The sequence below is a fragment of the Amblyomma mixtum genome, chromosome 6 (assembly GCF_055824585.1).
Source record: "Amblyomma mixtum isolate Tamu chromosome 6, ASM5582458v1, whole genome shotgun sequence".
In the NCBI taxonomy this organism is placed as follows: domain Eukaryota; kingdom Metazoa; phylum Arthropoda; class Arachnida; order Ixodida; family Ixodidae; genus Amblyomma; species Amblyomma mixtum.
This window is the reverse complement of record NC_143017.1, coordinates 66,718,864-67,872,296: the sequence shown is the minus strand read 5'-3', so window position 1 is coordinate 67,872,296 and position 1,153,433 is coordinate 66,718,864. Positions and strand designations below refer to the sequence as shown.

Below are 1,153,433 nucleotides of genomic sequence, written 5' to 3'. Positions count from 1 at the left end.
AATGCATACCAAACGTTGACGGATAGATGGAGATCGCCTTTCGGTTTCCTCTCTCGCGAGCGTCGCGAAGCAGGCGAGCCAAGAGCAAGGCGTTCAGCGGGGAGGCGGCTACGACGGCACCGTCACGAGAGCACGCTTTGAGATGGAACCACTGCGAATGCCAATGCTTTCTTTTCTTTCTCCCGCGTTGCTTTTCATTCGTTCTTTCTTGTTTTGCCACGAATCTGCGCCGCCGAATTCTCGGCACACCATGGCCTCTGCGGAAAACGTTCTTAGAATGTCTTCCCAGCCTTTCCAGCCTCGTCGCCGCACCGAAATGCTGGCGCTGGAATGCCTGCGCCCCAAGCTTCGGCGGCGATGCAGCCACAAAGGAAATCCGAAAGCTCGAGCCGCCGCAGTCGGTGGGGATGAAAGGAAATAAAGCGAACGACGTTTAAACATCCACGCTTGTGCGTGGTTGCTCACCTCTCCCGCTCTGCCTTTTCGTTCGCTGCCGTGGCGTCGTTCTACGCGCTTCGTATCAGAATAATATAGGGACCGTAGACGCATTACGGTGCAACCCTTTTTGCCCCGTGAGCGCGTGGCGGCGATGCCTTTTTGCATTCCTCAAAAGCGGGCCGGCGGCAAAGCATGCACGCTCGCTTTGAAGGGGCGGGTACGCAGACAGCGGCTCGCTTTGTCCTTGCTCATTCCCGCCCGAGATGTTTGCGGAGAGGAAAATAACCCTTGACGTGGACCGCGGCGGTGTGTTGCTCTTGCCGTGACGCTTGCTTGCTTTGTGTTTCGAGCCGAGGTGTCAGGACGCATTGCATTTGTCCCGATCGCCTTATCGTCCTTGCGCCTTTAGGCGCGTCGAAAGGCAGGAGATGCAGGGGTGACGCTACAAGCTCGGTGGTTTGTTGTTGCGTTGCCTGTTTTTCTTCTTGTTTTTGAAATATGAAGATCGGCATTTTAGTGTAGTGAAAAGTTAAAACTTTAATGTCTGGAAGGATCACTGCTTCTTCTGGCTCTAGGTTTAAGTGGCGAATGTTTTTTTTTTTTTTCAGTTATGGGGGAGGTTTTAGCGATTATAATGCTTGCAGAAAGAAGTCGGACGATAGTTTGAACGCGTGTTCAATTTAATTTTCATTTCATTTATTGGTTTTTTTTGGCAGTACAGAGACTGCAAACAACGGAGAGCAAGCTAAAGGCGCCTAGTAGCGCCTGACAGAGGCCTGCCCTCTCCCCAAAAAACAAAATGGCACTTCTCAATGGTACAAAATTTCCATAAGTAACAGAAACTAGAAAAGCAGCGGATATATTGACAACGAAACAAAGATCAGTCATGCATAGTGCTAAGCACAACAAAACTAAGAGCAAAACATAACAAAGAAAAAACTTATTAGGTAAAAACACACCACAACTAGCTATAACAAAAATAACAAAACGATATTTGCCGGATTGAGGAATGCCTAAAAAAGGAATTCTTGAATTTATGTAAGGAACAGCTGGTGACATTAAGAAGTACTCTGCCCCCAGAAAAGTTTTCAAGAATAAAGGAAATAAATGGATTCTTGGCGTGCTAAGCCGTCTTTTGCAAGAAGACAACTGCGTGGCTTTTTCTGAAAAAGCTTGGTTAAGTTCTACAGCGAAATCTGAGACTCCGGTTTTAGAGTTGTACTACGTTTTCACTTTTTCAATTCAATTCAATTTTATTCAACATCTTGAGGATGTTGGGTGCGCCGACAAAAAGCCAGAGAGAAGGCTTGAGAGACGTCGACGCACCCTACAATAACTTGACACCAAGTTATTGTACGTTTGCACACGTGCACACGTACACGTTATTGCACTTTGGCACGTGTGCAAGATTAGGAAATATAATTTTACCGATTCTTGCCAGTTTTTCCCAAGGCGTACATTCTACGACAGTAGCCTTCACTTCTGCACAGCGAGAACGCGCTAAAGTTTTTGCAAGACTACGAAACAATGAGGCTACGAACGAATGAGGTGGTAAACCAAAATACACTGAGCGGTAGATGGGCGGAGGGAAGAGAGTACAAACTTAATCCTTTTACAACCGTTTCCTCCACACTGAAAACAGGAACTCAGGAGAGAAACGAACAAGCCGGAAATAATGAACAGTCATATACGCCTCATGCATGAAGCCCCACAATCACGGGCGATCAGAAACATTAAAAGACGCCATGAGGTTCGGTAAAACACGAACTAGATTGACTTGCAAGAATGCACGCACTATTGGGTGTTTAGTGCCACGTAAAAACATGAAACGTGGAAATATCTGCAGGATATAGAGGTGGTCTAAACCAAGGCCGCCAGCGCTCACAGGCCGGAAAATGCTATTACGCCTCATAGATCGAAGAGACGAATCCCATACAAAAGTGGCGAAACCTCTGCGAAAACGCTGGATATAGAGTCTTGTGCAATGATAGCACAGCACAGGACAGCAAAGCAGTATTCCTCGCTGTGCTATCACCGCAGCCGATCACACCTCGTGTTAAACTGCAACGCACACTCTCGCTGTACATTGCACACCGTCGCCTTTATAAACTTCCATCTACGGTGCGAAAAGATCAGATCAGGGAGAACTGCTTTCGCAGTAAAAGGGATCGGGCAAAACGGGGGAGCTTAACTGTTGTAGGAATTAAAATCTGAGCTTCGGAAGTGAGTCTTACGAAGTTCAAAACTGCAATGATGCAGGTAATGTGGTGCTAGGGAGAGAGACGTGGATGCATGTGAAAGGAAAGGCGAATGTTTCAATCACAGGAGGCTCCCTTTAGCTACCCGGTACGAGAACGATGGGAAGAAAAGGTAAAAAATGAGAATAGCAGGGGCAATAGCAAAGCAAAAAATTGGCAGAGGCTCAGCTTGGTTAAGCCCGGAAATTGCGAAAGCAACTTCATCCGTTTCTTCAGCCCGCCGTCAATTCCTAGCTTGAGCGAATCGTTGCAGCCTTGCATTGTGCATGTCGGACGACATGGCCTGGCTGAAACGCACAACGTTGTTATGCCGGCACGACTGCGACGAGCCGGGTCGAAGCCCGATATATCTCCGTCTGGCGTGACGTCATCATAACGAGTGCCTCCTAGCGGCAGCGGCGCGCAGCTGCTGCTCGGCGCACCGTGGTTACGCTGGGATGACCGCGACAAGACGAGTTGGGTCTCTCTCTCTCTCTCCGTCTGGCGTGACGTCATCTTAACGAGCGCCTCCTCGCGGCAGCGGCGCGCAGCTGGTGCTCGGCGCACCGTGGTTACGCTGGGATGACCGCGACGAGACGAGTTGGGTCTCGCTCTCTCTCCGTCTGGCGTGACGTCATCATAACGAGCGCCTCCTCGCGGCAGCGGCGCGCAGCTGGTGCTCGGCGCACCGTGGTTACGCTGGGATGACCGCGACGAGACGAGTTGGGTCTCGCTCTCTCTCCGTCTGGCGTGACGTCATCATAACGAGCGCCTCCTCGCGGCAGCGGCGCGCAGCTGCTGCTCGGCGCACCGTGGTTACGCTGGGACGACCGCGACGAGACGAGTTGGGGCTCTGTCTTTCTACGTCTGGCGTGACATCACAGCGGAGGTCAAGCTAAAGGTCAAACGTGGTTACACCGCCGGGACGACGCTGAAGTGCTCAAACTGCGAGCAGTATTGCTTTCGCAATAATAGTGGGTAACAGCGGACGCGGAATGATGCGCGCGGCACTGCGCCAACCTGTCGCGTACTAAGCCCGCCAGCCTCAGTGAACGGAGACGATATGACAAGGTTTCACCGCTGACAACCCCTGACGGATCCCTTGTGCCAGGTATCCCGGGCTCCGACAGCGCCCGTACCGATGACGAATGAATGTCTCCTACTAAAGGGGACATCGAGTCACAGCCGACGAAGCAAGGCCGCTTCCCGCCGAGTAAAGCCTGTCTGTATATTGATCATATACGATTACAGGTGTGTGAGTAAATTTGTCCTTCTCCGCCTGAATCAGGCATGGGAAAAGCAATGGAGCATGACAGTCGAGGAAGGATGAAGATTAACTGCTTGGTGGCGGATCTGTGAGTTTTCGGACAATGATGAGGGCTGTAGTGGTGGGGAATAAACCGACTGACGAATGAAAGCCCCTTCGTAGCTTAGAGGGAAAGTATTAAAGAAAGCAGTGTAGTATTGATAGGCTTGCAAACGTATCACGTCTCTACTCGCTTTGCTTCCAAGAAAAATATGGAATTCTTGCTGTTCGTATTTGACGCAGCATAGCGAAAGAGCAGATATAGGCGTAACCAAGCGAACTGGGACGAAGCAGAATTGTGTATGGTATAAATACATGCAAAAAATAAAAAGAAAAAGAAAACAAGTGAATAGGGGCCTGGACGCCAACTGTACTTGAGATCGGTTTCATTATGTTGCTTTAACGGGGTTTACGAGGTTTTTTTCTGTTCGCTATTCTTTTTTATGACTAGGAGTGTAAGCCTGGGAAAAGCGCCCTTGTGGCTTTCAATGGCTGAATTCATTCTTCTTTTTTTTCCATTTTATTTCTCAGTCTCTCAGGCTGCGATGGGATGTTGCGCAGCTGGAACCCGAAAGCCTCAATAAAACTGAGACGTGTGACATTGTTCTCGCTACTCTCTCTCTCTCTCTCTTACAACAGACGGGATAGACCCTTATCTCGGCTTCGAGCCCTAAGCCTAGGGGATGCTTGTGTCCGGGAGACGAGGACTTTTCTGTTGTTATTTTGCGGTTTTATTCATATCGCTGGAATTTTTTTTTCTTAGCTCGTCCCAACCCCGGAGCGGATTTCCACGAGGCTCCCTCAGCGGCGCGTCTTGATGCCGTGTTTTGATAGCTGAATCTTGCGGTTTCCGCGAAGAAAAATCAAAGGACGTTGCGGTAAGCCCCTATTACGCGGTCCCGCTCTGTTAGGAGTCCCTGCGTTCGTCTTTCCCCGCATCTTCTGCTCTCTTTTTGCGATATCACACCAGTACTCCTGTCTTCTTTGTTCCCGCACAAAAGCTGCCTGCCTTTTCAAGATTTCACGTCTTTCGCGTTCTCGACTTACAGGCGCGCCAGATGTAGCGCTGAAGATCTGCGAAGAAACGAATCAACGAAGGAGACACGTTTCCGTATAAATCATGGCCTACATGACTTCTCTTTTTATATGTGCTCTTGTTGCTTTAGTTTTTAATATGACGGCCGCTTTTGTTCGTCGCCGAAATTGAAGTAGGTGCTTTTTTTTCCCCGCTGTCACCACGAGTAATGTGCCTCGTATTGCCTTTATACTGGCGGAACGGTGACGTTCACATCGCCTCCTTAGCAGCGCCTTTTCTTAACCCAAGTGCGCGACACGACTACGATTCAGTATAGCGTGTGCACTGCTGGCGCCGCCGGGATGGACACAGCTTCTCGGTTACAAGAAACGTGCGTTAACGCCTTAAACCCAGGTAGGCGCGAATTTTCCAGACGGGAAGAAATACCCGAGGCTGTAGTTAGATTGTTTACGTGTGGCGGGTTAGGAGCAGCGGTCGTCTTGGAAGGTAAAACGAGAACTGCTTCCGGGAGTACGGGATTTCAATGCGGTTCCACACGTCACGCCTGTCAAGACCAGGATGTGCTAGCCGGTTGCGCTCCATCTGTGAATAAAGGCATCAAACGTGAAAAAAGCAACCATCGACTTCAGCGACCTCATTCCATCTGTGAATAAACGTAATAAAGAAACCATCGTTTTTTAGCCACATATCTGTGGTGTGATTTTTTAATCTTCGAAATTTCTGTTGCAATTAAAAAAACAACAACAAAAAAACAAGGTGCAGTCAACCAGTGTGTCTGCGAACGCAGTTTGCACGCCTAGCTCCGGCGGTTCGGTAGCAGCTGGTAAAGAGACATATCCGCACCAAGCACTTCGATCATCTGTGTTCTTTAGCAGGAGGGGACAGAACGTTTATCTGTCTCCAGCTGCTGACTATGTTTAGTTTTCTAACAGCGCGAAAGCGATGCTATTTTATTTAACCAGCCAAGCTTAAAGAAAAGGACTCACACCCACAACTTTCTCATTATGTTTGGAAGCATTCCTCTAAGTCTTTTCAATAAGCTTAGATAGACAATACCACGCGGAGGGTAAAGTGACAAAGCTGTTCCTGCAGGCACTGCATGACGCTTCTGTTACTCGAGATAAAGTGATTAACTACATCGTTTTCCCTCGGCATCCTACTTTGTCGGTGTACTCGTTAAGACTTTGCAAACAGTGATCTTGTTAATTCGGACTTCTCAGTGGTGAACGTTTCTTTCACTTCCCTTGAGATTTTTTCTCCTGCACAGCTTTAAACTTTGTATTTTCGTCTCTAACAGAAAAGAAAGTTACCTCAGTGTTAGTTGCTGCTTATTCTGGTGCTGAAGAGCCTTGTTTGAGCGCTTTCCAGCAATGTTTGGTTGAGTGATGCTTTAATACTCAAGCGTGTAAACTGAAGGTGATGCCAAGGATGTCAGCTTTATGACCTTTGTGTTGAGTATAATAAAGCCATGAGCTATGAAAATAATCTTTGGCTGGTGTTTTCTAGATTTTGATGCTGGGGCTGAAGTTTAGCAATTTTTTTATGCTTTTCGTGTTTTTCTTTGACGGATCATAAAGCTCGTGCGGAACTACTAAAGGATGCTGTCGAATTTCCGAAAAACTAACGTGGGAGCGCGAAGAGGAGGAATTAAAAATCTATCACAGAATGATGTTCAGGAATTTACTGAATGTAACAAATTTATATATTTATTCAAGACCCACAGCGCCCGAAGGCATTGAAGTGGGGGATAGCTAGTGGAATGAAAACTCGCATTGCGCACGCATATAAAATACTCATAACAAAAGCAATGACCATCACAGGGAGAGAAGCAATACTGAGAGTCGCAGTAAAAACTCATCATTAAGAAAAAAGATCTCCTTAAAGACAACACCAACAACATTGCGATGCAACTGGTTCCACTCAAATGTTGTTTCGGGGTCTTGGGGGAAAAAGGCCATCCCATGACGTCGACACATTAAACTGAAATACTCGCGTCTCGCAGTGGTAGTGACACTCAAGCTTATGTATAGCACGTTCACTCTATGCTTTCACAATAAATGAAGGATCTAGATCGTGGTATTGCAATTGTGGCATTCGCATGCAACACTATTTCAGTTCGATTTTTCTTGCTGTGAATTTTGCGGCTAGTCGTTTTCGTAACAGTTTGTGCGTGCATCGCAAACGAACGAACGAACGAATGAATGAATCTAGGAGAGAAGGAAAGAAAGGAAAAATTTAAGAAAGAAAGAAAGAGAGAGAGAGAGAAAGAAAGAGAAAGAAAGAGAAAGAAAGAGAGAGAAAGAGAAAGAGAGAAAGAGAGAGAGAGAAAGAAAGAGAGAGAAAGAGAAAGAAAGAAAGAGAGAAAGAGAGAGAGAGAGAAAGAAGAAGAGAGAAAGAGAGAGGAATAAATAAAGAAAGAAAGAAAGACAGAAAGAAAGAAAGAAAGAAAGAAAGAAAGAAAGAAAGAAAGAAAGAAAGAAAGAAAGAAAGAAAGGAAGAAAGAAAGAAAGAGAAATTGGCAGTGGCTTAGGTCGGCTACGCCAGGATATACATAGCGAAAGCGTTGTGATGTCGATTCCAGGCATCCTTCTGCTTAGCAGACTTGTCGCCGTCCATACTGCCGCCTCAACTGGGGTTGCGGCGCACGCGAGCTCTCTTGTTCAATTCTTCCACATGTTATGAGGCATGCGGCACAGCTGCCGAAGAGAGTGGAGCAGAGCGCAACGACGATGCAAGCGGTGTGACGTCATACCAAATGGCGGCGGCGGCCCCCGCGGCGAGGCGCGCGGTGTGACGTCATGCCAGATGGAACGGCGAGCGCCCGGCGTCCGCCAGCTGCGGCGGTTGCTGGGCAATGGCTTAAGGGCGGTCTCTATGCCTCCTCGGAGCACTGCCACTGAGAATTAAATCTCAAGTTCGTGGTCAATGTAGCTTTCGCTACAAAAGAAAGAAGGAAAGAAAGAAAGAAAGAAAGAAAGGAAGGAAGGAAGAAAGAAAGAAAGAAAGAAAGAAAGAAAGGGAGGAAGGAAGGAAGGAAGGAAGGAAGGAAGGAAGGAAGGAAGGAAGGAAGGAAGGAAGGAAGGAAGGAAGGAAGGCAAGAACAAAACAAGGAATGAAGTAAACCTCACTTAAGTCAATGTTCTCTACTGTTTATTTTTTTTTTCATGACAGTACTTCTAATTCTTTCTCTTCATAATTCATTATCACTTATTGTTCCACACAACAACGTAGCGGAAAATAAGGAAAGGGAAACAGGAAGAGCTTGAGGCATACCTGAGCGCAGCCACGTTTACTTTGCTGTGATGCACGAACCAACGGCTACTTCTCTTGCGCACCCCCGACTCTTCTATGGCATTTCATCTCGCGTCAATTTCAAACTCACGATCTTCTTACTAATTCATACAGCTGAATCTGGGACCTCCGCTAATTCATTCTATTGAATGGAGCCGACAGGCTATGGACATTGATCAGCATTGCATTGGACTTTGTGAACAACAGAAAATAAATATTTCTCACTCTGAAAGGTGTAGCGTTTGTTTACTCATTTTTTACGATTCAAACACCCAGAGGAATATCTCTAAATGTCTTTCTCATGACAACGCTCCGTTTTTCTTATATATCTATATTCTTGGGAAACTCATACCCGTAATCTGACTTTAATGAGGCTCTCTTCGACTGCTCGAGACTTGTCTGACGGCTCGTTGTAGCGTGCGCACATAGCTGCTAAAACAATAAGGCTAACTTACACTGCTAGCGAACGACAAAGGCAACCAAAAGTTTGGGGCAGAGTGAACACGTCTCTTGAAAGACGAAACCCGTGCGTATGGCTTACCCCGGCTCCGCAGGTTTTGCAATGCGAACCCGTTCGCGAAGGCTTTCTGCGAAGGAGCAGACAGCTGCATTGGGGGGGTAGAGAGGGGGGGGGGGGGGGGGGGGGGGGGTCTACGCGACGCGTCAAGCGCGGACAAACGCCTCGCCCAAGTTGTCTTCGATGGATCCGTCGCGGCGTTCTTTCCCCGGGCCGAGATATTCCTCTTCGCCACCTTTCTCGTTGCAACGCTCTCTCCCGTCTCCCTTCCTTTGTTCCCATGCTCGCTAGCGTACGGGCGCGTCCGCGCGTGAGTGGTCGCCCTCTCTTCCTTGTATTTCTGTAGCTGCTGACGGGGGCATCTGTGTCTGCGGTCGTCGGGTGGAGAAGCGCGCTCGCTTCCCTCCACCCTGGGCGGATGCCACCGCAGTCCCACGAACGGAAGCCCCGCGGTGGCGATAAGCGAGCGACAGACAGCATCGATGCCGCTCGCGATGCGTGGGCGGGTGACGTCGCACGCCCAGTTGGCTTTCTCCCCGCGGCGCGCGGGTCGCGATTTTCACGCCCGCGCTATCGATGTCTTCGCGTGTCGAGAGCGCGTCACCGGGCCGAGAGACGCGCCGCTGTTCTGCGCGCTCCCCCCCCCCCCCCTCTCCTCCAACCCCGCTCTGTCTACTTGCTCTCAATCTTCTTCGCGCTTACTCTTTCTGCCTTTGTGTGGTGTTGTTCCGCCTGTGGCTACTGCCAGATTTCTCTCTAGTTTCCCAACGGTATTTCTCTTATCGTCCTTGCCTTCGCTGGCTGCGCGTTCGAAATGCATTCGAGAGGAGGGATCGAATATGCGGTGTTTATATCTCGGTATATGGAGGACGCATTCCGTGTGGTTGAAAGATTCGGTGTCTGAGTCCCAACGACTGGAAGTGTTGCTTACCGTGACGGTGGCGGTGCGCGCTTTAGGCATCGTTAGCTCTTGCTCTTGCACCTTGGAGAGACGAAAAATACCACGCATCGTCTCTCGTCTACTTGACAGGTATCACCGTGCCGCTACACGTTTCTCATTTTAACTCGTCCATCACTCGCTCGATCAGTCACTTTTTCGCTGTTAGACTTACTCACGCACTTATTTCACTCGCTGGTTCGCTAGCTCAGACCGCTCGCTCACTCATCCATTCGTTTACTCACTCACTCACTCACTCACTCACTCACTCACTCACTCACTCACTCACTCACTCACTCACTCACTCACTCACTCACTCACTCACTCACTCACTCACTCACTCACTCACTCACTCACTCACTCACTCACTCACTCACTCACTCACTCACTCACCCATTCATTTACTTATTTACTCACCCATTCATTTACTCACTCACCCATTCATCCACTGACTTGCTCACCAACCCTACCCACCCGTTCACCGATTCATTCATTCATTCATTCATTCATTCATTCATTCATTCATTCATTCATTCATTCATTCATTCATTCATTCATTCACACGCTCACTCAGTGATTCGCTCTCTATAGCTCGCTCCACTCACTCACCCACCCATTTACTCATTCGTTCACACACACGTACTTACATACACGTACACACACGTACATACACACGCGCACACATACATACATACATACGTACATACATACATACATACATACACACACACACATACATACATACATACATACATACATACATACATACATACATACATACATACATACATACATACATACATACATACATACATACATACATACATACATACATACATACATACATACATACATACATACATACATACATACATACATACATACATACATACATACATACATACATACATACATACATACATACATACATACATACATACATACATACATACGCACATACACATACACATTGCGCTCTGTCCTGTTGTACCGTCTCCTTCTTCTTCTACTGTTTGCGCAAGTTTTTACCTTTGGAAATTATGAACCAACTCGCCCAGAAGAAAGTACTTATTGCACGAGCACGCGCACACTAATTCCCGAGCTCATCTGAACGCCTGGCACCCTACGCACCCATTCCTACTTGGCAGGCAGTCTAACACTGAAGGAGAGAAGTGACTCCAGTTGCATGCAGACTTATACGCAAGGCATTACAAAGAATTGATTACTTGTAATAAATTTTATATTCATGAAGTTTTGTAATTGATTGATTACTCTTTCAAACAGAAACTTTTGCATAATTCAACAATTTTTTTTTCTGTGATCGATTACTGTGAATCAGTATTACAAAAAGAAAGTGTAACCAACGGGAGAGCTTCGAGAACCTGAACTTGGAGGCGAACATGGTACTAGCAGAGATGCTTTCTTCGTGACTGAATGAAGTTGGACCGGCTGCGGAGAAGCATCGTGCGCAGTCATGTCCGGGCCACGACCGGGTAACGGCCGTCTCCTACTGCTGCGCCATTCCCGAGAAATAACACGTGGCCGCTATGTAGAGATCCCCCGCCCTTCCAGATGGCATCGCAGCGTCTCTCCCGTTATACTCATCTCGGCGGCTTCCACACAGAGCACAAAGGTAGGAATACAGTCACGCAGGCGCGAAGAAGCAAGGATTCTGAACCGGCACTAGCGCTTGAGTGCTTTGCAGGTTAAGAAGGAAGAAATATGAGGAACACGTGGGCTCCTGTAGTGGAAAAAATAACAGCGCAGCAAAGACCAGGACAGAATACAGACACAGCGTTAGGTATGTCTTTTCGTCTTTGCCTTTCTTACAGTAGCCGCCGCGGTGGCTCAGTGGCTATGGCGCTCGGCTGCTGACCCGAAAGACGCGGGCTCGATGGCCGCAGCGGTCGAATTTCGATGGAGGCGCAATTCTAGAGGCCCGTGTACTGTGCGATGTTAGTTCATGTTAAAGGATTCCCGGGGGTCCAAATTTCTGGAGACCATCACTGCGGCATCCCTCAAAGCCTTAGTCGCTTTGGGACGTTAAACCTCTATAAACCAAATCAAACCTTTCTTGCAGCGTTTTTTTTCTCCAGTATATCATCATCATTTATTTACCCTTAAGGGCCCCAGGGGGCATTACATAAGGGGGGGGGGGTCGAACAGTAATCAAGTCACAAAGAACAAAGAACAAAGTTGGAACATAAACTTAGACACATGTAGATACAGCTGTGAACACTTCGAAAGAAAAACAAGCGAGTAAGTAGGTAAACACAAGAAAAAGAAAGAAAGAAAAGGAAAAGAAAAAGAAAAAGGGCCTTCAACATCATCTGTTTAAATTTTAGGGAATTAACTTCATTCACAACACTGTCAGGAAGGACATTCCACTCTTCTATGGCAGCTGGCAAGAACGAGGAATTGAACGCATTGGTTGAACCATGAATGCGTTGAATACTACGGCAATTAAACAAACATCGCGATGATCTTAAAGGGGGCAAAATTAGGCTCTCACGCAGTTGGGGAAAATTATAATAAACTTTATGAAATAGACAGAGCCTTGCTATCTTACGACGGGATGCCAAGGAAGGTAAACCAACGGAGGATTTGATATTAGTAACACTCTACCAAGAATCATAATTTGATGTTATAAACCGAAGCAGCTCGATTTTGAATGGCCTCTAACATATGTGCTAAATACTCTTGATGGGGATTCCAAATGCTCGATGCATATTCAAGTTTAGTGCGGATGAAAGTTTCGTATGCGATTAGTCTAACCTTAGGGGGAGAAAATGTGAGCGATCGTCTGATGAATCCTAGTGATTTAGAAACGCTAGCAGCCAGGGACGTAATGTGCTTCGACCAGCTAAGTTCGCTTGTTATTTCTATGCCGAGGTATCTGTAGGATTCAACTTCAGATAGCGCGGTCCTGTTTAGAGAGTATGAAAAGTGCAGGTTAGATCGTTTACGGGACACGTGCATAAACTTGCATTTAGTTTCGTTCAATTTCATGAGCCAGGTAGAGCACCAACTTTGTATCAAGTTCAGGTCGTCCTGCAGCAATGACTGGTCGTTCGTAGTGCAAACACGGCGGTAAAGAACGCAATCATCTGCGAACAAACGGATGGATGATGAAATGCCAGCAGGAAGGTCATTGATAAAGACAAGAAACAGGAGCGGCCCAAGAACTGAGCCCTGAGGCACTCCGGAGGTAACTTTAGTAACGGTAGAAGGATGGTTGTCGATGACGGTGTATTGCGAACGATTAGTTAGGAAACTGCGAATCCATGATAATATCAGCGGGTGCAGTGAAAGGGAGGAAAGTTTAGCCAAGAGGCGCTGGTGGGGAACTCGGTCGAAAGCTTTAGAAAAATCGAGGTAGATGATATCTGTTTGAAACGAGGAGTCAAGGTTTAGGTGGAGGTCAGTCGTAAATTCAAAAAGTTGAGTTTCACATGAGTAGCCAGAACGGAATCCGTGTTGGTTTGGAAAGAAAAAAGAATTTTTATCGAGGCGATTATAGCTACTTGGGAGTAAATAATGCATGCATGTTAGCGAGATGGGACGATAATTTGATGGATCAGAGCGGTTTCCTGCCTTAAAGCAAGGCACGACTCGGCTAATCTTCCACTTAGACGGAATTTGGCCACTAGAAATAGATTGCGTGAAAATGATTTGCAGGAAGTGGCTGGATATTACTTTGGTACATTTAAGAATTTTCGCAGAAATGTTGTCGGGCCCAGGAGCACTTGATACCTTTAAATCTTCAATAAGTTTACATATTCCTTCGGCTGAGATACTAACAGGTGGCATTTCAGATACATTTAGGCTCTGTGATGTAGGAATGTTTACGGCTGGTTCGTGGGTGAAAACAGATGAGAAGTACGCATTCATTACGTCCGAGCGAAGCTCATTTGGAACATGACAACCATCTTGATCTAATAAAGATATATTATGCGAACCGCTACGACCTGGAGTTAAAATAGTCCAGAACTTTTTTGGGTTGTTTCGAAGGATATCGAGTAGGTCATTGCTGTAAAAGTTTCGTTTAGTGCTCTTACGCAACTTGGTGTAATTTCGCAGGCGGCTAAAATATTTTTCCCATTTAGACGCTAAGTTGGAGCCCTTAGCTTCTCTAAATAATCGTTTTTTCTTATTGCACAGACTTCTTAAAGAGTTGGTAAACCACGGTTTTCCGGCATCACCACGAATGCAAACGAGGGGTACATAAGATTCAGTTAAAGAGGTAATTTTATCTCTATACATGGACCAGTTATCATCAATAGACCTGAAAGAGGCAGTCTGTTCGAAGTGGAGAAGAAATTTGGCTAGTTCTTCATTGATTTTAGAAAAATTGGCTTTTTTGTAGTCGCGTATGTATTTCACTGAGCGTTGTCGTGGAGTGATGCGAACTGAAAAGTTGAACAACACTATGTTATGATCGCTAAGACCGGCGATGGATGATAAAGACTGGATTAAATCAGGATTAGATGCAAGTGCAAGATCTAGGATGTTAGTGCCCCGAGTTGGTATTCTGACTGCTTGAGAGAGGTCAAACGAAGGAATAAGATCCAAAAATTCTCTGGAATGGCGGGAAGATGCGGTTAGATTGTCCCAATCGATGTCAGGGAAGTTAAAATCGCCGCTAACTATAAGGTTGGCTCTGGGAAACTGTTTATTTATGTCGAGCAGAATGGTACTTAGGTCGTCGATGAAGGAATGATCGGAGTCAGGTGCTCGGTAACATGCGATTATTATATTGGTGCAATGAGCAAGAGAAACGTTCACGCAAATTATTTCGCTTTTACTATAGACTCAGGCTCTACACTTGGTGCTTTTAGCTTTTGTTGTAGACGCGCCTAACAATGCAGCTACAAGACCGCACCCTCAGCGGCTCAGCAGAGCGCCAACAACAACAAAGAGTGGTACTTCATAGAAGACTCAGACATGATCATCTAAGCATTGCGTAACTACGAGCTGGTGTGCAAGGTTTTCATAAGTTACAATGCCGCCATTCCCTACATCGCGTACATCCAGAGCGTTCAGTGTGGTTGCTGATCTCTTCATGAGGAGACGTGGGAAAGTTAGCGACGGCAGCTTGGAAAAACAAATTCTCGTGAAAATAACGACGCATGAAGAGCGCCAGACAGCACTTCAAGCCATTGCAACGGTGGCCTAGTCGTTTGAGCATCCAGCTCGCACGTGGGAGGTGCGAGGTTCGATCCCCGGTACCACGGGGTACCCACCGGTGATACAATGGGTGTGAGTTTTCCCCTGCCTGGAGCTCGGCTTTTTTAGGATGAAATGCTTGGGAAATTGGTCTTTGAGCCCACCTTGAAAAGACGAAAATACCTTGCGCCTTGGCGCTCCTTGGCCACAGGATCCCTTGCGCCATAAAAATCCATCATCATCATCATCAACAACAACACTTCAAGCAAGCAGCACTATTTCATCCCATTACGAGCGTATTTGTGTTAGAGCAACAAAAGTTAGAGCGAAAATAATGTAATAGTAACAGACTGCCATTTTGTAACTGTTCAGTTACTTTTTGGGGGCTCTAATTGCCACTGAAATCAGTTACATTTCAGACGAAGTAAGTGGAATTGTATTTGTAATCAGTTACTTATTTTCTGCAATGTCTACAAGACATGCAGCATGATGAAGGTATGGTGTCGACTGGTCGAGACTTGTGGGGCTTCGATCTGTACCCTGCATGATCATTTCAGCGATTTAGGCCTCTGCCAGTTCTCGCCCCTGAAGATTCAGTGATGGAAAAAATTTTAAGCGGATTTTATCTGTTATAAAGGCGACCTTTGCTGCCGGATCAAGAAAGAAGAGAATCAATTGTTACTGACGATAATAATTCGACAGAGTTTACCGTATTGTACCTTTAAGAAGTATCAAGCACAGCCTTCGCTAATCAGACTTATCCTCTTGGCTCAAGGATATGCAAGCTGTCTCAGCAGCTGTCGGGTTCCATGAATACCTGATTACGTTTATTATTGCGGGGTACATAAATTATTGTTTTGGTAGACCTCCCCCACCCTCTCTTCTCCCCCGTTTTTTCCCCAGCAGAATTAAACCCTGCTGCTTCTTTGTTAGTAATAATTCGAACGAACGGTAAATGTGCTATAAAGGCATAGTGAAGAACATCTCTGTAGTTTAAAGTTTGCTATTGCTTAAGTCTGTTAAGGGGTCATACGTCATGCTTGGATAGCTAACAATAATTCAAGATGTTGAACACTGATACCAACTGCTTAAACCCCTTGCTCAAGCAACAAGCACTGCTGATCGCGGATAACAAGGAGTCCATAGATTAGCAGAAATGAAAGGCGTGTTTTAAACGCCTTTAATGCTCTGCGTTAAGCAATTTTTATGCTCTGCGTTACGGAACAAATCGTTCTTAATTTAGTCGAACGAATCATTCAAAGCCGAATAACTCCGCATGAATAGTACGACTTTCGTGTGATGGAGAGCACTATCGCAGTGTGGCGACGCGGTGAGCATACTGAACGCACCGGAATTCGCGCGCTGTTTACGCAAGCCTGAAACTCAAAAGGATGCTATTTGCGCGTTACGCTATTCGAGCTCAATAATAGCGCAAGCAGTCGTGCTTAATTACGTATGCTATGGAAAGATGCATATATTTAGGCAGTACGACAGCCAATTTGTCTAACCTAACCCAGTTTTCGTGACTGGTGGCAAAGTGGCATCACTGGTATGACATCGTGAAGCCCACCGCAGTTATTAGCCGAGCGTCGCGATCGTAATGCGCGGTTAGGAAACCAGCTTGACTGCGCTGTCGCTGCCATAACGACGTGCAGGGAAAGTTAGCGCACATCGTAATTTTCCAGTGTCTCGCTAATCGAAGAGCTTTTTTTTTTTCTGTGCAAGAAATGGCGCGCTTCAACCGGGACGTTTTATATTTGAATAGTCGCGCGTGTCTTCAAAGCGGTGCCTGTTTTCCATTTGAGGTTACTTCCAAGCGAATACAGCCGGACGTATCCATGAATGGAAAATATTTTAACCTTTCGTCTGTAGCCGCTTAAGCGCTGAGTGCTATTTCGTTAAGCGGCTTAATATGTGTGCTACGATCATTCGTAGAGAATCTCAAAGCGAAAATCTGCATTAACTGATCGCTCATGACTTGAAGATTAGTGGAACGTATTTATGTATGATTATAACATCGCCTCGACGTCCTGCTATCGCAACTTCATCCGGTCTCGTCATTGTTTTAACCACGTTTATAGTGTTATCGTGTGCGCATTTGCTAGGTGCATGTAGTCTGTTCGCGAAAAACTGCGATCCCGCGTGGGCTGTTTTACGACGCCCAGAGCTTTGTCAAGACGTACGAGTGCAGTATGAGGAGTTATGAGCCAAGTTTAAATATTGCACTGCTCACAACCGCTGACATTCTGATCTCGCCACGGGTGCGAATCGCGCGTCTCGCTGCCGCCGTGCTTTCTTTTCCTTTTTTTTTTTGCGGGGGGGGGGGGGGGGGGGGGGGGGGGGGGGGGGGGGGGGATAGGGCGGCACCGAGCTTAAAATTGGCCTAAGTGTGCTACTCAAATCTTCGCCCGTCTTTGTTCCTTCCTGTCATCACCGCCACGAGACAATATCCATTCATAACGAACCACTATTTTGTGCTTCTGAACAGATTTTTAATCTGCCTACAAAGACGTATACAGTGCGAACAGGAATACTTCAAATTTAAGACGCAGAGTATCAGATGCGTAAGCTGACATGGGGCTTAATTAAACAAGCGAAGCAACTCAAGCCTTATGGTGCATCAATTCACCCACACCGTGTCCGGCGCGTATACATCGGGGCACCCTATAGTAAGTCTATGCTGCTTCCGCCGGTACCAAGAATACCGTTTCGTCGTTCTTCACCTTTGGTCCTTGCGCCACTTAAACACGCTATCCGTACTAGTCAGAAGCTAAAGTTCCACTGCTGAACTTCACAAGACTACCTTCATTTTCTGAAAGGCAAAAAGTCCTTTCAGCTCAATTTTTTTTTCTGTCCCGAGAAATCTTTTTGTATGCGGTAATGTCGTGACCATGCTGTCGTATCTTGTTTTCTGGGACACAGTGTACGGTCGGGTTCAGTGGGGCTTACAACGCAGCGATGGGGCGCTATTGCTTTTTTTTTTAGTTTCTTCAGTGTGTCGTGGTGCACTCTGCAGCAAGCCTTACACTTTCGGCTGGCAGTTGAATGCACATCTTATACCCCCCCCCCCCCCCCCCCCCCCCCCCATTCTCAGTGCTTCGTGGAGAAAGCTTTCACTACAGCCTGCCGGTCGGAAGTCATACTGGGTGCGAGTTAAAGGGATCGTGGAACAGCGAGGGGTGTTCACTAAGCTTGATTTGCTTCGATCACCATTGTTTTTCAATTAACTTCTGGAATCGAAGAATGTTATATTCAAATAAAGTTTGGAAGTCTCCTCCTTCCTTGGAGCACGTCGCTTTTCAATGAAGTCTTCGTGATCGGCGGTGTTCTTCCGACAACGGTGCTTTATAATCGCTACATGCGAACATTCTTACAATGCAGTATCGTTTTCTTACTGTCTGGCAACTTATCAGCGTGCAAATGAAAATAATGAGAAAAAAATCGTAATGTTTTTGTAGCTCTCTGATAGCTGGTGCTTTTCATGCCTCAGATGGTATTTCGAACCGTGTGCATGCTTTCACGCTTTCATGCAAGCCTTCAGGCTTTCGCCCATTCTTCGATGCAAGTGAATGAGCCGGAGAGACTTTTTTGTCTTTGCAGGACAGAAATTCCTGCCAAATCTTTCGTGCATTACAAAAAGTGCGGCTGCCCCCGAAAATTTTCCATCCTCTTTGTGCAGCTGTATTTACAAATATCTTCCGATATGCTACACTTTTTCCCACCTCGCCCTCTTGCGCAATCACATTTCTATTTATTTCGAGAGACGGAACAGCATTCTGACGTCGAATTTTGGGTTTTTGTATTTACTTTTCTGGGCTGAACAGAGATATCCAGTAAATGAGACCTGCCAAGGCTTGGTTGCGTAGTGACCTGTGCGCAAGGATGGCAAGCACTCAAACGGGGCTGTTGGGAAAGTTGAGCTTGTCAAGATTATGCGCTGCGGGGGAGAGACAAGTTGGAGTGTTGAAAGCGCTGGACTGCAGAGGTGACCGTGCGCAACTTATATACACGACAGAACAGAAAGTACTGCAAATGCAGAAGCAGAAACTTCTGAGGAATAACGTGATGCAATAAATAAAAACAGCAAAAGCTGCAATAGTAAAGATGTGCGAGGGGCATTGTGTTTCTGAAGCAGCTGAAAAGGGACAAGAAGAATGCATCCTCAAGTTCAGAATCTGACGGTTGCATACGACTTTCTTTCCAGAGGCGCCACGTTCCTCTTATTGCTACGCGTTGTGCAATAGTTTGACATTGAAATGTCCTGCGTTTCTTAATGGCGGTCTGACAAAAACGCGCGCGCCTCAGTGGCGCAACACACTGTGTATGTCGTTCCCAAGTGCTTAAGAAGCGGCATTGTGGGTCGAAATCCTGACAGGTTCAAGAAAACTTTGCGCTTCAAAAGAGGTGGCGCGGTTGAAGAAAGAAAACAAAAACAAAGAAGACATCTTCATAAGCTTAGAGATTGCAGACGCTTCTCGTTATTTTAATGCTTCGCGGCGCTGCTTTGAATCACGGAGACTTCCAAGTATTGCTGGGATACGTGAGCACTGTAGAATTCTGAACGCTTCATATTCTTTGCTGTTGTCGCTTTAGTTATAAGTGTGACCCAGATGAAGATAAATAGAACGAATTGTAGCCTTGAAGTCTTGGCTTCATATTTACGCTTTCATGTTTTTCCAGCGTCTTTGCTTGAATCAGTCGCAACAGTAAATGAACTTCTACCGGCCTGTGCCTAAAGCGGACAGACACATTGTTACACAAGAACGATCCGCGGCGCCTTTGCCTACGCAGCCTCTTTCATGTCTTGGATTGCTGGACATCGTTAGTCTGTGGCCAAGAGGCCGATCGAAGGGACAAGTGAAATGTGGACTACAAAGGCAGGTGTATTGCGACATGAAAGTACACCTCTACATCGTCCTCCTTACCAGCCACTCATGCGGCCGTGGTCAACACAGACGGCGCGCATTAGGACATGCCGTTGTGGGCTGCTTTAAGCGCTTCCCAGCATGTGTAAGAATATGGAAGCTACTACAGTGTGATAGCAAGAAAAGATGGACCCAGTTAATGAACATCGGTCGGTTTAATTGAGCGCAAGAATGTCAGCCCGGCAGAGGTCATTGATGCGTATTTCGTAGTGTCCCGGTATAGAAAAAGAACCAAATATCTGGCTGCTTAGTAATGGTTATTATCTTGTAATCGAAAAAACTATGCACGTCGCACCGAGAGATAGTGCTCGCAGTGCATGAACCCAAAAATGGTCGCACTTTAGTAGATGCGGGCAGTATTTGCTTTGCAACCATTTGCGAACAGTTCATTGAACGTCAAAGAGCAAGGGAGTATAACGGAAGAGACGTGAGGGAAACGCAAAGAGGCAGGCAAACCATGACGGAGCTGATCGAGCTTAGTAGGAATGAATGGTAAAGAATGGTAAAAATTTGTACGGGTAGTTGTCTGCTGAACACACGGAGCTCTTTTTATGTGCACAGGACAGTGCTCGAAAAAAAAAAAAAAGAAAACAGACGGCAGTACAACGTGCTTTTCTGCATTGTTCTAGCGAAAGGTTTATTTCATCTTTAAGGTTTTGGCGTTGGTCTAAAGGACAGCTAGCTGCGGTGTTCAGAAAAATGAAGCGCTTAATCAGAAATAACATCCAATATTCATGCCAGATGAAGCTTTATCACAGACCAATTAAAAAAAATGTATCACGGTTTCGGAAGGTAGCGCAGAAAATGACATGTGAAAACTGAGACGTAAAAGACGGTCGTATTTTTCTACTCCTCCAGCATACTGAGGCATTCATTAAGCACGGAGACATCCGACAAAAAACCCATGTATTCGCGTTCATTAGTACGTTCAGATCACATTTAAATAACACGTACAGATAACGCTTATGATACCTTAGACAATTTATTCTTACATATTTAAACTGAAACTCCTCGGCTACTCTGCCTTAAAGCATGCTCGAAACAAACAAAACTCATAAAGGCTGATCCGTTCAATAACACCGGTTAAGGGTGTGCTAGGCCCTCGTAGTCAGTGCCATCAATCACCATCAAATGCGCACGTTGGGCGAAAAATCCCCGTGAGTCTCGTTTAGATAGACAGACGAACAGACGGGGAGTGTTTTGAAGGTGAAGACGGGGGTGGTTGGGGAGGGGAAGCGAATTCTCCCACGGTGCGGCGCTTGGCGAAATCTCGACCGCCGCCAGCGGGAGCTTGCTGCGGCACAGCGTTCCTCCGCCATTGCCGAAGGCGCCTGTTGTCTGCGAGCTCCGGCGTGGCTGCCCGCGCGCTCGACTTTGTGAGCGTGCGCGCAGCCGCAATCACTCATTGTGCGCCCGAAGTGGCGCCGAACTGGCAAGGAGCTCCTCCGGTCTTAAAGTCAGCTGCTCGCGATCGATTGGATAATGCCGGCGATAGAGGAGCTTGAGCGCGCCGCCAGCCTTGCGCGCACTATATACCCGGGTGCGCCGGCATGCCGGAAGGGGCGGGGGTGGGCGGGGGGAGTGTCGAAGGGGGCGGAAGCAGCAACGTAGGGCCCTGCCGCTGCTGCTGTCAGCTGCCTAGCGTTCATTGCGCTCCGTTTGTTCGGTGCAGCATTGGCGGAGACAGCAGTAAGAGTGGGCCGGAGTAAGTTCTAAATCGTCTTTGCTGAGTGTAATAGACATACACCCACTAGCTGTTTGTATTGTGGAGGTCGTCTAAGAGGCGACTGCGGCCACATTTAATAAAATACTTGCCGACGTAGCTATCGGCGGAGCGCAGGCAGTAGCGTCCGGCTGAGGCAAAGGTTCCCAGCGTTCTGCCCTGCGCGAGCCCACCGCTTCATTCTGCTTGCTTGTGCTTTGGCGGTGACGTCACAGTACGTTGCTGTCCGTCTCGGGCGTCCCTGCGGCATGAAGAAAGAAACACTGGCAGCGCACGCCTTTCTACCTCCTACTTTGCCATCAAGAAATGAGCAAACTTCAACATCGGTTATGAAATTGAAAGGCTTATTAACGCGATAACGTTAGAGGTCCCGCACGGCGAAAAATCCGGTGGTGTCACGAAATTAGTCCACAAGGTTGTGATGTAACAACCACATGACCTCGCGTGGGCAATTCAAACGTCCTACAACTATCACACGGTACAACAATGATGACGTCACTACACAATTTCTAATTGGTCTACAAGGTCCTGACGTCATTCCACCATCACTGCGTAGTGCTTCTGAAGAAAAAAAGAAAGCAACTGCGCTGGAAAAAAAAGTGGTTAAACCGAGAATTGAACCGCTGCGTCTTGTGTCGCTAGCCGGGCGTGCTACACCTCGACGACTGAGAATCTTTTTTTTTAAACATGGTAGAAAAAAAAGGCATTTTTTGTGTCAACGGTGATGTTCTAGAAACGATTAAGCATTGTTTGATCGATTAAAAAGGTGCCATATTGTTTTCGGATATCTTGCAACGTACCTTGAAAAAGAGACAATTTGATATCGTATTCTGTACGATTTCTCACTCCACTGCCATTTGTCCATGAACCCTTAGACATTTTTTTTTCTAGTTGGACTACACAACCTGTGAAAAACGCGCATGATGAACCGACATTGTGAATCGGTTGTTTCTTCAAAAATCCAATTCAGCAGAATGATTCTTCATCTAAAGGAATATTATGCTCACACCGCGTTCGGACCGGAGTGGCAACGCTTCCAGTGCTGTGCTCTTAATTTCCCTTTTTCTAGTGAGGTGTCCCGTATTAGGATGTTGTAGGGATGTGCCCTGTTTTGCGTCTTTTATCGTGCTTGGTTTAATGTTTAAGTGTGTCGTATTATGCATTGTGTTGATGTTCCATTGTTTTCTTCATGGTTTGTACATAGTTCATGTACACCCCCCGTCAAAAGTATACAGCCCAAGGGGTTTGATTCTAAGGATTTTAGCGGGGCTCCCTAACATATCTGGCAGTCTAAAGTTTGGCAGGACTGAGGACGCGATGCCATTTCTAATGCGAGAGGTTACGGTCGCTGAGGATGCATAACGAGACATGCAGCAGGCTTCCCAAGCAAACCCTTTGGGCCGTATACTTTTGACGGGGGGTATACATAGGATGTTGCTTCGACCAGTGAGGAACTGTTATTCAGCGCAGAATTAAAGATATTTACGCAACCACCTGATATCGCATAGCAACGGTATCGCATTACACTCTTAAAGCTACTTACGCATCCCCAGAAATGTTCTTCCACTTCCTATGTTTTTATCGAAATTCCCCCTTCAAATTCAAAGCTCTCTAAATTCTTTTACGAATCTAAGTCGATGTGATGAACTCATGTCTTAAAGGGACAGTGAGGAGAGCTCTATTAATATTTTTTTATAGCAAAATCCGATTGTGCGGCATTTCATAGCTTTGTCGCCACTTGGCCGGCAGCGAAAGATGCATTTATTTCTAAGAAATTTCGATTCGAAGTTTAAAAAACTTTTCCCGCCTCTCTGATTCAAACTTGGGATTCTCTTATGACGACACAAGACTAAGTGACGTGAAACATGACGTGCACATGACGTAACGCAGACTCCGTGATTTCTGGCGGCCAGCAGAGCGGCCTAGTAGCAGCCGAAAAGAAAGCTACCGCCGGCCGCACGTGGAAGGCATCTATCGGCTATTGCGGCCGTCGCTACCGTCGCTTCGTTTACGTTTGCACCGACGTTTTGCCAGCGTTACGATGGATCCCGTTCTCGAAGTCGTCAACAAAGTTCTCGCAAATAGACACACCTTTAGCATACCGTGTACCTTGTTACCGTTAGCGGAATACCGGGAGCCCGCCTACCGCCGGTGAGCAGGCGCTGATTGGTCCCGATGCTGCAGGCGCGCGCGTAGCTGCCGGGTACTTGGCGCCATCTGGCGACGTCAAGGAGATTTGCGCATGCATTGGCTGCGCCTCAGTGATTCGTGACTTCTCGTGTCCCAGTCAATGGTTCTAGCAACACTGTTTTGTCTTATGACGTCATCACGCTTGTACTTGCGAGTGTGGCCTGTGGCGGCGATACCTGTATTTTGGTTCTTGCTCTTTTCTACGCTACAAGAGCTTTGTTGTCAGTATGGGTGGCGTTTTTGTAATCAGGAGCTGGCATTCTGTCGATACAAGCCAACTTCAATTTCTCCTCAGTGTCCCTTAATAGGGCTACAATTCGTAATACACGTAAATTATACTGATCCTGTGTGCGATAAGTGTTGCACGAAATTTCTGCATCCATTCGGGCTGACGGTAAGAAAACTTAATTATCGCTTAGGCTTTAATCTTATACGCTATCTGCGTGTAGCTGCAAATGAATTCGCACAAGGGGCTGGATTTTACACGTGCTCCTTTTAACCCAACAAGAAGCCACCTCACAAGCAGGGAAAGGGCTGCAGTCCTTACGAAGTGCAACATATAGCCGCACTTAGCACCGAGCCCTGATGGGTTCCAAAATGCTTGAGAAAACAAAACAAAACAACAACGACATTTTCTGATCTAGAGAAACGAGCAACTCAAGCAAGCATCAGACACAGCAACAAAGCTACGCGCACTTTCCAAATTCAGCAAATGCAGCAATTTCTTGTGCAGCGGGATTGAGAAAGGGCGCGGAAATCCGATACTACTACGCTCTTCTCATTAGGCTGTGCTAGTTTGTAGTGGCGTGCTTGTATGTACCCTGTGCTCTTTACTAACAGACTCGTCTTCTTAGTTTCTCTTCTCGTTCCTTTCTTGTTGTTTGCCTGTCCATGCTCATGCAATTTTACGCCCCTGTGCGATCTAGTGGTCTTATTCTCAGAGTCCCATAGAACTTTTTCGTTTCCAGGCAACACTAATCTGTCCCTCAGGGCAGACTGAAAGCGGCTGCAACTTTGAGCTTGCTGAGAGGAATCGGCGCATTTAATCGCCCACAACTTGACAGCCTTGTCCAAAATCAGGAGTTAAGTAACAGCGATAGGGTTTGCCATTACGCATGCAGTCTAAAAATACACGGGTAATCCTCCTTGCCCAGTCCGTGTAGTAACAGCGGAGACACGGCTTGTTACTATACTGAGACCGGCTTGTACTGACAAATTGGGCACGGGCACTGAGCAACCTTATCTGTGAATCGAGGTGACAGGTGCTTTAAGAATGCGTCAGCACCTGCCAGAGGAAAGACAGCTTACGTCATGAACGACGATGTGTGACTCTCGGCCACGAGTTGATTTATGTTGAAAAGAAGAACAGTGGGATTATTCAGGGCACAAAAAAGTGCTAGGGTTCTAACGCAGTTACACCGAGTGGACGTACGAAAGCATGTGTTTAGCCTGGTTGGCTCATGCTTTTCTGGGTCGTCGGAACGTATGACGACAAATTTTAGGCTCAGGTTAGTCTCTGATCGAGGTTAAGCTAATCTCATCTGTTCGAGCAGCAGATGAAAGCTGCGCGAGTGTGTTGCAGCTATGCACCCTGGCCAATCCCCCGCCGTGGGTATGTGCCTTTAAGCCTGATGACATCATCATCATCATTATCATCATCAGTTTACCACAAGGCGTAATCAGCTGCGACGATAGCACAATGCTCTTGTGCAGTGGCCAGTTAAGCTGTTCTGTTCTCGCCAGCAAGGGTCCGAAACCCAGTCCCGGCAATAGTTATTTTATTTCTGCACCCTTAAACTTTAGGGAAGCCACAACATTCTTGGTTGGGCTTGGCCTCGTGAAGTAGCTCTTCCGCCCTAAAAAGGGCAAGACAGGCATACACGTATCTCTTTCACCAGGGTGAAAATTTGGGCAAGTCGGTATTGTTCCATAACATAAGAGTAGCGCAAAATCAGGACGATGGACACAAGGGGGCAGAACACACACCAACAACACAGGAAAACGTTCGCGTGGTGTTTTCAGCTCCAGAAAAACTCGGTGTGTTATGCAAAAGGTCCGTGCCCTCCGCTCATAGCTCCCAAAAGCAGCAGTGTACCATCCGCCACAGGAAAAGATTTGTTAAATGTACTGAGGGCATTGTGTACAACATTCCGCTCACCTGTGGCAAGCAGTATATTGGGCAATCCGGTAGGTGCCTGAATGATAGGCTTCGAGAGCATAATAATAACATGAAGACTTATACCGGCAGCAATCTAGCTTTGCACTGCAAAAATTGCAAGTGCGTGCCTTTTTTGGACAAATGCTCAGTCGTTGCTAAGAGTAGAGATAAGCTAACTTGCGAAATTGTGGAAGCTGCACAGATTGCTGCCTTAAAAGATAACTGCGTTAGTACTCCGTCCGTTTCCTTGTCTAAACGAGAGCTGGCCTTCTTGTGTTCAAAAAATCCGTGATCTCACATTTTTTTATCGCATTTTTTATGGCACCTTTTTTTTCGATTTTTTTCTCTTAGGTCAGCGCATGCGCTACTTTTGCTCAGGTTCTGTTCACTTGGTTGGGTTTGGTTTTCTTCGTCAGTCGGAAGTTAGCGCCTGTGTTGTTGGTGTGTGTTCTCTCCCCTTGTGTCCGTCGTCCTAGTTTTGCGCTACTCTTATGTTACGTATCTCTCTTCTGCAGCTGTCCTCCTGTTGCTTCCTATCTTTCTGTGTCCAACCTTGAGCTGGCTACCCCAGCAACGCGCCCTACACAGTGGTCGGTTGACAGCGATGGTTCTCTAGTATGTCGACCCTTCCCACATTAAGAGACCGTTTAAAATGGTGCACCCTGTACTTGTCTGTATTCTTTGTCATTTTTTTTTTCTTTCGCTAAAACATATTTAAGCGTTTCGAGGAAGCAATGACACCTGCATCAACAATTTATCATGTCTATGGTATTTGCCTTGCAAGCTGTCTAGTGACGTCAGAGACGATTAGTGAAACCAGAGTAAAGAGCACAAGCAAAAGAAAAGGCTTAGACAGGGCGGCTGTGGGCTTAGAACGAACTTTGTAATCTGGCAGTTTTCCGTGAGTGAAACCTACTTACATCTTAGTCACATTTGCTAATGCAAAGAGAAAGCTAAAAATAATGGTGGCAGCTTAATTGCTACATTGTTGTTCTATTCAGTGAGTTATGTTGCCCTCAATAACATCCTTGCACCTGCTTTTGAACCAGGTATGCTGTACTAGCTTGTATGCTGCCAAAGAGCTCCTCGGATCTTAATACTTGTAATAGCCTCGAAAGTGCTATTGGAGAACGTTTTGCAGCCTCTCAATTAATCAAAGCTAAACTACTGCAATGGTAGCAAATCTATTAGGAAATGCGAGCTGCTCAGCGCCTCGTGGTTCCGATGCGTTGTCTATGGCAATTACAATGATGGGTGGGTGAGAATGAATCTACAAAAGGTAGCAGTTTTCTATGTTTGTGGCATGTATTATTTAGAAAAAATATAATTGAAAACATAGCGACGAAATAGCGTGACATAAAAATTAATGAAAGGGCACGAAATCCAAGGCTTCAAAGACGACCATAGCTTTGCGCTCTCTCCCACACCGTTAAAAAATTCTGGCCCTGTCCTAAAGGCATTTTGTTTGTGATGCCACTTTAGCTAAAGGCATCAACAGCTGCTCATTATATCGCATTGGCGGCACTTAATAGAATTAGGCGTCCCTGTGATATTTTTTTCGCGACCGGGCCTTGGTTTTTTGTCGCTTTGTCAGCACGAATAATTGTCACTCCGGAGGCTACCGGCAGTGATGGAGTGACGGGCTTGCCGTACTTACATGCATGTCGGTATTGTACGAGTCAATGCTGTCGAAGTCTTGTAATGAGCAAAATTTATTAACGCGACAGGGTTAGACTCCCGTTCTGCACAAAAATCGGCATCGGCATCGTCGGGGGTGGCGTCGGCGTTGTGAGCAAAAAATCCGCGGAGAAGGAAACTAGGTGGGCCACCCTGGTCACGTGACCTTGCAACGTCATCACAACCTGCCCAACGGATAGTGAGAAAACGGAACGCCGATGCATATGGCAAGTAAATAATCATTGGTCGCGAGCGATTGATCGGGAAGGGCAATCTGGGTCGTAAAAGCCCCACCAAAGGCAGCATCTGCCATCGCAGGGCAGTGGCGCATCGCTTAACCGCTGCACCAGTGCGCCAAAAGTGGTATGAGGACTCCCAGATATCTATGAAAGTCAAAATCAGCAATTGCGCATATATAAACATTAACTACATTAAACTATTAATGCTATCGCGTCATAACCTTAAGGCGGAGCTTAAGTGTCCCGTCCAAGTTTTGAAATGAAGGGAATCCCAGGTAAAATATTTTGCTTACCTGGTAGCTCGGTGTGTGATTGAACGTGAGCGTCTAAAGTAATCATAATGTCATGGTTAATAAATTTATTTCTGGCTTATTGAGACGATTGCGCGTGAGTCTTTCATTTCGCAGAACCACGATACCACCTATTTCGTACTTTAGTCTCAAGTGCTAAAGTATTCCTTCAACTTACCCACTTCTCTGCCTTTGCGATGCGGTAAGGAAATGTGAGCGCCGCCAATTCACAATTTGTGAAAAGAAGAAGTAGTGGAAACAGACGTCCAACTTTATTTCATAACATTCTCAAACTTCAGAGTTGGCGCTTCAAACCAGAAAATAAACCCCGACTCGATTCTGCCAGGAAATCTGTTTTCGTAGAGCTTCCTCTTGTATCGGGATGGCTTGCCTAGGCTCCCTTTGAGCGCTCGCATCGAGATTGAATAATAGTAGTCCTGCTGACTTTTGGTCACGTTAAAGCAGAAAGCAAAAGTGTATAGAGTTACTGAAACAAATTCGAGTTGCATCAAAGAAACCTTTCTTGGGGACTCTGCTCGCTTCTCTACAGCTGCTTCACTATTCAGACGTGCGTTACGTTAGTTTTTATAATGTTATACATTGTACGCACGCACTTGCCAGACGCAAACACGAAGTGCGCAGAAGATATTTTAAATTAAGATCTGCGGCCACGGAACGCGCCCAGCGGCGCAACTATGTTTGGGTTTTCCGAAAAACAGTGCGGTCTTCGCAGACGATACCATTCTGAAATTTCTGCTTCCCAGGCTGCCCGGGCCGGAATCCTATCAAATATGAAAGAGAAGACGGAAAAGGCAACGGGCTCCACGCTGCCAGTGGCGTGAGGCTGGCAGGCATTACATATTTATGCCCACCAGGAAGCGCCGGTGCTGGAGACAAGCTGCCTCGAGTGCCGGGCAGTCCCTACAAGGCTGCGGAGTGCTGCTGAGGTTGAGGGGACCGTCATATGGGCTTGCGCGGTATAGCCTCGCGCCAGAAGCCCTTGAGACCGTTGTTTTGCGTCGTGACAGAATCCCTTTCGTGCAGAGCAATTCATAAACTATGTGGCGTAGCCTTACGTACGTTAGACGTGCGCAGATACGTGAGATGGGCAGGTACACTAAAGCACGTGGCTGGCCGTGGTCCCTGGTGGCGTACGATGATAGACACAGTGAATGTTTGCTCCGCGCGTCTCTGACAGGCGTTAGTGGGATAAGGGTTTGGGTGCCGATGCAGCTGAGTGTTCTCGCTGGTCGGTTCTTCCTACGCCTACGTAGATTCCCATGGTGGCCGTGGACGTATTCGTCTTATCTCTAATCATAATGGGCGGAGACGAATACACGTCGTGACTGGAAGTACTAGGGCAGGCATATGCTACGCTTTGTGGGTCACGAGGAGATTGTGTCTAGCAGCCGCTGGGAAGATTGATAAAGCAAAAATACGCATGGCGAATTATATATATGATGCTTCAGGAAATAGAAAACACCGTCTTGTATCACATATGCGAATTTGCACTTACTCTAAACAGATTTATTGCTTAGTTTAGTTTGGTTTGGTTTACGAGGGTTTAACTTCCTAAAGCGACTCAGGCTATGAGGGACGCTTTAGTGGAGAGCTCGGGAAATTTCTGCCACCTGTGGTGGCAGACTTAGACTTAGGTTAAGCTCTGATTGAGGTTAAACTGATATTATCCGTTCGCACCGCATTTCGCAGTTGATGAAGCGGACAATCTGCAATGCAGAGCGCGAGAGAGTGTCGCAGTTTAACATGCAGAGTGATCGGCTGCGACGATAGTATGATGCTCTCGTGCATTGGCCAGTGAGCCTGATCTATACGAGCCGCCGTGCGTTCGGAATCCAGTCGCGGCAATATTTACTTTATTTCTGCATGGGCTGTTGCTATGTTAAGTTGCGCCAAAGTCACCTTCAAGGTCAAGCTTCACCAAACACAGAGAGCTGGTTAGACCTCGTGAGGTAGTGATTTCACACTAAAATGACCGAAGAACTTGTGAAATGTGTGAATAAAATCTATTCAGGACCTCACGTACAAGTAAGTGAATAATAAAAAGTTTTACATTCAGTACCAGGAGTCTGTCACAGCAGCTGCGCTCGAATAACGCATTAACGTGCCTCATGATCGTTTTTTGAGGATTGGTTGAGGTCAGCGTATCACTCAACGCAGCGAAAACACTACGGGCGGAATTTTCTGTCGTGCATTGCACTTGCCCGTACAAATAGCGTGAAGTATATTAAAGTGAAAGTCAGAAAAAGAGGAAAGACAGCGTGGCTGAGGCAACACCGGAGTTCTGATTGATTACGCTGTGCTATTAGATTTGATGCAGAAGCTCAGATATATTGCCGAAAACGCAATTCACTGCCAGTTAAATCCAGAGTAGCGCTCATTAAGCCGCCGTCTGTGAAATCATGGGCCACTATAGCGCGAGAGAATGAGAGAGGAGCAGTCTCGGTGGCGCAACCGGTAGGAGTGTCACGATTTTTCGTGGAGAAGTGGCTGTAATACTTTCTCTTTAATGACAGGAAAAGGATGAACGGCATACACATGCTTCTGTTGCTATGGCCTTGCTTTCAGGCCCCGAAAGCTGAGCGGTCTATTAAGGGTAACCATTATTTCCAAGTAATCAAATGACAAATCAGCTGAAAGGAAATACGCGCAAGCGTGTTCTGTGTGCGTGCGCGGAGTAAGCCGCTGCATTAAGTATGGAACAAGAAGGCTGCAGGCTATGGCATTAGATACGAACATGTGGGACGCACAGCATAGGCCTAAACAATGAGAAGACTGAATGAGGGCGCTCGAGAGCACGCGTAATTGTTTCCGTAGAGCCACGTTGAAGAGGCAGGGATTTACTGTTGTTTCGGACTCCGCTGCAACCCGCCGGTAATTTCGAAGCAACAGACGACGAGCAGGCTTAAACAACCCCGCTAAACACAAACTGCTGCGCTAGTTGGTGGGCGTTTGATTTTACAACAGCTCGCGCAAAAGAGACCCAGCGCGGACTAAGCAGCGCTGTTGTGTTCTGCTTTCCGTTGCTTGGGTGTTGCTTTTTTTTTTGTGCGCAAGCACTTATCCGGTGGGTACCAACTCTGAGTGAAATCGTCCGCTTTTCAGTTGTCTGGTCTCCTAGCGCGAGCGCTCCGTCCCGCGGCACTGCCCGCTCATCGTCGTCTCCTACGTAGCAAATATTCATGCTTGGGTGCTGGCAAAACTTTATTAAGGCGAAAGCCTTTAATAGCTCATATTGTCCGTTAGCAGAGGGCGTCACACCTTTGACAGCGTTTAACTCGTGTTAACTCTGGAACTAAATAGGATAGGAGAAAACGAATAATTTCCTCAGCTAGAGGAGGTAAACATTAACCCAGGAGCCACGCTTGATGACTGTAGAGTAAATAATTAATTAATTACAGTGAAAAATGTCAAAATTGTGTCGAAATAGCGCGGACGTCGATATAGCCACGGGAACGTTGTGACGTCAAATACACCGGAAGTCGTCACGGAATAGTGAAAATTGCCACAGAATGGTCCTAAAAACGTCGGATTTGTGTCAAATTCGATGGAAAAATGTGTAATTAAGCGTAATTAACACTTAAGATCCCCGAAAGATGTATAACTTGGGTATCGATATAGCCACGGGAATGGGGTGACGTCACATCCACCTGAAGTCGTCACGGCATAGTGTCCTCGGCTTTCCGAAAGGCTCTCAACACTTTAGTTGCCAAAGTGTCCTCGCAATTTTAAGGCGAAAGCCTTTGACGCCTCATCGTTGTAAGCAGCAGTTGTCGACAGAAAATGTCACGCTTTTCAATTGGTTGAAAACGGCCGTGACGTCACAGTGCGCGAATTTCAAACGGGGCCAATTGTACTTTGCGTAGTAACCATGCAACCAATTGAAGGGATCGTATAGTGATGCTCCAAGTAAGTGGTACTGAGCTTAGTTAATTGCTTAATTACCCAATTAACTTTTCTAGTCAGGCCATATAAATAAATAAAAATTACGAGGAACTTTAGCGGCTAAAGTGGTGAAAGGCGAAAGCCTGAGAGCTGCATTCTGCTACGCGATTGTTCACTGCGCATTTTGTTGGTGCATTAATTAACTGCCAATTAATGACGCTTAAGCTTCGCCTTTAGGAGTGGAACGCGACAGCGTGTTGTAGCGCTGCCACGGAGTCCAAGGAACGCCACCACCCGTTCGGCGCGATGCGTTGCCCTTTGAAAGCAACACTTTTTTTTTGGAAAGGAAATGGAGCTGTAATTGTAGGTCATCTCGGTGGACACCTGAGCCGCACCGTAAAGGAAGGGAGGAAGTGTGAGTGAAAGAAGAAAGAGGGGCCGTTATGAAGAAAATGAAAATTGTATTTGAGGAAAGGAAATTACGCATTAACTGTCTCACATATCTCAGTAGACATTAGTCGAAAATTGTATTTGAGGAAAGGAAGTTGCGCAGTAACTGTCTCACATATTTCGGTGGACACCCGTCAAAATTCGCGCGCGGTGACGTCACGACAATTTGGACCAATCTGAAACGCGGACAAATACGCCTTGCTCGTTGGTAAATTGGTTTTTGAGGAAAGGAAATGTATCTGTCTCTCATATCTCGGTGGACACCTAAACCTCGCCGTAACGGGAAGGGAGGAAGATGGGAGTGAACGAAGACACCGTATTTACTAGACGCAGCTTTGTTCATTCCAAACCATCGATCAGGCATGGCGTAGTGGTAGCGTGCTCGACTCGCTCCGGAGACCGAGGTTCGATTCCCCGACTCGGCCAATTTCTTACTCGGTTTTATTTATTTATTTATCTGGTCTGACTATAAAGGTTAATTAGACTAATTGGTTAAGTAAGCAATTAACTAAACTCAGTCCCACTTACTTGGAGCATTGTTTGCATGGTTACTAGCCAAAGTACAATTGGCCCCGTTTGAAATTCGCGCACTGTGACGTCCCGACCGTTTCGACCAACTGAAAAGCGTGACATTTCTGTCGACAACTGCTGCTTACAACGATGAGGCATTAAAGGCTTCCGCCTTAAAAGCGTGACATTTCTGTCGACAACTGCTGCTTACAACGATGAGGCATTAAAGGCTTCCGCCTTAAAAGATTTGAAAGATTGCTTCTACTGTTTGAAGCAAGAACAATTATGGCTGCTTTGACGTCATATTTGAAGGTCAGGGCTGCTCTGAGGTCAAATCTGGATGTCGCCCAGCTTTATACAAAAAGTAGGTCACAATGTGACTACATAATTATCAACATGTAATCGTACTTGAACATATATGTTCGCATATGGCTGCTCTGAATAATGAGACCTCACTGGGGCAAGGCTGAGAGCATGTACTTCTTGGATGCTCGACAGCGAATTTTTAGCTCAGTACAAAAAAGGCCAACCGATCACAATGAAAGCGGTTTTCATCTCCATGTGAGTATGTCCCTTACTGAACAAGAATACACCTCAAATAACAAATTTGAGCCTTTACATGCACAAAATATATTAAACTGGTTGAACACTGAAACAATAGAAAAGCTTTGACCAGAGTAAAATGTCAGTAAACAATAAGTTGAGTATTGAAAGAGAGCCCATTCTATCTGCGTAACCTGATACAAAATTTTAAGATAACCGCTTGGGTACACTTCACGGGAATAAATTGATATAGTGTTGCTGGCGGTCACCTCCGGCAGGTAAGAGAATTCGTCGTTTTTTTGTTTATTGAGTTGGGTGAACTGAACTAACGTAGAAATTTTCAAAACTCTAGAAAATCCGTAAAAAGACACGATTCCAGTAAAATCAGCATTATTTTGAGAAAGTTCGATATTTATTAACTCTGGATAAATTGTGTGAAATCATGTGCAGAGATAAAAAATACTTCTTGAACACAGCATCAATTGCAGTGTTAAGAATTCAGGGTTGCTTTGATGTACATAATCAAAGCTTCCTGGCTGGTACGAATAAGAGTAGATAGTGGAGTACCAGGGCGCCTGCGAGATAAGACGATTTCGAGCTTGCATTATGGGCAGGGACTGGTTCAGTATGATTAGGACACGTGGGCTGTGTGAGAAGATACGATAGTTAAGAAGACAACACCTGTAATATTTAAAACAGGGGTGGTCGATGTAGTCCGTTCTTATGAGTGACAAGGAACTGCGTAGGGGCTTTCTATAACTATTGCACTATCCTGACGCTAGAGGAAAGCTTGCAGTGTGTGTAGGTGTGGTACGGCTTTTGACAAGTTCTCTCAGATCATAAGTATCCATCGAGAGGAAAGTATATAACAGTTGTATCTTACCAGTACTAACTTAAGGGCCAGAAGCGTAGAGGCTAACGAAAACTGTCCAACTTAAACTGAGGGCAATGTAGCGAGCTATGGAAAGAAGGTGTAACGTCTTTAAGGTGTAACAAAAGGTGTAGCAGAAGGCGTGAGAGAGAGTAGCGTCAGGAGACAGGAAAAGGGCAGTGTGGCTCAGGGAACAGTAGCGGGTTAATGACATCCCAATCGAAATCAAGAACAACAAATGGGCTTGGGCATGGCATGTATTGCGAAGGCAAGACAACTGATGGTAGTTAAGCGTTACAGAATAGATTCCAAGAGAAGGCAAGGGTTGCAGAAGGCGACTGAGAGTTAGTTGGGTGGATTAGGTCAAGAAATTTGCGCGGATAGGGCGACCGCAGCTGGCACAAGACAGGGTTAATTGGAGAGATACGAGAGGGGCCTTTGTCCTGCAGTGGGTATAGTCGAACTGATGATGATGGTGAGGTTTAGTATAGTACTTGGGGTTTAACGCCCTGAAGCTTCTCGTCGGCTATGAGGCTGCGGAATATTTTCATCGCCTGGGGTTCTTTAACACGCGCTGACATGGTACAGACACAGGAGCTTAGAAGGACGTGGTTGTCTTCACGAAGACACAGGAGGTATTGCATTTCGCCTCCATCGAAATGCGGCCGTAGCGACCAGGATTGGATCCCGGTAACCTGGCATCAGAAGCCGAACGCCAAAATCACTGAGCCACCGCGGTGGGCAGAAGGGGGGTATGATGCAGGGTCTAAATTCCAGTCTCCCATACGACTCGCCTGTGGCGCTTTCTTGCACATATTTAGATGTGTTTGCGAGTAATTCTCATCCGGCCACAAACGTAACGAACCTGGTATTGCAGGCCACAACACGAGTCAGCATGTTCTCTGAAACGTAGCTTTATCCGCAGTCCACAGGATGGTCGCCCTGACGTGTGGATGACTTCAAATGCTCTTTGTGGGTGCTCTTTGGTTGTGGAAAGGGACAGTGGTATGCACTATTTATGTGTAGTGAACTGGCTATGCGTACGAATGAGCAAGTCAGAACTCGGGTTTGCGAGATAGAGGATAGTTTCTGTGATGCTCAGCATCTTCTGTTCTGTAGCGTGGGAGCGTTACATGTTCTTGAAAAATAGGCAGGCAGCTTCTTGTTCACCTCGGATGGACGCTTTGTGGTTTTAGAAGGCTGCGTCTGTGCAATAAAAAGTAATTTGTTGTGGTGGTAGGTTGGCTGATGAAAGCGCTACACCTTGGCTTCGTGATGGGCCAGGTATTTCGCTAAGTTCACAGTTTGAAAGATGGGAGAACGCCTATCACCGGAAAAATGTCCCGTGGTAAAGGCTTGAGCAGATGGGAGGCAGCTGGCCTATTTAATATCGCAGGTCCTCAAGGAACGTTGTATTTTAGCAGGACTTCTGGAGATGCTGAAATTGGGATTGAACGAGTACGTCGCATTGTTCCCCGAGTGTGTCGGCGAGAACAGCGGTCCCCACTTTTTAATTAGCCGTGAAGAGGGGAACACCAGACGTCATCAATGGCAGGCCCGAAGGGCCGATTCTCGTTCTATGTTTTGCGTCTTTCTGGGATTAATGTAGGCTAAGGAAATATTGACCGCTCGTTGGTAGTGATGGCGACAGCTGCTGCAAAAACTTTGGCGAGACGTGGAAACAACCAATGCGCGAGAACCAACGAGCTCGAAATTTTCAAGCAAAGCATTCATACCACAAATCTTTTTACTTTTGTGCGCTTCTGTCAGAGTGCACAGTGGAAAAAAATAAAAGAAGAGCTCTGTTATGATAAATCTGCCGCCTCAAAAATCGCCTTAGTGGAGGTTTATTTTGAGGCCCTAAAACATTTTAATGGAATAATTTTACGTGCCTCGTATGGTTCGATACTTATTTAATTAGCTCCAGGTGATTAATTAGCTAATTTAGTGGCCTTGAACAGGACCTCAGAAAACGAATGTTCAAATTACATGAAACTCTCTGCAGAATGAAGAGGCTGCAGTAGCATAGCATGGCGACTGAATGGTGAATAAGGTTGTTTATAGTTTTAGACAAATACTTTATCTCTCTAAGTTTCGAGAGTTAAAACAAGGGGTAAGTTTTGCGGGATCCTGACTCCACCAGTTTCAATTAACAAATAAAGCCCTTAATAATCAGATATTTATTTATTAGAATACTCTCGGCGTTTTGACGCCTTACACGAAGGAGTGTTTTATAAATACAAGATTAAATACGCAGTTCGAGCAGTTATTTTTTTTATGCAACATTAGTTTTATCTTTCTAATGATTCATGGCCAGGATCGCTTTCAATTAAAGCAGGAAAGTTATTTTATTCGTGGCTGTGTTTGAAATCAAAGAATTAAAAAGAAAACAACTGGTGTAGCATTTTGGGTTTAATTTTGTGTTAATCAAAGCGCGACTACAGTACAGGGGGCACTTTTTTACTCATTATTAGCGAAGTAAATATCGAGAAAAAAGACTGGCCGTCAAATTTTGTTTTGAAGATCAGTCACGCCGGGCAAGGCGAGATTAGGTAGCAGACGCGCTGGCAGCAGGAGGGTAATTTATAACGATAAAGTGAGCAGCGCGGCTAAAAATCGCCTCTGGTTAGGTTAAGATGAATGTTAGGGGATTCCAAATAGAGAAAGCAAAAAAAATTGCATTTTTTTTCCCGTATACTCAACAATGGGGGCACGAATTTGGAAGCTAACGAAAAGGCCTGAAATAAAATTGACGACAGCTCAGTGAGGCAAGAAAAGAAAAATGATAGGGGTACCGTTAGGAGACTGGAAGAGAACAAAGTAGGTCAAAGAGCAGAGACGTGTTAATGAAATCGTAGGAGGATCCAAGAACATATTGTAATGTACAGGGAATGTAATGCGAAGGGAAGAGAGCCGGTTGTCTCTCAGGTCACTAGAGTGGATAGGAAGAGAAGCAAAAGCAGCAGGCTACGGCAGACAGTCAGGTGGGCGGATGAGATTAAGAAGTCTGCGGGAATAACGTGGCCGCATCCGGCACGGAACAAGATGAATAGGAGGTTATTCGAAGCGGTATTAGTCTTGCAGCATGCATTGCCAGGCTGCTTCTGATGATAAAAAAAACCGAGTTTAAAATTTTCGAATGCGTTATAAAATGATAATATCAGAGAAATGAGAGCCGAGGAAAATTTTCGGTGAAAGGAAGAGAGAATACGACGGACGGTACTCGGGAAGTCGTCAATATGAGCAGCACATAACACGTTGTTTTTGGCGGAATCGCTTCGATATGTACAAGCAGTAGCCGGAGATTACGATGAATTGGTGTGGTAAAAATTGTTTTTGAATATTTTCGCATAAAACTATCATCTCGAATTGGGTGACATTGAGTTTCATTTCACATTGATAAAACGAAGGTAAGACAATGTCAAGGTCGGATTCAAGTAAGGGACAGTCTCTAGGACTTGTTAACGCGTGATAAATTACACAGTCCGCAGGAAGCAGCCTTACAGTCGATAACATGTATTTATCAGAAAAATTGTTAATATAAAGAACAGCACTCCCAGCCCGGTCAGCACAGTTCTTTGCGGCGATCCGGAGGTTACTGCTCACATGGGTGAGTCGATCTGGTTAGTGGTTCTGCTATTCGATTAATTAGAAAGCACTCTTTCCAGCTTAGTATGCTGGCCCAGTGTTAGAGTTGCTTGATTTTAGCACAAAACGGTGACATGCAAGTATCAAAAGGTATTTGGAAGTAAATAAAAAAATAGAGGACGCTTAAGCTTCGCCTTCAAGGGCGTGACGCTTCAGTGTTTATGGTTCTGGGCAGCAGCTCCTCTTGCCCACGCAAACACGGATACCATATTCACATTAGATAAAAGACCAAACGAAGTGCATATAATGCCCCGCTCTAACGAATTTGTTCGAATATGCCTACGTGCCCTAGCGGTAGTGTGCGTGACTCGTAAACGAAGCGTCTGGGGTTCGAATCCAAGCTAACTACTCCAATTTGCTTTCCAGCTCTATTTATTTACTTTATATACTTACATGTTCTGCTGACGTTTCAGTCATGTTGCGTCCTTCTGATCAGCAGTTTTTGAATATTTTAATAACCTTTAATTCAACGGCTCCACGTGTTACGCCATGACACTCTCGACAAATCCTGCTTTTCTTCACAGAACAGGGACGACGCCAACTGCGCCGGATCATCCGCTGAACGAAACCTGTAATATTATCGCGTTAGTACTACCAAAAAAAAAAAAACCTTTGCCAAGACCATAAACTTGCTGGCAAACAGTACTTGGAGAGAGAGAGAAAATTATGCCAGTGTTTAGTAATCAAGTTACTGGATTTCAGGAAAGCTCCCAGATTTGAGCAAATGTGCAGAGAATCTGCAGAGAATGCTAGTCATTGTCATTGATTAGATTTGCCGATACAATTTGCCGATTTGCCGAACTGGTACCGCATTCCCCGGCTTCCAGTCACGAGGGAGGGAACAACACTCCGACGATCGCTCAAAGCGCTTGCAATAATAAACAGTGAACAAGATTCAGTCAACGTAAGAATTTGGGGGTGTAATAATTAGGCTGCCTGTAGAAAAGAAATTGTAGCCATTAACGATGTGATGCATTTGACTCAATCAGTTCTGATTAGGTCTAAAGGTGGACACAAGAATTATTCGAGAAGCAGTGGTTTAGCAGGAGATTCATTACAAAACAGTAGCTTAAACATGTTTTGGGATTCCACACAGCGTATACGAGAGCGTATTACGTGTTTTCTTTATATCAATAGGCTGAATAATCACAATGTTCTAATTGGTGTATATTGAAATAGTTTTCCGACAGTTTTTTCATTCATTCATTCAGAATTTATTTAAGACAACGAAAATGTTGTCCAGGGTGACGTGGCAAAAGGCATACTTTGCTTGACGAGGCCACGCCACCCGGATGACAGGCGGCACCACAGGCTACAAAAACCAAGAAAAGAAAGCACGCTTAGCGAAGATCTCCAGCATGAAAAGCTTCTGGACGCAATATGACCTCCCTTTGCTAAAAATTCGATGTAGACGACAACCATACGGTCGGTAGACCGAACCTTTTGTTTCCCACTCAATTACTTTTCCTTTTTATTATTGTTTTCGCAAAGTGCGCTGCCATTCCTTTTGCATAGACTTTTATATTAGGTTGGGGGACTGGCTTTTCAGGCGAGCCGGACGTAATGCTCTCGCAGTTTAAATGCAAGAGCATTACAAGCTTCATAGGAAAAAAAATTGTTGTTGGTCATAAAATTCGCCCATTGGCTGCAGGAGAGTGACGTCAACACACCAGAGTAATCCCATTGGCTGCAGGAACTTGGCGTCACAAGACCGAAGTGAAGCCACTTTTGTTAAAGGCATCAACAGCTTCTGACCATATCTCATTGAAAGAACATAAGATAATTAATTACCTGTCCCTGTGAATTTTTTATTATGTTTATTCAAAGCAGATGTAGCAGTATATTGACGCTTGAAAATATTGATAATATTGCTGCAATCGGCATACTATGCAGCGTGTACTTGGAGAGAGATAAAGAAAACAACGACTCCGCTGATGGCTGTTGACTAGGCAGAGCCTCAACGCTACCATTATTGATTGTCGAGGTGTTTGTAAAGTGCAACGGCAAGTCAGCTAAACATGTTTTTGAGCTATATCTGATAGAACGCCGGACTAGAACGGCATACCCTATGCAGTGAGCCAGGCGTTTCTATTTTCAACAAATGCACAACGAACTTACAACTACCACCTGGACGGCCAAAGTTCGCATCGCTACTGGATATCAGTGTTTCGTTAAAGTCATTTGTTTCTGTGCATTGATTTCCCGTAAGTGTACCGTGCCTTTCGTACTATGCACGAAATGCTTTTAGCCCCATTCTCAGCAAACACATACCAACATCGCGGTGAAATCGCTGCGAAATCGCGGCGTCTGATATTGAGACCATCGTGGTAGTTCATGCCGAAATTTATGCTTCGGCCTCTAAAGCCAAAATTCCTATCTGAATGATATTCAGAAGAAAGGAAATAGCTTTGTCTGAGCTCCCATCAGCATTGAAGCCGACGCCTGGGCCTGTCGAGTAGCTTTATTTCCAGACGCCCTCAATCACTGGAGCATGGAATTTTTATATTAAAGATCAGCTTCCTAACAAGGAACCAAATTTGAGACAGGACTACAATACACAGTGAAAAAATGCACTGAACTTTTAGCACATCAAATTTAAAAGCCAGTTTATTGAACATAGTCAAGTAATCAGGTATGTCGTTTTGATCCCTAATAACACGGAGTGAACAGCTGTAGACGCGCTCTCTGAAATTCCGCCTAGCCGGCAGTGCACTGACACTCGCATGTCGGACAGCTATCCCATAGTGTTCCACATTCTACGCGTATATAACATCCTTAACGTGTGGTCTGACACGCTCCACGCTCCTTCGCATTGCAAAAATCATGCCACAAAGCGAAGCAATTGGTAGATATTTGTTTTTTGATATCACGCCGAGGGATATCCCATTGGCACATCGGTTTTATCTTCTCTGCTTTGCGGCATATCTGGCAGGTTGTTCGCTACGGCCAAAAGCTTAACGCCGGAAAAAAAAGCAACGTGTGTTGTAATTGGTATATGCAGAAGACGGTGGTACTCGCTAGTTACTAAATTGACGCGCAAGTACCAAATGAGCTCCCCCCCCCCCCCCCCCCCATTCTCTCCCCTTTGAGTGCATTGGTAACTGAGGCCTGAAAACACAATGTCTCTACTGTGACACAAAGAAGAGGAGCATAAATTAGCATCCTTCTCTTCCTCGTTACCCTTCAGCCGCCGCGGTGGCTCAGTGGTTATGGTGCTCGGGTGCTGACACGAAAGACGCGGGTTCGATCCCGGCCGCGGCGGTTGAATTTCTTTGGAGGAGAAATTCTAGAGGCCCCTGTGCTGTGCGATGTCAGTGCACGTTAAAGAACCCCAGGTAGTCGAGATTTCCGGAGCCCTTCACTACGGCGTCTCTAATAGCGTTAGTCGCTTTGGAACGTTAAACCCCACAAACCAAACCAACCGTTACCCTTCATCCGTGTCTTCTACGCTACCGCGCGTTCACCGGCACCGTAAATACAGCCGTACAAAGGAGCCGAATGGGTGAACAGGTGGAAAACGTCCTTTAGACAGGGTACACTACACAGGCTTAAAGCCGGAGCAGAAAAGGGATCGAACTTGTCATTGAGCGGCAACTCCGTGACCGAAAGCGTCGCAAAGACCGAAGGGCATCGGACGAACGCTGCAGCGCGTAAAGAAGCGAAAACAGCGAGGTATAAGAGAGAAGCTGCTGATGGCGGCACCTCGTCGATATGAGAAAGCAGCGATGAAGACGAAGCATGCTGCCTCTCTCAAAGAGAAACAGTGGGGACAATGTCGGCGGCACGTTCAGCATTCATTTCAGCGACTTGTCGAGAAAAGGTGTGCTTAGCACTGTCTTAGAATGTCTACGCCGGTGCTGCAATACATTCCATGCTTGCAGCTTGTCCCCAGGATGAAATAGACTGCAGTTTATTTTTGGGCTCGTAATCGTGAATACTTGCTTTTGACTCAAATTGTATATACGGATTAGATATTACTCGGCGTGTATTCGCCTCACTAAACCTTCCAGATGCTCAAGAATTCGAGAATGGGTGTAAAAAAAAAAATGGAAGAAATCACAGTTTGGCGCACTGAAAATACTTAGCGTCGCTGCGAAGAAATACCTCCGCTATTCATACTGACCTTTAGCAATGTACCGGCCCTTGAGTTAAAGTGGATGATTTCGGCCAACGCTAATGCATTCATTCGACTTCAATGCTTGCTTTTTTTTTTGTTGAAATCTTTCGGACCGACTCAGCGGTGGAGTGCAGTCAGCCCTGTTTTTTGCATGTATATTCCGAGGAATCCATCGATAGAGAATTGAGAAACGGCATTTTTTTTTTACTTATCCCTCGCCTCTGTCGTTACGCAAGTTATGAGAAAGTCTAGGAACATAGCTACCATTCCGAGCGTTACGAGAGCGTTCCGCGCCATTTCTTTCTCCTCTCCACGGGGTGCAAAGCACTTGACTGCGTTCCCCTTTCTTCTTGCTCCTACTCCGCCACTCACAGCGGCCCCGCCTGGTCTTTCACCGGTTGAACGAGTCAGTCGGAGAGCATTTCTCAACCCGTCTTCCGACTGCGTGCTCCCAAATAGGGGTCGCCCTCCTTTACGCCTACCGTTCGAAGAACGTTGTGCCGTGACGTGAATGCGTGAAGCCGCCTCTTGGCGGCGCCTCCTTCTCCTCCGCCCCCGGAGTCGGCGAAAACTCGCGCAACCGCGGGCTATGAATGCATCGGAGGCGCGCTCTGCTTAGTCTTAATTAATCCGCGAAATTAAGACGGCGCCAAAGAAGGATCGCAACGGGTTCAGCGGAGACCGTGCCACGGGGGCGAGATGTCTGGGCTCTGATTGAATTATTCACAGCTGCTTCGGCAGCCCTAAGAGCGCTTATACGCGCGTGCTAAAAGTTGTCGGCTCAGGGAGCACGGCGAGCCGGAGAGCGAGGCCAGCGAGCTGAGGCGACTCTGCGGTGCTGAGACGTCGCGAGTGCACTTTTAAAGAAACCCGAGCCGCTGCGAAGTCTGGGGAGCTGCCCGGGGTGGTATATGCCACCCTAGACAATTCCAGGAACTCCAAACGGTTTACATTAAAAAACATCCTGCTCGGATTATATTTCTTCTTACTCCATTCATCATAGAAGAACATAATGATTGGATTCTTGAAGTGCCAGTTTTTATTTATTTATTTTCCTACTTTGCATACCCTCAAGCGCCGTAGCCTTGTTGTACAGTGGAGTGGAAAAAGCGTGAAATCAAATGACTGGTTGTTGTTTTTATCGGGTTTAACGTCCCAAAGCGACTCAGGCTATGAGACACGCTGTAGTGGACAGCTCTGGATGATTTCGACCACCCGACGTTCTTTAGAGTGCATTACATCGCGCAGTACACGTGCCTCTAGCATTTCGATCGCCTTCATCGAAATGCGACCAACGCGGTTAGCATCGAACCTGCGTCTTTTGGGTCAGCAGCCGAGCACCATAACCACTGAGCCACCGTGGCGGCTAAAATAAAATGAAAGTAGATGAAAAAAGTACGCAGCAAGGAATATAGTGGGTTTAGAAAAAAGCGACTGCAAGGTTTTTATGGTTTATGGGGGTTTAACGTTCCAAAGCGACTCAGGCTATGAGGGACGCCGTAGTGAAGGTCTCCGGAAATTTCGATCACCTGTAGTTCTTTAACGTGCACTCACATCGCACAGTACACGGGCCTCTAGCATTTGGCCTTCATCGAAATGCGACTGCCCCGGCCGTGATCGAACCGGCGTCATTCGAGTCAGCATTCGAGCGCCATTACCACTGAGCCACCACGGCGGCAGTGCAAGATTTTTAATGACCGTTTAGTTATTGCGATAAAAAAAAATATTTTCCTTTTTTTTTTTCAGGACGGCGCACATCGACAGGCTCTTTGCAACTCAGCGGCAGGCATTTCTGTGCGGACACATAACCATTTGCTGATTCTAGGTTTGTGATAGAAAGGCCGAATGTATCGTCTATGGGTTGTTTGTCTGCTGCACAGCTAGGTGCTGAGTGCTGACCATGATGTACAGTCTTTGTCGTAAGTAACCAGGCTGCATGGTTTGCTTCTCATTCGTATAGTAGAGCCCTTACGGCTTCCGTTAATATCAAAAAGTTCTTTGAAGGTGAAGGCAGGGGTTCTACTTACCGTGCAGAGATTTAGAGCTTGAAAGCTTGCATAATAGCTTTAATATATGACTGAGTAGCAAACCGTGCAGCCTCGTTACTTTTGACAAAGACTGTACATCGCAGCGCAGCCGCAAACACAAAACGTAAACGCGTGGGGACGACAGCCAGTGGGTACACAAATAGCACAGGTAATTGGTCCAATATTGCAAATGCATGGTTTCACTCTGTTGCTTTGTAGGAGCGGTCGTTGCCAATAAGTTTCCAATATTGGGGCGATTACCTGTGCTTTTTGGGTGAATTCCGCGAACAAATAACATTTGCGTTGCAGGGTGGGCATGCGTGGGCTGTATTGTGAAGCCGCGGTGAAAGGGCTATTCTTGCTTCAAAAATGCTGTTGTCATACACTGCGTAAAAAAAGACCTCTTTTGACAACCAACGTTTGTGTATTACAGGTCTTATATTGTACTTGGATATGTTTTTGAAGAGAGCGCGCGCGTCCTCTTCTGAAATGTGCATGGGGCTGGTCTGCGCGAAATATTCCCAGTAAGGAAAGATCCGTATGAGCAGAATGACAAGGATTTTTTTTTGAAGGTTTGACAATGCTGTGAGCCTGGTTTCCAGGCTCGTACAGGAGTGGGTTGTAAAGTTTCGTCCAAGCACACAGTGCTTGGTGGCGTGACATAAAGGGCCCAATCACAATAACAATTGACAATAAATACACATGGGCATTCATACATTGTTAAAAACAACAAATAAGAGGTTAAGTCAAATTCTTTAAGGGCTTCACTGACTGAGGAAGCTCTCAGTATTTTGAATAACCAATTCAACTGCACCCGCATTGATGCAATCACGTAGTAGTCTATTCCATTCTTCGGTGGTCGACGGGAAAACTAAATATTTGAACTTGTTACAGCAGAGTGCAAATGGTCTGATACATTTCCCGTGATTAGTCCTGCGCGAATGATGATAAGGTGGTCTCAGATATGTGGCTTTATCTTTGTTAGTGCTATTGTGATACAGAAGGAAAAGAAACTTCAAAGCAGCTATACGCTGACGATTAAACAGTGATTGGATGCCAGTTCGGATGCGCATGTCACTTATGCTGTCGTGCCGCGAGTATTTCGAGTAGATAAAATGAGGGCCATGCGCTGTATTTTTCGAGTTTATGGGCGAGGTATGCATGTTGGGGATTCCGAACGGGTCTTGCATATTCAAGGATCGGTCGTACTTTCAGATCCTAACGTTCATAATTCAATTTTAGTTATATTTGCATATACCCGATGGGAACACAAGCCCAAACAACCTCGGCAGGCAACTGATACGTGTGAAGGTAAAATTTTAAGCATATGAGATAAAGAATACATTGCATCTTTCGATATTTGCTTCTCTCGTTGATTACAACCTCACTGACTTTCAGATAAACGGTCGCGCGGGAAAGTATATAATTCGTGCGATACAATATGTGGTGACTCCACGAAAACAAACAAAATACAAGGAACAAGAGAACGAAAGAGAAGGAACAAAAATTATTTCCCCGTGAATTATTCGCACATCAAGTGGAAACGACTATACGAGAGGCACTAAAAAAAAACGTAAAGAATAGTATTATGCAAGGCGTGCTTTATGATGAGCAACCTTACTAACTTTGTGATAAAGTTCATGATTTATTTGATACGCATGATCGCCATAGTCATTGTTCAGCACATCTTTGTGTTTCTTTACCAGTTGTTTCTTTTACTATGGTTTTTATTACTTGCTGTGCTACTCAGCCAGCAGAGGAAACGACGCCAGTTAATTTCTTTCAGCTGGCGAAGCGTATTACGACTTCAGGATAGCCCAAAGGCTTCTACAACCTTGGTTCTTGCTGCGTTACCACCGTTGATTACTGTGAAAGCATCCACTGTTGACATCTTTAGTGCCTCCGGTACTAGAGAGACATTTTATTGGAGCTGGCTCCCAGATGATTCGAATAAAGGACTGCAATGCAATCATTTATACTATAAAAGCTCCAAGATTGTTCCTAAATAGGTTTCTACTCCAACTGAATTAAGAAACTTTCAGTTCCAGTCATGAAATGATGTTTCAAATAGCAGTTAAGAAATTGCCTCCACAAAAGGTGGCTTGGTTGTTCAGTTTCTTCCTTTTTAAACCTATTTTTTAAAGGCCGTGTACTGTGCGATGTCAGTGCACGTTAAAGAACCCCAGGTGGTCGAAATTTCCGGAGCCCTCCACTACGGCGTCTCTCATAGCCATAGTCGGTTTGGGACGTTAAACCCCATAAACCAAAACAAACCTTTATTCCACTTTATGGCTATGAATCCGGACCTTTGTCGGGGAGAGCAGCGTTTTGTGTGGAATGTACTCTAGCCGATATTGGCTTACATGAGGCAGTTCGAGCGCAGGTACTCAATTGTTTGCACTCATACAACACAGAGCGCTGTTTGTGCACTGCCGGCCACCCATTCATCGTGGTGTTATCAGAGGACGCTGTTATAAGATTCCTGCCGATGTCAGCCCTCGTTTGCCCGTTTAATGCCGTCCCACGCTGGAATAAACAGCCGCAGACGTCTTTTTGTCTTCTTGACGGCAAAGTCGCGCCGGTATGGCGCCACACGGGGCCTTATGAAAAGAAATGAAGCTGCGGCCAAGCGTAATGCAAGATCTGATTGCGTCACAGCCCCGCGGAGGTGTTTCTTCTTCCCTTCATTTAACGGGCACCCAGCGCGACACGGTGCCGCCAGAAGTGCCTCAAATTAAGGCTCGGGCGAACTGTAACGCAAGACTCAAGTCGGCCTCGCCCGCACGATCGCGACGTATAGCGGCGCAGTAACAGAATCCGAGCGAGCCATCACCGATCGCGGCTGGCGCGTTGCGCAACATCGCGTAGCTGCGCTTAGTGGGCGCCAGTGAGGCGGTTAATGAGGTCCGACCCGCCGTTCTGTATCGATGCATTGTGACAGGGAACTGAATGGCACGCTGAGGCTGGCCCCGTGGCTGGTTTCGCATAATGTTCTTAGGCCGCCCTCCCTGGGTTAGTTATAGTTAATCCGACAGCGAGGCTGTAGCAACGATCAGATTGTCTGCAAGCCATGGCGGCGGTCGCAGAGCTAAGCTCCCGCCTTTGTCGTGCTTAAGGTTAGGCGTGTGGTTTAACTTAATCGAGAGGAAATGGTGTGCAAGCAGAATAATATTGAAGGCTCCTGTCGTAATTAGTATTATACGTCTGTCGAAGTCTGCCCGGTTGTGGTTAATGTGTATTGCGCGGCAAATTTAAAGCAACAGTAAAAGCGGTCACCCATACGCGCCGATGATATTCCTAGATGGTCTCGAGATCGTTTTTTCTTTCCAGACAATAATAATAGCGTTTTTGCTGCCACATAAAATAAATAAAACTGTTTCCGAGTAGCGAGATAAATGGCTTTGTTTTGCTTCAACTGGGTTTGTTTGTTTTTTGTTTTTGGTACCCGCAGGACTAAGGCCTGCCGCCGCAACAAAGATAAGGGAGCCACAGATTTTGGGAGCTTCCCATGAAAGGGTAACCTGCCGTATTACCTTAATTAGCTTGACGGCCGGCACTGCGTGTTTCGTTGGTCTTTGCGTGCGAGCTTTATCGGTGTTCCTTTTCACGCAACGAAACCGTTAATGTTGAGCTTTGACCTACATAGATAATAGGGGCAGGAAATGTACCAAATTGCAGGAACGACCAGCATCGAAGGAAAATAATTTCTCTCTGTGACTACCTAGACAGTGCACTGTTATATGCGATTATTTGGAAAACTTTGTCGGCCGGAGCTTGATCGTTTTATACGCGGCCCGCAGGCTAGGGAGATGTTTGAAGTATACCGCACACAGCTTTGATAAGAGTAATGACGAAATATGAGGGCATGAGACAACTGACCTAATTAGAAATGTAAAGTTGTCGAAGAGGTGCGCAGGAGAAATAGTGTAAGATTGTACAGCATCCTGGGCACATATTCGTACGGGATGTGCAGTGCTGGAAGAAAATTTCTTCAGGTTATTTGATAGGCGTTCAGGTAATGTAGTTATTTTACGTGAATTTGCTTGGTTCAAAAGATTCCACTGGCTATATTTTGCGGGAAATAAAGTTTAGAAATACCGGTGTCAGCGATAGCGAGGTTGCTGCTAAGCTTTGGTTCTAATGACAGATGCGTGGGCTTGTAGTAAGAAGCGGGGCGAAAATTTTTCTTTGAACACTGGGAAGAAAGGAGAGGCAAGATGGCTTACACCTTTCATGAAGTGGTTTAATTTAGCTTCTTGTCAGAAATGAAATACAGAAACAGCTTGCGCGCCTGTTGAATATAGAAATGATCGCTCCCTAGAACTCATCACTTAAAAAAAGTACGAGAGATTGCGTGCCGCATGAACGTTTTTGCTCATTCTTCCTTTCCTTTTTCTATTAATGAATGGAATCGTTCGGACGAAACAGTAACAAGTGTTTCACCCTCTATGCTCTCCTCAGCCTTGCTTGAGGTCTGTTCTTTGTGGGTTCATCTGTATGTTAGTTACCCCACATAAGTTTTTCGGATTGTATTTAGTGTTCCCTCTGTCCTTGACTTTTCCTTTCGCAGAGGATATGCTGCGTTTGTAATCGCCCTGCAATAATGCCCCCGGCCGATGTAGGTTTATGACTAACTAACTAACTAACTAACTAACTAACTAACTAACTAACTAACTAACTAACTAACTAACTAACTAACTAACTAACTAACTAACTAACTAACTAACTAACTAACTAACTAACTAACTAACTAACTAACTAACTAACTAACTAACTAACTAACTAACTAACTAACTAACTAACTAACTAACTAACTAACTAACTAACTAACTAACTAACTAACTAACTAACTAACTAACTAACTAACTAACTAACTAACTAACTAACTAACTAACTAACTAACTAACTAACTAACTAACTAACTAACTGACTGACTGACTGACTGACTGACTGACTGACTGACTGACTAACTGACTAACTGACTAACTGGCTAACTGACTAACTAGCTAACTAGCTAAAACAATTTCTTAGATCATGATAGGTCATCATGGAGTATTTCGAAAAATTCAGGGAGCAAGACTCATCCACTGCCCGGTCGACGAAAACTCGGGCTTTATTGTGGGCTGCCTCGTTCCATGGATTGCCCGATTGGGGTGGGGCCCATATCATTTCGGAATAATTTGATGTGAATTTGCTGGCGTTAACGATTCTAAAACTGATAAATAGTGTTCGACAGACTCAGGAACTTTGCAAATAAGGCGCTTACAGGCATCACTAAAATGTCCTTTTTTCTGAAAGCAAACTTTAAATGACAAGATCTCACTAGGTAGCTTACCCAAAAAAGTCCTTGTGCATGGTGTCATGCCCAGACAAGCCAAATTACAGGTATATCAAGTGTTACATGGGCAGAGGGAAGACTATGAAATTATGTCTTTCTTTATGCAATATTTTTCGCGACACTGGAGACAGAAAAAAAAATTATTAGAAAAACGAACTAATAGGAAATATGTAACTAAATACACCTCATTCACAAAGTTTAACAGAGAGTGACGAACTCGATAAGTAGGTGAAACAATAAGGGTCGCCAACGCTTTAACTAAATTGGCTTTCAATTACGCAAATAAAATGAATTGTTTCGGATGGACATGACACGCGAAGCAGTCTGCCGCACATAAAGTTGAGATAGCTCAAACCCACCAGTGTTTTCGCAGGACTAGATAGGTTATCACGTGTTACAGACTCAAAATACAAACCCGGAGAAAGGTCGCAGGCTATGTGAAAACGCCGAAAGTAAAACTTAATGTAAAGAATGTTTCAGCGAAGCTTGACAGTACTGCAGAACGATTGTAGCTCTTTTGGCTTGGCCCAGTACCGTCATTTTCGGTCCCACACATAAATGAAGTCCGCCATGAAAGCAACCCAACGGTAATCAAAAAGTACGGCTTGCTTTGCCCGCTCAATAAAAGCATGCACGTTGGTCGCCCACCACGAATCGCCACACAGCTGAAACTCTCGGCACATGAAGTGCCCCTCGGCACAAACTTGCTGTACAGTCTCAGAATACAGAGCATTTTTTTTGTCAGTGAAAAAACAAAACAAAAAACAACTTGCTGACATGCCAACTGAGTACGGCATGCAGACATAATTTATCTGAAAAAAAAAAGGCCCAGGGCCGTCTCTCTCGCCTCATAACTCTCTGACACGGAAAAAGTCTCGATGAATTCCTTAATGCTCCGGCGTATTAGCACCTGTTTTTGCTGAGACAGGAGCCAATCGCCTTGTAAACACCAGGCAATTAAATCAGGCATCCATGTTTAGATATTAGAGAGAGGAGGAGAGTTAGACCGCTCTTGATGCAGAACCCCGCCTCCTTGATCTCGTGCGCCGCGATGCTTCTCTCTCTCCGATGCCTTACTCCGAGGTTTCTGCCTGACGGTGTCGATGTGGTACGGATCCACAGGAAATCTGGGACCCGGTGTAGAAGCATGCTTCGTGGCCTCTGGAGAATGCAGGTCTTCAGCGGAGTCGTCGCCAAGCCAGCACAAGGCTAAATGTCAGGCAGCTCCATGACGCATTCGCTGACAGCAGCAGCCTCTTTCGCAATGCAGTGACGAGGCGTTGTTGAGATATATACTACAGGAGTGGGCGTAAGAGGAGCTCCCTCACCATCATAGTTACTTATTGCTGTAGGAGTGGCCACGCCCTGCTGAAGAAAGGTTCTATGATGCAATAACCTCATAGAGGCTTCAACATAGAATATCATACAATTTGTATGATATTCTATGACATCTCATGATGACTGTATGATTTTACAGAAATGTATGACATTTGTATGATAACTGCCTATGATTTGTATGATAAGTCTATGATATTTGTATGAAAAACTGTAGGAGTTTATTGCATTATACAACTTTTTTCAGGAGGGCGGTGTTCTTTCCGAGTGAGCTTAGATTGTACAAGTTAATCTTCTTCAGCAGGCACGACGCAGGACGCCGTGTTTTTTTCGTTACCGTCATTTATCGTCTGGGAAATCTTCAGTCGCATTCAAATCTTCTGTAGCATCCATTAAATGTTCCTGCAAGGTACAGTTCGTAGGAAAGGTTGCCTCTGACCTTGTAAGCCTGCGATACAGCACACACCTCAGTAGAGTGGCCAGAACACCGGCAATCCGCGCAGCGAGGGGAGCGGCATTGAGGACGAATGCACCGTAATCTGTGGGAACGGAAACTCAAGGGTGGCCTTGCGCGGATAAGAACTAGTCATTTAACTTCGCTAACATTCGAAAGGTGCGAACGTCACTGCCATCAGCAAGCGTCAACTAAAATTGCGATTCAAAGTACCTACTTGCTACATTTCTGTCAACTTCCAGTTCTCAGCCGTGGTGGGGGTAATCTGGCCGCAATCTAAGAGAGCATCCCTATGTAGAGATCTTGTAATTAATCAGGACGCCACAGGAACTTGAGCTTCTCTTTTTCCTGTTGTGGATCAATGAAGAGGAGCGAATGGATTTTCACTTGAAACACTTCAGAGTTGACAACCTTAGTTTTCAATGAATGTGATGCACATGTCCCAATCCACACATGTGACATTTGAATCTGGCCGATAGAGCTGGTGCCACTCAAGAACGAGCAGCGGTTAGGACAAGTCAAGGAGCGAAAGCAGAGAGAGAGACACTGTGCACGCTGTGCAGCACTTATATAGAGACAGCGGCTGACGGCGGATGCTCATCAGTCCTCGAAAGCATCCGGGGAGACCATGGGTGCAGGCGGGGGGACGTTTGGCAGCCAAACGGCTTGCCCAAACTGAGTACGGACACCGCCATCTATGAGCCGTCCTAGGAAACGCTGCGCCTTTTCATGCAATGCATTTCATGCCTAAATTTACTATCGACGGCGATGTGCTAAGAACTATTCCGCCAGTTATGCACTCCTTTGTATGTAAGGGTCTTGTACGCAAGCAGCGTGTTTCAGTTTTATTCTTATGAAAAAATTATTGGCCGACAGTATGTAACTGCTAGGTACGAACACGTGTTTTGGCGAAGAAGGCTAAGCATACCTCATTTCCTCATTTTGGAGTCCCTCTTTGATAGTTTACCTTGTGGTAATGAAGTAATGTGTTCAATGTCCTTATTTCTTTTCAAGATTAATGCAACTGTGATACATATGTATTTTACAACCTAGGTGAATAAATTTTTTGTCACTTTTAATCTTACTTGCACTTTGAATATTACTCACTTTTAATCTTTTAATTTATCACCGTTTAATCTTCTTATGTAATGCACCCAACAATTCTGGACAAAAGTATTTTTGGACGGCAAAGAATATACGAAAGCAATTCTTTCGTATATTGTGATATAATTTATTACAGTCAATATAAGCGCTGATCTCCCGTAAGCAGGCTTGCTCTTTTTGCTATTGTCAGAAGCTTTCCCGATTGGTTTTCTATGGTAGTCTTAACTGCTGAATGCGACGACGGAAAAACTTTAAAAGAAAGATTTTTCTACACAGTTGGAAGAATGGACTATTATCTTCAATATTTTTGTAAAAGTACCTTGAAACTTTCTAATATTCAAAATTTTTCTCCGAGAATGTTGGACATGAATAACAGCACGAGTTCGGACCACGCGCTCTTGGGAGGCAGACAACGCTGCCTGAACAGAAGGTATAGGTGGGCGAAAGAAAAGGTGAAAGAAAAGGTGAAAGAAAATCTCAAGTTTTTTCATGAGTTATCAGATCTCGATAAAAACACACATTCTTACACCACCCGTTACACGGAACCGGGGAAGGTGGTCACTGCGCGGGCAAATTATTCTAGGCAAAAAGTGTCATACACACTGCCAACCCTTTTAAATTCATTCCACAAATAAGGTATAGATTCACATACAATTTCTGTGCGAGCCCTACGAAAACATTTCATTAACAATCCTTGCTTACAATAACAACTATAAGTGTTATCTTGCCCTTTGTTATGTCTACCTCTTGTAGCTATCAAGCGTGCGTGCCTTAATTTTGAATATTGTGCTTTCTGCTAGTTTTTTTTTTTTGTTCTATCGCTGACTGCTTTGTAGGGAGGCTGCGGGCTTCTGTCAAGTCGCTTATTGTCAAGCGGCTTTTATCCGCAGTCTCCCCCATCATTGATGGAAATAAAGAAGTTATTATTATTATTAATAATAAAATTCACACATACACGCATCTAAGAAAGGAAGCGGGCGCGCTTTTAACGCCAACGTCACCGTCTTGGGTGGATGGTTTTCATAATAATCATGAATGAAAAGGATTGTAGAAATAAATGGAATGAAAAACAATCTCATCGACGCCGTCACTTTAAAAGGTCATCCTGTTTTACCAAGGCTAAAAACTAATGTGGGTGGTCGGCTTAAGCACCACTCTCTTTTTCTTATGACCGTATATCTTTGTGCTTCCACCACGAACGCGAGGGTAAAATTAGAGAATTTCAAATGTGAAATTGGAGGGGCTTTGTACAGACAAAAACTAATTATAGTTGACAAACGCAAAACACGAAACGACATCCACTGAAATAGCGGAGGGTCTGTTCTCGTTTTATTTTTTGCCCAAAGTTCAGGCTGGCGTTCAGGAGACCGCCGTCGCTCAGCAATATCCGGTTTCAGCGGTAAAGGCGAAGAAGCCACAAAATTAAAAATCCCTTGGCCATGGTCGAACCGGGTCACGTGGTTCACGTTACGAATTTTGCGCCTAGATTTAGCGCTTGTGAGGCGAACAAACATATCTCTAACCTCATTTCGTGTCACCAAATGTTTACCCCCTCTTAATCCTCACGCTTTGGTGAAGCGTTAGCGCCGGCACGGAGCAGGACGATCGAGAACCGTTTAATAAAAACCCTAAAGTACCCCTCTTAACCGTAAACATTGGACACATCCACGTCAAGACCACGGGTGCGAGTGAAAGCCTTTCGACAAGCCGATCGTTGATTCAGGAGGGTCGGGGCGGAGGGAGCAACCGCCTCATTTCTTAGAGCCGCTCGGACGTGGCTCAAAGGCCATCGCCGTAAGTGAAAAGGAAAGCGCTCCTTAATCCGCCCTGTATAAGCACTCAATCAAGCAGTCGTTGGTTGCTTGTCCTGGCACATATACCCCGAGAGGAACGAATGCTGCCGCTGAGTCTGTTTTATGCCTTTTTCCCCCCCCTCAATGCGTAACGCGTGGTTGTCGGTACTCTCCCGTTACTTACTCTTTCCCTATTTTTGCTCGACTCGGGGGCGCGTCTCCCAGAACCGGCGGCTCCCATTAGGAGGCCTCCTTCTTCTTGTTGTTATACCCCTCCCCCTCCTCCTTTCCCTCTTTCCCCTCGAAATGTGCGCGTGACCTGTCCTCGCCAGCTGCGCCGGCGTCGGAGGCGAGCAGCCGCAGACTCTCCGCGGACTCCATTTGGGCGCAGCACGAGAGCAGTAGAGACTAATGGCCGGGTAAACCGCTCTCGCTTTTTCGGCGCGATCGCGATTTGTGGATTGCGCGGTGATCAACAAGCCGCCGCTGCCGACACCGCTCCTGCTGTTCTCCCTTCGCTTCCTGTTGTCTTTGGCGCGCTTCGTGAAGCGTTTGGCCGCTAAAATGGCCCGGATTATAGGCGCTCGAGTGAGTGGCGGCGTTCGCGTCTTGTCTCGTTCTATTTGTGGACCGGCAGCTTTCAAGTCGACGCGCAGCGGAGTAAAGCGTTGCGGGATTTGCATTCAAGTTCTGCGAGGGTGGTTATCTTTGTGTCGTGTCGAGTGGGAATAGGACGGCCATCTGGGCAGCTTAGTGTTTTCGCAGTAACAACGTCTTTTGAATGTTCTCTTGTGTTATGGCATTGACTGTTCCTTCAGATAAATCCTACCAGCGGCAATTCGCGAATTTCACGGCATTAAACAAAAGAGTCCATTCCCACTTTGCTGACATGAAGAGTAAGACCGCGCTAGTATAAAACGGGGCGAGATTTAACAAAAAAATAAAAAATTGATGCACTTTAGTCGCAGGGTGCACACCTACAGATAAAAGTGTTGTGTAAGCTGTCCTTTAAATTTCACTCTGGAAACGCGGCAGAAGCTCATTTTGGAGTAGCTGCTTTCTACACTTCTTCCAGGGGCTCTATAGAAAGACATCCTGTTAACGTGTGACACATTGCGTAAAGCCGTAACTGCATTCATGTGAGAAAATGCGCGTCACTCATGGGATCTCAAGCTATGCTCCCTTTTGTACGCTTGCACCTATTGGTCGTCTACGCTGTGAAACTTCGCTCCCCTAGTTCACTTACGAAACTATCCTTTGTTCGTACCTGCCGGTAGCTGGTTTTTCCGTCACTTCTTCCTGTCGCCCGTAAAGCGTTTTGCTTGAATTCATGAGAAATAGGTTTAAAACAAAGCAGCAGACGTTCATGCATGAGAACCCTCCATTTCAATCCTTTGGAATTCAGAACGAAGATAATGCGGATCAAATAACAGCATTGCTATCATGTAGCAAGCTTACAATGTAACCACGTTACATGTAACTATGAGAAAGCACTTCATCAACCCATAAGCCATATTAATGCTCATAAATATTCTTTGTTTCCAGCGTCTATATCTAGCTGGAACAAACTACCCTCGACAGCTGCAAACTGCAACTCAGTTGAATCATTCATAGAGCATGTCAATAGCATTGATTCATCAGTAATGCCACCGTGATAAAACTATGATGCTGACTTTCATTTCGTATTTTTGTAACTATATTTGTTTCCGTACTGAACCCGCTATTTTCATTTCCCTGAATTGGCATCATTAACACCACGATGCCGCTATGATGATGCATTCTTATTTTGTATTATATATGTACCTAACTTGTTCCCCTGTATTGTCTCCTTTGTATCCACTCCTGCATGGGCCCGAGAAGGGCCTGTAGTATTTGTAAATAAATAAATAAATAAATAAATATTAACGATGAATCATTGCAGCTGTCGAACGGCGAAAAGTGATCATGGATGCCACGGTTAGCGAGTCATTCATATTGTTTCAAACAAATTATAATGCAAGCAAGTTACCAGGATTTTTTGGAAAGAAGCTACAGACGAGAGTTGTGTACAAACTGCCGTGCATAAACCAGGGTTAGCATAGCGGATTAACGGAGAGAGCAGCGCGGCGAAGAACGATGCATCCTCATTAGCCCGCTTAGCAGCTGGCAGAAAACAGTGGAAGCCTGCCCGTAGTAACAGCACTCATTTGGCTTTTGTGTGTTGTGAGGAAGCAGCCGCTAGGGCGCTTTGTGCCTCAGTAAATATTCATAAGCATGTTTTTTGACACCCAAGGTCATTGCTCCCATTGCCTTGAAAAAGCTGGTTCTTGTTTATGTTTTGTACCTCACGTCACCCGTTTTTCTTGATCTCTGTGCTGAGCTGGGTGTCACGCAACACTAAGCTGTTTCATTCATTCATCTGACGCTTGAGTGTTTCTATGAACAGAGAGGTAGCTTTCTGATAAGTGGCAAACTGTGAGGAGCGAAGATATTTTCAAGTTATATGTTCTTTCTAGAAAGGTAATTGGCTGAAAAACAGAGCCGGTATGAGGTAACATAAGTGGTCCGGGTATTGTGTCTGCTACACCAGTTTCAAAATGCTTCTATGGTAAGATAAACGATTGTTACTCGAGTACACTGAGCTACGCGCACTGGTTTACGCGCGGCATAAATGGCCATTAAATTGGAAGAATAACACACGAATGCTTGACAAGCTTTGCGCTAGATCATTAACACAAAGACTTGATGGCTAACGCATTTTGTTTTTATTTTCCTGCGTAAAGCGGGTTCTTTATACGGATGTCAGTGCAGATTATTATACGCATGCTATTAATTTTACTCAGGAGATTCAACGTCGGTTAACTTAATAGTTTAACTCGTTTAATCAAGGTTTGGTTTACGGGAATATAACGTCCCAAAGCGACTAACGTTACAAGGCATACCGTAGTGAAGGGCTCCGGAAAGTTCGACCACCCCCGAGGTTCTTTAACGTGCACTGACATCGCACAGCACACGGGCCTCTAGAATTTCGCTTCGATCGAAATTCGACCGCGGCAGCCAGGTCAGCAGCCGAGCCGTTGGATCACATCAGACGTCGAATTTATTTAGCGGTGATTTTAATTATACGGCAATATGACACACGGAACGCTTAACGCACAGTTAACCAATCAGAAACTCTAGGAAGCCAATAATGAATAATTATGCACTCTTTTCGACCTCATGCTGCGCATGGTACAAAAATGTACTGCACACAGCCTGGAATGTGGTAAACCTCTTGAACCCTTTGCAGTGTGGCCTGTGTGAACGTTATTCTGCTTACAGCCGACAGTTCGTGGAACTTTGGTGTTTGGTTACTGAACGGGGGATTGTGACCGGTGGCGTGGACGTTGCATTCCTTTGACAATTTCCAGCAGAAATCTACAGCGAATACACGAAAAACCCACGTTTTCGAACTTTGTATCTTTTTTGTTTTTACAAAAAATCTGTCTGTTACCGTCTATGACAAATGGTCTGCAAGTTTCATGCAAACGATAATTTTTTTTTGTAGCACTCATGAATTAAAACCGCATAATATTTTTTTAATGAGAAAGTAGTGAAATCCGCGCCAAAACTGAGAAGTAAAATTATATTAAAATTAAGTACCACGATTTTAGTTTTACCGGATACTAAAAATTAATGCTTAATGCGTATTTCAGGTGCAGTATGAAGCGTGGACGGCAAAAAATAATTTTTACAGCGAAAACTGTTTTAGCTTTGGTTTAGCCACTTAGAGATGCATTTCACAATGGAAGCTGGTGCGTTTGGCACGAAATAGCCCAGTAGCCATTTAGTAATACGAAAAAGACTACCAATCTTAGAGACCACGGTTACATGGCTGCAAGGTCGTAGTGGCTACAGCGCAAATGAATTCATTTTTGTCACGGACACTTATGCGTTATTATAGCGGGAAGTCTCAGCGAGTGTTAAGTGGGGTCCATTTTTGAACAGAGAGTCTAGGTGATTTCATGCTAGCTTAAGGTGAAGCACACCCAAGCACTTTGAGCAAAATGGATCGAGTCTCTTTGGAAGCCGCGTGTTCTTTTTATTTATTATGTGTTCACCAGTTTATTTAATTATTTATTTCAATACCCTTAGGGCCCGAGGACGTTACAGAGGGGGGTGGGGCTTACAATGCAGAAAAAAAAACAAATACAAAAGTACAACGTGCAGAAGAGTTAACAATCACAGTGGTGCAATTACAAAACATAGTCAATAAGTGCTGATTTGAAAGATTGTGGATCCACAGTTGAGACAATATAGGGGGGAAGGCGGTTCTATTCTGTGCAAGGTTTTGGTAAAAATGAGTTGAAAAGAACATTGGTGCGGCAACAGGGAATGACGACCTTAAACCGGTGATCAATGAGACATGATACATAGGCAGGCTGAAAAAGAAGCTCACTTTTCAGTGATGGGCAAAAAAAGAAAATTTTATGGAACAGGGACACACGATAAAGTTTCCTGCGGAGAGATAAATCTGGGAGCCGAAGATTTGATTCATTTAAGGATACACTAGCTGTACGATGGTAGCTGGAGGTAATGAAACGAGCGGAACAGTTTTGCACAGATTCAATGAGGTCAATTAACGTATGTTGAGCTCGATCCCATATTGCCGACGCGCATTTAAGTTTAGGCCTTACTAGAACTTGAACATTATCAGTTTGAGATGTAAAGGCGCTTGAGCGAAGTTTCGGCGTAAATATCCAAGAGTACGGTTAGCATTGGCAATAAGGAAATTGATTGATTCATTGTTTTTCTAGTTTCTGTTACTTATGGAAACTTTGTACCATTGCCAAGTGCCACTTTGTTTTGTTTTTTTTAAATGGGGAGGGCAGGCCTCTGTCAGGCGCTACTAGGCGCCTTTAGCTTGCTCTCCCTTGTTTGCAGTCTCTGTACTGGCCAAACAAAACCAATAAATGAAATGAAATGAAATATGAATGTTCCAGGAGAGGTTATTGGTTTTGTGAACTCTAAGATGTTTGTATGAGGATACTTGCTCTAATTTATCGCTGTTAATAAAGTAGCTATAACAATCAGGGGTATTAGAAAGGCGCGAGATTCTCATTGCTTTACATTTGTTAGAATTTAAAGTCATTAACCATTTATCACACCAGTTATAGATACTGCTAAGGTCAGATTGAAGGAGGCAGCAATCGTTTGGGCTTGTTATTTCTCGGTACAGAACGCAATAATCAGCAAATAATTTGACAGGAGAGTAATACCGTTAGGAAGGTAATTAATATAGATAAGAAACAGTAAAGGACCTAAAACAGAGCCTTGGGGTACGCCGCATGTTACGGTGCAAGGAGGTGAGGTGCAGCCGTTGGCTAACACAAACTGAGAGCGGTTAATTAGGAAGCATTCGATCCACCTAAAGGTGTTAGGATCTATATCTGATGTGTTAATTTTAAGGAGAAGTAGGTGATGGGAAACTTTATCGAATGCTTTAGCGAAGTCCAAGAAGATACAGTCAATAAACGATCCGCTGTCTAAGGCAGAAGCAATGCTGTGAGCGAAACACGGAAGTTGCGTTTCGCAAGAGAAGCTTTTAGGGAAACCATGCTGGAATGGACTAAAAAAAGAGTTAGTTTCGAGAAAAGACACGAGGCTATAGTATATGACATGTTCTAAAGGTTTGCAAGGAATGGACGTTAAATATATTGTCCTGTAGTTAGGGGAGATGATTGGGGGTTACCTGATTTGAAGATGGGAACCACCTTCCCCAGTTTCCATTCCAGGCTTATGAGAGACATTAGAATGTGAAGGATATGTCAGGGTCATTACTTGTAATACACTTGCCTGTCACGCTCCATAATGAAAAAAATTGGCCACTAACTGCAGAGCATAGTATCCATGTTCGTTTTTTGATAAAACGCTGCCGCAGTGGCTCAGCGGTTATGGCGCTCGGCTGCTGACCCGAAAGACTCCGGTTTGATCCCGGCCGCAGCGGTCAAATTGCGATGGAGGCGAAATTCGATAGGCCCGTGTACTGTACGATGTCAGTGCACGTTAAAGAACACCAGGTGTTCGAAATTTCCGGAGCCCTCCACTACGCGGCGTCCCTCATAGCCTGAGTCACATTGGGACGTTAAACCCCATGAAACGAACTGCTTTTGCTAAAGTCTGCCGACCATGCTTTGAAAGGCAACCCGAAAGCGATGTATGGCTTTCCTTTTCTTCCCTTCTTCACGTATTCTGCGTGCTTAAGAAAAGGGTCGTTCCTTACGTAAGGCTGCGTTTATGGCTTTGCTCACGAGGCCGACCGAGGTCATCCCTTCCGGCGCCTCGCCAAAGCGCATTCCCTTGCGCAGCAGGACCTCGGGGCATTCTGCCGCTGGAAGCGCCGGCTCATGAGAAAGGAGCTATACGAGGGCGAGGGTAGAGAGAGAGATAGAGATAGAGGGGGAGGAGGCAGGAGTGCAGTGGCGTTCTGGTACGCAGGCCCGCTCCTTGCATAGCGATAGACAAACGACGCTCGCGGGAACCCCTGCGTAGCTTCTCGTAGCGATAGCCGCGTGCCCCCACTATAGCATACCGGCGTTATTTTGTTCCTGCCCGTCTTCCGGTGATTCTCCGGACGAAGCGGGCACTGGTGGCTCGCGCATGAGCGCTGCTGTTTCCCACGGTGGCCATCGACGAGGCACGGCACACCGCTCTCCATTGCGACGGCCTGTATTAAGAATGGCGGACGACGATAAATATGATCTGTGTTGTTGATGTCGTTGGCACAGCGAAGCGGGGGACGTTAACTGTCGCATGCCCCAGCGGACGTCGCGCTCGTGCACTCCGTCGCGGTTGATGCGCGCCCAGCGATGAACGCGTAGCCGTCTGATGCTCTCTTTTTCTTTCTATACGCCGCGCACCAGAAAAAGAGAAGGGGTAGGAAATGAGAGGGTTGGAGGCGCTCGGTGTGTGCAGTCTGCCGGTCCTCTGCGAGCGACAAATCGCGCTTTGTGCTGCCGCTCCAATGCGCCGTGTGCTTTGGCGCGGACGCTGCGCGGCTTAATCTGCGGGACTAGTCCGCGACAAGAAGGATTAGGTGAAGATTAGGAAAGGTGGCGCTCTCATTAGTTCATTGCCCCGGACTTACCGTGTGAGTTAGTGCAGTGTGGTGGAGGTCTAGACTTTGCTTGGTTCGAGCCGTCGACAACCGCAGATTGGGCTCCACGACAAGAACAGTTTGTGAACTAGCGCAGGTGTAGTGTTTAAATTTTGGTGAACAGACGCCTCTAACATTACAGAATCTTTAAAGAAAAACAGGTCAGCGGTTCGTCTAATGCAACTTGAGAACAAAGTTAACTGGTAGCTAGACGGCTGTCTTTGTTATTTAACCTACCAGGCGGTGGGCGTGAGCTCCTGCTATCAAGGTTATTAATGCGGAAGAATTAGATGGCTCATCGATGCGTCAATACGCGATTGTAACCAGGCTGGCAAATAACGCACGTTTCATGCTATCATTGAAAGCAGTCGACTACGCTGAAGGGATCCTGTGAAATGCTTTGTTAGCGGAGCAAAAATGCACAGGGATACCCAGTTGCATTATCTGTGGTCAATGCGATAGCATTATAAGCCGTCCATGCCTTTACCGGAAATGCCGTCACTTCCGTTCTGCTGGTCTTCTTTCTCTTCAGCCAATAGGATTTACCCGGTCGGGCGACTCAGCCGCCCCTGTGGGTCAGTGATTATGGTGCCCGGCTGCTCACCCGAAAGACACGGGTTCGATCCCGGCCGCGTCGGTCGCATTTCGATTGAGGAGAAATTCTAGAGGCCCGTGTACTGTGCGATGTCAGTGCACGTCAAAGAACCCCAGGTGGTCGAAATTATTCGGCGCTCTACACTACGGCGTCTCTCGTATCCTGAGTCGCCCAAGTGGGGGTGGTACAAAGCGATTATTTTAAACTGTATGATGTCATCAAAGGCGGGAAAATACAATATGTTAACCAACAATAGTCAGTACTAGTACTTAAAACTACCCGAAAGAATAGATTAGAATTAGAGTAAAATTCCAGCAAAATTTGAATAAAATGGGATTTGAGTTTAAATAGAATAGGAACATAATTGGGAAAGGATTGGAGTAATTTGGAATTGAATTGAAATACAACAGCAATATTTTTGCATTACTCGCACGTAAGTTCCTTAAGTGCTCCCGTAACTTTTCTTGTCATTCTGACGAGGCCAAGAATTGATGACTGAATTATCAGAGAAATAACTTTCGTCAACTGACACGGGTAAATGCACAATGTTAAATGTTTCTCTATTATTGATGAGTCCTATACACTGGGAATTTAGGAGGTCCTCTGAATGCTTGTGTCGTTCTCGCCTTTTTGAGGCTTCACTGTCTACACGACTCGCCACACAGAAATGCTGTTTGGCTCATCCTGCTTAACACACGCAAATATGGTGACGATGGAGGTTTAACAACTCGAACACAATTTGAGTGCTGGTGATGCGTGAACTAGTTAATGAATGCTGGCAACAAAATTGTTCTCGTTGCTCATTTTATGCCAGCAAGTTTCTATGATAATTATGCGGTTATTTGAACTAGTTTGGTTTGGTTTATTGGGGTTTAACGTCCCAAAGCGACTCAGGCTATGAGGGACGTCGTAGTGAAGGGCTCCGGAAATTTCGGTCACCTGGGGTCCTTTAACGTGCTCTGACATCGCGCAGTACACAGGCCTCTAGAATTTCGCCTGCTTCGAAATTCGACCACCGCGGCCCAGATCGAACCCTCGTCTTTCGGGCGAGCAGCCGAGCGCCGTAACTACTGAGCCACTAGCCATTTGAGCAATTTGAATTAGTAATAAGCTTACTGCGTTTCTGTAAAAGAGCTTAAGGGGAGCACAGTTATGAGAATTATTCTTCATTAAAAAAAAAAGAAAGTCGGCTCTACAAGAAGCAAAGTCAAGGACATCGTTCAAAATGTTGTGTATGCAGATAACCTCTCACGCGAAACTAAAAAATTCAGCCTAGGGATTAAATCGGTTCAGGGGATGACACGTGAACACGAACGCTTAGGATGCTGAGTATTTGGAGAAGAACACCGCTGAAAGGACAAGCCGTCTGTTCTCAACCCGTTACCAGACTTGACATTTGCGGGATGCGCTTCTCGTAACAAACGATATTAACAATTTGTTTCCGTCAGCTTTCAACAGCCTGACAGCAGAGCGATGGGCAGGGTGTCCCTGACTGAAACGTGAAGGCCGGCTCGGTGGACGCATCAGGAATTGCCGCTATCTCGGACGGACAGAAAAGGGTCAACACTGTGGAAAGCAATCATCTTCATGGCCAGTATTCAAATTCCCGACGGTCGCAATGAAAAAGAGAGAAAGAAAAGAAGATGTGGCTTAGAAACGACGTCGAGCCGCCACTCCTCAATTGAATGGAGGCATCGAGAATGGAAGCGGGAAAAAAGAAAAACGAATCCCGAAAAACAAAAACAAGAAACAAAAATAACTACAGCGTGCGGCCACGGCGTTCGTTTATACGGCCATTGTGGCGCATGCAGCCGCGAACCTGAAGAGGAGTGGGCCCCTTCCACAAACCGATAGAAAGCGTTCGAGCGTCCGCCGCTTGTGTGTTGCTCGTCTCTGGCGAATCTCGAAGGCCGGAGCCCAACAAATGTTGGGACATGCAATACCGCCGTCACAGTGAGCATTTTTCTTTATCCCCCCTTCATCTCCGCCGCTGCGTCCGACACGCTCGATCGCACCCCGTTAGCGCGCAACTTTCGCCGGCATCCTCGCGGGTGACGGAGCGTGTCGCTCTCGTGTGTGCGCCGCCAAAAATCTCGGATCAAAACAGGAGCGCCACCGACGGCAGAAGAGCGAAGCGAAAGCGAAGATGTATCGGGCCGAGCAGCAACAAAGTGAAGAAGCGCAGACGCCGCGGGATCAGCAACACGCAGAAGGCAGAATGTCGAAAGGTTCAAGGAACATGTCGTAACATCACTTTCTATAACGGCTTAATTGTTTTGCTGGTCCGCTTCTTGGGGGGCCCCAGCCTTGCAACACTGTGAGGCCATGTATCGACGTCGCTGCATTGTGCTCTTCTGCTCCTGTGCGCGTCTTGTTTCTCTCGCTATCCAAGTTTGTGCGCTTGTCCTCTTTGCTTCCCTCGGGGGGAGTTGTCCGATGCGAACTGCTATCCTGAGGTCACCCGTTGGAAGAGCGCCAGTGGAAAGACGCTGCTCTGAATGCTCCGGAAGTTCTGTAGCGGCCCCACTCAGCACAAGTTGACGCTGACCGTTGGCAAGCATCCTTTCATCCTTTCAGCGTCTGCCCTAATTGGCCTTCAAGAATATCGTTGTGAGTATACTACACTGGACCGTTGTTTGCACGTGTTCAAAGAACACAAAAAAAAAAAGGCTCAAAGCGCCTGTTGTGTGGAGGAGAGAGGAGTTGGAGCTAGAAGCTTCAACAAAACATACCTACGTACAGTCTTCGTCAAAAGTGTTCAGGCCACAGAACCGCATAGTGGAGACGTATAATGAAGCACTTACTGGCACCTCTGAACCTCACAATCTCTGGAGGGTGAGAATATGTCTCAGTCTCAAACGCCAGAACGCTGGTAGCTTTACAGCCACTGTCAGTGCTCCATTGTAGCGCTCAAAAGTAGGTCCTCGGACGAGAGTACTTTTCACCTAGTCTGCACGTAAATATGAGCGAGGGATGAGAAGTGGAAAGTAGGAAGATTAAGCTGCCTTATCTCTGCACAGTAGCCGAAGCGAAAATAGATGGTTAAGAACTGCAGCGCCTGGGTGCGCTGACAGACGCAGGCTTGCAGTTATTGAGTCCATAACAGTGAGTTTTAAACCTGCCCAGCTGTATTCGCTCAAGCAAAAGAAAATTTCGGGTCCGGTTAAAACTCTGCCCCAGTGAAGCAATCCGAAGTCGTAAACTACTTCGCTAAAACAAGTCGCGTTACATTAAAAAACTCTGACACGATACAAAAAGCGATTTGCCGAGCATAACAAGTTGCAACTCTTACTTGCTCATGCTTTTAGCGGTAGTTTGCGTACGTAATTTTTGTTGCGTGCTTGGGTTTTTGGCGCGTCCTCGGCTTTCACTGTGCCTACAGTAAAGCTCCCTTACTGGTCGATCTCATACAACGTGCGGCGTCGTGTCAACACGCAGGGTAGGGAGGCGTGCTCATCCTAAGCATCTTCCAGAAAGCTTCGTGGTGTCTTCATATATCACTGGCGCTTACGAAAACGTAAAAGCTACTGTCTGCCCGAACTGCCTCATTTTGTTAGAGCCACTGGCATGAAACAAGCTCGCCTTCGGTATACTCATGGGCTGAGCTAGCACAGCCTTCACTGGGGACCTGGCACTTGGCACTGCTAAGCGCACGGCTCTATGGCCGCGCTTGTCCACGCATACTAGAACTTCCCGAGGGCTAACATACCGCGACCCTCTCATTTACGCGCAACCCACCCATTTCGAGGCCTGGGTTGCCAGCCTTGGGAGAACGACCTCTTCTCTGAGCGCACTCCCTCCCAAGAAATTTTTGAGTAAGAATAGAAACTGTTCTTTCCGAGTAATATCTAGCAAGGCGGATTTTGGCGGAAGAATGCCAGTTTGGCACTTGGTTCGCTAAAGGAAATATTGCTTTAAAATCTAACTGCAAAAAATAGGGCCCCATTTTGATAGCTGTAGTTTTTATTTCTTCACTTTTGCCCTTTTGTCATTGGCAGCAGACGCCTGTGACGTCAGTGCTGATAGCCGGTAAACACTGTCGCTTGCCACCTCCTTGTCGAAGCCGATTCTTATTATTAGGAAAGCGGCAAAAGAGAGGAATGGGAAAACAGAGGAAAAATAAAATAATGGCGGCAGGTTTCATCTAGAGTATACACAGTTCCTTTCTGTTAACGCTTACCAGCCCTTCTTTGAAGCTTTCTTTTTTTGTGTTTGTTCGGCTAAATTATATTACACTTTTTTTTTGCGCCAACCCACCGAACAATCACGAAAAGACGGTAGAAGTCACCACTCTACTCATTGTAAAAAGCGCGGAAAAAGACGAAGACAGAACAAGCACGCAACACGTGTTGTCATACTTGTTCTGTCTTCGTTTTTTTTTTTCTTTTTCGCGCTGTTTACAATGGATAACATAAACCAACTTGCCCAGCTTTCTGTTGACTCGTCTACACTCTGAACCGCCTGTTATAATAAACTACGTAGTGAGTACGAGCAACCACTGCTTGAAAGTCTAGTGCAATTTTTTTTTTACCGCTTTGATGCTCTGTTCCAGGCTTTGTTTACATGTATTGGCCGTTTAGTGTTCACGCTTATGCTGCTTATTCTACTCGTAAAAAGCATACGCGTTGTTGCCAAGAGATGATGAAAACAAATATAAACGTATGCGGCGAACAGAACCAGGAAGTATTAGCTATAGAGCTACAAGGAACACTCGGGATAGTCGGTAAACAGGAAGCTGAACAACCTCTCTCTGATCTGCCAGTATGCTTATGCCTCCTTCGTTATGCGTTTCATGCTTCTCGCCTTCGACCCAGTTTGCTTGCAGGAACACCAGTCGACTGGCGCGATGCTTTGTGAGTGCGCAAAAAGGGGCCCGACATGACACAGGGAGTTCGTCGAAAAAGTTTTCGAGATCGCAATATTTGTCCTTGCTTTAGGCTTAACAAGAGTGCTGTCGGTGGCGAGTTGTGAGCAGGCAGAAGACGAACTGAAATAAGCTTTCAGAGGTAAAGAGAGGGAGTTGGTGTTAGGGCACGATCGTGCAGGGGAGGAGGATGGCTTGTTAACGGCCACGGGATACGAAAACGGAACTGGATATCAGAACTAAAGAGAGAGAGAGATAAAAAAAGAAAGAGGCAGTATAAGGCGCACTACACGCTTCTGCTATTTCTGCCCCGGATTTTGCTTGCATACACAGGGGAAACTCAATTTCTCTTATCTTTCACCACGGGATAGCAGAGTGGAGAGTCGGGAATTGAATTTTTGACTGCCATGTATATATACATACACATACACACCCGAGAGCCGAGACGCGGAGGTGCAGGGGAGGGGTGGAGTTTGCCGAGGCGGCGGTCCAGCGTATAAGGGCATCAAGGAGCGGCGTCGGCCTCAAAGAGGCCTCCCAGTCGCAGGCTATAGGCGACCAACGCCAAAGCAAGCTGGCCCGGTCCGGCGGATCCGCTTCCCCCGAACGCTCTCCCATATCCGATCCCCGCTTCCTCGAAAGAAAAGCGCTTCTGGGCTCCGGCAGCTGTAAACAGTGGCCGCCGGCTTCGGCCGCTGCGGGGTCGATTTTTAGGGCCGCCGCCGCCGCAGCCCGGGGGATCCACTGGTGGCGTCGCTGCTGGCACTGTGCCACGCCGACGTGACCGGCACTGGCGCGACCGGCTCCTCTGGCCTCCGGAACAGGACGGCCTTTCGGAAGCCCCATTGGGACAAGGTGCCGACAAAAGGAACGTGCTCCCAGAGCCGCCCTCGCGCCCGCCAACACCGGGGCCGTCCACGCCGTCGCGAACTCCGCGCCGTCTTAGCTTTCCATTCCTCCCCCTCACGCCTCTCCTTGCTTCCTGGCTCTTGTGTGGCCGCAACCCTTTCTGTCACTGTGTGCCAGTTTCCCTCGTTATATTTTGCTCTTCTACAAAACTCTTGCCCGCTCCTCAGGCCGCCAGTGTCGCGCAGCCATTAGCTCATCGGTTGTGTTTATTCTCCGTTGGCTGGGATGAGGCGCAAATGGGTTCTAAGGCGCTTCGCCCTTTCCTTCTAGGGGAACTTTCCTTTTGTCTCGAAGGTCGGCCGCTGAGGAGGCTCAAGGACGACGCGCTGAACGTGTACCCCTTGACATTTCGGTGCGTGATTTTCTTGTAGTCTTTTTGTGCTTGTCTCAAGTCGCAGTACTTTTTCTCATCATTTATTTATTTTTTTTTTCATGGCGGCAGCAATCTTCGGAAGTGCTGCAGATTGGAATGGAGAGGCTACTAAGCAACTGCTTGCGAGGCGGACGTAAAGAACAGTGCATAGATTGTTATCGCATGTTAGCTACCAGATCGTTACAAAGTAAGAAGATGTCTTCATTTAAGTCGACCGCCGCTGAGCGGGCACTCGAAAGAGGCATCCAGTACTGGACATTGTAGATTGTAGACTTTGCAAGGTGCATCGCGCAAGAAAAATTGTTGACATTCACCAACCAATAATTCTCTCTTTTCTTAAAGCGTTTCTTCATTCCTCATTGCGCTCATTTTTAGAGCGAAAGCTATACTTCACGACCAAAGCTACAAAAGCCGCTTCATCAGTGAAGCCTGACCTTGAATAAATAAATAGACAAAATAAATATTGCTGCAACTGGGTTTCGGACTCGCGACGGCGCGAACAGATCAGCTTGGCTAGCCTGCGAACGAGATCACTATACTGTCGACACTTTTTCTTTGTTGATTCGTAACTTTTTTCTTTATGGTTTGTACATAATTCATGCACATAGAATATTGATTTGCTGTAATAAATGACATGTTAAGAAAAAACCACACTAGCCGCGCAGCCGGTCATACCTTGTGTTAACCGCGCTGTGCATTGCACGTCATCGTCTTCGTCAGCTAATAGTACTATCGAACTAATATTTTCGCCAGCCGTGTCGACAGGGGGAGGAGAAGGATAAACTTTATTTCCGTTGACAAAGTAGCAGATAATGTGGGGTTATAGCCCCATGATGTGGCCATAAGCCCGTGGCGTTCAGCGACTTCTAGGGCTCTTGTCCCAACCCGGATCTGTGTGTCTGAGTCGGAACTGAGCAATGCGGCCTCCCACTGGTCGGGATTCGAGAGCTGCAAGCCTCGAGGAGAGGAGTCCCGAGGGCAAGCCCAAAGTATGTGAGATAGAGTGGCATGTTGGCCACATAGTTTACAGGAAGGGGAGTAGACCCCAGGGTATATGCGGGCATACAACCCAGCAAAGCAAAACAATGAGCGAACCAGGTTTAAGACATGCTTTCGCACGTCTACTCGGGTTTCCCGGTTCACCAAAACAGTCCAATATATGTAGCCCTCTTTGAATCCCATTTGCGCTACTGCCATCTACTATGGGGAAACGGCACCACGAAGGCAATGCATAGCCTAATAATAATACAAAAAAAGCTCTACGAGGGATTTCTAAGCAGCTTCAAGACGCCCACATATCTCCATTGTTCACTAAACTCAAAACTGTGAAATTACAGAAGTTGTATGACTTTAAGCTACTGTCGACACTTAAATCTGAAATACGTAAACGCGCACATACTTTGACAACATTGGTAAATTTGAAATGTAACACATCTTTACCCTCAATGAGGCATACAGAATTTTGGCATGTTCCAAGATCTCGCACAAATTATAGATTTCAGGTGGTTCAGTCTAGCATTCCACAGGTTTTAAATAGATACAACCTCACAATAGAGATATTGCGAGCACTTTCTATACTTAACTTGTATTCGCCATCACCACCTCACTCGACTGGCTTGGCGCTGAAGGGGAGGAAGAACAGCGACTTCTGGTCGCCCAGGCGGTCGACATGCTCGGCCTGTAAATTTTGGCCGAATAAAGGTCTTTTACTACTGTATTCGCTTTTTGTATGATGCTAGCTAATATTTCGCTGTTTATTCCAATTTGCTACGTAATAGGGCTGTTTGCATTTTATATCTATTGTTTACAAAAAAGCATCGCAGTATTGATATGCGTGAATCTGTGCTACTCACCTCTGTCAAAACGTCCGCTGTCATTTATTGAAGGTGGGGCTAGTCAAGCTACTTATATGTGGGTTTTTTCCAACCTTGTCACCCACATCTTATGTATCAATTTGCTTTGTGGTAACTGAACTTCAAATTACGTTAAAACCCGACCACTTTTTTAGTTCTCCATCAGGCATGCCAACCAGTAGCACCCTGCTGCATTAACCCTGATGTTCTCTGTTCTAAGCCGGCTTACGTTTTTTTTCTTTTGTGCTTTATGCTTAGAGTAAGACGTTTTTCCAGAACGCATCTATCAGACAGCCCCGCTGAAAAATATTCAGAAAGCTTTATTTTTCACTACATTGTACGGCACATCTGAAGAGGAAACAACCCCCGCTTAGGAAGACCTGCACTCCGTGCAAATGTATGAATTGAATTTTCTTAGCACATACATCTTTTTTAAGCCCCTTACTCTCCAGTCGTAGGGCCTTGAAGGATGAACTAAGCGATATTTGATAGCCCATCGGCATGTCGTTAGCTGTCAAGGTTTATTTCAGGATCTAAACGTGTCCACAACACAAGGAGCACCTAATTGTAGTGCCACAAGAAAGAAGCGAGGATAAATGAACCAGGGGGATATTATCGCGCTATTTTCTCCCCTGTGTATTGTCTTGTCTTTTGTCTGTGCCTATCCTCGCCTTTGATGCTGAAAAGAGTTGAGTGGCATAGCTTTCTAGCTGGTAGGCATGACGCCATATCGAGGCAACTGAGGCAAAACGGTGAATAGAGAAAAAAAAATCGGCAGACTTACTTAAGGCTGCCTACGTGTCGGAATACGTGTCGGAATACGAAAAGGGCAGCCTTCGGGCTACGGCCGTGTATCTGTTTTTTCAGCCAGCGTCCGCTCCGGCGGACGCGGTTGTTGCGACGCGCGTCTTTACTCTCTCTTTTGCTCTTTCCTTTTATCTTTCAACTCTCTTCTATCTGTACGTGGCAGCGGTGGTGGCTCGGCTTGAGCCAGTTGACAGGCCCGTGCACTTTTCCTTTTCGTCCTTCTCTCAGTCGCAACCAACCAACCAATACGAAAGCATTGCTCCCCCCTGGGTGCATTCATACCCTCCCACACACACACCCGTATGACACCACTCGGAAGATAAATTGGTAAATTCGTTATTGAGGAAAGGAAATGGCGCAGTATCTGTCTCATATATCTCTGCGGACAACTGAGCCGCGCTCTAATGAAAGGGAGGAAGGTGGGGGAGAAAGAAGAAAGAGAGAAGGAAATGGCTCAGTAATTGTCGCACATTTCGGCGGACACCTCAGCCGCGCATTAAGGGAGGAAGTAAAGAGTCTGGAAAGGCACACAATTCGAGGTGCTTATGTCGTCGGTTCGAAAACCTGTTGCATCCTATCCTCCAATTTGACTACCACATGCAAGCTATGTGCTACGAGAAATCGTATGACACCACCCAGAACGATACACGACAAAGGGTTCAGTCGCAATTTTGGTATGGATTTTGTCGGGAAAACTGGCGCCACATTGAAGTCGGCCAGTGGGGAGTATATATAGACGAACAACTTGTGCAATCTTTGAAAATATATAGCGCAAGGAGTTTCCTTCCAAGACGCGTGGCGGGGCTCTTAGCACACCTGACAGTCCTAATCTTGGGAGGGTCGAGAACTTAAGTTCCTCCCGCCTTCGTGAGATTAGGGTCCCTGAGTACGCAAGATGAGACGCGCTGCGGGACTGAGAAGCAGACCCCTTGGGCTGTACACTTTTGACAAAGACTGTACATTGAGTGGCTGTGCTCGGCTTGCTCAGTGCGTCATAATGTCGCTTGATCACGACACGCTATTTTTCTTGCCATCGCTGGGATTTTATGTACCATCTGCGAGCGCGCGCACGCACGGACGCACGCACGCCGGCTTTTCTCGTAATGGGACCAGTAATGTTTTCTTATAATAATTGCGAATACGGGCCCAGAAAACCAAATTGTATTTTATATGTCTACAAGTTTCCGAGAATGCCCAACTGTCGGGAAAACTCCCTGATGTTACTTTCAACAGCCAAGAACTTATGCTTTCCCTTCCGGGAGGCAACATAAAAGCACAGTTGTTTTGTTTCATGCAGTTACGCTCAACATAACGTAATTGTCCACAACCAAAGCATACACGAAAACATTGCTCCTGTCAGCCGTTAACGACAACCGTTTTGCTTTCACGAAGCACCGTTCATTTCTCACTGTCTCCCACGGTTAGCGCCCCGACAATGCGGTATGTTTGCCGTCTTGGTGCCATAACAACATTACTGAAATGTGTGCTTGGGGCCTCAGAGTTCGCATCGTTTGGTCTCGTTTTCCCAACTGTTATGACAGAACACGAACGGAATGAGCTAAAACGTATAAGGACCGCCAAACCGCTACACCAAGTGAGCGCTCAAATGCATTACTTCTTTCAATGTAAATCCTTCAGGGCACTCTAGTCGTGGCGTTTAATATTGTGGAAGCTCTGTCTATTAAAAGTTGCTATTAATTTTGTTAAATCGTGAAGTCAACTGTAAGCAGCTTTTACAGTTTCGGCAGGTTATAATAGAAAGAAATATTACGCTATTTCTTCGCATTGTATGCCGGCTCAAAGCGTGCAGAAAAACATGAAAAGAAGCATTCCCCAAAGCGTTTAGCAAAGCATGCAAAGCAGCAAAGCAGCAGGAATGCTTTTAAAGCATGTAAGTATTGGCGTTCCATGAGGGCGCCAATGCTTTGCTCCGCCAATGCATATCGCATCACCGTACACTCGGCGAATAGAACCCCACTGCAGTTTTATAAAGTTGCTTCTGGCGCTCGCTTTCCATTTTGTGGGCTGTTACTGTTGCAAATGCACCCGGATATTTTACGTGCGTATTTCGAGGTCAGAACGGTAATCTTATTTCGAGAGTATTGCCAGTTTTACACTCTGTGCATGCCGGTACGAATTAGCATAATCTCGCATTTGCGGCTGTGTTGTCTCACGCATCTGAGCAGTGTTAATCGCCAAAGCGATACGTACTAACGCATGTGGTCGGTGTATTAGGGACAGTATTTTATTTACTTTCTGAAGTTTATAATCCTGAATGCGCGGCACTTTTATCGAGAACAGAATATATAATTCCGTGCTCTTTTTTTTTCCCCCGTGCGAGGTGGCGGTCAGAAAAAATTCTGCTGCCAAAAATACCTAGCTGAACTTATTACATTCAGTGCACTGAAGTGGCGTCGTCGCTCCAAGAGCAGTAGATACAGTAACCTGTCTGTGCATAAGTTCGGTTTTAGATGATTTGGCGTGCGTGCGGTAGAGTGTTGCAAGCTTACGTAACAAAGGTTAAAGGTTCTTAAATGCGGCCTCTGTTTTGTGCTTACCGTTCCAAGGAACCTTATTGTTCTAGAATGAGGTAAAACAGCGTTTTATGAAGCCTATTAAATGGGCTCGAATGCTTAGTAAACTGAAAAAATCGTATCATATAATGAAGTGCGTTGTCATTAAAACATTCTCTCTTGTCACTACGGTGGAATGGAAGGGGTAACATTAATTTTCATGGAGCAGGAAGAAGAGGCGGATCTTACGACTTCTTGCAGAGATTAAGCAGGAAATAAAATTTCTGATAAATTTAAGGCGCTCAGAGATACCGTGCTGTAAATGAGTGCGAGTGTCAAATCGCTAACCTAAAAATTGATACAAAACAAAAATTTCATTAAAATGTTGACCTCAATATTTCTTTAACAGTTCCGCATTCAACAGCATAGCGCAGAAATGTAGTGGGAGAAATGAAAGCAATGAAAGAATTCTCTCTTTGCAAGAAGTCTGGGTAAAGGGGTCAAAAGTTGCCGTTTATATTCTGAGCTTCCTCATCGGTCAAAAGTTTGGAGATCAGCAAGGCGTGTACACTATTACTCTTTCAGTGCTTCTCCACCAGAAATTATATTTTGCGGGAGTGCTGTCAACTATGTTTAACTGACAGCCGTAGTTGTTTACATTGCTAGCCGGGGCCGCGAAAGCGACGTGAAAGATTAATATTCTTTGCGTTATAAAACAGAGGGGAACTCCATTTATTCAGAGCCTTCCGAAAGAGGACCGTGCCTTTCTGTGCTTTTAACTGCTTGGAATATAGATGGTGTGGGCTGGGCTAATCTACACTGCTCTGGACAACATTACCATAAATTAAGAGCAATACTTTTTTTTACTCAGGCAAAAGCTGTAACCTGAAGAAGCATAGGCGTACTGTACCTTCGTAAGGGTCAGTACAATAATTAGGTTCCCAAGAGAACAGTCGTATAGTATTACAATGAAAATACTAAATTATTGTGATGAGTACTGGGATTTGGAATGAATAAAAGAAATCAGTCCCTGGCCTTGCTTTGAGAGGCATGTGAGACATACTTTGCTCGTTTTGCTTATTTATGTCGAATGAAAATTAATTTCGTACCGGTACTCTCACTCACGTATTTTTTTCTTTTTTCTTTTATTTTGCATGGTGACAGTTCGCATAGGTTCATATTTATCGATCCTATATATATTTTGTCTCTATTAGCGCTGTTTAATTTACTCCTTCGCAATGTGTACGCTAGAAAACCTGACGAGTTCGTCACGTCCGCTCTTTCTCGATTATATTTTTCTTCTTTGGCTGTGGGATTGTTCTACACTGCATGTTTGTCAAGTGTACAGTAATGAAAATACAAGCGGGTAGTGTACTGGTGACATCGTCTTCAACACCAGCGTTGCCATCGTCAGCTAACCAACATCCGCTGCATAGCTAGGATTTACATATCTAATTGCCAGTTAGCCGTACCTTGCATCGATATCAGCGACTGTACGGTAGTAAATTTCCTGATTTTATCACTCCGCCTCATAGCCACTGCCGGCTATCACGCAGTGTCCCTCAGTCGATTAATTATTAGATCGCATGACTAATCCTCAACGATGCACTGCTAAGGAGCTTACAACCAATGTTATTCTATGCTGTAGGAATTTCAGCTAACATTTTATACAGAGCTGAGAACATGAGATAAGCGCGTGGTACTAATTTAAAAATGATTTAAGGCCAGCAACTTCGACAGCCACGTAAGGGAAGCATAATTTTGCGAAGCTATACGAAAGAGGCGCTACACAGTTTCCCTTTACTTAATAAGTGATTAGGTATTAATTCACCTTCTCTTTCTGTAACTTTTTCTTCTACCGAGAAAGTGTCCAACAATTTCCAGAATGTAATTTTACTTTTAAAAAAGCGACTTACGGAAAACCCAAATTAATAGAACAGTTTCTCTATTTTCTCGACACTGACAACACTCAGTGCCGGAGTACTTCTAAGATATATATAGAAAAAAACTCTTACTTCATCTCCTACATGCCGCGCTTTCTTTGCTGCTGGTTATAGCAGTTTTGTCGTTGGATAAAAAAGCGCCACGAAATTCACTTTATTAGGTGCATGTGACTTCTAAACAAGAAAGCAACGAAACGAAGGAGCTGCTTAAACCAGAAACACAAAATGGCGACTGCTCCATCACGCCAAGAAAATTTTACTTCCCTTTCGTGGGAAGTTTATTGTGTAGCTTGCCTAACTGGCATCGCAAGGAGGGCATCTTCCCTTTTTCCTGATTATCTGCATAAAAATAACGCGAGAAGCAAGAACACAAATACTGCCTACAGGCTCCTGGAATAGGCCGTACGGTGACAGCGTTTATATATGCGACAACCATTACCCCACCCCCTCCCTCACCCCTCCCCATTACCGCCTCTACACCATGATATGCACGCACGCACGCACGCACGCGCTACGCATTTTCTTTACTTAGGCTGCAACACTACTTTAACGAGTCATTTTATTACATGCACAGTTTTTCCTTCCTTGCACTAGCGACGTGGTACAGCCGTCCGTGGGGCACTTAGGCCCTATGAGCGCTTGCGTAACCATTTTCGCTGTGGTGACCTCCGCTTTCAAAAGACCATGAATACTGATAAGGAAAAAAAAAGAATAATAGCTACACAGGGAACGTTCAGCGGCAAAGAGCTGGTCGATACGGCGGAGGGTAGGCCGGGGTCATTACTCAAAGCGGCACCACGGCGAAGCCCTTCTCGCGGGGCTTGCTTGGCCCGGAAGCACGACGACTTTTCTTATAAACCGCTTCACGTATGCTCTTATAAACCGTCGTGGCAGGAGGATCTCGAATTCCTTGGGCGGAAAGCTAGTCTCGACGGTTTTGTATCGAGCCTCGCTTTATCCTTTTATTTCATTTTATTATCATTTCCTTCTGTTGTTCCTGCCGCTCTTTCCCATCTTAACCCACTTTCTCTTTTTATCCAATCTCTATAGCTGACTGCCTTCCCACCCTCTCCGTTTTTCACACGGGTGTCTCGTTTTAGCCTCGTTAACTGTCGCATGCATAGTGAGAAAAGACGCATAAAAACTTTTCTGGCAGCCTCTGCTTGCTTCGGCACCACGACAAACTCGCACCAAGTGCGCTGCGCAGTTCTTTTCTAAGCGCCGTTGTTTTTGCTGCGTGCGTAGAAAAACTTTGGCGACCGCCGACCCCGCTCCTTCTCCAGTCTCTCCTTTTTTTTTTCCTTTTTCGCCACGCAGTGATCTAAGGCATTTCGCCCCTTTTTCTCCGTTCGCGCGCTTTCTACCCTTTTCGGGAGCCCTTAGGGCCGAGACGGACGCTTAATTCAGCTGCCTTTGCTTCCCCGTCGCCCGCGGCTGCCTCCTCCTCTTCTCGTCCCTAGCCTCTCTATTACTCTTCCCTACCTCCCCATCCTCTCTTCCCAATTTCCCTATCCTCGAACAGCGCTTTCGCGGAGCCGCTCGGCGGTGACAGTGACGGCGCACAGGCAACATGCAGCGCTGGTAGCAGTGCGCCCTGATTCTCCCCAATTCCTCTCTCCCTTCCCCATCTCGTCAGCCTTTGATCAATTAGAGGCCCCGCGAGCGGTGAAGATTTGAATCGGGATTAAGCAAGCCAGGGAGACCGCGCCGCGGCTCTGTAGTGCAGGTGAAGGTCCGCTCGCTTTTTCTTCCCTGTTTTCCTCATCTCTCTTCCCTTTTTTTTTCGCTTTGATACAGGTTCGTTATCCGCACCACCCGGCGAACTTTGAAGGGGAAGAGTTAACGCGAGGAATTGATTTTTGTGGTGGCTTCCGAGAAACTTTCGAATAAACGATGAGTGGTATCGATCGCGCGATTTCTTCGTTCTTTTTTGTTTAATATATATAGGGCTGTATTTTTTATGAGGCCCTCAAACTGCGAACCTAGAGGAATAATCCATCGGTTTAGCTGGTTCAGTATTCTTTGGCTAGTTTTGCTCGACGTTTTGGGGAGATAAAGGGCATGATGGAAATACCTGAGGGCGCTGGAGAGGTGAGTTCAGTAACCAGGTCGCGACGGCGGGGAAAGTTTAAGCGAGGAAGATGAATTTTTAAAAACTGTACGAACGTTCACCATGACAGCTAATGCGGCGCAAAGATACGCCTGAACGTATCCGTGAGAAAAAGATGAGAAGCAAACTGAACTTCACGGATCTTAGATGAATTACATTTATTATGGAGAATAGAGAACAGAACTGAAAGCAGGTCTCCTCACTCTTAGGAACAAGCGCAATGTTTGTTGCATTCAACCAGGAATGTGGTTCTCAGAGAAAAATAAGCCAGGCTTACGCGGCACAAGTCCTATGCAATGACACCATAAACGCGATACCACTTTGCGTTCGAAAATAATTTAGGCACACATTGAAAGCACCGAAATGTCTGGCTATATATTGATTTATTTATTAGGAGCAAATGTAAGCCCTCTGCTCAAAAAATTAATCTCCTTTGCTCCTGCTCTCGTGCTGATCTGCATTCATTTAAAAAAAAAGTATCTTTTTGCCGAATTATGCTTCAGTTCAGTAGAATGCGCAACTCGTTTCATCCTTTAAAGTCTAGCTACTGTAATTAATATGTAGCAATCAAGTTTTTTTAATGGCTTATAGAGGATATAGCGTTGAAAGCCTCATGATGGCATCGAGAAGAAACGAAATATTTTCTTCTGTGCAACCATCCTTCGGAGCAAACGAGCGGTGTGAAGTTAAATCCACAACATGACTCCGCTGCGCTCATCAATACGACTAAAGGCCGTGCTAATTCTTCGGGAAATTATTTCTTCATCTTAGCGCGAAGCCTGCGCAGCTGCTCAGCGGAGCCAGGAAACCAGCTTCACGTGTGCACGCGCAACATTTGCTTAAATGGCTTGTTGCGAGAGACACTTGAGCCAAGGGAAGGAAAGAGGGCCTGGAGCTGAAGAGGCGGGAGGGGGGGGGGGGGTTGAAGAGGGTTCACTACTGACCAGTCCGGTACACCTTCGTTTAAAAAAAAGAAAACGAGTGCCCGTTTGAATATAAAAAAAAAAAGACTCCAAAGCGGCAGCCACAGCGCCAGAGGCAGAGGCCCTAATCGCCAGTTGCTCTGGCGAAGCGCGGAGGTTCGGGAGCTGACGCATAACTCCGAACGTTCGCGCGCGCGCGCGGGTTTTCTCTAATTACCAAACACGCGCGTATACATTTTTATTTCCGCTTCAACCTCTGGCGCGGGACTTTGGAGTAGCAAAGAAAAGGTACACGCAACCTTTTTGTGCCTCGAACGCACCGACGACGCCTAATGTGGGAGCGTTAACTGCCGGAATGGCCGTCCGGCGCTGGCGAACGCTGCGCGGCCTGAATACGCAACGGTGCTGTGAGGCCTGATTGCCGGCGACGGCTCCGCGCCGGAACGCGAAGCCTTCCTAATGAGGCGCGCACACCAGAGCTCAATAGTTAGGCTGCTGATTTGATCCTCTCCCCACCCCCGCGCACCGTTATGCGAGCTCCAAAACTCCGCCGGCTTTAGCTACTTTCGAAATGGCCCCGGTTCCTGCGCGCCGTTCAACAGCTTCCAGAGAGTTTGTCCAAGTGGGTCAGGCCGCCTGGTTGTTGCGATATGAATTTTTATCAAAGAAAATTAAAAAGTTTCGCCGCGAAGATCAGTTCGCAATAGCGGACTTCACCTGTCATGGCGGGTTAGTGGCTGTGGTGTTCGGCAAGGTCGAAGGCACGTCGTTGTGTGGCTGGAAGCCAATGTGTCCACACGCATGTACACTCGCCGTAAAAAGTAAGTTGAACGCCACTTTGTCAAAAAATTTAATTTCTTTATATCTAAAGCATAATGGTCCATGCTTTTTGGTGCACAGTGTAATTCGCAAAATCACAATTAGGCTGCACATATGTATTCAAGGATGCGTGAATTGGGGGGCCAATGTTTAAATTTTTTCGTGAATATTGCCTTCCATTTATTTTTGTCGGCACCTGTACAAGTGGTATCATATACGAGGGGTATGACGCTACACGGCACAGAAAAAGTTTTTTTAAAAATCGAATCTTCATTACCAACATGTATCTATTTTTTTTGCAGGAATAAATACATGCGTTAGTTCCATTTCATGCGCAACGTGGTGAAAAGAAGAATGTTCTAGAACGCAGTCTCAAATCACTGGTAATGCTGGCACAGCAGACCGTTATCGCAGAAAAATATAGCAGTAGGGTATACATAGTTGTTATTAAAGAAAGAAATAACGTATATACGGCTTTCCAATATGGGCTGCCTGGGCGTCGCCATATTGTTGGCTGGACTGTTGTGCACACCTGCCCTGAAGAGGAGGTCTTTCGGCATCCTACTCGATCGATGGAAAGGTCTATACATGCGTCAGTATGAAGCCAGTACAGTTGCTTGCTTAGAAGGCCTACGTTAAGCGAAAATAAACGAAGAAAGAAGATAAGAACCTTCAGAACTTAAAACGCAGTGCCTGATGCGTGTGTAGCTTTCGTTTTAGTAAGAATGGCTGAAAGGAAAAACAGTCGTGACTGACTCTACTCACATACACTAAGTAAAGCTCGACGAGCGGACCCATTCTGCGCATTTATGTACGCACACACATCTCGCATCTGCAAGCCGTGCGCCCTTCCTGAGACTCACATTCTGCGTGGAAACTTTGAAAAGAGAGCCTGTTTCTCTAATGGCTCTTCAATATCGATGATATTAACAAAAAAAGCGCCAGTTCCTGCTTTTGCTTGAAAGCACAAAAAGGATTGTTAAAGTAGAGGAAAAATGAAAAGCACGCGCGCCTGCTCGCCCAAAGTCATCATCCTAATTTTCAGCGCACGCCGCCAGAGAACGGAGAGGTGCCTCCGCGCGCACCTGGAGTTTCCGATAGCACGGCAGATCACGCGAACTTGGCTGCACCGCGCGCCAGCCCTCGTTCTCTTGGCCTCCCTCCACACCGCGCTCGCTTACCTTCTTACTAGGTGAGGATATCTTCGTCGTTCTGCTCCGAAAATTTTTTTTTTTCTCTTTTTCCTGCACAAAGACAGTCCAAGAAAGAAAAAAAAAGAACACGTACAAGCGCTGTTTGCTATGATCCGTCTCATCTGGCTCTTGAGCGCACTAGCTGAGAGTCCTCGCACACCAATGCGCGCTCGCACAAACACTGCGTTAAAAAAAAGGTAAATTGATAGCGCGTGTGTCTGCCGCTTGATGGCGCAGCTTGCACCACTTCCTCCAAGTTTTCTTATCGCCGACAGTCGGGGGTGCTTGAAGCTTGAAGACAGGAAGGAAAAGAAAGATGCGAGCAGGAACGAAGGGTGAACGGAAGAAGGGGGTAGAAAGAAACGCGGGAAGGACTACTCGGAACTCGGCATACGTGCCTTGTACGGCGGGAGCTGTGTCTTCAAGTATGGCCGCTTAACGTGAAGTATGCATTACGGAAAATCGACCTGTTTCCGCAGACCAACCCACAAAAGAAACGCCGCTGGGGGAATCGCCGGGCAGAACCATCCATTTTCCCCCTCGTTTCGGGAGCAGAACTGGATACAGCTGCTCTCTGTCGTTGTCAACCCCCCTTTTTTGCTTGTCTTTGTTTGCAGCAGTCGGTGACGCTAAGGCGAAGCAGGAGCAGCGGTCTGCATACATCTGGAATGCGCACATCCGATCCTCGGAATCCCACTGCGGTCCAATCAGAGGCTCCTTGTCAGTGCAGGCAGAAGGAATCACGGAAAACGTCTTTGCGAGGCAAATTGTTGGACTACGCGGAGCCGTAATGATCACAACAAGAGAATCACGTCAGCGGTGCGCTGCATGAAAAGAGTAACAACCGTTGTGCTCGGCCGAAGAGGGCAAGTGGCTGATACAGCGTCTTCGAGACTGGGCCCTCGAGCGAAATCTTTTCCCGAAGCGGTAACACCGGCACCATCATTTTCTGCGCGCAGCCAGACGGTATGTTTAAAGAGAGGAAAAAAAATTGCGGGACTTAGCTTTCCGCACTTGGTTGGGATGTATGATGGCGTGTGGAAGCCCGGGTGCTTCCTGGAGATTCAAGACACCGAAGAATTCCTCGAAAGTACCATGATTCTCGCACTGAATTTATGGTCTTTGAAAACGATGCGAGCGCGCGTTTTGCCGTGGAAATAGGTAGTTTTAGTAAATTGATCTTTTATAGTACAGCTGCACTGATTACTATGAAGCACCGAAAGGAGCGTGGAAAGGAAGAAAAAAAAATTTCTAATGATGATTGAGATACTTCCTGATGCGAAATTTGAGCGCAGATGTGTATGTGTCTCAGGGTCTGTAGGCTCATTGTTTTCTTTTACTGGGTCATCGGGACGTCTAGCGCTTATATTAGTCCGATATTAGTATTAGTTGATAAAGACGACCATGTGTAATGAACAGCGCGAGAGCGTGTTACAGTTTGACATGAGGCATGATCAGCCTGTACCGAAAAACTCCGGGATTTCGTACGATATGTTAATGCTCATTGGACTTTTTATCCAGTGGAAGAGCCGCATGATGGATCTACACGTAGAAGCACCTCGTTCATCTAAGTCTTTGTTCAGCAAACAGTGCGTCTTGGTACGGGGGTTTAGGCTGCGCAGGACCGGCCGCTTGAATGGTCGCCGATTCTTGACGCACGTGTATGTATCCCGTAATTTTGATGTGCCGGTGTAGTGCAGTGTACGAAGACATCAGAATGTGTGTCTGCATCGCGGAATAGTATGTGTGTACGTAAAGCATTTGGTAGCTTAGCAAGTTTGATTTCCGTGCAATAAAGAAAAAAAAAGAGAAAAAAACTGCGGCTATTGCCTAATGCTCTCGTGCAGTGGCCAAGGAAGCTGGTCTGTTCGCGGCAAGGTGGGTTCGAATCCTAGTCGCGGCGATGTTTATTTTTATTGATCTATTTATGATTTGGCTCGATTGCACCGACGGCAGCGACGCGGCTGAACCCATGAACGGTTTCTTCAGAGCTGCACTCTAAAAGTAAAGAGGTACAAAATGTCGGAGAGTAAAAATGAACTGAGAATTTTTGTCAAGGTCATCGCGAAATTACTGCATCTGAGCCATCTAGACTCACAGGTATGAATAGAAAATTTTAACTTTTGCGTATTAACTGCATCACCTTGTTCACAGTTACATTATCATTGTCACGGTTGCCATCCATGTCAACCTTTTATTTTACCCGAGATTACCCGAGCTTACCTAACTTACTCCGAGGCTTCAACATTCACGGCTTTTCGCTAGTGACCCGCATAGTGTTAGCGCAATAAAAAAAAAAGAGTTTGTAATTTCCTATGGGACTACACTTTAGCACTAATCTGGCTTACATAGGGGAAAAAGGGGATAAGCGCACTCCTTTTTAGGTGCAGGTTATGCTGCTCAAGCCCTGGGGTAGATGTCTATTCCTATAAATACGGAATACTTGCGGTTTAAAACGGAAACCGATCCCTCACTCTTAAAACATGTGAAGTTCTACCTTTTCTGAAGATTTTAACCGAGTTTTCGACCTCCTCTGTTTGCTAGCCCCAAGATCTCTGGTACCGTATTTGAAAGACTCGTCCTTTTGCTACGTGCATCAAGTTACTGTGGTTTGCATTTGGGAGTATGCCTTTGTTTCCTAGAGTGAGCATTCCGTGCATTTAGTGAACGAAATCTACTCGAAAACTTTGTCAAGGACAGCTTGCTGTATTATTTACTCTCTTATATGCTTATTCGTGTTAAGAGCGTAACGGCCAAAGACCAAGAGACTAAGTGTCCCTAAGAAGTGACTTTAACTACAAAGCGCCTAAAGCGTCTTAACCTTCTGTAAAGCATCTAAATGTTCTTAGCGAAGAATAAGGAAGGCAGTAGTGGGCCTCACTTCGTATTTTTTAGATTACAGTGTGATTCCCTTATTTCCATTTCAGAGCGCTGTTTCAGAGCTGTTCCCGACTCGCGTGCCGCCATGTCGGCCGTGAGAACTGCCCCTTATTACCGTGCCGTGCGCTTTCGTTGCGTGTTTTATGTGCGAGACCGGCATTCCAGCGCGTTTAGTTGGCCCGAGCCGCCGCGTATTCGGCGATCTGTTTACGGACGTCGGTGCCATCATACAGAAAGAGGAACCGCGGACAGACAGACAGACAGACCAGAAGAACCAAAGCGAAAAAGCCCAATCTGGCGTGCTGGACAGGCCCTGGAGGCTGGAAAAGGCGTCCCAACTTTCGCGAGCTGCAGTCCCGCGCGAAGTGGGTGCATCCCGGAGAAGCGTGCATTCCAGAGCACGTCGGCTGGCGCTCGGAGAGCTTTCGGCGGCGTTGCGCCGAGGCGACGAAGAGAGTGGTGGCCGTGCCATTCCTGGACGGCGGCGGCAACAACAATCCGCACCGCGAATGCGTAGACGCGCCGAGGCTCCGGTGTGACGGATCGCCCTGATTGTTCCGGCGTACCGAAGCGCGCGCGCACTTTTTGCCTAGCTCAACTTTTCCCCGCCGTTATAGCGTCGCTGGAAGGCTGCGCGAGCACGCGACTAAAACTAGAAAGGGCCCACTCACCGCATCAGCGCCGTCGTGGTTTAATCCTACGCTGTGCTATACCGCTGCGTCAGAAGGCGTGCTATCTTCGTAGCTCGTAGTAGTTTTCATGTGTTTGTTCATTTTTTTTTCGTTGTTTGCTCCAAGCTCGTTGCTGCTTCCGTTGCGCGAGTTTTCGCGTCCCGTGTACATTGTTCCCCCGCCCTCGTTTCGCGCGCGGCTTGCCGTGCTTTCTATCTTTTTACTATTCCCTTCACTTCTCATCTAGCTCCGTACGGGCAGCGTAGCCCCAGGCCGGCAGGCCGGCGTCGGAGCTCGCGCCCCTAGCGGGCTCGCGCAAACTAGGAGCGTCACTACTCGCGCCGCGGTTCCCGCATCGATTCGAAAACGCGCTCCCTCGCCGTCGGCGCTGGCTGCCCGCGAGTACCGCGCGCGCCCCTCACTGGAACGCAGAAGCAGCCCGCGAGAAGAGAGCCGCTCCGCCGCCGCCGCCGCTGCGACCACGCGTATTGGCTTTCGGCTCGTCGTGCGGTCCGAACGCGCTGCTCGGACACCGGCGCTGCTCGCCGGAGGATACCGCCGGTGCGCGCTCACGGGACACCGGCGCTTTCTTCTTTCTCCAAAACTCCGAGAGAGCGCGCGCTTTTGGATGTCACTGCGCCGCTGACCTGCGGTCTGGCGCTCTCCGACCGGCGAAAGCAGGAAGCGGTTGATTGACGATCAGGGTCAGAGTTCGCGACGCGGCTTGTCCGTGTGTCCCCTACCCCCTGCTCACACACCGGTTCCTCTCCTTGATTTATTTTTTTTATCTTAGTTTCGAAGCCGGACGAGTGACACCGACGTACTCCGCTCCCACTGGGACGTCGCGGAATAGAGTGACAGCAACTGTGACTCGTGCGGTCTTTTTCACACCTGTAGTGTTTGTGCGCGTTGTGGTGGATGTGCGCGTGAATTATAAGTGACGTAAACGTGGTTCTAGTGTGGCACGTCCGTCAAGGCTGTGTCTGTCTATTCGCGTGGTATGCCCCGTCGCAATCTCACCGAGCTGTGAGGGTGCACTCTGTGGAATACTTGCTGACGTCAACCCCATCCCTGCGGCATCACTAATATTGTTCGTCGCTGTGTCCTTTCTGTGTAACCCCCTTCGTTCCCGATTTTTCTGCCCGCGTCTATTCGCCTGTGTTTTTCTCTTCCAACGAAGCAAGTGTGTGCGTGTGACCGTAGCGTAAGCGACCAGGCCAGCTTGTTGCATTTCTGGCTTGCCCGCCTTGCTTCAGCGACTGGGCTTCCTGCTTGGGCAGTCCTGCGATTGAATCTGGGTGAACGATAACGGAACCATGACGTCAGCTCAAACCGGGAGAATGAAAAGACCGGCAGGTGTTTTCGTCATGTCGGCGGCGGTGCTGCTGTTGCTACTCTTCATTCCGACAGGGGAACCGTCTCATGGCAAAGGTAAGTATACGTGACTGGTCGGTGAGCGCTCGGATGCGCAGTGATGCTGGCGGGCCTTTTAGAGCCACGTTGCGTCTTGACAGTCCTTGATAAGGGGGAATCGATTTTGTAATCACTGCCTACGATTGTTCTCGTGCCGGTTGACCTCGGCAGAACTCGGAGAAATGTGATGACGCGGTTAATTATATTTCCGGAGGGATCATCAGTTCAAACCGAGCTGGGGGACAGCTGCTGAAAGTCGTACGAAGGGCGCGTAATGTGCTTCGGTGCCATTTTTTCTCCCTCCCTGAAAGGCTGCCGTCTATTCTTCTTTCATTTATGTTTCCTTGTGCGTGATTGTGTGTATGTGCTGCAATGAAATTAATTACTTCGGCGTTTGTTGCAGAGCTGTGTTTCGGTGCTTGCGGGGCCGCGTTTTTTTTCTTCTTATTTTACTAAATGCAGCTTGAGGGTTCACCTATCGATTATACAAATTTGATCATAGTTACGACAATGCTGGCATAGATTTTTGAATTCTTGAATTGTATTTATTGCTTTTTCGTGTGGTCGTTTTTGTGTCGCACGTGCTAGGCGTACTTTTAAAATATAGAATATGTGTATTTCGCTATTGCTGTCTCGGAACATGAAACAACCAGTAGCAGTGACCATAAAAGGTGAAAGCAGAAGAAGTTAAATGAAACCTTTACAGGATAATGTGCACGAAGTTCAGAAGATTGCGGTGCTATATGTAATCAGCCAGAACTTTTTTCTTCTACAATGAGCTGGTTCAGCAACTAACACTGTCGACAGTATTACAGTGCATATTACTGAGTATCACGCTTAAAGCTGCTCATAGCAATATTTAACATAGAAAAATATTGGTCTACGCATGTGGAATTTATTTCGCGATTGAGGCAGCAAATATTCCAACCGCATTTAGGAGATCAGCCGTACTATACGGCACTGCGGCGGGACTATTTGCGGGTCGCAGAGGACCCGGCAACAGTAGTTATGTGTTTTGGGCGTGCTCAAAAGACGATGTGTAGACGTCCCTATAAAAAGCTGTGAGTTGCGATTATTCGGAGCAGAATTGTGCAATAAAAGCGGCGCCGGAGTAAATACGTAACACCAGCTAAACAAAGGCTTTATCATCACGACACGAATAAACTTTAATTTCATCGACCGTCTCGAGCTGCCGTGAGTAAAAAAAACAAAACCTTGGTTACTCGCCACTGCGAGGAATATGAGTCTCGACATGCCACGCTTACGGAAATAATTTTCGTTGTGAACTCCTCTTTTGGTTAAGCGGTAATGATGCATTGCATGATCACTGCCGTCCATGTCAGACCGTCTGTTCTTTTGTCCCTTAAAGACACATAAGATCTTAAAGGTCTAGCATCATCAAGTGTTCTTAAATTCCTTAGTGTTTGGTTCTTTCCGTTATTTTTTTTTTGTCGGCTCCAATTCTTTCTGCGCTTCACTATCACTCGTTTTTATATCCATCTTCACCGCTTCTTTCTTTTCTCATGTTCACGAACTTTTGTGTGAAAACATTGCCTTTAAACGACGGAGAATTTTGCTTTAAGCTCAGAATAACAGAGGTCGCTTGTACGGTGCTGGCTGCGGCCTCCCCGTAGGCAGTGCTGTTATCGGTGGGCGTATTATTCTCAAGGGCTGTGGGGCTGTTACGCCTAACGAACCGTGCATAATGCGATGAGTTGAACTGTTCCATTTCATTTCATTTATTTACCGTAAGGGCTCTTCCGCGCATTACATGGAGGGGGGCCGGGCATTACATGGGGGGGGGGGGGGGGGGGAATACAATTCAAAATTGGTTATATATGCACATAAGTAAAAACGCACTTATAAGATAACCATAGAAATACATAAAAGGAAAAAATGTAAGAAGAATTAAAATAATTTGGAACCTGTGTATTTATACAATAGATATATATTTTTGAATGATTACACAAGGCTATAACAGAATTAGCTATAAGCACGCGCAGTACCGGTAAGGGAGCGCAATACAACAGTGAATACAGCCCATGCATGAAGGGGAAAAAAAAACGAGATAAGTAATCTAAAACAATCAATAACAGGAAAGCAATCAAAAGAGCCTGACATAAGATACCTTCTAAAGCCTTGAGGAAAGATGCATGATTAGATATGGAGGCGACATCTGTTCCATTGTGAGATGCCAAGTAAAAGAGGTGATTATTTGAACAAATTTTTGCGCGCGAATATGAGGCGATCACTTAATGCGGCCTTGTCCTGAGCTAGCGTATGCCATTTGTGTTCTTCAGGTTGTAAAAGGTCAATAAAAACTTCGCCGAATTCCTGCGTTACCTACTTTCTCTTCGTCGGCATGCTTCAAAATCAGGCTGACCAAGATGCATACGCGTAAGGATTGTTGTGTAATTTGTTACTTGCGGCTGTTTCGATACTACTAACTAATGCGCTCTTCACGACAAGTTACGTCAGCGCGTGAAGGTTGATATTTAGAAAATTCAGTACTTACATTTTCCGAACAAAGGCTCCTAATGTGTCTGTTCTTCTTTTCGGTTCACTTTCTTTTTGGTTTAATGCTAGGCAAGCGCTAACGCACGTTAAAATCTTGCTCTTGTCACAGTGACCAGGAAACGGCAAGAATTTTCTCAGGAAATTGAAAAGTAAAGTTCCCAGCCCATTGTGGGCTGTTATACGCCCGAAAAATCGCTACCACAACCCAATAAAATCCCTTTCTCCATGCAAGGGCCACCTACACTTGTCATACACGACATAGATTAAAACTGTACGTACTGAAAACAGCAATAGCACTCGTCCATGTGAGCGGAAGAAGATAGTTGAGCAAACTGCAGTGGTTTTGGGCTCTACCTTACATTACATGGAGGCAGGACGCCCGCGCACTGCCGAAGCAACACGCGGCGCGCGTCAGCGCACTAGTCATTACCTCATAAACAGTGTGATTTGGTCGCGCGGGGCTTACTGTAATATAAAAGGCAATGCAATAGATTTCAAGCGCTCTTAGAATGCTGTTTTACATCCATGCGGCTCTAGGGAGTTTTACCCAAGTTTTGAGCTGAACATGTGTTCAGCCACAGTGCCGTCGCTGCTGCAAGTGAGGCCGTCTTAGACAAGGCCTACTGCTGGGAGCTGGTCTCCAGTGCGCCACCGAGAGAACTGAGTAAACGCTGCTGTTATAGCTACGTTCTGAACAGCTCTCAGCTCCAACGTTATGGCCACTTGATTGGAGGAAAGAGGAGCGATGAGAAGGCTGCCCGTTTGCCAGTGGTAGCTTTCGTACTTTCTCATTTATCGACCGTTCTCGTTAGTCTGATATCGGTTTCCCCGAAATCCCAGTACAGAACGTGAAAGACGCTTCGCCACCGAGCACTGATGCGCGACACTGTCGAGGCTGCGGCCGCGTGATGACGTCATGTTTCTTTGCCCGGGTGTATTATATCTTTCTTTCGCAGCTAAGGGAGCTTGTTCCCCATTGGATCAACATCATCATCCTTATCATCTGTCGTGTTGACCCCACCGCAGGTGAAAAGCCTGCCTTCATGACCTCGGATCATTTTCGTTCCTTGCCAGCCGCGAACACGTCATTCCACTACTATAGATCTCTACCTGTCTCCCCCCTTCCCCCGTCTAGTAAATAAAGTAGAGAACAGAACACATTGCTCCATGTTGTATTACAAAGTGAAAGGCTAATAAAGTATAAGCGACATATCTGAAATATCAACAGATGCGCAATGACGCAAGCGGCAGGATAAACAGAAAAAAAAAGAACGAAATAGGGAAGGCGGCAGGCCCATCGTGCCTTTTATTATCTTAGCGAAATGAGCTGCGGTCTTTTTTTTTTTTTACCAGGTGTTGTGGCGTAGCGAGCAGGTGACCTCACGCGCGTGCAACCCTCCTCTCCACCCCACGTTTTCCACCGTTAGTCAGAGGAGCGCGTGAGTCACGCCTTTCCATGAGCGTCCCTCACTCTTCGAGCTTGGCAGAGTTTGCGCTTGGCACTTGACGGAGAGATGCCGCTCGAGTTCGGCTTCGTATGTATTCTCCAATAAAAGACCTATCGATCTACTACCTGGAAGGCGAAGCGCAAGCGAGACTTTGAGAGATAAAGTGAGAAATTGAATCTGAAAGCGGGCTTCCGCGAACTTTTCGGTTAAGAATTGCTTCACTGCGCTGAAATGCTTTGCGAAACTGCATGGAGATGATCTTCACTCTTTCACGGCTCAGGTTGAACCGCTCTGTGTTTAGCTTAAAAACAAATGGAGGGCTTCATAAAAGAATGTCTCCTAGTTTGTTATGATGGTTTTCACGGACGTGTCTTCAAGAAATCGGAAAAAATCATAATTAAATCTCACTACGAGCCTGAGAGATTTTCGCAGTCTTCACGTGAAACCTTCCTTTCGTAGTTGTCGTAGAGGGAGCTTAAAAAAACGACTCTCTCTGTCTGGTCGTGTTCGGCGAGTAAAATTAAATTACGCGAGTTCTTTCCGGCTGAAATAGATAGGCATAAAGATAGACTCTACGGAAAGTTTGGTACCCGTCTTCATTGCACGACCAGGATCTCCTTCGTTCATTCTTTTTCAGCCGCCGCCAAGTTTTTTTTTTTTTTTGAAGAGATTTAAAGAGGGCAACTAATGAGAGTGCAGTACTTCCCGCTCTGTTGTCTTGCTTTATTTTTGGCTCTCCATTATCGAGCTCAATAGCCGCGCTCAGCACAGCTTTGCTTGTTGGCTTTTCCATATTGGCTAGGTTTTCTCTGCTCTTAGTTCCGATCGAACTTAGTTAAAGAAATCCGACCGTTCTCAACGGTGTTACTCGGGCCATGCTTCTTTCTGGGAACCTTTCCTTCTGCCACGGCATTGAAATTCTTGCTGCAGTTTGGTGCGGTTCACACGTGATGCTATAGTACCACCGATACTTGCGGTGTTTCATTTTTTCCCTTACGTCCGTATCAATTTGTCGCGCGGCGATAATCACGTCTTTTGTGTGCATCCGTCCACACTCTCCTTGAAGCGCCCGCTCGAATATTGGGAGTAACAGGACCACAATGGATAATGGATTGCTGAGAGCTTTGAAAGCGCAAGACCATTCTTCCGCCTCGAATCTTCGTCTCGTCACAGAAATGGAGAAAGTAGACACGACACCTGGAAAGCTTAATAGTGTCACGTTATAGTGACGGGAGTCCAGCGGTCAGGAAGACACCAACAAGTCTTGTAAACGAAGCTCTTTATTTGGGCTGACTTGCGCCCGCAAAATAACTGAATCACTCGGCGTCGGCGTAAGCAACAAACGTGCTCGTCAGTCATCGAACTACGAATGCCCGCTGCTCGCGGCATCGTTCAATTTAAAGCCGGCAAGGAAACTTCGAGATAACAGGTCGAGATCATCTAGAGTAATCTAGAAACAAGTAGATGCAGCTGTTCATGGCTGTGAACAATCGAGATTAGTCCGGTCGCTTCTCGCGTCACGAACAAAAATGATAACACCCCTTTTGGGCGGCCTTGCGCGAACGCACGGACGCTACAATGACACGTGGCATTACCCCCCTTCCAAAAAAGCATAGTCTCGATGCTTTAAAATGAAATTAAACACGGCGAATGCTTCGAGAACTTAGAGTCCTTTAGCGTTCCTAATAAGGTGTAAGGGCAGCGGTAAAAGCTTCAAGTCTGGCCGTGTCGTCGTCGTCGTCGGTGTTGTCGTCGGTGTTGTCGTAGTTTTTGTCGTCGTATTTATCGTCGTCGTAGGGGTTGTCGTAGTCGTAGGGGTCGTCGTAGTCGTAGGGGTCGTCGTCGTCGTAGGAGTCGTCGTCGTCGTAGGGGTCGTCGTCGTCGTAGGGGTCGTCGTCGTCGTAGGGGTCGTCGTCGTCGTAGGGGTCGTCGTCTTCGTAGGGGTCGTCGTCTTTGTAGGGGTCGTCGTCTTCGTAGGGGTCGTCGTCTTCGTAGGGGTCGTCGTTGTCGTAGGGGTCGTCGTTGTCGTAGGGGGCATGGTTTTCTGTTTTCGTCGATGGAGGATCTTAGTTCTTGCGCTCAGAAGCAACCTCACCTCCAGAGGCTGCTTTATTCAGTTTAACCTTCGGGGGCTGGGGAAGCGTCCACGCACTACGTAGCCTCGGCTAGGAGACACTTAGCGCGGTGACGATGGCGACGGAGAAAGCGATAGGCGGCTCGGCGATGAGTATCCTTCGCGACGCAAAAAATCCTTGATTTCGGCTGGTGGCTGGCCGGGTCGGGGTCGTGGGGCGTCGTAAGGGAACCCTCGGATGCCCATTCTCCTGTATGGGTAGTACCGGAGAATGTGACCGGCTTCTCCGCAGTGGAAGCATTGTGGGCGGCGCTGGTCGGTTGTTCTCCACTCGACGCATTTCCTCGGCCGTGTACGACGCTCGTAGGACGGGCGAGTTGGGGCGAGAGGGCGGCGCTCCAGCGCAGCTGGCTAAGGGCGATAGGGACGTGGGTCCCGTCGTCGAGGTACAGGACGGCGCGCTGCTGCGGCGTAAGTCATGGCTGGAGGCTCCAGAGGCTGCGTGGTAGACTGGAGTCAGGTCTTCCGGCGAATAATTCAAAGGGCTGGCGTCACGACTTGCAGGGGTTGTCCGGTACCTGGAAGGCTACCCAGCACCTCCACCAGATGTCACGTTATAGTGACGGGAGTCCAGCGGTCAGGAAGACACCAACAAGTCTTGTAAACGAAGCTCTTTATTTGGGCTGACTTGCGCCCGCAAAATAACTGAATCACTCGGCGTCGGCGTAAGCAACAAACGTGCTCGTCAGTCATCGAACTACGAATGCCCGCTGCTCGCGGCATCGTTCAATTTAAAGCCGGCAAGGAAACTTCGAGATAACAGGTCGAGATCATCTAGAGTAATCTAGAAACAAGTAGATGCAGCTGTTCATGGCTGTGAACAATCGAGATTAGTCCGGTCGCTTCTCGCGTCACGAACAAAAATGATAACACCCCTTTTGGGCGGCCTTGCGCGAACGCACGGACGCTACAATGACACGTGGCAATAGAGAACAGCTCGTTATATGTTCTCCCATTCAGAAATATAGTCACGAGTGATTTTTTTTTCTCAGCCCAGATTTAAACACCATTGAGCGTGTAACAGCAACTACTCCTCGAGACGGTCTGCGCGACTCGGATAGACAATTACTTTAGAGCATTCTGGTTTTTCGAAACAGGGCCGAGTCGTGTATGTACCCTACACTGGTCTCTCCTCTAACATGCTTGAAGATGTAGTACAAACGGCGCGACGAATAAGGATAAAAGTGGAACACAGACGGCAGGACCAGCGCCTGTACAACTAGGTGAAGCAAGAGTTTTACTTTCAACATAATATGCTGCCATGCGTTATTCACGTCACGCGAGCATTTTGAATATCCTTTCACGAAGTTAGATCGACCTCGACTGGCAGCGGTCGATTGCTGCAACAACAGCTATCCATTCGAATGCAACTCGATCTGCAACAAGAGCAGGGGAACTGTCGAAACTCTTTACGGCCTTCGTGCTGCAGTGGAAGCCGGCCTAGAGTGCGGCATTTCGACAACGATGCGGGCACTCGATGCGGACAACGTTTGTACTTGAGTATCAGAGCTGCCCTTTTTTTTTTTCGTTGTGAAGAATTATTAGCCTCCTTGAAAAAAAAAAAAAAAGCCGCGCTGTAAGGGGCTTCAAAGATTCTAAAGAAAAGAGGTACACAGATACTACTCGCGGAAAGAAAAACTGAAGACCTTTCTGGAGTAATTGCACCATGTATGAATAAAGCAAACATCCCTATCTAGCGATCAAATATGGATTGCAGTTAGCCCGAACGTGTTCCTATTTATGCAGGTGCTGCGATGGTTTGATCACGCTTCGCATTGTGAAATGGACTGTGATTACTGATTATCCATGAGGGCTTCGTGTAAAATACTGAACATTCTTGGTGCCCGCTGAGGTTAATGCAGCAGCGACGGAGGTGCGGGCGAGTCGCCAGAAATTTTATAATTTCAAAGCCCACATAATGAACATCATTTAACGGTGCTTGTTCAGTGCGGGCAAAATGAGCGCCCCCCCCCCCCCCCTTTATGCATTACAAAGGAAGAGAGAGGAGGGTCCGAGCTAGGCAAACAGATTCCACTGCGAGGGCTCACGAAACCGCCGTGTCTAGACTAAGAGCAGCTCGGCTGTTTGTGTTGCATGAAAGGAGTGCAATGCAGACAGATGCGGGCGGAAGCCTCGTTTTAATAACGTCCCAAATAATTCTGGAAAAAGGCGTTTTTGAGAGGGAAACTACTCATGAACGCAATTTTTTCATATAATGTAAGATTTCACTGTAACAATCAAAATATCCGCAGATCATCCGACGGCAGTCTTGAATGTTTTTTTTCTATTAACGCTTTTGCTATCATCAAATATATTCCCGATTGGTTTTCTATGAAAAGGATAACTGTTCGATGCGATCGGCGGAAACTCTTCAAAATAAAGATTTTGTTACTGGTTGGTTTATTGGAGTTTAACGTCCCAAAGCAACTCAGGCTATGAGAGACGCCGTAGTGAAGGGCTCCGGAAATTCCGACCACCTGGGGTTCTTTAACGCGCACTGACATCGCACAGTACATGGGCCTCTAGAATTTCACCTTCATAGAAATTCAGCCGCCGTGGCCGGGATCGAACCCGCTTCTTCCGGGTCAGCAGCCGAGCGCCGTAACCACTGAGCCACCGCGGAGGGGCATTTTGTTAATATCAATACAGTAGATCATTACCTTCAATGTGTCCATGTAGTATCTTACAATTTTCCGATTTTCAAAACTTTTTATGTCTCCCATAACGTGTGAAATACGTTGTTTTGCCTATACTCCGTTAAAATCTAGTGAACAGCCGAGTAGGTATGAGCAGTTGGACATCCCTCCTCCAACTTGCACCGTGAAAGTGTAAAAAGTGTAAATGAAGGTGCTATTTTGATTGAGAGGTGAAGTTGACAAACACTTGTTTTACAGCCTATTGTTTTTCTTATTTCTCGATGGTGTGGTCCTACACTTTTCTTTCATTCTACTCACACCACAGCGGTTGCGTAGTGGTTTGGTAATTCGCCTCACAAGCCGGAAGTGCGGCGTTTGATCCCCAGCGACGCTGGGTACGTATCGATGATACAATGGGCAAAGGCTTTCCCCTGGACTGGTGTTCGGATTATTTAGGGTGGAATGCTTAGTAAATGGGTTCTCCGACTCCACCTTGAGTCGCCGAAAACAACTTGCGCCATTTCGCTTTTCGGTCAGAAATGCCCATCCGCAGTAAAAAATCAATAATCATCATCAGCATTATACTCGCAAGACTAAGACGCTTCTGTCTTATGTAGTCCGGAGCAATATCACCTGCTGCTCTTTCCTTACTGTGAGCGAGGGGGTTTTAATTGCGGTGCATTTGGGAATAGTATGACTCCCTCTACTACACTGCAAAGCCAATTCAATTTTTTTTCCAGGCGAGAAGTACGCCTTTCTCAGAAAACATCTTGGTTGGTCTTACAGGCTCCCTTGAATTTTCAGGCCAGTTCGCATGCAGCATATACTAGTCGATGGGACTTTCGGAACGCTGTGCTCTTCTGCTGGCGATTATGAATTCAGGCCAGTTCCTGGAGTCTCGCTCTGCTCTAACTCCTTGCAGCTTCCTTTCTTGCACTAAGTTATTCAGGTGTCCGAAATTAATCCGAAATCCTGAACATACTTGCAAGAGGTGGCCCGTGAAACTCCATTAATTTGTAATGCTCTGCAAGAAGCCGCATGCGGATTCAACGCGTACCGAGTGCGCCGTTTCGCACCCTGCAAAGCAATACCGGAGGCTTACAACTCCGAAGATAGTTATTCTGAGTTGGCTTGATACAAGCCTCTTCCAAAGGTTTTTCTGTTTTATAGAATTTCGATAACATGAAGAGCGAAACAGAATTCTTGATGCGGCTGTCCGCTGTGTTCAAGGTGGGCTGCGTTCGCCGAATCTGCCACGCAGTGGACGGCGATAGCATTTGGTAAGGAAGAAAATTAGATTGTTGATGTGTTAACCACATAAGAATAGGTGATAAAGTAGAAAAAAAACCAAAACAGTTGAATTTAGCAAAAATAGCCCACTGGAGCGATGGTACCAGCACATTCCCATGGCTGAGTTAGTGATAGCACGAGTAAAAATGCAACATGAAACCATGAAGAAAGCCACTTAAATGTTTTTTAGTCTTTCCGCTCCTTCTCAAAAAAAAAAAAAAATCCTTGGGTGAAGGTTTTGTTGCACTCATTTTTTTAAAACTTCACCTCTATCGTATTCAGTCGCACAGTGTCTGCTCCTAATATGGCTGCACTGTACGACACGCCATAAACTTCTAATCCTACTCTGAACAGAAAGCAGTAAAAAGGAAGCAAGCTTTCTATAGCGCACACCGTTTTATAATAAGGTGCACTCCACGGGACATCTTACTCTTTTTACTCCCATATAGGCGTATTAGTGCTTAGAGTGTACGTACTGTGATAATGATGCAATTGTCGCAGCTTGCCTGTGTCATTTACGAGCTCACTTGAAATAACCGAGGAACTTCAGATATCAATGAAGAATAATTTATGTGGCATACTGATATCAGGATTTGAAACTTCAACGACGCCAGAAGCTTAAGACAGGTTTTAAGTGTCATCTTTGCGAGGAAGCTCAGAACGCAAGGACTCAGTTCCTCGTTCGTAAGCCTCTTGACTTCCTCACAAATATTGAAGTTTTTCTGCAGACTACATTGAAGCAAGCAGCACAGACAGCATAGCTTTTCTGCAGAGTTTATGAAACTAGGCAAAGCCACGCGAAGGACAACCCAGCTTCTTCAGCAAATATTGTCACGGAGTCGCTGACTGCCAAGTGATGAACTTTATATTAATAGCTCCTGCAGAGAGAAGCGCTGGCAGCAAGAGCTTCACACACCCCTCTCCCCCATAATGTGTTTACGTAACCACATACGACACAATGCCAAGAGTGGTCCACCACGGGCTCTATGGCCTTGAGCTAAATCGCTAGGCCTACATGGCTAAGCGCAAATGGCCGTCATAACTGATAAAGAAACACCGGAGTTTCCTTTTACGGCATACTATGCCAACGAAAAAAAAAAAAAACCTATAACACCGGGGAAAATCCATGATCAGCATTTCCTCCAGAGATAAAGAAATGCCATAGGCACGCCAGTATACACGTTCGCAGCCTGTAATGTAACTGTTCTCCGTGACCCAGTGCTCTTCGCTTGCTTTTTCTCTTGCGGGCAATCTTGTCTCTTCGCTGTTGCCCCCTCTCAAAACACGCTTGAGCGCCAACTTACCTCCATCCATAGCTGTCATTCCCTTTATGCCACCTATCGGACCGTGCATCCTTTTCCCAAGAACGAGTCTTGCATTTCGTCATATCGGCGCTGCCGGTCGTTACAGTGGGGCTCACGTTTACAATCAATCATCGCACTCGCTCGATGTGTGCAGGCAGTTGGCTGCGTGCAGCGAGCGCGTCCCTGGTCGGCTGGCGCGCGCGGTCACACGCCATTTATAGATTTAGCGTTACCGAAGTCATATCGGAAGGGGTGAGGACATATGTTACGCCAACGACACAGCTCACGCTTGTTACTCGACATGCATTCTTGTGCTTACCTGCCATATATTAGAGAAGCCAACAGCCGCAGAAACCAAGGGGCACAAGGGATATTTAATTCATTTATTTATTTTGTGGTGTTGATCAATTTTTTTTTAATATTACTGAAAATGTTACCGCTTAAAGCTAATTGATTAGAAAAGCAGAAGAAAAAAAAACAACCACATGCCGCCAGTGGGATCCGAACTCACGACCTCCGAATTACGCGTCCGGTGCTCTACCGCTGAGCTACGGCGACGGCTGTCAAATCTTCTGCTTTCGGGGGTATTTATGTTTACAAATCGCCTAACCTTGGGAGTGTTCACTAGCGCCACCCACGTTCTTAAGCGGCGGACGTGGCGCGTCCTGAGTTACCGCTGATGTGACGTAGAACGTCATCGAACGGCGAGGGTGGAAGCTGTGTGAGAACCCCCTTATGCTTCCTATGGCGTCAAGACTGCCAGAACCGAGGCCCTCGCTAAGCAGTTAAGCAAACAAGAGAAGGGGAATGAGGGGCTCGTTATAAATATATGAGAGAAGCCAACAGCCACAGAAACCAAGGGGCACAAGGGATATTTAATTCATTTATTTATTTTGTGGTGTTGATCAATTTTTTTTAATATTACTGAAAATGTTACCGCTTAAAGCTAATTGATTAGAAAAGCAGAAGAAAAAACAACCACATGCCGCCGGTGGGATCCGAACCCACGACCTCCGAATTACGCGTCCGGTGCTCTACCGCTGAGCTACGGCGACGGCTATCAAATCTTCTGCTTTCGTGAGTATTTATGTTTACAAATCACCTAACCTTGGGAGTGTTCACTAGCGCCACCCACGTTCTTAAGCGGCGGACGTGGCACGTCCTGAGTTACCGCTGATGTGACGTAGAACGTCATCGAACGGCGAGGGTGGAAGCTGTGTGAGAACCCCCTTATGCTTCCTATGGCGTCAAGACTGCCAGAACCGAGGCCCTCCGGTTTGAACAAAAGCATGTGCCTTGGGAAAGTGATTTAGTTGAAATAAGACACGTTCCATTAACCAATGTGATATAAATGAAGTGAGACGTGTTCCATCAGCAAACCAAGCCTTTCGACTTCACTTTTTGTAGATCTGCAGATATTAGAACACGCGAGTGATGTTTATCACATTATGTCGTTCAGTCGACAGGACTAAGGACTTCCAGAACGACCTGCCATGATGGTTTTGTGGCCGTGGTGTTCTGCAGTTGAAAACGAGTTGTCGGATGCAATCCAGAATGAGTTTGAAACACTTTGGTAGGAGCCGCCACGGTGGCTCAGTGGTTCTGGTGCTCGACTGCTGACCCGAAAGACGCGAGTTCGATCTCGGCCGCGGCGGTTGAATTTCTATGGAGGCGAAATTCTAGAGGCCCCTGTACTGTGCGTTGTCAGTGCACGTTAAAGAACCCCAGGTGGTCGAAATTTCCAAAGCCCTTCAGTACGGCGTCTCTCATAGCCTCAGTCGCTTTGGGACGCTAAACCCCATAAACCTAAACCTAGACACTTTGGTAGCAGATCATTAGAACAACACCAAGGCACTAAGCGGGAGTTTTTGGAAGTCGTAGCTAACCCAGAGCCCTCTAACAGAGCGTGTTTTTTACCTTGGGTGTAGCTTCGATTTCACTCGTGAAATGAATAATAATTGCAATTTGAACAAATAGTCGCGCACAGTAAGAGTTTACACGCTACATTTCCTAGTTCCGCTAAAAACGTCATGTCTATTTGTCACCAGGGGCACAGCAGTCTTGGGTAGCTGAAGATTTAGAAAGTGTGACACTGGAACGACATAAGATAGTTCCTGCGATCACACCTAAGATAACTTATAGTGAGATAGCATGGACAATCAAGGTTACCTGGGCTTCGAAGTAATGCGAGCAAGATTAAAAGGCATAGATTTCAAAAACCATTAAAGAAGTCTGAAGGTACCGTCAGCGCACATGGCATATGAAGACAGATGCCTTCCGATGACCGACGTCGATCTGGATATAAACGCAGGGCTCCCAGTTTCTCTTAGCACATTCTTGATGATATTACGGCTGATATATCGTGAAGAGAAGGTGCAAAGAGAGTTTTTCCGCGCTAAATTATCGTTATCTGTCCAAAGCAACAAGTGCATTTCGACGTATGCATCCCACAGTTGCGAACACGGTAAACGAGAGCGGAAATTCTTGAGCATAACGCATTCAGCAGGCGATTAATACTGCGGTCCACAACGAGAATGCATTTACGCGCGTCAGTGAGCCTGTGTTGCTGTTAACACATTTGCGTGGAAAACACATGACGCTCGTCTACTGCGCCCGAGTACCCGGGGTCCAACGTGATCGACCTCGGCGGCCATGTTTCGATGGAGGCGAAACGCAAAAGGGGCCCGTGTGCTGTGAGATGTCAGTGCACGTTCAAGTCCCAAGTTGGTCGAAATCATTCCGGAGCCCTCCACTACGGTACCTCTTTCTTCCTTCCTTCTTTCACTTCCTGTTTTATCCCTTCCCTTACGGCGTGGTTCGGGTATCCACCGAGATATATGAGACAGTTACTGCGTCAGATCCTTTTCTCAAAACTCTATTTTTTAATTTTTAATTTTGTTTCATATTGCTTGCTTATGGAAAAGCTTTCCGCATAAGAAAAAGCCGAAGTTACGTGGATTATGTGTGGATAAAAGTCGGGGAAAAGGCCTCAGGCTACACGCCCGCTTCCCGAGCTTGCACAAACCTCGAGCACTACGTCGGCGCCAGCCTCCAGCTGTTTCTCTTTAACAGTAAAACTCACATTCTAGTGCCCTTCACGCGTAACACAGCAAATCTAAGCCTTTGGACGTGTTTGTAGAAGTTTTAATTATGTAATGTGCCTGAATTCCTGGTTAGTACTCCATCGCACTTGTCTGTGGCAAGCAGAATGACGCTATTGCCGTTTTTTTCATTGTTTTATTTTATTCGATAAGTAGTAATGAAAGGAACTACCGCTAGTCTGCAAAAACGCGTTTTCAACATTAATATGTGCCTGTTTGGAAACAGCAGCTACGACGTGAATTCCCTTAGGGGAGATTATACTTTTAATTTTTTAGCAATGCAACACTGAATGTCAGCAAAGAGTCTTTACAGTGTCGTTGTCTTTTTCACGCCTTTTTTTTCTTGTGCAAGAAAGCACTTCAAAGTAATATGTTTTAATGAATAAGCCGTGGAACATCCACAGTACACGTGTATTTCATCATGAGACTTCCAACAGGATGAAGAAATATTGCTCCTTCTTGTCCCTAATAGCAGCCAGAATACCCTACAAAGAAAAATTGAGGAAGAATAGTTTTGTAATGAATCATCCATTGAGGGAGATGTTACTGGATATTACGATAAAGGGTCCTCGTCTCAAAATGAGCTTTGAAAGAAAAAAAAAGCTAACAAAATATTGGAACAGAAACCAGCCATCCATCGTCGGGCCGCACAGCCTCCTTACACTTAGCATTTTTGAAGTCGCTAAACGCTTCGTTTTTTTTTTTCCGCCGCAGCATATAAAAATATAAAGGAGAATAATAAAAACAGCTACTCAGTGTCTTTATTGTTCGCGTTTCAACTGCGGCTTTCATTGCTTTTCTTCCGCGATCGCCGGACACGTGCTGGCGCGGAGTATTGATTACGCTTCGTTGGTCCGGCAAGCTAAGGCAGCCGCCAGCGCCTCGGTTTTAAGGAGGCGAGAACAGAGCGAATGCTAATTCGCTTCCTAGTGGCCGCCGTCTTAACTGCGGCGCCTCTCCTTGGAGGCTTCCGAAATGCTTCTGCTCGTCGACCGATGCAGCGGGTCAGGAGTATGCGCGAGTCTCAGTTAAAGCCTCGCGCGCGTTCGGCGTAGTTTTCCCGATCGCTTTGTTTAGGAGTGCAAACACAATCGGAGCTGTTTGGCCAGGCGGCGTAAGTTGCGATCTGGGGCTAAAGCGACCGGCAAATCGGCTCCATTGCTCGCAGTGCGGCGTCCCTTTCCGAGAGAGTGGACGCGTGTTTGTATCGGATGTTATCCTGGTTTTCGGGCCAGGGCTTGCCTCTAAACCTCGGCTGCTGCGTGAGAAGAAGGAAGCCGAAACACGTTGAACGTTTTGTACACGCTTTTTGGCGATGCAGATTCGGAACAGAAGTTGCGTACGCCCTGATCGCTCCGAACAAAAGCTCCTATTCACCGCTGCAACGCTACTATTTCGGCGCTTGCTACGCCTTCTCAAAAAGACATTGTTCGAGGACTTTCGGCCGTAAAGGTCCGCTTGGGCGCCGGTAAATCGCCTTTGCAATTCAGCGCTGGAAACATGACTAATTTGCAAGTGCGTTCTTGACACACCTGTTTTTTGCGCAGTTCCTTCCGGCGTGGTTTTGGCGCGAGACACTAGGCAGTTTTAGCTGAGTGTTTTTACGGCCAGCGGGGCGGAACGGGCGAGCGGATACACCAGCGGAGACGCGCGTGAGAAAAGAGTTTTAGCCGGGCGGATCGCCCGTCTTCTCGAGCGGACTAGAGTCGAATTAAAGTAGAATTGCTCTGCTGCTCCACCTATAGGTCACAATTCGAGTTAGAGTGAAAAGAATATCAATTAAGGCTACTAATGATGCACTGAAACTATTTAGTAAAGGTAGATTCTGTGTTTTTAGTTATTTATTGGGCAAATGTCGCGTTTTAGATGCACAAAAGAGGCTGCCATCTCGAATACCCATACACGCCCGCGCGCTCTTACGCACGCTCGCGCGCTGCCTATCGCTCCGCTGGAGAGGGCTTCCCAGCGGGCGTAAGCTACGCTCCGTAAAAACGCTCGCCGGCCCAGCGACGTGCGCATGTGCAGTGGTGTCTGCGCTCGTCCGCTCGTCTCCGCTGGCCGTAAAAACGCTCAGCTAAAACTGTCTACTGTCGTGCTCTTTCGGGAGCTTGCTAACTTTAGTCTTTGAATCCGTTCCGTTCATTAGTCGTCACTCTCGTCATGCGCAATGTTGGGAGACGGCAGCAAGAATCGAATTTCGCATGTTGTGAGGTGGCAGTTTTAAGAGACATTGCTATTCATCGAGGGCGCCGTCCGTTTTTACTACACAAACACATGTGATACAGTTCCACTGCCATTAGGTTGTTGAATCTAAGTAGCGGCGTCATCGAGAACGAACGGGAGTGCACCGGAATGTTGTTATCGAAAAGAGGAAATGACACCGGTAGTTTACGATTAATGGAGTGGAGTGCGATTAATCATACTCGGAGTAACGAAAAATAAGTACAGCCAAAAACGGAGCAATTCGCTAGACTAGATGAGACTAGATGTCTGCCGGCGCAATAACCTCGGCAAGTACGCAACCGCAAAATCTTTATTTATGATACTACAACTGGAGCGTTTCCACCTCTATTAGTTTTGCTAACGTGCAGTACGAAGAGGAGGTAGTGGTAAATTTTATAGTAATCTGGAACTGGCTGCTTTGTTTCGGCACTGATCGAAAGGAGCATTATTTCCGCGTATCATTAGCGGCGGGCATTATTCTTCCATGTTGCAATAACAACCTTCCTATCCATGCTTTTCGAATGAATAATGAAGGTATCTAAATTGTTCTTAATGTCTTAACTCCTCGAGCACCTTTTCGCAGCAACTATTGCCTTGACTTTCTTGCTGCTTTCTAGAAGAATGCACATACCGGTCTTCAACACTTCACCTTAAAGGTTTGTTATTCCAGATAAGCTTTCACAATTCCCCCAGTGAAACATTAGCGGGTCTGGACAAAATTGGGGGGGGGGGGGGGGGGGGGTGCATTTAACTGCAGTATTGACGAATTTTTTCTCCCCCGAATTTTGTGTTCCGTCCAGGGCTCTTGAGAGTGGGTCATGCATGGCTTCGCGGGAGCGTTTAGCTATAGCTACGCACTAGCGCGGTTATGGTTATGCGTTTAAGACATGCCTACCTCAAACTCTTTTCGGAAAAGGGTCGTCTTTCGAGGGGCAAACGAGTAATGACCAGAGAACAAACACATTTTGTCGGCATTCTTCTTTAAATTAAAACGAACACGTGATCTAAAACAGATTATGTACAGCGTCGTACAGGGAAGAGTTTGTCGACGAGCGCGGGAGGGTGACCACCAAGAAAAATGAAACGTAGTCGGGGGCAGATGAAAATTATATGATGTGAAAACTTGCAGTTACAATATGGTCGGGCCTGGCGCAGGTAATTGCATGTCAGTGACCATTTTGAAGCGAAAAGCTTCACTACGCTAGTCAACACCGCGCTTCGCGTGAGCCGGCGTATGTCGGAGCACGAGTGACGTCACGCACTGCGCATGTGGCCGCCACGGCCGCTGACACACAAAAAAAATAAATAAATAACAGCATTAAAATATCACAAATAAAAAATAAATAAAAGACAAACAGTGCGCCAGGAAACTCTCACATCTCGGTAGAGACACGAACCGCGCCGTAAGGGAAGGAAAATGAAATGAAAATTGCTTTTAAAGAAAGGAAACGAGGCCTGTCTCTCTCACATCTCGGTGGATGCCCGAACCGCGACATAAGGGCCTTAAGGAAAATGAAATGAAATGAAAATTGCTTTTAAGGATAGCAAATGCCTGTCTCTGATATCTTGGTGTACACCCGAAAGGAATGCACACCACAGTACATATCTCTAAAGCAACCTTCTAAGACAGCACCGTATTCACTATACGCGCGTCTCCTCCTCCGCCTCCATACAAACTTCGTATTGCTAAGACAATACATTTCGGAAAAGCCAGAAAGCTATACCCTAAGTGTAACCGTAAGTATAACATTAAACTAAACAACGAGCATCTCCGCAGCTTTTCGCTTCGAGATATCTAGGCTTAACCTTAGCTAAGCCACAGCCAATTTTTTCTTCTCTGACTTCTGTTTATGAGAAGGATTTCTGCAGTGAAGCAGACGTAAACACATTAGGGCTTTAAGAGCTATCTATGTTGCTACACTTAACTAAGAGCCAAATGGCAAGCTTCCTGGGAAAATGAACGAAACAACAAGCTGCATACTGTAAAGCCCATTTTAAAAGAATGGAAATCATGCCGCCATAAAGAGCGTTTTATCGAAGTAATTTTATGTCGTTTACGCATAGGTCACACACACATCACCCATAACTTCTTATTAACAAAAAAGACAAGCCTCTGTGTGAAATGTGTGGTGAGGAGCTCACAGTAAATCACATTTTAATATCTTGTTCGCATCTCGAAGAACTTAGAAAAAAATTTTTTACGGTATTTTACAATGAACACATTCCATTTCATCCCGCATTGCTTTTAGGCGAGCAAACACTTGTCGAGTTTTCACTTGTTTGTAAGTTTCTAAAGAAAGCCAATGTTTTAAATCTATTATAATGTAACCTCTGTACACTTGACATAACACCATCTAACCTTGTGTTTGGCGCATGATAGCCATAGTTGCTTATGCGCCATAAAACCCCATATAATATAACTAACTAAGAAAAGAAAAAGGGTAACATGCGTCCCAGAATGAGTGCAGTCGCTGCTCTACTCTTGTGCGTATCTCAATTTTCTCTTGAGCTATGTTGCACAGCCTGAAATATTGAGTAGCAGGTTTTCAATCCATGTTTCTCGACATGGAAAGGCAGCGTTGTATCGTATCCGCTGTAGTCATATAACCGATACTATATCGATCGAAAATTTGTTGTTCAATGTAGTACGAGCTGCAGTCACATGAATATCCGCCGCCGTGGCTCAGTGGAACCCTCTGAGTGGGTTAACATACTTTATGACCTGTCGAGTGTGACGAAATTTTAAATATGGCAACGGCACCAGTGTGATGTGGATGCATTGTGTATGCCCATCCGTGTTTTCTCTAAACAATCACTAAAGAAAGAAAAAGGGGTGACTCAGTAGTTATGGCGCTCGGCAGGAGAACCTAAAGACGCGGGTTCGATTCCGGTCGCGGCGGTCAAATTTCTATAGAGGCCAAATTCTAGAGGCCCGTGTAATCTGCGATGTCATTGCACGTTTAAGAACCCCAGGTGGTCTAAATTTCCGGTGCCCTCCACTACGGCGTCCCTCATAGCCTGAGTGGCTTTGGGACGTTAAACCCGGATAAACTGAACTAAACTAGCCATATAACCGGGCTTTTGCGCCTAAGCCACTAAATCATGTGAGACTTGTAAACACTCTCACAAAAGTGATTTTTCTTCGTGGCGTACAAAGAGGTGGCCCTCAATTTGAGAGTAGGTTTTGTTTTGCATTTTATTCTTTCCTGCGAGATGCGAACTTTCTGCTTTTGTCTACCTATTCAGCTTTTTCTGATCACTCTGACCGTTGTGGTATATTTCGCGCTGTACTTTGGTTTTTCGCTCCAATTTCTCATTGCTTTTTTCAATATAAGGATTTGGCGTGTCTTGCTCTATGGGACTTTTTCCCTTTCAGTGATTAGCTATATCGTTGTCGGAACTTTCTTCTCTGCTACTTCCGAGTCATTAACCATTTTCTTTATTTTTTTGTCGGGGCAATACTCGCTACTCGTGAGAGGTGTAATGGGACCGACTGGCAGCAGTTCAAACAGCGCAGCAAAGATGTAGACGAAGTGCAGTCGGGATTCTGGGTGACGCCTGTGAGTGTGCCCGTCGTGACGCTCTTAGACCATGGAGTTTCTTACTATTACCTAGAGGGAAAGCTGGCGGCGCTGCACTTCAGCCGCCATGGACGCTCAAAGCATCATGGGGCGGTGAGCTACTTGTTGCGGGACAGTCGTATTTATTCGGGTACACGGAGTGGCACTATTGAGATATTTCATTCCGAAAACGCTGTTCGTGTGTGCGCAGACGACTTTGGCGCGAACGCAGTGTGCAAAAGCCATAGTAATGAAACCGCAACAGCACACGACGCCAATAAAAGGTTTCACTTTTCTGAATTGCCACTAAAAACCTTTTAAAGTGTTTAAACAACAATATTTTTTAAACATATTTACTTTTAAAAGTGCGCCTCTTGATTACGAAATGTTAGTTTTTGTAGTGTTCATTACTTGGCCAATAGGAAAGCTAGCAATCTCCTATTTTGGGCAAACTTTGCATTTTGATGCTTTTCTGCTCATTTGTTGCAATTTACAGACATGATATTGAAATGTTAGGACATTTTTGATTATCGAACAGCGTTCATTTTTGCATTATTTTTTGGCCAAAAGTTGTGGTTCTGCAGTCGGTAGCTCACCGCCCCACGATGCTTTGAGCGCCCATGGTGACCGAAGTGTTCTCGAGGGGCCTCCATGCAAACTCAAATAGACGGGTTGTCAGCTTTTCCTCTAGGTAATAGTAAGAAGCTCTGTCTTCGACCAACGCCCACCGACATGCGCTTCGAATAAACCCCTTTACACCTTTATGCCCTCGTAGGAGGCCAGCAAATCGTTGACATCCTAATCGTCGGTGCCACTGAATAGAGAAGCGTCATGCTGGCGATGCACCCCGGAACAGAAGACGGTGGTAGGGGTGGGCGGTGGAAGTTGGTTCCTAACGTCTGGCATGTGGGCCGGGGCGAGTAAAGTTCGGCTTCGAATTTTCAGGATAAGGACCGGGACCGGAACCGAGACGCACGCACATGCACGCACGCACATGCACGCACGCACGCACACGCACAGAGGCCAGCACGTGCATACTTGTAAAAAATCATGCATACTGGTACGGCTATTCCTTTCATTCTAAAGGTTCCCGCTAAAGTATTGGTAATGTTTGTCTCCTAACTCGCGTGCACTTTAAAAACGATTTTGGGGGGGGGGGGGGGGGGGGGGGGGGGTTGTCGCAGCGTAGGATTGTACTCGATGTATCGCTTATGTAGCCTGCTGTTGGTACACGCAGGCTCGCGCGACGACGTTTGGAGGAATTAGTAGAAAGCAGTTATGCAGACGTAAATAAAACAGCCCCTAATACTTTATTTCTGTTCCCGTACGCAAGAAATTACTTATTCAGAAAGCTAGTTCACGCGAAACTTATTTAAAGATGACCGCAAGTGAAAGGATAGTTAGATACAGAGTTTTTTTTTGTGTTAAAATTAAAAAAAAATGCCTCCGCTATGGCATGCAGAAACGTAAGTCAAGTTTAGCACGACAAAAAAAAAAAGAAAAAAATCTGCAGCGCAAGAAGCTAGCTGCTTTGATCAAGGTTATAAGTAGCTGCTTGCACATTCATGATTTGCGGGATGCGGATTGGCAGAAAAGAAAGTTGACTTCTGCGCGGTCAGTGAAAGTCAACGAAAAGCATAGATGCATGAGGATACATGCGTGTTCCGTCCTCTGACTTACTAACGAAGGAACGCAGAAATAATTTTTTTTCATGAACCCGCGAACTTTTGTTCATGGCGGCAAATTCTTCCCTGGTGAAGTGCGGATTGTGAAAGTTTAAAGGTAGCCACACTAGCATGTAATCCCCGCCTCATATATTCCTGTGCCCACAAGCAGCACCTGTTATCGATTCCCGTAGGAATGCGACCTGCCAGGTATTTCTCTTACTGGTCAAATGAATGTCGTTGAAATAACTTGTATGTCAAGTTCTCAGCAGTACTGTTTTCTGAAGAAGTCTCGTTAACGAAAGATACTTTAGCATTTATTACTGAAAACCGAATGTGGTGTTGCTTCCTTAAACTTTGTAAACTCCAAATCGTCACCATCCGCATTCAAATTCACACGCTGAGAAACTATTATCTCAAAATGGCGCAGTTGTCCGTCATCTCCTGCCAAGTCAAAAGCACCTGCCTCTCGCTTGTCCTCAGTGAACACTAGGAGCCATTTTTGCCACACGAGTTTCAAAGCAATCGGAATGCAAGGCAGACGAACGTCTCATTCCTCACACTGTCTCCCTTTGTGTGTGCACCAAAAGGAGCAAAAACGCTGTCTGTGCAAGAGATTGTATGGGCGAGAAAAATGCTTGCTGAGAAGCCGATTACTTAACTTTGCAGGTTGTAAGTTCACGAAATCTCCATGAGTTGCATCGATACTTGAGAGCAATGAATAAGCGTAAATTGGCTGCGCACTGTCCTACTATGTTGTTGTTGTTAGGTTACGTTCGGGCTTTGATAACATTGCGAAGGAAATTACCATTAACTTGGAACTCTCCTAAACAAGAAGCGCCGATTAAGGGCTTCCGTTCGAAACACATTGCTGATCATAGAAGATCCCAGGAGCCCAATGACACGCGATCTGTACTAAGTACTGCCGCCAATGGACGAAGCGCGTACGGACCAGAGGCACATTTGCCAAGTCACGTGCTGATGGGCCAGTTTTACGAGTCGAGGTGGTAAGCCGAGAGAAATCCGCTTTGACGGTCTTCGGAAAGGATACGCCCTGAAAGAAATAAAAAAAGGCTAAATTATGTGCCAGCATTTTTGGTCCACTCCATCTTGCCGTGTTCTTTTTCACTTCTCTCTGATGGAAATACAAAAAAGAAAAAAAAAACGAGTGCGTACAGATGTCCAAGAGGCGAGAACCGTCCTCTCGGACGCTGTGTCTCGAACTGTTTCCTTGCGTCACCCAGAGCTCATTTCTTCGTCGTCTCTTCTCTGACGACTCCTGTGCTCAGGTCAAAGTGCCGTGCCGGCGCTCACATTTTCGGCCCTTCCTAGCGGCAGCGTTGGCTCACCCCCGCGTTCTCCGCGCACGTCCTTTTCATTGTGCTCTTTCCAGGGTTGCGTGTCGCTCTTCCGAGACTCCCCGCCGCCGCCTCCTCCACCCTGCTCCTCGTCGGCACTTCCCTTCGTTCCCCGCCGCCGCCGCCGCGCGGTCCCTTTCTTCTGCGCCCTCCCTAACTGCGGCTCTAATTCGGCAAATTGGTCGTCGAACAAAATGAGCCGAATCCGGGGAACAATTTTCAAGGGCCATCGGGGAAAGCGCTGCCGCTCTCCTGCCGGATTTGCGGCACGATGCGCCTGGGTTTGCTGCGCGAGGCACTACTCTTTCCCAGCACTGCTCGGAGCCTAGTCTCTTCCTCCCTATTCCCTCCGAGGCCCACAGCCTTTCCTCGAGTGTTCCGCGCCGATTTCTTTGTCGTTTCGCTTGCGTATCGATACTTTGAGAGCACCGCTTTGCTCGCTAGCCTGGATGCTTGCTCGCTTATCGTTTTCTGTCGTTATTTACGTTATCCTTTCTATACCTCGCCGCCACGTACTTTTCTCTGCACAGTTAGGGAGAAGAGCCTTCGTGCAGCCGTTCGCCGGGACCATTTCTCTGACGCCCCTTGTCTTCTTTCCACCCCCCTACCTCCGCCCCCGAAAGAGGCCCCCTACGGAGCTCCTCCTTCCCTTCCTCGCGCTCCGCGAATGGGAGCCTCCGTCTCTGCGCTGCGCCCGACCCCAGCGCAGAAAGCCAGCTCCGGGGGAAAAGTGCGCCGACGCGCTTGCCCGTGCAGCGGCTCTATCGACGAGAAAAGTACAGCGCACTGGTTTATTGACGGCGGCGAGGCCCCAGAGTTTTTCTTCTCCCCACGTCGGCTTTCTCGGTTTGAGATTTGGCGCTGACCCGCTTTTTCTCTCTCCCCTCCGGCCCAGGGACTGGGCCCCGTGCTTCTTCGGCGCGGGCCGAGACGGGAGGCGCGGCTGCTCCGCGCGCGATCGTTTCGCTTCCTTGTCTTTCCCTGCAGTCCCTACCCCTTTCCCTGGCAGCGAACGGGAGAAGAGCAGGGGACGCCTCGTGCCTCCCCGAAGTAAAGTAGACGCTGCATACGCGCGCGCGACTCTCCGGCGAAAGAATATACGGCGCCTTCTTCCCGCCTTCCCCATTCCCATGGCCTCGTTCCCCATACTCAATCTTGTGGAACGCGTCCTCTTGAGAGTCAGTTTTCATCCTTGTCTGACCGCTTTCGAAGAGAAGATTCCCGCCGCTCTTTTGTGCCTGTGCGTATGTCAGTGGGCGTTGCTTGCGCGCTCCGTTCCCCGTGGGGGAAACCTAAAGGCCATCCTCGTCGTCCACTCTTTTCTGCTTGCCTGACGCGGGCGCAATCGGCATCGATTTGTGAATTGGGTTTTGAGAGAGGTGACCTAAACCAATGAAGCGGAGAGCATTGTGGTCTTGAGCGCTGATTTATTTACGGCCGCTGCGAGCTTGCGCATTGTCGCGAAGGCTTGCAGCAACAGAGGGCGCAGCGGGTGTGCGCAAATGGGTGAGTATATTCTGCGCTTCAAGCGAAGGGAAAATATAAGGCCCTTTACGCAGCACCGTTCGGCGTTTTTTTACTTGCTTTCTGGATGGTGCGAAGTAAAGAAAATAGAGAGAGAGGAATAAAATTGTCGGACTAGACAGAGCGCAGTGCTGAATCGCAGGAACAGAAATGCTGTTGCTGAAGGCGACATAGGGAGAGGGCAAGGGGGTTAAGTCCCATTCACTGAATGAGGCTTGGGCCATTTCGTCCAGATAAAGAAGTGGTGCGGTTGAAGCTTGCAACCGGGATGAAACAAAACGTAGGGATCACAGAGCGAGGGAAAAAAGGTGACGTGACAGTGCACTGAGCTCTCTCTGTTTAGATTTTGGAAAGGAGCGTATCAAGGAGGAATTTTCTCCGGCTAAATTGCGTTGTTCATCTCAAAGAAAGCCTGACATACAGTACGGCCGTGTTTATTCTCTTCGTGTGAGATTTTCCTTCTCGTTTCGCATAAGGATTCCAGTGCTGGGAGCGCTGTTTATGTTGCTCTCGATGGCTGGCAGCACAAGCAGACAAAGACGGGCTATTACGGGCGCCGTAGACACAAGGTTACTAGGAAGCTCTTTTGCCTTGAGGAGTTAGAGCTGTGCACTGTAACCCGAGGAGAAGAGTGTCGCGCTGTAATTTAAAGCTAACACTGCGCCTCGGATCGTAATTAGGAGAATAAAGGGAAAATTTAGGTTATTTTTTGCTGCAGCTTGGACTTTATTACATAACTGGACTTTATTACATACATACTTTATTGAGTTGTTTGTCCTCTCCATGCATCTCATGCGTCGAGTGTCGTGTTCTGGCCTGAAATTTATATATATATATATATATATATATATATATATATATATAAAGGCTCGAATGTCTCGTGATTATGTTTGCGGTCACGCTAACACGCAAAAATGCGTTATATATTCGCGTTTCTTGAGGTAAACAACAAAATTCCACCGGCAATTCATCACGGTGGGGCTGCTAATCGATGTTTCCAAATGCCGCGGAGGAAGATATCTAGAACGCCGCCTAAAATTAGCCAGAACGTATCTATATCACCTAAAAAGTAGCTAAAAGAATCTCGATATTTGTCAGGTGATTTTGTAATGTATTTTGTGCATATATAGCACTTCAAGCGAAGCTGCTATATTTAAAGCGGTTTCAAGTGGCACCAAGTGCTACTGCATAGAAAGGACGGGGTGCAGAATTCTTTGGTTTTGTTGTTTTGCTGATAACAGAGGCCAGAACACAAGAATGACATACCTGGGTATAGTGATAGCTCTTTTTCGGTGTAATAATTGATTTCAGCATTACTTTTCGCCAACAGTCAAGGTACGCGCGCTCACAAGAGACGGTGAGTGGTGAATGCGTCAGTGGTCAGTGAGCATTGGGTCTCTGAAGATGCCTTAACAGAATAGAAACGTAAACTCTTTGCGAAAAAGAGTGCTGTAATGAATTCGTTCAAGTACATTATGACTAATCTTCTCTAGATTAGTCCTCCACGCTAATTTACGTGCAGTAAGACTAATAGACGAGAAAGGCAACTAATAAAACCAGGCTGCGGAAGAGTGGGGAAGTCAACGCAGAAGGAAGGGCCGGAAAGGCAGGGAAAAAAAGGCGAGGATGTGTTGTCAGTGGCGCTGCACGGTGAGGAAATGAGGGACTAGGGAAAAGAATCAGGGAAAATAAAAAGAAAGAGGCATTGGAAACACCCACCACACTGCTTTAGAGAAGGGAGCAACCGAATGTCTCTTCCACCCTTTTTTCAGTTGTTTCATTCGTTCTCTTCAGGCGCTTCTCCTTGGTCTAGTTTGTGTCTTCCTGTAACGCTAACCAGATGGAGCAGTATGTTTAGTTTGTTTTTATAAGAGTTTAACGTCAAAAAGCGACTCAGGTTATAAGAGACACCGTAGTGAAGGGTATATAACAAGGTATACAACAAAGTATACAACAGCTGTATCCTACCGGTACTCACTTATGGGGCAGAAACGTGGAGGCTAACAAAGAGGGTTCAGCTTAAGTTAAGAACAACGCAGCGAGCTATGGAAAGGAAAATGGTAGGTGTAACGTTAAGAGATCCGAAGAGGGCGGAGTGGATGAGGGAACAAACGCCGGTTAATGACATCTTAGTTGAAATCAGGAGGAAGAAATGGGCTTGGGCAGGGCAGGAGAAAGCAAACGTAGCAGGGGACGGCAGAAAGTTAGGTGGGCGGATGAGATTAAGAAGTTCGCGGGGATACAGTGGCGGCAACTGACAAAGGACAGGGTTAGTTGGAGAGACATGGGAGAGGCCTTTGCCCTGCAGTGGGTGTTATCAGGCTGATGATGATGATGACGAGTGAAGGGTTCCGGGTAATTTTGGCCACATGGGGTTCTTTAATGTGCACTGACATCGCACAATACACGGGCCTCTAGCATTTCGCCTCCATCGAAATCCTAGAGGCCCGTGTACTGTGCGATGTCAGTGCGCGTTAAAGGGCAACTGACCACCCTCTGGTCGAAAACACTCTCTACCTCTTTTGGAGCGAGCCTCCTCTCCTTCCGCTCCCTCCTCGAGATTTTTCTCTCCCGCGCCTCGTCGAGTAGGCTCGGCAAGGCAAAATCACCGTTCCTCCTCCGATGTTAGCCGGAGGCGTGGTGTCTCGTGGAGTGCGTCACAAGGCTACGTCATGGCCCCACCTTGAATAGAATTCTTTTCTTGGTTTTTGCTTGCTACCCGGTCAATTTGAGGGGGGGGGGGGGGGGGGGGCTCGACCACCTAAACTTGTTAGCGAGCGCATCCTTTCATACATCTGTTTGTCATCCGCAGTTAGCGAGCCACCTTTTCATTTTGTTTTAGGCCTCCCCATCGTATCACGACCGGAGGGGCGGAAGTCGGTTTTGTTCGAAACACGCGGCGAAGCGCGGACCAATTCACTCAGTTTTACTATTTTGTACTTTTTATGGCTAGGGTTCAAGGCTGTCACCGTACGCTCCCTCCGCAGTTTTTTTTTTTGTTGTTGTTGTTCCTCCTTCATGCGGGTTTGTAGGCTTGTGCCAAGACAAAAGGCGCTGCGAAAAGCGTTGTGCAGACGACGCGACGCCAAGGCTACGCCCAACCTTCTCCCGTCACTCAGAACGATGCACCAATGGAGTGCCTTTAGCGAAAGTAACCCCCCATGACGTCAACGGGGTTCAGAGTAGTGGGGCGGGGCCGTTTTTGTAGAAGGAAAGAACGAGCTGGCTTTGATTTGAATTTTCGCAGCTTTTCGGGGCGCGCGTGGCTCTAGTATTTTTCACAGGTTATCTTCGATGCCTTATCTATGCAGTGGGCTTGTTTTTCAAAAATGTCCGGACCCTGGTCAGTGGCCCTTTAAAGTCCCCCGGGTGGTCGAAATTCCTGGAGCCCTTAACTACGGCGTCCATCATAGCCTGAGTGGCTTTGGGACGCTAAACCCCCATAAATCAAACCAAACCGAAATGCGATCGCCGCGGCCGGGATAATGGAAATACACGGCCGGAATCGAAGCCGCGTCTTGCGGGTCAGCAGCCGAGCACCATAACCACTTAGTCACCGCGGCGGGTCGCGTTGTATGTTGTGAATGAACTTATTTCCTGTAGGAAATAAATATTTCTTTCTCACCAGAACTGCTCAACATTTTCAAGTTCCCGATTCTTAAGATTTGGTAGATAAAAGCTATAATTAGCAAAAAGAGGTAAATTCGGAGCTAGGCTTTCTAGACTGAGCTAAATTAGCTGCGCGCCGCTCCAGCAAGTTTTTGGTACCTTGTGACTTTTAAAAGTAGTTATATCTAGGTATCAAACAACTAAACTGGCCCTCCTGGTTCTAATTATGCCTTTGTGTGAGTCACAGTAAAACCGATACCCGACGGTTGTGTTTGGTACAACAGAGATAGACATAAAGAAAAACAAAAGTTTAAAAGGAGGGAGCCGCAAGTGATTCAGACGTCGGGAACGCTTTATTTCGTCCGGAACCCGAAATAGCATATACGATAGGTCCTCTCGATTTCTCTTCTTCTCTTTCGCCAGGTGTACCGCAGTAGACGAAGCCTCTTACTTTATCACGTTACCGCGTTTATCAGGTTGTGAGCTTTTTACTCTGCTTCCCAACAAACAAAATGAGCGCGCCTTTGCCTCCGGCTTTATAAATAGCGCCGCGCACCGGTCGGACGTCTGCGCAGGAAACAAAGAAAAAAGATGGCGTGCATAATAGAGCGCGAAGGTGCGGCGGAGCCTGTTCTGCGCTCGCGGGGAGAGAGAGAGGAGAAAATAGCGTTATAGATATCCGGGCATTTCGCAGCGTCGCGACTGTGCCGGGTGTTTCGTTGTTGTCGCCTCGCCTTTCGCGTTCTCCTCGAGGAAGGCCGTAAATTGTCAGTTACACGAAAGGCGACATGCGACGAGCTCTCTTTCTTATCGGGTCCGCCGCACGCTCAAGGCTTTTTTCTCTGCAGCGCCCAGGCGATGCCGGCCGCCCTGCCGGCTAGGGCTTCGGCTTCGTCTCTGAATATTTTCCTGCGCCGCTCGCGCTCCGCCGCAGCCATTGCTGCGCCGCATCCATTTCATTCGCCATAACTCTTGGTTTAAGGCTGAAAGCAGCAGCAGCGGCGGCCGCGGTGGCGATGGCGATGGAGCCGCTGCTTCTGCGCACGTGACAAGCGAGGTTCTGGTGGAGGACCGCTGTTTTACTTGACCCCTGGCTGGATTTGTCTAACTGTGCATCAGTGCGATACACGGGTCTCTCGCTCCTGAGATGAGGTGGAGCTGTTTTTCCTTGTTAGCTGCGGTTTTTCGCACTAATTTATTTAAAAAAGAAAGTCTGTTGAGTCTCAAGTCTGACTTAAATACCGCAGTGGCTGTGGAAGCGGTTTCTGAGACGGTGTTTGGCATAATTTGCGCGTATGTTTTCTTTAGCATCTCTTAGTCGTGAACAGTCACGGCGCTTAGTAAAACACGTTGCTGGGCTAGTTGGTTATGCATTTTCTTTCGTTCAAATTTAAGAAGCGCTAACTTTTAGTACGAATACACAGAGGACATGACAGGACGGGCAGGTCCTCTGTGTATTCGGCCTAAAAGCTAGCGCTGCTTAAATTTGAACGAAAGTCACGGCGCACTTACATGAATGCTGCAAGTCTTGTCGACGAACCAAGTGCGTGCATTTTTTTCCTTCTCTGCCACGGTTGTTTTCATTTAAATAAATAATGAATCGCTACAGCTCTTCCTGAATATATAATTTTGTATGTCCATGTTCAGCATATTTATGGCACTACTCAAGTAACGACGAGAAATTATCTCGGGAAAGAAAAACGAAAATGAAATCTGAATAGTCCATTGAAAAAAGATCATATTGAATGAACCTAATTCCTTTTAAATTTCTTAGCACAACGCGAAGGTTTTCCATCTATACAAGCACCAGTACTGAAAAGGGGAAAAATGGGACCGTGTAGTTATAACTGTATGTGTTTCTGAACTGGAAGATTAGAAACGTATTGCGACCTCACTTCAGCTTTGAAAACGCACACACACACAAAAAATAAGCTGGCTGTTTTGATAGAAACGGCAGTTGTGCCTGCGGGGCTCAGACTTCAACGATGTTGCAACGCCAAAAGAATCCGCGTCTACTAGAACCATCATCCGAACAGACACTTCTGGCACGGGCGGTTTTTTCATGCTTAATAACCCAGCATGGTTTGATTTGATTTGATTTATTGGGGTTTAACGTCTCAAAGCAACTCAGGCTATGAGGAACGCCATAGTGAAGGGCTCCGGAAATTTCGACAACCTGGGGTTCTTCAACGTGCACTGACATCGCACAGTACACGGGCCTCTAAAATTTCGCCTCCATCGAAATTCGACCGCCGCGGCCGGGATCGAACGCGTGTCTTTCGGGTCAGCATTCGAGCGCCATAACCACTGAGCCACCGGGGCGGTGCTAACCCAGCATGTATTTATAAACAAGAGAATTACGGGCTTAGTTCACCTAGTCAGGTATAATTCGGGTGATGTTTTTTCAGTAATGCTACATTGTAGCTTGTGCTGTTGCGACTGAAACATGAACGAAGCCATGACTAACAAGTAACACCGTTCCATCTTGGAACTTTTTAATGCCAGAGAATTTTTTTTGTTATTCTTTATTATGGCTAGTTATGAGCATAAAATAGATTAACTACGTCTTTCAGAGGACTGCTCTGCACACGGTGCACATTCAAAACACGAAGAAAAAACGGCTGTCTTGACGCCTTAAATTGCATACCACTTACGCGGATGCTAAACCGATCGTTTATCACGTGTTCATAAATAAAAGTAACTAGCGCGTTAGCACTTCAACTTGGTCTGCTTATGAACAAAAATATCTGGCCATGGAAGGCAATAAAACGTTTGAGCCGCCAGGAGTAATAACGCGCCGTAAAGTACTAATATTTAAGAATCTGGGAGTTTCTTCCTGTTAGAAAACAATAAGATTATCAAGCTCTGCTTGGCTCATTAATGCAATTTCTGAACATCGAAACAATGCTTCTGAAAGAGGCTCCACGAGCTTATTATGCATGCATACATCCAGCGGGATGCCTTCTCAGTGATAAGCGTTAATTGGCTCTATCTCAGCATGACACAAATGACCGTCTACGCGTGCCATAGGTACATATTATATTGTTCGTGTTTTTTCATACACAAGCCTCGCCTCGAAAAAAAAAATGCAGAATCAGTGGTTAAGCGGTACGAGGCGGCAGGAAAGTAAGATGTATGCAAGTTATTAGTGTTGATCTTCCTTCTCACTTCTGGGCGGGCATTACATTGTAAGTGAGAAGTACAGCTTTATGAAGTAACAAACTGCGCAAAGCAAGCATGGACGAAAAGGAAAGAGGACAGGCGCTGACTCGCAGTTTTCTTTATCCGGAAGTACGCGCATTTTATACCTTCACATTTCGCAGATCATCACTCAATCGATGTTTGAAAACCTTTATTTCTGATACAAGACGATCGATGGATAACTTACACAATCACTTCTTTTCTTGCTTTTTTTTTAAAAAATGAACCTGGGCTGTTCACCCTTCTCGTGAATTTTTCTTTTTTTGTCTTAGTCAACAAAGGCTGACAAGGCTTGTTACTCGTAGCCTTAGGGCTGGCGCTGCAATGCAGGAGTAAATTAGACTGTGCTTTTTATTTTTTGCATTGAATTTGGTAAGCTATGAATGATTGTGCAAGCTATCACCTTGTATCAGAAAGAAGGTAGGTTTTCGCACTGCGACTGAGGGATGACATGGGAGGTATGAAGGTGTGAAATGTTTGTACTTCCTTATGAAATCAGTTATGAGTCTTTGCCTGTCCTGTTCACCTTTTGTTTCATGTTTGGTTTTCGCCGTTCCTTTCTTAATGATGTACGGCGAACTCACCCAACAGTGTGCTCTCGAGAAGTATTGCCATGGTGTAAACCCCAGCATGTTTATGATATATTATCAGAAGGTACCCTGTGAAATTGAGATTGCTACACTAAGAAATTGTCAACTTCCTTTGCGAAACACCGAAATCAATGAAAGCTGCGGAGGAGTGATGCGCTCTGCTACCTTACTTTGACTTTCCTGACACAAAACACGTTGCACAACCTAGCACACATCCTATTGCGAGTAGTATAATCCCATAATGCATTGCGTGCAGCTAGCCAGGCTTCCCGTTTTCGGGCATCTATTATTCATTCGAAACTGGTGGCAGTTTTGGTGCAGAAGTCTTTGCTTGCGCCTATTTCAAAATCGTGCTCTGCAGCCCCCCCCCCCCCCCCCCTCCTCCTCCTCCCTTTAGCGCCTGACACGTAACAGGCACTGGTTATATGATACCCGTCTTGGAGACATGCCCCAGGGCATAAAGAGAACTGTAGCGTCATTGCATAAACCTGCAATGCAGTTAGAATCAAAGCACGGTCTCGGAGGGCAATTTCTTTCACCATTCTCCACTGGTTATGTTCAAAACAATACGAAAAGTAAAAAAGAAAAAAAATCGCTCGCTCTAGGCAGTATATGAACGGAGCGCAGGACCATACGTAAGGCGAAAAAAAGGATGCTGAAACTTGATGTAGCCCGTGTAAAAAAAAAAACCTTTTTTTTCTGGAGGTGCCGGGGTTCGAACCCGGGGCCTCTCACATGCGAAGCGAGCGCTCTACCACTGAGCTACACCCCCAACCCAGAATGGGAAGCCATCGCTACTCTAACCATAGATATCGTCGAACATGATCTACTAGAATGCGGTCATGTGTGGTTTTAATGGCCACTACCCTATAATGCTGGTACAAACACCAATTCACCTGGAATCATAACTTGTGCCACTTTGCCCCTGAACTATACTCATTAGCTTCAAGGCAGGGCCTCAGAGGTGACTTTCTTTTAAAATTCAAATCACACGACGTGTTCCAGAAAGAAAAAAAAAAGAAAACGGAATGGCTTCAAGACGAGAGGAGGTGCTGAGGTTCGAACTCGGGACCTCTTACATGCAAATTGAGCTCTCTACCACTGAGCTGCACCCCCCTTTTTTTTTTCTTTATTGCCGGAAAACAATACATGCGCAGGCATAAAAAGTCGCTAGCCAGACTTTGGCTAAGGCGACGGATTAAAACATTTTCATTTCGATCAATTTGTCCATAACTGCCACCCAGTCCGGTGGCTGAGGTTGACTGCGGAGAACATCTCTCAGAGAAACTACACTTTCTATAAAGTTTTCCCTGACTGGTTTCACATTTGCGTCTGCGTGCCTAGCCGCCATCCTAGTTTTCCAGATGCTGTGGAGGCCCAGTAGCATAAACATATCGTATGGCACTTCGCGACTTTCTATAGGCAGGAACCGGATGCCAGGTAGCTCTTAAAAAAAGAGCTACCTGAGCTGCACGCCCTGCACGTGACGCATAACCATCACAACTCTAGTTAAAAGTGCCACGAAGACATGTCCGGTAGAAACAACAAGCAAACAAACAACGCTTCATTGTATGGCCCCATAGAGCAGTCACAATCACCGGTTCTCCGCTCGTCGTCACCAGCGCCGATACCAGCCGTTTTGCTCCCATGTTCAAACTTAGCTCGCCACACGGGCCAAGCACATAGACTTCAGCAGACACTGACAAACTTTACGACAGCCAGGAAGGAGAGAGGGATGAAAAAGGCATGAACGAGAACAGCGCAGAAATGGCCGTATTTTTGAGCCTATTACAGGAATTAAAATGCATTTCTCTGGGGGGGGGGCACTGAAAAAGCCAGTAACAACTATGCACTGTAGTGAAATTTACTCTGTGACACACGTGATAATTACTTTGATGCATGCACTAATGCTACGCCGGCTTCGATCAGTGGGATGTTAGCATTGGCAGAAGTATATTTTTGTAAGGCAGGATCAGAATGCCATGTCGTCTGGTCTCAGCTTTAGCACCCATAATTCGCAAGAGTAGCCATGATCATCCTAGTTCTGTTATTACAATGTTGTCGGAGTAATCCTAACGGCCGTACATGTTTTTAGGAAGCCGCTAAAAAAATTACGAGGACACTTTGGCAACTAAAGTGTTGAGAGGCGAAAGCCGAGTACACTATGCCTTGAAGACTTGCGGCGGATGTGGAGTCACGCCGTTCCGTAGCTATATCGATGCACAAATTATACATATTTTGGTGATCTTAAGTGTTAATTACTCTTAATTACACATTTTCCCATCGAATCTGACAGAAATCCGGCGTTTTCTCGACCATTCTGTGACAATTTTCACTATGCCACGACGGCTTCCGGTGGATGTGACGTCACACTTTTACCGTGGCTATATCGACGTCTGCGTTATTTTGATAAAATTTTGACATTTTTGACTATAATTAATTAAAAAATTACTCTACAGTCATCAAAGGTGGCTTCTAGGTTCATCTTTTTCCTCCTCTTCTGAAGCAACCATTCGTTTTTTCTTATCTTTTTTAGTCCTCGAATTAACACGAGTTAAACGCTGCCAAAGGTGTGACAGCCTCTGATAACGGACGATAGTATGAGCCATTATAGACTTTCGTCTTAAAAGGCCTTTGAGCAAACTGAACTCAGCGAGAGCAAGTTGTGAACCCACGTCACAAGGCTGCTTCGTGTTATTTAGGCGCGTCATTTTTACAGGATATCGGACGGCGGCCGATACGACCCCATACAGTACGGTGCGACGCGATAGCTAAAAAGTTCAGTAGCCACGGAGCGCTCTCGCTGCTAATGTAACCACAATCATCATGCGTGACGAGCAATGTTAGCGAGGAAAAATATATATAGTCTGCGAGTTTCGTTTTAACTTGTGACACATTCGCTCTCGCCGAGCTCGCAGCATTGATGATTGCCTAGGACAATTATGCTCTTGCAATCATAGTCATAAAGGAAACACATTGTGTGTAACCTGCGCACTGCAACCCCCCTGAGCAGCTAAGTAGTTTTGGCGTTCTGCTGCTGGTCCCAGTGTCACGGGATAAATCAGCAGCGGCGAACGTATTGTTATGGAGGCGAAAAACGCACAAAAAAAAAAAACGCTCGTGTAATGTGCGCTGTCAGTGCACATCAAAGAACCTCAGGTGGCCAAAATTAATCTGGAGCCGCCCACTACGGGGTCCCTCATAGCCCATGTGTCACTGCTTAATTAAACCTCACAAATTTTGATTCACGGCTCACGAGATTAGGGCTACTATGCCGAGTCTACACCTCACTGGCCGTGCTAATCTAAATTGAACAAGTTAAATACTGCAGGGCATTCATACCCCGAAACGTAAAGTAGAAAAATACAAATTGTGCTATAATACATGGTCTGTTCTGAAAGTAGTAGGACTGATTTTTTAAACAAAATTTATTCAAGAGAATAGCACAAACGATTACAATTTTTCAAGGTAGCACCCTTCCGCACCTACACGCTGCTGCCAATGAGATTTACAGTTTTCGAACGCCTCCAGGAACGCCAGGACCAGAGTGCTGTTTAACTCCCTCGTCACGGCCTGTTGAACCACTTCTACCGATCCGTAATGTTTCCCCTTGAGCGTCGATTTTATTCTCGGGAATAGAAAAAAGTCTGCCGGGGCCAAGTCGAGACTGTAGGGGGGCTGAGGCAGCGTTGCCGCCTTGTGCTGGCCAAAAAATCGGGGTCCTCATTCACATGATGAAGAAGATCCACCGGTTGGCCTTTTCCTCCTCTGACAACACTCCCGGCACCAACTTCGCGCACGCTTTCCTCATGGATAAGTTTTCTGTCACGATCTCAAAAACTTGGGTTTGAGGAATGCTCAAGTCATCAGCAATCATTCTGATACTCATTCTACGATCACTATTAAGTAAATGTTTCACTCGCTACACATTTTCGTTGGTCTTGCTGGTCGAAGGGCGTCTGGAGCGGTCGTCTTTCTCCACTCTTTCGTTACCTTCTCGGAACAGCTTGTGCCACTCAAAAAACATCTGATCTACCCATGGAAGCGTCACCGTAGGCCTTCTTAATCATTTTGTGAGTCTCTTTGCCCGTTTTACCAAGATTTACTCAAAATTTGATCGCGTATCGCTGATCCAGTAAACGCTCGATGATTCTGCGTGACGAGACGTTTCGACAGGGGTTCACAGTACAAGCGACCTCCTCTCTTCAACGGCCGAGAGCCGACTGCCGATTTTCCCCAGCATTCCCAATATCCCCCTTCAACGATCCTGCACGCGCAGACCACCTCTCGTCCGCCCGTTCGCCCAGGAAAAAACCAGTCCTACTACTTTCAGAACAGACCCTGTATAACACTTGGTTAGCTCACGGGAACAGTGGACTGATCTCTACTCACGTAAAGTGTATGTACTGGCCAACCCGTACAACCAACAAACTTAACTGGCATGAAGTTTGTTAAGGCTATTTTACTTTTTCGGCGAAGCAGCCAAAATATAGAAATCAACAAAACCACGGGACATGCACAGCACAGAAATGCCCTCGAACATCGTACGCTTTTGTGTTATTCTGTGCTGCTGCAAACTGGAACTACTTTGCGTAGCCGGTCGGGTTTTGACGTTGCGAGTTCACAGCCAAGTTAACAGTGTTGTGATCGGCACCGCCGCGCCCTTTTTAATCAGGGATGTTGAGATCGCAAAGTAATTAAAGCACAGATGTCGATTTGTGTAAGCCTGTTTATACATTTTTTTGCAGATGTTTTGCTTCCTTTTTGTGCATTGCTATTTTTACACTGTTGTTTCGTATTAACCACATTCTTTTTGATCAAGGACTGCAAGCCTGGAAAGTGAACGACTGAACGAACACAGAGGTCAAATTGAAGTTGTCCTGTGTTTATAGATTACCGTAATAAGGGAGTAATTACTCATTGGCATCCACCCAAGCGCAGCCATACGGCTACAAAGGAAAGCTATACAGCTTTCTCAGAAACTTTGTAGTTAAAGAAAAATTCGTCCTGGTCCGGGGTTCGAACCCGGGACCATCGCTTCACCGGAGCAGTCGCTCTACCAACTGAGCTAACCGGGACGGCAAGCTTATGGCAGGGCGAGAGCGAATTGATCAATAACTCGAAGTGTGAACAGTTGGAACACAAATTTACACAGTGGGAACACAAATTTACTCAACCTTGGGGGATTCCCCTAAACATTTGACCAATAGATTAGTGTGTTCTAATCACAAAAGGCGCCAGGTTAACTGAAAACCCTGATTTCGTGTGCTTGAAAATGACAGTAAATTAGGCGCAGGTTTCGGGTATCTTCGGACACTGAGGTGTTTCAAAAGAGTTTTTTCGAAGATCCCTGACGCTGGCCTACGTTGCCATTCATTTCTAGGCGGTGATAACGGAGTTCTTTTCGGTCTTGACGTCACAAGTTTGAACTATGTGCTGGGCAAATAAATGCGTCTTTTGCGGTTGGGAAAAATTCAGTATAGCCAGAAAGGGCCATAGAACGCATGTTTACTAAGCACAATAGTTGCATGAAATAAGACTACTTCAATGTCTCTTAAAGGTTTCTCAAGCTTCACCTTCGGAAAGCGTTCACTATAGGACTACTTTTCGCAACCGCAGGAAATTCGACTTTTCTGTATGCTTAGATTCAGGTGCCCGAAACGTGCGTGAAGTTGATATGATATGAAAGTCAGCCTTACGAAACAGCTACTTAGAAACAGTGCGTTCACGCTGTCTTGAGGAAAACTTGTTTTTCCTTGGCATATACAGCACTTTGATGACTCTGCCGTTTTCACTGATCCCCACTATCAATATCTTCATCAGCCAGGTGAAATGGCCCCCAGGCCGGTAAGGAAGAGATAACGAAGCCTGTTTTAGCGAAGTGAAGTATCTCGTAACGTCACTCCACCGTATCTTACGCGTCCCTCGACTACGTTTTACTGCCTTCAGGTTCGCTATATCATTATAAAACAGCTCCGCTTATTTGTTTCGTTCATTTAAAACGTTGATCAGGTATGTTCACCCTTTACTTTTTCCCAAAAAGGTTTGGCTAGACTCTGCGTTCGCAAGCGCCTTACGTCGGCCGTGCCAGAAGCGCTTGCAGAAAGATCAGTGATCTCCTCTGTAACGAAATGACGGACCCCTCTCAAGAATACCATGCCTGTCCCTGGGTGAGAACCTGAGCTCTCTGGCTCAATATTTTCCGCCTTATAACCCAGGGGAGGGCACTAGCCGGCGTCTTAATTTCGCGATAAGAGCGCGGGGCTCATTCTACTGCGCAGTCGAGTGCACTTCAACGTAGGGGCGCAGTGTAAGAGCTGCAGTGCCCTTCCCTCTCCGGCCACCCTTTGTCCCCCGCTGCCGGCGCGGAAGAGGAAATGCCGTCGGGGAACGAAGTTTAACAGGCGTGCTCTTTGCGCGCCGCTCCGAGTCATATGGACCGTGGTCCATTACTTAAGAACTATGGCCGCGCGATAAACACTTCTCATTGGCGTTATGAGGGCCATTTCCGTAGACGTTGAAGAAAACGACGTGCGCTGTATACGTGCGTACGAAGCTCCATTTTCTACCCGTACACTCTTTTTGCTTTAGATACGCCATAAACTGCAGCCTCTTCGCAGATTTTTTTTTTTGTTTAACTTTCTATGTACCACTTTCCGCGTTTTATTTCATTCTCGAAGCTGGGAAGAAAGTGAATCTGACCTGTCTTCATGATAAGCTTTTTCGTATGTCTGTGCTTTTGCGTGTGCCTCGAAGTATTTGTCAAAAAATTCTCGCATGTCTCTGTTACTTTCAGCTATATATCGACCAGCTTCAAAAAATTCTCGCATGTCTCTATTACTTTCAGCTATGTATCGACCAGATTTTTTTACCTCCGAACCCAGGCTGCGGGAGCGCTCCTACTCTCGACACCAGGCGCTATCTGTTGGTGTGCGCGGGCGGCACGCGTAGAACGCATACGGCCTGCCTCTTAACGTGCGTACTGTCGCGATCACCATATTGCGGCATGAAGAAAGCGTGGCTTAACTGCGTTTTGCGCCACCTAACGGCATACTCTCGTTCTTTTGTCCTCACAGACATGACTGCATCCTCACTCATATCTTGGATATAGATTGGAGCAGATTGGAGATCATAGATTAGAGCAGGCGCCAGGTGCCGCTTCGATATTCGGCTAGCTTCGGCCCTGGCCGCTACGATGAGCGAAGCAGATAGCCGGCGTGGTGACTCAGCGCTAGGAGGGAGGACGGATAGTTATTTCTTTTTAATCTTTTCAATATTGTTCTTTTCGCTGTCGTGACTATCAATTTGCAACGCATGTACGCTGAACGAACGGGTAATGCATGCAGAATGAATGAAAAAAAAAAAAAGTTTGTCAGCAGATCGATGGGCCGATCCGAGGGATCTGCATAGCATAGCACTTTTTCGAATTTTCATGGGACAACACTTCACACATATTACTTTACACCTACCTTTACTGCACCCTTAGCCTTCTTGGTACGTCTTTACACTTGACTCCTTTGCACACTTGGTGTTCTAGTCCATGTCTGATTTCCAGTAACCATCGACACTGGCTTGTGGAGGCGGCTCGCGCACTGCCTCTTCAACGGAAGATTGGTATACGGAGCGCGTGCGCGCCGCTCTGCTATATGCGCACCTTTGTTTCACTCGCCTTCCTCCTCTCCCTCTATCTTTTACGTTAGCCGCCCGCCGAGTTGTTACCGTGACAGCCACGATGAGGCTACATATCCCTCCGCACGCGTCAGAACCTCCTCCGACCATGGTCTCCATCCTCTGGGTTCTCCTCTCTCCGCCTTGCCACTTAGCAGGTAGAGTCGTGAGAGGACGACACACACGTTTTCCGACATTGGAGCTCTAATGCTGCCGCATTGAAAGGGACGGGTGATCACGCGATGTGATGCGAAAAAGCTGCATTAGCAAAACTCGTTTTACATTTCTCTCTTACAATGATTGCCTCTCATTTCATCTTCGAATTTGATTTCCCCGTCGCTTGTAAATCGTTCCGCTCCTGCGTGGGCTTCTGGTCGCTGGAGACTTCTGGGAAGTGTAGGTGGTGGATGGTGGGATGGTGGGGGGTGGATGGTGGATGGTGGGTGCAGGCTTTTAGAGTGTTGATGGGTAGTGGGCGGAGGCTCGTATAAGGCGAATGGATTTCTACCCTGATGTGCACCCATCAGAGCATGCTTCAAAAGGGTAAAGGCGACCTCCCCCCCCCCCCCCCCCCCCCCTTACAGAGTCGGCCCACAGCGAACGGCGACAGGCGATTTTCTTCACCCATCACACGGCTTGAGCTGACGCTCGCCGCAGCCGCATACCGAAGCGACACCTGCCGTCGCTTATAAAATATGAGTTAGGGTAGAGACATGCCTACAAGGGACAAAGAACAGGCATACCCCGTTAGGTGGCGCAGAAAGCATTTTTGTCACTCCTTCACGCGTCCCGCATTATTGTGATCGCGCCAGTACGTGTGTGCTGTGCATCACTGCGCTCATTTTCTCTCTGCCAGACAGAACTACAGTTATTTGGCGCACATCGATCCTCGTTGACGCGTTATCCGACGGTAGTCGACATGGGAGGCTACGCAGTGGAAACTGGCATTTGTAAGCAGGTTTCTGCGCTGGTGTCATGTGCTGCTCTTTTGTACGTGCTCAGCCGTCTATGACAAATGCGTGTTTGTTTTTTTTCACCCGTTGGTCTTTTTATGCGCCATGATATAGATTTATTGACTTGACTCGATGGTGTAGTGATGTGCTCGAGTTAGACAAGTCGCCTAGGTGCAGTCTTCGGGTTGTTCGAGCGAAGCATGTGTTTTCGAGCACCAGTGGTTCATCCTCGTCATGCATGTGCGAAGCTTCCTATTAGTGCTACAACGGTATTCTGATGGGTAAATTCCGAGCAAGATCTTGCGGTATTTTTGGGTTTGCGGAGATCTTGCTATGTTTGTCGGTTTGTGCCAAGTGAAATAAGTAAATAGAAATAAATCAGTTAAACATTCGCTATAAAGATTAGAGCCCATGGTGGCGCGAACAGGTAGATTCGCTGTCCTCAGCGCAAAAGCACTAGACTATCGCCGCAGCCGAACACGCCTCGTGTTAGGAGGCCACACACACTCGCGCTGTGCATTGCGCACCATCTTCGTCGTCAAATAAGGCTACTATCCAACTAATACCCGTGATTTGAACTATGTGGCGGTAGTGACGAAGAGATGTGCGCTGAACGAGCTGGCGTGGACAACGTTGGGGCAGAAGCACGACCCTAGAGCAGTACACGTTGGCGTTGACAACATTGCTGCCGAAACGCGGCACCGGAGCATAGGCCGCCGGCCTTATTAGATGAATTGGCATTGAAGATTTGAAAACGTACGTAACTAGCTCCCTGGGTCAGTGGACACCTAAGTCGCTCTTTCAGGTACGTGGTGGTGGTGTCCACCGGCGAAACACTGTTCTCTCGCACAATATTTCGTGTTTAGCGATGCTACACCATGAATATTTTTCTGCTTGCTATAAACATTTTTCTTGTAGAAAAATGCTATCACAAGCGCTGCCAATTTATTGCGTCTCCCATATGTCACAGCGCAGACGCTGCGGCAGAGAGCTGATCGTATTAACTTTCTGCTTTTGGTATCTGCTTGAATCGCGGCAAAATATTCACAGCTTCGTTGTATTCTGTAGTGCACTAGCGGGAAGTTCAACGCGATGCTGTCGCACGCGCCGAGAGAGTGTCAATAAAATGATCTGACTCGTGCAGAAGTCGCGAAAGCTCACCTCCCTGCAAATAAAACTAAAGACATGGAATGGAATAAAAGAAGACATGGATTGTTCACTGTCACTCACATTGTATTGTCTGTGTTCGAATTTTCACATGTGCTTGATATGACCGGACAAACAGATGTGGTGTTTATTAACATTAGAAAAGCTTTTGATAAGGTTCCTCATGGCAGACTTCTGTACAGACTGGAATGCATCGGTATTCCTCTTTATATAATCCGATGAATTCACTCCTACCTTAAAGATAGGAAACAGTATGCACAAATCAGTAATACCCCTTGAAGTGTGCTTAGAGTTTATTCCAGTGGTCGCCAAGGAAGTGTGCTTGGACCGTTATTGTTTTTAGTTTATGTGAATGATTGAGTTGAGGTTTTTCCTGACGATGTGTCAGTTAGATTGTTTGCTGGTGATTCTCTGATGTTCAAACAAATTTCTACCGAATATAATCACTTGCCTGTAAAACAAGCAGTTCTCGCTCCCTTTTCATTCCTATATAGGTGCATTCGTGTTTGACTGTAGAGAAGCCCCCCGGTCCCCAAAGAAACGCTTACACTGCGGTGGGCCGGTCGTCATAAAATGGCCTCACTAGAAACCGGTTCTGCATTCTGTTCTATAAGTTGCATGTTTTTAACTGTCTAGGCAATCTCTTCGTTTGAAAAAGTGACGTGAAATTCTGCAAAACGGAACAGATACTTTCACTACATTTCGCTTATTACTGTCATGTTTATCTCGTTTGCATTCACCGCCCGCCGCGAGAGTAGATGCATACATATAGCGGATATATTTGCACACATCGGTCAAAAGCCTGTTCTTCCATTGGCGTAGGAGCGTACAGAGCCCATCGTCGAAGCAAATCACTGCAAAGTAAATAACTGTGCGGTACACTGCTAGCTGCGCTCGGCCCTTAACTTGTAGGCTGCGCTGTTTCATTTACTTTTATGTCCCATCGTTGTGAGCGGCTGCGCACTAGCACGTGCACGTTTTCTTAATATGATTCGTGATTTCAGCTGCAACGGACGCACACAACGCTTGGTCAAAAGATTATCTACACTCTGAACTTATGTAGGCACAATAGATCAGGCATTCGACCCGAGGTCAATACCAGTATACGGCCGCTCACTTTAACTACGGCTCGGCAGTTTTATAGGGGAGATTATCTGGGAAGTCCTTGTCGTACGCGTTTCAAAAACCTTCAGTGTAATGTCCACGCGACTGCTTTGTTTTACACTGTTTACGTATTTGTTTTAGTGAGGAAAAAAAGTGCCCGCTTTCGAGTCTGCGTTTATTAAGAGAACCAAGGTCACACGATATTGACTGGGTGCAAGGACTCTTTTTTTGTTTCTTAGCTGTGTATCTTTAGCGGGGCACTCACCGAGACAGATGTACAGTCCCTGTCAAAAGTATACAGCCCAAGGGGTTTGCTTCTAAATTGTTTTGCGCGGCTACCTAGCACATCTAGCAGACCAAAGCTTGGCAAAATTGAGGACTTGAAGCCATTTATGGTTCGAGAGATTACGGTCGTTTAGGATGCATAACTAGGCGCACTGCAGGCCCCGTAAGCAAACCCCTCGGTCTGTATACTTCTGATGGGGGCTGTACTTACTTCACTTTATGCTTAGTTTTTTTTGTTATACAAGCACTAAGGTCGTTTGCGTTTCCTCTGCTGCTTTTATCAAAACAAAAGGTTGTTTGTATAGCTTATTTTCAGGCAGCACGGATTGTGGATGTTTAGGCTTGAATTCCTGTTTTTTTGTTTAATTGCCGCCTTGGCGTGTCACTTTTCTGTGTCAGGCAAATAGTTCTAGCCGGTTGTCTTGCTTGCTGAGTGGGAAATGCAGCAGTTTCGGAAACCAGTTTTCTGAGCGCTGGTTTTGACAGTAGAATCCATTATTCCTGAATTTACGTAATGCCATCCTTTTCTCGTTCAGCTCGCCCTTTGGATCGACAAACACTGGTTTGAGCGGGTATGAGGTTTGCTTTCATATATTCTTCTGTGTTTCTCTAGCAGCGGTGTCTCCGCGTATGCCTGTTGTCGTAGGCTGTTTTGCAAGTTGCTTCAAATGGTATGCTTTCCTTTTTTTTTTTTTGTACGAGCTGTAGTGCGATGCAGAGTCGATCATACTTGTCTAGAGCGCTCGAGCGGTGCCGTCCGTTGGAAATAATGCGAAATTCTAAAAAAAAAAGCATTGACTTTCACTGATAATACTTGCGCTGGGGAGAAGCCTAATAGACATGTGCACCACACAGGCACTAGCGCCTTACCCCCAGAAAAGCAGCTGCGATAAGATATAACTTCATTTGCTCCCCAGCACACCACTCGAGCTTTCTAGACAAGTGTGATCGGCTCTGTACTGGGTCGGCCCATGCAAGGGGGTTGCGTAAATTTTTCAGTGCTTGAAGCGGTCAGCGCCCTGCTGCACAGCACACATACCTGCTACCCAAACAGGTAATCGCGAGTTTAGAGGAAACGAACTTGACAGATTGCTGACCTATAATCTAATCACGTTGTGAAGAGAGACGCGCGATACATGAGACGTAAGTGATCATGCTGTTTATGGAAGGCTGCAAGAAACTAATATTTGTTTGTTTGTTTATTGGGGTTTAGCGTCCCAAAGCGACTGTGGCTATTAGGGACGCCGTAGTGAAGGGCTCCAGAAATTTTGACCACCTGGGGTTCTTTAGCGTGCACTGACACCGCACAGCACGCGGGCCTCTAGAATTTTGCCTCAATTGAAATTCGGCCACAGCGGCCGGAATCGAACCCGCCTCTTGCTGGTCAGCAGCCGAGCGCCGTAACCACTGAGCTACCGCGGCGTGACTAAACTGTTATTTAGGTTTTGGTGGGTGATTGAGAGGCGTTCATAGGGTAGACATGTATAAAAATGCGTAGCTTCCTGCAGCTCATTCCTTTTCTGCCATCTTGTACAATATTATTAGCGCTTCTTTACCAGGATTGGTTTGGTTTATTGGAGTTTAACGTCCCAAAGCGACTGAGGCTATGAGAAACGCCGTAAAGGAGGGCTCCGGAAATTTCGACCTCCTGGGGTTCTTTGACGTGCACTGACATCGCACAGCACACGGGCCTCTAAGATTTCGCCTTCATCGAAATTCAGCCGCCGCGGCCGGGATCGAACCCGCGTCTTTCGGGTCAGCAGCCGAGAGCCGTAACCACTGAGGCACCACGAGTTAAGATGACTAGTTTGCTGTTTAAGTTAAAGACCGGTTAAAGAGGCCAGGCGGGCTGCTTTATGCGTACTATCATTGCTGCAGTGCAATATAGTTCAAGTGGAAATGTTGAATGGAATATAACTAGCGAAAAAAAGAGAGAAGCTCAAGTCCACTCATTCACTCACTGTCGATTCATATTGCCAACCCCCATCACGTGGAAGAGGGAACACCTAAGTGAGGTGCACCTTCCATTTCTTGGCTTGCGGCGCGGTCGATGTCTCAGTCGGGCTGGATGACGGGAAATTATCGGCAGTGTCCGGATGATGACAGCCGTCGACGCCGACGATGGCACTCGGGTTACTTGACGTCGGTTGTGAAAGGCAGCGCGGCCTGACAAAGGCGGCGGAAAGCTGTAGGCAGAGTGAACGGAGGCGTTGAATAAGTCGCATACGTTGGCTTGAATGTCGCATTCGAGATAAGGTGGTTCCTCGCGTTCAGCTAAACATAGAAACTATGAAAAGAGGGAAACGTGGCTTTGCTGAGTGTGGGATATTGTTAGTTTTTTAATTTACTTTTACTGCTTATACTTCATTTGTTAAACTCCTAAAAAATGAACAAAGACGTGAAAAAGAAGACCGCCGAGAAACTTTCGTTGCTTCGCCTACACCAATTCGACTCGAGATTTTCCTTCCAGGAAAGAAAAAAAAAAGGATTTTTCTTTTTGCATAAGTAGAAGAAACAAAAGATTAAGATAAAACAAAGAACTATCAAGAAGCGCTGAAGCGCGCGCCTCTTATGCAAGAGTTCACGCGTATGGAAAAAGAACAACATGCCGACAAAAATGTAGAAATGTTGAAAGAAGTCAGATATCCGAATAAAAAGCGGCCATCTTGTGAAAGCTGACGCCGCGAATCGCTAAGTTCAGCGTTACGTCATAAATCTCTACGTCGCCCAGAATGTCGTGCTAGCCCTTTCTCGCGCGCGAAAGACCCGGGCGATCCCCGGAATGCATAAAGCTATCTGTACTATCTCTGGAATTTGTTCTCTTTATGTTTATAACGCTATCGACGGTCGTGCGGCTTGTTTTTTCGATAATTACCGGAAAGCGTGGGCGCTGTTTCGTTTTTCTTTTCTCAAAGCCGGTGCCAGACAGGAAAAGAAATGTTAACTTTCTCGGAACAGATATGCGCAAAAAATTTTTCTTATTTCCATAATGACGCAATCGATTTATACTTTAACGTTTAGCGTGTGATGCCTTGAAACTTGAAAACTTATCTCGCTTTTTGGTTTGCATTTCATTTTGTTAAAGACATATATTTCGGCTTGCGTAATGGAATGGATAAGCGAAATTATTTTCTTGACCAGAATAGCAATCGACACCATTCGAAATATTTCTTTAGGCAGGCGTAGAAAAGGGAGGTAGAATTATTTGGCGCTCTGTGCAGTCGGTCTTATTTCTCCCGAATACAATGTTGTGGCATGCTCGTCTTAAGAGTCCGTAAGCATATAATTAAGCTAAAAAAGTACAAGAGGCTTCATTTGAAACGGTTTTGAGGTCAACATACGTAGAACGTCAGTAACAAGTCAGTATCAATAAAACTAAGGACATTTCTTGTGTCTGTTGACGCCTTAAGAATCATAATATTTATCTTAGGCCAATAACGTTGCACCTGTATGCTTCCTTCTCATTGTGTGCCCTTAGCAGTGGATTCAATAGGGTGCGAAACGTCTTGGGCGAAATTTCTCCTAACAAATGCCTGGCAATACTGTTATGTCCGCATAGCAACACTGCTATGCTGGCACTTTAGTACTTTGGCCACCAGTACTTCAGGTGGTCAACTGATTCTGTGATCAAGGCATTAGTAGCAAGAGTAATACGCCAATGGCACACGGATAAATTTCATCGTGAATACCGTGTGGATGAAGACAGATTTAGTTCTAAACGTGATGCTCAATGAGACAAGATGGCGCCCCTTCTGACTAAAAAGGGTAACAACTGGTTCAGAAATGCCTACTTTGAGAGATAACAAAGAGCAGTGGCCAATAAGGTGAGGTAGTCTTGACGAGAAAAAAAATTAGCGCAAAAATTCTATTTCATGGACGAACAATATTCATTGGGAGGCAATATACTGATTGCTAATTTGTAGTGCTCAATTATCTCCGTATCCAGTACAACGCGAACATGGTGTAGCCTACGAGAAACAATGTAATGTAATTACATAGCACTGGAAAACTTAAATCCCAAAGCTTGAAACTGGGGCCTTGTTTTTTCTCAAAGGTGAGGAGAGCGGGCTCACCAATATTGGATAATCACTTTGCTGTTATTTTCTTACATTGACAACGGGACTCACCGGCTGGGCACTGATGGGAAATTTGCAGCTCTATACTTCGCACGGTCAGAAAAGGACTTACGCCTCATAAGGCTGTAAGGCGTTCCATCAGCCTAATTGTGACCGGACTCCGAAATGTGGCGGAACGACACCCTGACAGAGTGCGCAATTATTGCAGTCAACTAACCCTTTTTTGAATCGTTGATATTTCCCCAGGTGCTCTCTTTTGTTTGTCTTAGATTTTCTTGTCAGCACTTGCTGAGTTCATGAAGGCACCGATCAGACGTTTAGGGGCATAGCAAATGTTCCACGAAATCAATGCCAGCTAACTCGTTTGCACCGGACAAATATTACATCGTGTCAGCCATCGCAGAGGAAGCGACGTCTTGAGTTCCTGTCAGCATCGGAATTTCTCCACTGGCTACGCTTCGCATAATACCTAGATTTTGTTCTTTTTGTGCGAGAGGCAGACCTCTCGAAAGAGAAACAAAAAGTATTTGACACATTGGATGTCCTCTTTCCCGACTGCGGTGCTCTCAAACACGCTCAAGCCCGACGACACCATTTCAGCGGCTGTTGTGTTGAGATGTTTGCCACAGGTGCGCAGTGTTGCTTTCTGAGTCTTCTGTTGCTGTGAGGCAGGCACAAGCGCCCTCTATCGAACGCCTCACGAGCCACTCTACTTTCCTCTTCTTTTTATTTTCATTGCAGGCCTGCCGGATAAACGACAGCGACGAATACAGACACCTGCGAAGGGTGGAGGTCGCGAAATATACGTCGGCAACACGAAACTGATCGTAAACAAATCCATGTATTGACCCCAGCCGGCTTATTCTTGAGCACTGAGTGCGCGTGGGTTTTGTGCGATTCCGTCGAAGAGAAGAAACTTGGTGCCCCGTTCTCTGCTTGGCAGCTTTTCTTTTTCTTCTTCTTCTTCCTCAGTAAAAATGGCACACGCCCACGCGGGCAGCTTTTCCTCTTTTCTCTTCTTTCTTTTCTCCCTTCTTTCTTTTATTCTGTGCCTTCGATCCGAGAAGAGTGGTCCTAAGGAGGTAGGTGCCACCTAGCTTCCCTCTGGTGGCTTTCTCAAAGTCGGACGTTGCCATCTCTTTTATTGGCTCCCTGAGCGCAAGGGTGTTGAATGATGAGCGTGAAAGCCGGACAAATTCGCTCGGCATATTTGCTTTGTGTCGGGGGTTGATCAAACATCGCTCTCAACGTAATGACTGGGTTAGGCGTTAGGTACTTCGTCATCTCGATTTCTGCCTTTACTTTCCTGAAGGGCATTGAGTCACGCTGGCTCCGAGGGATGAGAAACGCTTTGACGAACGCCAGAGCATGGCCTAGATTAATCGTGCCTTACATACGCGGCGCGGAAACTATTGTTGGCGCAGCAAAGTGCCCCCGGTGAGGATTATTGACCGAAGTGCGTCCCTTCGCCGGAACAGGTCTTCCGAAGTCTGCGCAAAGGCATTCGTCTCATTTCGCTTGCGCAGACCGGAGATGTGCCCTGTGGGTAGCTGCTGTGCAAACATTCAATGTTCAGCGGGCTTTGCGTGACGTGCCGAGGCACCAGCGAAGCCTTGTTAAAATCGGGTTAAAATCTGTGCCAAGGACCAAATCCTGCAGTGCACGCCCCCTAAACGTGTTAGGCGCTCAGAAATGGTGCCTTTTACGGGGAGAGCGATGAACGCAACGATTTTTTCAGCACGTAATGTTTATCTTATTGTGTTGTGCAAATACTATACGTGATGGCCATGTTAACTACTCGAACAATATTAAAGGTTGGCTTCGCTTGTAGTTTCATTTTGCACGTGCGTGCATGAGTGTGTGTGTGCGTGCGTATTTGTGTGTGTGTATGAGATAGATAGAGAGAGAGGGAAAGGCAGGGATGTTAACCAGAAAGGATTCCGGTTGGCTACCCTGCACAGGGGAAGGGAATGAGGGGAATTAAAGAGGAAAGAGAGAAGTAAAGGGAAATAATCACAGTCTGTCAATTAAGGCAGTCGCTCTCAAAAAGCGAAAGAGTGCCTTGTAAGCCTTGATGGCAGTTGACTGTTGTGGCCACGGACCGAGGATCTTGGCCTCTGTGAAAGGGCGAGGGTCCAGGCGGTCCAGAGCACATCGCAGCTTATGTCTTTCGGCTAAAAAGGCAGGGCACTCACACAGGATATGGGTGATTGTCTCATCACAGGCGCAGTTCACACAAGAAGGGCTGTCGGCCATCGCGATCCGGAAAGCATACTTATTCGTGAAGGCAACACCGAGCCATAGACGACACAGTAGTGTTGCTTCACGACGCGCTACATTACACGGAAGACGGAGGCGCAGTCCAGGGTCCAAAGTCTTGAGGCGACGGTTGCACAACTCACCAGAGTTCCACGAGAGTTCCACGAGAGTCAGAGAGAAAGAGCGAACGAGTGGACAGGCGGGCGTGAGTGCGTGCGTGCGTGCTTGTTTAAGTGCCTTGGCTTCAATGCGTTGCTGTTTCGGAGTAAAACCCGAGAAATAAGGTCTTACTTTGTATCCTATACTCTAAATGCGTGCCGCCATTGTGCAACGTTTCATTTTTTTTTTTTTGACGCTCATCACGAGCCGAAGCTTTATGCTCAGCCACGCTTGGAGGCAGCTACGCGGAAGAACGGCTCGGCAATTGTTCAACTCTCCAGACTCGTGCATAATAGACGAGCCACAGCTCGCGCGGACGTGCCTTTTGGGGAGAAAAGCCCTTCCTGCGGCGCAATCGTTTGCCAAAGAGGTCGTTGTTTGACGCCTAATCGCTCAATGCTCCTTCGGCTGGCGGCGAAGAAATAAAGACAACAAATAAATAAACTAAAAGAAGAGACGCTTTCACCGCGGTTGGCACGCTTTCCTCGGCGTTTCGCAGCGTTCTCGCCGCCTTCGCCGCGGCCACCGGCTGCGGCGCTTAGCCAGTTATTTTGGGGGGAACTCTAGGGGTGCGCTGTGCGACGAGCAAAGCGCCATCCTCACGCCAGGCGCTAATAGAAAATAACGAGCCCTTGCCTAGCTCCCAGATATCCCCATAACGGCAGGCTCCGTCATTCTATCAACACGAGCGTGCTGCTGTGTGGCATCGTTTTGTTTCTTGGCAACCCTAGCTTTTGGCGCTGAAACGTTGTTGTTGCCGTCGTTTGCTACATTTATATTCTTTCCAACCGCCATTGCAGCTACTTGTTTCTACCGTCCCATTTCCAGCTCTCGGGTACTGCCCATCGCTGCTGCAACAATTTGTCCGCAGTGAAGTCGCGTTCTTCTTTAATGATGTTCCTCTCTGTTCCAACCCTTTTGCTTGTTTTTTTTTCTTTTGTACGACGCAACAGGTAAAGTATTGCGCCAGAGTTAAAGAGTGAGAAACAAAGGATTCGCTGAAAGGATGTAAGTTCATTACAGCATCGTATTTTCTGGGAGTTCCAGCGCAGCCTTGGTAAGGAAGAAAAGCTAGCTTCGCTGGAAATGGGGTCGTAATTGGGGAAAGGTGGACTTGTTTTTCTTCCATGTTTACGCTTATTTGCTCCCACGAGAATAGCCTCGGCTGTAACCAGCTTTGCGTACCTATTCTTTTTTTATTGCAAAGCAGTTGCAGTTCATAAACGTGTGCAGAAACAATGATGTGATTGAGACCAACAAAGAACTGATTTCGGCAAAGGTATCCTGTTTGGCATCACATGCGCCACATTTTTAGTTCTTTGTCCACTGATAAAATAGATGGGTTTATTATCCACCCTAGCTTGTCCCAATACCAAGAGTATGTGTCGCTAGCATGGTGGAGTTCTTATCTCGAAGAAAGTATGAACAGGATGAGAAGTTGATACAGTCGGACAGTGAGATAACTTTTATTTTTATGACTTGAGGCGGAAAGCAAAAAGTATCTCTCTCAAAATGAAAAGGCGAATGGCGAAATCACGACGCCCGCGCGCTGAGCAAGACATGTTATTACGGAAACTGTTTTATAACAATCTAATTTAAATACTGCGAATAAAGCCTCCGCAGTGGCTAAGTGGTTATGGCGCTCGGCGGCTGAGCCGAAAGACGTGGGTTCGATCCCGGCCGCGGCGGTTGAATTTCGATGGAGGCGAAATTCTAGAGGCCCGTGTGCTGTGCGATGTCAGTTAAAGAACCCCAGGTGGTCGAAATTTCCGGAGCCCTTCAGCTACGGCGTCCCTCATAGCCTGAGTCGCTTTGAAACGTTGAACCCTCATAAACTAGACTAAATACTGCGAATCATGAAATTTGAATGCTTAGGTTGGAATGTTTAGAACGAGTGCTGTAATTATGCCACCAATCACCTTTCATGGTTCCTTTAACTAGGTCAAGATTAATTCTTACTAATAACTGCGAGAACTGAAACCAGCGTATGCCTGTTGAAGTACATTTTGTCTTCAGTAAACCCTTGTCAAAATAACGTCGTATAGCGCCCTTGCGCTTACTTAAAGAACGCACGCGCAGCATATAAAACTGCAGTTGTCAATGGTTTCCATTCTATATGGCACCGGTACTTTGTAAAAAAGAAAGTCGCGGACCAAGCAGCACTGAAATCTCATTGCGTGTAGCGGATAATTCAATGAGAGCACACCGACATGCTATTACGAAGCTATGTGCGACTTGCAACAGGCTCTACTAGCTATAGCGTGCGAGATTGGTGTTTAACGCTGGCCCTGGCTCATTTGCATACGCGTTCGTCAACACCTATCTTACACCGAGAGGAGCCGCAACGGGTCATTTGGGGTTGCATTCTGTCCGTTCTGACAGTGAGGGAGTATGAAAAACTTGCACATTGTGCGCAGTGCGTCTGCTTCTTTCCCATTACTTACTTTCTCTTTCCTGGTTAAGTACTTTCATTTTTTTCATGTCACATCATTCACTGCATAGGAACGCTCTAAACGCTTCAGTAGAACTGCTCAGTTATTAATGCGTTGCCATAAGGGTTAATAAGGTACGGCTTGCATTTCGTGATCACTAAAAAGAAAGTAAAATAGAACGTTGCGTGGAAGTGCATCAATTCGTGCAATTTGGAACAAAAACTGTGATTCGTGTTTGCTTCGAAAACATGCAGCGATGAACGGGGCAAACACTTCTTGCGAAGTTGCGCTTTCATTATTCGCTTCCCTTTGCCTCCCTGCCCTTTTCTTCCGTCTTTACTCGGGGTTTATTTGCGTATTGTGGTATTTTTGAAATTTCATTTTTTTACTGCGCCCGCAGCTGCGCAGCACTCACTGTAAAGCGACATAAAATTGAATCACGTTCACCAAAATAAACACAACACCTAAAACTAATTTTGTCTATACACGCACGCGCACTGCAACACAGTGTTGTCAGTGAATGGAGCGAGTTCTGTGAAGGCGCGTTTTGCTTCCTGCAAGGAAACCACGGTGGCAGAAGGCAGCGAGAGCATTCCTCACTATAGCTTTACATTCTTCTTCAAGCAGTGTGTGCAAAATATTTCCGGGTGTAAAAATTCTGCAATATAATAATACCGCGCCGAAAAGATGAGGCGAAAGTGAATGCAATGCCGGCCTGCGAGGCTATTTATTTCCGTAGCGCGCACCGGGTTCAAGAAAGGAAGAAGAAGAAACGGTGCCTGGAGAGCTGTAAAAGAAATGATACGGGCTCTTTCGAAATGTGCCCTATTTGTATCGCTGCTTCTGCAGTTTAAGAAAACACAACGCGACGCAAACACGGCACCAGATGTGAAGCTACTTCCTTTTTAGCACCACGCACGCTTCGGTCCTTGAACCCATCGCAGCCAAAAAAAAAAAAAAAAAGAAGCAAACTGACAGAGACGACGGACAGGCGCGCGGCAGCAGGTGTTGAAATCCGAACAATGCCCCACACGGGAAGAATAAGGGAAGGTTAAGATGTGTTCAGATCTCATTGTTTGGCTTTCTTTGACGGCTGCTTTCTGTCTTGGGGGCCGGCGCGCTTCTTCCCATCTGCTGGGAAGACGAAAAAACAAGATGTCTTAGCGCTTATTTGGGGCGGTTTTTCTGGTGTTCTGAGACAATGCACGTCGGTGTATCATCAAGGCGAGAACAGAGCCTCGAAAGATTGTAAATTAAGCATCGAAGCTGCGGTTCTGGAGCGAGGAGAGATATCGGTGATTATGAATTGATGCGGGCGATGGTGCTGTAAGCCTGCAACCGAGTCTCTTAAAAATAAAGTGCGCGCTCGCTATATGAGCATTGAAAGGAAGAATGAAGCAGCATGAAGTGATTAGAAGCGCGATGCTTCTAATCAACCGAGAGATTCAACTGTCTTGAGCGATAGGAGACGCGTCCGAAGGCGCGGTAGAAAGAAACTGACAATTTATAATAAGGGAGTAATTACTCATTGACGTCCACCCCAGCGCAGCCATACAGCTAAAAGGAAAGCTGTGCAGCTTTCTCAGAAACTTCGTAGTTAAAGAAAGATTCGTCCTGGTCCGGGGATCGAACCCGAGACCACCGCTTCACCGGAGCAGCCGCTCTACCAATTGAGCTAACCGGGACAGCAAGCTTATGGTAGGGCGAGAGCGAATTGATCAATAACTCGAAGTGGGAACAGTGTTGACCAAATGTTTAGGGAAATCCCCCAAGGTGGAGTAGATTTGTAATAAGAGAGTAATTAATTACTCATTGATCCCCGGACCAGGACGAATCTTTCTTTAACTTCGTAGTTTCTGAGAAAGCTGTATAGCTTTCCTTTGTAGCCGTATGGCTGCGCTGGGGTGGACGTCAATGAGTAATTACTTCCTTATTACAAATCTACTCCACCTTGGGGGATTAACCAAAACATTTGGTCAAAACTGACAATTTCTTCAGGAGAGAGAAAAAAACAAGAATGCGAACGAGAAGCTCATGCAAAAAAAAAAAAAGATGGAGATACAAGAATAACATTATGAGTGGCTTATCACATCCTTGCATAATGCATTTTTTCTTATGTAAAGGATTTGCCATCCGGAGTCTCCATGCCCTGAAAAAGAAAAGAGAGCGAAGATAAAAGAAAACGTACGCCATGAGCTTGTCAGTTTGGAGGAAGTTAATCGGCCCAGTATTAGAATGTTTTTTGACGCAGAGAGATGTATTCATACCAGCATTACTGCGCTAATGGACTACAAGCACCTTGGCCAAAGACTTGAAACTACCTGAGGATCCCTGCTTGTCATAACATAAGCCTGCCGCAGAACGAGACATTGAGGGGCTCAGTGGAATGCTTTGAACGAAGGAAGGAGGCTTTGCGGAAGTATTAAACGCGCTATCGCTACTTCGCACAGCGAGTTTACATTCTCCATGCCTGAGCGGTTAGAAGCTTGCGTAAACACGTTTGCAAGTGAAAATTTCACCTGACAGGTGCTTACACAATTTTTATTAATTTTTTTCTTGTTGTTCTCCGCGTCGATTTGCTCTTTGAGGAGTCTCACTTAGAATGGCGGGGGCGAGAGCCAGTGAGTGTTCGGAAAAATGGAAAGAGAGAAAAATAAGACGAGTCATTATAACTTCCGGTTGCTAAACTATTCTGCCATGCTTAACTCAACCGCCTTTTACTCAGCCTTTTACGAATCCCCAGAAATGGTGGGAGAGAAAATTTATGCAGCGCGTTAAAAAAAGTTAAGGGAAAATAAATCTGAAGCTTCATGGGTGCATTCAAGGGGTCAGTAAGTTAGTCGAGACGGTGAAGAAACTTCTTGAACAGTAGCAGTGTTATGACATCCCCCATGTGGAGTGGCTTTTGCGTAGTTTTATTTTTGTTACAATTCAGAACTTGTTTCATACGCTTGTCAAAAAATGCAATGATTTACTTGAGTCCTGGAGAGATAACCACACAGGAACTGAGGCAGAAAGAGTTTTTGTGTTGCTAATTTTTCAGATTAACTTTTTCGATTTACGGCAACCCCATAAGATATGTTTAGAGGTGGGTACCTTGGTGCTGGGTGTTGTCACTGCGGGGAACCAACCCTTTTTGGGGTTGCAGAGTGGTGTGAGTAAGGCTCTCGTTCGTGCTCGTCGGAGTAGTGATCCTTTTTTCCTCTGGTCAGGGATTGTTGTGGCAATACAAATGTGCAGAGGAGATATTACTGTATAGGATCTGGCAACCAGGGTTTTGAAGATTGGCAGCCATGTTGTGCAAGCCAGCCAGCCGGATTGCTGATATAGGAGCGCAAGCGCCCAATAAAGACCACAGTTGCTCTGCACCTCGAGCACGGCGGTTGTCTGCGTCGCATGCTATCTTGAATGACACAATTACTCTGCATCATGATCGCTGCGTTCCTTCTCATGTTGCGCATGATTGCTTTAGTGGGAAAGTTGTTTAATGTTCGGTCACTACCCACACAGGCCCGCGGGCTTTCTGCTTCGCGTCCAAGTACATCTACATTACCTTGGGCCCGAGCAACTTTTTGTACTCTTCACTTTATAATTTGTTGAAGATGTTAGTTCCTACAGCGGCAGGTGCTTTAAATGATATTTCCATCGGCTACTTGTGCATCCTTGAAGAGCAACTGCAGAGGTTTTAGAATTCGAGGAGCTCAAAGGGGTCGAATGTGTGGAACTTGCAGATAAAGCATGCGAAGTTCTTTTAGGCTAGCATTTGAAATAGTGACGTAACCGCCGATTAGAGTCGCTATGGCTTTCAAGCTTCGCCGCAGCGCACAGTGATAGGTGTGGGGTGTATGATGACGTCATCTGCGGTACCGGTACATTTCCAACGTATAAACTCTAGCCTTAAAGGAAGTAAACAAACCTCACCGAAGGCAAAGCCCGCCGAGCATAGTTTGGCAGCATCCAAACATGCCCGGTAGGGTGTAGTGGACGGCAGCGGAAATTTGAAATCTTAATGTCCGTAACCACCCACGGAGCTTCTCCGCACTTGCCTGAGACTATGAGGAGAAGATCCAAAAAATTAAATTGTCGATTGCGTCACTATTTTAAATGCTAGAGCAAAAAAAAAGAAAGAACTTACACTGCTTTACCAACATTGTATATTGACTTGGATCACTGAATATTGCGGAAACCTAAAAAAATGGTACAGTTGTCCTTTAGATATGGTGGGATGTGGAGAGTCGTGTTGCTTTTGTATGCAATTAGAGGCTCCAGCTGCGCTACGATTTCAGCTGCACTTGGCATCTGTAAGTACTCGGCGACTTCTTCATGAATGGTAAATTTCTCCCGTCTACTAATGCTGTGCATCATTCGCTACCGATGATATTGGCGTCAGCGAAGAAGCTGAGATTTTCAGGAGCCCTGTACGCAATATCTGGTAATAGAGTAAGCCGAGAGATTTTAAGGACGACAGAAAGGCTCGTTCTTATCGGCACAAGCTTTCTTAGCGCTTCAGTTATTGTTTCTTCTTTTTAAAAAGCAAAGCACCCTTTCTCTTCAAGTGGGAAAAGGAAGGATGAGTGGAACTTTGTGTAAGAAGCGAATTAATTGCATCACTGTGTTCTGTAACAAGAGGGACAAGCAAGAGAGAGTCAAAGAGGCTTAGCTGGCTCGTCTTTGTTTCACGCAATCGGCGAAGTCTCAAAGGTTCCGTTGAGACCGTTTCTTCACTAGCCCTTCTTTGTATTTTTCGTTTTTATTTTATTCTCCTTGAGCCTGTAGCTTACTTAATTTGGAGCTTTCTCTACATGCGCTTCACTTAGTTTCTAGCGACCTAGACATTTACTGCATCAGGGTAGTTCTGAAGCAGGCCGCAGCTGGAACTGGCTTGGCTGTCTTCAACTGTGCTCTTTAGATAAAGCATGTTAGTTAGTGTACAGGCGGAAGGATGGTGCTGTATTTTACATCTTTTTGTCAGCTACATGTTGTTCAAAGAATTCCCAAGGGAAGCAGAAATCGAATACTGCACGCACGCAGGCACGCACATACGCACATACGCACACACGCGCACACGCGCACACGCGCACATGCAGATAGCGTCGCTCCCATTAGGAGCAGAAAAATTTTGTGAGGCATGGCCTAAGTAAGCAGAGCAGGGGGAGGTTGACGGTGAAGAATCAACCTCCCCTAATCCGCCTTATATCCACCCTCTTCTCACCTCCAGAAATAAAGACGTCATTGGGAAACCCTGTGTGGTGCATATTGTTGTATCAGGGAAACGCTTTAAATGTATGGTTTGGCCTTAGTGTCTAATGCCCACTCGACGATCCCACCACAACTTACTGTTGTGCGCATGCTGTGTACAAACACAGTGGTCATATTTCAGCAATTTTCGGTTCTCAATTTAGACGCCATGTGGGAAATGGCTATACGCAGAATATACTGATAGTCCATAATAATGAATCGGCTATAAGTTTTACTAAATGGATGCTCCTGGTTGTTCACGTTCCCAGTTTTTTTTTGCTTGATCTACACCGCCGGCTTGACACACATGAAAACTGGTTCAGCCTTTTGGTCATGGTGCTCAGACGTAAGCTGCATCTTAAAACAGCTGTACTTTCTCGAACTGCCAAGTGCTATTTGTAAAGGCTAGCTTGTTTTCCGACTCCTTCGTTGACCTTGACAGGAACCAGAAGCTTATGGAAAAATACATATATACAGTTCGCCGCCAGAGAGGCGCGCATAAAGCAGTGTGAGCGATGCGCAACCGCAGGCAAGGTCCGAGGCGTCCGAAAAAACAGCGCACAGCACTCGCTCAAAAAGAATGAAAGGAAGCGGCACTTGAGGCATAAAAAGAGAGCCGCCAAACGGAGGCGCCACGCGACGCGTCTGACATCCCCGCACACACACACGCACACGCGCGCGCGTGCGAGGGTGACAGCGCGCCGAGCCGACCCGGAACGGTGTTTACAAACACGGATCGACGGAGACCCCGTCGGCGTCGACGGGTCCGCGGTTTCACTCCGCGGAGACACGAGGGCGTGGCGCGTCGACGCGGGGCCCAAGGCAAGGCGCTCTCAAAACAAACGGCACCACGCAGTAGCAGCGCCGACCCCGTTGAGTAAATAGACCTCCTCTCCCTCTCTTTCTCGTTTCTTTTCACGGAGACAGTGAGGCCGCATTCACTGAAGCAGCAGCCGTGACGGGAGGAGGTCTCGATCCGAAGCCGGCTGGCTGCATGGCGCCAGAAGTGAAATAAAGTATGAGGGCTTAGCCGCCGATATTACCGCAGCCGCCTCGCGTAATGGCGGGATCCTGCGGCGGAATATCTTCGGACTCCTGGAGGCGGCCCGCAGGCACCCTCCTCTAATGATGCCAGATTTCTCTTTGTTCAGCCTCCCCCTGATCCCGCGCGAGTGTGTGCGCGCGCGAGCGGGGTTTCCTCGGCTCCGTGCTCGCCCTTCAGTGCGGGTAATTGAGGGATAGCGTACGAGGTCGACGCGGGCACTGCCTGCCTGCCAGGCGCGAGGGAAGAGACTATTCTCCTATCGCCAACGCCGCCGCCGGTGCGCGCCAGCCGCGCCGGAACTGGCTCATTGGCGTGCAAGCGAGCCAGGCCCCCTGCTCGATGCCATGCATCGCTTGCCTCTTAACAAAGACGCCCGGCGATCATGCGGCGATATTTCTCTTGCCGCGGAGCGCTCGGGCGTGAACGCCTGTCGTTCGTGCTTTCCCTGCTGCTCCTGTCGAAGACCGCGCTACGGAGCGGCCTGGACGGAGCACTGCTTTCGCTCAACCGTCGACACTAACAGCTGTATTAGTGATATTTTTTTTTATCGTTGGCTATGTTCAAGAATTGTAATGTGTAATCATTTGTTGCCGTCGAACTCATCCTCTGCGTGCTGGGAGGCCTGCTTTGTTTTAAATGGCGTACTGTAAGAAGAGTGGGTAACGTGAGCACCACGTTCCGTAAAAACCGCTCCGTGAGAACCGGAAAAAGAAAACGCAAGATAGAATGAGAAAGAAAAAAATAGACACCCACTGTGACAGCCACTACGACGGAAAGCAGTACGAGACATGAGCGATATCACTGCGGGTGCAAATTTCGGGCACGGAACGACGTTGTAGTAAACACTACACTGTTTCTAGCGAGTATTTCAAAAGTGGACTATGCAGACAATTATGCGGTAGGGCTTCTCGATTACTCCGTTCCCATAACGCTTCATTAGAATCTGTAATGCCAGAGCATCGGGATTATAGTGACCGTGTGTGCAAAGAAGGGTTTAACCGATTTACAACATTCATACAAAATTAAAAAAAGAAAACAAAATGGAAATTGCGAGAGATTGCTTATGGCTAGAAGGCTCGGGTTATATGATTTGTAGCTTTCTTTCACCTTGGTCAGTAATTATTGCTAGACACAGTGCAAAACAATATATATATATATATATATATATATATATATATATATATATATATATATGCGAAATTTAAAAACACTTCATATTCATATAGGTAAACATTCATTGCGACTCGCAGTAAATGTTTTCCTAAATGAAGCGTTTCTCAATTTCGCATTCTACCTCTAGCAACCAAGTACATTCTGATATTTGGGATATATATATATATATAAGGGTGGGTATTGTGCTTTTATCTGACGCCTATAACATTGCAATTGCAATCACTATCTCTTTATGAAAATCACGAGACAGGCTAACCTGAGACCATCAATATCCTTCTGGTATATGCAGACAAATCATAGCTGATTGTAGCGACATGATAAACATTACTAAACAATAAAACCCAATACGCGTTTTTTTTCTGATTTTGGCGACTTTCTAGAGACCGGACGTAAGTGCACCCGAACGAAAAACAGAAATTGAAGTGTCCACTTTTGAACTGACATCCGAAACGTGTCAATAGTCAATAACAAGACACACTACAGAAAGGCCACTGGTTAGTGATTCGGCGAGCACGAACTCGCGTCTTACAAACGCGAACTACAAGGTCACGAGAGGGAAACTTGCGTAGAGAAAGGGAGAAATCGGAACATGTGTGTGTCGGCGATCCTGGCTAGCTGCCAGAATTCAAGCTGCAGAGACATTGCCTAACAAAGCCGCTGAAACGACGATGATAGATTACCCCGAGGGACCCCGCTTAGACTAATGCGCTTGCTCAGCGAATGCCGGCGGACGAGGCGAAGGCAAATTCAGCTCCCTTGCTGCTAGACTTCAACGCGTCGCCGCAGGGTGCTTGCGTGGGCCCGTGGAGACCTATAGCTACACAATAGCCTCCGCGTCGCGTGAAAGAAGCAAGAATACGGAATCTGTCTTCGAAAGCACGCCTGTCTCATTGGCCTGTCCTTCAGCCTTTAGGAGGCGTAAGAAGCCACGGAGGGATGCGTAAGCGAAACACAAATGCTCGTATTTGAGATGCGGGAGCTTTGAGTAAACAGGGAGAGTGACGTCTCAAGCTCGGTCTCTATTACTTAATTTCTTTTTCTTGTAATATATAAAAGCTGGGTTGGGAACGAAATAGATTTAGTGAAGTTTAGAGAGACTGGTTTCAAGACACTGTGACTAGGAAGGAAAAAAAACGATGGAAAAAGAGACAGGCGCCAGAGAGCGTGATGCGCTGGAATACAAATGCGTGTTGCAAGATAACATGAAAAAAAAAAAAAAACGGATTCTGACCACCTTTAATACGCGCAACAAATGACAACACTTGAAAGACACCTCTTGTTGGGTTCTTGCGCTCAGTTTTTCTAGATTTTGCAGAAGTAGAAGACAGCGCCAACAACATACGTTCTGTAGTAGCAATATAGTGAAGTGGTGAGTAGCTGCGGCGTTGGTTCCAGTTCTTAGCATCGCGGTTACGAAGCCCCAGGCGAAATCAAGGGTTGATCAGGTCCTGAAGGCTAGTCAGGGAGGGAAGGCGTCAGCCTTCAGCCTGACCCATGGTGCATGGTGAAAACGGCAAACCTCGTTCCTTGGGCGCATAATTGGGCAACACTTCGAGGAAACGATATAGCAAATGAACGTGGTCGCATAAAAAGAATGCAACTTATCTTTAAAGTGTGAAAGACATTGTTGTTTCCTTCAAGGTTATTTTTTGTTCGATAAGAGAGAGTAAGAAAACACGGAAAGGGGAGGGTGGCTTCCTTTATCCAGCACCCCATTTCCTCTATAACTCTGTACCTTATGCATTTCCATGCCTCTGCAAGTCCGGACATGCATTGACGCCTGTAGGATAGGTTGCGTCCTGATTAGAGTTACATAGGACAGGCCAGACGAAATGAAAAGAAAGAAAGAACGAAAGAAAGAAATGAAGGGAGAGGGAAAGAAATAGAAACGAAGAAAGAAACGAAGGAAGAAGGCAGGAATGAGAAAGAAAGGAAGAAAGAAAGAAAGAGTGAAAGAAAGAAAGAGAGAAAGAAAGAAAGAGAGAGAGAAAGAAAGAAAGAAGGAAAGAAAGGAAGAAAGAAAGACGCACGACGGCACTGAATTCATAACGCACAGGAGGAAAAAATAGCGACAGTGGCGCATAACTGTGCGCTGAAGTTGGGCCATTGCCCGCCAGCCATTAAATCTAGTTGTCGCCATCTGTGATGTAACAATTTTCGCCTTTCCTTCACGTATCAGTATTATGGAAGCCACAAAATCAGCGAACTTTCTTTGCAGTATTCTGCAAACTGTGGTGGCGTCACGCCTTGACCGAGAGCCAACATCCGGGCACTGAATTCCACTCATCCGGGCACTGAAACGAGAACATCCGGGCACCGTACGAGATTTAACGAGACTCTCTAAGAGAGAGGGCCGCTTAGAGCAAGAGGGGAGCTCCAGGGCGAGAAGGGCTTTGAGCGGAAAAACTGCTTCCGCGCCGTCCCCAAGGATGGCGCTGCGGTCCCACACTCACGCGTGTAAAAGACCGGCCGCTGGGCCTTCAGCTCATGACGTTTCCCCCTTTGGCAGGCAGATGTATACACGCTCGCGGAGTATTCGAACGCGCTGCATATACATTCTTGTCAGGCCTGCGTCTCGTCGTGTCCGCGTACGCTTCTGCATCGTCCTGCATTTCAGTGTCGCCACCGTCACAGCTGCTTAAGCCGAGCAATGGAGCCTGACAGAAACCGGATAGAGCTCACAAGGCAGGGCGGAAGAGATTCCCCAGACACTCACTGGAAACGATTGCGTCCACATGGACCAGTGCACAGTATGCGTGGTGTGGTGTGATGTGTTGAACACTAGCCCATTTTTTCTGCTGTTTTTTACAAGCAGTCACTTCCTTTCTAGCATGCTGTCAGTTGAAGAAAGCAGGATCGTACAGTTGAAAAGACAAAGCAGTCAAAAATCCGGTCACCGTTTTCTCTTGCACATTCACAGGCGGATGAATACAATCTTTCGCGCTGGAACCTGGCGCCTCGCTTCGTTTCCGTCTCTTCCTGGACGCCAGATTTTCACCAGTGTTGCCCGGACAGGAGAACTATTTTCCGCTAACTCGCCTCGGGTTTCAATTAATAAAAGGCACTGTTGCCGATCGCTACTTAAAATAGCTAGCTCACCTCAATTTCACAATGTTTAGACGCTCAATAGATAACAAAAAAAAAAACATTGTTGAGGACGTGATAGCGAAAACCCCACTAATAGTCATTAACCAGGAGCTTCTCCGCACTCACAGCCACAATCTACGGATCTCGGTAGAAGGGACGACACTGTTTGCTAGCAGCCACGAGGCATTAGCTGCACCGGGGTGCGTTGTCCCAAGCCTTGCAAGCGGCCGCGGAAATTCGCGCCGACGCCGATATAGTATAGGGAGCGGGCAACCAGGCGCGCTCTACCTGGGCGTTGCGCGGGCGACGGGTAAGCGGCCTGCCCCGTCCTCCTCCCTCGAGACTAATTTACATTCGCCGTCGCATCTGCCACACCGCGGTGGCATATTCGCCAGCCGGCAGCGAGTGTAGCAGCGCGCCGCCGGACAGCCCAGCGCTCCGGTGCTCTCATAAATTAGCCGGCGCAGCCTTTCCAGCAGGGTGGGTGAAGGAAAGGGTTAGACATGTGGCGAGGGGGCGCGCGCCAGAGCGCGTGCTTTGATTGCCCGCGTGTCGTCTGACGTGCCGCATTCCGTGAGCCCCGCGTTTTCGCTATTCCGCGATAACAGACAAAAGCTGCTAAAGGGTGCGCACCTCCCTGTCTCCGTTTTTCTTTTGTCTTCCCTCTCCATTTCTCTTTTTGCTTCTATATGCAGTCAACGCACCGATACCCGCGGTGTCTCTTCAAAATAGTTTCGAGCAAGCAAGGTAGCGGTTTGGGAGGAGCAGCCACGGAGCGCAGCTTGGCAGAACATTGGCAGAACAGACGCACGGGGGAAGAGGATGGGGGGGGGGGGGTGATGACTGTCGAGGTGGGCAACGAATTGCTAATTGCCAGCCATCGGCCCCGTTGAAAAGAAGCCGTGTATCGCACCCAGACGTTCGAGACCTGGCACAATCTGTAGCGCTCGCGTGTTCCCGCTGCCCAAGCCAGGATACGTCTGAGCCCGGCTCGCTCGAACCCTATCAACACACACGCACACGCGTCGGCACGGGGACACGAGCGGCGGCGACGCCGACGAAGGCGCGACTATAGCCCCGTCTTTAATCCCTCGAACGGCATTATCGCTTCCATTTTAGTTTCGATCGCGAAACGTCTGTTGACTTTCTGGCTCAGAGGCATCTGCAAATGGAGTTCGAGAGCGCGAATATGCGCGCGTGTCGGAGCCTGTGTTGTCCTTTCCTCCGCTTGGGTGATGGCGTCCCACTCCGGTGCCCGCGCGCTCGTCGGGGTGCCGCCGGCTGCGAGCGGGCGCGGTGGCGCCCGTACCTTTTTCCGCGCCCCTTCCCTTCAGCCGCCGAAACGGAAGTAACGCCCGCCGCTACGCGGGGCTCCCGCCTGGTTGCTGTTAGCGCCGTGCGGCTCGCGCCCATGGCGCGTTCCGGGTGCAGGTGCTGGCTGATCGCGTCGCGGCATCTGTAAACAGCGGAAGCGGCAGAAAAACAAGGTCTCGTGCGCGTAAGAGGGTTCCTTCTTTGAACTGCTTTTCGCTGCCTGCACATACATGGAGGCGCGCAGAACAAGTAGAGCGAAAAAGCAATATAAACATAGTTTAGAAACCTAACTGCACCGGATTGTTGCCATTGGAGATCAGAACATGTGGTCCCCACAAGAGCAACACAATAGTTTTCCGCACTGCTGTGCAGGCTGTTCGGAATCTCGCATCAGTGCAGTGAGATCTCATGAACGTGTTTTGTTTACTTTCTATTCGAGTTGTTCAGTGAAGGAAAGCCTCTACAGTATCCGGAGCTTCACGGCTTTGCTGTTCGCACCGCCGCTCAGATGCGATGAACTGGTGCCGTCACACTGCACGTTTAGAGCGGCTGCAACGAACGGATTTATTTGGCTGCGCTTTCGTTTTTTCCCTCTATGCCAAGTGGGCTATTTTGCAATATCGTGTTTACGTAGAGTTGCTTTCAGTGTAAAAATAATGTTCGTCAATGATTCCTAACCTTCCCAGAACTTTTCTTTTGTCGATACGAAAGCGATTTTTCAGCGTCTGCTTTGCATCCTTGCTGACGTAACCCCACCTCCCCTCCCTGCAGCTCTAAACACATAGGCTCATGTAACAGTTCTTGTATCCAATGTGCCAAGTATGTTAAAAGCTCCAAGCGAGACTATACCAGAGCATGTGGTGGTTTCGAAACTACGGCGTATTGCGTTACGCGTCGAAGTGACATAGTACTCGTGCAGCACTCTAACACCAGGCATATGTCGAGACCCTCCTCAAGAATGGGGGCTGTGCTCTTCATTGGAACACATATGCTATAAATGCCTGACCAGATGCGAAGAAAATGGGCTGCTGTTTTCCAGAAGTGATCTTAGAGTTGGGAAGTGCAATTGTATCAATAATTCTCTTCAGGCATAAACAGGGCTCCTCTGGAACAGAGGTTAATCACTGCACTGCGATTTGAAGACGGACGTCCCACTTGCTTAACGGTACGTGTAATTATTCCTACGTGCCGTCTCTTCAGACGATGATTGCTTTCAACTCTCAGGTTTCATGTTCGCTAAACTGCTCGTAGCAGTTAATATCTTCGGTGAAGAAATATTTTATTTTTATTTGTGCCTGCGCTCGCGGGCGTGCGTGCTTGTGTTTTCGTAATCCTTACCGGAACATTGGGTTATGGAGTATCGCAGATGTGAGCGGGTTATTCCATCGTACTAAGCTAAATTACACCGCGACTGCCAAAGCAGGCAATTGAAACTAGTGCTTGCCGAACAACCATGAAGTAGATTCATGTTTTTTTCCCCTCATCCTAGGAACCAATAATGACGAAGGTAAAGCGGGCTTAATACATGGTGCTTTGAGGAAGGTTTACGTTGTAAAATGCTTCTGCTTAGGAACGAGGTTACCACGATAATTTACTCCTTTCTCACTGACGCATTCCTCTTTACGCGCAACGAAAAGTTTTTCAGCAATGAAAACTTTTTACGCGGCACGAAATGAGGTTTACTCCATGACATCGGTTCCTTCGACTTACATTCGCGAGTTCTGTTCTCTTGATTTGTGCACCCTTCACTGCCAGTCCTTCGGAAGCAGTGGAAAGTGCCTGTCGGGTGGTCAGAAAACAACTTCCGGCTTTTGGCGTGCATACTTTGCCAGGGTGCGCGATTCTCAGCGACCATTATAAACACAAAAATCCGAATCGTAGTGAGAGGCGACGTAGTGATGAAATACCCTGCCAAAAACAGAGGAGGTCATTACCCTGAACTTCATCGACGTTTTATGATGTTCCGCGCTGTTTTCGCCGGTCAAGGAACACTCTGTATTTCTGGAATTGTCGCTCCTTTTCGCCCGGCTACGGCGCTGCTAGAAAACCGGAAAGCATAAGTTGAGATCAAAACAAAAGATCTCAAAAGAAAGAAACGTGCAGGTCGAGTGCCCTTTAGTGTCATTCCCAAAAGCAAGAAGAAAAAAAAAAAAGAAACGTGCTCGAGCAACACTGACTGCGAAATCACGCATGTGAAACGCACCGCGGTGATTACGAAAGAGAGAGATCCAGGTATTTATGCAATATGATGTAAATGACTTTGGCCGCGAGCAAAGAAAAGGGTAAGAAATTACGCGCCGAAAGTGCGCACTCGAACGGCTTTCGTACTTTCAAGATGCTTCCCCTTTGGGTTTTTTATTGTAATGCGCTGCGATTACTTCGTGTGCTTTTTCTGTCATTATTTTTTACTCAGTGCCTCTGGAAGATTCTTTTTCAGACTACGAAGTAATAGTACACCTTGTTGGTAGTGTTTCCTTTTTTTTTGCATTCTTACCAGGAAAAAAGAACAGAATAGAGAATTGACGTAGTTTCCTATTTGTTCTGTCGTGAAGGTAACAACAAACTTCTCTTACGCCCTGCACGTGTTTTTAGAAATGCTCTTGCCTTTCTTCATTGCCATTCAAAATTCAGTCTCCCTCCCAACCGTTATTTTTTTGGCGTTTACTCCGCCAATATGAGTGAGCTCATCCATGCGTTCATAATCTCGAGATTGCGATTCCTTACAGCGGAAACGACACGGCGAACGGTCCTTTGGGCTTTGCATCGCACGCTTCACACCTGCTGTTTACCTCCAATGCGTGACATTTTTTTTTTCTTTTCGTCTTCCAACCTGTTTATTCAAGTTCTGTTCCTCTGAGTTTAGTTTTCGTGCAAAACCAAATCTGCAGTGGTAGGTAAAGGTAAATATTTAGCTTCTTGACTCAACTGCGGCTTGAAAATTTCGAGAACGAAGAGGGGAAAAAAGTGTCAAACACGGTTTCGCAACTGACAGTCTCATGAAACGCTGTAGTCAGATGTTCATACTTGTTTTTCTCAGGCTCCTTCTCGTGTTTAATGAAGGGTATGCAGAATGCGATACATCTCTTGAAAGCAAATTAGTATAATGCCTGTTCTAACACACTGGCCACGTTCTCTCTCCTTTTTACTGTGACAAAAATACTCCTGCCAACCCCCTCCCCCCCCAAAAAAATAAAAAATTCTGACGTCGGTTGAAGTGAAGCCTCTAGCCCAATCGAGAAGCCTCCACCCTTAAGAATTCCCATTCCAAGAATTCCAAGAAAACCGCTAGCGATGTATTTCCTGTCCACGTTCGAAGCCACTGAAAGCCAGGGCTTTCTGTGCTGCTGTGGCCCAGCGCAGCTCTCTCAGCATTGGGGTGACATTCGAGAAGCAACATCAACGTAACATTACGAGAACGTGATTTATGGCTCATACATGACCACAGCTTCATCAGCTAAATATTGAGACACTAACCAGCATGTATTTTTTTAGACACCATTTGTGTTTTATTACTGTGCATTTGTTACCCCTACTTTTTTCCTGCCTCCCTCACGCTCCTTCATCTTACTGCACACAGTTCATACACCAGCGCCTCAAAGCTAGTGGTAACGTCAGAAAACACGCAGATTTGGGTTTCGCTTCTGGTCCATTCTTTGTGTTTCGTATTCCTCTATCTGCCCTTGTGGTCTGGACATTTAGGGTCTACTAACCATTCCACCTTTTGGCAAACTATAGACCGCCGCGTAATTACGCAGCCTGCTGGACAGCTAGCGCTCCCCATCAGAAAATAGTGTCACGTGCAACGTCTTCTTAAATAGAAATTATCGGAACTACTGCGAGGATAAAACGACTCCCGACCGGTATGGGTCACAAACTGACAGACTGCGTGCAAAAGCACCGACTTCTTTGTCCTCGACGTGCGCCGTTCTGAGCGTGGCACGAGGAGCGCTACAGGTTCGAGAAAATAGGAAAGCTAGAAGGACTCGGCCCTAGAACGGTCACCTATAAAAGATACGTCCAGGTCTTTTAAACCCGACACTCGAAATACGGAGACAGGCAGACCTGACAGCCTGCTCGCCTGCTCGCGCAACACCTTTACTTTAAATTCACCGCCTAACCAATGAGGTTTGAGAAAAAACAAAACATCCTTCGTATTTGGAAACCATTCCGATTGCAGACAGTGTTGGTGAATTCAGAAAAAGTGTGCTTTTTTTTATGGTGAGTTTCTCCTCTCGTAAAGATTGGTTTATTGGTTTATTGGGGTTTAACGTCCCGAAGCAGCTCAGGCTTCTCTCGCAAAGAAAATTAGGAGTGGACAACGACGAAGAAAGAAAAAAAGAGAAGAGGCTGCAGATTGAAAGGAATTCAGGTAGGGACAAACAATGAGGTTTGAAGGAACGTACAGTCTTTATAAGAACTCTTCGGCACTATTGAAGCTTTAAAAGAGTAAGCAGAACTCTCGGCTGTTATCTTTACGAAGCTTTGGAGCTTCAGAGGTGTCTTAAGTACCCAACCACGCCACTCCAACTCGAACACACTAGCTTGGGAAATCACTCTTCAAGGCTGCAGATAATTTCAGCGCAATAAAAAGTGATCCTGCAGTCCCATCTGAAGCACAGGAGTGTTCTCTGAGCCGCTGCTCATGAGATCGACTTGAACAAAAAGCTGATAATTATCCTTGGTGTGCGCACTCAGGCATCCGCCGCTTCAAAGGTTGGAAGCAAACATTAATGATTAAGGATGGCCACATTCTGAAAGGCCTTCAGTGGTAAGGGCCTTGAGTATATGCGTAGGGGCTTCACATTTGCATACATTAGTAGCAGTGTCGCAAGGTCAGTGGACGAGTGAAAAAGGGGCAGAATTCCCGACGTGCGAAGCCTATTCGGCTGGGAGGGGTATACGTGGATTCCATTGTCGTTCTTAATGAAGGTAAAAAAACTATTATTAAGAAATAGTTTAAGCTGACGGCTCTTCGCTAAATGAAGTATCATGAAAAAGAATATTTTGAAGTTTTTTAAGCAGGAATAGTAACAAGCAATGAAAGAATATCAGGTAAAAATGTCTGAAAGAGAAGCAAGGTGTGGGTCGTCTTGTTCATTTCGAACATTTTTTTTTTCTTTTTAATATTACGCACTACTATTTGCCAGTTCTCAGTAGTTTTCTCTCAACTCTCTATGTGTTCAATGAGATCGGGTTCTTCTTCCTTCCATGAGTAAAGATTAATTACTTTGCCATATTACTCACCGTGGTGCTTCTTTTTCTGTTATGTTTTGTCCATAAGCAGGAGTTCTCTGCTTGCTAAATTGGGGTGAAGGCGGAATGAGAAATCATTCGTGTAACGAGACTTCGATGCACGTCTGAATGTCTAACTGTGCAGTTTTGCCATGGAAAGGTCGATTAACAACCGTTTTCTTATTAAGGCAAAAAAAGAAAGCAGTGAAAAATTGTTATTATTACAGTTATGTTTTGGGAAGCAGTCTTTATTACTTGATGGCGCCGACCGTGCTGAGCTGAGATCAAGCGTAAAGCTTAAATCAGTGGCAGCAACAGCAACAAATAGAAAGGTACAACCTAGCGCCAAAATAGTTTATTCAGAAGGAGTTCATTACGGGGAAAAAATAGGTTGATTAGAGGTTATTGCAGCGATATGTTTAGCCTTCCATTTTGACGTCTGTATGCTTTTCGAATATCCACCTCCAAAAATGCCTTCTGCAACCGAAGCTAATGAAAGGATTACGGCTCTCTCTTTAAACTTTTATTTTTCTCCCCACTCCCTTTTAGCTTCAAGCGCATCTGCGCATAGTTCATTCTAGTGCTATGATTCGTCTCTTTCTCTTTCACCCCCCTCTCAGTGCTACCATGCATCAGGCCTCAAAACTGTGAGCCTGCCCAGCAATATGGAACGAAAATGCGCCTATCAGCCGCTACCCAAAATGCGCTTTTATTGGACGTCCTTGCAAAAAAAAATATAAAAAATCCGCTGTTTGCTTACTTTTGCATAACTAGCCTGTAGCTCAGAGCGCGGAAACTTATTTTTAGTAATCTTGTGAGAAAAACCGTATAGGTCGTTGCTTTCTTTTCACCTGTACTGCATTTAAAGTTACACATCTCCCAGCATTGGGCCCATACACTGAAACACGGAGCACTGTAACAACCACCTGCTGTTCGACCTAATTAATGTGCTAAAAGCAACAAGGAAGAAACACCAACAGTTGCTGCGGCAAGAAGGGTAGTCGTCAGATACAATTTATTTTTGTTTTAGCAGGGGAGTGTACAGAGAAGTTCAATAAAACATGTTGCAGACAAAAACACTCTCGCTGCAGCCACGACCTGGTAAGTTCATGCATTAAGTATTAGGTAGGCTTAGTTTTTTAAAGAAAACTGTTTCTGGGTATATAAACAAAAGCGCACTACTTTTTCTGAGCAGCGCCAGTCGTGTTTTTGCATCATTGCAATTGGTGGGCTAGAAGAGAGAAAAAAAAACATCGAAAGCTGAAAATGATCACGCCATTTTTATCCCTTTCTTTTGTGTTTTATTAAAAATACTCGCGAGTATCTGCATACATTTTTTTTTTTCATTTTTTGCCGGAGCTGCCGTAATCAATAGGAGGTTGAATAGCCTCGCGTAATACTGAAGCGGCCCTGCGACGTTGATGTGTTCATGCTTAGACGTCTGTGTGCGTTTCACTACTTTGTCTCTGTGTTCAAAATAGGACAAAATATGTCCCAGAGCGTATCATAAAGGGAGCTTATTAGCTTTTAAATAGGAATTAACTACTGAGCCTACTTTTTTTTTTACTTGCGGGACGGGAGAGTGTCTGCTCAACGTAGCTCGAGTAAGGAAAGCATAGTTGGAGAACAGAGCGTACGTAATCGATTGCGCAAGCATAGAGACAAAAGCCTCTCGCGTGGAAGCACAGGAAATGTCGTAGCGCACTTCAGCTTGAGCGCTTGGCAGCCACCGCGGTGGCTCAGTGGTTGTGGTACGTGGTTGTGGTAAGGCAGATTGTGGTTGTGGTAAGGCAGATATAAGCAGCACAGGACGCTCCTCGGTACAGCTGAGCCAACTGCCCAGTGCATGCTTTTAACTTTTTTATAGATTTGAAAATTTATCTTAAGCTGTCGAGAATGGGTTTTCTCCCGTATAATTTCTGGTACCAACACAACATTTCGCGTGCGCTGACTGTACCTCTAAAGTCGCAGACTAAACCGCATTACTGTGACGTCATCCGTATAGTGCTTCATTCCGCGGCCAGTGTGTTCGTTGAGACGACCATGCGCGGAAGCCACACCATCACACAGATAAGTTTATCTTCGGTAGGCTACCATGCCTTCCCGCCATGTGTCAAAAGAAGTACCGGTGTACTGTGATCGTCAGATGAAGTACCGGTGTACTGCGATCGTGTCTACACACGCTCCATTCTGATTGCATATGTTACCTCTATAAATAAAAAAAAATATCTTGGCCACGAAGTGATGCGAAGTAAACGGAAGCCACCAGAGTTGGTGAGTAAGGTTCCAACAGCGCTGAAGTGGTCACTTAAGCAAGCTATGTGTTCGTATGGTGGTCGCTCAGTCGGTCCATCTACGTGGCCACGTGGTAGATATTGCGAGCTGCGAGGGACGGCGCCATGGGCGTGGCAGCGGAAGCTGCACAGCAAGGCGCCCCAAATTGCGGAAGCGACACAGTGGGTGGGCTACCGTGGTCTTCTCTATGGCGCATGGACGTCGCAGTACTGCAGAGGCTGTGCGCCCTACTGTGCTAACCTGAAGCACGGGGTGACGAACACTAAGCTTATGAAACAGCTACGCGATGCGGTGCGTCGGCGTTTATTTGTGTAGTTGTTGAAGCAGCCCGCTACTGCTGTCGCGTCTCTCATTCGCACTATGTCAGAATGCGTCAAAGGACCATTCTTAAATATAATATGCGTGATCTACACTACAGTGGATCCACCAAGAACAGACACAAGCTGAAGGGTGCACATGCAGATAACGAAAAGCTTTTTCACTCGTTTCGGCTGATGGACGCATATTATCTGCAATCAGTAATGCTATCATATCCCAGTTCACAGCGTGCATGTGGTTTTATAGTTAACACCGATAAGCGAATATGACAGGATTGCGTCTACGAATGCACCAAGTTAGTGTTAGCGCTACCCTAGATTCAGACCGAAATTACCGTGTGACGTGGTCGCCAGTGCCACATTGAAATACTAAAGGAAGTCATGGACCACTCTTAGTTACGGATGATATTTCTATTGAACTACAGCAGGCACAAGCGGCTTTATACCGCATGCGAATAACCGAGAAGGCTGGCCATTTTTGGGCTGAAATCTCGCCGCTAGGCAGAAAGACAAACGTTTAAAGCCAAAAATATGCAAACATTTGAGGAAGTTTGAGATAACTTCTTACTAGGATCCAGATGGCAAGACTGCTGAACGCTGTTGCCTGTAAAAATATCATTACTCTTTCATACCTATTGAATGCAATTTCGCACTTTATTGAACAAACATGTTGTGCTCATTGTACACATCGTCTACCTCATTCCAGGTAGTATGAGACCTTTCTCAGTGTCCCTAGAGGTCAGCAGGAAATTGGGAGGCTGATGAGCGGGCCCCAAGAACTAGTCAAAAAATGACGAAATTAATGGTAACACAAACAACTAAATCGAATGAACGATGAGTGCGCGCGGGATGATAACGTATTAGCGCTAATTACTCTTTCCCACGCTGAAGCGTGTATCTTTACAGGCTTGTTACGGGTCGCTAGGAAGAGAGAGGCGTAAAGACCAGCTCCAGGAAGTGCCAATTTTGTGGCCCCTGCTCGCGCGAATATGTCTTCGTTATGAGGCCGAGATCAGATGAAGCTCGAACGTAACAAAATTCCAAAAGGTCGATGCATTATTAAAGAAGGAGGTTCTTGCTATGCGGAAGTGCCGAGGGTGAGATGAGGGTGAGGGAAGGAGGGTGGGAACACGAACGCCATTGGAGATAAGGGTTGTCCGAGAACGGGTTCGGAAATGTTTTGCGACAGTTCTTTTTTTAAACCTTCCTTCCACGCGAAGGGGGAAAAAAAAGTAAATCTGAATGCCTGCAGATGAAGCACGGAACCAGTTGAAGCGATAAACCATCACGAGCGGCAGTGGGAAGACATATGAAGAGAAAAAGAACTGAAAGAAGAAGGCTAGAAAAATGAGTAGGAATGTGGAAATTTGTGAACCTGCATTGCCGAGAAATCCTCGCCCTGGAACGTAAAATTTTTGCTGTTTTATCATATCTGAGTGCCATTAACGGTGACTAATCACCGCTTCGCACGTTTTCACATCCTTGCGTTATAATTTTACTCCTTTCGCTAAACGTCTGATACACTTTTTTCCCTCTACCTTTTCATCTTGGAGGTTGTTTTTTTTTGCCGTTCTAATGCAACGTGCCTGGCAACGAATTGAGTTTTCTTTTTCTTTGGCTGGTGACTGGCAAAAAAGAAAAAATCTTGAAAAAATTACCGAAACACAGAGACGCCATTAGTCATAACCGGGACGATACAGAGAAAATTTGCGCGATTCCTTTTCAAATATTCTTTTTCTAGCATGCGCGAAAGGGTCGCCGGTACGTCATTTCTCGTTGGCGCGGTTTGCGAATAACGAGCATAGACATTTCTATTCAATAAAAAAAAGTATTGTGTTATTTTCCTGTCTCCTTTTTTCTTCATTTTTTTTTTCTGTGAGTACAGCTTTTTGGAAGCACAGGCACTGTCGTCTTTAAATCCGTTTGGCTTCTACGATTTTTTTAGGCGAAGGGGATAGAAGGGTCTTTTTCTATTTTGGTTTGGTTTGGTTTATGGGGTTTAACGTCCCAAAGCGACTCAGCCTATGAGGGACGCCGTAGTCTAGGGCTCCGGAAATTTCGACCACCTGGGGTTCTTTAACGTGCACTGACATCGCGCAGTACAGGGTCCTCTTTTGTTTAGCTATGCGTTATGAGGAACCCGTTGGTCTTCTCTTCATTCGTGCCATACATTTAATGCGTCATAGAATCATACTTGTTTCGATTAAAATGCCCTGATTCTTGCGGGTGATACGTTGCCAACCATTGTTTCCTCAAGTACCGATATCCATACCCTTAAAGCAGAGTGGTGGTGGACGTAATGGCGTCTTCACAACAGGCTTGCCTGACGACAGCGATCGTAGGTGAGAACAGATAATAAAAGGAAAGCGCTCACTACAACCTTTCTTAACTCTAAATAGAGTGTAAGCGTATTAAATACAGGAATAAATACCACTACTTTTTCCTTATTGAAGTATTGTTCACTTTAAACGGAGTATGCCGCATTTATGGCCACTTTTTTTTTTCTGCCGCCGTAGAGAAGTGGCTACGTGTTTAAATGTTATAACTTATAACGCATAGGTGCACTAATATAAAAAGCGACTTTATGCGCCCACTTTAATGCAATAGTCCCGGACAGCCGGTACTAGTTTCTTTTTCTTGTAGTCAGAAAAATTGCGAGGACACTTTGGCAACTAAAGTGTTGAGAGGCGCAAGCCGAGGACACTATGGCGTGACGACTTCCGGTGAATGTGACGCCGTTCCGTTCCCGTGGCTATATCCATACCCAAATTATACATCTTTCGGTGATCTTAAGTTTTAATAACGCTTTATTATACATTTGCCATCTAATTTGACACACATTCGACGTTTTTCCGACCATTCTGTGACAATTTTCACTATACAGTGACGGCTTCCGGTGGATGTGACGTCACACCGTTCCCGTGGCTATATCGACGTCCACTCTATTTCGACGCAATTTTGACATTTTTGCCTATAATTAATTAACTAATTAATATACAGCCATCAAACTTGGCTTCTAGGTTTATTTTTTCTTCCTCTTCTATTTGAAGCAGTAATTGGTTTTCTTCTATCTTTTTTAGTTCCCGAGATAAACGCCTGTGACACGCTTTGTTAACGAATGACAGTATGAACCACTCAAGGCTTTCGCCTTAAAAGTTACGCGAAACTGGTTGCAAGGGAGGACACCGTAGGACTGAGCAGCGAACTATAGAAAACCGTACGGATTATTTAATTTCGAAAAAAAAAAATAAAGTAGCCTAGCAACTTCCTGCGGCGGAGTTCCTTTCTGGGGCATTGAGTCGCCGTTCGTGCTCTATTTAATCAGTGCACGCGCGCCTGTGTCACGCACACAAGTCGCACTATTTCACAGACACACAGGCTAAGACCTTGTGAAATGGAGCCTCTCCTATATGAGTTGAGATTCTAAAGAAGATACATTTATCTGGCTCTCTCCAATATTGATTGAGCTCTCTCCTAAACACCGACAAGTGAAACGTGCGTCTATAGCTAGGAGCGTACATGCTGTTTACTGGGTCATACAAAAGAGCCGTACCTGGACTTGCCGTGCAGAGGCTGAACAAAAATGAAATGAAGGATGCAGGATGTGCTGCTCTGCTGGCATAAAATGCACTCTCTCTTCTCTGCCCCTTTTAGTCTGCCCGCTCTTTCAGGTCGTTCAGTTCCTCATCTGACGCGAGTCTTCTGCGGCCGCTAGAAGTTTCAATGTTTCATTCTTTCGTTCCATAGGGCTATTGAAGTGCTGTAGCCTGATGTATAATGATATTCGGCTGTATATCTTTTTTTTCTGTGTATGTATTCGATCCAGAGTTTTCTTAGGCTATGGAAAATACGGCGGTATAATATGTGCATGTTGGATGCCCCGCAAGGTTGGCATTATTTACATGATAAGGTGCAAAATAAAACACTGATTGAATAAAATTAAGTAATCAACTTTTATTTTTGCCTTAAGGGCAAGAAACTACGTTGCTAATTCGAAATTGGTCAAACTTTAAAGTGAGGTCGTTTTATAAAACTTCTGAATCCGCGATATCGAAGGTGAAGAAAAGTTCTTGGAGCGCTCCCGAAGTTGACTTCTCCACGTTGCATAATCATCAGATAGTGCTGCTCCTAGTGTCATCACGAAAAAAAAAAAATCAAAATCTCGTAGGTCTTAAAACACGCGAACTACATATATAGCTATATTATTTCGGCAGTAGTTGTTCTTAATTGAATTTTATCATGTAAATAATGCCCACCCTGCCACACAATCTAATTGCTCAGACCGCACCGATGCATCTTGTACGGCTTTAAAAACAAAAGGTATATCAGATAATTTTAAACGTTCCATACATTACAGAAGCCAGCAGTTTTTTAAACCATGCAGACTGTAGGGAAGTTGTGCTTGTTTAATGTGATTGCTGCGCTGCTGTGGAGTTTATGGCGTCTATGCAGCTAAGGATTTCTTTAATTTTCCGAATACATGTTTAAAATTTCTGTATGTAGCTGTGAAAGAAATGAAACATTTCAGAGCTAGATTCGGTTTAAAGGATTTTCTTCTTTAAAAAGTAATCATTTCAAATATGAGATACCTACGGAACATGGATAGCCTCAAGAGCATGAAACGCCAAGGCAGCCTCCGTACCTCATTTAGTTCAGTGTGGTGCCGGTCATCTGGAAGTCGTCTCTACGACTGCCTCCGACAACATGTGGTTGCGTTTCCTTCTATTTTCTTTAAAAGTTTCTCATTTCTAACATGGTTATGCTGATAACTTCCTTTCCTGGTGAACACGATGAATACGCAAGTAACATTTCTTGTTAAACTCTTTTCAGTTTCAAAAAACGCTGACTTCTGTGAAATATCCATCCTAATGATCGATTCCGTAACCTGCTAATTATTTTCTGTGAAGACTTCTCTTTTTCCCGTAACTTTCTGCACTTTTGAGGATCCTTTTATTAATTATTTATTGTTTATTTTTTCAACTCTCATTCTCAGTTGCAGCGCCCCGTCCGGAAATTTAGTAATTAATGACTAAAAGTAAGTAAGTAATTAAGTAGGTCAATACATGGAAGTATAAATACAGAGAAATATAAGAGTAATAGATTTTGCATGCTGATGTTGTCATACCGCAAAACATTACCGGCAGGAGAAAGTGTGCGTGAAATGCATTGTGTGGCTTATGACATTATACTTTATGTCCGCCCATTGTAGCTCTGAAAAAATAATCCTTAATTCGTGGCCTCGTCTCCCAGCGACTGCCCGAGGATATCCAATCAGGACTACTGAGATGAAGAAAGGCTTCTTTAGAAATATTTTTTTTTTCTCAGAAACGAAAACAACTGGCTGAACTATCTTTCTATGGCGATGTGCTCAATAAACGCTCAGGTCTTCCTCCGGATAGGCATGTGTCCACCCTCTAAGGACGTCATAACGTCGTTTTTTCTTTTCATACCACGAATTTTACACGCCGCTTCCCGATAAAGTCATCTCAACAACCTGAGTAGTAAAAACTCTATGTTGTCTTTGTATTTTTCATTTTTTCTGCCTTTCAAAAGGAATAAAGGTGACCTTTCCGAGCACTTGATCAGTGTCTTCAAAGGTCCCAAAACCGTGGAAAACTTAATTAAACTTAGCCGAACGCTTTCGTTAAAGTGTCCCATTTCTTTCTTTCCTCTTCAACTTCACGTCACAAAAATTCGCCGTAGCCTTTTGTAAGGCCGTATTCCTTGCTTTAATTCCCGGAAGCACAGCTTTCTTTCCTTCTTGTTACGCAGTTTCTAGGGTAAATCTGGTCCCGTTATTGCGGTTCATAAGAACTGACCGCATAGAGCAAACCTTTTGCGTCTGCGTTCTTGTATAAAATTTCCATAAATCTGCATTGACATACTTTTAGTAACTCCTGACAGGAAGCGGTGCACTCCGCCGACCGCGTCAGGAGATGTAAGTTGCGTCACTGAGCGCTAAACACTCCTTCGCATGTCTGCTTTCTGGGAGATGCCCTGAAACACTGAATTAAGGTTGTACAGCTTTCGTCAAAAAAAAAAAAAAAAAACTCGCTGTGGCTTAGCTTGGTGAAGCCCGGTAATTGCGAAAGCAATATCCGTACCTACGCCATGGTACAGCTGGTAGTGTAGCTGGTGGTGGTGCTTGTGGTTAGACTTGTGGTGACCATTGGTTATGTAATCCAATCCAAACCAATCCAATCCCATGCAATCCATTCCAATCCAATGGACTCCACTCCACTCAATCTAATCTAATGTAATCTATTCTAACGTAATCCAATCCGATCCAATTAAATCCAATGCAATTCAATGCAATCCAATCCAATCCAATGCAATTAATCCAATGCCATTCAATCCAACCCAACGCAATCCGCTCCGATCCAATACAATCCACTCCTATCCAATCCAATGCAATCTTATGTAATCTAATGTAATCTAATCTAATCCAATCCAATCCAATCCAGTCCTGTCCAGTCCAATCCAATCTAATGTAATCCAATCTGAAGCAATCTAATGCAATCAAGGTGAAATGAAGGTCAATGGTGGTCACCGCCGCGGCACGATGGTGGTCACCAGCCGCGGCACGGCAAAGGCGTGAAAGTGCAAGTAGTATTGCTTTCGCAATAATATACAACCGACGGGCCTTTCTTTCGGTCGTGCAGTGTAGCTGCTTCTGAGTCGCCAGCCCTGTAAATCTCCTTGGAGGACAAGGGAAACAAACTCCCTTAGTAGGCGTTCCGGGTATTTTTGAGAGCCCCAATAGACGGCTTCGAAGGAAACCCCCTGGGGTGTATATAATGCCACGCGCCTAACGCGCCGCGCGGCCTCCGCGCTGAGTCGAAGACGACGACGAAGCGGCGGTGGGCTCTCGTGGCGCGCTGTTCTGTTGTGTCGTGGAAGCTGGCTCGATAATTAAAAAGAAGGCTCCCGGTCTTGGGTTCTCCCCGACGTCTACCTTCACGGCTCCTCTGGTCGTGACATTGGCCATATTTTACAAAAGCTGTACGATGCAATACATCCACTCCTTGCATTACTTTGTACTACCGGTATTTTTTCATCGCTGTACGTGACAGATATAGCTGATAAAAGCGACTTAGAACGTCATCTAAAATTAAAAAGAGACATGCGTACCTTTTTTGCTGTGTCTGTTCTTTTCGCTTTTGTCTAGTATTGTTCTTAAAGAAAAACGAAAGGGAAGTTAGAATTATTGATAGAGCCGACATACCAGCTGCCGTGAGCATGGCGATAACATGGTGTTCTGACAAGTGACTTTTATCCGGCTATGTAAGAAGAATTTTTTGTGCCATGAATTTAACATTTACTAGGAAATTCAGGTGATAAGCCCGTTTGTACTGTATTGGTGAAAGACACGACCCTAAGGGTTTCAAGTTAGTGAAGTCAATAAAGACGAATTCAACTAGCTTTCTTTCATTGATTTCTATCTTGAATTTGTCAGTAAGTGCTATTAAATCCAAGTTAGCAGAATAAAATCCGGGCCGAAAACAGGACTGCCTAGGCGATAATAGATTAAATTTAAGTTGTTAGAGAGACGCTTTGTAACTAGTTTTATTACCACATTATTGAATAAAAGCAGGATGGATATCGGCACCTAATTAATTATAACGGTTTTGTCTCCTTTTTAAAATAGGGGGTGATTTTACTGCGTTTCAGTACCTGGGGAAACACACGATTTTTGCAAATTGCATTTAAATGTGATCAAAGATATCGCACATGACTCCAATGACTTCATTGATATTGTCACGTAGTGGTGACTGCAGTCCGGCGAACAGGAAAACAGCGAGAATCGCTTCTAAACGAAACTCTTTATTTGGGCTGACTTGCGCCCGCAAAGAACTGAATCATTCGGCGGCGGCGTAGCAACAAGCATGCTCGGCGGTAGTCGAACAGAATTCCCACCGCTGTCGGCCGTGCTCTTTTTAAAGCTAATAGCGAACATTCAAGATAAAGCTTGGAAAGTTACTAGAACTTTCTGGCGCAAAGTAGAATCGGCTTCGCCTGGATGTGATCAATCGAGATAAATCTAGGCGCGTCTTGCGTCACAAACGAAGCAATAAAGCGACGTGTCGGTAGCCTTGAAGCCTGAACAAACACTACAAACAAACGCTACAAAGATTCGCGGCAATATGATGCATATGGACGTTATCGCGGCTTGAAGTTGAAGAGAGAGAGAGAGAGGGAGGGAAAGGCAGGGATGTTAACCAGAAAGGATTCCGGTTGGCTACCCTGCACAGGGGAAGGGAATGAGGGGAATTAAAGAGGAAAGAGAGAAGTGAAGGGAAATAATCACAGTCTGTCACTCAAGGCAGTCTCTCTCAAAAAGCGAAAGAGTGCCTTGTAAGCCTTGATGGCAGTTGACTGTTGTGGCCACGGACCGAGGATCTTGGCCTCTGTGAAAGGGCGAGGGTCCAGGCGGTCCAGAGCACATCGCAGCTTATGTCTTTCGGCTACAAAGGCAGGGCACTCACACAAGATACGGGTGATTGTCTCATCACAGGCGCAGTTCACACAAGAAGGGCTGTCGGCCATCGCGATTGAAGTTGAAGATTTTAGACTAAGAACAGCAGGATTAAATTAAAAATAGTATAAGCGACGCTACTTGCAACGACCACCCTGAATTTCTCGGCATGTCTTTGAGATCGGGTATAGTCGAATCATGAGTTCATAAGTACGTGGCGCGGAGACGCGAATGTTGTTAGGAGAGCTTGAGTTGCTTCATTAATTTCCCTCCCCTTTTCATTGACGCAGCCCCGCATGACATTTATCTTGCCTTTTGCAGCTACGCCGTTGAGGCGTGGGTTCGGTTGAAAGCTGGAACTTCGAGACATTCGTAATCCTTCTCAAGCATCGAGCCGAGATAAGTGCGAATCCTTGTCGCTGCAAGTGTTATGGAGCAGCGCCTCACCTCGGCAGCTGCCTAACATGTTTCAACAAACGGGCAGAAGTGGCTTTCGAACTCAAACCTTTTTCCTTGTTTAGTGTGCTCCTATGATCGTGATGAATGCAGATCAACACCCTGCATTTAGTTTTCATTTTTTTCTCACTTTTATTGAGAAGGATGGAATTGGATCTATCAATACGTCATTTAAAAAAACGAAATCAGTCCTCTTTTTTACGTAGTTATAAAAGATGTTCCATCAGCTTTCATGATATTTAAATCCACTGTCCTCATGACTGAATCCAGCTGCTTCAATACAAGAGGTACAGCCTTTGTCAAAAGCTTAGAGCCCAGGGGGTTTGCTTCTGGGCTGCATTGGTTTGCTCGTAATGCGACCTCAGCGTCCCAAATCTCCTGAAGGTAAGAATATTTTTGGTCCTGCTACCTCCGATGCGTAGGACTTCCATTAGTGCTACAGGAGCGCCCCAATAGTGCTTCGAAGCAAACACCCTGGGCTCTAAACTTTTGACAAAGGCTGTACCTAAAAATGATACCCCTGTCGCCCTTTGGATGAGCCACGTTTCATGGACGGACAACTTGCGAAAAAATCATGCGGCCATTGATAGGCATGCCGCGCATGGGGTATGGAAGTAGTGGGCATCTAATTTACGCGCACTTAGTGTCACCCGGAATATGGTATTATAATGACGACTTTCTCAACGTGCTCTAATTTCTTTCAACACTACTGTTTCAGACTCTCTGACTGTCTGAAATTCAGCACTGAGCGAAAGCTCGTCGTTTCTGCAGTGTGATACAGCCCGCCGCTGTGTTTTCCGGAGTGGTCTCACGAGTCATCTGGAGTGCTCGGTATTGTAGATACATTATACAGACAATGCAAAGCAGCTCTTTTCAGGCAGCACTGACACGCGCACCGATTTGCATATAGTGGAACACTGGCTTTCTACTAGGCCGGTGGTCTACTTCCACACAGCCTCTTCAAGTGCAAAACATATACGTGTTCATAGCTGCCCTGGCGCAGAATCAGATTCTCTAGAGATGCGCGCGCGAGCCAAGGTCGTTAGGGAGGAGGTCGCCACGTCAGCGAAAACACGCAGCCGCCGTCCGGACCGACGGTGTCGCGTTGCTGGATCCAACATAATTAAGTTAGGCTTCCAAGTCTCGAGTGCTTAGCACGGGGCTGCCATAGGCGGCCGCAGCCGAGCCCCTGGCTTGATTTGAAACGCAGTGAGGCCGGCTAATTAGCTGCGGGAGGCTCCCTGATGCTCCCCGTGGAAGCCTCATGGTAATCCTCAAAACGAAGGGGGAGAGGAGATACGGGGCTCATTCACCTCGGTCAACCATTAGCAAAGGGGCCACGACAGTTGTGCCGCACTAATTGAAAGACGCCACTCGTACGCGGGGAGCATCTCGCAGAAAACGCGTATTAGAGAAGAAATGGGTATTTGCGTTGCTGCTTCACGAAGATACGTATGGTCCCAGCAAAAAAACTTATGGCTGGGAAGTAGCGGCTCGACTTATGGATATCGCGGCCAAATCCGCCCGTCGTTCCGCAGCTTAGTGTTTGTGATCGTAACGCAAGCAGTCGTCGGCGGTAATTCTAATGCGATAGCGTTAAGACCCTCATTCTGAAAAAAAAAAAAAAAGTCGTCGGTCGTAAAATTCCCTCATTTGATGAAGGGAAGTGACCTAACTTCCTGTAAAGGTATCAACACCTTCTAATGCTGACAAAATTCTCTCATTGGCTGGAGAAAAGTTACGTAACACCCTGTAAAGCCATCAACAGCTTCTAATGTTATCTCGTTGCCTGCACGTAAGATAATGAGGCGCGGCTGTGAATTGTTGACGAGCGCTCTTGCCTTGATCGTTAATCTCAGTTTTCGTTCCTTTTTTCTGTATTTCTAGCTGCACGCTGTGGTCAGTATTTCTTATTTATTCAGTTTCTAAAAGGAAACAGTGAGGCTTTAGCCGCGATCCGAATACAGCGCTGTAAAATTCTCTGAAATAGACGAATAAAAAACTATTAGGGCGAGTCAGTCATTATTCTTGTCATAACAGGAATGACCGTTTTAATTTAACTTCATGGCTTTATCGTTTGTCTTTCACTCGTCCTTATCTTCACAACCAAAGGCGTTTTAATTTCCCTACAGAGCTCCCTTTGTTATCTCTCGCTTCCCCGTAAAGGCAACGAGAAAAAAGAGAAAGAACAAATCATAGAGCTGCATAAAAGAAAGGAGCTATTACAAAAAAAGAACGAACGGATTTGTGAAAACGGCGAGAAATTCTCTGGTGGGCGTGCTTTGACTGGCTGAAGCAGGAATGAGAAGAAGGAAGGCTTTTTCTTGAGTGAGTTGGTTTGTGCTGACTGGGTGGGCCCAGCACAGCTAGGGAACGGAATAAAGAACGTAAGTAAACAGGAAGAAGCGAACCAGCATCTGTTCTGTCTCCACAAGGACTTGTCTTCTTGCGTTCCTTTGTCCTGTTTAACAGTGGCTGCGTTAAGGTAGAGTAAAGCGTACTCACAGAGTTTTGGGGGAAAGCGGCCGAGGCCAACGGAAGATAGAGCAGATAGGAGGTTAATGGGAAAGGCATTTGCCCCGCTTTTAATGGTTTGGTTTATGGGGGTTTAACGTCCCAGAGCAACTCAGGCTATGAGGGACGCTGTAGTGAAGGGCTCCGGAAATTTCGACCACCTGGGGTTCTTTAACTTGCACTGACATCGCACAATATACAGGCCTCTAAGCCTGTATGAATACGAGTGTGATAGTAATTATAGTGATGGTTTTGATGATGATGAAGATACCCTGGAGCCGGTGGGCTGGTTATGGTGAGATTGCGTGGCGCAATGAACCTGAACTATAAGCAGTCAACTTTTATTTTAGCAGTGGGAGAACATTACATAAACAGTAATATGGCCGTGGCGTGTTTCAGCTGTTGCTGAGTGCACAGCGGTTCGAGGTTGAAAGTTTTTGTTGTCGTTCAGTGGAGTGGTGAAAGAAATCATCCATGTGTTCAGTAACGACCACACCACGCCGCTGCACTCCAGCCCATTTACTCAAGCCAGCGACCCGCATCTGAGGTTCAAAAAAAAAAATCTCTATATCTGTCTCTCCAATATAACTAGTTCTTTCAGGCACTTGTGTCTTGAGAACTAACAGTGGTAACACCGGAGGGCTTTATACTTGAGCAGGGAGTGCCTGGGATATTCGTGCATTGTTGGAAGAGAACGGTTACGTTTACTGTACGTGAAAAGAGGCAGAAAATACGTTACCTCAATGAAACAGAAAGCACACCTTGCTAAACACGTTGGAGATCCGTGTGGTACATAACGCGGACAAGGAGCAGTTAGAGATCCGGCTTTCCACCCTGCGCATAAAGAAGGAGGAGCGGGAAAGAAAAGCAAGGTGATATTGAGAGATAGAGAGAAAAGTAAAGGACACAACCGAAGCAGTGCACTCAGAGAAGATTTTAGCGGCCTCTTGGAAGTACAGAAGAGCGTGTTGTCGGGCTAGTTGGTTCTGTATAGTATATAAGTGAATTGCGCAACAACTTAGACAGGACACAGAACCAAACACATACAACAGTTGGAAGTACTTCAGCAGGTACTGCAGCAGTGGTCGCGTAGCCCTCTTTGTCCTTGATGGACGAGGACGGTGAGCCAGAACATTCGCCGTGCAGTGCAGGTGAGTACGGCGAATTATCAGATATGCAGGGGCAGAAGAACGTAGGCAAACCAATCTCGCATGTGGTGAGCTTCACGCTTCCTGAGAAATTAGATATTGCATACTGCGCGCTGACCTGAACGCGTTGTTATAAAAGAAAATGTACGGAAAATACAGCCTGTAAATGTCGGTGTTGACGCATTACCTACACTAGGCAGGCGCTCGGCTCCCTCAGTATCGTTATACACTCTAAACGCTAATACGCCTCTATGGGAGTAAAAATGGGAGTAAGCTGTCCTGTATCGCACATACTTTTATAGAGTACAGCTTGCTACTTTTTAGCTCCTTTCTGTTTAAAATGACGCTCGAATTCCTCAGCGTTGCTATACGTGAAAAGAGAGTAAGCTGTTTTGTATCACATACCCTTTTATAGAGGACAGCTTGGTATACCTTTTCACTACTTTCTGTTTAGAGTGGATGCGATGCCTCCTATCGGGTACTCCTCGCTGCTCGCTGAAGCCAATATCAAATTCTAATTTTTCGCCCGACGGCGAAAGGGGAACTTAGTTTTCCGACACGTGAAATGACAAAAATTAGCATAAAATAGCGTTTCTGTGCGGGAACTGACAGCCACGTGGCAACAATTTAGCGAAATGAAGCTCGTTTTCCTTTTCTTTCCTCTACTCCGCAAACGGAGCCCCTTCTGCTGGAAAATAAGCAAAGTAACTCGCAGCCAGCGGCGACAGTCTGTTTCTCGCTGGAAATGGACTGCTTGGCAAAGATGCTGTTTGGCGGCTGGGTACGCTCGCCTGATGGAAATGCTGCTCCTCTCGGTTTCAGGTAACGTGCGGCTCTCGATGCATAATCGCTCGCTGAACTTCCGTTCCCGCGACTAGTCGACGCGACAGCTGCTTTCCACGCGGACGTTACGTTCACGAATGAGAAAACGCCCCAAAAATGAACAAACGCTGCAGAAATAAACAAAAGTCCCGAACTTACTCTTCCATATCGACAAGTATGTCGGCGCGTGGACTGTTTCGCTATTGCGTCTCCGTCCGCGCGCAGATATCGTTTCCTGTCTGCACCTGCATTCATTTCTCTCCTCTCACTAGTGTTGCTCGTATTAGCCAAATTTGCACATTGCAAATTCCGGAACCACCCAGGTGAGTGTGCAGGTACGAGTTACTATTCTTGAACTTTTGCATCAAATGGATCCGCTTACTCGACGCCGAGAACTTCTTTTCCGCGAGAGACGAAATGCGAACTGCGCGAACATTTCCTCTGCATGCGCCTGCGATACACAGTTCTGCTGATGACGTAGGCACTTTTATACTCTGCGGCTCCAACGTGCGCGGAGACAGATTATTTTTTAAACGTACGCACAGGCAAGGTACAGCATTAGGATGTTTCTCTTTTACTTTGGTTAAACCACCAAAACTGGAATCCGTGCGCGCACGCTACATCGTTAACGTTCTGAATCGCAGTCCTACAGGTTTTAGTGTTTTATGTACGGGATGTCCGTAAAACGTTGATACGAAGCCGCTGGACTGCACGTCGAAGCCGAAACAGCTTCTTGGCTGCCGAAGGGAAGAGCACTTGAACGGAATGTTTGTTTCCGAAGTCTGGGTTCAACGAAGGCTAGGCGCTCGCGGTTTACTGCGCTCGTCTTCACTGAGCAATTTTTCAGCATTTTATCTCCGTAATTTGATGAGCGCCGCTCACGTATTTTGGTGTAGAAAGTGCATTTGTCAACTGTGCAGCATAATAGTTTATTCACCGTTCATGCTCGCCCTCTTGGCTTCCTTTACACCGAAAATAAAAAGAAAGATGATAAAGACATTATTTTAAAGGGCGGCTAGATTTTAAAACCATTTATTATTTTTATTTGCACATATGCAATATAGCTTACCTGAGCTGGAGAGAGCAAATAATGCAGGACACAGTAAGCAGTTTGAGAGAACGAGGCGAAGCTCATCATTTGATTGTATTAACAGACGAAATGCCCACTGGCCGAACTATGCGGATGTGATCGAAGGTCTTATATTGATTATCAATTGAAGACGATAAGAGGTAAGAGAGCAGGCGTTGTGCTGAGATAGGCCGAATGGTCTGCAACCTTAGCTGATTAATGACTCAAAAACATGCAGTCCGCTTATGCGTAAAAAGTAACATATACTTTTTGGAGATTGGAGTCAGTATTGGAAGACAGGCCTGCCGCGCGAAGAACAGGAACGCGTACTAGCGAAGTTCTTGGATATCTGCACAGTAGATCGTGGACAGTGGTGTCGGAAGCGACTGCTTCGCAGAGAGGGCATTTTTCCGGCGGAGGAATCTTCTCACTCAGCCACTGGTGGCGAACTGCAGCCGTAAGGGCCACTCCGACCCGCAGCCGCCTCAGAGAGACCTCCTTCACTCGTGATAGGTTGGAGGAAAGGGGTAGCTACACGGGGGAATAAGAGCACGTGTACGCTGCCTGCGGGAGGCTGAAAATGTTAAGTACGTCAGAAGTGGATCTGGTGGGAAAGATGCAGGAGGAGATTGCGGCACATTGTTACACGAGAAAGCACGTCAGCTGTGATGTTATGGGCATCTGTGCAAGCTTGAACTCAGTTGATGAGTATAGACACCGGGTAGGTTTGACAAGCAACATGTATGGCCTGGGAGACCCGGAGGGTACCACTATCTGGTGCCAAGGTTGTGAAGGCGCCGCAAAGTGACGTTCCCTTGGTGGCCCACCTGCCTACTATAGGTTGCTCTCTGGGGACCGCCTGCCAGAGCCATGCCCGTGATTTTTGGCTCACTATGCCGACACCGGCTTTTCTGGTGAACTAACACCTTTGACGCTATCGCGTAAAGCTTACAGAGAAGCTTCGATGCACTGTATACGTTTCCATGAGCCGACAAGAGATTTCTAAGCAACCGACCATGATCTAGCATTAGCATATCGGGGCGGTGGTTCAGTTTCAGCCTCCAGTACATCTTTTATTTGCCACTACGTCGCTCATACCTAAAGTTAACCCACTGAACCACGCTGCATTCGCTTTCACGGTCATGCGCACAGCGGTGAAGAGCAGAGTGAACACCTTTCTTGAAGCGCCCAACCGCTTCGTGCGGCACGCGGAAAGAACCCCGGAACCTCGGGGCGCGGCTGATCGATAGTAGTTTTTGTACCGCGAAAAGCTTACGACAGCACCCGGTATACGTGCACAAATGGCCTAATATTTCTTCATAACGACCCGCGTTATTCCCACGTGGAGAAAGGCAAACAACATGCAGCCTAGATAGGCACCGAACAAACCGCTTTAGCGCCGCAAAGTGTTACTCGGCGCTCCCGTAGTGTACGTAGCCACAACAAAAGGGGAGCGGGGGTAGGGAGGGTAGGGAAAGAAAGGGTGTGCGTACATCACGTTCGAGCATCGCACGCAAACGAGCCAGCTTCGAGATCATCTGTTTCCGCCGCAAAGTACGTCATCGCTTGTGCAGCATGAGCGTGTGTGTTTGTAGGTGTTTGCGCGACGGAGCTATGGAGGAGGAGACAGAAGCATTTCGCCAGCACAGGACCAAACATGCTGCAGCGAGCATAGCGAAAAAGGGTAAAAAAAAAGGACATAGCTGCTGAACGCTGTCGGATGTGGGCCACAAAGAAATCAGGGTGGGGGGGCGTCATTAGAGCCTTATCGTGACGACGAATTCTGGCGTTGTTGTCCGTCTTTCCCCCTCTCAACCCTAGCGGAGAAAAACTGAACGCGGGAGAAAAAAAGAAAGCAGCAGGAAAGTAGGGCCATTATGAACGGAACTGTATCTCCACGGGCGCGTGCCCAGCTATATGGTGCTACACTTTTTGTCACTTTATTTATTTGCCCCGCGGCCGAGGTGTCCCATCCATCTCAGGTACACAAAGAATGACTCCAACGCAGAAATAGGAGCGCGGACTAGACTTGGTCCAATGAAAAGCGACGAATATACGGGAAAAGAAACAAAAAAGAAAAAAGGAAAAGAAATTGCGTTTCGGGACAGGAAACGCGGGCCTAAGCGCAGTTTGTACACCTTCGTCGCCGGCTGTCTGTGCTGGCGCGCACATAGCGCCATATCCGACACCCGGACGCTGCAAAGGGTGTCGTTAGCAGGAGCGCCAGTGTAACAATGGAAGAATGATGCAGGCCGGGAAAGCGGAGACGCAGGAAGTTGGTAGCGGGTGGCAGCGCGCGAGCGCCCGTATACACACTGGCCGAGAGTGAATGCCGGGCGCGGGAAACAGGAGGACGCGTCGTGCGCATCGGAACGCTTTGCCGGTTTCATTATTTTAGTCCGCCGCTTGTTCCTCTTTCTGGGCACGACACGTGTGCGGTGTGTCACAGATAGCGAGAACTCCGCCGGTTGAGAATCGAGTTTACTCGGCTGCTTCCTGGATGTTGTGTTTCGTTTCCGAGTCTGGACGATTGTACTCGGCACAAAGGACCGACCTCAAGTGCGATATTAGGAGACAGACAGCTTGCGGGATCTTTGTCGTTGCGCTGTGGATACGTTGTTCTTTCTTATAACAGTTGCAGGTGTTCTTTTTATATCGTTAGTGGATAAAAGTGTATACCAAGGGTGAGCCGTTTCATGGTTAAGATGGGAACAGCGAGATAAGTTGATGTTTATGAAGAAAGTGCATTCAATGCTACACCACCTATGCTCTTTCTATCCCCGAGTTAATGTATTGGAGACAATATTACAACTATATGCTCGAAATTTTCGGTAGCATTGACAATAATATTGATCGCAGTGTGATGAATGTAAAATTTATACTGCGGCCAACAAAATCTGCAGGCTGTTTTTTTTAGACGGCAAATTGAACTGAGACCCATTTAAGTATGGTTTCCTGAGAGCGCATATTCCTGAAGGAGATTTTCATATATGAAGCATTTCAGGATATGGTTTCACAGGCGAGCAGCTCAATTTTGACTTTGTTTAGGATCACTAGGACTGTCGTTGTATTCAAAGTTTCTTGGGAAGGATTGAGGTCAAGGGAGGGGAGGTGGGGTAACGGGATGAAGTTGGCCAGCTTGAAACCTACTCTAGTTAAAGAAGTAAAAACCAAAAATGCATCAAGGCAAGCTGTACGAAAAGTTACGTTGCCAAGCGGTCCTGTCAAGAAAAAAAAATATACTTTAAGAATACTACTCTTGAAGCCCGTGAAATAACCACAGCACATCACTGGACTCCGTGGCCGAAATCACTACATCTTATAGCTGTCATGGAATATGCATCACTTTATTCCACTTAAAATCTCTGCGACAGATCCTAGTATCCGTTCTTGAAATTCGCTGTGGCTTAGCTTGGTTAAGCCCGGTAAATGCGAAAGCAATATCCGTACCTACGCCATTGTTCAGCTGGCAGAGTAGCTGGTGGTGGTGCTTGTGGTTAGACTTGTGGTGATGCATCGGTTATACAATCCAATACAATTCAATTCCATCCAATCCAGTCCAATCCATTCCATTCCAATCCAATTCAATTCAATCCACTCCACTCCGCTCCAATCCAGTCCAATCTAATATAATTTAATCTGATATAATGTAATCTAATCTAATTTTATTGAATTCAATCCAACCCAATCTAATCTAATCTAATCTAATCCAATCTAATCCAGTCTAATGCAATCAAGGTCAAATGAAGGTCAATGGTGGTCACCGCCGCGGCACGGCAAAGGTGTGAAAGTGCAAATAGTATTGCTTTCGCAATAAAAGGAAGAACCAGGACTTAAGACGCAACACAGTGCAGGGAAGTGGATGCACAGGTCGGGGACTAGAGTAACAATGGAAGTCATCTTCGCAACTTTCGTCTACTAAAACATGCTGCGCCATCTGGCCCGCCATACAGCTTTATGCCTTTGAGACGCTGGGTCGAGGCAGCGCTTAGCGCAGAAATTCTGACTACCCCAACCGGAAACGCCGAATTAAAGCAACACCCGGCTTTACTTATTCAGTCTTTCAAGGCAGCGTCAACATGTATACCCTCTCACTGAAGAGAGACAGCTTTCAAATGCAAATGGGCTTTGTGTGGCTTTCTATAAAGCTGATACTTCTTCATCCGAACTCATCATATTGGCGGCTGGACGCCAGCTGCTGCACAGAGACCACTGATTTTTTGCTTGCAGTATCATCAGGTCAGTAATCAGTGGCGGCAACTCCGCATTGAAATATAAGACCAGGGCCTGCGACCATTGTCTTAAAGACGCATACTGAAAGTCTCCAAATTTACCATAGGTTGACCAAAATTCAAAGCTTCTGCTGCTCTTCTTGAAATCGGCAAATCGGCCAACTTCAGGAGCCGGTTTATAACGAAATAACGGGTATAACGAAGAAATGAAGATTGCCCTCGGAAGCTCGGTTAACACGTGCTATAACGAAGCCACGGCTATACCTAGTAAACGCCGGACCCCTTCAGCTTCATTGCACAGAGGTTCAGCTGTACTGCTTTTGACTGTAGGCAGCCGCCGTCATTTCTGTCGCAGCCTAGGATTGCGAGATTATGCTCTTCCAATCAACATTTTAGCATTCTTTTTTCTGCTCTTGCTCTCTCTTTCTTGTAGGCCGGGAATATACTGGCAAACCAAACCACTGCATCCCTTGCTCGAGTATGTCTTTTAGTGTCTAGTAACTATAAAGCTTCAGTGTTGTGCGATTAGAAAGAACCGATAGGTGCGAGGCAATGCCACTTTGAAAGTACAATAGATGCAAACTCAAAACGAAAATTGTAGCCTGCTAGCGCGCTATCGCTCGTTAACGGGATCTCATAGCTCATATGCACACGCATGCTTGTCATGTTCATATGCGTTCATATGGTAGAGACGACTGAAATGCATACGCATCTGCATACCTCGAGTTATTTCTGGCCCTTATGTGGCGCAATATATGGGCGCGAATCGGTGGCAGTGGGCGAATTATCATTGAGAAATGAGCGCCTTCACGGAACGTCTTCCGCATTCATTATCAGAGTCTGGCGCAACACTACACAGAGTGTAGTGCGCCGAAAAGCAGTCCTTCCTGTATTCGTGCCGTTCTGTGATCTTGCGCAGGCGGCGTTGAAGGTGGACTTGACTGCTTATTTTTTTCAGGATTCTCAGTTAAGCGAAGTCGACGTCAAATGCTTCTCTAAGCGTTTCAGTACTTGCATAAGCGAAGCCTTGCTTTTGAAGAAAGTAATGGCTCATTTTTCTCGCTCTCTCTCTAATTGTGTGTCTCTTCTTCCAAGTGCTTGTACCGCACGAAACTTACGTTTTAAACAAAACTCGCAGCTGCTTCAAATTCGTCAAGTTTAGCTGGTTATCTTCAGCCAGTTTTCTCAGAATCTCGGTGGCAAAGCGTTCGGCAGCAGGGCGTTAGGAAGCATACGCCATCACGGCAGCTATGGAAACGCGGCCGATGTTTGCAGCGACGATGAGCTGCGTGGTGCGGGCGATTATGCAAGTGTCTGTCGGCTTTGTCTCAGCGCAGGCTACTGTACCCAGAGTCAACAGCCCGCTAGAGACAAGCAATTTCGAACCGAAAAAAAAAATGCAACATCCAGACACGCGAAGCGGCGAGACGCACACCCACTCTCCTCGACAGGTGCACATAACGAGTCTGGCGGGAAGTGCGCGCCAAAAACACCGTCCCGCGGTCCTCGCCCGCGCTTTATTTAGCAGCGTGTCGGCGCATTGTCATTTGCTGCCAGAAAAGAAGAAGTACTGTCACTACTAGCGCTGTTCTTTGTTCTCCGCTCTCAGAGAGTATCACTGCTTCGTGCTGTGTTGAGGGCGCATGATTCGTTTACGAGACCCGTTGCCTTCAACGCGGTTCTCTTGCCACCCTTTGCGCGTAGCCCTCTTCTTTCCTTCGATAATCTTGTTCATCGCTCTTTCTATTTCTCAGGCTTCCTGTCCTTTCCGCCGTCGTTCATTGCGCACGCCTCCATCGGCCTCGCATGCGACGTGAGGAGGAACTTTGTGCGAACAAGCGCAGTTTGCGCCAATGGCGACGCTTCGAATAACAAATCGAATAAAGCTAACTGACTCGAAGGCGGGTGAAACAAAGGTAGCAAATACGCTAGGAAATACGAGTGGACACGAGGGAAACATCAGAGGGGTGAAAGAGAACAACGCACTCCAATTTGGATAAAAGAACGCCGAGTTAATAATGCACGCACAGCCGGCGACTTGCCGCAGCGGCCTCTACGGTGCGTGCTGCCGATGTAGCGTAGAATCCCTACCTCTTCAATTGAGGCGCGCATGCTATTACCGGGCTCGCGCCTGTTTAATTCGCAATTGAAGGCAGCAGTGGGCTCGTGGTGCTTGCATCCGTTGAATAAGGATCGGAGCTTTTCGTTGCTGTTTCGGAATGTTTCAAAGCTGTCGCTCCCTCAGTGCCTATTGGTGGTTGTCAGGGGACTATAAGAATCCCGAAGCAATGACTGCAAATAATGCATCCTGCGGAGAGTCTTTGAGGTTACCGTTAAAGCGTGCAAAGGGGGTTAGGGGAGGCAGGTAATGACATGCAGAACGTCAACGATGTGCGTCGGTTCTTGAGTCATTCAGAAGATTTCTGTCGCACCTCTTAATGCTAATGCTTCTTCTTCTTAATACTGTAAGCTGTGGTCTTCCGGGATTGTTTGACATGGAAACTTATATAATGCAGTCAAACAGCACATCCACACACTGCTTGAACTAATGGAGACTTCAGTTGCGAAGGATGTACCGGCAATGTCAGGTAAGTGTGATGAGGTGCGAAGTAACGGAAACTTTGCAGAAGGGAGGCCTATGGCTGCTTTATTTAATTAAAGTTGTTAATAGCGCCCCTGGAAAGTGTTCCATCCTAAGAAGTGTCTTCGTCACAGCCAATTCGATGCATGAAGGCTTTGAACGTGAGTTTGCAGGTCTGTTCAATCATAACGCATTCTTTGATATTCTGTCTGTTGCGTGCGATCCTAAAGGGCCGGGATACAAAATTTCTACAGATCTGTCACGTGGAGACGGCGATCGTCGTTTTTCTATCCTTGAGAATTCTTTTGATCATTTTCTGTTCTATAGTAATCCTTGAGCTGTCTGTGTGCAAGTTTTGTACGATTGTGTCTTAATGCATATCGGAGTTTGCACCCAGCAAGTGCGTCAAACGCAGTCCTAAATATCCATGGTGTAGCAGAGAGATAGTACAGCCTACTTGTTGTTGTTGTTGTAGCCTACGAAAGAATGGCACATACCCACTCTGGGGGATCGGCCAAGAATCGGGTGGAAAAGGTTGGAATTCTCCTGTACGTAGTAAAGGCAAAAGGAAAGCACACGGGAGAGGAACACCGGGGGAGTCTACCACAAGAAGGGCACGGAGAGGATGAGAAAAAAAAATAAACAAAACTGAAAACAAATAATAAGAATAATAATAATCATATTATATATATACAGCCTACTGGCCGCGGAAAACGACTTCGTCGTCGTTGCCGGTTGTCGGACAACAACCAGGATTTGTTGTTGGGCTCATTAAATACAATTTTGAAACGCTGGTGCATAAAGACAATATTGAAATGTAAGATCCATACAGCTCTAGACTCCTGTTGCAATGTTAATTTGTCAACATTCGGTAGAAAATGGCAGTTCAAATTAAAAAAAAAAGATCAATTTGCCAGCTGCCAAATCGTATTCACTTATTGAAAGCGAGTCGATCTCTGATGCTCAGACGATCTCAGAACCCTTCATCAGTTGTTTCAAATAGGTTTTATGCGTTGATAACGGCACTGATCCTTCCTTCGGCCATCATGCCCAGGTGGCCGAAATTTGCGGAGCCCTTCGCTACGGCGTACCTCATAGCCTGAGTCGCCTTGGGACGTTAAACCCCCATAAACCATAAATCATCAGCCACAGTAGCGTTCCGAAATATCGAAATTACGTGCGCTGGAGTTCATGACTTTTTGCTAAATACATTACGGAAAGAGCCGGTCCAGATAACATTCCTAAAAAAAAATAAACACGATTTTGAAAAGGTACTAAGAATAGTGTTCATGTTATCAAGTCACTCTTGACACCGAAACAGGGTCAGTAATTTGGAAAGTCTCTAATATTGTTCCTATTTTTCGATAAAGTATACCACAGAAAACTTTCTAAACTTCGGGCTGTTTGCACAGGCTCCTATTACGATAAACTACTTGGCTGCGTCATAGACTGTTTGCACCTGAGGACTAAGTTGGTTAGCTACAATCATAAACAGTCATCCCTGGCTTACATTTCTTCGGGCGTTGTACACGGTTCTTAGCGATGTCGGGAAGGTTATTGAGATTCTGTTGTACGCGGATGACTACATTCTGTATCGTAACGTTTACAGTGTTTATGTTCAGATTTGACTAATAGATGTATCCTTTTTCTTACGACTGCAGTAGAACTTGACAAATGAAGATCAACTTTAAGAAGACGGTCACAACGACATTTAGTAATAAGAAACAACCCTTGCAATTGTAATGTGGTAACTCTGAACCCAAACCAGAAGGCGTCGAACAATTCATGCATCTTGGTGTAGCATTCTGCTCGAACCTAGGGTGGAACAAACATGTTGACTTTATATGCGGGAAATCACTGCACAAATTGGGCTCATAATAACATAATAACTCAAATAACTCAACGTTTTGCTGCGCAAATTTAGCTACTTAGTAGCACTCCTACGTGTAATTAAGAAATGAAAGCAGTATGCAATTCTTCGTTCCGCTTTGAACTGATACCAATATACACACACACACACACACACACACACACACACACACACACACACACACACACACACACACACACACACACACACACACACACACACGCACGCACGCACGCACGCACGCACGCACGCACGCACGCACGCGCGCACGCGCACGCGCACGCACGCGCGCACGCGCACGCGCACGCGCACGCGCACGCGCACGCACACGCACACGCACACGCACACGCACACGCACACGCACACGCACACACACACACACACACACACACACACACACACACACACACACACACACGCACACGCACACGCACACGCACACGCACACGCACACGCACACGCACACGCACACGCGCACACGCGCACGCACGCATTCGTATATGTATACACACACGCACGCACGCAGACGTTTATTCTTGAATAAATGCAGTTTATCTTTTCTGCCACCGATTTACACGTCTTCGGGCGTTCCTGTGCCTTACGGACGTTCAGATGGCGAATGTCAGGCAATGCAAAAATATTCGAGATATCCAATCGCTTCTCTTTAATGCGTGAGCATTCGTGGGGCCATGCCGGGAATAAGTGTCCGACGACTGGGGCCACTGAGGAATGATGAAAAAAAAAGAAACGAAAAAGAAATAAACACGCGGACACCAAGATTCGAACCCACAACCTATGGGTGGGGTACCGAGCACGAAACCAAGTTAGCCACCGCACCTTTTTTTTTTGTTGCCCGTTTGGAGAGATTACAACAACATGGCAGAAACAGATTAAGTTTGGAATTGATTCTCAAAATCAGGAGCGGACGAGCGTTTCGCTCGCCGCAAAAACTAACAGTTTCAAGGAACACAACTGCTCCATCAAACTAAGAACATCGTGGTCAAAACAGAGCTTTTTGTACACTTCACGCAAATTGAGCACGTTTGCTTTAAAGTATTTACGGACAGACGACGCATCTTTATCACAGTTTCTTAGAGGCACCCGGTTTTGCCTGATACTGTGCAGACCATGAAGAGAGCAAACATCGTATTTATAAACGTTCGGTTGAACGTATAGCAGTCTTATCCAATGTGGTGTCAAGAGTATCTCTTTCTTTTTGTTCGCTGGAGCACATACCAGAAGAGCAGCGCATCCCAGCAGTGAATAAAAACGTGCTCGATTGAGTCTGGTTTGTCATCAAGCATGCATGCAGTCAGCTGCCTATGTTAAAAACAAACCCTTCTCCTCAATCGAAGTTTTTACTGGCAACGTACCCGTGCTCAACTTGGAGAAAAAAGACTTCACATCCGCTACGATCACCATTTTCCTCAATCAGTTTAAAACCATTCCTGCTTAGCGCACACAATAAAAAGATCAGTACATTGCTCGGGGAAGGCACAGTCAAGCAAATCCTTGAGCACTGGCTTATTCCTGACGTTTGAAAGGTAATCCAAACTAAAGCGAGCGTTTAGGAACTGGAAAGCAAAAATCACTTATTTCAAAAATCGACTTGTACTGTAAAGCAATCCATCAAGAATGAAAACAACACAAACTGGCAAAGCCGATGATAGCTTCACTTGAATTAAAGGGCAACTCCGGCGATTTTTCAGCCATTTTAAGTTAATGGCTGTTTTGTGTTCCTAGGAACCTCCTGTAATGTGTACGATACAAGGTTTTCAAAAGCAACCGTAAAATAATTTTTGAACAGCAAAAAACGCAGAGCTCGAAACCGAAACCGCAAAACCGAAACCGGGGAGGTGCCTTCGTGCGGTATTGACTGTGACGTCACGAGCGGGTTCGCCGCGCTGTGAAGTCCCCGAAGATATCACAACTACCTTGAGCCGCGTTGTCGACATGACTGAAAGCGCGGAGGACAGCTTTTCCGACACCAGCGAGTCTTTAGAAGACGACTCATTCGACGATTTTGGACTGGACGAGTCGCCTTTTAGGTATGATCCACCGCCGTGCGAGCCAGCCGAGTCACACCACAGGCCGCGTCACCTGCAGCACGGAGACGGCCTGAACTCGGAGAAGTGATTACTTGAGTCATTTCTCGTGCATGCATTTGTGACAGAGTCGTCAGAACAAAAGTTAATGAGATGCTCCCGACGACAGCTGTTCGTGTGGCCAGTGCCGGCCGACCCAGCCTGATGAAGGAATCTGCTGCCGGAACGTTGCCGCGGTGCACAACGTCCTTACAGGGGCATGCATATCACCAACAGTCCTCTCTGCGAAGCTTTATCTCGATGGCGAGCTTTTGGAAGTGAGTTCACGCCAGCTACAGTTCTACAATCCAACTCTTCTTGACGGCCGCGCTTCGTTCAGCTGGCCGCAGCAATAGACGGTTGTACTAGAATAACGTTGGCACAGAATATGCCTTCAAGCGCCAGTTGAACGAAGCCTTAGCGAGTCCAAAGCTCTCTTTGAAGTACACGCAGTCTTCATAGCAATCTGGCGCGAAATGTTCCGAGCACAAGCGGGAATGCTTCCTCGGAGACCAGTTTACACGGCGGACAGCTCTCACCAACTTGTCGCGAAGGTTCTTATCGCTAGGAAACCTACGCTAGATCACGCCGTTGTCACAGATCAAGGATTTGTGCACCCCACAGCAGAACAGAAGTTGCCGTGACCCATCACTCTGGCGTACACATCACATCAGGCACGTTGAGATGGCGCGAAATTGCACAGGTGGTCGAAATAATTGCGGAGAGCTCCACTACGGACCTCTTTCTTCCTTTCTTCTTTCACTCCTCCCTTACGTCCCGCTTCGGGTGTCCATTACTGCGTCATTTACTTTCCTCAAAACCAATTTTCAGTTTTCCCCTGCACTGCCAGCGCCAGCGCGCGCCCAACCAGCTTGGCACGCCGCTATGGTGGCTTAACGCCGCCCCGCCAGTGACGTCACAGAACAGGGTGGCCTGTAGAAGTTGCTCGATCAGTGGGTGCCGCTCGCGTCGAGGAGCGCTTGTCTTCAAAATTCGCTTGCGGGAAAACTACGCCGGTTTCAGGTGCGAAATTTTACATGCGGCATCAGACTATCATAAAGAATACAGACTTAAAATTTCATTTCAATCAATGCACATCGAAAAATCGCCGGAGTTGCCCTTTAAAGTTTTTACCAAAGGATCGCTGTGGTCCCGAAGAAAACTAAATCTTGACGCAACTTGCATCAGATACATATACGGCAAGGCAAGGCCTTCTTTCGCAAGCGTACAAAGAAATTATCACGCTTAGAGCTCTCTCATGAGGACTGGCAAAAAAAAAAAACTGCGATGAGACGGTGAAAGTTTTGAATGTTAAGCCTAGCAGAGCACGGAAAGAATTGCAACAAAAAGCACGCTTTGAAATCTGGAATATATTACATATGTTTCTTCGCGGACAAATATAGTTTTTCAATTTTGCAGAATAATTTAGAAAAGGCCTTTGTCCATGAATGCTACGACATCCTGTTTAAGATTCTGGGACATATCTGTGTTGGCGAGGTAACTGTAAAATGGGTTAAAACGGCTGATACTAACTGCACGACGAATCTGGTTGCCAACCGGGACCTTACAGTATTGTTAACTGGGGGCCTACAGAAAGAATTGCGCTAAGGGCATCTGTGTGACAGGGCTGCCCATTGTCGCCTTTGCTCTTTGCTCTTTGCTGTCTGCCTAGATCCACTCTGACGGTGTGTAATAAATAGCCGCTGCTGTGGCTCACTGGTTATGGTGCTCAGCTGCTGACCCGAAAGACGCGGGTTAGATCCCGGCCGCGGCGGTTGAATTTATTTAGAGGAGAAATTCTAGAAGCCCGTGTACTGTGCGATGTCAGTGCACGTTAAAGAACCCCAGGTGGTCGAAATTTCCGGAGCCCTCCACTACGGCGGCTCTCATTGCCTGAGTAACTTCGGGACGTTAAAACCGATAAACCAAACCAAACCAATGTAATAAATGACATCAGTATTCGTCCGTTTGAACTAAAAGCCTACGAAATTAATGTATTTGCTTATGAAGATGATGATGCCATTTTTTGTAGCCATTCGAGCAGCGTACAACATGCGTTGTCGTGTAACGCATATGGTGTGATGTAACTGATAGCGTTGTAAATCTAGACAAACGTGCGGGTCGCTTGGCATGGAAACTGGAAATCGGTGGCGAGGTTTCATGCATGTGTAAAATGGTCACACGTCCGTTCCAAATGCTTAGGTGTTCCTCTCGACAAGTATCCTTATAACGATGGCTTTTAGGAGGGAAAAGTTCGAGGACTATCGACGCGTTCGTTAAGCCACTACAGTGGGAGCAGGACAGAAACAGCTTTACGTAGAAATGGCGCCGGGAAGAACAGTGGCGTGGGAAAGGCAGCGCCACTGCTACTGCGCGTGCCAAGGCCACGCGCCACATGCCCTGAGCTTCGCGCTCAAAAGAAAGCAAGTTGCAAGAAAGAGTAAACAAATCAAATGTAAGAACGCATACGTGGCGACTTACGCACTGCAAACGAGCGATGCCAACTCATTACCGTCCATCGATCGCCCGTGCGTTTTTTCATAAGGCTTACCAGTTCTTTCCACTCATCCCGGCACCGACGTGAGAAAAAAAGTGGGCAGGCGAGCGAGGGCCTACGATGTCGAACGTGCCAAGAAAGAGAGAGAGAGAGGGAGGAAGAGGAAGAGAGAGAGGAGAAAGCGAACATGAAAGGTAAAGAGGTGGACAGGCTTTGAGCTTTATGAAATGGCGCCATTTTGGACCACTCTAGCGGAATGCCTTGCTGATGCACTTGATGCAGCTACTAGTTTCCACCTCGCAGATTTTCATTATTTTTAGCCGCCTAAATAATTAATAAACTTTCGTTCAATCGCTTGCATAATGCGACATCCTGCGAAACGCGCCAGGCAAAACCCAGCAGAGCCGGTCTCACAGCGTTTTTGTTTGTCTCGATTCGTATGCGTTGTGTGGTACTGATAGTGATGATGCTGCTCAACTTTTTCATGTTTGTTTTTCTGAGCTCCTCTGTGATAACTCACAGCTTCAATGCTAGTGTCCGGGATTCGCCTGTCCATTTAGGTGCCTCGGACTGGCGCCACGAAAATGCGTCTCATTAGCTGACACGTGCGCATTTAGGCTTTACTACACTGGCAGAGATTACCAGAAAGCATTATTAACCGCTAAGAGACCTTTTTTTAAAAAACCTGGTTTAGTTCAGTGTGACGCAGGTGTCATCACTATCATCATCATTACTCTGCTTTCATCGCAGCAATTACGCAAGTCTAAAAAAACGACGGGTAACAAAGCGGCTAACTGAGACTGCGCCTCGGAAAGGGTCTTTCTGCCGGTGTTTTATGTTTTTTTTTTCCTTGAGAAGAAAGGTGTTTGCTCTCGTTACGGTCCTGCTGTGTTGACTTTGAAGCGGTCCATACCAGAGCACAATGCTCTGTCACAAAATGAATTTACGCAACGGCCACAGCCATCGCAGCTCTTTCGCAAGCTTAATTGGAGCGGAAGCTTTCTGCCCGAGCACTATGCTAACCACTGGCGAACGGCCTTCTCTTTAACGAGCTTATTACCAAAGCGGGATGTGCCAGAGTTAGTACCACTTTTGTCATATATGCTGTAACTGTTTTCATGCAGAGAGTTTCGCGTTTGCAGTCGCCTGCAGTGGATGACCGCCGGCGTTATGAGAGTCAGATTTTCCAGCCTATGCCTTTGTCAGTGGTCTCACGAATAATACTAATTCATCGGGGAATTTGTGTTGGTTTGATAGCATGAACTTCTTTATGCCAAAAGGAAGTTACATTGTATTTTATGTTATAATTGTACTAATAGGCCACGATATTGTTTAGCTAAACAAAGTAGGTCGCTCAAAATGATGCAAGAAATGTGTGAGTTAAGCCTACTGAAAAATCAGAGATCAGTGCAGCTGCTTGCCATTATCACTGCTTGTAGCGACGAATCATGGGACATGAAATAAAATATCGAAAAAAACTTCACCAGAACCGAAAGCAGGGTGAGTTGTTTGTTGTTTACCTCAGTAAATGTTGTTGTTTTTGTTGTTAGCCTTTGAAAAGATGGCACATACCTACAAAGCAACTCCGTACGCACAAATGCACGTGAAACATCTTCCTCCTCGTCCTCGTGTCGTCTTCCTCATCCTTCATCCATTAGTTTTGTGCTTCGAACAGCATCCTTGTGGTTCTTCGTCCTGTTGTCGTCTTCACGCATTTTATGCACGAAACACTATCGCGGTGGTCTTAAGAAACGAGTCGGTCAAGTACGAAACGAAAAGGTTTGACTATGTCTTCAGAAGTTTTCAGAAACCCAGGTTTTCACGTCTCTTATGGCACCGTCAGTATGTCACACTTGCATACCTGATGTGTGCTTTACAGAAACACCACAAATGCTCGCAAGAGGCCCAGGCGTCTTTGGGGATTTTTATAACCCAGCCTATCTCGCTTAGGCGCCTAATGCTTTGCTCCGTATGAAGTCCTGTGTCATGGAAGCTTCAACGAGAGCGTGTGATGTAGATTATTTTGGTTGTGGAGGCTACAAGCATGAGGGGCAGTTACTATTCCCAAAGAATGGGTGAAAGATGGGCTACTACTTCAAGATTAACAAAAAAAAAACACTCAGTAATGGAGTTGCTTTTTTGCCAAGAAAGTGAACGGGGTGGTGGCAGGGGGTTGACAAGGGCCGCAAAATGTAGATAAGCGCATTATGCAAAGAGACGTGCCTTAGTTATAAAATATAATACAAGACAATATATCACCGCCGTTAGTGCTGCTTTGCCACAGATAACATGATCAGCGAGTGAGCTTAACAATGAGCATGATCAGCTGGGCTGCGTTGTGGTTCAGATAGTTTTGATGTGTGCAAAAGTTTTCGCGTAATGCTCAGTTCAGCTGAAGATACGTTTTCGATTCAAAACAAGGTTCACTAAATAGCGCTCAACTCCCCGCTTTTATAATTTATATCTGCGTGGATCAGAACCACCGTGCAGCACTAAAGGAAGCAAACACCAGCCACAAAGTCGGAGCTATATTTGCTGCAACGTTGCGGCAGTACTCACTGTAACCTATTTTGCAATGTATAAGTTGCTTGCTACTAAAAACTAGCGCATTTGAAGATGACGGAAGCCAAATAAATGCTAATTTGCAATTTAAATTTACGCTGGGCTTGTCTGACAGTTTGCGGTGGGATGCTTTCAGCTAGGTGTGCAACACGGACCTAACAATGACAGTTTGTTGTCGTGTGGGATAAGGGACGCCGGGTGCTTATGCAGAATTTTTAAACGGTTGTGCCCTTTTTCACTTGATTAATTCCTGCGCTTCAGGCAGGTAATATAAAATCGGTCAGCACGAAGCTTACATATAGCAACTTCTTAAACAAGTCCTTAATTAAGCTCAGCTGTCAAGGCGAAATGCGACACTGTGAATTTTGCGATGTCGTTGGTTGAACTCAGCCCGTAACCCCGCTACCACGGTCTCTCTCAAAGCGAACCTGCAGCTTCAAGACTTTGAACCTCATATACCATACCATACCATACCATACCAGACCATACCATACCATACCATACCATACCATACCATACCATACCATACCATACCATACCATACCATACCATACCGTACCGTACCGTACCGTACCATACCATACCATACCATACCATACCATACCATACCATACCATACCATACCATACCATACCATACTGTACCATACTGTATCATACTGTACCATACCATACCTTACCTTACCAAATCACACCATACCATACCATACCATACCAAACCATACCATATACCGTACTATACCATAGCGTCTCATACCGTACCGTACCATATTGTATTACTCTATTCTATACCGCACTACACTAAAGCTTTCTTTGTTATCCCTATACATTATTTCCTGCCTGTTGAGCGAGAATGGTTAACCTCTCCTTTGCATTCCTTCTTTCCCTTCCACCTGTACAGGATAGCCAACAAAACCTGTCTTCTAGCTAACCTCTCCGCCTTCCCTTCAATCTCACCCCCTACTGCGTCCGAAGCTCAAAACTACTTTTAAGTAGCCTGCATTCTTAACGTTGCTAGAGCACTTTCGAGAACAATGCCCCCTTCAAGCGCAGGCAACCCACAACATGGGGCCAAAGTTCTCAAAGGTAGCCGCAGTGTCCTTCGCCTCTTCCTTCACGTGGTTTCGCGTGCCACCCCAGGAGGTATAGTAAGCCTAAAAGGGAGAGAGCCGCGAAAGACGAATGCTCGCACCGACCCCCTGGGACCGACTCGGCCCGTTCTTCGGCGCTCGCTTGTCGCCGAGATTGATGAAGTGTCCGCGACGCACGGAAAGTGGCCACGGGTATCGGGCGGTTAGCCTTGCTACTTTAGACTGGCGCGCGAGCAAAACAAACACATTATGTATAATATATGAATTGAAACAACAACGGAGCTCCGTCGTGCGGGGCGAGGCATTCTTTTTCCTTGTGGAATTCGTAATAACGCGTAGCGCTCGGCAAAGGCGCGGTCACCACAAAGGGCCTGGCCTCTCCAGCGTGCGCTGGGGCGTGAATGGCGCGGCAACCGAGGCATACGCTGTTCGCGACGGGTCACGTGGCGCTGGCTGGCCGGGCCAGAGTTTTTTGACCGCGCCTGTCGCGGGAGATCGAGCCAGCCGAGAGCACCGCCGCCGCCAAAGCTCCATGGTGATAGATGACCTGATAGGCGCACCGCGCTCTCCAAAACACAATGGCGGACCCCGGGCTCGCCCCTCGAAAAGAGGCTCGACCGGAGTAACCTTGCTCGCGGTGGGTGAGTAGGGCGCGCGCGCGACGAAGCTTGCAACCGCGATCCCCGCGCTACAGCGTCGAGGGCGCTTTCTGTGGTGGCTATCAGCTGCGGCCAGCGAGGGCGCGCTAGCGCGCGAAGCTAGACAAAGGAAAGCTGCTCTGCTACGTGAGCCTACTCATCGATGCGCCGCGGCGCGCTGTTCGTTCCGGCTGCACACGGCTCTGGCATTAGGAGGCCCGAGGGTTTCTCCGCGGCAGAAAACTTCGCCTTTATTTTGAATTACCAGTTAATGTTTCTACCGGTACTACCAGGCCAATTACCCCCCCCCCCCCCCCCCAGCCCACTTTTCTTCACTACATTATACTTTGTAGTTTTATAGCTCGCTCCTTCGACCATGCACGTTGTGCTTTTCTCGAGTTCTGCAAGTAAGGCTATTAGGGATTACCGTCAGATCAGGTTTTTGTTTTTAAAAGATAAGAATAAGGGGAGGTAAACATTCCCAGCTTATCTCGTGAATGTGGCTACGTGCGGAAAAGATGAACTCTCAGTCCAGGGGAACTGCTGCAATGCAGTATTTTCATTGTCGAGATATGTGCAAATCATTCATTTCATATTGATTTAAATTTTGAACTCATGCGGGTTTTTTACAACAGATGTCTTATTCGAGTAACCTTAGCCCCTCCGCATTGCTAAAGAGAGAGCTGAGCTTAGCGTTAGCTGCCCGATGCCTCGTCCTACTTTGGTCAAGCAAGGACTGTGGTTGAGGCTGCTTGGCTTTGTCTTTTATATGTAACAACTCTTACCACAATTTGTAGGCGCTATACACCATTTTGGCCATTCCACCTGACTTACACACCGTCCTGACACACTATAATAATGCACATACCCACTACTCTTAAGCCTTATTGCACCCTAGCATTGATTTTAACATGCGTACATATTTTAGCCTGAGCGGCCCGAAAACCATGGGTTTGGCAATCTTTGGGCATTAATGCCGTTGGACCAAAAAGAAAGCCAGCATCATTATTACATCTGAAGATCACCCTCCCCCCCCCCCCCCCCCTAAAAAAAAATGAAAACAAGACAACGTTGGCTGAAAGTTTTGGAAACCAGCAACAGATGGTGCCTCTCAAAACTAGAGCACTGCTAAACCAACTAAACTCGCGCTGTTTGAAGGAAGAGGCATCGTAGACATGATGAACGAAATAGTCGTTGGCTTTTTTTTTAACATCACAGTTTTTCACGTGGCCTGCATTTGATGTTAATACCTCTCTATGCATTTTCATCAAACGCCTTTCAATACCACCAAATAACTTTGCTATTATTTCGTTGTGCTTTTTTTTTTTACGTAACAGCTGTAGTTATTTTTTTCTTACTTTGGAGGCAGGAATTTCTGGCAGCTCGCGTACAGACAAAGTACAATTAATTTCGGCGAGGTAATAGTGGTGTGAACAAAATACTATAGCAATTAGCACGCGGTGTACTACTCAACAAATCTGTGACCTCAGTCTATATGAGTCGCAAACAGGGCGCATACAGATACCGATATTTGACTTACAATGACTGACGTCATGCACTTATTGGGCTGTCTTGTTTCCCTTACAGCGTACCGATTTAAAAAAACAATAAATTCATTCTAAACCTCCTATTCGTCGAGTGGCATACTCGTAGAAGTAAGTAACAGTATAGATATTTTATCGCTAGGCAAGCTTGATGTTACCGTCATTTACCCGAGGCACTTATAGCGCGAGATGTAAATATGAGGAGATCGACCAGCTAGCCAAGAACACTACAACGTGACTACAGAAAGCAGAAAGCAAACAAAATGCAAATGCCACTAAAGTTGTGTAGAGCAACGAGTTTGTTTACCACCGGCATTCCAGCAAGGAGGCGATAAAATTCACGGGGCGTCCCTGGCTAACATTTCTGGTTTTCCCGATCGCGTCAGTCCTCGCAAAAAGCTTTTGCGGTGAGAAGTTTTGAGAAACTTTTTTTTTTTCATGGGATCCTTGTACAGTCTTTATTCCCGCTTCGTTGCCAAAGGCTAGATTCTTTCTTCTTTGCCTACCCGCGCAATTTGAGGGCTCTTTGGGAGAGTAAGGAAAACAACGCTGTTTATGTGAAGGTTCTCAGTGCGGCACTAGAAAGAGAAATAATCAGGCCAATATACACCGCAGGCGGTTCCTGGAGTTAGTACCTAATTAGATTAGGTGGTGCGTTTATGAACACTGTGGAAACTTTTTGAAAGGAGGCCGTATGCCTAAATACTGTTTGATGTATTGCTACAGAAAAAAAAAAAAAAAAACGAAAGTACCCCTTTATGCTGTTACTATGCCGAAATTTTGAGGTTTATTTCTAGCAGGTAAGTATTGCGTGGCGATGTCTTATACGGTTGTGCTGATTAAGAAGCGTGGAACGCCATACTTTTTTTTGCCTTTCGTACCAAACAGTTATAGCGCTGTCGCTAAACTGTCGTAGCAGCGTACGCGTTGTTTGTGATTCAGTCATTGGCTGCAAAAAGCGGCTTGATCTTTCTAATTTCTTCCATTAATTTACAACGATATTCAAGTAAAACTGATATCCTTCCAAAAGTCTGTCAGCTAAATCAAAGTAACACCGGCAAGAGGCCTCTGAGTAAATGTGTTTTATTAAAGAGGACTCAATTCTGCGAACTGCTAGTCACTACTGTTAATGACAAGCGAAACGAAATCTCTCACGGGCTGAGAGTGACTTCTGAATGAAGAATACACGCAATGGGCGCTTTGAAAATGAGAAAATAAGACGCGGCCTTGTGTAGGATTACACTTATGATTATTGCGAACTTACACGAGGTGATGACCATTATTTTCACTTATTTTGTTGTTAATTGTATTCATACTTCGTGTGTACGCTCCATTCAACGCCTAGTACTTCATTTTTAGTTGTGCATTTTGTTCTTCAGAAAAATATAAAATGCTAGTTGCCGCCATTAAACATTATTGCGCAAGATCAGGGCAGTGGTTATTCATAGCTTCGTAAGCGAAACGTTCCCATAAAACATGGTCTTAACAAAGGGCAAGCTTTCGGCAATCATCAACGACGTTAATGGACTTTGGTAAGTCTGTTATTCTTTTGTCCCCCTGGGTCTAGTAGAGAAAACAGAGAAAGGAAAGGCAGTTCAGCTTAACCTTAACCAGAGTTATGCTCGGTTGACTGCGCTGTTCAGGGGAAGGAAGATAGAGGGAGAGGGGATATAGAAGGGAAAGAGAGTAGAGGACTGAGAAAGGGACGCTCACTAGAGCATACAGAACACATGAAAGATATAAATGTTCCCTCAGGCTTGTTGACCTTAGCTACCGCAGCATCAGTCAACCTTTTTTGTGTGCTGTCGAAGAATGGGGCCACAGCCCAAGTATCTTTTTGCGAATATAAGTTAGTACGCAAATTGTTCTTAACGAATAATGAGTGCAGGTCTGATTTCTGTCCGCTGTTGTTTATCTCGCTAGAAAAAGTGTTGTGTTTATAGAACGGCGCACAGTACGTCCACAAATACAAGGGACAGAGAAAGAGGTGGCCGGGGAGGAGGTGCACACCGGAAAAGACATGGGCGTGCTTGATAGTCGTTGATTTCTATTACCGACAGGAAAGGAAAGGCCAGAGACCAGAGGCAGGCGCAAGAGACATCGATGTGAGATCAGACGAGCAGAGTTTTTCCAGTGATGAGCAAACACATATGCACGAAGTAAAAAGCGCGCTCTTACCTCGACGTCTCCGAATATATACAGCGCAATTGGATTAGGAACGTTTTCCCGCCTGATCGATAAGCGTGCACGGGGAACGTGCTGAAGGCAGAGCGCCGGGACCAGCTTCATCCTGCGCTTAGTCGCTCGCACTAATTTTCCGGCACACATCGGAGAGGAGACCGAATGAGTGGTCCACGCAGCTGCTCGAAGCATGCCGGGAAGGTGCAGGGAGCAAAGAGGTAAAGAAGGAGGAGGATGAGGAGAGATTGGGGTCTACTGCCGCTATTGCAAATCTTGCCTGACGTCCTGCATCGAACAGGCCTCACTCCGAATGCCTCCGTGCAGGCGACTGGCCGTCGTCGGTTGATGCCGTCTTTAGTTTGGCGCACTAGAGTGTTTGCGGGAAGGATTTTCTCTGCTTTGCTTAGATGTCGACAACGAAAGGAAGTGAAACGGAAGAGAACTGATTTCAGCTTCGCTATGCATGAACTCTCTCTGTTACTATACGAACGGTTGGATGCAGAATAGTTGGAGTGACATTCAAATATCGAACTCCTAGAGCGAGTACAACACACGGCGTACACACATACATTGTACACAACCTCGGATTGGAGTCCTTTAGTCTAGAATTTGCATCCGCTCTGAGAGCGCCACGTTTGCATGAGAAGGCAGGAAATACGACATCGCACTTTGCTTTTAATTTATCCCTTGCACTGGGCACTCTTTTTTTTATTTTCTCATTCACGCAGACACGAAGAGTTAACGTTCATCTTCTTTGCATACGACGTGTTGGCATGTGACATCATTCGTGCGCTGCCATGTTTGTCGGTCTTCTTCAAACTTCACCCCCTTATTCAGTAAGCCAGAAGTACAGTCGTGTCTGTTACGAGTTGCAACACGCCAGAAGTGACAGCTTTTGACTTGTGTACAGTAATTCAATCCACCGCAGCATATATCACTGAGCGCTGAGCGCCCGAGGACCAATGAAGTAACTCCAAACTTTCGATTGTGGAAAAATGCACTGCTTCGGAATCAGCCGACGCGCAATTTTTCGCGAAGCAAACTTCGGCCACATGCTGCGGTGGAAAATAAGGGAGTAATTTTTTTTAATTGCGACAGCTGCATTTTGGCATAGAGTAATAATGTACACATGTAGAAACATGCCGGATTTGAGAAGGAAGTTCAACAAGGTCTGGTGGTGGGGCGCTGAGACAGAACCTTCTACATCCGGTGTAACTGCTGATTAGCGTCCACCTATGCGCAGCCATTACGCATAAAAAGAATGCTGTATCACTTTTCTTTGTAGCCCTAGCTCGTTTTGTGCAGATATATGGCTGCACTTTGGTGGATGACATCGGGTAAGCACTCTCTCATATTTGATACTGACTTCACAAAGGAGAACTCTGCTGAACACATTGGACTAATCTGGTAATGTGATGCTCGTCACCATGATTGCACAAGCAGGAGTTGGTTATTATCCGAACTTTAGCCCCTATATTGTAACGTGTTTTGCACTTTTTAAAAATTCTAATCCATGGCGATCGCCTTGTTCGAGGACCGACTGATATCGGCCGTAGCGAGTACGTGGGGTCGTTTCAGCCAGTGATGAATCGCTATGTTAACAATCCCTTGTTTTGAGTCGGTGAACGCTTTTTGATGTTGTATAACTCATAACTATCTCTTCTTCCTTCCTTGCACAGTAGCAGGACTAATTATCCCCGCGCAGAGTTGACTCTGCTTTCTGGTATATAAAAAACTCTCCCTCTATCAGACCAATTCACTGCATCCCAGGTTTTTCGCTTTTCGGGAATACGCTTTTTTGGGTAAGGAGATTTCTGTTTCCGCCGTTCTTTAGGTATCAGCGCACCGTTACTATTATGTCACTTTTGCTAAACAATATGTTGATAAAATTTGCGATTCAGGGCGGGCGAATGCCAGAGAGACGAATGGCACGAACTACAGAAACTTTATTCAATCCGCGGGAGCCACTGGGAAAAGATGAGCAAGCTGAAAACTGCCTAAAGCACGTTGGGCTCATAGCAATTATTTACAAACATTGGTTCTTTTTCGAGACAAACCAGAATTGCTGCCTCCCTCATCGTGCATCGCATTTGAAGCGTTCTGCATCATGACTGGCCGCGAAATCTTAGTCTACCAATAGAAAAAAAGCACTTAGTCATAAAGAGGTCGTAAATGTGCGCCTTATTGCTCAGGAGCTACGGCCGCGTAGGTTTCGAATATTTTTTCCCCCAGATTGTCTTTACAGCCAACGGAGGTCATCTTTTGCATGACCTGCTCCTGCTCTGAACGCTACAGGCTGCTGTGTAGTCTCGTCTGTCCAATAATTAAGGATACTTAGACCTGTGTTGTCCCTAAAATAACGTTATACTGCGGATCACAGAAGGGCGACAGACAGTGGCATTCTACGGAGACGTAGTCAATGAGAGTTTGCAGCGAATACTGTTGACACTGCTTGCGACCAGTCCTGGAAGTGAAAAAAAAAAATCATCTGCTAGCGGCATAGCCTGGAAGGGCAGGGTCATGTTCTGAAGGATAACTACAATACAGACGAAGTTAGATTTTGAATGCAGGCGTCGCACACAGTTTGTATTCGGAACAACCAAAGAAAATTACACATGAAATCTCTTTTCCCAGGAGGAGTCGTATAACATATAAAAAAAATTATGATGCTTAACGATTTGCAACTTTGAAGGCGTCGAGGAACGTCAGGCTCCTGACCTTTGGAGGAGGTAACTGGGTGAATTGCTACTAGACGCTTAAATCCACTCCACCTTGCACTGAACACGAACTGAAATATGGCGCAACTAGCCGTCGTCCACGGAGCAGAGGAAAGAGCTCAAGAGCCTTGTAAAAGTACAAATTATTAGTTTTTGGCATTTTATTTTCGTTATAATGGGCATTTTGGTGCAGCCACACTGTCTAGACACCCAAATGACTCGGCGCGTCGGCGGCAAATTGTTTTATTTTTATTTTTGTTGTATTTTTATTGTTCTTGCGAAAACTCTTTGGACCGCTGTTTTTGGTGAGGGTTTCATGACACGTAATTGCGGTCAAGCGAAATGACGACAACCTCCACAAGTGAACACATGAAATTTGCTGCAATGTGGCTGAGACTTCTTTCTTGGGAGGAAAGTTACGTTATGAGCGGGTCGTTTAGGACAAACGTGCCGACTTTTACGTTCCGATTTTCACAGCGCCCTCATTTTGCTCTTTGAAAGCAAGGCTATTTATAGAGCTAACTGTAGGAAGATTACCAAAGAAGAGTCTGTGGTCTGTACTTCAGAGTCTAAGCAATGAAAGCCTAATTGGATGAGAGGCTGTGGCGGTCCCATTTTGACGGAGGTGAAATACTAGAGGCCCGTGTACTGTGCGATCCACGTCAGTAAACGTTAAAGAGAACCACGTGGTGGAAATTACCCGCAGGTCTCCACTACGGCGTCCCTCGTAGCCTCAGTTGCTTTGGAACGTTGAACCCCCATAAACCATAAACCTAATTGAATGATAATGGTATTTTTTTACGTCGCAGTGTAAGGATCCCAAGCTCTGCATTAATGCCTACAGCCCATTAATTGAAGGCTTTTTATTTAGTGCGCTTTTTGATTGATGAGTTCTTTTATGCTTTTTTTGTGGCAGTGTTGTGCCAAACGTGATGGGAGCACCTTTGACCGAGCGCTAATATTTTCGCTGTTTGTTCAAACGTTTTTCAGTTCGATGCAGTTACATTTCATTAACAATCACAGAAGGAGTAAGCTGCCAAGCTCAAAGTCAGATCGGTTCCGTAACTCTGTATTTTCATCAACCCCACGTAGCTGCTTGCTTCGACACGGCGACTCGGACAAGAAAGAGAAGAGGGGGAGGGTGGAAGCAAGTGTTAGTACAGCGCGCTCTCTCTTTATCGCTAGCTGGCTGCATATCAGTTTGTAAACCACAAGAAAAATGGTGCTATGTTAAATTCTTTGTTGGCGGCGATGGGAAAGTTTCTAAAAAGTTTTGCAACGCGTATCTTTTGCAAAAGACAGTTGAAACGCGCACACAAAGAACTTGTTTTGTTTTTTGCTGTAGGAAAATATGTTTGCGCAAGATTGTTGACGATGTGTGGTAAGTAGGATATATCTCTAATCTCAGCAAAAATCAAAGGCACCTTCGTTCTAGCATGCTTTTACTTTGGGGGCTTGTGATTCGATTAAGTTTGCATTGATTTTTTTTAAGAGCCTAAAAGGACTGAGTGGGGGAAAGGACGCGGGTAAGGTCGTGGGGGAAATGGAACAGAGGACTTAAGAGGTGTCTCAAAAAATGGCAGAGGGGAGAAAATTTTGGCGGCGTGATGCCAGTTTGAGAATCCATGCACCGAACCCTGACGCGAGAGTGTAACTGGCTCGCCGCAGCTCCCTTTAACTTCTGCTGGGGCGCTTGTACCGCCTGACACACTCTCCGCATGCTTGAGTCGACGTGGAGGGCACACTGTTCCCTCTTCTTCGGATCCTGGGGTGGACTGCAGTGTTGCAACCGGAGCGCCCGCGTCGTTAGTGGCAGCCTTCACGCCGTTGTTGCGTGGTCCCTCAAGAATTTGCTCTTTGCCCAGCTCCGCAAAACAAAGTTCTCGCGTGACCGAACACAAATACAAGGCCGTCGCGCCATCAGCGCACATTTTCTCGCCGGAAACAATTGATGCAAAAAAAAAAATTGCTTTCGCGCAGAACGAGCGAGTTCAAACGGTGTTTCGCAAGAGACCAAACTTTGCAAACGCTTCTGCTTGAGTGCGACTGCAGCACTCCCTAGCTGTCGAGCTGCGTACTCCCACCCCATGAATGAGGGCAAACATTGAAGGCACTTGTTTTAATGATAAAGGCAGCCGGTGAAATTTGGATGCAGTAAATGTATTCTTTTTTATGCATTCGTGTTTTCACGATACTACAGGTTCCCGGTGAAGCCGAGCGATTAGCCACCAGCTCTTGCAGATCATTGTTTTTGAAGGGGGCTTTGTGTTTTTGTATGGGCGGAATAGGGGATTTGGAAGGATGTAAAGGATTTACCGAAGTACATTTGAGATTATTGAATGTGTTCTGCATTTTTACAGCAGGAACATGAGTCTTATAGGGTTCGCTTCAGGTTAGCAAAAAAATTCATTTTCTAGTCTGTTTGTGGTGTTGTATATGTACTATATGGTGTTATAGCGCAGTAAAGTATAAGAACTCGTGATTGCTTTTGTAGATGAACTAATCAGACAAATTAAAAATCAAGCACCCTCAGCCCTGCAGAATAATCGTCTTCTCAAGCAACTCTTCTGATGTTTTTGACAACAGATAAATCATCACTGCGCTTCAACTTTTTAGAGGGGTTTATTAATGCTGTGTTATACTTACGATGGCAACTTTTGACTTTTAAAGTTACTTTTCTCTTTACATTAAGTTCTGACGGATAAGATACATTTTTGTTTTTGTCTATCAACCACTGTGCACATTTTTTGATTTTTTTTTCTTGATCCTTGTTTTTACCCAGGTTTATTTAATTAGTTATATGCGTGCTTTTTGTTTTTGTTGTGCAGTTACCTCCGAAAGGTCATCTTTCCCGCTCCTCAGCGTAATGCCTACTTCCGCGAGTTTGCGGGATTCAACTAAACAGAAAAATTCTGAGGACGATTGTGATTCTCCCTAGTGCAAAATTTGAGACCAGCTCTGTCGGTGTCTCGGGCTCTGTAACATCATTGTTTTGCTTTGCTGCGTCGCCGGCACGTCTGGCGATGGTATTAGTTCGAGAGAAGTATTAGTTGAAGAAGACGACAATCTGCAATGCGCAGCGCGCGAGAGAGAATAGTTAGGGAGCAGCATTAGTAAAAGACGACGATGTGGCATGCACAGCGCGGCAGTTTGTTGGAGTTTAACACGAGGCGCTTTCAGATACATGATGGTGGTGTCTACCTGCAAGAAACTGCTTTCGCACAATATTTCGTACTTAGCAATGCTAAACCGGCAGCCATTTTTTTTTTTAAAGTTCACATTTCTACCTGCAAGCTCATACATGTATATATTAATGTGCGCTGCATGCACTAATGCAGTTAGTAGTTCTTCCACTCTGGCATAGGATCGACGCTTTTATGACGAATTTGTAGGAAGACTTTTTGCATAGAGGGAACTTTGAGCGCGAAAGAAAGTAAGTCCTGTGTTGTCTAAAGAGACCGTTGCTCGAGAAGAGTGGAATATGGTCTGAGATGGGCCTTCTCTTTCTTTATCTAGCGTTTTTCACTCAGTGTGCAGTAATTCGTCTGTGTAGAATTCATTGTCCTTCTTCCAAGGTCGTAACATATTTCCAACCAGCTATTTCCCATGTAAATCGTTAATGCACTTCTGCTTTCTAAGCAATTTTCTTTCAGCCATACAATTATTGCACTTATAATTGACATTGATCAACAGCACAAATTGAAAATTAAATTTTCTCCTATGGTTTCCTAGATTTTGGTAACCGTCAGTTCCCTTAATAAGGTATCATATAGGTAGTTTGATATAAAAAAAATCTGGAGCTTTTGTGAGGAAATTGTTAGAGCGCGAATAGAATAAAATTCGAAAAGTAAGTGCCACGTTAAATACTTTTGCGTCAATATGCTCAACGTGTTGCCTATTTAATATCAAAAGTAGAGAAATTTTTGGTTCCATTTAAATGAACTCGTATGTTGCTGAGCAGTGACGAAGAAAAAAATGCCAGCTAATCAGCCTATTTAGTAGCTACGATACCGGGTTGAAGAGGGGTGCTACCAACGCAGCACTCCCTTTAACGTGGAAGTAATTAGTTGGTTGCTGCTACTGGCAACTGGAAATGCTTCAAAAATTTTTAACTTACCTTTCCCCTATGCATATTCTGCATTGATGCAGCATGGGTTTTGCTAATAACAAACAAACAAAAACAAAACGGGAGAGGAGTAATGAGAATTTGAGTAACTAGGCGTCTCAAAAAATGCATTTCTCTGTTTTAATAACGCACACGGCTGCGTCGTATTTATAGATATTTCTCGCAGTACCGCTCTGGCCGGAAAATTGCGAAAAAAACCGTGCCTCGCCAGCTATTAAAGAAGCCATGGCATACAGCTCGCTGATTATACGCGTGTGGCGCTGTCCTCACGTCGCGCAGGAAGCAGTCTCTCTCTTCTTCCCGGTCTTTTTGTATCTCTTTTTTTTTCTGTTCCTCGGATGAAGGAGGAGGTTGTCCGAGCGAGAGGAAGTGCACGAGCAGAGAGAGAGAGAGTGAGCGGGGCAGCGGAAGAGCTCGGGGTTAAGCGGAAGTCGCATGCGTCGCCGAGCAATTAGCGCCCATCGAAGCCCCCCCCCCCCCCCCCCCCCCCCCTTCCGCGCGGCCCTTGCACCTTGCTGGGACGGCTGTTCTCGTGCAAATGGAACGACCGGACTGGGGCCCGGCGGAAAATATCTGAGCACGGGAGAACCATTACGGCGACTCCCCCCCTTCGGCAGCGGCGCGGGATAAGCACCGCGGTGGACGCGCTGGTAGTACGTGCGCGGCCCGCCCGACCCGGGTCCCGGCGGGGCAGCGCACGCTTGTACCTACCCCCCCCCCCCCCCCCCCCTCTCTTCGCAGCCGATAGAACCGCTGCGCATCCGCAACGCGGTCGTGCGTAATGCGTGCCGATAACATAAGCGGATGAGCGTACGTCTGTACCGCGTACAATGGCGGCTCGCTACGTCTTGCCTGGGAAGAAGAATCAGTGCCGCTTGACGCCTCTTTGCGAGCGGGGCTTTGTGCCGGCTTGTATCCCGCGCTGTGAAGGGAAAAACTAAAGAAGGTGCTCTTACGGCATCTTTCCTTCTTTAATTAAATGCTTCGTAGAGGGCGCTAAAGCACATAGAATACGTAGAGACGTCAGCTGCCTGTGCTTTTCTGTATCCCATAGTTTGTGAGGAAAGTTGTAAGAGCGAAAGTATTTCATCTTCAGCGTCAGCCTACCTACGTTGACTGCAGGAGAAAGGCTTCTCCCATACCCTCCAATAAATCCTGTAATTTGCCAGCTAAGGCCATATTCTCTCCGCGAAACTCCTAATCTCATATGTCCGCATGACTATGCGCCTCCTGTTATGCCTGCCCCTTCTTGCAACATTTGAAGTACCATTGATCTATCTTGCCATCGCATAACATGCCCTGTCCATGGAGATTTTTCCTTTTTCTATTTCGACTAACGTATCACGAACTCGCATTTGTTAATGATAGCCTAGGTGAAATCAAGCCATTGATTGTAACAAACAGGAGTTAATTTCAAACGATTTCAGTTCCCTCCCAAAATTTTCCTGCGCCCAAGCTGCTGCAGCTCTTGGGAATTCTCCCCGTGAACATGCCTAAACGATTGCCACGGAAGGTTAGGTAAACTGGCAGATAAAAGACCTCTACAAATTTTCTTCTATGCTTCTGCGATTCTGGTGGCTGTTTCTTCGACGTAAATTAAAAAAAAACGCACGACTCAAAAACTTTCTTTTACAGTATTGGTGAAATATAATTGAAATTTAGGTCGCTGTTCTTTCGTGACGAAAGTGACATACTTTTATCAAAGAGGTATTTAAATCATAGTTTTCATTTTCATAATGACACTTGACCCCTGTGATGAAATTTCATAATATCCTGTTAAGCTCAGTCCATTATTGCGTTGCCCCTGAACCTAATTTCACTGAATTTCCTTCTCTTGTGTCACGTTACTTATACGCTGTGTCAGAATTAACTTCTCAATTCTGAAGTCTGTTTGAAAATCTTATGCTAGGCTTATAGTGCACGCAGTACACTTACAATGGTTAGCAGGCTTCCAAAAAAAGACAATCCCATAGGTATCCAAGGGACCGCCCATTCTCTTCAGGTGTCACAGAAGTGTCTAACACTCTTAAAAAGAACATGGGCACCATGAAAGGGAATAATTTGCATCCCGCACGAGAGCACAACTTAGTCACAAAGGTGAGTTGGCACGGTGATTCTTGTGACGATGCAAGAGAGTAGTTTTCTAGCGAGACAAGCCCCTTGTAACGCAAGGGAGGTACAGAGGTGTCGGAAGTGCAGAAAAATGGTGCGCCACTAGCTGCTTTGCGAACCTTTCGTTCTTTGGAACAGTCACTGAGGCTTCATGTTGGCTGAGGGCTCACCAACTCAGCAGCGAACACTGCCAAAAAGCACTCCTCAATTCTTGAGAGGACGCTGGCCTTATGGGACAGTGAGTTATAGGAGCTTACTCACGTTGCCTCTGTAAGGCCAATCGCGCCTCCAGATAAACACCGCCAGCAGCCCACACGCCCCCCACCAAACGACTACGAAATACCCTCCGAGTGCGAGAGATGCTTGCTCTTGTGCACCGCAGCACTGCAGCAAAGAAACATTAGCAGGCAAATGAAGGCGTCCTAAGCGACTTTGTCGAAGTTCGTCTTCGAGGTCTTTTTTCTTTCCTCGGTACCGTTTGGTGGTTGGAAGCTGTAGGGTTAGGCGTGGGGCGTCCTTTTTCACTTCCTTAGTGCTAGATCAGTCATACCACATCAGGCCTGCACTTATTTTCTTATTGTTACATCTCGTATGACAAACCTTGTGCTTTGTTCAGATTGAATTTGGAGTAGGGCCTACCGTGGAGGCTTGCGAGCTTAAGGCACACATCTCGTTGCCAGTTTTTGGCCCTCAGAAATTTCTGGAACTCTTTTTTATTTTTGTTTTCATTTCAAGCGATAGCTGTATCACGGACGATTTATGATGTTTACAGCATCATTGTTTTTCTTTACACCATTTTCACTTTATTATTCGATATAGAAAACTCAATGACGTCGCCACTCCGGAATCACCTGATCGAACTTCGGCGTGTTAACGAGGCACCACCATTGCTGTTTTCCTCTGTTGGCTTATGAAAATGAGTGCTCTCATGAAGTCACTGTAACAAGATGTCTGGTCTGTTCGCCTTTTAGTGGGGCTGGCCAGGTAGATGAACAAGTGGAGTTGTGCTGCTATCTCTTTCGCCTCTTCATCCTAAGCAAGATGAAGAGTAATGCAGTTTTGTACATCCGTATAACTAATGCCCTCTCGTCTTCTCTTACGCCGAGAAACCATTAAAGAGTCAGTGTATTTTCTATGACAAACATGAAAACTACATTGATACAACGCAAGCCATGAAAAATAAGCATGACCCTGAAAAACAATTCATAAAGAGTGACTGAGCTCTTTCAGTGTAATTCTAAAAATGTCAAAATAAGCAAAAAACGATGGAATGTGTAAAATTTCAAAATTTTCTTGTTCAAGCTGCATATAAGTTTGTTTTGAATGGTGTCTTTTATCGATAGAAGACAGCGCCCTTTTACCATTTCTTACATTTCAAACAGCATTTCACTTCCACCTACACCAATAACACATTTCGCAGCAACGAACGGAATCCCATGAGCAATTGCGTTATTACAAATATGGCGACACTGCAGTGTCTGTTCTTTAACTATTTCTGAAGCGTCACAGTACCTAAAGGCATCATTTTTTCTCTACTGCAAAAGAATTTGCCGCGGTGGTTGTTTACTTCTGCTTTATTCCTAGTAAACTCTACCTTTCGGCTGATAACGTCGCTATGGTTCTGAAAGGACTGGCCAAACGTCAAACGGCTGTTGCGTGCTTCAATTCGTCGGATGTCTGGGTTGTTATTCCACTCTTATTTGCGATGAAAAGCTGTTTCTTGGTCAGTAAGCATTATAACTACTGCTGTGGCAAAAATTGGCTAGAAGTGACCCTTTTCGCCGCTTGCTTTTGCAGTACATTCTGAAGTGCAGCGACTTTACGTAGGGACTGTCGTGACTGAAGTCACCATTATCTGTATTTTATACAGAACTTATAATCTGCACATTTCAGTGTGGGCTTTGCGCAAAGTGAACCCTAGTAGTGTGGTAACTACGTTAGTGTATGCGCTATGCGCGGCTCGGTACTAAAGGCGATGCCAGTGATAGCAGCGCTTTTATATTTGCATATGCTGAATCTAAGTGAAATCGCAATGCAAATTCGTCCGCTTATTCTTTCTCTGCCGGTACTCAGCGAGAGCGCGAAATGTGCCTCGTACTAAAAGAGAAAACTCAAAAGGCCATCATCCGGTCAGTCTCGGTGAATATTGCAGAATGCAATGATTGTGCGGGTGGTACTTCTTTCAATCTAACCTCAACGATGAGCATGCTCGAACGGAGGAAATGAACGCAATTTTCTTCGAGGCAGGGAACTTCTTTATGCAGGCTTCGATACCACTTCTCTTGGCTGCTCATATTTCATAATGCTTTCACTCTTACTGGTTCCGCCCGAACAGTCCGTTTCAGCCCAATTCTGTCGTTTGCGCTTGATACCGTCAGGGGTTGTGTGTTTTTTCCCTTGTTTTCTTCCAGATACTAGCATATATTTCGCATTTTGATCCGATTTCAATCAGGTGCAGCTAACATGAAGGACTTTACCGAGCTTTCGCCTCGTGCTTTCTTTTCTAGAGTGTGTGCCATCGAAACTACTAGAAGGACAAAAGAAACAAACAAACAAACAAACAAAAACTCGCCCTTAGTTTTATATGTCGCGTGCTCTTTGATTTCGACCTTAGACTCCGCCTTGACTTTTTCAATTCATCATGCCGATTAATCAGTTCCGACTAATCATCGAGAATTTCCAAGGTAGTGTGGTCTGCTGGAGTACACTTCTTCAGGGCTGGTTTTAGGTTTTATTTTTTAGTGTCTGCTAGTTTCTACTGTCGTTCGTCTCCTATTAGTTTGGCCATGAAGCAGAATTTACAATTTTTTTCTTACCTTAAAAAATTCAAGCGGGACGTAATGGGCGCATGCATGACCTTCACTGGGCAGCTGGAACGACGACGGGAACACTCATGAAAGACTCGCAGAAAAGAAGGGGCAGAGCCTAAAATAGATCTCGTGCAGGCCGGTTTGTCGTATTTATTTTTCACTTCGTAAATACGCCGTATTCCGTGATTGCTATTTGTTCTCCTCCCATCTGGTCTGGGGCGTTGCTCTTTTGATAAATGGTGTCTGCAAAAAGTATTAACAAGGTTTTCATTGCGCACCTGTCTCCACCGTTTCCTCTGTTCCTAATGAAAATAGACTTGCGTTATATTAGATGCTCAGTAAGGTATTCAGTAGGCGCTGTTGAAAATTGCAAGGATGAACCAATGACATGGTGAGCAGCCTTTCTGCAAAATGTAAAGGAGACAACTTGTGATACGATGCAAGCAGTACGTATGAATGTAGGTAACAGGCTGAGCCAAATGATGGCTTATGAATAAGTTTGCTCCCTAAATTAAATAAACGCGCCGGTAAATTTTACTCAGTGAAGATTCCGCCACAAAACTGTTTATAAATAGTCTTCTTTCAACAAAGAAAGAAAGGAAGAAAAGAAATGAAAGTAAGTTGGGAAGAATGAAGTGCAGTGAGGAAAGATGGAAAAAAAACAAAGGAAGAACTAAAAATGAAAAAGAAAACAAACGAAAGCACGAAGAAAAAATAAGACAAAAAGAAAGGTAGGAAGAAAACAAGAAAGAGAAAGAAAGAAGGTGGGAAGGAAGAAAGAAAGAAATAGAAAGGAATGAAGAGAGGGAGGAAGAAAAAGGAAGACTGAAGAAAACCAAAACAAGGAAGAAAGGAAGAATGAGAGAATGAAAGAAAAAAGTAAAGAAATAAAGGAAGGAAGAAACAGAAAAAGATGGAAGGAAAAAGAAAGAAAGAAGGAAGAAAGAGTCAAAGGATGAATGGAAGAAGGAAAGAAAGAAAGAATTAAAGAAGGAAGAAAGAGTCAAAGGATGAATGGAAGAAGGAAAGACGGAAAGGAAGGCATGAAGAAAGAAATGACTGAAGGAAGAAAGCAAAGAAGAAAGGATGAAATGAAGAAACAAAGAAATGTAGATTGAAAGAAAAACGAAATAATAAAAGATGGCAGCAAGAGAAAGGAAAGAAAGGAAGGTAGACAAAAGAACAGAAGAGAGAAATAGTGAAAGGAAGGAAGGAAGGAAAGAAGGAAGGAAAGAAGGAAGGAAGGAAAGAAGGAAGGAAGGAAAGAAGGAAGGAAGGAAGGAAAGAAGGAAGGAAATAAGGAAAGAAGGAAGGAAAGAAGGTAGGAAAGAAAGAAGGAAATCATTCACCAAATGTTTAATAAGGAATGTGCTCTTTCAGCTCCTCAGAAACGATCGTAGCAACCAAGGAAAATGTGTGTGTACAACTGTGTACAAAGTGCACTCAGCTCATAGGAAACGCTGCAGTGTGATGAGTGCAAAACTATGACGGCAGTTAAGTTTAAAGATGCAGGTTATCTAGGCTCATAATTATCTGTACCACAAATGTCACTTGTTATAAAGTCCGTGAGAACAACAACCAAAAACAAAAAAATATGCAAGGAAGTATAGACATGATTAGGTTTCTTAAAAGCCACTGAAAGGAAAATGTGGGGCGCATTTATTTTCTTAAAATTTGCCGGGTATTATAGGTTCCAGCTTGAGGTGTTCGCTTATTTCACTTACTTTAAAGTTATTTTAACAATGGTTTGATGTTGGTTTTCTGCAGCGTTGCCACAGTGTATAACAGCTTAGCCTCCAATTCGGCTAATCATGTACACTCTGTTGCAGATGTTTCCGACCGAAAGCACCCCTTGCTGCAGTGGGCGCGTGTTCGAGTGGGGCGATGGTAGTAGTCGTCGCTCAATTGGAGAGCAGTGAACACATAGTGGAAGAACCGAGCTCTAGCTTCCAAGATTGCGCCAATAAATTAACGCACTTTTTCATTCGAGGATACGAGCCAATCAGTTAGCAGCAGTGCGGTGTTCTGGCAGCGTTTATAGCTATATTTTTGTTTTTGTGACTTGATAATTTAAGAGTCTGCTTCGCAGGAGTATTTCGGAGGTGTGAATAGTGACTCTAGCGCACAGTTTATAAGACTGATGTGAGGATATCACGGACAGCAGAGTTTTGACCTCCGTTATTGCCATACTATTGCGAAACCCTCTCTTCAACATTTATCTGAAGATTCATTGCAAAACCTATACTAAAACGTGCCTAGAAAGCTGTTTCGAAATGACAAACCGTTCCTAAATTTCAAAAAGAAACTATTTCGCTATCGTGTGTTCGCCGTTCATTCTATTAGAGGGGCACGTTGCCCATCATTATTTTGGTAAGCTCAGTGCTAGCTTTCGCATTTTGGAGCTGGTCACGTTCTAAAATAAAAGCCGCTCATTAATTATTTGCACCTCGCAGTGGCGCAAGGAAAAGAACACCCTTTTTCACATTTTTTTTTATTTGATACTTGCCGACCAAGGGCTGCTCTAGTGTTGCTCGGGGATGCTCTAGTGCACTATTGAGCTACTACAGGCATCTGAGTACTTTTTGTGATCATATCCGCTGATTTTTAGCTTCAGCGTGCCACGACAATCACGTTGGATGTGGCAAGAAGTTTTGCTCGAACCGTCGTCCACGAACTCCGGAAGAGTCTTCCACCTCAAGAAGACGACTGCACTGTCTTGCGAAATACCCATTCATTACATATCTCTGGGCGGATGTCTTTATGATGGCCTCCCAACTTCGCTCTGCTGTACAGTTGACGGCATTGGTGATCCCAGACAGCGGGGACCGCGGTAGCAAAAGAACGGCACGTTTTCTTTGGTGGCATACAGTGAAGGAACATAAAAGTTTCCGAAATGGATCCTTGCACTTTGCAATTTTATTATTATTTATTTATTTATTATTTATTTAATAAATACTGCCGACTGCCCTTTGGCGGTCAAGGCAGGAGTGCACAAAGAAAAAAAAATTACAAAGTAGTAACAACAAAACAACAGCAACGAAGGCCGATTACAATATTCAATAAGACCAACGGGAAGCAAAAAAAGTACAGGCAAATCATCCGACGTCAAACAGACTAAGTGAACAGAATAAAAGCAAGGAAACCGAAATACACTGTGTACTAGACGCGCTACTGCGATACATGAGCCGAAAATGAGATATCTCGAGGTGGTGCTCCACCACTAGTGAGGGATTTGACCAGAAGTGGTGGACTGTTCAGGAAGAGGACAGTTCGTAGTTTCAGTCGGTTGAAACTTTTTCTAATTCCCTCTGGTAGTTAGAAGTTACAAGAGAGTATACCAAACTTATTGCACTATTCTGGTAAATATCTGTATTGATCTGGAATTTCTTGGAGCTTTGAGTGCCATTAGAGGCCAAGCCGTTTTCGAACGATGGAATTAAAAATGGATGAAACAGGCTGGGCATAGCTTTGTTACTAGTTACCAGCCGCTTTTTTAATGTGCAGTGTTCGCCGGGGCGTCAACTATTACACTATTAGTGCATCGAGACTAGCACTATATCTAGTAAAATAAGTTATTTCCATGATGCTTTCTTTATTTTCTCCCGGCTTTCAATATTTCACGTTCAAATGAACTGTTAGTGATTTGATTTCATTTCAACAACTTGGAATCTGTGAGCAATAATGGTTGAACCGCAAGATGTCTTCTGTGAACGTACAATGCACAAGGTTGGTAGAATTGCATAAAATTTTCTCTTTGTTGGCAGTGCTTAGACTGGGGCCAATTATTTGCACATTAAAGCAGAAAATGACTCTAGGACATGGCTAAAGATATTCCGCTATTGAAGATGCAGTGAAACCTAATTGAGAATTCTTTCCATTGTAGCATCAAAAATTTTGAAATGCGGCAATAGACATACGATTTCAACACAAGCCAGTCATGGTCACTTTGATGAGCTCTCAGCATATATCTACTTTTGAAACGCTGTCAAATATTTATCCGCAGTTAGGAGATGGCTTCATTTTTCAATTATTCTCAGAACAGAAATCGAATTTTCTAAGTGAAAAGTGGCTTGAAAAGAAAACCAAACATTGGCTTTCTTTGTTGTTTTCTATCTGCTTATGAAAATTAAACAAAGCATTCATTTATCCTATCTGAACATTTCAGCCTTTTTTAAATGTAACAGTTTTTTTAGGCAGCCAGTGTTTCACACAATAAATAAACAACTTTAACCCCCTTTCTAGAGACAATGTTGTGCGAACGATAGCTGCTTTTAGCGCTTGTCGTGTTGCGTTGTTAAACGCTCACGACGTGGGACGAGCGGCGAATGCATTGTCTATTGTCAGCGTATTAGCGGCATACGAGGAACGTAATTGGCCCTTTTACCCAACAATGCATGCAATTAGCCATTGAAGAGATACTTTATTCCAAACTTTGCCTCTTTAGAGAGAACGACAAGATGGTTTTGCCATTCATTTAAGCCTATTGTTTTCTCCTCTTTCGTTAGAGAGTTTTCTTCGGAGTTTTGAGGGCAAAGCTTGTCTAGGTTACTCACCAGAAACTCGTACAGCTTTATTTGCCCAGAGAAATATCTAAGATATACAGATTTATAAAGGCTAAACAAAGTACAAAGTAAAATATCTGTACACAGCAGTATCTTTTGTGAACGCCCCTTCTGTTCCTCTTCGCGATTGAAAATGGAAGCTAAGTTTGGCACGTTCAATAGCAAAGTCAGTAAAGAGCTTCGCCTTTCGGCGTCTTGATTTTGACCGAGCGACCTGAGGCAGCCTGCAGGACCAGTTCCTAGATTAGAACAGGCGTTAATAGATTAGGATAAGAAACACCTACGTGACGATGAATCTCTTCAGCATTGGAAGATCGCCTGTGCGTGTCCCATGTGTTCTTCTCTCATAACCACACGCTGTTGACAAACTAATTGCAAATTGTGCTTTATCATCTTTGATGAAAAGTGAAGGGCAAATATTTGAATTCTTTGTAGCTAGGGTGATTGTGGCACTGCGGGTTAACACACAAACAGGTAATTTCTCAAAGATATCGGAGAAGGTCCATCCAATTTCGAGTTTCATCAGGGTTCGGGTTGCGGCGAAATCTCGATGTACCCACCTGCTTTTCATACTGCTAGAATAACACTCGCCGGCGCTATAAGCTTTGGTATCGCATCAAAGCTTGTCGGAGATCAAAGAATTCAGAGCATTTCGGAGCGCATCACATCCAAGAGAAGGCATGAGATAAACCGAGTGAGAGTCAGTGGCGTGTGTACTTTGTTGCGTCGAGCAATCTATTCGACAAACAGTTTATTCCGTAAGCAACGAGTGCTGGTAAACATTGCCGTAAGGCGCTTAATCGAGACCCTAGGCGTAGCAACTATTGAGAATGCACTGCTGCCGCCCCATTCCTCTGTCCTTTTGTCGGAGCAAGTTTATGGCAAAAAGAAAGAGTTCTCGCGACATGTAAGCACCGCTTCACTCCTTACCGTGTACGGAGAGAATACGACTAAGGCACGACTTTAATGCGGCCGCGTAGGCAGTGGCTCACGATTCCAATCGCTCGTTGACTCTCGCGCACTCGAATGTTCCTCCCCCTTAAGAGACCTATATTAGAATTCCACGAAGGCACTCGGCGCTGGCGCTTCTTTCTCTCTTACCCTCGAGTGCCGCAGGTCGCGGGAATGCAAGGAATAAAGCGAGGGAACACAGGTCTCCATCGCCAGTGGGAATCCCGGTGCGTGCAGCCGCGGCGAACACAGAAGAAAGAGAAGGGTTGTAGAATCCGCCATTCGCAAGGAACTCGTTGCGGCGCTTTGCCTTTATTGCGCGCAGCCCAATCCCGCATTGTGCGCGCCGGTAGGAGGGAAGGGCTTTGCTGTGTATGGACTGATTGCGCTCGCACGCACGCGCGAGGCGCGGTCTCCGCCTAATGAGGGAAAACTATCTAAGGCTTTCCTTTTGCGCCCGGATACGGAATGCAATAAACTACGACCCGAGTCCCGGACGACATTGCCGCTTCTGCTGCTGCCGCTGCTGCTGCCGCGGAGCCCACGAGCGGGAGCTCCCGCGCGCTGCCTAAAGACTGGTCATTAAGTCGGACTTTCTTCGAGCGAAGTCCCGTTTTCCCGGCGACCATGTATTCTTTTCCTTCTTTTGTGCTCCTCTCTCGTACGGGTTGCGCCACGTCTCCAATCCTTCTCGGAGAATGGGCGTCTCATCTCGAAGCCTTCTGCAGTGAGCTGTTGTCCTTGGTGCGCCTAGGGAGTATGAATAATGCACAGTATCGTGGCACCAGCTCCGGGTGCGTTAAAGAGAACGGGCGCTTTCGAAATTTCGCGTCTGTGCAGTGTTGAGTTCGCGGACGGGGTTATGACATTTCTTGGCCGGAGTGGTAAGAGTGCGCGTATGGTCAAGATAATTGTTGGATCCAGTGATTAAGTCAAGGCACTTGCTGGTTGCTGTTTAAAACTTTGAAACCGGGTCTCGGCCTTGAAGTTTTGACATAATCAAGTGCCAGCCGCCTTGCTTTAACACCAGTGTATGCGCTTTGTCTAGTCCAAGGTTATCTGACGAAATTCTGAGAGTGCTGCAAAATAGGAGCAAATTCGTGCTATTTCTCCGCATATTATTCATATATAGTTATGTAAAGTGCCTTCTGCCATTCCCGCTTCACTTTTGGAACTTGGGGTAGCAGGACAGTGAGACATCGTTTTATCAGACTCGTAACTGTAAAGCTTCCTTTATCTCCTTTTCTCTGCGTAAGCCTTTCGACGATGAACATGTGCGGGGTGTCCCATGGTACTTCAGGCGAGGATTCGGGGTCGAGCGACACAACTTTTTAGTGAGCACAATTGGGCGGCATGATCCCAGGTTGCACACTGTCAAATGCCCTCTTACCGTGCACATTTTCCTTATGTGTTAGGCCTAGTGGGCAACACTTTCTTTTGGGCAAGGAGTGAAAGCAATAGTTCTCTATTCTTTGTCCCCAAACAATGCACCGACATGTTCCTTTATTTCATTGCGATCAAGGCACCCGTGCGGGCGCCGAAACGTCTAGTTTTAATGCGAACATTCTTTAGTTACCTCAACCAGATTTCGCGGTGTACCCGTCTCTAATGAGCACGCTCGCTGAGGACGAGGACGGGCAGTTTCAAACTCTGTGCTTTACCTGGAAGCCCTTATCCCCGATCTTCATACCCGCTTCCAATCTCTTACGCAGCGAAGTTTCGTCAGGCGCTTTGACGCCGCCTCAGGGGTCAATACTCTCACTTTTGTGTCCCAACAACTCCTGTTTTTGTCTAACAGTTACCCATGGTATCAGTGCCCCCAAGTTACATTCACTCAGAATTTGTCAGCCCAGCTTCAAGCCGCTACGAGGTCCAGGCAACAGGTTCGCTACACGCAGGCTAACGTCGACTTATATTACGACCATAACGTCTCCTCCGATGCGAAGCATATCTAAGGTAATATCCTAAATGGTTTTCTTGCTGATAACGTAGAGAATTTCCCCCATCGCACTGTACACCCCACTGATGCTTTCTGGAGCTTTGAGAATGCGGTGGTTGGGACATAGTCGCAGATTTGGCTTGTAGTTTTTCCGTCGTATTGATTATATTGCTACATTCTTTGCAGAGCTTTTTGCGCTTGGTTCGTCTTTTTTAAAAATTCCCAGGTTCGTATCACAGGTTATCAACCTTGAAGATTGCCTCACAGTTTGTCTCTTTCGAAACTTCAGGGAAAGCGCTTTTTAACCGTTCCTTTGGGGTTTTTCTTCCACGCACTGTGATAGATTTCATCTTGTGTGGGTACGTGGAAATTTTGGTCTCTGTTTTAACGCAGCGGCGGATTTCTTGGGGAGGTAAGCTCTGAGTGCCCAGGTAATATATCCCGTCCCTCACTTCATTCTCCTGGAGATTTCCCGTTTCTAGAGGTTCCGATATCGCAGCCAGCTTCCATGATCACTTGCTAGATATCGCGGATTTTGAGAACTTAACGTACCTTTGAAATGTGCGGTCATGTAAATAAAGGCTGTGTTAGGTGTCAATGAAGCTTTTGCGGTGCTGATTGACCCGCCTGATTTTGTATTTATGCACATGCGAGTTCTCAACGGCGCATTCGTAACACGTGCGAGAAGCTGAATCAACAGAACATTTTCTCCTCTGTTTTCCTCATTTTCGTTCCTGTTCCTCTCTGAACATTTTCCTTCAAAGATCTTCAAAGAAACACTTATCTGGAAGTCCTCCTCTCGAGGTTAGGGTTCTCTGTGTCACTCTCAGTTCTTTGTCTCGATGCAAGCGCCATGGTACTCGCGTTAAGTAGGGATTATGGATACCTTCACGCTTAAATTATTGCAACTGAAAGGTTTCCTTGTCAACTCTATTAAGAAGTTTTCCACATGTCTAAATTTTTGCAATGTTCTTTTCCCTCGTTCTTCAAATTCTTTTTTTTTTATTTTTCTGTTATTACTTTTTTTTCCAATTTTTCAGCCATTTTTTTCTATTCTATATGTCCGTCTAGTGCCTCAGATTTCCACGCTATAGGCTATGTATATTTTTTCGGCATTCACCGCTAACCTCTGGCCAATCCCCCGCATTAGTATGCAGCAGAAGGAGCAGAAGGGAAGGAAAGAAGGTTAACCGGAAGAAAAAACCGGTTTGTTACCCTGAACGGGGGAAAGGGATGAGGGCGTATGAATATGAAGGAGAATAGGCAGTAATTCAACAACAATGACCATCACCTACAGAAGACGGTGTCAACGAAAGAAAACGTCGACGTGCAGCCGCTCATCACTGCCTATACGAAGCAAACCGGACGATGCGCCTTCAACGAATGCTTGAGGCTGCCCTACGAAAGCAAGCTAGCGAAACAGCCTTAGAACAAGAAGCGAGGCTCAAAACAAGCGTTTAGTTATATAGGCGACGTCGTGCGTAGAACAACGGTCTACTGCCGGTGCCGATGTCTACTTTGCGAAGCACTTCATGCAAGATGGATTCTGGCGTCTCGCAACCTGTACGATAAAGTGTGGGTCACGTCGGGCCTCACACGAGTACTTACCCGACGCTACGAGATCCTATTAAGTGCGTTCTCGGCCAACACAAGATGTGAGCACCTTTTTACTTCGCTGAACCTGCCAGGGAAGTTCAGTGAAAAAGAAGATTCCCAGACTCTTTCGAACTAACTGTGTCGTTTACCGGGATGGATGAAGAAAGAAAAACAAAAATCAAGAAAATGCGTCACTATATTAGAACTGACAAGCGTCGTGATCATCACGCGGAAAATTCTCGTACTTCGTATACAACCAGCGCAGTGATTTCTGTAACATTCTTTTCTTTATCAAGTACTTGCGAGTGCGCATTCTTTGGATAGCTATGATTTTCACTCACTAGATATAGGATGCCGTTGAACTATGAATTTTATCACTGCACACTATGTCGCCGGCGGTGACGGTAGCTGCTCTAACGATGCCGCAGATGTGGTCTGTATTTACCCTGCAAAAAGTCTATCATGCAGCTATCGGTGTAGAAAAACCAGTTTACGTCAAGGTATTGATGAAACTTGGTGGCGCAGTGTCCGAAGGACGACTTTCTTACGACCAGTAGAAAATATAACAAGGAAGCCAACAATCACCGAGGCCAAGGAGTAGTTGCAATGGAAAGAAGACGATGTGATGATGCTGCGCAAAAAAAATATATCGATAGGATGATTAGTTAATAATTTAGAACCAAAAATTCCGGGAAAACGTCGAAATAGTGCGGACGTCGATATAATGAGCAGACTGGAAAACAGCCGAGGATGGCAAAATAGTGCGAAAATAGGCAAAGAAGTCAAAATAAAGTTTGAGGTTAATTGAAATGTATTTGATGAGTGACAATTAATCAAACAAAAAAGCTTCATTCACATGGTAAAATTAGTTAATTATCAGAAGAAACTATTAAATGGTTGAATAGGCTAGACGGAGATGTAGTAAGTGGACGGGAAAGCAACCACAGCGCCAAATTTGAAAAACCAAACTGGTTGGTTGAGATAAAAGAAGGTATAATAAGAGTAAATAAATCGATATTTAATTAAAGCATAAGATGATTACGATAAATCAGTAGTTAAATTAAGAAACAAAAAGAAAACGCTAAAGATGGGGCAAACAGAGGTGACGAGTACTGAGGAGGCGTTGATTCTTTCGCATTCTCATAATGCGGGTCGCAGCAGTGATCTCTAATTTTTTTGTTGTGGTCGGACAAAGCAGCGCAATGAAGAAGCTAGGAGCACCAGGCGACACGCTCTCTCCATCCACTGGAACGTACGGCAGCTGACTGGCTAACGAAGCAACATAGAAAAACAATTATTGAGCTAATTTGCATACTTTTGTCCATGACTGCACATTCGCTAGAATCAGCTTCTGGATATCATCCACGTGCACCACAATCCCGGCGACACTCAGCCACACAATTTCGGCTGCTGCTGCAGAACCGGATGCCTTACTAGCTGCTTCGGGAAATATTCTGAAGAAACCAACAGCAGCTTGACTTATTTGGGACAGAATTGGAAATAGCGCTGCAATAAGACGTACACAAGAAAGACTGACAAAGGACTTGCGCTATTAATTGGAAATAGCGCTGCAATAAGACGCACACAAGAAAGACTGACACAGGACTTGCGCTATTAATTGGAAATAGCGCTGCAATAAGACGTACACAAGAAAGACTGACACAGGACTTGCGCTATTTCAAAGGACGTCTTATTGCAGCGCTATTTCCAATTCTGTCTCAAATAATGCACCATCTAGCCCAAATTGACGTTCTAAAAAGCTTGACTTATCTTCGCTGATTATCAAGCTGCACTGCAATCGGTGAGATCATCCCGCATCCAGAAGCAGCTTATTGTCAATGTCAAAAGCATATGCACCGAAGTATCTGTATTACACCACAGCTTAGTACGGCAGTTTGTGCCTGCTCACTGCGGCATCGCCGGCACTGGATATTGAGACGGCGCGGCGTGAGTGGTGTACATTGGCTGATTTGAGGTGATCTAGAGTCCCTTCTCTCGGACAGAAGGAAGGAAACCTGTGGGTGCTCTATGCTGGCCATCACTACACACCCTGCGTTGTGACCCACACTGCCAGCACGGTCCACATCGACTCCACTTGTGATTTCCACGTGATGCATGAGCTCACCTGCTTTCTCTGGATTCTCCTCGATGTAGCGTACAAGGTATACTACCTGTGAAATATCGTACGCAGAAGAAATTCCTTGTACTAGCACGTAATGTATATGGGAACTACGAGAACGCAAAATACCATTATGCAGCTATTTTAAAATATTTCCAAGCAAACTGAAAGCTGCATTAGGTCTCCTACAGGATTGTACCATCAGCCTGGCAAATCTACTTAGATCGCAGAGTGACATGACTTCCGCTTACGGGTTACGAAAGCCCTGTTAAAGTTACTAAAGAATACGATTTATATACGCACCCAGTGATAGTTGTTTTTGTGTATGTAGGAGCGTGGAAGTTTTATGTGAGTTTGTTTTTGTTTTGTTCATAACTACCATTTAGTGTAGCCCGCAAGGCTGATTACCACTCTGAACTCTCCATTATCCATTAAAGTGTGGCTTCTCCTCTTCGTGCGAACATACAAATTTCACCTTCTATGTCATTAATGGTGGTTTTTGTAGTAATGTATTCAGATAAGAATGGTAATCTAGGTTCCATAGTCTCCGCTAACATGAAAAAAGGAAAATTATTCTTATTTCGACTCATAAGGAAGCTTACGAGCAAAAACATGCTTCCAAATTTTTTCCTGAGATTCTTCCAATATGCTAACAAAAATTTGACCATAAGCACTTTGTTCGAATTCGGATTCGTGATCTCAACGCTTTTTTTAAACACCATATTCTATAATTGTAACGAAACGAAAGATGACTTGTATTAGGCATTAAATTTTATAGTTAAACACTAAATAATCCAACTCTTTAGTGTTGATCTAGCGTTACCAGGTACCGGAGGTCTTTCAGAGAAATTCCGAAAAAAAATTGCCGATCAGGGTTATTTTTTAAATCAGGGTCAAAACTGGCTGTTTTTGAAAATTTTGAATTCCATAAATTATCGACAGGTAATTAAAATTTATCTGTCTAGCAACGTACATTTTGCATGGTGGTAGTAGGAAAGATCGATAAGTATTGAAAAAACATTTCAGCCTCAAGTTTGTCCCATTACTGTCGTAGAATGTGGATTTTTTGGAACGCATTACTTCTTGAAAATGTTTGCGATTTCTGCAATGGTTTTGAGTTGTTTCCAAGAGAATATTTCTCATAAAATTGCTAAAGGAATGTTCAGGTTCCACAAAATTTGATTTTTCTTCCTGCGGAAATCCATATTTTCGATTTTGTGAAATCGCGAAAAAGATGTTTCCTACCTATTATAAAATACATTTTTTTTTTTATTTCAGCACAACGTTTCTTGCAAAACTGAGCTACATTTCATTGTGCGGGCGCATTTGCGCATCAGGTATAAAATTATCATTGAAAACAAAAATGGTCAACAGACCTTTATCAACGCCGTTCTCTGAACACACCCACATGTTATAAACATGATTGGCGAGATTACTGTGCATTGAGGAGTATCAATTGTGTCATTTTTGTGCATTGCAAACAGGAACCTCCGAAACAAAGTTTTGGTGTTTGGAAAGGTGGCCGTTCAGCCATTGAGCACCGGGATAGGCTTCACCTTTCCAGAACAGCCTGAAATGAAATATGCAATTAATAGCATTTGAAAGGCCCGGAAGCATCAAATCCAGCTGCCTTGCATATTTATCACCGATGTTAAGTCATAGATAATTTTAACCTGCTGTGTTGCTAAGGACTGGCCCTTTCTATGTTCATGTTTATTGTTATCAAGTAGCTTCTTTTCCTCAAAATAGCCAATTATATGTTTATAAATATGACAGGCTCCGGAATGAATTCTGTACAGTTAGGTGAAAGGGGGACTTTTTTTAATGCAGTCACAATTTCAGGGCCTTAATCTCGACGACATGAATCCTGTTATTGGAGTGCTTCCGACTACTAATGTACCCTCAAGAATATAGCCGCAAATTCATAAGTCACGCGACGTGAACTAGGAGTAAGTCTCTTCTACTTTTTCAAAAAAAATTAAGAAAAGTAGCAAATCTCACGAGTGCGCAGAGACGTCTGCACACAAATAACTAAACTCCAAGCGAAAGTTCCGAAGCGCTGCGTCTCATGTCTCAATTTCTTTCTTTCTTACGCCGCCATCTCGAAACACGGAAGCGCTCAAAACGAGACGACGTTATTACGCTCTTTAGTACGCGGCAGCTCGGCTGTATTTTTTCTCTTTGAAACTCAAGTTGCGGTTGCACAGAGCGACAATGGCTTTCATAAATGCGATATTTATTATCTTCTTTCGGCGCTCCGTCGGCAACAAAAGCCCACCCGTAATCATACTTTCTCTTTTAGCAGCGAAATTTCGCCGAGGCAGCCGAGCGTCATTGTTACCGCAGTCACGAACAGCGAAAAAGGATATAAAAAAAAGAACTCGGGAAAAATTTCTGAAAGAGCTTGGTCCCGGATGCCTCCGTTTCACACAGGCGTTGCAGGACGGCTCTTATCTGTTAGGTTTTTTGCTAGGAACGGTTTACACTGACGGATATCTTTTTCGAGTTCTCCGGGGCAGGACATCAACCAGCCGTATACTGATATCACTTCTCGATGAGCCCAAGAAGCGAAAAGAAGCCTGCGATGTCATTCTACGGTTGTGCGGACGCGATACGGACAATTTCCTTGGTAAGCTGCCTTTATGCGTTAGGACAATTGAAACTTCAGCTGACTTTCTTGTACACAAGGCCACTTGTCACTTTGGGGAAGAAGGCGAATTACAGTAACTTTTGGTTAGAGCGAAACAGAGCTGCTCTAAGGCGACGGGACAAAAGAAGGCACGAATACACACAGACATGCGCCTTGTGTGTGTATATTCGTGCCTTCTTTTGTCCCGTCGTCTTCGCGCAGTTCTGTTTCGCTCTACCCATGAACCGACTAGCCCAACATCATGTCTTACTTCATTTTTGGTATAATTTTTCTTCAAGGAATGAGCGTCAGTTGGCTGCAGGGGAACTGATAAAAGTGGTACTTCTTACACAACGCATACTTTTGCACTTCTGTGGTGCAAAAGGCACCGTCCCTGAAAAATGAGCGCCGGCCGTTCGTCGTTCCCGCAATCTCCTCATCTCGAGCTGGACGGCGGATATACTCAGACGCTCAACAAGTGAATGCAGGCTTTGCGGGGAAACCCGGAAGTAGACTCTTTGTTCCACTGTTTGGGCTAGACAGCAGGCTTCGAGGAAATATTGCGCGTTCCTTTCCGGCAAAAAGAAACTCCACGCGCCCCTTAAAAGGACGTTTGTCGGACGGCGGTGGACGACGTCGAGGAGTAAACAAGTCGGGAGTGGCGTGTCCGTTCACAATGGCCAGACAGAGGGCGAGTCTTTCGCAGCTCAGCCGGAGATGACTCCTGACCATCCGTTTAACGCTGACAAAATATGAGCCCGACATCTGTGCGCGCCAGCTTCTTGAACGCGCTTCGTGAATAAAGCGGACGCAGCGTTGTATAAAAATTTGCAGTGGTTTACCTCTGATTAAACCTGGAGGATTGCGAAAGCAAAGAGGAGAGAGAGAGAGAGGCGATGGAGAGCGCGCGGCAGCGGCGGCGGCCCCAGCACGGTAGCTATGCGCCGCTACTGCGCATGCGCAACTGGCGAGCGCGGCGGCGGCACCTCTGAGTAACCCGCGCAGCGACGGCGGCGGCGCGCCAGCTCTGCGCCGTGTGACGTTGCTCCTCGCGCATGCGCAGTATGGCCTTTCGTCCGCTCCGCGAAATGGCTTGGCGACTCGCGTAGTGTTGCTTTCGCAACGAAAATGGGCACAGTCGACTTTAGTCTCGGAGTTCAGCTACAGACTCAGCTGGGAGCTTAGTCGTGCTCATTGTTCAGTCATGCGCGTCTCTTATTTGTGGCGTGCTCCTCACGTTAATCTTATCATGTCATGCTCTTATATACCGTGGAATGCGGAATTCCATAGCTAGCACTAAACAACCCATTACAGAGTGCGAAGAGATGATTAGCGCTGCTTGCTCATTGTTAGCGTGAGAATAAGACAGGCACAGTACACATACCTCGTAACTAAATAAAAAGAAAAAAAAATACAAAAATGCGACGTTGAAAAGAAGTCACAGGAAGGTACCATAAGCAAAAAAAAAACACCCTAGGTCCCTTTGCGCCAGGCGAAGAAAGTCATCTGACTCAGAGGGACCGCACGCAAATAGAAGCAGTAGAAGCAGCCCGCATGCAATAACAAAATAGCCCGGCCCGGGCCGGCATCGCCTTAATGATGGTGGCTTCTTTTTTCTCCTATTTTGTTACTCGCGGACGCTTTTTCCTTCTCCCTCTCTCTCCTCTTCTTTCTCTTCCTCTCTCTATCTTTTGCTCTTTGTTCCTGCGCGGGTCCTCTGTGTCCGCCATGTCTTTGTTGTTGTACAAGTTCGCGGCGCAATTCAGACCAGGCGGGCCACTATTTCCATACACTGTTTATCTTCTGAGCTGAAACGCGCGCACACACAAACGCGCTCACACGCACGCTCTCCGAGACAACCAGCAGCTGACGGCAACGAAGAGCCTTCCACAGAAACAACGCAGGACACTTCGAGAAGAAAGAACGAACTACAAGATAGTTTAAAACAAAACAACGAAAAGAATCCTCGGGGTGAACAAGCAAAAAGAACTGAAGCGGAAGGCGCGAGCTGCGAGAGGAAGTCGCAGGCGCTGACCCATATGCGTCGTCGCCGGGAGTGCCACTCGTCTTTCCGGCCTGCCCTCCCCATTTCTTTCTCCTCGCCGCATGCGGTTTTGCGCGCTTTGGCCGCCGCCACCACCGCCGCGTCGCAGGCACAAAGGCTCGATTGCGGATCAAAATTCGGCGGGCGCAGTTTAGGCCGTCATCCGGAGCGACAGAAGGAGACAGGAGCGACAACGAGCGCGCGAGTGAAAGCGGTGACGTATAAAACTCGCGTCCGCTGCCGCTCTCTTCGGCGGGGCTTTCTTTAGCGGCGACCGCGACTGCGGAAGCACGCCTCTCTACTCCCCAACGATGACGACGACGGGATAGGGCGGCCATGCGTTTGAAAATGCGTCGTACCCAGGCTTCCTCCGCCGCAGCCGCGCTCAGCAAAGCGCGCGCTCTCTTCCTAGCTGCTCCTTCCGCATCCTTTGCTCGCCCCATCTCGACCGGAAGAGAGTGTCTCTGCGCGCCTGTGAAGCTCCTCCACTGCTGCAGTAGCCGCGGAGGAGTAGTGGTGCCCGGGATCGGGAAGAGGCGCATGGCCCGGGCATGGCAGCCACCAGCGCTCCCTCGGCCCTGAACCACGCTTCCGTCGCTTTTTCCCATTCTCTTCTTCCTCTCTATTTTTTTCCCCGATTTAATATCCACGCTTCCTGTTAGCTGTTTCTGCTGGGCGATTGCAGTCGGCACGCGCCGCTGCCTAAACGGAACGACCTAAGTGAATTCTCCTTCCATCTTCCGTCGCGTGCGTGCTCGGGCGCGTGCCGCAGCAGCGCCCCTGGTGGCGACGGTTCGGAGAAGAGGAGGGCGCGAACGCCAAGCTGGCGTGTCTCGGCACAACGGCGCATCGGAAGTGACAAACGCGGCAGGCGGCCGCGGACGTCATTTTGCCTGGAATCTCAGGGATGCAGCGGAGCTGGGGAGCTGGTAGAAGAGGGGGGGGGGGGGGGGGGACGTGGGGATAGGAGAGGTGTACGCCGCTGTACGATGAAGAAGAGCGGCACGGGATGGCGTGGAACAAGCTGGGGGGGGGGGGGGGGGGGGGCAGGAGGAGGAGGAGGAAGGGAGAGCTATGTGTAGACAGGCAGACAGGCGGCTTCCGCGACAGGGCGTGTTCTGCGGCGAGCCTTGACGCCTGAGTCATGCATTTGGGGCCTGCCATATCCGCCCCGCACCACCCGTTGTCGCGTTATGCAGCGCCATGATTATTTCCATTTTCCTTTCATGCCGTCCTAGCAACGCTCGGTATTAGCAGCAAGGCGGAGAGAAGCTGGGGATGGCGGGAGTGGAGGGGAAATTCCCCTCGATGGGTGAGCGATGATGCTAGAGCTTGCGTGTGTGCGTGCGTGTTCGGGATAAAGCAGGCTGGTGCGGAAAACGTACGAGCCCAATATCGCGCCCGCTAACAATGAACTGAATATTGGCAGGAACAAGATTATGCCCCTCTAACGAGGACGGCGATGGGATGGGACATGTTTTCAGAACGTCGTGTTCGTGCGCAACCATCCGCCGATGCAGGAAGAAGGATGGAGAAAGAGGAGGAGGGGGCACTGAGATGGGAGAGGGAGCTCCGCTAGCTGTACAGTGACACGCGATGTCTAACGCATCGAGAATAGCGACAGCTGCGTGATAAAGTAGATCGACTTCTCCTTTGAAAAGCAAAGTTTGGCAGCATTGCCCCGATCATCAAGGAGCCTGCGAACATCACCCATTTTGCCTGGGGACCCCGAAAAAAAGAAAAAATGGAAAAAGGGAGGGCGAAGGGGCAGAAAAACACGTTTTTGCGTAGCAAAAGCTTATGACTAATAACGAACCTTCCGACTTCCTACGCAGTACAGGGGTTCTCAGAATTGTACCTCTGCCAGTCGTAACGCTTATTTTATCTTGGTCTGTTTTTATTTTGTTAAGGTTCTGCTTTGTGTCTCCGATCGTGCAGAAAATAACACATACGTAATTTTGAAGAAACACATTTGGAAGCGCGCTGCTTATTGCTACGTGTGATGACTTTCGCGAGTCACGTTAGAGAAGCTCTCTCCCGTTCCACATTGTCTTGAAGCTCACAAAGGCGAGACGCTATCGTAGGCTGCTTTTGAACGATGTGTCAGATTCATTTCAGCCGCTGCGCGGGCAAGATTGCATATTAGGTACTGAATTTCGTCGTGGCGCTGAAGAGTTTAAGCAGTAGTCAAAGGGTCTCGCTTCTTTTACTTCGGCAATCTTTCAGTCCTTCCCCCCCTCCCCCCCCCCCCCCTTTTTTTTTAAGCTGCACACACATCGATAAGTCGTCAAAAAGAGCTGCCTGAAAAGCCAACTTATGCGCTGGATTGCACGTCGTACGCTCGAACGCGTCTCATGATTGCGTTTCGCGTTTGCTTGCTAATCGGTGGTTTCCCGACTTTACTCAAGCGAAGCCCGCGCTAAACCTTTTCGTTTCTTTCTTCACGCTTTTTTTACGAAGCGCAGTACATATTGAGTAGCTTGCTCTTTCAGCCCACACTGCTGATGTTGTTTTGTGCTGGACGCACGCATGCAAATGAGTTCTTCTTAATGCTCCGCTTCCTCCACGTCATTTACTTGAGCGCAAGCAGTTCTCATCCAGTTGTTTTAATGAGGTTCTCTGGATGTTTTGTCTCAAGTGTATCCTCTTGACTCTTGATTCGCCCTTAATAAAAGCCGTGGCATTTGATCAAAAGCATTCCAGTACGCAGTGCTCAAACACTTGCATCCTCCGAGTCTTCTTTATTCTAGAGCGCCAATAGTGTATGTAACCTCGTTAGATAGTTATGCGAAACTTCGCCCAATAAAGAGACAGGATGAAGGAGGTTAGAACAGAAAAATCGTAGGTGCTTTGTCTTTTTTTGTCCTGTCTTTATAACACGCTAAGTTGTTCTTAACATTCAGAACCAACTCGCCCTGCAGCATGCTTTACTGAGTTGTTCAACAGCCTTTCCGGTTCTTGTTAAGCAGCGTACGGCCCGCTTCTTTTGTCACAATTAATGTAGCCACTTCATTGTGTCACACATTTCGGAGGCCACGGAATTGGGAAGCTGTCGAGTTGGAACTAAAAAATTCCAGTCTTGATTGATTATGCATGCGCGAAAAGCAGCTGGCTGTCAGTATTACTGCCAGTCTTTTTTTTTTGTAAACAATCTCTTTGAAGCTATGCTATTCTGTCCTTGTTGCTTACTTAATTAGTCAACATAGGAGTGCAATTCTATATAGGCAGGTAATTAAATTATTTTGCGTTTTTTTTAATATGAGTAGAAGCCTGCAGAGCAATTTTGAAAGATTATTCTATTAACGTATCCTCCGTGGCTCTTCGATTTCGAATAATATGTTTAACTTTGTCTTCATTTTAACCGTCGCTGAGAAATTTAGGAACATTTTGAGACAGAATTATGCGTTGGACGAATAGTATTCATAGATTATTACCTATTACGATCGCACTTTAACCTTCTTAACAAGCCCGTTGTTTTAGAAATTACCTCTATAACTTGTTCACGAACTATAGCTTAATGAAGAAACTAATTTAACTGCAGTGGCGCAGCTATTTCTTTCAAATAAGAATGCTACAGCATAGTAACTTCGTGTAGGGTTCGTTGAGCGCTGAAATAGCTGCCATGCCCGGCGCTGTCGCAAAGCACTGGCGTTCAGAATGGTGTATGACGTCATGCAGTCGAATCGTGGAAGCAGCGGTCGTTCCTTGTGTGAGCTTTCCTCTGCAAAGATTTTGTTCCGAAAGCAACACTACGCGAATCGCCGAGCCATTTCGCGGAGCTGACGAAAGGCCATAGTGCGCATGCGCTAGGAGCAGTGAGGTCACACGGCGCACAGCTGGCGCGTCGCCGCCGTCGCTGCGCGGGTGACTCAGAGGTGCCGCCGCCACGCTCGCCAGTTTCACATGCGCAGTAGCGGCGCATAGCTAGCGTGCCGGGGCCGCCGCCGCTGCAGCGCGCTCCCCATCGCCTCTCTCTCTTTCTCTCCTCGTTGCTTTCGCAAAATCCTCCACGTTTAACCAGAGCTAAACCACTGCCAATTTTTTCTTTGATACCGACAGCGTCAGCTCTTGAGCAGTTGCTCACAATACAAAGAAACGACTCCCCCCCCCCCCCCCCCCCTCCCGTAATTTCTTGAACGATCAGATAAGGTTTAACTGCGATCAACAATACCAAAATGTTAGGGTTTAAGCACAGTTAAACCCTGTAGTCGTGCGAAAGCATGTGTTTAGCCTGATTGGCTCATGGTATTTCTTTGCTGTGTCGTCGGCACGTCTGGCGACGATATTGGCCCCAAATTAAGCTCTGATCGAGGTTAAACTGATCTGATCTGTTCGCGCCGGTGATGAAAGCTGATGAAGACGACGATGTACATACAATGATAAGAGCGAGAATACATAGCAGTTAAACACGAGGCATGACCGGCTGCGGCGATTGCATAGTTTTGTTTTTTATTACCGAGCTTCGCCGTAGCACGACATTTCAGAAAAACAACCAACAATACATAGCAACAAGGAAAAACGAAAAGAGCAAACAGAACATAATACAGCAATACACGACAGAGAACGCGGTACACAATACGCAGGGCGCAAAATGCATGCGCTTTAGGGAAGCTTGCAGGCAAAGCAAACTGTCCAGTGGACGCAACTCGTTGAAATAGCCAAAACTTGTTGGGCTAAAGCGACGACGGTAGCCACATTTTCAAAATTCTAAAAACTGGTATGTAACTACTTACGGTGGGCTACACGCCTCTCAATAATTACGGAGCCTGATGGTAACAGCTAAAAAGTTAACTAATAAATTTTAGTTAACTAGCATCCTAGTTGCACATCTTAGCTGTATTCTGATGTATTACACCACTGGCAATGCTATGCCGAAAAAAGTGCTCTTCTAACTCAAAAAGCATATTTTTAAAAACTGTGCAAAATCTGAGGTGGAACACCCTGTATATTGCATGTATAGCATGTATGCAGTATGCATAGCATAGTGCTCTTGAGCTCTCGTGCTCTCGAAACGACACAATGGGCGCCTTTCCCAAAATTTCTGCCTACTAGATGGCGGTCTCGCATGGTTGAAGCTCGCACCTTCGGTCTACAAAATTTCAGCCTCTCCGGAATTTCTGCGCTTGATAGATAACTACAGGCCACTTCTCGTGCATGAGTGAAGGAAGAATTGCTGCATGCATAGAGTTTCTTACTATTACCTAGAGGGAAAGCTGGCGGCGCTGCACTTCAGCCACCATGGACGCTCAAAGCATCATGGGGCGGTCAGCGACTTGTTGCGGGACAGTCGTAGTTTTTCGGGAACACAGAGTGGCACTACTAAGACATTTCATTCCGAAAACGTTGTTCGTGTGTGCGCAGACGACTTTCGCGCGAACGCAGTGTGCAAAAACCATAGTAGTAAAAACGCAGTCACACGACGCCAATAAAAGGTTTCACTTTTCCGAAATGCCATTAAAAAACCTCTTAAAGTATCTAAGCAGCAACATTTTTTTTTGAAAACATATTTACTTTAAAAAATGTGCCTGTTAATTACGAAATATTAGCTTATGTAGTGTTCATTCTTGGCCAATAGGAAAGCTAACCATGTCATATTTTGGGCAAACTTTGCATTTACATGCTTTTCTGCTCGTTTGTTGCAATTTACAGGCAGGATATTGAATGTTAGGACAGTTATCTAACAACTTTATGTTTCTTTTATTTTTTGGCAAAAAGTTGTAGTTCTGCAGTCGGTAGCTCACCGCCCCATGATGCTTTGAGCGCCCATGGTGGCTGAAGTGGTCTCGAGGTTCCTCCATGCAAACTCCCATAGACGGGTTGTCAGCTTTCCCTCTCGGTAATAGTAAGAAACTCTATGGCTGCATGCTGGCAAAGCACTGTTGGCACATTGTACCCCAAAAGATGACGGCCTTGATTGCATTTCTTGTTTTGCGCGTTTTCGCATAGCCTTACCGGTCATAATATATTTACAGAACGTTCAACCGGACGTGATCTCTAGTTCCTTTTTCCAACAGCACGGTGTGTTCTGCGGCGTCGCTGCCTGCACACACCACAGCGACCCGCGCGTCGCTCAGGGCGCTTCTCAAGCCTGGAGAGTATAATGTAGGCGGCGGTCGAAAGAGAAACTCAGAGATGAAAGACGGGCGACAGTAACATGAGGAGGCGCACGGTTTAACGAGGTCCCATCTCATCCGGGCGAGAGGGTTCTCAGCGCGAGCGGCTGGCCGCGGAGGGGTGGAGTGTTTTAATTATGTAGGCGTTGTCCCATTAACCGATAATGCGGCAGGCGCAAGCCCTGCGTAGCCAAGCGCCACCTCACACAAGTGCGGGTTAGAAGATGGAAAAAGGGGGGGGGGGGGAGCGGAGGGCTCTTGTGGGGCAGCGCAGAGAGTTTGCGCACGGCTGCAGCAGGCAAAGAAGAGACGGAGCGAAGGGTGGGTGCGGAACAGGACGTATGGGGCAGGAAGAGGGAAGAGAGTGAGAAAGAGGAAAGAGAGAGAGTAAAGGCAGGAGAGGAACTGTCGAGAGTGGGAGAAGAGGTTTGAATTCCTGAGGGACCCGTGGCAGAGGAGAACCCACGAGACCGTGGCAATTAATCCGCCCTTTCGGTGTCGGCGCGTTCGCGACACCCACCATGTTCTCTCATGGCGTCCGCGAGGAATGCCGGCAGCACATGAGGAGGAGAACGGACGTCGCAGCGAAGAGACGCGAGTCTCTCGTACAGTGGAAGGCCGGCGCTGCGCTGTAATTAGTGATGCATTATTCATAAGGGCCACCTTGGCGTCACTACTGGCCGTGATGATTTCATCCATGCCTCGCGTCGGGCCCGGGCCCCGAGTCTCATTGTCCTCGGCCCTAACGACGTCTCCCGTTGGAAGCGATAAGCCCCGAGGATGGTACGGCCCTCTCTGTTTGTTTGCGCCGTCGTTTACTTGGGGTGCCCGCCGAGCCAAGTTTGTTACTCGGTGCCTCTTCCGGGAACTGCCCGAGACCGTCGACTTCTGTGAGCCGGCTCCGAATATAAGAGCGTTTGGTGCTGGGCCATCGCGACGCCCGTGTTCAGCTGAACAAGGGATGCGTAGATGCCGCAAGTGTCGGAATGGCGTGCGTTCCCATTCGTTGAAATCCCTATGGGCATTCAGTGCGCACTGTCGCACATCAGATGCAAAGTTTGTTGGAATGCTTTCTTGCTGGGAGTACGAGTGTAGCTTTCCACCAGGCACTTGTGTTCTGTCGGCAAGTAAAGAAAAGCAAGAAAAAGAATAAGAGAGGAAAAGAAAGCTAGAACGCATCACTTCCCCGAATCACTACGGGTCCATACTGTGGTCGCATGTTCCGCACGCCGTGTAGCTCCGGGGGCACCCGAGCGAAAGCGATGGCGAGCGGGAGAACAAGCACAGGTTTCCCGCCAGCCCGTGTTTTCCACGCCATCGAGTGAGCGGGATAATGACTGAGTTATAGATCGTGCTGCCGAGACCCAGCGGAACAAAGTCCCTTACCGAAGCCCGTTCCTCTTCTGGGTGCGCACGCTAGACGGCGATTGCTTTCGGTATGATACAGCAATATACTGCGGAACCTGTGAGGGACTTTGCACTGCAGAGGCTGACGTATAGCTACGGAATCAGTGAAGTAGTCTAAATCAAGAAAGGAAAATTATAAAACTCAAACCTCATTTCCTAGTGGCTTAAGCCGAAAAAAAAAAGCTAGGCTAGTGATATTGGTTTTCTGAAAATTTGCATCAGCTTTTTTCTTCCTATCATCTGAGTAATAGCCCTTCTCGGCAGGATGGCTTCTCCCTGCGTAAGCGTGCAACAGGTCACGTGACTCTTCGATTGTGTATTACCATAAGTGCTTCTTTACTTCTTTCTCGCGTGCTGCTTGGATTGTAAAAGGAACTACGGAGCAAACTTTTTACCAAGTGCACAAAATATAACGAGCCTGCAAGATGCTATATTTGCAGGCGCGTTATTTAGCCTCTGTGTAGCAAAACCTATTTGATATGTACGATCAGCTTTGTTCCGCCAGCCGCGGCAATCTTAAGAGTCTTGTGCCTCTCCTGTTTTCATTTAAGTTGCTTTGGTGATCGCTTTACACAACGTGTCATCGCTCCAGCAATGCAAAACAGCAGGCTAGTGTCACCTCTATGAGCGTTTAGCGCAGTTGTTTGGTATCGATTGATCCTGAAGCGTGTTTAGATATTTAGCGTCAGGCTATGTTTTGCGTTTTGTTCCCTTTAAATTTAATTGCATGGCCAAGTTATTTGGAGACAGGATGAAAAAATCACTACGCGCGTGATTATGTCTAAACCACAGTCTGGCGTCAAGTTAGGTGTGGCTCATGAAAATCAACTCTGCACTTCTTGCAGTGTTTTTACGTACCATGGACTAGAGATGGATTCTGGTACGCCGTGGAGTAAGAGCTTCCCGTTTCAAGCGACCATCGCGCGACAAATACTGCTCGAATGCGTGTCGCTTCGGTGGCTCAATGCTCATCGCACGCGGCTGCTGACCCGAAAGACGCGAGACGCGGGTTCTATCCTGGCAGCGGCGGTCGAATTTCGATGGAGGCGAATTTCTAGAGGCTCGTGTACTGGGCGATGTCAGTGCACGTTAAAGAACCTCAGGTGGTCAATATTTCCTGAGCACTTCACTACGGCGTCCATCATTGCCCGAGTTGCTTTGGGACGTTAAACTCCCATGAACAATAAGCCATGCACAGATGCTTTTTTCTTTGACTCCAAGGACATCACTGTCCCTGCTGACACCCATGACCTCTCTCATCACAGCGGCCATCTTTTTCCAGCAGAAGCCGAAATTCCAGGGACTGCTGAAGCCACATTCCACCCCCTTCCCTTCCTGAACCAGCCCTATCGTACTATGCACGGGAAATCAAAGCACTTTGTGCGACTTGGCCACAACTGAATAGCCAGTTTAATCAGCAACTCTTACTTTTCGTTCTTGTAGTGTTACTGTTCGTCCACTATGGCACGGAGGGGAAGGAATAGGCTATTCCCTGGCTCGCGACAGGCCGTGAAGCAACCTTTTCTACTCACCCCAAAATGGCAAACCGCAAGAATGAGCGAGCTTTACACCGAAAGAGGCGAAGACAGACTAAGCGAAATGTGCAATCCCCTCAGCCTCCTTCCTCTCGTCCCTACATCTCTCTCACCATCAGCAAACCTACTTAGCGACGACCAGGGGAAGCCAGTTCTATTACCTGCATCTTCTACAAGTACCGAATACTGAACCACTCACTGCAGCACAACCGCTACGAAATATACCGCGCCACCCCGACAATACACTCGCACACACTGAAAGGCCACCGCACCGCGCAGTTAGTGCCTTCCATCCACCCCTCTAGAGCCTGCTCCTCAACAAGCTCTCCTGTTTCGGGGGGCCGGTGGCGGCGACGCTTCACATGTGGCACTTAGCCCAAAGCTATGACGGCTCTTGGCAGTCCATATAACCTGTGCGTTGGGCAACCACAATATACACCTAGACTCCAGACTCAAGCGGCCATGTTTAGTGTAGACACCGTAGCTCTGCGATGAAATGTACCGGCCTCCTATTCTTGCACGAGCTGGGAGGTTGCATCTGCTGTAGTTCGCTCAGAGCTAAGCCGCTCTTGGTGGCTGAAACGTGTCAGCGAAATGTGTTGGCTAAGAGCTATAGCGTGTAGTACTCTGGCCTAATCCCGCTTACCAAATATAGCGACGCGGACCTGGACGCCTATTAAAGCTGCTGTCTCTCCCTGAACCTGCCGGCATATTCCATCGGCCTGAACATGGGAGGTTTTCTAAAGCTTTTCGGTCTCTCTCTCGTTTAGTCACTAGTCATTATAATACTGTCGCGCTTTAGAAGTCGCAGAGCTAGCTTTTAATATCATTTCCTATTCCGTAGTAACCATGCACTTCCTGTCCCAGTTGGCCGTGAAGGGTCGCTTTCCTCCTTGAAAAAGGCGGAAAGAGTAGAAAAAATAGGTGAAATTAGACAACGCAGTATGTAATGCCTTTAATTTGTGGAGATATACATCAAAAAGTAAACGAACTCATGGAAACAATTTCCACAGCTGGTCTTTTCAAATGTGTTTCTCTACGCACAAAAGTGATTGCATGAAGTACGTTTCTGCCACTGCTTTGTGAATCGACAGAAGGGAATGCGCTTGAGAGTAGAAAATAATAAATACGTGCATATTAAAACGAACTTTTGGGATGTAAACGGGCGAACTATGTAGCTTTTAGTTAAGTTGAAATTAAATTCGGATGCTAGATACTGTTCTTACCGCTAGAACATTTCGCGTGATGCCACTTTAAATTTTCGCTGGGTGTCAGAAAACCAGAGGTTAGCCATAGGAAAGTTGCGGGGAGTTATTATATACCACCCAGTCTGTCTTCGCGTAAAAACAGAAGCCTGCGGCTCTGTAGCCTCGTGCATGCCACGCTTTTATTCTCAAGAGTTGCAGGCTCGCGCTCCAGGTCTTCTGCAAAAATATTTACGTGTTTCCGTAGTTGAGGTCAATTTGTAGCCAGCAAGTCGCGCTTTGCCGGCGACATTCATTTCGCTCTCGGCGAAAATTTCAAATTGCGAGAAGTCCTCTGAGATTTGGAGTAGCTTCTTGACCCAGTAATCCTGACAGCGACTTGCGCATGCTTCACCTTCGTCGCGCTGACGTTTTCCTCTCAGCCCGCAATTGTCTTGAAGAGAAATCGCGCGCAAGAGCGAGATTAATTCTTAAATATCCGCAGGGAGCCAGAGCCATTACGCGTCTCTAATGGGAAACAGCGGCGGCGCCATTTTCGCCCCGTTTCCCGGGTTACTATTCTCCCGCATCGCCTTCCTTGCTCGCGCAGTCGTGAGGTTACCGCAATATGAGAAAGCCTAGCTGGCAACACGGCGCAGCGCGGCCCAGGCTGAAGAAGTATGGGGAGTCGTACCCGAGGTTGGAACGCAGGCAGCTCGCGCGGGAAAGATGCGTCGTGTTGGTGGCTATGGACTAAGTAAGCGGGAATTGTTCCCCATACAACGGCAGCTGCTGTAGACGGTCGGCCGCATAAAGTATTCACGGGCGCGCGAAAAATAAAGCCGAATAAGATATGAGGTGCTGCAAGGCGTGATATGTGAACGTGTATGCGCGTGCCCGCGTACGTGTCGGAGCGCGTAGAAATACGAGGAATGAGAAAAAGAAGAGCGGAGAACGACAAAAAAGGGGGCGAATGGGATGGGAAGCTGAGGGGGCTCGCTGGCGGATTGTGAGGGCGCCGACAAGAATAATGTGACGCTCGTTTCTGCAGCCTCTCCACACGCTTCGTGGCTTCCTAGTGGCGGAGGCGCCCCCTCGCGGCGAGCGCAATTTTCCTTCTCTCCTTTGATTGCGATTCCCGAGTTTTTGTTGGAACTCCGAACCGCATTTGCGCTCCGCCGTTTATTCACGTCTTTGTTTTTCTTCGTGACGACGCTGTCAGGTTATTTCTTTCTTTTCAATGCCTTCTCTGTATGTATTGCGATCGCGCGTACCGTATACGTTCGTGTTTTTCTTTATTATTTCTTGTTCTCCTTTTTGGCCGCATTCTCTCTCTTAGGGCTTAGTTTCGGCGCGTGGAGATGGGTTCTCCGCGGGATTGTATCCTCTGTCGCTGCTGGTCAGTGCTTGGCCGATTGCTTTTGTTGCGTCTTCTCGACTTCTACGCACGCACGCGCGCGCGTGCGTTCTCGAGATGGGACTCTCTGTTTTTCCTCTCGCCTGCTTTCTTGCGTTCCTTTTCCTCCTTCTCCACCCTCGGGATCCGTCCCCTCATTTTCCCGTCCGCACGGCGGTGGCGGCCGCGGTGTCTGCGGCGATCGTTTCGTTTCTCTATATCGCCGCTGTCAGACGCGCGGGAGCCGACTCCAGTCCCTCCCTTTCCTTCTATCTGCGGCGGCCCGTTTTCTGGCTTCGTATCCTCCCCGCTGCCTGGCCCTGCTTGTCTCGCTGTCTTCTTTGTGGTCGCGCGCCGGAAACTGCGTCATTTTAGCCGGGCATATTGCGTCGGCTCTCTCTCGCCGGGGGCCGACTCTCTCGAGAAGTGCGAGCGAGCGTGCGTGCGTCTGTGCGCAATGGTCATTTACACGGCGTCTGGTGCTGCGGAGGCGGCGGTGGCGGTGAAGTGTGTTTCCTCGGCTTTCCAAGAGGGCTCCCATATTGTAACCTTTACGCTCCGCCGGTCTATATCCTACCGCCGCTTCTGGCCGCCGTCGTCTTCTCTTTGCGTGCGCCCATAGGTTCTTCGTTTTTGCGGCCGACCGAGTCTCGATTTTTGTTTCCCACCGCACTCCTAGGCCTAGCCGAAATAGGGCCGCCCTCGAAACCACGTATTGGCGGGTCGTAAAAACCCTGTCTGTCCGCCGTCTGGAGTGCTGGAGATGCGAGCTCAGCGCAATTTAGGGTGCTCACGGCGCCAGCCTGCAAGCTTGTTTTTTTTTTTTCTCTTCTTGATGCGCTGCGAGTTCCTGACCTTGCAGACGACACGCAAGTTTCACCGAAGCGCTTGCAAACTGCGCACGGTGCCGAAAGAAACTGCGTGTAAAAGCAGCGGCGGGTCCACGTTCGTTGGCGTATCAGCGTTTTTTTTTGTTTTTTTTTTCCTCGCCTCTCCATGGCTCGGATAAGTACAACCTCGACGATAACTAGCCGCTCTTTTTAGTTTACTCCGCATCGCCGACACAGAAAGCAATGTTTACGTTTCACTATGGCAGCAGTCCTGGATAGACTTGGTTGACGTTACCTAATGAACCCCATTTTGTAGAGTTCCGTATATTTGTCGTGTAATAACAAGGCAAAGCAATTTTCGCTTTCATTCTACCAGGCGACCTTTCCGTAAGGGCTCTGGAAGTGCGTATCTGTGTGGTGGGAGTGGGAGTGTGCATGGAGATAGGAGTTTGCGGAAAGCTGGAAGGTTTAGAGTTCAGCCGACACTGTTTTATTGACTTGCTTCGAAAGCCGCATTCATTGGAATGATGCATTACGGGCGCGTTGGGGCGATGACTAGCGGTGTGTCTGACAAGCAGTTAACTTTCTTTTAAAGACTTCCTCGATCGAATTCATGCTTTTATTTTGTTTTACAACTTCTCATATTTGTGCTTTGTCAAACAACGATAGTTACAATGTCTATGGGCTCGGGTAAAACACGGGAGGACGCGTTAAAGCTCGATCACTGTTTACTCGTTCAACAGCCAGTTTTACTTTTGTCGTATTCTCATTCGCTACGTTGGTTGTCAAGCGTGGGCGCAGCCACGGAGTTGTACTTTACGATGAAAGTGGGTGGCTCCTGAAAGGCACCAGTTAATTGCTGCTTCCCACGCCCCTCGCTGGACAAAACACGGCGCTCAATTTTCTCCACTTTCATTTGGTCGTGATTTCGGTCTGCTTCCTTTTCTTCATTCCGAGTATGTGTGGGCGACATGAAAAGAAGAACCAAGATCTGTCAGTATAGCTTTACAGAAACGAGCGCTTGGTATGGACATGGCCCCGACATGGACGTATGAAATGGAGAATACTTCAAGGAAACGTAACGAGTTTTAAAACTCTTCCGGTTTTACATTATTACGCGTCTGCGCTTTGCGGAGAGGGAGACAATGGCACGAAACGTTATGACAGAAAATGACAAAGGTAAAGACCAGAGGAGTGTGCTTGCGAAGCTTGGCAGTTTAAATGTCACCCGGGAAACAGTGATCTGATTCTGAAGTTTCGTCCGCATCTCTTTTGTTGTTTATTACGGCACAGTTCGTTTTTCAATAACCAGAGTGACTTTCTACATGCACAAGCGAATAACTAACACGCCCAAGCTGCTGTCCTGATATGCACGAGACCAAGGCAGTCTCATATGTCTATGCGCAATACCGGCTCTCGACTGTTGTGCCGGGGGACGCGCGTTCGGTCCCGGCTGCAGCGGTAGCGTTTCGATGGGGTCGAAACCTAAGGTGCCAGTGTACAGCCGGCCAAAATCTTAAGCTGGCGTTCGTGACGGCCTCTTTTTCTATGCTCCTGCGCTTTGGGATGAAACAAACTTGCGGAAAGCTCAATATTAAGCACGGGCTTAGTGAGCCTGTGCTTAAATTTGATATTTTCGCGAGTTTGCGCCATCATTGGCTCCAGGAGCATGGAAAATTCGGCCGTGACGCACGTCAGCTAAAGATTTTGCGGGCTGTACTTTGAGATGTAAATGCATCTTAACGAACCTCAGGTAGCCGAAATTAATAGGAAGTCCTGTACTGCAGCGTGCTTCGTAGCTCATGTCTCTTTGGGACGGTAAACGCCATGCAGCATGCCGTATGCGCAAAAACATTCGAACGTTTCTTGTTTTAACTCACGCTTTAAGTGTAGGCGCTACGAGTACCGGGAAAGAAAAAGAATTCGCACTAAATAATTAAATTCATGTTTCCTTCTGCAGCGATTTTGACTAAGCTATAAGGGGCTCGTAGGTAGAGGCACAAACTACTTACGAAAAGAAATGTGCGCTTATAGCTAATACCAGAGAGTAATCTTTTACTGCAAGTAAAATATAGCGTGGCGCATAGTTTTGATTCAACCTGCATTGTAATTTGTGCTCCTAACGCTATGGCGATACTTGCTCATTCACTTGGTTGTAAAAAGTTGCTTATAAGGCAGCTGCCTCGGCTTTAATATGCAGTCTGTCAATCGGTCGAAGTAGGAAGCGTCGCAAATATCATTACTGTGAGGCTTTATTTGATCTTTGCCTGCGGAAAACGTGTATATATATATATATATATATATATATATATATATATATATATATATATATATATATATATATATATATATATATATATATTGCCACACTGTTGGCTCTCTGCCGGCGCCACCTGGTGGCCGAACCTTGGCTCCAGGCGCGTGGCCGCGCGTCGTCTTCGTTCTGCATGAGCTCTGCATGGGATCGTTACATGGTCGTCACAATATATATATATATATATATATATATATATATATATATATATATATATATATATATATAGGTTAGGTTACTTGTAAACATAAATACCCCCGAAAGCAGAAGAATTGACAGCCGTCGCCGTAGCTCAGAGGTAGAGCACCGGACGCGTAATTCGGAGGTCGTGGGTTCGGATCCCACCGGCGGCATGTGGTTGGTTTTTCTTCTGCTTTTCTAATCAATTATCTTTAAGCGATAACATATTCAGTAATATTCTAAATTGATCAACACCACAAAATAATAAAATAAATTAAAAAAAAAATCCCCCGTGCCCCTTGGTTTCTGTGGCTGTTGGCTTCTGTCATATATATATATATATATATATATATATATATATATATATATATATATATGTATATATTGAATGCTGAAGCATGGTGAATGAGAAACTGCGGCTGAATGAGTGCCGGACAGTATATTGCAAGTGAGCGTAAAGCATTAAATCATCCATGAGCTGCGTTTTGGACTGGGTCTGAGAGCGGTATACTAGCAGGTTGTGACATTCTTTAGTACACCTGTGGGCGAAAATTAATGCGTCAATATAAACTGAACTATAAGTCGCTGCATAACTGTGAAAAATTTCCTTAAATGCACCCGGTGCAGACCGCCTTCTAGATACAAAGGGGAAGACATAAAAAGTGTGGTTGAGTTTTTTCACGCGTAGGATTATCGCCTGTCATTAAATTCTCGAGACTATTCATACTCACAGTTGTAGTCAACTATTTACCGTGTTGGGGCAGCTGATTGATATGCGTCCAGTGCTGTGGTGTGCGTACGAAACACTTTCTCCTTGTTAGTAAGAAAGACTTGCTCTCTATTAGCGTCTTAATAGTATAACATTAGTGCGTGGTTTAACTAGCGTGTCGAGAAAAAATGAAAGAGAAACGAGATAGAAAAGCTGTTTTAATTTTTTCCTTATATTGACGAGGGTCAAGTAGATGGAGAAAAATATGCTGAGGGCATTTATTCAATTCAGGAGTGTTTTGAAAGTCCGTTTTGCAATCCGCGCGGTTAAGGTTCTTTCATTAAGCGACGCAGCAAACTGTGAATGGAAACGAGTTCGGGGAGTACACAGTTCGCAACACAGTTACGTCGGCACTCGACGGAGCCGCCGAAAATTCACGCAGTTGTGGCTCCCTGTGGTCACGCGAGCAAAACCTGGTGCTAGCAACACCATTTTCATGAGCGCTGCTGGTGCAGCGATAACAGAGGGTTCGAGAAGCCCGTTAAGCAAAGCGGTAATGGTCCCAACTGGAATGATGAGGCGGCCGCCTCTTTTTCTTGATCGTGTTCGCGCGCGCAAGTTTTACTTTGCACGCGGAATGCAAATGAACCCTGAGGGAGGTCATTATTCTTCCCTCCTTTCATTACCAGTGACAATGGATCGTTAGGAAGCCATCCTGGACTCTGTTTGTTGGCTCTAATTGAAACTGGCTGGGAGCGCTCAACAGAATTGGCGCCAGGCGACGTCGTCGTCAGCGTTTCTGCTCATTCCGGACCGAACGGGGAACTGTAAATGCGTGAGCTCATCCGGTGTGCAACCATTTGGGGTTTCGCCCCTGGCTCCCAAAGCGGCCCTTCTAATGTTCAGGTCGCGCGCAGGTGAAACAATGGCCGAGCGCAGTGACTGAGCTCTTGACAGCGGTGGATTATGCATGTGTTTTCGATCATGCGGTGTAAGTTCAGTGGAAGGTACACGGGGTCAGTGAACTGTTGCTGCAGGGTAGCAATACGTGCAGGAGGACTTTCAGCGGTTCAATTGAAGTCACCTTAATTTTCAACATTTCACAATGTTGACGGTCTCCCAGGCAAAAAGCTGTAGTAACAGCTTGACGAGGCCTGGAAGCCGGCGGCAGGCAGCAGTGACAGCAGTACAAAATTTGAATACAAGATACCAATTACTATCTAATTTTATGACGGTCACATTTTATAACAGATTTAGAAAAATAAGAGGTGAAGTAAATGAGTCAAAAAAGATATTGAGATGTTATGCAAAAGCCAGGGTTAACATGCGCATAAAACTGAAAAAAAAAGTGATAATTGCACTTATGAGAGGTTAAACTGCCATGTGTATGTTTTCATTGAACACGTTACCATTTTACGCCAGAAACAGCAAACACGGGTCACTCCAGAAACATTGAACGCAAAATTTTACGCGTTATTCGAGCGTTATTAAAGCTAGATAGACTGGTCTTATTTAGTAACACTGGCACTGTATAGCTAAATGACTGGAGAAGGTATTTAGTTCGGTGGTGTGGTTGTTAGCAGTATCTGCCTTTAGCGCTTGCCTGGAAACAATTCACCGGTTAGCTCTTAAGTGTTTATTCCCACTGTTTGAGTGTACTTTGCAAGAGCAAGTTGACGGGCTAGTTGGCTCTGCATGATGAATATACAGCGCACGGCAAAAAACAAGGTATGGGAACAGTAAATACAGCAGCAACACAGCAGCGCCGGTGTGTGTCTTTTACTGTTCCTGTTCCTTGTCTTTGTCTTGTTCTATATGCTTAGCATCCTGTGTGCACTGTTGCTAAACTTCTTTGCGTCGACTAGAGAGACAGGTGGCCGCTTAAAACAGACATCGCTTATTACCACTTGTGAGATGAACGCAGAGCCAAGGCGACGCAGAAGCGCGCCGCCTTGCTTTGGTCAAGCTTCTGACGTGTGGAAAAAAAGTGGTGACTGTTCATTGTCACTGTATCCAAGGGCAAATATACTTAGAGCACCCCACTTGGTGCTTTCTATTCCGGGCAGGCTTATACAAGGCAGTACTTTTTAAAGTCTAGTTTAGCCAGTAATGCACCAGTGTCGCTTTTCTGGCCACGAGTTTCGCCAAGGGCGTGGCATCGAATCGCAGAAAAGAATCCCAACAAGGCGGAAAGATGGGAGGGGTGGATAAAGGGGCATCAACTTTCTCTTTGCCTCAGGCGTAGGCAATGTTAAGACAAATGCAGGGTTTAGGCATTAAAATCAGCTGTGTGATCCCTGTCACGCCATGTTACGCTGCTCTATATAACCTATGAAGCGTACTATCGGGGACAAAAGTGGTATACTCCACGCGGCGGGAGCCGGAGCTGCGGAAAACTGCGTTGCGACGCCATCTACAGCGGCAGCAGGGATCGAGACAGCCAATGCGCGACCTCTATTATCAGCAGGCATGCCGCTTGGCTCGTTTTAATGTCTCGTGGTTTAGCTCGCCAAATTGCCCGTTTTCAGTTGCTGCGGCTCCCGCCGCGTGAAGTATACGACTTTTATCTCCGATAGTGGATACTACCTGTGCTAGGCGACTTGCCTTTCGGAGGAAGTTAGAACGTTTTGCGGCGTCGTCTTGTGTAGCTTTATTTTGTCTTTTAAAGTAATATTTCCTTGAACGTAACTCTGGATGACCGCTTACAGCATATTTGGTTCTTGTCACATTTCCCTCATTCGAGACGAAGGCAGCGCATATTCTGAACGCTTATTTGGAGAACAATTTGAGCGTAACAAAACAGAAAACTGCCGGCATGCAAAGCACTGAAAGGCTGTGAAGAAGAATATAGATTCAACCAAAAATATACTTCTCTGATCTGTTCAGGGATTTTTTTCCATGTGTGAGAAGTGTTCACTGGAAACACTAGCATCGAGAGAGATCAGACAATACCAAAAAAAAAAAAAAGCAGAGGTGGAATCTCCTGGAAATTGTAAGAATGCCCTTACTGCAGGCTTGAACTCATTTCGTTCGAAAAAGTCTCAAAAACAGCGCTTCAAAAGAGTTATAAGAAGGCTACATATCGCTTCTACTCCTAATTGAAGCCGCTGTTCTCTGCTCTGGGCATTTCTCAACTTTCAAGCGGAGGCTGCCGAGAGGCAAATAAATTTTTGCTAATTAAAGGTGGCGAAATTACTTCACCACCTGTGCATGTCTTAGCGGTGCCTGTTCTGTTCTACAATTGAAGCAATATGCTGTATCTAATTTATTATGAAATGAATAGATGGGATAGACACATAGCGAAATAACTGTCTGGAAACCTGAATACTCTTTACAGGCTTGTATGTCTGTAACGCATAACTTTGTATCTCTTTTTTTTTTGGGGGGGGGGGGGGGGAGGGGGAGGGGGAGGGGGCATGTTCGATAGATGAATATGCGGGTTTTATGGCAACAAGTGGGCTGACGTTATTACAGCTTGTTTGTAGAAAAAAATGCACTGTTAAACAGAAAGGCAGGCTTTAGCGGATATATTGAGTCGATTTATTCTGCAATTGCTGCTAAGCGTGCACGTTCAAATCACACTGATGGTTTCTAAGCATCTCATCATTGCTCCTGGTTATTGCTTTATGCGCAGTGTGATTGTCTAACACGACTGACAATGGTGGTGCAGTTGTGCGGAATGAGTGCTAAGGACGAAGCAGTAGGAGGAAATAACTTTTATTTATTTCCAAAAAGGTTCAGATCTTGGACAGTGCTTGGAGTTACCCTCTTTTCTGCCGTCTTGGGAGGAGCCCCCAGTTCAGGGCCCCTCGTGCATTAGCCGCATGCCGGGCCCGGTCCACCAGCTTCCGCTGGTCCTCCGAGTCTGAGCTGCGCAGCACGGATTCCCATTGGGAAGATTAAGGACTGGTTACTGTCGCGATTGCTTGGTTTCTCTGGCTTTCTTATGTAGTATGGTATAGTTAGTGTTTCTTTCTGCAGAAGAGACATTCGGTCGATACTGCATGCTGTACCACTTGTTTAGGGTAAGGAGTTTGTGGTTTCCACCGCATCACGGTTTCTTTCCTGTTGAGTTTCTTATGAGATGAGGTAGTTACTTTCTGCCTACGTGGTGGCGTTGATTATCTGTGTGTACTGCAACAACGGCTGGCCTAGAGTGTTGTATGTATGGCCCTCTTTTTCGTTTTCCTTGGATAGTTGACTGGGTCTCTCTTCTATTCCTGTCAACCGGGGCTCCGTGAGCGCTGGCACGAGATTTAGCAAGGCCTAGCTGATTGCCGGTTAGGGACTCGTGCCTGGGCGTCCTAAACTGTTGATAGTCTTCTGGTAATAGTCTACGGGCTGTCAAGGATACGTGTCCCGCTCTAAACGAGTGCCACGTGGGTCGTTTACGAATACTCCCGACTGTTTGTTTTCATCCTGTGTGCTGAGGATGGCGAGGGCAATGGCCGTTTCTTCAGCTTCTTGGGAGTTAAATGTCCTTGTCGTTGCCGAGGTCGCTTCTGGTCCACTACGCTCATTGCCATGACTTGATTGTTCGCCTAGGTCACTACGTTTCTGTACTGGACCGTTTTGGCCCCCTTGAAGAGTGGCTTTGAGGCTTTTGCTCTTTCAGTCGTACACTATGATACTTCAGGTGCATGTTCTTAAGCATCGAGGCCATCAATTCTGTCATGAATTTCTGGATTGATTAGTTGGGTTGGCGAGGGTTTATTTGATTCACGGTCACTGCATTTCCTTTCTTACTGTCTAGACAAAGTTACTAATAATTTTTAAGATTTTGTCAATTGGCCGCTTTTCGTACAAGCGTATAACTTTGCGAAACGGTAGAAAGAACTTTGCCACTTATTTTTCTTTTATCTAATTAAAAAATAATCAAAGTCTGTAACTTAGATACGTCACTAATACAGACGTCGTTTCGCCTTCCTGAGCTAGCTTACGTTAGTGAGGGACAATTAGGGGCTTAATATGGCGATTTTATTCGTTTTATTCATAAATCTCTCCGCAGAGGAAATGATTTTTGCAATCGCTTAATGTTTATACTGTTGTACAATACACATTAAAAGGCATGCGCGCAGGCTGTTTCTCATTCAAGTGCACATTATACATGAATGAAATTAATGCACTGGTAATTTCTGCCAGTCTCCTAGTATGCGCTTCAATATAAGACGGGGCGAAAATCTGGTATCTTTTTTTCGACCGACTGCTACGACATGCGTTCCTTCGCCAGCACGAAAAAACAGACGCGGCAAAAATGTCTCGTACAAAGGATGACAAAGACAGGAACCGCACTGCTGGGGGTATCAACATAATGATGGTCAGCTTCGCTGCAGCTGATTACGCTTTTAATCACTTGCCGTGAAACCCTTCCCAGCGGGAGACGTAATTCACAGGCGCCCATTCCCAGCCGCTTGTAAAGGTTAACCAGCACTGCCTTCCGTCGGCGTTGCTATGCGGCGTGGGCAGCGCGGTGCAAGATTTATGAACGGTGCTTCCCTGCCAGGGATCCTGAGAAGCTGTGGCGTATTGCTCATTATTGAGGGCGTCTGGTTTTGTACGTTTACTATATACAGCAACGCGTGGAAATCTGTTTGTACGGGGTACCGGTGGAACAAAGCCTCGCTGTAAATCTCAAACTTGGAGTAGTGCTGAAGCCCGCCGCATTCACTTCTGCGTGAATTTTTATCGGGAATTCTAATGGACAGCGGAGGAGAGAAACTGTAACCATTCAGAATTAATAGAAGCGCAATAATGTTTTAGCGCAATAAAATTATGTGGCGAGGCACACTTCTCCACACGATGACCCTTAAAGTGTAAAGCGATGCACTAGCCTCGAAGCAATGGACGCTTTGATGTAGCCCGGCATATACGGTATATCCACTGCTCGTTAGCCCTCGTAAGAATAGTTACTCGAGCGGCTTTCACTCGCACCTCGTGAATATGATTGTGTGAGGCATTCAGTAGCCACTAGGTGGTACCGTGTATTGTTGCATCTTAAACATCAGTAGGGACAATAGACAACACGCTTACACCTCTCACCAATTAATGCTTCCCTGTAGTTCAGCCGAAACATGGTTTCAGTTCTTGCTGGCTTTTCCTTTTACGCGGCAGTAATGAACAGAGAGAGGCTTAATTTCTTATGTGCAGAGTTCTATCGGACAGCAATTATAACCTTTATTTTTTGTAACTATCGAAATCTTTTGTTAGCATTAATATTGCCTTCAGAAGTTTTCAAGCATGCAATGTAAGGAATCGCAATAGTTAGATTTCCGTTTTGTGTAAATGTTATTCAAAAGCTGAATTTTATCCAACACCCTGCTGCTCATGAGGCGATCTAAAATGAATTGCATACGGTACTACCTTCATATGATTGTACGTAAAATTCTTGGAAAGGTGTTTTTTCATGAGCCAAAAAAAGGATCAAATTTTTTTTCAGTCAGTTTTTGCTAAATGCTTATCAGTTTGTGCATTGAATGATGTTATGTAAACTATATTGTCCTTTCTTTCGAATAGTAGCTATGCAACCTACAGTAAGAAGTGAATAATGAAATCAGCTTCTGATTTGGCTTGGTTTCATGTGGGTTTAACGTCTCAAAGCAACTTAGGCTATGAGGGACACCATAGTGGAGGGTTCTGGACAATTTCGACCACCTGGGGTTCTTTAACGTGCACTGACATCGCACAGTACACGGGTCTCTAGCATATCGCCTCCATAGAAAATGCAACCACCGAGGCATGGATCGAACCCACGTCTTTCGGGTCAGTAGCGGAGAACCGTAACCACTAAGCCACCGTGGTGGCTTGATTGTGACTTGCTGACAGCATACAAACACCCAGTCAATAATTCGATTGTGCCACTCGACCATCGACAGGTCTTAGACCGGCCAGCAGGTCAAAGCCTTGCTACGGCGAGCGAAGGGAAACTAGCGAGAACAAGCTTGCACGCACGATGTTTCCCCCGTACAAGTGTCGTCCTCGAGATTATAAGAACAATAAATAACTGCACAAAAAAGGACGGGGCAAAAGAGAATAAGCACATGTGACGAGCTTTCCCTTTTATCCCGTCCTTTTTTGGGTAGTTATTCATTTTTCTTAGAATGTGGTACCAACTAGCCCCTCACCGCACTCTTCTAGATTTCGTCCTCGAGGCTTTTCCCACGAGCGCGACGCAGATCCTGTAACGGTTAACACGCTGCCATGCATCCAGGCGTAACTAAATTAACAAGGACGCGTTCAAGAGAGCTGGGTTTCCTTTCAGTAAAAGCTGCTGTATTGATGATGCACAGGAAAATAATGATTTTATGGGGATTAAACGTCCCAGAGTGACTCAGGCTATGAGAGACGCCGTAGTGAAGGGCTTCGGAAGTTTCGACCACCTGGGGTTCTTTAACGTGCACTGACATCGCACGGTACACGGGCCTCTAGAATTTCGCCTCCATCGAAATTTGACAGCCGCGGCCGGGATCGAGCCCGCGCCTTTCGTTTCAGCAGCCGAGCTCCATAGCCGCCACCGCGGCGGCTGCACAGGAAAACAATAATACTAAAAAAGTAATATAGTAAAAATCGCAGAAATGTTCGTTAGAAATTCATGCTTCTCATTTACGCAGTGCCATCATCTCGTACGGGCGTTTGAACGTCTTTTATAAAAAAAAATAAACATTTTTTATCAACATTGTTCTTGTGAAGTTAACTTGCCCATTTTTCTGGGCTATTTGCCATTTAACGACAATCTTACACTGCGCGTTCTCATTTTTTCTAGTACGCAAAGAGCACACAGTCTTACACTGCGAGTTCTAGTTTCTTCCAGTAAGCAAAGAGGCAATCTTCGTACCACTCGACGGTGACTATAGAAAATCCAGCCAGGCTAACGCAATCTATGCAAAACAGCAGTGGTGTTGTCATCCTTGGCCGAATGTATTTCACAGGCCTTAGAAGTGTGATGCTCGTGGCAGGAGCCTAGCGGATGACAGTTAGGCGCGGGTAAACCCCCTGCGCTTGAGGTAATTGGTGCTAGGTTCACTTACATCTCCGCACTGTGAGAAAGCGTCGACATGCTGTTTGGTAGTCGGTAGCACGACACTGATCAAATCATTTGCCGCGTGTGCTCATTAATGGTTACACACTACAACTGAGTCGATTCTGAACAAATGAGAGCCGGTACTGCACAAAGCATCAAACATATGAAGAGAGAGAGTACTGCCAATGACAGAACCTGCCTGCTTCTTTTGTACGAAAGTAACGCTTGCAAAAGCAGGAGCAGGACACATTGAATTGAAACACTACGCTGTTCCTATTACGTTTCGTTAAACGCCGCAAAGAGATGTTTTGCCCGCTCGTATTTCCTTCCCCGTTCACGCTCTGTGGAACCCCGAAGTAAGCTTTCACACAAGCGAGGACGCCGCCATCGAAACTCGTTTCCAGCGGGACGCTGTGTCGCGCGGCGTTGTCGCGGTTCCACTACTTTCTTTTTCTTATACGCAGCTTTGGTTGAAATCCGAGATCCGCTCCCACTTGAGGAAGTGCTTAATGGTCCCTGCGCCTCATTCCTACCATCTTTCGTTCCTGTTCTTTCCTCTTCCATGCTTCTTTTAGCTCCTCTTTCTTTCCCGACGCACTCCTCTGAAACGGGAGCAGTCAGCCGGCGGTTCGTTTTCTTTCCTGCTCCTTTATACTCTTTCTCTCGTTAATCGTTATTCTGCACCCAGTTCCTTTTCTGGCCCAAATAGATTCGGCCGTGCAACCAGGCTTCGAGGGACATTAAGACCGCGCGCCACGCCAAAGATGTAGGGAGGAAAGCGGGGAAATGAAACGAGGGCCTGCGCTAGCGCCATGTATCGGAGGAGAGATACATCAAATTTTGTGTAAATCAAAGTTTTATCCGTATGACTCCGGAGTGCGAAAGGGAAGATGAAAAAGAAAAAAAGAAACACGGGGACCTTTCACTCGATTCCTTTCAGTCACCGCTCCACTTTTTTTTCCCGCCTCCAAGCGAACACCAAGCTTGGTGCACTTCACTTCGAGTAGGGGAGGTAAAGGCGGTCCGAGCAAGACTAGAGGGATGTGGGTGCCCGTTTCCTTCATTCCACCGATGTTCATTTTTAATGTCAGCGCCGGCACACAGGAGCCAGCGAGCGTCGGCACTTTCTTGTACATTTCTTGGTCAAGCAGCGGTGGTGGCCTGGTGACGGACCATTTTTCTGCCAATGGCAGTATCCGCGGGTGTCTTTGGGGGTTCGGTTATGTACTTTTCGAGTGGCTTTTGACGTGCGCCGAATCCCGACTTGGAGCGTGACCCGAGTGTTATAGCGAGCGCACCGCCAACTTCCCCCCCTTGGCTGCTTCACGCACGTTCGGAGCCTGGGTCTCAGTTCGGGAGACATCATGAGAGCCTCGGACCAACCCCTAGCTGGGCTCTATCCCAACCCTCTCCCCCACTATTCCCCATCTCTTCCCTCCAGCGTCGCTTTCGATACCGCTCCCCCTCCTTTCAAAGCGAGGATGAAGCCTTCGGGCGAGAGTCGTCGAGACCGATTGTTCCCGAATTCGATTTTTCCACTCCCACTTCTTACTGAGCGCGCCGGGCTCAAAAGACGTATCCCGTAGCAGGCGTCCCATGCCCGCGCAAGCGTAGCACATACACGCACGCACGCACGCACGCACGCACGCACGCAGTGTCGCGAAGGACGCTGGCGTGACCCACATGTTGCCGACGCTGCGGTCGCGCCGGCGACGCGTTGCCCCTCCGGAGGCTTTCGTATTAGGCCCAGTGGGAAACGCCAAGAAAAGTTAACGCTTAAGAGGGCTACGACCTCGGCGGCTTCAGAAGGCGCGCTTCGTTAGGTTTCTTGTGTTCCGCCTGCCCTGACGGCGCCTTCGGGGCGCCACGCTGTATAAATTGCGATCAGCTACATTATTGAAGGCGTGGTTTCGATGAAAGCACGAACGCTGAAGTTCTTGTTCCTACTTTTTCGTTCTTTAAATATCTCCGTTCTGACCCCTATACTTCTTATTTTCCGTTTAAAGCGCGTACTAGAAGTTTACGGGACTAAACCCAGGGTGGGTTTGTCGAAGACGTGAGCAGTAACACGATTTCGTCTGAGGCAAACTTTAAGCAACGGTACGGGGTCTTTGAAAAGAAACTCTTTCGGCTTTAATTGAGTCTAGAGACTTGCTCGCTATTAGCTGTGGTTCAAAACATCGAATTCGCAAGTAAACGTGCCTTCTTTCTGCAGCGTTAAGGGTTAACGCTCCTAACTCAACTTTGTTTCTAACGGCCCCATGCAGTTGTGGTTAGCGTACACTTTGAAGTTGGTTGGGCAGTCAACGAGGTTGAGTTGTTCTTGTTCTTTATAGCCGAGACAAATATCGTAGTCATCGCTTTAACGCTTTAAAGTTATCGCTAATATCACTTTAACGAAGCCGTACGAACGTGCCTGCTTTGTTATGCAAATGCAGTGCGTTGGCACAAGAACTATGTGCTGGAATCTAACACTAAAACGCACTTCACAAGTTCACGCATTGTTCTCTTGCGTAGAGAAGAACTCAGTGAAAGAACCCTCACTACCGCATACATGACACGCAAACAACGACCGCAATACCTTTATACCTTAAAATGTTCGATTCCCGTGTCTGCGCGCCTCAACCCCTGCGTATAGGTAAGCTCTCAGTATCCTCTGCCAACAAAGGCTCTCGCTGAAACATTGGTGTGAAGATCGCTACTTCGTATCCTCAATTCTCGTCAGACAATCAAATCAAAGTACGTGATTAAAATCCGGCGCTTCACACAGCCCGTCGATGATACCCGAGCTTTCGTCGCTCTCGCGGCATCGGCTGTTCTCAGGTCGTTCGTCGGAAGCGGTTCTATAGGCTTCCTAGTGCTGGCCCGTGGTCTGAATGGTCTGCCGCTTCTTATCTGCGGCTCCGAAATGTTTCTCCAATTGCTTACGTCGGCGATTTACCGCAGCGTTCCCCATGTTCTATTCAGGCGTTTAGCAATTACCCGTTATCTCCCCTCAGAGAGAAGTGCGCCCTCGGCGGTCTCGATGTGAACACGCTTTCGCGCTGCTGAGGAGAGGGGAGGCCGGGGCTCGTTGTTTCTCCCACGAGGCCTGCGGGAGAAAAACCGGCGCTTTAGGGGTTTCGTGCCAAGTTGCGTTGTTGCGGGGACAAATGGTCTATCGTCAATAGGCGGCGTTGTCGCTGCAGGTTGTGCAACTTATGCGTTACACTTATACAATGTGTTCAAACTTCGACAGAATTTATCTTGCTCAGCACAAAATGTATCGCATCGAGGACCCCTACTGCAAATTTAAAGATGATATTTGTTTACACGCTTACGTGTTTAGACTCGCGTTGTAGATAAAGAGCAAATCTAAAAGCTGAGCTAAAGACGCTTATAAAACTTCGCATGCTCCTAGAGGTCCTTGAAACTGAAAAAAAAAAAGATGTTTATCTGTATTTCTCTGAACGCTTTTGTAATAGTTCGAGGTGCTCATTGTTTCGATCGTAACGGCAGTGCGTTGTGACTGGTCGGAGGTGAGATGCGTACTGTTATGCGTCGTTTCAACGTGCTGTGAACGTGGGAGAAATATATGCAAAGAGAAACCGAGGAATCAGCTCCCACGTGTTCAGCATTCAAGCAGCGTCAGGGCCGACTTCACCGCCTTGAGCGTTATCGCTGCTTCTTATTGCCATGCCACTGCGCCACAAGGAGCCCGGCATTTACATCTTCGTTCCATGCAGCGGGTGTCGTTGGCACAGAAGAAATTACGCAACAAGTTTACAGCAATGGGAACCATGAGGTGCACCATGGAGCGAAAGGCCTTAAATTGCTGTTTACATTATTAAAGGTTACTATTCTGTTCACTTTGGTTAATGGAATTTATCTAATTTTAAGTGATTAGTGGCCTCCTTTTCAAGGGCACGAAAAATCAAGTGGCACGCTTCCTTTTTAGGAAAGCAACTCTTTTCTCAGTTTGCATCTCCGTCTGAAGCGGACGCGATTACTTATTTTGCGGCGTGGTTGCTTTTCCTGGGCCAGTGTGAAGCAGGGGTGAAGAATTTTTGATAAAATTTCTATCTGAAATAAGAAGCGATAAGCGGCCTCTAACGTAATCCTCACGTAGTTGCTTGAGTACTAACGCCATGGATATGCACAATTTTATCGACCCTTTCTTCGAGCGCTGTTCTCTATCTCACAGCATATAGACTAAAGAACGTCCACTGCAGATTATCTCGGCATGGTTGCGCGATACTGAGGTGTCAGCGATCTAGCGCTGCTTTTTTAAGAACACCTACAAGCAGGTGGCAAGGTGACGATGGTGTCAAAAAATTTTGGGCTGCCAAAAACGGCATTAGAATTGCTGGCGGGTGATAAATTCTCTCATTCTGGTACAGTTGGAAAAGAAAACTGGGCATCGACTTTCATATCCTGTTCACGCAATACTGGACATCACGCAAGCAATGGACATCAAGCAATGCATATTTTGTTGCGTTTTTCTTCTCATATGTTTTACTTCGAACATGTTATTATGTGATATTCAATGAGGAATAGCTTTGGTTTCAACGAATATCTTCTGCGCAGAATGCAAGTCTAGTCGCCATAATAACGATTATTTGACTGTAACTGGTACTGCGTAAAAATCGCATGCAACGTCCAGATAACCATCGCAGAGTACGTATAGAACTTGTCCATCGCACGAACTACACGCCCAGTAATACATTTTTTAACACCTATTTTAACATGCGAACGCAATGAAACAGGAATGAAAAGAAAAAGCATGCATTCGCGTGTTTTGCACTCAGAGTTGTCTGCTTCTCCATTAAAAGCCGCTTCTAATTCCCATTCAAGTAGCGTTAGTTTTGATAGTCTGAATGTTTCATGGCAATAAGTAGTCTGAATGAAAAAAAAAAAGAAATAAAATTGGTGTTTCAATCAAACCGAATTGCACGAAAATAGCTTTCGAGTTTCCGGCGCATAATTTTTCTGTACTGAAGGTGGACATTGTAGTTGATGGTGACAGCCGAGAGCTTTCTGTCTCTTGTGCTCAGGATGCTTTCAGAGGCCTCCTTTAGAGGTGTAAAAGAGGTCTATGAACAGGGTAGGTTATAAAGTCATGATACAATGAGCTTCAAGTGGTGTTCACGTCGTTAATGCTTGCGTTTATGCACATCGAGGAATCACTCACATCGAACAAAGCGTTAACATGTATCTCAGGAACACTTAGTAGCTGGACTGTCATAAAACACTTAGCGGTGCAAGTAGGTGCAAACCTTCCAGAATTCAAGCGCAACAACCACCGTTCTCTTTTCTGTGTGCTGTCTTTGTTGCGCTTGAATGTCGGACTCATATACCAAACGGCAATTGAACTGCCGCGAAACGTAATAATATTACTCTAGAACACCTTATTTTGTTGTGGACTTAATTACTGCTATATAGTTCGGGCCTCTACAGCACATAGCCATTCTCATAAATTTCATGTCCTGCAAGAAAGATTTCTACGTGTTGTTTTAAGTGTTCCTATGTGCTATTCCTCTGAACCCTTATTTGCCGTGGATAATGTATGACCAGTTTCAAAGGTCACTGATTATCGCATCAGCAAACAAGATAGAAAGATAGGCTAAGGATAATACCTCTTTTTTTACGTCAACTAGCGAACCTAAAAACTCATTCTGCTGCATATAACGCGATATTTGGAGCGGTGTCAAATTCACACATGTAGGACTACGCAAATGGCTGCCAAGATTGTTAAGTGCATTGCATAAGGAAAATGCACAACGTGAGAACATGACTCCCAAGAAACTTTTTGACCACTTTAGTCATTAGAAAAACGCACAACAAAAAAATCTCGCTAGTTCTCTTTTTTATTCTACTTCGATTTCCTACGGTAAACTCCTATCGGAAGTTTACGCTCTCTCTCGAGTGAGGTCTTTGTGTGGATTACTTTTGTTAATTTAATACCTTTTGTTTGTTGATTGTGAATGCAAACTTCTTTTTTTGTATGGTGTGCAATTTCAACGCATGCAATTTGTTCTTCTGGACTTTAACGCAGTTTCTTATGCATTGAATGTCGTCCTTTTATTTTTTTCCTCTCTGTGCTGAAATTAATGAGTACCAGTTTCTTTTTTTTGTATTTTGCTGACCACTGCATGACGTTGCCAGTACGGGGTCCTGTAACCTTGTCAAGCTACCATTATGATACTTTTCTCTATGCCCTCCGGCATCATATATGCGTGATGCGAATAAAGTTATTGTTATTATTATTATTGTTTATGGGAATCAAGCGCCTGCAAAGTTTATGCACGAAGAGCCATGCTGATCACGTGGCTGATGTTTGCAATTCCTTCCATGCATTTTGGCTCATCTTTACTTTTCATCCTTTTTATTGTTGCTGCAGATTTGGCTCTCCGGACCGTGTTTAGAAAAGGAGCCATTGTTAGTGTACTTTCATTCTGCATACTCTGTATTGCTTTCCTCAGTCTCTCGGCAACAGAAAGCACAGAACGCAGGCTCAGTATCTGATGTCTATGACAAAGAATCACGTTTTCTTTTTTTGCTTGGTAAACCGTTCGCATTCTTTCCACCTCTGTTGTTCCCTCGGAACTTTTGTAGCCTCGGGACACAACAATAGAAGGAGTGCGCATTCTCGTTCGTGGTACTACTTTATATGTTGATGAATTCTTCTTCCGCGTCCTCAACAGTCGCAATTCTCCAGTCCCCAGGGGGTGCTAGTGCTTCCCGCGATGCGCACGCTCTCTTCGTCTAACTGAGCTTAAAAACGAAACAAAAAAAGGAGTTGCGACGTGCTTCCCAGTGGCAAAAGTTTCTTCTTCTTTTGTACTCTGAGCCATGGAGTTACGTCAACAAGACGGCTCAGTGTTTTCTAGCAAAACCTTTCAAGGTAGGGCTAGGGATGGTACTCTGCGCCGTCCGTCTTATTTTTCCCTTTGTCGACCTCTGATTTGTCGAAATAAATTTTGTTCTTTTAAGACTTTGACACAAAAGATTATAACAGATTTCGACCCAATGATTTTTTCAGGCTAGCAAGCTAAGAAAAGGTATTTTAGACTCACAAGCTGGCTTCCGACGAGTTTCTTCAGAGCAGTTGTATTCGAAATTTTTCTGTAACCCTTTGGTAGAGTTCTATAATTCCTTTTACTTTATAGTGCCCGATTAAACTGCGGTATTTGTCTCCATCGTGCAGATCGATTCTTTAAGACGTTCACATACTTCCACAGCTTGCGTTTTTTGTAAAGGCTATCTAGCGCTTCTTAAAGTTTTTGGCTAGAATATTTAAAAGGGACCTTTTGAAACTACAGTTTTTTACTTATGGCCATTTCCTGGATAAAATAGATTCTTATTTTTATTTTTCAGAATTCAAAAACATTTAAAAGCACCACCATTTATTCGTTACCAAAAGCTCGCATCCTTGTTTTTAAAAAGCATGTGCAATCGTCACAGTTTGCAAAGTGACAAAGTGTCTTGCAATTTTGTATTGCTCAATGACCCATTTATATTTCAGAAACACGTGGTTTATTAACCTTAAACAAGAATAATTATGAGCAATGTTTTTATGCGGTATAGGAAGGCCTGTGGTCATGGTTCGGGATGGGGGAGAAGAGGATCCATTAGATGATGTAATAGTTCATTTCCAGGTCGTAGGGTTACTCGTCGAAAAGGGGGTATAAGTAACAAAATAAGTTGGATGAGGGGCCCCGCCTCACACTACTCGTAAAAGACCTCTTTGTCTGCCATAGGCTGCAAATTCCTCCTTAATGCTGCAGAGGCCGAAAGGAAGCAGTTGACTAAAGTCATTGTCGTCTGCGCGTGTGGCATGTACGTTTGCCAAGGCGTCCCTGCCTCGATCAGAGAAGGAGCAGTGCCATATTAGGTGAAACAGATCTTTTTTTTTTTTTGCAATTTAGGCAACCACCGGCATTTCAGTAGTCTGCGCTCATGCAGGATCGGCGACGACAATCATGGGAAATGGGGTGCGATCCATTTATGGACAATTTCGGGGGCGTAAGCAGTATTCGCACGAAGCTTGTTAATGAAAACTTGGTCTTCACGAGAGAGTTGCGAGGTGTCAACGTGAAAAACATAAGGGGTGGTATCATGAAGACTGTGATGACGTAATCGAATCTGTAAGATGGCAAATGTTCTCCTGATCACATGGAGCTTCGAGAGACACGTACAGATTGTGCTCATCGTCAGGGTTCAGCGGAGGTGTGGAGCTAAGGAGGCGCTCCCTGGCTGCTTCCTGAGTGGGCTGAATCTCCATGTCGGCATCCGTGTGGCCTGGAGTACACACGAAACGAATGTTTTGTCCACACTCTTCAAACATAGATAAAATGCGATGGAGCTTGGTGGCGCTGGCTTGTTAGAAGTAGGGCGATTTAGTTCATCAGTAGCGGCACGCAATCTGTGATGAATCTAAAGCCCCAACTCCAAGGGCCCTTCCTGGGCGTACACGCTCAGCGTTGGCGCTCTTGGCGTACGCCAGAACCGGTCTGCGCATGCGCACTGCAGGAGACGCCAGCGAACCTCGGCGAGGCGCCGATATCTGTCTGTACTAGATATCGGCGCCAGCGCACGGGCGCTCGCGTACGCGTCCGAAGCCGGGTCCCGTTTACAACAATCCGAGGACCATGGAAGTCTCAGTGACTCTTTTCTTCATGGCTTGAACCTCTTTCGGGTTCCCCGACCTTTTCTTCTCGGTTTATTTGGTCCTTTAAGCGGTCCCAACCCCCTTTTTTTAGAGCTTGAAATTCTTTCCCTCGACTCGAGATGGGGAGCGAGCCAGCACCAGGGACATGGAGATGCATTCCGCTTTTCGACGCCCGTTCCGGCGTATGCCAAGAGCGCCAACGCTGAGCGCGTATGCCCAGAAAGTGTCGTTGGAGTCGGTGCTTAATACGGAGTGAGCTGTAGCGCACGGCGGATGAATGAGTCACCTAAAGGTGTTTCAGGGGATCGTGGAGCCCCAGAAGCTATCCGTCGGTCGGAGTAACCCATGGGGCGTAACGAGTATGAGAACTGTTGAACGACGGGTACCCTGGACCGCCCCAGGCTGCCGCTAGGACGTTGTCTCATAGAGATGCGACTGCTTACGTGTCCATTTCAACATCAGCTTTATCAGAAACTATGCGTTGCACGGCGTGGAGATGTTGTATGGCGGGATCATGTGAAATCGCTCGGTGACGGTCTAAACCCATGTATGTGCGGGTGCCGCCTTGTAGGTTGGGGCGCTCCTGTGAAATCGGCGGCAACAGGTAGACGGCGATCCCAGTGGTCGGGTACATTTCCCTGTTTACTGCTCCTTGACACACACACACACACACGCACACGCACACACGCACGCACACGCACGCGCACACGCACACGCACGCGCATGCGCATGCGCACACGCACACGCACGCACGCATGCGCACACGCACACACACACACACACACACACGCGCGCGCGCACGCACGCACGCACGCACGCACGCACACACACACACACACACACACGCGCGCGCACGCGCACGCGCACACGCACACGCACACGCACACAAACATATATATATATATATATATATATATATATATATATATATATATATATATATATATATATTTAAAAAGCACGTGCTTAATTAAATTTAGACAAAATTGATTCTGGATTTATCTTATTCCACGTGACATGACTTATCAAACTTTTGTTTTCCCTTGAATTCATTTTCTTCAAACAAAATAGAACACGACAATTATTGCTTTCCACTTGACATGTCTTATCAAGCATTTCTATTTTCTCTCAAAATAACCGCCCACTCCTAAGTTAAAGCAACTGATCTAGTTTATTTTCATCGTTATTTCTTGCCTCCTTCACGGATAATCGGTCACTGCAATGCATACTGACGGCTGTGTGGGCTTTCGGAACCCCTTTTTCTTGACCCTTTCGTTATTAAAAGGACTTCCACGGGTGCGGGTGTGGAGTACGCGAGCGCAGCCTAGCGTCATAGTGCACGCAGGGTATGGACGAAGGTTTGAAAACGGCATCCGGCATCAGAGGCTCAATACGCCAGCTACCTGTTCGTCCTAGATCCGTACCGTTGGTCTGGATTTAAAGGAAAAATATTTGCACTGAATAAGCCAGAAAGCACAGAAAGCAAGTTATTTGGATGTTAGAGAGAAGAAAGAAATGGAAACTAAAGAATTAATAACATAAGGACATGTTCATGCATTGCAAAAGCCAGCGTGTGTGCTTCGTGTGAGTCGGGCTGCCCAGACCTTCCTCACTTATAGGTCAAGGGTATATTTGAAAGCACTTCCGCATACACAGCAGAGAGAGGAATGCGAAGATAGGAACAGAAATTTCAATGTATAAACATTGTGTCTCTTGTAGTGGCACGAGTCTGAAATCAATAAAGAAACGCGAAACTGCAATTTTCAAAAAAGCAAACTAAGGTCCTATTTTATCTTATCAGTGAAAAGCCCAGTCATGAGTTGATTAAAAACTGCACGACGAGTTGAACCAATTTTGCTTGTGCTAGTTTTCCTATGAGTTTTCCTGAGTTGTTCATAACAGTCCTTCTTTCATTCTTCGAGAGTAAAGGGCCCATTTACAATATACCACCAGCTATGTTGCATCTTCTATCGCTTGTTTTTCATGTGTGTGTTTTTCTACGCTTCCCACACCTTGACAGTTTTGTTACTTTCTCAAAAAGAGCAAGCGTGGAAAATGGCTAGAGAAAACGAGCACATTTGGAAACTTTGTTTCAGACAAACGAACACACAATAATTTCTCTTTATATCGAAGCGCACTGCAAAATAAGTTATTTTACTGGGTTGCAAATATTTACCTTGAGCCTCCATAGGAACCGAGTTCAAAGGAAGCGCCTAGAGATCACGCTCCCTCGACCTATGTCTCTCTTCTGAATTTTATCACGAGCACAGCGGCCCCATGATTCGGTTGCGACCCACGCTGACACAACTCTCTCCTGTTCCTCTGGGATGCGGAAGCCAAAGTAATATTAAAATTCGGCTTTGGAAGCATCGAGGTCACAGCATAATTTGTGGTTTGAAGTTCCCGGATCATTTTGAATTTTTTCCTTTTGCTCGAGGCTAAAAATAAGGCCCTTATTTCACTCCGGCAACTTTTTTGCGAAGTTTAAGTGACCCTTCTTGCTTATGAAAGTTATTTCGTGAGTGTTCGTCCCGGATGATCTGAAAATATTTTCGGAAATTCAGCAGAGCCGGTGAAATGAAGGCGAAAGTTGACGACTGCGCCATCATTACTTATTCAGTTTTCGAGGAATCGACTTCGGATATGTCATTGCAAATTATGTCCGAACCGCGCACATCCTTTTACATTTGGAGACAAAAATTATGTTTCTGCTTAACATGAGTGCGTGGGATTCTTGTACTGAGCATATTGACATAAATTTTAATATCTCATAGAGTTTTTCTTCTTTTCGACCACTGCTACTACTGTCTCTTGGGTTGTTTTGGATATGACAGTCAGTTCTGGAACTTCCGCACTGCGCCTTATGTTTTTTCTTACAGATGCAAAAACTGAGCCGAAATGTGAATGTCGCAGGGAGCACTTTTTCTTTATTTGCCTTTATTAAATAGAATGCACTTCGTTCTCTAAACCTGATTCTTTTTTGCGTTTCAACTCACCGTCGCGCTCCAACGCGTTGCATAGTTTTTAATAAGTGTACCCTTCCAACAACAACATAAACACCGATCCACGCTTCAGCCTGTATGTTTTCTCCTCTATGTCACCTGTGGCAAAGAACATACGCCTTGAGGCGACAACAAAAAAAAAAACCTCACATGTAGGTAAAAATACCTTTGCCTCGCACTTGATGTTCTCTGTCAGGGTATCACTCGACGCTATCGACTCGGACTGATGGACGCATTTTCGCCACGTCCGAGTAAATACAATGCGCGGTCTCGGACTATCTCGTAGCACTTTGGAAAGCCAGTGGTGACGTTGGGGACTTCTCACTGGTCGAGAAATGCCACGCGTTCTTTGTCACCTCCAGGCTTCTGGTGATCAAAGGAGGACGACGCGACGAACTGGAATAGAGGCTATTTTGAGGAGACGGCGCAGCCCCGGCACTGCTCGCCCTTTTCTCGATCGTCTTTCTACGGCCGCACTTTCGTGTCGTTCCCGCGGAAATCGCATTGTCGTCTTTCGCACCACTCTGCTGCGTTCTGCAGCTCCGGAAGATTCCTGCCCTCAGCAGCTTTTGCCGCTTTTCTGTCTCTAGTCGTCTCAGAAGTGAATGGCTCGCGCTTTTATTCGCGCGTTGAACAAGAGAGCCGCTAATGAAAGCGAAGGCGACGCATCGGAAGTGCGACGGTTGCTGGGCTAATAGCTTTCCTCCTAATGGGACCCGCATTGCGTTGCGAGGAAGGAGAGATGGCGAACTCCAACCAGCAATTCGGAGTGTGCTGCGGGGGATTATGATGATGATGATGATGATGATGATGATGCTACTACTACTACTACTACTACTACTACTACTACTACTACTACTACTACTACTACTACTACTACTATTACTACTACTACTACTACTACTACTGCTGCTGCTACTACTAGTACTACTAGTACTACTACTACTGCTACCATGGTGATAATACTACTACTACTACTACTACTACTACTACTACTACTACTACTACTACTACTACTACTACTACTACTACTACTACTGCTGCTACTACTAGTACTACTAGTACTACTACTACTGCTACCATGGTGATAATACTACTACTACTACTACTACTACTACTAATACTACTGCTACTGCTACTACTGCTACTATCATGATGATAATGCTACTACTGCGACTATTTCTATTACTACTACGACTTCTACTACTACTACTACTACTACTAGGAATGATGGTAATACTAACAGTAATACAAGTAGTGCTAATAATAATAATAAGAAGAAGACTACGACGAAGAAGCAGATGAAGAAATCAAGCAGCTATCGAGCGAGCTATGAATTGCAGAATGAAAATTCAAGTCTGAACAATACTGATGCAACAAAATGAAGAAAAACATTTAGGTCAACGCTTAGAGGAATGGTGTTCAAATCATTTTCAGTCCGGTGCAGGTGATTTCTGCGACGCAAGTTCTCTGGTTAGTGACACATACTTGCTGTCATTCGTGAAAGAAAGCAGAATTTAAGGCTTCATTTTGCTAACGTGAACAAGCAGTTTGCGGGTGCAGGCTTCACACTGCTAGTATTTAATGTGCTAACTTCTGAAGGCCGGAGAGGTTTTCGGTTCCTCCAGATGGCTCGGAAACTGCCCCGAGCAAGATAGAGCATATAATGATCAGGAACTCAGGTATGAGCAGGGGGGGGGGGGGGGGGGGTGAAACTGGCTCGTACAGAGCTCCCCCTTCAGCGCCAGCTGATTGGCCAAGCCTGGAGGGCCGTCTTCGACAATGGTTTACCGGACTTGTGCGAACCACCGGCGCCATCCCTCGAAGCCAGTAAAAGTTTACTCTCACTCTCTTTTGAAAGCCGTAACTTGCTCACGCTATGTAAAGAAAAATAGTGCTCCGGAACTGTAAGCTATGTGCATTTTTATACTATGCAGTTTTAAAAGTTTTCTTTCATAAGCCTAACATCAGCTTGTCAATAATATCTGGCCTTCTAGGTGATCAATCGGTATTTATAAGTTTTACTCAGGAAAGAGAAAATCCGATGATATTTCCCTTGAAGGCATATTTTCATATCTGTAACAAGCGCTTCTCGCAAGACGAACGCTTTTAACATTTTAGTGCATCTGATTTTCCTCAGACCTGCATTTCAGGATATGGGTTCCTTTGTGGAACTCGTCAACCCCCCCCCCCCCCTCCCCCCACCTTCTTTGTCGCAGATACGTTAACCCATTTCCAAACATTTCCTTAGTGTTCAGCTCTCCAGGCAAAGAAAGCAAAAAGTTGAACAAGAATGTATTAATCTATGAGTTTCAGTGGGATTTTAAACTTACATGGAAATCGGGTAAAGCTTTCTAATTGACTGGTAGTCTATCAAGGTCCCCGGCTTCTGTGTTGATAATATTTAAAATAACGCTATTCTGGCCGAAAAACATTGCTGAAAGTGATGAAAATAAAAACATTTCGATTAAAGTATGAATGACAATATGACAGATGAACTCGAGAGCTACCGTTTCTGTTGTTTATTTGTTAGTACGTGTATGCATGCGTGCGCGCCTGCTCGCGCAATCCGGATGCAAGCGTAGGGTAAGAAAAGGTTTAGAGGCAGGTAAGTGAACAAAGATGAGACGGCCGTACGCCATGAATGACATCCAAGGGAGATCCAGGGGAGATCCACGAGCCTGACGCAGCGTCATTTGTTTTCTTTGTTTGTTTTTTCACCACGCTGTCGTACTTAAGTCGTAGCCTACGTGAGTGCGCGCCCACAGCGTCAATCCAGAGAGAGAGGCGTTGCGCTTTTACTGCAGTCGTAAAATGGAGGAAAAGAGGCGGCAAACGCCCTGGTCACGTTCAAATGCGACCTTACTCGGCGCTGCGGTGCCACAGGGATGGAAAATACTCACGCTGGTGAGGGGGCGTTCCCTCTTAAAGCAGCCACATCTAGTGGCTCTGTGCAGTGGAGTTGAGATGAACTCGCCTCGCTACCACCAGGCGAGCAGCTGAAGTTCTCAAGTGCGCCTCTGCGCGCAAGGGTCAAGAGCCGTAGTGGGCTCATAGAAGCCTCTGCTATTAGAGGCAGAGAAGGAAAAAACTTTTAGGTCTAACGCAGGGCTTCGCCGCGGGGAGGACACTCTCGTGTGACTCGCGGTATTAAGGGGATAAATTTCAACGGCCGGGCTGTTAAACCCGGCAGGCCTGCCCTTAACTGCGCGTCAACGAGGCGTCGTCCGGAATCCGGTGGCGCTGAAAGCGGCCTCCAGATTTTTACAGTGCGGCGGCCCGGGCTTTCGGAGGCATTTGGGACGCGCTGAGGATTTTTTTTTTATTTCGTTCAGTTTCCAGCTTCTCTTCGCCTTACTCTCTAGGCGCCTCATTTTGGGCCGGGCACTTTGGGAACTTCTAAACCTAAAATACCTTTTCCAGTGGCAGTGTGCCGTGGTGCTCTAGCGGTTTGCGAAAGCCAACCACCGCGGGTTACGCTCTCGTCAGGGGGCTTCGGCTCTTTTGCGCGGCCACTGGGTAAGAAAGGGAGGGCTCTAATTGCCAGGAAGCGATTAAGCAGCGAGCCACCCTTCCGTTTCTGTAAATGGCTGTGTTTTTTCCACAAGTTCAGGGTTTGTAAATGTGCGCTGTCGGTCTCTCTCACTTTTCGCTTTTCACCATACACACTGGGAGAAACATTAATACTAGAGGAACGTATGCATCCCAGGAGAAACATTGGAAAATATCGTAAAAGCACACATAATCTTACAATTTTTATACGAAAGCCCTCTCGCCAAAAACTTTCTTGAACAGGCCGCGCAGCACTAAGAGCTTCCAAGGCCACGTGTTCCATTTTATTCGCTGATTACTGCAGGTAGTAGAATTACAAGCAACACGCAGAACTGCTAATTAGCTGGCAATGAATGAATGCATTCCTTTATAACTCTTGTTTTAGTTTTTTCTTTAGTAGTTTTCTTCAAGACTAACAATACTTAAATCCTTAAGACTAACAGTCCAAATTTCACCTGAGAGTTAAAATTAGACGGTTTGAATGCGTCGTACCTGTCAGGACTGTGATGTCAAAGCTAATGACGCGGAAATAACAAATCTCTGCAAGAATGGTTACAGGGCACACTCCCTGGTTTCTGACGCAGACGACGCTTGCATTCCAGACGTTGGAAAAGTAACAATGCCAGCACATCCATGGCCCGACTGTGGTCGCGCGCGTTTAATCTAAAAAAAGCCGCATTGATTCGTTCTCACGCGAGCTCAAGAACGAGAGTGGAAGACTTTCTCGAGACATTGATCTAAATTCGAGAGACGGCAGTGATATCTCTGTTGCTATGCCGTTCTGTCCCCACTCATGAGCCCAGGGGCTTTGTTCGAGGGACTTGTAACTCATGAGTACCTATGCATTCCCTCATGCATAGGTACTTGTACGAGCAATGCGAAATGCAACGCTTTGTTCAAAATAAAGAACCAAATTTATCATTACTTATCAGTCGAACTTGACGAAGCAAAGATGAGCTAATAAAAGTGTGCCCCTTACCCATAACAATGCAGTACTCTACTTTATGCGATCAAGTGTATGCGTACGTGCATGCGCCCGAGACGGCAAAGGGGGCATGAAAATAAGTCGATGGATGATTTCGCGTTACAGGGTTGAGTGTTAAAAATTTCACTACAAATTACTCTTCTTGGAACCAAGAGATGGTGTCAGAAGTATGTCCAATTAACGCAACCTTTGAGAGCCCGAAGAGCGAATTTATAGGTACGGCAGCTTATTATTTCTATTAAGGAGTATGTACGGGTCGTTCGTCGACACCGGAGGTATGGCGCCGAAACTTGCAAGTGCCATGCAGGCTATATATAACTCATATTCTTGCAACGCTGCGTACTGAAAGCTGTTGGAAAACACTGATAAGTACCTAGGTTCCCCGCGCTCTTAAGTACGGTCACGACAGTATTTTAGCGTCCACCTTAAGTAACAAGTTTTTCTCGTCTCTCGCAGTTGACTAATGGGCCCAGGCGCGAAGGGATCCCAGTGCCTCCCCCCCCCCCCCCCCCCCAATCTTGTTCCAAGTGTTCAAATAAGTGTGCTCCATCCAAAAGTGGCGCTCAGCGAACGCAGGCTCTTGTGCAGGGGGGCACTCTCTCCTCAAGCCTCTTTAAGCCACCATGTTTCGCCACAGGGCATCCTTCTCGTTTGAGGAGGCCACGCGAGCTCGTTGTCCACGTGTACCTAGCAGATAACGCGGCTCAGCTGAGCAGTTTCCACGCGGCGTTGGCTGCGGCCGAAATTTTGTCTCCTCTCTGTCTCTCACGCTGAGGGAGAGAATGAAGCCAAATTCCTTCCGGCTAAGAGGAGAGCGCTTATTACTGACACAACCCGGCGCACTTCTCCCCTCGCTTGCTCATTTTTCTGCGTAGGCAAAGTGCGCGGCGGCTGCGAGATAGGCGGTCGCTCTCTTCCTTTTGCCCTTCTAACTTTAACTCTCTCTTCCCCAGATTCTTACGCGCCTTAATTTCTGGCCCCATCCGGCCGCGCCTCAGCGCCCCTGTCGCGGTTTTAATTGGTGCCCCGGCAACGGCAGACGCGCGAAGAAAATGCGCGTTCCGCGGGCCCCCGCTGGTCATCCCCCCTCCGCTTCTATGGCTTGGCTCGCTGCACCGCTGCTGGGCTGTGATTGCCGCCGGAGGCTCCGCCTTCTGTCCCGCTTTGACCTTGCGCTTGGAAGGACGACCGCGTTGTCCTGTTGCCGCGAAGCGCTGGCCGCCCTTGGCCTGCAGTTCCAGGAGCGCCTGTGCTCCAACTTTGACGGATATGTGTCGACCGTTGGGTTACCCTTTGCTTTCTCGAAATACTTACGTCAGCCACGGAGAGTGGTTCTTGGAAAAGTTACTTCGGGTGACATTTGTTGTCGTTAACGCTGCCAGATCGGGGAAGGAGGCAGGCAATGTACTGCTTTGTTTTTGCTTTTTATTTATTTAGTAAGGAACCCACAGCGCCGTGGCATTACAGTGGGGGGGGGGGGGGGGGGGCAATGTACAAAAAAGAAGCACACATGACACCTCCGCTCGCAGGCAGAGTTACAAGCATAAAGCGTTCGCCATGTACATATCACTTCAAAAGAACACATCACAATCGCATCACATCATTAAAGAACGAAAGAACGCATCATTTGATGTCACACTCACAACATCGCTCGGTAGTCTGTTCCATTCTCTAATGGTTTTCGGAAAAAAAGACATTTTAAACAATTCAGTTTTTGCCGCGAATTCGCCGACTTTAAAAACATGGTGAATACGGTTGGATCTTTAAAAAGGCTCCTGCACATACCTTTCACGTTCAACCCGAACAGTTGAATAATAAACAGCATGAAATAGCTTCAGACGCAACTTCTTTCGTGCAAGAACCGTTGCAAACGGTTTCAAGTTGACGCAATGTTTTTGAGGGCTGGCACTTCTGCTGATTTAGATATTAACTTTTTTTTCCTTGTGTCAGCAAGCGATTTGTATACACTTGTTCATCGCTTGGAAACACATTTTCAATTTGTCTCATTTAAGAACTCCATCGATATGTTTCTATAGTTGTTACATTTCTACTGCGTCTGCTTGTCTAACTTCTTAGTTCAGTCTGCATTCCTTCAAAAAGGCTTTGCAGATTTAGGTCTTTTCTTTTTTTTTTAGTATCACCGGTAAGTGCTCATCTTCTGTGGATGAGGACAACTTGGGTAAGCTCGCATAACCCAGTTCCTATAAATGATTTATTTTCTCCAAATACAACTGTGAATGCACATCTTTTGTAGTAACTTTCAAAATAGCTTCATTTGTCCTTTCTTGCAAAAACCCTTTTCGCATTTGCCTTGTTCCTTTACGGCCACTGGAACAATTAGAGTGCCTGGGGTTTGACCGCTAACATAAAATGATTACATACATGATACATGATTACATAAAATACTGGTTCATCTCGAATATGTAGCCCAGACGAAAACAAGTCCTCTTTTGGAACCGCTGGCTAGCAGGTTAAGCCTTCCGCTCAATCCATGCTCACTTTGTTTTGTGTTATCATGAATCCGGACTTTCTGCCCTCTCTCTACCACGCATCTTACAGGAAGGTTGATAGGATTACAGCATTCTTAGTGTCCTTGTCAGCTGTATCGGGGACACGCTGTCGCTTACCTCCATGAGTACTTTTATTGGTCTGGATGAGACTTATAAGGGCGATATAAAAGAGAGTTGTTTCGACAATGATTAAAAGATCGGCAGAAAGATCTAGCTCCGCATTTTTCCTTTTAGTGAAGTTGACTGGCAGGAGAAAGACAACAGTGTGGAAGCGTGTTCTGCCTCACAGTGGTGTATCTTAACCAAAACAGTTTGGCATGCGTCATGTTGACATAGAGTCACGTTTTATACGTTGTCACAACCACTGTGCCAATAAAAGTCTTCTAAGTTGAATGAAGCGATGTCAGGAAAAACAATTTGGTAGGGTTATAAAGTATATTATTACGTATTAAAGTATATCATTACGCGCGCAGCGTTTAGCATCAGTTCAAAAAAAAAAAACAATACGATTCATCTTCGACCGGTATGATCGCAATTTTCACCTTCTTCCCATATGCACAGTTTATCTTTGCAAACTTTAGAACATAGGCGCACACGTGAACGCATCATTATGCTGCGCAAGATCATTCACACGTCATCTGGCATTCAGGCACCCTTCACATTTGTGTCCTCAAGCGCACGTGCAACCCGACGGAACCACCCATTAAACATTGTTCCCTTCAAACCACGTATAGATTGTTTTAAATTTTCTTTTTTCCCTCTAGCTGTTGAAATTTGGAATGAATTGGACGGCTCACTTCGTTTATTGCCAATTGAAGAGTTTGTTGTTCATTTGGCTGACAATTTGACCTGTTGATCTGTTTTTAATACTTCTGTATTATCTATTTCTCTGCTACCCATGTTATTTGTTTTTACTCATGTATTTACCCACTCCTGCTATGTCTCTCCTCAGAGACAGCAGTATTTATAAATAATAAAATATACCTGGAGATTCAGCTCTGACAAAAGTGGCAATTCATGGTCGCTGTCATATCAAGGGCTGTCAATAACAAAACTATAGACTGCAAGTTTGGTGGACTTTAAAAATTGTTTCTGATACTCCACTGTACGATGGCGGAATGCATCAGTTTAATACTTTGTTGTCAGTTCTGCAAAGCACTCAGCCTTTTTGTGCGTCAGCGCTCACAGGGCCTTTACCGTGGATTTTTATGGCATCTCATTTAAGAAAAAATATAAAATACGCCCCTGAGGTCAGAGGAGAAATGTGCGGTCATTTGAGTCAAACATGACTATTAACCCTACTGACGCACTAAACATTACCCAGTGGGAGGAAAATGTTATAAATTTGTGCCATTTCTAATCAGCTTGTCAAACTGGCATAAAAATATCCTGTTCTAGCAAGTAATTAATTGCCTAATTTTGCTCGATCTTTGAAAGTCAACGTCGTGACTCAAGAATGCTTTCAGGATCTCACTTATACTTAGTTTAATGCATTACTGGCGAAGAATAATGTGAACAAATCAGAAAATTTTAAGCAATTTAAAGTTCTCATGTTTGAAAAACAAGTAAACAAGCGGGCACACTCTTTCAAACTGTGCTAGTGATAACGTAAAACGCGGGGCTTTCCGTCTTAAAAATGATTATCCGTTCTTTTCCCGAGCCTGGCTGGAGCTGGTTAAATGCGCGATTTCTCAGATTCCTTCAAATTTTTATTGCGTACACATTTATAGAAATCGCGCTGTGTATGCAAAAATTTGGTAAGGCTCAGGTTTTTAAGGAATTAATGACTGAAGGAGATGATGAATAGGGGACGAAAGGCGCAAGGGAACTAAGAAATGAAGTCCGACAAAGAACTCGCTTGTACTAAAACCAAAGTTGACCAGTTACGTATCCACTATCAGCCGTTACAAACATCGTTTGACTCTAAAAGGGGTGAAATAAACTGCTATGAGCCAGCTGGGAGCATCGTTGAGCGGCTTTGTGTACTAGTGTACCATTCCCTGCATGACGAGTGAATTTTCTCTCAATCGAAAATGACTTTTCTCTGAAGGAGTTTCCTGCGGCCTGCCAGATTTCTATCGAAAAAGTGAAATGCACATACGCACCAGCATTATACCTCATCGCTTCAGCTGCGTTTGCTGTGTTGATTTTGTAGATGCCGTAAATTATTTTCGCTGCGGGCTACGTGGAAGCATTCCGGCTAGCGTTACAAACGCAAACAAAATTAAGCTAGAAACCAGCAGCAGGAAACCTCGCCTCAAAGAATCGCGGCCTCTGAGTGATGGGCCCACACAGGGAAGCATTGCCTTATCTGCCTGAACAGCAGAGAGCTCTGGCAGCGTTCTCCATCATCCCTCTAGCTTTTCACTACCTTTGGATTTTTCGCGGATATCGGCTTCGTGCGAGGGTTCAGAAGAAAGCTCGCTATCCTCGCTGTAGATAACCGGCCCAGCGGGAGTATTTCGGATAATGTGGTCCGAAATTGTAGTTCGGATCTCGCTGTTATCACATTACGATATACTGACAGCGGCTGACTGCTCTGCAAACACTTCGAGTAGATGATCTTGCAGCTCAGAAAATCAACTGTTTACTGTCCGAATTACTTATTAAGCGAATGACTTTTGACGTCTATTATATACACAATCCAATACAAACAAATCCAATCCAATTCAATCCACTCTAATCAAATCAAATCCACTCTAATACAATCCAATGCAATCCACTCCACTCCAATCCAATCCAATCCAATGTAATCTAATATAATCTAATGTAATCTAATGTTATCTAATCCAATCCAATCCAGTCCAGTCCAATCCAATCCAGTGCAATCCAGTCAATCTAATCCAATCTAATGCAATCAAGGTCAAATGAAGGTCAATGGTGGTCACCGCCGCGGCACGATGGTGGTCACCGCCCCCGCACGGCAAAGGCGTGAAAGTGCAAGTAGTACTGCTTTCGCAATAAAAAATTCCCAGCGAAGCAAAATAGGTGACCCACCTAGGTCACGTGACCTTTTGTTATCATCACAACTTGCCCATTAGATTCTGAGAAAACCGCCCACCGTAGCACGTTGCAGTTAAATCAACTATTGGCGGCGAGAGGCTGCTCGGGAAGGGCAACTTAGGTCACACAAGCCCCACCAGTGGCAGCACCTGCCATCGCAGGGCCGCGGTGCATCTATTAACCGGTGTACCATAGCACCAGGAGTGGCATGGAGACTCCCAAGAATCTGTGAATGTAAAGTAGAGGGTGGGCAATTCCGCGTATAGTGGCACTGCCACATTAACGCTATCGGGCCATACCTTTTAGCCGGAGCTTAAGTATCCGCTCCAATTTTAATACTTTATTCCTATACTTGCTGCAGATTTGTTAACTTGTAACATTTGCGGCTGTTTATGCATGCTGCTGGTTTAGGTTTATTGGGGTTTAACGCCCAAAAGCGACTGACTCAGGCTATGAGGGACGCCTTAGTGAAGGGCTCCGGTAATTTCGACCACCTGGGGCTCTTTAACCAGCTCTGACATCGCACAGTACACGGGCCTCTAGAATTTCGCCTCCATCGAAATTCAGCCGCCGCGTCCGGGATCGAACCCGCGTCTTTCGGGCCAGCAGCCGAGTGTCGTAACGACTGAGCCACCGCGGCGGGGCAATATGCATGCTGCTTCAAGGTCTATATAATATTTTATTATAATGTGTTCTGCATCCTCAAAACGTAAATACCCTTATGAAACCAAACGTGAAAAACTCGTGTAGTCAATAGCGGCAGCATGGTTTGCTGATCATGATTAAGCTAATTGCTTTGACGGAGATGATGACCACTAAGTTTTCCTTTCTCGTATTTTCTTTCAACAAATTCTTAACATTTATCCTGCTGAGCTTTGAGACATGTAAACGTAATAGATGGGAAAACACCTTTCACTTTAAAAACTGAAAGAACTCCAGGAATAAAATTAATATATTCTTTACTTTTGTGACTTTACGTTTGTTGCCAAAAACAACTAAAAATTGTATAATTTATTGAATACGATCGAGAACTTCATGATCTGAAAAAAAATGGTTGTCTGAGAGGTTTCCGCCTTTTTCTGCATTAGAGCAACGTCTATATACTACGTTTAAGTGAAGAGACTTCCAAAAAATATAGCCTAATACTTAAAAATTACTATTATAGGTTTTACTTAATAACAGTTCTAAACTATCCAGGAACCACTTTATGCGTCTTTCCTTTATATCATTTTATTTTGACTTAATGGCTTTAATAAACAATATTCTAAAGAAGTAAGCAAAATTGAGCAGAAGTTAATCGAATCCAGATTCAAATCGCGATTCAATACACTTTGCTGGGGCATAGATGTCATATTGCTTAATTCTTTTTTTTTATGGCTGTTAATTAAAAAAAAAACACGATGAGGACTTTACCTAAACGGGTTCTAGCTCACGCAGCTCAAACCAGTACCACTCAATTGGACATAATCGTGTTGTCCTTGCTTTTTACGTGGATAGTGCCATCACTATCGGGCGTGGAAAACAGAGCCTCAAAATGTCGCTATATATGTGAAAAAAGAAGCAAAAAGTAGAGCCAACTCTTGTTTATTTTTCATAAAACGTATACAGATGCCGCCTCACTGGCATGCTCTTGCACTCACGGTGTGTGCGTCGGGCGCTTTTCGCATCTAATTACTCTCCAAATCCGGTGAGCTCGAAGCAGCTGGGCCCGCCTTGCTCCGACGCTCTTATGCATGCGTGTTTAATAAGTACTTTGTGCACCGAAAAGCTCTGTGCGTGGGCGTTAAGTGGCGTCAGAAACAAAAGACTGCTTCCTCCCTATATCCACGCGCGTGTTTTGTTGTGGGCCTAATTAATGCGTCTCAGCTGAGGAGGATGGAAGCAGGAAGAAAAACAAAGTGCGCGAGTTATTGGCGCGTGAGCTGAAGCCAAGAAGTTTGGATACGCATTGCTCGTTTCCTTTCTCGGTTTTATTTATTTTCTTTTCGGGTAGTTGTTGTCACCTTTGTCGCAATTTGCTTGCTCCGGAAATTTCGCTTTGTGCACGTTATCGAAGCTAACAGAACCGGCGACAGCTTCAACGGGTCACCCCGTTGTTCTTGTTACGCTACGCTCACATGCTCCACTTCCTGATTTAATTTCTTAGCAGCCTTAGTAGCGTAACATTCTTGTGCACGAGACAAAAAACCGCCTTTTTTTTTTTCTTGCGGCTTCCCATATACGCTCAGTGTACTTTGCGAGCGGTTAAAGATAGTTACTTTTTTGTCTTCACTAACCTTTAACATTGTGCACGGGTTTCCGGTAAACACTTCAATAAATTGTGAGCTGAACAACTCTTCATTTGAGCATGCGCGCAATATTAAGGCCTTTTATTTAATTCTGTTATTTTTATTTCAGTGTGCGCTTGAAAGGCCCCAGGTATGGGGTATTACATGCTACAGGCGACATTGGCGTACCCATTGTGACGGTAGGAGCTGCAAACTTTTATAGATGCTTGTCCACGTATTGACGAAGCACTTGTAGGTCACAACACTGAGCCAGAATCGTTCGTTGTGAATTATTATCTCAGCCTCCCTACAGTGTAGCAGTCTCCGATAGTATTACGCAAACATAGTTGTACTTACAGCTTACAAAAACCGCAGCCTCCGAAGGAAGGAAAAGAAAGGTAACGAAGCTGCGGTGGATGGACTTATGGTAACGACTCCAGATTGACTCCCGCGATCTCGAAATTCTTTTTTCACCAAATAAATGTCTACATATATTCTAATATATGCTATATTCGATCTCTGCGTTTTCGCGTGGCGCTCGGCTCACAAGCAAGTAGATCTAGCTTTGTGATTGTAGAAGCGCGTTCGTCTAACCCAATCCAGTTATGTCACGCGAGTCGTGAAAGAGCGATCATGTTGGTTGTCTTTATTTTTGCGTGTCAATGAAATTACAGCTTGCGTAAAACTCTAAAATCAGCAAACTAAAGTCGGCGCTACCAAAAGAATTCGCATGTAAAAGCAGGATACAAGACGGAATCGAGTTTAGCATTGTTATTCCATGTTGAACAAGCTGATCGACAGGGCTTGCAAGACTGCAAAGGCCGCTGGGGCGCTGGACTGAGGGCTCCACCTACTCTTCGATAAAGAACACTTGTTGTACAATAAAGATTTTTATTCATTCATTCATTCCATGTTGAACGTATTATAAGGTTAGTATTTGACAACCTGTAAGGAGATAATATTATTCATCCACGTCACCATCATCATCACTATCATCATCAGCCTGACTACACCCACTACAGGGCAAAGGCCTCTCCCATGTATTTCCAATGAACCCTGTCCTTTGTAAGTTGCCGCCACTGTATCCCCGCAAAATTCTTAATCTCATCCGCCCACCTAACTTTCTGCCGTCCCCTACTACGTTTGCCTTCTCTTGGAATCCTCTCCGTTACCCTTAAGGACCAGCGGTTATCTTGCCTTCGCATTACATGCCCTGCCCAAGCCCATTTCTTCCTCTTGATTTCAACTAAGATGTCATTAACCCTAGTTTGTTCCCTCACCCACTCCGCCCTCTTCCGATCTCTTAACGTTACACCTATCATCCACGTACGCGGCCCTAACTTACCAAAAAAAAGGATGAGGTGCTGAAATTTTGCAACCGAATTAGAAAACAGAGTAATGTTTCACTCTCTCTTTTACGTACAAAAATAATTTTTTATCATTTGCAGCCCTCGGCCCGGCAGCGACAAAAAAACGCTCGTTAGAGCGGACATTTTTGCTGTGCTAAATCTCTATTTGGAAGGCTTGTATAATGTGCAATGTGGTAGAATTTCATATGAAAATATGTTCATCTCAGAAAATGTGCCTCCTTTATTAGGTGTGGCATTATGTAGATGACCACATAGGCTACGGTCGTTTTTTCGCCTGCACGGTACGAGAAAGAAATGAGATCACACATAAGTTTCATTGAATTTGCAGTGTTGTTAATCAACTATTCTAGCCATTAAATTCAGGCCTCACTGACGTAAACTTGAATTCCTAGCAACCCCATAAACCAAACCAAACCAAACCATTCACATATGATCGTTTCACTTTCTTTACCGGGTAACAGTGTTGTTCATGTAACAAGCTGTTTAAGGGTATGTTAAATTACGCTACGCGAAAGTACGAAATCTCGGTCTCGAGAAATTGGCGTGTGTAAATATGCTCAGCAGAAAATTGGTTCCATTTGCAGTATGCAACTCAGTAATTTTAATGGCTTTGGAAGGTTATTACAGATGCACACACACTCTGTTCAAAAGTGTCATAAAGGTGACTAAATTTACTGTTGTTCGCGAGATCTTTTTGAATTACGCAGCTCTTTCTAGATATGGTGAAATACTTCAAAATTCGTAGTATCCTCCTAAGATTGAGCCGCAGGAGAAAGGTTGAAGAATTTGGGTGTTATGAGGCTATTAAATTTGCCATTTTCTCCCGGATTCAGTTTCAAACCCTTTCTGAAAGTTTACCGGACCTGTGTTTCTAACTGTAACGTCCATGACTTTACAATTAGACAAACAGGCACACACAGGCAGGTAGCCACTAGCTGGAAGAACCAACATGTGCTACTCCTTCGGCGTATCTCTCCTAGCTTCAGGAGTCGTCGTCTTCACGCATATGATAAAATTATGCAAGGGTTTTTCTGTTCATTTTAGAGCGAAATGCTCTCGCTTTTAGTTGACGCAGTAAGGCTATTTTCTTTTTTCTGTTTTAAAGAATCGCAATCTCCAGCAAATGCAGCTTCCGAAGTGCAGCAGTCCTTTATTCTATTTGGTTCAGTTCAATGCCATTATTAGATACTCTAATATTGGACACATACGACCATCCTATGGCATGGGACATGGTACCTAATGCGAACTGTAGCAACAGCCGAGCTGATTAAAACGAATGTATTGTCAAGTTTATCAGGATCGGCAATTTAACGTAACGAGAAAACGTACAGAGATCGAAAACTTGTCTAGAACGACCGAACTGCGTGCTTCGTAGCTCCCAGACACGCTGCGACCAAGATGGCGAAGATTGGTGATAAAATACTAGGAGTTTGATAGCACATGCTCAAATCCAGACCATTTTTAACCCAATGTCTTAGCTAAATATCGCGTGTTCAGCCCGAAACACAACCAGAAGGTGTTCTTGACAAGCGTTTTGCCCTCTATAAGACAAACTGAGCCAGAAGCTGTACTTCCATCAACTAGGCATTAAACTGAACAGCGACATCAGCGCTAAGGCGAAATTCAACCTGCAGACGTAAAATCTTAATTGTGAAGAGAAAGACCAGGAGGAAGGCCGTAAAGTTAATTTACGGATGGGTGGCAAGACACTTACTGATGGGAACAACGATAGATACAGTAGTCAAGAAAGAAGAACGGCAAGCATTTGTGAGGTTTTCTTGGTGTTTTGTTAGCCTTACTTCTGGCTGGTAGGCCCATTTGTGTCTGTGGGATACCACTCTATTACACTGCCTTCTCACGGTTCACATGTTTCTAACATTTGGGGAAACAAGTACCTCAATACGTCTTCCGTAAATGTATTCTGTCTTCTTCTATGTAGTTTTGCTGAAGAGTTTTGTCATTTCGTAGTTCGCGCTGTCCATTTAAACTCTTCCCGGTCTCCCTGGAAAAGCCAGAACAGAGTACTCATAAAGCTTCAGGGTGCTGCGCAGCCACCTCTGTTCCTGTGTTCCTTTGGAACATAACACTAACTTGAAGAAAAAATCATGCAAAGGACAGCTGATAGACAAAATCGCATTTCAACTTGAAGAAAAACTCATGCAAAGTACAGCTAATAGATACAATCGCATTTCAGCAGCCACGCCACCTGTACGGTCCATACTACCAACTTGCATGAATGCACGAGTTGTGGGCTCCCGCACAACGATCAGAAACCAGGAGTCAAAATGCGTGTAGCCCTGGAGGGAGTGCATTATATTGGTCGCTCACCCGCACTTCGGGCATTAAAAAAAAAGAAACTCGTTTCCGCCTCACAGGGGGCGCGTATCTACGCAGACCTGGCCGCGCGACGGAAATTGCACCTTGGCGCGCGTGCGTGCACACGCAGACAAACAAAGGCGGAATGCGTCACTGTCTGAGCGCGAGCTGTGTCATACGCGTGCAGGCGTAATGAGAGTAACGTCTTAGGCAAAAAAAAAAAAAACGTAACCAACAACCAAATATGCAGAGAGTGGGGGAAGCCTCCAGAGAGTGCACCAAACCTGGAGGAAGGCCGCGGCAGTCAACGGCGCGCCACGCCAAAAGGCGCTGGCGCGGCTTTGCGTGATAGAATCAGCGGCGCAGGTTGGGTTGCCCACTGGTACGTCGGCGATGGGAGCCAGTCACGCCAGCGACGCCGCCGCGACGCCCAGCGCGCTAATGTTCGGGGCGCTGGCATCGCCACACCGCCGCGAGCGGAAGGAGGAAGAAAGGCCCCCCCCCCGCCACCATACACGTTTCCTACCGCCCCTGCCTGGCACATGCCGGGTGCGAGCTCGCGCCGACGCGACCCAAGTAGAGCCCGGCGCTGTCACGGCTTATCGGCGCTAAGCGGACGCGCCGGCGTTGCCGAGCAGTCCCTCCTCATCGTCATCCAGGCCGGACCCCGCGCTCCTCCCTGGCAGCTTTTCTGCCGTGGCCTGGCCGTTGGCGGCCGCGGTCAGGCTTTCCGGGACTTGATAGCCGCGGGGGCCACGCCTAAGTGCGCGAGATGGGGGCGACTCCTGGCAGGGCAGGTGTGCGGGAGAAGGCCTCCGATTGTCTCATTGACTGATGGTTCCTAGCACGGGAGAGAATATGCAGGAGAAGACGCCTTGTAGGGCTCCATTTCCCTAGGCGGCATTGTGTAACGATAAAAGGAGTGACCTGAGAGGGCAAAAAAAATGTGGTATGCGTGGAATACGATAAGAGAGTCTTAATTTCGAGCTTGTAATTATCTTTTGTGTAGAGAGGCGGAACTTGAAGGAGGCAGACTGAAGAGATATGTGCTTGGTCAGGGTTGTTCCTTTTAACGAACTGAGAAGCCAGATAAAGCGGCCACACGAAAAAAAAAAAGAAAAAAAAGAATGGCACACCCTGTGCAGTGGTATCTGGCTGTTTTTGCAGGTTCAGGAAGTTGACATGATAAACACGCTGGCATCACTCAGTACCTAAGAAACGTTTCAAAAGTTTGTAATCGCGTTTATGCTACTGAATAGGTGTGCGTACGTGCGTACGTGCGTGCGTGTACATGTTCGTTCCATTAGCATGTCTAATAGGAAAACACTTATTGGCATAGGGTTTAATTGTTGTTGGTACCACTTGTTAACCGAAAGAGCGGGGAAAAGTAAGACCATAAACTGACTGCGGAGTGAAAGAGGATATGAAAGAGGAATTAACCTAAATGTTTGATATCGCACTTAATTTCCTTCTTATTTTACAAAGCGGGCAAGTAGAGTGTCATATCTGCAGCGTGAAGACCACTTTAATCCGGCGACATTTTTTTTTAACGCAGATTTTGCTGCTTATGGTCTCGTTCTGCAGTAATTAGCGTCGCGCGACGGACCCTACACGGTTATATGTGGGGCACCGGGGAACGTTACATGGGAGTAATAAAAATTGTTTTTGATTACCTTACGTTGCGGATCCCGAATAATGATTACTAGGAAAAATGAACATTCTGGGCGTGACTGCAAGTGCACTTTCTGATGCTACAGTGAAGCGGAATAGAGATTTATTCCTTGATCTAAATATACGAGGTCTGTTAGAAAAGTATCCGACTTTATTTTTTTTGCGAACACCTGATGGATATGAGACAAGCGCGCTTGCATCAGGCGACCTTGAACCTTCATGCGCATGCGTGAATTTTTTCTCGCCTGCCGATAGCGTCAGTCGCTGGGAAGCAGCGTTTGAGTGAGGCAGTGTGCAGTGCTCTCGTCGGTTTTTTATTGCAAGGAAAATGGCGGAGTGAAAGGAGCAGCGCTACTGCAACAAATTTTGCCATAAACTTGGCGACAGCTGAGTGGAAACCATTCGAAATATTCAGACGGCTTTCGGTGAAGATGGTATGAGCAGCACACAGTTTAAGCAGTGTTACAATTGTTTTAAAGATGGCCGCACATCGGTGGAGAACAAGCCACGCTCCAATCGACAATCAACATGCCAAAATGACCAGGTCATTGCCAAACTGAACGCTATGGTGATGCGGGACTGTCGCGTGACTATCCGAGAAATTGAGGAAGAGGTGGACATGAGCAATTTCTCCGCACATTCCATTATCACCGAAGATTTGGCCATAGAAAGAGTTGCGGCGAAATTCGTGCCGAAGCTGCTCACGGTGGAGCAAAAGCAGCTCCGTGTTGAAGTCTCACAGGACATGCTGCATTCCGCAAACAGTGACCCCGACTTCATCAACATCATAATCACTAGTGACGAGTCTTGGGTGTACAGGTACGACCCGGAAACCAGATTCCAGTCGTCAGAGTGGAAGCATTCCACGTCACCAAGACTTAAGAAGGCCCGCCAATTGCGCAGCAATGTGAAAGTGATGCTGACTGCTTTCTTTGACACCCTCTGTGTGGCAGACCACGAGTACGCACTCTACAGGGTCAAACAATGACCAAAGAGTACTACAGGGATGTCCTCCGTTGCCTACGTGATGCTGTGTGGCGCAAGAACCCGGAGCTGAGGTCAACAGGAAATTGGCGCACCCATCGCGCCAATGCTCCTGCACATTCCTCGCACTCGAATCAGATTTTTTGGTGAAAAACCAGACTCCTGTAGTTCAACAGACTCCTTACTGTCCTGATATGGCCCCTGCGATTTCTGGCTGGTTCCCAAAATCAAAAGGCCATTGAAAGGAGCGCGATTTCAGACAAGGAAGAACATTATGGCTGCAACGACAACTGAGCTAAACTCCATTCCGAAAAGGGCCTTTTCGGAATACTTCCCACAATGGCAGCACCGCTGGGAGAAGTGTGTGGAGTCCCAAGTAGACTACTTTAAAGATGACTAGGTTTGCAACGCTCCAGTTATGCAAGTTTTTTTTCAACGGCCAAAGGTCGGATACTTTTCTAACAGACCTCGTATAAAGACTGAGGTGTTCATGAATCTTATTTTCTTGAAAGTCGCATTTTTCTTCTGCTTTTGTTTGGTTTGGTTTATGGGGTTTAACGTTCCAAAGCGACTAAGGCTATGAGAGACGCCGTAGTGGAGGGCTCCGGAAATTTCGACCACCTGGGGTTCTTTAACGTGCACTGACATCGCACAGTACACGGGCCTCTAGAATTTCTCCTCTAAAGAAATTCAACCGCAGCGGCCGGGATTGAACCCGCGTATTTCCGGTCAGCAGCCGAACACCATAACCACTGAGCCACCGCGGCGGCCATTTTCTCTTCTGTTAATTTTAATAGTGTGCACGCCATGGTGGCGCATCGCCTAAGGCAACCTTCGGCTTGTTGCGAGGTCGTAGGTGCACATACCAGCCGCTGCGGATGCATTTTATTAGTGCCGAACGGGAAATGCGCCCGTGTATTATAACCATCATTAAAGAGGCCAATGTTGATAGCATCTTCATACCTAAGTGCTTGTAGCCTTCAGTTGTTGAATGTAACGCACAATACCATACCATACCATACCATACCATACCATACCATACCATACCATACCATACCATACCGTACCGTACCGTACCGTACCGTACCGTACCGTACCGTACCGTACCATACCGTACCGTACCGTACCGTACCGTACCATACCGTACCGTACCATACCCACCCTACTATACCGTACCGGTATAGTATAGGGCCTCGGTATAGGGCCTCGGTTCTGGCAGCCTTGATGCCTTAGGAAGCATAAGAGGGTTCTCACACAGCTCCCACCCTCGCTGTTCGATGACGTTTTACGTCACATCAGCGGTAACTCAGGACGTGCTACGTCCGCCGCTTAAAAGCGTGGGTGTCGCTGGTGAACACTCCCCAAGGTTAGGTTATTTGTAAACATAAATACCCCCGAAAGCAGAAGGTTTGACAGCCGTCGCCGTAGCTCAGCGGTAGAGCACCGGACGCGTAATTCGGAGGTCGTGGGTTCGGATCCCACCGGCGGCATGTGGTTGTTTTTTCTTCTGGTTTTCTAGCCAATTAGCTTTAAGCGATAACATATTCAGTAATATTATAAATCGATCAACACCACAAAATAAATAAATAAATTAAAAATCCCCTGTGCCCCTTGGTTTCTGTGGCTGTTGGCTTCTCTCATATTTATAACGAGCCCCTCATTCCCCTTTCCTTGTTCACCCTACTATACAGTACCGTACCACAACACACCTGCCATACTATACAGCACCGTACCACAACACGCCTACCATACCGTACCATACCACACCACTTCACGCCATGCCATGCACACCACTAAACAGTACACCATTTTACACCACACCACGCCACTTCATGTTGCACTATACCCTTTTCAGTTTAGTTTTAGTCTATGGGGGTTTGACGACCCAAAGCAACTCAGGCTATGAGGTACGCCATAGTGAAGGACTCCCGAAATTGCGATCACCTGGGGTACATTAATGTGCACTGACATCGCACAGCACACGGACCTCTAGAATTTCGCCTCCATCGAAATTCGACCGCCGCGGCCGGGATCGAACCCGAGTCTTTCGGGTCAGCAGCCGAGCGCCATAACCACTGAGCCACCGCGGCGGCTGATACCCTTTTAATGATATAAAATATCTGTGAATTCCTTCTTGCTTAAATAGCTCAGTGAATTTGCGGAGCACGGTGACAAGCTGTTCAGGGGTACAGGTAATAGGCGAAATTCGCTGTACTCCGTCTGTAAATGCTTTCTGCTGAGGAAAGATTCCCAAAAAGTGTGGAAAACATTGAGGAATGTACGCACCTCCATATTACAAAGAAACTAAGGCGCGTTTAGATCGTGACTCTGGCGGTCGCACTTCTAAAGAGGCGCCGCTCCCCGATTAACCTAAATCACGTACCTAAATGTCACAAGGGGAACGTAGAAGTCATGATGTCATTGACACAAACCTAACTTACTTTGCATGAGGTCTTTCGTAGAAGTACTACATAAACACCCCCCCCCCTTCCCCCCCCCCCCCCTCCCTTTTACTCCCACCCTTTTTCTTTCTGATGAGTATCGGTCGCCTTAATTTGCGACACAGGCGCCCCCGCAATTAATCGTTATAACAAACGAAGTGAAAAGAGGTGTAACAAAACTGCAAGTGAAAGTCACTCAAGAAAGCAGAACCTCCACTGAGTGCAATTCTTTCGTCCTCTAGAGTCCTTGCTCTCATCCAGTGCCCTCTATTTCTCTCGCGTTTCACAATCGCCAACTATGACAGCTGCGTCACTTGCTCAGCCGGCCTCGCACTCTCACAGCAGCAGCGGCCGCGCTGAAGCGACAGAGGCCGAGCCCCCCGCCATATACTCGAGGGAGTGTACGGGCCGCCTAAGCCGTTCCGCGTATATAAACACAATCGCGACGTGCGGGGCGTCGTTCGAAAGGCGCGCGGCCCGCTGGAGTAGAAAGTACTTGTACGCGAATTGTCCGCGCAATGAAAACATGACAAAGCGGCGCGCGGATTGGCGACGTGGCAGCGCATATAAGGACCACTCTTGCGCAGCTCTCTCGCGCCCTGATTTTTTCGGGCAAGATTGGTTTTCTCGCCTTTTATTTTTCCCCGTATATTCTGCGTGTTCTCTGCTTTATGAAGCCAATGTCCCGGCTTCTTCGGTTCGAGAGCTTTTTTCCTAGTAGCGCAGCTTGCAGATGACGTTGTAGCCAACGCGGTCAATGTACTCGAAGGAGCGCCGATGTCTATACGGGAATGACACAAGTGAGCGCCAAAGCATTTTTGCTTGTTGTATAGGTTCTTTTCTTTTTACACGCGAGGGTGTTTCATGCACTGATTGAAGGACATTTTAGGTCACTGACGTTGGCGCCGTCACTGACTTCAATATCAAGTCAACGAGAGGGAGCTTTGCTAGACAGCGATTTAGGCATAGCTGATGTGAAATGATGATGAATCTCTGAAGGGAGAAAGTGTAGGAAATACTGAAAGCGTGTCTTTCGTGATTATGGAAGATATTTTCCTAGTCTTGTACGGAAGTTGAAAGGCTCAGGGCAGCTGGTAGCTACTCTTCCATTCTACTTTTGAACAGTAGCAGCCTCTAGTCTGCGAGTTCAAGCACCTGCCAAGTGTACATATTTGAGGTACTGTTCGCCATTTCTATTAAAAGAAAAGAAACTTTATTTCCGCCTAGATAGTACATCCAGGCCTCAAGGCAGCCAGTTTGTTAGTTTTCCATCACAGTTTTTGACGTCTTCGTCCTTCATGCTTCGGCATTAATTTTTCATGTAACGGCGGAAGCAAAACACGTGGTTTTTATACTCATGCGCGAAATTTCCTGCAAAGTGTCCCGATCCTTCAGAGTTGAAACATCGAAATGGCGGGATTTGTCAAACGACCGATTTAATCGCGTCATCAGTTTATTTCCTAGGATGCTTATGATGAAGGATATTTCACAAAAAATAATACTATTACCGATGGTAAAGTCTCTCCGGCAGGAAAGTTGGGGGGGACGTGTTACCACGGTTACAATTCTGTGAAATTGTATCTACTGCTTGTCCTAGTTGATACAAAAGAACCGGAATATTTGCCTCATTATGGAAGTGAAATCACCTGAAACCATAAAATCACTGCTAGGTGTAGCACAGTCCCAAAAAAGCTGTGAGTTTGATTTCTACACAGTTGCGTACACAGTGCCTCAATAGTTAAAGGACGCTCACAGTCGAATCCTCCTTCCCAGTAGCCTACTTGCAACGACGCAGCTTCCTGAGTGTCCAGCCACAGCGCAGTCGTAAACATACTCCTGGATCCTTAGCTACCTGGGAAACATGAGTTTAAACTTTAATAAACCTAAACGTGTTCAAGTCTTGCATTGGGAATCTCAGCACTTACCTCAAAAGCGGTAAGAAATGGTCAGAGTAAAAAAAGAAGAAATTCCCTCTTCTTTTCGAGAGTTCTCCATTGGGATTGCTGAACGCGGAAATAAAATTATCACGTGCTCACGGAACAGTTTATAGTTTCACAATCTTCTGCATTGCCTCGTGATGCGTGACTAAAACACTCGCACGTTTCTCTTACAAGAAATAACACTGCCCGAAATCAATTCAGTGGCAAGGCATAAAGTTTTGACGTAATCGGTATCTGAAGAACATGAATTTACTGGAAAAGTTTGCATCACGGGAATTTCCGGAAACATCCGCAGCACAAAGATAATATATTGCAGCAACTAAAGCTACACATCAGAGACATTACGACACCTTCGAGGGGCGTAAAAGATTGACAGTTCAGGTTGCCTAATGGTTTCTGCCAGCATTATCAATACGGCCACTTTCTGGCGCTGCGGATATTGCATAAGACACTTCATTGCTGTGTGCCTGTCCTTATTGTGTCAGGTAACCAAGTCACGTTTCATCTCTTTACTGACACCACCATTTTTTTTTATGACGACACACACACGTGTATTCGTCCCCTGTTGGAGCTCCTGATCACAATGCCTTCAAGTCGCAACGCAAGGCTTGCGACACTATAGCTGTCTGAAAAGAATGAGTGAAGGGAATTCAATTGTGGTTGCACCATCCGTAATTTGATGCGGGCCTGTGAGCATTTGCGCGTCTTTGATAACTGGGAGTTGCGGCACAAATGTCACGGGCTGTGGCGCAATCCTCACCGGTGCCGTTAGTATCCGAACACGATCTCAGCTCTCAAAGAAAAGGAAGTCACGAATCAAAACGTTGGGAAAGGCACGTGTGGTTTTTTTAAAGGCCGCATTTTCTTCCTGGTTTTGTCATGATTAGGAAGAACGCGGATAAGTTGGTTCCGTTTACTTAGATATGATGTCAGTGCTATAAAGCTTCATAGCAGCCGGAAAAGAATATTTTTATTTCACAAGCGAACTTTCATCAATGAATTTCGGCTTTAATAAGTAGTCAAATATCTTTCACCAATACCAGCGCAAGAAACTAATACGTCACATCGACAGTATCATAGAAAACAAGCTCCGCCTTTGTCGTATGCCTCCACCTTACTGCGGATCGTCAGCAAGTACCAAGGCGCATAGCAACCAGACGCAACTCGCATGGAGGTCCAGAGAGTGAACGGCTCCCATATGCACTTTACTCTTTGCAGTCTTTTATGCCTGCGTTACCAAGGATCGGGAGGAGGCACGGAAGAGCTACTATGACTCTTGTTACAGTCTTCGCAATCGAACAAAGCAACACAGCCTTGCAATACACACAGCATTGCATGGGCGCCCAGTGCGAGTACCATCTTGCAGCTGGCCCTTCATACTCGTCTCGTGCCTTGTCTCTCACAAGGTCAGGTTCTGAAAGGCGTTTCGGGTGCCGCCATCCTTCGGACCGCCTTCGGGCTCCTTGAGACGCCACTGTCGCCGGTTGCCGCCTTTTGTCTCGGCGACCAAAGCCGCCGTGGCGGACGGCAGCTGGCAGTCAAGCCGACGTAGGCGAACAGGACCCGCGACGAGCGGTGAAATGTGCTTGTTCCGCAGGCAAAATGACGGCGCCGAGCACGGGGGGAAGCGTGTCGGCTAAAATGAAGAAAGAATAAATACCGAATGACGCGGGCAAAAAGCGATTGCAAGAGCGAAGAAAAGACAATAGCCGGCATCTTCTTCGTCCATTTGACAGGAGCTTGTTGACTTTGGCGTCCAGGGATCGATGGCTGCGGACACGTGTCGAGGAGAGGAGGGAGCCTTGCCCGCTGGCAACTTTGCACAGACCCTTCAGTTTGAGGGCGCTGGGGCCTCGAGAACGGATTTCCCTGCCACCGCCTTAAGCAACTTTTTGCTGTCTTCTTCTCCGCGTTCCTCACGAGCCAGGCGCATATGCCTGCGCACGTTGAGCGGCCTTACCCAGTCGGCATCTCTGGCCTTAGTAGCTTCGTTTATCAGCTTCTTCATTCCCGTGGCTGCCGCGGCGCAGAGAGCGGATGAAAACTGAAGTCGTCGTTTTGCCTTGCGGATGCTTTTTAGTGTTTCGACAAGCCGTACTGTTCATTTTAAAAACAGTAGAAAAAAAAAACGGCTTTACAACATATTCCTGCTCGACGTAAAGAAATTGTCTGGTGTCTTTTACTGCACCTTTGGGCTACAAAAGCAGTGAAGAGATGAGGAGGAAAAACTTTATTAGTTTAAAAAAAGTGAAAAGCGAGACTTTGGAAATGATCAGAAGATGTTTCTTTGTGATAATCTTGCTGGGCCGACGGAAAAATAATCATTACAGGTACTTGCTAGCCCGTGTACTGGCTCCCCCGGCGTTTAGGAGAGAAAAAAAACTACCCTTATCATGGCTTAAAAGAAAACAGCAGAGGTTTTAGAATTCAACGAACTTGAAGACTCGAATATGTGAAACTTCTAGGTAGAGCATTCGAACTCCTTTTGGAACAGCGTTTGAAATGGTGACGGAATTGCCGATTAAAATAGAGACGACATTCAAGCTTCTTCTCAATGCACTGCGCCAAGCAGGTGGGGCAGTGCTCAGCATATCATCTACGGTACCGGTCCATTTCCAACGCATAAACGCTTGCTTTGTAGGAAGAAAACTAACGCCACCGGAGGCAAAACCAGCCGAGCCTTGTTTGGCAGCATCCAGCGATGCACGGCAGGGTGTGGTTGACGGCATCGAAAATTAGAAGCTTACCGTCCGTGACGTCACATCAAGCTTCTCCGCACTAATTGAGTGCTCTGCGAAGAAACCTGATGTTTAGTTGTTGATTACGTCTTCATTTTGAATGCTAGCGCAAAAAAAAAACAAAAAAAAGAACTTCCCATACTTTACCTACAGCCTTTACGTACAGCCTTTACGCAGCGCCCAAAAATTGTCTACTGTCCATGCACCCTCCAGCCAGTTCGTGGCCTTAGAGCAAGCCTTGCAGTCAACTCCTACTAGCTTCAGGAAATGGACCAAATTGTCTTTACCTAGAATTCTCGATATACCGATGTCTCACATTTTAGAGGCGCTAACAAATTTTGGGTATTGGCTTTTGAACGCGGGTATCTTCATTTGTCTATTGCGGAGGTCGTGACTTTCTTCTTTCATTTCGTCCTAATTTGACTATCGATGTCTTAAGGGTAGTAAAAGCTGTGCAGTAAAATGACTGTACATAGGGGCAAGAAATTTAAGGCGTATTCTTTAGTCCATAATGATGAACAACGCATGCATCAGCAATATACTACCTTCAGTGGCGTTTCTTCATAAGAGATTGCAGTTCCCCCTTTGTATATAACAAATAATAAATATTTTTTCTTTGGACACCTAGTGCGCATAGCTGCCTTCTCGAAAGTGTTTTTCTGTCGCCATCTTCTTCGTTTCTACTGTTTCGTTTTACTGCAGGTTATCGTTCGAGCTGTGTCAAGAAAACGTGCTTTGCGATGACGTGCCATGACTGCGAAATAATGAAAACACATTCAAAAGCACTTAACTTTTGATGCGGGCTTCAATAAAACTAGTATTAAGTGGTGATCTGCCCTGCCTGCTTCTTCGTTGTCGTTCCTCGTGTTGCCTTGCTGAAGTCCGTTTATTGGTGTGAACTAAATAATACAGTAAAAGTAATAACTAAAAAGTATTGTTATAGATGGTGCGTACGCGAGTACAAAGCAAGAGATTCTGACGCCTTTACTATTTAAACGTGTGCGTGTGGATTTTGAGCCTGTAACGATCAGAACGCAAGGAAGAGCGTTGACACGGAACATCAACGTTAATGACGTTGATAGCAACTCTTTTGCTGTGTGACAGATAATTTCGCGCGACGCACAGGGATCCTAAAGAAGAGCAAATAGGAAGTGAAAAGAGCTATCGCTTTTACGCGGCGAAGACGTCATTGGTGAAAATTACATTACGATTCGCACAAGAGAGTGTGTTTGGAGATGTCTGCATCGAAGGCACTCTCTCGACGAGCCAAACGGGGCGAATGAGAAGAGCTGTAAAGATTAAAATAAAAAACGAGAAAAAGAACGCAATGAGAGTGAATCTAACCCAAAGGCAGAGCGAACCGAACGAAATTCAGAAAAGCTCTCGTGCAAACGCGACTCTGCAATGGAGAGTAGTCAGTGCCAAACGAGGGTCCCCCGAGAATTTTCTTGCAAAAAAATAAAAAAGGGCAAAGAAACTTGAGCCAGCGGATCAAATTTGGGACACGCGCGAGATCGAATCAGCTACGCTGAAAGCCCCGCTGAAGGCCACGCACGCGCTACGGGATATGGGACGTCTCGCATTACGTGTCAGTTTGATCTTTCTTTCCTCCATTTTGACGCTGATTTTTCACCTAAAGGATTGCTGTTAGCTGTCTTTTTTTCTTCTTTATGAGTGAAATATTGGCAATAGGGCTCATTTTTCATGTATGATGCATTTCGTTGTCCCTGGGCGAAACGAGAATCGACCTAACGCTTTTAGGAGTTTTGTCGACACGGTTATTGTTAGATGGAAAAAACCCTCATCAGCAGAATATGGCAAATATGTAGAAAAGGATTTCTTTCGAAGCAATGCAGGCACAGATTTGTTATTAGGAGGCTTGGTAACCCGAAGGTGCTATGATTGCACGTTCACTAAACTGTGGGGTTGAATATGAGTTTGAAATGCTTCCAAAAAGTTGAAATTTTTTATTTGCACTAGGCTCTACGGTGAAAATACAGGCGATACTACGTCAGTGAGCAGTTTATCGCACGTGCATGAAGCTCAGTGACCGTATCGCATTGTAACCGAGGTTTCCAAGGAACGAGGTAATAAATAATCACACTACATCACACTTATGCATTGCATGGCATCTTAGTAGCAGCAAACAGCGCAGAATTAATTCACTTAATTAATGGCGAAAAATGGCACCTCAGAAATCAAGTACGATTCGGGAGACACCGCAGACTTGGATGTCAAGGTAGGGATACATAATGAGCTGGTAATGAAAGTAGCGAAATGTGACAGCTGCGGCTTTTATGACTGGGTGCTGAATTCTGAGGCTCTATTTGTGGATTGTGACGCCTCCCTCTGCATTTTTCTGTCTTTGGGTAAAACGATGCGCCAGAGGGTTTTCTGAGCAATAGCAGGCCACAGGACTTTCCCTGACACAGAACCGCCTGGAACTTTCTTATCGAAAACTTTCAGTTTAACTATTCCGAGAACGTAAATTTTATCTGCGTGGAATAATAAAATGACGTTCTCTCGACAACACGCCTCTAGTAGTTCCGCATTCAGGTGTGTCTGCGATATAAGAGTCTCAATGTCGGTTAAAAGAGAGCGGAAGGTTGGAAGAGAGGGTATAGAGAGTGATCGCCATTTGTTATTCATGGAGGACGAGGGCGAGAGAGAGCGAGAGAGAAAGAGAGATAAGAAAGAAGTATTTTGTTCAAGCGTCGAGAATGCCTTGCGAACGTGCCAACAAGGCAGCCGATCCGCTAATTGGTTTGAGGCAAGCCAGGCCCTCCACGTTAAGGTAGATAATATTGAATGACAACAATGGCTTAAGGTTTATGGGGGTTCAACGTCCCAAAGTGACTCAGGCTATGAGGGACGCCATAGTGAATGACTATAGAAATTTCGACTACCTGGGGTTCTTTAACGTGCACTGACATCGCACAGTACACGGGCCACTAGAATTTCGCCTCCATCGAAATTCGACCGCCGCAACCGGGATCGAACCTGCGTCTTTTGAGTCAGTAGCCGAGCGCCGTAACCACTGAGCCACCACAGCGAGCTTGAGTGACAACGAAGGAAGAGAAAAATAAATGACATAGATTAACCAAGGACTACTATTTATTACAATCAAGAAATAAATTTTCACTACGAGAACATTACGAAATTTCTTCTTGCATACCCTCCCTGCTCCTGACAGATCTTTCACCAGCCCTTCTATAAGCGTTCTTCGCCGTATTAACATCAATGAAGTTCTCACCCTTGCTAGTTGCTTTCACTGCTGTCTCCGTCCCTCACCTGCATGCCCCAGTTGCTTATGGCCGATAATATTGATCGTACGTCCTAGAAGAGAGTACGCATCTGCCATCTGGGATTTCGTTCAAACTTACATATTAAATAACATAAAAGCGTAGAAAAACCATGCGGTACGTGTAATTCATTCCGACTATTCAAGCTATATTAGTGTCGCAGCTTTAAAAACAAACGCTCAGTTACCGGAAATGTCTTCTCGCTGCATAATTTCACGTCATTCACTTTTCCATGAGTTTTATCATCGCTTCATGACGATTCCTTTCAGGAACCTGCCGCCAATTTTCCACGCCTTGATCATCCTTGCAAAGTTAGGCGCGCCCCATGCCGCACGTCACTTTTCGCGAAGTCGATCGTTCCACGCACGATCATCGAATGGAACCATCTACCATCAAATACCGCTACCGAATCTCACACAACTAAACTTAAAGATCTAATCTGTGCTTTGAATGACATGCAAATTAGCCCCACAGTCTTAACGGCGCCACCTTTTCTTTCTTCATTCTTTTTTCTTCTGAAGATGCACCTGTTGTGATGATTCATTATGTACCCTTAAATGTTGTTGCCATGAGTTTTAGCGATTTACCTGTATTTCTCATTGTTTCTTCTGGGGATCATGGTGGCCTTGTAACTTGAATTTTTTGTCGCAGAATTAAGTAAAGTTGAGCGTTTATTTTTTTAGATGTTCTTGTTTGTTTTTGTTTTTTTTTTGTTTAGTGTTATGCTCTTACTGTTGTCTTTATTTGCTGCCATCCTCCTATTATGTAGTGCCCTCGAAAGACGGCCTTGAAGGGTATTTTTGAATACATAAATACATAGAAATGCCCAGCACGAAACGTGGTTTTTTGATAAAGGCCCGCAACCTTTAACAACTAAATGGCAAACCGGCTGAACGCGTCCACTCGGCGCGCTCTCCAGAAAGCACGTGGGAGGAGTTGTTCAAGGAGCGTAATGTTAGCAAGACGTCTTCAGGAAAATACAAAAGCGCCTTCGTGGTATTTGACGCACCGCCAGATATCACTGTCAATGTGTCCCCCACGCCTTCCCCGGAAACGTTTCTTCCGCTTGGTGGGAAATGCAAAACGTGTTCAAATATGATGCCGTCTTCCGAGAAACCCTGAATGTCAAATGGCGACGCCGCCACATGATGCCGTGTAGTGTGTTCTCCAGACGCGCTTGGTAGGAGTGTTTTTGAAGTAAATGTTATCTCTCCGCCTTTTGCGGAGGAGATTGCAAACGCAGGAAATGTTATTAACGCTCACTAAGGCTTCGCGACGTGTTCTCTCAGAACATGTATTTAAAGGAGAAAGACACCTACGTTGAGCTTTCGAGATGGAAGATGATTTAGATGCGATTTTTTCTACTGAACACAAAACAAATGGCGCATAGCGTTACTATACGGTCTACAAGTCACCCACCCTATATTCACTAATCTACAAGAGTAGGGATGCGTGGAGGGGGGGAAGGGTGTTTATTAGGTTAGCTCTTGGGCTGAAAACCTTGACCAGAAGGTGGAACACGAAAATGGTGCATGCAGAATAAAATTTTAAATGGCCTTTATGTTAGGAGCACTTCACTTTTCGACATAGTTCTTGATATTGGTGGTGCACTTCCTCTGCAGTTGGATTACTCTCTGCATTTCTACGCAGAAAAATCAAGTTCGACCCGGTAGTCATTAAGGGTAACGGAGTGGATTTCAAGAGAAGGCAAGTGTAGCAGGGGACGGCAGGAAGTTAGGTGGGTCGATGAGATTAAGAAATTTGCGGGGATAATGTGGCCGCAACTGGCAAAGGACAGAGTTAATAGGAGAGACATGGAAGAGGCCTTTGCCCTGCAGTGGGGGTGGTCAGTCTTATGATGATGATAATGATGATCACACCAAGTGGTCACTGCACCGGTGACCTTTTAGACAGACGCGAGGAACATGCCCCTCAGATGTTTCTTTAGCGCTTGAAACAGCCGATTACGCTATGTCCGAGGTGAAAGGACAAGTAGACCATAGTTGTCATGAAGAGCGTGTCTTTAAAGATTTTTTCACCACGGGAGATCAAGACTAATCTACTGGCTGGGGAAGTTCGTCACGGCTGATGGCGACTATACCGACATGTGATGTACTATCCCACTAATACGAGCTGCAACGCACAAGACCTGCTAGCAGCTTAGTTCTCGAAGCAGTGCCAGCGCAGTGTTGCTGCAAATATATTCTTTGAGCCATCGGTGCAATGAACAAAGTACACTAAATATTAGTCTACATTAAATGTTCTTTGGGGAGGGTTTCTGATTCGCTATAAAGTGCGAACCTCAGATTGGCCACCCTGGGCATGTTGAAAGTGATTGTGAGTGAGTACTGCTGGGGAGAGTCGAATTCGAACCTTTCTTTTGCGTGTAACATCTTTTGATTCTAAACGCTAATGAATGACGGATGCTGCCTAGCAGCCAACATTACGAACACTCCTTGTGAGCATAACGCACTTCAGCATCGAAAGTTGTGCGCAGCGAATCTTGGGAAGTAATGAAAATGGGCGCTATAGTTTCATAACTAGTAATTTTAGTCACGCCCATTCCTGCGTTGCCGAGTGGCTGTTAGTGTATACCAGAATTGGCCGTGGAGGATCACGTTAACTCTGAGCATTTAAGAACAGTTAGATGTTTTTGCTGCTTACACTTTGTTCTATTTAGCGGGTATTCTTGCGAACTGTTTCTAAGAGGCAGAAAAGTTTACGTGGGCCTTGGTGAAATGACGGGCGGGGCGGAAATGACAACGAGAGGGTGGCCAGTCGCATCATGTTTTAGTACGGGCTGGTATGACTTGTTCGACACTATATAGCTACAGACTGCGTAAGTGTGGGACCCATTCTGATGGGTTTAACTTAGTTCTCGTAAAACTCGGTGTATTTTTTTTTAACATCTCCGCAAAGAAAGGCCACAGTATATACCTGTCTTCTGATAAAAGAAGGTCACGAAGTATTTCTTACGCCGTTCTTGAGTGCAAGAAAAAAGGAGTAGAACGGAGTGAGTTGCCGAAATATAAAAGATTTTGGCTGAAGAAAGACTAAAAAACATGATGCACATCCAGGCTTTCTACAGTGCGTACTGTACTTTCATGATCGCCAAGAAAAAAAAATCGTAGATTGATAAATTTATTGAAACGAAGGCAACGAGTTTCGCCGGAATGATTGATGTCCGGCCTCATGTTTTTTACAATAACCTGCCAGAGCTTTGCTAAAAATACGTACGAAAACACTGCGCATGAAGGAAATAGGGAGATTAATAGCTTTCATGCCTATTTCAGACAAAATACATGATCTTGGCAAGCCTTTCTAGATTTTCACAGATAAAGGGAGTTAAATCAAGCGAACTAAAATAGATTTCAGATCATTATATTATTTGAGGCTGTCTATTTGTTCCGTTGTGGTCTGTAAAGCACAGTTGTGCATGAACTACATAAAATTGTCGTGCTAACAAGAGAGTGTGGTCATTAAATGGGGTTATCATGCCGTAGATACTGACCATAATAAGCTTTCCAGGGTTGTTCACAAGACAGACAAACTCCTCGGGATATCTAGAAAAGTGGGTACCAGTAGAAACACAAACATGCGTACACAAGAAAAGAGGTGTTATACACGGAGAGACGCTGATCTTTCAACTGTAGAAGTAATCTTCACGGCGAACGCCCATGAGGTGGGCTGCCTACTTAGAACTATGGTTACAGATGGCAGGACCCCGGCAGGAAACAGTGAGCGGTTTCCTTCAGCGTCATCTGCACACCTTGTTGCCAGAGGACCTGGCAGAAGCATTAAAGGAATGCGTGCTATACCTGGAGCCAGAACTGCCTTTCTGTGGACATAGAGGACTTTTTTTGCTCGATTCCCTACGATGAACTGTTTGTAGCGTTGCGTGAAGTATAAGAATTCATTGGCGACTGTCGTTTCTAAACCCAAGTAGGCATGAGTAAGGACGCATTTTCGGAGCTGCGATCATGTTATTTAGAGTGTACCCGAGTTTAAGGGTCGCGTATTTTTGCAAAAGAAAGCAATAATATTGGGTCTAGCATCGCCACGGTTAATAGCGGTATTTTCGCTTTAAAAACGCGCAGCCTCATTTACGTGTCCTCAAACAGCGGTCATGTTATCCAAGTGTTTCGAAACGTTGATGATTTTTTAGCTTTCCGAGGCTTTCACTACTAGGTAGCGTAGGCAGTGTGGCACATGATATTTTATCTGTCTTAAAATCTGCTCTGGCGGCTTAAATTTTGCGTATTAACTGCCAAATCACAAAGCCATTAGGTTCCTCGACGCAGCTGAACTTTCATGATAGTGACCATATTTGCAGGATGTTTACACCTCGGACAAAGAAAGCAATGATGCAGCATGAATCTAATCAATGCAGCTTGTCAAGAGAGGCGAAGCGCAAGAACTGCTGCCACTGTATGGCTTGTAGCCTGACACAGCAAGTCGAGTGGTTGCCGCAGTGGGTTTTCCTTTCTCGGTGCTCAGGGTTGTTGATGAATTCAGATTGCAGAAGGGGAAGGATCATGCAGGCTAGAAGCCTCCAACATCGGAACAGGCGAATAAATTGAAAGTAATGCTACACCTTCCTAAAGTGTCGTACAGCATTACTCAGGTGGCTGAAAGGGAAAAGCGCTGTGTTTTCCGCACCTAGTATACTCGCTGGCCGTTACGCGAGAACTGCAAACAAGGCCAGGATGAGAGGGGCACGTCAAGTCAACCACGTGAAACACATGCCTAGGCGGGGACCAGTGCTGAGATTCGGGAAATCATTGCCGCCGCTGCAAAAAGTGCAAAAAAATTGTGCCGATGTTTGATCATGTCGCCATTTTATGGAGGGAAAGGACCAGATGTGAGCGGTAAATCTTAGAAGCTTTTTACATTGGCAATCAAAAATAAAATTGTGTAAGCGCATGCCTATTTTGCGGGTAGATAAAAAGAGTGAACGAAATTCGCATCAATACATGTCATAGGAAGATTTGAAGATGCGCAAGTGTCGAATGTTTTGTGCGACAATGTATGTTCTCATCAAGCCGTCTAACACCGTCTTTGTCTAACACCTGTCTTCTTAAGAAACGTACAGGTTTTCGTCTTTCCGCTGGCATCCTTTTTCAAGTTAAACATGCACCAACTGGTCCAAGACCCAGCGGTTTGTCATCTTGTGATAGGTACTTATTTTTCAAAGTGCATCTTTCTCGTTAATTTATGTGTGGCCATTTTTCGGAAGTTCTTCTTGAGTGCTATGGAAATGAAAAAAAAAAAATAAAGGGGGACTTACTCTCGACGAAGGAGATGTGACCATCCCTTCATGAAGAAAACGCTTTCACGTTTACTTCAGATGTGTTAGAATGAGGAATGCATTGTCATTGTGGAGCTGAGTGTGTTAGAATGTTGTGAAATCACATGCTCTGTTCACCTACATTGTTAAAGTCACTAAGATCACCAGAGAGTAAAAGTGCTGCGTTTATCACCCTTTTTTGCCACTCACACTCACGCCTGTTAGAGAATTGGAGTTATTTCTTGCTAACATACACGTACTTAGCCAACAGTCTGCAAAAAGCAGCAACTTGAAGCAACCTTTATGTTCTCAAAATATCAGTATTTTTCAATGGTTTATCCTTAACTTATTGTGCAGAGTTATTTTTATTTTAACACGTCGTTTTCTAGTAAGCTTCGTTGCGACTAATCGCCATGGTTGAATAACAAGTCCTCCTGCAAAGCCTCTTTTCAGGGGCAATTCAGCGCAGTCAAAATTGAAAATTTCCTGGTTACTCGTAGAACCACTGCGCCTAATTGAAGGGAGCTTGTACTGCGTAACAGAGTTCAACAGTTTCGCAACCGAGAAACTATTCAGTGCGGCTGCTAAGTGCTCACCAGAGCTAATCGCGCGAAATCACGTCGCGCATAACTTGCACAATTCTACATCGACACGAAATTGTCGCAAGAGTCTTACGCCATATACGCAGTCTACGTGTGATCTATCGGTCGAGGCTCTTCTCTAACTGTACAATCGATTCGAGAATAGAAAGACCGGAGGTAGGGCTCTTTTGTCCTTGCGTTTCGCGTAATGGAAAAGAAGTTTCAGGAGAGGCAAAAAATAAATGAGGAGAGTTCCACCCACCTCTCGGTTTTCGGCACAGGAAGCCGTCGCCATTAACCCCGAGGTGACCAGTTCTTTTCTTCACTCCCTGAAATAGAGGCAGCCACATTTCTCTCTCTTCCGGCTCCATTGTTTTCTTAGGAAATGGCTCCTTTCTGCATCCTGCCTTTCCGCTCTCTCTCCACAAAGTGAAAGAGCCAATACGCAGCGTATCGTCTCTCCTGAGGTTATAAAGTATAGACTTCTGTCTGAATTTTGTTTTGGTGGGCCGCGAACAAAAATTGATTGCACTTCTGGAAAGAGTGTGGACGAGACCTGTCGCTTTTAGCGGCGTGGAGTCAGGCCCTGTAATCTAGAGCTCGATCATCGCGAAGGAAAATAACACATAAAAAGTAAAGAAGAGAAACTTCGTGCAATATACTGCACTTCACGAAACCTAGCATTGAGCGAGTGTCTACGAAAAATAAAGAAGAGACTTTGCAACTACCAATCAACCATATTATGAAACTTGTTCAAACTGCGTTGCCTGTTTTTCAGAAATTTGGGCGCATACTACATCATTTGAATCTAACGAGTGTTTTCGTGTGGAAAAATATTCTTGATAAAGTTGTCGCTGGTAGCATTTATTAATGATTTCTACAACTACAGTGTCAAAAAATATTGCTGCTAGGAGGCGCAAAAGAGTAACGGTGTTAGAAATATTGGTATTGTTTTCGGGGCTGTTGAAAGAGTTTTCTTAAAAGCCTCTTTAAAACCTGTTTAAAAGGCGGGTGTCCATTAGAGTCCATGTCCATTTTTTATTTTGTTCTAGAACGAAGCGCAAGCAAATTTCTTAGAAGGGCATATTCAAGCAGGAAATGCATTTGACTTTCAATTATGAGAGACGCTGATGACATTGCAAACTATTTGAGTGTAGCGTTAACGATGGGGGCGTCTTTTTGTTTGAAGAAAAAGTGCCAGACGTTCACAGGGATCTTCCTAAATATAATTAATAGCCTCTCTTACGGGGCTGCATAACTCTAATTAGTTATTTTGGACGCAGTCATCGTCTAAAAAGATGAAAGTTCGCAGTGACCTCTCGAGTGCTGCTTTTTTTTAAGGTCCGACGCCTTGTGTGTCTGTGTCCCTCCATTAACCAATACGCATGTTTGTAACAAGCAGAAAGAAACTTGATGACGCTTGCATCGCGTACGCTTGGAAAGAACTTCTAAAACTAATCTCAAAATATAGTACTGATAGAACGTGCAAGAAGACAAGAAATAGATATGAGAGTAGTGGCTGTTTCCTTCTTAACTATACTGCGGGTTTGTGGACTAAATATAAGTAACTAATTCCGCTGAAATGGGCAAAAAGCCCAGCATCGGTCAGCGTTCACATAACTTTCGTTCTTGATCAAAACGGAAGCGAATGTTTCAACACTGAATATTCAAGCATACAGATGCATATACTAGAGGAAATGCAGCTCTAAAATGATAAAGGGGTATATTCTGAGATAGAAAAAAAACAACTTTAAAGGGCCACTGACCAGGGTCCGGACATTTTTGAAAAACAAGCCCACTGCATAGATGAGGCATCGAAGATAACCTCTGCAAAATACTAGAGCCATGCGCGCCCCGAAAAGCTGCGAAAATTCAAATCAAAGCCCGTTCGTTCTTTCCTTCCTTCAAAAACGGGCCCCGCCCACTACTCTGCACACCGCTGACGTCAAGGGTGGCTACTTTGGCTAAAGGCACTCCATTGGTGCATCGTTCTGACTGACGGGAGAAGGTTGGGTGTAGCCTTGGCGTCGCGCGTCTGCACAAGGCTTTCCGCAGCGCCTTCTGTTCTGGCTCATGCCTCCAAACCCGCATGAAGGAAAAAAAAAAAAAAAAACTGCGGAGGGAGCGTGCGGCGACAGCCTTGAACCCTAGCCATAAAAAGTAAAAAATAGTAAAACTGAGGGAGTTGGTTCGCCCCCCCCCCCCTCCCCCCCCGCCGTGATCACGTCACGAGAAGCTCTGCGTGCGCGCTCCCTTCTCAGTTTCTTTTCTTCTATGCGAGCCCCCCAAAACAAGGTTTTAATTAGTAGTGCAGCAGAGCCTTTCCCTCGCTCGTCCACTTGAGCGCTCCGCATAGACACCGCTTATCCTCCATGCATCTTGCGTACGCCCTGACTCCAATGAACGACATGGGCTTCGGAGCGGAGAAAAGACACAAACACACAGAACACAAACACACATGAAGAAAAGCAAACGGGCGGTTGCCGGGTCCGCACTTCGCCGTGTGTTTCGAACAGAAACGACTTCCGCCCATCCGCTCGTGAAACGGTGGGGAGGCCTAAAAAAAAAATGAAAAGGTGGCTCGCTAACTGGGAATGACAAACAGATGTATGAAAGGGTGCGCTCGCTAACAAGTCTAGGTGGTCGAGCCGATCGCGCCTCTCGATCGTTCAGTGTGCGGAGAAAATGCGACGACGCTGTTTCAGCCCCAGCAGCAAAAACCAAGAAAAGAATTCTATTGAAGGCGGGGCCATGACGTAACCCCGTGACGCACTCCACAGACACCACGCCTCCGGCTTACGTCGGAGAAGGAAGGGGTGATTTTGCCTTGCCGAGCCTACTCGACGAGGAGCGGGAGAGAAGAATTTCGAGGAGGGAATGGAAGGAGAGGAGGCTCGCTGAAAGAGAGGTAGAGAGTGTCTGCTGAGCTGAGGTGGTCCGTGGCCCTTTAAGTCGTTCACAGAGCTTAACATGAAGATAATTTATAGGTGGCAATCCTTGAAGCAACCTAGAACACGTGGTAGATATGCAGAATAAAAAAAAAGATCTTAAACATATCTTAAATTATGAACGCAATGATATATGAGTAAAACGCAATCTGGAATTTTTGTGCGATGTGCTTCTGTGCAGAAACTGAACCCAGGAAGATTGTCTTTCAGGCAAAGTTTCACAAATTTTGTTTGTCTCCTACTCTTAGCAGCAGAATTGAAGGTATCTGCGGGCATTTGACAAAGTTTCGCAATGAAGCTCAGTTAGCAGTGCTTTTTTTCAATGTATTTTAGGTGCACTGGATGTAATATTAAGGTCATAACTGAAATGGTATCTGCGAGAAAGTGCTCAATGCATCGTATTAGCAGTGCAAAGGTTTTTCACTCTTCCCAGGGTACACATAAATTATTAAAAATAATGATGAAATGACTGCAAATGACAGTACTACGAACATTTTCATAAAAATTGCCATAAGTTCCTGCATGCAGAAAAAGCTTCGGCATAACGCCTACCAGAAGTGCGGATTTACATGGGCAGTAGTAAAAATTCCTAGGCTCTACAACCTATCTGCGTGAAATGCGTTTGTCGATGAGCGTAGGTGATAACTATAGCCGCGATTACTTTCGTAAGCAGAGGTAAGGTGCATATACGTAAATACGTATAAGCGCAGGTCGACGCCAACTGTCTAGACAGTAAGTAGCCCATTTGCAGTGGCCAGCAGCAAGTGATTGCCAGGGAGAGCTGTCATACCACACAGGAGAGATGTTTTTGTGAAGAGAAGCTCGTCTTGATTAGCCAGAAGTTGTACACGTGATGATTTGACGTCACACAATATTAGGATTCTGGTGTCAACGGCGCCACTGACACAGAAAGCTTTCTATACACTACAGGGCTAAACGACTATCGGTAGGGTGTGCAGACATTCATAATTTGTTCACATTGTTAGGATAGCGAAAACATTACCTATTAACTGCTGCTCTCGAGCACAAAATGCATGATGTATTTGCTTTATTGGCGCAACCCGCAGCTCTCCAGTACCTGAGCTATTTTAGTAGCATACTGGTCGTCCACTCCGGTAAGGACCTGTTTTTTGTCCTGCAAAACTTAAAAATGTCCCTGTTGTGAATGTTATAACTGCATGAATGTTCCTATTCTTTCAGGGTGAATTTTTTAAAGCGAAAGCTTTACTACTTGCACTTTCAGCCTTTGCCGTGGCGCGGCGGTGCCACCATTGACCTTTAGTTGACCTCTGTGTGACGTCATGTGTGACATCACGCCGAAGAGAAGGGCGACCGACTCGCGCCGTCGCAAGCCGCGGCGGTGCCACCACCGGCGCCTAACTCCTGCGCTCCCCGCTAGGAGCGTAACAGGTGTTGTGACGTCACGCCGAAGAGAAGGGCTACCGACTCGCGCCGTCGCAAGCCGCAGCGGTGCCACCAGCGGCGCCTAACTCCTGCACTCTCCGCTAGGAGAGCGATTGTGGCGTTACACTGAAGAGATTAGGCTCGACTCACGTCGCTAGAAAGCAGTAGCTGTGCCAACCACCAGCGGCTTAACATTGCTTCGCGATCTCGCGCCGTCCGTGTGCGACGGCGGTGCACATGAACGGCGGCCTGACTGAACTGGATTGTACTGGACTGGATTGGATTAGAATAGATTAAATTAGATTACATTACATTAAATTACATTGGATTGGATTGGATTGTATAACAGATGCATCGCCACAAGTCTAACCACAAGCACCACCACCAGCTACACTACCAGCTGAACCATGGCCTAGGTACGGATATTGCTTTCGCAATTACCGAGCTTAGCCAAGCTAAGCCACAGCGAATTTTTTTCTATTTTAGTTTGGCTCAGGCTAAGTAGTAAAGCAACATACAGAAGAAAAACTAGAGAACGTCTTCTTTTCTTCAAAGCACGATTTACCTTTACAATCACTGTCATAATATTCATGATTATTTCGCCACCATTCCCCCGGATTTCTCATTCAGTTCGTTTTGTCCACATTGAGCGAAGCATCGATCGCATACGCTGTGCCTACTTCCAGGTTTTTCTAGCGCCGTTGTACGAGAGTGTTGGGAAGGTTCACTTAGGGGTTAGACGCGCGGGTGTTGTATTTTCATTAATTTTTACCTGGAGCCACCTTCGTCAGAGAAGCCATAAATGAAGTGTAGCGCGGCTGCAAATGCAAAGCGTATGCGAACGTTGCAGACCCGAGATCTGGCTGTTATTGCTGCGTGCTCTCCCTGGCTGTCCGCCCTCCTCCCCGTGGGGGTCTGTTCGTCGACCGTCCTGTCCACCCGTGCGACGTGGCCGCAAATTGCCTTCGCCTTAACGCAATTTGCCGCCGTGCGGTCTGCCCTCGCGCGGGAGATCAATGCCGTTTCAGTTTCACCGGCCCCTCTTTTTTCCAGGTGCGAACAATGCGGCTGACTGCCCGAACGGTGCACGTGCGCTGTCCTGCTCCGTTATTGAGTTACCCTGCCAGCGTCGGCGGAAAAAAAAGTTAGTTGGAGCAGACGTGGCTGCGGACTCGGTCTCTGCTCGGCCGGTGCACCTGTGTGCATAGCCTTTCTTGTTCTTCTTCGGTGTTTTTCTGTTTTTCTTTCTTTTTTTTCGTGTCGAGCCGGCGCATGTTTTGAACCATGGTTCGCTTATTCTCCTTACAAGTTTTGAGCAGGCGAGACAATAAACTTCCTGTACATTGATAAGGTTGATTTTACTTTCTCCGCCTCACGATTTTTTTTTTAAAAAAAAAAAGATCTGCTGAGAGCTTTCATGGCATGCCGAACGAAAAGTGAAACGCTAAGAAACGTTGTTTACGAGATGTGTCCCAGACGTTGTGGCTTACGTCTGCATACTTTTTCGGAATATTTTGTAAACGCTGCTAATGATACGCAGAAAAGAAAGAAGAGATGCCAGTTCCTTAAGGCATGAGCAATTTCCCTGTTATTTTTTATGTGACGTATCTGTCAGGAATGGCAAAAAAAAAGAAAACAGTGTTGCGTTATCTTCGTTTGTTTCTTGAATTGAACAAGAGATGAGAAACGCAGAGCATGCATAAAAATAAGGCTTACTGACACTGGCACGTAAGGACAGGAAATAAATGTGGCGAAAAAGGCACTCCATAGTTCATGTGCAAGTGCCGACGAAAATAAAGTTTGCTTGTTTTTAGCTTTCAGCGCCTTATATATCCTTCCTTGTTAAAACATAATGATACATGGTATGTAGAAAACCAGCGAAAAGGACGCGTTCACAAGGAGGAGAAGTACACAGGACAACGCTCCAGCGTTGTCCTTTGTACTTCTCCTCCTTGTGAATGCGTCCTTTTCGCTGGTTTTCTACATATCATGCACCAACTGGCCCAACAAGCTACGCTTCTTCAATAATGATACATCTTATGCCTGTGTCTAAGCACATTAGTGATAATTCAAACCACGCACGAAAACCATGCCTCCAGATTTCATTTAAGTAATGCGTAAGCAGGATTAAAAGGCTACAGCGTGCTCTTCTTACTTCAGTCGGCATCAGACGTTTCCTTCGATTTTGCTCTCTGTAGCTCAGCTCTATGGTTTTTTTCATTCTTTGTGATCGATGTGTTTTTTTTTATTGATTTCAGTTTAACGCAGTAGATTCAGGCAAATATATTTGCCCCAACGATGTAGTTCCTAGGAGTTCCTGTTTTTAGGCACTTAGATGGTCCTAACGCTACACGACCTCGCCTACGCCAGTACAGTACGCGAAGGACTCCAAGTTCCTCTTGGAGCCGCCGAATCAGCTGCCTTAGGCGCAGAGTGGCTCGTGGGTGGAGGCCGCCGCATCACCTCGGGCGCGTGCCAGGAAATAAGCAAGGAGTTGAGTGCAATCAAGAGTCAAGATCTAGTGTCGCCGAGTCCGGGGAGCCGGCCGGTCCGGGGATATCCAGGCGGCTGTAATCCCGCAGGCGCAGGCCGCCGCTCGCTTGGCTCGAGACCGGGTCTCATTAAGCGACGATCCTCAGGGGTCTTCCTCGCCCTCTACTCCGCCCTCTTATCGCGGCTGCCTGGCCGGGACCGTGCTCTTCGCCGCAGGACCGCTGCTATGTTAACGCCACAAAGTTTTCGCGGCCGCGTCCTCTTGGTCCCCTCATGATTAATTTGGCTGGCGTAAACCCTGGGAACTGATCATCTGGAGACAGAATTACGGAATAGGGACCGGGTGACTATTAGTACACGTGGTAGGAATAAAAAGATATAAAGCCGAATGATGGGAAAGACTCGGGAACGGAACATTTTTTTTTAGGTGGTTTTTAGGGATAAGTTATTCTTCCCACTTTTATTTCCTCCGATGACCCTGGGGTTCACGTAGAAATGTGGATGCAGAGCTTCTGCTATTTTAGTCGCTGTCGAACGCATCCATCAAAAGCCTATGGAGGCGTAGAAGACCGCATCATTTAGGCATATTGGTGTGCTGAACTCAACCACGTGAAACGAAGCAATGAAAGGTAATAATGGGAATGAAATATGATGTTTAAGACCAGAATTAAGAAGGATGGCTGGTAGGCAGCATTTCTCTTTTTTGTTTCGTGGCGCATATAGCTGGTTTTCGCTCCACTGTCGTTTTAGTGCACTAGCTCTTACAGGCGTCATACCACGCATGAAGCCATTGTCTGTCTCAAGCCTGCTGCTTGTGAGCAAAAAGATATGATGTTACAGTTTATTTAATTTAACTTTTCTTTTACCGCTCTATAGTTTTGCGCACGAGTTAGTGGGATGACCATGGCAGTCTTTGTTATCCAGCAGCAACCAATTTTATCATCATTTTAGGCGTCAATTTGTTCCCACAGCAAATTTGTCAAAGATCTTCTCTCTGCTTTGCGTGAGGGTATCCGCGATTATACGTTTTTCTTATTTCAAATAAGGCAACAATTTAAAAAATGCCTTTTCAGAATAACATAATACTTAAGTACTTCACATGCAGGCATTTTGCGTCGATCACTTCTTGACTCCCTTCAGTAAAGCATGAATTCCATAAATTTCTCAGTGAACGTCTAGTCCATGTTTCTCCTCTTCAGCAGCAGCTTCTCAACTTTCTGCTCGGCGCTGCTGGCATTTTTTTATCCCACTGACGACGCAGGACGCTTATTCAAATGTATTCAACTGAAATAATCTCAGTAGCCCGGCATGGCCACTCTGTAATATCCACCATCCTCTTCTTCAATCAAGTTTTCAACAAGCATTGAAGATTGCTTCGGGCCGTAATTCTGTTGAAACACACATCCACTTAACGGATTCTTGCGTGCCTATGTAAGCATAACCTTTTCAAGGATGCCCTGAAGAATATCTGTGCTCACGGTACCTTGAATTCAGTCAAGCAGACAAACTCCACAAGCGGAGAATATCCCCATGTCATTGCTTCCCGCTTCTGTAGTTTAACGCGGAATTTTGTAACTAGGTACATATATATACTAGACTATATATATATGTATATATACTAGACTATATACTATGTATATATATATATATATATATATATATATATATATATATATGTAAATATATATATGTAACTAGGTACATATATATATATTAGACGTCTTAGAAGAAAACTTGAATCAGTTTGCAACATCATCACACCATGAAAGTGTCGAGGAATTGTGGCAACGTTTTAAGGGCACACTAAAATATTGCATTGATAAGTTTGTTCCCACTCGCTCAAAGAAATCGAAGCAGCTCAATCCTTGGATCACTAGAGAGATCATTCAGTTAAAGCGCAAGGTAAAAAGGCTACGAAAGCAAAAAAATAGAGCGACAGAACTTTCAAACATCAAAAATAAGCTCAAAACAGTGTTATTGGATTCGAAAAAACTTTCTTCAATACAACACTGACTAATTTTCTCACAAGCTCACCACAAAAGTTCTGGCGATATTTTTCAGCGAAAAAGAACGCAATCACACAGGTAATGGATGGGAACGATGAGGTGACTGATAAAACCGATATTGCAAATCTGTTTAATGATTTCTTCCAGTCGGTCTTCAGTTGGGATGATAATGACATTGAGAGTGATCATACAACAATTTACACGTTGCCATACTCAATGCACGAGATTCGCATCAATAGGGAGGGCATCTGTCAGCAGCTGCTGTCTCTGGACCCGAAGAAATCGAGCGGTCCCGATGAAATACCGACGGAATTCCTTAAACGGTATGCTGAGTGGTTATCGTATTATTTGCAAATTTTATTTGAAAAGTCATTGCGGGATCATTCTTTACCTCGTGACTGGCGCAGCGCAATAGTAGTTCCGGTATTTAAAGGCGGTAATCGACTTCTTGTAAAAAACTACAGGCCAGTTTCACTCACTTCCGTATGTTGCAAGGTTTTTGAACACATAATAGCTAAACACATCCTTCATTTTTTGGAAATAAATGACCTATTGTGTCCATTTCAGCATGGTTTTCGGACCGGCCTTTCGACAGTGACGCAGTTAATTGAAACAGTGAACGACTTTTGCAAGGCTATAGATGAACGTCAGCAGGTAGATGTGGTCTGTGTAGACTTCTCGAAGGCTTTCGATAAAGTTCCGCATCATAAGCTTCTTTTTAAACTACGCAGATTAGGAATCGCTGAAAATATAGTACTATGGATTCAGGCCTATCTAAGTAACCGCTGTCAAGTCGTCAAAATAGAAAGTGCAGTATCGAATAGGCGTGAAGTTCTGTCGGGGGTGCCACAGGGCTCCGTTTTAGGTCCGCTTTTGTTTTTATTGTATATAAATGATATTTCTGCTATCGTCGAATCGCCTGTCAGAATGAAACTTTTTGCCGATGATTGTTTAATTTACTCTCCTGTGGCTTCCCCGGCAGATCAGATGAACATAAATAGATGTCTTCAGTCGTTAAACTCGTGGTGCCTGAAATGGGGTATGGAAATAAACTACCAAAAATCTAATTACATGCAAGTAACAAGGAAGCAGAATGTTATGATGTTTCGATACAATATCGGTGAAAATTCCTTAGAGCAAGTAAAGTGTCTCAAGTACTTGGGAGTGACATTAACAAATAATCTTGACTGGCGCACCCATATTGAAAATGTCTATTTAAAAGCCTACCAGAAGGTCTGTTTCCTGAGGAGGAAGTTGCCGAATGCGACTAGAGAAATTAAATTGATTGCGTACAAGACGTTCGTGCGGCCAATAATAGAGTACGCAAGTGCAGTGTGGAGTCCTCATCAAAAGGGTTTAAAACGGAAACTGGAAAGATTGCAAAGGATGTCAGCACGTTTTATATGCTCTAAATACCGCCGCACTGATTCAGTCACAGCAATGCTAAAAGAGTGTCAGCTAGAATCACTAGAAGTAAGAAGACTAAAGCAGAAATTTAAACTTTTTTTTCTGATAATGAATGATAAAGTCAAAGTTAATAAACATCACTATGTTGCACCTCCCCTGAAGCGTTGCCCTCGGAAAAATCACAGTAAGGTATTACAGCCTATTATTACACGTACTGATGTCTATCGCTACTCCTTTTTTCCCGATGCTGTAGAAATTTGGAATCAACTACCAAGTGACGTTGTGGACCAAACAGATGTAGACAAATTTGTGATAGGTGTGAACGCGTTCCTGGAAGATTGCTGTGCAAATCTGTAATTCTGTGCATTTGAGTGTTTCTTTTTTTAGCGAAGAGAATTGCACTTGTGTCTGTATATGTTTCCCTCCCTGTAATGACCCTCATGCAGAGGGTTAACAGTATGAATAAATAAATATTGTGTTTGGGGCGACGTATAAGATGAATCCCGTAATTCCGGCACGACAGGAACTTCGATTAGTCTAATGAAATCATCTAATTAAATTACCCCTTTCCATTCGTGACGTATCTATACGGGATGTTTGTTTACCTAGGTCATCTAGGAAATCTAGTTATTTTCATGGATGCGCAGGTTTAAGGTGTGGTCCTGATGATTAGTTCATCACATTGTACATGCTGCCTCACAGTAAACGGAGTTACTGTAGAGCCTGATAACAGGGCCGATTATTCATAAATGTCGACAACAGCCAGTCTGGAGTTTTTAGGCTCGCGCAAACAATGTCCTCTTAAGCAACTTGGTTGGTCGTTCTGTCATGTCTCCAGCGAAGATTGAAAAGCAAACCTCTGAACCTATCTCTCTTCAATACTTGTGAAGGCATCGACTGCGCAACTCTGATTTCTAGTGAAAGCTGGTGGTGCTTCGCGCCACAGGTGTGGCCACGGATAATTGCGAGCAGCCCTACATGATGACGTTATGTTCACCTCACACTCCACGCATTACTTATAAAAATATGCAATAATACATGTAAGCGCAGGATATTCCACCTAAAACTGATAGCAAGTTAATAATTTAGAACAGACGGCAAAATTAATGCAGTTCCAAGCGCCCATGAAGGAACTAAAATGGAAAACGACCTGAAGGCAGACGGTTACGCCTTCAACAGCTTCTGACGAAAAAAGGGGGGACCATTGTGTCATAATATTGATATGTGGTGGCAAGCCAAGGAACCGAACGACATGATGACCGACGAAATATGATTTTTAATGGCTGCGGGCCTAGCGCGAGCGCTTCGTAATGATGATGATGATGCTGTCCTCAGGCTGAATGGCACATACCGCGCCACAGCCCGCTTCTTCATCTGCTTCGTAACAATATATTCAGAAATCGCAAATGGGTCGTTTATATGTGTGATACTCCGACTTGTTAACAAAAAATTTGAAAACATCGTACCTCTTTGTTCAATATTGCGTATACGTAACAGGCTGAGAAGACGTCACTAGGTCACGTGACCGAGGGGGCAGGTACAGCTAAAATGACGAGGGTGAGGTTGCCTACCGGTTTAAGAATGGACTGTTGCTTCTTCTTCGTGGTTTCAACACACACTGGAACAAGCATCCTAACTTTGTCAAAGAGATTGAAGATTACTGTGGCTTAAGATTGGCTAATCTCACCGGCATAGTTAAGACGCAGTGGCGGACATGTATAGACTTGGCCTTTCAAACTACCTGCAAAACAGTCATGTTCGCTGTGACAGCCGTGTTCAGCTCGTTCATGGACCATAAGACTATGCTTGTAAACTTAGGTAAGCAGATTGATGAGCCGAATGACGAACAAAATGTTGAGCAGAGTGCCTAATAACCGCCGAACGTGTTCATTTTCACCTTTGTATAAAAGAATACATATCGCTTCAAACACCGTTACGTACCAATGTTTAATCACGCCAACACTGCGAAACGTGCCGTGCTAGCGCACGTTGCTATCGCAATTACGCAAATCGGCTGCCATTTCCTTGTCATTTATTGCTTGTTTTTCTTTATAACTCACGTCTTAGAACACTTCGTAATGGTCCTCCTAATAAATTGACTCATCCTATCGCTGTTTAGGGACTTTTCTGCAGCCTCTTCCTTGATCCCATTCCTACGATGGGATTTAATGTCCCTAATCTTTGGGCGGGCTCTTTTTTAGAACTTCAGTCTCTTGATCGTTTGCTGAGCTTCTAATCGGTCACTTGAAGTAATAGTGCAAAGCTCATCCTGATTCGAACCTATCTGCAAGGCAGATAACGGGCTCAGCCAGAGAACTGGTGCTTTTGTCTATATTTTTCTAACGGAACTTGTCATTGAAGTTTGTCGCTAAAGAAATAAGGCTTCCAAGGGTTCAAGGTTTTCTTCGTTAGCATAGTTTTTTTTACATTCGCAATAATTGGTCAAATGACGCGCATTTCTTCTCGTTAATGTCACAAAATATTACCGCGTTCAAAAAGAAAAAAAAGCAAAACATACGCACGGCACAAGGCAGCAGATATCGTTTTTTTTTTTGTCCGTGTTTTTAAGATAGCATTTGTTACTCTGTTAGCAAGCCAGAAGAATAATAAACTACAAACATTTCTTTTCGTTCAAGTACAAAAGACCAATCATAGTTTTTCCCTGCGTTACTAGCGAAGATGCAAAGGTTGGCTCAGAACCTGCCAGCGGCACTTTCATAATTTTTATTTTAGATAGAAACAGTTCTACTTTTCTATCCGCAATTCTGATATGCCGTGAGAGTTCTGTTCAGTTTACATTGCCACAATTTTTTGTACTAACCTCCAAAATGCCGCGATGCAAATACCGCGGCTATGCAAATACCGCGGCTATGTTTTGTGGTCGCAGATGCCTTCAACTATGTCTGGCCGGCATCAGTAGATGAGTAACTCTGACCTTTTCCGCATCCACGCCAGTGGCTTTTTGTCGCAGCTGGTAACCATAACACGAATGAAATAAAACAAAAAGAAAAGAATAACAGCAAATAACTCTCTCGCAGCAGCTCTCTGGGGCTTGCACATCAGTCCCCGCTATGAGGACCAAGATTAGAGACAAACTCGCAGCAACGTCCTTGTCTCACGGAGGGAAAAAACGAACAAAACAACAACAAAAAAGACGTCTAGCTCCGTCGCTGCCGACTGCAGAGGTTGGCTGCGGATATCAGCGACTCTCATGGCTCTCTCCCGGGGTCTATTCCTCATCGTTGTGTACATTCAGTGGCCGCTGTCGTGACACGCCGTCAAGCGGTCCCGGCTGGCAAGGGAGACAGGCCCGATATCGCTCAGCCTGCCATTCGATAAACCAGAGCGACTGGCCGCCGCCGGATCGGATAGCCGTGGCTAGTGCGCGGATGCCGCGAGCGTAAATAATGCCGCGCATGAAGGGAAGTAAACGGTGGCCTCGAACGGGGTGGGTTTCGCCTCTGTTTGCAGTGCGGGGGCGAGTCTAGCTGCGCACTTGTACAAGCGATGCTGATTAATCCTCGTGGACGACGGAAATGCGGCGCGCAATGTTTCTCTTCTGCGTATTTGTTGTCAAGGGGTTGCGACGAAGGAAAGGGTTGGCCTTTGATATCCAGAAAGTCTGCAGCGATGGCAGCTCTGTGCTGCGTGCTAAAATATTTGTTACCTTCTTTTCTTACGTTGCTGAATCGGCAATAGCGTTAGCATTGACCGGTGACCTGGTGTCTGAGTCTAATTCATGTTTTAGAGCGTAGGTCTTAGGCGCCGGTTCGTGGATTCGGCGTCGTAATCGTCGCCATCGTAGTCGACGTTCTCGATGTATTCGGCCACCTGACAGCGGTGACAGGTTGTGGCATAGTGAAACGCCACCTGCGAGTGGTCCAGGCGGCTTGTGAAGAGTTGTGCTCAAATTTCGCATTACCGACCATCGTAATCGTCTGTCAATTTTTGGGCTTCAAGTGAGCTCAAAGGAGAAGGAGAATTTTTAGGCATCGACAGAAATACAAGGACAGAAAGTATGAATAAGTGCAGCAAGGCTAACCAAATACAGCGGCCACTTGTTACTTGGCCCTAAGGAAAGGTGAGAAGGTTATAGCCAGTTTTGCTGACTTATCTTCTCAACAAACACGTGCTTACTTCGCTGTATGAATTTTTGGTGTATTGCTTGCGCATAGATTTCTAGCATCAAACACTCTCACCTTCCACTGTCGGAAAACTCATGAAATCATCGTCTGCAAAGCGCTGCGAAGGCGAAGCCGACACCGAAAGTGAAGTAGACAGTAGAGCCGAAACCACAGAAACTTTTTTATGTGAATGGTGGCTAGTAGAAAGAAACCTTCCCGTCTGCACACCCCGGTATGGATTCGAACCAGCTTCTGCCCAAATAAAGCTCCTCCATTTCCCGACACCTCAGTTCACTCGGCTTTCCTCCTAGCGCCTTAAGCCATGCGCTTCAACTGGCACATGGCACTTGTTAGCGACTAAATCTTGGTCATTATCATCATCTTTCATTCTTTCGCCCTTCGCTCCCAAATTCTCGGCAGCAGTAGCACTACAGCCCTAGCCATGCAATGAAGCCGAATGACCCAAGATATAGTAAGGCTCGCCTAATTCGCCAGAGGCATCTCCATGAAGACGCACACCAAGGTGAAAGGGCCGCCAGAGTTGCCGAACGTACGGCAGAACAAGGGAGGGCGAGCACTTTTAGCGCGGCAATGATCGAAAGCAGTGAGAGGTGCTGAGCTTGCTGCCAAGTACCGAAAAAAACGCGGCTGAACGCGGTGCCACGTAAAACCATAAAAGCAGCGAGAGACGGTGGAAGCCAGTCAGTTGAAGCCGGAAACTCCTCAAGTCGCGAAAGCCGCCAGACAGGTCAAGCGTGGAGCTCATGTCGATGAATACAAGCGGTTGAAGGTGACGGCATGACCATCAGTCGAAGGAGCTGACCGATACTCGAGAGTAACCGTCATCATCTACGACCTGACCTAAAATGCGGTGTTACTTCTGGGAACTGTATTTCACGTTTTTACCTACTCTCGATTCCGAGGCAGTGGTGGTGGTAAAAATGCTTTATTGACACTTCTAGGAGGTCTTGACGGGCGGGGTTAAGCATTATATGACTTTGTCGCGTCAGCAAAAAGCGTCCGCAAAACGTGTCTGCAAATTTTGGCTGCCCGATTACGTCGTTTTCTTAAGATAAATGTGTGAAAGTGCAATTGGGACAGATAGTGCATGACAAAATGTTGCTGTTGGAAAAATTTGGTTGCTGAGGTGTAATTAGTTAATTAATTAAACGCGAAAAAAATACAATAATACACGTCACATAGCCATGGATGTCGATATAGTATGTGGACGGTTTGTTCTCGCATCGCTCCAATGCGGGTCGCTGCAGTGATGTCAAAGTTTTTCTGGAACTCCGTTGGCAAAGGATGCTGCCCTGGTGCCCTGGCTCTTGTAACTGCCCTCCAGCGTTGGCTTTTCTATGATGCCTATGCACCTATTTTCCTGAAGGGCTCATACCACGATATACGTAAGTCTGCCTTCTCCCGGTGGAACGTACATTTCGAGTCGAACGACTCCATGACTATGACGTGCAAGTTCACTTTTTTTTTCTATTTTCACTCGTAGTAGTTTTCGAAGCGAGTACTCCAGCGCTTTAGATTAAACATTAGGCAATTAAGACTATCTCCGCTTGGCGGAAAGCAGGATGAACTTTAGAAAGCCCGCGTATTCTAAATGCATGTTAATAGGAGACAATGTTTTCTCCTTGGGAAAGACTTGAATTTCGTTTATTTCCCATGCGGGCTTACCCGCTGCCCTAGACGGGAGCGCCAAAAAAAAAAAAAGGGCAACCTAGCATCCGTATATGTATTCAGGAAAATTTGAAATTTCGCGCCGTGCACTCGATACTAATGCAATCTCTCTTATAAACATTGCGCTAGCCAAACTACGCTCATCGTAGAAGCCTAGAGCAGAACTTGAGAGTTAAAAACTATGTAAAACCCAAGTTACTGTTCCGGGCACACAGAGAACCGATCGCTGCCTGGCTTGGAATAACAGAGGCACGCTGCGAACTTGCTCTGTGGCGGTTCCTGTACCAGTGCCTCCCACGCGCTACCAGAAGGGGGCATGTTTACGCTTGCATGGACTCCGAGACCAGCAGTGAACATATCTGCTCCATAACGGAAGTGCCAGAAACGGAGAGAATTCCGAGCGCACTCTCAGCTGAAAGCTAAATGATAGTTTTGCTCCTGCAGCTCTTCTTCACTCTCTCTTTCACTCTCTTCCATCCTCCTCTTCTCTCTACTCAACGGGTGGCTTTCTGGGGGTCGATAGCGACCGGAAGAAGGCTGTTTTTTTTTTTATATGATGCGAGCATTTTCCACGCGCAGCCTCCTTCACTTGTTCTCTCTCGATTTTACACTGTTTTCACGGTCCCCTCGCTGGATTATTATTTCGTCCCAGGGAGCGAAAGCAAATGCGTTCAAGTGACTTGCACCGGGGCCATAGGGCGAGTGGAGAGCTCTCGCAATAACCGTGTGCATGGCCACGCCGGGCGTATGCTGTATCTGTTGCTTTTCTCTTGGTTCGTGTGGCGCATTGCAGTCTGTTGCGTTTTTCTTTTCTGTTCGTCGTTATCACCGTTTCGTTTTTTTCTTGTTATTTTCAACTCGCCTTTTCTACCTTTTTTTTTTTTTGTCCTCGTTAACCCCAGGGACGACAGGCGGACGAAATAGAAGTTGCTTTAGGAATGTAAATTGCATCGTCGTTGCGTAGAAAGCGGCACTGCCGGGACCGCGGTGTCTGAGCGGGCGACCGCGACGTACCCAGGTCATTAAGATGGCGCGAAAATTCATCAGCAGAGCGGCCCCGCCCCGCCCACTGCAGAGAGGGGATCGAGCGCAGCAAACTTGGGTCATCATGAAGCGCACACCGCGACGAAATGACACAACGCTTTGAGGGAAACTTTATGCGCGGTTTGGTCCTCGTAAGCCGCGGCAGCTTACAGCAGCGCCTTACCGCGGCGTTCCCGGGAGTTGAAATCATGAGGCAAATGACTGCGTGCCCTCTTGTAGGTTTTGTAGACATTTTTGCTCCAGCTCGTCTCTACACAAACGCACCGACCTACACAGTGACTTCGGATGCTAGATTGGGGCTTCATGTTAGGCACGCCTCTACTCGTTCTGTGCAAAGAAGCGACCCCTAAGCTTCCTTGGAACGGAGAGCACCGGAGGCTGAGGGCTGCGCTCATCAGCGTAAATTGGAAGGAAGAACTGTTAACCTCGGCCAGCGGTCTTTCACAAAAGGAGATTGTCCCCGCCGCGGTGGCTCAGTGGTTACGGCGCTCAGCTGCTGACCCGAAAGACGCGTGTTCGATCCCGGCCGTGGTGGCCGAATTTCGATGAAGGCTAAGTTCTATAGGCCCGTGTACTCTGCGATGTCAGTGCACGTTAAAGAACACCAGGTAGTCGAAATTTCCGGAGCCCTTCACTACGGCGTCCCTCATAGCCTGAGTCGATTTGGGAAGTTAAATCCCAATAAACCAAACCAAACCGAAAGGAGAGTGCCTAAAAAAATGTGTATCAATACATCTCCGGACTGTTCTGACGCCCAAGTCGCTAAAATTGTTGGTGGCAGCCATAAACAGGTAAATCTCACGACTGAACTCACCTTTTGATTATTACAGGGTTTGTTTTCTCATAAAATATGTTTCCAAATTTCAGAGCAGGTGCATATTTAGGCATGGTATCCAGATTGCGGCTGCTGTGGAAGCGGTAATAATTCTGTCGCTATATATGGCAGTGCCTCGCTTATAACCTCTGCATCTAAAATGGTGTGAGACAAACTCTCACGCGCCTCGCAGAGTCTCCGATTTTTCGCGCATTTCCAACCAACGGCCGCATGCCAGTAACATAAAAAAAAAAAAACAGAAAAGACCTGTGCATGCTTGGTGCGCGCGAAATGAGCCGTTTATGCCCAGGTTTCAAGACCATCAGTACCGACGAAGCACCGAATCCATCTTCTTTCTTGAGGAACAACAACTTAAATAACAACGAAACAAAAACACGTCTCTCGCCTGCTACACCACATGACTTTTGCGTAACTAGGTTGCAGTGCTGCGATTTTAACATTAACTGAGGCATGATGTAATCAGTGAGAGCCTTCGACTCGAAAAACCTGTAATGCTGTGGGTGAATTGCGCAGAGGTCTTTGAAGGAGAAAAACCGTAATATGCTTTTCATGTTGACTTCTGCTTCCTTCTGCTAGCGGCTAAGGGAATTTTTCTTTTCTTTTTTTGGCGGTGCCGAAATGAGGCACTGCAAACACGTCTTGCGAAAGCGCGAGAATGATTCTTGACGTGTTTCGGCAGTTTCTTCATTTAGAGCACCGACTTTATTTGATTTTTTGCACGTTGCACAGGATACGCCAGAGGCCGTGGATTACGTAATTATAAGTCCATCCAATTAAGAAGGTACTGCATAATCATGTTACTTGACACTGTTGGAAACAAGCACTTTGTAACCCACCAATTATATATGTCTAATGAAAGGTACGGCAGTGTTTGTGACTAAATAAATAAAAAATAGCTTAAAAATTAGCTCTCTTTTTGGTGAATGGGTGCGCCGCTTTGACAGGTGCCTTCTGAGCTTGGCTAATTCTTTTATACCAGTCGACGAACATAGAATTTCCCACTATGTGCAACTCTGGATCATCTTTAGTTTCAGATGTACCCTTTCCGTTAGTCCTGTTTACTTTTCTTACCAATACAAAAAGAAAAATAACATTAATAGCGATTGCTAATTATGTAGCTATACCGATGCAAAAAGGAAACTATTACAGGTTTAATGACACTTTACATGGAGTGTCAGCGCTTCTGGGTAGCTAGCCTTTGCAAGACCACCAAAGAATGGCATAAGTCGGCGAGTAACGAGCCAGACAATTGAAAGAAAGGCTTTTAATGAAATCATGGCCGGTTACGCCAGATGTCTAAGTCACACAGGATAAAAAGTTACGCAACGTTTACACTACGTTGCATAATGCGCTAAGCCCAGCGAGAGCTGAGCCGCATGTTCGCGGTGCATAGCTTTCAGCTGCTCCGCGTTAATTTACGGACGTCAGATCTGTGCTTCGCAACTTGTGCTTCCCATCCCAGCTTCCACTGAGAACCCTTACCCGTTTCACCTCGCTCGCAGATGAGCATTCGCTTGTGTTTCGGGGTGACCCCGTTATCAGTGTGAGCGGACGAACGCATCGGCGTCGGGGGACGTCGCAGACACTGCTCTCGCTTAGAACCAAACCATAAACAACGCCATAAACTGCCGAAACCAGCACAAACTTGAGATGTCGGTGAAATAAGGAACGCATGTTTTGCAACCAATTCGTTCTTATTGTCTGAGCCACTGTACCTCGGAGGGCATGCCCGGAAAAAAGAAAGGGCACCCTGGGCTGTAAAATTGTCTATCAGAGCCAAATGACCCATGGCAGGAGCGATAAAACGTGGATCTGCTTAAAAAGCGGCCTTGATGATTGGTTTACTTGATCGGGAGAGCAATATCGGGAACAAATTTTGTTGCCTGTGGGCTCCTTGCCCCCTCTAGGGATCAATGGGGTTGCGTGAGTAGTTTTTCTATTGAACGCTGTCACGTTAAAGGTCCCGTTCAACGACAACCCCGGCATCGGCGACGTGTCGAGAAAAGCAGATGGTTCACCGCCTCCTCGGTTACGCGAAATTGTGACGTCATTACAACCTGCCCACCATGGCAGGTGAAAATCTTCCCGCCTAACTGTGAGCAAACTGCCCACTGTGGCAGATGGCAAACATATTGATTATCGGTTGAAATAGGTTGGTCGTGAAGAGAAACCTGGGTCTCACAAGGCCTAACCAGTGGCGCACCGCTTAATCACTGCGCCACTGCGCCAGGAGCGATACGTGGACCCCGCGAAATGTGAATGTAAAGTAAAGAATGACCTATTCCACGTACAGGGGAATTTAGGCAGAATCTAAGCGACAAAGAAGGAGCACTTTCTCGGGAGGGGTCCATAATGCTATCGCTTTCTACTCCTAAGGGTAGGTTAAGCGTTACGTGAAGAGGAAATAGCAGTGTTTCTGTCGGCAAAGTGATACGCAACGAGGGCCCCAGGTCGCTGAAGAGACCCATTTACACTACCGCGTCTCACCGTCGCGGCGGAGCTTAACTGTCCTCTCTTGTTTATTTTTTTTTATTTATGTACATACTGCAGACCATAGTTAGGCCCAAGCAGGAAGGGCAGGTTCACAAAAAGCAAAATTTTAACAACAAAAATACAACAATACAGCAACAACAATGTAGTAAAACAACAATACAGCAGTGCAAGACAAAGCAGAAAAAAATACATAACGCGCAATATCAAACATGGCTGAGGAACGCGTCTGATTTTTCAGGGTTGATTAGGTTAGGTTAATCAGTTCCAGTCGGATATGATTCGTGGGAAAAAGGAAAACTCGTACGAGTTGGTCCGGGCAAAATGTGGTTTTAAAAGAGCTTTGTGATAGTGTCGTGTATTCCGTGTTGGCATTGGGGAAAGGTAAGCAGAAGGGTCAAGTCTGAGTTTATTGTTATTTACGCGGTAGTGTTAAAGGATCCATTGTCCAGAAAATCCGGTGTAGGCGTTGGTGTCGGCGCTGTAAGCCAAAAGTCACGAGCACGATTCTGGCAGGTTGTCCCCAGAGAGAAATCTAGGAGGTAAGTGGGTCACCTAGGTCTCGCGACCTCGCGACGTCACCACAGCTTGCCCACCGGATAGTGTGCAAACGGCCTACCTTGGCAGCTGGCAGTTAAATTAGTGATTAATTTCTAATTGATTGGCTAATTGATGGGAGTGATTGGTCGCTCGGGAAGAGCAACCTGGGTCGCACAAGGCTCACCACTGGGAGCACCTGCCTCCGCTGGGAGCATCTGCCTCCGCAGGGCAGTGGCGCATCGCTTAAAAGCTGCGCCACTGCGCCAGTAGGGGTATGAGGACTCCCAGGGATCTATGAATGTAATGTAGATGATTTGGTTTATTCGGGTTTAATCTCCCAAAGCGACTCAGGCTATGAGGGACGCCGTAGTGAGGGGCTCCGGAAATTTCGACCACCTGGGGGTCTTTAACATGCACTGACATCGCACAGTACACGGGCCTCTAGATTTTCGCCTCCATCGAAATTCAGCCGCCGCGGCCGGGATCGAACCCGCGTCTTTCGGGTCAGCAGCAGAGCGCCGTAACCACTGAGCCACCGAGGCGGGGCGAATGTAATGCAGAGAATGACCCTCTGCATATATGAGAATTAACCCATTACGCTATCGTCGCCATCGCCGCCGCGGTGGCTCAGTGGTTATGGCGCTCTGCTGCTGACGCGAAAGGCGCGGGTTCGATCCCTGTCTCCGTGGTCGTATTTCAGTGGAGACGCGATGCCAAGGCTCGTTTGCTGTGCGATGCCAGTGCCCGTTGAAGAACCCCAGTTGCTCAAAATTTCCGGAGCCCTTCCCTACGGCGTCCCTCATAGCCTGCGTCGCTTTGGGACGGTAAAACGCTGTAAACCAAACCAAACCAAACCAAACCATTACGATATCTCGTCATGCCCTTAAGGCAGAGCTTAAGTATCCCCTCCAACTTTTATTTTATTTTAAATGATGTGGCTTGTCTTCTTCTGCATGCACTTTCTTGTTTTGGGCCCTAAACTAGATAATGACTAAGAGTTCAACAATAACTGAATTTTTGTATTAAAAATAATAACATAACTTTAAAATAAAAAATGATTTCAGGCAATCAATGACATCTTTTAAAACAAGAACGTTACTTTCAGTCGTCAATGTATGTGAGTATATCTTACCTTTCTGCCTATTGGGGCTAAAGCTAACATTGTGAGAACACATGAGAAAACTTCTGTTCATCCCACCATTACAGGCTATGACAAAGAGCTCGCGGAGTGAATGAAAAAAAAAACTGAGTTGTTTAATTCAGTGCCGCGTGTCGTGGGAAGATAATTCTCGACCCTAATGTCGTGTCCGGCTCGCAGAAAATCTGAATTGTTGAGTAGGGTCTACCGCATGATGGAGGACCGTGTCTCCACGCCATTGTAATAGAAGAAAAGAACGAAAGGAAGAGCTTCTTTTTAATATCCCTCGCAATAATGCGGTCGAAGCGCGCTTGGACAAATACCACGAAACAGTGTTATCGTCATTATTTTATTATGAAACGCGCGGAAGTTTGGTTTTACCAAGATTAAAAGGGTTCCGAAAAACGAGCGATATTCAGACCGTGCCTTGTGTTCAAATTAAAAGTTAATTAGGAGAGCGCACTAATTACATATTTGGCGCTTGTAGTTTTTGGTTTCTAACGCACTAAAGCTTCTACATGGGGGCACAGATTAGCGCTTAGCGCACAACTGAGGAAAAAGAAGCAAATGTTCTTCTTTCTTATTACCCGATTTCGTAGAGAAGCTTGCACAATCAACCAGAATTTTATGCTTTTCGTCATTTCAATCTATTGTGAAATACGACGCTCTGACGTGCCTGAACATAAATGCGGGATTCGTTTTACTATGGCACAATCCGAGATTTCATTGTCCATAAAACGTTTCGCTGTACCTTCGGATCTACGCTGAACGCTAATCCATGAAGCGGGCAATAAGTACGTGTGTTTGAAATCTCCACCAGATTTGGAAGAATTTCTCTTGTCCTATGTCGTAACCACTACCGATTGAGCCGGTGCATTTTGCGTGAGATGATTGTGACATTCTCCCGTAAATTTGCGGCGCGAACTTATTTTTAGTCTTCAGCATGCGCGTGGTCTGCTTTAAAGCCGTGTTCAAATAGTGCAGCTTGGTTGCGATTCCGACATAATTTTTGATAAACTTAATCTGTAACTGTGATGAAATTAGTGCCAATTAGAACACCGCAACCGGTTTTGTGGGAGGAACCAACCTCTAATCTAATTTCAACTATACCGAGGAACCACCTTCGCACCCTTGTAAGTATGCGTCAGATGAACGAAAGTTGCGGGAGGTGTAGTTTACAAAAATAGATGAAAAATAATTGGCAGTACAATCGTGAAGCCTGCTTCGACAGACCTGCGAAAGTGTTTGGATTTACCGTCGACGATTACTTTGATGGTTTTACCCGAATGAATGTTTTTTACTCTAAGCCAAGGCTTCGCACACGCGACAGATTTTTTCTGCCAGTTGAGAGTGAGGGGAGGTGGGTGGTGCTACTGGAACGAGAGAGAGAGAGAGAAACTTTTTATTGGCCAACCACAAAAGATGGGGAAAAGGGTGAAGGAGGAGGAGTAAATCCTCATTCTAGGACTCCTCTGTCTTTGGCGGTGTCCTAGACCATGCCCATCACTTGAAGCTGAAGGCAGCGGTCAGAGTCGACCAGCAGAGAGTCCCCTGCTTCCTTCAGCTTACTTGTACGTGGCGCGGGACAGAGAAAGAAGACGACACATGGCGCTTCTCTAGGGCAGCTGGCCTTTCACCTGCGACATTGAATTCAATTTCGCATTCATTTTTATGCAATAGCATTACTTTTGTCACACCAAAGCACCCCCAGTGTCCGCTGTGACGCACTTTGATGATTGGTCAAAAAAGATCACGTGACTTTGTGACGTCGCCGTAACCCTCCCAACGCAGCAGGTGGCAACCTGTCCTCCGGACTGCGAGCAACCTGTCCACCGTTGCAGGCGACAATTGCATTCATGGTCGAAAGAGGTAACGTGTGCTTGTGACGGCGTCACAACTTGCCCACCTGACTGTGGGTAACCTAGTTTATAGTCATTGTCTCGATGAGAAACAGAAATAAAAATCAGAAAAAATGGACAAAATATCCTTAAGCTCCGCCTTAAGGATATGAAGCAATAACGTTAATGAGTTTCTGCCCATATAGGCGGAATTGGTCATTCTCATTTTTACACTCATATGTCCATGGGAGTCCTCATACCACTTCTTGCGCAATGGTGCAGCAGATAAGAGGTACGCCACAGCCCTGCGATGGCGAGGATTTGTGCGACATAAGTTGCTCTTCCCGAGCAACCTCTCACAATCAACAACTAGTTTAACTGTTACCTGCCTGTGTGGTTAGTTTTCTCACAAACCGATGGGTAGGTTGTCATGACCCTACAAGGTCACATAACCTAGGTTGGCCACCTGGATTACTTCTTCAGGCGTGGTTGCCTGGGCCAGACTACGGCACCCTATTTATTGCTCACAACACCGACAACGCAGATTCCTACAAGCCGACGCCGGATTTTCTGCGTAACGGGGCCTTTGACGCTGCAGCGTTAAAACTGTGATATATGTAACTGTCGTCACCCTCACATCATAGCCGATACCTGCTCCTGCAGCTATAAATTCGAATGTGGCGGCTTGTGGACTTACAGTTGCAAAGAGACTGACGCAAACACACACAAAAGATGCATCAGAAGATGCTGCGACAGATGTCAAATCTAGTCGTATGCACCGGATGGTTAGGCTTGAGGCAATGCTGTTCTTGCGACAACCGGGTTGCTGCGAAATGCTGATGCCACTACGGGTGTTTCGTAATTTTGTGCAAGATGTGTAGACTGTTCTCTGCATCTCTACCCACCTTCCACGTCGGTAATCTACCTCCGCTTCTTCACCTTCCCTTGCCCTAGCCATCCTTACCTTGGAGGAGGAGTGTGGAGTCGTGTGCCGAGACGGAGCACACGACGACAGCGACACCGCGAAACCAGGCAACGTGATATATGCGGCTAATTCCCAAGTGAGATCTGAGTTGAGCTGTGGCCAGTTCAATTAAACATACTGCGCCATCCGGATGGGTTGATGCCAAGCTTTGTTTCTAAACAAGGCGAAATAACGAGTACTTTACTGAATCATTGAAATGTACTTGTCGTGGACAGGAACCATAACTACAGTTTTAAACAGAGACTGTTTCGCAAGTCCCACGCGCGATAGAAGAACGGTACCGGCCTCGTTAACGGCGAACCGGGCCTAACGTTTTCACTGCAGATCTATTCTATCCGCTGTGTACCTGCTTTTTCTTCTTTTACTGCTCACAAACTGTGAGCGCTCAAGTTCTCGCCGCCCGAAAGCAGACCAATAAAAGCTCGACAGTTCTATCAGGAACAAAACAAGTTCGATAAAAGCGTTTTTTTATTCTTGTGCACGATAGGCTTCAGTTCACAAGAATAGCCTGCCTTTATCTATCGCCGCGCTGAGAAACTATCTATTGTTTCGAAGCACTCTTCACCATATAATTTACGTGTTCTTCTTGGTGTATAATGCGTGTTTTTGGCCTTGCTATTTCTTTATTTAATAAAGTTAGCATTATTACTGTAACGTTTATAATATCTTTTTTATTCGTAGGTTAGCTTGCTTTATCTTTGCTAGCGTTGGCTTGTTGTCTTAGTTCCCATTCCAACGCTTTTCTGCGAAGGTGCGTAGAAACAAATATAAATGTACAGCTGCCAAAGAGAACAAACATGATGTGTGCGTGAGTAGTTTCTCACTTTTATTCGCATCTATCTTGAAAAAAGAAGGAGCGTTCTAATTCGCAGATGGAATTCTTAAGATCTTCACTATATTATCGAGAGATGTTGGCGTAAAACATAGAAAAAATTGGTACAGCCTCAGGGTGGCTAACACCGCAGGCGATGCGCTACAGTGGGCTATAGTAATCTGTTAGCAGCATTATCATGAGAAGAGAAAAGTTCCGCTCGCGCAGCTCTTAGCGGATGCGAGGATCGACCAGCTGTCTAGACAATGCATTATGAGACTGAGGTTTGCTGAGCCATTCTTCATGACTGGCTAGGATCTATGCTTAATGAGTACATTTATACCCAAACCTTTAGATAACTACACAAATGAAGAAGTCTGGACATAAGGCTCGATGAGGAACAAAAATTAATAAATTAACGTCTACATGTTTTCAACAGATTCCGTGCTCCAGGTCCTCTTTTGCTTCAAGCACAAATAAAATGCTTCGACGTTTCAAGTAAATTATGTTTTTAACCGGAGGCATTGAACCAGGTTAGAGATAAGGCCCTGAAGAAACGCTGTTGTTTTTTTCGAGTACGCCAAGGAAAGGTCTCGCACTAGTTACGCGGTAAACACTAAGCACAGCCCTCCCCCCCCCCCCCCCCCCTTCAAAAGTATACAGCCCAAGGAGCTCTCCCCCCCCCCCCCCCCCCCTTCAAAAGTATACAGCCCAAGGGGTTTGCTTGCGAGGCCTTCAGCATGCCTAGCTATGCATACTCAACAACCGTAGTCTCTCGAACGATAAATGGTTTTGAATCCCCAAGCCTCCCAAGCTTTGGATTGCATGATATTCTGGGGAGCGCCACAAAACACCCTAGAAGGGGTCTTCTTGGGCTGTATACTTTTGACGGGGCTGAACCGCTGTGTGAAAAGAGAATCAGTGTTACAGTTGACGGCCAACAAAGTACCGCTGCAGTGCCTCCTTTTCATTTTTTGTGGACGAGAAGTTGGCGGAAGGATCTTTACTCGTTTAGGATGTCGCCATCATTTGCAGTATATTTGAAATAAATTTGTAGCCTTTTTTTAGGTGAAAAAAAGCTGTTTTGGGATTTGAGAATTTGCTTTTGATGATTCGTCATATCTCTAGCCCGTATGCCGCTAGCGAGTTATACCACTAGTTTTAAAGGTTTCATGAGGTTTAACGTCGCGAAGAGACTTCATTAGAAGGCTAATTGGAAAAAAAGAAAAAAAAAACATGGCGTCGGTCAAGAAATTTGCCCATGAGCTGGAGGACAGTGACGTCCCAAAACCGATCTGTGGTTAGGTTTGGCTTGGTTTACGAGTTGGAACGCCCCAAAGCGACTCAGGCTATGAGGCACACCGTAGTGAAGGGGTATAGATAGTTTCGGCCACGTGGAGTTCTTTAACGTACGTTGAAATGACAGAGTACACAAGCCTCTAGCACTTCGCCTGCATCGAAATGCGTCCGCAGTGGCTGGGATCGAGCCCACGTCTTTCGGGTCAGCGCCCGAGCACCTTGACCACTGAGCCACTACGGAGGCGTTATATCACAAGCGTATATCCACGGCTTTATTACGGTGTTGTCAGGCAAAGGCGCGTAGCTTTCCTTCTCAGCTTTATGTCTACACTGGGCTTAATAATAATGAGTTATCAGTCGCTTGATAAATGTGATTTACCTGCACAAACACTCGTACACTTCCACAAGTCAACTGAGCAAGTTCTCGCTGACGTTTCTGCGCAACAACAAGAAAAAAGGTGCCAAGAATGTTGCGCGAATGCCGTCGACGTAGCAACAAAATAAATGAACCAATAAAACGTTTTCTCCCTCACCATCTCGCTCATCCGTGTCCTCGACGGAAGTGGGAAGAAGATGATCGCGGACGGAAGGAGAACTCGGTGGCCAGCCGGATGACAAGCGCAGCTCGGGTGGAGCCGGTCTCGCGCCTCTTGGTAATAGCGCCGGGGAGCAGCGGCATTGGCTTTCGCGGCTAATAAAATACGTTCTTACTGCCCCGTCTCGGCGCCTTCGGCGGCGTCCGCTGCGGCGGAGCAGCAGCGTGGCACATTGGGAGCAAAGCAAAAGGCGCTATGAGAGATACGGTTATCTTAGCTAACGCAATTATCTCGCTTCCCGCGGTCCGGAAACGAAGTCAGCGGGACGTCTGACCGCATTAGTTTCCGCGTGAAAGATTGGCTCGCTCCTTTGTGGGAGGGGAGGAGGTGGCGCATGGAGCTGTTCGCACCTCGAAATAATAAGCTGCGCGGAGCGGAGCCCGACTGGGCGCGGGATCCAATAATAAGGCTTCTTCTCGCCATAAATGCGTCTCAAGGTTGCGCGCGTCGCCTTCCGCGGCGGGACGTCGTCGATGACGCGCGTTTCTAAGCCGACGGATGCGACGACGCCAAATTCTGGGAGAGACTCACTCTGGCCTCTCTCCAAAGAATTAAGTAGGAAGGTCTGCTGCTGTGACGTTTTTCTGAAGGAGAGTGAAGCTAATAATATACACACAAGCCGGGATGGCCTTGCTCAACAAGTGGCGTAATCTGATGAGATGAAGCGAAGAGACAGAGATGCGTGCTTTGTTATAATGTTGTAATATGCGATCGCATATTACAACGATGTGGTCACAAGTGAGCTATACAGCTTATTTGTGCACGTCAGAAAAGCTGTTGTTGAAGAGCGTTGTTTTGGGCGTTGCTTGCCTAGGTTTGTGTAACATTCATACTGACGCGTAGTTCGACAAACACGTTCAGCTCACCTGCCCACCATCTGGTATGCAATTATATATACAGCAACCTGACCACCGTGTCACGTGACAGCTCAATTAATCACGAGAGGTTGCTCGGGGGTAGCAACCTGGTTCACAACCCAACCCAAGCAACCAAAGTCCCACCGATGGTAGCACCTGTCATAGAAGGGCAGTGGCGAATCGCTTAACCGTTGCACCACTGCGCCAGGAAGGGTGTGAGGACTCGCAGGAATCTGTGAATGTAAAGCAGAGAATGAGCAAAATGAATATGAACTCATCGCTATAAGAACAAGTGCCATCCTTGAACAGCCGTTATGAACACCGAAACCACAGTTAAAACCGAATTTCTAGTGCATCTAGTTCGCAAATGGTCTAACAATGTAAATCGACCATCATTTTTTTGTTTTTAGCCTTATTTTTAAAGATGGCCACTCTTTCGAAACCATGTGCTGCTTACCTAGCGAAATTTATATTGCTACATGTAGAGTAAAGTTTGTTTTCACGTTCAGCAATAAAAGCAACTTCACTGCTTTCGCTCCCTACGTACCTGTTGTTTTTCTAATGCAGTAAGTCGCATTTCATCTCTGCGAAAAAATACGGGGAAGCGCTGTGCGGTGGAACGGTTTCGCTCGATATGCTGGCCGCCTTCTCTTGCTGTTATCGCCACGTAATCCCCTGCCTTTGAAGGATATACTGGGTGCACCCCGCCTTGGAAAGTTTGCAGTTCTGCATCGCCTGACAAAAGAGTGGGATCTGGGAATAATATATTGCATCGATCCTGTCCTTTCCAAAGTTTAGAATGTATCGCATAGAGACAGATAGCTTAGGGAACGTCTCGGAAAAGCAGGGCTCTTCGGTCATCTAGGTCTTGTGTTTCGCTTTTTGCAAAGCTGGCTACTCCCTGGTGTGGTCTGCGAAGACTGCAATGCGCAGTTGGCGATAGGGAGAGGAATTAAAATAGAAATGTGATGATCGATGCATGAAAGGAATTCGCTTGTTATCTCTTTTGTGCAGGTCTTGTTTGAAGTACTGAGGTCTTAGTTGCCGTGATATATCGCGAGCTGATTAAGTTACAAACTATATGAAGTTTTTCTCTGCGACAGCGTATACCTTTTTTTCGTTTTGTTTTGAATGCTTATATCGCATTTCTAGCAAATAACGAGTGTTCTGTTTTTCATGTGGGCACTACCGCATATGTATAGACTATTGTATGTAGGCTACTGCGTGAAGTGGGGTGAATTTGTAAGAACGTTTTCATGAGCAACAACAAGCCGAATAACATAACTTAAAGACGGTGGTTTCTTTGTTTATCAGTAACTTGCCGGCGCGAAATCTCCTGACACAGTGGCGCACTGCTTATCACTGTATTTCGTATATTGAACGTTGCTTGCTTGTCTGGGCTTTCACTTGTCGCTTACGTCTGGGAAAAAAAATAGACGACCCTACTCTAGCTTGCGTTGAAATCTTTGTATAGGAAATTTAGGGTTATAAATAAATAGGGGTGTAAATGCAATCTGTACCTTTGTTTAAGCAAGAAAGAGAGAAACCGAGTATTTTTTTAATGAAGAATTCAGCTCTTCAATTTTTTATTCACAATGCGTTACGTTATGAGCGAGGAATGATTTAAATTACCAGTGGCGCGATTTAGCGACGTTACGGTCTCGTAAGTTGCAGCGGTGTTAAGAATTATGTGGTCTTAGTTTTCGACAAGTTTTTAACTAGCTTATATTTTGTGCCGAGTAGAAGCTTCCGTTAGATTCCTACACAATTGGGCTCCAAAGGGTTAAAGCATCAACCACAGAGAAATAACTTGTGAATTAGACTTGGGATTACTATTCTTACAAAAATTAATACCATGTAATCGTACTCGAGCTCTACTGATTATCGCCTACAATTTGTACGTGACTACGATAGTTAAGCTAACTGGATCGACAAGCCCGTTTACAGAACGAGACACAGCCTTTTCATTATTTATTTACAGCGCATCGTGGGCTTAGGAGAGGAAATTTTCCACAGACAGACAGGTTCTGCATGAAGTAATGACGTCTCAAGCACCTCTCAGTGCGTAATATCAAGGAAGGTGTAAAGGTTAATTTTGTTTGCCATGCATAATCACTTGACCGCTTTGGCCTTCTGGAACGATGTCCTGTAAAGCGTGTTTTGTCTGTAAGACTACAGTGCAAGCAGCAAAAGCCCAACTTACAAAGTCGGTGCCAAAACGTGCGCAGGTGCGAACAACCAGGAGGAGGAAGAGAGGAGGAGGTTATGAAAGAAGGAAACACACACTAACTTTCTTCAGGCGGACACCTGATCCCCGTCTAGGGTTTGCGTAGGTGGCCTAATGCACTTCTGCTTGGGGCCAAGGTTTCGCAACACACCTTACGTTTGCACTCCGCAGGGGTCTATCCGTTACTACCGGGAAATATTCGAACACGGCACTCACACACTATTGCTCAACTGCGCAGAGCGGAGTGGACGTGTAGCCGGCTGCTAAACATGCACATCGCTGGGTCCTTCTCGAAGCAACATGAATTGATCTAGTTTGTCAATACATCGATAGGTATTAAGAGAAATGCTTATGTTCTGCTCTTAGTAGGTGTTCATCAGACATAACTTCACCAGCGAAATTACGAGGCACCAGGAGAAGGAGAACACAGGAAAACGCATCTTCTTCTTCTCCTGGTGTCTCGTACTTTCATTGGTGAAATTACGTCTGATGTACACCAACTAGCCCACACGGGTACCTTGTTATCGTAAGTGTTCGCATGTGATTCTCGCTAGATAGGTCGTATAATGTTTGCTTGCTTGAGCGCATGAATATTTTCAAATTGGCCAGCGAGGCGTAGCCACTGTTATAACAATACGGCGCAATGACGGTTTTGATCCTTATTCATCACCCTTTCCGGTTAGAAATAAAGCAACCAAATCGAGATTTGTTCTTCATTTTTTTTTTTTTGCTACAGAATAGTTCACTACCCGTGCATTGGATGTTTCGTTTGGCCGGCTTCGTACTTTGTATATTTCGTGTAACAAGAATAACTTCACGAGTTTGTGAAAGTTGTAAGTCACGCTATAAATTTCGAAGAAATCCTGCACACAATTCTGCTTCATGCTTTTCTTATCATTTTAGCTGGATTACACTTGTCCACTGCGGGATAAAAGAACGTTCCCAGGTCATTTCTCAATAGTCGGAACCCCACCAACAAAAGAAAAGAGAAAGCATAAAACAAAAATGTGGGAAGTCAGCGCGGGATGGAGATACAGAACAGATAACCGACCAAAAGTAAGGATGCATTCATGGCTACTCCAAGTCACACGTTTTGTATATTTAGCGGCCTATAGCTAGCGGAGACAGTGTGAAAGGACTTGACTTTATCCGAACTTTGATGTGATGGATGGGCGGAGCTCTCCAGTGATACATTTTTCTATGCGCATCGAGGAACGCCAGCAATACCATTTTCCTCCATTCCATTTTCGGTTTATTCAACTTTGGTTCAGTGGTTTTGTTGCTTAATCTTTACATTCAACAAGAATGAACTCGGAAAGAATGACTTCACTTACAACAAGAAAGAACCCGGAAAGAATGACTATGAATATGGCGAGACTTGCAGGACCTTTGGCGTGATCAAATAGGAGGCATCGTTTATGCCATCTTTTACTGCTCGGCTGTCATTTTTACTGACGCATATATGTCGAACGAGCATGACTTTGTATATATCGCACTGTGAAGCCAGTGACAGCAGTATATATCAGTGTTTTAAATGACCGCATTAATTTAAGTAAAGTATTATGGACTCAAAGATGCGCCCGTGTAAAAAGTGGGCGAATGTTTCCTGACAACACCTTCTCTAAATATACAGAACAAGAGTTTAGAGGTTGCTTGTTTAGGACGCTGTAGCAAGGTGCTGTAGGGCGTATTTATTTAAAAATACCGCGTCATTTTTTCTTTTAATTTTTGCTTCAGAAAGCTATGCAATAAACAATACAGTGCATTACTATTTTGTTTCTTTTTCTTACATTCGAATTCTGAGTGGTAAATCAAGTCTTCTGAACTCACGCAGCCGCCATATGAGACAATGCAGAGGCATGGTTTGAGAATGGACCTTTTCCGTGGTTGGAAGCACATCTCTGGTGAAAAGCGATTAAGGCAGAAGGGCCTTAAGGACCTTCAGTGACAACAACGCATTCCCTGGCGCTGTGCTGAAAGTGTAAGAACGGGATCACGCATCTGTGTCTTGCATCCGTCCCGCAGAAGCTGTTAGTCACACCATGTCGATTCAGTGCCGGACTGTTTGCGTCCAAACCGGAGCATGGTGTCGGAACGTGGTTGCTGAGTTGCTCGCAGGCAACGAAGATGGAGCACTTTGACACGATCTGTTTGTGCTCAGTAATGCACGCGGCAGAATGCAGTTGCAAATGCTTCGTGTCATCCTCAGTGAATTACTGAGGCACGCGTTATACCGATGCCTTTTCTGACACGACGTGCACGAAGCAACCGCTTCAGTTCTTCCCCCTCAATCTTCTTCCTCACTCTGTGTTCCTTCTTAGCGCCTTCCTCAACCCCCCCCCCCCCCCCCCCCCCCCCTTCTATCCCCCTTCCGGAGAAGAGCTGTGTGTCCTTTCGTTGGAAGTGGTAGAATGCGGCGAAGCTGGCCGCGGCAAGAGCGCCACGCGGCAGCCGTCAGACAAGCATCTGAATTTCAAATGAGCCACGGGACCGCCTTTCCTCTTGCATTCTGTGCCCAGATCCGGGCTTGCTGTGCGTTTTCTGAGTTGTTCTTGGCTGCGGAGAGCCGCTCACAGGCAGAATTGAAAACAAGTCGGGTTCGCTTTCCCATTCCCTTTCAAGACCGGCCGCTCCCCTGCGTTCCAATGTCGGGAGGAGTGCCTCGGCTTCCCAAGTTCCCATTCGAAAAGAGTTTACTTGTTGCTGTTGCCGGAGAGGTTATGCGTTTTGCTTGTTGTCTCCCGGCGGAGCACAAAGTTGATTTGCATGACCTAGTTCAGTTCCGCTTCTTTAACGAAACTAGGGGCACTTGCGGCTGCGAACTTGCAGAATTTTTTTTTCTCCCATATATGCGAGACGTGCTAGCACACGTGCAGGTAAAACGGTACACAGGCGCACTACTCGTTTCCTCAAAACGTGGAACTCATATTCGTAAGCATGCATAAGTGCTCGTCAGAAACTGCAGCGATGAAAGCGATGCCATAGGTTGATTCTTCAAGGTTTAGCGAGTATACTTAGGGAGCGCGGCGCCGGTTCGTCATTTCTGAGCGATCTACTGTGCGTGAGCTGGTATCTAAGATTTTCCTGCTTCCATTCGATTTGGAGCGATGTTGGTATTCTACGGTAAGGAGCATACGCAGTTCCAGCAAAATCGCTAATGCGGCGACGCAAGTTAGGCAACGCGGCTTCTTCGTACCGAGGCAGCTCTCAGCCCTCTCTCCATATATGCATGGAGCTCTTTTTTCGTCTGGGTTAAAGCAATCGTGGTTTTGCATGCTTAGATCATGACACTTTCAAGCTTAATAGCCCATTTTAGTTAGCTTTTCCCCTGCCTGCGTGTGATCAGTGCGGTTTTCTGTAGACTCATTTTATGCCCATTCGTTTAGTGCATGTTTTGTGTTGGTTTAAAGAGATACAGAAAGCGACCGAAAAAAAATTCACTGCATATTCACACATGCAGTTACGAAAATTTCAGAAACAGCCTGAGTGGGAATCCTCTCAGCTCCGAGTGTTGAAGTAGCCGGGTGCAGTAACTGGTCAACTGGTGCGGGGTTAGGCCGTGGTAGGGGGTAGTTAATTTGAGGGCAGGGGGCAGGATGTGCGTACGTCATGCACGGTCACTCATCGATTCACGTAAAAGCCGGTCTACTACGTGCAACGATCTCATTGGCGAGTTCAAGCAGCAGGCATCTCCATGGCAGCGTGACGCAGTGTTCGCTGGGAGGAGCTAAAAAGAGCGATGAAGCAACGGCCATCATCTTGACGCCAATCCAGATGCGATCATAAAGTGGTTAATAATGCTGATCCACGCGGTCTGCCAAAATAGCGGCGCTGATTTTTAGATTGAAGCCTAGAATCGCGTACCCTAGGACAACCGCTCAGGCTCCACGGTTACCAGCGGCGCGTTTATCTTCGATACATTTAGTTTCAGGGAGCAAACACGGCCAATTATAACCTAGATTACTTCATCAAAGAAAGTGGCATTTATTTCTTTATGAAGGGTTTATATACACGATAATTACAATTCGGCACTGCGGAGCTCGTCAGCTATGGCGGCCTTGTTGGTGGTGGCGAACGGAAGCATTCAAACTAGTAGAGCGGGCTTTCTGCAGTGCTATTGTTTCGTGCCAGCCGCTGCTTCCAGTCTCTTCGGGCACCATGTGTCAATATCCGGCTGGTTCAAGTCGGCGACGGCGGACTACGCATATTTCGACGCTGTGCCTGGGCTAAGCGGCACTAAGAGGATTTCGCCGACTGGCTAGGCAACATTGGTTCATGTAGACCGGTCTTAAAAAGTCATTGGGGTAAAAATGAGGTTAGCCTAATGACGAAGGCGTAGCTTTAATTCAAACCTGAACTTTAATAAGCTAGGAAATAAAAAAAAAATAAAACATATTTCACCATCACAAAGCGATTTCGCGAGTAAACTGTGTGCGTCGAAGCAATTTCATGGCGCCGCTCACTTCGAAACGGTGAGCACGGAGTCGTTTTCTGTGAAGACATTGCAATTGGGAACTGACTGGCCAAGAAATTTTAGGACGCAATTTTTTCGGGATTAACTGCGCCTTCTGCTGCCGGATAAACATCAACATACCCAGAAGGAGATGGATTTCACCATGAAAAACAACTGGATAAAGTTTTATTCAGTGTTCCCTTAAAGCCGGCGAACGGCGTGAGATGCACAGCAAGGAAAAGGGCAAGGAGGAGGGAAAGGAAGGGGAAGAGAGCGGAGGGAAAAGATAAAAAGAGAAGGGGAAGCGTGGACGACAACGACGACGACATCGTCTCGCCCAATGTGCCTCATATAGCTGTCGCCCGAAAACATTTCAACAACGAATTCCGCCATGGCTATGGCGATTTCAGAATTTAGCGAGTTTGAATATTTGATCTGACCAGATCATATATTAGCTAGTTTTACATAAAAGTACAGCGTGGCTTGGCTTGGTCGCCTGGTCGCCTTCGGATAAAGACGGCTTGGTCGCATGGTCGTTTTCGGACAAAGACCCCTCTGCATACATGAACCATCACTCAGCACACTTCCGGTCGATCGGCAGTAGGACCTATTGAACGAGTGATGCGCAGCGTCTGCGCCTCACTCTGAATGCCGAAGGGACATAGTGCGTCTGAGTATTTGTCTCGTCTCGTCCAGAGTTTCTTGGCGAGGCAAGGACTTACCTAGCTCTGCCAGCCCTCCTAACATCACCCCTCCTCTCCTCCTACTCTGCACGTGTTAAATATACCACTTTATGGCTTTTGCTTTTTTTTTTAGGTATCGAACGGTAATTCTAGATGATAATTTGACTAGAGGTGTGCAAATAGTACTTGTTCAAAACCGAATCCGATACGAATAATGTTGCCCGCCGCGGTGGCTCAGTGGTTACAGCGCTCGGCTGCTGACCCGAAAAACGCGGGTTCGATCCCGGCCACGGCGGCTGAATTTCGATGAAGGCGAAATTCCAGAGGCCCGTGTGCTGTGCGATGTCAGTGCACGTTAAAGAACCCCAGGTGGGTGAAATTTCCGGAGCCCTTCACTACGGCGTCCCTCATAGCCGATGTTGCTTTGGGACGTGAAACTCCAATAAACCAATAACAAATAATGTGGACTAACATGGAATCGAAATGTGAAACAACGTAATCGAATACGTACCAATTATTTTTACAAAATCTTGCTCGAGCATCGAATGTTCGTACAGTTAATAATCGGGCAAAAAAGCTGAGCGCTATCGGCGGCACTGCTGTGCGGCGCTATAACTAACGGAGTTATACTGTAGCGGTTAATTGCCGCAAGACTGATCTTCACTACTGGCTACGCAAGACACCGTCACTTCATGTATGTCATGTACATAAAAAAATTGTCATTTTCTACTGATGACGGCCAGAACAAGCACCACATCTCTGTCGATGGGTGTAGCGAGGGCTCAGTACGAACCATGGGGCCCGAGAAGGGACGTCAAGGCATAGTTTGCTCAACGGGCCTGGACACCGCAGCGTCGCCACATTTTGGGAGCCATATATGAGTATTATGAAAGACGCAGCCACATGAAATGGATTGCGTCGTGGAGCTGAGCCATTCATTGTGCGTAGGACAATCGGGCAACATGCTATGCGCTGCCGAAGTGGACAGCTTTTTAATCCGAAAGCATTGATAGTCGAAATACGAGAAAAGCAGGCAGCGTGTGCGTGCGTGTCTGTGTGTGTCTTTAATGGTTTATGGAGGTTTAAAGTACAAAAGCGACTCAAGTTATGAGGGACGCCGTAGTGAAGGGCTCCGGAAATTTCGACCACCTGGGGTTCTTTAACGTGCACTGACATCGCACAGTACACGGGCCTCTAGAATTTCGCCTCCATCGAAATTACGCTTCCGCGGCCGGGATCAAACCCACGTCTTTCGGGCCAGCAGCTGAGCGCCGTAAAACCTAAGCCACCGCGGCGGGGCGGTGTGTGTGTGTGAGTCAGTGTGTGTGAGTGTGTGTTCGTGTGTGTAATCGCAGATGGTTTACATAATCCCAGTGATAGCAATAAGAAACATAGTGACATCATCAAACGGCCGTATGACGAACACAGCAAGCCGAACGGCACCATGTCAGACAACCCTATACTTGTTGTTCGTCTATATGTACTTTATATACGCAAAGTTTTCGATTGGTATCTATGGCTGTTCATACGCAAAGCTTTTTAATGAACTGTATGCTGGGGATCCGTAGGAAACGCCCTCTTCGTGTAGAGTTCCTCACTGCCTATTATTTGTTTTGAGCTCTCATTCGCTGTATTTATATTTGTACCGTGTCCTGGTGCTTTCTAATCTATTTTGGGCTGGCGACGTTGCAGATTTGATAATATTCGGCGCAGAAAGGTAAGGTTCCTAGGAAATATTCTATTATTTACTGCCAAACCGTACACGCTCATAAAATGTAAAGAGTACAGTATAAAATGAAACTTTAATCAGTTATGTCTACTATTTAACACTCTGCATAGCTATGTTTTTATTTGATCCTTCGCTACTGCTTTAGTTAATAACCTGCTGGAAAGTCCATTGGAAGCACTCTTTTTTCCTTAACCACGAATTCCTTATTTTTCACACTTGCTAAAATTATCATCTGTTGCTCGTTTTTCCTCAATGAAATCCAAAATTGCCAGCTCTTTGGTATGTACCAGCCGGGCCTTTATTTCGCGCGCTTGAAATCTACGTCTATTCCCTTAGGTACTTTCATTCACAATATTCAGATTTTTTATTCGATTTCGTATCAATAACCCAAAAGGTTTTGTTGTTGTGACAGCATTATCTACCGCGTCGCCGAGTAAGAAATGTTCGTTTTTTTTTCTCTAAACACCATCATCGGCTGTCTTGGGGAAGTGAAACTTCAGATGTGTTTGGCATTTGGCAACAATTGTAATAGCCAAAATGAAACGCTTTCCTCTCCACGTGCCCGTGAGAGGGAAGAGGGGGGGGGGGGGGGGGGGGGGGGGGGAGGGCTGCTTAAAATAATAGAGGCACACGCGACAGCACCCGGATCTGCTCTTGTTACTGAGAAGGAAATGAACTTGAGTCTAACTAAGAGACCGTTTCCGCTTAATTTACGACTCTGTTACTGAGAAGGAAATGAACTTGAGTCTAACTAAGGGACCGTTTCCGCTTAATTTACGACTCTGTTTGTCCCCATTTCGCTTAGAGAGACTCTTTACAATTGCTGGCGATCTTAGTCTAGCTGTACGGCTACATACACTCAGACACACGAGCAAATGCACGCACACATACGCATGCATCTATACGCACGCACACGCACGCACGCACGCACGCACGCGCGCACGCGCCCAAGGGTAATCCCAGGGCATAGATCGAGGGTATGTCCGGAGAACGGTCAGCAGAGCATTATTTTTTTCTCACTGCAGAGATGACACTGTACGCAGTCCCACTGCAATGCGAAAGTACTGTACTTCTAAGTGATGGGCGCTTAGTGCTCTTTCCCCCTTTTAAATTTTCCCGGAGGAATGTTTATTTGGACGATGGCAAATGAAATGAATGCCAGTTTTTCAGCATGCCTCAAGAGAACAGTATTACCAGCTGTATCTTACCGGTACTCACTAATGGGGTACAAACGTGGAGGGTAAGGTAAAGGGTGAAGCTTTAGCTGGGGAGAGCTCAGCGACTATATTTGTTTTCTTTCTGTATCAGAAAGGAAACAAAAAAATCAAATCAAACAAAATCAAACTATGGAAAGAAAAATGGCAGGGGTAACATTACAAGACAGGAAGAGAGTACAGTGTGTCAGAGAAAAAAATCGAGTTAATGATATCCTAGTCGAAATAAAGAACATGGTTGTGGATAGGGCATGTAAAGTAAACGCAAGATAACTGATTGTCATTTAGGGTAATGGAGTTGATTCCAAGCGAAGACAAGCGCAGCAGGGTGTGCCAGAAAGTAAGATGAGGTACAGGATTAGGATGTTTGCTAGGACAAGGTGGCTGCAGCTTGCTGCAGCTAGCAGAGGATTGGGTTAATTGGAGGGATATGAGATAAGCTTTCATCCTGCGGTGGGAGTAGTTAGGCTGTTGATGATGAAATGGAATGTGGCTGCTGTCAGCTCCATTGGGGTGAACTGGGTGTCGACAAGCGTGACTGCGCCCCTCAAAGCTATGCGAGATGCGAAAGTCTCAATGCAGATCCCGCATGCAAAGCGGCCGAGTTGTCGCGGTGTATAACATTACTCAGGGCACTTTTCCTGGCGCTCGTGGCCTCGTAATAGCGGCCACAGACCTCGCCTGGTGATTCTTAAAGAAACGAACGGTGATATATTCGGATTACTAGTGGGGACGTTGCCTAATATCATGCGGCAGTGGCCAGGGAGCCGCTAAAGAACGGCCGTAAAGTGCAACCCCACTCGCAGAATGTAACCAGTTGATGTCGACTACTAACCGGTTTTGTATGCCTAGTGGCTCTTGAGTGAGTTGATCACTGCTCGGGTGCTGCAGTGAATATCATCCATGTTGAAGTCGGCTACATAAAAACGTAGCTCGAAGTAACACATTAAGCAGAGACTTCAGTAGCAGTTGGGGGTTTCCCGTGGATGAGCTTCGAGAATATCCTAGAGCCCGTTTTCGGACACAATTTAAGAAGCATACGCTTTGCTTGCACTCACCCAGATGTTGACAGGTGCTGCTTTCCCACCAAATGTTGCGCCATAGGAAAAAAAGTGCAAATTATTTTGCGCTTGAGGTTCGTCTAGACCCTCAGTGTGTTCACACTTGAAGTACTTACATTGTAATAAAACTATTTTTTTTTTGTTATACGTTCGGCTAGATTTCATGTAAAGCTATTAATTACTAGAACAGTAGGAGAAAATCTATACAAAAGAAAAAAATATGAAAGATTTGGCTCTTGTGAATAAGGATAAGTACGAAATGATTAAATTTACAACTGGTGACTGAAAGCAAGCACACATACTAGACGGTAAAGCACTTTATCAGAGGTGCAATTTACAATCATTCATCGTCCAGAATTACGTTACTAATAACTCATTTGAATAACACTCCCCATTTCATCTTTACATCCTGTGATGCCGCTGAACTATGACACTGAACTATTAGCATATATTGACGTCATAAGCAGTGCCTAGACTTCAGTTGTTGGAGCTCCATTGTTATCTGCTGGCAGGTACCATTCACACCAGTTTCATTTTCCCGACTGCAGCGTCCGCTCGCACCACGAAAAAAAAAATATACCCTGTAATGAATGTGGGCGCGTCTCCGATACGTTATTTTGTTGCCAATTATCGTTGCCTCATGGCGTTGGGCACGAGGCGGACGTTTTCTTGAGACACAGTTTATTTATCTAGAAGCTACGGGGAAGATAGCATGTCCAAGAGGTTATCTACATCATTTTGTTGTATGTGCACTGTACTCATTTTTCATTCGTAGAACATACTTTTCGTTTTTTAAACTGCAATATTGTCTGAAAGCCTCAGGTCTCGTAAGAACGAGAATCTAAAAGCCACGGCTAAGGAAACTTGCAAAAAAAAGCATGGCTACTTGAATCATCTGGCGTAAAGGAGGCTTCTTTTCCCGAGTTTCATTCTTGATTCTTCTCTGGTAATTTTATTTATTTATTTATTTATTTATTTATTTATTTATTTATTTATTTATTTATTTATTTATTTATTTATTTATTTATTTATTTATTTATTTATTTATTTATTTATTTATTTATTTATTTATTTATTTATTTATTTATTTATTTATTTATTTATTTATTTATTTATTTCCCTCAGGGCCTCGCAGGCATTGCAGAAGGGAGTGGGCAGAAAATATAGAACAAAACAATGCAGAAAAAGGAAACGGGTACATAAAAGATTAATCCGGTGTATACAATGTTATCTAAGACAAAAAATACATTAGTGCAGAACAAAATCGACAGAGTTTATACAACACCAGCCAAAGCTTTGCGAAAATTATTGGTGTCAGTAATAGATACAATTTCAGTGTCTGTTGATGAGCCTTTCAGCATTTATGCTTCAAAAAGACAAAGAAAAGTAGAGATACAGGCAAATGAAAATACAAACAAGTGCTTGTCTAAAGCGCAGGCTACTACCGGCCGGTATACAGGGTGTTTCCCCTAAGACTTTCTGCAATTTTTAAAAATAAGCTATTTGAATTAGATGCGCGCTTTTTCTGGCATAGCATTGTCAGTGGTGTAGTACATCATAATGCAGCTAAGACGTGCTAACTAGCAGGCTTGTTAACAAATATTTAATAGTTAACTTTTAAACTATTACAGTTGGGCTCCTTAATTATTGAGAGGCATTTAGCCCACCGCAAGTAATACCCTTATCCATTTTTAGAATTTCGAGAACGCGATTATCTTCGGCGCTGTGGCCCAACAAATTTTGGCTATCTCGACGAGTTAGGCTCACTGGAGAGGTTGCTTTGCCTGCAAGCTTCTCAAACCGCATGTATTTTGGCGCGATGTAGGCGAAATTTGTTGGGCCACAGAGCCAAGGGTAACCGCGTTCTCGAAATTCTAAAAACGGATATGGGTATTACTTACGGTGGGCTACATGCCTCTCAATAATTAAGGAGCCCAACTGTAATAGTTTAAAAGTTAACTATTAAATATTGGTTAACAAGCCTGCTAGTTAGCACGTCTTAGCTGCATTATGATGTACTACACCACTGACAATGCTATGCCAGAAAAATCGCGCATCTAATTCAAATAGCTTATTTTTAAAAATTGCAGAAAGTCTTAGGTGAAACACCCTGTATTGTGGTAGGCTTCAGAAAAGATGCATGTCGAAAAGGGCGATATCATTGTACTCGACCTCTTTGTCATACTCCGTTTGCAAACCTGTCGCCTAGTGCTACCAAGTATTCCTCAAAAAATCTTTTTCATCATCTCACCTCGTTTCATACAGTGAATAGCTTTTGAATGTGTCATTTCTTATCGCTGTTTGTGGCTTTTTTATGGCATTTTTATGGCATTTTTCCCCCTTTCACATCGGACACCCCATAACCATTTCAAGCGCGAGCGTTGACGGGCGCAAGTTGAATCCTCATCACCTCCATTCTAGACATCCGTCTTGCAGTGAGCTCGTACGTTGGCGCAAAAAATGAATACGGACAGGCAGCCTTGTTTTAAAAACCAAGCAAATAGACCAATGCGAGCCTGCAAAGGCACGCGTGAAATCCGCGAACGAGAATCTCCATGGACCCACAAAAGCGGACGTCCTGGTTCCGGTCACGCGAGCGTTTGAAATGCCTTTCTTCTCCTGTGCCGAGATTTCCGTACGCAAAAAAAAAAACAATAAGATGCAAAAAAATGACGAACAAGTACGGCCCTTTTAAGGTTTTGTCAGAGCTACGCGACTCGACAAGGCGAACGACAAGATGAGAAATTCTCGCCGGAGAAATTTGCGTCGTCGCATCGCGCTCTGCTTTCGGCTGAGTTTGACGTTTATGCAGCGCCCCCTCCCTCTCCTAACCATTCCCTTTCCCGCAACGCTCTTTATTTTTCCCGTACCCTTCGTCTCCTTTTTCGGTTTTATTTCTTCTTAGTTCCTGGAAGCGTTGTCCGGGAGGACCCTGTTGGTGGAACGACCAAACTAATATCCACACACCGGAGGCAAACTTAACAGGCACGTCGGCGCCTTACGCTGGCGCAGCATCTGCTCGGACGCACTACAGGGGTTCCGAGCGCTTTGCATAAGAATACATCTTCCGCGAAGAGCTCGGGGAGGGTCGAATTGCAAATGGAGGATGGTCCGTCGCCGTGTTTCCCGGGGACTCATATTGTCTTCGCCGACCGCCCACAGAGGGACCCAGTTACGTCAGGGGCGCCCCGAATCGATGCGCCACCAGGCTTCTCATTTTCTCGGTACGCGGGCCTTGTGGGCATTCGGAGCCGAAAGTAATTTGTGGAACGAGTCAAAGATGCCGGGGGGCCAGTGAAGGTTATTCGCTAGTTTGTAGCTAACTTTACTCACTTGCTGTTATGGAAAGTTTCTCTGCTGCTCTTGCATTTGTTCGCATCGATTGCTTCACCTTGAGCAATGTCCTAGTGCTGCAGTGCTAGTGGCAGAGTTTTATTGAAATTTGTTACGAAAAAGCTAGCTAAATCAGCTCACTCAGCATCCCATGGGTGCATCTAAATTTGATGAGTTTCAATTATTACTTTTGCTAAATTTCATGTTAGAAAAGTGAGGCTGTTTCTAGAGTATGCCCTCATGAAAAAAAAGCATTACAAAACAGCCCAAGCGCCTACCTGATGCAAGCGCCTACGTAAGCTCAGCGTAATGCTCGGCTGCCTGCGTAATAAGCCCAAGCGCATGCAATGCATGCGCAATGTTGCTTAACCGTTATACATATATAACGAGAGGACAGGTGTCAACCGATGCTCAAAGTATCGTACTAATTATTTAAATCCCTGTCGATCACGCAACTCGAGAAGGGGATAAAGAATGCTAATCTAACAAATGACAGCATTTTCAAGATTTTCAAAAAAAAAAGGACACAGGTGATAACTATGACAGTGCGGAGAGAGTTTACATAGGATCTCTCAATTGTACCAGTTTTGAACGCGAAAAATTCGACCATTCAATTTACTCACTTCGTTCGCGCCTATTGATCAACTGGCTGGTTGTTTACTGGAATTGGTTTCTGTAAAATATTTGAGCAAGTTCAGGATTAGTAATTAGACAACACATTAAAAAAAACAAAGTCTTTTTGTCTTTGGAGACATATCGTAAAAAAGATTTGAAGTATGACCAGATTTGTAAATTTACCACCAGAAATCTATATTTTCTAAATCCGCCTTCAACAAAAGACGTGTATCCTGCCTCAGTCTACCAGCCTTAGTCTCCCTACGCAATTACAGAACTAAGTTTAGTCGCTGCTTTATTTTTTATGATTTTGCCGATTTTACAATGACAGACTTTTTTCATGGTTTTGAAATGCGTCTGCTGTATACATACATATCCTTACTTTGTCGACCTCTTAAAATATAGACAATGAATACGTCAGTAGTATACAGCATACAAGCAATTTTCCTAAATATAAAAAATTATCTGCCTTAGCACTAGTTCATCATTGTCAGTGCCTATACAAAGATCCGACAGTGAAGTGCCCCACATGTCTAGTGACAGCAACCAACAGGCCTTCGCAATCGATGTTCTGCGCTGAAGCTAGCGAAAATACAAGAAAGTTTAGAAGACATGCTTTGCTATATGCCTTATTTTCTATTTCATGACACATTCTGTCACCCCTACACTCGATCATGAACTCTCATTCACGGCAAAAGCCAGCGCGGCTATCGAGACATCAGCACTTCGCTATAAATATCTGCCCCAAATAGCAAGCTATCCGGGACGCGACGCCAACAGCCGAATCGCACGCGTCCGCAGAGCAGAGCGGCCACCAGAGAGAGACTCCGGATTGAGAAGATCAAGATGTCCTCTTCTGTCCTCAGTGCTGGCGCGCTCACCATTGTGCGAGTTTGTTGGGAAGCGCCGGGTTGCCGCTCTTCGCCGCACCCGCGCCCATCGTGTCCGCGCCTTTTCTCTTTCTCGTTCGCGGCCTCGCCACTTGACGACGCTGATGACAGCATTCTCCCTTTCTTCTTCCCCCCTCCCTCTCCCCATTGTCCTTTGTTCCCGCAGGCCTGACGACCTCGGTGCCTGCGGCTTCGTCGGCGCCCACCGCCACAAAGGAAGAACCACCCCACGCCTACCGGAGCAGGCACACAAAGAAAGGTACACTGCTTCGTCCGTCTCGCTCTTTAGCGTGCAGCGCTGTCAGAGCCTCAACCCTTTCTCGTCGGAGTGTAGTAAGAGGCTGAGGGTTCCTAGAGAGAGCGTCTTGCTGAGTGCACGTTAACGAGCACACTGCGCACGACGCATCTACGATTGAGCAAGCTCTCTTCAAGGCCGTACCAGGAGTCTCTTACGTACTAGAAAACAAAGCAGAACAGCAAGCGCAGCGCCTTGATGCGGCGATGCAGATTTGAACGCCACCCTCGTGTTCATTTGATGCGCGGCCGGGGCTGATGCTCCTACTACGCTGTATCGAATTTGAGACTAGCTACGAGACACTAGCCCTAAAGGAAAACCTCGCTCTCGCGTCCTGTGCGCGCGCAGCCGGCTGTCTTCTCCGTGTCTCCACTCCTTTCACTTTTATTTCCTTCCGACAGCTCCTGCGTGATGTCTGTACGTCGGGGCTGTCACACGGAGCGTGCGCATTATTGCGTCGGCAAGAGACCGCATTCTTTTCGTGCGGTGTCTGTCGTTGTCATCAGGCACGCTCGCTGGCGCGCTCCAGCCATCCCGCGATGCCTTCCATTGTCGGCTCCCCAAAGCTCGGAAATCGACGTTTTCGCATGACTCTGCCTGCCTTCCCCATCGCATCGACTTTGCAGATGGAACGCGGAGAGCCCTGGGAGCAAAACAAACTCTCGCGACCGGAACAACTGACGGCCCACTAGTGATTGAGAGAGTCAAAAGGCTGGAGCATCTCTTGAACCAAAGACTGTACAATACGGGTTAAATAAGAACAATAACAAAACGAAAGTAACCGAGCCAGAGGCTATCTATACATGAAGAATTTTGATGGCCTGTTGGACACGCATTAATGCCTCAAAGTATGACAGGCATCTTTTTGGGCAACTGTCATTCGTCAAATCGCATAAAACGATTCGAGCGTCAGCCAAGAGTGGCATCGGGGCGTTTCCGGACTTAAGGCTGGTGAAGAGTACAGCATGTGCAACGCAGACACGCTCTAAAGCGCACGTCTCCATTTTTTTTTTTCGTTGTGATATTTTCACTTCAGGAGAGCCAGATTTATCTTCTACTGCTCGACTTTCGCGCGTCACCGTTCGCGTACCCTCTTCGGTATGTATCTGGTCGGCTGTCACAGCCATAAAACAAAGATCAAGGAAGGAAAACTCTCTGCGCGAAGTAAACGAAAACGAAACTAAGAGAACCGAAGCGCGAACTTGACGCGTGTCGTCCGGGGGCGGTGCTTTTCTCGACACCGCGCGAACGTGCTCAGCATCGAGGAAGCCCAGGTCCGGGCCTGTGCCAGTCGGGTGGACAGCGACGGCGCAACAGAGCCCCTGCTGTCAACGACACTAGCTCAAGATCTGAATCCCTTTACTTGTTCTCATTCTTTCACTTACGCGGGCTAGGATACGCGGACAGATAAAGCGCTACAGAGTGGCACTTTATTGAAATGTGCGGCGTGTTGCTCTGCCCGTATTTCGGCTAAACACGCGAAATAAACAGTGAGCCCCGGTGCTAGGAGTCGAACCCGCGTTTTTTTATTTTATAATACTCGCTCTCGTGTCTTCCTAGTGAACCGAACAGCTAGACAGTTGGCCTTCTGAGAGCTAAGGCTAAAGTTCATCGCTCTCTCAGCTTTTTAGCCTAATATCGTTCGATGGCGAAGAGCCGAGAGCGGAGTGCTTGTAATTGGTTTGCATACTTTATTGATGGCGAGGAGAAGCGAAGATGGGGATCTCTATTTGATACTGAGGAGGTTAGCTGTGCGATGAGCAACGTTCGCGACTCCAGGTGGTGATGACAGGAATGAATCTAAAAGAAACAGCAGAGGATATGAACGTAGGACGAATGCAAAGGAAAGAATACTGTGCGAAACCTGCGAGTGAGTGCAGGAAGGATCACCAAGCAATTAAACAAGGCGCCTTCTGTACCCGTTAGTTTCTATTTCTTTCACTCGTATTATTACTTGCACTGGCATGTAATTTTACGGGTGACCTGGCTGCTGTTGGTTATGGCGTTTGTTCTTTCATACCTACACACGATCAAAAAGTAACTATATGCTTTAGATCAAGATTTCACCTCAGTGCTTTTTGTGGGGATGTGTGCTTGTCATTAACAACTGCTGCACCTTTCGGGAAGAAACGTGCTTCAGTTCAATGAAGATCAAAAGTTTTCAAAGTTTACAGCAATAGCCGGATAAAAACTGCTATTTTCATAACGATTCTGTTCTTTTTTTTCAGTAGATGCAGTAGTATGTAGCCATAAGCGCCCTATTAATAAGTGAAATTAACAACCGAAATAAAAAACATTAATTCCATAAATTTATTTTGCGTGCCTGTAAAAGAAAAATGTATTTTAACGCTTATTGGTCTTGCGAATCAGCACTCTATTTTCTAACGTGACTCCCATCGCTTGCTTAAGTGACTGAAAAGCAAACTCCTGAAAAATGTCACTTTGACGGACGCCCGAAAAATTTGTTGTTTGCACAGGCTTACTTCTCAACCCAATTAAAGCTAATGGCAGCTAATGTAACTTCCTTACGCTGTCTCGTTAGTTAGCAATATCGAAAAAAATTAATTGGACTTCACTCGGTACTGCATAGAAGCTTTGTAAACACTGCAGCGGCTTTATGTTTGGAACGCAGGGATCACCTGAAGCTTAGACGAATCGTTCAGACTTTAAAGAACTCCAAAGAACCTTTTTTTTTTATCCGGGGAAATGCAAGCCACTATAAACTGCATTAATGTTTTATCGTCATCTCAACGGGGATGCATACTTAAGGTGAACACGCGAGTGTAGGGCTGCGCTCTTCGGAGTGTCAGTGCGACCGTTCCAGCCACGCATAAAAGCGAAGTGGCAGACGACGCAAACCACCACTTCCAGGTCATTCTGCGCCTGCGCCGCTTTGCTTCAATACGCGGCTGTGTAGAAAGCACGAGCGTTCCGAAGAGCGCAGCACAAAACTCGAGTATTCACCACAGAGTGGACCACCCTGTCAGTTTTATAATCTTGATGTCATCTTGCTTCTCAGTCATCATCATCATCATCAGCCTGACTACGCCCACTGGAGGGCAAAGGCCTCTCCCATGTCTCTCCAATCAACCCTGTCCTTCGCCAGCCGCGGCCACCATATTCCCGCAAATTTCTTAATCTCATCCGCCCACCTAATTTTCTGCCGCCCCCTGCTACGTTTGCCTTCTCTTGGAATCTACTCCGTTACCCTTAAGGACCAGCGGTTATCTTGTCTTCGCATTGCATGCCCTGCCCAAGCCCACTTCTTCCTCTTGATTTCAAGTAGGATATCATTAACGCGCTTTTGTTCCCTCACCCACTCCGCCCGCTTCCGATCTCTTAACGTTACACCTATCATTTTTGTTTCCAAAGCTCGCTGCGTTGTCCTTAACTTAAGCTGAACCCTCTTTGTTAGCCTCCACGTTTCTGCCCCATAGGTGAGTGCCGGTAAAATACACCTGTTGTATACGTTTTTCTTGAGGGATATTGATAAACTGCCATTCCTGATCTGAGATAATCTGCCATATGCGCTCCACCCCATTCTTATTCTTCTAGTTATTTCCCTCTCATGATCTGGATCAGCTGTCACTACCTGCCCTAAATAGACACATTCTCTTACTACTTCCAGCACCTGGCTACCAACTGCGAACTGCTGTTCCCTTGCTAGGCTGTTGAACATTACTTTGGTTTTCTGCATGTTAATTTTTAGCCACACCGTTCTGCTCTGCCTGTGTAATTCATTGATCATGCTTTGCAGTTCTTGTCCTGAGTGACTTAGCAAGGCAATGTCATCGGCGAATCGCAAATTACTTCGGTATTCTCCCTTAGCTCTTATTTCCAACTGTTCCCATTTCAGGCCCCGAAATACCTCCTGTAAACAGGCAGTGAATAGCATAGGCGAGATGATGTCTCCCTGCCTGACACCTTTCCTTATTGGAATTTTATTGCTGACTTTATGGAGAACTATGGTAGCTGTGCAATCGTTGTAAATATCTTCCAATATTTTCACATAACACTCCTCTACGCCCTGATTCCTCAATGCCTGCATGACTGCTGAGGTTGCTACTGAGTCGAATGCTTTCTCGTAAATGATTAAAAACCAACTTTTTCCAGAGGTGCCGTTTCTTTTTGTTCGTTTTTCAGGAGTTTTCTCTCGGCGTCGCTAGAATGTAAGACGTTACACGCGCACGCCACTGAAGGGCATTGAATAAAGCGGTACCACGTTGCATCAATTAAGCGAGAGCATTACCGAATGCCGTAGGCCCGAAATCAGTGAGAGGAGGCTGTACGCGCAAAGTCACATAGCAGATAAGCAGTTAGGCAAACATTAAGGCTCATAGTATTAGTTGAGAGCATGGAGGAAACCGGCGCGACCACCCCCCTGTGCCCACAAATGTAATACGCACATTTGGGGCTCCGTGAGACTTTGGGGGCAATTGTTCTCTGTCTACACTTTTGTGCATCCGCAGATGAAAGCAATGATTCCGTGGAGAATGCGTGGGATCAGAGGGGCGCCTTTGACGTCAGCCGGATTGCGCGGAAGCTCATTTGGCGGAACAGCTCTTGAGGGAAAAGATGTCCGGTCTGAAGTGACACGGCACCTGCACTAGTATGAAGTCGTGGAAGCGTTTGCGCGGTTACGTTTTCAGTTAACCTGCTCAGAATTAATTCTGTCATGTGAGTGCTGCTTTGCAGAAGCCGATATGGCAGGGCTTGAAAATTTTGAACCTCCCTGGAGTTCCCCTTATCAAGCACATGGGGCTTACCCGGACACGAAACACACGTGCCCGACTTGTCGGGTACAACAGTCACCGCACTTCCTCATCACACACTTCCTTCCTTCCTTCCTTCCTTCCTTCCTTCCTTCCTTCCTTCCTTCCTTCCTTCCTTCCTTCCTTCCTTCCTTCCTTCCTTCCTTCCTTCCTTCCTTCCTTCCTTCCTTCCTTCCTTCCTTCCTTCCTTCCTTCCTTCCTTCCTTCCTTCCTTCCTTCCTTCCTTCCTTCCTTCCTTCCTTCCTTCCTTCCTTCCTTCCTTCCTTCCTTCCTTCCTTCCTTCCTTCCTTCCTTCCTTCCTTCCTTCCTTCCTTCCTTCCTTCCTTCCTTCCTTCCTTCCTTCCTTCCTTCCTTCCTTCCTTCCTTCCTTCCTTCCCCTTCCTTCCTTCCTTCCTTCCTTCCTTCCTTCCTTCCTTCCTTCCTAGGGGTGAGCTGGGATGCTCCGTTCTCTGGCTTCCTTTATCACTACACATCGCCCGCGTGATGAACCCTAAAGCTGCACCCTCGTCCCCACAGGCGTTAACAGTATGAACAGAGCAAACAGTGAACAGTCGTTCTGAGGAGCGACGCAGCTGGACGGCAAACCGGCATCGCGGCTAACCTATTCCCTGTGCACTCGGGAAAGTTGTCAAAAACGCAATAATGCGATTGAACAGAGAAAGCAGACATGGTGAATGTTAGCAGCAAAAAATGAGCTCGAACAAAATCTGGTAATTCTACATAAGCCGAAAGTTGTGTCCGAAGTTCTCGGAACACTTGAGAAGCAAGATGGGGGGCGTCCTCGATGTTACGTCCGCACAAAAGAACGCGGCGGGGCGCCGTTCAGCACGAATGATGAATGCCCTGCGTCGTGTACACGCTCAGCGAAGAGAGAATCGCCAATAGTCGAATCTCAAGACGCTCGACGCTGGCGCGGCAGATTTTGTTGCCAGTGGCGATTCTTCAGACGCGCAAGTTTTGCTGTTTTTCCGACGGATCGAATGGCACCCCTTGAAAGAATGTTCCTCTCGTGATGCTTCATTCGCTTCAAGTTTCGTCTGCTGTGGTCAGTGTTGAAGCTATTCAGTGAGCAAGAGTTGGGTTACTAACGTTCATTTTATTTTTCTAGGATTTTGAAGAACATATAGATTTAGTCGACTGACTTCACACGGAATGAGCCCATCAAGACGGAATTATGTATGCATGGAATCGGCCGGCTCGTTGAGGTAATGGACTTTCGCGTACCCGCAAGATTGCAAAACTTCATAACATTGATGTGTGAATATTGGTTTTACGATTTATGCATTGGCTTAATGGTTTAGACAAAATTAAGCAATACTGGTAAGCGTTTCTTGCTGTCTCCGTAACCATGAATAGTGAGATGTGAGATTACAACTATTCAAGAGCGAGGAGACACTTCTTGTCCGGAAACGCCACAGTTCCCTTTCAATATGACGATGAGGGCATAACATGCGGCCGTTTAGATTTACGGTCAGGAAGTACCTACTTCAAAAAAAAAAATTACTTTGCTTTAGAAAAAACTTACTGTGCGTTAGTAGAAGAGAGCAAACTGTGTTTACGTGGCAAGACATGTTGAAATATTTAAAATTACAACGGCGGCTAAGCTCAAAATGTTCTAAACTTGCGTTTTTTTTATATAGTTGCTAAACAATTGCACCTGTAACAGGCGTGGAAGCTCTTACTGCCTTTGAAGACACTTGAACAGCACTCGACTTTCCTTTCGTCTTTTCAGTTAAAAATATGTTGGACTGAGATGACTTAAGTTGTTCTGAAAGTTGTTTTTTTTCTTTTATCAGTGGTACTGAACTCAATAAATATTGAACAAAGGTGTTGTCTATAGGAATACTGGCCATTCTTTCTTTTGGTCTACCAAAACACATCGACATCGCTGGGCCATGCTGAAGCACTTTAGTTTAGTGCAAAATGTTTGTCGGTATTAGAGTGACAATTTTTGGCCCTTGGTCAACCTGAAGTTTGTCGGTAAGAACGCACTTCAGGAGGCTATTGTTTGTTTGTTTGATTTTTTGAGTGCGAGGCTACTTCCACGTCGTTGAAGGAACTTTTCGTAACATGGATGGTTTAAAGCCAAGCACCCATTCGTAACTCCCTACAATATGGAACAGGTTCCTCCTAACTTGGTTTGGACGGAAAATTGTTGTTCGTCGTCCCTCCTCTTGTACGTACATGCACGCACACGGGCGCGAATGAGCGAACGAACAGACGGGCGGACAGAAGGAGCGAACACACGCACGCATTCATGCACCGGTGAAAAAGAATCTCAAGTCCACGTTTTTCAGTACAGCGTGCGTGGGACGGTCGTGATTCGTAAGTTTGGATTCAAACTAAGACACTCAAAATATAAGAAACTGCGCACAGGCTAAACAGGTTTAACAGTCTGATGAAAAAAAAATTACCAATAATTCCTCTAATATGGCGTACAGAAAGGGCCAAGAAATTTTTTTAGCTATACTTCCGTTCTCGCCTTTTCGGTCCGCTCGTAGACTCCTGAAAAATCGCGGTCAATTCGAGCGTTCTTTGAGCAGAACCAAAGTTTTCCATTCAACAACACCAAAAAAGAAAAAAAGTGCGCCAAGCGCGCATCCGAGTTCTTCCCGCGCCATTGCGGATGCCTATGACGCAGAACAAAGTCCGGCGGGAGCAAGCGATACGGGCGCGAAAACGGTGCGTCCGTTACAAATGAAGCGCAAGCGAAACCCTCAACTGTCTCAGTGACAACGCAGCGCACAGGGCCATAAAAGGCCCGGTCGCGAATCGAAGCTCCCGTCCCGCTCTCGTTCCCGCATCCCGGCTCGCAGCGACGAAAAACGCCTAGCGCTGCATGGCTTCACCTAGAGCCGCATCGCCGTACCCCCGGAGGCACTCCGTGAATAAAAGAGCTCGATGCTCAGAAACAGAGCATGCGAGCGACGCTGCAAAGAGGAAAAGAGCCGACTCTTTAACTGTTTCGCGAAGCTGGCTATATATGGGAGATTTATGTGGCGCATCCGTGGAATCTCCGTGGCCCGTTTTTGCGGATGCCGGACAGACATTAACGATCCATAAATCCGCCGAGAAAAGGGTAAAATTGAGCACGGAGCGTGAGCTGTAAAGCCGCGCCAGTTCCTTGAGGCGAGCGAAACTGCGACGTGACTGAATGATACCGCAGAAGCGATGCACTGTGCATCCTCGAAATGGCGGTCACCATTACGCCCTGAGCCATCAGGAAGCCAGGCCTCTACTCCGGCGCTTGCGTGCGGGCCAATGTTAAACAAAGCTGGTTACTTGCTGATTCTCGCCGCTTTCAATCATTCGGCCCGTAGAAGCGTAATGGACGTTACGTAACCATTGGCGTCCCCTCTCTTGCTCTGTTCGATAACGACTGGACCGATCCGGTGCCTGCCGTGTCGATGGGCAGAGAGCGTAATGGAGCTCACGTTTGATTGTGGACGAGCGATGGCGCCTTTTGACGCAACTTGAGGCATCAAGTTGCGCATGCCCGCGGAAGATGAGCCGTATATATATACCCCTGTCGTTTTATGCGGGTGGAGTCAGCAGACGGGGCTCTGCTGATCGCTGAATGCATCGCTTCTAGTGTCGGTAGATGTCGTTGTGCTCAGGAGTGCCTTGTGTAACTGCTCTATGCCGGCGGGCTACGGTGGAGTGCTGCTCGTATAGAACACGCTGTATTACTAGCGCTATGGCCTGTATCTCGTTTATGTACGATAAGTGATTCTGCAGCTCTCCCGCAATTTGTGCAGTCATACGAGGATATTAGCGTTTGTTTTACGAGTCACGTCTCGCAGTGCTGTACACAACCTTCCTGCGTGCACTTTGCGAATAGAAACTTAATGACTGTACCCAAATAATCGATGGTCGGAGTATGGCATACATCCTCGTAGTAACAAGAAAAGTGTTATGAACGTGCACGAAAAGATGCGGCGGTACAATAGCTTCTGCGTCACCGCACGATTAGTCGGTTTCTCTTTTCCGATAACATCGAAGTATTCTTGAGCTCTTTGAATACGATGCTGGGAGGTATTCTCGAACAGAGTATTCTAGCATTGATGATACTTTGGGATTAGACGTGTGCGAAAATCAGTTTTTTTTTTATTTTGATCCCAATACAAGTAATGAGCTTCGAACATGGAATCATTTATCGAAGAGCACATGCGTTCATTCAAAATATCACTTTTTTTGTTTAAGCATACCATAGTACTAAACATTTGTTGACTAATGTCTCAGCAAGCCTTCATGCGATAAGTATCATTCGATCAAAAATCTCATTGGCTGAAACAGTGTTGAAACAGGGTTTAAACAGTGTTCGGTGCAAACATTTTATCGCCTAGGATGACGGGCGAATCACACGCATATTCCGTTAGCATATGATCTTCACATATTGCTAGCGAATGGATGCTGCCATGTTGTCTCATACAGAGGTCCTCCTTCTCTCCGTTTTCAGCTGCTTTCACGTATCACATCACGTAAGCGACACAAGCGCACGGGCAAGTGTGAAGTTGAGTAAGAAGTGCTAGAAACTGCATCTGTCATAAGTGCCACGAAAATGTTTTATTAGACAGCGCTTCAAGGTTCAACATCCTGGGACGCTATCCCAGCCGTTTTATTACTTCCTTTTCGCGTCATGTTTTCGACATAAGTCCCGTGAGGCGCAGTGCATATTGTGCACTGCGTGCACTGTTCTCTCTGGCTGGAGTAAGTGAGGAACTGCGAAATCGGACGCACAGCAAGTGCCTACGCACGATAAAAAAAGGTTAATCGCTACCGCATGGCCGTCTTTACGCAGCCACTGTGTTGTGTCGCAGTCGGGCAACCTTGACAAGCCTTGTCTGCAAGCAAAAAAACTGGCGCTTTATAATGTACTCCTGCATATTCTTTGCTTCATACATTTTTTTTTCTTTCCGTTGTTAGATGTGGGCCCTTGGTTCGACTGGATCATGTCGACCATGTCTAGGTCCTCGGGCCTGGGCATGGAAGGCTGGAGGCTGTGATGCTACGAGGAGGGACGGACTTCGAGGCGGGGAGTTTTTACTGGGTTTATTTTACCTGCCTTTCCGTCCTTTTTTTTTTCTCTCTCTCTATTTTACATATTTACTGAGTACGGGAAATAAAAATAGAACTCAAAAGGTTTTGTCACAGATACCACCCAAGTGCTTAAATAAAACGACGCGATTAGCCCCGAGTGGACGGGCAACGCAGCGTCCACCTCACCACGGCTGCTTGTCAACGAACCCCTTCTCCTGCGGACAAAGGAAGAGTATTTCATTGATGGCGCTGCAACGTGGCGACGCCGAGCATGATGGCTCCAAGCTGGCGCCTCCTTGAAGCGCCTTTGCTGACAACGCACGGGAATTTCCTCCCAGGTTGGAGGCCCCCGTTCTTAACAGAAGGCTGGTTTTTAGTTTCAGACGCAAGTATTGAACGCGTATTCTCATATTCATACTCGATACTTTTGAATAATATCGCACCGGTATTCACATTGGAAACAGGAGATGGGAGAATGAAAAAGCACCGTCTGCTTCTGTTTTCACTTAAATTATTTATTAGATTACCTTCGCCACCACTCGCAAAGCCCGCAAGTTTAGAGTAACAGACTTGTGCATGGAAATGAAAAGTTTCTCTATTTATCTTGCTCCGAAACGTCCTTCCCTAGCGCCGCCCAACACTGAATAACACGATGCACGCTCGAAGCGCAAACACTGAAAGCCACGCAGACTGCAATGGAAAAACAAGAAAAGGGTGCACGAAGCGACGTTTAACTTAGCACGCAGGCCCAGTAGTTGTCTTCAAAAAGAAAAGAAGTTGGCGGGGGAGCGGCGGGAAGGGGGGAAGGGGGGTAAGCTTTTAACTGCTTATATTCGGTCTTTGCTGCGTCTTCTAGGATCGAAGAAAAGTAAAGCGGCAAGAACTGGTTGTAATCTAAGGAACATAAACAGTTAAGTTAATTAATGTAAACTTTATTACCTTTTAATTGATAACTTGAGGCTATTAGAGAAAGGCTACTTTCGAAAGGAGTCGCAACTACAGGTTGATGCAGTTTACAGAAGTTGAAGACAACCAACGTATTCCTGCGTATTAGAAAACAACGTTCCGCCTTGCTGCGGTTTTATTCCGAAAGTCGGAGTATGAAAACCAACGCTAAGGCTCTCCACGTGGTTCTCATAGAGCTGATTCTTTCGTCACACTGAAAGCTCCTCAGGATCTTCGAAACTTTTTGTCTGTTGCTGGCAAATACACTTCAAGGAATAATACACTGGTGTCGGTCGGCATAGAGAAAGTTAAGGTTACTTGGTTCGTTTGGTTGGGTGTATCGGGTTTAACGTCACAAATCGGCTCAGGCTATTAAGGACGCCGTAGTGGACTGCTCCAGATAAATTCGTACACCTGGACTTCTTTTGCGAGCGCTGATATTGCACAGTACACGGGTGTCAAGCAATTCGCCTCCATCGGAATGCGACCACTACAGATGAGTGGATGTCAGTGCTAGATACCTCGCCACGCCGGTTGAGCAGCTCTTGAGACTTTTCCTTGCTATGTCACAATATTAATTGCTGAGTATGAAGTGATCTTTTCCGGAGAACACGTTTTCTGCTGGAGAAATAGCGTCGAAAGGCCGAAATTAACAGGAGGCTGGAAATCACAGGTAAATGAAAAACGGTCATCGTGTGTATACGGAGATAAAGCCTGCATCTCTCAAAAGGTTGCGAGCTATTCTGGTGCTCGTAAATATACTTCCCCAAAATATTTTCTTTGAAGGAGTAACAAAAGGTCCACGAGAGCTCTTTCACATGATTCGAGGGAGACCAATACGATTTTCTTGCACGGTGTTAAAAGTGAAGATTGGACACAGACACGGGCAGCAGCCAAGCGTATGCATTTTTTAGCCGCCTTTTTACCGAACTGCATTCGCCCGTGAAGTGAAAGGGTGGTCAAAATTTTGGATACATTTCTAAGCATTGAAACTGCCACTAAAGTAGTTGCAGGTTTTCCCCCAGATCATTCCTACTGGCCTCTAAAGTTTGTGATTCCAGCTAGAATAATTGGGCTGCAAAGGAGTTGAGGTAACTCCTGCTTTTGGTGAGCTCGACAAGGCAGCAGAGAGTTGAAAATAAAATTCCTGGATAAGGCTTAAAACACGGCTACTGCGTCCAAGGTACAGCTCAAAGTCAACACGACAACATGAAATGCATTAGATCCCATATCATTCGTGCTTCTCTGCCATTCATTTTTAATGCCACAAGCATTGGTTAGTGATGCAAAATTTTTCCAGTTCTGTTTTGTCTACAGATTGATAGGAGCGGGCAAAGACAGAAATATGCGCGGTTATGATGAAAACTCTGGCGGTGTTTTGAATCGTGGAGTTCCACGTTACTGACTCAGACTGTGAACTGTTTCTGAGACAATTTAGAAAAGAGAAAGCGCGGTATTACGAATATAATTTTGAATAATCTACAGGGAGCTAGGGTCCTGAGGGCACAATTTTTTATAGCATTAATTCCAGCGTAGTTCTTTAGTATTTTTTTTAGTTAATGTCGCTTATTAGCAATAAAGACGGGGGGGGGGGGGGGGGGGGAGTTGGCGTAGTAGTGGCAGAAAATTCATCTTGTATCTGTTAGCTGCTGTGTTCAAATCCTTGTACAGACATTAGGGCACTGATTTTTTGGCAGTTACAAGCACCTTCACCCATTTTATAACATAAACAGAGAACACATAAGCTGCTCAGATACGGTATGAATTTAATCGTCACTGTTGCGGAAAACAAAGATTAAATTTGAACACTGTTGAATGCATACTTTATCAATCTTCGTTGAATTTTGCGTCAGAAGATAGACGAAAGAAAAACCAAGTGAAGAAATCGATTGGCGATTTTCACGACCTTGAGGTGGGGAGGGGAGGAGGCGGGGGAGCGCTTCAGTTCATCCACTATGGCGACATTACGTAGGACTGCTTTCGGAGCCAGACAATGTAGAATCGTACTTGTGTGCCAATGGAAGCCGCTCTCGTGAGTCAAACAGTATCTTTTCTCCGGAGTGCAGAGGAAAGAAAGAGAGGCAGTGAAGAAATCGCGGCCTGGCGTTTCAAAAGAGCCAGCGTGAAAATGTAGCGTTACAAAGTCAAAGCGCGCTTGGGAGAGAATTTAAAATCGATAACACTGACGGCGAACATTTTTGTGCAGTGGGTGAATAACAAGACCTAAAGTTAAGGCAAGCCAGACCTAGCGATTGTGAATTTTCTATACTGTTTCACACAAAGTAAGCTTGAAAAATTTGGGCAGTCACTGTCGTTTGGGCTTCAAGTAACAAAATGGAGCCTTTTTGTGTTTTTCATGCTCATTCATTTTATTAATCAAGTGGTAAACTAAATGTTTATAGATTTCTAATCGTATGTGAAGGTTTAAAGTGAAATTACTGAGGTCGCCTTTTGCAACTCTTTATTTTCTCGGAACAATTACCCGCCCCTTGTGCGCTCAGTTCGCTTGTATTAAGTTGGCGCAAGGCAACAAATAAACGTATGGCCCCTGTGGCTCATTTCCTTTGTTCAGTTATGTTCATTTGTTCTCATCTTCCTGTCTGTCCGATTGATTGTCGCGGCAGCGAGCACAATAAGCATTCCAAGTGTTAAATATTCAGAATAATATGAACATCGATTGTTATCATTACAGCACCCATCATCCCCAGATTCCATCGTGGATAAAAAAAAAGCACCATGACATCATGTACGCATTTAGTAATAAGGCCAGCAGTTACACAGATTATTATGTGCAGTGCTCTTGACGCTTAAAATCTGCCCGTTGCTCATATGTGTTCGGCGGTGTTCTTTATCGTACAAAATGTTTCACCTAACATGTTCTGAAATGTTTATTATTAGGCTACGTGAGTTAGAAGAGCGCTTTTCTCGGCATAGCATTCTCATCGGTGTAGCGCATCAAAATACATCTAAGATGTACTAACTAGTAGACTGATTAAATAATATTGAGTAATTACTTTTCAAATGTTAATATTAATCTTCTTATTTATTGAGAGGCGTGTAATCCACCGTAAGTTTTTAGAATCTCGAAAGCTCAGTTACCTTCGGTATTGTGGCCTAACAAATTCTGCCAACATCGAGCGCAAATGCATGCACTTTCAAAAAGTTTCCAGGTACAATAACCCCTCCAAAGCAAGTAACTCGTCGTAATGGCCAAAATTTTCTGGGCCACGCGCGTGTTTTTTGAAATCCTAGGAACTCAAGTGAATATCACTTGCGGTGGGCTGCACGCCTTTCCGTCAATAAGGAGACTAATAGTCATATTTACTCGGCTGCTGACCCAAAAGACGCGGGTTCGATCCCGGCCGCGGCGGCTAGAATTTCTTTTGAGGAGAAATTCTAGAGGCCAATGTACTGTGCGATGTCAGTGCACGTTAAAGAACCCCAAGTGGTCGAAATTTCCGGAGCCCTCTACTACGGCGTCTCTCATAGCCTTAGTCGCTTTGGGACGTTAAACCCCATAAACCAAACCAAACCAATAGTCATACTTAAAAAGGTAATTGTTCAATATTAGTTAATCAGCCTGCCATTTACCATGTTTTAGCTGTATTGTGACGTGCTGTGCCAATAAGAATGCTATGCTCAAACATGCGCTCTTCTAATTCAAAACCCTGGTTTTAAGGCGGAAGCCTTTAATGCCTCATCGTTGTAAGCAGGAGTTGTCGACAGAGAATGTCACGCTTTTCAGTTGGTCGAAACAGTCGTCACGTCACAGTGCGCGAATTTCAATCGGGGCCCATTGTACTTTGGCTACTAACCATGCAACCAATTAGGGGGTCGTATAGTGAAGCTCCAAGTAAGTTTGAGTTTAGTTAATTGTTTACTTAACTAATTAGTCTAATTAACCTTTCTAGTCCGACCAGATAAATAAATAAAACCAAGTAAGAAATTTGCCGAGCTTGGGAATCGAACCCCGGTCTCCGGAGTGCGAGTCGAGCACGCTTCCACTCCGCCATGCCAGCACGATGGTTTGGAATGAACAAAGGTGCGTCTAGTGAATACGGTGTCTTCGTTCACTCCCATCTTCCTCCCTTCCCGTTACGGTGAGGTTTAGGTGTCCACTGAGATATGAGAGACAGATACATTTCCTTTCCTCAGAAACCAATTTACCGACGAGCAAGGCGTAATTGTCCGCGTTTCAGATTGGTCCAAATTCTCGTGACGTCACCGCGCGCGAATTTTGACGGGTGTCCACCGAAATATGTGAGACAGTTACTGCGCAACTTCCTTTACTCAAATACAATTTTCGACTAGTGTCTACTCAGATATGTGAGACAGTTAATGCGTAATTTCCTTTCCTCAAATACAATTTTCATTTTCTCCATTACGGCCCCTCTTTCTTCTTTCACTCACACTTCCTCCCTTCCTGTACGGTGCGGCTCAGGTGTCCACCGAGATGACAGAGAATTACAGCCCCATTTCCTTTCCTCAAAAAGCGTTGCGTTCAAAGCGCAAGGCATCGCGCCGAACGGGTGGTGGCGTTCCGTGGACTCCCTGGCAGCGCTACAACGCGCTGTCGCGTTCCACTCCTAAAGGCGAAGCTTAGGCGTCATTAATTAGCAGTTAATTAGTATTCAGACATTAATCAGTAATTAACCATTAATTAGTGAGTTGTCATCACTTAGTAATTAGTACTCAATTACATGTGACGCCACCAGTGCCACAGAAACAGCGAAGGTGGTGCGGAAAACGCTTCCGCCTCTACCCACTTTAGACAGTCAAAGTGCCCCCTGAATTTTTAAAATATGCAGAACATGTTAGGTGAAAAACCGGTATAGCACCTCGTATTTACATAGGTCCAGGCAACTAAACCTTTTTTAAATATAGGCTTGGTGTCTGAAAAGAACGGGTTAATTCCCTGCGAGCGTTTCACTGAAGCGTGGAAACCTCTTGTTCGTATGCTCTTCTCTGTTAGCTAACATAAAAGAAAATCACAGAATAAAACTGAGCGCCTCTGCTATTTCGTTCGCTCGAGACATCTATGTAACAACTCTTCCCAAAAATATTTTGCTACAAAAACTGACAGTGACATCTGAATGGGACGGCAAACCACCCGGACACAACGGTGCAAATGGAGCCGGGCCGCGTGTATATCCTTCTTGGACTTACTCGTAGCGCCGCCGCAGCCTAGTGTCGATTTCGTGAAAGTCACCTATTAAATCGGCTCCTTAGCATCATCCCTCCGCAGGCTTATAACCTCAGCAGGCTTCTCTAGTTTTCAATTCGTTGTCATGTTTGTAACGACCCTCCAACCAGCAGGTGATGTGGCTGGCTGTGCAGGCGGCGAGGCAATGTACTGTAGAGAATATAACAAGTTTGGCCCGCCCGGATAAGCCCACGTGGAATTCGCGTCGCTTTATGTATTTCGACAGTAGATCAAGTTTCTGGAAACTTGGAAAAAACCACCTAGGCGCAAATACTTTCACAAGGACAAAACAAGACGAGGAGACAACGGACAGGCGCCATGGGAAGTAGACACACAGAAAGAAGGGCCCGTAGTACTATAAATATAGTTCAGTAAGTTTGATCAAGTTTGTTCACTGTCTTCCTCGTAAAAGTGTCCTGGGCAGCCTGTTGTGACAGCCAATAATCAAATCCCAGGTTCCAGCGGGGATCAGGCAAACCTGAAGCCTGAAGTCCGCAAGGGCAGGTGCGCTTGGAACCGTTTCTTGTTGTGTCATTTTTAAACGTGAGATGCTTTCTTTCATGCCACCGTCATTCGAAAATGGAAGCGAAGACGAACTTTTCCCTCAGACTGGTGGCCAACTTCAGACCGATGCGGGATTATTCGAACCGACGATGTTGCTTGCGAAGGAGCTTTGTTTCCAGATACCTTAGACCACATTGCCATTGCAGCATAATCTGCCGTGTGATGCTCTAACTGGCAGCCTCTCCAGCTTGTTTCGTAATTCAGCGCCGTCGTCTAGCCCACTTCTTTTCATGAAAAGAAGTGCGCTACAGGACCTCTTACGCCCTTTTTACTTCTTTCTGTTTATACTGCACTGCTCCCGTGACTATGCAACACCAGTCGTACTGCCCCCGTAGATGTGAAACTATGCCGCCAATGGCAGCTTTATGTAGGCGCGCACAAAGATGCGCTATACGTCGAAGCGTCCAAACGCTGCAGTGGGGCTGCTAAACAGCAGGCGAGCATTATGGAGAGTCGAAGAGAAATAGAAGCGAAGGTCAATGAGGGCGCTGCCCATCAGGCAACGCAGAAGCGGCTAAATGCGGCGGCAGATGAAGTGCCACAATCGGCCAGGGAAACCGAGCAGAAACACAGTACAGCAATGAACAGCGGATGATGGGAGAAGCTCGCCGAGTAACTAAAGCAGAACGAGTACAAACTGCGTCTTTTTCGCGCAGTTTGTACTCGTTCTCTTTATTATGAACCAACTAGCCGGCCACAATGTCCTTCTTCAGCTAAAGCAGCCAGGGACCATGCGTGGTAACTACCTCGAAGAGCAGGAGCGGGAAAACATGGAGGCACGTCAAATAGTCAGTGGCCCTGACTTATAGTGTTGTGCGCATACCATCAGTACGTTAACGAGCACGTTGTCGTCTGATCTGCACGATGAAGAAGAGGAGGGGTGAACTGCGTTTTGGGTAACGTCACTGGGGCAGGAAAGAGAACGGGGGGGGGGGGGGGGGGGTTAAAGCGTTTTGGACCATGTCGCTTAGGTAACTACCCCACAGTCCCACAACAACAACAACGTCGCCATGTTGGGGCACTGACTCAGTTTTTGTCGTTTCGTATGCTGTCACAAACGGAATGTCCCGACCCCAGACCTGAGCTCAGACGCAGGCAAGGGACTCTGTCGATTGCGAAGGGGCTGCCTTGTGAAGGAGGTGAGAATCGAAATGCACCGGTAATAACCGCCAATAGCCAAGAAAGGACGCTTTACCAATGGGTTTTAGCAGCATCATTCTGAAGTACTGGCTGATCACTGAGTGATTCTAGAGAAAGCAGCATCTGTTTCAGAAGAAAAGATGCGCAATGCCTTGCAATGCATTTCACGCTTACACATACTCTCGACGAAGAGATAAGGTACATATTTTTCTCGTTATTCTCCTCTATTTTTATTTGCAGCATTTTTTCTACTTAAAATGTGCAAGAGGACATAGCCCTCACCTAAATTTTCTTTCTTCTGCGGCGTTTGGTACAGCTTTTTTTTTTCCTGCGATAGCATTATGAGGAACACTTGGCGAAAATGGCGGCGTTATCTGTGCGATGACAGGAAACATTTAGTGTGAAGCGTCGGTGAATGAAGCCTTCACCCGGCCGAAGTTCCACCCGCCTCCTCGCCCCAACTCCACGCTCCAGAAGCACGAACCACCCTCTAACCCACCTCCCTCCGCCCATCACCCACCCCCTACCCATCGTCATCCTTTATAAACATTTTTTCATTTGTGTGATCTTCGGCTTAGAGCAAAATCATTCGTCAGACTGAGAGAATCAAAGTAATCACCGACCATAAATCCAACGTTAATGCAGTTTTTACCAGCTTTTATCACTTTCCTGTCAGTTTCTTGAACTAAGGTCGTCATAAAGAAATCCGAGAAGTACTGCATTTGTAACGGAAGAGAACGTAGCAAGAAGGAACATTTCTAGGAAAGCTTCACGCAAACAAAACGCCACAAAGCGGAGAAGACAGACTGACGAGCGCGATCTCTTTCCCTCTTTGTCCCATTTTGTTTGAGCAAAGTTTTCCTTTAAATGTTTCACCAACTGGCCCAACAATCTGCGTTACTCAAGAAAAAACAGCCTGAAGAAATCTTTGGCTATTACGAAATGAACAAATTTCTACACATTATTTCGCGATTACGGCATTATAACCAGGCAGCGAATGGAGATACTTGCGCAGAGACTGCGCCATTCACCCTACCCGCTACAAAATCGATGCATGTGCGTGAATGAAAGCGGTTAAAACATTTGCGATTGCGCCAGAAGGGTGTATAGAGGAGTAAATTTTGCTTCCATTGTCGAAATATGGAGAATTAAACCCACAAATAGACATGCATAGATTCCATCTTTTAACAATAACCTTGGAAACGAGGTACACAAATGAAAGAGTTCTGAAGGACGTTTAAATGAAACAAACAAAAAAAAACACAGCTGTCGAGCACTTCTCAGCCACTGCCAAACAAGATGATCTCCCAGAGCCAATGATAATATTTTATTTTCTAACGCGACTACAAAAAAAGATGAGGCAAAACAAAAAGCAAGAACATTTTACCTTAAGGTATCCGCTTTAGCTTCGCGCGGGGATATCAAGCAGCCGCCCAGAGAGAATATTGTTCCACACATGAGGTGCCACGAGATCCTGACGCTCGCATTCTGATGGACCGAGCCGTAGGCAGCACGGGGCCGCCTAGCGCTGCAGCTCATCCATCACCTTCGCCTCTCGCTGCATTTTCCGCGTCTTGCCTTTCACCCAGACACTTCGGCCGCCGGTGAGTTGATCTGCAGACGCGGGCATCTTTCGCGCGCACGGGCAGCACTAAGGCTTGGTTGGGTGCGTGGCTTATCGGATTCTTCAACTCTATGATGCTTGAGCTTCTATCCTTCTCGGCCCTCTCTTCGGGGCAAAGGAAAGTTTTGCTGCTGTCAGACCCTCGATCATTTTTTACCGCGCCTATGTTCCCCCATGCTGCAGGATATGGTCGCTGAACAGTGCATGACACCTCTAATGCGATTGAAAATAATTTTCTGCTTCACTTCTCCGCATGCAAGCCATACAAGAGGCAGAAAGCATGAGTGGGCTTTCTGAAGTATTTGTCGACTGAATAACTATTGCAAAAGATCAGTATAGAACACTTGAAGTCCAAAGTCCAGAACGCCTAATTGTGCGCTTAGTCAAAGCCCCCCCCCCCCCACACACACACACAAACTTTTTTCTATTAATCAATAACCGACTATTTATTTCTGCAATATTAGTTGCTATGTACGGAGTTGCAGAGTGAGGCCGAAAATGCATTTGGACACAGTTCACAGAGGTTTTGTTTTCAGTCTTAGCGACTGCTAGTTACCTTGAAGGGGTGTCCCGCGAGAGCAACCTGCTTTACTTTTTACAGGCTTCGAAAAACTCGATAGGCCTACTCTTTGTCTCAAGAATACGCGATAAAACTAGCCGTAATGACTCAGTGGCCATGACATTGCGTGGCTGAGTGAGTCTAAGCCCACCGATTCTACACCGCCCTTTATAACGTCTTGAAGTGAGCGCTGTTTCTTTAAGTGTAAAGGGCCCACCATAATAGTTCTTTACGCCATAGAAGTACATTGAAAAGCAAATAAATTAAAATCCCGCAGTAGCTTGCTGCATTCTTCGTGTGCTACCTATACCAAGTGTCTCTTATATCTATACCGCTATTATGATTACTGCCGGGAATTTTCCATGACACGATTCACCAACACAATAAAGCGTCTCTTTGGTTGTTTCGGAAAGCAAGAGTTGGTACATTTATTCAGAGCGGCATGTAATGGAGCTGTTTGGATTTTTACAAGTGCGAAGAAGGGGCGGCTGTATTACGAATGCGTTGTGCTGCATAGAGAGCAACGTGAGTGGCAGGCATAGCCTACGACCAGGGTGACATTGAACACATCAACATCTAGAAGACATCCATAGGACATCCGCCGCCGCGGTGGCTCAGTGGCTATGGTGCTCGGCTGCTGGCACAAAAGACGCGGGTTCGATCCCGGCCGCGGCGGCTAGAATTTCTTGGGAGGAGAAAATCTAGAGGCCCGTGTGCTGTGCGATGTCAGTGCACGTTAAAGAACCCCAGGTGGTCGAAATTTCCGGAGCCCTTCACTACGGCGTCTCTCATACCCTTAGTCGCTTTGGAACGTTAAACCCCACAAAACAAAAACCATAGGACATCCATAGCTCAATACACAAGTCTGCGCATCTCTCCGAGCTATACAGACACCGTGACTCTCAAAACCTTTAGCCCATGATTAGTGTGAGAAATCTCTCGTCCAGAAATCAAGTTTAATCAAAACTGATTGTATCCTCTTTCCAAATGTTCAAAGGGTGGATGAACATAGGGCTTCTTTCTGGCTTACAAAAAAAAAAATACGAGCTGCTGCGTTGATTATAAAAGCGATGGTCAGTCTCTGAAAGGATCACTCTTACAAGCAGACGCACGGCATCATCCTTTTGTCGTGCCTTTTTCTGTGTGCTTTTGCGTCTAGTAATCTTTTCATCTAATGCTATGGAGTTGATCTGCAGCCGAATATAATGCCAGTGACTAGCTCATGAACTCATGGCTGTAAGCGCCAGAGCGAGCAAAGAACCTTTCGGTCACTGACCTCCGGTTCGTACGCTCACATGCTGATGGGTGCCCACTCAAATCCCGCTAATGCCATGAAGGCTTCTGTTCGCATTGGGCGTCGCGTGTTCGGACGCGAGCGTGAACACGTGTTCCTCAGCGCTTAATGAGTTCCGGTGTCTCGCACGGAGGATCGATATTACTTCGAGAAAACTCCCCACACTGCGCGGCTATTCTGACAGTATATCCTGTACGTCTCGCCGTCGACAGATGATCGCAATCTAAGTGTACCAAACCATTATAACGTGCATTGAGTAAATGGTTATGGTAGCGATATGAACGTTTTATGGCATTACCAGTGCACTGCTGCAGACTCTGCAGGCTTCAGTTGATATAAACTACGAAGGACATCAAAATAAATATGTGTAAGAGGTTTTTCGATATTAAACCTGTTCTGTCGCAATAAGAGGTGCGTTATATAGATGGTGCGAAGGCTTCTTCCCACATTTTGTTTTTCTTTGCAGATCGCGGAACGGATAGAGGTTCTGTCGAGAAAGGCAGTTCTGAGCCGACATAACTCCTTTATGCGGAAACAACCATTCTTTTTGCCTTGCTTTTGAACATCCATTCTCCAGCATTGAGCTGAACCCTTCTCAGAACTCGAACGAACGGCAGAAGGTTAAACTGCCGAATGACCTGCTACTTTCCCATCCTAGAAGAGAGCTCCGTAAAGCGGCTTTAATGCTTGCTACGTGCCCCGATTGACGGTCGTTCCGCATGCCGTTCTGAGGGGCCAGATTGCTTCTTATTATTTGATGTTGTTGATTTCACTATCCTGCTTTATGGTCGGCACTTTCCTCTTAGTTCTAATAGCCTGACTTTTATTTTCATCAAATTCTCTCCGGCGAGCGATTCATGAACATCCTGTTGATGATACTTTCATGTGTAATGTGGACATTCATGTCATGCGACGGTGAAACGTTGGATACTAATAATTGACACCAGAGGTTCTGTGGAAGGTGCGTGTCGGAATTGACATCATTGTACCCCTGTAATTTTGTGCTCAGTGGTACTGAAATAGTACGCAGGATGCAGAACCCAACAATTAAATACCAGGAACGTGCGCACCACACTGGGAAGGAATCTTTGGCTGATCAACTGCGAGATTTAACTCTAATTTTATTCAATAATAATTTAGAACAGCGCGTTAATTTTTTTGCAGTGAAAGGAGGAATTGTATTATCGCTGGACTGATGTATCCACATTTGAGTTGCTCTTAAATTACAGGAGGCAGAATTGTGGCGCGGAAAAGCATGTAGTTGCACTTAAACCGTGCAACCAGAAGACTAGAAACATAGTTAGATTATCGGTTTATTGAGGTTTGATGTCCCAAAGCAACTCAGGCTATGAGGGACGCCGTAGTGAAGGGCTCCAGAATTTTCGACTACCCGGGGTTCTTTAACGTGCACTGACATCGCACAGTACACGGGCCTCTAGAATTTCGCCTTCGTTGAAATTCGACCACCGCGACCGGGATCGAACTCGCGTCTTTCGGGCCAGCAGCCGAGTGCCATAACCACTGAGCCACCGCGGCGGCCAGAAAACTAGAAGCACTATAACCATCATTATACAAGCCAGAAGGTACCTGTGGAGTTGTGTTTTATATTGCAGAGCGATGGCCAGCGTAATAGCCTCATTGTGCCCATAATGTGGTCAGCGCAGTAATATGGTGTGCCCTGATTATATTAATTTTTTACAAAAGCACATTGGCCATTTTAAATTGCGATTTTTCTTCCAACAGTAAAACAAAAAACTATTTAGACATAACATATAATAAGTTATGAACGCTCCAAGCATATAATATAAACTATTATGGCTAAATAGTACTAACTCTAAATAAACGGTTTTCATCAAGACTTTCGCGACTTGCCTCTTGTCGTACACTTTGAAAGGATACTTGCACTACCTGCAAAACGCAGAATCATTATTTGTTGTTTACAGGCGGCTTGATAATGCGCTTTATTCTTTCAAAAATGCGTGAAAAAAAACTGGCATCTGAGTTATTCTCTTCATGTACGTGTGTTTTCAAAAGACCAAGAGTACTTCGATTTCAGAAAAAAAAACCAATGTTAAAATAAAAAGCCAGGCTAACTCCCACGTTAAATACCGTCACTTTCCACGTACATGAATGGTTTAAAATTAATTTAAAAGAGCAAAACCAAAGACAAATAAGCCATTCCAGAAAAAAAGGCTCCGAACTGATGCGTCGGTTTTATTAAATGCAAAGAGGTAGATGGGAAAACGACTTTTATTTTTTAGTCATCAATTCACCGGGATTAACTGGGCTTTCGCACCGTACCTTGCTTGGACTTTCACAAGTTCAGGAACCGTTAGCGAGCTTTCAATTAAGCCTGACATGTTTCAGAGCATTAGAAGGTGGTTTTACGCCTTGTAATAAATTAACGCACAATTGGCGCTTAAGGACATGTGATAAGGAACTTCCTGACTTATGGATTTCACAATGACCAAAGCTGCACCAAAATGATTTTGAAGCTAAAACTTCGTTGCATCAATGTGTGTAAATACTTTTCTTTTGTTTCAGGACAATTATTTAAATTGCATACGGGGTGGTGACAGCAGAATTGCAGTGAAGTTAACTGCGAGGTGCTTCCAAATTAAGTTTTTCAATTGGCTACTAGTCGCACAAACATTTTGAAGATTACAATACTGTAAGGTGCTGTTACAGAAATATTGAAAGCAATGGTCCATATTCCCGGTGTATCGCAAAGCCTTCCTTTAATATTTTTCCATCGCTCGCATAGAGCTTTTAAGACTGCAAAGAAAAAAATGGGTAGCGTTAATAGAAAAAAAATACAAGCCAGCCGACGGGAGATCGGCGGATATATTGATTACTATAACGAAATCATAGAATATATGAAAAAATTGCGTTCACAAACTCTTTCCTGCTTAAAAATGCTTTTGTACAGGATTGTTGAGTATAGTGTGGTCGGTGTCGTCGAATATTAGTGTCACTGCCGCTTTCGGGCCCCGCTCAGCTTGAGCCCAGCATCGAACATTCGCGATATGGCGACGGAAGATCGACCATTATCTCGGACAACTTGGAAACAGCAGCACTTGAATATTGTTACGTGACGGCAAGCGATGAAGACAGGACTGCATGACCGATGGCGATGATATGATTTAATCTCTGTGAGCCTAGCACGAGCTCTCCTGCCCATGCCACTGCCCGCTTCGTCGTCTTCTAGTCCGTCACATGACTCGGGGCCACCGAGCGATCTTCCCGATCGCGCGAACTGGAAGAATGGCAGAGATGATGACAAGCAGGATGCGGCGATGGGCGTGGCAGAACATATGAACAGAGAAGAGAAGATGAAAGGCTTGCCGTCACGATGAAAGAGATGATGAGCGGGTGAAGCCAGGTCCACGAAGTCTGAGGAGCCACCGGTTTCCGGAAGTCAACGTCGAGGCCCGTGGACACACCCAATCGCAGGGGTTGGGGTACTTGTTTCTCGTGTGAGCGTCGGTGGTCAATGGGTTCTCTGGTCAGTGGCGGCGGTCTCGGTTCAGTGGAGTCGTAGGTCGTTGGGTCTTCTAGGTTCTGATGTGGGTTCTCATGCGGGCGGTGAGTGGAGTCACAGGGCAGTTGCGGCGGTCGTTGTGTAGTCGTGTCTTCTGGTCGGGGCTTGGGGCGGGGCTGTGAAGAGCGGCGGCGTCGGGGCATACCTGGCGGGCTGGGGAAGCGCCGGGAGGTGCAAAGCCGCGAGCACTCCACAGAAGACCTCGGTGGACAGCAGGCTCCTAAGCTCCGGGACCGGGATGAAGAAGGTACACAGCACCTTAAACCAAATGTTACGTGACGCCAAGCGATGAAGACAGGACTGCATGGCCGATGGCGATATGATATGATTTAATGTCTGCGAGCCTAGCTCGAGCGCTCCTGCCCATGCCACTGCCCGCTTCGTCGTCTTTTAGGCCGTCACAATATGATTCTTTGACGCCGCTTTAGTGAATTCTTGCCTAGGAAACAAAGTGATTAGCCTATGAGGCACAATGGTACATAAACAAATTGAGAAAGTAAAAATCACAAACGAAAACAACGCTTCGGAGCAATATCTCTATCTATCTACACATGCGAAATGAACATAGACTTATCGTTAAACACCATTTTAAGCCAGCATAACGTATGCGATTATGTACAAACATCTGTAACAAGCTCTCGCAGAGTCTAATTTCTGTTTCGAATCTTGCAAAAGCGGCCTGCCTCAAATTATCTAATAACACTAAACTAAGCAATGCAAACAGTGGCGAATCTCAAGAGAGGTGCTCTAGCGTTTGAAACGCGAGCCCGTAAGCGGCTTCACGCACTTAATAGTTGCTGTCCTTGCTGGCGGAGCACAACACATGCACAGAACCAGTGAGGTGATGTGCCGAATCGCACTCACAAAGACAGATGACCGCCATTACGGCCACGATTGTTTAGTTACAGCTGCAGAACACGTGATGAAGGGCATGATGTATTGAGATGGTTTATGGTTTATTGATTTATGGGGTTTAACGTCCCAAAGCGACTCAGGCTAAGAGAGACGCCGTAGTGAAGGGCTCCGGAATTTTCAACAGCATGGGGTTCTTTAACGTGCGCGGACATCGCACAGTACACGGGCCTCTAGAATTTCGCCTCCAAAGAAATTCGACCGCCGCAGCTGGGATTGAACCCGCGTCTTTCAGGTCAATATATTTTATAAGATTTAGCGAACTTGCGTCTTTCGGGTCATCAACCTAGCACCATAACCACTGAGCCACCGCGGCAGCTCATGATGTGTTCCGTAGGAGCGAAAAGATGAGAGCAAAAAGTGTAAAGTATTTTGCGTGACTGAGAAGAGAAGTAAACATGAAATGCATTGTGGGAGGGGCGCTGCACTTTCTGGGACAGCTCATAGATGGTGGTAGCTCACTCGGGTATTAAACAGGTCATTTTGCCTCTTGGCGAGCCTCCGCCTTCGCCCGATTATATCCCTGGCTGCTTTCAATACTGAAGCAACCACCATGTGCCACTTTTCTTAACGCTGTTATATAAGCCAACCCGTTCAGATTTTTCTTTATTGGGCTGAGAAGAGCCCTCATCGTCCTTTGCGGATTTTGATGACTGATTTGATGACTCGTTCTTCTTCGGAATTTTCGCTGAGTTAGGCCACCTAGACCGCCTTCTAGCGCTTGTGTGCGGCTAGGTAGAGGTAAAGCTGACGACGCAAGTAAAGCCATTTCTTGACTAAGCACGCACCAATAAGAGCCATGGTGGCATCGTTACTGGCCCCAACCAATTCGCAGCACAGGACGAACGAATAAAAAGACCGCGACGATGGTGCAGCACTAAACACTAGCAGCGTGAGACACTCCGACGCTGGCGTAGATAGTAGTTTAATACTATTATCGTTAGTATTATTACTTTATTGTTATCGGGAGACGAAGCTGCTAATTTCATGCCGGCTCTGGTGGCATACTGTTCGAACGGAAAACTTCTTAGTGTTTCGGATAGGTTCATGTTTCTTTTCATATTCGATCCCAGGTTCGCCTCAGCTTCTGGACAATGTTTGCCTTAGTTTGAAAAGAATAGGAGCTTAAACTATATCGTGCTTAAAACGTGAGGAAGAAAGTGGACGGGCTCGGCAGTTACGATGTGGGATGCTCGTAACAGTAGCTAAATTTTTTGTTTAACTCAGTGCTTTCCTTCGCCTCACAGTATACTCCACTGAAATCGTTTTCATTCAGTCGAGCTTTCATCTTTGTTTCTGTTGTTCTCTGTTTTTAAAGTGAGCTTTCGCACTTTTCTGCAAGATTTTAATTTTTCGTAGGCCCTTCCCGCTGCTGCCATGCATTATTGGTTGGTTCGTTGGCCTCAAATAAAATGGCACATACCAACTACGGGGGAATGGCCAAGGCACAGGCGGTGACGATACATTATTCCCACTGAGCGGAGCTGTTCCTGTTTCCTTGTCTTCAACCTACATCACGGTGTAAGAAGTAGCACCGTGACCCACATTTAGTGGGCTTGTGTGTGTCTCTGTGTCTTTCTTCGTGGTTCGTCCTTTGATTGCGCATCCTATACCTTCACAACACCACATTTAGTGCACATTAGTACAAATGCATGCTATTCCGTAGTAATAACTTTAAATTATTATGACCTATCATGACTCTGATGTGTGCTAATTGCTTGAAAACGAAAAAACGTCAATCGACAAAAGATTGACAGTTAAAAAATAGTTTACCCGTCTAATAAATATCTGGAACTCAGCAATTTTCCTCCATCGCGTTTTCCACGTATTGTTAGTGAACCGTTTAAAAGTGTTACGTGCAATTTCCAGGTAAAGCTAATGTTCAGATACATCAAACGGCACTCATTATGTTCCTCATTGTACTCTGTGACCTGATAAAATAAAGTGATGAATTTTACACTCTTGAAGGAACATAAGAAATGTTAATTGCAAAGAATTAGTCAATAAGAAACAACAAACGCTTTTTTTTACGTGTGTTAGTTCACTGCAAAAATTAATTTGCCATTCTAACCCAAGCACAAAAAATTCACAGTTTCCGGATCAGAGGCGCTAGTTGTTGAAATTTTACTCCGGGGAGTGCTCTCGGACGGTTAGTTGGTATGGCTGCTAACGCTCGTGGAGGCGAATCGCTATTAACGCCCTCGTGAAGTCGCAGCCTTCTCCCCATTGGGGGTTTGTGAGTTTCCCTTACATCGTGGGACAGCAGTTTGGACAAAGCGTGTTTATATAGACGTAGAACGTCCTCATAAAATCTTTCGTTTCTAGAGTGGTTTAAAGAACAAGTATTGATTATTAATTACTACTTGTAAATGCATTATAACGTGTAAATATTTCTGCTTGCTACGGCTCGATAACAGTAATTTCTCCATTTTATTGTACTGAAAATATTGCTTTCTCGAAGCCTTTGGATAATGTTAGTTAAAGGATCGTGGTGTGATTATTTTTTTTTCTGTTGGAAGATGATGACAATTGGTGTTTTCCAAACCGCTTCCATGGGAACAACACACGGAATCCTTGGTGCGGTGTCTGAATTGGCGCCGGTGCGGAAGCGCCGGCGTTTGTGGGCCTATTTTTTCCGGTGTTCTTTACGTGCTTAAAATATGGTGCAAATATTTTAAGCAGCCGTACAGCCAAGCTCCGAGGCTGTAGCAGAAACGCAAATGTACCTGATGTCTTCCACTGCGAAAATCAGAAGAACGGGAGAGTGGGCAACCCGTTCCCGCTTTTACGGAGAGCTCGAAAAACCGCTGTCTATTGTGTACATGCAGGGCGCGGCTGTAGGCTTGTAGACCACCTTCGCTCAACAAGGGGTGGCGATGCGTTTCAAGTTAAACATTTTCTTTCCAGTAGGCACAGTATAACGGGTTTAATTCTCAAATAACGAAGTCTTTGCCGTAATCACCTTAAACTGCAGCGCCTAGCTGAGCACACAAGATACGACAAAAAGAAAGAAAACGTTACATTACTGGCCGCGTTTTAATTTTTTTTATTTTATTAAAACATATGCTACATGCATTCAGCTTGGTTGTGTTCTCGACCAGGAAGCGAATGCAGTGCACGTTCTTATTCAAGATAATGGGACATATTCAAAGCAAGCCGGCAAAAAAAAAAAAGCGCTCGAAAGAGAACGCTGTACTTTTTGCAGCAAGTACCTCACCTAGAGGACGCGGCCATGGCCACTTGTTGTACCCGGTTTCAAACAGGAAATTGTTTGGGAGCCCAATCGCAGTGTTTCCATAGCACAAAGGTGTTCGCAGAGAAGGCAGGCAATAGGGTTATTTATATAACGTTCCAAGTGCTATGCCCGTATTCTGCTGCGTAATTCTTCTCTAGTAATGAAGGCAATGTAGGCATGCGGGTAAGCCAGTACCACTAGCCGTGCGCCTTTATCCGGAATTCCCTTGGTAAGGAGGGCACGATTGCAAAGCGAATAGATACAGCTAAGATTTCCTCATCGCTTCCATTGAAATTGGGTATAAAGGCATGAATAACATAGCATAACACATTAAAAGTAGCAGCACATTAGCAATGAAGAGTAAGCAAAAATAAGAGGCTGTTTTGCGATAAAAAAAAATGGTGCTACGCCTGCACTTTATGCTTTTATTTAGCTTTGTCATGTACCCATATTTGCACTTGGGACTATAATGCGTGTCGGGCCTTGCGACAACTAGTTTCCAAGTAAAGAAATGTGACAGTGACACCTAATGACGTTATGCTTGGTAATGGCATAGCATTAAAAGCTATTGATGCTTTGCCAGAAGTGGCATCACTTCAGGTCTGGGGACAACGCTTCCTTTCATCCAGTGGGAATTATTCGGTCACTTCTCCACCAATAGAAATTGAGCGGCATTATGACGTCACTTCCTCCAGCCATTGGGCGAATCTTATGACCGACTACGCGTTTTGGCTCTATGAGACCTCTATTGCTATCGCTATGAAACCGGAAGCTGTGAATCCCGTATACCAACTGAATGGTACTTATTACTCTCCGGAAATCCGAACGACTTGAAGTGCAGTATGGAACAGTGCAGCCAAACATAAGCTGTAGTTGCGTGAGCAGTGAGCTCTTTGAATAAGTCAGAGACTGTGCTCCGACACAGCATAGGGATTGTGACGGTTTTAGAAACGACTGCGTGCCTGTGAAGCGACAATCACTCATCTCTTGTGTGAGTGCCCCGTCTTTGAGACCGAAAGAAATAAGCGGCGTTGTGCTCTCGACCGCCTTGATCCTCGCCCTTTCACAGAGGCCAAGATCCTCGGTCCGTGGCCACAGCAGTCGACTGCCATCAAGGATTACAAGGCACTGTTTTGTTTTTTCTGAGGGACTGCCTTGATTAAAATATTGTGTCTATGTTTCCCGTTCCTTCTCTCTTCCCTCTTTAATCCCCTCATTCTCTTCCCCTGTGCAGGGTGGCCAACCAGAAACCTTTCTGGTTAACATCCCTGCCTTTCCCCTCTCTCTGTATCCATCTAAAAACGGCTTGCTTAGATGCTCTGCACCTGTATCATTAGATTCACCTTAATTTCGCTAATTTTCAGGCTGACCTAGGTGTAGGTATGTCATACCTATTTGAACTCGAAAAATGAATCAAACGCACCATTCCACGTTTTGCATTTCTTTGCATTCCCTTGAAGATAAGGAACTATGTGTCAGGTTACTTAGAACTACATCCAAATACCGTGTTGTGTTTCTTTGCTGCTAGTATGAGGCATGCTTGTCGCTCTATCGGGATACGCTAGTATCTTAAGCACAGTGAGAATCTGTGCGCAGTCTTTGTGGCTCTTCTGGCCTTAGTTCTAAGCCTTAACGAGCACGTTTTTTTTTTTCAGTGTCTCCTTTTCCACCTGGTTACGCGAGAGTGCCTTCTCTGAAAGAGAGCGCCCTTAACACCAGTAGCGGGGAAGAGACTTCCTGTTTAAATTAAAAGCAAACCTGCGTGTGCTTTCGAGTTCACACAAGCCAGTACACTTGAAGGTGAGAGCACTGATACGGCTGAGTCGGTAAACACTGCCGAAATTATTTCTTTGTCCAAAGCTGTAGTATTTATGTGCTATGTGTTTCGGCTTTGACGAGGATTTGGTTTTTTGGAACCTTTTCCAGATAAATTATTTGCTTTAGCGTCTATACAGCGACGATTAGCAACTACTTTGAGGCGCTCGAGAAGGTGGGCGTGAGAGCGAAGCAGTAGGGAAAGTTATCTACCTAGTGAAGTGGTTTCCGGGCTTCATAGTGAGGGAAACCAGTGGCTGCTGGCTACGCAAAATACTAGAAGGATGACACGAGTGTCCCTTTCAAGGAAAGAGTCGAAAACATTGGCGTAGTGCTGTTGCAACTTGGAGTGTTTGCTGAAGGACCATCGCCGATCGCGTACTCTTTTTGGACAAACGAGCGTAATATCCGAGTGAAGTCTTTAAGAAAAGTTCTCTGTTGTGTGCTTACAGGTATCGGGACATTAATGGTGGGAGTAAGTTTTGCTGAAGTGGAAGGCGCTACGAGTGGGTATCGTACTTTAAGCTGTAGTCCTAATGCCAGTGATTTTGATTTGCCGTCTTCAGCCATATTTATGTTATCAAGTGCGAGCTGGTTCTTTTTACAAATTTGTATTTTTTCCTTTCAGTAACTTAGATACAGCTCGACACCACGTCTTTGGTGGAGGTCCTACGGCGCTGGTTTAAGGAACCAATAGGAAATTGAGGAAAGAGTTTTTTTGGACACATGTTGATTCTGGCGACGAAAGGCTTTTGAATCGGGTGACGGGCCGCCACCGTTTCTCAGTGGATTTGTTTTTAGTTTAGACACGATACAACCACTTCTTTTTTCTCTCTCTTTTCAAGGGTTATGCAGTTACACTTTTTCACGCGTGGTGTGTCTACAGTAAGCAAAAAAAAAAAAGAAGTCAACTAAGCCGGTGTCACAGGAAAGGTTGGATGACAGTAGATGGGTGTTTCTGAGACCGAATGGGGAAGAGCGCAACGGTCTTTATGAACTGCCATCATGGACAGAACTGCTTTTTTTTAGTGAGTTATTCGAACAAAGAACTTTTTTGAAGTAAACAACATCAATGCCCCTGTTGCTGTAAGCATCACATACGCTTATTTTATTGCTTTAAATACCTTTCCTGGGTGGCAGGGAATATTTCGTCTTGATCATACTCCTGACGTATACTAAGATAAGCTGGATTCTTTCCATTTCTATTGCCCTCTACCCCTGAACGCTATTAGTGCTTGCATTGGAAGGCTAGATAGGGTCGTTCAATATAACATACACGTCATTGACTTTTCTGAGGTACTACTTGAACCTTCCGAGGTTAGTCGAGGTTAAAAGTTTTCATTTTCCTGCTCTGTAGCTCGACGTGAATCCCCGTACTCCCCCGCAGCGAGAGCTGATCAAAAGGCTTTCGCCTCTCGTAAGACATGAAAAACAACGGCTGTCAGGAGCTTTCAACCAATCCTACGATCATGTTATCTGCCCCGAAGGCATAACAGTAAGAGTTGAGCGCAGATAGGGGGGGGGGGGGGGGGGGGTTGAAGAGTGAGGTTTAGCTGTTCGCACATATTGCCCACCGAATCTGCGATACCGAACACGTACACAGTGCACCACGGTAGCAACTTCATATTCCTTATTCTTTACCTCCTCTACTGTTTTGCTGAACTGGGCATACGGATAGAAATACTCGGCACACACAAGGAGGGGATATAGACTGCGGCCGGTTTCCTATCTCGGCAGCTCCAGCCACAAATCCGGGGCTCCGTTTCTTCGTGTGGGCGATCCACGCGGTTTTCACTCGGAGCTCGGTAACAACGGGCGCTGAATCTGGGCTCCGACAACAGATCCTAAGCAATCGCGGCGGCCGGCCGCCGTAGTGCCAGACCCGAGAGTTGCGAGCAAGCAGCGTGTGCTATGTAAGGCCGCCGACTTATACCCGCCTCCACTGTTTAGTTGTTCCCCCGACGCCGCGGGCCTGCGCTTTGCGTCTCGGGCGGGATCGATCACGCTGGGGCTTCCAGTTCGGGGCGTCCCGGTGATCCCGCCTCACGGCGTCGGCCGACTAGGGTTTGCTTTCTCGTTGTCGCACTGACGTCCTTTTGATTCCGTTGTCATCTCGGCGTCTCTACTCCCTCCCGCGGTGTACGTTTCATTTGTCTCAATAAGAGCCTGTTGTGCGCCAACCTATTGAACTGAGATCGATATCGTCTGTCTGGATTTGGTCTGCATTACGGGCCGACACATGTATCAGGAAGTCGATTTCGATGGGGCATTACGCTTTCGTGAGGCGTGAAGACCGGTTTGCGCTCTGTTTCGCAAGGGTTGGTTGGTAGCCCAACGGTGCTTATTGGAAGTACGAACTTTTTTCTTACCGCTATGAAATGTTACTCGCCTTCCAAGGAAAACCAACAGCAACTGCGGGTGTTATCTTTAGCAACTCATTTTATAACTGATTTATCATCTTCGTCACCTAATCAGGTATCAAACTATACATAAGAACAATGCAGTTTGTAGTCAATTTAGCGTTAAAGACGTTGAATACTGCGTGTTTGTCCAGCACAGGATAAATAAAACACTACAAAAACAGCGGGCTTGTCTTTGATTTTCGCAAGCTTTTAGCTTTTTTATATCTGCAACCAAGTTTATATAGTTGAAATAGACAACAGTTCAGAATTTGTTTAGCCTGGGGGCAAAATGAACGCTTGGCATGGAATTAACATCAATAAAGAAAAATATCTGCAGCCTACAGGTAGACTAAGCTCCCGCCTTAACCACCACAAAGCGATTCGGCCATACTTGACACGAACTAACGTCTTTCGCTGCTCATTCTTTCCAGATGCTATTGAGCACTGGAATAAACTGCCCGCTCACGTTGCTGAGTCTACAGGTGTAGCGGCATTCTTGAATGCACTTGGGGATTCCGTCTAGGCATGGGATTCTTGTAGATGGGCGCGTAACTTTGTCCAATATTGCTTTTTGTATAGCAGGTGGTTCTACAGTGGTGTGAACTGTGTTGCGTTTCAATGCTCTCTTGTATTGTATGCTCAAAGAAGCTTGTTCATTCATGGTTATATATGCATTTTTTTTTCTCTCTTCACTTTCCTTCCCTGTAATGACCCTCAAATGAGGGTTGACAGTATTCATAAATAAAATTTCATCTACAAATAACGGCTTATGTGATGCCATTATCTCTTTTAGTGTCGTCTCAGCGAATGTTTCTTAATATGTCACGAATTATACGAGTGGCTCATGCTGTTAATAACACTCGCACAAAAACCTTCCTTCAGTCTGAAGCGGCGGCAGCGCACAATTGGACGGAGACGAGAAGACCAGGACAGCACTGAACTTTTAACCACTTTTATTGTGAATGCTTCCACGCATATATACATTCTGCGTCAACGTATGCGCAATTAGTTGAGCTGTTTGTTGATAAGGGTGATAAAGGCAGAATTGACACAGGCTTCCCCAAGATTAGATATGTTCTTCGATTCCCTGATTTCTCGTGTGATACTCTCTTCCCGCTAATAGAGGCGCTCTCAAGATCAAGGGAACAGTCCTTGCAAGTCAGACTGTGGCTAGCTAGAACACTTTCAAAATGTTTTCCTACACGTGCATATTTTACATTGTTAGCATGCTCTCTTCACCTATTATTCACGCATCTCCCTATCTGACGAACATACATTTTCCACAACTTTCGAGAATTTTGTATGCAACGATTTCTGCGCATTCTGTGCTTCTTGCAACACTCACATTGCTGAGCTGCCTCCAGGTTAATCATTCTGCATAGCTTTTACAGTTTATGCGGAGCAGAGAACGCGACTGTCACGTCGCAACACTGGGCTACCTTTTTTCAGGCTGTGCGACAGCGTAGGAGCGTAAGGTATCACCGCTACTTTCTGCCTACGCTGTGCGCGGACGTCACACGTTTGCACCTCAGTGCGCATCTTTTTGAGGAGGCCTTCAGCGACTAAAATGAAGTGGTGCTGGAGGTATCCGGCACTCAGCAGTCCTTCGACTTGATGGATGAGCGCTTCTGAGATAAGATGCGGGCAAGTTTTGCCGAGAGCGTTCCTGAAGCACACCGTGACAATAGCTGGTTTAACGAGCTTTGAGTGCTCGCAATTTAAAAGCAGAAGTGGTTCATCTAGTTAGGAGTTTAGCGCTGTACTTTTCTTCTAGCCTCCGTCCCTGCCCATTTTTTTGAGCTGCCGCCGCTTCAAATATATACCAACACGCCCATTTCGCCTCATTAACCATACTTCAGTTTTTGTGAACGTGATGTTTTGGATACTATACTGCTTCAACTATTCTTTCTATGTATGGGCTGACAATACCAGACTGCAGCGGCCCTGTGCGATTGGTTTTGTGAAACAAGACTAGGCACACAGCTCCTTTATCTAGAACAACACGTCCGAAACGGGTTAAAATGCGGTCGTGTTTTGGTTACGGTTTTGCGTCGTTAGTTTCCTCTCTTACTTATGCTCTTTTATGGGATAATCATAATCAAGATTTCTTCGGAAGCATTATTTTTCTTCCTTGCTTTCCCAATTCTTCTGCGTACGGAACTTTCATTGCCTGCTTTAGTGGGGCAAACAGGCTTCAATATATTGACGCTGCTATATGGTCTCACAGTAGTTGTCATATTTGTGCCTGCATTTATTTTCAGGTTTATTTTACTTCTACCGCAACACGTTACGAGCATTGTTCGGAAGCGCTTATACTGACTAAGCAAACACAATTCCAAACGCTGTTTTCACGTTGAAGGATTTTGTAATTTTTACCTTCTACTAGATTGGGTAGAAGCAGGGGACCATGATTAAGTATGGGTTAGATAGTAGCGCAAAAACAGTTACGGCGTACCCGACCAATCACGTTTTTTTTTTTTTTGGCGTGTTGGGAACAAGCGCTACCTATACCAACACTTTTCTTTATTGGACCACTTCTTGCTGTACGCCTGTACGAGTGGGACAACGCAGCTGACGCGTGGGGCTCTGACCACTTGCCTGCTACGCCTTGAGCCGTTATACGTTGTTCACCATGGGCCTTCGCGTGGCTGAGGTCCGTAGATTTTGATACGGATCCAAGCAGCCACCTAGAAGGTAGATGTGGGTAAGTTGTGGGGGGGGGGGGGGGGGGGCTTCTGGAGGGTGAAGATTGGTGGGCAGGTAAGGGTTGGAGGCTCGTAGAAGGACGATGGCTTTGTTATCGATGGTTTCCATGTGGTGCACTCACCTAAGAGTTTTTCCAGAGGGTATAGGTGAGCAACCTCGATGGTTCGTTGGCTATGGTGCTCGGGTTGCTGACCAGAAAGGCGTGGGTTCGATTTCAGCCGCGGCGGTCGCATTTCGATGAAGGCGAAATGCTAGAGGAACATGTACTCGGCGATGTCAGTGAACGTTAAATAACCCCAGGTGGTCAAAATTATCCGGAGGCCTCTACTACGTTGTCACTCATAGCCACAGTCTCTTTGGAACATTAAACGCCGTAAAACAACCCAAGGGCGTAGACTTCACACATATGTACAGACAACTGCCTTTTCGCCGAAAGAGGACTGCAGTTCTAACGCAGTAAAAGTGACAGGAAGAAGAGAAGGTGCAAAAAATGGAAGGGTGCCGTTGTGCAGTGAGGACTAGAAAGAAGAAAAAAAAGTGAACTGAAATTGATGTTTTGAGGGAAGGCAGCTAAAAACAGATAGCCGGAAAAAGAGACACTAGCGGAGAGTGCTGTGCTGCCACCGGCGAAAGATGGCTATTGAGGAAGGCCGCGCTGCAACTAGAGCCAGTGGCGACACAAAGAGGGCGAATCTTGGGCCACGCAGCAACAAGACTGCAGGAAGTGTCAGCGCGAAGTAGTAGCCACCACGTGAGATTTGCAGTCATGATAATGATGACTATGACTGTATTTGGAAAAGTAAAATGACACATTCTTTTGCAACCCTATCGGTCACGCTGCTCTCTATCAGAAACCATGGAGAAGAGATATAAGGGGGAAATAATGAAAATAGGTATAAAGACAAGGGAGAAAGGTGAGAGTTAGGAGCGAAGGCTGAAAGGGGAAAGACGATGTTGAAAGGAGGGGATGGCCCTGAGGAAGAGAGAGGTTTAAAGATAATGCCATGAAACCAATGGTGTCGATGTAGGCCATGAGGATGCGAAATGCAGGAAGATATTGGATGCGAGGGAAGAGGAGTTTGGGTACTGTGTCCGAAGGAAGTCCTAGAAAGCTAAGGTGGAAGATGATGATTGTGCCCGATAGAAGACCAAACAGCCCTCATCCTCCCTGGCTACTTCCAGGAGCACATCACGGACTGTGTCCGAGGACTTACTGTGAATTGAGCACCTTTACCTCTCAAAGCCCAGCACCGGACATGCGGCATCTCTACCTATGAAGTCAAAGACGTCAAGCGGAGCGGAAGGTAACGAAATCCCAATTTTCTGCAGACTGGAAGACGAACCGTCCCAAGAGCGTCATTTGCTGACGGAGCGCAAGTAGAAGACGTCGAGAAAGGTGGGCAGACATTAGCTGTGCGATCGATTCAGCCACTTAGAAAGAGCGTGGCGTCTAGTCACATCCTTACGACGTGCCACCGTAAAGCACTGCCACTGTGGAGTGCCTAGTATCCAGCAACATCAGCGCCAAGACTATAGCAGAGGAGAGGACCTACTGGTTCAGTAGGCCACCTCAGACTCACTTTGAAGCATCATCACCCATCGCCCCCTCTGACCGCACTGCACATCCGGGCTCTATGCTATGCTGAAGTAGCCGACCATGAACTCCTGGAAGCACTCGGGCGCTCCCAGCACATGAGTTCCCGTTGATTGTTTAGGCTGACGATCCAACTGCTACATAACTTTTACACTCCAGAAAAGCATAATTTTTCCGACAGTCCGCACCATATGGGACAGCTCACATCCTGGAGGCCCGGCGAACTGCAGTGGCGGACCCGCTTCTCAAGCCGAAGTAGTCACCACGGGTCCTAGAATCCTCCAGACTTGTATAGCTGATACCAGTGGCCTGCACGATATTCCATGCAGTCACCGCATCCAGACTCACATCGATTGCGAGGGCCTGCGAGTTCTTACAGTGGCGAGCAGGATTTCGATGCCATCGATATACAGCCGACTTGATTGCAGATGTGTATATAATAGAGGATGCCAAGAAGAACAATGAAGTGGCACTCCTAATCCTCCTGAATGTGCAGTTAGCCTTAGATCGCCTTCCTCACCCCATCGCTGAGAGTTTGTGACGGCCTAATAACGGCCAGCAAGCTGAAACGCTTCATAGCGGTGTTTTTTTTTTTTTAACGGAGTCCGGGTTGGCAGCACGTTAAGCAGCATCCATCACGACCGGCATTCCTGAGTGCTCCGTCTTGAACCCGATAATTTTCAACCTTGCGCTGGCACAGATCCCACATTCTATACCACTGGACACTCCACTTGCAGCCTCCTCTCCCATTTACACAGATGGTGTGGCTGTTTCACTATGTGGAAAGGCGAATAGCCTCAAGGCAGCCAGAACGTCTCTACAACAAGCTCTGAATTAAGTCCAAGCTGTCATGATTCAGTCACACTTAGTGTCTCCACCTGAAAAACTGAAACCCTAGTGGTTCGCCTCAGAGGAAAGCAAAAGAGTTATCCTGCTGCACCCCTATAGCGTTGCTCTCCCCCGGAGGCAGCAAGATAAGCACTGGATCTTGTCATCGACAATTGACTGAAAGCTCCCTTTAAAAAAGCCCTCCTACCGATGGTCCGAATGGTAGGCACAGCTGTGAGGCATCTGCCGTGCCATATACATCTGGAACGCAGCGAAAGCCTCACTGTTCCGGTATGCCCTTCCTCTTGTGTAGTTCCGTCCAAGCCAGCTAAAGAGACTAGAAATCGTCCTCTGTTCAACCTTGGTGGAGTGCCTTGGAATACCACAGTACTCAGAGGTTGCTGCCACACTAGCCGAAGTGAGAACCCTGCCATTTGGTCTTCTTCTGCGGCATGGCCTGCTACACGGGGTTACGCTTACCGATGCCCCAGACGCCTTCCCAAGGATCCCTCTTCACGTGCCGAGAGGCTCTGCAGCCTCTGTGCGCTCACCAACGGCCTACAGCCGGCCTATACTACATCCTCCATCCATACTCCGTCCTTCATCCCGCTCCAACGCAGCCTCCATTGAAGATCGCCACGGACGTCCAAGCAGACCCCAAGCACCATTCCCCTGCCTTCACATCCAACAGTCATATTTTTCCTTACTGAAACAGGCGTTCGGCGTCAGTATGCACGTTACAGAGAAAGATCTGTGCTTTCTTATACCGGAGTAGCAGCGGCAGAATGCTCTGCCTCTCAACTGTTCGTCGCGAAAACTTGAGGCCATAACTTTTCGTGCAGCTCACCGCACAGCAGGTATCCTTTCCCTCATGGCGCGGGGGAAGTTCCCATTGAGATTTGTGACAGTTACTGCGCCCTTTCCTTTTCCTGAAAACCAAGTTTATTTTTTACCTAGCTGCTGACATACTTATGCACGTACGTCCACACCATCCAGCTGCCATTCTGTACGAATGCTTTCCCTTCAGCCCTCAGAAGGCGCTCAGCACTCGCTCTGGCTTTCCTGAAAGCACTCTTGCGCGAGTTCGAACAGTACGGTCACCAAATCTTCTTGCACTGACTTTCTTCTCATGCTGGCGTCCCAGAAATTGAGGTAGTTGACAGTGGGCAAGGCCGCGCACAAGACGAACACTCCTTGCTACTCAGACATGACCTTCCACGACTTCGCACGGTCGCACATCAACAGGTGTTATTGCCTCACTCCACCGCGACCGAAGAATCGCCTCATTATTGCTGTTCAAAAGCCTTCTAGGCACGAAGCGCACAAGGCGAGACCCCTCTCTAATTCTACACGTGAGGATTAAGCACTCCCAGACTGAAACAACGCTGTATTGCCGGTGTAGAGCCGCCGCCCTATCTCGTCCTTCCTGCAGAGAACACGACACACTAGAGAACCTCCTCTGCTTTCGTCCGTCCTATGTCAGTAACGGAAGTTCGGCACCATTAGCGAAAACTTGGGCCTTGAAAAATGAGCCTAACCTTCTTCATACGGCATGAAGTCAGCTGATGGCCTTTAGGCCCCTCATTGGCATCCTCAATCCAACCAGGCTGTCCACCACCCTCTAATCAGCTCCACTGCGAGTCAAGCCTCGATCACTGTCCTCACCGACCCCAACACTGACCTCATCCTCATCCCCCCAAACCAGTTCTTCACCCCTGGCTCGAAACCGTGCTTCGTTAAAACGCTTTAGAAATCGCACAGCTCTTTCTGTCAACCGTTTTTTCTTTCATTTGCTAAAATATATGTTATCGCACCGCAGCTGACACGGTGAACTTCCCAGCACGTTGCTTGTGCTTCCAAACTGGCAAGGAGCTATCTCCTTTGGTCTAGTAAACCGCAGGTGTTCCCTAATGAACAGAGCATCCGTCTCGAATGCGGGGGTGCCGGGTTCGATCTCAAGTGCCACCGGGCACCCACCGGTGATACAGTGGGTAGAAGCTTTCCCTTGGTATGGTTCTCGGCTTATTTAGCGTGAAATACTTAGGAATTGGATCTTTCACCCCACCTTGAGTAGAAGAAAATACCTAGAAGAAACACTGAACAGTGCGCATGCAGTTATGCAGGAAATTAATTTAGTCGTAGCATGGATTAGACAGCTACTTTTTTTTCCGCATTACAGCACTGGCTCATGAGCGCGAATGCTTCACTGAAGACAAATATAACGTGGATGAATAAATGAAATTCCATTAACAATATTTAGCTCGAAGACATAGCCTACTCCTCGTATTCGTTTCCTTCAGGCACTTTATTGAAATGCAAAGTCATGACCATAAAATATAGCTAGACTGTTGATTTCTCAGAGCAGCACCTGACTTCATACAGCGTATACGTTTTATAAGTACTGTTTTAGATAAAGCTGTCTTAAGTCGCACAGCAACGACAAAAAAAAATTCTCCGTTTGCGACACTGTGAAATTTCTTCCTCTTGAAGTATTCACGAGGATTCGTAATGGACGGCGAAGCTGAGGCAGTCCTTACTCAGAAAGCTTTAAATAAAGCATTCCGAAGAAACACTTTTATCTCAAAGCCTCTCTTCTCTTAACGTTCTATATACGAGAAGTCCTGATAGGGTTTGAAAAATTAATTTTTTGGGATGGGATGGGATGGGTTTCTTAAAATTCTACGCCGAAGCATGAGGTATTATTCAATTACGCGTGATAAGAAAGAGCAGATCTCGGCGCACACTTTTGAAACTTGTCCTTAGGCTACTCCCGTCATCTGCAGAGCGAAGAACGTTTCGAACTCCACTATTGCATTGCCTATGGCAGTAAAGGAATAACAATACGGTTTTACAGCTACTTCTGATAGGCGGATTTTAAGAGCGCAGTTTTGTTCAAAATGCCAAAGGTGCTTAACAACAAAGAGCTTGCCTACAGGAACGCAAGCGAATCAGTAAAGTTCAGACTTGGCTTCAAAAACGCCCCAAAAAAGGAAAAGAGCACACGTTTCTCCAAACACAATGGTCGCTGAAGGCACTTTCTTTTTATATCGCCAACCAAGCATCCTTACCGGGATCAGGATCAAAATCATAAATGTTCTATACGTATTCCGCGGTTTTACATTACATCTTTGATAATGAATAGGCTGCAGAAATCGACATTAGAGTTATGTGAGAGGTCCTTAAATTGAACAGAGTGAATGCTTCAGCGATGATTCCTAAATATAAAAACTGAGTGCATGATCTGTAAACGAAATAAAAAAAATAAAAAGTACAGTAAAATGCGTACAATTTCGCAAAGAATTTGTTTTTCTGTTCGGGATTCAAGTATTGCAATCGCATGTTTGTGTGAGCGAAACGTTTTAACAGTTTGCAGTTGCTTATTCTGGCTATATGTAGGAAAAAATGGAAAAGAAATACATCTTCACTTTGTTCCAACGGGTGGCACGGCTGGAGTGGCGGATGAAATTTATCTAAGTGCATGTGTTGCGCGGTGATTCTTGAGCATTATCGAGGCGCAGCATAGAATGTGATGGATCAGTTTGTAAATTAAGACTAGCATGTGGTAATTAAGGCATGACATTAGGGGCTCAATATTTAGCAGTGAATATGCAAATGCTACTGAATCATATTGCTTAACAAAAATAATCGCGCTTAATGCTGTGTTTTGAACAACCTGAAGAGGATGGAGCCTATAGTAGGATACAACTTAAAAAAACAGCAGTTGCTAACACTGGGCAGCTGTCCGCGGCGTTCTGTATTACTCCGCTGGCCAATCGCAACAGTAAGCGAAATGAGCTTTTTAATGTTTGACTATATCGAACAATCCAAGTGTCAAAATTATAGAGCTGATAGTCTTTTTATTGTGGTAAGCTTCTTGCTTACGTAACAAGAAACGTTTAACCAGTGAACTACTTTTTCTGTCGTGGAGGGATTGTGTGCGCGGAGGCTGACTGTGGGTGGAGCTTCACTGCAGACTTAAGTTGTATCCGACTATAGTGGGAAAGGTCGGACAATGTGGTGTGACTGCCTAAGCGATCTGCCACTCTATGAAGGCGTGATGTAACATTTGTAGCGTGCTAAAAGGCAATAATTGTTCCCAGGAGCTTTAGAGGGAGGGTCATTTTCTTGTATATTTTAAATGTTGCGTCACAAATGTGCGCATGCCATCATAGCGTAGAGTCAAGATATTCTCAGGTAAATTTTGTTTTCTTAACACTTTGTAGGCCTGTGTCATCAAACATAACAATGTTTTCCTTTGAAGGAAGCCAGCAATCGCCGAAACTCAGGAAATCATAGGTAGATGTTTTTATCTTTATTTGTTAATTTATGTCACTCATCAATGGGAAATTAATAATGTTATTTTATGGCTTAAAGGGTAACTGCATAGGTTTTAGAAATAAACGAGCTTAAGAGGGTCGAATGTGTGAAACTTACAGGTAAAGCATGCGAAGTCTTTTTGGGCTAGCGCTTGAAATAGTGAAGCAATCGCCGATTAAAATCCGGACGCCCTTCAAGCTTCTCCGCAGCGCACAACGCCAAGTGGGGAATGCATGATGACGTCATCGAAGGTATCGGTACATTTCCAACGCACAAACGCCTGCTTTGAAGGGAAAAAACCAACGCCACCCAAGGCGAACCCTGCCGAGAGTTGTTTGGCAGCGTTTAACGCGTCAGGGCAGGGTGTGGCTGACGACAGCGGTAATTTGAAATCATACCTTCCGTGACGTCACGCTGAGTTTTCCTGCACTTCTTCAGTGCATTGGGGAGAAGCGCAAAATCAATCGTCGATTACCTCACGATTTGAGATGCTAGTGCAAAAACACTTGGCATGCTTTACCTACAGCCTACATAGATATGAATGAATTCTTGAATATCGCGAAATTCTCAAAAAAGTGCTGCAGCTGCCCTTTAAGGCAATTGATTCAAAAGTAGAAAAGGCAACAAATGCATGCCGGCAGTGAGATCCAAACTCACTATCTCCGAATTTCAACTGCTCTGCTCTACCCCGTCAGCTACGGTGGTGGATGTTCAATCTTCTATTTTCGTGGGTATTTATGTTGCGTGTGACCGAATCTTTGAGAGTGTTCCCCTGCTTCGCTTTCGACTACCAGTAAGAAACAAGCGACGGCAGGAGCTGCACAACGCACAATTAGCCTGAAGCTGACATAAAATGTTCAGTATATGCGTCCCGTGACGTCATATCTGGAACCTGTTTAGAACCCCCCCTACTAAACTCACTAGTCACCGGATTTCATATGAAACATTTTAAATTGAACCGGAGGTGTATTCTATTCTTCTGGCTGTCGAGTATATTTAGGCGCAGCTTGAGACGCCAGCATGGTTCATTCTACCTAACTCTAACCTGGCGCTAATTTGCTTACAGCGTTCTGCTCGGTGCGATGCTAACCACATGCACGATATCTAAATTAATACGGGCATTAGTTTCTGGAGAATCGACATGAGACCGCACGAGGCTGCAGTGGATACTAGGTCACGTCGGCATCGTTAGGTGCATATAAGCAGACCAGACTGCAAACTGCTGCTCATTACTCTCCATCTGCTGTGCTTATCAGATTCATACGAGGGTGATCGAAAAGTGCCAGAAAGACATTATGTAAATGCACGTTTCAGTATCTAGGCCTGAAACAGATTCAGTTGTGTGTTTTTCTTACCATCCATATCGCTTTTCAGTGCTAACCAGTGCGAATCGTATGGTAAGCTTTTTCCCAATACATTGGCTCAATTTGGAATTACGCAGGCAGCTTCATTCATCGCATACGTGTAGATTGTGTCTTCTTGCGGGCACTGCCACTCCCGAGAAAATGCTGGAGATATACGCTCATGCGCAAAAGTTTGTGGGACCCGTATTCGTAGAAGAAAAAAAATTATTTATGCTTTGCCTCACTAGCCAATGGGCTGGTATGTGCTCTAGTGGGTGGAGCACGCATGTCCCCTCATTCATGCATGCTCCTCACCACGCAGAAACACAGTTTTGTCCGGCATCCAGCAAAGGTTTGTCCACGGCTATACTCATGTACCGCCCTGAATATAAGAAATGACCGCTATTTTTTTCTTAGGCCCATATTGAGCGATGTAGTTGAGGACATATTCAAAATAAGAAATTTAATGGACCGTCGATTGACCCACAAGCGCAAAGGACAACACTGAGAGTTCTGTTAACTTTTTTCCTTGGCAGTGAGATTATGTACAGGTATTTTTTTCTTTTTTTTAATTAGAATACTTGCCATGTGGCATAAGAAGAGGCTGTTGATAAGCTAGAGTAGGTCGTAGAGCCTGTTCTCTTCCAGAAACCGTAGCAGGCTCCGGCTCGTTGTGTTGTCCGTTAGTCACAAACACAGGTGTTGTTCCCTCGCGGCCGTAAGTCCAATTTCCAGCAATCGTCTTCTTCTGGTGTCCTGCGTTCCTGGGCAAGCCCACCCAGTCACGGTAGACGAAGTAGTGACGGTGATAACAAATCTTAACAATAGCAGTAGCTGTGACATTGATGATATCCAAATACAGCCAGTCAAGCATGTAGTTGACATAATTGCTCCCATACTTGCTCACAACTTTAACATCTGTTTAGAAACTGCAGTTTTTCCGGAAAAAAATGCAATTAGCAAAAGTTGTTGTTCTTTACAAAAAAGGAGATCGCAACGCCCTCGCCATCTACAGACCAATCTCTATTTTGCCAGTGTTTTCGAAAGCATTTGAGAAAATGCTCCATCTAAGAATGTCAAATTTCATCCATAAATTTAACTTGCCAACACCATTTCAGTTTGGCTTCAGCAAAAGCAAATCAACTGAACTTGCATTACTCCAACAAAAGGAATGTATAATAAAGCAACTTGAAAACAAAGCTATTGTCATTGGTGTATTTGCGGACTTCTCAAAGGCTTTTGACCTGGTAATTCATAAAATCTTACTAAATAAATTACACTACTATGGTATCCGAGGAAAAGCGCTCTCATTGTTAAGTTCTTATTTGTCGTTTAGATAGCAAGTGGTGTACATAAATGGTATACGGTCTGAACCGAAGCCGCTCTTCTGCGGTGTCCCCTAAGGCAGTACGCTAGGGCCTCTACTCTTCAATATTTACCTAAACGATATTGTCAACATTAGCGATAATACAGTTTTTTATCTATGCCGACGATACGAGCGTATTTTTTTCAGGTGAAAATGTTCATGAACTTATCAAACAGTATGCGATAATGAAAGCTCTTGGGGTCTGGTCTGCAGTTAACCTGATGCAAATAAACGAGAGTAAGACCAAAGCTGTCATATTTAGGTCGAAAAATAAAGTTATCCCACCGCACGATAATATTATATTAAACTCGCGGTCTGTAGAAATTGTTGAGCAGTTTAAATGCCTTGGGGTTATATTTTCTGCCAGTATGTCATGGGATTATCATGTCAATTATATCTTGAAAAAAATTGCTCAAATTACTGGTGCTATAGGCCGTCTAAAATACATACTTCCCACAAAAACTAAGATGCTGGTGTACAACTCAATATTCAACTCGCATTTAAACTATTGCCAGTTGGTGTGGGGCACTACAACATTCACTAACCTTGAACGTATTCATTTAATCCAAAAAAAATATCTCCGAAATACATATAATTTACCGTTCCGACATCCAAGTGCAGCTTTCTTTTGTCATTCCAGAGTTGTTAAAGCACATAATCTTTATAAATATCGCCTCAGTGTTACTTTTAAAACAGAAATCAGGAAAAATGTAACAAATCTTAAAAATTTAGCCGAACTAAGGAAAAAAGAATCAGTCTATCCAATAAGACGTGGCGAAGAATGGACAGTGCCAACACCTCGACTAAATCTTGGTAGGGAATGCCTTCAGTACACACTTCCATCTCTTCTAAATAGGTATATTCACATTAAGCTCGATTTGTTTCCTTTTTCACGTCGTGAACTACATAATTTGTTTTTGAATAACTTGGTTTAAGCTTCATTATGTATACATATTGCTGTTTCGTGTATTCTCGGATGCTTCCTTGATGTGCTTGTTTTTTTTTTTTTTAAATTGTATAAACTCTTGTGTTGCCTCCCTGTCAATAATTTGGATTGTAGAGTCGTCAAGCTGCCCAAGGGCAGCTTTTTTCTACGATTCCTCCATCTGTAGTGTTAGATGGGAAATAAACTTTGAAAAAAAAAAAAAAGAAGGTGAAGATCCATCTAAGCGGCCGGCGTGGAATGCTTGGGACATGTGCGGAGCTCTGCATCTTCTTGAGAGGTCCGTCGGCATGTCAACGACGAGTTAAGGGCCGCCTCGGTCCTTATCCTTCTAAGGGATACATCCTTCAGTCTCGTTAAGCTATGAGAAAAGGGGTAAGCACACGGCAGCATCATAACACGTGTACTTCTGATTATAGAGGACGACAAGATAGGAAGCGCGGAGTGGAGATCAAAAGGTAGGCAAGCGGGAGAGGCTTTTGTATTCAGGTTTTGATGTCTGGGACGTCTGCTTTCATCTGGTGAAGATTCTGAGTATCTTCTTGTGTCCAGTGCACCTGAATGCACTTCTTTAGTTTCATATTGATAGTATGTATCTCTTCAAGAAGTAAAAAAACAGCGCAGCGACGACGGACAAGACAGAAGAAAGAAGACAGACAAGCGCTGACTAACAACTGAGGTTTATTGGAAAAAACACATGTATTAATACCCTACAAAAAAACAACCAGGACACATGCTACTCCGCAAACACTTCCAATCATAGGAATCAAGATCTCAGAGATCTCAGAATTAATCTCAGAGTCGTGGAGAAGCACTGAGGCAGTGCTTACACACGTGTCACCATTCCCGTGGATGTTTGCGGGGTAGCATACGTCCTGGTTGTTTTTCTGGAGGGTATTAATGCATGTGTTTTTTTTTCTCCAATAAACCTCAGTCGTTAGTCAGCGCTTGTCCTTCTTCTTTCTTCTGTCTTGTCCGTCGTCGCTGCGCTGTTTTTTTACTTCTGCAATATGTACCAACTCGCTCAGTTTTCGGTTCTTCTGTATCTCTTCAGTGATGCTTAGTCTCTCTGTAACTCTTTTGAGTAGTTTAATAGCCGCTAAGGAGTCCGTGTAGATATGGGCTTCTTTTATAGAGGTTATGTTTTTTATAGACACCATCACATCACAATAGCGTAGAGCTCCCTCACCAGCGGGTCCGGGTGGTCGAAGACGTATTCCTGATCGTGATTAACTCAGAATGTTCAGGGCTTGTAGCAGCCGTTCTTCCACTCTTTTCTATGATCGATGCGTCTGTATAAGCTATACACGTTCCTTGACTCATATCAACCACCATTCGATTTGTGGGCTTTGCTTTGCTTTGGAGCTCAGTCGTCTTCTTGTTGGCTATCGTCGAGTGGGCCTACGGCAGTAGGGGAGGGGGGGGGGGGGGGAGAGGGGGCTATCCTTTTCGGTGACTCGGTGAGTGTGCTTTTACCTTGAGTACTGTATACAAAGCTGCAACGCATGTAAGTTACTTTCTCTTGAGATCTTTTGTTGCTGCCTCTCGCTGTTCAGTAAGTTCGGTTATTGTGCTCAGCTGTGCATATTCTTGGAGAATCGAGATGGGTGCTTTGGCACGACGTTGGTGGTGCGCATTGCGTTCCTATTTATTGTTTCTAGCACCGCCCATTGTCGTCTCGTCAGTAGATGGAACTGAGCCTGAAATAGTATTCGGGGTTGAAGTAGAGGATGTACATGACGTCTGGCCATCTCGGTCCTGGCCCCTAAACCTCTTGATGAGATGCGCTTGATCAAGTGCAGTGTAGTCGCTGCTGCTTTCTTTGTACGACGGAGTCATTGTGCCCCATTTTCCTAACTTGCGTATGTCTAGCCTAAGGACTCTCAGTTCATCCATACCTTGTAGTGTCTGGTTACCAATATTGAGCGTAAATCTTGCAGCTTGCAATTTTTTTCTTCCGTTTATCATAGCCACGTGAATGTAGCTCGATTTCTGTGGCGGCAGTTCCAAACCCGATTCGCGGACGTACTCCTGCCGTGTGTTTTAGGATTCTTGTGACTGAAGGTTCTGCGTCCAAATATGTTTATGAGTAGAATATATCGTGACATCATCTTCGCAAATTGTGACTATAAATGTCGCATTTCTCCTAATTTCCAAGCCAATGGGGTGAAGGTTATATTAAGTGTCAAAGGTACTAAAACTCATCTTTGTGGCACTCCACTACTTGAAGTGAATTTACCGATTTGTTCTCCCCTGGGCCGAATAGGGAATGTCCTGTCCTTAAGCAGGTTGTGTACTACTTTGTAATCGGTAAAGGAATGACCAAACTTTCCGTGTTCTCAAGGATCATCGCGTGTGACATGTTATCATCTTCTTTCGCCACGCCTGTAGCCACCATCATGGGGCACATGTATGACGTCTACAGCCAGTGTTGCGAATCCTGTTTCCGTGCCGAGGTTTGACCTAGACCAAATTCGTCGCAGATGTTACTTTTGCTCCTTTTCAAGCCACCACAATAGGCACGTGGGAACCACTTTCTCATAAATTTTACAAATTGGGGTAGTTAATGAGATAGGCTGCAATTATTGTATGTTGGTGGAAGGTTTTTCAGCCTTTGCTATCGGGACGACACCTAAGCATTTCCAGTCTTGTGGAATTTTCTCGATTTGCTATACCTCATTTATCGCACCCAAAAGGGCATCAAGAGCTTCTCCTAAGTTCCTGAAGACTTCGTACTGAATGTTATGTCCCGGTGTTGTTCTTTCGCTTGCCTCTTCTATAGCAGCTATCAGCTCTAATGTCTTAAACGGAGATCTTATTCCCATATTGTCCACCACGTCCTCCGTAGGCGGTAGTGCAGGAGACTGCACATTATTAAAGAGAAAAAAAAAAGGACTGCAGCCTGATCTGCAAACTCCTTCGGTGCGTAATGTCCGGCGAGTCAGGTGGTTTCGGCATGATTTTTAATCTGCCGCCCCTATTCTATACGACAAAAAGTCCTCTAGCGGGATTTATTATATTTTATCGTGCCCAGACTGCTGCCCCAATCTGTTCACCTTTTATGCTCCAGTTAGTTTTCATGGCGGCGTGCCTGAGCTCTCACTGGATAGACTGCTATCTTTCTGTCAATGTCCTCAGGGTGTCGAGTAGCGTGTTATCTCCGCTTATTGTTTATACGCCCGCAGTTGTATAAGGTGGAGGTCGGGACCTGGCTGTTCTGTTACTGTTGAACTGGTGGTGTTATCCTTAAGAACCGCTTGTAATGTTGACACAATCGTATCTCGGCTTACGTTATAGGGGCGAGTATCCTAATGTGCCACCATCCTAATGTGTTAAGGAGACTTTTATTCGCATTTGCTTCATTTGTGTTGTATTGAAAACTATGTTTATGGGGGTGCGGTCGCTACTGTAAGCACCTAATCCTTGCTCCCCTTCCGGTGTATCGAGACCCTTCCGCCACGACAGATCTGGAGTGTGCATTCGTGTTGCAGTCGGTGTTGCGTCGTCGGGTTGATTTAGCATTATGAACGCCATGTCTTTTAGCAGAGCGTGAATTTGATGTCCTCATTTCGAGTCATGGTCGTATCCCCAAGTTACACCAGAGCGTTAAAGTCCCAACGTACTAGTTCAGGTGTTTTGGGATATGTTCGACGAATGTGTATAACCCGTTCGAGGTTTATTACCATATTTATTGATGGTTCGTAAACTGACACTAATATTAGTAGTTTTTTTATTCAGACGCGTTGTACAGCAACGACTTCCTCCTGAATGCTGCACCACTTGCCAAAATCATTTGTAGCTTGGGGAATGTAAGCCTTAAGATATCTAGCAGCTTTTCGTGACTATTTTATCTCTGTTCTCGATAATTTATCAGGGATGGGAGAGCACTGGTCCCAAGTATATCCCGTGGTGATACACAACCGATTATACTCATGTATCAAAAACTCGCAGAAGTGCAGCTTGCAGTATAATAACTTTGTTTTAATTTCCCCGGCATTATTGGAGAGCCCACAACAGTTCCATTGGTTGATCTCTTCCCGAACATTGCGGCGGTTATATCCTGATTTATGTGGTTTGAATAAGGTGTGTCATTTGCGTAAGGGAGTCTAGTACCGCCTTCCATGCTGCAGGGTAATCATCACGTATAATTTCTGGCTCATGCACCAGCCTTTGGGTGGTACTGTATTAAGTCAGCTGTTCTTGCCGATCTGATCTTGTCATGCATCGGACTGCTATGCGCGCTTTTTATGACGCAGCTGTTCGATTTGTGCTCCCAGCATTGCAATTTGCTTGTCTATGTCATCCTGTAGGCTTGTGCAGTCCTCTAGTTCTGAAACCTCATCGGCAACGTATTCCGGCTTCGTCCGCTTTCAGTTTTGCTCATTCCTCAGCTCGGAGGCACAAGATGACTTGTGCTCCGCGTATTTCATGAGTGGCTGTACAGAGTCGATAACACTTGTCGAGAGCGCTCGAGCGGTGTGCTGGGGAGCAAATGAAGTTATATCTTATCGCAGCTGCTTCGCTGGGGGTAAGACGCTGGTGCCTGTGTGGTGCACATGTCTATTAGGCTTCTCCCCAGCACAAGTCATCATCATCATCATCATCAGCCTGACTACACCCACTGCAGGGCAAAGGCCTCTCCCATGTCTCTCCAATTAACCCTGTCCTTTGCCAGTTGCCGCCACTGTATCCCCGCAAACTTCTTAATCTCATCCGCAATCTTAATCCCAGCGCAAGTATTATCAGTGAAAGCCAATGTGTTCTTTAGAATTAGGCATTATTTCCACCAGATGGCACCGCTAGAGCGCTCTAGACAAGAGTAATCGACTCTGTACGTCTTCTGTCGTCTCATCGTGCAGCTCTTGCGACGTGACTACAAACCTGCTTGCACTGTTAACGCCATCATTAAGCCGCAACACCCTCCCCGGGCTAAATGAAGCTTTCGTCTTTTCTCTGGACACACTCAAGAAGTAATGTCGTGGTAATTTGACTTGCATAATCCGCATTTGTATTTCAACTCGCCTGATCCGGTTAAGCAATCTGGGTTGGATCTGTTAGGACAAACGTTTTGCAGCTGTTCCTCTCCGTAGCATCTGTAGCATTCCACCGGTCTAGGCTTTTACTGTTTCGGGCGTACAATACACCCGTTATAAAAAACATCTATCCGTGAAAGTCTCTGGTTCCTGAAATGTAACGCGAAATGTGCCGTTGCTCCCAGTACGATGTGCGGCCAGCATTGTATGCGTCGCAGATATGAGATCTCTCGCCACCGTGTCCGGGGAATCGGTCAAGTCCATGTTCGTAGCACGTATTCTTTTAAGCGGGCTTTTATTGCTCTTTGCTCTCCCGTTGGGCTTTTCTACCAGACAGCCTGGCGCCCTTCTCGCGCAGTGCGCTTCCCGTGAAACTGCGTGACACGGGCTGAAACAGCCTAATATATTTATGGGAAGAAGGGCGCCAGACTGTCAGGTAGAAAAGCCCGACGGGAGAGCAAAGCGAAGAAATGAAGCAAACATACGCAGATGGCGCAGTCGGAGGTTGCCGTTGTGGCGGTTAACAAGTGATTATTGGCTGTCTCTCGAGTGCGTCTCCCGCAAGCGTCTCAGGACACCTGATACAGGCCGCCCGTTAGGACCCAGCGGCGTCCTGCGGGGAAGTGTTCGTGTGTGTGTGTGTGTGTGTGGGGGGGGGGGGGGGGGGGGTAACGGCCTCCGTGTGCGCCGGGAGCCGGGCTTAACGCCTCTTTTGCCTCTCCTATCGCTGTTTAAACTCGTTCTTTGCTACTATTTTACCATTTCCACCTTCCCGTTTGTTTTTCTGGTTGTTGTTGTTCAGCAGCGGTCCGTGTGTGAGCTGTCGTGCTGTCTATTATACGGTCTCTTGCCCTCATTCCCAAGTTTGTTTCGAGGGCGGAGATTATACCTCCTCGCTTGTTCTGCGTCCTTATATTGACGAAATCGATTCATTGTAAGCCTGCCCTGACGAAGGGAATACCATTCCCTAAACTGTTGGCAAAATAAACCTTAAAAGAACAGTCGCGTTTTTGTCGTAATGCTGTGCCTAAACTAGTAACCTGGACCATTGGAACCCCTGCTAAATACAATATATATATATATATATATATAGCGATGTATACGCTGTTAAAGGAAACATTTATTCGACTAGACGTCTCGATCGGAAGACCGATCTTCTTATATATATATATATAGGCTTATATTTTGCTGCGTTGTTACGTTTCATAGCATCTGTACTGATGAAGTTCCGATGTTCAAGACAGGAATGTGATGAGCGTATGAAAGTCCGTTTTAGGTCACCATGTGTTTTCCCGCTTTTTTTATTAATTACCGGGCTTCTGCGTTGCACGACATTTCTTAAAAATAACTCCTGCCATGTTTTCTCGTAGCTGGAAAGTGGATTACGTCTAGAATTTGCACGTGACAGCAGATGTTTTGCATGAAGAGCTGTTTTCTTGTTGGTTTCTTCATGCATGTGAGCCATTATGACGTGCGGTTGCAAGAGTTTTGTCTTGAGCCGCCGCGGTGGCTCAGTGGCTATGGTACTCGGCTGCTGACCCGAAAGACGCGGGTTCGATCCCGGCCGCGGCGGTTGAATTTCTTTGCAGGAAAAATTCTAGAGGCCCGTGTACTGTGCGATGTCAGTGCACGTTAAAAAACCCCAGGTGGTCGAAATTTCCGGAGCCCTCCACTGCGGCGTTTCTCATAGCCTTAGTTGCTTTCAGATGTTAAACCCCATAGAACAACAACATGATCATTGTAAGGCTGGCCTGGCGAAGGCAATACCATTCTCTAAAATTTTGGCAAAATAAACCTTAAAAGAACAGTCGCGTTTGTCGTAATGCTGTATACCGGGCTTCTGCATTGCCCGACATTTCTTAAAAATAACTCCTGCCATGTTTTCTCGTAGTTGGAAAGTGGATTACGTCTAGAACTTTCACGTGACCGCAGATGTTTTGCATGAAGAGCTGTTTTCTTGTTGGTTTCTTCATGCATAGGAGCCATTATGATGTGCGGGTGCAAGAGTTTTGTCTTGACATTTTTCATTCCATCCATCCCTGAAGAAGGCAGTGTTATAGGCAGGGCGACACTATTAGTTAGAATTGTTCTCAACCATATTAAAATGATTAAGTTCCATCATTTAAACATTTACGTTCTATATTTAAGCGCCAGCTTTATTGTTGAAATTCTTGCTTGAACTAACTCTATACCCGCCGTCAGTGCGCAAACTCGCGTGACGCGTTTCTACTTAATGGCCTTAATTTTATCTCCACGAACTGTCCGCGCCCGCTGCTCCAAATAATCGGTAATGTAGGAGAACCCAAAGCATGTCATTTCAGCTGCGCTGCGACGTCACTACGTCTCCGCGGGAATTGGCTTTCACTGCACGGGACCAGAACGCAAATCTTGAGAGAGGACGAATATTCTCGATGCCGCAAGCTGTAGCTTAGGAAGGGTAGAAACAGGGGAGGGAGTGCTGAGACAGGAACGACGTATACGCGGTGACGGCGGCAGCTGGCAGATTGGAATTTCACTTCCTCTCTCTCTCTCTCTCTCTCTGTGGGCTGTCCGCAAAGCATCGGCGCTGCACACACTGAGGAATCGGGAGGGTGGCTTCGGGAAAAAGGGCGCGCTAAAGGCACTTGACACACGGCGCCCGGGGGCACATGCTTCGAGATGATTTTTCGCTCTTCGCGGACGGCCGGCGCGGTGTTGTAATGAAGAAAGACATGCCAGCGGTAATCACCAGCGGTGGCGGATTCAAGTAATAACGCCGCCGCTGCTGCTGCCGCATCCCAAGCGGCCGCCGTCGTAAAGGGAGAATAACGAGTGCTGCGTACGCGCCTTGTCTTGGCTCCAAAGGATCGGGGCCCAGAAAGCGAGGGCAGAGGCTTCTTTTTGTCCGCTGCCTCCGGGCTTCGTTTTCCGGCGTGGCAGCTGTCACGAGCAATAATTAAAACGAATGCGTCTTGTAGCGTGACGATAAAAGAAAACTTTTTTTTTGACTCATTGTCAATTTGTCTTGTTCGCTCTCTCGCAGGTACGTGGCAGGCTGTGTACGTCCGCGATAGCACGCGCGGGCAGCTGGAGATGAAGACGGACCGCGAGCTGGGAAGCTGCGTCGTCGCTTAGCGCCGACGGCCGTGGCGTGACGGTGAGGTCGGGCGCATTACTTTGTGTCGCGATGGTCGCGCTGCGGTATTGAGTATGCGGCGCCGTGTTTTGTCGTCGTAGCCTTTTGAGCTGTGATGTACGGTCAGGGAACACCGACGAGCTTTTAGTGGACGTCGTAAGTGCATATCCGAAGGTGAATGAAGATAGGAAAGGATGAAACGAATAACAGAATCGTGATGTTCGTTTTTCACACGCCACGTGTTGAAGGAGAGACACTGAAAGGATCTTTGCAAGCGAAGAACAGACAAAGCGTGCGAAAAATAATAACGGAATACGCACTTGCGAAACACGCTTTTAACCGAGCGAGAAAAATGTAGCTATAGTATTCAACTTTCTTCTGAGAGAAATCGGAAGAACAATTAATGATCCCTTTGGATACATAGATGTGCCACTGTGGTACTTCGAAAACGAAACTATTCAACTAAAAAGTGTCTGATTCTTCTCAAGAAGATCGTTGGTAAGCGCAAGCTATGTAGTACGGGTGCATTCAACTCATGCTATGAACCCAGCCTTCTGCAGTGGCCCTTGGGGAATGTGTCTACACCTGTCCTCGAAGGCAACTGCCAACAAGCGATGAACGTTCGGATTCATTTCCATTGAACAATACACATGCTTCACTGGCACCAACAAGATGCACTTATCTCCGTGTCGCTGCTCTTACTGCTACCATTTAAATATAGTAACCGGTTGAATAGAGGCGTAGAGGTCACAAAAGATTAGTTTTCCTCACTGGACACTAAAGAGTGCGCATTCACAAGCGTTTTCTGACGATGCAGCTACTTCGCCAGCAACAGTGAGTGGAGTCAGGGCCATCAGTTCTTCGTCTGTTTTATTTTAGTAGAAGGCCAGGGAAAGAAAACAAAATGGACACTTTGGGCTGTCCTCTAGACGGCGTAATTCCGCGTAATAACGCTCTCGTGTCTGCGCTGGCACAAAGCCAAGACTGCGCCTATGTCAGGACCACGGGCACTGCAGACTTCCGCGAGGCGGAGACGTCGATGTTGGCTGGGACGGGCGTGGTTGTGAGGAGGGTTGTTAGGCCAGGAGACAGCGCCAGCTTGTTGACGATCGCATGAAAAAGGAACCCCTTTCTTGGGAAGGTCAAACGCGGGTCCAGCGCTAAGTCGGCAGTATACATCACGAGGCTGTCAGCGGGTGTAGAGGCACTTGGCTACCAGGCTTCGAACGTGCCTCGAGAATAAGGACGAGGGTAGGGGAACATTTTGTGTTTGTTCCTGAAATGGTTATACTGCAACAGCGTTGAATAGATGACCGGGCATTATTGTTTGGTGCCAGCCAGAAATAGCATTTAGACTACTCCAACGTATCTCTCCCGCTGTGCAAAATAAACAACAAATGACCCTGGCATCCGGTCCCTGCATGTTTCTAAGGCGTGCATGAAAGCGATGATGCACTCCACGTGATGTAGGCGTGGTATATAAGGTTTGTATGACACTCAGAAATTTCATGTGAGGAGACCACTATTGATAACCACCACGGCTCTTTCCCCTTTATTCTGCTTGCAGCTCTTTTTGAGCGAAAAAAAAAATTAACGCTGAAGCAGAACGGCACGGGACGCTTTGAAGAAAGATATGTGACGCTATGACGTCATGAAGACGTATCTAATTCGTTCCGCTAGACTCAAGATTTCAGACAGCTAGGGGAGGATTCAGTCATCTCTTTTTCCATTTTCTTTTCCAAAACTTTCTTGATTTCTTCACTCTTAATAGATACAGTTGGTGTGAGTGTCATAAAATATTGCCGTTATCGTGAATTTAAAGGTGAATTCGGACGACAGACGTCTTCTCAAAAGAAGCCGAGGAGGTCGAGATTATCCAGAGCCCTCCACTACGCTGTCCTCCATAGCCTGGGTTGCTTTGGGACGCTAAACCCTATAAATCATTAATCATAAACCTAAACCTTATTCTCTCAATGAATTGTTACAAGATAAGAAACAAACGCCATCACATAAAACCAAACCATTTAGGAACCTTCAACGTATGCCGGTTCAAGCTTAGGCGCAGGGGCTTTTTCCAGTGGAGTTTCATCATAAATCTGCCAGCTTCCGAGAATGACCATAACGAGAGCACTGACGAAGTAAGAGAAGAATACTTAGCATCGCCCACTATTATTCTTCGTAGCTGCTATCTCGTTGCACTGTTCGAAGCCACTGTAGGAATATTTGACGCATTTGAGATGCTGCTATTCAGGTATTTAACGCAGAGTTAACTCCGCTGCATTCTTGCTGAATAAAGGTATCGACGGTGTCCTTTTTGGCGCGTCATTAGAGCGTGTTTTCGATCTGTATCAGCAAAATCTTCCGGTTGTCGAAACAAACAGTAAAATGCCTCGGTGGGGACTAAGCAAAATTTTAAATTACTTTTTCAGTTGCATTTTACTCACGTCAGTAAAACCGTCGACTACTCGCTAGCTGTTGAGCTGTAGAGTAATCCGTCATAGGACACACGACACTGACCTGTAAGGGCGTCGGGAAAAGCGGGGCTCTTGGACGAGAGTTGTGAAAGAAAATTGACTAAAAATGATAAAAAATAGCGACAAGATGGAAGCCAACAAAAAGAGCACGAATCGTGCCCAGAAACTCTTTTTGCAAGACATTTTGACGTTCTTAAGCTGGCTGATGACGGTAGCAGCAGCATTCTAGTGTTGGCAAGCCGCAGAGTGCCAGAAGAAAGTATTCATGGCGCGAACAACATATATTTTCGTAAGCACTTATTTTTCTTTATTTCGTGTACCCTCAGGGCCAGAGGCATTATTGAGGGGAGTGGTTACATAAATTTCAAGAAAAGTACAGTGCAGCAAACTAATTATTAATACAAAAATGATGGCTCCTAGTTATACAATGTTAGCTGTTGCGTTCTTGGTGTGCTGGTTAATAGTATATAATACATCACATACAGCGCAGCAATACAGTGAAAAAAAAACAAACAAACAAAATGCTCGTACAAAAACAACAAAAAATATAAAAATAGTTGCTCCTACTTATACAGTGTTTTCTAATGCTGTCTTGAAGCGTTGGTTGCCAGTAATTGTAGCGGTTGATGCACGAAGGTGATTCCACTCAGCAGCTGTGCGCGTAAGGAATGACTGAAACATGGCATTGGTTTTGCGAAATGGAATTCCGACTTTGTTATAAAGAGCTTATAACAAAGACAATATGATAAAGAGCTTCTGTTTTTTCGCTGCACATGGAGAAAATCTGTGCAACCAGAATCTAGCCTGAAATTTCCTTGCCTACTACGATGCGTGACGCAGTCTCAAGACTGCAAGAACCTAAAAAGAAAATGAAAATTGATTTAATTATCCCATCGAGCGCCGGCAGTGGGCACAGTGTTTTAGGATAGTTGCTCGGCCAACGTTGTGAGTGTGGCGCTTAAAGTTACTCTCAAAGTATTACCTTCGGGTAGAGAAAGCCTGCGGGTTGGATTATTAACGCGCTATCCACAGAAGGCCACAGCCGGCCAGACTCGAGGAACACACAGGCGCTGCCGAAAACGCGGAGCAGCGTCCAAGGAAGTCTCCCGCGCCTAGAAACCACGCACCCCACCGGGCGAAAGAAGTTATGCGTAAAAGCCCCCGCTTAATCCCTCGGAATTTCGACCGTCCGCCGAACGCTCCGGGGGCATACCGGCCAAGCCTCGCTGCCAGCGGTATTTTCCCGTTTGTTCGCTATTTTCTTTCTACACGTGGCTCTCCAGAGCATCGCGGCTTAGCCCTCAGCTAGCTGCCGCTACACACACTCCCGGGCAGAAGACTGCCGCGAATACGGGCTCAGAACGGACCAGGCTGCCGGCATGCCGGCGTGCTTAGCATTAAGTGCAGCGGCACTTCTCGATCGAGGCTGGTGAAAGGAGTAGTGAGAGGGGAGGGGGGAGATGTGCAATGCCGGCCTTAGAAGAAGTGGCGAGAAACACAGAAAGGGGAAAGGGGAGAGGTGAGAGAGAGATGCTGCGCTGAGTGCCGGTGACAAAGCCTTGGGGAGGCCTGTAATGAGATCGAGTAATTGGTGCCGGCTCCTTCAAGAGGCCTTGCAAGAAGGCGCGCTCCCAGAAAAGCCTCCGCGCCGCTGCCTGCCCTTGCAGCTGCTGCTACTGCGCCTCCTGCTTCTTGTTGGGGCCCTGAGGAGCGCGGACGTAATGCATGCACGAGCGGCGTAGCGCGAGCTCCCAGGCTCTCGGCGTGGGGAGCTCTCTTCACGTGCTGTTCTTCATCCTGAAGGGGCCCAGGGAGAGCACGCTTTCCTGCGAACGGGATGAAGAGCGCCAAGCGGGCACACCTAGTCGCGACGTGCCTCGGTCAATGCGGAGGCGGGACGCGGTGCTTCTCGCGGGATACGTGATAGCTTTCCGCCGCGACGCCGTATACTGCCTTCCCTAAGCACGAGGCGGGCAGTTAGTGTAAGTGGGTGCTGTCGTAGCTTCTAGGCGCCAGCGTCTTTTCACCGGCTCCACGGGCGTTGGTAGCTCAGCAAAGGTGTGGAGTTGTTGCTTGCTCAACAGACGCTCGAGCTGATAGTGAGGCGTCTTGAAGGACCCGGGTTGTTACCTCAGGGTTCTCTGATACGTGTTTGAAAGTAGGAAATTTCCGCTGTGCCTTGGTTTTACCTCAGAACTTAAGAAGTAGTTTTGTTGAATCGTTTACTTATGAGCGAAATATTGGTTACGCCATGTGACAGTTCCTGCGAGGCTCAGAAAAGATTCACGGTTAATGACCATGTTCCTTGTGCACAAGCGATTCTCTTGCAAGAGAAAAGTTATCAAAAGGGAAAAAGAAAAAAGAACTTTTAACTGCATGCCTTGTCCATTGAATTTTCTGTTTCTTATAGTTGTGAAAATATTGCTGACAACCTGTATATTCTTAATCATCTTTAGGTAACACATTTTCTCTAATGCTTGGTGGTACGCAAGTGATTATGGCAGCGATGGCTTAGAAGTAGAGCATTCACCTCACGTGAAGAGGACCGCGCTTTGAATTTCGGTGCACCGCAGTTCTCCGCGAGATAAAGAAAAAAAACCACGTGTCGGTGGAATTGCTCAACCAGGCCTGCGGTGCGCCTTGATTTTGGTGACCAGAGGCCACAACGCACTCTCTAACCATAGCTAGATTTGACCACCTTAGTGAAGAACTTGACCACAACCTCTTACACGAATGCGTCAATTAACCTTCGGCCCTCGGTCAAAGGGCTTAGTGCTGTCAGGAGGACAGATAGGACGTATACAGTGCTAAAAGGCAGACACGTATTATGATATCGTGGCCTAACGGATAGGCGGGAAGTACGTATCGGATTCCTCATCAATAAGAATACAGCTGGCAACATGAATAAACATTATAGCATTAACGAGACGGTGTCAGTTATCGTGATTAAGCTTAATAAGAAATGCAAACTAAAGCTGGTGCAGGCCCACGCGCGTATGACCTGCTATGTTGACCAGATCGCAGGAAGCTTCTATTAAGACGTGGACCCGGCTATTAGCTGAACAAAAGCTAAGTACACTGTACTAATGGACGTCTTTCAAAGCCAAGGTACGCGGGAAGCACGCTGGAGACCAGGCAGTGGGCGACTATGGCATAGGCTCGGCCGGGTGAAGTTATTAGTAGACTTCTGAGGAGGAAATAGTTTACGAATCATTAAAACCTTCTTCCGCAAACATGAACTACCTTATTAAAAAATGCCAAGGCATGAAAGCCTCTAACCCTACACGCAGAATAGTGCCCACAGAACTATCAAAGGTAATTAATAAGCTCAAGGTAACCGACATGAGTAAATATAATATGGAGAGAATCGAGCATGCTCTGAAAAAACGAAGGTAGCCTAAAAGAGGTCAAGCGGAAACTAGGCATAGCAAAACCAAGATCTATGCTGTACTTAAATAAGGAGGGTAATTTTATTAGTAATATTTTTATTATCTTTTTATTTACATATACTGCAGCCCCGATGGGGCTATTGTACGAGTGGGGGGAAGAAAAAAAAAGGCTGAGAGGGACAACATATTCAGAAGTGAATACTATTAAAATACAGAACAGAAATGGAACAGACTAATCACAGATTTGCAACAACATTGAAAAATAGGTTTGGTTCCAGGGAGCGTATATCACCGGGTAAAGAATTCCATCGTTCGATAACACGAGGAAAAAAACTAAATTTGTACATATCAGTGCGCGCGTGAATGGGTGTTACATTCAAAGGGTGGTAGCTCCTTGTAGATGAAGATGCTGAAAAATGCAAATACTCAGACAGTGAAGCAAAGCGGGATGAATTAACAATACCATGAAAATATTTTAAACACTCATTGTCGCGGCGGGTACAAAGGAGGGAAAGGCCTATGGCAGGAAGAGTGGATGAAGGTGAAAAATGTCTGTCATACCGTCGGCAAATAAACCGTACTGCTTTCCTTTGAACGGATTCCAGCTTACTGATATCGGACTGTTTATGAGGATTCCAGATTATTGACCCATACTCCAAAAGTGGACGAATTAAAGCTTTGTATGTTACCAGTTTAGTTTCTTGTGGGGCAACACTTAGTGTACGTTTTAGATAACCGAGCCTCCGCATTGCATTATTGGATATTGTGTTAATATGCTTTGACCAGGACAAATTAGAAGAAAAAAGAAGACCTAAATATTTGTACTCGGACACTTGATCCAGAGAGTTATCTTTGAATGAGTAGGTGTAAGAAGATGGCATTGTGCGATTACAGAATGACATGTATACAGATTTACGAAAGTTTATTTGCATTTGCCATGTTTCACACCATGAGCAGAATGACACGAATGACTGATTTAGTTGCGCGTGATCCTCAGGGGTGTTAATTGAACTGTATATGACACAATCGTCTGCATACAACCGAATTTTAGAAATAATAAGATAAGATAGTTAAGGCAGCCGAAGAGCTCTACACCAATATATACAGTAGCCAATGTAATCAGAGCTTCAATCAGACAAGCAGCAGTGCCCGGCAATTGGATATACCTCTATTAACGAAAGAGAAAATTAAAGAAGGCCTTAGGAGCAATGTAAACGGGAAAGCAGCTGGTGTGGATCAGGTAACAGCAGATATGTTGAATGACGGTTTGAAAACTGTGGTATAAAATCTAGCGGCCCTGTGCACGCAAAGCCTTATGAGCTCGAGCTTACGGAAACTTAGTAAAAGGATAATGACATCTCAATTCATGAGGACCGGCATGTCAAGGGCCTGAAAACTTGGAGTCATCAGCTTATTGTCCGTTGTCTACGAGGGGTTTCCTAAAAATAATAGCATTTAGAATCCGGACCACCTTAGACTTCACCCAAATGACCAGAACGGCTTTGCTAAAGGTTACTGGGCAATCGACCATATACTCGTATGAATCAGGTGATAGAAAATGTGCAGATAACCAAGACCTATACACAGCCTTCATAGATTACAAGAAAGCATTTCATTCAGTCGAAACTTAGCACTTATGCAGGCGTTGCATAATCAGGGTGTAGAAGAGAGTTATGAAAAAATACTCTGAGACATCATTAACGATTACACAGCCATCGTAATCCTTCATAAAGACATCGAGAAAATTTTAATGCAGCACGGTGTCTGGCAGAGAGACACAATCTCCCCAATGCTATTCGCATCGTGCTTACAAAAGCCACTCAGAGATATGGGTTGGGGACAGTTCTGATAAGAGTGAATAAAGAATGCCTTGCTATGTCACACAGAGGACGAATTGTAAAGTATGATTATTGACTTAGATTGGCAATGCAGAACGCTGCTCGTAAAACTACTATGCAGAAATCTAAAGCAAAGTTGAACAGTCTCGGAAGGCAGCAGCAGTTTACGATTGATAGTGAGTCGCTGGAAGTGGTAAGGGAATACTTTTAGTTATGGGAAGTAATGACCGCAAATCCAGATCAAGAAAGCGAAGTAACTTGACGAATAACAATGGGGTGGAGGGCTTTCGTAGGTATTCTCAGATCATGAATAGCAGTATACCAGCGTACCCCAAAGGAAACATATATGAATGCTGTATCTAACCAGTACTGACCTAAGGGGCTGAAATGTGGTAGCTAAGGGAAAGCTTTCAACTTAAATTGAGGACAACAGAGCGAGCTGTGGAAAGAGAAATGATGGGTATAACGTCAAGAGAGAGGACGAAAGCAGTATAGGTCAAGGAGGAAACGCGGGTAATGCCATCCTAGTCGAAGACAAGAAGAAATGGGCTCTGGCAGGGAATGAAATCTAAGGTAATATAACCGATGGCAGTTGACGGCAACTGACTGGATTCCAAGAGAAGGTAAACGTAGCAGGGGCAGAGGGCGGTAGAAAGTTATACGGTTGAGATTAAGAAGTTTGCGCGGTTGCGCTGGCCGCGGCTGACACAGGACCGAGTTAAAAGGAGAGATATGGGAGAGGACTTTGTCCTGCAGTGGGCGTGGTCAGGCTGATGTTGATGTCAACGAAAAATAAGTTGATCTGGGATAATTTCAAATCGCCCCTTAATTAAAACGCCGACCTCAATGCTCTAAAACGCAAAAACAGGTGATCTGTCCTAATAATGAAGCAAACTATGAGAAGTTAATGACTGAAGGATTAAAAATGGCTTAATGACTTAGTATACATCCTTCTTCTTTTGGCAGTGTCTTGTTCCTCCTGGCTTCGAAGTTAATTTTTTTTATGTAATCATGCAGCCATGGGAAAAGTGCTCGAAACACGTGCTGGACCCAAGGGCATTCCCTCCTATATCTGGGTCTTGGCTCACCAATCGCGCCGCCATATTACACTGCGAAAAAGTGCTGAACCGTGTTTACTCGCGCCGTTACTCCGTTCATGGAATTGGCGAAGTGCACATGTAAAGCACCCAGGCGACATTTCATAAACTAAACTAATCTACCAGGGTCCGTAGACAATTTCGCGCACTCCATTTGCAGACGCCAAGTGCCGCAAACCTGGAAGCCATTCATACATGGATAGCAAGGAGGTGTGTGCAAGTTCCGCAGTCAAGCGGCTAGAAAAGCAGTGGAAAGCTTTCATTTAATTTGGTTCAGTTCTCGGGATAGAGAAGGACAGTTCTGTACTGCATAGACTTATCAGAACGCTCTGGCCGTTGAGTGTGCCTCAGATCATAACAGAAACTCCCCGCGCAAGCACTAATGCGATTAGCCGAAATGTTTAAATGCAATGCTTACTGTATTTGTAGTCCGCATTGTCAATTATTAAAAAGAGAACTTAGATACTCAAAATAAACAATCTAAATTGACATAAAAAGTGGCCTTCTACTTAGCCTTCTTTTGGTTGGCTAGAAAAAAAAAAAATTGCAGAGTCGAATTTTATCAGAGTATGAAGAAGGTTTAAAAAAAAAATCGTTAAACTGAATAATTCTCGTAAATTTTGCATGTTGTGTTGCAAAAACACAAGTAATACTTTCTCGCTGGCACGTGTGAGTTGTAGTAGCAAGATTCCTTAAGCGGAATGACGTTGAAGATCTGTTATGCATGACAGGCAAACGCACAGCGGCCTCTCTCGTGGCATCCACGTTGCTGCTAGGCCTCGTCCAATTCTTGAGCGAAAGGTCTCCGCGTTTTGCTTCGCTGTGCACTCACAGTACAAGCACAAAAGTAAGAGCAGACCTAATCTTCAGAGCTTAAGCCTAAAGGGTTAAGAGAGAGAAAGAGGGAGGGGAGGGATAGGCACTGAAGATAAATAAAAGCTTGGACAGGAACCAAGGAATTCGCAAACCGAAAAGGAAGAGCTACAAGGCAATGAGACGCAGGAAAGAGCAAAACAGCGCACTCTGGCACCAAGCGCGCGCCGCGTGAAGTGCACCAGCACTTCTGCGTCGAGTGCCTCTCTCCTGAGAATTGATCCCAGGAATACCCAGAAAGCGAAAGTGCAGGCACCTTTTCAACCTCTCTCTCAAGCGCCGCCTGGAGGGACGCAGCGTCGTTTATATGCATTACAGATTCTTGCCCGTTTGCAATTCATGTTACTTCACGCGTCACTGGCTCTCGTTCCCTCGGAGCATTCCATCCTTCGAAATTCTCTTCCTCCTCTGTGCTCCCCCTTCACTTTCCGTCACTGCTTGTTTTCCTCAACTTTGTTTCCTTGGCCACGGGTTCTTGGTTCTCTCAAAGTTTAGGCTTATCTACGGCGCGCGACTGTATTCAAGCGGGTGGCCATGAATGTGTGAGTTTTCACCGTTGTTCTCCTCACGTAGCGTGGTAGCAAACTACAGTGAAATGTCGGCCGCCTCTTGCCTCGGGACATAAACTGTGGCGACGACTTGAACGCTTTGAACAAACGTTACTCCGGTCTGAACCATGCTGGCCTGTTTGTGAGCTCGTGCTTTTCAAACAAAAGAGTCTACGCGCCGGTTTTGAATGTTTGCAGGCGAGGCCGCGTGGAATATTATGCGCGAACGAAAACGGTTTTTATGGCGCGTTTTGGTATACTGAAGACGCTTGAATTTGTGGCTATGCTCAGTTTACCCCGAGCAGTAACAGTAGCAAACAGGTTTAAATGAACGGCCTCACGAACAGAGCACGCAAAGCACAGCTCACAGGTTGTTTATCCAGTTGCAAGGATTTGAAAAGCCCGTGGAGACGGCGAGAAAAACGGGCCCGTAATAGAAGAATCGATTATGAATAATCAATGTTTATAGAAAACGTTTCAGTGGACTAGGGAGAAAGAGAGCTTGCCCAGCGAGTCCAGCCCAGGTAAAGCGAAACCGTCATACCTCTATCTACTCCCTATATTGTATCGCTAAAGAAGAGAACTACATCGTATCATGTCCTCCTTTTCTTCAGCTTGCTGCCCCATAACAAAATGCCCAATGCGACCCTTTCATAGGAAATATTCCACTTCCTTACATACCCTACCACTTCCGGCACAGCAATACAGGTCATAAATAAACGAGCTTTGGCGGAAAGTACATTTTACGGAGAATACAAATCAATTCAAACATAGACAAGCGACCTATAGGTGCGCATCGCATACGGTAGCGATAAACCATGGCGTGCGCATGGGACGCTGCGACCAGGGCAGAAATCATTCACCAAAATCGCTACAGCTTCCTCATTCATGACTGTTCAAACGACCAGCTGCTCTGTTTTATTGAGCGCATTAGGGGCATGCGGGCGCCCCACTCTGATGTTTCTGAGTGCAATACGTTTGCGGACCGTGTGTGCGTGTCTGGCACAGTCTGTCTTGCGTGCGCACTAACACGGTCCCTTGCCAGCTAAGCGGGTCTGTTCGCTAAATATTTTTGGAATGCGTTGGGCTTATTGCTTTAAGGTGCAGTGAAAGAAAATGTTTGCGTGGACTAATGGGATAGCATGAATGCTCAGCCCGTTGGATTTCGAGGCTGTATGCAAAGGGAAGCGAGTGCTGCCATGCCACTTTTTATGTCTGCGCGGTACAAGATAAATAGAAAACCTTGCGCTCACTACATCATGTCATCATAATAAACCGGTAACCATAAGGGAGGTGAAGACATTCTTTCTTGCCGATACAGTTTCCGCTCAGGGTCATTTAACGACCTCTACTTCATGTATCAGCCATTATTAAGCGCTGATTTACAGTTAAAGTGGCGTATTTCACTATCCGAGTTAATATTATGACAGATATTCCAGTTTCTTCTTTTCCAACGGCGGTTAACGTGATTACTTACTTCCGTGAAACGCCAATAATGGTTAACCTGAGAGTAGGTGGGACTGAAACGGTACGCAAATGTTAGCGTCAATTCTAAAAAAATGTCACTATTGCAGTTGTTTACTATTTCGGTCAGTATCATTTTTGCAAGTTCACCGTCTTCGAAACAGTAAAAAAGGGCACAGCGAATTATTCCCACATCAGATGAAAATTTGGCACTGTTGGCATATTAGTTTCATTGTTCTTGATAGAAAATAATTCACTGGTTACTCGCAGCACAAAAAACTTAAGCTAAATTAAAGTAATATTTCAGAGTATGCAGTTTGCATGAAAATATTAAACATTAGTGAGAAATTTTGTTTCTCTAATATAAACTTTGACAGAAACGACAAACGACTGTAACGTTACGCTGATAACACGAAATTTTTTTTAAAAAGCCTGAAAGACGTATAATGTTGTCTCTTTTATTGCATGCAGCAGGTGAAAGTTTCAATTCTCTTGCTTATCAACACTTCGATCAATAAAAAAAATGTTTCCTGCTTTGTAGCAAGCAGCTATTTGTAGCAGGTATTGCAAAAAAAAAATGTTTTTTTCTCTAGATTTTTTTATTGGAAAAAAATAATGTAAATGCGCGCAAACTTCCTTAAGGTTTCTTCTGAATTATAGAAAATAAAGAGTAAATATAGATCTATATACGCTAGAAAATTTTTAAGACACATTAACTTGATGAAAACAACTTCAAAGCTTCAAACGATATTATGAAAAAAAAACTGATTGATGCACATCACGTGCACGAACTGTTTCGAATTAGATATAGCTGAAGGCTAGGCTTTAAAACTGCGTTTAAGTTCTAAAATGTTCTGAAACACAAAAAAGTGAATACTCGCCAAAGCAAAGCTCACGTACCACTGGACGAAACATATCCTGCATACTTGAAGACATATACAGGCATGCAGTTTGCCGAGAACCGCCGGGAAATGTCTTCTGTACGTTAACCTGCGAACAGGAAGACCAGAAAACAAGCTGCTGTCACTTGAATTGAAGTGCCGTTGTAAAGGCTGTTTTATAATCTTGTAAATGAAGAGAGCATCGATTGATGCGCTTCTACTCTTGAGAAATTTTTTTTTTATCATTGGTTCTAGCTGAAAGCTGTTTGCTCAGGTTGATCGTCCAGATGTACTTCTTGACTGATACCCTTGTGGCTCTATTGTGAAAAATATCCCGCAAACCTGGCTTTATCTTGTCATCTATTTTTGGTGTGAATGTACTACTTCATGAGGTCTAACCGGCTCACCGAGTTCGTGTGAAGATTGACCTTGAAAGCAGCCTTGGAAAAGCCTAGCACAGCAACAGTCCATGCGGAAGTAAAATAAATATTGCCGCGACTGGATTTCAAACCCGCGGTGGCAAGAACAGATCAGCTTCACTGGCCCCAGCACGAAGGCACTATGATTTCGCCGCAAACCGATCATGCCAAGTAATAAACTGCAACAAACTCTCACACTGTGCATTGCGCGTCGTCAACTTCATCGACTTCCATCTGCGGTTCGAACAAATCAGACCATTTTTTTTTTCAAATCAAAATCAAGTTTATTTCATAGTTACACTAAAAATCGATCAGAGCTTAACCTGAGTCTAATGTCGTCGCCAGACGTGCCGACGACCAGGGTTGGGGAGGGGAGATGTTGGGGTAGTGCTGAAAAACATTTATCGAGTATTAATTTTTTTTTACAAAGAGGTGATTGTGGTAGGCCCTATTGGCCCTTTCCCTTCACAATACTAGTGTTGTTTCAGCCAGCGTCTTCGCTTCGGCGGATGCGGTTGGTGCGACGTGCGTCTCTTTCACTCTTTCCTCTTTTAACTCTCCTCTATCTGCACGTGGCAGCGGTGGTGGCTCGTCTCGAGCTAGTCGGCAGGCCCGTGCACTTTCCTTTTCGTCCTTCTCTCAGTCGCAACAAGACCGCAACACGACGGCCAGGCAAAGCAAAACCATGAGCCAACCAGACTTAACACATGCGTTCGCGCGTATAGTCGATTTAATTATGTTAAAACCCGACCACATTTTTCTTCACATCACACTTTTTTCCATAGGAAGAAGGGGATGAATAGATTTGGGGGGGGGGGGGGGGGGGGGGGGGGTATTTTGTTTTCGGTCAAAACACCACTTTATGAAGATGTGAAGAGAACTAATCTTGTCCACATATTATAGACACACGGCAAAAAACGCCCATAATAATGCATGCGTACTTGTACCGTATGCACCCTATTAACGGCCGCGCTTGCTTATGGGCCACTCCCCGCAACTTGTAAGCAGATAATTTCAAAAAATGAATCAGCACAGAGTAACTTCATTTCACGAGTGTGTAACTAATACCATTGCATGGCATGGGTCCCGGGGAGCTATTGGATGACGCCAGATACCGGCTGCTAAAATTATTATAGTTTTCCAGCACGCATCGCTGGGCAACTCTGCGCGATTTTAAAGCACAATTCAGGCGCCTGCGCTCGGAGCGGACAGCAATGGTTGACCACGAAGTGACGCCGACAGGACGGCTAAGAAGGGCATCACTTCACTGTGGCAGCTAGTGGATATTGCATTCGTGGTGTGTGGTTTGCCCGGACGTTGTTGTTAAAAGTTTTAAACCGCAGGAATTTCGAATGCAATGGTTGAGACCCAAGCTATCGTCCTTTGTGAGGTTATTGAGAAGCCGTGTGCGAGCAGGAGGAACAGCGATATCGACGAAAACAGTAAAAATATCTGCATATAGGTGCCATGTACAGTCTTTATCAAAAGTAACCAGGATGCATGATTTGCATCTAGCTCGTACAGTGGAGCCTTTACAGCTTCCATGAAGCTGAAATGGTCGTTAAATGTAAGGACTGGAGGCCTTCTCACCTTCCAACACCTTTTGATCTTTAGGAAAGCCACAAGGGCTCCACTATACAAGCTAGAAGCAAATCATGCAGTCTGGATACTTTTGATAATGCAAGTACATAACATAGGGTTGTTGGTACAATAAATTATCTACTTCAAATTTGGACGAAACATTGAACTGAAAAATTCCGCTTTCGTGTGAAGGTCAAACCCAGAAAAGAACCCCACCGAGAAAATTTGAAGCGTGAATAGAACATCAAGACTCTGCTGCATGACGGTATTCTGTTTAGTGGAGATAAAAACGAATGCCTATAAAAAACAGTTATCTCGTCGACATACTCCACAAGAATAGTAAATAGACTCTAAATACGAATACGCCTATATTGGAGTAAAAAGTGAGTGAAGGGAGTGCGCTAGAGAAGAGTTTACTGCCTTTTTACTTTCTTCTGTTTAAAGTGTATGGTCGTCCTTATTACAATACAGACAGTCAAGATGATTCCAAGTGCGTTCCGGAAGTCGTTTTACACCGCCATACTTCCGGTATGCGCTTGACCTCAGCCGCTTTTTAGGCTCCCTTTAGGCCAGAAAGGTTTGAGACAAATAACTCGTCGCACAGGCTGCGACGTATTGCGATGTTTCTTTCCCACAATAAAATATTGTTGACGCCTCCGCATCAAGCACGGGCATGCAAGGCAGTTCCCTGGGAACCGGTTCAATGTCGAATGAGCCCCGCGGATGGCAAATTCAATCTCGAGGCGCGGTAAAGGGATAGGAAGAGGGGGACAGAGAAAAAGGGAGCTACAAGCGCGCGTAATGGGCCGTGACCGGAGGCAAGATGCAGAGCCATGCGTGCTGCTCCACTCGGAAGCAAATTTATTTTCCCGCTCGCCGGACATGTCGGCCTCCCGGTGACGGAGAGCGCTGAGGCCAAAAAAAAAAAAAGGGATTCCGAGCGGCGCCTCCCCTTCGAATCTGCCTCTGAAACAAAAGGAGACGAATGAAACGAACGATAGAGCGCACGGGAGAAAAAGAGGAGGTCGGTGAGTAGAGCATGTAAAGCGCGCGGAAAGACAGAATGACACTTTGGAACGGAATGAAATAAGGAACGGAGAAAGAAGTAAACCGCTTTCCGCGCCCTATATTCTAGAAGAGCCAAGTTAGTAAGGGTGACGCAGCGACTGCGTTTTGCTTCGACTGTAATCCGCTGAGAAAAAGGGAAGAAAACAACGAAAAACGCCTTTCTCTGTTTTCGCCCAGAGGCTCGAAAAGGGCGCGCGTCCGCTCATTGTCGCCTACACTCGACTTGTTTTCGCCTCGCCATATCTTCATCGCTCACTCGGCAGGGCCGGGTTACTCCTTTCTTATTGCGGTGCTCTCCGCGAACTGGCAGCGCGGGCTACATTGCTGGCTGGCTAGTTCGCCCCATAGTTGCCGTCTCTTGGAGTCTGCCTATTTCACCCTTGGCCTACCGCCTTTTTGAGATCTATGGCCAGCTCTGTGCCCTGCGGGTAAGCACTGCGAGTATCGATCGCGCAGCTACTCCCTCGGCGACTTCTGCCTCAGTTTCGCGGAACATAAACGATTTTTGGCTTCCACTGAAACTCTGCTTTTATGTTTCACTAGCGTGGCGGGTCGTTTCCTTTCCGCTTTGTTTACGCCTGAGAGTATTCCGGTGGCCTTTCAGTCTGGCTTTATGGTTTATGATGAAGTATAAATATAGAGCGGGCTGTGCTTTTTGTATGAGATATGGCCCCGTGGGGGTGATTGAGAAGGGGCAGACAAGTATCAAGCTGGCGTTATGGTCCTTGAGAAGTGAAAACAAAAGTAGAATGCTTTTGCTGTGTGTCTGTTTCAATTCAGAAGATTCAGAGAAGGTTTTTTGTTCCCTCGCTTCTAGCCTCTCGTTAAATATTGCTCAGCTGGCAATATTGAAGAAAAACAGTTAAATAGTAATGATACCCTTGAAGAAGCGGAGCTTTCACAATAAGGAGCCAGATTCCCATTCTAGAAGAGAATATGAAAATTATTTAACTTAGCATGCGAGCTATAATGATATTAGCTTGATGTGCGCGAAGTTTTGCAATGCTTATGTACCGTCATAGACAAAAATTTGCGGAGTGCGCATTCGCGGAAGAATGTTCGGTTCTTCTTTCCTCGACAGACAGTCGGCTCGTATCTTTACAGAGAATGAATCCAGCAAGTTCCCTCGTGCTTGTTTGCTTTTCACTCACCTATTTTTGTTAAGCGGCAGAAAAAAAAACATTCCTTCGGGAAATCCGGATCCCATAAACTTCCGTCCATGACTGCACATGTCTTCGCATGTTACCGTGATTAAATATCAAATTCCTTCTGGGACATCAGCGCTCGGCTTTATGAGATATACCGGGTGTCCCAGGTAAAAAGTAATGAGTACATTTACAAGCGACGAAGTGTCTCTAGTTGGTGTGAAAACGGGCCTCAGTGGTTATGGCACTCGGCTGCTGACCCGAAAGACGCGGGCTCGGTCCAGGCCACGGTGGTCGAATTTCGATGGAGATGAAATTCTTGAAGCCCGTGTACTGTGCGATGTCAGTGCACTTTAAAGAATTCTTGATGGTCGAAATTTTCGGAGCCCTTCACTACAGTGTTCCTTATAGAATGAGTCGCTTTGGGAAGTTAAACCGTCATCAACCAAACCTGAACCAAACCAAGAGAGTGCTGTTGAAAATCCACAACCTAGTATGCAGGCAGGCAGGCAGGCAAAAAAAAAAAAAAAGCTGCAGAAATGATACCCCGATGCAAACATTTCATCTGGCTTTGCTTAAAGTGATCTACAACTTCCGCTTTGACACTTCCCCTTTGATAGTTAGCTTAAGAAATAAACAAGTTTCATAAATAGAAAAAAAAACAGTGCTGACTAAGCCGTGCGAATATCACCATCATTCGCTTAGGTTCACTCGCCTAGGACACTCGGATCCTTTCTAATATACGAATACTTTTATCAGGGACACCCAGTACGTTTACATAATATAATGCTTGTAAGTCGGCGGAGTTTTTTTTGTTTCCGTTTTTACAAAAGCAAATTCCAAATTCATAAGGAAACATGCCCATTGAGTAACCTTTGCTTTCGAAGTAAATTACAATTAGCTTCAAAGGCATTATGTGCAGTAATATTCGTGTACAAGTTTTGAGGTTGTATCGTTAACCAGTGCCAAATAGCCTCGGCAACTTTGCAACGCACCCATGCATGGTAAAATGCAGTTTATTATGTCAGTAGTACGCTTCGCGTAAGTCAAATGCAAGAAATTAACCGTGAGAATAACATCGGTGGTAGTATCATCTACGAAGACGCATTGCTGAAAGTTAATGGCCTAGAAGAAAATAAAGGAGGGGCAGATGTAAACACAGAAAAGAACCTGAATTTTGCCTTTCTTGGAGAAATGGCAGTGAGCGGAGAAAAAAAAACAATTGTGCCTTACCAGAGCTCTCTAAAGAAAAAGTAATTTATGTTTAGAACATTGGTGTCCTTGTACGAAGACAAATTACTTATTGCTGTACATCAAGACGCGTTGCACCAACGCTCTAAAACGAAGTAACGGCGGAAAGTAATTCATTTGTAGAAGGATGAGTGTGTACAGTACTCGCTTTGTTCTGAATTCATATATCGTAAATCAGAGCTTTCTGATGCACATCTATAGCGCTTTCCTGTAATGCTGTTTCTTGCGTACTTTTGAGGCACACTGCCGCTTTTTTTAAGCGTACGCATGAACCAGTGTGTGTCGAAAAAGAAAGAATGGACCGGAAGTCGAGTGAAGATTAAGTGCCAAGTGCACAAAGGTATTTGCATGAAACTTTGCCATAAACTTTATCGCCCGTGAAGTAGAAGGAACCTTTTCAAGGAACCTTTTCCGGCTCTCTAACTGCCAAGTGAGTGCTTACTACTTTTACTCTCTATGTCCACCCTAGTTTTCTTTTGCTTCGAATATGAGTCGCCAACAATTTTTGTAACGTTATATTTGTCTCAGCTTGGGGACTTAACAGAATTCCTCGCTTAGAGCGTCGCTTTAGAAGCTTTTACTAGCCTCTGTCCATGTTACCAGCTATTCCCACTTTTCGCTTTTAGTTTCCTTTTCTCCCACTGTTATCATCTCTAAAAATGTTTTCTAGACTGCAAGGGCACTTCACTTTTATGGGCCCTAAATGCAGTTTTCAAAGTAGTGGACCATATTTTATGTTCCTTAAAGTGCTCTCATTTGATGTATGCTTGTGCCGTTATAGAGGGCTCTTGATTTTACTTGCTGTTCGATTCGTCCACTATTTTTCACTTTCTATGCAAGAGTTCCGCATTCAACAGAGTAATGTTTCTTACTAGTGCCTCTGGCACCCGGGGCTACAGGAACTGCTATATGAGACCAATATTCCATGAACAATTTTCCAACATCATTGTATATTTAGGCATGCTGTTTCTGGCTTGAAACAATGAGCCGTGCTAACGGATTGTCTTGCCTACGCCAAAAGCAACAAGGCTAACCGAAGCTGATTTTAGTGGGTCAGTGTTAAAATTTTGTAACAATGCGAAATGTCTTTGCTTCAAGTTTCTCTACACTCTACCCCTTTTTTTCTTACAAAATCAAAAGCCATTTCAATATCTACCTTAAGAGACTGGACACCATTTCTATGCAGTTTAATAGCGACGACCGGCGCTTGTGCACTTTTTCCTTGCTTTCGCACTTTTTGTCTCCTGTAAAGCGTGCACTTTCACATCAAGAACAGCTATGCTAAGAAGCCACCACAACAGACAGGAGCACATCGACTTGCAAGCGCGTCGTTTTTTTTTTTGCTTTTTTTTTTGAAACTGAGTTATCTCTGTGACCGCGCACCACTTGGAAAGCGTGAAGAACAGGTGAATCCAGTGAGGAGAGGATAAAAGCGTGGCAGTACCGGAAGAAAAAAATGAAAGGCTAACAATAAAGGGGTCGTCTGGAGAAAAAAGGCTACGGAAAGAGGCAAATCGAATTCAAAGTTTGTCTTGCGAAATGCAGGAGCGTAAACCTTACTGTGACGCTGCCTTAGCTCGCGGTGAATGAAAAAATAAAGCACAAACGTTAAATCTTCCTACACAGCCCGCTTTTTTTGAGTGTGTACTTCGCACACGCAAAACGTAGAACGTACGTGGGAACATCCTCCGCTTAAAGAAATTAAATAACTAATAGTTGTATGTTGCCTCACCTCTTTAATGAAGATGTGCCGACTTCTGTATGCACAGTGTAACCTTCCTAAAGCATCAAGGGGTACAATTAAAACCCGCTACGTGCTGTGCGATACTACCAAAGAATGCATTCAGGACAAGCTAAAAAATGCACGACTTCGCCGGCTGTCATAATATTGCATAAATGTGCACATTTATTTCTCGTCTATTTTTTCTTTTAAAATTTTTGTTTATTGTAACCAACTCTAGCAAGTCTTTCAAGGAAATTGCCATCTGTTCACGCTTGTCACCACTTGCTCTCCATATCGGTGAGGCTCCGTATTAGATAACTGTGTGGCTTACTTCGTTTCTCTGGATATGCTGTACCTCCATTATAAAAAGTAATTCTGCCTATAGTTTTCGTAAGTTTGTGTCGAACAGCACCTTGCTCTGGAAGGTTCATGTTGACGTTCAGACTATAGGTGATTCTTTTGCTGCGCACATTCATAAGCAGACACTGAACACTGCATCGGAAAGAAACGGCAAGATGGTGACGTAGAAAATCAGTATTATGCCTCTAATTTGATGCATCACAGTTTCACTCAGGCCCTTTGCCTTCTTCATCGGATTGACACTCAGCTTGAAATAACTACGACTAGGCTGATAAATTTTTAAATCACTCAGTTTTGTGTCACGTAAGTTTTAACGTTAAGGGACGCCGACACGAAGCAGAAAACAAATGTCTAGACAAAAGTTCCATTCATTGCACCGGAAAAATGCAACATATTTGCGGCACTGGTTTTGGGCTTTCCGCCGGCTGCATGCGGCAAAACGAACAACAGTGTCTAAAGCACTGTAGGTCGCATTAAATCAGTTATACCGCGCTACATGGTAAATCGAAAGTAGGGCGCAGGTCCGTGGCATGGAGAAAACTGAAGCCTCAAACTTTTATGAAGTCAATATCGCGTGGCGCATGGCTTGGCATTTGGGTTGCGTAGCGCGTAATTTATGACGCTTCACTTGTGGAATCTGGCACAGTTGTCGTTGTGCGTGACTTGTGAGTGCCCCGTCACTCAGTAACTCGCTACCATGGCACAGATGATGGGTCGACCGAAGTAGTACTCGAAAGAATCTCACGAACGCCACCTCGAAAGTGAGACTCACCGATGGCTATGTGTTAATCCGTAGCTTCGCGCCCGTGAAGTGTAGCGAAATTGTCAGTGGTAAGGGAATCATGACGTACGGGCTCGCGAGGTAAAGATGAAAAGATGTTGTCAGGATCGCGAAATGCGTGCCTGTGGGGATGAAACTTCTGGTCGAAAAATAGCGTTGAACCACGACGGGGGCACTCGGATGTTTCGACATCTCCTCAATGCCAACCCGTTCAGCTTTGCTTGTTTGGTCAGCGACAGACTTTCAAACATGCTGCAGTTTTTAGCGCTATATGTAATCTTTAAGCGCTTTATTCATCCCTAGTATCACAGGAAGGCTGGGTTTGGTGACTAGTTGGCACTAACATTTGCAGCCTATTTGATGGTAGCCCCGTATACCTTTTAAGTATGCGTTTGCAAGCAGTAAACAAATCCACAGAATAGTAGCAGGGAGCGATCCGTACTGTGTCGACATTTCAGTACTGCGCATTGCATTCCTCAAGCCTTTTCTGACACTCAGCGTCCCTAGGGCCCCCTCAATATATACAAAAAAAGGATTATCAGAATTACTCCCCAGTTCTCGTTATAATTTCCAGCTGTTTGCCCAGCCAGCTCTCGTCGCTCTCATCCCCGAAAAGCGCTGCCCGCTGCGTCAGAGGGGGCAGCCATTTCACAGAACCAGTGTTCCGAGAGGAGCCTTCCCCGTTTTATCACGTCCGCGCTTGCGCTGTTACTCGGCGTGGACTGTGTTTGCGCTTAACAGTACGCAGCTCCCCACCCCACCCTTTTTCTCCCTTCTCAACGTCTCTCTATACTTGCAACTTTTTTTGTTGTGTGTGGCGGCTCCGCGTTATCGCGCGCTCCGATCAACACCTCTCGTCGCGCGGCGCGCGTTCTTTGTGGCCTCCCCACGTTATCCTTGCGACCTGCTCTTCTCGACAGCGGCCCTGGACGCGCCTGTGCGCGTGGCGCGGTGCTCGGGTCATCTCGGAAGGGCACCCATCCATCCTGGCGCGGGATACGGCGCTCCAGAGAGCAAGCAGCCCGTGTGGTGTGGCGAGAGTGAAAACGCGACACGTTGCAGCACGCACATCATCCTTCTCCTTTCGCTCTTGCACTGCCGCCGCGAACCTTTACTCTTGATCGCTCTTAAATTAACGAGATGGAAGAAAATTTTTTCTCTCTCTTTTTTTTTCTCTCTCTCTCTGTGTGAACGCTGCGCACGAAACCTCTGCGGGCCTCCTTTCTATCTTGTCGCCCTTTGTTTTTTTTTTATATTTTCTAGTCGCGTGCGCAAGCTGTGCCGTGCTTCTTTCGTTGTTTTCGTTGCCTATCCGGTATTTTTATTCTCTGTTCGTTGGTTTATCATTTTTCCCCGCTTTGCTTCTTCGGAAGCGGGCATGAACGGTTTATTACTCTAGAAATAGGCGCGTCTTCTTTTTCCTTTTTTTTTGGTCAGGAATAAGGTTCTGCCATTATAAGCTCGAGTGGGGTGAAAGCTCAGAAGGGTAAGTGCATTCACTTTTTTTTTTCCCTGAAAAATCTGCTACATGGATGAGACGTGGGCAGAAAGAAGCAAAAAATGTGATTTTGTTACCGTAACACCTCCACTTAAATTATGAGTTTTGGAAGTGGCTGTGGAGGCAAAAAGTGCTACCTGATCAAAGAGGAGAGAATGTTGAAGATGAAAATAAATTACACTACTGTGTTGCCTAATAGCTTGCAACGGCGTCACATGAGAGTAGTTTTAGTCCACCTTTATTGTCAGGGTGCTCTTTCTTGTTATACGAAGATGCCAGTAGTAGTTTTTATTTTTGTTTCAGCTCTATTTAGCAGTCTTTTTTCTTAAGCCCATAGGCCACCTACGTAAAGAACTGCGATGAGAATATTTGCTGTGTATTTCTCAATTTAAAAATTAGCGTGATAGTAATATACCTCTATTTCTTTCGTTATGTTTATTGCCCAAAAACCCGCGCTTAACAAATTTGATAAATGCAGCAATATACATAAGTTTTAGTTAGTAGTGTTCGTCTTGTCGGCGCTATGCTGTGAATTGTTGGAAGCGGCTAATATTAGAAGACCCGTTCTGTGGCATCAGCGTGTAAGCATAGAGGTGCAAAGTTCAGTGCGATCTTCAGTGTTTTGCGCGTTTTTCTTTTTAGTTCATTGCGAATGATGACTATATTCTCTCATTTTACGAGCGTTTATTTCTAAGCCTAAAGGTGTGCAGCGCAACTCATAGCGCCAATGGTGTGAGAACCAATACCATTTATTAGGGTTTATCGCTTTTAAGGGGGAAGAGAGAGAGAAAGGAATTTAATGAGGGAGAGGTGGAGAGGTCGGCCGGTGGTAACATGGCCCTGGCCTGGGAATACTTCCTGACTTCAAGTATACCTTTATCTACAAAGTCACTTGGCTCCACATGCAGCTTCAAGACACATGCAGGAATCTTTGTGCTGGTTGCAGCAACGAGCTGTGTCTCTCAACAAACACAAATATTATCTTCCACCTGTGTTTCCTTGGCGCCCTATTATGTAACATTTACTCCTTAAAGGTGCACTGAAGAGGATTCTGAACTTGTCTTTTTGCCGCGGGAACTCGATCTACACGTTCCTAGCATTCTTAGAAACTTCGACTTATTGCCCTGTGTGGCCGATTTCCCTAATTAAATCGAATTAACATCCGGCTCCCGCCTTTATTTTTTGAATTTTCCCCCGTACGGTGGCGGAGTCGACCAACGCGTGAAGTGCGTTTCAGCCAGCTCCGTGGAGGGTTTACTTTCGCTTTATTGTCTTTTTTAGGTTTCCATGAATAAATAGTTTCATTCGCAAATAATATAGCCGCAAAATAAGCCCGCAGAAATAAAAATACGCGCGGACTATTTGCTACTACGGACTACTACGTATTACTCCGCCGATGGCAGAGCGGCAAGCCGCCACGGGACTGGGTGAAAGGCACTCCACGCGTTGGTCGACTCCGCCCACCGACCGGGAGAATTAAAAAAAAAGGCGGGAGGCGGACGTTAATTCAATTTATTTAGAGAAATCGGCAACACAGGGCAATAAATCGAAGTTTCTAAGAAAGCTCGGAACGTGTAGATTGAGTTCCCGCGGCAAAAAGACAAGTTCAGATTCCTCTTCAGTGCACCTTTAAGAACACAAGTAGTTTTCCTTTTTATTATTCTGCATCTTATGCACCAGCGCTTTTCGGAAAACAAACTCCTACAAGAAGTTCCGGACTCTCAACGCAAATGCCGCGACACCTGAATCGAGAGAATACATCTATGCGACGCGTGCCTCCTACTCCAACGCGCTTGGAAGTGCCGAACGCCCGGAAATACGAGCCACTCCTTCTCACGGCCAACCGGAAGTGAGAGCCGCCATATCCCACACCTGCGCGCCAGTCTGAATTGCCGGAAGGCCGCGTGCCTTTCCTTCTTCCGAGGGGGCCGTTCTTTCTGTTTCCGAGTCGACGAGGAGTGTGTTTCCCAAGCCTAGTGCAGCCTCTCTGTACACAGGTTCTGTTGCCGCAGTCACCCCGACAACCCGAGTATACGCGCCTCTATCGTTTCCCGAACATTTCTTCCTTATTTTCTCTTTGGGGCCGCGCGTAAGGGGATGGTACACGCAGGTGCTACGCGTTCTTCTTACGTAGTTTCCCGGCTCGCATCGCGGAGTGCTGCCACCTGCCATTCGGCGAAAAAGAGAGATCCGGCTTCGGAAGGAAGGGGGGGAAGACAGATATAGATCTACCTGGGTGGCCGATGGGGATAGTCTGGCTGCTCGGCGCCGAACGGCTCAGGTTTGTTTGTCGACATCGGCCTACACATCGGGCTGGAGGTCTGAGTTTTTTCGCGAGTTTTCGAGTGGCAAAAAGGTGGTCCGCGTTTCTCTTTCCCTTCCCGCTGACCCTCCGGTAGATGGGGGGAAGTTGCTTGCTGCTGCCGCCGTGGGTACGACGAGAGAGGCAACAGGAGCTTCCTACAGGAGTCGAAGAAAGATGTCGGAAAGAGGTTGGTTCTTTCCACGTCGGACGCGTCTTCTTTTTCTTTTCTTTGTTCTTCTTGCGCGCTAGCTCTCAAAAGTGTTCGCCACTGATGCTTGTGTCGGTCCGGATCAGTGCGGGCATTTGCTTCTCCGTTCGTAGAAGAACGAGTCGATGGAGCCCGCTCTCATGAAGGGCACTTTCCTAGCTGCGCTCGGTAGGTTAATCGCGCGAACGGAAGGCAAGCGGTCCCAGGATCCTTTTTATTTACTGTGAGCTTTTTTTCTTTATCTAAGTTATTATTTCCCACTCGTTTTATTTTCGACGTTTCCACTTACGCGCCAGCGCACCCTTGAAGCGACTCGCAGCTTTCAGGGCCCCTTCTAGGCAACATCTCCGGAGAAGTTATTTTCGGTTTTTTTTCCCTTGCAGTGATGGCCTGCCTTAGAGATACTTGCTTTTGGAGGACGCTTCTCTCCTTTTGTTTTTTTTTTTGCCAGCTCCCAGTAGCGGCGTATATTGTACGAGTGCCTTACTGATCGTGTCTGCTGTCTCAGCTTTGAACGGTTTTGCAGTAAGCCTCTCAAAATAGATTATGTTCGTCACATTCAGCGGCCGCATCTCGCTGTTCACATGAAGCCTTTTACAAAGCCTCGCTCCGGGCCTTCCTCAGGACTAGACATGGTACATTTCTGCTCTCCTGCTTGCTGCTACTGTAAGGTTTGGGAATGCGAACCCCGTTTACCGTACAATTTTTTTTCTTGTCTTGTGCTTCGTAAAAACTGACTTAAAGCTCCTCGACTGGGCACGACGCAAGATTTTGTGCAGATTCACACAACGTACTTTGCTAGAGTGTATTTATAATAATAATAATAATAACTTGTTTATTTCCATCAGTGATGGGGGAGACTGTGGATAAAAGCCGCTTGACAACAAGTGACTTGACTGAAGCCCGCAACCTCCCTACAAAGCAGGCAGCGATAGAACAACAACAACAAAAAAAAATCGCAGAAAGCACAATATTCAAAATTAATGCACGCACACTTGATAGTCACAAGAGGTAAATAACAAAACGCAAGATAAAACTCTTAGTTGTTATTGTAAGCAAGTATTGTTAATGCAATGTTTGCGTACGGTTCGTACAGAAATTGTATGCAAATCTATACCTGATTTGTGGAATGAATTTAAAAGGGTTGGCAGTGTATTCAATTGGGGTTGGTATGTATTCAATGTCAGCAGGAAACTTTGGGAGGATATTTCTTGCCGGAGGGGTTGTTACTTTTTTAAACAAAGGTAGTTTCCGTCGTTTGCAAGATTAAGCGGTGATGCCCCGAAAACAATGGAAAGAAAGCTGCGTTTTATAATAAGAAGAGCACCATAATCTTTTTGTTGGTACCCGTGGGCTCTACATGTTTAATGCCAAAATTTTACCCTGTACGTATTGTACATAGGATTTTTTATTCAAAGTCGTTATTTATAGCCTGCCCTAACCAGCGTCGTTCTCACCTTCACGGGTGTTTTACGGTCTCGCTTGATCTGTTGTCAACGTTTATTGCCATCGAGCAGTTTACTCATTCTATGCATGATTACTGGCGCTTGGAGCGATCTCCATTTGTAGACTATGGTGCCTCTGCTGCCATACTGGAAATAAAGAATGCAGTTGATCACCTGTGACTGATTTCATAAGGGGAGCGGTTAGCATGGCTTTTTTCACAAGCTGCCGAAGGGACTGGCTGCTGTGCATATCGCCTCCCTAGAAGGACGATTGTGAAACCAGCGCTGCCGACGTCTGCTCTCGAAAATAAGAATACGAGCGAATAAGGCAGACAAAATTTGTTTCGGGTTTAACGTACTTGAAGCAAGTAGACGTACGAAAGCAGGTGTTAATTCTTCGTTTGGAGGGGACGCTTAAACTCCGCTTTAAGGGTTTGACGTGATATCTTTAGTTGGTTATTGCCCATGTATGAATTGGTCGTTCTCTACTTAACATTCCAAGATGGCGGCGAGTCCTCATGCCACTGCCAGCGCAGTGGCGCAGCGGTTAAGCGATGCGCCGCTTAACTGGCATGTGGCTATTTCCATCATAGCCACCAATAGGGATAGTGCGACCCGTGCTGCTATTCCGGAGCTGGCTCTCACGCAGCTGGCGCGACGTTCCTCCGAACTTACCCGAGCTTCCTCCCATTGGCTGCAGCTTGGGTGGCGCTCCTCCGAATTTGCCAGAGCTTACCTGAGTTACTACCCGAGCTTACCCGAGCTTCCTTCCATTGACTGCAGCTTGCACGGCGAACCTCCGAACTTACCCGAGCTTTCTCCCATTGGCTGCTGCTTAGGTGGCGCTCCTCCGAACTTACCCGAGCTTACCCGAGTTACTACCCGAGCTTACCCGAGATTCCTTCCATTGACTGCAGCCTGCACGGCGCACCTCCGAACTTACCCGAGCTTCCTCCCATTGGCTGCAGCTTCGGTGGCGCTCCTTTGAACTTACCCGAGTTACTACCCGAGCTTACCCGAGCTTCCTTTCATTGACTACAGCTTGCACGACACTCCTAATACCTTACCCGAGCTTACCCGAGTAACTCGCGTAAGCTAGGCAACGGCACAAGATCGAGATAAGACACGTACGTACGGTGGCAAGCTTTTTAGTCGGTGTGCAGGTGAGCGCACGAGTTCTTTCGCACCAAAACGATCTTTTTTGTCGATATATAACTGATGAACCTGGTTTTTGCTTCAATGGCCTAGAAAATACTAATTTCACAGGTTGTGAGATGAGAATGCAGATATTTTCTCTTTTTGTGGCTATGCGTAAAAAATATCTACACTCCCTAAAACAAATATAAACAAAAGCATGATGCATTGACACCCTTACGAGATCGCAGACTGTACACTGGGTATATGCTGGTTGTTTAAAGAATTTGGATCATCTGGTAATTAATCCTGAGTTTTAGGTGAAATGGAGTCCTTCAGACACTACATCGGGTAAGGTCTGTACTCTTGCGTAAATAAGTATTTGCAAATTGCTCTGTGGGATAAGAAACCGAAGGGCTAAAACATGGCCTGAAATTCAAGCTCACATCTTCAGGCACATAGATACACACAAGTACTTCTCACAAATAAAGTCTACGCGGCTTGAATGCACGCTTCTGATGCATAACGAACTATACAATAAGGCACAGGAGGTGACCCCTTGAGCTGTATATTTTTCACAAAGGCATTAAGTGCATAAGATTGTCCACTCACTTTTATATTTTCCTGACACTTTAAGTTCGTTAGGTTTGCAATGTGGAACTAGAATTACACAGATAGAATCAAGGTCACTCATTAAATTGCCATATGGGTAGCTGTGACTTGACTGTGGTCGCCTTGTTAGTTAAAGAGGAGCAAGTCACACAGGTGCAAGTCTGCATTATCCATTTGTCACCACGAGTATCGTGGAGGCTGTGTGCACGACCAGCAATCATGGCGCCAGTGAACGTACGTTTAAGCTACCAATGTGGAGGTTGTATATTACATTGTCTATGCACTACCGGTAGACCACTACTATCGCCCTCTTTTCCCACACAATGTCCGACAACTTCTTCAATCAATGAGCATTTATTTCACCAACAGAGTATACAGGTGGTGAAAAAGGGCGGCGGAGAAAAAGCTGCAAGTTTTACAGCTTGACAAAAGCCCCGTCCGCCCCTCGAGCAGTGACAGGCTATAGTACATGTAAAAAATAAAAAAAGATACGTACATGCGCGTACACTGATAAGAAAAGAAAAAACATGTAATCTATGCTGGTCAAGGGTGACAAAGACAGTAATATTACTCAGATTTGTCATTTATGATAACATATATGTTTTAACAGAAAACTGTGTAGAAATAGGACATGGTTATCAAAGATGAAAATCTTAAAAGGCAGATGCATGTCATACACAAGAGACACAGAAAAACATGATTGCGCTCAGAATTGATTTTTTTCATTCCTGTCTAGTGAGATATGATGCATATTAACTACAAGAATAATTCCGTTAGGCGTCGAATATTTAATGTCAGTACATCGATACCTAGTTGATAATAGTAGTTGATTAGTTTAGGTAGAGTACAACTTGCCCGCTGCCGACCGTACTCTGTGCGTGAAAATGGTATTTGCCATCCCCATGTACCGCATATTATGGCAGGAACTGAAGGTCCTCCTATTCTCATTCTCATCCCACAAGCATGCAGTAGAGTGAACGCTGACGTAATTCGTAACGCGCAAGCATTTGCATTGTAAAAGGTGCCGTGCAAGAGCTCGCTGGAAGTAAAACAGGCTGAATGGCGTCTGATATACGGTGCATAGTTCTTCCTCGGACTGCACACCTAATACAAAATCACTCCCTGCCTCACTCGTCCGCCCTCCTCTCTTCCCACTCACTCTCGACACAGTTCAACGTTTCTTCTCGTGGTCTGTACTGTTGGCGGCTTGCAATAAGCACTTCAAAAGTATACTGTTGTAGAGCTTGTTCTATTCTTTAGTGCCCAGCTTTCCTTCTCTTTACAAAGGAACGAGTAGTATGAGAAGTTATCTCATTAGGAGTGTTTCTGCTTTTCCAACCATTTCCTAGGCTAGCAGGGTTTTTGAACTCATCCTAAAAAGGAAAATTAATTGAACTCACTGCTGTATTGGTACCGCACCAATCCGGAGAGAGACATGCGGGCAGTTTATTTCCCAACTAACCAGCGCTGGCATAGTTTGTTTTGATTCGGAGCCCGATAACGGGGAAGTGAGCATCTTTAGGAGAGCCTCTTTAAGAACAACAGGGTTCTCTGCCCACATCCTGCTGATGATCGACGTCGGTCTGTGCTTCAGCTAGTATCTTCGAAGTTCTTCGAAGTCCAAAGCGAACATACCTGACTCTGGGCAAGCACACACAGGAGCGCGCGAGGTGAGTGAGAGCACGCATGCGCGTTTAGTGCACATAGTCGCTGAAATCTGAACGCAGCTTCAAACATTATACCCTCAAACAATAAAAGAACCTGCAATAGTCGAATCATTCCCGCTCAATAGAGCTGAAATGTCGTTCAAGTCGCTAACAAAAGATCGCAGTCCTGCTTGGGCATGCGTAACGGGAGACTTGCGAATAGAAGTGCGCGCCATAGCTTAGAATGCAGGTGCTTCGCCTTTTATTAAGCAACATTTTTGCAAAACGCTCGGGCTCTGTGTGCTTAAGAGCTGCGTTGACGGTAGAACACTTTTCAAAAGGTCACTGATGCCTTGGAACTTCTTACGACGGCGGAGGCTCCATTTTTTATCCTAACTAAGAAGAATGCTTTATGCGCATGGGCTTACACAGATCGCGCTGCGCGATAAATTCTATGACGTGTTGCACAACGCGCGGCACGTGGAGGGGGCTTTCGCAGGCAGTTTTAAAGAGCGCTAGTCCCGAAAGCCTGCAGAGTTCGGAGGAATCGGCGTGAGCACACGCATGCGGTCGGTTCACCGCAGACGCGCTCTAGTGAACGCAACCAAAAATGCAATAGGCCATAGTCTTGAGATCGTACGCACGCGAAAGCATTCATATTTATGGAAACGGCTTGAGCACTTCAGCGAACGCATCAAGCCGGAGTTTCTGCCCTTTCGAACTTAAAATTCGACTGGAGAGGCTGTGAAACGCAAGGCGCTTCGTAACGCTCTTGCCGACATCATGTTGCTGAGAATTCAGTTTAACGCAGTTTATTACGTTGGGCTGATCCTCCTGCGTGTTGGCTGATATTTGCCCCCGATGCAATACTGCAATATCAAACCTTGCTCGCGTGATGCGCCCGCGGTGAGTTTAGAAACTATATACCACGGGTAACGTTACCACTCCCAATTTTCCCTGTTTATTTTTTTTCTTTTGCGACTAATACTACTGCGCATGGCGTAATGTGAAGGTCCTGTATTCAGCAGTTCATTACAAATAAACGTACTAAGCGCCAATTGATTCATAGATCTTACTGCATTTTAAAACAAACAGCCCCCAAACTGGTTGCAACAGGGAGAGGTTGAAATGTAATTGTACCTACCTTGGCGCACAACGTTTAACACGTCTCCCTGCCTGAATCGCTACCGTCGGAATGGAACGCATGCGTAAAAACATGGGATGCCTGAATTTATTTTCGTTGGATAGTCGAGATTTTATAGCCGTGTCAACTGCATTGACACTCACAGTAGTCGCATTACCTCGCTTTAACGCCAGGTTCGTTTTCAGTGGAAGTAACCCTTTACTAACCTGTCTAGATTTTACTGGTTTAAGCCCTTCAGTTAAACCGTAACCAAAAACAAAACCGTTCGCCACTCAATCTTGTCTGGCTGTCTGCAGCCAAGTTGCGTTGTTTCCAGGTTTGATTTATTCATTTTCACTCTGGCACGATGACCTGCCAGCGTTACCGGGCGCGCCCAAAACGACACCGAGGAACCAAAGAAATCCTTTAGCGCCAGAAGTGCCCTGATCTAAATTCACGTTGCAATGTTCTTTTCCTTTCCCTTCGTCCTCTCACACGCATACTTCTCTTTTGTTTCACGGGTCCCCGACTGCTTTCGTATGCGAGGCTTATGATGTATGGCGGTTGCAAGAATGACACGCTACGTCGACGTCTGTGACCCCGAAAGAAACAAATGGCTCTTGAAGCACGATTCTGCCCCTCGGTGGTGGGAGCAAGAAAAAGAAGAAAAAACATTAAGCGTAGCAAGGGGTAAAAGAATTAAAGGAACACGATTTTCTAGAATGATGATGGGAGCGGGCTGGGCTGCATGGCGAGGGCGTATAGCTTCCTTTAAACTAGCCGCGTGTCTTTAGGAGTGGCGCGTTTCTATTTGTTTTTTAAAGTATTCTTGCTGTTTGGCTCATTTCTCACTTTCGCGTCATGAGCAGATAGTTCCGCGCCGAAAAGTTAGGAAACGGTTTCGAAATTTCTCGTATCGTGCATAATGTTATTTATGCTTTACGTGATACAGGGCGTGATACAGTGAATACATTCTTTTACTTCTACTTTTCATGTTTTTTTTTCTTCAAGAATATGTTCGTGTCGCCTTATATGTGCCATTAGCATATTTTGTTTCACAGGGCAGCGCCCTTATTACTGGCATTCTCTACGCCCCGCAGCCCTTACAAAAAAAGTTGTGTGAAAGAATTTTATTTTAGTTCATACGTAACGACACCGCCTTCGTGCCTAACTCGAGGCAAGCGCTGAATGTGGCGCATGGTGAGCTGGTAATGTTTCGCTCCACGCGCGCTGAGGTACGTTCTTGGCGGTTTTGGAGCGTTTTTCTTGTGCAGGGGCAAGTCGTCTCTCTATGGCCACCGTTTGTGCTTTCAAGTAGACTGCCTGGCGTGAAAAAGGGTCCTTTTTGGGGTGCATAAGTTCTACGCTTCAAGGAATAGCGATTTAAACCTGCTTGCTGGCAGCTTAGCGTGCAAGTAAAATCTCCTCTTATAGTACGGGCATAGATACAAGGTTCTACAACACGCTTTCTGTTGTAAAGGATTTGGGTCGTGTCATGAAGAACCGGTATTACTCACTTTTAAAATTCGTACCAGCTGTTTTGTTTCCTCACATTCGCTCGAATCTCCTTTCATGTTATTAAATTACCTCCTTGTTCACCTGTGCGGTTATTGTTGCAAAATTTATCAACTCTCTTGATACCTGATATAATTTACTGCAGAGAGTTTGTTTCTAAACTAAGAAATGTTATAAGAATGGCTATTTTAAATACTTAAAATCACAATTTAGCATCGCGACCGAGACATAGCCAAAAACTGTGCCTGATTTACATCACACAGACTAGGCACAATGAGAACGTTTCAATCTTCTTTTGATGAATGAGATCGAGTACCTACATTCCGAAAACTCAGAGATGGGACACTGTGTCAGCATTTTCTAGCTGTGTGTTGTGTTAAGTGCCGAGTTTTTTTTTTTTTTTGGAACTCTGAAAATCTCATACCCTTCCCTCGTTTTTCCGCAACACTTCCATGAATATTTCTTTTGTTGTCGATGATGGGAAGATGCAAATTTTATGCGTGCAAGCTGCAAACCGACAGACACGCCGTTTAGTTGTCGTCGGGCAAGTCTAAGCGCCGAGTCGGACATTAACGTGCGGTAGCATTCCAGCTTTCGACAAGCTCTCACTTTATTCTCTTTGAGAGATTGATAACACACTATGCCTCATGGTGTACCCCGTCTGTACGCTTTCAGTGCATTGAAAATTATTTGCAGGAGAGATTAGGAAACAAACACACGCAGGAAAAGCATTTTTCCTGCCAGAGCGGCCAACTACGAGGGGGTACCCAAAAGAAACCGGACTAAATTTTTTGGTCGGCAAAGCTTCTGTGGTACCGTGTTTTGCCACTAGGAGCGCATAGAACGAACATTCCAGAGTCAGTAAACCGAGTGCCGTCGTTGAAGGAGGTCAGACTAGTTTAGGCATAGTTTTAGAGTGACGACTGTTTTGTGTGAATGTCGTTTTTGCAATGGCTGATTTTCGTGAACAGCGTGCGCCGGTGAAATTCTGATTTTTGCTCGGAGAAAGTTGAAAGGAAACTCTTGAAATATTAAGAAAGACGTACAAGGAAGATGCTATGGGGACAACTCAAGTGTTCCTGAATCGAATCCTGAATCAAAGCAATAATCATGCCAATGGAAAACTTCAAATTCACCTCGCCTCAAGAAAGCTCGTCAGGTAAAACCAAACCTCAAAACAATGCTGATTTGTTTTTTCGACGTGAGAGGAGTCGTCCATTGAGAATTTGCTCCGCAGGGTCAGACAGTTAACGAAGCTTTCTACTAGGATGTTTTGGAAAGATTGGACAACAGTGTGTGGTGGAAGCGGCCTGATTTGTGGCGGTCGGGTGACTGGTTTTTCCATCATGGCAATGCCCCTGCTCAGACAGCCCTGTCTCTACGACAATTTTGGACCAAAAATGGCATGACCCCTATTTCTCAACCCTCATACTCTCCCGACTTTGCCCCGTCCTACTTTCTTTGTTTCCTAGAATGAAAAAATAGGTGAATGGAAAGCGTTTCGCTGATGTTGCTGAGGTGAAGAAAAAAAACGACAGAGGCACTGTCAAGCATCACAAAAGTTGAATTTAAACAATGTTTTGAAAAATGGAATGAAAGATTTCACTTGCGTATCATTGCAAGTGGGGAATACTTTGAAGGAGATTGAAGGTCTGTGCTTAAAATGTGAACAAATAAGTTCAAACAAAAATAAGTCCGGTTTCTTTTGGGTACCCCCTCGCATAACGCCTTTCTGCCTTATCCCTGTCATTTCACCTAGACGGAAGCCGAAATGTTTTAGAGTTCTTTCGTAGAAACTTTACACTGTTCTTGTGCGTCAGACATCAGTTCCGAAAGTCCTGAGTATATCATTGCAACTTGACTAGAATTTAAGAAGGCTGTGCCCACTCATTCATTTTCTTCATGTCTCGCTCACCTTGAGTAGCCTTGCTCGCACGCAAAACAAAAAGAATACATATCATAATCTCTGAATTATAGCTGTGATATGGCTAATGATGCGTCGACAACGATTATCTTCAGCACCTATATTCGCAATAGCACAGAGTTTGGATGAAACGCTGGGCCATTCTACAGCAACAGCTATTAGCAGGCAACTGCGCGTAAGACCGATCGCTGCTTCCCGCTAACTGGTGCGTCTGCTGGAATCGATGGCGGATGATTCTGTGAGGCACAAACACTCCGCTCTGCCTACTCTCTCGTAAAACTAACGCCACTTGTATTAGCCTTAGCATAGGCAAGCGACGGAAGAAATTTCCAAAGCTTACATTCATCATCTCTCCGCTTCTCGAAGCCTCAAGTACATGGGCCAATAGGAAAAGACCCGATAGCGAGCACAGTTCGTTTATAAAACGAGAGAAAAGGAGACTTCAGTTTCACGCTGGTTAGCTTTTACAAAATATAAGCTGATGAATGTGACGCGACGGATTGTAACTTTTCCTTCGTAAATTTTAGTCCTTTAGTCAGAAAAGCAAAGGCCAGTCTCCTGAAAAAGAAAGAAACAGCTATCGGATACGGGATATGATAAGCTTCAGTGAATTTCAGCAGGTATTTCGGCGGTAATAAACAAAATAGGGTCATATAATAGCCCCGTTTACATGCTTGGCTGCATCTGTTCCAACGTCAACGTCCGGTTCTTTGAATCAGCTTTTGTGGAAGACTTCAAACCACAGAAATCTTGAATACACTTACATAGTATAGACTCAAGCACTGTTGACCTCTGCGAAGCTTCGGCCAACGATTTTGCTTGGGTTTCGGATTGCGCGCTAAAGAAAAGGTGCTTTTAAAGCACGACAAGCGTTCTGCGGTCTGCGCAGTCCGTCTCTTGTTGCAAGCTGTGCTCGGGCAGGGCAGTCACTGGCACTACGCAAGGCTAGGGCCATTTATTGCTGACGTTACGCAGCTCCTCGGCATTCTGAAGCACTTAAGCACGTTCGAAAAACTTACAGAACGATTACTGTTGCGATTTTCAGCTACATCTGGGATGTTGCGGAATGCTGATGCTAGTCGAAGTACTTAGTAATTCCGGCTTGGAGTGTGTAAAGCATTAACCACCGTTTTAAACTCAGGTACAGATAGTCTGCAAGGCTTACCTGTAGTCATTGCTTTGTTGTCGCTGCTGTTTACCACAAAACTGCCGTTTTCTTCAGTAACCTGTCACCGCTGCCTTTCCCAAATTCTCTCATCACGATGAGGCGGCTTATAAATTAGTATATAAGAAAAGAATTACGCGGAGAAGATGAGACAAGGCGCACCTTTAAAACTAACCTTAGGAATCGTGCCTGAAGAGAAGCTGAGAAAGAAGCTCTCTATCATGGTGGGCCAAATGTTGAGAGCGCCCGTGCGACGAGCGTCAAGACAGCACGTGGCGAGGTCGTGAGAGAAGTTTAATCTGAGTGATAACAGCGTGGGGACCCCGGCAGGAAAACTTCGCCGCATCTCACGTATACATATATACATAGGGTTGTGAGAAAGCGTGACCCCGCTAAGAAGAGAGCGTCTGTCACTCGAGAAACTCCTGAAGACGGTTCACGTTTTTTTGGTTACTCGCTTACTTTCGGCGTGCTCGGATTTTCGATATACCGAGGGCACGACGGCGGCGTGCTTTTGAGAACCGCGACCCAGCAGAAGAGAGAGAGAGAAAGTATGAGTGAGGGAGTCAAAGAGAAGCCTGGAGGAACGAGTGAATGTTTTGTCGCTTTAGCTAGCTTTAGCCACCTCGTCGCCTTCGCCGCTGCCGTAGCCGCGAAAGTTTACTACGGCGAGGGCAGCATCAGGGAGGACGGCGTTGCCTCGGCGTCCGTGCGAGCGATGGAGGAGATGGTGGTGGCGGCAGCGCAAAAGTGCATTTTCCGTCCGCGCGAAGCACCGCCACGGCAGCGAGCAGCGCATCAAAAGGACAGCGTGAGGAGCAGGAGGAAGCAGAGAGGAGCGAGCGGCTCCTCCGCGCGCAGTCCTCCGGGAGCTGAGAATGCGAACCCCGGCGCGCGCGAAGCAACTTACATCTGGAGATGGCCTTTCCATCTTTTTGAAGGACGTATCTCGCCTGAAAATGCGCCCGACCCGTTCACAGGGGTTGCTGAAGAGTGCTTGGAAGGGGGGGGGCAGAGTCCTTCACACGACGTCGTCGTCGTCGTCTTTTTGCTCCCGGTCTCTCATTCCGCGCGCCAGGCGTAAAGAGCCGCTCTCGTTGGGTGCCGTCGCTCCTGCTGCCTCCTCAGCGACCCCTCTTTTTCCTCCCTCTTTCCCTGAGTGGCTTCCTTGACCTGCCTTTTTTTTTCCTTTCTCCCGTCCGATTCTTGCCGTCCTCACGCTCGGCCAAGGCGGAAACGCATGCATATCGCCCGTCTCTCTCCCAAGATCAGTGCTTTCTGCTCAGCCTACGTTTTCTATCTACAGTGCATACGTGCTGTGTGGGTTTAAATAAACAGCGCGCACGGACGTGACAAGTGGGGAGGTGAGCTAGGGAATGGGGAAATCAGGGAAAAATCTGGGAATGAGTAAAAGAGCAATGAAAATGACGTCGGAATGGCATCATGAGCGGATCCTTAGTAATGGAACGTCATATACGATTCCGTTTATAGGCTCGTCCGAGAAGAAGCCCAGTGAAACAGCAGGAATGTGGACGGCAGTAGTAGATCCCATGTCACCACTCCAAGAACAAGAGGGCCGGGCAGTAAAGTCGTCCTGCTCCATTACTTCTTTTTGTGTGCCCGTTTATACACTGACCGAAGCAGTACGACAAGAAGGATTCAACTCCGCCACATCGTTCGTGACAGCTTGCAGAGTGTGCTCAGAATAGTTAACTCCATTCCATGAAGGCGTTTAAAAACAAACTTATTTTTCACTTCCGTTCGTTGTCGCGTTGAAAAGTAAGACAGATTACATGTATCGTGCACTTTTGGTTCGACAGATGCATGCGAGTACTGCCCGCAAATAAAGAAAAGACAACTTTTTGGGGGTAATATTTATCTTTTTTTCTTGATGATGATCAGCCAGCATTTTTCTTTGTTCTGTTGCAAGGGCGGAGCGGGGAATTAAAGGAGGTGAATGAAAATTGTAGTGGCCAATTTAATGCTTGAGGAGCCAACCGCTTCCTCATTGTAACATCCCAGTTTGTTTTGTTGTGGTGGTTTGCTTCTCTTCCTCCCAAGACTTTGACTACGAAGACTGTACAGGCGACAGAAGTTACTATCATGCTCTAAATTTTAAAATGCCTAATGGAGCCCTCCAGCAAATACTGCTTGCAGCCATTTCGTCTACGCAGCTCTATCCAGTTCGCGCAGGATGTCAAAACATGAAGGATCACTTCCCGCTTGTTTTCATTAAACTAATTTGGAACAAATTTAGGGGGGGGGGGGGGGGGGGCTACAAATGGGGTTCTGAAGTGATGGATCACTGGAACCGGGGCCCAGAAAAAATGCGCAAAGAAGTTCGTTCCTTCCACTTTCTCTCTTTCATCTTATGCTGCCACCAAACAGTGAAACACGCACAAAACGCACTGCCTGAAAGGGAACAAAGCCGAAAACCAAACATGCGGCAAAATCTGGTGCGCGTTGGTTCCTTTGTCCCGCTTTTGTGTTTCTGCTCGCAAACTTCCTTGTTTCTGGCGTCTCGACGCAGATTGTAATCAGGGAGCAAACTTCTCACCCCTGTCAATGCGTTGCTCCAGCACTCTCTCTCGCTTTTCTTGCTCTTCTTGTGCCCTGCTTCTGCCGCTAGGCGCCGCGAGTGTCGCCACTCGGCTGACGATTCCGCCACCTTGTGCTTTTCGCCAGACGGCACCTCATGCGATTTCATCATCAGGCGAGGCGCCTCTCTTGCTGAGCAAACCCGGGTCTTCCAGCTCCAGTGCGCTGCATTCCCCTGCTGTTGACGCGGCATTTGTTGCTGTTTATTATTCACTCTACATATTGTTAGGATAAAGCTGGTAAACTTCCTTCGGGTGCCGCAAGGAAGTTCTGAAGCGCCTTATCGGAACATGTGCCGGAAGTGGGCGCCGACTTCCGGAATGCACTAATCGACCTCGGCGTCCCATGGTTTCTGCTTTTTCTTTACCTGATGTTTGCGAGCGCGTCAATCAACTAATTGCGCCGACTTCTTTCTTCAAGCATGAATGTTTTATTTCGTTCACTCGGGCTTATTTACTTATCTTTTTATTAGCTATATAGCTTTTAGCTTTTGTTGTCGATATTTTTACTGTAGCCACCTTATGCAAAAAAAAAAATGCAACAACCTCCCCGTTTGCCGAGAATAGCATTCAGTGTAAAGGTAGCCCTGCATGCGATGTCATTGCTTAGCCCCCGGCGAAGTCGTTTATTAAACGGAGCAAACTGCACGTTTCTTCCCTCTCCGTTCGTCGGGGCCGTGTGTCGATGACGTTGTTCGGGTAATTATTAATTGCAAATAGCTCAAATGCACATTCAAGCTATTTCACTGGCCTTGCACACACAGGGATTGTCGTCGACATAATGCGCGCCCCTGTTCCCGTTCCCTTCTTATAAAAGTGTTTCGTGCCATTCATTTCGTTTCGAACTCCGTTCTATTTTTCGCTTGGGCGAGTAAGCTGTTCCGTTCACATTTCGCAAATCCTGCAAGATGTCACCACTTGTAGAGACGTCAGGACAGGCTACGTGAAGAATGATAATGGCGCTGGCCTGGAAAATAAATGGTCAGAGATCAAACGCCGGAAGGGTTAAAATTAGTGTGAAAAACGCTCCTAATACAGGTGTAAGCGAACTTGCTAGTGCTAGTGGAGCCCACAGCACGACGGAAGGAATAATCCGGGCGAATTATTGATCGAGGACTAAGTGAAGCAGAAATAAGTGTGGACCATAAATTCTTGAGATCTGTAGTACCGAGACAGCCGTCTAATAAACGATATTATGGCTTAGTTGTGAGCTGGGTTTGTTACTATGCAAGAAAGGGCACTTGGGCATTTTTTTACCATGTGTGCCAAGGGAATTACTTGTTGACCTGTGATTTGAATGCCATTGCATAGGCATGCCAGTCTTTTTCGTCAGTGTTTGGATCTTCTGATAAACGCATCGGTATGCATAAAAAACATTACCACGCCACTTTTTAAAAAACTTATTAATTTCCGCTTATATTCCTACTCCACTCGTGCAAAGTACTACATCAGGCCATGCCAGGCAGCTGAAGACTATGACCCCATTTTGGGGTTCATGTTTATTCCTGAACCATTTTTATAGCGACAGCTGTTTTAAGGCGCGTACCACGTACGGGTTGAATATGGTTTTAGTTGCAGCAGTAGTATTAGTAGTCGGCGTAACCAGTGCAAGGTTTCTATGAAAGCAGGAGAAGGAGGGTTGCACTAACGTCACTCATGACGTAACTGGAACGAGCCTTGTCAATGCACCACGCTGAATGGTAAGATGCCAGTAACGTCACAGCGCAGGTGGCAGCATAGGTCATCTTTCCCATAACTCCTCCCTTTGCTCTTACAACCACCCGAAACACGTGCATAGTCATCGTCTTTCAGAATCGGGCATTTGCGTCATGCCTCGAACACATTTCCTGACACTTTTCAGGCATCAGAGCTTTGTTCATTATTATCGAGGACTGGAAGAGAAGTGTTTCTTGAAATTCGAGTATGTCTGAAAATTAAAAACACGGCTCTATAGCTTTTACGCATGAATGTCGCACACACATTCTTGCCCTCAACACACTGAGAAATTAAATCAACTAAACACTTGTCACTGATACTCGCCTTACGCAGTGGAAATTATCGTGTGAGTTTTTTCTTTTTCTTCTAATTTCTGTGTTGTTGCTTCAGATATAGAAAATGCCTGTTACTTTCTTCTTGGAACATTTGGGATCATGCAGTTTTGCTTTCTGCGAAACAATGTAACAAAGCTGGTGAATGTTTGCTTCAAGCAAGGCCAAGTATTCGAACTGATGCACAGGCGACATTTACAGGAAGAACAAAAGAAAGGCAAACTTCAGCTACTCCTTGGCCGCCTTTTCATGCAACTCTGTGACCATATAGTCTCTACCCTGTTTTGATTAGTGCACCAAAAATGGCAGCGGTACCACGAATTAATAGATGAACAATGTCCTCCAAGATATTCCTGAAAAAAAAGATGAAAGGGTGCGAGTTGAGAGATTCAGAAGGCGTGGTGTTTGATTTCACCCCCTTCCCTGAAAACGCTCTCTCGATGCGACACACGCTAACAATTAGAATTCAGGAAGAGCACGTTTACATGCGCATGTGATGGAATGATCTTCGATTTCGCTATTGATTGGCTGAAAGTGTCTGAATATGTGCGACTTGTTTTATTGTTTAAAGACGTTAGAATATAAGTTCAGTGCATTAACTCTAGATGTAATTTAATCTTAACTTTCTCGATGAAGGTTCCAATTCTTCTTATGCGTTTCTCTAAAGAACGCGTCATTAAAAACTAAATTGAGGAAATACCGAACCTTTATCTTACGTTCTCACTCCGAGTAAACCAGGCTTAAACGCTTTAAAGTTTATCGCACATTTGATCGGCACACAAAGCTTCAACGCTTTCTCAGGGGTTTGCAGCCTCCGTGTAATTCACTTCAAAGGTAATTACTGCAGTGGTATTTTTCCATCTGAGAATATGAACTGTTAAGGACCTTCAGCATCTCGACTACGACGATAATTAATGACTCGCCCAGCTGAAGTTGTTTACCCACACACTGCAGGTCGCGTAAAGCCTCGGAGGTGTCCATGTTGTCCCGCCAGCGCTGAGCGCTTTCCCTTTCCCAGCCAAACCAAACCTCCCGCATAGTCACGCGGGCTCTGACCCCTATAATTCACCGCGGCTTACCACGGCCCCACAAAAAGTTCGGGTAGGCGGGCACATTCTCCTTAATTAAAAAAGTTCGGTCAGCGCCCTTCGTCTCAAGTCTCGTCCCCATCCACCGAGCGATGGCCCGAAATTGAAGGTACGCCTTGCCAACTCCAAGCACCGGCGAATACGTATTAAATTCTCCAGCACAAAACGAGGCCAGATTTCGGTGAACCTCTCAGTAATTGGCGCTTCGGTAAATCTCGTTCGGAAAAACGGACGGTCTTCAAGATTGCGAGCAGTGGGACTTGTCCCAGTCTATTCCGAGGGCCTATAATGCGAAGACAGATAGAGAGGAAGCAGAAAAACACAATGAAGACAAATAAAAACAACCCCGGCCCTCTTCACGAGAAGACAAGACGAAACTGGAGTACTTTCTCCTCTAGAGCCGATTGTGCTTTGGAAACCCGGTGACGCCAGGGCGTAGACAGGGGCCGCCGAGCGAGCAGCAGAAACTCGAACACGGCCAATGCTGTCAGGTCCCATGAATACGTAATGAAGATTAATGCCGAAAACTAGTTCTCCGCGACTCCTATTGGCGACCGACTCGGGGCACTGTACAGGCACTACTTCTTACTCGAACGCCGCAGAAAGGCTTTCGGGCGACGAACGCAAAGAGACGAAACGAGAAGATTGGCGATGTTATCAAGGCTACTTCTCAAAGACACTGCCGCTTCGAAGTGTAAGAAGAAAAAGGGGACGACGCGACTGCGAAGCTTTCTTCGAACACGCGCGCAGCGCGCGCACAAACACAAGAAAAAGTAAAGAAAAGAAGACGGGAGTGTGCGGGCGGAAAATGGAAAATAAGACTCGAAAGTAGAGAGCTTTCGTTGTTCTGTCCTTTCTCTTTTCCCTTTCCAACGCGAGTCTCGCGTCTCGGCGGTGCTGTGCCCGGTTCGCGAAGCGAGCGCACGCCAGCTGGCATTGTTGTGGAGCGAAAGGAAACAGCTCCTTTCTAATTCGAGTCATGGACTTAGGAGGGGCAAAAGGTGCCCGTCGCCGGAATACTGATTGAACTCCTGCGGTATCTCTCTAGCCGGGGTGGTATGCCATGCCGCACTTCCGGTATTGCTCGGTTCCCGTATCCCCCTTTTTCCTCCCGTCCCGCATCCACACGTAACCCTTTGCGGGAGCTGCTCTCCCCGCTGCCTCTTGCGGCACCGTTGCTATGGCGCAGAGGGAGGCGTTTGTTTCGAATCCCGAGGAGGCCCCAGATTATCACTCGCCTCGGCCTGCGCTCCTTGTTCTCGGGTGGCACCTGCCCCCGCTGCATGGCCTTGTAATCTCTAGGCTCATTATCACACCCGTGGGGCATTGCCACTAGAGCCTCTTGCCAGTCGACTTGCCTTCCTCACGCTGCTTCTTTACATCTATTTCTTGTAGTAAGTTCGTTTGCTTTGTTTTGTCTTAGACGTGTTCTCGCCTTTTATTGCAGCTATCTGGAGGCCGGAAGACTGATGGGCCCGAATGCGTTTACTAAATGCGCTGCTAAACTGCCTATTGCATTGTGCCTCAATGACACAATAGATCTCTTTTCCGTCTGACCTGGAAACGTCATAAAAAAAAAGAGTTTTGGTGAGAAACGGAAGGAGCGACCCGAGGAAAAGTAGCGAAGTAATTTCTTCGGAGATAAAAACACTTTCGTTATGCCCTAGTGTGGCATGTGGAGCTGGATGACAATAGTTTCTCGTCTTAGTCGTTTGAGGCGAAAAGCTTCACTACCCGCACCACAGCCGCGCTTCGCGTGAGATGTCGGAGCCAAGATTTGCCACAGCTGCGCATGCGCGATACTGAGTGACGTCACACGCGGCACAAATGAAAAAATAAATAAAAGACAAACAGTGGGCCAGGAAACACTCATATCTCGGTGGACACCCGAACCGCGCCGTAAGGGAAGGAAAATGAAAAGAAAATTCGTTTTAAAGAAAGGAAATGATGCCTGTCTCTCTCATATCTCGATGGATACCCGAACCGCACCATAAGGGCCTTCAGGAAAATGAAATGAAATGAAAATTTGTTTTAAAAAAAGTAAATGCCAGTCTCTCATATCTTGGTGTACAGCCGAAGGGAATGGACACCACAGTACATGCCCCTAAATCAACCTTCTAAGACAGCATCGTATTCACTATACGCGCGTCTCCTCCTCCGCCTCCGTACAGGCAGTGTGTGGGCATCCCAACGCCTCCACCGTTATCGTAGAGCTCCCCGTGCATTATGCGCCAACTGCGACAGCCATGACGTCAAACCAAGCACAACTGCAGCTTTTCGCTTGTATATTCAGGCTTAACCAGAGCTAAGCCCCTGCCTATCTTTTTTTTTTCTTGCGATTTGCTGGGATGTTGCATTGTGTCGCTTAATTCGCATTCGCATAATACGAATTATTGGAAAGTTAGGACTAGGTGAGTTGGATACGATTAATTTTCTCACAGCTGAGTCTTGCTAGATTCGAGTTTTCAGCTCCCGTCTTCACCATTTCATCCTACTACTTAAGTTTTTTAAAAGTGCACAGTAATAATAAGTATGTTTTTACAAAATTCATATTCAGATAGAGAGAGATAAAGAGGAAGAGGGAAGGCAGGGATGTTAACTATAAGGGTGTTCGAGGGAAGGCAGGGATGTTAACCAGAAAGGTGTTCTCGTTTGCTACCCTGCACCGGGGAAGAGGGATGAGGGATTGAAAAGGGAAAAAGACAAGGGGCGAGGGGCACCATCCATCAAGCCAGTCGCTCTCCGGAAGATAAACCTCGATACACTTGTGAAATGCGCCACCGATAGTCTGAAGTCAATATTGACCAAGCAAGCTGAGCTGCGCGTGTGCGTCAGAGGAAAAAAAGAAATTTGATTTTTTTGTGTATTAACTGAAGCGTATATCAACTATGACCCTTGCATAATGATCAGAATAAAGAGCGATTGAAGGCCTACCCTTCAAATCGTTCGGCGTATGATAGCCTTAGTCGCTTATGCGCCATAAAACACAGAACAACAACACATCATCAATTCGATATCTTCATGAAAAAAAGTAATCCTTCCCCTTGGCCACGTAGTATCTATGAGCGTCGGCTTGTCTTTGGCACTGCTAATCCAAAATTTAGGCAGAGTCCTTGACGGAGCAAGAAATTATTCTGTTTATGCATGCCGCTTTCACGCTCCACCGTAGTTCTCAAGGACGTCTTAAGTACGACATGCTCTATGCAGGGGCTATGATGACCAGCTCATTACTCGGGCTGATTACGTGACAACCCATGCGGCGCTTATTTGCATAGCAGTTGAAAGTGTCTGTGTAGGTTCTTACGAACGTTCTGCTTTCATTACAACGCATTTGGTTCGGAAGCAGTAAATGACTCAATTTCAGAGTCAGCGCGTTAGAAGTTTTCTTCATTTCTTCAGGGAGAACAAGGCATGCTTAATTATTCATAATTAACGAGTTCCAGTAATATGACCTCGGGCAAATTCATTCTGCCTTCTTGCCCTTCGTGTACTAACTTTCACGAAGGCTACAATCAGGTCAAAGAGAATGCCGAAAGTGAGTGCTACTGAATTTTTAAACTTGCTTCAGATTTTACGATTGTTTGGTACCTTTTTTTTTTATAGAGGTGTAAAGAGAAATCGTTTCCTGTAAAAATGGACGACTTGCGAACAATTGCGACGAGCGTTAATGGCAGGCGGTTCGAACAGGCAGAAACAAAAAGTAGCAACGAGAGATTAACCGTGTAATTTTCACTTGTCAAGCACTCAGAGGCAGAAACAATTCGCCAAGTGCAGGCCATCATACTAAAAAATTGAAATCAACTTTCTGCAGGCACAGGAACGCAACCTGCTTCGCTCGTTGCTGAGTGGAAATGGCCAACACGATTCATCATGCGTGGGATTTTATGGTAATTTTTATGTGCCCAGCGGCTACGATGAATTGAAATAAAGGAATATTTTTTGGAAGAAACATGCAACTCAGGCTGATTCGAACTCCATGCAGAATGTCTCATCTACGCGCGAAGAGAAAATTAAGCAAGGAAAGAAGCAGAAAACGCAGCGAAAATATCAATTCGAATAGCTCGTTATCCATCGTGAGTATGGCGGAATAGGCACATTGTGCTAATTAATTATATCCGAGCTAGATGAGCTTGCTTCATTAACATCGTGCACATCCCTACTTATTATTTTTTCGTCTGCAAAAATCAAGCGTTCTCTAGTGCAAAACTAGTTCAATTTTTTGAATTACTTCTTTTTGATCTAAGAAGCAGAACTAAAGTAATATTCGACTGAAGACAGAGTTTAGAGGTAAAATGTATGAATATAAACGTGATACGAATTTTTTATACATATCAGGTGCAGTGCTTGGGTCGGGCGTTATGCAATGAAAAAAGCACGCGGTAGTGGTGGTTAGCGAGGCTGGATTTTGAGGACACTGACAATGAAATGAAACATGCAACGACGAAAGGCTAGGGTACCGGGTTGGAAGAATCTATCCTGTGGAGCGACTGCAAATTTAATCAGATTCAGCGTTTCCAGGACACGACCACTTTGATGAGCCGACTTTGAAGCTTTGTGGTATTTTACTGAAACGATAGGCAAGTATGGGCTCATAGTTAAACTAATTTTTCGGAAGAGCTGAACTGAGCTCCGGCTTAGCTGCTTGCAGATCAAAACTGAAGTGAAAAAGGATATCGTCTCGAGTGAAATGCACGAGCAGAAAATGTCGAAGCACGAGTACGATAGTCAGTAATGATTTATTACAGTGCGGATGTTCTGGGTTATCTATACGACTGACTGAGGAAGTTTGTTTTTCTATGCCCAGGTTAAAAGCAGCATTCCAGAGGGAGGCATATAAACTGGTATTTAAAGAATGAGGAGCGTTTTTGAAAATTTTGGCGCAGTCATTATGCAAGTGTCGGGTTTCTTTGGAGGACAACTTGGGCTACATGTCCGCTGATGACTGCATTGTCGGTGTTTGATTCGCGCTACAAAAAATACAATCTACGTGTCAATCGCAAGTGATTGTTTTCTTAAAGTTCCCACTTATTATTTTTGCGTGTTTGCGTGCGTGCGTGCGCACGTGCGCGCTACAACTTCATTTTACAAAGGTGCCTTAATAACCAATGCATTTGTGAAGATGTGTGACTAAATCTGTCAAATGGGAACTGTGCATGGGTTAACGTTTACTACTTGCGTCGTTGCAAAATCAGCATTGTGTTTTTCACGCCTACCTTCGCCTTCTTTTTATGTAAACATATAAAGAGAATAAATACTCGGCGAACGCGTTTAATGGTCCACTTCCTTAACGCTATAACTACTACCTCGACCATTCAGTAGCAGAGACGTAAATAATGTAGTCTGCCGCGCCATTTCGAGGCGTTCCTTTGAACGAGTTTATATTACATTATTTTCTAATGTCAACATAGTTTCTCATGAAAGCAGTTTCTATTTTTCGCGCAATGTCGTAGTGCAGATGAATACTTCCAGCATTGAATGTTTCAATAACTTGGTTACACTCCTATTGCATCGAATAATATTCTCGCAGAATTGTTCAATATTAGCTTCTAGAAGGTTGTCATTGTTACGGAATATTTAAAGTCTTTAGCTATAATCTACAATACCAAGGAATAAAAAAACAAACAAAATGGGCAGCTGAAAAAGGCCGTAGTTTTCATTTCCATGCCAAAAAAAGTTCAGTTGACTTCGCTCTGTGTTTGTTTGTGTCTTTTTTTTTCTTTTCGCAGTATACGCGGAAGTTGATTCACGGCTTGGGGGCCTCTTTTACGGCCGCCGAGCAATCTCAAAACGAGGTCATCCTATGGTGCTGGCGCAGGCGCACGCTTTCTCGTCTACACCAGTGCCAAGGGCTCCACATCCGGAGCGTTCAGTCGCAACGCTCCCACGCCAATGCGTTCAGACACGTATAGAAACGAGCAGTTCGCAAGCGAGTGTTTTCCGATGCGAGAAAGACCGCTTTCTCTCCTGTCCATCTTCGCTGGAGTTAATAACAACCTTCGTTCAGCACCCCCTCCGTCATTGATTTCCGTGAGGAAAAAGCTGACTGAAAGCACAGAGTGTGAAAAAAAAAGAGAAAACAAGGAAGAATACGGACAAGAGTGGCTTCGCGTGACGAGAGATATCTGCGCGCTGGGAGATCCATCAGCTACAGGCTAACGAGAGAGAATCACCTTCCAATTAGCCTTGTAATGTTCCGTAATTTGCGGGTTGCCGCTCGCGCTCCTTCTTGGAGGCCGGAGCGGCGATAACGAGGACACGTCGGCAGAGCATCAACTTTGTGGGCTAAAGGAGAAAGGACGAGAAGAATGAAAGAATAGGAGAAAAGAAAAATCCCACGGGCGTGAAAGGGGCTCTCTTGATCGCCTCATTCTCTCTCTTCGATCATCGCTCCTACGGCACTCGTTCGCATCACCCACGCAATGGGGCAGTAATGCTGGTACCCACAAAGGGACCTGTTCTAAAGAATGGCGTGAAACGCAGCTTGACCCGTTGATTCCATTATGGAATTACAAGTTGACTCTGCGTCCGCTGTGAACATTCTTCTGCAAATTGATGTCAGGGTTTTTATTTTCGTGACGCACACTCTAAACACGAAAATGCCTATTTGGGAGTGAAAGGAGAGAGTATGCTATCCTCAAGCACTCTCCCTTTTGTAAAAGAGCGTGCGCTAGAGGACAGCTTACTACCCTTTTTTTACTCCTTTCTGTCTAGAGTGTAGTGTTTCGCATGATGCTCATGAACGATACAACTAATCAATCAATCAATCAATCAATCAATCAATCAATCAATCAATCAATCAATCAATCAATCAATCAATCAATCAATCAATCAATCAATCAATCAATCAATCATTTTATTTCCTTAGAAAAGGAGGAGTACGGGACTAAAAGCTCGAGCAGCTTGACGAGGTCCCGACCCCTTGTTAGTTGGCATGACAGCAGGATGACGGCCAGTCTTACACAAAAATGAAAAAATATCACAAAGCAACGGGTAATACAGAATGAAACAACACGGCAATCAATCGGAGAAGCAACAAAAGGTAATACAGATAAATCAACACACATAAGCAACATTAGTGAACAAAATTAGGCGAATAGGAAGGCATGGTTTAGTCTTGCAAATGAAGAAGTTGACAAAAACGTTTAATGCGACAGTTTCGGTTTCTGGAGGGATCAAAATTTTCTCGGTCTAGTAAGTTTAACAGCGAAGGTAATGTATAAGATAGAGATTGTTCATCATAGGAGGTTCTCGGGGTGTGTACAAACCACATTTCTTTATGTCGGGTCTGACGAATATTTGTGTTTTCTTGGAGTTGCCGGGACCTTCCAGATCATTCCCTGCTGTTTAAGCTATGTGTGCCGAGTTCAGCTTCACAGCATGAAGCTCGGCTATCGGACATATGCAGCGTTGGCTCTTTCAACTTTAATAACCACTATCACAGTCTCTCGACTCTTATCGACCAACAAAGCACGTGCATACTTCCAAAGGAATGCTAATGCGGAAGTGAATTTGAGTGTATGAGTGGTCAGACACACGGGCCAAATTTACCGAGTGCAGAGAAAAAGGTACGTAGTGAGAAAGCGCGATCTCGAGCATAACGAGGAACGAGTGTAAAGGGGTTGAAAAAGAACTCATTATCCAGTAATGACAGCTAAAAAAAAACGTCCTGCTGCATTGAGGATATTGTTTTTCGCTTCTTCGTGACCCAGGGAAGGTACTGTTTTTCTCTTGTTCGTGTCCAAGGTAGGGTGGGTTTTGTTTTTCTCTTGTTCGTGGGACATGCACTTGGTGCACATTGCTAATATGAAGGAGAAGGAAGTGCTGAAGTCTTGCGTTGCCGTTATCTCGCCTTCGGCGTCGAAGCTTCTCTGTGACACTTTCCCCCCTTAGGCGGGGCTTTATCGGTTCCGAAACACGCCAGAGAGTGGCCGCCTTAATAATGTCAGATGGCGTGAGATTCTTGAAAGGAATTAAGGAAAAGGTGCGTGAGAAAGAGCAAGTGAGAGAGTTTAAATATGTTGAGCTCACAAAGCTCTCTTTTTTTTCTTTCTTTCCATAGTCCTGCGCAGTCATTCGTATTGTTTTAAAAATGCAGCTACCTGCATGCTTCTTTAGCTTTCTTTTTTGACGTACCTGAATTAACAGGCCGAACGGGGAGAAAATTTAGTTTCAGTGCACCATTGGGAAAGAGAAACTAGCGCGATTAACTTTCATGACTAATTTGCAGAGTTCGTTGATTAGCTCGTCAAAGTTCTTTTCATTGTCAGCGTCGTCATTAACGGTTGGGTTGGTTGAGGTTCCCTGAACAGATACACCACTTTTCGAACAAGACGTAACTATATTCAGTCGTATTTGGCAGCGTTTAGCAAACTGGAAACCCAACCGCGATTTTTTTCTTTGTTCTTGATGGGTAGAATGCTTTCTTTATTATAATGCTTTGACTTTTATTTCACTACAGGAAATTTCTCTCTCTCTCTCTCTCTCTCTATATATATATATATATATATATATATATATATATATATATATATATATATATATATATATATATATATATATATATATATATATATTGTAACGGCCTTTATTGGCAAGAGATGACTGGTTCTGAAGGCCGGTTAGAGCGGGCAAGGGCAGGTCCGGTCCCAGAACAGTTGGTACTCTCGCCTCGCTCCGCGCGTCGGCTCTGCTGCTTCAACTGCCGATCGTCTCCTTCTCGCCTGGCAAATTCCTATGCATAAAAATAACAAAAACAGCCTTCAGAGCCCAGGATGCTTCATACGGCTTCAAGGTTACGACTTTTTGGTTGTGCAGCGCTCCCGCTACGTTCGAGTCCATGATGATACAGTTCTTCAGGGCCTCAAATGGAAAACTTGCTTTTGCTACCTGGACGATATAGTCATCTTTTCGTGAACATTTTCTGCTCACCTGTTTAAACGCTTGATGAAGTTTAACCGCTCTTCCACAAGCTGGCCTTCAGCTCAAAACAGAAAATCGTCGTCAGCAAATATGGGATACAGCCTGATCCCGATAAAATTGCGGTTGCACTGCATTTCCTGCGTACATTCCTTGCCAAAGAGCTTCACAGTTTTCTTGGACTAGCATCCTACTTTTGTGATTCATCCACAACTCGCGTCCATAGCGTCGCCTCTACACAGGGCGGAACAAATTTCGTCTCGTCTGCCAGCTGAGGAGCAGCATTTGTAGAACCTAAACAAGCTCTGACGTTTGATCCAATGCTCTGCCATTTTGATGAATCTGCTTCAACAATACTGCACACCGACTCCAGCGGGCACAGTCTCGGTGCTGTGCTTTTGCAGCGACAAGTTTTGTCGACCGAAGAGGTTGCTCCAGCCAAGCAGAACTATAGCATCACCGAGCAGGAGTGCACCGCCGTGGTTTGCACCGTCCAAAACTCGCCCCTATCTATGCGGCCGGCACTCCATGATTGTAACTGACCACCATACTCTGTGCTGATTGTCCTCCTTGAAGAACCTATCTGAGTGGCTCGGGCGCTAGATTCTTCGCCTCCAAGAATTCGATTTCACAGTTAATTACAAATCTACTAAAAAGCATAAGGACGCCGACGCTCTTCCTCCTTGTTCGCTCACTTCGCCCTCAGCCCAGACGACGTTGCCTCCTTCTCAGAGAACTCAGGGGACAAACACAAGCGCTTGCGTTTGTCCCCTCAGTTCTTGCTGTTCTATTGAACATAGCGAATATCCACTAGCCCGAGCCATCATCCTGAAGAAACATCGCTTATGCAGTGACAACTGCCTCCATTTATCTCGTCTCCACAACCATGCCCAGAGATTTTGTCTCCGAACAGCAGTCAAATACGTACTGCCGAACTCTCATCGATCGCCTCACCGGTCCTACGCAACTTCCGAACGCTCGACTGCGCTGCCAACTCACCAGTTTCACAATACACAATGGCACGCTGCTCCGGCTCAAATGCAACTCTCCCGGCAACTCCTGGGTTGCTGTTGTTCCCCGTTCCCACCGCCGCAGGTGTTGCAAGCGTTCCACATTCATCCGACCGCTGGTCACTAGGGTCTCCAGAAGACCTGCGGTCGCCATAAAGGCCACTTATTTTGGACAGGCCTTTGACCAGCGTTGCAAAATAGGTCGCCTCCTGTGTTCCCTGCCAACACTGTAAACGGTCAATGTCTCCTTCTGCGGGGCGCCTTGCCCGCCATCCCGTTCAATGTTCTTGGCATCGACCTTTTTTTTTTCAGGCCTTTACCGCTGACACAGGCGAGCAATTGTTGAAAAGTGTTGTCTTAAACCACTTCAACAGATACGCGGAAACTGATGCTCTTCCTTGCGGCTCCGCTCCATATATCGCCCATTTTTTCCTACACGTCATCTTTCTGCACCACTGAGCCCCTCGTGCTCTTCTCAGCGACTGCGGCAAGGCTTTTCTCTACGCGATCTTGGAGCATGCACGTCATGTCTCGAATTCCTCACGCAAAACAACATCCACTTATCACCCCCAAAGCAATGACCTCCCAGAACGCTTCCATCGGACCCTTTCGGACGCGCTTGCCGCCTATATTCAATCTGACCATACCAACTGGGGCTCCCCGTTCCCGTTTATTACGTTTGCCTACAATACTGCGCTGCAGCGAAAAACCCGTTACTCTTCCTTTTTTTCTTGTCTACTGCCGAACTCCTACAGTCGTCATAGAAGCATCTTTCTATGCTGTACCTGGCCCCTCTTCAGCACCCTCCCACGAAAAATTTACTTGCGGTTCGCCCACTCCAGAAAACTTACACGATTGAAAACAGAAGCTTGCCAGGCCTCCAGGAAAAGAAGTTATGACTTTACCCGCCTTGCACTTTCTTTTTCTCCTGGTGATCAGGTATTATTCTGGACACCCGCGCGTACACCACTGTTATGTGAGAAGTTTATGAGTAGCTATATTGGCCCCTATACAGTGCTTGAACAAATGTCCCCCTTCAACTACGGTGTCACCCACGCTTCACCTGTTACTGACCGTCGCTGTCGTGACATCGAGATCGTCCACGTGTCACGCCTGAAGTCGCAGTCAGGATGATCTTTCGTCCGGAGGGGGTGGGGGGAGAAGGGGCAATTAGTGTAAGCGTTGTGCGTCAATCTCATCTTCATCTGTTAACATTCATTATCCCCCATCTTCTTCGCCATCTCAAACGCCATGGCGTTATACGTCACACCAGCGGTAACTCAGGACGTTCCACGTCCGCCGCTTACGAACGGGGGTGGCGCTGATGAACACTCTCAAGGTTAGGTTATCTGTAAACATAAATACCCCCGAAAGCAGAAGGTTTGACAGCCGTCGCCGTAGCTCAGAGGTAGAGCACCGGACGCGTAATTCGGAGGTCGTGGGTTCGGATCCCACCGGCGGCATGTGGTTGTTTTTCTTCTGCTTTTCTAATCAATTAGCTTTAAGCGAAAACATATTCAGTAATATTCTTACTTGATCAGCGCCACAAAAAAAAATAAATATAAAATACCCTGTGCTTCTTGGTTTCTGTGGCTGTTGGCTTCTCTCATATTTATAACGAGCCCCTCATTCCCCTTCCCTTGTTTGCTTAATTGCTTAGCGGGGGTCTCGGTTCTGGCAGCCTTGACGCCATAGGAAGCATAACAGGGTTCTCACACAGCTTCCACCCTCGCCGTTCGATGGCGTTCTACGTCACACCAGCGGTAACTCAGGACGTTCCACGTCCGCCGCTTACGAACGGGGGTGGCGCTGATGAACACTCTCAAGGTTAGGTTATCTGTAAACATAAATACCCCCGAAAGCAGAAGGTTTGACAGCCGTCGCCGTAGCTCAGAGGTAGAGCACCGGACGCGTAATTCGGAGGTCGTGGGTTCGGATCCCACCGGCGGCATGTGGTTGTTTTTTCTTCTGCTTTTCTAATCAATTAGCTTTAAGCGAAAACATATTCAGTAATATTCTTACTTGATCAGCGCCACAAAAAAAAATAAATAAAAAATACCCTGTGCTTCTTGGTTTCTGTGGCTGTTGGCTTCTCTCATATATGTATATATATATATATATATATATATATATATATATATATATATAGGAAACAATATGTCGTTGGTTTCATCTCGCTCCTGTGCGCCACTATGTTGTAATGCTTGGTGAAAGTTACGTGAAACGCCTTGTATACATATAAGAGCAGGTGGACATACACATGATGAAAGAATAAAGAAGTTTATTCCCGTAAATTGCTGTGAGATTGTTCACGTAGTGCCAATGCTTGCCGTTAAAAGCACGGCGCATGCGCGACACTTGGAAGGAGTAAGCAGTTTGTCAGACAGATGCTTGGCTTTCTCCAGAGCGGACGGCTTAACGTTGTTTCGTTACGTAGTGTGTGCGTAAGCTGACGACTCTATGAGATACTGTATGGAGTCCTATGCTTCTTAGTGCATGTCGTACGGCGCATATCTCGCAGCTTTTAGAGGTCTGACACCGCTGTGTGCACACTGCCGCCCAGTACCGTTAAAAGACGGCTGGAGGCTGCGCTCAAGACCACAAACCAGCTTTCGAGTCGAGAGGACCAACTATGCCGCGAGACAGAAGGTTGCCGTACGTCTGCTGCCTTCCGCCGCAGCCAACCGGAAATTCGTCAAGCAGTTCACGGACAGCCGCAATGGGTACGCATGCGCTTAGGGTGCGTGCGAAAAGCCTGAGATTCGAAGAAAATCTGCAAAGGGTGCCAGAATTCATAATTTGCTTTCGTAATAATGCCACGAAGAAAAAAACTCGAATTTTTTTTGGCAATGAAGTTACACTTCAAATCAAGGAAAAATTGCATTCTTACAAGGAAGGTAAATACTAGAGGGTAATATGGACTAATGTTTTATGTAAAGAGCATCGGTTGGATACAGTAGCACTAAATAAACGGAGCCACTAAAAATTGTGGAACACCGGTAAACACGCGCAACCAACCAGAAAATTTCTCAATAAAAGTCTTCCCAAAATTTTTGCATTCCATTAAATCCCTATGCCAGTCCTTTCTGACTCTTTCTTCTGCGGCGCCGGAGTTTCGATCGATAGCTCCTACTCAGAACATGATACGCGTGGCGACACCTATCAGAGGCGCAGCGAATTCGAAGGGAAAACTCTCGCTTACTTCAAGGGAGGCGTTCGACTTCATGCATAGTCTTCGCAACCTCATGCCATCCATGTCGATACCTTCGTGTTCAATTGTTTTGGTGCTTCTGTTTACAATGCTTCGGTCCCTTTGTTTATGTTATTACTGGTCAAAAAAAAATTTCAGTGGAAGGGCTTTGCATAATTTTTTTTCAGCACAGTAATAGTTATGCTGCTGTTAGTGCCATGATTTTACATTATTCTGCGGCAATTGCAGTTTTCTATTACTTTCAGATCCGTTGGGACGCCCATAATATTGTAGAGCAGCAGTAGAAAAAGAAAATCCTTTCTGGCTTTCATATCGACCCAATAGATGGCGCTCCATAGACGCCTGCATCGCCGCTTTCTCTACAGAGGGAGCTTGAACACCGTGTCCAGCATTTGAAGCTTGCGTAAGCTGGCAGTAACTTAGGTAAGATTACAGTGCCTAGAATATCTTGGCAGGATATTCTAGGCACTATATTAAGATTAAAAAGCGCCGCCCCAAGACTGTGCGGAATCTAACCTGCGTGATAGGATTGATAAGCATATGAAATATTATTTTACCAAGGGAAGTCTTTGCTTTTACTACCGGAAAATAGTGTAGGAATGTAAGACGAAACTTTTACATCCTTTTTTTTTATCCTGGTAATGCAGTGCGTGCCCAAAGATTGTACGCAGTAAATGGGAAGTAAAATTGATTCCATGGTTATTTTTTGAAACACATTGTTATATGATGCGCATGAATTTTAAGTTAACGGACGTCACTGCTGAGTGCCATCCTCAGACAAAGTGTTTCCCGTTCTGGGCTGCTGTTATCCGCTATTTTCGCCCCTCATGTACTAGGTTAAAACGGCAAAAACCGCGGCCGCTTTTTTCCTTTCTGTTTCCTTTCTTCTGCTTCTTAGAGAAAAAATTCGCTAAGCAATAAGCGTGCATTTTTAAGCATAGAAGCAAGAGCAACGAAGTGAGCTTGCTGGCTTCCAAATGTGTTGCCTGAGGTTCGTTTAGGGCTCCAAACAAAATTTATTTTTGGCTACGATTACGTTTTTAATTATTTTATTTGAAATTATTTCACTGGACTATATTAGTACACATGTGTCAGTACCGCGGGAATGCCTATTATGCGTAATCATGCACTAAAATTATTGCATTCGTGCGCACGTCCAAAGTGTCCCCCTCGTGCACTCTTGTGTCTGCTGACTTTGATGTATCAGCGAAGCCAATACTGCGCTTACATACAAAATAAGTGTAACATACTTTTCGTGCCCTTATGCTGAGCTTCATACTTACGCAGAACGCTTTTAAGATTAGCATGTCGGTTCACGCCCAGCATGAGGCCGTGTCACAAGAGCAATTCGCCATGATTGAAACTTGAAGTCAGAATTCAATCACAAGTGCAGTCTTAACGGCTAAATACTTATGTATATTTCGTTGTAAAGATATCTGCCCGCTATGATTTGCAACTTTCCCTTTCTACCTCACCTCGTTTTTGTCCTATCTATCATCGAGCCTTCGAGAAATAGGAGTGATAAATGGTGAAGTGATATATGTACTCTTGCACGCGTGCCACTCGCTAATCTTCCACAAATAAGTGTGTTAACGCCGAATCAAATAAGTTTTCCCAAATGGAAATCCAGAGTTGGCCCTACTCACTCAGAAAGAATTAGTATTAATTTAAGATTTATGGTTTATAAGCGTTTAACACCCCAAACCGACCCAGCCTATGAGGGACGTCGTAGTGAAAGGGTCCGGAAATTTCGACCACCTGGGGTTCCTTAACGTGCAGTGACATCGCGCAGTACACGGGCCTCTAGAATTTCGCCTCCATCGAAATTCGACCGCCGCGACCGGGATCGAACCCGCGCCTTTCGGGCCAGCAGCCGATCGCCATAACCACTGAGCCATCCCGGCGGTCAGTCATTTAAAGAAAAAAGAGACAGTAGATGTATATATAAATAGGTTACTCGAAATCTTTTGATTGCCTGAATCACCTATCATTATTAAAAAACGAATTATATGAAGTGAGAGCGTCACTCCTGCACTCCCAACTTGATATCTTCAACATCTCATGCAAATCACTAAATAGAAATCAGCTTGTCATCATACAAACCTGTCACTACGGGCATACCTCAAGGCGGCATTCGTGGACAAATCCTGTTCAACCTGCACGATAGCGACATCACTAAAGTTAGCTCCCTTGCACATTATATGTCCTATGCCGACGACATTGCCTTAATACTTCATTATCATGACCATCAATCATTAGATGCCGATATTGACAATGTCCTTCAAGACATCTACCAATTTAGTGCAGTGACCTTCCTCGAAATTTACATTCCTCTCTTTATCACCATAGAGCCTCGCTCTTAAATTTTTTCAATTGTGCCTGTCAGCTATAACGACCCATTCAAAATTGTCATTGCCACAGCTCCACTAAATCTAATAATTATAAACGTAATAAAATATTTCAGTTTTTACTTGAGGACTTACTACTACAGTTATCCGCTTTATAATGATCGCAGTGAAAATTAGATGCAAAGCGAAGGCATATTCTCTCAACGGTCGAGCAGTTTGTTGAAAATCCATCTCTACTAAAGACTACCATGCGCTAATAAGGTATTAACCTATACCTTCGGCTCATGATCGCTACAGACACAGCTTGCACAACCTGTTGTGTTCCAGTGGTTGTATCTCTTGCAACGTTTTCTACGATGAAGATGGGAGCCCCTTATTTCTGGGGATGCGGTGTTGGCAAGAAACACATAAAGGGCTTACGTGAGCAAGACTTTGCTGAAGGCCATCGAGCAGTTTACTCCCGCTGCTGTCCTTGAGTCTGGTCATTTAGGACACTCCACCGTTGTGGACGCGGTGGTGTTTACCTGCTTGCTGCCCACCTTGCTTGCATTGGCGAAAAGGAGAGTAAATGTTTTTTTTTTCAACCTCAGAGGCACCTGTGGCTCAGTGTCTTGGCCTAAAGCACCGGACAAAGTAGGCCTACTACACAGGACTAACGCTTATTTCGCTTAAAAGAAAAACGCAGGTGTGGAATTTGCTCAGCATGCATGGGAAGCGCTAATCTGTAGTCGTCTACTGCAGGGGCCATGATAAATTGTGGGCTGTTGTGCTACCTTAAACGGCTGGTGTGCACGTAACAGCCATCATTTAATTTCTTTATGCGTTCAAGAAGGCAGTGTCTGTGAATGCGGCCATGCTGTCTTTATTTTTCTCCAAGTTAGTTACCATGTTTATCCACACACCTCGTTAAGTTCTCCCAGTGAAAGTAACATTGCTTGAATACTTCAATTACGAGGGTAGTTGATATAACTCGCAACACTCAGGGTCCTTTTAGAATAATATTAATCTGCAGTGAACATTATAAACACACAGTGCTGGCTGAGTGCCAGGTACACAAAGTTTTCAACAAGAAACTCAGATTTAACATTATGAAGGCAATCCATCTCGCAACGTTTGTGCCACTGTTCTTTAAATAGGCATTGCAAATTATTTTCCTCACTTTATTCTATTTAGCCGTGCCAGTAGTTAGCAAAGATAGTAGATGGCAGCTTATTCTAGTGTGCGCCGGAACGGTAATGGTTTTGCTCGTTCTTAGCGTCAGGAATCTGCTGAATAACAGATATATATTTTCATAATGGACGACCTGTTGCCTATGCATGACTGGCTTGCAGCTTTGCTCTGGGGAAACCGGCTTTTATCCAGAGGTAACTAAGTATGCCGCAATATTGCCTCTGAAAGTAAACTTTTGTTTACTCGAAACCACGAAGTTTCGCTCAAAGTAACCGTTGCACGCTTGCTATATTTGCATCTCATCTGAAGCCTGAGGCAATCAAGATTTGTGCTGACGGGGCCATGCAATCTAAATGTAAATTGACAGAGAACATGAGCTACAAACACCAACTAACGGCTATCAAAGCCCAAACGAAGTGTCAGAGAGTAACAATAAAGAAAGGTTGATTCAGACAACTGAGGCAATCTGTTGCTGCAGCGCCGCTTGATGACTTCGAGCAAAACCTTCTTCGGGGAGATGTCGGCAATCTTTGGTGGCTTTAGTACCATTTCACCATTTCGACATGTACTCGCGGGAATGCCGGGCCATCATCGGGCTCAGATTTTAGAGACATTCCAGCTGCATTACCGTCCGTCTAAACTGCAAATGAAAGGGGAGTTCAAATGGATCTCGTTTATGAGTACGGAGATAAATTTTTCCCGTCTTATGTTGCAATGATTGTCATTAGATGTGCTCACGACATTACTTCTGCGAAACCTTTTTCTGTGATTCGTTCAAGCACTCTGCTGTCTCAGAACCATTTGCGAGAGCAATGAAGCAGCCATGTACGTCATTCCCGGGGTCGGTTCTGACGACATATTACGTCATTTCCGCTTGAACGTCAGTGCGCTCGACTAAAATATGCGCATGTCGAAATTCCCGATCACGGTACTAAATGTTGATAAATGTCACCATGCGACTCCATTTTAAGGTACACATTATTTGATACATTTATTTATTTACGATATATTCATGCTTTAATAGGTCATATAAGGATTCAAACAGTAATTCTTCAAAATATGGAAACAAATTAAAGTGCAGCAAATGATATAAAATATTCGTCAGTGAAGTGAAGCTTTAGTCAGTTTAAAAGCGAAATGCAACACAAATAACATCCGCTTGCTGCTGGTGTTATCAAGTGCATTGTAATTTTATCTACTTTCGCAGTTTTTGCATCAACACCAAACAACCGTTGAGCAATTTTTCTAGCCCGCTATAATTTTTCTTTTAATTGCGTCCTGAATATACCTCAAATACATTATAGTCTAGGATAAGTGTGAATAATATTTTCCTGTTCGCCTTTGTAATAAACGTATTTTGTCTTTCTTGAGTTGTATAAATTTTGGCATTCTTGGGAAAAATAGGGTGCAAAATGTTTTCGTCATGATTGTCACTCAACAAGTTTATTGATGAATACGTGCGTGAAGAAGCCTTAAAGACAACAATGTGCAGTCGAAAGAAAAAGTTCGGGAGATGTGCGGTGATGACAGCGCTTTATAGGAAGTGATCAATAGCTCTAATCACCATTTTCGTCTACAAGAGGCATGTACTAGATTTTGTACTTGATGCATTATAAAGCTGATGAGCATTAACTTCGATAAAACTGTCCTGATGTCCTTCTCTAATAAATCTTCTCCTTCGACATTTAGTTACTCATTTTGTGACCGTACATTAAACAATGCGTGCGAGTGTATATATCTTAGCGCCAATTTCACGCATAACTTGTCAAGGACTAATCACATTAATTACGTCTGTAATGGAGCAGTTAAAAAATTAGACTTTCTGCGGTGAACATTAACTCCCCTGTAGAGAAAGTTATTCATGTGTAAATCACTTATACGCCCAGTTTTAGATTATGCAACGATAGTTAGTTTGGAATCCATGTACAGAATCACAGATTAGTAGGTTGGAGTCAGTCTAAAAAAAGAGCTGTGCGTTTTATTTTTCGCTCTTATAACCGCTATTTCACACCCTCTTCGCCACTTCCTTCCCTGAAACTAACAACGCTTTCTGCACGTCGCCGCATCAAATCATTAAAATTCTTGTATTGCATAATCAATTCCTCAGTCACGCTGTCATCCAACCACTGTCCTTTTGCGCCGCAAAGGTCAACAAGAAGTCACCACAAGCTTATAACTTGACACCTTTCTACGCACGTATTACGCGTTCAAATTAAGTATTTTTCCACGCACCATTGGATCTTGGAATGCATTACCTGGGAACATTCGCTTCTTTGATTTTGACAGTTTCACCATTAAAGACACATAATCATTTGTATTCATGCCTGCAACCCACCCGTAATGATGTATTCTACTCTTCTTGTTCATACTTTTCTTTTTTGTTCCCTGCGCGTCAATACTTGTAATTATTTTGTAGATGTAGTTTGAATTTTGTTCGTTTCTTAGCGCATTCCAATGTTGAGCACCGCACTACATGTTATCATATATGTATAGTCTTACTCCCCCATTCCAATCATAGCACTCCATTGTGCTGCAGTGTATATAAGTAAATAAATAAATAAGTAGTGGATGCATCATCTACGGTCTATCTGCAGGCACTTCAAGTAGATTGCTTGCTTTAATTCGCTTAAAGAAAGTGTTTTCCTCACTTTGGCATGCCCTGAACGTTTCCTGGCAACTTCGCGTACTGCCCTTGACACATTATTTGAATAAAAAAAAGAACAGAGTTGGTTCGATCGGAAACAATAATGATCACATATTCCTAGCTTTATAAATAAAGCGGTAATGAGCTCAGGAATGCTAATTCATATATCAGCTTTCTGCTCTGAGGTATGTGTAGCACTTTTAGCTTGCTCATCCTTTCATATGCGACCAGATTTGCTGAGATGCAGGCTGAAGTTTCTTTTTGACTCCTGGTTATTATAGTAATCAGTGACAGAGACTCACGTTGTCTTAACCGTGTGAGTGGTTTGGACGCCCTATGTCATCCGTTTTCCAATGTTCCCGCAATAAGCGAAGCAGATTACTTCATTACACCCTCGCTACTCAAGCACTTTTCCTTTTGAAAAATTTTTTTGAGGTGAGACGCCATGTAATCTCTTGTTTTCTGTGAAAAAAAATGTATATATACATTCTGCCTGTAGCCGCGTGGGCTTCACTAAGCGCTTCGCAACAATAGGACACTGCGAAGGATTAATAATATGCACTGAAGGAAACATACTAAGTTGCCTATTGCCTCAAGCGTGTTACGCCTGATATCCAACCCTGTCTTCATTCATAAAGGTCATTTGCCATCGCATGCTGTTGATTTCAGAAATCTAACTCTAAGTAAGCGTGACATATTTCTGCTTAAAAATGTGATGGACCGTATTGTGACAAATATAATTTCTGAACTTTATGCGTTTTTCGTTTTATGCCACCCGCGGACAATCAGAAGACTTATTAAAGTCTGCGAAGGAGAAAGGCGCCGGAGGCAGACACAAGAGTTCACAGCTTTGAATTCACAACTACTGTGCAAAGGCACTAATATCTGGCTATCTCATAATCTCTGGTAGTTAGGAGACAGGCATGCCTGCTCCAAAATTTATTTATTTTTTAATAATTATGTTTTCGTATGGTTAATACTAGACGAAACAGAATCGGTAAAATTTACGCGCTGCCGTTTTTAGTCACATCTGACGAAAATAATTTAACTCGAACGCCAGAATTCGGCAGTGGCAGCTCACGTGACGGCTAGTTTAATGCGCGTTACCTATTCATATACAGTCCGTTTCTAAATTATAGGTAACACGGGAAATGGTTAAACCGGAGCTTAACTCAGGAAAAGTAGGCTTCACCGCGAAGGGAAAGGGCCCAAAAATTTTCTGCCTCTCCCGTAACCGAGAGTAGAGTAAGCATGAAATGTTTATGGATGTAATGTCATCTCGGTGGACACCCGAACCGCACCGTACAGGAAGGGAGGAACGCCACCACCCGTTCAGCGCGATGCCTTGCCATTTGAACGCAAGGTTTTTTGAGGAAAGGAAATGGCGCAGTAAATCTCTGCCATCTCGGTGGACACCCGAACCGCACCGTAATGGAAGGGAGGAACGCCACCACCCGTTCGGCGCGATGCCTTGCCCTTTGAACGCAGCGCTTCTCCCCCGGGCCCCTGTGCGCCTGCGCGGCTTTGCTTCGATGCGCGAAGCCCCTAAGAGATCACGTATGGCAACGAAGTGTATCGTGGCATTTATGTGCTTTTTGCATGCGTTATTAGAAATCGGAAATTATAAGTCCGTGCATTATCAAACGCACAGCGACTGATATCTTGATAAAAATTGAGAAGGCACTGGCAGCAGTTATCTTTTTTTTACTCCTTTGGAGACCAACCGGCGCTTGCATGCCGGTCGCGTAGGAGGGCTTAGAGAGTCACAAATCTCGTTAAGTCTCGTACGGTGCCCGGATGTTCTCGTTTCAGAGCCCGGATGACTGGAATTCAGTGCTCGGATGAGTGGATTTCAGTGCCCGGATGAGTGGATTTCAGTGCCCGGATGATGGCTCTCGGTCTCGGCGTGACGTCACCACACTGCCGACAACGGGGGCTAAAAGCATTTCATGCTTAAAAATCTCTGCCTCTCCCGTAACCGAGAGTAGAGTAAGCATGAAATGTTTACGGGCCTAATGTCATCTCGGTGGACACCCGAACCGCACCGTAATGGAAGGGAGGAACGCTACCACCCGTTCGGCGCGATGCCTTGCCCTTTGAACGCAGCGCTTCTCCCCCGGGCCCCTGTGCGCCTGCGCGGCTTTGCTTCGATGCGCGAAGCCCCTAAGAGATCACGTATGACAACGAAGTGTATCGTGGCATTTATGCGCTTTTTGCACGCGTTATTAGAAATCGCAAATTATAATTCCGTGCATTATCAAACGCACAGCGACTGATATCTTGATAAACATTGAGAAGGCACTGGCAGCAGTTATTTTTTGTGACTCCTTTGGAGACCAACCGGCGCTTGCATGCCGGTCGCGTAGGAGGGCTTACAGAGTCTCGTTAAATCTCGTTAAGTCTCGTACGGTGCCCGGATGTTCTCGTTTCAGAGCCCGGATGACTGGATTTCAGTGCCCGGATGACTGGAATTCAGTGCCCGGATGAGTAGATTTCAATGCCCGGATGAGTGGATTTCAATGCCCGGATGAGTGGATTTCAATGCCCGGATGAGTGGATTTCAGTGCCCGGATGATGGCTCTCGGTCTCGGCGTGACGTCACCACACTGCCGACAACGGGGGCTAAAAGCATTTCATGCTTAAAAAGCTCAAGAGGCGGAGCCTGAAGCCGCGCTTCTGCTTCACGGTGATATCTACTTTCCTCCGCGTTAAGAGCCGGTTTAAACATTTCTCGTGTTCGTTCTAAGTGTGATACACGCTGTACAAGTTTCGGGAGCAGTTTATCGCGGCACTTTCTTTGGTTTTAGAATACCTGCGTTGTACGTTCCTGAACGTGTAACATACTTCAGATTGCAGAAATATAAGATGAAGCCTTCCAGGCTTCCATAGTGTTCCAAACATGAGCAGCGTTTTAACCGTCACTGGTGCCGTAAACGCGCCTGTATAAAGAAAAAAAAATGGGTGTGGCTCAGCTCGGCGGAGCCTGGTTATACGGAGCGAAAAGCAGCCGAACCAGTGGCAGATGTCGATGCGGAGAGGTTGGCAGCATCCGTCGCCCTTTTCCGCTTTAGATACTTCGCCATACCGCCGCCTCAACTGGGGTTGCGGCGCACGCGAGCTCTCGTTTTCAATCCTCCGACATGTTATCAGGCATGCGACACAGCTGGAGAAGCGAGCGGAGGTGAGCGCAACGACGAGGCAAGCGGTGTGACGTCATAGCAAACGGCGCCGGCGGCGGCTCCGCGGCGAGGCGAGCGGTGTGACGTCATGCCAGATAGCGCGGCGAGCGCGCGGCGTCCGCCAGCTGCGGCGGTTGCTAGGCAACGGCTCGAGGTCGGTCTCTGGGCCTCCTCGGAGCACCGCCACAGTGGCATCGCAAGTTTGTGGCCAATGTAGGTTTCGCTACAAAAAAAAAATAAATAAATAAATCCTGGGGCACTGAAATACAGCTATTTATGGGTAAAAAAAACCGGCTCAAGTTTCACTTTGCAGTTTTTTCCATGTTTGTGTTCATAATTCGGGGAATAGCACACCATTCGTGACCTTAATTAGGAAGCCCGTCAAAGTTTCCGGCAGTCCCATAATTGGCGAAGCGCAGCACGTGCTTTACATTACGCTAAAGGGCAGTGTTGGTGCGTAATAGCTATTTTTTGCAGAAACCGTCTTTGGTCATTAAAATCTACGTCCAGGACACCATTCAACCGATACGATATTAAAACTGCATCTTAAGCTGAAACATGAAGACGCCTTATTTTCTTCCGGGGCTTCCTTTAGAGAGAGATCGCTAATGATGTCAAACGAAGACCTCAGGCATTTGCGATGAATTTTAAGGCTTAAATTCTGGACCTTCGCCGTCCTTTCGGCTACTATACGTAGTATTACAGTGGCTAACACTAAGCTCTCTGGCTTCTGATAGTGGTTGAATGTCTATGTGCAAATATCGTTATTAGAAGGTCTTTTCAATCAGTAAAGGCTAAATAAAAAAAAACCTACCTACATTCCTCTTTATTACTTGTTGAGGCCTCACACAATAAAGGTGCAAGTGTCGACAGCCTGGCGGGCTGGTATATGACCGTTCTGCTCTTCCTCTATATTGAAACTTTTACTTTCTTCTGCATTATATTTAATACTCATTTTTTCCTCACATATTTACTCAGTGGAATGAACTCCCGCCTGAGGTTGTAAACAGGATTGATGCCATTTACAAAACTGCTTATTGATAGTTGCTGAGTTGTTTTTCCTTGTTCTTTACTATGTCCCATAACTCATATGTTAGTTTTCTGCTATGTAATTTGCCACGCTTCTTTTTATGTATTTTTGCCCTCCTCCTTGGACCCACATTAGGGTCTGCAGTATTCTACAAAAAATTAAATAAATAAATAAATACCCAAATGAGCCATTGTTTCCGCACCTTTTGTTGCGTTGCATGATATATCTCGACATCATCGCTTACTTAGCGGCATGTATTTATTTACTATTTTGCTGAATCGACAAATAGCGCTTGCAGTACTACCTGTAATTTAGCACCTACCAATCCTGGGCGCACCTCCCCACAACCCCATTCACTCTCTTTATGTGGGAGTCTGCAGTCTGACAAAATGCGCAGAATACCGAATTGATCTACATGTGTGGTGAAAATGTTCATCATATGCCTGTCTTAGACTGTAAATATACGTCCATCTGGCTTCTACTTTTTGAATAATAGAGTTTCTTGTTAATAACTAGTAATAACTAGAGAGAAAAGTGGGTGCCCTGCCCTTCATTCAACACGGACGCCCGAGGCATGCCGGGAAGATACAGGCTTCGGATTGACACCTAGTGGCATGTTGAATGTGCTACGGATTGGATTTCTCAGTTTTTTAGTTTCATTTTCATTGACGGTTTGTGCGCTTTGTGGTGGTTTAGTTATCTAGCTGAGCAAGAAATTCATTTGAGAACAGAAGCATCGAAGGCGCTTGAATCGAAATGACCGGAGCACAGTGCCTGGTGCCTGCTAGGACTCGGGTCCGTTTGCTTTATCGCTTGTTAGTCACTGCGACATTGCAACTAGCGTGGCTACGAAAACTACGAAACTACGAAAAGGCTACGAAAACACCGGACTACAGTCGCAGCTCTGATGGCGGGGGGCCATTTGGCCGCACATTGCCGCAAATGCAAAGTAAAAACAACAGGCAGTAATGAAGAAAAATGCGTTCCACTCTTTAGCCACACGAGAGTGCTGAGGCGGCTTCATAGGCAGGGTGATAGGGAGATATTTGAAGCATTTTGCATTGATAAGGCAGGGGACAAGTGCGTGAGCACACCCTCAGTAGCCCTCACGAAAAAAGAGATCATCTATCTGTCGAAAAACTTGCGCGTCAATTTGGTTTAAATGTTTACTCTGTTATGACAACCTGCTTCCTGATAAAGAGAAGGGGGCGGGGGTACAGTCTCCTGAGCATGCGCCGAATACAAGTGTAAAAATCTGTTATGTGTGCATTAAAACGTCAGTTTAAACTAGCGTGCTGTCCCGTCGGTTCCTTTTGTCGCTGTCCTTGTGCTTTCCACGCTAGTTGCAAAGTCGCAGTCACTAACGAATACACACCAACTAGCCCAACTGTCTTCCATGATGATACAACTTTATCGCATGCAGCCATTTACGCAGCAAGCTGGGTTTACTCAACGGGAACCTATGCTACCTGTGGATTGAAAGGTGAAAGAAGGGAACAAGGTATTTCGTGAACTTAAAACCCAGCAGTCTGCTATTTTGACAACTCAGCTCTTTTCTCGTAGGAGTCTCGGACACACATATCCTTCAAAAGCGCAAAGCACTTCGACAATCGTAACTTGTGTTAGCTGTACTCGTCGAGAATTGCGTTGGCTTCATTTCGAACACTCGCGGTGGCCGCGCATTGCATGGAGTAGAGACTCCCGCTTCATTAATTAATTCACGCGAATACCCGCATGCTGACATGTCAGCATGAACATGGCCGTCACGAGTAGGACATGTTTCCGCTTCCTAATCCATGATTTTCTTCGCAAAATCTGTAGTGAAGGTTCGGGCAAGTTTCTCACGAACATGGGGCGCGAGCCCGCTATGGTTTCTGCTACTCTCAGAAAACGTTGCTGCGTAACAGTTATCAACGGTTGGCCTTCCAGACACAAACTGAAATCCTCCGCATTTCCCTGAATATTTTGAATATTCCCTGAATAGCTGCTGTCGGTTGAAAGGCAGCACTGTTGTTTTCGTATGCGAAATCATCATCCATCTTTCTTTCAAAAAATTACCTGTGACATCCAGGACATTTTGTAGAAGTGGTTGGATGAAACTCGCAGCTGTGCCGGAAGCGCAAATACTGGCTTCATCAACGTGCAAAACACACTGTAAACTAGGAGGGAGCCTTCACGGTAAATCCGCCATAACGTAGATTATAAGAAAAATGCCCCCAGACAGAGATAATGGACTGCTGCACGTGTAAACAGTCTTTTATTTCTTTACACGTACTGCAGTCCATTATCTCTGCCTGAGCAGGAAGGGCAACGTTAGAAAGACCCGAGCATCCTCAGAGCCGGAAATAAGGGCAGCCAAAATACAAATAATCAATGCAAAAGCAAAACACTGCACTGAAGAAATGTTACTAATCTAAGTAAACAAGAAAAGACTGTAATTGCTCTAGAAAATGGTCAGCGTCAGAAACACTCGAAGGTGACAAGTTCCACACTGACACTGTGCGGACTAATAGCTTTTTCAAAAGCTTATGTAGGAGCAAAAACAGGTGTTAGAGAGCACTTTTGCTTTAGAAATGATGGGATTTAAACATCGTTTACGAGAGCAACTATCAGCTTACTACATATACAGTCATGTGAGAAAAGAAATCGACTTATTTTTCTTCTAACTTCTAGTGTGGGAATGTTATCGGATTTCTTAAACGATGCAAGAAAAACCTACCCCTCTTTTGAAAAGGTAAATCGCTCCGCATTTCCCTGAATATTTTGAATATTCCCTAAATAGTGTGGGAATGTTATCAGATTTCTTAAACGATGCAAGAAAAACCTGCCCCTCTTTTGAAAAGGTAAATCGCTCCGCATTTCCCTGAATATTTTGAATATTCCCTAAATAGTGTGGGAATGTTATCAGATTTCTTAAACGATGCAAGAAAAACCTACCCCTCTTTTGAAAAGGTAAATCGCTCCGCATTTCCCTGAATATTTTGAATATTCCCTAAATAGTGTGGGAATGTTATCAGATTTCTTAAACGATGCAAGAAAAACCTACCCCTCTTTTGAAAAGGTAAATTGCTCCGCATTTCCCTGAATATTTTGAATATTCCCTGAATAGTGTCGGAATGTTATCAGATTTCTTAAACGATGCAAGAAAAACCTACCCCTCTTTTGAAAAGGCAAATCGCTCCGCATTTCCCTGAATGAAAGTTAAAACTCGTTCGCTTATGATAGTGAAGTACTAGAAGGGGTAAGAACATGCATGTAGGCGAAGTATTGACCGCAGATATAGATCGTGGCTATTTCCACAAGCCTGTTTGGCAGGCACCCAAAAGTCGAGCACAGCAGCGTAATGCTAACACTGTAGACAGTAGAACTGAGCAGTTTCATTTTTCCGTACCAACTTGCGGAGGCGGAACTTGTAGGTTACCGAGAAAGCTTGTAATTAGATTAAGGGCAGCACTGTGAGCCGTGGAAGGAAAATTATAGGGCTAATGCCGAAAGGCAGAAAGAGGACAGAGCAGATTAGAGACCGAAGTCGAGTTAATGATATCCTTGCCGAAATCAAAGGGATGGAGCTGATTTGGGCAGGAACGTAATGCGGAGAGCAGATATCCAATCGCTTGTTGGTGTAAGAGAAACAATTCCATGGAAGGAAACTTCAATCGGCATGGCAGACAGTCGTGGAGGGAGATGATATTAGAAACTAAGTTTAGGTACTGTACATTGAACGCTGTACGCGCTAAACAGCTCTAATCGCAGATTAATGACCCAAGCCTTCGTTTTGCAGTTGACCCATTCTCACTGTACCGCCTGAGGGAAATTATTTCTCTAATACGGTAGTCTGTATAAGAGACCTTGAGTTTTATTACCTGCGCGGTGAATCTGAGATCGCATTAGTAAAGTTCAGGTTCTTCTTCTTCCTTGCGCCAGAGGTGCCCCGCCAGAGACGGTTTGTAGAATAGAAGACTGAATCGTTATCTTCGCACCAGGGGTGCCCCGTCAGAGACGGTCTTACGATGAGTTGAGACGCAGAGATAAAGGGAATACTTGAAGATATATATACAGATATTTACATCACATACAAATTTAGGCACTAGAGACAAATTAAGCGGCAAAAAGAGAAATTAAGCAACAAAGATACAAAACAACCAAAAAGTGGATCTGGCTAACACTAGGGGAGGCCCCTACACGGCATAGCCGAAGATGCATAGCATCTCACCTTAGCGCAGAACCCTTATTCCGGCTCCGGGGTCCGGTTTTAAAAACCTAGAGGCCCGGCCCACCTTTAGTAGCACCCAATCATGTTATACTCCTAACATGATTGGTTCATCGAGAGCATGGCCAGCCCTCCAGCTTCCGTAGGGTAAATCACCTTCTCCACCACAAAATACAAGTAAAAACAAACACAAACGGACGGACGTGCCAGCACGTGTGAGGTAAAAGATTCTCTTCCTCGCAAAAAAAAAAGAATAAAAGAAAAGCAAGTGCAAACACCCAGTCGTGCCCGCACGTGCGAGGTAAAACACCCTTTCCTTCGCACAAAAATACACGAGGGGCGAGGGACACCCGTACTTCCTGGCGCATTCGCGAGCGACCGCGTTCCGAGAAAGGAGACGCTTCGCTTTGAGCGCCCCGCCGCCCCCCTCACGCCGGTGGCGTCCATTGAAGACAGCAGCTGGCGGGGTCGTGAGGTAGAATTACCGGTCCCGATGACGCCGCGTACATACCGATCCCTTACAGCATTCATGAACTCGATGCGAATGGCAGTTCACGTGCAGTGGTGCAGTTGAAGTAAACGAATAGTGATCGATGTCTGTCTATGATAATAAAGAGTAACTGCATTTTTAATTAGGCGTTTCGTGAGGTGTAAGGGCGCCGCTCCTCGCGTCGACCGCGAAGCACATATCGTTGAATCACTGAGCAAGTTAACTGCATTGAGACTGTATTAGTCGTTGTCAAGATATCCCCATTGCATCTTTGCAGAGTGTCTTAGATACTCTACAAAGTACATTTCTTATCACCGTAACGTCTACCCTGCTTTCTGAGTCGGTCTCATGTTGTCACAGGCATTTTTGTGTTTGGCATAAGAAAAGGAAAGCGTTTGGTGAACAACTTGACATCCGAAATTCCGTCCCATAAAAAGTTGCACGATCACTTATTCGCGTTTATGATAGCCACAAGACAACACATTTAATACGTTTTGCGGTTATCGAATCTCAGACCCGATTTCAAATACTACCGGCGCGCCTCTTGCGCAAATGTCTTGGCTACCATTCTGATTGCATCACGTCAAGAAGACTTCATGCAAAATTGCTACGTCCTTTTTTTTCACACTTTTCATTTGTGCAGTTTTTGTGGAAACAGGCAGTGACGAATATTCTAAATACATGAAAGCTTTTTTACTTAATTTTCTCTACTTAGCTACTTAATTAATTTTTCGTTTGCGACGAAGTGGTTCAGGAACCACTCACGCAGTCATATAAACATGGTGTAAATAAACATGAGGTAAACAAACTGCAGTGTTCTGCTACTTTTGGTGTCACCTTAAATTTTCATGCATGCGCGAGATAACATGAAAGCGAGGGTTAAGTCATTCAGTTTTAATAATTTAGTTCTACTAGCACAACTGCGCAGTACCTGTTAGAAAGTAGCCTCTTTTAATCGTGTCTAAATGAACTTGGGCATTCGCGTACTCGCCTCTAGTCGACGCTGTGTATGCAGGCCTTAAGGTGGCGGTCCCACTCTGACGGTGAGCGGGAACCATTTTTGGTGATATTTGTACGTCGACTGTACCTCGCTCGTTCGCTTCATAAATATGGTTCAGATATCTCCGAAAAGCTACTTTTCTCTGCTTTCAAAAGATGCATTTTGTTTAACGGTAGCTGCAAATTTGTTTCAACTGTAAAAGAAAACGCAAAGATGAAAACTGGCAGTTGAGCTCAACTTGTCTCAGGAAATGCAAAATTGTGAAAAACCTCTTGCACCTAGAGAAATATCTTTCGAGATACTTTGAGATCGGATGCTAATCAACATATTTAAGCATTTAGAAGTACGTGTATAGATTAGTTTATTAGCCACACATGTTTGAAAAGCATAGAAAACAGAACAATGTAATCTGCAATAACTTTTGGGATATGCATTGCATTGCGGCGCCTTTTTGTACAGTTTGAGATCGTCTAATCGCCCTTCCATTCTGAAAATTTCATCCGTCTGCCTTGTTTAGTTTAAAAGTTATTCCTGATCAAAATTAGCGTTTTTTCGAAATAGTTAAAAACGGAATGCAAAATTGTTCAGGTAACCAGCGCGTGGCAGTTTTGAGATTTTGCGTGAAGAAACTTGATACTTCGCTCTACGCGGCTAAGCATCGCCTTTACTCTACGGCTTTTGGGGAATGCGCAATGTCTAGTTGATTTTAGCTACCTTTTTTGTTCTCCTCATGAAGGACACAAGCTCTTGAAACGTTCCGCGGCTTCTTTTTTCTGGCAAATATACTCTTAAAATGTCGGTCTCTCATTCCTTTAATCAACTTGTAACAATTGCCAAGAACAAAGTTCGCAGAATACAAACAATAATAGCAATAACGCAGCGACATGCGATAAATGTAGATAAATTTAGTAAGTAGCGCCATCTACACACATGCACGTGTACTAAATAATCACAGTTCAAAAAAATAACGAGTGTGGCGCTGCTAAACACTTACAATCAGGAGGTGTTCACGAGAGGGAACGATATCTCTACGATGTTCGCACGTTTCCCTCGATTTTGCCCTATGTAGTGTGTGTCGAACTTCCAAGCAGATTTCCGCCATATAGCTTTGCTGGATTGTTTTGTAGCGTAAAGCTAGTAAAGCCACACTACGCGGGTCAGAGCCGAGTTTTGCGCGAGTGTGCGCCGCCTGTTATGCGCAGCGCGAGAACCGCGTGACGTCACGAGAGGCGCAGGTCCGCCGGTGCGAGCTCCTCGCTGTCGGCGCCGCCGGCGTGCGCTCCTCTCCGACGCGTGACCTCGTGTTTACGACAGTTGCGCCGCGCGCTACTGCGCATGCGCGAGGAGGGTGCGCGGAGAAATGACGGTCGCGCTCAACATGTAAGCTCTGGTAAGCTAAGGAGAGTCGAGTCGCTGCCAAACGGCGCAGAAGACTGGAAAATGTAAATTCTTCCGATCCCGAGGTTGTCGCCTGGCAGTTTGCCGTCGAGCAGCCAAGGCGAAACGTGCGGCCGAAACACCGGATCACTTGACGCTACGTATATCCAGGCATAGCAGAGCTAAGCCACTGCCATTTTTTTTCACCTGACGCTACGAAACGCATTCTGGGCGTCGTATTATTTTTCGAGGACAGCTTTGGCATTGCTAAAGCGACAGGAAAGGGAAGAGACAGGCTTTCGCTTCGTGCTGCCGGTTGTTCGCTGTTCCGGCTAGCGCTGTGGAGGGGAAGTTGGAGAGCGCTCGATTCGCCTGCACTCAATGCACCAGTTCGGCAAAGTTCTGCGGCAGCGGCGGTGCGGCGGGTGTGTACCGCTAGTTCCGGCACTTTGAGCGCAGTTTGGCACTGTCTGCTTCCAAAACGGATGGTCGAGTGCAGGCCTGGTCGTCGCTAGCCTTTGCGATGCCAATGAATTGGAGCCAGCTGTTTACAGCCTACATCAGCGGCAGCCAACCTCTCGTATCTCATGAAGAAATGTGCAAACCGCACATCACAATAACATGTTGCCATGAACCAGCCTCGATCCGTTTCTTTGGAGAACTCGAGCAGCGTTCTAGCTTGTCGACGAGTGAAAGTTACTTGAGTCTCCGCCGTTTATCACAACCCGCAAACCATCATCTGCTTCCATGGCAGCTGCAGCTGCACTATTTCAGCACTAACCATGGAGCAGGTGCAGTTTTCCTGAACTAGACTCGCACTTGGTTCAGAGGGCGCCATGTTCCACCGCTGAAATGAATCCATGTGGTATAGAAGTCGGGTACAACTCAAGAACGAAGCAGCACATGCCCATCAAAGGAGACCGCCCAGCCAAGCGCGTCGACCGAACAGTTTTCTGTTCGGTCACCACAGGTGCGCCGCGACAGCAGTGGAGACTGAAGCTGCCACGACCGTCTGTTGCCGAATATGACCCCACCTGTAGCATTCAGCGCTTTTGCGAAAAAGACGCTCTCGCGCGGATCTATGCGAAAGGTGAGCAGCCCAGCCCTCTCCCCCGCCTCTCCCCCCCCTCCCCCTTTAGTGACCAGTGCAGCTGAGACAATTAACGGGGGCACCACACCTACTAGTACCTTCGCCTTTCTCCCTCTTTTCCCCTGCTCCTGCTCAGGTGCTCCTAGAGACGATGGCGGATGCCGGGGCAGCAAAATCTCTTCCTTTCTTTTTGCGTTATTATTCTTTTAGCCTTATCCCGAACAAAGGGCATCCACCGTCGGCGACACGGGGACAAAGCGCCGACTCCTTCGTTCTCTTTCGCAGACTTGGCTGCATGCACAGCCACACAAATCGACGTGATTGGCTGGAGAGCTCCGTCTGAGTTGCGTGTGCCGCTTCGTTCTTTTGTTGTAACCGACTATAGTGCTGAGAAGTCCCCTTTTCGGGAACTGGCACAAAGGACCGCCCCCTCCCCTTGCTGCGCGCCCCTCCTGCAGGCGGGGTAGACTAGCGCCGCAGGAAAAGGAATTCTCGGAAAATGATTACAAGCACGTTATAAGCGGTGTTTACATGACGGGTTGAGTGGAGGATTTGAGCTGAAAACCGGTTACTGGGTTCATGTAAACGAGTTGGGTCCGGGAGTCGAGGGTAGAGATGCGAAGGCCTGAAAAAAACACTGCAATTTTGGAAAAAACCGGTTTTTTTTCGTTTTTTTCAGACGAGGAAAAATGGAAAGAAACATCGAAAATTTCACAATGCAATTTCAAGGTTTTATAATTGCTTGCTTTTAGTTTAGACTTTTGATTTTGCTTTGAAAACCATTACAATGTGCATAGTTGAACGATTCTAGAGCAGTCATCATTGCCTATGCCAGGTAGTGCTTTTAAAACGTTCGTGCTGCGAGTACGCGGGTTGAAGGCCAGGTCACATATAAGATCCAGGCTTGACTTAAAAACACACTAATACTTGAACTCACGGCTCAAGTAGAACAAAATGGCTGCAAATTCTACAGCGCGGCACACACGGCATAAATAACATAGGCTGCTGTGCACGTAAGCGGTTTTACCTAAATACAAGCCTAGCTTCCTGATTTCCAACGTAGAAGAGTAGAGGACATCCGCAGGAATTTGATCCAAGACAGGGGTCTGGGACTCAGCGATGCACGTGGCCCCATCTACCTGGTGGCAAGGCCTTTGCACCAACCAGCCGCTAACTCGTCTGGCTTGCCGACTGCTGCCGATACCACAATCAACTGCCAGCTGCGAACGAAACTGGTCACGTTTCGGAAACGGGCCAACAAGGATTCGCAACAGGCTTTCAGGGGAACGCGTTCGAAAGGTTGTGTATGTGCAGTCGAACCTAGCTGTGGACACAACTACAGGCCATGCTGCTGCGCGTAGTGCCGCATCCAGCGACAGTCACTCTGAGTCCGATATGGAGTGACTTATAGATCAGTTTTCATGTTCCCTTTCTCGGTGCAATAGTACAAGAAGTTCGTTCCACAAATATGATATTTATATCTCCATATTCGCCTGAAGTGCAAATCATTATTTATCTTCGCGGTGCAATAGAGCAAGAAGTTCGTTTCACAATACGACATCTATAACTGCATATTCGACTGAACTTCAGAGAATTATTATTGATCGTCGTGCTGTTGCAAATAAATCTGTTTTTGATACGTTTTGCAAAATTTCCAATTTTTCATGAAAAAAACCCGAAAAGAATGGTTTTTTTCACGTCTTTCAAAATTTATTGAAATTTTACATCTCTAGTCGAGGGAGCGAGTCCAGTCAACTCCGCTGCAGGGGGTCGGTTGACTCACTCGACCCCAACAGCAGACAGCACGTAAACCGGTCGGAGTCGGGTTAGTGGAAGGGGAGGTGATAAATGCATTCGCTTGCGCAGTAGCGCCTGCGAGGCAGCCGTGCATGCCGCAATCTTCCCGGCTGCCACTGCCCTTTCCCGCTGCGCCGTTCGATGCTTGGTGCCGCTGCTGTTGAACCGGTCGCGACTCGCTAAAATCGAGTTCATGTAAACATGCAGTCAAGTTGGGCTGACCTTGCTCAACTCGATCTCCTGGCTCGACCCGCCGAAGTCGGGTTCATGTAAACGAGGCTATAGTTTCCTGACAATAGACGGTGTGAAAATAGCAGCTGTTCCTACAGTTTCCAGGTACGCGCGCGTGGACACGCACGCATACACACACACATACGCGGGCGCACTTTTTCAATCTTTGACCCAACCAAATTGAGGCAAATCGACGCAAGGTTAGAAAGATATACATTTCAACACGCGATGGAAAATTCTGGAGGGAATAAGCAACCTAATGATGCAAACTGGATACAAGAAAGACGTACGTCTAAAATGAATAAGAGCACGCAGTTGAGGGTCCAAACGAGAGAGGGGAGGGGGTCGCCCTAAGTGCCTACAGAACTATCGCTTTGTAGCCGACCCCTTTTTTTTGGCAGCATTCCTGCACACCTCGCCCCCCCCCCCCCCCCCCCCCCGTTCTTCTTCGTACAATGTCTATAAAAAAGTATCGAGTCCGCCTCGTGAATGGTATGCATCTGTATACTGCATTTTTGTGAGCCTTGGCAAAATTCCGTCGAAGTTGATCGGAATTGGTTGCAAGGTGCCGCCGCATGTACGACGAATATTTGCTTCTGAGGTAAACACATTCCGACACCCTGCGGTGCTAACCCTCTCAATAGCAATTTCACGTCTCTTGCGCAATGTCGATTCATCTCAAGGGTAAACAGAAATTGACAATTGCCCACTTCTCTCTGCCTTTTTCTTTACCAACCATAGTTTATAAGGTTGGACAGGCATACGCTGAGCGTTGACTAAATTGTATAGCTGTCTTTGTTATAGTTTTCTTATCATAGATGCAATATCATTTGATAAAAAAATATATTTTTTTTCAGCGCTATAGTTAGCAGGTTACACACTAGACCAGGAGTGTTCCGACTACTACTAATATTACTATGCATCAACAGTGACGAAGTGATTGAACGCGCAAAAGACGAGGGCAGAAGGAAGGACACAAGAAAGGCACCGATTTCAACTATAAGGTTCATTGAAAAAAAAAAAACGCTAGAAATATATACATGGGACATAAACATAATTAATTTTCTTTATTTCACACCTTCCTTATTTTTGGCGTCCGCTTCCTCTTTTCGCTTACTTACTAATTTGCTCTGTGCAATTATGTCGACAGTTATCACTAACTCTCCCAAGTTTCCACTGTGTCGACGTTGTGCCTTTTGCGATGCGGGCTGGGCAGCATTATTTTTTCTTTTTCTTTGCTCCCACTAATATATGTCACGACATTGAAAACAGGAAAGTCTGTAGTCGCGTAAAACTCAAGAACGAAACGGCACATTCCCTCAAAGGAGGCCCTCCAGATAGTAACATCGACGGTACAGCTTTCTGCGGCTATTTAGCCAAGGCTAAACAAGAGAGAGAAGGAAACGGTCCTCTGTTCCCGTGCTGGCATCCTTATCCCGAACAAGGATCACCTCACCTCTGACGCCGTTTGGACAAACACGGTACCCTCTTTGCCCCGGCTCGCCCCACTCTCTTTGGCTTTGGCAAGGGACAGGCAGAGAAAGAAGCATGCGGAACCACCCCAGCCAACACCTCCCCCCACGCACGACGAGGACTAGCAGCCGGGCTTGCCATGGTTCGTTTGTAATCCTCTGAAGGCAGGCGCAGCAACAAAAGAACCCTCACGCAGCACAGGTGCACGGGTCAAGAAAGGACCGGACACGTATCTCAACATCTCAACCAAAACCAGTCTCGGTTCGCTGGGGGCAAGACGGGTAGACACTTTCTCAGTGATGGATCAGTGTCGTAGCCTGGTGGCAGAATATGAACTACTCGCAAGATGGCGGCAGTGGAACCGCCACCTTAAGCTTATGATGCCTACGCTTACATGCAAATCAGTTATTTGCCGACGCCTCCGCGTCCTCTCTCATATAAGTAACAAAGTAGTAATTAAAACAGTCCTGCATGGCTTTTACGAAAGGCCTCTAAATGATGAGATTGCTTACGCAAAGTTAAGCAATCCACTTTTATACCTTAAAATTTAGGGGGCAAGATTATATTGCAAATTTGCAAGTTGTCAGCAGTAAAGGTGAACCCCACTTCTAAATTTGCTTATTATTCAATGTGGGTTGAAATGTGTATAAAGTAAAATATGTGCATTTGAAATCTCTTTTAGTTGGCTTTCTCGCTTCGCATACTAAATAAATGGCTTCTCTGATCAAGGCATGGTCACCGAAGTCAAGTTGACGTAATATACATCAAGGAATGCACAAATGCTGTCTTTATTTGATGGATTTATTTGATTTGATAAAAATGCGTGACGAGGTATTTATGCAATGCGGGAAAACCAACTTAATGTGATTTCAGATGCGTATTTTTGATATTGTATATTTGAATCAGGCTGCTGATTAGGAAGACTTAAAAGCACATCTCACCTTTGATGTTGGCTACCTTAATTTTCTTACTTTAACCTTGCCGCTAAAGTCGAAAATAAAAAAATTGTTTAATTAGTTTTTGAAATTTATTTCTGTAATTATTTATTCGTATGAGGTACCTAAACTCCACCTTGCTGTAAAATCCACAGACGCAGACTACACCGACATCTCGCTCACAGTTTTTGAAATAAAAATTTGTAAATGGTAAAAAAAGATCGACCTCTATACACCTGTCAGTAGAAAGTTACTACGAAATCTTGAAACACTTTACATATCAGGACAGAGGAATTTTTAAAGTGCCTGATGTTAATAGGAGTATAACCATCTTGTTCACGCAACAGTGATGACCTCTTACCGGAGTACATAATTAGTAGCAGTAGTAGTAAAAGACTTTTATTCAACCATAACTTATAGGCCGAGCATGTCGACTGCCTGGGCGACCAGAAGCCGCTGTTCTTCTTCCCCTTCAGCGCCAAGCCAGTCGAGCCAGGTGGTGATGGATAGAGAGGGTGGGGGGTAGGAACCTGACTGCTGAGCAGCCGGGCAATAGAAGAGGCAATGAGCCAGGTCCGCATAGATACAGGGGCACTTGGGACAGGAAGGGTCCGACCAATAGCTATAGCGGCACGGGGTGATAGCTGCATTCATTTGGATGTGCCGAAGAAGGTGAGACTCCGGCACCGTGAGTGATGGATGAGGGGGAGGGTAAAGGCGTCTGTCGAGGCGGAGCTCAAGGTCGACCTCTTTTATGGTGCGGCATAGTTAAATTCGTTGCAGCTAAGTAACAATTTCACTAAATCCTTTTCACTATTCCTAATATCTGCATTTGGCTTCAAATGAGGGTGTGCGCGGTCTTGTAATAGGAGTAGAGGGCGTCAAATACGAAAAGCGACAAAAAGGGATTTGAGTATTGGCTTGTCTACGTGCCTTTGGTCACTCTAAGGACAGAAGATGAGCGCCGACCCAGGTGTAGTGGTTCACCGTAGCTCGAGGCGTTTACTATCATTTGTGAAATTGGAAGAAAGCCCTGCCATGCTTACGACGGTTCTTTCCTACTGGTTGTACACCAGCTACAGGCGTGTGTGCGGCCCAACCGCAGTGACATGGTTTCGCGAATGCCCTTCACACTGCCCGCACCCCTCCGCCTGATAACCCATGCACAACAATCGCGCCAACATTGAACCTGAGTTACTCAACTTATGAACATAAGCCATCTTTGGCCGCCGCGGTGGCTCAGCGGTTATGGTGTTCGGCTGCTGACCCAAAACACGCGGGTTCGATCCCGGCCGCGGCGGGTGGAATTTCTTTGGAGGAGAAATTCTAGAGACCCGTGTACTGTGCGATGTCAGTGCACGTTAAAGAACCCCAGGTGGTCGAAATTTCCGGAGCCCTCCACTACGGCGTCTCTCATAGCCTTAGTCGCTTTGGGACGTTAAACCCCACAAACCAAACCAAACCAAACCATAAGCCATCTTTGCGTGTTGTCTCAACTAAATTTATTAAATATCATCGCTTGAGACCTGGGCTTGGTGATGGAATAAGCTGCGCTTGCAGACAGAAAGGGTGAATAATAAATGACACACGCAACTGCGCTGAACTAACAAGCTTTATTTCTGAAGTAGTCGATCCGCGCCATTTATGTGTCAGGCAGACAGAGACACGCACGTGCACCTACTCCGAGAAGTGTCAGCAGGAGGTGTACCAAAGCAAACAGAAAGAGATACCAGAAAATTTCTGCAGTTTTCAGAAAAACAAAACAAAAACATTCTGTCGTGAACAATATGTCTTCACGCGCAACAAACTCGCTCAGAACGAAACGCATATTTACAATATCTAACTCCTGGCCGTACAAGCATGACTGCTGGACTTAGCCACGTTGCTCGTGGATTTTTATTGCTGGTTTTAAATCGTATCTGCCACTGTAAGCTTACCACGAAATGCTTCCGTAAGCGACAATAAATAAAAGAAATCAAAGTTGGTTAAAAAATGCAGGCAGAACAACTGAAAGTTCCCACTAAAATTTCCCCTTCCTCGCTTGTTTGAAACGCATAAACAAAATCCGGTGTTATAAAAGCTCGAGGTTAAACGGAATTATGCATTTCACAATACTCCGCAGTAAAACCTAAGCGGAAGGGCTGCGAACAAAAAAAAAACAGGTGCATAAAATCAATGCAGCGACGGAAAGGTGATTCCACCGCGGCATTTTCGGAGCAAGGCAATTTGTACCTGCGCAACGCGCTCCCTACGATGAGCGTCAGGTAATCGCATTCCAAAGCTGCTCGCGTCAAACCTTGTTCAAGGCGGCATCTTGGAAACAATGCCACACGGCGGGGCGTTTCAACAGGCTGTTCCTGTTGCTTCTTTTCCCGCGCCTCCTTTCTCTACCGCTTCACAAATAAAAGAACAATGCGAGGTATAAATAAATCCGCCGACAAATCCCCCACTCAAGCATTCCAACCATCACCGCCACCGACATACTCCTCCGCCTTTGCCTTGCGCTCTCTTGATCACGCTCCACGCGAAAGAGGGGGGAGCCGCAAGGGATTACGCGTCTCACAATCTCTCGACTGGAGCGCGCTCTGCTATTTTGGAATGCCGCCGAAGAAATGGAACTGGCAGCGCGCAGCGCTCAGAGCACGCTCCAACCCCCGCTAACGCGCCTCTAGAGCGAGAGAGGGCGCGTGCGCGCTTTCTTGGGGGCCCGTACGCATACCTCCTTCTCGAGCACGCGGAGCCGGTAATTGGAAATGGAGCGCGCGTGGCCCTCTACAAAGTTTCTGGCAACCAGAAGCGGGGCGGTGAAAAGTGCCGCCTAATGCGTCTCGAATGACTCGCGAGTATCGACGAGGAGGTGCAAGGGCGCCGCGAAATTTTCTCCTGCGGCCGAAAGGGATGCGGCGCAAACCGAGCCGCCCCCGAGAAGATCGGCGTCGCTCTCAGTGTGGGCGCCCGCAAACGAAAAAAAAAATATTACGATAACAAAAAAAAAGAACAGAAAGGAAGGATTACATCTTGCGCATGCTCACGAGACTCTGTGCGCCGCTGGTTAAACTTACTTTCTTCGTTATGTTCTCTTTCTTTTTTGTGTTTTTGCTTCGTATTCAATTAACGCTGGCCCGACGGAGGAAGCGAGTTGTTTTGCTCGGCCCTCCTTTTCTTCGGAAGCTCTTCGTCTTAAAGCGCGCCGACTTATTAGATATTCATGAAACGGTCCCGGCATCAAAGACAAGGGTAAACGAGCATTCATTTGATGCTGCGCTGTTTGCTGGCATCCGGACGCATTTTCCCGATCTGTGCTTGCGAGGCGCTGTAAAGGAAGCCGACGCACAGAGCGACCGTCGCATCTCTCAGCCAGAACCGAGGAGCGCATGGAGTTCTTTGGCTCTTTAGAATGAGGCTTCTTATGATGGCGGAGAATATTTAAGAGTCGTGAGTGATGGAAGGAGGGAGTCTTTGAAAGGCTGCGAAGGAATAAGTGTAGCGCTCAGCTTTCGAGGAACAGAAAGCTCTTAATGGCGGTTTACGAAATCTTGTAGCTGAACGGAAATAGCTTGCGAGTGCTGATACGGATGTCCTCCGCTTGAGTAGACCATGGTGATTTCGGGGGATTAGCTCTGTTTTGGTGTCTTCCGGTGAGACACGTGGAGGTCATTCCTCGAATAAGCATTGCAAGAGCTTAAAACTGGCTATGTGTATATCGCGACCGTTCATTCACCCTTGTCCCACTATGGTGCTTGCTTTTTTTTTTTTTGATAATTGGCTTCCTAGAGAATATTGTGCCTATTCTTTCAGAGCACAGATGTTGCTATAACGCTATTTTATGATAGTATTAACCGACTGAATAGTCACACAAGGTCCTGTGCCGATCGTGGGAATAAATGAATGTTCTTTTAATGACAAACAACTTAGCAACAACCCTCCCGCTCTCCCACATCATGCTGTTATCAGAAGCTGAATTTTGAGAGTGAACCACCTTTCAGCGCTTAAGGAAACACCCGCCAAGAGAGAGAAAAAAATGAACGGAAAGGCAAGGAGGTTAACCAGGCGATGCCCAGAAGGCTACCCTACACTTGGGGAGGGGAACAAAGGCGAAAAAAGGAAAAAAGAGCGGCAGTGAAATTAATTTTTCAAGTGTCCATCGACCGCTATATAAAGGGGACAGAGGGCGTGCACTAAAAACTTAGATTATAGACGGGAATACAACCACGAGTCTTTTAAAAATCTCAGGAGCGCTTTCACTGCTTTTCTTTGTGAGGAAGGTTGTGTCCAAGGCCCCAGAACATTGGACTCTGTTAGAGGACGCGAGTCCAAGCGGTAGAAAGTAGCAGTCAGGAAACCGCGTTCTCGCTCAAAAACGAGGGCAGTCACAGAGGAGGTGCCCGATCGTTTCATCACAATTGCACTGCTCACTCGCTGGAGAGTCTGCCATTGCGATGAGATAGGCATTTGTGAACGGCACTCCCAGCCACAGGCGGCACAACAGCGTAGTGTTACCGCCGGGGATGCCGAATGGCATATGAAGTTGAAGCAAGAGGTCGAAGTGATGCGAGCGGGGTGTCCAACCTCCAGGGGTAGACCACGACTGTACAGTCACGTTTCGGGCGAGCAGTTGAAGGTGCCTTGCTGCGTCAGCTCTTGTCAGTGGTATGCGGACAGTGTTGGTTGTATCGTGAGCCGATTGAGCAGCATCGTCAGCTAAGGCGTTACCAACAATGCCGCTATGGCCTGGCACCCACTGGAAAATGATTTCATGATCCTGTTCGATTGCCTGGTGGTGCAGATATCGTATCTCCGCTACAAGTTGCTCATGATCGCTTCGCTATGCCTCAAGGCAGACTGAAGACATTGTAGGCCAGCTTTTAAAAGAATCACAGAAAACAGCCCATTTTTGAGGTGATTGTTGCGAGATATACTTTGCCGCCGCAAGAAATGCGGCCAATTCTGCTCCAGTAGAGGTAGTGCGATGCGAAATTTGGTGGTGAATTTGAGTATGTCGCGCAGGAACGACCACGGCGCAAGCAGAACTAGTAGAGGTTACCGAGCCATCCGTATAGACGTGAGTACGGTCCCAATATTCAAAGTGGAGCATGGACAGTGTCAGTTGCTTAATGGCTGGCGTCGATAAATTTGATTTCTTCGCCACCCCTGGAATAACAAGGCGCACACATGGGAGCCGCATACATCACAGAGGAGAGGGATGTAGTGCTGCGGGGGTGGAAGTGTTGTGGGATCGACGACTGTAGCTTTGCTATTGCCTTTGCAAGTGCAGAATGTGGTCTCTGCAGTGGCACAGGCGCAAGGTGATGCTGTGGAATCCTTGAAATATGACGTATGTGCACTCGCAAGGAATCTGGCACAATATACGTCGAGAACAGTAACTGAAGGATTGTGAAGTGTTGAAAATTCTTTGTACGATATTGCCTACGAATAGATTTACTGACACAAAAAATTAAACCAAAGTATTCTTTTTCGAACGTTCTCTATTGCACCGCCAAGACATTCCTGCCGTTTCGACACAAAAATTAAGGAACAAACTAAAACATCTTCAATTTTAGTTTGTTTCATCCGACTGATAATTTTTCAAATCCTAAAGTTTTTGCGCAATGTACACCCTGAATCTGAAGCTAAGCTTGTTAGGAAACATCTCGTGACTGTCTTAAAGGCGATATTTAATGAAAGGGATGTCTTGACGCTCATCGGGAGTTCCGTACAAGTGGGCAAAAGTAACGCGGAAAGCTATTTCAGTTTATGTACTTGAAGCACAATTTCCTGAAGGTTAATGAAGCACCAAGTCGGCTAACTTTCATCTCATTAGTATTCGTACTTACAAAACAATTAATTCGATGTCATTACTTCAGCAGCCATTCCTATGGCGAGGTAAAATACTAATGATGTTAGTTCTTCGTGATGTAGTAAGTAAAATTCTGGTGGGCGTTTGTAATAATAGTTGTAATTTTAATTGCCAAAAAATGAGCGAAACTTGAAAATTCTACTCTTTGCAGTGCGCACTAATTGTTTGGTAGGCTTACTTTCAGTATCAATTCAACTTCAACTTCGGTTTGTGCACACGTCAACGACGCAAATTTTTCATCATCTCGCCAGAGAGTACTAAAAATGCCATTTCACACTGCATGCGTAATAACCGGAGTGATCGATTGATCATTTTTTACTTCAGAGGCAAGATCTGTTCTCTTGACAAGCATTTTGAGCCTTCTATCTTGCTACCGCATCGTTAATCAATACGGGTATCATTGTCTTGTGTGCAGCTTATACTGCGAAGAAGTAGCCGGACGTTCGCAATCGATGAAGATCTCAACACTGGACTGAAAATTTCGTTTCCATGAAGCGGCGGTTGTCGATAACTCTTCGACAGCATTAATTAGTGATAGCGCAAGCAGTTTGTGAATTTCCTGCTGAAGAAAGAAAGCAATTTTTGATGCTCCTTCTAATGTACTCTAGGAGGGCATTGCACCTTCTCCGATGTTGACACGAGTGTCCATGAAGACCAATCTGTCGTAAGTATCCTGAGCCTGTAATGACCACTTCTACGAGCTTCTGCTGGACAGAACCGTCGGAAATGGCGGTCGTTTTGAGATACATGTCAACCGAGGAGCGCGAAAGCGCAGTGAGCTCTGCGTTTTCCCTATCATGTAAAGAAACAAATGGGGCTCTGAGATTTTTCCACATACTTGATAATACAGTCTCACTTTTTGATGCAACAGGAATCGGAAAATGAATTGACGTTTAGGCCTGCTTGGTCAACATATTTGAGAGGAAGAGAGCGGAGTTTTCAGATAAGGGATTGCTGTAAGTAGCACTGAGTAAAGTCTTCTTATCTTTTCTCGTCCACATGCTTTTAAACAAAACGAACACAGTTAAATGCATCAGAAATGGTGGGTGCAGGGATTCTGATGTGACTGTTAAGGATTGCTGAGTGCCAGAGTATGCCCTTGATCGCATAATATCGCAAGCACAGAGATATTTACACGTACATGATCTTTATCAAAAGGTCGGGCATGGCTCGGTTTAGTAATTACCTTTGTCGTTTCCGCTGAATCTTTCTGGTGGCGCTAACCGTGTGTGTGAAACAACAATTTGTTGAATCATTGGTTTCTCAGCCTGCCGACGCGTCATCAATGCAGTAGAACTAACCAAACTTACTGAGTTATATCCGCACCCTCAAGCACTTTAGGCCCCTGCACTTTAGGCAACCTGCACAACTTCCATCCGGTCTTGTCTGGTACAAACCAAACCGGCTGCCTCGGGCCCTTCTGGAGGCTGGCGTTGCAAATGGTTCAGTGTTGAACAATCGGGACGCCTGCATCGTTTCTAGCCTCGCAAGCAGGCATGCCCCTATTCCTGCGGCCTCCACTTGAGTTAGCTGCGAAGGCCGTACTCTATCAAACTAAGCACATTGGGCAACCGCCACCACTCAGTGCCAGGAGAGACGACCATAGGACACTGGCCTTACTCATCACAGGCGCTGCAACCGAAAAAAAAAGGAATAAAATAAAAGCGAAACATGCAACTTTCAGGGAAGTACGATCTCACTTGGTGGGCTGCGTATCAGCCCAGTACATTTCCTCGCCTGCGTGTCTGACCATTACTCTAACCTTGCCCTGTTGTTCTGCCCTTTATCTTCTCAAAGTTTTCTTATCGTCTAAGGTACGGCAGACGACCAGATTTCTATTCTTTGCAAGCTTTCTCTGTGCGTTTCGACCAATCCACTGATCGTTCTCGTTAAGCTGCAAAAGATAATTCTAGACGCACTACTCAGAAAGCAAAAAAAAAAAAAATTTCTTACCTTCCAGACCATTCGCGCTGCGATTATACCAAACTCCTGTATAACTCCTGTTTCTCTCTCTCTCCTTAACCATGGATTCTCTAGGGAGCCGGCTTGCGAGGAACCAATTTAATAACGGAAGTACAACTTAGCTAGACCTCGATTCTGGGAAAGTAGTTTTTTTTTTTTTATCGCAGCGTTAAGGCTGTCCGGCTTGAAGGCAGGAAGGATAACGCTGCTCATTTTTAGTAATTTTTCTGTGGTATACATATGCTTCCAGCTTTCATTTTCTCTCAGATTTTTCGTTTCCTCGCCTAGATTTGCGCTGTGTATACATGGGCAAGAAGAGTTACAAACGTGAGGAGTTGGTCTAGTTGCTACGTATCCAAGATTAACGAGCGCAAAAAAAAAGACGAAGACAGCAGAGAAGACAACACGACACAAGCGATCAACTAATTAGGCCTGAAGACATCAACATTATCATCAACTCGTGAGCCATGAGCGCTCGTGTCGTGTTGTCGTCTTCGTCATTCTCGTCTTCGTCTTTTCTGTGCTTGTTAACCTCGAGCGGTTACAAGGTTTACGACAAGCACTTGGCAATGTGAAAGCTATGCGTTGAGAAGATAAGTCTACAGATTAGCATCATTGCACATAAACAGAGAACCATCGCATTTTGGCATTCGTTTTGGGCTTTTACAGTGCAATGCGGGTTCGTCAAGAGGTCGAAGAGGTCGTAGCACTTCCACAGAGTCGACTTCAGTTGTAGGTCGGTCGGTTACTCAGCAGTGGCTATTGATGTACACGCATGAGAAGCATCAATCAGTTACGTTCAATATATGGGGCGTTCACGTAGGGTCAGGGCTTCAAAGCGTGAGCACCGGCGTTCCAGACTGCGAAATGATTCTGTTGAAGCGACAGGCACCAGAATAGCTCAATGTAGAATTGCTCACGAAGACAAGCGCTAGTGGCGGAAGCGCTGACAAGCAGCGACTATTGGCTACTCTGGGTGATTGCATGTATAGCGATATACATCAGCCAGGTGTCAGGTATGTGCCTGATTTGTGGACCTTATTCAGCATTGAATGGCCGCTACGGTGGAGCTAATGCCGGCAGAATCCGCAACTCTAATCCGACCTATAGCACGCAACAACCTGAACCCGTCCCAACTCAGCTCACGAGCTGCTTCAACGTACAGGGGAGATGCAACGCTACTTTATCGTGAGCAAGGGGACAACTGATCCACACGCATTTCAGGTCATAAGGGGCATTTATATGCACTTATTTCTTGCTCTTCAGTCTTTCAATCACTTAATTTTTTCCCTCATGGTGCGGTCATGGTTTCCAGCTTGAGTTAGTAGCCGTGCTTCTTCGTTATTCCTCTTATCCTCGTCCTCCCCTAGCTGTTCAGATGAAGAACCTAAACATACGCCGGTATTGGGAGCTGCAATTTTGGGGAGTTGGTACGGTTTCATAGCTTCATACAACGCAGGCCAGGGAGAAATTTTGGGATGGAAAGGAGCAGAGCCAAGACGGGGCGATGAAGAGAGTCGACACAACCGCTGACTGGTACGAAAAAGTTCCCAATGTAGAAGACGGGAAGTGTACCCAATGTAGAAGACGGGAAGTCTACAATGGTGCTGCTACGAACTAATTGGTTCGACATGACGGAAAGGAATAGGGTTTCACGCAACAACGTCAAGCTCCTGTCGAGCATTTTGCCGATGGCGTTGGCGTTGGGATATAAAAAAAACCCGATTGGCCGAAAAGGTCGCGATGTCACGCTTTGAGCTGTGGAATGAAAATGACTAAAACTTCAGTTAAATTAGGTTTAAGAGGTCGTAGCATGACTGCAATGTCATGATGACATGTAATACTGGAAATCAAATTAACTGTCCATGATGTAAACAGCGCGAACTACAAGGGACTGTTCACATCATGAATATCTACCAACTCGCCCAACTGAATGTTTTGCTAAACCAAATTAACTGTGCTGAAAAGGGGATTGAAATAATTAGTTGGGAATCGAACCCATGACCCTTGGGTTGCAAGACAGACACGCTGTCCCTTGGCCATTGAGGCAATTTCGTTCGATTTGGTTAAAGGGAGGCCTTTTGTCTGTTGTGGTGTATCACGTCACCAAGTATGCTTAGTGATGTGTGCTAATGAGTGTTTGCAATTATAAAGATGCGCTAATTAAGAAACAAGGTAGTAAATAACCATTAAATTGGTCGCGTCATACCCTTAAGGCGGAGTTAAATTGCTTAAATTTTGAACACCGCGCTGTGAAGCAATGTTTCAACAACGAAAATTGCCGTTTTCAGTTCACGTACGCTTTTTAAATAGGCGTGAAAGAAAAAAAAAGTACCCATTTTCACAATGCCTAACCACGTTTATTTCCATGTTCTAATTCTGGAAGAGTGCCGTTATCCTATACAGAATGCTAATGTCTTCAGAAAGAGCTCTTAACATCTGTGCAGCGGGGATTTCTTCTAGCTATTTGAAGACAACCTTATGGCTCCTTGGAATGTATTTATAATTATAGAGTGTGAAGTTCTTGAAAAAGTCACTAGGGTTTAATTATGTTTTTTTTTTCTCCCTGCAAACTTGACGGCATTCAGAGGTTCAGAAGCCGAAGACGCACGCATAGCTTCGTTCCTTGATCCCGTGACCAGCTTCTGCACGTGTCTCGCGTTACCATTCTCGTTTTCAGGTGGGGTGCACATTACGTGGATGGTGGATGACGGGTTGTAATTGCACCTTGGATGTGCTCCGCCTTTTAATTCGTGCAATCAGTGCCGTCATCGCGTTGGACGCGCGTGAGAGGCCCGAAACACTTCAAAACGCCTCTCAGACGCAACACGTAGCCGTCAGTTGAGAGTAGGGAGCCACGCGGAGGGTCCAATTTTTGTAGCATGCGCTCCAGACGCTGCCCACGAACGGCCTACCCAATTAGCCCCGAAAATATGTCCCACACGTGTGATAGACAGAATGGGACAGCGTTTACGCCAGTCGACGCAATGTGGGACTCTAAGATTGGAGCAGTGCCTGTCTTCGAATTTTGCTACTGCCAGGCGCCAATGTTCCGAAAAAGGAACATTTGAATATTACTCGCTACCAGTGAAAGGCATGCAGGTTTTAGCTTTTTATTTTTCTTTCACGAAACCTCAAATAGTTGCCATTACTTTAAATTTGTTTTGTTCATTGCAACTTTTTTTTTCTTTGCTCAGAAAGGGCTCCATGAACACTAGGCTTTGACAACCCTTGTCATTTTGCTAGTAATTCAGGGTCTTTAAATAAGAAGCTGATAAATATTATTCTCGCAAAGTTCTCCACGATCATTGAATATGCAAAAACAAGAACTTCGAAGAAGGGCGTATTTTTTAGGAAAATAAAGAATTGAGTTTCATTTGTTCCAGTTTTAGACAATTGACAAAAAATGAGGTGGTGTCCCCCTAATTTTCTTGTGCACAGATGTATAATGATCGAACTGCCTTTTCTGTTTCTTTGTTTTCTTTATCTTTCTGCTTTATTCACTTTGTGTTTTGAAAAAGGCCCTTAAATGATGTTTCCTCGATCGAAATAAGTCTATTGTGAGTCAGCGACTTGTACTCTATGCTTTATTTCTTCTGCATGTCTGGGCCGTATTAGGCCACGAATAAGCACATCAATATTCCATGACTACAGCGCAACGAACGGGACAAGAAGAAGGACACAGACAGAGACACAGTGCTGTGTTGTCTCTCTGCCTGTGTCCTTCTTCTTGTCTTGTTCGTTGCGCTGCAGTCATGGAATATCGGAACCAACTCGCCCAGCAACTTACCTTGTCAAAGCACATCAACTTTGCTTTGTAAGGAGTCGACGTTCTCGGCATTGTTCTGCTCCTCCCTTTGTTGCCTATTCCTGCATTTGCTGCCGTCGCTGAGGAACTGATAGCTCACCGAAAGCACCCTCGCTCCAGTCTCGAGTGAGTGTGCTAGACAAGTGAATCTGTCATGGCCAATACGCTTCAGCCTCGGTTCACCGGCGAGGACCTGGTGCGTTAAGAAATGATAACGCTTGCACTGTCACCAACCGTAGTCGGGAGCTTATCGGATGACCGAAATGGAACCGATGCTGCGGATGTCCACAAAGCAAACACGCGCAATCTCGCAATGCCTTCACATTAGATTCATGCTTGCTAGAAATGTCGCCACAACATTGCCCAGACGTCGCAGCTAAATGTCTCAGCAACCCCCTAAAACTAACCATAAAGCTTGCACTAAGCAATTAGATAAATGAAATCCCGTCTAGACTACCTGATAAGCACAGGAATGCCGCTGTTAAGCACGAAAACAGTGGGGCGACATTCAGCAGACTCCGGGTAGAGTGTGAGAAGACAGCTTTGACACTTTGCGTGCAAGAGAGTTGCTAGATTTTAAGCATTCCCTGATTCTTCGCAGCCCCTTCCTCTCTTTCTATTCCATTATAAGTGGGGGTAATAATGCAGTTCCCTACTCTTTCCTTCCCTACTCCACTCTAGCACTACGATATCCTGCTCTATCACACTTAATGTTCGCATGGTCCAGCTTCAACAGGATTTCACGACCATACAGCGCTAAGATAAGCGTTTGCAAGCACACAAAACAAAAAACTTGGGCTGTTCTCGACTACGATTGGTGCGTGTGCAAACTTTATAGTTTCTTAACGCTCGCTGTCCTCGTCGGTGAACAGTGGTCGAATGGTATCGCCCATTGCAGGATCAGTTTTTACATCTTACAACAGGCACTGGAGGCTGAAAATATCACTGAACCTCGACATGTGAGTCCTGGCGCTCCTCGAGACATCGTGCTGTGTTATTCACAGAGCGATTGATTTTGTGGATGCATTTTGGAAATCGACTGGCGGTATTTCGGTTTGAGCACAGTGACACACCTCTTCCGGCGTCGTATAAGAAGGCACTCACTTGACAGCGAAGGGACAGGCGACGGGCACTGTCCCCACTATTATGTTCTCAGATTATGCACTCTTGACAAGTTGCATTGGAAAATGCAGTGATCTTTCAAGCATTTTGTAACTTAGTTTTATAGCGAGTACCTGCATGTATATATCTGAATGGTTTCAAAAAGAGCAATTTAAAGAATATCCATGCGGAGAACTTGCGTACTAATATCCGCTGAGCAATATTGCTCTTTTATATATTGAAATTAGACATCCTATTTAACGGGCCGATAGTGTGCGACATTTATGTTTACACTGGCCGGATACTTTTGTCGTGCTGTATTGTATGAAATGCTTAATGTAAAATTTCATCCCCATGCATGCTGTGCCGAATGACAAAGAAGATATCATCTGCACAACATAAGCAGGCGTTAACTGAAAGTAACGAAACCAAACCACGCCGTATTCTTTCGTAGTTCATCGTCGGCAGTTCTGTCGGCACGCACTCGGTCGTTTCATCTCGAACTACACTGCCTCATGAAGTAGGCGCCATGACGGCCCATTTCCTTGATACCATTATAACTTTGCGTTCTTAATGCTGTCCGTTATGTTTTAAATGATACTGTGCTTCTGTAGGGCACACATATTCCACCGCTGCAAGGGACTCTCCTAAGCTGGAAACTGCATTGGCGTCTAAGCTCGTAAAAAATGAAAAACCGTTAACAGCGCTTTACAATGCTCCTTTCTATACGCCTACAACTCTTGGTTCGCTGACATGTTTGCGCAAAAGGCGTACTGGCGCGAAAAAACGGAGACAAAACACACAAGACAGGACTGGCGCCAACTTCCAACTGAGTTTATTCACAGAAAAACCACTTAGTAACCGCAATTCATGCAAAAAAATAAAGACAAACCAGATACAAGGGGTGATTTAACAAAAACACACGTGCCAAACGGACCAAAGCAATGATTATAACGCTGACAAAGACCCACTAAGAAACCTAATCTCTTCATCTGACAGCGACACAGATGGCTTGCTTATGCAGATATCGCCCCTCTGCTTGATGTAATAGGCTTCTATTGTCTCACGCTCTAATCTGTCTTTTGGCCTTGCAATGAATTTGGTGTTCTCAAAACCGGGACGGCATTTGCAGCATTTGCAGCGCCAGTACGCCTTTTGCGTAAACATGTCATGCTACAACCAACTAGCTCAAATCAAAGTATTGTTGGTTCGCTAGTTCGCTTCTCCTCAACGCAACATTGTAACCCTTTCAGCACTAATGTGGCACGGCTATTTAGGTAATTCGTGAAACTTTCTGTGAGCATACAAGCTCGTTAACGATGACTAGCATCCATAACAAAGTTGCTAGCGCTTTCGGCTGGTGAATCCAAGGTCTCAGCTTTTACTTCGGGCGCGATAGCTCCATTTCGTTGGACGCGAAATGCAAAAATAACCGTAGTTTGAGATTCTGGCGCATGGTAAAGATTCCAAGGGGGGTCGAAATTAATTTGGAACCTTCCACTACAGCGCTCCGCATTCTCCACAGCACTGCGTTGGCGAGAAGAAGTCATCAATCATTTCCGGAGTGCTGAATCTGGCTCTTAGGTGCAGACTTTCATAGCTCTGTTGTTTTTCGCGTAAGTTTGGATAAACTATTTTTCGTTTTATTGAAACATGCAATCCGCATAATAACATCTGTACATGCGCGCAACGGTTTCTTTCTTTCGTTTCTAATTTGCATAATATCCAGCAGTAGGATTACCTGCGATATACAGAGTTTCCCTTAAGTTGTTCTGCAAGTTTTAAATTAAGGTATTTTGTGTTAAAAGAGCGCTTTTTCTCGGCGCAGCATTCTCAGTGGTGCAGCGCATCAGAATACAGATGAGACGAGCTAAGCAGTAGGCTAGTTAACTAATATTGAATAGTTAATTTTTCTACTATTTTTATTCCGCTTATTGATTGAAAGACGCACAGCGCAGCGTAAGTAATATCCACACTAGGTTTTAGAATTTCGATATGCAATTACGATCGGAGCTGTGGAGCAACAATTTTTGCTATTTCGACAAGTTACGTACACTGGAGGAGTTGCTTTGCCTGCAAGCTCCTCGAAACCGCATGTATTTTGACGCTATGTATGCAAAATTGTTTGCTCATAGCGCCGAGGTTTACTGCTTACTGAAATTCTAATAAAAGAAGTTGATATTACTTACGGTGGGCTACACGCTTCTCAGTAACTACGGAGACTAATAGTAGCAGTGAAAAAGTTAACTATTAAGTGTTAGCTAACCAGCCTTCTAGTTAGCACGTCTTAGCTGTAGGCTGATGTGCTACCTCACTTACGATGCTGTGAGGAAAAAAGTCCTCTTCTAACTTAAAAACCTATTATTAAAAATTGCAGAATGTAACATGGTATACAATGGTATTAACATTTATGTATACAATTTGTCCTTTTTACCACCCCCTATGTAATACCCTCGTGAAAGAGGGCCTTTAGGGGTATCTTGAAATAAATAAATAAATAAACTACCAGTCTGTGTTTCGTTGGTTGGCTTTGCTCTGAGCCAGCTGGATCCTGTAAATTTCGCTACAAACCATTTTTGGTTTCCAGTTGTTCGTTTGTGTTAATTTCTTGAGTATTCTTTTCAGTTGTACTTTTACTGAATATTCACGCTGGGTTGCACGCAAAGATAGCCTTTGGAAAGCACTCCATGTGGACGAAAATCCTGAATCTGAAACTCCGCTCTAAGAACAAGCTGGAGACATGTAGCACTTAAGCCTGGTGTTGGGTGTCAAGAAAGAGATGGGTCTAGATGGAGGATAGTCAGCGCGGATATAAATTATTATAAGTTAAGAAAGAAAAAATGACACAAACTGATATCAAAAAGTTGCGGAGATTTTTAGCATTACTGCGATAAAGGTATTCAGCTGTTCTGACTGCAAGGATGAACTTAATTGACAACACGTGTGCATGGTTAAGCCAGTTTACACATTGCTTAATCGTTCTGGTGGTTAAATTCGAAGTATTGGGCTTAATTGTTCTCAACAGTAAAATTATGTAATGTTCTATGAGAAAAGCGTTACAGCGAACTTTTTTAGCAGAATTCCGGCAGTAATGTCTTATCTATGCGCACCACTTGTATAATACGTAAGACGAATTATTTGGTTTGCTTAGGACTGCGGTAGTAACGAAACCAGTTTTCTCTGTAGAGAATTCGAACTCATAAAAATTGTACCACCGGTATAGTAAAAGACAATTTTGGGAGCATGATGAGGCTATTTGTATTAAGTTTTCTCCATTTATTGTGAAACCCAGAAGCAATGGCGTGTGTGAGGATCTGTGAGATTGCAGGTCTTATTTTAAACAAACACAAAAGTACAAACAATAAACGAGGCGGCTTTTATCGGAAAGGAAACCAATTTCAGTATGAGAGTGAAAAAAGGAAAGGAACAAGAGAGCAAGGCAGCAACACACGGGAAAAACACACGGGGGAACAGAACAAAGTGTTTACGAAAAATACAGGAAAAAGAAAGTCAAAGAGGAAAGTCACACTACTTGTCTCTTATTCGAGCAACGAGCGCGGAGGACTGGCTGGGTGTCGGGCAGTCAGGGAGTCTCTGGGCGTTCCAATGTTGATGCAACGCTACCGCAGCGTCGGCGTCTGTGGGCTCCCAACACGGTTCCCAGGTCTGGTATCCCGGAAAAGTCACGTAGGCGCCAGAAGCGGCCTGTGTGGAGCAGCTGACGGATGGACGGAGAAGAGTGGCGCATGGGCCTGGTGGTTGAGGCTCTCGACGATGGATGTCCAGGTCTGGTGGCCCGGACGTCTGCGGCTGAGGCCCAAGCCCGGAACTCGGGGAGCCAGCAGAACTCGTCCACGTCCGTCGCTCACCGCGCTCTTCTCTTCTCTCCCTCGTAATCCTGTTCGACCTGTCCCGGCGTACCCCTCCGCACGCGCTCCTCGTGCTTTGTCTTCTTCTCCTCACGAACGCCGCTGGGTGGCGCTATCTCCTTACAGCGTGACAATAGCCGCTCGCATTCAGTCTCAATATCCTTGCAAGCTCTGTCCAACAGATATACCACTCAGTCTTTGAATACGGCCGTCCAATACTGTCGTGTCCGGTCGCTGTGTTGAATGCAGCGAAAGACGCACACGGTACTTTAAGACTTCGTTTATTTAAAGCCGATGAGGGTGCGACCAGCGTCGACCGAGGCAGGAGCCGAACTGGCCGCCCGAAGAAAGGAGGGAGTGGAGAAGCGTCCACGGGAGGGAGTGGCTTCCCAGAACAGGAGGAGGGTGCGGGGGCGCACCGTGGGGGGGGCATCCGGCGACAGCGTGCGACGAGGGGCAAGCGGTCGTTAGGAGGAGGATTGAGTGGTCGTTAGGAGGAGGATGCGAACTGTCGTTAGGAGGGGAATGCGAGTGGTCGTTAGGAGGGGGCGCACACACACAAAAGCAATAAGGGGACACAACACTTCCTTCCCCCTTAGAAAGTTGCCTGGTATCGTGCAGGGGGTCGGCGCTCACGCGTGGAGGCGCGCTGGCTTTGTGCGCTCGGGGGAGAAACACTTGTAGGCTGGCTGTTGTTCGCTGTGTCTCCTAGGTCTGTCCTGGGCGAAGTCTCTTCTTCCGGGAAGAGGTGCCAGGCTATGTGGGAAGATGGTGCACGTGTTCTCTCCGCTGGCGGACAGCTCTCAGACGGCGTCGTAAATCTACGCAGCTGGTTGAGATGTCGGCGTGCTACTGTGCCATGTATGTTGACGAGCCAAGAGCGCAGGCCTATGCGTCTGACAATTGTAGCTTCCTCCCAGCGTGGCTTTTTCAGAAACTGTCGGGCGAGGACGCGCTGCCCCTCATTAAGCGTGCCGCAGCGCGGAATTGCTTTTTCTTCCCGGAACGTCTCTGCCTTTGGCTCGGGGAGGATGGCTGTGAGCTGGGTTCGCATTTCACGCTCGAACATCATTTTCGAGGGGGTCTCGCCTGTTGTGCTCTGAACCGTCGTGTGCTGCTTGAAGAGAAAGCGCGCAAGGCGGCGCTGCAGCGAGCCTGTCTGATCTCTTTCAAGGGCGCGTTTTAGCTCGGCTACGTAGCGCTCGGCTTGTCCGTTTGTCGCTGGGTGGTAGGGGGCCGATGTAACTGATGAGATCCCGTTGTCGCGATAAAACTTGAGGATCTCCGCAGACACAAACGGTGTTCCGTTGTCCGACACTACCTTGCGCGGCAGGCCGAACGTTGCAAATAGTGATCGGAGGTTGTCAATGACTGCTGCCGAAGTCGTCTGTCCCATTTGCCTTATCTCAAGCCACTTTGTGTAGGCATCTACGACCACAAGGAAAGTGCAGCCCTCAATTGGTCCTGCAAAATCAATGTGCAGTGTGTGCCATGGTGTGTCTGGCTTTTCCCATTCTGGGACAGGAGCTTTCGGCGGGGCGCTCCGGCTGCTCTGGCAAGGCTTGCATTCTCGCACCACTGTTTCGATGTCGTTGTCAATGCCAGGCCACCACATGTAGCTTCTGGCACACTTTTTCATTGCAACGATGCCCCGATGTCCGGCGTGGATGAGAGACATAGCTTGTGCGCGTAGTTCTCTCGGCATCACAACTCGGGACCCAAATATGATGCAGCCGCGATGGGTGCTCAACTCTGTAGCTCGCCTGCGGTAAGCGTCGAAGTTGTCCCCTTTGAGTTTATGCACGTTGCCTTGTTGAACAGCTGTGTAAACTAGCCGGAGAGCTGCGCACTTCTGCGTAGATGCTGCAACTGTGCCTGCTGTAAGCGGAGGTTCTGGCAGTGCTTCGAACATCAGAACGTCTCCTGGTGGAAATGGTTCGTCAACAGTTGCGTCTAGTGGCAGACGGCTTAGCGCATCGGCGTTTTGATGTTTACCAACCATGTTCTGGCTCGGCGTCTGGTGTATGCCGCATATCATCACGCCTAGTGGAGAAAACCAGTTTCTCCCTAGAAGGCTTGATCCTGTGCCCTTCACAACAAGCAGAGGTAGCGTATGGGTCTGGCCGTTGTAGTTAACCTGCACGTTGGCAGAGCCCAATAGTGGCAGATTCTGTCCTGACCACGTTCGCAGGTGCGCGTCGTCTTGTTGCAGGGCGGGTGCGTCAGATGGCCATGAAGTTCGGAACGTGTCCTCACTGATCAGAGTACAGGCTGCGCCGGAGTCCACCTCGAACTTAATCAGCTGGTGATGTACGCTTACTTCTGTAAAAATCTTCGGTCGCGTGCCGAGATTCATGGTGTTCAGGTCGTACAACACAGATGGTGTTGCTGATGTTGTTCCATGGAGATCAGATAGCGGCGTATTCTCTGAGGCGTTGACGCTGTGATTAGGCTGGGAAGGTGACTTTATCTTGGCAAGTCTCCGTTTCGTAATGCATGCTCTTTCGATATGCCCTCGCTTGTGGCAAAAATTACACGTGGCTGACTGGAATCGACATCCCTGGGGGTTGTGTTGGTCGTCACACCGCCAGCAGCGTTGTGCCTTTTTGACCGATTTTACAACAACAGAAGGCTTGCGCACCTGGTTGCTTGTCTGGTGTACCGGCTCGGTGTTCCGGCGAATCCCTCTCTGCTGGTGACCGGCGCTCTCCGCTCGAACGGCGATGTCGTAAGCTTTGCTGAATGTGAGGTCCTTCTCAGCGAACAGGCGCTGCTGCAGTGACTCGTCACTCAGTCCGCACACAAATCTGTCGCGTAACATCACGTCCAAGGGAAGCATGGTGGTGTTAGCAGAAGAAGATGCGTCTCCCTCCTGCCCGGTAGCTGTTGTCGACAGCGTTCCAAAATTGCAGTCGGCAGCGAGCTTCTTGAGCGCGGCTACGTAGGCGCTCACAGTTTCTCCTCCCAGTTGATCTCGTCGTTGGAAGCGAGCCCGGCTGTAGACCTCGGATGGCCTTGGGTCGTAGTGCTTTTGCAGCGCTTTTACGATGTCGTCGTAAGACACTGCCGCTGGTGTGCTTGGCTGAATAAGGGCGCAGACAGTATCGTAGGTCTGCTCCCCGCACAGCGTCAGCAGGTTGGCCCTCTTCAAGGCTGGGTCTGTGATGTTGTTAGCTTCAAAGTAGAACTGAAGGCGTCCAACCCACGATGACCACGATGAGCCGTTGAACTCTGGTATCTGATTGGGAAACCCTCGCGTAGCCATGGCTTGTCAATAGCGTTGCGTAGCGCGGGTCGAATCCACTTTCTCGTCGCCACTGTCGTGTCCGGTCGCTGTGTTGAATGCAGCGAAAGACGCACACGGTACTTTAAGACTTCGTTTATTTAAAGCCGATGAGGGTGCGACCAGCGTCGACCGAGGCAGGAGCCGAACTGGCCGCCCGAAGAAAGGAGGGAGTGGAGAAGCGTCCACGGGAGGGAGTGGCTTCCCAGAACAGGAGGAGGGTGCGGGGGCGCACCGTGGGGGGGCATCCGGCGACAGCGTGCGACGAGGGGCAAGCGGTCGTTAGGAGGAGGATTGAGTGGTCGTTAGGAGGAGGATGCGAACTGTCGTTAGGAGGGGAATGCGAGTGGTCGTTAGGAGGGGGCGCACACACACAAAAGCAATAAGGGGACACAACAAATACGTGGCAATTCGTCATTTTATTTCAGTGAGTAAGGACTTCATCGTTACATAAAAAGAGAATGTTCAAGAATGTTACTGAAACAGAAAAAGAACTTACACGCCCTGTGAGCGATATCAAAGTGCAAAACATGCTCTCGTCAAGATTACTCATCCTGCAGCATTGCCAGCGATTCGTGTTTGATCTGCAAACACCTTTGTGCTTTCTTCTAATTTCTGTTTTCTTCAGTTCACCAAATCCAAGAGATTAGGATAATCTTCGCGAACTTGTATAAGGCGCACCAATCCCTATCATACGGTTCAGTAAGCTCATACCGTTCTTACCACAGAGCCCAGAGTTTGTCATCTGACAACGAGAAAAACCATGATATAAATGGTGCCTGGTTTGAACGCACTTTCGCCAAGCGGTGCTCGCAAGGAACAGCGACATTCGCCACGTGGCAAAGCTTCGAGTGTTTTCAAAGATTCGAGATAGAAAGTTTTCGAGAAGCAGAGCAGCGCTCTTCTAAGGTCCAGCTACTTTGCTCATGCCAGCGGAAAAGCAGGCTGCTGGTGCCGTCTTTGTTGTTCCCAATGAAGCACAACTTCAGGCAAACAGAAGGCTGCTTTTAGCCGGTAAAATGCTTTCTGTGGTGTAAAACTAACAGAAAACGGGAAGACAAGCCGCCCTGGCGTCAGGTTTCAGCGAAGAAGGACGCACCAATGTCCACTTCATTTCTAGCGAACTTTATCACTGATCCTGAAAAAGGTCGTGACACTCGCCGTCGGCGATCCCCCGGAGCTAATAGGGTTCTTTCAAAAGGATGCTCTTCGTGTGACGTAACCTGAGTTGTTGCAACAGCAACTGCTTTTTTCGTTATTTTCAGTTTCAAGCCATAGATTGGAATCAGTTCAATGCTTGCAATTGAAAGATCGCTTTTCCCAGTAACAATTGCTTTCAGTTTTTGCCTTTATTGATGAAGAGGTACCACCGCTTGAGTACAACGCCCTTGTGATTTTTTTATTAAGAGTAGCATGCGTTGTGAAAGAAATGCAGGTTTAAGTAATCAGTTTTCAACATCCTGCAGCTCAGTTATGTAACTTAATCTCGCGCTTGGTTGGAAAAAATGCTGCTACTGCCATGCGCAAGACGAACATATATAGTTTTTCCTAAACGAAAAATAGGAAACGGTGAATCTTTTAATAGATCTGGCTGCATGTCGCAAGGGTGTCAAACGCGCCAAGTGACTCATTATGCATTTTTGATCCTCCATTGAATGAAAAAGCCTGTTACAAAAGTAACAAAAAAAAATGTGAGCGTAGCAGTTCGTAGGCAGCCTGCAGAAAAGCTTCACGCAACGCAGGTTGTCGATATTTTGGCTGTTTTAAGAAGATCAGACATCTGCCGGCCAACATTTTCCGGAAGACCGGAGAACAGATAACCAGTTATGTCTCCACAGGTAGCGGAATGGACTCCAGGTGAACAGAGTCGACTCCAAGTGAAATGGAATGTAGTCGAGGGAGGCAGACTCAGCTGTGGAAATTTGGAAATGTTGTGAGAGAAGGTGGCGAGCTGTGGCTGGCGCCGGAGGGTGCCAATAAGAGATCTGTGCGGAGGGTCTTTGTCCTGTCGTGTAGTTAGTTACTACGCCTGATAATAACTGCTGCGAAGGCTGGGCCTCTTTTGCCTCGGCAGCGTGACTGGAGGGTTCAATGTTTAAAAGGCTAAAGGTGCATACTGTCCGTGCAGACGCCAGTGACGCCTCGAGACAACTTTTCCTGCTGCCTCCATTGTAAGCTGAATAAATTTCTGTCCCCAGTTAACAAAATCACAGAGAAAAGCTCTTGCTTCACTCTAAAAACTGTTGATAGACCCGCTCTTGCCGTTTTTAAGCGCTATCTGTTAAGGCGAAGGCTACCAGCAGACACATACTATGGTGTTTGTCGCCAAAAAGTGTATGCGATAACGTGATGACATCATCTACATAGCCGGTGCCAGGAGGCAGGCCCTAACTTTGTCATTATAGGGGGGTGGCGCGCGGTGTCAAAAAGACGGCTCCAAAGACCTTGAAATGGCGCCCAAGAATATATGCTGAAATGATTGCATCATGCGCCATCAAACGCGCCTCCGCAGTAGCAGCCGTAGCAGCAATGATGAAGCTTCTAGCGGCGGCGTGGCACATCAGTCACGCAGCGGCAGTCCCATGAATGCAACCGAGGCCAAGAAATCTGCTCTGAACACTGGAGCACGTGTGGGAAGGCAAAAGCGACAAATATGCTGCGGTTCGAACATAGGAACCTTGGACCCGGACCGCAAACGCGCTGCGAGGCCTGGGGCTCAAGTCTGTACCAACACATCGCTCACAGCACGATTTCATAAATCACCCGTTGTAACCAGCCGCAACGAAAGCACAACGCCTGCCCGCTCAAGCATGTCAGTAGCATTCAATACAAATGCAACAATTGGAAAAACACAAGGTGTACCAGCAAGTGCTGATCATCGGCAGTATGACATATGTAATCGCCATAAATTTGTTGCGGTGGACAGCATCGAAAAATTGTAATAGTCTTAGTTCCAAACTACCACCATTTTTAAATCAGCGGTAGACAAAAACCAATTTAGCCCCAGTGTACCGTAATAAAATTCTTTGTATTTAACTCGAAACTACTTTACTAAGTTCACTGTTCAACATGAACAGCTCGATCTCTTTTTGTTGCGGGGAGAAACATTTCTATCGTATCGGCGAACTCACTTTCGGTTGGGCCGCCGCGGTGGCTCAGTGGTTATGGTGCTCGGCTGCTGACCCGAAAGACGCGGGTTCGATCCCGGCCGTGGCGGTCGAATTTCTTTGGAGGAGAAATTCTAGAGGCCCGTGTACTGTGCGATGTCAGTGCACGTTAAAGAACCCCAGGTGGTCGAAATTTCCGGAGCCCTCCACTACGGCGTCTCTCATAGCCTTAGTCGCTTTGGGACGTTAAACCCCATAAACCAAACTTCCGGTTGAGTTCCGTTGTCTCAATGCGCGTTCCTTATCACGAATTTTATTTATTTATTTATTTAGCATTGCAAACCGTAATTATTCCGTATTTTTAGTGATGGAAATCTACTCCACTGCTTTGGCAGCGTACCCCGTACCTTGCAGGAAATCCGCTAGTCGGCAGCTTACTTCTTTTTTACACCCATAAAGAATAATTTCTGTTTATAGTGTACAACCAGCGCAGTGCTTTCAGCAACATTTTATTATAATTTTTCTGCCTCGCTCAAATTAGGTTAGTAGTCCCACATAGATTTCCACACTGCTTTATCACTGCACCATCAACATTTACTGCAATTAAATTCAAAAAATTGCCTTCCGGTACTTTTTTTCCGTTACGGTGATCTATTCTATGTGCAGCTGCCGCAACATAGCACATGGATATAATTACGAGGCAAGGAAATTTGTGTGATACGTAACAATGTGTTCTTTTATAGCAAAACGATACTAACTGTAGAGATCCGGATCCTTATCCGGAGAGGTGGCGTAAGCGCGATCAAACCAACGAATAGGTTCAATGAGGTCATTCTCTACTTTGTTTTAAAACTACTGGTGATCACACATGACTGTGTCACGTCTCGAGCGTTTACTTTGTAGTTAACACATAGGGGCGAAATGACACAGGGTTAGCATGTCAGCGCTCACGTTAACGATTGGAAGAGCACTCGTTGTAGAGTAAAGAAACCTCGGGGATGAGACCATCCGCTTCACGTCGTTCCGGGATCAGCTATATAAAGCCAGCGTAAACTCTAGTCGAGTGCTTTTGACACAATCCCCCGCACCGCAACACGCTGACACGAGAGAGTTTCAGTCTCTTCATCGGCCGTCATCAATCTTCCAAGTATCGTTAAAGCACACCGAGCGGTTCTGAAAGTTTTCAGAGTCTACTAGCAAAAAATCGTTTTCTAGGCACATTTTCTCCGTTTTTCGGGATCAACGCTTTCTGATCGCCTGTCAGCACTAAGCTGCCTGTCGCTTCTGATGCTGTAACAAAGTTGTTCCCGTCGTTAACATGCGTAGGCTTTTTTTTTTCCTTTGGGGAATGCTGCCCTTCATAAAAGTGTCCCCTTTGTCCATAGTTATATTTCCCATCGAATTGTGGTAAGCCTTTTCATATATCTTAGTCGCCACACTTGCAGTGAATGTCATACGGCTACAGAAGTGCTCCAGGCAGCAGCATTGTCATATCAGTTATCCTAAAGCTCCGACTTCAATTATTCGGGACAACAAAGTAAATAAAATTCTGAAAGTTATTTGGATTAATCGCCTTCATAGTACATCTTTTAAGTAATTTTTATTAGTTGCGATTGTAGACAAGTTATTGCGGCAGTGTTTAGCTATAGAGCTAAACCCCTTGTTGATCTTCCACTTTCGAAAAGAACGTTTTAGATAACGCACTACGAGATATAGAGCTTATCAAGAATGCTTCACATAAAAATGGTGCCTTAAAGTTGTTTTAAAGGCGTGTGCTATGTGACAAATTTGTCACCGTTGCCTCTATGCAACTAAAGACAGTCCACGTTCTCATTCATTAATGTATCTACACTCTCGATGTGTGCGTAATAATGGCGCCGATGGCATTAGATATACTATATTTATATACGGCGCCGGTGGCGGCAGTAGTGATGACGGCAACGAAATATGCAGCACCTGGCGGACGGCGCACTCATATGTAAATAGCTCACCTCAGCATGCTCATAGACATATGTAAATAGTTCATTGTGTTTAGTTGCTGGTATTACTTGTCGTGTACGTACCCCCCTCCCCCCCCCTCCCCCCCCCCCCCCCCCCCCCCAGGCAGATTATATGCATATACATGCGGTACAAAAACAAAAAGACAGTCGGCATGCGGTTTTCTGTGCTCTTGCGTCTCTATTGTTCTTCTCCCAACTCTTTTTTCTCGTCGTCTTTCAATCCACTCTTCTCCATTCTTCTTTGCAACATATCAATTATTGTTTCAGCCATTTCATTTTTCTCATTCCTCTTTTCTTGTTAGCACGCATAACTGATAGTGTTTCAGATTTTGTCGCGCAAGCCACATTGTTTTAGATGCGTGGCAGCTTCTTGTAGGAGCTGTTTTTCAGTAGCATTGTCTGTTTTCTTACCACTTTTGGACTACGTCGTTAATAACAACTATCGCCTAGAGCGCTTGCATAAAATTTCAGCACGTGCTTTTGTTACCCGCTTTTTATCGTTATTGTGCATTGTACACTATTGAGTTTAAAGAGTTCACACTATCTTGTTCTGGTAGTTCTTGAGCATGGGCACAGCACAGAATTTCGTTAGAGTGCATCTTGAATGCCGCCTTGGTGGCTCAGTGGTTATGGCGCTCAGCTGCTGACCCTAAAGACGCGGGTTCGATCCCGGCCGCGGCGGTCTAATTTCGATAGAGGCGAAATTCTAGAGGCCCGTGTACTGTGCGATGTCAGTGCACGTTAAAGAACACCAGGTGGTCAAAATTTCCGGATGCCTTCACTACGGCGTCCCTCATAGATTGAGTCGCTTTGTGACGTTAAACGCCCATAAAGAAAACAATCTTGAATGCCACCCTTGTTTTGTTTTTTTTGGTGCTGGCCTTAGGTGCTTTTTTTACAGCAAAAAGCTCAGCTCCTCCCACGATGAGCCTGAAAGTCAACTGGCTCTTAGGTTTGACCTCTAACAGGAGGAGCTCCGCATGTAGCTATGACGTCATGCTATGTGACTCACCGACGCCACAGCTGCATATTTCGCCGTCACGTTTGTCGCTGCGCTAGCGGCTGCTCGGCCGCTCCTCCTCGCCAGTTGTGGCATGTGATGTGTCACGTGACTCGCTCTTGCGCTTAGCAGTCACGTCCACCACCGCACCAAGCGCAGCTCTGGACGCTCGCTCTTGCACTTCTGGCACGTATGCATCACGTGATTTGTTGTCGCTAATATAATTGCCGTGCTTGCTGACAGCGTTTTCGCTCTGTATATCCTGGCTGAGCTGAGTGAAGCCACAGCCGCTCTTTAATTTTTTTTTACTTCCCCCCATACGTACGTAAGGGCTTTTGGCAGAAATATTCACCAGTTTTCTGATTGGTTTTGGTTTCTTCTCGCTTGGCATGTCTTTGAAGTATTGAAGACACAAGAGACGAAAGAGATCTTTCGCAGTAACGACGATGAAATCTATCACTCTTCGAACAGTACCAACAGTAATTTAATGGTTAGAGGTCTGCGCACTGTGGTGGAAGAAAAAAACAACAGGTTTCACGCGTTAATTACGTTGCTTAACACAATGAAAAAGGTCATGAAAGAAGCACAAAAAACTTCAAACCCTTTTTTATCTGCAGCTGCCGTCTCCGCTGCTGGCAAGATCCTGAATATCACGGTACTACAAGCCACGTCTGAGCAGTGGAAAAGGAGAAAAAGAGTGGTCCATAAAACTTCCCCAAGGGCCCCAGAAGCCTGCGCAGGAGCAATGATAAAACGAGAAGGTAGCACCGCAAGACGGGCGCGGACTGCCAACTAGGGCCCATCATTTGGCAGTCAGCAGCTTTCTTGCGTTGATAGTTTTCCGTCCTGCGCTTCATTTTATTTTCTGCTCGGGCACTGTCTCTTCTTCGCCATCTCGGCATGAACTGACTCCCCAAACAGGATTCTCGATCACTCAGAATGCCAGGCAAACCTTTACGGCTTCGAAAGTTTGTTTTTACTCACTTCTGGGATGACTTATGCGGTTACGATCCTTGCCTGAAATAGATTTTTTTGTAAATTTTAGTTTGCGAAGTCAAACCAGCCGCTCCGATACATGGACTTATGCGTATGGGCGCTAGCCATACAAATTCAGGTTAGAAAGAAGCTCACCAAAACATTCTCGTTTGTAAAGATATTCCTCAAAGGACAGTGACGGGCTTAGGAGGGGCTGTTTACAGCAGTAGAAGCTGTGAATGCACTGTACTGAATTTACCATGATTTCGTCGACTTCATGGAGGCGGGGGGGGGGGGGGGGGGTCGAAATAGTACGGGGAGCAGTGGCTGCAGTAGTACTTAAAGGAGGAGGAATTTTCAGTGGCTACTGGTGATATTTGCGTCGGCCTGGTAGTCTACCTGGCAGGCTACTCCAGATGTATGAGTACTAGTGGTATTCCCTTGTGGCATGAAACAACAAATTCACCGATCATGCATCACATGATCATATTAGGACCGATGAGAATAATAGGTGACCGTGCTTACCTACTCGTGATGGCGCTGTGGTTTAGTGATGGTTGTGTGGCATGTAGGCTTGACAGTTAATTCCCTCGTCAGTAGGTGCAAGCATGCAGCGAAGCGTACAGTTGAGACGGTCGCTTCTTTCCTTGTTCTCGAACGCGCTTCTCGAAAGCTAATGCTTTTGGCACGATGTAACCAAAATTTGTTGGGCCACAGCTCCGATGGTAACGGCGTTTTCGAAATTCTAATAACGCGTATAGATGCTAGTTACACGCCTCGCAAAAATTAAGGAACCTAACAGTAATAGTTAAATAGTTTAAAAGTTAAGTTTTCAATATTAGTTTGCCAGCCTGCAAGTTAGCACTTCCTAGCTGTATTCTGATTTACTACACCGCTGGAAATACTATGCCGAAAGAAGCTGCTCTGCTAACTCAAAATGTCTATTTTAAAAAATTGTGTAAGGCCTAAGGTGAAACACCCTGTATATAATTGAGGGGAGTTAATCTCACATGAAAAATTTAACCCGAAAGACGGAATTATTTAGTCATTTAGTAATTTAGGCCTTGTCGGTCCACAAAAAAAAGTAAGCACCATCAAAATAAATTTCCAGTATGCATTAACATGTCTAATGCGCTTCGTTCTCGTTTCAGCTTGTCTTTACTGAATGATACTAGTGGTTGGTTTTGGTTTATGAGGTTTAACGTCCCAAATCGACTAAGGCTAGTAAGTCGCACCTACGTCCTCTAACCTTATTTCGTTAGATGGCTGTGCATTTTGCGCAAAACGCTAAGTAAAAGATTGAGGTGTCATTGCCATGAACATTTATGCTTGACTGGCGTTTCCATTCTGCAATTTTCGTTTAACGGCAGGTCCCAAATGGGCACGTGAGCGTTTTTTTTAGCAAGAATAAGCGACCTCAAGCACTTTTTCACGTGCCGTCTTCATCAGCGTTTTAGTAGGTAACCTACCTGTGTCTTCATTTACTCAGCGTTCCAGTGGTTGACGTGCTTTATGAAACGCTTCCGGTGCAGAATTGCAGCGGCGGCCCCGGAAATGTCACCTTCAATCGAGGTGTCTTCAGCTTAGTTGTTATGCATTAAGAAAAGGTGCTGCTGTAGCGCTTTTGGCGTCGAAGAATTCTGAGCGGTTTTCGTGCTGGGAATTCTCGGTGACAGATTCGCTGATGAGACTTTTCATTTTTAACGTTGCCGTAAAAATACCCAAAATACGGCCCCAAATATTCAGTAGTGAGTTATACCTAGAAAACCACGGTCCTCTAATAGGTAATGGAAGAATATTTTCACTGATGAGAAATGAAAGAAACACAATACCACCATTTTTAATGAGAAATGTGAGATTTTGGTGAAGTTGATGCTTGTGTGATAAAAACAAAGTTAATGTTCATGCTCTTCCTTTCTTCTTTTAAATGTAAGAAAAGTATGCGGCGAATATTCCTAGGCCGCGTGGAAATACTGAATATATTGATCAAGCAGGACAGAGGAAGGGAGGAGGGGGGGGGGGGGGGGGGGTAAGGGAGGCGAATCAAGGAAGGTGGTCGCCACGTCAAGTGCGGGAATGCGGGAATCTATACAGAGAGCTCTGTTTCACTGCCCTCCTGGAGCGTATGTTGATAGTACACTCACGTTCGAAAGCATACCTCACAGGAAAGGGATTAACAGACCTTTATTAACAGAGCTGTTACTGCAAAATTAAGAATATTGCGAGAAATGTCACTGACATTAGGCGTGCAAAAAAAAAGAACAAATAGATGAGATTACCGGAGAATTGCGCTTGCAGGCGAGTAAAAAAAAAGTGGTTGGGCTTTTACGTAGTTAAACACGCTAGATGTGTGAAAGCATGCGTTTAGCCTGGTTGGCTAAAGCACTGGTTCAAACTGGCTCAAAATTGTTGAAGTCGGCAATGTGCAGTGCAAAGCGCGAGAGTGGGTTGCAGTTAACTCGAGGTGTGACGACTGCGTTGGCATCAAAGTGCTCTCGTGCAGTGACGAGTGAAGGTGATCTGTTCGTTTTCCGTGAGCTCGAAACCAGTCGTGGTAACATTGCTTTATATCTTCATGGGCTGTTATGCTAGGTTTGGTCAAGGTCACCCTCAATGTCAGCTTCCAATTGGCTATAGCTGACGCGACGCTCCTCCCAACTTACCCGAGCTTCTTCCCAGTGGCTGCAGCTTGGGCGACGTTCCTCCGAACTAATACGAAGTAATCCGAACTTACCCGACCTACTCCGAGCTTCACAGATGATTCTTCGTTGAGGCAGTGTTAAGTAGTGCTTTCGTACTAAAATGAACTGAATCGAAACAGGCCTCTACCTGATGTAGTTGACATATTAACCTGCCTTAGATGCTGCGTCATAATTTTTTTTCGAACAAAATAAAGAAACGTCTTAATAGGCGCAATTTGTACTGAGTTAAAAAGGTTCTGCACGAAGAGATTTTTCAAAATAATATTAAGTAGGATTATATCTATTTTAGAAAAGCAAACTTTTTTTGACATCAAAGCAATCAGCGTTTGAGCACAGATATGGATTTTGCAATAATCTGTTGTGCAGTGCGTAAAAGTTTGTGGCTAGGTTTTAGGCAGGCACTATTATGATACATTCCAGCGGCTAAAAAGACACGGACGAAGGTAGACGAGACAGGACGAACGCCGGACTTCAACTGAGGTTTATTTCACAAACAGCGATAATATACAAAAGGGGGCGCAAGGAAAAGTAATCCGTGACAAGATTAACCCATAATCAAAAAAGTGCAGAAGGCTCCTTTGCCATGCCACTCATGTTTTCCACATCGGCGCACCTACTATCTATCGCCTACCTGGCTGAATCCACCCGTTTGCCTTCAGGTAATCTATTTCTTTTTTGTTTAGCGCCACAGAAGGGCTGCTGACGCAGTTTTCTTTGTCATTGAAAATACTGAACGCTTCAAAAATTTCTCGGCTCTTTTGAGTCTTAAATCTGCGCATCACACTTGTCCTTTCTAAAAACGCCTTACATGCTGGCTTGTGTGAGCAACGGCGAATGTGGTCGGCTAGGTGACCTCCGCCAGATAACGAATGGGCTGTCCGGCGATGCTCTAGCAAGCGTTCGTTGAGGCAGCGTCCCGTCTGTCCGATATACCGTCTGCCACAGGCGAGGGGGATGCTGTATACAACACCAACTTCACATTGAACAAGAGGTTTGATGTGCTTAATTTTGCACATAGGCCTCTTTTTGGCGTCATTCACCAGGCGGCACATGCGTCCCAGCTTTTCCGGGGCCGAAAATACTACACGCACGCCACACTTGTCGCCGACCTTCTTGAGGCGGTGTGAGACCTGATGCCAGTAGGGCACAACGACAGGTCGCTGTTTGGTACGTGCATTTTCCCTTGGCTTGCACCGCCCACCAGATTTCACCTCGCGAATCTGGGTTTCCACCACAGATGCCAGAATTTCTCCTGGATACCCAGCCTTATCCAATCGCCTTAGTTGGGCATGGACGCTGTCACGCACTTGATGTTCGCACGACTTGGCAAGAGCAGACCGGACGCAATTTTTTGCTATAGCTCTTTTCACGAGCTTGGAATGGGCCGAATCATAGTTCAGAATTTGTTTCTTCGACCGTGGCTTATACTGCCAGCACACACGCGTTTCTTCAAAAATAAGGCACACATCAAGGAACTGGATGCGACCTTCCTGCGGTAATTCGTGAGTGAACTTCATTCCGAATGCATTATCAGCAAATATTTCCAGAATGTTGTTCACATCGATACCTTTATCCTGAGCAGCAATCACATTTACTACCACCAGGTAGTCGTCAACATACCTAAACACTTTCTGCACGTTGGCGTTGTAAAGGGACGCCTGAATACGCTTGTCAATACTAGATAAAAATATATCACTTAAAAGTGGTGCTAGGCAGGAGCCTATGCACACTCCTTCTTTTTGGATGAAATGGCGCTCATTAAAGGTGACAAAGGTAGATGACAAGTAAAACTTTAAAAGCTCTAAAAAGTTGTCGGTGGATAACCCTGTCCTGTTCTGAAAGGCCACCGGCCCAGTGTCTTCAATAAAATTCCTTACAGCGCGAAAAAGTTCAGGATGAGGTATAGAATAGAACAATTCTTCAACGTCAATAGAAAACGCGAACATTTCTTTGCCTGAAGCATCAGATCGAGAGAAATAATCAATAACATCGTTAGAATTCTTAACCAGAAACGGATCTTCTAGCGGAATATCTCTAAGGTGCTTCTGCAGGAACCTGGACAGGTTGCCCTGCCAAGACCCTTTTTCTGTCACAATAGCCCTAAACGGTACACATTCTTTATGTGTTTTTGCCGAAAAGAAAACACTCAGTGATTTTTCATCTGCAGCGTTGATGCTCTTTCTTAGTGAATCCAGGTTGAGTTCTTCACATAAAGCAATAGCCATTTTCTTCGCTTTAGCTAGCGACACTGTTCTGGGAACGAAATTTTTACACATTGCCTCATTTGCTTTTTGTGTAAACAATGTTTTTGGCATTACAACAAAACCACCCTCTTTGTCCGCAACCAAGAGAGCAATATCTTTGCTTTTCAGGTAATTAACGGTAGATCTAACGGGGAGATTGGCGGCAAGCGCGACGCCCCTATGTCGTAAGCAATCTACTCCTTCTGCAATACATCGATCCTGGTCATCTGGGCTTGCTGCTGCCGCCACATCTCTGACAGTGGACAGGAACCGCACGGCATCTTCTTTAGGCTCAACACAAAACTTTGGGCCTTGGCTCAGCACTGCTTCGACCTTTTCAGGCAAGGAACACTCACCGATGCAGGTCACTTTGTTAGCTGTGGATTTCTTCCGCACTTGTGCTTTCCTCAAGGCGCACAAATTTGCAAGACACACATTCCACAGCAAATCCGTAGTCCTTGCGGCTTCACGAGTAAGCGTCCGGAAAAGCGGTTCACCATTCTGGCCAGACAAGAGCGAAGCGGTGAAGCTGCGCAGTTGGTTTTGCAGATGCCTGATCTGTCTCCACAGCTCGGAACGCAGAATCTTCATCATCCTTCTAGCATGGCGCGCAGATGGAAAGCACGGAGTGAAGAGCGAATTGACGCCAGGTAGAACGAGGTGGTGGTCAAGAGCAAACGTGAGTTCCCTTGCACGACAAGTGGTCACGGCTAGAAGATTGACGAGCGTCGAAGAAGGATTTACACACAAAAAACGAGGAATCACAGGGCCCATTGTACTAGAAAGTATGTCATTAAGCGTAGAAAGTTGGGCTAGTTGGTTGGTAGTACTATTATGATACATTCCAGCGGCTAAAAAGCCGCTGGAATGTATCATAATAGTACTACCAACCAACTAGCCCAACTTTCTACGCTTTTAGGCAGGCAACAGTACTTAGAAGACTGGCGTGCTTTATAAAGTGTACCACGCCACACGCTTGCTCGCCTTTTTTGTCTTTAAGGATGCCTTCAATTTAGCAACCAAATTTACGACCTACCATTTAAATACTAGTCTTGTTTACCACTGTGCGCGCACAAGAAAGCATTACTTCCATACTAAACTGTATTAAAATTCTCCAAGAATTTCCTCAGACCTTATAATTATCGTCACAGAGCAACTGTAAACCTCCAAAATTCTTTTGAACTCCAGGTCTTTACATTGGGGTTTATCCTCTATTTATACCTTCTTTATACTCTACGTGGCTTGACAGGTGCTCACAATTTCGTATTGCTGATGTATTCATGTTAACAACTTCACCAGCGCTGCCACGTTAAATTCATGTTAATTCATGTTAACAAGCACACCTCACGAGATAATCACTTTGATTAAATGTACAACTAACATGAAATAAGAACATTAAGTCGTGAAATGTCGCTGAAATTAGGCATGCAAAAAAAAAAAAGCACGAGTAGAGAGAATACCGAAGAATCGCGCTTGCAGGAGATTAAAAAAAAATAGCGATAGCGCTTTTACGAAGTTAAACACAGCAGCCGTACGAAAGCACGTGTTTAGCTTGGTTGGCTAAAGCACTGGTTGGGATTAGTTGAAAATTGTTGAAGACGACCATCGTAAGAACAAACTTAATGAAAAGGTCTAGCCTTTAACTTTCAGTAGCAATATGCTAGCTAACGCCAAAAACACAGCGGACCGCTTAGTTGCGTGTCTCTCTCCAGATGGCAACTATCGGCGTTGTTTTTAACCTCATTACGGTAAAACCGAGTGTTGTACGTGGTCTGCCATAATATTCGCCATTTTTAATGCTAATGTGTTCCCCACGCGCAATGTAATTAAGTGCCTCCATATTTTTTATTCGGAGTGCTTTTTTATTATTTGTTCGTTGTCACTATGCTCGACTTCTATACAAGCGTTGTGTGCAGTTTATTTTCCTGACAAAATTTTCAGTACACTCTTCTGGCTTGTGACACTGTCGTGTGCAGCTCACTACACATACGCGAGTAACTTATCTTGTGCTATTGAGTCTCTTATGCCTAGGCGGTGATTGCATGTCGTTCTGTACTGCTAAAAGCTTAGGAACACATAATCATATTTTAGGTCACTGGAACCAGGGATTAAGCAGGAGATCTAGGAAAATGAGAGTGGTTTTCTAAATACCCGGAGGATTCTGTCTCCTTGAAATTAAGAAATTGCTATTAACAAGATGATGAGGTTTACGGAATTTTTCTGCTAGATTCTCACACTTCAAGCTTTCCTTCGCAATTTCTCGTAATTTTTTTTTCGCACAGTTTCACAACAAAGTAGAGAAATACCCCATATAGCTTCGACATGATTACCCAGTCAGTTGTTAATATGCCTCAGTACCCCATCCCTTGCGACATGCTGGAAGTACTTCGATTTCGACACGGTTCAGGTCCTCTGCTAAACATGATGAAGGGTGTGTTTACTTGTTGTCTGTTCATATATAAGAAAATCGCGAATGGTGTTCCGGTCACGAAGAGCAATTCTGTGGCGCGCTTTCTGTTGCGTGTGTGAGTACTTTGATCATATGTACCACTTTGCTCGGTAGGTTGCTGATGGCTTGCGCAACGCGAAGCGCTTGATTGGGTCGCGACGCCCATTTCTATCTTACTTCTTCTGGACCGGAGAGCCATGACCGCCTGGTTCCTTTTCCCGGGTTGCCAAATCAGTGTGCACTGGAAAGCCATTAAGGGTGCTTCTTTTTTGCCTTCTGATATCGGTTCATACGTTGCGGTCCGGTTCATGCTGGCCGATCCTCTTTTTTTTTTTTCTGGTTTGCGCCTTACTGTCAGTTGTAGCCAGACAGTGAGAGCTTACTTTAGCCTTAATTTACTACAAAGATATTTTGTATTATATTGTTTTTAACGAGAAGAGTCAATTAGGCTGTTCTGGTCTTTGTGTAGTGAATTGCGAGGAAGATTATAATGAGTCATGCAGTTAGAGAGGGCCTCTCTGGCAGCCTTCGCTAATTTTCTATCATTGGCAGTGCTTCAACTAAGCGATCATACACAAACAGGTATAATCCTCGCTAACTAATGTCTTGGCAAAGAGAAATGCGTGTATGTAGCCTGAACAGTATGAAGCGTAATAAAATCACACATGCCGTGCACATGTGTGCAGCGAAGTTATCGGCCTCCATCGCACCATTGAAGCTGTAGTTCGTGACGCCTAAAGTACCAGACAGCGTGAGGGAAACAAAGGAGATAAGCGGGAAGAATGGCAATAGAAAAAAAAGGGAGAGGAATTTTTGTGTCGTTGCTTAATACCTGAAAGCCTTCTGAAATTCACAACTGAACCCCTCGTGGCCTGAAGTGCAGTTTAACTCAGGTCATCTTTGTAAGAAAAGTTCTAACTACGTGCTACTGAAGCTCCACTCACGCGCTTCCATGAATGAACCGTGACCGCACCTTCGCCCGTCGGCCAAGCGGTAGAACCGTATCGGAGGAAACAAGAATAGAGATAAATTTTGTCGGTCGCCTAGACACCTGACGCTACGCCTGCAGCAGCCAGCGGCTCTGGCGTTCGGCCCGCATTCGTTGCAATGATGCCAGACAGGTGTCAAGATCGTGTCGTCGCAACTCCTCGTTGGAACCGACAGCGTAAGGATGTCCGTGGGGAGACGTCGCTGCCTTCATAGGTCTGGGTTGGAGACGTCGACTTGAAAGACCATGCTCTCTTGGCAGCGCAACGCGTGCATTCCTTGCTTGCTGTCAGTGTATATCTTAGAACTCGCAGCTGGTGGAAGGGGTCTGCAAAAGCAGCTAGACTGCCGCTCCTGTCGGTGCATGGTGTTCGAGGGGAGCTAACAGAAAGTAACCACCTTCAAATACGTCTGTGTTCGTACGGAAAATACAATTATTTGCACTGTGACGTTTAAACTTCTGTGTAGTGAAAAACGCTGACTGTGTGCTCTCAATATGTTCGCCCCACTCGGCCGTGTGTTAGAAGATTGCCATTATAAACTTCTACAAGACCCACAAAAATGATTGTTAATGTGAGGCTACGGATACCTTTTTTGCTATATTTTCCACATTTCTTGAGTAACCCTTGAAGTGCTCTTTTCTAAATTTTATGACCTCATTTCTTCGCACATCATTTTCGGGAACAGGGACAGCACAATAATAAACAGACACTCAATGTATATCAAGCTTTACAAAATAAGAAGGCAATGCTTCGCATGCCTCTTCGTCTACAGCAGTGGGCCGCATGCGTGGGCTTCTAAATAATGCCTAAGCCTCCAGCGTATGCTCAAAAATCGCATGAATTTTCTCGACGCCCACCCGGTAAACTGAACCGTTGAGTCTGGGTGTCTTCGCGGCATATTGCTTGCATGCCTGATATTTACCTTGCAAATGAGATCAGCGACAAGGGATCACTGCCAGATTTAGCGGCGGACGCGTGGGCGTTCTGCATTGTAAATGGCCGATAGGGCTTAAAACCTGCCGTATGTGCTCGCGATCGTCGCTGTTTCATACTGCTCTCATTGGCTTTGTGTTTTCCATGCAGTGCATAGAGTGTTTAAATATTGGCAACCTGTTTGATAAGGGTTCTAACCTTTCTGCTGTCGCTATGGGCTACCTCGGGGATAGAGTACAGCGTAACATTCGATCGCTGGCTCAGAATTTCAGAACTGATTGAAAAAGCTTTAAAAATGTATAGTTGCTGCTTCATTCGGTGATTTGATGCTCTCTGCCGCATTTTTCTCTCCAACGGCACGCACTCACACACGTGCGCGTAAACATAAAGCATGCTTGGGGACCCTAAAGTATGTGGCGAAACCTTGACACTACAATCGCTGCACACAGCCGATGAACGCATAGCCTATTCCAGTTCTGTATCGGGCAGTCGTCACGTTTGCATTATTTGCCACATCGTAGGCTAAATCTAGCTTCCGCGTTTTTCAGACACCCGCTTGTAGATTTCGCTTTCACGAGGATGTTGAAATCGCCACACAAAACTGCGAGCATTTGCTGTCATCCGATAGTGTTCCCTCGCGTGAAGAGTTCTCCCATTGTCAGAGTAGCCACATCGTCGTTTTCGAATGGCGTCTTCCTTTGACGTGCTTTTTCGCAATGGCATAGTTTCAACACTCTACGCAGTGCGGCAAACAAACTGGTTTCTCGCGCAGTAACCAAGTTAGCCAATATACGGCTGTAAGCTTAGTGTAGAAACTGAGCCGAGCAGACGCGAGGAAAAATCACTAGTTAGGTGCAGGGGAGTAAGCGGTTAGCTAATATGAATGTTGTTTGTTGATGAGCTTCTCTGAGATACTTGGTTTACTGCAAAGAGAAAACGATAAATTTTTTTACGACGTAGGAACTAGTGTCATGGTGTTACACCAAGGAAATGTATACAACGTAACAAGTGGCTTCGTAGCTTTCGACTCTCTTCCCTTTTCATTCTTTTAGATAAACGGTTGTGTAAATTCAACACATGTTCAAGTTAAAAACTAACTCTCAGGAGGTTATTGGTTCCAGGCCAGTTCACCCCTGCAAGCTGCCCACAGCCTGCCCGAGTCATTGTGCTCGCCCCGCAAGCGATCGCCCGCACCGCACTTATCTCTGAACGGATAGATAAAAATTGGCTGAGGCTTAGCTAAGGTTAAGCCTAGTCAGATGCGAAGCATATTGATGGCTAGGCTTGGTAATACATGGCTTTCCTTGGTTGAATACTTGGTCATTTTAATACAACCACTAGAAGTGTAGCACGCCGCTTAGCCAGACGTTCATCCCGCTCTTCATCGGTCTCTGTGGCACGCTGAAGCTTTCGCTTCTCGTTCAAATCAGCCCTGCTTCTAGGCGGCATCCCAACACCTGGCCGCCTCGTAAGTGCCCGGAGAGCGAGGCAAGCTCAGCTTTATACCGCTGCTGTAGCGTCACGTGGTCAGCTGCAGCGCCTCTGATGTGGAGCCTCCACCGCCGCGGCCGACCGCGCGAGCCGGCAGCCCATCTCTCCTCTGCTGTGACGTCATGTTGTCACGTGGTGTCACGTGGTCACACTAAAGGTCAATGGTAGCTCCACCGCCGCGCTCGACGGGCTGTAGTGTAGCTCTAGTAATATGCTTCGCATAAAAAGTGAACGTGAAGAAATATGGCTGTGGCCGCCCTGTCTTTCTGTCATGCTCGATCAATGGCCGCTTCGACTGCATTTTTACGTGTGTACAGTGGATGGGCCTCCGCTTTTTGAGCGATGCAACTACGGCCCCCACTCAGCGATCTTTGCAGCATTTGTTGGCCGCTGTTTCCCGCCAGACACAGAAGTGTGGCGCGGAAAAAAAAATGGCCCACCAGCCCGAAATCGGACAAGCAAGTGTTAGAAACGGATGGGCACGATTCGCGCTACACGTTTTCATTCTTCTTTTGTGAAGAAACCTGCCAACTGCGCCATTGGGGCACGCGCACAAAGAAGGCGAAAATACTATACTATTCATGAGATTTGCCGGTGCTTTAGTACATGCCTTTTTATGAGCTTTTGTAGAGCACTAAATTTTTAATAGGTTTTCAATGTAGTCCTGCACAGTGGAATCGATAGCAAACTGCGCATTGTGCGGGAAAGATTTTTGCGTGGTCTGCGGGAAGACAGACTCCAACTGCATAGCTGCATAGACTGTGCTGCATAGCTCCGAAGCTTAAGCCAAGCTGTCTGCTCAATTCTTGAGACAAGAGCGTTGCATTTTATTATCTGCGCTTTCTCGCGGTAGTGGCGAAATCTTCGGCAAATGCTGCCCCCAACCAACTCACGAGCCAACTTTTCGCAATAAAGCTGAGTTTGCCTCGTTTGCATAACGGGATATTACGCTCACCTACCATGGTACAAAACTCTATACAGAGACGCTTTTGAAGAATTTCGAGAAGCAAAAATGACCAAACAAGCATTTTGTGCTTGTCGCCTCTACAGAGCCGAAAAATCACTAACTTTGTGCTTCACAATACAAAGGAGATATTCTGAGTGTACTGAGTTTACGCTCCTCCCGATTCGACACCCTATTGTTAACCGTACTCCAAGAATTCCTCCAGCGATGTAAATTCACGCGAGTGCATCGCACATTTTCATCAGCGCGTAAAGCTACGTATGGTTTCCGGCAACCTTATTGGCTTCCAAAGCTGGGCTCACCGAGGCTGTCCTTTATGCATTACTTCACAGTTTTCAGACAAGGATTACGCAAAAAAGCAGAAAAACTGCAAGAACTGTCGGCGCATTCCCATTGAAGACGGGCAGAATAAAAGGGCCGCATGGCGGTCCCACTGCTTCCTACTTCGCTGCTTTGGCACCCTGGCGGCGGGCTATTGTTCAGTTTCATTTCCCAACCGGGAGGACGACCGACAGCGGGATAAGTACAGAGGAGATGGCAAGGCGCGGGCAAAAATAACACGCTGGGTAGGTATAAGAAGGCGCATTTCAAAATCGAAGATCTCTGGCGTAGTACCAACAACAGCTGCAGGGAGTAGAAGTCGCCTGCTCAACCCCCTGCCCCTCAGTCTCCTGCGGCTTCCGGTCGCCTTCCTTCTCGCCGTCAATTTCTTGTAGCTCTGCGAAGCGCGTAGGCGAAAGGCGACGCACGTGCAAGAAGTTCTGCGGATGTCGGGCGGCTGTCGCCTGCTGGGTTTGTGTTTGCTTATTTTGACGTCGGCGTGTGCAAAACGCACCTAGGAAGGAAAAGACCTCCTAGATGGCACTGCACAGGAAAAGAAGCAGACGAAGAGAGATAGAGAGAGAGAGAGAAAAAAAAGAAGTAATGATCTCCCCATTGCCCTCACTTTTATTTATTTTCTGCGACCTTATTCTTGCGGAACGGAAACAGCCAGAGGAAAATGGACTCCCTGAGCATCCACCCTGCTCCTTCCTTTTGGTCCACTTTGTCCTTCGGTATGTATTTGCTTGGCCAAAGAGGCAGATCCAGGAATTCACCCTACTGCTGAGACATCTCGGTAAGGGCTAGAGCCGGACGTTTTTCTAGCCTATCTTACTACATTTCCTCCCGTTCTCTCTCGTTCTTTTTTTTTTCCACCCTCTACCTTTTCTCTTCAGCTCGCCGGTGGCCATTTCAAAACGCCGCCTCCGGAACGTCCCGCAGGGGTTTTCCCTCGCTTATCTTTATGCCCCCTACTTCGCCTCCCTAGCTTTCCCACTTTCCCCAGCGCGTCCCCTGGCGGAGTGTTTAGGTCACTGGACGACGCTACCAGCCAGCACTGTCGGATAAGAAGACGGGCCACTGCCTGCCATCTTTGCCCCGCTCACAGCCACGATTCTTTGCAGGGCGGCCTAGAGGTTTTGCTTTGTCCAGAAGCTTCCCTGCAGAAAGCTGCTTCCAGCACAAATCAAAGACAAAATATTAATCCTGGCTGAGTGACATCCAGGCCCTTAAAGTCTTGCGGTTCCGCTTGTGCGGGCGTTCGACTCAAAAGTCCGGATTTTTTTGAGACAGGAGCAACGCGCTTTCGATTTACAGGCGTCACTCGAAAACAACACAACAGAAGACAGTTGTTTGCCGAGTTGGTGTCGGCTGTGGGCTCTCAACGCGCGCCGGGAGCAGTAGGCGCCGAATGAAGCCATGCCAACGGCGTTCACACAAGCATTACAATAACAGCTCCTCGGAGTTCCGTCTAAAACTTCGTCTTATCAAATTTCTGATGGTCGCGATTCACGTCAATGAGGCTCCTTCTTTACACTGGGCGACCTTCTAACAACGAAAGAAAATGTAACAATAGGCCGCAGAGCAATAGTGCACTAAAAGGAGACGAAAACCTATCGGACCGTACACAATGCAGAAAGAATGCAGGCGCCGAACCGTGTGCATTCTCTGCAAAGACATTTTGAAACAAATACACGAAATGAAGCGGCCCCCAGGCGCACTATATACATGTTCTTCGTCGGCTTTTTCGTCCCATACAATCCAGTGCAAAGATGCCATTGTGTGGATCTTGAGACGTACTCCGCGCTTTCACACATTCCCTTTATATGAAACCTCTTAAGCCGTACATGCTGGCCGGAGTGCAGTTTCGCGTTCCAAGTTGGACGTTGCTTTGTCACACACGTGTTGGCGTGGAAGTGCCTAATGTTCTTGGCGCGTATGTTTTCGAGAGGGGTACTCTGAAAACTTGAACACAAGACATGCACTTATTGTTGGTTCAGGCACTTTTCTATGCTGTAATTCGGTTCCTTAGTTCTGCGAAAGAAGAACGCATTTCATGGCACAAGAAAGAAATTCCTTTAAGTTACCTCACATAAATTACTGAATTTAAATTACTATTACTGTTAGATAAGTCTCAAAAACAAGGAGTGCTAGCTCCGTATTATAAAGTATTAGCGTCTCTAGGCATTCGCGCTGTCGTCGACAAAGCAGATGAGGTAATTAAAAAAAAGTAAAACAATGCGAAGAAAGTGCAACCGCCCCCGACTATTCAGTTTCACATGATTAGCCCCTAAAAACGCTTAGGAAGTAACAGCAGCTAACAAAACGGGAGGAAGAAAGAGGGCCCGTTCAATTTGCTCCTCTCAACAGCACAGATGGCAGTCGCTGATGGCACTGAACGATGCTATTTTGGTCGGTTGGAGAAGGGCAGCATTTAAGCAGAGTTGCCTTGGTAGACAAAGGGCGCGAGCCGGCCTAGTCAGTTGGTGTCATCGGTACCTAAGTGCCTTTCGGGGGAGCATCTCCCAGCTGTGTCTCCCTTTAGAGTTTTTGTTTGTTGTTTCTGTTTTTTTGTTTTTTTCCACGCTGTCGTCTACTTCAATCAAGAAAGAGCACTTTAGGAACAGCCTTCTACGAAGCATTACCTACTTCTTTTTTTTTTTAGTACGAAGTGTCTTAGTTTGGCAAAACTTTCTTGCTCTGCTCATGCTGAGCAAAACTGTAAGATATCATTTTCCTAGAAATATAGTGTTTACAAAAAAGATTCAGTACTTTTTTTACTAGTGTTTCTTGCTACCGTCTCTCACATTGCATCTTGCTGACTTGTTTATCAACATTCAAGAATGTTTGACTTTTGTCTGCTCGAACCTTTTGTTCCCTGTATTATTTATTTTATTATTTCCTGTAAGCTTTGCTATACTGACAGTGATCAAGGCAGGAGACATGAAAGCTAGAATGAGGACAGTCCGTGGCATGATATCGAGTTTATTAATGGTGCCATGATCGTTTGTTATAGAATACATAATTTTTAATTAATTGAGCTTACTGCTTGTACTTTTGGGACTGATTGTTTGCACATTTAGAAGGCAATGAAGTGAGCCCACGAATATTTTTTACGAGTTCGTTGCATCTCATGGGTTGTTGAAGGCTTTAGAAAACCTTGGTTTCTAATAATGCTCTTTGCGGGCTCACAACTAGAAAATATCGCGTTTTTAAAAATATATATTTACTTTCAGGTAGTAATTTATAAAAGCGACAGTTCTAACATGCATTCTCAGAGGCCCTGCCAAGCTTTTGTCGCCTCTCTGACGAGCCACGAGTGCTCGGCGCATGAAGGAAGTCGAGTTAGGAAAACAGCTGAACTTTCCACTGTCTTGTATATGTGAAGAAGGCGCGGGTTTTTATTACCAAAACTTTGCAGCGGTGGTATTAAAGGGAAGCTGAAGCATTTTTTGTTTTAGAATGCGACGATAAATGATGGATTTCAATGCATGAATCTTGCACGTAAATCATCCCGATTTTTCATTAAGCAACCATTTAAAATGAAGGCATCATCAGCGAATAAGACCCCAAGCTGGTTCAGGCTCCTTCTCACAGCACCAGAGAAGTGCGGAAAAGCGTAGCGATACTGTCACGTCGGTGAGATTTAAAATTTCCGCTCCGTTCGCCTACGCCGTGCCATGCGTCGTGAGATGCCGCGTTGGAAATGTACCGCTGTCGAAGATGACGTCGTCATGCGCCCCCTACTAGCTGCTGTGCACTGCGGAGAAGCGCTGCTTAATTCGGCGAGTACGTCACTAGTTGAAATGCTAGCACAGGAAGATTTCGCACGCTTAACCTGCAACTTTCGCACATTTGATCTATTTGGCGTAGTGGTGTTCTAAAACCTCTTCAGTTGCCTTTCAACGGGCAGATAGAAAGCCTAGTGTGTTAAAGAACAAGAGCTAGTTGATGGTATCCCGGCTGAAATCAAAAAAGAGAAAATAAGCATGGGCAAAGCATAATCGAACGTTTATTAGGGTAACTGAGTTCATTCCTAGGAAACGTAAGCGTAGCAGGGGGCGTCAGGGAATCAACGTCAAAGAGAGGCGTTTTATTTATTAATTTATTTATTTATTTATCTACTTAAGTACTCCTAAAGGTCCTCCAGAAGAGGGAATTACATAAACGAGGGAGGGGGCCGACATACGTACTGTAGTAAACATTTGCGAGGATTCTAAATGTGGAAAAATAATAAAAACACCAAAAATGCGCAGGCACCAATATTTGAAGTAAGAAGAAAGTTTTAACAGAAACAAAATGTTACAAAATTAGGAAAAAGCGTTAAAAATTAAACACCTGCGATTCAGAACACTAAAATCAATAGAAAACGAAAAAGTCTGAAAAACAAAAATCAGAAAGACGGCAAAGGCATTCGAGCACGCCCAAAATAAAACAATGAACCACAAGCTGGTCGTGCACTGTGTCACGTCTTTTTTTTTTCACTTTTTCATCACCATTTATTCTTCGTGTGAAAAATCATTCATCCCTCTTTCTTCGCTCATGGTAATGGTTAGGAGTAGGGCTGCAATCAAAGATTTTATCTCACAAATTTGATGATGCGTAAGCGTATGCCCATTCCTCTCAGAAGAGGACACACGCTTAATTTGGAAAAAAGAGCAGCTTAATGCTAGCCTCCACTAAGTTGTAATCGCTGGGAACTTTTCCTGTTATCCTTATTCAGGCGCACGCGTCGGCGAAGGGCTGTTTCCACGCGTAAATTTTGATCGATGATCTAATCGCTGCCGGCAGTAAGCCGCGTCAGTAGGCTATAGTAGGCTACAGTGCCCATAAAAGAGTCAGGCTGCTAGAAACTCAACGTGCGCTAAACGTTTAACGCGTGAGTAGGAGTTAAAGCGGAAGACTAAAGAATTTTCTTTTCGGTTTTCTTTAGGCGTGGATGTGTTTCTTTTATTCTTTGTTTTCTTCGTAAGACCAAAGATGACAAAGACCCATAAAGGCTAGAGGAGGGCCGCGAAAAAGCCATTCGTGGTCGAGCATTTCTCCCTGCTTCTTTCGAAAACCGGTCAGCGATCGATAACTTACCAATAAATCAAGATGTCAGCGAGAGCCGCGTTGTCAACGCATCAGCTTATTTCTGTGCGGGCCGCCCGCGGCTTTCTTCCAGCCTACGCCTCAGATCGAACAATCGACGGGAGCCAAGGAGGGCTGTGAATACGTGCTGAGCCAAGGCCCGTCTCCAGACTAAAATCTAGAAGGCAGACTCCGCGGTGCAGTCCGCTCGGGGCCATCATTGGAAATAGATTAGTAAGTGGTGCTTCGAGAACGAGACTCGTTACTCCATTTATCTGGCGAATGCCAGCAAATCGACGTTTTGTTTCGAGAAAGAGTCAATGCACGTTAGTAGTTTCTTGCCGCTTCATTAGCGGATACCGTCAGTGCGCACGTAAGGGACGGTGGCTGTCTTCTCTCCCAGTCCAGAGGTGTGGTTTTGAATGTTTAGCTGGCCTTACCCCCTTCGGTGGCCATCGACGCGGAATTCCTCGTCCTCTTCCGAGAGAAAGTCGCCGTCTTGCGTCCCGAACGAGACTACGAGGCAAGCCGGTACGCTGGCTAGGTCAGCGCAATTCCTGGTTTAGTTCGGTTTGGTTTGGTTTGGTTTGGTTTGGTTTATGGGGTTTAACGTCCCAAAGCGACTAAGGCTATGAGAGACGCCGTAGTGGAGGGCTCCGGAAATTTCGACCACCTGGGGTTCTTTAACGTGCACTGACATCGCACAGTACACGGGCCTCTAGAGTTTCTCTTCCAAATAAATTCTAGCCGCCGCGGCCGGGATCGAACTCGCGTCTTTTCGGGTCAGCAGCCGAGCACCATAACCACTGAGCCACCGCGGCGGCCAGGAATAGATGGAAAGAAATAGGAGCAGGGTGATTTAACTAAAACAATTTTCTGCGAGTCATCCGATGCAGATGCGACACCTGCATATGTCGCTCTTACCATCTCTCTGTCGGTTTATGTGGTGTACCACATCTCATACATATAACGTAAGTGGTACAAATGTGTGTACCACTTGGGAAAGATGATCAGTAGGCAGTAGGTGAACCTGGGGCTTTCCGGCTGCTTCTCAACAAGAATTCCTACGCCGAAAATGATATTTTGCTCTTTCATAGCCTTAAAAGGGCAGCCGCATTTGAGAATACGATGTGAAAAAGCCTTTAAATATTATCCCTGGCGCGAAAACTGAACCTGTTGTTAGTATTTTCTTCTTTGTTGTGTCGTATTCTCAACCTGTGGTCTTCTTAATAACGCTACCTTCACCTTCATACAATTAAGAACGAGGCCCTTTCATTTGCTATTGAGGCAAAGCCAGAATCATCACAGAACGTGGCAAGCCTACGCCGAAATTATCCTGCCGGCTAAGCATATTTCGTGATCGTCTCTCCGACACCCTCTTCCCATGTTCTGTCGAGTTTCGTGTTCCAATCTGCAACGGAGGGCTCTAAAAAAAAAATTAGGCTGCTCCACAGACGTGGTTGCCATAACACCATTTCTTTTTACATTTCTTGGACGAAATTCAGAAGAGTAGAGAGTTGTTGAGACCATACATACATTTAGCGAAGGAAATACAGTACCAATGTGAAAGAGCAAGGCCCTTCGTAATCGAAAACGCATCTCTATTTTCTCCTCAGCAGCATCTACAAAATTTCGGCGCCGCCTCAATTTTCCGACAACCGGCAGAAAAATGCGACCAGATATCAAAGCGCCGAGTATTCTCTTCGCCGCTCATTGTCTACGTGGTTTGCCAGACACTGAAGTCCTATCTCTTAGATGGCGCGCTATGAAATAACGAAAAAAAAAGCTCAAGGGTTCTCTCTGCACGCTTCAGTGGTCGCGCGTATGTTCCGAGACCGCTGTCGCCATGGCGTAGGCGCGGACGGGTGCGAAATCAAATTTCTTCGAGGCTGCCGCTTACGGCAGAGGGAAAAGTTCGAAATGTATTCAATGGAATATTGCTCCTTGTTCACTGCGCCGCCAATCTTTAGGCCTGAATGGCTCGTCCCAGCAGCGGCCTGCGTGTCGATCGTTATGCAAAGCCGATGCAAATTACAACTTGCCGAGAGGCGGGCGCGGTATGAATGTCCATTGGCTTTGATACAAGATCAATGGTGTCACGAGACGCTGTTAGAACGGAAAGCAGACGATTGCTCGGCTTGAGGAAGAACCGTTATTCGCACTGTTTTGCCTTTTTTTTTCTCCTTTGAGCGCACTAATTTGTGTGATTCGTCTTGAGAGTTTATTTCTGATGTACTAACTTCAAGAGCCAACGCCGAAATCATTACGCTCGTGCGAACATGCAGCCGTTTGCCGATGGCAGTCATAATTTTGGAGTGAATATTCATCAGCCATTGAGTTTGCCGTTGTGAATTTTTGAGGGGGGAAACGGATAAAGGACTCGTGCCTTGGAGTTGATGAACGACTTCCTCCCATGGAAACTGTACCGGCCATGAACGCATAACGGCTCGACTGACTAAGACGAGATGATGAGACAGAAGAAAGAGAAATCATTCTGACTTAGTTTCTTTCCTTTACACAGGGACCCAAATCTCGCGTACGGTCCCTTTAGGACGTTGTCCCTGGGCTCTTGTTATTTAGCATTCGCGCGAACGCCACATTAAATAAATGGCCGCTGTAACATTGGAGCCGGCTTACACTTTGGCACGTGCTTGTTTTTTTATATATTTAGATAGCACATTCTAAGCGGCCATTTGCTTGCTTCGTTTCATCCTTTCCGTCTGACAAGTCCGAATCCTCTCTGGAAAGTCTGCTGCAAACGATAACAGCGTGATTGAAAAATGCGCTGCGGATCTACAACTTTTAAGTTATTCCTATTTTTTCTGGCACATTCTCTCCAAGATAATTTAGTTTTCCTTTTTACCCTTTTTTTTCGCTTGACGGGAAAAGCTCTGGTAAAAACGGGGGTCGTTTTTCGTAGACTTAGTGGCGTGGTTGTCAGCTAGCTCATCGTGGAGAAGTAATTGCACCGCAGTGGGCCATTGGTGGAGCCTGCGCTTTGGTTTATTATTATTTTTTAGGTCTGGCTGCATAAAAGCGAAATGCGGTCGTCGGTGAAGAAGCTCTAGAACTGGTGCTCAGTAATTTGCTATAGCTGGTCCATGCAGTGATCAATAATATGTATCAAGAGAAAAATTCTAGCTTGCAATTTCGGGCAGTGCGAAACCAGCCGTTCTGAAGTGTTCTTACAACGTTGAGTTTTTGTTGAGTTTCTCTAGCTCTCTGAGCATAAATTTCCACTTCAAAAGCTTCGTTCTACTGTGGTGAATGCATTGTTATAGCTACTCGCTGCCGAATCATGTTCTTTAATCTTGCTTTCTGGCTTCAAATAATAGACGATTCCTTTTTCTGAATTGTCGGTCTAGTGTTATCGCGCTGTCTGTGAAGAAAATCTAGAGCGTAAAAAAAAACTGCATTTGCTCCTTCGCAGACTTTATTTTATTAAGTCATTGAATTGAGAAGCTATGCGGCATGTATACTGATCTATGTGCACTCAGGATATCAAGAACCAAACATGACTTACGATGTTTCGTAATCTTCGCCTGCACTCTTAGAAGCTTATTGATTTTGAACAACCTTAATTGTTGATTTGAAAGAATTCGTTCACTTTTTTAACTCAACTCAGAGTAGTTCAGCTTGTCCAAGAATTTGTTCTCTAAGTGTAAGCCGGCAAGGCTAACTGCAATTGGGTATATCGTAAATATCTCATCCAAGCATGCACACCTTCCAAAAACAGCCTTTCCGACAGTATGAATAACTTCTTCTCAAACTGTTCTCTAGATACTTCGTAACACTGCTTTTTGAGAGTTCCTGTGCCGACCACTAATCCTGGCCCGCATTAATCCGGACCGCCACGGTTGCTACAGACTCATTTATGTTCAATTGCAGTGAACATTAATCCGACCGACGGGTAGAACCGAATGCAGGGGTGGCTTCGGAAAGAAGAAGGGAAAAAGCGGGATGTCATTAAAAAGAAATTACTTAGCTACACATCCTCAAAGTTGTTTAAAAGCTTAAAGTGCGCACACACGCAAAAAAAAAAATCTGGATTTTTCACATCTTCATCTGTGGTAGACCGCGTCTATGCAGCGAAGAAATGCTCGAAACGAGCAAACTCCATTTCATCGAGCTGACAGAGGTGCGAGCACGTATCGAGGGCAACGCGAAACAAAGAGAGACCGAGACCCAAATTCCCGCAAAGAAGAGATGGAAGAGAATCATGATCGGCGCTTCGCCAGCGTGTCGGTATCATTACGCTAGATCTCGCGCTTTCTTGCGGACAGCCGCCTTAAAGGATCGTGCAGCAGCGGACCGATAGCGAACGTCGGATCTTTCTCCCTCTCCACACCAAGGAGATTAGCGTGCATTAGTCTCCTCGCACGTGAAGGCAGCGGTGGGCACCTCGCTTCCCTTTCGCCGAGCCGTACTTCTCTGTCGGATTGCTGGCACAAGCGTGTTCGCCATTACGCGAGAACTCGTGTGATCCTGCTGACGGCGGGCAACAAAGATTACCTTTGCTGACTGTCTTGTAACGAGGAGCTCGCCGCATGCGGTGCGGGCCATTAGATAGGCCCGCCGCCACCACCGCGTTTCCCTCCCCCCCTCTCCATAATTCGACTGCCTCGAGCGACCCACCCACACCTGCGTAGCGCTGTTCCTTAGCTCCGATGGAAGGCATAGCTCCCTTCTATGCGTCCGAGCATAGAAGCGCCCTTACGGGCGCTGCTCGTACTAACGCCTGACTGCCGCTGCCGACAGCGTTGGTCGGGCGAGGATCGTTCTGACGGCCCAGGAGTGACTAATCATGGCTCTTGCGAAAGAAAGGGGCCGCTGCTAGAAGGCGCCCGGAGGAGTGTCAGCCAAGCTTGTTAGATGGTAGGAGCACTGATCCCCTCTGCTTAATCTTGTCATACTTTTACACGGGCGTTGGCCAGGATCTAAAAGGTGAGCGCGCGAGGCTCGGACAGCGTTGGTGGCTATGCTAGGAGAATCAGTGGTCAGACGATCTGGTTTTTGAGCTTGGATAGCTAGTGGCGCTTACGAGTTCTGCGTCGAGCACCGGCTTATAACAAATATAAGCCGTGACCTGGCCAACGGACTGCGCGTTGGAAAACGATAATAAGACATTCCGCGCACGTGTTCTACACTGCCAACAAACATGAATATTGTCTGATATTTGTAACACAGCCTGCACGGTGTAAATGGTTGTGGTGTGAAAAAATGCAAAAAAAAAGTGTGCATGTTATAAAAACGCTACAAATTCGAGAAAGTGGAGGGAGAACAACGAAGTTTGCTGGATATGCTGCCTGAGAACATGGTTGAGATGAAAAATTTTTCCTAAGATTAAATTACTTTTTCTTACCTTTTTGGTATGAGATGTCTTTTCTACGACACGTGGGGTAGTGTGTATGTCGTGTAGGTAACGGTTAACTTCGGTAAGACGAATAATTTGCTTTGGGCATTGTCATTTGTTTTTGTTTTCTTTTTCTTCACTTATACTAAGCTTATTTGGCAGCGCACCGTATATTGGCTTTGGCGGGACCGACTCCTTGCGCTGAAATCAACCTCTATATTCCCTTCCTTGTTTTCTTTGCTCATGAGGACTGCTTAAGAAGAAACATATTTGGTTTGGTTTGGTTTGGTTTATGGGGTTTAACGTCCCAAAGCGACTGAGGCTATGAGAGACGCCGTAGTGAAGGGCTCCGGAAATTTCGATCACCTGGGGTTCTTTAACGTGCACTGACATCGCACAGTACACGGGTCTCTAGAATTTCTCCTCCAAAGAAATTCCAGCCGCCGCGGCCGGGATCGAACCCGCGTCTTTCGGGTCAGCAGCCGAGCACCATAACCGCTGAGCCACCGCGGCGGCCGAAACATATTTGTATGCTTCATGTTTCGTACCCTATGCTAAGAATATGTCTTAAAATTTGTTGTATTTATTTATTTCATAATACTGCAGGCCACTGCTTGGCCCAAGCAGGAGAGTCTATCTAAAGCTGTTCTATTATGTTTTAAAGTCTAAGAACTGAACAATTGTTCATCCGCTCAGTTGATATCATCGCAAAAATATAAAGTAGTTAAATTAAATATTACTCTACTTCATCTTAAAATATACCAGACTTGCGATGTGCGAATTCAAATGAAGCACAGGAAACTGTAAATAAGCACGAACTTCGTTAGCTGGCTTATAATGAGTGACTCATATTTCTAGCAATATAATGTAAAGCTGAAATACATTCTGCATAACTGCAATACTAAGAATATGCAAGCGGCGAGAAGATTGTTATTATAAGCAAGTTTTTTATATAGGGGCATTGTGGTAGACTGTGTACACGAAATTACGAGCAAAGCTCCTTTGTTTCTATATTTAATTTTATAAATTTAGCTGGTGTTCAAGTTATAAACCAAAGCTGTTCAGTTCTTTGCTGTAGCTTGCATAGGATGCACGCTTAATAAGAATTTTTTTTTTTTAAGAAAAAAACGCTGAAGCACGTAGCACACTTTTCTGTACTCAGGCAATGTCGTTCATAATATTGCTATCATGCCGACTGTTCATACCCAATTGCGAGCGTAACTTGCCGTCGCTACACTTATTTTTTTACTCCTTTAGCTATCTAAGACGAGCTGAGTTCTTGCACACAGTGTGTACCACTTCCCTTGAAAACGGGCCAGGCACATCGTCACTCGCGCAGGTTCCCGTTTCCTAACTATGACGAGCTTGGTTGGCGCAATGCTCCTAGTATACGCTTCGTTAACACACGATGCTAGAGAATAAAACCACAACAAGCTTGATGGGCCGGCATATTAGGTCGAAAATAATTTCAACACTAGTAACAGGAAATTAGATAAGAAGATCTGAAGTAAGGACAAGCAGAAATCAATTTCTTTTCTGCTAGTAAGAGTGATGTTACTGAGCTGCTGTGCTTCACTTCATGTCGACGGATTGAGAAGACGACGTTTCGGCATGCTGACAGTGGATGAGGATCAATCGATAATTCCTCACTTTCGCCTTCACATTTTCTAGTTTAGAGGTGGGAAGGAGATACATCGTGAGTCGTGACTTCAGGGTGGAGTTAGTGGAGATTCAGATGGCTAGAAACCTTCAGACTGGCAACCTAAATAAGCAAGGAAGTGTGTCCGACGATTTGGCGCCAGGTCGTTTGGTATCAAATTTCCGCGGTGCCTACCCGCCACTGCTTCATTTGCTTTAACCGGTGAGGGAGTGGCAGAAATAAAAGCACTCGAAAACAAACCCGGACATGGCGGGAAGACTCCTGTGTGGCGCTTTGTGCGATACCTTGCTTTGAGAGTATCATACCAATGCAACCCATTAGCTGCCAGACCAGCTTCTTCACAGGTGTCCATACTTCCAGCCACTTCTCTTGACGATAACGACATGGCAAAGTGAACTTCCTAGGCGAATACTTTATACACAACCATAAACTCCCGAATAAGTGTGTAGTGAAGCCGAACTTCCGCAAAAAATTTTCCGGTGAAGCCAAACTTTTTGTAACGTTTTCAATGAATTATTTTAGTGTGTTATACATAAGTAAAACTATTTTTCTTTGCTGCTTTCTGTGCTCTATGTTTCATGTAAAATCAAATGAACCAATAAAAAAATCTTTACTTTTTATCATTTTTGGCAACATAGTTTTAGAAGTAAAGTGCTAAAAAGAAATTAAGCTCACATCAGAGTGATAAACCAGAAGTTCAGTTCTCTATACTATGCTTAGTTTGCATGCACGCGTGCATGTTCACAAAGCTTAGGCAGTACTCCTTGCAGTACTCCTTGCAAGTATTCCTTGCAGGCGAATGTAACCTATTTGAAACTGACCGCTGCCAGTAGAAGGAGAAATGCGCGCTTTAAAGAGCAACTGCATAGGTTTTAGAAATCAACGAGCTTAAGAGGGTCGAATGTGTGAAACTTGCAGGTAAAGCATGCTAAGTCTTTTTGGGCTAGCACTTGAAATAGTGAAGTAATCGCCGATTAAAATCCGCACGCCCTTCAAGCTTCTCCGCAGCGCACAACGCCAAGTGGGGGGGGCGCATGGTGACGTCATCGAAGGTATCGGTACATTTACAACGCACAAACACCTGCTTTGAAGGAAAAAAACCAACGCCACCGAAGACGAACCCTGCCGAGAGTTGTTTGGCAGCCTCTAACGAGTCAGGGCAGGGTGTGGCTGACGACAGCGGTAATTTGAAATCATACCTTCCGTGACGTCTCGCTGAGTTTCCCCGCATTCCTCTAGTGCAATGAGGAGAAGCGCAAAATTCAATCGTCGATTACGTCATTATTTAAAATGCAAGTGCAAAAACACTTGGCATGCTTTACCTACAGCATATATAGATTTTAATGCTTGAATATTGCGGAATTCTCAAAAAAGTGCTGCAGTTGCCCTTTAAGCTCTGAATCTGTGAAAAGTAAGGTGAGCCCCTGTCCCCACTTTTTGACACCTTTCGGTCTTTAGGGGCGCCGTAAAGGCCCCGTTATGCGGTTGACAAGCAAAAACCTGCTGCTCGGTTACTTTTGGCAAACGGGCTACACGATGATGACCAAAACGCTAGTTTAACCGCCAGCAGGTACTTTATAGAAGTTACAACACGCAGCCTAAAGGGCTGACATAAGTGCTTCACTACGCGGCCAACAAACCACTGCTGCCCGGTTACTTTCGGTAAAGACGGTACATACAGCGTTCTGCGCTCAACCGAATGCAACACATGGCTTTTTTCCCCTTGAAATTAAAAGCACTACTCCCATTCGGTGTTAGCACAATTACCCAACCTCGTTTGAAGCCAACAGTTTTCCGGGTTCACTTAAGCAGTTCTTGCGTAGTCTCGGGAACCGGCATTTTTTACTGAAGTAAACAGTTGTTGTCCGTACGCAGTGTTTACTCACCATGTCCGTTCAAGAAACACCCACACAGGCTGTGAACGGATTCCGAGTACGGCGCACGCTCGAGCACGTCGGGTGCCACGAAGGTTCGCCGAAACGCGAGCGTACATCGAAGCTTTCTGGCTTCTATGAAAGGCGAGGAGAAGGCGAAATAGCGGAGATGCGCGTGGCTAATTGTCGCGACAGGTTTTCTCTCTAATCAGAAGAGCGGCCATGGACGCGCCACTCGTCGGAAGCGAACGCGACGACAGCGTCCTTTCGAGTGCTTGCTCGCCGTCTTTTTTCCTCCTCTTGCACAGCCAGCAGAGAGAAGGCCGAGAGTGAGGAATTGAGGAGGGTGAAGGGGGGGGGGGGGGGGGGGGGGGGACAAGATCGAGGGAGACAGTGAGCACCTCTCCAGAAACTTGGCACACGACTGTCGATATACGAAGAGGCGTCCCTCTAATCAGAAGAACACCCGGCTTCGCAAGTCAGCCCGCGACGAATGCGACGCGCGCCACCGTTCCTTTAGAGCACCGTCGCTTCTCGTCGCGGCTTGCCTGCTAGTTCAGCAGCGCTTCGTCACAGAGGCCCATTCAGCCGGGCGTCGAGACGTATCTTTAGCGAACTGCTGCGCTTCCGCGCTCGCTTACAATGCAGAGCAGAAAAGAGAGGGACCGCTTGGCTGCTGCAAGCTATCTTTGAGAAACTTTTCCGCCAGATGAGAGACGAGGCGGGCTGAAGCGAAACGCGTGCGCGCGCGAGCGCGCGAGCGCATCGCGGAGCCGCCCGACACAGCTTTCGCTGGAGTGGGGGCGGAGAAGCCGAAAAACGACGGGCCTTTCGGAAACAGCCGTTCTCCGGAACACAGAGAGAGAAAGGTCACACAACAAAGCACATGCGCGTGCACTTGGCTTTGGGAGCGAACGACGGCGGGCGCATCGCGGTGCTTGTTGTTCGTTCCGTTTCGTTTGAGAAGCGGAGGAAGCCGGCCGAAGGACGGGTGTGCGCGCTCCTATTTGTGCCTGTCCCTTTTTCCTCTCACTCGCCCTGGCGCACCCTCACCACGGCGGCCCGGCCGCGGCGCGGACTCCCCAGTGTACCACTCATCACCAGCGGAACAAGGGAACCAACTTAGGAGGTCATTAACCAGAGCAAGGGATGAAATCGTTGAGTTTGCGCGAAGGGCAGCCGAGACAGCAAACAAGCACATGAATAAAAGGCGCTGGCGGGCCTGCGAGCGTATATCAGGCCGCCCCCTGCCTGCCACGGCTCGGGAACGCACTGACTGCTCCTCTGGAGCCGTCGACGAGGAGGGAGTGAACGCCGCTACAGTGGAAGGGCCAAAGAAAAGCAGGCCTAAACGCTGGGCTCTGCCGGGTCGCGACAGTCGGAGCTCGCGGCCGAGATCTACTGCCCGCCACAATGAGGAGACGAAGACGTACGAGCTTGTCTCGCTGTAGCGTGCGCGAGAGCGCGTGGACTAGCTCGTCCTGGAGGAAGCTGAGGAACGCGTTTGGGGAGGACGGACGCTGCCGTGTAGGGAGACGGGGGAAAGAAAAGGTGGCGGCGGCGCCGTGTTAACAAGATTCTAGGCGGCCCTGGCTAGGGAGGTGCTCTATTACCCACTAAATTGCGTGTATCTGGCCTCAGTGCTTTCGCGCTCCACTTCGCCGCGCCGGCCTTAGAGGTGCGCGCTCCTGTGTTTGCTTTCTCAAGGGGACGGGGCTCAGCATGCATATTTATGAAGACAAACCCTGCGTCTCCTACTCCGAGGGTGCACCCGGTGCAGCCTCTTGGCTGAATAAATTACACGAATCATGCACTGTGAATGTGTGCGTGTTTTGGAGGTGGCAGTGCGTGTGTGTGTGGGTGGGAAGGGGGAGAGTGGGTGGAGCCTGCGCGCGCACGTCTTTTTTAAGGCTTTGCGAGAACAAACAAAAAATAGAATTGTTTTACCTACTTACTACACCAAACATCGCTCGGAAAGCGCGTGGCGGACGGTTTTAAGTGCCGGAGAAGAAGCGGAATGCGGTAGCCCAGAAAGTGATATGAGGTCATCTCACTTTGCCTGCTGATGCATTCAGGGGAAATGCAAGCGGGACGCTAAAAAGCCATTTACGAGGAAATGAAGGGAACGTTTCAAGCTGTTAGCACCGCTCTAACGAATTAGCGGTGGGGAGAAAACGAGAGAATTTAAGGTGGTTGTGGCGCTTAAGCAGGAGAAAGTGAAGAGAAATCACGTTTGGCGTCGAACATTTCTCCTTAGCCGATTATTTTACATGAATTTCGCTGAATGTTCTCTTTCGGTTGGAAGCGTTGGCTTAGTGAGGGTTGGGGAGAACGCTCCCAGATAATAATTCTTTTCTTCTACGCGCTGATATTTACTACGACCGATAATAATTGCGAAACAGCAATTGGATATTGTGTACACGTATGTTCAGCTGTAACCACGCAGCTTAGCCTTCTTTAGGAAGTCATGCCGCGATCTGCTGCAACTTAGTTGGGACACGTTATAACCTTGGCTCTGGTTGGCGAAATAACACAGAGCGTACGATTGCATGCCGACATTCGTGCATCTGTAAAACGGCGATCTTCCCCCCAGTACCACGTTTGGTGCTCGTATGGCAACAGGGTCAAGGTAAACTGCGCCCTGAAAGGGGCGCTGGGAGAAGCCAGTATTCTGTCGCAACTCCACGCAACGAGCATTGCCTCCAAGCATATTCACGTTTGCTTCACGAAGTGCTCAGAATCAAGCATCCTAGTTGTACAAGACAGAAAGTGCAGCTCGATAAGCCGCTCTCTGGGTTTACGTTCCACCGATCAAAAGGAAGCTATGGAGACCGTTTCACTGGCTATTGAAGGAGATTTAGTCAGAAGTGTCATCCAAGCGGCCCACTAGCTGAGAGCAAGGGGATAAAATGCTCGTCTACTAAAAGCAGCTGCTCCCAGATTGTGTAGCATCAGCGGGCCCGCTGTTACCGCGAAGCTGGTTTCGTAAACAGTTAGCAGCCAACTTCTTGACTGCTTATCGTACGACGTGACTTCAATGTTTATAATGATATATGCAGGACTTCGTGCATATATGCGCTGAGAAGCAGAACTCTCGGAGAGGTTGAGTGTTTACTCTCCTAAGCCAATAAACGATGACTGTATAACAAGCTTATTGCCTAAAATATCCCATGACTTCCAGCCGCTTCAATGTGTCCTTCGTTTCAAGTTAGACTGCTTAGAAGTTTGCCTGTTAAAAACGCGCCTCAATGGCCATTTTATCTAATGCTCCCGATATCAGCTTTAAGCGCTGAGATGGCGTGGAGAAAGTACCTAACCAAAACACGTATTGGAATTCTTTCAAGTTGCTATGTATACAAAGGGACTGCAGCCGCTTCTCGACAAGGTTCACTTGCGCCTTAAATGGCATCCAATGGCTGGCAGCAGGCACGCACACTGAGGCCTGATATCGCGGTGCCTCTTTTGACGATCAAGGACGCTAATGGCCATGCGCTATATAAAGGTTAACTCAACAGAAACTGTTGCGTGATATGGGCACCAAAAGTGTAGGCGTCTGACCGTAGGCATAACAGCACGTACAGCGCTTTCTACCGAAGGTCAGCTGACATTTCTGCGCAACGCTCAATAAGCGTACGTCGTAAAGTTACTGAAGAATTTTAGACTCATTTGTAAGGGCCGCATATCCGATTCTCCAGCGCATTATCACTGGGGACGCCGCAGTTCTTTATGGCGATACTAGGTCTGCCTGTTACGTTCGCATATCTCCTGGTAACTAACTTTGCTGCCAAGCAGGCTTTAGTCACCGGGCCTTTGAAAGTATCGATACTTTACTAATCACTCAGTACCAAGTGCAAGGATACTTCTGTCATGCGACATGTGTCATAAGAGCACATGTCTCGGTTCCAAAGAAGCAAATTACTACTTATTGGTGACCTAAACTTAGCAGGCGTTAATTGGGAGCGTTTTGAATCCCTTCCTCAAAACAGCAATAATTTAAACAATGTACTTAACATGATCTTAACGCATGACCTAATTCAAATAGTCCAGGAACCGACACGTGTGCAAGGAACTAGCAAATCTGTATTGGATTTGGTATTTTTGCCTAGAGGATTACCTGAATACACTGTTGAAGTTGTGGAAGGCATCTCTGACCACCTGCTTGTCAGTGTTCGCTTGCTCATTGTCGCTTGTACTCAATCTAATAACCCTGTGAAACGCTCTTTCAAAGACTACTCACGTGCAGATGATGCATCCATTATAGAACATTTGGAAACATGCCTGATCGATTTTAATGATACTGATATGAACGCACTTTGGCGCCGCTTTAAAGATATGTGCCACTACTGTATAGATAAGTTTGTGCCGAGCAAACGTAAACTTGTTCATAGAAAAACGCCGTGGATGACGCGTGAAATAACCCACTTAAAGAGAAAGATAAAAAGGTTAAAGAAACGGCGCATGCATTTAGATCATTTAAAGGACTTAAAGGAAGGGCTTGCACGCGCAGTGCACTCTTCGAAAGAACACTATTTTAATACAGTGCTTCCAAATTTCATTGTAGAGGAACCAAAAAAGTTTTGGAATTATATAAGCGAAAAAAAGAAACCAGTGTCGCAAATTTTGGTTGACGGTTCTGTAGTTACCGATCACGGGGATATTGCGCACCACTTCAATGAATACTTTCACAGTGTGTTTTCAAAATCCGGTGCTTGTACATCCAGTGACGCAGTGTTTGACCTCTGTGATGTAAATTTTGTTTCATACCCTGGCGTAGTCTCAATGCTACTGAATTTAAAAACTAAATCATCATGTGGTCCCGACAACCTTCCTAACGTCTTCCTGAAGCGATATGCTGAATCTGTTGCAAAGTTTCTAGTTATTATATTTCGTATTTCATTACTTCATGGACGCCTACCGAGCGACTGGAAGATAGCCAGGGTTGTGCCTATACACAAGAAAGGTGACCGTGCATTATTACAAAATTACCGTCCAATATCACTTACATCATCATGTTGTAAACTAATCGAACATATTATTGCCAACCAGATTAATGAATTTTTAGATGCGCACGCAGTCCTCTCTAATTTCCAGCACGGGTTCAGAAAAGGATACTCAACAATTACACAACTAGTGACAGTTATACATTCACTCGCTTCATGTCTTGATCAGAACGGCCAGATTGATGCAATATTTCTTGACTTCAGCAAAGCTTTCGATAGAGTTCCCCATGACAAACTGATATTAAAACTCAGACGCATTGGCCTCCCGGAAATTTTGATCATATGGATATCAAATTATTTAACCAATCGCTACCAATTTGTCGCAGTTAATGAGCAACAATCAGGTTGCCTTCCAGTCGGCTCTGGCGTGCCTCAAGGAAGTGTGCTGGGGCCATTATTATTTTTATTGTATATTAATGACATTACCACTGAACTTGATCCGAATGTGCAAATTAGGTTGTTTGCGGATGATTGTGTGCTCTTTCATGAAATAACTTCAATTGACGACCAAATCCATCTTAACTCCTCTCTTGCTAAGATTTTTGAATGGTGTGAAACGTGGGACATGCAACTTAACACTGATAAGACCGTCTTTCTTCGCTTCTCTCGCAAAAAAGCTCCTCTTTCTTTTAACTACAGGCTAGGTTCATCGCCTTTGCTGGAAGAGACTAAATATAAGTATTTGGGTGTCACACTTACTAACACTTTATCATGGAATTTACATATAGATAACATCTGCTCTTCTGCACTCCGCAAACTATACTTCTTAAGACATAAGCTTAAAACTTCTCCCCCTAGCGTAAAATTACTTGCTTACAATTCACTGATTAGACCGAAACTCGAATACGCATGTGTTGTCTGGGACCCGTTTACTAAACACAATATCACCCGCCTAGAAAAGGTACAGAGAAAAGCTGTAAGGTTTGTTTACTCTAAATTTTCCCCGTATGACTCACCCTCTGAAATAATGCAGGTTAATGGTATTCAATGTCTTGCACAAAGAAGAAAAAATTTACGTTTGGAATTTCTTTACTTGCTTTGGAAACAAGAATTAGCTATTAACCCTGCCCCATATCTGTCGCTTTCAACGTCGAGGTATACACGCCACCATCATCCTAATTCTCTGACGCCGTATTTTGCACGAACAGATTTATTCAAGTTTTCATTTTTTCCTCGCACAGTAACGGACTGGAATGATTCTTTATTGCCTTTCGCCACACTTTGATGTTTACTAACTTTGTTATTATTGTTTTGTTTGTCATTTTACCCACCCTGCTTGGACCTGTATAAGGTTTGCAGTATTCAATAAAGAAGAAAGAAAGACTTCTCTCCATAACCAAGTCACCTGAGCAGAGTGGCACATCAGCGGTTTTAAAGAAGCCAGCTAAAATCGCTCTATTAGTGCGAAGACAGTACTTCACGACGTCACACCGGCTCACAGAGTTTGTGTGAAGCTTGGCCTTGAAGGTGACCTTACCAGACCATTAATAAACAAAATAAATACTGCCGCGAAGCCCCCGGCAGCGCGGTCAGATCGCCTTCGCTGGCCACTGCACAAGAGCACTATGGTATCGCCGCGGCCGGTCACGCCAGGTGTTAAACTGCAACACAAACTCGCGCGGTGCATTGCACATCATCTTCTTTATCAACTAATACTACTGGGAGGAAGAAGATGATCATGCGCCGACGCCATGCCATTCAGCCTGAGGACATCATCATCGTCATCAATGACGAAGAAGCTCTTGAGGCGGCCGGCTGACGCTAGTGCTAGAGCACAGCTTTTTGTGACCCTTCTCTGGCGCCGCTGCTTCATCGATTACTCGTGCACGAGTCTTCGTCGCCGGCGCTTTCCACGCCCCAAATAAACCATCCTTCACTAGTATCGAACTAATATCGTCGCCAGACGTGCCGACGACAGACCGAAGCAAAACCAAGAGCAGTCGAGCTAAACACGCGCTTTCGCTCGTCTACTCTGTTTAACTACGTTAAAACACTGCCACATTTTTCAGTAAATAACCTTGTTTCGTTCTCTCTCTTCCACTCACTCCTGAAGCATATATATTCTTCGTGGAGTAACATATCAGGTAAATTCTTAGCCTGACATCGTCCCTTTTCCGGATGTACGCGGACAAATGGCGCACAGCTCGTAACGCTTTTATGACGATGGGCTTCAAATACATTCACAGTGATTGCTTGCTATTAGCGTTGCTATTCATTGAGAAGAAGAGTTTGACATTTAGCACGTTGGATTTAAACCTCTGTACAAATATTACGCAGGCTTTCTCTGTTAACAGTAAGAACAATAACTAACGAACACAACGGCAGAAGGTGCTGTGACCCAGGTGTGAGAGAGAAACACCTGTAGTGACGACATGATTCGGGCAATGTAATGCACATGAAAGGAAATAAGTGCGCAGGTGCTTCGTGTTTAGATTTGCCGTATAGAAAAGCAAACTTCGTGTTTAAGAACGCTGCAAACACGTGCTTGAGGTGGCCACCGTGCATCGTCTGGATATCCTTTCTGCCTCTCTTTTCTTCTATATTACGTTCTCTTTCAAACATGTGGGAGACTTGCGGTGTGACAGCAGGCTCCGTTTAAGAAGTAATAATGAGTTCAACAACCAGCGGAGCTTTTCTGCTTCTACAATGTATCCATATCGAGCGTAAGAGGACGGTAGATATAAGGTACAGCCTCATCTCCGAATGTATCTCTCTCCTTCTTAATAGTAACTTAGTTTTTAACTACTCAGCATTATGTTCGAAGGGAGCAGAGGAAACTGGGACACTTGTTATCGTTAACATTTGAGAGATTGTTGTTATTAGGTTGTCTTTGCGCACTCTTTGTTCCCTTACCCGTGCGGAGACCTTCGTTCCCAGAACGGAAATCCCCTGTAAACTTTAGCAAACGGGAAAAGAAGCTAACGGCCTGCGGCTTCGAAATGTTCTATGTGGCATTAAAAAGAAAGCTTCGGCTGAAAAATGATCTCAGGGTGCCTTATCTTGCGTCCGCAGCCCGAGCAGTAGCTATAAGGTCGTTACGACACACAAGTCCTCAAAGGTAGTCCCACTCCGAGGGAGTTGGTACAGGAAGCCGCTTTAGTCTGGTGGTTTCCTTCGCTAGCAACTTGTTTGATTTTGCCTAATTTTTTTAATGGTATATACAGGCAACAACATTATTTTTCCTTCTTTTTACCAGTTTCGCACGGTCGCCAGCATGTTACAAACGCTTTCATGTGTTTCCCGATGTGCAAACATCTTCTCTTTCTCAATCTGGGAATTTAATTCGTGAGTCTGGTTGGAGCGCATTATTAAAGCAGTGTCTGAACTGTGGGAAAGTAATGTGTGTAACATGGTGAAACAAGTCGTCTCTCTTTCTCCAGAAAGTAAAACACTTTAGGGCTACTTCACAGCTCAAGGCTGAGCAGTATATTTGACATCGACGAAGTATATTTCAAATATTAGTATATTTGACATCGAATCATGCTGGTTGTTAGATAATGTCAACAAACGTTTGGTCGCCGTTTCATTCGCATATTTCCTTTTTTCCTTGTCCAGCATTCTTTTTCCTCTTGTTTATAAAGACCGTTTTAACAAGATAATTTGAAAACTTTACTACGAAGTCGTCCGTTATTCGCGTAGATGTCTTGACGTCATCTGTCGTGACTGAGAGATCACTGCTGAGCAGCAGGAATACGGGCCAATCGGACTGTACCATGCCTGCGAATTCCAGCCTGTTGTGCCTGGTCTATGTTGTTATAGGGCGGGACAGAGGGAAATCGAAAGATGAGACACCCTCTTTGGTGAACGCCTTCGCATAGAAGCTTTTCAGCCCTTTTCTGCCATGATGAAAGAAACGCTGTCCTTGAACCGGCATTCATTAATAAAATGGGGAGTGTAGCAGAGTCACAAAACATCATTCAGCCTGAAAGTGCGAAGTGTCCGTAGTTGAACTGTCGGTGTGAAAGCGGGTTTTTTTTTTTTTCTCGAGCAGTCTGAGGTCATGAAATAGGGCTTCAGTGGGCAGCCACCGAGCTAAATTAGATTTTTGCAGGCCTCGAGCAGAAGAGGGACTGTCAAAACACACGCAAGACCAGGGCGAACGGCGTATCAATGAATCGCTCAAATGAGAAAACAAGAACCTTCTATTAAGCTCTCAGCTCACTTAAAATTTACTTAATGGTTCATACTTCTTTTACCTCAGATTCTGAACTGGAAATTAAGTTGTAGATTACCCTCCCTCAAAACCTTGGAATGTGCTCAATTGGCCATCCACATCAGCATTAATTGTTAAAATTCAGGAAACAGGATTTTCGCCCTCTGAAGGCTGTAAGAAGCACAAGGAGATCCATAATGGACCGCTCAGTTGTTCTCATTACGCACGACGTAGGTAATAAAGGAGTAATTACTCGCTGGCATCCACCCTAGCATAGTCATACTGGTGCAAAGGAAAGCTATGCAGCTTCCACGGAAACTTAGTAGTTCAAAAAACTTCGTCCTGGGCACCGTACGAGGACGAATTTTTCTTCAACTTCCCTTATTATAAATCCTTTCCATCTTGAGTGGTTTCTCGAAACATTTCAGCAACAGAGCAGGCAACAGCGGAGGTTGAAGTTGTTGCCAGCCCTGGCTATATTCTACGGGTCGTTTTCTTCACAGCAGCGAAATATTGCTTAATGAACTAGGGTCGACCTTAATTCTTTATCGACCCTTTTGTGGCACCGCTATAGAACACAACAGTCTGTTTTCACCATTCCTCGCTAGAAAAGATGCTGCTAAAAAAGTCATTAGCTGCTACCTATCTTAAAGTTACTCAGCTTGAGCTTAAAAAAAAAAAACGTTGACAATGATTCTTCCTTGGCCTGTTAAGAGTGTCGAGAGCAATCCAGTTCTCTGCGTTGGGATCGTGGAAGAACAAAAGAGAGAAGCGGATCTTTACAGCCACCGACTTCGCCAACCCGCCTGCGCTTTACATGATGAATCATCGTATACAAACACTGGGAAGACAGGTGACGGCGCGAGTCCTGCCTTATGCTTCCAGGCTGGGGTAGGAGCAAAACCCGGAAGAATGTGGTCCCCTTCAAATCCCGTTTCTTGTGAATGCCCAGGAAGCTGGTATCCATCAGCTATGCACCGGCAACGCTGGGCCGCCGAAGTTTACTGGATAACTCTGGCTCGCACCAAATCTTCATCTGAAGATTGTGATCGCTTTTGAGAACTTTTTTCAAAGAAATCCGCCATGGTTAGCCTCGGAGGGCTAGCTCGATGAAATGTAATTGTCGTTTTAAGCAAATGTAGCAAATGCAGCGATATTCTCTATTATCACTGACGCACGACTTAAAGTTAGCTCACGACGAGTTTTCTGACCCTTTCGTTAATAATGTAGCCAGAACGTTTCACACGTCTGTCAGATCCTGCTTGTTCTTTATTCCTTCATTTCTTTAGATCTTTGTTTACCTCCCCCGGCTCAACTCTCTGATGTACACGAACACTCGTTTGCGGCTGGTATTTCATGCTTAGCTCTCATATTTCAACCCCCGTACAATGAAATAAAAAGAAGTGATGTTCATGCCAGTCCCTGCATAGAGTCACGGAGTTATAATCGTAACCATCACCTTAGCTACTATTCACCCGGTGCCCTTCGGTCGAGGATTTGACACCTAAAGTGTCCGCACGCAAAGAGTGATCGAAAGAAAGCAGAATCCTTCCTCGGCCAATAAAGAAACTCGAGAAACTACGACACGTGGAGCGGGCGACATTTCTGTCGCGTTGTGCCGCCGGCAGGAGCGCCGATCGAGGCGTCCGGTTCCTGTCATCGGTGCCACCACTCGTTGAGGTCACCCAGCCGCTGCCGTCAGTAGTGGGTCGCTGCTCTTATTGGTTCCCAGCCCGCGACGACGACTCATCGACAGCCCTCGAGGCCGCCCTTCCGTCCACACGTACACGAAGACATGCCGTCGCTGGCCGCGCGCCGCTCGTCTGCCCTGACCATCCTCATTGCCTTTCCGCCGAAAGCCGGCCCGCCGAGAGGCTGTTCTGTTCTGGCCGGCAGCATGTTTGCAATACGGGAACCGACGGAAGAAGTTCGTATTCGGGGCAATAAAAGCGGCACCTCCTCCCTCCCCTTTCCTTTCCGAATGTCCGTCCACAGCGCCTTCCTTCCCGCACATCCCTACACGATCCTGAACGTCCTCCTCTTCCCTTTGCCTTCTCCTTTCTCCCTGTGTCCTTTGGCTGCTCTTCCACTGATGAGTGCTATCCTTTTTTCCTCCCCCGGACGACTGCCGGAACGCAGCGGTGAGAGCAGAACACGGCTCCCATTTGGAGAGCGTGATGTTTGTGCAGACTTGGCTATTAGCTGCCGGGTGTTTTCTATTAGTAGTATTCGGCGGGGCCATTTTCTGGCTCCCTATCTGCTTTATGGTATGCCGTCCTTTCTTTCTGAACCCTCGCTTGGCACTCAGTGACTGTTTCGTTTTCTTTTATGTCAGCTTTTCTATGGCGGTGCAAACAAGAACAGCGAATCGGAGTAATCTCTGGCTGATCGTGGAAGTCCGTGCGTGTTTTGTGGCCTTGTTTCTTTTCCTCCTTGCTGAAACGATAAAAAGCAGACATTACAGTCCGCTGATGCTCTTCCCCCTGAACGCGGCACGCTTTTATAATCGATCCAGTTTGCAATACTGTTAGCAGTCCCGGAATCTGACGCTGAAGCGCTTAGTGTGACATGTTATGAAACACTTTTGACACGGCTTATTGATGGCAGGGTGACAGCAGCGCTCCTAAGCTAAGCTATTTTTGTTTCTATGTAATGCTCTCAAAAAGAAGGAGAAAAAGGGGAAAAAATGTAAATCTGAAACATTTAATTCCTTGCGTGTTTCGATGTTAGCGTGTGGTGTTCGCACGTTACTCTAGATACTGCCGTGCTGCTAAGAGAGAAGGGTTCAAAAAGCGTTGCACTAAATGCTTCTGGGGAATGTTGCCAGTTCGTGCAAAACTTGTTACACTAAGCTCCGCAGTAAGCGTACAAAAAGTTGAAAGCTTTAGCGGAATTCGATGGCCCTTCCAGAGTACCCTGTTCTTGAAAGCAGTGCTTTAACAGCTGGGCTCCTCATCGATTTTTTAACTTGCTCGCACTGGCAGTTATACTAACTAGATCAGGTCAGTGCTGCAGTCATGAACCTGTATCACGTTATTAGTAGACCGTTTAATTTCCGTATATCACGCAATGTTGTTCTAGGCTTCTAGGCAGGGCTGTTATTGTGGGCGCTCTCTCTAATCGATGAAATTCATGCAGTTCTTTAAGAGCTGTTATGCAAAACCCATAAAGTGAATATATACTGCTGTTTAAAATACCGATATCAGCTGTATTGGTTAACGGAATAATACGAAAGGTTCCTCGCTATCTGCCTTGTGACTACAGCGCCCATCTCGGCAATGAATATATTTTTTTTTGTAAAAGCGCAGAACATTTTTGAAGAAATCGCTGGTCGTATGACGTTTCCTGAATTGTCTAAATAAAACACTGTACCTCCTACGCCGCAAAACATATTAACACATTTGTTTCCAAAGCAGTCGAATAGTAGTTTGCTAAAACCAAAACCACATCACGAAATCCGTCGAAATATCGGGCTGTGCTTCCTTAGCTTTATAAAAGTGAGGGAAGTAGGTTCTATGACAGAAAGTTGGATGGATGTTGAATACATTGACAGAGTACGGCACGCCTACAAAATAAACTTAACCACATAACCCAAAAGTTCCTTGATAAGGTGGCATCTTCGTTACGCAACAGTGCAGTTGTAGAGCACGGGTACGTCAGACTCACAACTACCCGTTGACAATAAACAGCAGCAGGAATTCCAGTTGGTTGAACTATTTTGCTTTGAATATTAAGATAACTTAGCTGGCGCATTTAAGGCCGCGGCAGCGAAAAAAACGTTTTGCTTCTAATAGAAAGTGGATGGAATGCAGTGCTCGTTAGGGCATCCATGATGGAAGCCAACAGTCGCCAAAAACCAAGGAGCAGAGGGGATGCCTTTTTGCATGTGTGGCACGGGGCACTCGCGGTAATACAGGACGTACTACGTCCGCCGCTATGAACTAGGGTGGCGCTGGTGAACACTCTCAAGGTTCGGTTACGCTACACATAAACACCCTCCGAAAGCAGAAGACTGCACAGCCATCACCTCATTGTAATAAATACCATGTTGAAAAAAAAAGCCGTTGCCGTAGCTCATTGGGCAGGGCACCGGACACGAAATTCGGAGGTAGTAGGTTCGGATCCCACCGGTGGCATGTGGTTGTTTTTTCTTTTCCTTTTATTAGTCTATTATTGATAAAAACTGAAAAAAAGAAAAAATACATCTTCTTTGCTGCTTGGATTTCGGTGACTGTTGGCTCCCGTCATGTACTTCTAGTGGAAAGATAGCGAATATTTTCTTTGTCATTATTTTGTTGAGTGCAGCAACGAAAGGTGCTTTCAAGCGCATACTTTTACATGACGAAAGCGGAAGCAGTGATGAGGATCAAAGCAGAGATGAAGAACCACCAAAGATGATTCATCAAGGCACAAACCATCCAGAATACCAATATAGCCTCCACAAAACTTCCGAATATTGCTTTCGTAGTGTAAACAAACACCTTTTTCAGCCTTTATTTTTTGTTTTTAAGCACCAGTTATGGGCACGACTAGAAACCTTCTTTCAGTACCCGCGTACCCGGTTCAGAATCAAGTGGCACCTAACCCTTACAAAAATTTGTTTAGAGAGTCTTTAGAGTGGCCATAGAAATTTGTCGATAAAGTGTATCGCCTTTCTATAAGCAAATCCCATAGCCTATAGTCTGTACGCAAATTAAAACCTATAGACAGTCTAAAGACAATCCATAGACCTATGGCCATACACTTTTAGTAGAATTTTTATAGACAGTCTGTAGACTATGAATAGACAAAAAGAAATATCTATAGAAAGGTAACAGAGTCTAGAAGAAGTCTATAAACAGTCCACAGGCCATTTTTATCAGGGAAGGTGGAGCGGTACTCGCAAACGTTTCTGGCCAATGAGTTTAAAAATGCAGCTTTATCGAAACTCCATCTACGCTTGCTTTTTCGCTAGCACCGGTGTGTTCTGAGGAGGCCTTGACTGCGTCGCAGTCTTTAGATGTAGCCGTATTTCCGCGTTATAACAGCGTCAAGTGCGAGTGCTGCCGACTACACATCTTTTAATTCCATAACATGAGCAGCACTTCGGCGCCTGTGTGAAGCCTTCGCATGCCAAACGTGGCAGATGGTGTTTACAAAGATTTTCCACTCTCCACCTGTCAACCATCCCTCTCCTTTAACACTTCTTTTTGGGCAAGTTGGTTCATATTTGAAAACTTTAAAAGGGCGCTTGTGTCTCGTCTCTTGTACTTTGTGGTCGTGTGTGTTTGCGCCCTTTTAAAGTTTTCAAATACATCCCTCTCCTCTTCCGCTCTCCAGTCGCAGGAGCGAGGAAGGAGATGCTGGATGAAGAATGGCTGAGCAAAAATTAAAATGACCACAAAGAATGTGACACGGACAGTGCTACGCGCAAAATAGACAACCTTCTGCAAAACTGTCTGTGCCAAAATGAGACTTGCAGGAGTTATTGTTGCGAAAGCAACACTACGCTAGTCGCCGACCCATTTCGCAGAGCCAAGGAAAGGCCATACTGCGCATGCGCGACGACCAGTGACGTCACACGGCGCACACCTGGCGCGCCACCGCCGTCGCTGCGCGGGTGACTCAGAGGTGCCGTCGCCGCGCTCGCCAGTTGCGCATGCGCAGTAGTGGCGCATAGCTAGCGCGCCGGGGCCGGCGGCGCTGCCGGGCGCTTTTCATCGCCTCTCTCTCCTTCCTCTCCGATGCGCAGTAACGACGCACAGCTAGCGTGCCGGGGCCGCCGGCACGCCAGCTGTCCGTAGTGACGTCATTTGCTCTTCGCGCGTGCGCAGTATGGTCGTGCAAGAGCACGCGAAACGGCGAGACTGTGGGCAAAGTAGCTCACGCAACAGTATATGGCAACACGCAGATGTTGCTTTCGCAATCATCCAGGTTTAACCAGAGCTAAATCACAGCCAATCTTTCTTTCTGGCGTTGCTCGGGAAGAGCAACCTGCGTCTCGCAAGCCCCACCGGTGGTTTTGTTTGAAACCGCCACCTGACGGTGCCGTGGCATACCGCTTAACCGCAGCGCCACTCCGGCGTTAGGGTTATGAAGACTTGCCACGAACTATCAATGTCACATATCTTGCGTGGGTACGTAGTAAGAGTTGTAACAGCACCAGAATTGGAATAGAATGGGGGATGAAGGACAATGAACTCAGAATTGGGATAGAATCGGAATTGCAAAATATTTAGAATTGGAACAGATTGCTCAGTGAAAGAAAAATGCCATTGCATTTTCTCTGCATCGATTCAACTTACCGCCCCTAAGTTGTTTTTTTTTTGGCCTGTGTTCTATTAATTATCATAGGCTCTTCATAGCAAAGGCGAGAAGAGAAGCCAAAACGCCTGTTTAGAAAACTGGCGCGCTTAGAAGGTGCAGGGGCTTTAATTGAGGCTTTTGTTGCGGCGGTCTTATAGCCTGGGCATACAACACATATGGTGAATTTCGTTCTGCCTTTAACAGTCTTTAACATAAAGATGAGCAAAATACAGCCATTTCTAGTCCATATCGTACTAAATCGGCGTCTTCTCAAAAACTCACGGGCATAAAGAAGCATCAAAGGCAACATACCTGGGTTAACAGGTACTCGCTTGATGAAAACGTGATTATAAGACACACGTAATATAAAACAGTAGTTATTACGTTTCGGGCATCCTAAAATGTTTAAGGGTTGGTGAATGTACTATGACGTCAGAGCTTCAATATATATAGTGTAAATTTGCTTAACTAGCTGTACCCGGCCTTTTACGTACACTAGCGAGAGATTACCGTTGTCGCGATTTAGTGTTCAGGAGTGGTTGAGTACTAAAGATCTGGTGCGACTACCGCGTGCTGATGGAGGCTATGGAGGGCACAGGCCGCCATTGGCACGTATCCACCGGTCTTCTTGGTCTCGTGTGCATCATGCGATCTGCTATAGCGCCAGGTAGCTAACTCAGAATATGCATCGGAAAAGAGTGATGCTGGGGAATATTGTGCAAGAGTCCTTGCTCGAACGGAGATCAAGGGTAAACCCTCTATCAAAAGTAAAGAGCCCAATGTATTTGCTTATGGGCCATGCTGTGTTGCTCGGTATGCATCGGCAGTGTCCCTGGTGTTTTGAAGGGGGGGTGAGGTAGACCAGTTAAGCTCTTCGCTTTTGACAAACGCTGTACATTCGGGAGAATGGCAGCTTTAGCAGAATGCGGGAGCAACGAATCGTTCACGTCAAAGCAAAAATGCTTCTTCCAGTGTGCAAGCCAACCAGTGAGTGAGTGAGTGAGTGAGTGAGTGAGTGAGTGAGTGAGTGAGTGAGTGAGTGAGTGAGTGAGTGAGTGAGTGAGTGAGTGAGTGAGTGAGTGAGTGAGTGAGTGAGTGAGTGAGTGAGTGAGTGAGTGAGTGAGTGAGTGAGTGAGTGAGTGAGTGAGTGAGTGAGTGAGTGAGTGAGTGAGTGAGTGAGTGAGTGAGTGAGTTAAAGATTCTTTTACATTACCCATGACCGGATTCTTTATTACTCGCGGAACATGTTGAGTGAATGAAACATTTGAAAAACTGGGATAATGAGAGCCTGATCGCTGCGCAAAGAAACTGATCGTGAGACAAGTATATCGGCTCCTTAACAGTAAATACCACCGCGAAAGCGCTCAATTTTTGCGACGGCAATTTCCTTCGACTGTATGCATGATCCCAGGGCAGCTCTTAAAACTCGTTGAACTTAGTTATTTTGGATCTTTCATAAAAACAGGCAACAAGGTATCCGTGTCAAAAGGCTTAAAGAGTAAATCACCTTCTTTGTCAGTCAACGGCATCTTTTTTGTGTGTGTAATATGAATCCAACATCCAATTATGGATATATTTCAACACTTTCCTGATTTCAATAGACGTACTAGTCGGCTGTCAAGAACATCTGTCATTCAACAGAGCCTGCAAGCACAAGCTGTCTTTTCAGCCCTAACAGAGCGTTGCCGCTCGCGCCGCGTCTTCAGTTCTCCAGATCGTTATTGCTGAACCACGAAATGTAGGGATTTCCTAATTGCAAAGCTCCTAACAACTGATCATATGTTCCTGAAAAACACAGACACACACAGAAAGCAGAACGCTCAGTAGAATTCGCGTACCGACAGAAATCTCAGAAGAGAAAACTCTGCGCACAGTTTACGAGAAATCCCATTTTTACGGCATCTAATGAGTAAACGTACACAACTTCAAACACTAGCTTCTCACAGACTGCTGGCTTAATCACGACTGCCAGTAACTAAACTTGAATCTTCAGTCACCGTCGTCAGGTAGAATCGCAAGGACGCATGTGGAAATAACATTTTCTTGCACATAACTGTACTCCGTTCTGTTAAGCCCACCTGAACTAGTAGTATTGCCTTTGTCTCTACGCACACTAAAATGAAGGCGATATTGAGCCTACTGTTAGGAGTACATTGCTGGGAATGCTAAAAAAACGTGGAGAGCTGGCCGAGTTTGGCAGGGAATCTATGTTGCATTGAGCCGCCTCGAAATGTTTCTTCCTCCGTCCATCTCGCCAGCTCTGCCTGTTTCCAAAATATCCAGACCTTCCACGCAGATGCGCCGGGTATCGATACAGTATCGCAGCAAACGGTACCGTGGAAAATGCATTCAAGTTACCCCATCAACGAGCGCTTCCCTTAAGCAAATGGCAGAGGCGGAGGTGGAGCTGAGAGGGATTTCGCGGAGAAAGGAGCGTGAAACGAGACCGGCCGGAAAAATATGGGAGCCCACCGAGCGAGAGAGAGCCCCCACATCAAACAGGCACCGTTTCGGACAAAAGATATAAGCCCTCCGCTCTTGATTCCGATCATTTGGAACGAAGAGAACCAAAGCCGCAGGAATCCATGCCTCGTGGAGAAAATGGGAGCGGCGCGGGACTGAAGTAAGGGAAAGAGAAACTTTATGGCAACTGAAGCGACCGAACAGAAAAGACCGAACCGAAAGAAAGGACGAAACGAGAGCTTAGAAAAAGAAAAAAAAAACCGGGGCGGCGCCCCCTTCGAGCTCAAATTGGGGAAGCAAGTCCCACTGGCGCGACCCCCCCACCCCCAACCCCCTGCTTCTCCCAATATCTGGACTCCTTTCTTCCCCCCTCGTGGCCCGCCTGGGGAGCACGTGGTCGACGACAGGCCCGCCCCTCGCGGCCGCGCGTCGAACTTGGCGCTCAGAGTGTGCTGGCGCGCTCCGGACGCGGCGCCCAGAAAATATGTTTCCACCGCCGGCGGCCGTGTAAATGTTCTCTCTGCTGGACCGCCGCGGCCACTGCGTGCGCGCACCCGACGCCGTCGCCGCCACGCGAATGTGCGCCCTGCGTCGCCGCTGACGAGAACGTATCGTACGTTTTCCCGCCACTGCTGTCGTCGTCCCGCGGACGCCGCTACGCTGCTACCCTCGGAGACTCGTAAAGTGTGCGTCTGTCTTCGCGCGCTCGTGGCCGGCTTCTCGTGGTCCGCTGGAGATTGCGGCGAGGCTGCCTACCACCCCAGAAGTTACTTTTCTTTTTCGCCTCGACGCGCGAGGACGTGTTGGTTCGGACCCCGTTGACAAGGGATTTTCGGGAGGAACCCTCGGCGCCTATTTTTGTCATCTTCGGGGCCGCCGTCTCGACTGCTGCTGCTGCTCTTCTTTTGCGTGTGACATTCTGCTGGGTTGCGCCACGGGTGCGAGATTTATCCCTTGCGTCCCGCCAGTTCGTACTGCGCGCCGTCAATTGGACGGCCTGTCAGATGCGTGGAGTCAGTGCGGAGACAACGGTCGGGGAGCTCTGAAGAGGTTGAAACGAATTTGCTTCGACAGGCTGTGAAGCAAAGGCTTTTCCCCGCTGAAAGCCTTTCCTCGGCCTCGTACCTTCTTTGTCCTTCTCGAAGTCATCTTTTGTTTTTGTTTTTTTGTCCTGCTATTCTTTTCTATTTCTTTCCGAGATTACATTTTCTGCAGCGCCACAGAGCGCACCGACAGCAGGACGAGCGAGGCTAGAGAGGAACCAGTGACAGCACAGATAAAAAAGGAAGTGGAATCAATTTCTTTTTCTTTTTTGCTCCCAGGAGACTTTGCAGCTTTTGTCGGCAACCTCGACTGTTCGCTTGTAGAATCTTCCGGCGAGTTCTAACTTCTTCCCAGAACGCCCTTGGCAGCGAGTGGTCACAGACCTGACTGTGGACGTGAATTTTAACCCACCGACTGCCCCTGGCCGCGTACAGAACGCCAGACAGCCATCGTCCGCCGAGTGTGAGACAAACTGCCTTTCGCTTCTGTTTCAAGAACAACTGGACAACGAGTGTCTTCGTTTTCTCTGTCGCAGCACCGTCCTCTTCGCTACATTCTTCTCTTTTATCCCGGATTGCGACGGCCTCGAGGCTTAAACGTGTTTGCGCCGCTTCCCGCTCTTTTTTAGCCCGGACTCTGGCTCCTTTTCGCTCGGGGCTTGAAACCTCCCGGTTTTAGTGAGCAGCGACCTGGAAGCGAAGAGAAGAGGATTGTCCGAGAGCGGCAAGACAGGACAAGCCATTAGAAAACACAAGTTTCAAGCTTGAAGCAGTCCTCTCCGGATCTTGGAAGGAGAAGAAGAAGCCGGGTTGGCTTGATTCCGTTTACTGCCTGCCGGCCCGCTTCAAAGTGTCAGTAGACAGTGGCGCCACCCCTGCCGTGGGCCTGCAGCGGACGGCCGATACGCTTAACGCAAGAAAAGCAGAGCGCGCCGAGAAGGAAGAGGAGAAAAGAAACGGGCAGCCGAATCGTCTCAACTAGAAAATCCTTTCCAAGGAGGTCTTCCTCATTTACGCGTGTGGTCTCCGCCCACCGGCTCGCCATCGCTCTTGCCGCAGCCGTCGAGACGGGACTCAACTTGCGGGGTTCGCTCGCTCGCCTTCTTCTTCTTCTTCGGCTGCGCTGCTTTCTTTGATTCGGCTCTTTCTTTTTCTCTTCCTATCTGGGCTTCTTTCGTCGCAGTTGTGCGCAACTGCCATCCGGCACCGACGCACGAACGCACCGGATACAGAGTGAGGGGAGCTCGGTCACCGGCAGCCGCACGGAAAGAAGGCGACGGCGGATACAACAAACGTGACACGTCATTTTGTTCCTGGCGTCGGGAGCTGCGCTAACAGCGGCCGTCCAGCCCTCCTTTATCTCCGGAAAGTCGTCGTTTTCGGGGCTGACATTTTCGCTGCCGCCGTCGTAGCGGCAGCCACCGTCGTCGCCACTGCCGGCACGGTGTTCCCACCTCACGTCGCGCGATCCTCGCCTTCGCTCCGGCGGCTCCGTCCTTTGCTCCTCCTGCGCCTCCCGCCACTTCCCCTCTTCTCCGGCACCACCGCGGCCGTTCTCTAGTACGAAGAGCGCCGAGATCTTCGACGACGCGACCACGCTAGCTCTGTCGCGTGCGGCGGTTCCCACCTCTTCCTTTATTACCAGCGTCACCGCTGCGACGTCGCCGAAGACCTAAACGAAGAGGGAAGAAGTCCGTGTCGCCTTCTTTATTACCACCGTTCTCTTTTTTTCTTTTCCTTAATCCCTCCTCTTTTTCTTTTTCCTTTCACCTACTTCCTGTGGCGCGCAGATTTGTGGCCTGACAATCGGAGCTCGATGTGCGGTTCGATGCGATCCCCCGACTGCCCAGTTCGTTTGCGCCGCACCGTTTGGTTCTGCCGACTTTGTGCTCTGTCGCTGCCCGGCCACGGCCCGCGGCGTTCTTGCCGCCCGGTCATCGAGGAGCACTGAGGAGGTGGTGACTCTTTTGCTGTTCGGAACGTGCTCGCGGGGAGTAAGCAACGCAAACATGGTGCTTTCTCGGCGAGCTCTGCTACTTGTGTCGGCCCTACTCGTGGCGCGGATCCCTGCGGCTATGTCGGCGCTCATCGAAGCTCGAGGTGAGAGGCAGGATTGCGACGATGAGTCGATTTGTCGCGGTAGGCTGATGATTACACCTCTGCTTGCTTTCTGTGTTTATTACTTTGATCAGGGATGCTGTGTTTGCATGATTTATGTGCCCGCGTTGCTTTCAAGTGTAAACATTTGGTGCTGTCTCGCTGAGCCGTTCTGCGCTGAAGTAAAAGCAGAAGCACAGCGAACATTGTGTTAGAACTAGATTAAAATAACGTCCCGTGGAACTAAGCTAGCCTTTGCTGGTGAGTGTTGCGCACCCTTATGCAGGGTGCCCGATTAGGATATGCCACGATTGAATGCATTTGCCCCCAATGTCTCCAGTTCCTATATTGAATGACATGTGAAACACAGCAAAGTGAGTCTTTGTCGATGCCTTTGTAAACTCTATACCAGAGTTTACTAGTTTTGCCGCAGATTTCTTGCGCACGACCGTTCAGTTTTTTTTTTCTTCAGCGGACGATATCCGCGCGTCGCACGAATTATTGAAACAATTCCTGAGAGCGCGCTAATTGAAATCGTTCAACTTTCTTTCATTGCTTAGGTTCTGTTGTGACAAGCAGGCTCCCTCGTTCAACGTTATGTATTTTGGATTTAAAACACCCGTGATTTTTTGCCTGATTTGCGCTTGATTATGAACCGGGGTTCGCATGCATGGCCTTTTTGTATATACAACGGGAATTTCCAATACACTGCTGTGTTTATTGTTTACGTCCTTTTGTACTGAGTTACGCTTTTCAGTACTTTATTTCAAAAGAAGATTGAAAGGTTCCCATCGAAGCTGCATTTTTATTTTTCAATGCTTCAGGTCCGTAATTCATAGCGCCTTCCATACTTCACAGATCAGATACGAAGTGTTTCAGTAAGGTATCAGTGGCCACTGAGCCTTAAGAAAATTGTCTTTAAACACAGTAGAACGTACAAAGTTCACAAAAAGAACATTGTTATTATTAACTTCATACTTCATACTTACGGCAGTAACAGGATGTGCCTCGAGTTAAACCATCAATGTGCATGCAAGAAATATCTTTCTCCGCAATAAATCCATGACCACAGTACTCCATTTGTAAATGAAAAGTGGGATATAAGTAAGATAAAAAATTACCCGGCTCTTTGTCGTACCCAGCAAAAAATCAGTGGCGACAGCCAAGGTTCAGCGTACAACTGTCTACAAACTATCGCGCTGCCTCAGCGCGTGCTTCGGTGCCATTCAAAATCTACTACGGCTCAACACAGAGCAGACGTATGAGAAATGATGCGCTTCACTATAGCTAGGCAGCCGACGCTAATAAATTTCTTTCCAAATAGAAAGTCCTGTACTTAGCTTGCTAGGGTTTATAGCTTTTATATCAGCGTTACACATTGTAACACACACTCTGACTGTTTGCCACTCTGCGTCAGTTTCGCTGGCCCGGCGTGCACTGGCAGCAAAAGTCTGCATATACACTACACGATCTGAAAGAACGAGCCAGCTCTGAGGCTCTTCCCCTGTAAAAAAAAGAAAAGAAAGAAAGAATGAGGAAGGGGGTGGGGGGACGTTTTGCTGGATTTCACGGACAAGGCATAAAAGAGATTTTATGTTAAGAAAAGTTCCGCGATGCATCGTTTGAATAACCAGAGAAGACTTCTTAAATTGAAAGTATTCCTATTCTCATTCACTGTCCAATTATCTTCATGCTATCTAAAGTTTGTTCAAGAGAGCTGCTTTTTTGTTTAAATGGTAACGTGGAGAAAATAGCTGAGTTTGAGACGCAGCAGCGTGGGACATGAAAACGCTGCCAGCTATGCAATTCCTAATTTTCAACAGCGTAAACCATGCCTTGGAGTATGCTATTCGAATCTCACCCGCATGGCCTGAGCCTACTGTCTTGCATTACCTGGACGGAATCGGAAAGGATGGAATCATCTGTAAGTCTGAGGTTAGTTTAAGCTAAGCTCATTTGCTTGAGACCATTTATCAAAGACCCCCTCATTCATTCTAAATGATCGATAGCCAGGTGTCGGCGAAGAACAGATTGCCATCACGAAGGCTTGAAGCACAAGGCTCTGGGTTTGAAATGACTAATGAAGAAGCGGTAATGGTGCTTTGCGATAAGTGCAGTAGTCCGCCAGTATCTGATAGTGGAAGAAAATATTCTGGAGAAAGACAACAGCATCTGTACTCTTCAGTATCACTCAAGTTGACCAAGCTGGAACTGCGCGCAAACTTCGCCTTGCCAACGTCGTTCTTGTGACGTCCAGTACATAGTACTGAAAAATGAAGACACACGACCCAAACGGAAACTGTACTAAAAATGCTCCGCAGCCAAGGCAAGCCGTAATCTGCGTATGAGATTCGGGGACTGTTCATTTAGTGTATCTTTGGAAAATAGTGTGTGCGAATGGTGTTGGACGCCGATCGTCGAAGCCTCTGTGTTGTCGTCCATGAGCCATTTCTGAACTGATTAAGATATAAAAAGACACGTTAAGCCGCGAAAGCCGTCGCAGATCACCACTTAAGTAAACAAAAAATGCGACGAGGATTAATAACGTCATTCCTGATATTCAGAGGGCTGTGCAGAGATATCAAACTGCGGTACATTTTACCTGGGCGTCCGAGATAAATTTCAGAATGTTTTTCTAGAAATGCGGAGTCGTACGTGCTTAACTTCATAGAAAACGAATTCAAGCTTAGCTATACTCAGATTGGTTAAAAGGACATATTTTGACTCAAAAGAAAAACTTATTAAGTTAAGTGAGGCTCACCTGGCTTCAGAGCAGAAGTTATTTGCAAACCAAGTCCAAGAACTCTTACTTTTTCAGGTAGATAAAATGGTCATAACCTTAAAACAGTTTTTAAATATTCACTGGTGTGCACAGTGAGGCACAGCTACCTTAATTTAAAAGTATTCACTAGCTAATTCATATTATTTTTCTCGGGTGGCGAAGAAAGAGCGAAAGACTGAAGCTCAAAACAGGTAATAACGCAAATAATGACAACGCAAGAAATTCGACCAGTCAGCCTAGGCCGAGGACCACCGCCGGTGTTTCAAACACTAAATTAACATTTCCTACCGTGTCGAGTACTACGTACGGCAATATGGTTCGGTTTGTTTTGATTTGTGGGGTTTAACGTCCCGAAGTGACTCATTCTTTGAGGGACCGCGTAGTGGAAGGCTCCGGACAATTTCAATTATCTGGGCTTCCTCAACGTGCACTGACATCGCACAGTACACGCGCCTCCAACATTTCGCCCATCGAAATGCTAGAAACCCGTCGAACTGCTTGTCGTCAAGGGTGCGCTAACTTCTGACGCTCAGCCATGCTACTGCGGGTTCATTTCTACATTTTCTTGCGAACTGCTCTTATAGAAGGGGTCTGCATGGGAAACGTCCGCGCGCAATTTAGAACAAAACAATAATTTGGTTTGGAGGGGTAGATAAGCCGGCCCTGGTAATTTTCTTTAACTAAGAAAAAACTCACAGCTGAGTGATGAAACCTTAACTCTTTCACATAGGTGTACAGTCTTTGTAAAAAATACGCAGCTCAAGGGATTTCCTTCCAAGCCGTGTAATTGGGCTCATTAGCACATTTGACAGTCCTAACTAAACTTGGTAAGGTCGAGGACTTAAGGTCCTCCAGCTTTCGTGATGTTGGGTTCCTTGAGTAAGCAAAAGGAGCCGCGCTGCAGGTCTCGGAAGCAGACCCCTTGGGCTGTATACTTTTGACAGACTGTACAGGGGCGATGAAAAGAAACGCGAACAAAGTGGAGCCGGCGCTCCGCTGTTCGCATTCATTATCGGGCCGCCGTGGTGGCTCAGTGCATGAACTATATACAAGCCATTATGAAAACAGTGTTAAACAATACATATTGAAAAGACCATGCACTAGAAAAGGGGCAATGCAGAGCACATCACTAATAGTGAGTGCCACTCCGGTTCGTACTCAGTCTGGGCATACACGTCTCTTAGATGAACAACTATTTGACTGAAGTGATCCTTTGTAGACACAACAGGTTCACAGTGTCTGTCCATCATGCGGGTTTTCCAGAGGCTGTGCAGTCCAATCAGAAAGAACATATCCAGGGGTTCAACAACAAATGGCAGCGCAGTGAGATAGCGAACAGAATGTGGAGTCAGATGAATTCTTTTTTTAAATGTGCGTTGCAGGATATCCCAGAAGAGTACTGCATCTTTGCAACTGATTACATCACTGTAATAAATACCATGTTGAAGAAAAAAAAATGGTGGCTCAGTGGTTATGGTGCTCGGCTGCTGACCCAAAAGACGCGGGTTCGAACCCGGCCGCGGAGGCGAAATTCCTTTGGAGGAGAAATTCTAGAGGCCCGTGTACTGTGCGATGTCAGTGCACGTATCCCAGGTGGTCGAAATTTCCGGAGCCCTTCACTACGGCGTCTCTCATAGCCTGAGTCGCTTTGGGACATCACGCTCCATAAACCAAACCAGCATTCATTATCATCACGCTTTTTCTTGGTCGAAAAACGACGCTAGAGTCTTTCGTGATGCATTCAAGGACGACATTTTTTTTTTTTACCACCCAGGTAAAACCGCGATCAAAAGACATTCGAACAGCGGCGCGCGTAGGCGCCGCGTTTTTCGCGTTTCTTTCCACCACGATAGTACATTGCACGTGTTTCCTTAAACGTAACACCTAGTGTACCACATGCCACATCCTGAACATAGTGCAACAAATGTTTTGCATTATTTCTGTCGCTTTTCCTTTACTCTTCTTTTCTTGTAATCAAGAAAGATCATTAAATTTTCGTTTTCTTGAACATGTGCCGAGGCCAGAAATCGCTCTTGAGTTGCGTCTTTTTTTTTTTCACTTTGCGGTGCATCTCCTTAGAAACCTCGAAATACAACAGCTCCTAGAAATGCTTTCACTTTCGCTCCAGCGTCATTAAAGTCTCCACTGGTGCTTTTGTTCATTTTGTGCCGTCAGAAACATTTCAACTTAATAGTCTTGCTCCATCTGTCTCCTTTACGGTGAAAGTCAGGTTTCTGATTTAACGGACAGCATACTTCCTCGTTAATTCGCTAAATCCAGACAGCTGTCTTAAACATTATTGCCCGTTTTTTTTTTCTTCGTTTCTCATTAACTGTAATATAAATGCTTTCTTGAACTTTCGCAGGCTTCGTTGTGGTTCCGCTTTCTAGCGTGCATTCTGCTTGCTTCTGTCGTTTTCTGTTTTATTTATGAACGAACTTATCCATTTTATTATTCGGTTAGGTTTCAATTCAACCTGAGCAAACTTAAAAAAAATGTTAATGAAACTCGCTTAACTCGCCTTAGGCTTTCCAAAAGATTTCTCAGTTTATGAATCCTAGCCTGTCTTAAGGAAAGGGCACATCGCATAACCGAAATTTGGTAATCAATCATCTGTCTTGTTGTTTAGAAATCTATTTAAAAGTTTCTCCCCCTTTCATTAGCTTAGTAACAAGACCTGCTTGCACATTATGGTAAAATATTAGGCGTTGCTCTTTTATTCGAGAACGCCAGTCTAAAGCGCAATATAATGCGCAACGCTAACGTTCAGTGTATTTCATGTTCCATGTTTACTAAAGCTCGCTGTTAAAGACTTGGTATACGAGTTAGGAATACATACAATAAAAAGTAATTGAGATACTTAGAGTCGGGAACGTTAATGGCGTAATGAAACGTTCCGGTTCGAATGGTGTTTTTTTCGTTCACTCTGAGCTCATATTTATAAAAAGTTAGGTACGTATATCGGACAGTCAAGTAGCTGTTTCCTAGTTAACCGGCTCTGATATCCTACATATTCGCGTGTCTGCATTGTTCAGAGTTAAAAGTATGAGTTCTGTAGCTAATCAACCCTCGGGAAAAGGGACGAGAACTTTAACGTAATGTCGGAAATGATGCATCGCTTAAAATAACATCGTTGAGTGGTTGCCGAATTTCATGAAGGCGTCATATTTCGATGACTTAGCTTATTATATCAGCAGCCTTATTGTCTGTGATGTTTTTCTGTATTAGACGTATTGTAGAACAAAGCTTATTAAAAATGTTGCGCAAAATGCTTTTTAAAGGATTCTAACTAATGGCTTTGATTGAAACCGACTACACAGCCATGTGCATCAACAGCAACACAGTGAGCTGTGACTGCGAGCACTAAACGTGAAAAAAATGCACTGAGTGCCAGATTTGTCAAACAATGCGCGGATTTCAATGAATAATTATTTCTTCTTTCTGTGTGCTGAAGGTAAGTAAGTTTAGCTTTTTCCTAATGCAAACTGACTTGAGTAGTTTCGAGCTCAGCCCATAACGGGAGCAGTCCTAACTAGGACAGATGCTTCAGTAATATTTTTCCTTTAAAGCAACCTTTCTTAACAAATAAAGGGGAAGGAGAGGGGGGGGGGGGGGGGGGGGTGTCGTTGGCAGGCATTGTTTCGCGCTTTTCAAAAGTCGACTTTGAGTAATTTTCTGAGAGGGGAAAAAAGAATGCCAGAAAAAACACCAGTGGCCCGCAAGTAGTGCACACAACACTAAGAAAAGGAAATAAAGGCGGTAGGCAAGAAAAATGTCATGTGCAAAGTAAATCTAGCCAGAAATCTTGCGTTGGACATGCACCTTCCTTTTTCCACCTTAGTCGTCAGGTTAGTCCGCTTCTTTCGACGCTCGCTCTCCACTGAAGAAAAAATAGTACGTTCGATGGAGGCGCAAAGATATAAAGTGAAACGAAGAAAAATATGTGTCGATATATCTGCATTCAATATTGATAGCCTCATCATTAAGTAGCACCGATGCTAAAGCTTTATGCGCCGCTTCTATTCTGATAAAGCTGCACGGCCTGGAAGTAAAACATGTAACTCCACCCTACCGCAAGAGTTGTATAAAATTTTTTGAGCTCCCTGACTGGAATGAAAAATTAGACGCAAAACTAAACCACTTTGCCCAAATCAAATCCACTCATTTATTACGCATCAGAAATACTTCTTAGGTTTTGCGCAGCATAATTACGTAACATTTGCATCGATATTCTAGCTCGCGCATTGACTTTCGCTCGCACAGATCTGTCATAATGGCAGAGGGGCCACCGGTGCTCGATGCGTCGGTCATGTTTCCGCTGCTGCAATTACTATTCACTCATAGCTAAAAACAGCGCGCACTATTCGGAAAGTATCAGATTTAAAGAATCAACTTTGTGCGAAACTCGTTCCCAACGTTTTTTTTCACCTTTTTCCACCTTTTCCTATTTTTTTTACTTTTTTCCTATATGAAGTTGGAGTGCTCCAGTTACAGCGAATAAATACTTGCTGTTGTACTTCTTGGTTTCTATTCAACATGAATGGCGCAAGGGAACGAACACAGAAAGATGCTCTTTCTGTTTTTCTGCCTTCCTGGGTCTTTTTCCTAGCGCCACTCAAATTTACAGAGAATAATCACTGTGTAATAACTTTTAATCTCAGCAAAAATAGTATTATGGCCACTCTTTCATTTCTGACTTCAAAGTTCTTATTAAACCTGACTACCAAGTTGACACGAAAGAACATTAGACACATTCCTACAGGATAGGCCCATATTAACAGTTTTTCCACTGGACATGAGAGAAGCCAACAGCCACAGAAACCAAGGAGCACAGGGGATTTTTTAATTAATTTTTTTTGTGCGTGGTGTTGATCAAGTAAGAATATTACTGTCGCTTAAAGCTAATTGATTAGAAAAGCAGAAGAAAAAACAACCACATGCCGCCGGTGGGATCGGAACCCACGACCTTCGAATTACGCGTCCGGTGTTCTACCTCTGAGCTACGGCGACGGCTGTCAAACCTTCTGCTTTCGGGGGTATTTTATGTTTTACAAATAACCTAACCTTGAGAGTGTTCATCAGCACCACCCACGTTCGTAAGCGGCGGACGTGGGTGGTTCTTTTACACTTATGAAATAAGTTGGGGAACATACGTGAACGATCATTCTCTTGGGATCAAGAATACAACACAAACTAAAGAAAGATGCACTGCACCGCATTATTCCCGAAAACAGCTGAGAGGCAAAGAGAAAAAAAAAGCTCAGTGAGTCGTATTCTATGGACGCTGCAAGACGCACAAAAGCATTGTCTTTAAAGCGTCTTCACGACGCGATACGCTTCCCGCTAATTTGAGCGTGCCAGCGCGACAGCAAAACAAATTAGCAAGTTCCAGCGCACTGCCGGGGATGTCGCCGAAAAGAGCTCCCTGTAGCGTTCAGATACGGAATCTGTTCTCTGCTCCTTTATACTTCTCTGCTCCGGGCACCGTATCTTTCTGGCTAAGAGAACCACGCTGCTGCCAGAGAGCGGCTCAAGCAGCGGTCCGACCAGGGTTTGGCTCGACGGGCCACTGAAAAGAAACGCGTTATCTCTCAAGTTTGAGCAAGATTTATGTTCCTACGCCGCAGCGAATCCACTGATTGCGAGCCCGCAGTGTTCGTCTTGCGTTGCCGCGTGGTATGCTGGTCGCTGTCTCGGCAGTTGGCAACAGCGCTGCTGAAGCGACCAACATACTCCACCAATTAGGAGCTCGAAAGATTGCCGCAGTAGGCGCCTCGCTTTGAGCATTGTTGCTTCGCGGCGACTGCATACGCATTTATGCGAAAGGTTATAGTTAGGACTCATAAACTTCTCTTCATGGCAACAGGATCCGATAAATAACACTAAGCAATTTGCAACATTGTATTTCTAAATGAATGTGCGTTCGGGATGTTCCGTTTCACGTCGCAAGCGTTAAGTTGATGTTTCCTGTAAGTACGCCTCGAGGGAGCTATACTGATATGAAGTACCTGTAGCGTATATTCCGCTCCGCGATCGCGTCAGCCACGTGTGCGGTTTCACGATGGAGCAACAACCTCATTCCGACGTCCTCCTTAACAAAGCGCAAGGCCGAAGCAGCCCACGTAGCTCCGATAGCCTCCTCCGAGCTAAACCATTCATTCTTCATCTCTCCCGCAGTTCCCGTTTTTCTGTGGTTTTTTTTCTTACAAAGAAATGTCACCTCTGAATGCAAACAACGAATTCCGAGATATATTTGTTAGAGAATTCAGGCCGAAAGCCACCGGGGTTGGTGCACGAGGACCGCGCTCTTTCATACTGACTAATGGTCTATTTGATCGATCGCGCCCCAGGTCGTACATTTTACTTTGGAGTTCGTTTTCTTTCTTTCTTTTTTTTTTTACACTCGTTCTCTCTCGGCAGCCGGCTATGAAGAGAATGCGCTCGGACGGACGTTGAAAAATGCTAGCAGATTCCACCGAGCGCCATAAAATAACGCCCCCGGAGCCAGATATCAATACTTTTTTTATTATTTCCTCTTTTTTTTATCCATAACACTGCCGGAGAATGCTCCCCGGTCGGGTAGGACAAAACGCGTTCAAGCATTTAAGCGGAACGGCTCAGCAACATTTACGGTTATGCCTGCTGAGCGGATGAGCGCATTCAAATTACATGTTGGGAAATGGCTATCCCAGCATGAAGCGTATTGAGGAAACTGCTTATTTTGTTACAAGTGCAGCTTTTACGGCTTGAAACAACTAGACGGAAAGCCCGTAGTTTATATTCGGAAGATTATATGCCCCCGAAGATAAGTTCACAGTGCTCGTACCTGACGGCATAAACTTGCACGTATTTGGGAAATAGATACCGAAAAGACACAGATCAAATAGCGAGACGACGTACATACCATGAAAAATAAAGTGTTTAAATTGTTATTAAGCATCGCTCAAATTGCATCTTTAGTGTTACCCTACCGGTATTGCTCGCATTCTCAAATCGATTATATAACTCAAAATAAAGATCCCCACAGGTACTATCGGGGACAAAAGTTTGCGGGACGCGAGTTCTTGGAAAAACGTCTATCGTAGCTCCACGTTGCTACCCAGTCGCCTGATATTGTATGCAGGTGTGAAAAGCCTAAATTCTCCTTCCTCCGGTGACAATATCAAGGTGATAGTGAGGTGGAGTTGCAATGAGCATTTTTCCAAAAACCCGCATCCCGCAAACTTTTGTCCCCGATAGTACATGTTCACTATTAAAATCACGCAGGCCCTATCACTCGTATCCGTATATGTCGCAACTTCGTGCTATAAAACTCATCTCAGGGTGTTCCGCTCAGACTCACGCAGATAAGTGGCAGTCTTCATCTTGCTACTGACTCTTTCAGTGCAAGAAACTCAAAATGTTTCACCCCAGGAAACTGTTTCAATGACAAAATCGTTCCAGAAGGGCAATCGTGTTATGCTTAAGCCATCTTGCGTACATTTTACGTGTTCGGTTGCACACGAAAACTGGTATTAAGGCGAGAATCTAGTCTTTATAGTATAGAAAATCAATCTTACAAAAGATCAGTCTGGACTGGTTCAGTCGTCCTTAATTTAAACGAAGCGTAACAGACATGAACGAAGTCACAGAGGTGGAAGGAAAGGGTCGCTAAATTTCAGGTTTGCGATCAGATTTCAGGCTTTACAGAATTTTTGAAAATAGGCTTTTTGAATTCGAAGGGCGCTTATTTCAGCATAGCGCTGTAGTGGTGAAGTTCACCAGAATACAGCTAAGACGTGCTAAATAGCAGGCTGGTTAACTAACACTGAATAGTTAACTTTTCAACTATGGCTGTTAGGCACCTTAATTATACAGGGGCCTGTAGACCACGGTAAATAATATCTATATCAGTTTTTTACAATTTCGAAAACACGGTGCCCCTCGGCGCTGTGGGCCAACAAATCTTGGCTATTTCGATGAGCTACGTGCACTGGAGAGGTTGCTTTGCCTGCAAACTTCTCGAAAGCGCATGTATTTTGACGCGATGCAAGCAAAATTTGTCGGACCACAGCGCTGAGGGTAAGCGTTTGTCGAAATTATAAAAACTGATATGGATATTATTTACAGTGGGCTACATGCCTCTCGATAATTAAGGAGGGTAAAAGTAAGGTAAAAAAGTTAACTATTCAATATTGGTTAACCAGCCTGCTAGTTAGCACGTCTTGGTTGTGTTCCAAGATAATAAACCGCTGAAAATGCTATGCCGATAAAAGCGTTCTTCTAATTCGAAGAGCCTATTTTCAAAAATTGTGTACAGTCTTAGGTGAAACACCCTGTACGCGTAAACCATGTGATCACCTCTAATGAAATAAAGACAATAGTTAGCACCCGTCCCGTCCACATCTGTGTCTTTTTCCATGTTTTTTTGTACGCTCCCACCTAGAATACGAGGAATGCTTCCAATCGTAAAAGAAACTACTGGCCGGCATTATGGTTGCTACTGGGAAAAACAATGAAATGTATGAGTTTACCAGCGTGTCGGATGACTCGGATGCGAATATATGAATGAGTTAATCCAGAAACTTTTTAATGGTGTTTTTTTGTGTTGTAAAAAAAAAGGGAGGGAGCGGAAGGCGTCTTAAGAATTTTTTTAGTTTGACATGTATTCCTACAAACATCTTATGCTGCTGTACCCACTAAGGTAAAACGCCGCCACACTCGGTGAAAAAAAAAAAACCTTGTATCCTCTCGGTAGAGCACCAGCGCTGTCCAGCTATAGAGATGAAATATGATCGTGTCTAGCAGAAATATAAAAAAAATCCTCTTTTTGCTCAAAACAGAGTGAGGACGTAACGGAGACCGGAGACCAGTGTCGTAATATAGTGTCATCGTGGTGGTCTTCCAATTTTTGAAACTTCTGTACGTGTTTGTGTTCGAATGCAATGAATTCGGGCTTATAAATTTTTATACATTCACTTACATGCTTTGCGGATAAAATCTGTGACTGACGCTGTACGAACAGAATGACTTAAAATAATTTATAAGCATAATTTTTAGTATAACTTCTGAACAGCGATTTGTTCGCGATGTCAGAAGAGAGATGTCAGAGAAGAGATACATGGAACCTGGAAGTGTAGTTCAACCACTCCTCACACCGTACCAGCAACCGACACAAAAATGACGCCACCGAACAAAAGTTCTGTCGGGAAATAATGATAAGTGAGCTAATGAATAAAATTATGACGGCGCATAAGAATTCTTCTGTTGTGTAGTGTAAGTTTTATATCACTGTATGTGCTTGGCACTGCAGGAATATATAAGGGCACGATTTTAGTGAATATGTAGTGCTAAAGCAACAACACAAAATTTTGTGTCTCAAGGAGCCTTTAGTGCGTATTGTAACCAGATGCGAAACACTCCTCGCGAATTGAAGCCGCACTTGTAGACATGCGGCTAGTGTCTTCGTGGAGTCCTTTACTTTATCACGATAATAATCCTAACACCAAAACCTGGAACGCATGCAGCAGAATAGAAAACTGCTTTGCAAGGACATGACAGCGGGCTTTCTCGTCCATTTGACATTTAAAAATCTAGGCTGTGCCCGATTTAAATATTATTTATAAGTGAAATATTTGATCTAAGAGAAGCACAAAAAATGGCACCGGCAAAATGGCAAAATACACACAATAGTTAAAAATGGGGGTGCGTGGGCCATTTAGTTTAACAAGCTGTATGTTTTCAGAACCTTATATTCACATTGAATTCATGTTATATTTCGTTGCTTTATCATACATAATCTTGCGACCCGTATTTGTTCGTCCGTACCTTATTTTGTTTATTCTACCTGCCTCAGCTCATAGAGTTTTCTACATACCTGTCTAGAGCGTTTGGGCGGCTCACTCTGTTGTGCATTTATTACATGCGCCACTGCCTGGTGGGCCCCATATAACTTTTAATGTCGCATGGAGTTCAGCACAATTCATGCGAATGTGCATGCGCGATAGACTCTTGTTTCGAGCCCTAGACCACTCGTAAGTGATGCCAGTGTGCTATCTGATGCACCGTTCGTGCGCTCTAATCAGGTGTCGGGACGAATGAAAATTTTTGTAGTTGCTTTCAGAAAAGATTGGAAAAAGTTTCTCTTGCTTTTCACGTTCGAAGTATGTTCTTCCTCCTTTCTTTCCCGCTTCTATTTTTTTTTAATCTTTCCTGCGCTCCCCTTATCTGCAGGTCAAAGAAATGGCATCAAGTTCTGGTTAACGTCACCGCCTTTATTTTGCTTTCATCTTTTCTTTGAGGTCGTGTTTGAAATCATGTCTTTTTTATTTTATCAAGCTAGCTTTGCTTCACGAATGTGAGGTATCTTCAGCAAGTATTCGCGACATCACTTCACTGGTAACACTGAAGCGTCAGCTGACTCAATTTTGTTCGTCCAAACAAGATGACACACGTCCGTTGCGCTCACTTACGAAAGTTCGAGAGCAACCTTTCGAGGAAAACTAAACCAGTTGTAGGGGCCATTACTCGTACTCCTGAGTACACTGATATACTGCAGAGCCAGCTTTTACCCGCCTCTTTTAAGAGATTCCAGTCGCGCTTGTTGTGTGGCAAGTTAATCGAATCAAATTGCTTCAACTTGCGGGCCGAGCAACCTATCCTTGCGATAACTGCAGTGAAAGCAAGCCTGAAACTATTAGTTTCCCCTTAAAGTGAGTCTTGCGGATCGCAACTTTCCTCATTGCATTTTGTACCTCTATCGCCTATGCTTCTTTTTTCCTTTATCCTTATTGGCTGACCGAGCGGAGGAGCGGTAACCAGAAATTTATTGCGACACTTTTCTAACGGTCAGTTGTCTTGCTGCTGTTGGCGAGGTGATCGTTAAAGCTACCAAGTAACAAGGAGAGGTCAACTTGTGAACCTATCGTCGATAAGTTCCTGACAGGAATTCATTTGTGCTGAACGGGTTTCGCCGCTTCTGTTGACGTGAGTCAACGTTCGCCTCTTCATTTTGCGAACTGAACCATCGTTTCAAGGTTCTCACCGATGCTTTCAAAATCCCGTGATTGTCTCCGCGTTTTAACCGAAAATAAGGGTTAGGGTATAACCGAGTGCAGATTCACGGTTTCTTTATATTTCGTTTACTGTAACGTTCTTTCATGTCGTGTCACATTCCATTTAGCTGCACTCTTGCCTGAGTGGCAACACAAAGACCGGGATATTGGCCCAACCTGCCTCGAAAATTGAATGCCAGTTCCTTTCGCGCATGATATGAAACTGCGAGCGAGCGAAGTTAGCAAAAATGTTTTGCAATATGTTCATAGCGCTTAAACTTCTCGCACAATTCCTGTCTTCAAACTCCTCTTATTCTTTTAAGTGCACCCGTTACTTGTGACGACCTTTAGCTTGTTCCTTTAAGTAGCAGTACCATGGTTTCTCTAATAAATCTTTCATTAGCGTTTTTTTTTTCATACTGTTCATCAGTGTAATAGTTAAATATCGTAATTAACTATGCACAATCTTAAAACCAGGCTTGTGAGGCAATAACAAAATGAAAGCACGGTGGTGTAATACTCCAGTACCTCCCACGCTTTGAATGTATTACCATAATTCTTCATTCTGTACGTGAAATTGCTCTCGTCTCATATTAGGCCTTTTTAGGACGCACATGCAGTTTGCGATAGAATATTGTGCTTTTAGGCCTCGATGTAGTAGCAGCTACATCCAAATTAAACGCAACCTATTAAGAACTATACATGACGAAAACACAATTAAAAGATGCTTTTATTACGGTTGCTTCTGACTGTCCTTGCTTTTTTTTTTGCTCTATCTTGCTGCGAACGCAAACCTCTTTAGGTCAAACTACTGGCAGGTCATATATGTTTGGACCTTAAGTAGGAATATTTAAGGAGGGCCTCGGTACTAGTTTTGTGGGACGGATTTTTGATATACGATGAGCGTTTTAAAAATAGGCTGAGAAAAGCTGGTAGCTTTGTCATTCTGACCGGATATTAAAGTCTGTGACGATAACCAGAGGACACCGGCTGTACCGCATTTTTTCGAGATATCTGCTCGCACGAATGGCGCGCAAAGTAAACATGCACGGTACGGATTCTCTCCCGTCGTGTTTTCTTTTTGTCTCTGCTCGTAAAAAACGCTTCTGCGGTCTTGCTCGGATAAAGATGCGCTCTTCCACCTTACACTCTTGCTCAATTGACTTCGATGACCGTTCTCATTTTTACTGTTTTCCTCTTTCCTCCTTGAGGCCTCGTTCCGGCCTGGTCAGCATCTAACCATGGCCGAAGCGCAGCGGAGCATGGCCTCTTTTCGCTTACTCTTCCATCGAGCGCTTGCTCCTAGGCCATTCTCCACTGTTTGCCTATCTTTCGGCTGCTACGACTGCTTCTTTCCTCTGTTCACTTCTGCTTGGAGCTGCTGCTGTGTGCGTGGAGCTAAACCGCAGAGCTTCGGTCCGAAGGGTGTCGGCTATTCCCAAAGGAAAGGGGGCGAAGAGGGTTAGGGCGATGCTTTCCGACGCAGTGCTATGGCCAAGCCATCTTTTCTAATCTTTACCCGCGCAGGGTCCCTGCGAGCAACGGAGTGGGTGTGTTTCCGACACACCCGCGCAGGAATGTCGCGTTCTGGCTGCAATTTTTTTGTCATTTTGGTATTGTTTGCGCTATACGTCGCTTTGTGCGCCTCGAGGTTGCACATAAGAGGTCAGCTTCATGTTTGGAGCGTGTATACGTGTGTTTCTGCAGCGACCAAAGTATAAGGGCTTTGCTCAAGAAAGCTGACAAAAAAGAGAATGGTGTCTTTGGTGGAAGTCTGTGAGGTGACTTGGTAACTTGAATTCAAACGTGAAAGCGGAAAAAAAAAGGAGAAAAGTTTCTCATCTCGTTGTCGTTGTCATGCTGTTCGTTCCTCTTCCTTCAGAGGGACCGCTTTGCGAATCCCTGATTTAGTACTGAAATGCAACATACCTTTATATAGCGCATTTAATCAGAGAAGGAGCGTGTTCTTCGCAGCTGTCTAGAGCTAGGGCTCAAACCTGAAACCTTCTTTACCTGAGTAAGGAAGCCTTCGCTACGGTGAAGCCGCCTTAGACAGTCTGAAAGCTCGCTTACTGATGGGTCCTCAGTGCAGGCTTCCGTGATGCTTCCTTAGCGTAAGGCAGCTCTGAATCTACCTTCATATGCGCACTTTCACCACCTATGGCCCTGGACGAGTGCTTCACTTCACTGCTGCCCAAAGTACTGCTCGCCTTCGAATGTGCACTGTCGCCTGTTGCTGGCAGGCGCCGAGACGCGAGCCTGGTGTGAATGCAACGGAATTAAATGGCAGCGTGGGTACGGTTCATAAAAATTTCCAAGGACCAAAGCTTGGGCGGACATTGGCGCGTCATGGCCGCTAGACCACATCAACTTTCGAGCTCGTCTGTGGTAATTTTTCAAGATGTATAAAAATTTGAAGAAAGAGTCCAAGCGTCTGTACATTGGTACTTCGGTGTAAAAATTGCTCGACGAACTTACTTTTATAGGTTAAAGGCATTCACTTAAATCTTGTGTCAGGGGCCCTCGAACCCAGACGTGGTGCATCCGGTCTTTACCGTACGAAACCACTCCTTTCGTGAAAAACGGTGAAGGAAGCTGAGTACGCCGGGTTCCTTCGTCGATAATTCGCGGTGTGGATTCGTGAAAGCCTGTTCACGTCACTTTACGAAGCCATCGAAGGGAATGGCGGTTTCAGAGTTTGGACCCAAATGAATAAGTTTGCGAAATTTTTCTCACATGAAATGGTGTGTCATCAACTTGCTTCTAAGCCGACAGCAGTCAACGCTGACCTTTGTTTACATACCTGTCATCACAAGGAAAGACGGCAGGGAATCCTAACTTTCGTTGAGGAAAGTGCCTCCGAATGGCGGCCGGACACAGGTGTGACTTGCTGTTCAAGCCAAACACGCACCACTTCTACGGATGAAAAAGTTGTATTTAATATTTTTAGGCCACATATTTAGAAATTCCTTTCTTAAAAAGCATTTTGATATTGGCGTTCGCAAATGGCTTGACCAGTCATGATGTACAACGAGACAAGAACAGCAAAAGGTATGCTTTTTTTTTTCCCACCCTGGATTCCAAATGTAATTTTTTTTTCCTAAAAACACCCACGACCATAATCAAAATCCTGTCTTAAAATTTGTAACCGCCAGACAGGAAACTGTACACAGTTTTGTCCATTTTTTTTTTTTGCTCTGGAAACACTGCGATCTAGCCCCAGAAAATTTCTTGTTTGAAGATAAGCATCTAAAGTTAGTGCGTCACTTGCACCGGCGCCTTGTCACACAATGCACAGAAGGCTTGGCTTGCAGCGCTGCCTCATCAAAACCGGCGCAACTCACGTCGTCTGGATCAGCGATTTTTCAATCGCTGTGCAACATGCGTCGTCTGCACCGGCGCAAACCTTTTCAAACATCACGCCACTGCTTGCGGAAGTCTTTTAGTATCATCATAAGCACCCATGTTTATCTACAAACGTCAAAACCGGACGCAGTAAAAGTGAACGAAATAAGGGGCAGCATTGTACTCCCCTAGTATCGCTATCGCACTTGAGTATGATAGCAAAAGTGCCGATCACTTGCTATAAATGGCGAATAACCTTGGGAACTGTGCCGCGCACTTGTGCGGTTAATCATGAGAAAGGGTAGGATCATGACAGCCAAAAAACCAAGAACCAAGAAAACACGTCTCGTTGAGATAAGTGCCTCTTTTCGCTTCACCCCACGTGCCAGATTATGAGCAGACGAAGGACAGGGGGCTAGCAATTTCTTCGCACCACTTTTCATCTGAACCAATATAGTTATTAAATGAGAAGAAAAACGAATTGACAACAATAATAATTCTTGCTCTTGGGTGGAAAGCGGCGCCTTGTCGCTAATTACCGGACGCAGAGCGCATATAATATCAGGTTCGTAATCTGTATTACCAAGAATCGGGACGAGAGGCGAAGGACTTAGAGCGAGAAACTGTTTCTTTTTCCTCTCGCGAAAAGGGTCCTTGAACGGCACCGACCGGGGTTATCAGTTTTCTGGACGAGTAGTGTGTTTGCTCATCATTTTCTCTCTCTCTAGCGCAGCCGTAATTAATTCTTAAGGGTATGGCACTAGATGCCAAGGGAAGCACTTCAGTCACTAAACTTGCGGTTGCGAGACAGAGCGCCACCACCGCTCAGTACAGAATGAACGCAATATCGAAAACTCTCGCCGCAAGAGTTTCAGTAAACGCAGGGTTAATTTTTGGAAAACTGCGTGATTCATCTCCAAGAACAGAAACTTTGTTGTCGTTCTCTTATTTCCAGCTTCTTAGCCTTTCTTGTATGTTTTCTAACTGTTTCAAATTTTCAGCCTGTCTGATTTGTCCGCAGTAAATTCGCCATAATCATAAACTACGCGGAATCATCAGTAAAATTATGACTAACTCATCACTAGGGTATAGCGAAAAAAAAATCGTGAAAATGTGGTCCAGCTCATTACTAAACGAGTCCTGGATGTTCTCGACATTTTCCACTGTTTCAGTGTGCGCATACTAGTAACCGGAGGCATTCATGCCTTACTCTTAAAAGCACCGATGTTTTTCTGGGTTCGAAGCTCGAAATAAAAACATACTGCGCTTCAAGGGCAGAACTCTCGAGCAGACAGCCCTGCAAGACGAGTATGCTTAGCTGCAGGATTGTGTTGGATGCTGCGTGACGGGCCTTGAAGAGTAGCTTTCGCCGTTGTATATCACAAAAAAAAAGATACCCAAGCCTGTACATCTTGTAATATCGTTTAGTTTTTAATGTCTTTCTTTTTGTGCGTGTCTTAATCTTGAGTAAACGCAGCGCCCATTTACCGCTCCAGAACCGCCCGCGTGAATATTCAAGGCAGGGAAACAATAACGTCTAAAACGAATGGCGTTGCCACCAAATGGGGTCAGCTCAGCGGTGACTGACGGCGAAGAATCTTAAACAAAGAGAGGGAAAGCAAAGGAAAAAAAGGAAAAACACACTGTCTGCGGCTTTATCCCCGAAGTGCTTGCGTACCCCTCCCTCTCTGGCCCGTGGTGTCCTAACCCTCTCTCTCTCTTTGACCGAAAGGCGAGAAAGGGCTGAAAAGGGACTGTAATGAACACATTGGGGGAATGGGGCCCAGCTGCCAAATCCATTTTCTCAACAGAAACTGCCCGCCGGAGGCCATCCTGAATGTAATGGCACGGACCGCAGAGAAGGAAATATATGCAAAAATAAAAAATAAAATTAGGAGGCACTAATTTAATCAAGGGCTCTCGCGCGGAGTGGAACAAAAAATAACGACGTAAAATTGACTTCAGCTTTTTCAGCCGTTCCCAGACGGGTAATTTTATGCATTTCTTTCTCGACATTTTGTTTTGTCTTTTTTTTTCTTTTCCCTGTGGTTGTAATAATGATGGCAAACACACAAAACCGGCGAGTCTTTATTTTTTTCCTTCTACGTATGTTTTTTTTTTCCCCCTAGGCAGGAGACACGCAAAAAAATTGCGAAATGTGATGCTCCCCTACCATTTCATTAGAAAAGGATCACTTCAGAAAACAATGAAAATAGAGGTAAGGAAAATAGTTGACTGTATTTATTAACACTGTGACCTTGGGTGAATTGCGACTTTTCTTCATATTCTTGTAGGAAAAGTCGTCCTGCATGTAATCGTTGCAGCAGGTTAGCCTGCGCAATTACCACTTTGGCTTGAGACGAAAACGTAAAATTTGTGAGCATAACTCACAAGTATTTCCGAGGTCTCGCTTTGCTCGGCACGTTTTCATTTTTTAGTATACCTTTATGCATGTTATCTTAATTTTTTTGTCATGGAGATTTTACATCCAGCGGGAAAGCGGGGAGTGGTCCTGTAGAAACGGCGCAATGTGCTTTTTCCTGATTAGTCGTACGCAGCTAATTATTCACTCTGTACGACTTTCTGTTATGCGACAATTAATTATGTTGGAAGCACTTTTTTTGCGCTTAGATGTTCAATGCTTCGATGTAGAACAATGCTGCGTCCGAGTTTTCGCCTTACTATCTCTGTCTTCTTTTTTCTTTCGCGTAAACCAATAAAGAAAAGCAACCTTGATTGCTTTAAGTCCCTAGAGAAGCATTAGGAAGCATTCTGAGGTTCTGCATAAAACTTTTTATTATCACAGAGTGCTGATAAGCCAAACATTCATTTCTAAAGCCTTGTTATGCTTTTTTAAGAACCAAATTGGGGACCTCTGCATTGTGTGTTTCGCCCTTCATTGTAAAGAAAACCGAACTACGCATAACAAAAAGATTTTTTGATGTTCAATTTAAGCGATGCAGGCAAAACGTTGCCTCCCTTGCTCGCGCATAAATTATTGTAAACATTTCATATCTCTAATGATGCAGGCAGATGTATACTGGCGACATAGTAACTGAATAAGGTTAATAGAATAAGAAAAGGTTTAGAACGATTTTAATTTTTAACAGTAACATGTGCCGCGTTCATTAATTTCCTGCTACCACAACTTCCCCGGTGCATGAGCGAAAAAGAACTAATCTTTTACTAATCAGCGTAAAATAAATGAAAGAAACACATTTCGCAACACTGTTTTCCGATGAATAATTTAAGAGGCTTTATCTAGTGATAGCAGATCGACATTCCATTGCATCTATGTAAAATGCTAGTTACTGAGTATGTCAAAGTATTTTAAGTGCACAGGCTCGTTCCGGTTGTGTTAAACTAGTGTGCGCTGCAATCGAAATGCTACAAACACTCTGTCGGAGCGCGAGGTGCCCTAGGGAAATTTTATTTTGCTTTCCTTGTGCAAATCCAGAACAAGTTACCGCTCGCTTCCCACCCGATCAGCTTATGCATTTTTGTTTTTCGTGTGTTGCAACGTGCCGAATCTAGGCACTATTTTACTTTAGGAGTTCGCTATTGTCAGACACCGAAGGGCTTAAAAGCAGGCTTTTTGTGTGTTCATCACGAATGTCTTTCAGCACGTGCTCTTTACAAAGGCGTTTTTTTGTCATCCTCTATGAAAGCTGAAGTTTCCAAATTGAGCCTTGTTTCATTGCATGCTTGCTGTTTCCTTTTGTTTTGCGAAAAAAGCTCATTCCATGACAGTAAAGCATAGAATACGCTTTTTTTTTCAATGATATCAGAAAACGTTTGTATATTATGCCAAAATAACCACTTGTGCAAACGTTTTGCGCACACCACGGACAGGACGAAGCAAGAGACACACACACAGGCGCAAACTTGAACTTAATTTTATTGTGACAGTGACGCATATATACATTTTCACAATAAGGAAAATCAGCTAGGCACAAACAAAGCAAGCAAGAACTGCACAGCCACACGTGCTGAAACCAAACGCGACACTGTCAAGCCGCCTTCCCGTCCAAAAACTTCAATTCCTTATCCAGTAAAGCCACTGACAGAGCACTCACATACCCCTCATCACATCTAATAATGTCCCTCGCTTCGACTATTTCCCGGGTTAGCTGATTTTTGTCACAGTACAAAACCCGGCACTAATTGGAGAAAGGCTGGCACCCTTAGCACGAACTGCAATGCGCTGCCACGTGACCTTCATAGCCTTGCCTTACGTTGCGGGGTTGATCGCCCAGACGCTCGTTAATGCACCGGCTGGTTTGAACGATATAACATTTGCCACATGGTAAGGGGACCACATATACTACTCTTTCTTTGCATTTTACGAGCTTTTTTTGATGGTTAATCATGCATCTTGTTTTCTCATGTTTAACTGGGCAGCTCTTTCTGCACAATCTTCCCAGTTGTGGTAACTTTTTTTTCTTTTCTGAACCTTTTCGAAACTTTTCTTAACCTATTCAATGTTTCTGATTTAACAAGCAGCACCTACTTAACACAGCTCTTAGAAGCTGATGCACAAGGAAAATTACTCGGCTCCTGCAGACGTGACCTCAAAATCTTCTAGCTGTTTTCAGCAGCCTTCGTGAGTGACGCACTTGCGAGATTTTTCACTTTCGTGTACGTTCCAGTCGCGAACCCACGCGCTTCCAGACTTTGACAGAGAGGCTTGTCTTGGCTCGACTTGGTAGACGGCTGGCCCTAGCGGGATCAGCTTTCATCCTCACGGCCAGCAGATAGACCGAGCAGGCTCTCCCTTCTGGAAGTGACGCGGGCGTTGTTCTGCCGTCAAAAGCCCCGGCGCGACGCCACCGAAGACGGCCAGGCAATTTCACCTCGCCGGGCGTCATTCATTCGCGACCTCCCGCCACCGTGCGACCACTCCTCTTCTCCTATCCGCATTCCCAGCGTGCCGCCCTGTTCTGTGATCGATCATTCCATAGGCTGCTGATTTGAATTGCCGATTTTGCGCGCGACGCTTCCTTTCATTTATGTTATCGCGAGCGAGTCGTGTTTGTCGAAGCGGCCCGCTGCTGGCTTACGTGGGCCTCGACACGAGCCAGGCGGAGCACGTCACGAGCCAAGCCTAGTTTGGTCCTTAGCCAGGCGCCGAGAGGCTGGGAGACCGAGAGAAGGAATAAGAGAAAGGACTTAAGCGCCCGATCAAAAAGCCCGGGCGGAATACTAAACATATCTGCCTAGCATCTGGGCCTCTACAATTGATTCCCTCGTCCTTTTTCTTCCCACGTTGTTTATTTTTTCTCTCATCTAACACCGTTCTGTTCCATTCGTCGCTTTTCCCTCGGCTGCATTTTCTCGGAGGACGACGAAAAAGGGTTTGCCTCTTTCGCACAACACAATGGATTTGCCGCCGTGACAGTGATGCCAGGGAAACGGAAAGGCTGTTTCACTGCGCACCGACGCTAAAATTGCTCCGCTGGCGGGCTCTCGATACGCGAACGCGATTTGGTTTCGCTTTGCTTGGGTGGGCGCTGATTTGACGCGCGCTGCCGACAAGGCGTGAGCCGCCCCGAAGGCTGCTCGGACGACGCTTGCTCAATCAGGGGAAACAAAGATGTAACTGTTGTTAGAATCGACCGCTTTGCGACGAGGAATGTCGCGAACACGACTGTGACATCCGCTCTGGTGAATCGCTTTCGTTTATAGTCCTAGCGTTGTGCTGTTTATTTGTCCTGAGCGTCAGCGCGTTGGTGGTGCTTGGTTCGTAACTGAATGCTTTCTCCATGCACATGGTTAAGCCCGTGTTTTATCCATTGTATTTATTTCTGCGTGCTAGGACATGCGCTGATAGCGTTAAAAAATAGGGAGGAAAACAGCGAAAAGGAAAACTAGCGCAGGTTACGAGCGGTTTTTGAGTTCAGCTTGTATTTACGGTCATCAGTGAAACTTGACACGTTGCAAGTTATAAGGGAAAAAAAAAGATCTCTTCGCTGGCTCTTCATTCAGTCACCCGCTATTCATTCCTGTGGATGGAGGCTGCAGGTCGCCGGCTCGCCTAACCGCGGAAAGTATTTTTTCTTTTCTTTTTTCTGTGATCCGGCATCTCGTAAATCTTTGTCCAATACTGCACCAAGCACAAACACTGTGTATTTTGTATGTAGTAGAGTGTAGTGCCCCGAGTTTATTTGGTAGCCCCGAGCACAATTTGCCCTGTACCTCGTAAAGTGCCTCAATTCGAAGGTAGAAAGACGATGTTAGTGGGCCTCAAACACGGCAGCGACGCCAGAGCAGGCCAGTGGGAAAGCTTGTTTCCATCTCTCAAAAACTAGTGGTTTGGGAGTTTGGAAAAGAGAAATGAGTCCAACATGAAAATTTGCATGGCGGAAGAAGCGGAAACCAGAGACTGGCTAAACCGTGCCCTCCGCACTCACAGCTCGAATGCTAGTTCTCAGCGTGTCAGCCTGCAGGAGTAGCAGTTGCGTGCAAAAAAGCGGAGGGGGCATTTCCACGAGTAGGGGCATTTGCCGGAACCTCCTTGTATACCTTTGATTCATCATCATCATCATCAGCCTGACTACACCCACTGCAGGGCAAAGGCCTCTCCCATGTCTCTCCAACTAACCCTGTCATTTGTCAGTTGCCGCCACTATATCCCCGCAAACTTCTTAATCTCATCCGCCCACCTAACTTTCTGCCGTCCCCTGCTACGTTTGCTTTCTCCTGGAATCCACTCCGTTACCCTTAAGGACAAGCGGTTATCTTGCCTTCGCATTACATGCCCTGCCGAAGCCCATTTGTTCCTCTTGATTTCAACTAAGATGTCATTAACCCGCGTTTGTTCCCTCACCCACTCCGCCCTCCTCCGATCTCTTAACGTTACACCTATCATTTTCCTTTCCATAGCTCGCTGCGTTGTTCTTAACTTAAGCTGAACCCTCTTTGTTAGCCTCCACGTTTCTTCCCCATAGGTGAGTACCGGTAGGATACAGCTGTTGTATACTTTTCTCTTCAGGGATATTGGTACGCTACAATTCATGATCTGAGAGAACCTGCCATATGCGCTCCACCCCATTCTTATTCTTCTAGTTATTTCCCTCTCATGATCCGGATCTGCGGTCACTACCTGCCCTAAGTAGACATATTCTCTTACTACTTCCAGCACCTCACTACCAATTTCGAACTGCTGTTCCCTTGCTAGGATGTTGAACATTACTTTGGTTTTCTGCATGTTAATTCTTAGCCCCACCGTTCTGCTCTGCCTTTAAACTTTAAACTAAACCGAAACCATAGAAACATTTGTCATCGGTGTTTTGACCAGCTGGATGGTGTCTCTCCTGGAGCACTAAGAGAAGTGGTATTTTTTTGCTGGGACATTCTTAGAGTATAAAAGACGCATGGGAGGGGAAGTCAGAACCACTTGGGCCTCAGTACAAAAAGAGGTGTTTTCGTGTAAAGTCGAAGTTGTTAAAAAATCAGTCATCTTTTAATCATCATTAGTGATTAGAAAGGGTTATGTGAAAATGTTGAAACTTGAACATGCGTTTCTAGCCTTGAATTGAATCTCGTTTACATGCAGCATATAAGTTGCCTTTCGACCTGCGGCTTGAAAGAAAAAAAATTGTTAAGATTAATAGGCAGCGCCAAAATAACGCAAATACAAGCCTATCTAAAAATCTTACCTCCAGTTATGAGCACGTTTACCGGCAGTATGGCAGCTTTCTTACTCTCCTACGTAGCATCCTTTATGTGGCTATTACAGAGGTGGCGAAAGATTTCGTAATCGCTCAGTCATCTTGTGGTAACCATTCTGACAACCTCAACCACACCTCAATGCTTCTTTATGCTACCTTCATCCTTAACACCGACAAAAATGCGTTAAAGAGGACAGGTTCGCTTTCAGCTAATTAGTTCTCGCCGCAAGTGCTCCGCCTCTACTTAAAACCAGGGCACAGTTTTCTTGGCAGGGAAACTCGCGTTACCGGAACTTAAATCGTTTTTACTCTGTTTTATTTTTTTTCTTAACACGAACTAACAATGCGGCGCCGAGCGGAACTCCCATTGTGGTAAGCGTTTGTTCCCCCCCCCCCCCCCTTTCCTTGCACCCCTCCCACACTACCATTTTTTGTTTTCCTGAGCTGCACTCTTTCTGGCGAGCTGCGAAATGATCCCAAACGCGAGCCGCTCTGTACCAACGTTAGTAGATTACGTAACGTTGCGTAACGTAACGTTACGTTGCTCCGTACGGTGGTGACGACGCATTCCTTCGGTGTGACGCGTATGCGGGTGCTTTTAAAGCGCTCAGGTCGTTCCGGAGCTCCACAGAATGTGCGCTTTACTAAGGCGTGGCCTAATTACTCTTTCTTTAAGCAAAAGAGCAGTGGAAAACGCGGCTGAAAGTTTCACCCTTCACGGAACTCTCTGAACAAGGCGGAAGAGGTGGAGGTCATCTTGACTCTTTAAGTAGTGCTCGCAGTTCATGCCTACTTGCTCCGCTGACTTTTAAGCTCGCACTTAGAGGGGCGCTTTGCTAGGGCAGAATAGGAAGTAGCAGGAGCGAAAACGACGGAACGCGCTTTGCTTCTTCTCAAGGGAATGAGGATGATCAAACGCGTTCGAAGCTTTATGCCACGAGCGACCTATTAAGAATGTAAAGTCGCGCGGAGCTAATCAGCCGTATCTTTCCGTATAGATGAAAGGGACTGCGCCGTGTGTAAGCAGATAAAAGTGGCCTGCATATCATCACGGCCGTGGTCCCTTGAGCACGCAAGCGCCATTTTTTCTTTTTTTTAGCGTCGTATTTATCCCCAAGCATCGAGAAGCAATCATGGCAAGGGGGTAGCGGGCAGTCGTGCGGAGGTAGTCCCTTGAATACATGCATGCATACGCGGCTTAATGAAGTCCAGCCAGCGAATTTAAATTTCCGAGTGTTCACTCGTCCAAGAAAGGAGCGGCTTAAGACTTATTTTTCTTTCGTTCTTTTTTTCGAGGGCCGTTCCTTTAATTGGGCGAATCGGACGGGCTGGCAGCGGCGGCTTTCCGTAATGAGCACTGCTACGCATTGATAAGAGACTCGGTAGCGGTGTCCTACAATTCACCCGAGGGGACAATGTGTATTTTTCCTGATCAGCGTGCGATCTTCGGTGCTCCTCTCATGTTCTCCTTTTATCTCCGCATTAAGGATTAAGAAGACTAATACTTCGCGACCTTCTGCTCGACCTTCCGCCTTTTCTCAGACATAACGAAACCTCTGAAGTCATCTTAAATATCTCCCTCGAATAGCGGAACCCATGAGTGGCAAAACTATTTCCCTATGAAGCCATCCGAAGGCTTTATGAAAAAGGATCAATAAATAACAATTAAAACGGCAGATCAGCCGTGAGATGAAACACGCGCTATTCCAAAAGCCCGGTGAATGTGAATATTATCAGCTTCTCATGACATCTTGCAGCCACCTGCAGGCGCTCTTAACCGCTCTCACTCGGAAGATGTGGATGTTGGTTGGTTGGTTTATGGGATTTAACGTCCCAAAGCGACTAAGGCTATGAGAGACGCAGTAGTGGAGGGCTCCGGAAATTTCGACCACCTGGGGATCTTTAACGTGCACTGACATCGCACAGTACACGGGCCTCGAATTTCTGCTCCAAAGAAATTCAGCCGCCGCGACCGGGATCGAACCCGCGTCTTTCGGGCCAGCAGCCGAGCACCATAGCCACTGAGCCACCGCGGCGGCAAGATGTGGATGTAGTAACGCTTCAAGTAAGCCGCATTTAGGGCTTCTATTGTGTCTTATGCTCTCAACATTTGTGATGCCAGTGTTTCTAATCAGAGCGAATAAGGTTTGATTTCATAAGTGTTATCGTTATAGATGTTCATTTTTAAATGGTAGAAATGTTGTACATACATATGTCAAATTTATTATGCGTAAACAGTAACAAATACGTTGGGTGTGAATAGTGTTTTCCACGTGTAATTTATTCTATCCTGATTCTTAGCGAACGAAGGGATTTTACTCTTTGACCTGTAACCTGGTACTGCTACTCCTTTGTCCTGTAACCTGAGATACGCGAGTTGTTACTGTTGCCCCTGGTTAGATAGAGCGTTGTCAAGCTATACTCAGACAGCTTTTTCTCCACCCTGCCTTTTAACCTCTTACGTGAAATAAAAGAAAGTGTTCTGAATCTGCATCCGTCGTTCGACAGCGATGCACCCGCAGAGCATGATGCAGCCATTACATTCCCATCATACGAACTGAGCGCAAGCAAATAACAGAAAGGACACAGAGATCATTTAAAATCACTGAACACGTTAGCTACTACCTTTTTTAAATGTTTTCTATTGTTGCGTTATCGTTTCTTCCGGATTTTTCATCTGCATATTTTAAAGGCATAGAATCTGTGTTTGCAATGCTGAAAACGCAGGCTCAGTGTACTTAGAGCGTACTCTCTAAACTCTAATACGCCTACATAGGCGTAAAAAAGGAGTAATATTCGTTCTATAGCGAGTGCGCTAGAGGCCATCTTACCCGCTTTTTACTAATTTCTGTTTAAAGTGATGTTTCCTAAAACTAGACTGTTTTGCCCCGCATGACACAGGCCTCTGCTCTAACAGGATGAGCCCCTGTCATTTTTCCAGAAAAACAAATACTGTGTTAGCGGAAAAAGGGATCAAAAACGTGTTCTATTGACGTTGTGTCCTATCAAACGTGTGTTCTATTGACGTTGTCAGTAATGCATGCAGTGCTTCTTTACAAGCATTTTTGTTATATCATTGCATATATATATATATATATATATATATATATATATATATATATATATATATATATATATATATATATATATATATATATATATATATGTATAGCGAAGTATACGCTTCGTTAAAGGAAACATATTTATTAAACTCGACGTTTCGATCGGAAGACCGATCTTCTATATATACACATATACACATTATATCTCCTGTGCGTTATATTCCGTAGCCACACTTTCTAATACAGTGCATTTCCATCTCGTTTTGTGCCCATAATGTCACCAATTATTCGTATTTTGTTGCCATGATGTTATCATGCTTGTATGTGCTGCGCACCGCTGCCCCTGCTTCAGGCGCCGGGACCTCGTCAGACCAATTGGCCTTTTGCCCCGGCTCCCTCTTTCTGTAGAAAAGAAAGAAAACAAAATTCAATTCAATTCAAAAAAATAATAATAATGATTCCAATACATAGCTCGCTGAAGGAGGCTTTGATGAGAATATTCTAGACTGTAGCCTTATCTTAGCAGTGATTTCGATGTGTAAAGTGACTACGCAGGGCCTGGGTTTCCATTGCTCGCTACGCGAGCGCTCGTTTAAAGCACTCCTCGGAGCAAAGCTTCCCTTTCAAAGGCTTCACCGCCAATGTTCTAGAAATATTTTGAGCTCGCACGCCGCCTGTCGGCAACCAGACAACATTACGGAGCCTCTTTCAACCGCGAAAGCTTCCGGGAACGAGCTTGTGCATCACGGCCGGAGCTATTCACACGGCCAAGACTTACGGCAACCTTCCGCTGGATGAACACGAGGCGAGAAGTGCGCCTTCCCATGGGCGTCTGGGAGTCCCGCTGGGGAAGATCACTCTCGGTTAGCTGGTGGCACTGTTAACTCGCTCTTGAAGCATCGCTGTAAACGTTTACTTCGAGAACGGAGTAGTTGGTGATGGGGAGGGCGGCGAAGGAAAGGGGAGGCTGGTTAGAAGAACGAGGCGCATAAAAGTTGGGCCGGACAGTGGCCGCGAAGATTTAGGACGGAGTTAGCGCTCCAACGCAGCACTCAGGGTGATGTACGTTGCTACAGCCGTCCAGGCTTGCATTCCAGGCACCGAAGGTTTGTCTGTCGGGCCTTTTTGCAACGAGATAACGGTCCCTTCGTTTGTTTAGTTAGTACGTGGAATTATGGGCTGACTCCACCGCACAGCTGAATTCGTTTCATTCGGGTCAATTTGTGACCACATCAGTGCCTGCGATGAATGCGCCGGATTAAGGTTGTATTTTTGTGCGAAAAAATGGACCTGAGTCGGGCATTCCTACTTCCTCTATGATGATTTGCATATTACATTCTACACTGAACCTGAAGGAATTGCCTCCAAGTGCTCACAAACAGTTCCTGCGGCCTATAAAGAAAGCGATAGTGTTCTAAATATACCTTCCTACGCTATTCCTCTTCAAGCTTTAATTGCTTCGTCATTGTGAACATCTCGCATCCAATGGTATGACACAGAAAGGTGGCTGATTGCCTTTGGCGTTCGACTGCTGATTCCAATGTCGCGGAGCCGTATTCCAGTCACGGCTGGCGCATTTCGACAGAGGCAAAAGGAAAATACGTCAGTGGGCTGGGCGAGACCACCGCACGTTAAAGAATCCCACGTGGTCTCAGTTATTCCGGAGCTCTCCACTACGACATCCTTCATAGCCCGACGTGTATCGCTCGCTTCGCTACGTTAAACTTCGCAACCAATACTAATGGATCCAAGGAAATAACCGCAATCCCATAAGCCAAATTCGAAAGTGTTTGCCCCGCTCCGCAGCGAGGAGTGTACGCAAGCCAAACCATAAATAAGTAAATAAAAATGAGCATTGTCGCGACTGGGATTCGAACCCGTAAGCCTGCGAACAGGTTAGCATCGCTGGCCACTGCAAGACAGTTCTAGGCTATCGCCGCAGCCGGTCACTCTTTGTGTTAAGCTGCAACACACAAATAAAAATAAACGTTGCAGCGACTGATATTCATAAACGCGGCGCCGCTAACAGATCACATTTGCTGGCCACTGCTCGAGCGGACTAGGCTATCTCCGCAGTTTTTTTCTTTATTGCATAGAAAAAATTCGAAGGGGGGGGGGGGGGGCAGTTTGTTAACCTAAAGTGAGGTGAGGCGACAACCGTTAGCGCGGTGTTGCTGCTTATGTCGCTGATGTGTGGTTAAGGTGTTAATTAAGTACACAATTGTTTTTTAATCTTAAATGCTGGAGACATTGGAGGGCGTTTGGGAGGCATCCGTCTGATTCGACGCCTTTCTGCAAACACTCTCCAGCGTCCTAGACAAGGAGAACTACATATGCGTTGGCAGGAAGTATCGTAGCCATTAGCAGGCTCGGCTGCGAAACGGAAGGATGGTGGTTCGGTTCCTATCGTGCACAAAGATTTTTTTTTCTGGTCTGACTAGAAAAGCGTGACACCTCTGCTGACAACCTTCTGCTAGCAACCTTCTCTCGACAACCTTCTGTCGACAACGATGAGGCATTAAAGGCTTCCGCTTTAGTACATCCATCCTGACAGGCTTGAAGCCTAGGCTATCGTCGCAGCCGGACACGCCTCGTGTTAAACTACAGCAGTCTCGCTCTGTGCATTGCACACCGTCTTCTTCTTTTGCTCACACTGCTATCGAACTAATATGCACATTCTCGCGCGCTGTGCATTGTTCATCATCGTCTTCATCACTACTATCGAACTAATATCGAGGTAATATCGTTCACAGATGCGCCGACGACCTAGCAAAGAAAAACAGTGAACCTACAGAGCCTGTCACACCTACAAGGCTGCGCTAAAATTTCGCATTAGGGGTGTCGTAATCATGCTTAGAATTTTTTATCAGTTGATACGTTCAACGCCTTTGTCCAGATTTACGGCATTTGAAAGCTCAGTTGTGTGTAGAAAGCGTTTGCGAACGACCTATCTCTGCTAAAAGCGATCGATGCACAGCGCTATGCGATAGCGGGTCACCCGTGCGACGCCTATAGAAGGGCGAGGAGCGCTCGATTAAACGGCTGGAACGCACTGCACCCTAAGCCTATTCCGTCGCGGCGAATGGCTGTCATGTGATCGCATAGCATTGCTGCCAAATGGGGGGCTGGCTGGAGTGACGCCATCGAGAATGGCTGAGTTTCCCAACAAGTACGCGATGTTCTGACTTTCGGAATTCGCCCCTCGGAAATCACACGAAGGCATTTCTCCCGATTTCATGCCGCATTTCAACTTCTATTCTCTGATGACTCACGCTCAACACAGTTTAGACATATAAATGCCAAAGATGTAACAGTATTGGTGTCTTTTACTAAATTAGGTGGAGTGCGAAACAAAAGGCCAGTTTGTGCCCTGCTTCCCGCAAGTAGACAAAAGTGCTCGTGGGATGCTTACCGAGGATTGAAAGAAAATCTGGCAACCAACTTTGAGTGATAGGCACATAACATGACCCAACGAATAATTTATGAAGTCGATGTTGTACAGGTTTCGGAAACAACTGACCACAGCTTTCGTCCTGCACTGAACACAAGGCTACGCAGAATTGCAAGGGTGATTGTGATTTTATCCGGAACACTAGGTTTTCTTATCTGAGCAATTCCTCGAAATTCTCATACTTTATTTCAAAAGTAACACCGCATCATAGTTCGAACGACTCCAATATGGGAGCCTTGCCCTTCACAACTAAGCCGCATTTTTCTGCGCAGCACCTTTCATCGTCTTGTGCCCCTAGGGAAGGCAAAACGTTGGGGAGGTTAGGTCTGATCCGAGCACAACTTGTACGCGTTAAACGACGTGAATATCGGGAAAGAGAAATTTGACTAATGTTTGCAGAGATCACTCGTCAACGGTTCATTGCCTGTACTAGCATTGTAGTATCCGCTTGTGTCTTGAATTTTCTCCTTCGCAAAGGCTCTAGAAAGCAAAATAAACAGGAGTAGCTATCGAAAGAAATTAAAGGGGATCCACTATTTTAAGAAAATCATCTAGGAACGCCGAATGGGAAGAGAGACAGGGCTAATGTGTGTACAGTTATCTTACCCGCATGTCGATAGTCTGCGTGACACTCAGCAGAGCATGCCAATTCACTCTGATGGGATGCGGTCGCTTAGGTATTACGCTGAAAATGAACCCTTTGCCCTCTGTTCGTGACTGTCGGCAGGCTCGCACGTAATGAGAAGGCGTAGAAAGAGTCTCTTCCGATAAATTTTCTGGGGGCGACTCTTCACGGAATAAAGTATATCCCGCACATCTCTCTTAAGCGGCTGACGCTCGAGCGCATTTCACGCGTAGCCAGAGCAAGAGTTTATGAGCCTCTTTGCAAACTCTCATTCAGTTGCGACGTAAGGGGGCGTTAGCTCGGTATTCTTCTGCAGTGGAAGTTAGCAAAAAGCGATTGGAGGATTGGTGGCTGAAAAGCAGAGATGTGGCATAAGGTTAGAAGGTGTAGGAAACCGTAGGTAAAGATAATTTCGAATCTTAATGAGAATTGACAACACAGTTAAAAAAATAAAGAAAGAAAAGCTGAGCATGGTGGCAATTGCCACCACCCCGTTTCAAAGGGTGCGCTCCTATCCATCCATCCATCCATCCATTCCGCAATGGCTTCACTTTTCTCGGCTCGAAGCTTCACTGCGTGTTCGGCTTCTTTCTGCCAAGAGTCAGCAGAATCACACTCCGGTAGCTACTTTAGTTTCTTTCGTTGGCGCCTGAGTTTATGCGCAGCTGTTTAAAGGGCCCTGGGAACAATTCCAGTAAGGTTTTGTTCTTAGTAAGAACTGATTCTGTGCCACTTTCTCTGTGCGCCAATGTTCGTCCCACAGCTAAAGGCATATTTATTGCCGAGAGAACCGCATTTAAAAATTATACCACCACTTGATTCACACTTGTGGCGTCTACACCGAAAAGCACTCCGTGACCACTGTTTCGAAGTCGACGGCAGCGTAGCCCAGCAGCTGGGGATCTCACTTAAAAAGAAAAAAAAATTTAGCATGCGCACCGCGGCTAGCTTGCGAAATCGGCGGGAGGTGGCGACATCTGGATCTAATTTTTGTTACCCTTTTCTAGCTTAAAGAGGCTTCGTTTTCAGTGCATGTTGCGTAGCTGCCGTTAAAGCGCGTTAAGCGTTCGGTGAAGAAAAACTGCAAATTGCCCTTAATGTCCCTTTAAAGCGGCGGTATTGTTAGGGCGGAGCTTAAGTAACTCCTTTTGTTAGAAACGACCCATCGAAACACATAATGTCCTTGGTTCAAACTGGCACTATGTTGACCGGTATACGTCTCTCCGCAACTAACCCGTAATTCACGGACAAAAATGAGACTACGGCACGTGAAAACACACAAAAAAAAATGGTAGGCGTCTAACGTACTTGAACCAAGTAGACGTTCATTCTTCGTTTGGAGGGGACACTTACGCTCCGCCCTAAGGGTATAACGTGATATCGCTTGTGGGTTAATGCCCACATATGCCGGATTAGTCCTTCTCTACTTAACATTCACAAATGGCGGCGAGTCCTCATAACGCTACCAGCGCAGTGGCTCAGTGGCGCAGCGGTTAAGCGATGCGCCACTGCACTGTCAGGTGGCTACTTCTATCACAGCCACTAGTAGAGATTGCGCGAATCACGTTGCTCTTTCAGCGCAACCTCTTGCACAGATGGCGTGACGCTCCTCCGAATTTACCCGAGCTTACCCGAGTAACTCGGGTTAGCTTGGGTAGTAACTCGTATTGCTAAGCAACGACAGAAGATGGAACGTACGGGGAGCGTACGTACGCTGACAAGATTCTTGGTCGGTGTTGGTAACCGTATTAGTGCTCAAGCTCTAAAAGAAAGCCCGCACTTGGCGCGCTGAAGAATCTTGTGGTGATCCCGCATCTTTTCTCTTCGCCTAGTAGCAGACATGGTGCTATGGAGGCGAAACGCAAAAGGTGACCGAGTGCTTTGCGATGTCAGTGCATGTTAACGATAGCCGGGTGGTCGAAATTATTGGTTGGTCGGTTGGTTCGTTGGCCTCGAATAAAATGGCACATACCTACTACGGGGGAGTGGCCAAGACACAGGCGGGGAACTGCTAGAAAGAAGAGTGTTTATAGAGGAGGAAAAGAAGTAGTAATAGGGTATAGGCAGACAGATTGGACAACGCAACGACAGGGAACCTTTTAGCTGGGAGATCGAAGACGGCACTATGGCTTTATGTGCAAATGCAACGCATGTAATGGTTCAACTTTGCACTGACTGAAAGAGAGAAAAAATAATATAACAAAATAAACGTTAGTAAATCAGAACAATAAAAATAAATAAAAAAATAAAATTAACAATAAGCATGGGAGTTGCCTTGTTTCCAGAAGAAAATATTCCGTAGCCTTCTACTACAGCACCTCTTCCTTCTTTTCTTCTTTCACTCCTTCTTTTATCCCTTCCCTCAAGGCTTGGTTGAGGTGACTACCGAGAGTGTGACAGTTACTGCGCCTTTCGTTTCCTTGTAACCAGTTATTGTTATTGTCAATAATAATATTGCTGTTGCGCTATTGCTTTTTTTTTCTGTAGCGGTACGCGACATTGTTCACGCTTGTTCGCTGATCGCTCGGCCTTCTTAATTTTACCAGTAGCGCACCTGTTTCCTTCGCCGAAATGTACCTTAGGAGTGGGTTCGATTCCCCAGATGACGCGCCTCTTCGTTAGCTATTTTGCGCGTGTTCAGGATTTTCGTTACATAGAGAATAAATGGAGGAACCGGACACAGAGCACATTCTATTGAAATTGAAAGTTTTTATAATGGCAGAGCTACTGCCTCTTTATGATGTTTATGGCGCGCGGCGGGTCGGTCTCGGCTTCGTTCTGCCATAGTACGGGGGGACTCAAAATGAAACATTCGGCAGACGTCTGTCTGGTTTCAATGCAAGTTTGATTTAAAACGCGATGTTTTGAAACCTCCTCGGTTTCTTCATCAAGGTGTGGTCGTGGGCGAAGTCTAGATTGGCTTTTAAAAAAGCCTACTTATAATCGAGCCTCGGGTCGCTAAGCTGAAACAATTTGTGTATGAAGACGAAAGGGTTGCGAGGGAGCGATTAAAACTTTCCCACGTCTTTGTTTATATGCGCATTTATATAGAGCCTTCGTGGGCGTCCGCTCATTAAGTGCCCACAGTACTACACCACGGCAGGTTCATTTTCCGCATGGAAACTACGCCGTGCACCTTACACATGCAGCATGCGGCGAGATCATCCTTGCCAAACAGCGCTACTGCTGTGTCGCTTCAGCGCTATTCAGTCGTCGACGAGCAGAAACTTCGCTATAGAAAACTTCCTAACTCCACCTGATTAGTTTTCATGAGCTTTCGCAGAATGCGTAATGAGAGAGATGTTTGTTTTCGGTGTATCAGCTAGGTTGAGGTTTCGGCCAGCTCACAGACAATGTTTCTGCCGTGGTCTAGGCTCACTTGAAAGAAACCCATTCCGTGATCTGCAAGTAGCCTGGTTAACCTCTCATGGAGAACGCAGATCCCGCTATTGTCACCGCCCCAACCTTTTCGCCCGCTTTCTAAAGCGCTGTTCCAGCGTTCAGATTCCGAAGGCCTTTCATAACCTATTTGTCTCCTGTTAAATTGTACGGCAGTTTTCGTTTTGTTTTAATTTTCGTTTTCGCTTGCTCTCTGTCAAAGACACGCATGTGACTGAGCGTCATAGCTTTAGGAGGGCGTTAGATTCAACTCCGGGAAAGAGCGTTTGGAGCCCTGGTTAACCATTGTCAAGCAGAGTCTCTAGAATAGTCTGAGCCCTGGCGGATGTCAGGTATTCGGGAGGCGCTCAGAAGCACGCGATTGACTAACCCATCCTCTCACCTTCAGTTTGAACTTTAAAAATGCGCACTTTGAAGCTGCAATCGTAGTGTGCTCATGTAGGAGGTTACTTCCGAGTACCACACCAGAATGGCCGAATCCTGTTGTGGAGACGGAGTGCGTTGTAAACTCTGGTCAACGGGATCAGGCCGCAGCCCAGGCTAGGTTACTGAATTCCATCAACAAGTAGGCTTTTTTTTTATCCATTGAAGAATTGCACGGTACTGGCATTCGAGCCGCGATTCTCTTGATAGCAAGGATAATGCTCTATCTCTCCGCCTTCGCTGCTCCTTTAAAAGCAAAGCATACAACAGCTGTATCTTACCGGTGCTCACCTATGGGGAAGAAATGTGGAGGCTAACGAAAAGGGTCCAGCTTAAGGACAACGCGGCGAGCTATAATAACGAAAAATTACAGGCGTAACGTTAAGATACCGGAAGAGGGCAGATTGGATCAGGGAACAAACGCGAATTAATGACATATTAGCCGAAAACAAGACGAAGAAATGGGCGCGGTCAGGAAATGTATTGAGAAGGAAAGATAACTTGTGGTCGCTAAGGGCAACGGAATGGATTCCAAGAGAACGCAAACGCAGAAGGTGGCACTACGAAGTTAGGTTTGCGGATGGGACTACGAAGTTTGCCGGGACAAACTGGCCTCAGCTGGCACAAGACCTGGGTAGCTGAAGACATATCGAAGAGGCATTAGCCCTGCAGTGGGCATAGTCAGGCTGATGATAATGATGACTTCATGTACAGTCCTTGTTCTCCTCTGTCGTTTTCGCGAAAACACGCACTTTAAGGAATGAACCAACTCGTCTGAACCAAAATATGAAGCTTGAACCTGCCATCAAGCGAAAAATATTCCCGAACTCCCAATCGCACATCACCAAACGCACCCCTCGAAGGTTTCGTGCCTGGACTGCTGCTTTTCTTTTATGCGAGAATCCTTATACAGATGAGGAGGAGCAAATACCTCTGTGAAACAGCAATTTCTTTTTGCGGCTGGCCTGTTCGGCATTCCTATCGGGTCTTTCATGCGCTTTAATGGAACATGCATGAGTTTGCCTTTCCTAACCAGATAGTTCCTAGTCGCTGCTCCAGCGTTCCATGTCCATGAGTAAGTCAGTTGCCACGCTCGCCTATCTTCATTTATCGATCCTGTTACTGGCCGAAACTCGCCGAAAATTGCCGAATAACGTCCGAATCGTTTTCGGGTCGCGGGGATAATAGCCTTCAGGGCGGCCAAATTAATAGGCGCCACTAGGCAGGCTCCGAAGGCGCGTCGACAGGCCGAGGCATAATCGAAGGGCTGTGTCGTCTACAAGCATTCCTTCCGCGCCGCCTGCGGCCGGGCGCTCCATTTATTCTCAGGGTAGCGTTACGTCTTTATCAGGGATCGCACATGGAGTGAGTCTCCGCGACGGCTTGGACGTTGACTTATTTGTCAGCGCCCGTCGCCACGGCTGTGGCACCGGCCGGTGAACGGTGACCACAAGGTGCGCCGAGCGGGCCGCCGTCGCTTATCAAGTGTCATCTCTGCCAGACGGGGCTCGTTTATCCTGGCAGCCTGTGCCGGGCCTTTAAGGGCGGCGGCAGCTTGCCAAGACGTGACAACCAGCTCGAGAGGCAGTCGGCGATCACGGGCCCCTAGGAGTGTACGGTGTGCGGGGGCGGCGAGGCAGGGAGGGAGGGAGGGAGGGCCGAAGGGCCGATCAATGGCGTCGCTCGTCGTCGGCGAATGCCACGGACCTCCCGTTTCCGCGCTGCTAATGGAAAACGCCGGCTATTTACCCGCCTTTGCGGAGCTGGGATGTCCACGCGAGGAGAGGCAGGAGTCCCGTTTCACTTGAATGCCCTTCCGCCCGAGCTGACCCGGGTCAGATTGCGCAAGTTGATGTTGGCTCCTCCTGCTCGTGGCGCTGCGAGAAGTGGGAGCTCCAGGAGGCGTTATAGCGGCCTTGCCTTGTTTCGTTGTTATTTTCCTTTTAGGCGATGATGCAGTGCACTACAGTCGATCCAAAGATCAAAGCGGTCTTGCGTTAAAAGGGTGAGTGCCCTGCTTCTTCCGGCGCGGTGAGCATTAGTGCTTAGAGGAGGACTTGTTATGTATGTTCTTGAGGTACCTGTTCCAACGTCAAATTGGGCAGTGACGTCACTGTACTACACTTACGCAGTATTAAGGGATGATGAACCTACTCGATGATGTGTGCCGCTCTTTTTAAGAGGTTTGGATTAAAAAAAACGTACAGATGGCACTGACCTCGTTCCAGAGGCCGCTTTCTTCAAGGAGAAAACCTGAGGACGATGAATAAATTTGAGTCGAAGGACTAACTTGCCTAGTGCGGGCAAGTCTTGAAAGAAGCCGTCGAAAGGCAAAGCATATAGCTATAGTAGCTTTTTGCCACTGCGTATAGTTAAGCTAACTGTTGTTTTTATTTCCTACTGAAAATCCCGAACTTTTCATACGCTGAAAAGGAACACACGTTTCGGTAAAGATATAGCTACGTTGGTGCACTTTATTCAGCAGCTTGTTGTGTTTTAGACACTGTATTTTTTTCTCGCTGTTCTTCGCAAGCTGTCCTACATCTTGGCATTTATTAGCGCTTCCTAATATAACACTCTGAAGACTTGAAAACAGCTACCAAAAAGAACAGAATATAATTTTGTCAAACTTCATGCATTTTAAAAGAGCTGTGGGACATTCGCAACTAAAAAGCAATATTTTCATTCCTTTAGGACCGCGTTGTGAAATGTCACACCAGAAGAGTGTCTCCGATAAGATGCTTTTGGAGGGACAAAACTTAATTAGCTCAACAAATATGTAGCAATGCTGACGATCCAATATCGACGTCCTCTTTTGAAAAACAAATAAATGATATAGATGACCTACTGCGGCCACGCATGCCACTTCACGAACATGCAGTACTTTGAGAAAGTATTTTTCGGCCCTTGGCCTCATTTTTTTTTCACTGTCCGGCGCAGATGCCTTTCATAATATTAATGGCGGTTTTCAATCTTCTCAAATGCCTTCCGGTCTTCCAGCTAGCTTGCTCTATGTCAAACATAAACCCGCAAGGATATAAGCGCCCGAAAAAAAGAAAACGTATAATAAAGGAAGTTCCTGTTGCGCCACATAGGGCTGGATATCTTAGGGCGCCTGTCGTGACAGGGTTGACGGGAAAATTACAGGCGCGCCGCGTAATTGTAGGGCAGCGGAGCCGAAGAGAACTTCCCGAGTTGATTTACTGCTATCCTTTCTGGAACGAAAATATTGGCCTCTATATTGACGCACGCAATTCAATAACTGTCCCGTCGGGCAGCGAGAACTCCCGCCGAGCGCGAATTTTTTTTCTCACTTCGTGCGTGGTAAACATAAATGGCCTTTCATTTCATTTATTTCTGCACTTTAAATAAATAAATGTCAAAAGCCCACCGTCGTGCTAGAGGTTTGCTGTCGTTAGAACTTAATTTCCTTTCTTCTACTCGTAGTGCTGCAAGAATTGTGTTACATTTTAAATTTATAGTCTTCTTTGATGTTCCTGTGTGTGTTTGCGTGGTTGTATGTTTGCGTGTTTGTTTGATTGATATTAAAAGGAAATAGTTTCATTGCAACTTGTTTACTAAGCTCTGCTCAACCGCTTATTGTCACTGCGTGTGGGGTTGACACGAAAATGACAGGAGAGAACGGGTACACAAAAGGACAAACTCAGTAGATAGAGTAGAGGCTAATGTCACACCGGTGCACGACCCTGAAATAGCAGCGTACGAGATACGGTAAGCAATAGAACGTACTCAACTTAGTCCGCAAGTGGCACCCAACGTACATGCGATCAGGTTCTGCGTGTTTTACGCTGCATGAATAGCCTTCCAAAAACATACTCAGGCAACTCCGCGATGTAAATTAAGTGTTTCGTCATTGTTTCACTTGAATCGTTTGCATTTTACGATGCGCTCATCATTTCTAGCCAAAGAAATTTTTACTGCTGATGCAAAAAGGATAATTTTTAAGTACATTTTTTCGAGCGTGAAACTATGCAAAATATGGATACAGCGACAGAAACGAGATGTTCGGTATAATAGCTGCCGATGCCAAGACGGGATATTTTTTCTTTTTTTTTGCACGGAAATGTAGCCGAAGTTGTGGTTTGTAATTTCTAGAAAAACGAACTGCTTTTTTTGTTTTAATGAGGGAGACATCTTGGAGAAGGCTGCTATACCCCATGCGAAAGGCGAAGGATTGCTTGTTAGAAAGAGAAGGCAAAGTCTATACTGCAACACCGGGGCCGGGAGGTTCCGCGCAAATTGGTTTGGACCACTTATTTCAAACAGTGTATACGTGAGAGGACTCACGCCGTGACATGAATGGTGTTGCTTTTCTCGCTTAACGTTCTGAACGTTCTTAACCTGCCTTATGAGAGTGGCCGTAATGAGTGTTCCTCATTAATTTTCCCACGATTTGCTCGCTAGCGTGCTCTGAAATCGTACAGCTCAAGGGTGTTTTTTTTTTTTTATTTCGCCTCGATACAAGCTGGCTATTTCCAGCTTGTGCCAGCTCAAACCCTAACCGTAGCGGCGGACAAGGTTAGTCGTCACACGACAAATTTCATGTAGAACGTGATCTAATGAAGATGGCGGATGCAGGGTGACATGTGGAGGTCGTGAATTCGAATCATACCTGCGGCCTGTTTGTCTTCTCTTCTACTTTCGGTTTTATTACCTTCCACCTGAAGAAATGGCTACACTACTAATTTCTCACTTTGGTCATCATTCAGTAAAAACAGCATTACCTTCTGTCTTTCTCAGTTTCAGTGACTGCTCAAGTTTCTCTGTATATATTAATTTCTCTACTTTCCTCTGCTCAACATTGTCTTGTATCGTACGATCCCTTGCCGAACTTTGCTGCGGGTTTTTATTTTCTTTTATATATTGCTTCCTTTTCAAATCGCCGAATGTATTAACAGGCAAAAAGCAGAAAAGAAAAATAATAAAACCTGATTCTCGCATTGAACTTTTAATAAAATTAAAATAACTTTACCAGCGTTCATCAGCGTATGCCATGCTATGCCCAGTCGGCGCCTCTAAATTTTTATGTCCTTGTGCCACCCAACAGCTTGGCCTAAATGTGTTATGTCGGTGAACAAGCATAACAAAAAATCTTAGAACACTACAGCCCACATCATTTTTTGTGCCACAAAATTTTTGCGCACTGTCTTCATTTAGCCCAGTGTGTTAAGGGAATCCCTCATGGTCAAGGAGTATATATGTAATAAGTCCACTCGATCAGACCCTTCCTGTCCCAACTGCCCGTGCATCTATGCGGACCTGGCCCATTGCATCTTCTATTGTCTGGCTGCTCAGCAGTCGGGTTCCTACCCCCCACCCTCTCTATCCATCACCACCTGGCTCGACTGGCTTGGCGCTAAAGGGGGGGAAGAACAGCGACTTCTGGTCGCCCAAGCGGTCGACATGCTCGGCCTGTAAATTATGGCTAAATAAAGGTCTTGTACTACTACTACTACTACTATGTAATAAGGGTTTAATTGCACACTGACACCAACCGAAGCGTAGCCTGAAGACTACCAAGGAAAGCTAACAGTTTTCACTGAAACTCTGTAGGTAGAGAAAAATTCGCCCCAGTCCGGGGTTCGAAACCGAGACCACGAAGCAGAAGGTAATTTGCGCAAGAAATCAGTGGTGCCGCAGAGTTTTAAAAAACGAGCTTATTTCAGCCTTTAACGAGCACAAAATCTAAAGTCAACAACAGTGAAAAGCGGTTTTTGCGGAAGCGAGCCGGCTGCCGGCGAGCGAGATGAAAAATTGATATTTGGGCGCCGCTTCTGACACGTCAGCCGCAGCTTTTCAACGAAAAAGCTCAAGACAGCATGCCTAGATACGTGTAGGCCAGCCTGTGGTCGTGCATATTTATGTTACCTGATCGCAGGCTTGCTAGCTTTCAAGACATCTTCTGTTTTCTTTCTTTCTTACTTGTGTGGGGTGTACACAAACGGGCGCCTTCGAAATATTTCCAGTGCAAATAGTCGCGGGTCACATAAACACCATGTGATGTGTTTACCATGTTTCACGGTGCCCACACGGATGAGTTGTTTTTTTTTCTTTGACTTTCCGGGAAACCCTGCGCGCTAGCGGCGGAAGATAAATAACGAATGTTTTTGACGGACATGAAGCGGGAGATGGAAGTACGTTCTTATAAGGAACACAAAGGGAAACAAAGCATGTTTATTAATTTTCGTAAAGGAAGAAATAAAGAAATTATAGAAACGAAACTACTAAAAAGACCTGTTTTCTGTTGTTAAAAAGTGTAGTTTTTGCTCATTGTTTTAGCTTCTTCAAGACATTATACCAGGAGTTTCAGAAAACACTTCCAAAAATTACCGAAAAAGCCTTTTTAGGTAAAAAATACGTCGCCTGCTGTACATTATTACCAGTGTTGGCGGGCCGCAGAAAACCGGTGAGTCGTCTTAAGTAGTAAGCTGGTTAACTAAGTTTAAATAATTAAGCAATACTTTGATTTGAGCTAGTTGGTTGTAGCTTGACATGTTTACGCAAAAGGCGTACTGGCGCTAAAAAACGAAGACAACACACACAACAGGCGCCAGTCCTGTCCTGTTGTGTGTGTTGTCTTCGTTTTTTAGCGCCAGTACGCCTTTTGCGTAAACATGTCAAAATAATTAAGTTTTTACTAGTAGAGATAGGCGCCTATTTGCAATTAGATATTTGTAGCCGGTTGTTTGTGACACCCATATCAGTTATTGGAATTTCGAAAGCGCGATAATCCTCGGGCTGTGGCTCAACAAAATTTGGTTACATCGTGCCAGAATACATGTGCATTCGAAAAACATGCAGGCAAACCAGCCTTTCCAGTGCACGTAACTAGCTTAAAATACCAAATTTTGTCGAGCCACCGCGTCCAGGATAATCGCGTTTTCGAAATTCTGAAAACTGATATGGCTATTGCTAATGTCCGGCTGCAAATTTCTGCTTGCAACTAGGTGCCTGACTGTACTAATTAAAAAGTTGATTACTAAAAATTAGTTAACCAGCTTACTACTTAAGACGATTCACCGGTTTTCTGATGTCCGTCATTACTGGTAATACTATGCCGCAAAAGCGATAATTTTACCCCAAATGCCTTTCTTGAAAATTTTTGAAAGCCTTCCCTGAAACACCTGGTATGCGGTGTACAGTACCAAGCAGAATGTTAGGACGGGATGGAACCTGCTAGCTAAGCATGTTTTGAAAACGCAATTACTATTACAAGATCGGAAACTCAGACATGCATACAACCTTTCGCACCCAGAAAATGTTGACACCTGTATCACTGCTCGGTAGAGGTAAGCGTTCTAATGATTCCGCGCACTGTTTTCATTGCGCACGTTGCTTGGGCTGTAGAATTCCACTTTTGCATCACACCCTACGCTTCACTTTAAGAGGAACATGTTTTTGTTTTTTTCAAAGCAAAAATAAAAAAGAACTCCACGTAGCACAGCAGACCCGCTTTCTCAACCCGATTTCGCGGTGTCAGCATAAAGGTTGCGGCAGTCGATAAGCGCCAGATGTGAGTGAAGGGTACACAATTATAAATTGAATTTCTATTCACCCCGAGAAATTTTAGAACTTCCGGACAATGCCGAACTTATTCGAGTTTTCAATCGCATCGTTTTCACAGCAGATGGCGCGCTTTCAACAAACATGTACAGGCTTGGTTTGGTTTGGTTTGGTTTGGTTTGTGGGATTTAACGTCCCAAACCGACTCAGGTTATGAGAGACGCCGTAGTGAAGGGCTCCGGAAATTTCGACCACCTGGGGTTCTTTAACGTGCACTGACATCGCACAGTACACGGGCCTCTAGAATTTCGCCTCCATCGAAATTCGACCGCCGAGGCCGGGATCGAACCCGCGTCTTTCGGGTTAGCAGCCGAGTACCATAAACACTGTGCCACCACGGCGACCCCACATGTACAGTTCATATGTATCTATATTTGCAGTTACAAAGATGGCAGTTGTGAAGGCGCTGAGGTGATAGCTTTAGTCGTACTTGGGACATATTCATATAATAATAGCGCAACGACATGCATATTAGATTGGATGAATATTAGAACATGAATGTTAGCCAACTCGCAAAAGTTGGAAGCAATCAGTGCTTAGCAAGGCGCTAATGAATATGATTTTAAACGCCATTGGCTTCTGACTTTATTGCGCCACACTTAAAATTTACCGGGGTATGTGAAAACAGCTAGGTATCAAAATTTCATTTAAACTTGTAGCCACTGTAGGATTCCGCCGTTAATTTCATCTCGCAAAACTTTTTCGTTAAACAAACTTCACCACACGTGTCCTTATCCGTGGTATCAGCTTCACAACAAGGACACCATGCAAATTCATGGGTGGTAAAAACGCTACGCAAAACGCTAAAACAAGCCGCGCTACGCGAATCCCTATACCCTACGGACAGCGACGCGGGTGTGGGACCCGAAGGTTGATCGAGGCCAGCGGGTCTAAGCGAAGCAGCGTAAACTTTTTCTCAGCATTCCGCATTGTGAGTACTTTGCCCAAAGAAAAACACCCCTCGTTGAGCATGCATCTTCATTGCCTTTCACGCCGGCCTGCATCGTTGGTCGACTTTTACAGCTCCCTTGAGGTTTCCTTAGGAAGATTGCCTCGTATGGCATCTCATTTTTTCTTTTCCTATTGAGGGGCCTCAGCGAAAGATTGATAACCCTCGGGGCATGGGCCGTAATCCTTTCCTTGGGAGGGCATGCCTCTTTCATCTCGAAATCCACCGCGTTTGTTCCACTTTGAATGAGACGATCACGTAAGGGCTCGCCTAAAGTATTCCAGGTCTGACGCCGACGAGGGATCAAGTCGCTCTTTGTACTTAGTGAACTTGTTTGGTAGGACGGGGGCGTAGGTGGCCCGCCGTAGCAATTCGCTTAGTGCTGATACTGGTATTTAATTTTACTGTGTGAGCATGCGTTTACTCAAATTCTGAGTTGCTTGCTGTGTACCGCTTGCACCTATTTCTGTGTTTGATATTTACTGCAGGGATCTAATATAGTTATCGCTCGACTTCTTCAAAGCAGAATTTTCGTGGCAGCGACGCTAACTGAATTTCTACTTTTGGCATGCCATTGAGCGGAGTTTTGTTTTTAAAGGTTTAAGTTTGCGTGCTTAGAAAGTGAAGTTTTCTGGACAAGGTTTGTGGTAGTGTGATGGCTTGATTAAGTGGATTGGCTTGAGGATTTGATTCATGCCTGTGTCTGGTTTCGACTGAGAGTGTTAAGGAATAATTGATTTTATAATTCTACATGAAAGTCAGTGGACGTTAACTAACTTCAAGTCGAATATTTTATTACCTCCCACCGGTTTTTTTTCCCCCCATTTTTTTTTTTGTTTTCGAGAGTCTGCTGAGGAATAACACCTTTCTACAAATAAAAGTTTATTCTTTCAAGTTCAGTTCTTCAAACGTTCAAATTCTTCATGTTTTTTCATATTTTTATTTCAAATAACTTGCCAGCGCACTACTAAAATGCGCTTATTTACTAATAAATGAGGAGACTGCGTTTTCGCATAATGTTTCCGGAAAACTTCGCCTCCCCAACGCGACCAGTAAATAAATTCCTAGTATTGTAGGCGTGTGCTTCTGAAAAAGGTTTTCGAAAGGCGATGTAACCTTTTTCAGTGATCACTTTCATAGCTTAAGTTCCAGACTCTGAAACTGTTGTATCTATTCACTCACAAATACTGACAAAGATTTTTCAATGCCAAATAGAGTTCACTGTTGGGCACAGTGAACAGGCGCCCAACAGAAAGTCAATCATTATAGTGAGTACGTCAGCTGTTTTACGAAATAGTTACATTAGTCTGCAACAAATGTAATCTGTTAAGGCCTCAGTCCCATGAGTACATTAGAAAAAGCTGCTGCCGCTATTCTTAAGGAACCTCAAGCCGCGTTTTGTTGTAATTCCTTCCTCCATTTATTTTTTGCCATCCCGACACCTTTCTGTGCATCCCAGGGCTGGGGACTTGTCTTGCTTGTTAGTTGATAACTCTGACGTCATGAGTGGCGTGTGCCGGCGATAAAAGCGAGAGAATGGATCCACAAGCACGTCGTTATAAAATTTGCACCTGGCCTGTTTTTATTTTCATTCACGCGGCCATTATGAAGGAAAAGAGCATCCTGACCCACCACGGGGACTCAGCGCTTACGCGTTGGGCTGGTGAGTTCGCAGGCGCGGCGTCATACCCCGGCCGCTGTGGTCGCGTTTCGATGGAGGCGAAATGTAGGACTCCCATGTGCTGTGCGGCATCAGTGGCTGTTAAAAAAGCCCAGCTGCTCGAAATGAATTCGGCGCCCTTCACTACGACGGCTCTTTCTCTTCTCCAACTTCTCTTCCCTCCTCCTCCCCTTCTCCACTTCCCCACGCGAAGTTGAGGTGTCCAACAAAAGGAGATAGTTAATGCGCTTTTCCTTTACTAGTATTCGAATATTATCTTTTACAGCTTGTCTTACGAACACGAAAGAGCTGGTTGAGGTGTAATATTGCCAACTGCGTTTTCTTTCATATTCTTGGGCGAAAAAGTGGAATCGTATTTTGCAATGATTGATTTCTCAATTCATTATCTTGCCCCTTAATTAAAGGCAGATGTCTGCTGTTGTCCAAGGAGTGCAACTAGCAAGCACTGTCATTCGCCTGTTCCAGTATCATATCAAAGGGAACAAAACGAGGTGCAATAATAAACTGGGCAAAAAATACAAGAAATGGGGCTACTCTGCCCATCCCCCTCAATCTCCCCTCCCCCCGAACCAGGGGCCACTTTTTTTTTTTTGTTCGTATGCCTGATTGCATTTGTTGCCGCACGATCCCCACTATCTTTGTTTTTCTTCTCGCTTTGTTTCGTAATCTGTTCTTTATCATAAAAATGGCTATTTTTCGCAACGTGCTCTGAAAATGGCCGCCGTGATAAATTAATAAGGCAACAAAAACCTCAATTTTGAGACCGCTTAGCAGCTGCGGTTCTAAATTAGGAGTTCTTTTTTGCCAGATAAAGTCTTTCGTTTTTGTCGAATACCGCAGTCTAGTAGAGGGTCTTAATGTGGCTTTAAATCACTTGTACATGCACGTCTGCAAATTACACTGTCGCCCTACAGCGAAGTCAGAGTGTGGCCGTTAGCATCCATGAATCCTTGCGTGGCTGCAACGGCATAAAGAAATGCGTAGCCCATATTTATGCCGGCTATGCTCTCTGAGGACAAGCCCATTTTTACTGGGCGTAAAGACCGCAGATATTACGTCGTTCTCTGCGCGCACGAATGAATACGACAAGTACACAGTCCGTGGACAGAAATGACACTTTCTCCTTTCGCGTTCTTCTGCAAAACACGGGTGGCCAAAATTTTCCGCCCTATTTTCGCCAATGTGCGCACTTCATAAAGCAGTCCTCACGTCCAAGCTAACGAAGTTGTATCGCTTCTTTCTTTACTGCTCGTTTTTTTTTCCCTTTTTGCTTCTCCTCGCGGCCGCCATCAAAAGCCACAAAAGGGCTATAACATCTCCCCGAAAAAAGAAGAGAAAAGAAAGAGGGGCACTCATTTTCCTAATGAGAGGCGAGATACTAAATGCAAACGCTGTCGCCGTTCCATTGCAACGTTCCATGAAGTCTGCGCAGAATTATAACAATCTCTTGATAGACTGTGACCAGAAGTACATCAGAGGGGCCCAGCCACACCCGAGGAAAGCGCAACGTTGGCGGAAAATGGAAGGAGAAAAGGAGAGGGGAGTTGGGAGAGTGAGGGAGGGAGGGCGCTATTACCAGCCTGTGTAAAGAAGGCTGGCCGGCTTGCGAGAGCCTTGATTAATGAGACGGAAGCCGGTGCCTCAGCGTGCGGCATTCATTCGCTGGCCGGAGGGGATCTGCATTCATGTATTTGCGCACTGCGCCCGAGACGGTTATCTCAGTCCTGATGTCCAGAAAGGTTGACTGCAGTTTTGCGTGGAGGTGGTTGCGATAGCGGCTAGGCCGGCGGCTCTGGACAGACGGAATGAATGCGAGGGTCTCAAGAAGTACACCGTGCATAGAAAGGAGGGTTTTTAGGTATGCATGTAAATGCAGAGATGTCGTACTCAGCTAGAGGAATAGCTAGATAGACTGGATGGATAGATAGTAAAAGCTGTTAGAAGAGGCCGCTTATTTGCTGAAACCGCGTTGTGAGAAAAAATCCGAATGTGACGAAACCTCAAGGATACGTCGCGCATTCGAGAGGATTGCTAATGTTATTACCTGACGACTACTGCCAGACACAAGTTAAGAATATCTTCAACCGGTGGCGTCGGCCTTTAGATGAGACGTCACACTCAACTAGTTTCCACGCTCAAATGTTGTGCGCTCGCTCAGAGTGCTTTCGATTTCAAAAATAGTTCGTAAAGACGCCGTTATTCCCAGCACTAATAACAAATTAAGCTGGCTACGTGAGGTACCTACTAGACTTGAAAAAAAAATTGTTTGTTTGTCACGGGTAATGACTCCATTATAACAAAATCACTGAAACTGCGAATCAATGCAGAACATTCGTATATTTCAATAAGAAACAATAAGTAAAAATAACTACATTTCTTGTGATAGTTATCATTGCGTCGATGCATATGGCGATTAAATTTCCACCCTTGCTTGTCCTTAACTTTCACGCATTTATTGCACGCTGTTATTTTGTATATGTGACTGCGCTCGGAAGCACTGAGGAAGGCGGGCAGAAGCGCCAAACAAAGCTTTGCTGCAATATCGTCTTTCTCCGTGCCCGACATGCTTTACCCCGTATGTGTCCTATTGAAGAGGACGGCCTATTCCGAGGGGTGCGCTTTCGAGATATCTTCTTTCTCGGAGCCGGCGAACAACAGTCGGCCAGCATTCATAGCAAGGCCGGCGGTCACTCGCGGGAAGCGCGACCTCGCGATGTTTTGGGGCGACGGCCTCGTTAAACTTGGCGAGATGGATGTCCGGCTCCTTCATTGTTCCTTCCCGGCGTATATTGTGGCTTTCGGTAACGATCCACAGTGTAGCATTTCATCGCAGAAGCCTACGGTGAGCAGCATATTCATATGTACGATCGCTTATGCTTCAAATGTATGTGTATTTGTGTGCTCTAGCCAAGATATGACGCACTACTGAGATGCATGGTCAGATTAAAACATAACGTAAATAAATTGCCTCTGCTTGAACTCTCTATAGGTTGTTGTGACCCCTGCTTCAATTGTCTATAGGCTGTCGTGGCCTCTGCTTGAATTGTCTAAAGGCTGCTGTTGCCTCTGCTTGAACTGTCTATATGCTGCTGTGACCTTTGCTTGAACTGTCTATATGCTGTTGTGACCTTTTCTTAAACTGTGTATAGGCTGTTATACCTCTGCTTGAACTTTCTATTGGCTGTCGTGACCTCTGCTTAAATTCTCATAGGCTGTTGTGACTTTGGTATAGCATTTTGTCTGCGATTTATTTCGGCACTTTTGGGCAAAAAAGAATTGTTTTCTTGTGAACTGACAATATTAACAGTGTGATGGTTTGTTTTCTTAGAAAAGGGAACCCGAAACTTAGCGCTGCTGCTGCAAAGTGCCTGCATTGAAAAAAAAAAAAACTACAACAAACAGCTTCGTACCTGCGCTGAAGTAAAACTACGAAATCAGTGCATCCCGAAATTTCAGCTGCATATAGCTGAACAATTAAACGGGTGGGCAGTTAGAAAGCAAGATTCCATTCTTGCAATAATGCAAGAACGGGTGCTTATTTTAAATTACAGCTTTTCATTCACCTCATAACACTTTCCGGCGTTACAGTCGGGCTACATTTACCGAAGAAGTACTGAGAACTTCAAGAAAAGGCATAATTAGGACTTTTCACTTCCGCCCTGAAAATTTCGCCTACTAGGCACTCGATATGCCATAGCGGTTGCATCATTTCATCACTCTATCAAGTCTTGCACACTACAGAAAATATCCGCGAATGACGGTGACGAGCTCTGTGTAAGGTATGTCTTTATGAATCAGTGGTGAACTGACCGAGGGCTACTCAGCAATCGCTCGCGGTCTCCTGACGGTGCATAGCAACGACAAGAAGGCGAGAAGAGATCGATCAGTGTCGCTAAGCACGCCAATGACGCTACACATAGCCCAGGAAATGTGCAGAAATTACAATGTCATTCCGCATCCAACATCCCACTCTGGATTCAGAGTGAAATGCGCGAATGATGGCTGATATTCACATCCAGGCTGACAACTGCTACGGGTGAGCGCGACATGCGGGTGCTGCAATTCTGAAAAACTCCGCAAGCGTTGACCGTGACGTCACGATAACAGCTTCGCATACTTGAAGCTTCGTTCTGAGTTGCATTCGACTTTCGTCCATTGTTTAATTTGGAGATGACTCTATGAGTCCTATCGAAAGTAAACCGGGCAAAGTTTTGTAATTATATTTCGCCAAGGTCCAGGAGTCTGGCAATTGTATTTGGCAGTGAAACACGTTTCCGCCTAAATGTGCCGCGCTGAAACGCTCACGCATATTAGGTAGTTTTTGTGGCCATACTTAATGTGTTGCTTGAATTGCCGAAAATGGAGTGGCAATAAACTGCAAACTAAAGAAGAAAACTTATAAACTAGAAGAATAACACGGTTTATAGTTTGCAGCAACACTGGGGCCTGGAGGGCTGCAAACTATAAAAACCAGTTTCCTGTGCGTTCCAGAACAAGCGGCACGCTCTCTAGTAGCACTTCCTAACATGTTCGAAATTATAACTCAATCTTGTTGGGTGTGTTTCCTTATTGGAAAAAAAAAATCATATTTAGCTTAGCGTTGCACGGTACTGAAGACTCACTTCTGCAAAGCTATTTGCGCTCTGACGGTTACGAAGGGGTTGTTCGTCGCACACAACTGTTTACGAAATTAACTTTAATGTGAAATGTTCTGTTATTCAGTGTAGCGCTTGGGAGAAAGTCCGTTCGAAGACGGCTGCGAGCAACTAAAAGAAAGAAAGGCCACGCTGCGATTTATGAAGGCAATTTCGGACACACTCATCCTTTCGCATACGCAAAACTTATGAAAGCACCTCAACGGCACAACGTTAGTGATTTCTCTTTCCTCGCTTTTTCACATTCTTCGTTCGTTCCCACAAACGCAGTGCGATCCTGAAGACATACAACGCACACGCCATTCTTGCTTCTTTGTTGCGGTCACGCACTTGTAATCTCGGTGAGAGAAGCTGGCAAAGGACAGGGAATGCGGCAGAGTCTCGGCGGAAAGGGAGAAGAGGTGAGAAGAGTGTGAGCGGAAACGCGTACCGGTAATCGCGAAAACAAACACGCGATGTTTATGAAGGAGCAAAGAAAGCACTGCCGGCGCTTAAGCGGATGAGGGCAAACATTATCTTACTCCGCTGATTTCCCTCGAGGTCGGAAAATACAGAGAAAGCCATCGCAGTGAGACTGCCGAGTGGTGAAAAACAACAGCAGGCGCCCTGACGGAGCTAGCAGTAGAAAGGGACCGTAAATTTTTCCGAGCAAAGCGGCGCAACCCTGTTTCTTCGTGTGTTCCTCAGCCGTCAACGTTCGAAGAAGTCGAGCAGCGCAGAATTTGTTGCGAGCTACAGCGGCCGGAGTTTAGCGCAAAATTGCCACTCTCGAGTTTTCGGGTCGCTAAAAACACTTCTAGTGCAGAAAAGGGTACATTGGGGATCTAACCTTGGAAGTTATTTCTTCGATTTCAATATTAAAAAGAAAACAGGAACTGCTATATCTTAGTTCCACTCGTTAGGTCAGAAACTGGGCTATTTGCTGTAAACTTGTTATGTACTGCAGAGAGATGTTAAGGAAACGGCTTCATCTGGTGAAAAGAAGCATACTTAAGTTAACAGTGCTGACATTAAAAGATTTTCGACTTTATCTTTATTGAAACCGGCTTCTTTTATTGAGCGAGTGGTTTGCTTTATTCTTCCGATGCCGGAGAGCATTTTCTAAAACGGTGATAATAGATCCTACTTTTCGGCTTCAAAATAAAGATGCATATTTGGGCTTCGTTTATAACACTTTTTTCTTTTGAATTCTTTAGCTGCCCCCTTCTCTTTAGAAACCACGGCTGTGCAGTTGTACGGCGTTTACAGTTTCGTTTAGCAGCATCAATAGATTGCACATTTTCAGTAATTATTTTTGAACAAACTACAGTTTTTGCGTGCTTAAGAACCTAAAATCTGAACCTCAGTCATTGAGCGTTTATGTTTACGTACTATCCGTCACCAGCTGTCTTGTAGTAGGTTCAACTTCACACGCAGAAAAAAATAAACAGAGGGGTTAAACACCACTTTAATGGCAGATGAAGATTAACATTAACGGAATGACACTGGCGGGTGACATTAGGTACGCCATATTGTAAAATGACCTCTAAAGGACAAAGCGCACGTTTTCCTAATATTTTCTATGGCATAGCCCCCCACTCAATGATGCTTCACAGATTGCCCTGCGGAGGCACCTTTCTCTGTGGTCAGTTAAACCTGCGATGCTTGCCCAGATTGGGTTCTGGCTTCCGATCACTGCCACGGCGGCTTCAGCCTAATAGAAGTAGAATAAAAAAAAAAACATTTTACTCAGAGTTTTGGAGAAATGAAAAAACTGCCAGATAGTTTAAATTAATCTACATTCACTACTACAGCCTGCACACAGCAGCAATGTTCGGTTACTTATTTGAAATAACTGGAAAGAAACGCATAAAAAGGGAATAAATTGAAGTCACTGAACCTGATAAAGAAAACAGGAATAAATACAAAGTTCAAGACTACAAGTTCCTCATGTTTTGTACAAATTAATCTTAAACTTGCTTTTATCTAACAAGAGAAATAGCATTACCTGCTACTGGCTGAGATACTGAGACAACATCGATTGTCGAAGTCACGTGCTTGTGCCATCCTGTGCAGAATGGGCGGTCGATGTTCAAGCGCAGACAATGCAGTTGAGCCAATCTAGCACCGTACTTATCTTTGTAACCTTGCGAATAGCAAAGCATGCATGCGATATTGCGACGAGTACCAGAAATCTTTACACCAGCTTCCCCACTGCCAAGCACTCAGCGGGATTTGCCGAGTTAGAGAACCTAATGTCAACGCAAGTAGCCTGCGCATGTCAAAAATATAAAACCATGCCTGCTGTTCCAATTTGTAGGCATCAACCTTATGTAGGCAATAGCGTAAAAATAGTCAATACGCGACATTTCCTGCGAAACAACTGTTCGTCTGCATCTCGTGGAAGAGAAAATATAGAAACTCGAAATAAAAATTCGATGAGCAACAACTAAATGCACCAGAAAAGCCTAAAAAAAATGTCTGAAAATCTGGAAAAATTATGTACATAGTCTTCCACCATGCTTGGACGCACTTTCAAGAAGTGGCAACTCGAACTTATCGCGCCATCAATGGAGAAGTCTGATTTCGGTCCCCCTTATAACCTTCTTCTTTTATTGTGTTCCGTATTGATAATCTCAGTAAAACGCTTTTTATTCTGACTGGAAAGAATTTACTCGATCTTGTAGGTGGAGAGGTTGACGGTGAATAGACCATCGCCTTACGGTAGCGCGTATTGCTTCCAACTCCCACAGAGGGCGAAGAATCGGCTTGATTCTTCTGACTGGCTCCCTCTAAGGTGTTTATTTTTAAGGGCAAAATTACTTCCTTCCTGATGTATAGGATTCTTGTACTGTCGCAATGAAAAGAAACGTGAACAACGCGGCGCTTACGCGCTCCGCTGTTCGAATTTATCTTTATCGCGCTTTGACCTGGGTGGTCAGAAAAAGACGCTAAAGCCGTCCTAGAATGTATCACGGATGACCCTAGCTTCTTGTTGCTATTACGTAAGTAAGAGCGTGATGGAAAGAAATTCGCATTTCTTTCTATCACCCCTGTACAATGCAATGTTGTTCTGTGTACTTCTCCTCCTTGTGAACGCGTCCTCTCCGCTGGTTTTCTACTTACCATGCACCAACTGGCCCACCAAGCTACGCTTCTTCAATAATGTACAATGCATTTTTTTATATCGTATGTAGAATTCATCACAAATAGAGTCAGTAGCAGGAAGCGCACGAACAGCGTGTGCGAGTGTTTATGTATTCTTTTTATTGCGCTTACGTGTACACGGCTCCGTGATAGCGAAAATGGAAGATGCAGCATTTGATATTCTAAAGTGCGCCATAGTCGTTCCAGCTCTCTTCCGGTCGCATTAGGTCTACGCTGTCGACCATTTTCTCGCGGTTCATATGTTAGTCACACTCGATCTATTTTTGAATAATTTACAACGTTCCATCAAACCACTCGTGGAAGGCGTAGTAAAGAGCGACCAAAACAGATGGGCCTAGAGCACTTTTTTCGAGAAGCGTTTGCAACGTTCCATCTTCTGAATCACTCATACCAGCCATAGAGACAGACGCCACCACTCACGAAGAAAGGTTTTCTTCTCAAGGGGCCTAAAATTTTTTCCGCCTGCGACAAACCGGTTCTATGGTTGTCGCAGTGTAGTCCAGAAGCTGTTTGTGAACCAACGGTAAATTTTTAATTATGAACGAAGTTTTCTAGGCGGTCGGGAAAGCTTGCAACAAGCGCGTAATAACGCCGGAGAGTTGCGCAGCGCTGGCGTTAATGAATGGCGCAACCAAAACATTCTTGGTAGTAATTTCTGCGATGCTATCTTCATTCGTTACGCAATGCATACAAGTGTCGACGTGATTGCTCTAAAACTAATACCGCCTGCTTCGTAACCACGAATACTGCCACTGCCATGAAATGCATGCCAATACAAAAACAAAATCGGGAAGAATTATTAAAACTGTTCTGTGGAAACCGCGAAGGCTGAGAACGCTTCTACTGTTCCATTGTCGTTCCATTGCGGTTGCCTAGTTCGTCTACCTCCTGAAAAACTAAATGGCATGGTTGAGAAACATACGTCAGAAGGGAAGACAAGTTTGTTCATTTTCTGAATAGTTGAGCCCAAGTCGCTGTACGAACAATAAGAACGCAGTCGACAAGAAAGTACGTACCACGCCCCACGGGAAAGTACGTAACACACATTACTCCTGTTGCTCTAGTCGTAGAGTGAATTCCAATGAATTCTGACACTCTCCGCACTTGAGAAATCACTCGTTCCTTCTCTGGCCTCACGTGATAGCGCACGGCCTCCGCACGCGACTAGTTCTTTCCCGAAACAGTTTCCCTCACCTACAAAGGGAGCGATAGCGCCATGCACGAAGGCGCGTGTTTCGATTACGCCTCCATTAAAGCTTTAAAAGAGGGTCCCGAGAGACGAGGCCGCGATCAGCGGCGCGGCCGCGAGTTGCGCACTTCTCTCCCTCCTTCTCCAACGGCCACCACCGCTTTCCAACGGCGGCGCTCAGATTTAGCACGCGAAGGGCGGCAGAAGCCGGCCGAGCTTAAGGGGTTTTGGCAGCACGCGCGCGGTGAAGCCTGCGAACTGCGTGAGTGGGACCGGCGAATCGAAAACACGCTAGGGGAAAATTTATAACTCCGCGGTACTCGAGCGAAAGCCTGAGGGAAAGAGGGAAGAGGGGGGGGGGGGGTGTACTCGCACTGGCGCCCAGTCGGCTGCTTGCCTCGCTCGATCGCCAGGGCCGCGCTTTGGAGCCGTACGTGACGACACGTCCAGCGTTCGGGAGCTCTGGGCGCCGAGTAGGGCACCCTTGTTCGTGCGTTGGGAGAGAGCGAGGAAATTTGGGAAGGGGATGAAAGGTGGGGAAGTGGGGAGGGGAGAGCAGGGAAACGGGCGAAGCGTTTTGTTTGCTTTGGGACACGTTCTGTGATCTGATAACGCCCCCTGTGGAAGTCCTAAGCGGGCACGCCTGGTCGCCTTCGGGAGACGGGCCACCAGTGTTCGGCATCGCAGTACGGTGTCGTTGCTGTTGTGTGCCCACGGGAGTTGCGGAAGGGGGAAAGGGCGGCGGCTCCTTACTTTTTTGTTGTTGTTTTACTGCTCTGTGTACGCGCGTGTCTGAGTGGACTTCCGCACGTGTGTGAGGTCCGTGTTCTTGTAGGTGAGACACTTGGCTCGTCTCCCGCCTTGCTCTCAGCCCTATTTCCGTAACGAGCTCCTAACGCGCCATTCCCGGAGAGAGGGGGAAAGAAGAGCGCGTCTGCGTACAGTCAAGGAGCAGAAAGCCTCGACCAGAAAGGGTGTCGGCGCCTGGGTCAAAGGGCCTTGCGAGTTGTTCGCGTCGTTTCCGGTGCTCACCGCCGTTTCCTTTATTCGCCGATTTTCCACATACCTGGGCCCCCGGCTGGCAGCGTCGGACTCTGAGTGGGTCAGTGATACTCATGATGAAAGCGGTTGGCTTGTTCAGGCCGATCACGTTGCCTTTTCGCTATCAACACCTTAAACTGGTGCGTCAGCGGCGACGAGTGAGAGAGTTAAGCAATGCTTGAGTGTGTGTTTTAGCTGGCAAAATATACAATGTTGAAGCACTTTAAGCGCGAGAGCCAAGACTTTGGGTAGTAAAATATAAAAGTTGTCTTCACTGGTTACAGTTACTGCTTGCGAAAACAACGTTTTTGGCCTCCTTGCGACTAGAGTCTCTGAGAAACCCACACTCATACCGTGCATTACGCAATGTACAAGGGGAGCTTTTGTACGTGAGGTGAAAGTTAACTAGTGAGGAACGCTGCTGCAGAAGAACTGCATATCAGCAATCGTTGTATGTAATACCTCTGTTCATTGTTTCTGTCTGCACTATGTAGTTTTGCTCCGAACAGAACAACTCCGCCAACTTTAACCTTACATGAGTTGCCGAAGTTCTAAAAAAAAAAATAAAACGTTCTGAGATATCGGTTCAACGAACCAGCCGAAAATGCACTCTGGGCCTAAGCGGATGAGCTTTGCTTCTCTTTGTCATGTTTCTTGCCGTTTCAAAGCACTGTGTGCCGTGGTCGTGAACGCTAGTTCAGAAAGTAATCGCACTCCTTCGTAAGGAACTTTCGACAAGTTCCGGGAGGCTCTTTTTATGTGATCAGGCCTGATCGCTTAAACCGTCTCGCAACTTTCTGGTTTAATGCATATTCACTGTATCTGCTGCCTGAAGCATGAATCTCGGCCACTGAGGTTCTCTCATGCATAAACAGGCCTCGAAAAATTATGCGCGGCGAGCCAGTGCTCTTTACGCTGTCCTCGCTTATCCAACTTTGTTGTTGGTTCTTCTTTAGTTTCTGGCCTCTTTACCCATTACTCGTCTCAATAAACTTGCTCTTTGTGGTGTTCAACGAGAGCGAGCGACAATTTTCACATTTTTAGAAAGACAACACGCGTTCCGTCTTCTGTTTTACTGCTGAGTTCCATGTCGTTTTTTGCGCTGCCCTCTTATGATTCAAGTTGAAGGAGTGTAGACACCTAAACTTGGTGGCATGGTTTCTTCTATATGATGATGCGGAAGGCACTACTATGCATGAATAGCCATGTGGTGTTCGCCTACGACCGCTAAATAATTTAAAATTGAATTTTTCTGTCATGCGGTTTCGGTTTTGGTTTCAGCAGCTTAATGATGGCTTTGACGTCAAAGCGAGGTTATCAGTCACGTGAGGCATAAAAAAATTGCAATAAATTGCTGCTTGATTCTTTTAATTGGCTACAGGGCCGGAATGACAACGTATGTAGAAGCACAGATTACAATGCAGTTTTTCACGCCTCACGTGACCTATAACCTTTCTTTGACGTCAAAGCCAACGTTCAAGTGTTGAAACCGAAACAGCACGAGACAGAAATTCGATTATAAATTATTCAGCCTTCCTATAAAGTTACCACGTGGTAATCAGTGTATAATAATGCCTTACGCCCCATTACAAAGAAGAGAACAAGCATCCAAATGTTAGATGTCTATACTCCTTTAAGAAACAAATTGGGAATTGAAACTAAATTTAGCCTGATTCCTTCAAAACACTTTGAAGGTGCAGTAAGTAATGACAGTTTTCCCTGAAAACTAAAGCCTCTAAATATAATAGGATGTGCAGAAACGACGATGCAGTTTATCTGTTTGGGTCATAATGTTCTACTGGTAATGTGCATGGACAGTACCCTGATGCATTTGGATCGGAAACCTTTAATCTCTATTGAAAGAAAATATGAGTGTGATGACGATGGATGACGACTTGACGACTATGGACATAAATATAGATAACATATATTATGTTGCGCCTAAGGAAGACCTGATACATAAGGCCAAGTCAAACACAGAAAGTTAAAATCACTGCGCTGATTTTAAGGCGTCCTGCAAAACTTTTTGATCATCGTAAACAAACTGCTCCTATCTTCAAAAAATGTTGTGAAAAATATCTTTGTTCGATGTTTCGCACCCGTGCGCAGCAGTGACCATAGAATCACATTCGACATTTCGCTTTCGGTTACTGTCGACTTGTGACCTCTTCTTCTGCACGTATCTGTATACAGGATGTTCAAGCTTTAGCTTTACTTTCTTTTTTTTTAATCAGGCCCTGTGAGGTAAGTGAAATCAATCTCAGCCTATAAGGTGCTGCCAGGGGAAAACAAAGTGAGGTCAATTGTCCCCGTCAGGCACCGAATTAACTAAAAATTGGTAACTAACTTTTTAGCCACTGCGGCTAGCATGAATATTTGTATTAGAAACATAGAGGAGGTCGTGTTACTAGTCTACCCCATTCGATTCAATTCTCCTAAAACACGCGCATTCCGGGATATTCACACCAATGTCTCATCTGATTTCCCGTGATTACGCGCACAAGGCGGAGGTAGTCGCGCGAAACTTCTCGTAGAAGGAAGCAGCCATTGCGTCCGCAGCGTTTCCTCTATTTCGATAGCCGAAAGCGGAAGAAAAACAGCTATTAGCTTCACCGATCGCTGTACTCCTTAGATGCCACCCACTTAGCATTAAGCCTATGACCGGTGACCCTTCGGTGGATCCCTGGTCACATGGGCATCCCCGGCAATGAGCTGGCTCACCAGCCTGCCTGCGAAACTGCACACCGGGCGCCGGGGATCCCATGGACGAGCCCACCGACGGAGCAGGCGGTCAGGGCTTACAGGCACACTGTCGACTAATACTACACGCAGCAACAATTGGACTTAGGTGATTTACCGCCGCCACACCCATCCTTATCGATTCGTGAAGCTCGCATTCTCGCCGAATACAGTTTAATCTCCTACGTACACCAGCCAAACTTTATCTGTACCGGTACACTTCCACACCTCCGTGCCCAAACTGTCCACACACATATGCAGACATAGAACACTGCCTTACACAGTGCCACACAGCCTTCCAGTCCCCCGCCTATCCTTTACCGCCAACCCCGCCGTGGCCCATCTGGCTTGCCTCCCTGGAACTGAGACTGCAACGCGCCCTCGTCGCCTTGGCCCAGGACGTACTGAACGCCTAATAGAAAGGATGTTCTAATAAAAATGTTACACCACGACCACCACCACCGCTTGCAGACCAAACGCTGCGTCACGCCGGGAGGAGTTTCACGCTTAACGTCACCGCCTTGCATGCGTAATTAAGATCGAGCTGAAAATTTTGAAGCGAATATGCCTAAACGCACGCATGCTTAGAGAATTCTACCAAATAGAATGCCATAAAAATACTACCGCCTAGCTACTACATACGACAGGTATGTTGCATTTCGTACTTACATGCTTAAATTCAGGTATATTGCATTCATAATGCTCTTATTGTTAACTGCTTACATGAGCAGGTTTAAAGCTCCTGTTATGAATATATTCCAGCTGGCTCTTTAAATGTCATTATATTAATATGGCATTTTGTTTATTTTTTCTTGCGTGATGCTCTTGTCATATATAATGCCCACATGGGTCTTGAGGATAAAGAAATGAAAAAAAAAATCCGATGTGAACATGTCCGCTTACTGCTGTAAAAAAAAAGCTTATTAATGAAGTTTAGTTATTGATGTGCCTGAACGGTGAAATTTTATGCTAGCTTTGCATCTCCTTGGGCGAATAACTTAAGGGCAGAGGTATACTTCAGCTACCCCCCAGCGCCTAGTTTTAAAAAATCTTTAAGGCTTAATCTTGATCGCCCTGTAGACCATGAAATGGCTCATCGTCAAGTTCCTTTCTGCGTAACATGAACCTAATGCAACAAGTGCACAGAAACAGAATCTAGTAAACGAGTAGGAAAAGCGTGACCATGCTGCTCCTGCCACCCTGCCGATCCCCTGCGCGATTAATGGATAAGAAAAATGAAAAAAAGAGAACGCGACTTGATTACGCCAGCGATGATGTTTCACTATGCGGGCAGATGGAAGGGCACTCAGCTTTTAGTAGATGGAAAGCTGCGAGGAAATCTAACGGAAAATGTCAACGCCTGATGCCTGCGCTGCCGCGAAATGCATTAAAAATTCTTGCTGCAGAAGGTGCATGGAGCGATGTCCTTTAACGTTCAATGCATATCGCGCGTATTGCAAAAATTGTTCTAGACCCCTTCCCCCCCCCCCCCCCCCCCCTCTCCGTCCTTATTTGCAGCGAAGAAAACTCTTTTATTCAATAGAACATTTAGCGGGACATTTTAGCCCTCATGGGGCTGTACTTAAAGCTAGACGTTAGGAGAAAGAAAAGGCACTGAATATAGAGAGCAATGAAAAAAAAACCTTATTCGATGTTTCAGAAAATTTTAAATCCAGTTGGTGACTAGTCCTCTTTCCCGTATAGGCTGGGAATTCTAATAAAGCATGCCCAATATTTCACACACAGCCTATTCAAAGTTGAGACATACTTTCGCGACATTGACGCCCAGCTTGCCGTCGCTGCATTCTTTAAGATAAAAAGCAAGTTGCGCATTTCTAGCATGTAACCATTATATTGTACAGGTGTCAAAAGAAATACAAATTGCTGCCTCAGGTGCTTAGCCTAAACCCCCAAAATCACACACAGAGAACAATCGCCAGCTTCTGGCAGCTCCAGCGATCGGAGCCACGCAGCTACGCGTGATGGGTTCCAGGCCTGCACGTGCCAACTTCGATCAGCCGGCGACCCGGTAGAACTGGTGTCATCAGCTGATCTCCTGCGCGATCTCTTAATTAATTCGCAGTCCGCGTGCCCTTCGATTTAATTAAGGGGCTTCAGCGCCTAACTCACACGCTCCCTTGGGCGGTCAATTTTCGGGCCATGTCTCGGCGTGATTAAAAGGCGCTTTCTTAGCCTTCGTACTCTTTTCAAAGTTCTTTCTCTTCGCCTCCCTCTTTTTTTTCTCGGGTTAGTTGAGGCGGACTAACTGAACGGAGCACAAAAACGCGGCGATCAAAACGGCAGAGGCTCTTATCAAGAGCTCAGGAAATTGCCTGGGCGTTTTCAATTTGCACAGCAAGAAGGGTTTTCCTTCGACCCTTTTTCCAAAAACGAACGATGAGCGGAAGGGGGGGGGGGGGGGGGGGGGGGAGATAGAAGAAGAGGGGAAAAGATAAAAATGCCTAGTGTTTTGACGAACGGGGCTTGTTATGTAGAGCAGCAGATACGCCTAAGCAGCTTACACGATTATACGACCCCCAAGCGACGATATATTCCCTGTTTTTCTCGTGTTCGTAATCAGTACAAATGAGAATTTTGGCTTATTTTCCCCCCAAGATAAGTACTCAAGCGTAACAGCGCGCTTCAGACAGCGGAAGCTTAATTTAGATATGATTTTCCCACTCGAACATGGTAATTCATACATTCTCAGATCCGGAATGTCTGCAATTTTCAACGTTGGCTTGTATTTCAGGCTATGAAAACTTGATGCTTTCATTACAGTTTTCACATGTTTAAACTAGTACATAAGAAAGAACCGTAGCCTTTTCCCCGCGCGCGAGTTTTATCCAGGCTCATTACCCGAGCAGAATACTGGCGAAGGCTCTTATAAATGATATTCTTATTTAATTCTTTTTTTTATAAAATGTGTTCAGTCAGTTTTAACTGAAAGTTAATTACAGCCACGCTTTGAGCGCAAGAGCGCGAAAGCACAGACTTAATACACACTGCTGTTTTGTACCCCTGAATAAAGTTAAACGATGCAGCCAGATGTTGAACACATCAGGGTAAGACGGACGCTGACGACCGGCGTGTCAGACAGGTGCGTAAGATGGACGCTACGCCTCTGCTTTCGTCTTCCGGCGCACTGCGTTGGGAAGCTTCCAGCGTTCAACGGCCGGTGAAGGAGGATGACTTCAGAAACAACAATTTTCATTAGCTTTTCGCACCCGATTTTTCTTGCGTGAGTTATTATGAGCCCCTAAGAGGATATAGTTGTGTTTATTTAGCAGAAAGAATGTTTTCCTGGTTTTGGCGGTTGTTCGCAAAGCAGTTTAAGGAGGTGTTTTTTTGTCGTTACCTACAACAGAAACTGCTAGCGCTTGCCTGGTTGTTCTCGCGGCGGAGCATTTTCCCGCGATACAGCGAGGAACCTGTTCTTTTTTCTTCATGTTCGAATTTCTGTCACGCTGTAGAAATTAGGTTTTCCAGGGCATTGTGCCTTTGCGTTGCTGTTTTACTACCAGCGTTATTGCGCTTACATTTTACAATGCAGGGATGTTCCTTGCTGCTTTAGCTGCGTGAACTACGCATAAGAACTTCGGGGCTAAATTAAATAATCTTCCTGTAGCACGCCCATTAGGAAACAAGACTGAGCACGGCAGGTTAGCTGCGCCCACGCATGGCGTGTTTCGTCAGTTTCGTCAGCACTCGGGTTAATCTTTCGAATACTTGGTGTACTTATGAAAACTGAACCAAGAAATTGATGTTTTCTCTTAAAACTAATAAATATGTGCCAGAGTTGTATTGCTTGCCATCAGGCTGACCGCAGTGAGAATTGCACAGCGAGCTGTGACTGCGAGGTTCAATGTCACCGTATTTAAATTACATGTAATCGGGCATTTGTTGTCAAACATTGTCAAACCGGTTGTCAAACATTCAACGTCGTTCTGATCAGCAGTATACAAGAGGCGCTAAGCAACCACCGCCACAATGGGGCTTTCTTTGTGCTGAATAGAGAACAGTTCATACGGAGTGGTCCTATGCATAAACAGGGTATGGGTAGGAGGTAGAGGCTATGTTCGCAAATGGTAATGTAAGTAATATTCCGTAGCACACGCATGAACTAATTACATAGCGTTCAATGCAATGTTCCAAAGGGGCAGTAGAGTGCTTCGCGCGTCATCATCCGAGGTAAAAAAAAAACCTTTTATTTTCTGCGCGTTTTGTGGCTTGCACTGGCTTCGGACTCCTGAGAGGATCGAACAGTCTCACGGGAGTTGGGGGGAGCGGAACAAACTTATTTACAACGTCCAGCCCAGTTCTCTAGCCATGCTACTACCACTCCTCGCCTGCACGTCATGAACGTGATGGATTACGAGTGTCGGGCAAATGTTGGAGCTCCGCGGGCAGCTTTTCTTGACGGAGTACACAAACGTGACCCCCGACACGGTTTTAGTGTCGTCGCTGTCGGCGAACTCATGAATGTCCAAAATGAGCTCGCGCAGCTGCTTCGGAAACCCGCCTTCTGTGTATGCGAAGCCAGGCCGAGCTAGGTACGCTGAAATTTGCGCCTCCTGGGAGCTGCGCCCCAAGAAGAGAGGTGCAGGTTGGTCTTCGCCTTCTTACGTCTGGTATTTGTGCGCCTCTATGTGCTCCAACGAGTGTGGCGCGCTTGGAACCAGGAGTTCCTCTTTGTCGAGCAAACTGAGTCTCAGAATAAAAGCCCGGAGAAAAATACGCTAAGAAACAATAACCTCAACCCGAACGTCTGTCGTCGGTAACAGATGAGAATTAATCTGTGAAAAGATGGAAGAGATTGTAGAAAGTGGAAGCGGAGTGCATGCACAAACTCTATTGCCCTTGTGCGCGCTAGAGCTAATTCAAGCTACTTTTAATCGGATAGGCCATTAGAAGGTCGTTCCAGCAACGCTCCGCAGTAGCATTTTCTATAGACGTCATGGCACAACTGGGCAGGATCATAAAGCGAGAAAACATAAATATGAGCGTGCTGATATTTTATGAGTAAATCAAACAAAGTATGCAAGTGAGGTTATCGAGAACTAGCCGTAAATTAATGCTGAAGTACGGAAGGATTTAACGCGCTCCCACTAGGAGATTACTGAGAGGATAAAAATGAAGACCGCAAGAGGAAGCGCGCTTGTCTTATGCTCTTCGTTTTTCGCACGTGCGTAATTTTCCGCTGGTATTGCGTTGAATCGTTCATTACGTATAAAAAAACAACGGCAATCTCCACGTTGCTTGGATTAGTGCTGTCGCAAAGAAAACACTCGGCTGCCACGAACAAGAATCACGAAAATCTCAAGTATACAAGGCAAAGGCAAGATTGACACAAATGGTAATCTTGCGTTTGTATTGTCACCTTTGGAGCACTAACGAGTGGATCACAGAGAAACTGGAAGAGGCTTCTCGCCGCAAGTGTGTCGTGTCACAGGTATTGCCTGCTTAAAACTTTTTCCATCTAATTAAATTCATTTGTAAAGAATTGAAGCCATACTTATTTGTTCCTCGCCCATGCGTATGCGTGTTCTGTCTTCTTTGAAACATACTGAGCTTCCGCATTTGTTGCGAAACTTTTTACGTTTTTTCTCTTATTTTTTATTCGTTTTGTGCGACACTGCGAATGGCACGAGGCAAAGCTCTCTTTTGTATGCTAGCGGCTTAACACCATCCTCTTCGGCAGTCCTCGCTTGCCTAGTCTGCTTTGCTTTATACGGCGAAATCTTTCATGATGGCAACGCAGGGGGCAACCTGTTAAGTAGCATTAAGACGCTTGCGAAAATTTTGCTGTTACAAGCAGGCTTGTGCAAATCAGGTGTAATCCTGGAGCAAATAAATCTTTAGGCACGTTCCTACGTAAAACTCTGGGCTACTGACATCGCCTGTTAATGAACGAGACACAGCGAGCAAGCGCCTTGCTTGCTTTTCTAATTGTTCATTTTGCAATTCGTTTGCGTTGCTAAGTTAGTCGTTTTCGATCTGTTTCTCTTTTCACTTTCACTGAGCACTTTAAGGAGTCCTAAGCCTTATGTCCTCAGGTATTCTTTTTTCTGCATCGTATTCTTTTCTGCCCTCTTTTCTGAAGGTATTCGTTTTCTGCTGCATCGATACAGGCAAGACCTGAAGAGCTTCGCAGCAGCGACATGAAGTAGATAATCTTTTTCGATAGAAAAGAAAATAGTCGCTTAGTCTAGGGTGTGATCAAAAGGACAGCTCAACTCTCTCGCGTGCATGGATGGAAATGATCAGGGACCGGAATTCGAGTAGTCCTAGTAGTAGTAGTAGTGGTTTATTTGAAATAATAATAAAAGAAGAAACAGGTTTTTGCTAGCCCCGGCATCTTCAATCGCTACAGATAGCACCTGAGCTGGGGCAGCAGAAATAAAGCGACAGCAGACAGTCTGGGGAAATGAAATGAAAAAGTGAGAGGAGAGGCATAAAATATAGGAGGGAGAGAGGCACAGTATGCAAGTATTCTATTTACACCATAACATATCGAAATAAATACTTGCCCATTCGTTATATTGCCTGTCTTTAACACGTCATCACCGCTGTGCATATCAGAGCCGGCAGCATATCAAGAATGCCAGCGTAGGATGCACGCTATCCTTCAGCCTTGTTTCTCGGCTGTTTGATACCAATTTCAACGTGGGTATAAATAAATAGGAAGAGTATCTGGAGTGCAATTCTTTTCCGGTGTACCCTGGACTTTGAGCCATGTTGCCATAGTCAACCAAAATGGCTCATGCGGTTGGGTAGCCGAGTGTAAGGACTGCGGAGCGGAGTGGTTAGACACTCATATTGTATATCACAACCCATGCGGACGTCCTGTATGTTGAATTGAGGTGCCAAAGATCGCTGTATTATCAGCAAAGGCGTAAGACTAAGACGGCAATATTCAGGGCCAATATAGAGCAGCAAATAACCGCGAAAAGTGTGAGCTTCCGATGTCATTTTCATTGACAACCAAAGAAAGCAACAGCAGTGATAATTTACTCGTTCCTGCTCTAGTCCACACCAAACTCCATCCTGTTGCCCATCTGTGTGCGCTTGTTTTTCTCCGTTGATACAGAGGCTGCTGATTTCATATATTGATTATTTGATAGATTTTGAGTATTGTTACCTGTCAACTGTAGCTTCTAATGCACCTCAGGGACTGAATGGACAAATCTAAAGGCTCATTCTGAATGTTCAAACGTCAAATGAGTCAATGCAATACCTACCTTCCTGGCGGTTTGCTTCCTTCCGAAAGTAGAAGTTTGTGGCAGCTATAGTACCATCACTTCCTGAGTTAGCAATGGTGCGTTAGTAATTTCAAGGTGGTGCTGGGGACGGAGTTTGAAACGTTCGGCCCTCGTGAACTCAGGAATGATTTCACCGCTTTCGGTTAGGCAAGGCAGGTTCTTATTTATGGCAAATAATATGTTTAAGATAGATAGCCTCAAAGAAAAAAGTGGTAGGTATATTATCTGACATGGATCCTGCAGCGGTGAGGTTCCTGTGTGATTGATCAAGAGCCAATCGATCTGTTAGTAAGCACGGGTTTTTATAAAAGCCCGACTTTGAGGGCTGAGAGTTTATTTGCGCTATTTCTATGAGAAAATGTCGGCTTCCGAACTACTTACGCTGCAAGCCTAGCTTACTGAGCAGTCTATGTCACACGTAGTATACTTCGATCACCGCCTACCGCCTAGTATACAGTGGGTATGCTTAACCTCCACGCACCAGTGAGCTGCATATAGGCTCTGATTGTATCTGTGCAGGCTAATTAGTCAACAACAATAATTAATAACAATTTTCACTGTGCTCTTGAGCATTGCGTAGCAATTTCTTGGATTGTCTTAACCATCCCTTCCTTTATTTATCTGCAGTGGGCAACTTGTGTGAAAGATTTAATGAAATTGTATACTGTGCGGACCTGCCCCAATTGTTCCTTGTGGTTTGCTTCCCCGCAATGTGTCTTCTTAGTACCTTAACCAACAAGGGAGGGTGCCGGCTTCGCAGCGATGTGAGCGCCACGGACGGCGTGATTGCTGCGCTCGCGCGCAGGGGAATGTCGGCTGGGAACGTCGTCGCGCGCTGACGTTTAGGCGCGGCGCTCCGCTCTCCGCAACCAGGCAAGGCCGTGGGGGAGAACGTTCTCCCGCATCTCATCCCGTCCAATCGTGGAGTATCTCCCCTGCCCTAGCGTGGGTGGACATTCGCTAGTAACCATCCTGGTGAGCTGGATGACGGGGATTTCTTAGCTCATTTTGTTGCTAGCTGGCGTTGTTCTTGTTATAGCAATAAATGCCTGTTCGTGTCAGCCAGAATGTCGTTCCTTTGTTCCCTCAGACCAAGGCACGCCGTGGTCGGCATGCGCTCTGCAGCGCGCAAAATCACGGGGTGGTGTTCCGGTTGTTTTTAACTGTCTCAGCCGCGATTAACCGGGGGAGAACGAATTTATCTCCCGTGTTACAAACTCATAACACTCAACACAAACACAAGCGTACACATAAGCTTCTGTTTACTTAAATCGTATGAAAAAGGAATTAAGTAAACTAATGGAGTCCCACCGGCTTCATAGACTCATGTAGCCAGATTATAAAGGTAGGCTGCATGGCTTACTTTCGTTAAGACTCCTGTGTGTTTTTATTTTGGCAAGTTTTTGTGTTAGGGATTTTGGGAAAGCTCTAGTGTGACGTACATGCCACACTCAAACACAAGAGACCAAGTATAACCTCACATGAAGAATGAATGGCGCTCTTCCAACGGCGCCTTCGTGCATGAACTGAATCGCTGAGGGGTATGACTATGAACCAGACTTAACCAGGCAGATTTGAACAACCTCACTACTGTAACTTTTTTGGCCCCGGCTAAACCAATAATCACAGTCGAATTGGAATGAACATTCGTCTCTGTTTCTTTTTTTTTTCTTACCGCTTTGCAGCGGGGATACTAGAGTTACTCTGTGAATACTTGCTTCATTTTGTATCTTGAGTCTTATCGCCTTGCAGCCGGGATACTAGAGTTAATCCTTGAATACTTGCTTACTTTTGCAACTTCAGCATCTTCGGTCTTTGCCTCAGCAAATTGATAATTCAGCCTTTCAATGACGTCAACAGATTTATACTCGTTGACCAAGGTGTATCATATATAGTTAAAGCCCATCAGTATGTTAAAAAAAAAGATTGACTTAGTTCGTCGTTACGTTGCAGGCACTTAAAGGCGCTCTTCCTTCGGCTATTCGATGCTTTTATCACAGGATGCATTCGATACAGCATCACAGTACTGTCAATAATGGGATCATTTCCTGCTAGAGAACGTTAGGGAGTGTTCAAGCGAAACTACTGAGGATATGCCTCGGATTGCCAGGGTGCGCCTTTACCCAAGACACAACTGAGGAAGCTCGCGCCAGGCGGTCAGGCTCTATTTAGGAACCACTTCGAGCATCGAAGGTTTCCGACACTATCGAAGGTTTCCGACACTATCGAAGGTTTCCGAGGATCGGCCAGACAGCAGTTTTTCAAGCGCTCTTCGATGGCGTCAATCTCATATACCGCCAGGATTCGTTTTCCCACATCATCCCATAAGCTACCGTGGGTGACGGCAAAAGCTAAGGTAAGCTTGCATTATCCCGGTACATAAAAAAAAAATCGACGATAGCAGCCGCTGGGCTTAAGCAGCTTACTGTGGTGTACACCCGGTCAGAGCGTAAGTACTATGTCCACATTTGCACCCACTGACCTGTGTCCCCAAATGCATCGACAGCGGCTGTTGTAATACCTGCTCAGCAAACGATTCGCCAATTGGTGTTCTTTTTCTTTATCTCAAAAGGACATCAACCTCTGCTGTGCTTGTGGCTCTGAGGGAAGCGATTTGTAACATGTGTGGAGAGCCTCCTAAAACCTGGTGTCTATGTTCTGGCTGTAAATCTGCGCTAAATTCTTTAGTGTTTTAAGAGCAAAGCTCCTAGCTGTGTTTTTCATTAGACGTCGCTCAGCTGCATTCATCTGCGCAAGTTAAACGTCATCGTATACTGTTTCAGCGGATCCCCGTACACTGAGAGCTTCACCGAAACGAAACTGTCGATGCAAAAGCAAAGAACGCCCTCAACAACGGCCTCCAAAAAGTAGTGCTGTTTTCAGGACCTAACACCACTTGCCTTGTTTCTCATTTCATGAATAGACCGACAGCAACACCGTGTCCTCAACCAGGGACTCGATGTAATCGTCTTAAAAGGCTAGATCCGATCATGATATTTCCCATGCAATGTGGACTTCCTTGCAGCCATGCAAGTCTTGTCCATAGATTGAGATTGGGCGTTGGTTCTAGGCGCATGTACGTGCATTTAATTGAATTCACGGTCTCTTCTTACAGTTCTTCTTGAGGCATCACTCAGATTGTGGAGCATGTACGCGTGCTTGCGGCATGTCCTGTGCATACGCGCGAAATACTGGTGTCGGCCGCTTCCTTGGCGCGGTTCGAGAGCGGGACACTTTCGGTGGACTTTGTGCTGGGCGCTTGAGCGGAGAAATGGAAACCTCTATGCGCAACGAGGGCGCTTCTAAGTTTCTTGCTTTACTCGAGCCTTTGTTGCAGCTCATATTGAGCGCGAACGTACCTTGTACCGAACATAATTCCTCAGATTTATTTTAACTCATATATATTTTGCTTCATTCTCCCTTTAAGTGTTTCGGAAAGCGTTTCCCTGTGAAAAAGCTCAACATGTCCTCAAGATGCACCTTTCACGACATGTATTTCACATGCATCGCCCCTGCGCTTCTTTCCTATTCTTCTTTTTCCTACTACCCCTGCGATAACGTCGTCCTCCGACCGAATAAACAATGGGTCGCTATTAGATCAGCCTCAATTTTAGTAGCTCCGATTTGTGGCTGCAGCACTCGCTACTCACACGGGCTGAGGTTAAGCCCGGAAATAACATTTAGATGGAAGCTGAACTGAAACCATAGAAGAGAAAGAAAACATCACACCGACACGAATCAAGCCTGCAATTGCCAGCTGAGATGCTGCTTCGCAGACATTGGCAAGACGACACTTTGCGCGCCCATAAACACTGCAAAATATAGCAGAGCCACTGTCTCAGATAATACCCACCCCATATGCATTGCACCCCACATGCATTGCACCCCATATGCATTGCACATGCAATGCATATGCAATGGGGTGCACCCTATATGCATTCGGGTGCATCCCATATGCATTGGTTACAATTTTGCGTTCACCCTTGCGCTCCCCCGCCCCCCACTCCCAGGCACCATACTCTCGTTTTGAGTGCCTGCTGTTTTTCTCCAGTACACTTGCACTCAGAGAGCGAATTGCAAGTTCACTATTAGCATGCGCTTTCAAAAGCCGTTTGGACTCTTGAATACTTTCTCTTATTTTGCGCTCACACAAAGTGAGCTTTTGTTTTCTACATCTAAATTAAAAAAAGCACAGTTTTTTTTTCTTAAAGAATGCACGCCATCCTTTTGATCAAAACTAGTTATAAACGGATAGTAGCAAAAATACCTTTCTGCGGTGCATCGTGTGACTCGAACTTCCGTGATTTTGCTCTTATGTGGCTCGAGAGCTCGCATAAACGCCCTTAAAAACAACTGGAATAAGTTGGAAAAGCACGCCTCGCCCGTTCCCGTAAAGGAGCGTCAACCAACCGCCCGTACTTCCCGCAGAGCTCGCGACCCACAATAGGATCCGCCGGATAAACCAGCCCGGATCTCGAGCCTTTCCCCACGCACTCCCTATCTTTCCCTTTTCCCTTCACTCTACCGCGCTTATTTGGCGCTCGGTGCTCTTTAGCATCGCGGTGCAAGTGCCCCGCTGCGACGGAGAGCCGAAAGGATATTGAGGCTCGTGCCTGCGGATTACGCCGCGTGCACTCATTGTCTCCCAGCTCCGGGAAGCAGCAGGGTAGTGGAGGAGCCCGCTCAATCCAGGACAGTGGGGAAGAACACAGGGGTGAGCTTTGCTGGTAGCGAGCGAAGGAAAGGAATGGGGTACCGGGTGAGAGGGAAAGAAGGTGCAGGCGGTGTAGGGAAGAAGGAGCAGGGAGGGAGGGATGCGTGCCCTGTAGTTCTTCGGAATCGATGCGTGGCCGGGCCTGTCGCGCTTCGTCGGCCGAGTGGGCGTGGCGTCCGGGTTAATGAATGGCCTTCGAGTGTAAGCCCCCGCTCTCTTGTTGCCACTGCGTCAAGATGCTTTCATTTCTCATCACGCTTAACGGCCCACGAAGGGGGCTGTTTTCCCCAATCAGGCTTTTAAGCTGGCTTTCTTCCGCCCCAGCTTCGCCTGCTCGTACCTCTTCCCTTCCTTCCCAACGCCTCTACCCCGTACTTCCCGGCTCCTGGGCCTCTCCCGGAACATCGGTGTCACGCTGCTTCGCTTGTTTGTTTTGCCGCGTCCCTCGGCTCCTTTATATTCTCGAGCGTTGGTTCCCCTTTGATCTCGTTTGCAGCGCCCAAAGATATCCTGCTTTATGTTCGCGCTTCTTATGGCCGCTTTTCCGCCTTAGTAGGAGCGTCTTTTAGTCGACTTAATTTTTCTTTTTTTAAGCTCACGTCTTCGACGATGGACCGCCGCCAGCGCTTCACACCGCAAGTTTCTGACGACAAAAAGAACGACGACGGCGAATGGTTCATGAGACCGGATAATAAGGTGATTCGGTTTTGCGAACATTAAAACGCACTTGCAGCGCAGCGAGAGCGCTAGGGGCACTAGGAAATGTATTTTACAAAACATCCGCTTTAGTTTCTCAACACGGCTACTTTAAAAGGTTGATGTAGTTGTAGAATACTTTGAACGAAGTTAAAACCAATTCAATCGAGCACTTAGTCGTACGGTGGGTGTCCTGATATGATTTTTTTCGAATAACTGTATGGAAATATGATCATGTCGGAAGCTAAACATCAAATAGAAATATGCCTGCATTAACAGCAGTTTTAACTCGGCTGTTTCTCTTGTAACAAGAGGCGCAGAGTGTGCTTAACAAAAAGGAGAGGCAACATTTTCGGTGCACTTTTGCCGCCTCGATGCTCAGATTATCGTGCAGAGCAGTTCCCGGAAGCGCCGTGCTGAATCCCTTTCTCTGAGCATGCATTAGTGCTGTAATCCGGGGCCTTAAGCCGCAAAACAAGGCTTCCTTGTCGTTTGTGCCGGTTGGCATAATTTTCTTGTTCAGGCTGCACAGAACAAACCAGATTCAGCGCTGTTTACGTCCCAGTGTGCATTTGGCTGTTAGTCCTAGGCGAATGAATCGGCTAGGACTAAATACTAGCAAAACTAAATATGTCGTTTTTAAGCCAATCAAGAAAAAAGACTCCTATGCAATGAATATAAAGTTTGAAAACACGATGATCAGCCAAGTAAGTGACCAAAAATTTCTGGGAGTCTGGTTCTCTGAGGATCTTTCATGGACGTGCCATATTCTTAAGCTCACCACTGATCTCTCCCGAGTAGTGGGTAGCATATGCAGAATACAGAGTCTATTACCAACGTGGCTAAAAATAAAATTGTATCACTCTTTATTCTACTCCAGGTTATGTTATGGCATCTTAACATGGGGCACAACGACATATTCTAACTACAACAGGTTATTGGTCCTACAAAAAAGAATGTTAAGAATGTGCGAAAACTTCCATGGAAACATCAGAAACTTACCCACACAACCACTTTTCACAAAATATTCTATGCTCCGGGCCGACCAGGTGTACTATTTCAAGTTACTTCTATGGATTCATAAATACAAACTCTATCCAACTTCCTCAGGTAATTCATCTCGCTATTCAATCCGAAACCCTACACTTAGACTACCAGCTATAAGAACAAACTATGCACGACAAACATTAAACTTTCAAACAATTAAGATGTTGAACAGAACCAATTTCAATGTAGATTTCTACAAAAGATTTCCTGTATTCAAAAAAGAGTGTAAAAATGTTTTGGTTTCAAGCGGTTTTTCCTTTGCTTTGTAAATACATTGTGTGTTTTTGCATGCGTATTATCAACTAGAAAGAAGGAAGTCAGATAGAAAAAAAAAATATTTTGTGCTTTCTCTGTTCCAAAGTTCATTATTTTAGCCTTGCTACTACCCTGTTTTTACGCATTTATTTACATTTCATTATCAGATGTGCAAATGTTTTGTTTGATTCACAAGTGCAGTGCCGCTTGCCGAAATGTATTAATATTTTTTTTTTTGTGCTGAATTTGTATTGGGGGACCGAGGCCCCGTCAGGCGTTGTTACGCCTTTAGCTTCGGCCCCCCCTTAGACACGTTCTAAGAAACAAATAAAGAAAGAAAGAAAGAAAGAAAGCTCGTAGTGCGCGCTGTGTGTGCCAGCGTCATTTGCTGTGAACTAACAGCAGCTATTGTTATTGATTCACGTTGTGAAAGCATAGTTCATTGTCACGTGTCACTTTGAAAAATATTGCTTATGATTTATACCCATAACGAAACAGCGCGAAAGCGACGAGGGTACAAAACAAGAAGCACTGCACAGAAGGGGACTAACAATTGTCGCTTTATACAAGAAAACTGATAAAAAGTATTCTCAAGATAATGAGCGCGCACATGTCCCACTCTAGTGAGTGGACGGATATTTGCACAATCGCAGTATGTTTCTCTTCATACATAACAGCTGGCTATTTCTTGTATAGATGGACCGAAGACATAGCTAGACAGGCGCCGTTTATTATAGAGATATAGTAGGCCACAGCTATCTATCTACATATTTGCTTAGTATCTCTAAACATAACTGAAGTCTGACAGAAATCAGGCGTGCAGATTAACGGGTTAACTGCCAACTTGCATACGCGTCTTCGGCAGAGCAAAGCCAGGCTAGAAGTAATAAATTTCCCTAAGGAGTTTAGGTGGTCACTCAGGCACACATTAAGCACCTGTCTGTCAGCCCGTAGTTGTTTTTTTTTTTTCAATGAGTGGTGGAATGACGTGCACCATGTGCTTTTTAAAAGTGACGAATATATTTTTATGAGATGCGTTTCACTGCAACCTTGCTGTCCACATTGTTTAGAGCCTCCTTTAAACGGCTGCAGAAAGGCTACCAATCTTGTTTCTCGATGTCAAAGTAATAGCAATATTAAATTTTGCCGCTCCTTTCTTGAGACAATGCGAAATGCCTATACCTCAGGATGTAAGTAATATATACTAGCCACCTTTGCCCGCCACATTGACTCGTCTGCCTGTTTCGACAGTTTTTCACTTTTTTTGAAACTTGTAAGTAAAGTTAAGACGTGTTAAGCAAATATGAAGAGGGGAAAGTTGACGCTCACTATATCTCTAATACAACTGACACGAGTATAGACAAGTCGTCGGTCAATCTACACCGGAACGACTTGATCTGTTATTGACCGGGTTTTCACTAGTTTGGGTCGTGTTCGTTCACATCTTTTAGTGAAGCTATTTTGAGTTACTCTGGTTAAATAAAAGTTCAGTTGTTAATCCACGATTTTTCGCGCTTCTTGTTTTATGTTCTCGCTCCTTTCGTGCTGTACCGTTATGAAATAATAAGTAGTACAACCTCGCCCAGTCGTCAGCTTTACTGATTGAACATGGTGCATGCCCCCTTGGGAGCGGTGCAATTTCAAATCTCGGACCTACCGAACTTCCAGTTATTGCTATGGGAAACTACAGTGTGGAATAATGCAATGTTTTAGGCATTTGTAAGTCTCTGCCCGTGGTCGCAGGCATAAGGAGCAATTCGTAGTAGCCCGGCGTCGTGCCTGATAATGTTAAAGATTTCAATAGTGAATGTGTCCATCTGCATTAGAACAAAGCAACTTAAGGAAGCCCTGAGGCACTTTGATTTACAATGAGTAATTTTAAGTCTTGGAGACCTACCGTTCTTAGTTTCTCTTACCTCGGGTTTGTTTTTTATTTTACTTTTAGTTACCTCATTGTTGATATACTTTTGCTTCTTTTTTTCATTATGGACTCCAGTTCTTTTCGTCTATTTTGCAGAACTAATACTAATAATAATATTAACGATGTGTGGCGGGAGAGATATCAATTCGCTTTTAACTACTATATGCCGCAGAACCGATCTGCTGAGTTGTCAGCCCACTTATTTGTGCTAGTGCGTTTCTAACCTCGCTGTGGCTAGGAAGCATGCCTAGTCTAGTGCGGTGACCATTCTGTGAAAGACAGGTATTTTCGAGCATTCTCACTAAGGTGGCTCAGTAATGAGCAGCGAAGTGAACAATCTGGGCTGTCAGCGTTCAAAATGAGTTGATCTCTGCTTGAAAATGTACAACCCTGGCCAAAACATTTACGGCACATAGTTTCGTTTTCAGCTGTGGAATACTTACCGAACCCCTAAACACAGAATGGTCTCGAGAGATGAGCGGGGGAGTTCTCATCACACATACATTGCTTCATGGGCTTCATAGGTGCCATGGATGAAAAGCTACCTGGCCTCGAGACTTTTGACTAAGGCTGTGAATTTAAACGCTGTACAAGAAGATCATTACTCACAAGAAGGGGCTTTACCTTTGCTCCTCGAACGAACACTATGGCGGTTCTCAAAAATAGCGTGCTAGATCAATATAAAACCTAAAAAGCGTCGTCTTGTGCTCTCCAGTCTAACGGAAGCCCTGGCTGGAGCGTCTGTATTTCAGCCGTGCTCAAAAAACATGCTGCTGTTGGTGATAAAGCTGGTGATAACAGGCAACTTTTTGACAATGCCCGGCTTGGTGACAATACAAGGATGTATGATAAGCGGGTGAGTGAGAATACCGGATAAAGCGGTAACAGGTGCATGTGAACAATGTCTTCTATTACGTCTTTCTTTTTCAATTGTGCTCGCCGATGCGACGAGGGTGCTTGTTATTCGCAAGGTAAAGTTTTAGCGCTAAAATCTGTCTACATGGTCAGGTTTACAGGAGTGTCTTCCATTAAAAGGCTTAATATTTGCCGCATACACAGGTACCTCACTGTAGAAAAAAAAATGCGTAGGAAAAAAACTTGGTGGTTTGTGCGGACAACGACGATTGACGATAGCTGGCAGTTCGAAAAACTAAGCAGCTTTTTTTTTCTATTTATGTCTTCTGCTCTCAATTTATTTCTAACTAAGCGTATTCACGCAAACATTGCTTAAATTGTGCAACTGCAGCGTTTCATGTCCTCAGCGGCCCCGTTGCCTTATTCTTTGCGTTTTCAAGGGGCGCGGGCAGTTTTTTTTTTTTTTTTTGAATGACTGCAAGGTTATGAGAATAAATGACTCTCAAGGGTCCGCGCGAAATACAATGAAGAGTGAAAAACTCGAAGCTTAGGCAGTCGAAAAGCGTGTGTGCTGACGTTGCATGGTGCAGAGTGCAATCGCGAGGCCCCGTAGGAGACGGGGGGCGCATAAGGGCTGTCGCCTTTCGGTCATTTTTCTACGTTATAAGCGTTAGCTGGGGATGGTTGGTGGCGCAAAGGGTGACTATGTTAGCGTATGTGCGCCGAGGATTTTGACAAATGGTACTGTCTACCCTCGTTTTTCTTTTATTGTTCCGGCTGAACGCAATCAAGAGAGGTCTTGTTATCGGATTTCCTATGGGAAACAAAAAGAAAACAAGACGCGGCAAAATATCAAATATGCGTGATTACTAGTAATTGCCTCGTTTGCAGCAATAATAAAGTGAAAACCGCGCGCAGCTTCTTCAGCCTTACCAGGTACATTATCCGCCCGGCTCAGGGCAGCGGCCTGTGCTAAAAACAAGAAGGTATTCATTCGAACTTTTCTTTCAACTCAGACTAATTTCTTCAACTGCATGCTAGTGGCAAATACTTTCATGGCCGTGTGGCTCAACTTTTGTCGCAAAATTACCGGCGATGAAAAATTTGACCACAGGTGACTGCTGTCAAGTCATAGGCTTCGACTATGAAATGGAATAGAATGGTAAGTTTATTTCTCCACACATATTGCAGTAGAAAAAGGGGACACGGGGCAAAAAGCTGCATAATGCAGCTTGAAGTAGCACTCAGTGCCCCATGAATACATCGACAGCACTGTGTTTCGCGAACATCAAGCTTATGGTAAGCTTAATATACCTTCAAAACAAATATAGAAAAAGAGCAACAGTGTAATCCTGATCGCGTAAATAACAAAATAAATTCAGATAAATAATAGGAACAACATGCATTGCAATTCACCAAAACTATTTCCAATGATGCCACAATAGACTCGAAAATGCACATGACAGATAATAACTGATTCTTTGAGGTGTCTTGTATACGTACGTTATTTGCTGTCAGTATATTAAGGTAATTTTCTAATTTGTAGGATAAGGACTGTTTACGATGTAAGGTACGGCATCACTGAAGAACTCCTTGAGTTTAGCCCAGTCTAGGTAGGCGGTCATACTTCCTTGTGCCTTGGGTATCATCGAGCGATACGTGGCCGGATAAGCACGTGAACTGTGTGAGGGAATCGTTTGCACTGTTTTGTGTCTTTGGAAGCACCCGCTTGGTATACTTATTACCACAGATATCGCTGTGGACCTGCGCAAGATCCCATCTGTGAAGCTGAGAAGAATATTGGCACTCGTAGAAAATGTGGCCAGGTACAATGAACCTACAGATGCAAAGCACATCTCTTTGTCGGTGTCGTCTTTACATTTAGGTAAGAATTCTGTTCTATCCAGGAAAATTTGAAAATTGGTGCACGCATACTGGAACCAACTATTTCACAAAACGTAACATGATTGGCTAAAAAGCTTTAGTAATTCACGCACACCAGACACTTCCAAGCCCACGGAACAGCAGCTCTATTCCTCAAAGAAGCATAATTTTGCGCAGTCCATTATTTTTGATCATTCCAAGTTGTTTACGCAATGAAAACTGAGGTTCAGTATCCTTTAGTAGACCGTACCGTTGCATGACAGGAGAAAAAGGTTAAAGCGACAGACAGTATCGTTAAACTTCGCGACGACCACCTTTTATTTTTTTTTGTTTCGAAAAGCTATCCCTTTTTCTAGGCTCGAAATTGACTTACCGTTCTGTCCACCAGGGATTTCAAACGTAGCAGCCGCCACTGAAGTCCTTAAAACAGCTCTAGACGCTTCAAAGAAGAGTTTGAAAAGTCGCGTTCACAATCGGAGACTTCGTACTACAAGAGGCTATGAAAAATTGCGCTCTTGGTCCCTGTAATTTGCCAGTGTTTGTGCCGATGCTATTAACCAAATTTTACTCCCCCCCCCCCCCCCCCCCACCCCTCTCTCTTTTATTCCTTGTCATCAGCGCAATAAGGTGAACCAGTTTTTCAAGGTCTTCTGTCCGTTCCTCGCGAAGGTATAGGAAAGCCCTACGCCTTCGCCGTTTAGCCACTTCTATGAAAACCATCGCGCCAATCAGACGTGTGTTTCTGCATCCCCATATGGAAGACGCGTTTCGCGCAGTTGCTGCCTCGCTTTGGACTCGCCGCATGCCTTCCAAGCCTCTGTGTGCTCCCTGAGTGCCAGAGAATCACCTTATCTATGATAAGCTTTCAATATTTCCGAATGTAATGACCAGCTACTCTTGGTTATGCGTGCGTGATTCCGCTCCCGCGTAAGCACGCTTGGTTCCCAGACGTGGACGCAGTGTAGAGCGGAGGCCCGAGTTAAGTGTCCCTCAGTGAGTGGGTCGAGAATGCTCGATGGGTTTCTCGTAAGAGCGCCATGATCTCTGCCTGAGGGGCATCGACGTCTTGCACGCTAAAAGCGGCGCCGGGATCTCATTGTGATCGCTTGTGTCTGTTGATTCACGCCAGTACCCGGAAGCACGTGCGAACTCTGCTTCCACTTCCTATGTCGTCGGTGTCCATTAGTACGAATGTCTGTGCCATGGGAGTGCAAGCGTTGATGTGGGGGGACAGCTAAGCTTCTCTTGCAGCTTGCCTATTCTGCTTATCCCTTAGCGACGGTGGACGAAGATTTTAACAAAACATTGCAATTACAAGCTTTGACAAAGCGTTGCAAGCACGGCTGAACGGTGAATTTGTTGGTAATGCATGTTCAGAAGAGTCAATACTAGTCAACAAAAGACGTATGCACCGCAAAGACCTGCGAAGGAAACGGGCTGGACTAAGAACTGAAATTTTAATTGAAAACAGACCGCTGAGTAATGACCACGCCTGCGCCAAGCCAGGACAGGTAATCTACGCACGATAATTTAAAAATATGATGTCGTTAATGTAAGCGCTGCAAATGATGAAAAAATATCCTCGATGTTTCGTTATCTGGAAGTCCCCAAACACTTCCCGTGCCTTACATGTACAGATCACTGTTTCCAACATTTCGCGGATGTTTCCAAAAACATGTAACGCAATCTAAATCTGTGAAGCATTCCATGTAGAGTAGTATAAGGATTCTCGTTAAGCCCACCATCTATAGTACTTACGTTAAATGAGATTGATTTGTTTTAATTATCATACCTAGCTTGCCGGTCTTGGCTTTGTGCAGGCTTGGCTCTTGCTCGGCGGTCCGTTTTAATTTCTGTTGTTAGCCCAGGCCGTGTCCTGCGTTGTTCTTAGCTGTGTGTACGTCTTTTTGGGGTTGGTAGTAATCTTTTCAAAAAAACGTTGCAACGCTGCGAGTTTTCCTTATCATGGTTCTATGCTACGCAGCACCGGATTTCAATTAATGAGCACGATCAAGTAGACCTAAAAAGGTGGGTAAAACTTCGAATGGCGGGCTAACACGAATATTTAGAGCCACTCAAACATCTTCCCACACGGAGAGTTCAAGCACCACATGCGGTCGCTTTGTGCAGGTCGACTTCATCAGGAGGCTCCGGCAACAGGTTCGCACCAACGTGCCCGTACAGCCCTTGACCGGGGTTGTGCATCTGCGGCACAGTAACGATGCGAATTCCTTCGCCGTTCTAAGCAGCGCCAAACATTTCGTTTGCTTCATCTTTCAATATTTGCTCAGTCGCTCGAAGGACTGTCTGGCGGTCTAAAAATGCCCTTTAATCATCAGCGATATCATTTACTCCGATTCAGGTTTATACTTACCGCATTAATAGAGGGTTGCATGCATGTCTACCTGCGCTTTTACACTACTTTTTTTTAATCATTTAGTCCAATTCACGTTTGTACTTACCGCATTAATAAAGGATTGCATACATATCTACCTGCGCTTTTGCAATTCTTTTCTTCAATTTGACGACCCCCCCCCCCCCCCCCCCCCGCAGAGCGTACTGAACGGTTATTTGAATGTATTAAACTATGCATCGGCTTCAGCCTTACACGTGTCCGCGGTTTTCCAATTATAGTCTAAGAGCACTTGCTGCTGGGCTAGTTGGTTTTGGTTCAAATTTGAATAGGTTTTAGGCGCAAAACACAGACAAACACATAGGTAGGTAACAGGACGAAGCGCCAACAGGCGCTTCGTCCTGTTACCTACCTATGTGTTTGTCTGTTTTTTGCGCCTAAAACCTATTCAAATATGTTTTCCAATTAGCTGGTTATAACAATCATATCAGTGTCTTACGCTAGCCGTGCCCCAAAAAGAAGTAGGTGCTTGGAGAGGAATTTTAATATAATAATCTTTCCCAATGTGCAGCTCTTCGAGAGGATTCTTTCAAATTTATGGTTCTTCTGAATCGCTAAAGCCAGAAAACGAAGTAAGCTTTAGTCTGCTCAGCAGTGCTGAAGCTGCCTTGCGAGACTTTTTCGTATCGTTCCTACTTTCTCTTTTGTGACTGAAAGTTGTTCTAAGAATATGCGTATGCCTTGCCGTGCCACGGCAGAAGTACGATCAGTCTTTGTTCGCAGAGTGCTCGACAATGCCTCATATGCTGCCAGACGGCAAGAATGAAAAGTAACTGCTAGAATTTAAGTTTACATCTATACTTACAACAGCACCTGCATTTTACTTCATCTATGTAAAGGCAGCCTTAACAACGAACAGACTTGCTAACCCTGCATTACGAGTAATGAGACATTTTGCTCTAATACGTTCCCTCATTACCCCCGTGCACCGTCTCGTCCATGGAGTGGCTGCAGGAACGCTGATCACCATTATTTTTTCTCGACGTGCAGAATGAATCATAAATGCGTGTTCGGGGCACTGCTCATATTCCTTAGATACTTGTGCCGTACTCATAAATTTGTTCTTCCATGAGCGGTAATAAGGACCTGTACGTACAGTCTTTGTCAAAAGTAACCAGGCTGCATGGTTTGCTTCTAGCTTGTATAGTGGAGCCCTTGTGATTTACCTAAAGATCAGAAGTTGTTCGAAGGTTAGAAGACCCCACTCCTTACCTTTAACGACAATTTCAGCTTCAGGGAAGCTGTAAGGGTTGCACTTTACGAGCTAGAAGCAAACCATGCAGCCTGGTTACTTTTGACAAAGACTGTACATATGATTACGCTTAAACCAATGAAGGTAGCTCGTAACTCTTTCTATCACAGTCTAATGTAGTCATTAAGGTGGCAGAATGGCGTTCTTTGGCGCTTTTTATTAACTTTCTAAGCGTCTAGAAACTGGTGTAATACGACGCACTGTGTCTGACATTATTCGCCCTGTCTAGACTGTTTCTCTAAACGAAAGTTTAAGCGCACAACCAGACGATGTCGATGAAGAACAGGTGACACAGGACCACCCACTCGCAAGAATTTATTCTGACCCGCAGGGTGGAATATACGTATTGATAAGTCATGGCCTAACATCACAAAAGCGTAGCCAGCAAACTAATCAGGGACATCGATAGCGTTTCTCGAAGTTATAGTTGTGTGTGCGAAGGTGATCTCTGATTTGGCGCATATACTCTGCCGCACGTTAACGTTTTGACGTTTCCAAACTAATTACATTCTTCTATCAAAGAAAACAAAATGATTGGTGAGGGATTGCGCTCAACCAACACAGAGTAGGCAATCAGCGAGTAGAGGCAGTCCAATTCTGGCACTGTGCCGCGGCGAAAGAGATGAAGCTAGCGTCAGAAGAAATGGAAATTGCTTTTCTGTAGATTCCGAGCTTTCGGAGCCAAGAGACTCAATCTAGTGGGTGCAAACTCATTTGCGAGAAAAAGAAGAAAACAAAACAACACACTCGCCTAATGTGAAAATGAATTTCTTTTCCACGAATGCAGCGATGCTGCGGAAGCAATGTTGCGACCTCCTTTTGTTGCGCTTAGGAGACGCGAAAAATAGTTCAACGTACAAAGCCCCCCTGTTTACACACAAACTCCTTTCTCTCCGCACTATCGCGCGATGAAGCAATGACTCAAAGAAACTGGGAACAAAATGACGATTAAAAAAAAAGAAGTAAGTGTGCGCGCAGGCCTATCATAACTTCCTCGTTCTTCGTGAAATGATAAAAGCTGAGCTTTTTTTCCTAAACTAACGGGCAACTAAATATCGCGCATATCATCTGCCTGCGCAAAAAGTGCGTGATGTAGTGATGAGCTTTCTGCCTTTAGGATGAGGCACGCGCCCTCTCCTTTCTGTTCCCGAAGCTTTCTCCGGCGAAACGATCTCTCTGCTCGCGCTGGGGCCTTCTATTTGCAGCAGGCGCGCATCACCCGGAGGCCTCCATTTTCGCCGCCCCCTTCCTTTCTTCCCTCGCTCTCTCCCGAAACTCATGCGGCGCCTCCCGCTGCTCTTTATTCCACGTGCACCAGCTCTGATTCCCCCCCCCCCCCCCCTCCACTCCCTCTCTCTGCGTCTCGTGCTCCAACTCCTCGGTGGCGTCGATGTTTTGCGACTGCGCGCGCTGGCGAGCGCGCGTATGGGCCACAGCTTGCCGCGGTTCCGGGCCCCGCCGTCCGTGCGTCCTCGGGAAGAGATTCAGTAAAGAGACAGCGAACGCAAAAGAGCGCAGAGCCCAGAACCAAGAGAAGGAAGGGGGCGTTGGAGAACGTGAAAACGACGACAGCGTCGGCGCCGTCGGGCGGCCCGTTCCCAGGGCGCGCCGAGACTTTCCCCCCCCAACAGCAGCGTCAGGGAGCCAGCATCGGCACGTGTCTCGCATGAGCATCGCCGCTGCCACGCCGTTCTTCGGCGCCCAGCGGCGTCGGCGACGGAGAGCTGCCGGTTCTTTCTGTTCTATTTATTCAGCCCTTGTCCGCTCGCATCGGCGGGCGGGGCTGCTCTCTGCTTTTTCCCCCTACTGTCGTCTTCGTCTCGCGGGACCCCAAGACGCGAAAGGGCTCCCGCGGGAGGTGCGAAAATGGATGAAGTGCAACGACGCAGTAGAAGTGTAGACGCCCCCACCCGCCCCAGTGCAGGCGATGACGGAGCAAAATGGGTCTCACGACTCTCGCTCACCGTCTACATTTGTCTTTTGTTTCTATTTGGGATGTCTGATCTACTGCCGTCAGCCTGCCGGGTGGGTTTGCATTGAGAGCCCCAAAGAGTGGGGCCGAAGGTGAAAGGGCTGTTCATGGGGGACGCGTTCGAAACAAGTCCAGGCAAGACCCCGCACCAGCACCACTGTGAACGCGCGGCCAACCACGCGTCTCCCATCTACTGCCTTCTGCACGGAGGGCTGGAGAAGATAGCTCCTCTAAGCACTGTAAAGCGCCCTACATGCCGTACCCCAACCGCTCTTCCCATTGCGTTGCTGCCGGCTCTTTTCTTTTGCAGTGGTGCGTGAGATGGTGGGGCGAAGCAAGCAGAGCCCACATCGGTTCACCAAACGGGTGGCTGCTAGCTGCGGGCGTGCGTGCGCGAGGGCGCGCGGCCAGCAGGCAATGCTGTCCAGGCGCATGAGGGCGCCTGTTTTTCCAAACGGTTCTGGCTCGTCCGCAACGACGCGATTTGGGGCCTGCCTCCGCTTCCGCGCGCGCTCACACACGAAAGTGTTTCTCCGTGCGTGGCCTCACGGCTTGGGCCGCGGCTTGCAGAACACGTGGGATCAGTTTCCGGCCCCTGGGCACCGCACGCTTCTGCTTCTGGGTCTCGTGGCTGTGCGCGCTCTGTGTGCTGCGTTCTGCGCGCGCGAGCGGTTGCGAGCGCTGAACGAACGTCGGGTCGGATGCTGTCGCTATGGCCGGATGCCCGCGTGCGCCCGGATCTGGCAGCTGCGATCCCTCGTCGAGTCGGTCCGTGGTGTTTTGGGGGCCATTGTGCGCCCGCCTCAGCGTAAATTGTCGAAGGAAAATGCGAACAGAGGAAAAGAGGGTATCTTCACTATGAGGGAGCTAGTTTGGAGCCTTCCTGATTTTTTATTAACCCTTTTTGCCGCTTTGCATGGGCAGGTGAGTGAGCCATTAGCTCAGACGTTTGGAATTTCTTCCTAGCCTTCGCTTCAATGTGTTTGTTTAATATAGTTTCTGGAAAACAATCTTTTTCGCCCATTTGAGAAGCAAGCTGGGGCAAGTTTGGAAGCTTGTGCCTGTCAGCGCTACAGTCGTCCCATTTTCCTAAATTGCCGGATGCATAAACTGCCTGCAATCAACTCAAATTTTGGTCTTCCTGACCAGTAACTTCCTCGTGACAATGTGGGAAAGTTTCCTGTAGTTAAGACGAGTAGTTTTTGACATTTGTTTTGATGCAAGTTTGGCTAGCGTTTCGCCTTCGTCAGTAAGCAATTTACCCTTTTTCCTTTCACTAAATTACTGATATTTTTCGCAGTTCTTCGTATGCGTGTTCTTTTCTTTTCTATAAAAACTCTTCTGTAACTAAAATGATCCGCGCAACCTAAAAAAAGTTTCCGCCCGTAACGCGGGTTGCATGATACCGCGATGTGTTACCGCAGCATCAACTTGCACAAGAGTGAAACCGACTGCTAATAATCTTAGTTCAGTCTACAAACTTTAGCTGACATCTTGCAGGCGCAGCATGTTGTCTTTTACGTGTGTCTGCCTTTGTAGAGAAGTGAGTTCCATGCGTTTGAGGCAGGATTTGCAGCCCTCTCACGTTTTTGTCTATGAATTACTAGAAGGTCATTTTTATATCATAAAGAATTCAATCAATGGAAAAGATACAAGCTCTGAAGAAGCGACCGAGAAAATTACAGGAAACCCACATAAAGCGCATTGAGATTGACAAACGCATTCAGTCCAATGTGAGATGTGTTTTCAGATATATTTCTGTTGGTGCCGCTTAGTAAATGGGCTTTATAAGGCATGAGTTTATCTGATGCGCTTCCGGAGCTTTCCTCTTCCACGGCAAAGCAAAACAAAGGCTTCCATCTGCCCGCAATTGGCTTTGGCAGCTCGTTTCAAATGACATGTGTGCCTTAGAGCTGTGCACGGGCCCGGGCCGGCCCGAAAGCCCGTACCCTGCCCGGACCGCGGGCCGGGCACGGGTCCCTCGTAAGCCCTTTGACCCGGGCTCGGGCCGGGTCCGGGCCAGGATATATTTGTCTTGGACAGGCTGGCCGGGCTTTGCGATCGCGAGTACACGTACAGCCTTTGTCAAAAGTTTAGAGCCCAGTGGGTTTGCTTCTAAGCCGTGTAATGCGGCTCCTGTAGCATTCGTGGAAGGCCTTGTCCATTGGAGGGGGAAGGACTAGAAGTCTTACATACAGGAGATTTGCATCTCTGGAGATACATTACGAGCCACACGGTATCACTAAGAACGGAACCGGCAGGGCTCTAAACTGGATAAAGACTATTATATGCGGAAATGCGAATATGGCCATGGTGCGCTGTATGTCTTGCATGCACAGCAGGAAGTGCTTTGTGTCTAGACCATCCAGGAGGGAATGTGCAAGGACGGGAGGAAAGTACAAATGCTAACAAACTGCAAACAATAGCTAGTTGGGGCTCGAAACGCATTTTCGGTTCTAGCAAGTACCAACGTTGGGGTAAGGCCACCGGTTGCGGTCGCTTCAACTGCACTTATTGCAGGTCGGGCCGGGCCCGGGCGGTGCCTCACCTCAGAGGCCAGGGTCGGGCCCGGGCGGCTCAGGGTCCTTCAGTGTCGAGCCGGGCCGGGCCTCCTGTCAGTATGGCAGGACCTGGGCCGGACGCGGTCTCAAATTTGTGGCCCGTGCACAGCCCTAGTGTGCTTTGCGCCATGGGGATACTCAGTCAAGCATACCAACTAGTCCTCTTCGCCATGTTGCTACAAATCTTACTGCTTTCTTTTTGCACAAATAAACGCATGCCCTCTTCGCATCTTGCAATGGCACGATGCTCTAATGTCATCTTGCTTTATTTTATTCACTCTGGATATTTACTTACTGAGATCTTCGCACAGACAAAAAGGATGCTCTTGTAGATTTGCCGCTAACTGAAAATAAAGCTTAGTGCTCGAGTGACCCCTGTAATTACATAGTATGCTTGGCCTCTCGTGCGCGCGTTGCAAAAAAAAAAGTGGCACAATATAAAAACATTTTCCCAAAACCTAATCAAGCAATGCTTAGAGTTTCGATTAGATAATGAATTATTCATTGCATTTCACCGCCTAAAGCCGTAGCATATTCGATACCGGCAGGAGTCTTGAACGAATTACGCTTGCAGAAAAATCTTCCAGAAGCACTTGCAGACCCCTGTACACTCTACCGTGAGCGCAGCCGCTTGGACCAGCGGCTCCAGGGGTCGATTGAGTCGTTAGCCTCTGCAAGCTTCCCCTAACTACATACAAACGAAGCTCGGCGCACCGTTAGAAAGACGGCAACACATGCTTGGATGCCCAAATCCTTCGAGTCTGCGCTGTGGAGCTAAAATTTCAGAAGAGGCGACTCACCCTCCGCGCGCTTTGGGAGTAAACACGCCTGATTTGGCCATCGACCGGTCAACGCTGGAAATGGAGTGGGAGGGGGTGGATTGGGAAGGGGGGGGAGGGGGGGAGAAGGCGTCGCCATATGGCGCTGGAAGAGTCTTTACCGTGCGACCTGCAGCAATCCGGCGCCGTGTTGGCCCAGCAGATTATACACGGTGGGGCAATCTTCCACACTCGTTTGCGCTCGCTCGAGCCGCATCGTTGGCCCTTGCCCTCCGAGCTATCTATGTCGCTGCTGCCTGATGGCGGGCGTTTGCGCGGTGTCGCTTCTTCAAATATATTTGTTTCTTTTCAATATACTTCGAGTGTCTATAGAAACGAATTCAACAGTTAGGCAACTGCACGTGAGCTGGTCCTCTCCGCAGCTGGTTCGTACTATCAGGAAGCTTTAGCATACCTTTATCGTAAAGCACTGCCCTGACCCCTACTATCGGCCCGCTGTGCAGGTATATTGCATGGGCGCACACGTAGTCAGTTTTTGGCAGGAGCGGTACCGGTAAGATAAAACACACTATTAATGGTGTCAGCGTTGTGATAACTACCCAAGCTGCACAGCTATAGCGTTACGAAAGATGTGTGCATTAGGGACAACTTTGAAAGTCATGAAGCGATTACAGCAAGAGACAGCTAAAAGAATATATGATCCATAGTCTCAAAATTAAAGCAAGGCGGAAAGTCATGAATACAACAGTGTTTTAAGGCAGCACAAAATCCCAATTACAGGCATGCAGGACACGTTGACTTTAAGGAGTAATACACTCGCAGGGCCAGTTCATTCCGGTTGCAAGATACTAAACATTTTGACACATGACGAAGCATTAACCCGCACTACTACACACTATACAGCTCAGAAGTACTTGTATTTGGGCGTGTTGGTTCACAACTTTTCAGGAGGACACATGGGCGCCTTTTTCCGTGTCTTTTATTGCGCCCCTGTGTCCTCTAAAAAACTATACAGCTTTTTGATCATCTATTTCTGACCTGGAAAGGTTGCGTCACAAGGAATGAGCAATAAAGGAAAGGTAGAAGTGTGGATGATTTTTTTTTCATCGTCACAATCATAATCAGCCTTGCTACACCCACTGCGGAGCAAAGACCTGCCCTATATCTCTGCAATTACCCAGGTCCCTCATCAGCCCACCTAACTTCCTGCCCAGTCATCTGCTATGCTTGCCTTTTGTTCGAATCCTCTCCACTACCCTTAACGATCATCTGTTATCTTCTCTTCGCATTACATGCCCTGTCCGTGCCCATTAACTGTTATTCTTGTTTAAACGCAGTTCCTCGCTCACGTGAAAATTCTGCTGTACATGTGTGCTAACCGCTGAAATTCCCTAAATGTTTACCTTATTTGGTGCGAGTTGGAGGGAAGAACCAGCGGCGATGCTTGTACCACATCTCAACCCCCCCCCCCCCCCCCCCCCCATCCCGTCCCCTGTCCCACCTCTATTATGAATGCGCCCATCCCTATGCTCAGTCATACCACGTGACAACGATGAGAACGACGCAAACACTGACTGTGATGACGTACGCTGTTTAACCACTAAGAAGTTCTCTCATACAAATATATTTGCAATACCAAACATGGAAACTTTTGGGGACTTTTGAGGACTTGAGAAATGCTAATTGACACTACCTGCACATGCACGCATGCACACATTCACAGTGGAGAACTTATGTGCCCTATTTTCTGTTTGTTCTGTGCTCTCACCTTTTGTTCTAAGCCTACCGTCGCTGATCACGTGTTGTGTTTCTAGTGATCATTGTTTCGTTGTCCTTTTGTTCGCTTTTTACTTGCAGTCATGCACGGAAGTGTATGCTAATTACCGGATAATGTCGTCAGCATTGAAAGTTGAGCATATAAAGCGAGGCTAGTTTGTTGGCCTGCATGTCAGCATGCTTTTCTTCTCGCTATTCTGCTTTTTAATCCTCCCTTTCACATGAACTTGTCCTGGCATTTCCTCCGTCATGCGTGCCCAACTCATTCGCTTGTTTTCTTCTTGTCTCGTGTCCAGACACGCCCCCCTTTTTCTGTTCCGGTTCCCCATATTTTTTTTATGAGAATTATTTCTAGTAGCGAAGAATAACAAAATATATTATTAGAAGGTAGCTATGCCTGTCTTTGGTTACACTGGAGTTCTTAAGAGTAAAAGATACTGAAACAGCAAGCAAGTTCTCAGTTCTCGTATTTCTTCACGCCAGCTGTGCGCTTGTTAATATTCGTTTCACGGCGTAACATGCTTATTTTGTTTTATTACTTTTTATGCTGCATAACCTCACATGCTCTTAGTTTCCTGCGCCTGCTATCTGCAATCTTTACTTAATAGAGGCAAATGCGAAATGAGCTTGCAGGCCGGAAAGACGTGCTGAGAGGCAGGCAGCGTAAGAATAAGAGACTGAGACACGTCCACGTTTAGGAAGCGCGATGGACGGTCTTCCAACCGACCGATTAGATAATCATCTCTGCACGCAGCACGAGTGGCTGTCACGCCGTCATGCCGTCATACCGACCTGATGCGCTTCATTAGAAGGCCAGACGTGGTACGCGTCAGACCACGGTCACTCGCCCACGCGCCTCTAACGTCAAACGGCATGACGGACTCATATGGCAGCCCAGCTGGGCTCCTGCCCCACTTTTCCGGTCACATTTCGCCAGGCAGGCTGGCGGCTGAGTTGTTTGACTAATTGCCGCCCGGTGTTAATGCGTGGAGCAATTAGCCGATGGATCCGAAGCGATTAGGACCTCCACCAGGCTAGGAGGGAGAGGCCGCGAAAATTTTAGCGGTCTCTACTCGCCGGTTCGTGCGTATGTAGTGACTCCATGGCTGTCACGGCAGCGAGAACTGCCGGACCGCAGTAAATAGCGTTTCCGCGCTAGACAGACGCCTATAGAGAGTAAGCGTCGTAGCGGGCCGGATGAGGTGACGTTAAATGTTAGGCTTTGGCCTAAAGGCTGCACGAGAAAAAAAAAACGAAAAAGGCTTTCAGTCCCCGAAGAAGAGCAAACTGGCCAGACTTTTCCTGACAGGTGGTAAAAAACTTGACGTACCCGCTTCGGGTGCTAAATGGGATATTTTGCCGTTTGTCCTTTTCGCTGCCTCGATTTTGCGGAAAGTTAAACTGATGCGTTTTTTTTTCTCGCTCTCTCCGCAGTTTCTCCATACTGCGAGCTGCGAGAAGTGGGGCTTAGAATTCTTTTAAGGTATGAGTGCGCTGGAGAAACTCGATTTTCGCTAACCAGAGTGAAACCTATCTAGAAGACCGGGCGAAACAGAACATGTAGAAAGAAGATATTTCGCTTTCTATATCGCTTTTTTTTTCTCTTTCAGGAATTGCGTTAGAGTGTGCCTAGGCACCTATAATGTACGGCAGCCTTTCCGAATTCCCATCCATTTTCGTTTCTTTCGCTGATTCCCGCCGCTCACAATTTAAACGTCCGTGTGCATTAGCCGTCCGGAGAGTTTAATGGATGATAATTCCGCTCCAGGTGCTTGGGCGATTCTATAATAGAATTGCGACGATTGGGTCATGAAGAAGCGCAGCCGTGGCGCGCTTGTTTTACTTTTTTTTTGTATTAAGCCTAATTGAGTCTTCTTTTGCTTTACACACGACTTCGTAATTAGAGCCTGATCAGCCAATCGTGCTCGGTCCGTAAGGCTACGCGATTTCTTTCTATTTCTCCAATCAAATTTGCTTCTAGTTAACTCGCCTCGAAATAGCTCTCAGCTCACAGTGTAATTCACGGTACAAAAGCGGTGTGATAATCTGGCTGACGTCAGTAGTTTCATAAGGCATTGTGTAGCAAATTATGTAATCGCATTAATAGCCAATATCTGAAAACTCTGCCAGGCTCGAAGTTTGAGCTTGTTCCGCCGTGGGTGTAGCTTCATCTTCTCCCCGCAGTTTTTTGTTCATACGCGGCCGTTATGTACTCTCACTGAGCTCAAAAGAATTCAGAGAAGCCGGTAAAGTGGCTCTACAAATGCAACTTTTCATTTGTATAGTTTAACGAATACTCCAGTGCAAGAAGAAAGATCAGAAGGAAGCGATATAAATAGTCATGGCTCTACTTGCTTCGTTTCGATGTTTACAAAAATTTTGGCTGGAGGGAGTAATTTCTGTTTTTAGTTGAGAACAGGGAAGGACTAGGTTTCAACAGAAACTGTTCCAGAATCCAGGCTTCGTGTGTAATTCTTAGGAGTTAAAGCTATTAAAAGTTACCGAAAAAAATCGAAATCGTCTACTGCGCGTCAAACAGTATGTTAAATTCTTATTAATAAGTAGTGCTACCGTCTTCGCTCTCAACTTTTTCCTGCCCACGCTAGATCTACCAGGTCTTTCACGGCACTGTCTATAGCCGCAACTTCCAGGGAGAACGACCTCATTGTTAGAGCTGAGCGTCATGGCATGTCGTCGAGTGCCACGCCATAAGGCTGCGTATCAGCATCAGCGAATGAATATTGCAATACAGTATGGCGACGTCTTAATTATACGACTTGCTTTTGCCCCGCCGCGGTGGCTCAGTGGTTACGGCGCTCGGCTGCTGGCCCGAAAGATGCGGGTTCGATCCCGGCTGCTTCGGCTGAATTTCGATGAAGGCGAAATTCTAGAGGCACGTGTGCTGTGCTATGTCAGCGCACGTTAAAGAACCCCAGGTGGTCGAAATTACCGGAGGCCTTCACTACGGCGTCCCTCACAGCCTGAGTCGCTTGGGGACGTTAAACCCCAATAAACCAATAAACCAAAACGAACGACTCGCTTTTAATAAGTGACATCAAAGTGATATGCAGTCAGCTTTGCGTGGAGCCCGCGTATGTGGAATGAGGGTCATATGGATGAACAAATTAATAAGGTCCGTGTCTGAAATGAGTTCAGAAATGTGGCAGTACTTCTTATCTTCAACTACTCGCAACGTAGATAGCGCTTCTTTATGACATTCTCTTTTTTTTAGCAAAGGCAGTGTTTGGGGAGGAAGTGAGTTTTGCCCCGATTATTCATGAAACTGCTGAGCGTGCAGAAATAGAGCACAGTTGGGTTTTCATCTGAATTAAAGTTCTAGTGTGCATGTTCTTCAGTCGCAGCACAAAAGTTGAAAACATACGCAAAAGTTTACTAGCAGTTAGGCAACAGGCCCCTTATCAATCACAGCCAGTGTTCTAGAGATTCCATCGTGCTATATTTGTAATTTGATTTTCAATATTATTTCATGGTTAGCATATGCGGGACGTGTTATAAATGTTGAGGACAATTGAGTACAAATGTTGAGGACGATAACAGCACTCCTACAAAAAATCATTTCGTCATTCCACAAATAAGTGCGCGCGAGCGGCCACTGCGCACAATCACAAAAGATGTAAACTCGACATTAGCGCGCGAGCGGCGCGAACTTGATTACTTTTGTATTTTGTAAATAGTGTACAAAGCTCTCCCCTATCCTTTCTTGCTGTCGCTCCCCTCTATACTTCTCCTCACTATCCTCTCCCTTTCCTTTTCATTTCCGCCGGCTGCAGCTCAGGTGCTTAAGATATTAGATAGCAATTGCCGCGGCCGGCAACACTCTTTTGCTTCTTTTTTATTTTTTTATTTTTTTTTAATAAACCACTACCACCCACCACCATTCCACAAACCCGAACAAATTACAGACGGCAGAGCATTAGTTACACCTTGCCTCTTCTTCTAAACACAATTGATTAGTTACAGTGTGCAGATAACGCTATTATTATTTTTATTACCTCACCGAAAGTGTGCATTTCTGTAAATGTTTTCCACACTGCGCGTATGCTTTTTCTTCTTTGCCGCAATTGTATGTCACCTTTTCTACAGTCTTTAGTTTAACATTATATGAAAGTGCCATTTCGCCCTGTTGTTTCTGTTAAAAATATATTTCATTGCATAGTCAACTCTTACGCCGAAGTTACCAAGTTTTTGTACGGGGCGCAGCCCCTCGTCAAGCCTTTAATAGGCTTTTTGGCTGCGCCCCTAGCATCTTTGCTATGTTGAAATAAAGATGACTTGACTTGACTACTATCTTTGGAAACACATTACATTTCTCTACCATTGCACAATAGTCTTTTTCTAGTTATTTTTTTTTTTTGCAAAGATGTGCCCTCGACGCTATTTCACCGATCATCCTCTACTGCCCCTGTTCATTTCTGAGCCGTTCTGAAGAATTCCTTCGTTTTCTTGATGCATTATAATCTCTCGTTTTCAATTAGAGGTATCTCTCATCTCCTTCTTGCATCAATATGCGCGAAACAAATATCCGTCGTCAGCAAACACCAAAACTAAACCGTTTATTCTACAACCTGCCCCTTCTTATTATAAACACGGCCACACACGGTGTGCGGTTTTCGGGATAATTATAAGACCGCGTTCAGTTCGAGGATAAAAAAAAAAGAAGCTCTTACAGATTACGAGAGCTTTGAAAGCCTCCCAGTCTAATCGGTGAAAACTTCTTCATGCGTGTCCTCGTATTTCGCTAATATGCTGTAGAATCTATAGTTCATTAAAGAACTGTTTAATCGGGAACTTTAAAGGAATCCCAAAAAGAAAATTTCCTAGCCGCGTTAACAGAGCTGCAAAGAAAGTAGATGAATAGGGTATGAGGGATAGGAAAGAGAAGGCGGCAAATGATGATGAGACCAGAAAAGACGAGCTCTCCGCGGCTTTGTGGACCTTTAAATATGGCGGCTGCACTTCTCGTCACTTATTATTCTGCCGACGCTGCTAGCGCAGCCCGCGTACAGTGTATAGCGAGCCCATGGGCGAGGAAGTGCGTTGGCGCGTGCGTGCGTGAACGAGGGAGTGTGACCCGCCCGCAAGAAGATTTATTCGCACCGCTGCTTCATTTTAGCATCATTTTTTTTTTTTGCGGATTCCCTCCCCGGCGTGGTTCCACTAATTACGTCTCGTGGGGCGGAGAAAACAGACAGCTTCTTGACTCCGGGGCTTCGCAAATGATTCTCCCTGATATAATACCATATCTGGCCCGTTCCTTTCACGTATGCGCGTTCTTTCATTGCTTTTGCTTCGAATGCCGCACGTTAATTTGGCCGGCGAGACCCGGCCCGAATGCGCCCACCATACCCGTGTTCGTTCCGTTCCTTTTCGTTTCGCTTTTCCAGCCGCTCGAGCACCGAAGCTGCTTTGCTCCTGTCGTTGCTATGCGGCATTGTCTCTAAGCGTGAGCGAGGGTTTCTACATGGAAACATCACACAGACGCTCTGCATAGCCTCGTTCCATGATAACTACGCTCTCAGCCTCGATTCTTTACGTTGTGGTTTTCGTGAGTGGTGCATGTAGAATGCGCCTCTTTAATTTGCAGACTTTATCTTGGCGCTGTTGTTTGTCTAGGTGCTACCCTTACTCTCCTGTCTGCTAATTACTGCGTTTTAATCTCGCCATCTATTTATTTCTTCTTATATTTATGTTTATGCTGTAATGGCGGTAGTGAGTGGCCTTTATGGGCTGAGTACTTAGGCTCTGCGTCTGTTGTTCTTTTTTTTTTTCAGATGCCGGAGGGCTTTTTGCATTTATTTGCTTGTGAGCTCTTTTTGTACTTTGGAATGTGTGTATTTTGAGCGCAGTGCCGTTAGAAGTGTGAAGCATAATGACAGCGGTGTGGTTCGTCCGCAGAACGGATGCACCGATGTCTGTGTGAGTGATCTTTGCTGTCAAACCTGGCTTTCTTGACCAACGAAGAGGCAGCCATTCATACAAACGCAAATTCGATAAGCCTTCATCGCTAGACTTCACAAGTTCGAGCACTTCAGCCGCAGTGCTAGCCAAAGACTAAACAAAGGTCGACCTAGGAGCCGGGATAGGAGAGCCTGATCCACATATCGTGATACAATGTGGAGATGGCATCGAGGTGAACACGTAAGCCGCAAACACAGGGGCCTTATTATGCAGCGAGGATTATCTCTGCTCTGTGGCGTATACAAAGAGTGCCCTTGCTTCTTTCTCGGGGTCCGTAATCTGGTTTAGGAGCCACAACGCTTCTTAAAGACCACCACCTACCCATGATCTCTACCCCTACCCTTCACTTCTCCAGTTAGGCCAACTTGTCCGTTCATCATGATAATGAATATTCCTTCATTCATTCATTTATTTACTATGGCTTAAGAACTGCTCAAATGCAGTTCTTACTGTACTTTTTCCCCCTGTACCTTTTCGTCAGGCCTCTTGTCCTTTTCCCTGCTTTTAAACCATGAATGTCGTGGTGCGGTAAACTCCGTGAATAGGTAAACTCCCCGGGAAGAAAATTTAGAAGCCATTTACAGGCGCGAGTTATGCGTTTAAGCTGCTTGTTTTGAAGTATTGCCAGTCCTGAAAGAACAAACTTCAGACAGCCACAGAAAACGGCACTCTACTCTGGTGTCTGGTGTCACAGAAACTTCGCACGTGAGTTACAAAGGCCGAGAGCTAGCTGCTGTATTTTAAAGCTACCTTAAGGTTTTCGCTAAAACTTCCAATGCAGCTTTCATGTTCTTTTTTCTTTAATTCTGCGATGAGAATTAGTTTTTCTTATTTGGTTTAGTTAGGCTAGGCGCACCTTTTATTCGAATGGCAGGAAATGGCGGTTAATAAAAGCTGCAAAAAACTGTAATTACTTTTTAAAGTTGGCGTGTCTCTGAGGTTAGTCCTGCGGGTAGGCGGAAACCGTTTAGGGGGCATCACGGCTAGACTCAGTGCTAGACGGGAGTATTTTGCTAAATTTGGTATCAGAAAAGTCATGGCAGCACCAAAGCGCATGCGCGGAACATTTTATTTTCTCTGCACTTCAAGCACATCCGGTCATCAAAAAATTTGATGGATTTTTTTTTTTATCCAGATACACCATCGCTCTTTTCGTGAGGACCAGGGACCGGGTGATGATGATGCTGATGTCCTCAGGCTTAATGGGACCGGGTACTTGCAGTCTGTCGTCGTTTTTTTTTTTAATGCAAGAAACTCCTCAAGCATCCTTTCCGCCTATCTTCTGTGCTACCTTAGCACCCTAGTTCTCTCAGAAAGTGGAGTGAGTAAGTTTGCAAACTGTACATTTATAGGCTAGGAGACAGTACGGCGTGCGCACCTAGTGACAAGAACATGATTCAGTCTGACCTTAAGCTATCTTATCATGACGTAAAACCTAGAATATGACGTTGAATGATTGCAAATGCAAACTTATGCGCATTTCCCGTGTTATTAGGGATTTGCTTGTATAAACTATTTACGGTGTGTTACTTGAACCAGTTACAAGATATTACCTCGGAGTTCATATTACGTTTAACCTGAACTGGTTCGCGCGCATTGAGCACATCATTAACAAAGCTAATCGCATGCTCGGATATATGAGACGTAACTTTTACGCAGCCCCAACTAACATTAAACTTTTACTCTATAACACTCTCGTACGCTCACAACTAGAATATGCTTCATCAAACTGGGACCCTGGTGTTAAGACTCTCTGACTTAGAGCACACATCAAGCTTAACGGCTATGAAGCCTACCTGGGGTCTAACTTCACACGCATCACGACGCAAATTTGCCCGCCTATGTCTTTTTCACAAAAGGTTTCATCGTGAGTCCATTCGCTACGAGTTACTTCTTCCCCCTTCATATATATCCTGCCACACAGATCGCATGCATAGGGCAGGCAATTCTGCATGCAAAACTAAAACACTCTTTTTTTTTTTTATTCCTCGCACGTCATATGACTGGAACCATCTTCCTTCCTTATTTTCCACAATTCCTGGTCCTGTATTATTTCGGTCTGCTGATTGCGCTTCTAATGAAAAATATATTGTTTTGATCCCTTATTCTAGGTGTTACCTATATTTTGGCAATTTTTTGTTCTATGGTTTTGTTTTTAGTCATTGCTATTATGTATTACCCACTCCCCTCTGTACTGCTTTGCTCTGAGGGTAAAATGAATAAAAAAAATATCCAGCTATTACGAACAAAGGAATGTGGCATCATGGAGAAAGCATAAGCATTTAAATTGCGTTTACTCAGTGTGCTTAGAAAGGAAACAGGAAATTAATGACTTCCGCATATGCTTCACGGGTGTTCTGCTTGAATGAGCAAAATTTGGTCAGCGTCTATCACTGTGTATCGTGAAGTCTTTTTTTCTCGCCCATCGTATTTTTTGCGCGCTGCTTACACTGCACCCGAAATTCATAACAACCAACCAGCCAAGCACATTGTGTAATTACAAACACCTGTTCACAGTTTTCTGAACGTGCGCACCAAATATCTACGCAAGCGTAGAACAAGCATATATAATAAATATAATAAGTGCAAATCTGCCTTCACGTTTCTATGAAGTACTTGTTCAAGAATACAAAGGAAGTGCAAGATTTTTACGAACAATTAAAGACCTTCCGTACCTACGGCAACACTAAAAAAGGCTCATAACTGTTGGGTAAACCTTGAACAGCTTTTCAAGGCCGGTAACGAAGCCAGTGACAAATGCCTTCAGGCAATAAAGCGAAGAAAGCTTCCTTCCTATGCGTTGTTCTCGCCGAATTGGTACCTAGTACTACTAAAATTTAGCAAAACACTAACTAAATAAGTGAACGCGAAGCACTTGTGCTGTCTCAATATGCTTATACAGCCCCTTTCCATCATGCATACGCATTATCGCTAGCGTTGTTCAAGCGTCGAAATTCATGCACTGAATATTAGTCAAAATATATTGCCGCACTTAGAATCGACGTTTCTTTAGCAGAGCTGTATTTTACGCTCTCCCCAGCCGCCATCCGCGTGCGAAGACGGCGCTTTAATTGGCTCGAATTTCAAGGCGCAGCTCTTTTTCCTTGAAAGCACTTGGAATGTATCGCAGACGTTCCGAATGGGTTCCAAAGAAAAAAAAATAGAGGAAAGTATGAAGACACTGAGCGTAGCAAAAGCTCTACGGCATAGTCCCGAAAGGATCCTCTCGGAAGACTTCTCCGTATAACCTGGCCCTTTCACGGCCTCAATAAGGAAGTCGTCAGCGCAGATGAGAAAACAGAAGCCAGACGTGAAACCATCAAAGTATAGCGTTCGCGGGGAAACAGGGAAAGGCTCTTCCTCGCTGGCGCCTGTTCCCGTGGCAATGCCCTGGAACGATTCTCTAATTAAAGCGTTCCCCGCTGGCCGGGGCCTGGAGGAGTAAGGAGGGAGGTGAGGGAGAGGACTTCAACGACGTTCTTCGGTGCTGTTGAGCTAGAAACTCGATTTAGACGTCCCCCCCTCGAAGGAAGAAAGCGTTCGCGAGAAGCGCTCCTTGGTGGAAGAAACGCGTAGCGTCTTAATTCGCTTCATTGGGTTCTCGTCTCGAAACGTTCTCAAAAATACCCCGGCGCAGCATGAGTGTGCGGAACACATGCTAGAACTTTTCTCTCGGCTCGAAGACAGACAGACGGCGTGCGGGACAAAATTGAACAAAAAAGAAAACAAAACGGCAGAGGTCGAAAACGATAAGGAGAGTGAAAACCTTGAGGGAACAAAAGCCAAAAGGGTGTCGCGAAAATCGGCACACGGAGTACCCGGAATCGTTCTAGCGGAACCGCGATATACCGACGGATTTTTGTGCGCCGCCTTTTCGTCGGTTTGAGGTCCGGCTCCGTCCATCAGTGGGCGTTGGTTTCCCTTCGTCCTTAGTTTCTTCTTCGTCTCTTTTGCGGGGCTTATTTAGGACGCCATAAATTTAAGGCCACAATGATAAGTGCGAGCCTATGAGCCGAATTCTTCCGCTTTCACCCGGACGCTTTGTCGCCCAGCCGATTCTTCGTTGGCTTCGAGTTTCAATTTAAGCCGTACTGTTTCCTCGATGCAATCTCCCTTTGCTTTCCGCTTCCCCTCTTCCTTCTTTCCTTTTTGATCCTCTCCATTTGTTCCTCTGTTGCCCTTTCTCTTCTTCAATGGCCGTTCTATCGAAAGGAACGAGTCAAGCCGATTACTCGACGAACATCAATGCCTGCTGAGTATACAGTTTTGGAGACAATCTCTCCAAACATCCCTCCTCTCTTCTTTATTTCTGATCTTGTTGAACTCCTTTCTTTTTTCTCCGTGAGCGTTGCTTGCCGGATGGGTAACACACAGATTTCCGACGGTTGCTTTGTGTTGCATGAAATTCGCCCTCCGCGAGGCCAATTTCAACGGTGCAATCCTAACTTCCCTTATTCCATATGTCCTCTACAAAAATCCCACGCTTTGTCAGTAAGGTGGAATATCCTCAGAGCTGCTCGGTTACTTTCTCGCGAGTTGGACGCTTTCCTGTTACTACGGCGTTGGATGTTTGCTTGTCCCCGAAAGCTTTGTTTCACGGTCCGCCTAAAAATTTATGGACGTTCGTCGTCTCCTTATCGAGTTCTGGTGGCTCTCGCGTGTCGCGCGAGACTTGATCGAAAGCCTCTATGCATCCCTTTTGTTCGCTTTATTTAAAGCAGCTGTGCATCTTTGTTGTTTACTTGCCGCCTCTTGAGAACAAAGGAAGTGATCTCATTCTTCTACGACACGCTCTGTTGTTCTAAGGATGATCGGGTTTACTTTCTTTAGCAACTGCGGCGAAAAATCGATACCTCCATTCTGCTATGAATTCTTTTTCACCGAAAAGTTGGTTACGACAGCTTTTCCGCAACTCTTATCGGAACGGCTCGCCACTGCCGTCTTCATATTTGCCAACATTTGCCGGGAAGCATTCTTGGGTAGAACAACATTACATGTGGTTTAATACGTTATCGCAAATTTCGCGCAGTGCAAAGCCCTGTATTGCCTGCTTAGAAAAATAAAAGGTAGCAAAGACATTAAGAAAGCGGGTGTAGAGGTGTAGAAAAAGGTGAGTGCGCTCAGCTTGGTGAGCTTAGTTTTTTTTTCTACTTTTTGGCTTTCTGTTTGTTTTCCTGACGGGCAAATATACCAGCTTAAGCGGGGAAAGCGTGAAGCCGTCAAATGTATGATTACGATGCCGGCCTTCAAAGATTTGTAAGGAGAACTGTAACAAAATTGCCCTAACAAGATAAGTGGAGTTAATTATACGGTAATGTACTGAAGACGCTGCATATAGGGCTACTCGACAAGCACCACGCTCTTTCGCGCATGAATTTCTCTTCTTTTGAGCGTTTTCTTTACACTTTACACCGCCATGAAAAACGATGCAGCATTGCAGCAAGTAGACTGTGCAATGCTGTTAATTTCGGTGATTATTTATTCTACCGGGTAATTCGTGTTAGTAGGCAGTTCCTACAAGGCAGTCGTTATGTGGCGTCACAATGTACAGTCTTTGCAAAAAGTAACCCGGCACAGGCGGTTTGTTTCTCTGCCGCGTAGCGAAGCACTCATGACAGCCCTTAAGCTCTGATTCTGCGTAAAGAAAGGTGAGACCTTGTCCTTACATTATGGCACCGTTCGGTCTTTAGGGCTGCTCGTAAATGCTCCGTTATACGTTTGAGAAGCAAGAACCTGTTGCTCGGTTACTTTTGACAAAGGGGGTACATTTTCCTATGAGAGGAAAACTTCACACCTTCTTCTAGAATTTCTTCTGGACACTGAGCTGTACTGCAGACGGTGACTGTGGTAGTTTACTACTGTTGTGGGTGGTTACGGGCGCGGTTACAGGGGTGTTCTAGGTCTGAAAACTTTGCCGCAAACTCTCGTCTGCGCTGAGGCAGAGCCAGTTCTGGAAGAGTGACGCAAGGCTAATCCCCCTGGAAGCTAACAGGAACTTCAATCTCTACTTAGTGAAGCTTTTCCTGAGAATTAATTTACGTTCAAAACATTCGTAGCGCGCTGTAAGGAACGATGTAAGATATATATTAAAAAAAGCATTCGACAGAGCTCTGTCTGTTGAGCATGGCTGCCACGTAACTTGGCAGCGCCAAGGAATTTCTGCTCTGCCCTTGCTAGGATTCCATATCTCTGCGAATGATTCCACGTCGTTGGGATCTGCAGCTCCTTTCTGCTGAACCGCCATCGGAGGCGGCAGCAAACAAAGATTGATGAGTAAAGGCTGTTTCACTGTAAATAGGAACCTAGGAACTGTTCTTCATCGTTGACTTCAGTCTTCCATCCTTACTGCTTCGAATACTTTTTTTTTTTAGTTCTTTTGTCAAGACTAACTTGGTAGCCTGATATAATGCTCTTTTTTGACCGCGGGGAAATCGGGCTTCGTCGTGTAAAGATCAGTTTTAACATTTCACCTGACACACACAGCGGAAGCCCAACATACTCAAAGTGTTTCACGTAATGGTTGGTACATAAAAGAAAAGAAAATGTGGCGACAACCCTATGGACCAACGTTGAGTATTTTTAAGCATAAAATACTTTTGGCTCCTATTCTTGCAAATCAAGAGAAAACATTTTTCGGGAACTGCAGCGAACATGAAGTCTAACATGAAGCCAAACTTATCCGAAGACATCCGAGCACTTTCGTTCGAATGGCATCCAGGCGAAGGAAAACCTTCATCTCCAAGCGGGATTTGAACGACCGCCGACGTAAACAGAGCAGCTTCTTTTTTCGATGGCTTAGACCACTTGGTCATCGCAGATGGCTTTCGCGCTCCGTGATTACCTGGTAGCCTCTTGCAATGTTGTTGTTGGGCTGTGGTGGAGTGGTCCATACCCACTGTGGGGTATTACCCAGGGTGCCTTGAACAATCAAACAGCAGTGACACATGGACTCAATATCTGCAGACATGGGGGAAATTTTGTCTTAAAGGAAATAATTTCGAAAATTTTAACTAACAAAGGAATCTCTCCGATTTATCAATGTAAAAATGAAGATAATTCCACACTGGTTTTAGAACATGTCCCCTAACGCTTGCCTCAGAGAAGAGAAGAGCAGGAAGAGAAAAAGGAAGCCCTAATCAAGCGGGGGAATCTCATCTCCAGATAAGCTCTTTGCAGAGCAGCAAACCGCTGACAGGAGATGAGAAAGTGATCAAGTGATCTAGTTTTGCCACGCGACTCTCATAGGTTGGACAGAGTGAACCCCATTGTTTGTTGAATATTTTCGTCTTCGTCAACTCTCACCTCACCTCTTTCTTTTTTGAAAATTAATGCGCAGTAACCGTCTCACGTCTCAGTGGTTACGACAAGTGCCATGAGGGAAGGACTGAAAGCGATAGCGAAAGAAGATAGAAAGAAAGAGGTGCAATAGTAGAGGGCTTCGGAACTTTGTTCCGTTCGTACTGCGACACAAAAAGTTGGTTTTAAGAAAAGGAAAAGCGCAGCATGGGATTGTTTCACTTCTCGGCGTGCTCATCAAGCGCGCCGTATGTGAAGGGAGGAGCACGTGTCGAAGAAGAGATGACGCCAACACACGCTGCTTGCTCGAAGCGAAGTGTCCGAGTTCGGTTGGGTGCACTCTGACGCTGCACATCAAAAAGCACAGATTGAAATTCGATAACTGAGAGTTTATGAAAAGTTTTTATTAGAAGCATATAATGCAAATAAAAATTGTTGTGGAGTAATTTTGCAATGACCATCTCATTGTCAAAATGTTTTACACGAACTGCACACGTTCTCTGCACACTTGCCGTAAACATCGTAAAATTTTCACACCGGCCATATTGGTGCATTCTTGGCCACTTTTGCTGAGTCACAGTTGCCTTTGTCTCTGTTGCCAGCACAGGTCAGTGGCCTAAAGCGTGCGCTGTTTCGTAGTTAGCAAGCTATAACTTATTGCGTAAAGTTCCAAATAATAAGTTGTAAAAAGTTTGGTGAAATTATAACTCTTTTTTTAGCTTAAAATGTGCCAGTTCTTGCTCAAGGCGGCAGACTTTATCGTCATATCATCATTACCCACGCATTTCCACTACAGGGGAATTACCTCTCCCATTAGCTTCCAATTACCCTGTCCCATACCAGCGGCAGCCCCGCTATCCACCAACATTAATGACACTCTTTAGTTCCCGCATTATGCAGCAGCTTTCTTTTCAAGCCCTTACTGTACCTTATTATATGCTACGTGACCCACCTTCCGTAGTCGCCCGGCTTGCGTTAATTCTGAAGCAAAGTGTAACCTTTCTGGCTCTTTTTCAGGGGTAATACTAGGGTGCATCAGCTGTAAGAGGCCTCGTGGTTGTGTTTGCTGGATTCATAATAGAGAGAGAAGGCGTGTAAGGATATGTTTTGTATTTTTTATTGAATACAAGAAAGCACGCCATGATTTCTCCTACAAGAGACACAATGGAGAAGAAGGAAAGCTATCGTCGCGGTCTGTTATAGACATTACACGCACTCTTGTCTATGATGAAACGTCGTCAAATATCAATCGATGCGTAGGCATAAAACAAGACAAGTTTTCGCCACCTGTTACTGTTCGTCTTTTCGCATTCGTATGATGGTACACGGTAAGAAGCAATACGAACGGCAAAGTAACAGCTGCCTGCAAGATTGAATGGCCGTGTCACTGTCGGCCTCAAGACATTCACAAGAATTAAACTGTTCAAAAACACAATGAATCTCTGACCAAATATTTAGGGGAATCCCCCAAGGTGGAGTAGATTTGTAATAAGGAAGTAATTACTCAAAGGAAAGCTGTATAGCTTTCCTTTGAGGCCGTATGGCTGCGCTCGGGTGGACGTCAATGAGTAATGTTTCCCTTATTACAAATCTACTCCACCTTGGGGGATTCCCCTAAATATTTGGTCAACACTGTTCCCACTTCGAGTTATTGATCAATTCGCTCTCGCCCTACCATAAGCTTGCCGTCCCGGTTAGCTCAATTGGTAGAGCGACTGCTCCGGAGAAGCAGTGGTCCCGGGTTTGAACCCCGTCCAGGACGAATTTTTCTTTAACTACAAAGTTTCTGTGAAAGCTGTATAGCTTTCCTTTGTGGCCGTATGGCTGTGCTCGGGTGGACGTCAATGAGTAATGACTCCCTTATCACAATGAATCTATGAATGACGCCAACAACGATGAAGTGATAATGTTTCGTGTTTTAGCGTTGCAGTGAGACAAGATACAAAAAAAAAGGAGTGGTTACAAAAAGTGCACTCCAGCTCGGTAGCCTTCACCGGATGAATAGGGAGAGAGGAAGTAGTAAAATGAAATGAGCTGATCAAATTAGAGTCTAAGGCCGTACGTGGCAAAGGCACAAGGCACGATGCCTCAAGTGTGTGACCGGTGCCCGGCGGGCATTCAGAGCAGGCAATTCATGTGTCCACTGTTCGATGATTATGCCCTCTGTCACCGGGAAAGGATCGATGGTGTCCAGGACACAGCACTGCGTTTGTCCTTTGGCAGTAAACACAATGCATCGTCACAGCTGATGTATCGTCTCGTGGCTGCCAATGGTGCCACAGGCAATACTGCAGGCCCTACTAGTCATAAACGTATTGTAGTTTGTGAATGAAACGCCGAATTGTCAGCGTGAGGTAAGTAATTTTTTTCTTTTTGCCCTCTTCTTCGTATTTGTGGGCAGACTGGGTTACTGGAACATTTTTGCACATTGCTTGGTACATGCTTAGCTGGGATGATTACAGCGCAAGAACAGAGACGAATAAAGATCGGTTGGTTCGTTTACACCAACCTCCGTGCGAAAAACATTTACTCTGCATTTATATTCTTACACGCTTTATTCGCTTCCTAGTCAGGTGCCCTTGTCTTATATTATGTCTTCCACAGAAAGAAACTCGTACCTCCCGGTTGGCCTCGCAGTTGCACTCAACCTCCGCACGCCGCTCATAATGAACTCCACTGCTAGCTGGTTTCCTCCACCACTACTCTATCTCCGCGTTTTGTAGCTCCCCAGTGTCTCACAAATTGTCTCCTCGCGATGGCGTACAGCTACACAGTGCTGAAAAATACAGCTGCGTCCCGAAACCAGCTTTGTGTTTGAGGCAGTTCCTTTCCTCGGGAGGACGACACCATCTGCGCGTGTCTGTGTTTATCTGTGGGGCGTAATGTGTCTTGACGGCACAAGTACCTCGCAGAAAGGGCAAACAAGACCAGTCGCTTGGCTGCGGGCATGACCAAAAGCACTCACGTCTTTCCGGCAACGGGATTAGTCTGCTGGCAGCCTATACCTTTACTTTGCGCGCCATCGAACGTGAAACTTAGTTATCCGCTCAGAGCTGAAGGTACGAGACCGACCACTACAAGCTTTTCGCTCTCCGAACAAATTGCCGCGCAGCCAGCTCCAGCCAATCGTGATCTGCTCCGCGTTCAACCGAGCGCACGTGCTGGAGGGAGGAGCAACTCGGTTTTGAACTCGGCGGAATATTATCGATCATGGGCCTGAAGAGAAAAAAGCAAGGTTAAGTAGAGGAAAAAGAGAGCTCGCGGAGCTCTAATCACTTGCTTGGGAGCGTGAAATCTGCTAGAACGTTCCTTTTAAATTGCCTCAGGATTTAGGGTCGTTTTGCCAGTTTTAAAACAGTTTTTTCGTTACGTAACAATAAAAATGAACAAGCAAACTGTACGAAAATCATTTCTAGCGAATTATTAAGGTGTGCTTCGCAGCCCTCAGTTGCCAAGGCGTTCTTAGTAATTTTTCACCACTTCTTTTCAAGTCTTCATCGTTATCAAGTTTCGTGATGTAGATGTTTTATGCCTGAGTATAAAGTAGTGAATTTTATGAAGCACTTTATTATGCAGCTGATAACCCAACATTTTTGATTTTCTCTATGAATTTTCCTGGTCACGAGAACATAGGTTGATAATGTGCATACTTGTTATATTAGCATAGACCATCTGGATTATATTCTCATAAGAACACGTGTACGAGAGATGACCTTTTTTCACGCAGATTTCAGTCAATACATTTTGCAAGTCACAAAACGGCAAACGCAACTACCCTAAAGATGTGAAGCATTGGAGGGGTTAAAGAATAAAGTTTATGAAAGAACACGGTTAGGGCAGCATAACGTGCTCGATGATGTGCTTAAATGGTCTTTTTAATAATCAGTAGCCTTCTTTCAGTAGTGTCTCTAAGCAACAAAAACAGCTTAACTGTCGGCGTTAACAAATTACTTCAGGCCCCTCATTTCTCGAGCCTTAGATTTTATATTGCTTTTTTAACACTGCTTTCTTTAATACATCCTTCTATCTTTTTAATCAAAGTGTTCTAAATCTAAGGCTAAAAATTCTCAGTTTGAAGCTTTGGGTGTCATTTTAATGATGATGGATTAACCATGAAAACTTGCTTTATGGCTGTATAAAATTTTTTTCAGCTTCGAAACTAAGCTGTTAAATATATGTCAAAACAATTTAGTGTACCTATAATCTTCATATTTTTTTTTAAAGTTTTCTCCTCCTCAGCTTCACCAGCATCCACAAGATCATGATTTCCATTTACTTGGACTTGTCGGACCTCATGACGTGCTTTAACTGCAAATTAAGCTTTCAGCGTAACTGGAGTTACAGTAAAGAAAAAGGAGTAAAAAAGAGTAACTGTCCTCTAGTGCACTTTCTTTTATAAAAGAGAATGCGCTAAAATAAAGCTTGCTCCCATTTTACTCCCATTGCAATTATTAAGACGAAAGCCTTTAATGGCTCATATCGTCGTCCGTTAGCAGAGGGTGTCACACCTTTGGCAGCGTTTAATTCGTGTTAACTCGGGAACAAAAAGAAACATAGAAGAAAACGAATGGTTGCTTAAGATAGATGAGGAAAAATGAGCCTAGAAGCCACGTTTCATGACTGTAGAGTAATTAGTGAATTAATTATAGTCAGAAATATCAAAATGGCGTCGAAATAGCGCGGACGTCGATATAACCACGGGAGTGGTGTGACGTCACACCCACCGGAAGTCGTCACGGCATAGTGAAAATTGCCACAGAATGGTCGGGAAAACGCCGGATTTGTGTCAAATTAGGTTGAAATTGTGTAATTAAGCGTAATTAACACTTAAGATCCCTGAAAGACGTATAATTTGGGTATCGATATAGCCACGGGAATGGTATGATGCCACATGCAGGGGAAGTCGTCACCGCGTATTGTCCTCGGCTTTCGCCTGTCAACACTTTAGTTGGCAAAGTGTCCTCGCAATTTTTTGAGTTTAGAGTGTTCTTTCATTTGACATTAACTGCAGCTTTCATGCAGCGGAGTTCACGAGGAAATCTATTGCCGACAAGGATGCTTATCTGTGGTGCCAGTCTGGCTTTTGAATGTAGTATCGTTTGAGCCCATCCGGATATGTAACCCTCACTAGAGAGATTAAAGCAAAAAGCCGGTTTAAGTACTATGGCGCTAGCGACAGTCGTTACGTCAGCTACTGGTTTCTCTATGATATCTCAGTGCAGCTGTTTCCAAAACCGTATACGCTTCAGAAAAAATGTTTTATGCATTGAGGCATTAGGGAGAGCGAGTGGGCTTGCTGATTTTCCTAAAAGTGTTTCGGTGTACAGAATGCACCAGACACCAATTTCGTGTATAAAAACTCCGCACGCAAAGCGCAACTATGTAGAACTGAAACTGCACTCCTGAGTACCACTGCTGAATTATCTCGGTACTCGATCTGATGCTGTCACTTTTAACTCATTGAAAATCGAGCACACATAAGTTATAGTATAGAGCTGAGGCTGTGAATCACGGAGTTCAACAAGGCTGTTTAACGTATAGACGGATTGATTCATCTGCACAGTGCCTTTTAAACAAATGAATAATGCAAGAAGTTCCTCGCGTATGCATTATTGGTTGAGTTTTAATCCTTGCGCCACTGAAAACCCACTGCTGTTTTTAAATGAGTAGCGCCAATCTCTGCAAAACTATAAAGAATGCGTTGATTTCTCTTCAAACACAAAACACCAGAGTGGCTACCAACAAGTGCCCTGCTGAATTTCAGTGAAAACTAGAAACGATTTTTTTTTTAAATTCACGCTGTCCGCTCTTGTGAGTATAACTGCTTCGTCCAAAAAGGTAACCATGATAAGCAAAACTAATGCGTGAAAACTGTGGGCAACTTAAAATAGGCTGTATAGTGAACTTCTGCGACTGTCCTCATAGCTGAGTGCCGGACAGTAGAGCAAAACATGCATTTTTCTTTTTTCTTGAGTATTTTAACACACTTGCCTGAGTTACTGCAGCCTGTTCAGCAGTGTTTTCTCGCTGGTGAAAGAGCATATGTGAGAACAGATATTTTCCTGTTACCTTACTTAAGCTTCGAAATGTCAAGTGCTCCGTAACAAGCATTCGCTCTTCAGTGTCAGTTCCATTTCAGTATCTTGTTTCTAACCAGCAGAAAAGCTCAGTGCAAAAGGCTGATCTGTCACCGCAGTAGCTGAGTGGTTGTGGTGCTCAGCTGCCGACCCGAAAGACGCGGGTTCGACCCCCCGATGTGGCGGTCACATTCCGATAGATGTGAAATGCTACCGCCTCATGTGCTGTGCGATGTCAGTTCACGTTAAAGAACCCCAGTTGGTCGAAATTTCCGGTGCCCTCCACTACGGCAGCCCTCATAGCTTGAATCGCTTCGGGACGTTAAACCCCGTAAAACATAAACCAACCAAAAGGCTGATTTCAAGGTGCCAGTTTTAATCTTTGTATTATGATTAGTTCACTTATTACGGTACTCAAATTGGATCATTGACATCCTTCCGAATGGCTTAAACGGCAAACTTCGTTCTCGCTATACCGTACAACCATAATCTAATCCAATGTCTTTCACTGTCACATTATTAGTGAAAGTGCAGTCATTACTCTCAAACGTGCACTCACTTCCGTCTTCTTCTTCTCTTTTTTTGTGCACTTCCGTGAAACTAAAATGAACTTTTGAGCGCAGAGCTCTAAGCTCGCCCGTTCTGACTGAGATTTCAACACCAGCTGTTCCGCCTCTTTAAAAGAAATCAAAAACAACAAGCAAATCTCTGTTGCGAAGCGGGCACCTTCTTCGGCTGCGACCCGTTTGCGACAGTTCACACGCGGGAAGCCTCACTTGGGGCACCTTGGCTGAATTCCATTATTTCCGAGTTGGAGTTGTCGGACTGCCAATTACGCCGAAGCTCGCCTGGTTCAACCCTCTAAATGTCAAACACTGCCTCCCACGTACTGAACGAGAAGCGGCGCCTGTTTGATTTTGTTTATTTTGCTTTGCCACCGCTTGCGCGCAAGTTAGTCTGGATCGATCCTGCCCTGGCGTTTGTTGTTGCTTGGCAAACACGGACAGGGTGGCGCAGCTTTGCGCTTAGTTCTCTTCTTTGTACGCGCTTTACTTTTGACAGCATCCGTATTCTTGCGCCGCCTGTCGGGGCTGTCCTCTCGGTCGTGGATTTGGGACAACGGAGGGTTATGTGTAAAAATATAAATGATGCAAGTTGGCTAAGAAAACAGAGTGCGTTTCAAAACAGAGCTGTCCACGTACTATGATTGATGGCGAGTTGGAGAATGATATCAACAAGGAGCAGAGCTCGGCAGGTTAAAGTGTATTCTTTACTCGAATGCATTAGAAAATGCCGCCGGGTCAGATGAAAAGCTGTCAAACATGATCCCTTATTGTCGTCAGCTGTCTGCTTTCGAATACTCCCTGAGCTTACGCAACGGCACGGAATTCGAGAGGAATTTAATAATGTACGCAGCCTTCAGACTTAATGCTCTCAGTATTTTTTTTCGTTACAAAAAGCGTACAGAAAAAAACGATTGAGTTTACAATCTTCCCATGCAGTAGAAAATTTAATATTGAAATATTTCAACACAACAAAACCCTTTTGAATAGCCTTTTTCTGCTATTTTTCAGTTTCATATTTTGCAAAAACATTTGGGAGCTGCTTTCTTCCTTTACTGTCTTCTGAGGAAAGTGTTTCGTTGTGATTTTTGAGCTGCCGATAGGCATGCTGTTTTGATAGATTGGGGAACTTATTGGGGATGAACTGCTAGTAACTCTCGTGTTGCCCTTCTAGCTCCAATGCTCTGAACAGAATTCTTAATCCGCCAAGGGACGAGGTACAATAGTTCTGGTAAACCTAAACACCGGTAGCAGATGCAACCAAAGGTACTTTGATTTACTCTCTTTCTGTAAAGGGACATACAGCGCTTCATCAAAAGCTTCCCAATACTTCAAATCATCATTACCACGAAATAATTTGTCTCGATATAAACCAAGCGAAAATTTTGTAGCAATTGGACTGTATCTCTTACACTCCGGTCGCACCAGTTTACAAATATAGGACGGTTTTCAGGAAACAAAGTGCTTGGATTAAAATGCCTATCCTCACCAACATTTTGCTGTCACGAGCATGCCCGAAATCTTATCTCTATTGCTGCGCCTGCCATTATCTAAACACAAACTGCCCCCCCCCCCCCCCCCCAAAAAAAAAAAAAAGAAAGAAAACGAAAGGAGTGGACTACGGCCACGTTCTTCGTTATTCCAGCTGCTTTTTTTTGTATTGCCTCGACTAATTACCTCCATTCCATTTCTCGAAAACATTCGAGAGAACATACGTTTACGTGCAGGAAGAAGTTCTGAAAAAATGCAGTGGTAATGGAATTGCGAACTCATGTGTGGTGGCAATTTGGGTTAGGTGCTTCACTGATTAACAAAAGGCAAAACAGCGCCAAGAAAAAGCATGATAGAAGACAAGGCAGATCGTGTGCTCTCTCTCCTTGTGTCCTTCTTGTAGGTTGCGCTCCTTTTCCTCTGGTTAATGCGGTTGGGACCATTAAAGGGCTACGTTACCCATTTTGAATCTACTGTTCATATTTCATAATGTACACGGCACTTAGTTCTGTACGGCAGTCAAAAACACAGCTGTATTTTTCTTCACTTAGGCTTTAAGCCCATCAGTTACAGGTTGACAGAGGCGGCAGAATTTGAGTCTGCTTGACTAAATGCCATTCCTTTTGAATTTATCCTGCACGTATAACCACAGTAGATGTCTCTGGTTTTCAATCTGAAGCAATCACTGCAGATTTCTTTTTCTCTGGAGATCTCGTGGTTACCACAACAAGAGTATTGTGACGGCCCCTAGCTGTGAAAGGAAAGTCTCGTTTAGCATCACAGCACTGTTCGAAAGAAAAGGACCCATAATAGGCAAGGCATGGTCTTTGGAGAATAACCAACCTAACTGAAGAAATTATACAGTTGCTCACCAATCCCACCATGGCCCTGCACATGGGCTCGTGACGTATCAAATAAATTGAGAAACCTTTGTTTAAACTGTATGCGGCTTCTAGCTCTGACGTTCCGTAGAGTTCTATGTTAAATATCTTAATATGAATGCCTGCTGTCTCGCTGGACTATAAGTTTTTGTACGGAATCAAGATGACACTTTCACTGTGTTTCCCACGCCTGAATGCAGTTGGCGTCAAAAAGTTTAATATTAATAGCTTGGCTCACAATGCAGGTTGCCTTGCAAAAGAATGATGGAGAAAGAAAGGTTTCTGGTTTCTGTAAAAAGTTTTTCGCTTCAATAATGTGTGCCCGTTTGGCTCAATATAGGCCAAGAAACATTTGCTGTTTGAAGCAGCATATACACAAGTGCAGCGACAATTTGTGGTAACATTGATTTTGTTGCTTAAGATTTAATATAAAAAGGCAACTTTTTTTTTTTGCTGCCGGCTGCCTGCCTAATGTTCCACATAATTTTGCACAACGTTCTCTGCATCGCGGAAGCCTCATCCCTCAGGCTACAATTTCAGAGACATCGCATTTATCGGTGCTCGTCTAAGGCGGTCGCGAACAAAATGAAAGAGAGCGAGCTCTCACGCATCTGAGTGCTCAAGCGGATTAAAGCAATAACTGACACAGTGTATTTTCCGTTGAGGAAGCCTCCACCGCGCTCATTCCGCAAGCGGCTATATACACGCGAATCCCCCAAAAGCGGTTTTCTTCTATCTCTCCGTCTTCTTTCTTTCTCTCTCTCTCGGTGTCTGCCAAAATTGGCTCTGTTTACAGAGTGCTTCGAAAAGTGGTGCTTCATCTCAGCTTTCGCCGAAGTGGCCACATCACTCTCCTCATGAGACTGGTAGTGTGTAAACTTTGCATTCCATCTAGCAGTCACTCCATCGTGTGGCTGTGCGCAACTGAAGTGGCTCTAAAGATTTTATGCCGCCGCCAGTTCTGTTACCGTGGCTGTGAGTAGGAAAAAAGTAGAAACTGCTATCTCAAGCTACAAGACTGCTTGCTGATGTTCTGAGATGCCCTACTGCCGTTCCCTGTGCATCGTACTGTTTTATCTAAAACAAGCAATCAAATAAAGATTAGATTATAATCAAAATAATTTCAGTATGCTTGCTTCTAAGGACAGCATGTGCTTCTTTATAATTAGCGGAAAGAAAGTTTGATAGTTTACGTGCTGTTTTTTTTTAAGTTTTTCTAATCAGATAAAAATTTGGTACTTGCTCAGATAAGCACCCTGTTATTAAATCAGTACGGTAAATCGGTGCATATATGCCATACATTTATAAACACGTGTGCCTTGAAGTCATCGCAATAAATTCGAAACCATCCACTAGCTGTGTTCTGCAGTGCTCTGCTGCGGTGCTGTAAGTGCACTTCCGTGGCGGCCAATTATCACTACACATTCTGGTAGAGTGCTTTATCGACTATAAAACAAACAAAACGTCCCTGACAAAGAGAGCCCAAACTGTGTTAGAGGAAAAAACTCCCCACCTATCTTCCTGCATTTTTGTAAATGGGACCGGTTAATTTTGGGCTAATCATATAAATGCACGCGCTCATAAAGACGCTTCCTTTCAGAGTCGCTAATCGCGTTCCGGCCGCTTCCGCGTACGCGCAGCAAGAAAAGTCGAGGCCACATTCCGGCGTGTTTGGGAACGCGCAGCGCTGCTCCGGGCTCTCAACGAACAACTAAACAGGCGAGCGTTTCGCTTAGTTTCCGTTTCCGAGACCTCTCTTATCCCTTCATGGTTGGCCACAGCCCAGGAAGCGTAAACAAAAGGAAGCCGAAGAACAAAGGTCCGCAAACTTATTTCTCTGCGTCGTTCTTAAGCGCCCGCGGCATTCGCGGGGAAAAAAAAAGTGAAAACAAGGCTGACCGGGTGTAGCCTTGGGAAGAAAAACGAGAATGGGGAAAGAAGGATGGCGCTCAAATGAAGTAGGGGAAAAAGGAAGAGGCCAATCCGAGAAAGAGCAAATGGCCTCCGGCGTCGGCGGCGGCATCGCCAAGAAAACAGGAGCGGCAGGGAGTTCGGACGTGGGCCTAAGTAGAGACCCATCGATGAGAGAGGCCCGGTAAACCCCGCCGAATGCGCCACTACCGTAATCGAAAAACGCCTGACCAAGCAGGGGAAGCCGATGCGGCGAGAAGACGGTGGGCTGCTCCCTACGCCGCCGCACTTGAAGAAGGAAACAGCACGGCAGAGGGGAACGGGGAGCGGTAAGTGTGTGTGTGTGTGGGAGGGGCGGAAAGGAGGAGGGGAGGGGGGGGGGGGGGGGGCAGAAAGTCGGCGTAGCTCGCCGGCGGCAAGAACGCGTGAGGATACGGAAGAGCCCCTTTCTTTGTTCGAAGTCCTGACCCGGGTCGTGCCGACGAAACGTTATCCAGAGATCGACGCCGTGGAATCTGCTTGCCAGCCGTTTTCAGGCTCACTCCGCGCACTCGCGCCGAACGGCACGCACATTTTGCCGCGGGGCCGAAAGACCATCGGCGAAAAGAGCTGCCGAAAGGCGATCACCCGCAGGGCGAGAAGAATCAGAGAGTGGAAAAAAAAAAGGAAACCGGAGGTGCGCAAAAAGTGCCGTTCCGGGAACGCACGAAGAAACCATGGCAGGGTGCAAGACTGTTTTTCGGTATAGCCAAGAATTCTGTTCATCACGATTTTGCGCGCCTGAGTGCCCGGCCACGGCTATATAGTTGAAGATGAAGGCCCCGCCATGGCGGAAGATGCCGATTCCATCGCTTCTTGGAGAGGGCGGCGGACGTGATCGCGCCATGCCCGCATATGGTTCGCTCCTTTATTGTGGGTCAGCCGTCGTATTCGCGCCTTCTTCTCTCCATCCTCTCTTCTTCCATCTTCCGCATCTCAGGACGGGTGAAAGATTCCCAGCGTACACGCAGTTTTCTCCTCTCTTCGTGCTCCGTAATTTCCTAATATACGTGTGAAGGGTACGAAGGAAGCTATGCTTCGCCCGTGGGTGCGCAAAGAGGAGCCGATAAAAGGAAGAAGAGCTTCGTGCTCGAGAATTTCGCGGGCCGGCGTTGACAGCGCTCCGTACCTGCTCGCGCTAGGGAAATGCGGAGAACGGCACAGAGCATCGCCTCTCTCTCTCCCTCCCGTTTTCTCCCTCCCTTCTTCTAATCTCCCGCAGTTTCCGGCAAAACGTGCCGCCCAGGTCTCTTCCGCTTCCTCTTCTTCCTCGCACTCCTGACGGACGCGGATGCATCCATAGCGAGTACGTGTTCGTTACTTTTTCTAGTATGTGTTTGTTTTTTTGTATCTTTGTTTGCCCGGCGCTCGAGCTGAGCTGTTTGCATCTTCGTTTGGCGCGTGTCTGCTCGGCGAGCTGAGGAAGACGGGGGGCCTTCCTGCGCTAGCGGGGCTTGATCGATGACCTCGCAGTATCGCGATCATCAGCATCGCACCACCGCCTGTCAGCGGACCAAGGCCATTGCCGACGTCGACGAATTATCCGGGCCAGAGTGCGTTTTGCTTCCGCTTCTTCGCTGTATTCTTATTTTGCTTCGTGAGATACAAACAAACGGGGACTCGGCGGCACGGTGTGAAGAGCTACGACCATCGCTCGTTAAGAAGCCCTGGCACCCCGAGAACAATCCCAGGCGCCAGAGATCGCGAGGTAATTGCCGCGAGCCTCACTGTCTCCACACAAGAGGAAGGAAGGGAACCACTTTTGCAGAGGCTTATTGGTGATTACCTCAGTTAGTCCCAAGTGGTCATTTTTGCTGCTGCCGTAGAGACAAGAAGTAACCGAGAGGATAGCACGAGAAGATTGGAGCCTCACGCATCCACCCACTCACAGTTAACAATAGAACCCTTAACTATCCCGGTTGCTTCATCACTCCTTTAGATCTTTAACGGCTCTCTCATTGTTTAAAAGAGCCACTTGCGGTCTTGTGAAAAGAATAAAGCCTGAGCATTATGAAAGCGCCGCATTTCTGGTACAGACGCTAAGTACGCTATCTAGGCGGCTTATATGCTATACAGCACTAATTGCAGATTCCCTTGCTCAACATGCATGCTTAGGTCAAACCTGCTGCGAGGATGTTCTTTATAGCTCTTTTTTTGTTCAGGAACCGTATTAGGCTTCCGGCTTCTTTCGGGATGTCGTTAACTAAACTTGGAAAGTATGACGCTAACCTGTCGGTAACTTACATGATACGATACTTCTAGTGAAGTTGAAACATGTAGGTGCTTTCATGCTCGCTGACGTTGTCTTGTCTTCCTTTTTCCAAACAAAGCAAATATACCTAAATTGTTCCCTGTGTTAGCCCCAACACAATGAGCAAGCAAAGAACGATCAGTGAGAAAAAATCCTGTATAGAGGGATATGATTTTAACGAGGACCAATTACTCTGCGTAGCTAAGTACCGGATAAATACGCATCGCAGCGTCTCCAAATTGTAATCTGTTTATCAGCTTGGGCAATTTGTCAAGTTTGAAGCATTTGATGACACATTAACGTGAGTACAACTTATCTAAACGAAGCCCCGTAGGGCATCGAAGGGATTAGATGACCCATTTATTATTTATTACAAGGCACAGTCAGACTGTCGCCTCTTTCTACGAATGGTCCTTCGACAGCTCGGCTGCATGAAGCGGATCCATTTTTTCATTCCATCCATTTTTTTTCTGCTGTCTTTAAACGGGACAGATAAGAAAGGAAAAAAATAAAGGAAGTCAAGTGAGCTGTATGAAATCAAGTATCAAACAAAAGGAAATTAAAAAAAAAAAGACAGTGGCCCACTGCGTCCGCTGTCGCCTACGCGAAGTTATGCGACGTTCTCTGCTCCGACTCGCCGAGCGTTAGGCTGTTGTTTACCGGACCGAGACGATCAATAACCTGACACTTTGTCGCTGCCTTTCTCCTTAGAAGTACTGACACTTGATGAAAAGAAGAAGTAAAAATAAAACAGAACAAAGAGCGAAATGTGATAAAGTAGAACCACGCATGCCGCTACAATCGCCAGCCATGCTGAAGGATTTGTGCAGTTCGTTTTTTCCCTCACCTTGCGGTCACTGAAAACACATCAGGAACTAAGAAAAAAAGGGATAATAACAGCAAGTTCAGTGCGCCTTTCTTGCTTTTACGTCTCCCGCTCTTGTCGCTTATAATAACAATATCATTTTTCTTCCGGAGCGAAAAGAACAAAAAAGATTTCAACGAAATGGATTTCGTGGCTTGCTGTTTCTCACGCCCCTTTCCAGCTTGCCTTTATTTTCCCCCCCTTTTTTTTTGTCGTTTTCCTATTTAAGGTCTTCGCTCCTGGAAGGCGGCGCACCCTTGGCGCACAGGAAGTATCGGGTCTTCAGTTTTCGAGCTTTCTTTCACCCGCCTTTTCTTCTATTTCTTCTTCCTTCCTTCGTTCGCTCGAACCCACAGCGTGTGCCTTTTTGCTTCCGGACCCGTGGGTGACATCTGCTCCGGTGGCTTTCTAGATAAATTATGCTCTAAAGGAGGCCAGCTCCGCGGCCTCTGCGCGCGCGCCGATCTATAGATACGCTCTCTAATGCAGGCGATATGCGACTCCGAGGCGATCTAGCGCCTTGCTCGTCACCGGAAATCGTTTCTTTCCTGGACGAGATTTGGAGAATAACGTTTTGGAAACGTCTCCCCTATCGACAGGGTTTCCCCCCCCCCCCCCCCCTCCCCTCTTTTTCCCCTGCCGGCGTTTGCATCGGGTATTCCAGGAGGATTCTTTTTACTCGCGGAAGGAATAAGAATACGAGACGAAGAAAGTCGGAACTGTGGAGTCGAAACGATTTCCGCCTTCTGTTCTCCCACGCACGCACGAGTCTGAACAAAAAGCGCTTTTATCGTCGGGTTTCTTGCGGGTGTGTCGGTGTTCCTTTTTCTCTGTTGGTTTGGAGGCGCGCGCGCACGTATGGAAAAGGGCGACGAGCTACTCCCTACGACTTCCATAAGACGGGAAACGTCTGGAATACGGCCAGCCCGCGGTGAAGCATAGCTGAGCATGTTTGAAGTGATCGGGAAGATTGTCCCATGGGTGTCAGGAAAAGTGCCGGCGTCGGCAGACGGGCGGCCCAAGGCGGGAAAGAGTCTCCCGCCGCAATAAATCGAACTTGTAGTACGTCACCATCTTCCTGTCTTCCTGTCGCGAGCAGACGCGAATGCCTTGTTTAAAAACTGCCATATTCAAAACAGTCGGGAATGTGCGAGCCATCCTGTCTCGTCGTTTCAGGCTAGTGTACAGCGATGCGTAGGACGTGGCGCACCGTACAGTTGGCGGAACAGTTTGCATTAATGGGGTGCATGTAAAGTGACTCTACAAAAAAAAAAAATTATTTCACGGTTTCAAAGCAACACAGATCTTGTTTTCTTCCAAAAGACGATATTTTTTTTTTTTAGATGAAGAACAACAGTGTGCAGCGCTTTGCCAGTACACGTTATAGACTCCAGGAAGGTCGGAATGAAGCCGTAGGCCCGCACTATAGCGTTCCTTAGAGCCCGTGTACGGCTCCGCGACTTGAAACGTTACGTGCCATACCAGCAGGATCTTTCACAGACTCCAGGATTGTCGGATGATCTGACAAATATGCCGTGTGACAAATATACTGTACTGTCGGAAACTTCCTGAGTACTTTTGTGTGATCACGAGGAAAAACTTGGCGTCCTTATGAACCGCATTACTGAAGAAGCAAATGCGATAGCTTTTGAGTTGCGTGCAGTAGTGCAAACAGTGAGTGTCTAATGTTGATCTTGTAATTTTTTTTCGAAAACTCCCGTTGGAACAGGTTTTATTGTCCTTATGTCGTACGCATGAGTCATCACGTTCTAGCAACTTCGCGTACCTTCCATTGAATTAACATATATGGGATTATACTGATCCGGCACACTGATCCGCCTCAATCTACTCAATAATCCTGACTAATTCAGGTTAATTTATTTTCTACGCGGCGCGGACTTCCAAGTTTCGGGGTCATCCGACTTCCAAATTTGGCGGTTCCCTATGATTGGTCTGCTTGTAGTTACGCGGTATTGGTGACGTACGACCCTCTCAATCGCATTCATAGATCGCGGGCAGTCATCACATCACTACTGGCACAGTGGGGCAGTGGTGCAGTGATTAAGAGATTCCAGTGCCCCGGCAGGTGGATGTTTCAAAATCAGACACCCGTGGGGCTTTTAAGGCACAGGTTGCCTTTCTCGAGCCCCTGTAAAATGGTGGTCAAGTTGTGATGTCGTCGCAAGCCCATGTAACCCGTCTCCAAATATCATTAATTTAACTGCCACCTGCCACGATGGACAGGTCGTGATGACGTCATAATATCTAGTGGCCTCGCTCGACCAATCACAGGCTTATGTGCCAGAGAAGTAGGAAACTTTTTATGAGACGACAGCCTTAATTCTATTGCAGTAATACTTAGGGATCCACAGACTCTTCTTCTTTGCGGAAAGTGTTCGCATTCACTCAGTATTGCGAAGGAGTGACAAAGCGACTTTTTTTTGCACTGTCAGCGCGTTTAATGAGAACAGTGCATTATCAAGAAAGCGCGAAAAACATCTTGCTTCACGTTGAAGAACTAGGATTCGCGGACGTACACGTATTAGGTCACACGGCAAAGAGGCGAGAGAGTTACGCAGAGAGAGGTTGTCGCAAATAAACAAACTCCATGGTCAGTGTCTTCTGTGTCGTACGAGTAATTATTACGCAATCTGGGTCTTTATTCTAGCTTCAACTCCAATTAATCAGCAAAAAATCTACCTTTCGACCTTCACTTTAAACGCAAAGAACACCAATTTGACTTGGTGAACGATTTCTGGCCAACCGGCCCAAACCACTGTGCTATTGCAAGAATGTTGTGCGAGGCCATTTTTTCCCCCTTTTACATTCTTGTTCAGTGGCCTCAATTATTTGGCAGGGTCGTGAGTTAATTTCCTAATTTAAGGAGTCTCCTGAAGAGAGAATAGTTACGCGTTTCCTCGCCAGAGTGACTGCACAACGCCAGTCACTTCACTGAATTTATTGTCTTGCTGACCTCATTTCCGCAGACGCTAGCACTTTCTACAGCTCAAGCGTGCACCGTGCCAGAGGACCACAAAATCATGGTATAGATGCGAAGCCTCACTAATCCCACCCCCTCTACGCAAAACGAAAAGCAAATGGCGGCTATATAACTGCTGGGGAAGAGTTGATATTGATCTACGAGGAAGCGAAAGGCGCGCACGAAAATTTGCATGATAGAGGCCAGTAGAGTGGCAGTAGCCCCTTACACTGAAGTACCTTGATGTTTGTTCTCTCAGTTTTTCAGTACACCACTACTGCGCTTAGAACATCACACCCTGTTGTCGAGCGTAGTTGCTGCCAAGAGTGATGCTATGAACGTGCCACTGAATATATCACCATTCCGAGCGCGAAGTTCTGTCGCTGTGCCGTTGTACGCCTTCATGTAGAGCTTCGCTGTTTGCCCATTTCCTCCGAGCGCTGCAAATTTCAGTGCATGGTACAACAAATGCCAGATTTGAATGATTTCAGCTGAACTTATCGGTGACGTGCGCAGTTGTAGTGGGAGCGCTAAATGTACCGTCTCCGCCAAAAGTAACCGGGCAACAGTGGTTTGTTTCTTAGCCGCGTAGTGAAGCACTCATGCCAGCTCTTAGGCTCTGAGTCTGTGTAAAGTGCAGTCAACTCTTGTCCTCACGTTCTGACACCTTTCAGTCTTTAGGGGTGCCGTAAAGGCTCCGCTATATGGCTGAGAAGCAAAAACTTCCTGCTCGGTTACTTTTGGTAAAGGAGGTACCTCGCTGAGTATTTTGTTTTACTTTATTAGTTTTCAGCAGTTGCATTCCTGTTTTTATTATAATTGCTTCATACACTTCTCATTGAGCATGTTTCCACGTCAAAGACATTTGGCACTACCCTAAATGTGGACGAGATTAAAAAAGTTACAGGGTTTTCGTTTCTGAACCAGACTGCGTGTGTACCAAGTGTTTGTAATACGGTTTTTCTTTCTCGTTTAATTACCTCGTTTTTCTTTATAATCACTGCGAGTGCAATCCGTCGTCTTAAGTACGATGCTAAGATGTTTCTAGTCTTGTTTTGTGATGAAAGTTAATTTTTATGCTTTCATTCAAACACCTCACCTTCATTTGCTGTATCTGAGCGTCAGACAAAGAAAAAGTTCGCAGTCGGTATACAGAACCCTAAGGCTGTGCTCTGACAGAGCAAGTGCGACGAAGCCCATAAGACTTAAGGACACATCTGCAGAACAATGCTACTTGAGTGTATTGGGAAAGATCACTGGTGGCTGGTTATTTCATGTGATTCAAAAGTTAAGAAAAAGCTGAAGTGGGCGTTAACGGGTTAATGCCCATATATGTGGAATTGGTCATTCTCTAATATACATCCTAGATCTCTGAGAGTCCGCATACTACTACTAGCGCATACCACTGCCCCAGCAGGTGAATGTTTCAAACATAGGCACTCATTGCGGCTTGCGAAACCCAAGTTGCATACTCTTGCCGAGCAACCTCTGGCGAGAAATAATTTCTTTACCTGCCACCTGCCACGATGGCCACCTGCTCACAATCCGGTGGGCAGGATGTGATGACCTCACATAGTCACGTGACCTAGGTGGCAGGTGGACCACCTGCACTTTCACTCACAATGCTGCCGGCGACGATGCTGACACCGCCCACGATGCCAGATTTTCCACAGAACGGGAAACTTAAAGCTTTCGGGTTAACAAATGTATTTTCTGGGCACTTGGAATTGATACACTTCCAGCTTTAGATTAAAGGAACCGGAATTGAAAACACAAGTTGGAATGCAGTTTGTCATGCCACGTCTGTTGCTGGTACTCTGGAGTACTGCTGATTGGCACATGCGTCCAAAGGTACGCTAGCAGAACCTCGTGAAGCTGTGCCCTATGAGAGACAGCTTATAGGCACAAAAGTTGACGAATACTCTCCCGATTACAGGCGCCCCGATCATGCCGGAGGTTGACAAAGAATCAGACGAGGCTGCTTTCGGTAGACACAGAATACGTGCCTTCGTCTCGGTTACATTTCCGTTTCTTTGCATCTGTCTTTGCCACAATCGATAGCACACATTGGCCGCTCGTACGATACCATACCGAAGGTTTTGTTTCTGGACAATTGTCACAGTGCTTACCAATAAGTGGTAGCTAGATTTTGCAAAAAATACTAGTCAAATTGGTCATATGTTTAGGGGAATCCCCCAAGGTGGAGTAGATTTGTAATAACGGAGTAATTACTTATTGGCATCCACCTGAGCGCAGCCATACGGCTAAAAAGGAAAGCTATACAGCTTTCTCTGAAACTTCGTAGTTAAAGAAAAATAAAGAAAGAAAAAGAAAGTTAAAGAAAACCCTGGACCAGGACGAATTTTTCTTTAACTACGAAGTTTCAGAGAAAGCTGTGTAGCTTTCCTTTGTAGCTGTATGGCTGCGCTCAGGTGGATGCCAATGAGTAATTACTTCGTTATTACTAGTCAAATTAGCAATCAGTCGTGCAATTCATCTTGGCTCTTGCTTTGCCTTCGGGACTGATCTCGTGAAGAGCAAGTCGAGGGGCACGGAAACGTATCTTAGTGGCCTTGCTCCGAAACAGGGCGCACTGATTGTTCCTAAATAGGGTAGAGAAAAATATAAATAAGATGGCAGCGACGCAGCCGAAATCAATTTCTCTGAGCGTGCTTTGACGGCAGTTGACCTTCAGTGCCCCTTGATTGCCTGAAATGTAATCCTAATTGCGTTTACAGTGACTATATAAGCCTAGTTGAAGAAAAATGCGGCAGCTTCTGCTAATTGCTCGCGTTATATGACGATTTCCTTGCGCTAGAAATAACGACTAGTTGCTATGACCTTCACTAAACAAGAGAAGAACCGCAGAAACCTTTCAAGATATAGGAAACAGATCAAGTTGTTACAATAAGACACGCGAGCAGAATACAATAAAAATAGGCCCAAGACGAGCCGGAAAAAGGGGCAACGGTAGAGTCGCATAATGACGGCACGCGCCGTTCTTCCTTGCTCCCAGCGTCCAAAAAAAAAAAAAAAAGAAAACGTGATCAAACAGCGTATTCCTCGCGGGAACTTATCTCGTCGTTCGCCGCGCATTATCCCAACGACGACGACAATGACGACGTCGTCGTCGAAGGAGAAAAAGGGCGGCTCAAAGACAGCGCCGCCGTCTCCTTCGCTTCTTTTTCTTTCGCCGCGAATTCCGCGTTCCATCGCTCCTGCCGTTCCCACGGAGCACGCGACGGCGCGCACCGCCAACGCACGCGGGAACCGGGAGCAGCAGCGGGAGGCAAGGGAAGCGCCAACAGCAACAGCGCCTTGGTACAGCGAGGCTCCTGCGGCAGCCCTTTGATTCCTGGAGCGGGCCCGTTTGACGTTCCTCCTCCACCCCTGGCGCGTTCATGCCAGATTTCTCATTGTCGCCCCGGGGGCTTCGCCTCATCCGCTTATTTCGGCGCCAGCAAAAGCGGGTTATTGCTCGGCTACGAAGGCCAGGGACGGGCCAAAGGCGAAACGTGGGAATGGGGAGACAACGGCGGGGGAAAAGGGGGAGTGAGCTTGGCAGGCGGAACGGCGGCGGCGGCAAGGCTCCACCATTTCTTCTTTTTTTTTTCTGCTCTAGGCATGTGCTATTTCTCTACCGCCACAGTGCGCGTATGTGCGAACTTCCTTATTTGTCTCTCTCAGTCTTGTCTTCCTTTGTTCTCTTCTCTGTCCTTGTCGTTCTTTCCTCGCGCCCAAAATGCGCTCGCATTACGCCCGAAGCACACACACAAGCCACCCTTGGCACCTCTTCCTTACACAGCGCCTCTTGATTTGTATTGTTTTTTTTCCCCGTCCAAGTTCCTCATTGTTCAATGCGCACTTGTATTTTTCTTCCCAGAACTGTCGTCTGCCACATTTTTTCTTTCCATTATTTGCTGTCTCTACTGGAACCACGTGCCTTCCGTAATGTGTCGCGAACTTACGCTTGTCAGCAGATAAATGTGGCAAACAAAAAATAAACAAAGAAGGCAGGCACAAAAGTAGGCTCTATTTTTTCTGTACCTCTTCTCTCCGATCCCTCCCTCTTTCCTCGTCGTCACACCCTCTCCCATTTTGCGAAGCTGCGAGGCCGTGACTGTCGCTGCGTATTCGCAGATAATGCCTCGCGCGCCTGTAATAAATGAGGCAGAGCGCAAAAACTCTTGCGCGCTCATACGATTCTCGGGTTGGCCCTCCCCCCCCCCCCCCTTCCTTTCTTTGTCTTTGATTTTTTTCTTCGTTTTGATTGGCAATAGCTGCTTTCTCGTTGCCCCCCCCCCCCCCCCTTTTTCTTTATCTTGTAGCGACTCTTACCCTTTTAGATTGCATTTCATTCTCCAGAACCCTGGGTCTTTCGCCCTTCTCCCGGCGAGCGGCGTTGGTTGTCGTTGGTCGCGTAATTATTTCGTCCTGTCCTGACGTCGTTTCTTATTTTTTATTCTGCCATGCTGGGGAGGAAGTACAAGTGGTAAATGGAAGAATTCGGCTCGAAAACGGGCGACAAAATTAAAAATTGTGCGAATTAAAACAATGCGCGCAGCGCGAACTCCTATGGACAAAAGAAGAACGGGGAGTAGGAAGTAAAAAAGAAAAATTAGAGACACGACGAATTCGAGTTTTTCCGCGCAACTTGCCCGCTCCACTGTCTGTCTGTGGGCGGCAGTTTCTCTCTCTCCTTTCTTGCCGTTCCTCACTACTATTATTCTTGCCGCTGGGGTTAGGAGAATTAATGGGCGAAATGTTCGTGAGAGCCTGTGTCTGACAGCGGGACAGCGCTCCAGAGAGCTAGATTCAAGGCAGTGCTCATTTTTGTTCATTAATTTTCTTTTGTACAAAACTTTGTTCTGTCTAGCCTCCTGTGGGATGGAATTCCTGTCCGACCCCTACAAAGGCATCCGTCCGTCCTCTGCACGGCTCGGCTGTATCGTACTATTTTGCTGCCTCGGGCTATTTGTTGTGAACTGCTACGGCTTGCCCGTCCGCCCACCCGTTGTGCTGAAAGAAAGGTTCGTGACGCTGGTCTCGCAAACTCAGCGGAGAAAGAGGCCTGAGCAAGGCTTTCTTTTTTCAGACGGACAGGGGAGTAAATTCGTGCCTTTCAGCAGGCTGTACCAATTGTTGCTTAGGTGGTCAATAAGTTACTGAGCACGCTTTTGAATTACCTGTTCGGGCTGTGGCACAGTCGCGTTTCATTTGTCAGCGTGTCTTTTTTTTTTCTTTTTCTCGTAACTTCGGGGATCTTTTGCAGTAGACGGCTAGCGTCAAGGAAGATTTGTTGTTTATACCAATGACGTTTGTTTATAACCTCATACCACTGAAGTTTGGAATTCCTTAGCAGGCAACATCCGTTCATTATAATTAGAAGAATTCTCACAAGCCTGTTCCTAGTGCTGTATGAGTGCTTTCTCTATTTCTTTGTATTGTTCTTTATATTGTTGTTTCTTTGTATTCTACGCCAATCCTGCAATAGCCTTGCCAGAGGCTACAGTGTGTATAAATCAAATAAATAACAAAAGGATTAGCGCTCTTTCTTCAGTGTATTTTAGATTCTTTAACTGGTTTGAAGGCGTAAGAAGGTGTCAAATGTGGCAATAAATCTATTGATTTTAACGAGAGAGTGAAGAATATCCGCACAACTACTGTTTATTTCATTTGATGAAATGGGTAATCATGAGAGGACACCTACAAAGAAAAATTATTTTGTAATGTTTTCCCCGTTCATTGCCGAGAACAAGGATGATTAATCAGTGCACAAGGAGATAGCAAACGCTCATGTAATAAATTAAAGTAGTAAGAAATGGCATCAAGGAATATAACATAGGCGACAGCACTCTGATGGCACCTAGAATGAGATTTGCAGCAATCCTTTCCACTCTCCAGCAAAGACCATTTGTAAGTTTCTGGCCAAAGTGGCGTTCAGCTCTCGTCCTGTCTGCCCGTATCAGCGAGAAGCTAGCAGAGACTTTTGTTGCTAGCGTGGTTCTGTGAGAAGGCTGCTCTTAGCTGAGAGCCCATTCCACAGCGCGTCAATCTCACAGAGCTAGGGGCGTCTCTCACCAATCTAAAAGGGACCAAATGAGCAACTGTGAAAATCCACTCTAGACTTCCCTCTGAAATCTGGCAATCGCAGCGAGCACACCGCTTTACCTATTCTTCATGTTTTGCGCACGCAGCTTCAAGAGAATAGCTAACAAATCTAAGTGTTTTTATGCAAAAGAAATTAGTAGTCATAATAACTGCTAACATCCACCAAAGCGCAGTCATACGGCCACGAATAAAAGCTATAGAGCTTGCATGTAAACTTTGTAGTTGAGAAAAAATTTGCCCTGGTTCAAGACCACCGCATATCCGGGGCAGTCGCATTACCAACTAAGCTAACTAGACCGGCTAGCACTTGGTAGTGCGAGATGAACAGATTACCAATTGCTAGCCCTCCTGGTTAGCTTAGTTGGTAGGAAGACTTCCCCGGAGAGGCCCCACCGCAACAAATGCTCACTTTGAGACGCCTCACCCGCACTATATCACACTACATACGCTGGCCCAAAAGTACAAGAATCCTCAGTATCTCCAGCCCCCAAGCCAGAGCAATGGAAGGCCACGCTGACCAGCTCTAGCCTGGAAGACCAACGACAGCGGGTGCACCGAGCCAAGCTGATAGCAAAACCCATAGGAGCCCTGGAATAAGGACCCCTCCACACACAGAGGAACACCTTTTGAGCTAAGAAATGTTTTTCATCACCACCAGCGCCACCGGATGGGCGGTGGCGCCTGACTCTATCCCCAGGCCAGCACAATTTGAATGTGGGAGCATTTTTTAGCTACCTCACCTAGATTTCACAATACACGTATCTAGCTGGCTTCGGTGCGGTGCGCATACGCACATATGGCCAGTCGTAGCCGAGCGAGCGGCCAGTCGGTGCGTCCCTGCTGAACCGATCTTGAGTCATTCACAGTGCCAAACGAGATGAGACATCGCGAACCCCCTCCACCCACAGAACAGGGTCTCTTTGAAAGAAAACGTCGACGGGTAGCCGCCGGCAAGCAATGTCGTTACGCAGCGAAGCAGGACGATGCGAAGTAACAGCGCCTGCAACAGATGCGGGAAGTCGACCGTTTGTGATGCGTAGCGAGGGCTGAAAAAGCAACGGAGCCTACACAGATTCGGGAAGGCGCCTGACAACGGCGCGCACGCGAAATCGTCGAGTAACACTACGCGCGGCTCGAAAAGATGCGTGAAATCAAGCATCGTCGTGTGCCAGAACAGCGGTCTACTTCAGGGGACATGGCACTGTCATCGGCCACGTCTTTAGAAGGGGAGTATACTTGGCTTTAAAATACGTCTCCTGCTTCGTTTCCACAGAGCGTTAGTCTCAATTCTGGGAACCAAGCACGGAGACAACAACAACGTCGAGAGTATGAATGAATAAAGTTTACTCAAAATCAACAATTTGCGTCATTGTATTCATAGTGAGTTGCATCGTTAGTGTCTTGACGAATACTCCCGCGCTTCATAGACAACGAGTATTGGGGTTGAGGTAACATATTAGTCTTGAACTATGAAGTGTCAGTGGAAGCTGTATAGCTTTCCTTTGTAGAAGGCTGCTCTTTAGTGGATGCTAATAAGTCAGTGCGCTGTTTTTGCAAGTCTATTTATCCCTGGCGGACTCTTCTAGACACTAGACTTATAGCTATAGTTCAGTTACTGTAGGCACAACTGATGTTGTGCTGTAAGAAACAGCGACAGCGAAGACAGTCTTCTTTGGAGGCTTAAAAAAAAATATGAAACGCTCTAGCGCTGCAGGCATATGTCAAGAAACTTTATACGTACCTGCGCAATAGATCACGTCGAGCGGGACCTTTTCCTTTGACACTGCAATATCAAGCTCCCGAAAATCTAACTCGCCTGGAAACAGAAAACTCTTGCAACCAGAGCCAGAGTTTTCTAAAGTAGGCCCAAGAACTGCATGTATAAAGGCATTCCATTATTCCATTCGAAGCATAGCCTCAGCACAGGTGCTGTCGAATCCACATTTGGAAATAACATTCACTGAAGTTTCGTTTCTGGTAAAGGAAACTGCGTTCATAAAGGAATATTCAATGCAGTAACTAGTGTGGTATGCATAAACTGCGACCACCATTATTGTCAAATCCTGCAGTTCCCGTCAACGAATAGGTGTCTCCAGTCTTTTTGTTGTATTGTATAACTACGAGTAGATCTACGTTTATTTAGCACCAGCATCTACGGAATTGCAATGACATAAGCCGATAACATACCTTGAGCCTGGTCTTTCGTTACAGGCGTTCGGCGCAGGTACTTTAGGAGTGCTACAGTGGGATTGCGTGAATGCGTGCGGTGTTTCACAACGCCCTCTTGCACGCATTACTAATGAGCCTGTCAGCAAACAACCGTTGACAGCGCAGTTCATTGTGATAATACATGTAGCACTCGTAAAAACACCGCTGTGACAACGACCAAAGCTACCATGACAGGACCGCAGTGACAAAAGCAGCAACATCACGAGGACACTCACGTCATGAAAGCGCATTAGAGGGAAAACAGCAGGCGTGGCATTCTCAGCTGCTTGCTATGACGTGACGCTGCTTGTTTATCTGGGGCTGTAAGACTCAACTACCAAGTTCAGCTCACGCACGTCCTTTTCGGGAACTCTGTGTTGCGGTGAAAGACAAACAGCGTTGTTTATTTTTATTCCTGTCGGTCGAAACTGCACTTACAGTGGAGTTGCGTTGCTGTTTAAAGTCCATGCCGCAATTCGTTTCGCACTTGAGCTGCGCGTTTTGCAAGCCGGTAGAAAAGAGGCACTTTTTTCTCTTGAGTATTCCGAAACCGCTATGGCGTGCCGCCCGGTAAGACTCTGAGAGGCTGTGCTCTTCTTGAGTGCGCGGATCCATGAGTTAAGGTAGAGGTAGTTTCCTCTTGTCGTGAAGTAGAACGCTGCAATTGGAACGCTTCAGCGAGCCTTGTAGCATGCGGCTAGAAAACCTGCAACCTAGCGGGTGAACACCATAAACTTTCGACCAGACAACGGTGGGAGTTCTTTGTTACGTAGCGGTAGATTTGTAGCAGTTCAGCAAACTTCCTATGCGTCTGTCGGAGATGGCATACAGTTCTTAAACAAAAAAAGGACACTATTAGTGGACGTCCAGGAATAAAAAGGAAATATTTTCAGCCGTCCGTGACCATTTCTGTGCAGATGTGTTCATTAGTTTAGACACAGACCATTTCGGATTTGTGGTCAGCCGACAAAAGATGTCGGCGCAAAAGTAATCTTTGCGTCAGGCACTAAACACCATGGAGCCAATTGCAATGAATAACTTTATGACTACTTTCAACAAGTGCCGGCTAAAATAGCTTGATGTGCAAGAAGGAAAAGGATCGTGGTGGAGCAGCGCAAAGGACGGGACACAAGAAACAAGGAAGGACGTACACAGGCGCTGACTATCAACTGAATTTTTATTGCGAAATACAGAGAATATATAGCAATCATGAGGGGGTGGAACATAGATAAAAGGTTGCTCGGTCACCGGAATCCAGAAGACAGTCACGTCAGTAGATAAAGTATGTTGGTGAATGTGGTGGCGGTGAAAGACGATAAAGAGAAGCGGAGGGTGTATAGGGCCAAGGCGCGAAATAACGGATGATCGGTAATGAAAGAAGAGGTCGCCCAAAAGGGGCTAAAAGCTATAGACAATCAATAACAGAAATGATGGCATTAAAAAACATAAAAATCGTTAAGAACATTAAAAAACACTTTAGAAACGTTAATACCTGGTAGGCTGGGAGGTATGAAGGGCCGGCAATCAACAAACACATTAAGGCCTCACGGAAGATGAATTTTTAAAGAGGCCAAAAAAGGGGGCTAAACGCATGAAACAACTAAAAGGAGGAGTAAAGGCCTGCGACGAATAAAAAACTAACCCTATGTCACAATTAAAAACCCGGGGGAAAAAGAACACTAAAAAACAGGAAGGGATAAAAAACAAACGCCAAGATTCACAACCCATGCCCTGCTGTTCTCAGAAATTCCAATTCTTTCTGAGATAAACTAATGGAAGATGTACTAACACAGTGGTCTTTTGCACGACGGATGTTGCAAGCCTCAATTATTTCTCTCGACGTACGATCTCGTCCTTTCCCAATGATTGTACATTGGGAAAAGGACCTTAGTCATGCCTTGAGAATAGCCAGTGCACACAAACTCACTCAGAGCGGGAAAGCCAAGGTCATGCTCAATCTCATATCTTAAAGCTCAAGCTTTCACAGTGCTTCTAAATCATTTCAACTCGCGGCAACGATCATGATCAAGCTCCCAGAATATATGACGCCAACTCACAGGTGTCTGTGTACGTCTTTTGTTGTGCAGCACGAAGCCAGGACGAAATCTCCACAGTGCTATAGAAAGACCAGTAAAAACAATCTTCATTGCAAGATTACTTTATGCTGTGTCCCCTTCCACGTACAAATATAGTTACAAAAACCAAAAAAATTAATAATCTCGCGAGATTTTTTTTTTCAACGGGGCATTTTCGGCACAATGATAATTCCTTGGCCTCCATCCTGCTCGACTTCCATATCTCCTTTCCTGCTCCGCCTCCTCTTCACCCAATAAAAGAGATGGTTCAATCACCCTCCACAAGATATTCAGTGGTGAGAGGGCAGTTCCTACGGTCAATAGCTCTATTTGGCGAACTTTGTAAGCGGTGAGCATGTGCTGTAGATTCAACGCGCCAGAATTATTAACAAGACCACCTTATTTTCTGAGCTCCTGTTTCACTCTTTTCAAAGTTTTATTAAGTTTCCGGAGGAGACAGTGTGGTGATGAACACTATGTTAGTATCAGTACATGCTGTACTGCTGAAATGTTTATTCTACACAAGACAGACTGAGTTCCACATATGTTGCGCGTGTCTGGTGATTCTGTCAGGCAAGGTATCTGCGGAATTGAATCAATATTTGTCCTAAAAGAGCCACACTTTTGAACCAAAAACAACAAGATAAACAAAGGTGCTAAGATACACGAGGAAATAACTTGTATTCATTTAGTAATACTGCAATCCGAATGTCCAGCTACAAGAGTCGTACACTGCTCAGTACAAAGCAAGGTAGTGTTAATTAAAGGTAAGTTAGTTGTAAAGCAAAGAAAAAATTAGAAAGTGAGGCACAGTGTTTTCAACTTCACGGCAATTAGGTAAAGTTTCAAGACTCTTCTGTAGCATTCGGCTGACAAAGCACTCTTTGGCGCCCTCAGAGATTAAGTTTTGTTTAATCTAATTTAAATACACCCTAACTACCAAACTGTACACTGCTGCGGAATGTGCGTGCGTAGCTGCCTGGTCGGAAAACTGAAACATTCGCAAACATTGTTGACCTCGTTCATGTTAATACTTTCTCAGCTCGCTCGGCCCACCTGAGACGCTTAGTCGCGAAGTTTTCAAGACCGGCGTTACGAGGCCAAGTGGGTTGGATGAAATGGACTCCTGAGATAGTTTCAAATTTTCGCAATATTGCGGTAGCTGGGAGCACATGTGCCCCTGTGCATCGCTTTGGGCTTCTTTACGCTGCACGAAAGCGTTCAGGCGCAGTGTACTCACTTCATTGTGGCTGCCAAAGGGGAGACGGTACCACTGTCGAGCGCTGAAATCCCGCAGCAGAAGAGGACAATAGCGCAGCGCTCAATGTGTACGCCTGCAGCAGCTGGGGATGCCTGTCTTGCCCTTCAAAGGAGTGGTATCCTCTTACGCGCTGCGTTCGAAGGAGCGGTTGTCCGCACGCAGGGACCTTTTGAACAGCACGCGCTTTGTGAGCGGGTTGCTCTGATTCCTGGAAAACTTCCCTATAGTGAGCTAGGCGCCCTTCTCTGAACGGTGGATATGTAAAGAATAGTGCTTTCAGCTAGCTTTCTACTCTGGCCAACATACTTTTAGGAGAAAAAAAAATTTACAGAGAAGGCAGCATCTTACAATTCCACACACAATTCAAGATTACACATCGAATATAAATGCAAATATACACATAATAAGGAAGTTAATTACTCATTGACGTCCACCCAAGCGCAGCCATACGGCTACAAAGGAAAGCTATACAGCTTTCTCAGAAACTTCGCAGTTAAAGAAAAATTCGTCCTAGCCTGGAGTTCGAACCCGGGACCACCGCTTCACCGGAGCAGTCGCTCTACGAACTGAGCTAACCAGGACGGCAAGCTCCCCTAAACATTTGGTCAACACAGTTCTCACTTCGAGTTATTGATCAATTCGCTCTCGCCCTACCATAAGCTTGCCGTCCCGGTTAGCTCAATTGGTAGAGCGACTGCTCCGGTGAAGCGGTGGTCCCGGGTTCGAACCCCGGACCAGGACGAAATTTTCTTTAACTGCGAAGTTTCTGAGAAAGCTGTATAGCTTTCCTTCGTAGCCGTATGGCTGCGCTTGGGTGGATGTCAATGAGTAATTAACTCCTTTATTACAAATCTACTCCAACTTGGGGGATTCCCCTAAACATTTGATTAAATATATACATATATCTTCATAGAGCACCGGACGCATCGGTAGAGCACCGGTAGAGCACCGGACGCGTAATTCGGAGGTCGTGGGTTCGGATCCCACCGGCGGCAGTGGTTGTTTTTTCTTCTGCTTTTCTAATCAATTAGCTTTGAGCGATAACATATTCAGTAATATTCTAAATTGATCAACAGCACAAAATAAATAAATAAATAAATTCAAAATCCCCTGTGCCCCTTGGTTTCTATGGCTGTCGGCTTCTTTCATATTTATAACGAGCCCCTCAATCCCCTTCACTTGTTTGCTTAATTGCTTAGCGAGGGCCTCGGTTCTGGCAGCCTTGACGCCATAGGGAAGCATAAGAGGGTTCTCACGCAGCTTCCACCCTCTCCGTTCGATGACGTTCTACGTCACACCTGCGGTAACCCAGGACGTTCTACGTCCGCCACTGATGAACGTGGGTGGCGCTGATGAACACTCTCAAGGTTAGGTTACTTGTAAACATAAATACCCCCGAAAGCAGAAGATTTGACAGCCGTCGCCGTAGCTCAGAGGTAGAGCACCGGACGCGTAATTCGGAGGTCGTGGGTTCGGATCCCACCGGCGGCAGTGGTTGTTTTTTCTTCTGCTTTTCTAATCAATTAGCTTTGAGCGATAACATATTCAGTAATATTCTAAATTGATCAACAGCACAAAATAAATAAATAAATAAATTCAAAATCCCCTGTGCCCCTTGGTTTCTATGGCTGTCGGCTTCTTTCATATTTATAACGAGCCCCTCAATCCCCTTCACTTGTTTGCTTAATTGCTTAGCGAGGGCCTCGGTTCTGGCAGCCTTGACGCCATAGGGAAGCATAAGAGGGTTCTCACGCAGCTTCCACCCTCTCCGTTCGATGACGTTCTACGTCACACCTGCGGTAACCCAGGACGTTCTACGTCCGCCACTGATGAACGTGGGTGGCGCTGATGAACACTCTCAAGGTTAGGTTACTTGTAAACATAAATACCCCCGAAAGAAGAAGATTTGACAGCCGTCGCCGTAGCTCAGAGGTAGAGCACCGGACGCGTAATTCGGAGGTCGTGGGTTCGGATCCCACCGGCGGCAGTGGTTGTTTTTTCTTCTGCTTTTCTAATCAATTAGCTTTGAGCGATAACATATTCAGTAATATTCTAAATTGATCAACAGCACAAAATAAATAAATAAATAAATTCAAAATCCCCTGTGCCCCTTGGTTTCTATGGCTGTCGGCTTCTTTCATATTTATAACGAGCCCCTCAATCCCCTTCACTTGTTTGCTTAATATCTTCATAACTTATTTACATGCAGTACAACCATTTGTAGAGGTATACACGTTAAAAGGTGAAAAGCTCCAAACTCTTCTTGCACTCAACTAAGCAGGCTACGAAGCCGTTAGATTGCCCTCCTTTGGTGCGCCGGGCGCTTCGTATAATCTCAGAAATCAGAATACTGTCGCTTCCTCGCATAATTTGCTCTTTTCTTATACCTATAAACAACACAAAAGATGACATGGCTAGAAAGGAGGTCTTACACAAACACCTCGCGCTGTGTGCGCGTACATGCGCTACGTCGGTGTATTTGCTGTGGCGCTGTTTGTAGCTTTACCTATGCGCCCTTAGTTCGCCCCAGCTTAAATAATGGCATAGGTGGTCATAAAAAATGCAGCGTAACATCTGGTTTGCATTATCCTGCATATTAGGGCTATAAAAGAGCTAGAGCTGCAATGATATGGACGGTTTTGTATAAACGTGCGCAGCTGCAGCGCTTCTAAGCGAGAGTTTTCGGCCAAGCTTTATATTTGCGGCCCTGCTTGACAAATATTATGGTTTTAACCAATGAATCTAAAAGGACTGAACACCAGGAGACGCTGGTGTAACATGCAGTAGAGTTTTATTAATTATTGCCCGTTTCTGGTTGCCTCTAAGTTCGCACAATGCACAATGCTTTCCAACAGTATTACGCTGGTTTAGTGGTTGTAAGTTTGAGTGACGCAAGTAAATAGACCTAAACGTAAATTAAACAGCAGCCCAACTAGCACGAGGTGCTACTTTAGGGAAATAAAAAAAAAGGTAGCTGATTTAGTTTGCTTTTGGAGATATTAAAGTGGATTTTGGGAGATACGTGTGGCACGTTATGCTCGTGTTAGCGGATGTATGGATTTCACCAAAATTGATGACCTCTGTACGCACATGTCTATTTCGACATCGGATTGTCCGACATCATTCTGCTGCTCATTCCGCCTCGTGCACGTTCAGAGAGCCTGCCCTGCCAATATTCGAAGCCCTAAAGACTGGGATATCCACGAAAAGTTATGCTGCACTGCACAGCTCCGCCCATGGCCGTTACCATGACCGTTGTACACCATCTGCAGACTCTATTGAAAATTAACTGACGAATTCATGAGGAAAAAAGAAACAGCACCGAAAGTCTTGGAACATGGGAATGGGGCCAATAGTGCAATGCGTGTATTCTCTGCGTTCGTCCATTTTTTTTACCAAAATTAAAAATAAATTTTAAAAAATTCGCTGTGGCTTAGCTTGGTTAAGCCCGGTAATTGCGAAAGCAATATCCATACCTACGCCATGGTTCAGCTGGTGTAGCTGGTGGTGGTGCTTGTGGTTAGACTTGTGGTGATGCATCGGTTATGCAATCCAATCCAAAACAATCCAAACCAATCCACGCCACTCCAATCCCATCCCATCCAATCCAATCCAATTTATTTCATTCCAAACCAATCCAATCCAATTCAATCCAATCCAGTCCAGTCCAATTCACTCCTATTCAATCCAATCCATTCCAGTCCAATCCACTGTAATCTAATATAATATAATATAATCCAATCCAATCCAATCCAGTCCAGTCCAGTCCAGTCCAATCCAATCAAATCTAATCCAATCTAATGCAATCAAGGTCAAATGAAGGAAAAATGGTGGTCACTGCCGCGGCACGACAAAGGCGTGAAAGTGCAAGTAGTATTGCTTTCGCAATAAAACGTTGTAGCTTCTACATCTACGTTCTTTCTTGCTGTCATCGGCGTCGTCGCTCGCGATTTCAGCAAAAAACATCTGGAGAAGCAACTTTGGTGAGCCATCAGGTCACGTGACCTTGTGGCGCTGCCACAACCTGCCAACCGGATTGCGAAAAAGCTGACCACCTTGGCAGGTGGCATTTAAATTAATGATTGGTCGCGATAGGCTGCTCGGGAAGGGCAATCTGGGACGATCAAGCCTCACTGTTGGCAGCACCTGCCATCGCAGGGCAGTGGCGCATCGCTTAACTGTTGCGCCACTGAGGACTCCCTGGTGGGATCTATGAATGAAAAAAAGAGAACGAACAATTTAGCATATATGTCGTCGTTAACCTTTTAAAGCTATCGCGTCACACCCTTATCGCGAAGTTTAAGTATCAGCTCCATTGCGTTTAGCGGAAATTAAAAACAACGAATTAGAAATTAGAAATAACTTTGACCCTTTTTTTGCATCTACATTTTCAATTCGATGTTTACTGCATCAAGGCACAAAAGGGCGATGCTTATATCAGTGAAGAAAGATATCCAGATCTAATAAAGTTGAGAAGAACTTCGCCTGTTCTAAATTCTTGAATGAATCACGCAGGGGTTTCTTGTCCTCTCATATATGGATTCATGTACACGCGGGTATCTGTGATTAAGTGGGCGAAATGCTACAGTGAGTGAACGCGTGGCTAATTATGCAAAGCATTTTTTACGTTGATCCAGCAACAGACATGAGCGCGACAATCTGGCAATTTGCGACGCATGGAAAGCGTGTGCACGGGCACATCAAACCATTACGTGGCAACGAGCAACTATCATCACCAGAACGCTTTGTTAAGGGTATATTGCTAATACTAGAAAATGATGACTCAGTATAACTTCTATTCTTTGAACTTTAGGAAAATATTTACATTTGGCGAGCATATCTGGAGGCGACCGAAGTAGGTCAAGTAAATATTTTTTTACCCTCTTCACTCAGCGCGCGTTAAATAAAACATCTATTGCTTCCAGTAACTATAATCGCAGCGGCCATTTTATTCATTCATTCCAAAACAGCGCTACTAGAATCTCTGCACTTATTTGCGACAGCGCACAAATTCGAACTTCGAATTGAAGGTCACTTTATTTGCTAAAGGAGCGCTACAGTAAAGAAAAAATAATCTTCGGCCAGTCGCTTAGCCCAGGTTGGGGGCAGAATAAAAAAAAACATTAGTAATATAGTTCCGTTTGATTGTGAATTTTATCTCCTTTTGTCAGTTTTTTTGGACATAGGTAACCCATCCCTATTGCAAAGGGTGGTTTGTTGATGCTGCGAATGATAATAAAGGAATCTATTCATTCTGTTAAGCTCCTACCTAGCTTGGCCAAACAGATATCAGGCCTGTGATTGTATTTGCATTTGCTTTTAATGGTCCTTGCAATATTTTCCGTGATATGTATACAAATATTGATTTTGCAATCTCCAATAGCAGTATCAACGATCTTCAATTTTCTACACTAAGTTTGCTAATTCTCTTTAGGAAAACTCTTAAATAGGTGTTTGAGAATGCAGACCATTGACACACTTGCGTGAATTCAGACATGCATTCAGACGTGAATTCAGACATGACAAGATAGAATCTCCACATCGTTGTAACAATCTCACTTCAAAATAAACAATAAACGTACAGTGATTTGACAAACCTGAATGCTGCTACGTAGAAGCAGCATGTGTGTGTGTGTGTGTGTGTGTGTGCGTGTGTGTGTGTGTGTGTGTGTGTGTGTGTGTGTGTGTGTGTGTGTGTGTGTGTGTGTGTGTGTGTGTGTGTGTGTGTGTGTGTGTGTGTGTGTGTGTGTGTGTGTGTGCGTGCGTGCGTGCGTGCGTGCGTGCGTGCGTGCGCGCGCGTGTGTGTGTGTGTGTGGGTGCGTGCGTGGGCTTAATTTCGCTCAGGCCCTCTGTGCTCAATCTTCAGCAACTGGGTGACTGAGCTGCTCTTGTAGATTGACGGGCACCGTGATAGTTCATTAAGCCGTCAACTTCTGTTCTTATTTATTTTTTCGTCGCACCACTGCGCGCTCCTTGCCAAGTTGCTACACCCACGTGACAAATTAATTTCAACCGGCGTTTCAGGTTAGCCTCTAAAAATAACCATCCCTTTAAGCACAAAGCCACTGTGAATCGATCCTGGGAACACGTGCTGTAAGCGAGGAGGCTGGGGGTTCATAAGGAGTGCGAGGGAAAAGTCATTAGGCCGCATCGTTAGAGGTAGAAAGTGTTAATGATATCCAGCATTTTGGTTGCTTCCTTAGCGAGGCGGAGAATTTGGCAGCGTTGGCCTGAGATTTTTAAAGTGTTTTGCTTGACAAAGCTGTCCTGGCCTCGAGCGAACGTATTGCATCATGCTGGCGACTAGAGGATACGACGATCGCACTCAGTCAGCGTGGACCAATTATAGCTTTAGCTCTGGGCTGCAATATGTAGCTAGAGTTTCTTCTTCATTCGTCTGTTTCTTTCAGCCGGAAAATTCGGAGGAACTGTCGGCTTCAAGCTACACTGTAATGGTTACAGTGCAGCAAGTACTGCCAATAAATCTTTGTTCTGTGTTGTTAGGAAACGTGCAGGGATGGACCAAACTCCACAGACCACGGGGTCTGTTTTAAGTAACGCAGTTAGACACTTATGGCGCCTTTCAATCTGCCGAAGCCCTCAGAGGTGAAGACGGGCCTCCAGCTCACCTTCCGCGCTATTGAGCATGGGATGTATTGTAAAAGACCGTGCGTCGCTCAAAAGCGCAGACCCTGTAGCGTGGGAACTATTGACCAACCCTGGACGTCCGCTTTCAATTGAAATTATTGGAGAGTGTGGGCTCATAATTGAAAGCAGACATGAACTGAAAAAAATGATTGCAGAGTGTCTAGTTACCTACCGAATATTGCTACACAGCCCTTAAGGAAGCACACAAAATATTCGTCGTTCTTCATGGCACATAAGTTACTTACATGCCACACTGCTTAAGAAATCAGTTATCGCATGAACGCAGCCAAGGCGACCGGACACTCGCCTCAGTGGCTCAGTGACTATGGCCTTTCGCTACTAAACAATAGTCCACGATTCAACCTCCTGTCGAGGCGGCCACGCTTCAATGAAGCGTAATTCGAAATCGCCTAACCTGTGACTGAATTCAGCGCGTGACGAAAAGTCCCAGATGATTAAGATATCAAACCTCTCTTTTGAGCCTTTCAACATAGCCTGTGTGTAGCGTCTTCAATTTTTAAAAAAATGCGCTAATTCTGAAGTGGGAGCACACGGAGGCATCATACAGATTATTGGCGATGAAATTGCTCTCCTCTATTCCCAAAATTACTTGCGGACAAATAAAACATAGCGCTTGTGTTTCTCTCCTGAGTTCTTGCTGCGTAATGGAACATAAATAAAATGGCTGATCAAAGCTTACAGCCATCGCGAGAACATCTTCGTTTAAGCCTTCTAAGAAACGGCTACCGTCACTGTTATTTTATGCGTCACCGTCGCGACGATTCGGCGTAGCGTGTGTTGTTCGACGCGTATGCGCCAGATAGAATGTGACGCGAACTGAAGTGTTGGATTAATGCTTCTCAGTAATGCTGCTTGCAAGCGTGACGTTGTTTTCTTGGTAGTGTTATCCAGCTGCATTATCACCTTCGCTGAACCTCCTGGATACTCGGAAATTAATTATTTTAAGATCGTCCGAAAACGTGCCTAATGCGCCTCTCAGCAAGGCGCTTCCAGGGTTGTTTATAGCGCTCTATAGATAGGTCATGCGATAAGAAATATTTCCACTGATGAGCGCCGTCTTATTGCGCTGAGGAATAACTTTTCTTTCTTTTGGGCGAATGTTTTATTAGTGAGGGTATGCAAATATCCCAAATTCTTAAATAGAGAAGCGAATATCATTCTATTAGACTCGTCGAACATATCGAATATTGTAAGGTAAAAATTATTCCAGGTGAATCTAATCGAGCCAACGCTAACGACATATGATTTACTTCAGTCAGACCTTACCACTAAAGGGAACGGGTGCAAGAAATGGTTAATGCAGATTAATATTAACAAATGCATAGTTATGCGTGTGTCTAGAAAAACTTCGACCACCACCATTCTACTATGTCGACAACGTTTTCCTTGGAATCAGTTTAGTTGCATAAATACTTCGGCGATCACGTTACTTCTAACCTTAATTAGCCTCCATACCGAGCACATAATTGAAAACGATAATCACACGTCAGGCTATTTATGTATCAACTTTTTTTAATGTCACTTCTGATATGAAACTATTGGTGTATAAAACATTATGGGAAATAAAAACTCTAGTATGCGACACCGGTGTGAAACCCTACTCTTGAGAACGTAATTAGTGAACTTGTGATGGTCGAAACTATCTCTGTACACTTTATTCTTGCTTACTACTAAAGCCGCACAGCGAGTATAACTACCATCAAATCTAATTTCTGCCTCCCATTACTGACATCGTGCAGAAAAATTTTCCGTATTTTCCTTTTCCACAAGTCGTATTATTATCCTGCTCTACGTCATTACCTCATCCCGCAGCCAATTTATATACCCGGTACATCGCATCGATTGTCTTCAAGAAGTCGGCATTCTGTCATGAAACACTGAATGCTTCTCGCAATCATTTGTGCCGCGAATCTCACACGATTGGAACCACCTTAGCGCAGGAGTTGCTGGAATTAATCATTATTGGCTGTTCCGCGAAGCAATAATTAACATTGTATATTAAGCTGTTGTTTAACACTCATGTAACCAACTGCATTTTTTCGCCTCATTGTTCTATATTTTTCACTCCCCCTCTGTAATGCCTCTGGCACTGAGGGGTAGAGTAGATTAATAAATAAATCAATAAATGAACAAACAAATAAATAAATAATCCTAAGTTAAAGAATACTTTTCTCATAATTGGCAAAAGTTTGAATTAGGCCCGCCGTTGTTTCCTTCGACGACTGTTTCAGATGAATTGCACACAGTGACGCCGTACATCATGCTGCCGCAATCGGCCTGAGCTGGATGGAGAGTAGTGTCCAGACGCGGTCCATTCGGTTCACTGCTTTCAAAATGCTCATGCGTGGCAGGTTCAGTAAGATGTCTCATCTCGGAGACCAAAGCTTATTCATATATAGCGCTCGCTCCATTCATCGGGTGAGATGTTTCCTCGCTGCTATAATTAGTTTGTAGAAATATTCGCACCAGTAGCCGGTATTAGTATAAATATTTGATTCACATTAATTTCGACCCTATCACTGTTCGAATTAGGTACATTGTGCTCATTTTATTCAGTTTTTAAAAAGTACTCTTCGCACACCGTCACTGGTGGGAGATTTCTGTATCTATACGTTTTTAATAGCTTAAAGTAGTTAGCACCAAATGTAGTTCTCATCAGGCAATATAGTAAGTGTGCTTGCCAGCCGTGCTTCTGAGCCTCGCTCTTTTTTCATACACTCAACTTGGCCGACGTGTTTCCCCCCCATCACGATTACCAGCGTCTAAAAGTTAAGGTAAGGTTAACGGCCCACTTCCGCAGACCTGTCAGCTGGCGCGCTAGGTCAACAGTTGAGCAAGCCGAGAGCGTGGCGAATAGCTCTTGTTTAACCGAGGGTAAATGCGCTGCTTTCAACGCGCTGCTATGCTAGGACTGCTCCTTCTTAATAGAGCATTTTGATGCGCCGCATCTTCATTCTTCTATGACCCCTTTGTTAGGCCTCAGCTCCATTTTCCAAGTCGGTGGCGGTGGCTGCGCGCGCGGTCCGCTTCTGGAAAGAAAAACAGGCCGTGTCTCGCATTTTCAGTGCACTTTCACTCGCCCGATCCCATTCACCCGCCCATCCCCCATCTGAGACAGATTTACAATGCAATAATGGAGAGCTGCTTAAGTCAACGGCCAAGACGCCGGCCGCCTTGTTGACATCAGGCTGCGAGACCACCACGGGTCGTGGTCCGTTTCTGGCTAGGATCCCCCCCCCCCCCTCCTTTTTTCATTTTTTTCTAGCGGAAGCAAAAAGGGTCTCAGCGTTTCTCCATTTGTGGCTCTCAGCGCGTCCGATGTCGGAGGTGGGAGAGGTCCTTTCGGATGAATGCCGACGCGCATCCTGCTTCTTTCGCTGCTGCTGCCGCTTGCTGTTTGGCGCCCCCTCTGGTGGAGGGCTGTTCTTTTCACAGCCGCTATGCGCCGCCGCCTCCATTCGCGGAGACGTGAGAGGAGCACGCCATCAGAGGGAGCCCTGGCTCTGGTGTGCGCGCCTTTTGAGGGACGCGAAACTGAGTCCCATTTCTCCTTCCTTTTGAACGAGTTTGGGTGCGCACGACACGCTTCCTTTCGGATCCGCTTATTCGCCGCTTTTTCTTCTCCCTTCTCCGTGCGTCTCCTCCTTTTGGTTCGCGTGTTTGCGCGGCTGTACTTCTCGCTCGCCAGTGAGCGCATGTTTCGGCGCCTCAGTACGAAGCCTGTTCAAGTGCGTATAGTCAGCGTTCGCTTCCCCCCCCCCCCAATCTGTGCTTCTTTCTTCTGGAGCGCAGGACAGGCGAGAAAGTGCACTGCGATTACTGCATTCCGCAAACATACAATAAAACGCGACGTAAGGATTGAATAAAGCCGAATGCCAATGAGAGAGAGAAAGTGAGGGGGAGGAAACGCGCGTGGGGCAGTGCGACAGCCGTCACGTGGGTCGTTGCGGTAGTGGCGGTGGTGGTCGTCGTGGACGGAATCGATACACATCACGCGGCCCAACAACTCCGAAATGAAAGTTTTATCGCGTTTAGCCCCCCCCCCCCCCCCCCCCCCCGCCACTTCGTCCCTCTCTGAGAAGCACAGAGCGAGAAGAGAGAAAGAAGGAGAGAAGAACGCGGCCGCGATGCAAATCGGCAACCGGCGCGGCGCACCAGAACAGCACCGCCGCAGCCGCCGCCGAAGGAAAGACGTTCGCGCCACTGAACATTCGCCGCGGCGGTGCTAGTGCTCTGCTTCCGCTTCTACGCGCCGCCTCCGCTGCTGGGGGAGCTGGAGCGGCCCGCAGTTTTACGCGCGTCAGGCCTTGACAAAGAACGTTTCCCTTGCGAGCAAGCACCGCGGTGAACGACGACGACGAACAGCGCGAGGAGCAAATCACTGGCGCCCGCTATTTCTCTTATTCTGGCGCCTCTTCTTTCTTTTCGTTCCTTCTCTCCTCCTCCTCCGTCGTCTACATCTCGGCCGTTTGTCAAGCGCGGACGCAGTAAGGCGGCGGCAGTGGCGGCGTACGACGGCCTTTACTTTCTTTTTTTTTAATTTTTTTTTTTTTTACATCGCACGAAGCCTGCTTGAAGTACGGCCGAATCGGACTCTCGCTGTGCATGAACCAGATTTGGTGCGGTCCGGTCGGCTGGTGGTGCAAAGAAAAAAAGGCGCGATTGCGAGAGCGAAAGAAAAATGAAAATGGATCTGGCTTCGCTGGGACTTCTTTGGATTGCGGGAAAGTTAAATAAAGCGAAGCGGATTCGTGCAATCGTGACGCAAAAGTGCACGAAAGCGGCGCCTCGAGGCGGTAACAAGGCGGCGAGGATTCTGTTTTGTAAGGACTGCTGAGCGCAACGGGGAGGAGCATGAAATACTGCGAAATATATCCGGATCCTAGCGTAGCTGCCAGACCGGCCACTTTTCATTTGCGTAAAGACGTACTTTTGTTGTCTGTACAAAGCAGCTTTTATTTGCTGTCGTGTGTCAGCATCGTCCTTCCTTTTTCGAATATTTTTGCTTGTTTCCAGTGTCCCGCTAGCCTCCATTTATATTTTGAGTATCCGAAGGTTTATCCTATTCAGTACGTTAACTTTTTAGTACCGGCACTTGAATTACAGACTAATTTTTTTTTGTCTTTGTTCACATGTGATCCATTTATCTCCTTTGTTCTGTCTGCAATGAGTTCCACGCTTCATTCTTTTATCGATGCATTAAAAACTTTATTTTTGTTATCCCTGCAAATGATGGTTTGGTTTGGTTTATGGGGTGTAACGTCCCAAAGCGACTGAGGCTATGAGAGACGCCGTAGTGGAGGGCTCCGGAAATTTCGACCACCTGGGGTTCTTTAACGTGCACTGACATCGCACAGTACACGGGCCTCTAGAATTTCTCCTCCAAAAGAAATTCAACCGCCGCGGCCGGGATCGAACCCACGTCTTTCGGGTCAGCAGCCGAGCACCATAACCACTGAGCCACCCCGGCGGCCATCCCTGCAAATGAAGAATTTGAGGTGCTACACACTTGGGAAGATTATTCTTGAAGTGGCACATAACACACATAATATTCATCGCCAGTGACTTTCAAATCGGGGCATCGGCGCTGTTGCAGGGTGGCAGCAGCATGGTACTGCATGCTGAAACATTGCATGATTGGTCAGCTCGTCAGCAGAAGATCGCTCTTCTATACCGGTACCTATTTGCGCAATTTCAGCTTATGACCTCACGCCATTCTTACTCTACTTTAATCCAGGAATTTTCAATCGGACAGTTACGAAAATACTTGTTGCATAGCATCATTTCAGTACAATGTATTGCAGGGCATTATAGCTCAGTATTTTGGCGTTACTCCAGCAGTGTTACAGATACAAGGTAATGAGATGAAGCGTCTGGTGTCAAGGAGTATTTAGTCCCAATTCCCCAAAGCTGGAAAGCTAAGGGCCATCGAAAAAGTTTTCACCTCTCCATTATAAGCAGCGAGACACATTGCATCCTTCTCCCCACCTTCCTTCTATTCGTAGTGTTTAAGGTTGCGTCACTAAGCAACCTTGGGGACATATGTCACCGTTAGCTAAGGAACACAAGATGTTTCTCAAAAGCTCTGCCTTAGTCCGTCTTGGAATAAACGAGCCTTAGGAAAAGCGGATTGCGACATGCTCTTTCTGAGAAATCTAGGCTCTTTGTTAAAGCAGATGGTTTATTCAAGGAGAAAGGATGGTAGTTCGTTTGCAGAAAATTTTTGTGCCCTTGTTTTCTCGTTTATGTATTCCTCACTGGACCATTACGTTTAAAGCCGAGACAGGCTACAAACTTTCTTTCATTTCTTTTTCTCTCGCTAAGCAAGGTTTTGTGCTCATAACGAACGAAAGGGCTGGATTTGCATAAAAGGATTGGTGTCATGGGTTGAAATAAAGCCGGGAGCTGGAAAAATCGCGCATAATCGCGCATCATTTAAGGGCAACGTACACAATGTTGCGTATCCTCATACATATATGCAAGCAATTTTTGTTTCACTTGTCTATGCATTCAAGGCTTTATTTTCAGTTGCATGTACTAACATTATTTTGAAGCCTGCTCACAGAAAACGATTGCGCCTGAACGAAACAGATAGGGAAAGTGCTGTTATAAAGTTTCGCACACTTTAGAATTAATCAGCTTAGAAGTATCTTCGCTTTTCGCAGTGAATTCTCTTTAAAAAACTTTTCCATGTTTTACTCAGATATTCTTACTGATGCACCGCATGAGCAAGTACAGATACGATAAATATAAAAATAAACGTTTAAGCTCGCACTCAGGAACCATATTTTCTTTATTTCTCCATCGAACTTACAAATGAGATGGCGTGTATAAGAAAAAGTAATTAGTTAGAAATTCCTCCTCTCATTTATTTTTAGGTAACAGCCACTTAGAGCATGCTAATGAACTGATTATTTTTTTCTCATTGTTTTCAGCTTCCCGTCAGAGTAAGATGGAGTCTGGCTTCTTGCTTTTATTTTTCTTCAGCGCTAGATTTTGAAGCACTTCAATTACTTGAGGCGTACTTTCAAAGTCCTAGGAGCTTTACCACTAGCCGGAATTTATTAGACGATTTTGAAAGGAGATAGACAAAACTATGGCAAAGTTTTAAGGCGGTTGACTTTTGATACCACTTCTAGCAGCATTTTAAAACGTTTTTTTTTTAACTAATGCTGCAAAATCAGTGGCGTATGCGTTGCTTGTAGACCGCAGTTTTATGGATTAACTTGATATGGTAAACAGAAAATAAATTATACTTACGACCAGGATCGAGCTTTGCAGAGGCCTTGAAAAACTTTTCCAAGCATACGCATTATTTAGCGAAATGCAACACATATTTTTGATGAGGGTGCCAGCATCAGGGTTGTCGCGAAAGCAAAAAGCAAGCACGAGTAATCTACGTAGCTGAGCACACTTAACTTTGAAGCAGTATTCCAAACGATGACGATTCAGACTCAAAATTATTCTCAAGCTCGCAAAAGGTGTGATTTAAAAAAGAAAAATTCACAGAGAGGACTCGAAACTTTGTCTTCGCTATCACGTTATGTTTAGCCTAGGTATCAAAGTGGCCGCTGTGCGTAGTACTTTCGTAGGTGGATGTGGTCGTCACATTGGGTTTTTGACATACCGACTTAAGCGCATCGCTGGTAACGCGTAAATTTTAAATAAAGAACTTCAACTTATATATTGAGCATACTCGTCACCATTCCGCACTGAGGGGATGAACAAGACACAATGATTAGCTACGATGACTTCTCAACTTGGACGCAACGGTGACGTCAAGGTAACGAGGTCCTGACCGTACTCAGCCGCCCAGATTTATCGAAGCTGTACATTTTCTGTAAAAATGGCCGGGATCGGCACGGAATCCCAATTAGTGGACACGGAGACGGCTTCCCAAAAGGCATGAGCATACCGTAAGGCTTAAACCTTCGATAATATGCTGTCGTTCTGCGCAACATGCAACTATAAGCTGCTTCGCGACCAACCCTAGTCGCGAGGCACAACACGCATTGTGTTCTCGTCCTTCCGCCGATGAAAAAAGATAAAGGAAAACACCGCCGTCGGCTGGTTTCGGGGAAAATTCTGAATAAACTCGGCGTCCACATGAATGCTTATGCGAAACTTTCCTGCAACGACGCATGTTTGGAGCTGCCCGCGGCGTCAGTATAGCTCGTTAGGAGCGGATGCTTCACTTCCGGGTCAAAGGCTACGCCAGTGATGGAAGGAAACCTTTCAGTATTCCACGCGGTACACGGAGCATGGTCCGATGGAAACATTTTCTCGCACATGAATGGGCATAGAGAAATTCTAACCGACGCTAACCTTTGCAGCATGCGACCTTACCTTGAATGAGCGTGTCTGCTGTGGTTTCCTTCTTTCACTGCACGTCGCAATAAACAGTGCACCTATTGTGATGAGTGCGTTTACGTGCGTTATTGTCCCTCATCATAGTATGTTAGCAGCAGAAAAGCAGAATTTGGTTCCAGGAACGAAGCGTTTGAGCCCGGAACTTCAAATAGACAGAGAGGCCGGGGTAGGCCAATGAAACATGTAGACTATAAACGTCCACGTAACTATAATTCCACTTCTTGCTCGTGGGCCATCAGATAAACATGCAAAATACAGTTAAAGCCCGATCTAACGAAGCTCAATTTTACGAAGTTCCTGATATAACGAACAAATTTTGATTCTCCGGCAAGCACACATAGGATGTAATGTTCACATTAACCAGAAATAACGAAAGAATCTTGACCACCAAACCTGATCATACGAACTTTTTCGGGTTGAAATAAGCGAAAAGTAAAAAAAAAAGCGATGTCTTCACACTTTTTTTGAACCTCACGTCTCGCGGTTTGTTGGCAGCGCGCCAGCAATAACATCCGTGCGTCCTAGTCAAGGCCCTACATCTGTTTTGAAGGTAATGGAAACTACGCAGCTGCACGGAACATCGAATCGGCAGTCGGTAGCGCTTACAACCTTGGCATCGAGTCCGTTATAATTAGAGGGCAGTTTCACGCACAAGCAATACAAGTGACTGGGGCCGCCTTTGAGGAGTTTTCGTGCGCATAGGCGCGGGTTAGCGGCAAATACGATGCAGCGGCAGCTTTTCCGTGCCACTACGTTACAATTTTAGATTTCAAAGGGCCGAGAAATACTGTTCTCGATTTCACGTATTCTCCGATTTAACGAAATTGTTCGCGGCTGATGTTCGCTTCGTTAAATCGAGTTCTAACTGTAATATTAAATACCCGCTTGTTTTTGTAGCTTACAGTGTCTCATGACGAGATGCTTACGCTGTGAATGGCGGGCGTCCAAAGTGGATTTGTAAGCAGAAGCAGTAAAATGTGAGCAGTGCGCCACCTACCGCTTGTGTTCGGTGACCTGACAGAGATAAATGATTGATGAAGAAGCGTAAAAAGCGAGCTACTTTTTTTATACGTTCGTCTAAGTTTTCGCGAAGCGCAATAGGAGGATTGTATAAATCGTGGCTGTCAGCATACCCACATTTCATACTTAAGCCACCACTGATGCAGGGCTAAAGCGGGCTTTTGGTGGCGCTTGCAAGAGCTAAAAGCACACTCTTCTCAAAAAGAAAGCAAGTTGTTGTGCCTCTGAAGCCGTTCGGCTTCGTTCCGCGGCTAAATGATTTCCAGTGCTTCGCATTTATTATAGGCTCTCCGACAAACAAAAGTTGAGGAAACAGCAACAGCTACCAAACATGATAATGGCATTTCACATCAGCACGCTAAAGTGACGTCCACTACCTTACCCTTATAAAAAAAAAAAAAAAGAGTGCCGTTCGCTGTGCTTTGCACCCACATATTTCGTCATACTGAGAAACATGGGATTCACAGTCGCGCTTTTGACGGCAACAATAAAGGCAGTTGGTAGGAAAAGAGACGTGCTTTATTATGCTGCTGGCCAGTGCATTAGCGAGGACTGGCTTCGTTAGTTAGAATGTAATGCAGGAAGGCACGAGACAATAAAAAAAAAATGGTGGTCCGCTTGGGCGCTTATTGTCTAGCTCGATGAGTCAGGCCACTGATATGACGCAACATTTTTCCGCCTGTCATGTTGCAACATCCGCACTAACGGCGCATTCGCTTCGCGGCATTCTTTGGTCTCGATTTTGCAGACGTGGTGAGAAGAAAAGAAAGATGGAAAAGAAAAAGGGAAAGGCGTAGCCGAAGTTCTCGGAAACGACGCTACTCGTTGTTGCCGACTGCTCTGTTGGGACCTAAAATTCTGCTCTGCTCAACTCTTTGGCTCCGACTTTTCAAAATTAGTGGGGCGACTAGCTGTGAGTGGACGAGGTCTAGATAAAAGCTTGCCCTGACCATAAAGTAGACGTAGCGTCATGTCGACGCAGGAACGCCTGTCACAGTGGTCTCAAAGCTCATGCTCCTGGGGAAATAAAGAAGAAACAAGCAACGGTGTCCAAGCGACTACGGTATTGTGCTCTTGAGCATGAAGTGGAGAGTTCATCATCAGAGCGGAACGTTAAAGCGTTAAATAACTTATTCTGAAATTTTAACCGCGGCTCTCCTCAGCGACGTCTTCCATTTAGCTACTTGGTTTGGGAAAGGTAAATATTACAGACGTCGATAATGGCAAATTACCAGCATCAGACAAAAATAAAAAACTGAGGCAAGCGACATTCAGGGCGGAATGACAGCCTACGTTGCAGACCGGCACTAGGAATGAGCGGTGCCTTTTTCAAAGGAAGAGGTAATGTTTAAATCTCATGTCATAGCGACCTTTGACATTTCCGTACTTTCGCTCTGGCATTATTCCTCCATTTAATCATATGAATGTTTTTTTTTTCATTCAGGTGAAGCGCGCGTTATTCGTTAATTACTTAGTCGTATTTAGCCTGAAATATAAATTCCACTGGCGCACTTTATTATTTAATCTGTGCGTGACGGATCTGATAAAAAAAGCGGATGTCTGCTTTTGAATTCTCGAGAAGCTCTTCGGCCCACTATTGCAAGTCCTCTTAATTAAAGTTTTCGAAATGCTGATGTGATATACGGGCTGATAAACTTACCACGGTCCTAATGTCGTTTTGGGGCTTTTGTGCTTAGCACAGGTTTAAGGTTCAGTACTTCCCGCTACGGTCAGATCTCTATACACTCGAAATGCCTAAGCGCTGACGTATGGAGTTTTCAGTGGAAATAAAAAAAAAACCTCAAGTAATCAAAAAATTATGTACAGCGTGCTCCATCAACTTCTTTTAAGTGTACATCGGAAACATTAAGTTAAGAAAACTCCTCATTTGTAGGACTTGCTGCGCATATAATAAAAATTGGTCGATTGCACATTAAGACAATGCTGGAAGAGCTTATTCCCTCATTAAAGTCACTCAGAATCTTTCCAGTACGCTTTCTTATTTAGTAGTGTTTTACTGTTTCCTTCTATTATAATTTTTTTTCTTCTCGTAAACAAGTTGTCATGGCCAGTGCTGCTCTTTCCTAAAAATTCTGAGAGGGACTCAGTCTGGTTGTAGGAAGTGCAGTTTGAGTTTCACAGGAAAAGGTTATTATTTAACAGTAACTTCATGAAATATGTTGAAACATCTTTCTCGGTGAAGTTTCAATACTGCCCCGCCGCGGTGGCTCAGTGGTTACGGCGCTCGGCTGCTGACCCGAAAGACGCGGGTTCGATCCCGGCCGCGGCGGTTGAATTTCTTGAAGGCGAAATTCTAGAGGCCCGTGTGCTGTGCGATGTCAGTGCACGTTAAAGAACCCCTGGTGGTCGAAATTTCCGGAGCCCTTCACTACGGCGTCTCTCATAGCCTCAGTCGCTTTGGGACGTTAAACCCTAATAAACCAAACCAAACCAAGTTTCAATACTTGCAACCAAGGGCCGCCATCTTCTCCGCAGGAGAATAGAAGTAAAACACAAAGACAGACAAGAATAAAAAAATAATCATGGACAGCCAATTGATCATCTAAAGAGAAGCGAGCTTTGTGGTTTCATCATTGATTAAAAAAATCGGGTTCAGTTTTATTGGACACTACGAATACACGGTGGAGCATGCTCTTTAATTGAAGACAAACCAGCCCGAAGACTGTGACAGTGATGAAAAGGCTTGTTTAGCACCACCAGGGACACTGTCCACAACCGAGACACATTTCAGTCAATCGTTGGCTCGAGCATGTAATATCTACAACCATTCAGCCTATATGTGTCTGTTGTTTTCTCCATTAAACATTAGTCAGCGGGCAGCGCAAGTGTTGTCCATGCTTTCTCCGAGCCCTTGTTCATTGGCGCGCCATGAATCATGTTGAATATAAATTATTCAAAGTTTATTTTCAACTGATATCTACCAAAACCTGGAAATAAATCCCCCATAGCCGAGAGTGCACTTAGTCTTTGGCCTCGGCGCTGGCTTTCCAGGAGCCTCAAAACACGCAGTTACAAGCTTGGAGCGCTGTCTCCGTGCGGTGCGCTAGTATATTGCGCACTGGAAGTTTGTTAGGGGTGCAGAGTAATATAGATGCTTCATGTAAACAGAAAATCCGTCAATGGCTTGTCCTGACTGGCTTTACTTAAACCAATAATGGCGTCAGAGTTCTTAACCTGAGAAAGGTAGTAGAGAGCAAACTCGGTCCCTTTTGTTATAAAGCATGGCCTCGACGTTTTTGACAACCACTGTTCTTGTATAATATAATACGGGAAGGCAGGTCATTTTTATGGGCTTCGGCGGTAGGAAAACATCGCTATATTGAGTTTTGTGCACTTGTAAATATAAAGTAGAAGGGAACAATATGTTATCATTCACGGAAATTGCTATAAAAAATATCGCGCATCAGAGCTACGGCAGGAGGAACGAAAGGAACAGGGAGAAGATAGCAAGAATAGCATAGGAGAGCAATAGTGAAAAACGACAGGGGAGAGCATCATACACTATTTTACAAAAATGTTTTAAAAAAAGTAGGACAAGTGTTCACCAGCCCCACGCGAGTGTGCAGGCACTCAGCAAGTTATAACCACGAGCAAGCGACCATTGCATATATTTACAACAGCATAGAAACACTTGAAAGCACAAATTCTTGGCCGAGTTGGGTTTGCATGATGAATGTGTAGCAGAGTAACGGCACACGGCCTAAGAAGAGAGCAGAGGGAAGTGTAGCAGGAAGGAAAGTGGAGCGGTGCGCATATAAATACATGTAAGACAGCCAAAAAAATAATGAAAAGCACCGCAATTAGCACACCCATCCACTAGGAACCCCGCAAGGCAACGACAGCTAAGTCATACAGTTCAAGAAAAGAAAATCTTTTTCCGCTGAAGATAACGACGGAGTGCATATACAGCAATCTACCTGCGTCTTGATCTCTGCGGCCTCAATTATTTCTCGGCACAGCTGATCTTAGTTTCTTGCAACAAATCGGCGCTTTTAGAACTGCATGATGCACTTTCAATCACGACAGTGGATACCAAGGTTGGGAGAATCTGCATTATCAAAATTATTGCGGTGCTGCCTATTATATATATATATATATATATATATATATATATATATATATATATATATATATATATATATATATATATATATATATATATATATATATATATATATATATATATATATATATATATATATATATATGAGAGAAGCCAACAGCCACAGAAACCAAGGAGCACAGGGGATTTTTTAATTTATTTATTTTTTGTGGTGTTGATCAAGTAAGAATATTACTGAATATGTTGTCGCTTAAAGCTAATTGGTTAGAAAAGCAGAAGAAAAAACAACCACATGCGGCCGGTGGGATCCGAACCCACGACCTCCGATATATATATATATATATATATATATATATAGCACAATAAGGTAAACGTACTTGGTTGCTAGTTTAAAATAAGATGCGAAATTGAGAAACGCTTCGTTTATTGGGAGTCGACGTTTCGGACAGAGCCTGTCCTTTTTCAAGACTGAGGTTACATGGTTCTACTGACCTTGGAGTTCCGGCCTGACAGGCCTCGCAAGCTTTCTCCCATACGCTTACACCGATGGCCTCATCGCCCACAGCGTTCTTACCTTCCCCCGTTCGACCATCTTGACGAGAGCGGCGCCGTCAAAGAACTTAAGCACCCCCGCCATTCATAGTGGCCCCACGCGACGATTCTTCCCCAAAGTCGCCTCCGTTTCCGGCCTTTTCTTTTCCTTTTTTTGTTGCCTGTGTGGGTGTGTGCAGGTACACTCCACGTGTGTCTCGTTAAATTCCACTCTGCCCGCCTTGACTCATCCTGCCAAAGAAGTTGCACATGGCGGAAGTCTTTCTTTTTTTTTTTCCCCCGCCCTTTTGCTCCATTGTATCTTGTTTACTCGTTTAAGTGCACAACATTTGAGTGCATCTCAAATCTATGCTGTGCGTCGGCCACTGTTTGTCTCTATACACTTTGCTAGCTGTCCGCTGTGTTAGGACTCAGTTCTCTGTCCATATTCCCCTCCCGCTCTTCCTTTTTTTTTCCTCCCCTTTTTTCCTTTTTTCTTTTCTCCCCGCGACCGCATACGTGGGTGGCGGGCGACGACATTTACCCTCCCCACCCCCTGTGCCGTTTGTGTATTTTTTGTTATTTTTTCTTTTTTTTCTCTTCCCTGAGCCGTTCTTCCTTCTGCAGCGTCGGCTTGTTTTGGCTCAGGTGTCGAACACCTGTACAGATGAAGACCCTTTAAGAAGAGAAGCAAGAACCATGTAACCTCAGTCTTGAAAAAGGACAGGCTCTGTCCGAAACGTCGACTCCCAATAAACGAAGCGTTTCTCAATTTCGCATCTTATATATATATATATATATATATATATATATATATATATATATATATATATATATATATATATATATATATATATATATATATATATATATTGCGAAATTCTAGAGGCCCGTGAGCTGTGCGATGGCAGTGAATGTTAAAAAATCCCAGATGATCGAAATTTCCGGAGCCCTTCTTACCGGCGTCCCTCATAACCTTAGTCGGTTTGTGATGCTAAACCCCCTTAAAATAAACCATAAACCTGATCTTCCATCTGTACAGTATCCTCGAAGAGAAGTAATTGGCAAAAATGAAGAAAACCATTCCGAAATTCGGTTTCATGAAATGTTGCTTTTCATGCAACTATTCTCCTCCTGCCAGTGCGATAGTTATTTTTTTTTTTGTTATTGTTATGTAGTGTGCAACTAGTTTAGTTTAGTTTATGGGGTTTAACGTCCCAAAGCGACTGAGGCTATGAGAGACGCCGTAGTGAAGGGCTCCGGAAATTTCGACCACCTGGGGTTCTTTAACGTGCACTGACATCGCACAGTACACGGCCTCTAGAATTTCTCCTCCAAAGAAATTCAACCGCCGCGGCCAGGATCGAACCCGCGTCTTTCGTGTCAGCAGCCGAGTACCATAACCGCTGAGCCACCGCGGCGGCTAATGTGCAACTGACGATCACCGTAGGGAGACTTTTTTGTTTTGAAGCCTTTGCGGAAAGTTCGAGTTTTGAAATAATTACTCAGATTCCTTTCGTAAGTAACATAATTTATTATTGAAGGTTATTTTTTAAGGGATACAATTACAATTTTAGAAGCAAGCTATGTGCATGTAGAGGCGGATGGGATCACAGTAATCGCTCTAATCTCTTTCCGCTTCACTTACGGCGAATAAGGTATCCTGAGTACGCGCACGAGAGCTGACAAGAGAGAAGGAGACTAGTTTAATTATTCAAACGGCAAAAAGGGCGGCCGGAAAGATGAGTACCTTGTTTGCTACTCTGCACTCGAAAATAGAAAGACCGTCGTGTTGAGGAATTTTTGCGCACGAGCAAATCATTAAAACACTTCCTTTAGAAGACTGAGAGCATGGCACGGCGCAACAACCTAGAACATGGCGCATTTAATGCTGTTGGCTTCTGGGCTAAAATATTAACGAAGTTTCGAGTTTCATGCTTCATGCTTCATGACTCATGTTTCATGCTTCAATTTTCAAGTCGTTTAGTCACGTTATAGATGTTGGTGGCCCAAGATAAAAAGGGAAAAGAAATGACTTGAGGCAACCCGGATTCCCCTTAACCAGGCATACAGCGATAGAGAGTAGTTCACCGGTCATATAATGAAGTAGCGCACATGAAAACATCGAGATTATTTCTTTAAGCATCTTTTCTACATACTCAGAACGTATGCATCGACAATGCTCCATTCCAGTTCCAACTTTTTTTAGAGTAAAACGCTACGAATTGCTCGTAACGTGTTTTTTTAACGCGAAAGCCTTTAATGCCTCATCGTTGTCGACAGAAAGCTGTCAAGCAGTAGGTTGTTAGCAGAGGTGTCACGCTTTTCTAGTCAGACCAGAAAAAAAAATATTTGTGCACGATGGGATTCGAACCACCATCCTTCCGTTCCGCCGCCGAGCTTGCTAATGTCTACGCTACTTCCTTTTTTTTTCGTTCATGGTGTTTATTTACATGGTTTTGTACAGAAAGGATATATATATACATATGTGTGTGTGTATGCACCCCCCCTCACACACACAAAACTATTTACAGAGTGCCTAGGTAGGTGCTACGTGGCACAAACATTATAGTAGAACTAAGAGGCCGGGAAGGATATGCAGCGCATCAGGAGAGGAAACCAATCCGGTAAAAAGTCAAATTCTTTCTAAATGTTCGTTACCTGCAGCAACATTCGGCTAAAATGAATCCTGGGCGAAACAACAGGTTCAACGTTGCGGTCTTGCATGCGCGTTTTCCAGAGGCTATGAAGTACGATCAGAAAAATCTTTTCATACGGTTCCGAGCCAGGTTGGGAAACAACAAGGTAGCGCACACTGTAGTTCCTGCCAACGCATATGCAGTTGTCCTTGTCTAGAAGGCTGGAGAGTGTTAGCAGAAAAGCATCAAATCAGACGGATGCCTCCCAAACGCCCTCCAGTGCCTCCAGCATTTGATATTCACAACCAATTGTGAACATAATTAACATCATAACCACACATCAGTGACACAAGCAACAACAACGCGCTTAAGGCTTTCGCCTCACCGCACTTTAGGTCAACAAAGTGCCCCCATGAATTTTTGCACTATCATTGTGTTTGGTAGCACATTGATGACACACATTGATAGTACAGCGCAGTGTCTGACTTCGGAAGTCATTGCTACAAGAAGAAATAAGTCCTTTTTCTGCATTATATAGAGTACAAGAGGATATGAAAGGTAACTAACTCATGTAAAAAAAATTCAAAGTTAAGCCGAAAAGTGTTTTTATAATTATTCAACAGTGTGCGCGGCGCGTTCCACCCAGGTGAACTTCGCCGATTCCCAACTCCAGAAGAAAGATTCTTCTCGCAGACACTGAAGCCATGCACGCACCTCTTCTTACACCTATTCGTCCGTGTTTGACTTGCTTCCACCGAACGCCACCTTCTGAAGCATGAAAATAAACCCTAGACGTTAGGTGCACTGCTTACGCTGGGCTCGGAACACGCTCTAGAGAAAGAAGTGTGATCTAATCTATCGTTGCGCGAGCAGTGTGCGGCCGGCATTATCGAGTGCAGCAGCCCACTACAACTCAGCAAGCCGCGGCGTTTTACTTCATTGCAGGTTTCAAGTGGTCCTCGAGCAGACAACAGCAAAAATCGCTTTTCAGAGTTATAATGCTTCGCCCCCTACAATCCCAGAACAGTGTCAGTATTAATCTGCCAGCCGATCGTGTTTTCGAAACCCGGTTTCGGTGGTTCTTCACTTGCTCGCCGAGCCTCTAACTGGAAGTGATGCACCCAGCTTTCGTCTCCTGTAAAGATACGTTGTAGGAATCCAGTTACTGCTGCTTCAAACTCCTTAACAGCGCCTCACGCTCATGAATGTTGAGCTTTTCAGATGGGAGTAAGTTTTTCTAGTATGTACTTACCTAGCAGTAACTTTGCTTTAGTGCAAGTGTACCGAAATTACAGTATTTGATGTGTCGTGCCCTTAGTCTTTGTGCAAGTCCTTGTGCCATATCTCCGATTGGTAACCACAAGTTGTCTTGAATTATGGCTACCACAGAAGTGACAAGCATAGCATAGAAGCACAGTCGTGGTGCATAGGCGTACACAGTGTGTTGTGTCAGCCAATGCTGAAGTTCCCTTTCTGAAGTTCTTATGAACTTTCAATTCTGCTCAAGAGACAGACATGTAAAAAAATAGCTGTGCTTACATTCTTCAATGAATGCCAGCTGGGTTTTAAAACTCACTCCTCAAAAATCCAATCACTCCATCCTGGTACACGCTTCCAAGGAAGCGACCATATTCAGTGCGCCTTAGTGGAGCAATCCTTTGCGTCATGCTAATTAATCGCGCACTACCGCCTGGCTTGAAAGGGAGAAACCCGATACCGATAGCAGAACGCTGTACGACATAATAAGGAATTTTTATTGCCATTTTAAGGTTAACACCTTTTGACCCTCGCATAAATGAGTATACGTCATTCGAGGCGAGCTAGGTCTACGAAGTCACGATAACCATATGCAGGGATTGTTTTTATACCGGCTTCGCAAGCAATATTTTTATAAGCAGCGAGCGGTCAAAATCTGGCAACGCCAAAATGGATGATATGTGGCAGCACCGTAATCAACATTGAGTATGCAGCGGGCAGCTTTATATTTAGCATGAGCCCCGCCGCGGTGGCTCAGTGGTTACAGCGCTCGGCTGCTGGCCCGAAAGCCGCGGTTTCGATCCCGGCCGCGGCGGCTGAAGTTCGATGGAGGCGAAATTCTAGACGCCCGTATACTGCGCGATGTCAGTTCACGTTAAGGAACCCCAGGTGGTCGAAATTTCCGAAGCCCTTCACTACGGCGTCTCTCATAGCCTGTGTCGCTTTGGGACGTTAAACCCCAATAAACCAAACTATTTTTAGCATGTAGGCTTTACGAATATTTGTTTCTGTTTAAGTACACCTTAATCAACATTGATTATACAGCGGACAGCTTTAATTAGTAGCCTCTAGGCTTTACAAATCTTTGTTTCTGTTGAAGTACGCCATTAAAAGTTCCATAATTTAGGTTGAGAGAGAAAAAGCCATTGTCGTTTTTTGCTTGACTAAAGCAGAAAAACCACTAGAGTTCTGCTTCAGTTCCAGCACGCCTTGGGACATAAACTATTACCTATCTACCTGAGCGTGTTAACTTAAAGGGCCACTGACCAGGGTCCGGACATTTTTGAAAAACAAGCCCACTGCATAGATGAGGCATCGAAGATAACCTCTGCAAAATACTAGAGCCATGCGCGCCCCGAAAAGCTGCGAAAATTCAAATCAAAGCCCGTTCGTTCTTTCCTTCCTTCAAAAACGGGCCCGGCCCACTACTCTGCACCCCGCTGACGTCAAGGGGGGCTACTTTCGCTAAAGGCACTCCATTGGTGCATCGTTCTGACTGACGGGAGAAGGTTGGGCGTAGCCTTGGCGTCGCGTCGTCTGCACAACGCTTTCCGCAGCGCCTTCTGTTCTGGCTCATGCCTACAAACCCGCATGAAGGAACAAAAAAAAAAACTGCGGAGGGAGCGTGCGGCGACAGCCTTGAACCCTAGCCATAAAAAGTAAAAAAAACAGTAAAACTGAGAAAGTTGGCTCGCCCCCCCCCCCCCCCCCCCCCCCCCCCCCCCCCCCCGCCGTGATCCCGTCACGAGACGCTCTGCGTGCGCGCTCCCTTCTCAGTTTCTTTTCTTCTATGCGAGCCCCCCAAAACAAGGTTTTAATTAGTAGTGCAGCAGAGCCTTTCCCTCGCTCGCCCACTTTACCGCTCCGCACACATACCGCTTATCTTTCGTGCATCTTGCGTACGCCTTGACTCCAATGAATGACATATGCTTTGGAGCGGAGAAAAGACACAAACACACAGAACACAAACACGCATGGAGAAAAGCAAACGGGCGGTTGCCGGGTCCGCGCTTCGCCGTGTGTTTCGAACACAACCGACTTCCGCCCCTCCACTCGTGAAACGGTGGGGAGGCCTAAAAGAAAATGAAAAGGTGGCTCGTTAACTGGGAATGACAAACAGATGTATGAAAGGATGCGCTCGCTAACAAGTCTAGGTGGTCGAGCCGATCGCGCCTCTCGATCGTTCAGTGTGCGGAGAAAATGCAAAAACCAAGAAAAGAATTCTATTGAAGGCGGGGCCATGACGTCGCCCTGTGACGCACTCCACAGACACAACGCCTCCGGCTTACACCGGAGAAGGAAGGGGTGATTTTGCCTTGCCGAGCCTACTCGACGAGGAGCGGGAGAGAAAAATTTCGAGGAGGGAATGGAAGGAGAGGAGGCTCGCTCAAAGTGAGGTAGAGAGTGTCTGCTGGCCGCGGGTGGGCAGGGGGCCTTTAAGTGCTTGTCGCTTTAAACAAGTTATTAAATCATCTCATGTTCCGCGAGTGGAATAGCTGATTTTGATACAGACTTGAGACACTGGAAGCGCACGGTCGTTTTCACTTTTTTGAGCGACACATCACTAATTTACGTAGCATGGTGTTCGTTCATGCCGAAGCTTAACTTTGGAGCCATGTGGCTCCGCTTAGATGGATGCTTATGAGTGATTACTCCCTTATTACAGGTTTGACATGCATGGCTAAACGTTCGTCTTCGAGCGCATATTACGTCGTCTTACTTAATTTGAATATAAGGCACAATACTCTGATCTTGAAAATTATTTTGGCGCTGGTGTATTGCGCGCTGTTCTTTGAAATGCGGATGCAAGAATCATTTCGGCACTTTCTGGCATGTCGTTTTGCGTGTGTACATTTCGAGCATAATTTCTTGAAACGGGACAAAGAGCCAGTTTTAATACATGGCGTTTGGTTAAAAGCTTTTGAGGACTTTTCTGCTCAATAATTATGGCAACCGCGCAGAAGAAAGGCCCTATTAAGACATCTGGCGTTTCGCAACTTCAGGCCTCTCGTCAGAACGGTCCACGATGAGAATGGGACGATGGACCGGCTTTTTTGGGACGCTGGCTTTTTACCCTGTCGTTATAACTTCTCGTTACAGTTCATAAATTACAGCGTGGGTGAAATGTAATGTTTTGTAATGTGTAATGTGTTGTAGCATTAAACACCGAGTCTAGTAAAAAATGTGAGGTTGATATTTGGCATAGTGCACACATGCCCATGGCTTGAGTGAGTGAGTGAGTGAGTGAGTGAGTGAGTGAGTGAGTGAGTGAGTGAGTGAGTGAGCGAGCGAGTGAGTGAGTGAGTGAGTGAGTGAGTGAGCGAGCGAGTGAGTGAGTGAGTGAGTGAGTGAGTGAGTGAGTGAGTGAGGGAGGGAGGGAGTGAGTGAGTGAGTGAGTGAGTGAGTGAGTGAGTGAGTGAGTGAGTGAGTGAGTGAGTGAGTGAGTGAGTGAGTGAGTGAGTGAGTGAGTGAGTGAGTGAGTGAGTGAGGGAGGGAGGGAGGGAGGGACCTTTTACACGCAAGGTGGGGTCGCAAGCAGCAAGAAAAATAGCAGACCCACTTCACACGGACACTTAACGTTAAACCCGAAACTACGTCATACATATAGAAACTTCGATAAAGTGATGCGACCCGCATCGTCTCGTTGAAGGTGTGTAGATGTCACTATATCTCTAACGAGCATCTCTGGCGCAGATCTTGAGAAGTAATTCACATGAACAGTAGAATAAATATGCTTTTTTGAGCAGTGCGTGAATAGTAAAATGCTATTTGAAGCTTTTACGGTATTCACTGGGCGGGCTGCTCACCTCGATGTTTATTTGAACAGGCGCGCCTGCTAGGGGGCACCATTACGCACTTTTGTCTGCATGACACATGTTCGTCCAGAAGCTGGAGTCTGATGTGGAGTAAAGTTCACTCTAGTTTGCTATTATGTTGGTATCAAGGAATTTAACTCTCGCTGATTAAATGGAAAGCTTGCGTGCAACTTTCTACGCAGTTGCCTCACTGCAGTGGTTAGAATAATGATGCAAATAGGGGCTTTGAAGGATAATCCACTTTGGCTTTCTAAAGACGGGGGTCGCTGAGATAACTGGAGAGAATTGGACTTTGTGTGCAGTAACGATAGGTCGATACTGAGGGTGCGATGGGCCGAGGCAGGGAAGACAAATGAAAAGCGTGCCTTTTTGTTCTGGTAAATAATGAATGTTCTGAAACCGCTGGCTTGATAATAACGCCTCAATACATTTGTCATGCAGCTAATATAATCTGGAATACACTGCATGAATGAAACCGCTTTGGAGGTCTTTAGCCTAACCGATTGGGCAATGTTTCAAATTTTCGATACATTATTCTAGTTCTTTAAATGCCCCTCTCTGGCAGTTGAAGAAAACGCTTTTCGCAATAAACTTTCCTTGCTTTGCATTTTCATTCATTCATTCATTCATTCATTCATTCATTCATTCATTCATTCATTCATTCATTCATTCATTCATTCATTCATTTATTGTACCCTTAAAGGCCCTTTTCGGGCATTACATAAGGGGGGGGGGGGGACAGTTGAAATACAAAGTAAAGAGAATAACAATGTTAATGCAGTAAAATACAACACAATGCAATGCAAGAAGAATAAAAAAAGAAAAAAAAACAAAAACAAAAAGAACTGGAGTACACTAGGAAATGTTAAGATGCAGTTCTAATCAATACATGGTGGCGGATAGGCTAAAGGAAGGAATAGTAACAAGAAAAGTAAATGGTAAAAATCAAAGCATGCGGTTGTTTTTTCATTTGCTGTAATGTTCGATTAGTGCGTCTCTAAATTTACTAGCGTCACGCTTGTGTACAATGTGGTCTGGTAACTGGTTCCAATTTTCTATTGCTGTAGGTAGAAATGATTTATTGAAGGCGATTGTAGAACCATGTAAACGCTGAACATATATCCTATGAAGCTTAGTCGTGGTTGTAAACTTTTATGATGGACCTAGGCTTGTGGTAAAGAAACAAGCCAGGTCTTCGCACTTCGGGAACTCACCGTTAGTCTTTGAAGGTCACTATTAAGCAGTTTTACTTCGTATTGTTTTCTGTTGTCACACCTTTTCATATTGATTGCCTTCCTATTTTGGTTAATTCCTTATTCCTCTTTGTTTTAATTAACGTAAATCTACGCGCCATAGAAGCTCAGCAAAACTACTAGCTCGATGACGTTTTCTCGGTGCATCATCCAATGTCACTTTTCCGCAATGCCTCCCGCGGCGACAATAATCATGGCTTTAACGTAAGGTCATATCTTAAAACTTCGCAGTATAACAGCTTCATGATATCCGCATTATGTGGTGTAAAATTTGCCTCTTTATCCATGTCCAGCGGCGGCGTAAGAGCATATTTCAGCAGCCGCCATAACACCGCAGGTCCCTGAGGTCATACATAATATTCTCCTAACGTATTCCCTGCACTCTCATATCTCACCCATGCCCTTTGCCAGCTTGCCACAAGAAGGAACTCCCTAGCGGTTTCCAACCACGCTGCTAACGGCCTCTATTCAAATGCGCCTGCGTTGCCAGAGCAATTGTTGTTGCTTTTGTATCTCTCTCTCGATACAGCGGCGCCCATTTAATTGGCTATCGCTGACGTCAGCGCCACGACAGTAAAGCACAGCTGCGGCCGCAGAGGCGCCTCAGGCGTCGTAAAACGCCTCGTGGACGGTCCTTTGTTCGGCTCAGAATGCAATGCGCTCCTCCCCACGGCGCGCCTTTATGCGTTCTCGCGGCTGCTCGCGCATTCGAAGCGAGCCGACGCTGCGGCTTTCGTTTCGAAAGACACCCGAGCAGCCGTCTTAAATCGCGGCGTCTGGAAATTCGGCGAACGCCGGTCGTGGAACGAAGGCCCCATCACTTCATGTCGCCACGCGCAGTGCACGTACACGCGCGCGCTTGTCGACGAAGGCGCTGATAAACGCAGATTCGTGTTTACTGAGGCGTGATGCGAGTCCGCGGCGCGTATTAGTGACACGTTCGGAGGGAATATTGTATTTATTGCATTTTTCTGCTTTTCTTCTTTCGGAAATAATGAGTAAACTGAACAAGCCTTTCCCTGAAATGTGGTTTTTGATCCGAAAGCTAAACTTGCTTATCTGCAGACTAAACATGTACAGTGAGACGCGTCCCGAGTGTTTCGCTATAGAGACATGCAAAAAGATTGGATGAGTTAGAGAAAGTGTGTTCGCGTGGTAAAATAGTATGTTTTATATTTCGACTCATCAAAATAAAAACAACAGCCTAGAACAGTCTATATTGCGCGTGAGATGCGGGTTTATAACCTTGCATGTGTGTGCTAGAGCAGCGTAACTTTCTAAGAAACGGCGATACCTTCTATGCCTTTAAGTGGCTGAGAGTTACGCGGTCGTCCTGTGAACTTCGAGGGGATGTTGATGGCTTGCCTGTTGGGCTGCTTTAAAAAGCCTACAACTTACTACTGACCCCTTCCGGAGAAATTATGAAGTGGTCATATATAAAATGTACGCGACAAATGTATCCTCTAGTTTCTATTTACTTCTACGCAAGGCTTGTGGGCACAGGGTTGGTGACATGTCAATTTATGCTTACTCTATTGAACATCACGTTCCGGCGCAGTGGAGACATGAGTTGGCGCAATTGTTTTTATGCCACCATGCTCCATCTAAACCAACTTTGCCTGGTTTGCCAACTGACTATTGCTGCTAACTAGCGTTTTCAGAGTTTACCTTGTACCTACTATCTAAAGCAGAAATGCTTAAAAATGCATTACTTTTGGTAAAGCTGTATTGGTCTCCCAGAGTAGCACCGAATCGTCTAAAATACCATGACTAGGCATGAAATGTGGTCCCAAAGGCAAAATAACGAAAAGTTTAGACAGAATTGGAGTTTCCGAAACTAATTATAGCGCAAAGCTTTCAGACCTTCCAAATCCACACCATTTGTCTTGCTGAGTCTACACAAATACTCTTCATCTAAAAGGAGTGTCAGTACGTTGAATCGCAGATTTGTTTCTACCACTGCGATTTCCATGATAAATAAACCCTTTTCGTTCTCGTCAGATGCAGCGACGACTGTTTCTGTTTCGTTCCTATTTGTAAAGCTTTTTTGCTGCGGACGTCACAATGATCACCACTGACCTGTAGCGTGTAACCTGGCATGGTGCCTCGCGGCATATCAAAACGTAGTTCAATCGGCGTGCGGAAAATGTACGCCGTCAGCAGCCACTGGTGGTTTTCTCGGAACGAGCTGCAACGCGCATCTGTGTCGTGAGCAACGTAGAAGGCGCCAATCTGAGAGTGTTTTACCAAGACATCGATGGGAGCGCTGTAATCGCGGTGTATTCGGGCGCACGGAGCACGCTGTCACGTAGTATGTTTTCAGTTTTCCGGGCCTTTATTTTGCTGAATGAAAAGGGGTGCGCTACGCCCAGCTCGTTGTAAGCACCTTGGTCGGACGATTTCCGTGACGCTCGAAATCTTTCCCATTCAAGCATGAGCGTTTAGAGTCATATTTGGAAGTAATAAATAAATTTCGAATAAATATGAAATTACGAGGAACGAAAAATACTAGCCTGTACATTACGTAACTCCTAACAATACTTGCTTCATTTCAATATCGACTTTTGTTTTTCAATCTTTATTCATTTTAGCAAGGACGCACTTTAAACAGCTTCCAGAAGAAATCTGATTAATTTCATTGAATTCTACAAACTTCCTCTTATTATAAGCATCATAGTTAAAGCATGATTGGTTTGTTCATAGAAGGTTGTGGCTAAGTACTACACCAGGCTGGCTAAATCCAGCTCTGCTGAGGGGAGTGAGTTGTCGGTTTTGGTCACCGACATCATGCCGCACCCCAGGCCTAGTTATGCAATTCCATCGAGGTGCGGAGGTTTTTTCTTTTTTTGTAAAGAACGGGGGAGAATTCTACTGACTATGATTCCAACCCCGGTCCTCTTGCACGCGAGACTAATGCTCTACCTCTACGCCATTGCTGCCCTTAGATAATTAATGGCAAAGCCATACCCCTTTGGAAGAACCAAACGGACTTGTTAGAGAGACGGACTTGCTCACTTATTTATACCGAGATAAAAATCACGATCTTTCTCAGCTGACAAATGGCGCTGGCGTCCGTATCATAGCAAGTCACCGCAACCGCTGTGGCTCATTTACCGCCCGAAATTAATTTTGAAACAGCTCTGTGAATGGGATCATATCGTACGGGGGGAGAGCAAAGCAGACGGGACAGACGGTTCGCCGTACCCCTCTTTTCTTGGCGTTATTTCGAAATGAACGTATGACAACTTGCCCAGTTATCAGCATGAATACACCCCCAAATCAGTGTTGCCAAATTGGCCCATTCCCCCAGCTGCAGTCCTTCGTGCACTTGCACGTAGTGTTTTAGCGAAGAACTCTCCATGTAGTGCGACAGTGCCAATTACTATAGGGGCTTGAGCGTATGTAGTGCGACTGCAGCTGTGTATCGCGCCCCTCAAAAAAATTGCGAGGACACTTAGGCAACTAAAGTGTACAGAGGCAAAAGCCGAGGACACTATACCGTGACGACTTCCGGCGGATGTGACGTCACACGGTTCGCGTGGCTATATCGACGTCCGTGCTATTTCGGCGCAACTTTGACATTTTTGGCTGTAATTAATTAACTAATTACTCTACAGTCATCAAACATGGATTCTAGGTTCATTTTTCCTCCTCTGTATGAAGCAATCATTCGTTTTCTCTATCTTTTTTATTTCTTGAATTAACACGAGTTAAACGCTGCCGAAGGTGTGACACCCTCTGATAACGGACGACATTATGAGCCATTAAAGGCTTTCGCCTTAAAACTCTCCAGCGTTCAGGAGGCAGCGACAAAGGCCGCAGCACACCCCGGTGCGTGCCTTTTGAGCCTTCTAGGCAAGTGTGTGCGCGGCTTTTCACGTACGGCTGGCCATCGGGCGCTTCTGAGAATGTGCACATAATGCAGGTGGGAAGAAGATTCGATCATGAATGACAATTTACCAATAGCCATGAAGAGAAAAGCATACAACAGCTGTATCTTACCGGTGCTCACCTATGGTGCAGAAACGTGGAGGCTAACAAGGATTCAGCCTAAGTTAAGGGCAACGCAGCGAGATATGGAAAGAAAAATGATAGGTGTAACGTTAAGAGTGAGGAAGAGGGCAGAGTGAGTCAGGGATCAAACACGGGTTAATGACATCCTAGTCGTAATCAAGAGGAAGAAGTGGGCTCGTGCAGGGCATGTATTGCGAAGGCAAGATAACCGCTGGTCCTTAAGGGTAAAGGAGAGGATTCTAAGGGTAGACAAGCGTTGCAGGGGGCGGCAGAAAGATTGGTGGGCAAATGAGATTAAGAAGTTTGAGGGAATACGGTGGCTGCTGCTGGCAAAGAACACGGTTAATTCTAGAGACATGGTAGAAACCTTTGCTCTGCAGTAGGCGCAGTCCGGCTGATGATGATGATGATGATGAGTTAAACCATGATAGAAGCGCAAGTACAGTGCAACAGTATTCTTGTCATGATGTTTGCATGATAGAAACGCTCACATCTCTCTAACCGGACGGGTCTGTGCAGTGGTCAGTCACTTGGCTTGAGCAATTTTTCATGCGCAGTTGTGACACGGTGCTTCAAAAACTGTGGCATTAGCTCATCGCTCCTTTCTTGCAAATGGAAGTCTCATTACCTGAGTGTAAAGTATAGCTACGCCAAATGACAGTAAAATGAGCTAAAAAAAATTCTCCTTCTCAACACCTGAAGCATTTACTTTTTTTTTTCGGTTTTCCCGAGCGTGGGAAATAAGAAAATTGTAGCCTTCCAAGAGCACGGCTTTTCCACCATTGATTAGCCGTTGCTTCTGAGGTTCTAACCAGCCCATTGCTTCATATATGCAAGCAATTTAATTTTCTATACGAATTTACAGATTGCATCGGTCCATCCCTTTGAAAGTTGGTTCTTTTTCTTTATATTCGGTCAGATTACTCTTTTTAGCAACTTTTCCATTACTTCGGCAAAGACATCAAAGAATGTCGGAAGTCTTCAACGCCTTCCTTTTTTCCATTTCGGCAAATTGCGTTTCATCATCGCCACTCCCGGCATATTCTCTTCATTTTGCCACATATTCAGCTCTTTGAGAGCTAACGCGGTTTTCCGCTTGCACGCTGGCACAGGTAAATCACATGTGATCGCGAACGAATCTCACCAGCGCCGAGATTGACGCGCCATCTTGGCTTTAACATGCTTGCACTCACGTGTGGCGGCCATGTACATTAGAAAATTGAGTTACAATGGGCGTTGCCTCTAGCGCAAGCTTTCTTGAGCTCAAGAGCAGCACGCTACTATTTCGAGCACTCTCGCTACCTTCTTCCTTTACTTTTTCCAACCCCTCGCCTCAACGTACATACTCGGAGATTTTTTAGAACGCGCTGCTCGCCGCGGGCAGGGTACTTAACGTTATTAGGTGGAAAAATGAGCGCGCTTTCGCACTTCCCCAGACTTATCTCTCGCGTCCAACGTTACTCTTATTTTGTCCCCCACCTCGCTTCTTGGTCACGGCTCGCCTTCGCCTCTGGAGGAGATAAGCTCCGCGCTTCGGAGCTCTGCAGTGCTGGCCGTTCTGTGTTTGTGTGCGCGCTTCCTTGCGTCTGTGCTCGTTTTAGTGTTAGCTCCGGCGCTGGCAAAAGACTGAGATTATTACCTCCGCCAAAAAATCCTTCGTAGCACCCAATGGTTTTTTTTTTTGCTTTTCTTTGGGGGGCTTCTACGTGTCGTTGTTAAATGAGCAGCGGACCGTGCCTCTTAAGGACTGCGCACACCGTGGTTCAAGCACTTAGAAGGCGGCTAATGAGAAGTTTATACAGTCTTTGCTGAGATAACTTTAGTGTTTGCCGGACAGAGAAGAGACAAAGTATTTTACCTTGCTGAAGCGTTGAAGCGCTGTTTGAACCTTGATGGCTACGCTGCCGTAAAGAGGAAGACAGAAATACAGCAACTAGAGAATAGGAATAGGATGGAGGAAAAAAAAAAACATCGGAGCACAAAGCTTCAATGCAGGAATCAGATATGTTTGGTTGTTTAACATAACAAGTGTCAGGTTGGAATTAAGTATTGTTTTTGGTGTGCGAGATTCATATGTTAAAAAATGAGTACATCGCAAGCTATTGAGTGAAAGGACAAAATTAAGGCAAAAATAGAAGACAACTACATCGAAATACTACGTGAGACATTCACACACAAAGAACTCTACTGGATAACATTGTATCTGTAGTGTGTTGGAGACGGGGAAAGCTCATTTCGTGTATTTAGCGAAGGTTGCTGTCACGTTTGCGCTTGTTCTTAGCCCTGAGAGTTGCTGTGCTCATTGAAATGCCGATTTAAGAGAAGTGCATTTCAAAGTCGAGTTCAGCATTTTGATGTGATAGAATTAGAAGCGCGCCGCCGCGGTGGCTCAGCGGTTATGGTGCTCGGCTGCTGACCCGAAAGACGCGGGTTCGATCCCGGCCGCGGTGGCTAGAATTTCTTTGGAGGAGAAATTCTAGAGGCCCGTGTACTGTGCGATGTCAGTGCACGTTAAAGAACCCCAGGTGGTCGAAATTTCCGGAGCCCTCCACTACGGCGTCTCTCATAGCCTTAGTCGCTTTGGGACGTTAAACCCCATGAACCAAACCAAACCAAACCGAATTAGAAGCCTCATCGGTAAAAAATTATGATTCCGTTCATAAAATTCTTTCTTTGGCTGCAAGTAAGTGACGTCATAAAATCGTAAGTGACTGCTATACGTTTCGATGTACCTTAAATGCGTCCGTGACGCCACCCGCAGGTGACTAGAATACATATCCGGTTTTCTGCAGAGAGTCTTTGTAGAGTTCTGCAAACATATCAATGGCAGAATTACTCCAAATTCAATGTAAACGCATCAACCGCTTCTAATGTTACAGCATTGCCAACAAAAAATTTAATCGGGTGTCCATGTCAGTCTATGTAGGCTCTTGAACATGAATAAAAAAGGAATTCAAATAAAACTGAACGCAAAAATTAACGAGGGGTTAAGTAACACAGCGTTGCTCTTTGCAAAAGTAGACGCCTGCATCGCTCCAGGCCCCAAGAGGGTGACTGTGATGGGAAGATAGCAATCGTGTAGCTATTTATAGATCCTTGATGGCGAAGAGGATGAGTAATTTACTTTTGGCGCGAACCTAATGGATCTTTTTGGTAGAGATGTCTATAAAACGTGACTGTGTAGCTTGAAGCGTTTAGGTATAAAATTTGTTCGCATTAAACCCGAATAGTTGCGTATTGTGCCATTCAGTAGCACACAACAAGTTAGCGTTATTAGCCCGGACGTTCAGCTAGGGAGAATGCGGTTGTCGTCGGAATAGTATTTGTTATTTCAAAAAAGGCTCTCATAAATTACATAAATTATGCGCCAATGGAGCAGTTATTCTGGCCTGCGTGTTTCGGTATAGTGACGGACTGACGCGGTGGTTGCGAATGACGAATATCTATATGTGCACTACACTTAAAAAGATGTCAAAGAGGCAAAAACGACAAAAATTGTCAAATTTTTATTGCAATGTGGCATTTCATATAAAAGTGCTTAATTTCAATGAACGCACTGTTTTACTCACGAGATAATATACAACAAATCACTACCGTGAGCGAGCGCCTTTTATGCTGAAGTCTTCATAGAATGGTCAGGTTTCTCAAACTATCTAATTTCTCTTTAGGAAACAACAATGGAGATTTTTTCTATTCGTTTACTATGTGATTTAATTATGTCTAAGTGTGCAGTTTCTAGGAGTTCAGTGTTGAATTCTGACTGTTTCTTTTCTCTATTTGTTTTAGGTGAGTCACACACCTTTTGTGCACAGCATTTGGTGAGTAGATGACTACATACTTCTCTTTCATGCTTCGATTTTCCCATACAAGAATAATGTACTATGTGCGGCAAATGTTTGTGGACAACAGCGTGCGTGCCACAGCTTCACGCCGAGTGTTATGGCTGAGCTATTGCAGTGTTCGTGTAGCTTCCAAGCACCCAGAGGAAAGAAAGACGCTCATTCCTACTGTGTTATACACCGAACGTCAAGGATAGCTTATACATATACCATATGCATGATCCGTGAAGGAATCGCTTGAGGGGCATAGGCATGAATTTTTGACGCGAGCAGTACGAGCAGTAAAACAAAAATAACCTAAAGTATGAAATTACTGCCGAAACAACAGCCCCTGAGCGTGGGTAAAGTAAGCTATTTTGCATTACTTCTCCGTACACTAACTTCTGTTGAGAATTTTTCACTAGAAAGTGTTGATTGTGCTTGAAAACACTGTAGCTGTGTAGTTCTGCAGCAATATTTTTTAAGAACCACGATTACGATTCTAAGCTGTGCAATAAAGTGGTGCGTAGAAAAGACTTCAAGATATGAAAATATAAGAAACAGGTCCCGGAAATTTTCTCTACGAACTAATTTTGTGCTATACGTAGAAATGTAGTCATTACAATTTCCATTTTTATAGTAAGCAGAGTACCGTAATTTCCGGTATATAGTCCGCAAGCTATACAAGCTTGAAAGTTGAAATTTTGCTCTTTGCGGACTGTGCAGACTGCGCAGTATTTTTTTTTATTATTGCCGAATATGACCTGAAATTCCCTGTGCTTATTATATTGCGGGGTTTGGTAATACTTGCACTGCGCCTACACATATAAATGCGCACTGTTTGCTCGAATGCCTCGTGCAGGCTATGTACTGTCGTTCCACACGCCTGTCTAGAGCGCTGCAGCGGCGCTCCCTGTTTTGGATTTACAGCAATCACCGCTGCATGGCGATCCCGATATAGCTTTTAAAAACATGAGAAGTTAAAAGACGATTCATGGGGAAAGTGCATGCACAATAAGGCCTCGTTTGTATTCCTAGGCCATTCATAAATGTCGCAAGTATACTCCCCGGTACGGCGTTCAAGTGTTTTAGATAGGTGTACCTGTTTACTGTCCCTGGCGCTGACAGTGTAGTAAAAAAATGTTTTTTTAACCCTAATTGAATCCTGTGAACTATAGACCGTGTGCTGACTCGATAATAAAAATCGCACGACTTCGTAACTTACCACGATGAAAGATGGAGACGGAAGGAAGGAAAACAGGAAAATCCCTGACTCACAAAACTGCTTTATTGAGAAAGACATGTACAGGGTCGTTCCCTTCTAGCTTGAACACGCGAGTGGCATGGTTGCGCTTTTCAGAGCGCCTATGTGTTCGTTGCATGTGTATACCAAAGCTAAACCTGTCACAACGAGAAGTGCCATCCCTGCACTTTAAACAGAAATGAGTAAAAGGTAAGTAAGCTGTCCTCTAGTGTACTCGCTTTTATAAAAAGAGAGTGCTCTAGAAGACAGAGTGCAGCCACAGCTCTCACGAGTCCAGGCTAAGGAGTGGAGGACCCTGTTCAATAGACTATAACTTACTGCAGCGGCACAAATAGAATAATAATGATAGATTTAGGCAAAATATGTTTACAAATACTGCCAAGTGTTCTTGGTCATTTTTAGGGCTGTGCGAATATTCGAAATTTTCGAATACATTTCGAATATTATATTTTTAGTATTCGTATTCGATTCGAAATCCTAGTATTCGTGTTGTTTCGAATATTCGACACGACGCGAATATTCTTATCTAGCTGAATATTCTATTGCGAGCACCGGCGTTCATTTCGGTCCGCAAGTCCTATCGACAGAGACATAACAACATGGCGGCGCCCAGAGCAATGCGTAACGTTGGGCCATACCGTAGCTGACTGCACTGGTGAGCTTCTTTGTGGCTATACCTGCGAAGCTGGTATAGTCAGAGCTGTGCACGAAATACCTCGCAATACGAGCCAGTTCAGTGCCAATTTAGAGGGCATTTCCTGTGGCTGGAGAAGTCGTTTCAGCTAGAATGGAACTACTTCTGCCTGACCATGTGGAGCAGCCGGTTTTCCTTCGCGACAACCTTTTATGTTCATCCCAGCAACGCGCTTTTGTGCTTATGGCAAGCTAGCCTTGATCAATGTTGTGTAATAGCCATCTTCTCTGATATTTCCACTCTTCTAAGAACAATGTTCAAGACTTTGATACTTTTTGTGCAGTCACACACAGCTTTTGTGCTCATTTCATCACTGCTAGTCGAACTGTGAATGTTCTTGGGTGCTCAAATAAATGTTTTGTAGTGGTTAAATGCGTCTGTCCTTGATTATTCGATATTCGATTCGATATTCGGAATTAAGTATTCGTATTCGATTCGTATTCGAAAAATTTGATATTCGCACACCCCTAGTCATTTTGTATTTTGCGTGTCCTTCTCAACAGACAATTCTTTGAGACTCCAGCTCTTCTCTTGAGTTCCTTCGCTCCGTATCCATCTTTCCCACTGGCGGTTGGCAATGTATCAGGTACTTACATGTCTCGTCGCTGCATTTAAACTAGGTTACTCTCCCGCTATTCCTTCAACAACACTTCTTGTCAATAACTTCTGACGCATCCGTTTCAAAACCATTAGGCTAGCTATGAAGGGTTTAGTAAAAACTTCACAGGAGCACTTAATTATTTATCCAATGTGACTACAATCCTATAGCACTAGGAGCTGTTGATGCCTTTGCCTGAGGTTACGTCACTTTAATTCTAAGGACGTCATTTCCAGGCAATGGGCGAATTTCATGGCCAACAACACGTTCTTGCTTGATGTGGCTTTTTTAATAGTCTTATTTATATTTGACATGATTGTGAAAAATATTACCCATGCAGTGAAATCTTTTTGTTCGATAGCACTGGAATTTACCTCTTGTAATTTAATCGTATGCAGAAATCTCTGGGAAATTACGTCGCGATATTGCATGCTAGCTTTACTGCTTATTGACATATGTGCAAGCCTGTGCCTCTAATGGCGGAGTATGGCATATTAGAGGAGATGGGCCGTTTGCAAGATCAAGTCATCAAACAGTGTTTAAAAGAAAGTAGAACCCCTTGGCCTGATGCTAATAACCTGATCTTGGCGTCCAAGATGTATCCGGTAAGCCGATAGCATTTACATAAATCGAAAAAAAAAAAGAAATATCAGTTTGTGCTGTTTCGAATGAGGCTGGTTTGAAAAATTTTTGTTCCGCGCGTTATTTATGATATCTCGTGCATTTGCAGATCTGATGCCTTTATAACGCGACACTATCAAAACAAATCGCAAAAAAGCGTATAACTAATATCCTCACACTAAGGCTCAATAGGCTAAATAACGGATATTGTGAAAGGTACATCTGCAGTCGCAGCTATCGGCTTACAAGTAAAAGGTCGTTGCACTCTTTTTTGCGCAGTTTCTTGTAAATTTTCTTCGTTACACTGTTCTTGTCGAGAGATTATGTATGAGGCAAGCATTTGCATAAACTGTAAAACTAGCCGCTCGAGATCGACGCCAATAAACTTTGGATTTGCTGCTCGATGTCGAAGATTCCTGTCACTAAGATTAGCCTTTTCATCCGCGTCGAATTACGTGCCTGGCTTCCTAACATTTCGTGTTGCGAGACTGCCTGTCGCGTTACTTTTCTTGGCACGGCAGGTTTTAAGTAAAGGTCAATGGCCTTGAAAGTCAATGCGCTTCGAACATTGCCAAACCTGCCCAACGATGAAAAGAGAAGAAAAAATTGTCGCGGCCTTTGCTCTCGGTACAAATTAAGGTTCCCAGCAGAAAAAAAAAACACAGAACCAATGTGCAGTGTGTGCAACGCCAAAAAATGGTTTTGGCATTTAATAACTGATGGGCTGAGTAATGTGCCTGCGTATGACCAGCAGCTGGGATACCTCCAGAATACATGCTTGCGTTGTCTTTAAGATATTAGAAGAAAAGATTACTCAAAAAATTGAATTTGTTTTGGTCTAAGGGGTTTAAAGTCCTAAGGCGATTCTAGTTGTGAGGGGTGTCGTAGTGGAGGGCTCCGGATAATTTCGGCCACCTGAGGTTCTTTAACCTGCACTGACATCACACAGAACACGGGCCTCTAGAATTTCGCCTTTAACGAAATTTGACCAGCGCGGCCGGGACCGAATCCGCGTCTTTCGGGTCAGCAGCCGAGTGCCATAACCACTGAGCCCCAGCGGCGACTCATCGATGAATTTCACTGCCGGTATAACGCGTAGTAGCCGACTATGGGACTACATTAGCACACACGCACCATATAACGCTTTTCATTTATGGAATGCACCAGCTCTCACCGATTAAAGAGCCTATTCAGCGGTTAGGAGATGTTTACATTCGTGTGGGCGATGAATTAAGGCGCATTGGAAGTCTCCAAATATACTTCGACCACTTGAGATTCTTCGAGTGTACAAACAAGTCAGTGCTTCTGATATTTCTGTGCACGTTAAAGTTTTGGTACATCAGTATAAGGTAGACGTCAGTACGAGTCTTATACGAAATGAAATTCGTATTCCAGACCTGGCCAAACGTTAATCGAGAATTTTTTATTATTTCGGTTCGTGTTTTGTGAGCCGTTTAACACATCCATTGGGGCATGTTCTTGAATCAAAATTAAATTGCTCATCTCAGCATGCAACACAAGCTAGCTGTTTCTTTCGACCCTCAAAAGCGCCGGTCGCCCACGTTCACCACATATTTGAGTTTTTTTTTTTTTTTTTTTGCGAAAGCAACACTGGGACAGCCAAAGCGAGACCTCGGGTGGCCGCCGTCGCGCCGTAGCTACGCTGACCTTGAGCCGCCGCCGTGCCTTCAGATGGCGCGCCGTTGCCCAGCAACGCGGCAGCGTGCGCTCGCTCCGCCCCCTCGCCGTCGCCTAGCAGCGCGATAGAGGGCGCTAACACCACCCCCTCGCTAGAGTTACTGTATATGCTACCAAAGGTAGCGTTGGTAGCATATGCAGTAACTCTACCCCTCGCTAAACCCCGCGCCAGCGCTCGCTCCGGGAGAGGAGGTGACGCCTCGGTTTACAGAGACCAGTTTGCTCTGTCCACGACAGATGGCGCCACTAGGAGGTCCACCATAGAGTTACTGTATATACAGTAACGCGCTTGTTACATAAAGGAAACCGCGACACAATTGCCGTCATTTTTGGAGGTGCTGTCCTGAGAGTTCATGCTGCTTCCAAGTAGAACAGAACGTCAATGTGTTGTTCCACGAAAACATAAACAAATCACAAACACCGCGCGCCAGTTTATTTCAGCGCCAGCAGTAGCTGCGGGAATGGCAGAACGAGCGTGCATGCCTGTCACCTCACCTTCAACAAACACTGATCTAGTACATCGAATGGCCGGTGCTTTTTTAGACCTTTGCAATAAGTGCTTCCCTGGCGTCGGCACAGTGCTCACTAAACTGTCGACCGTACTTAACGCTAGCACGGTGGAAGCGGCAACTGATCTTTTGCAAAAGTCCTCAATGCAGACGCTTCGACATGCAATTATGTCGCCAGTGCAAAGCTCTTTAGAAGTGCGCTAATGCAGAGAACAGCGGTAAAATTTATCGTGACAGGGCTTTGTAGTATATTTGCTCTTATTCCGGCCGGCTACACCTGCGGGGGCTGTACTCCGGAGCAATTTTCAGTTTTACTTAGCAAGAGAGTGCGGTCGAAGGTCGCCGAGCTTCTGAAGGGGTCCTTGAAAAACATCCACACTATTTATTTGGAAGCCAGAATGTTAACGGAGGGTAAAGTAAATATCTGGACAATCGGCCGGCGATTACACCCACGCGGACGTTCGGTTGTAAGTCGCGTGCACAGTGCTAAGCAGCGAACGTTCTTTGTAGCTGTGAACACATATTCCTCCATTCGGCAAAAATATCGAGCTCTAAAAAGCAAGCTTTCAGGCATTGGCCCACTTTTAATCTTCAGTTCAACAACAAGTTATGCAGTCCACCAATAGGGTTAGTTGGTGAATTGATTGAATCAATATGAACGCGCAGGCAGCTGACCGTGGTCTGTTGACACATTCGAGCAAATGCGGGTAGTCTGATGGAGACGAGTAAGTGAGCTGCTTGAAGCAAACATTTTTCAGCACCAACACGTTCTGTGTGGACTCACAAGAAGATTTTGTGCCGTCCGGCAGCTTGTTGTTCACAGCGAGAGCCAGAGAAGCGTCTTGCAGCCGGGCACCAGCGCGCCGGCAGACGTCGAAACGAGAAGGCCCGAAGGCCGGTGATGGCGGAATGGTCATGTGACCAAATATGGCGGCGCCCATGCTCCCGCGCTATAAAGCGTCTATATACCGGTGCGCTTCGGCTCGCTGAACAGTCTCGCTATGGATAAAGCTAAGGAGAGAGCAAGAAGACAGACGGAGGCGAGGAAGGAGCAACGTGCTTTCGCATTCCTTTAGGTCAGCCAGAGTTAAACCACAGCCAATTTTTTTTCTGATGCATAAAGCCGGGCATTCAAAGTTACTTTAAAAGTAGACATAAAATGGGTTCCAATAAAAAACAAGAAATGCTGGTTCCGACTTTGCACCCTGAGGCATAACGGCAAGGCACAATTGAAGAACAACATTTTCACGCCATGTTGACGTAACGTTGTTTTCCACCCGAGGAGCACATTTCCGCCGAAGGGACAAAACGCCGTATGGATCGTTTTTGGGCTGCTTTTTTTCGCTAACCTGCCAAACCTTTCCCGAGGTAATAGTGTCTCAGTCAAGCCATAAACTTTGGCGGTTTCTTTGTTCCTCTAACTGTGAATGATTAGCGCAACGTACAGTCTTTGCCAAAAGTAAACAAGCAACAGGTTCTTGCTTCTCAAACGTATAACAGAGCATTTACAGCAGCCCTAAAGACCGAACGGTGTCATAATGTAAGGACAAGGTCTCACCTTTCTTTACGCAGAATCAGGGCTTAAGGGCTGCCATGAGTGCTTCGCTACGCGGCAAAGAAACAATCCACCTGTGCCGGGTTACTGTTGGCAAAAACTGTACATGATTTCGATAAAATATTTCGAAAATAAATTGTTTTTGGCTTTTCAGACATTGGCACCAAATTTACTCAAAAATGTAGCAACACTAGCTGTTCATTCTCCGCTTCACTTATCCTTTTCTTCCTCTTCTCCTTTTGTGCATACGTAAAAACATGCACACGTACCTACGCACTTATACACTGTAAACTTAACTGGTCACCCAAAAATGCAAACCGTTAAGTGCGTGTGAGGATCTTGACACTCCTGCATACCGCGCAGATTCCAGCTTTTCTGTAGTATAAATCTGGGCTGTCGGCATGTCTTCATTGTTCACAACTGGAAAGCTGCAAGTTCGTTCCAGTTCGCAGAAACAAGCATTTTCAGTTCCCTATAACCTTGAGTTTAGAATCGCAGAGCGCTACCACACCATCCCGTGCTATTTTGTGCACCTGATTTGCGCTGGAAGAGTCATCTTATCGGGTCATAGTAGCAGCATGCCTGGCATGGTCTTTCATTTGTAACTGATTTTTTATTCATTACACTCTTGTTTGTTTTCACAAACTTGTGCAAGCAACTATGTTAGCCTGCTGTGCAGCTCGGGTGGTGTCAAAAAACGACAGGATTAACACAGTGCTGAACCGTGACTGAATGTTCACCACCACATTTATATACACGTTCAAATATGAAACCGTCGCGTTGGTTTATTTTGAGATGCATACAGCTACGAACCAACTATTTAAAGATACGGCAATCTAGTTCGCTCTATTAGCCTCCAGAAACAAAGTCGAGCACTACAAATATATTCCGAAGGAGAGAGGTTGAATCTTTCCTATGGCTTGCGAGTATGTTTTTGCAGGCTAGTTGGTGCCTAAGCATTGTGGGTTTTTTGCGCAAAAGACACGACACAGAAGAAACGAGGTAGACAGGACAAGCGCTTCACAGAAGAAACGAGGTAGACAGGACAAGCGCTTGGCACAGAAGAAACGAGGTAGACAGGACAAGTCCTGTCTACCTCGTTTCTTCTGTGTCGTGTCTTTTGCGCAAAAAACCCACAATGCTTTCCTATGGGTTCAAGACTTCAGTGGGAAAAGCAAAGGATTTCATGTAGTATTATATTGCTGTGCTGCTCACGTTTACGACGGTGGCTTATAGTTTCCACACAACGTGGGCACAGTGTGACGTGCTTGTGTCCGGTAAGTCTGATGGTCGAGTACAAGTATCGTAACCGAATTATTCACATTCGTAAAGAAGAAACGTACATTTATACGTCTTAAAGCGGGTGCATCTTTACGTTCCACACCTTCCGCAAGTACTTTACGCTGAACTTCTACCGACCTGTCGTTTGCATAGTGCGCAGAGGCTATGTTTTTTTTTCCTTTTTTTTTAATTATCTTCACAACAAATGCATAGTGGCGAAGCGACAGATTTCGTGTTGTGTGTGGCGAAAACATTTTGTGCGTGGTGAAAACAATCGGTGCATGCTCAACTAAGGGAACTGTTTTTGAAATACTATTTCAAAGCTACACAGACGCTCCTGTCTGCCAGCGAAGTTCCGATTCTGTGTCAGCAGGAGTTGCCGCTTCTGAAGCAAGCAGTTATTTGTTTTAACTTTCTCCGCCCTCTTAGTGGATACGAAGTTGTCTTTTTTTTTTTTCGTCGAAAACCAAACAATGCGTCAATGTTTTTGCCATCCCCGGTTGGTTTGTTACCATGTCAAAGTCTGGCAATTCCAAGCATGCCTGCAGACCGTATTGATCGCTGTCTCCTGGGCCTTTGTTTAACTCCGTCCACAGTTTCTGAGTTTCTCAGCGGCAACACAAAGCCGCTCCCTCGAAAGAGAAGTAAACTCCGGGGTCCACCCGAACGGCCTCCATCCTCTCCGCTCTCTCTCCCCCTCGCCCATCTGTTTCTATAGTTTCGAATTGCAAAGGTCTCGAGCGAAACTCAAAAGCACACGCTGAAAGTATCGAGGGGAGGACGGCGGGTTGGGGCGCGGGGACGTCCACACTATACTGGGGCATTCAAACTGTTTTATGCCTGCAGCGGCAGAGAAGCAAGCAGCGGCGAAGCCATATCCGATTCCAGCGGCCCATGTGAATAAGTGGCCGGCAGTGGCCGGTCGGACGGCGAGATCGCGTTACCAAAAAGCAACGGCCTCAGGTTTACGGCCCGGTTTGGACGTGCCCCCTGCCCGCCGCGCCGCTTCCGTCGCTGCCGCGCCGATGGCAGATAAGGCGCGACAACCCGCGCGAGGCGGCCTCCGGAAGAATAACCCTGGCCTCGATGGGTGGGCGACCGGCACTGCCATTGAATGTATGCGCCTGGCTTTCATCTCGTGGCGACAGCGATACGTTGTCGTGTGAGCGTGCAAAGCAAGATAATTGTAAAACCGAATTGTAAGAAAATATTCTTTAAATGAAACAAATACACTCTAGGGTTCCCTGGCGATTTTTCATGAACTTGGCTTTGCGACTACACTGCAGCTCACCTAGAAAGCAGTATAGAGCCCTCGTTTCTCTTATTGCCTCTGGTTACATGAATGTTGCCTGCCAGGTTATCTCTATTATTATCTAGCTTATCTAAAGAGATTTTTGCATATTACCCACTTGAGCTTGGAAAAAAGAAGGAGTAGAGATCGAAGAACAAGACATCCTTGCTACAACACATCCCAGAGCGTAGAACATGAACACTTGGTATTCTGTAGGCGACCGGCAGGAATGCATTACTGAAGTAGTTGAGCCCTGCAATGTTTTCAGCGTCAAACAGCGATTAATTTTCTTGTGCGTTTCTCTTGTACACTTTTAAACTACATAGAGCAATTTGGGGATATTGTCACCGACAAAAGCAGGACCTAACGACACTCTTTACTGAAATCTAACTAACAGTATTCTTGAGATTGAGAAGCAAGACAGAAAAGACTGCTTGGTTCAGCCGAAGTCATCCTAACCCGCAGCAGTGTGAAGTATTTGATCATTTACTTGATTGTGCCCATAAATACCTGCTTCAGACACTTATGCTTTCAGAAAGTCCTATTCTTTTACTTTCGAGTCTACAAATATCGTATTTTGGGACCTTCCTCTTTTCAACGTCACTGGTAGTTTGAGAGACTCGCATTGCCGTAAGCAATTTAAACAAGCGCCATCGTTGAACACACTTGAAAAATGACAATAACGCTTTCCATGTCTATTCATGTGAAGTTCTAGTCGCCGCAAGCATCGCTTGAGCAAAATTTAGAAATGTAACGTTCAAATCTTTTCCAGAATGATGCAACGATAAAAATGTGTAATTTAAGTTGACATTGCAAAATAACTGCCTCCGACTTCTGTATGAAGGAGCACCACAAAAACAAAGCTATAGAAGCGAACATTTATGAGCTGCGAAGATAAAAACGATGGATTCCCGAACGATGCTTGCACTTCATTGGTTACTTTCTACTATAAAGTTTTTCGCAGTAGGGAGAACAATGCTTATCATCTTGAAAACTTTTAGAGAGGACGAGTAAAGAAAATGTAGTCTACTTAAACAACCACGCCGCAAAACGCTCTCTGCCTCTCCGGGAATGGAAGACGACACAGTTTTGCTCCTTTTACATATGCAGCACACTAAGCCTACTTTTCCTCTGAAGGCATTCTTCTCGCAGGTTCTTGATGCTCCATGCCTTACTCATCCACTTCACTACGCATGCAAAAAAGCTAAAAAAAATCGCTAATGCAAACCAACCCATTTCGGCACTCAAGTTCGTATTCTTGAAAGGCCCTTCTAGCATTTCTTCGTACAAAGAGATGATGCCAAAGAGGCGTTTCCTCTCGGTGCCAATCGTCATACGTTGAGTAAAACGGCTAGAAATCGTGCACTAATCCAGCAGTAAAATTTCTGGAGAGAAAACAGCAGTCAGCATTTTATACCGAACAAAAGAAGTGCTTCGGTAATCAAGGTCATGGGTTTTCTTCATATATTCGAAAAAGGCAGACCTCGCGCTTAGAACGCGACAGCGTCAAGGTTCCTGCTCAGCGTTAAACCCAGCGATGTGCCGGCGGCGTTGCTGCGTCGAAAAACCCACGCCTAACGTGACGTCACGCGTGCAAGTCCTGAATGAAAATAATTGAAAGGATGATTTGTAATGTCAATTTAAGGACGGCGCATGTCTCAAATAGCTTTAATTTATGAGGTTAAGTATTTCGTGTAAAGAACAATTTTCTTAAACTTTAGGCTTCAGTACCGACTACATTACATAGGCACATTGACTTGGTTGAGGTACAAAGGAGAGGGGGGGGGGGAGATATGTGTGCGGTGTTGGCTTAATTTGAAGCTTAGTACGTGGCAATCAATGGAGTGTACTAGAGACATGCTAATTAGTGATGTATTAATTACAGTAACATTATGGGGGCAAGCTGCAGTGTGGAAGAGTTCAAAGACAAGATGGTGGTAACTGTGCTGTGATAATGTGATAAATGAGTGAACGTGAACAAAGAACAGTCACTCTGTGTGACGAAAAACCGCTGAAGGGAGTCATTAGTGCGGTCGCGTCTTACCTGTAAAGGCGGAGCTTTAGTGTACCCCTTTTTTTGTTAACACATTTTTTGTGAACACATTTTATATTTTGGGGGACATGGTTTAGACATTGACGACTACCGGCTAAAATCTCTCCGAACATTCTACAGAGTTCATACTATTAGGAAGGATCGCCATAATGAGTGAAGGGTCTCTGTTCAAAGTATTGAAAAGAAGCGCTTTGAAATATGGCGGTATTGTCGAGCAGGAATTTCAGTTTTTAGTGCCGTAGCACTTTTAGGCGCATTTTTCGATTTCAGGCATTCGTAGTACGTACTGCAGCAAGGCTGAATGGTGGGCCTGTTGGCTCATGCGTCGCCGTTGCTGAGTGGCCTGTGTTCAATAAAAATTTAAGTTGTTATTCCAGCCCTTGTCCATTGTGGTTCTTCCTTTCTTATAAGTCTGTTTTTTGCCTGGAAACAATCTTCAACATACGTACAGGGCCAATCACACTTAGAGGGAACACGGCTCCGCGTGGCCACGTACCTGCAAAGTGCCATTGCATCTAACCAGTTCATGAATCAATGCAGAGTGGCGCATAAGAAGAGGGACCTCGACGTGGCGCTTCGTGTCACCTGCCCCTTTGCACGGGTTTGCCACTGGCTTGGTCGTAATAGTGCTCCGCGTGTGCGCAGCCACGTGGAGCCGTGTTCCCTGTGAGTGTGACTGACCCTGTACGTACAGCCTTTGTCAAAAGTTTGGAGACCAGGGGGTTTGCTTCTGAGCCTCACTGTGTGGTTCGGGATGCATCTCCAGCGCTCCAAATTTCTTCTGGGTAAGAAGATTTCTGGTACTACCTCCTTCAATGGGTAGGACTTCCCAGAATGTTTCAGGATTCCCACTGCAAGGCTAAGAAGTAAAACTCCTGGGCTCTAAACTTTTGACAAAGACTGTACTTCTCTGAAGCCTGCTTTGTGGCAGTCGGCCCACCTGACCGCCTGGTTGTGGGCAACCTGCCAGGAGTCCTTTACCTGGGTGAGGGCATTCCAGGTAAATGCCTTCTGAGTAAAGCACTTTGATCAATGGCCTTCGTTATAACGTCCTTTAGATCAAATACCTTTAGGTTAAAGGTCTTTAGGGTGAAGGCATTCATGATAAAAGACTTCCTTAAAAATGCCTCTAGGTAGATGTCCTTCAGGCCAAACGCCTTTATGGCCATCGTTGTCAAAGGCCTTTAGCATGTTAGGACTTTAAGTTCCCACCCTAACCATGCAGTGCTACTACACGCTATTACGCGTTTAACCATGCTAAACAGTCTGCTATTTTTTTTCTGTTTTCGTCTCAGGAACATTTCTGAGGTTCTCTCAGAATAAAATTCTAGGTTACCGGATCACGCGAAGCCTTCAGACGCGAAGAAACTAAAGTTCATTTACTATTTTTTTTTAACATGCTGCTGCGCAAAGGTTATTTTTGGCAGGAGTGAGCAAAAAATATGCAGACATGCACTTCGGGCTATAAAGCGTATATCTGCACTTTTTTCCCAAAATAAAATAATGCTCAGAAAACAAGAGGGCAAAAAATAATAGAGTCGGCCTCGAGACAGTGAAGTGCATGACTATGTGTCTGCGATGGCGGATGCAGTTTCCAGAAGATGCAAAGTACAGGCCTCCAGATGTAAATCAGTGAATGGCCCTAGGTAAGGAGTTCGCCTTTAACTTAACTTGACTAAGACATGTTTGGCAGTGCGTAGTTAGGCGTCCCGGTTAAGGCCCTTATGTCTTTTTACAAATGAACCGGTTGAAAAATGTCGTATTTTTTATTTCGGAGCCTCAGCGAAAATTTGAGTCCGTTTTTACTCACATAATAAAGGCATTTTTTTTTTTCGAAGCAATTTCTAAAAATCGATGGCCTATTAAGCGGGGTAAGGTATACGTAAAAATTTTGATTTGGTATAAATGGCGCAAAATAGAGTCTGGTGGAATAAATACTTCATCCGGTAAAACTTGTCTCCTGAAAGAAACAAAGCGTGCTCTTCAGTATGGTTTTCGTGCTCGAGAACATAGCCGAGTGAATTTTTCTTAACTCCGCTCATGTAACTTTCGTTGGGGCTCATAATTCTCTCCCCAAAGAGCTCAAGTAGACTTGCTCACTCAAGAACAACTCGCAACATTCACCACGAAGCCCCACCGCAATAAGTTTGTCCTCTACGGTGAGCTATTGTAGGCTTTACATTCGACGAATGGGGCTTTGATTATTGCTTAGCTTTTACGGCGTACAGAAAGGGGTGCCATATAACGTTCACAATTGTCATCAAAAGATTGCGAGTCAAAAGGAATGGCTGCGTTCATTATGCGAGGGGGAAAAAAGGACTTGTAGCGACCGGCGACGCTATAAAGCGCAGGCGCTAAGATCGGCGTTCCCGCGATAGAAGAAAATAAAGACGGACAGCGCGTGCTCGTGGCGCACGCCCGGCACGGGCAGTTCGGAACTAGAAGCCTGCCACGCTGGTCGTCTCTCTCTGGTGCTCCGCTGCGACCCCGCTAATACCTCAACAGACTTTCTCACTGCCAGAGTTGAGGGTGAGTTTATTATACGAGTAAATATGGTATGTAAATCAAGAATATTACTGGCTCATTACTACAACTAAGTATTGAGACGGACTAGGCTGAGAGAAGAGAGCATAAAAGAAGGTAAAAATCACGGCCATAACGACAGCGTATCTATCACACAGCTTTATTTTTGTTGCTTTTTACTTAATAATCTTGAACTGTTTACATTCAAAATTATAGATGCATAATGAAGACCAGGATGGATTAGCTATTTAGGTTATGCATACTGTTTTCTGGAGAATTTATTAACGTTCGTCGCAGGCAACCATTTTTTTTCAGTGCTTTATTATAGATAAAATAATGTGATTAGACCATTACACTTCCTGCGTTAAAATAAGACCAAAATATTTATGCTAAAACTCTCATCTACGCAACGGCCATTCAGTGAGTAACTGAAAAGGCAGGGTGAAGTTTGTTCACATAAACACATTCGGAGCGTTTTATAAGAAAATAATGTTCATTTCCCGGGTCTTGCACGAGTTTCAACATGTAGCGTATGACTCTTGGAGGCTCAGTGGTCGTTTTAACAGTGAATCACTTCGTATGAAATTTAGTCCTCCGCATAGAGACTAATGTTAGAAGCTGTGTTGTCATGCAAATCATTCACGCATATTAAAGAAAGTAGCAGTCCGAGGAGCAAGCTCTCGAGCACTACTGGTGTGACCATCCCACCGGTGGCATGGGGTTTTGTTCTTCTTACTAATCTTTTATGTTTCAACTATAAAATAATTCCATTAATAATATCGCACTGAACAACGACACAAATTTCAAAAAAGAGACATTTTGCTTATGCATTCCTTGGTTTTGGTGAATGCTGCCTTCCTTCATATCGAAAGCACACGAACTTGGAGCGATAAAGGAGAAAACTGCTAATCCGATAAACTAAATTGGGCATATTTAGTAAAGTACTAGATTAGGGAGAAGTTTAAAGGGTAGCACTGCGTCATAAGCTGTCTAAAAATCTATAAAAACAGTATCAATCTGATTACCAGCATTAAGGCCAAGTGAAATGCCTTTTGTGAACCCGTCTACTGCGTCTGGCTCCGCGCTGAATGTTCGACAGTGGATCCTCCTATTCCGGAAAAAGTGCAATGAGCTGAAGGATGACTTGCTTAAGCATCTTGTATTACTGCAAAGTCAATTAAATGGCCCTATAGATGGAGAAATGCTGCCACATATGTTAACAGGAACGCTTTGGCTAATTTTCTCGATAAAGGAACAGTTGTGGAGAATAAGAATATTTGATTTATTTATTTTTTTATTCAAATACCCTAAAGACCCTCGGGGTGGGTATTGCATAGGAGGGACATACGAAACACTTTGATGGCACTTTGTTCAAAATCAAAGGTGCAGAAAAAAGAGAAACAAAAAATACAGACACCATTTTTTCAAAACTGTTGTAAATTTTGTGAAAAGTACATAATGAAGCTGTTGACCTGTAACGCCTAACGGCCCTGAGGGTAATTAAATAAATAAATAAATGCAAAAAAAAATCAACAACAGCAACACTACAGCGCAAATAGAAAAGCGTAAAAATTCAAACAGCTGAGATTAAGAATACAAAAACAACGCAGACAAAAAAAACACAGCGCTGATTGAGAACACAACAAAAAAAAAAAATCTGAAAGAAAGTAGTGGTATTCGACGGAGCAAAAAAGGAAGGATTATTTGCTCTATAAAAATTCAGTGGTGCACAGGGACGTCACTTTCTGATGTGAGTATGCCGCATTTTGTGAAAATTGTCCGGGTGAACCTCGGCTGCAATATCTGATGGTAGGTTATTCCAGTCACTTACGGTTCTCGGTATGAATGATTGCGCGTAAAGAGATGACTGACACGCTGGGCGATTGACTTTGTAGGGATGATCACGGCGATTGAAAATGAGGCAAGGTGGCTGAAAGAAGTCGTCATGCCAAACTTCCTGGTGATAAAGCTTGTCAAACAAAGATAGGCGAGCGTGTTTTCGACGTAGCGATAGGGGATCTAATTCGACCCGATTTTTTAAAGATGTAACACTGGTGTACGGGGAATAGTCCGAAAAAATCAAGCGAACACCACGGCTTTGCAATGATTCAATGTTCCGTATAATTTAATCCTGGCTCGGGTCCCAGATTGCACATGCGTATTCAATTTCAGGTCTGATTAAGGTGGTGTGTGCGAGCTTTTTTAAGCATGGGGGTGCTTGCCTTAGTCTGTGTTTCAAGATTCCGAGTGAGCGATTAGCAGTTGCAAGAGTAACGTTGATGTGATGATGCCATGTTAGAACCGTTTGAAAATTTACTCCAAGGTATTTGTATGTGGTAGTAGGCTCGACAATATTGTTATCCATAAGGTATGACATTAGAATGCGGAAAGAGGAACGTGTAAATGACATGCACTTAGTTTTGGTATAATTTAGGCTCATTTGCCAGTCAGGTATATGTATAACGTGACCACCAGATATTTTTAGAACCGCGTAGGATAACGAACCAGAAACGCATTATGATTACCGTACAGGCCATTGGACTATTGCGTATTCAAGTTTAAAACACGGTTTAGAATGCCTTGGCTTTGTTTCTTATCATCGATGAGTGATTGGAAAGGAACTTCGTCGGTAAGTAGTAGAGTAAGGCTCTTATGACAAAGAGACACCTGGCTTCTTTATCGAAATTTCTATTTAGAAAAGTTGTGAATAAAAATTAGCCTTGTTGCTACATTAGTGAAATCGATGTCGAATTTCGTAGAGTTTGCGTGAATTGATCTCGAGTATTGGCTTTCAACTTAGAGGCTTCAATTTGAGCGAGAGTGAATGCCCACGTGCGTATCTTTAGATAAACCCTGGCTATTCACATTGAGTTTGATTCTTGATGACACTTTTATTTAATTCCAATCGAAAGAAACAAAACCGTTTTATCTAGAATCTAGTCGCATTCTACGCACATTGCTGTAGCCATGTTGCATTCGTGTATTCTTTCGATGAGCTGCATAAATCTGTTGATTTCTTTGAGACGCCAGAAGTCAACAGTTACTCGCTTTCCGTACACGGGTCGAACTTTGAGGTATTTGAGAGATAAGAAGTCACTTTTATTTTTAACATAATAAATAATGCTAATTTTTGTCTTCTTTCTGCAAAGCACGGCTTTTGAATTCTTCCTTTTTGGTGCTTAACACCCATTTTTCTAGAAGTCGAAGATCATATTTCTAATAACAGAAATTTAACCCCTCACTAAGATCTAGCGCACACAGCACTATGAAGCGGCCAATTCTTTTCGTCATATCTTGTGAGAATTCTTATATGGTGGCCCTCTTGTCTATGAGCCGAAAAAAAATACATTATTGATACATGCGGCGTTAATTTGGTAAACGTTGCCGACTACAGAGTAGTCCTAAATTGCTTCAAAATCATGGTGAGCTATAATAATATACCATTTTGTTTTTGCTATGGTGCAGTCCGATCCCTTTATCGAAATTAGGGGTTAGAAATATGGTGAGTGATATGACATTTTAATTCTTCGTTAGCTCAATACGTGTACAACTAGCGGGCTTCTTTGGGTTGACTCAAAGCCCTTCTTATTTTTTTCAGTCAACCCCACTGTCTCTTAGCTGAAACAATCGGAATTTGTTTTTTATCAGTAACTAATTTCTCCCGCTCAAGAGAGTTAGTCTAATTGGGCTTGGAATTTCCTAACCAGCGCGGTAGACAAAGGCATCGAGGTTGAAGGGGCGGGGTTGCTCGTCTTAATACATTAGCTGAGACTAATGATCATGCACATACTGCGTTTTATTCTATTAGTTCTCGCCCAGCTGGTGTAGCGCCTCATTTTCACACTGCGATGGGCTGGGCAGCATTAACCGGATAACTTCTTGGCTAAGAGCCCTCATACGCTAGACTCCTACCCAAAGTACACCAAAGCACAAAAACTCCCAGCCCATCTATTTCCGAAAACATTTCATTATTGCAGTGGTTTTTCACAGACGCTGTAAAAATGAAACTGCGCGTGACACGTCGAAGAAGGCCGAGATTGCTGCCGGTTATGGCTACACAGTGGCCGCCGCTAAACCAATAAAACGCCCGGCCAGCGTGCGATGTTCATGCTGCGTCTTCCTTTAAACACGCCCCTTTTCCTTCTAGTTTGATGGAGCGAAAGAGATTTTATCGAAAAAGAAAATAAGGCAACCGGCCTCACTGCTGTGCTGTAGTTGTACTGCTCCCGTGTACAAGAGCCAATATTTGTGGCCGAGAGGAATGTGTCGTCACATTTTTTGTTTGCCGCTGCTTTCGGCGGTGATGTGCTGAAATATGCGGAAAAAGAATTGGCTGCCTTTTTTATCAGCGGAGGCCCTGCTTTCCATACGCCGCTCTATACAAGAATTGTTGCCAAAAGCAAAACACGTTCGCTCACGAGTGCCCTAACTTTGGGCGAGGCTCTTTTACGAAGAATCCGGGAAAACCATAAAATACATTGTTCAGTATGAATGTTTACATTTGCAGCACAAGGATGAAGGACTTTTGTTTTCATGCAGGTAGCGTAGGTTTTTTTCTTAATAGGTTTAGCTTTCACACAGTGTTTCCTCCTGCCTGCCGCTTCTAATCAGAGAAGTGTTGTTTGTTGTTATTCGCTGAGCCCTCAATCTTCATGCGAAAGTTGATAGAAAAGCGGTGTTGTATCCCTAAAGAAACTTGGTAAGGCATAAGCTTTTCATTACATTTGATATACGTAAGAAAAGAACGCCAGCCAAGTTAAGATAACACGCCATACAAGGCTCCTTCATCACGTATTACTGCGGGCAAGCTGCAGTTTGGGTTTTTAAGTCCCCGTAACTCACCTGCAGTCACATCTATTGAAGGAGCCAAGAGTGCTCTGACAAGTCGTGTTATCCTAACTTAGCCAGAGTTATTTGCTCACGTAAATTAAGTTTGCTTTCCCAAGCAAACAGACCTCTGTCGAATGTTTTGTTACGAGAATCTTAGGTATAGATCATACTCATTTGTTAGCGCTACAACCATTTCTTTAAAACAAATATTCATAGAATTTGGCTATGCGGTATGCTCTATTCGGTTATTCGATTTTCACTCGTGCCACTTTTCAATAGAGATAGATGAACATCCTTAATGCGGAGCTGAAAAGGACGTACACACTCAGTATCAAACATTCGTCGCGTTCTCTCTTTCCATCTCATTTATCGCACAGCTTCTGCTTGAAACATTGTTCTCTCCATTTTCATTCCCTCCATTTTGAAATGAAACGAGAACGCTTCGAAATCTTGGCGCGGCTAAATGCGCTAAACACAGAGAAAATATACCTCATTAGATTTCGAAAACAGTGTCGATTCCATCGCGGCAGCCACTGAGAAAAGGACCCCATTTTACATTTGCCCGAGGGTAAGCTTAGGCCCGCATGTATACCAAAAAGCGCGAACCGCCGCTTAACAATGCCCGAGCTTCCCTGCTCATCTAAACCATGCCCGTAAAGCACTTTCAGGAGAGCTCACTCGCAGCCGCACGTGGCGCACAAAGAATGGAGTCAGTTGGTGCATTTGTAATGAGAACAGAGAATAAGCTGAAATAGGTGTGTATATATATATATATATATATATATATATATATATATATATATATATATATATATAGAGAGAGAGAGAGAGAGAGAGAGAGAGAGCGCTGCACAGAAAAGATTAGCGCTTAGAGCTGGAGCGCGTGTATTCTAAAAGCGCTCAGAGTAGTATCAGAAGAAGGAATTATCCGGACTGTCAAAAATTTTGTACCGTGTCCGGTCCCCAGCTAGGACTGAGAGTTTTGTGTAGTTTTCGCTCGTGCCGAAGGCTTATGCATCAAAATTTGCGGGAAAGAATGCAGGCTTAAGAACAGCAGTATCTTCGTTAAATCCGTTTCATTCAATCGTTTTTAAATGCACACAAGTGTTTCAATCGTTCAAATTGCATTCATTTGTTTCGGCAAGAGCTGCTGGAGTGGATTAAAGATTGATAGCTCGCCTAGCATCTCCTCTTCGCCGTTATCCGTGCGAAAGGTTTATAGGCTCCCCGGTATCAAGACGAACGGGGTAGATCTGAACACAGTGTTTCTTTCTGAGTTTCGTGGCCACAGACATACGAAACGACCTCCTTTGAAGACAGGCTCCGATGGTATTACGGAGAACAGGGCATATGGGATATAGCCATTCAGGCGACAAAAGGAAGAACCGCTTCTATTTCCTCAAGACGGTGAACTTCAATTTCACGGTGGAGCGGCAGTATTGTTCGGCCGAGCGGCAAAGTATGTATAGACAAGGGGAACGCAAAGCCAACGACGCCCGCTTTTTTTTTTTCGTTTTCTGGGTGAAGAAGAACCGATTGTTTTTGAGAGGGTCCTCGCGCGCGTTCATATTCTGCGATTCACTGGAACTCATGATGTAAGCCCGCATCATAAATCGTACTTTAGATGTATAGCTTTTCTTTTGCGCTGTTAGTGATGCTTGTCACAGCACAGCTAAGCCTTTCCCTCGACGAACGTACCTTTAGTTATACTGTTGGTTATAAGTTCTATATTTGGCCCTAAGCTGTAGGATTTCCAGCTCCTTTGAAGGAAACTCATATTTTGTAGGACAGTGCATGACAGATTCAATACTATATCGTCTTGAAAAGAAATCACACCATTTATTTTCATTTGTTTACCATCAGAAACGACATTGCACCTGTAGATTTCATTCCTCCTAAATTACCCGCTGAGGGAATTAGACTATGACTTTTAAATTCTTCTTAATAACCACTCTTCCATAGTTAGCGCACTACAAAGTACGTACTCCATAGAACTACACGCTTTGACGTGCATCCCAAGAGAGGTTTTTTCGCCTAGAATCATACATCAAAGACTGCTGTCTTTGATATCCCTGATGGCTTTTCCGTGTACTCCAGATTCCCAGGGGAAAGATCAGATGATGCGGGAGCTATGGTGCAAGCTATGATACACGCGGTACAAAGAGCTGTAACCATTAAGCCGAACAGGACGGAGCTTATTGATAAGTTGTTTTACGCCACAACTCCTTCATTATCCTGACGGTGATGTTTATTAATACGCAATTTCATAAAAGGAAAAAAAAAACTGGTAAGGACACTCTGAATGCGCTATTTATGTTGCTGAACAAGTAAGCTCTTGTTGCTCCAATATCAGGACATGCGCTAATGGTATTGCGCTCGAATCCTGAGAACTGTTCTGGTGAAATGGTGTCAAACATTTACTAAATTCCACCAAACGCCCTGGCTTGCGGCCAGTTTATATGGGAATACGGGAATAAAGTGGGCAAACATCGAGGTGCTTTTATTTGTGAATTTCCCGTTCCATCGGTTCACTTTGATTCGGCAGTGCCATATTTTACCTTGCTAGCACTGCGTAAACGACACGCCTTGACGACTCGCGCCGCCTACTCATTTATTTCCCTGCCTTTCACGTCGCCCAAGTTCTCTGTGTAAGCAGACGCTGCCATCCTTTCAGTGACCATTCATATTTTACACTGTCGCATTACTGCTCGGATCAAAGAACCTTTGTCGTGACCTCGGCCACACGGAGCTCGATGTATACAACCCCCACAAGTATCCACCAGATTTCTTCCGCTATTTTTTTTTCCCGGCGATGCTTTGTATCGTGTGTCTGTTTGCGGGGAGTGTTGGTTTAAGCTTTGCTTCGAGCAGTCTTCCACGACGTGTGTTTTACGACCTTTGAGCAAACACGTCAACACAAAGTAGGGCTCAAATAGAGCGCACAGTGTTGTCCGAGGCAGCCGCCAATGGATGTTGTGCTGACAGCCGGACAAAAGCGATGTATCAGAGCGAATGGGCGCTGCCGGAATTAAGGTTCTCCTGTTGTCCGCATCCTCTTTGCCGCTTTATAAAGGAAGAAAAACACAACTATCATAGCAACTTGTTCTTATTTACTTCCATCAGGACATCGTTTCAACGTTTTGTTTTGTTTGTTTTCTTAGTGCAGGTTTTCTTTTTATATGCCAAATGCGCTAAGGTCTTCGCGTGTGATGATTTTAGAGAACTTAATTCGTTTCTCGGCTCTTTGCTGTCCTATAGACGTTTCGACGAGTAAAGCCGGCTCTGTAGTAGATACATGTAAAGCACAAGCGGTACCGGCATTGAAGACTGGGTATCCGACGAAGACACCTTCACGCAAACTCCATGGAAAGCCAACAATCTAAAAACATTGCGTAATTAATGCGTAATGAACTGCTTACATTGCGTAATGCTTAACATTGCTTAACAATGTTAACAATGCCTAACAATGTTAATGCTTAACAATGCTTAACATTGCGTAATTAACTGCTTACACAGCAGTTGAATAACTGCGCAAACAACACTGCACAAACTGCACCTAGTTTAAAAGGTATGATTTCTATCTCGCTAAACAATGCTGTTATAAGGTTTTCTGCTTTTCGTACCACCTTCACATGCGCCACTGGATCGGTGCTTACGGGGCTTGGTTCCTCAGCGCAAGTACGCGGGTGTTCTTAATGAGGGATCCTGTGTCTGATCCCTCATCATCCTGTGATGAGGGATGTGTCTTTCTGTTGCTCATTTATTTCCTTTTTACTAAAACCTTACGTGTCTAACAGTGCTCGCGCGCATGAAATCACGGGATTTCTATATTGTAGACCAACCTTGGCGTTCTATTTCCTTATTTTGGACAAAAAAAGGAAGCAAGGAAAAAAATGGGTACACCGAAAACCGCGAATCCAGATGTGATCTAGAATGCCACATTAAGAATTTTAAAGACAAGTGAAAATATACAGCAGTTAAGGAAGTTGTTTAATCTCTCAGAGTGCTGTCTCTCTTCCTGTCCCCACTTATCGCTGTGCGTTCTCGCCTCTTGAAACCGGCGTACCAATCCACACCATTCAGGCTTTCTTCTTCTTCTTCTCCACATGAAAATGGCACATTGCTGAGAGAGCTTCGTTTTCTTTGCTTTAAAAGCAGCTTTCCTCAAAGAAGCGCCAATAGAAAGGGAATTGATTGAGGACATGTTTTGGGGCAAGAGCAAACGCAACCTGAAGATTTAGCAACAAAACCATAACCTTCTACCAAACTAGCTTTGGCGGCCATTTTCTCCTCCGGTCACTTCACTTCGGTCTTCTGGGCGCTTTGTACTCCACTTGCAGAGAAGTCAGGCCGAGAAGCTTTCTTCCAGTTTGTTTGGAACACCGGCGTTTGATTCGGGTGGCTCTGGGGCGCTGTCGTCCACAATGTTCGGATATTTGAGAATTTGTGCGATCGGGTTTTGGTAACGTGATGACTGCCAGTTTGAAATCAAAGAAAAGAACTGTTCCCTCCTGGTTTAAGGTCCCTCTAAATGGAGTCGTTGGGTACTCGAGCTGAGATGGTGACGAACGGGAAATAAAGCCCTTAGGGGCACACATCCACGAAGGAAAGAATGCGAAAAATTGAATGAGCTAAATAAACGAGGAGAAATCGCTTGGTTAGCTAAGCTGACACAACCTCGCAAAAAAAAACTTGGTTTGGTTTGGTTTGGTTTGGTTTATGGGGTTTAACGTCCCAAAGCGACTAAGGCTATGAGAGACGCCGTAGTGGAGGGCTCCGGAAATTTCGACCACCTGGGGTTCTTTAACGTGCACTGACATCTACTCGCTGGGATACAAGTATTTAATACTTTAAACGCCTCTGCCGGAAAATTTAACGCTGAATAATATCAGCGCGTGGCTGTGATGACACTTTAAAAGGAATTAACAGCTTCGATTATGATACAAACTATTGAATATGGTCTCACGACGTTTTTTACTGCGCTGACTTCAACGAAGAGAAATGGTCAACTCTTTTATAGACGGCATCAATTACAAGCTCTTTCCAGGAAAAAGGGGGTTGTCGTATTTTCAAGGCTCTGCCTGTTTCCGTCACCTACCTAGCGTGTGTTGCAGGAGCGAATTTCAAATATTTTTTTTAATTATTATTCGGTGAGTGCTCTTTTGCGAGTGGTAGAAATAGAACCGTAATAGGTAGAAAAATAGGAAGTTTCGAATGACGTGTTTTCTGATTTGATATATCACTATTGAGGGAATGTTTTTTTCCTGAATCGAAAACATGAAATATGCCATTATAAACTATTTACTTAGTTCAATAAATAGAATTCAAAAACTTAACTGATTTCGTCTACTACGTGACCAGCAACACGGCTTTATCTGCGTCCTCCCATTGTGCACCTGTGTAGCTTTAAACCTTGACATAACTTTTTTCTCATAGTGGGAAAAGTGAGCCTTTCTTTAGTTCGGTTTATTATTTCTGGTTGAAAAAGTTTTCTTAGTTACATCAGCATCGAGAACGTAACACTGAAGTTAAGTAAATTTGCTATTTGATAATATGCACTCCAAACAGAAATAATGGGCACTGATGGGAAATTTTAGTCCCATCAGTGCCCATTATTCGGAATTTTAGTAAAATTATGGTGCATATTTTAGACACTAAAAACGAAAAAATAACAAAAGTTTACATAGTCAAAAGGCTGCTTCCTTTACTGCATAGAGCACCTGAAAGTTTTGGTGTCCTCACTTCTTCTAGCTACAAAAAAAAAAATGTTTGCTGCCTCACAGAAGCAGCTATTTTTAGGAGGCGTTGGAAAATCTCTTTTATTCCTAATAGTATCATTCCAAACCCTATTAAGTAAAAAATGTCCACTCTCATGAGCGTTGTGGGTTTGTGGGGGTTTAAGATCTCAAAGCAACTCAGGCTATGAGGGACGCCGTAGTGAAGGGCTCCGGAAATTGACACCACCTGCGGTTCTTTAACGTGGAGTGACGTCGCACAGCACACGGGCCTCTAGAATTTCGCCTCCATCGAAATTCGACCACCGCGGCCGGAATCGATCCCGCGCCTTTCTAACAGGAATGTTGTTCTTACTGGCTGACATAAAAGTGCTAAATATGCAGCTATATTTCCGAAGAAAATTGTAAAATAGAAAAGATCAGTGGCGCTGTGGACAAAACATCCTTGGTTATGGGAATATAATTGAAAAGAGGTGTGGCTGATTGCATAAGACGCAAGAAATTTTCCGAATTTAAGCTGCTCAAGGTTACACATCAAAATAGAGTTGTACCTGAATAATATTTTCAGGAACAAAAGGCAATATTTGCTAAGCAATGCTCACAATTCGATGCAAAAAACAGATCAGTAATGTTGAATGGCACATACAGACATTAAGCAAGCACAGAAGAGCGGTGACATGCATTCTGGACATTAACATGAAAAAAAAGGCAAGAAAAAAGTTGGCTTCCCTACGTTAGAGATGCAGTTATAAGAGTTCGTCAATGCTCTTGTGTAGGAGCCAGGCATCGAAAGACGCGCTTCTTAACTTGTGACTACCTTTCAGAGTTGCCAGCTCTTGATGATAAGGTTGTTTGCTCAGAATGAGCATCCAGACATACTTATTCGTGCTGACTGAAATCATATTCTCTTGTTTGAGAAAAAGAGCTCGATAACATCGCTTTATCTTTTCGCTTGTGTGGCTTCCCTGCATAGTAGAATGTGGGAGAGGCATCTTTGCTAATTTTTTCGGGAAAAACTATGCCTCCGCAGACAGGGTGAAACCAAATCTTTGCCACGTAAAACTGACAAAAGCAAATAACCACGAGAGAACTTGAGGCCATCCCTAATACCTCTCAGCCGGCAAACAAAAACAAATAAACCAGCAGGAGGTAGAAAATAATGCTTGGCAGCAGACATCAGTTAAGGTTCTGGGCTGTGTTTTTTTTTATTAGAACTTCACCCCATATAGACGTCTATCCAGACTATCTGATATCATCCCGAGGCTCACTGTTAATACTACCATTCGAAAGAATTATCTCGAATGCCAAAAAAAATTACAACACTGAGGTCGATTGGAAGACGGTCCTGGATAACGGGGCGTTTGTCATGCTCGTTAAGAAAAGTTCCGCACCGCTGTTTTTGGCCCCTCACTAATACGCACCACTTCATAGCAAAGGTACATACTACTTCAAACGTGAAAGGTAACGTTTGGGACTATATACCTGATACCGTAACAACTCGGAAGGTGGACTGGTATCTCTGAAGTAGCCAGTTATATCGATGACTCGGTGATGGCCCATTCTCAATGGCACGCAAGGAAAGAGTTAAGATAGTTCAAAACCCTCTATGGAGTTATGAGGCCGGGAAAATCAACTTCAAATTCTTTCTAGTGAGATCCCTTAGTACAATAAAAATCACATACAGGGTGTCTTACCTAAGACTTTACACGATTTTAGAAACAGGCTTTTTGAGTTACAAGAGCGCTTTTTTTTCTGCATATCATTGTCATCGTTCTTATACACCACAATACAGCTAAGTGCTAACTACCAGGCTCGTTAACTAATATTAAATATGTTGGGGAGGAGGAATAACCGCAAACTTGACAGGACTGAAGATCGAGAAGAGGACAGGACGAGCGGTAACTAGCAACTGAAGTTTATTGAAAAAAGACATGTTGCAGCAAAGGTTGCATCTGCGCATAGCGTACGGGAACTAAGATAGTGACACGTGGAACACACAAGATAATTAATGATATACATCGAAACGAACAAAAAACAACAAAGAAATGCCCGTCACAGGTTTAACATAAACCGGGTCTCTTTATCTAAAAGCGCCACGGAAGGCTCACTCACACACATATCAAGCCCAAGTTTGCGCATGTGTGCCGCCTCTAAAATCTCTCTTTCGAGCCTCGACCTGCCCCTTCCGATGATGGTGGCTTTGTTGAACTGTGGGTAGCAGCCATCGCATTCCCTGCAGTGTCTGCTACCCTGCAGTGTCTACCCTGCAGTGTCCCTGCAGTGTCTGCGATGGCTGCTACCCACAGTTCAACAAAGCCACCATCATCGGAAGGGGCAGGTCGAGGCTCGAAAGAGAGATTTTAGAGGCGGCACACATGCGCAAACTTGGGCTTGATATGTGTGTGAGTGAGCCTTCCGTGGCGCTTTTAGATAAAGAGACCCGGTTTCTGTTAAACCTGTGACGGGCATTTCTTTGTTGTTTTTTGTTCGTTTCGATGTATATCATTAATTATCTTGTGTGTTCCACGTGTCACTATCTTAGTTCCCGTACGCTATGCGCAGATGCAACCTTTGCTGCAACATGTCTTTTTTCAATAAACTTCAGTTGCTAGTTACCGCTCGTCCTGTCCTCTTCTCGATCTTCAGTCCTGTCAAGTTTGCGGTTATTCCTCCTCCCCAACATGTCTGACCAACTGGCCCAAAGCTTCCCCTTGTTGAATAATATTAAATAGTTCACTTTTGAACTATTAGTGTTAGGATCCTCACTTATGAGAGGCATGTAGCCCACCGTAATTAATATCCACATCACCTTCTAAAATTTTAAAAACGAGGTTACCTTCGTCGCTGTGGCCGAACAAATTTTGGATATTTATTAGGAGATACGCGCACTGGATAGGTTGCTTTGCCTGTAAGCTTCTCGAAAGCGCATGTATTTCGGTGCGATGTAGCCAAACTTTTTTGGGCCACAGCGCCGAGGGTAACCGCGTTTTCGGGATACTAAAAACTTATAAGGATATTACTTTTGGTCAGCTGCACGCCTGTCACTAATTACCTAATAATAATAGTTAAAAAGGAACTATTGAATATCAGATCCTGCAAGTAAGCACGTCTTAGCTGTATTTTGATGTTGAACACCGCTGACAATCTTACGCAGAAAAAAGCACTCATCTAACTAAAAGCCTATTTTTAAAAAATATGTAAATTCTTAGGTGAAAACCCCGTATAATCCCCACGCTGGCGCAGCCAGTGATAAACAATATTTAGCATTTTTACGGGGGCTATCTGTGAGTTTTTGTCAATAATTCGCAGTAGTACCTGCAGCTGAGGAAGGAAAAGATAACCTGCGGGGATCTGGTGGTTGTGGTCTCCTGTTTTGTTAATGTCTACTTTTCTTCAGCCCTTTTCACGTCTACAGTCAGATGCAACTTAACTCTGCAGTGAAGCTCCGCCCACATTTGGGTTCACCGCACAGAATTCTTCCACGACAAAAAAGCAGACCGTCGTTAAAACTTTTTTGTTGCCTAAACATGAAGCTAATCGCACGAAGAAATTATATAAGGTCTAGAATTTAGATGCCTACCTTGTTTAATAAAGTAAAACATTAAAAAGCTTATTTTGTTTACTGCTGTGACTGCCTAGCGGAGTAATACAGGACGCCGCGGACCGCGCACCAGTGTTAACCACGGCTGTTTTTGTAAATTGTATCCCACTATTGTTTTAGGCGAAACCTTTTTTTTTGCTACAACTTTGTTGGCATCAAACGGAGTGTTGTGCAGTCGCAAAACAGTACAACCTGTAACACACTGGCGGGTTCCTCCGAAGGACGTGTTTGGGCATATGTATGCGACGCTGCATAAGCGAAACCAAAGGGTTAGGAACTCTAAAAGATGCTCTCTTAACTTAGAGTGATATTCATTCGTCATTTTACCCCTGCCTGACACTCACTGTTTCGTAAAGCTGTTTCCTGCCACAGCGAGCTCATGCCTTCTCATGTGTCTTCGTTTGCAGTTGAAAATTTCCTCAATAAACTATGCCAGCCTGACGACATGGTCTGTTAGTCCAATTTCCAAGCACAACTTACAATCGATGATTACGACTAACTGAGGGAGGCCTGCAAAGTGATGAAAGTTTGGGAACTTTAGAAAAATTTTCTGATTAACATAAACATGGTGCTGAGCACTGTTTAAACGCGAGGTCTATATTGCAGCTACTCAGAATGTGAACGATAGCACGCGCGAGGCAATAATTGTCAGTTTTTGTTCTCCTGAACATATGTAATAATTCGTATTTTTCACAATCGTTCGCTCTTTGGTTCCTTATTTTTAAATGCTGAGCAATGTCCATGTCGTAGCGCAGTACCATTTTCTCACAATCCACTAAAAAATAGAGGGGAGGGGAAAGCCATGTTAGAAATTGGTGGAGCGCCATCTTAACGCTCGTCCCTGACTTAAACGATCCGCACCTGTCGCTAATGATCGCAGCCTTAACCAACCCGCCAGCTGGCACAGGAGCGCTAACCTAACCAGCTGTGTACAGTATAGGCACGCCTTCTGGCGCTTGGGAAGTTTTTGGGCTGCCAGCCCGCGGCGCGCGCGCTTTCTCGCGGCCGTTGCTTTAAATTCGGGGCCCGATCGAAGCACGCATTAGTTTAAGAGGCTTGCGCTAGGTGGCGCGTGACGCCGTGGGCGCCTATGAGCGCCGTCTGGCTGCGCGCCATCGATCGCTGCGGCCGCCGAAAGCGACAGCTGGCATCGCCTTAAAGCAGCTCAGCTTGGAAATTCGCTTCCCGCCGTCGCCGCTTGGCTGCGCTGCATTCGTGATAAGGCCGCAAATGTGCGACGCTGTGTTTGCACGATGGCAGCAATAGCGCTGGGACGTCAGCTGCTGTGGTCCAACTTAAGGCTTTTGTTTTGGTTTGTTTCAGACGCGAACATCAACGGATCTAGGCGGTGAAGTATTTACAGTGTGTCGCCGAGAACATCTCCGTATACAGAAAGGGACTCTAAAGATAAATGTGTTGACTTCTTTCAAGCATTCCACTGACACGATGGTGATTAGTGCCTTCTGCAGGCGATCGCATATTTCTTCGTTTCTACTTGTCGGTCTACAAGGTACACTCTCACTCACCATGGGTGAAACAGAGGTGAAACAGAGTGTACCTTGGCGTATTTTTCCTTCGCCTTCACTCCCCAGAGTGAGCAACAACTTATGAAAAAGGGAAGGACCCATTGTGAATTGTTCGCAACTAAAAAGCCTTATATTCAGGTGTATAAATTGCGAATCTTTTCTTTTTTTTCCCCCCTGGTTACTGCTGCGGCGATTTACACAAAAGTCCAACTGCTATCTTCATTCTTTTCCTTTTCAAATAAATCCCGCATTAACTGGCCGTGCGGTGTAAGCAATTTTCGCTTTACTTTTTGCGAGCTTGCAAGATGATGAATAAGGTTTGGGACAACATACATTGAATTTCTTTGGAGGAGAAACTCTAGAGGCCCGTGTACTGTGTGATGTCAGTGCACGTTAAAGAACCCCAGGTGGTCGAAATTTCCGGAGCCCTCCACTATGGCGTCTCTCATAGCCTCAGTCGCTTTGGGACGTTAAACCCCATAAACCAAACCAGAACATTCCTCTGCGAAAAGTGGTCCGACGGGGTCCACTTTATAGTTTCGTAATGAGCCTTTTTTGATGCATGCTGCGAACGAAAGAGAAATTGCGAAACACATCCTGCGTTACTGATTAAACTTTACGTCTGAAATAAGAGGATAAGGATAGCGCCATCAGTTGCCGTGACTATCACAGCGACACAGTTGAGACTATCAAGTACTAGCGAAGAGCGCGACAAAACGCGATATGGGATAAAAATGAGTTTTTAATGCTGCTGGATTAGTACCCCCATGCCGTAAAAAAGCTGTCCGCGTCGTCTGCGTTCACGCTGGTGTCGGCGTTGGAGCTGGCATCGTCAATGGCAACCTTGGTGTGCCACCTAGGTCACGTGACCTTCTAGCGTCATCACAACTTGACCACCGGATTGCGAGCAAACTGATCACCATGACAGGTGGCAGTTAAATTGATGATTGGTCCCAAGAGCAACCTGCATCTCATCCCCGCCATCGTCAGCACGTGCCATCGCAGTGCAGTGACGCATCGATTAACCGCTCGCCAGATGTGATATGAGGACTTCCAGCTATCTAAGAACGCAAAATCGAGAATTCTCAGCTCCGCATTACGGGCATTACCCATTGACGCTGCCGCCTCATATCCTTATGTGTACTCTCCAGTTTATATATATATATATATATATATATATATATATATATATATATATATATATATATATATATATATATATATATATATATATATATCTTTCATATATATATATATATATATATATATATATATATATATATACTTAGCTTCCCGCAAATTTTACACATGCCATGAAAATGACCGGTTATATATTTGACATGGCTCATCACATGTCCACTACACCTCTACTTCAGACTGAGGAGATTTGTTTTTTCTATGCAGAGAAAGCAAACCAAGGTGAAGTGAGCCTTAGCATACGGTAAAGTGGTCAAAAACGGGGCACATTTTTCGATACTATGCAGCTCAGCCAACCAAGCGTTCTGATCAAACGTAAGCGTTTAGTTCCTACAGTTGGCTATCGGGTTTATCTCACGCAAAGTTTTCAAATGTTTGCGCTTTGCGCTCTTAAGACAGCATTATTTTACCAGCAGAAGCAAAATGCGGCATCGTTGTGTTCTGCAGGGTGCAATGTAAATATAGAGGTTTTATTGCTTGCTCCAAATTTTTATCATTTCCTTATCTTCCTCTAGGAGAGCCCGAACGCACAAAGGGAAAACACAGATTGCCGACTATCGCGCAGAAAACGTAAAAAAAGAAACTCTGGCGAGGGCCAAGCAGCGCTGAGGTAGTGAAACGTTTTGGTGCTTTTAAAGACGAAACGGTAATAAAATTGCAGCACTGTCAATTAAGCAGGAACTGCAAGAAATTTCTTTGAAATCTGAGTGGCGCGATCTTTCTGCCGGGAGACAAGAGCTAGTTGGACAACGCGCTCTGCCAATGGAGCAAACTCAGTTCGATCTTACCTGCAAGCGTTCGAAACCTTGTGTTCACGCCCTGCGAAGAATCCAAATCCGACGTTCACAAGACAAAACTCAATGAAAGAGTGACAGCTATAACATCAAAAGACAAAGAATATTTGCGAAGAGGGCCGGAAATTGAACCGAATTGTGTTACCAAGGAGGCAGCAAGGCCTGGCTCTAGGACTGCCTAGTCTCTAGCAGGTGATGAAACTAAACAGTTCTGGGTTCTGTGTGCGCACACTTTGTTAGCCTTCCGACCAGGCTCACAAAGTTTGTTCTGGTGCCTATATAGACAGCTTCGTTGAATTCATTGCAAGGATGGGTAGCTTCCTAATTTTGTAATGACATCTCATTTCGTCGCGCTGGCTGGTTCAGAATGCAACATTTTTAAGGTTTCAATTTTTTTTTTAATTTTCATACAGCCCCGCTTAAGCTGGCATTTTAGTATTTACAAAGTCTGATGCTAGGACGCTAGCAAGTAATACGGTTGTAATTGTTTGCTCATACGTGTCAATAGTAACAATAATAAAAAAACCTTAGGGGGCACTTACGCAACGCCTTAAGTGTATGACTCGATAGTGTTTATGGGTTCCTGCGACGGCCTGGGGTCCTCTTTTCGTTTCATTTCACAGAAACGGTCTTCTCTACTTTACATTCATAGGTAGCGGGGAGTCCGCATGTCACTCCTTGCGCAGTGGCGCAGCGATTAAGCGATGCGCCACTGCTCCGGCAGGTGGCTATTTCGGTTTGGTTTGGTTTGGTTTATTAGGGCTTAACCTCCCAAAGCGACTGAGGCTACGAGGGACGCCGTACTGAAGGGCTCCGGAAATTTCGACCACCTGGGTTTCTTTAACGTGCACTGAAAAACAAGATAACCGCTGGTCCTTAAGGGTAACGGAGTGGATTCCAAGAGAAGGCAACCGTAGCAGGGGGCGGCAGAAAATTAGGTGGGCGGATGAGATTAAGAAATTTGCGGGAATATGGTGGCCGCGGCTGGCGCAGGACAGGGTTAATTGGAGAGACATGGGAGAGGCCTTTGCCCTGCAGTGGGCGTAGCCAGGCTGATGATGATGATGATGACAAACACAGCCACCGTTGGGGCTTGTGAGACTCATGTTGCTCTCCCGGAGCAACCTCTAGCAACCAGTCATCAATTTAACTGCCACCTTCCACTGTAGCCAGTTTTCTCACAATCACAGTTTGCTCATCTACCACGGGGGGGCAAGGTTGTGACGTCGACACAAGACCACGTGACTAGATGGCAGGTGCGCGACCCGCTTTTTCGCTCACAATGCCTACGACGCCGACGGCGGATTTTCTTGACAACGGGAGCCTTGACGCTAACGCGTTAAAACCGACATTTGAAAATATGTGTCCCGTTTGGGCCAAATATTCCCCGTGCGTAACATGTTCACGATGCCAGCTTCGAATAACGCCGCATCATTTCTGTACCTACAAGCCTGCGTACAGAGCCTCACCAGCGCCTTCTTTGTGTTACTCCGAGCGAACTCGTTCGCCCCATTTGAGTTGCACGGGCACTAATTACTTATCGCTGTCGAAAGGAGGTAGCACTGAGGCAACGTTCTGGCGCATTCATGTATACGCAGTGCAGTCACAGTGCGCCAAATGAGGGCCACCACAGCTTCGGCATTGAAGACAACTCTCTTTATTTCGAAATCCCCCTTATTCGAGCAAACTTTTGGTCTCCCTTTATATGAGGGTACTCGGGCTTCATTCTAAACGTATACCAATTCATCAATCTACATGTCATTAGGCCGAACGTGTGAGCCCAGCGGTAGAAGTGTGCTCAAAGCAGATGCACGTAATCTTTTATTCAAATATGCTACTTGTCGTCGAAATTCTTTCAGGCGAAAGTGGAGGAGTTTATAACAGAAATAAGGAGGAGGGGGGATGGCGTCTAGCGCTGCGCGGATAACAAATCGGAAAATTCGAAAACGCAGTACCAATATTTGCTGAATTGGCTGATGCTGTAACATCGGACAAAAATGCGTCTCTGCTGGCTCTTTGACCTGCACCGGGACGCCGCGGTGGCTAAGTGGTTACGGCGCTCAGCTCCTGACCCGAAAGAAGCAGGTTTGATCCCATCCGCGGCGGTCGAATTTCGATGGAGGCGAAATTCTGGAGGCCCGTGTACTGTGCAGTGTCAGTGCACGTTAAAGAACCCCAGGTGGTCGAAATATCCGGAGCCCTTCACTGCGGTGTCCCTCGTAGCCTGTGTCGCTTTGGGACGTTAAACCCCCATAAACTAAAAACAATATTTGAACTGCACCTTATTTCCGCTAACCTGTCGCGGTGTTTTTGCATGCCTTCGCCTAGTTTTCTGTCTGTACTTATTCCTTTTGAATTGTGTGTTTTCGTAGCGTTCTTTTTCTGCGTCCTCGCTTTGTCGTGTCCATCCGGTGTGCCCTTTTTGTCGCAGTTGCCAGCATATTCATTCTTTTCTTCATTCCTAACTATGCGTTTGTTCTCAGTGTTAACAAATTAGTAAAATAGACAGGTTTCGTTTATCCAAGTATCTCGTTCTTCTGCGAGCCCTTTTATATGACGTCATTCCGTACAAAAAATTGTCGTTTAAGTTTATTTACTTGTTTTTCCTGGAGCGTAAGCGCCCGCAAATTTACGTGGGGTCGTTGTACTTTAGAAAGCGAAAAATTGTGACTGTGAAGAACTCGGTACTATTTGAGATACTTCTTTTTTTCATGTTGTGAAAGTAAATATAAGAAATGGAGATGAAAAGGAACGTTTTAAGCTTCGCGGCTGGTTTAGAAACTTTTGAAAACAAAAAGAAAGCGACAAAACGCTGGGCTTCTCGTTGAGCTAAAGGAAGACCTTGCTTTATTTTTTTTTTCTTCTGTTCCTTCAATGCCTCGCCTACTGCAAGACGCATAAATAAGGAAGTGGCTGGTTGGCAAAAAAAAAAGCAATGATTTGGCCGTTTTTTTTTTCTTTTCTATCCAGCCGCAATCCGTTCCAGACGTCGCTGTGCAAGATACCTTGTTTTTCAGCGCTTGTCTGCCACCTTGCGTGCAATGAGTATTCAGGCCCTTTCTCACCGTGCATTTCTTAGCAGGTTGCCATCGTCAGAGCAGATTTTCGTGTTGCCTTGTGCTCAGCGATATTAATTGCCGGTGCGTGCCGGCAGGGTACAAAATTGCCTTGATTGCGTAGGCCCCGGCGCAGCTGATTAAAAATTCAGCTGCGACGCCCGAGAAGTAGAATGGACCTCGCTTGCGTGACAACCCTCTTCCCAAGTCGTTAGTAACACTGGACTGCGCCGCCGTTAATATTGCAGTTGTTGCGCCTCCCCTGTGCCTCACGCAACGCAAGTTAGGTCTATGAAGTTTCGTCCGTTGAGAAAGCCCGCGGAAAAGTTATAGTTAGGGCCGAAGGGAAACCACAGTGGGCAGATATTGTTCAGTGAGGGATAGAAGCGCTTGCGCAACTAAGGATTGACCATGACTAAGAAAAAGTACGTTCGCGGCTCCGGTAGGCCATCAAAGATGCATAATTACGGGTTAACTTCACAACTCATAGGAAACCAGCCGTAAATTTTGTGCGCGAGCAACCGTCAGGTTGTGGTGTGAATTATGCGCCTCACGGTACATACCTTTGAGAAGCATAAAGGGGTAATGCTTGCCTGCTTTAACCACTCGGCTATCTCTGTATTCCTTTCGTCTCGCTTGCTGGCGTGGAGTCTGTGGTTTTCTGTCACCCGAACTTGATGGCGCCGACGTTAATGACGAAAGTATGATCAGGAAAAGCATTCTTGCGTTAAACCTCCGGGAGTTTCACTGTTAGATTTCTTGCGTTTCTAGACATTGCTCATTTACAAACCTTTACGTTTAGAATTTTCTGAGAAACAGGAGCTCCAGCATTAATGCTTAAATGCTGTGCATAGCGAGAGTGGAGAAATTTGGATTCTTGACAACAAAAACTGAATAAGCGGGAGCGGATCATCAGTCCACGAGTCATGTATGTAAGCTTGAATATATGCTACTGTGATTTGTTTGATACAACATATTTGCCGAAAACTCAAACTAAACTTTAGCAGATATAGACATAGAAGCTAAGTGAATTTGTTTGGTGTATTGCGTGGTCTCCACACTCGCTGGTAGCGCTTGGGGGCTTGGCTTTCTTCACGTTTCCCCTCTCACCTGGCGTCGAAGGATTATCTTCGCGCTCGGCCCACTGCAATTGCAAGAGGCTTCACTACGTAGTCACGCAGAGAAACACGCATTCATTTTTGCCTAATGGCGCTCTTACTGCTAGTAAAAAGGGTAGAATTTTTCGACGACAGAAACAATTCTCAAGCTAGGGATTTCAGTGCTGTCAGATGAAGTGGAAAGAGAAGCTGGAAGAGATATGTGGAGCGGGCGCGTCTACACGGCTGGTTTTGCTCTGCGAGGCACTGCAAAACAAAGTCAGAAAGCTAGCTTGAGCTTTCCAACAGCGCTTGCTTCTGTTCGAAGCGGAAAGCTGTACTCAAAACAACGCACGATTAGTCATATGTTCGGAGCCTCTCAACGGAGGGGATGTCGAAGTTTGAACTGTTCATTGCTTCATTAAACATGCGGGTAGAGATAGAATATCTTACTGTACATTAACGTGAAATGACGGCGAGATATAATAGCATGCGTTTGAGAGTCATAGGCTGTTCGCTGTCTAAACAAGATAGATGCAGACTGAGAAGCTACGAATTTAAATCTCCAAATGAATTCATGTTCTACGCGTATTCTCTGAATTCAGCTGGTCTGTTTTGAGCTAAGTGCACTTGTCAGCTGTCCCCGCTGCTCGATTTATGACTGACTACATGATGCGTAAATAAAGTGGCTCATAACCTTCAAAAAACGTGGCTTTATGGCCGTACAAAAAGTACATAGTGATAAACACCTTTGACAGAGAAACAGTTTCGCAGACTCACGGGGAATTTTACCTATTCTGCTACTACACCCCCCGTCAAAACTATGTAGTCCATGAGGTTTGCTTGTGAGCCCCGTGGTGTGCCTTGTTATGCATCCTCAGCGGCCGTTATTCTCTCTAAAAAGAAATAGCTTCACGACCTCAATCCTCCCAAGGTTTGAACTCCTAGATGTGCTAGTGAGCCCCGCTAAACAACTTAAAAGCAAGCCCCTTGCCTTTTTTTTTTTTTTTGACGAGGGCTGTACGTCAGGCTTTACATTGTACATTATCATAACCTTACGGGATGAATGTTCACAAAGCAATACATTGCTTGAATGGCAGACTTTTTACCACGTTCCTGTGCTCGGTCCGCTCATATCTTGATAATAAAATAAATAAGAAAGTTACATGTGTAATTGAATGTTACTGTACTTCGACTTATAAATGGTTTTGTTCGCTCGCTCTTTAAGGTCATACGCGCTTAAATGCAATGCAATAGGTACATTTCAAGCGACAAATAATAGCAACCCAATGAGTCATTTTACCTTAATAATATTCAGAGGTGTTCAAAGTAAAAAATGAGCAACCACTTTTTATTTGGGAATTTTAATAGCTTAACTTCTAATAGCGCAATGCGTAACTATTACGTAAAGCATAACATAATGTGAACCCTTCGCCTTAGAGGCATAAGCGTGCACAGCGCAGTGCGCGCTGGTCTCATCTTTCCGCTGGTTCGCCTCGGGTACAATTCCACCCAAGATTAGATAACTTATCCGCCCTTTTGAAACCAGTATACACGTAAGATGTCCGAGGACATCACCACTGCTATGACTGGCGTTGTTTTATCAGTTTCCCACCTGTCTTGCTCTAAAACTGTAAAAATCCTTTATAGACATGTCAGCATTTGGCCTCGTGCTCTCTTACATCTTCCTTTTTCTTTTCGTGGAAATCGGGCTAGCGCAGCACAGAACAAGACGAGAGGGAGAGACTTTAATGAATGCAGGAGAGGTCTGCCTGGACATTAGCCTAGCATGCTACTCCAGAACAGCACGAGGGAGGTGCACAGGACAAGGGGCTTTCCCCAGCCAGCCCACAGTAAGGAAAGGAGTGAAACAGTTGGTTGGTTTAGGGGGTTTAACGTCCCAAAGCGACTAAGGCTATGAGAGACGCCGTAGTGGAGGGCTCCGGAAATTTCAACCACCCGGGGTTCTTTAACGTGCACTGACATCGCACAGTACACGGGCCTCTAGAATTTCTCCTCCAAAGAAATTCAACCGCCGCGGCCGGGATCGAACCCGCGTCTTTCGGGTCAGCAGCCGAGCACCATAACCACTGAGCCACCGCGGCGGCGGAGTGAAACAGTAAAAGGAGTAAAACAGTAAGGAGCAAAACGCTCCCTTTAATAAAAAGGAGCGTGCTAAAGAACAGCTTGCTTCTTTTTTACTCCAATTTAGTCGTATTCGTGTTTAGAGTGCGGCAACACATTTTACGCGAGTATCTCACGCCTTTTTTCATTGGATTTCAGCTCAGAATTTGCAGGCGCTATGCGAGCTCGCATCTTTGTGTGTTCTTCCTTTTCGCTTATTTTCGCTTATTTTCGTAGCAAGCACCACCTCAATTTATGTAAATGTTAAATCCGAGACCGATCGTTTTTGTGACTTCAGTGTGTGATGTTTCGCGCTCTGTATTCACTGAGCGAGTACAAAGTGGCTCAGTCTGTCGCCCTTGTATTGACCCTTATTCACGCTCAATTTGTGGAACTGAAGAGAACTTTTCTCCCAACCTTTTCAGAGTTCTGAAGTGCCACGGGCGCTACTGTCCCTTCGGTGCACTACCCGACAGCGAGCTTTCTGAGTTCAAAACTTCAGGAAATATTTGTATTTGCACTAAATGCGTAATAGACCGTCAGAATGACTGCTCAGAACTTTTGATTTCAACAGAGTAAAATTGCTAGCCGTTAGCAGTTTTTGAAAAGCCTAAATTTCAGTTTGGTTTTCCTTACCTCTCTCATTTCTGTGGAAAGTGCGCAAAAATGCATAATACTGTGGCGCAATTTTCTCATCACCCGCCTGGAATATCAAAAGTTAAGCGGTGGACGTACATAAACCCCTTTTCCTTAGTAAGAATGTCCATCTCTACTAACAATAGCAAAACACGTCCATACGTTTATCGGCCGTTCAGCGCCTCGATAAAGGAAAAAGGATTAATAAAAAAAGCGGATTCATGGCGTAACATGGTAATATGTGCCTATAGGTGTTATGTTCCCAGTTTTTTTCGTATAATGATGAGAAATGAGCTTGAAGTGCGCAGCCTACAAATACCATATATGCCCAAAATTTTCAGACATCTAGCGCAGTGTCAGGACAGGTACAGTCTTTGTCAAAAGTTAAGAGCCCAGGGGCTTTGCTTCTAAGCCTCGCAGTGGGACTCCTGTAACATTCGTGGTAGTCCTACCCCTTGGAGGAGGCAGGACCAGAAATCTTCTTACCTTCAGCAAATTTGGAGCGCTGGAGATCCTTTACGAACCAGACAGTGTACTTCAGAAGCAAGTCCCCTGGGCTCCAAACTTTTGACAAAGGCTGTACTTCTGTGACTTGTTTAGTTGCCTTAGATTTTGAACGGCTGCTCCTATGTTCATCTCATCTCACCTTACACCATTCACCGCTGTCATTTAATTTCTTATATTCCTTTTCCAGTACGCTACAGAACAGGCATACCGTGAACATAGAATCCCCTCATCCGTAGATTCATAATTGCTCATGTTATTTCTCATTACCAACATTGTGCCAGTCGCTGCAATGCTGTCTGTTGAAGCAGAATGCTCTACAGACACAGCCTGTAGCTTTAAACAGGGACATAGGCGTTTTCTTAATGCGCTATACAGTCTGTAGACCTTAATTTTGCAAAATAGGCACTGTAGTAGAGGCGAGAGTGCCTGTGAGTGCGTGTAATTGCAGCAGCTGCAGTATTCACGAGAACAATATCTCGTACGTTTCTCCACACTCTATGGTACGCAGCCCGCCGTGATTCAGTTGCTCCGCGGATTCCGTAGAGTACCACAGTGCGCGCTCGGAGCCACAGCGGCAGCTATATATATGCGTCGCCTAAGTAAAACGTGCGCACATTACGGCTTCCTTCTTCCCCAAACTGCCCGAATGCAGACCCACGCTCTTTAGCCCTTTCACCAGCTGTGCCTTTCGCGTGTTCCTGTTCTTAATATTTCGCTGACGCAAGTGCATTTCAGCATGGTGCTGTGGCCATTTATGCGTTATAATGACCACCAACTTCCTAAAGCGTTAGTGGAGCTTTGATAAAAAAATTAAATTTATAGTTGCGGAAATTACGAAGCACTTAACAAATAATTCTTTCTCGACTAAATTCACCGCAGTGAGCTGTTTTTTTTTATTCCTGCTTGGGAAAAGAACTTCCGGAACTTAAAGCTCCACCCGCAAGAGAATGAGAAAAGCAAAGAAAAAAAGAAAGAAAGTTAAATCAGGGCAACGGCAATTTACAGCACGGACTATTCTTCACCCTTTATGGTCTTGCATTTTTTCTGGTATACTTGCGGCATATTTGAGCGAAAAAGATAAATAGAAAAAAAAAAGCGAAGAAAACTTCTTTCGCTCGAAAACGCATTCACGGCCCCGAAACTGGGCGCTTCAAAGCGTAAAAGTCTCAATCAGGCCGCCTTCTTTTTTTTTTTTTTCCTCGAATATGTTCTCGTCTCCAGTCTTTGTTTTTACTTCTCTGTCTCGAAGTATGCTTTCCTTACCATAAACGTCCCTCCTCATTGCTCGCACTTAGAAAGTAATGGTCGCCCAGAGTTTGCCCGCCGTAAAAACCACATCAGTGTTGTCTCAGCGGAGCAAGTACCTCGGACTGCGTCGAAAACGCTTCCGAAATATTTAGGTGGCTTTTCTTGCTTGGGTTGTTTTGGATATATTGGGTGAGTTTACTGGAGGAAACGCCCTACTTAGGGCGATTGCCTATAAGCCACTACGTTTGGTCAAAACGCCTTTTCTCGAAAGCCGCTGATTGGGTGTCACTCACTCGATTATAGCCGGTGAGCAGCAACTGCCGTATTCAGGACGTTTCATTTTTTGCGTGGAAAATAAAAATATAATAAGGGGCTTAAAAAGAGCCTTTTGCGCGAGACAGTTTCAGCGCATTACTAAACTGATTTCTCCTTGCAGTTTCGGTTCGAAATGGCCTGTTTAAGACAAAATTTACGCCGAAACACTTTGCTGTTGGCCCTCGTAAGATCCGCGCTGTTAATCAGGATTTAAAAAACTTTGCCAGCCAAACCAGGCAGTCAGCGGAAATACGCGGCTGCACAGAGCTTTCACTGGTTAGCCATTAGCCAAAGTATAAGTTTAAGCACAATGAACACAAACAAATGGAACGAAGACCTTAATTAATGTAATGCGTTTCTGTTTATCTTATCATTTTCCCGAGTATCGATGCAATTCTATCAACATAAAATACTGCGAACGTATCCTCTGACGAAACCTGACGTTAACCAGCTAAGCCAAAGCCCCTCAGCGCACGAGCTACATTGGGTCTTATTGGTTTTCGTCGACCCGATCCTTTTGTCCGTCTTCACCCGTCCCGTCTCATCCCGCGCGGTCGGAGCCTGATTAAGAGGCCGTCTGGCCTTTCTTGCCTCTCGTCGATTGGACGTAGCAGCTCCGCCCTGCGGAACCCTGCACAATAAGATGGACACATCGACAAGCTCCGAGAATGGAGAGGTCGCATGAAGAAGCGCTAAAATTAGCCTCATGGCATGCCTCTAGCTTCTCAGGTGCCTCACGCGTTACCCGGGATACGAAGCATCGGCTGTTGGCCAGAATTATTGATGCTGCTGTCACGACGAGCGGGGTCGTTGTCCTTGACTATGGGGCCTCCCCATCGATGCCCCATAGCTTCAACGTTAGGGGCCGATGGAGACGCGTGCGGCGTGCGAGAGCCCATTAGAGACTCTGTAGCCTGTCTTTTTTCCTTTATGTGCCGTCGACAGCCGCACGCGAGTTCATTAGTGCGTTCGGAATCCGGTTTCAGGCCAGAGGGCGCAGTGAGCGCTGGTGCTGCTCGCGTAGCCCTGATTGGATCGCTGATTATCTTCGGACCCGGGGTCTAAAAGTAAGGGCTAATTTCTGGTTCGCCTCCTGCCGTCATTTACGCGAGCCAGAGAAAGCCGAAAATTAGGACACTTTTCGGCGATGCCCGCCGCAGATTGGTTGCAAAGCTCCTACGGCTATCGGCGGTTGGGATGCGCCGTTAGCCTCGAACCGTTGTTTCTTTAACGCAGCCGTCCAGCAATGTAGCCCGATATATTTTCCTGCTACTTCTGCCACGCTTGAGACCAAAGTATAGTTCAAAGCACAAAACTCACAGAGGCACCTGATTACATTTTAAGTTGACAATGCAATACAATTAAAAGCCGTTTGTGCCTTTACCAAAAGCGACATTTTTTCCGGTTTGGTGACGTCCAGGAAATGAGGATTATTCAGTCTGGTGACGTCACTTCCGTCCAGACAAGGGGAGTGAGTGAGGTGCGTTTCCAGATTCAGCGCAAAGGATCATGGGCAAGTCGTCTGCTACCGCTGCCTCCGATTCCAAATTTCTCCCTCTGCTTGCTTGCTTCACGGCAGTCGCTGTGTTAATATCGCTTATTACACTAATTTATTTGCACTGTAACGCCGCTGATTGTATTGCTTCATCGCAAGACCAACGCGACGTAGAGTCTGCGCTGCTTCGTAGCGTGTTTTGGCACGAAATGCAACCATAACAGCGTATATGGTAGGACGCTTTCTATCCGTAAGCAGTGCGGTGTGTTGAGACGCGCTCTGCGCCCAGTGGCATGTATGGATAGCTTGCTAGCCCACTGGCAGCTTTACATGCTGTGAGGAAAATACGTCTATCGTCTGCTAAACAGTGCGCGTTTCAGCCCTTCGTTGCCTTCGTAGTGTGGCGAAAAGCAAATATATAGTTACCGATGTGTTAAACTAGTTCAAACGCACCTGCAACCGACTGCCGTGCATACACAGAACGGCAAGCCTACGCTTGCACATTATAATCGTTACAAGACAGTCTTGCGTTTCGTTATTGTCAATTTCTGCTCCCAGGATGCGTTCATACGCAGCCCGGGCTCATCTTACGGTGGTGCTGTGCAATAAGCGATGTCGCTGCGCAAATAAATGAGTGAACAAACGATGCACGCATGCGCGGCAATCGCTATGCAAAAGGCGTTGTGTGGGAGACATTTTGTACCGGAAGTAGCTGGCAGACGACTTGTCCATGGTTCTTTGCGTTCGCTTCGGAAACGCACCTCACCTATTAAGCTCTCTGGTGATGTCGCTTATCCATAAACATTTTGTAATATCCAGTCTTGAAATGTCACTTCTCCCCAGGCAATGGGCGAATGTTGTCACTGAAGGCATGTTTTGGCCCCTGTTTCTACTAATGTTATCGCTTTATAAATTTCTGCCCAGGAAGAAGATTACGAGAAAAGCACCCGGACCTCTGCGCGAATGTGTTCCGTTAAAAGCTCAGGGGTCTCTTCATCGTTCGTCGCTCGTCCAGAGTTTCTGCGAGGAGGTTTCTTTTCCACTGTTATGCGTTGCCCTAGATACAAGCTAGCCGATGAACCCTCCTCGAGCCCCCTACTGAAAAGATTTTCGTTATGGTCGGCTACTCAAACCCGGGGCCACGGTGGTTAGAAAAGAAGGTCATTCATAATTTTTGTTCACTGGCGGTGGCGGGAAGGCTCATTACCAGCAAACCCAGCGAAATTTGAAAGGGAAGAAACGCAACGCATAAAAGCAGTCATTAGCTGGATAGCCCCAGTAGGCAGATGAAGGGAAGTTTTGCCAGACAACCAATTAATCTTGCTTAAAGCATCTAATCTCTTAGATCTTCGTGACCATTCTTGAAACCAGTGTAGGTTATTGCTATTGGAATAGTTGTTAGTTTGATTTAACCTTATATCCGAGCAGACCCATTTTTTTGGCCGGAACCCGAAGCCTGCACCCCTTGCCCTTTTCTCTCCTTAACTGATTTTTATGTTGTGCTGCAGCTTATTTTGACTACAGGACTAAATGTAAATGTAATCAATTTTCTCGTTTTCATTTATTTTTATGTCTTTATTTTTTAAGAAATACTTCTTATTCAGCACCCGTTTTTTTTTATCTGCCTGCTTTTAGTGTATAGAGACAGAGAAATTGGCTTGAGCAGAGTCGAGTGCTGCCACAAACTAACTATGCCCGATGATTATGCAGTACTTTAAAACCTCTCATACAAAATTTTTTCAATCAAAACTTTCCCTGGAGAACTTCGAAAAACCTGCATCGTTTGAAAGCGGTGGTTTCTTCTCATTTTATTCAATGCCTTTCGTACAAGCCTGGAAATGATTTCGTTTCCAGTGTATTCAGTCCTGTGGTTGGCTCTTTTGATCTCTTCTTTCTATTTGATCGTTAGAAATGAGTTACGAGATACTTGATAGGCATTATATACATCCAACTATTAATTTACACTCATATTACAAATCTTGCAGCCTTCACCAATTTGAGGATCCATAGCGCACAGAATTGAAGGGACACAACGCAAGCGCTAAACTTCCACTGAACAATCTTTATTTGGCGCGGACAACCTTATAAACATCAGGTAAGGTACAGGTATAGATGACAAACAATGATTATCTTGTCAAGCTCATGACGTGTCAGGAATGAGAAAAAACACAATGCAAGCCACCAATCAGTGACCACGTTTCACACTATCGCCCGCTGCCTTGAATCTAAGAAAGCTAAGTCCATTTTTGATAATTACACCGAAGGATCACTAACGCAATTTTCCAATCTCTCTTCTAAACGTGCTCACTGATTGGTGGCTTGCATTGTGTTTTTTCTCATTCCTGACACGTCATGAGCTTGACAAGGTCATCATTGTTTGTCATGTATACCTGTACGTTACGTGATCTTTATAAGGTTGTCCGCGCCAAATAAAGATCGTTCAGTGGAAGTTTAGCGCTTATGTCGTGTCCCTTCAATTTTGTGCGCTATGGATCCTCATAATAACTACCCACTAGTCCGAGCCCTGACACTTCTAAATTCATTAATTTGTTAAGCATTACTATTGCTGTCAGAGTAGGCACTGCCATGCCTGGTTTTTCAGACAGTCTCGGATTTGGTGAGACTGTTTTGGTGTGAAACACTACTTTACGAGGCCAAACCGGCTCACCAGTTTGTGTGAAGCTTGAACTTGAGGGTGTCCTTGGGCAAACAATAAATAAATAAATATTGCCGCGACTGGGATTCGAACCAGCAGCTCCGTGAAGAGCTCAGATTCGCTAGCCACTGCACGAGAGCACTAGGATTTTGAAGCAGCCGATCGCGCCTCGTTTTAAATTCCAACACACTCTCGCACTGCACATTGCACATCGCCTCCTTCATGAACTAATACTACTATCCAACTATTATTCCGCTTTGAACTATGTGACGGTAGTGAAAGAGAGACGTGCGCTGCCTGCGTCGACGCCATTTCGACGCCATTTGGCTCGCCTAATCTTACTTCACAAACTGTATCACCATCCCACCCGCCACGACGAGTTTTTTGCCACAGCCTGCAGTCATTCCTCGCCGCGACCACGATAACAAAACAAAACATATAACATACCGTTCATCGCTTTACGCAAAATCTTTCATTCCTCGCACTATAATAGACTGGAATAACCTGCTATCACACGTAGGTACTGAGGTTAACTTACAATCGTTTCAGCATTCGATAAAGCAAACCATATTTTGTATTTTTATTGTATTATGTGCGTTTACTGAGTATTTTATTCTGCGTTGTTTGTTGTGTTATTTGTGTACATTACTAGCTTTATTTCATATTTCTTTATTATATGTATTTTGTTTCAAGTGCCTGTGCCGTACTTTCAAGCTTGCATTGCATGCTTGTATAACTGGCTCCCTGGGACAGTGGATACCTCAATCGCCCTTTCAGGTACGTGGCGGTGGTGTCCACCTGCAAAAATTGTATTTCGTGCTTAGCAATGCTAAACCGCCAGCCAATTTTTTAGCTTTAGTGCGATGGACTTGAAATGAGGATAGGAGAATGACATAGCTCTCGCAGACAAAAAGAAAGTGGAAGGCCAGACCTTCTGATGCATTATAACACTCCTCTTTTGTGCTGTCACATGTGCGTCGCTCTTTTGCAGTGTGAGTGACGTTGAGTAACATCCGTAATAATTATTTGAAAGATATCCTCTTATGTTATTTATACGGGGTTCTTCTCTCGAACGTAGTGGTCGCTTGCATTGTATTAGAAGTGTTTACTACATATAATTCGGTAATTCTCTGGCAAGACACAGGGTGAAATTGTGTCCTTTAAAAGTAGCATGACTTTGCCTGGGAAAACCTACTGCAGTGTGCTTGGTTTAGAATTAAGTGCGCCGATTTCACTGTAACTTTCTGATTACTAAATTATCTTTATTAATAACGTGTTGACTCGTTTTTAAGCAGCGTTTAATGCTGCCGTTTTCCACCCTAGCATCTGCTGTATCGGCTATACTGAGGTCATAACTCACATTTTCTATAATTCATGTTTCTTACTTCGCAATCTTGTCTCATGCTGAGAACAAAATCGTCATATTTTAATATAAAGATGCACCTGCCATCAAGACAGGCCTGCCGCATTTCATTTGTCTCTATCTCTTGCACTTGCTTCCTAATCAGACGGATACTTTAACCTGACCCAACTAAAGCTTTTCATCGTACTGGTAACTCCATGCTTCGGTTGCTTTTAATGACTTAAAAGCCGGACCATTAAAACGGAGCGTAGCGTTGTTCGACGTCTAACAGAGACCGCTCGAGCCTCTCAACAAGCGGTTGCCCGCAGCGGCCTTCCCGCTAAGGTTCTGCGATCGTTGTGTCACCAGAGGATCTTGGCAACCAATCTCCTAAAGGGGGCTTACAAGTCTCCCTACAACTTGCTCCCGTTCAGTACTCGTAAGTGCTTGCGACGATCGCTCAGTCGCTGTCAGCAAAAGAAAGACGTCGGCGCAGAAAAGGGAGAAAGAAGCTTGAGTTCAGAGAACCCCTTCCAGTCAGGAACCTAGAGGGCCGCCTACTGAATCAGCAATGACCAATGAAGGGGTCTTGCAACAATAGCGGCCGAAGTGCGCGTTCACAATTGCACCGACGAACAAAGCGTCCCGGCGTCAGAGCGGAAAGGTTTAGAGGGGAGCGGAGCAAATATAGATTCGTCTTGCCGTGACTGTCTTGCAACGTCACGCGATATAAATCTCCCCGGGAGAAGTACAACTTGTTTGCTCCTTTGTTTGGGGCTTTGTCCCCCGTGCTCTAGCTTGCCTCCCGAGCGATCATTGGCTTTGCGCTCTTTTTTGTTTATTTTTTTTTATTTTTTCTGCGGAGAAGAATAAATTTGTTGAGTTACGTCGCATAAATCACGCTCTGCTGTTCGCTGGCGTAAGCTTTTCCTTACAAGCGAAGCTAGGGAAGCAACGCTGAACATAAACGTCCGGAGTGAACCGGGCGCAGTTATAACATGTTCATGAGAAATAACTTACACTTGTGGCAGACAAGAGAATGGTCCTGTGATAGGCACTTTGTATTCATGCTCGTTTCTGATGGGCTCTTACTAGAGTGTTAGGGTACAAGTAAAGCACCAAAATTGCAAATTATCTCGACAGACTGGTCGTTGTGCTTTGAAGGCAAGCATTGAGCTATGGGCTTTGCGAGCGGCTGATAGAAAGGAAAGTTGTTTCCTTTTTAAGCGACGCATTCAGTGCCAGTCATCCGTTCATGCGTAACTCTGGCTTTCTGCTTTCGCACTTCATGCAGACTGCTGGCCATAAAACACAAGTATTATTGGTTGAAGTTTTCCCCTCTTACCTGCAAAATCTTGAAAAATTTAGAAACTTTTAATCTTTATTTGCCCCATGTGCACGCGTGAGAGACTGGCGCTGAATACTTCCGTGGAGCGTTCTGACAGCAAATATTCTTCGGAACAAGCCCTATTTGGTGCTTTTCCAGAGAGTTGGAAGTCCCTGCGCGCAGTTAAGCCATTGCTTCTCTACCTAAACTGACAACTCTGTACTACATGCTGTGGCCAGGCGTGTTAGCAGTGTGTTTACTTATATCAGAAGTAATCTTTGTGCGCACTGGAGTGGCGATGAAGACAAACCGCGCTGGAACTAAAAAATCCCAGACACCAAAACTCTGATCAGAAAAGAGAGGAAAAGAACTTGTACTTACCATGATCATTATAGCCCGTTTCCTCCTGAGTACAAATGAATAAGGTAGAGAATAGTGGTTCAAGCCGCTATCTTTGCGTTTGATCTTAACTAAACCTCAATTCTCGTGAAAAAGACGTGTCTTTGATTAATTCCTGTAAATTAAACGTGGGCTGTGCTCTGTTACAACGGACAGCTCTTGTGATGTGCCGTATTTGAAGCATACACTTCAAGCACAAGCATTGGCGTTCAGGATACACTCACCCACAATATTTCACGTGCTGAATAAAAATTATTGAAAGTTAGTAACCTGCTACTGTTTAAATCTCGGTATAAGGTACATGGTACTGTAATGTATGAGCTGTGTGCATTCAATAACCTGCTGAACGAGGCGTCTTCTTTTTTTGGCTCACTCGTACACTTAACCTTAGTTTGCTCGTGAAATGTCACCATATCTACGAGTCACGTAAACCTGCCAAGTAAGGAAACAAACGATTGAGCAGTGACCTTCCGAAGGATGTCAAAAGAAACACAGGACGCCTGGTAAGCGGCGACTCAGTGTGTAACGTTGCTTCTGAAAATTTTCTGCCCACCCTCCTCAAGAATATTCTATACAGCACTGTTGCATAAAAATGTTACAGAACAATAAACATGAGTAAGTTTTGTGCAGTAATTTAACGGAATCTCCAAAAGTAGAGCACGTTTGTAATAAGGGACTAATTACTCATTGGCCTGCTCCCAAACGCAGCCAAGTTGTCTAATACGCACGTACAGTCCAAGCAGTGGGATCATAATTTTTTCTTTTTTTTTTCCCAATTAATTCCTTTCTCGCTTCATTATTCGTGGCTGCCATTTGTGACGCCAGGTACGATACTTGGCAAGCGATGTTACTCGCCCACCGTCGTATCAAATGCGGCCCTTCATTTCTCAGTGAAGGGCAGCGTTCCGAAATTATGCCGCATGTGCTTTTCTTCAATGATGTTCAGCATCTAGACGAGGTTTTTCCAGACCGTGAATGATTTATTACTTCATTATTTTCATAAATTAGTAAAGCCAGCGTAAAATAAAACGGCTAGGAATATTTTCTTTCTACGTTTCAAAGCAGCGCCATGACGCGTGCCACCGCATATCATCACAAAGCATCATATCATCAGATATCATGCCATATGGCGTGACAACGGAGGTTTAAAGTCCGGAAGCTGCACCTAGACGACGAGAGACGCCGTAGCGGAGGGCTACAGATCAAGTTATACTACTGCACGGAGCTTTTGAATGTGCACTTCTATGGCACAGAACTTGGGTAATGCTTGCATTTCACACCCATCAAAATACCACGGCTGAGATCGAGCCCGTCAACTCTTGTTCAGCCCCCCACCACTCTAGCGACCAACATGTTGGACCACAGAGTTTTCCTGATCATTCCACGCGAATGCCAAGAAGTGTGCGTCAAATGGGCCCCCATGCTTTTCCACTCTTTTATTTTAATGTCCTTGCCTTGTGTGACGTTGGGATCACAAATAGATTAAAACACTTGCTCGAATTTGACGCCTTTCCAACGTCTTTCGCCAGTGTAGAAGAATTCTCATTTTATTTATTTATCCTCGAAGCAAACTGCTTCGAAGACAGTGACAAAACCCCTCGGGGGCATTTATCGTCGGTGCATTACACTTGTTTGTCCCGTCGGGTCACCCGGTTTGTATCGATCGCTTCCTTCGAAGATGTGTCCTCGCCTCACCGCTCCGTGCAACGCTTCCGGGCGCTGCGGACTGTCGCCTCAGCTCTCATCAGCTTCCGCCCTGTTTACGCACCGACAAGCGCACAATGTGCACGCACACTGCAAGCAGTATACGAACGCACACTCCGCACCATGTTTTAATATGGTTCTTGATTAAAATCCGCCGCTCATTTCCTGGACTGACTGCCCGGTCACCACAAGGGTAATAATTCTGGTGACTACTTTGTATTCTCTGTAAAAAGAAAGAAGTACCAAGAGAGATAAAAGGAGAAAGAGGGAGATGGGAGAGCCGAGCTTCCGCGCTGACTCGTTCGTGGCAGCTGTTACGCATACCGAGAAGCATGCAGAGCGTGAAGCCAGCTCGCCAGGAGGCCTTCAAGCGGCGGGAAGTTAAATAATGGAGCTACGGCGGCGACAGCGGCGAACCCTCGCGAGAAAGAGGCATAATGCCGACGCAGCCTATTGTCAGAACGGTGTATCCCCGCAGCGATCTGCAAGGTAATTAGGCTCTCTGCGCGGACGACCTGCGCACCGGATTCGGGCGGGGGGTCTGCGGCTCGCAAAAGAGTGGAATTTGCGGCTTCTGAGGAAGCGAGAGAGGGGAGAGGGTGTGGAAAGAACGGGACATGAAAGGGCTGGAAATGAAGCAACGAAACAATAAAAAGAATCCTCCTCCGGCGCGAATCGACCGCAAATTTTCAGTTCCCGGGCGAAGCCGGTCCCACGAGATCCCCTTAGGGTAGTCTGTTCCTCTTCCGCCCTTTTCTTCACTCCCTTCCTCTTACTCAGTCAGCTATTTTCTCCTTTCGCTCTCTCATTTCACTTCTGATCTATTTGCGGAGCGCCATTTGTTTCTTTCTGATTTTACACTTTGTCGCACAAAAAAGAAGCTCGGTGCTGGCAGTGGGCACCTTATTTCCGCTTTGGGATCCCCACCTATCCGGGGACCGTCGCTACCACCGCCGCCTCTTTTAGCTGCGAGGAATGGACGCGAATCGCAATTAGCATTTTTGGACAGCGCGGCTGTTTCGGCTGAATTGCTTCCTCTTTTCCCCTTTCCTTTTTTTTTCTCTCTCTCTCTTCATCGAGCTTGGGCCGCCTGGCGGCTTGTCGACGACCCGGCCTAGAACGGCACGTGCGCTGAACTTCCAGCTCTTGCGCCACACAGCAGAGGGCGCTGGTGCAGTGCTGATAAGGGTAGGAGAAATAGGGGAAAGGAAAGGCAAGATAAGCGGCTGGCTGCGGTAAAAGGTTGAACACAGTGAAGGCGACGAAGACAAAGTGGTGTCGAGAGGAGCGAAAATAAAAATGGCGCCGCTCCTTCGGGAAACAGGAAATGAAATGAGCGCCGCTGCTTGGTTGCGCGTAGAACTGTATCGACACAACAAAAAAAAAAGCGAAAGAGTAAACTAGCGCCCTCTGGTGGCAAAATGAGAGATCTGCGAACAGCTCATGGGTTCTTGGCGGCGCAGCCCGGGAGGTGACTGCTGTCCGTGGCCTGGATATTGCGACGCCGCCCGCATACACCGCCCAAAGCTGGGCCCCGTCGCCACTGCCGCCTATCTCCGGTGTTCGGTCGGCGTCGCTTTGATCTCCAGAGGGCATGCGGAAATCAGGGACCTTGGGAGAGGAGAGCGGATGAGGGTGGGCGAGGAAAAATGAGGAGCAAAAGGAAGGAAGCCGAGTGGCGAACCGATACTCGAGAGAAGCGACCATTTAATGTCTCCATTCTGCCTCGATCTTTGGCGCTGCACTCCGCCTTCTTCCTCCTTCATTCTTTTTTATTTCTCTTTGCTTTTCTTGTTTTCTTGCTACCTCTTCTTTCGATGCTTCGTCGCTAAGGACGAGTGAAGAGGACTCGGGGCTTGGATGAGATGAAAGGAACGTCTCGAGCTGGGGGCAGCTGATGCTGGCAGCTCTAAATAATGGAGGCACAAAGAAATCGCGTGCACAAGTAATATTGGCGAGAAGCGCGAATATCATTAAATTATGCGCGTGGAGAAAGGTACCGAACCAAAAATATAAAGAGGAAAGGTTCGAATCTTGGGGAGTCTTGATTGACAGTTAATTACTTCGCGCAGTTCTCTCCTGGGACAGTATAATCACCCCAGGTGAAGTTCCCTGTGCTTGCGTTCTCTCACGAATTACTTGGCGCTGTAATCTCGAGGGAAAGCATAAAGCGCGATCTGCGAGGAGTAATTCGTAAAGCGCTAGAGAAGTAAAGGAGGGAATAGTTTAGATTTTAATGAAGAAATAATAGTTGTCGACAAAAAGTTCGCCCTTTATAGCTTCCTTTTTTTTAACTACACGAATTGCGCTAAGCCTCAGATATGTACGTACGCGAATAGAAGTGAAGTTTAATAACACCCCTCTTCTAATAAAGAACTGCGCTGAAGACCAGTTTTAACTGTCATCCTTACTGAGTTCTTCCAGTGTGTACCTGTAAATGCATGTGACCTCATCGTTTCCGCCCAAAGGACTGAATGAGTGCCAGCATGTTGAGAGAATCTACGTGAAAACGGTATACTACTCCGCATGTTTAAAAAAAAGCGATTCTTATCTTCGCCGAAAGTGTGCATAAAAATGACTGTGAACCGGCATGAAGCTACCCTACATAAAGCATAGGCAGAGTGGGTGGGAGAACAAACGCGTTAGTGACATCCTAGCCGAAATCAAGAGGGAGAAATGCGCTTGGGCAGGGCATGCAATGCGAAAACAAGCCGTAAGGGTAATGGAGTGAATTCCAAGAGAAGGCAAGCGTAGCAGGGGGTGGCAGAAAGTTAGGTGGGCGAATGAGATTAAGAAGTTAGCGGGGATACGGTGGCCGCAACTGGCGAAGGACAGGGTTAATTGGAGAGACATGGGAGAGGCATTTGCCCTGCAGTACGCGTATTCAGGCTGACAATGATGATGATGATGACATAAAGCTTGCCTGCCCCGGCGTCTAACCTGCTTAAGAGTCCCTGGTCATGGAGACGCTTCTTGGCTGTGGAATATTCCAGCCCCATCAACAAGTTTCAGCACTAGTGCACGTGCACTAGTGCTGCACGTGCATCACATGGCACGTGCATCAGCACGTGCATCACATGAAAAGGGGCGGAATACAATCGTTATATTCACTAATGCCATCCTCGATTGCATCAGTGAGGTAGGCATCGACATTTTACTTTCACGTAGTTTACGAGGGGGTACCCAAAAGAAACCGGACTTATTTTTGTTTGAACTTATTTGTTCACATTTTAAGCACACACCTTCAGTCTCCTTCAAAGTATTCCCCACTTGCAATGATACGCTTGTCGAATCTTTGATTCCATTTTTCACAACATTGTTTAAATTCATCTTTTGTGATGCTTGACAGTGCCTCCGTCGTTTTTTTCTTCACCTCAGCAACATCAGCGAAACGCTTTCCATTCACCTATATTTTCATTCTAGGAAACAAAGAAAGTAGCACGGGGCAAGGTCAAGAGAGTATGAGGGTTGAGGAATAGGGGTCATGCCATTTTTGGTCCAAAATTGTCGTAGAGACAGGGCTGTGTGAGCAGGGGCATTGCCATGATGGAAAAACCAGTCACCCGACCGACACAAATCTGGCCGCTTCCACCGCACACTCTTGCCCAATCTTTTCAAAACATCCAAGTAGAAAGCCTGGCTAATTGTCTGACCCTGTGGAACAAATTCTCAATGGACGACTCCTCTCACATCGAAAAAACAAATCAGCATTGTTTTGAGGTTTGGTTTCACCTGGCGAGCTTTCTTGAGGTGAGGTGAATTTGAAGTTTTCCATTGGCATGATTGTTGCTTTGATTCAGGATTCGATTCAGGAACACTTCAGTTGTCCCCATAGCATCGTCCTTGTACGTCTTTCTTAATATTTCAAGAGTTTCCATTCAACTTTTTCCGAGCAAAAATCAGAATTTCACTGGCGCGCGCTGTTCACGAAAATCAGCCATTGCAAAAACGACATTCACACAAAACAATCGTCACTCTAAAACTCTGCATAAACTAGTCTGACCTCCTTCAACGACGGCACTCGGCTTACTGACTCTGGAATGTTCGTTCTATGCGCCCCTAGCGGCAAAACGCGGTACCATAGAAGCTTTGCCGACCAAAAAATTTAGTCCGGTTTCTTTTGGGTACCCCCTCGTATGAGCATGCCCACATAAATAGACCAGGGCTACGCGAAAATTCCTCGGTATCAGCCCCTATATCTGTTACAATTTGACTCGAAGACGCATAGAGTGTAAATACATTCGTCCTGCAAGCCTACTGCCCGAAGTGAGCCCCGATTATTCCGTTCTTGGAACATCCGCGTTGGCGCATCGTGTAATGCGTTATTTAAGTATGGTCATACAGGAGCGCAAAGGCAACTCAACAGATAAAAAGCTATGCCCCCAAGTTTAGAAGTTCCGTCTATCCAATTAGCAAAGTTACTACACCGTCATAGGAGAGTTTGGAGACGGACGTTTGCACCCCATCAGAAGCACCCGAGTTTATATTCAAAAGCAAATAAACATTTACCCCCAAAGAATTCGTTCACTCGCAAAACATACAAAAGAACATCGATGTACACAATTCTACGAATATACATTTTAAGCATGCAGGGTGTTATTAGCGTACAGGTTATAAAAGAGTGAAATTTTATAAGCGTGTAAACCACTCCTGCAAACCCGCGCCCTGAATGAGTCCTGATGGTACTCCGCCTGGCGCATCTAAGTTTGCTTATCGCTATAATCCATAATCTAACAGGTTGTTACTGAAGATGATTATTCCGGCAATTTGCCATGATCATTCGTACTTCCTGAATGTTTGATGAGATTACTGTATCCAGTAAAGGGTAGTGCCATTGATCGGTTTCATGCGAATTTTAGCCCCAACCCGAAACACATGTTTGCATACATGCTGAAGTGACAAAGCAAACACCACACGACTGCTGCGATTTTTTTTATCGAACAATGCTGTTCTACCGGTAGAGAGGCCGAGCGATTAAATTGCAGCTTACGTAATCCCTATACTTAAGTCCTCTGGTGAAAACAATAAATAAACAGAGGCCAGTATCTCTGAACTCTGCTGTGTGCTAACTCTCAGAACAAATCACTTCTTATGAAGCACTCAGAAAAAACAATCTCATCTTATATCGTGAACTAACAGAAAGCCGCGACTTGTTTGTAAGTAAACAGGGATTTCCAGCGTGGACTGCCGTGCGTTACTTTTCTATTTTGTTTCCTTTTATTTTTAAAGATGTTCTGCTGCATCGCACATGAGCAATCATTACTGAAAATAGACTTGAGATAAGCTCACTCTCATGTAAACGAAAAATGGATGCTCTCACCTTCGTTGGAAAGGTCAGTGCCCCTCACGATACTGTCCTTGACATTGTGCTGTTTTTTTATATATGTGGATGATATATCGCTATTTGCGTCAAATAATGCATCCGCTTGTTTACGCACAAATTGTCATTTCGAACTGGTGCGCTTCACGATTTATGAGAATCATACAGCAAGAAAACAAACAGCTGCGTTGTACCAAGAGATCTTGCGTCACGTTACTTATTGAAAACGTAAAAGGTGGGCCTAATGAAAGTTTCCAAGCACTAAGTAACTTGGAGCCTATTTAACTACTGACATAGCATGTACTGTTAACATGAAGCATGTTATCAAAAGCGCACCTAAGACGCTCGGTTTCCCTTAAATGGAAATCGAATCACGCTAACTGCTTAGGAATCCTTCTAGCTCACACAGCTCCGGCGACCTCACAGTTAGGATGCGCATGCGTCATTTTGAGATCTGATCAGGTTTAATTCGCCGATTTAGTTCAACCCTTTCGAAGTGAAGCCTTTAGATACACAACATGTGACTGCTCATGTTTCGCTAGTTTAAGAACTTTAAAGAGCGCTGTTTAAATTGTTTAAACTAGGAAAGAGCAACGCGCATCTTTCAGTTATCCGCAAACTCTATTACTGCCTCTTGCAGTTCCCCCGCCGCGGTGGCTCAGGGGTTACGGCGCTCGGCTGCTGGCCCGAAAGACGCGGTCTCGATCCCGGCCGCGGCGGCTGAATTTCGATGAAGGCGAAATTCTAGAGGCCCGTGTGCTGTGCGATGTCAGTGCACGTTAAAGAACCCCAGGTGGTCGAAATTTCCGGAGCCGTTCACTACGGCGTCTCTCATAGCTTGAGTCGCGTTGGGACGTTAAACCCCATTAAACCAATAAACCAAGCCTCTTGTGATTCACAAATCGATTTTTTACAATAAGCTTGAGATATGCACGTGAAATTGAATCGGCATACGTACGATTAAGCATGTGTGAATATAATCTGCTTCTTATTATCTGTGAGTGGAACACCTTTATCAAGAAAATTGTATCTATTAGCGATCATGCATTTTTCATCATTCTTAACATATTAAACTAGCATATTAGAAGCCCTCATACTTTTCTTTTTCGTGCACACTCAATCACGATGCGCCAAGTTCCTCGTACGAGCATGTATATGTGGATAGGTATATTTTGCTTATCTCTTAAATCTCCATGAGCGCCTTTGGGTTGAATAAATAAGCAAAATCATAAAGGTTAGTTAAATGTCAAAACAAATCACGTTTTCTTCAATCAAGTTCTGTTCATTTATACTTCGTTCAGTCACACCACTCAAGCAAAATTCGGTTTAATCTTCACTGAGTTGAAAGTTTGGGTTTTTATGCTATGTGCTCCAAGCCTTATTGCTTAGTGCATTCTTGTCCACCATCTTTTGTTTTCTACCTTTGTACGTCTTCTACTGCTGTTTATTTTTTATATAAGCATTTTGCACCAAGGCACACGGAGGTTTGGCCACTTGGAAATTGGTGGTTTTCCCTGAAGGCTGTCCAGGCAGCGAAAAGAACTGCCGGGCTTTGTTTTCGTATTTACTTAGCTACTATTCTAAGGCTGCTTTTAACGCCGCTTCACATCTCATCACCGCTTCGGACCATGTAAGCCGGCAAAAACAGTCCCTTCATCTTGGCTGTACTTGGGCGAACGCCATTAGCAGAAAGTGCTGCGTGTGCGCTGCTGCGTATGACAGGTCTTTTCCAGGCAGGCGGCGTCCGAGGCTCCACGTCCTAATTACGTTTTTTTTTTCTAAAAAAAAGAGGAAATAGCACCGCGCTGTGAGACAAAGCGCCTCTTTTTTTGTGCTCTGGTATTCGTTTCATTTCTGGGTACGGTGTGGGCAAATTAGGAATCAACCCGATAGCCTTCCGTTTCGCCGCGGTGTCCCTGTACCTTCCCCGAAATTCGCTTCGTCGTTGTTTATATTCTCTTGCGTCACAAGAGTTGAAGTTCGCAGTTTATATCTGGTACAGGCAGTATGTATGTTTACTTGTTTTTCTTTTTGGCTCTTGCTGCTTGTCACTTCTGCTGTCAAGCATTCAGACCTATATCGCTCAACTAAATAATAAAACAAGAAATTCGGGTATAAGTCAGAGGATCCAAAGGGAAGACGTAGGGGCTGGAGGTTTTGCGTTTCTTCCGAAAACTGTCGTAGCGCTGAGCTTGGAATATGTGCCGGCTATATTTGCCCCCACGTGTCGAGCGTAAGTCTATGCTTGTGAAACGAAAATAATTAACTTTCTATGCGCTCTGTATCCAAGGAGTCTGTTTAAAGAAACAGATGCGTTGAAGCCTCCCCTATTAAGGGCGCTCTCACAGCGGCAAGAGGTGAAATCAAGGCCTTATTGCAAAATATTTAGAATGGCGTGAAGCTATCCTCTCCAGATCTCAGATGCCGACGTGAAAACGAAATTGGGAAGATTGTTTGTAGTCTGAAATTACTTTGGGCTCTTCTCATGCGGTACATTTGCGTTCTTTTGTTCGCGATTGCTGAAATAACATGAGCGGAAAGGACACTATCTAATTCCTGTTCTCATTAAAAATTGACTGGCTGGTTGTTTCTCGGAATTTCAACGTGTTTCCGGCAGGAGAACACGCGTCTATGCCAACAAAATTCAGTTTAGAAATTTTCCGGTCAGTCTATTAAAACTCGTGACCTCCTTGCGGTATGAAATACCGTCTACAATCTCGAAGTTGCTGGAAAATGTGTATAACGCCGCATGGGCATAGTCCCGATTTCAGTGACGAAGCGGAACATTTTCTCAGTCATTTTCTAATCAAATGCATTGGATCGTTGGCGAAGTAAAGATACTTCTACCCCACAGCTAAGTGACCATAGGCCTAAGTTCTTTAAAAAAATGTGTTATCACGGTCTTTTAAAACTTCACACCAATACAATTTCGCTATCATAATCTTAATTGCTTATACCATCGTTAAACAAAACAATTTCATATTCGTCACAGCATACATGGCAAAATTAGTAAAATGGACCGATAACAGCCACGAAAAGTGTACAAAGACACAGAGTCAGCTGCTTGTACTTGTTAGCCTATCCTAATTGCAATAATTATACTGGCACCATGATGGCACTATGCCGGCACAATGTTGGAACTTGCTGGCATTATTCTGGAGTTCGGTTGCTGATACCGCAATCGTGGGTTCGATCCCTGCAGCGGCGGCCGTGTTTCGATGCAAAAAATTTAAACAAAAAGCGTCAGTGTGCTATGCTATATCAGCGCACAATAAAGAACACCAAGTTTAAATTAATCCGAACACTTCACTACCGCAGCCCTGATTGCCCACGTGTCGGTTCGCGACATTAAGCCCAACAATGAAATTTTCCTGTACCAAGTCTACTTTTTTCATTAAAAATGCTAGTTTTCACTGCCGCCACGTCAGAGGAACCTCGGGGGCCATTTACAAAAGCTCGCTCATGTTTCTAGCCCGAATATTCGATAGTTTATTTTTGCAGTTATTTTCTTCTCACTTTGATGAATTTCGTCCGGAATAGACCGTGAGCAAACTACGCGTAATTGGATGTACGAGTAGCGGCCAGTTCATGATAGCAGCTTTTTAGGAGAACCACGGGAGCCAGGATTGGTTATATATATTCGCTCGTGTGGAAAGTGAAACGGGCGCAATCGCCTTTGCCTTCTTGCGTGTTCGGAAAGTTCAAAGACAGAAAATAAAAATACACCTGACAAGCCATCATCCTTTAGCGTAGTTTAAAACCATTCTATTCTTTACTAGATGCCCTGCATGCGCTTGAAAACCAGACATTATGTGAACAATTTCTCTCACTGAGAACAAATACGTCGACAGTGCAGGTACCGAACTGAGAGTTCCGTGTTGTACCATGCTTGCTCGATATACCGGAAGTACTAACGACGGAGCAGCAGCACACGCAGCAACGTTCTTTTTTTCGACATCAACACTACGCTAGACTAATTGCGTAGCTCTCAAAGAAGCCTGATGAACTGTTTTGCGCTGCTATGAATAAAGTAAGATCCCTTCTGGAAGAAAACGTTCGCTAAAGTTCGGTGCAGACGGAATGTTCATTGAAATAAATTCCTATATCTGCATCCGGAGCCAATAAAGGAATAGGTTAGTTCTACACATAGCGTTCTTCGCTTGATAATCGATTGGATATTCACCAAAATCAAATGCTCTCAGCCATATCTCCACGTAAAAGGAGCAAGCGATTTCGAGGTTTCTAAATGATATCATCAACACCCAAATGCTTCATACAAGTAACGTGGCGGCCAGCCGAAGAATGAGGCGTGGTGAACGATGGATAAGAGATGATTTAATGGCCGCTGGCCTAGCGCGAGCGCTCCGTACCGCGCCACTGCCAGCTTCGTCTTCTTCGTAACATTGCCCGGGGCCACCGAGCGATCGTCCCTATCGTAAATTGAAGACATGGACGAAGGGATGCGTGATTCAGCGAAGGTTTCCCGGAAACCATCGCTGAAGAAAAGAAGTGGCGAGGTGATGAAGTGCTGGCCGCCACGGTGGATGAGATGATAGGCGGATGAGACCCGGTCCACGAAGCATCCGGGCCGTAGGGTGCCAGTAGCTGACGGCCGAGGTTCTTGTACGCACCGAACGGCAGGGGCAGGGGGGCGGTGTCCTCATGTGGGCGCAGGGTCTTGGTTCGGTCGGATCTCGGGTCGGTCGGATCTTGGGTCCTCGTGTCTTGTGGTCCGGTCGGGGGACGGGGCTGGGGTGAGCGGTGAGGTCGGTTCAGGTCGAGCGGGCTGCGGCATGGCCGAGCGGCGCGGAGCAGGTACTCACGGCCGACGTCCACGGCAGGCGCAGGACACCGAAGCTCCGGGACTAGGATGGCGATGAAGGGACCCCAGCACTTCACACCAAATTTAACGTGGCGGCCAGCCGAAGAATGAGGCGTGGTGAACGATGGATAAGAGATGATTTAATGGCCGCTGGCCTAGCGCGAGCGCTCCGTACCGCGCCACTGCCAGCTTCGTCTTCTTCGTAACAATATTTTTTAGGTACTGACTTTTACAGCACTAACTATTATAGCCACGTCCCACTGCCTATGCGTCGAGATAAGGGCGTCAAGATCACCTGTGTCGTAATAAAATTGATTCTCTCTCTCTTTCTCAAGCGTCCGCGACCACGTGACCACCCCTTCCTGACTTCGCCATCGTCAGCTGGGGAGTAGGGTAAAAATAAAGACGCCTCCAAAGTGAATAGCATTACATCCTGTGCATCTGCGTAGTAGCAGCAGCTCCAGCTATAGTAAAGCCGCCAGGGTTGATGAGGCACCTCAGTCACGTTGTGTAAGGGCCTTGGATGAAACCTAGGCTCAGTGTCGTGTTCTGAACGCCTCATGTGTGCTCGACACCACCGCCACAACTGTGCGGGCGGCTCGAATAGAGGACGGGTGCTCACGGGTCGTCGTTGCCCGCAAATGCGCTGCACGACTATCAGCTCAAGTCCATGCCATCACATCATAAGCACATCATAGAGCACTCGTTCTAACCCTCCCAAAACAGAAACACAATCGTGACACTCTGATGCATGGCAGTACCATTCGAAGCAAATTAAGTATTTGCAAAAGCAAAATGTGGACCAGCTCGCATCTGTCATCCTCATTACCAAGAGTGTATTCGAGATTTAAGGTTTCTGGCATCATTATTTTCTAACTCTGATGAGTGTTCTTACATACTTCAAGGATACTCATTATTGCCTATTTCATTTCAGCAGCGGCCATATTAGCTTTGCATGAGTTCACAACTGCCTACTACACACGTCCGTTATGAAGACATCATTGCGAAACACACTGGGCCGTTCACTGTACTTGTAGCGCAGGAAGAGGAGGAGGAGGAGGATATAGAAGAGGAAAGGCAAGGAGGTTAACCGAAATAATAATCGGTTTGCTACCCTACACGGGGGGAAGGGGGTGAGGGGATAAAAAAGAAAGAGAAAGGAGAGTAACGGAAAATTGAAGTCACTATAAAACGTCACTGTTCGTTAAAGTCACAGCCTATCGTGCAGGTCAGAAGTTCTCAAGAAGCGGAGCAATGCCTTGCAGGCCTTCTCCGCCGACGACCGCCGCGGCCAGTGGCCGAGAATCTCCATTTCAGTTAAAGGGCGTGTATCTAGGCGCTCCAGCGCGCGGCTGAGAGACTGCCTTTCGGTGGTGTAGGCAGGGCAGTCACAAAGAATGTGGGTTATGGTCTCGTCATGCCCGCAGATGGAACATGCCGGACTATCAGCCATACCGATTAAGAATGAGTAGTGGTTGGTGAACGCTACGCCAAGCCAGAGGCGACACAGCAACGTTTCTTCTCGTCGTGGTAGGCATGATGGTAGCCGGAGCTTCAAATCAGGGTCCAAGGATTGTAAACGGGAATTGCAAAATTGGCCCGAATTCCACGCGGCAAGCGTGAGGTCCCGCGCAAGTGCGCGAAGCCTGCTCGCTGCATCCGATCTTGAAATGGGGATCGACACAAAATCGCCGTCGTCGTGAGCAGTTCGCGCGACCTCATCCGCGCGGTGATTACCTGCTATGCCGCTGTGCCCCGGTAGCCATTGGTAGATAATGTCATGTCCTTTGTTGATGGCAGAGTGATGTAGCTGTCGAATTTCTGCGACCAGTTGTTCATGGGCTCCACGGCGAAGAGCAGCTTGTAAGCCTTGGAGGGCAGCTTTCGAATCGGTGAAAATAGACCACCGCTGAGGGCGCTGCTGACTGATGTATTCAATGGCGACACGAAGAGCGGTGAGTTCTGCACCCGTCGAAGAAGTGCGGTGACCTGTCCTAACTCTAATTTCTGTAGTGCTTGCGGGTATTACGACGGAGCCAGAAGAAAATACCATGGCCACTATACACTCTAAAACGATGAGCAGGAGCTTGTACTTGAGCTCTGCGAGGTGTGGGCTTGTGGCTGAAGTTTGACGTGAAAATTAACCATAAAACTGTTCATTTAGGACTTAACCTTCGCGACTAATTGCCTAGCCAAGTATACAAAATACTGTGAATGTTACTAGCCTTTTGAGAACAATAAAAATTTGTAACTAACGAAATACAACTTACTTCTCGATATTTTTCGTCGTTCAAGATATTTTTTTCTGTGGTAATAAGCGGAAATGCTAATCGCAGCTACATTTTTCGCACCCAAGGGGTGGAAACTTAGAAGTTAATGAAAAGGCTTTAAATAAATTGAAGATAGCCTATTGAGCCATGGAAAAGAAAATGCTGAAGGTGACGTAAAGACACGCGAAGTTAGCTGAGCAGGTAAGAGAACAAAGAGGAGTTTATGATATTTCTGCGGAAATCAAAAAGAGGAAATGGAGATTGTCAGAGCATACAATGCAGAGAGAAGATAATAGAAGTTCAGTTAGGGTAAGGGAGTAGACTTCAAGAGCTGGTAAGCGGAGCAGTGGAGGCAGACAGTAAAGAGGCCGTATAAGAAGTGGAATTTTGCTTGAATAATACGGCCTCAGTTACCGCCTAAGACAGCTAGTCGGAGATTATTGAGAGAGGCCTTTCTCCTGCAGTGGACTCAGCAGGGCTGATGAAGACTGTTCTAAATGCCACATACATAACACCTGCATAATAGACATCAGCAGAGCTGCAGCTTATAACAGCAAAGCAGTGCTTTTGGAATTGCTGGTTCTTTGTTTCTTTTTTTTTTTATTCGATACAGGCGTCACTTTCCTTCGAGATTCGTTCGCACAAAATGTCTTTGAAGACCTTCTACAAATATGTACGTTCAAGCGGTTGTGGTAGCATTCTGCAGCGCATAGACGATCGCACTTAAAAACAAAACTCTATGGGAAAGCTCTGCCCTTGACATGCTTACAGTGTTGTACAATATTTTTGGAATCTTCACCGTGAATGGGTTGCTGTGGGTGCGTACTCCGATTCTTTTCAAAGCATCCGCTCACTGATCACAAAAATGAACTCTTGGATGTTCCAGGTTTTTCAATATTCCTCTCATGATTTTTGGCAGTACTAGCAAGAGTTCACGCAAAAAGCATTGACGCCGAGCTAAGCTGCGTACAGGCCACGTTACGCCACGTGTACGAAGTTCGCCAACGAATCTCGGGCGACTGAAATCAATCCGCACACGGAGTCGCTCAAGGCGACAATTATGGAGCGGTGCGCCCGTGACGCGTAAAACCCCTGGGTTTACCGTTTCTGTCCCATTTCAATCTCGGAGCGAACGCCGGGGGTCGCAATCAGCTGCCGCTTTAGCGACCGCAATCAGTCTCTCGCGAAACCTATCTCGGCATCGCTATACGTGCTGTGCGAAAAGCATCCAACAGCGGGACACATAGATTTATCATCTTTTCTTTGTTTATTTTTGGCGCATGAACTTTGCAGCACCGCAAAACACGGCATTAACTAAGTTCTATCGCACTTTCGTAGTTTTTTTTTTTTTTTTTTCTATCTGGCAAGTTCTCCATTCCTCCGTGCCTGCCGCTTTCGTTTCTGATACGGCATGCTGGCGCTTGCTGGTCGAGCCGAGATAGCGTCTCTTAATTAACGGCAGTCCGTGCCACAGCGTCGCACCACATGAAGCTCGGGGCGTGGCGGACGGGGACGAAGCGGCCGCACGCTCCCACGCGCCGCTGCTGCAACCGCCACGGCGCTCGCGGTGCTCAAGCCAGCGGCAGAATCCAACGGCGCTCGTTAACGACGCCCAAGGAGTCACGTTGCAACCGAGGAGCGCCGCGGTTGGAATGCGTGGACGCGCGCGCTTTATTTCTTTGGGCGAACATGGGTGCGCTCAATTTGCGTTGATGCAGAGGCGTCTGCCCGTGCTCACCTCCTTCCACAACAACCCTCCCCCCCCCCCCCCCCCCCTTCGATGCGAACCTTCCCTCCTCCGCGAACCCGCCCACGCAGGCGGACATAAGCGCGAGCTCGCGCACGAGCCATCCTGGCCGGGCGTTTGCGTGGAAGCGGCCGGTGGTGTGGCCCGCTAGATGGCCACACCGACGCCGCGTCGATACCTTCGGCCCGACCACGGCTGGCTTCAAGGACTTAACGAGGCCGCGACGCGCGGTTTGCTGCCCCCCCCCCTTTCCCTTGCTTTCGCGTGATGGCCGGCTGTGCGAGATACGTACTACGGTGATCACGCGTGGATTTATGGCCCGTATAGGAGGAGGGAAGTGACTTTAAGTGGAAGCTTTGGGCCTTGCTCGTCTGCTTGCCTGAATAGATGGTAAATTGTAACAGCCCGAATGTGGGCGAAAATACTTGAACCATTAGCCGAAGCGAATGGTCCCAAATTAAGGCGAAACTCTGCAAAGTCACGGAGTGAGTATGTTTATTTCAAATGACAATTTATACGAGCAACGCCTGCAAAATGATCCCCATTTTAATTATCAGAAGGTATAGTAACGAACCATGCATATGCGTCGTCTGCTGGTTGAAAGGTGTTATCACTGATGGTCGCTACATAGCTCACAAAGTCTTCGTGATACATTTGAATTCGCGACAGCTCAAAACGAAAAGTAATGCGGCAAGCTTTTCTCTCTTCCCACGTGTTCTACGAGCTTAGTTGCACAAAATGCTTCATTTTGCCACGCGTGCTTCGCAATATGCGACAGATTAAAATATAGTGTTTGTCGAGTCCTTGTGCTCACTGAAACCGACACCAGGGATCCTAAGAGCAATAAAATAAAAATAAAATTTTGACTTGGCTTGGCCCTAAACCAAGTTCAGATAACACAACGCTAAGCTTCGGGTTACGCTTTATTGTATGATAGCTTCGAAGTTTTCAAGAGTGAACTTATTCTACTGCGCACCCTGGGTACAGGCAGCCTTCACAACCTTCACATGAAGTTATCTCAGGCGGAAAAATAAAACGATGGCAACTATTTATTGTTCAGATCAGTGTTGAGTATGTTGAGTTCGATAACCAGAAACTTAAAAAAAATAGGGCTTAATACTCAGCACAGTATTTTGGACGCCGGATGATGACGATGACGACGATGATGATGATTGATTTTTATGGCCACAAGGGTGTCTGTGGCCAAAGAGCGCCATGGCATGGTTTTTCTTCTACTCGAGGTGGGCTCAAATGCCCATTTTCCGAAAATACCGCCCTAAAAAAACCGAGCACCCGACCACGGGAAAGCTTGTATCCATTGTATCACCGGAAGGTACCCGGCGGCACTGGGGATCGAACCCAGCACCTCCCGAATGCGAGGCGGATGCTCAAATGACTAGGCCACTTTGTTTTTGGACGCTGGAAGCAGCCGCCCACCTTCTAACAAGCATTATGCCTAGTGATGTATTTTTCTTTATCCGGCTGCATAGTTGTGTCACTTCACGCAGGAATAGTTAATTGTTTCTGGTTGATTCAAGCTTAAATTCAAAGAGAAGGGAATTTGCAGAGCCTGAGGACATCTCCAAAAATGCCCTGGTGACGCTTAAAGAGCAGGGGGTGTTGAATCTGCGAAAAATCCGATATGTCATGCAACCTCAGCAAGCAGCATTAATTCGTATAGTCCAGCGTTGAATTATACATGCGGTACATGTACTACATCCGTGTACTAATCCAGGTTTTAAAAGGATGTGGGACAACATGTACTTTTCCTGACTTCGCCAGACCCGATAGTTTTCGTCCCTACAGTACCCTCGAACAGTCGCAATTTACTGAGCACTGCATGAAAGCCAGATTTTTTTCTCTAAACAAATATACACATTATTTCATTAGGCTGATGAAGATGAAGATTATCTCATTTCTAATAATTATGCGACTTTTCAACGATTGAAAACCTTTTTACAGCATTGACATGTCACATAAAGAAGCAAAAAATTTAAACCGCCGGATACCGCTATTGGAGATAACCTTCATAAGGTATATAAAAGGGATGAAATATATCATGGAGAGGTGCAGTACAAAGGAAGCAAGGACGACATAGGCACAAAGGAAACAGGACGAGCTTTGTTTCTATGGCGTCCTTGTTTCCTTTGCGCTGCACCTCCCCATGATGCCTCTCCGACTGGCCCACACGAAGGTACTAATCGACATATATCTGTCCGTTCCACAAGAGTATAGTAATGCTCTGAGTCTTAATGTATTTGATAGTAACAGTTCTCTAAAGGGTCAGATGGTCACCATTTGGGACTGTGCGCAATGTCATGGTTTGAGACTCTTTTGCTGTTTCTTTTTCTTTTTTCATAGCACAAAAAAGCGCAATATGAGCTTCCTCTTCCACCCTTGGGTAGTGATTACCCTGTGCACCGGGGTTTCTTGGAGAAATAAAATGAAGTTGCCGATAACAAAGACAATTTTTTTTCTGTGTGCTGATATATTTCAATAATAATTTGATGTTTTCTTTTCTTGCAATTATTAAGGCACTGAAAAGTATCAGTGAAATATGGCCCTTTTTTTCCTATCTCCTTTCACAAATTCAAAGCATTCTATATTGAACACGTACAAGGGGTTGTGCAGTACATGTTGCGTACAAAGCAGGCTTCCGCAGTGCAGACATGTTGCGCACTGCGGATTCAGTTGCACAATTTCTCTGCGTCATTATTACAAAAGTGTCGTCATCTCGACTCGACTGCATGCATTCAGAGCCTCTTATTTTAAAGAGCGCTAAAATGCGAGACGTTTCAGCACACAGCCGCATGCAGGTATTGCTTCCGGAAATCCCGTAGTCTGCGCTAGCGTTCGCGAGAGCGCAGAAGAAAGCATCTATCTCTGAATTCCTACTATGACTCCAAATCATTGCGCTGGATAAAAGTTCTTTGTACTGCACAACATAGGTGAAAGTAAAAAATGAAGACCAATGTGTCTTTTTTTGTGTTGTTATTAGTCATCATTCGTAAAGAGTGGGTACTGGCGTGCGTGCGTGCGTGCGTGCGTGTGTGTGTGTGTGTGTGTGTGTGTGTGTGTGTGTGTGTGTTTGAGTGAGTGAGTGAGTGAGTGAGTGAGTGAGTGAGTGAGTGAGTGAGTGAGTGAGTGAGTGAGTGAGTGAGTGAGTGAGTGAGTGAGTGAGTGAGTGAGTGAGTGAGTGAGTGAGTGAGTGAGTGAGTGAGTGAGTGAGTGAGTGAGTGAGTGAGTGAGTGAGTGAGTGAGTGAGTGAGTGAGTGAGTGAGTGAGTGAGTGAGTGAGTGAGTGAGTGAGTGCGTGTGCGTGTGCGTGTGCGTGTGTTCCATAACTAAGCTTTAATTCAATAGACATTGAAACGCTTCAACATTGCCTTTTGCGATTGCTGATTGAGAAACTGTTCAGTGGTTTTGAAAAACTGCGCACACACCTTCGCGTCGTTACTATACCTTACTATACGTTCATGAAATTTCAAAGAGATGCGTTAAAGAACTTGCGTTGAAATCTCGCTGAAGTGGATAGCCACTGAGAAAATACGTACCAAATAGGACCCTTATCCAGTATACTGACCGTCGTTTCTTCAATCCGCGAAGTGATCCAGTTGAATCAAATAAAATCAGATGCTTATTTCCATCATATACGAAGCAGATGGAGGGAGAAGGAAAACGTGGGCCAGAAGAAGCTCGATGAGTCTGCAGGCTCGTGTAAAATGCAATGTTGGTTAGGGAGCAGCAAAGAAAACACCGAAAATGTCAATAAACCAATACAATAAATCAGTGCGCAAGAACCATACACACGAACACCAGTCACAGCACCAAATAGTCCTTACACAAAAGCACCACAGTAAAAAAAGCAATATAAATAATTATTTGTATAGTGTACGTGGCTTAAAGTTTCCTGGTACAGCAAGGAAATAAATCGAATTTAAGTAATTGATAATTAGAAGTGATAATGAAGAATAACTGAGGTATACCTTGCAACGAAATACTTTATGGGTATGATATTGTTCATAGTAGAAGGAATCGGGTTGAGGATGGGAATAGAGAGATTGTCAGTAATGCGGCCGTTCTTCCTAGGACCCTTGGAATCATTTCTCCGTTAGTTCTACACTACGTTTCATACATCATGTACAGCCCTAGTAAAGCTAGCGCTCTTGTTCGCGCTGCCTGCATCCGCGAACAAAAAGTAGTGCGTTCCTTGTGGAGAGCGAAAACTAGTAAATGCTTTGTCTGCAGCTTATTACGTGGTACATTTGCCATGAGCTTGATGAAATGAGCTCTTATTGCAGCCGACTCGCTTTTACGTTCTCGTGTCTTAGCCCACTCGGCCACAAAACAAGCGTGGAGTAACACGACTCCCTTTATTTTCTCATGCGGACTATTTTCTACCTTTCACAACTTTGAAAATGATGGATGAAACGAAGTATAAAAACTATGCTCGTTATTTTGTCTTGTAAAGGTCGCTTTGCCTCAGAAAGGCTAATGAAGAGGAGAAGCGACCTTTCGTGGAGCAGTGGAAGCTTAACTACTGACTTACAACGCCATTGGATGTTATTCTGTATGCAGAAACAAATGAAGGGCGGTAAAGGGGAGGACAACAAAGTATTATCTTGATACTGTGGTTCGGGAATAAGAAAAAGGAGAGGTCCCTAGTACCAATGATACCAATGATAGATGTCCTCAGCAATCGAAGGAAACGAAGCGGGCTGGCGGTGAAAATGCGATGCGTGCATGACCATTTGCCTTTCTTTTCTGTTCCCAAAAACCAGAAAACATTGGCAACAAATGACTCACCGATTTTTAGCCACGTCGAAAACGCAAGAGTTGATCTTATCCCCACAGATATCTTCGATCACATGACCTTTCTAAGCGCTTCGTCCTCTACACTCCCAAATATAACAAGGACTAGAAGGGATTAAATCGTCAAAATTTAATTAGAAGAATGGTCTAAAAAAAAACAAGCAGAAATAATATTTCAGAGGCGTATATGCGGCTGAAATACTCGTGGACTGTTCTCCAATACACCGTCCGGTATCTTGGGTGTAACAAGCTACTATAAGATGCAACAACTGGCATGAAATTCAACTTCGATTGCATATCTTGAAACGGGCTTGGTTGTTTATTGTAAAGTTTCGAAGGAAGAAAGGCTACTCATAGAGGAAGAAGAAAAATATACTGCTCAAATAATTTTAAAAAATAGCTTCTTGCAAGCTAGATAATTTCGCTTACCGCAACAAGTATCAAACATCGTCCGTTTGTGATGGGCCATATTTTAACTCTTTTGTTGAATACCGCGTAGCATTTCTTTCGTTAAGGCAGCCATTTCTTTTCCTTTGCGTGTGAACAAATACAGGTACAGTCAGGCAGTAATGAAACGCGAAACCGCATATGCCATACTTTTGTACTTTGTGGCGAGACATTACTTTAAAACCAGTTTGTCGACATGTACTTTGGTAGGACTTTTACCCGTAAACATGAAACAAGCTAGTTGTATATCGCTGATAAAACTCGACAAGTAAAATATTTTATTTGGCTAATATGCGTTGTTTGCCTTTCAATCCGCCCAGAATTTACATATGTTTGTATTCAACAAAATAACCTCGTTTAAACTCTTAAGCTCGGGCACATTTCCTGCGAGAACGCCAACAGCCCCATTTATGAACCAAATTCTTTCACGGCAGGAAACCTTTTAGTCAGAGATATCAGTTGTATTTACCGCATTGGCGGCCCTATGGTTAGAGAATCCGCCTCGCATGCGGGAGATGAGGGGTTCGGTACCCAGTACCACCGGGTACTCACAGGTGGTGCAATGGCAGAAGCTTTCTCCTGGCCCGATGACGGCTCCTGTGGGGTAAAAAGGCTTGAAAAATATGTCTGGCACCACCTTGTCTTACGTTAAATTCCGTTTACCATGACACTCTTTCGCGAAAGTTGCCCTTGCGCAATTAAAATTCGAGATAATCATCTTCAAATTAGGTTTGGTTTGGTTTATGGGGTTTAACGTCCCAAAGCGACTAAGGCTATGAGAGACGCCGTAGTGGAGGGCTCCGGAAACTTCGACCAACTGGTGTTCTTTAACGTGCGCTGATATCGCTCAGTACACGGTCCTCTAGAATTTCTCCTCCAAAGAAATTCCAGCCGCCGCGGCCGGGATCGAACCCGCGTCTTTTGGGTCAGCAGCCGAGCACCATAACCACTGAGCCACCGCAAAGTTAAGTCAGCAGAACGATCCGTAGATGCCTCTCAAGTCGACTATGCCGCTAGGGAGGTATCCACTCAGCGATATCGACTTTATTCAACCTTGCTTTTGGCGCATCACCGCCGCGGCGTGGGCGAAAGCTTTAATTATTCACACTACTCTAAGTGCGCACGCCCCTCGGCGAGGACTCGTGATACGGCAAAGTCGACACGACAGTTGCAGCCGACGCACTCGTCAGAGCCGCGGCGCTTCAGCTCTCGAGGACGCTTTTGTCGAGCGTGGCTTTGGGCGAGCGTGTGTGCGCCCAGCTGCAGTGTGTTTATCTGAGCGGTGCCTGGAAACGCCAGCGCTCTCACGCCCACGTGCGCGGCAGTGGTGCCACACCCACCGCCATGCCGGCGGCGACGCTGACAGTAAAATGATTGGAAAGCGGTGAGGAGTAAAGTGTAGGGGGATAAAAAGAAGAAGAAAACTGCGACCCAGAAGCGTTAGGGGGCGTCCTCAAGCAAATGCTGCCGCCGCTCGTGGCAGTTTGTGTAAGAGAAATGTCATTAATACGCCCAGTAGCTGTCGCTTTTCACTGTTCGGCCCACTCGGACTAGCGGCCACAGCGCAGCAAACTGTGTTCCCTTTGCGATGGAGGAAGAGCATCTAGATAGAGAGTGAGGGGGAAGGGGGGAGGGGTGCAAAATAGAGAGTATGGAGGGGGGGGGGGGATTTCTTTTCTCGTGCAAACTCAACGCGAAAATGAGTTAGTGAAGCGGGGTCCGACATCTAAGTGAATGCAAATTTAATTTTGTCTTGATCATTCGGGCGTCACTAATATGCGGAACAAGTTTAAAGCATTATATTTGCATGAGGTAGTTATTTCTGGCTTGAAGTCGGAGGAGGGGCAAAAGAAGTGTTCATTATTGACACCACTTTCATATTTACTTACTCTACATTAGTGGTGTGCGCAGACCTCTGGTTACTAGTCCGAGATCGCTCGGTAACCAGAAGGGTTTAGAGACTAACAAGGCAAACCGTGATGTGTCACATGCAAGATAATAAGTAACTTATGCGCCTGTACAAGGTGAAATCAAAACTATTAATGTCACTGAGGAGCCGATGGTGAGCGTCATTTCAAATATACGGGTGTGAACAAAACATGAAACCAAGAGTTGAGCTGGTCGATGAAAATGGAAGACTCTTCAGCGTGTTGCGTCAATTTTAGCAGTACACTAAGCTGTCTGCATTCAAACTATAATCTTTCTATGCGTATAATAACGAGGAAGTCACTGTACATTTTTTAGGCAACTTTGCTCTTGAATAAAAGGGTAAAATTTATTCTTTTCTTCCAGTCCTAGTCATATGACGCACGCACAAAAAAAAAGAAGACGTGACGAAACGAGTTCCTAGCAAAGGCGGTTGTTCACTGGTTGTGTGAAATGCAGTGAATTACGAGTGAACTAAATTTTCCGCTTTTAAGGTGTCTGCTGTTAAGAATAATAAATTTTTGACACAGAGCTAGCAAGGTGGTCAGCTGCGGCAAACACTTTTGGTATCACAAGAGTTTTATCACGCCCACTTCATAACACATAAGCAGCACTATCAAAGCTGCACTTCGTTTCTACAGCTACTTCTCCAATTCTGTTGATTTTTACTACACTATCACGGCTGTGTTGTGGGGTTCAGTTAAATTTGTTTTCCTTTCTTCCACTTGCACCGTTTGATAGATTTATGCTGCACTTAGAAGTATTTCTAATTATACAAGCAGGTAAAATAAAAACGTTAATCTTGTCTGCTATATTCAGAAAAATCGAATCATAGCCTCAAAAGCTCTACTAGGGCACTGCAGACCAAAATAAATGGGCTTTGATAGGCTGTGTATTTACCGTTAAGTCCCCTTCATTTATCGATTTTTTAGTTTGTATAACGTGTTTCTTGTTGATTCTGTTTTTACAGCAACGTCGGTTGTTTTTTAAAGGAGAATAGATTGATATTTGAGGAGAAGACAGTGGGTCATTTATTTATTCATTCCACAACTATGATCAGAAATTCTTGCTCACTAAAAACATTCATGAAACATTTTATGGCTGAAGCATGTTTACGATTTCCATAACTTACTAGATACCTAGACAAAGCTGTTGGAGGCCGGAATTGTGTTTTTCCTTCCTCCGTCGCGTGCAACGCTTCTCCGCTCAAGTTTTCGTGTTGAATCAGTTGACTAGGTGAGTTCTTGCACGTCTTTTGCCTGCTCTTCATGCTTATAAAGATTAAGAAGATAAACAAAAACGGAGAAGGTTATTGCACGGTACGGACCGCTAATCTTGACGCTCTCAGAGCAGACGTGGGCGTCCACGGACGCATCCGCACGTACAAGTGGGCCCGCAAAACTCGGAGCGTAATTGCTCTTGACGAAACATTCCGCTATCATTAACGCCGGTAATAATCCGTGAGGAAAAGCCTCAGCTCCAGACACGCGTGCAAGAAGCCGCGCTGGTCGAACGCCCTCGGTAATCAGAGAGCGAAATGATAGTATAAACAACAAATCCAAACGAAAGCGTCAAGGAGCTGCAAAGACAAAAACAACGCGGGGAAAAAAAAAGATGAAAGTTGTTTCCGCGGTGGTTTATCTCATGACGCGTATGGTGGAGGCAAGGCCTCGTTTTCGTACGACGGGTCTGGATGGAAGAAGAGTAAAAGAAAAACAAATGTAGAGAAACGTAAAAGGAAGAGGCTTCCTTCCGCTCCATTTAACCTAAAGAGGAGACCGCGTTTGGCGCTCCGAGAATGTTTGCGCTGCCCGGGCCGAGTGAAACAAAGCAGGCAGCATCGATGTTCCTTATCACCGGCCCGAGACCCGAGACGTGATTCCTGGGCGCCTCCCTGGCCTCCAACGACACGGCCAGCTACCGTTGGCCGCACGGAAGAACGGCGCGCCTTGGCTCGCGGAGCGTGGCCGGTCCGCGCACTTTCGTTGACATCTTGCCTTCCGGTGACTGAGCTTTTGTCGCTGCCTGAAAGCAGTTTGGCGCCCCAAACGTGGGCTGCTATTCTATAGCATTCTCCTCCTTCTTTTTCGTCTTTCCTTCGTCCCCACATCTTTCTCTTTCTTTCTTCTTTTGACAGCATATGAAAACCTTGCGCCCTAGTTGCTTTTAGTTATCTCTTTCCGTATTCGTGTACACAGCACAGCCATGCCTTCTCGAGGCACGGTAATTGTAGGGCTTAAAAAATATAAAATACTAAAACTAAACAAGTAGCAACAGCTTCACTCGATAAGAGCTAGCTCATTTACATGACCTAGATACATTTAAGGAAACTTACAAGTCACAACGCTTCTACTCACGTTCTCCTCTCATCCGAGATGCGCGAGCTGTTATTCAAAAGTAAGTTTCTTTCCAGTGAAATATTTTCCACGCTCCGTTTGCACGACTCCAACTCGTGCCCCGAGTGTTCCGAAATCTCCTGGGAATAATAAACGAACTGCGGCTGGGAATGGAGCTTAGAAAAACGAAGGACAAAAAAAGAACTGTGAGATTCTTCAAGAAGCACAACCGCAAGACGCTTTCTAGCGGTAATATGCTCAGATCGCAATGCGGAAGACGGGTTTGCGTCTTTAAAAACCGCTTCTGTCACGTATTTCTCGTCGATTCACGGTTTTTTCATCTGAACTTTAGATCGCATGCCCTAAAAACATTTAAATCAACCTCGAAACACTACGCCATTAGATTTTCCCAGAGACTGCACGACATTAATGTATTAGAAATGTCACAAGCCGCCGAAGTAGCCAGTAATTCTATTGCTCAACATTAGTTCTCAGCTTCAAGCCGGCCATGGAATTTGAATTTCGGCGACATCGAGATGCAAAAAAAAAATAAAAGCCATTTCATATCGAGATTCCGATGTGCAACAAAGAAACCCAGATGTTCGATGTTAATTCCCACCCTTCTACTTCGATGATAACGACGATGATTGTGAATTTTTTTAGCGTAAGGGCACCTGGGGCCCATGAGCGCCATAGCACAACGTGTTTTCGTCTTCTCAAAGTGACGTGAAAGACATATTCTCATGCAATTCACCCTAAAGCAGCCGAGCGCCCGGCTGCAGGTGAAAGCTTAGACCCGAAGTACCACTGGGGATCGAACCCCCCACCTCCCGCATACGAGGCGGACGCTCGAACCACTGGACCACCGCTGCGGTGCCCTTTTACCCAATAAAGTGAATCAGTGAGTCAATCAGTTCCAAGCAAACACTGATCTGTGATGTAAACAAGGTGGGGTGGCGCTGCTGTCGCCAGTTGGGAATAACAGCTGTGGGTACAGCCGATATATATTAATGTAAACAATAGTTTTTGAAATAGTTGTGCGATTTCACAGTGCACGTCTGAGGCCGTCTATCGGTCTATAAAAGCCGTGTACATCCTACAACAGAAGTGAAAGAATGAAACGTCATTTCAAACGCGAGGTACTTTTAAACCGTCATAATATGGGTTTGCAAGTATTACTGCCAGGTAAAAATAACAACCCCTCTTGCCCTCTCTCTCTTTGACCAATACCTCCGACATTCTGGGGCCTGTAGCAACAGATGTAAACAAATCATTCTAAAATAGTTTTCTAATTTCACAGCGAACCTTTAATGGCGGCTCTTAACAGCGGGCGAGAACTTCTCAAAAGACCATGAAAAAATATACAACATCTTTTCGAACATGATGTCTTTTTAAAACGTCGCGAGAATAAAGTGTCGGGTTGTCTGACGCATCTGCCACAACGTCTAGGCGTTCGATGAGCTGGGTGTTTCTCGGAAGCGGACAAGCACCTCGTTTAGTGCTGCCGTTTGCTTTACATCTGCTCGAAATACCTTCGTTCCAACTAGACAGCCCAGACAGCTCTGCATGGCAGGCATTTCGCAAACGACATGATAACCGAACCTCGCACCGTAACAGATGATGACGTCGCCGATATCCGCGGCTGCCTCTAGCATGCGCAAGGGCTCCTATGCTTGTAAACACGACGGTAGTCCATAGGCTATCGTCTATTAATAAGTTAGCGTTAGAACGATGAGTGCATGTGAAGATGGGGACCGCCGTCACGCGTGACCTTGTGACGTCATCACAGGCTGCACAACGTGGCAGGTGGCAGTTAAATTAATGATTGATCGTGAGAGGTTGCTCAGGAAAAGAAACCTGGCTCTCAAAAGCCCCACCGGTCGCTGTGTCTGAAAAAGCCGGGGCAGTGGCCTATCGCTTAATGGCTTCACCACAGCATCAGCAATTCTATGAAGGCTCCAGGTGATCTATGAAGGAACACTATAAAATTACCAAATCCGCAAAAATGCGCATTACGCCATTAAGCTACAACGTCATACCGGAAAGGCGGAGCTTGTGGCTCAGTGGTTATGGCGCTCGGCTGCTGACCCGAAAGACGCAGGTAAAATCCCGGCCGCGGTGGTCGAATTTCGATGGAGACGAAACTATAGAAGTCCGTGTACTGTGCGATGTCAGTGCACGTTATTTCCGGAGACCTTCACTACGGCGTCTCTTATAGCCCGAGTCGCTTTGGGACGTTAAAATCCCCGTAACCCATGAACCATAACAGAACCGCAAACATTAGAAATTGCTAACGCATTCAAGCCATCCACCGAGGAGCTTAAGAGTTTTATTTATTTGCTTTAAAATGCACGAGGCATTCAGCTCCAAAAAGAATATCCACGAAATACAAAAACGAAACCTAATAGAAGCATTGCGAACAAAAACACTTTAGTCTATGCACTGTTCGGATAATTTGATTCGTCTAAACTAGATTACTCACTAAAGCCAACCGTTCTCTTGCTGTACATACGACGAAAGCCAAAAGTAATTGCAACAGGGGAAAGACGCATGGGGGAATATTTTTTTGTGTGTGGTGTTCTTCAACGGAAAATTAGTAGTTTAATCGCTTTTTAACAAAACTTGGGTAGGGCCTAGTTCGTACATGATGTTGTGAAGGTAAAGGATGCGCAATCAAAGGACGAACCACGAAGAAAGACACAGGGACACACACAAGCGCTTGTGTGTGTCCCTGTGTCTTTCTTCGTGGTTCGTCCTTTGATTGCGCATCCTTTACCTTCATAATCGCTTTTTGCCTGAAGGATACTTAAAACGGAAGTAGAGGGAAAAACAGCCACATGCCGCCGGTTGAATCCAAAGCAACGACCTCCGCATTTCGCGTATGATGCTCTCCCAACTGAGCTATGGTGACGGCTGTCCAATATTTCATTCTCGTGTATACCTGCGTTGCGTGTAGCCTCACCTTTAGAGTGTTCACCAGCGCCACCCTCGTCCATAGCGGCGGGCGTAGTAAGTCCTCTATTACCGCAAGTGTCACGCGGAACGGGATCAAACTTTGAGGGCGGAAGCTCTGCGAGAATCTTCCTTTGCTACCTATGGCATGAATACTAGCAGAGCCGAGGCTCTCGTTAAGCTATTGATCAGACAAGGGTAGGAAAATGAGGGGCTCATTAAGACACACGCATGAAGAAAGCCTTCAGTCACTGAAATGAAAGAAGGCATGAATGTTTTCTCATTCATATTTCTGACACAACATCCCATCGCGACATACTGAAGTGAGAGCGGCCTGCTTTGAGTACTGTGAAAGAGGTACATTGACAAGCGACCCGCAGCTCTGAAGGGTATAAAAAACAACCGACTAAAAGCCTATACACCTACACCCTCACCACTCCTAACTCCCCAACAGCGGACGAGAGCCATTCCTCCCTTGAAATAAAGAATTCATTCATTCATTCATTCATTCATTCATTCATTCATTCATTCATTCATTCATTCATTCATTCATTCATTCATTCATTCATTCATTCATTCATTCACATTTTTTGGAATCATCAATGGCAAATTAGAGGTGTAGTCTTTTTCAACGGAAAGATAATTGATTAGAAAGTAACATGCAGAGGTATTTCCTGAGGCACTTATACACAGGAAAATAAATTGTACTATACTATTGCCCTACGCAATTAATAGAAGCAAAAGAACCGAACACAAGAACTCTGCAAGATCAAATGCTGCATATATGTGTTCTTGTCCAGTGTTATTTTCAATAGTAATTTGTTCTTAACCCCTAAGAGAAGAGCCTATTTTATTTGAATGAATAAATAAACATTATAGAACGCAGGAGTAATTAAGCTGTCAGCTGAAAGACATCAGCATATGAGAAACGTTATTTAACGACAGCGTTGATTGTAAACAAGTAAAAGTCTGCCTCGCACCGAACGCGAGACTGAAACAACAATGTCGACTATATACACAAAGGCGGCACAAGTAACTCATTGGCATTACCAAGAAGAAACTTTACAGTAAAAAAAAATAAAAAAATAGGATGAACAAATCATACGACAGAATGAGCCCGACGTGATTTTTTTTATTCTTTTAACTCGGACCTAAAAGGAACTACTCAATTAATTTCGCAGGCAACGAGGATAGATTGCCTTGCTAGAAAAGTTTTATTGCTAGTGTTCTGTTCAGGTTTTGCACTATTCCTTCAGAGAAAAAAAAACACAGACAAGTTCCCTGCTTCTACGACAGTCCTCAGCTCTCGTCGCGAAGGAGGCTCTTGGGAAATGAAGAGGGGATCAAAGGCGCCTTTGAACAATGAACTGCCAAGGAAGGAAAAAAAAGCAACACAATTCTCCATTGCGGCGCTGATTGAAGCTACGCGTGAATACTTCTTCGTTCTTCTCTTTATGCAACTGTAACATTATTCTAGCGGCCATATTTTTATTTCTTTCGCTTCACTCTTTTCCTAGGAAACACCGATTTTTTTTATATATATTTACGCCTCCCGCAAACCGCTATTCCCACTCCTTGCGACGCAAGTGCAATTAACTTCAATAGAGAAGGCTCATATGAGCAGATAGAAAAATACTGAGTTGAGTTGCAGTCGTCAGTGAAGCCGCATCGTAGGGGAAAGGGAAAATTTCTCGCGAGGTCATTGCACGAAAACTGAAAGCGGCCATCTGTTTCATGGTCGTATCGCGCGTTATACAAGGGCCACTCATATCGCGTCTGAGCCACACAAGCTTGGTTAGGTGGGTGACCAATTGAGGAGATTACTGCTCATGCTTCACATATGACCTTTTTAGGTAAGACGATCAAAGTAATGTCGCAAACAAGCTAACTTTGTTCCAAAATGAGAGCCGTTTTGCCCTCCATCTCTCCGCTTTCCTCAGCTTAGAGGGACTTAAACATCCACGTGGCTGCTGAAATAAAAAAAAAATGTCAGTCGATTTGGGTAACTCGGCCAAATGCCGATATGTGCACTAGCATGACGTCATTTGTCGGTTGGAGCTACAACCTACTAGGTGATACCAGGCTACCGCCTAACTGCCACCTTGACTTCTTATTCGGTTTATCTACTGTGCAAGCATCATCCGGATCAACTTCTCCTCCTAACCCCTGCTGCTTATTTCGTTTAGCTCGGTGCGCTTAGGGTTGGTGCCGCCTAGTATTAGCGTCCCAAGTTCTCGCCTCGTTACCACCGGCTACAGCATGGCAAGTAAGCCACCCGGTGGGCAGGTGAGGAGTGGCGCAGTGGCAAAAGGCAGGTGCTATGGCAGGTGCTGTCATCGGTGGGACTCGGGCTGCATGTGTTGGGTTGCGGCGTAGGTTGCTCTCCCCGAGCAGCCTCTGACTACTAACTGTGCTGCCGTAACATAAGAGTAGCGCAAAACCAAGATGATGGACAAAAGGGGACGGACAAAAGGACGACGGACAAAAGGGGAGAGAACATACACCAACAACACAGGCGCTACTCTGTAGCGCCTGTGTTGTTGGTGTGTGTACAGAGTAGCGCTTGTGTTGTTGGTGTGTGTTCTCTCCCCTTTTGTCCGCCGTCCTGGCTTTGCGCTACTCTTATGTTATGGATCAATACCGACTTGCCCAAATTTCCACCCTGGTTGTGCTGCCGTGTGTCCGAATGGGCATGTGAGCAGCCTGCCAAAAAAAAAAACGGCTTCAGACAAACAGAGAGGCAGACAAACAAACACAGAACGCACAAATGCGGGGAATGACCTCTATAAATCCTAGCGATCGAAAAAATAATTTAGAAGCAAAGACGTAATGCACTTCTCAGTGTATTGAACACAGCAGCTAACAAGCAGTAATAGCGTTAACAATACACAAAGAGAATTGTTCTGAAAGCCCTGCCGCTGTGGCTAAGTGGTTATGGTGCTCGGCTACTAACCCGAAAGACGCGGGTTCGATCCCGGCCGCGGCGGTTGAGTTTCGATGGAGGTGAAATTCTAAAGGCCCGTGTGCTGTGCGTTGTCAGTGCACGTTAAAGAACCCCAGGTGGTCGAAATTTCCGCAGCCCTTTAGTGAACTACGGCGTCTCTCATACCCTTAGTTGCTTTGGGACGTTAAACCCCATAAACCAAACCAAACCGAACCAGAATTGTTCTGAAAAGTAATTTCGTATATTCGCCAGTCTGTTATATAAAAACCTGAAAGTTCTGAGTTTGAAAGTGAGAATTTTTTTTATGGTAGCAGGCGTCCTTTTTATTTCTGCTCTGTAAGTGCTGGTCTACACCGTAGGCGTTATTAGCAGTTTTTTTTTTGAGACCGTTTGTAATGATAAAACATAAGATTTAGGCAGATATCATTAAAAAAAATTCATTGCAAAACAGCTGACAGGCGTCTGTGCTTTAGTGGACGTGGCATTGATGGCGGTGACGGCTATACAGTTAGGATAACGAAGATAATTTTTTTTGGAATTCAAAATAACTGCATAAACGATTTCAATATTTAACGTATAATTCCTGCGTTAGGGTATGCTACTTGTGCGGTAGCTATACGCGTGCTTACAACGTTACGCTAATTTAGTTGGGATTAGTACAAAAACCGGACGGCCAAAGAATTAGATTATCCGCCTAGATGGCTCAATGGCTATGGCTGAAGGCTGCCTGGGTCAGGCGAAATGCAAAACTACCCTTTGTACTGAGCGACGTCAGCGCGAGCTTGAGAATCCCGGACGGTAAAAATTTTATCGTCAGCACACTGTAATCACAGAAGTAAGAACCCTGAACTACGTGGTATTTCTTATTGCCTCGCCTTCCAGTCTGCGCCCCTAAGAAAAGCCGTTGCTCTGACAACATGCAGGAGACAAAACGATAAGAAGCTTCCTCACTAACGCCTCTATTTTTGGCGTATTCTCGTCTTAGATACTAAAGGAAATTGGCACAAATTATTATTTTGTTGGGGTAGCATCAAAGGCGATTCTACTGTCACAAAACTTAAGGTGTGCATTTTTGCATCACCTCCAAGAAGCACACTGTAAGCTTTCATATTTAATCTTTTTTTTTCTAAATATGCATACTTTTGATTAACTTATTGCGTCTTATAACGTGTCAGTGACGTAAACATTGGCCGAAGAAACTATTGCTAGGCAATGTAAGCAGTTATTGAAAAAATACAATTTCTTAATGAATTATACACGCCAACAATGACTTCAAAGAATCACATATTTTTTTGTTGTTTTAATCATTTCTTATTGCTACGTATTAAGAACGTTTCAATATAATTTAAATGAAAAACTCGCGTCGAGGCGGTCATCGCTGTTACCATTGTTTTGACCGACAAAGCCAATACAGAGAACATGAAAATTCTTTTTTTTTTCTCACACTTTTGCTTACTCCTGACTTTCTTCCAAGAAACAGCACCGAGTCACGAATATCCTAGTACGTGTTGCACCTGCTGTTTCACTGCACTTTTCAACCGGCAAAGAAAAATATAAATAGCACCCCAAATCGTTCTTTTACAGCGGGCTAGTGGAATGAAACTAAATAAGAAACACATAAAGGTTCGCATCATTGGCAATAAAACGTCGCTCCTGCGATTGACGCGCACTCCAGTGGCGCAATTTGGCGCGCTCAATTTGTCTCGCGGGGCTGTTTCGAAGTCCAGAGCTGAACTTGATTGATTTTTTTTCCCCGCAGTAATTCCTACAGGGGTCAGCACACCTGAATTTGAACGAAGCGTACAAAAACTTAACAAGAAGAATTGAGAACACAATGACTTCTACGAACGCCGGATTATTTTTTTTCCATTGCCAGCGATCACAGGAAGAAAGAAAAAAAAACATACTGAAATTCGAGGTGAATGATCCCACGTGTCCATTAAAGGGGAACTCGAACCGCCGAAAAGAGTGAAAAAGAACTTCAGGAGTCCATAACTAAAGCAGGTTGTCTATTTGGCCTTTTGCCGCATGCCCTGAGGCAACCAGTTCAGTGAACAGGTAAGGCACGAAAGGCGCGGTTTGGCGCCGCATATTGCGACGCCTCCGTCGAAAGCTGAAGCATGCACTCGCTACAGTGCAGCGGAAGCCTCTTGATCACTCTTTCTTCGGCGTGTTAGTCCCGCTATAAACTCTTCTCAGCGAGCAGCTCTACAGAGGTCTTTGCCCGGTGGCCCGCAATGTAGCGCGAGAATTCCGAACGACGTCCTGTCTATTCGCTCAACACACAGGCGTAAGAGCTACAAGACAAAAAAAGAGAACAGAACGTGGATGAAGCGAGCGTTAATACGAAGAGCAAAAAGAATGGGCGCGAGCTCGAACATCTTCCGCTCATAGCGCTCGCCGGACGGGGATAGAACGGAGAAGGGGGTACTCGATCCCCGCGGCAAAGCCGCCGAGGCTGACAGATGATATGAGCGGACAGGGAGATGCGACGCGCACGCCAAGGCGAGGGAGGCGTGGAGAGCCCGGGTGCGCAGCAGGCGTCCTCGGTTTGGGAAATCAAGCAGGCAGAGTGTGGCCAGCGATGCCTCCGCTCACCGCCGCTGAAAGGGCTTGGCTAACTCACACACACGCTTGCTTGCTCCTTCTCTGCTGTTCCCGCAGTCTTCGTCGTCCTCCTATACTCAGTCGTGGCTTGGTTCTCGTGTTCGCTCTCCGGGACACGTGGGGCGAGAACGAACGAAAGGCAAGGAAAAAGAAAGAGAAGACTCGAGCATAAAGAAGAAAGAATAGGAGACGAAAAAAAAGAAGGACCGTCTTCGATTCGTGTTCGATGTCTTTTTGTCTCCGCTTGCGTCGTGGTGGGCAGTGCGCTCTTCTTACCCGCGGCTTCTTTGCCGTTTGCAAGTGAAGGAAGGCGGCGGCTTCAGGAACGAGGCTTAGGAACCACGATCGTCCGATCCGTACATTATTAAGCGGGCCCCTACATGCTTGCTTCACTGCACGGCCGCCCGTACGCCCCTGTCGCGCGAGTGGAATGTCGTCTTTTTGATGAGAGCTCCTGCTCCGCTTCGTCGTCTCTGTTTCAAGTCCGTGGAACAAATCTATTATTTAGCCCCGCTACGCTGGATTGCGAATCGCGTCGGCTGCATCGTGCAAGCACCAAGGTTGTCTCGGCTTTTTTCTCTTTGCTGGTATGGCTAGCTTTGCTCGCTTATTATATGTCCCCTCGTTTATATGTGGACCACAACCTCCAACCACAGATACAGTGGTTACATCCATAGTTATGTCACGTACACCAGAAGAATGCCTGCACTTTTCTTCTATGCATCTGCCCTGCTCTCTACGTGAATCTGGACTTTCGGGAACAGCGAATTGGCTTTTCGTGTACAAGTGCCCAGAGCTTTGGATAGAAATAATGGACAGCGCATGCACCCTCATGTATGCAATAACAGCCCTATAAAAGAACAACGGCTGCCAAGATTTCATTAGACTACGTAAAGCATTCAAGAGGCACGCGGCTCAAAACGGTAGCAGAAAAACAGCTCAGAACGACGAAAAATGTAGCTCTCGTGCTTATAGAAAATTTACTTACTTATAGAAAATTTTGCTTTGAAAATTTCGAAAAATGGAGGGGCGTGCGCATCAAGGACTGTTGTCAGCTGCGGTTAAAAATGCCTGTTCAGAAACAGAAAAAATTAATGTCCACAGAAACTTGAAATGCGAGCATGTTTTCTTTTTTTTCCGCTCTCATGCAACACCATAGTGCGGAAGTTCGGAAAAGGTTATGGTGGTGGATTACGTTCTCTAGAGTAACTTACTTTAGCCACATTAGGAGCTTACTTTAGCCGCATTCTAGAAAATCGAGCTTTTCTACAATGCATTAACAGCTCACTGTTGTCTGTCCATATTTGAGAAAGAAATGGCAATAACGCTGCAATAAGACGTACACAAGAAATAATTACAGAGCACATGCCCTAACTTCATCTGATTTTATTTACTGCAAAGCCAGCAAATATATAGAAAAATTTAAGGCATGCGCAAAAGACACCGGTACAATAGGCATCAACAAAACCGTTCAAGATATGATATCTCAGTCTTGAAAAGGCGGACCGAGGTATGACTCACGCAATCCAATCCCTCTTCCTAATGTGGAATGCTTCCAAAAGCTCCCGCGCCTTCATATCTCCACTCCTGCCCAGAATCTTTATCTCCCGACGCCGTGGCTCACACTTCTTGCACTGCTGGCATCTTTTTCCCCCGGCCCATGTTCTGCCGCACGATTACACACGAAGCATTCAGCGCAGTGCGGCGAAAGATGTGCGCCTCCTAGATTTGTTAGCGATCGTGCGTGCTCAGCCGCGCGGTCATTAACGCACCGGCCCGTTTGGCCCACATAGGCTTTTCCGCAGGTCAGTGGTATTTCATACACCACACCTGTGCAGCACTTCACGTACTGCTTGCCATGATTTTTGTTGCAGGAGCTCTTTTTATCGGTCCCAATGCGCGCGCATAGCTGGCCAAGCTTTCGTGGAGCAGAAAACACGACCGCACGCCATGTCGCTTTGCCACCTTCACATTGTGCGCGACCCTGTGCACATAAGGCGCCACTTCTGGACTCACGGACTGTTTGTTCGGCTCAGTCGACTTGTGAAACATCGCACACTTAATTTTTCTTAGGAGGGCTTCAGCAAGTACTCCTGGGATAACCGTGCATGGGAACCCCGCCGAAACCAACCGATCAACATGCCTATCAAAACTCGCCTGCATAGCATGGTGACACGACTTCACGAGAGCTGACTCAAGGCAGAGGCGAGCAATGGCGCGTTTTACAGTTTTTGAATGTGCTGATGTGTAAGGCAATAGCTCCTTCTGGGCTCGAGGGGAGTAACGCCAACAAACATGATCCTCGCCCAGGGTAATATTAAGATCCAAAAACTGTAAGCACCCACTTTAGGTAGCTCGTGAGTGAACACCAACTCCTTCCCTTCTTTTTGGAAGTTGGCTAAAACTGTGCTTACAGCATCCGTGTAGGTCAAGTCTTTTTGTTTTTTAAAAACAACTAGAAAATTGTCAACATACCTAAATACTTTTAGTACTCCCTTCCCTGTTAAACTTAGTTCTAGAGCCCGGTCAATTTTAATCGCGCAATAGAGCCACGATGTATACCAGCTAGCGCTAACCATCCGTATTACCACTGGTGCATTTCAAGTTTCTTCTTTTGTTTTCGTTCGTTTCCTCGTGTTTTATGGCCCTTTAAATGCTAAGGAGCAGAGGAGAAGATTTCAGCGTAGCAGCAGCTAGCATATTTTAAAGAAAACGCAGCTTCAGGGTATAAAATAGTTCACAGAAGGTCACACACTGCTCTTTTCGTGAGGGGAGCTACTCATGTCCGTCTAGGCCCATTTTCTTTACAGTGTAATCATCATTTTCTCGCTTACAGTGCATTTGTAGAGAAATTAAAGCTTCTTTTACCATTTTCCAAGCACTTCATCACTGGTGCACCTTTCGGTTGTTTCAAAGCTTTGTTCTTGAGGCACATATTGTCGCGTGGCGGGGACAACGCTGTATACAATGGACCAACAGATTGGCTTAGAATGCAAACTCCTTATTGGGTGCACTTACGCCCAAAAAGAAATCAACAGCTCGGCTGTGGTTATAGCAACAAGCCACCTCAGCGGTAGTCTAATGGAAACCCTGGTACTTTCAGCGGCGCTCATTTTAAAGCTGGCAAGGAGCCTTCGAGATAAGGCACAAAAAGTGACTACAGCAAACTAGAACAACGTGCACTTGCACGTGGCTGCAATCATTCGAGATAAATCTGGTCGCATCTGGCGTCAGAAACAAAATGGCAAAACCGAATGCCGCCGGCTTTGAGCGTGAACAAACAGTAGAGAGCTTCGCTCTAGTTCACGCACTTGTTTCGCAATTTAAGCCATGCCGTGAGGTCACGGTGTAATCAGATGAAAACAGCAGTTTGAGCTGTTCTGCTAGATTGCTTAACATCCTTATGGTGTGAGGGCAAACTATAAAATAATATAGGCAAGCGAAACGATGAGAATGCAGCCCCGGAGACGAATGAACATCCAAAGCGCGCACTATTCTCCGCTCTGTACATATCCGCTGGTACTAGGCGCTGACCCTTAATAAGGGTCTGTGGCGCCTGCAATCTGCCGGGCCATGTTTGTGACGGCAGTGATGGATGAGCCATGCGTGAGAACAACGCGGCTGTCTGCGAGAATGCCTCGTCTCCTGAAGGCACCAAGAGGTGGCGTTGCTTCTTCGCCGAGGAGCCGCCGCGCTTCAGCAAAATGACGTAGCCGCCGTGATCGACGTCTTGAACGCATCATGCTCGGCGGCACGTGGCGACAAGAGGCTTAACGGAGGAGAGGCTCGATCCCGCGCCTCCTGCTATTGGGGAGAGAGCGAGAGAGAGGGCGCTGCTGTCGGGGGAGGTGGCTGTGCAGCTCACGCAGGGAGGAGGCATGGATCCGGTTTGTTCTGACTGGATTGACGCCCCACTGGAAGCGCTTCGCTCGAGACACGTAATTCCATGCGCTCATTAACGGCTGTCGGTGTAGAGGGCGCCCTCCAGGATACGAGGATGTGTCGACGTTCTCTCTCGGCTTTTATCTATGTGATGCTGTATACAGGTGCGCCACTGGTGCTTAGCGACGGGTGCTTTTTCATTTAATTTCATTTTATTACCTTAAAGGCCCCTTAAAAGGGGCCCTTTCAGCGTTTAAGAAAGGGTTGTTGTTAAGGTGCTTGAGGGTGCAGTCTTTCATATAAAATGTGGAGCAAGCGCGCTACACCCGATGAATTAAACACAGAAAAGGTGGCAGGTGTTTAACATGTCTCTACGGGAGTGAAATTGTCGGCAGCCGCTTTGAAGCACTTTCTCCTGGTTCTTCCTTCCTGCCACTTTTTAAACTCCAGTCTTCGTCTTTTTGGCTCTGCTTACTTTATAAAACCCATCGCTTCGAAAAAAAAACGTAATAAAATTGACGCTGATTCCATTTCCGTAAAGTTTTGCTAACTCGAGAGGGTGAACTGAAGCTGGCCACTTCCGCCCACGATTCCATCTCTTTGCACCTTGCTGAAATTAACTTTTCCGCGTGTTCTACAGTCCCGGGTCTGCCCCTCTACCATTATGTTTCTCTATCGCTCAGGCCTCTTCTCACTTGTACGTACTATCCTCACTGGTTCCCTTATCGTGCATGGTTCACATTTCATGTATCTTTCAGTAGCAGGGGACAGGTTCCCGAAGTCTGGACTTCATTCCTTGCGTAATATGCAATGTGTAAATATGGCTGTTACTTCTCTACGCACACAAAAAAAGGGGCCGACATCATTCTCTTTCTTTCTCTTCGTTTACAAAGTTGAAAAAAGTGCACTTCGTTATTCATATAATTAAGGTATTGATTAATAGTATTGATTCAGCCTTGACACCTACTACTATTATTATCACTAGTATTATGTGAACAAAGATCGCTTGCCTCACTCATTGATTTATTGCTTTTTCTAATTAGTTATGCCAAGTACAATTTTAGCAGAAGCATTTTTTTAACACCACTGCGATTTTCCAATCCTCTCCCGTTGCTTTTTTGTGGACAAAATGAATAGACATGCATCGACACCATTGATCTCGATATTGCTGTTTGCAGTCTCGATTCACTTCAAAAAATCACGTGATCACACAGAACATAACCCTCCTCGGAAGCGCAGTGAGCTTTCTAAAGGGTCTAAAAGAGTGGGCTTCGGCGAAAAGAGTGACTTACACAACCGAAAGAACCTATGTCTAGCTCGGCATATAAAGATATCTTGATATTTCCTTAGAGGCTGTTCTCCCGACTAATAATATCCTTCACTTGTGATGAAGGCAGTCAGTCTGCCTGTTCTTCCTTTATTTATTTTTTTTTTGCACTGGCTTCAGTTAGTGGGCTCCACGGCCTCTTCAAAGCTCCATTTCCGAGGAGTAGAATTCACTTTTCGCAGTTTAATTGGCGCGCACTCAGCATAATTCCTCCGGGCCCGCATATAACTTAACGAAAGCATGCCAAACACCTTCCCGTTTTTTTTTTCTTTTTTTCACGCGAAAAAACACCTCCACTTTGCTTCTTCGATGACCAGCGAGTACTGTGCGTGTGACTCTTAGAGCCCTTTCCGGTGGCAACGTTGAACTTGCTTTCTTAGTGTCCTTGTCTCTACACATTCTTAACAATTGCGAAAACAAAGAGAACATCCGTTTCAATTCACTTTTCAAATTTGAATACATATTGGCCAGCGTGGCAGATCCTTACAGCCGACGCCTTGTCACATCGGGCTCTCCTCTCCCGTGCCGGCTCGCGAGCTAGCTGGCAAAACGCGCTACGACTTGGTGCCCGGCATCCTAGCGACGGCAGGAGAGAAAGGTGTCGAATCAACGCGAAACCCGCAGAGCTGTTGTCCTAAGACGTCGTCGTCGTGAGGAGATATATATATATATATATATATATATATATATATATATATATATATATATATATATATATATATATATATATATATATATATATATATATATATATATATATATATATATATATTGTATTCAGTAGGGGTTCCAATGGCCCAGTTTACTAGTTTAGGTACAGTATTACGACAAACGTGACTGTTCTTTTAATGTTTATTTAGCCAACAGTTGCGGGAATGGTATTCCCTTCGTCACGACCCTGACGAAGGAAATACCATTCCCGAAACTGTTGGCAAAATAAACGTTAAAAGAACAGTCGCGTTTCTCGTAATACTGTACCTATATATATATATATATATATATATATATATATATATATATATATATATATATGCCCGCCGTGGTGGCACAGTGGTTACGGCGCTCGGCTGCTGACCCGAAAGACGCGGGTTCGATCCCGGCCGCGGCGGCTGGATTTCTTGAAGGCGAAATTCTAGAGGCCCGTGTGCTGTGCGATGTCAGTGCACGTTAAAGAACCCCAGGTGGTCGAAATTTCCGGAGCCCTTCACTACGGCGTCTCTCATAGCCTCAGTCGCTTTGGGACGTTAAACCCCAATAAACCAAACCAACTATATATATATGATGCGAAATTGAGAAACGCTTCGTTTATTGGGAGTCGACGTTTCGGACAGAGCCTGTCCTTTTTCAAGAAAAAGGACAGGCTCTGTCCGAAACGTCGACTCCCAATAAACGAAGCGTTTCTCAATTTCGCATCTTATTTTAAACTAGCAACCAAGTACGTTTACCTTATTGTGCTATATATATATATATATATATATATATATATATGCTAGACAGTGATGCAGTGTTACTCCAGAACGCCTCGTTCGTTGGAGCGTTGATTTCCAGCACACGTGCTCCTTCAAGGGCTGCTGCTGCGTTTGCCTCGCGTAGGAGGAAGGAAAGAGAGGCCCCCGAGGCTGGTTGCTTGGCGTGGTTGTGCGTGCGGGCAGCGGCTGCTCGGTTGATTCTCACGCAAATTCGTCGCCTCTCGGCGACTACAGCCAGTGCCGTGTAAAAGGGGCTGCAGCCAATAAGACTGTCGAGTAGGAGGAAATTCTTCACTGTCAGCGGCAGGTGCAGGAATCGAGGAAAATCTCATTTGCACGTCGCGCTCGCTCGCGCCCGCGCGCGGGAATTTTCAGAAAGCCCGTAAGGCCCTTCCCGCGTCTCTACTGGCGCGTCATTCGTCTTGCAAAATGAGCTGCTCCTGCAGCCGCGCTTAGGGTGATGGTTTGAGCGGGCGACCAACCGTGTGGTTTTCAAAGCGATCTCCTCCGTGTTCTTAACGCGGCCGGAGGTGTGTAGGAAGGGAGAGGGGGAGAGGTGCTCGCGATTTCGCGGAGAGGGCGAAACCGTCTCTGGCCGAATGTAACGCTACGCGTCGGAGAAGTTGCGCGTCTTGGATGTGTGCCGCTCGCTAAAGACTTTCTCCAACTTTTTCTTCTTATTTCTTTTTTCGCTTACCGCGCTCTCACTCTTTCGCTCTCTGCGCTTTCGCTGTTCGGGTATTTGCTTGAGAAGCGTGAAGCACCGATGACATTGCTCGCCCTTAAGCGGCGGCGGCTTCGACGCCTGTTTAACATGTCAAGAGTTTCAAGCTGCTGTCATTTAATAATATTGCCTCGGGGCAGAGAGACGGGTGTGTCGCCTTCGGCGCTTATTAAGGGCGCGTCGCTTATTCTCTACGGGTGACTCGATTGGGTGGGAAAAAAAAAGAAAATGATTAGAACTCCCGTGCCGTAAACTGTCGGCATCGTGTTCCTCCCAGAGGCTACGGAATTCTGCTTATTCAAAACGGGATTTGAAGATAATGCTGAGTTAACGTCCAAATGCAAATTGTCTATGCACGTTGCGTGGTGTAATTATAACGCCGTCGCCGTAGACAGGTTGAGGGTCGAGATTTTTGGCAGCATTTATTTTTAAACAATTCACCCAGAAAATATAATAAAATAACATCATAAAATATGCGAAACGTGCGGAGATAAAAAGAATGAATACCATCGTGCTACAGAGCACGTACAAGAGTATTTTAGAAAGCTGCCGATAGAAGAATACAGTACGACCGACTAGGCAGGCTTGAAACTTCATTTTCTTTTCACTCTAGCACCTGCAGCCGAGATGAGGATGTGATACGGCGATATGTACTATTAGCTTTAATCAGTTTCATATGTTTTTAACTTGAAGGACATATAAACTAGTTTTAGCATTTCATTTACCTTCTTACCTGAGTAGCGAGCTTTGGCATCATGTACTATGGCCTATGTTGGCATTTTTTCCAAACTACAAGGCTTCGTGAATAGTAACGTCTAAAAGTGGCAACCTAAAATACCCCGCACGACACGGTTCCCTAAACTGAGCTTCTAAAGGTGTATGCTGCTACACGTCTCACGGCGTGTTTTATTTCTAACATTTGATTAGAATAGTTACTTTGGTGCCTCTGATTCCGCACATGACACTGCTAACACTGTCACATACAAATGCTTCTTTTGACAGAATCTCTGTTTTTTTTTTTTTTGCACTGAAATCTCACATAAGCTGTTTCAAGCATCCTCTTATTCAGAATAACTCACCAGTTTGCTCCAAATTCGTCCCGAATGAGAGAGAGCCTTCAACAAGACCTAATGAAACAGTATTGGGCTGACGTATAACAGATGGATAAAACCCCCTTTTCCTTAGTTGCTGCCTTACCAGGAAGCATTTTTTCAGGTTTAAAGCGATGGGGTTAAGGAGCTCATGTCATAGAAAAACCGCCGTCTTTAACAATAAGCGAAAAATCTACACAAAATCCCCGCACAAGCAGGCTAGAAGGCAAAGGGTCCACCCAGGTCACGTGACCTTGTGACGTCAATGCAACATGCTCATAGGATTGTGAGCAAACTACCCACCATGGCAGGTAGCAGTTAAATTAATGATTGGTCACGAGAGGTTGCTAGCAACCTGGGTCTCACAAGTCCCACCGAGGGCAGCACCTGCCATCGCAGGGATATGGCGCATCGCTTAACCGCTGGACCACTGCACCAGGAGTGGTGTGAGGTCTCCTTCGGGCCTATGAATGTGAAGTTGAGAATGACCAACTCCGCGTATATGGGCACGCTGTCGCCTCATACCCATAAGGCGAAGTGTGTCGTCAAATTTTTTCCCGTTCAACCCTCGTGGGAATTTCCTTTTGTCACTGTGTGATCTGGGGTGATTCTCAGCCATAACGCTCTCAACTTTCTCCTATCTGTTTTCGCTTGGGGGAGCGTATCTAAACCTTCGCTGTTCTTGAAAACTTCTTTTTGCTCGGCTCATTTATTGAGGCCAGGTGTTCGTTGCACATTTCTGGAAGAGCCTCTCTTATATGCATTTGGTTATGCCCCGTTCTCTCTAGCTGCTATTTTCTGTGACAGGCAGTAACGTCTACATCGTCGGACATTTCCTTGCAATACAAGGCCGTCCAACCCGAGGCCCTAAAGCCTCGAAAACGTTCGAAAATGTTCATAGGACTGCTGATATTTCCAATAAATCGAATGCTTCTTCATGGTGTTTTGTAAATACTATAGATGGAGGCGCATTGTACTCTTTGTAGATCTCTCAAATTATCCTCATGACGTCAGCGTGATCTATCATCAGGTATTCTTTCCGAAAACCTGCCTTCTCTCAAGGTGGATTGGGGTCTAATGTTGTCCTTACTATATTACAAAATACATTGATAAAGTCGCCTATATACATGATGGACAGGCTAATGCACCTTTAGTTTTGCGAGGCTTTGAGCTCTCATTTCTTTCGGGTTAGTACAACGTCACTGTTCCTTAATGAGCTTGCAGTCGTTATTAAACTTTGTTGTTGTTGTTGTAGCCTTTAATAGAATAATAGCAACCACCCGCAAATTTCATTTCATTTCATTTTATTACCTTAAAGACCCACGAGGGGTATTACATAAGCGGTGGGTACATATATTTTGGTGAGCAAGTGTTAACACAAAGAAACATGACTGGTAACATTATTAGCAAATGTCGCTTCTTTTAACAACCTTCTTCCTTTTTCTTTTATTTTTACTCGCAAAACAAACGACGTCGTTTTTTTTCTCCCAAATTTCCGCCTTATCTCGTTTTTGCGTGAAGCCGCGAGCAATGACACCGATTAAGAACGGAGAAAAAGCCGCACACGGGCATCGCCGTCGCATCGTTCGTCCGTAGTAGCCCGCACGGTAATCAGAGGTCGCAATCTGACGGTGTTGGAGGGACGAGCGTTCAAGAGGAAGACGACCTCGAGAAGACATGCCCGGAAGGCTCGGGCATATTGCCAAACAATCGCATCGCGTAAATCCAGAACCACGCGGAGCCAAAGGGTAGCAGGAACAAGAAGGGCAGCTGAAAGGGGAGGTAGGGGGGTCGAAGAAGGGGGCAAGGGGGGGGGGGGGGGTTGTAGCGCGCTCGACGCACGTCCATTAGGCGCTCGCCGAGGTCCCCCCTGTGATCCGACCAGGGATTAGGACACTTAGGGATAACTAATGTGTCTCTGGCCCTGGGGGCAGACCGCGCGGATGGGAGGAAGCTGGCGAAGGGTTTGCAGAGGAGGAAAGGGGGGGGGGGGGGGGTTGCAGCAGCCGTGACGCGCGCAGGCATTAAGACAAACAGGCGTGCTTTTGCCCCTCCGGAGCGGCCAAAGAAAGGTTTTCGGTGGCCGGTGCGGGACGCGGGCACCCGTGGCGCCTCGGAGGCAGTGGCGGCCGCTCGCCGCGTTGCGGCTCGGGCATCGATCGCGCTCGGGAGGGGGAGGCCCGAGCGCCGATGCGCGAGCGCCGTCGGCCGCACAGCAGCAGAGGCAGAAGACAACGCGAAGAGGCACCCGGCGCGCCGGAATATTTCGCCGCCCCGGCCGACGCGGGCAAGTGTCGCGCCGCCGCCGCCGCAGCACAAGCAGCCGCTCGCCGCCGCCGCCGCCGACGTCGCTGTGTTTTGCTCTGTCCGGTGTGCGCGCGCGCCCGCTCTCTCTCAGCCGCCGCGGAACGCTCCGTCACTGCCACCGCCGCCAACTTCCTGGGACCCGGGACGCCGGTGAAAAAAAATAGAAAAAAAAAACAGAAAGAGGAGTCGACACCTTCGTCGCACGACCCTCGCGACGATCGACGCTTCGGTGGGGAAAGTTTGTGTCGAGGACCGGCAAAAGCGCGCGCACTCCAAAGCGCGTCCGCTCACACCGCGCGCACTGCGCGCGATGCTCGAGTGAAGAAGAGTGGATGATGCTCGGCTCTGCTGCGGCGAGTCCGTGTACACCGCTGCTACCTCACTGCGTTCGAGTTCGCGTCCCGGCCCACGGGGCAGCGGTGACGGCGGTTATGGGTGTCGTGGCGCCAGCCGCGCCGCGAGCGCAGTGTCCACTTCTCGGGGTCTTGCTCCTCGCGGCTGCGACACTGTCGGCGGACAACGACGTGCTGGTTACTCACCGCCGCGCCAGAGGTCTCATTCAGGCTCCGGCCACCAAGGAGCAGCCCTTCGGTGAGCCCTACTTTCATTCTTTTTCTTCTCTTAATTTTTTCCCAATGCGTTCTTCTTTCCTGCTGATCCTTTCACGTCGCTCACTTCCGGTGCTCCATCCGGACGCCGACGCGCCGACGATGCTTGACGGCTTGGCGAACCGGCAGCGCGGTTGCCGACGCAAGCGTCGGAACGGAGCGGAGGGGGAGCGCGGAGTTTGCACGTTCAATCAAGGGACCGGGCAGCTGGTTCCCATCTTAGTCCATTAGCTGTCATAGCGAAAGCACATGTTGCTACAGCGATCCCTATCTGCTCATACACCCTACCCTTCTTGACTTGCGATCTATTTGGATAGCAAAGCAGTCTACGTTGCGTCACGATGTCTGCACTTTAGGTAAGGACGCAGGAAATTTATGGTGATGAAGCCTGTTACAGCCTGTTTACAGGGAGACCTCCGTCAGTTTGCTTCTATTGTGACTGTGCAGTGTTTATAAACATGGCTGTGTGTCTTCGCTGCGGTGCAAAGCTGAAGCACCTTCTTAACTTGCCTATGTTTATGCTTGCTTTTCGCGAACCGCTTTAATTTTATTTCTATCAGCCTTCCTATTCGCATATTTTCTTCTACCTTTGTCAGGTTTGCAGATGTACCACTGGAGTCGGCTTTGCTCATTTGCTCTATTTTCTTCTACATGCTGTGAAAGATTCCTGCAGTATTTTTTTTTCTTTTCTGTGCCTCTATAGTAAAACAAAAACGCAGTACTCCACATATATGAAAATTGGTTTTCAGCAAAAGAAAGGCGCACAAACTGTCTCACTTCTCAACGAAATCAAGAGGCAAGGCGTCCAGCTCCCCGCTGAAAGTACTGATGGAGCGTTTCCCCGACGACATATAGAAAAGCTGGCTGGTTTATTTTTATTCCAACTATGTTAGCAAACTTTTGTAAGCGATATTGTCCGCCTACGGGCTCATATTCACCGCAGCGTTTACTTAGAATATATACAAAAAAAATATGGACTTCGTTCTATTTTTATCCAAGGAATGAGCTCTTCCCGTTTTCTTCCAGTTTCTTACCCTCTTTCAGGACGTAGATGATTCCATTACTATATTACAGCGAGATTACTTCCAACCGACGTCATACTCATTTACAGTGGGGAGGGCAAGTGCAAGTGCTTATTTCATTAACCTCAATGTAGCGGGCAAACGAAATCTGTCGCCTTTGAAACCTCAGCTAGGGAAAGTTCTTTCGTTGGTAGTGAATATAAATGCTGAGCACAGATGGGCGCCTGCTCTAGAAGCGCCTGTCTCGTGTTATTCTTTGTCTGTGTGCCATATTCTGTGCGCTTCATCTACGCAGGCTATGCACCAACTTGCCTCAAAACGTGTTTTACTGATCGATTTTGTCTGAGAATTACGAAATAATGATTAGTCTTTTAAATACAGAAGGTATTATGTGCTGCATCCGCTGTTATTGCTTCAAGATTTAAGAATATAAATTCTTCATTGTTACTTTTGATTGTGTTCTACACCGTGCGTAAGCTGAATTTTTTAATAAGTTGTACTAACGGTCTCTGGCAGGGCTGTTTTAAAATGAAATTATAACCCCCCTTGTATCCACAATTTTTGTTTCATAAGCGCATCCTGTATAATTGTGCATCTACAAAAATGAATACAGTCTGTAGAATATAGGTACTCGTGTCATTCGTCTAAGGCTAACAGATGGTTTTATTAAATGCTTTAAAAATGCAAATCAAAGGAGGAACACCGCCCTTGTACTTGTTTTTTTTTTCTTTTTTTTGACGAAGTGCTAACAAATTTTGTTAAAGTTTGGTGTTAAAATGAGAAAAAAATTAATGCAGTGTCGGTTTTCTCGCGAAAATTTTGAACAAAAAAAGTATTTAGCCGCCGTGGTGGCTCAGTGGTTATGGCGCTCGGCTGCTGACCAGAAAGACACGGGTTCGATCCTTGGCACAATGGTCACATTTTGATGGAGCTGCAATGCTTGAGTCCCGTGTACTGTGCGATGTCAGTGCATGTTAAGATCCTTATAGGGGGTCGAAATTATCCGGAGCTTTCCACTATGGCGTCCCGCAGAGCTTGAGTCGCTTTGGGACGTTAAATGCCGTAAACCATAAACTATAAATTAAGTGTATGTAAATTGGCAAGAAGAAGCATAGCCTACTGGTACTGGCACGGCTCTGCTATTGTAGTTGTCGGCATTCGCTAACCAGCTAACTACGCAAAGTATCCAGTGAAAGCGCTGAATGAATATTTCGTAATGCCAAAGGAGTATGTGTCACATCAATTGTTGATTGCTTGCAAATCTTCACGAAGTTCATTATTATAACTGTGCATAGTAACGTTGTCTAAGCGCTCAAGTGAGCCCTGTGTTCACACGATTTTAAAGGGAAACTGCATAGGTTTTAGAAATCAACGAGCTTAAGAGGGTGGAATGTGTGAAACTTGCAGGTAAAGTACGCGAAGTCTTTTTGGGCTAGCACTTGAAATAGTGAAGTAATCGCCGATTAAATTCCGGACGCCCTTCGAGCTTCTCCGCAGCGCACAACTCCAAGTGGGGGGGGCGCATGATGACGTCATCGAAGGTATCGGTACATTTCCAACGCACAAGCGCCCGCTTTGAAGGAAAAAACCAATGCCACCGACGGTGAACCCTGCCGAGAGTTGTTTGGCAGCGTCTAACGCGTCAGGGCAGGGTGTGGCTAACGACAGCGGTAATTTGAAATCATACCTTCCGTGACGTCACGCTGAGTTTTTCTGCACTCCTTCAGTGCATTGAGGAGAAGCGCAAATTTCAATCGTCGATTACGTCACTGTTTTAAATGCTAGTGCAAAAACACTTCACATGCTTTACCTACAGCCTAGATAGATCTGAACCTTGAATATCGCGAAATTCTCAAAAAAGTGCTTCAGCTGCCCTTTAAAGAAGTACTATTTATTTTCCTGTTTTCTGAGCTGTAATTATTAATTATGCACTTTACTTACTACTTTCCTGTCGTGACTTTCGCTTCCGATGTTTTCAAACTTTAAAAAGTTTCAGACCAGGGGTGTGCACGCGGTATTGTGAGTTTTAATTCTAGTATTTTGAGGTAGCGGTAAACATTTACCTGATTAGCATTAATATGTACGAACTCCTATTCAGTTTAATCCTACCTAACTTCAGTTCTGACGTGAAGCACAATGACTCCAAATTCGCTACCTGCCGACGACGCGGTCCAACTGAGTTAACATTGTTTTGCAAAAAAACAAACAATGGGAAAAAAGCACCCAAGTTTTCACTGAGAGGCATGAATGAAAAAAAAAAAAAGCCGTACCACCAAAACGGGAATTTAACGTTATTACCATCGCTCAAAAGTGCAGCATAAGTTCCCCCTTAATTTCTTGCTATTGAACAGGAACCGTTTTATTTTCTAGCGTACAGTGCATACAGATACGCAAACCTGTTTACACTTGAGACATAACAACAAAATATCCGCTGCCATCCAATGCAGACGTGCAACGCGCTTCTGCACGTCTGGCGTGCAGAATTTTCGCGTGCCAAATGTTGCATTCCGCAATAGAAAGTGCAATTTATTATAAAATTCAAGAGCTCCTTATTTAAAGCAGCGCAAAAAAATATTAAAAAGATGAAAATGACATCTGGGTTTACTTCGTAGCAACCAAGTCACGCAAGACGTACCTTACCGAAGACTTTGCTGATTCCGTGGCTCACTCTAACTTATACCGTACAGTTTCAAAAGGGTTTTTTGCGAAGAAGTCATGGAAAGTATTCAACGCTTTCTTTATTCTGCTGCTTCAGAGCAAGGGCGACTTTATCCATGGTTTGCCTGCGCACAAAGCGCTGAGTATATGCGCGAAGTTGACTTCCTGCGTATTTCTAGCTGACGCTTGCGCAGCGTAGATGTGATAGCTTTTCGAGTGAAAAAGGTAGAACATCAGACTACCAAGTGGGCAGTTCTATTTATTACGGAGATTACAGGCTGCTTTACGAAATCAGCAAGAACTTTGCTTTGGACAGTAGTTTTAATATCCTGAAAATTTCCGGTTTTTCATCATCATGCGAGAGAAACCGTGATGCAACAACGCAGCTCAAGAAAGAACACGATACACGTGCATGTACCGTGTTCTTTATTGTGCTGTGTTAGTTGCGCCGCCATTTTTCTTGCATCATGCACTCATTCGCCCAATAATTCATTATTCATCATCATCATCACACCCCGCCATCATCACCCTGACTGCGCTCCCTGCAGGACAAACGCCATATCTCTCCAATTAACCTTGTCCTATGCCAGCTTCGGCCACCGTATCCCCGTAAACTTTTTTGCCGCATCCGCCAACCTTTCTTCCAGCTCCTGCTGCGCTTCCCTTCTTTTGGAATCCACTCCTTTAGCCTTAACGACAACCGGTCATCTTCGCATTACATGTCCTGCCCAGGCCCATTTCTTCTTGAATTCGACTTGGATGTCATTAACCCGCGTTTGTTCTCTGAGCCACTCTGCACTCATTCTGTGTCTTAATGCTACACCTATCATTTTCCTTCCATAGCTCACCACGTTGTTCTCAGTTTAAAATGAACCCTTTCCGTTAGCCTCCACGTTCCTGCCCCATAGGTGAGTACCGGTTAGGCACAGCTGTTATGCACTTTTCTCTTCAGGAATATTGGTAGCCTGCCATTCATGATCCCAGACTACCTGCCAAATGCCCTCCACTCTTCCTTATTCCTTCAGTTATATCCGTCTCGTGGTCCGTATGTGCGGTCGTGCGGTCATGCGGTCACTGCCTACCAAAAGTATACGTATTCTCTTTGCCATTTCTAGCGTCTCGCTACAGATCACACATTGCTGTTCGCTTCAGAAACTGTTCAGTGTCACTTTACTTTTCTGCGAAGTAGTTTTTCGACCCACTGTTCTGCTTTGCCTGTTTAAGCCAATGGTCATACATTGTCGATCTTCCGGTATGCCGATCTTTGATTGGTTTAGTTTAACGTGTTTTACGTCTCTGAGCGGCTTAGGATATGAGGAACGCCTTAATAGAGGGCTCCGGTTAATTTCGATGACCTGGGTTTCTTTAACGTACACTGCGCACAGTACACGAGCCTTTAAAATCTCGCCTCCATCGAAATATGACCGCCGCGGCCGGAAACTATACTATAACACTATCATGCCTTCTATGGAAACCATGTGCTTTAATACAATCATTTGGTCACAATTCTCTCCTCGCAAATAACTACGACTGTCAGCTGCTCTCAAGATTTATTTTTTTACTACCATTTTTTTTCGTTAACGAGTGCATGCCGTTCAGTTTGCAGAACTTCTTTTATAGTGACGGTGATATCGTTTTCAACTCGGTCCTCATTTACAGTGACTCAGTGGTGTTATAACTGACACTTTCTAGGCTATGAAGAAGTGCATTTTTTGTCGAAATATTTTATCTGTGTGTGTGTGTGTGTGTGTGTGTGTGTGTGTGTGTGTGTGTGTGTGTGTGTGTGTGTGTGTGTGTGTGTGTGTGTGTGTGTGTGTGTGTGTGTGTGTGTGTGTGTGTGTGTGTGTGTGTGTGTGTGTGTGTGTGTGTGTGTGTGTGTGTGTGTGTGTGTGTGTGTGTGTGTGTGTGTGTGTGTGTGTGTGTGTGTGTGTGTGTGTGTGTGTGTGTGTGTGTGTGTGTGTGTGTGTGTGTGTGTGTGTGTGTGTGTGTGTGTGTGTGTGTGTGTGTGTGTGTGTGTGTGTGTGTGTGTGTGTGTGTGTGTGTGTGTGTGTGTGTGTGTGTGTGTGTGTGTGTGTGTGTGTGTGTGTGTGTGTGTGTGTGTGTGTGTGTGTGTGTGTGTGTGTGTGTGTGTGTGTGTGTGTGTGTGTGTGTGTGTGTGTGTGGGAGGCTTGTGGGTGAAGAGGGAAGTATTAGTGATTAAATGAAACGGGCTGGACCACTCTTATTAAGATAGAACGACTCCCCATGATTGTTATTTGTGATCGCCGACATTTTTTGTTCGAGGAATCCAGCGTTCCATGCCTGTGGCGGTGCTCTTCGTAGGAATGTATTTTATTACTGATGCTAGAAAATGAACACAAGTATTGAGCGACTCTTTCAAGCACTGAGTTTTTCTTTATGCTTGGAATTCGGTGCACAATATGTTTTCCGAAGATTCGAGACACCGCACCATAACGCGCGTCGCGATATGACGCACAAAACTCTCCGGGATGCCGGAAGTCGAGAGAAAATCCCACCACTGCATTTCGCTGACCGAAATGATGGAACGGAGAACGCCGTTTTTCTTTTTGTTGTCTCAGCTGACTCGCCAGCGAGGAAACAGGAGACGTCAGAGGTTTAGATGTTTAGCTGAAGGCAAAAAATCGAGGAGCAGAAACAACGTGGACGAGCAGAGAGAACAGCCGAAGGGGGGGAGGGGGGGGGGGTTGAATTAAGAAGAAAGTGCGAGGCAGCACGAAAAATAAAATTCTCGCCACAAACTTTTCCTGTTGCCCCGAGGCTGCTGCTTCTGCAGATCAGTCGCGATCAAATCTATCAAAGTGACGAAGGCCGTGGTGCAGCAAAATGTACGAAAGCGAGACCAACCGCGGCTAGAATCCAAAAGAACTGTCATCGCTGGCAAGTCTTTCGTTTTCTCTTCCATTGATTTTATTTTGAAACATTGCTTTTTCTTTTCCTCCGAGCAATACGTTCTTGTGAAAACGAAAGAAGTGAGGCTGCTGTCGGTGCTAGATGGAGGAGGACAAGGAAAGGGGAGGAGGGTTAACTTTTGACGACACGTGCCGCCTGTGCCCTTTGTCAAAAGATGTTTTCATTTTTCTCTGCCAGTTAATATACGCCAGCGTGATCAATACTATGAGAGTGAGCAGTCGTCTCGAACACAGCGCGATGCTGCCTCGTTCGCAAGATTTCAACTCCTCTTTTGAAGATTCCGCTAGATTATCTTTCTACCTCTTTGCTACTAATTGTAATCAAGTTTTAATCCCCCTAATGCAAAGGCTAAGCTCATTATTGAAGCAAAATAGCGTCCTGTGGTCAACTGCGTTGTGTTTTTTGCATAATATAGACCACTGTGCACAGACGTCCACTTCTGTAATGAAAGATTTTGGTTAGAATTCCTTTCTTTTCGTCATTAAATCTATCACTGAACAACGTGCGGGACAAAGCCGTGGTGTCAGAGATACGATGACTTTGTAAACACTGTGAATTCTGGTGCACAGCTAAAGAACTCAACAGTAAACAATCTCAGACAGTGTTGCTACCAAAAGGGCCAAATTTTGGGGAAAAATTTCATCAAACATTTTAAAGGGGCAGGAGGGTACACACACCATATGCACAATGAATTATTCCACTTTAGTCACGGAAAAAAAAATGAGGCCAGTTTCTAATTTTAATACAAAAATTTAAGCCTGGGGAGGTACAGAAAGCCCACTGTGAATAATTTCGATGCGGCCTAAGCTCTTGCGCTCAAACTAATAAAAGCAGACATCCTCACGATGTTACGCTTGTGTAATTAAAGGCCCGCAGTGCAAATCCATTTATGCGTGACATGTGCAGCTAAGTTGAAGCTTCCCCCTCTACGGCTATACGGCATTTAACAGTTTCTATTGGAAGGAGCGCTGCAAATTAACATGGCTAAGGACAGTGCCTGTCCCCTGTGAGTTTCCCCTGCCGTCAGAGCCGCGCAAAAGAAAAAAAAGTATTTCCTTGTCTTCGTTCTTTTAACCCTGTAATGAACTTAATTCAGTGTTCCACCGGCCCGTTTCTTCTCTCGTCCGTTTTGTTCAGAGGAAGCGGTTCGAAGCAGGCGTTATATTAGTCGAAAGAGAGTCGAAAAAATATTGGTGATTTAATAAGCGGCAAATGCTTTGTACTTTGTGCCTGCGGAACTCGGCGATAAAAAGAGAGAGCCTCTATGCAAAAAGCGCCGCAATACCTGTCAGTTATATGGACCTAAGGAAATTACACGAGTTACTTAATCTTCGGTACATTATTAAAGTTGTTTAGTTAGGCTGTCATTGCTCTTCGTTCAAGCTCAAAGTAACCATTCAATTGCCGTTGCTGCGTTAATGTTCTCACTCCGCGTACTGTGCGATGTCAGTGCACGTTAAAGAACCCCAGGTGGTCGAAGTTTCCGGAGCCCTACACTATGGCGTCCCTCATGGCCTGAATCGCTTTAGGACGTTAAACCCCAATAAATCTATAAATCAAATCAAACGTTCTCACTCCAAATTGGGTGTCATCCTAAAGAAAATGTGTCAGGGTTTCAGCTTGTTTAAACCGATTATAGCGCGAAAGCATGGACAGGATTAGTGGACGAAGAAGACGGTGTGAAACGCACAGCGCACGAGGCGGTTGCAGTTTAGCACGAGGTGTGTTCGGCTGCGACGATAGCTTAGTTCTGTCGCGCAGTGGCCTGCGAAACTGCGTTGTTCGCGCCACTGCGGGTTCGACTCCCATTTGTGGATACTGATTTGATTTCTAACGTGGCGTCGCTGTTGCTAGGCAACGGCACAAGATCCAAAGATGACCTGATTCTTGGTAGGTGTTGGAGGGCGTATGAGTGCTTCCACAGTAATACGTTCCTTGAGTTATAGCTGCATCTACGGGGTGAGGGAGGCTTAGGCGCTAACCTTGTTCGTTTTGCGCTGCCCGTTTTGTACACGCTTCAAAAAAGATCCAAGACCTATGCGCACATTTGAAAGCTGGGCGTAGAAATTAAAAACCCTGTGCCCAGCAGCTTTGTGCTTCGTGCTCACTCACACACGTGTTAGTAGGAAATTCTGACTGGCATGTCGTCATTCGAGCTGACTACAAAGTAACGATCCCGAATGTAGGAAGTTCTCTACTTTAGGCGCAAATAGAGTACGAAAGAAGTGAACCGCTTTGGTCACGAAATGCGTCTTTATTATCAAGCGAATCAAGTTATCTTCCCGTCGGTATGCAACGAGTAAATACTGAACTAACACAAAAGACACTCGGGTTTTATTATATCCCCGCAAGGGAATTTTTTCCGCCGCTCAGGTGATAACGACGGACGCAGGTAAGTCCTAAGCCTGTATTTCGTCGTAATTCAAGGAAAGGAATGACTGCGTGAGAATAGCTAGCCGACATAAGCCGTATCGTGTTCTCACGAGTCTCACATTTTCTATGCATGCGAAAGAACTGACCTCTGACCTTTGACGGCGGCCCTCTTACGGCTCGTTAAATCTGCGTCCTAGTTTTGGAGCTAACATTGTCAACAAGTTAACTTGCTAGCATTACTCTCAAGTTAACCATTACTCTTAACCTTTTGCGAGACGCACGTTTCACCAACTTTATTGTAAGGACGACCATTCCCATACGTTTTTGCGAAGAGGACCTAAGTGCATGGAGCGGAAGTTTGGCTATGTGCTCAAATATCAAGAAATTACACCAGGAAAGCGCCTACATCGATCTTAAGGGCATGCATAACATCTTTCTTTTTTTGAACGGTTGGCATCTGAAATCAACTCGCAAAGCGGTGTGTATGTGCTTGAGTGTTTGTGTATTTATGTGTGAGGGCGCGCGCGCGCGCGCGTGCGTGTGCGTGTGCGTGTGCGTGTGCGTGTGCGTGTGCGTGTGCGTGTGCGTGTGCGTGTGCGTGTGCGTGTGCGTGTGCGTGTGCGTTAGAGATGTAGAGAGAGAGTTCTCAAGTGTTTTCCTCTCCTCATGGGAAGAGGAAACGTCGCCTTCCCTGCGCCTATCAAGACATTGTACAGCGGTTTTGCGCAACCTCACGCGACTAAGGAACATATTAATGATTTTTTTTTTCATGAGAAATACACACCCCGCTAGCTGCCATTGCTTCCGTGTCGACAAGTACAATCATAAAAACTTCGTGCTCCTCAAGCAGGATGTACATGGCAGACAAACATAATAATCGGGTATATAACTGCAGGCATATAATCGTGTCGTAATAGCCAGAGCGGCCGGCATTCTCATGTTACGAAACTGTCGCAGAAAAAAAAAAAAGGGTTCAGCAAAAGTATGCGCAAAGAATATTAAAGCACTTGTTCCAGAGTCTTGTCGAATCTTCAACGGGGACTTGCTCATGTCGGGCTGCATTTTCGAATCACCCTGTCATCTCTCAAATTACAGACCGCAGTAAAAGCAAGGTCAGAAAAGGCGGTCAAGGAGAAAAATAATACTGAGGCACGTTTTGCACTGGCGCTAAACTGCTTGGCCACGTTAAAAGGAAGTTTTCCCTTTCTTTACAGCCATTTTTCATGTTGTGAACTTAACCGAGGTAAGAAGTTCGTTGTACCCCGACTGCTTCGGGTGTCGCAACCTGCACACGTGTCAGAACCATTAACCGTTTGCTTTGTATTTCTTAACGGCAATTTTTTTTCGTTCCTTAGTCTTTCGGGCCTTGCCGCTTTTTTTTTCATTTTTTCTTTTCTCTTTCGAGAAAGCGGCCGCGCATTTTGCGGACATGTGTGTGCGCGCGCACGCGCGTGAAATGGTTCCCTGAAATGGTTCCCTGAAAGCACTGAGGCGGTGAAAGCCCCCGACTGCCCAAGGAAACCGTAATGCAATTTCAATACTCCCAGGTGGCAGTTCACCGCAAATACGCGCGCGTGTGGGTTTTTCGAGATACACCCTGTTTAAAAACTTAATGTGCGGCTGGATGGCACTGGGCTCGTATGAAGGTAAGTCCACGCGTCTCATACAGGTGAGAAAAACTTTGCACTCCCACCATTACTCTCGCAATCTTCGCACCATTCTTTAGTGTCGGCGCTTAAGCAATGCCGAAGCCGCGTCCTGACCGTAAGGGGAAAATAAATCGCAGCAACGGGACAACTGCTCGGCTGTGCGGGTCTCACCTCGAATCCTAAAATGCCTTGGAAAAGATTTCACTCCGTCGCGAAGGCCTCTGGAAATAAAGAAAGAGTTACGTTTTTCAGCAGAAAGGAAGAAAAAGAAAGAAAGAAATCGAAACCAAAAGAATCAAGCGAGAAGAAAAAAAGGGGGAAAACCGCGCATTCTCCGAAGCAAGCGGTGTCCAGAATCACTCCAGTCCTCCTGTGGCGCAAGACGTTCGGTTTTTTTCGACCCGCTAGCTCTCTCCGCCGTCATTGATATATAGTCGCGGCCTCGCTTATAATTTATGCTTCTTTCACTGTCCAGGAAAAAAAAAGGATGTCTATTTTTTCGTACGCGTTGTGTTTTTTGGTAAGCCTTCTTCTTTTTGACTACGCATCTTTTATCCTCACTGTCTGTTACCGCAGGGAGGATGGGGAAAGAAAAAAAGTACGCTGTGCGATCATAGATGGCGCAAGGGTGAGAAAGGGGGGGGGGTGCCTTTGTGTCGCCTCCTCTTGGCTGAAAAATGAAGGCAGCGGGGGTGGACTTCGATATTGAGCTACCGCGTCGCAGTGCAGGGGGAGTAATTGAACTAAGATTTCGAACTGCCCCGTTCCACTTCGGAATTGAAAATCCCGGAACGCTTTCCGCTCTACTGCCACTTGATCCCATGCGTTGGCAGTGCCATTCAGGAGAGGTGCCCTGCGTCCCGGCTTCAGCGCACGCGCGCGAGCAGCGTTCTTGTGCGCTTGGACCACGGGAGAGACGTGGAAATAAAAAAAAAAGAAAAGAAAGAGCAACGAAAAACGCGTTTGGGAGTGGTCGTTTTTTGTGTATTTTTTAAATTTTTGTTGCCTGCTAGGGACTGACCTCCGCAACATTCGGAGCAAACATGCGCGGGGCTAGGCGCGGACAAACACAATTTTTGGCCAGGAAGAAGTTCGGAGATGGGTTTGACTTGCCTCACGCTTCTTGCTGGGTTCGCTTATTTGTGTTGATTATTGGTGCTCAGAATTGTGAGAGCTGGTGTCAGACGGATTTTAAAACGTGTTGTGGGTGTTTGTATTCCTTTTTATTTTTTCTACACTTTTTTTTTTAAAGCATGGGGAGTGACGATGATAACTATTGTGAACTAGCGAGGTAGGAATAATTTAAAAGGCGAACTAACAAAAGGCTTTGACATCAACGAAACCAGAAGAGGTAATAGGAGTATATTTCTTAACACTGCGTGTTGAACAATAAATAGGGCCAAATACCTCACCATTCTGAAAAGAAGGAATCCAGGATAAATCGCAGCGCACAGCAGACTAGAAAAAAAGCGATATATGTGCGCTGAAATTTCACACATGACTGCAGCTCTTTTGTTCGTGATTCCGTCTTATCATCGTCGGCGTTGTCTAGTCTAACATAGTCTAACAAGACTGGTATCACTCTTCATGCTACCAATTTTTTCTCCTCGACAGGCTTTATTCGCAGGGGAGTCTGGTAAAATAAATAACACCGGCGAGAAAGTACTGACAAAGAAACCCATATCGAGGAAACATCAGTGCTTATTACGTGTCCTGTCTCTTAACCACGACTTTATCGAATAACGAGACTCCAGCAAGCCCCCAGCTCTCTCGTCGGCTTGACGTTGACCACTATTGTTCTTCGAGCTAGCAGGTTATGAAGTTATAAATGACGCGGTTATTAATCAGCTGTCTATATCATGCACGCACCGGCTAACACAATGCGTCTTTTAAAAGTGTTCTCTCTGACTTAGCTTGCGCGGCAAGTTACCAGCGGCCTTTCAACCAAAGCGTTTTTTAAGCGGTAAAAACCGCAGTCTTCAAAGCAAGCATGAACATCCGAGCATCTGAATAATAGTTAAAATTACGACAGCTATTTACGGTGTGATGAAAATAACTTCCCTTGCGAACAGAGCTACACGTTAATAATATGAAATCAACTTTGTCACACATATACCTCAGCTTCGTTGGTCCTACTTGTTTTTACCTAACTGCTGCAATTTACCAAGGTGCTTCATCAAATCCTATTTTCCATTTCCTTCATTCACGTGACGGCCCAGTGCAGTTCTAGGTGGGAAGTCACTGCAGACAAGAAGTCTGAGGGACGACGTCTTCTTCACTGGAGACCACGTCCATGCGACGTGCTAAAAGAATAACAGATCAACGCCCAAACCCAAAATGACACGGAATATCAAACGGCGCATATGACCTTTGGACTTACAGAAAAGAAAGGTCATGAAATGAATTAAGATACAAGCAGTGAAACAGAGCGCCTGGAGTACTACCTTCTGGGAAGACGTGGGAAGAAAAATCGTGAGAATAAACAGCCGATGCAAGCATCCTGCGCAAAACAGAAGAAATCAATCGAATCGAATCGGCCGGGAGCGTTTGAAAGGTGCGTCGGATCGAAGCCGGAGGAAAGGGGTGAGAGAGGGGGGTTGGATGGATGAAGAGAGCCCACGGAGAAAAGAGGGCCAAAGCTCCGGCAGGTAAATATGACCTTCTCAAGGCTGCCGAGCTCGGTGTGGTGATTTCTCTTCTGGATTTAAATTTCATTGGAAAGGAACCCCTTTTCAATTTAACCGTTTTCCAAGCATGGCTGCTTCAAAGCGAGATATCGCCGGACGCGCTCAATCACTCCACTCTCTCCCATGCATCACGCTGGAGAGACGTAGTTTAGTCTGGTGTAACGCAACGCAACTCTAAAGATGATTGGACTCCTCGGGGCATCTTGAACGTTTGCGAAGAACTCTGTAGCGAAGCCTATAGCTTGGACATCGAAGTCCACATCAGCGTTTTTCTTCATTTTTTTTTTTCTACAGCGTTCGTATAACCCCCGGAGGCGTCCCAGCTGAGAGCTGTGCTTTCGAAACGTCGCGCAGACTTCAAGGCGGCGCTTCGATCGCAACCTACACGCGACGCATCCCCAGGGCTCTCTCCAGCCATCGTCTAATTAGCTCATTTGTAGCGCCCGGCTATTGCCAAATATAGGCTCGGGGCTCAGCCTCGAGATGCCACGGAGAAGAAGGCCGGCCACGCTCCCAAATACATTCCCCGTGCCCCTCCTCTAGAACGCTCCCTGTTATTGGTTTCCATGCGAGATTTCTTCCCCGAACCCGTTTTCCCGCGGTGTCTCTCTAACCCTTTGCCAGTTCTTTTCCTGCGTTCGTTCTCTCCTTCGTTAATTTTTTTTTCACTTCCTTTCCTCCTCTTTTCTTTTTTTCATTCCGTGCAGCGGTTACGTGCAGAGACCTCGCAAGACCGCATAAAGAAGGGGTCCCAGAACCAGCGGAGAAAACCGTTGCGAACTCTTGTTACCGGGGTCGTACATCTTTAATTCCTCCCCGACTCTTTGTTCTTCGATGGAGAATAATAGATGAAGCCATTTAAGGCTGGATAAAGGAGTCGCCGCGCTATTCGCCTTAAGGTACGCCCGTGGCGGTGGAAAGACAAAGGAAAAATGGAGGCACTTCGCCCTAACGATAAGGATGAAACAAAAAAAATTAAGTGCAACGGCTCAGAACGACAATAAAGGCGTCTGTCGAATAGCGCTTATCTGTTTCTTTTTTTTTTATTGTGTTTCTGTACATTTTCGGATGCGCGGGAACTCACAAGCGCGGGAGGAAATTGTTTGAATATAGCCTGCAATCAAGGCGACGGCACGACTGATATGTTGCGGTCACTGAGCCAACGCCCCTTTGCAAACGAAGCGATAAGACACTTTATATGCAAATGAGAACTTTTCAAACGAATCTCGCGTGATTCAACAGAAACTGTGCTCTTTGCTGATCGGTAGTCTAACGCAATTATTCTCAAGCTCTTTTTTTGTTGTTTTTCAGGGATAGAATGGTCAAAAGAGCTAGAGAAGGTTTCTTTTGTACCCAGGTGTTTCTCCTGGTCGTGGTAGACCTCAGAGAACAGGTGCTAGATTTCTTGCGGCGTACCGTCGCCCGACCGAGGAGGCAATTTGAAAGGCTAATTAGCTGTCTTCTTGATAATTGTAGTCAGCGCACCTTATTACCAGGAACAGATAGGCCAGAGACAGGATGAGAGACTGGAAGGCGAAAAAACACCATGTGCTCCAACTCCAGACGGCGCTCTAATTAACGCGCAGAAATATAATTAGGCTGCTGCGGCGTTCCGAGAGCGAGTTTTTCTCATGTGTGTCTTTCAAGCGCTCAAGTACAGAATCGCTTCACTGAAGCGTTTCGTCGCGTTCCTAGGCACTTTGTACACATGACAAGAAATATAAGTGAATTATTGCTAGGCTGTTCAGTATTATAAAGCTGTTACGGCCACTGTACCGTCAAGAAAGTTACCGGTCGGCACAAATCACCTTTGCTCTTTACAAACTACTCCACAAATCGGTGAATACCAAAGTGAGAGGTATGAGAGAAGCCAACAGCCACAGAAACCAAGGAGCACAGGGGATTTTTTTTCAATTAATTTGTTTTTTTTGTAGTGTTGATCAAGTAAGAATATTACTGTCGCTTAAAGCTAATTGATTAGAAAAGCAGAAGAAAAAACAACCCCATGCCGCCGGTGGGATCCGAACCCACGACCTCCGAGCTCCGAAGGTAAGAGCAACGTATAAGTGGCGCACAAAGTTGTAAAAATCTTAATCTCCTGTTTTGCTACAAAACATCAGGATTATAGTTCCTTCACACACCGAGTTTGACGATGCCGTAGTTATAGCGGTTGCCATATGCCGAAATTATTGCTTCTATCACATTTTTCGCCCTGTTTTGTTCTCTGCTACAACATTAGTCAGCGTCATTTTCCTCACGAATGAATGAATGAATGAATGAATGAATGAATGAATGAATGAATGAATGAATGAATGAATGAATGAATGAATGAACCGATTGATCGATCGGTCAGCCGATCAAATGATTAACTGATCAATCGATTGATCCATCCATCATAAATGTCAATCAATCAGTCTGTCAGTCAATCGACCAATCAATCCAGTCAAGTCAATCAATCAGTCGATCAAACAAACGAACCAAAGGGGAAGCTTAAGAAGTGGAAATAGCGCGTTGTTGAGAAACCTCGACCTTGTATCAAGTCCACTCGCAACAAGTGTCTTCCTGTGTTCTCTCCTTTCCTGCCTTATTCACTCTCCGCCCGGCTGCGCGGTGTAGCTCACCAGCATGACTGCAAGAGAACCCAACTAGGAGCCCCATTCGCGAGGGTTCCCTTCTCGGTCCCTAGGCCGTACAGCGTCCTCCCGTTGCGCCCACTTTCTTTGACATCGTTTGCGCCCTGCCTTGTTGACGTCGCCGGGAGACTGGCGTGGTTATGTACGGGCCCCCGCCTGTACGCATCGTTTCCTGCACCCGGAAACGGGCCTCCTGTCGCTGACTCGTTGCTCCCGTTTCCTCCGCAGCCAGAACAAGACAGATGCCCGGCAGTGGCTTCTTGGGCGCGGTGCTTTTTCTTGCGCTCCTCGGCCGTACGTTTTAACCCTGGAAGCGAGACGTGTTCAGTCTCTCTCGAGACGATACTGACGGAGACACTCGGGAAAGCTGTGGAAATAACATGAAACATTGCTTTTCTGTATGCATGCTTGTTCTTGCGGGCCACTTCTTCTGACAGATGGGCAAGTTCAAATAACACGGGCTGCGCAATCAGCGAGAAGGGGGGGGTGGGGGGGTAATCAGAAAAAAAATTCTAACTTTAAAGTTTTAACTCTAGCTTTAAGCCTGCCTCAGTGGCAACGAAGTGCGCAAACGAGGTGGCACTTCACCCAGCGCTTGTTAGATGTGTAGCGCAGTGTTTCTACATTAGGCTGACCGCCGAGTTTGACAAGTTATGATAGTTTTGAAGCGAAAAGGTTCACTAGGCTAGTCAACACCGCGCTTCGCGTGAGCCACACTACAGATTTGACACTTCTGCGCATGCGCGAAACTGAGTGACGTCACGCACGGTGCAGACACTCGCCATGGAAGGAGGAGAAGCAACAGTCGGACGGCGCAGAAACAGGCAGAAGTGCCAGTGCGACCAAGGTCTTCACGGCACACTTTGTAAACAATCCGTTCGGCTACGTGTGTGAAGTTTGTGAAAGACTATCGCATTTGCAGGATCTTAAGCCGGTAAGTGATGCCATGCGGCAGACAACGAGCTTAGCATCTGTTCAGTTGAGTGAAACCGTAGGTGGGGTGTGTGCCTCATGTAGGGCATTTTTAGTCAAAGAGAAAGACCCTCTGCTCAGCGTTTGACCTTTCGCCGCAGCCGTGCGCAGTGCGCATTTGAAAGGAGAGGTATAAAAGGCGCGCTTGCCCATAGAACAGGCGCAGACACTAGCCATGGAAGGAGAACACGAAGCAACAGACGGAAGGCGCAGAAACACCGATCCAGAAGTGGTAGTTTGGGAGTTGGCTGAAAAGAAGCGAGAGCTTTTTGCACCGAGATATCCAGGCTTAACTTTAGCTAAGCTACAGCCAATATTTTTTTTTGGCATAACCTGAAATCATAAATACCAGAAATCGCGCCTAATGTCACCATGTTAGGCACGTACACCTCGGTTCTTGACAGTACACCCCATTTCCTGGGCTGTGCATTCCAGACAAGCATTACGGCCTGATGGCCCACCCGTGTAGCCAAGACACAACAGCAGCAAAAATACAAGGTGCGCGTTCCACCCGACTACCTTGGTATGGTCAGTGTAGTATGGTCACTGCAGTATTGTAAGTGTAGGTATCTTTTACACGTTGTGTGAAGGCAGACATTTGCCAGCAGGACATTTGCCAGCAGACCAAGTGCGCACTGCTCAAGCGCTCTAGACAAGGCTGCTCACCACTGTACGTTGTGGTTAAGCTGTTTCAAAGCAATTTTTATTCGACTCCAACTTCAAACTTGCCTATAGAAGCAGCCGGTATACCTGCTCAGATGATGGCTAGCCCTTAATTTGATTTTAGTACAATTAAAGGAAAATAACGATGTTCGCCTTTTCTTCCTAATTTTATGTTAGGTGTTGCTTTTCAAACGCTAGCTTTATTAAGGATTGTACTTTTTTGTTGCTGCCACGTTTCACACAAAGAAAACACTTTAAGGCATATAAAATTGAGACAGAAAGGCAGAGGAACTGAGGCATCCTGATTAATTCTTCGTTTTTCATAACTGAATGATTTTGTGCCATCAGTAGTAAAGGGCGTCAAAATATATATTTTTTATTATTATAAACAGTGAAACTGCCCTCTGAGAACAGAAACAGGAATATATCAGGCCACTTCCTAGAAGATCAAGGCGTAATTCCCCCAAAAGCCTTGCAAGCCTAACAAGTGACCAATTTAACTGATTTAAAATGAAACAAGTCAACGCCGCACATTGATCTTTTTCTAATGCTCACCTGGCCATCATCGGCTCGACATGATTTGAATGATATATTTAATGATAGTTCTATAATAAAACACGGTGAGTTCCTTTTCTGGGCAATTGGTGTTTGCTTAGATAGGAAAGTGTCGCACTAATCTCGCTTCAATTTGTGATAACTGTGCGTCTACGGCTGCATGTCCTGCCAATAGCATTCGCTGCACCAAAGGCGCAGATGAGCATTGCTGCAAAGACCACCAAGGGATGGCAGTGAAAACTGTCATGCAGGAAAGAGAGAAGGCTTACGTTCGAAACGACGAGCTGAGCACACTTTACGTATCGGGTGCTCAGCAACCTTCACATATTGAGATTGCTTGCACCACCAAATGCTATGTGAGGCAATTACCAGGCGTTTGAGAGGATTTGCCCCACAAGCCCTACGAAACGATGAAGCTTATTCCGAGACAGGAGAGGCGCTGATATTTCCTAACCGCGTCCCCCGAACGCTGTGCATTTAACGAGTGTTAACAAGCAAGGCGACCGAATGCAGAGCACAAAGAAGGGATTTACGGATTCAAGGCTTCCCCGTGCCTCTCTGCGGTCGCCAGCCGCGAGCGATTAACTCTGTTTACGTAACGCTTGCCCCTCTTCTCTGGCGCTCAGCTCACTGCTTCGTACGCGTTCAACTGGCAAATAGAGTCGTACGAGTCACTTGCAGCCGTTGCGTCTCTCACGAGGATTTCATGTTTCGCTGAAAGTATCCGCTCAGGTCTAATGAAACTCAACGGCCGTCGACTGGGTTGCTGGCACGTGGTCTGTATGCAGTAAGTACCAACACATAACGCGCTATGCCAGCGGGCACTTCTATTTGGTCAGCGTTGTTGGGCGTACGCCACAATCCGTCCCCCGCTTTCCCGTTGGCCCACTGTGTGTTCCGTCATTTATTTCGCATGTGGAAGCCTGAGCGTGAAACCACGTCCAACCATTTCGCTCAAAGATCATGAAAATTGGAAAATTGTAAGATACTTTTACGGAAATACTGAAGGCAATAGTCGGTTCATCTGATATGTAGCAAAATCTTTTAAAGTGTTTCCATCCATCACACCAAACAGTTAAGACTTCCTAGAAAACCAATGAGGAACACTTTTGACGATATCAAAAACGTTACTAGAAAAAAAAAATTCACGACTGAGGTCGGGTGAACTGCGAATATATTGATTGTTATGCTGAAATCTTACATTACATGGAAAAATTGCGTTCATAACAGGTTGCATACTCAAAAATGCTTTTGTCCAGAATTGTTGGGTATGATTTCTTTCGATAAGAAGACTACCGACATTTGTGCTCAGTAAAAGGCAGAACTTCTGGATTAAAGAAAAATCGCCTAAAAAAAATCATAATTCCCGCAGGTGCAGCGTGTTTTGCAGGGAGCTATTTCTGCAATATTGCGAATTAAATGAGATGAATCTCTTGACTAAACGAATTCTCAGATCTTCTCCTTGTAGCCTATGCTAATGCATATTCACAGTTAGTGTCAGTGCGCGTTAAAGAACCCCAGGTGGTCGAAATTTCCTGAGCCCTTCACTACGGCGTCCCTCACAGCCGGAGTCGCTTTGGGACGTTAAACCCCAATAAACCAACATTCACAGTTAAAGTTTGGGTTCTACAGGACCGCTTTCCTTCGTTTAAAACGCACAGACGTCGGAAGCGTTCACAGGTTTTCATTCTTCTAACACTTAAAGCTGAAAGAATAATCTCTAACATGCAAGCGTAGGTGACCCTATAGCTGACTCTCTGTTGTATGCACAACAGCGCTCCACACATATAGAAGCCGTTCACTGTGAAAACACGCGCAGGCTTTCGCGACGCCCTATTAGCTGCAGACAAAAAAAAATTAAAAAGTTAAGGAAACTTTATTGGGTTTTCCCACAATCCTGTCCAAACTGCGCACGCACTGATTATGGTTTATCCCACTTCCTGGTTACGTTAGGGGCCGCGGCGAAACGCGTTTGCGGGCTACGCTGCTTTAGTGCGTGCGTAGTGGTTAAAATAATAGATCCCAGCTAGGTCTCTTTTCAGCTTTAAGCAGCACACTCGTATGCAGTAGTTGCAGTGGCAGAAACAACAATAACAGGAAAAAAAAACTGCAACGGGAAAACGGGGTTGGACGCGAAATCACCTCGCTTGATTTCCGTACCTGTCTTTCCTGCGTGGCTGTTTGTACGAGGTCATCGCCGTCGCTTACGGGCGGAGAGAGCCTGCGCGGAAGTAAACATCCGCACGTAATGATCAAAGAGCGGAGCGAGCTCGAAAGCACCTCTTCAGGTACGCCTCCCCAAATCACGAGGCACCCGCTTGTATGGCCCGGGCGCATTTGCGGACCAGGTCTTGCTAAGTGCAGTGGCGTGTTGGGTCGGCCTGCACTGTCGGCTTCCCTCTCTCGGAACTGTTATGGAACCACGTGGCACTGCGCCGCCGACCATTTACGGGACCGGGCCATTGTCGTCATTAATTCTCGCTGCTTGGCAGCCCGAAGTTCCGGCCCCGGAGTTGCTGCGAGTCCGTGGAAATTTGCTTAGCAATATCGCGGCGCCCCTCTGGTTCGTTACTGGCTGGCGTTTCCGTGTTGTTTATTCCTTCGTTACGGCGGTCAAGCGCGGGATAATTAGATTATTAAGTAAAGAATTAAGAAGTAGTTCTAATAATTGTGCTTTAGCGGCGCGTTGTTGCGACTGTAATGTACCAAAGAAATTGTAGTATGCGTTGTGCTTAGTAAAAGTAAACATTGAAAGAGCAGTGAGAAAGGTTGGTTGGTTTATGGTTGGTTTATGGGGTTGAACGTCCCAAAGCGACTAAGGCTATGAGAGACGCCGTAGTGGAGGGCTCCGAAAATTTCGACCACCTGGGGTTCTTTAACGTGCACTGACATCGCACAGTACACGGGCCTCTAGCAGTGAGAAAGGGGCTCAGGTATGAACACAAGTCTAAAACTTAACTGAAAGAATTGAAGAATCTCAACAGCATGAAGAAAACTAAAAGTTTGTTTAAATGAAATCAGCGGCTTATTGCAGAGTTAATTTCATGGGGCCCCGCCGCGGTGGCTCAGTGGTTACGGCGCTCGGCTGCTGACCCAAAAGACGCGGGTTCGATACCGGCCGCGGCGGCCGAATTTTGATGGAGGCGAAATTCTAGGGGCCCGTGTGCTGCGCGATCTCAGTGCACGTTAAAGAACCCCAGGTGGTCGAAACTTCCGGAGCCCTTCACTACGGCGTCCCTCATAGCCTGAGTTGCTTCGGGACGTTAAACCCCAATAACCCACACCAATTTCATGGGTGGAAAGGGATGCGACCCTGGCAGATCTTGCTCTGGTGATCACGTTGTTCTGATTCATGACCTCGGTATAAAATTAACACTTATAAAAGATACATTGAGTAAAAACACAATTTAAGTGAACGCATTCTTTTCCGGAGCCCTCCACTACGGCGTCTCTCATAGCCTTAGTCGCTTTGGGACGTTAAACCCCATAAACCAAACCAAACCGCATTCTTGGCGGAATGCTGGGTCGCAGAATGGATGCATTTCAACTTGACTTATATGTTGTCCCGGAGGCATATACACATACTTTATTGTCCCGATGCGGTGGCTGAGTGGTAACGGCACTCGGCTGCTGACCCGAAAGGTGTGGGATCGATTCCGGCCGGGGCGGCTGAATTTCGATGGAGGCGAAATTCTAGAGGCTCGTGTACTGTGCGATGTCAGTGCACGTTAAAGAACCCCAGGTGGTCGAAATTTCCGGAGTCCTTCACTACGGCGTCCCTCATAGCCTCAGTCGCTTTGGGACGTTAAACCCTAATAAACCAAACCAAACATACTTTATTATACTCCTTGTGACGGTAAAAACTGACAGTAATCCACGGATTGCCGCGCGCCATGCTTACCAGAATTGGGTTAGAGCTTTTCATCCGAAATGCAGCCCAGTAGCTTCTATAACGAATACAGTTCACTTCACTAGGGCAGAGATTTGTTCTAGTTGTTGAACGTTGAAGGGTTACAAACACAAAGTTCTTGGGTGTCCATTTTTATGCCTTGAAAGAAACCCAATGGCCCTAGTAACCATGAAAATGATCTCAAAACAACATTGCAAAGCGTCCACAATCAATCACAAGCAATTTTGTGCCGGCAATTTCATTCTCGGTCTGCGCCGGTGCTGAAGTGCGCCATGACGTCACGGTCGACAGTCCAATCTAAGCCGCCGCATTCCTGATGATGCCAGCGTTGCCGGCAAGCACTGAATGTTCCTGTGAACAAACATTGAGTTCGGTGACATCACAATAAGTGAGCCAGGTTCACCCTACCATCACTCGATTCGGATGCAAATGCCGAGCTACTCCTCGATCAACATTAAAAAGCATATTCAAATGTGTTGCATTGAACGCCTGCGACTGAAACTTGCTAAAAGGCATGTCTTTACTCGCATGAAACAAATCATATTGTTCGTTTGGGTTTGGAATTTTGTTTCGCCACCCATTCAAGGTGTGAAACGAGTGCACTTGTTGAACTTGGCCGTTCGCTGTTAGCAAAGGAACTGCACAAGAGAAGACACGGAGGAGACAGGTTACAAAACAGGCACAGGATGAGTTGCGACTCTGCGCTTGTCTTTCACCCTAGTTCTTCCGTGTATTTTTTTTTTCGGGCCGGGGGGGGGGGGGGGGGGGGGGGGTCAGTTTGTTTGTCAAAAATTTCGACTTCCTTGCTGCACATTATGAATGCTAAGGCACTTGTATCACTTCTCAGCCATCATTAAGTACCACGGCGCTCGCATCGATGTTAAGGGGAGCATCAACGAAGACGACCCCGAGATCAAACAGATAGATTCGTAGCGCAGCGTTTGAGCTGACTTAAGTGCCTGGGTCTTTACTTGAACCGTCGCCCAAGCACGGTACTGGCGCTCATTATCAGCCCGCCGGTGCTTTCGAGGCCCCCCTCCCCCGAATTATAGGAGTGGCGTGCAATCAACAAAAAACGAAACGCACTCACGCGATCGTTCGACCTTCGGCAAATTATTCATCGTCGTGAAGAGTGAGTCTCTCGGAAACCTTCAAAGCGGTGAAGTACTGCGAGAGCCCTGATTTGAAATATCGCGTTCAGTGAGAACTCTTGCAGCAGGCGCGTCGCCCAGTTTTTTATTCAATAATTACTTTGCCTTTTCCCGCATGCGTAGCCCCTGTGGAAGTAACGCGCAAATTGTGTTTTGTACAAACCTGATAAAAATGCAGCCGCCTCAGAAACCGAATATTGGGTCACGTCGCACTAACTCGGGCAGCCGGAAATTAGGACAGAGAAGAGTGCAGTTTTGGCACATCTATTGTTGGCCATTCTGTGGATTCGGAAGCATGCGCTCACCAAGGTACGATTGTGGAGGAGCTGACTGAGGTCCACCGAGCAACATCGCCAGCCTCTACACATCTTCTATACCCTTTGCTGCCGGTATAATGGTGGTGCTCAGACTAAAATGCTGTATCTTAATCCAGAGGCATGGTCCGACGCCGCAACGCTGTCAGGCGCCCGGCGGCGTAATGTTTTCTACGCTTGCCACTTGACACGGTTGGCACTCTGAAAAGCCACCTGCCACTCGCCACGCTTGACAGGTGAAAAAAAGGGGAGGGGGAAATCCCCCTCCATTTGTAGGGGAGAGGTCAGAAGGTTGGTGCCATGGAAAGGAACCCGCCCCGAGGAAAAAAAAAAGTGAGTGCAAAATTGATAATTAATAACACTGACTACGAATGACACTACAAAAATGAAAGTGACTAAGAAAGACTAAAAAAACACAGAAGAGTTGCTTAGTAGTTTTCAGAGAAAAGTTGAGAAACGAACAAAGTTGAGCAAAGAAATACATAGCAAAGTATACAAGAAATTATCTCAGAAAAGATAAGAAGTATGAGCGAGGCAACTAAAAGCAAGAAGACCTAATGCTATCGCACTTTCATAGGATAAGGATAACTAAGCGCTCCCATTATTGTTTCATTTTTTTCATAACTGCTACACATTCGCGGAAGTGACCTAGCCTATAGAGCATCTGAAGTCCCGAAGAGTCAAAAGAAAGAATAAAGGCCTGTCTAACTCGAGGTTACCCAGCTTATTATTGTCTTCTGTTCCAATACACATTATCCTGCCCTGAATGCCCTATGAGTCTTTGTTGTGGCATAGAAGCCGACAACCATCACTCGCTGTCGGTCTGTCCTGCTCTGCGCTGAACCAGAATGCGCCACCATACTAGCAGAGGGTCTATCGTTCCAGTGCGCTGTTTTTCAAGGGGCGTGAGCATAGGGATCCCACCAACGTTTGCTGCTTGACTTGATTCATTAAGTGAGCTTGTGCTCTTTTACACAGTGCACTCTTTATTTTTTCATCGATCACCGATCATCATAAGTCTGAAATAAAGAAAGAAAAAGGTTTGGTTTGGTTTGGTTCATGGGGTTTAACGTCCCGAAGCGACTCAGGCTATGAGAGACGCCGTAGTGGAGGGCTCCGGAAATTTCGACCACCTGGGGTTCTTTAACGTGCACTGACATCGCACAGTACACGGGCCTCTAGAATTAAAGACAGAAAAAGAAAGTTGTGGCGCTGGCATAGCGAATGCCCGCGGGACAAGTTTAGCAGTGTTATCGGCCCAGCCATGAGAATAAGCCGGTGAATAACAAGCAACAGATGAGTGTCACTTAATACAGATGTACGGGATAACGACTGGGGAAACCCTTATGTTGCACTGAACACGTTACCGCATTTTATGAAGATAGTGATAAAGAGGGCATTCGGGATTGCGGTATGGGGGCTGCACTCCGCGGCTTCTTAAATTTTGTTCCTGGCACGCAGTTATATTTGTGTCTTATTATTCCCGCCTATTTTTTTTCCTGCGCTCATTTCTTTGAATACTCAGCATAGAATATAGAGATCCGAACTAGAGTCACTGTAACACTTTTCTTACCATAGAGGCTTGAAGTACCAACCCAGCGGAAAAAGATAACAAGCAGTCGGCCTTATCAGGCCGCCTCGCCACACAGCTCTCCGGATATCCTTGCAGGAGCATGAAGGCGCACGAAGTCATGGAGTAAACGCTCGAGACAAGCCATATGCCGCACATTGTGCTTATGGCCGCAATTCTGTACAAGTTCTCTAACTGCCCAGAGGGGGAGATCATTTGCCAATCGTTTTGTTACGTTTCCATACGGCGCGAGCCTAGATAATATTTACGGCATGTGCTCGCGAAGCGGATAAGTGTCCATTCCTATTTTATCACGCGTCAAAGTATCAAGTTTGAGGAAACTCCCGGGAGAGGCGGCAGACTTAGGGATAACGCTCTTAAAATCGGCGAGGCTTCGGCAGAGATCACCAGGAGTTGTGCGCGCGAGTGTATGCTTCACGGGTGCTCATTTTTCTCTCTCTAGCGGCGAGCTAAGCTGCACCGGACAGTGCTGAGACCGTGTCTGCGGCGTGTGTATTGGGGGCAGGCGGGTGTACACACACGTAGGACGCCCTCGCTTCTTTCGCTTTTCGCCGAAGTGCGCAGAGATGCTGCTGCTGCTATAGCTAGCCAGTGCGGAGGAGCGTCTGTGCAAGCTCGGCTTTTGTGTGGACCCCCTCCTGATGTACGATCACGGGACTACGGGCCGCGCTCCGAGTGATGCGCATTAGCGATGATTTACCGAGGTCGAACTGCTCTCGAAGGCGATGGGAGGAGAACAAGCTGAAGAGAGGGAGGGAGAGGCAGTGCGGCGGCGAAGAGGGTCGTAGAAAAAGACGGAAAGTGAAAGGGAAGTCCCCTGGCCTCGCCGCGAGCGCCGGAGCGCCGCATCTTTTGAGCGTGAAATATTTCCTCGTTATCGGCGCTGCTCGTGAATTATTGCTGCTTTGCAGAGCGCCAGCTAGCGAGCGCCCCCGCGCTGGAAAAGCTTATGCTCGCGGTCCTGCGCGTAACGAGATTGCGCTATCGGCCGCGCAAGCCTGATTGGTTCTTTTCGCTGGTGCGATCGCGCGTTTTGAGCAAAGCATGCCCCCCCCCCCCCCCCCCCCTCCCCTCACCTTCATGCTCTTCCGACTCCTACCCTACTGCCTTATTTCCCTTACTTCTTTAGGCTTGGAACATTTACCCGGGCTGCTGCTTCTAACGCCGCCGCTTCGTTGCGCTGTTTCGGCCGCCTGAGACAGTTCTTCGAACTCCTCGGTTTACACGCAGCTACTAGATTATGCGGTGCCAGTTCTTGCGTGCGAAACTCTGCGCGCATTTGGTGAGCGCGTGGGTTAAAAGTCGGATTTAAGGCGCACGAACACAATTATACGGGATGTAGTAGAATCAGGCATTGGTAATGGATGCGCCCACGGCTCTCAGTTACGACGCTTTTAGACATGATTTACGCTTTTCCCGCTTTTTGCCCCGAACAACAACAATCTGCAGGCACCTGAGCTGCAACTGGGCGACAGCAAAACGTAGAGGTGAACGGGAGTCAGAGAACCGCATGTTTTATTCACAGTGTTCACACAGAAGAACGGCGAAAATGCGCTGAATAAAACCAGGTACACGAGGGTGAACATACATGGTGGCTTTGCCTAACTACCGAGGAAAAGTTTTGGCTTTGGACATTCTTTGTTCGTTCCTGCTATTTTTTCTTTGCATGGAAGGGGACGGCACTCAACAGAAGCGGCCCAATTACACCGGAAGCACGCATGGCTGCAATTTGTCTGGCGCTAATAGGCAGTAATGAAATTAGACTTATCTATGGGATCTCGTGGAGACGATGCCAGCTTAACTATTTCCAGCAGTCACTTAGGGCTAAAAGGAAAAGCTCTGATAAATTTACCAAACAGAAAACAAGACGAGGACGCAGAGGAGATAGTGATGAGAAGAACTGTATGAAAGAAAAGCGATTATGGGGGCACGTATCTCTCCGTTACTTAGACGGCGCTCAAAGCAGCATCTTTGTTAACATGTAGTGCGGAATTGTTCTCAATAAATGCTATTCAGCTCCCGTATATTATAGTAATGAAGCCCTGGATGCTGCATAAACGCCCACATATCGAAAAGAAATTCCGGAAACATAATTTTCACTATGCAAGATTACTGATCACAATTCCGTTCTTTCTGAAGTTCACACATCAACAAAACAATAAAAATGTCTAGAATAGAAAATGTCTAGAAAAATGTCTCAAAAAATGGCCTTTTGCATTGGGAAAGGAAATGACGTCGTCAGTATGAAAATAACTAACGTCAGTAACATTTGCCTTAAACCCCCATTGAAAGCGTTAAGTTGGCCCTGTGTTTTATCCCAGTTTCTAGCTTATATTTTCATACCTTGACACTTCAGTGCACCATTTTGATACCCCTAAAACGTCATATTAACTTTACTGGAAAACCTGACTCCCGCAGCAGCTATCGTCGCATGCTTGTAAATCTATGTTATGCTCAAATGAATTCAACTCAACTATGATGTGCCAACTTCAGTCTTTGACTAAGTTAACGTGTTAAAATTTCAAACCTCTTCTCTTTTCACATTCTCCCTTTTTAGCTGTCGCCATTTGTACTGCAATCACTGCTGTATTCTGCAAACCTAGAGGTAAAGTCATTGGGAATAAGATTAAGTCGTGTTCTAACTTGTTTCAAGAAAGGAACGATCCTGCTTTTCGCAACCTGCCCTACGCAACTTGCGGGGAAGAGGTGATGCGGTGAAACCACACTCTGAAAAGAAAGGAGAAAAAAAGGGGTACGCTGTTCTCTAGTGCACTACCTTTCATAAAAGAAAGTGCGCTAGACGACAACTTACTTATTTTTGTTGCGAAAGCAACATTACGCGAGTCCGCCGAGCCATTTCGCCGAGCTGACGAAAGGCCATAATGCGCATGCGCGAGGAGCAGTGACGTCACATGGCGCACAGCTGGCGCGCCGCCGCCGTCGCTCAGAGGTGCCGCCGCCGCGCTCGCCAGTTGAGCATGCGCAGTAGCGGCGCATAGCTAGCATGCCGGGCCGCCGCCGCTGCCGCGCGCTCTCCATCGCCTCTCTCTCTCTCTCTCCTCGTTGTTTTCGCAATTCTCCAGGTTTAACCAGAACTATACCACTGCCAATTTTTTTACTCCCATATAGGCGTATCCGTATTTAGAGTGCACAAAGCCGGCAGCGCTTCGGCCATGAAGAGGGTCTAAAAGGCTCTTCAGTGTACCGCATATATCTTCGCGGAAAAATCCGTGACTGTCATTCCAGTCCCACTACCTTGTGAAACTACGTATCAAAGGGGTGGCCGTAACGCACAGACGGGCGTCATTTCAACGCGTGTCTGCAAGGACTCTGCTTGAATCTCGGCGCCGTGCTATTCGATTTCAATGGGCGAAAGCGCGCCCAGTCCACTGGGGGCGAGTCTGACAGAAGACTATATAGACAGTCGGGGCTGGACCCTTCATTTCGGGGGCAGGACGCGCGAGCGGCCACTAGCAGGCTGGAGGGCATCAGCCTAATTTTCACCCCGCGCTCTCCCCGAAGACGGCGGCTTCAGAACGTCGCATATCCCCGACTGTTCGACCCGTCTAATTGCTTTCTAAATGAAGGCCGCTTGTCTCTCGTGAAAAAAAGGGGACTGGGCGGAGTAGGGGAAGCGATTCGGGGCTCGACCAGCGGCGCGTCGCGCACTGCGCACTGCGCCCTACGCTCTCTCTCTCTCTCTCTTCGTTGGGTAGGATTGTAGACCAGAGAGGAGGAGGAAGATGGAGAGGAGCAAGAGACTGGGACTGGCGGGTGCTCCCAGGCTCCCCGTCACCACGCGCGCATCCCCGCCCCCCTCCTTTCGCCTCTAATATCCAATAATGAGCCCGAAGCCCGCTCCGCTCATTTGCCGCTCTCGAATTCGTTCGGGTCGCGGCTTCGATGCCGGACCGCGTTCCGCCGTTGCCCGGGATGGCCGCACGGCTGGGGAAGGACGAGGTAGGGAGAGGGCAAGGGAATGGTTTGATAGTGCCCGGTCTGAAGGAATTCCACCAACTTACAAACCTCGCAGCCGAATATCCTGCGGGCCGGCATGCGCGTACGGCTGTGAAATAAAGCAACCGAGGGGTATAAAACATATACGCATACACGCAGAGAGAAAACGAAGGGACGCTCGACCGCAACGCGTCAGCACTGTCGCACGCCGTGTGCGCAAGAAGCGAACGGGAAAGGCGAAAAGGAGAGCATTGGGGGAGGGGGGGCGAGGTGGCGACGACGGCGCGAGGGCGACCGTCTCACGAATGGCCCCGCGTGTTTCTGAACGCCTTCCTTCCGTCCGCACCGCGTGGGCGAAGGAAATTAGAAGCTTCCTCCTTCCCCTCTGCACCACAACGCAACGCTGGCGTCCTTCGCAAGCAATGCAGAGCCAAGGAAGGAAGGAAGCCAGGAGGGAAGGGGTCAACGAGAGCGAGAGGGCGCTCGCTAGCGTTTCCTAACGGTTCGCACTGCGGTTTGGCCGCTACAGAGGGATTCACGCAGAAGGGCCATTCGTAATCCCGTCACGGGGTGGGGGGGTCCGCAGTTTTGGAATTACAGCGCGGTTTGTTTCCGCTTCACGTGTCGTCGTTCTCTTCCTTCTCTCCCGGAGATGGGGACGTCGCATGACAGTGGAGAGGAGGAGAGAGGCGGCTTCAGTTTGGTCCGTGAGGCTCCGCGGTGCGCACTACTATCTGCATAGTATATTCGCTGCGTAGCTTTGGGAGCGTCAGCCCTGACGACCCTCCGGCTCGCTGCCCGCTCGGCTGACCTGCGGCGCAATGCGCGACAGGACGCTCCTTTACTGGCCGTAAAAGTTTTCCCGAGGTGGCTTTGGCGTACTTTGAGGAGGAAAACAGTTTCTGCGGACGGCCGTAGACCCGTCGTGTCGCCGGGCTAGGGGCTTCTCGACGGTTTTAACCCGCGGTTTTACCACCGTTGAGTCTGTCCTGCTTGAAGTTGTTGGATTTAAGAAAAATAAAAAGATGAAGCGCCGCAGGATTAAAGGATGTTTTGGTAATAAAGGTAAAGCGCTTCTAGAGTGGATCGCTGGGCGTTGAGCAAAAGCCGGAGAGACCGTAAAACCTTAAAGACAGTGTTCAGGAACAATTTGGTCTGCCGCTTCAAAGTAGCAGATTGTAAAAAAAAAAAAAGAAAATCAATTTAATGAAAAAGCGTTATCCGTTGTGTTGTTCACATTCGGAGAATTTTGTTCGCCTTATTCTCTTAATAAAAGCCTCGTAAGGGATGTGTGCTCCCGTTATCTTTGTGTGATTTTCGTTCTTCGCGAATGGTTCTTTTTTCTCCGTTGATTTGTTATCTTTGTCTCAGAGAACAAATTAGGCAATGACAGCAAAGAGAAGAATTGCCATGCTTTGGCTGTAATCCTTGTTACCCTCGCAACACATTCCATTTAAGACAGGAGATTCTCATTTTTCACTCACGGGTTCTTTATACGAGGACAGTGCACTCTGAAAGTTGAGGTGCTTTTCGGCTGACGGTACTCGCACCTGGCCCGATCATACTCTTCTTTAGATCGAGAGAGCTTGTGATAACCTCTCTTGTGGGAAAAGCAGGGACGGGGAGGTTGAAGAATTTCTTTGCAGCTCAGTTCTTTGAATGCAATATCTTTTGAACCGATATCTTAATGGAGCCAATGGAAGTAGAAACAGAGAAAAAGCTCTTCGGACAGGTGATTAAGCAAGAAAATCAACAAAAAAACTCCCTTTACGACACCCTTTTACAGCACCCCGGCTCCTCACACCGGCGTAAACGATGAGCATCTAGCTGGGCATGCAAAATAAATGGTTCGCCACCGGTCGGAACTCTGCGCGGCCTCGAGCAAGAAAGCATGGCGCCCCCGGTAACACTTTCTCTCCGAAAACCCTGCCCCGCGGCGCAAAAGAGGAGGAGGAAGAGGCGGAGGAGGCGGCGTAGAATCATTTGTCATCCGCTTTATCCCCAAGTCATCTGGCCGAGGATTAGGCCTATCGCTTGCAGGTCCATGGCCGGGGCCACGCTCGCTTCGCTGCCGCTGGGATTCCCCGAGCTACTCTTTTTCGAATGCGAGCGAATCCGCGATGAAGGCCAGGCGCTTAAACGCCAGCGGCGATAATAAAGATCAGCGGCTATAGTCGCTGAGTGTGAGGAGGAAGCGCTGAACCCACCGAGCGGGCCTAGGGAGCAAAGGAAGAGGTGAGAGAGGACACGAAAAAGGGGAGAGGAGTGGGACACAAGCAGCGCTTTGGTGAGCGTCGCGCGTAAGTTCGTTGGCGCCTGCCAGCGATCGAAGCCGCGCGAAACGCCGTTTCAAAAGGGCATGTCGTCGGGCGCCAAGCTAACAGAGCAAAGAAAGCGTCTCTCGCCGTGGGACCACCCGAAAAATCAATGGCTTGTCAATTTTTTAAGCTGGGAAGCAGGTGGGAGTGAAACGGGTGGCACGACGGCTCCTTACAGCAACCTCCCTCCCATTTTTTTTCTTTACGTCCTTTCTGGGCGTCAACGCTTGGCTTAACTTGACCCTATCTTAGCACGTGCAGTTTCTGTTGTGTATATTTATTATTTTCCCCTCCGTTTAAGTTTCCCGTGGTGAAGACAAAGACTGCAGAGGAAAAGGAGGACCCGGCTGCAGCTTTACATTGTGTCTAGTTGATTCAGAAGCTCGTTCGCGTGAGCGGGAGCTTACAACCTAGCGAGCGCAAAAACTCGAGAGCCTGGGACGGGGAACGCAATCAGACGCCGAGGGTGGGGAACATTTGTCGTCAGGTGCACGCCGTTTTCAGAGGTGCTCGCCCCATGTGTGAGAGCCGCGAGCGCTCGGGAGGTGTGCAGCATATAGCTTGTGATTTAGAATCATTAGAGGTAATCCTCTCTCGAGGAGCTTTCTTTATGTTTTTAACGAGTTCTCTTTTACTTGTTTTATAAAGGCCTCTTTCATTCGACCACCGTAGTAGAGCTCGTCGTGCTTCGCGAGCTAGCATAAGCCGAGCCTAGCGGCACTTTACCTTTTCCCTTCTGTCTTTCTGCTTTCCATTTTAAATCTGTTTCAACCGGGCTGCAGCGGACGTCGCTTCTTAGTTGGTTCGTTAAATATTTCAGGTGAGAGTGGGGAGCTTTCAGGCGCACACAGTTCTTATTAAGTAGCTTCGTGACGCCGTGCTGCGCGATCTCGTTCTGCATGATTCATACGTTGTCTAATATCCTGCCGCCAGGACCGCGGCTGTGAATTGCTCACGTTGGCCCATACACACCCATGAAAAAATGTAGGAAGTAAGCTAAAATGCAACACGTTAAAATAATCATCACTGAAATCAAATGCTAATGAACCGAGCTACAGGAAGAATGAATCAGGTTTCGGTCGAGAATATATTCAAGGAAAGCGGTGTTAGAAGCAGGACCGAAGCCTGCAAGTTACAGCTTGGACGAGCTCGATTAAGAAGTTGACTTTTAAAACCGCTCTAAGGAGTATTACGAGGCTGTGAAAAAAGGATTTTAGGTATAGTCTTGCTGGTCTGCCTTGTATCGCGGTACTTCTAAGCGTTTTAGCATACAGGGTGCAGCTCGACTTCATGCAGTCGGTGTTGTCGTTTTTCCGGAACCCCCTAAAAGCCGCTTACCTCCAGCGCTACTCATCTAAGTCACCGCGTGCTTATTACAACAGGCGCGCACACAAGAAAAAAAAATAGAAGAAAAAGCACGACCTCCTATGCTTTGCTCGCGCACGCACTGGGCAGAAATCGTTTCACGACGCTCCAGCGATGTGTCAGCGGCAGGAGACTTAATTGAGGCTCTTCCCGGCAGATTGTGAATCTTTGCAGGAGGAGCCGCTGTCAGCGGCAGAGTTCGAGGGACCGTAAATTTTGTGCGCCGCCGCCGTTATGGAGGCCGCCCTTTTGAGAATTCGTGTTCGTTAGTTCTCTCACTCACTCCCTATCCATCGCTTCATGGTCTCCTTTCTTTTTCCTCGGCTCTCCAACGTCCTGTCGGAATATTTGCTTGTTTGATTTTCCGCTCTGAAGAAGACGTCCCGGGGGCTAAATAGTGGGGCAGTTTGAACGAGCTGGCCGCTTCCACCACAGCTTCCTCGTCCCCCCTCCCCCAACCTCCACCCCAACCCTTCGCCAGCGCTCCTTAAGCCCTCGAGGGTGGTTTGGTGCCGCCAATTTCACTCTACGCGAATTTGTGAGAAAAAGAGACAAAAAAGTAAGAAGAAAGGAAAATCTTTGTTGACCAGCCCCGGAGCAGTGAGCGGAGAGAAAGAGAATTTTCGCTTCGCGATGAAGCGCTTTCAGCTTGAAGCGGTTCCTTTATTGCGTCTCGCGTCCAATGCTTGTGCGTCACTCTTGCAAACCCTTTGCTCACTAGACCCTTCAACTCATATCTTTTCTTTATTTTTTTTTCTTTCATCGCCGTCGTTTACTCTGGCCGCTGTTCGCTTTTCATTCTTCGTTCTATTTCCTCCCCGCGCGTCTCCTAGCTCCCGCACTCTTGTGGGCTGTAGCTTCAACAAGAAGACGTCGGGCCGTGTTACTGGCTTCAGGACCCCCAATGCCGCCTGACAAGTCACTTCCTCCGCATGCGCGCGCGGCGTGCGTTCAGCGCCCACTCCACAACTGCCTCGGCCGTCGCCCAATCTCCTCGGGAAACACTTCGCGTACGAGCCCGCACCACGCAAGCCTGTCTGCATCTTTAGTTGGCAGGAGTTTGCGGCCTCTCTTTTTCTTCTTTTTTTTCATTTTGTTTGCTTGCTTGCTTCTATCAGGTTCTCCGTGTTTTGATGGGCAGCCATTCAAAATGTGCTTTTATGGGCGCGCGTCGAGAGGGCGCTAGCAAACACCCCTATGGGAGGGAACAAAAACGAAGGCATAATCGCGAAGCGGTGACCCTGTTATTACGGGGTGCGCTGAAGAAAGAGTACAGGCGACAGGAAATTTGCTCTTGCGGCTGACTAAGCGCGCAGTGTCACTTCTGGCCTGGGTGCAGTTTATCTGCGATGAGCAGAACAACAAAAATCAGTAAATCTCTTCTCTGACGTCTGAGTTATATTAGTGACACACTTAAAGATAAAATGAGGTGTTTATTCTGTATTCCCACTTCGTGTCAGCAACTCTGGTAAAGCTCTGAACGAAGCTCCGCTGCTCATACCCCTGTACATAAGGTCTACAGACTGTCAATGGACTTCTTATAGACTCTAGTGTCCTGCTTTAGATATTTCCTTTTGTCTATTTGTAGTCAATAGACTGTCTAAAGACAAAGGTCTACGAAAACCGTACGACCATTAATCTATAGGTTGTCCATAGGATTTGTACCGCCTCTACACTAGTCTATAGTATTTCTCTTTTGGAAGTCTATAGACATTATAGACCAAATCCTTATGGACGAACTATAGACTCGCTAAAGAAATTCTTCTGAAAGTAACGACCTAACCGGTGAGCCGGTGTTACCGGATACGAACCCTGATCCAGGTAGAATTTTTCTTTGTCTAAGAGGTTTCTCTAGAAGCTGCATAGCTTCCATCTACAGCCGAATGGCTGCGCTTGGATGGATGTCAATGAGTAATTTCTCCCTTATTAGATAAGGCTACGTTCTGTTCGCCACGGGGTTTGTTTTTGTTCAACAAAATTAGACCCGCTTATCCTCGGGGCACAACAAGCATTTAGCTGTAGCTGGTTCGCGTAGCGATGATGTCACACATGAACAGCCACTGTCCTTTAACTCCCTTGCCGCTGTCGCTAACTCACACGGAACACGAATAGCTGCAGTGGCCGATGAATGATCGGGAGAGTTCGTGGCTGAGAGCAAGTCAACTCTGCAACACAGCATTTGTGGCCTACGGCCCGAAATTCACACAGGGTTCACACAAGGTGAGCCTAATTCCCTCAGAACTTGGCGCAACTTGCGCCTAGTTTCTTTGTTAGACTAGTTTATCCGCAGCTGGGCTAATACAACTAGAATTGTAAAAAATTGTCGTGATGTAAGATCGGGCGAGGGAGCGCTGAAAGGGCTCAAAAAGTGGATTAGCTCTGGTTAAACCTGGAGGGTTGCGAAAGCAACGAGGAGAGAGAGAGAGAGAGAGGCGATGGAGAGCGGGTGGCAGCGGCGGCGGCCCCGGCACGCTAGCTATGCGCCGCTACTGCGCATGCGCGACTGGCGAGCGCGGCGGCGGCACCTCTGAGTCACCCGCGCAGCGACGGCGGCGGCACGTCAGCTGTGCGCCATGTGACGTCACTGCCCCTCGCGCATGCTCAGTATGGCCTTTCGTCAGCTCCGCGAAATGGCTCGGCGACTCGCGTAGTGTTGCTTTCGCAACAAAACTGTTGTGTCCAAATTGTCACTTGTACTACACCCCACTTGTGCGCACGTTGGAAGTCTTGTGAAGGGGAGAAGCCTGTGGGGAGCTACCGTGGGCAGCAGAGGGGCAGGATCAGGGCTTAGTGATCAGCATCCGTGAATCCCGTAGATGCCTTGCTGCTGGGGTGACTCCCAGGATGAGGTAGATGTGACTTCGAGGATGAAGTCACCATTGGAATGAGAACCACCACAGAGCGTATTCCCCGAGCATACCTGTGGGGCAACCGAGAAAGGTTTTGGAGGAGGGCGCAGGCACATCGTGGAAGGATATGTGCTCAGACAACAACGCTTTGACACTATATGGGTGTAAAAAGAACAAAACAAGTCAAGAAATGAGAAAATGAAGGCGCACATCTCGTTTGAGCGGGAGCAGATTTAAACACGAAGGAGGTAGCGTGTAGACCTTGTTTGCACACACACTTTTATGTAGCGAGACAATGCGCATCGATCTTCTAACGTTTAAGGGCAAGTGTGGCGCGAACACGTGGTGGCCATTTTGCAACAAGGTAGGATATATTTTTATAGTGAGATGTCGATGCAGATGAAAGGCGTGTAGGCTTGACGTAAACGCGAAAGGAATAATCAGATTGCATGGCGTGGAAGCTTCCCTGGAATAAGCGTGGTCTAGCGGCTTTCCCCTTTACCGGCAGAGGGAGCTTGCATTACGCCGGGCCGGCGATGTCTTTTCAGCCACCGAAGATCGGAGTTCGCGGGATCATCTTGTGGTTGTAGCAGTTCCTTGCACCTGCGCGTCCTGGCTCTAATTAGTGGTAAAGAAATCGACTGGTTCGGCAGTATCGAGGGCGAGGTCAGTGAATGCGACTACTTCTGTAGAGTCTGGCGCAATGGATCTAGTGGGTGAGTTTGTGGTTATAACATGAAGTATAACGCATATGTGGCGCAGCTTTCGGCGATTCCCGGTGTGCGTGGTTGTGTATATTTTCACATATTTATCTCCTTCCCTTTTTAATCTCTGCATCGCTCCCCTCTTGGCGACAGTCTCACCCAGACTGAGGAGGTGACCGTGCTTTTCCTTTTAACGTGACAGCGTTAGTACTACAATGTCGGCAAAAATTGTCGGGCGTCGGCGTTGGCGATCATTTGAAAGCTCGCAGCCGGAGTAGCCGGAGCAGGTCTGCCATCAAGATCACGTGACGCTGTGGCGTCATCACAGCCTGACCACCGGAATTGTGAGTAGACTGCACACCATGGGAGGTCGCAGTTAAATTGATTATTAGCCGCGAGAGGTTGCACAAGAAAAGAAACCTAGGTCGCGCAAGCCACACCGGTGGCAGCACCTGCAGTCGCTCAGCAGTGGCACATTGCTTAACCGCTGCACCAGTGCGTATTAGGACTCCCAGGGATCGATTAATGTAAATCTGAGAAGAACCATTTCCGCATATATGGGCACTAACCCATTAACTATATTCGGTCATACCCTTTAGGAGAAGCTTAAGTGTGCCCTCCATTTTTTTTTTTTTTTTTACAAACTCTCCCTCCCGCCGTTCGCCGTTAGCTGCCGTCCTGCAGCTTATCGTCTCCTGGTTATGCCTACTCACCGATCCGCGCCCGCAGACTGCAAAAGCTATGAACAGATATTGCAATTACACCATTGCGGAGCCGTAGCGTACCGGTATACCGCAACAGTCGAAAGCATCCAGCAAATGCGCAGCGGCAAGTACACATCTCCATTAGGTCACCGCGTATGCACAGCGGACAATCACCTGGTACGTTGTACGTCCACGTATGTCATTTACTCTTTTCTGAAACAATCTATTGATAGCCGGATAACGTCTAGATTTATTTTTTGGTAAGGGAATACTCGCCCATCATACAACGACACGACTGCCGCTGGGAGCACTTGGAAAGAACGTGACGTGGCTGGATGTTTGGTTGGCTGTTCGACGGTTGCTGTAATTCCGCCTAGTAAGGAGCTACCTTTCCGCGCATTCATATATCCATTCCTGAAGATCACAGCAACTTATTACACTCCAGCCAATTCAGCCACGAAAGATTTACACGGGGATGAGAGCAGCAGAAGCATTGCTTCCACTGTCGTATGACCGATCCAGAACCGTCTTACTTTTGGATGGGCTGAGTTCCATACTACCAGCAAAAGCAAAACCATTGCGTCTCTCCTTCCTTGCCGTAAATCACTAATCTTTCGCTCAGGCCCTATATGTGTATTTCACATATTTTCGTCTCCTAGAAAAAAAATTGTACGGTGGAGCGGTACTATCATCTCTCGCTACTAGGTTGCGAAGTGCTCCTTAAGTCGTCGTGATTTATTATGAGCTTCAATCTGGCAGGGATATATCGATTTCGTTCTTCATACGCGCGTTCAAAATAGCATGGTGCATCGTTTATTTTTTTCCTGTAGTCTTTAAACGTCTTGCAGCAGAGAAAACCTTTACTCTGAGCGAAATATAAATTTGGCAAATGCTTGTAAAGTCTCATGATTCTTCTTGTTTTATGAGCATGCTGTAACTTACACCGCTGCCTTTCATTTCCCTTCCAGTACGATTAGCTCATCGATCAACCATCGAGCATGTTTGAAGTTTTCGCCGCCTACACTAAGAGAAAGTTTTTCTTGCCGGTCTGTCTCATTTGTGTCACATAACAGAATCCCTGAAGCAGGATCCGACCAGACTTAAAGAGGCATGTCTTCTATTCCGCAGAATTGCTTTATGTACTTGTGTTCTTCTAAGCCCCCGGTATGACGATATTTCGCATTCCCCCATGAAAATTACCGGCCCGTTCAGAAGCCGCAAGCCGCTTTTCAGAAGAAAAGGTGTAATCTGATATCCCGCTCACTTAAAGCAGATCGCAGAGTCAAATTTTAAAGCGTATTTTCTGTCGCCGCAACTTTTACCATCTGTACGAGGTGAATTATTTAGCGATCATGTTATTAGGGCTATTTTAAAGAGCACTCGCCCGCCGAAGCTCCCTGACTTATACGGAGCCGTCAACATCAGGCAAAATATATATCAGCCACAAAGTGAAGACCGAAACTTCAGCTAGCTCGCTCATCTCAATGCAGCGGGCGCAAAAATGAGACAAGAGCCATCGTCCATCGCTTTCCAGTAATGGTGCGGTAAGGGCTCGCATAATCCGCGACAGGAGATCAAAACAAGAATAACATTTTTTTTTATCTTTCCTAATATCTAAAAAAAATAACGAAAGCTTTGAGCTGAGCGATAACAGGATTGTTTCACGATAATAAGGATTAACTTCGCGTCTTCTTTCTTGTGTCACTGCTGGTCCCTCCTACGACTTTCGTTGTAGGTTTTGGTAGCTGTAGAGTTGGTGCATTTTTAGTCCTTCTCAAACGTAGTAACGCTGACGGCACTGTACATTTTGTTTGGCTGACTTATAGTTTATATCGTTATCGTTATCGTAATGGCAAACTGCCACCGCTTGAATGAAACTGGAGAGCCTCGTTCCACTTACGGCGTTTCTTGGATGTGTTTTACACCAATTTGCCTGGCGAAACGGATCACGAGTAGGAAGAAAAGTAATCCTCTAAGCAAATGCGTTGCAAAAAGCGTTGGGGGAAAAAGTTGAACAGACAAGTTAGGGAGACAGGGAAAAGCTCGAAGAAGGTTTCGGGTTGGGAAAGCGGAGCCTGGAAAAGAGATCTTTTCTTTCTCCAGGATGGACAGCTTAATTGGATGTTTGAAATATTGATAATTCTTTCGCACGGGCTTCAGCGCGGCCTCTGCATTGACGCCCAAAGAAGGAATACAATATCTTGAGCCGTATCGCGGCTCCCGATCTCTTCCTTGGCAGGAGAGATGTCCGCCTTTTTGTGTGTGCGTGCGTAGTTTTCCTTTCTTCCATCGCGTGCGCATGTGATTAGGTTGTTGTTTTTTTTTTGTTCTGCCTTTCGTTACCGGCGAGTAGCGAGGGCGCTTTCAGTTGTGCAAGAATGTTGTATTCTCCTAATTAGCACCTTTCCTACGGCGCTCACAAGCTTGCGTGCTGATCAAGCATTCACTTCATATTAAACCCGCAGTCATTTATCCCGAGTCGATCATCGCTCATATGGATGGGCTGTCTTTTCTTTTTAAGGCAGTAACGTAAGAAGACCCACGGGGCCAATGTGCATAGTCGGTCATGAAATTAGGTCATTGGTTGGACGGAAGTCACGTCATCAAACAACAGCATTCCCATTGGCCGGACCTAGTGACGTCACCAGGTGAGAAATTACGTCACTTCCGGTAAAATCATCAGCAGCTGCTAATGCTACCTCATTGATAAGGAACATTGGAATTAGGTGTCACTGTGAATTTTCGTCTCTTAAAGAAAATACGTATGAGGCTTAAAAAGACCCTTCACGGAATAAAGCAAACAAGGGAAGGGGAATGAGGGGCTCGTTGTAAATATGAGAGAAGCCAACAGCCACAGAAACCAAGGAGCACAGGGGATTTTTTTTTAATTAATTTATTTTTTTTTTGTGGTGTTGATCAAGTAAGAATATTACTGAATATGTTGTCGCTTAAAGCTATCCGAGGTCGTGGGTTCGGATCCCACCGGCGGCATGTGGTTGTTTTTTCTTCTGCTTTTCTAATCAATTAGCTTTAAGCGACAACATATTCAGTAATATTCTTACTTGATCAACACCACAAAAAAAAATAAATTAATTAAAAAAAAATCCCCTGTGCTCCTTGGTTTCTGTGGCTGTTGGCTACTCTCACCTTCACAGAATAGATAGTTACGCACCTACACGAAGAGCAAACAATGGATGTCACTGATTTGAACAATATTCGTTTTCTTTTTTTTATTTTCAGCTTATGCAATGTTTGCGGGCTCGGTGTACTCTGCGCTCTTGCATGCGGGTTGCGCTGTCGTTTATGTTACTTAACTGCGCACTCTTCTTTGGTTAACTTTGATGCGTGCTCGAATACTTTCCGCCCCGTCAAAGATAATCAGTGTATCGTTTTTTTCTTGCACAGGCACATAAGTTCTGTATCAACAATATCCCGCCGGTTAATTCAGCAGACTTTTGATAAGGGGGTACATTTGAGCAGTACGAAAGAAAGAGCAGGCTACTGATTTGCATTCGAAAACTTTGTGCGGACTGACATTTAAAAAAAAAAAAAACAAGGCTCTACACATAAGCAGAGTGGTGAGCCTGTGCAGCAAAACACTCCAAAAATTTCCGAAGGCACGTGCACTCATATCACTGCGCTTTCGATTGCAAATTTTTTGCGACATAGAAATACAAATGCGAGAGTTTCGAAGTTAGGAGCTGTTGGACGACCATCGACTGTTGATAAATTACAGAGGGAAGCCATTATAAATGAAAATGGTCTGACACAGTGCAAAATTATTGTAAAACGGCAGTACAGATTCGTAGACCATTAGCGTCAAGCTCTGATTAATCGACGGAGTCAAAATTCTGCTCCTAGAAGCCTAATTAAAGAAATGAAAAGCGAAAAAACGTTCAGACTATCTGCACTGGGCGAAGGAGCGAACGGTCTGCGATTTGTTAAGGAAACCAGTAATAAAGAAATATCGTTTGGCTGTGCGCCCGCTGTCATAAAATTTCAGGCGGGATTCGTGTTTTGTATTCTTTTTCTTCTTCGGCTTCTCTTTTGTTTTTCTGATTATTGTAGGGTCTTGCCTATTATCGTAAATATTGATGCTTGAAAGATAAAGCCACTAACATGGCTTGAAGCCTGCTAAATGCCGCAGCCGCAGCACTGTTGAGACAAAAAGATATAATGTAACGGTTATCAATGACTATCATAACATGACTGGTGCACTGAATCGACTTTTTGAGTCGCTTCTGTGGCCATTCCTCTGCAGAGCTTTCTTCAAAAAGTATACTGAGCTAACGAAAGCGGCAAGAGAATTATTGTACAAAATGACTGGCAGGGAAAATTTATTTGACACTGCGCTAGCTTTTAACAAACGCTGCCGCTCAATTTACTGGTAATGCTTAAGATTGTTCTATTGTAGTTAGCAAGACGTAGTCTTTTGATAAATCCTGCATCCGCAACGCGAGCGTATTGTGTTGTGTCTCAAGAAAGCAGAAAACGCGTTAGGCTGTAGTGTAGGCTGGATAATAATTTTAATCAAATTGCACTTACATTTTGAAGCCTAGAACAAGGAAGCATGCTCAATGATAGCAAAAAAAATTGAGTGAGTGAGGATAAGCTCTTAACTGGTTCCTTCCACTTTTCATTCCAAGTCCTAAGCAGTTCTTGCTTGAGAGTTATTCGTGTACGTTCATTAATTTGGTCACAAATTTTCTTGTTTAATGGCGGACCGGCGACGCGTAACGACCGTGGGACATGTAATAGACGGGCGAAAGGGTATGTTGGTGCAATGTTTCGATGTAATTACTTGTCTTTCTTTGTCTTACTGTCAGGTTGAATAAGATTCGAGTTTATTTACTATATTCAATTTTGATGGAACCTTCAACAAAAGGAGCTGTCGGAACAGCTTGGTGGAGCTAAAGGTTCATTACGCCGGAAGTGATCACGTAAAACAAATGTAACATAAAATGAGATGGAAGTATAATACGATACAATAATAGTACGAGTGCTAAGCACAGCCCGGCGACATATAGATTGGGCGAGATGAAACCTGATGACATGTTTGATATACCTATCTTTCTCCTCGAAGTAGAGTCTTCGAATGCTACCATTTCACTGGTGATGACCCATACAGTGGAACCGTGCCGCTTCTCATAATGTAAATTACTCATCATAATGACAACATCTACCCTTTGTTAAGTTTTCGTCTTTAACTTGGTTTGAAATTCACAGGAAGTTTTTGAAAACAGTTTAAAGTCTGCCGACTTAAAGTTATGAATCCGCTCAAATTGTGATGTGGTCTGCAAACCGCCCTAATCAAATGCAGCATGTGATCCTTCAGATCAGGGCTCAGCTCCAGCAATGAAAACGCTTATGAGTATCTAATTATTTATTTATTTAGTTTCGATACACTCATGACCCACTACTAGTAGTATGTGGGTCACATCAAAAGTTTTTCTTTATTCTTGTTTTGAAGAGGTCCACTCGGCCTCAATAAAGCTTCGTGAGATACTCAGCCCGACTGAATGAACGATTGCTTAGTTAGTTTTCTTGACTGAAGTGTTCCCTCTCGGCTATGACTTAAGGCTCCCCTAGACTTGGTTAATATCTGAATCGCTCAGTTATTAGAAGTAAATCTGAGCTAACGCTCAGCACCTATATTCGTCGTGTTTTGGCGTGCGTTGCCAATTTTCACGTAACACTTAATCTGCGTTGCACAAAGAAATTGTTAAGCCTGCCGGAATTGTTTCTCGAGCAATGCTCTTCAGAAAACACTCGAATTAAGGAATTAGAAGACATACCAGTTTTCGCACCACTCTATCACTGGCTCTGCTTCACACATCTTCTTGTCTTGCATTTATTTAGGCAAAGGTGGCTGTAGGGAAGTCCTCCAACGTTGAAGTCCATGGAGCATCTAGTAGAGTCTTCTACACTCGAAACAGAAAGGAGTGAAATGGGAGTAAGTTGTTCTCTATCGCACTCCCTTTTATAAAAGTAAATGCCTAGAGGACAGCTTGCTTCCTTTTCATGTAGTCGCATTCGTGTTTAAAGTATACCAGGCGGAAAACCATAACTATCTAGTACATGGAAGTCGCACCTGAAAACACCCTTGCAATCAAAACTCCCGTTCTAAACACTGTCATAAGAAACACATACGCGTCACTCGTCACTCATCCGACGGCCAAATACCATTCCCGCTCACTTATATACGCAGGGCGGTTTTCGTAGGCGCTGCGCTCATCGCCTAAGATCGGCAACGCCTCAAGGCCCCACTCAGCCCACGCACATGCAACCCTAAAGACAAGAGCGTGTCCTGGCCTACTTCGTAAACATACCGAATGTTGATCCCGGCTGTGTACACAGCCAGGGAACAGAAGTAAAAAGAATAACAGGAGCAGGCGAGCATAGCCGCGCAGGCTTGGGCCACATACCGGAATCTGAGTGAGGAGGGTGCGAGCCAAAGCCGCGGGCGTCACGGCACGAGATGCTTGCGGTAATCGATGCACCTCGGTTCGCGGGTGTCTTACCGCGTGCACTGCCGCCGCCATCGAGGAAAGGGGGAAAGAAGGATGGGGGGAGGGGGGGGGCACGCTGGCGCTGCTTTTACATCGTAAACCACTCTCTTTATTTCGTACGCTCCATTTCCTTGGTCCCTCGGGAATCGCGGCTTGGGCCGCCGCACCGGTGACGACGCCGCCACCCCTTGCTTCACCCCCCCCCCCTCCCCCTCCCCTTCGCAGAGCTGCCACGATAGGGGTTTACCTCCTCTGCCTGCCATCCCGCCTGCCTGCCATGCTCGCAGCGCGCTGGTTGCCTGTCGTGACTGCGGCTCGCGCGACGTGATCCGCATACGACGTGCGTACGAGGGACATGGCGCTTGTCTCTTCCCTGTCCTCTTCTTCACTCTGTCTATCTCTTTCTCTCTATCTTTCCCGTCCGCTCACTCGCTCTCGTATCGCCGCCAGAGTGAGCGTGGATGAGCGAACGGCAAGCGGCCGTGTTGGCAGGAGGTCTGGCCTTTGTGACGCCCTTCTTATTTTCTTTCCGTTTTGTTTAACTTGTGGTCCTGGGGCTCGAGCTCGAGCCCAAACGCAAGCAAGCGAGCTTTGCTGCTGATGTCGGTGCTGCTGTTGTTTCTGCTGCCGCTACTGAGCCGTGCACCGAGGCTCGAGCGGTGGGCCGTCCCAATACATGTTGCCTCGCAAATTAGGGCTGTGTCGCGTTTCGCCCGCCACCTCCGCCCCAAAGGCGTGGTCGTCACTTTTGTTGTGCAACTTTTGAGTCTTTCCCGCCGTCATTGTCTCTCTATCTCTCAGATTTTGGGCGTGCGTGTGTGCGCGAACGCCGGTGCTTAGCGCCAGTGGCGCTTAAGTTTGCTTTTTCTTCGCATTTCATTATGTGTATTGCATGCAGAAGCGCTCGTTTCAATCTTCGTCCGGAACTTTTCAGGAAGCAGACACGTTTGTTTTAAAGCGGGCGTTGATTCGGGTAAAGGGCATTTGTTTTTATACTTACTTAGATAAAGTAAACAGAAGCTTTTGAAGTTGTGCGGCTTCGTAATGAGCAAGTAAACCGGAAGCGCTTTCAGGGCCAAAGGCGATCTTGGTTACGCTGTATGATTTGAAATTACACCAGTGCGCTCGATTGTAATTAAGCATCCGGAGCATATACGCTTCCTAGCTATTTATTAGTTATTTATTTGTTTATTTATTTATTTTACGTCTTGTATCGCGTAAAATAGTTTCTGTATGAGGAAGTGTAGAGTAATTTATGCAGGATAATGAATGCAGGAGTTGAAATCACGTGTATGAGCTCAATCACCATGAGGTTTCTTTCTTGGATTCTAGCTTTCAGTGTAAAAGATAAGAAAGTGGCTAGCGCTTTCAAAAAGGAAAAAAAAAAAGCGACACAGAGGCAGGGCGTAGGAAGTGGCTGAATGAATATAAGCACTGCCTAACAAGTTACGTTCATTTCACGCGCGGAGAAATATGAAGAGAGGAAATGAGAAAAAAAAACGTGAACGGGTGTTCGCAAAGGTTTAAGCCAGCGAAAGCCCTCATTTTCCAGGAATAATCTCAAGCTCGTACAATAGTAACATCGAGTTCAGAGCGTAAGCTAGCTGTGTGAACAGCGAAAAGAATGTTGGATACAGGGCCGAACTGAACGCACGCTAGATGATAGTAGTTAGTTAGCAGAAATTGAAACCATGCCGCAAAGATGAAAGGAGTGCGAGTAATGAATGTTAAGGAGACGCTAATACAATAGAGGATGTGATGGCGCGAGGCAGGTTGAATGTAGGCTCAGTGTTCGGAGGGCGGAATGGATAAAGCTGTTACTGGTAAGCAATAGAAATAAGGCTGGAAGAGAGCGCAAGTAACAGAAAGATAAAACTCAGTTTGGCTGAAAACCGACAAAAAATAGAGTTAGGCATCCGCTGGGGCAGACTTCCCAACAACTTCACATCATTTTTCTTGTTTGCCTAGCGTCTAAACAATGTTTCATCACTCTCCTTCGATGCTACATTTTGGTATAGTTTCAGTAGACCTAAACTACCAGTTATCGTTCAGAGTGTGTTTGGCAAGCTTTATTTGGCTCTTCGCTCATGGCCATGCACTGCAGTCGAGGTTGTTCGCGAACGAGGAGGACAAGTTCTTTTATAAGCTGGTTGTAAAGCAGAGCTTTTTCTGCTTTAAGGTATTGTGCATACCCCTTTCAGCCCTTATCTATAAATATTTTCTCTGCCCTCTTCTTATATTTGGCAGCTGGCAAAATAACTGCCGATTGTTTCCAGAGCTGTTGTTTTGATAGACTCCTCCTAAGCTCCGTCCAATCGCTGTTTCGGAGGAGATGAATCCAGAGCCCTATAATACGTTCCTCTTCTTCTATCCTTCTTTCACACCCTACTTCACCCCTTCCCTGACAGTGGTGCTGATGTGTTCCTTTTTTTCTTTCTTTCTTTCTTTCTTTCTTCCTTTCTTTCTTTCTTTCTTTCTTTCTTTCTTTCTTTCTTTCTTTCTTTCTTTCTTTCTTTCTTTCTTTCTTTCTTTCCCTTTCACCTTCCTTCCTTCCCCTCACGGCGCGGTTGAGGTGTCCATCGAGAAGCGAGGTAGTTATTGTATCGTTGTCTTAGTAGTAGTAGTATAAACATTTATTCCGGAAGAGAAGAGCTGGGGCATAGGGGGTTGGGGAGAGATAGGTTTTGTGCTTCAGTGGTCGGTCTTCCCTATTCCAGGATCCCCTTGACCTCCACCGCCAATTCGGTCCTCGTCACCAGCACACGCTGTGTGCTCAGGTCGTAGTCAGTCAGTAGGGCCACCCATTCTTCTGGACTAGGGCTAGTTATCTTGGTATCTTGGATAATGAAGGGCTCTTTTTTTCGCAGCCCCTGGTGACATGGTACGTGGTGACGTGATCATCTTCGGAAAGGAAAGATGTAGTAACTCATTTTCGGTGGCCAACTGAATAAGGGTTTTTAAAGGAAAGAAACGCGGGTGTGCCGGCCGAACACTTCTTTCCTTAAAGGGCAGCTGCATCACTTTTTTGAGAATTTCGCGATATTCAAGGGTTCAAATGTATATAGGCTGTAGGTAAAGCTTGCCAAGAGTTTTTGCGCTAGCATTTAAAATAGTGACGTAATCGACGATTGAGTTTTGCGCTTCTCCTCAATGCACCAAAGGAGTGCAGAGAAGTTTAGCGTGACGTCACGGAAGGTATGATTTCAAATTTCCACTGTCGTCAGCAATACCCTGCCCTGACTCGCTGGACGCTGCCAAACAAACCTCGGCAGGGTTTCCCTTTGGTGGTGTTGGTTTTTTTCTCCAAAGCAGGCGTTCGTGCGTTGGAAATGTACCGATACCTTCGATGACGTCATCATGTGCCCCCCAGTCGGTCTTGTGTGCTGCGGAGAAGCTTGAAGGGCGTCGGGATTTTAATCGGCGACTACTTCCCTATTTCAAGTGCAAACTCAACAAGACTTCGCATGCTTTACCTGCAAGTGTCCAACATTCGACCCTCTTAAGCTCGCTGATTTCTTAAAGTTATGCAGTTTCCCTTTAAAAGCCCCTAATTCAGGTTGCCACCGACAATGAGAGAGTTACAGCGTTTTTCCTTTCCAGATTTTTTTTTTATCCTGATCGCAATAGCGCAAACACTTTTTCGGTACGCATTTTTTTCTCTTTTCTGTGCCTCTCACCTCAGGGGCTTTTCGTAGCAATGAGTCCGTCTAGTTGTTCTGGGATTGTATAATGGAAAGAACATCAAATCGGTTTATAGAGTAGTTATCACTAACCCTATAGCTACAGAAACAGAAAGGCGGCTAGTGTTGCCGCAAGGTGCTTTTAACCACTAGAGAAACTAAGTACAAACATAGGAAGTATGGGCTGAATCGTTCTCTCTTTTGCCATTGACGAGAGCCGTTAGAGTAGTTCACGGTGACCAGCCTTAGATAAGTTTTAAGTTACGAGAAGGTAGAGGTTACTCACGGGGATGTCAGTCTAGATATTTTATTTTTCTGATAGCAGCAAAAGAGGTATACATTTAAGGTTTCAGTGTTACAATGGACAGGCACAGCTCTCGGGTCAACGTCAGAAGCGTCGCGAAAACAGATCGAAATCACTTTCTGAAAGAATGAGATGAACTATCATTCCTCGCGGCGTTGCGTGGCAAAAAAAAAAATCAATTTAATTCATGGGCTCTTTTATGAAAGGCTTCATTACGAAGATGTCGCTAGATATCTCAGGAAAGAAAAAGAGAGCTTCTAAGACAATTGCATTATCACTGACACAGCCGCTTCCCATCTCTTTTTCTTGGAATAGAAATCAGTTGTTTTGCTCACAAATAAAAACAGTTTTTCGACATGTGGCTCTCGCACTGATGGCAGTGCAGATATGGGTTTGTACTGCACATTTACGAATGCATTATAACAGTATGAAACCAAATCTCTATCAGCCTCTTAAGTGAAGTTTTCTAAGCATAAACCTGAAAATTTTTCACCTGTAATGTGTTCGCATGCTCGTATTTCTGTACCGGATTGGAACAAAACTTGATTTGTTAATTATGAACAATGAGATATCACTTCAATGAAGCCTGATATTAATCTGTTATTAATCAAATTATGAAACAATCACATATAACTGCAATCAAGCCTGATATTAATCTGTTATTAATCAGTGAAGCTTTTCCCGCCATGTGTGAGGTCTGTGCAGAACAACTCACACTACCAGCTCCAGATCCCTTATTCGTGCACTTAAGGGGTATACACAGTCATCAAGACATGCTTTGTGCGAGTCGTTTCTATGCTTGGCAAATGCATTACAACTCATAACGTTACAGCTCATAGCAGCCTAGCGCATATACTGTCTGAAGCAAGGTTTGCTACCGATATAAAAGTTCTTCCATCCTGCTGACAGTAGCAGCATCTGTTTCCATCGCATGAATCCCCTTTCAGTATTGTATCCTCCTGACAACGCGTTTTAGTTAAATCTATCCACGATTACTCTGGCATTTTCGTCGCTATTCAAGGCTTCTTTACATTAAGACCAAAGCACGAACGCAGCAACCTTTTTATGAACATGGCTGTGAGGAACAGCCTCTGATGTTGTCCCGCTTGCGATAGGTCACACTGATCCGCCCCGAATCACGACCGCCGCGGCCCCATTTCAAAGCAGGCGAAATGCAAAAGCGAACATGGGCTATGCGGTGAGTGGGCGCGTTAAAGAACCCTAGCTGGTCATCATTAATCCGTAGCCCTCCACTATGTGATCGCTCATAGCCCATGCGTCGCTTCGGTACGTTAAACCTCACATACAATAAAATACAAGACACGTCAGACCGAACGCCGACCTCCACAAAGTAGCATTAGGGCTGCTCTCCGGAAAAACCCATTACAGAAGCGGACAGAGCATGCAACCCTGCAAGTTTCGAAAAATCCTTACTATTTTTTCCGCTCCACATATAACTCTTTCCTCTGATACAAATTAAAATTTAGCACATGTTGTTAAAAACAGACACCAGTTGCAATCCTCGCGAGTATGGAAAAAAAAAAGAAAAATAAGTTGTGCGGACAAAGTCGTCCGCAGTGAAAGAACGTTCTAATTAATAATGATCATAACAACAAGCAGCAGGGAAGGTATCGGCAGCATCAGATTGCATCGCGCAATTTGCGGCTGCATATCAAATGACGTGCATCAGAAATTGGGCTCTCTCTGGGGCAGATTACAATTTTAAAAAGTTACTAAGGTTAAAACTGAGTTCATGAAAGAGGAGAAGCATTTAAACAGTACTAGGGAATAAACTGTGTAGATGAAGGCTACGATCACAGCTTGATTCACCACGCCCCATCCGCGAGAACAACGGGGAGCAAGGATTCGCATGCGCCGCCGACGCCTGTCGCACTGCGACGCGTACCAGCGTCGTTCGGGCTCCCAGCGCCCCTTCCGAGAACGAGCGATTCTCGCTCCGCCAAGTCGTGTAATTCTATCGGGCCATCTCTCTCTTTGACCGGCGGTCTTCTTCATCCCGTTCGGAAGGGGGCGGTGTCAGCCAAGGAAGAGGGGAGACCACGCGCGCGCTCGTGGACATTAGTACGTGACTTGAGCGCCCAAGTGGAGCGGCAATTTAGGCGCCTGTTTGTAGCGGGTCGCATTGAGTGCGGTAATGATATAGCGGCGGCCGCTTGGCCTAATAGACGCAAGCACGTGGGCGCCTCTTCCCGCGCCCTTTACCCCCCCCCCCTGTCCCCCAAACGCCTGCACCTCTTCACCTCCGTCCTCTTTCTCACTACGTCTCGTAGCTCGGTCTGCTTGTGTTACGCCCCTGATGAAAATCTCGCCTCTCTCAGCAAACGATCGAACGTGATTACTCGGCGCGCGACCGAGCTGGTGCCATTCCAGCCAGCGATCGGCTTCGCGCGGCTTTGTCTCGTTATCTCCCGCTGGCCGTACTTGGACAAGCTATCTTCCTCGTCGAGAGTGGCGTCGGGATCCTATTTCGACCACCTGGGGGTTGTTTGTGTGGGGCTGACGCCCACTGTCGTGGACTGTCGTGGGCGCCCGCTACCGACTCGCTCAGGGACTCGGCCACTCGCAATGTACTTCTAACGTGACTCCTTTTATAGCGCTGCAGTGCAGAGCTCGTAACCTAGAGTTGTTTTGAATTCCGAGCCGGGCAGTGCTTAAGGCAAAAAGAAACAAGACTGGGGGATATCAGGTAGCGTACGTCGGCGTATTTCAGAAGTTCGACAAAAGCGATACCTTTTTTGTATCGCTGTACCTCGTGGGTCAGGTGACATTCAGTGTATGATAACATAACCAAAGCTTCGAAACAAAGAGCTCGCCCTAGTTCTTTCACTATCGTCATCATCACTTCCTCAACGACGTGGCTCAGGTATCCAGCGAGAGTGGGACGGCTACTGCGCCTTTCGTTTCCAGAAAACAGGTTATTATATACAATTACTGTTACACGCTTTTTGCACCCTTTTTGTACGCGCGGACTGAACCGCAGTTATTGCAACGCTGTCGTCCGTGGTTGCATGGAAAATTGAGCCGTGGCTATCGCGTTAACCGTAGTTTCGGAAAACTGAGTTCGACGACCTTGGTTAACGCCCTTGCTAAACGGACAGGGTAAACCTCTCCAAAGTCTGACTAATAGGGATCAGTGGTAGTGTTTCATCGTGGTTAAACTGTCTGTGTAACGAAGGCATTAATGTTACCTTAATGCGAAAGCAGCTCCCGGGAAACTTCCTTGCTCTTTTAAGGCACTGCAGCGACAATGTGACTGCGCCCCTTCCCGCGTCCCAACTGTACGTGTAGCGCCGTCTAGCGGCGGGCGGAGCTGATCTTAATTTGAAACGTCCTTCGGTTGCAAAAAAGACTGTAGCAGCGATAGACACTTGACTGCATTCAAGAAAATTTAACGCGATGTTCACATATACATCCAACCCCTCTCTGTGGGCTAAATGGTAGTTGGATGCACCTGAGAGGAACGCAATAGAATAAGTTGAATCAGAAAGTTGGTTCAGATGACAGGCTTAACATTTCGGTGATGCTGGTAAATATTGTCCAAGTCAGTGCACAAAATATTGACAAAATTCGCGTCATCCAGAGCGTTTCCGCCGCGCAGTGGTGTGTACTTTTTAGAATGAGGGAAATATTTTGTTAAATGTCCCTGCTCCGGGAAGTTAATCTTTTTTTAACTTTGAGCATCTATCGTGGTTTAAATTGTGGTCCCAATGTCGTGCCCTTAACGCCACGCGGGGAGCCTATGGCACTGCCATTGCACATTTAAAGAAAGCTCTCGTTTCATTACCCGCAGAGCAATTATTCGGTACACGAACCTTTTTTTTTCTTCTGATTGCTTATTTTTCGTTTTATTTCTTATTATGATTCTATTTCCAAGTAGAACACTATTCAGTGTGATGCACTATCCCGGATTTACTTCTAACACATCCTAGAACTTTTTGAAATACATCGATATCTGTAAACCTTTTGCTTTCGCTTTCCAATCTCTTAACCATTCTTCCTTCATAGCTAATAATAGATAATTGCGGTGTTAAGATCATATCTGAGGCAGAACATTCGCTCAGTGGCATTAATAAACAGGAGGCCTATTAAGCAAGACTACTGTATTTTAACTTCACGGTTATCTCAAGTGCAATTTCAATTAACAGCTAGGCGAAAAACTCAACAATGAAAACATCTGGTTTTTGAAGCCCTTGAATGCGCTTTTACTTTTTGACCGAAGCTTTTTCTGACGCACATATTCAGTCACCAACATAGTTTCTATCGCAGCAGTCAGCAGAGAAAGAAATTATTATACCCAGACGAAAAGCCTCTCTATTCAATCTATTGTCAATCAGAAAAGAAAAAATGTAGTGAAGCACCAGCAGTCAAATATCAGCCGGCCCCTACTGAAAGTGTCGTGAGCCTAAAAGACAAATCAGTAGGAAACGTCGGTGCGAATGTATCTCGAAGAGTTCCGTCGCAACTTGAACATTGTATTTATAAACAACACACCCTGCACTTCCCAACGAGGACATCTGCAGGAATTTTGCGTCAACTAAAACAAGACATGTACAGTACGGTCCATTGTTAAAGGGAACATGCGATCGCGTGCCCTCCGCGCTTCACGAAGCCCTGCCGCCTAGATGCGGCGACAATAGGCGGCATGAGGCGCATGCGCGGAATGACCAGCCGTCATGCTTACTGCGCATGCGTCTTGTGCCGACAATTCCCACAAGATCTCGACGGCAGCGCTCCGCGAAGTGCGGAGGCCACGCGATCGCATGTTCCCTTTAACAGTGGACCGTACTGTACTTCTGTAGCCATGACTTATCCAAACTGCAGAAACTTAGCGTCATTAGGTGGAGAGCTCGACGACCAAAATCTGCAACACTTTGTAAGTACGCGGACGCCTGCGGTCCTTGGTCCTCGGCCGTTACGTCACAAGTGCTTCTTCCCTGAGCGGCATGCATCTTAGGGGGTCGCCGCCAGCTTCCTGCTTGGTAATTTTTTCTTTTTCTTTTTTACCGTGTTCATTCTAGCCTCTCCAGACAACTATCTATGCTCTCTTGCTTCCGCTTGGATGAACGTCGGGTTTTTGCCCTTGCAAGACACATATCCCGAGTTTCTTTTGTTTTTTGTTGTTTTTTTTTGTTCTCTTGAACGGTGCTCAACGTCCTTAACGACTGTACCCTGAGACTAACTAAGCGGAAGACCAACTGGCGGGGACAATAGCCCCAACACACTGCTAGGGCGAGGACCGCCGCAGATCGCTTAAGCTGGCGTGGGTAAGTGTGTGTGGCGTTGACTGAGAAAAAAACAACGCTGTGTCCACAGTTCTCAGCTTCCTTGTTTACAGCAAAGATCCGCGTCGGCGAAAGAATCTTGTGCTGGACTGTCATCAAATGGGGCGCGGTTATTGCCGTAACCTAGCCACAGTCTTGAAGCGCCGTTCATGATGGAGTTAGTCAAGTTCGCAGTAAGGACAGCGATGTTGGGTTTTTTGTCCTCGTTTAGGACGCACATATTTCAAAGCCACCATCATAGCTCAGTTGTCAGAGCCCTGGGCGCGACCGTGCGTGCGGATGGTTCGGTTGCTACTGGTAGTATGTGGTTTTTTCTTCTAATTTATAATGCATTACCTTCAACCCATAAAATTATTAGGCTACTAATTTCTCATTTCTCAACGGTACCAATAAAAAATATAGAAACATTCCTGCATGTTTTCCTTGGTTCCGTTGACTGTTGGGTTCCTTAATACGTATGTCGTAACGAGCCCCTCATTTCACTACCAATGAGAGGTCAATAGTCCTGGCTAATTATTTTTGCCGCCTTGCTGCATTTTTCCGCATTTAGCGATCAGCAAACGAAGTTATCTAGTTTCTGGGATTACGATTAAATGTTTTAAGGGACACTGTGGTCAAACTCTATCGTGCTTTAGTTCTCAGGCTAATTACGCAGCTGTGCCTTTCGTGACTGTTCACATTCGTTCGACAACATATGACGCTTTCATTACTGAAATATTAGGAGCTCAACTTGTAATGTTCCTTTCCGGTGCTAAGAATAAGACTGGTTACGTTCGTATTGAAGTCGACAGTCGCGAGTTATCTTCCCCTAATTTTCCATGTTAGTCTCTGTTTTCGTTTGTTTTGCTGGTTTTAATAAAGATGTAGAGGATATACCAATACAAATCTCAGCTGATATCATCGCAGTACGCCTGTGGCAAGGGGGAGTTGTGGTGACACCAGTAAATTCAATGTTCACTACTTCCTAGCACTTATCACCTTAGTTCTTTTGTCAAAGTAGCCTTTTTTCAATGGCAGTCCATCAATCTAGGCAGACATCAATTGGTTCTCAGTGTCCCTTTAATAACTAGTAAACCTTATACGAGTTCTACTTCAAACTAGCTACCGCTGCCTCTGAAACAGTGATAAAAGACTAACCAAGTGCTAAATTAAGTTCGAATGAGAACATTAAGATTTCATTTTGCTGCCTTTAAGATGAACTTTCCATCCCACACTGATGACATAATGTCAGATTCCACGTTGTTCTCAACCATCTAGTAGAGGACGGCTGCAGTAGCGCTTTACTCTTCTGGAAACTTATTTGCCTTCTATATCTCAGAGCTTTCAACAAGAATGCAAAGTCTACATGATGCGGCATTGTTTAAAAGTAGTTAGACTCTCTTACACATATTTAACTGGAAGCTTCAGGTATTCATCATTATAACTATTATTACTTGTTCTTCTGCACTGCCATTATCGTCGTCGTCTTCAAAGTGGGACAAACAATGTTTGCCCTCTTCGGTACAAGGTGCGCTAGTGTAATGCCGAAGTTCAAGTAGTTAAAAATTGCGAAATCTCATTTCTATTTATCTCCTCTACTTTACACGCTACAACATTTGCTCCTCGGGCACCTTTATTGCATTAGAGTTCGTACATTTTCTCCCCCCTGTTTGTTCCGATGATGCGATACTTTTTCTGGCTGCCTCGGCATAGTGGTTGCGCCTTCCCCGGATTCAACCGCTTTCTTATTAGCGGCGCATTCGCAATTAAGCATCTCACTCCACGCGCATACATAACACGTGTGGCACGTGCTAGAAATTAGCGCTGCCTTCTTTATTTCAGCCATACGAGAATTTTGTCTTCAATGAACGCAGGCGTGTTTCAGTGAATGTGTGCTTCATGACAGAAAGTTTCTTAAAGGAGAAACTTCTCGCATTATTGATGACTGCGAACCTCGACGCTCCCTTGTTTCGCAATCACAATAAATACTCTTTTTGCGCGCGGTTGCCATGGGGCACCAAACAGCACCGCAGGTGGTTGCGTGACTCGGTCCGTAATTGCAGAGGGGTTTTGGCTCCACCCCTGTAGATTAGCGGTGTCGCAGGCTGCGATGGAGCTCTCACGCAAACCGCTCTGTTTACTTTCTTCTTGCATTTTTGCTTTTTTTTTTAATGCGCAGTGATAGCATGGGTCAACTCCAGCGCGCTCTTCACTGAGCTTGTTTTTTTTCGCGTTTTAGCTGCAAAAATGTTGTTACTGTCCCCGTATTGCTAGCATGCAGGCCCACGTGCACTCATTAGGAAATAAAGAAATCGCGTTTTGACACATCGAATGGTTCTCCTGTCGCACCCTGCCCCTCTGCGTGCACGCGAAACCGGCGTTTGCACTAGAATCGCAGTCATATCTCTCTCTTTTCTTTTTAGAATGACGCCCTGATTTCACGACTCTTCAGCCGAATAAGCATTTGAAGCTTAGTCAGTTTGGTGTCACGTACATAAAGAACTGGCATAGGTTTAATATGGCGTTAACTTCATTCAACTTCAGGTTATGCTTTCTTAACGCTGAAATACAAAAGGAACGCGGTCGTCGAATTTGTTCGTTTACTTTTTGTTTTACATTTGTTTATTTGTTGTTTGTTTGTCTGTTTGTTTGTCTGTCTGTCTGTCTGTCTGTCTGTCTGTCTGTCTGTCTGTCTGTCTGTCTGTCTGTCTGTCTGTCTGTCTGTCTGTCTGTCTGTCTGTCTCTGTCTGTCTGTCTGTCTGTCTGTCTGTCTGTCTGTCTGTTTGTTTGTTTGTTTGTTTGTTTGTCTGTTTGTTTGTTTTTTGTTTGTTTTCATAGGTGTGCGAACCCATGCCACAGGAACCAAGATTGGCCATCTTCTGAAGAACGAGATTGTTTTAGTTCTCTTTTTTTCTTAGCACTGTCGCTATGACTTTAAAACAGATGTGAATGTCTATCACAGTTATGCATACTATAGAGGCTGTCATGGTCGTCTCAGAGGCAGTAACGGGCTCAATTTGTACACAATGACCGTGTTTGCGGCAGTAATGCTTGTGCATACGCCATAGTCTAACTGCGCGTCGGTGTGCAATTTATTTGAAGCTGATTCTCAGCGTTATTCACCAGCGCATGCTTGAGTCCAACGTCTTTACATGCTCATCAGCATTAATAGCTTTCATTCCGTGAGTCTCACATGCTCGGTAACTCATGACGAGAAATATCGGAAATACTTTTTGTGTGTGTGTGTGTGTGTGTGTGTGTGTGTGTGTGTGTGTGTGTGTGTGTGTGTGTGTGTGTGTGTGTGTGTGTGTGTGTGTGTGTGTGTGTGTGTGTGTGTGTGTGTGTGTGTGTGTGTGTGTGTGTGTGTGTGTGTGTGTGTGTGTGTGTGTGTGTGTGTGTGTGTGTGTGTGTGTGTGTGTGTGTGTGTGTGTGTGTGTGTGTGTGTGTGTGTGTGTGTGTGTGTGTGTGTGTGTGTGTGTGTGTGTGTGTGTGTGTGTGTTCGCTCTCACTAAAACGCAAATTTGCAGCCGTACCTCGTGGCTACGTTGGGTGGATTCCCTGGCGAAAAAGCGGGTTCACAGTAGCTAGCAGTATACGTGAAGACCAATAAAAAAAATCGGCTGGCCTCGCAGCGCCACGTGTTCCGCTTTTGGCTCGCGACACCTGAAAGGAAAGCGCGGGGCGCGCTTAAGGGCTGTAAACCGTGCTCTTAACTAGCGGCTGCGGGCTTAACCCTCGCGTCTCGACTTGGTCGTACCGTAAAGGTCATTAACGACGTCCTAGGCGAGGGCAAGCCGCTGCGCGCATCCCGCTTGCCTCTTGCGTACGCCGTAAAGCATTGGCCTCCGTGATCCGGTGTCGCGCGGCTTGCGTGTCCACGCTATGACGTTTAATATCAAGCTTCGGCTCGAAACCACTTCCAATTTTCATCTCGGATTCATGGGAAAGGCAGGAATTTTCTCCTGATTTACCTTTTGCTGCAGTTTCGGCAAAGCATGTCGCGCCTGAACGGATTCGAAGATAAGGCAAAGCTAGCAGTGGCCGGCAGAAAGTAAGCTGGGTAGATACGATTAGGAAGTTTTTGTTGTAAGGCGACCACAGCGAAGGAGAGGCTTAGTGCATCAGTGAAAAAGGGTTTTCTTCTGAAGTGCAAGTAGTTGGCCTGACGATAGTTGGAATTATCGTGGTGATGATTATTATGTGAATATGTCCCAGGATAATGAATGGTGTTTTACTGATATGTATGATAAAAAAACAAAGTTGGGAAGGGCGTTCCGGCCAATGAGAAATCATGACGAAATATGCGCCACCCATTCGTGAATAAGCGTCCTGTTACAGTCCAAAACGCAGGACTTAAATGTAGAAGGAAAATAATGCATGCACATACCACGCATGTGTAGTATTCTGTCACTTTTCCACAGCATAGGCACCCGCTCCGCGGTGGCTCAGTGGTTACGGCGCTCGGCTGCTGGCCCAAAAGACGCGGGTTCGATCCCGGCCGCGGCGGCTGAATTTCGATGGAGGCGAAATTCTAGAGGCCCGTGTACTGTGCGATGTCAGTGCACGTTAAAGAAACCCCAGGTGGTCGAAATTTCCGGAGCCCTTCACTACAACGTCCCTCACAGCCTGTGTTGCTTTGGGACGTTAAGCCGCAATAAATCAAATATCAGTATAGGCTACTCAGTCTACTGGCATTTTTAAAAACTTCTCTTCAACCTGACAGAAATTAAACTAACATCGTAAAGCAGTCACCAGCATTTTTTCTATAGGCTTCTAATGAGGAGGAAACATGCGTAAAGTTTTCTCAGACCACTGAATTTTTTTAACACGAAGCGGCCCTATACACTACTTTGAAATGATATTCGTCAACCGACAGTGTTCATCCCAGTCTGAAAGTGTGAATATGCTGCCGTCCGCCCGCACTGTTTAAATACTGTTAATAACCGACTCACTCATATTCGTTATTTTGGGATTTTATGAGCTACGAAGGACAATGGCTGACTGAGTTGGAAGTAACGCAGCTTATCACTTCTTCTTTTGTACCGATTGCACTTTGCAATTCTACCTCCTTTCAGAGAAACAGACGTTATGAATTTTATTTGCTAGCTTCCTACTAGTTGCTTTAAATCTTTATTCTAAACACTACTTCACCACGGGAAATTCACCTGAACACATTAGACTAATTACTTCATTTAACTACTGCAATAATAGAATGTTTTCAGGTGTTTGCGCCAACTCGTTAGTTTACGACGTTAAAAGCATTTCAGAGGATAATGCGTATAAAGTGCGTACAAGTAAGTGAAACGGGCTGCTTTGCCGAGGCCATGCGCTACCTTATATAGCATATCTGATGGCTGGTCGAAACAACCTTCATTATTTTCCGCTAAGCGGTACTAAATTTATGTTCAACCGACTTTGGTGCCCATGACACCGAAACAGTTTCGAGCCATGCTCGTCTTAAGAAAACCAGATAAGAAGCTCAGATTTCTCAATATATGCACAACAAACTAGCTGTGTTATTCGCGCGTGGATCCACAGGAAAACATTTGTTATCATGGGCTGCTTGCGTTACCGCCAGAAAAATTAAACAACTTACAGGGAGGGCAGCGAATATAGAAGGCTTAACTCTGCAAAAGCTCGTTTGTTTTTTGGCCTGCACAGATTTAAGCTTGGCGCATGATAGCCTTAGATGCTTATGCGCCACCAAACCCAAGACAATACAACACAAGATTTAAGTACGAATCTCTGCTAGGACTCCTTCATTAGTTCTCTTTTCGTTGTTGTTGTTGTTGTTTTTGTTGAAATACTAAAGCGACTAAGACAGCCATACGCATTTGTCGCACTGGACTTGGTGGCCTACATAATAGCGCCAGGGTGGTTCCTGATCCCGGCTATATGAGCCACAAAAAAAATTAATAAAGAACCAGTGCCGCAGTACTCATATATCACTCTGTAGATTATGCCGGTTGTTATTGTACACATTTTAACATCTATGTACCCTTTCTTTTAGGTAGAGGTGGGAGAGAATTTTGAACAATATAAGGAAGTGATAAAGTAACATTTCTTCTTCTAGAAGATAGTCTCGAGTGTATCACAGCCGCAATCTAATTACAAAAGGAAAAAAATTTTGCTGATACTGCTACCTCTATTGGTTCTCTCCGGTTCAAAGCAACAGCGCTTTGTACAGTGAGAGAACCATCTGGTCTTGAGTTATCAAAAGCAATCGCATCCTTTCTACCTCCACCAGCTCACGTCCTTGGAGCGTCAGATATCACGGGAAAAAGTTTCAACGTGCGTTCGTCAGCCGAGATCAAACATTCGCGGTACCCATGCCAAACACAGGCGAGCAAAAGTGCCGGCAGTCTGGAAATCTTTATTTTATTTCCCCGTGGAAGCTCTTCAAATGGTGGCGTCCCCATCTGGTTCTCTCGTCTTCAAAGTGAGGAGTGTTGTGACATCACAAGGGCGCACTTCAAGTCCGATCCCTTTACATACTTGCGGCCGTTTCATGTTCCTGTTTTTCTTGACTGATCCCTTCGTTTATTTCCATTCAGCGGGTAAATGGCAGCAAGCCGCGTGTCGTCGAAACTTTCTTTCAGCGTCGCAGCCGCCTCTCAGCGGGCCAGCGTCTCCGGTGACGAGAGACCGCCCCAGTAAAAGCGCCGCAAAAGAGCCTGGAGAGGATGCCTGAAAAGCTGTTTCCACGGCAGCACTGACGTTAGTGAGGGGAAGACAGCCCTCGCGGCCCGGCGACATCGTCGAAAGAGGAGCGTTGCCTCGCAACGGCGGACTCTGAAGAGATGCCGCTGCCGCTGCCTCTGCAGGCGAGGCTCGCTGTCACGATTCCACCCTCCATTGATTGCACAGAAAAGAGAACGAGTGGGCAACGCTGCCTGGACAGGCTCCGGGAACAAAAAGGGGAAGACCGAAAGGAACGAGGGGAAGGAAGGGAATGGGAAGTGAACGGGCGCCGTCGGCCTGGAATTCCTTCTCAAGCGGCCATCCAAGAGCGGGCTTGTCAAAGAGCAATTGTGTTTCGCCCCGGCCGCCAGGGGGCTATGGGGTGGCGCACGGGTGAGCTCTCGCGGGCGGGGAGGAACAATCGGCTGCGCCATTGATCAATTAATTTCTCGCTTAATATCGTGCCCCGGCGGCCTCCCCGCTATTGCCGGTGACTGGGAGGAATGAGCATCGAGAAGGAGCGGCGAACGGGATTCTTCCCTTGGAGTCTACCTTTTTTTTCCCCTCTTTGCTTTTTCGCCGAGCCTCAGCGCGTTCCAACCATGCCTTGGCAGTGGGAGTCCGGTGTCACACTCGGGTCAGTACGAGCAACGCGGTCCACACACACAGGAGTTGGCGCTGCGTAAACTTTAGGCTCGTAGGGAGCTCTCGAGAAGGGTGAAGAAGTGGTAGTGTTTGTGCAGAGGGGAAAAAAGGGAGAAAAGGAAGGAAGGATTTCCGCACAACGTTCAGGTCACGGATCGACGGTGCTAGGGGAAAGAATCTTTTTCTCCCTAAGAGTAGCCTCTTCTGTCCCTAGTCTTCCTTTCCTCACTTCCTCCGACCCGCGTGCAGCCCATAAAAGTGGCGCGCTTCTGCACCCGCAGGACGGTGTCGTAAATTCTCCTCCCGACTCTTTGCGGCCCCCGGGTTCTTTGTTTAGAGAGCAGGCTATAAATTAGGCGGGCCGGCAATACGACGTCTCCCTATTTCTTTGGGGAACCAGAACCCTGCGACCCAGGACGGCGCACCGCCGATGGTAGCTACTGTCGTTGCGAAATTACAGATCACAGTGAAAAAGAAAAAATGCAACAAGAGAGTAAGAAAAGGGGCCCGACCTATAGTTATCCTTTCATCTTTCCTTCCCGACGCATTCGTTAAATCGCACAAAACACTTCATTATTAATTTTTATGAGCACGTTAGCAAAGCCTTGCGTTTTGTTTAGCGCGTTAAGCTCTTTACATGGCAGTAAAGAAGAGCATTTTATAAAACTTTTCAGCTTTCCGCCTCCATTGCTGAATGTGCATGCTTTCATTACAACGTGCTCGCTGTACTTCATAAATCATGCTTTGATAATTTTACATTTCTTTTAGTCTATTGCATACACGCTTGGTTGATGTGTCGCAACAATATTCTGTACACAAACGTTGTGGATTCCCGAATCAAGTAGTGAAACTAAACCGTGGAGGCTGAAGGACGCTCAGTGAGTGAATAACTGGACGCTTGAAATTTGTAGGCGTTTGGTTGCAGAAATTGCTTCCAGACCTATGGCCTGTCGTTATTAACCATGAACTAATGCCGGGGCTTAACCACAGCTTAAGAGAATTAATGGCAGAGGGTTTCCTCACTATATAGCCAAAATTAATCTTCAGATTTCTCTCTTTATCGTAGCATGAAGCGTGCATTTTACATGCATTGGAGGAACAAAAAAAACTGATAAAGAAGTGGCAAGGCACCGCAAAACACAGGTACGACAGAAAGAAAAAACAGCGCATTGCATGGTTTAGTTCTGTCGTTCCTGTTCGTTCCTATGTTTTGCCTCTTCTTAATCAATAATCCTACTTGCCAACACTGCCACTCTGTATAAAAAAAAATTGCATGCTCGCTAAATATTTCTATTTTCGTTTCATCAGCGCGGTTATTTGTATACTGCCACTTGTAAGTGCTGTGAAGCTCTATCAAGCTTTTTTATGCCGCGCCAGCTCCCACGAAGTGTTTCAGTGTACGTGAACCACAGTTTGCGTAGGCGGCTTGGCATTAATGCTGACAGCAAAGAGTAATAAAAATGGGGCCCCTCATCGCACTTCGCATCGTACACAGATAAGGTCAGCAAAAGCCCTTTGCAGTCGTAAAAAAAGTGAATAAGTGGGGAATAGTGGCACATAGAGGGTACCGGTTTTCTCATGTTTATCACCCCCCCCCCCCTCTCATCTAAGCACGTCTTGTCTCTCAGTCCAGCCTGGCTTCGCGCGCCATTCTTCAAGTCTGCGCTAATGCCACTCGAATGCGCATATCTCCCCGTCTGTCTCAGATTCGCTCCGGAGAAGAAAAGATAAAACGAAAGAGCGTGCGGCCTCACCCCTTTAAGGACGCTTCCGAGTCTCAGACACGAGGCGGCGCGCCTTCTCAAGTTTTCCTTGCTCAACAAGACGCGAATCTTCTGCTTTGCGCCAGAGAAGCAGCGCAACACTCGACGGAGCAGCAACGGCAAAGCGCGCACGCGCGCAGTATGTTTTTCGCCAAGTTAGCTGTTTTCCTTTCTCCAGCTCCAAACAGAAGTGCGGCTTTCGCCCGCTACAACCGAACGAAATAACAAAAATAAAGGAGTATTAACCAGCAAAAGCGGGAAAAAATGAAAGAGAGAGAAAGAGAAAAAAACGAAAGCTCACTGACTTAAAAGAGCCTCACCTCTTCCGACAACGTCCCGCTACCCTCCTCTTCTTTCGCTCCCCTCTCCACCACGACGAATGCGGGGCGGTGCCTTTGTTGGCTGGCTTTGCAAGAGCCCCGTGTAATAGGATCTCCCCCCGAGCCACGTTCAATCTGGCGAGATGCACCGCTGTTTGCTCGGCTTTCCAAACGACGAGCTTGGAGGGGAAACGACGATGCGGGCTGGGTTTTTACGAGACGTCAAGGTGAAAGGGCGCGCGTTTTAGAGTAAGTCAAACCTAATTTACAGAGGGGAGACAAAAATGTTTCCGTGTCTCGCGAGACAAAGAGCGTTCCTGCGTCTTCCGCTGAGCCAGTTGGTAGACCCCGTCGAGACGTGATATGTGTACGTCCGATACAATTCTTGCTCTGCCCTAACGGAACGTGCTGGCCTACTCGCTCTCCTCCTGACAGCGGTGTCTTCATGGTTTGGTTTTGTGAAACCGTGGTCAGGAACTGTAGAGGCCCCTGACCCTCACTGCACTTAGAGACGCGCTTTTCCTTTGCACTCTTGTTCAAGCTAGAACTTGTTTCCATTTTGTTCCGGGGACCGGTTTTGCCTCCACAGTTCCAAGCTTGGAGCTTGTTCCAGAAGTAAGCCCTAGTTCCAGTGATGATTTTAAACGCTACGACTTCTCTTTTCTTAATTGGTACTCTTTCATAACAACCCCTCTCCACCGAAAAAAAAATGCAACGTTGGAACTTCCTTTGTGTGGCCGCCGCGGTGGCCCAGCGGTTATGGTGCTCGGCTGCTGACCCGAAAGACGCGGGTTCCATCCCAGCCGCGGCGGCTGGAATTTCTTTGGAGGAGAAATTCTAGAGGCCCGTGTACTGTGCGATGTCAGTGCACGTTAAAGTACCCCAGGTGGTCGAAATTTCCGGAGCCCTTCACTACGGCGTCTCTCATAGCCTTAGTCGCTTTGGGACGTTAAACCCCATAAACCAAACCAAACCAAACCAAACCAAACTTCCTTTGTGTTCCACGAATGAGAACCTTAGTAACTTATCTTCCAATAGGCCCAAAGAATTGCGTTATTTTTTTGCCTCCGTGGTTATAGGTTTAGCCACAAAACACAATCATGCGGTATCTGGATAGAAACAGAAAGCAGAGGAAAGGAAGGTAGGATGGTTAGGCATTTCATGGTACATTTGAGCCTTACCGGCAATTTGGCCGTGTTTTCTAATCAGGCAAATCCTTGTGAATTCTGAATCTTAATTATGCATGCTCTTTGGTCTTAACAAAGAAATCGATTCCGTACGGGGTTGTTAGACCCGCGTAGTATTACCGCTGAGCCTTCAAGTTGCAACGAAGCAGCTATTTAGACGATGGGTTCCGTGCCATCCTTGGAGGGCACGGACCATTCGTTAAAGACGGCAGCATGGAGCGCTGCGTTAATAAGTTATAGCGCGGTTGTTTACTTCAAACTTCCAAGAGTACGCCAGAGGCTAAAGCATTCTGTAACGAAGCGCTCGTAAGAAATATAGCGCGTCGGCTCAGAGAGTCCTTTTATTTCTCGTGTCTGTGGGACAGATAATAAAATAAAATGTTTAAACTGATTATTGGCAACTTTAAAGCGACGACAAATTCCATATTAGAGAATTATTGATAAGAAAAAAAAGTTGTTTTCGAAAAATTGCGATAAGACTGAATAACACGGCTAGAAAACGTGTAAGCGCTATAAAATTTGTGCGAGCGTTATTAATTTGCCTGCTCTGAACAACAGGGCTTATCGACAATATTCTTATAAAATGATACGTACAGCCTTTGTCAAAAGTTTGGAGCCCAGGGGGTTTGCTTCTGAAGTACACCGTCTGGTTTGTAATGCATCTCCAGCGCTCCAAATCTGCTGAAGGTAAGAAGATTTATGGCCCTGCTTCCTCCAATGGGTAGGACTACCACGAATGTTACAGGAGTTCCACTGCGAGGCTTAGAAGCAAACCCCCTGGGCTCTAAACTTTTGACAAAGACTGTACGTCGTGTGCGGATATGAGCTCGCTGCACGTAGTCCTGAAGCTGCTTGCCTCAATAAAGTACAAAATCTATCCTGCTGTCTTTGTGCACAAACGCCTTTCTATAAGCTGCGAAGAAGAGCAACATTTCCCTATTCATGCGCGTTATAGTGGGACCGAGTTTCTCTTGAGGTGATGTGTTTTGCGGTCGCCACCAAACATGAGTGCACTAGACACAGCGCAGAAATACCTATTTGGAGCCAGTATTGCACAGACGCGTTTGTCTCGGCAGGAATAGGCGACTTGCTGTCGCCAAATCTCAGTTTTTATGTGCTCGAGATGGTCATAAAGCGATCGGTAACCGCTAATGCAACGTCTCTTTCGAGAGGCCCTGAATACAGACATTTTATCTGTGTACACGAAATAAAAAAAAATACGTACCTGTACCGCACAAAAAGGTTCCTTCAAGACACACCATAAGAATAATAAAAACCCAGGGACACTTAATTTTGTTATGTGTTAGCAATGCGATAGTATTACCAGCTCTTGATGCGTTTACCCGAAGTGATGTCACTTTTGGCTCGTGACGTCACTTCTGTCTAGCCAATGGGAATGCTGTCATCTGGTGACATCACTTTTTTCCACCCATTAAGAATGCTTCCGCAGGTGACGTCACTTATTTCCTGCCAAAGTAAATGCTCCGTACTGGCGACGTCATTTCTCTTCTGCCCGTAGGAATTCTCCGGTCTGGTGGCGTCACCACCATGACCAACGATGCCTTTTGATTCCATGGGGCTAGGCACAGCAACCGTGAGACAGTGGCGAATTCGTAAATAGTCAGCTCTCCGGTCAGTGAGAAACGTTACTCTCGTAAGTTAGCAACGGTTGATTTCCAGTCTTCTCTGACGCAACCGCCCAAGCTAAAAAGGGGGGCACACGACATATCCGGTGTCCTTTCTCGCTCTCCCAACATTCTTCGTTTCAACAGGCTAGTCTGTTCCAGGGGCTTAGTATCTCTAGGCTGATCCGATGGTTGAGCTCGAAATTGCCGTCGAGACCTTCACGCCGGCAATGGCCTGATCTAGAAGCCAGCCAAACGTCACACTCTTCAGCTTTCCTCCGGGAACTCCGCCAGCTACACGGGTTCGTATCCGCCGCCCATATATCCGCTCCCACCAGGCACCCTTACTGCGTTTATAGCGCGGGCTTGGGGGTTCGGTCTCGGCGGTCATTTGCATGTCCGCGCTGCCTACGCTTCGCACTTAGAGAGGAAGGGGAGTTTGTAGAGAGGGAGGGGAGCATTTACGCGACTTCGGAGAGGCAGCCACTGAGTTCATCGAGGACTGCCTGCGAACCAGGCTGGAAGAAATAACGCTTTAATTAAACCAGTCGCGCGCCGCACGGGTAGTGGCAGCCGCCAGCTAATGGCGTCTGCAGCATTCCGCGGCAGAGCCCTCCACCGTTCCTCCCATGCCCGTTCCGCCCGCTCTTCTTGTAATCTTTTGCGGGTGCTATAGGACCGGCGGCTAAATCAACAGGTGAGGGAACGGAGGAGAGGCGGGCTTAATTAAGACTGACTGCGCAAGCGTATCCTCCCGCCGTAATATACGCTCTCTTTTCCTCTGCCCCACGACCAGTGTGCACCACGAATGGCATTGAAGCGCCTGGTTCCCGCAGTGAGACAAAGCCGAGAGCTGCCTTTTAGCAGTGGAATCCCGGAGCTGCTCGCCCGTAAACTTGCGGAATTTGGCGCTCCGGGACTGTTTGATTTAGTGGGCGTGCCTCGGTCCTGACGTGATGACGAGTACCACGTAATAGGTATGGCATGGCATTTCCTTCCGACGGGCGAAGAATTCGGCGGCTAGAAATTAACGGGCTCCATGGCGTGACGAATGAGTTAAGACATCCTTCGAAGCCAAATCATTTTTGGGGTTAGCAAGGCAAGAGAAGCGCAGGTGATGAAGCAAATTCGCTAACGTTTGTCTTCGTTAATTTATGACTGACTTTCCTAACATCTTATTTCGGCTTTGCAAGCATCAGAGATTAGCGTTCGGCTAATTATTTCAAAAATAACGGTTTTCTGTCTTTCTTGTCTACCAAGAAGATTTACACTAGTATAAATTAAAGGAAAGCAATGATGATGTGTGCTATTTGCATCCGGGGCGTTTTAAGCAAGGTGCAACTTGATGGCATACCCAGTGGAAACCTGTGCACAAAATGTTTTCAATTTGAACTTGAGAAATTTGTTAGAGGTCAGAGATAATTTTGATAATAAGAGAACCTCCAGTATTACGCGTGCAAAGATTAAAACTCGCATAGCCCACAAAACTGCATTGAGTATGTCGTTCCAGGCACTCTGCAGCACTTCACCATTAGAACGGATAACTACAAGTACATGGTATTTCGAAAAAGATTCGCGATGAGTTGTTGCATTCATAAGTTGTTGCATTCATTTGCACATGCGAATGAGTGAAAAGATCCGCACACTGACGCACTAATTTTAGCCTGCAGGCAAAGTGGTCACGATCAGCTTGCAAAAACGTATGCGCGCGGGATTCCGGTTTCACTGACGACAGACATCTCTCAAAGAAGAGTGCCTAGCCGTGAAAATTATAAGCACTCAATATCACATTCCGCCCTCACATTTTTTTGTACCTTCTTATTTGTACTTCATATAATCTCGCTCAATGAAGCAATGATCAACCATACCCGTGTCAATACGAAAGAAGTCCACCTTTCTGACGGAGAGAGACCAGTCTGTTTGTCACTCGAGATGGGACACTCTTCTACCGAGAAGAGCCGACTCGCGAGCGCCTCTAAAGCAACTAGACGCCATGAAAGGCGCGTGCACAAACTCCGCTTCCTGAAAGCTTTGATTGTGCACCTGGATGTCAGTTCCTTTTTTTTTTTTTTAGCGAAGCACCGTGCACATCAAACCGGAAGACAAAAAAAAGTGCAAGAGGCAGCACGAGGCAAGGACACCTTTGATGTATTGTGTTTCCTTTTTGCGTGTACGTTAGCTTGCTATAAGTTTAGGCTTAGCTGTGTACTATGCGGCTACGAAAGAGGGAGAGCACGAAAAAAAAAAGGACGAAAAGAGGATGGGCGGCTCGCAAAGGTAACCCTATACATGAGCGCTTCTCCGAGAGAGCTCTTCTTTCGGCGCAAAAGGAGGAAAACAACAAAGGCGCGTCCGCATCTTCCTACCGTCCTGCTCTGTTAACCTTTGTGCTTTTACTATCTCCTTTTGGTGGGTGGGCCTGTTATTGCCGTTATCTCGCCAACTCCCCGAGCGCCGACTTGATTGTTTCCCAGTTGGACGGCGATTCGTCTTCGCCATCGCACACTTGAGGCGCTGCGCGAAACGCTTGGCAGCCGAAACGCGAGATAAAGGCTGTGCAGAGGGGGCGGAGCGATGCGAGCAGGGCGGGAGGTAAGGGGGGAGGGAGGGGGCGGTGTAGGTGCAGGGGCGCGAAGATGCAGGGTTGGGGGAATCGGGCAGCGCACACTGATGCCTCTGAAATCGGGGCCTCAATTGAGAGAGGGAGAAAAAGAGCAGCTCAGTGTACGTCCTCGCTTTACTTCTGGCCTCACAAAGCGCGTCGGCCACCGCCCACCGTGATGTGTTAGGAATTTTGGAATCTGCCACGTCTTCTTTCCAGACCCGTGGCCCGATCGCGCTCCGCCGGCGAGCAAGGCGGCCGCTCGCTCTTTTTGACGGAACGTCGCCGTCCCTCGCCCTGGCCATCGATTTGCTGACACGCCGCGCGTTTCCGGGTCGAGCACCCAGCAGTTCCTGTCCTCTTGAACATACCCCCCCCCCCCCCCCCCCCAGGCCTTCTTCGCCTGTTTTCCAAACCGCCCTCCCCGCTCTTCCTCCCGGTCGCCTTCCTTGTTTATTATTCTATCTCGTTTCGTCTCAAAGCGTTGCAGTCGCAAGCGTGTCTCTGGCGCGTTCGAGCTGCGCGCTTCAATTTTTGTTCATTTGCCTCCGCGTGCGAGTGCGTCTTCCTCTTCTCTCGCTCTACTCTCTTCCCATCTTTGATCTTCTTTCTCGCGTCCCTCGCGTTGCAAGCCTCCTTTCGCGCGGGATTTGCTCCAACGCCTTTCTGGCGCGACCCCCGGCTGGGCGTCCACCTCCTCCCCCTCTTACAGCTCACTCGCGCGCGCCTCACGCAGCGAGCACGCATTGCTTCGGATGCGCTGCGCGTTCACCCGCCTCTTCCTGGCTGCGCCTTTTTGGCACGCTATCTTCCTCCCCCCCCCCCTCCCCCCACTCTCTTCCCTACGTCCTTCCCCTGCTCTTCCCCAACCAACCCCCATCCCTCGCTTTGTTTCTTTCCTTGTTTTCTGGCCTCCCGGGCCCGGCAATGTTGCCGATGCTCGCCGTTCCCTTTGCCGCATTTGTCATCAAGGGTACCTCCCATCTCGCGACGTTTTCGTTCTGCCTTTCCAGCCTGCTTTCCTGCCTGCTGCTGCCACTGCTGTTGCTTGTTTCTCTCCTATTTGGTCCTCTTTTTTTGTTGCTGCTGTTGGCCTTATCTACCTAGCTTTCCACACGTTTTCACACTCTCTTTCGTTTTTTCCTCTCTTTTTTCTTTTTCCTTCCTCGCCTTTTGAGTACGCGCGCTCCTTGGAGGCAAATATATCTCTGCGAACAGCGGCAGCGCCAGTGCTTTTCGCAGAGGCCGGCAAACACGCGCTTTCCTTTTTGACTGAGGAAAATGGAAAACGGGCCGGCTCGCAAGAGAAATCATTCTGTCAACGCCCATTCCTTACTGCGGAGCCGGCAGCGAGGAATGAGCACCGAGCGCTATTCTGGAAGCTCTTCTTTCGCACTGCAACTGTGCGCGAGGATGAAAGGCAGGGGGGAAAGGGCGGAGCGGGTGGCACTCATGGCGTTGTTTGTTCGTATCGGACGAAACAACTATGCGACCTGAAGAGGGGAGCCAGGCGTTCGCGTTTCCCTGTCGCAGTAAATTACAGCGAGACTTGACAGCGTTTTTTGAATGGCCGTGAAGTCGCATAAGGGGTGTAATGACGCCTCATTGTTGTCGCTATTCTGTTCGTTCTTTTTTGTTTATTTTCTCGTGGTTTCCCGGAATACATCATTCTTATCCCTTTAATTTTCCCCTCGAGGCGACGTGCAATCATTTGCAGGTTATTTCGGGCGTCTGGCCGCTCCTGCAGGAGAAAGTTCTGTAGTCAGGCAACGACTTTATTTTACATTTCAGGGATTCGCTCGTAGCATATGTGCAGTTGCGGGACATTGAACCCCAAAGTATCATATCCTTTTCATTTCACTTCGGGTAGTATCTCGAATATCGTGTCTGTGGCTGGTTGGTATCACAAGATTATAAAAAGAAATGTATTCATCATTTATCAAGCTTAAAGTAAGGAAAAGTATTGCTCATAGACATGTTCAAAGCCGTTGTTCAAAGCAGTGTTGAAGTATTGCGGTACCCCTTTTGCACGCTAGATGTAGACATTTGAAATGCGGCCAGTGAGAAGAAAAGGGAGACAGACACTTTCCGAAGTATCTGAGTAAATCGCGATCATCGTCGCCTTCAGTCCCGCTTATATCAACTCAAAGACGAAGGCTTCCTTCTTTAATATTTAATTATTGCGTTCCTGCACCAGCAGTGCTTACTCTACCCCAACACACTTCCAAACCTCACCTGCCTACCTGAATCGCTCCCGCACCCACCTGAGTTGTTCTTCTCTTGCGTTGCCTCAAGAGACTATCATTTGTCGGTTCTATGCGCGACACACCCCGAACATTCAGGTAGAAAGTATTACATCGAGTTACTTCGCGAAGACGGGCGGTTCTCCTTTTGTTGCCTTCCTTAACGTTACCCGCCTTAAAGCTCTGTTAACTGCTTTAACGTAACGTTCCTTAACGTTGCTCCTACCACGGACAAGCGTTGCAATCCTTGTCATGCGTTTTTGCGTATACTGTCAAAAAAAAAAATCAAGATACCTATTCAAGAAGAATTCCTCGGTTCGGCACCGAAAGCGTCTGTTTACAGATCTGTTGCCTGTTTTGATAGGACAGCCATTGCGATAGCTTGAAAAGCGCTGTTTCCAGGATAATACTCTGCAGTAGGAAACAACGGTGAATTACCTTTCTGTGTTTTCAATATGCATTGTAATGACTTTACTCCAATAAAAATGTTCAGAAAAACGTTCAAAACTTGTTGTCCCTGTGGAGCTGTTAGCCATATGCCAAATGATTCTACAGAGGAATGACGATGCAGATGTCTGGTGTCATAAATTATTCGCAGCTCTCGGACACACTTTTTATAGAGTGGTGATAAATGGACAACTCTGAATGCTGCGAGAGAGAGGTAAAAGTAAGGCACGGAGGCTTAATAAGAAGGGTATTTGGTCTGGCTCTCCAGTACATGGGGGGAAGAGAAGGAGGGTTGGGAAGGGGAATGCAGAGAGAAATCGGTAAGGACTGAGAACGTCATCTAACGCCGAGCAGCCTGTTATTTTTGTCCCTGTGTTCGTCCTCAGAGTGGCGCGAGGCAATTAACAAGAAGCCCTTTTGTTATGTTAACCATTCCTAGAACTAGGCCCCCGGTGTAGCTGAGTACAAGACAATTCAAGCGTTCGGCTCGTTCGCTTTGTTTTCAGTCTTCGGGCGTCTTTCACTGTTTACACGACCTGTGAACCCTCCGGCGTAGACGAATGATTAACGGTTTCGCAGTGTTCAATTTCGGGCGTCTCTACAGTAATGCTGACATTTGTGCCTTCGGCGAGCAGTGGTTGAGTAAACTCCGTGCTACCGACTGGACTTTTATCTAGCCCTCGATTTGTTCTTCTCACTGCGCTTTAACTAACTTAACCATGCTCGTTACCAGTTAAAGTTCTTGTTACCTTATTTCAGCTATATTTTTTGCGCTGCTTTACCTTGCGATTTTTGCTCCTCTTAACTTAACCTTAAAAACTGTGATTTCGCTATTTACTTACCGGAAATTCATTCTATTACTCTTACTTGAAATTCAATCTGCCATGCAATGCTATCTTAGAACCTGCACTATAAGCGCGAATGGCCGCACAAGAGGGCAAAAATGGAGTAAACGGTATTCTAGCGCACTTCCTAATATGGGCACGGTACGGAGTGCATATAGTTTGGAGCGCAAGCAAGCTGACTCCCTCGTCAAAACATGCGAACTTCTAATAGTTACGAAGAGTTTACCCGACGTTGCATTCACCTCTATTTGCTAACCCCAAAACTTCCTCTGTCACTTTTAAAATCTTCTTCCTTCGTTAACTGCATCATGTTGCCATGGTTTCAGGCGTGAATATGCCTGTATTGCCAGCAGTAAGCATTGCGTATGTTTAGCGATCGAAATATACTCCGGGACTTGGGCAGCACACCCAGCCCCTGAAAGGGAGTGCGCTGGGCGAAACATTTCTCGTTTTTTACTCCCTTGTCAGGTAATTTGTGTTTATAGTGTATGCCGAATGGCTCTGCTCCTAGAAAAACTTTGCGCTTTAGTACTCATCAGTATTATCTGTGCTGCTACATTAAAAGGGCAATGAAGAGGAATCTGAACTTGTCTTTTTGCCGCGGGAACACGATCTACACTTTCCGGGCATTCTTCGAAACTGCCACTTATTGCGTTGTGTGGCCAATTTCCCTAATTAAATCGAATTAACGTCCGACTGCCGCCTTTATTTTTTGAATTCTCCCCGTACGGTGGGCGGAGTCGACCAACGCATGGAGTGCCTTTCAGCCAACTCCGTGGAGGCTTTGCTTTCGTTTTATTTTGTTTTTTAGGTTTCCGTGAATAAATAGTTTCATTCGCAGATAAAATAGCCGCGAAATAAGCCCGCAGAAATAAAAATACGCGCGGTCTATTTGCTACTACGGATTACTACGTAGTACTCCAAGGCACTCCACGCGTTGGTGGACTCCGTCCACCGTACGGGGAGAATTAAAAAAAAAGAAAGGTGGAAGCCGGACGTTAGTTCAATTTAATTAGGAAAATCGACCACGCAGGGCAATAAATCGAAGTTTATAAGAATGCTCGGAACGCGTAGATTGATTTCCCGTGGCAAAAAGACGAGCTCAGATTCCTCTTCCCTTCACCATTCCTCTCATAGGCAGCTTTTTTGTTCAACAGCTTGAAATGGTGGATGAATTGTACGCTGAACTATTCTCAAAATGTACGACAAACTGTTCTGCATGCATCATACTGCCACAATTTCGCATTTTATTTAACCACAATAAATTACATACACAAGAATTTAGGTGTCTCTCACCTACCAATTTTTACCTGACATTGCAGCTAGCAATTGCTTTGTGGTTCTGTCACTAATCTAGCCTTTTCTTTTCCTTTTCTTGTTTCAGGTGAGTAAACTCCTGAACTGATTCTCAATCATTGAAGAAAGGTAAGCGTATTTGTTTCCTTCGCGCAACCGGTGCTAACGCGCATGCTCGCACTTGATAACATGGAAGCAAGCAAGCATCAAAAGCTGATATCTATGCAAGCACATCATTTATACAAATCTTTAAATCATTGGTGTTAGAGGTGTAACGATTACTTAACAAAATTCACTCATACTATCATGTGCGCAACAAGAATTATATGTAAAGCAAGCTAGGAAAACAGTCTCATCAAGCTTGTTGCAGAAGAATGGCGAGTTGGGCTAGACACTACAAGCGCTTGTAGTGTCTACTCTTCCTGTGTACTTCGTCTCTGCGCGCTGAATTTTGTTTTCAAGATGAACAAGCTTGCCAAACCAAGCAAGAAACAAAGGCATAAAAGTGCCTAAGAAGAACTCGGAACTAGTAATAAAAAGAAGAGCCGCATTTGACAAGGTCATCTCTTTTCGTCGGTATACTGAAGTGTCGCATCCGCGCGAGAGACGTGTCAAACTGGGAAAGTGATGCGAGGGTCGCCTGACCGCTGTGCTCCTTCGATAACCCAGCTGCCACTTTCTTCTCGCTTTTTGCACTCGCCTCCTTTATTTCTCTATCCGGAACCAAGTTTTGTCCGGGAAGACGCTCTCGGGGTGATAGCATCCAAAGCCGAGATCTGGACAGACCAAGAAGGCTGCGTGCTCGAGCATCCAAAATTGTCCTTCTTCCCAGAAACACCCAGAGGCGGCAGCTTTCTCCTCGACAACCAGCGCGATACGCGGTGACGCGCGCTACACGTCACCGTCCGTCACCCTTATCGGGAGAGGTGGGGGGCGTCTTCCCCACATAGCTAGTTGGCTTTCTCGGTCCGGCCTTCTCGAAGAGTGCCCGGCGCGCCGCAACATAAAGACGGACACGCCGACATAACGAGACACGACGGGTCCCACGATAAGGCTGTGGCTGGGAGGGTAAGATTGGGGAGTAGGGAAAAGATGGGGAGGGGGGATCCGCAATCTTCCGCGCCAAGAGGCGCGCACGCAACTCGGTTACTCACTCCCTTTCTCCTCTCTCCAGCCCCATATTTATCACCAATCCCGAGCGACCATGAGAGTGCGGCCGCTTGACGCTGCTGGCATTGAACTGCCACCGGCAGGCTGCAGAGGCTCACCCGGCCGAGCTCCGAGATGAATTTTTATACCCCAGAGGCCACCGAGACAGGCTTCCAGCGGTCAGCGTCCCGGTCATCAGTCTTGCTTTCCGGGGGCTATCCTCGGCGCTCAGTGCACCCGCGCGCGCTGAGCAATATGAGCGGCACCGGAGCTGCTCTAGCAGCGCCACTAGCGGCAGCGTCTGCGTCGCTCTTCGTCGTCCCCGCCGCTGCGGCTGCGCTAATACCGCCACTCGTCTTGTGACACTTAGTGTCCCGACGGAGAGTACGACGACGACGACGTCGTACTCGTCGTTCTAAGAGCCGGTGGCGGAGAAGGAGCCGCAGAACCTGTCGGACGTGGAGCAATGGCACCGCGGCAAACAGTCGTCCATCGCCTCTTGGCCTTTGTGCGATCGCCATTTCTCGGCTTCCTACCCTCCCGCGTCCCTTGCTAGATCTTTGTGGACGGGCTCTTCTTTTGGTTTATTTTTTTCCGCGTAGTAGTATCGTCCCGACCAGTTCCGCCTTCCCGTATACATACATACACAGGGGTTTGCGCGTGGGGAGAAACGGCTCCCCTCATCCCCCATTCCCACTAAGCTTGGGCAGAGAGCGGCTCATTTAGTTGACGCTTTTGTGTCGCCACTACTTATTGGAGGGAGAGGAAAAGAATGGGCTTGGAAAGGGGAAGCGCCCTATCAGGCTTGGCGCGTAAATGCTGTCGGAGATGGACCGCCTCACCCAAGAGGCTGCCTTGCGAGGATTTCCTATAAACTACGCCTCTCGACCTTTCTCTTGTGTGCATGTACGCGAGAGCCTTTCCCGAAGCGTCGCCTCCCTTATCGGACAATTTGTTGGGCCTCTTTCGTCCCGTCTGCCTCGTATCCCATTTCTTTTCTTTCCGCCCCTGCCCATATAGGGGCTAGTCTTTGTTCGGTGCTCGTCCGGAGCGTCTTCGATGGGACCCCAATGTTTCGCAGCGATAGCGGCTAATTGCCCCTCCTATTAATGTGCGAGGGTCATTGACTGTCCCACCCAGCGTAAGTAAACGTAAATAAGGCTTTAGTGTTCTGAAGGAGACGACTGAATTTTGTTTTATGTTCGTTCGCTTCCAGATGAGTAATACTGCGCTTCATTATTTCTTAAAGCTTCGCACTATAACCATTCCACCTTATCACAATGTTGCCATGTGCCAGCTTGTTTTTCTAATCTGATATTTTTAATTTAACGAGAAAAGTTTCACTGCGGCCAAGCTTAGCTGTAAGGATGTAGATGTAGCATGTTGTAACACCTGAACAAGGACCCATTCCCAGCAGCAGTTTTTTTTTTTACTCTTTCTCTTCTTGATCCTACGCGCCATTATACTTCTTACGCCCTGCAAAGAAACACTTTTTGCATTTTTAAACAAAGAAAAATACCCTAGCCCTGCCGATAGCTTCGCACCAGCTGTATCTTTGTTCTTTAATTGGCTTCGTAACTTTTTGTCCCTTTGACAGCTCATCTGATCTAAACAGTACAAAAATAGTAACGTTATCCACACAGAGTTCCTGTTCGTCTGAGATCGCCTTCCTTGTTGGAAAGATTGCTTGAGAAAAATTTTCAAAACACCGCCTAAAGGAACAAATAATGGAGGGAGTGATGTGCAATAAGTAAAGATCGAAACAAATTATAAAGGCAGGGAAGAAGAAGTTCAAGTTCGAACGAAGCCCCTCGGCTTCTTGGGACCGGACCGGTTGTTCCTCTCCGACAGGACGCTAATTTTGTAAATGTGCCCGGTGCCCGGTTGATATCGGAAACCCTGCGCGTTTCATTTGCTTTCCCCGTGCCCTCGCTTCGATTGGAGCGCTCATGCGGGACTAATCGCGGCAACGATGGACTGATGATCCTCGGCAATCCATCAGATAATGACTTCTTTTGTCTCACACGCCGGTATGCCTTTTTCCCTTTTCCCTTGGCTCACGCGCATTTTTACTCCGAACTTGTAACATATCGGCAACAAGCGACATTGTTGCCGACGCAAATTTCTTCCGCTACGCATGGCGCGAACAAAACGCCCTTTTCCTCTTTCTCTATTGGCCTGATTTTCGTCGACTTTTCCTCGGTCAAGCGAACACAGTGTGCCAAGACAAACAAACAAAACATAATTTATTGAAGTACCCTAACGGCCCAGTAGGGCGTTACATAGGGAGGGAACAAGAACGCAAGACAGAGTCATAACTACGAACAAGATAAGAGATGGTGTTATCAAGATAAGCCAGAGTAACAAACAACATGGCAAGCAAGCTGGAATAAAATTAGTGTAAGTAGGGTAAATAAAATTTGAGTGAATTAGGGTTAGACAGCGCTCGCATATACTTTATTCGCAGCAGGCGCCCTACGGCTGCATCCAAATGCAAACAGAGAACCCACCTTTGTTTATGGTTTATGGTTTACGGGATTCAACGTACCAAAGCCAATCAGGCTATCAGGGATGCCGTAGTGGAGGACACCGGATAGCTTCCGCCACCTGAGGTTTTTTTTTACGTGCACTGATATAACACAACACACACGCCTCTAGCATTTCGCCTCTAACGAAATGCGACCACCACGGCCGGGATCAAAACCGCGTCTTTCGAATCAGCAGCCGAGTGCCCCAACCACTGAGCCACCGCGGCGGTGAGCCCACATCGGTAAGCCTTGGTAACCCACGTTGGTAACTGCATTCGGCTGATGAGCAAAGGATCGCGGGTTCCGTCCCGGTTGTCAAGGTGACGCTCCAGTAAAGCGCGTTGCTGGGTGGGCTGGTCCTCCCTGCGTAAATATATAAGCATTATTGTCCTTGTAGATACCCATTATATTGTACTAAAGAGAAAAAAAATCTGGAAAAATGTGCGTGTATATTTATAACCTCTTATTTAACAAAACCAACAGGAATGACAAAAAAAACCTACAGATGTTCGCCCACGCCGCACACTTTCTCGCTCGCGGAACAGCACCTTCATTTTTTTCCAAACACCTTTACGCAAAATTAATTATTTCGCTCATTATTCGAAGCTGTTTCCACAGCGAAAACTCAGCTACAGTGTCCTTTATTAAAAGATTCCAGCCTGGCAGAGTAGAAAGAAGTGGCAGGCATCATCAACGCAACTTCCATAGTTGTTTCTTGTTTTGATAAAGCGATTCCTTTTTCTGGACAAGAAATGGCCTCGCCATTTCGTCCAGCCGGTGCTTGAAATACAGCCGGCATCGCTTACTTCGGGAAAACAGCGCTGAACGCTTCGGGAAAATAAAATGAGAAAAGCCGCGCTTACAATCGTAGCCGTCGTACTGCGAAGAAATAAAGACCGGAAAAAGAGACAGGGGACGACGTCCACGCTAGCTGTGAACCTCGTCTTTAGCGTCTATGAACGTCACCTTTTGCTTGCATGTTCAGTCCTTAGTTAGGTAATATTCTTTCTAAGCGGCCTACCGGCCTAGGCGAGATGCGGAGCCCCCTACTGTTTCGCATTTCTGTGCGCATTGTGTCCTTCTGATAGGTAGATATTCGTTCAAGATCAAGAATATCTTAACCAAAAGCACACAGTTAACCACATGTCTTTTATGACTAATTTTGAGCAGTGGTGCAGATTCCCATCAGCTTAAAAAAATCTTCCGGACAAGGAAAGAATGCACGTCAACGTTATTTCTCTTCAATTTTCTTTTTTTTCACGACCCGGATGTCGTCTACTAATACTAGAGAGGACACGTAAGACCAACTTATCAATAACCTCGCACTGTATTTCACTGTGCCCAGTTGAGCTGTAAAAAATGTTTTATTTTTCATTTGTTCACTATCTTCTGCCCAGTAACGGAAGTTCAAGCCCTCAGATACTGCGTCACTGAAACAAAATTACACCAGGCACATCAAGCATTTTGAGAAACGAAAAGGCCTGTTTCATGAACAACTGCCGCCCAGAAAAGATCGTAATTTGTATGTAAATTGAGCAATGAGTGTATTGGCAACCAATGTTACGGTTAGGTCTCGAAAATAAATTTTCGGGGACTGCACGTTGTCGAAAATATTTCATTTGCTTTTTAAAAGCCTTGTCACGAATTTTTACAGCTAGAAGGTTTGATGAGAGTAAGCAAGCACTTCTGCCCATGAAAAAACACTCATTAACACTATAGCTTATGAAGCTTATGAAGTTTATGAAGCTATAGCTATAGTTTGTGAAGCAACAAATGAGACCAGCGAAAGAATGACACAATACGGAGGATAGAAGACACGCCTATACCACTCCCATTCGGCTAGCATGGCATCCTCCGCGTTGGCCTATTATAACTATTGGGCCGAGCCGAATATTCCAATTATCTTTCGGTGTTGTTTGAGAATAAAGAAGCAGCAAAGAAAGAAAGATGCTTGGCAGACAGCTAAGGTCCTGCTCACCACGATAAGCGCGCGTAGGCGGAACATGCTGCATATGTTGTTTGTTCTTTTTCAGGAAAGAAAATACTTTTCGAAGGCATCCTATCCGTAGCTTCTTAAACAACATCGTTCATTGGAGAAGCGGTAGTATCTTATTTTAAGGCGGAAGCCTTTAATGCCTCATCGTTGTAAGCAGGAGCTGTCGACAAGAAATGTCACGCTTTTCAGTTGGTCGAAACGGTCGTAACGTCACAGTGCGCGAATTTCAAACGGGGCCAATTGTACTTTGGCTACTAACCATGCAACCAACTAAAGGGATCGTATAGTGATGCTCCAAGTAAGTTTCAGTTTAGTTAATTGCTTACTTAACCATTTAGTCCAATTAACCTTTCTAGTCAGACCAGATAAATAAATAAAACCGACTAAGAAATTGGCCGAGCTTGGGAATCGAACCCCGGTCTCCGGAGCGCGAGTCGAGCACGCTACCACTCCGCTATGCCAGCACGATGGTTTGGAATGAACAAAGGTGCGTCTAGTGAATACGGTGTCTTCGTGCACTTCCATCTTCCTCCCTTCCCGTTACGGCGAGGTTCAGGTGTGCACCGAGATATGCGAGACAGATACATTTCCTTTCCTCAAAAAACAATTTACTGACGAGCAAGGCGTATTTGTCCGCGTTTCAGATTGGTCCAAATTGTCATGATATCACCACGCGCGAATTTTGACGGGTGTCCACCGAAATATGTGAGATAGTTACTGCGCAACTTTCTTTCGTCAAATACAATTTTCGTCTAGTGCTACTGAGATATGTGAGACAGTTAATGCGTAATTTCCTTTCCTCAAATACAATTTTCATTTTCTTCATTACGGCCCCTCTTTCTTCTTTCACTCCACTTCCTCCCTTCCCGTACAGTGAGGCTCAGTTGTCCACCGAGACGACAGAGAATTACTGCGCCATTTACTTTCCTTAAAAAGCGTTGCGTTCAAAGGGCAAGGCATCCCGCCGAACGGGTGGTGGCGTTCAGTGGACTCCGTGGCAGCGCTACAACACGCTGTCGCGTTCCACTCCTAAAGGCGAAGCTTAAGCGTCATTAATTGGCAGTTAATTAATGCACCAACAAAATGTGAAGTGAACAATCGTGTAGCAGAATGCTGCACTCAGGCTTTCGCCTTTCAGCACTTTAGCCGCTAAAGTTCCTCGTAATTTTTTGTGACACAACTCAGCCACGAAAACGGGGGATGATTGAAGGACACTAAAAATACACCCAAAGTTTGCTTCAGCAATCTACTTGTTCGATTGTTCTCCGTGTTGTGTACTGAAACAGCAGGTCTTTTCGATGGTTGTGCGCGGGCTTTTGTGCGCGGTTTTTAAATCCGGCGTGCTTCCCCCGCGCGTTTGGACTCTCGAACTTTCTGAGACATGTTGTGCTTGGACACTTAAGTTCACCGCGTGTGTATGTTTGCACCGGGCGACGTCAGTCGCTGCAATGTACCTTTGTTTGGTAGAGGGACGGACGTCCCTTTTTGTCTAAGGGTCCAATAAACTTCTCTTCAAAGGTCTTTTCGATGTTCATATACGCCCCCCGAGGAAGCGCCAATTAGTGCAGTTCAAGTTGTGTTGAGGGCGTTGGACACCATGCATCATATAGCACGTAACTCCTGTCGTCGCAAAGCTATTTCGAATTCGTGTTTCGAAACGTACAAACGGCCAGAAAAGCTGTAGTTTAGAACAACGCAGACCTGTTTTGGAAGGTCTATTTCCCATCGTTACAAGGGAAAGACACTTGTGACTCTATGCGCGAATGCTTAAAGAAACCAGCAAAAATTACTGCGGTAACTCACTCTCTCCAGAAAAGTTATAGAAATAAAATATAAAGATGTCAGTTTCGTCGTATTGTCACAGTTCAACAGCCGTCACTTCTGCCTTTATGATTTAAATTATTTTTTCTCCTCGCCTGGCAACGCTTTCTTTGCACAAGAGCTAAAATTTTCACCGTCAACCATACGCGTAACAAAATAACCAACGTTTCCACTTGTCCCGTACCGGTTACGGTTAGTAAGATTTGGTTGGTGCCAGTCTGCGCTTAAAGGCGATCTATCCAAACAGCGCCATCGCAAAGCCAAATATAGAGCAGGCGAAGGCAGCGGTTTCTAAAACCAGGAACGGCGCTGCGCCTAATATTAAATATACAGCGTCGGTATGAATATACCAACACGATCCAGACGGAGACACGTCCAAATACGGAAAGGCAAGCACGACACGTTTTCCATGTGGGAGTTTGCTTACTGTGCTCCAGGAAACAGTGACCAAAAAAAAGGGAAGGTAAGTATGTGATACGAGCTACCGAACAGAATTTCAGTTTCCTATAAAACTGTTTTTATACTCAGTACGAAGAAAACGAAAGCAAAGGAGCAATTTACATAGACACGTTCTTTTGAGCCAACCTACCAATGTTTACCCCAAGGAAGACACCGTCGGTTAAAACTACCTACACGATAGAAGTGAACCAAATGGAGACATGGGGGGAACACGAAGAGCAAAACTTTAAATCGGAGACTGCCTGAAAAATATGCGTGTATTTTCAGCGTTAACAAAAAGTTTTCTTCTAACATGCGCGCATTCTTACCTTTCTTTTAGTGAACATCACTTCACCTCTTCTCCAGTTCGAAACCACAAATATAGTTTTTTCAGAAACTAAATTTTTCGATTAAGCAATGTTTTTTAACTATTTCTTGAATTCATCTACCGGAAGCATGGATATAAAAATCTGAAGTATAGTTTCCTTTTGATCGCCCCAGGTCCACATTCGGGGGCGATAAACATCAGATATGTCGTGGGAGCTCGAGCGCGACAGATTACTTCTCGCACGTCGTAAAAATGCGAGGCCATTAAATCCTAGTCGGGAGGAACGGATAAGGAGCCGAAATATGAGCGAATTTATAGTTTTCGTCTCGGAAGTGAAATTATTTTCTTGGTCTCGTAAAATCTAGTCTCCAACCAAATTGGAATAAATAAAAAAAGAGAAAAAAAGGGGGAGGGGGGTAAGTTATCCCAATTAATGATTGCTTGCATACTTAAAACTATAATATGAAATCGACGGCAGTCCAACGCAATAGCAGAAAAAACACTGAAAGAACACTTGCTTAAACTTAAAGGACACCGTGCAGAGTGCGCAAATAAAAACCCATCTTGGATTGTTGTAAAGAGCTTTTTTCTGTTATGATATCGTCATAAACAGGAGCTTCGCGCAGCGCCTCCGGCCGCAAAAACGAAATTCAGGTGGCCACTAAAGCCTTCACATCTCCAAAAAGAAAATACAAATTTTGCAGCTAAGTCTTTCGCTAGTCCTCGTTTTCTGATAAGAAAATCACAGCTCTCCTTTTCGTGGAACAAACCTGCAACATTCGGTCATTACTACCTGCTCGCACGGGGAAGGGTTTCTCCCTGAATGTCGGTCTCGGTTAACCTAGCCTTCATAAGACGCTTCGCCAATGAAGAAGACATGAAGAAGACGAGACAGCACATAGCAAGACTGTTTCACGCTTATTCCAAACCCTGCAAGTCCGATGCAAAACAGCCGCCTATTTACCGCGTTTGTCCTACTTTCCCTGGCTGCGCCAGAAACGCCGTCGCAGTAGCGAAGGCGCACTCGTTTCTAACTTTTACGAGCGCTCAGTTCCTCGTTCCACGCCCGGCTCGCTCGTCGCACTGCGGCGCGTTAACCTCCGTGTTAACATACCTCCTCCCGGGCTTTCTCCTACCTATTTGCTTCGCTGCAGACCGCTGCGTCTGGGAACGGAAGGCTGCCGGGGTGTTCGAGGCCGTAGGCAAGGATCTCGAGCTGAGCGACTGCGCGCACTTCTTTCGTTCGGGCGAATACTAATTAGAACGAGCTTCGCCTCCGTTACTCTGCGTTCGTTCTTTCTTTTTTTTTTTTGCGCGCACTCCGCCCATTGTCGTGGCTGCTGCGTTGTTCCAGGCGGCGCGAGAGACAACGCCGAGTGCGCCAAGGCCTTAGGACAGTGTTTCTGCTTCTTCCCTTCCGCTTCGGGACGTATGCCGATCCGCGCCAAAGCCTGCTTGCCTAGCGGCTCGCGGCCTACGTATGTACATGCGCTGGCGAATTCCTCCCGCGCTTGCGCCACGCGAGATCAATAAACACGCAGAGAACGGTCTCGGAGAAGTTGTACGGGCCTCCATTCTTTTACCGCCCTCCCCCTCTTACTCGCACCATTCTCTTCTTTCTTCCTTCTACTTTCATCCTTTGCCCTTTATTTTTCATCGTATTCCTTTTTTTTATACTCCTTTCCATTTGTACTCTGCCGTTAATGTTATGCCCTTGCTTTGCTTTCGCCATCGCCGCACTTTTCTGCGGTCCTCTTCCCCATTTCGCTTTTACCCCGGCACCCACGGGGGCGCCTTCTGCCGCTCTCTTTCTTCCCCTTCCTCACCCCATGTCTTTCGCAGCCCCGTCCAATTCTTCGGGGTTTCAAGTCTCGTTTCGCCTAGGTCTTTTGTTTATCTCTCCTCCTCTTTTTTTTCCTTTTTTCGTCCCTGATTGTTATCATTTTATCGCCGCGCGCGAAAAGGAAGCCCTAATTGGCCCTGTCGGGCCCCACTGTTAGCGAGGGCGCACGCGCTGCGAGCACGCCCTCGCGTCCAGGAGTGTTCGCATCGGTGAAGACATGCATCTCATTACGGCTCCTGTCCGTGTGCGCCAGGTAGTTTATGAGCGCTGGCTGCGTTGGTGCCCCAAAGAATAGGCGTGCCTCACTCACCCCCTCGCTCGTCGGCTCACGCTTTCCCCTTTTCTCTCTCTTTCTCTTTCTCAGTCCGTTCTGTCTTGGTTTGTGCGTGCGTACGGTCATTTACGGAGCAAGCGCGGAAAAGGCAATGAATCGTTTTCAACTCTTGTTCACCCCCCTTTGTGTTGGTCCGCCGCTTCGTCCCGGAAAGCAGAAACAAAATGACGAAGGGGCCGCTCATTCGTTTGCGTCGAGGAGCGGCAAATCGGGTCACGGGGGAAACGCTGCGGGGTGCGGCGTTGTCGTTTGTTAGATGGGTGTAACTTCGTGCTTGATAGAACCATTAGGACAAACTCGCGGCTTGTTCTATGAGGATGGATGAACTGCTTTTGCGAGTTTTCAATCGATCTTCTTGCCAGCTTCGCCGAAGTTTCGGGTTGTTCCGAAAGGACACCAGCCTTTGTGGCGGCCGCGTTTAGATTTTCGCGCACGTTGTCAGATTTTTAAGCTCTTTTTTTTTTCCTAAGAAGTCTCCGCGTACTGTGTATTACAGCTGGAGCGTTAGAGGCGGTGCTGCTCTTAAAAAGAAAGGACGGAACAAAGGCTAACCACGAAAAATGGACGGTCTCATACTCACAGCAAGGCGTGTATTTAAATCAATAAAACAAATGTATGAGGGTGTTGCAAGGAACAGCGGAGCCGACTGGCTTGGTAGAACACCAACCTTGTCTATTGCCCTGGAGACAAATGAACAATATGCGAAAGGTGTACGCATAACAAAATGAAAATAGTCACTATGTGAAAATTTCCTCCGCGGCGGTTGAGGTGTCCACTCAGAAACGAGACAGTTACTGCGACGCTTCATTTCGTCATAAACCACTAAAATTGCCGAAAGCGACCTCTGGTGCCCGGACAGCACAGCAGCTTTGTCATGAGCAGGGTTATGAATGACTCGGTGCTTCTGCACAGGTACTTGTTTGTGACTCTATATCCGGCGTGGAACACTTTCCGAGTGAAACATAGTTGCCAGTCTCCCGTAACTCAACCTCCATTCTTCTTATTTGTAGCGCGTTGGTAAGCGTTGTGTTGCTTCCAAGAATGCATATGTAACAGCTTGGCCATCTAGAAGCTCTACTGCCCAAGCGGCACAGGTAATTGGCCCAATATTGGAAATTCATGGTTTCACCCTGGCCCTTTGTAGGACCTGCTTTTGACAACACATTTCCACTACTAGGATGACTAACTCTGCTGCTGGGGTGCAGCTTCAGTGTTCAATGAAGCAGTTGTGCTAGAACTTTTCAGCTGCCAATCTTTGCCAATTTTATGTTTTTTTTTTCTCCGAATTCTATTCAGAAATTATGGATGGCCTTATGTCAGTGCACGTTAAAGATCCCCAGGTGGTCGAAATTAATCCGAAAACCTCCACTACGGCACCTCTTTTTCTCTTTCTTCTTTCACTCCCACCTTCCTCTCTTCCCTTACGGCGCGGTTCAGGTGTCCGCCGAGATATGCACGACATATATTGCCCCATTTTCTTTCCTCAAAAACAAGAAACCAAAAAAAAAAACCTTCGCACGTGGGATGCAAGTGCACTACTGACCGAAGTATAGTGCTTTAGTCCTTAACATTGCTTTTAGTCACTTGTCATAGTTTCTTAATTTTTGGGCCAATATCAGCTTATCAGCAATAGGAATCGATTTCAAAACAAGGTGGTCAGCCGTGACGGTAGCCGAAAATTGTAATGATAGCCCTGTTATTGTAAGATGGTAATGATAGTCTTCTCACTGCGTTTGTACAGAAAGCTGAGATTATCTTTCAAGGGTGCTTGAACTTTACTTTTTCGGACTTAATTTATATACGTTTGAGCAAAAACGTAGCTTCTTGTCCGCCACGGTGGCTCAGTGGTTATAGTGCTCGGCTTCCTACGGGAATGACGCGGGTTCGATCCCGGCTGCGACGGTCGCATTTGGGTAGAGGCGAAATGCTAGAGATATGTATACTGTGCGATGTCAGTGCAGGTTAAACAACCACCGGTGATAGAAATTTTCCGGAGCCCTCCAGTACGGCTTGCCTCATAGCATGAGTCGCTTTGAGATGCTAAACAGCATCAACCCATCAGCCATCCAACGTAGCTTGTTATAGCTGAAGCAGAAATTTAAGGCAGCCTGCTTTCAGTATTCCGAGAATTCCAGACACATGAAGCCCATTTCATACCTCGGCTTAATAGACTTCTTTAAAAGGTTGACTTCGATTATGACATTCCTTCATAATTCACTTAATATTTACTACGAGAAGTTGTATATGGTTCAGTGCCGGTACGAGTGGATCTAAGTCTTCTCTTTAACCTTCTTAGCTGTAATTAAAATGCCCGTAACAGAGGAAGAGAAAAAGTGTTGCGGCATATTGACATTCTTCGAAAACTAATCAGGCGCTGATCAATTCCGCCGTAATTGTTCTCGATCACACAGGTTTCTATCCAACTCTAGATTTCATAGAGAATGGTCGAAATGTGCATGTGCAGCTTCCCAGGTGATGTCACGTTTGACAGTGGGACCACGACAAGAAATTCAGCCGTTCATCTCCGACGCTTGTGCGTACCACACTTTCCCGAGCATAATCCACCCCGAAAATTTTGAGCATGACATAAAAAAGGGGGGAGAAGGTTCGGGCTTTAAGCTGTTTTTGTTTTCTTTGAAAGGAAGGGATCGGCTTTGCAGCAGTGCATGGCGTCGCATATAGCGTCCGCTTTGCCCATCATCATCGGCGCATATTAAGCCGGCAAGCGGCCACCAGAGGGCTGTTTGCTAAATGGATGGCTCACGAACTCCAGTCCTCATACCGACGGAACGCGTCCGCACGCCAGACGTGGCTTTGTCTCGCTAATAGACGATCAATGTATGCAAGTCAGTCCCAGCTAATATGGCGAGGTAAAGGACGTGCGCAATTAGCAACAGCCTGGATGAACCACCGACTGCGATAATGAAGTCATGAGAGGCGGCAATGATAGTGTTGACGAGCAAACTCTATGCATATATATATATCATACGCCGCGGAGACGCACCTCGGCACATGCGTGCTGCAGAGACTGCTGACACAGCTCCGGACATTTCGACCACCTGGGGCTCTTTAACCCCAGGTGGTCGAAATTTCCGGAGCACTTCACTACGGCGTCTCTCGTAGCATCATAGAACGTTAAGCCCCATGAACCAAACTAACCAAAATGTTGTGAGCCATTATCCACATACTAAACTATTAACATGCTTTCGGACAGCCATAAGTTGATTTAAGTGACATCGAAATTTAAGGAACTCCTCATTGAACGAATTTTCTACTTTTCGCAAGGGGATTTAACCCCTCGCTTACATTCTTAATCAACTCACGGTGAGATTGTATTTGCATTTTTCCCAAAGATGTCTTTTCAGCTCGGCGCAGAAGAAGTTCTTTGCTTCTGAGGCCTAGCACTCAACTCACAGCCCTTTTATTCAGTGCCCTGACGTTAAAGACGTGAGGCGATGAACATAGCAGACTTCGAAATTTTCATCCTCATCTTTCTTGCCCAGTGCTCTCAAAAAAGCAAACAGCTGTCCCAATGGCCTCTGTGCTTAACTTATTTTCGGTGCTGAAGAAGCGTTGTAAGAGGACATACTTAACAGTTCTTCTTTATTTATTTAGAAGTAGGGCTTAAGTAGGAACGACTTATGGGGCTTTCTGTTTCTTAAACCTTTTTCCAAGATATCTCGCGATGTCAGTACTTTAACCCTCTGACTTTCATCCGCATCGCCGGGAGGCTAAGCCTGAGAATTGCAGAAAAAAAATCACAAAGAATTACTGAAGCCCTCTTTGACATCGTCTAAGTCGAAAATCAATAGTCAGGTCCTTCGTAAAGCTCTATATCTACGCGGGTCTCACTCGGATCACGTTTTGCTGTGTGTTTCCTCATCCTTGAGCGCTTGCGATTCTTTCTCACCTTTTCTGCCCTTTATGGCAATCTACTAAACAGTCGTCAACACAGGTCAGCGCCTTTTTGTTGTTTCGTATTGATATAGTTCTGCAAAGCACAATGTCTGCATCTCATGCACCAATGACCGCAAACTTAGCATTAGACGAAAGCTGGCATAAAGTACCTGCAAAAGCTTTTTTTTTTTTAGTACACCATCGCGAGTGCAAAATTCACGCGTCCTATTCACTTAAAGCGTCTACCCTTAAAACCTGTTCAGTTTCTCCATTGTGAATGCTCAGGACATGTGATGCTAGTGTAACGTGATTATCACCACAGATACCCGCTCGTTATGCGACAAAATTCAGTCGTTTTTTATGCTGAAAGTGTGCGGGTGCCTGTGCGATTTTGAAGACCGACATCGTGCGTTTCAGCTCGATTTTTTTTTTCGCAGGAAATTAACGGAGTGCATTCCAAGAAAACGCAAGCGTAGCAAGGGGCGGCAGAAAGTTGGGTGGGTGGTTGAGATTAAGAAGTTTGAGGGGATACGTTGGCCGCAGCTGGCAAAGGACCGGGTTAATTGGAGAGACATGGGAGAGACCCTTGCCCTGCAGTGGGCGTAGTCGGGCTGGTGATGATGATGAAATTATGTTTGCGATAAAAGGCTGTACCTCTCGTCTCTTAGACGCTGTGTAGTGACAAGCTCCTGACTAATATGAACGGCCTGTGGGTTCTTTAACATGCTCCAAAAACACACTACACAGCATTTATTTCATTGCTATTTAGTTAGGTCGCATAGTGCATTGTTGGAATCGAATTCGAATGCGTAACACTTCGGCCAGTGAACCACTGAGCACGGTGTGCTCGGCTTCAGTCGAAAGTACTACAATTCCCTCAGTCAAAACGGCTTTTTCAATACTCCCTTATAAAATGAATGACAGTGTAATTATTATGCATTATGTATTGTTTATGCTACGAAGAAAACTATAGTTGTGCTTGAAGAAAGGTTAAAACATTGCTTTAGTTGCATCCTACGAAGAAAACTATAGTTGCGTTTGAAGAAAGGTTAAAACATTGCTTTAGTTGCATCAGTGCTTTGTACAGCGTTCCAAAGTTCATGCATTACAGATTTAGTGATGACTTATTATTTTGATTTTTAGTATAATTGTTAGCTCATTATGTTCGATGTCAGCGGTCCTATGCCAGAGGCGCGCGGTATGATGTGCAGGTCCACTGGGTACCCAAAAATTTTTCCATGGACACCATCTTTCCTCGTTCCTAGGGTTCTTGCCGGAAAAATAAAAAAATGGGTCTTTGACCTCGCACCCCTTTGACCTCTCACCTCAGTAAGGACCATAAACGTCAACCATGCCGCTGTTTAGCTGTCACCTTTACGTCAGTAAATTTTCATGATCACCATCATGGTGTGGCTGAATTAACGTTTTTCCAGTCATTAATTTAACTGTCACCTGTCATAGTGGTCAGTTTTCTCCCAATCCGGTGGGCAGGCTGTGATGACGTCACAAGGTCACGTGACCTAGCTGGCCCACCTTCTCTGTGGACTTTTCGCTCACAACGCCGCGGGATTTCCTCCAGACGGGGGAGCCCTAACGCTATCGGGTTAAAAGGTATTCCGTGATTACCGTTTCGATTTGATTGGAGGTGTATCATAGCCTCCTAGATCCACACCCAAAAAATTGTGTCCATGTACTCGGTTTACTTGCATAATCGGTCAATGATGGCAAAGCCTGTATTTCATTTTTTCGTTCCAGTTTCTTATAACAGATGTCTTTTAGCAAGATAACGTTTTTGGTGCTTGAATGCGGTAATCTTTCGACACAGGCTAACTTCGATATGCCGCCGTTGCTGCTTTAAGCCTAGAAGTTTGTTTTTACAGGCACTAACTTTTTAAGCAAGAAATTCCAGCGTAACGGCCGCTACATTGTATCAAGCATGCCTCAAAATCTGAAAATACCAGGGAGCAAAGAGCCTTTAAGATCTTTTATAAACAAAAAAATGTGGATGAATTCTCGATTACCAGCGCTGCATTGCTTTGAAGGAACCAGCGTCGCTGTCGGCTTCACAGCAGGATTACCCCCCCCCCCCCCCCCCCCCGTTCCCCAGTCTCCTCTTACGCTTCGCATCATTCCCGCAAAATCAAGGAAGACCAGGGTAAATACAGGGGCTAAGTTGGGTTTCGTCAGAGCATTTCTGCCAGCGGTCCTTTATTTTGATCCTTTTATTCTATCATAATCCGTGTCATGTCGAAGGAAAAGCTAAAGCGATAGGGTGTATAGATCCTGTTCCGACAAGAGAATTATTTCCGCTCGCCGGAGCCTTTTCCCCCCGACGGCTCTGCCATGACGACGCCAGCTGCTGGAAGCTTTTTGGCTCCCTCGCCTCGCTGTTCTGGTCACCGCGCCTGTGTATGTCAGAACTTCCTCTTAACGACGTTTCTGGCGCAGTCAGTGAGCGGCGCCGTTTACGCGGCGTACAAAAACCACTGTCATCTAAAGGCCGCCCTTAGGAAAGCATACGTTGCCACGTGTTTCACATTCTCGATTACAATCGCAAAGCTTCGGGCATTTAAGCAACCAGGAAGATATTATCTCACACTGACCTAGCGCTACATGCCTGCTGTTCTCATATGCGGATGTCCGCCATCTAAGAGCTATTTGAGGATGCCTAAATAAAAATTTAAATTTCTTGCCGCAGGTTTTATGTAGAAAGCAGTGTGTGGCGGATTCTTCCGTGCTTAAATGCCCCTGTATAGTGCCTTGTTTGCTTTTGCAGTTTCCTTTCAAGCGTTTACTTGGACTCATCAATGGCGTCGACACATGGAGGCTTACAAAGGGCTTGAAGTTATATTGAGGACAGCGCAGAGGGCTATGAAGAGGAAAATGATTGAAGTATCACCGAGTGACTGCAGCGGAGCAATAGATTAAAGAACAAACTCGAGCTAATGTTGACCTGAAAAAAAGTTTTATTACGGCGGGGAAAGTGATGCGGAGGGCTAGATGAAGACTATTTATAGAGGCTTTTTTCCCTGACTGGTCGTAGTTTTGCAAGAGATGAAGGTAATGATGGGTGGAATGGCGATGGTGATGGAGGCAGCCAAAACTGCTATGTAGTATTACTTAACATCTGAATTGTCGAAGACTACGGAGTTTTGTCTTTACGTGTAGACGTGTGTGCCTGTGTGTGTGTATTGGAATATGTAGAATATTTTTTTAGAGTTAGAAAAACATCTTCTTTGGCTCATTTCTTTTCTGTTCCTTCTGTTTTCTTTTGCCTATGTACCTCAGGTTCACGCCTGAAGTGAGCGCCAACTCGCCTTTAAAATCTTGACAGCAGCCACCTTTCGGAAGTTTGCTTGTACCAATAGCCGAAACAAGCCAGAATAAGTTGTATACTTTCAAATCATAAAATAGAGTAAAACAAAAGCATACACAAAAAAGGAATTGAAAAAGAAAAAATTGACGCTGAAAGAAAAGCTGTCATTGCCCGGTTCCAGTATTGAACAACGGGAGAAAAAGAAATCGAAACGGGCCGAAAGATTAATGGCCACATCACCCGCACCGGTCGCTCTCAGATCAATTGCGCAACCTAAGAAACGGTGCCTTTAGTTCTAATATCGGTGACAACGCGCTCGCTCAAATACCTCAGGTTTCGAAAGGGATAACCTGACACCTCAACGCCTTTGGTTCGTAAGAAATCAATCCACCAAACTTTCTTTTTTTTCTTGTTCTTAAATATCTTTTTGCTGATTGGATGTGCAGTTCAGGCCAAAAGAAGTACACTCAACGTTGCGGCACAAGCATAGTAAAAACTGTTTTCTCTAGATCAACAGATGACGAAAGCGTTCGTGTAATGTTGCAAAACTTTTGTTGTATCAAAGCTTGCGCTCTGCTTTCTCGACGCGAGGTACTGAAGTACAAATCCGGACGCAAAAAAAGGCCTGTCTTTTTTTTTTTAACTGCGCAGAGAACAAACCAGACACGTTTTTCTTCACGACAACTTTCGAGCCGTACTGAAACCATAGGCACACCTTTAGCTACAAAATACTTTTTTAGTAACGCGACTGCCAACAATGCTGCTAACCAGTAATGGAGTTTTTTTTTTTTTTATAACCACAGATTCGCGATTCCATTTAAAAAGGCTCGAGTTATTGCTGTCATTGAACGGCTCGTGTCAAGCACTACGCTGCCGCATTGGTGTACGAGGCGTAGACAGTTTTTCCTGAGCGTCCTCGAATCGAAAGGCCACGGCAGACCAGCTAATTCATCCCTTCCCGTGTTTTCTCCTGCTACAAAGGAGCCACAATCTGTCACACAAAATTAGCCGCCGTCGCAGTGCTAAATCGCCCCGGATCAGGAGAGTTACGCCGGATTTTGTTAACAGCCAGCCAGATTTCGGTCGGTGTCACTGAGTGCTAAAGACGTCCGCTGCGCTCACAAGAGCGAGAGAGAGTGATCGAAAATTTGCGCCGCTGGATGCAAAGCGCAAGGGGAAAAAAAAAGGAGGAGAGGAGAACAGAAAACGGAGAGAAAAAGGGGGATCGTGGTAAGTCGCGACAATTAATTGAAGCGTTTTTCGAGTCGAGTCGAGCCTTAACGTGGATCAGGACGGCCAATTTCGAGCGCATCAGCGGCGACGCCACAGGCTCTCGTCCACTCGAAGCATTCCCAAACGTATGCGGCGGCTCTCCCTCTCAGGACGAGGGTGTGGAGGGAGGATGAGAAGGATGTGAAAGAGGAAAGGGGATGATGGTGGAAAGCGGTGCCACTCTCGCCCCCAGCGACGCGGTAAGAGCGGTGGGTCATTGCTCATTCTGCTCGGAAGCATGTGCCAGCTGAATTATTAATGAACTGCCTCGAGTCGTCCCGCGCCCGCCTCGGGTCTCAGCCAAGCCAAGCCATCTGCGACGACGACGACTTTCTCTGTTGTTTCACCTCTTCCTTTTTCTTCCCTTGAGCGGGCGTCGTTAGCCGGTTTCCCTCGACCGTCCCTCTCCGCGGGGCTCTTTCTCTGGCTTTGCCACGGGGTTCCCGAGAGGCAGAAAGAAGCTGTTTTTTTATATATTTTTTTTTTCACTTCCTGTTCTACGCGGGCGGGGCAGATGGGCCCAAAACGAAAACGGCCATAGACGAGAAGGAAGAGAAACTACTGGACAGGGAGTGGACGACGTCGACACTAGGTCCGGGGAAGGACAGTCGCTTGTTTTACGAGTCTAGAGACGCGCGCCACGGTTGTGCTCCCTTTTTCTCCGGGTGCTTGTTCCGCTAGGTCTCTTCGAGCAGCGCGTGGTTTACTTGCAGCGTAATGATTTCGGTCTCGCGACTTAATCTAATTGTTCATACACCCGGAAGTCGTTTATGCCGGTGGCCGGACGTTGAAGCTGCCGAGAGCGTCAGGTAAAAGGCTTGTCAGGGGACCTGCGCGTAGGTTTCGTGCAGGTAAGTGCTTGAGTGCCTTCCTGGCATCATGGCTGCCCTTCAGGATGCCTTTCACCAGTTCTGTGCTCGTTCCTGCTTTTTATGTATACATTGCATGCCTCAAGTATAACATAATTCCCATTTTTTTTCTCTTTTGAATGCGTTCTCGCTCATGGCATACAAGGTCAGCGACAAGTGATCTCTTTTTGGTGTTCCTTCCTAGCTATATTAATGCGGAGAAAGCTTTTATCCACCCCGAACGCTCCTCCGTATCCACGAGATTCTCCTAATGCGCAAAACGGTTGCGAGTGGGGTGTATCTGCTTTCATAACGCAGCCAGTTTCGAGTGCTTGTATATGTCGCAATCCGCGCAAACTTATTGACTTAATTAAAAGAAGGAAAAGCTGCCTGCTTGATAAGTTCACGTTCTTTGTATTTATATGCGCATTACCAAAGAGATAATTAAATGGATACAAGCCACGACAAACGTCATTACGAAATTGGCTGTAGGAATTATTATAACTGGAAAGGCCTTGTATAAATGAAGCCCTAAATGCCGACAAATACCGAATCGAACTTTTAAGAACATAGAGACGGGAATTAAATAATCAGCTTTTCAATTCTGTCAGCCCTTCACCGTTTTCTCTTCCTTTTTTTCCCCCTCTGTCGCACCACTGTTTAGCTGCTGCAGCATTACAATCATTTTACTATGTCAAAGTTGCAAAAGACTTGATGCAATAAAGAGGCTCATTCAGACCTTGCCTTTATAACAGAACAGCTCAGTGCATAGATTTGCTCCTAATTGCCTAAATCCTGATCGCCTATATTCATAGCGATATCAAAAACCTTACCTGTTCAGTAACAGTGCACTGGAGTTAATTAAATTTTCATTACAGGATGGCCCAAGCACTTGTTTGAAAACCACTGAATGCGACGAACTGTGATCTAATGAATATAAAGACGAGACGCCGCGGCCGGGCGCAGTAACAAGAATTAATTATACGGACCTTCTTAGTCCACCAACAAAAAAAGAAACTAACTAGATTCGATTTAATTACTCTGAAACGAAAATTATTAATCTAATTTCGGCCAGCCCTCTCAAAAACGGCACCGCGAATTAGCAGCCCTATGTTTGTTTATATGCACTTTTATTTATCTCCCAACGCAGCACTCATACGCTGAAAAATAAAAAAAAATGAAAAAGTCATGCTTCTAACTAGGGATTGAAAAAAGCCCATTTCATAAAGTGTTCAGTTGGTTAGGCTGTCTTGGCGTCATCTTGGCTACATCAGAACAAAATATAATTTACGTGACAAATGTGTTCCTATTAACTTAATATAGCGCATGTTGAAGGCATTCAACCGGCTGAGGATATGACCAGGAGACAGAGAAGACCTAGCAGAGCAAGTTCAAGACAACGTTGACTACTTTATTCCCATCTATTTCTTTCCGCCTTTCGCCATTCGTTAAAGACTGACCATGCTTCTTCTGTTGCCGGAATTGTTCATTCGGCGCGCCAGAAGATGAGTGTCGAATACAACCGAAAGAAAAGGATACTATACATGTCTCGGTATACGAGACTGACAGGAACTGAATTCAAGCGCTATTCCTCCTCTGTGCTACTGAAATATTTTGATAGTTAATCTGCGCCTTCTTCCAAAACTATATGTTTTATTGCAAGAAGCGGTCATCTTTGTATTCGTGATATCTCTGTTCGACCGCCGCCAAAGCAGCCCCCCCCCCCCCCCCCCCCCCCCCGGCTCTGTCGGTGGGCGCCAACCACGGCGCACCTTGGATGCTGCGTAACTTTGACGTCACGCCACTTCACGCTCTGTTCGCACTTTAAATTAACTCTTCGGGCCTTCGTGGGATCTCACTGTATCTGGTTACCTTTCAAATTTCTCTTGAACTCGGGAGCCTAGGAACCTTATGAAGCTCAACATTTGCAACCCGGTGCGAAAGCATAGGTACTCTGTAGTGTGCGCACCATTAACTGTCTTTTTAATTGACGTGGCCAGCACAGCCTTCATACAATTCATGAGGTTTGGTGCACGCTTAATGGCACATTTCCTTTCGGTAATGGCGAAAGTTTGCAGTGCGCGCTACATCCGCCACCCATTGTACCCCCCGCATTGATTTTTTTTTCTTTATTACTGATGTTACAGAAAAGCTGCTGTCACAGGACTGACACAAACTGGAGAAGAAACAAAAGCCGGGGCGAAGCGAGAAAGTCACAGCGCGGATATATTTTTATCCCGCTTTCACCCACTGGCCTGTCTCCGACAAGAAGCCCTTTGCGTTCACGCTCAATGCAGCCCGTTGAACGTCGCGCGCGTTCCCCTTTTCCTTTTCTATGTCCGCACTCATGGCGAAACTAGCCACGCTGGAGCGTTAAAAAAAAATACCAGACGCAAATAAAGAGATGACAGAGCGCGACGTAAACAGGCACGTCGGAGACGCTGCCGGCATCCCAAACAATTGCAGCCGAAAAAGCGCTGACGATACGGCATGCCGCGCGCTTTGCCTGACACGCGGCCAAATGAAAGCCTTCTCTTTCGCTTTCTCTCTCTCTCTCTCTCTCTCTCTCTCTCTCTCTCTCTCTCTCTCTCAGCAAACCCGCACGCAGCCGGTGACGCGAATGTGCGCGGCTCTGAGCTGTCGGGTTAGCTGGGACCAAAAGAAAGAACACTGACAAAGCTAGGGGACATGGAAAGGGGGGTGCGTTCGTTTAGCGCAAGCGCGAGACAGGGGTTTAGTCGAATCGGTTGTGTTTGTCTTCACCCGTCTCCGGACGCCCGAGTCTGCTCCAGTGGGAGGCTTTGGTCTTCTTCGTTTTTCTTGTGCTTATTTGTTTATTTATTTTTGTATTCCGCCAGCTACCCCGTCACTGCGGAAGAGATGAGGGCACAATTTGCGATAGAATTATCGATTCGAGTTTGCCGTTGTCGCCGTCGCGCTGTGTCGAGTCTGTCGTGTAATTAAGAGAAGTTGTCTCGCGCACAGCCCGCTTATTTCTTCGTCTCCACCCCCCCTTTCCTGGGCCCCGTTAACGTCTTGATTCCGCGTTTTGTCTCTTGAGTGCTGCGCGTAAACCGCGTTCGCGATGTAAATCTCGGTTGTTTTCCAAAGAATTGTAAAATACGCAGTGGGATTAAGTGCTGCTATTATGTCCCTGCTTTTCCGGCGGTGCTAATTCCCCCTGCAGAGATCACGCTTCGCATTAACCGTGCCCAGTAAAAGCGGCCCGGGGAATAACGTCTTGAGAATGAATTCGCCTTTAGGTGGCCGTATATACTCTTGGGAATTTGCCTCCCATTTTTTAGAAGTGTTTTTTTTTTTACATTACGCTAAGTTGCCGAGCTTTAATTGCTATGTCATGCTGTGCACAGTCCTTTACAGTGGAGCCACTCTAAGGTCCTATTATAATTAGAGACATAAAATTGACGTGGAAAGTTGCTCTGTTGCCAACTTTTGGACAGGGCTGTTGGATATATTGAAACAAATCTTGCGATGAGAAATTAATACACAAAGAAAGCTAGGAGTCAAGAAGGGCTTGGTAAATAGTTTAGCGAACATTATGTCGCAAGCAAATAAAAGGGTTTGGTAAATGTTTAGTGGTAGCAGCTGGTGCCGCGAACAAACAAGAACGACAAAGAATTTCGCTTTTCTACAGAAGTTACTGTAATGTACCGGATTCAAAGTGTTGGTGGAAAACGCACCAACTCTAAGACGTGCTCTTCATAAGACTTATACCAGGTGTTCCAGGGAAGAATGTTTTTTTTTTTTTTTTTTTCAGAACTAGACTTTTTGGGGCAAAAATATGGCTTTTGCGGCGTAGTATTACCATTGTTGGCGGACGCTAGAAAACCGGTGAATCGTTTTAAGTAGTAAGCTGGTTAACTAATTTTTAATAATTAACTTTTAAATTATTACAGTTGGGCGCCTAGTTGCATTCAAATATTTGTAGCCGGTCTTTCGTAATAGCCATATCGGTTTTTAGAATTTCAAAAACTCGGTTTTTTTCAACGCTGTGGCTCGACAAAATCTGGCTACATCGTGCCAAAATACATGCACTTTCGAAAAGCATGCAAGCAAAGCAATCTTTCCAGTGCACGTAACTAGTCGAAAAACCCAAATTTCGTCCAGCCACAGCGCCAAGGGTAATCGCATTTTATAAATTTAAAAACTTATACGGCTATTACTAACGGCCGGCTACAAAGCTCTGATTGCAATTAGACGCCTAATTCTAACAGCTAGAAAGTTCATTAATCAAAATTATTTAACCAGCTTACTACTTAAAACGATTCACCGGTGAACAAGCCCATTGTGAACAAGGAACCCATAGGGCTTCCGAAACGTCAGTACGTTTCATTAAACTTTGACTTGGTCAGTGACCCTATTTTTTTATTATGCCTCCACCTGACCAGACGATGCTTCGTCGAACTCTTGACTACAGTCCTTCCATTGTATCTGGAAATACATCGTTATATCCGGCTGCGACCTACAAGGCTGGGCGGCATGCAAGCACCGATTAACCAGTCTTCAAGCAAGCGTATTTTGCAGCCCTACTCTTTAATAGAACAGCTTGATGCTGCGAGCGAAGAATGATTGCAGATCAGAAGCTTTGCGCTAAAAGCCTGTTCTTCGCACTTGTTGGTCACGTAATGCTAAGTTCTAGACGAACCAAGAATACTGCTGTCTCAAAAATGTCGTATATATATATATTAATGAAGGGAAAAAAAGGTTATCATGAAGAGTTTCATAATTATCTTTCACATCCTATTTTCTTTTATTTTCTTCAAGTATGCCTAGTTATGCGATGGCCTTGATAAAATGAGCTCGTGAGTATTTAAATATGCAGCAATGTTATTCTAAACGCTTTACTTCTATTGATAACGGAAACACTAGTTTTGCGCAGAAGGGAAAAAAATGAAAAGAGCGAGGGCTGTCTCGGTACGCCGCACGAAAAACCTTCGAGCCGACAGGATCCTTTGTCTCTATTACCCACTTCGCGCGAAGGTGCGATAAATTTGAACAAAGGTGCCCACATTTTCCGCCCTTGTTTCCAGCCGAGCGTCTGTTTCCGGGCTTTAGTTTCAATGTAATAAGAAAAAATTGTGTCACGCCAGCCCTGTCATGTCATGTTATCTCCACTTTACGCATGAGCTGCGCCGCTTTGTTCTCATTTCCGGAAACTCCAAAGTTTTAGTCTCCGCGGAGGTAACGTACTTTTTTTGTGTTTGTGCGTCTGTGCGTTGGGGAGCTTCTATAGGTAAGAGGTCTGTGAAATCTGGCTTTGACTTTAAACACGGCATTGAACCACCGCCTTATTACCTCCTGTATTTTTGTCTTCTCTGCCGAGCACAGCTTTCTAGTCCTTCTTTCACGGCGTTTAGGTAGTAGCCACACTGTCGTAAATACGCTATGTATTAGTCTACCTGATTTGCAGCGCTTCATTTCTAGCTAGTATTCACGCTCAACGACATCTTCCTTTACTGTCTTTGTAGCAATTTTCTATTTCGTTGTGCGCCGTACCGCAAGTACCCACAGTCACCATCTAAGTGTTTCAGAGGCCAGTAACATGTTTCCAAACGTATTATTGCATGTTAGCTGTAGCCTTTTATATCCGTAGGGATAAGTAGTCAGTGTGACCCAACTTGGACGCCTTTGTTTTTATAACTTGTCAAATGTGCTCACTATGCACCCGGGCTGCACTGCTCGCTAGTGCTGTAAATCAGTTTCGCGCTTCATTTTTATCGCTTAAACAACGTTTAATGCGAGCAATACTTAATACAATAATCTTTTTTTTGTTTTCTACCTGCGCTTTACATCTTGTATCTACAAACCACTTCAATTTTCTTGCCATAAAAACTATCGAAAGCATTTATAGTGATTGTATACGAGCGGCTTTGTCGTAGTGCTCCGATATCAATGTCTTCCTCTGCGTGGCACTCGACGCAACCACTGTTTATCAAACTTGGCCTTCTTGGACGTATAATTAAGCATCTCATTTATAAAATAAATTGTTTAGTAAATAACATGTTTAGTAAGTAGGATCTAATTTGTTTACGAAAGTTCATGTCATATGAATCCTTGACTTTGCTTTTGTCTTCTTCGTGAGAAAGCTTTTTACTACTATCTGCTTAATATACTTAGCCGGAAGGCATCCAGACTGCTTTTAAAAAAGCCGACAATTTGATAGGCCCTCATGCCGTTGTAAGCGCTTACCGTTTATAGCCGCAACTGGCAAAAGAAGGGTTGATTGGAAAGACATAGGAGAGGCCTTTGTCCTGCAGTGGGCGTAGTAAGGCTGATGATGATGATGATGATGATGATGAGGAGGAGGAGGAGGACCGTGATAGGGCCTCTCAGAGTTTCACCTTTAGAGGAAAGAGTAGGGCGTGCATTAAGAATTAAAAGAAAAACGTTTGACACTTAATCTACTTTGCCGAACGCCGAACTTGCGCAACAGAAGCGTCGCATGACAGGATAGCCTTGCGTTTCCCTCATATTATTCGAACTTAAAAAACCGCCATTACACAGGCACCATCAATTGCTGAGGTGGCGCTGGTCCACTAAGTCACTCTTTCAGCAAGTCTTGCAACAGTCGCCAATGCGTACAGTCGTCAGTTGCCAATGCGATGTTCACGTACATCGGACAAAAATTTCGCTGTGCCCTGTGATGAAAGAATATAAGGTAAAACAGGATGAACATAGATGAAATTAATAGACATGGTCAATAGACTTACCCACGTGCCCGTTATACCTAGTATGGACACAATTTTTGTATTCAAATGAAAGTTACGAGCGGGAGGCCGTGCTTTCGCGTAAGACCTCTTCTCAAGCGCTCGCATGCCACCTATATGCATCTGAAACGCATCTAATCGCGCTTCGAGATTTCAGACATCCACCTGCACATCTCTAGCCTTTCTTTTGCTTCATTTCTTAAAAATATAGTTCACATGTCCACCCAGTGTGAGCCAATATCGACTTCCTTTTTTTTTCTCTCAAAAACTCCTCCTCCTTCTATGCATAATACGGACATCTCCGTTGATATTAAACTCGACATCTGACATTCATCCCGGAAGTGATAAAAGTTGGCACTGTAAATACTAAGTGTCTAAAAAAAATGAAAGAAGTGGTTGCCGCGCACGTACGCGCAACACGCGCAGCACAAAACCAAACTGTAGGTGTTACTTATAGTGCTTGGTTAAGCATTTCCTCCGAATAAAAGACTAGACGATCATTCATGCCTCTATGCTAGCGCAGATTTTCCCTGCTGCTCACAGGATCCCGCATTGTGATGCACTTGATTCAGTGGAAGCGCAGCGCATTCTCTGGGGAAATCACTGAAGGCGGGAAGAAACGCGCTAGTGATACACTAGAAGGCCTCCAGCGAAGAACCCGCAAGAAACATCGGAGTCCTTGATTGGTGAATATTCAATGAAGAGCAATTTGTGCAGGAAGCATTGAAAAGGATACAGTCAGCACCACCCATGGCCGCACTCGTCAAGGCCATGAGGTGCGCATAATTAGGGCAGTGGTCATGGAAGCAACAGAATCGGCATCGCTCCTTCTGGTAACACAAAGGAAGCGTTAGAAACAGCAGCGTAACAACGCACAAGAAACAGGCTCCGTCCATGTCAGAGATAGCCACAAAACTCTTTCGACATCGGTATGCAGATACAACAGGAATTTACGAACAGGTTGTGCAAATAAACAATAAAAACCGCTCAATAGTTTGGGAGCTTAATCTACAATGCCCTTGTTGCCATTTCTTTTAATCAAATTCCGCGATGCTTTGCCGGTAAACGAGCTCCTTTATCGTGACAGATATGCTTAAAAATTTTATAGAGTTTGGTCCTGCTTGTGTCTTGGCGAATATCTGCTCGTAAACAGCGTACTCTCTTCATTTTTGCGTGCAGATAAGCATTGAATACAGTGCTTGAAGCAAATATTTCTTTTATGTACCGCCACTCCTGAGTGCCGAGGTAGCGGCACTCTGCGCTACCGATACTGTTGCGTTCGCTTACCTGTCATCAGAACCTCACGCAGAGTACTTCGACAACAGCTGCGCAATGATGAGCTAGCATGAGACACCCTGTGCCCCCTCCCTGTTCTAGGGTGTACAGTGATCATAAACACTACCCACGATATCAGAGTGCGTGAACAACCATTGAAGAAAGGTGCTATGTTGTCGCTAACGAACATATTATCTAATAGGCACGCGGCTGCCCGCGTCAGTTAAGATCTTCTACAAGCCTGCCGCCTGGCGCACGTCGCAAACAAAACATACTCGCCGGGTGTCCCCGCCTGTGGGAACTCACGAGCTTAAAAGCGATAGCGGAGTAATCGAATTCTTCCTGCCTAAATTTTGTTCGCGCCATCATCTTTGTAACCGGTAAAATCGTCATAATAACTGGTAACAGGTAATAATAACTCGTAATAGCGTCATATTCATCTGTAATAGCTCACAGTAACCGTCAAGAGTATCAAAGTAGCCGGTAACAACGTCATAATTACCTGTCGCCACATTATAGTAACCGGTAATGGCGCTCTGGTAAAACTGAATCACAGTACTTACAGGCCAGGCAGTGCGCACTTTCAAGGAGGTTCGTCCTGTGTTCTTTTAGATTAGATAAGCCTGGGAGCAGGTGAACTCACGCTAGCAGGTGCATTCATGGTAGCAGTTGCCCTCACGAGAGCTAGTGCACTCAGTAAGCAGGCGATAGGTGCGTATCAACCACCGCTCTCATTTATTCATCTCGTGAATGGGTGAAAATATCGATTGTTATTATGGACGACTTTTGCGTTGCTCTAGTACGCATCGATAGAACACATCAGCGATTGGTTTCTGATAAGCGATTTTGGCTTAACAAGGCCATTGGTACAGATGTAGTGAACACGCTGTCGGCAGATGTTATGAAAAGCAATAGGTGTAGCGAGTGACTTTTATGGCCTTGCTTTTATTCCCATGTACTATTGGAAGCGTCGCACAGCTATGGCTAACATTTCTTTGTGTCAGAAAGAAATGAACAATTTAGGACTTTGAGGGCTCGTGTCAGCAGAAACAGCTGGACGCGGTCGATAGCACCCTGCCACCTCATAGGTCGCCTCTACACCTGCTGCGGCCAAAACAGGACTCGTCAAAGTCCCAGAGCAAAAAAAAAATGCAAACGAAATTCAGAATTCTTTCATTTTGTCGTGGTAAAGCAACCGTTGATGGTGTTTTTATTTCGGAGTTGGCTACCAATGCACTTCGTTGCCCCAAATACGTGTTTTTATGCACCCCAGACGAAAAGAAGCCCAGTGAAATGCAATACACTCGGGCACCTTGCAAGATACACACACGCTGCATCACTTGGGACATCTTCACTGCTCGGAGTCAATTTAGTTTGAATGCCTAGACAGCCCGAAGTCACGCAGCGAGACCGCAACGGCGGAGACTTCCAATATCGACGTGTTGTCCTTCTCTGCGGCTGTATGCCACAGACGTGGACAGGAAGGCTCCTGCACACGTCTGGTCCTCAATGTCTCGTCGTAAACTGACCGCGTAAGGCACTGGCTTTCAGCCAAGATATTTGATTTCGCTCTCCCGGGTCACTGAACCAAAGATCCGAGGCCGGTACCTCAGACCTCGCACAAGAAAGGGTTTCTCCCGCAGTAAACGTAGTAGTGAGGTGGTGCACTCTTTACAGGCGACTTTTACGTCGTGTCGCGTGCGCGTTGGTCTGAAAGTTTGAGCACCGTGTTGGAGCCGGGTCTTGTATAAACTGAATAGCGGTGGGGTTCCAATGCTTGAACAAGATTAAATAAATATAGAAGTGTTGTAAAAGGTTTGCTGATCTTTTCGCGGTCTTAGTGGGCATTCAATAACCAAGTATTCATCCTGCGCTACCAGTGACCACGTATCGAGCAGCCGAAATGCGAGAGCGTGCGCGTAATGAGTGCCCGTTCAGGAACCCTAAATGGTAAAATTTAACTGCGGGCACTCTACTACAATGCCCCTCAAATCGAAGCAGCAGTCGAACATTCACGCGCAAACAAAAAAAAAACGTACAGTTATAGCTCAGCATTATTGAACAGGAGTTCCTAAACAAAGGCGCGGCTCCCATCGGGAGAAAACGTATATCTGCATTCTCGTTTCTTCTTTGCTTGGTACTTGAGACAACCTGTTCGATACCCGTGTTGCAATCTGCCACACTCTACGTAGAGGTGAACTATCGTACAATGTGCGGGAGGCTGATGTTGGGTGGGGTTAGGGGGGGGGGGGGGGGGGGTAGTTTTGTTTTTTCTCTCGCAAAAAAACGTTAACAGAGCAAATGCTTATTTGCAAGAAAAAGAAGAGAACGCGCCAATTATTCATCTTCAGGTGCGTATCCCCTCATTTGCATGTCAGCGCTGAACAACGTCATAGATATATGATTTCAGGCAGCTCTTCCCTTTCCCCTGTGTGGAGTAGCAGGCCAGGGCCATGTTACCACCGGCCGACCTCTCCACCTTTCCCTCATTAAAATTCCTTTCTCTCTCTCTTGGAGTGTACGATATATTAGGTTTTATAACACATACAATGCTGAAGGAAGAACCGATATGATCGTAATTTAGCACTGGGATCAGAGCTGCGACGTGAAAATATTTCAATCATTCGAGGCTCATCTTGTCTAGAGGTAACTTTAAAAAATTACTAAGAGTCAAATGAAACTTTTCCCTCTAAATCCTCAAACATCCAATAGCCAGCGGATTCAATCAGTTAGCGAGGCTCATTTAATACCGCACTATATAGCCTTCGTCTTTTTCTGGTAAGTCGGTATGTTCTCTCGATCTTTTACTGGCGTTTCTTTCAGGCACACCGTGTCTGCCAACATTAATTTCGGCTATATTGCCATCGTTTTCTTTCAGCTCACAACGTGGCAAGCAGTGGCCACATTTCTTTCAGCCTTCATCTGGACATTTCACGTTCCAAAAAACCTCGCTGATTTATCCTGGCCGTTGTCCAGATAAGATTTCCGTCACTAAGGAGGTTCCCTTGTCCACTCCGTTGCTGGCGGCACCTAACACTTCTTTCCTTTTTTTTTTCTCCTTCTTTCCTTCTAGCGTTCTCGTGGACACCGGCCCTTGTCTACCTACACGACAGCTCTCAACGCGAATTGCCGAGACAGCCGCACTCTGTCATTTCCACGCGGCAGCAGTGCTGCAATGTGTTACGCCTAATGGCGCCGCCCGCTGGTCGTTCGTGTCACCGCGTTTGCCGCCGGCGAACGAGGCCAATTGTTCGCCGCGTCCAGAGCGCGCGCGATGAGGAGGGCAACGATGATTCTTGGCGTCGCGAGGGCTGCGCGCAGACGTCCAGACGGGTTGGATCAATTCGCGCTGAAAATGGCGATCGCTGGGCGCCTTCTTGCGAAGTGTCGCCACGGCTAGAGCGTCCGTCAGGCGCGGGGCTCTGTCGGCCTGCGTAGCTTTGTCCGGCTATTGTTGCACAAGGGCCGACAGCCCGCGCCTAATGATTTGCTAAACGCGAGCTGGAGCGCCAATTCGTTGCAGCCGTTGCGATGTGTCCCATCTTGTACAGTAGCTTGGCTCTGACGCAAACCAGTACCGGACTTAAATGTTTTTGTTTCGTTTTTCAGCGCAATTTTCAGCTATGACGACCGTGATAAATGACAACTCTGATAGCAGAAACAAGTTCTTTATTGCGTACTGCAGCTTTGCATTCTGTATTCCCCCAGTTGTTTCAAAAAAATTCACTCAATAGAAAGCGAGAATAATTTATTTTCATCACTGGCGCGTTTCTCACAGCCTCCATCTTATCACGGAGGCAATAGCTTCTTACTCTATCTTCTGCGGACTTTCTACTCTTAATTTTTTCGTATAAGTAGTTAAAACTTGCACTGATGTTATCGTGAAAAACCAACTTTTCTTTTCTTGACCGCAATTACGCCACGCTTTTCTTTACCACGGAGAGACCTAAATCAACACTATCTCACTATCTATCAACACTATCTAGGAAATAAAACGACAGCGTGTACAATCCGTTGCAGCGCCGGAAAACTGAATTCTCTGTCGAATTTGCTCATCCTCTTTCTCTCAGCTTTTTAAATTTGAGTTCGACACCCCTTATCATCCAGGCGAGACTTGCATGCGCTTCACGTTTTCCCTTCACTCGGGTAAGATAACGCTCATGGTGCTGCCTAAACGCGTTTCCGTGGCGTGTGCACTGCGAACGAAAACGACACCTCGGAACATTCAGGGGCGTCGCCCGGGCGCCAGCGTCCATTGACAGACAACTCTGCGGTCCGCCCAGGACAAAGGGGCGCTCTGCCACAATGCCGACCAACGGCGGCAACTATATTGCCGCTTCGCCGGTCGCCGCCGCTAGGGGGCGCCCCGTTCTTTGTCGTGCTCCGCTTCCTGTGAAAATATGGGAGTGCTTGTCTCCCTCAAGGGATGCTGGTGCATTCTGAGCGTCAGCGTCAGGTTCTGTTCGTTCTTCTTCAACGGGGAGGACGCTGGAAACGCTCGTATGAATATTGATTTTACTCAGCCTCTCTTATTAGGTATCCAACTTTTCGTTCCTCGCGCATATAAGTAGATGCGGAGGTCTTGCTCACCACTCCGTTGCCTGAATTGGCTGTGGTTGGCTTTCTTCCCTCTTATTTTTCGTCACTTCAGATCTCTTTTGTTTTTACTTTCTTCTCCTGTTCCGCACTTCCTGCGCGCTTCCTGGAGGCCATAAATCACTGTCGCAGCATAATGACGTCAGGAATTTTTAGCGCGCTCTGGGCGAGTAATATTTATTATGCAAAAAAAAAACCCTCGTTTTTTCTTTTACCGTTTACGCACAAAATATATGATAAAAAGTGTACTAGAAATTTAACTGCTTGCACCAAAATTTAGTGCAATGGGTACAAGCACTTTCCTAGTTCGCTGCTGTGCTTTTCTGAGGTGAAACGCTTAAAAATGGGCTTCTGACCCCACTTCAAAGGGGCCAAACACATTAACTACAGCGCTGCTTGCTCAAGTAGCCTTTGAATCATCATTATTATCATAACCAACATTGTATTGCAAGGTGGATTTCAAAGAAATTAAAGCCATGTGTATTGGCAAGACATTAATGATTGTATTTACGCGAAAATAACGGCACTAGCTGTCCTTTACGTTACTGCTTGCTGCACAAGGAGCTTTCTTAAGAAAGCAAGATGTTGGGCACTGGCAACCGCTTCATTCTGCTTTCCAAAGAATCGAAACCTATTCATTGAGGCATGACTTTTCCCCTTAATGTTGTTTTAATTCTTAATGCTCTAGTATAACGCTGTCATGTTTCGCTGAAAGGATTAACGTAACCCTAGCAGTGCTCGAGATGCGAAAAAAAGACTCAAACAAAAAGATCATTTATTTTATTTTGCAACAACCCATTCTGTCGGCTACTAAACGTGCTCTATAGGATCCACGCCTTCAACTTAAAGCTGAGTAAAGTTTTATGTAAAATTCTAGAGGAAAATAAAGATATTGATATACCATGAACACTATATACCTGTTGCTCTTCGCACATTTCATGTTTGTCGTAGATTTTATTCGCTCCGAATATTGAAAGCTAACAAAATTCTGCTCGTGCGACCAAGACTTAAATTCGCAGTTCATTCTTCTGTTGAAAGAATGCCGATCATGAGCTGTGTCACGAGATGAATCATAAGAGGCCTAAACCATAGGGGGAAAAAAACAACGCTTTCTTTTCTTCTCCCAGATTGAGTTAGTGAATCTGGGACAAGTTGCCGACATCTGGCAGTAACAGAAGCCATTTTGCATAAGACAGTAAACAAACGAAGGGTGTCAAACGAGGAGAATGACTAAAAAAGAAAAAAAAAAGAACGAAGAGGGAGATGAGATGGTTTCATGTTTAAAGGAGTACATGCGTTGGAAGGTGTTCGAAACACACAGAAATCAACTACAAAGTCCACACACGCTGGTTAACATTGTGCAGCAGATAAACCAAGACTAAAGCCTTAAATAGGAAGAAGCAGAGGCGAATGTCAGAACTGTAATAATCTGCGCTTTCTTCATTTTCCACCAACAAACATCCGCGTTACGATAGCTAGCAAATATTACTTCACAGTAAAGAAATCACCCCTGCTTCTGTAATACCGAAGAAAGAAAACCTATCGTCTGTAAACCCTTCCGACAGTCTGGTTGCGGGAGCTTCAAAACTTTCGCGAAACCGTGTGCGGGCTATTCTACCCTTCACAAATTTTAAACAAAGATTTAAAAAAGAGAAGAACGCGATGGCAAATTGCCTTTTAGGTATAAAGTTTCCCGTTACGCCGGTTTTACGCCCTTATTTCAATTTCTTAAGAGTCTCGGCCGGTTCCTCTTAAAATTCCGGCCGTTTCTTTCCGTTACGACTGCGCTCTTTGAAAAAGTCTCCCGCCGCACAGCGGCGCTTTATCCCGGTGCCGGGTGCGGACGCACGCTTCCCGCGTCCGCCCAGCGCCGCCCGCTGACTATAAGGCCGGCTCTCAATGAGAGCGAAAAAGAAATGAATGCATCTATAAATCGGTGGGCTGCGCGCGTTCCCAAATGAAAATTGAGGCTTCCAGAGGCAGCGACGCGAACTAGACGCCATTTTTCAGGGAAAGGGAAACGGCGAGCGCGAATGCGGAAGCAAAAGAAGAAGAAAAAAGAACAGGCGAGGAGAACAAGGCAGAAGAGAATAAAGATCGCATGGGTGGAAGAGAGGCGTGTCTTCCCGACAATGGCGGATGTATTCACAAGGCATCAAGAGGGCGCTCGCGGGCGCCTGCTCGGTTTCTTAGCGCGGAGGCCGTCGTCCGTTCGGCGATGATGCGCGACCCGTCGAGAATGCCATGAGCAGCGGTAGCAGAGACGCCCCCTCTTTCCCACTCCTAAAAACAGCGCAGGCATCGGGTTTTGCACATGGTATAGTGGGAGCCGGCGCTCTCATATAAGCCTGCCTGCCTGCCTGGCTGTCGCCGCCATTTGCGCTGTCTTGGGCCTCCCTTTAGGAGAAGTGCTTGTATCGCGACCCGAAGCAACTGCTATTTTTGTGCTGGCTCATTTCTCTCTTTCTTTATTTCTTCCTTTATTCTCTTCTTTCGTTTGCGCTGAGCAGGCCCTAGCTGTCGAAAGGGGCACGGTTACCTCTTTCCCTGCGCGCAAGAGCCGATAGGAAAAGATGGGGACAGCGCCTTTTGTCGCTGACGCCGCCTGGGCTCTGGTGACCAATGAAGAGGCGCCTATGAGCTGCTGACCCAACTCTCGAGGAGCGAGCACGAAAGGGGAGGAGATGCGAAGAGAGTGCTACGTAGGGAGAGGGCGCGCTATGGAAGAGAGGATGCTGCCCTCTTCAGGAAGCGTGATTGCGCGAGAGGCATCTCGCTATCAAAGACGCTGTTCTGCACGCTGTGCACCACTCTTTTTTTTCTGCTCTTTCTCCGAGCAAACTTCCTCAGCGAGATTTTGCTTTCCCTATCTCTTCTGCGTTATGCTTTAGCGCAATCGTCTATCGTTTGCTCGTGCGGCGGACCTACGTCGAACATTTCCCGGTCTCTCGTTTCCCTCCGCGCCTCCCTGGAGTTGAAATGTGCGCGTCCAATAACCCAGCACGCCTTTCGCCGATCGTACACACGTGTGTGTGCCTCATGCATAGATGGCTCCTCGCTGAAAAGGGAATCGCCGCATCGCTTTGATTGCCTGCTCCTCACACGAGCAGCTCAGCGTCCTATGCGCTCTCCTGGAGGTTCTCGCCCCGATCCTTTTCCTCTGCCATCCTCTCCCTCTTTCCTCCTTCTCCTTCCTTCGTGTTGCTTTCACCCATCATCTTCGTGCTCTGTAGACTACGTCGCCTTTTTTATATTTTTTGCTCCTTCTCCGTGGCCACAGTCGGGCTGTTTCAGTGGCGCGAGTTCTGAAAAGAGCACGTTCTCTCCGCAACGACGTCATTTGCCTTTGTTGACGACCATTCTCGAAAGTCGTCGCTATACGGGAAACTATTTACGGCGACTTTATTGCGGCGTGAATGTACACCATTCCTTTTATCAAATCTCAGAACATTATCAACTTGGCGCAAGATGCGAAGCGTTTCCCCTCTTATATAAAGTCCGTAATATGTCGTTAACGGAGTCCCTTCCGGTAGCACGCCCTCTGAATATCGCATTTCCTTCCTTCCTTTCTTTCTTTCTTTCTTTCTTTCTTTGTTTCCTTCTCTCTTTCTTTCTTCCTTTCTTTCTTTCTTTCTTTCTTCCTTTCTTTTTTTCTTTCTTTCTTCCTTTCTTTCTTTCTCTCCCTCCCTCTCTCTCTCTCTCTTTCTTTCTCTCCTTTCTTTATCTCTTTCTTTCTCCTCTCCTCTCCCTCTTTCTTTCTTTTTTTCTGCGTAGCGTAACAGTACGCTGCGCACGTGTGCATTCGGTGACGAGGAAGCTTCATGATCATTTTTGCGAGAAGTTGCAAAACTATCATTAATAATACTAACAAACCATTCCCGAAGAATAAGGAGCCCTTTTTTAAAACGTCAAGTTTCTCAAATTACGACTGGAACGAAAGCCATTTGCAACGTAGAGCAGGACGCGAAAAGAACTTGTATGCAACGAGCGCAAACCTTCCGTGACCATTTTTGTTAATGTCCTTTTTTTTTTTACGCGTAGGTACTGAAGAAAAAATACACGTGATTTAGTCGCAAAAAGAGTTGCTATAAAAGACTGCAGGGGGCAAATTTTGTAACGGTTGCTTTTCCCATCCATTCTTCAGCCTGTATGCCATTGGTCGCATCGCCTTACATAACAAAGCCGATTGCTTAAGTTTCTATCTAGCACCAAGATATGCTATATTTCACAATATAAGAGTTTGTTGTAAGCGGTTTGCGCTAACTTTTATGAAATCAAAATGGTCGCAGGAGATGCCGAATGCAATATTATATAATATCATACGCTACGAATTTCGAGGCACTGTGTAAGGGAGAATGAAATTTCCTCAACACCTCAACCACGGGCACAAATTTCGAAAATAAAAAGCAGGCAACAGTCGGACCTTTTTTTCCTCTCACCTCTCAGTAACGAAAACTTTCTACGCAAAACTCCACGTGTTACTATGCAGTTCGACAACAGAAGACGCAATTAAAACCTGAAATTTCTGCATTTTTATCTCAGTTATTCCGTAGATGGTTCGGTTTAGATTTAGAGTGTTTAACGTCCCAAAGTGACTTAGGCTATGAGGGAAGCCGTAGTGGAGGCCTCCGGATAATTTTTACCGCCTGTGGCTCTTTAACGCGCAAATCGTACAATAAACGGCCCTCTAGCACTTCGCTCTAGCACCGCCGCAGCCGGGATCAAACCCGCGTCTTCAGGGTCTACAGCCGAGCACCATAGCCTCCGAACCAACTCGGCGGCCATTATTGCAGCGAAAGATATAAAGGCGGGTCAAATTTGTGTCTTCAAAAAAAAAAAAGAGAGACCGCCCAAAAGAAAGAAAATTAAATTAATTAAAAAAGTAAAATTCACTTCCGTTCAGTCAAGTGCAATTTAAGTTACGATCCTCGAAAAGCCAACATGTGGCTCCACTCTCAAAACAACAACAAAAAAAACAGACACAAGCGGGCAGACATTGTCATTACGACTGCAAGAGTAAAGGATCATCTCCCACGCAGACCGGGCCTCGATTCCATAACTAAAGAGCAAACCTATAAGATCTTCCCGGATCTGATAAATCACGTCAGGAACCGGCCCTCCACTGCAGCCAGCGATGCAGAAATGTTCAATCAGGCTTTCCAAACCGCACTGCTGAGGGCGACGCTTTAAACTATTTCGACAGCCACACACGCTCTCATTCTGCAGAGAGTCGCGCAGGCAACAAGGCCAGAGACAAATGGTCCCCGTTTTCTTTCCTCCTCGCGTGCCGCCAACCGGGAACGCAACTCGCAGCGTATTCCGTGAGTCGTCCTTCTTTATAAGTTGCTCGCTTTTCTACGAAGGATACCCTCGCCTCGCCTGGAGCAGGCAGAGAACGAGGATGGGGAGGAAGAGAGACGAAGCACAAAAGGGCGTTTCGGTTGCCAGAGCACGCATCCCGCGATCACGATCGAAGCGGCCGCGCTTCCAATGAGCGGCACAGCCAGAAGGTTTCCCATGCAGTACGCCTGCTCGAGCCATTGCGCTCGGCGCTGGTACTGCAGCCAGCACACGCAGGAGCGCCGCAGCCTCGGCTGCAGCTAAGAAAAGTGGCAAGACCTTCTTCTTGCCTGGGACGCCCACTGCGAGAGACGTCGCCGCGCTCCGCCGACGCAATTTTTTTTTCGCGCACCACATCCGAAGCCACCCACGGCTGGGAGAATGAGAGAGAGAGAGGCGACAGCAACAGCACCAATGCGGGCGCCCATGCGAGAGCTCAGACACACACACACAACAGAATCTCTGGGCCGCGTTGATTCTCGCGCGCAATTCACCCTGTAGCATTGGTGCGCTGCTGCCTGTGGTGCCGTCCCCTGCTCTTTCCTTTGCCTCCTCCGCTTTGCTTCCACTTGCGAGGCTGGCCTTCTGTGGCTGCGAGCAGCGAGGACGGTGGCGGAGCCAAAGAAAGGCTAGGTGAAGGCCAAAGGGCCGAGCGCTTCCGGTTCGTTCCGAGTCATTTCCGCCCGCGCAGTTTTTCGCGGAGGCTCATATCTCGAGATGGAAGAAAGCAAAGGGGGCCAGCCCCGTCCAGCTTGCCGGCCAGCCGCCGACGGAGGAGTAAGTGCAGGCACTGCGACCGCTCCACCCCCGACCAGGCCTCACTTGACCCTTGCCAACCGCGGCTCCCCGCGGAATCGGCCCGCGAGAAGAAAGCTCGGCGCTTAGGCCGAGCTTTGAGGAAGCACAGCACCGCCCGCAGCGTGACCGCCACCCCCGACGGCGTCGTTTTCTGGCTATGAGCTGGCGCTCGCGCGCTCTGTGCGATCATATTAAATGTATCACCGTCCTCTCCCTTCTCCGTGTCGTTTTCCTTGCTGCTCTAGCGCCCGCACCACCAGATGTGGTTACGTTCTGATGAACGCGAGCACTTGCACGGGGCGGTGTTTCGCCCGCGCTTCCTAAGCTGGTGCCGGAGCCGGAGTGGAGTGGTGTGACTCTATGTTGCGCAGAGCGTACGGCCCGACCGTGGTGAACATTCATCTTCAAGGCGCGCGCAAATTCGCGGGAGCGGAACGGCGATTCGTCTCACGCGCAAAGCGCAGCATGCCCCGCGTGCGCCCTGTCTCTCTTTGTATGTGTTTATAGATTTATCATCATAAGCCAAGTTGGGTTCATTGCAGGACGAGAACTTCTTTCAATTACACAAAAGATATACAGCTTTTCGTTTTCAGCTCACATTTTCTTTTTTTTTTCTTCTTCTTCTTTATCCGGTATGCAGGCTAGCGGCCTGTACGAGGGTCGCTAAATTTACTTTGGTTCGCTCTCTGCAAACAAAACCGACCCCGGAGGGAGCTGGAAGCGCCAAGAAGATGGGCTTGTGGGGGCGCGTACGTTCTGTTTCAGAGCCCCGTTTTGTCGGCGAAATGTTTGCGGATGTAAATAAAAGTAGTGCCAGGCAGACTCCCAGCGCACTTACCCTAATGCACAGCTCTGCCGCGGTCCGCTCGATGTGCAGCCGGCTGTAGGGGGTGCTGTAAAAGCATTGTTGTCGTCGCAACACAACAAACAACAAGAAAAGGAAAGACGTCAATATGAACTTTTGAAACGAGCGATTGTGCTGGACCGAGATCTAAGTGATAACTTGGGGTCACTCATTTTTAAAGCGTGTTAAAGTAATTGCTTCATCATACTACGTAGCGGATGCGTTCCAGGATTCCGGGGGGTACGTAAACAGTCATCTGTTCATTCAAATGAAAATGACTTCCTTATGAAGACTTCATCGCAGGTTTTTCATGCTATTCAAAATGACCATGCCGACATCTCTGTGCCTGCCAGGCCTACTTTTAATTAAATCGGCGAAAACCTTAGTGTTCATGCTTTGTGCTTTATGTGATTAGGTCTGTCATCTTTCACAAACACTCTTTTTCATTATTCTGACGACACTCTAATACCGAGCATATTTCTGTCATATTGTTAGAGTTTTACAGAATACGCTTTCATTTATCTGCCTATTCTTGGTGACAAGGGATAGCTTGACAGGTACCTCAACCTTCGCCTATTCAGCTATCGATAAGGACCAGACGAAAATGAGTTTGATCCAGGCTGCCTTTGAGTTCACACGAGAATTATTTGATTCTTGTATTTTCGCGCATTATATATGCAGAAGTCTAATACAACGTCTGGCAAAAGTATATTTTTTTAATACTTTCCTATCTATGGGCGAAAATGTGCGGCTCATGCACTGAAGCCCGCCGGAGATTTATTTGTCATTTTGCGCAGATTTCTTCAGATATACTTAATGTATTGTACCTATAAGGATAAAGGAAGAAAATCATTTTTAATTAAAGTGAGAGCGAACACGGAACGAAATCGACTTTTTTTTTAAACCTCTTTCCTTTTTTTTTGCGGCATTCGATGCGCCTCAGTCACAAGCTGTGCCGTGCCAGACGCGTTGGTATTAGCAGGCTGTTCCTTCTCCCTTTCGTCCCCCCCCCCCCCCCCCCCCTACTGTAGCCTACCATCCCCAGTAGCCCGCCCTCTCCAGACTTCACATCGAAATGAACTCAGCGGCGACATAATTTCGGCGCCAAAAAGCGCCATTTTCTTTTGGCGGAAACCGTCTCCACTGACGAGATGAACAGCTGGGCCCCGGAGTAAGTTATAATCAATTAGGCGATAGGAGCGTGTAAAAGCCTCCAAAACAGACCGTGCGCTGCGGCACTGTCGAGCCTCTTGAAAATGCGAATTTTTCATCGATTTCCCATTAGTTGGGATGTGTTAGTCGGCGCCGGTTGTATTGACAAACAGTTAGGCCCGCCGCCGCCAGAGCGCTAATCTCCGAGTGCGTCGATCAATGTCGCCTTTTGTTTTGTCGCCGGGAGTTTTAGGGACTGACGTAGGAATGTGGCTGCCGATTGAAATGTAAGATACACGAGGCAGCGAGAGAGTGTTTTAAAGCAGACAAAATTACAGAGCGGGGTGCTTCTGGCTTTGTGATTAGTTTTGTGTCCGCGGTACATGCAGAGAACGAAGAACGTCTCAGTTCAGACGTAAGTGAAGAAAGAATGAGAGGTTTCCATGACAACGCCTCTTCTAGACTTTCATTTAGGGCAAATTTAAGATAGCGTGTGGCCGTAGATAGAATAGAGACAGGCTTGCGGATAACGGAGTTAGCCTATTGCATTTCGTCTTCTTCGCCGAATTACTTTAGCGCTTGTTTGAAACATACTCCTCCCGTCGTGTTTTCACCTAGCTTAAAGTGAGAGCGTGCGGTCTCTGGCATATTGAATAACTCTTACACCGTAATTGAATTTTATTACAGCGGACCTGGTCGTGTCGACCAAGCCTTATTTTGTTTTCGCAAAAATATAAACTGAAAGGAAGCTGTAGAACATTTGTTGAGCGCCACGTCTTCCTAAGCGTAAAAAAAAAATAAGAAACCACGCAATTCTTTGCAAGCACCCACTACCTTTCTTTTGTGTAGCCTGCATGAAGACACATTATGGGGTGTTTGCAAGAAGAAAGGAAGAGGTTTTTGGTGAAAATGGCAACATTCTCGTACACTATGACGCATAATTAACTGCTTCTTTTTAAAACTATCGCTTCTGCGAGCCTTGAGAGCCTTTGAATCGGTGTTGTAATAAATGAGGTAGAAAGAAATTGCAGACATTCGCTTAATAATGTTAATTATCTCTCTCTCTAACCCCAATATATAGCTCCGTTAAATGCGGTCGCCATTGTCTTGTTGTGACAGCATGAAAGTTTAGATGGGATATTGTTAACCTAGGTCGAATAGTTAGTGCACATATCTGTTCAGGTTGCATAAAAATCGATATTTCCACGAAAGGTATCTCGCATGCGAAGGCTTTCACCACCAGGTGCAACATATTTCATCGTGTGAGGCGTGCCTTTTACAACTCTGTGGGTTTCGACCTGTGGGTTTCGTGCTCCATCCTGACTCACACTTGTTGCGCCATTGTTATCGTAGTATGGAAACAAAGGCACGCACACATCTCTCCAGTGCACGTCTAATTTCAAGCTCATGTTCTTCTATGAACCAGGCCAAATGATAAGATGGGACGCTACACCGATGCTTTTATTCTTGCGTTTATATCTACTAAAACTTTCCACAAATAACTGCTACTTATACGAGTAGCCGGTTTTATTCATCTCCTGAAGTCCATAATCCAAGATTGAAGATCCAAGATTGAAGTCAATCGTTTTCTTTATTTGAATGCAACGCCTAAGATTCGCCAGCCTCCGTGAAGAACGTATTCGCTGCTGGTAAACAAACAAAAGCATGAACTTGATGCGCTCAAAACAGAAAGGCAAAGCTCTATCAGTTCATATCAACCTCTTCGTGGCTTATAATCCATAAATAGTATAAGTAGTAACAACGGAATGAAATCCCTCAAAATTCTAGCGTGCAGTAAAGAAAAAAGGTTAGCATTTTGAGCCTCCCACTGCGAGCAGAGACTGTGGAAAGAGACGAAATTTAGATGATAGGGATAAATTTTCGCATACTTCAGAAATCCAAAACTATTTTCATCGTTCAGCGGACAGGCATTGTGCTTGCAAAATTATCAATTGAATGTTTCTGTATAGGCCCCACAAATTTTGTAAGTGTTGTTACTGGAAGATTTTTGACAGGTACTGCTGAAGCCGGAAGTTGTTAGGGGGTGCGTGATTAGTACTGTGTACAAAGTTAAAATAATCGAACTTTGAAACACAACTTCGGGTCACTACTTGCAACATTCTAATCGAAATATAATCATTTTTCATCGCATGTCTATTTATTCGCACTTACTGATTTAGCATCAAGTTCGAGACAATGAGCTGTGTGGGAGCCGTATGTATTTCACGGCACATATATCGATATCTACAGTGAAATTCGGCAGTGTTTCAGCGTTTCAACCTAAAGTAAAAACATTCGTTTTGATATTTATTTATATATAAACTTACTAGACTCATTTTTCTTTCTCTGCCGTACATTACCACCAAGAAGGCGCGTTTCTCCTGTTACTAAAATTGGAGTCATTCTCATGTTCACGAACGCACGCAGGTTCAGTGCACGAACGCACTGACGACTAAAGCTTGAATTGGGCTCGAAGCTCTCTTGCTTACGTGAAGCTTTGCAGAAAACCTTTGTATAACTTTATATGAACGATTCAGATACTTTCAGTGAGTACTTATAGTGATCGAACTATAAACACTCGTTTATCGCCTCCTTTTATTTGTCGCTGGAACTACGCACTGAATATTGTTGTTGGGAATGTATGACGCAGCGAATGGGGATATTGCCCTTTTTAGCTGCGGTAGTAGAAGGGCGAAGCGAGCTTAAAACTGCGCTGTGCTTAAATCTTTGTTCACAGAGTATCTTGTGTGGCTCTTAAAGTACACCAGTCACATTAAAGTACACCAGTACGCCATTCACGTTTTAATGCGATACCATTAAAACTATTGTTTAATTAATTAATACTATTGTTTTAATACGAGTGTCTTAAAACGTGAATGATAAACAACTCCGTACTTCAGATAAAATTCAGAAACCCTCTTTCGACTTCATGAAATACAATCGATTGTTCGCTAATAAAAAGCCTCAGGCTCTGGTACGAAGCGATCAAGACTTTCGACGGAGGTCTTCGGCTTTTTTCTCACCGGCTCAAAAGCGCTGTAACATAAAATGAAATCTTACCCTTTTAGCGTTAACTGCAAGTCGGAGCTCTCCGGGGGGGTTTTATACAACATCCCGTTTCTCTGGTGTTCACTGAAACACATCGTCCTGTCTAGCTGTTTTTCCCGAAAGTAAATAAAAGAAACCCATTACAGGAGCTACATAGTCTCATGTGACATCAGACAAACCCAACAAAGAACATGAAACTAGTCACGACGTTTTTTACCGACAGGAAAGTGTGAGCAAATAACAAAAGAATAAACCACGCTAACGGGAAACGCGCTCAGAGACGAGCGACTACTGGGTGGTGATCATCCGAGCCCCGTGTGATCTCTGATGGTAAAAATTTTGATCACGGATCAATGTTTTAGAAACTAACTCCACGAGGTCATTGCGACCAGCCTCCAGTGAGAGCGAATGCCTTAAGTCGTACCGGCATGCACCGGTACCGTATTCGGTGATTCCTGCCGCGACTTGCTTCCCGTGGCGAGCTTAACAAGAAAAAAAGGAGAAAACAATCTTTGCGCAGAAGTTGTCGGGCGAGTGAGAATGTTGGGAACCGAGAAAAAAAAGAAACGAAAATAAGGTATGAGAATCGCTGCAGACGAGAAGCCAAGTCAACGGGGGTCGAGAAGCGAACACCCGCAAACTCGCCGAGATTGCGTCCGATTCGGGCCGGGCCCGCTTTTACGACAAAATCGATTGGTCTGATACACGCTCTGTGAAATAAGGACGGCCGGAGGTCACATGTTGAAGATACTTTCGCTCTCGCTTTCGGGACCCACTTCTTTGTCGTTGTTTATTTCCGTGTTCGTTACCCGGAGACATCTTCTGCTGCTCCGTCTTCTATCTATCGGTCTCTCTCTTTTGTTTTTTTGCTTTCTTTTTCTTATTCTTTTCCTCGCTAGACCCGGGCGGTGCTTCCCATCTCGTCGTCCCCGTGCGTCTCTTTTCACTTCCTCGCTCGTTTGAGCCGGCGGCACGGCGGAGGTTTGTTGGCGGGGAAATAAAACTCGACAGCTTGGAGGCCACGGCATTCCGTTTTCGAGAGATCGAAGCGGCATTCCATCGGAAGAGAGCCGAGCGCGAGCATCGGCCGACGACTTACTGTCGCGACGGCACGAGAGAGCCTGAAGGGGCACCGGAGCATCCTCTCCCCCTACTGCCTTCTCCAATCCCCACACCTCTACCTCCATCTCTACGCAGCGAACCGATTCCCCCCCCCCACCCACCACCGCCGTCTCATCCGCCTCCTCTGCGTCCTTCGCGTAAAGAAGGTGCGGTCTTTGAGCCTCGTGTCTCGGATGCAGCCTTGCGTCCGTCTTACCGCACTACCGTTGCTGGGTCTTAGCGAGAACACGTCCGCTCTGTCGCTTTCATTTCCCTTGGAATAAAGTCTTGTTCTCGTTTGGCGAGTGACTGTCAAGTCTCGAAATACTTGGTATTGTGGGTTTCATAGTTTTGCCATTCTTTTTTTCGAACGACAGAAACAAGCGAGTTGGAATTTTTAAATCTCCTTGCCTGATTATTCCGCTGGCTTTTCGCGTTTTTTTTTTCTTGTTTTGCGCTGCTTGTTCTCATCCGCTTCGAAAGTAATGATGTGGAGTTACAGTACAAAATACAAAATTATCAGATTCCTGTCAGAAAATTCGGGTATCATGGATCAAGCTCGGGGATTTGCTTGCTTCAATTACGAAAAATGCCAAGCGAGCCGGAAGGATATGCTTCGAGAAGCAGCCTGTCAGGCTTTTCTTCTCTATTTTTATTTTACTGAGTATTATTCTTCGTGCTTAGTAGGCTGCGGGATATGGGCACCATGTGTCACTGCATTCAAAAGCAACATCCTGCATCATTTGGTGCCTTTATTCCTTCTTTTTTGAAAATCTCGAATCCGGTCATTCCAGGATTTTTTTTTTACTTACTTATTTCTTTATAATAAGATTTCACATTTCTTTCTCGTACATCATTTTCTAACACCGGATCTTCTAATCTGAGGCGACTTTTTATTGCTTGTTCGTTATTGTTACTTCATCTCGCGTATGCTCCGTCATTTTATATCCAACACATTAGTGACATGGCCTAAATTTCTTTTATACCGTTTGTAGCTCCTCAGTCTTAATCTCATTTTTTTTCCCTCAAAAGCCATTATTCCGCCAGTTTTCGTCTCGTTCACAGGATAACAAAATGCAAGCAAACTGCGATCTCCTTAAACCCACTTAAACTTTCCTACAACCTTCCCACTCATGTCTGCTGGCAGGACAAAAGACGACCTAGCAGGCAGTCACTTCGAAAGAAAAAGAAAAAACACACAAGCTACGTTCTTTCTTCTTCACACCGGCGCGCTGACGGCGTGTCAAGATGTCCAGTGCGCCGCTTTCTTTAGCTTTACGCGCAACTTACTTTTTTTTTTCATCTGGCTCAGCGGCAGGCGTCGTTCACCGCTCGGGGTCGCGGGGCGTCAATGTGTGGATGTCACGTATCATTAGGCCACCGGCGCCGGAAGAACCCAGCACAGGCGCTAGAATCTCAATCTCTCGCCTGGATGGGTGGTCAGCCAGCGACGCGTCGCTCGAGTCCTCCGACAGGAAAGGAACTGCGGGGAAGGAGGAATGTTGGAGCAACACCACCCTAGAGGTTGGAGAAGGGATAAGAAGTGGAGAGGTAAGGGGGGGAGGCTGTAGTGTGGAGATACAATTTGGCGGACATCAAAATCGCCACTCGTCGACACGGTTTTCTTTATATCTTAACTGCGCAGACCCACGGTGCGACAACAGAGAGGGAAGAAGAAAGACGCATCGCGGTGCGCGTCTCTTCTCCAGATTTTCCGGAGTTAGTTCCGGTCTCGTGGTTCTCCGGCGACCCACGCCGTGATGCTGCGCGCTGCTTAAAAATCTGCGGCGCGCCGCGCATCCCGGATGGTTGGCTGAACGCCGCCACCGCCGGAACGCCATGGCTCGCGCACTCGGCTTCTCGGGTCTTCTAGCGCCGACGAAGACGACGCGAGCAAATAAAAATAAGCAAGGAAAGAGAAGGGGCGAGAGAAAGCCACGCCGACGGGACTGTGTGAGCGCGCGCGGAAAAGCTCTTTGCCTTTCTCGATGCTCTTTGCTTTTTTATATTCCGAGAGCCTCGCCTCCAGCATGGTGGCGCCCGCGCTAGCGGAACGCTTGTGTGGCTTGGCGCACGCGTACTCGCCCTCCACGGAGTGGCTGCGGGCGTCTTCGACTGCCGCAGTGACTGTGAGCAGCTCTCGCCGCCGCTCGCGGGGTTCCGCGAACAGCATACGGTATCCCGAGCACGCATACCGCTCCCGGCGGGGAGTCCGAAGCCCGCGATACGGCGGGCGCGGCTTTAGTGTTTGCCTCGTCCGCATCGCCGACGCCGCCTTCGTATATACGACCCTCAGTGCTTTGGCCTCCTTCCACCATTGGCCTGAGCTCCCCTTTCTTTCTCCATCCCTTCTCTATTTTTCCTTTCCTTCCCTGCTACCCCTTTTCCTCCCGGTCTTCTCAGCTGTTATCCTTAACCCGGACGAAACCAACACGCCAATCTCTTCCCTTGGTTGCGCAGCCTCGTGGAATTTCCCCTCTCACTCTCTCCTTTGTTCCCTTCCCTGTCTTCTGTGCTCTGCTGCAATTTCCCGGCATCTCCCTTAGAAATCCAATTGCACTGTCTCCCAGGGTCGTGTTTTCGCTTTTGTCCGGTTCGTGCCCGGACACTGCGCTATACCTCCTGCTTCGGCTTCGACGTCCTCGCTTAACCGTACCACCTTTTTCTTCTTTTTTGACTATGCTCTGTATCTTACTACTTGATCCGTTCATTTGGCATGGCTTTTACTTGACCTCTGCTCGTTTTCATGCTTGAGGTTTTCTTTCTTTTTTTTTCTATTCCCCTCTACCTGACTGTTACGCCTCTTTTCCTTCCTCCTTTCTCTTTCCTATACTGTTTTTACGGCCCGGGTTCGCTGTTTTGATTGGGTTTCTCTGCGCTGGAAAGACTTTTTCACTTTTTTCCTTTCTTCGCATTGATTATACGTCGCGGTATTTGAGCAATCAACAAATATTAAAGGAGCTCCCCTTGCCTACATAGGACAGAGCTATCAGAGAGAACGAAAGAAAAAAGCGAAGGGAAGACTTAGGCAATCGATATCACTTCTGGTGGTAATCTGGGACGTTGCATCAGCGAGAAATTAGTTTGACTGGGAAGCTTCTTGCCATAGCAACCTTAACATTTTTTTTCTTTTTATGCCGCCTTCTATCATGGACGTAATTGGCACCTGAAAGTATCTTTTCTAGGGCTCAGCAATGGGAAGTTTGTTGCTGCTCTCTAGAGTCTTGTCGCGGCCGGCTCATATCTATTAACTAGCTCTGAAACTAAAACAAGATTGAGTGGCGTGTGTTAATAGTATGTGAAATTGCTTGAGTTCCGCGCAAGAAACACCCAGTGACGTGCTTTATTACTGGCATAGTTCTGAACTCTTTCCGCGTAATTAATGTTCGTTATTTAGTATCATTGAAGTAGACGGCTATTTTTAGATCTTTCGGTCTAACTACAGATTAATGTGGCGAAAAAACATACGTTACCTTCCCAATTATGCACGGCAATCGTGCAGCATGAACTTGTCAAAACTTGTAAATAGAGTACCTCAGGTATTTTTTATTATTGTTGTTATTATCTTGCGTTGAAGACAACCTTCTCACCCAGTAAGCCAGGGCAAGTAACCGATGATATTTTGTTTTACCAACTTTTATTTTCTTACAACGCGCAATCATTAAAATTCTTTTGATTTATTTTCTCAGTTCAGCGCTGTCTCACGGCTTGCAAGACAGGTCATTAGCAGTTCTACTGGCATAATTACTACAAGCAGAGGCCCTAATTAGGTAACGTAAAGTTGTAAGACTGTTTATCTTTGTTCCTCAGTAACCCCGTCCTAGGCAGATGAACTCATTGCCCGCAATTTGCAGAGAGTCTAGTGCCGTTCGACAATCAGGCCTTCCTAAGCCACGCTGAACAAAAGTACTCGAACTTTGTTCCGCTTGCTAAAGAAGCCAAAGTAGTTTCGGGAACAAGCCTCGTTAGGCTGCTTGGATTGGGGACTAGGCACGCAAGCGGTTGCGCGTTTCGCTTCTCTCTGCCGTATCCTTTTGTTTTCCTAGCCTGATTGCGCTCAAATAATGCCCATCTCCAAGCGAGCAATGCTCTTTTTGTTTATAATTGTGTTTGGTTTAATGCTCGAAGTCTACGTTATCTGCAGCCATGGTGGGAGTTTCGCTAACAAATATGCGCTCAGGCGATTTCGTTCTTGACCACCTGGACTTGATCGCACTCCTTGCTGGGAATACAGCACTGTTCCTTAGAATATTTCGAATGGAGTTTTGTGTTTGCTCATATTCGTCGAAGTTGGACCAATATGCTCAGTTTTTGTTCTTTTATCAGAGAGCTGCAAGCATTGTTCGTTCATTAATTGATAGACTACACTGGCGTTCATGCGTTGTAATGCCTTTTTTTCTTAATAACATAATAGTGCCCCACCACAGGCAGGCAATAATTACGTTGTACAGCGCAAAAAAAAAAAAATATCGTGTATATTCCTTTGTGAGATATATAGCCTGTCGTTGCCTTTAACAGTGAACTGGACTAATTTTTAGGCCCAAGGGAGGAAAGCAAACGCCAATTTGCCAGTTGGATGCAGGTTGTTTCCTTTGTAAGCGGCCAAAAAACTTTGACGCATTAAGACAAACGTCCTTGTGATCGTGAAATCGAATTAAATTCCAGACTTCATTTCAAAAACATATAGTGCGGATTTACCAGACAACAAAAAACTAAATATTATATTTACACCAGAGCAACAAATTGACTGTTGTTCTTACTCAAGCTTGTCCCAACTCCTTTATTCGCGCTGTGAGATTAAAAATCCGTGACCAGTTAGGCCCATAATTTGATTTCCGACACCTCATATATTTTTTTTAACTCAACTGTATGTTCAGTCGTAAAGAAATTAGATCGTTGTTCGGTCTAAATGGGGATCTATATTTTTGAGATAGGTTAATCTACTGCCTTTTTTGCCTTCTGTGCTACCTTCTCTTAACCCGTAGCGGTCGCAGAAGAATGTTCTAGAAGTGAAATCACATGCGCGTAGAATTCGAAAAGACCCGCTCACACAACCAGAGTGTGCGTGCAGGTATGCTAAACCAGTCGAATTAAGAGTAGAACAGGTAGTGGTCACCACCATTGGAAGACCAACGATGGCCAGACAAGCAGGGCGCACATGTGATCATTCAGTAGCACTTCCAAAGCGCCACTAGAAAATTAAAACACGAAATTTTATGCAGGAGTGCCAACTTTTGTGGAGAGCGCTATCATGTCCACAAATTTTCATGAAGCTCAACAAAATCATTCCGAGATCCCAGTCTTGAGGAGCGCTCAAAATGTCGCCTCATAGTTGAAAGAGGGGGATCACATAATAAAGTCTGTGGAGGAAATGGCTTACAACGTACGCGGTGAGAGTGTCTCTCAGAACGGTGAAGCGAGGCACGCGTTCCGACCTTCCACAGCCTCTCTGTCTTTATCGCTAAGCTTACGCCAATGCATAATGAAAAAGTGGTAGGGTTTTAACGTAGCTTAACCGAGTAGGCGTGCGAAAGGCTGTGTTTAGCCTCGTTGGCTCATGGTTTTGCTTTGCTCGGTCGTCGGCACGTCTGGCGACGGTATTAGGGTCAGGTTAAGCTCTAATTGAGGTTAAGCTGATCTGACCAATTCTCGCCGCAAACGGAAGTTGATGTAAATGACGATATGCAATGCACAGCTCGAGAGTGTGTTGCAGTCGAACACACGGAGTGATAGGCTGGGGAGATAGCATAGTGCACTCGTGCAGTGGCCAGTGAAGCTGATCTGTTCGTGTCGTCGCGGGTTCGGAACCCAGTCGCGGCAATGTTGTATTTCTACATGGGCTGTTGCTGTGCTAGGCTTTGCCAAGGTCTTTTTCACTCCCTTCTTCCCTCTTCCACAGCCGCGAGAACAAAGAAAAAACGAAGTCTAGAACACATTTACAACGTCACTGTGCACTTGTTATTTATCTCAAAGACGCAAAACTCTCGGTGCCGTCAAAGGCCCGTACTAGTTAATAAATTTGAGGTGGTTTATCTTGGGGTAGGTTCATTAAAACGACTGTTACCATCGCTTCATCGGACTGTAGTGCCACTTTAGAGGTCGATTCTGTAGAAACAACTTCTCCTTGTTTAAACCATACCTAATTAATTAACTACTTCATTAGCAGCAATGCCACTCGGTACGGCACGAGGATGTACTAAAGGGATGATCATATTTAAACTGCATTCAACTATATATTTGGGAACATAGATTAACGCGGGACGCTGTTCTAGATGAATTTAAAAGGCCCCTAATTAAAAAGTGGTGCCCTTCGAAGTTCGTTTTTTTGTTCTGCAAAAAACTAGCAACAAAATTGGTTTCTTGAAAGTCAGGAATTTGCCAATACGGTGCGCTTGATAATTATCGGTTTTCAATTATTGCGCACGCATTTTGGCTTTAATCTGCGTTCTTACGCGTGCACATCTTGTTCCGCGGAAAGATTTTTGCCCGATGCGTCCCAACAGCTTCGTTGTTAGTTGTTTAAACCTTGCTAACCTTGATAACCTTGCTAATGAGCCTAATTTACAGTAGAAAATAAACCTCGTCTTCCATAACCGATAAGCCGCCGCGGTTGATCTGTGGTTATCGCGCCCTCGGCTGCTGACCAGAAAGACGCGGGTTTGATCCCGGTTCCGGCGGTCGAATTTCGATGCAGGCGAAATGCCAGAGGCCCGCGTTTTGTGCGATGTCAGTGCACGTTAAAGAATCCCAGGTGGTGGAAATTGTACGAAGTCCTCCACTACGGCGTCCCTCATAGCCTGAGTCGCTTTGGAAGGTTAAACGTTATAAGCCTTACCACAAACCATCCATAACCGGCATAAAATTCTGTATGCCTTCGTGTCGGCTGAAATGCGGGGATATGCCCGTTTCCATAATCAGAATTTACCTTAAGCTGCATAATTTTTCTGCGCTTTTCGCTGCTCTGACTGCCATATACCTTCCTGGCGAAGCAAGAGTCAAGCAAATTCAATACACTAAATGTATTATTAAAAACATGCGGTGTATTTTTACATTCACGCACGTGGAAGTAACAATAGCTGCCAAGCAAAAGCGCCTTGCTAAACCGTCTCAATATTTCTCCAATCTCTCGTTATTTTCGCATTGTAAGGACTGATTTGAATGACAACAGTATTCTTTTTTCGCGCAAAGTGCAAACTGTGCTCAGCTTTAAATTTAAAAAAAAGAACATTTTAAAAAGAAACTGGCTTTTGTTCAGAATGCACTTTCGTGGTCTCTTCTTTTCAAAAGTAGCCAGTCCAACAGCTTTTTACAGGCGAAGCCGATGCACTCGCTATTCAAGGTATTGTCTTCAGAGCTGAGGCCGAAAATTACATCAAGTAACGATTATCCTTTTTTCGCCCCTTTGCTTTCTACTCGAGAAATTGTTCTGCGCGGTGACTGCTTTTGTTCAACTGCCGCGCAAGGTTTTTGTCAGGTGGACAAGTTTAAATTTACTTCTGTACACATGAACAATTAACCGCCAGCCTTTCTTGTTATGCTTAGCTTTTTTTCTGCCATTCCTGAGCAAGGTGTCTTGAGGTTACTGCGAACATTAACCAGATATTACTTAACAAGTAGTTGTCTCTGAATGCCGGATTCAACATGTTATACCAGCACTGCACCACTCTTACAACCTGCAAATGTTTCCCTCTGTACTCTCTGCTTTATTAGGCAAAAGAATTTAATCTAAACCAGCCATAAAACTATCAACTTGCCGCCGTAGCCATCCTCGTTTCACAGACATTAAATTTCTTTCTTCGCCAAAACCCTTTACTGTGTTTTTGGTTTCTAAGCCCACACACATCTCTGCCCATCCCGCTCCACCTTGCCCACCCTCACCTGATCCACTGAAGTGGCTCACATAAAGTTCTTACCAACCAATCGACCTCTCTGTGATAAACCATGTGTCTCACTCTGAATGTGACGTCAGGGTTTCGACTACTTGTCCTGGTGTATTTTTTTTTCTTTTTGCCACTTAGCCATCAAAAAATATTGAACCGTGCACAGCATTTCCTTGATGCTCGGAGTGGTCACGTGCATCGTCCTTGACTTTTCGCATACTTCATTCAGTTACTGACCGTACAACGGCCTAAAGATAGATAGTCGTTATTTAGTTCAAGCATGCCTCTTGAAAAAAAAAAAAACGATAAACTGTTTTTTTTTTTTTTTTTCACGGCCGCATGTTCATATCAAGCAGTCCTTGATTGTGCACGGCCTTGACTAGCTCTGTTTTGCTTGGTTTCTTCTCGAGGGAGGTGTTTGGTAATAAATTTATCATTAAAAGTGCCTATTTCTCAAGCTTCTTCTAAACTCGCAAAATGACCAAGGCCAAACAGCCCGTATGCGTATACTCAGAATACGGGACAGCACCTCGTACTCGAACCTTTCTCTTGCGGCCGTTTCAGCACAGTCGGCAAGGCGTCCACTTTTCCAACGTGTCCTCTTGCCGGAGCACCAAAAAATGTGCAAAAGTTTTTAACCAATCTTCTGTCTTAACGCAAAACGTCCATCCTGTGACGAACGAATACAGAATATGAGAGAGAGAGAGAGTTCAAAGAATTCGGCAGGAAAGGCGCTTCAGGGCGACTAGAAAAGGGCGTCATGACGCCGAAGACATTCGAGCCAGCAGCGGCAATAAAGGAAGGAGAGAGAAGGAGGGGGGGGGGGGGGGGCTCGAGTTCACTCTAGGGGTGCCGAGCGAGCGTGCGCTGCTGCTACCGCGCCACTAGCAGCAGCGGCTTCGGCAGGGCCCAGGATTATTGGTCCTCCGTGTTGACGATAATGACCGCGGCGATTTCGGCGGCCATTAATATCCGCCGATAACCCTTAACGCCATCAGCGGCGCACGTCAGGAAACGAGGCCATGCAACGCAGCCTCTCCCCATCGGTGACGGAACGCGCTGCACCTCCCGACGACGGCGGCAGGCATCCGTGCCCCAGCGCAATTAGAAGCCCAAGAGGGCCGCCGAGGCTGCGATACTCGCCGGCACGGAGGAGGATGGCGCGGCCTGTAGCGGTAGAACACCGCCGAGGAGCGCCGCGGTGTGCGTGCCGAAGCACCGGCTACGTCGCCGCATGTGCCTCTATAGATGCGCCTGGACGAGCACAGCGGTTGTCTGCGCGGTGACTCGTTTTAAGCGAGAAAGGGGGGGGGGGGAAGGGGGGGGGGGGGGGGGCTAGCCACCGACGCCTTCCTATAATGCCGCTCGCAGTCCCTCCTCGCGCCACTCCTATTGTATGCCTCGTGGCGCGATACAATGGGCGCCTAGATTTCGGTGACGGCAATTGAATGCCGCCGAATTAGCGCGCGCGCTTCGCGCGTTCGTGCGGCGGCCAGGCAGGGCCGGATATCGGCGGGGAACCTCGTCGCAGCGGGCCTCACAGTTTGGGTATTTGCATGTACCGAGCCCCAGCTCTCTCTCTCTCTTCCCGCCTTCTCCTCGCACATCCAAATGCCGCGTCTTCTTTTGATTTTCCTGCTTTCTGGGGAGGTGCTTGCCGGCGGCGAAAGAAGTGCCCTCGGTGGTGGCGCCGGAAAACTTTCTCCAGTCGTAAAAACCGCCGCACGCGTTAGCGCCCGAAGACGCCTGCGTGTGCGCGCCGTTCCGTTCTGGCCTGGTCGGGCGCACTAAAGGTCGGGCGAGGCTCCATGCAAATGTCAAAGGGCAGCTTTGATGCGAAGGCGCAAATCTGCATTAGGGGCGAAGGCTGGCATTGAGGAAAGGCTGCTGGCTATTGTTCTGGGCCTCCGGATGTGCTTCACCCGATAGTGGTGCGGAAGCGCATTTATGCTGTTTGTTTGTTTGTAGTTTTTTTGGTGGTTTTATAACCGTTTGGGACACTTGCGGCTGTCCGTACGTGTGTCTGCGCTACTTTATTTTCGTGCTTCTGAGCGGCACACATATACTGCTCAGTCCACTCGGAGAGCGTAAGTTTTAAATTATTCCATCCGGTTACCTTAATTCTTTGATGAACGATCCCTGCGCTCATCTCAGCATATTTGTCGTGCCGTTCTCTTCGAAAAACCGACGCCTTCTGTAGCTAAAATTTTAAACTTCGTTCATCATTTCTTAATAAATCGCTTTGTCCCACTTCGCATTCATCCTCTTTTTCGGCGATGTCCCTTGACGGAGAAGAACGTCTCTTTTTCGAATTCTCTGCGTTCTTTTTGCGAGGACCTTCGCTCAACTGCTCGGTTCTCACATATTAGTCGTAATTTTCTGGAAATTCTGCTCTTTGCTTGGCGTTAGCATCGGACAGCATAAAAGCAAGGCCTGGAAACTGCATTTGCCTATACGTTTCAGCTATAACACCCATAGCAGCACCCATATGTTGCTGTTGTTGTTGTTGTTCACCTAATAGAATGGCGCAGCCCACACAGAGGGATCGGCCAAGAAGAGGGGTGCATAGAGAGTTTTTGAGATTTTTTTGTTTGTTTGGTTTTGTTTCCTTGAGAAAAATAAATAGATAATTTAAGTAATAAATAGAAATAGCAGAATGTTGGGGAAGAGAATCTTCAAGAGAAAGCAGAAAGAACAAAAAGAAACAGGACAAGCAAAACGCACGCAGGAGCTGGACTCTGCAAGATCTCTAGCAGAGGGAGTTGATTAAGAAATAAATGAATTAATATGTTTCAGCTATAACGTTTAAAAATTACTTCTTTGTCGTCTGACAACACGATACGCTTCCATGTCCAACATTCTTGGACAAAAATTTCGAAAATGAAAATTGCGAGATACTGTTATGGGAATATCGAAGGTAATGATTCATTCTTTCGATGTTTAGCAAAAGTTTTTTTTTTAGTTTATCTATCGTCTCCGGTGACCAGTTAAGACTGTCTTACAAAACCAATGGGGAACGCTTTGGCGAGCAAAAACCTTAATAGCAAAAAGAACTCAAAGCCTGTCGACGGGAGATCTGGGGATATATAGATTGTTATAGTGCGATCTTACGATGTATGAAGAAATTGCATTCATAAACTCGTTCTCGTTGAAAAGTGCTTTTGTCCAGAATTGTTGGGTAAGAACGCTGCAGTCCGGTGCAGCTATCCTCCCGGTGACCACAACCGCTGTGATTTCGGCCGGGATCACATCCGTTCCCCAGGGATTGACAGGCGTATGGGAGGCGTGGAATTCTGGAATAAGCTTCTGAAGGCCAAAAAAATTTCACGTTCAGTGAGATTGATATATTTGGATGTCATCGGGCAAACAAAAAAAAACGACTTTTCGCCGGCGTGTTACCATTCATGCAGGGAATCACATAAAAATAACTGAAACACTACTACGAAGCATATACGTATCGTATCACTACAGAAGAGGCTTGAAATGAAGCATGAAAACAATTTAAAATCTATAACAAAACCGAAAAAACTTTCTCTCGTCTCCATGCAGTACTCTCTGCGGCATTTGTGGCAGCGATGTATCTGTATGTCTGACTAACCTTAAACAAGTGGTTAAAGTTCTTATTTGAAACAGCACCAAACGCATGTTTGGCTGACCCCGGCATAAATGTGCTCGATAGAATAAAAAAAAAAACGCTATTCCACTGAAGCAAACCTCTTCTTGCCAAACACCACCATGCTCCTCTTGCCAGAGGTGTTCTCGCACTTACGCTTGGTATCCGTTTTTGCGTCACTTTTTTCTTGTATTTGCGTGCTTATGGTAGATTCTTGGTATCATTCCGGCTCTCTGGCGTCGTCCAAACATGCTTAATATTAAATTGAACACGGCCAATGTAAGCAAGCTGATTTACTATCTGCGTTCGTAGAAGCAAATCTCTGGGGCCTTGCAACCACTGATGTATTCATCGCAACGCACCCCCAGCTTTGAAATATTCACCGCTCCATTATCTGCTTCAGCGCTTCTTTCCGATGCGCATATGTTCCGTTCCTGCATGAAAGCCCGATAAGCATCCTAGCTTGATAAGAAAATGCATGCACGTCAACGCCTGCAGGCCTTCGCAGTCAACGTATTCGTGCGAAGTTCATACTCGCAAATATCACATTGCGAGGAGATTGCCATAGCCAGTATTGCTCGTTTCTACTATGGAGCTCTAAGTAATTATATATGTGCACACACTCGACCTCCGTTGTTAACCGAAATGCGACTGTTTAACAATATTAATGGCTTACTTTTCAGCTTTATTATTTTCAGTTTCTCATTTTGTTCTTTTGTGTATTATTAATTATCAGCATTCTTTGAGATTATGTAACTGCAAATGGCTCCACTACTCCAACTTTGTATTATTGAGAATGTCGTTTTTGCTGTTCGCAGTTTCTTGATTTTTGTAGCCTCTGACAGCTATTTTATTTTTGTTGCATGATGTTGTTATTATTTCTGAGTCGTTGCTACACCCTAAACACATCACCATGGCGCATTTATGCCCAAGCCCTCAAACTCTTTAGGAGGCAGAACGCACTAACATCTCAAAAACATTTCGCATGGTTTAACTACTTATATGCATGCTATTATAAGCCCAGTTGCCTGCCTTGGAGGTTTTCGTAAGAACGACAGCTCGAGGCATATGTTTTGTTTGTCTCCGACTAACGCAGTTCCCATCTTCTCACGTTTTCTTCCCGTTCTCGCATCTAAACTCCGCCATCTTCTTTCTCCATCGTACCTAGTTAACTGTCACATTTCCTTTTTTTTTTCTTTTACTTCCAGCCCCCCCCCCCCCCTTCCCCCCATCGTTGGAGGCAGCTTGCACCAGCATTACGCCAGATTGAATACATCACTGGTCTTGCATTTAAAAGTTCATCCGGCCGCCGCGCCATCTTGCAACTTCTCTGCGTCTATCTCTTTATTGCCTCCCCTTTAGGGAACAGTGTGGGCCTTCTCCTCGGCAGGATCCCCGGCTAGAACTCGGGAAACCGCGGCGGAGAGCGATCTTGACCATGGGCTGCAAAAATCAACTCCAAGAAGAAGAAAAAAGAAAGAAGAGAGGGGGTACAGGGAGCCTGTTAGGAGAAGAAAGAGAGAAAGAGAGGAACAGGCAAGAGCACGATGCAGTCACGAGAGCGGAGGCCCATCAAAATGCGAAAATACAGTGCAGTGAGCGTCAGGAGAAACCGCAGGGGCGGCGGTGGTTTCATTTGCATACGCATTAGCATACGCACGCTTGCCAGCGCGTTGTCCCCTGAGCGGACGATATTCAAAGCTTGGCGCTGGCTTTGACACCTGCTCAGACGCGTACTCTGCTTTCTCCGTTCCGTCGGTAGAGAAAGGGAGGGGGGGGGGGGGGGGGGGCTTATTCTCCAACTTCATTGCCGCAATGTTATTCGTGAGGTTGCCTTTGCGTTGCATAAGTGTGTGCTTCCGCTCTTATGCGTCTACGTCTGTATATCGTTATGTTTGTCTAGTGCGTGCGCGTGTGCAGGCTGTGTGTACGTGTGGGCTGTGTATATATGCACAGAGCAGGAACACGTGACCGCACTCTTTGAAAGACTGAGGACAGAGAGAAAAAAAAAAGGTGTGGCGACGGATCAAGCTAAACTGTTTGCCTGTGCAGTAAATGAGGAAAAACGGGTTGCATTAAACCGGGTTTATTACATGCCGGCGCTAAAACTACGAATGAGATAAGTTCTGCGTGAGGCACTTATTTCCGAAATCCGGTGCTTTATGCGAGCACACGTAGCGCATGTGGAGAGACACTAATACGGCCCCGAGCCCTGGACATTGTCCCGCGTCCTGATTCCCTGTTTATCTTATGAGATTAAAGTGTTGTTTATTTCAATTCATTGGCAGCATGCATAATTGAGCGTTCACGCATCACACTAGAACAAAAGGCTACTTCCCACTATATATACTGAAACCCGCGTGTGTCACAAAGAAAGTTAATCCTCTGCTGCCGACATGTCGCGAGCTCTGATCCCGTCTCCCTTAATTCAGCTCCATCTGTGGTAACTTTTGTATGCTAACATCGCTAATAGTAATCCGTCTTTTAGCGATAGTCATTTAGAGCTTTTGGTTTTCTTTAGCGGCCTTTGTTTCACTGTGCATTATTTCGAGTTCAAGCAGAGCCGCAGCAACTGGCATTCAGCTACGGGCCGGAAAAACTCCTTTATTTGACCCTTACTTCAATAGCTTACACTCACTAACGGCTGTGGACTGCAATGCCACAAGAGCAATAAGCATTTTATCCTGGTCAGTGCACACAGAACAGTTAACCATACGACGATCCAGAATCGTCCTCTTTCCACTCAACCAGTATATTAAAGGTTTGCTGGGCGAGAACAGGTGGAGACCTGCAAAGTTAGAAGCGTTGATTGTGGTTTTAATAAACAGATTTTAGTTGTCTTTCCTTCCACAACTGGTGGTGGCTGCGGTGCTAACGGGCAGGCGGAAATAGCCTTACATCGAACGCGTCGGCGGCTGCTTCGTCTGTGTCGCTTAGCATAAGCAAAATGTGATTCCTACCACTGTCCAAGAAGACCAGTGCCCTCTAAGCATTTCACAAATAGTCTTGCTACCCTCCCCTCTTAGTCCATGGACCTCCGGGAAACATTACGCCAGCGACGTGTCTAGTGACACACTCAGTCTTCTCAGGCTGTGCAGAATTGTTTCACGCTGTTGAAAAAAATTTGGAGACGCACCTAAGCTCCGCTTTAAGGGCATGACGTGATAATTTTAATGGGTTTAATATCGCACCCCTTCTCTCTTTCTTCTTTAACTCCCACCTTCCTCTCTTCTCTTAAGGTGCGGTTCAGGTGTCCACGGAAATATGTGAGACAGATACTGCGCCATTTTCTTTCCTCAAAAACAAGTCTAAAGACAACCAAGTTTAATATCCATATATACGGAATTGGTCATGCTCAACTTTACATTCATAGATCCCTGGGGAGTCGTCAGACCACTCCTGGTGCAGTGGTGCAGCTGTTCAGCGATGCGACAGCGTCCTGCTCTGGAAGATGGAAGGTGGATGGTGGAAGGTAGCACCGCTCACCGTCCATCACCTCATGTAGGATTTTCCCGGTTTATAAAAGATATGCATAAAACACAGAGGCCGCGAAGTGGCTTCGCTAGAAGCGTGGACGACGCCACGGCCGGGAGTTGACGCACATAGCGTGCTAAGCTCCCTGTGGGACTTAGTCCGCGAAGCCGTCCTGCTCGACAGGATGTAACAAACACTTACTTAACCCTTTTAGCCCAACCATTTCTCTACGTAGGGCAAAGTGTCGCTCTTGTGAATAAAAATTTTTCCTCCTTGCTCATGGTGCTCAAAGGACGAAGTTCTTGGGCGACCAGATTTCATGAGCTCAAATCAGACTTACCGTGCATGCACATGAAGAAAGTTTTGTGATTAAACTTGATTCCCAGCTTCGCAAATTAGACTTATTTTTTTTCTATCTTTTGCTAGGCTCGTAGTAACAGCCTCGTGCGCCGGATTGACTTAACTGGAGATCTAGCTGCCGGCGTAGACATTCAGCTTGCGATACCGTGTGAAGAGGTTTGACATGATTTCTTTTACTAAGCTTTAAAACGAACCTGCTATGAAATGCTTGCGCGACGTGTCACTCGACAGCCAGGTGCACAGCAGAGTTTATTGCGTCCTGTCGAGAACTTCTTAATTAAGGAGTTGTAGCTGACAGGATGACAGTGCGGAAGCAGCCGGCGAGCGTTTGTTCACCTGCAGCCTTTCTGAACACTTTACAGCCCAGCGAGGTTCGCTTCTAAGCCATGTAGTCGGGTTCTTGTAGCATCCATGGAAGTCCTAACCTTTGGAAGAGCGAGGAACAAGGATCTTCTCCCTTTCAATAGATTTGGAGCGCTGGGAATGCATAACGAGCCACACTGCGTGGCCCACATGCAAACTGCCGCGGGCTCTAAACTTTTGACAAAGGCTGTACGTATGTGTACGCTTATTTGTTCACGTTGGCGCATATACTTGTAGAGATTCATATAGAAATTGATGTCTCGAATGTTTGTAAACATGCTCTTTGCATGTTCTAGTGATCTTTTTCGCGAAACCGTTTCGTCCTCCTGTTCCCTCTTCGGCCTTCGCTTGGTGCAAACTTTCTGGCGGACCAGATCACCGCGGAAATTGAGCGGTTTTTTTCCTGATATCAAAACTTTTTGAATGTTTCTTTATATCGACGCGTTTCTCGGTTAGCGTAGTGCATCTAAATGTGTACACGATGCAACTTTGCGTGCAGAGTGTGCAACTCGCTCAGGAGATCCAGGAAGAATCGTTAAGCGGCACTCTGTAAGGTATGAAAGAAACCTAGGGCTGATACGGGCTGGTCGGTACATGTGGGCGGAAAAGATGTAACAACGCTGTGTATCGTACCTTTCGTCCCATCTTAGTGCTGTTAAATCCTTTACGTTAAGAAACCTAGGATGATCTGAGAACGGCTGATATTTCGAAAGTGTAAGCATAGTTCTAATTTCTTAGGTATCAGCAAAGTATGTTCTCGGCTATTAATGCAGGAGTCAGGCAGGCCTAAAATCGCGCGCGTCTTTAAACATTTTATTGCGAAAGCAATACTGTTTGCACTTTCAGCCCGTCGCGTAGCGAGGCCGGTAGCTACAAAGCGCGGCATAACTCCTGCTCCTGCCATGCGCGGCGCGCTTAGCGGTCTGACGTCACAGATGCAAGAGCGGGGATCCAACTTGCGCCGTCGCGTAGCAAGGCCGTAGCTACCAAGCGTGGCCTAACTCCCGCTCCTGCCGCGCGCGGCGCGCTTAGCGGTCTGTTCGGGTGTCCTCCGAGATGACAGAGAATTACTGCGCCTTTTCTTTCCTCAAAAAGCGGTGGGTTCAAAGGGCAAGGCATGGCGCAGTAATCATCTGTCATCTCGGTGGACACCCGAACCACAGGAAGGGAGGAACGCCACCACCCGTTCGGCTCGATGCCTTGCCCCTTGAACGCAACGCTTTGAGGAAAGGAAATTCTCTGTCATCTCGGTGTACCCATGAACCGCACCGTACAAGAAGGGAGGAAGTGGGAGTGAAAGAAGAGGGAAGCTTCTAGACAATCATCCGTTAGCGTCAGCCGCTCGTTTTGGCGACCGAGGCACGCATAAATCTCCCAGCACGTGGGGGCCCTCGTGTGGTGAGTATAATGCCATGTAAAACAAATGGGCAAAACTTTCATAAATAAGCTTACTAAGAGCACTACCAAGACACACCACCAGGCAAACCAGGCGCAGCCAGGGCCATTGCTTTCGCAACTTACCGGGCTTAACCAAGTTAAGCCTCTGCCAAATTTTTTGGTTTAATTGCAGTGTTCTAAAACTAGTTTAACTTTTCACCATCACCATATATTTGCTTAAAAAGTCGGGGGCGTCAAAATTGTTAGATGGATGAGGATGTGTGTTCTTGTGCATTTGATGTTAAACCATACGGAAGAATATGCTTCGTTCCTTCTGAATCCCATCAGAAGATATAAGCAGTACAATGAGCTTTTTAACCGGGAATACACACACACAAAAATGGAAACTTACAAGATCGCTTTCCTCGGCTCTCCCGCAAACGTTTCCTTCGCAATCTTTCTGAAGTTGCAGAGTTCTCAGAAATCCAAAAATTCTCACTCAAACAAGAAAATATATCCGTCGTTCAAAGGCACTTTTACTTAATAAGCTGGTATCGTGCCTTTAAACTTCCATTTTTTTAGCATAGCTCGCTAAAAGCAATTTCCGGCCTGACATTTTGAAGTTCTCGGTTTTCACGAAGCGAAAAATCAATAAATTGTAATATGATAATTAATTAACTTAAAGGATCTCTGTCGCTTTTCTCAAGCGGGCTTTCTTGCATGATTTCTTGTGCCTTGTCGTTTATCTTTCGTTTTCTCCGGACTTGGAATGTTAATGAGCAGATTTTCTTTCGAGACAATAATTGGGAACGAGCAGACGAGAGCTACTTTCTTGGCACATCAATCCGGGAATTCATTGAAAAGCAGTATATGTTTTTTTTTAATGGATAAGGTTTACAAGAGTAGCTCTTCTTTTCTTTAGCGTTACTTTTTATAATACTTTCCAAACACATTGTTCTACATTTTTTTCTTTTAAATTTCAAACTTTTTGGAGGCGTTCTTGTATTCGCATGGCTCTCACAAAATTACCAATGCAGTTTGTTCGAGCTAGGCTTGCAGCCTTGTAAATGCTTCAAAGTTATGTTAGCAGCTTCTCCTTCATACGGCAGTTAAATTGCTGCTCTTTTTCCCAAGAAAAAATATTTTTGCTTCGGGTACCAGTGCTCTTTCTTCTTGTTATTATTTCTAAAGTTTCTTTTTTATTGCTATTTGTAATTGTACCTTTGTTCCGGCCATCTTATTTATTTATCGTTTTATTTGGATACTCTCATCGATAACGTCTTGAAAGTCAGAATCTGAGCTCGTCAATCTGTTTCTTTTCCAGATTCTTTTATCTGTTAAGCTGAAATCCTTTTTTTTTTTCCAGGCTTCAGGACGAGCACCTTTTCTTTAACTTCCTTCCCCCCCCCCTCCCCCTTTTCGGTTCTTTTTATTCTCTTCAGCGCAGCGAGCTAGGCCTAACCCCTCAAACCTAATAGCAGATTGTCCTACTTCTCAAAACATCTGGAAGCCTAAGATGGGATTTCGCGGGTTTCGCAAGCTACCGCGCTATCCGTCTTGCGCGTAACTGGCTTGCGGGTTGGTCCAACCTCGCGTGCGTCCTGTATTGAGCCGAGCGAAAGCAAGGTTAGAAAAACCGACGACAAAGGTCTCAGGTGTCGGCTCGGAGAAACAAAAGAGGAGAGGACAAGAAGAAGAGGGTGCGTAACAAAAAAACAAATGACGAAAGAAAGCAAGGAACGAAATAGAGAACGGAGCAAGTATACGGCGTCACCTTCCCACATGGACAAGAGAAGGAAGGAGGCGTTTAGAAGGAGGAGCGAACAGATTTCCGGTTCCGGTGCAGCATGAAACCGCTTCGCGATAGCGGCCCGCCGCTGCAGACGACCGCGAAGCGGGGAGGCGTAGATATTTGCGGCGTTCTCTGCTGGGGTGAAAGTCAGCGAACGAAGAAAAGCAGAAAGGAATCAAGTAGGGGGGTCAAAATAAACCCAGATCCGGTGAAAGGTGAAAAAATAAAGTTAAATATTGCATAAAACGCGATGCAGGCAGCGCAGCATCACCACTGAGGACGACGACGAGCGTACAAGGCCGCGCGCGGAAGCTGTGTTGGAGGCAAGGGGTTAGCGTCAGGGGGTGCGGAATCCATTTTACCTCCGCCCTCGGGGCATCATTTGCGTCGTCGCTGCCTGGAAGTTCGGCCTGGAAAGAGAACGGGGGAGATAGAGATGGAGAGATGAAGAGAGAGAAAAAAAAAAGAGGAGTAAACAGCTTTGATGCAAGCGAGTCTTCGGGGGCTCTAGCATAATGCAGGATAACGCAGCCCGGGCGCTTGCGCGCCCTAGTATTTGGCAACAGCCGGACTGGAAATGTGTTGAAACTTGTTCGCTCCGGCCGCGAGATTTCGCTTCCTCCACCTGACTTCTTTTCACCTTATTTCTTTATGGTTTTTTTTTTTTTTAGGAAGGAAACTTCGCGCTAAGGTGTTCATCGTCCGGCCTGGTTTCCTTTGGGCGCTTACTATATTCACCGCTGCGCTCCCTAGCTCGGAGGCTCGAAGAACTTTTCGCGTCGCTCTAAGATGCGGTCGGTTGTTTACGCTTCGTAATCTCGAGCAGTAAACCCGGCTTCGCACTTAATGCTGGCATCTTTGAAGCAAAGAAAACATACCCCGTGTATTGCAGTGGGCTGCCTTTAAGCGTTGTGCTTTCGCTTGTGTTCCCTTTCATTTCGACGAAATACCTGTCGCTTTGTTACCGCACCTTTTCCTAGGAGTCATCGCTCGCTGTTGTGGGCGTGGCGTTAGAAATAATTGTCCTTCAGAGCACCTCAGCAACCGGCGAGCGCTTTCACTAAACAGCCGCTTCTTGCACCAGCTTTATTTACAGCAGCGACGTCTTGAACGCATTAAAATGACTACAAAACTTTCTCTTTATTGTTCACAGCGCTTGGAGCGGAAGAGTGCTATCTGTCCTTACTAATGCGCTCTGCCCGCCTTGGTCCCTTGATACCACGGACGCGCGCAGTCCTCCGTGTGTGCAGTAAGCTTCCAGAATGCCGCAAGGAATTATTTTTGTACTGCAGAATAATTCAGGATATTCACCTTACTACTTCAAAGAAGGCTTTTTTTTTTTTAGGAACACTTCGCGCACTATAAACGTAACCCCTCGATAATTTAAGTACGATTGTGAGTAGGAGGCGTAAATAACGGTGCCCTAAGTGCCGAGCATAACCCGTCTATTTTCTGGCAAGGGCTTGCTTTGATGTTTTTTTCACTCGCAGTAAGAGCGTGTTCTATTTTTGCGAGAATTGTTTTGACACACAGACTGCTATGAAAAGTACCTTAATGGAAGATTCAGAGACATTTCATTCTTACCTGCCATGTTTTTGCCATTTCTGTTTACCTAAGTAAATCTCTGAGGCTAATTCAACACATAGCGATGACCTGATGAACAGACATATCTTCGAAGTGTACCCGTATGTTTGCACAGCGCTGAGCTCACTCTGTAGGCAAGAACCGGCACAAGCATTCTTTTATGGCAGAAGTAGGCTTAGTTTAATTACGTACGCTCAGTTAGACCCAATAAATTGGGAAAGATAAAATATTTTAATTGGTGATGCAGGCGAAACGCTAAAGGCGCCCGTGTGCTGTGCAATGTAAGTGCACGTTAAAGATCCCCAGGTGGTCAAAATTATTCTGGAGCCCTGCACTACGGCATCCCTCTCTTCCTTTCTTCTTTCACTCCCTCCTTTATCCCTTCCTTACGGCGCGGTTCGAGTGTCCACTGAGATACGTGAGAGAGTTGCTGCGTCATTTCCTTTCCTAAAAAACCAAACCAACCCTTTCTTAAGCAGCACGCAGCGCTAACCGCTCTAAGGCTGTATTGCTAAAAGGTAAAACGAAGTTGCCACAGGGGACTAACCGTCGTTTCCAAGAGTAGCCAATCTGCTGTGACCCCTCAAAAAGCGCGATGGCGACGAGTTATGGCGCTGCCGTCGCCAGTACTCGTGAGCTTCGAGGATAACCTGCCTGTAATGAACTTCAGCCATCGCTATCCTCCCCTGGATGATACTGAGTCTTGGTAGCACGACAAGCGGTAGGGGCAGCCTGGTTACTTATGAGAAGAACATGCAAGTTTCGACGCACATATAAACGGCTGGGCACTACACATTGAAATTTATCATATAGAATCGCGTGGATAACAACGCATGATTCCCTGAACACTGAGGAAGAATCTCTAAAGGAGGAGATTCTTCTCTCTAAGGCGAGGAATCTCTTAAGAAGCTCATTAATGCAGTCCAATGGCCGAGTGCTACCTCTTTCTAACTCTGCTGTAAACTTACATTGATCGAAAAGTAGTCGAAATTGAATCAGAACGTTAATAATTGCAAGCTTCATGGAGCAGTTAAGATTGTTCTGCACAATGCTCTTTTCATGCATACACGTTCAGCAAGGCACTTCTAGCTTCGGCCCTATCTCGCAAGTGCGGTAGGGGGCAAGTTCTAGCATGTGCATTTCTTGTTAGTTTTATTGCGAAAGCAATGCTACTTGCACTTTCAGCCCGTCGCGTAGCGAGGCCGGTAGCTACCATATTAGCATTTTGGATTGGATTGGATTTTATTTAACAGGATTGGATTGTATAACCGATTCATCACCACAAGTCTAACCACAAGCACCACCACTAGCTGAACCATGGCGTAGCTACGGATATTGCTTTCGCAATTACCGGGCTTAACCAAGCTGAGCCACAGCCATTTTTTTTTTTGCAAAGCACGGATGAAGGCAAACATACAATGGCTTTTTTTTTTGTTATGATAATCACGCCTTGCTCCCATGAGCGGCCCAGCCATAAACGGACTGCTTCGTTGGCAGTATGTTTAAAGCGAAAGTAAGAATCCCGCGAAATCGGCTGATAGCCCTCGAAACACAACCAGCCTTTCGTTGAAATAATGTTTCCCCGTGTACACGTTTGCCTGTATACAGTCAAAAATGCTCTTTTCAAGCGAGAGAGCGCGCCGCATAAAAGTAGGTAAAGTCACGAGCAGTATGGGAGGTTACAAAGCTTGAGCATTCGTTTATTGATTACTCCATAATTATGCGTCAAAAGCGCAGTTTTTTTTCCTGTTTTCTATCAAACTTTTTATTTCGCGCAATATATCCAAAGAAGTGATTCTCGAATTTAGTGAACAGTTTACCAGAAAATATTTACAGTTTTATGAAAAAAAAAATTCATTTCCTCTAATATTGCTCACGACTGCCCGTACCTTTCAAGGCAAATAGGAACAAAACCAACGAATGAACATCACAACACGCTATTTTCCACAGACACGGACTAAACCGCGGAAACTGAGCGAAGAAAGCTTTTAACGTTCGGCTCATGCCGTGGTCAGTATAATGCAGAATTTCAGCAAGACCACTGCCACGCTTCTCTCCAGTGGGTTTTATCGCTTCGTCCTGAAGAATTTTCTGCCGAGTCATGCCTTGAGATGTCGTCCGGCATTGTCTGTCTTGTAGTTCAGACTCTCGTTTTGTCGTGTAAAAGTTTATTGTATTTTGTTGGTTTTTTTTTTCATACGTCTAGCTAACGATTTCATCGACCTGAATTACTATTCATAACCCCCGTAACCTATGCTTTGAACATTTTACTCACCATCTTTCTAAGATTGCTGAGGCCTCCGATCTGTAGCCGCCGCGGTGGCTCAGTGGTTATGGTGCTCGGCTGCTGACCCGAAAGTCGCGGGTTCGATCCCGGCCGCGGCGGTTTGAATTTCTTTGTAGGAGAAATACTAGAGGCCCGTGTACTTTGCGATGTCAGTGCACGTTAAAGAACCCCAGGTGGTCGAAATTTTCGGAGCCCCCCACTACGGCGTCTCTCATAGCCTTAGTGGCTTTGGGACGTTAAACCCCATAAACCAACCAAGTCTCCGATCTGTAGACAGGCCATAAATCTATTAAAGCGACATAAATAAACGGGTAAAAGAAAGTTTTCCATAACAAGCGGTTTTCATGCTCCCTGTTGCCCATAAGCACCGCCAGCCTTCATCAATCCCTCATCCAGTTTGTTCCATGGCCTTGCATAGAACGCATACAAAAAAAGGAGTCTCTCAGACAGCCTGGTAAATGAAGGTCACGACAGACAAAACAAATAAGGATAGGCGTGCAATTCTAAAAAAAATAAAAAAATTTATATGTATTACCGTGATTGGAGAGGCGCCAAACCGCCGGCGAATCTCGTCGACTGCTCGCTTCTGGCGTCGCGCCTCAAGCGGCGGCGACCCCGTTGATGACAAATAGTTCCCTATCGTTACCAGCAGCGAGTCATGAAGTGGCGATGCATACGATTGCCGTTGCACCCCCGTTGTGGCCACCCCCTTCCATCACCCCTAACCCATTTACGAGGAGGAAGAGAATGCATGGCCTGTCGGAACGCTCTTTTCATTTATCTGCTTCACTTTCCTATCTCTATTTTTTTTTTTTTTGCACGTGCGTAGCCTCCCTGCATTCGGCGCAGTGTACAACGTCGAAGCCGGCGTTCCGCGCCCTCGGAGCGGGCTTGACTCTCTCGGTCGCGGTGTCGCGCGCGCTCTCGCCAGCTTCGTGGAGCTCCGCGCCGTGGCGCGCGGGTCGCTCACACCATTTGCAACGCGGCGCCTGAAATTCCAGTAACGATAATGCCCCGACGCTGCACGACGAACCAGCGGTGCGACGACGACGAAGGGGGAAGTTGTTTCATCACGCAGCTGGACCACCACGCGTGCAACGGGAAGGGCCGCTGCCAATTACGGGCGTGGCAATTTGGGTCCGGAAGTGGAAGATGGGCGCCGCCACCGCCTATCTCCCTCTCTCCCTAGCTCGCTGCATTTGCAGGGAAATAAGGGGTAAGCGGCAGGCCGGCAAACTAAGGGTGAGGTTTTATGTGGGAGGACTGTGCGCTGCGTACGTGTTCGTGTGTGTATTCGGGAGGGAAGGGGGATGGAGGAAGAGGGGAAGTAACAAAGGCGGAGTTATTAGATTTGCTTCCGGTGGAACGGGAAACGCCTTCCCGTCGTTCGTCATTTCCGACCGTGATGGATTTTGACGTCACTCGGAGACGTGTTTGCGCCGGCGCACTTCGCGGCGTGCTCTTAACGGTAAACAGGCGAGGAGCGCTTCTAGCGCGGTAAGTATTGGTGTGGACGGCTGTTTCCAGTGCGCATCAGCTCTTTCCCCTTTCCTCACTTCCCCCTCTTTCGCCTCCCTTCATAGCGTTCCTTCCCCACACGTCTTATCTGAGCGTTGTCCATGCAAGAACAAACTTTGGTTTCCCTCCTCAGGAGATGGCCCGACTATATAGCGGTTTATGAACGCGTTGGTGTCTCACTATATGAAAAGGTCCCTGACCTTCTCTTTGCCGGCATGTTTGCTTCGTCCCAGTCTGGTTCTCGCTTGTCTTTCGTGTCCTCAACGAGTCTGATATAACGATGGTGGCGCAACGCCTTGCAAGACACGGAACACCAGCGAACTAATGTCGCAGTCGGGGGCTTGCGTAACGGGAATGCTTGTTTTCTTGTTAGCGTCAGTATCTAAGGGTGAAGAAATCCTCGGCTACCGTAATAGGAGGAGTAAGCGCCTAACGGCACATGTCAGCTTTTACAGCGAGTGTACTGGCCTAACCCAACCAAAGGATCTGCGGGCCAATGCATTCTGCCCTTCCTCGTACAATAGGCACACTAAGTGAGAGTCAGCTGCCAAAATGTAATGTATATGCTTCCCTTTCCTGTTACCCCACTTTCTTAATTGTACCTTCCTGTTAGCCATACGTTATTAAAGGTTAATAGTTTAATAACTTAAGGTACATTTTCGAGCGTGTAGATTGTGTAGTAGCGAAGGTAACTTTGAAAAAAAAAAAAAAACCTTCCACTCTTGATCCTCATTTGTTCACTTCTCCTGTTCTTCACACGGGAGATAGAGAATCTCTGGTGCACACGAGAAAAAGTTTCGGCTAAACAACAAAGACAGCAAGAGAATAATTCATTAGGACGCTCATTGTAAGCTTGTCATTAGACACCAGTGCTCTGGCCCAAGGTAACACTATGAACACTGTGAATGCTTTACAGCTTAGCGTGTTTTCTCAGTTCTGCGCTGTACCCACGGTACTCTTATGTCTACAGTTTACTTATTGCTTGTCTTCTATACAACCCTACTAGAACAGATTTCCGCCCCGTATGGCGGTCAGCACATGCAGAGACCTTAGACGTAAAAGTTCAAAATACCGTGATCCACGCTTCAGAACAGCTTGCAGTATAATTAGGACGCACCGATTTTCATGGCGCTAAAAGGTTTCACTGTTTCTTGTGAAAGTACGTGAAAGTGTCGTGAACGCGCGACAACTTGCGGCAACCAATATCTTGAGCTCAACCACTGCCTGTGTGTGCAACAGATAAAAAAAAAAAAACTTTTCCTTCGCTATGGAAGAAAGGTCCTGTTTCTCAAAACGTACATGGGGTGATCATCAAAACATTGCGCACGCTAGCTGGCATTTGCCTTTCTAAGAAATTGAACCAATGGCGGCCAGCTCGCTTGCTGCCCGAGTCGGGCGCACGTTCGGACCAATCACCAAAACCTGAGGCTGCTGCGAGCTCGAAATTCGTGGGTGCGCCTGTTTTGCTGCGGCTGTTTTTCAACGCCTCTTCTTTCTTTTTTCTTCCTTTCTTCCTTTCTTTCCTTTTCATTCATTCAAGACCATCGTTTCGGCGTACTTTGCTGGCCGACCTCTCATGATCATTTGCGTTGGCCGGTCAGGCCCGCGAGGCGGTGGCGTTGGCGGCAGCGGCCGGGGCTTCAAATCCGTCGACGACAGCTGGCGTTCATGTTTCTAGCCTGTCTTTGAAATGCGCTTATAGCCGGCATAAACTTTTCTGCGCTGGCCTCTGGTTCTTTATGGCTTGGCCATTGGCTTCCGGTCCTGAAAGGCTCGCGCTCACTTCTTGTTTGTGTTTTTTGTTGTTGTCGTTGTTTCGACTCGCACACGTCTGTACTTTTTTTTTTTCGCGTACATTTCAATTTTTCTTTCGGGCTTCCAACCTTTTCGTCACTCCCGACTCACTTTCCCCTCGTCTCTTCCTCCTCCCCTCTTTCCTGTGTTGCTGTCGGCCCTTCGGCGATCGTGAGAGGGGTTTAGTGTCTTCATCTCCTACCGCTATTTATCACTTTTTCTTTTATTTTTGCAACCGCATAGCGGCGCCTTTGGGGCAACTTTTCGACGCCGAGTTAAAGAATACTTCGATGATCAGACATAAACTGTCGACTTCATGCGTCACTTTTCATTTTCCCAGTCCGGCAGTGGCTTTGTCGGTCGCTATATGTCCCCGCACTTCGCTTATTTTTGTCGCCGAGAAAGCCGCGCGCTTTGTCGCTTCTCTCCACCGCTCGGTTTGTTTCTCCGCGTCGACAGTTCGGTGGCCTCATGGATTTCGATGGTTTCTCCCCCCGCGCCTTAACTTCTTCGACGGGCTCTTCATTCCTTTATATAGCCTCTCCGTGTTCACTTCTTAGCTGGTACGCCGCAGAATACTGCCCGAGAAAAGAAAAAAAGGAGAAAGATGCCAATGCGATAAGAAAAAGCAAGCGCGGAAACGGCGAAAACCATTCGCGAAATGAGTGCTTCGACGCCACCCTTTGTCCCATTCGTTCTAATTTCAACCGCTGACGTGAATGTCGTCGGGATGTTCTCTCTTTTTTTTCTCTCTCTCTCTCTCTCTCTCAGTTCCCCATTTTCTGCTTTTTTTATTTTTAGGATTTCGGCGACTTAGTGCCGCCTACTTCGCCGCGGATTTCGTAAATAAATTCCTCTATATATATAGCAATATACCTGCGTTTGTTCGTGAGGCGGTGGTTTTATTTCTTGTCGTTGATTTTACTGCGCTTCAGGGCACAGAGAGAGAACTGAGCTGAGCTGTAGGCTACCAGGCTTCCATTTGTCGAGGGAGCTGTGGGATGCAGGGAGAGAGACGTGCCGAAGGCAAGTGCATAGCTATATAGCACCCATTCCGGAGCTCGCTTCGCTTTGATTTGCTCCCCGATAGTGGCGCCGCCGCGCCTTTATACGTGCTCTCTCGCTCAGCGCCGCTCTTTCGCTTTTCTACGTCACCACCTATTTGAGCCACGGGCTCCTCGCGGCGTCCTCCCCGCGCTGTCTTTGAATGTCTATTCCCGCGGGTTCGTTCCTGTTCGCTTCTCTCCATTCGCTCGGCGCGTTTTTTGCGCTCAAGTAATGGTCCGCCTCAGGAAGCAAACCCCGTCGTCCCCCTGTTAGCCCTCTTGGGTCACGTTCGGTTCGTTCTCAGATTAAATAAGAACGGCCGTATTTTTGCCAGCCCCTCGCTCTGGCGCCCTTCAATTCCTGCGGATTTTTTTTTTCCTGCCTTTTCTCTCTCTCTCTCTCTCTTTGTGCGTATTTGCGGCGCGGATTTGCGCCGTACTTAAAAACGAAGGTTCCCCTCCGGGATTTGATTTTTTTTTTTTCTGCGGGGAATTTCGAACTTCCTCTGCATTAAGTTGAACGTCTTGAAATAGGAAGGCGCTTTAAGTAGAAGGCTTGTGAAAGTAGGCCCAAGGGCTTAATCTGTTGAAGCAGACTTACAAAGCATTCACCTGAAGTAGGTCCTTCAGTAAAACCGAAATTTTGTCCAGGTTGGAAAGGTGGTCTGCGGAAATTTCTCACTCGAAATTGGGCGCCTTTGATCGGCTTAATAAAAAAAAACGCAGGGAATGCAAAACAAATTAAATTGCAAGTGTTATTTCAGTGTCCAGCCCACTAAAGGTCAACAGTTACGATGATTACATGACGGATGGTCCACTAATGTTCTTACTAAGAGCCAATTTTATTTCTTGTGGAATGCAAGCATATTACTTATTTTAATTGTAGTATTTCTCTTTCGAAAAACGTGTGGTTTGCTATTTTCCAAATCAACGAGGTACCCTACTCTAGAAAGCTGATGGTCACTGCCGTCTCAGTAATCGTTGTGCTCACTAATTTATTTCAACTCATGCAAAAAAAAAATGCATTACCCAGAAAAATCAAACAATACCGCTCTATACAGCTGGAATCACGCTAAATATAGCCCAAACGGTGCTTCTCCAATCTTCCCAGAAAGCCCTAGCAAAGTTCCCTTACAAAAATGAACATTGAGATGCAATTAACTGTTTATAGAGTATTTATTGAGTCAATAAAAAGTCTATTAATACTCAAATCCTAATGACTTTGGTCTATAAAAAGTCAATATGTTCTTGACTGGTATGACCCAATATAAATTTAATTGACTACAAGTGAATTAAAACTCAAGCAACAAAAAATCAATTTACATCGATTTCTCACTATGTCATTAAAAAGTCAATAAGTTCTTGACTTATAGACCCAATATAAATTTAATTAACCACAAGTGAATTAAAACTCAAGCAACAAAAAATCAATTTACATCGATTTCTCACTATGTCATTAAAAAGTCAATAAGTTCTTGACTGATATGACCCAATATAAATTTAATTGACTTCAAGTGAATTAAAACTCAAGCAACAAAAATTCCATTTACAGCCCATTTCTCACGACTCATTAAAAAGTCAATATGTTATTGACTGATATGACCCAATATAAATTTAATTGACTACAAGTGAATTAAAACTTTAGCAACAAAAATTAAATTTACAACAGATTTCTCACAAATTTTAGAACCAACCGCAACAACAGCTCAAACGATTCCCATTTCAGCTGAACAGCCTTTATTCATATTATATCTGCTATGGAGAGGTCATGATGTTGAAGTTGGTTGTAGGTTGTGACTCGGAAAAACACTGCTCATGAGGTCGCTTCGCAGTGTAAAATTTAACGTACAACTGAACACAGTATTCTTTTTTGGTACCAAGTGAGAAATGTGGTATGAAACTATCCTTAGGTTGGAATTAAATTGCACTATGTAAGGGAGAGCTCACTTGAGTTACTGATTCATAAATGTGACAGCATAATGGTGCGGAGGCAGCATTACCTGAATACCGGGCGTTTCAGCAATCACCTTCAAAAATTTTCAAAAATAGGCTTTTTGGGGTAAAAATATGGTTTGTGCTATCACCAGTGTTGGCGGACAACAGAAAGCCGGTAAATTGTCTTCAGTAAGCTGGTTTACTAATTTTTAATAAATAACTTTTTAATCAGTAGAGTTAGGCGCCTAGTTGCAATCAGAGATTTGTAGCTGGTCGTAATAGCCGTATCAGATTTTAGAATTTGGAAAACGCGATTACCCTTGGGGCTGCGGCTCGACAAAATTTGGCTTTTTCGACTAGTTACATGCACTGGAGGGCTTGCTTTGCCTGCATGCTTTCGAAACCGAATGTATTTTCGCACGATGCAGCCAAATTTTGTCGAGCCACAGCAGCGAGTGTAATCGCGTTTTAGAAATTCTAAAAACTGATATGGCTATACTACTAACGACCGGCTACAAATCTCTAATTGCAACGAATTGCCTATCTCTGATAGTTAAAAAGTTAGAAATTAGTTTACCAGCTTACTACCTAAGACAATTAACCGGCTTCCCGGTGTCCAGCGATACTGGTAATAATGTGCCGCAAAAGCCATATTTTTACTCCAAAAAGCCTATTTTTGAAAATTTTCGAGTCTTCCCTGAAAAACCTGATATTTATTACGATTGAAGATGTCAATCCAATTGGGGATTTTTACAGGTGTGGGTTATAAGGGGCCGTACACATTTGCTCACAAAGGGAGCATTCACACGTATGTACACGAGGGTATACTAAAGACTATTACAACAAAAAGGAGGCAAACGCATGAAATAAAATGGCATCATTTTGATTGGACCATAGAGTATAAGCATACAGGCTGTTGAAATGCCTCGTGAGACCAGTATTCAACACACCTATTGAGAAACCAATATACAGCATATGTACAGCCTTTGTCAAAAGTTTGGAGCCCAGGGGGTTTGCTTCTGAAGCAGACTGTCTGGTTCGTAATGCATCTCCAGCGCTCCAAATTTGCTGAAGGTAAGAAGATTTCTGGTCCTGCCTCCTCCAATGGGTAGGACTACCACGAATATTACAGGAGTCCCACTGCGAGGCTTAGAAGCAAACCCCCTGGGCTCTAAACTTTTGACAAAGACTGTACCTTGCGCCCGCGCCGCGGACTTGCTAACGCCGTTCAAATCGAGCGCGCAGGCTGGCAGGTCACGTGACAGGACGAACACATCCGGGCACCACGCGACCACGTGGGTCGTTCCGGCGTGCTGCCGTTTGTGCTCGCCGCTCGCTCGTTGGGGCATGTTTTGTGTTGTATTTATTTCAAAATCGCTGCTTCAAACTCGTGTTTGGTTTGACTTGTGATCGTAGCTTTTGGCACCGCTGGCAGTACAATTTCCAGCCCTTCGTGTGCTTCGTGAAAAAGCGACCGCGCCGGGAACCCTGCTGGCTTTTCGTCATGACAGCACGTTGGACTTCACCGATGGAAGCTGCTGCGTCTTTTATCTACCGGAACCGCCTTACAAAAGAAGAAAGCGGTTACTGGAAGGCGTCGAGTCTTCGTTTTCAGGTAAGACCTGTAATAATGCGCAGGAATGCGCGCAATTTGCCACCACGCAAATTAACCACCTAGCACTAAGGCGAGAAGAAACGGAAGAGATGAGGCGCTGCCGCCATTGTGCACGGTTATTTCTGCGGTGGCAAAATGCACTCTACATTGAGTCACTATAACTAGCTGGCCTGTCTGTGTTCACAGTGTATCCGTTGCGACGCGAACGCCGTGAAAATAAGTTAAAATCATTGTTCGACGTGGTTGTGCACTGCTGCCTGCACGCATGTTTTTCATCGCTATCCGCTCGCAGCGGTTTGACGACAGTGCACGCAACTTGACCTGTTTAGCGTTGCATTATGTGCTGCGCGTACACGCGTCGATACAATTTCTTGAAGTGGCTTCGTAAGCTTTGAACACACCTATGCGAGACGATTAAACCTGCTGTCGAGCTCTAGGGGTATGCTGTGTTCGCTCTGCATTCGACGCAGCTAACCCATAGCTGCCCGCCTCGGTGGTGGCCCATAGTGCGCGTCATTCGGTCTCTGGCGCTGCATACTGCGCTACGCGAGTACGCGTCAGGGCTCGGCATTTGATATACTCTGCTCTATACGACATCGAGTCGTGTTCGCTGCAGCGGACTGTGCGGCACCAGACCCGCCGCGGTGGCTCAGTGGTTGCGGTGCTCGGCTGCCGGACCCGATAGACGCGGGTTCGATACCGGCCGCGGCGGCCGAATTTTGATGGAGGCGAATTCTAGAGGCCTGTGTACTGTGCGATGTCAGGGCACGTTAAAGACCCCAGGTGGTCGAAATTTCCGGAGCCCTTCACTACGGCGTCCCTTATAGTTCGGGACGTTAAACCCCAATAAACCAAACCAAACCAAGCGATACGCGCTACTGGCCACTGTGGCGGGCGGTTAATCGCGTTGGAGTCAAAGGCAGACTGAATACGTCGTCCTCCAAGGCTGAACTGTCGGTGCAATCGCCTTGCAGTGGTGTCTTACAAGCTCAAAAAGCCACATCCAGTAACAGGCTGTATGAACGCGTATTCGCGTAAATAGAGGAGTGATGCGGCTTCCCCAATGAGAAAACTGCCTGTTCGATCATTAGTGTAGCCGTAAAGTGCTTTTAGTGGCAGGCGACCGTGAAGAAAAATCATTGTTAGATGTTGAAGAATAACCAGTCCAAAAATAGGCTCGAGCACTTTTGCAGCCTTTTCTAACAGCCCTTTCAGATTAATTATTTCTGAAGAACCCTAAACAGTGCAGAGCTTATTGTGGATTCAAGTGTGAGCAAGGTAACTTTTGTCTGTTTAAACTTTGCTTTGTGTTTGTGTGAAACTGGCAGTACGAATTCTTACCCATTAACACAGTCATTGTGGGTACGTCATCTTCCATAGATTGCACAGGTGAAATTCAAATTATGATGTTATGCAGGTGAAGTGCCTGCTGTCCAATGGTGAAGAGGTCTGAAAAGAGCTGTCACTGAAAAGGATGTCTCCGCTGTCCAACTGTGGGGCTGTCTTCCTTGTCTGGGCCCGTTCAACGTGTATTGCAGAACACATGTAAGTACTGAGTTTTCTAAAGTGCGTTTTTCTAGAACTCTGTGTTGAGATCAGTGTGTTGCACCAGTGTGCTTTGAACCAGTGTTGACGGCATATGTTGGCATTTGCCTTTGAAATAGTATATGTGTGTTTCTTCTCAATAAGGCGTCATCAAATACTGCAACTTTGATTCTGGATTTGAAGTGGTGAGCTACAGAGCAGCATTTTAAGGCGATATTACAGCAGGAGGACAGCCTTGTTATCCTTCTACTGTAATACCTGTGTCACATAGCACTCCTCAACAGTTGTAGCAGTAGGATAACTTTCATTCTTCTACTGTAACGCCAGTGTCAGATGACACTCCTCAGAGACCCATTGTAAGAGGCTGCGCAAAAGAAACCAGGATGAAAGGGAAGACACGAATACCAAAGGACGAGCGCTGAAGTACCAACTGGTAGTTCAGCACTCGTCCAACTACCAGTTGGTAGTTCAGCGCTCGTCCTGTGGTATATGTGTCTTCCCTTTCATCCTGGTTTCTTTTGCGCTGCCTCTTACAATGATGCTTAACCGACTAGCCCACACAAAGTTATTGATCCTCAGAGACCTTTCCAGCGAAGGCATCTGATTTCACTTGAGGAGCAAAATATGAAAGGCATTAATAGTAATTTAACTGTAAACCTTAAGATTTTTGCCATTTCGGTGAGTATACTTGCTCTAATTCACATATATTTGTCTAGGAGATTGTAGCGACCTGGTTGACTCAGATTTTTGGCTTGCTACCTGATGGCATGGCTAAACAACTCGAAAAGAATAGGATATAAGACATGAATGCATGCTGCACTAACAACTGTTTACATTATCAGTTTTCCACATTATATGGGTTGCACTGTATATACTCAGAAATAGAAAGGAGCCAAGTACAAAGAAAAGCAAACCAAACAACAAAGAGGTAAAATGCGAAATGTTACCCTCTTTTTCTCATGCACTTAGCAGCAATGGTCATAGTGAAAAATAGCATAGCAATAAAGAAGCACTTCGCTTGTAACATGCGCACCTTTTTGGAAATACTAGAGTGTAGTGGTGCTTTTGCCATTCTTAGAAACTGGCTTGTCTGGCATGGCTCTGCATCTTGATGTGACTAATTGCATCATGTTTTGTTATGAAGGCTAGTGCGTTTTAGTGCTGGTTATTGCATTACTATTTCTACTTCCTCTGTCTACTAGTGAGTCGTCAGTGTGTGTTACACTTCCTTCTTTATCACATTTAAATTTTTTAGGTATTGCACATTTCAGTGTTGTGTCAAGGGCATGTGGAAAAGCTGGAATTACAGAATTGCTCTTAGCAAGCCCAGCCTCTTGTGTGATATACAGGCAGTGCTCCTACTGTTGCATACTATTTTTATTTTTGAATATTTGCTATTACACACACTAATCTGTGATTTTCATCAGCATGAAATCATTTTCCTAAATGATTTGTGCAGTTAACGTTATAAAAAGGCAAAGTACACAATTACCGTTTTCACTTCTTTCTTACATCGGAACCTACTACTGTTGCATGACACCATCATTGTGAGGGTGTAAGTTTTGTGTTTATTTTAAACAACTACATGATTTCTGACTTGCATGCTTCAACAGGCATGAAAGCATATTACCATATGACACTATGCAATCAACAAATGCAATTCGATCTTGGCCGCGCTGGTGTAATGTCGATGGAGGCAAAATCTAGAGGCCCGTGTACTCTGCGATGTATGTGCACATTAAAGAACCCGAGGTGGCCAAAATTTCTGGAGCCCTTCACTGCGGTGTTCCTCAAAGCCTGAGTCGCTTTGACGTTAAACCCGCAATTAACGCCTCATTCCTGGCTGTGACTATAGCATAGAAATTTTATTCCTGTGTTCTGTTTCCTGCAGGTGCATTCATTTATTGCTTCGAGATTGAAAAGGCTGTGTACAAACTTTGGACGGAATCCAGAAGGATGCAGTATTTCTGAAGCGGGCCACCACAACTGTGTGGTGAAGAGAAGCAGTGGTACAGCGCAGCTTCATTGGCAGCTGCTCAGGAGAAGGATATTGGAAGGCAAGGAAAAGGCTCTACAGAAGACACTCACGCAAGTGAAAATGGATGCACTCACAGGTGATTACTGGTTTTAGCTGGATTTAGCACAGAAGTATATATTCACTCCGTCAGTGTATTCGAGAATTGCAACTCAGGATTTGTTAGTGGTTTATTAGGAAGCACAAAACAAAGGGTAATAACAAATGTATGGGATGGAAGCTAGTGACCAATTCACTGTAGGTATGTCATCATGTGAAGGTTTGTGTAGAAGAGGTTAATTGATGGGCATAGTTTGTAGCTCATGTGAGGGACAGTACAAATAGCTTAAATGGCGAGGTTCTGACACCAATGGGGCAGTGCATGAGCAGAAAAACTAGCCAGGAGTTAACAAATTTTCATGAATGCTCAGCTGTCATGCTTTAGAAATAAGGCTGTTGGTATTTGGCAGCCATGTGCTGTGAAGCTCGGTATTTTAAAAGTGTTGAGGCCTAAGAGATCTGATTCAGTGTTGGCATTCATGGGTGCTGTCACATTAGCCATCCTCCTTTAATGCAAATAGCAGCATTTGCTAGTTGTCTTTGCAATGGGATCATTGTAGCAGTGTATATCATAATAAATATATAATTTTTCTCCCTTAATCTTCAGGCACTGTCGCTACACACAAATGGATTCAAGCTGCCATCAAGGCAATGAAAGATATTCGACTTTCTCGGAAAAGATGCACGCTATGATGCGAGGGGCCTCCAGTGCGACTCATTCGCTGCTTTTGTCTACTAATAAAGCTAAGGTTGCTCTTAGGCAAATGTGAGCATTTTTTTTTGTTCTTTCAATACATACTTGCTCTTCGTGCTTCTCAAGAACATGAATCATGTAATACTTATTTGCATGCTGCTACGTACATACTACCGTGCTCAAATTTGAGAGACCCCTGTGAGTTCTTGCCGAATTTTACCAAACTGCATGTGGGCGCCGCCTGACGAAGCAATCCTGTTGTCGAGACCGATGCCCATATGCAATATGGCACGTTTCAGCATGCACTTGCATTGGTTTCTTAATTTTGCTCACGATAGTATGTCCAAACATTGAGCATCACTATGAAGACATGTTAGGTAACAAATTTGTTTCTGGATGGTTCACCCTTCCTTTGACATCATCATCCCGGAATGCTACACCAACCGCACCAGGAAACAGTAAACCAAAGCACACCAGAGCTGGTATCAGCCGGCTGAGTCACACCAGATGAGAACACACTATGCCATGTCACAGAACTCATTTCTGAAAATCTGGTCTCGAAACACCAGGAAGGGTAATTCGCCAATTTTCTTTTGTGCGAGTGTATCGCAGTGTTGTGATTTTGAGATCACCACACGCACATAGCGGATGCACTATGTAGCTCGGAACACTGTGGCAAGGTAATAAACAACCAGTAAACTTTCGACTGGATGTATTTAGATCTTTTAATAAACAGTCAGTTAAATGTGAACTGCAGGTCAATTAAATAAAAATGCCAAGTAATAAACTGGTAATTAAATGTGAACTGCAGGTTTATAAAGAGTAAGTTAAATATGTATTGCCAGTCAATAAAATCTCTATTTAGATCTATTGAGTTAAATTAATAAACTGCCAATTGGAATACGGTGGCCAATTTTAAATTGAAACTCAACACAAAAAGTCTATAAACTGTCAATTAAACCACAAAAGAGTTCATAATAAACTGGCAATTAAATGTTAACTTAATATGAATTCAGTGTTAATTGACATGCAATTAAATGTGAACTGCAGGTATATAAACAGTCAGTTAAATATGTATTGCCAGTCAATAAAATCTCAATTTGGATCTATCGAGTTAAGTTAATAAACAGTCAATTGGAATACGGTGGCCAATTTTAAATTGAAACTCGACAAAAAAAGTCTATAAGCTCTCAATTAAACCACAATACAATTTATTGCCGAGAGTCAATAAGTATTTAATTAAAACTGGGTAGAAATTTTTGTAAGGGTTACGCCTCCTGACTTCGTAACAAGTTTGCCTGTTTAGCAACCATTCTGCGAAGTAGTCAGCTTGATAATCGCATAACGCTTTGCGTCTCTTTTTTTTTTTTCCCCGCCATAACCCCGCGCCTGATTAAAGATAACACGCCTTCACGCAGTCAAGCGTGAACGAGTCATGAAGAATAGTTTCCATATCAGAAATGGAGGACTTCGTAGCAGTCCTGCATCGATCGCTCGGCGCTGCCTTTCAGCCATTTCCCCGAACTAACAAAGCAGTAGCTATTTAGGCTTCGCATTGTCTCCGATGGCTGTTCGTGGAACGCATCGAACTGAGTTGCATAAACCCGTGTGCGAGGCATAAGAACGGATTCTGCGTTCTCCTCTCCTATCCTTCTCTTCCGCGTCCATTGTCGTGTTTTATTTTTCCTTTATTGATCCGCGTTCAGATACGTCCTTCTATCTCTGTGTGTCCTAGAACAAGCACCTCTCGCTATGTCCTCTTCTCCTCTTCCAATCCAAACGCGTGGAGCCATTAGACTTCGGAAACGCTCTTTTCCCAAACCGAACTGAAGCATCGGCGCTAGCGCATTATTTGTCCGCAGCGTGTAGAAAAAGGCACGGGCCCCAACTCGAACGGTGGTAAAGCTCCCCGCGTGCCTTCAACTTCGTCGCTGTATCGATCGCGCAATTTGCTCATTCGTCGCGCTTGTATTCGCGGCTCGCGACGAAGCTCTCTCGCACCACCACCATCGGGCCACGGGCGCGCGTTCGACTGCAGGCGCGGCGGCGTCAATAACGATTCACTCATTGGCACACTGGCAACAGGCGAGGCACGGCGCCGTCGCTGGCGCGTCAGTTTCGCGCGGGCTTGTCTTTCCCCAGGGGGCCTTGTGCTGGAGTCGGCAAACTTCCCCGGGGTATTGCTTCCCCTCTTTCCCTTTCCGACGCTGTCGCTCGGTTGTTGCGTCTCTCTTTATTTCGACGACGGTCGCGCAGGCGCGCGGTTCCGTTATAACAGGTTCAAAGCGGCATGTTTGCGGCCGCGCATTGGCTTCGTCAGCGTTCGTTCCACCGATTCTTCGGAGCCTCACCTCTTGCTGAGCTGGCCCCGAGAGGCTAGGAAGTGCTTTAAATTCCGCCGGCTCAGTCGAGCACCGCAACTCGTATACGGCGAAAGGCCGCGAATGTGTGCGCGTCCTCCCCGACCTCTTCCTGTACCCCATTTCCCTTTCCTTTACACCCTAGCCTTTTCTCGTTCTTTTTTACCTGTCGTTTTGCTGGGAATTGATTTGCGCCGTGAGCTTCGCTCCGGTTCCCCGTTTCACTCGCTCTCTACATAGTGAATTTTTTTTCCTTTCGCTTCGCGCCCCGCATAACGCTGATGCCAGGCCTGCCCCTTCGGGAGATAATTAAAACCAGCACAGGAGAAGCAGCAGCATCAGCTGCGTTAGACGCCCTCTGCTGGTTTCGGGTGAGATCGATTTCGTGAGTGGCTGTGTTCCCGCGGGCTGCACGCCACTGACCACCGTCCGAAGTGGCTGTGTGCTGTTGGTGTGTGGGTTGGTTCGACGAGTGAGATCAAAAATGAAAAAGGGTGAGGATGGTAGGACGCTTTGGTCATCATCGGTGGGGGTGGATGACGTCACTTTTCATTACTGTTACTCGTGTGTCCACGCAGACTGTCGTGATTGCTAACGCAGCCTATTTTTTGCTCTCTTCCAACCTTTTACTTTTTGATGAAAAGGCTTTCGAGAGTCGTGGACAAAGCGCTGCAGTTGAATGAAGTGGGTTTCGCAGGTTCTTTTACGATGTTTTTCTTCGAGTAAAAATCACGTTTTCATCTGGCAGGACGTTCCATAACGCAAACCAAACAAACAAACATTGTTGCTTAACCTCATGTCAATTACCTACTCGGCCTTACCCGCACTCTTCTAAGTAGTCATCTACGACGCACAGTTATTGCTTGTTTTTTCATTTTAGGTTGAATTCTTTTCTCATATATCCTGACATATTCCAGTAGTAGTGCTGGCGAATATTTTTTGTGTGTATAGGATACCGATGTGCATAGGACCTAGTTTTGCTAACAGTGTACAATTAAACTTCGTTTAATGCCACATTAATACAGATAGAAAGAAACAGCAAGCCTTTAGTTCATTTCCGTTACCTGCAATGAAGGCTTCTTTTAGCATGTGTAACGCGTCTACATTGCTCCCCGATTATAGATTTAACCTTTTAGAACGGACCAGTATGGACAGATAAGTCAACACTAAGCGGTTCGGAATCGCTAAACCCGCAGGCTATAATATAGCGAAAGTTTTCTTCTGCCAATGTGCTTTGTGACCAGCCGTCGCATTCTTCTTTAAATACGGCGATGATGGCGCTAGGGTGTCTGTGGCCAAAGAGCGCCATGGCACAAGGTATTTGCTTCTACTCAAGGTGGGATTAAAGGCTCTCTTTAAATACAGTAGTTATCTTCTAGTCAACTGACCTGCGCACTTAACGCGAGGGACAGTAACGGAGCTCCTATGAATAAGGGAAGTTATAGCTAACTTGTTCTCTGCTGCTCCAATAATTGGCTGATCATCAATGTTATTCGCCCGTAAGAGAGTTTTAGCCTAGCGCTACCCTATAGCATTGTCGTTACCGCTACATGTGGCACTCGCTACGTAAGGGCATTACCTGTATACGCACATAGGATAAAGTTTCAACTTATCTGTACCGCACTACCGCTACCGTTACTGGGCTTGCAATAAAGTGTACATGAGCGCACATCCGCAGCTAGCGCCAGAACGTAGCAGTAGCGGCAGCGGAGTAAGTAAAGGTAAGCTAAAACTGACTAATTTTTTTTTTTTTTTTTCACCATCAGTGGCTCTAGGAAGCTGCCAGCGCGCGCAGCGGGATGCATTAGCTAAACAGCGCATCGGGCAATGCGGCTATTCCTGCAGTATCGATTTTTACCATGTTCTCATGCAATGGCACCCGTCTTGGGAGATATGTCAAAATCAAAATGATGCGCTTAATTAGGTAATGATCACTACTAGCGGCCGCAGGTGCCACCATTTTGAGACAGCCCCACGCTAACCTTAATGCGGCCCGCTACAAATATGTTTAAAAGCGTGAGCAGTGAAACAACAGGCTCTAGTAACCTCTTCACCTGTGGCTGCTAACTTCGACTATGCGAAAGCGTTAAAATTATCGAAAAAGCTGTAAAGTTGTGAGTGAGAAATATTCGTTAAGGGGGGCAGTACATGTTGCACATACCTTATCATTGACCGCTCTAACAATGAATAAACACCACTTGCGAAATTAATTTGAATGCTTCAGGACTATAAACGGCGCACAGTCAAGATGCATTCTTTTTTTGTCGAAATTGCATGCGTAAGACCTGGCGAATGTGTCGCTACAGCCATAGCCTTCACATAAATGTCGCGCGGCGCAGCAATTACTTACTCATGTATTCACAACCGTGACTATGGAGCTAATCTCTCGAAAGCTGAATGTGCTACCCCTTGAGGACAAAATACCCTCCAAGCATGGTCATGAAGAATAATTAAATCAGTCGCATTTTATTTCAACGCCACTGGACGATGTTAAACAGGGTTCGTTTTTGCTTCGCTGAAAAGAACGGACCACCGTTTGGTTGATCTGAGGCAAGATCGCATATTTCTCTTCTGGATATAAAGCCCGTCACTCCGAATCTACGAACGAGAAAGAAAATTCACAGCAAGATTTTCTGCGTTTTATCGGCAAGAGAAGCAGAAAAAGAAGACGGATTATAAATTGATCTCTACAGTTTGCCGTCAGTCAACCGATGCTCAGGGAGGCGAAGCAACACAACCATACCTGCTTATTCCGGTAAAAAATCGAAGCACTGTAAAGTGATGAGACCAAACTGCCTAGTGCTGCAGCTGGGCATGCACCCCCCCCCCTCCCTCTTTTTCATTATAATAACTGCACAAAAATATATACTATTAAAGTGCGCTGTACGTTTTCTGCCGCCTTACATACCAGGATTTCGCCTCGCGTTAAACAGTGATCCCACTTCCAAGTAAACTTCAAAAAAACAATCTTCTCAGCCGATTCCATGCTAGTATACTGCTCTCATCGAAGAAATAAGCCGGTATAGTACACATGGATCCCGTACGTATTTGTATACCTAATCCCTAACTTTTCTTGATCTTTTAAACTTATTCCTCATTTCATTTTTCCTTCGTTCTGCTTTCATGAAAGACGTTATCTGTTGGAACCTAGACGCTGAAGCGTAGTCGCGAGCACGTATTACGAGTCGAGCAAAGATGCAAGGGCGGGACAAAGAGCTTACATGCAACAAAGAACGCAGAGCGTGATACGATATTCAAATCTCCAATTCACTGTGGACGGACGTCTTATGTAAATTTAACGACACGTGGCGCTTCTCATTACTGAAAACATTTTTCGATTGAAATTCGAGACCCAAGTCTTTTCCTTTTTCGGGCCACTTACATCAGACAGCGTGTTTTACGTACGTTTCATGTTTAAAAACTCTAACGTTATTCCACGCACTCAAATCTATGGGACGGGTTGTAATGTATCAGTAACCCTTTTTTTTTTCACAGATAGTCGCGTTACACAAGAACTTTTTTTTTCTCAAGGAATAAATTTAGCAAAAAAAAAAACGACAGTTTCAGGAGGAGAAATTCTAGAGGCCCGTGTACTGTGCGATGTCAGTGCACGTTGAAGAACCCCAGGTGGTCGAAATTTCCGGAGCCCTCCACTACGGCGTCTCTCATAGCCTTAGTCGCTTTGGGACGTTAAACCCCATAAACCATAAACCAAACCAGTTTCAGGTGAATACTTGCTTTACTCGCTTCTTCACAGCTGTGGTATGGACAATAGAACAAAGTATACACTGCAGAGGAAACGATGAAAAAATAAACTGACAATGAAGTCAAGAGAAACGAAATTCGCAGCGAACGGTGTAAGCCTGGAATCCGCGCGTATATTGCCACGTATCATTGCAGTGTGTGTTCGTTCACGCTCAAGGCAGCAGGAAAGGGTCGTTATCACTTTTGTTCGTTGCGCGAGAAGCGACCAGACTAATCTCGATTGTTCGCAGCCATGAAAGGCTGCATCTAGGTTTTTCCAGATTACCGTAGATGATCTTGACCTGTTATCTGGAAGTTTCCTTGCCGGCTTTAAATTGAGCGATGCCGCGAGCGGCGGACATTCTGAGTTCGACGACCGACGAGCAAGTTTGTTCCTTACGCCGCCGCCGAGTGATTCAGTTCTTTTGCGGGCGCAAGTCAGCCCAAATAAAGAGCTTCGTTCGCAAGTTTTGTTGCTGTCTTCTTGACTGCTGGATTGCCGTCACTACAACGTTACATCTGGTGGAGGTGCGGGGTAGCCTTTCATGTTCCGGACACCCCCTACAAGTCGTGACGCCAGCCCTCATAGTCATCTACCGCAGGACGTGACTCCAGTCCACCGCGCAAGCCGACGTCTGCTAGGGGACGCACCTGAGTTCTGGACTCTGCCGGACCCTACCCGGAAGCGAAATCAAGTAGCAACGTCCACCATGAGCTTGCCCCAGACGACTACTCCAATCGTAATTCAGCAGCCCCGGGTGCCACCAACCCCGACCCGGCCAGCGACCAGCGGAAATCGAGGAGTTTTTGCGTCGGCAAGAATGCTCACGGCCCAGCCGCCTATCACGTTCTCCGTCGCCATCGTCACCGCGCTTTGTATCTCCTAGCCGAGGCTACGCAGAGCGTGGACGCTCCCCCAGGCCCCGAAGGTTAAACTAAATAAAGCAGCCTCTGGAGGTGAGGTTGCTTATGCGCGCAAGAACTAAGATCCTCCATCAACGAAAACACAAGACTATGCCTCAACTACGACGACCCCTACGATGACGACCCCTACGATGACGACCCCTACGATGACGATCCCTACGACGACGACGATCCCTACGACGACGACGATCCCTACGACGACGACGATCCCTACGACGACGACGACAACTACGACGACGAAAACTACAACACCGTCGACGACGACACGGCCACGACACGACACGACGACCCCTACGACGACCACGACCCCTACGACGACGAACACGACGACGACAGCTACGACTACGACAACTACGACTACGACAACTACGACGACGAAAACTACAACACGGACGACGACGACGACACGGCCAGACTTGAAGCTTTTACCGCTGCCTTTAAACCTTGTTATGAATGCTAAAGGACTCGAAGCTAGCATTCTCCGTGTTTATTTTAATTTTAAAGCATCGAGACGATGCTTCTTTGGAAGGGGGGTAATGCCACGTATCATTGCAGTGTGTGTTCGTTCACGCTCAAGGCAGCTGGAAAGGGTCGTTATCACTTTTGTTCGTTGCGCGAGAAGCGACCAGACTAATCTCGATTGTTCGCAGCCATGAAAGGCTGCATCTAGGTTTTTCCAGATTACCGTAGATGATCTTGACCTGTTATCTGGAAGTTTCCTTGCCGGCTTTAAATTGAGCGATGCCGCGAGCGGCGGACATTCTGAGTTCGACGACCGACGAGCAAGTTTGTTCCTTACGCCGCCGCCGAGTGATTCAGTTCTTTTGCGGGCGCAAGTCAGCCCAAATAAAGAGCTTCGTTCGCAAGTTTTGTTGCTGTCTTCTTGACTGCTGGATTGCCGTCACTACAACGTTACAATATATACAGAGAACCAAGTTTCCAGCTAGAAGTGCATGGAGGCGTCTTTTATTGCGGGATCTATCAGCCACCCACAGTCGCTGGTGCGAGTCCGGGTTATCGAAGGTCGGCTTCAACAAGCCAAGAAACTGCTCTCCGACAGCCATCAATCTTGACTGGGACGCTTACGGCTCTCTCCCTTCCTCGACCTCCGGCGGCGGCGGCTGCGGCGTCCGCCTCGGCGGCGACGCCCGGGCCGTTCTTGGCGCTTATCGGTCGTCAAGTCCCTCTTTATGATCCTCCATCTTTGTTCCCGGGCTGCCCTCTCTTTTTTGGCCATGCGTGTATCAATTTCGCGACCAAAACGCTCCGCTGCCCGCAATTTCTTCCCTTTATTCCCACTCTGTCTTTCCTGCGGGATGCTCTCGCTTACGTTTCTCCTCAAGGAAACGAAACGGGAGAGACAGAAAAGACCAGCAAGAAAAGAAGTGCCGGCGAGCGATTCTCATCTCACGCGTTTCCCCCAGATTCAGCCGCTATCGCGCGTGCCCTCGCTTGCTTTGGCGCGCTTTCCTTTGGCGCGCTTTCCTTTGGCGCGCTCCGCCGCGACCAATCTCGGGCACGAGTCGCCCATACTCGCGAGGCGCGCTTGAATTCCTGAGTGGTTTTCACGAGCGAACAGCTTCGCCGGCAATATCCATCTCTCTCCTTGCCTCCCTGTCTCATTTCTCTTTCGCTTTCTGCTCCGCCAGCATCACCAATCTCGTTCTTCACTTTTTTTATTGTTGTTGTTTGTTTCCGTCTTTCTTTGCGGCTCTGCCATCTTCGCTTGTTCCTCGTCGTCGCCGTCGTGTCGCCTTCCTCTTCTATACGCCTTCCCCGCGAGCAATGAGGGTGCGACGTTTTCCGCGGTGGCTACCATGTAATCGACGCCGTACGTCTTGACGATGATGGAGCATCCTCCCGACCGCCCACCGTGGCAGCGGTCTCCGTCCGTTCGTCCAGCGCAACGATTCCCACCGGCTCGATGGGTGCGGCGTAGCGCGGGCCGAGAGTGGAGGTACTTGCACCTGAATACGCTTGTATCGATCATGGCTCCACCTGCGGAAATGACAAATAGCGTGACCACTTTGTGGCGACGGGAAGATTCTTTTTTGCTTCGCTCAATGTCGACCGGGACAGCAATGGGCAGCAAAAGGGTGTCTCGTATACTTTTTGAGCGGTCAGGCTAAGAAACTCGGCAAGGGATCAGAAGTAACCCAGCTCTCCGAAGCGGACGCCAAGAGTTAGTCGCATAAAACCGCTACCCCCTCCCCTTTCCACTTTAATAGCATGGAGTTTCTCATAGCAAAGGTGCTGCTTCGGACGTTATAAACCTCATATATTCATACCATACATGAACAACGGGAAGCAAACCTGCAGATAGTCCATTTCAAGACATGAGGGAAGCCAGCAGCCACAGAAACCAAGGGGCACAGGGGATTTTTAATTAATTTATTTATTTCGTGCTGTTGATCAATTTACAATATTACTGAATATGTTATCGCTTAAAGCTAATTGATTAGAAAAGCAGAAGAAAAAACAACCGCATGCCGCCGGTGAGATCCGAACCCACGACCTCCGAATTACGCGTCCGGTGCTCTACCGCTGAGCTACGGCGACGGCTGTCAAACCTTCGACTTTCGGGGGTATTTATGTTTCACAAATAACCTAACCTTGGGAGTGTTCACCAGCGCCACCCACGTTCTTAAGCGGCGGACGTAGCACGTCCTGAGTTACCGCTGATGTGACGTAGAACGTCATCGAACGTCATCTCAAGACATCCTTGAGATGGGCACTGAGCTTTTGTTCTAAGGAATAATTCAGGATCATCTTGTATGAAGGCATATTTTAACGCAATAGCGTTAAGAATTCCGTCTTGCAGAAAAGCCGGCGTCTTCGTCGATGCCAGTTGTAGGCGTCGGCGTTGTAGGGCGTCAGCAAAGAATCCACCAAAAATGCCCACAGAAGCAATCTAGGTGGCAGGTGGGCCACCTGGGTCATGTGGCTTTGTGGCTTAATCGCAACCTGTCCCACCAGATTGTGAGCAAACTGGCCACCGTGGCAGATTGCAGTTAAATTAATGATTGGCCGCAAGAGGTTTGCTCGGGAAGAGCAACCTGGGTCGCACAAGGCCCACCACTGGGAGCACCTGCCATCGCAAGGCAGTGGCACATAGCTTAAACGCTGCACCACTGCGCTAGGAGCAATATGAGGACCCCCGGGGATCCGTGAACGTAAATTCGAGATTGACCAATTCCGGATAAACGGGCATTAACCCATTAACGCTGTTGCATCATACCCTTAAGGCGGAGCTAGTATGCCTCCTCCTTTCTTTTTTTAAGTGTAGTTAGCTAAGAGGATGACCGTATGGACTCAGCTGAAGTGCTAAGTTTATGGCTAGCCGACAAGTTTAAGATCTCTAAAAAAAAAAAACAATGAACACAGCAAAAATGTGTTTTCTGTTAACATCAAACAAGTTACGATGGTGGCAGGGCACACTAATAGGATCTGACTGTTGTTGTGAACATTTTTTTCTTATTTCACTCCCGAGTTGATTCCCCTTTGAACACCAGTGTTGACTCAGGTGTTCTGCGGGCGTACTCGTACTAACCGTAGCGATTAGTACTGCACTCATGAGGTAAGTGAAAGGTCTCTACAATAATGCCGCACTAGGTAGGAAGATTTTTCGATCTACAACTCTCTGATCACCGTGTTCCTGCTATCCATCATGCACGCAACCCTCGCCCGTCGACAGCGAGAAAGAGAGAGAGAAAGGAGTCACGTGGCCAGTGCCAGCACAGCGGCGCATTCACCGAGCAGGCATTGTTTATCGAAGGGGCACAACCAGCCACCACCAAAACAAACGGGGCTCATCCACACAAAGTGGGCGCTCTCCTATAGAGCCGCGCTTCATCCCGGCCTTCCCCTCTACACCCCGCAAAAAAATGCGCCCCTGTACTACAGCCCAGCCCAGCCCTGCCCAGCCTAGGACCCATCCTCTCACCACACCACCTTTGTTCTATGCGGGGCTTGGAACTCGCCAACAGCACGGCAGGCTCGCTCACACAGCGAGCCATGCCTCGCCCAGCGAAGCACACAAACGCGCGCTGTGCTGGTGGTAGGTCTGTTTGCATCGGCGTTCCTAGCATTCGCGAGCGCGTGAGGAGGCATGCCTGTATGCTCACTACTCCCGGTACTCCTGCTGGCGTTTCTACGCGTGCTACTCGTATACGGTCACCGCCCGTCCTCTCTGTGTGCAGTGTTTATGTGGGGCAACGAAGGAACGTTGCTCTTTTTTCACACGGCACCGACTCTCCCTTCCCCCCCCCCTCCTCTCTTCTTTCGCGTGCCTCGGCTGTCTTTCGCCAGCTGGAGAGGCCGAGGTATCTGTTTACCCCGGTCCTGGCGGCGAAAAGAGGCTCTGTATGGATTGCGGGCTCTCTTGGCCCCACGCGTTTTTGTTTCCCCTCCTCCTCCTCCTCCTCCTCCTACTCCTTCTCCACCTCCCTCCTCCGCGGCCACCGCCCTTACGTGCACCCTGCTCTGTTTATACATACGATTGTTCGGCAAGCACGAGCCGTGCTCATGAATAGCTGTTGGGCCTCCTATACCTCCGGCCGTCGAAGGCCTTGTAGAGACCTCTACTGCTTGCTGAGAAGACGGCCTCCGGCGGGTGCACACACACTTTTCCCAAACACGATTTGTTACGCCTTCGATTAGGCAAGGAACGCCTCGCGCGTGGTTTAGGGAGGCAGTGATTGGCGCTGGAAGGTAGGGGGAGATGTTCCGAACACGCGTTCTGTCAATACGCGTTCGAGAGCCGCCCCTTCCGTGCTCTGGCACGACTACTGGGTTCACGCGCCGAAAGGCTTTCATCGTTTGTGTGAACTGTGTGTGCGAAAACGGTACGAGTGAGCTTGTTAGACTGTTATGTTTTATTTTTTTTAATAATTGGAACTGAACTGCTGTTGATAATTACTTCGGCTATTTCTTCGCCGGTCCAATATCCCCAGCATATATTTGGAGAGTCATCGTCGTCGTGATCATGACGTGGTTACATCTGTTTGCCACGTCGGTGAAGCTGTATTGTCAACGTCTTGAAATCAAAGTGTTCGCTCTTTATGGCTACGCATATCGGGCAGAAAACGTCGGAGAGAGAATCCACAGGTCTTCCACGGTCTGATTATTCCCAAAGCATTGAAGAACTATCGTATTCCTTAGCTGCGAAATGATCGCACACACACGTCAAGGAGTCAAAGTTTAGCATTCGTTACAAAGAGCATTCGCGTACCATGCTTGGTCGTAGTGCCTTGCGTATTATGCGCGCTCTTTCAGCTACATATACACACCTGTTAAGCTTTGTGCCTTCTTTATCACCTTCTTCAAAAAGTTTTTCAACTCCCAAGACTACGACAATTGGCAGAGAACTTCCAAAAAAAATCATTGATAGATTCTGATCGAGCTTGTACTTCTACAACTTAAATTCCAACGCATTTTCACTCCCCTATATTTCGGACGTTTAAGTTTTTCTGTATCGCATCGTTGCAACTGCAGACCAATTGAAGTTAACGTAACGTCGGCATTTGAGCTCATTAAATTAGCAGGATCGGTTACCATCATTTCTGCACTGAAACTTCCTCTCAAATAATCTTGCACATCCCTCAGAACAAATTGAAAAACAGCATTATACATGCAGCACCAGATGACGACGCATTGCGAAAACAGGCTGATTATATTATGCATGACGTGATTTTTTGTCTAGAGCCTTATAATATACGCATGCGTTCAATCTTTTCATTGCAGTGAAAACTGCAGTTTTACAACGCTGCACTACGAGTATGGCCACAATGCACTATTATAATAATTTTTTTTTTGTTCGACAGCATTCCCCTTGAACTTAAGCCAATTAATCGTAACGGTAACGAGTCGGTATTTCTATATGCGATCACATGAAACGTGCAAAGAAATGAAAAACTGCACCGCAAACTTTGTCACTTTCATTTTTCATAATTCAAAGCCACCGACGTAATATGTACAATTGCGACTACAGCCACGGGACTGCGCATTGCAAACGTCTTGATGTCGCCGGCGGGCATCCGCATTGTTCACTCTGTTTCGTAAGAATGAGAAAGAAATTGGCGTAATAGGTTTAAAAAGACGAGATAGCAATCGGGTCTTCAGGACTATAACAGTCCCCGCCCGACAAAAAAGGGGCGCTACTAATTATCTATCTATTCATTTATCCCTTCCTCGAATATTCTTCGAAGGCAACGACAAAGAACTGGCAAACAAAAAAATGTGAAATAGGTGAAAGAAAATATAGGAGCTTGTTCTTGGTAATCCGGTGTAAGTGCAAGAGCACAAGAAAAGCATATTAGTGGAGGAGACGATGTCACATCAATAGCAGATCGCCTTGCTTAATGTCAGCTTACCTTGCGAAATCTGTCTGCATCTGAAGAACCAAAATTTTAATACGGCTCAGCTTACAATGTCTCTGCACATCTGAAAAAAAAAAAAGTTTAGAAATTTAGCCCTGAAATAGAAGGTTACGTTCATACTTACACGAGCGTGAGGTTGAAATCGGCATTAGCGATTTTTAGCGAACTTCGAAGCTTACCCGAATAAAAATGCCAGTATCCGCAATCGTCCATGACCTGATTCGTCTGGGCTCGAAAGCGGCATAGCTGCAGGAATGTTAATTTTGACTCTACAATATTTATATCAGACTGCCTAGAGTTTAAAGAGAAATGTTGGTTCTACTCGCTTAAAAAACAAAGATTCATTGGAACGGTGAAACACAAAACTCACCAAAAATGCCACGCTGCAGCTCACCAAAGGTCAGGCTTTCTAGTTATCTACTTACGAAGTAGCATCACTGTGCTTCCACATTTAGCACTTGCGACTTCTATTTCACTGTTGCCAATCCGTACCATTTGTATGATAGGTCAGGCGAGCAAGTTTGCCCTTCGATAAAACCAAGCGTGCTCAGTCATGAAACTTTTTTGAACCTTGCGAAACCAGCTGCTTTTTTATTTATACTACACCTTCTCATTTTCTCTCTCTCTCTCTTTTCTTTTTTTTTGCAACGTGGACTCATTCGAATCTCCATCACACATGGTACAATTTGTTACGTATTGTGCTTTGAGAGAAGCCGACCTTCGGGGGGGACCTTTCCAATAGCGAAATGAATCCACTGCCAGAAAAGACAGGGGGCAATCCTTTAAATGGGCGTTGAGCAACCGTAGTTTGCGCAACGCTCCTCCTGTTACGTTCATAAAGAATGTACGTGCGCCGCTCCAGCATCTCCGTTCTTTCAGTCCGTTTGACGTGGGTGATATATGTCTGGCCGGAACAGTATCCAACGGACGTCTACGTTGCTACACTTAAACGGCGTGGCAAGGCTAAAAGATGGCTCGCGTCGGCGTTGGCGGCGTTACTCGAGCGACAAGACGTATGTGATGCCGAGCACGGCTGGTGACGCAAGGGATGGCCGTGTTTTACCGCTTTTCAGTGGCCAGCCTTAAGCTACTGGTCACGGAGTTGCGAAGCGAATTGTAATAAATCGAATAGCTTCAGCGGAGACACGTATTAATTTGCACTTTTAAATACTTCGGTGTCCTCAAGGGTCATGTTTTATGTAGATAGTCAGCACAAATTCAACCGACCGAAATGGAGTGAGCAGTGTATCCTGTGGGCACGAAACACCCAACTCGGTTAGAACTATATATTGTAGCTTAGAACAATTTAATACTGTTTCAGCCGCGGGACCGGCGGGCAATATATATATATATATACAGAGAGAGATTGTTCTAGTTCCTCTTTAACATAGTGTCCGAAAACATTTTTGGACAAATAGTTAGGGGAATCCCCGAAGGTGAAGTAGATCTATATTAAAGAAGTAATTATTGCCATCCACCCAAGCGCAGCTATATATGCTACAAAGGAAGGCTATACAGCTTTCTCAGAAACTCAGCAGTAAACATGGGAAACATTTTCCTTCGTAGAAAACGTTTTTGTATCGTTCTTTATGTCAGCGACCTAAACGCTCTTGCAGTCAGTGGCTGACACCGCTTCTTTTTTTCCCTCTTGTTCTCTCCGGCAGCGTCCATCCTGTACACAGCCGTGATCCGGGGCAAGGTGGCGCTGCCTTGCGACATCACGCCCCCATCGGCGGACGACACCGTGGCGCTGGTGCTTTGGTACAAGGACGAGGGCCCGGCGCCCATCTACACGCTGGACGCGCGCAGGGGTCACGTGGACCAGGCGCGGCAGTCGGCCGTGAGCGAGCTGGGTGCTAGGGCCTACTTCAACATGATGAACCGGCCGGCGTTCCTGCAGCTGGACCCTGTCGAAGAGGAGGACGCCGGCGAATACCGCTGCCGCGTCGACTTCCGCAAGGCGCGCTCCGTCAACACCGTCATCAACCTCAAGGTCATCGGTGAGTAGAACGCACTTCTCCCCCCCCCTCCCCCCCCCCCTCTGTCTCCTCTTAAAAGGACACTGAGGAGAAATTGAAGTTGACTTGTATCGACAGAATACCAGCTCCTGATTACAAAAACGCCACTCATACTGACAACAAAGCTCTTGTAACGTAGAAAAGAGCAAGAACCAAAACACAGGTATAGCCGCCACAGGCCAAACTCGCAAGTACAAGCGTGATGACGTCATAGGACAAAAAAGTGTTGCTAGAACCGATGCTTCTAGTAACACTGGGACACGAGAAGAGACGAATCACTGAGGCGCAGCCAGTGCATGCGCAGATCTTCTTGACGTCGCCAGATGGCGCCACGTACCCGGCAGCTACTTGCACCTGCAGCATCGGGACCAATCAGCGCCTGCTCACCGGCGGTAGGCGAGCTCCCGGTATTCCGCTAACGGTAACAAGGTTAAAACCTCAGCTGAAACTGACGTCCATTTGAGCAATCGTTGTCTGTTTGAACTTGTCGTCTCGAAATGGTGCAGTTTCGGCATTGCACATGCTTCCGCTAATAGTAGGAGCCAGATTCTACCGCAATCCCCATACTGCCATGTCAGAAAGTGAAGTGTTCGAACTTTAAAAAGTATATATTGCTTCAGGATCGCATTTCATATCGGAAAAAAAATCACTAAAAGTTCATTATTTCAAACCAGAAAATGACTAAAGGTAAAATGCTTAACTTTGGCCTTTCCTCTGCACAACACGACAACCAAGAATACAGTGTGACAAAAACAAAACAAAAATTTATGTTAGAGCTTCAAACACTATTTCTACCAGGAGTGGCCATTCACGTCAGTTTTGCAGCTGATAATTTCTGAATTTAATGATCGACCTTCTGGCTTAGTTTTACCTTGCAACGCAAAAAAAAATTAAGCGAAGGTTCTCTGTCATGAAAGCATTGTGATATCAAATAATTAAGCCACAAATGAAGGGCCAGATAACTAATAATCAGTGCTGTCAACGAAGACACTGTTTAGTAGCAGAAGTCTTCTGTTCTGTAAAAGTAAAAAATGCTAAGGGAATCGTCTTTGCCAAGACTAATTGAGCGTTGCAGGCTCAGATTTCTTGTCACTCCTGAAACGCAGAGAATTTCACGATCTACTAAACTCTGAAGTTGGGCTAGTCGGTTCATAGATTCTGCAGTAATAAAACTGCGCAAAGAATTTGACGAGAGAAGACACAAAAACGCACACACAAAGCGCAGAACTTCCAATTGCATTTATTTTTTGAAAGCAGGGGACGTACAAGGGTATTCAACATAAGAAAATAAGGTGCAAAACTAAAGAAATCGTGGACGAGGCAGCGACGAAGAAAATAACAAGTTCATGTGTGCATTAAGACCGATGGAGGAGAGTCTGGATATGCCTATCTAAGAGCTCTCTTTCCTTGATAGTGATAAAGATGGTGAGCTAATGAGAAGATATGTATATCTGTGTCCCCTCTTTTCCTACCTTCTTCGTGCAGGTTTATAATCGCTGAATCTATTAAACTCTGCTTCCATTCCTTTTCACTGTGTATGCTTAGTGTTGCTGCTCGCATATCTCGGTCATTAAAATTATCAGCAATTACCACGCCTGCTTTACAACCACGCGCCCTAGGTTATCATAGCATCAAGGTGTATCGAATGGTGCCAAAGGCTAAGAATTCCGGATTTCTCACACAGAAAAAAAAGGTTGAAAAATGAGGCTAGCGCGGCATTTCACAGCCCACTGGATGACACTTGCCTGGAAAGAGAGCTAGACAGTTACTTTTGTCCCAGAGTACGGCTCCTTCCGCAGCACATGCCATGGAGCTCTTCATGTCTTACTTTTAGAGTTTCAAAATAATTTATCTGTTCGTTTAGTACAGTACATTCACTGGAGTAAAAACTACTGCAATGTGTTAAATGTAAAAAGATACTGCCAGAAGTGCTGCAATAACAAATCATAGCTGAACGGTAAACCGCTCACTCTGAGGAACTGCACGACAGCCCATGTAAACGATATGTTGGAGCTACGGTGATCGCCTTTCGATAGGGTCACTCAGGCCTTTAATGTACAACATTGGCAATTATTGCGCAAATGGGGCTGTTGCTACCGGACTGACCATGTTCCAGGGCTCGGCACCGTGGTTACCATTCGCTCATGGCACGAAGCCTACCCCGCGTCTAGCAAATTGTCATAAATAATGAATTGCCCCCAAACCGCAAATCTGACACACTCTGAGAGCTCTATAGACTGTATGCCGCTCTGCCAATTTGGTGGCACTAGCACCTAAGGAGGGTATTCTTGGATGTGTTAGCTTAGTGAGAACCAGACTGGCACCGACCGCCCCTGCATTAGAGGCATGTAAGGAGAGAATCCGGTCGTCTGTGTCTACCGCATGACCTACCGTATCCCTCTCTCTTTGGCTACCGCATGGCCGTCCTTCGCTCTGTGGCTTACAGTAATGATCGATCTGCGTCCAGCTCGTCAAGGATGTGCTGGTAAGGCGGGGTAGAGCACTAAACACCGGACTTCTTTATTTTATATATATTTTTGTTGTTGGCAATGAAAACATAATCGGCGCTCTTTCTTTAAGGTACGGTAGACGGAACGGTTTTGTATTTTCTCATTTTCCAGACCATAAAGATCACAAGCTTGACCGAGAGCCTGGTCGGAGAAAGCCTAACACAAACGAGCGGATTGTGCAGCAGAGATTTAGCGGCGAAGACGCACAATTTATCTGCAGTCGTTCGTTCATCATTAAGAAACAAAAACTTCTATGAAAACCGACGCTCAAAAAAAAGTCTTGCCTTTGTTAGTAGCAGAGGATGTGCAACTGTTTGTGTTTGTGTGTGTGTGTGTGTGTGTGCGTGTGTGTGTGTGTGTGTGTGTGTGTGTGTGTGTGTGTGTGTGTGTGTGTGTGTGTGTGTGTGTGTGTGTGTGTGTGTGTGTGTGTGTGTGTGTGTGTGTGTGTGTGTGTGTGTGCGTGCGTGCGTGCGTGCGCGTGCGCGCACGCGCGTTTTTAATTAGAAATTGAAAAGGCCTTTGCCCTGCAGTGGGCGCAGGGCATATATATGTCCGCTTAATTAGAGAGAGGAGGAAAAGGCCTTTGCCCTGCAGTGGACTGCAGTTAGGCGGATGATTATGATGACTTGTGAGCCATATTGCATAGCAGAGTTCTTGAACGGCAAATTTTGCGTACAGAGCACAGGGACGGCTGCATGAAATCCCCATGTTCATTTACTTACACAGCAGCTTCCGCCAAGATTCATTAGCCATTCATTATGCCTCTAGCTGGCCGTATCGAAAAGAGACTGGAGCTGTGATGCTTCGAACACACTGCGTTATTAAGTTGTGCAGAGCGAGAACAGTGTAATCAATAAGGATTAGTCTGCCCAGTCATGCATCAAAATAAGTACAACAACCAAGCTGAATGTTCAGTGTATACGATTATATAGTGGATAGATTAATTGTTAGCAGTCACTACTTGCAGGCGATTAGTTCAGTTGATCCATACCAACTACCTAGTTGTTTAACATTTGTTTTCATTGTTGAGCATAATTCGTGCTTATGATTTTAAACGCGAAATCGTTTCTTCGTGTGATTCCTGTCTTATATGTACCTACCTTGTTACGGTCTCGAACAAGACTACAGTGTGTATGAATAGAACATTAATTAATAAACATTAAATAATTTGTCCCTGACTAGCACGTTCCGGTCAGAAGATACGGCAAAAAAAACTAAGCATCGGTGATTTTTAAGCCCTTTCCCTCAAGTTTTGCTAAATTTTAGAGCATGCAGCATGTGGAAAACATTTTTTTGTTTGCTTGCAAAAAGTTATTCGCAAGAAAACAGCTTATGTGCTTACTGTTTCCTCAAGCCTAAAGATATAAGTGAATTTCAGGCATAGATGTGGTAATGAAAAATCTCTGCGTATATATAGTAAACAAACAGCATAAGCTAAAAACATTTCACAAACTCAAAGCATTCGGCATGAAATCGTTGAATTAACGAATGTATTGAATTAACGAAGCCGTATAGTAAAGCAATCTCTGCGGTTGTTCGTAGAACTGCTCTTTAAATTTAAAATTGTAGCAAGATGTCTGCCAACAAGGATCGAACTTATCGCTTTCCTATAGGGTATCATATTAAAGCAGAAGAAACTACAGTGGCGGTAAAAGTACCGCCTTCTTTGGAACATTTTCGTGCCGAAAAGTGACCACGAAAGGTGTTAGAATTTTAGTTTTGGGCCTATATTTGATTTAACCAACAGTGCTTGTAAGTCGCGCGCTGGTATAAAAATAAATAGGGATATTTAAGCTCTCGTTATGACTTCGATAAAGTTGTGTGCGGTTGTATGCCCATGCTGATGTCAGAAAGAAGAGGCGAAGACTGAACACATGATTTAGGACGTCTACTCGGTTTCACTATGTTAAAACCTTGCCATTAGTTTTCTACATACGCGTGTTGTCTACTTGTGCCAGCTAATAAGCATGTAGACTGACCGCTCGGACATTCTCTGTCTAGCTTAATAGCATCGTCTGTGGCTGTCGACACGTTCAAGAAAAAAAAAACATGTTGGTGTCCCTCAGATAGAATACAGCTGTGAAATCCTCTTCGGGTATCACAAGACTGAGATTTCAAAAGATGTACATTCTCAAGTGCAGCTGATGACTGCCAGGTGATCACCCTCAACTGATCATCGAAGACAGCAACGCATTCACAAGGGCTTACGCAATCTAACGCATGAACAAAAAAATTATGGGCCTATCGTTAATAAATGCTCTTTCAGAGCCCCCGCGCATGGCAGTAACATCATGTTTCTCGACCTGCGGATTCCTACTCCCAAATAGAAGTATCGCTGCTTGAAGTAAGAGGTGTTCAGATGAAATCATTAGATTCAATGTCAGCTATCTTGTCGTGCCAGCCCTCTGACAACGATACCAACGCTTCTAGTCCTTTTTTTTCTTTCCGTATTGCTTAACGCTTTTGATAGCTTACAGGGACGTAAATCTATCTTTGATGGGAGCCCTTAGTGAGGGGAGCCAGGATGTCTAGCTACTCGTTATATTTTCGTTTTAGTCACAAGTTTCGGCAGAAAAGCAAGATTAGTGACCCTTAGACATCTGCTCCGGCTTCCCACTTAAGACCTGCTCTAGAGCGTTGGCTAAGAGCCTTACGAAACCTACCCTATATAACACACAAAAATGGTAAAGAAATGTGTTGTGTTACCGCCTCTTTCAGCCGGGCCCACTGAGGAAGTGCTGGGCGGTTGTGACCTTTAGACCGTTTCAAACTGCCTCCGTGGTTATCCGCATCCCACTAAGTCTAAATGTGTCAGCTTCCCTGCAATTACTCCCACCTACCGTAAGCAAAATTTCGTCGTTCACGTTTTGTCATTTTATTGTTACACGCTATGGCACGTAACAACATAAAGATGGACACAGCACAAAAGGGGACCTATATTTTCAGGAGCTACGTAGAATACATCTAATTAGCACAGGACTGTGACCCCCAGCACAGTTAAACGAAGCCAGAATAATAGCGTTATCTAAATGGTTAAGCCTATTTAGTGGGCTGACTACAACGCTTGAGTCAAACGGGTGCTTAGACTCTTGATTTGTGCCGGCATAAGTACGGCTGTTCCTAAACGTCTCGCAAAACCCTAGTTGTTCAAGTCTTCTTTCAGTCTCCTCCCACTCCCCTTTCTTTTTCTTTTTTTTTGTGGCAACAACAAAAAATAGCAGAACATATAGACAGTGCATACGTCGTTCCAGGTCATTAGAGACCCTCCTGTGGCACACGCTTCAACTCGAGTGTCTGCCAGACACATTAAAGAGGACCGTACTCATGACATCCCCCATGGTAGAAAGAATGAATTCCTGCGACTTCTAACTAGAAACGCTAGCAGGTAAAAGCCCGAGAAAGAAAAAATGGCTGAGGCTTAACTTGGTTAAGCCTGGAGAATGCGAAGCATCATCGTGTCGCGTAATTTGGAGGCGCACAACCACAGCGACGGCGCGAGGTGGGCCCCCGTTTCTCCACTGTCATGACGTCATCGTGTCACGTGGTGTGACGTCATGCATCACGTGATTTGGAGGCGCACAACCACAGCGACGGCGCGAGGTGGGCCCTGTTTCTCCACTGTCGTGACGTCATCATGTCACGTGGTGTGACGTCATGTATCACGTGATTTGGAGGCGCACAACCACAGCGACGGCGCGAGGTGGGCCCCCGTTTCTTCACTGTCGTGACGTCATCGTGTCACATGGTGTGACGTCATGTATCACGTGATTTGGAGGCGCACAACCACAGCGACAGCGAGGTGGGCCCCCGTTTCTCTACTGTCGTGACGTCATCGTGTCACGTGGTGTGACGTCATGTATCACATGTTTTGGAGGCGCATGACCACGGTGAAGGGCTGAAGTGGTAGCTAAAGTAGTATGCTTCGCATAAAAACAGTGTCTTCTTTGTCTCTACTTTCGCATTTTCTGGCCAAGCCTGCAAAATTCGACACGTCCAACGGCTTTTGCCACCGCTGCTTACAAAATGAGGTACGAGCTGCTCGTTGCCAGGGAACTTCTTGTCAGCCACGCAACGTGTGCAAGCAATGTGTGCGCAAGAGAATCGAGGTAATATTGCCCTGGGACAGTTGCGCAAATATTGTACTTCGGAATAAAAACCCGCTCCGAAAGCGCACTTTGAGTCTCCGAACGCATACGAATCGGGTCCCGCGGAGACAAACCAATTACGGCCAGGCAGCACGTCGAGCACCACGAAAAAAAAAAAAAAAACTCGTGACTCGTACAGAGGATACCTCCGAATTTCGAAATTTCAACAGTAGGCCGTATTTTGGGACATTTCGTTTCGTTGTTTTATTATTTTTTTGTTATCTCTCATTAACGTCGCCCGCCATGGCCTATGTGACTTGGAAGTCGCGACGAGTGATATGAGTACAAAAAAAAGTGAGAAGGGATCAAAACTTTCCAAAGTACGATTATAGTAAGGGGCGTTGAAAGCAGCCTTAATCGAAAGTGAATTCGCTTGAATTGTTCTTCTACGTGAGCAACTGTTTGTTTTAGGTGCGTCGCTGGAACCGTGTTTAGTTCTTTCTAATGCGAAAGACGATCGAGGAAAAAAATGCGTTTCGTTTTGTTCGCTCTTTTTTCCGTGCTATACTTTTTTTATTAGACGGAGATTATGTATTTAGTCAGTGTATTTGAGTGTCTCATTTTCTGTATGAATCGTTTATGTGTCCTTCAACTCTGAATATCAACACTTCCACGTTCTGTTTTAGACATTGCATTTTTTTAATTGTTATGCTATTTCAATGTTACGATTCAGCCGTGTTAAATAAAAGTATTCATCACATTGCTCTGATGCTCAGAAATTCACCACTGATAAGTTAACAAGCATATTAACTCTTTAAAGCTATTTAAAGCTAATAACGGTATTAGCTCATGACTTCTTTTCAAATGCATTCCACAGAGCTAATTTGCTCGTTAGGCGTGCGCCTTTTGCCTGTGCCCTGTTTTCCTCGTCAGAGAAAACGAATGTTTTGGGTAAATTAGCGATCCTGACCATGCTAGCAAGTAAATTGGTTTTCTTGTTTAATGTGCCATCACACAGGCCTACAGTAATCGCTTTATGTGCTGTTCACTTGCTAGTACTCAAAACCACCTAAGCTGTCTATGCATGCTGGTACAGAATCATTTTGAAAGCTTAATTCAACCTATTTAATATTTCTCTTTCACGTCATGAGCTATACTCACTTATTCTGCATTAATTGTTTATTTTTCCCCGAATTCAGATCTGGAAAAAGGGGACCCATTTTTCGACAGCACTGTTTGTTCCAACAAGCAGTTCCTGAAATAGTAAATGTTATATTCAAATAGGCCCTGTTATAAAACTCAATCGCGGGAAGCAGCGCGGCACAATTAAATACTGCTTTTTGAAGCACCGAGTGTAGAATAATTGGAGAAATACCTTTTCTGCCAATCCCTGCATCCGGCGTTCTTTTTTGTTGGGAAGCCTGGTGTTGCCTCACACCAACTAATACGGCTTTTTTGTCTTTCTGGATAGACAGTTCAAGTAAGGAAAGGTTAAGGAGAAAGCCATGGCATGAGGCGTGCTTGTATTGCTACTGCGAACAGGCATGGCTTTATATCGCGCTCAGAACCGACCAGTTTGCTTGCGTCGTTCGAATCGGGTGGTGTAGACTGCATGGCGTGAGCGCTACACGACAGTAACAAAGTGGCGAAATAACCCATTTTTTTTACGCAATAATCTATAGTTTGCCAGGTCAACACGCGCACAAGCAGTTTTAAAAAGGCCGACGGGCTTAACGAATTTCTTACGTTTCAAATTGTTTCGTCATCGGGCTATAGATTCCCCTAGAATTGTTTTCTTTATTTTTGTATTAGTTTCATGCAGCACTGGGTCTTGAAGCAAGCGTCAGCAACATGCTCCGTGAATTATTTGCCGCACTGCGCACATTTTTCTTTGTACTGCCATATATTTGGAGAGCATCGTGCATTCTTCTTTGCGCAATATGCATATATTCAGCGAAGCGGCCGGATAAAGAGAACGAGAAAGCTTCTCTGTGCAGCGTAGGAACGCTAGACAAAAAGTGAGAAGATGGAGAACAGCCGAGAACGAATGGATTTGTTCGATATGTGAAATATCGTCGCTCTCACCTTTCACTGTCTTCTTCCCAAATGCGCATCATCTTACAATATGCTGGCCGTGCATTCTTTCCGCATCCTAGAAATCATGAATCATTGATTCTTTTCTTGTTCTCCGAAGGCTGATTTATCTAGGCGCACGCGCGCGAGCCGGCACAAACGTGGGCATGCGGTCAAATATCGTCATGAGCACCCGTTCTTCTGGCATCGCTTCTTCCTGTTTATCCGGGGTGTATAGCGCTTGGAGCAGCGCATTCTAGACGACCGACCACGAACTAACACACAAAGGCAGAATCGCATTCGCAACTATCATCCTGGCAGCGTATAGTCGGACATGGGCACCAAGATCTGCCTGGCTTTTCGACGCCCAACCATCAGGCGATATGCGGCGTGTCTGTCACGGCAAACTGCTCGCTCAGCCACGGGCAGAAAAACAAACATATTCAAAAAACATGAAGAAAGGAGAGGATAAGAATCATCTCGCCGTAATTGATGATGACTGGCATACATGTTCAGCGGAACCGTGCGCCGTCTTCGCTTCCTGGACAAGCCGAGAAGGCGGGCAAGAAGAGCAAGCAGGGACGAGAAAAGCACATCTCGATCATTAAGGTCGCGCGCCTTCCGCTGCGAGCTTTAGTTTTTTTCTTTTGCTTCGCTCTTTCTTGTGAATTTCTTTTTCAGCTCCGCAGTTTTCTTTTTTGGTTTTTTTTTTACTCGTTTGCCTTTGATGTCCCTAATATCAGCATGCACGGCCGCGGTTTGTGTTAAGAAAACATATACGTGCATTTTCTGGGTAAAACGAAAACAGACCGAGGGCAAGGGAGGGAGAGGGTAAGGGGGAAGCCTTTCGCGACGTGCCGCAGAAGGCTGTTATTGCGGCGCGCGTCTTTGCTGCGCTTTCTTTAACGATCCGCGCCCCCCGTGGACGTGCTTTGTGAATGAGGCGAGGCCCTTCTCTGGCGGTGCTCCGAAGACCCTGCCTTCCTTTCTTTTGACGATCGGCCGCCATTGTGCTTCTACACATTTTTCTTCCTCGGGAGAGTCTTTTGTGGGATGTTAGAAAACTTGCGGATTCTGTCAGAATTTTCCTCTTCTTCTCCCCTGCTATCTGTTCCCTGGGCCTTCTCGCGAATGCTTCCATCCCCCCCCCCCCCTCTTAATTTGTCGTGCTTGAAAAGGCCGACTTGCTTCCGTAATTTTGCCATCCTTCGGGATTCGCTCTTTCTTCTCCGCTGATTCATCCGTCTACCTCGTTCCCTTGCGCATTTTTGTTTGTTTGTTTTTTTCATTCGATGGCTCGCGCCCATTATGCGGTAACCTTTAATAATCAGTCCCTTTCTCGTTTGTGCGTGTCTTAGCATGGCGCTGTTCCAAGCTTCTTGTCTGCTTGTTGTATTCGTGCTTTCGCTTCTTTCCCTCTCTCGCTCTCTAATTCACACCCTTTCTCTCTGGCAAGCTGAACTGCTCAAGAGCACGCGTGTAGTCAGTCTCACGTTGTATACACAGAACACTGTAATGTTTAGCTTCCTTCCCCATCTTCCCCATGGACCGCCTCCAGAGTATTCTGCGATGCCGATTTCGTGTTCAGCGTTTCCGGGAAGAGGGCGAGAGAATAATGTCCGCAAGCGGTGTACCAGAACTCTTCTTTTCTTTTTTTTTTTCTTAGTATGGCCTCTACACGGAGACGGGGCAGCTCGATGCGCGTGTATGTGCGCGCGTACGGACAATGTACTCCTAGAGCAAGCCCTGCTACAACGCCACGTCATTAGGCTGGCACTCGCGCTTTAGCAAAGAGAAGAAAAAAAAATATTTTTCTTTATCTTTACCCCGTAACCTTCCTCGGGTAGCACGCTGCCAGGCGGGCACCAGGGTGCGTGGAAAGCCGGGGAAAAGAGGAAAGATTGCTGAAGCTGGGAAGAAGGATGAGGGAGGAGGGAAGGGAAACGTGGTTGCGGAGGCGCGTACTGGGAAAATGAGATTTTTCGCGCCGTTGCCCGACGGCCAAGAATTTGCGCAGCACCGGAGAAAGGAGTCGGTGCGCGTCGGTGGTGGTGAGGAGGGGCCGTCCCTGTTCCGCCCGCGTTGGTGTGGCCGCGGTACGGTGGTCGCCATGGCTGCACGAGGCGCCAGTGCTCGCGGTGCAGTCTCGTTCACTCGCAACCCAGACGACGACGACGCTCGAGGTGAGAACGGTAATTAAATTGGGCCACACGAGAGGGCGCGCAGCGCACTCGCTACTTCTTTCCTCGCTACTCCTTTCGCTCTTCTTGTAGTTTTTTGAAGCCCTGTTGTTTTTTCCTTTTTTCTCTCGACTGCCGATTATTCTTGTTGGGCTCGAGACGAGCTTCCCGGATAAGCAAGCGCATCGCGCCCGCAGTGGTGTGTAAACTCGAGTTCACCCTGCCCTCGGGACCACCTCCGCTAGGCCGATAAACGCGCAGGAGAGCATGGCGGAGAGATCGAGAGACACGACGCAGGTGCCATAACAGTGCGCCGGGGGCGGAATTCTTTAAACTTGCAAGAAGAAGCGAAAAACGACGAAGGCGCTGGGGGAGCAATTAGTTATTCTCGAAAAAGTTCTTGGTTCGCGGGAAACGGTCCCGTTCCGCGAACTCTCTGATATTCGCCGTCGTTCTCGCGCTGTAGCGTTAGCGGAGTTGTATGGTTGGATCGCTCATCCAAGTCCGCTGCTACTTCTGAATTGCTGCACTTCGTGCTCAAAAAAGCGGGTGTGGATGGGAAAATGAACTTCTCGAGAAGGCCAGTAGCTCTTCTTCGCATGCGACGCAAGACATTGTTGGAAAAACCACATCAAGGCAAGAGTTGAAACTGACTGCGACGTGAACTCTTTTAAGCTTTTTTTTTTTTTTCGCGCGCACAGCAGTACGTGAAACAAAGCATTTGTGTTAAGTGCGGTTCAGGTGCACGATGCTGTTCAAACCATGCTCACCTGTGTTGTATGTAGCACATTACTTTGCGGTCATTATGGCGAGCAAAGACAAAATGTAGGATGGGTTCAGAGAACTTCAAGTGGGTTCACAATTTTTCTTTTTTTTCTTTTGCATTTTCTGATCATTTTTTTTCCTTTGAATTTGCTTTTAATTTGCTCCTGGGTTATGGAGTACGCTGCAATCGAGCCTCGGTAGCAACTGATAGTGAGCTGTTTTTTTGTTTTTTCTTTGTAAGTGGCTGTTCAACTGGAGTTTTTTTTTATTATTTTATCCTTTCATTCGTCCTTAGCTTGACGCTGATGGCGCACATTTTAGTGGGGAACATTATAACGATGAACTCAGAAATGAACGTAGTAGCCATCGATTCACAACTATTCGTATCTGAATAACTGGATTTGTTTTTCCTGTTCTAGACAGATTTGCAGTACTTGATGTTACACTTCATTATTTCCTGTACTCCTCACTAGCGGCGAAAATGCCATGTTGGTGGAATAATGCTTCCGCCCACTCCATTGCTTTAGATGTGTAATTGGGATCCGCAGCGGCGTATAATAGAAGACTAAATAGACACAAACAGAAAGGAAAGCCGCACTGGAAGCTGAATGCACATCGAAGATGGCGTGTGGAAGCTTTTCGCCCATGAAGCCATTCACAACCACATTGTTCAATAAGTCCGCACACACATGCCTCGTGAAAGAAATTTTTGGCGCAAAGCTTCATTCTCAGGCGAATTGAGGTATATATTAAAAATATTCTTGGTGATCGTTAGTCTGCCATTCGCATCTCTACGCCTATATTCAATACTAGACCCAGGTAGTAACCAGACGTCGTTAATATTCCCGTGCATGTGTCTGACAAGGTAAAGCAAGCATGGTAGATAAGTTTTCATGAAAGTAAACCTAAAAATACAGGCGTGGGTTCGTTGCTTCTCTTTTCAAGTTTTCAAAAAAATTCACGAAATAACTCTGCAGAGCAAACACCAAAAGGCGCAATAATATCTTAACTTCAACCGTCGACTTGTAATAATTTTAAGGTACGATTGCAGAAAGGCGACTTAGAAAAAAAAAAAACAGGCGCTTTAGAAATGAACGTTTAAAGCCGATCTAACAAGTGTTGTCGTACTTCTCTGTTTCTTTCCATCTTCTCTCCAACGCTGTCGGTGCATGAAACTCGGCCATTTTCAATTACCCTCTTTTTGTAGCTATTTTCCGCGTTACGGTCCATGTCGCATTTCACCACCCACCAGCGTAAGCCAGGACGCGTCTAAGGCGCCTTGGCAGAGAAAAACGGCCGTCTCCGCTTCTTTCGAGGAGGATCATTCACGTGTATATTCTCGGAGCATTAGGCTGATACGCTGGCGCTACACTTTAAGAACGTCGGTGTCGCCCTGAGGGCACCGGCAACAAGAAAAGAAAAAAAAACTGCGCGTCTGGTCCGCTTTTAGATATTTATCGCTGATCGCGTAGGCTCATTCGCCGTCGGACTCGCTAGCTCTCGGGATATGTCACACTGAGCCGCACGCTGATGCAGCAGGTTTTTGCCCCAAAACTGCAAACGCAGAAAATGACGACGTCCCCTGGCAGCTCTGTCGACACAACCGCCTCCTGCAGTATGTCCCGTCGTGGTCCAAAAAGGAGTCTGGCGGCGGGTTTCGCAACGTTCCCACTCGGCTCATTTTAAACGCCTCTCAGGTTGCGCAAGATTTTTTTCTCTTTCATGCATCGCCGGTCGCGAAAAGAAAATCTCCGTCATAGAGCAGCAGAAGGCGGGCACGAACGCACGGAGGTAATGTTAATAAAAATTATTCCTTTCAAAAACAGAAAAATATAACGTGAAATGTTAGACCCTGTTCTTTGAATGGGGAGTCCGACATATTTAATAAGTACGCACTTACTCTGCGCGCGGCAGCTGGCGCGAATGCGCATTCTTCCCCTCATCTCTCCAGGAAAATTTTCAACCTACATTGTCAGCCAAATTTTCTAACTTTAGACAGTGCAGATTAATCCGGGTTTAATGACGCGATATTCCACATCGTGAAGGAGGCTGAATAATAACCGACCGCGTGGGCCCGTCTCATTTATCACTGAAACTGCCCTTAGATCCCAAATTTAAACTCAAGTTTGCAGGCAACACATGCTGGCGCGCTTGTCAAAGCACGTGGGCACGGTTGCTGCCTGACTTAGTCTGAAATTCAGCTGAATCGATCGTAATCAGAAGGGGCTAGTTGGTGCAGTTTTGACATTTTTCGAAGACATTTATCGAAGAGGCGCTCGTCCCTGTCTGTCCCCTCTGCGTCCTTGTTTTAGCGCTTCGAAAAATGTCGATCCAACTCTTCTCGATACCTTCTTTCTATTTTTGTTGCCATCTTCCCGAACCACCAACACGGCAATATAAAAAAAGCTTTCACGAAGATGTAAAGTAATAAACGTAGCTATTCGGTACCCTTTAACCGCAGTCGGTGCTTAAATTAAGTCTTGCTGACCCGAAAGACGGGGGTTCGATCCCGGCCGCGGTGGCTGAATTTCGAAGGAGGCGAAATCCTAGAGGCCTGTGTACTGTGCGATGTAAGTGCACGTTAAAGAACCCCACGTGGTCGAAACTTTTCGGAGCCCTCCACTGCAGCGTCCCTTATAGCCTGAGTCACCTTGGGACGTTAAACCCGTGAGCTGTACTGCCACTCACTGGCTCGCTCGCTGACTCACAATCCCTCGCTCGCTTTCATTTCCACCTCCACATTCATTCACTCACTTATTCCCTCCCTTCCCCCCTTTTAACACAAAGGTAGCTTGGGCTTCCGTGGCTCCGAAAACTGAAAAGAATATGCACTAATACACCTGCATTTATTCAGTTAATTCAATGTCCCTGTTTAAATAGCTGTGTCGAGAAAAAAAATAAATAAAAGGAGGAAAATTATTAGCCCTTAATCGGACTCGTAAATGAGGCTCCTGACACAGCCTGGGTAAAGGGCTTGTCAAAAACATGAGGCGCAGACAGCCTGTGAGTTTCGTAATATCCGACCGATCACTTCTTAATTGCCCGGCCTGATTCTCAGTTGCGTCACACATAGAACGCCGCGCCTAAGTGGGGCGATACAGTTTCTTACCGTTGCTCAAGAAACCTTGTGAGAAGAGCTGCCTAAGAGTATTTTATCGACTTGAGCGGGCGCATCCTGTAAACAAGCCACAAAAAAAAAATTCAAGGGAAGCCACAGACGATGACGTAATCAGCGATGGCTGCAACGAAAATTCCGAGCAGCATCTAGTGCAAGTGAATGCCATGAATGTCGGAGGTGAAAATGCGCTTGGTGAGAGGAATGTGAATTATTGTGAGCGCGCATAGAATGCGTTATCGGCTAGGCTACTGTTAAACAAGAATAGAAATTAATTATTTTTTACGCAGTTATTTTGAACACAAGATTATTATTGTTCAGATTGATGGAAAACAAGTCTACTTTTACCACTCAGTCATGGTACAGTAATTAAGCCGCGAGCTTCTTTGCTGAGATAATTTGTTAAGTGCGCAATGCTTTGTGGGAGGGAGCTTTCACACGATGCGTGTTACTGTCCGCTGAAGCCTCTATTAGATCAAAAAAGGAGTTTCGCTTCCATGCTAAACATTATTACTGTAAGACACACACTCGCCATAAGGAATAAAAATGGGCTGAAAACAAACGACGTTTCGGTTCCCGTACGGGTCCCTTGTTCCCATTAGAAACGAAAAATGGGTCAGCCATATTTATACAGGTGATGATCGCCGCATTGAGCACGCGTATGCTTCAGGCACGGGCACCCTTGAAGTGAGGACGGGGTTGACTGAATGTGGAATGGCTCTTGGAGTAGGCGCGATGGTACTGCTTTATCGGTGCCAATGACTGTGGATGAATCCCTGGCGGTAGTGTGTTCGGTGTTACTTTTTTTTCCTCGCCAGACGAGGCTTACCAAATATTAACAGAACAGCACTCATGACCGCGTATGAATTTAGAGGTGTAACATGGGCCCACTGCTGGGTTTTCGGTTCTTTGAACCTGCGACTTAACCAGACTTGGCCATACAGCATAACATATGCTCTAGTTGTCCCATGGCACTCGGGGCGTGTGCAGATTCAATTCTGTACTCTTACGCTGCACTCTCAGACCTCCTGAGCTAGCCGAGCAGGTTCCTTGCCTTGTCAGTACAAACATTGCTTCAAGGATTCTTGTTTGGTGTAAAGGCGTTCTTGCGACTATGCTGCTGGTGTTACCAGTGCCTTTCAGCTATCATGTGGAGCTTAGGAACAGTGATTTGTTGGGCATCTTTACTGCCTGTTATCTCGACTTCTAATTAGCAGTTTGCAAATAAATGCCGCATCCTTGTGTTTCTTGAAAAGAATGTGTTGCCGGTTCCCTCTTTCTTTTTACTCCGGGCAGGGAGGAAGTTTGAAGCTTGTCTCCCGTAAACTCCTTTCTGGCAAATGTATATTTGTTCTCTTCGCCGTAACCAGCTTTGCACGTGCACAGTGTCCGATGTCCCTGTCGAGCGCTGCACTAAATGGAATTCATGAACGTTCATGGATGTGTAATATCGCTTATTGTGTGCACTTGCGTTTACTTTCACGTGTTCGCGCGTTCAGACCTCTTCGCTATGCTTATCTTACTTTTCGCCACCTAGAGTGGGCTATGGCAGCTGATCGGATCGACAGGTGTGTTACCGTTAGGTACCTCGCTGTTTACTTTTTTCTCAGAAGTTTCAAACAGCTCACGTCCTCTTATCTGCATGCCAAAGATGCGGTTTCCATTATGCACAAAATTCATCACACCAGCTATGTAAGTTACACATTAAGTGAAACGTATAGCCGCCATAGTCCATTAATCTGAACCCCTTTTATGCATCAAACAAGCGCAAGACATCGCACCAAGTCAGATGATCGACCGAACAGCCAGCCCAGTTCAGTCCCAGCTGTTTTTGTTCTCAGCAGCAACCCCCACGAGACAAAATGCGCCCCGCTAAACGAAGGGCCTTTGGCGGCCGCCGGGCTGCCACCAGCGCTAAGTATATGAGAAAATAAAACAAGAGCACATATAGGGAGGAGCCGGCTAGCGAAGCCACATCATCGAGTGGCACCAGGGCGGCGCTGCCGACGCCGTCGCTTTTGAGTGACTCTCCGAGGCCGGGAGTATGTGCAGCTTGGCTGCCCTTTATTGTCGCGTCCTTCTTTTACTGCCGGCCACTACTGGACGCTCGCTGGACGAGCAAGGCGCCTGGTCGAGCATATAGGGCTCCGGAGCTTATTATTTAGCGCCGCTACACGTGTCCTTTTACTGCCAATAAAAGCAGTTAGAAGGCAAGAGGCCACTTTATAGGCTCCTCGCGAGGGCCCGCCGGGGCTGCGCTGTGCGCTCTTGTTCCGCCCTGTCTGCCCGTGCCTCTTTCGTGCCATTAACGCCATGTGTAACGACCACTTTAGGGCGCCCCCCTGCCTACTTGCGCGTTCGTCTGGTCGCAGGCCGGTCGCATTGCTTGTTTCTTCCTCGCTTCTTCCAGCTTGCCTGACCAGAGCGGTCGAGTGAAAGAGAAAAAGCTATGGGGAGAAATATTCTCGGTTGCGGATCTACGTATATGATCAAGTATAGTGGGGCTTCACTGAAAGATAGGAACAAGAAGGACTGATCACTGTGCATTCCCGCGAGAGCGGAAGTGATAAGAGAAGTAGTCGACCTATATTCGGGGTAAAAACACGTTAGCCGAGCTGAGCTGATTCCCCACTGAGGAATAGTCGCGTGTACGATAATGATGCCACGGGGCCTTGAAACGGAAGATAAAAGCATTCGCTGTTCCAGGAAGTAATGTGCGGAAGTTGGGTTTTGATAAGAGTTTGGCACACTATTGAAAGAGAGCGTTCAATTAAACTTAACTGACAAGCGGAGCTGCAAACCGGGGTTAACGTCCTGGGTTTGAGAGGTGGTGGTAAGAGTGCATGCCGCGGCACTGGCCGCATCCAGACATCAGAAATATTTCTTTCTGTACTCTTTCTGGCTGTTAAATAAGTCATCAGGTGCTTCTGTCGTTTCGTTTGTTTTCTGAACTGTCAGCACCGCAAGTGCAAAATTTACGGAAAGCGTGTACAAAATACAAAAAAGAAAAAAATATAAAAAATTTTCTTCTGCTGCTACCTTAGTGCAATGTAAGAAGTTGGTTGAGGACAGTGAATACTTCCATCGTTGAATGGAGAGTGAACACCCTCTTCGTTACAATAAAACAATTTTATGCGCTAAATTATTCTTTGAACCGACACGATACCGGCCTACGTCTATAAAATTCAGCGGAAAGAGCCATAACCTTAGCGACACCTTAGCAAACCGGAATGCAAGTGGATAACGCTCAGGCTTACAAAGATATGTTTCTTGCGCAACGTGATGCCACAGAAGCAGAAAATAAGCATTAAGTACCTAACATTTAAATATTATATAGCTTTGCGTGTTGCGAGCTCATCAGCCCATAAGCTACATCTGTGTTGCCTCTGTTACGTAGTCTTTGCCAAAAGTAACTAAGCTGCATGGTCTGCTTCCAATTCGTATAATAAAGTCCTCACGCCTTCCCTAAAGATCTAAAAGTTTTTTGAAAGTGAGAACAGGGGTTCTCCTTACCATGCAGTGATTCAGAGCATGAGGGCTGGCATAATAGTTTAAATATACGACTGAGAAGCAAAACCATGCAGCCTGGTTACTTTTGGCAAATACTGTACACAGTAAGCCAAAGTGAACGTTATTCGGTCGCGTTGCATCGTTTAGTGGATGCAAACAACGTTCTTCATGCGCATTCTCATCTCAACAAAGGCTGGTTGAGTCGTCGGTCAAGTAGATGCCACTGGTACCCTATGTAACAGTCTCTATTTCCTAGGTGCCGCAGCATACTTATCTTATTCTAAATGCTATTACTGGAAGCTAAAACTAAATCATGGCATTTATTCATACAAAGTATCTTACGAACATTTGCAATGCAACAACTTTCACTTTTGTCCATACTTCACGTTGACACACTTTGGCGAACTCTATAGCCTCTTGTCCAATTTGCAAGCAAAAATACAACAATTTGCTGCCCCACAAATTTAATTATCCTTTATTAGCTGACGTATTGAGCTCTCAGAAGAGTTCGTGTTGCACCGTATCTAACATAGCTGCGTAGTCAAGTTTATCATGTTGACCACTCTATGTCAACAACCACCGAATTTCTTAAACCACTCAAGAGGCCTACAAATATATCCCCACACAATAACGTTGCATAAGTTTTCACAGCGATGAATGCGCTTTTTGTCCATTTTCTAAAACCGTGATGATGGTCATCGCTCAGTCACCGCTCTGTAGTTCTACAGCTGTCATTGCATTAACGTAACTGTAAGCGCTGAAGTCATGAACTAGGTCTGCTTATGTCTATTCAGTAAGTGTTTCGCGTTTTCGTGGCATCTGGCTCAGTTACGATGGCATTCCGCAGCTGGGCCAAAGGCCGCGGGTTCTACTGTGTACCGCGGTGTCCATTTCTCGGCTGAAACGAAATTAAAGATAAGGATGTATGTGTGTAGTTATTCCCGGGGGAGTAAAAAAAAAATTTCCGGAGGCAGAAATTAACGCGGAGCCGTCTCTTACTACGATGCTCATAATTCGACGCAGCTTTGGCACTTAAAATTCGAGTAGTTGTTTAACTACTGCGACCGCCTGTGTTGTGCATTTCTTCATACTATTGTCTACTTGCTTTCTAACAAGACAAAATAAAAAGAAAACTCATGGATCCGGTGGCTCCGGCTTCGCTTGCCAAAGAATTCGCTTATTGGTCGGCGAGGTGTGTGGCGCCATGAGATCACGTGATTTGGCCCATTTGGCAGATGCGTGGACAATTGGCAGGTGCACTTGTCACGTGACATGGCCGAGCGCGGGGCTGGCTCGACCTCAGTTGACTGGCGCGCTTGGTTGTGTGCAGGCGTGTCCAGACAATTCTGCTTATCAGACTCGAATAGAGTAAGAATCATAGTCGCTTGTGTCTACCGTTGGAAAAAACCCCGCAAGCGGAAAAGGTGGCCATGGAAGTATGGCGCTGAAGATGGAGTATCAATAGCTGCGCAGTCTCAGCGTAGTGGCGAGCAGCAGTGACTGAGGAGGAGAAGCAGGTCGAGCGGACTTCAGACTTTAATGCTATCACACTCTGACACGTAATGTAATTAAGTGTCCTCTAAATTTTTCTCTCCGTTTTCTTGCATCCTTTATTCTGTCTTCTACTTCCCTAAGATTTAAGCAGAATCCAGCTTTCATGTACTGGCGAGCTGCCCTGCATTGTCTTTTCATCTTTCTCTGTCGTTCTGTCACTCTGTCTGTATGCATCCTTTGGCTACGTTTCCCCACACTCTAAGTGCTGTCGACGTTGCCTGGTCATGCCAGCATCTCACTTCTTATAAAATCTCTTCTGGTTACGGTAACATGTAGCTGGAATTCAAGCGCCTATTTCCAACCCCTTAGGTTTATTATTATTCTATCAAAGTGAGTGCGTTCTTCGCCCACCGTGGTATTCGTTTTTCTCCGCCAGAAACCTATAGATAATACCACGTTGACGTGAATGAGGATGAATGGCTCTTTTCTCGGCGGAAAATACAAAATCAAGCCGCGTACATATTGCACTCCCCGGCTGGCTTTCGTAAGGAGCGGGAGGTAACTAGGTCAGACGGAATTTAATTACACAGCAAGGCAGTGAAGTGAATCTCCACACAGTACCATCGATGCAAAACAGGGCGCCGCGCGGAGCGTCAAGGAAGGATGGAACGAAGGAAGGAAGCTGAGACCTCCCCTTTGTTGAAGATACCGCATGCGCGCGCGATGCAGTCGAGAGGCTCTAAGTTGGCGAGATTTTGATAGAAAAAGAAAAAAAAACGGCGGTGTCGGATAAAAACACGACCCTCTTAGTATCTCTCGTCAGAGCCGCGTCGCTTTTAAACAAGCAAGCGTCCGCCCGGCTGCTGGCGTCCTTTTGAAGCTCCTCGAGCGAGAGCCCCTTTCCTATCGCGCCCTCTTCTTTGGTTCCCGGTCGTTCATGCGTGTACCGCCCGCCGAAAAAAGACAAGAAAAAAAAGTCAAAAGGATGCCGGGTGAGAGAGGGGACGGGCTTTCGAGAGTAAAGCCCTCGGTTCTCTCGTCTGGCTCGGCGAATGGCTGCCTGAGCTTTCTTCCTGAGCTTCCTGCAGAAGCTCTCGCTTTTGTTCTTCCCTGCTCACCGCGGCGAACGGCAACGCCAGCAGAACAGCGTCGGAAGCGGCAGCAGCAGTGGTATAGGCTTGACGCAGTATAGGGAAGAGCAGGAGGCGGCGGGCGGATGCCGTTCGACGCCGATAACGCCCGCATTGCGCCTCGCGCGCGCGTCCGTGCTCGCGCTTAATCGTTAGCTCGCCGTCGCACGTCCCTCACGCCGGAATGCGCATGCGCCCGGAGATAACGCGCTTGGCGCTGCGCGACTAAACACGTCGAACGGTGCGTCCTCGTCGACGTTTTTCGAGCACCAAGTGCTTCTCTTTGCTTGCCCGAGGAGGAGAAGGGGGAAGAAGGGAGCGGAGGGGAACGGGCCTCGCCGATGCAGAGCTCCAGGGATGCTCGTCGCTGTTGGAAAGGCTTTTACGCCTCTTTTCTGTCTTTTCTTACACTCTCCCCCTCCCCCCCCCCCTTCCTTACACACACACACACACACAACACGCGCACTTACACTCTCGGTTTAGGTATATATTTCCTCGCTCTTGACGAGTCGGAAGAGGACTCGCGCGTCGCTTGCGCTTCGGGATTCGAGCAGCCGTCGTGGGCGCCTGTGTCGTCATCGGCTTCGCCAGTGCTTTTCTCGTCGGCAGTGGAAGCCACACGAGCGACTCTACTGCGGGTTCTCCTCTGTACGCCTCGCTCATATTGTCGATGCTTGTCTCTGCATCAGAAAAAAAAAGCAAGGAGAAATACAAACGCTGCCTTCCACGCGTCGTCGTAGAAAGAAAGTAAAAGGAATCAAGAAGAGGGATAAGAAGTCTGTTTTTGCCGGCGCGGATTCTATTTTCTGACACGTATTTGTAGTCGTTCGTCTCTGCTCGTTTTAGTTCTTTACTTATCGCGCTCAAGCGTGGCTGGGGCATGTCTGGGATGTACGGGGAGGTATTTGCCTGTCACCGACACGTGCACCGAACACGACGTTCGCTGACGTTCACTAAAAGGCAGCTTGACTCACTGGCATGCAAAGAGAAATGAAAAAGAAGCAAGAAAGTAACTTTGCTTTATACTTTCCCTTCTCTCTATTTTCTTTTTTCAGTGTGTAGGCACGCGTGTGTGTGCCGCAGACTGACTGAGCGCTGGCGTCTTTTCGCATAAGCGCGTAGGATAACGGCCCACAGCCCAGGTTCCTTTCCAGCCGGCCTACTTGTCACGAATTTGCTCTTGTTGTCAGCACGCCATGGCGGGAAGTGCGCAATCCGATTGGGATTGCGCACTCGCCCATGAATTCCGCCGACAGATTTCTCTTGTTCGCGTTGTTGCACCCGCAAACTGTCTCGGAGATTTCCGCGTCGTCTATCGCGCTTGTGCAACGACTCTCGTTCTTTTGGAAAACAAAGGAAGTCGCCTTGGTGACTCAACCCAACTCCTGACAAAAAAGAAACTTCACTTTCGATTTCGGGCAATAAACCCGTAATTCTATTGTAGCGCGGTTGTCACTACGTCGACACTAATAGTCGAAGTTCGTACTTTAACTTTGCTTCTGGCTGAAAGCTTGCTGTTTTCCTTGTTTTCTTCATTGTTTCATTGCATCGGGCCAATAAGGACCTGCACCCTCTCTCTTTGTTACTTTTATTTTTCTTTATGATAAGCTCTATACCTTTTACCGTCACGCAGACGCAATGAACAACAGAGAAAAGCAGGTTCGGGACCATTATTTGCGCGTGTGCCGTTCACTCGTCCTCGTCTCCACAATACCCTGAGATGACGGTGCGATGAAGGCCCGTCAAAGTCGACGGCTTCTCTTAGCAGCAGCAGCAGCGCTCATTCGACAAAGCCGCACAGCAACTTAGGGCAGCGCTGGCAGACCAGCTGCCGTGTCCGGGGTAGGCCCTGAACACAAGCAAGAGGAACAGCGCAGTTCAATATCGCTGTCAAGCAGTCCTGCAACACCAGACCAGGTGCCGCTGCAACGACACCCTCCTCTCCTTCATTTCTCTCACCCTCCTGCCGCATCCAAGCATGCAGAAATAACCGCGTTCATGATGTAAAAAAATAGCGCACAGGGAACACACGGGACGGAAAGTAAACGACGCAGACAAGCGCTTGTCTGCGTCGTTTACTTTCCGTCCCGTGTGTTCCCTGTGCGCTATTTTTTTACATCATGAACGTTATCCAACTTGCCCAACTTTCCGCTTTGCTGAAATAACCGCGGCTTCCATCCCAGAAGCGGCCGACGCGCTTTCCCATAATCCCGGGTGGAGGCACTTCACCACAGATCGAGCCCTCATACAGGTTTAATGGCATATAGAAACCCCTCCACCGAAGCCTCGCCTCCTCCTCCTTGCAGAACGAGCGGCTAGGAATCGATGGCGGCCGTCATAAACTGGGAACACCTCGACGCGAAGAGGGGGGTTCTGCGGCGCCGAGTGCCCATTGTGTCCTAGCAGACGCGCGCTCGGCCGTCTGATCGAATCTGCAATCTTTGAGAGGAGGAGCGCGGCCGAGGCCAGATCTGGGATGACCGTTGCTAGGGTCAGGTTTCGGCCACTATGCGTTTCGGCTTCTGTCGTCCGTGATATTCGAGTGGAGAATGCGTCTCTACGCGATTCAGTTCTCGGTCTGTCCAGAGCCTTCCATTCCTCGTTCCATTTCTTTTACCGTCTGCATTATTGAAGCGCATACCGCAGAACTTTAAACGCGCTCCAAGAGCTCGGCGTGAGGCAAGAAGGTAGGACATTGTTGTGGACTGGCTTGAGGACGACAATTCTGCTATTTTGCAACGCACACTCTTTACAATCTAACCACGAATGCGCCTGTATTGTATTGGAGTCTGCTCTAAAAGGAGTGAAAAGAAGTAAAAAGGGAGCAGCACTGCTTACTTTCTTTTTATTCCTTTCTGTTTAGATTGTACCAATTTTGCCACAGCACAATTCATCGCTAAATCAGTTCTGGGCTGTCCACTCTTCAATTTGCATTAAACAGAAATTTCTTGCCAGAATGAATATCTTAGGTGAGGAGAGCTTACACTGGAGACTTTTTCAAGCATTTTTTCTGTTTTATTTCATCCGCTTCTCAAAAATAAATTATCTGAAACATTGGGTACGAATGCAGCAAGTGGCCTGCTCAATGATTGAGCGCCACAAATGTAGTTCAAAAGTATCTTCTGGCGGGCTAGTTGGTCTGAATCGTTCATATTGTGACGGCCATGAAAAGGCAATACCCATTCTGCGTAGTCGGCGTTGCTAGATAAGCCGAAGATGAGGAGAACGAAGTTGGTGGCGTCTCGTGCTCGGCTAGTGGACCCAGCTGCTTTCAGTCCTCCGTACCGGTCTTAATAAACCCTGGGCGTAACAATATTTAAAACTGCGCGAACAAAACAAGGACCGAGCAAGAATACAGTAACACACACAAGCGCAGTGTGTGTAGATAAAAAAATGTAGATAAAACATTTTGAGTGAATTTTCCGTGGGTAGGAGAATGAAACATGCGTACGCCTTTTCTAGCACATATTCTTTGCATTAACGAACACAGTGACACATTAAAAGCGCTTTCAGCTTTTCATAACTATCCTGATCCTCTTGCAAAGCTTCTCTCACGTCAGTTTTCCACTCGTCCTTCTCTAGTACAAAGCAAGAAGAAAAAAAAACATATCTCATGGCTTTTCAGTCTTCGACGTAGGCGTCAGAATAAGCTAACACGAAGGGGAAAACATCACGCAAAAGGGCACCTTCCTAACCCTTCATACGGCAAGCACGACGCGCTGGGCCCGTCGCAGAGTGCGCCTCGGAGGCATGCGGTGGCCTCCCAAATCTCGCCCCCATCCCGCAGGGAGGGAGCTGCTCCGGCGCAGCGCTCCTGCTGATGCCGGTCACGGGTCCGCAGCCGCGTGACGCGCCCCCAATGTAACCGCTGGCGCAACAAACCGTGTCTGCCGGGGCGCCTGCGGCAAGTGTTGCGGCCGCTCGGCCCAAATTGGGGGCGACGCGCCACGTCATATCCCATCCCACCAAGACGTGGTGGCGGCGGCTACAGGAAGAGTGAAGGCAGTCGGAGAAGTGGGAGGAGTAGAGGAGAAAGAGGAGAGGAAGAGTAAGGGGGAGGAGGCGCGCTGCCTGGGCGTGCTGCGCTCCTGGCGTCGCGTGACTGGTGGACTCTGGGCGGCTGGACCGTGTCTGCGTGCCTCTTTCTGCCGGGCTGCCTGTAGCCTCCATCCCACTTGAGAGGTGCCGCGTAATAATATAGCGCACCGCCACCACTGTTACTCACGTCCGGTGCACATCGCAAACCCCATCTCTCTCTCTCTCTGTCTCAGGCTGAAAAAAAAAACTAAATAAAAAATGTATTGAAACAGTCCGAGATTGGATCGATTTTCGATTTCGAAAGCAGGAGAGTCCGGCGATCTTCATCTATTCCGACGCTTATGCTGTTTTTGCTTGCGACTCAATCTGTGCACGGTCAAATCTTTCATCTTTTATCCGGTTTGCTCATTTCATTTCTGTGTCTTTTTATGGACGAACGTGCGTGTACGCTTACTTATTTGTTTGTTCCCGCAGGCAGCGTGCATTTGTAACGCGTGTTTTGTCCTCCTGCGTTTCGGTCCCGTCTCTGGCCCGCTTCAGTAGCGTTCGTTTATTTTCCCGATTTCTGGCTTCTTTCTCCTTTTTTTTTCTGCGCCCCCAGCAGCTTAGACGCCACGAAGGGAGTAGCAGCATCAGGAGAAGCAACGCGCCGAATAGCCGCAGCAGCGCGGGTACCAAAAGCAGAAGCAGGAGCGTCATCCGGCCAAGTACACAAAAAGCGCTTCGATCCACTCGCCTCCCCCAAATCTCTGCCTGATGAGTTTCAATTGGACATCGACCTCTCTTCGATCGCTTGCCCTTCCTGCCTTTTTTTTTTCTTCTCTCTTTATTCCGGAGTTTATGGCTCCTCCTCTTCCTTCGTATTATTTCATTATTATCGTATATCTGTATTTACTTATGACCTTTCCCTTCTTATATTCCCCACTCCTGGCCCCGAGGCATTCCGCAGACGCCGTTTTTCAAGTCGTTTGCAGAAACGAGGCTCTAGGCAGAAATCGCTGCTCTTTTCATTTGCTTGATGCGCGAGGGCCTGGATCGGCGATTCGCTCCTGCTTATTTACTGCTTCTTCGTGGAGACGCTTCTCCGTCGCTTGGAAAACGAAATCCACGATCGGGCTTCGCATTCCGTTCGTCCTCTTTGCTGCGTCTCTCTTTCCTCTTACGCTTATATAGCTTCCACCCTCGAATTTCGGAAGGCATTTGAAGGGGGATTTGATTGTTAGCACGCCCTTCGAGCTGCCGGATTTAAATGCTAGGAAATTAATTACGCCGGCGCGCAATTAACTTGGCAGCGCAGCTAACTCCCAACAGATTATTGTTCCTCCTTATTTTCATCACCTACTTTTGTTTTCGGGTTGCTCTCTTTGGAAGTTATATATACGTAGTCACAATTTTTTTAATTTCTTTCCACAGACGGGTTCAGTAAATTTAGTGCAAATGGCTGGCATTGAGAACGCTTGCAGAAAACTAGCAAATGTCACTCGTTGTGCCAAAGGGCTGTTTTCCTACTGCGTTCATCATGACTCGTTAATCCAATCGATCACATATTAAAGCAGCAATAAGTACTTCCTTTGACATCCTTGCATAATTTACTTCCGAGTGAAAGCGCGCTGTCGCAGAGCGTGTTATAATTCAGGTTTCTTTAGCTTCACTGGCTTTTTTTTTTTTTTGCAGTCACTTGCGGCACTGCAGAGCTCTGTCACTTTTTCTCGCTTTCGCATCTCGCTGTTTATTCATTAAATGAAAGCTTTATATTCAATTAAAAAGCAACTCGAGCTTATGTCGGGTCATTGCTTATGCAAAAGTAAAAGTGATGAAATTGCGTTTTGTTTGCTCTCGATAATTTCCTCTCATTTACCCGAAGAGTACTGAACCGGAGTTCCTTTTGTGTTAGGCCTTCTGACATTTCGAGAGAATTAACATAGCATGCTCAAATATGCTGTTCGTATTTGCATTAACATTCCGCACGTCTTATCACTTTAAGCTATCTTCAATCTTGCTTCTCTGACAGGCTCTCGCAGTCCTTTTCTCTCAACGTATTCTATTTTTTTTTTCTCTAAATTTTTCGCTGACGGCTTATTTGTCCAGCACCTTACTTTATCGATTTAACTTTGCTGCTTATTGATTGTTCTTAGAGCCGCCGCGGTGGCTCAGTGGTTATGGTGCTCGGCTGCTGACCCGAAAGACGCGGGTTCGATCCCGGCCGCGGCGGTCGAATTTCTATGCAGGCGCAATTCTAGAAGCCCGCGTGCTGTGCGATGTCAGTGCACGTTAAAGAACCCCAGGTGGTCGAAATTTCCGGAGCCCTTCACTACGGCGTCCCTCATAGCCTGCGTCGCTTTGAGACGTTAAACCCCATAAACCAAACCAAACCATTGTTCTTAGCATCTCTTTTCTAGAAACTTTCTCTTCACTTTTTTGAAAACTACGTAATTTGTAAATGAGCTTCCTCTCTCTTTTTCAAGAGTTTTTGTTATGCATACAACGTCTTAGTTTCCGCATTCAAGGATTTCGTGTCCTGTAGAGGATGCAATGTCAGGTTGCATCTCTTCGTGTAATGATGTCTATCAGCGCCTCAAAGAAATCGATACGTGATGCTCTGTAAAGCATACTCCACAGCTAGATGAGCAATGTAGCGGCAAAACCAACTTTAGCGCAAAACAACGTTTTTGGTGTTATGCGCGTCTCTTGGGTCTCTCATGGATCACTTGTAGGGGTGTGCGAATATTCTAAGCTTTCAGCTAGCGAATCCTACACCCTCTCATTCAATTCAAATAATCCTGGAGGCCTGTGTACTGTGCGATGTCATTGCACGTTAAAGAACCCCAGGTGGCCGAAATTTTCGCGCGCCTTCACTACGGTGTGTCTGATAGCCTGAGTCGTTTTTGGACGTTAAACACCTATAAACAAAACCAAACAAAATCTCTTATTCGATGCACTGAACGAATGACGTATTGCATGTTGAGAATTGTTCGAAAGGGATCAAATTCGTTCTGAAGTTTTCTTATAGTCTTCGAATAAATAACGCAAAGTTCGAATAAGGCACCCCGCAGTTTTATTTGACGACTGCTTCAAAAACAGGGTTTTGCTTCGACGCCACACAGCATGTTGCCACGATCGGTTTGCGTGGGATGTAGAGTTAATCGCCGTGACGCGGTCAGCTCACGCGGAAGCGCTCATAATGCTTATAAGTTGGCTCCGAGATAGAGCGACATGGTAGTGTTTCGTCAGGTTTCGTAAACCCTGCCTTGATACCCGGTCTCGGAGACAATCGTTACGCTTAGCTTTCACCTTTCTCATCTGTTGAGAAGTAGTACTAGTTTATTCGATGCCGTCATCAGTAGCAAAAAGTAATTTCCCTGTTCGTATGACATTACGGTCATAGATTTAACACTCGGTGCTGCGCAACTCGTACCTTCGACAAGTGTTTTGCCTTTGGACAGCTGTTGTTTTAACGTTTTATGATGCAGAAACATGCCACAGCGTCACGACTAGCGCCTCTCTGTTGTACACGATTATTCACTTTGTGCGAATTATCAAAAAAGTGTCGAATATTCATAAACAAATTCGATTCGTGTTCAATTCGGGTTCAGTTACACTGTTCGTATTGTTTTCGGGAGCGAAGCTGCACTATTCGTTATCTTATCTATTCAGTTCTGAAAAAAAAAGTACTGTAGTTAAGGCCGCATATATTAAACCTGGATATTTCTAATCATTGACTATAACAAAACACGTAAATTATCTTCTTGAAAATTCTGTGTAAATGTATATGAGAGTCACGTACTATACCGAACTCCATTTTTTCCGGTCGTTCAATATGCCGAACGGTGCCCTGTGCCCCTGCAAGTGGCGCTTCTCCTCACGCAGGCAGGTCGTCTGCGCGGCCTTCGGCACCTCCTGGCAGCAGAATCGCTGTGAAACCGCGTGACGAGTGATCGGGGATGGGGGTTGCTTGAGCGAGGCCATTGGACTCATACTGAATTTTCGCTGCGCATCGGCGTCTTGCGGTCAAGCCAACCTTGCAAACTATAGCTAGCGGTGGCTTTTGTCTGGCGTGCTTCGCTGCTGAAGACACTGCGAAAACCAACTGTGCCTTTGCTTTAACATTATTCACATCACCTTTGTAGCATACTCGCAAAAAGATATGACATCTTAAGGTGCACTGTAGTTAGTTTCGAAGCACCGTCAGCTGTGGCTTCGATGCAAAAGCAGGTAGGCCAAATAACGCCTCGCGAGCGATGCCCTGCCAGCACATTGGTGGGTGACACGTCGCTACAAGAAGCACATCACTAACGTGGGTGCCGTGTATTTTTTGCTACTAGGTTACAATAAGCTTATCTATTTCCAGCCCATGCCGCTTTGGGAAGTTAAACCGCACTTACGATACCGTCTCATTTCTATATATATAAAATTATCGATATATCGACCTTACGCGTGATTCCCTCCGATTTCGATATATGCGGGTTCTACCGTATCCCCAGACCGCGAGTAAATTGATGTGTTATCAACCCCTAAAAAAAATACGTACGTTCATTTTGTTCTGTAAAGCGTACTCTGCCACTGCACAGGCTCTTTACAGGCGAAGCCAACATAAGGACAAAACAAAGACGTTCTGCTAATTATACGAGCCCCTTCTATCTTTTGGATCAATGTGTTTCCGTAAGACAAATTAGCGGCCTATGGAAAGCCTATAAGCTGCTCGCTCTAGCGTGATTTAAGAATGGAGTCTGGTTCCTGTAACGACCTGGTAATCTCATGGCAACACCTTTGAGGTCAAGACTAAAGCAAGGCTAGTCGTCGAGACTTCCCTTCTAAGTGAACCACTTTATTCTCTGTGTCAATGTAGAGCTGTTCTCGGCATTCAGACTTTCTATGTCTTTATTTCAAAGCAGTACAAACGCGTTTCTAGAATTCTAACATGTTGTAATGCTTGAGTAACCGGAATCGAATACTTGACTTTTTAGTGACAGGATGCAGTCTGTTGTTTCATTTTTGTCGTATAATTTCAACGTGCTATTCTCATTATTTGAGACCGGTAAGATTTCTCCCCTGAGAAGAAATGCAGAAACAATAATGTATTATCTCTCCCCTGGAGCTCACGTAAACGGAGTTTATAAGCGTTTGCGCATCTAGAACTAAAAGTTTGTTAACTCAAATTCTTTATTATGTTTTCCTTCAGCACCTCAGCATCGAATACTACTCTTCGGAATTTAAATTAAACCGCGTGATCACCGACCATTGTGCCAAGAGGCCGGAAGGCGGGTTTATCGACGCTTTGCCATCTGAAAATTCTTTTCTGAAGCCGCCACAACGGTCATTGTTATTTAAGCCGGCGCTTATAGTATGATTATTCGCGTCCGAAAGCAGAGTAATCCGCTTTCGGGGCTCTCTAATAACTCACTAGGGACATTATGAAATCCACCCGGGATTAATAAAAAAAAATTATTTCGTGTAGCCTCTCTTTGCTGCGCTGCTATGAAGCGCCTAACTCCATAGTTGAAGCGCTAGTTCGCAGTTGGTAGCGAGGTGCTGGAAGTAGTAAGAGATTATGTCTATTTAGGGCAGATAGTGACAGATGATCCAGATCATGAGAGGGAAATAACTAGAAGAATAAGAATGGGGTGGAGCGCATATGGCAGGTTATCTCAGATCATGAATGGCAGTTTACCAATATCCCTCAAGAGAAAAGTATACAACAGGTGTATCTTACCGGTACTCACCTATGGGGCGGAAACGTGGAGGCTAACAAAGAGGGTTCAGCTTAAGTTAAGGACAACGCAGCGAGCTATGGAAAGAAAAATGATAGGTGTAACGTTAAGAGATCGGAAGCGGGCGGAGTGGGTGAGAGAACAAACGCGCGTTAATGATATCCTAGTTGAAATCAAGAGGAAGAAGTGGGCTTGGGCAGGGCATGTAATGCGAAGGCAAGATAACCGCTGGTCCTTAAGGGTAACGTAGTGGATTCCAATAGAAGGCAAACGTAGCAGGGGGCGGCAGAAAATTAGGTGGGCGGATGAGATTAAGAAATTTGCGGGAATATGGTGGCCGCGGCTGGCGAAGGACAGGGTTAATTGGAGAGACATGGCAGAGGCCTTTGCCCTGCAGTGGACGTAGTCATGCTTATGATGATGATAATTAGAAAAATACTGCACCCTGACTTCATGGGTGCCTTTCTAAATGCAATTAAATGCGGTGGAAAGTGGAGGAAGACTTGCGATTCTATAAGACAAAGCCGTGCTGATTTAACCCCACTCTGAGCGATTCCTGCAAAAGCGTAATACATCGAGAAATTACATTTTTTTTTGTTTTTAAGTTGGACTTGCCCCTTGCCTTGTAACATTGAAAAGTTCGTTCTTGTTACAAAATCAAAGCTCTTGGGATCAGAGTAATGAAATGAGAGTAATAATTTCGTGTCTGATATCTTTAGGCTGTTCCACTTTTTCAAGCCTTTCTTTTAGTCTGTTTTCTAGAAAAGAGAGGTAGGTAACTCATTCTCCTTTGAGTTGTCTTTTCTTGAATAATTCTTGAACAAGTAAAAAAAAACATTACTCAACAGAAATGGCAACTTAGGTGAGTTTCCAGACTCCCTCTTCTACACTCACGGCTCTCAGTTTTCCCGCTGTATTTTTACATGCAAGCGAAATCAAATAAATATCTCTAACTAAGCGCCCTTAGCAGCTTTACTAAGTAGCCTTAGTTTGAAGGGCGCATCAGCCAAGCACCGACAGCCAGCGGGCAGGGTAGCTCCTACATCAAACACTGTTCGCCTGCTTTCATCATTCCCAAGCTCCGTTTCCAGGGCGCAACAGTGCGCAGCTGTGCAGACAGCTCTCCGTATTGCGGCAGGCCGCTTCTTTTCTTTTTTTTTTTTTAATCTTTCCCCATCTTCATTTGCCGTTTCGCTAACCGTTTACCAGCCGTCGGCGTCCCGTCGCTGCTCTCATTTCCTTCGCCACCCGAGCTGAGCGGGTATCTTGGAGTGCAGCTCCTCGAGGTGGCAAACAGAGTTTTCAGAATGCTTAATTGCGTACGCCGCCGCCTCCGGGCTAGCGGCGGAGCCTTTGTTTCCGGCTTCGCACAGAGACTGGCTTGCGGTGCTCCGAGCGGAGGAGTCTGACGACGCCGCCACAAAGATAATGAGGGAGCGCTTTTCGCTTGTCTCCTCTCGCAGTTCCTCCCGGCGATCCTGTTATCTTGGACGAAGACGGAAAGCAGCTGCAGGGACTGGTGGGGCCTTACAACGAGGGAGACCCACTCACGCTGACGTGCCAAGTGGAAGTTGGTAAGGGTCGTCGCCCCCGCAAACTGCGCGCCGCTCTCCTAACTGGAGCAAAGTTTTGGTGGAAGACCGCGCGGTGCTTTGCCAAGGCTGTTGAGGAGAAGCGCTGGGCAAAGTTGCTTCGCGTGATATTGCGGGGCGGTAATTGTAAGATTGAGCAATCTGCTTGCAGCACTCAGTTTTGAAGCTTTGTACGAGCGCTAGTTTCACGTCATTGTATATATGTGTGTATAGTTTTTGTGTACCTTTCATTTCTCCACGTGCAAAAAGTTCTGAATGTTTATGGCGTGCTGTCTGGGGCAGGAACAAGGGCACTACATTGCGTGATGTGCCTTCATACTAGACTGAGTGCTTACTAGTTAGTCTTTTGTTTATCTTCCAGAAAAACGTTGTTTGCCAGTCGATACCAGCACTTCTTTGCGCGTAGCTTTACTCCATATGTCATCAGCTGCATAGAAATGATTTTTTTCTTTATTTTAATCACAAGTAAGCTCTGCTAGTTGCCAACGTTACGCTAAAATGAGGGAGTTTTTTTTTGCATAATAATTTAGTATTTTTAGTTCTCCAACTTGCACTAAATTTTTAGTGTGTGTGTGTGTACTTTAATGTTAAACGCTGTAGAAGTTCACCCTAATTCCCAGTCTCAGTCTGCTGTACATGAAAACAGTTCTTTTAGTAGTTATTTACTCTCTTCCTTGTTTTCACTCGCTTCGAAGTTACAGATAACTTGGCGAAAACCCCGCTAGCTTAAAATCCCGAAGCAGTTAAGTGTTATGTTCAAGCAGGTGAAATTCAAACTGTGACCCAAAATAGCAAGCATGAGAATCGTGAACTGAGGTTTCCCGAAAAAAAAGACTAATATTTTAGAAATATTTTTGTTAAAAAGTTTGAGCAGAGTACGTTTACGTTACTTATGCAACCACTGCACCGTCTGAACAAAGCCAACACTTCTAATTCTGTGGAGGATTGTAGCAATACTCTTGGAACGCTTTTTACTTTACTGCCTACTTCATGACCGGATTAACAGACGATTCAGAACAATGACGTAACTTGAATCATTTATTTAATGAATTCTTGCAAATTAACATGATCGTTGTAAACAGAACCTAGCAATATTACTTTCATTATTCAGCTTAATGTACTCCCGAAAATCTAGATTTTTCATCGCGTACCTAATGGCCGATCATTAAGTGAAAGTTGCTGCTTAAATGAAATAATGCAGTTGCCTTACTTTCTCATTTTCTTTTCGCCCAATGAACATAGATAATGCGTAGCACTGCAGTACGAAGTGCCGCCTACGCTGCGACGCTGCGATGTTCTTAAATGTCTGAATGTGAAGTATATAAGCAAATATCATGACAGAAACGCAAAAAAAAAATGGTGCTGAACAGTCACCGACAGCACATCTCGTACTTCATGCTGCTTATGTACGACTGCAGTTGGTGCACTCGTTCCGCCATCGTATAAAACAAAACACTAGCAATACGCACAGAATTAATGCCTCAAGATAACTTCAGTTACACACACCTTCTTTTTAGAAAAGCCGTAACAACCCGCACTTCCATTCGTTGCCTGCAAGTCCTCACGACAGTGAACTTTTTTTTCCCAAGATTTCTTGCGGAATGTGCGAAATAAACTGCAAAAACATGACAACATCCAGGAGGTATCTGAGACAACGACCTAGGTAGCCGCCTCTCTAGTTAAATTTGCAGTAAATCCTAGAAAAACGCTAGAAATGAATTAGAAAAAGCAAATGCGTGTGAGCCCGTGTTTGCAAAAAGAAAAAAAAAAGTAGAGCTCTAATTGCTTGAAACTCGCGTCGAGTTGCCGTACGAGCGACTATCCAGACAAATATCCGCCCCAAAAAGAAAAACAACACTTAAGAAGTATAGAAAAATAAAAATAAACATAAACGCGAAGCGTGTGGGCTGGTGTGGAAGCGTGTTGTCTGCATGCTACGCGCAGGCAAGCCCCGGCCGGCCGTTACCTGGTGGAAAGACTACGCCCAGCTCGACGAGTCGTACTTCTTCTCACCGGACGGCTCGCTGGTCAAGAACAAGCTTGAAGTGGCCGCCATTACCCGCAACGACCTCCTGGCCACCTTTACCTGCCAGGCGGCCAACAACAACATCACCATCCCGGCCTCGGTCTCCATCACGCTCGACCTCAACCGTAAGTAGCGCCGAAGCGGAAAGCACCACAACTCAAGCGAGCACCATCCCACTTCTTACAGCGCCGTCCGTCATGGTTTACGCGCGGTCCGCACGGCATTGTGTCTGTCAGCCAAGCGCACACCACCCCATCCGTGAAACTACTAACACCACTAGTGAGGCCATCCGAACGTACGCGTCCATAAACAGGATAAATGGCGACGACTTGGCTCTTTTAAGTGAGATTTCAATTGAACTGTGATTTAGGGCGAGCTCTTTTACGCCCACTAAGTCAAGGTGGGAGGAAATAGTTTGTTTATAAAGAGGGACAGACATTTCATGTATGAAATGTCGACGCAAAACGGAAAGGACTTATTCGAAAGAAGAAACAAGAGAATAACACGTATTACAGCGTGGAGTGTCTGGCTCAGGGCAATTGAGGAATCCGCGAAATGCTGAAACTGGTGAATACAAGCCGGCTGTAACATAAAACAGAGGTGGTGAAGATTTGCTAGTAAGCGGTGGAGAAAGTGAAGCTATTAAACTGAAAACTTCTTTCCGCATTTCCCGTGTTAGCGATGCGCCCTTTTGCTGAGCGCTTTGGAGGGAGGGGGGAGGAGGAGGGGGAGGGGGGAGGGGGGCGGTGGTTCAAGAGCGTTTCTCAACACACCGGCAAGGTACACATTTTCCACATCTCATGAGGCACACAGGGCGGATAAAATACTGCTAAGTTTTCGCGGAATCTCTCCGGGATACCGGATAAACCTCAGCACGTGCCAGTGATGGTTTCGTGGCTCCCAAAGATGTTCTGGCGGAAAACAAGGACAGAAGGGAAAGGAAAATCTGGCGGCGCTTTAAAAAAAACGGGGATAAGAGCGAACCCAACTAAAAGTCTCCGTGCGCCTCTGCTTCTGTATGGCCAGAGAGATAATTCCCCCTTTTACTTAGCAAAAAGCGATGAAACTCTCAAGGAATGTGTTCACGACTCAGGAAAGTGCCTGACAAAATAAAAGGGCAAAAGGATGTGGGCTACGTTCTACCACCCATAAGCTGTCGAGCTAAGTTTTCTGAAGCGGCACTAAAATGCGTGGGATGGAAGGACTTGGCAGACGAAAATCAAAAGCACGTAACATCAAGCTTGGGTTTACTAAATTGAAATCTTTGGGTGTGCTGTTTTCTCGCTTCCATGGAATCCTCGAGGACGTCTAAAAAAGGAACCTTGCCTACTGCAGCACGTGTACGCGTTGGTGGAAGTTTCGGCGTACTCAGTGACTTCGTGTCTTTTTTTTTTTTTACGAATACGTCACTGAAATAGGCTAGCTTCTCTTTACTGCTAGCGCATATAATCCCCGATACTCTTGTTTTGGGACCGTCCGAAACACACAAAAATCTCGCTGCCGAAATTTTCCTGCCTAAAAACCTGGTTATTGGCTATTATAATGAAATTACTTGCTTTTTATTTCCGAATGGTCATATACGTACATAGTTGGCATACCATTTTATCCCATGCCAGGTTATAGTTTTCCCGAATCGTTCTAGAATTTATTGCTTGTAATCGCTAGCTCATAATTTGTCGCCGTAATCAAGGTGAGTTAGCTTAGTTAACGACATGTTTGTGATGCTGCTTACGGGTAACAGAAGTGGTTGTTCGGCATCTGCGTCAGCAACCTGCGCAGTTTATTGAATGTTTAAGCTCAAAACCCAACCTTAGAGCTAGAACAATACAAAAAAGCGGCAGGAAGCACAAAAGTGCCCGTCAGGTCGCTGGGATATTTCCTCGGCCAGCCACCTTGTGTCCGAAAACAAACCGGAATGTTTTTGCTTGATTTCCCAGTTGTGTCTTAATACGGGCTACGATTAATAATCACCTCGAGATTTTCGATCGAATTCAACTAAGTGATTTAGAAAGATCTAAGCATGACTAGCAAAAGATGGCAAACTAAAGAAAAAGAGAGAATTGACAAGCGAACAAGACGGTAAACGACGTGCGATAAATCGAAATTGCGCTCAACCTGCTAATGAGGCTTGCCCTCATTACACCCGTCATTAGCCACACGAAAGCAAATGCGCCGAAGTCATTTGCGCAGGTAATCACAGGAGCAGCAAAATCTACCTCGCTTCCTGTTGAATAATAGGGCTGCAAAAACGCTTTCGCATTACCATTCCTTTGCCGGCGTCCTTTTTGACTTATTCCGCGGCTCCGACTCTCCGTTTGTAGGAGGAAAATGAGCGTTTGCAGTCTCGCTTTAATGAGCTGTGCAGGAGGGAGTGGGAAAAAACGCAAGCGAAGGAAATGCTCGGGCGAACTTCAAGTCATCCGTACAAGATCATTTATACGAACGTACAAGACCCATTTGCGCCGGTTTCTTCTCTTTTTTAATGGAAAACTATTTGTCACGGCCTTACCTGTTCTTCCTTCTCCGTTATGTGTGGTTCTCGAACAAGGCTTGTGTCCGGCTTTTCGGATAGTGGCGCTACATCTGGGAAAGAAGCTGCTAACCAGTTGAATTTTGACTAGACCTTTTGTTGCACTGCGAGAAGTTATGGATATTATTCACAATGCGCAATCCTTGAAGGTTAGTGCACGTGGAATCATACTAAACGCAGAATCTACACATGAGAAAGGCAGCTTTAGTAGCGGCACTTGTTAAAATCCAATTCTTGGTCCTTTCCAGGAGCTCTTTTTCTGCAGCTAGAGAAGGTGAATTCTCTTAACGGCAGATTCACACGACGAGCGAGTTCGTGGAAGAATCTATGACGTCGTGGTGCTTAAGTTAACGATCTTCGTGTATTTCCTAGCCAGATGAGAAGAGCAGACGAGAGAGCGAAATGAGCTGGACAGCTTTAGACAGCCTGGCATAAAGAAAGGCATCCGTCATTCTCCCAGCAGCACAGCTAATCAGTCCAGTATTTAAAATGTACTGACACAGGCTGGTCCTATCAAGAACCACAGTAAAACAATCCATTTCCAATATTGGGCCAATTATATGTATCGCTTCGGTCGTTGTACATGCGGCTAGGCTAGTCTTAAAAACACTTAAAAGTCCTTCTTCGTGTTTGTGAAAGTCTGCTGTCATGAGCTTGCCGCCTGAGAAAAAAAGAAAAGGAACGGAAACAACTGGGCCAGTAATACGCTATTTTCCAGTGCAATAGCATTAGAAGTGTAATGGAGGCGAAAACTGTCCGGCGTCGGCGTCTGCATGAATCCTCCGCCAGCCATCCGTGGCAGGTAGTATTTAGGGGAATTTTCCTTTCTCTACCTGCCACCTGCCATTGTTAACAGGAGGCAGGTGAAGGGGGGCAAATCCCGTACTAAGAATAACTCAGCAAGCGATGATCAAAATGAATTAAGAATAGACTCATAATTGGAATAGAATCTAAATTTGGAAGAGTCAGAATGAGAATAGAATGACAATTTGAATACACTGACGAGTGAAAGTCAACCGAATCAGAATCAGAACAGAGTGGTGAATGAAAGAAAAATGCTATCGAATGTCCTCGTCATCAATACAATTGAGCGCCCGTAATTTTACTTTCTTATCCTTCATATCAGTTTTTCCGTTGCCGCAAACTCTGCTGAAAAACCGCCTTGCTCGGCCGTAAACTAGTCTGCGTTGCATATTAGAAAACGCAGAAGTGTGCACAGGCATGAATGAAAGCTGAAAGGACACCACAGATATGAAGCTCTTCGTTGTTTGTGTGCCCTATCACGATGTCTCGAAAGTATCAGCCCGTTCGAAAGTGAATAGAACACGAGGCTGATTATTCAGCTGAGCTAACGCGCGCCAGAATTGAAACGCGGATCAAGTATATTGATTCCCTACTGAAACGATGGAACAAACAAACATGTGCACATGATGCATGGAAGGCGCCACAAATCCATGTGAGAGTGAACATGATTTCAGAGCCATGATTCGTTACTTCAAACACCGCTTGCGGCTAGTCAGTGACTATTAATTCCCTCGTGCAAATTCACTTAGCGATATAAGGTGCGTACAGGTCTCTGTGGTGTGTATATTAGCTTTGAGCGACCTATTTCTATCCACCTTTTTTTCTTCTTTAGCTGTTTATAACACTTCAGAAGTTAATGACGCTGGCCCTCAGGAGAGAGGGTCAAATTAATCGCTGATGTCACGCAGTCGCTAGAGCAAGAAATATCGTCCCAATAAAACGAACGTCGTACAATCTGGTAACGCCATCCAGCGGAAACCGTCGAGAGAAGCCCAAACAAATTGCGCAATAGCTGCACGGCCATTACTCAACCGCTTTTAACAGCTGTACTGAGGCCTATATAACGGCTCGTGTTGACGAGATACGGGAACGTTCAGACCGAAGCGCCGAGGTATATAGCGCAACACGGAGCGCAATTGGTAGCAGAAGCGATTGTCGAAGGTTATGTGCGGCGAGCTATCTTTAGTACGTGACAAGAAGCCAGCGAACGAAACATGCTTCACGTTACTCCGTTTTACTTCTACGCTGTCAGCTATCACCCCCCCCCCCCCCCCCCCCCCTTTCACATCCTCTGTCCTTCAACTTGCTTCTGTACCTTACCACAAGGCAGCGCTCTTTTCCTTATATCTTCCTTTACAAGTGCTCGGCCGTTAGCTGCGTGTGTGTGTGTTCTCGGTCAACAAGAGAGGAGGGGGCACTCTCACGCTAGACGTAACGGCAAAGTAATTGAGCGCCGTTTCTGTAACGAAGCATGCGCTAAGCACGGCCCTGTCATGTGCACAGCGGCGAGACAGCGACAACAAGGCCGGCGCGGAGAAGAAGCAGAAAGAGCGAGATGAAAGAGAAAAGAAGAAGAAGAAGAAAAAACTCAAAATGGCTAATGTCCGGGATGGTAGTTCAGGCCAGCAGCGTTAAATACGGCCCCGGACCAGAAAACCAAACAATGGCCCGTGCGTGCCCAGCGTATCGAGAATCACCCTGACGTGTCCGGACTGGACAACGCTACGCCGCCGCGCCAGCGGTCTCTTAATATTTTCTTTGTCCTTTTTTTTTTCTTCTACTCCGTCTCTCTTGCGCCTCCTGCCCCGGAGCGTGGTGGCGGCCTTCGAGACTTGGAGCCATTGTAGCTTTTCCTTAGCAAGTGAGCCTCTGTGCTGTTGGTTAGCAAAATGGCACGACTGATGCCCAACACTGCCACGATGGTGCGGATAAAAACTTTTCTTCTTTTTTCTTACTTTCTTCTTCTCGCTTTCTGGGAATAGGACATTCTCTTCTGCGTAGATGTTAAGCCGTCTTCGTGGAAAAATCCCTCAACCAAAAGAAACAAATGCTTAGCACGTGGCTCATTAGTATGCAATTTGCACTGCTGTGCGGCTGACTGCGTCAACAAGGGTCATTGCTGTGCAACTGGAAACATTGCAATCGCTACGAGGCATCATGCACGCTTTTTATATTGTTTTCATGTCCCCCCCCCCCCCTTGTTTGTGTTGTCCTCCGGGTTGTGCAGAGCTAGCTGGGGCCGCGGCTCTTCTGTGGGCTTCCAGGCGAGCGTGCAGGAGTATCGTCAAGCAAATGCTGTGTTCATGCTCTGTGTTTTAACGACCACGCTGTGAAATAGTTGAGAAACGCAGTTTTGCCTCCCGAGTCAGCGACACTGAGGCGTCGCTTCTGGCTGCATGTGTCTCGGGTAAAACAGGCGGGACCGGATGCAGCGTGTGCGTTTTTTCCGCTGTATAGCCTTTCATTCTTTTATGATGGAAATAGACGGCAAATCCACTTAACCGTGAGCTCCGGACGAGAAGGAGAGGTGGGCCGGAAGATATTTAGCGAAAAGGACACAGCATGAGCGGAGGGAAAAGGCAGAATATATTATCGACCGGGTTAGGTCGGTATGGGTTTAAGTCGCGCTAGCTAACGATGCAAAATGCTCCGCCTTCAATGTCTCGCTTGCTTGCTGCTGTACACTTTTAGTTCTCGGAGTGTAACTTCCACTGCTACTCGTTTTTCATGTGATAAACTATTCGCCCATTCTCTTCCTGTTACTAGTGCGTAATACATCTATCCTCCCCTTATTACTTTTTTTGCACCGACTATGCTTCATCAGCAATGGTAGCCTTACATGCGCCCAGCCATCTTCACATGTAGAGTACCAGCACAGGATGCCTTTTTCCCTCTTCATCTGCATAGGCAGCTAATGTTGCCAGCTGCCGTACAAAGCTTATCCTGATATTGCGCCTTTCTTAACTCGAGACCACACCATTAATCTCGCTGTCTTCCTCGGCGGGAAAAAAATTGCTGGGTAATGCTGAACAATGCCCCTCTAGTATAATGGCCTTGTTCGCTTTTCCTAGTGTTCCTCGTTGTTTAACCCCTCAGCTTACATTATGCATTCGTCCTGCTCTCTGCGGTACCGCAAGATTGGCAAAAAAATCAATGTTTATCCAGCGTTCATCAGTTATAAATATTTATTGCGCAGCTGTTTGCGTCCGCATCTGCGCCATTATATTACCTTTAAATGCATGAATAAAAAGAAACTACTTTTTCGAGCGCTTATAGACTTTACCTTTTCCTTACACTTTAACCCAGACGAGAATAGTAAGGGGAGGTTGTTCAACATGGCAATTTGTTCGCTCGAAGAGAAGCAATGTATCCTTACTGAACAAGGCGACAAAAAGGAGAAAAGCCAAACTATCGCGCGAAGACAAAGCATTATGTGCGTACAATACTGGCATTAGCAATCTTTCACTTGCGCGAAGGTAAAAATGCATCTTGACGCTGCGGTACACCCAATGAAAATGTGAATCCGAAACTATAGAGCAATGCCAAGAACTTAACTTTGGACTTCACTCTTTCAATGCACGTCACTTCCGCTTGCAGTGAAGCCGCTGGATGTGACGATCCAACCTCCCGAGCGGCCCCTGTCGGCCAACAAAGAGGTGGAGCTGGTGTGCTCGTCGAGCGGCTCGCGGCCGCCTGCGACGCTCACGTGGTGGAAAGGTGGACAGCAGATCCGGCCCGCGCGGGACTCCGAGGACGCCTCGGGTGCGGCGGCCGGCGGAGGCCTGAGTGCCAGCACCTCAGTGCTGCTCTTCACTCCGACCGTGGACGACAACAACCGCATCCTGTCCTGCCGTGCCGAGAACAAGGCCATACCCGGCAGCGCGCTCGAGGAAGGCTGGAAGCTGGAAGTCTACTGTAAGCCCACTTGTCTTTGGCTAGTCTCTCGCGAAATGTCGTGACATAATTCTAACGCTTAGAATAGGGAAGTCCTCGTCCTTGTTCGACAGGGAGGACAAATATTGCAGCGTCGTATACTCGCAATTGTTTTCGCAAGGTTCCCATATTCTTTGTCACCACTCTTCGACTTTCTTCCGAGTTCATTTTGAACATAACTTCGTTGTGGGCCATGTCCAGCATTCTTGGATAAAAACATTCAATACTGGAATATTGTGAGGTACTGTTATGGAAATATTGAAGGTAATGGCCCATTCTTCCGGCGCATAGCAAAAGTTTCCTTTTAAAGTTTATCCATCTCTCGCGTAGAGCAGTTAAGACGTTTATAGAAAATCAACAAGGAACAGTTTCGACGATAACAAAAACATTAACAGCGAAAAAATGCTAGCCTGCCGACGGGAGGCCTGAGGATGTGTTGAATGTTAAAGGGAAATCTTACAGTATGTGAAATAATTGCGTTCATAAACTCTTTCCCGTTGAAAAATGCTTTTGTTCAGAATCACTGGGTATGCGGGCGCGGTAAATATGTGCCAAAACCAGAGATATGCAAATGCAAAAGCATTCAAGAAACTAATATAGCACGACGCTTTGCAACTCGGCCCTCGCATCGAAGAGCGGGCACTAATCCAAATTTTGAACACATTTCGAATCAATCTAGAATAATTTGCAACTATTTCCGATCGATAACTAACGATTCATGAATGCAGCTTAAAGAAGCAAGCCATAGGCCTCCGTTGTACTATGGCGGGAATGAAAAGAAATAAAAACTTACGGACAGCTTAAAAATAAAGCGACTACCATATACGGGCTCCCTGCTGTGTTTAATCCAGCCTGTGATTAAAATAATTATTCTCTATACCGCTCTCTGTCTCCAACTCATCTTTCTCCGTCTCCTTAGCACGTTATTCATAAATGTCATGAGTTCTTTTGTACGTCCGTATCGTAAAATTCTATAACTTCAATTTATTTTCGATAAATGGATTCATGAACAGACACTTGTGAGAGTAGTATGACAAAGGTCATATTTTTTTTCCCCCGTTCTTAAAGATTATTTTTCCTTCAAGCTTGCTTCCTCAGTGACAGCTATCAATCATCTTTGGGCGGAACGAGACAAGGGGACAAAACAATTTAACAAGCGTAACGCGGAGAGGTCAGAGCAAAGTACACGCTTCTCTACCCCTTACACCTAGAAGCTGGAAGTACACGCAAATAAAGATGACCGAGGATGATGGAAGAGCGCTGACAGGCTATGTAAATGGAGCCCTGTTTACATTATCTACACGCGTACGTCCAGGGCCAGTGTATGCCTCCATGTATCTCCATATATACAAAGTCTCATGTACATGCATGCATAAAGACATGTTTCTATGGATTCTTTTTCTTTATTGTCACAGCTTATTTTCAGCATCAAGAATAAGTAGTGCGCTACTGTTTGAGTCGCACAATTGTGCTGGCCTTGGCGGAAAAAGCAAACACTACTTTCGGCCCCAAATTTGTTTTTTTGTTTTTATGCCATGCATGCGGGAATGATTTAAGTTATGCGCGTTCCATGTCTGCGAAGCATTTGTCGTTCCTGTGGCTTGTCTGCGTTGAACCTAAAAGAAAAAAAGTAAAAGAAGGAAAGGAAGGAAAAGTAGAGTCATGAGAATACAAGCAGACTGCTGCAGCTGGTACATTGCACTCAGCTCACGTTCCTTCTCGCCGGAACTGGGCAAGAAAGTTCTGCTTCCGGCTTCGGCCCCATCGCGTCAGGAGATGGCTGCCTCTAGCTTTCTCCTTACATCGGTTTTTCAGGCTGGAAGTACGCTTCGAGCATTCGTCATTGTTTTGGGCTGATATAAAAGAAAGTAACCGCCGCTGGGGTGCCTGTAAGCAATGGGCAGATGGAAAAAGAAAAAGGTGCAAACCCAGCATCAGCGTTTTGCCTCGCTGACGCGTCAGAGGAGTAGGGAAGGCATGAGGATTGAGAGGGGAGGGGGGGGGGGGTCATTATTTGTTATTTATTTATTTTTTTTGAGACTGCGGATTTAAATGAGTGCAGTGTCTCTTAAAAGAGACGTCACCTGATGAACAGGGGCGGCCTAAAAAAGTGCTACTGGAGGCCACAGCACCTTCTTGCTAAATAGTCGAGATATCAGCCTCTTGCAGAACTCTATTAATACTCTGTGAAGACTACCACGAACGATTTAATAACCGTCTGTTCTGGTTAATAATGTGTAAGCGACAGTAGGTATTCAATAGAAATTTATTGTCGTTCCGCGGCTGCGAGCACTGTTCTAGAGTGTCAAACACGCAGCACTCAGCCTTGCAGGAATACCACTTGACGCCAGCGCGCTGGTTGGGGAGGGTCAGGATTGGCGAGCAAGCGCAATGTGAGCTAAAAAAAATAAAAAGAAAGAAGTGCTAGGCTTCGAGCTGATTCTTCTTGCTTGTCAGTTTGCCATCTGTATAGATATTATATTTTCCTGTTTAATACTTTATTTTTTGTAGCGGGGTTGTGCACTCAGCTGAACGTCAACATGAGACTGTTTACTGAAAAACACCTTCGTCTAAGTGACCCGGTGCTACTCGTTTCCAGTCGCTGTTTAAGAGGCGCATCGCTTATAAACAATAACAAAATAATTTGAACGGGATTAAGACTTCGCAAAGTGCCTTCTGGGCGTTTATAAGCTAGTGAATTCATACCAGAACATAAGCGGATTCCCTGCATGAGCCATGCTCTGGCTCCTTTGGTGAGCGCTGAAAACGTCTCCCTGCAAAAACGCCCCGAGGATTAGCGTAAAGCTAATCCAAGATATCATAGAGTAAACCAGCTCTCTTCGTGCCTTAGTACAAAGGCTTATTTTGATACAGATGTGGGTAAACTTTTTCGACCCGCATTGTGTGTTCTGCGCTTGAAATTACTTCTTTTCTGATCTAATGCACACAGGCTACGAATTTCGTCTAGTTAATCTTATTTAAAGGGCTACTGAAGCGGTTTTAGAATTCGATGAGTTTAAAGTTGCCGAATGTGCAAAACGTGCACGTAAAGCCTGCGAAATCGTTTTGCTCTAGCATTTAAAATGGTGGCGTAATCGCCGAATAAAGTCGTCGTCGGCGTTCAGGCTTCTCTGAAGTGCACAGCCACGGGCAGAGGCACCGATAATGACGTCACGTATGACGGCCCTACGTGTCCAGCGAAGAAACGGTTATTCCATAGAAGAAAACCGACGCCATCGAAAGTGAAGTTCACCATGCATTGTTTGGCGCCATCTGACGACACACAGCAGCATGCAGGCGTAAGCAGCGGACATCTGAAATGTCGGCAACAATGGCGTCACTGTCAAGTTTCCTCGCACTCCTCAAGCGTAGTGAGGAGAAGCCTAAACATCGTCGCGGTTTTAATCGATGATTATGACATCATTTTAAATGCTAGTGCAAAAATACCTTTCATGCTTTATCTAGAAGCTTGATAGATTCGACTTCTTGAATAGCCTCGAATTCTCAAAAAACCGTTTCAGCTTCCCTTTAAGCCAGCCGCCTGCCTCCACTAAATGCAGATCCTCAGTGCTGCTTTCACGCCCCATTATTGACTGTAAGCTTCAGAATATTTTAATGATTTGCTCGACGTTCCTATTGTATTTCACACATTTTGTGTTCTCGCATGCTATTGAGTTAAGCCACATTTTATAACTTTACTGGCTAAAATTATTCAGCTAAGAAAGCTTCACTTCCGCGCTCGTCATATTCGACTGCTCGAATATCTCTTCAATTCATAGCGGTTGAAAACCACAGATAGCAACAGCGTCATTAATTATTCTGTTGGGGAAGCGAGCATTTATATGCAAAAATTCTAATCTTTAACGACACCGTGCGGCTTTTGTCTTGGTTTGTGTTTCCTTTAAACACTCCTCTTCATTTATACCACGAATTAGAAAGACCGAACAGCTGGCAACTCTGCATTAGCAAAAGTTAAAAGACAAAAAAAATGCATTTCGGCGATGATCAAAAATGAAAGTTTCGGTTCAGTCCTGAAATTCTAAAAACTCTTCACGCGAATAAGAGCTGGCCAAATTTTCGAAACATCCGCACCCAACTACGGCTTCCAATTTTATCGAATTAGCCTTCTAACACTTGTTTCTATCCTACAGCTTCTCGACTAAGCAAAACGAAAAGGCTTCAGCCAATCAATAAGGCGTCGTTCAAAGAACTGCGCTAAGGTGGTCACGCTTGTTTCGAAAATGAAATTAGTTTTTCTCGCAAATTGATTGTGCTCCGAGTACTGGAAACAAAAGAACTACTACGCCTTTAATTTTATTAAAGTTTGTATTTCCTGGCGCATTCGCCGCAGCAGGCAGAGTATTACATCGATTGCATTAGAAAGTCATTGCATCGCCAAAATGAAAGAAACAAGAATATACACTGGAGACGCGAACGCAGAGCTGCTCAGGGTTTTTGAAGTGTACGAGCTTATAAGGGTCGAATGTGCGAAACTTGCAGGTAAGGGATGGGAATCCTATGGGGCTAGCCATTGAAATGGTGACACAATCGCTGACAAAAATCACGACGGCCTTCGAGCTTCTCCTCAGCGCACAAAGCCAAGTGGGGGCGCATGATGACGTCATCGAAGGTATCGGTACATTTCCAACGCATAAACACCTGCTTTGAAGGAAAAAAATCCAACGCCAGCGAAGGCAAAGCCCGTTGTTTTGCAGCATCCAACGAGGCACGGCGGAGTGCGGCTAACGGCAGCGGTAATTTCAAATCATACATTCCATGACGGCGCACTAAGCTTCCCCGCACTCCTTTCCTGCTTTGAGAAGAAGCGCAAAATTCAATCGCAGATTACGTCACTATTTTAAATGCTAGTGCAAAAAAACTTGGCATGCTTTACATACAGCCTATATAGATTTGAATCCTTGAATGTCGCGAAATTCTCAAAAAGTGGTGTAGTTGCCCTTTAACAGAAGTGGGGCTTTTCTGAACCAAAATAAAACTACAAAAAGAGGAATTTCTTTGGAGGAGAAATTCGAGAGGCCCGTGGGCTGTGCGATGTCAGTGCACGTTAAAGAACCCCAGGTGGTCGAAATTTCCGGAGCCCTCCACTGCGGCGTCTCTCATGGCCTTAGTCGCTTTGGGACGTTAAACCCCATAAACCAAATCAAATCAAACTCATCTATATAACAACGCCGACTGTAGGTCGGCGACATGTTCTCCTAAAGAATAAATAAGCAGATGTGAAGGAGCGCCTTACAGAGTTTAGACTTCCTTTCAAGGTGTAAGTCGAGCAAGCACTTCCAGTAATATTCCTGAAAATCTAATACTGCGCTAAATTAGCTAGCTGCAGTTATCAGGCGCCCAGCGCGCCAACGCGCCAAGCGATCGGGTCTCCTTTAGAAAGACGGGGCTGCATTGAAAAATATATAACGTAACACTGCACGCACCGGCTTTCGGTGTCCGTAATTCATACTTCATGCTCTTCACACCAGAAAAAGAAGCGTGTTCCTCACGCCCATCGGTTCTTGTTAGTCATCGCGGCCTCTTATTTTTCAATGGGCTTCTCTCTGAGCCCGTTCATCATGAGCGCCACGTGGTGCTGTCTATCTTTGCCCCGTTGGTCGATCTCGGACGCGGCGCTTCCGGGAATGAGTTGTGAGATGGCGACTCGGCGCATGAGTCGGCCAACGTCATCTATTTTCCAGAAGGCGCGTCGTTTTTGTGGCTTCCCGGGGAGAGCCTCGTGTAATATTGCATTGTTTTATCGCGAGATTTTTCGCGGCGCGTGTTTTTAGAATAAGCAATTCATGAACCACTCCGAGCCGGCGGCCATCACACGTTTCCTGCCCTCATAAATAATGCGCGGCGCAGTATTCTATAAATATAACTAGCGAGCCGAAAAAGGTTTGAGAATTTGCTCACAGAAAATTGCGCGCTCACGTTATGAACATTCATTTCAAAGTTGTGATGTTTCTTTAGGCAAAAGATGATACTCTGCACGTATCGTGAACGTCTAGGTACTGGCGAAATAAGCTCTTTTTGCTGAAAGCAGCAGGATTAGTATATCTGGAAGACTATTGCTCATTGCCTACCTTATAAGGTAGGTAGAGAGAAATAGTTTTCCAGACACACTAATGGTCGACCGGCAAGAAGTTGCTGCTGAACCTACACCTCATCCCTCCTAATTCCCCAACGGTGGCTGAGAGCCAATCCACCGCCGTAATAAAGGTTTTATCCGTTCGTTCATTCTTTACATACCTCATTTTACCTCTACATAAGTAGGCTCCTGCTACGTGGATTCAGCAATTCTAAAGAGGTTTTAATGTGAGGATGTATACCTTTCGTTCACTGAGTGTGCCTTGCGATATCCTAATGGTGCCATCTACTATGACGTGTTTTCTTTTTTTTCTTTTTTTTTTGTAACCAGCTTAGCGTTCAATCTCTATTTGGACACAAATTGCACTTGTATAAGTCAGCACCGCCAATAGCGTTCGTCTTGTTGGAATTCTCACGCAAACAAACAAGAAATGGGCTTGGGAACTTTCATAATGCAACACTCAAGATTTCTTTTTCCAGAGGCCCCCAAAACTACCGCTTTTAAATAAACTATTGATTATTTCAGTTTTGATCACTACGTAGTGGTACGTATGATGTGGTTTCAAAAGAACATAGCCCGAAACTTTCGCCGCTGTCATTGGACGTCCTGTTTTTTATTTACTTGAGACTTGCTTAGGTTTCAGCACGCCCATTTTATTCATCGCCAAATGCATGTTCTTGCACTTTAGGAAACTTCACGAAAATTTATACTAAATGATGCTTTTCGCTGCAATATCTTGTAGGCCAATTTCCTCAAAAATCCAAAGGTGTCACGCACCAGCCATGACACCTTGTGTGAGTGGTATTCGAAAATGACATCCTGTAAATGAATACCAGCAGAAATTTTACGAGAACCCCGAAGAAAGCTGATGACAGTGGGTTTATGACGTCGTGAGAAGGGTTTTTGTTTCAGATGCTGCCTGCAGTTTTCTTCTGCACACGTTACCTATTTTCTTTAAGTGTCCTTAATACGGAATGAGCTCTGCTGACGGCCCTTGAGGTCAACAATATATTTGCGGTTGGTGGAGTAATCTTGAACTGCCTCGTCCCGTGTATGCAGACACGCCGATGGTAACCCTTCAGCTGGGCGGCAAGCTAAAGGACTCCGAGATCCAGGAAGGGCGGGACGTGTACCTTGACTGCAAGATCGTGGCCAACCCGTACACCACGGACGTGGGCTGGTTGTTCGAAGGGCGCGAGCTGCCCTCCAACGCCTCGGCCGGCGTCATTGTGAGCACACAGAGCCTGGTGCTCCAGCGAGTGCAAAGGGCCCAGCGCGGCAGGTACGCCTGCGCCGCCACCAACAAGGAAGGCCGTGGTGTGAGCAACGACCTCTACCTGCGCGTGAAGTGTAAGTGCAGTGCATTCCTCGGTGAACTTTCCAGGTCGAGCCACGAATTGTTCCAGCCAGGCAACAGTAGCGATAGCTTCGGAGCACGGAAGCTCGTGCTCTGTTTTGCAGTAACATGAAGGTCACATAACACTTTTCAAGAAAGGAGTGCAGTGAGTGAGTGAGTGAGTGAGTGAGTGAGTGAGTGAGTGAGTGAGTGAGTGAGTGAGTGAGTGAGTGAGTGAGTGAGTGAGTGAGTGAGTGAGTGAGTGAGTGAGTGAGTGAGTGAGTGAGTGAGTGAGTGAGTGAGTGAGCGAGCGAGCGAGTGAGTGAGTGAGTGAGTGAGTGAGTGAGTGAGTGAGTGAGATAGTCGGTGAGTGAGTGAGTGAGTGACATAGTGGGTGGGTGGGTGGGTGGGTGGGTGGGTGAGTGAGTGAGTGAGTGAGTGAGTGAGAGAGATAGTGAGTGAGTGGGTGAGTGAGTGACATAGTGGGTGGGTGGGTGAGTGAGTGAGTGAGTGAGAGAGATAGTGGGTGAGTGGGTGAGTGAGTGACATAGTGGGTGGGTGGGTGGGTGAGTGAGTGAGAGAGATAGTGGGTGAGTGGGTGAGTGAGTGAGTGAGTGAGAGAGTGAGTGAGTGATTGACATAGTGGGTGGGTGAGTGAGTGAGTGAGTGAGTGAGTGGGTGGGTGGGTGGGTGGGTGAGTGAGTGAGTGAGTGAGTGAGAGAGATAGTGGGTGAGTGAGTGAGTGAGTGAGAGAGATAGTGGGTGAGTGGATGAGTGAGTGAGTGAGTGACATAGTGGGTGGGTGGGTGGGTGAGTGAGTGAGTGAGTGAGAGAGATAGTGGGTGAGTGAGTGAGTGACATAGTGGGTGGGTGGGTGGGTGGGTGGGTGGGTGGGTGGGTGAGTGAGTGAGAGAGATAGTGGGTGAGTGGGTGAGTGAGTGACATAGTGGGTGGGTGGGTGAGTGAGTGAGTGAGTGAGTGAGAGAGATAGTGGGTGAGTGTGTGAGTGAGTGACATAGTGGGTGGGTGGGTGGGTGGGTGAGTGAGTGAGTGAGTGAGTGAGAGAGATAGTGGGTGAGTGAGTGAGTGACATAGTGGGTGGGTGGGTGGGTGGGTGGGTGGGTGGGTGAGAGTGAGTGAGTGAGTGAGGGAGGGAGGGAGGGAGGGAGGGAGGGAGGAAGGGAGGGAGGGAGCGAGGGGGCGAGCGAGCGAGCGTATTAGTGATTGGCAAGTGAGGGAGTGGACCAGTTAGTGGTTGAGCAAGTCAGTGATTGAATAGGTGAGTGAGTGAGCGACGGAGTCAGTGAGTAAAGCGAGTACTTGAGTTAGTGGTTGAGCGAGTCAGTGAGTGTGTGAATGAGTCAGTGAGTGGTTGGGCGAGTTAGTGAGTGGTTTAGTGAGTGAATCAGTAAGAAAGTCAGGGAGTGACTCAGTGAGTAACTGAGTGCTTGAGTCAGGAAGAAACTCAGTAAGTCATCGTACGAGTCAGTCAGTCACTCAGTAAATGGTTGAGTGAGTGGTTGAGGGAGTTAGTGACGCAGTCAGTTAGTGAAGGGTTAAGCAAGTGAGTGTCTCAGCGAGTTAGTCGCTGAGTCAGCGAGTGAGTCAGTAAGTGCGTCAGTACCTGTCGAGTGCGGATGAGAGAGTGAGTTAATGAGTGGCTAATGAATGACTGAGCAAGTTATTGAGTCAGTGGTGAGTGTTTTGGCGAGTTAGTGAGCGAGTCAGTGAGTGACTGATTCAGTGAACGAGTCATTAAGTAAGAGAGAAAGTTAGTAAACGTTGAGTGAATGACTGAGTCGATGAGTAAGTGAGGGAGTGATTAAGTGAGTTAGTGATTGAGTGGTTAAGCGAGTCATTGAGCTAATCAGTGGGTGAGTTAGTGAGTCGACGTCAATCTGCGAGTAGTTGAGCGAGTTAGTGAAAGAGTTAGCCAACCACAGTGAGGGGGTGATTGAGTTGGTTAATTATTCAGTCAGTGTATGGTTGAGTGAGTGAGCCAGTGAGCAAGCCAGTGAGTGTCGTGTGAGGGTCAATTAATGAGAGTGAGTGAGCTAGTGCTTTAGTGTATGAATGAATGAGTAAGCGAGTCCGTAAGCGAGTGAATGAATCAATGAGTGATTGATTCACTTAGTTACTGAGTCGTTCATTCAGTGAGTACACCTTGTTCGGCGACTTCATCCAGCGCAGGTTGGCTGCGTACGTTTTTCTCACTGTTTTTGTCATAGGGCGATTATAATGTGAAACTTCGCCGTGAGTAATGTCATCTTGCGCTTCCAAGTAGAGCGCATGATGTTGTTTTTAAGGACCGTAATCAGCGCTGCAACCGCTCAAGCTTCATTTGCTCAAGTCTGATGAAAGGCACGTCAGATACCAAAATATGTTCTTTTAATATTTTTTTCGCTAGTTTTCACATCAAACAATATCACTCCAGTTGCAGGCCTTCACTAGCATACAGTTCTTTTTTTTTGTCGGGTAATATATAAAACCCTGAAACCTCTTCTGCTCGAGTAATCATATATAATATTCCAGGTATAAATATTCAATATGCCTGGTTTCAAATTTTCACCTTGCAGTATTTCACTCCACGTTAACCACTTACGGGCGACGTCATAAATGTGAGCGCCAGCTATTTCGTCACCACTGACGTTCACACACTCCATCTCAGAGGTAAAAATGACTTTGCTATTAAGAAGTCGAGAAAATAAGAAAGCAGCTTCAGTTTCTCAATTAACCGCGCTCGTAATCACCATTCTTTTTATCACCAGCCGCATCGCTCTCGGTGCAGAGAGCAGAATCGCAATTACCATCAGAGCATTTAAGCCCAAGACCCCCCCTCCCTCGCACCGGCGCTTAAGCACCAGACGCAATACTCGCAAAAGCAGCTCACCAGCTGGACTATATATGCGCCGACAATACCGCGGCGTCAAGCGGTGTGTCAACAGCTCCTTTTCTTATTCGCTTTTCCCGCTGTCGCTATGGTGGTTCCTCCCTCCTTCCTCATTCCCCCTCGTGACCCCCTCCAGTCATGCGCTCCCGTACGAAGGCTTTCCCTCCCCTCTTCCCCCTCTCCTCTTTTTCTCTCTGATGAAGGGGTGCAGTTTATTGAAAGCGCTCCTGGGGCTCTGAGTCTCGGGCGGCCCCGCTTTGTATGCATGCGCTGGGAGCCGCACTCCCAGAGGCGGAAGCGCTGAAAGCAGGAGCAGCAGTGCGTGAGGCTGTTAGATGCAGTCGAAGCTGCATTAAAGCCGGACTGCGCTCGCAAACAGTCAAAACAGGCCCATAACGACTACGACGGAGGCGACGACGACTCGAGCTACGTATATATCGGCGCCGGAGCCCCGGCACGAGCGCAAACCCCGGGCCACTTCCCGCGTCATTTTTCAACAGATTTGCCATTCAAATTTCCTGTCTCTGTTCTTGAGAGTAATGCGAGCTACCCGCTTCTTTTCTATCCTTCTTTCTTTTTTCTCTCTCTGTCTTCTCTCTCTCTTCCTCTCATCCCCTTCTTTGCCTCTTCGGTAGGTTCTAATTTGCCGGTGCGCATGCGCCTGCGCATTGTTTTCTCTGCCTTTTCGGCTTCGCTTTTGATATCAAGAGCAGAGCCAGACTCGGAAATGCCTGCCTCAGTCCTTTCCTTTCTTACTGTTTCTTTCTTTCTTTCTCTTTTTGCGGCGCCGATGTCCCTCGCAGCACGCCATCGTCGCGCACTTCTCCCTAGCGCGCGTTTAGTGGCCGTGTTCCATAACGCAGGCGTGCCGGCGCGCTGCTGCGGGGTCCTGGTAACGGCAACGAGAGCGGCAGCGCCTCAGAGCGAACGCCCATGGACGTGTACGCGTGCGTGCGTTTTGTGCGTGGCAGTGGAAGAACTATAACTGGAACGGAGAGAGGAACAAGAAGGGCCGAGTGCCGTACGAGCGCCGCATTTTCTTTCGCTTTTTTTTCCTTCTTGGTTTTTCTCTCCGGCGGAACGAAGGTTATTGCGATTTTATGGCGCCGTAAAAGTTAACGGTTTGCGTCACACTATAGGAAGGAAAGGAAGAGTGGGAGACGCGTGGTGGAACAGGAGGAGTAAGGGAAAGGGTCGGATGCTGCGGATGGGCGAAGGAGTGTTCGACGCGGCGAGTGTCGAAGGCGGTATATAAGCAAGGAGACGGGACACAAGTGCAAAACAAACGCGAATAGCGAGAGCATATACCCGCTCATCTCAAGGATGGCGTATCGCTACGGGGAATCGGGGAAGTGAGGTAGAGAGAAAGAGGGACGGATTGTAGAAGACGGAGCTTTGCCGGGGGAAGCATGAAAAGGGAAGGCGAAGGAAAGAGAGAGAGTAAGAGAGAATGCGTAAGTGGGCGGAAAAGGCTAAGGCGGCGCAGGGACGGTTTTTGGGGAACGCGTCCCGCTCCCGGCCGCTTCAATCTTTGATAACGGCTGCGCCGAGATGCAGCGCAGGTTTCGAGCGAAGCCAGCGCTCGCTCGCTGCCAGGCCGGTTATCCGACGCGACGGTTCTTTCGTCAGCGCCATGCGAGAGCGCGTGGCGACGGTTATACGCGGCCGCCTTGAGCCTCTGTGCGCCCTGGAGGCGTCCCGCAGGGACTCAAAACAAGGAAATATGCCGTGTGCCGGTCGAGGCTCCCGAAACTCCCGAAAACTCGTGGCACCGCCGTCGCCACCACTAGCTTTTTCTGGCGAACACGCCGACACTCTGCGAGCTCGTCGGCTCTACTTTATTCGTTCATATTGAACCAACTTTTTTTTTCTACCCTTCAGTCATTTTCTGCTCTCTGTTCACGCCGTTGTAAGCAGTGCTACTCCGTCGTTCTAAGGAACGAGGGAAACTGGCCTCGATAATGTATACGTCTTCCCTTTTCTCCTCACCTACCTCTACGCACGGCTTCCCGCCTCCTTGCCTTATCCCTCTATACCTCCCGATTGTTGTTGGGCGCACAGTTTTATTTTACGGCAACTTCTGTTACAACGGTCGTCTTCGACGCCAGAGCTGGCCGGTCCCGAGTGCATTCTAACGGTTCACGTTCAGGTTCCTTTGTCCTCTTTTTAATGAAACAGGAAAAAAAGGGACTCATACCCATAACGTGTATTGAGCGCAGCTCGTGACTGGAGTCCGGTTCTGGAGCAAGAGAGACCATCCTTTGCATATTGCTCTCACCCTCTCTCTTTATGCTTTTCTCTCTTTGTCTCGTTTTCCTGCTCGGATAAGAGAAAAAACGAGGAATGGAATCAAAACCGTTCGAACTGTTTTATCTAGCGAGCGTTACAAAAAACGGTTCGTTATTTATGTTCAGTTTTCTTTCCTACAGGCTTTATGGGCGCCTGTTTCTACTCACGCATGAATTGATCATTGCCTTGGTGTTTAATGGTGCCGTCCGCTTTCGGGGCCGGCCGGAATGGCTTCGGCAAGCGAGAATTCTTCTTCTCCTACTTTTCGTGCGCGCGGTGTTGTTCCCCGTTGTACTTGATTGAAATGAGGCATCGTTTCGGAAATCGTCCATGAAGTGAATTCTACGATGCGCACGCCGCGCGCACTGATAGTTTCTTTCCTCTTTTTCATTCTCAAGCACGTTTCTGTTCATAGCCCGCTCTGTTTACGCTCTCGTGTCTTTTCGAAAAGGGTTTATTTTGCTTTTAACGTAAACGTGCTTGATGCCGCAATTTGCCACTCCTTTTTTTTTCCTTCTTCCCTACTTCCACTGCGATAAGAGTGAGTTTTTAATGCACATCTTAGCAGCTTCAGTGGTGCGGGGCGTCGAGTATCGCTGGCAGTCTGTGATCGAATTACCGACGCCGTGCGTTCCGCGCTATTCGAGATCGAAAATTTGTTTACGCATCGCTACTTACAAAATGTAAAGTGTCTTCTCGTTTTTCTCCCGTTCTCTTCTTCTATTTTTCTTCTTTTTCGTCTTTGTTGAGTACAGGGCCCCTTGGAATCTCCGTCAATTTTCGTTCTCCGTTTGTGTTCATAGCCTATCACGATGTCTGCATGCTGTAGCGAAGAAAGAACCCAGCAGCAGTAGGCTCAACTACCACCTTTGCGTTTTTATACTTTCTTTATTCTAGTTTGTTTTTCTGAGGCCCACTGTTACATTAGACTGCGCTTTCAACAATCTCGAGCTTCTAACTTCAAGCCGACGTTATGGGCTTGATTTTCCGAGGCGTAAACCATTAAAACGTGTAAAACATTGATAATTTTTTTTTTATGTGTTCATGATTACCTCAAAGCGCAAGGGTAATGAACGTGACAAGTTTGTCGTTTTAACGCCGCGGCAGGCAGCGCTGATAATATTTTTTTCATACTTTCCTAAACACTTGTTTTGGTGAAGTTTGTTTTTTTATCGTTCTTTATTGTGCTCTTTTTCTTCACCCTCGGGGCTGCAGATGAGGCCTCCGCTTTCACATTGTGCTGGCCGTTCAAAGGCGTCCATACAAAGCGCGGTCGAGCCTCGTCTCTCGCCCTTATCTGTCTTGTTCACCTTTCGCTCTTCTTAAACTTCAATTAGGCCTGCGGCAGATCCATCTATGCTGAAGTGGGGCATTATCGCGCTTCGCGAACCAATCCATCAGTGTCGCTACGCTTGAAGTAATATAGGAGACGCCAACGCCGACCAAAATCATCCAAATCTCTTCTACTTTTGCAATGAAGGCTGTATTGAAGGCTGGAAGTAAGAATTACAGTTCCTTCACTTTAGTGAATACGATATTTTTAGGGAACGTTTATGAGAGATCGATAATACGCCGCTCTTTCTATAACGTTTCATTTAGCAAGAGTCGTGACTGTCGATTTCGGCGCCAACGTTGCTTTGTGTTCGTGATATCGATCTAACATTGTTTGCTCTCATTTTGCACACTATTTCACAAAATTCAAGTGGTTCCTGAACTTTTTTCATTCTTAAACAACGCGGCATAGGTGCCGAAACATAAAAGAAAGTGTCTGAAAGAAAATGCGATAGTAACGTATAATTCATAAAACCCCACTGAATTGCAATTTACCTAAGGTTAGGTTCCTTCATTGAACTCGCATAGCTGCGCTCAGTCGTGTGGTTCTCAGCAGGGTGTGCCGTTTGTGTACTTTTTCTTTTTAGTGGTGAACATCCGTGCTGGATACAGCGAGTATTTCCTTTCTTTATGTCTACGTTAATGGCACCAATTTTCAGGATCTCGTGCTGCCCCTTCGCTGCGTGATTGAGTTTTCCAACGAAGTGATAAAGAAAACTGTAAATGGCACGTGTTAGGTACAGCGCACAGTGGACAGGCGACGGAGAGAAAATTGAACAAAACATGGGCAAGTAATATATTGTTTTGATAGTGTTACCCGCAGCGTGGTCTGTACATTCTTTATTGTTATCTGGTGCTGGTAAGGTATGATTGTTTTATTCATTTCAAAAGCCTCACTCTTTATATATATATATATATATATATATATATATATATATATATATATATATATATATATATATATACACATGTGGTGTTGAAAAGCGTCGATGCATTGCGCCTACTTCACAAAATAACAATGGAGCAAGGCACATATCTTTTCTTTCCGTTTATTTTATGTAACGGGATTTTAGTACTGTTTTTTTGATGGTGGTGTTGTTGTTATTTCCTCTTTTATGCCTCTCTTTATTTGTGTTACATATCCTCTGTGCACTACAGTAGTGCATAACTTGTCGAGACACGTGCCTAGCGTAGTCTTTTTTGTTTTTATCTGAACACAGTTTTTCTATTTAAACTCCTCATCATTTCCAAGAAAAAACACACCTCAAATGGGGACGTTGCACAAAGAGCGAGAAGTACACGCTACAAGCGCTGTCTAAAATTTTACTCTGAAGGAAACAACATACATCACCTGAGGCAATCAACGTAAGCTACAAGAATCATCCAGCATTTTAGCTGCGAGACAGCGCTTGAAGTACGCGCTTCTCGTTATTCGTCCGACGTTCCCGTTTATCGCTGTGTTTTCCTTTAAAAATTGACGTCCTCCACCCAGCTCGCTCTTCTACTGCAGAATTTTTGAAACTTCTTTTTCTCTCTCTCTCTTTGTTTGTACCTCACGTTTACAATTCCAAAGCGATGGGCAAGTTCTGCCGGAGTAAAATGGGATTTTTAGGAAAACCCTAAATATGGCAGATTTAAGATGGCGCTCAGTAGTTTCCGTTTTGGCTGTTCTAATTTTCTTTGTTTATTCCCTAAGACACCAAGCAGTAATAATGGCGGAATCTTTATATTTATGTAAGGATGTAACCATTCTAGGTGCTGGGAAAAGCGACATACGGGCTTGGCTTCTTAATCTCAGTAAATCTGAGCTGCATTTGGAAAGTAGTGCACACCATGAGTAACATAGAGAAACTCCTGATTTTTATCTCATGCGCCATTAGGCGCTGTGTCTTTCGTGCATTCTGCTGAGCATTTGGCTTTGTGTTGTATGTGGAATATCACCTACTTGCTCTTTTCCTATGATCCACGCTAATCCTATTGTGCATAAACTTACTGCATCTTTCAAAAGGACCCAAAGAACCACAGCGCCGTACTTCGGTCAGAAAATGACGCTTAATGGGCTGGGATACCTTTCACGATGATATGTCCTGTTGCAGCTGCCCAATGGGGTTGAATGACATCGAACGTGACGGCACCCTTTTTCGTCGGCTCTTCACCGCGAGTAATGCGAAACGCCTGGAAAATTACAGGTCACTTGGCTTTCTTATATTCACCGCTCTGTCGATCACCTGACGCATTCGGTATGCAAGAAACGAACGCAAGTGGAAAAACTGGCTGAGGTTCCTCCCGGCAGAACCTGGCTGTACATAGCGAAATCTCGTCGCACGGCTGGCACCTGCCCCTAGCTCTTCCGGGGCTTTGTGAAACGCCATGTTGTTGTTGTGACTGTAGGAAGGATGAAAGGGAAAGTGCACGGACCAACCCACTGGTTCGATCTGAGCCACACTCGCTGCCATGTGCAGACAGAAGAGAGTTGAAAGATGTGAGAGGAAAAATTGAAAGAACAGACGCGCGTCGCAACAACCGCGTCTGCCGAAGCGACAACGCTGGCTGTAACAAGATACACCAAGCAGCGCCCGCGCGTATATATAGGCGAACGTATATCACGTGGTCGAGTCACGTGATTAGGCGCACCTGCCGAGCGAGCAAGTGCCGCCGCCTCTCCGCGTCGCAGTCGCGGTAGTGAAGCGCGGCTAATCACGTGGCACGGCGCATAGCAACCAGCTGCGCTCCTTTCAAGGTCACTGGGGCGGCGCGACATAACCTTCTGCTTTGCGTGCGAGAAGTGCAGCTTTCGCTCCAAAAGCGGGCTCTCATTAATGCCAGCAACGTGATGACAAGTAGCAGTGGGTAATCATAAAACCCCACCCAACCCATTGTTTTGTTGTGTTCCGCAAGTAACGTTGCGTAGACTATGCCTACATTCCCGCACTTTTTTTATTGCGAAGCAATACTACTTTAGGTACCGCCTCAGCCCGTTCCAGCGCGAGGCGGTGGTAGGCGCCACTTGACCTTTGGCATGACCTTTGGCATAGTGTCATATCTGTGTAAAAACGGGGCCCCATCTCGCGCCGTCGCAGCGCGAAGCTGGTAGGCACCAACAGCGGCCTAACTCTCGCTCCTCTCACCAGGGACGCCGCGCGCGGAGTGACGTCATACCATCTGTGTAAAAACGGAGCCCCATCTCGCGCCGCCGCAGCGCGAGGCTGATAGGCACCAACGGCGGCCTAACTCCCGCTCCTCTCACCAGGGGCGCCGCGCGCGGAGTGACGTCATACCATCTGTGTAAAGAAAACGGGGCTCCATCTCGCGCCGTCCCAGCGCGAGGCTGGTAGGCACCAACGCCGGTTCGGTCCTCTCGTCAAGCTCCTCTCGTCAAGTAACACGTGTGTGTCGTCATTCTTGGCTATGCGTCATTAGCCGTGTCAGTACATGGGAAACTAATAAAATAGCGGAACCTATCGTATTGCTTCGCAATTACCAGGCTTAACCAAGCTAAGCCACAGCCAGTTTTTTTATTTAGTGTTGTTTTTAGCCTCCCTGCATAGCCCACCACTTCTACAACGAACGAGGAATGATGAAATATGCACGTTTATGCACTCCTTGGAGAGTTTTCAGGCAGGAATTTTTCTTCCGTGTATATGTTTCGTAAAAACTAACCAGCCGCACAGAATACACAAATAAGCAATAAATAGGTTTCCTTCATTATTCTTCCGCGCCAGGCATATGCACCAGGATAACGGAGCCACGCTTGCCCATTAGTGGCCATTACTTACCAACAGCGGAGCGGTTTTCCCAGCCATTATGCCTTGATAAAGGACATTACACTTCCGGGTTTTTTGTTCGTTCATTTACGTGTTCCTTTTATTCGGTCCCGATAGCGTGCAAACCATGCCCAGAAAAGCTAAACTACCGTCTGAAGCGCGAGGGAATTTTCATATGCTGAAACGAAAAGTACATACCGTGGTCCTTATTGTTTCTTTTTTGTTTTCTCTCTTTTTATCGCTTTTATAGCAATTCAAGAAAGTTTCGCCTACTTTAAAATATACGAACCTTTCGGTTCTTCAACATCTCCTGTCCAAAGGTCACTCAAAGTATGTCCAGTTCAAAAAGAAAATACCTTAAATCTTGGTCAATCAGGACTTATTTCTTATTTTCCCCGCGGAAGTAAATGCGGGAACCTCTTTTGTTGGCAGCCCGTACAGCCTGCGAACAAGCAGCCTTTTGATATCCCGGTCAGCGTTTCCGCTGGTTTACGTAGTTCATTCCTCGGCACAAACTCGCAAATCGAGCATTTCACGATATTCGGAGATAGTTGAGCGCTCGATTAACTTGTAAACACTGTAGCGCCCCACACGTTAGGCTTATGAACAAGTCTAGCTTAAAATTCGAGCCACAAAAGATCTTGAAAACCGTTAGCGTGTTACTGAGAGGCAGTGTATGAGCGGCCTTCTGAGATTCTTCACGTATCTCCCGGCTTAAATTAGGGCTGTTGAAAAGCTATTTCACTATTAAGAATCTTAATGTGCAGATCCCTTCTCTTTGTTTTCATTGTTGTTCTTCCCTTCTTCTCCTTTCCTTTCGCTCTCCCTTTTCCTCTATGGCCTCTTTCTTCCACCAACTTTGAAAGCCTGGCTGAAGCACATTGGAACAAGCCGACCTCCCTAAATTACTTGTACAAAAATGGTTGTCTCTGTTTCTGAGCGCAGCGATTTTGTAGCGAGCTAACCGATTTAATTTTTTTTTCTGAGTAGAATAGCCAGCCACAGCCCAAGAATAGCGAGATATGTGCGAGCAGATTTGCAGCTTTGTTTCATTTCTGAGGCCATGTTGGCTGTGTTATTTCTAGGGCTTGCAGCGATCGCCACGAAAACCACAAATTCTTTGATTTCATACTCTATGGAATCCACCATGTTTGTTGTTAGCTTTACAACGCGTTTCGTTTACTTTTTGCGCCCAAATATGAATTCGCAGCCTAAACAATGAGAGGTAGGCTCAGATGCTAAGATAGTCCGCTAAGGAGCATGAGGTAACCACTTGAACATGAGAGCTCAGCTCAGGTGTGCTATCCAAGTCCAGCGAAAAAATACAACCATATAACAAAGATTACCTTCGGGATTGTGCAGGCTAATCGACGTCAGCCAGATTCGACGCATTCACCACAGTATGCTTACAATGTGGCTTACGAGGCCGTGTAAGCTTCTTCTCGGAATGCGCCGCCGCTTCGTGCACTGTTACTCAGATCTATTCCCCGTGATGATATCATTCATGTTCGATTGTAATTGTAGCTTCAGCCTAACTGATGCACTTTCGCCTTGCTGTAAAGCGAATTCAGTCCGGTGTTCGATAAGGATGCTTTTGAGACCCTTCAATTACGCAGGAATGATATGCCTCCTGTGAACAATCCTTTGCTTGTGTGTGTGCGCGTAACCTTTGGAACAATGCGTTCCGCTGTATATTGATCTCATTGGACACTAAAAAATCCTAGATAGTCGAAATTAATTTGTGGTCCTTCATTGTCTGGTCTCTCACAGCCCACGTGAAGAATTTGGGCATTAAACCCCACTTACCCTATACAGATATACCATACCGTACCGTTATCATCATGTGCAGAAGCCTACTAGGTACAGTCCGCATCATCCTTGTGTAGAGCGCTCGAGCACCGAACATTCCCGGAGAAAAACCGACACCTTGTCGCCGCTTCTACGATTCAGAAGCAGCTCTTGCGCACAAGTAAAGCAGCATTGATATACATGCAAACTGATGAGAGCACTTTGCTCTGAAGCCATGGGCCGCTTTCTAACTTTAATTTCTATTGCGTACGTCACACTTCTCGAGCGCTCCACACAAGGGTGATGCAGACTGTACATTACCTTGCAGCATCCCAGTTCTCATTACAATACATCCTATTTCTCTTCTTCCGTGACAATGGTCCACAATGTTCCGTGTCCTCCCCATTGCAGACGCGCCTGTCTGCAAGAGCCATCAGAAGTGGGTCTACGGCGTCTCCAAGCAGGAGACCGTGTCCGTGCGGTGTGAGCTGGACGCCGACCCGGCGGAAGCCACCTTCCGCTGGGTCTTCAACAGCTCCACCACCGGCCGCCGCCGGGACCTGTCCCCGCAGGACGTCTCGTCGAGCGGCTCACGGAGCACACTGTCGTTCGCGGTACGCTCGGACGACGACTACGGCACAGTCTTCTGCTGGGGCACCAACTCGGTCGGCATACAGCGAGACCCATGCGCCTTCTCCATCGTGCCCGCAGGTGAGAGCCTAGTACCACTCTTGCCCTTTTGTTGTCACTTCGTCTTGTGCGAGAGGTGTGATGATGCAATGTCCGAGCTTCATGGTGCAGAGCGCTGGTATCGTCGTTAATAGCCGCCATCTTTCTTCTACTACTGCATGCAGAGGCTGTAGTGCATCAGTAGCGGAAGATCGACCGCGGCTGGCTTGTCGAAGAGCATTGTGGTTCTAATAAAGAAAGCATTATAAACTTACGTTCAGATGTAACATCTCCGAGTTCAATCGCATTATTCGTTTTTGTTTCACTTCAAAAACAAACTTTATGTGTCCTCAACCTTTCCTGAGAGCCGTTCATACTCGACTAACCAGGCATCACCAAAAGCAATCCCGGACTCCATACCACGCGAAAATATACGCCTTTAAACATTATTTACTTCATCGCCCAATCGAAGAACGGAGTAAATTGCCGTACAAGATTGAATAGTTTCGTTTCTACCCAATGGCGAAGTTATGAAGTTGTGTAAATGAAATTGTCGCTATTCTAATATTATTCTGGCGTAGACCATGCTGCAATTGCTTTGTATTTTATTCGTGTATCGTAATTGGGTTGATTTCACAATGTACCATAATGTAATATTCTAGCCCTTCTTGCTAGGGTCCTTGTAATAACTTTCAGATTTTGGGAAATAAAATAAATGAATGATTAAAAATTGCCTCTTGAAGTGCAAAGCTCAGTGAACAGCCCTCGCATACCGCGACCAAACAAATAAACGCATCATGTAAGGTAACCGAGCTGGTATAGCTCGCGCACTGAACCTAATGTGTAAAAAGGTGGCTTCAAGCTGGTGCACGTGTGTTCAGTGAAACAACTCAAGAGACTTCGCTGGTCTTTCCATGACTCTGATACTGTATCCGATATTTTCAGTGAAAACCGGCTTGCCTTCACGTTTTCATAACCGACCTTTCCCTATCTAAGCGATGTTCAAATTCGTTCGATGTCGGAGTATCCTCTAAGCCTTTTTAATGCGCGTACTATTCTTGATGGGTGATCTTATAAGATTCCTTTTTGTGTGTGTGTGCGTGCATGTCCGCATGCCAGCATAGCAACGCCGTGACGCCAGACGGCTTTCTAATAAAAAGCTCCGGTTACAGTACTCCCTGAACTGAGTTTAGAATCTGAAGTCAGAGAATTCGATAAAATTTCTCGAAAAGAGGACTGTTCTTACCATTGTTTCTTTTTTTTTGTCGATGATAGTGAGCGCAGTAACGTTTCGTGGACGCTGTTTGTTTCAATTTTCAATTCTTTCAAAAAAAATGGATTGTCTCCATCGCTGGGACCGTCTCCGAGCGACAAGAACTTTGTAAGCTTAAAAGCTCGCAGATATGTCATTGTTGTGCTACCATTGCGAAGTGAATGCAGGACTCCATAAGTCAGATTTAAACTTCGTTTGTCCAGACATTCAAACTACGCCAAAGAACAAATTCTAGCGTGTATGCGCATTGATCGAGTTTAAGTGCCCGCTTAAACTCAAAATAGTAGGAATCGAACGAGAAGCAAAGATTTTCCCCGCTGTCGCTTGTAGCTCGAAAGCAGGAATCTGAAAAACGCTCAAATTGATGGAGGGGTTTCATGCTAAACCGGGCGCTCTCTTAAGCTGCGCTGATTCCACATCCTCCGCACACCTAAACACTTGCCTGCTGCTTTCGTTTCCGTGCTCACCAAGCACTTGAGCTTTTATCACAGCACCCTTGTTTACATTCCCCGCGCATCTGTCGGTATTCACCCCTCCCGTATCGCGCACTCTTTTCCGCTCCTAATCTCATCGCGTTCAATCTCCGCCTCTTGCATCTCGTTTCGCTTCAAGCGCTCGCGTGCCCTCCTCTGTCTACTGCTTTTCAGCACGAAAACCGACGTGATGAAAGGATGGAAGAAGTAAAAAAAAAAGAAGATAGAAAGAAGAAGATAGAAACAGAAGCACAGAAGAACAACTTCCCACGTTGCGAGGGAAAAAGAATAGGGAAAACGGGAACGCTCGGCTCGAATTCTTCCCCGGCGCTGGGAGCTAAAGGCACGCGAGAAAAAAAAGAAGATCCGGAGCTGCAGTGAGGGGATGGAGCCCATTCATTTTCTTTGCCCCTTAAGGCTCGAGCGTTGAAGGCCTTGGCGGTGGTGGTGGCTTGTTTGCGTGCAGACGCGAACGGCCTGTTATGAATCTGCGGCGGCGGGACTCTCGCGAACGAGCGAAGCTCTAGCGCGCATATATGCGCGCTATTGATTCCTCGCCAGCGGCGCTCGTTCCTCGAGTCGCGGCGGCGGCGGCGAATAGGCCTCGCTCGGCGATATCCGGCGCCCTCAGTGGCTCCCGCCGGGATGTGAACGCGTCAGAAGAGCGCGCGCGCGTCCGCGGCCTCCTCTTTCGGGCGCAGACAGCAGCGGCTGTGGCTTCGAGACCGGGGAGAGTCGTCGGAGCGCCGCAAAGTCATCGGTCTTCCTTTGTGCCTCGCCATCGTGTCTTGTTGGCTTTTGCGCGTCTTCGACCTCAGACTGACTGGCTCCCTCCAGGCGGCGCGGCCGCCAGCGCCGACGCTGTGCCCGGAGGCCCGCCGATGGGAAGCGGTGGCGACCATTCTTCATTTTGTGCGATTACTTGGCGTGTTTCGTCGGGGAATAAATCTCCGTTAGCTCCGGCGCGAAGCCCTCAGATAAACTGGCAGAAGCGGTAGCAGAGCGGACAGGGAGTTGGGGGAGGAGGAGGGACGCAGGTCTGGTAGATACACTGTCGTTGCTGACAGTGCCGAAAGTGGAGGGAGAGAGAGAGAGAGGCAACAAGCCGAAGAAATAAGACTACTACCCTCGGCCTCCTGTTCCCTCTTTCTTTTCCTGCCGTTTCTCCACGTTTTGTCCTGACCTTGTTTTCTTGCTACTTTCCCTCATTCTTTCTTATCGAACTCCGCCTACTTCTTTCCTTTCTTCCCGGGAGGAAAGCCAAGCTGCAGGGGAGGAAAAGCAGTAATTATTAAAACTCGAGGAAGACACTGGAGAGAACTAACCGCGGGGAACCGTGAACCCTTGGAATGGAATGTCAACGGTTCGTTGGAATGTCAAAGTGGGAAACGCGTTACACCTTTAGACGGCAAGAAGAACAGTAAGCGCCATGGACATTGAGAGGCGGACAAAAAGAACAACGCATCGCTTATTCCAATTTTTCTTAACAGCGTGGCGGACAACCTCTCAGGCAAGTGGTGCGCGCACGTACGACTAAGAAAAAGCTGAGACGGGTGCGTGCTGAATTAGCCATAATACGTGAGAAAAAGAAAATGTCATGGATGAAGCTGCAAGTTTAAGGACGATAAAAATATTCTATCGTATATTAATACTGGAGTGAAGTGATGATACTCTCCCGTCGCAGATTATGGTCCTGCATGTTCTTGTCCCAACTTCCGCGTATTCTTTATTCTCCTTCACAGATTGTTGAATAAAGCATTTTGGCTCGTTCTTGGTCACTTTTTCTCTGTCTTGTCAGGAAGGTGAAAGGTTAAGTAGGGACCGAAACGACACTAGAGATAGGGACTCTTCGTGAAACATTTTGCTCGTTTTTGTTCAGTCTTTTAAGCTACGCATATATCGTACTATTTCTCGTGTTTTTTTTTTTTTTTTTAAGCTAATGTGGAGAACGTATGCCTGTTTAAAACAGGGCTGCAGAAGGCGAACGAGTGAAATGAACTGGCGAAAAAGAAACCGTACGTGTCGGATAGATGAGCACCCACTTCGATCAACTTCTGTCGTCTATTAAACTTGCATTATCGAGCTACGTTCTTTCATTCTTTTTCCTTCTTTTTTTTATCTCTTTCTTTGTTTCTTTCTGCTTTATTCTGCTATGTTACCTTCGTCTTCTGTTACCTTTCTTTATGTCTTCATCTCGAAAAAAAAATCTTAGTTTGCCAAGTCAAAACACCACTCCAGTTTTTTAGCACTATGTCTGCCTTTCCACTCCTTCGCTCGCACTCTCTCGTTTTAGGATTGATGTCTGTTTATTTTTCACGTTTTACTGTTTCGTTATTTTTTATTTCTTTCTTTCTCTACTGCCTAGCCTGCGCTCTGACAGAAAGGAGTAAAAAAGAGTAAGGGGTCCTCTCTCGCACTGCCTTTTATAGAAGATAATGAGCGTGAGGAAAGCTTATTCTCTTTTTACCCCAATATAGGCGTATTTGTGTATAGAATATAGCAGGAACCGTAATTAGTATACCATGCCCATTTATTCGCTCCGTGTTGCTTTCTCCTGACTCCGTCATAGACCGCTCTCGTTGCATAGCGCATAGCGACAAGCCCACCAGCATTAAACCATCAGTACAAGAGCAGAGAGTCTCACTAACGTTTGCATCACATGCCGCATCACCTGTTTTCACTGTGCGTGTCCTAACCGCGGAAGAGTTGTTTACCATGCGCGAGCCATCCCTAATCCACCTGATCTATAGGCTTAACTATTTCGCCTTTCAGCGCGCCGCTCTGAAAGCGATAAAACCTGACATGCTGTGTCTGCGGTCGAGAAATGTACGGCCGCAGCCTCTGGGGACCAAAGCGACCAGTAACAAACTGCGCGCAGGAAGTGGAACCGCCTAACTTCCCGTTCACACGCCCCAATGGCCTTTTCCACAGGCGCCTTTTATTCAGCCTTCGATCTCGACACGTTGCTTGTTTGTTTTTCGTTTCCGAAGGCGAAGAAGCAGGAAAACGCCAAAACGCTGCTTCCGGGGGGTCGTGTGTGGAAGGCAGCGTTTTTCCCTCTCCCCTTCTCCCGTTTCCTCCTCCCTCTTGGTCTTCGATGCCCAGGCTAGCTCTGCTACCAGGAAGCAGAGCTGCGTTGCGCTAGTATTGAAACACACAGTCACAAAGTGCAAGCAACAGAACCCACGCACACACACTCTGACACGTGCGTGCTGCCGGCACACGTATGCCCTTTCGCATGCGCGCTCGAACGTATATAGAAATGTATGGCGACTCCACACAGAGTGAAAAACGGGGGAAAAAACAAAATACACTGTGCGCGGCAGCTTCGCGCCGCCAAGCGCCCGTCCCGCTCAGCTCCCCGCGGTTTACAGCTTCATGTTTCGCTCACTGTTTTGGCCTCTATAAATATTCCACGCTGTTGGTTTTACGGCGCCGGAATCTGGCGCATATTTTAGCGCGGCCGCCTCAGCGCGCGCGATACATATATGTATGCGGGTGCTGACAACGCGGTAACAGTTTTTCCGCGCGTATTATATGTGCGCTCGTCGTATATGTGTTTTGTGGGCCCCATCCCACACTCTCCCCCCGCGCTGTCGCAGCCACTCGCTCCTCCTGTCTTTGCGCACGGGAAAAACGGCGCTGCTCCCATTTTCTGGTCGTTTTCTCCATCCTCTACGTCCCTTCTTTGATTTACTCATTTTTGTCCCCCTTTTTTTTTTTTTGCTTCACTCCTGTCCGCTTCTGGTTTTCCACTTTGGTCAACAGATTTTGTTGTACGTATGTTCCGAGCTGCTTCTCCTGGCCGCGCGCACAAAAGAGCATTGTAAACAAAGAGCTGAAGTGGCCGCCAGGCCTACTGGGACGTCTTGGTTGTTTTACATTCCCACCGTCGCGTGCCAGTGGGCTAGCTTCGAAGCCCATCATTTTAATCTTCTTTTTATTCATATTCTTCTTTTTTTTTTTGTCATTCGCTTATTTCCCTTTTCATCATATTTATTTTATTTTTTTTACCTCCTCCTTTCCTGTCGTTTTCGGCTCCTGTCTCATGTGCCGGCCCAGATTTGGAGCGCGGGCAGCGGCTTCAGTGAATGCCGCTCGCTATTCCGCCGCTGCCGGCAGCCCGAGTGCGACATCAGCAGCAGCAGGAGCAGCAGCAGCAGCACCTGAAACATGTGGAGGAGGCCGCGCTGGCGAAGCGAAAGGATTCCATCTCAAATTGAATTCGAGTTGGATCCTCTCGGAGCGCGCTCGGCAACCGAGCGGAATCGCGAGTACAGCTGCCGCGCGAGGACTACGCGCAGAAGAACGTGGAACAAGCAGGATGCTGGTGCCTTCCCCCTTGTTCTAGGAAAGGATCGCGTGGTACGAAAGCAGCGTGCAAGAAGCACTGTAAGAGAGAAAGGCAAAGAGGAAAGAGGAGGGGGAAAGAAGAGGGGGGGGGGGGGGGGGAGGATTGGTCCCGAGTCGTAAACACATCCCGCGCTTACGCTAGCGTGAAACAACGCCTAACGTTCTCGAATGCGCAAGCGAACACTTTCCCTAGGGAAAGGAAGAAGAAGGAAAGCACAGAGGGCCGGTGATGCTAAACGTTTTTGTTTTTTGCTTTGTTTTTGTTTTTGTTCGCAGCTCCCAATTTCCTGCTTCGTTCATCGCTCCTCCCGATAGCGAATAATGCTCACGGAGGAAAGGCAGGAAAGCGCGGATGGTTTATGAGCTTTTAAAAGGGTCGGACTTTTCTTTTCTCTCCTTTTAATACCATCGTTCTTGCGGCCGGAAACGCTCGAGTCGTTGGCGCGTCTGTGCTAATATAATTTCCTCTCTGATCATACGGTTCCACACATATCGTATGCAGCGTTCTGTCCAGACAACATGCGGGACCCGCCGCGGTGGCTTAGTGGTTACGGCGCTCGGCTTCTGACCCGAAAGACGCGGGTTTGACCCCGGCCATGGCGGCTGAATTTCGATGGAGGCGAAATTCTAGAAGCCCTTGTGCTGTGCAGTGTCAGTGCACATTAAAGAACCCCACGTGGTCGAAATTTCCGGAACCCTTCACTACGGCGTTCATCATAGCCTGGGTCGCTTTGGGACGTTAAACCCCCATAAACCCAAACCTTAATTTGTGGGTATGTAAGTGGGAACCGAAAATTCAGTGTCCTATTTATTTATGCACAGTTCGGTTCTAAAATAAAGCCGTAGCTGCCCGAGTCGACATATGGTAGTGGGCAGTAATATTTCTGGGAGTAGTCAATCAATATCTCCATATACGCAGTCTTCCGAATGCACCGCACCGCTGTCTACTGCGACCAGGAAAAGCACAGTGGATAAGTTCAGCAGAGGAAAGAGATAGAAATAAAAAAAAGGCAGGGTAAGAACTTCCAGAGGGCCCATCATCCCAACAGCGGGGGCGTGTTGAGAGAAATGAAACTCTATACCTCGGGAAATTATTGTCTCGATGAACACGGCAAAATGTTAAGTGTAAGGCATCCGCGGACGTTTGTCTTCTATTATATCTCGACCCCACTACACACCCACCCCCCTTATTTTCCATTTTTTCTCTCGAACTGAATCTGTATTCCGAGAGGCCGTCGCGTTTAAAACGCAAGCAACGAAAATGAGCCCGTGAAAAACGAGGTGGGCGTTTGAGCGAGCTCCGAGGAGGATAAGAATCGATACTCTAGTTCCTACCTCCCGTAAAAATTATTCGCTTTTTATTTTTTTCCCCTTTTTACTCTTGCTTCGAAGGCGGGGTTAACGCACCCGGTATTCTCTGTACAGAAGGGCAATAGAGAAAGCAAAGACGCACCAAAACCGAAGCGCTCGAATCCGCGCGCAAAAATCGAGGGGCGCAGCTACTTTGCAGCGCGACCGCTCCCGAGACCCTCCATTAGAAATTCGTGTTTCTGGCCACCCGCTTCTTTCCCCCTCCCCCGTCAGTTTCCGGCGCGTCTAGCATCTTCCTCCGGAGAGCTGCGAGGAACTCGCATTTCACAATTCTGTGTGCGTTCATTCGCCGAAACATGGGCACTTTTCTTCTTTTTCTGCGCCGAATTATATTTTTCCTCTCAGCCTGTCTTCAGTCGCGCACTCTTATTTTTTTCTTATTTGTTTTCTTTTCTCTGCACATCGAGCCTTCGCTTTTCGTCCGGCGCATAGCTGATGACGTTGCAGAAGCGTTTAACTGTCTTGTAAGAAAGCGCACTATTTTATTTATTTCATCATTTTTCCTGTCGTTTTGCGACCGCGGTTCGTTGGTTGTGTCGGAGAATTCCTTCGCGGTGAGACAAGCAGCGGTGTGAAGTGGCAGTTTCCGACCGCTACACGGCGCAACTGGTCGGCATAAATTCGTTTTCTTTATTCCCCAAGTCGTCGTGTTGCGAGACGTTATTCAGAGTAATAGAGCGCTGGCGCTCAACTGTTGCAGTAAACGATTAATGCGTTGCGACAGACGAAACGCGAAAAATGCGTCTATGGTCCCTACCCCACAGAGTTACTGCAAATTTTCCAGAACTCCAGCTCAAGACGGACAGCAACTGGCATCTTTGATGGGGAGGGGGTAGGGAAGAGATGTGGCAAAATCTTTTCGTGTTGCCCAGACGAAATAAAAGAGAACAAAAGGTGTTGACGCGACAGTTTCAAGGGCGCGCGCACAACTATTACGCCTTTTCGTTTTCGGCTGCGCGCTTTGCATTCCTCCATTTTTTTATTTTTCTTCTATCTTTATTCGTCCTTCTTGCGACACTAAGCACTCAATTCTAGGGAGCACTGCAAGGCAAGATTACGCATTTCTAGGATTTCTTTTCCATTTTATTTCTTTTATCTTACAACGCTGTTCATCTCAAGTAGGAATGATATAACTACAAAAAAATGCAAAAGAAAAACCGTAAAATAGGGCGGAACAGAGGAATGAAGAAAGAGTTTCTTGAACTGCAGCGCTTGTAGACGAGCAGTTAGCCAGCCTCTCCATTTAAAGGTATCCGCGAATCAGCGCAGGTGAACGAGCGAAGAAAATGAAAGTTGAGTGAACGCAAATGAGCATGAAAAAAAAAGACTGTCAGGCCGGCTACTAAGGAGTGCGGAGTCTTTTGTGTAATCTCGACGCGTGCTATATAAGCGCTCAAATTTAGAGCACCCGGCTCAAAGCGAGCACCGCTCTATGAAAACGGAGTAAAAGATGAGGAAGAGGCGAGAAGGAAGCGGTGTGGAGGGGGGGGGGGGGGGGGGGGGGAGGAAGAGAAGGCGATGGAATGGTGGTTATGCGAGACTGCAGGAGCTTCTGACGAACGCGTCACCGAGAGATGGCGCCTGTACCGTATGCGGTGCGAGTGACACCTTTTTAACGCCACTGAGGATTTGTCGCGTGCACGCTCGCGAAACGCCTCCCATTTCGTGTACGGCGAGTGGAGCCCTTTGTTTCCGCAGCTCTCAGCGCGAACCAGGCGCTTCGCACGCCTGAAACAAAGGTCATGAAAAGTTACTCTTTCGTCAACACTTCAGTTCTCTCCCTCTCCCGTTTCACTGCACTCCCTTTCCTCACGTAGAGCGGACTCCGCATATTCAGGCCGGGGGCGTCGTCCAAGGCGGTATATGTGGTGCACGCTTTTTTTTGTACTTTTGTAGCTGCAAGCTACGCCCTTCTCCCGACTCTACTTCCCCTCTCTCTGAACGCTTTCACCTCTCTCCACATACACTGGGGCGCCGGAGGGCGCTTTACTAACCAACCACGTACGTCGGGAGTTACCGAGAGTCTTACGAGATGGCAGTGTAGGAGCAAAAGGAAGAGACGGTGTTTGCCTGCAGACTGCCGCTGTTGCATTGTACGGAGCTCCTGGGTGCAGGGGTGAGCATTACACTACGCAGAGAGGTGGGGGGGGGGGGGGGGGGGGTACGGCAGCGCAGGGAAACTTTTGCAGTGCCCGAGGCATTGATGCGGGGCGCGTGGCGGTGAGTTATAAAAGCCTGCTCCGCTCATTAGTGCAGGTCTCTATTGTGCTCTCGTGGGCGCCTCTCAGAGCGCTGTGGGCTTAGGCGGGGAGTAAACTTTGATCTCGCGCGAGTATTGTGAAACGCGGGGGGGAGGAGTTTTCGCGATCGAGAAACAAAAACACAGAAGATAACAAGGCAGTCCGTATCCTCGTTGACCCTAACGCCCGAAGATGCAAGATATGGGACTGAGGTTAGCCTTACTACTGGGGACTGTTGCTAGGCTTTCAGTTGGACGTATGGGACCGGCCGTTATCCTGAGTTAGGGCCGTAATTAAGTCATTTCACCGTACGAGCAGAGCGATGAGTCTAACGAGACCATGAACGTAAAGCTCAGAACCTCAGCCTCGAACGGTAAAATAAAGCGACCACGTGTACACTTCTTTTATTAAACGCTTGCGTTCTACTGCTTCTTACTCTGGAGGCATTCACTGGCCGGCTAATGAGGACGGTGCCTAATAATGACATATGTGCCTTCCTGGTGCCCTTAGACGCTAAAGCTTTACCCGCAGCTTCTGTAATAGTTAGGCCTAACCGCAGATATAATCAACGCCTGTTTCTTTTTTGTTTTCATTGTCTTCGTCGCTCGGAGGTTTGTACCGGATGAACCAATCTGAGAAAATAATGAGGAGGGAAGATTGAAAATGGTGGTTAGCGCGCGAAAGATATTTAGAGTGACTATAAGTACAAAGCTGATCAACGACAAAATGCCGGCATCCAGCATCAGTCTCCCTATCCCGTCACTGCAGCGCGGCATAATTGTCCTGCCGACTAGCGTCGATATGCGAGCATGTCGTGGTATGTGTAAGCTTGGTATGTTAATGCCACGGGGAGAAATATTAGTGTTAAAGTTCACCACTCGCAAACTACGAAGGGAGGAGAGTGAGGTGTCTTAGCATTGTTGTCATGAACGGAATCTCTCAAGCAATTCGGAGCTCAGCGCTGCAGAACAAGCTGATGTCGTGTGCGTAGCCCACAAACATTATTGCATATATTTAAGCTTATGTACCTACCTAACACTTAACTAACATTTTACATAGATTTTTTATCGTTCAGAGTAAACGCCAGAATACATTCGCCACAACTCCACAAGATGCTCGGCGGCACGTTAAAAGGAGGATCATTAAACATTTCCAAAACCCAGTGGCTATAGCTGTTCAGACTTCGGAGTTCCTAATCGGAACACTTGTTGACATTTGAAATGAGGGAACTTTATCTGCACCAAATTAGCAAGGAAAATCCTCTTTAAGAAATCTAGATAAACCACCTCGGCATCCCCATCCTGATGCTAGAGCTGGGATGCAGGTTTCGCAAATGAAGCGATCATGGACATCTTAGAGCAAACAACCTCGGCATTACCAAGTGCAGTCGCGAGTAAAAAGATCAGCGCAATGACGTCACTGGAGCGGCGAAAATCGCATGCGTGGCTGGCGCGGTGCCGTGCTTTGAGAACACACCTGGAGCTCTTGTTATCGGCGTATTCGTAACCGCAGCGCCGAGCGTTGCTATCTGCCGCTCCGATGGCACGTCACTAGTGATAATCTTTTTTTTTTTTTACTCGCCACTGTACCTAGTAGCCAAAGGCAGCTTACGCATTCAGACATGCCCTTTATTCTCGGAGTAGGTTGTTGGTGTAGCATGCCCCAAAATTACCGAATTTTTGAATGTGGTCTCCAATAAGTATATCAATACCGCATGAAATGAAGTGCGCAAAAACCATTACGATGGTAGAAAGATTTGTACTGGACCCCAAAGAAACAACTTGTAATATGATCAACACAAAATACTTCGCTTCACTTCACTTTATTACCTTAAATACCATCATTTTGTGGGTCACAAAATGAACAAGGGAGGGGAAAACCTCAGGTTGCTTGAGCCAACGTTTCGACAAGAGGACTTAAGACAAGTCCCCTTGTCGAAACGTTGGCTCAAGCAACCTGAGGTTTTCCCCTCCCTTGTTCATTTTGTGATCGCCAAGGACCATCTACCACACCCTCTCTCTACCATGGACTCATTTTAAGGGGTATTACATAAGGGCTGGGTACAGAGAGAATCAGCCTTTATGTACAAATATGTTATTCGTTAAATATGGCAGTTACACAATTCGAAAATGAGGATGGACAGGTGGTTGCAGTGACGTCGTGTGGAAGGCCGTTCCAGTCTTTGGCTGAGCGAGGGAAGAATGATGCAGCAAACATTGCGCTATGAGTCTGTGGACGGGCAACTTGCAGGGGATGACCAAGGCGGAGTGAAATGCATGCTGGAGGGCTAATGTAGGCTAATGTAATACAACTTTCGACTGTGGCTGAGATGATGTGACCTTGTAATGCTTTCAGACAAAGCAAGAAAATAAAACTGCTTTCTGTGTCCAGTCTTAAACTAATTCGTTTCTTTTTCTTTTCTGTGTGCGCTTCGACGTGGACATTTGGCAACACTGAAATAGCCGGTGCTTGATTTGATTGTAAAACATTTTATTCGCCGGAAAGAGCCTGGTAAGAGGTCGCATTAAGTGGTCGAGAGTACATAGCGGTGCGATATTAAACTGGCTGCTTAAATTACTTGCTCAAAAAGGTTCGCCTTGATGGCACCGTACTAATTTTCTTTTCTTTTTTTATTTATAGCGAACGGTCGGAGTTGGGGTTTTTCAAAACAGAAAATTGGAAGGATAGTTCTTTGTTCGAACTGAAAAAAAAAGAAGTGCAGGACACAGGGACGGTAGAACACGTCTTCACCAACCTTTGATTGAATCAACCACAGATACAAGCCGGAGGGCACAGCGCTTCTGATCTTCCTTTCTTGGGTTCGTCTTCTTCATTTTGGTTGACCTCATTGTGGCATGACACCTTGACAGTTTGCGCCGAATATCACTAACCCAAGAAGGTTAAACTCTGGAATTTTGCTGCGGCTTCAAGCACAGACTCGCATCTAGTGTTTGCTAGCCCTCGAGGAATTAGGTTAGAAACCAAAGAAAAAATAACTGTTTATACTTTAAGCAAACAAGGGAAGGGGATGAGGGGCTCGTTTTAAATATGACAGAAGCCAACAGCCACAGAAACCAAGGGGCACAGGGGATTTTTTTTTTTAAAGTTATTTATTTTGTGGTGTTGATCAATTTAGAATAATACTGAATATGTTATCGTTTAAAGATAACTGATTAGAAAAGCAGAAGAAAAAACAACCACCTGCCGCCGGTGGGATCCGAACCCACGACCTCCGAATTACGCGTCCGGTGCTCTACCTCTGAGCTACGGTGACGGCTGTCAATTCTTCTGCTTTCGGGGGTATTTATGTTTACAAGTAACCTAACCTTGAGAGTGTTCATCAGCCGCTTATGAACGTGGGTGGCGCTGATGAACACTCTCAAGGTTAGGTTACTTGTAAACATAAATACCCCCGAAAGCAGAAGAATTGACAGCCGTCACCGTAGCTCAGAGGTAGAGCACCGGACGCGTAATTCGGAGGTCGTGGGTTCGGATCCCACCGGCGGCAGGTGGTTGTTTTTTCTTCTGCTTTTCTAATCAGTTATCTTTAAACGATAACATATTCAGTATTATTCTAAATTGATCAACACCACAAAATAAATAACTTTAAAAAAAAAAATCCCCTGTGCCCCTTGGTTTCTGTGGCTGTTGGCTTCTGTCATATTTAAAACGAGCCCCTCATCCCCTTCCCTTGTTTGCTTAATTGCTTAGCGAGGGCCTCGATTCTGGCAGCCTTGACGCCTTAGGAAGCATAAGAGGGTTCTCACGCAGCTTCCACCCTCTCCGTTCGATGACGTTCTACGTCACACCTGCGGTAACTCAGGACGTTCTACGTCCGCCGCTTATGAACGTGGGTGGCGCTGATGAACACTCTCAAGGTTAGGTTACTTGTAAACATAAATACCCCCGAAAGCAGAAGAATTGACAGCCGTCACCGTAGCTCAGAGGTAGAGCACCGGACGCGTAATTCGGAGGTCGTGGGTTCGGATCCCACCGGCGGCAGGTGGTTGTTTTTTATTCTGCTTTTCTAATCAGTTATCTTTAAACGATAACATATTCAGTATTATTCTAAATTGATCAACACCACAAAATAAATAACTTTAAAAAAAAAAATCCCCTGTGCCCCTTGGTTTCTGTGGCTGTTGGCTTCTGTCATATTTAAAACGAGCCCCTCATCCCCTTCCCTTGTTTGCTTAATTGCTTAGCGAGGGCCTCGATTCTGGCAGCCTTGACGCCTTAGGAAGCATAAGAGGGTTCTCACGCAGCTTCCACCCTCTCCGTTCGATGACGTTCTACGTCACACCTGCGGTAACTCAGGACGTTCTACGTCCGCCGCTTATGAACGTGGGTGGCGCTGATGAACACTCTCAAGGTTAGGTTACTTGTAAACATAAATACCCCCGAAAGCAGAAGAATTGACAGCCGTCACCGTAGCTCAGAGGTAGAGCACCGGACGCGTAATTCGGAGGTCGTGGGTTCGGATCCCACCGGCGGCAGGTGGTTGTTTTTTCTTCTGCTTTTCTAATCAGTTATCTTTAAACGATAACATATTCAGTATTATTCTAAATTGATCAACACCACAAAATAAATAACTTAAAAAAAAATCCCCTGTGCCCCTTGGTTTCTGTGGCTGTTGGCTTCTGTTTATACTTTGTTAATTTATAGTTCGTCTTAACCAACAATTGCATTATTTCTGGACATGGTCAAGACAACAAAATCGCCACTCAGCTTTCGCGGCTGCTGTCTTCGCTTTGGCAATGTCTGTTCACTCTTCGGGTCGTTCCTTACTGTGTATTTCTTCATATTCTACTTCCGATTTCGCTTGCTGTGAATGTCCGTCATTTTTCTTTTCGAAGTTTCCCTGGCGTTTCTACTGCCAACGTCAGTAAATCCATAACCGCTGCCCGGCACCGTGCTTTCAGGGCCCCCGGACTCGGTGATCAACTGCTCCCAAGTGAACGCCACTGAGGAAGGCATGTCACTCGAGTGTATCGAGGGTCCCTGGGACGGAGGCATGTCGGCGCCCGTCTTCACGGCAGAGCTGTACGACGCAGACTCCGGAAGCCTTAGGGCCAACCTCACCAGCACACCCGGTGGCGGAGCCGCCTTCATCGCCCGCGGCCTGCCAGGGGGCGCCACCTTCCGGGTGCTCGTGTACGCGGGCAACAGCAAAGGCCGCAGCGCCCCCTACGTCCTCATGGCGCACACGCTCAGGCCCGCAGAGAAGTTCACCGGTAGGCAAACTTTCTGGGCACAAACGCTCATGAATTTTTTTTAGTTGCGCGGCCGCCCAGTCGTGGTGGCACATTTACATTTTTATTTTTTCTTAGTTTTATATGCACAGAAAGCTAACGGATCAAAGGCAAAAGGTACTGTATACCAGACTAGGTCCCTACACCCCTACTTAGTTCGGAAACAGTGCAGTTTTCAAAACAAAAAACGCAAACTTTGAACCTTGGGAATTCAAATGCAGCAACTACAAATACAGCAGCAAAAGAGCATTACATACAGAATTAATAAAGGAGCATTACAACAAACACATAATGCTTCAAGCAAAACAGTAATAGAACTAATCAACAAATCAGACATAATTCACTATGTAAAACAACGCACAAAGGTCTTGTACGAAAAGGGATCATGTATTCATAAACTGAAAAGTGTTATCGGGCAGAGGTCACCAGTATTGAGACATGAATTCATCAAAACATATCAAACAGTAGAACATTGCTCAAATAAATATTTAACTAAGTCTCTCTTAAACACTCTGGTTGAAGAAGTTTTCACTGCAATGTTAATTTCTCTACTTTGATTTAGAAGAGAGGGTATTAAGTATTTAAAACTTTGCTGACCATAGTTGGTCCTATGTGGTGGCAATTCTATAATTTATTACCCTAAAAGGAGCAGGCACCTCCTTCATACTGAGCTCGACAGACGCTAGCTCAGGCTTCTTTCAGCTCCAGTCTTCACGTTCATCCACTGCCGTGGCTCAGATCCGTTGACTGTGTGCCGTTCAGCTGTGGGCACGAGTACACGGACTCGATGGCGGATGCATTTAGACGAATGCGAAACAGGGAAACCCCCCGTACGCTGAGGTTTCGATGCACGTTGAATAAGCCTAAGTGGTTGAAGTTAATCGTCAGCTTTTTAGTATAAAGTGCAATGCGGTCGCACTGACGCGTAAGAATTCATTGTCCAAGCAGGTTTCGCGTTCTTTAAAAGATATCGAAGTTAAATTCATTCAAATTTTGTTCTTTTTGAAAATCAATTATGTGGATCTTTCTGGTTGTGTCGATGTTTGTTCGGCAGCGAAAGACGTATTTATTGAATACAAAACTGATTTTTAAAGTTTCCCGCCACTCGATTCAAACTCCGTGATCAGCGTTCGCAATTCAATGACGGTGTAGCCTAGCATCAGGGATCAGCGGCAGGCCTCCTACGCATACAATGTACGCATACCACTTTGCTTGCGAAAATAGCCGGTATAATGGCGACACCTGGATTTCCTTTTTGACCTAAGTTTTTCAGGTTTGGTTTAGGTTTGGTTTATGGGGTTTAACGTCCCAAAGCAACTAAGGCTATGAGAGACGCCGTAGTGGAGGGCTCCGGAAATTTCGACCACCTGGGGTTCTTTAACGTGCACTGACATCGCACTAAGTTTTCAGTTCAACTTATGTTGGTTGGTTGGTTTATGGGGTTTAACGTCCCAAAGCGACTAAGGCTATGAGAGACGCCGTAGTGGAGGGCTCCGGAAATTTCGACCACCTGGGGTTCTTTAACGTGCACTGAAATCGCACAGTACACGGGCCCCGAATTTCTCCTCCAAAGAAATTCAGCCGCCGCGGCCGGGATCTAACCCGCGTCTTTCAGGCCAGCAGCCGAGCACCATAGGCACTGAGCCACCGCGGCGGCAGTTCAACTTATGTGTTTTTCGTTAAAATGCGGCAGTCTATCGATATGCGCATATTTCAGTTTATCCTCAGTGTCCCTATAAAAGTTTGAATGAATTCGGTTGCTTGGGCGCTGAATTTTTCAACTTTATATCGATAACAATTTACACATACTGATTCATTAGAGGTTCTTTTGGTATAATTGGTACTGCTCGATGTTGTACAAACTTTAAGCACAAACTGTCGCAAAAAAAAAAAAAACTCCCGTGCATGCGTGCGTGCGTGCGTGTGTGTGTGTGGGGGGGGGGGGGCGCGCCCTTTGTCTTTTCGTTTGTGTGTCTGCGGCGCTAAAACTTTTTACAAGATCAACGTGTATTTACGGGCACAAGAACCATGCTACGATTTTAAGTTGGGCAGTAAAATAAGTCGCCATTTACCACTTTTTGCCCGCCATAACTGCCAAAAAAAAACATCGCCTCAAATATGAGAAAGGACAGCTGCAGAAGGAAGCTTATGCAGGGAGTGCGGGGGTTTGAACTTACATCTGTGTTTTACATTTATTTGCTCTTTACAATTTGGCATAAAAGAAGCTATGCGCATACGGTAACGTCATTTTTCTTTTCCCCAGATCTGTATTGCGAATCGGCACCGGAAGGCATAAGTTTCTACCATAATATTTTTCGTTTGATTACGCTTTAACCAGGAACGTGCGCAAAGGGGGAGGGGGGTGCTGAACCATAATTATTTTTCGACGAAACAAGTCCAAGAAATGTGGGATTCAAATGGCACCGCCTCCTCGAAGAGTGACCCATAAATTCGCCCTTACTTAAAGAGCATTCGATGTATGGCTGCTCCACGGTCAGCAGGATCTGCTGAATAGCGTCCGTTCAAGTGCACTCCATGCGCTTCGCCAAGGTCTTCGTTGGCGTGCTTCTTCCCGTAGCCGTTCCACTCAGCACATCGAATAGCATATATAAAATTCAAATAGGCGAAGATCGTGTCCGCTGCTGCAAAGCAAAAAAATCTCGTTAGTGCAGGCTGACCCACTGCTGACAGTTTCTGGTGAGCTCTGATGGTGTATTCTTTCCAGAGATCAGGACCCTTTTAACAAATTGAGCGAAAGTGACTTCGACATACGAGGGGCCTCACTCGACTCAAAAACAACAGCGTGGCCTGTTAGGTTGGCTTCATTCAACTCAATTTCCGTCAATTTAAGTTTATTTTGGCACCTATGCGTTCACAGACGGCAAAGTAAAGAAGACAAAAGTAATACAAATTTGGCTTGACTGGGCCCGATTCAACGAAAAAGGTCGGCTATAAGTTAAGATTGATGTCACATGTTACACGAATGTCGCAGGCATGTCAAGAAGTACCTGAAATTTCGCGTGTACTCTCCTCCTCCTTCTATTTCAATAAATATGTCACTGTATCCGGGGGTCTCGCCTGGGAGGGTTAGCTATTTTTATAAGCGAAATTGACGATATTCGTTGCTACGTCTGAAGGCACGGTTTCGTCACCGTTGTTGCTGCGCATACCGCCAGGGTATGTTCGTCTACGGTTACATACATCTCTGGGACGGACTTGAATTTCACCGCTGCTATGAGAGCCAAAAGCAACGTTTGCGCAACACTGGCGGGTCAGAAATCGAAGCTACAATTCCGAATTTGATCTGACAGACTTTTATCCGGCGCGTGTTTATAGGAGTAACCGCAAACAATCTTGCGCTGAAACAAGAGCACGCGAATGAACACGAGGGAAATTGAAATTGAGATGGAAGCGCTCGCGAGAGAGATTATGTCAAACGGGCAAGTATGTCAAAGACTTGCGTAACTTGAATATTCATATTAGAACTGGCGGCACGCACTACGCTGCGATGGGTTTTGAGCGGACTCGATCAGTTTTTGTGGCCTGTACGCGCGAGCTCAGGACTTTTCTTGTTTCCAGCCAAGGCAACGAAACTGGAACGTGAAACTCGGGCGATCTTCTTTGTCTGCGAACGATTTTTCGGCACGTGTCGCGGTTCAGTTTTAGTTGTCAGAGTTTAAAACTGACTCCTGACTAGTAGAAGAAGCATTGAATTTCTCGCTCATGGAAAAAAGGAACCATATAATTGAAAAGCTGGGGGACCTTGATATGCACTCTCGCTTTGTAGCCCGCGTTCTTTTAACCGAGAGCTAGGTCAGGTCTAGCAGCTCAGTATAAAAATAGCCATAAATTAGGGAAAGAGGGAAAGCGGGCGCTAACATACAGGGCGTTTCACTTGAGATGTCGCACAATTTTTAAAAATCCGCTCTTTGAGTTAGAAGAGCGCTTTTTTCGGCATAGTACATTCAGTGGTGTAGTACGTCAGAATACAGCTAAGACGTGGTAACTAGCAAATTGGTTAACTAATAACGAATAGTTAATTTTTTAAGGGTTGAAGAGTGGGCTAGTTGGTAGTTCATCTTGGGGGGAAAATACAGCGCACTCCTAAGACACAGACGAAGAAAGACAAGACGATACAGCGCTGTATTAACTTGTATTAACTGTATATTAACGCTGTATTAACTTTTTAACTATTACTGTGAGGCTCCTAAATTATTGAAAGGTGTGTAGCCCCCCGCAAGCAATCTCAATATCAGTTTTTAGAACTACGAAAACGTGGTTACCCTCGGCGCTGTGTAAATAAAAATTGCTGAGGCTCAGCTTGGCTAAGCCTGGGGAATGCGAAGCATATTAGTGGCTAGGCTTGGTAATACATGGCTTTCCTTGGTTGAATACTTGGTCATTTTAATACAACCACTAGAAGCCTTCGTCCTGGGGGAAGACAACGGCATGGCTTCAGCGGAACGCCGACTAACCCCGAGACGCGCGTTGGGTGAGCGCCTGGATTGCCAGGGAAGCCGCGTCTGCCTGCCCGGTGGAGCGAGCGTTTCACCTACACCGAGTGTGAACGCGCGTTCGAAATGCGCGAGAATGCGCGGGTGTGACGGCTAGGGGTCCCACGGCGACGGCGCGAGGTGGAGGCCGGCTCTCTCATCCGATGTCACGTGGTGTGACGTCACGGTGTCACATGGGGGTCCCACGGCGACGGCATGAGTGGTAGCTCTAGCAATATGCTTCGCATAAAAAATAAATTTTGCCTACATCGCACCAAAATACATGCGTTTTCGAGAAGCTTGCAGGCAAAGCAAGCCTTCCAGTGCACATAACTCGTTGAAATATCCAAAATTTGTTGGGCCACAACGCCAGGGATAACCACGTTTTCGAAATTCTAAAAGCTAATATATATATCGCTTTGGGATGTTGATCCCCGTAAGCCAAACCAAATCATTTATTCTAGGCGCAGCTAATGCACTTGGATACTTGGGAGTATCCAAAATGTCTTCACTTAGTCACACGACATACTTTGAGTGATTTACTACTTGCTTGTACAGGATTTGAGTAGGATGACTGCGTCACTTCAAAATACCCTGGTTGGTCAAGCCTAAAATGCCCCAAAATCCACCACAAGCTGGATTTAGGGTTAAGGGTTGCGCATTGAATCGTATGTTTGCGATAAGCAGTTTAAATTGCTGCCACCAGAATACTCACCAAAGGCGCCATTTCTCCATAAGCACTTGCGCTGCCAACAAATCGCCCTTTATACCATTTGCGACTCCAGGGCTTTTTCTGATGATGATGATGATGACGTCCTCAGGCTGTTCTACGAAAACTTTCTTTTCTTTCTCTTCACACTTCTTTCTTTCTAACTACGTTGAGTAGCACCCTGTGGCCACAGATGTATTTTTTTTTTATTTATTGAATGTACATCGTCTCAGGCACTATATTTTCTATTACCATACACCTAACCCACATTGCAGAAGTGTATCATGAAGTCCTCAACTTCTGGAATACTAGACAATGCTCTTGCAACGCGTTCAGAACCACTCACTCCTTTGCACGGCTTTTCTTTTTTTATTCGTGTATTTGCAACAGCAGGTGTTCAAGGGATGATCGTCATTCGGCCATTTTTAGGAGTCCTGATTGGCATCGTCATCGCCCTGGTCATCGCTGCTGTGGTCGTCATTATCATCATACGATGCAAGAAGCATGGAAGAAGCAAAGGTTCGACACTACCTTATATGATCTACTATTGTCTGTTCAGACAGCGCTTGACTCATGGTTAGGAGGGATTATTATTTTGTACTTTTTGTGATAAGATGTTACAAGATATATTTAATTCGAAATAAAATTTTAGCTTCCACGGCATCCCCCCTTCCTTGGTGCACCAATTTTAATCCTAACAAATATACCTCAAATCAGCTCTTCCGCCAAAAGTAGCTTGTTCAAAAGAATTTTGCCTAATGTAAGGCTACTTAATATTGTTGCAAATGACTTAATTTTAATTCTGTTAAAAAATAACTTTTTAAAGAACAATGCAGACAGCGGAGCCCTCTTTTAAAGCAATTTTCGAATCGCTTTATTGTGCTTAGAAATGCATGGAACGGCAAACAGAACTGCTTTTGTAACCACTTATGCTTTCTTACTTCAGGTGCTGAAAAAGAGCAGATGGAGGACAAGTAAGTGAACAAATGCTTCTTTGCTTATGTTTTACCTGTGCAACACATTGCAAGCAGAACTGAAATGAAAGCCCGCTTAGAAAAGTGACTACATCAATGACCGCTGTTGGGTAAGTTATATAGTTCAGGACATCGCCGAGGGTAACGGAGCGGATTCCAAGAGAAGGCAAACGTAGCAGGGGGCGGCAGAAAATTAGGTGGGCGGATGAGATTAAGAAGTTTGCGGGGATACGGTGGCCGCAACTGGCAAAGGACAGGGTTATTTGGAGAGACATGGTTCAAAAGCCCTTTGCCCTGCAGTGGCCGTAGTCAGGCTGATGATGATGATGACTGCCGCCATTGTTGCTCCACGGCAAAGATGCTCCGGGACATGCCTCTTCTAGATATCAGTTTCGCATCCTTGCGAGCCTGCATGCTTTGCTGCATCTCAAATATGCAATGTGGTGAAGCTCATAAGTATTTCTGTGTGGAGCGGTGGCATGCTTCCTTCGCATACCGGCTTGTGATTGCATATTGTCGTCGGAATGACGTTTCATGCGCCCCCGTATATATTTTACAGTATTCACCTCAAGGAACGCGCCTTAAAAATTGAGATTATTTGATGCTGCAAACTAAACCTGCAGCACAAAACAATTATGCCAAAAGCGGCAATCCATTGATCAATGCGCGACCGTATACCGTGCATGACAAAAGCACGGCAGCGTTGCGCAGTTTCACTCAACGAGGAGCGGAATTCAAGACTGCTTTGCCATGTCACACATGCCAGTTATTGACTGGCAGCCTTATGAAATATTTCGCAAGCGGGCTTCTTCACATAGCACGTCTGGCCGGCCAATATAGCCGTGCTTCCACTCGAAGTCAAGCCCCACAGCGCGGACAGGAACGATTTCGAAACCTCACCTGCTCTGGTTTTAGCCCGTTTGAAGCGGGAGATGTGCCGTCATGGTATTGTAAAGCAGTATCACTTTGCCTTTTGCTTTGTTTATTTTTCTCTCAAAGTTAAAGTGAAGATATGTGACCAAGCCCGCTTGCGGAATTTGGCTTAAGGTCTACCCGCGCCCATCTGTGCCGACAGATAAGAGGAGCTACTAGCACAATAGCGAAAGTATCAGCGAACCGTTACTGCGACCAAATAAAACTCATATGTTTGGCTCCTAGTTCGTTAGCACCAGCTCAGCTTGCGTACTATTGCAGCGTTCTCGCGAGACAAGACAGTTATGGCCTACACGCGCTCGGCGTAAGAGATGCACCAAGTCAAAAGTAAAATCTGTTGCATTCTGTTTCTTTACCATCGCCAACACACCTTCTGGTCCCTGGGGGGCTCTATCAATTTCCACGTCCTACTTTGTACGCTGTGTACTAAAATGGGGCACGCATTATTTAATATAGTCCAGAATTGTGATAAGTTTCCTTGCTTTAAGGTTACAAATAGAAAAAATCGCGTTAGTTTCACATTTTGGATGTTTGTTAACACTACTGGGCCGGTTCCAGTTTCCTTCGATCACTCACTGATTACTGCAAAGGTTAATTCACTGCGGAAAATATATTCAAATACTTTGCTCCGTAGAAAATTATTTGTCTCTTTCTGTGTAAGTTGACGTTTGTACAGCAGCAAATTGCACATTTATTGAGGAGAAAACTAGATTTAAAACTCTTCTCGCCCGTCGAGTCAAACTCGGGACATCCTTACCGAAAGTGTCCGAGCTGTCACCGTTTTGAGTGGATGGCGGTGTAGCCTGCCTTCTAGGATCTACGCACATAAAATCGATGTCGATTATGGCGGTATCTGTATTCCGTTTTGCTAACTTTTATGTCTCATAGTTCGCTCTGTTTTCTGCGAGAGATGTATCTGTGATAAGAACACGGTACCCTAACGATACAGACCATCTTCTACTAATCCTCAGTGCCCCTTTAAGCACTTGGAAACCCTTTTGTGCACAAAAATAAAACTCCGGTAGCGTTAAGTACTTATAAGTTCAACTCGGGACAATTAAGTTAGCATTTGTAGCCTTTCTTTCGGCATGAATACGGGGCACTCAAATATTGCCGCAACTGAATCGTGCGATACACGTGAAGTAGTATTTCATATGCGCAGAGCAAAGAAGTGGACGCAGTGCCTCAATGTTCGCCTGCACCTCTTCCGTGTTTTCAACGTCAGTGAGCATTTCAGCAGTACTTACGGTCAACGACAACGCCTCGCAAGTTGAGAGGGTGCTAGTCATTGTCTAGCTTTAAGTATGTTGTCGAGAGTACTCCATTTGTCGGTCTCTTTTTTGAGCATAGAGTACTCAGTATTTCCCAACATTTTCACTCTGTGAAGACAAAGTCATCTCTGAATTTTTGTCAAAAGGTTACGAGTTTATTGCTGTGGTCGAGCAGCCTCAAGTCACTTAAAATATCCATGGTATTACCTACGAGGGATACCAGGAAGAAACATTTTATAGAACGAGTCAGTAATGGTAGCCTTAAAGCTACAATGAGGGCAAACAAAAGTTCGCCTTTATCGTTAGGGTATATGTTTTCTAATCACAAAGATACACTGTCACCAACGCAGCTTTTATAAGTTACACCTTTCCCTCATTAAAATTCCTTTCTCTCTCTCTCTCAAAAGTTCTAATACCGAAATACAGGTGTCACCGTCACCTGCCGATTTCGAAAGTAAAAATGCGTGAGTCGACGCCGGTTTTTGGGAATAGATCGCAGAGGATGGGCTACACCGCCACTCACCTCAAAACGGGGGCAACCCGTCATTTTTGGTAAAGGACGTCATGAGTTTGAATCTACTGTTGCGAATATTTTAGATTAAAATTTCATAGCCGTGAATGCATCTTTTGCTCTCCGGACGAACGTCGACATAGCTAGAGTCGGAGAATAAATTTTTACTCAGAACAACAATTGTTCCAGACTGTTCCTTCAAAGTTGGCACGGCATTTTCCTTGCTCTCTTGACTGTTACGAGCATACTTGAAAAATTTTTAAGGTTACCGGCTTGAAGTATGCTTCCGAAACTCTTCATCTCAACTTCTCAAACACCCTTAACAATATGTACGGCCAGATATGTCAACAAAAAATAAAAACAGAGAGAGCGAAGAAGATGGAGAGATGTCAACCAGGCATAACATGAGTTAAAAATTGGAGGGCATTATGAAACGGTTGTGTCTATTGCACGTGCGGCTTCCGTTCATGTTGATTGATATATTGCATCGTCGCATAAAGCAGTCAAACCTTGAATTCATAATCTTTAATGTCTCTAAAAAAGTTGGAACTAAGGAACATTTTCTTCACAAACCTTGTTATCCTGATGTTTAAATCTTTAAAATAAGCTCTTGAAAAAAAGCCCCAGATTATATCCCCTTAGCATACCCAGATATTCGCCTTGCCACAAACTATGTCAACGCATGAATAAACAGAGCAGTAACTAACGATGTCAGCAAAGGTAACAAGACCGCACTGCTGTCTCCTATTTGTGACGCAAACAGGAGTCTGTCGTAAAAGCTCAAGATTGTGAGGTTTTAGTTGGGAAGATAAATACGTTTTCCCCATTTAACTGTGGCCGGCACAATTCAAAGCCGCTGGACCCCATCCCGTTATCGCGTACGCTACCGAGGTGCACGCCGACCACTGCTGGCCTTGCTCTGAGGAAAACGAAGGAACGACGCTCTAGCTGACACAAACAGGCATGTATTGTTACAAAAACAATAACGCCTGCTAGCAACCAAATGCACTAAAATATCGAGGTCGTCCAACCCACCAGCACGGTAACGAGCAAATGTTCGCCCACGCTAGGGCAGGGGAGATACTCCACGGCCGTACGGGACGAGATAAGGGACAACGTTCTCCTCCATGGCCTGGCCCCGCTGGCTAAGAGTGGAGCATCACGCCGGAACGTCAGCGCGCTCTGAGATTCCCAGCCAGAAAGCCAGTCGTCCCCCCGCGCGCGCGTGCAGCAATTACGCCGCCCGTGGCGCTCGTGTCTCTGCAACGCCGGCGCCATCCCTTGTTTGTTGATGTAACCAACTAGGGAAAACGCATCGCGGGGAAGCAAACCACGGAAGGCAAGCGGGGTAAGGTCCCCAACCTTCCGAGCCGAGGTCACGCCGACACCGTCCACGCAGACTTCCGCGGTTTGCTGAAGGCAGCGTGAAGGTCTCCGCTGGGACGACTCGCATATGGCCCGCGGACTACGTGTCCGCAGGCCAGCGAAGAGAAGACCGGTTGAAAACCGCAGGCCGGTATTCTGCAGTCGTGGTTAGGGTAACAGCAGCCCGAGATGACTGCTGACTGGTCTCGCCATGGCTGCCCCAGATGGATCCGCCAAACGGGACACGGGCAGCTCCGTCGCAGCAGGCGGCAGCGAGACGATGTGCATAGGACAGCAAGCCTGGGTGGCTCCACTGGATCTGCAAGATTTCCGAAACGCACTCCGCATGCCTTTAACGCAGGTCACTGGAGGGGAAAAGGCGTCCGCAAGGGTCTCGGGGCCCAATGCTTAACTCGCTAGCAAAACGTGTTGGGCGGATGTGCAAACACAAAGTTCGAGTGCATAAAGCCTTTCATGAGTTGAACGAGACTGCGGAGTTCGTGCGAGGCCATAAAAACGAGCGGGCAGCAAAGTCCCCCCCCCCCCCCCCCCCTCAGCACCGCGGTCCAGTGGTCGTGTCTCTTCCGACGGGGTGCAAGCAGCTCCGAAAAGCCTTAGACCTAATTACCACTCTGACATTGACAGTAAACGAAGCGAGGGCCCGAAAAGAGTTACGTGCGTGCAACCGCGGGGAGACATCAGCCCCGTGGAGTGGTCCTGCCCCGCTCACTGCACGAAGCAGCTTCCGAGCAGCCGGCGCCCACCGTATCGGACGGTGTCGGAGCGCCCGGTGCCGAGCTGCAACACCAGCGAGCTCGTAGCGCCACCCGTGGCACCAGGCCGCCCGGCTTCCGGAGTCGCGACTGCCGGAGTCCAAACAGAGACAGTAGATAAATATATACCGAAAACTCGGAACACCAACGCAGCTTCCGTACTCACTCGCTACGGGCTCGGCAATTCCGCGGGCGCTAGGCCGCACATTCCCTCGATGCGGACCAAGTGGTTCTCGTGCTGAAGAAACTCCAGATAAAACTTGACGAAAAATGTGCTGAGCGTCTTGAAAAGTTTAAATATGCTACAGCGGAACCCGCCTCGCACTCAAGAAAGCATGCCGCAGGTCTCAGCGATCAAAATTCACGCTAGGCCCAGCACTTGCCAAATCCAAACAAAGAGTGTTTCTTGAACCGGACAGACAGTCGTCCAATGTTCCAAGAGCATGCCCCACGTTGGGCTGCCAGATGTGGGGTTTTAATAGTGGAGATATGTTTTGCCCGTTTAACCACGGTTGACACAATTCAAAACCTCCGTACTCACCCCATGATCGCGTACGCTACCGAGCGCACGCCGACCACGGCGGGCCTTGCTATGAGGGATACAAAGGAACAAGACTCTAGCTGACACAAACAGGCATTTATTGCTGTAACAATAACGCCAGCTAGCAACAAAACGCGCTAAGGAATCGAGGTCGTCCGACTCACCAGCATGGTTAAAGGCGAATGTTCTCCCACGCTGTTCAGGGTAGATACTCCACGACCGGACGGGAAGAGATGCGGGGAACGATTCCCCCCCCCCCCCCCACCCCACCCTCCCGCGCAGCAATCACGTAGTCCGGGGCGCTCCTGTTGCTGCGGCGGCGGCGCCCTCCCTTGTTAATTAAGATAACCAACTTGAAAAAACGGAAGCAAACCACAGAGGATGAGCGGGGCACGGTCCCCACAAGATTGAAGCAATCGCTGGTGCCAGGTGGCTGCTTGCGTCGCTTAGTCTTTCTGGTGCGATGAACGCCCCCTGAATCAGCTGTGTTTAGGGGGGAAGCCGATACTTCTAACTTTACTCTTCGTTTACAGTAGCAAAAATAGGCACGTCATGCGCGATATTGCTACAATGTATGAGCCATGATACAGCGCAGAACGCCAAGGTTTACTTTCTTGGACGTATGCTGTGCTTCTTCATATTGAAGGGCTCTCCCGGCCTCACCCTTTTGCTTTCAACGAGTTTGACATCTGCTTAGCCATTATATAATTCTGACACGTACGCCATACACATAGGCGCCTTTTATTTGTGAATTTTATTGCCCCATTCAATGAAGAAGCACCCAGGCATGTTCACATTAGTCAGAAGGTTTTATTGCACGCACTTGTTTGCAAAATCAGAATCGAATAGAGAGGGAAGTCATGAGAGTGGCTTCAAGCCGTAGGTGCAGCTAGACCCTACAGTACCAGGCTGTTTAATGTGATTCCTAAAATAATGTTTTGGTAATATTGAGCGAACCATTTGTATTTATGCCGTAGCGAAAAAACGCGTACTGCCATAGGGAGAAGTGAATCGTTCTGCCCTGGCTGTTTTTATTTATTTTTATTTATTTAATACGCTCATCACCTTGATAGCATTACAGCAGGGCAGAAGGGGATATGAGAGGAATGAATGACTGAATGAATGCAGTCTTAATTGCAAGGGAGGGATGGCTCTCGGCCGTTGTGGGGAATTAGGAGGGATGTGTAGTAGGGGCACAGGGAACTTCTTGTCGGCCGTTTTCATAGTCTTCATAGCTGCGTGCCGTATTTCAGTGCACCTCTCTTACACTACTCAAAGCAGGCAGCTCTAACTACCCTATGCCGTGATGGCATGTTGTGCTGCGCTGTTTGATCGAATCTGGTCTGCTAGGCTGGCCATGTCGTCATGTGTTATGTGCTGAGTTTTGTGTCTCCCTCGCCAGAAACATGGGCAAGTTGATATAAGATGCTGCAGACCTGCCCTGCAGTGTTCTTGGCGGTGGGTGCATCCTTTGTGCATAGGTATTTCGTGCCTGGCAAGGGACCACTTAAGAAGTATGTATGGGGCGTACGCCTAGTTTGCGATAACTTTGTTTTAAAAGACCTCTTCTGGCCGACTGAGCGTTTCCTTAGTGCCAAGCACCGGCACTAGTGTTCCTTCCGATGGCCGACTGCTGCTATCCGCTTTTATTTTGGTGCGAACGTAGGGCATCAGTGCCTCGGGGGAGCCGAAAATTCAAGAATACTTGCATATAGAACGAACATAATACACCAACAAAAACATGCGTGTATACACGTTGTTAAATTAAGCAGTCAACACGTGGAAAGATTCATCGCTTAATGAGGTTGAAACAATTTCAGGCGATAAAGCATTCCGTTTACGAATTGTTCGAACAAAAAAAAAATTAAAGACGAAAAGTACCGCTCCGAAATGGAAGCTCCTTGGTTTTGAAGACGTGGTCCCTTCTCTGTGCTCATAGACATGTTTAGCGCAGTACGTGTTGGAACAAAGGCATCGTGTTGTCGTTTCGTTTTCTACTTTACAATTTCCACCTACTTTGTGGTGTTTGGCTTCAGCTGGCGTGAAAGCAGGCCTGTTCTTCTCGTTTGTTCGTAGATCGATGACACTGCTGAAAAAGGACCCTGATGAGTCCGTTGACTTGGAAGAGAAAGGCCCTGACATAATTCCAGCAACTACAGGTAAGACCCCGTGTTTAGGTCTCTGGGACTCCTGTTCCGTACAAGAATCGCAAGTAGTTTAGTAAAGTCTCCTATGTAACATTTCTTTCAATACTACTTAGTTCATGGCAGTATAGTATAGTATGTTAACAGTAAACGGCCTGCCGATGGGTCAGTCTGCATCAATATGGCATACCTTTGGAGAAGATCTCTGAAAGAGACGTACGTCTATGATTATGAGAGAAACCAACAGCCGCAGAAACCAAGGGGCACAGGGGATTTTTAATTCATTTTTTTATTTTGTGGTGTTGATCAATTTATAATATTACTGAATATGTTATCGCTTAAAGTTAATTGATTAGAAAAGCAGAAGAAAAAACAACCACATGCCGCCGGTGGGATCCGAACCCACGACCTCCGAATTATTTATAACGAGCCCCTCATTCCCCTTTCCTTGTCTGCTTAATTGCTTAACGAGGACCTTGGTTCTGGCAGCCTTGATGCCTTAGGAAGTATAAGAGGGTTCTCTCACAGCTTCCACCCTCGCCGTTCGATGACGTTCTATGTCACATCAGCGGTAACTCAGGACGTGCTACGGTTAGGTTATTTGTAAACATAAATACCCCCGAAAGCAGAAAGTTTGACAGCCGTCGCCGTAGCTCAGCGGTAGAGCACCGGACGCGTAATTCGGAGGTCGTGGGTTCGGATCCCACCGGCGGCATGTGGTCGTTTTTTCTTCTGCTTTTCTAATCAATTAGCTTTAAGCGATAACATATTCAGTAATATTATAAATTGATCAACACCACAAAATAAAAAAATGAATTAAAAATCCCCTGTGCCCCTTGGTTTCTGTGGCTGTTGGCTTCTCTCATATTTATAACGAGCCCATCATTCCCCTTTCCTTGTACGTCTATGATCTGATTTTTGTACTGTATTAACAGGCAGGCGCATTATGACCTCAAGTGTAAAAATGATAATTATCATTTGTACTTTGGATTGCAAAACATTTATTTTGTCAGAAAAGGGTAAATCTAGATGGTTCGTAGTTGATCCGTGCGTCTACCCGTCTTCAAATGTTCCGCTGATTGTTGTGTCTGCGGCGGAGTCACGCGAAGTGGCTACGGGTGCGCCGCCTCTCGTGTGATGGCACCGTTGCGAGGTGCAATGGTTTGTGGCAGTGCTGATAGATGGCGCCACAAGCAGAAACCACTGGTGTCGGTGTGGTTTATGTGTGGCAGTTTTTAAAGTGGAGTGCGCGGAGAATTTTATAAACATGTGCCTTTGTGCCTCATGGATGCCCAGTGACAACAATTTCTTTTTTATTTATTTTTTTGGCATGCAACAGTGAGCTCGCGTAGGTATCCAACGAGGTTCGTAAGTGGCTGGAAATAGTTCGGTCTAGAGGGAAAGCATGCGTAGGGCGCTTAGTTTTGCGTAATCTCAAGATTCAATGAAAAAACAAGAATTTGATCATTTTTCGCGGCATTGTGTGTTAGCAGCCACGTTCTCTTTTTATGCTATTTTTGTTGCGTTTGCCAGTAGAGGTGGCAGAACAATTGAAACGGGAGTAATTTTCCTTGAATATAACGCGGCCATGAATATAATGCAAGTGGAGATCTACAGTTTAAGGAAGAGAAAAAATATATTATTGCGACTATTACGTGAGCTCAAACTTCACCTCGACGGCTCAGAGTCAAAGGGAAGTTGGCTTTTTCTCACGGCTAAGTCTGGTAGTTAAGTTCGCTGCAGGTATCTCGAAAATCTGCAAAACCGAATAAAACGCGAGGAGCGTTTTGAAACAAAAAAAAAGTTGAAGAAAAGAATTCGCCTTGTATTCCTGTAGATACGCTAATCATCTGAAATATCTTGAAAAGTAGAACCTGTTACTGAACAAAGTTCTGCTAATACCTTGGCATGGCATTCGCTACAAGAAGCCCGCGCGTCACACCCTTCGTGTTGGTGACGTGTTCGCATCTTTATATGGAAGAGTCGCAGTACCGCCGCCTGTCGTTAACAATATTAATAGTAATGGCCGAATAAACACCTTATTAATTTCGAGTAAAGTCTGTCATTCATTATGCGGGCTTTTCTGGTTGTGGTACCATTCCATCCCGGAAGGAAAGTTAACGGCAGGCAAGTGCAAACGTTTTTGGGGCCGCGGTCCGCTTTCGGACACCGTCACCACATAAGGTTAAGGAGTGTGCAATGGGGCTTCACTAAAGAGATCATTCAGTGCAGCTGAGACAATGCGTCAAGGTTGGGGGGTATCTGTTCTTAAAACCGGCGTCGTCAACTCTCCTCCGTCTGCACCTGGCAGCGATTGGGGCTCAGCTCGAGCCAGTGGGCAGACCCATGCAATTTCCTTTCCACTCTTCCTTCAGTCACAACAACAACCGCAACAATGCGTCAAACAAGTGATATTTGGCAAGTAAATACTAAGCTCTATTGGACGCTTAATTCTAATAGCCACCTTTGATTCCAATGAAGACACATTTGGAGTACGCGAGGCACGTCCCTCAAGTTAACATATTTTTATTTTGCGCGTATTATGTTTCTGCAGTATATTGCTGACGCTTTGTTTTGAATTCGCGGAAAAATTTTCCTCGCAGAAAATTTATGCGTGCCAGCACACGCGCTTCCCTTGGGCTCCCAGTCAGAGCGCAGTAGCCCCGCGATCGCGTGGCGTACGTTTCAGGAACGCATTGCTGGTAGAGCTTTTAGTTAAATTCCATGTCTGTTACAGGCCTGTAATTTACATACTCCGGACTTCTATTTCCTGTGTTGCAGTTTTTTCCGGGTACGACGCAGCGCACGAAAAAATGGTTGCATTGACAACAGGGATGGATTCCTACTCTGCACCTCTGCCACTGAAGGAGAGTCTAGAAAGCCTAGGAAATCATAGAACGGCTTCTCCAAAGAAGGTAAGTTTTACCAAGGGAGCAATTTTACGCAAATTTCCGATCGCAGAGCGCAATAAAAATGAGGCGACAGGACACAGCGCTATATTTGTAATCTAACACAGTAAGGGAGTTTTTCGTTGTCCTTCGTGCCTTCACACTATAAAAGACGTTGTAGCTTTAACAAGCACCAGTATAGTCAAACTTTCTCTCTGGTTAGTGCCGTTAACTGCCGATATGTGTACTTTCGTTGCTTAGGGCGTGATGTATGCCTACTCGCGCAATATTGGACGCCGTGAAGGGCCCAGAAAGGGCTTTATTGTTCGTTTGTAGTTATTTCTGTCACCGAAGATAATAGATGGTAATATCATCTTTCGTCCATTGCCAACCAATCACACCTGTTCACAACTACGAAAAGTGCACAAATGATGGTTCACCGTGCCGAAGCAGTAAAGTAAGCTGAATGCCAAGCAGCTAGAAGCCACTTTGTGGTGTACCTCCCTACTCTTATCTTTATTTGTTAGCTTTTTTTTTTTGCTTTCTTCAGGCCTATACTGATGGTACATACAATCTTGTGTTGTGGCATAATGACTGTCTGTAAACTGCTTATGTTTTCTTATGTTCACGTTATATAAAGGCTTTACTCCCACTGGCATTCAAGAAAGCTCAAACATTTAATAAACTGGGTTTCAAACCTGCGGAAGTGTACTTTGGAGGGCCACTTAAAACCTACGAACCTCTGCGACTCGGTACTGTTGCAGATTGCAGGTCAGGTATAGTCAAGCCAGCACTGGGGTCGTTTAGCTGCACTGTTAGCAGGGGAAGAGCACTGCGGACACTGCAAGTAACTGCATAAGCCTGGTTCTCTTTTTCCTAGGCAAACGATATAAAGCTGACAGACAACCGTGCCACGATAGCACTTAACAATACGATGTCCGTGCGAGAACTTAAACGTACGACATGGCGCTCTTTGGCCAGATGCCTTTGAGTCGTAAAAATGATCGTCATCTTTGTTCTGCTCTTCTGGTCCCGTTAACGATTCCGTTTCTTTTGTTTCTGTCTTGTTGTTGTTGCTGTCCAGGCGTCTAGTGGCACATCCCACACTGAAGAATGGGCCAAGAATCAGAAGCTATGGAAAGGCTAACCAGGATGGCGTGATTTTGATTTAAATAAAGCGAGAGAAAGGTAAACGATACCGCGCGAAGTTCAGCATCGCCAGTTGGGCCTGTTAAAATTTGACATGTGGATTGAATTGAATTAAATTAAAAAGGACAATATTTTAAGTTTTAACGTGGTAGCCGAAAGATTCGAGTAAGAAATTTTGAAGGGCGGAACAAACAGTCCTTTGGCCGTGCCCACGTGTAGCGACGCCATACGGAAGCAAGAGAAAGACTTTAATAAATAAAGAAGAGGTCTGCCTGGTTATGACATGAGGTAGCAAGATAGAGCTGCTCAAACAGAGGCCGAGATGATGTAGCGGCCTCTCCCACACCATGCTTGAGAAAGACTTTAATGAATAAAGAAGAGGTCTGCCTGATTATGACATAAGGTAGCAAGATAGAGCTGCTCAAACAGAGGCCGAGCTGACGTAGCGGCCTCTCCCACACCATGCTTCTCAAAGATGATGATGACGATGATGTCCTCGGGATTAATGGCACATACCCACGGCGGGGGATTGGCCAGGGTGCATAGCGGATACAAACAGAGAGAAGAACCAGCGTATCATGTACTCGTGGCGTCCTCTTTCTTTTCCTCGCAGTCTTCTTGTTCTCTGACCGCCATGTTTTCTTCTGTCGCTGGGGCCTCAAAGGCTGCTCCCGTCTTGGTTCGTCCCCAGCAGGACATCTGCAGCGGGGGCGAAGTGACGTACGCCGAGCTGTCCTTCCCGAAGGCCGTGGCCGTGCTGCCCGTGCAGCAGGGAGGCACACTACGCCGGGCAGCAGCAGCCGCCGCTGCCTCTGCCGCCGCAGCCGGGCCCCAGCTGCCGGAGCCGCCGACGGAGTACGCGCGCATCGACTTCCACCGGACGCTGCGGCCCGTGCCGGGAAACCTGGGCCTCACGGGCGAGGAACTGGAGGACGAGGGAGGCAGCAGCTGCGAGACGCCGCTCATGGCCAACCGCAGGGAGAGCACCGTCTAGCGCCACCGCTCCCGCTGGGCCCCCGGGGAATCGCCACTACACGTAAGGAGTGCACGTCTGCGGCCTTGATTTCGAAACCGTTACTTCTTGCCTCGTCTCGCTTCATCCATCTACTTGCTGGAACGCAAGTTTCGAGCTGTTGTAACATCGGTGCCTCTTTCAGACGCCGCACATCTGCAGTTTTATTCATGCAATACCACCTCAACGATTAGGCGACGAGTATTAAGTATATAGCCAGACCATAGACCTCGCTGTAGAAAACGAGACGTCAGGACAATGTTTCTATGAAGCAGATGATGGTGATAACATGTTTCGATTTTATTTTAATGGAGCAAGGGCAGCTTTCAGAAAGGCACCGAGGTTTTTGCATCTTGTTTGCGCCAGGCAGGGTCAAATGAAGGCCATTTTTTGACAGCATTTTGCTTTTTGTGAAACTGTACAGTGTCTTCAGGAAACCCAGCGGTGCAGAAACGGAGAAGTCCTTTGACAACAGCATACAGCAGATGAAACAGGGCTATACGTCAGTTTACTCGTAAACCGTTTCCTCCAGATCTCATACGATACCAGTTATTTTTGTCATATACAAAAAAAATAGACAAAGTACAAAAGGCCAAAATCTGACACAGACAGCGCGCATCTTGTCTGTAAATGACCCTCTTTGTCGTCCACGTCTTCCTTGCATTGTTTATAACTGTTCAACAAAAATTTGCTTTTGCAATTAACTATGGGGCCCTGCCACTAATAATTTCTTCTTCCAGATACGGCAGACTCCACTTCAAAGCTCAAACAACACACTTTTGATATTAGGTCGCTATCTACGCGTTCCCCGTCCCCTCTGGCGCTAAATAAACCAGGTTGCACAGTGGAACACGTCGACTCCAATACACAACAGCACAATATGCATACACTTGCGGCATTACACGGCCACTACTATATATGTCATCATTAGGGCCCGGAAATTTAGGCATTTGCCTAAACATGCCTATAAATGCCTAAACGGGGGATTTTTGCACTTGCCTGCCTTTTTGTCATTTTTTATGAAATACAACCTATTTAACCGCACGTTTTGCCTATAAATGCCTAAATCCGACACTTTGGTCCTCTGTGCCGTTTTTTTTTTTCAATTTTGAGACATCCGTCTATGTATGGTGAAAAGCGCGCGCCGATGCACGCACAAAAGCTGCGGGTCTCGCCGAACGTTTTTCTCGAACTGTAACTTGAACGCAGTGTAACGAAATATTTATCTCGAAGTGCAGCAAGAGGCGAGTTTGGAAAGAGACCTGACATACATTAGTGCAAACTTCTCAACATTGGCGGAAAGGATGACAAAGTGGGAAAAGGCTAGACTCTCAATAGATGAATCGTTGAAGGTAGCGGCAGAAGTAAGCACTTCGGAGACTGGAAGGAAAGGGCGCTACTGCTTCTACGAAGATGCTGCAATTGGTAGAAAAAAAATAGATGCCTAGAAAAAATTCCCAAATCAGAGACTTTCTACGCGGAGACGATTCGGCCACATCACCTGAAGGCCTAAGCCTTTATCAGCTCTCATGTTTAAGGTTCGCGCCACTAAGTTCATGTGATGTCAAAAGAAGCGTTTTAAAGTAGAAAGCTCTGCTTAACGAAAACCGAAGGAGCTTCAAGCTCGAAAACCGGAGAACGCGCTTTATTGCTTCAGTTGAGGACTGCATACGCTCCGTGTTTGACTTACAAATCTTGTACTTATGACTAAAGAGTATTATTGAAAGCGCCTATTTTTGCTTTATAGCGCCTATTTCACTATCTTTTAGAGCCTAGATGCCTGCCTATTTCGGGGTTCTTTAGTGCCTAAATTTCCGGGCCCTAGTCATCATTCAAAAGCCATGATGCAGATGTTTCGTGCAATCCGCTATTATTTCAAATGAATTATGCAATAAATTCAAACTGATAATGACAGGAAAAATTTCGCACATTGTAAAAAACAAGTTTCGCGAAATACCCGAAAAAGTTGTTGCTTTCCTTGTGCTCCACTTTTGCAAGGTTACCGAGCATGCGTGCGATCGTGCGACTTCCGCCGGAAGAGAGGCGGCCCGGGTAAGGCGCGGTGATCATAAACGAGGCGATCAAAATCAAGGAGAGTCTCATCATTTCAAAGCGCCAGCACACGTTGTGAGCTCAGCTTCGGCTCAGTTATTAATATTGTTTTGCGATATACTGCCAGTCGCTTACGGTCGATTATGGGAGATCCGGTGTACCCAGTATTAATTTTTGGTATGTGTATTGCTGCTGTTTCTGCACGTGTTCGATATAGAAAAAAAATGCGCTGTATCAGAAATGTGACCACACCTCTATGTGTACTTTGCGGCTAGCTTAAGTCCTGCATGCTGAAACTCATACTGCACAGAAATATTGCAACTTAAATATTGTCTCGCCCCACAGTCTACAAGCATCTCTTGTGGGAATGAGCCGATGAAGTTTGACATCACATTTTTCCAACTTGAGACCATGACTCCATACAGTCGTATCAGCAGCACGGTCCATGCATACACTACTTTCATCACAGACCACGGGTCTTGTTGTTTACAACGGCGCTGATTTCTAGCTGTTCAAAAACAAGGCATTTACACCTGAGAAAAAAATAACAGGAGGGGAGAATAACCAAAACTACGAAAAGTAATAAAAATGCAGGCCCATGGCAGCGAAGGTATACAGTGAATTCTCGTTAAATCTAATTCGCTTAGTTCGAACTACCGGTTTTCTCGAACTGAAGCGTTGGTCCCGTCAACAGCGATCTTCGCGTATATGGACGAAATTTTCAGCCCTTTCGAATTCAGATCATCAAGAATTGGGTGGTGGCTGTTTTTTTCCGCCCCGTATGTGGGGCCCTGCTACTAAAAATTTCTTCTTCCAGATACAGCAGACTCGACTTCAAAGTTCTTTACAACGCACTTTTGGATATTAGGTCGCTATCTACGCGTTCCCCGTCCCCTCTGGCGTTAAATAAACCAGGTTGCACAGTAGAACACGTTAACTCCAATACACAACAGCACAATATGCATACACTTGCGTCATTACGCGGCCACTACAATATATGTCATCATTCAAAAGCCATGATGCAGATGTTTCGTGCAATCCACTATTATTTCAAACGAATTATGCAAGGAATTAGAATTGATAACGGCAGGAAAAATTTCGCACATTGGAAAAAACAAGTTTCGCGAAATACTTGAAAAAGTGGTTGCTTTCCTTGTGCTCCACTTTTGCAAGGTTATGACGCTTGTCGCGAGAATAAACTCTTTTTCTGGGCAACTTCGTAATCGCTGCGTAATAAAGGGGAAATCTCGTATTCTCTTTTTTCAGAGAGCCCATAAGGGCACGTGCAGTGCTCCTTCGTCAAGATCTGATACGATGCTCAACTAGGCCTGTGTCATCACGCATACGGCGATTATGACGCCGCGATGAGCGACGAAGGAGGCTTCGCAACGTTTGGTGCAGTCTGACTTTGCCCTACCTGCTAGGGCCGTGAAGTCAGCTGATCACTGCGAGAACGAGACGTGCGAGGGACAGGTGCTCACTATAGGATGTGCAGGATGCCACGTGTTCTCTCACTGGACCTGTGAGAAATGTGCCGTGTTGAAATGCATGCTGTTGCTTCAGTGCTCCATATTGGACGACTGTGGCCAAGTGCTCGCTGGGCACATGCAAGCTGCTGGAGACTGCCTTCTATGAGGTTAGAAATGGAACGAAGTTAACAATGAGAGAGAAAGGAAAAGAAGAGGCGGGGACTCTTCGATAGCGCTGGAAAAGCATGAAAATTGTGAGCGCACTAAAAAGGATTGGAAAACATACCTGTTTCATTATGCTTGATGAAAAAGGAAGTTCGAGTTACGGAGAATCATCCATCTTGCAATGAACTTGCCTTGACTCAAGAGAGCGATGATATCTGGCAGTGTACATGTCCGCAGCATAGAATACTACTAGTCTTGGTAGATTCCACTTGTTCATCAGCAAAGTCTGAGAGAGTTTATTACATCACGATTTTCCTCCCCAAAGCTCTAGTCCTTTATTACTGACAGTGGATTACCCTAAACGTTCTCTTCACCTTATATAACCCAAGAAAACGCGATCGTAAGCGCAGTCTCTAGCACCATGGATGTGCCCAAGTACTTGTGCCTTCGTATTAGCGCGAATGTGTGACTGTTTCTTCTGAATGGCTTGAAGGTCATTGTGTGGAGGTGAAAAACAAAGCTAGTCAATTTTCTTTCATTGTACATATACTGGCATGTTTTATCAACAAAATAATGTGTAATAACGAAAATAACGAAGATTCTTCATGTATATTTATACAATCACGTCACTTTTCCATCTTAAACTGTTCAGAAACTTTCTTAGTTCTTGAAACTCTGTTCTTTCACACATTGCAAATAGCATGTATTTCAGCTTCCCCTCCCCTCTCTTTTTTTAAGCAGTTGAAACTCTTTGATGTTCGTATGAATATTACTTTAACTATTCATGAATTCCATGAACTATTTCCTTAATATCCTGCTGTTTTTCAGATTATTGTCAGACATAGATGAGCCACAAGGTGCAGTTGCAGCTGTCTTCACAAAAAAAAATAACCAAAAACCACAGTACTCACAATACAATGCATTACACAACTGCATGGATGCGTTTTCTCAACTTAAAAAACATTTTATCCGAGCAAATTTCTGTGAACAGTTATCTCTAAATTCTTTAGCAGTGTAAGAGAGTAAATTGTTCTGCATCAGTGCAAGCAACGTTTAATTCATGTGCACATAAAAAATCTTGACATAAAATATTCAATGCTGATGCGAATTTTGATGAATGCAGTATGACTTCAGAAGCCACAAAAGGTATGCTTTTTGCATACTACTGTATTTATACCTAACAATAAGCCAAGTATTGCCGTTGCACGGAAGTTGTGATAAAGACGACGACGTTTTAAGGTATCTCACGTGCTTTTACATACATAGCATAAGCGAACAGCAGCTGCTACCAATTGCTCACTGATGTATTGTGGTGCACCATGCTTTCCCTTAAAAACACAAAACTATGAAATGTAATTTAATTGCATTTTTCTTTTCTCTCAGTCACAGAGACCAAAATTATCTATTTCAACAGTTTAGTAGAGCAAAAAACACTCGCAGTATCGGAAAGATCTAGACTGCCAAGAAATGCTGTTCTTGATCGCAGTAAATGCATTGAATTAAATTTCTGGTTGCTTGCCCCACAAATTCACAAGAAATGAAAATTATCTCAGATTTGGCTGTTTTTAATGACACCCTTGAATGAAATTGTGACAGGTGGCGCTCATTGTCACTTCGCATATTCTAGTACTCACTGTTTTAGCAAATCATGTTGCGACATATCATGCTTCAAAAATATTAGCTATGTTCAGGACATTTGTGATAAGTTGTTATTGCTCTATTCGAGTTCTGTAAGATTGTACCACTTTCTAAAATATGCGTCTTCAGCTTCAGTTTGTATTGAATATTGCAGGTTTTTCATGTCCGAAACAGCTTGTTCTGCATTTTGAAAGGTTGTACTGTGGTATCCGTTTGAAGTGTTGTCTGTAGTTTATGTACGATGATGTTTGCGTTCCACATGTATAGGGCATCTTCTCAGGGCTATGTTACTTTGTGATGCTCCTGAAATGCTGCGACTAGATATTTTTGTGTCATGCCATATACGTAAGTCTTTGCACCAAACTCATTTTCGGCATTGGTCACATCGCTAATTGGGTCACTTCTCAGTGCTCGCTTCAGGCAAGTATGCAATCAGAAAGAAGTGAAATGACATACACAACACCTTGTAAATAGCTTCACTGTCTGCTGACCTAATGCACATGGTATAAATGAAAGTGGTAGCAATGTGTGGGCTCGTGTCCGCTCATTCTGGTCTGATTTTCATTAGGAGTGAAAAGGGGTGCATAACTTTGTCACCTCATGTGTATGAATATACACCGACGCAGACAGACGATGTGAAAAACAGTTGCTCACACCATTTGACGAGCATTCCTGCGAGTGTCTGAATCGCTTGATTGTTTACTAACTTCTCCTGCTGTATTATTTACTCTATGCTTCAAATGTGTTTTTTGTCATGTGATACAACTCACAAGTGCCTATTTAAAGCGAGACGACGACAGCAGTAAGAACTGTATTATTCCACTCGGAAATGTTCGACGTCGAGGGCGGGTGCCTGGACGTACTACCATGAAGTGAAGATACTTATGCTGAGTATTCTTCACAGAGTATTGTGCATATTGTAAGATATTGAAGATACAGTAGATCTGCTTTTTTTTACCAACCGGTTTTCTGAGTGTTACATATAGGCTGTGTGCATCAAAACGAGAGGTTATGAATCTCCTGCAAATAAACTATAGTTTTTTTATGTGTTCAGAGTTTCTTTCCTTCTTTTCTCCACTCTATCGACAAGATTAGCGTGTCACATTGCCACTGTGTAGCAGTAGAATACCTCTTCAGATGTGAACAAGTACTAAGTCCGTTATCAAACGTATTCAGTGATTTCAGTCTATACTGTGGAAGGGCAAGTTAAAATTTCAAGAACAAATGATACATATTTTATATCATTAATCAACCTCTGATCGATCTAAATTGATCAGGTTTCAGTAATCTCAATTAGCTGGGGTGTTTTTTTGTTAGGACCATTGATTGAACTCATACTTGGTAGCTTCTGGCGGTAATCCTAAACAATTACTTCTCGCAAATATAAATTGCATGTAAATATGCTTTATGAGTCTATGCGTGCAACGAATTGGCGGATATTTCGATGTACTCGATTCGTGAGCAGGGTGCATCCACGTCTCTCCAAACAAGGCCCACAGTTGTCGCACTCTCTCCGTATAGGTGAAGCACCTAGTAAGAAGCGCTCCACATACACATCTGCTTTAAGTATGAGCGTGCGGGTAGCGCTTTTTCAAAAAACAATCAAATAAGAATAGAGTTGTTAAAAGCCTAAGCGAGTGCATAGTGAAAGAACCCAATTGAATACGCGTTGAAATATTTGAGCTGTTCTTCGCTACTTCTGCAAATATTCGTGCAAGGCGAATATTCAGGGTGAACAGCGAAGGGCTAGCGGCGGCTCTATAAGTACTGGTGTTAAAGCTGTAGCAGTCGAAAGAAGCATCACTGATTTCCACTAGATGACACGGAATACGAAGTCAGTATATTGTCACGTAGTCGTGACTCAGTCCGGAGAGCTGGAAGACAGCGAAAATGGCTTCTAAACAAAACTCGTTATTTGGGCTGACTTGCGCCCGCAAAGATCTAAATGACTCGGCGGCGTCGTAGCAACAAGCGTGCTCTGTGGTCGTCGAACAGAATGCCCGCCGCTTTCGGCCGTGCTCAATTTAAAGCTTATAGCGAACTTTCGAGATAAAGCGTGAAAAGTTACTATAACATTCTGGGACAACGTAGAATCTTCTCCGACTGGATGCAACCAATTGCGATAAATCTGGTCGCGTCTTGCATCTCAAACAAAGCGATAAGGTGGCGTTCCGGCAGCATTGAAGGATGAACAAACAAACATTACAAAGATTCGCGGCATTACTCGTCATGTCGTATGCATAGAAAAGTTACCTTTTTCTGCTGGTGACGACAGCGGACAAACTTGCGCCAAATCTCAGTCAGGGTTTGCTAAACCTGGATGAACCCGATCGAGTCATACAATTCTTATGATCATATATGTGAGCATTTTGATCGAAGCCACACGAACGGACCGCGTTGCGGCAGCATGCTAGCATGCTGTGTGGCGTTGAAGTGGGGCCTGTTTCTCAACAATGGTCGAAAAAACGGCGGCATGCCTTATTCTAACTTAGTGCCAATTCCACAGAAACTATTCAAAAATTTAAGAATGGATTCGATATGTTTCTAATAATTTTTAACATGCACTATTTGATTCGTTCAGCGAATCGAATGAACGATATTCGGTTCGCTGTTCGAAAATTTTTAATATTCGCACAGCCCTAGCTTTAAGGAGAGGGGCCGAGCTACCGCAGCAACCTCAAGGGAAAAATTTTCTACTGTAAAATTCTGTTCGCCCACAGCGCTGAATGAAAAATTTTGAGGAAAAGCATTTTTCAAACAGGACTAAACCCCTCATAGTTACATGCACCAAGGGTTACCGAAAAGTCCACCCCCGCGTATTGTGACGTAAGTCAAGTCCACGCCTCTACCATGACTGATGCAGATGTCTCTGTTCAGGTCCTTCAATGCGCACAATTAAAGTGTAATGGATTTCTTCTTAGTTCCTTCGCATAACCTTAAGCAGTGTATCATGTAGATAAGGCGAATGCGATGTGTGCCTGCGTGCAGCATATTGGGAGCGCGTGCTCACTCTCTTCTGTGCCCTTTCCCGTCATGGGTATAAAACAAGCGCCAATAAACGCTAGGGGCCGGCTATTACTCTGTCGACACCACCAATGATACAAGCAGGAAATTCAACGCCGCCACCTGTGTGGCCACGCGGTTATCGTTTACCCTTGCCCTCGGGAACATGGAGGAGCCATCCTTGATGAAAAATAGTTCGACCTCCAAGTACGCCGTTCGGCGGTGAAAAGTGTAGATTCTGACAAAGAAACAACCGTCTGGAAGGCATTGTGTTATTATTTGGTTCTGTCGTTTCAAAGATTTATTGTCGCCGATATAACCCGCGATGCATTACTAATGATACGGGTCGAGGCCCTTCTCACTGGGTTTCATCCAACTATCTGTCACCGATATCGTTATCATCAGTGTAAGTCCCCCCCCCCCCTTGATAAAAGCTCCTACTGCTTACCTCTCCATTCGTTGTCCTGCCCCAGCCATGATTTCCGGGGCGTATTTATTTTTGGCTTTGCAATATGTATTTATTGGATAAAAGAGTAACACCAACGGAAAGCATGCAGACAGTAAAAAAGACAAGACGACGCTGGACTATCAACTGACTGTATTTCAGTGAACATCACGTATATACCCTTATGGGGTCACCCGCGAGCAGCCGGCCGGGAAGGCGCGCTTCCGTGCCAGCTATGCGCGGGCGTTCTCGTGTCCCCAACCCGTGGCGCAGAGTCACAGCCACGGCGGGTTCGGACGAAGTAGGCAACGAACAGAGTACGCTAGGAAACCGTTTATTAACCTAGCGCAAGGCAAAGCACACTGCGGAAGAATGTTCTATCCGATAATATATGGTTCAGCAGCTTACCAGGTCGTCGTCGACCGGCGTTGAATAATCCAGGGAGGCGCGGGCAGGAGACGGGGTCGGCGGGGCAATCGGGCAGTCACCACGGCGAGAGGAGAGACTAGACAGCCTTTGTTCCCGCGTGAGCTCTCCTTAAAACCCCTACGACATTGCACCCCCTTGAGCAACCGGTTGCAACCAAGAGGGGTCGTTCACCCCGTTCCTAAGACGCCAGAGCGTAGGCGTGACGTCACGTCCAAGCTGGGGGGTGAGGAGAGTGGCCGCGTGGCCCCCCTCTCCCCACGCCCGGCGGCGGCGCTTCGTCGCGTGACTCAGCGCGGGGCGGCGAGGGATATTTGTATATCCCACATCCTCCCCTCCTTAAGAAGCCTCCCGGACAGAGAAGCAGGCGCCACGTTACTTAATCTTCTCCGTCATCCAGGGATCGAAGTTCTTCGGCTCCCGCTGGTACACTTGATGTCCGCGCCACGCCCGCACCGATCAGCTGGTCCGAAGGCTTGACCACCCGCGAGATGCCGACGTCGAAAGGTGGCTTGTTACCGGTCGCCGTCTTCCGAGTACGCGCGGCTGCGCCGCTCCGGTGAATATGGTCGACCGCCTCCTTGGCCCCGGCTTCGATTGCTTGGAGGCCAGGTCCGTGGCTGCGCCACCCTCAGAGACAGGGTCAGGTGGCTTCAGAGGCGAGGGCCGCGGCGCTTCCAACGTAGATGCCGGGCGGTTGGGCTGCCCTGGCATGCCCGGTTAGCTGGCGAGGGCCCAGGGTTGAGGTGGTAAAGGGGGCCGCGGCTGCTCTTTCTTCGTTTGGACAGCTTGCTCTTGGGTAGGCTGGTGCGGCGGCGTACAGGCGGTTAGCTCCGGTGCGGTGTCGCAGGTGGCAGGGACGCCTGGCTGCAGCAGGGAGGCGGCTTCAGGTCGCGGCGCGTTGCCGAAGCTGGATGGTGGCTCCAGATGGTTGGTGGTTGTGGCGAACGATGTCGTTCTGATGCGCCCTGCTTCTTTTCCATCTGCGCTGGAAAAGGTCAACACAGATGTAACCAACTCCCGCAGCGCGTGCTACGTAGCTGTTCGGCCCTCACGAGAGTCATGAGGGTTAACGCAAGTAAGTCTTACGTAACATTGATCGGCATGAGCGGCCCGTACGTTCATGCATTTAACGAGACTGCGTGTCGGCCTGCGCCCTCGCTGTAGTCCGCGCAGGCAGATTTTATTTCTGCCTACGGCGCAAGTTATAGCGGGACGCGGAGTTCGCCGGCTGATCGCAGCGCTCGTTCTCCGACTGCGGCGCGGGTCGGGCTGTGTCCTGAACCCACTCATCTCGCTGCACGTAACGTTTCAGGTCGCATACGTGCACCGGTCCGCCTGTCGGTTTCGACCGCAAGTCCTCGAGCCTGTAAACGAGCGAGGAAAGCTTCTCTCGCACGCGAAACGGCCCGATCCATTTCGGCGCCAACGAGGCCGCGAACTGTCTGCTAGCATCGCTCAGAACGTGTTGGCGCCGAAGCACCAGATCACCCACTTCGTAGTGAACATCCCGGTGCGAGCGGTCGTACTGTGCTTTCTGCTGCGCCCTAGCGGTGCTCAGGTTGCGGCGAGCCTTGCGTAAGGCCTCCGTCATCTTAGCGCGCAGCTGCGTCGCGTATTCAGCTCGTGCTGACGAAGCGACTGGCGTCTTCCTGCTGTCCGTTAGAACCCGGTCCATCGGATTTAGCAGTTCTCTACCCAGATTGAGAGAAGACGGCGCATACCCAGTCGAGCGGTTAACGGTCGTACGCAAAGCGAACGCGATCTCTGGCAGATAGGAGTCCCAATCTTTGTGCCTCTCAGAGTACGCGACAAGCATGTGCTTAATGTTGCGGTTGACTCGTTCCGTGGGGTTCGACTGAGCATGATAGGTGGTCGTTTTCTTGTGCTTAATGCCGAGTGCAGCGCACGAATCTACGAACACCTTCGCAGTGAAGTAGGACGCGTTGTCCGTTATCAGCTGCTCTGGGAAACCGAACCTGGTGAATACGTCCATCAGCTTCTCCATGATCACTCGTGCCGTCAGCTTTCTAAGGGGGAAAAGTTCAACCCACTTGCTGAAGTGATCCGTGACCACCAACAAGAATTTGTTCCTGCTTGGTGTCGTGGGATACGGTCCCATGATGTCACACGCCGCGATTTGCCAGGGAGTCTGGCTGTTAATCGGCTGCATGAGGCCGGGCGGTCGTCCACCCCGGGGCTTCACACTTTGGCACACATGACATGAGCGGGCGTAGCGTGTTAGGTCCCTTTTCATGCCAAGCCAGGTAGCAAAGCGACACAACTTAATGTAAGTCTTGGGGCCGCTTGCATGCCCAGCAATGCACGAGTCATGAAAGTAACGTAACAGTGCCGCTCTCAACACCCGCGGTATCACCACCTTGAACGCCTCACTTGTGTCGTTCTCGGATGGGATATACCTCAGCAGGACGCCGTCGGAATCCAGCAGATAAGAATCCAGCGCGCTCACAGCATTACCAGCTGTTTCCAAGCGCTCCGCACCGACAGCAAAACCAGCTGTCCCCACGTGCGCGGCGGGCCGGCCGCCCGGCTCCCGGAGCCCGTCGAACACTTTTCGACAAAATGAATCCATCTGCTGAGCTTCGAGCAGCTCCTTTCTGCTGAACGCGATCCCCACGGAACTCGCGTAGTCCACGTGGTTCACGCTCTCGCCTGGGGTCAACGGTCGGTCCGTGTCCCTTACATCGGCTACGGCTGGCGACAGTCCCGCACTCTCTCCCTCTGTCGGGTGGTCGGTCGCGTGACCTTCCTCGCCCTGGACAGGCGCTCGCGAGAGTGCGTCAGCCACGGCGTTGTTCTTCCCTCTGCGGTAGCGCACGGTAAAGTCGTAGCGCTGCAGCAACAGGGCCCAACGCGCCAGGCGGCCGCTCGGCTCGCTGAGGCGTCTCAGCCAGGTGAGCGCCATGTGATCCGTCTCGATCACAAATGCCACCCCGTCGACGTAGTAGTCGAACTTCCGCAGAGCAAAAACTATCGCGAGACATTCCTTCTCTGTCACCGAGTAGTTCCTCTCTGCCGGCGTCAGTGAACGGCTCGCGAATGCTACCGGTCGGAGGACGCCTTCGTGCTCCTGAAGCAACACTGCTCCTAAGCCCAGGTCGCTTGCGTCGGTTTGAATCACGAACTCCCTGTTTAGGTCGGGTAGCTGCAACTCAGCCGTGTCCGCGAGCACCTTGGTGAGGTTGCGCAGTGCAGCCTCTTGCTCGGGACCCCAACTCCAGCGCTCTCCCTTCTTCAAAAGTTTTGTCAAAGGTGCCTGCAGCGCTGCGCAATCTGGGATGAACTGGCGATAAAAGTTCGCCATTCCCAAAAAGCGTCTGAGACCAGCTAGATCTGACGGCGACGGAAACTTAAGCAAAGCCTCGAGTTTATCCTCGCACGGCAGAATGCGGCCTTTGTCGATCGTGAACCCCAACAGTGTTATTCGGGTCGCGGCGATCTGCGCCTTCTTCGGGTTCAAAGTGATTCCCGCGGACCTCAGCCTCTCTAGGATGTCCCTCAAGTGGCGCAGGTGTTCCTCGAACGTTTTCGAGTACACCACGATGTCGTCTAGGTATGCGAGCGCGTGGTGCCACTTCGCATCTCCCAGAACACGGTCCATTAGGCGCTGATAAGTAGCGGGTGCTCCTACCAAGCCAAAAGACATTCTCTTGAATTGGAAAAGACCTCTGTGACAAGTGAAAGCAGTCTTCTCCTTATCACGCTCATCCATTTCAACCTGAAAGTATCCGCGGCTAGCATCGAGCGTAGTAAAGTACTTCGCCCCACCTAGGTTGGACACTAGGGAAGAAATGGTTGGTAGAGGGTACGCATCCTTTCTCGTAACCTCGTTCAGTCTGCGGTAGTCCACGCAAAGCCGATATGTATCGTCTTTCTTGGGAACTAAGACTACCGGGAAGCCCCAAGGGCTGTCAGACCTCTCAACAACGCCAGTATCGATAAGTTCGTCTAAGGCGCCGTCCAGTGCTTTTCTCTTAGCCAAGCTGATTGGTCTAGGATTGCACTTCCAAGGCAGTGCATCACCCGTGTCTATTCTGTGCCTTACTAGTGTAGTCAGGCCAGGCCGGTCCGTGAATGTCGCGTTGAATTCGTAGAGGAGAGATGACAAGCGTGCCTTCTCCCTCTCCGATACGCTGTTCACCTCCGACAACAAAGGGTGCATTGACCTCCCTGGCACGGTAGAACAGCTTTCTACCGCGACAACATTCTCTGTGGGCCCTCTCTCAGCGGCGACTGTCCGCTCGCATGCTTGTTTCCGGGCCGGCGGGGGTGATTTTCCACGGTCACTCCCCGCTAGCTCCGCGTTCGGAGCCGTAATTGACTGCGAGGCCGCGGGCGCTTTTGCAAAAAGCTTCAAGGCGCCGGTGGTGCGCTCTCGATAGCCTCCGCTGGCTATGTCTATCACAATGCCTGTCTTGGCTAGGAAGTCTCGCCCAAGAATTACAGGAACGGATAAACAGGGAAGATGAATGAGGCGTTGTCGCCGCACGCGTCTTTCCCAGCGAACCACTATCCTAGCTGCACCGCTTGATTGCGCTGTGCCGCTCGCGAGGCGAAAAGTGGTATCGCACTCTCTCAACCGGATTTTGTTCTGGCGGAGATGGTTTAGCACTTCGTCACCGAACAAAGAAGCGCTTGCCCCTGTGTCGAGTAACGCGGTGAATTTCTTTCGAGCTATCGTTAGCTCGATGAACGGCGCTGGCAAGTCAACAGAACTTCCTACGCGACATGCCAAAGGCGCTAATAAACCGGGGTTCTCTGTGTAAGCCGCGCGGGATCGAAGGTCGATCACCGGCGGCTGTAGCCGTTTCCCGACTGTGTTTGGTCACGGGCGGGGAGGCGGCCACAGTCGCGGGCGAAGTGGCCCGGTTGGTCACACCTGTAGCAGCGGTTGCTCGGGCTCCGACGGGCTAGGCGCTGGTCGCCACGTTCCGGTCGGTCGTTTCGATCTCGATCTCGCGGTGCGGACGGTGGGGGCCGCTCGTGCGGCCGCGTGTCGGCCTCGCGATCTCGGCTACAGGTGTTCCGCTCTGCGGCAGCGTGTGCTGTTCGCAGCGCGTAGCTGAAGGGGTCCAAAGCGCGGTCGGACAATTCCCAACCCCTCGGGACACGCTCGTCAGCAAACTGTGCTGTCGCTTCAGCTCTAGACGGACTACGCTCTGAGCTGCCATTCCACGCGCAGCGCGGCTCAAGTGACTGCGATGCAGGTGGCGGCGGCCGATACGCTCGCGCAGAGAGGATGTCTCCCTGAATGCGCTTCGCCTCAGCTGCTAGCTCGTCCAGGTCTCTAAACCTGCCTCCTCTCAGGTAGGCCGCGAAAGTCGGGTGCGCTTGTCGTGTGACACGCTCAACTTTCTCCGTGTTTGTGGCGCGAGGGTCAGCGAGGCGATACAGTTCGTCCATCGCTCGGACGTACTCTAACAAAGACTCGTCAGGGTGCTGGGTGCGGAGTTCCAGCTCTCTCCTCAAACGCCACTCGTAGTTAGCGGGAAGGAATTCGTCGCGGAAGCTTGCGCTAAACTCCTCCATTGTACTCGCTCGGTTACCGGTTAGTCGGTACCAGCGGGCCGCTTGCTCCGTCAAAGAAACAGGCACAACACGCGCGAGCAGTTCGGCGTCTGCGATTCCTGTCGCTTGCTGATAACGCAGCAGACGGTCGAGGTACTCATTAGCCCCTGTTCTGTCGTGGTACCCCGTGTAGGTAGGTACGTCTATCCTAAGACGGGGTGCCTGGGCCGGGGCTTGCAAATTGTTTTGCAACATACCCGCTAAGCTCTGCATAACTTGCATCGCGTTCTGCAAGAGCACCTCGGATGACTGCGGACTAACGCCCCCGGAGTTGGGCGCAGCCGCTGATGGCGTCGAACAATGAGGCGTAGGTGCCCTATTGTTCGCACCACGGAGCGGCGAGGTGCCCGATGTGGTGCCCTCCGTACCAGGCCTAAGTCCTGCCGACGCGCCCGGGAATGCAACTCGGCTATTCCGCGTGGAACACTCAAGATTTACGCCTTCCAAAGGCAAGTCAAGTAGGGAGCCCTGGCTCTGTGCCGCTAGCTCTGACAGCATGAACAAAGACTGGAAGTCAGGCCTATCAGCTGTCATCCTTTGTTAGCGCGTCGACAGTCGTTCGCTCCAACAAAGTACACCGCTCAAAGCCTAGTTCGCCCCACGTTGGGCGCCAAGATATGGGGTCACCCGCGAGCAGCCGGCCGGGAAGGCGCGCTTCCGTGCCAGCTATGCGCGGGCGTTCTCGTGTCCCCAACCCGTGGCGCAGAGTCACAGCCACGGCGGGTTCGGACGAAGTAGGCAACGAACAGAGTACGCTAGGAAACCGTTTATTAACCTAGCGCAAGGCAAAGCACACTGCGGAAGAATGTTCTATCCGACCAGGTCGTCGTCGACCGGCGTTGAATAATCCAGGGAGGCGCGGGCAGGAGACGGGGTCGGCGGGGCAATCGGGCAGTCACCACGGCGAGAGGAGAGACTAGACAGCCTTTGTTCCCGCGTGAGCTCTCCTTAAAACCCCTACGACATTGCACCCCCTTGAGCAACCGGTTGCAACCAAGAGGGGTCGTTCACCCCGTTCCTAAGACGCCAGAGCGTAGGCGTGACGTCACGTCCAAGCTGGGGGGTGAGGAGAGTGGCCGCGTGGCCCCCCTCTCCCCACGCCCGGCGGCGGCGCTTCGTCGCGTGACTCAGCGCGGGGCGGCGAGGGATATTTGTATATCCCACACCCTTCAGCAGTGAAACCAGCAATGCGCACTCATGAAAATTCATGTGGAAAAGCAAAAATAAATACCAACACAGGAAAAGAGGAAATGACGATTTAACTGTGCTACACCGAATGGTCGAGCGGTACCTATTCTTGCTTCACTACAATTTTGCTGCTCCTTATCTAAGCTTAATTTATTGCTTAGGGCTGCTATGTCCACTGGGATTAAATACTGAGTTTGCAAGTTTTAATCATTTATTAAGTTATGCTTCTTGATTCGCATCGATTCTGGCAAATACCGGCTTGTGGTCCGTGAAGTAGTTGGCTATAGTTTGAAGTTCGACTATGGTCATCTTTGCAAGGATCGTTCGCATGGCCAAAAGTGAAGGTCACCATCGTATCGAGTACATTCGTATTAGCCTGAACGTCGATTTTGGTCCATATCTGGGGACAAATTTCGAGGTAGGGTGGGCCAAATTTTGGCAGTGAACTGGGTCAAATTTGACGGTCACCATCGTATTGGGCACATTCAGATTATAATGGGCATCAATTTTGGTCCAAATCCGAGGTCACATTTCGAGGGTAGGGTGGGCCCAATTTGGAAATGACCAAAGCCAAATATCGAGGTCACCATCGTATTGAGCGCATTGAAATCAGGTTGGATATCGACTTTGGCCTAAATCCAAAAAAGTCGTTTCGTGGACGGGGAAAAAATTTGGAAATCACCAAGTCTAAATTTGCACGTCGCCAGCGCATTGGGCACAGTCGAACTAAGTTGGATATTGATTTTGGTCCAAATCCGAGGTCAAAATTTTGGGTGGAAGTGGGCCAAATTTGAGGGTATGGTGGGCCAATGTTGATAATGAGTAGGGCCAAATTAAGGGACACAATCGCATTGGCCATAGTCAAATTATGCTTCGGCATCTGACGGCTACTGCGATGAATTCGCAAAGTCCGAAGGTCACTTCAATGTCAAATATACGTACCGACTGCAACTCGAGTTTCTGCACTGAATAGAGTTATCACTCTAAAGCGCCAGCAACAAAGTGCTTTCGACGGTTATTATGACTGCTCTTCTACGCCCGCTCTTTGTTTTTCCACGTGTAAGCATGATATCATTCTCAAAGGACGAAGTGGCCTGACGAAGTGTCCTTATGCATTCTGCAGTGCTTAGCCAAATTCTCCCCGTCATCTGATGAAAATATTTTTTCGTGCTCTCGCATGTAACTATAACTCACCCAGCTTCTCACTAGCCTACCGCATTCTCCAAAACAGCGTCTATACCGGGGACCCCGCTCACCGGCGTATCGTTTGGGCTCCTGCTCACATGGGCCTTGAGGGAAATGAGGCAGCTGACGCCGCCGCCCGCGCGCTCTCTCACTGGACATTCCCCTCCGACCCCGACGATCAGGAACTCGAATTCACTCCAGCTTACTCGTTTAAAGACATTTCTTTACTTTATCAATCTGGCCATAGTCTTTATCCCCGCCCGTGTAAAGGTCTCTCAAAGGCGGAGGAGCGGCTTCTGCTTCGCCTATATACAAATACTTTGCTGTGCCCGGCAGCTCTAAAACACTTTGACCCTTCTTTCTCTGGCAGCTGTCCGCACTGTGCGGAGAAGTCTTCGGACATCTACCACATGGTGTGGGCCTGCCCCTCCAACCCCGCTATCCCCCCTCACCCCAACCCAACCCGGGGTGAGGGGGGATTGTTCGGACTTCTTCGTCAAAATAGTGCGGTTTTTCGCGATTTTTCCACGGAAAGTTTATCTCTCTGGAAGGAGGGTGAGGGGTGAAGCCACTCCTCCTGCCCCATTCCCTTCGCTTAAATGCGGCACTGCCCTATGCCAGCAGATTGGTCAAACTCTTCTCTACCACATGGATCTCTATACGTATATCACACTGCTACGTTAGCATTGCGTTAGAATGCGAATATTGCACGACGTAGGCTTCGCAAAAAAATTCAGAAAAGGCAACTCGGGGAGATCTGTTGCTTGACAAAGCAGTGTTGCGTGCTTAAATATTCAACACAGTAAGGACTATTTGAAAGGGCAGATAAGACGACAACTCGCGCTTGCTGTCGCCGTACCTCCACATTCTGATGTGTTTCTGTTGCGCCAACAGTTCTTTAGGAATGCGAACACGAAAGGGAGGTGAAGGCGCGGCACAGCAGACACAAGTGTGCCGTCGAAAACGGGAAAATGTGTTGTCTGTCTTTCTGTGTCCTTGTCTCTTTGCGCTACGTTTTTACCTTCCAAATATGAACCAACAAGCTCAAGCATATACCCTTCGGGAAAATAGATGAAGCATTTATTCGAACACCAGAGGCGACATTATCAATGGGTCGCTGAAAGCTAGGAGTGATCAGAACTCCACTCTTTGGGAAAAAGGAGAATGCTTAAAACACGTGACCATGTCTCAATATAGTACTCTTCTTCGTACTGTCTTCAACAAGTGTGATTGTCATTGTTCGATGTGAAGTTTAGTCTTGATAATTTAGCATATCGACCTCGTATAAAATGAGCCGGCTTTTCGTCCCCGTTCCTGGATTACCTTGCAGCTGAAAATCTTGCTTCTGCAGACGCCGTGGACGAAGATCAAAACCATGACTTCTCAGCAGCAGCGAAACAATACTCACAGTAACGAACCTAGCAATTAAAACATGGGACGGGGGGGGGGGGGGGGGGGGGTAGGGAGATGAATTAAGCTTGTACCTTGCTCGGGGGGACAGATACGTGACGCGAAAAGATGTCGTTTGTATGAGATCCACCGCTGTCCAAAAAAAGCAAGTCCGTAAGGGAAGCAGGTCAACCTACAGCTAGGTTAGGCCATCCTGCTAGCTCACCACTGTGTCTAAGCCGCTGACAGGGCGCAGATGTGCTTTTGATATCGCTTTAAATAAGTATCCCGAGCTATAATTCATAGGGAGTGAGGAGTGGAAGATGGAATACGATAATCGGGATGTCGAGCTGATGACTATTTCTTTGTCCTAGCCATTTTTTCTGCCTCATTTTAAAATCATACGCTTCGTGGATAGTATTTCCTCCAGAATTCACACCGCTCAAACGGATCCTGCTTTCTTGCTACGTCACCAGAGTCAATCTCCAAGTAGTCAGGCGAAGACGACGTGTACTGTGGCCAGTCAGTGTCGGCGTTTGGTCTGGGCTGGCTGCGAGTGGAAAAAAATGCAATGTCAACCTATTGCTGCAGACTCAATAATGCATTCGTTACATGATCGAAAAGCTTGTTTTCAAGACGTCCTTGAACACGCTGCTTTTCAGAAGTTCAAAGCAACAGACGCAATATAAAGCGCACGTGGATAAAAACCAGCACAGTCTTACGATGCACCGCAATGCGTAAGAAAATAAAGAACACTATTTTGAGCCCGGCGTTCAAGCCATCGGCTCGTTTACACTGAATATATCAATACGGTTCATATAGAAAATATCTAGACTTGAACTCTCCCCAGAATACTGGGCAGACCATTTTTAAGCATTGCATACGCCTTTTTAAATAAAAGTTCATTCACGTCTTGTAGAGTTAAGACCTGATGAAGTTTCTTAAATGAATCATTTCCATGGGCCAAATACAACCAACACTCCTGCTCATGGAAAATAATATTCAGCAATACCTCCTTGGTTTTATTCCTCTGAAGCACAGGACGCCTTTAACCTAAGCGGGATATGTAAACACCTCAGATGACTACATCCTCCAAAAAAGGCTGTGTAACGGGCTCACGGCAAGATTTCTAGAGATGTCCACCAGAGAGCGCTGCAAGACGAAATTTTCACCAGTGGCGCGTGCCTCTTTGCTGCTACGTATCACGATATCCACATTCTTAAGGCGTAGCACCCATTCTCGTTTCGATAACCAACAATGCACGACAGTCTCCAAAACGTTGCAGCTGATTTCACTCATCTTCCTTCAGCTAGATTTTAACTTTCACTCACCACTGCCGCCTTCAAAGTATGGTGGAAAGCTGCAGTGAAACATCCTTTAAACTACAAGCCACTCTCTCGTGGGTTTTGCGGACTTACATTTACAATCACCGCTGCTGTGAACGGTATACAAAAGTCGATCCGCTGGGAATTAGACTGACTCACGGTTATCATTCCTAAATGAGAACACACACACAGGCGACCCTGAGGCAAAAAAAAGATTACTGCGCCTATGTAAAATGACCAAACAATAGTAGACTTACCCAGTTCTGACAAAGGATGTCAAAGTATTCACCATAATCCTGCTAACCGCTACGTCCTTGGAAGAAAATCTGTCAGGGTGCCTCAATGGGACACCAAACAAGAACGGGACGTCATCGAAATGCGTGCTTCCGAACCAGGCTGGCCATCGGCTGAATGTGGGTCGGTAGCTGAACTTGTAGAAGAAAGCTTTCATCGGTCTGTCTCCGTAGGATTCCGCGAAGAACACAGCCGGGCAGTTGACGAAGATGTCTCCCAGCGCTTGTGCCAACGCAGTCCTTACAGAGCCGCCACTGCCATCACTGCTGTTGCCGAAGTAGAACTCAGCGACTTCGTCACGAGCCGAGGATGGAAACAGGAAGAGGGCATCATTCAGCGCGCTCATCGCCGACTGCTTGGAGACGTCGGGTGAAGTTGATTTCGGGTCGAACATCGCTCTTTGAAAAGCCATTCCCTGCGAGTACCCGGCTTCGGCGGTGGCGCCAACAAGTATGTCCACAGGAAGGACGTTCCCTCGGGCGACAGCCCTTACTGGGTCCATGGGAACCAACTCATCGCGGTCCCTCGGCCAGAAGGTGTAGTACGCCTGCTTGAATATCTCACTTTCGGCCCTGGCTATGGTTTTTGCCTTGGCGTCTCTCAGGCAGCGAGCGACCACCGGCGCCGTCCGCACAGATGTTGAGTCACTGCACGACAGCGCGCTAGTCAACATGAGTGCACGCACGTAGCTGGAGCTCGAACTGAGTGGGTCTACGAGCCAGTTGGCAGCGCCACCGATGAGAACCGCTCGCCGTATTAGCCGACGACTAAGCGGCGAAATGAGGTGTAGGCCGACGGATGTAGCTCCAGCATCCTGACCTGCAAGAACAATTCTCTTAGGGTCGCCGCCGAAGTACTGGACATTGCTGCGGAGCCAGCGGAGGGCGAGGTGTTGGTCATACAGCCCCATGTTTCCCGGTATGTCCGACACGTTGAGGCTGAGAAAACCGAAGGCACCGAGCCTGTAGTTGAGAGTCACAACCACAATGTCTCCAGATGCCGCCAGTGTGCCCCCGTTGTAGACGTCCATAGTGGAGGAACCACCTCTGAATGCGCCTCCGTGGAGCCAAACCAGGACTGGCTTCAGCGGACACGTGGAATTCACAGCTGCACACTCAGTAACCCAGACGTTTAGGTAGAGGCAGTCTTCAGAACTGACGCCGTCGTCGATCTGAAACCACGGCAAGTCTTGTAGGGCACCGTTAAGCTGCATACACGGAGGTCTGAACTCTGTGGCGAGGACCATCCTATCCCTCTGTCTGGCTCGCACGGGTCTTGAAAACCGCAAGTGGCCGACCGGAGGCTCCGCGTACGGTACGCCGAGGTACGCCTTCACTGTCTTGCCGAGGTGCCGCTGTGTCACACCGTGCAGGGCAGCAGTCTTGGTGACGATGAAGTCGGCGGAGTTGGCGTACGCCCAAATAAACAGGTTGGTAGCTATACAGAAGCACCGTAGGACGGCAGTGACTTGCATCTTAATGCCGTGCTTAGCAGTACGTTGCCTGACTCGACCACATGTGCGACTCCCTCTTGAAACTGAATAGGCGCAGCAGCACGCGAATCGGGAGTCTCGGCATCTGGCGATTCGACGGTGTGCGCATTCGGGGCAGCAAAACGAGCGCAAGTGTCTTATCGTCGCTGCGGTCCGCGCTTTCTTCGGGACACGGTTGGACGTCGCTGGGCTGGAACGCCCACGTACGCACAAAGGCACTCTTTTTGGCGATCTGCAAGTCAATCAGGAGAGAAGGCTGAAAGGGAAATAACTTCGCCCGCCCGCAACCATTGTGACGAGCGTTCAGAAGCCAGTATATGCTTTATCGCAGATGGACTTGCTCTGAAAAGAACTGGGTGTTTTGGTTTCCTCCTGCTTTTATTTCTTCCTTAGAAATGGGCGTTTCGGAAACGATGTTAAGTGCCACCGCAGGCGTACTAAACGTAATGATTTTTCCGCGCACTACTTTAACCAAGACGCAACGTACTTTAGGGTCATTCCGCATGCCATTACAATCACGACTAAGAACCAACCAACTTGAACCAAAAGTACGATCACAAGTTGAGACATTTTTCCACTTCACTTTATTAGAGCCTCGTACGCTTTCGATGTCACCCATTAGTGTATAAACATTAAAAGAAACCCCACAGGGGCATCTGTGAAGGATGTAGTGAAAGATCTGTGAAAGATAGTCTGAGTTGCTTTGTGAAGTTAAACCGCTATAATACAAAACCAAACCAAACCAATTCAACTTGTCGATTCACCACCCCAGTGAACGTAGAGGTAGCTCTACAAATCACCAAGCGAGTAGAGATAGAGCGCCTGGCTCAACATTTCCGGACATTTCACTGTGGCTATGTCACTTTCCATAAATTATTACCTTCTCCCCCCTCAACGTTATTCGCAACCGAGCTCGGGTGCCGTACACTCCGCGTCATTTTTTGACACTGAACACTGAAGAGAAAGGCGCAGGGTCATAGTGAATGTTACTGTGTCACTGTGCCAATAGTTCAGCCGCAGGACAGCTGCTTGCTGCGTTGCTCGCTACGGGGTTGCTATGCTCCGTCAATGGTGTAGGTGGTGCCATATATGGAAGCTTCGTGTAACCAGACAGATAAAAAAAAGGCACATTTCGAGGACCCCGGCGAGTGCTGAGGTGAAGGTGGACATCTGAGTCTCGAAGTCTGGTGGTGGCTTATGTCGGTTGTCAGAGACGAAGACACCCTCAGGAAAGGTTCCACAGCAGTTACAAAAGCGGGCACAGAGACCCTCGCTCGACTACAGTGCATCCTACGTGTCACGTAAGCGGTTCCTAATTCTTCAGATCAGTGGTTAAAAATTCCAGTCCTAGTGATTACGATACATGCAGATATAACAGTAACGAGAATTAGAAAGAATAATATCATATTACTTTCTGATGAGCAAGACAACATGAGCGGCAGCACGCCGGTTGCCTCAGTTGTCTCTGCAGCCTCAGTTTATTCGTAGCGAATATGCGTGGGCACATTGTTCTTATTCGTGGATATTTCCTTGCGTATCGTCGAAAGCCACTTTGTCCTACGGTAGCGGTGGAACATTGCTGTGGCATCGCTCAAACAAGTGCCTACGGACTTCTGGGGGCGGCGGAATGCGGGACGCACGTCTTCAGAGTAGTTTTCAGTAACATTACTCTGAATTTATCTCTAGTTCGGGCTTGATAAATGCACGGAACTCAATCAGAAACATCCTTCGTGTTAAAGATCATTCATTTTATAAGCCTTTCGCAAAGAATACGAAAGCGTAAAAACTTGCGTCACCATAGCCAGAGTTTGCTGTTGCATGCATTTAAATCTGAGCCAAGTCCTTCAGAATCGGAATCAGAATTTTTTTATTAGTCATTCGGTTGATGAGTACAGATTGACACGGAGAATGAGGTCCCATATAGTCGACGACTGAAAAGGGACCTCCTTTCAGTCATCCCCTTACAGCTTCGTCCCTAGCTACAGTCATTGTTTTAATGAGTGCAGCTAGAAACTTTCAGCTAGACATCATTTTTTGAATTTTCATGATATAAAACCCGTTTAAATTTCAGAAAATAATACTTCCACTGCATATGATTCCCCATCATTCATTATTCATGACCGTCTTTACAGTTACTGGAATCGGCACCGGTCTAAGTTTGGGCATCATTGATACCTTGTCAGAGCTTCTGTGGGCGGATTTATTAAGGAAGGAAGGGGCTACTGCCCCTCTCCTCAAACGCGAGAAATTTGACGTGAGAAAACTATAATGAACCTCATCATGCAAACAGTCCAAAAAATGAATGGCACAAATGGAAACACCTGCTCCCACTCATTTCCTCCAAAAGGGACCCATCAATCTGCTCCACAAGCTCCCGACCCCTTATCATTCTCACCTGGAGCAGCCTGCGAGGTAGGCAACTAGGCTAACATCTGTAATAGCAAATAGTGAAAGATCGCCTCCTCCTCCTGCTGTCCATTTGTATAGCTTGTTCCAATGTTCAAACCACTGCTGGTGTTTATCGCGGGTTTCTTATTTTTTACTGAGATCGACATGATCAAGAAAGCAATACAGGTAAGTCGGCCCACATAAAGGGGCTTGAAAGTGCAACTGACAACGGATGCAAAGCTGCAGCTGCTCTTGACATTAAACGAATTGTTTCAGATATAATCTTTTTTTAATTACATGCTCCTGCTTTTGCAACAACTCACCGCGACATAAAAGCCGGCATTTCATGCTTAAAACACTTACCAAGTTGCTACCATTGCAAGCACATTCGCATTCATTGTGCCCGGATGAGAAAATAGCCAGCCTGCTTCCTTTCGTTCAAATACTACTCCGGAGTTATCTTCCCCCTTGCTGCTTACCTTGAACCATGGCGACCATCAAGCGCCGTTCGTTGACGCACCTCCAAAGTGAAGGTCGTAGAATACAACTCCTTTGTCCGCTATAACTGCGACCATAGCCCGGGCAGTTCGCGCCCCGCTCCAAGCAGCAATTATATGTAGAAGAGGCTGCTAGACTCTGACAGCGCTGGTCCGGAGGCAGGTCCCGCTCCGAGCCGCCTGGCCCTTTGTATTCGCGTAATTGCCCGTTCGCCGTTGACCTGTCCATCCGTTTCCGCCGCATAAATTCCGGGACGCAGCAGTCAGCGCAGTGTGCGAATTCAGCGGCGCGGTAGTTGTGTCTTCTCGCACTCCCTCGAACGGGTCCTCTCGGTGTAGACGATGCAGTATTCCTAACATTATACGACGGGCTTAAAAGAGCACTTGTACAACTAGGCATAACTAGAAAGATCTGTACTTGACATGTAACTAGAACCATCCTCTCTTCTCAGAGTGATGATTCCTCTCTCCTTGTGGCTTCTCAACCCGACATACCGGGCTCAGTGGTTTTTTGTTCAGATGGACGTTGTTACGACGAAGGCAGTAGAATAGCCAGTGGGAACCTGTTCGTTTACTGTATAGATATGGCGGAGCCCTATAGCTATAATATCGGGGTGGGTTGAAAGGTTACGCCCAGCGAATTATCTAAGTTTCGCTGCTTTTGTTTGCATTGTGATCCGAACCAGAGTCTCACAACAGAAATGGGACTAAAATGTACCGCTAAATAAATAGATAGATAGAATATTCCCACGACTGGGATTCGAACCCGTGGCGGCGCGAACGGATCAGCTTCACTGATCAGCATTAGGCTATGGCCTCTTCTTTTAAACATGGTATTGATTACAGTGACGTAAGGTTCCATGAACGTGAACTATGTGCAAACAATAAAGAAAACATAACACAACTCATAATACTCCACACCTACACAAGCAAGCACGAGAAAAGATGCAACACATGGCACATCTCTACTACAACGTCGTGAATCGTTACTAGTCTACTGCCGCAGCCGATTAAGTCACGCATTAAACTACAACACGATCTCGCGCTGTGCATTGCACATCGTCTTCTCCATCAACTAATACTACTCTCATACTAATATTAGCGCATTGAGCTATGTGGAAATAGCGAAAGAAAGGTGGGCTCTGCATGCGTTGGCGTGGACAACGTTGTTTGAGAAAAAAAGGCACTAGAGCAATACGCGTTGGCGTTTACAAAATTGCTGCAGAAAAGTGGCAGTGGGTCATAGGCCACCGGCGTACATTGGTTAAATTGGCACTGTTGAAGAAAATCTTGAAGACGCGCAAACTGGCTCCCTGTGTCAATGGACACCTGGATCGTGCTTCCAGGTACGTGGCGATGGTGTCCACTTGCAAAAAACAGTCCTTTCGCACAATATTTCGTGCTCAGCAATGCTGGACCACCAGCCAATTTTTAATTATACCTAAATTTTGTAGTTGATCCCCTTTTCCGGGAGTTCATTGGTTCCTGCAGCCGCTTTTCCCTTTTCAGTCAGCTTTTGAGTCTAAGCTGGACACCATTTCCTCCAACTAGAGAACAGTCGCTTCGTCTACCACAAAGAAGCATCCCTGTTTGCGCAGCGGCTGGTTCGAATCTCCCTCTGGTCGAACGCGCAAGGTTGCATAAGGAAGAACTTCGTCCAACGTGCGGTACTCAACGTCCTCACATATTGCTGGACTGATGAGAGCAGCTTTGGCCAGTAATACTTCGCACGAATGCGGGCAAACGTCCGGGTAACACCCAAATGGCCAGCCGATGGCTCGTCGTGGCAGGCGTGCAAGATTTCTGGACGGAGTTCGGATGGCACAACGAGAAGAAAGGTTCCGTGTTATGCGCGAAGTTCCTCTTGTAAAGGACGTCATCTCGGAGACTGCAGGAACCCAAACCTCGAACGAAAAGCCGCGGAACAGCGACGTTAAAGCCCTCCAGATGCTCGATGAGCGGACGCAACTCTGAGTCAGCCCGTTGACGCCGGGTCATATCGGACGACGTGACGAGAGCAAAAAACGGGAAGTCGTCCTCCGTGTTGGCCGGAGCAACGTCGGAAGGTGCGCGTGACAAACAATCGGCATCATAGTGCTTACTGCCGGACTTGTAGACTACCGTGATGTCGTATTCCTGGAGCCGAAGGCTCCACCTCGCAAGCCGTCCCGAAGGGTCTTTGAGGTTGGCTACCAGCATAACGAATGATGGCCACTTACAGCTAGAAAAGGGCGACCATTTAGATATGGTCGGAACTTGCTAATCTCCCACACTACCGCAAGGCATTCCTTCTCTATGGTAGAGTAGCCTCTGCTTTCGAGAGGGAGCGGCTGGCGTACGCTATGACTTTCGCGTGGCCGTCCTGCCACTGAACGAGAATAGCGCCGAGGCCAACATTGCTGGCGTCAGTATGAATATTTCAGTGGCAGCTTGTTCATCAAAATGGGCGAGTATTTGGATAGTCTGCAGGCGGCTGCGTAGCTCGTTGAAGGCAGCTTCCTGATCCTCGTGCCCCACAAAAGAGACATTGTCTCTAGTAAACATTGTAAGGGGCTCGGCAATGGTGGAAAAGTTTTCAACGAAACGTCTGTGGTAGGCACAGAGGCCCAGAAGCCTACGTACGGACTTTTTGTCGGTTGGGCGCGGGAACTGTGCCAAAGCGGCAGTCTTCTCCAGGTCAGGACGGACTCCGTCAGCGCTTATCACGTGACCAAGAAAACTGAGCTCTTCGAAACCGAAGTGACACTTTTGTGGCTTTGTCGTCAACTGGGCCGAACGGAGCGCCTGTAACACCATTCGCAGCCGGTTGAGGTGTTCCTCGAAGCTAGGAGCAAAAATGACAACATCATTAAGGTACACTAGGCATGTCTGCCATTTCAGCCCAGAAAGAACGGTGTCCATCATGCGTTGGAAGGTTGCTGGCGCAGAGTCCAAAGGGTAGCACTTTTAATTCATAAAGGCCGTCAGGTGTCACGAACGCTGTCTTCTCTCTGTCCCTTTCGTCCGCTTCAATCTGCCAGTAACCATTCTTAAGGTCGAGTGAAAAAAAATATTTAGCATCACGCAGTCGATCCAAGGCGTCATCGATACGTGGAAAGGGGTAGACGTCACGTTTCGTGACACGATTTAACTTTCGATAATCGACGCAGAATCGCAAGGTGTTATCTTTTTCTTCACCAATACCACAGGCGAAGCCCAGGGGCTCGCGGACGGCTGGACTACGTCGTCTGCAAGCATTTCTTGCACTTGGGATCGTATAGCCTCCCGTTCCATCGGCGACACTCTGTACGAGTGTTGGAATATGGGGCTTGTCTCCTCGTTGACGATGATGCGGTGTTTGGCTACCGGGGTGTGCCCTACCTTTGATGTCATGGCGAAGCACTCTGCGAAATCGTGAAGGAGCTCTAACAAGCGCTGCTTCTGACCCACCGACAAGCCGGGAATAATGTCCACGGTAGACAGAACGGCTGCTGCATTGCGTCCTTCCGGCGACAGTCACTCCAGAGCGCATATTTCAGCGGGCTCAACGAAGTCGGTAACGTATGCGACGGCCGTTCCTTTCGCAATGGGCTGGAACTCGGTTCCGAAGTTGGTGAGCAAGTGTGTCGCAGAGCGATCCCGTAAGCGAACAAGCCCTCTTGCAGCGCAGATTCCTTTCTCGAGGAGAAGGCTGACGTTTCTCTCTGCCATAACGTCTCGATCACCGGGCGAGTCACTTTGCACGGGGACCATCATGCTGCACCGCGGAGGCACCGTCACGTCATCAGCACCAACACGCAGGGCGGGCATCCTGGAGTCGTCTGGGTCGGCTCTTTTCAATTGCTTGCGTCGGCGAAAATGTCACGCACGGCTCTTTTAAATTGATAACGGCGCCGTTAGCTTGTAAAAAATCCAGGCCGAGAATGACACCGCGCGAACAGTGAGGTAGGACAACAAAGTCACAACCGTAAACAAATCCGTCGATTGTAACTCTCCCCGTACACCGGCCAACAGGGATGATTAGGTGTCCACCCGCTGGGCGAATCTGAGGCCCAGTCCACGCGGTTAAAACTTTCCTGAGTTCCTTTGCTAGCTCGTTGCTCATAATAGTCCGCTCCCGTACCAACCAATGCCGTAACTGCTAAATCGTCGATATCGACCCGTGAGTCCGAAGTTGCACATCCTTTGTGATCGTCACGTGTCCTCGTTTGATAGCCGTCGTCTGGTCGTGAACGCGTTGGAGGATGTTCGGCTGTTCGCTCGTCAGCGGCCTTACCTCCGCAGGCCGCTTGGTCTAGTTTCCCCGGCGAGGACTCGGTGAGCGACTAAAACGGCTTGTCGAAGAACGGGAACTCGGCGAACGATAGCGGGTAGAGGTCGGTGGGCGGTAGTCAGGGCGAGGGAAGTCAGTGTGATCCCGGCGCGTTGACAGGTGCTCCTCAATTTCGCGGGGGTGTTCGCCATTGAGCGGACAGGGGACTCTCCGATGAAATCCACGAATTCCAGCTCGGCGATAAGGGCACCGCCGCAAGCTATGGCCAGCCTCACCGCAGTGGTAACAAAGGAGCCGCTGGTCAGATGCCGCCACACGTCCGTCTTCCCTAGTCTCGCTTCGGCCAACACAAGGACAGGCGGGGGCCGCGGCTGGAAAGCAGATGGGCAGATGGGCCAGTATAATGCGTCAAATCGCACGAAATAATAGAATTGCCCACAAGATGTGAGCAGGCGGCGAGTGCGAGTGTCCGTCGCTTGTCGGAGGTCACGAGACCGGCACTCACCTCTCATTGAGGACGGGTACTGACCAAGGCCACCGGGACTGTCGGTTCTGCTCTGTTCGACTGACCCGTTGTTACATGATACAGACAATTAAGGTGCACAAACCATATTCCTCAGACAACAAGTGGGCTTGCGTATTTCAACCGAAGACCTCGGCTAATAATTTGTAAACGTGCCTGACCCTGTATTCTCCACTCACTGGCGACATGTCGAAAGCATAGTCGCTTGATTCCAGTCATCCAGCGTTAAGGAAATGATGAAAATTGCTTGGTGTTCCGTGTTCCCGACAGTGTCGATATGCAGTTGAAAGTTAACGCATGTGGTGCCCTCTTCGTTTGGTCTTGTGTTTCGAGCGCTACGTACGTTTATCGTCATGATCAATCAACTTGCCCAAACAGCTACCTTTCTCCCGAAAGTGTGCTCTCTGCAATCTATGGGCCAGTAAGGCTCGCATATTGCGCTTCTCTTCCAGGGTAACAGCTCCATGCCGACGAGTGCGAGAAAACCCAATTAGTTCAGCAGGGGCATAGGCAGTACCGGCTGCAGGGCATATTCAAGTTCGCTTGACAAGTACGGAACCAAACGCAGGACCACATTGCGGGCTCTATAGGTACACCCGCTCAAAACAACGATTAAGAATGGACGTAATTCCATGGTCAGCTCTTTAACTAAACCGATGGTAATGAGACCATCCACATACCTGGTGCGACGAGCAGCTGCAATGGAAGCGCATGCTGAGCCAGTCAGTAAGTGAAGCTTCGAGTTTGGCGGCGGATGCCAGAACCGCTGTCCAGAAAAAGCCCTCTGCTTCTCCATTCTTATTGTTCGTTTCGTCCCAAACCCAAAGCGGTTTATCTAGATACGTCCCTCTAACTGCCAGATTTCCTGTGTCGGCGCTGAGTGGCAGGACGACTGCTGTCAGATCCAAGCCTCGTCTTAGTTCAGCTGCAGAAAGCCAAGCTGAAATGTTCTCGCCGTGCTCCGAACGGGACCACTTCTCTATTTTCCACTGGAAAACGGGGTGTTGGGAGCATCCTTGGACGAACCACTTCTGTCAGTGCAGATGATGTAAGGGCTTGCTGCTACCTGAATGTTTCGCTGACTCTCTGTCCTCATAGTAGCAATAAGGTAACAACAGCCAGGGTGTCTTGCGAAGTAGTGATCTGGTGCTGAAGAGATGAGCAGGATTTTCCTTCATCAGCTGTGCATAGCAACCGTGACGTCACACAGTAGCGGTAGAACGAGCGTGCGCCCGTCGGCGGTGGCAGCTGCACCGCCGCTCCTTCGCCAGACGTCTCGTTGCAGTTATAGTGAGTGAGATGCATGGCTCCGGAGGGGCCCCGCGATTCCACCCAAAGCGGTTCGAGGAAGCGGCAGTGGGTTGACCACAAGGCTTTCGCCAAGCACACTTTAGAATTTCCAATGTGTCTTCGGTATTTTTTTGAGGAAAGGAAATGCGCAGTATCTGTCTCCCACAGCTGCGAAACCAATAGAGCGGGAGCTTGGAAAGCAGATGGTAAAATTTGTAAATTGGTTTTTGAGGAAAGGAGATGCCCAGTAACTGTCTCACACCCCTCGGTGGACACTTGAACCACAGGGAAGGAGCATAACTGCCCTCTTGGAACAGTGGACACCTCAATCGTGTTTTAAGCTACGTGGCGGTAGTGACAGATGTGCGCTGCATGCTTTGGCATTGACAACGTTTTGCCAGAAATGCTGCCACCTGCCAGGGTGGCAGTGTGGGTGGGGACTTTAATGTAGATATAGAGACAAACGGGATTTTCCTACCACTTATGCGGGAGAACATCCCGCTCCTCTCGCTCGTAACGGCTCCCACAGCTGTGACAACCTCGTGAAATACTTTCGCAGACCACGTCTTTGAGAGCCATGCATTGGTGCAGCAAGTCGAGCCTATATCCATCTATTTATCCGTCCACAAAGCTACCTTCATTATAATCAAGAACTGTTAGCGGGGTGTTTCTTGAAGAAGGAGTATGTCTCAAAAATAACAAGTTGTCTATAAATGTGCATACATGTCTTGCTCGAATTCTATACCTCAGACTATCGAAAAGCTTAAACAGCTCATCAGCTGCGCTCAAATCTCGCATTAGGGAATAACATAATCATAGGCAATTTTTTTTTTTTCCAAGAGGCAGATGATTGGGTCCAGTAGGTGCGTCACTCCGCTGTCGGTATATATTTCTTTTTTGTACCTAGAGAAGAACTCGATCAGAGAGCAGAGTGGCAACGAAGCTACACCAGTCGAAATATATACCAGCAGGAGACAGTTTCCGTGCCTTATTTTTTGCCGCTTTTCACAGCACTAAATAAAGAAATAAAAAAGTAATAAGCTGAGCGTATCGAAAGTCTGTAGGGATCACGCTTCATGCTTGCCTACTGTTCAATTCAGATTCCTTTATCCTCACACCGCGTCGGGAAAATAAAATGAATTCATTCAAACGTAGCATGCAAAAATAATGCACACAGTGGAATTTGTTGCTATAATTTTCCGAAGATAATAAACTCGACGCAGACACTGGCGTAAGCCGTAAAGTGTAGCTTTATTCCAGCAAAAAAATCAGCGATGGCATGAAAAGTTCCACATCCGCGCATTGTGTTACTTCTACTCCATGAATCTGTGCGCACCTTCGTTGCAACGCCAAGGAGCTCTCGATGCAACGCTAATAAACTTTCGTTGCAACGCTGATGGTGGCGTTCGATGCGAGACCTTAAAGAGAGCGTGCAGCGTATGTGCTACACTGGCTGACCAAGCATTAACAAAATGTGTGAGCCCTGTTGCCCCGTCTGCTGTGTCCGACGTCCTCAGAACAGAACAGAAAGAAGCAAAATACATACTGTCGCAGCACTCCGGTAAAACACAGCCTTTGTAAGCAAAAAAAAAAACATATTTCTATGTTCCTTTTCTTTCTTAAGTTTTCAAGAAATGCAGACATGTATAATATCTATAACAATTTTGAAACCTGCACTAAATAAGAAAAAAAAGATGCCCAGGCTTAGCTTTGGTTAAGCCAAGAATGCGTTGCATATTGCGCGGTCTTTTTGCGCGATGTATTGCTTGGCGGCACTCGATTTTCTCAGCAGCTTTTCCTCCGTGACGTATGGACGGATGGATGGATGGATAGGAGCGCCCCCTTTGAAACGGGGCGGTGGCAACCGCCACCATGCTCAGCCGTCCTTTTTTTTTGTCTTTTTTTGTTTTCTCTTCCTTTTTCTTCTTTTTTCTTTTTTGTCACATGGTTTGGTGACGTCACGTCACGTGGTTTGGTGGCTGCCCGGCCGCGCCCAAGGGTTGAACTGAGTGATTGCAATATGCTACGCATAAAAACAGCGCGTTTCAAGCACACGTTTTGGGGCATGATAAGCTTGGCTTCTTATTCACCAATGAGCGTGATATAAGTAACTTGTAAGGCTCTATATTTTATATGTTCACGCACTTCAACGCTGCACGTTTGACAATCCCTAGCGAGTACGGCCGGGCACGCATTGTGGTCTAGTAGTGCCTTTTAAGTTTTTGGAATTCATAATAGCAAATTGCGCAAACAGAACATTCTTCTGTGCAGTGAGTAACCGCATGTGGTGACTGGGGCTGTGTACCTGGTCAGAAGGCAAAAAAAAAAAACAAAACAAGGTAGTATGAATCATGAGAACCGCTTGTGTTCCCCGCTACTTCTAAGAATATATGCTCGGTGAACAGCAGTAAAAAACAAAAAAAAAGAAAAACAGCTCTCATTAACATCTGACTACGGAAATCTACATTCTGTGTTCACGGGGCTACTCGCTACACAGCAAATAAAGCCCCGCAATGATTTCAACACCTCGCTCTTCAAAGCTGTGCTTCCAAGTGAAATTAAAAAAAAAAAAAAAAGACAGGTCTCACCGAGATTTGAACTCGGATCGCTGGATTCAGAGTCCAGAGTGCTAACCATTACACCATGAGACCTGATTTACTGTTCCGACGCCGGGACTCGAACCCGGGCCTTCTGGGTGAAAGCCAGATATCCTAGCCACTAGACCACGCCGGAGACGGTCGTCGGGCGGGGAGCGGCGGAAGCGGTTGCTATCGCCGGCAGGCTCCGCGACGTGTCGCTGTAGTCGTTCGTGTGGCGCGTGCATTTGACAGTCGTATCTGCCGTGCGGGTACGATTGTTCTATCCTCCTTTCACTTCGCTGATCAATGGGCAACTTCTTTCTTATCAGACTGCTCAGCCTGAGTGGAAAGATTAAATCACCTCCCTCCTGCTGTGTTCTATCGTGCAGTAAAGGCCGTCCCCTGCTGAACTTCCCTTCTCTTGGAATCCAGCTGTTACCGATAGTCGTTAAGGACAACGGACTGGCTTCTAACAGAAGGCAAGAGTAACAGGGGACGTAGGGCAGAGCTGGCAAAGGACAGGGTTAATTCGAGAGACATGGGAAAGGCCTTTGCCTTGCAGTGAGCGTAGACAGGCGGGTGATGATGATTATGAAAGGCTGTTTCACATGTTGCGATTGCTGCTGCACAGCAGCGCGATTTCAAACGGCCTGCTGCAGAAATGTGCGTCGGTGCGATCGCTGCGAAGAGTAATTAACCAATATGAGTTAACGAGCGTAAAATAAAAAAAAAACGTTTTATCGAACAAAAAATGCACAAAAGCTCAAGATAATTACTCATAGCTATCAAATCAACGCATGATAAGAAGTTTGACGTTTATATTCGCCAAAGCATTTCTTGCTAGTGAAAGGCTGCTCGCGCCTCACCGACTGAAATCGTCCGCTTGTGAAATAGTTGCTGCGATTGGCGTCGCAACGACAATGCGACTGGGCCGTATTTTTCTATGCGCGTCGCATCATGTCAAACAGCCTTAGGGACAACTTCGGTTGCGCGATAATCGCGTCAACAGCATGCGACATTTCTACGCTTAGGAAGCTCTCGGGTACCGATAACTCTGAATCTGCTGTACTATCTCCGTGTCCCCTCGGAACACATAGCTCATTGAGAAGTGTTGGTTCGAGGGGGTGAAAGTAGGACGTTTTGCTTTCCCCTTGCTGTAGGGCAAATAGTTTAGGGCAAGGGTTGTTTCCTTAGCTGACCGGACGTCGACGATTCCCTGTTCCTCCAGGCACTGACGAGCGTGAAGTTCGAGCCGTTTGATCCCCTTCCACTAGCCGCCGCTGGTGCCTGAACAACTTTCAGGGGTTTACCTTGTGACTTGCTTGACACCGAAGAGACGTCTTAATATGAATCATGTTTCACCTTCTCTCCGTTGACACGGGCCGGTGCTGGCGCTTCAGCGAGACTCTGGCACTGTTGATGTCTTCCATCTCATGCGGTTAACTCTATGATCACTTGTATGATATACCGTCAGGAACATCGCTTGATACCTTCTAAACGGTGGAGCGATATCTGCATGGAATGGAGGTGACAGCTGTATTGAATTTGGAGGTCGCAGGAGCCGACAAGGAACGTGCTTTTATTTGTCTTCCTTGTCGATTGCGAGCACCGTGGTCCCGACCGATGAGTCATGGAGGTACTAAAATGTCTGCTGTGACCATGCCATGCCTGGGCAGCTCGGTCTTCCGTCGCCAACAGATGCTTGACCACAAGGCTAGTTGCACTTGTGACAGATGAACGGCGACTGACACCATGCCTATCTCAACTAATTGCTGGGTGCGCAAGAAGTGAAAGGTATACCTTTCACTTCTTCCGCACCCGCGGCTTCTGCTTGATCGAAGATAAAAATGGCGCCGCCTTGCAGTGCCTACTGCGGCACAGGAGAAGAACATATATGATTACTGCGTTTACAATCATGCATTCATGGTGGTACTGTCCAGGTGCTATTCATTCCATGGCTCTTATCATTAGAGCTTTGAGATGTCTGCCGCAACAGAAAAGCGTCGGAACACTTTTTTATTTTATGCTGGCACTCTGCCTAGATCACCCTCTTCTCGCGATTGCTCCTGTCTTTTTTTTACTTTAATAACTTGATTAGAAAAAAGTAGCCTGCGTCATTATGTGGCGAGTAGGTATGTACTTACGAGGTATGTAAGTATGTATGTATGTATGTATGTATGTATGTATGTATGTATGTATGTATGTATGTATGTATGTATGTATGTATGTATGCATGCATGCATGCATGCATGCATGTATGTATGTATGTATGTATGTATGTATGTATGTATGTATGTATGTATGTTTGGTTTGGTTTGTTGGGGTTTAACGTCCCAAAGCGACTGAGGCTACGATAGACGCCGTAGTGAAGGGCTCCGGAAATTTCGACCACCTGGGGTTCTTTAACGTGCACTGACATCGCACAGTACACGGGCCTCTATAATTTCCCTCTATCGAAATTCAGCCGCCGCAGCCGGGATCGAACCCGCGTCTTTCGGGTCAGCAGCCGAGCGCCGTAACCACTGAGCCACCGCGGCGGGGGTATGTATGTATGTATGTATGTATGTATGTATGTATGTATGTATGTATGTATGTATGTATGTATGTATGTATGTATGTATGTATGTATGTATGTATGTATGTATGTATGTATGTATGTATGTATCTATGTATGTTGGCTGGTTGGTTGGTTTATGGGGTTTAACGTCCCAAAGCGACTAAGGCTATGAGAGACGCCGTAGTGGAGGGCTCCGGAAATTTCGACCACCTGGGGTTCTTCAACGTGCACTGACATCGCACAGTACACGGGCCTCGAATTTCTCCCCCAAAGAAATTCAGCCGCCGCGGCCGGGATCGAACCCGCGTCTTTCGGGTCAGCAGTCGAGCACCATAACCACTGAGCCACCGTGGCGGCGGCGGCGTATGTATGTATGTATGTATGTATGTATGTATGTATGTATGTATGTATGTATGTATGTATGTATGTATGTATGTATGTATGTATGTACGTATGTACGTATGTACGTATGTACGTATGTACGTACGTACGTACGTATGTATGTATGTATGTATGTATGTATGTATGTATGTATGTATGTATGTATGTACTTACGACATGCATATTGAGTTTTCTTGACGTATAGCCGAGTCTTTTACCCTTGCATCTGCGTTCACGGTCCCGCATCTTGAATAACATCTTTTTTTCAGCCCTGTCGCACTGTCGGTGCGACACCGATCGCAGCTGCTATTTCACAAGCTGACGATTTCAGTCGGTGCGGCGCGAGAAGCCTTTCACTTGCAAGAAATGCTTAGGCGAGTATAAACATCAAACATCTTATTATGCGTTGATTTTATAGCTATGAGTAATTACATTGCGCTTCTGTGCATTTTTTGTTCGATAAAATCTTTTAGGGCCGTTTCACATGCTGCGGCTAGAACGATAATAGTCGGCCTAGTCGGTGACGCCGCAGTGCGACTTTCGCTCAGTGCTTTCACACGCAACGCGTACCTAGCGAATTCGGACGGAGGGACACGTAGGGTTGCTCGATGTTGGCATAGGCAACCCACGATTAAACGCGACAGCAATGCTGCACGGAATGTGTTGATGATGTTATGACGAGCGTGTTTTTAGATCCAAGACAATATTTCATATGTTTTGATTAGAATAAACAGTTTTTCGTATGCCTCGGCAAAAGCTCCCAAGTGACCACACGTCTCGGCGCTGCCCATTGGTCAGTCGCAGAGCGAACAGGCCGACGCTGCGACTGAATTCCAACCGGACGGAACTTAGTCGTAGGTCGTCTGCGGCTACACCGACGGCCCTCCCCATTCGGAGACCGACAGAATTCGCAGCGTCGCAGGCGGGAATCGCATGCATGTGAAACGGCCCTTAGAGTTTTTTTTTTTTACGTTCGTTAACTCCTATTGGTTAATTACTCTTCGCAGCGATCGCACCGACGCGCATTTCTGCAGCAGAACGTTTGAAATCGCGCTGCTCTGCAGCAGCAATCGCAACATGTGAAACAGCCTTTCATAATCATCATCATCAGCCTGACTACGCTCACTGCAGAACAAAGGCCTCTCCCATGCCTCTCGAATTAACCCTGTCCTTTGCCAGCTCTGCCCTACGTACCCTGTTACTCTTGCCTTCTATTAGAAGCCAGTCCGTTGCCCTTAACGACTATCGGTAACAGCTGGATTCCAAGAGAAGGCAAGTTCAGCAGGGGGCGGCCTTACTGCACGATAGAAAACAGCAGGAGGGAGGTGATTTAATCTTTCCACTCAGACTGAGCGGTCTCATAAGAAAGAAGTTGCCCATTGATCAGCGAAGTGAAAGGAAGAGAGAACAATCGTACCCGCACGGCAGATACCACTGTCAAATGCACGCGCCACACGAACGACTACAGCGACACATCGCGGAGCCTGCCGGAGGTAGCAACCGCTTCCGCCGCTCCCCGTCCGACGACCGTCTCCGGCGTGGTCTAGTGGCTAGGATATCTGGCTTTCACCCAGAAGGCCCGGGTTCGATTCCCGGCGTCGGAACAGTAAATAAGGTCTCATGGTGTAATGGTTAGCACTCTGGACTCTGAATCCAGCGATCCGAGTTCAAATCTCGGTGAGACCTGTCTTTTTTTTCTGTTTATTTCACTTGGAAGCATAGCTTTGAAGAGCGAGGTGTTGAAATCATTGCGGGGCTTTATTTGCGGTGTAGCGAGTAGCCCCGTGAACACAGAATGTAGATTTCCGTGTTCAGATGTTAATGAGAGCTGTTTTTCCTTTACTGATGCTCTTCACCAAGCATATCATCTTTTAGAAGTAGCGGGGAACACAAGCGGTTCTCATAATTCATACTAACTTTTTTTTTTTTGCCTTCTGACCAGGTATACGGCCCCCAGTCATCACATGCGGTTACTTACTGCACAGAAGAATGTTCTGTTTGCGAAGTTTGCTATTATGAATTCCAAAAACTTAAAATGCACTAGACCACAATGCGTGCCTGGCCGTGCCCAGAATTCACAATACTTCTGCACTACTCGCTAGGGATTGTCAAACGTGCAGTGTTGAAGTGCATGAACATTTAAAATACAGAGCCTTAGAAGTTATTTATACCACGCTTGTCGGTGAATAAGAAGCTAAGCTTACCATGCCCTAAACGTGTGCTTGAAACGTGCTGTTTTTTTCTTATTTAGTGCAGGTTTCAAAATTGTTATAGATATTATACATGTCTGCATTTCTTGAAAACTTATGAAACAAAAGGAACATAAAAAATATGCTTTTTTTTTTTAAACGCTCTGTTTTACCAGAGTGCTGCGACTGTATGCATTTTGCTTCTTTCTGTTGTGTTCTGAGGACGTCGGACACAGCGGACGGGGCAACTGGGCTCGCACAGTTTGTTAATGCTTGGTCAGCCAGTACAGCACATACGCTGCCCGCTCTCTTTAAGGTCTCGCATCGAACGCCACCATCAGCGTTGCCCCGAAAGTTTACCAGCGCTGCATCGAAAGCTCCTTGGCGTTGCAACGAAGGTGCGCACAGATTCATGCAGTAGAAGTAACACAAAGCGCAGATGCCGAACTTTTCATGCCATCGCTGCTTTTATTCGCTGATATAAAGCTACACTTTACGGCTTACGCCGATGTCTGCGTCGAGTTTATTATCTTCGGAACATTAGGGCAACAAATTCCACTGTGTGCATTATTTGTGCATGCTACGTTTGAGTGCATTCATTTTATTTTTCCTGCGTGGCGTGAGGAGAAAGCAAGCATGAAGCGTGATCACTACAGACTTTCGATACGCTCAGCTTATTACTTTTTTATTTCTTTACTTAGTGCAGTGAAAAGCGGCAAAAAATAAGGCACGCAAACTGAGTCTCCTGCTGGTATATATTTCGACTGGTGTAGCTTCGTTGCCACTCTGCTCCCTGATCGAGTTCTTCTCTTGGTACAAAAAAAAAAAAAATAAATGTGTCGACAGCCGGGGGTCGCACCTACTGGACCCATTCATCTGCCTCTTGGAAAAAAAATTGCCGTCGATTACGTTATTTCCTAATGCGAAATTTGAGCGCAACTCATCAGCTCAAAAGAAAACATTCGACAGAAGTCTGTCTGGTTGGGAAATTTAATGTTAGGAGAAGGTAAGTGACGCCAACCAAGTAAAATACAGAAAAAATACGACGTTTCGGGACCGGCTCGGCCCCTTCTTCACGGTGTGACTACGGAAGACGAAAGCCTAGTCTCTTTTGACGTGGTGTCGTTATTTACCTGCGTACCGGTTCCCCTTGCTGTGTCCGTTGCTCGCCGCGCACTCGAAAACGACCAAACGCTGCACGAGAGAACTCCACTCAACGTCGATGAGGTATGTCGCATTCTCGACCTCTGTCTGCGCAGTACCTTTTTCACCTACAACGGAGAATTTTTCAAGCAAACAACCGGAACTGCTATGGGGGCATCGATTTCAGTCACAGTGGCTAACCTAACCATGGAAGACGTCGAAAGCCGGGCCCTCTCCTCCTTTAATCCCAGGCCAAAGTTATTCCTCCGTTATGTAGACGACTGCTTTTGTGTGGTGAAAACCTCAGAGATAGAAAACCTCCAGAGTCATCTAAATTCAGTTGAACCGGCCATACAATTTACTGTTGAACATGAACAGCAGGGCAGCCTGCCTTTTCTGGATGTCCTACTTACAAGGCACGACAAAGGCCTGCAGTCCTCGGTGCACAGGAAGCCAACCCACACAGGACGGTACCTACATTTCGATTCGAACCATCCCATCCCGCACAAAGCATCTGTCGTGACGTCATTACTGAAGAGAGTCGACTCCATATGTTCCTCACGTGAAGAAAAAAGGAAGGAGAAGAACCGAGTCATTTCTGACCTCCAAAAGAACGGCTACCCAAGCTCATTCATCCGACGCATTATCAGGAAACAAGAAAGGCAAAACAAAATCCGGTCTATTATTTCCTCAGACGCATGCCAGAAGCGGAAACGTGTTTGCATCCCCTACTTGAGAGGCGTGAGCGAGACGCTCGGTCGCATTCTCGGAAAAGAAGGGGTGCTGACAACGCACAAACCGACCAGCACTATCGGTCGCCTTCTCCTCCGCCCAAAAAACCGGCAGCCCAGAGAAAAGGCCCAGGGCGTCGTGTACAAAATTCTGTGTTCCGTCTGCCCGGCGTCGTACATAGGGGAAACGAAGAACTTCGCGGAAAGGATGAACCAACACAAAGCGGACGTCCGTCACATGAATCGTCAACGCAGCGCCGTGGCCGAACACTGTGAAGGGTGTGACCACCCAATTGACTTCGACAGCACCATTGTATTGGAAACGGAAGCTAACCCACGCAGGAGGCTTCTACTCAAGTCGTGGCACATACAGCAAACACGAGAGAATGTTAATCGTTCCCTGGCGACTCTCCCCTCATCCTACGTCCATGGGCTGCGGCCATTGACCCGCAGGTCCTCCACACAGGGGCTTAAAAAGCCAAGCTGCGCTCGCCCGTAGTCACACCGTGAAGAAGGGGCCGAGCCGGTCCCGAAACGTCGTGTTTTTCCTGTATTTTACTTGGTCGGCGTCACTTACCTTCTCCTAGCTCATCAGCTGTTTCAGCTTCTTTCCCCCTCTGGCCGATTACTACCGTGTCCGTCGGAAATATGAAGGGGTCGAGAATGGTGACAGCGGGTCGGCGCCTCGGACCAACACCCTCTCAATCGGACGCTGTCCAAGGCCGCGGGAAACAGGGAGCAGGGGTCGGCGACCGTCTCCCATTGAAGAGAGATGAGCTGTCAAGGGGCGGTGGGGGACAGTGAGGTCGGCGACTGAAATCGTCCGCTTGTGAAATAGTTGCTGCGATTGGCGTCGCAACGACAATGCGACTGGGCCATACTTTTCCATGCGCGTCGCATCATGTCAAACGATAATCGTGTCAACAGCATGCGACATTTCTACGCTTAGGAAGCTCTCGTGTACCGATAACTCAGAATCTGCTGTACTATCTCCGTGTCCCCTCGGAACGCATAGCTCATCGAGAAGTGTTGTTTCGAGGGGGTGGAAGTAGGACGTTCTGCTTTCCCCTTGCTGCAGGGCAAATAGTTTAGGGCGAGGGTAGTTTCCTTAGCTGACCGGACGTCGACGATTCCCTGTTCCTCCAGGCACTGACGAGCGTGAAGTTCGAGCCGTTTGATCCCCTTCCACTAGCCGCCGCTGGTGCCTGAACAACTTTCAGGGGTTTACCTTGCGACTTGCTTGACACCGAAGAGACGTCTTAAAGTGAAGCATGTTTCACCTTCCCTCCGTTGACGCGGGCCGGTGCTCGCGCTTCAGCGAGACTGGCACCGTTGATGTCTTCCATCTCATGCGGGTAACTCTATGATCACTTGTATGATCAGGAACATCGCTTGATACCTTCTAAACGGTGGTGCGATATCTTTGCATGGAATGGAGGTGACAGCTGTATTGAATTTGGAGGTCGCAGGAGCAGACAAGGAACGTGCTTTTATTTGTTTTCCTTGTCGATTGCGAGCTCCGTGGTCCCGACCGATGAGTCATGGAGGTACTAACATGTCTGCTGCGACCATGCCATGCCTGGGCAGCTCGGTCTTGCGTCGCCAACAGATGCTTGACCACAAGGCTAGTTGCACTTGTGACAGATGACCGGTAATTCACACCTGCCTGTCTCAACTGCTGGGTGCGCAAGAAGTTAAAGGTATGCCTTTAACTTCCGCACTCGCGGCTACTGCTTGATCGAAGATAAAAATGGCGTCGCCCAGCAGTGCCTGATGCAGCACACACAACGCGTGAGAACAGAGTAAGTAAGGAGAAGAACATATATGATTACTGCGTTTACAATCATGCATTCATGGTGGTACTGTCCAGCTGCTATTCATTCCATGGCTCTTATCATTAGAGCTTTGAGATGTCTGCCCCAATAGAAAAGCGTTGGAACACTTATTTTATGCTGGCACTCTGCCAAGAGCATCCTATTCTCGCGATTGCTCCTGTCTTTTTTTTCCTTTAATGGCTTGATTAGAAAAAAGTAGCCTGCGTCATTACGTGGCGAGTATGTATGTATGTATGTATGTATGTGTGTGTGTGTGTGTGTGTGTGTGTGTGTGTGTGTGTGTGTGTGTGTGTGTGTGTGTGTGTGTGTGTGTGTGTGTGTGTGTGTATGGTTTATGGGGTTTAGCGTCCCAAAGCGACTAAGGCTATGAGAGACGCCTTAGTGGAGGGCTCCGGAAATTTCGACCACCTGGGGTTCTTTAACGTGCACTGACATCGCACAGTACACGGGCCTCTAGAATTTCTCCTCCAAAGAAATTCAACCGCCGCGGCCGGGATCGAACCCGCGTCTTTCGGGTCAACAGCCGAGCACCATAACCACTGAGCCACCGCGGCGGCGTATGTATGTATGTATGTATGTATGTATGTATGTATGTATGTATGTATGTATGTATGTATGTATGTATGTATGTATGCATGCATGCATGTATGTATGTATGTATGTATGTATGTATGTATGTATGTATGTATGTATGTATGCACGTATGTATGTACTTACGACATGCATATTGAGTTTTCTTGACGTATAGCCGAGTCTTTTACCCTTGCATCTGCGTTCACGGTCCCGCTTCTTGAATAACATCTTTTTTTCAGCCCTGTATACGGCCCTGTCGCACTGTCATTGCGACACCAATCGCAGCTGCTATATTTCAGTCGGTGAGGCGCGAGCAGCCTTTCACTTGCAAGAAATGCTTTGGCGAGTATAAACGTCAAACATCGTATTATGCGTTGATTTTATAGCTATGAGTAATTATATTGCGCTTTTGTGTATTTTTTGTTCGATAAAACGTTTTAAGGCCGTTTCACATGCTGCGACTAGAACGATAATAGTCGGCCTAGTCGGTGACGCCGCAGTGCGATTTTCGCTCAGTGCTTTCACGTGCAGTGCGTACCCAGCGAATTCGGTCGGAGAGACACGCAAGGTTGCTCGATGTTCGAATAGGCAACCCACGATTAAACACGACAACAATGCTGCACGGAATGTGTTGAGGATGTTATGACGAGCGTGTTAAATTTAGATGCAAGACAATATTTCATATGTTTTGATTAGAATAAACAGTTTTGCGTACGCCTCGGCAACAGCTCCCATGTGACGTCACGTCACGCGCCGTCTCAGTGCTGCCCATTGGTCAGACGCAGAGCGAACAGACCGACGCTGCGACTGAATTCCAACCGGACGGAACTCGGTCGCAGGCCGTCTGCGGCTAGACCAACGTCGCTCCCAGTCGCAGACCGACAGAATTCGCAGCGTCGCAGGCGAGAATCGCATGCATCTGAAACGGCCCTTAGAGTTTTTTTTTTTTCACGTTCGTAACTATTATAGGTTAATTGCTCTTCGCAGCGATCGCACCGACGCGCATTTCTGCAGCAGAACGTTTGAAATCGCGCTGCTCTGCAGCAGCAATCGCAACATGTGAAACAGCCTTTCATAATCATCATCATCAGCCTGACTACGCTCACTGCAGAACAAAGGCCTCTCCCATGTCTCTCGAATTAACCCTGTCCTTTGCCAGCTCTGCCCTACGTACCCTGTTACTCTTGCCTTCTATTAGAAGCCAGTCCGTTGTCCTTAACGACTATCGGTAACAGCTGGATTCCAAGAGAAGGCAAGTTCAGCAGGGGGCGGCCTTACTGCACGATAGAAAACAGCAGGGGGGAGGTGATTTAATCTTTCCACTCAGACTGAGCGGTCTAATAAGAAAGAAGTTGCCCATTGATCAGCGAAGTGAAAGGAAGAGAGAACAATCGTACCCGCACGGCAGATACGACTGTCAAATGCACGCGCCACACGAACGACTACAGCGACACATCGCGGAGCCTGCCGGAGGTAGCAACCGCTACCGCCGCTCCCCGTCCGACGACCGTCTCCGGCGTGGTCTAGTGGCTAGGATATCTGGCTTTCACCCAGAAGGCCCGGGTTCGATTCCCGGCGTCGGAACAGTAAATCAGGTCTCATGGTGTAATGGTTAGCACTCTGGACTCTGAATCCAGCGATCCGAGTTCAAATCTCGGTGAGACCTGTCTTTTTATTTATTTATTTATTTTACTTGGAAGCATAGTTTTGAAGTGCGAGGTGTTGAAATCATTGCGGGGCTTTATTTGCTGTGTAGCGAGTAGCCCCGTGAACACAGAATATTGATTTCCGTTTTCGGATGTTAATGAGAGCTGTTTTTCCTTTTTTTTGTTTTTTACTGCTCTTCACCGAGCATATCTCCTTCTAGAAGTAGCGGGGAACACAAGCGGTTTTCATAATTCATACTAACTTGTTTCTTTTTTTTTTTTTTGCCTTCTGACCAGGTATACGGCCCCCAGTCACCACGTGCGGTACGTTACTCACTGCACAGAAGAATGTTCTGTTTGCGCAATTTGTTGTTATGAATTCCAAAAACTTAAAATGGACTACTCGACCACAATCCGTGCCTGGCCGTGCCCAGAATTCACAATACTTCTGCATTAATCGCTAGGGATTGTCAAACATGCGGTGGTGAAGTGCATGCAAAATACAGAGCCTTACAAGTTATTTATATCACGCTTATCGGTGAATAAGAAGCTAAGCTTATCATGCCCCAGACGTGTGCTTGAAACGTGCTGTTTTTTTTTAATTTAGTGCAGGTTTTAAAATTGTTATAGATATTATACATGTCTGCATTTCTTGAAAACTTTCTTGAAAAGAAATTTCTTGAAAAGAAAAGGAACATAAAATGTTTGTTTTTTTTTGTTGTTGTTTACAAAGGCTCTGTTTTACCAGAGTGCTGCGACAGTATGCATTTTGCTTCTTTCTGTTGTGTTCTGAGGGTGTCGGACACAGCGGACGGGGCAACAGGGCTCACACAGTTTGTTAATGCTTGGTCAGCCAGTATAGGGGATATTCAAAATTCCGCAAGTGCGCTTTCCCACATAACTATGTTGCCCCAAACAAGATGGCCGACTTCGCTATAGAGGAACTACGTGGGCTACACGACAGGCGCTAAAGGGGTGGACAGAAGGTATGAAACGTATTTTGGAAGGATCAAACAAAAAACCAGTCTTTCTTGCTTTGTTTCAGCTGGAAACGCATGGTCAGCCATCTTGTTTCGGACAACATTGTTATGCGGGAAAGCGCACTTGCGGAATTTTGAATATCCCCTATTGCACGTACGTACGCTGCACGCTCTCTTTAAAGGGGCCCAGAAACACAATCTTAGTTAACTGTTTTGCCTGTTGATTGCATACAGTGAGTTATAATGGTGCTATTAGCGTCGGTAATACCGCGTACATTCCGTTTTTTAATATTTTAATGTCCTCCCAAAAACAACTTCATGGCTCTGATGGTGTCGCCACACAGTGGCGGGTTTTTAGCAGCGGATATGACATCACCTGGCGCGAGCTTGATGACCGGACAAACAGTAAATATACTGCAAATTATGTGAATAAATAGAGACACATTTGTCACCTGTCTGCGTTTTATATTAGATCAACAAAAACAACTTGCTTGTCTTAGATAAAAGCCCTGCAAAGCAAGTAAAATAAAAATACACCACCAGGGGCGCTCTGGCATGGAAACAACGTTGCCAGTCTCAGCAAGAACTAGTTACAGAGAGCAGGCAACCATGGAGTACAAACTTCCGGGACATGCTTTGGCTGGCTGTTTTGATTGGTTGCGCCAGGTGCCGTCATTGGGAGAGCGAAATAGGAGTGGGAAGCCCCGCCAAAATCGAGTTGAGGGCTGCGTTTTGTTTGCTTGTATTTTGAAATTTCTTCACTGAATAACTCCCGTTCCTGTGCATCGATTCCTGTAATTCTTTTTAAGTCAGCATCTGTGTGACATAAAGAACCCACCTGAAGTATGGCTGGTATTCGTCCAGGCAGTGTTTCGCAGCCCCTTTAAGGTCTCGAAAGCTATCGAACGCCACCATCAGCGTTGCAACGAAAGTTTACCAGCGTTACATCGAAAGCTCCTTGGCGTTGCAACGAAGGTGCGCACAGATTCATGCAGTAGAAGTAACACAAAGCGCAGATGCCGAACTTTTCATGCCATCGCTGCTTTTATTCGCTGATATAAAGCTACACTTTACGGCTTACGCCGATGTCTGCGTCGAGTTTATTATCTTCGGAAAATTAGGGCAACCAATTTCACTGTGTGCATTATTTGTGCATGGTACGTTTGAGTGCATTCATTTTATTTTTCCTGCGTGGCGTGAGGAGAAAGCAAGCATGAAGCGTGATCACTACAGACTTTCGATACGCTCAGCTTGTTACTTTTTTATTTCTTTACTTAGTGCAGTGAAAAGCGGCAAAAAATAAGGCACGCAAGCTGAGTCTCCTGCTGGTATATATTTCGACTGGTGTAGCTTCGTTGCCACTCTGCTCTCTGATCGAGTTCTTCTCTTGGTACAAAAAAAAAAAAAAGAAATGTGTCTACAGCCGGGGGTCGCACCTACTGGACCCATTCATCTGCCTCTTGGAAAAAAGTTTCCGTCGATTACGTTATTTCCTAATGCGAAATTTGAGCGCAACTCATCAGCTCAAAAGAAAACATTCGACAGAAGTCTGTCTGGTTGGGAAATTTAATGTTAGGAGAAGGTAAGTGACGCCAACCAAGTAAAATACAGAAAAAACACGACGTTTCGGGACCGGCTCGGCCCCTTCTTCACGGTGTGACTACGGAAGACGAAAGCCTAGTCTCTTTTGACGTGGTGTCGTTATTTACCTGCGTACCGGTTCCCCTTGCTGTGTCCGTTGCTCGCCGCGCACTCGAAAACGACCAAACGCTGCACGAGAGAACTCCACTCAACGTCGATGAGGTATGTCGCCTTCTCGACCTCTGTCTGCGCAGTACCTTTTTCACCTACAACGGAGAATTTTTCAAGCAAACAACCGGAACTGCTATGGGGGCATCGATTTCAGTCACAGTGGCTAATCTAACCATGGAAGACGTCGAAAGCCGGGCCCTCTCCTCCTTTAATCCCAGGCCAAAGTTATTCCTCCGTTATGTAGACGACTGCTTTTGTGTGGTGAAAACCTCAGAGATAGAAAACCTCCAGAGTCATCTAAATTCAGTTGAACCGGCCATACAATTTACTGTTGAACATGAACAGCAGGGCAGCCTGCCTTTTCTGGATGTCCTACTTACAAGGCACGACAAAGGCCTGCACTCCTCGGTGCACAGGAAGCCAACCCACACAGGACAGTACCTACATTTCGATTCGAACCATCCCATCCCGCACAAAGCATCTGTCGTGACGTCATTACTGAAGAGAGTCGACTCCATATGTTCCTCACGTGAAGAAAAAAGGAAGGAGAAGAACCGAGTCATTTCTGACCTCCAAAAGAACGGCTACCCAAGCTCATTCATCCGGCGCATTATCAGGAAACAAGAAAGGCAAAACAAAATCCGGTCTATTATTTCCTCAGACGCATGCCAGAAGCGGAAACGTGTTTGCATCCCCTACGTGAGAGGCGTGAGCGAGACGCTCGGTCGCATTCTCGGAAAAGAAGGGGTGCTGACAACGCACAAACCGACCAGCACTATCGGTCGCCTTCTCCCCCGCCCAAAAAACCGGCAGCCCAGAGAAAAGGCCCAGGGCGTCGTGTACAAAATTCTGTGTTCCGTCTGCCCGGCGTCGTACATAGGGGAAACGAAGAACTTCGCGGAAAGGATGAACCAACACAGAGCGGACGTCCGTCACATGAATCGTCAACGCAGCGCCGTGGCCGAACACTGCGAAGGGTGTGACCACCCAATTGACTTCGACAGCACAATTGTATCGGAAACGGAAGAAACCCACGCAGGAGGCTTCTACTCGAGTCGTGGCGCATACAGCAAACACGAGAGAATGTTAATCGTTCCCTGGGGACTCTCCCCTCATGCTACGTCCATGGGCTGCGGCCATTGACCCGCAGGTCCTCTCGCCCGTAGTCACACCGTGAAGAAAGGGCCGAGCCGGTCCCGAAACGTCGTGTTTTTCCTGTATTTTACTTGGTCGGCGTCACTTACCTTCTCCTAGCTCATCAGCTGTTTCAGCTTCTTTCCCCCTCTGGCCGATTACTACCGTGTCCGTCGGAAATATGAAGGGGTCGAGAATGGTGACAGCGGGTGGGCGCCTCGGACCAACACCCTCTCAATCGGACGCTGTCCAAGGCCGCGGGAAACAGGGAGCAGGGGTCGGCGACCGTCTCCCATTGAAGAGAGATGAGCTGTCAAGGGGCGGTGGGGGACAGTGAGGTCGGCGACTGAAATCGTCCGCTTGTGAAATAGTTGCTGCGATTGGCGTCGCAACGACAATGCGACTGGGCCATACTTTTCCATGCGCGTCGCATCATGTCAAACGATAATCGTGTCAACAGCATGCGACATTTCTACGCTTAGGAAGCTCTCGTGTACCGATAACTCAGAATCTGCTGTACTATCTCCGTGTCCCCTCGGAACGCATAGCTCATCGAGAAGTGTTGTTTCGAGGGGGTGGAAGTAGGACGTTCTGCTTTCCCCTTGCTGCAGGGCAAATAGTTTAGGGCGAGGGTAGTTTCCTTAGCTGACCGGACGTCGACGATTCCCTGTTCCTCCAGGCACTGACGAGCGTGAAGTTCGAGCCGTTTGATCCCCTTCCACTAGCCGCCGCTGGTGCCTGAACAACTTTCAGGGGTTTACCTTGCGACTTGCTTGACACCGAAGAGACGTCTTAAAGTGAAGCATGTTTCATCTTCACTCCGTTGACGCGGCCCGGTGCTCGCGCTTCAGCGAGACTGGCACCGTTGATGTCTTCCATCTCATGCGGGTAACTCTATGATCACTTGTATGATCAGGAACATCGCTTGATACCTTCTAAACGGTGGTGCGATATCTTTGCATGGAATGGAGGTGACAGCTGTATTGAATTTGGAGGTCGCAGGAGCAGACAAGGAACGTGCTTTTATTTGTTTTCCTTGTCGATTGCGAGCTCCGTGGTCCCGACCGATGAGTCATGGAGGTACTAACATGTCTGCTGCGACCATGCCATGCCTGGGCAGCTCGGTCTTGCGTCGCCAACAGATGCTTGACCACAAGGCTAGTTGCACTTGTGACAGATGACCGGTAATTCACACCTGCCTGTCTCAACTGCTGGGTGCGCAAGAAGTTAAAGGTATGCCTTTAACTTCCGCACTCGCGGCTACTGCTTGATCGAAGATAAAAATGGCGTCGCCCAGCAGTGCCTGATGCAGCACACACAACGCGTGAGAACAGAGTAAGTAAGGAGAAGAACATATATGATTACTGCGTTTACAATCATGCATTCATGGTGGTACTGTCCAGCTGCTATTCATTCCATGGCTCTTATCATTAGAGCTTTGAGATGTCTGCCCCAACAGAAAAGCGTTGGAACACTTATTTTATGCTGGCACTCTGCCAAGAGCATCCTATTCTCGCGATTGCTCCTGTCTTTTTTTTCCTTTAATGGCTTGATTAGAAAGAAGTAGCCTGCGTCATTACGTGGCGAGTATGTATGTATGTATGTATGTGTGTGTGTGTGTGTGTGTGTGTGTGTGTGTGTGTGTGTGTGTGTGTGTGTGTGTGTGTGTGTGTGTGTGTGTGTGTGGTTTATGGGGTTTAGCGTCCCAAAGCGACTAAGGCTATGAGAGACGCCTTAGTGGAGGGCTCCGGAAATTTCGACCACCTGGGGTTCTTTAACGTGCACTGACATCGCACAGTACACGGGCCTCTAGAATTTCTCCTCCAAAGAAATTCAACCGCCGCGGCCGGGATCGAACCCGCGTCTTTCGGGTCAGCAGCCGAGCACCATAACCACTGAGCCACCGCGGCGGCGTATGTATGTATGTATGTATGTATGTATGTATGTATGTATGTATGTATGTATGTATGTATGTATGTATGTATGTATGCATGCATGCATGCATGCATGCAATGTATGTATGTATGTATGTATGTATGTATGCACGTATGTATGTACTTACGACATGCATATTGAGTTTTCTTGACGTATAGCCGAGTCTTTTACCCTTGCATCTGCGTTCACGGTCTCGCTTCTTGAATAACATATTTTTTTCAGCCCTGTATACGGCCCTGTCGCACTGTCATTGCGACACCAATCGCAGCTGCTATATTTCAGTCGGTGAGGCGCGAGCAGCCTTTCACTTGCAAGAAATGCTTTGGCGAGTATAAACGTCAAACATCGTATTATGCGTTGATTTTATAGCTATGAGTAATTATATTGCGCTTTTGTGTACTTTTTGTTCGATAAAACGTTTTAAGGCCGTTTCACATGCTGCGACTAGAACGATAATAGTCGGCCTAGTCGGTGACGCCGCAGAGCGATTTTCGCTCAGTGCTTTCACGTGCAGTGCGTACCCAGCGAATTCGGTCGGAGAGACACGCAAGGTTGCTCGATGTTCGAATAGGCAACCCACGATTAAACACGACAACAATGCTGCACGGAATGTGTTGAGGATGTTATGACGAGCGTGTTAAATTTAGATGCAAGACAATATTTCATATGTTTTGATTAGAATAAACAGTTTTGCGTACGCCTCGGCAACAGCTCCCATGTGACGTCACGTCACGCGCCGTCTCAGTGCTGCCCATTGGTCAGACGCAGAGCGAACAGACCGACGCTGCGACTGAATTCCAACCGGACGGAACTCGGTCGGAGGCCGTCTGCGGCTAGACCAACGTCGCTCCCAGTCGCAGACCGACAGAATTCGCAGCGTCGCAGGCGAGAATCGCATGCATCTGAAACGGCCCTTAGAGTTTTTTTTTTTTTTTTCACGTTCGTAACTATTATAGGTTAATTGCTCTTCGCAGCGATCGCACCGACGCGCATTTCTGCAGCAGAACGTTTGAAATCGCGCTGCTCTGCAGCAGCAATCGCAACATGTGAAACAGCCTTTCATAATCATCATCATCAGCCTGGCTACGCTCAATGCAGAACAAAGGCCTCTCCCATGTCTCTCGAATTAACCCTGTCATTTGCCAGCTCTGCCCTACGTACCCTGTTACTCTTGCCTTCTATTAGAAGCCAGTCCGTTGCCCTTAACGACTATCGATAACGGCTGGATTCCAAGAGAAGGCAAGTTCAGCAGGGAGCGGCCTTTACTGCACGATAGAACACAGCAGGAGGGAGGTGATTTAATCTTTCCACTCAGGCAGAGCGGTCTGATAAGAAAGAAGTTGCCCATTGATCAGCGAAGTGAAAGGAAGAGAGAACAATCGTACCCGCACGGCAGATACCACTGTCAAATGCACGCGCCACACGAACGACTACAGCGACACATCGCGGAGCCTGCCGGAGGTAGCAACCGCTTCCGCCGCTCCCCGTCCGACGACCGTCTCCGGCGTGGTCTAGTGGCTAGGATATCTGGGTTTCACCCAGAAGGCCCGGGTTCGATTCCCGGCGTCGGAACAGTAAATAAGGTCTCATGGTGTAATGGTTAGCACTCTGGACTCTGAATCCAGCGATCCGAGTTCAAATCTCGGTGAGACCTGTCTTTTTTTTTATTTATTTATTTCACTTGGAAGCATAGCTTTGAAGTGCGAGGGGTTGAAATCATTGCGGGGCTTTATTTGCTGTGTAGCGAGTAGCCCCGTGAACACAGAATATTGATTTCCGTTTTCGGATGTTAATGAGAGCTGTTTTTCCTTTTCTTTTTTTGTTTTTTACTGCTCTTCACCGAGCATATCTCCTTCTAGAAGTAGCGGGGAACACAAGCGGTTTTCATAATTCATACTAACTTGTTTCTTTTTTTTTTTTTTGCCTTCTGACCAGGTATACGGCCCCCAGTCACCACGTGCGGTTACTCACTGCACAGAAGAATGTTCTGTTTGCGCAATTTGTTATTATGAATTCCAAAAACTTAAAATGGACTACTCGACCACAATCCGTGCCTGGCCGTGCCCAGAATTCGCAATACTTCTGCATTAATCGCTAGGGATTGTCAAACATGCGGTGGTGAAGTGCATGCAAAATACAGAGCCTTACAAGTTATTTATGTCACGCTTATCGGTGAATAAGAAGCTAAGCTTATCATGCCCCAGACGTGTGCTTGAAATGTGCTGTTTTTTTTTAATTTAGTGCAGGTTTTAAAATTGTTATAGATATTATACATGTCTGCATTTCTTGAAAACTTTCTTGAGAAGAAATTTCTTGAAAAGAAAGGGAACATAAAATGTTTGTTTTTTTTTTTTGTTTACAAAGGCTCTGTTTTACCAGAGTGCTGCGACAGTATGCATTTTGCTTCTTACTGTTGTGTTCTGAGGGTGTCGGACACAGCGGACGGGGCAACAGTGCTCACACAGTTTGTTAATGCTTCGAAAGCTCCTTGGCGTTGCAACGAAGGTGCGCACAGATTCATGCAGTAGAAGTAACACAAAGCGCAGATGCCGAACTTTTCATGCCATCGCTGCTTTTATTCGCTGATATAAAGCTACACTTTACGGCTTACGCCGATGTCTGCGTCGAGTTTATTATCTTCGGAAAATTAGGGCAACCAATTCCACTGTGTGCATTATTTGTGCAAGCTACGTTTGAGTGCATTCATTTTATTTTTCCTGCGTGGCGTGAGGAGAAAGCAAGCATGAAGCGTGATCACTACAGACTTTCGATACGCTCAGCTTATTACTTTTGTATTTCTTTACTTAGTGCAGTGAAAAGCGGCAAAAAATAAGGCACGCAAGCTGAGTCTCCTGCTGGTATATATTTCGACTGGTGTAGCTTCGTTGCCACTCTGCTCTCTGATCGAGTTATTCTCTTGGTACAAAAAAAAAAGAAATGTGTCTACAGCCGGGGGTCGCACCTACTGGACCCATTCATCTGCCTCTTGGAAAAAAAAATTGCCGTCGATTACGTTATTTCCTAATGCGAAATTTGAGCGCAACTCATCAGCTCAAAAGAAAACATTCGACAGAAGTCTGTCTGGTTGGGAAATTTAATGTTAGGAGAAGGTAAGTGACGCCAACCAAGTAAAATACAGAAAAAACACGACGTTTCGGGACCGGCTCGGCCCCTTCTTCACGGTGTGACTACGGAAGACGAAAGCCTAGTCTCTTTTGACGTGGTGTCGTTATTTACCTGCGTACCGGTTCCCCTTGCTGTGTCCGTTGCTCGCCGCGCACTCGAAAACGACCAAACGCTGCACGAGAGAACTCCACTCAACGTCGATGAGGTATGTCGCCTTCTCGACCTCTGTCTGCGCAGTACCTTTTTCACCTACAACGGAGAATTTTTCAAGCAAACAACCGGAACTGCTATGGGGGCATCGATTTCAGTCACAGTGGCTAATCTAACCATGGAAGACGTCGAAAGCCGGGCCCTCTCCTCCTTTAATCCCAGGCCAAAGTTATTCCTCCGTTATGTAGACGACTGCTTTTGTGTGGTGAAAACCTCAGAGATAGAAAACCTCCAGAGTCATCTAAATTCAGTTCAACCGGCCATACAAATTACTGTTGAACATGAACAGCAGGGCAGCCTGCCTTTTCTGGATGTCCTACTTACAAGGCACGACAAAGGCCTGCAGTCCTCGGTGCACAGGAAGCCAACCCACACAGGACGGTACCTACATTTCGATTCGAACCATCCCATCCCGCACAAAGCATCTGTCGTGACGTCATTACTGAAGAGAGTCGACTCCATATGTTCCTCAAGTGAAGAAAAAAGGAAGGAGAAGAACCGAGTCATTTCTGACCTCCAAAAGAACGGCTACCCAAGCTCATTCATCCGGCGCATTATCAGGAAACAAGAAAGGCAAAACAAAATCCGGTCTATTATTTCCTCAGACGCATGCCAGAAGCGGAAACGTGTTTGCATCCCCTACGTGAGAGGCGTGAGCGAGACGCTCGGTCGCATTCTCGGAAAAGAAGGGGTGCTGACAACGCACAAACCGACCAGCACTATCGGTCGCCTTCTCCCCCGCCCAAAAAACCGGCAGCCCAGAGAAAAGGCCCAGGGCGTCGTGTACAAAATTCTGTGTTCCGTCTGCCCGGCGTCGTACATAGGGGAAACGAAGAACTTCGCGGAAAGGATGAACCAACACAGAGCGGACGTCCGTCACATGAATCGTCAACGCAGCGCCGTGGCCGAAACTGCGAAGGGTGTGACCACCCAATTGACTTCGACAGCACAATTGTATTGGAAACGGAAGCTAACCCACGCAGGAGGCTTCTACTCGAGTCGTGGCACATACAGCAAACACGAGAGAATGTTAATCGTTCCCTGGGGACTCTCCCCTCATGCTACGTCCATGGGCTGCGGCCATTGACCCGCAGGTCCTCTCGCCCGTAGTCACACCGTGAAGAAAGGGCCGAGCCGGTCCCGAAACGTCGTGTTTTTCCTGTATTTTACTTGGTCGGCGTCACTTACCTTCTCCTAGCTCATCAGCTGTTTCAGCTTCTTTCCCCCTCTGGCCGATTACTACCGTGTCAGTCGGAAATATGAAGGGGTCGAGAATGGTGACAGCGGGTCGGCGCCTCGGACGCTGCCCAAGGCCGCGGGAAACAGGGAGCAGGGGTCGGCGACCGTCTCCCATTGAAGAGAGATGAGCTGTCAAGGGGCGGTGGGGGACAGTGAGGTCGGCGACTGAAATCGTCCGCTTGTGAAATAGTTGCTGCAATTGGCGTCGCAACGACAATGCGACTGGGCCATACTTTTCCATGCGCGTCGCATCATGTCAAACGATAATCGTGTCAACAGCATGCGACATTTCTACGCTTAGGAAGCTCTCGTGTACCGATAACTCAGAATCTGCTGTACTATCTCCGTGTCCCCTCGGAACGCATAGCTCATCGAGAAGTGTTGTTTCGAGGGGGTGGAAGTAGGACGTTCTGCTTTCCCCTTGCTGCAGGGCAAATAGTTTAGGGCGAGGGTAGTTTCCTTAGCTGACCGGACGTCGACGATTCCCTGTTCCTCCAGGCACTGACGAGCGTGAAGTTCGAGCCGTTTGATCCCCTTCCACTAGCCGCCGCTGGTGCCTGAACAACTTTCAGGAGTTTACCTTGCGACTTGTTTGACACCGAAGAGACGTCTTAAAGTGAAGCATGTTTCACCTTCACTCCGTTGACGCGGGCCGGTGCTCGCGCTTCAGCGAGACTGGCACCGTTGATGTCTTCCATCTCATGCGGGTAACTCTATGATCACTTGTATGATCAGGAACATCGCTTGATACCTTCTAAACGGTGGTGCGATATCTTTGCATGGAATGGAGGTGACAGCTGTATTGAATTTGGAGGTCGCAGGAGCAGACAAGGAACGTGCTTTTATTTGTTTTCCTTGTCGATTGCGAGCTCCGTGGTCCCGACCGATGAGTCATGGAGGTACTAACATGTCTGCTGCGACCATGCCATGCCTGGGCAGCTCGGTCTTGCGTCGCCAACAGATGCTTGACCACAAGGCTAGTTGCACTTGTGACAGATGACCGGTAATTCACACCTGCCTGTCTCAACTGCTGGGTGCGCAAGAAGTTAAAGGTATGCCTTTAACTTCCGCACTCGCGGCTACTGCTTGATCGAAGATAAAAATGGCGTCGCCCAGCAGTGCCTGATGCAGCACACACAACGCGTGAGAACAGAGTAAGTAAGGAGAAGAACATATATGATTACTGCGTTTACAATCATGCATTCATGGTGGTACTGTCCAGCTGCTATTCATTCCATGGCTCTTATCATTAGAGCTTTGAGATGTCTGCCCCAACAGAAAAGCGTTGGAACACTTATTTTATGCTGGCACTCTGCCAAGAGCATCCTATTCTCGCGATTGCTCCTGTCTTTTTTTTCCTTTAATGGCTTGATTAGAAAAAAGTAGCCTGCGTCATTACGTGGCGAGTATGTATGTATGTATGTATGTATGTGTGTGTGTGTGTGTGTGTGTGTGTGTGTGTGTGTGTGTGTGTGTGTGTGTGTGTGTGTGTGTGTGTGTGTGTGTGTGTGTGTGTGTGTGTGTGTGTGTGTGTGTGTGTGTGTGTGTGTGTGTGTGTGTGTGGTTTATGGGGTTTAGCGTCCCAAAGCGACTAAGGCTATGAGAGACGCCTTAGTGGAGGGCTCCGGAAATTTCGACCACCTGGGGTTCTTTAACGTGCACTGACATCGCACAGTACACGGGCCTCTAGAATTTCTCCTCCAAAGAAATTCAACCGCCGCGGCCGGGATCGAACCCGCGTCTTTCGGGTCAGCAGCCGAGCACCATAACCACTGAGCCACCGCGGCGGCGTATGTATGTACGTATGTATGTATGCATGTATGTATGTATGTATGTATGTATGTATGTATGTATGTATGTATGTATGTATGTATGTATGTATGTATGTATGTATGTGTGTATGTATGTATGTATGTATGTATGTATGTATGTATGTATGTATGTATGTATGTATGTATGTATGTATGCGTGTATGTATGTATGTATGTATGTATGTATGTATGTATGTATGTATGTATGTATGTATGTATGTATGTATGCAGGTATGTATGTACTTACGACATGCATATTGAGTTTTCTTGACGTATAGCCGAGTCTTTTACCCTTGCATCTGCGTTCACGGTCCCGCTTCTTGAATAACATCTTTTTTTCAGCCCTGTATACGGCCCTGTCGCACTGTCATTGCGACACCAATCGCAGCTGCTATATTTCAGTCGGTGAGGCGCGAGCAGCCTTTCACTTGCAAGAAATGCTTTGGCGAGTATAAACGTCAAACATCCTATTATGCGTTGATTTTATAGCTATGAGTAATTATATTGCGCTTTTGTGTATTTTTTGTTCGATAAAACGTTTTAAGGCCGTTTCACATGCTGCGACTAGAACGATAATAGTCGGCCTAGTCGGTGACGCCGCAGTGCGATTTTCGCTCAGTGCTTTCACGTGCAGTGCGTACCCAGCGAATTCGGTCGGAGAGACACGCAAGGTTGCTCGATGTTCGAATAGGCAACCCACGATTAAACACGACAACAATGCTGCACGGAATGTGTTGAGGATGTTATGACGAGCGTGTTAAATTTAGATGCAAGACAGTATTTCATATGTTTTGATTAGAATAAACAGTTTTGCGTACGCCTCGGCAACAGCTCCCATGTGACGTCACGTCACGCGCCGTCTCAGTGCTGCCCATTGGTCAGACGCAGAGCGAACAGACCGACGCTGCGACTGAATTCCAACCGGACGGAACTCGGTCGGAGGCCGTCTGCGGCTAGACCAACGTCGCTCCCAGTCGCAGACCGACAGAATTCGCAGCGTCGCAGGCGAGAATCGCATGCATCTGAAACGGCCCTTAGAGTTTTTTTTTTTTTTTCACGTTCGTAACTATTATAGGTTAATTGCTCTTCGCAGCGATCGCACCGACGCGCATTTCTGCAGCAGAACGTTTGAAATCGCGCTGCTCTGCAGCAGCAATCGCAACATGTGAAACAGCCTTTCATAATCATCATCATCAGCCTGTCGGTATATATTTCTTTTTTGTACCTAGAGAAGAACTCGATCAGAGAGCAGAGTGGCAACGAAGCTACACCAGTCGAAATATATGCCAGCAGGAGACTCAGTTTCCGTGCCTTATTTTTTGCCGCTTTTCACAGCACTAAATAAAGAAATAAAAAAGTAATAAGCTGAGCGTATCGAAAGTCTGTAGGGATCACGCTTCATGCTTGCCTACTGTTCAATTCAGATTCCTTTATCCTCACACCGCGTCGGGAAAATAAAATGAATTCATTCAAACGTAGCATGCAAAAATAATGCCCACAGTGGAATTTGTTGCCATAATTTTCCGAAGATAATAAACTGGACGCAGACACTGGCGTAAGCCGTAAAGTGTAGCTTTATTCCAGCAAAAAAAGCAGCGATGGCATGAAAAGTTCCACATCCGCGCATTGTGTTACTTCTACTGCATGAATCTGTGCGCACCTTCGTTGCAACGCCAAGGAGCTCTCGATGCAACGCTAATAAACTTTCGTTGCAACGCTGATGGTGGCGTTCGATGCGAGACCTTAAAGAGAGCGTGCAGCGTATGTGCTGCACTGGCTGACCAAGCATTAACAAAATGTGTGAGCCCTGTTGCCCCTTCCGCTGTGTCCGACGTCCTCAGAACAGAACAGAAAGAAGCAAAATACATACTGTCGCAGCACTCCGGTAAAACACAGCCTTTGTAAGCAAAAAAAAAACATATCTCTATGTTCCTTTTCTTTCTTAAGTTTTCAAGAAATGCAGACATGTATATCTATAACAATTTTGAAACCTGCACTAAATAAGAAAAAAAAGATGCCCAGGCTCAGCTTGGTTAATCCAAGAATGCGTTGCATATTGCGCGGTCTTTTTGCGCGATGTATTGCTTGGCGGCACTCGATTTTCTCAGCAGCTTTTCCTCCGTGACGTATGGACGGATGGATGGATGGATAGGAGCGCCCCCTTTGAAACGGGGCGGTGGCAACCGCCACCATGCTCAGCCGTCCTTTTTTTGTTTTCTCTTCTTTTTTCTTTTTTTTCACATGGTTTGGTGACGTCACGTCACGTGGTTTGGTGGCTGCCCGGCCGCGCCCAAGGGCTGAACTGAGTGATTGCAATATGCTACGCATTAAAACAGTGCGTTTCAAGCACATGTTTTGGGGCATGATAAGCTTAGCTTCTTATTCACCAATGAGCGTTATATAAGTAACTTGTAAGGCTCTATATTTTATATGTTCACGCACTTCAACGCTGCACGTTTGACAATCCCTAGCGAGTACGGCCGGGCACGCATTGTGGTCTAGTAGTGCATTTTAAGGTTTTGGAATTCATAATAGCAAATTGCGCAAACAGAACATTCTTCTGTGCAGTGAGTAACCGCATGTGGTGACTGGGGGCTGTGTACCTGGTCAGAAGGCAAAAAAAAAAAACAAGGTAGTATGAATCATGAGAACCGCTTGTGTTCCCCGCTACTTCTAGAAGAATATATGCTCGGAGAACAGCAGTAAAAAAAAACAAAAAAAAAAGGAAAAACAGCTCTCATTAACATCTGACTACGGAAATCTACATTCTGTGTTCACGGGGCTACTCGCTACACAGCAAATAAAGCCCCGCAATGATTTCAACACCTCGCTCTTCAAAGCTGTGCTTCCAAGTAAAAAAAAAAAAAAAGACAGGTCTCACCGAGATTTGAACTCGGATCGCTGGATTCAGAGTCCAGAGTGCTAACCATTACACCATGAGACCTGATTTCCTGTTCCGACGCCGGGAATCGAACCCGGGCCTTCTGGGTGAAAGCCAGATATCCTAGCCACTAGACCACGCCGGAGACGGTCGTCGGTCGGGGAGCGGCGGAAGCGGTTGCTATCGCCGGCAGGCTCCGCGATGTGTCGCTGTAGTCGTTCGTGTGGCGCGTGCATTTGACAGTCGTATCTGCCGTGCGGGTACGATTGTTCTCTCCTCCTTTCACTTCGCTGATCAATGGGCAACTTCTTTCTTATCAGACTGCTCAGCCTCAGTGGAAAGATTAAATCACCTCCCTCCTGCTGTTTTCTATCGTGCAGTAAAGGCCGCCCCATGCTGAACTTGCCTTCTCTTGGAATCCAGCCGTTATCGATAGTCGTTAAGGACAACGGACTGGCTTCTAACAGAAGGCAAGAATAACAGGGGACGTAGGTCAGAGCCGGCAAAGGGCAGGGTTAATTCAAGAAACATGGGAGAGGCCCTTGTTCTGCAGTGAGCGTAGTCAGGCTGATGATGATGATTATGAAAGGCGGTTTCACATGTTGCGATTGCTGCTGCACAACAGCGCGATTTCAAACGTTCTGCTGCAGAAATGCGCGTCGGTGCGATCCCTGCGAAGAGTAATTAACCAATAAGAGTTAACGAGCGTAAAATAAAAAAAACGTTTCATCGTACAAAAAATGCACAAAAGCGCAATATAATTACTCATAGCTATCAAATCAACGCATAATAAGATGTTTGACGTTTATAGTCGCCAAAGCATTTCTTGCAAGTGAAAGGCTGCTCGCGCCGCACCGACTGAAATCGTCCGCTTGTGAAATAGCAGCTGCGATTGGCGTCGCAACGACAGTGCGACTGGGCCGTATTTTATCGTGCGCGTCGCATCATGTCAAACAGCCTTAGGGACAACTTCGGTTGCCCGATAATCGCGTCCACAGCATGCGACATTTCTACGTTAAGGAAGCTCTCGGGTACCGATAACTCTGAATCTGCTGTACTATATCCGTGTCCCCTCGGAACACATAGCTCATTGAGAAGTGTTGGTTCGAGGGGATGGAAGTAGGACGTTCTGCTTTCCCCTTGCTGTAGGGCAAATAGTTTAGAGCAAGGGTAGTTTCCTTAGCTGACCGGACGTCGACGATTCCCTGTTCCTCCAGGCACTGACGAGCGTGAAGTTCGAGCCGTTTGATCCCCTTCCACTAGCCGCCGCTGGTGCCTGAACAACTTTCAGGGGTTTACCTTGCGACTTGTTTGACACCGAAGAGACGTCTTAAAGTGAAGCATGTTTCATCTTCACTCCGTTGACGCGGCCCGGTGCTCGCGCTTCAGCGAGACTGGCACTGTTGATGTCTTCCATCTCATGCGGTTAACTCTATGATCACTTGTATGATATACCATCAGGAACATCGCTTGATAACGGTGGTGCGATATCTTTGCATGGAATGGAGGTGACAGCTGTATTGAATTTGGAGGTCGCAGGAGCCGACAAGGAACGTGCTTTTATTTGTTTTCCTTGTCGATTGTGAGCTCCGTGGTCCTGACCGATGAGTCATGGAGGTACTAACATGTCTGCTGTGACCATGCCATGCCTGGGCAGCTCGGTCTTCCGTCGCCAACAGATGCTTGACAACAAGGCTAGTTGCACTTGTGACAGATGACCGGTGACTGACACCTGCCTGTCTCAACTAACTGCCGGGGCACTCTGCCTAGTCATCCTCTTCTCGCGATTGCTCCTGTCTTTTTTTCCTTTCATGACTTGATTAAAACAAAGTAGCCTTCGTCATTACGTGGCGAGTAGGTATGTACTTACGAGGTATGTATGTATGTATGTATGTATGTATGTATGTATGTATGTATGTATGTATGTATGTATGTACGTACGTACGTATGTATGTGTGTATGTATCTATGTATGTATGTGTGTATGCGTGCGCGCGCGTGTGTGTATGTATGTACTATGTATGTATGTATGTTTTATGTATGTACGTATGTATGCATGTCTGTATGTAGGTATGTATGTTTTATGTATGTATGTATGTATGTTTTATATATGTATGTATGCACGTATGTCAATATGTATGTATGCATGTATGTATGTATGTGGGTGCATGCATGAGCGCGCGCGTGTGTATGTATGTATGTATGTGTATGTACTTACGACATGCATATTGAATTTTCATGACGGATAGCCGAGTCTTTTACCCTTGCATCTGCGTTCACGGTCCTGCTTCTTGAACAACATCTCTTTTTTTCAGCCCTGTATACGGCCCTGTCGCACTGTCATTGCGACACCAATCGCAGCTGCTATATTTCAGTCGGTGAGGCGCGAGCAGCCTTTCACTTGCAAGAAATGCTTTGGCGAGTATAAACGTCAAACATCATATTATGCGTTGATTTTATAGCTATGAGTAATTATATTGCGCTATTGTGCATTTTTTGTTCGATAAAAACGTTTTAGGGCCGTTTCACATGCTGCGACTAGAACGCAAATAGTCGACCTAGTCGGTGACGCCGCAGTGCGATTTTCGCTCAGTGCTTTCACATCGCGTACCTGCGAATTCGGTCGGAGGGACACGCGAGGTTGCTCGATGTTCGCATAGGCAACCCACGATTAAACGCCACAGCAATGCTGCGCGGAATGTGTTGATGATGTTATGACGAGCGTGTTTTTAGATGCAAGGCAATATTTCATATGTTTTGATTAGAATAAACAGTTTTGCGTACGCCTCGGCAACAGCTCTCCCACGTGACCACACGTCACGCGCCGTCTCGGCGCTGCCCATTGGTCAGTCGCAGACCGACAGAATTCGCAGCGTCGCAGGCGAGAATCGCATGCATGTGAAATGGCCCTAAGAGTTTTTCTTTTTTTTTTCGTTCGTTAACTACTATTGATTAATTGCTCTGCGCAGCGATCGCACCGGTGCTCATTTCTGCAGTAGAACGTTTGAAATCGCCTCTGCAGCAGCAATCGCAACATGTGAAACAGCCTTTCATAATCATCATCATCCGCCTGTCTACGCTCACTGCAGAACGAAGCCCCCCCCCCCCCCCCCCCCAAGTCTCTCGAATTAACCCTGTCCTTTGCCAGCTCTGCCCTACGTCCCCCGTTACCCTTGCCTTCTGTTAGAAGCCATTCCGTTGTCCTTAACGACTATCGGTAACAGCTGGATTCCAAGAGAAGGCAAGTTCAGCAGGGGGCGGCCTTTACTGCACGATAGAACACAGCAGGAGGGAGGTGATTTAATCTTTCCACTCAGGCAGAGCAGTCTGATAAGAAAGAAGTTGCCCATTGATCAGCGAAGTGAAAGGAAGAGAGAACAATCGTACCCGCACGGCAGATACGACTGTCAAATGCACGCGCCACACTAACGACTATAGCGACACATCGCGGAGCCTGCCGGAGGTAGCAACCGGTTCCGCCGCTCCCCGACCGACCACCGTCTCCGGCGTGGTCTAGTGGCTAGGATATCTGGCTTTCACCCAGAAGGCCCGGGTTCGATTCCCGGCGTCGGAACAGTAAATCAGGTCTCATGGTGTAATGGTTAGCACTCTGGACTCTGAATCCAGCGATCCGAGTTCAAATCTCGGTGAGACCTGTCTTTTTATTTATTTATTTATTTTACTTGGAAGCATAGCTTTGAAGTGCGAGGTGTTGAAATCATTGCAGGGCTTTATTTGCTGTGTAGCGAGTAGCCCCGTGAACACAGAATATTGATTTCCGTTTTCGGATGTTAATGAGAGCTGTTTTTCCTTTTTTTTTTGTTTTTTACTGCTCTTCACCGAGCATATCTCCTTCTAGAAGTAGCGGGGAACACAAGCGGTTTTCATAATTCATACCAACTTTTTACTTTTTTTTTTTGCCTTCTGACCAGGTATACGGCCCCCAGTCACCACGTGCGGTTACTCACTGCACAGAAGAATGTTCTGTTTGCGCAATTTGCTATTATGAATTCCAAAAACTTAAAATGTACTACTAGACCACAATCCGTTCCTGGCCGTGCCCAGAATTCACAATACTTCTGCATTAATCGCTAGGGATTGTCAAACATGCGGTGTTGAAGTGCATGCAAAATACAGAGCCTTACAAGTTATTTATATCACGCTTATCGGTGAATAAGAAGCTAAGCTTATCATGCCCCAGACGTGTGCTTGAAACGTGCTGTTTTTTTTTTAATTTAGGGCAGGTTTTAAAATTGTTATAGATATTATACATGTCTGCATTTCTTGAAAACTTTCTTGAAAAGAAAAGGAACATAAAATGTTTTTTTTTTGTTTACAAAGGCTCTGTTTTACCAGAGTGCTGCGACAGTATGCATTTTGCTTCTTTCTGTTGTGTTCTGAGGGTGTCGGACACAACGGACGGGGCAACGAAGGTTTACCAGCGTTACATCGAAAGCTCCTTGGCGTTGCAACGAAGGTGCGCACAGATTCATGCAGTAGAAGTAACACAAAGCGCAGATGCCGAACTTTTCATGCCATCGCAGCTTTTATTCGCTGATATAAAGCTACACTTTACGGCTTACGCCGATGTCTGCGTCGAGTTTATTATCTTCGGAAAATTAGGGCAACAAATTCCACTGTGTGCATTATTTGTGCATGCTACGTTTGAGTGCATTCATTTTATTTTTCCTGCGTGGCGTGAGGAGAAAGCAAGCATGAAGCGTGATCACTACGGACTTTCGATACGCTCAGCTTATTACTTTTTTATTTCTTTACTTAGTGCAGTGAAAAGCGGCAAAAAATAAGGCACGCAGACTGAGTCTCCTGCTGGTATATATTTCGACTGGTGTAGCTTCGTTGCCACTCTGCTCTCTGATCGAGTTATTCTCTTGGTACAAAAAAAAAAAAAAAGAAATGTGTCGACAGCCGGGGGTCGCACCTACTGGACCCATTCATCTGCCTCTTGGAAAAAAAATTGCCGTCGATTACGTTGTTTCCTAATGCGAAATTTGAGCGCAACTCATCAGCTGAAAAGGAAACATTCGACAGAAGTCTGTCTGGTTGGGAAATGTAATGTTAGGAGAAGGTAAGTGACGCCAACCAAGTAAAATACAGAAAAAACACGACGTTTCGGGACCGGCTCGGCCCCTTCTTCACGGTGTGACTACGGAAGACGAAAGCCTAGTCTCTTTTGACGTGGTGTCGTTATTTACCTGCGTACCGGTTCCCCTTGCTGTGTCCGTTGCTCGCCGCGCACTCGAAAACGACCAAACGCTGTACGAGAGAACTCCACTCAACGTCGATGAGGTATGTCGCCTTCTCGACCTCTGTCTGCGCAGTACCTTTTTCACCTACAACGGAGAATTTTTCAAGCAAACAACCGGAACTGCTATGGGGGCATCGATTTCAGTCACAGTGGCTAACCTAACCATGGAAGACGTCGAAAGCCGGGCCCTCTCCTCCTTTAATCCCAAGCCAAAGTTATTCCTCCGTTATGTAGACGACTGCTTTTGTGTGGTGAAAACCTCAGAGATAGAAAACCTCCAGAGTCATCTAAATTCAGTTGAACCGGCCATACAATTTACTGTTGAACATGAACAGCAGGGCAGCCTGCCTTTTCTGGATGTCCTACTTACAAGGCACGACAAAGGCCTGCAGTCCTCGGTGCACAGGAAGCCAACCCACACAGGACGGTACCTACATTTCGATTCGAACCATCCCATCCCGCACAAAGCATCTGTCGTGACGTCATTACTGAAGAGAGTCGACTCCATATGTTCCTCACGTGAAGAAAAAAGGAAGGAGAAGAACCGAGTCATTTCTGACCTCCAAAAGAACGGCTACCCAAGCTCATTCATCCGGCGCATTATCAGGAAACAAGAAAGGCAAAACAAAATCCGGCCTATTATTTCCTCAGACGCATGCCAGAAGCGGAAACGTGTTTGCATCCTCTACGTGAGAGGCGTGAGCGAGACGCTCGGTCGCATTCTCGGAAAAGAAGGGGTGCTGACAACGCACAAACCGACCAGCACTATCGGTCGCCTTCTCCCCCGCCCAAAAAACCGGCAGCCCAGAGAAAAGGCCCAGGGCGTCGTGTACAAAATTCTGTGTTCCGTCTGCCCGGCGTCGTACATAGGGGAAACGAAGAACTTCGCGGAAAGGATGAACCAACACAGAGCGGACGTCCGTCACATGAATCGTCAACGCAGCGCCGTGGCCGAACACTGCGAAGGGTGTGACCACCCAATTGACTTCGACAGCACAATAGACCCTTTACAAAAGTTAGCGCCATCTAGTGAGAAAAACATGAACAGCGCACGGCGGCCATGTTTGGTTCAGTCCGACCGCGCCGCCCGGAGTACTCGGAGGACAGTTCACTGTACCCGGAGAGTACGCGCCAACGTGAGCCCTCGTGGAACTCGTGCACGCACAGCGAGCTTCATTGGAATTCCCGCAAGTGATTGCGTCATTTGTTGGCATCACAACAGTCGGTGCTAGCACCAAGCTCCATTCGGAATGCCAGCATGTTGCTGCGTGCCTTTCTGCAGCCAGCGCAGCGTCGTAGACGCGCACGGAAACAAGGTGTGTATACGACCGTTCGTTTGCATTCTTGATCGGCTTTACAAGTGTCACTTGCAGCATGTCAGGCATTACGGCATGTACCTCTGACTGGGAGATAGCTCATAGAACGCGATCGCGATCACCTGAAACAGCGAGGTTGTTTTCCGTGCAATGGAGCCTTGTGAACTTCACGAAAGCTTGTGCTGAGATGGAAAATGACACTGGAGAAGGAGCAATACGTGTGTAGCGAACGCTAAAGCTCGAATAGATCCGTTGGAGCCTTTTGTACGTGGATTGCATTCGCCATTCTCTATTTGACTTATTACAAGGGCATGATTACCGAAGCTAGTTTTCAAACCATTGTGTGAAATGGCCGTGCATTGTGCAGATGGCAAAATGGTTGCCTAGGGCGCCCAAGCTGCCTGTTTCACTCTACAAAAGCCCCTGCAAAAGCCGCGGCGTCCTGTAAAGCAGGAAAAGATGAGGCAGCACACGTGTAGCGTCATGCTCACATCCAGCCCGTTTCAAAAGATGTTATCGCCTGATATGTCACGTGCGAAGTCCGGTACGCGTCCAGAGCGCGCAGCTCAGGTTTATAGTCTGTGCCTATGAGTACTCGCCAGCGCGATCCACAAAATAACGAAGCTTGCGTTTCACTCTAGTGGGTTTTCTCGAATCCCATGATGGTTTCTTAGTTGACAGCCACCCGAAAAGTCAGTTGGTTTTGTAAAGATGACGATTTCTTGTTTATTTCCTCTGTTAGTAGGCATTTCAAGCTTTAACCTCATATGCAAGAGCTGAAATGGGCGGCCTCGGGAAAAGGGAACTGTGCTGAAATGATAAGAAATTTTAAAAATCAGCTATCACCGCGCCATGCCTGCTTCGCGCAAGAGCTGGTGTGATCAGATTTTCCTGTACTGCTGTAAAGTATAGCATCCACAGCTATAATGTGGTGCTTGTTGACAAAACCTGTTTATTATTTGTGCAGGTCTCCTTCCATGGTTTCCCAAGCAACCCGGCTTTGAGAAAGAAGTGGATTATTGCAATACGCAGAGATGTGGGGAAAGACTTCACTATAACGCACCACGCCTCGGCTCTCAAAATATGCCTCTAGCCATCGCTGGCAGAAACCGTCAGGGACAAAAGAGAGGTCCCTAGACCAGGAAAGGACTTCGCTTGACATTGAAAATCCGTTCCACGCACAGTACACTTGGCGAAAACGTTACAAGCACGGACACAACGGCGGGCACTGACGGACGGACACGGAGCGGACGGACGAAGCGATCCAAAGATGGCCGCCACTGTGGGGTCAGGCAAGGTTACAGTTACAGTGTACTAGAATAGGGGCAGTGTGTTCAGGAGCGCTTGCCGCTGAGGCGCTTCATGCAGAAAGCACGAGATGGCGCTACAGGAGCATGGGCTGTACGGAACCAACGGCGCAGCGCTGGCGCTGCGCGTTTTTAGAAGTGTTGTAATCATCCTCCGCCTCGAACAGACGTGCAAATGCTCGGAGGATGTGGAGATGCATGCTTGGAACTGACGTTCACATAAGAGATTAATTATATGTGTACTTTAGCGCATCACAACGCTCATTAGACGGATTTATTAACAAACCTGACAGCAAAGGGTTTGGAGACACCGAAATAGTGGAGTAAAGCCGTTAAATCTGTTGAGCCACGCTACAACGTAACCAGAAGTTAACGCAAAAAAAACATTGATTAATGGGTTTAATATCCGCAAGCAACACTCGCGCTTCAAGTAGCACCGTAGTAAAGGGCTTCGATTGAGTTGAAGCAACTCGGATTCCAGGTGCATTTTCTTGCGCAGTTCGCACTCATAAAAATGCAGCCGCTGTTGTAGAAAACACAAAACTGTACACGGCCCAAAGCCAAAGGCCTTCCCTGCTTGGTATTTACCTTCTTTCGCGGTAAACATGGTAAACATTTGTCCCTCGTTCTATCCTCCGGTTTCGCGAATTACCCGCAATGACTGGATTTGCACAGTTTATTCGTGACTTTTATTTACGTCATGAAGAGCTCCCCAACGTCAGGCTCATGTACGAGTCTGAGAGACACCAACATCACACATTTGAATGAAAGGAATAAAACAGGTAGGAAAGAGGCCAAGTAAAAGGGATTAAGCACAGAAAAAGAGCGAGTACATTCCAATCCAAACAACGGAGACCTACAGCGGAATTAATGTGCTTAAATGAATTCCTTAATTCATTTTTGAATTATATTTACAAAATTGGCTTTGGAATGCACAAAAAAAAATCCGTGTATTTAGATAAAAAAAACGCAAAGGAGCGTCAGCATATGTGTTGCACAAGCCTGCTAAGAACAACGGCTAACTTTCAAGTGCAATTTCCTTTTTCGTCGTGCTTCTCTTGACTGATTAAGACCTTTAACGTAAAAGTGCAGCCTTGTTAAGACATAAAAGCGCACAACTGCTGATGTGAAATCATCAGCATGCAATTTGCACCCTATGGCATAGCCAAACTTGGCTTTCACTAGAATCATGACATCGACTATGCTGTCGCTGCAGAGCTCCTCTTGGCTGAAGAAGATTGTAAATATCCCCTCAAGTTTCTTTACTGCTTCAAAAAGCAACTTGGAGGGATACAGCAAGCCTCCCCTATCACAAATTTCTGTGAATTTTGAGACTCTGCTGCTGACATTTGAGTTCTGCAAAAGAAGAGAGCGGCAGTGCTCACATTTGTTGCGAGTAAGAAATTTCCGCGCAACATACCCTGCCACGTAATGAACGAGGCGGTCATCGCTCTTTTCCTCCACGTAAGCCCGGTGCTCAGCTGGAGTACTGTTTAGCCTTTGTTCTACCACCGTCAGATTTCCAGCTTCAACTAACTCATCAAGAGATGCAACGTTCCCTTCCATATCAGATTTATCAGGTGAGTGAAGTAGCGAGACCAAATCTTCATTGGCCTCAGTGTTGCCTGTTTGCATTGCTTTTGCCAAGTTATAGAAAGACAGGCAGTTGACGACAATCAAGAATTGAGATGGCGTTGGGTGGTCGTTGGATCCACACGACTGCCTCACAATACCAAAGAAGTTCTCCAACTTATCTTGACTTAGTCGAGATGTTAATAGGTATTTAAAACCCTCTCCCCCCAAATACTCTAACAAGGCCAAAGTGCTGCACAGTGTCAAACGGAGCCCATCTGCTGTCGACTGGCTCAAGAAGCCGCCAACTCCTTTTGCATGTGATTCCCAGCGAGACAAAAACTCGAGGAATTCCTTCAGAGTCTTCACATTTTCGGATCCTGGACGAAGGGCTTTGGCTGGGAACCGAGAAGTCATGATCTTGATCAGCTTGTTGATAGCCCTGAAACAGTGCGAAGTTCATAAATAGGCTAAAGTTATCATTTATCTGCAACGCTTGTAAGGGAAACTAGGAACACAGTTGATATGCACGTTCCTGAAGGCGGTAATTCTGAACAGCGCTCACCCACCACAGTGGTTCATTGGCTACGGTTTTCTGTTGCTCAACATGAAGTGGTATCCAGCGGCGGTTATATTCTTATGGGGGCACATTGCAAACATCTATGTGCTTATATTGTTGTGTGCAGTTAGGAATCTCAGGTGGACTAAATTATTCCACAATTTTCGATTACGGCGCTCCTCAAAGCCCACTGTGCCACTTCGTGGTGCATAACCCCATCAATCAATCAACGACATTCACAAACACATGGGATCCTCAGTAATGGGCTGTGGTTCGACAAGCATAAGAATGTTTTGCAACGAGCACAGAATATAATTATGCATGAAGTTGAAAGGTTTTCCTATTTTAGACAGAAACATTGCGGTGAAGAAAAGTAAGGACGAGAACATGAACAGACCACATTAAAGAAGAAGCAAAGACAGAATGTCACAATGGTAAAGTGCATCTTTAAAAAATTCACTTGTACTCGCTGCTCACTTGTCCTGAAACGTTAATAGTTATTTCTGCTTACGTGAAAAATGATAACATTGCATCAATCTTCCCCCACGACGATTCCAACGTGTCTTTGTAGAAATTCAGACCATTCAAAACACGGTCCCCAAACAGCTGAAATGCAAGCGTCACTCGCATTTTCTCAAAGCCATTCGGCTGCAGATGTACCAGCGTGAGGCCGGGCATCGCCTTGAGAGTGATGTTCCCGCTGTCAATTCTGAACGCTTGCCTCAAAGGTTGGATGGAAACCTGAAATTATAGTTGTAACTAGTAAGAGTTTAATGTATACTCACTCGCTCAGTGCAACTCAACAACATTAATCTGCAGGTTATTATAAGCCATCGACATGAAATCGAATAGCAATTAATAAGGCAATAGTCAGGAACAAACCGAATTTAAGTGACACTTCTTATGAAGACAAAATACTTACCATCCCATTCGGAGTGTTCAGTGGGTGGCTGAGCAATGTATTCCTGACACACTTGATTAAGTGGGGAAAGTCAGACAGAAAATGCAGGTGACGAGCAGGATCTACAGGGTGCTCAGACTTGCAAGTCACCTTTCCTGACTCCACACCAATTCCTAAGATCTTCCACATGCGACAGTTCCATGAGGCTCCGTCAGATGTAATAAAATCAACAAGAAGTCCACTGGCTTCAGCAAGTACTGTTGCTTCTATTATTATTTTAGCAAGGAGTTCCGCTTTCGCATTTCCTCGAGTGGCAAAGCAACCAATTATTTGCGTCCACTTCCCAGTAAAGGGGATGAACATTACCACCATCCCGTGGTCGCAGGGAACGCTCTCTCCTCCTTCGGTAAAAGAGCCCATGTCGACAAATCCCTCAATATGCCCGGACGACGTCACGTTCAGGTGCTCCGATAGTTTGAGTTCATCGACCAAGAGCCCTCCACGCCTGCTAAATGTGCTCATGTGTCTTGTTTTCTGCTTCAGTTGTCTCAGTATTTTAGTGCTGAAGCCAAAGCCACTCTTGTACAGCTTCAAGTAACGCTTCAGTGTGCTCTTGCTCGGAAGTGAGAGAATATTGTGCTTACGCAAATGCTCGTAGAGTTTGGCACTCTTCATCTTCATAAGGATACATTCTAAGATCCAATCTTTTGAGTACACATTACCCTTCGCACTTTTCTTCTTGGCAGCTGAAAAGCACTGTCGGACACAATCTTGCTGTTTCAAAGGCAGGGATGCAATCTGTTCCTGTAAAACTTCTTCAGGCTTTTTAGGGAGTTCTCCTCCTGCATTTGCTTCAACCGGTCTTTTAACCGCGCACAGCGAGAAAACAGTCTCCTATTTTTTTGTGCTGCTGCTCGGAGTCTAGCAGCAGTGGTCCGGGTGCGCTTTCTTATCAATCCCTTCAGCCTTGATTTTCGTGACTGAAGTGCCTTTCTGGTGTACCGGCAGGAGATGCATGCTTGTCCTGCAAAGAGCAAGTGAAACAAAACTTTATTCCGGGAATTGAAATTAGTCTGACTTTATAAAAAGTATGGCACACACCATAGTAAATGACTTTGTAAATTATCATGTGCTTGCGTGCATTTATATTCTTTACGCACAGGACACAAAAAATCATACCTTCAGATTGTTCCTTTCCTGCGCATTTTTTGCTGTAGTATGCCCCATTACGGATGGTGACCTGCTGCTCTAGGCCTTCTGTTAAGTTGGACTTGGGCATCTGGCTCGTTGGCAAGGCACCAAGGCAGACACGATGCGAATCAGTTCTAAAAAGAACGTCCGCTGCTTGTTCACGACTCAGAATGGTTCCCTTTTCGACGATGCTGCCGTAGAGATGCGCCGTGTACTTGACTTCAGGCCCGTCGTGCTCTGTAAATATAACCGCCCTTTCACAGACAACTTCTTCGGACTTGCACATTATGAGCTTGCAGTATACAAATCCATTATGGCCCGGCACGTTGTGTGAACTCCAGTACACCGAAGGCACATCGAGAGAGCGAAGGCCTAACACAGAGGTTGCCTCAAACAGCTGCGGTTCAAGTGCGTCGCCTTGCAAATATGGCGTGTCAAGTGAAGCGAGTTCCTTTACAGCGTCATTGTGACTGTTTTGTTCAGCACAAGGCCTCTTGGGATCAGCAGAACACACCGTACGGCTCTTCCGCTTTCTTGGCGCCCGAGGCGTCGGCGTCTTCTTCGATAAATATATCCCGGCGTGTTTGGTAGGAGCGTAGGTACGGCATCCGGCAGCAACTCTGGCTTTCCTCGCGGAATGCGTACCTCTTTCCCCTCTATAATGTGGACGTAATCCCGTAGGATACAAGAAGGATCGAAATGACGCTCGCAGACCGAGCAACTTTCATCAAGGACCTTATCTTTTCGATGCAGGTTTCGTTCCCAAACCTTTCTTTTTCCTTCATCTTTCGGCACGGCGAAGAGGGAAGGCTGCTCGCTTTGGGCCCACTTGTAGCCGGTGTCGCACCCCGGCGCAAAGCAATGACGTTGCCGTCGGCGATTAGGCATTGGCTCTCACTCGCGAACACCGCAGCAAACATCACACTGCTAGCACTGCCCGTGCGGCCGAAACACCCCGTTTCTTCACAAGCAAGGTGGAGCTCAAGAAGCACGCTGCAACCCGCCGCAACACACGGAGAACGCGTCCGTACAGCCGGTGCGACTGCAGCGCCACCACATACATCCGGGACCTGTCTACGCTGCCGGCTTCACGACGGTGCGTGGCGCGCTCCGCCGCCTGAACACACTGCCCCTATTCTAGTACACTGTAGCAAGGTCAGCGTGCCTGTCACTGTTGCCAGACCTACTTTTGTAAACCCTCTATTGTATTGGAAACGGAAGCTAACCCACGCAGGAGGCTTCTACTCGAGTCGTGGCACATACAGCAAACACGAGAGAATGTTAATCGTTCCCTGGGGACTCTCCCCTCATGCTACGTCCATGGGCTGCGGCCATTGACCCGCAGGTCCTCCACACAGGGGCTTAAAAAGCCAAGCTGCGCTCGCCCGTAGTCACACCGTGAAGAAGGGGCCGAGCCGGTCCCGAAACGTCGTGTTTTTCCTGTATTTTACTTGGTTGGCGTCACTTACCTTCTCCTAGCTCATCAGCTGTTTCAGCTTCTTTCCCCCTCTGGCCGATTACTACCGTGTCCGTCGGAAATATGAAGGGGTCGAGAATGGTGACAGCGGGTCGCGCGCCTCGGACGCTGCCCAAGGCCGCGGGAAACAGGGAGCAGGGGTCGGCGACCGTCTCCCATTGAAGAGAGATGAGCTGTCAAGGGGCGGTGGGGGACAGTGAGGTCGGCGACTTCTTAAAGGGGCCCAGAAACACAATCTTAGTTAACTGTTTTGCCTGTTGATTGCATACAGTGAGTTATAATGGTACTATTAGCGTCGGTAATACCGCGTACATTCCGTTTTTTAATATTTTAATCTCCTCCCAAAAACAACTTCATGGCTCTGATGGTGTCGCCACACAGTAGCGGGTTTTTAGCAGCGGATATGACATCACCTGGCGCGAGCTTGATGACCGGACAAACACTAAATATACTGCAAATTGTGTGAATAAATAGAGACACATTTTGTCACCTGTCTGCGTTTTATATTAGATCAACAAAAACAACTTGCTTGTCTTAGATAAAAGCCCTGCAAAGCAAGTAAAATAAAAATACACCACCAGGGGCGCTCTGGCATGGAAACAACGCTGCCAGTCTCAGCAAGAACGAGTTACAGAGAGCAGGCAACCATGGAGTACAAACTTCCGCGACGTGCTCTGGCTGGCTGTTTTGATTTGATTGGTTGCGCCAGGTGCCGTCATTGGGAGAGCGAAATAGGAGTGGCAAGCCCCGCCAAAATCGAGTTGAGGGCAGCGTTTTGTTTGCTTGTATTTTGAAATTTCTTCACTGAATAACTCCCGTTCCTGTGCATCGATTCCTGTAATTATTTTTGTAATTAAAGTCAGCACCTGTGTGACATAAAGAACCCACCTAAGTATAGCCGGTATTCCCCCAGGCAGTGTTTCGCAGCCCCTTTAAACCCCCGACTGTCTACCTGAGGAGTCGACTTTGCTGGCGCCTCGGAAAGTGCGGATGTTTTAGGAAAAGTGCGTGGTCCGCCAGAGTCCGGCTCTGGCGAGCACTGGGCTCCGCCCACTTGTATGTACGGTGCCATCGCGGCGGTATTGGTTGGAATTGGGCGAGAGCGGATTTGATAAAGCTCCGCCCAATTATACAAGGTGTTAAAACCCGCTGCGGAAAAAGAGAAGAGATGAGCGCGCCGAGTCTCAGTCTCGGCCGCTTTTCTACAGCCCTTCTTTTAAAAGCCTTTTTTCAAACAGCCCTTTTTAAACAGCCTTTTTTTAAACAGCCTTTTCTCTTAGTACTTGTATTTTGTTCCAGTCCAATAAATCAGTGTTTTGCTTCTCAAGAAGTTTGGAGTTGCGGCCCCAACCAGCAACGTGTCACCGGACGAGCGTACGAAGACGTGAAGTGCCCAGCATACGATCAGACCAACCGGCCATTCCGACCTATTTTTTAACTCAAAGAATTCGAGCAAGACATTTATGTACAATTACAGACAACTTGTTATTTTTCACTCATATTCCTTCTTCAAGAAACACACCACTAAGAGTTCCTGATTGTCATGAAGGTAGCATTGTGGACGGAGAAATAGATGGATATGTGCTCGACTTGCTGCACCAATGCATGGCTCTCTAAGACGTGATCCGCGCAAGTATTTCGCGAGGTTGTCACAGCTGTGGGTGGTGGTGGTGGTGGTGAAAAGCATTTATTACAAGTTACACATAGAGAGGTAGTTTGGGAGGTGGCCCCTAGTGCGCCACCCCCCTAACAATACTAGGTTGGGTCCCTATTCCGAGAGCCCATTTGACTCTACCGCCGGTCGTGCACGCCGGACCATGGCCTGTAGGGCCGGAAGGTCGTGGCAGCCGAGCAGGGCCGCCTCCCAGTCCTCTCGGGTTGGGTTGGGGTGGGGGGTGAGGGAAGTATTTTTCTGTGGGAGCCGTTACGAGCGAGAGGTGTGGGATGTTCTCCCGCATAAGTGGTAAGAAAATCCCGCTTGTCTTTATATCTACATTATAAATACCCCATCCACCCTGCCCCCCTGGCAGGTGGCAGGTGGCAGCATTTCTGGCGCAACGTTGTCAATGCCAAAGCATGCAGCGCACATATGTCACTACCGCCACGTAGATTAAGGTGGCGGTCCCACTCTGACGGTGAGCGGGAACCATTTTTGGTGATATTTGTACGTCGACTGTACCTCGCTCGTTCGCTTCATAAATATGGTTCAGATATCTCCGAAAAGCTAGTTTTCTATGCTTTCAAAAGATGCATTTGGTTTAACGGTAGCTGCAAATTTGTTTCAACTGTAAAAGAAAACGCAAAGATAAAAACTGGCAGTTGAGCTCAACTTGTCTCAGGAAATGCAAAATTGTGAAAAACCTCTTGCACCTAGAGAAATATATTTCGGGATACTTTGAGATCGGATGCTAATGAACATATTTAAGCATTTAGAAGTACGTGTATAGATTAGTTTATTAGCCACGCATGTTTGAAAAGCATAGAAAACAGAACAATGTAATCTGCAATAACTTTTGGGATATGCATTGCACTGCGTCGCCTTTTTGTACAGTTTGAGATCGTGTAATTGCCCTTCCATTCTGAAAATTTTATCCGTCTGCCATGTTTAGTTTAAAAGTTATTCCTGATCAAAGTTAGCGTTTTTTCGAAATAGTTAAAAACGGAATGCAATACTGTACAGGTAACCAGCGCGTGGCAGTTTTGAGATTTTGCGTGAAGAAACTTAATACTTCGCTCTACGCGGCTAAGCATCGCCTTTACTCTACGGCTTTTGGGGAATGCGCAATGTCTAGTTGATTTTAGCTACCTTTTTTGTTCTCGTCATGAAGGACACAAGCTCTTGAAACGTTCCGCGGCTTCTTTTTTTTCTGGCAAATATACTCTTAAAATGTCGGTCTCTCATTCTTTTAATCAACTTGTAACAATTGCCAAGAACAAAGTCCACAGAATACAAACAATAATATCAATAACGCAGCGACATGCGATAAATGTAGATAAATGTAGTAAGTAGCGCCATCTACACACATGCACGTGTACTAAATAATCACAGTTCAAAAAAATAACGAGTGTGGCGCTGCTAAACATTTACAATCAGGAGGTGTTCACGAGAGGGAACGATACCTCTACGATGTTTGCACGTTTCCCTCGATTTTGCCCTATGTAGTGTGTGTCGAACTTCCAAGCAGATTTCCGCCATATTGCTTTGCTGGATTGTTTTGTAGCGTAAAGCTAGTAAAGCCACACTACGCGGGTCAGAGCCGAGTTTTGCGCCAGTGTGCGCCGCCTGTTATGCGCATGCGCGAGAACCGTGTGACGTCACGAGAGGCGCAGGTCCGCAGGTGCGTCGCCTCCTCGCCACAGCCGGTGCGAGCTCCTCGCTGCCGGCGCCGCCGGCGTGCGCTCCTCTCCGACGCGTGACCTCGTGTTTACGACAGTTGCGCCGCGCGCTACTGCGCATGCGCGAGGAGGGTGCGCGGAGAAATGACGGTCGCGCTCAACATGTAAGCTCTGGTAAGCTAAGGAGAGTCGAGCCGCTGCCAAACGGCGCAGAAGACTGGAAAATGTAAATTCTTCCGATCCCGAGGTTGTCGCCTGGCAGTTCGCCGTCGAGCAGCCAAGGCGAAACGTGCGGCCGAAAGACCGGATCACTTTACGCTACGTATATCCAGGCATAGCAGAGCTAAGCCACTGCCAATTTTTTTCACCTGACGCTACGAAACGCATTCTGGGCGTCGTATTATTTTTCGAGGACAGGCATTGCTAAAGCGACAGGAAAGGGAAGAGACAGGCTTTCGCTTCGTGCTGCCGGTTGTTCGTTGTTCCGGCTAGCACTGTGGAGGGGAAGTTGGAGAGCGCTCGATTCGCCTGCACTCAATGCACCAGTTCGGCAAAGTTCTGCGGCAGCGGCGGTGCGGCGGGTGTGTACCGCTAGTTCCGGCACTTTGAGCGCAGTTTGGCACTGTCTGCTTCCAAAACCGATGGTCGAGTGCAGGCCTGGTCGCCGCTAGCCTTTGCGATGCCAATGAATTGCAGCCAGCTGTTTACAGCCTACATCAGCGGCAGCCAACCTCTCGTATCTCATGAAGAAATGTGCAAACAGCACATCACAATAACATGTTGCCATGAACCAGCCTCGATCCGTTTCTTTGGAGAACTCGAGCAGCGTTCTAGCTTGTTGACGAGTGAAAGTTTCTTGAGTCTCCGCCGTTTATCACAACCCGCAAACGCATGGCGGCCGCAGCTGCACTATTTCAGCACTAACCATGGAGCAGGTGCAGTTTTCCTGAACTAGACTCGCACTTCTTTCAAACGAATGCCGTGGTTCAGAGGGCGCCATGTTCCACCGCTGAAATGGATCCATATGGTATATAAGTCGGGTACAACTCAAGAACGAAGCAGCACATGCCCATCAAAGGAGACCGCCCAGCCAATCGCGTCGACCGAACAGTTTTCTGTTCGGTCTCCACAGGTGCGCCGCGACAGCAGTGGAGACTGAAGCTGCCACGACCGTCTGTTGCCGAATATGACCCCACCTGTAACATTCAGCGCTTCTGCGAAAAAGACGCTCTCGCGCGGATCTGTGCGAAAGGTGAGCAGCCCAGCCCTCTCCCCCCCCCTCCCCCTTTAGTGGCCAGTGCAGCTGAGACAATAAACGGGGGCACCACACCTACTAGTACCTTCGCCTTTCTCCCTGTCTTTTCCCCTGCTCCAGCTCAGGTGCTCCTAGAGACGATGGCGGATGCCGGGGCAGCAAAATCTTTTCCTTTCTTTTTGAGTTATTATTCTTTTAGCCTTATCCCGAACAAAGGACATCCACTCTCGGCTACACGGGGACAAAACGCCGTCTCCTTCCTTCTATTTCGCAGGCTTGGCTGCATGCACAGCCGCAGAAATCGACGTGACTGGCTGGAGGGCTCCCTCTGAGTTGCATGCCTCTTCGTTCTTTAGTTGTAACCGACTATAGTGCTGTGAGGTCCCCTCTTCCGGAACTGGCACAAAGGACCACCCCCTCCCCTTGCTGTGCGCCCCTCCTGCAGGCGGGGTAGACTAGCGCCGCAGGAAAAGGAATTCTCGGAAAATGATTACAAGCACGTTATAAGCGGTGTTTACATGACGGGTTGAGTGGAGGATTTGAGCTGAAAACCGGTTACTGGGTTCATGTAAACGAGTCGGGTCCGGGAGTCGAGGGAGCGAGTCCAGTCAACTCCGCTGCGGGGGGTGGGTTGACTCACTCGACCCCAACAGCAGATAGCACGTAAACCGGTCTGAGTCGGGTTAGTGGAAGGAGAGGTGATAAATGCGAACCTGTTATTCGCTTGCGCCGTAGCGCCTGCGAGGCAGCCGTGCATGCCGCAATCTTCCCGGCTGCCACTGCCCTTTCCCGCTGCGCCGTTCGACGCTTGGTGCCGCTGCTGTTGAACCGGTCGCGCTCGCTAAAATCGAGTTCATGTAAACATGCAGTCAAGTTGGGCTGACCTTGCTCAACTCGATCTCCTGTCTCGACCCGCCGAAGTCGGGTTCATGTAAACGAGGCTACAGTTTCCTGACAATAGACGGTGTGAAAACAGCAGCTGTTCCTACAGTTTCCAGGTACGCGCGCGTGGACACGCACGCATACACACACACATACGCGGGCGCACTTTTTCAATCTTTGATCCAACCAAATCGAGGCAAATCGACGCAAGGCAAGAAATATATACATTTCAGCACGCGATGGAAAATTCTGGACGGAATAAGCAACCTAATGATGCAAACTGGATACAAGAAAGACGTACGTCTAAAATGAATAAGAGCACGAAGTTGAGGGTCCAAACGAGAGAGGGGAGGGGGTCGCCCTAAGTGCCTACAGAACTATCGCTTTGTAGCCGACCCCTTTTTTTTTGGCAGCATTCCTGCACACCTCGCCCCCCCCCCCCCCCCCTCCGTTCTTCTTCGTACAATGTCTATAAAAAAGTCTCGAGTCCGCCTCTTGAATGGTATGCATCTGTATACTGCATTTTTGTGAGCCTTGGCAAAATTCCGTCGAAGTTGATCGGAATTGGTTGCAAGGTGCCGCCGCATGTACGACGAATATTTGCTTCTGAGGTAAACACATTCCGACACCCTGCGGTGCTAACCCTTTCAATAGCAATTTCACGTCTCCTGCGCAATGTCGACTCATCTCAAGAGTGAACAGAAATTGACAATTGCCTACTTCTCTCTACCTTTTTCTTTACCAACCATAGTTTATAAGGTTGGACAGGCATACGCTGAGCGTTGACTAAATTGTATAGCTGTCTTTGTTATAGTTTTCTTATCTTAGATGCAATATCATTTGATAAAAAAATATTTTTTTTTTCAGCGCTATAGACCAGATTTTTTTACCCTCGCACGCAGGCTGCGGGCGCGCTCCTACTCTCGACACCAGTCGCCATCTGTCGGCGAGCGTGGCCCGAGGGACTGCGGGTCGCGCCGGCGCCGCGCGTAGAACGCATGTTTACGTGTTCGCTTCTGCCGTTGTGCTCCATCAGCTAACGTATGAGGGTGTGTGCTGTGCGTCACTACTCACACTTTCCCTCTTCCAGACAGCACTGCGGTTATCTTGCGCGCAGTTACTCGTTAACGGGGACATCCGAGGGTAGTCGACCAGGTAGTGTACGGACTGGAAACCGGCACTTGTAAGCAGATTTCTGCGCTGTCGTGTCGTTTGTTGTCGCCTTTTACGTGCGATATCATCTATGATAATTTTATGCATCAGAATGTAGATCTACTGATCTGACTCAGCGGAGTAGTAACTGGATAGGCGAGCTGCAGACTAGGTTGTCCCGACGGAGCGCGTGTTTTCGATCACCAGTACGTGTTCGGCATCCTTGCGCTGAGCTTGCTCTTGTTCCCATTAAACACATTTCATGCACAGGATTGTAAGCACGACCGCTACCGATTTCAGCTGCTTTTTCCGCACGCATTTCAGAGGTATCTGGGGGGTAAAGGTTTATCTATAGTATCTTTCTGCTGTTGGTATCTACCTTAGTTTGGTTTGGTTTATTAAGGTTTTACGTCCCAAAGCGACTCAGGCTATGAGGGACGCTGTAGTGAAGGACTCCGGAAATTTCGACCACCTGGGGTTCTTTAACGTACACTGACATCGTACACTACACGGGCCTCTAGAATTTCGCCTCCATCGAAATTCGACCGCCGCAGCCGGGATCGAACCCCCGTCTTTCGGGTCAGTAGCTGAGCGCCATAACCACTGAGCCACCACAGCGGTGCGGTATCTACCTTATTCATAGAAAAATATGCGCGATTTCATTACGTTTCCACACTTAGCCAAACGGCTACGCAACGCTCTCACACGCGGCGAGAGCTCCTGAATAAAATAACGCGACTTCGGACCTCAGAATTAGTGAAAGCTGGATCAGGAGCTCATATCTATTCAAGCTTCGATAAATTAAGCTAAAGTACGTTTTTATGCACCAGGTTGCATAAACCATGACAAAATTTGTTTTCTGTTGGCGCTGCGACTCAGTTGAGCTCACAGCGGTAATTTGTTGATAAACTGATAAAGAAAGCCCTGTTTGTGGAAGGGGGGAGGGGCCTTTATGGCCGGCCGGCAGGAAGGAATAAGAGTGCACGGGAATCGGAACTGCATGCTAGCCGCACACCTAATGCTTGATATTGAACAAAAAGTTTCTTTGCGGTGGAGCACCACGACTGAATTCGATATAAGCACGAGCGCGTTCTAAGTGCCGGCACAATTAGCCTGAATGTCAAACTAAATGTCATTAAAACGCGTCAATGTTATCGCTGTGATAACGTAAATACTTCCTGAAACACAGCCACGCAGCGGAAGTATGCTCGACAATGTTTTTTTAGCGTCCGAAGCACGGCTATATGCACGCGCGGCCGCGGAACTGCCGCAGCCCCGCAGTCCCCAAAGAAACGCCCGCACCGCGGCGCGCCAGTCGGTGCAAAATGGCCGCGCCCGGGAAAGGCTCAAAATTCTGGTCTATTGTTAGCAGGTTACACTCTAGACCTGGAGTGTTCCGACTACTACTAATATTACTATGCATCAACAGTGACGAAGTGATTGAACGCGCAAAAGACGAGGGCAGAAGGAAGGACACAAGAAAGGCACCGATTTCAACTATAAGGTTCATTGAAAAAAAAAACGCTAGAAATATATACATGGGACATAAACATAATTAATTTTCTTTATTTCACACCTTCCTTATTTTTGGCGTCCGCTTCCTCTTTTCGCTTACTTACTAATTTGCTCTGTGCAATTATGTCGACAATTATCACTAACTCTCCCAAGTTTCCACTGTGTCGACGTTGTGCCTTTTGCGATGCGGGCTGGGCAGCATTATTTTTTCTTTTTCTTTGCTCCCACTAATATATGTCACGACATTGAAAACAGGAAAGTCTGTAGTCGGGTAAAACTTAAGAACGAAACGGCACATTCCCTCAAAGGAGGCCCTCCAGATAGTAACATCGACGGTACAGCTTTCTGCGGCTATTTAGCCAAGGCTAAACAAGAGAGAGAAGGAAACGGTCCTCTGTTCCCGTGCTGGCATCCTTATCCCGAACAAGGATCACCCCACCTCTGACGCCGTTTGGACAAAGACGGTACCCTCTTTGCCCCGGCTTTCCAACTTTTTCCCTTCACCCTTCCGGAACCATAGACCGAATAAAGGAAGCCCCACTCTCTGGCTTTGGCGAGGGACAGGCAGAGAAACAAGCATGCGGAACCACCCCAGCCAACACCTCCCCCCACGCACGACGGGGACTAGCAGCCGGGCTTGCCATGGTTCGTTTGTCATCCTCTGAAGGCAGGCGCAGCAACAAAAGAAAAGCCTTCACGCAGCACGGGTGCACGGGTCAAAAAAGGACCGGACACGTATCTCAACATCTCAACCAAAACCAGTCTCGGGTCGCTGGGGGCAAGACGGGTTGACACTTTCTCAGTGATGGATCAGTGTAGCCTGGTGGCAGAATATGAACTACTCGCAAGATGGCGGCAGTGGAACCACCACCTTAAAGCACGATTGAGGTGTTCACTGTTCTAAGAGGGCACCTATGCGCCTTCCCTCTGGTTCAGATGTCCACCGAGATGTGTGAGACAGATACTGCGCATTTACTTTCCTCAAAAACCAATTTACTAATTTTACCCTCTGCTTTCCAAGCCCCCCGCTCTATTGGTTTCGTATTTCCTTTATTTCCGTATTTCCTTTCCTCAAAAAAATACCGAAGACACTTTGGAAATTCTAAAGTGTGCTGGGCCGCCTCGGTAGTTCAGTGGTTATGGTGCTCGGCTGCTGACCCGAAAGACGCGGGCTCGATCCCGGCCGCGGCGGTTGAATTTCTTTGGAGGAGAAATTCTAGAGGCCCGTGTACTGTGCGATGTCAGTGCACGTAAAAGATCCCCAGGTGGTCGAAATTTCCTTAGCCCTTCACTACGGCGTCCCTCATAGCTTGAGTCGCTTTGGGACGTTAAACCCTAATAAACCAATAAACGAAACTTAAAGTGTGCTTGGCGAAAACCTTGTGGTCTGTTCATAACGGGTTGATAAACAGATGATAAAAAATCAAAGGCTTCCATCCGAAAAGCATGATTATTGCGTTACCTGTGGTTATATCACAGACTGAAATTGTATGTTTACTCAAATGGGCAGACGGACGCCGGCGTCGAGGAGAGTGGACGCAAAGGTTATATTTCATAGATTTAATAACTTCCTCGGGAAAACAAGATAACTGACTCCCAATATGGATTTAGGAAGGGACGATCGACAGAAATGGCATTGCTTCTACTTAAAGAACAGATAGTTCAAAATTTAGATTCTGGTCTTTTTACTCTTGGTCTCTTCATTGACTTGAGTAAAGCCTTTGACTCCCTCAATCATAATGTTTTGTTAGGTAAGTTATCACAGTACGGAATACGGGGCGGGCCTCTCTAATTAATTAGATCATACATGAAAGACAGAGTCCACTGCGTCCGTATACACAATGTTTAATCATCTTTGCTGCCCCTACAAACCGGAGTACCGCAAGGTAGTGTTTTAGGCCCGCTGTTATTTAATCTATATATTAATGATATAGTTCTTATTAATCAATCAGCAAAATGGTTTATATATGCTGACGACAGTAGCATTCTGTACAAGGGAGAAGATCCAAACGATTTAGTTCTGCAGTGCAACCGAACGCTCGAATCCTTATCAGGGTGGTCCCAGTCCAACTGCATAATAATCAATCCCACTAAGACTAAGGTTTTACTATTTAGACCGAGAAATAAAGTTTTCACACTTCAAAATAAGATCAGATATAATAATAAAGATATAACAATAATAGATGAGCATAAGGTTCTTGGTGTTACTTTTAATTCTCACCTAAAATGGGATCACCACATTAATCACCTCTGCAAGAAGCTGTCTGCTGTTGCAGGCACTCTGTCCTGCTGCAGGAACCTGATTCCCGAAAGAGTTAAACTCATGTTGTACCAAGCATTATTTGCACCCCACATAAATTATTGCAGTCTTGTCTGGAGCTCAAACACAAAAAGAAATACAGATAAAATTAATGTGATCCAGAAGAAAGTTTTGCGCTATGTAGCTAGTGCAGGAATACACGCACCTACAAATAACTTATTTCCGAAGTATGGAATCATTCGTTTCCAGCACAGTTATGAATATCAACTTTTAAATCGGCTTTATTATTCATCCGCCGAGTCTGCAAATTTCCTTAAAACTGTTGCGACATTACAACAGCGAAAAACAGATGTATTGACTAGAAATCCCCCATACTGGCTAGTTCCCTATTTCCGCACCCAAAACAAGTTTCAGTCATTAAAGCATAATGTACCATCACTTCTAAATAAATATCCAAAAGGGTTTTTTTCATCTAAGAAAGAATTTAAAAATTATTTCTGTAACCTCAACTGAACTTCTACTTTTAACCCTCATTTGTTGTAATTGTCCTTTGGCCGTGTGCGTCCATGTCCACAAATGATTTTTCTTTGTCTTTTTGTTGTGTCACTGTTTCGTGTATATGTAAGCTTTTGAAACCTGCTTCATTACCCATGTATGTTCAATGTGATTTTTGATGAGCGCAGTTTCTTTTGTTCATCTATGTCGACTGCTGTCTTGTAAGGTGGCCCCTGGACCTTCGTCAAGTTGCTCTGTGCAACTTTTAGTCCAGGGGACCATTCAGAGTTTGTATTTGTACCGCTCTGAAAAATAAACGAATTGAATTGAATTGAATTGAATCCTATGTGCACTCCGCAAATTTTCGATGTTTTCGTCGGTTTTGTCGTTTGTGCTCGCAAACTACTGAGCTATTTCAACGCCGGAAGTCTTCGCGACCACCGGGATACCACTTTTTTGGCAAGTGAAGCCCTCTTTTGCAATTTCTACAGACTTTCGGACTCACGCCACCCGGCCAGGCTGCTAAGCCTAACCTGGTGAGCGGCTCCCCGAGCCGCCCGCCGAGCGGACGCACAGGCTGGCTTGTCGTGGTGTAACTCAGCTGCGCCATGTCTCGCATGGAAGTAACTGTGGAAGGAGAGAGTATCCAGCCTGAAGAGCTCCACTCTCAAGTAGGTTGGTTTAAGGTTAATTATTCCAAAGTCAAGGCCCTCTCGCAGACAGGGGAGGGAGAGCAAGCTGGCGGCCCGACCCGAGATGGGAGGCAAGACAAAGCTTCAGCGCAAATAATGGCGATAAAGAGAGAGGGAAGGAAGCTGGCGAGGCAATCTGTTGACACGCAGCAGACGCGCCTCTCCCCCGAGCTTCATAAAATAGTGCTCAGACCGAAAGGGGGTCTCAAACTGATCATGGAACGCATTGACGCAACAGTGGCGGACGCGGTGAAGATGGCGGCAGGTTTTAAACCGGAGGAAGTTAAGGCGGCAGTACCACGCTAGCGGCGGTCAGCAGCCGTTTTTCGTCATGTTTGTGTGAGCGGTGTGGCTCATCTGTTTGCGCTAGAAAAATGATATTGAGCGCATTGTAAAGATAATTGTATCTTCTTTGCGATGGTATGTGTCGCTAAAAGCTATTCACGTTAGTATAATAGCAGTGAGCAACAGAGCGAGGGGCATAAAACGATATTTTTGCTCGACTTGCCTGCGTTTGCTTTGCTGTTTACGAAAACTACTGCTCCGAAAAGAAAATTGCTTCTGCAGCTTTTAGATGAAGTGTGACTCGAGAACCTCACACGCAAGTTATTGAGTTATATTGGGTAGTTATTTAGAACTGGTGCCATAAATAAGTGTGAAATTTAAAAGAATGACGCATTAATAACTCCTAGTCCAATTCATAAATCACAAACATATTTAGCAGGATTGTAGATAGTACCCATGTTGTTAATTCTTGAAAATTTCATTGAGCTAGATGTCATAATTTTTTAGTTTTCATTGTTCAAAGTTGGTCGTAACCTAGAAACTGCGCTTTTTTTATCTGAGTTGTAGAAGCAAGTAAACGTCGTATAGGGAACAAATTCGGCACACAAATTATTTATAAAATATTCCAAATCCTCTCAAGTCGGCATTTCGCTATGACAAACAGAACGGTAGTACTGCGCCATTCAATTGCGCCATTTTTTGTGCTCCGTAACCTCCGCAAAATACATCCAGCGCGAAAGATCGCTGCTATATTCCAGGTTTTTTTGACAGGAACTGAAGTCGCTGGTCTTAATACTACCAGTGATGTAAATTTGGGTATGATAAACGACTCATGTTAGCTCGCACTCGCCCGCTTTGTTGGTCGACGGGGCTGCTGCATTTGAATCTCGCGGGTGTTTTGACTCAACAATGGAGTTCCGCCGGTCAACGACAGTGGCGCTGTCAAACATTTTGAAGCAAGGCGGTCGTTTCTTCGGCTGCTCAGCAGGCTGTCATCGGCGTATCGTGCTGTTTTGATTGTTGGTGTTTTTTTTTACTGTGCTTTTGTATTTATGTGCAGCGCCATTTTTTATCACGTTATCTTGCCAGTTTTTTTGTGTGTAAAAGTGTCAAATGGGGAATCGGCGGCGATACCTTTAGCGCAAAAGGTCGACGATGACAAAGCTTCGTACGCGCATGGCTGATGTCAGGGCCAAACGCAGGTGAGTCATTCGGACCGCAATTTTGTTATTAGTATGTGCATTGAAGTCCCAACTGTACCTGTGTCGCGTGCGTGAGCTACCTCGTAGTGTGTGTTATCGAGTGCGGTTTTTCATGAACGCGTGTGCAAGATTACGAGTGTCACGGCACTGTGACATTTCGTAAGGCGAGAGCAGAAATCTGCTGCATAATTCTTTGTTCCTTAGCTGGGGTCCTGTAGAAGTGGCTCTAAATTGGAGAGTTGAGGGGCTTGTGTTTAGAAATAGACGATGAGTTTTAAAAGCCACAGAGGGCATTGAGGGATATTTTATGTACCTATATGACGACTCTCGTCCTGAGCATGCGCACGTCGCGGGTTGGATCCCAGATGTGGCAGATGGAATTTTTTTCTTCACTCCGCTCTGAAGTAAGTCTATAAACTGTTGGCATTTCTAAAAAATATACTACAGCTTATACAGGGCGATAAAATCACCTGCTGATTCTGTATTGCGCAAAACATTTCGCGTTTGCGTTTTGTATTCCTCCTGAGCTCGTTAGGAGCTCGCAGTGCGTGGAAGCGGCAGTTTACGTTGTGCGGGGATGGACACCTTTCTATGCGAGTGGCATTTGGCAGCACGGGGAGCCTAATTTCACGGGGAGCCTAATTTTTATACGCACCACATCTAGCGCTGGAAAAAATGCTGGTACTGTATTTTCAAAATGGCATGCAACATGTCTGCACTCCCCGAAGACTTGCCGCTGCAGACCATCAGACCTCGCCTAGTCGTTTGCTCTCTTGCAACAATGTAGTTTTTCTTTACGCCCTCCTGTTATGGCCTCGTAGGTGAGTATATGTTAGGTAAAATCTGTATAGAGGGTATTTTTGCTATAAACTTATCACTTGTTTCATACAAATGCTTGAAAGCTACACAGCCCTCCTTGAGTTGGGTGTTTTCCTTAGCTGAAAAGGCGCTGAAGCACATTTGTGGATGAATGCACTCTAAATATTGCCGCGTCTACAACAATAGCCGCTCGGCGGCTGTTCGGCACGCAGCTCGTGCGCCACGCGGTTCGCTGCTGAAGAAGACGAAGCTCGACGTTCCATCCTGGCCGTCTCGGTGCGCGCTGGCATCATCTCGGTGTTGGCGTTCCTCTGCCGTCTGGACGCGGCGCTACCTGTACCAACTGCTACGTGACACTGGTGGAGGTTGCGGGCTCGACGTCCCATGTCCAACACCTCTTCAGACAGCCGCTCATCGAGTCCTGACCAGCTACCCCTTGTCTGCACGCCCGTTCACCGCAGCAGCCGCCGCCTCCTGGGACTGGTCCCAGAGTTTGGTCTCCTCCCACAAGAGGCACGCACTCATCGACCTGGTGAGCATACCACCATGGCTCAGGCTAGCGCTTCACACTTGACGCTCCAGCAACCCCGCGTGCCAGCCAGCTTCCATGGCGTCACTTTCGAAGACGTTGAAGACTGGCTTGACCAGTTTGAGCGGGTTGCCGATTTCAACCAATGGAGCCCTGCGCAGAAGCTGCGGAACGTGTATTTCGCCCTCGAAGATGGAGCCAAGATTTGGTTCGAGAACAGGGAGGCCGATCTCCAAAGCTGGGATACCTTCCGCCAGCAGGTCCGGGACACCTTTGCTAGCACGGACCGCCGGGATCGTGCGCGGCGCCTCCTGGACGCTCGCGTCCAAAAGCCTAATGAGACAGTTGCCATGTTCGCCGAGGACGTGACCCGTCTTTGTCGGCGCGCTGACCCAGATATGGCGGAATCCGCGAAGCTCCGCCACCTGATGCAAGGTGTGAAGGACCAACTCTTCGCTGGTTTGGTCCGGAATCCCCCGCAGACGGTAGCCGACTTCATCAAAGAGGCGACCGCCATTGAGCGGGCCTTGCATCAACGCTACCGCCGAAATGACTCCTTGTGCGGTGAGCCAAGCGCCAGTGCGGCTTCTTTGAGCGTGTCCAGCGACAATGCGTCGCTGCGTGAGCTCATACGCGCCGTGGTCCGTGAAGAGCTGCAGAAACTGACCCTTGTCTCGTCTGACCCGACGGCTGCGGCTCTTACCGAGGTTGTGCGCGACGAGATTCGTCAAGCATTTTCACCGCCTCCTCCAGTCATGCCGGAGCCACGCCCCATGAGCTACGCCGCGGCTCTCCGTTCCGAGTTGCCACCTGTGCAACGCTTGCCGTACCACCCGCCGCCGTCAACCGCTCCGCCACCGTCATTCTACCAGCGGCCTCAGCGAGGACCTGCCATGCGCCCACC

The 1,153,433-nt window shown here is 46.2% G+C and overlaps 3 protein-coding genes, 1 long non-coding RNA gene and 13 other non-coding genes across 22 annotated transcripts; 11 read left to right on the top strand and 6 right to left on the bottom strand.

The window, feature by feature from the left end:
• Positions 1 to 84,052: 84,052 nt before the first annotated feature.
• Positions 84,053 to 390,113, top strand: LOC149339297 (uncharacterized). The gene is made up of 3 exons (XM_089550908.1): positions 84,053 to 85,221; positions 335,695 to 335,787; positions 390,022 to 390,113. Exons 1-3 carry the CDS (start codon positions 85,107 to 85,109, stop codon positions 390,111 to 390,113), a joined length of 300 nt encoding a protein of 99 aa, XP_089407034.1. The 5' UTR covers positions 84,053 to 85,106.
• TRNAA-CGC (transfer RNA alanine (anticodon CGC)) lies at positions 118,063 to 118,134 on the bottom strand. The gene has a single exon. It is a non-coding gene; the product is annotated as a tRNA-Ala (tRNA).
• Positions 390,114 to 541,139: 151,026 nt separating the features above from the next.
• On the top strand, positions 541,140 to 1,071,580 carry LOC149339295 (protein turtle homolog B-like). 6 transcript variants are annotated; one of them, XM_089548043.1, is made up of 14 exons: positions 541,140 to 541,483; positions 969,474 to 969,809; positions 1,001,899 to 1,002,009; positions 1,003,972 to 1,004,178; positions 1,010,985 to 1,011,302; positions 1,018,474 to 1,018,764; positions 1,031,225 to 1,031,524; positions 1,046,115 to 1,046,426; positions 1,052,037 to 1,052,165; positions 1,052,593 to 1,052,620; positions 1,060,091 to 1,060,173; positions 1,062,940 to 1,063,073; positions 1,064,809 to 1,065,231; positions 1,068,526 to 1,071,580. In XM_089548043.1, exons 1-13 carry the CDS (start codon positions 541,393 to 541,395, stop codon positions 1,065,187 to 1,065,189), a joined length of 2,721 nt encoding a protein of 906 aa, XP_089404169.1. In that variant the 5' UTR covers positions 541,140 to 541,392; the 3' UTR covers positions 1,065,190 to 1,065,231; positions 1,068,526 to 1,071,580. The 6 variants fall into 6 exon arrangements, with proteins under 6 accessions (XP_089404169.1, XP_089404166.1, XP_089404164.1 ...); XM_089548040.1 differs by lacking the exon at positions 541,140 to 541,483 and adding an exon at positions 801,693 to 802,349 and having other exon boundaries at positions 1,052,040 to 1,052,165; positions 1,064,887 to 1,065,231; XM_089548038.1 differs by lacking the exon at positions 541,140 to 541,483 and adding an exon at positions 801,693 to 802,349 and having other exon boundaries at positions 1,052,040 to 1,052,165.
• Positions 949,753 to 955,304, top strand: LOC149339296 (uncharacterized). Its single transcript, XR_016283501.1, has 4 exons — positions 949,753 to 950,091; positions 951,509 to 951,636; positions 953,528 to 953,750; positions 954,318 to 955,304. It is a non-coding gene; the product is annotated as an uncharacterized LOC149339296 (long non-coding RNA).
• Positions 1,071,581 to 1,083,857: 12,277 nt separating the features above from the next.
• LOC149339294 (acetylcholinesterase-1-like) lies at positions 1,083,858 to 1,086,979 on the bottom strand. Its single transcript, XM_089550451.1, has 2 exons — positions 1,085,339 to 1,086,979; positions 1,083,858 to 1,084,306 (listed from the first exon to the last, which is right to left on the bottom strand). Exons 1-2 carry the CDS (start codon positions 1,086,847 to 1,086,849, stop codon positions 1,084,156 to 1,084,158), a joined length of 1,662 nt encoding a protein of 553 aa, XP_089406577.1. The 5' UTR covers positions 1,086,850 to 1,086,979; the 3' UTR covers positions 1,083,858 to 1,084,155.
• Positions 1,086,980 to 1,098,396: 11,417 nt separating this feature from the next.
• Positions 1,098,397 to 1,098,468, bottom strand: TRNAQ-CUG (transfer RNA glutamine (anticodon CUG)). The gene has a single exon. It is a non-coding gene; the product is annotated as a tRNA-Gln (tRNA).
• A 10-nt stretch (positions 1,098,469 to 1,098,478) lies between these two features.
• On the bottom strand, positions 1,098,479 to 1,098,550 carry TRNAE-UUC (transfer RNA glutamic acid (anticodon UUC)). The gene has a single exon. It is a non-coding gene; the product is annotated as a tRNA-Glu (tRNA).
• A 4,316-nt stretch (positions 1,098,551 to 1,102,866) lies between these two features.
• Positions 1,102,867 to 1,102,938, top strand: TRNAE-UUC (transfer RNA glutamic acid (anticodon UUC)). The gene has a single exon. It is a non-coding gene; the product is annotated as a tRNA-Glu (tRNA).
• Positions 1,102,939 to 1,102,948: 10 nt separating this feature from the next.
• TRNAQ-CUG (transfer RNA glutamine (anticodon CUG)) lies at positions 1,102,949 to 1,103,020 on the top strand. Its single transcript has one exon. It is a non-coding gene; the product is annotated as a tRNA-Gln (tRNA).
• A 6,297-nt stretch (positions 1,103,021 to 1,109,317) lies between these two features.
• TRNAE-UUC (transfer RNA glutamic acid (anticodon UUC)) lies at positions 1,109,318 to 1,109,389 on the top strand. Its single transcript has one exon. It is a non-coding gene; the product is annotated as a tRNA-Glu (tRNA).
• A 10-nt stretch (positions 1,109,390 to 1,109,399) lies between these two features.
• TRNAQ-CUG (transfer RNA glutamine (anticodon CUG)) lies at positions 1,109,400 to 1,109,471 on the top strand. The gene has a single exon. It is a non-coding gene; the product is annotated as a tRNA-Gln (tRNA).
• A 7,281-nt stretch (positions 1,109,472 to 1,116,752) lies between these two features.
• TRNAE-UUC (transfer RNA glutamic acid (anticodon UUC)) lies at positions 1,116,753 to 1,116,824 on the top strand. The gene has a single exon. It is a non-coding gene; the product is annotated as a tRNA-Glu (tRNA).
• Positions 1,116,825 to 1,116,834: 10 nt separating this feature from the next.
• On the top strand, positions 1,116,835 to 1,116,906 carry TRNAQ-CUG (transfer RNA glutamine (anticodon CUG)). The gene has a single exon. It is a non-coding gene; the product is annotated as a tRNA-Gln (tRNA).
• A 7,604-nt stretch (positions 1,116,907 to 1,124,510) lies between these two features.
• TRNAQ-CUG (transfer RNA glutamine (anticodon CUG)) lies at positions 1,124,511 to 1,124,582 on the bottom strand. Its single transcript has one exon. It is a non-coding gene; the product is annotated as a tRNA-Gln (tRNA).
• A 10-nt stretch (positions 1,124,583 to 1,124,592) lies between these two features.
• TRNAE-UUC (transfer RNA glutamic acid (anticodon UUC)) lies at positions 1,124,593 to 1,124,664 on the bottom strand. The gene has a single exon. It is a non-coding gene; the product is annotated as a tRNA-Glu (tRNA).
• A 3,356-nt stretch (positions 1,124,665 to 1,128,020) lies between these two features.
• On the top strand, positions 1,128,021 to 1,128,092 carry TRNAE-UUC (transfer RNA glutamic acid (anticodon UUC)). The gene has a single exon. It is a non-coding gene; the product is annotated as a tRNA-Glu (tRNA).
• Positions 1,128,093 to 1,128,102: 10 nt separating this feature from the next.
• TRNAQ-CUG (transfer RNA glutamine (anticodon CUG)) lies at positions 1,128,103 to 1,128,174 on the top strand. Its single transcript has one exon. It is a non-coding gene; the product is annotated as a tRNA-Gln (tRNA).
• Positions 1,128,175 to 1,153,433: the final 25,259 nt, after the last annotated feature.

What these genes read in the sequence shown, in the direction of transcription:
- LOC149339297 (XM_089550908.1), top strand. Translation starts at nt 85,107, where the DNA reads ATGACGTCAGCTCAAACCGGGAGAATGAAAAGACCGGCAGGTGTTTTC. An exon ending in GGAACCGTCTCATGGCAAAG is followed by an intron (nt 85,222 to 335,694) that starts GTAAGTATACGT and finishes TTGTTCCCGCAG; the next exon opens with GCCTGACGACCTCGGTGCCT. An exon ending in GAGCAGGCACACAAAGAAAG is followed by an intron (nt 335,788 to 390,021) that starts GTACACTGCTTC and finishes GCTCTCTCGCAG; the next exon opens with GTACGTGGCAGGCTGTGTAC.
- LOC149339295 (XM_089548037.1), top strand. Translation starts at nt 802,091, where the DNA reads ATGATGCTCGGCTCTGCTGCGGCGAGTCCGTGTACACCGCTGCTACCT. An exon ending in CACCAAGGAGCAGCCCTTCG is followed by an intron (nt 802,350 to 969,473) that starts GTGAGCCCTACT and finishes TCTCTCCGGCAG; the next exon opens with CGTCCATCCTGTACACAGCC. An exon ending in GAAGCATGGAAGAAGCAAAG is followed by an intron (nt 1,052,166 to 1,052,592) that starts GTTCGACACTAC and finishes TTCTTACTTCAG; the next exon opens with GTGCTGAAAAAGAGCAGATG.
- LOC149339294 (XM_089550451.1), bottom strand. Translation starts at nt 1,086,849, where the DNA reads ATGCAAGTCACTGCCGTCCTACGGTGCTTCTGTATAGCTACCAACCTG. An exon ending in ACATCCTTTGTCAGAACTGG is followed by an intron (nt 1,084,307 to 1,085,338) that starts GTAAGTCTACTA and finishes TTCCACTCGCAG; the next exon opens with CCAGCCCAGACCAAACGCCG.